The 995,802-nt window shown below is 38.9% G+C and overlaps 4 protein-coding genes and 4 non-coding genes across 11 annotated transcripts; 7 read left to right on the top strand and 1 right to left on the bottom strand.

The window, feature by feature from the left end:
* Nucleotides 1-96,915: 96,915 nt before the first annotated feature.
* On the top strand, nt 96,916-116,954 carry PRDM8 (PR/SET domain 8). Of its 3 annotated transcripts, none has more exons than XM_061145721.1 (6): nt 96,916-97,016; nt 108,907-109,160; nt 110,139-110,275; nt 112,580-112,803; nt 113,932-114,163; nt 114,569-116,954. In XM_061145721.1, the coding sequence occupies exons 4-6, from the start codon at nt 112,585-112,587 to the stop codon at nt 116,167-116,169; spliced, it is 2,052 nt and encodes a 683-aa protein (XP_061001704.1). In that variant the 5' UTR covers nt 96,916-97,016; nt 108,907-109,160; nt 110,139-110,275; nt 112,580-112,584; the 3' UTR covers nt 116,170-116,954. The 3 variants fall into 3 exon arrangements, with proteins under 3 accessions (XP_061001704.1, XP_061001705.1, XP_061001703.1); XM_061145722.1 differs by lacking the exon at nt 96,916-97,016 and adding an exon at nt 103,212-103,736; XM_061145720.1 differs by lacking the exons at nt 96,916-97,016; nt 108,907-109,160; nt 110,139-110,275 and having other exon boundaries at nt 112,353-112,803.
* Nucleotides 116,955-179,913: 62,959 nt separating this feature from the next.
* On the top strand, nt 179,914-201,960 carry FGF5 (fibroblast growth factor 5). Its single transcript, XM_061145196.1, has 3 exons — nt 179,914-180,495; nt 188,507-188,610; nt 201,108-201,960. Exons 1-3 carry the CDS (start codon nt 180,135-180,137, stop codon nt 201,453-201,455), a joined length of 813 nt encoding a protein of 270 aa, XP_061001179.1. The 5' UTR covers nt 179,914-180,134; the 3' UTR covers nt 201,456-201,960.
* Nucleotides 201,961-248,442: 46,482 nt separating this feature from the next.
* Nucleotides 248,443-886,051, top strand: CFAP299 (cilia and flagella associated protein 299). Of its 2 annotated transcripts, XM_061145194.1 has the most exons (7): nt 248,443-248,572; nt 263,609-263,739; nt 495,923-496,013; nt 531,060-531,131; nt 788,779-788,921; nt 863,317-863,446; nt 885,956-886,051. In XM_061145194.1, exons 1-7 carry the CDS (start codon nt 248,462-248,464, stop codon nt 886,049-886,051), a joined length of 774 nt encoding a protein of 257 aa, XP_061001177.1. In that variant the 5' UTR covers nt 248,443-248,461. The 2 variants fall into 2 exon arrangements, with proteins under 2 accessions (XP_061001177.1, XP_061001178.1); XM_061145195.1 differs by lacking the exon at nt 531,060-531,131.
* On the top strand, nt 368,198-368,270 carry TRNAG-CCC (transfer RNA glycine (anticodon CCC)). The gene has a single exon. It is a non-coding gene; the product is annotated as a tRNA-Gly (tRNA).
* On the top strand, nt 412,955-413,027 carry TRNAD-AUC (transfer RNA aspartic acid (anticodon AUC)). The gene has a single exon. It is a non-coding gene; the product is annotated as a tRNA-Asp (tRNA).
* Nucleotides 689,185-689,256, top strand: TRNAY-GUA (transfer RNA tyrosine (anticodon GUA)). Its single transcript has one exon. It is a non-coding gene; the product is annotated as a tRNA-Tyr (tRNA).
* LOC133058930 (U6 spliceosomal RNA) lies at nt 855,499-855,605 on the bottom strand. Its single transcript, XR_009693438.1, has one exon. It is a non-coding gene; the product is annotated as a U6 spliceosomal RNA (small nuclear RNA).
* Nucleotides 886,052-962,287: 76,236 nt separating the features above from the next.
* BMP3 (bone morphogenetic protein 3) lies at nt 962,288-992,647 on the top strand. Its single transcript, XM_061145719.1, has 3 exons — nt 962,288-962,609; nt 980,096-981,009; nt 988,716-992,647. The coding sequence occupies exons 1-3, from the start codon at nt 962,288-962,290 to the stop codon at nt 988,905-988,907; spliced, it is 1,428 nt and encodes a 475-aa protein (XP_061001702.1). The 3' UTR covers nt 988,908-992,647.
* The last annotated feature ends 3,155 nt before the right edge of the window (nt 992,648-995,802 follow it).

Here is a 995,802-nt window from a genome sequence, read left to right as displayed (position 1 = left end):
TCTAGTCCATGGGGTTGCAAAAGAGTGGGACACAACTTAGTGCTTAAAACAACAATATGCCTGGCACTGTTCTAGGACCTAGAGTTAAAGCTCAGAATAAGATGACAAGCCCCAGTTTCCATGAAGCTTGCAGTCTGGTTGAGGAGGAAAAGCAGACAGAAATACATAAATAAATGTCCATATAGAAGGTAGCTCACAGAGATTTAAAATATGGTCATTTGATAAAGACCAACTAAATGACTAACAAAGAAGGTAGCCATTCCAAGAGCTAGAGAAGGAAACATTTCCAGTGACTGCAACTTTCCAGAAGTATTAGCTTAGCACATTCAAGAAACAGAAAGAAAAACAGTGTAACTGGAGTTTTATGAGAGAGAGGAAGTAAGAGAGCCAGACAGGGTCTAGCTAGTATATGTGCTTCATAAACTGTGATAAAGAAGTCAAGTATTTTATATTGTGCGACTGAAGCCCATTAAAAGAGTTCTAGGGGTGGGGAAGGGGATAAATTGTTATGATCTATGTTTTTTATGGATCGGTATAGCTGATATGATACAATGAATTTGGAGACAGCAAGAATGAAAGCAAGAAAACCAGTTAGGAGACTAGTGCAGTACCAGGGCACAATAAAACGGTACCTTGGACCAGCATCCCTGTAGTGTCTGAACATAAAGAGAGGAATGGGTAAGAACTTCGGTAAATACAGGTAGATCCCCAGTTTGGAAATGTCTGCCACTTAGAAATGGAAATTCCACTATCATCCACTGGACCTACCACTTCTTACCTGATAGGGTAAGGCAGGTACTGATGGGCCAAGTGGCTGATTGAGTGGAAGATAATTTAACACTTTCATTAGGAAGAAACAGAAATCCTCCACTGTTTTCAAGTAAGTGAGCTCCAGGGGAAAGAAACATTCAATGAGAGAGATGGTTATATTATCAACATCTTAATTCTGTGCTCCTTGGTCTCATCTTCTCTTAAGTTTCTAAAATTCTGATTCTTCTGCAGCCATAAGGCCTCCAGGAACATGCTGACATCTCTCATTTCAGATTTAGGCCATGGAAGTCCCATGGCTTAGGGACTGAAAGTCCCATGGCTCAGATGGTAAAGAATCCGCCTGCAATGCAGGAGACCCAGGTTCAATGCCTGGGTCAGGAAGATCCTCTGGAGAAGGGAATAGCAACCCATTCCAGTATTCTTGCCTGGAGAATTCAATGGACAGAAGAGCCTGGCAGGCTACAGTCCATGGGGTTGTAATGGATACATTCATCTCTTAGACTTCGCATAGCAGAAGTGAAACAGGCTGACTTTCAGGAAGCTTACATTAACAGCTTGTTAAAGCTTTTTATTCAAGGTTTTTATTATTTACTGTTGGTCAAAACTGATCTCCATTTTCAACTTTCATTTTAATCAAGATAGAATCCAAGATACCATATACCTTTATCAATGAATATCATATTAGTACATGACTGAATAAAATCAGGGTTGGGGGAGATTGCCAAAAAGCAATAACCGTTGCTTTCAAGTTAGAAGATGACAGAAGGTAAGGAAATATGTGTCTCATGTACTCTGTCCTCATGATGAAGCATTTTAAATTCACATGCATTGGCTTCTTTTCCCCAGGTTCCTTGACCCATTTCTGTTCAATTTCTGGGACTCCACAAACTAGTTTAAGGACCCATCTTGTGCTAGTAACAAACTAAAGCAAAGTACTTTGGAACTAAAACTTGTTCTTCCTCCAAATTCCTAGGCCCTCCTAGACATCTCTCATTTGGTTCTTCTTTCCTGATTAAGAAGGAAAGATTAATCCTTGTTGATTTTTTGGGTAGTTAATCCAGCCCAGTTCTGAAATTTTTATCATTTCAGCAGGGATGTGGCTTCATCTAGCACAGGCCAATAATTAATTGAATCATTTTCATGTAATATAAATGAGTGGGAAGGTCATTAATCTACTGGGGCAACCAACTGTCCCGATTTGTCCCAGACTGAAGAGTGTCCAGGGACATGCAACTTTCAGTGCTGAAACTGGGGCAGACACAGGGATGGTCCCTAAAGAGGGCTGTTACTCACACTATTTCCAAGAAATAATGAGGGAAGGTGACAGTGAGGGCAGACTTAGGAATCTCAACAAGCCATGAAGTAGGAGAGGTCACAACACTAAAGCTTTCTCTTCCCCCACTCTGGGGAGAGAGGACTCAGGCCTTGTGTCAGCTGGACAGTAGCCAGGTAGAGCTTCAGACTGACTTCTTTACCATTGCAAACATTCTGGTACACTGTTTAACTTTCTTTTATTTTTTTTTTAATTTATTATTTTTATTTGGCTTCTTCAGGTCTTAGAGCATGTGGGATCTAGTTCACCAACTGGAGGCTGAACCCAGGCCCTTTGCATTGGGAGCACAGAGTCTTAGGCACTGGACCACCAGGGAAGACCCTAACTTTTAATCAAAAATGAGATAAGAAATGCAGATTTTTAGCATTCATTCAACTGAATGATTTAGATAAATAAATCTAAAATATTTCTCTTTGATCAAATTATCTGCATTTCTGCTGAAGTAGTTTGCTTCATAAACCATACAAGCCCCTACTCTTTGAAAGTTATTCTTTGTGTCAAACTGAAGTTCTAGTTCAACATTAGAATTTATTACCTTATTATAAAACATACTAATAAATCCAAGGACATTTTAAACTCAGTTTAGGACACTTAGAGTAGCTTGACATTGACACCTGATTAAAAGTATCCACTAGGCCTTTGGTCATGTCCCATCTCTTACACCCACAGAGCTCCTATGGATTTTATGTTAAATTTTATTTATTTACTAATTTTTATTTAAAAAGTATTTATCAATACCTACTAGGTATCTGGTAATATTCTAAGCATATAACTTATGCTCTCAGGAGTTCATCTTTCCAATATCCTATCATTAATTTATTTCTGTCTCCTCTGACGCCAGCAAAGAATAAACAGAAGAGACAAATAAGTTACAATAATAAACACAGGAAAATAGAAATGAATGTATCCTTTATGTGTAAAAAGTCATATAATCTATATTATTTACAAGTAGATAACTTTGTATGACATTACAGTGACCAACATCATGCTCCTGGAAACTACCACAACGGAAGTGATTCATATTCACAGTACCTGTAGAGTGATTCATTATATAACTACCATGATTCACAGGAAGACAATAAGTACCTATAGATGACAAAGTCTACTTAAACTTTTATCAGTATAGTCAGTAAAGAGCTAGATTTCCCCAACGTCTGAACTAGTTCCTGACAGTGAACAAAATGCTTTTTGAAGATGCCGATTACTTCTAAGTTAACATCTAGCTTGATTGTTGTGTTTGACAACAGGGGATGTCAACCAATAGCAGAAAATGATTACTAACATCTGCATTTGGGATTGAAAGAAAGTGAAAGTCACTCAGTCATGTCCAACTCTTTGCGACCCCATGAACTATACAGTCCACGGAATTCTCCAGGCCAGAATACTGGAGTGGGTAGCCTTTCCTTCTCCAGGAGATCTTCCCGACCCAGGGATCAAACCCAGGTCTCCTGCATTGGGGGCGGATTCTTTACCAGTTGAGCCACAAAGGAAGCCAGAATGGGTAGCCTATCCATTCTCCAGCAGATCTTCCCAACCCAGGGGTCAAACCGGGGTCTCTTACATTGCAGACGGATTCTTTACCAACTGAGCTATCAGGGAAGCTGCTTGGGATTGGGTGTGTCTTAAATCCAGTTTCCCAGAAACAGACCTGAGACTCTGGGATCTTCCTGAAGGAGGTATGTTGGGTCATGCTCTCCAAAACCTATGAAGAGTGAAGAAGCAGAAATAGTCAGAGGAAAAGTTGGAACATAACATAATTGCAGAGGAAGTATCAGCCCACCCCAGTGGTAATCTGGAGCTGGAATGGCCTTTCACAGTTGTCCTGAATTGAATGAAGTCAGAGTTTTGTGTCCCTGTGGACACCCCTTTAAAAATAAGTGTAACCTTGGGCAAGGCAGCTTTCTCTGACTTAAGACATTTATAAGAAGTAGATGTGAGCTGTCAGCAGTCAAAACTCCCGGCTGTGGGAATGAGTACCTCAATCCCAAAGGAGGACCACAGCCTCCAAAACATCCATAAAAAGCTAAACACCTGGCAGCTTGTTTGATGAAAGTCATATCTCATGTGAAATATCAGATGTTCACAAACCAACGCAGACTCTGATTGGCATCCTGGAATGATAATGTCCTGTGATGACACCCTTTCTTCTCATGCACTCTAGAGCAGACCTGGTCCAGGCCAGCTTCTCAATGCTTAGTGAAATTATTCTAATAATGTTCTGTCTTCCCACACCTCCTACACACTTCAGTGTGATTTATTTTTTCTGAAGTGCAAACCAATCATGCTAATCACTTAAGTAATAATTGCCAATGAGATACCATTTCCTGGCCATTTAAGGCCCTCCACAATAGCATCACAGATTAGCTCCATATCTTTACCTCGAGTAAGTTAAGCCCCGTCATGTACTCTATGCAGCAGAGAAGCCATGGTAGTCACCGTGCCCCCATATACACAAATTTGCCTTTGGGACTTGCCGCATTTTACATTTCCATTTCCCGGACACCATATTTCAGGTTTCAGATTCTATTTCCTCTTTCACTTCCCTTCCATTCTGCTGCTGAACAATTCAGGTCAAAAGCCATTAGACGAGGCCAAGCAAACAGGGTTCTGGTGGACAGGAGCTATAGTAGTTGAAGGCGGGATATCAGAGGCCAAGCAGAGTAAGGAATTTCCCCCGGTGCAGGGAGGGGCAGCCTGGCACGGAATATTGAACCAAAAAGGGTGAGGGAGATATCCGCATGGGAGGGAGGCAGTGGCCCAGCACGAGGCATCAAAGAATCAGCCAGGTGAGGAGGTTACGTGTGTGTGTGTGTGTGTGTGTGTGTGTGTATGCATGTGTGTGTGTGTAGGGGGCACTACCCAATGTGTGGTTTCTGAGCCTAAGTGAGGAGAAGAAGCCTTCTGTTCAGGGAAGGAAGTCCACTGTGGAGCAGTTGGAGCCTACGAACAGACTTCCACGCAGGGAAGTCCCCCATGCGGGGTGTCAGAGCACAGATAGAGCAAGAGAGACTATACTGGAAGACCAGCTGTCCAGAATGTTGGAGCATGAGGGAGGCGAGTCGAGGGTGGGGCAGTGCAGAGCTGAGTGTAAGAACCTGCTGCTGCTGCTGCTAAGTCGCTTCAGTCGTGACCAACTCTGTGCGACCCCGTAGACGGCAGCCCACCAGGCTCCTCTGTCCCTGGGATTCTCCAGGTGAGAATACTGGAGTGGGTTGCCATTTCCTTCTCCGAGCCTGAGCAGTGTGTAAAGGAATTGTGCACAAGGGAGCCAGCCTGCCGTGGGACCGGACCAAAGCAGAGAAGGGAAAGTTTCAGATTGGGGAGCACCTGGCTGGATATATTGAAACCTAAGCATTAATGGAGGCTTTAATTCAGGAGTCACCTCCACAGGGTTTCAGAGCCCAGAATGGTTATGGAGAGAGCCAACCCGGGGCAGGGTGGCAGCCACATACAGAGCATGTCACTGCCTGAGTGGGAGCAGCAGGAGAAGCAGGAACAGCTTCAAAACTCCTGCAGGATGAGGGCATCAGTCCTGGCGGCCAGTCACAGTGGTGATGAGAAAGCGGTTACCTGCAGAGGGATAGACAAATTGAGTAAACACAGATAACGCACTTATCACCATCTGAGAAGGAAGTTACAAATAAGGAAATGAGAAAGTAATTACTCTTCTCATAGGTCTCTGATGCATCTTGACACAACTTGATTCATACGCCAGTTTTCAAGTTCTAGTCATTTTGCTGTTTTTCAGCATCCCAGCTCAGGGAGTGGTGGAAATCAAGGAAAATAGAAAAGCTGCCTGAAATGGTGAACCCTAATTGAACTCACTCAACACTGAGTCAGCTCCTCCAGTGTGTCTTCTGCATGCTAGAAAAAGCTAAAAATGGACATTTCCTAAACTCCCTTGCAGGTTTTCCTCATGGTTTAGAATCCACCCATATATGCTCAGGCTGGACTTCGGATCAGAATTAAGTTCTATGAGGAGACAAGCAGGGCATGCAGTGTCATTTGTTTATTTAATTAGCTGTGCTGGGTCCTAGCTGCAATAGACAGAATCTTCAATCTTTATTGGGACATGAGTGATCTAGTACCCCAACCAAGTATCGAACCCAGGACCCCTGCATTGGAAGCTCAGAGTCCTAGCTCTTGGACCACCAGGGAAGTCCCTGCAGTGTCCTTTTGCTGGTGCAGGTCATGACAGAGGCTGTGTGCCGGAGGCAGCATCTGGACCTCATTTAGTGGCTTCAGGGTTCACCACCTCAATCTCAGTAGAGCAAGCAGCTCCCTTGCACCCCCATGCTGGGTGTATTTGGGGAGTTGTCCCTGAATGCTCGGCCTTCACCCTCCTTCTTCAGCAATCCAGATGACTCTGTGAGCCCTTTACACTTCTTAATAAATCTCTTTCTCTTAGCCCCAATTCTGTTTTCAAGCACGTAGACAAGTCCTAACATTCTATAATCTCTGTGAATCTTACATTAGTCATTTTGCTGGCATTTATAATTACAATAAAAGATTGTAAATGGAAGAAAAGAGATAAGAAATTATGAATTTTTAAATTATCCTTTGCACTCATTTGATATTATTCCTCTCCTTGGTAAACATAAATATTCGGCAGGAAGTTCAGTTCAGTTCAGTTACACAGTCGTGTCTGACTCTTTTTAACCCCATGGGCTACAGCACGCCAGGCTTGCCTGTCCATCACCAGCTCCCAGATCTTCCTCAAATTCATGTCCATTGAGTCGGTGATGCCATCCAACCATCTCATCCTCTGTTGTCCCCTTCTCCTCCTGCCTTCAATCTTTCCCAACATCGGGGTCTTTTCCAATGAGTTAGTTCTTCAGATCAGGTGGCCAAAGGATTGGAGTTTCAGCTTCAGCATCAGTCCTTCCAATGAATATTCAGGACTGATTTCCTTTAAGATTGACTGCTTTGATCTCCTTGCAGTCCTCTCTCAAGAGTCTTCTCCAACACCACAGTTTGAAAGCATCAATTCTTCAAACCATAGCTTTGACTAGACAGACCTTTGTTGGCAAGGTAATTCTGAAGGAAAAGGGAAATTTTAAATGTTTTTAAAATAATTTTATTGATTTATTTTTGTCTGTGCTAGATCTTCGTTGCTACACAGGCTTTTCTCTAGTTGCAAAGAGTGGGGGCCACTCTCCAATTGCAGTGGTCAAGCTTCTCATTGTGGTGGCTTCTCTTGTCTAGAGCACGGGCTCTAGAGTGTTCAGGCTTCTGTAGTTGTGGTGTGTGGGCTCAGCAATTGCAGTTCCCAGGCTCTAGAGGACAAGCTCAATAATTGTGACACATGGGCTTAGTTGCTTCAAGGCATGTGGGATCTTCCCAGCCCAGGGACTGAACCTGTGCCTCCTGCATTAGCAAGCAGATTCTTTACCACTGAGCCACCAGGGAAGCCCTAAAATTTTTTTTTTTAAGAGAAAGTTTTTCCAAAGGGCTTTACACTCTTCAAAAATTTCACACACATGATTTCATATAACCCCCTAATAACCCTTTCTGGAAAATCTACTCCTGTATTGCCTCTCCCACCCTCCTTCTCCCCACTGGTCAGTCACTCTGTCTATCTGCTTCTTTTTGGTTTTATTCACTAGTTTGTTGTATTTTTTAGATTCTACATATAAATGATATCATACAATATTTGTCTTTCTCTGTCTGACTTATTCCACTTGGCATAAAATTGAACATTGTAAAGCACTGTAGAATTTAAAGAATCTTTTGTTCAATCAAAAGAAAAAAAAAGTAGGGCTTCCCTGGTGGCTCAGCGGTAAAGAATCCACCTGGGAATGCAGGAGATACAGGTTCAATCCCTGGTCTGGGAAAATTCCACACACCCTGGGACAACTAGGCCCATGCACCACAACTACTGAGTCTATGCACCAGAGACCAGGATCTGCAACTACAGAAGCCTACACACCACAGGGCCTGTGTTCTGCACCAAGAGAAGCCATTGCAATGAGAAGCCCACACACTACAACTAGAGAGGAGCCCCCACTCACCACAACTAGAGAAAAGACCATGCAGCAATGAAGACCCAGCACAACCAAAAAAGTTAACTTAAATTTTTCAAAAGTAATCTTCACAGTAAGCAAACCAATAAATTTTTACAGACTGGAAAATTTTTTTTAAAAATGTAGAGGAAGACCCAATCTACTTCTTTGAGGATATCATAAGACATGTACAAATTTTTTTAGCTTTCTTAAGAACACAGAAGCAGAAATTTTAAATAACAAAATTCAAAGAATGGAAGTGGCTATAGATAGAAACAGACAACTCAGAAGGGAGACAAAACAAGTTACAGCCAAGAACAACACCTTCCTCAAAAGAGACAGACAAATAAACCCCCAGGTTTATCCTGCGGATGATACCAAATGAAGATCTTCTTAGCCCATCTATTCAGTTGAAAGAATTCAAGTTTGGTTACCCATCTTCCCTTACCTTCAAATCATTGTGGGAGAAGGGCTCCCCGTACCTATGTCTCCACCACTTTCAAGAAGCAAAAAAAAAAAAAAAAAATCCCTCTTTTAAGCTAAGCACTATATTTAAAGACTTTGTAGGCAACATGAAAAAGAAAAAGAAACTTTTTTTTTTTTGCTTCTTCCAAACTTGTTTATATAACATTTTAAACAGCCACATTGTTTCTGCTCCAAGATATTTAAGCTGTGGTATAAACTATTTTTTTTTAAGATAAAAAAGTTTGAAATGTAATTTTTCTATTTGGAGTGCCTACCATAAGTACTACAATTAAAAAGATTTTTCATATTCTGGAGTCCTTGCGTTTCTCATGGAAACCACTTGATGGGTGCATATCCAACTTTATTTTAACAGCACATATGGCACATAGATTATCCATCCCAGTTTTCTTGGGAAGTTCTTTGAAAGGAGCAGTAGGAAAGTTGTCAATCCCCAAATGGCCAATGAGTTTCATATGTAGCAAATTTGGCTAGCAAAAATACCAGCTTAACACTGGTATTCACCAACACTGGACCACAAGTGCCTGAGGATATTTTTTAAAGTTTACTAAACCAGAGGTTTGCTTTTGACCCTGATCTTTATACAGAGTTAACACTTGTTCATCAAATAAAGGAAGAGTCTTAATTTGAAGAAATTCATTTTTGCAAATTTTTTAAATTTATTAATCAAGCAAATGTTTAATGCCCACTTTCTGCTAAGCACTGAGCTCTGCTCTTTGGAAGACGGAGTCTAGTAAGAGATACTCTAGTGAGTTATTCTAGTTACTGAACTAAGATAATTAAGTACCCATAATACCAAGGTTAAAATTACGTGATGCAGTGTAATAGGAATTCCAAAGACTGAGAAGTTACTCATAGCTGGAAAGATCAGGATCAATGGAGGACAGAGCATTTAATCTGCATTTTGAGAGAAGGATAGTCTTTTTAGGTTAGTCCAGATGAAGGGAAGGAATGTCTGCAGAAAGAAAAAGCATAACCAGGTCTTGTTTGAAGATGGGGGTGGGTTGGTAAAAAGATGGCATTATCAGTTAAGATGTGTAGAAGGAAGATGGTGGAGGAGAAGGTAGATGTGGAGAAAAATCTCTCTCCACGGATGCATCAGGATTACACCTTCAGACACAGAAGCCATCACAAAACACCAGCTGAGAACAAGAAGGAATCCCTTATCACCAGAAGGAAATGTACAGACCCATGTAAAACTCAGCAGGACAAAGGAAGGAGAGGAAAGAAACAGGACTACACGTGCACCCAGGGGTGGGGGAGCTGAAGCAGGGGTCAGATCCCCACACTGGGGCAATTGTTTGGGACAAAGGAGAAGCGTTTGAGGCTACTGGAGAATGCAGCAGCTGATCTGTGGCAGTCAGAATGGAATGAGGACCGCACAGGCAATCTGCCGCAGCTCTAACATACCCAGGACAGGGACTCAAGTCCCCTGGAACATGCAATGGCTGGGAGCTGGAGCATAGGGACTGGAGAGAAATCCCAGGGTGAGGTCTTTTTGTTGATCGCGGGGAGATGGCCTGAGGGGACACGGAGGAGGAGATTGCAGTGGGAAACGGCTTTAAAGGAAAACCGTGCAGCCGTGGAGGCAAGGCGATGCTGCTGAGTCACGCACAGTGGGTGAAGCCATCACTGTAGCCTTTGTCTCCCTACACACCAGCGCCAATATAGAAAGACCCCAAGGAGGGTGGACCTTTAAGTCCCTGACACATTGAGAAATAGAGAAGGACTCCAGTTGGGGGGGGGGGGGGGGGCGGTCCTTTAAGTACCTAAACACACCAAGCAACAGAGAAAGACCAGCCAAAGAGGACCCTTGAATGCCAGCTGCCAGAAGCTGATGGTACCATAGCTCCTGCCACTGAGGCAGCCGACGTTGGTGCACACTTGGCACCACCAGGGTCCCCACGCTCCAAGCAGCTGTGCCACCTCCATGCGCAGTCCTCACTGGGGCAGAGCTGCCAGAGACTAGACAAAACCCTAACAGCACCACATCTCCTGCGTCCCTTGGCCGTGGGCTCCCCCTGAATAGCTGGCACCGTCAGGGTTCCTGCTCTCCACACCCAGACCTCACTGGGGCAGACCTAAGTCCTCCAGGGCAGCCTCAGGAGCAAGTTCCTGTGGACGACCCACATGCAGATGTGAAGATAAAACCACAGGTGAAATCCAGGGGCAGTGTGGCTAAGGAAAAGGATTGAAGACCTTCCTACCAGCTGTACAAGCTTCAGATTAGATCCGCATAATCAAGTAGGCAAACTCTGTCTATGGAATATATAAAAGGACATTGAGAGGTCCCACAAAAGAAAACACTCTAGCTCTGGCAGCTGTAGACATTGGAGGCAAGAACAAGCAGGAGTAGGACCAGATTAGAGTCTGAGCTGTCCCCACAGCAGGTCCAGAAACCAGCCAAGTATTGGAGGGCATCCTAGGGATGTGGAGGTGGACTGTGACTCAGTGAGCTGAGGTTTGAGAAAAACATTTATTATTCTTCTTATATTTTGATTTGCTCTGTAGTTGGTTCTAGATTTTTTTTCCTTCATCCTGTTGCTGTGACTGTTGGTTTCATTATTACTATTAACAATATTTAAGATTTTGATAAGGCTTTTTTTTTTAAGAATCACACTTTTTATTTCCTTAATATATGACTACCTCTACATTAGCCTTTTGTGGTTGTGTGGGAGTTTGTTTTTGGTTTTTTAATTTTTTTCTTTTTCTTTGATTTTCTTCTCTTTTGTTTGTTTTTCTGTTGTTCTTTTCCTGCTGTAGTTACTCTTTAAAATATATGAATCTTTTTTTATATACTTTTATTTAACTTTGCTTTTCTATTTTTTTCTTTTCCTCTTTTTTTTCACCATGTTTGCAGTTTGTTTTTTTTCTCTAATTTATTCTCCAGTTGGCACCCTACTTTGGTTTTGTTTTCCAGTTTGTGCTTTAGTCTGTTTTTAATTGGTTGATATCATTTTTGGTTTCCTTTGTTTGCTGGGTCATTCTCTTGTTTTCTTTTCTTTGGAGTGTTTTGATTTTGTTTGTGTACGTGTGTATGTGTATAGTCCGTAGTTTCTGTTCTTATTTGTCTGGTTTTGTATTTACCGTTTGTCTGGGATTCATCTTTGTTTCTTATTGTGCTTTCGTGTATTTATTTTAATCCCCTTTAATGCCATAAAAACTACTTGTGGAATCTTGGTTCCCCAGCCAGAGAGCAGGCCTGAGCCTTTGGAGTGGGAGAGCTGAGTCCAGGACCCTAAACCACCAGAGAACTCCTAACCCCAGTGAATATTAATTAGTGAGAATTCCCATGAAGGCCTCCACCTATACAAGACCCAGCATCACCCAACTGTCAGCAAAATACAAAGTACAGGATGCCTCACTCAAACAACGAGCAAGACAAAAACCAAGTCCAATCATCAGCAGACAGGATTCCCACAGACACTCCAAAACATACCACCTCACCCAGCCTTGCACATCAGAGGGGGAAAAAACTAACTTACCTCCTCCCACCAGAATGCAGGCACAAGTCACTCCCAACATAAAGCCTACACAAATCACTGGACCAACCTTATCCACCAAGGGCTTAAACCGAAAGAAAGGTGGAAAGCTATCCTAAAACCAGGGAAAAGGTGACCTCAAATACAGTAACTTAGAAAAAAATGAAAAGACATAGGTATTCCACAAATGAAGGAACAAGGTAGAAACTTACAAGGCCAAATAAAGGAAGAGGACATAGGAAAACTACCTGAAAAACAATTCAGAATAATGATAGTAAAGATGATCCAAAGCCTCAAAAGCAGAATGGAGAAAGTGCAAGAATCAATGAACACATTTAATAAGGACCTAAAAGAAATAAAAAAGAAACAAACAGAGATGAACAACACAATTACTGAAATCAAAAATACTCTACAAGCAATCAATAGCAGAATAATGGAGGTGGAAGAATGGATAAGTGAGCTGGAAGATAGAATGGTGGAAATAAGTGAAGAGCAGAATAAAGGAAAGAGAATGAAAAGTATTGAGGATAGTCTCAGAGACCTCTGGTAAAATATTAAACACACCAACCTTCTAATTACAGTGGTCCCAGAAAAAGAGAAAAAGAAACGATCTGAGAAGATTTTTGAAGAGACTATAGCCAGAAACATCCCCAACAAAGGAAATGGTCAATCAAGTCCAAGAAGCACAGAGAGACCCATACAGGTTAAACTCAAGGAGAAACATGCCAAGACATATATAATCAAACCAATAAAGATTAAACACATTAAAGAAAGACTATTAAAAACAGCAAGGGAAAAGCAACAAGTAACATACAAGGGAAATCCCATATGATTAACAGATGATCTTTCAGCAGAAACTCTATAGGCCAGAAGAAAATGGCAGGATATATTTAAAGTATTGAAAGGAAAAAATCTACAATCAAGATTACTCCACCCAGCAAGGATCTCATTCAAACTCGAGGAAGAAATCAAAAGCTTTACAGACAAGCAAAAGGTAAGAGAATTTAGCACCACTAAACCAGCTTTACAACAAATGTTAAAGGGACTTCTATAAACAGGAAACACAAGAGAAGGAAAAGACCTACAAAAACAAAGCCAAAACAATTAAGAAAATGCCAAAAGGAATATCAGTTCAGTTCAGTTCAGTTGCTCAGTTGTGTCTGACTCTGCAACCCCGTGAACCGCAGCACGCCAGGCCTCCCTGTTCATCACCAACTCCTGGAATCCACCCAAACCCATGTCCACTGAGTCAGTGATGCCATCCAACCATCCCATCCTCTGTCATCCACTTCTCCTCCTGTCCTCAATCTTTCCCAGCATCAGGGTCTTTTTAAATGAGTCAGCTTTTCGCATCAGGTGGCCAAAGTATTGGAGTGTCAGCTTCAGCATCAGTCCTTCCAATGAACCCTCAGGACTGATCTCCTTTAGGATGGACTGGTTGGATCTCCTTGCAGTCCAAGGGACTCTCAAGAGTCTTCACCAACACCATAGTTCAAAAGCATCAATTCTTCAGCACTTAGCTTTCTTTATAGTCCAACTCTCATATCTATACATGACTACTGGAAAAACCATAGCCTTGACTAGACGGACCTTTGTTGGCAAAGTAATGTCTCTGCTTTTTAATATGCTGTCTAGGTTGGTCATAACTTTCCTTCCAAGAAGCAAGCATCTTTTAATTTCATGGCTGCAATCACCATCTGCAGTAATTTTGGAGCCCAGGAAAATAAAGTCAGCCACTGTTTCCACTGTTTCCCCATCTATTTGCCATGAAGTGATGGGACTGGATGCTATCTTAGTTTTCTGAATGTTGAGCTTTAAGCCAACTTTTTCACTCTCCTCTTTCACTTTCATCAAGAAGCTCTTTAGTTCTTTTTTACTTTATGCCATAAGGGTGGTGTCATCTGCATATATGAGTTTATTGCTATTTCTCCTGGCAATCTTGATTCCAGCTTGTGCTTCCTCCAGCCCAGCATTTCTCATGATGTACTCTGCATATAAGTTAAATAAGCAGGGTGAAAATATACAGCTTTGACGTACATCAATGATTACTTTAAATATAAATGTATTACATGTTCCAATCAAAAGACACAGACTGTCTGAATAGATACAAAAACAAGACACACATATATATTATCTGCAGGAGACCCACTTCAGATCTAGAAGCACATACAGACCAAAAGTTAGAGGGTAGAAAAGATATTCCATGCAAATGGAAATCAAAAGAAACTGGAGTAGCAATTCTCATATCAATCAAAATGGACCTTAAAGACTATTACAAGAGATAAGGAAAGACATTACATAATGATCAAGGGGTCAATCCAAGAAGAAGATGTAACAGTTGTAAATATTTATGCACCCAGCATAGGAGAACCTCAACACATAAGGCTCATAAAAGGAGAAATTGGCAATAACACAATAATAGTAGGTGACTTTAACACCCCACTTACACCAATGGACAGATCATTAAAACAGAAAATTAATAAGGAAACATAAGCCTTAAATGACACATCAGGCCAGATGAACCTAATTGATATCTTCAGGACATTCTGTCAAATGCAGAATAATACACTATCTTCTCTAGTGTACATGGAACATTCTCCAGGATAAACCACATCTTGGGTCACAAATCAAGCCTTGGTAAATTTAAGAAAATTGAAATTTTATCAAGCATCTTTTCTGAACACAATGCTATGAGACTAGATAATCAAATACAGGGGGGGGAAACTGCAAAAAACACAAAAATATAGTGATTAAGCAATATATTTCTAAATAAAGAACAGGTTACAGAAGAAAAAGAGAAATAAAAAAATTTCTAGAAAAATGACACACACAAAAAAACATGACAACCTGAAACCTATGGGATGCAGCAAAAGCAGTTCTAAGAGGGAAGTTTATAGCAATACAATCTTACTTCAAGAAACAAGAAAAACATTGAATTGACAACCTAAATTTATATCTAAAATTGGAAAAAGAAAAACAAACAAACAAACAAAAATCAGAATTAGTATAAGGAAGGAAGTCATAAAGATCAGAGCAGAAATAAACTGAAAAACGCATGAAGGAAGCAATAGTAAATATCAGTAAAACTAAAAGTTGGTTCTTCAAGAGGATAAACCAAAATTTACAAACCATTAGCCAGACTTATCAAGAAAAAAAGGGAGAAAAATCAAATCAACAAAATTAGAAATGGAAAAGAAGAGGTTACAACAGACAATGCAGAAATACAAAGGATAGAGACTATTATGGGCAACTATATGTCAGTAAAATGTGTAACCTGGAAGAAATGGATAGATTCTTAGAAAAGTTCAACCTTCTGTGCCTGAACCAGGAAGAAAAATAAATTATTAGCAAGCCAATTACAAGCACTGAAACAGAAACAATAATCAAAAATCTCCCAAGAAACAAAAGCCCAGAGCCAGATGGCTTCACAGGTGAATTCTATCAACCATTTAGAGACGAGTTAATGCCTATATTTCTGAAACTCTTTCAAAAACTTGCAGAGGAAGGAACACTATCACACTCATTCTACAAGGCAACCATCACCCTGATGATGGCAAAGCCAAACAAAGGCATCACACACAAAAAGAAAATTACAGGCCAATATCACTGATGAACATAGATGCAAAAATCCTTAACAAAGTTCTACCAAAAAGAATTCAACAACACATTAAAAAGATCATACACCATGATCAAGTCAGGTTTATCCCAGGGATGCAAGGATGCTTCAATATATGCAAATAAATCAACGTGATGCACCATATTAACAAACTAAAAGATAAAAACCACATAATATTCTCAATAGACAAAAAAAAAAGCTTTTGACAAAATTCAGTACCCATTTATAAAAACTCTTCAAATAATGGGCACAGAAGGGACCTATTTCAACATAATAAAGGCCATACATGATAAACCCACAGCAAACATTATTCTTAATGGTGAAAAACTGAAAGCATTTCCTTTAAGATCAGGAACAAGACAAGCGTGCCCACTCTTGCCACTATTATTCAACATATTTTAGAAGTCCTTATTACAGCAATCAGAGAAGAAAAAGTAATTAAAGAAATTCAGATTGGAAAAGAAGTAAAACTCTCACTGTTTGCAGATGACATTATACTATACATAAAAACTGTAATGATATTATCAGAAAATTACTAAAGCTAATCAATGAATTTAGTAAAGCCACAGGACACAAAATCAGTACACAGAAATCACTTGCATTCCAAAAAATCAGAAAGAGAAATTAAGGAATCAGTCTTATTTACCATTACAGCAAAAAGAATTTTAAAAACCTAGGAATAAATATACCAAAAGAGACTAAAGAGCTATATGCAGAAAACTATAAAACACTAATGAAAGAAATCAGAGACAATATAAATAGATGGAGAGATATTCCATGTTCCTGCATTGGAAGAATTGATATTGTGAAAATGACTATCCGACCAAATGTAATCTACAGATTCAGTGCAATCTCTATCAAATTACCTATGGCATTTTCCACAGAACTAGAAGACAAAATTTTACAGTTTGTATGGAAATACAAAAGTCCCCGAATATCCAAAATGATCTTGAGAAAGAAGAATTGAGCTGGAGGAATCAACCTTACTGACTTCAAACCATCTACAAAGCTACAGTCACCAGACAGCATGATACTGGCACAAAAACAGAAATATAGACCAATGGAATAATATAGAAAGCCCGGCGTTAAACTCACACACCTATGAGCACCTTATCTTTAACAAAGGAGGTAAGAATACACAATGGAACAAAGATTTTCTCTTCAATAAGGGATGCTGGGAAAACTAGACAGTTACAAAGTAAAAGAATTAAAACACTTCCTAACACCATATACAAAGATTGAACACCCAAATGTAAGACCAGAAACTATAAAACTCTTAGAGGAAAACATAAGCAGAGCACTCTATGACATAAATCAAAGCAATATACACTATGACCTACTTCCTAGAGTAATGGAAATAAAAACAAAAATACACAAGTGGGACCTAATTAAACTTAAAAGATTTTGTACAGCAAAGGAAATGATAAGGTGAAATGACAGCCCTCAGAATGGAAGAAAATAATAGCAAATGAAACGACTGACAAAGAGTTAATTTCCAAAATGTATAAAATAGGCAGCTCATACAACTCAATACCGGAAAAACAAGCAACCCAATCAAAAAGTGGGCAAGAGACCTGAACAGACATTTCTCAATAAAAGACAGGCAAATAGCTAATAAACATATGAAAAGATGCTCAACATCACTCATTATTAGAGAAATGCAAATCAAAACTTCAGTGAGGTAGTTTTGACTGTCATCTGTCTGACTATCACCTAACACTAGTCAGAATGGCCATCATCAAAAAATCTCCAAACAGTAAATGCTGGAGAGGATGTGGAGAAAAGGAAATCCTTTTGCACTGTTGGCAGGAATGGAAATTGATACAGCCACTATGCAAGACAGTATGGAGACTCATTATAAAACTATCATATGACCCAACAATCTCAGTCCTGGGCATATACCCTGAGAAAACCATAATTGAAAAAGACACATGTACCCCAGTGTTCATTGCAGTGCTATTTACAATAGCAAGGACACGGAAGCAACCTAGGTGCCCGTCGGCAGATGAGTGGATAAAGAAGCTGTGGTCCATATACACAACGGAATCCTGCGCTGTGCTGGGCTGTATTGTTCCAATTCTTCACAACCCCATGGACTGTAGCCCACCAGGCTCCTCTGTCTGTGGGGATTCTCCAGGCAAGAATACTGGAGTGGGTTGCCATGACCCCCTCCAGGGGATCTTCCAGACCCAGGGAACAAATCCAGGTCTCCTGAACTGCAGGCAGATTCTTTACCAGCTGAGCTACCAGGGAAGCCCACAATGCAATACTCTTCAGCCATAAAAAGGAAGGGGTGTGAGTCAGTCCTAATGAGGTGGATGAACCTAGAGGAGCCTATTAGACAGAGTCAGGAAGACAAAAACAAATATCGGATATTAACACACATATGTGGAATCTAGAAAGATGGTACCGATGAACCTATTTGCAGGGCAGCAATGGAGACACAGACGTGAGAACAGACTGAGGGACGTGGGGTGGACGGAAGGAGAGTGTGGGACAGATGGAGAGAGTGGTGCGGAAACATATAATGTCATGTGTAAAGTAGATAGCCAGTGGGAGTTTGCTCTACGACTCAGGGAACTCAAACTGGGGATCAGTGGCAACCTACAGGAGTGGGATGGGGTGGGATGGGGTGGGAGGTGGGAGGAAGGTTCTAGAGGGAGGGGACATATACCTATTGCTGATTCATGTTGTTGTATGGCAGAAACCAATACAATATTGTAAAGCAATTATTCTTCAATTAAAATTAAGTAAATTTTAAAAAAACGTGTAGAAGAGCAAGCATGTGTTTTGATTACCTTCTTTACCTGTTTCATAGGATTAGTATTGTGTTTTAATCGTGTAAAACCTGATAATGCTTTCTCCAGAGTATTGTCATCATACTCTTAACAAGTAGTATGACTACATGATATATTAGACTTAATGTTTAGACACTTCTCATGGAGAACGTGCTTGGAGAAACAACAGTCGTCCTGAGCTCTACTAGCACCAGCCTCCATCCAAGGGAACAGAAGCATAGAGTAGTGAATGTACAGAGTGCCTGCTAAGCATGGAAAAAACTTAATGTCAGTGTTCTGAGTCCTGAGAGTATGAAGGGAGAGAGCAGAAAGTAAAGCTGACTGAGCTAAGTAAGGTCCAATATGTAGAAGGCTTTAGGTTAATACTGTTCACCATCTGTTTTTGTAAATAAAGATTTATTGGACACAGTCATGCCCAATTGTTTACATATTGTTTGTGGCTACTTTCGTGCTACAATAGTATACCTGAGTAGTTAAGACAGAAAACATATGGCCTACAAGCCTAAAACATTTACTGGACTTTTATGAAAAAAAAGTCCAACCTTTGTTTTAAAAAACTTTTAATGTATGAACTTTTCAGTACACAAAGTGTAGATAATAGTAACTTTTAAGCACCATAGGAGTTCAAACAAGCCTTTGCATTTAGAAGGATAACCAGGTTGCTTTGGCAAGACAAATTAGAGGGGAAAGGCACAAAAGAGCTGAGAATACTTACAATTGTTTTCAAAAGAGATAAAATCTGGTATTCTTTTCTTGCTTTTTATCTTGTATTCGATGAAATACCAAAGCCTAGACTGATTCAAAGCTGCAAAGTTGGCAGTAAAATCAGAAGAATGACACTTTTAAGAATGACACTCTTAAGGACAACAAGGTATGAGACTTTCTTGGTAGTCCAGTGGTTAGGACTTAACCTTCCATTTCAGAGGGTGTGGGTTCGATCCCTGGTCAAGGAGCTGAGATCCTACATGCCTCGTGGCCAATATTGTAAAACATAAAACAGAAGCATTATTGTAAAGAGTTTAATAAAAGCTTTAAAAATGGTCCACATTAAAAAAAAAACTTAAAACAAAGAAACAAAGAAAAGAGTGGGAAGGTATAGAAATTTCTACGTGTTAGAGAAACACATGTAGTCAGGATGCAAGCTTTGCCTGGAAAGAAGCTGGGGAGTGAGCAGTGCTGTGGCTGAGACGGCTCTGAGGAAACAACACGTGGTAAATCTCACTGCTGGAATTCAGTCCTGGAAAGTCTCCATGGTAGATAGTGAGCCTGCCATTTCTAAACCAAAGTCTTCGATTCCATCCATAGGGTTCACCCCAAGGAAGAAGTAAATCTGATTAGAGTAACAGATCCCAAGGTGAACTAAGGAAAGACAAAAAGAAGTACCATTAAGCTAGAGTGTCTCATAGCAATTCCGGAGCAGACTGTAATGGAAGTTAGGGATGGGACGAGAGTCTGAACTTGAAGATCCAGGTTCCAATTTCACATTTCCAGAAAGAAAGGTTTTGTTGCATTGATATCATTTGGTCCAGATGTCCACCCTTGACTGAAACTCAAATGCAGAGGCAGGAACCTGTATCTGACACATGGCAGACAGGGCCCCACCCTAGTGGTGAGAGGACATTTTCTAGAGATGACATACCAAGAAGATACCTTAAAAGGTGTTGTCTGCAAGAAGAGGAGCCCCCCTTTTATAAAGAGAGTCATCGAGGGAGCAAGATTCACTTCACAAAAATCCTACTTAAAGGCAAGTTCTTTGAGAGACTTCAGTTCCAGAGTACAGTGTCTGTATTGTTTATACCGATCATCTCTTTTCTGTCCAAAAGATTTTTCTCTCACACGAAGCTCAATTAAACAAAGAAAAGGCTGAAAATGACTTTTATAAATTAATTTTCAAACAATTACAGTCAACATTTTGATTGATAATCTAACCAACTATTAAAAAGAAATAAAATGCAGTGCATGGTTCAACCAACAAGCTTCTGTTTTTGAAACTCTGACCTTGACAAATTTGCATTTTAAAGACACTCATTAACGATTTCCCTTCTGTGGCACTAATACTGAATATAAACCAAGGGAGCCTGGGTAGGCACAAACATCAATATGTAAAAGATATCGCAGATAAATTCATTGCACCTTGAGGTGATTAGTTTAAAGCTCATTGAATTTCTAGTCTTTGAATTAATGCCTTTTTTGTTCATACATGATATAGTACAAGAAGAATCATGTGGCAGTCAAAAAAATAACCTAACAAAGTTGATATCTTCACCATTCATCATATCCTTGACACTTCTGACAAAATGGTTTTCCACCCTGAATTGACAGTCAAAACAGGAACTTCACATAGAATTTTAAACTGCATTCATGTTAGATGGTATCAAAACACAATACCAAACTCATGATATCAAACAAATAATTTCTCTTTTCCCTGATGCAGACTTAAGAAGTATATCATCCCTTTTAACTAGTAATTTTTCTTACAAGAGTATTTTGTAAGAGGTAAAGTGCATTGACATTCTTCATACATTACTTTACGCTGGGATTTAAAGTGAAAGCTAGTTCCATAGGGAAACGAGAAAAATAGCATTTCTGAGTCTCCTTGCTGTGGCTTACTAAGAAAGTTAATGGTGCAAACTCAAAGTGTGCACAGGAGTATAAAATAAATTTCTAAAGAAACATGACAAAATATTTGCAATCACCCTTTTGTTAAAATCTATGGGCTATTCCATTTCCAGCATATGGAGGGATGGACCTTTTGATTGTGTCTGCATTATCGACTTTCTCTTTAATCAGACCTCCACTAGCAAAACACATAGCTAATATTCTTGAGCCTGATGATTCAGGTAAAAGGTTTGATTATTTTTTGGTATTTTCCCTTTCTCGCTCTGTTCACCCACCTCTAATTTATTTCTCACTGATTCGAACTTGCTGACTCAATTGACCCCACATTTATACACAGATAGCTCTGAAATATTTGTCCATGAATGATATATGTGTATTAATCACCTTCCATATATTAACCTTAAGATTTATCTCAGGTAAGGAAGGTCTTCCTTTCCTTTTACCTGTGCCTTTAATGTCTACATCCCCCAGAGTAAACATTCATTTCTTCCAAACTTCCTTCTCTGTAGGGCTCTGTAGGGAGTTTTTATGTAAATGATGTCATCTGACAATGAATTTCTGGAAAAGGTACTGTATCTTTTGGATGAGAAAACTGATGCATAGAGAGCTGAGAGGTAGCTAGTATACTGAAGGGCAGAGACTTAAGGGCCGATATTTTGATGGATGTCCTGTATACTTTTCTTTCCACAATGCCTTGGCCCTTCTGCAGGGTCTTCCCATCAAAGGGCAGAGCTTTTGTCAGGCAACTTTCTCTGCACAGCTCTAGATGTAACTGCTTGCTGATCTATTCCTGCCTTCTCCTTTCTAAATCACCTCTCCATTAGATTATCCAATCGGAATGTTTTTAGTCTATTTCCTGCTGGGAACTTGATTGATATGGCTCACCCCTAAAGAGAACTCTCCAAGTCCCAACCCCCCTCCCACTTCTACCAGGTCCATCTCAACCACTCTCACTTGCTCCCTTTAAAGTTCCCCTTGCTGCAATTCTTGTTCAAAACAAACAAGTTCTTCAGGCTTTCTTCATAAAGACAAAATAATCTGGTAAAAAAAATTCACACTAATATATGCAGCACTAATAAATATTTAATGTATTACCTTTCCTTCTACCCTGTCTCTAAGCTGACCAACAATATTTGCATATTTGCATTAATCTCAACGAATAAATATCTAATGGCAGAATGCCAGCCATCTGTTGCAGGTGGCTTAGGGTCAGATTTTTTTTTAAACCATGTAGGCTCAAAGGACCACAGTTAAGTGGAGGGACTATTGGTTAAGGCTGAGTTTCAAAGTTGTTTTTGTAGCATCTAACTCATTCTCTCCCTGCATTGAGTTTGGTTGGTGATAAAAGCATCTAATAGATAAAAATTGGTAAGTAGTACATTAATATTAAACAGGAGCAAAAGAGTGTGCTTTAGATGGAAAGTTCCAGGGGTCCTTCTATACATAGGATGACTATGTATGATCACCAACTCTTATCACATGGGCAGTTGGCTCAATCAAAAACAGTTTTTTTTTTCAATGAGATAATATAGTCAAATAATTTTCAATGGACATAGTCTTTGTTATTCTGTGTAATTATTCTTTTCCTACTGAATATGGATAAAAGAAGTCTTTCATGCATTTCAGCTAAATAAAATATAAATTAAAAATATGTAACTAAAAATTTCCTATGAAATTAAAAAAAAAAAACAGACACATTAGAGAGGATGGAAGGTTGAATGGTCTGTACATTATCAAATAATCACCCAAATAAAAATATGCTTCCAGACATGTACAGATGGCTGTTTCATAATCACTGAAACTTTAAAAATGATGAAATATGGCTGGCCTTTAGGTTTCCTGGATGAAGTCTATTATAGGATGATTTACCATCTGAGGATCCAGAGGATGTATAACAAGTGTTATCACTAAAATAATGTTGGATGAAGTCTTGAGCCGAGCAGAAGTAAGAAAGCAGCCTGGGGCCTTGGGAACCTTCTGTCTGGCCTGTGGCACCATTATCTGCCACAGTATCTAGTCTGTACAGAAACCTTATTTTAATTTCACTTGGGATCCGTATGTTTCTGCTGACCTTTCCTTGCAAAGATGACTTTTTTCCCACATTTTGCTATTTTCTGCTTTCCAAGCATGTGGGTATTTTTTAAAATTCTTTTGGTTTTGTTGAAGTGACATTTCACTAGCTAAGACAAACAAAGCTTCTAACATAAGGGTAGTGATTAAAAGAGTTTGATAGCATCTTAAATGTACACATAATATAAAGAAGAACACAGACTGTGCCTTCTATACTCTGACACTAGCACCTATGCTTCTAACGCCATATTTGTTTAATCCAATAATCATCTTTAGCTTCATTCTTATCAAAATGAACTCGAGTTCATTTTCATTAACTGTTGGGTTTTCTTGTAAGGCACTCGTAAGGATGTTAGAAAACCATATGGATACATTACTCATTCTTAATCTATGCACAAACTGGGCTTTCTAATTGTCATTTAATATGTGATACTCATCAAGAAGGCATGACTGGAATGTGGCTTGATATAAGAGAAGGCTTCAACTTAACCAACTGTACGGAAAGATCGCTGAAGAATAAGTGTCACCAGATGGTCTGCATGCAGTCAAAGAACACTATTCTGTCAGTGTAGTTTCAGCATCACCCAGAGATGAAGGTACTTGGCCAGCTGACATGGACATTCTGGTTGCTTGGCAAATATTGCCTTACCGTGTGTTGGGGGACATCAAGTGTCATCATTTGATGATATCAGCCATGAAAATCATCCCATAGCTGTGCTGTGACTGCATTTCTACAGACTAATTTGAATTTCCATGGAAATATTTTTTTACAAGGGAGAGAATATGCATACTGGGTGATATCAGTACATTAATTCACTTGGCAGTTGTTCTTTCCACTGAAAATTAATAAATGGTCACATTGAGGCACCTATAACAAAATTATTGTCTCTAACTTTGCTTCTATAACTATGCTAGTGTTTAAGCAACTCCTATAGTTTCCTTCCTATTTCTCAGCTCCTAACAAAACCAACTGTAACATGTTATCCTACCTCTTCCATAGGGTAATTATGAAAATTCTAAGTGAAAGAATATAAATTAAGATACTTTTGAATCCCTAGGTTGGGAAGACCCCCTGGAGAAGGGAATGGCAACCAACTCCAGTATTCTTGCCTGGGAAATCCCATGCACAGAGGAGCCTGGCGGGCTATAGTCCATGGGGCCACAAAAGAGTGGGACATGACTTAGCAACTAAGTAACAATAACAACTTCTGTTAAATATAACAACTATGTGATTTTATAATTGAAATGAGTACCTTGCCCATTGTAGGTACTTATCAAATCCTTTGTATGCCACTTGGTTCCACAAAAGGAATTAAGGTAAGTCAACCAAAGATTAGTTAGGAAAGTTCTCTCTCTTCTTTCCTACAATTGGCACTGTTTGTTTTCATCTGCCCCTTTTAATTTAAACATAAAGGAAAAATACAATTGTCTTTACTGTGTCTACCCTTCGCTCAACTCCCCTTTTCTATATACTTCATGTGTGTGTGTAGATATGAGAACCAAACATTTATTCCTCTCCTTACTCTGGATTGATTTTTCTTCCCATCTTTCAAAGGCATTGTCATAATAGTATTTGTTAAGCTTTACTGATACTATATGTGATGAGTGCTCTGTCGCTTCAATCATGTCTGTCTCTTTTTGGCCCCTGGACTGTAGCTGCCAGGGTCCTCTGTCCATGGGATTCTCCAGGCAGGAATACTGGAGTGGGTTGCCATGCCCTCCTCCAGGGGATCTTCCCAAATCAGGGATAGAACCCATCTCTCCTGCACTGGAAGAAGATTCTTTATTGCTGAGCCATTTGGGAAGCCCATTGAATACTACACTAAGTATTTAAATGTATTATCTCATTTAATATTAAAAATAATTCTAAGATACAAATATTTTTTATTGATTGCTCACTGTATGCTTTCATGGTCCTAATTTTTGATTTATCAAAGAGAGAACTGAAGTTCATAAAATTTAAGCAACGTGGCCAAGGTCATGGAACTCATGGACAGAGAAGTTGAAATATGAATCCAGATATGTTTAACTCCACTGATTTCTCTTTTTTTAATTCATTTTTAAATTGAAATATAGCAATCTATAATTTTATACTAGTTTCAGATATTCAGCAGAGGTTCAATATTCTTATAATGTTCCATTAAAAGTTATTAAGAAAATGTCTATAATTCCTTGCGCTATATAATATACCATTGTTGCTTATCTATTTTATGCATAGCAGTTTGTATCTCTTAATCCTTTACCTCTCATTTGCCCCTCCCCCTACTGTTTCCCCATTTAGTAATCACTAGTTTATTTTCCATATCTGTTAATCTGTTTTGCACATACATTCATTTGTATTATTTTTTTAGATTCTACATATAAGTGATATCATACAGTATTTGTCTTTCTCTGACTTATATCACTAAGCATAATATTCTCTAGGTCCATACAGATTGTATCTAATTTTTATTTTTATCATTGTGAAGTAATATATTTCTCATTTTCTTATCCCACTCCTAATTCTTGCTAAGAAGAGGAAAATGCATAAATTCACTTTCAAATACTTCTAGCAGCAGATTCTGGTACAGTCTATATTTCCAATACTCTGTAATAACAAATAACAGACTTATTTTGTTATGTTCTGATTTATCACAAATGACTACATGCTATAAAAGGTGAGTCTTAACTCCCTTATACCACTGCCTTGCATGTAGCCATTTCCCTCCTTGCCCCCATCTTTACAAAAGAGCTATAATATCTGTAGGTCTTTTTTCATAGGCTATGTTTTTCCAAGGAACCCTACAATCTACTGCCCAAGGAATATAAATTTAGCTTCCAGTATTCTAGATGTTAAGAACCCCATGGAAAAGTGTTCTGAGGGTCTCATTTTTCGTAATGCAGGCTTTCACATTTTCCCCATCTATATTATGGTATCAGCTCTCCATATCCACTATTTGAAATATTTTTTTGGTATGAGCTGCTTTAAGGTCTTTATTGAATTTGTTACAATATTGCTTCTGTTTCATGTTTTAGCTTTTTGGCTGAGTCTTGTGGGGTCTTAGCTCCTCAACCAAGAATCGACCCTGTACTCTAATGCATTGGAAGGCTAAATCTTTTAACCACTGGATCACTCAGGAAATTCCTTCACTCTCAACTGTGTCTGGAATCTCTATGAGCAAAACATCCTTGGTTCAACCAGCTAGCCTGCAGGCTACTGCTTGGGGAGGGGATGGAATGGGGGAATGGGAGCCCCTCATAACACAGCACATTGACCCAGTCTCCTGATTTGAGCCCCACCCTGCATTCTCACCTTCAGAAGCACCTGGGGGTTTCAGTGCCGGAACATTTCCAGGGTTCAGCAGATTGAATTAGCTTATTGGTAGGCTTAGGTTTCAGCTTTCCTAGATCTGCTAAGTCCCTTACCATTTATCCATCTGCTTGGCAGCCTCCAAAATTATCTGTTGTTCCAAAAATGTACTGGAATGTTAAGTGAGTAATTGAGAGGTGAGGTCTTATACATGCCAGATCAACCAATGTGAACACACTTACCCACAGTGTTCTCAGTATCCTGGCCTTTTCTGAAGCAATTTAGGGAATGAGAATGTTGGTTGAGAGAAGTAACTATAGATTATACAATTTCCACTTAAGTCTATGATTAAATAACCTTATGTGAAAATTGCTTGTAAGAACATATTCCCATCACAATGTCACATAAGCTCTTAGCTTGTCTGCTTGCAAACATCCCTCTCCCTGGACCATCTATGATACTTGTCAGTAAATCCCCAGTGCCAAGCATGTGCCTAGCCACAAATTAGTACTTCAATAAATGTTTGTTGCAAGAATGAACACAAAGACCTGTGTTAGGATAGATAACACAGAGAGAATTTTAGTTCAGCCCAGCAAAAAGTTTTAAGGCTATCGTCATTGTTATTTTCAAATGGATTTATTTTGCATCAATATCTGATTCATGATTATAGAGAACAGCAGTGAAATCCTCGTGAGAAACATCCTCATATTTCCTTGTTTACAAGTATAGCACAAATAAGAATCCTTCTTAAAGCATTCAATCTAATGTCTACTTTGGATAGAAACTGGAAATTTAAGAGGAAAATATGTAAATTGTACATATGCTTCACATTTGAATCTCATCCCAAAATCAAGATGTTTAAGAAATTTAATATTATTTCTGTTGTTCTAGCTACTAAATTCCTACTGGGGTAGAAAGTAATTAAACAATCTCAGTCAATCTTTGTGACTCCTCATTCCCTTTGCAGGGTACATCTACAATCAAAAGGACATCTTCAGTACCAAGGTATTTATACATGCAGAAATAGTGGAGGATGGACAGATAGAATCTCATCCTAAGTGTCCTGCCCCCAATGGCATGCATCAACAAGCTTCAGTCTGCAAAAGGGAAGGGGGTGGAAGATGAGCTTAAGAGGAAGGACAGTGGAAATGGAAAATGCTAGAAAATTTTTGATTAATATCTCAAAAATATTATTCCATCTTTCCCAGTTGGAATCCCATGGGGTTGATCTACTTCAGTTTTTATTTGATCATGTCCTTACCCAAACCTCTTTCTGGTTCTTATCCTTCCACAAGCTGTCTGCATTCCCCCCATCCCCACATTCCCCAGTGGCTTACTTTGCCTGGCCCAAGCTGTTTGTTTGTGTCTCACAGCTGTCCTGCTGCCAGTAGGGTGGGATGACCACGCTAAGCCAGGCTATCCGGATACTGTCATGCTGGCAGGAAGAGAGGTTTGCAACAATAACACATTGCGCCTTCCTCACATTCCGGACACGCCCAGGAACCATGTGGGGCCCACTCACATAAAACTGGCTCTCTGCTTCATTCATCTGGCAGCCAAGACCCTTACTCGAAATCTGGTTTCCAGCAATAGCAGTGGTAACATCAGTATCAAAATTAGTTTGCTCCATTCCACAAATGTAAAATTTTGTTTTTTATTTGCTTTGACAAGTACTCCTGCAAGCAGTATTTCTGGAGACCACCTCCAACCATGTTTTGTACCAAGAACTTGACTTTTATGAATCATAACAATAATAGCAACTGACATACAGTTCTAAGCTTAGGTTAAATGTTTTACATGAACTATCTCACTAAATCCTCATCACAATCTCATCTACATTTTACAGATAAAGAAATAGAATCATAGAGGGTAGTTACACTGCTTGCCTAAAGTCATATAGATACAAAGTCCAGAATTAATTAAGAGTTTTATCAGAATCTGAACTTTATCTTCTTTGACCAACCAAAGTGATGTAAGAATGTGTAAGTAATCTCAAACTACAGATACAGATAACACCAGAAAATTAGGTATCATGAGGAAAGGAGAAATTTAGACTTATCTTAACTGTTCTAGGTTAAAATATTTATTTCTCAATTAAAATGCTCACACAGATATATAGTTAACACCAAAATGTATCCTGAAGAAAGCAATAGTGAATAGGTCCATTTTTTCAAATTTGGAGACACTTTATAACATCACAACAGTGAACCCACTAACCAGAGAACAGAAACTGAACCAAAATAAATGAACAAAAAAAACTGTTAGTGTATTTCCACTCTTCTTCTTTTATGATTTTCTTCTGGTACTTGGATATAAAATACTATGGAAATGTACATTTATTTATCCTTCTGTCATAACAGGAGCTAGTAGAACCACCACTAAACCAGGAATAAGACTACATTTAATGCAAACTCAACCACTAATCAGCTATGAAAATTTAGATGAGTTGCCTGATCTCTCTACCTTAGAGAAACATTCTGCAGAATAAGGAGGCTGGTCTGAATGAACTCTCAGATTATTTCCAGCTTGAACATTCTATTATATCAGTTATTTAGCTCATGCTATAAAAATTCCTTTTCTGAGCTAGCAGGCCCAGACGGAGGACTTGAAGAAGAGAAATATAACATGAAATTAAAAATAATTAAGGATCTCTCATTACAAATCAAGCCCAAAGTTCCATATTTCTAAAAGGTTGGTGTTGTTCAGTTGCAAAGTCGTGTCCAACTCTTTGCAGCACCATAGACTGCAGCACGCCAGGCTTCTCTGTCCTTTACTACCTCCCAAAGTTTGCTCAAACTCATGTCCATTGAGTTGGTAATGCCATCCAACCATCTCATACTCTGTCACTCCCTTCTCCAGAAAAAAATTTAATTGCTCCCTTCTCCTCCTTCCCTCAATCTTTCCCAGCATCAGGGTCTTTTCCAATGAGTCAGATCTTTGCATCAGGTGGCCAAAGTACTGGAGCTTCAGCTTCAGCATCAGTCCTTCCAATGAATATTCAGGACTGATTTTCTTTAGGATTGACTGGCTTGATCTCCTTGTTGTTCAAGGGACTCTCAGGAGTCTTCTCCAGCACCACAGTTCAAAAGCATCAGTTCTTTGGCACTCAGCCTTCTTTATGATCCAACTCTCACAACCATACATGACTGCTGGAAAAACCATAGCTTTGACTCTATGAACCTTTCTCAGCAAAGTGATGTCTCTGTTTTTTAATACCCTGTCCAGGCTTTGATCTTAGTGCTACTTATTTTCTGTTTTCAACTTAAACATAATTTACTCCAAGAAGTTCTCCGTAACTCCCTCTGGAGGAAGATAAATGCACCCTCTGTGTACCTTAGTCCTCTATGCATTTCCTAATACAGACTTTTTATAATTCTTTGTAATGACTTATCAATTGACTCTTCTCCAAATGTCATAAGCTTGAACTAGGAATCTCTTTTTCTCACAAGCACCTACAAGAGTTGCTGGCATATGACAGTTGCTCAATAAATGCCAACTAAAATTTCCTCTCGTCCAACTTCCTTACTTTACAGACAAGAAACTGGAGCTCCTGAATATGAACATTAGACTTCCAGGAAAGACCCCATTTCCCCCTCAACACTGTTACTCAAACTTAATATAATAAACTATATATTATCAGAATAATTATGAGTAGAGATAGAGATGATTATAACTATATTATGGAATACAAATAAGACATACATGGAATTTTTAAAAGTCTTGCCATAGACAATACAAGCAGAAAAAGATTCAATTGCTAGCTGATAGTGAGATTAGATATGATCAAAAAAGCTTTGACAATTCCTTAGCTGTTAAATCAGATCATAATCACAACCAGTTAAAGACAATATAGGTGTTTAATCCAGGACTCAACAAGAAATGAGGAAAAATCCAGAGTTATCGGACTTAGGAGGGAAGAGAACATCTAAAGCTTTAAGTATGTCATTGATAGAAGGATAAAAATGATTTGTAAACACACACACACTACCACACACACAGTTACCACCACCATACATATGTGAGGGTTTTTAAGGTTTCAAAAATATCAGGCACAGGTGTTCATGTACATCATACAAAAACATTCTGTCTAGTTAAACTCTACAGTGATAAAAAAAATTGAATGAGTGATCAATACAAGATAACTATGAATCAAACAGTGGACACATGATTTTATTCCTAAATCTGATTAAGTTGACTAAATCTGATTCAGTGGATCATTTTGAGTATTTATACTTCCAGAATCTTCTGCAGGCAAAATTAAAGCACCCCATGGTCCCATTTATTGACGGGGAGCTGTGATCAGTGCATCTGGAAAACTAAAGGGAGGACAAGTATGGGGTGAGGGGTGATGAGAGTAAGACAGATACTAGGAGAAAAGAGAGTAAAAGAGCAGAAATGTGTTCTCAGCAGGACTGAGGGCATCAAACAGCCTACTTCTCATCCTTTATCTCGTGTTTTTTGGTGCTGCAGAAGTTATCTGGGATCCATGAGGAAACAAGCAATGGAATAAAAACAATGCTCTAAGAATAATCGAAGGGAAAGAGGAAAATGCCTGCTTAGTATTACTTGAAAAGATTTTTATGGTTCAATGTGATCTAATAGAACAGAACAATTGATTGAAAAAAAGTTATTTATGCTCTGTATTTAAAGTATGCAAAGCTCACTAAAAAGTTTATTAAATAAAATAAGCAACTAACAAAAGCACCCCATTCACAATCTAGCATTCATATACACACAGCTAACCACACAACTGATGACTAGTAATACCTCATAATTTGTATATTACTGTAAGTTGTAGCTGAGGATATGATTGAAGGAGATTTCTTGCCTCTTTCTGCTTAGAATCTTTTTCTTTTCCTATTTGCAAATAGTTGAAAAGTAGCCTCTTTATAATGATGTTGTAAGGAAAAGTGAACACTTATTTCCCTGTGCAAACTCTCTAATTATTTTATTATAAAAATGTATCCTAAACCACCCTCCAATGTACAAATCCCATACTCACTGGAATGTGTCAGCAAGAGTCTGCATGGGAATCAAGGAGTTCATATTTAAATAAAACAAATATGCCTTACACTCTGAAGGAATGTTTTTTGTAAATATTTAGGACATTATAGAATATTTTGTTGCAATTTGTATGCTATTACTAAAAATAGGACACAGGCACACTGATGGACAAAACAATGCTTTGAAAATAAAGGAGATGGTAAATTTTCAAAAAGGATTTTTTAAAGCATGAACTATGTTTCGTTTTAAAACATGCTGTAGTTTCAGCAATGCAGAATAGAATGTCAAAACTGGAGGAGACAAGAGAGATCTTTTAGATCATTTTAAGGAAAAGGAAACTATGGGAATTATTAAGTAGCTAGCAGTTCAAGAACTCAACCAATGCTCCTGTAAGAGACTTTTTTAACCTTGAACAACTGGAGGAAATAGAGGGTGGGGTGGAGACAATGGCTTCTTTAAGGCCCTGCTAGTCCTCCTCACCTCATCTGACTTTCTGTTCTCCATCAGTCTCAAACCCCGAGTGGATTCCCTCTGCACTCTCCTCTCCCTGTTATTCTCTGCTTTGTGTTTCCCACATCTGGCTGGAGTGTAGTTTTTCTTCTCCTACTCCTAGGGAAATATACCAAATGAAAGGGACTCTTCCATCCTCACTGTCTTTTTATAAAATTCTCAGGCTCCAAGTTGTTTCCCCAAAATTCCCCTGAAGAAAGAGAAATCTTTAGAATAACAAGTGATCACTCCTTCACCAGGAGTAGGGACGGGAAGAAATCATCACCCAAGGGAGAAAAAAGTGATAAAAAAACAACTGCTTATCGTGGTGTTTGGAGAAAATTATGTAAATATTTATGCAAAGACAGCTTTGCAGAACACAGTGAGCTACATCAGAACCGCTTCTGCCAGTGCGCACAGGCAGCCTCACAGTTGGATCAACAGCCTGAAAAGCAGATGTGCCAATTTCCTGTATTTGATTATGATGATTCCTAATTATGCCAAAGCTGTGGCAATGTCCTTCCCTCCAATGACTCTTAATTTTGTTTTGCTAAACCACACACACAACCTGCTTTGGACGTGTAATTCATTTTCGCGTTAAGTCTGTGAAATACTCATTCGTGGGCCGAATAGTTCTGAGGACAATGGCTCAAGAGAATGCTGTTTCCCCCCCCCCCCCCCCACTGGGCATTATCAAACATGCAGAGGGAAAAAGAAAGAAAATCGGCCTCTTGATAGAGTCATGCTGTTTAACATTAACGAGGTTTTTCCACCACAGTCTACAAATGAAAATAACCGGTATACAGTTGTTTTTGAAAGGGCAGTTTTCTGGCTCTGCGTTTACATTTCCAATCAACAAAAAACAGCAACCTTTATGATTAGGCACGGATTATAAGCCATAGTAAGCAGATATGAATAGATACTTGGACATGGGGGGAAGGGGGTGGGATGAATTGGGAGACTGGGATTGACTTAGCTATACTACCATGTGTAAAATGGATCGCTAGTGGGAACTTGCTATAAAGCGCAGGGCGCTCAGCGGCTCCGTGCTCTGTGATGATCTAGAGAGGTGGGTGGGAGTGCAGTGGGGGGAGGTCCAAGCAGAAGGAGATATATGTATGCATATGCTTGGTTCACTTCCTTCTGCAGCAGAAACTAACACAACATTGTAAAGTTATAGTATTCCAATAAAAATAATTAACAAAGAGCTTGGCCACTGAGGTGCTTAGATCGAATGGTATGATAAGTTGGAAGGGATAAAGCAAAACATGACCAGCTCAATTGTCATAGAGCCTTCCAAGTGAGGCCTTGAACTTTTCTGGCACAACTAAAGGAATATTTGCTAACCTGGACTTTATTAAGTACATTTATTCAAATTTCTCACCCCACAATTGATATTCATATTTGCTTCAAAGTTATGACCAACCTAGACAGCATATTAAAAAGCAGAGACATTACTTTGTCAGCAAAGGTCCATCTACTCAAGGCTTTGGTTTTTCCAGTGGTCATGTATGGATGTGAGAGTTGGACCATAAAGAAAGCTGAGCGCTGAAGAATTGATGCTTTTGAACTGTGGTGTTGGAGAAGACTCTTGAGAGTCCCTTGGACTGCAAGGAGATCCAACCAGTCCATCCTAAAGGAGATCAGTCCTGGGTGTTCATTGGAAGGACTGATGTTGAAGCTGAAACTCCAATACTTTGGCCACCTGATGGGAAGAACTGACTCATTGGAAAAGACCCCGATGCTGGGAAAGTTTGAGGGCAGGAGGAGAAGGGGACGACAGAGGATGAGATGATTGCATGGCATCACCAACTCAATGGACTTGGGTTTGGGTGGACTCCAGGAGTTGGTGATGGACAGGGAGGCTTGGCGTGTTGCGGTTCATGGGGTTGCAAAGAGTCGGACACGACTGAGTGACTGAACTGAACTGAACTTTCAATGTAAAATGTGCTTTTCACTTACAATCCTTTATTTACACTGCACAACAATCCTATGAGGTCAGTGTTATTATCCTTATTTATAGATATAGAAAGTACATAGATGTTAAACTACATATTCAAAGTAAACAGTAGAGCACTTACCCTGGTGGTTGGTGGTTTAGTCGCTAAGTCCTGTCCGACTTTTTCGACCCCATGGACTGTAGCCCGCCAGGCTCTTCTGTCCAAGGGATTCTCCAGGCAAGAATAGTGGAGTGGGTTGCCATTTCCTTCTCCAGGGGATCTTCCCAACCCAGGGATCCAATCTGAGGCTCCTACATTAGCAGGCGGATTCTTTACTGCTGAGCCACCAGGGACTTAAATGACAACTTGTATGTAAATCAACAGTTATTTTTTAGATATCGATTTATTAATTAGGCCTCATCCTTACGAAAGGTAATGACAGAGGCAAAGCTTGAGTTTGGTCCTCCCCACCTCAAACATCTAACAAATCATAACTGTGTCTCTCTCACTCCAGGAATCTAGTGGCTTCCTATTTTTCTGTGTATGAAGAACAGACTTGGGCTCCTCTATCCCAGGTTCTGGATGTTTCTGTCCAGTCTTCTCTCAAGTCCTACCTAATCTACCTCTTTACAAACCTAATCCAGATTCATTCACTAAGGAGAAACTTTGAGACTTAACTAATTTACACTACAAAGGAGTCTTCCAAAGAAGGATTCTTAGTCTAATTTTTTCATTCTGCATTTCCAGCAGAATATTAAGTGGTGCATGGAATACTGTAGGCATCAGTAAATATTTGTTAAATGCATGTGGTTGTATTCCATCCTTAAACTCATAAAGGAACCATCTAACTGTCTTAATTTTGTTGTTGTTGTTCACTCGCTAAGTCATGTCTGACTCTTTGCAATCCCGTGGACTGCAGCATGCCAGGCTTCCCTGTCCTTCACTATTTCTCAGAGTTTGCTCAAATTCGTGTCTATTGAGTCGGTGATGCCATCCAACCATCTCATCCTCTGCTGTCCCCTTCTTCTCCTGCCCTCAATTTTTCCCAGCATCAGGGTCTTTTCCAATGAGTCAGCTCTTCATATCAGGTGGCGAAAGTATTGGAGATTCAGCTTCAGCATCAGTCTTTCCTGATTATTTAGGGTTGATTTTCTTTAGGATTGACTGCTTGAATTTGGGTTCCCCCAAAGCAGAGCATCAGATAAGGACTTAAGTCCAAGCCATTTGTGTGGAAGATGATCTCTGGAAATAAGCATGAGGGAGAAAGAGAAATAAATAAAGGGAGGAGAATAGCCAATATAACATTTAAGAATCAGGTTTGCCCTCTAGGTAGTAGGAACTCAACTTCCCTAGAACACTCACAGAAGGGTCCACCTGAGAAACAGGATACTGGAGCATTTATCTGTGGGCTCTGTTGATAGAGGGCCACGCTGGGAGTGTCGATATCCCTACACTTCCAAAAAGCACAAGTAGGTTCACAGAGCTTTGGAGAAAGCCTTGAAGAAGAAACTAGAAAGATACAGGCTAGTAGACGCTAGCAAGATGAGGTGAGCCTGAGTTTACAGGAAACTAAACATGATAGCAACAGCTAAAATTAGGCGTGAAAAGAGAGGATGTGAAACAAAGAACCAAAACACCTGCTCCACCAACACAAAAGAAAGAGAAATTCATGGTGTTTATTCTTCTAATTTCTAAAACTAGAAGGATTTCTGAAATTTTGGAAATTTGGGAAGATGATCATGTTCTGATAGCTTGAAAAAGGTCTCAAGTGCATCAAGTTCTCTTTCAGTTATGCAACAAAGTTGAAAGATACCTAAACATCAGTTCAAATACAGAGATGCCACAAGTTGAATGATAAGATTCTTAAACCATATGCTCAAATAGAAAAGAGAAACCCAGAGTATACTGTTAAATTAACTTCCACCTGAAGACTGAAATAAGAATTTAGGAATAATTATGATTTTATATCTAAAAATTGTAATTTGTAGCAATCAGGTATAGCTTTTTATAAAGGATTGAGAATGTGTGACATTTTAATACAAAAGGAAGAGGCAAGTGTTTCTCAAGTTGTCTCTAGACTTAACCTTCTCAAAGTCTGATGACATAATTTGGGGGAATTCACAGGTTGAAGGATATATGTATATTATATATACTATATACACACATATATATAATATACATGCATATACTATATATATGTATATATATATACACCAAATATATTCTGGGTCATCTTGATGAGTACTTTCTTATAGAGATGCCCAAAGCATAAAATCATCTTTCATATTTAAAATTTTAAATTTAAAAATTCAAATCTTGTTTGAATGACAAGTACAAAGTTTACAAGTTAAAAAATCAAAAATATTAATATTTTTGACAAGTGTAAGTCATGTTATGTTACAGGATGCTCTAAAAAGTGTTTGTAAGTTTGAGTAAAAAAAAAAAGTGATAGAAAATTGAGACATCTCAAATACACTGTAGTGTAAGCACTCTCACCTCCATAAAACCCTGCTCCATAGAAATCTGTACCAAAGAGTCCGTCTTAGAAAAAAAAAATGTCATCTGCTATATTAAATTAATGTTACTGACTTTCTTTTTTCCTATCTGATTGGCAAATTTACTTTTATTAATATAAGAACAATAAGCATAGAGAATTTATTCCCAACATTTCTGTTTTAACTAAGAATTATGAAAATAAAGTAATTTAATTCACCTCTCAGGATCTGCGCGTGCATGCCCAGTTACTAAGTTGTGTCTGACTCTTTGTGACCCAATGGACTGCAGCCAGCCAGGCTTCCCTGTCCATGGGATTTTCCGGGAAAGAATGTGGAGTGGGTTGCCATTTCTTCTTCCAGGAGATCTTCATGGCCCAGGGATCAAACTCGTGTCTCCTGCATCTTCTGCACTGGCAGGCAGATCTTTACCACTGTGCCACCTGGGAAGACCCTTTCAGGGTCCATAGGGGTCCTTTCAGAAGGAATCCCCACATGACTTAAATCTTAGAAAGGTTGACTCAGGCTATAATGTATACCAAAATGAATGTCCCTACAAGATTTTGTAAAAACCTCCAAGAGTTAAAATAATTTGAGCACCTATTATATGAGCACCTATATATGCATAACATATATACATAACAGTTCAGATGTTGCAGAAATAACGAAGTTGGAGAGTCAAGCATTGCTGTCATGAAACCAGCACTTAGCTGGAAAAATTAATCACTATTGTCCTAATAATAAAATCAGGGCTTCCTTGGTGACTCAGATGGTAAAGAATCAGCCTGCAATGAGGGAGACTCCGCCTGCAATGAAGGAGACCTGGGTTTGATCCCTGGGTTGGGAAGATCCCCTGGAGGAGGATAGGGTAACCCACTCCAGTATTCTTGCCTGGAGCATCCCATGGACAGAAGAGTCTAACAGGCTACAGTCCATGCGGTCACAAAGAGTCAGACACGACTGAGCCACTAAGTGACTAAGCACAGCACAATGCGTTATATTTGCTAAATAAAAGGTGTGGACAAAAACTATAGGAGGCACACAATGACATGAGCTTGGTTGTAAAAGGGGCTTCATAAATAAGATGAAATTTGGAGAAGTCCTAGTGGGTGAACAGGATGAGACTTTGGATAACAGGGAAAGCTTTTCAAGCAGAATGCTAGCTCAGAAATGAGAAAGTGGAAAGGTGCATGCCTTCAGCACAAAACAAATTATTTCGCAAAATGGAAGTACACTTTGAAGAACAGTGGAAGGTAAGATTGGAAGGGTATATAGGGGCCGTAATTAAGGGAACTGTGAATACCACCACTGTGATTTAAAATTTTCAGCTCTGGACAATGGATAGCCAGAAGATTTGGAGCAGGTCATGGAGCAAGGATTGAAGATTACTAGAGCAGATTCAGAATACTAGTGCAATGTCACTGATGGCTGAAGAAAAAAATAGATCTTTTTGTAGTTCAGCTTCAAATTATCTTAGCCCCCAAATGAATTAAAACCATAGAAAAATGTCTTTAAATCCAAGAAGTCAATATAAAATCTATTAGAGAAGGATACCATCTCTTAGGCCTCAAATTATCTTGACAATGTTTCATATACAATGTCAGACATGCAATCTAAATTAAAGCAGGGTAAGAGAAGACAAAATAAGAATGTAATTACAAACTAGAAACACATGAGAAATTAAAGAGAACCATATAGATGTCAGCAATAATTTTAAAATAACTATGCCTTATATGCTCAAGGAAATAAAAGAATTTTGACAGAGAACTAAAATTTATTTTTAAATAAAATACATTTTAGAAATTAAAAATGCAATAACCAAAATTAGGAATTTAATATAGGGCTTTATGAACATATTAGATAAGGTAAATGGAAGATTAATGAACTTGAAGGTAAATCAAAGTAAGATATTCTAGATGAATATTGCCTATTTATTTCTTACAGTTTATTTATGTATCTTGAAAAAGGGAAGAGAACTACTAATAAAGAAACTTTAGGCATGAACAAGAGAGCCATTATTCAAACCTCCAGGTATCCTGTCTATTAAATACCTTACTTTTACAACTTTCCCAAAGGACACCTATTTTTCAAGCACTTTTCTTCTTTCTCTCATGGGAGATTTTCCCCGGGGTTGCTTCTCACTGAGTCATTCCTCACCCCCAGTCTGTTTCACATGTTAAACCACACTCTGGTTAATGAATCACCTCTATATCCTTCCTTATCTCTTGCTTTTTTCCCTTATAATTCCCTGGAGGGGAAAAAAAAAAAAAACAGGGAAGAAAAAAGCCTTTTGTGACAAAAAAATTGAATGTGTATGTGTGCTTAGTCGCTCAGTCGTGTCCGACTCTTTGTGACCCCGTGGACTATAGCCCACCAGGCTCCTCTGTCCATGGGATTTCCCAGGCAAGGATACTGGAGTGGGTTGCCATTTCCTCCTCCAGGGGATCTTCTCAACCCAAGGATTCAACCAGTGCCTCTTGTGTGTCCTGCATTGCAGGCAGATTCTTTATTTGCTGAGCCATCAGGGAAGACCAGAAAATTGGATATCTATGAAAATTCAAGGCCTCAAATGCATGGAGTCTCAACCCAAATGGCAAAACACCTCCTCCTCTACATCTCCTAATGTTAGAACTCACAATTTTAACCTATTCTCTAAAGTTTCTAGTTTAAACCTTGGGTACCAATATTTATACTTGTTTAGTGATACACTGTATACATGGAGAATAGTTTGGAAAATGTAACCTTTAACAGAAGAAGTGGGGTGAAGAAAAAGAAGAAAGAAAGAAAAGGGGAAGATGAGAAGAAAGGGGAGCCAGTAAAAAGGAAGAAAGGGGATGATGAGGATGTAGAAACAAGGGAAATATAACATGAAAGAAAGTTAGTGAAGATTAGTGAAAAATGGAAAACAAAAATAAAGACTAGACTTCTGGTGTCTAGGTCCATGTATAAGAAGCTTAGAAGTTGTCACTCTGTTCTAACAAGTGAAACACTGAACAGACTGAAAAATCAACAGCTCTTCTTGGATCTATAAGAAAGAGGAAGGCACAGGGGAAAACCACTGCCCCCGAAAGTGGAGAAACAGGAGGATATAGGGATTCATGGCTTAACAAGAGCAGACTCATAAGTAGAAACCACCTCGGGAACAAGTGCTGGAGAAGGAAACCCTGAGCTGAACTGATAAATTGCTGGAGGCTTAGCAAGGGCAGCTAAAACTCCAGAGCGAGTCTTAGGGAGAGGTCCCCAAATATCATTGATGAGAGTTACCTACGGAAGGTGACCAGGTTCCCATGAAAGTAAAAGTGAAAGTTGCTCAGTCATGTTTGTCTCTTTGTGATCATGGACTGTAGCCTACCACGTTCCTCTGTCCATGGAATTATTCTCCAGTCCGGAATACTGGAGTGGGTAGCTGTTCCCTTCTCCAGGGGATCTTCCCAACCCAGGAATTGAATTGAGGTCTCCCGCATTGCAGAGGGATTCTTTACCAGCTGAGTTACCAGGGAAGCCAATAAATATCAGGGAAAAGTTTTTTGTGCTTCTGGAAAGGGGATGGGAAAAGGAACCATTTTGAAATATGCCAGAGAACTCTGTTTTGTTTTGTTTTGAAAAGACAGACCAACCACCAGAACCAGACATGACAGGGATATTGGAGTTATCAGACTGAGAATTTAAAACTATGATTTGCATGCTAAGAACTCTAATAGATAAAATAGTCAGCATACAAGAACAGACGATCAATGTAAACAGAGAGATGAAATTCTAAAGGGGGAAAAATTCTAGAGATAAAAACACTGCAGCAGAAATGAAAAGTGCTTTTGATGAGTTTATTAGCAGACTGGACATAGCTGAACAAAGACTCTCTGGTCTACAGAATATATCAATAGAACCATCAAAAATAAAAAGCAAAGGCGGGAGTGACCAAGATGGCTGAGTAAGAAGACCTTGAACTAACCACGTCCTACCAGTACACCATAATTAAAAACTTGAGCTATCAGGGAAGCCCATTTATCAATGAGAACAACTCAAAGACCAATAGCAAAGGTTTTTCAGAACTAAAGATATAAAGAAGAAACAAAAACAAAATGGGTGAAACGGGAGGTTGTGGGATGTATTTAAGACCCACGGCCCTGGAATGTGAACCACATAAGAGGACCATCAATTGCAGAGGTTTCCCTCAGGGAGTGAGGGGTCCAAGTCCCATGTTAGACTCCCCAACTCAGGGGTCCTATACCAGGAAGATGAGGACCCAGAATGAATGCTATTGAAAGCCCGCAGGGCTTTGCTTATGGGAGAGGTGGAGAGCTACAGGAAAAGAGATGCTGCTTTTAAAAGGCACACACAAAATCTTACACACTCTGAGACCCATTACAGAGGAGGTAATTTGGAACCCTGGGTCAGATCCACTTGTTGATCTTGGAGAGCCTTCCAGCAAGGCAAGAAGCAATGGGAATTCCTTCTAGGGGCATAGAGGCTGGCAGCACACATTTTGGGGAGCTTGTTCTACCATGAGGATACTGATGCCAACAAACACAATTCTGGAATCCTCTCTCTAGCCTATCAGCACCAGGGGCTTCCATACCCAACAGGTGGGTGGTACCACTAACAAAAGCCCCAATACCAAGCAGCCAGGCATATGAGGACTGAGTCCCACACACCCACCCACCAGTGGGCTGGCCGCATGAGGCAGGGCCTGGCAACATCCAGGTCAAGAGAAAGTCACACCTATATACCTACCAGTGTGCCCAGTGTGGCCCTGCCATAACACAAGGGCCCACACAGCCCACATAAAGGGTATCTCTAGAGCATATAGCTCTGGTGACTAGCGCAGGATGTGCTTCAAGGTAAAGATACTAAAGATGCTCAATAATCTTGTGAGAAAAATTTAGCAGAAAGTTAGAAAATATAAAGAAAAACCAAAGAGATTTAAAGAATACAATAATTGAAATTAGAAAAAATAGAACAGTATGAATCAAAAGTGGATTGGGTGATAAAGAGGAACAGATCAGTAAACTGGAAAACAGAATAGTAGAAATCAGCTAAGCTAACAGAAAAAAGAATTTTAAAAATGAAGAAAACTTAGGAGGCCTCTGGAATAAAATCAAGCATACTAACAATTACTTTATAGGAGACCCAGAAGGAAAAGAAAGAGAGAAAGGAGCAAAGAACTTATTTAAAGAAATAATATTAATACTGAAAACTTCCCTAACCTAAGAAAGTAAATACCCGGGTCCAGAAGAACAGAGAGTCCCACACAAGATAAATCCAAAGAGAACCACACTAGGATACAGTGTAATTGAAATGGCAAAAATGCCATTTTTTTTTCTCCAGGGGATCTTCTAGACCCAGGAATCATACCCACATCTCCTGCATTGCCCACATCTCCTGCATTGCAGTCAGATTCTTTATTGCTGAGGCACTGAGGAAGTCCAAAGATAAAAAGAGAATCTTAAAAACAAAAAGAGAAAAGCAACTAGTTACATACAAGGAAGTTATAGCAACACGAACAGAAGCCTTTTCAGCAGAAACTTTGCGGACCAGAGGGAATGGCATGATATATTGAAAATGATAAAAGGAAAAAACCCAGGACTTCCCTGGTGGTCCAGGGCAGGGTACACAGTTTCAACCTGTGGTCAGGGAAGATTCCACATGTTACAGAGCAACTAAGATAGTGAACCACAACTCCTGAGCCCAGGCTCCAGAGCCCATGAGCTGCAACTACTGAGCCTGCATGCTCCTATGCTCCACAACAAGAGAAGCCACAGAATGAGGAGACTGCACACCACAACTAGAGAGTACCCCCCGCTCACCACAAGCAGAGAAAACCCATGTGCAGCAACAAAGACCCAGTAGTAGATGAACCACTGATTTACGAAGCAAGAATGTCAAAATACAAAAGTAGGAAAATCATCATAAGCAGTGAAAGAATGTACAAAATGTAAAGATGTAAAATATGATGCCAAAAACTATAAACAGGGGATTACTGGGTGGTCCAGTGGTTAGGATTCTGTGCTTTCACTACCCAGGGCCCATATTCAATTCCTGGTCATAGAACTAAAATTCCCATAAGCTGTGTGGCATGATAAATAAATAAATACAACAAATGTTGCATGGGGAAAGTAAAGCGCATGGTTGTTAAACTGAATTTGAATTTAAGAAATCAACTTAAAATTATATTGATTGCTATTTATAAACTAGTAATGTGATAGGAGTTTAGTGGGGGGGGGGGGGGTTGTGTTTTAGTTTTCCTCAAGCCTGAGTTGGATTTTCAGTCATTAGCAACTGAAGGAATCTTACCTGATACAGGCCTTCATTTTAGACAACGAGTATGACTAGGTATTAGATATACAATAACAAAAATATACTACTTCTAACTTCAGAGAGTTTAAAATCTAGATAAAGAGATAAACAAGAAAATAGTAATTTAAGTTTTGAGAGGAAAAATTCAGAAGGCTCTTTTGAGCACTTCAAGTTCTAGATAGCATCTGTTCTCAGCATCAGGTGAAGATGAGGTTATCACCAAGATGTTCATTTGATATGAGGTGGTGAAAATTGGATGGAGTTTAACTCTAGTTTAATCCAGTTAAAACTTCGTGGAACTCTGGGAGCATCATTGGCCCAGCCATTGACTGAGACTCAGAATCTAAATTCCCCACTGATGGTAAGATATTGGTGAAAAAACTACTTTGAGTAGCCTCAAAACAGTGAGCTTTATGTTGGTAAACCTCAGGACAGTTTTCTCATTAGATATCCACAGTGTTCTAAAGTCCCTTCAAGAAGAAGACTTAGAAATATTGCAGGAAAAAAGGAGGAGTGTAATATTAGTTTCATATTCTAACCTTCATCAAGTTCAAATTTCCTCCTTTCACAAAGCATTGAGGGAAAAAAGACTTAGTATAAAGCTACAGTAGTTAAGATGATGGTATTTGTGAAAGACTAGACAAATAGATCAATGGAACAGAATAGCAAGCCCAAAAATAGATCCATATTAATGGAGTCAACTGATCTTTGACAAAAGAGAAAAGGCAATGCAATGGAGCAAAGATAGTCTGAAACAATTGGCCATTCACATGAAGAAAAGTGAATCTAAACACAACTTACACCATTCACAAAATTAACTCAAAGTAGATCACAGACTTAAATGTAAAGTACAAAACTATAAAAATCCTAGAAGATAATACAGGAGAAAATCTAGACAACCCTAGGTAGGGTAATAATTTTTTAAATTCAATACCAAAGGCACTATCCATGAAAGAAAGAATTAATAAGTTGGACTTCATTAAAATAAAAAACATCTGTCTGCAAAAGGCAATGTCAAGGGAATGAGAAGATAAACTACAGAACAAGACTGTTATCCAAAAATTTAGAAAGAACCCTTAAAATTCAATGATAAGAAAACAACCCAATTTTTAAAAATGGGCCAAAGATCTTAATAGACAGTTCACCAAAGAAGATATAAAGAAGGCAAATGAACATATAAAAAGATGTTCCATATGTATATTATCAGGGGAATATAAATTAAAATGAGATACTCCTACACACTTACTAGATTGGTCAAAATCTGGAAAACTGACAAAATCAAATACTGATGACAATGTGGAGTGACAAGAACTCATCACTGATGGGAAAGCAAAATGGCACAGCCACTTTAGAAGATAGTTTTATGATTTCTCACAAAATTAATAGTATTTCTTGATATTTACCCAAAGGACTTGAACCTATGTTCACACTAAAACCTGCACATGGATGTTTATAGAAGCTCTATTCATAACTGCTAAAATTTGGAAGCAACAAAGTTGTCTTTCAGTAGATGAATGAGTAAATAGAGTGTAGTACATTCAGACAATGGACTGTTTTCCAGTGCTAAAAAGGCAATGAGTTATCAAGCCCTAAAAAGACATGTAGGAACATTCAATGCATATTACTAAGCGAAAGAAACCCATCTGAAAAGGCTACATACTGTATAATTCCAGTTATATGACACTCTGGAAAAGGCAAAACTATGAAGACAGTCAAAATAATCAGTGGCTAGGGGTTGATGGTGAAGGTGTGAATACAATCTTTAGCACCATGAAAACAGTCTGAATAATATGATTATGATGGATGCATGTTATTATATATTTGTCCAAACCCATATAATGTACACCAGCAAGAATGAACCCTAATGTAAGCTATGGACTTTGGGTGATTATGATGTGTCAATATAACTTCATCAGTTGGTAACAGATGTACTGTCTGGTGAGGGATATTGATAAAGGAGGTTATATGCATGTCGGGGCAGAGGTGTACAGAAAATCTCTATACTTTCAGTTTTGCTGTGAACATAAAACTGCTCTAAAAATGTCTTAAAAATGAAATTAAGAATAAAGAAAGTGGGATATAATTAACAGGGTGATTAAGAATCCTGGTTATAGAGCTTGACTGATTCCATTCACATTACAGTTTTGCCACTCACCAGGTATGAAACCTAGAGCGAAGTAGTTAACCTCTCAGTGCCTCAGTTTCCTCATCTTTTAAATGGGGATACTAGCAGCTGTCTCATAGGGCTGTTGTGACTAATCAGGTAACATATGGAAAACACTGTGAACAATTCCTGGAATATAAGAAATCCTAAAACAAGGTGTAGCTGTGGTTTTCATATTAGTTGAAATATTAGGGTCATCACAGTAATAGTTGGATTCTGTAAATTATCAGCATTTAGAATTTCTGCCAACACCTTGATCCCTACAAATCCAATAATTAGAAAAACTCTTACTAGAGATGCCCAGTATATTTGTCAGTGGATATTGAATGTTACTATCTCACTAAGAATGTGCTAATGAAAATTCAGCAAAACAAGTCTTTTCACAACTTATACAAATGTGCTACAAACACCCAGGAAAAAAATCTAACCACATTTTGTACTGGATTTCATGTCTTTATTTTAGAATATCTAGGCACCATCCTGCCTAGAGGCAGGACCTTAAAAATACTTAAAAATACTAGGAGGGGTGAAGGAGGCTCGAAAGCCCGTGCATTAAATGTGTTTCCATTCGTTTCACAGGAAGCTGACCTCAGATTCCAGCATGTGTGTATAACTGTCTCAGATACCTGAAAGTAAACAAAGCAGATAGCTAGCCCTGCCTATTGAACCAACATAGAAGTTCCAATCAAAAAGATCTCATCAGATGTTCACATATTCAAGTTTACCACATCCTATAATGTGTTGACATGTTTACCATGATTTGCTAAGAGGCAGAGAAGACTTTTCCCCACTTAACAGGAGGCTTCTATAATCAGGTTCTCGGAGGCTTATAGCAGGTCAAGCAGGTGAGTGACAAATATGATTACAACCAATAGAAAATGCAGTTAGATCAGCTTCTCCTACTCAATCCTCCCCTATAAAATATCTCACATTAAATTGAAAAAATGATAAATTTCAGAAAATATTCACAGCCCAGTGACACATTTTCAAGCTTTTGTTAACAGACACCTAATATTGCCTTGCTTCATACGACTTAAAGATTGAAGAACCTGAATGCTTTCCTTTTCACCATCATCTGATGTGGTCATCTTATAGTAGTTGGGGCAGGAAAGAATTCATGAAACGGAAGACAATGTATATGATATTATAGAAAAGGAAATGAACTGCAGTTAAGAAACTTGGTTTTGAGACAAACCATTATTTTGTCAGTTTTTACAAAATTAAAACAATGGTTTTTTACAAGTGAGTAGGATTTTCCATTGACTTTCACACACACACCTTAACCCTAACCCTAACCCTAACCCTAACCCAAACCCAAATACTATTTATTTATTTGGCTCCTTTAGTTGCAGCATGTCAGATCTAGTTGCCTGACCAAGGGCTGAACCCAGGCCCCCTGGTGGCTCGGATGGTAAAGAATCAGCCTGCAATGCAGGAGACCTGGGGTTCAATCCCTGGATGGGGAAGAAGCCCTGGAGAAAGGAATGGTTCCCCACTCTACTATTCTTGCCTGGGAAATCCCAAGGACAAAAGGGCCTGGTGGCTCAGTCCATGGGGTCCCGAAGAGTTGGACACAACTGAGCAGCTAACACGCACACACACACACACACACACACACACACACACACACACACAGATAATCTAAGTTCTATAAAGCTCATATTATATTTCCAGTATAATTTCCAGGTCAGGAATGCCAAAGAAATGTGCTACCCACAGTCTTCATGAGCCAATGCTGAGTGTTTTGTGAATTCTGCCTTTGAGTACTGCTTTGTCACTTGATGTCTGTCCTACTTGGAAGCCAAGTCTGTGCCATCATAGCCTCCAGTCATCAGTGAAATAAGCCCTAATTCTCCTTTGGAATTACTCGTCTACATGTAATGCTTGCCCCTCCTACTCGGGTGCATGGGGCTCTGAGAGGCTGTCCTTGGACTCGTCAATCAGACATCTTCAGCATGGTCAATCTACCACTCAGGCACAATGATGGATTGTGGGCTTCGCCATACTTTGCAGTTTGGTCCCACCCTATGGAGTAATACCATGGGCCCATCTGTTCCGAGATCCCCACACACTTGACTGAACTTGCTTTTGACCTCCCTCTGAGGTTTAGACTCCAAAGAAAGGAAATAAGCAGGCCCTTTCTGATCACTAGTGCTCCAGCAGTTCCCTCTCAGATATCTTCCCATCAGCTGATTAGACTTTCATAGCCTTTGTTGTTGTTGTTGAGTCACTAAATTTTATTCAGCTCTTTGCGATCCCGTGAACTGCAGCACGCCAGGCTTCCCTGCCCTTCGCTATCTCCCTGAGTTTGCTCAAATTCATGTCCAATAGCCTTTAAGCAAAAACAACAAAAAGAACTACATCTTCCTACATTTTTGCCAACTCAATACTGCAGTATTTGGCAAATGGGAACCACCAATAACTAGTAGTTAACATAGAAGAGGTATGCAAAAAAAAAAAAAAAAATGCATGCACCTTAAAGTTTTGGGTGAATGTGTAATTTCAGTTGAAATTACTTGATAAGAAGGTTAGTGGATATTGTAGGTTGAATAATGGGCCACCAAGGGGTATAGGTCTTAATTTCCAGAATCTGTGACTATTACCTTACATGTCAGAAGGAATTTTGTATGCTTGATTAAATCAAGGATCTTGAGAGAATCATGGACTATTGAGGTAAGTCTGGTGTAACCATAGGTGTCCTTATAAAAAGGAGGCAGGAGATCAAAACCTTTCCCTGGTGGTTCAGTAGTAAAGAATTTATCTGCCAATGCAGGAGACCTGGGTTCGATCCTTGCATCAGGAAGATCCCTTGGAGAAGGAAATGGCAACCCACTCCAGTATTCTTGCCTTGGAAATCCCATGCACAGAGGAGCCTGTTGGGCTACAGTCTACGGGGTCGCAAAGAATCGGACATGACTTAGCACCTGATCAACAAGAGGAGATCAGAGAGACATGAGGAGATATAAAAGCAGAAGCAAGACAGTTATCAAGAGTCAAGGCATGTAGGCAACCATGTGAAACCAAGAAGGGCAAGGAAATGGATTCTCCCCTCAGAGACTATAAGAAATCAGCCCTTCCAACACCTTAACTTTACCACAAAGACCCATTTTGTACTTCTGGCATCCAGGACTGTAAAATCATAAATATGTGTCATTTCGAATCACTAAATTTATGGTAATTTGTTACAGTAGTAACAAGAAAGTTAATACCAAGGATATGAAACAAAAATCAAGGTATTACCATTTTGAAAAACAATTTGGCCGTTTATTATACAGTTAAGTGTATATTTGTTATATGACGCAAAAATTCCATTCTAGATGCTTGCCCAAGAAATGTGAAAACAGTCTTATACATTCTTATTCATAGCAGACAAAAACTGATAATGGCCCATATGTCCATCAACAGGTGAATGGATAGACAAGATTGTGATGTATTCATGTAATGAAATGTGATAACACAGCAATAAACAGCAATGAACCACTGATAGTCACACCAACATGCATGAATCTCTAAAACACTATGCAGGCTGAAGCCAGGAATCAAATGTACATACTATTTATTTCTTCTTTTAAAAGTTCTATGAAAGGAAAATTAATCTATAGTGACAGAGATCAGGTCATTGGCTGCTTAAGGTTGTGGGGAGTGTTGCCTGTGAAGGGGCAAAAGGTGGGGTGAAGAAAATATCTCACATTTTAACCATTGTGGTGGGTACACAGGTGTGAAAATGCACCACAACTCCTCAGACTGGTGCTGACAGGACTTCCCTGGTGGTCCAGTGGTTAAGAATCTGCCTGCCAGTGCAAGGGACACAGGACTGAATCCCTAGTCTGGGAAGATTCCACATGCCACCGGCAACTAGGCCCATGTGCCACAACTACTGAAGTCTGTCCTCTAGAGTCCGTGCTCGGCAACAAGAGAAGCCACCACCTGGTAAACTTGTAATTTATCAGGTAAATATTTGTTCGTGTAGTTTCCCAGTGTGATTTTCCAGAAACCAGATGGAAACATTTAGAATCCACGTGAATTTAGAGCACCAATGTAGACCAATGTCCCTCACATTTTTAAAGTCTTGAACAACACTGTTTTGTCAGCACCATTTTTTTGTCTTTAGAGTTAAATTTTTAAAATATTTATTTATTGGCCACACTGGGTCTTCATTGCTGTGAACTGGCTTTCTCTAGCTGTGGCGGGCAGAGGCTCCTCTCTAGCTGAAGTGCACGGGTTTCTCACTGTGATGCTTCTCTCCAGATGAGGGACTGGACCTGTGTCCCCTGCATTGGCAGGCGGATTCTTAACCACTGGACCACTAGGGAAGTCCTGTCAGCACCAATTTGATGAGCTTTGGTACCTTTTCACATGTCATTTTCACAGGGTGGCTTCCCTGGTGACTCAAATGTAAAGAATCTGCCTGCAATGCAGGAGACCTGGGTTCGATTCCTGGGTTGGGAAGATCCCCTGGCGAAGAGAATGGCTACCCACTTCGGTATTCTTGCTTGGAGAATCCCATGGACAGTCCACAGGGTCACAAACAGTCACAAAGAGTCTGACATGACTGAACGACTAACACACAAACACACACACATAATTATGAAACTTAAGATGTTACTACTCAAAATATAATGAAGAGTTACTGTTTTTAAAAGCATCTCTTTTTTAGAGGAGACATTGTTCCTTTGAGGAAGCCCTATATTTTAGCTTGAACCATGTGAAATTACCCTCTGTGTCAGTTAAACTTTTTTTTTTTAATATCCTTGAGTGAATATCCTCTTCCAATGCATATTTTAAAAATTGTAATATAATGACTGTCTTTGTTTTAGTCTCTGTCAATTGAGTTTCAAATATAGTATATATTTTTAAAGTATTTTTATATACAAAATGCTGTCGGTTTAAAACACCCTGCATATATTTACATTCCAAATCAGTGTCACTTTTATCATATGTTACCATCGTGGAGTGTTTCTTCTGTAATGCATTTAAAAAGAGCAAAAACAGGGTATTCTTAAGCAAACAGACTTTGACAAGCTGCTCTGCAAAACTGACTTAAGTGCGTGTTTCTTATTTCTTCAGGTATCTGTAATTACCTAAAAGCATGGTGGAGGACAGGGAAGCCTGGTGTGCTGCAGTCCGTGGGGTCATGAAGAGTCAGACATGACTTGGTGACTGAAAAACAGCAACACAATCTAGAGATGAGATTTGACCCAATTCAGGTCCTTCCTTCTAGTATTCATGTCTTTAGTTATTGACTGAAATAATGGGCTTTTTATGTTTGGAAACTGCTGTTCTAGGATTGAGTCGAGGTGATAGGGGTAAGATGAGAATCTATTGTAAAAACGAATTTAAAATTCAGAGTATATACATGTGCTATCCACTTTTGTTTGGTGGCATCAGCCATAATTGACCTGTAGAGAGGAGAGTTCCGAGGAAAATCTATAATGTTCATGTCTCTGGCTTTCTCTATCAACTAGCATAGAAATAAAAGAATTTAGATGGACTATTTCAATTCTTTTGGGAGAACATATACCAAAAGCATAGTCCAAGGAATCATTTTCCTTTGACTGAAAGGGGCTTAAGTCTAAGTTTACAATCAAGAAAATAAAGAAGGTCTGTAAAAGAAGAATATAAAAATGATTTATTTTATTAAGATGGGGGTTGGAGGCCTGCAAGAAAGCCCTATTAAATTCTGTTTTTCAGTATAGACTACTAACTATATTACTGAAAAGGAAACAAAGAGAGATAGTACTACAGAATGTGTATTTTCCCCCTGGATATTTAGGAAGTATCCAGAATACATTCTTCATTCTTAAACTCTGCAGAAAAATGAAAATGTCATTAATATTTTGACCTTACATTTTTTTCTGTGGGAACCCTTAGAGAGTGTTTCTTAGAATTTTCAAAGTATTTCTCATCAAAGTAATGAATTTCCTTTCTCTTACATATCATAGCACTCCCATTCTTCTTCATGGTTCTTTCTTTGCCATTAAGCCCAAACTTCCAAATCCACTACAACTTCAAGATAACAAAAGATACAATTCTTCAGCATGCTTTCATATTTTTTTTCTGGTTTAGCTAAGACTACATATAATCCAATGACTGAAATATCTATTTGGGAATGAGGAGACATATTTCAAATACTTCTTTCCTGAGATGAAAATAAAACCCTCTTGAATTGTGTGTTCCCCCTTAAACAGTCTTACTTTTAACCTTCTGTTTGCCAGATGGTGGAACTGAATATCCACTTAATATGAACATGGTACCTAGATAGGTTAGATTAAGCCATAACAAGAAGTAAAGCAGCAATGTCATTTCTCCTTGCTTTCAAAAACAAAAAAAAAAGTATGCTTTTTATTTTTTCCTCATTTGTCTGACTCTGAGACAGTGAATACTGATTATAAAAGACACATTGGTGCACCCAACTTCAGTCCATTTTATCCATCTGGGTAGAGAAAGTGTGACAGGCGTGCGTGGGTGTGGATGTGTGTTGTGAGAATGTATAAGCAGGAATCCAGGCTTGAGAGCGCGAGAAAGTGAGAGCGAGAAAATGGACTGTGAAAATTTAAGTCTATCCCAAATCCTGATTAACAAGCCTGTTGTTTAATCTTCATTTATCTTAACTCATTTTGTAGTCAGGGCACATGGGCGTCATTTTTCTCAAGGAAGCTTTCTCTGATTAGAAATGCAGAACCAATAGAACTGTGGGCTATTATTTGAAATGCTGCCCTGGTCGTTATTTTTGGATGCCTGTCAGTAAACACAGGTATTAAAGGGAAGGTCTCCAGTGTAATAACTAAAACAAATATAGAAAGCAAAAATCACCATCACAGTCACTCTGGTAATGGGGACAGATAAACCCAGAGCTGCAAATCCCCTTTTCAATGCTTTGACTGCCAACTCCAACACTTACCTTGAGCTAGACTACTTTTATTAACTTTGCCTTTTTAATACCTTCCCCGCCCCCCCAAACTACCACTGTCGGCCTTATTTTGGTTTGCCCCTTGATTTATCTTTCATATCCTGCTTATTTTATTTTACCTAATATCTTGCCTTCTAATGTCTTCTGAAATTCATATTATCATTTATATCAACTACTACAACTTCTCTTAATTTTTCTTTTTACAAAAGCTAAGGCTTCCTTTTTCCTTAAAAGCACACTTCTTAAAATCTTATGATTAGTGGACACTTTAATTCTTTTAGTGAAGTAAATTATATTGCCTGATGCTCCTTGGATTAACCTGCTTCTCATCTAGGGGAAGTATGGGTTGACCAAAAAGTCTGTTCAGGTTGTCTAGTAACATCTGAAGAAAAAACCCAATCGAACTTCTTGGCCAACCCAATACGTGAAGCTAATTGGCCTGTAAAAATACTCACGGAGAGGAAAGCGACACTTGTTAAGCAACAACCTAGAAACGTGACACTTATAAATTTAAGTATGGTTAGGGGACTTTTTACAAAATTCTTTTCATTGGTATTATCTAATTCTTGCATCTAATGAGATTATTATAATCTCATTTCACAAGGGTCAAACCACAATTTAGAGAAGTTAAGCCCTTCGTTCAAGGTCACACAAGTAGCAAGTGGCAGAGAGGGCCTTAGCCCAGTTTCTCTATCGGCAAATCCCATATATTTTCAACAGAAAACCTTGGGAAGAGCAGCCCAGGTCTTCAAAGTAAAGGCCAGCTATATACATAAGTTAAGCTAAAGAGGATTTTTGTAAAACATATGTTTTAATTTAATGCCTTTACTTGCATAAATTATGTTTCGCTAACATCAGCTTCTTGTTTTCGATGTCAGTTGACCTTCAAGTCAAATTAGGCCTGGTTCCTGTTTTTTGTAATAATGTTTTATTGAAGGAAATAGCCTTACCTGTTTGTTCATGTATGTCTAGGGCTGTCTTTGTACTACAAAGGCAGAGCTAAATGACTGAAACAGGGACCATATGATCCAGAAAGCTTGAAAAGTTTATTATCTGGACTTTCTCAAAAAATGTTTATTGACCTCTGTCTTAGATTTTTTACTCCTGTTCATCCTTAACAATCTTTAGATAAATGAGAATAGACGGTAGTCAGCAAAGTATAATTTCCTTAGAAGTAAACCGTGTCTATGTATAGCTGTCAAATTAACCTTTCTAAAGTCATTTTTCAGTAACATCAAGGGCCAGTCACGCTGTAGTCAACAGATTCTACCCCAGGCTACTCTTAATTAGCTATTGAATATCAACACTACTGTAACAATTAAGATCGTGGTCCAGTTATTTCAGATATATAACTTCCAATCATAAAAAAATTTTTTTGTGTGTGTTTCCAGTTTGTTTCAACAGGGATTTTTCTGGTATTGGATAGTCTTCTCTAGATGAGAGTTCATTGATTCACTTAAGAAAGAAAAATGTTGAGAAATGTTTCTGTTTTACAAAGATGAAATCTGTTAGATGCTCACTGCCTTGTCTCAATAGTAACTAAACAATATGATGTGACAGATGTTTGAGAAATTCATGTACTAATTATATATCTCCATTTTTAACTTCTCAATTCTAGAAACTACTAGTCCTGAGAAGCTGCTGGTTTTTTTTTTTTTTTTTTTTCTTCGTCTCTGATGGACACCAAGGGATAAATAACAAGAATATTCAGTTTGAACACTAAAAATAAATTCACAATCATTATTTCCCCCTTAAATAACTTAAGTGTCTATCACAAGAGTGTATTAAATTCTTTTTGGAAATTCCACTTTCATCAAGAACTCCTCTCTACAAAATGAGTTTCATAAATTCACTCTCTGCTGAATCTATAAATTAAAAATTCCTTTGGTTGTCTTTGTTTTGCTTCTTCTAAGACAGTTGCCTAGTTTTCATAAACAAAAGAGAACCCTTAAGGATTTTGAAGGTTTTGGCTCTCCTTTCAAACTTTGCCATTCTATATTGGAGTTTATGTCTTTTTAGTCTACATTTATGTGGCTTGTTCCTGTTTAGAAGCTAAGTCCTACTTTTTTGTGACCCCCATAGACTATAGCTAGCCATACTCTTCTGTCCATGGGATTTCCCAGGCAAGAATAATGGAGTGGTTAGCCATTTCCTTCTCCAGGTGGCTCCTGCCGCATCTCCTCCACTGCAGGCTGGTTCTTTAACACTGAGCCACCAAGGAAGTCCCAGCATTGCCATTTTTCTTGGTTGTTTCTGATGTCTTACCTTTAGTGCTTCATTTTTCATTATATTCTTGCATATTGTGATCCAATCTATAAATATTAAGAACAGGCACATTTGCACCATAATTTTCTGAAAAAGAGGATACTGTGTTATAATTTGTTTCCTTTCCATTCCTGGTGACTGTCAGAACTTCATCTGCCTTTAAGAGATTCAACACAGTCCTCAGAGAAGAGTCCACAATAACCCCTGAGTTGTAATGTTAGATACAAGTCCGTTACTCTGCAAGTGTAGTTTGGATTATTTGCTTCCTAAACACATGATTCAGCAGGTAAAGAACTCGTCTGCAACACAGGAGATGTGGGTTCGATTCCTGGGTCGGGGAGATCCCCTGGAAGAGGGCATGGCAACCCACTCCAATATTCTTGCTGGGATAAACCCATGAACAGAAGAGCCTGGTGGGCTATGGTCTGTCGGGTCACAAAGAGTCAGATAAAACTGAAGCGACTGAGCACAAACACATTGGTTTATTATCTTAATCTTATTCTCTGTGAGATTCATATGTCAATTTTCTTTCCACTAGCATAGCTTTATGAGGTCTTCCTGCAGTTTGTCCCCATCAACTTGAAATTTTATTAATGAGAAGAGCTTAGTGTTACTGGCAAACTTGGGAATTTCATTATGAACACTTTCTTTACCACATCATTTATAAAGCTGCTAGTAAGATCAGCCTCTGAGCTAATTCCTAATATTAAGTGCTTGAATAAACTAAAATAATGTATGGAGAAGAATTAAAACCTATAATTGTTATTTCAGTGCAAGAGATGGTTTTGAGTGAAGGTTGTTTAGAAAACAAATGAATTAAATCAACTGCTATAAAAGGTGGAACAATAATTAAAGACACCCTTAACTATTCATAGTCAGACCCAGTGGGAAATTACTGCCTTTTTTTATCAAAAAACAAAGAAGGGTAAGCCTACCCTGTGTAGACTGGAGAGTCCCTTACTCCTAAACCATCACCAAGACATAAGATATGAATGCTATTATCCCAGAACATTGAGGGACAATTGTGAACATCAAATCTTTTCCATCATATTCATGAGCATGAGAGACAATGGACGAAAACATTTCAAAAAGATTTTATTTAATGCCAAAGACAGCAACAACAGACAAAGATACACAGAAAGAAATGGAATCTAGAGGATCTGGACTATAAATTTTGAAAAAGAAAAAAAAAAAAAAAAAACATTTTCCAGAGCTTAAGCTCTCATCTTATCCAGATACTGGCTGGCTTCCAAGAGAGGCGTTGTCTTCAGCACCCAGCACTCAATAACCTAAGCCTTCAAATTCAGTTCCCTTCCAAATTCAGTTTTCTTTCCCTGTCAATTGAACCATTCAAAACAATATACTTTGTGATCTATGAAACCCTGATTTCACTCCTGTAAAGTAAATCACAACAGGATAATCATCATCTCGAGATCACAAGACAATTCCAACTTTGGTACCAGAGATACACACATCAGGAGTAAAGAGAAGCAATTTCCCTACAAGGACCAATTTGATGAACTGTAACTTGTGTTAAAACTTAATATCATTCTGGCCTACTTCACTCTGTATAATGGGCTCCAGTTTCATCCATCTCATTAGAACTGATTCAAATGAATTCTTTTTAACGGCTGAGTAATATTCCATGCTGTATATGTACCACAGCTTCCTTATCCATTCATCTGCTGATGGGCATCTAGGTTGCTTCCATGTCCTGGCTACTATAAACAGTGCTGTGATGAACATTGGGGTGCACAGACTTTTGACCTCTGTGGGAGAAGGTGAGGGTGGGATGTTTCGAAAGAACAGCATGTATATTATTTATGGTGAAACAGATCACCAGCCCAGGTGGGATGCATGAGACAAGTGCTCGGGCCTGGTGCACTGGGAAGACCCAGAGGAATCGGGTGGAGAGGGAGGTGGGAGGGGGGATCGGGATGGGGAATGCGTGTAACTCTATGGCTGATTCATATCAATGTATGACAAAACCCACTGAAATGTTGTGAAGTAATTAGCCTCCAACTAATTAAAAAAAAAAAACTTAATATCAATACGCAATTGCTACTTCAATAATACACATCATTGACTCAAAGTCAGTGCAACATAAAGGAAATCTTGACTGGATCAATGGAGAGCAATAGGTAAAGATATATCTGACCCCTCTGGGATTTGGAAAAACTCAAAGCAACTTCATTTGAATTTGGTGAAATAAAAGCAAACACTTGCTTAGCCCTACCAGGTCAACAGTTAAGGTTGACGGGATGAATTTAGCAAATGGTTGCTCTATTTTGAATATTTTCTGGGTAATACGTAAAGCAGAGCTCTGTGCCACTTTCAGTTCATCCTGCGTGTCAGCCGAAGCTGTGCTGGACAGATTCTGTGTCGGCTACAAGGATCCGCAGCCTCCTCAAGGCCCCGCTGTATTACTCCACTTTTCTTCATTCTGCCTGCACAAGGGGCAGCCCAGAAGCTGGCAGTGAGTTAATCCTCCCAAGACAACCCTCAGTTAATTGAGGAGGAGAATCACTAGACAGCTGACCTGGCCCCTTGGTCTCCCATCCTCTGGAGGGAAAACTCTGACTGTGTTCTCTGTGGTTCCTCCAGAGGATCCTCAGCAGAATGAGGTCCAGTGGCACAGAGCAGAAACTAGCTTGGGAATACTGATGCCGTCTGTGAAATTTCCCTCTTTCCCTGCCTCATTTTCCTAGCTTCTAGCCAGGACCTCTCACATGCCTAGTCAAATAAACTAGCAGCAACCTTATCTCAGTCTCAGCTTTAAGGGAACCCAAATTAGCACAGGATCTGTATATAAGATTTATTAACACACTTGTCAAATAGTCAGGTAAAATAGATTTTAATTCCATCAAAAATTAAAATAATTTTTTAATACCTGAATAAAAAGGCAATTTGTCATAGTAACAATTGACAATGTTAACCATGGGCGGCATGAACGTTATTAACAAATAAAAGAAAAATACTTTTTATCTATTAAGAATGTCCAAAAAAGTGGATTTTGTGAGGAGATAAAATTATAGAAGAATGACTAAAAAGTACATCACAGTTATAACAAAGTTGTGAAATAGATGCCTGATTTTGTGGAAAATGCAAATCTAACTGTAGATGTAAGATTTGGGGAAAAGGAACTACATTCACAACAGGAAGTTACATAACATGGCAGTTGTCGTCATTTGTAAGTAACTATATAGAAAAAGGAAGATCTGTTTTAGGAAATTTCAAACTGTTTCTATGATTTGAAGGTAGGACAATGTTGGGGTGAAAATAATATATAATACCCTTCTTTCCATAACCACTTTTTGGACTAATTAGAGAAAAACAGGGACTTCCTCTGTGGTGCAGCGCATAATAATCCACCTGCCAACTCAGGGAACACAGGTTCGATCCCAGATCTGGGAAGATTCCACGTGCTGTGGAGCAGCTGAGCCCATGCACCATAACTCTTGAGCCCGTGCTCTAGAGCCTGGAAGCCACAACTAATATTTTGGAAAGAAAAGTGCCTAGAGCCCGTGTTCTGCAACAAAAGAGGCCACTGCAGTGAGAAACCCTCAATCTGCAACTGCAGAGTTAGCCACCACTCACTACAACTAGAGAAAGCTCAGGCAGAGCATAGACCCAGCCTAGCCAAAAATAAACATAAAATAAATTTTTAAAAAATTAAAAATTATTCATGGGAATCAAGCAGATAGAAATAAAAATATCACTTTAATCACTTAGACTGGGTTACAAGCCAAGGTCTTTCTTCATATTTACTCAATTAATTTCAGGGAATAATTTACCCCCACAGGCATCCCTGAGTGGAGAGACCTACCCCTGTAAAACTTACTCCAGGAAGAGTCAAACTGTATATGTGAGTTTTTTTTCTTTACAGCTAGATCCCAAGAGAAATGGGAGTTGAGAGGAATAAATTATGTTTGCCTAGTTTCTCCTTCCAAACTCAACTATCAGATAAGTCACTCTTTCCTCTCTAAGGGAGGAGTAAGGGCGTAGGCAGAGGGCATGAATGTTGCACTAATTAAATGCTTTCCACATGGAATGAAACTTTAGGAATGAGGAGAAGGCAAAATACCCAACCCCAACTGATTCAGAAGAAGTTTTTCTGAATCTGTCATGTCTGAACTATCAGACGTGACAGACCAATCTCCTATAACCCTTACATTGTCTACTTCTAGTTCCTGACAGAAAAGGAAAGTATTTGATATGGTGAGTATACTGGCCACTAGTAACTCAAGAATGAGTTATTCTGAGTTTTTTCATTTGAATTAGAATTCCTGGGTAGCCAGAAATACAAGGATTTCCAAGGATAACCCTCAACCAAATGGAGAGAGTCACTGGATAAAAGTTTAGGCTTCCTGTATCAATATTTTAGAAAGAAAAGTTTATGTGTATTTTACATAATTCTGCAGAGGATCTCCAGTAGGACTGGGCTTTAGTCACCTAGCAGTAACCAGTTCAATAATATACCCAGTAGTCAAGAAACTCATTTTTTATTATTGACCAATAGTTAATGTTATCTAGTTTTAATAATGACTATTAAAAGTAATTCAGAAATTCTATCATTAGAATCTTAATATTACTATATTACAATCTATTATAGTAGAATCTCTTAATGCTCAAGTAATATTAGAATCTATTAATGCCTTGCACAAAGTAACAGTGATTTGAATTGTGGTTCAGCTGGTAAAGAATCCGCCTGCCATGAGAAGACCTGGGTGTGAACCCTGGGTTAGGAAGATCCCCTGAAGAAGAGAAAGGCTACCCACTCCAGTGTTCTGGCCTGGAGAATCCCATGAACTGTATGGTCCACTGGGTAGCAAAGAGTCAGACACAACTGAGAGACTTTCACCATCATACACTAAAACCAGCTAATTATTTTCTGGTATTTTAAATTCTTACATCTTTTTTCTGTATTATTCTATTCTTATCCTAATTCCTATTCTTCTTCTTCCTAAATAAGGTTTATAGTGAGATTAGAAAACATATATTCCTAGTAGAAATCTCAACAGAATGAAAAACTGGTATATCTAGTCCAAGTAGCAAACTCTGGATTATCTACCAACAGATTCCTGATTGGGACATAGAACAAGAATGCAAAGAAGCTTCATTTCTCTGGCATTATCATTGTTGGTGTATTAACAATCTGTTGCCACATAACAAATTATTCAAAAGTTTAGTGGCTTTCAACACCACCATTTATTATCCCAGTTCTTGAGGGTCAGGAATCTGGGCATGGTTCAGTGGTCCTGTGGCTCAGGGTCTCTCATGAGGCTGCAGTCAAGGCAATCATCAAGGATACAGTCAATACAAGGCTCAACTGAATGAGTTCCCATGTCCATTCACTTTTCTGTTTGTAGAATTCAGTTTCTCCTATCTTAAGACTGAGAGTCTCAGTTCTTCACTGGCTGTTAACTAGAAGGCGCCTGCAGTTTCCTGGTACATGGGCTTCTCCACAGAGAAACTTGCAACTGAGGCAGCTAGCCTCATTAGAGAAAGCAAACCAATGAAGCCAGAAAGGGACAATAATGATGTAAGTCAGTCTTTTCAAAACCTAATCCAAGAAGTGATATCACATCACTTTTGCATGTTCTCTTCATTAGACATGAGTAACCTGGTAAGGCCCTCCCTCAAAGGAAGTGGGTCTAACTAGGATATGAAAGCCAGGAGGCAAGGGTCATCCTAGAAGGCTACCTACGACAACTGAAATTTATTGATATCTTAGCTATTTGACCATAATTAAATCTCATCACTAAGCTAAAGAGTTAATTATGCAAAGGTAAATCTCCTTCGTAGAACATTTGGCTTATCTGTCATCTCCATATACACAGATAAAGCTTTTTTCTACTTTGTTATTGTGTTTGCCTACTGGTTGTACATCAGTACGATGGGTAACCACCAGGACTGGTTATTTGTTTTAATTACTGTTCTCTGTATTCACTATTCTCTATTTACTTAGAGAGAAACAGACAACCATATTTTGTGAAAATTCATATGTATAATAAAAGAAGCAAAGTTTTTCTCTACTTATTAAAATATTTTTTTAAATCCTATTCTGCTATATTCTCATCATCTTTTTGTTTCCAAGCTTTTCATAGTTATAACTTTTTGGCATGTCATTATGAATTCATGGGCTTTCACACATTCAATTTATGGTTAATTAACAGTAATTATTATTGTGTTTTGAAGCTCAGATTTTCATAATTTGAACTTCATTAGTTTATTTATCCTTTTAGTCATCATCCCATGATGTTCCTAAAAACATTTTACTTTCTAACAAAAGCTATATGTTTTAGACCTGTTGCTTCTAATCCTGACTTTTTACTGCTTAAAAGCCACTGTCAGAGGAGGTGTGATTTCTTTCAGTGGCAAAGGCTGTCAGAAACAAAATTCTAAGCATTAGAGGTACATACATTTATGCTGTTGTAGGAAAAAGTGCTAATACTGCTAGTAAGTTTTAGAGAAAGATCTGGGGAAAGTTTTCCTTTTTAGAGTCAAGTTTCAAATTGATTTTTCTAACTTAACACCATTTTAAACATTATGTTGTGTTATGTCACTTTTTTTAAATGAAGATTTGCAAAACACTGAGAACTCTCATTACATAAAAGGCAACCAGGCAGGTAAAACTCACCTGTCTCCCCAAAAAGGACATGAATAAGTCCTTGATTTAGCCTAAGCAGCCAGGTCTACAGACTTTAAAAATTCAAACTCATTTCTGGTCAGTAATTACTGTTGGGCAATCTTTATATGCCCCTCTCTGTTTCTCATAGTTTTGTGCATTCCATTATTTAACTTGTGATTTTGCAGCTTACCAGTGATCTATCGTGCAAAGACTTTGTTATTCTAAACCCTTGCCTGTTCAAAAATTCTTGTATGTGAAGAAAGAAGTCTATATGGAACTTCTCCAACCCCACGGATCATTGCTGATATTGTAGAGCACATCTACTCTCTGCAGCCCTTCTCCTAAATATAGATGAATATACCACTTTCTGTAATTTCTACCACCTCTTTTACCATCAGTCTGCTCCTCATTCTACACTTTAAAAGATGTGAGTGTTACGTGAAGGGAAGTTAGAACAAAATACATATGCATTTTCAGACATGTGTGAATGCGTGTGTGTATGTGATGTTTTTTACATACATTCTAGGGCAAACATTACTGTTTGGCTAATTCAGTATCTACTTCTATTCCCCTCCTCTATAATTGTTTCCCATTATAGTTGAAAAAAAAAATAGTCATCACCAGTTCAATAGGCCATGTGTCACAATTTTGGGCAGAAATGGAAGTTGCTAAATTAGGATGAGGGCTTCCCGGGTGGCTCAGTGGTACAGATTCCACCAGCCAATGAAGAAGACATGGGTTCAGTCCCTGGGTTGAGAAGATCCCCTGGAGAAGGAAATGGCAACTCACTCCAGTATTCTTGCCTGGGAAATCACATGGACAGAAGAACCTGACAGGCTACAGTCCATAGGGTCACAAAAGAGTTGGACATGACTTAGCAACTAAACAACAAACAAATCTGCATGAAATTGAATGTTTGTCTTAAAACACTCTTCCATTGTTGTTGCTCAGTCACCAGTCATGTCAGACTCTTTGTGACCCCATGGACTGCAGCATGCTAGGCCTCCCTGTCCCTTGCCATATCCTGGATTTTGCCCAAGTTCATGTCCAGAAGACTCTTCTAGAGGAACTCAAGCTAAGACAGAAATGAGATGGTGGTAACTCCAATAGTATTGTAACAACACAATTAGAGGCTTAGCTATGGTGACTCGAGATGGGATTCATGTAAAAGAGGACCAATGGCTTATACAACATCTCTGAGTTTTGAGAGGCAAAAAGGACAGTGATAATGATAATGCCCATGGAGATGTTGTTGTGTAATCAAAGTGACAAAGAAAGAAGATCACAAAGTCATACGAGGGAGCTATCAACTCAAAACACAGTGTGAAAGCCACTGGCCTGTTATGGCAGTATTCAAAGAGACTCCTCATCCGCAGCCAGAAAACAGACTGAGCTGAAAATGAGGTTGTGGATCTTACTAAGAAAGTAACCATTACAAATAAAAGCTGAATTTACAATCCCCTGGCAATTTCTCTATGCTAAATTCCTGGCCCTGATGGGGAGGAAGGGAATCTAAAATCTGGAACAAGAACATCTGGGTTTATACACATAAGAATCTTCAACCACTAAATCCTCTAAAAATTGGTAGCCAAAGCAACTGTCTCCTCCTTGGTAGAGGATCACAGACTCTCGTTGCCTGGAAACCATGAGAGGTCCTCACCTAAGGCAGATGACCCACAGATGATGTCTGCATTCCTCAAGGTCTGCCCCACTGCTGGTCAAGGCTTCTAGATGTGCTGTGCTTGGTTGTTCAGTCATGTCCCACTCTTTGTGACCCCATGGACTGCAGCCCCCAGGCTCCTGTGTCCATGGGATTCTTCAGGAAAGAATACTGGAGTGGATTGCCATGCCCTCCTCCAGGCGATCTTCCCAACCCAGAGATCCAACTCAGGTCTCCTGCACTGCGGGCAGATTCTTTATCATCTGAGCCACCAGGGAAGCCCAGCTTCTAGATGCTGCTGCTGCTGCTGTCACTTCAGTCGTGTCCGACTCTGTGCGACCCCATAGATGGCAGCCCACCAGGCTCCCCAATCCCCAGGATTCTCTAGGCAAGAACATCGGAGTGGGTTGCCATTTCCTTCTCCAATGCATGAAAGTGAAAAGTGAAAGTGAAGTTACTCAGTCGTGTCCGACTCTTCTCGACCCCATGGACTGCAGCCCACCAGGCTCCCCCATTCATGGGATTTTCCAGGCAAGAGTACTAGAATGGGTTGCTGTTTCCTTCTCCAGCTTCTAGATGAATGGTCCTCAAATTTCAACATTTATCAGCATCACCGGAGTACTTGTTACATCACAGATTATTAAGCTACCACCCCCCAGAGGCTCTGATTCAGTAGGTCTAGGATGCAACTTGGGAATCAGCACCGCTAACAAACTCCCAGGTGATGCTAATGCTGATGGTCTGGACACCACACTCCCAGAACCACTCTTTTAGAAGAATAATGAGGAATAACTCTCAGTCCAGCCTAAATTAGGGAAGTAGTCTCTGCTAGAAAGAAAGAGGTTATTTACCAAAAAAGCCACAGAACCTGAATAATTTGTTACCATAGGAACCAAGAAAATGAGCCCAAGAATGGATCTGAGAGTATAGGATATAAAGCAAATATAAAGCAGTTTTGAGTCTTGAGTTTTGATCTACAAACACTCTCTCATGACTCTGGACACTGGGAACAAAGATGCTTTGAACCTATTGTAGCATGTTGATGAGATAGGTCTTTGAATGTGGGGATGATAGATGATAGTGGCCTACAGTGAATGAAATAGAATTGCCTTGGCAGAGTAGTTATGATGGAGGCAAAAGGCTCAGAGAAATGGACATGTACAATAAATTCTTTTACGTATGACCAGAGATCATTAGCTATGTTCCTTGTCATTGTTGTTGTTCAGTCACCAAGTCATGTCCGACTCTTCATGACCCCATCCATGTATGGCAACACACCAGGCTTCACTGTTCTTTAGGAGGGTCCAAAGGGTATTCCCTTTGTTAACGCAATAAGGAAGGCACAGGCATCATTGAGTAGAATGGAAATCCTCTTTAAGTTACTGGGTTCTCTACTTGCAATGGGGAAGATAGAATTCCAAGATAGGAGAGACCAGGTGATGGCACTTAACTTCCTGAAGCAAGATGGACACAGGCAGCAAAGTTGGGGTGACTATGAGGGATTCTTGCCCTCAGAGGCCATATGAAAATAGCTAGTAGACCTTGGAGTTCCCAGAGACTAACCTGACCGACAGTGTGGGTGTTGCTTCACCTGTATAACCGAAAAAGATCAAAAGCGAGTAAGCAGGAGTTTGGAGTCAGTTACTACAATTAAATGTCATGATTCTTCACCTAGTTTCAAGATCTTGGCCAGTTCTCAGACTCAGAGGCCAATAATCAAAAGGGAATTCAATCTCCTTGAGGAAGGACCTTTACACTACAACTATATACAACTGTGATTCCCCCTTATACTTTCCCAGAGTGACTTACAACCACTTACAGAAATTTTACACTAATAAAAGTGAAATACACAAATGTTTACAGGGTTGTGGGATACAAAGACTGAGGTAATACTGATACAGTGGAAACATTATTTATAATGAAAGAAGTAAAGACATGACCACTAGACCTCCTATTTCTCAAATACTCAGCTGAAATTTCGTGAGCTCTTAGCATCTGTAAGATGTAAGACTTCATCTTACATTTGAAGTCTGACTTCAAATTACAGCACCTTCATCTCCTTATCTGATGGCTTTCTCTAACCATCAAAGCTTGCCCTTGCCTACACACACAGCAGACAGAATTCTTGAAAATGAATGCCACCTAAGAACAACCTAACTCCTGCTACCTTTGAGGCTTATGTTCTACTCTGTTTCAAATCATATTTTAAGTGGCTTGGTAATGCACTTTATATTGGCGTTCTTCTCTTCTTGGTCTTGATTTCTTACTCTCCTAGCAGTGTTTCCAACATCCATTGGATCATAGAAAAAGCAAGAGACTTCCAGGAAAATGTCTACTTCAGCCTTTGACTGTGGGGATCACAAAAATCTGTGGAAAATTCTTCAAGAGATGGGAGTACCAGAACTTACCTGTCTCCTGAGAAACCTATATGCAGGTCAAGAAGCAACAGAACCAGACATGAAACAACTGACTGGCTCAAAATTGGGAAAGGAGTACATCAAGGCTGTATATTGTCATCTTATTTAACATATATGCAGAGCACATCATGTGAAATGCCGAACTGGATGAAGCACCCTGGAATCAAGATTAAAGGGAGAAATATCAATTACCTCAGATATGCAGCTGACACCACCCTTATGGCAGAAAGTGAAGAAGAACTAAAGAGCCTCTTTATGAAAGTGAAAGAGGAGAGTAAAAAAGCTGGCTTGAAGCTTAACATTCAAAAAACAAAGATCATGGCATGGGGTCCCATCACTTCATGGCAAATAGATGGGGAAATAGTGGAAACAGTGACAGACTTTATTTTCTTAGGCTCCAAAATCACTACAGATGGTGACTACAGCCATGAAATTAAAAGATGCTTGCTCAGTGGAAGAAAAGCTATGAGAAACCTAGACAGCATATTAAAAAGCAGAGACATTACTTTACCAACAAAGGTCCATCTAATCAAAGCTCTGGTTTTCCCAGTAGTCATGTATGGATGTAAGAGTTGGACCGTGAAGAAAGCTGTGTGCCGAAGAATTGATGCTTTTGAACTGTGGTATTGGAGAAGACTCTTGAGAGTCCTTTGGACTGTAAGGAGATCAAATCAGTCAATCCTAAAAGGAAATCAGTCCTGAATATTCATTGGAAGGACTGATGCTGAAGCTGAAGCTCCAATACTTTGGCCACCTGATGCAAAGAACTGACTCACTGGAAAAGACCCTGATGCTGGGAAAGACTGAAGGCAGGAGGAGAAGGGGACGACGGAGGATGAGATGGTTGGATGGCATCACCAACTCAACAGACATGAGTTTGAGCAAGCTCCAGGAGTTGGTGATGGACAGGGAAGCCTGGTGTGCTGCAGTCCATGGGGTCACAGAGTCAGACATGACTGAGAGACAGAACTTAACTGAGCACTGTTCATAGATCCTTTCCCAAATGTGTGTGCTCAGATATTTGTGTCTAGTGCTGCTTCTGGGGAGGAATGCATATTAAGATATATTAATACAAATAAACAGGACAGGAAGTGAAAAGTCTCCTCCCTTTTTCATTTGAGATTCTGGCACATCATCACCTAAGATATCCATCATCAATACAGGATATCTGATAGAAATAGAAACTATGATGTGACACTTAAGCACAAAAACAGGGGCAAGAAATAGCACCTTCTGAGTCTTTTTCTGTGAAGCTTGTCAGATATTTAGAAATTCTGATGTGATGTAATTGAGTTGAAAGCCAGAAGACCAGCTAGCGTGAGGTGAGAAATGAGATGACATCATTGCTGACACTGCTGAGGACCAGCAATACCACCAAGCATTCATATAGAGCCAGTTCTCCACGTGGAAGATCATGGTGCCTTGACCACGGCAAGAGACCAGAAAAGTCTCTCTAGCTTCAGACAGACTTCTGCAGATGATTCCATAAGGGTATCTATCTACGATGAGGAGGGATGAAGGGTATTGCCCAGAACCCAGGGAGAACACAGTCTCTTATCCCATGATCATAAGGACACAGAAATCCTCTCAAATCCAGATATATTTCAAGTAGGATAGGAGAGGAGGAGTCACAGAAAGCTGAAATTTGGACTGTCTGAATGTGTGGGCTGTGCTAAATTGCTCAGTCATGTCTGACTCTATGCAACCCCACGGACTGTAGTCTGCCAGGCTCCTCTGTCCATGGAATTCTCCAGGCAAGAATACTACAATGGGTTGCCATTCCCTTCTCCAGGGGATCTCCCCGATGCAGGGATTGAACCTGCGTCTCCAGCACTGCAGGCTGATTCTTTACCATCTGAGCCAAAAGGAAGCCCAAATAGTAATATAACACAGGGTTGTCTAAAACCAAGAGACTGAGGTCATTTTTACTGCCAAGTTTAAATACTGCCACAGCACAATCTATGCTGTCCAGTTAAGTGGGGCTCCAGAGGAAGAGTTTCATGTTAACAGCACCCCCAGTTTATAGATTTAACGTCTTCAAAGAATAACTGAATTCTCACTTTCCTTTATTTATTAAGGGGGAAATGCTTTTGATATATATTTAAATATAATGATATTATAATAATATAATACCCTGGAGTGCATCACTTACACTTACCAGGGTTATAAAGGCAGAAAAAGACAAGATCATAAGCACAGCACAGGCAGGAGAGCCCTTGGATGCAGACACTCAGATTCACCTGAGACCAGAAAAGAGGTGAGGCTGTACATTAGAGGATCCTGGGCCTCAGGGGACCTGAAAGAGCTGTCAGGACAAAAGGTAATTAACAACTGTCCCTGTACCTTCTCCTTCTCTCGGGAAATTTGTCCCCTCACTTCTCCTGTACATGTCCTGTGTCTTCTCTTGATGATTCGTAATTCAACCACTCTGAATCCAAATGCCATTAAGAAAGATAACACAAAGGGAAACTTTAGACACCTTAAAACTGAAGCAGTTCATTCAGATGAAGAAGTACTGTGTTTTATAAAACTCTGTGAAATGGAACCTAACACAGAAGTCAAAAAAAGAGAACTGTGGGGATCTCAGCGTTTAACAGTCCACACAAGTGTTAACGGGAGCTTCAAACAGATATCAGGGTTAATCAAGATGTCAAATCATAATTTTACAGAGCACTTTATAAATTGTCATATAAACAAAGGCACTATTATTGGAAATCTAAAACAGAAAAGGCAATTGTTGCTCAGTTGCTCAATAGTGTCTGACTCTTTGCAACCCCATGGGCTGCAGCATACCAGACTTCCCTGTTCTTCACTATCTCCTGAAGCTTGTTCAAACTTATCTCCATTGAGTTGATGATACCATCCAACCATTTCATCCTCTGTCACCCCCTTCTCCTCCTGCCCTTAATCTTTCCCAGCATCAGGATCTTTTCCAAGGAGTCAGCTCTTCGCATCAAGTGGCCAAGGTATTGGAGCTTCAGTATCAGCAGCAGTCCTTCCAATGAATATTCAGGACTGATTCCCTTTAGGATTGACTGGTTTGATATCCTTGCAGTCCAAGGGACTCTAAAGAGTCTTCTCCAGCACCACAGTTTGAAATCATCAATTCTTCAATGCTTAGCCTTCTTTATGGTCCAACTCTCACATCTGCACACAACTACTGGAAAAACCATAGCTTTGATTATATGGACATTTGACACTAAAGTGATGTCTCTACTTTTTAATATGATGTCTAGATTTGTCATAGCTTTTCTTCCAAGGAGTGAGCATCTTAATTTCATGGCTTCAGTCATCATCCACAGTGAATCTGGAGCCCAAGAAAATAATATTTGTCACTGTTTCCACTTTCCACCTTCTATTTGCTATGAAGTGATGGGACAGGATGCCATAATCTTTGTTTTTTGAACATTGAATTTTAAGCCAGCTTTTTCACTCTCCTCTTTACCCTCATAGAGGCTCTTTTGTTCCTCTTCACTTTCTCCAATAGAGTAGTATCATCTGCACATCTGAGGTTACTGATATTTCTCCCAGCAATCTTGATTTCTCCTTGGGCTTCATATAGCTCAGCATTTTGCATGATGTACTCTGCATATCAGTTAAATAAGCAGGGTGACAATATATGGCCTTGTAATACACCTTTATCAATTTTGAACCAGTCAATTGTTTCATGTCTGGTTCTAACTGTTGCTTCTTGACCTGTATATAGGTTTCTTAAGAGACAGGTAAGGTCTGGTACTCCCATCTCTTTAAGAATTTTCCAAAAAAAAAAAAAGAATTTTCCAGTTTGTTATGATCCACACAGTCAAAGGCTTTAGTGTACTCAATGAAGCAGAAATAGATGTTTTTTCTGGAATTCCCTTACTTTCCTTATGATCCAATGAATTGCTTCTTCTAAACCTGCTTGTGCCTCTGGAAGTTATTGGTTCACCTCCTGTTGAAGCCTAGTTTGAAGGATTTTGAGTGTAATCTTGCTAGTATGTGAAATCAGCACAATTGTATGGTATTTTGAACATTCTTTGGCATTGCCTTTCTTTGGGATTGGAATGAAAACTGACTTTTTCTACAAGCAATAAATGCTAGAGAGGGTGTGGAGAAAAGGGAACCCTCTTACACTGTTGGTGGGAATGCAAACTAGTACAGCCGCTATGGACAACAGTGTGGAGATTCCTTAAAAAACTGGAAATAGAACTGCCATATAACCCAGCAATCCCACTCCTGGGCATACACACCGAGGAAACCAGATCTGAAAGAGACACGTGTACCCCGATGTTCATCACAGCACTGTTTACAATTGCCAGGACATGGAAGCAACCTAGATGCCCATCAGCAGACGAATGGATAAGGAAGCTGTGGTACATATACACCATGGAATATTACTCAGCCATTAAAAAGAATTCATTTGAATCAGTTCTAATAAGATGAATGAAACTGGAGCCCATTCTACAGAGTGAAGTAAGCCAGAAAGATAAAGCCCAATACAGTGTACTAATGCATATATATGGAATTTAGAAAGATGGTAACAATAACCCTATATGCAAAACAGAAAAAGAGACACAGATGTACAGAACAGACTTTTGGGCTCTGTGGGAGAAGGTGAGGGTGGGATGTTCAGAGAGAACAGCATTGAAACAAGTATACTATCAAGGGTGAAACAGAGCACCAGCCCAGGTTGGATGCATGAGACAAGTGCTTGGGGCTGGTGCACTAGGAAGACCCAGAGGGATGGGATGGAGAGGGAGGTGGGAGGGGGGATCAGGATGGGGAACATATGTAAATCCATGGCTGTTTCATGTCAATGTATGGCAAAAACCACTACAATATTGTAAAGTAATTAGCCTCCAACTAATAAAAATAAATGAAAAATTTTTAAAAATAATAAAATAAATAAAAATAAATTTTAAAAAAAAGAAAGAAAACTGACTTTTTCCAGTCCTGTGGCTGCTGCTAAGTTCCAAATTTGAGTGCAGCACTTTAACAGCATCATATTTTTAGGATCTGAAATAGCTCAGCTGGAACTCCATCGCCTCCACTAGCTTCATTCATAGTAGTGCTTCCTAAGGCCCGCTTGACACTCTAGGATGTCTGGCTCTAGGTGAGTGATCACACCGTCGTGGTTATCCAAGTCATTAAGACCTTTTCTTGTACAGTTCTATGTATTCTTGCTACCTCTTCTTAATCTCTTCTGCTTCTGTTAGATAGATCTTTACTGCTTCTGTCCTTTATTGTGCCCAAACTTGCCTGGACTGTTCCCTTGATATCGCCAGATTTCTTGAAGAGATCTCTAGACTTTTGCATTCTATTGTTTTCCTCTATTTACACTGTTCACTCAAGAAAGCTTTCTTATCTCTCCTTGCTATTCTCTGGAACTCTGCATTCAGTTGGATATATCTTTCACTTTCTCCCTTGCCTGTCACTTCTCTTCTTTTCTCAGCTATTTGTAAAGCCCCCTCAGACAACCACTTTGCCTTCTTGCATTTCTTTTTCTTGGCGATGGTTTTGGTCCCTGCTTCCTGTACAGTGTTATGAACCTCCGTCCATAATTCTTCAGGCACTCTGTCTACTGGATCCAATCCTTTGAATCTACTCATCATATAAAATTTCTTTTACAGATAATTCTGATAATTAGTACAGGAAAAAGAAAAAGTGAGGATTAGGCCTTCCATATGGCTGGGAAGTAGGAGAGATGTTGATGATGAGGGAATCAGGGGAATCACTAACACCTCTGACAAGGAGAACAGCAAAGTAAAGTAATTAAAGCCCAGTTTTGATACCAGATGGGCTCAGATTTTAATCCCAGATCTGCCACCTGCTACCTGTGCAATCTTGAGCAGTTTATTTAACCTTTCTGAGAATTAACTGGATGTTATGCAGATTAACTGAGACCATATAAAGTTTCGGGAACATCATAGATGTCCAATAACTATTCATTTTTCCACCCCATTCACACCCACTACCCATATTTAAGAGAAGGAAGAGGTAGAATCTTGGGTAAATGAGACTGAATATACAGGGGAAGAAAGCAAAGCTCCAGGAAAAATTGCAGAAATGAGAATGAAAAACAAAATACTTTATGGAAGGTGCCTTGGTTTTCTAGCACATGCATTCTAAACACACCCAAATTTTATGTCTAGTCTGAGCAGCCAAGTTTTCATGCCAGGTGACACCTACTAGATCATTTCCAATCTCCTCAAAATCTCCTGGAATCCATCTGAGATCAGTGTCCAAACTGGGGAACCTGCTACAATGTTGATCCCCAGGCACCAGGGCCAGAGCCTTTGATTCAAAATATTCTTCTGTATTTTCACAAAAGAGACTAATGTTTTCAGATAAGAACTGAAGCTTCTCTCCCCGTTTTTCATCTGATTGCTAAATTTTCTTTCTGCTCTTCTTTTACTCAGTCAGAAGCTGCATGACCTCAGGACAAAAAAATAATAAAAACAAATGTCTTATTATTAGAAATTACTTTCCAAATCAAATTTTCAAAAGAAAATGTTAGAGTCAAAGAAATTTTAATTCCACAGAGCCTACAATTTTGAAAGGAGATAAAAGGTTTTATGGTGAATGTCAAAATATGTGACCCATGCCATAGGCAATAGATTTGAGAAAGAATCAGATAACATCCCATTTTCCCACCCAACCTGAGTCCAAGAAAAGATGCAGCTTACCCAACTAGAGGTAAAGGAACCTTAAGCCAGAGAACAGAATTAGGTGTAAATGTGAAATTCTTGGTCAGCAAAGATCAAGGAGCTTGGAGGACAACTTAGTCCAAACCTCTGATGCCATGAAACCATTAAATAACTTGGGAACTCAGGCACAGTTTCAGGAAAAGGGCGTGGAACAGAACTCTTGAGTAAACTAAGCTACAATGACAGGCTAATCCATGAAGTCCAATATCAGTAGATTAATTCTTCTGCCATCACTGAAAACAATGGCTCTCAGCAGAAATTAAATCCAGTTATATGAAAATCTTATAAAAGTTAAATTTCCCCACACATTTTGGAAACTGTACGCCTACTACAGTTTAAAAAGTTACGTAAGTTCTTCTGATTCAAGTGACCTGCAAACCACACTCTGAGAAATACTGTGAACTCTACTTAAAGTCTAGGTCCTCCTCCATACAGATCTTCAGTTCAGTTCAGTTCAGTCGCTCAGTCATGTCCTACTGTTTGCGACCCCATGAACCACAGCATGCCAGGCCTTCCTGTCCATCACAAACTCCCAGAGTCCACCCAAACCCATGTCCATTGTGTCGGTGATGCCATCCAACCATCTCATCCTCTGTCGTCCCCTTCTCCTCCTGCCCCCAATCTCTCCCAGCATCAGGGTCTTTTCAAATGAGTCAGCTTTTCGCATCAGGTGGCCAAAGTATTGGAGTTTCAGCTTCAACATAAGTCCTTCCAATGAACACCCAGGACTGATCTCCTTTAGGATGGACTGGTTGGATCTCCTTGCAGTTCAAGGGACTCTCAAGAGTCTTCTCCAGCACCACAGTTCAAAAGCATCAATTCTTCAGCACTTAGCTTTCTTCACAGTCCAACTCTGACATCCATATATGACTACTGGAAAAACCATAGCCTTAACTAGATGGACCTTTGTTGGCAAAGTAATGTCTCTGCTTTTTAATATGCTGTCTAGGTTGGTCATAACTTTCCTTCCAAGGAGCAAGCATCTTTTAATTTCATGGCTGCAATCACCATCTGCAGTAATTTTGGAGCCCAGAAAAATAAAACCTGTCACTGTTTCCACTGTTTCCCCATCTATTTGCCATGAAGTGATGGGACTGGATGCCATGATCTTAAGTTTTCTGAATGTTGAGCTTTAAGCCAACTTTTTCACTCTCTTCTTTCACTTTCATCAAGAGACTTTAGTTCTTCACTTTCTGCCATAAGAGTGGTGTCATCTGCATACCTGAGGTTATTGATATTTCTCCCAGCAATCTTGATTCCAGCTTGTGCTTCCTCCAGCCCAGCATTTAAGATCTTCAGCTTACCCTATAAAGTGATACCTGCTGCTTAGGGTTAAGGTGAGGATTTAGTGAAACATGTTACTTAGTGTATAGTAAGTTATTGATAACTATTAACTCATTGTTATCAGAGAAACATTTCTAATTCCCTCCTGATATTTTCTTCCATATTGAGAGGCCTTAATTAGTGTAACTGCTGGTGTTTTTTACACAACTTTATCTGCCCCAGGAAACTGAATGACTTATTGGTCACTTTGGGAAGAATGAACTGGAGTATTGTTAGCTCAGTTCCTTCCTGCTTCTTCATGGGAACGTATAGCCAGTGATATTCCACTGGGAGCACATCACCTACCATTCCCTCAGAGACAGACTCTGTCCCTATAGTGAAGCTCCCCTCTGGTCCAGCGTTATCTGTACCTGTGCATTCTACTAACCCTGGGCTCAGTTATAGGCTCATTTAGCTTTCACACGATTTGACTTACCTTTTTTGGGCAACAAGGTTCTATTTTGGCCTACTGCATTCCTTTGTATTATATATGTTTATTTAAATCTGAATATTGATGAAGACTGCTACTTAGTAAGTTTCTAAGGAATCTCAGCACTTATTGTAAATGAAATAAGTAAGAGCTATACAATTTACCCAAAAGTCTTGGTTTTTACATCCTTTGACCCAGAAATTTCACCTAAAATAATTTAAACAAAGGCAAAAATATTTATGCATAATAATTTTCATAATATTTATGCATAATAATTTTTATGATTGGAAAAATGTAAATATCCAACAACAGGTAACTAGTTAACTTATGGTATTGATAAAGTGGAATACTATGAATATGTTAAATATAATATTGTCAACTTCAAATACTTACTAGATGTAATAACAGAGACCAGATTGACTCTGCCAATTTTAACAGCTAAACACATGAACAGATATATGAACAAACAATTTTCAGACATTGGACAACAAGCAGCATAGAACTGTGGGATTCCAGAGAGATCAGAAACAAACAAGGTGAGCCCTGCATTTTCATCAGCTTACTGCTAGGAGACAGTTTCCATGGAACAAGTAGGAAAAACTCATATAAAGATCATCAGTATTGCCTAGTTGAGAAGACAGAGATAGCATTCAAGGCAGCTACAAATTGTAGAGCAAAGTAATGGAAAAGAGGGCACTCTATATAGAAAGAGCTTTGTAGCTCTGCAAATGGGTCCCACTGAGTCTTTAGCTGAGTATTGGTCTATACATGTCTAAGAAAAAAAATATGTGAGGTCAGGGGGGGAAATACCAAAGAGGAATGGACAAAACAATTCTGGACCTCACACAAGCCTGGAAATAGTTTGTCTTCACATCAGTCAGAGTGGAAAGATCTCATAATATATGGTCATCAGGTGGAATTCTGAGAAGGGCATCACCTTGGTAGTAGAGTTAAATTAGTCTCAGACTAAAGAGTTCTCTATACCAATAAGCAAAGATTAAACCTTGAAAAAGTATAATTGATTAACTGCAGATCTGAACAAAATCTAACATTAAAAGATAATCAAAATCCATCAACCAACAACCTAAATTTACAATGCCAGGTATCTAATAAAAGATTGCAAGACATGAGCATAAACAATAAAATATGACTCATAACCAGGGCTTCCCTGGTGGCTCAGAGGTTAAAGTGTCTGCCTGGAATGCAGGAGGCCCCTGTTCGATCCCTGAGTTGGGAAGATCTCTGGAGAAGGAAATGGCAACCCACTCCAGTACTCTTGCCTGGAGAATCCCATGGAGGGAGGAGCCTGGTAGGCTAGAGTCCATGGGGTCGCAAAGAGTTGGACACGACTGAGCGACTTCACTTTCACTTTCATAACGAGAAGAAAAATCAAACTATAGAAATGCACAGAAAATTCCATAGATGAAATTAGCAGACAGGAATATTAAAATAGTTAATATAAATAAACTGTATATGTAAGACCATGTCATAACTGTATATGTAAGACCATGTAAGACCATGAAAGGTCATGTCATAAAATTATGACCATCATGAGGAAATAAATGTAAGTTATATAAAAAGTTGTATATCTAAAGAGATAAAATACTGTGTCTGTAAGGGGGAAAGGCATGGAATGGGATCAACAGCAAATTAGACATTGGAGAAGAAAATATTAGTGAATTGAAGACATAACAATACTAACTTTCCAAATGAAAGACAAAAGGGAAGAAAATACTGAAAAATAGGTGGGCAGAGCATTTGTAATCTGGTCAAACTTGCAAATGGTTAGAACCCCAAAAGATGAGAATGAGGTAGAGACTGAACACCACATTTAAAAAAATAATGGGTGACGACTTTACAAATTTGATTAAAATACTAACCTCACAATCTAACTCAATGACTCCCAAATAGGAGAAACTTGAAGAAAAAACAAGACATATAATAATCAAATTGCTGAAATGGTAAATTCAATAAATGCGAAAAAAGGATGGCTAAGTTCAATATCTATTTCTGATGGAACTCTCCACAAACTGTAGATAGAAATGATTTCTTCAACCTAAAAGGTAAATCTGTAAAAAAAAAAAAAAATAATCACCAGTAGAATACTCAGTGGTAAATAACTGGTTATTTTACCTGTAATTTTGGAATAAGGCAAATTATTTGGAATAAGGCACTATTAGCACATTTACTCAATATTTCCCTGAAAATCCTAGCCAGTGAAACAAGGCAAAATAATAATAATAATTTAAAAGTCACTCATGTTGGGAAAAAAGAATTTTTTCTAATTCTTTTTTTTTTTTTTTTCAAAAAAGATTCATGGTATATGTATAAAATCCTAAGGAATCTACAAAAAAATTACTAGCTTTATTATAATAAGTAAGCTAAGCAAAATCACAGGATACAGGTTAATCTACAAATACCCATTTTATTTCAATATTTTATTAGCACACATTTGGAAACTATGTGTCTGTCAATTTTTAAGTTTTGCAATTTCTTTTATCCTTTTAAATAAATATTCACTGTTGCACTTAGCTTTCTATTCATCATTTTGTATTCTTGCTCTTAATGAAATTCTCCAGAATTCTACAAGCCCCAGGCCCCATAAAACCTGGGTCCTTCCCTACCACAAATATTAGGGTCTACTTAAATAATGTCTTATTGTACACCACTGTAATGTGGAGCAAGCTTAAGAAATAATTAAACATACTAATGCAACATTCTGCATGCTTCCTTCCAAAAAAATAGTTCTGATTTATCAGTGAGATCATTGATGGAGAAAGCACTCTGAAAAGTAGTAACTACCATATCCATGCAAATTATTATTTTTATTATCCTTTTATATGCAAGCATCTGGAGCTCTCTACATTAGTTTGATAACTATTTTGTGATCTTCCAATAAGTGTATGACACTCTTGGGGCTGTGGAGGGTATAAAGATGAAATATATCCAATACTTGCCTTTGAGGAGTTCACTGTCTCCAGTTTGGGAACACTGTAAACTGAAGATAAAATTAAGATATAAACTCTATGTTAGTGCTGTGGACTGAATTTTGTTGTCGTTCAGTTGCTAAGTCGTGTCTGACTCTGCTACCCCACGGACTGCAGCACACCAGGCTCCTCTGTCCTCCACCATCTCCCAGAGTTTGCTCAAACTCATGTCCATTGAGTCAGTGATGCTATCTAACCATCTCATCCTCTGTCGTCCCCTTCTCCTCCTGCCTTTAATCTGTTCCAGCATCGGGGTCTTTTCCAATGAGTCAGCTCTTCGCATCAGGTGGCCGAAGAATTGGAGCTTCAGCTTCAGCAGCAGTCCTTCCAATGAATATTCAGGGTTGATTTCCTTTAGAATTGACTGGTTCAATCTTCTTTCTGTCCAGGGGGCTATGAAGGGTCTTCTCCAGCACCACAATTCGGAGGCATCATGTCCTTCCAAATTTTGTCTGTTGAAGCCCTAATCCCAATATGATGGCTTTTGGAGAAGAGGCCTTGGGAGGTAAGCAGGTTTCTATGAGGTCATGAGAACAGAACCCTCATGATAGAATTAGTGCTCTTCTAGAAAGAGATATCAGAGAGCTTACTCTCTCTCCTCACCATGTGAAGAAGGCAGCTGTCTGCAAGCCAAAGAGAGAGTTCTCATCAGGATGCAACAATGCCGGAACCCTGATCTCTGACTTCCAGCCTCTAGCACTGCAGGAAAGTTAACTCATGTTGTTTAAACCACCCAGTTGCGGATATTTTGTTATGTCAGCCAAGGCCAACTAATAGGTCAGAAAATTTTAACATTTAAAACAGGTTACTTTAAAAAAGTCCACATTGTAAGTGGAAATTATGGTCTAATACACACATACACATACTCAAACAAACATTTCACAAAATAATACACACACTTACCATACACTAAATATAGTTTTTCATAGTTTGCTGTTCTATTCCACTTTATTTGGTAAAATGCTGGTCACAACTCTCTTAATTTACTTCATAATCTCCTAATAAATTACATCCTATCATTTGAAAGTTGCTCTTTCCTGTCCAACTCTTTTGCAACCCCATGGACTATACAGTCCATGGAATTCTCCAGGCTAGAATATGGAAGTGGGTAACCTTTTCCTTCTCCAGGGGATCTTCCCAACTCAGAGATCGAACCCAGGTCTCCCACATTGCAGGCGGATTCTTTACCAGCTGAGCCACAAGGGAAGTATGACTATTTAATCCTATGGAATGTACACTAAAAATGCATTAATATAACCTATACAGAAATAGGTTATATTAGAGAAATCTTCCTTATATACAGAAATCTTCAAGAGCTCTAATAAAAATTGTTTTGAACTCTATTAGAGTGAAAAACAAGACATCAAAATCCTAACAGACCATTTCTCCCAATTAATCATATATGTTTTATTAGAACAAAGACCTTAACTTCCCTCTATATACATATATATTCGAGGGAGCACACACACATATGGGCCCATGCACACACATATACTCAAAACCCTTCACCTCCTGTATCTATATATTAAAATTGATTGCTTTTTCACACTGACAACTGCAATGAAAGCTCCCTGCAGGGAATCACAAGAGTCTGAGTGAAGGGGTTATTTTAGTGGTTCTTTGCCATCCGAGAATTGCATTGAGCCACAAGAGCTTTCTGACAGGACTTGGCAAGCTCTGTATTATATTCAAGATTGTTTATTCTGTTGGAAAATTTGTCATAAAGGGGTTTGGCTCTTTTCTAAAGTATGTTCTCTGTGTGTGTGTGTGTGTGCACTTGTGCATGTGCACATATGTGCAAATACATGTATAAATATTCTATAAAATATATAACATGGATGTTATATAGAGATATTTTCTTAATTCTTTAATGGCAACATTTGTACATGAGCTATTATGATAATAATTTTTATAATGATAAACAATTATTTACTTAGGAAATACATCATGTTTATGAAATAAAGCTGAGCACTACCTCCTCACTACAGCACTTATCTCTATTTAGAATGCACTTTTCAGCATCAACTCTGTATGTTTTAAGTGATCCACAAGAATAGGCATAGTCATTGTGTAAACAGAGAAAGTTTTAAAGTATAAGACTATTAATAAGTTCTATAAGACTATCAATAAGTTTCAGTAGATGAACAAAAGGTTTACTCAATCCATTTCTCTCTCTGCATGTAAAGAAATATTACCAATACCCTTCTTTTTCCAATTTTTCGTTGACTAGAATTCACCAGCAGATTTACTCCTTTTGATCACTTCAAGAATGGGCAAAATCAGGCTGGAGTAAGAACATGACCAGCAGCTTTTGGGGCATCCAAGAAATGTCTTTGGTATAACTCCTGAAGTCATGTACAACAGTCTCTGATTAACACCAGTCTCTCTCTCAAAGCCCCGGCTGTTTAGCCATGCCACAGTGCCATGTAGACCAGCTACAGAGATATCTAGAAAAGTGAGGGGTCGGGGGGAAACGGAATGAAAGACAAGAAGATGTGAAAATCCAGAATTACAGACATACTGACTGCCTGTCATCATTTGGAAGTGTGCCCATCTTATGCCAATTTTAAGCCAATGTATACATTCCCTGGTGGTGCAGTGGTAAAGATTCCGCCTGCCAGTGCAAGAGACGCAGGAGACAGGGGTTCCATCCCTGGGCTGGGAGGATCCCCTGGAGGTGAAAATGGCTACCCACTCCAGTATTCTTGCCAGGAAAATCCCATGGACAGAGGAGCCTGGCCAGCTACAATCCATAGAGTCACAAAGAGTCGGACATGACTGAACGGACTCAGCACACGCACTGTATTTTCAAGTTCCCGAATCTGCACTTTTTTCCTCATCGCCCTAGTTTATCTTTTCTGTAACCCATATTCTCCGTAAGTCCCAATCTTCTACTTCCTGCTTTTTCCAGTATGAGTCTCTTGGCCTTCTAAACTCCACTATGTGCTGTTCATTCTGCCTATGATGTCTTCTCTCCCTTTATGCTGTTGTTCAGTTGCAAAGTCATGCCCGACTCCGTGTGACCCCATGGACTGCAGTACACCAGGCTTTCTTGGCCTTCACTGTCTCCTGGAATTTGCTCAGATTCATCTCCACTGAGTCTGTGATGCTATCTAACCATCTCATCCTCTGTTGCACCCTTCTTCTCCTGCCCTCAATCTTTTGCAGCATCAAAGTCTTTTTCCAATGAGACAGTTCTTCACATCATGTGGCCAAAGTATTGGAGCTTCAGCTTCAGCATCAGTCCTTCCAGTGAATATTCAGGGTTGATTTCCTTTAAGATTCACTGGTTTGATCTCCCTGCTGTCCAAGGGACTCTCAAGAGTTTTCTCCCTCACTAAGATCAATCTCAGATAATCCTTCTCCTGATCAATCTCTGGTAATCCTCCAGAGCAGTGAAGCCTGCTCTGACCAACCCAAACACAATGGACTGTGAGTCTCACATGGCTGTGAGACTCTCATGGTCTTTTGGTTTTCCTCTTCTTTTTCTCCTACTAGAATATAACCTCCTTGATGGTTGAGACTGTGTCATATTTATATTCCATCCCTAGTGTCTCTTATAAAATCTACTTCTAGGATACTGAGCTGATTAATTGATTGACTGATATATCTGCCCTGGGTTGGCATGTCTTCTGTTGTTGGGAGCCCTGCTTTGTAACAAAGCACTTTTCTCTGTCCTTTCTGAAAATTTCAAAATATATTCATTGGAAGTTCAGGAGGGTAGTCTGAACTTCTTCATCCAAAATGCAGCTAGCACTGTGACCTAGTCTCACCTGAGAATTTTGATTGATGTTTGTTGGTACTATACTCTGGAGTATGTCTGTGTTACACTGGTTCCTTCTAATGATCAGAGGCAAGCTATTTTGAGCTTTCAGCACCACTATTATTTTTTTCTTATTGAAGGGCTCCTCTAGTAGAGCAGATATATATAACAAACGCTAGGTCAATAATAAAACTAGGGTGACAATATGTCACAGTTTTGGTTACATTTGAGGATGCTTTCCTAAGCTAGACATCTCTGTCTCAGGATAAAAAAATTTTAACTGTTAATGGTCCCAGAATTGATATTATTTCCCCAGTAATTGGGCCCCAGTGATAGAGGGATTGCTTGTTCCTAATTGCTGATTCTCTGCATGTTTGTCCAATATGCCATAGCTGGAAGGAGAAACAGTGTTCTCACACTTAGTATTTTTTTATTATTTTTTCCCAGACAGAAGTTTGGAATTCACCTCTAATGAAACTCACTGTAACATCCTTGTATTTTCCTTGGAATTCAGAGACAAGGTTTTCCCTATTTTATATGTGGATTTACACATATCAAAATATTAATGAAGCATAATTCCTAAACAAAAGAGCTTTTTAAAAGGGATTCATTTTTCTTTCATTTCAGTGTTGGAATTTTTCAAAAAGGAGCCCAACAATCTTGAGACACCTTGTTTAAGAAAAATAGTTGGAGTGTACCAGTTTTAATCTGTTTTCATGGAGTGCTCACTTTGGCAGCACATATACTAATCTGTTTTCATGGAAAGTAAAAGTTATTATTACATGGTAGCATACTAGGGACCTCGGGCCCACTTGGGGTTTTTCTATAGGTCCCTGCAACATAACTCCATCTGCTTTTCCTTTAGAAAGTCTGTCCTCAAGTTTCCCAGAGAAACAATCCTTCTAGACTATTTTCATCTATAGGTAAGAAGAGGTTTATCTCCAGTCCCAACGTCTGACAATGAGACAACAGAACCTGCCTGCAATTCTAATAACTGCTCTAATGGGAGTACAGATCAATCAAGCAATTAATCAACTCAATATCCTAGAAACAGACACTGGAGATGAAATATAAATATGACAGTCTCAACCATCAAGGAGGTTATATTCTAATAGGAGAGAAAGAAGAGGAAAACCAAAAAAAAAACTCTAATGGGAGTTCTGTTACCTTATCCTAGAGCTCCCTGATTCTTGACCTTATCTTCCTCTTTGGAATGACTCTTAGCACCCATTTCCTAGGCATTCAACTTCTCTTCCCAGCCTTCTACTAATGTACTTGATATCTCTTCAAGATTATACCTTGAATTTCAGACTAAACCTGGAGACAGTTTCTTGATCCTGCAGACTCTGAACTCACTCCCCTTCCCAAGGCTTTCAGATTACTGCTGCTGCTACCACAGAATTATTAGGTTGAATATTAGGTAGAAGAGCAATTCAATAATCTAAATAAGACAGGAGTACCTGGACTGAAGCACAGCAATGAAAATGAGAGGTTCACGTTTTAGGGGCACACCCACTCCAATATTCTTGCCTGGAGAATTCCATGCAGAGAGGAAGCAGGGAGGCTACAGTCCATGGTTAGTCACTTAGCCACGACTGAGTGACTAACACACACACACTTGCTTACAAACAAAATAATCTGGGGATTAATTTGGGATGATAGTAAACAGGGAAGAAGCTATTAAACAGAAATGGAAAGCAGACTGTTCTTCTAGCTACCAGTTACTGCTTGAAAGGAAAGGGTATGAGTGTGTGTGTGAGACAGAGTGAGAGAGAGAGATCATGGAAATTCTGGGGAAGAGATAAGGAGAAACACGTAAAATTTCTTACAGTAGACCATTTTTGACCTATCAAATGTCAGTTTCACTTGATCTCAGCCTAAAAGAATTAAACCCAGCAGGAGTCACGTCCATTGCTGACAGTGTCACTGGCACGTTTCACAACTTTCCATTTCCAATATTCCTTCTAGGTTTATGTGCGTACAGAAAAATACTCAGAAGTATTACAAGCCTCCTTAAGTCTCTAAACTATCAGCAAATCTACAGATGCTTTCTTTTTAATAATAATAATGCTAGATAAGTGCACTTCCACAAAGATTATATCATATTATCCTCACAGTAATATCCCCAGAGAAGATATTATCCTCATCATACATATGGAAACAGGCTCAAAGAGGTTAAACAGCTTGTCTGAGGACAAATGGGAAGTAATGACCTCTAAGTATTCTAGCTGCGGGTCTAGTGTTCTGTCCCCTTTCTGTGGATTTCCTATCTATGAAACAGAAAAGAGGAGATTAGAGGTGCTTCCCATTAGCTATACTTAAAGCAGCAGAAAAATAACAACAGCCAAACAAACAAGGTCAACTTTTATTCTCTAAACTGTGATCATTTTATATGGGCTTAAAAGTTATTAAAATTATCATTTCCCTTTTTCAAAGCAATTATACCTGTGGTCTCCTCTCTTGTGACTTCCTATAGAACTTCACTGTTGGGAAAACCACTGACTAGCTTCCTGATGAAGCCACTTCTGTTCTCCTGCCCAAATTTGCCTTTCCTGGTGTGAGCTGCTTTCCCCTAACTCCTGCTGTCTAGAGAACATGCCCAGTGTTTTCTTTGTTTCATAGAAGAGGCCTGTATGAAGACTTTGGATTTTAATTTGAAAAATAAATAAATGCCCTTGAAAAGGGAAGACTGTATTCCCCTAGGCCTCTTTCATTAATATGAGCTTCCCAAAATGCAGAGTTCAGTAGTGAGATTCAAGGTTAGAGGCGGAAGACCACACAAACTTGGAGAAGCCTTAAAAAATAAGAGAGGAAAATGTGGTTTATTAGTTATACTAGTTACAGAATGAACAGCATATTGTATGTGCTGTGTTAGAGGTATGTTATGAATAACAAAAGCCCTGGAGCATTTACATATTTGTTTTCAGCAATCCTGGCAGTTGGATTTCACCATTCTATGCCTCTTTGCCAGAATCACTAAACACTGGTACATATGGCATCTGAAGTACCATATGCCATAGAAAATGTTAGCTGATGCCTATACTTCTATATTATATTTTTATTTCAGATTTTTGCAGTTTGAACAAAGAATAGTAGAAAAAACAAAATATTGGACAAGCAGTAAACAGTGAAGTGAAAAAAAATGCCTTCAGAGAAAGCAAATAAAGGAAATGAATCTACCATGAGTTAACATGGCTACATGGTAATGAATCAGATATGGGAAGTAATTGTTTTGCATGGATAAAATTTATATAGCCTTTTAACTATTTTTTTGGAGTTAAAGGCTGCAACATGAAGAGTGAGGGTTGACATATTTTTCTTATCTTATTCTTCCTGACATTTCTTGCTAAAATCAGTCTGCATTTGATTGAAATTAATTAACATGAAGGCTACAGTCAGGGACATCTAAAATCCAGGTTAAAACAGAAAAACTCAAATACTAGGAATGATTTTGCAATATTTATTTAGATTTCTGACCAAGCTTTTCAGATAACATCTAGAGGCTTTTTTGGTTTTTGTTCTGAGACATAAGAAGACTTTAAAGTTAAAATCAGTATAATTGAATATTTGGCTCTCTCAAACAGAGAAACAAACAAAAATTCTATAGCCAACTGCAACTTTGTGATTTATAAGGAATACATATATTTGGTCATTCAGATGACCAAAATATATTTCTCATGTATATTTGGTCTTCATTCACAGTTCCTGGCTCACAGCTCCCAAATTCCTTTCAATTTTCTGAGTGATAACAGCAATATGAGATTCTTTTGTTATATTAAATAATATTTCATCTCTTGTCCTGAGTTCCTGAAAATGCTTCACAGCCATCAAAAGTGAAATAGGTGTCTTGTTATTCATAACAAACCCCTCCCCCCATGACTGAGTTTGTGTTCATGAAGGTGACTTTTGGCCAGAGTAATCAACCATGAACAGAGGGTTGGAACTTTCATTGCTACCCCCCTGATTTCCAGAGAGGGGAAAGGGGCTAGAGATTGAGTCAATCACCAATGGCCAGTGAGTTAATCAATCATACTTATGTAATGAAGCCTCTCTAAAAACCCAAAGAAAGTTTGGAGAGTTTCCAAGGTTGGAGAACCACAACGCCTCCACATGCCACTGTTCCAGCCCTAAGCTCCAGGAGACAGAGGGCCCTTTGTTTGGAAACTTGCACTATGTATCTCTTCATCTGGTTGCTGGTTTGTGTCTTTTAATATTCTTTGTAATAAAATGGTAATCTAGCAAGTAAAATGTTGCTCTGACTTTTATAAGCTGTTCTAGCAAATTCAGTTCAGTTGCTCAGTTGTGTCCGACTCTTTGCGACCCCATGGACCGCAGCACGCTAGGCCTCCCCATCCATCACGTCCATCACCAACTTCCAGAGTTTACCCAAACTCATGTCCATTGAGTCGGTGATGCCATCCAACCATCTCATCCTCTGTCGTCCCCTTCTCCTCCTGCCCTCAATCTTTCCCAGCATCAGTCTTCTCAAACGAGTTAGCTCTTCGCATCAGATGGCCAAAGTATTGGAGTTTCAGCTTCAACATCAATCCTTCCAAGGAACACTCAGGACTGATCTCCTTGAGGATGGACTGGTTGGATCTCCTTGCAGTCCAAGGAACTCTCAAGAGTCTTTTCCAACACCACGGTTCAAAAGCATCAATTCTTTGGTGCTCAGCTTTCTTTATAGTCCAGCTCTCACATCCACACGTGACTACTGGAAAAGCCGTAGCCTTGACTAGATGGACCTTTGTTGACAAAGTAATGTCTCTACTTTTTAATATGCTGTCTAGGTTGGTCATAACTTTCCTTCCAAGGAGTAAGCATCTTTAATTTCATGGCTGCAGTCACTCTCTGCAGTGATTTTGGATACCAAAAAAACAAAGTCAGCCACTGTTTCCACTGTTTCCCCATTTATTTGCCACGAAGTGATGGGACCGGATGCCATGATCTTGAGTTTTCTGAATGTTGAGTTTTAAGTCAACTTTTTCACTCTCCTCTTTTATTTTCATCCATCAAGAGGCTCTTTAGTTCTTCTTCACTTTCCACCATAGAGGTGGTGTCATCTGCATATCTGAGGTTATTGATATTTCTCCCGGCAATCTTGATTCCAGCTTGTGCTTCCTCCAGCCCTGCATTTCTCATGATGTACTCAGCATATAAGTTAAATAAGCAGGGTGACAATATACAGCCTTGACGCACTCCTTTTCCTATTTGGAACCAGTCTGTTGTTCCATGCCCAGCTCTAACTGTTGCTTCCTGACCTGCACCCAGATATCTCAAGAGGCAGGTCAGGTGGTCTGGTATTCCCATCTCTTTCAGAATTTTCCACAGTTTATTGTGACCAACACAGTCATTAATTGAACCCAAAGAAGGGGTTGTGAGAACCTCTGATTTATAGTCAGTTGGTAAGAACTATAGGTAAAAACGTAGACTGGTCATTGACATCCTGAACTGGAAGGAGTCATTGGAATCTTCAACTTGTAGCCAGTCAGTCAGAATCACAGGGACTTATGACTGGCATCTGAAGTGTAGGGTAGTCTTGGACTGAGCCCTTTACCTGTGGAACCCAATGTTATCTTCTGCTTGTGGCTGAATATTGGGTCCAGGGACCAAAAAGACCAACCTTTACCAGTAAGAAAAACTTCCAAATAGCTGAATAGCTCTAGTATGTAACAGGTAAGTGATATCCCAATGGGTATAACTTGGTGAATATATTCATCCTAGGAGAAAACCACGTACTCACAATTTTCCAAAAACAGTTGATGATTTTAACAGTCTCAAAAATTAGAAATAAAATTCTTAGTCTGAAAATGACCTGAGATAGACAAGTCATCCAAAGTTGTGCAAATTGACAAAAAGTTAGGATACTTGACTGGTTGATATATCCTGGTTGAATGAATGAACTTAATGAAGTAAGGAGTGAGAGGAAAAACAAAAGAAAACCACAACAGAGTAAAGCATAAAAGTTATAATGGTTTGACTTAAAATCATCCAATAATATTAATCATTTTAAAGCAGATTTGTGCATGTTTTTGTCAAGTGTTCTCCAGAGAAACAGAACCAACACAGAACTAGAACCAAGATAGACAGATAGATAGATAGATTTATTATGAGGAATTGGCTTACATAATTATGAGACTGATAAGTTCCACAATCTGCCATCTGCAAACTGAAGACCTAGGGAAGCCAGCAGTTAATTCCAATCCTAGTCTCAGAGAAGCCAGTGGTATACATTCTAGTCCAAGAGCAGGAAAATAAACCAATTTCCCAGCAGAAGCAGGCAGGCAAGAAGGGGATGAGTCTTCTCACCCTCTGCTTTTTGTCCTATTCAGGACCTCAGCAGATCAGATGCTGTCCACCCCCATCCAGGAAGACAATCTACTTTACTGAGTCCACCAATTCAAATGCTAATCTCACCCAGAAGCATCTTCAGATACACTCAGAAATAGTATTTAGCCTAAGCACCCCATGGCCAAAATTAACCATCACAAGTAGTACTTTACACCTTTATAAGCAGACTCATATTCTTTTCCATAAGAAAAAAAAGAAGCAATTCTGCACATTGGATATTAGTGCTTTCCCATTTCAGAGATGAGAAAACCAGCTCAGAAAGGTTGTCCTCTTGTCCTTATGTCTTAATTATATGTTAGAATTACATCTTATTCTAGAAGTAATACCACCACAAATTAAAAACAATGTACTTTCCCAGAGGAATTGCATATTTCCAAATAAGACACAAAAATATAGGTGATACAGAATCTTAAGCTTTTCCTAAAAGTTTGCTATGAATAGAAGTTTGTGCAAGAGACCTGTAAAGATGTCTGTATAAACTTAATGTGTTGTCTTTGTCCCAGTCATCCCAAAAGGGGCTTCCTCAGTGGGTTAGTAGTAAAGAACCCACGTGCTAATGCAGGAGACATAGGAAGTGCAGATACGATCCCTGGGTCAGGAAGATTCCTAGGAAAAGGAAACGGCAACCCAATTCAATATTCTTGCCTAGAAAATCACACGGACAAAGGAGCCTGGCGGCAACCATCCATGGGATCACAAAGAGTTGAACACGACTTAGCCAGTGAACAACAAATCATCTCCAGAACCAAAAATCTCAGGCTCCCAAACTTAGTTTTGGTTTCCCAAGAAACCAAAACCATATGAGGGCTCTTTTATAATGCTGATGTGACTCTCTCCTAACAGAGCTCTAAATCCAAAAATGTAACAAGGTAGGTATATTTGTTTCCTAGGGTTTTTGTAACAAATTAACGACAAACTCTGTGACTTAAAAACAATAGAATATAATTCTCTCATGGTTCTGGAGGAGGCCAGAAGTCCCAAGTCAAGGTGTAAGTCTCTCTGAAGTTTCTAAGAAAGAAAAATTTCTTGACTTTTCCAACTTCCAATGGCTTCAGGCATTCCTTAGCTTATGACTGTATAACTCCAATCTCTGTCTCCATTTTCCCATAGCCTTTTCATCTTCCTATGTGTCTTTCTTCTATGTGTCTCTTATAAGGACACTTGTCATTGGGTTTAGAGTCCACGATTTCTCTGGTGACTCAGATGATAAAGAATCTGCCTGCAATGCAGGAGACATGGGTTCAATCCCTGGGTTAGGAAGCTCCCCTGGAGAAGGGCATGGCAACTCACTCTAATATTCTTGCCTGAAGAATCCCCATGGACAGAGGAGCCTGGCGGGCTACCGTCCATGGGGTCGCAGAGTTGAACACAACGAAGCAATTAAGCACAGCACAGGTTATCTCATCTTAAAATCCTAACAGTTACATCTGCAAAGACTGTTTTTCCAAATAAGATCACATTCTCAGATTCTACGGATTAGAATATGGCCACCATGTCTTTGGACAGGGAAGCCTGGCGTGCTGCTGTTCATGGGGTCGCAAAGAGTCAGACACAACTGAGCAACTGAACAAGAATAAAATATCTTTGGGGGATGATGCCATTCAACCTACCAAAGTCCACTGTCTAGTCCCCCAAAGTTCACAACTGTCTCATGTGTAAAGTACATTCTCATTATCCCAACATTCTCCGAAATCTTAACTCATTACAGCATCAACTCTTAAATCCAAAATTTCATCAAAATATCATCAGCACAAAAGTCCCAAATTTTATCATTTATGTCAGGTATGGGTTAGAGCCTGAGTCTGATCCATCCTGGAACAAAAGTTTCTTTTTTGTGGACATCTAAAACAAGGAAACAAGTTCCTTGCTTCCAAAATACAATGGTGTGATAGGCATAGATATTAGATATAGACAGGATAGACACTCCTATTCCAAAAGGGAGAAATTGGAAGGAATATAGGGGTCACCAGTTTCAGGTATGTTAGAAATACATTAAGGAAAATTCCATTAAGCTTCAAGGTCTATGAGTAATAGTCTGTGTTTTAATACTCTGCCTCTGAGACTCCATAGGTCTCTGTACAACCTGCAAGGGCTGCATCCTTGGAGTCATTATTACTTTTTCTTGAAGGGCAGAATATGTTTGTAGTAGCAGTGTCCTGCTTGAATAATTTTGGAAGCCCAACAGCTTTCTCATTTTGTTCTGCTGCTACCCCTTTCAGTCCAAGCAGGCAGTGTTTCTGCTGCTATAACATTCTCAGAAACGTTGTGGGTCTCCCTTATATGTCACAAGAGTCCACAGCATTAGACAAAAGAATCCCCCAGAAATATTTCCAGAATAACTCTATCTGTACTCCTGCCTTCTCCTAAGATAATTGAGTGGATTCATGAGTCACCTGCCTAATTGATCCAGCAAGTGTTATCCAGCTATACCCTTGGCCTTCTCTCCAGAACACACCACCCTAATCAGTCTCCTAGTATTGACATCCTTTGAAATATAGATAGGTCAATAACCTCCCAAATCATCAAGTACTGCTTCCTTTTTGCTTAACAATTCCTTCCTCAATTTATCTCTTTCCTCCTGCATTTTACTAAGCAAAAAAAAAAAGAAAGAAAGAAAGAAAAGAAAAGAAAAACAGGTTGCCTCTTTAATACTTTGCTTGGAAATCTCTTCAGCAACATATCCAATTTCATCATTTACAATTTCTGCTCTCTCCACAATTGTAGAACACAATGAAGCCAAGTTTTCTGCCACTATAACAATTCTTCCAGTTATACTTAAAATTCCTCCACCTTCCAATAATGTGTTCCTCTTTTCCTTCTGCATCCTTACTAGAATTGCCTTTAACATTCATGTTCCTCCCAACAGCCTTTTCAAGGCAAACTTTTTGTGCTCAAATTTCTTTCAGCCTCTACCCATTACTCTGTTGTTATATAAATGAGTCAGAGTTAGCCTCTGTATATTGGCCTCTGAGACATTTACTTCTTCAAGTTTCTACCATCAACTTCATCAGTGTCAAACTCAAATTTTCACACCCCCAGTTGTTTTAAACACACTCCAAACAAATGGATTTTTAGCCATGTAAAGTCCATCTGCTTTGCATGCCCCATAAACCTGCACACAACATCTGCCAGCGATAGTTAAGACAAACTTAAAGAGCTGTGAAGACCCTAAACTGCTGCTACCCTTCAAAACACAGAGACTCTCTGTTGGGCTAATGAGCAACATCACGTCTCACACCTTTCTCTCAGAATTCCCTTGCCTTGCTACCTTTCTTAGTGGTAAAACAATTACCACCAGAGGGACTATTGTCCCTCTGGACAGTTTCCTGCTGTGAGAGATTCCACCTAATATGCAAATCCACCAAAGTGTTACCCAAATAAAGCCTGTTTGTGGAACTACCACCTCATGGTCATATTTTTTCCCCCACCCCGAGATCAGCCTCTAAATATCTCAAAACCCCTAAAGTAGTGATAAGGATAGGATAGCCATTTTCACATCTTTTGTTATATGTTACAGCAACACTCCACTTCTCAGGGCTATAGTTCTGTCTTTTGGAGAATGTAACATAAATAAAAACAACAGTTTATATAACCTTTTGGGGGGCTTTCCTGGTGGATCAGTGGTGAAGAATCCGCTTGCCAAAGCAGGAGACTTGGGTTCGATCGCTGGGTCAGAAAGATTTCCTGGAAAAGAAAATGGCAACCCACTCCAGTATTGCTGCCTGGGAAATCCCATGGACAGAGGAGCCTGGTGGACTACAGTCCAAGGGGTCACAAAAGAGTGGGACTTGACTTGGTGACTAAACAATATTTTCAGATTAACTTTTTTCACTCAGTGCAATGCCTTTGGGTATCATCCAAGTTTTTCTTTATATCAAGAGTTCATTCCTTTTTCTCTGAGTACTTTCCATTGTATGTATGTATGAAAGTGGTTTATTCATTCACCCACTGAAAGACGTTTTGGTTTTTTTCCATATTGTGAATACAGCTGTTATCAATGTTAGTGAATAAGATTTTGTGAATATCAGTTTCATTTCTTTAGGATCAACACTCAAACAATGAGATTTCTGGGTCACATAAGTATGTGTTTAACTATTTTTAAAAGAACTATCAAACTTTTCAGAGTGACAGGATGATTTCACGTCCCCACAGTATTTTAGAGTTCTATTTCCTCTATATCTTTGTTAGTTGCTAAGAACTAAATGTCTGTGTTTCTTCCAAAATTCATATGCTGAATCTGTAATCCCCAGTGTGAAGGTGCTTGGAGGTATAGACTTTGGGAAGTAACAGGTCATGAGCCTATGTATGCAGTTGCTCAATCCTGTCTGATTCTTTGCGACCCCACGGACTGTAGCCAATCAGGCTCCTCTGTCCATGGGATTTCCCAGGCAGAAACAGTGAAGTGGGTTGCCATTTCCCCCTCCAGAACTCTTTCTGACCTAGGGATCAAACTCATGTCTCCTGTGTCTCCTGCATTGGCAGGCAGATTCTCTATCACTGAGCCACCAGAAAAGCCCTAGGTCAAGAGAGGAGAGCCCTTATGAATGGGATTGGTGCCCACATAAGAAGAGACTGGATAAAAATGATCTCCCCTTTTGCTGCATGAGAGTACAGCAAGAAGGCAGTCATTTGCAAAACAGGAAAAGGGTTCTCATCAGAACCCAGCCATGTCGGGATCCTGATTTTGGATTTTCAGTCCCCAGAACTGTGAGAAATTCCTGTTGTCTAAGCCACCAGGTCTAGGGTATTCTGATAACAGCAGCCAAAGCAGACTAATACACTTGTACTTGGTATTATCAATATTCTTTTAAACTATTCAAATATTGAAAGTCACTGTAGTTTTAATTTTCATATATGCAGTATCTAAAGATGTTGAACATCATTTCATGTCTTCATTGTGATTGATACATTCTGATGAGTGAGTATCTGTTTAAACCTTTTACCCATATTTTAATTGAGCTCTTTATTTTCTTATGGTTGAGTTATACGGATTCTTTTTCTATTTTGAATACAAGTCTTTTGTTAGATATATGATTTGCAAATGTGTTCTCCTGGCCTGAGCTTGTTTATCCATTCTCTTAACAGAGGTTTTCACAGAGAAGATGTTTTAAATTTTTATTAAGTCCAAGTTATTTTTTTTTTCTTTTCTCAGTCATGCTCTTGATATCATGACTAAGAACTCTTTGCTTAACCCCAAGTCATAAAGACTTACTTCTGTTTTCTTCTAAAAGTTCTATAAGATTTAGGTTTTAGATTTAGATCTATGATCTATTTATTGTGCATTAATATTGATGCAATAAGTATGAGATTTTATTATTTTCTTTTGCTTTGGCATATGGATGTCCAATTGTTGCAATAACATTTATTGAAAAATCTATTCATTTTCCATTTAATTATTTTTGCACCTTTGCCAAAAAATCTAAAATAAAAGCTGTATTTGTATCTCTTTTTTATTATTTATTTCCTACATTGAGTATTTCAAACCATGAGTGAGATATATCTTTCCATCATTTAAATGTTCTTTAATTTCTTTAGTCAACACTTTTTAGTTTTCAGCATATAGATCCTACACAATTTAGTTAGGCTTATTCATTTCCCTCTTTTATCAGGAACTTTAGTAGTACAGAAAATATTTGGTATCTAATTATTCATCGTTAGTATATAGAATGATTGAGTTGTATGAGCTATTTGTATATTTTTGGATATGAATCCCTTATTGATCTCATAATTTGTAAATATTTTCTCCCACTTCATAGGTTGTCTTTTTGTTCTGTTGATGGTTTCCTTTGCTGTACAAAAGCTTTTAAGTTTGATTAGGTCTCATTGGCTTTCACTTCTTTTGCCTTGGGAAACTGATCTAAGAAAATACTGCTACAATTTAAGTCAGAGAGTGTTTTGCCCGCATCCTTTTCTAGAAGTTTTATGGTATCATGTCTTATATTTAGGTCTTCAAACCATTTTGAATTTACTTTTGTATATGGTGTGAGGGAGTGTTCTAATTTCATTAATTTACATGTAGCTGTTCAGTGTTGCCAACACTGCTTGCTGAAAAGACTTGTTTTTTCTCCATTGTATAATCTTGCCTCCTTTGTCATGAATTAATCGATAGTGTGTGAGTTTATTTCTGGGCTCTCTGTTCTGTTCTATTGATCTCTATGTCTGCATTTAAACCCTTTCGAGTGTTCATTTTGAGTCATTGTTTAGTTGTATATAGTACTTCCAAATTATTCATCTTTGCATCTCACTCTTCATATTCTATTTTTCTATAATTGTTTCTCTCCATTAAAACAGTGACTTTTAATTTTGTATCAGGCCTCACAAATTTTTCAACTCAGTGCCTAAGAAATTCAAAAATGTGACTTTTTATTGTACTAATATGTAGTGTGAACACTCAAGATTCTGATATTAGTTATAATTTTATATAAAATTAGAACATTTTATATGCTCTTTACCACTGTTTTTCATCATTTCACCTATGGGTTAGTTCAGGTATAGGAGGAGAGGATAGGGCTGGCAAAATCGGGAGGAGGAAAAGTTAACTTCAATCTGAAGTCCACACAGACTTTGAACTCAAGAAAATGTGTTAGTAGGATTTGCCGTTACTGTGGGTTTGACTTGTTATGAAGTAGTCACTTTTTGCTAAATCTTGGCTGACTTTCTTGAAAGCAACAGTCAGCAAGTGACTAACCAGGTCTAGCAAGACTGAGGCCGACACAGGAAACCACAAAATGATGAGAGACCTAGGGATGCCCAGAGGAAGTCAATGGGGTGTACTCTCAAATTCTTCCAGGTCTTGGCTTACACATCCTGCCAAGACCTCTGGAAATCAGTGCTAGTAGGAACTTGCAGCCAAAGGGCTCTGAGAGATGACTCTTAAAAACTTGGATGGTTAGGTTTATTTAAAGCCTGTTAAGTTTCTACTTCCAGTTGGAATTGTGCTTCGAAAAGATGTTTGCAGAGAGAGTTCTCAGACAAACTTTTTGATGAATGATAATAGTTATATGCTGATTATTCTCCCCAAGATCCATTCTCCAGCCTTCTAGGCCTGGCTTGAGGTCCTCAAAAGCTGACCCATGTAGATCCACCATCATGTTCCAGTACATTACCAACTAGTTCCCAGTTGGGTTGGGCCAACAGAAGATATCAACATGAAATTGGAAGATGTGAGATGAGAAGGACTGGGGTGTTACATCCCTTCTCTCCTTGCTATATCATTGCCTCTCTGGCAGTAGCTTGTGCTCCTGAGCTCTCCTCCAAAGTTCCAGTCCTTACTGGGCTCTGGAAACTCTAATTCCTCTCCTAAGAGCTTCTTGTGGTGCTGTTTCTGTGCGTTTCATTATCTCATTTGTTCCCACAGCTGTGCCCACCTCTTTTTAAGTAATCTCTTCCTTTGATCCACTTAGGCTGAATTCTGATTCCTACTGGGTCCCTAAATTACTACATTTTAAAACCCATCATTATTTCTAAGTCTCACCATAACCCTGCAAGGCTAATACATTATTAACCAATTTACAGATAAGATGATGGTAGTGGTTTAGTCACTCAGTCCTGTCTGACTCTTTCAGACCCCATGGATTACAGGCTCCTCTGTCCATGGGATTCTCCAGGCAAGAATACTATAATGGGTTGCCATTTCCTTCTCCAGGGGATCTTCTCCACCCAGGAATCGAACCCAGGTCTCCTGCATTGCAAGTAGATTCTTTACCAACTGAGCTACAAGGGAAGCCGTAGCAACAGATAAGGATATAGACTTAAACCACAAAAATATCCAAAGTCACATATATAGTGAGTTAACAGAGTTGGGATTAACACTCTAGTCCTTCTAACAGGAGTCATTTTCCTTGCTTCATTTAGGTTTGTAAACAAGTTAGCTCTATTTATATTTTTCCTCCCCAAACTAATTTTATTCAGATACAAGTCAGAGTTTATGTCTCTGTCTTATAAACATGTTGAGTAAGCTTGAGCCTTTATTGTGAAATAGAATTTTATGAAACTCACAAAGAAGTTGCTAAATTCAAGTATGGTATCCCTGACTGATCAGTTTTAATGACAATAATGAGAACAAATCTTTTTATTTAAAATAATACAATAAAATGTGATAATCTGCTCTTGCCTCATGCTAGCATTAAGTCTTCTCTGCCCTGAGCTTTTTGCCAGACACCCTTGGTTGCAACTCACAACCATTCTCAATATCCTTATCTCTAACTTTTTACATTTTAAAGGTTGGTTCTCCCAGACTTTGCAAGTATCTGTGGCCAGGGAATAAATAAAAACCAAAAGTATTTCCTTAACATAAAAGGAAACAACTACTTTTCTTTGCCCTTCCCTTTCTTAATGGTGTGATGCCTGGAATTACGGCAGTCATCTTGTGATCATGAGCCAGTAGAAGAATGACCCAAATATTTCATAGTACATATTTGCACTAAAAAGAGTATTATAATTTTATACATAATATGTATACATATATTCAATAACAAGCTGTTATACTCAACTTAAATACTGAGTTCCACAAGCCCTAAAGCCTCTGAGTTTTGTTGTTGTTTTACTAAATATGGAATGGACACAAAGAATATCTATAAAATATGTGCCTGACATTAAAAAAAAAAACAAAAAACAATATGCTGTCCACTTAAGTAACCACAACCCAGCCTAAGAAGAAAAAAAAACCTCAGAGGAAACTTCTATCCTGCATTTTACATTTATCCATCCCCTGCTGTTTTAAAAATTCCCTTGCTTTCCCTTGTTCATCTCTATACCCTTTGAAAGGCTAGAAATTGAAAGAAGACATTTCCCTTTTCACTTAAGTTGTTAATATATGCAACAGTTAGTACCTAAACACACTTTACTTTTTCAAATACAATAAAGGTAGCCGGACAGACTCCCTTCTTCCTCAAATTACAAGGCAAAGACTTCGGTGGAACATTAAAAACAGGAAGGTGTTCCTTATATCAGTGACCAGAAACCCTGAAGAGGGCAGAGAAGTGCATCTTTTCAGAGCTAGTTAGGGACACAGAGGTACAGACGGCGTGGGGGCAGGGGTGGGGGGAGAGAGAGAGAGAGAGGGTAGGGGAGAGAGAGTGGTCTTACAGGTAATGTGGGAGGGGGTTGATCTCTGTGTATTTCTAGAGGAGCAGCTCCAACTTTGAGATTTTGAAGGGCTTCCCTTGCCGCTCCCTCAGTGCATCCTAGGAAGGCAGACCCCTGCCCAAGCCTCCCCGCTGAGATCCTGCATATGCCTTGTTGCTAAATGACTCTTTGCCCCGTTATCTCCACACAGGATACATCTGTTGGGTGCCTCGCGTCCTCAGCCCCGCTTTCATCTCTTCGTATCTCAACACGTTGTTCCCTCCAGTCCTTGTGCCAGGGTGGAAGGGAGCCATCCCGCCCGGCCACGCTCTGGGATTGGCAGCGAATGAATGATTGGCAGCGGGCATCTCTGTCAGGGCTTTGGCATGCTGCGGAGCAGAAGCCCTGTGCTAATGAATGTCATCTACACCTACCAGATGTGCCTCTGGGTGACATGCCAGATCTTTTACATAATGCCATTCTGCCGGACACGAGACAGCTGGGGGAGGGAGTGTCTTTTAATGCCTTGGGGTGGGAATGAGCATGGCTTCTTCTTCTTTTTTCTTTTTTTATTCCGGACTTCCCGCCACCACCCATACACCCAATCAGTTCCCCCTGCACTGAGCTAAAACCTATGGCTGAGGACATCTCCCTCAGGGACAGTCCGGAAGCTGGAGGGCTGGAGTTCGTTGGCTCTCTCCCACGTTCGTCGCCTTTCCTCTTCCTTGAGTTTGCTCCCCGCCCCCATCCAAACTTAGGAGAGAGGATTTTTTTTTTTAAGTTCAAGATATAAAAATATTGAAGCTGAAATACAAAAAAAAAAAAAAAAGAGAGAGAGAGAGAGGAGAAATGACATTCCTATCCCCCGCCCCCCTCCACGCTATGCTAAAAGTGCAAGAATGCGCTCCCCCACACCACCACCCCCTTCCTTTTCCACCGTCCACCGGAAACTAGATGGCATTTATCCCAAAGGATGGTATCCTGTCAGTGTCTGTCCCACGTTCTGGCTGAAAAAGTTCTCTGGAGTGATGTGGAGGTGTCCAAAAATCCACGCCGTATGGAGGGGACTGTTTCCTGGAGTGGGATGGACAAGGTGGGAGGAAAGGGAAATGAGAAAACCACTTCTGATGGGCAGCGGGTGTGTGAGCGTGTAGGAGAGTTTTGGTACCCACACCGCCCCCCCCCGCCTCAGCTCTCCACCCCGCCAGGGGGAGGGACTGCCACGCGGGTGCCTCGATCTTTCGCTAGACCTCCGGGTCGGGACTGCCCCGGGGTTCAGGGGGGCCCGAAAGGGGGCAGGCCTCTGCTCCCCCTCCCCAGGGGCCAGACCCCCTCCCGCACATTTCCCATCACACCCCCAGGCCTCCGCTCCCACGCCGCTCGGACCCCGGCCTCTCGCGCGCCCCGGGCCCAGTCGCCCGGCCCCCTTCCCTGGCACCCGCACCCCCGCCCGCAGCCGAGGCTCCAGATGGCGGCTCCTCGCGCTCGGCTCGCGGCCCCCAGACGCCGCCCGGCAGCAGCCGCCGGTCGCTCCCTCCCTCCCAGCTGCTGCGGCGGCGGAGACCGCGACTGCTCGGCGAGGAGGGCGGGCTCCTCCGCCGGCTCGGCTTGGGGTAGGAGCCGGGCCGCCGAGGGGCGCGCCGGAGCCGTGCCCGCGGGGAAGGAGCCCTGCAGGCCCCAGGTGAGGAGCGCGCTGGGGAGGGCTCGGGAGGTGGGGGGGGGGGGGCTGCCCGTCGCCCCGGCATCCTCAACCGCCTCGGTCTCCCGACTTCCCTCCCCCGCACCACCTCCGGGTCCCCGGCGCCGCGGGCCGAGCCGGCGCGGGACCCCAGCACCCGCGGGACCGCCGAGTGGAGCGCCGCGCAGCCGCCAGGAGGGGGCGCCCAGCACCCCGGAGCCCCTGCCCGAGGGCGGGCTCCGCCCGGACGTCCCGCCCCGGCCCTGTCGAAGGCTGTCCCGGCCCAAGAGGTGCCCCCTTCTGCCGGAGAGCGGTAATGCCCACCAACTGCGACCACCCGCTTCCTCACTTTTCTCCGCTCTTCTCTGTCGCTTCCTATTTGCCTCTCTTTTTTTCCCCCTCCTCGCTTGCCAGGTTCTCTTCCTTCTCCCTTCCTGCGCATCCTGCACCTTTCCTCTCCTTTCCCGGTCCCTTCACCCGCGGGTTTGTCCGCCTCCTGGGGCGATGGGAAGGGGGATGTATTTAGTGCCTAGGCGCTAGCTCCCCTCCGCAGGTGCATCCTGGTGGGCCCCCCGAAAGCAGATCTGAGAATGGGGGTTCGAAAGGGTTGAGATCACCCTCTTCCTGACCTGGGTCCTTTGAGTCACTTGGGGAGGGGAGTGATGCGTTTGGGAGCAGCGCTTCCCCTGAACACGGACTTCGGAACTCTCTTTACTGGACGGATGTGTGAAGTTCAGCGGCCTGGCACCGAGCCCTTTTCTCCCACTCTAGAATCAGGACCCTTCGAGGGCCTTTTCCCGTATAGCGATCCCGATAAGACTTTAAAGTCCGCTTCCCCGGGCAGTCCTTCCTGCGGTCTTCGGTAGAAATTGTGCTGGGATCAGGGTGGAGGGGGGAAGGCGCTAAAAGGTCTCGGCGCCTGGCGTCCCCTCTAATCCCCCCAGGGCTTGCGCGCGTGCCCACAGGCTCCCTGCCGGGCCCTGCGCGCGGCCGTCTGGCATTAGACCCCCGAGAGTGCGTCCCGTAAGCTCCCAGTACAAATCCCCTCGGAAATATTAATCACAACCACCAGAAAATGCAAAATGGGTGCCCGCGCCGTGTCTGCCTTTTAATCCCGAACGTAATTCTGCAAGGCAGCATCAGACAGGGGCTCTATTAATCCCTTACACGAGCAAATGCAATCTCTGACCTACTAGACTTGTTTTCCTGCAATTTCACGAAGAGTTGGCCTCGCTTCGCCAGAGGAATACCCAAAGACAGACGGAAAACCGTGAGAGACTGGCGACGCGACACAGCATCGCAGTAATGGGGGTGCATGTCAGTCCGGAGGTGCTCCTGCCCGAGTGGGATCGCCGGCCAGGAGCCCTGAAATTCCTGTAGGGGCGGTTGCGGAGTGGGCCGGGGTGGGGAAGGTCGAGTGAGCTAGGCGGCAGACGCCCGGGGAGGTTGGAGCCCGAGAAGAAATCCAGTTCTCTTTCCTCCGAAGCCTTCCGACACAACTGACCTCCCTTGGGGCTGACCCGTGGCGACGGCGCTAGGGCAGGCAGAGGGGGTCAGCTCGCTAGACGGAGGGGGTCAAGGTTTCAGCCCCTGAGGCCTGTTCCTCACACTTGAGATTTCCCTCTCCACCCTCCTGTCGTTCAATCAATCACGTTTCCCGTCTCCCGTTTTATTCAAAACCGTCTTCCAGTTCCCTCATAATCGTAATTTGCACCATTGCTTTTTATCTTTGATTAATTAGGAAATCGAAAAAGATAATGGAGGGTCGGGCCAATAAATTAGCCTCAGGAGCCGACGGCCGGACGTCTGGGACTGCTGTGTGGGTGGGCACCGTCGGCGGAGGCGGTGGGGGGCGGGGGGCCGAGGGCGCCGGCCGGAAAGGAAGGGGTTAAGCGAAGGCGCGCGGTGCCAGCCGAAGGGAGAGACCCGCTCGGAAACCTGCCAGTGGGCGCGAGCGAAGACTGCTCCCGTAGTAAGGGCACAGTCTCCAGTGATGCTTAGCTTTTCCTGTTTGGGTCTAAAGAAGGAGAGAGGAGAAGACTGGGATAGGGTGAGGGCGGGACTCCTGTTTCTTCCAAAAACGCCTCCTTCCTAGCGGCAGAATTTGGTGTTTTCAGATTAGGGTCTATGTCTTCCGAAGATGGAAACTTAGATTTACTCTTGCATCCTTTCCTTCCCTCTCCATTTGCCTACTGGTCTGAGAGAGGATGGGAGGAAGGGAAGAAGGAAGGGAAGGAAAAGAGAACGATTGAGAAATTCTGTTATTAAGATCAAATCAGTCACTCCCTAGCCCCAGAGAAAAGCTCCTCACGCGGAGCTGTTCCCTGCCCTCTCCCAGGCGCCGGGCGGGTTCCGGATCCTTCTTTTCGCCCTCCGTGAAATCGATCACGCCTCCCAGACAGCTGAAGGGGGGCACTTTGCCACTCTTCACAGCTTCGCCCCAGCCTCTTTAGCTTTCAATTGAAAACCAATTAAAGGTTTCTATAAATCTGTTAGTGCCCCTTTTATCTGGAGACCCCTGATGCATGCGATATTGCCCTTTAGATGCCTCTTCCGTGTTTTGTTTTACAATTGTTGTATCAATATAATGCGGCCTTTCTTCTCTTGTCTCTATAGATACAGATACACAAGGCAAACCAAAGCTATTCAGTCTCCTCATTTGTCCGGCAGCCTAACACTGGTGCCCTTTCTCTGCGGCTGCTCTCCCTGCTTCGGGAGCAGCAGTTATGGTAGAAGCAGATGGCTACTGATTGGGGGAGCTTTGTGGCTCTAATACTGAATACTTTATGGAAAAGGACTTTAGCATGCTTCGTTGGGCAGAGGAACAAGGGGATGAGATTTACGGCCAGGAAAAATAAATCTTTTCTAAGTTGCAGCTCCTTCTCACCAGTTGTTGCCTTTGCCCTGGAATTGGGGGGGGGGGGGGGGGGGCGGTGAAACACTGAGGAAATGGTTTTATTTCATTTTATTCTTCTTTCTAGTCCAACGCTTTTTAGTCAAGGTCTTAGAGAAGAGCAGAGGAAGAGCCAGAAGTTTATGAAATACGTTAGATTGCTGTTCCTGCATCAGTATTCTTTGCCCTTAAGAATAAACAGAAGGGTATGGGTCTTGAATGCCGTTTAGGGCCATGTTTCCCCCGATGGACTGTTACTTCCTGGTACAGCATCATCCTCCATTACTCTACTATCTATGGAGAACAAAAAAGCATATCAGTGATCCCATCTGAAAAATCAGAGGACCCTGGTATTGAGAGAATGAGGCAAGTGATGAAGCATATGGTGATACAGGTGTGCTTTCCTCCTCTGAAAGGGTCTGAGCCTTAAAGATGACTAAGGGATGCCTATGGATGTAAGCTCCTGGACTCTAAATTGAATTTTCAAGCTTTGGGGAATTTATAGATCCCATCCCTCCATTAAAGGCCTCATTCACCCCCAAGATAATTCACCCCTGTATCTTCCCCTCCCAGAAGCCAAAAACAGAATGTCACACAGAAATGCTCTTAGCATGCCTACTGGCAGCCAGGTGCAGAGAGATGGAAGCCAACCCCAATTCTGGGTCTCCTATTCCATTCCAGACAGACCCTTTGTCTCAATATTTGAAATGCCATTCTCTACTCAAGACACATTTGTTGAGCATCTTCCATGTTCTAAGTTCCTTTTCCCTGCCTTTCCTATTCTTTTACCTTGTCCCTAGAAACTGAAGAGGAAGAGCCAGAAGGAAAGGCATGTAGCTTTCAGAAGTGTCACCTAACTTACTGCCACAAGCTGCCTCTTCCCGGCTGTGTGCACTACCACCCAACCTGGCAACATGCACCTTTACATTGTTTCTCTCTGAAGAGGATAAAAAGATTAGGAGAACTAAGATTAAAAAAACTGTATTTACCCAGCATTTCAAAGTGGCAGACACTGAGATGCTTTAACTAATTAACTGTTTAGGCTCTTACCATGTGCTAGACTAAATGCCCCCAACAGGCTTATCACCTTTAATTCTTACAACCCTTTGAGTTCAGGATTATCAACCCTAGTTCACAGATCCCCTTCCTTCACAGCAAACAGAACAGAGAAGTTAACCCAAGCAACTGGGCCAGCTGGGTTCTGCACCCAAGCTTGCTTTTACAATATTCATAGTGACTCTAAGAGACCAATGGTGTTTCTGCTATTTTCCAGATGAGGAAATCAGACCTCAGAGAGGTTAAGTGTGGGCTCAAAGACACACAGCTAGTAGACTGCAGACCCGGGGTTCAAATCTAAGTGTTTAGGACCCCAAATTTTGGTCCAGTGGTTCCAGGACCCTTCAGAAGAGCCCACACTGACCTCTGTTACCTGTCCCTGCCCAGGCAGGAGGGTTCATGAGACTGTAGGCCTGGGGTAAAGGCACTGCCACTGCAGAGGCCCGAAAGCAGCAGGGATCCAGGCAAGGAGGCTTTGCCCCAAGCCCTGGCCTGGGACTAGGGGGCGCCCTGCGGCCCACAAGGCCCCGCGCAGACCACGTGTGGACGTCGGGGGCGGGGCCAGGGTGCCACCACGTGGCTGAGGCCCGGGCGGTAGTGCGGTCCCGCTGCTATGAACGCAGGCGTGTGTAGGGACGGTCTAGGAATGTCCACCCGGTCTCAGGGCCACCTGCTCCTGAGCCCCGCGGTTGTGCCTCAGCCCTTTGAGGAAGAGAAAGGGCCGCGCGGCTCCCAGGCCCTGAGTCCCGGTCGGGGCCGGCGGCCGGGGCTTCAGGTTCCCCTGCCCCGCCCGGCTCTGGCATTCTGGCCAGGACACTTGAGTCGGTCAGCCCTGCCTTCCTAGGCTCATCACCCCTACGGGGTCGCGCTGCCCGGACTTGCCCGCGTTTCCAATGTGTGCCGCTGCCAGGTCTAAAGAAAAGACTCACGGCCGGGATGAGGGATAGAAGTCCAATCTCCCGGGATCCCGGCCAAAAAACCGCTCGTTCTACCGTGAAGTCTGTGTTTGGGCCCTGGCGGATCCCTAAGCACCTGGACACAGCCCTCATACCTTCTTACTTTATCCTACAGGACGTCCTTCCTGTTAGAAACATCGAGAAATCCTCAGCCTTCACTGAGTGGCTTTGAAAGCGGGGGCACAGTACAATTCTTAAATTTTCTGAAAGGGAAGCCAAGGCAGTGTTACTATCAGTAAGAGGAGCCAGCACTGAAATAGGTATTTAATGTGTGTTAGGCATTGTTCCGGAGAAGGCAGTGGCACCCCACTCCAGTACTCTTGCCTGGAAAATCGCTTGGATGGAGGAGCCTGGTGGGCTGCAGTCCATGGGGAGTCGGACCCGACTGAGCGACTTCACTTTCACTTTCCCTTTTCACTTTCATGCATTGGAGGAGGAAATGGCAACCCACTCCAGTATTCTTGCCTGGAGAATCCCAGGGACGGGGGAGCCTGGTGGGCTGCTGTCTATGGGGTCGCACAGAGTCGGACACGGCTGAAGCGACCTAGCAGCAGCAGCAGCAGACATTGTTCTCTGCGCTTGCTAAATATCAACTCAGCCCTCACAGTAACTTCATAAAAAGAGCTGTCTTTATTACCCTTGATTCACAGAAGAAGGCCTGAAGCACGGACGGGTTAAATTACCTGCCACTCGTCAGGGGCCAGGATTCCAACAGAGGTAGATAGTTGCTCTGATGGAGTCGTGGCCTAAACCTGAGTTGGTGGTGGTCCTTCTCGGGTCAGTGCTCTAGACGTCTGAGAAGAACGTTCCTTTATGAAGACACTGAGAGCTCTCTGGGACGGCCAAGGCTGAGATGAAACTAACTCCGGCTCTTGGAAGTAATCCCTTACCATCTGCTCAGCAACTGGCTTTCCAGAGCGCGCTCGCCCTCGTTTCCTCACTGAGTCCTCGCCGCGACCCCGGAGGCAGCTCTGGCCAGCCTTATTTCGACCGAGGAGAAAATCCAAGGCTGGGAGCAGTCACGGGCAGCTCAGCTAGTGAAAGATCTGAACACAGACCGCGGGCCCTGGGAAAAGGGGATGGGGGCGCCGTGTGAGGACCAACCAGGGGGGCGTGGTGAGGGGGAGCTGCGGTACCAAAAGCCCAGCGCTCCAGAAGCCTTTCCACAGGGAAACTAGCCGCGTAGCAGGAGGCCAGAGTTGGCGCTAATTCCAGGCAGGCGGTAGGAGACTGGAGAACACGGAAAACTTGGAGGGGAGGGGGCTTAACTGCACTTCCCCCCACCTTAGGCCAGGGCATGTCTGTCCCCGCACTGGGAGCGCTGCGTGGCGTCTTTCTGCTCAATGAGGCCGGCTTGCTAGCACTGCTTCTGAAAGAGTAACCCTGCACCGAAAGCTTGTCTGGTTCTGCCCAGTGTCACTCCAAATGTAATGGGAGTGTTGTCTGCCCTCTGTGGTACTGTCTGGGTAATGCTCTTTGGGTCCATCGTGAGGAAGCCTCCTTAGCCCACCCAAGTTCATCTCTGTTATTTGGCTTTCTCTGCACTCTTAGCTCTGTGGCCCTTTACTGAGACCTGCAGGCTGCTGAGGAGAATCCAGATATCAAGAATTGTCTTAGGCTAGCAAACATTTCCCTGCCTTGCCTCGAGGCCCAAATGTTGGGCCTAACTCAGCTGTGAGTGGCTTTAGGGATAGAAAAACTCATTCAGTCTCCCAGATAAGAAATGGAACCGGCTGCACTCTCAGAGCATTGACTTTCCCCAGGACATTTTCACAAGTTCAGAAGCTCCTTGGAAAAGTTAACTTCCTAGTGCCTCAGGTAAACTGACTCTAGGATGTAGATAACACTGTGAGGCACCTGATCACATACACTAGATACTTGTTACTAGAGTGATATATATATAAAACATATTCTTCAGAACTCTATTGTTTTGCTTCTCTGGGAGCAATTGCTTTCCTATATGATGTCACATATATTCTCAAAAGCATCTTACATGAAAACATGTAACAAGAAGTGACTAGTTTGTAGACATGCAGCCAAGAAAAACCTCTCCTTCTTTCCCCCCCACCCCCCCCACACACATACATGACCATGTCTGATCAGGTATAAAATTGTTCAGACATAATTGGATTCTAGGCCTTCAGGAAACTCAACATTCAGGTCTTTAAATTAGTGTATTTATTCTTCTTAAGAATTTGTGAATTTTTTCCCACAATTCTGGATATTATTTATTTTTAAAGTATGGGTTTTCTTTAAAACTTTAGAGGACATTATGAATTATATCTTGGTTACCTTTATATGACATCACCAGAAGACTAGCAAATCAATGTGGAAGTTGGCTTTTCAGTAAGAAAGTATTAGTACAAGAGAACAAATACAAGTTTCAGTCCCCCTGCCTATCATTTTTGCCACTTTGTAATGTGTATACAATATTGCTTATAGTAGTGATGATAGTACTATTGTTCTTGACCTACACTGATCATTTTTTAGTGCTGATGAAAAAGCTCTAGGCCTTCCTTATACTATTTTCAGAGACATTCCCCCTGTGCTGCTAGATTAATACCCCCAGATTAAATTATGAAATACATGCAACTCATTTGAATTGAAATCATGAAAGATAATTTTCACTCAAACAATCCAGTTTGCAAGATGACCAGGGAAGCAGTTTGTGTATGAGGACATAGTTTGTGAAAAAATTAAACTATTTCTAAGGCTCTAACAAAGTAATGTGAGTCGTCACTGTTGTGGTGAGTGATGGGTATCTATTGCTCCTATCCTTTTCATTCTTTTTCTCTCTTGCCTCCCTTTTTGTTAGAGAAAATCAGATGTCTCCTCGGGCTTCAGGAAAGTATGCCATGGACAGATTCCTAGCTAGAAAGTCCTGAGTGTGCATGCATTCTGACAAGACCCCTTTCCCAGGAGAGGAATGCTATATGCTCTTCAAAGGTTAGCTGTGATCAGGTGCCAGGGAGTCAAATCTGCTTAGTATGAATCCACTTTTTCAGTAAGCATCTCTCTTTTAGCCTGGGGTCAAACCTGGGGTAAAGTGGATTCTTTACCAACTGCACCACCTGGAAAGCCTAAAATAAAGGGGAAAAGAGGTAGACGTCAGGTGCTGAGTATTGGGATAATTCCCTTGTCTTGGCTGTGTAAAGAAATGTGATGTAGAGCTTCTCAACTTGGTGGCATTCCTAAGGCCTAGAGTCAGTCTTCTCAAAATCTGATGCTGCCGCCAATCTGAGACTGCTGAACACCCCTTGGTCCCTTATCTATCTGGAAACCCTGACCCAGAGGATAAGGAGGGGCTGACTATGTCCCTGTCTACATTTCCTTCCTCCTACCCTACTCCACCTTGAAGAAGGAAATGGCCACCCACTCCAGTATTCTTGCCTGGAAAATCCCATGGACAGAGGAATCTGGTGAGTGGCTACAGTCCATGGAGTCACAAAAGAGTCTGACACTACTTGGCCAGTAAGCAACAACCCTACTCCACCTACTAAGATATATTCAAGGACTGTATGTATGATTCTGGGGAGGACTTTGTAACCTGAGGATTAGATAGAATATTCCTTGCCAGATCTCTAGATATTCACCTTGGAGGAGTATAAAATCTGGGAGAATGCAGGGGGCCAGGATACTGGATTGTAGATCTGGTTCACAGGTTACATTCACACAGGTGAGCATGAGGCATTCATTTCAGATCTATAGTAACCACTATAGATGCCTTCAGTATCACCACAGTTTCCTTGCTCTGCTGGAAGTCATTTTCAGAAGTCCTTTAAACCAGCTGACTACAACTTAGATCCAGGAGAGAAATTGAATTGCACAAAGGCTATCCAGCTCAAAGCTGAACTCCAACAGAAGGAAGGGCAAGTGGAACTTGAGATCCCTCAGAGAGAAGGTTTTATAGCTATAATGATGATTGCAGTTGTAGCAACAGGATTAAGAACAGTTACCATCTATTGAGAAAGAGGAAGAGCCTAAGAGAGAAAAATGTAAGTGAGGAGTAATGATCCCTGCAGTTGGAAGCCTGGAGTCCCTCCTCACAGGCTACAAAATTATCCATCCTTTGAGTCTCTGGCTGTCCTAGAATGAGCCTAGGAAACATTAATTCATTTATAACCTATTGAATCTGCTATAACCCTTGGTGAGGAACAGATCCAGACTGATTTTGCCATGAATATTTATATAAAGCAAAGTGCCCCCTCCCCATTCCTGTAAACCTTTATCCAGTTCAGCCAATTGCCTCTTCTTGCCTCTGACTTATCCCTTAGAAAGTTCTTTATCCTCCTTGGTAAGGCTAGGGCAGTGCAGTACCCCTCCATGAAGTTCCATAATCTGTCTCCCCCAGTCTCCCCATAGCTCCTTCCAGATACCTCCCTGTAGGAAGCTAATAAGCTTAGGAAAATGTCTCCACCATCTATCTGCTTCTTTGGCATCATCTTGTCTTCCAGTGTGAAAATATACAATATTATATACATATATATTTCAAACTAAGTCTTTACTGGTATAGTGCTTTGGAGATATGATTGGAGGGGGATGAGCCAGGACCTGGAAAGGGAGAGAGAAAGAAAAATAATGTGTTTCATTCTTATAAAGCAATAATCCTTCTGAGTGAGTTATTCTTGGAGACTTTACCTGCCTCCTATCATACAAGTTGAGATACTTGAGGCCCTCTTTCTCTACCCTGGGAGGAAAAAGGACATTTCCATTGTAACACTCTAAAGTATCAGATTTCCTTTCATACCCTTTCTCCACCCTCTCACTTAGGTCATAAAAGACACCACCTCAGGAATCATTCATCAACCTCTCTCCAGCCTTCTCTTCCAAAACAATGCTGCAGTTGTCTACACATGTATTTTCTGCCATAATTCCAAGAAGCCTTGTTAAAGTGGGGCAAAGCAAAAATACCCTCACTCTTCATTGTCATCCCTCTAATCATTTAATTGGAAATAAAATCCCAAGGAAGAGAGCTCTAAATATATGCATAAACCCATGTTCCATGTGAATTAGATAAAAAGTATTGATCGAGATATATTTTTATAGTACTGTTTGAGGCTGAATAAATGCCTCAACCCTTCATTTAGTATCAGTGAATTCCAGTAAGTAATAATTCAGGATGATTTCAAAGTGGTTTATGCCCCATTTTAGCCCATAGATTTCTAGAGAAATTAAAGTAAGTTGTAGGTTTTCTTTACCTCCAATTAACAGTTTTCACTTAGGTCACTTATACTACCTAGCAAAATATGTTTTTCTTAAAATACTAGAAAACCCTGAAAGTAGGAATTTCAAACTTACTCTTACCTATATTTGCATAAGACAAAGAGTTGGTTGGATTCATAAAATGTAGGAATTTTTTTTTATTTGGAGACTTTTATCTAAAATTAGTAGGAGAAATCTAATTATGGGGCAAGATAAGTGAAACTGAGAGAATCAGATGGCTGATTCTCAATACATCTCTCTCCTCTTTGATGTATAGAATCTTAGCTATTTTCTAGCTTGACATTTGGAAAGCCAAGCTCCCTCACCCCCAATTTCATGCCAAAAACATTTATTATTTTATACAGATTAGAGTCTAGGTTTCAGTACCTCAAAGAAGACATAGTCCAAGTGCCCTTTATATTTAAGAAAGGAAAGGCCAGGGAAAAGAAAAATGCCTTCTGCCATTTAGATTCTAAGGTTTTCCAGAATGCTTATATTCTGGGGTAGATCCTTTTATCCTCACAATATGTAAGAAGATTTTTAAAAAGTGGTTTGCATGGATGGATGACTTTTCCTGGGAAAAGCAAACTTCCTATTCTCTTAAAAAACAAACAAAACAGTAAAAGAAGGCCCTGAGGAGTGTTTTGTTCTACAGTTTAGGAATTAAGTTTGAAAACACTGCACTCCCCCACTCCCATTCCCCATCCCTTGCCACCTCCCCCCCAACACACACATTTTTGCTGTAGTTTCTTAGGGACCACAACCCTCTAATGGCTACTTCTTTATCTTGATTTGCTGTTGTTTACACCTTCTTCTTTCTCTGAATTCACTGAAGTGAATTCTTCAACACTGCAAGTTATTTTTCAGATGTTTGAGATAATTCTTTTGACATTTCTAATCCCATCACCCTTTCTTTAAACAAGTGATGAGGGATGCTTTTGTGTGTGTGTGTGTGTGTGTGTGTGTGAATGAGATGAGGGGAGTAATGAATGGAGCATCCAGTTATAAGCCAAATGATGACTAAATAACTTTGCAGATTTTTATATAGACACATATGAAAACTCTCAGCATTAAGCCTTGGTCATTACATGAGTTGCCCTTAGCCAAACTATTTTAAAGTGTGGACAGTATAAGGGAAAAGATATGTTCAGATGGAAGGCAACTGCAGTTTGAGATTTCTTTAAAAAGTTGATAACTAACCTGAAAATTAAGGGCGAATTCTCCCTTTACTTCCTAGTATATGAAGATTTTGCAACCTTTCTTTCTCCAAGTCCCAGCTTAGGCAATGGGCCCTGTCTGATCAGAAGGATTCCGAATTTATGTGTGGGGGGCGGGGAGGGGGAGAGGGGGGAGTGCTGCGGCTGGCCAGGGCTGGATGAAAAGAGAGGGGAGGAGCGGGGGTGACAGGAAAACCCAGTGGGAAATTCCTCGCACTGTTTTTTAATTTCTCCTCTGCAGAATTCTTTCCAGGCCTCCTAGTACTTTGGGAGCCGGGGTAAAGATGCTCCGTGCCTGACTGCTTCACTGGGTTCGGGAGGGAGGTCTCAGAGCATCAAAGCATACACCTTTTCCTTTTAAGCTGCTCTTGGCCAACCCCCAATCTACTTGCCTTGTTTGAACACAGGATACAAACTAGGCTGTCTCCTCAAGTCCTGGCCACTTTAATCGGCTACTCGTCCGATTTATCCTAAAGCTAATGGATTGCCCTCTTCAATGTAGTGGTGGTGTGGCTGGGGCTGAAGGAGTAGGACTGTCTATACCACTCAAAAGGTCTTTCTTCCCTTAGGAGCAGAGAGAGTTGAATGTCGAAAAAGAACCCCGAGATCGCCCAGCGAAAATGTGTGGCGGAATCCTGCAGAAGGAGTCAACTTTCAGGCCGTTCAAGACCTCCAGTTATTAGCATCAGCTGCTGCACTAAAGGGGCAAGCCAGCGCCTCTAAGTGGCTTAGCGCACAAACGAGGCTCCCGAGACGGCCTCGGCCTCTCCATCCACTCTTCCACCACCTGCTGGACTTGAAAAGCTCTCCGGAGCCCATCTCGGTAATAATTTTTACTTTTAACTCACCTTCCCCACCCTAGGGGGTCTTAGAATACCGGCCTCCCCGGGCTGGGGACCCGCTTGGAGACTAGGCGGAACGCGCCAGGCTGAGGGCGGAAGCGCAGGAAGAGATTGCGTCCCACAGTCTGGGTTTTCTTTCCCACCCGTCTCCTCCTCACCCCTTCTCCCGCCCGGTACTTGTGTACTGGGACCAAAAGACCCCTGTAAATCCCCTTCGGAGATCTGGCGGCGTCTCTACTCCATCCCCCTTACCCATCTCCTTGTTCGAGGAAGGACCGAGCCAAGTTCTCACCAAAGCGCATCCTTTTTGAGTCTTGCTCCTAAGGGTTTGGTAGTGTGAGCGCTCCTGGAGAGCGCTGGCGAGCGTTTGTCACCCCCGCAGGCAACTAGCCGCGCGTGTCAGCTGCGGCTGGAGGGGCTAATCCACAACCCCCCTTTCCCCTCCAGAGAACTCAGACTCGGGGGAAATGCGCGCGGGGTCCTTGCGCGCGCTGAGTGGACAGCCGTCTGCCAGGGGTTCTCCAGGTGCCAAGAGAAACGGGGAAAGGCCCTCTCCAGGTCTTTTTGGTACTTCCCTTTCCGACCGCAAAGCTGATCCCCGCCCCCAACCAGTCCCAGAGGGCCCAGGCTTTCGGAGGTGTTGAGCCGGGCCGAGCTCCGAGAGGCGTTGCCACATGGAGAAAGCGCTCAGGGGCTGCGCGGGGCGCGGGCAGGCCGACGAGACCGCTTCCAGGCAGGCGGCGCCGCCGGAGGGAGCGCCCAGCCCAGCAAAGAGTTAAAGGGAGGGGACGTGGGCTGTCACGCGTCATTGGGCAGATTATGTGCAGCAAACAAAAAGTGTGTGTCTGCGTGCCAGTCAGTCACTGCATCGGGCCCATCTGTACAACTCTCTCTTCTCTCTCCTCTCCCTGCTCTCCCTGGTTCCTCTCTCCGCGTCTCTCCATCTCTCCTCCCTTTAGGCAGACCCTACTTGACAGCAACACCAACACCTCTCGACATGGAAATACACTGATATAATAGGCAAAAGAAACACTCGTCTGCACCTCCCGGTTCCAGGTGGCCTCATTGGGGCGATTTGATCCTGACCTTATTCCTGGTAAGTCTCTTTGCCTCGATGGGGGTGGGGTGGGCGGGGGGAGGACTACAGGTTTGGTGGGGAGAGTGGAGAATTCTGTCCTCCGTCTTCTCATTATCCAGGAGAGGGGGAGGAAATAATTGTGGAGGGGCGCGCTGCTGCCAACGGGGTTATACAAAGGGAGGGGCGGGTGGAGAGCACTTTGCCCAAGAAGAAGCCAGCGACTGGGGCGCGCGGCCGCCAGACAATGCCTGCCTACGGGGGAGGGCGAGCGGCCGGCGGCAGCGACGGCTTTCGGCGAGCCGGGCCGGCTCTGGGAGGATGCTCTGGGCGGCTGGGAACCCGGGCCTAGCGGAGGATGCAGAGCTGTGAAAGGTTGGGCGGCGAAGGCGACCGCGCGCGGGCGGCAGAGCCCAGGCTCTCGCCCAGCGCTTATTGTGAGCGGCGCGAGGCTCGTGGCGGCCGCCGCGGCGACGCGAACCCCTATTAGCGCGGCGTAGCGAGGAGCTTTTCACCGTATTGTTAGGTAGGACTGCATTTTAATGACTGCGTCCCTGCTGTTGCCCGAAGTGACGGGGCGACCTCTCGGCACAATGAGCCGTTTGTGTGAAGGAGACTTCTAAAAGGAAGAGAAAAATTGGGGCATAAAACGCTGAATTGAGGAAATTGAAAAGGAGAGAATAGAATTCCGTTGAAAAGGAGGTTCTGAGAGATGCTGAGAGATTTTTTTAAAATGAATTTAAATGTGCAGTTGGAGATCAGAAAGGCTACCTTGGGTGGGGTAAAATGCCCAGAGGTAAATGCTGTAGAATAATAAAGGGAGTTTCTACTTTATGGATATTTTCTCTGATTCCTGTCTGACAGATACAGCCCATACTTGATATTTGGAGGAGATAGCAGAATGAATGGAAAAGAGGCTGACCGAAGTTTCCTGCTCTGTTAGCCATAAAAGGGGGGGGGGGGGGCGGAAAGCACTACCTTCTAATGACATTTGCAAGATTAATTGATTAATAGACATTAAGATAAAAATGGACATTACCAATATTGTTCCAGAAAGAACAGATTCTTAGGAAAAGAATTGGGTTTCCCTTTCCTGCTACTTAAACTGTACAAAATATACTTAAATATCTGCCTATGGCAATGTCATTGGGGAAAAATCAACTTGGAGGAATCTTCTAGATCAGTCAGCAAAAGTGAACAATGCAGTTAGTTCAAAGCTGCCTTAAAATTTCAATATGTTTTGCTTGTTTTTTGATGATAAGTCTTGTAGTGGGGGGGGGGGGCGGGTTGTCCAGTGGCAAAGGAAGGAAAATGTGTCTTTATGACAGCTTAATAAGAGAGCCCACCGCCGGGGCATTACTTTCTGAATTGCTGCAGATTAAACAGCTGGAGAGCCTACTGAGGTCTACTCAAGCGGGGCTGCCCCCTCTTGCCCAGACAAGGTCCGATCTGGGGGAGCGAACATTCACCAGTCATTACACACGCAGTATTTCAGACAGGGGACACACTTCAGTCCTGCTCTATACCTGCTCACTTCACAAGGCACATGCGACTCTACCCACCCCCTTGTATAACAAGGTAACTGGGATTCACCCTCATCCATAAATAAGCATGTCGAGAAGAAAATAATTACCTCTGCTTGCTGCTTTTAATTAAAGCCTCGGAGGGACAGTGTTGGATTATGGTAATGAGCAGACACACGTCCCCTCTTGTCGGCTGCAGAGAAAGGTTAGCTGACACGGAATCAGTGGCCCTGACACCCCACTTGAAATCCATTTGCCATGCTCCGCCGTCTCTGCCTGCTCACTAGTGCTGCTCCCCTCTTTGGAAGAAAAATAAAATAAGATAAAACCAGCTCCCGGACACCCAACTCAATACACAAGAGTAAAAGAGAGGAGCTTTTCCCCAAAGGTTAGAAGTTTCTTTCAGTCTAGAAAGTCTACAAGCTAGCAAAAAAAATCCTTTTGTTCTCCACTTCTCTCCCCCTCCCCCCCCCATCCTGTCTCATCCTCCCCCAAGGTAAGTCAGAAAACATCTCCTCTTTCCTAGCGCTGTTTGTCTTTCTTTCTAGCAGTCAGTCCACTCTGAGCTCCCCCATCACAATTCTCTTTACATTTTTAAAGGAAAAGAAAGTACTCTTCTTTGGCATCTTTGTCATATGCCAGATTTAATCTGCCATCGGCTTTATTTCTGAAATAAGATCGATGCAAGAACCAAGCAAATTCAAGAAAAATCTGTCTAGTAGTTAGAACGTTCTGCCTGGATTCAGAGAGGCAAAAGGAGGAAGGTAAATTCGCTTCAATTGTCCTATGTATCTGTCTCCAGTGGTGATGGAGGATTCGGGCATCCAGCGGGGCATCTGGGAGGGAGATGCCAAGGCTGTCCAGCAGTGTCTGACAGATATTTTTACCAGCGTTTACACCACCTGCGACATCCCCGAGAATGCTATATTCGGTCCCTGCATCCTGAGCCACACTTCCTTGTACGACAGCATAGCTTTCATAGCTCTCAAGTCCACAGACAAGAGAACGGTCCCTTACATCTTCCGGGTAAGTCTTGGTTGATGTTCTGTGGGATGTGAGGGTAAAATCCTCTTAAAAACAGACTCAGAATCATTCTAATAACAAGCTAAGACAGGTTCTACATGTAGAAAATGCAGTGATACATGCAGTTCTATTTTACACACCAGAAATTAGAAAAGGAAAATTAAACTCCAGAGTATTGTCAACTGATTTTGGTAAATAAGTGACAAAATTAGATTTTGAATGCCAGATATGTCTAAATCAATGCCTGGATTCTGGGCTTTCCTGGAGATGAACACCACTTCCTTAACTCTGTGGGAAATTTCACTAGGATTGAGGCTATTTGTAGGCTAAATACTTCCTATAAGTACTTTTTTGTAAATATTAGGTGCATTCGCCTTCCAATCCCAGAGGCCTCCTGTTCCCTGGAATATTACTCTTTCTGGTTAAGCTAGCTAGTGTCTAGAGTTTGTGTTTAAATAAAAGTGTTGGTGTTTTGACAATAAAACATCATTCCAGCCATATGTTTGAGTGTGAAAAGTCCTGTCACTTCCTATTCTTTCTTTACAAAGAACCATTAGTTGTTTAAGTCAAAATAAAGAAGATGAGCAAAAGTCACAAAATAATTTTTAAAATCTAAGTTTGCTTTTCACTTCTAAAACAGACAAAATTCCACATACTTTTGCAATGTGGGATAATTTAGAAATCAGTTCTCAAAGGGCTTAGCACTAATTTGAATTGTAAAAAAAAAAATTGCTAATTTGGTATTCATCCAATATGTAAAAAGACAGGACTCTCCCGGTGGTCCAGTGGTTAAGGCTCCGCCCTTCCAAAACAGGGGCACAGGTTTGATCCCTGGTCTGGCAACTAAGACCCCACTGCCCCTTTGGCTAAAACACTCACACACAAGCCTGCGACTTAAATAATCTGTATAATTAATGCAGCTTGCCAGGTATGTTATCTTGCCTGCTGGCTGCAAACATGAGGATGGGTGTTAACTTGGGTCAAGTTTTTGGAAACTTCATTTCAGATAATAATTCTTAGAGAAATAGTAACAGCGGGAAAGGCCCTGGCTCCTTTGGCTTCATTCCCTTACAAGAGTCTCCCTCCCTCATCCCCTTCCTTCTTGCATTCTTTCTCTTCTCTAAACTGTAGGTAGACACCTCAGCGGCGAATGGTTCCTCGGAAGGTCTCATGTGGCTGCGTCTGGTCCAATCAGCCAGAGATAAAGAAGAGCAGAACCTTGAAGCCTATATAAAAAACGGACAGCTGTTTTACCGCTCTCTCCGCAGGATTGCCAAAGATGAGGAGTTACTAGTTTGGTACGGGAAAGAACTGACCGAGTTACTCTTGCTCTGCCCCTCTAGATCCCACAGCAAAATGAATGGTAGGTTGGCTCAAGACCTGTGTCCCGGCCCTTAGCTAGCGGAGGGGCGGAGGGTGGGGGCCGGCGGGGTCACTCTGGCGCCTGGGCGCGCCTTCCTTCTCTTGGGGTACCTTGTAGAGAGCTTCTGAGGTATAGTCTGGGGCGAAGCTGGGGTAGCTAGGTGAGGATGAATCGGGACCTGCTTGGCTTAATTCCTACACTCCCCTCAAATCTGGAGGGAAAGTTAGACCGGGTCTTGTCCGAGGTTCTTGTTTTCAGGCACTCAGACCCTGAGAGGTGAAAGTGGATTTGTGGAGGGGGTGATGGCAATCTGGCCTAGAGACGATGCTGAGTAATCGTGTGTGTGTGTGTGTGTGTGTGTGTGTGTGTGTGTGTGTGTGTGTGTGTTGTTTGCTCACTAAGCAGGGTCGTCCCCTTACACATGCCTGGAGTGCAGCCAACGTTTCCAGTTTGAGTTCCCCTATGTAGCGCATCTGCGCTTCCGCTGCCCCAAGAGACTTCACGGCGCTGACCTGAGCCCCCGAGAGGAGCAAGGCGGCGGCGTGGGCACCAAGGATCACGGGGGCGGCGGCGGTGGCAAGGACCAGCAGCAGTCGCAGGAGGCACCCTTGGGTCCCGGCCCCAAGTTCTGCAAAGCCGGCCCGGTCCACCACTACCCAGCGCCCTCCCCCGAGAGCGGTAACCCGCCGGCGGCTGGCGGCGGCAGCGGCGCGAAGCCGTCCACGGACTTTCACAACCTGGCGCGGGAGCTAGAGAACTCCGGGGGCGCCAGCAGCTGCTCCCCGGTGCGGAGCCTCGGCGGCGGCAGCAGCCACCAGGAGGCGGAGCTGAGTCCCGACGGCAACGCCGCAGGCGTGGGCAAAGGGAAGAGGAAGTTCCCGGAGGAGGCGGCCGAGGGCGGCGGTGCGGGGCTGGTGGGGGGCCGGGGCCGCTTCGCCGAGCGGGCCCTGCCCGCCTCCAAGGAGGACCTGGTGTGCACGCCGCAGCAGTACCGCAACTCGGGCAGCTACTTCAGCCTGGAGGAGAACGGCCGCCTCTTCGCGCCGCCCAGCCCCGAGACGGGAGAGGCGAAGCGCAGCGCCTTCGTGGAGGTGAAGAAGGCGGCCCGGGCGGCCGGGGGGCCGGAGGAGGCGGCCGCCGACGGCGGGGGCGCGGTCGCCGAGGAGCAGGACGCGGGCGGCGGTGGCGGCTCCTCCTCCACGCCCGTGGCCGCGTCCCCGGCCGGCACCGAGAAGCTGCTGGCCCCGCGGCCCGGGGGCGCGCTGCCCGGCCGGCTGGAGGGCGGCAGCCCGGCGCGGGGCAGCGCCTTCACCTCGGTGCCGCAGCTGGGCGGCGCGGGCGGTGGCGGCGCGGGGGGCGGTGCGGGCGCTGGGGGCGGTGCGGGGGGGGCGGGCGGCGGCCAGGGCGCAGCGGCGGACGAGCGCAAGAGCGCCTTCTCGCAGCCGGCGCGCTCCTTCTCGCAGCTGTCCCCGCTGGTGCTGGGCCAGAAGCTGGGCGCTCTCGAGCCGTGCCACCCCGGCGACGGGGTGGGCCCCACCAGACTGTACCCCGCCGCCTCCGACCCGCTGGCCGTGAAGCTCCAGGGAGCGGCGGAGCTGAACGGAGGTTGTGGGGCCCTGCCGAACGGCGGCGGCGCGGGCGGGCTGCCCAAGCAGAGCCCGTTCCTCTATGCCACCGCCTTCTGGCCCAAGAGCTCCGCCGCCGCGGCGGCCGCAGCAGCGGCGGCCGCGGGGCCCCTGCAGTTGCAGCTGCCGTCGGCGCTCACGCTGCTGCCGCCCTCGTTCACCTCGCTGTGTCTGCCCGCGCAGAACTGGTGCGCAAAGTGCAATGCCTCCTTCCGCATGACCTCCGACCTAGTGTACCACATGAGGTCGCATCACAAAAAGGAGTACGCCATGGAGCCCTTGGTGAAGCGGAGGCGGGAGGAGAAACTCAAGTGCCCCATTTGCAACGAGTCCTTCAGGGAGCGCCACCACCTCTCCAGGCACATGACCTCGCATAATTGACACAGAAAGGACCCCCCGCCTTCCGCGCGCGCGCACGCACAGTCGAACCACCTGCAGGAACAAACACGTGAGGACATCCACCACCTCCTTGTGACCGGAAACATCACACCCAGAGACACTCGCACACACATAGGCACACACACACGGTCTCCCCCAACCTTTACATCCAGATGTTTACCTGTGGCCTACACCACACGCACGCGCACACACACACACACACACACACACACACACACACACACGAGACAGGATGGTGGATTTTTGATCGGGTGGGTTGTTTGAAGGGTTTTCTTTTGAATGCACGCATTTTCACTTTCCCAAAAACAAAGGTACATTTTTAAAAATGTCATATATTGCAACATATTGATGCATTTGTCATACATTTCTACTTAAATTATTAAGCACTTACGGTTTAGATGTAATAATTATATGTAAGGGCAAAATTTATTTTAGATATAAAGTAAAGGAGGAGGGTGAGATGCTTCCTGCATTTCTTGATTACAGTTTGTGTTCTTACAAAAATAAGCAAAACAAATAAAAAGGAGGTAATCGTTCAGTTTAAGTTTCCAGGGGGAAGTGCATGTATCATGAAATGATTATGGACTTCAATGAAGAATGTCATCATTATGTAAATATGTATTTCCTTTTAATACAAAGTGTAATTTTGTGCCAGTGAAATGGAGTCTGAATAGTTATGTGTTTCTTTTATCCCTGGAAAGATTTATTAAACTTTATAGATTATCCGGGTATGTTGGATGCTTTGACAATAAATGACTATTTTCCTCAAAGCAATTATTGGGAAAGTGTTTTAAAATGTTTTTTGTAGCTAAAGGCTACACTTTTGAGTGCATGCTCAGATGCTTAGTATTGCCTGACTCTTTGCAACCCTATGGTTCCTCTGTTCATGGGATTACACTTTGAGTAGATACCATATAGTTTCATTAAGCCCCTGAAAAGAAGAGGCTACAAAACAGAGGAATGATAAACCCTGTCCCACTTGTATTATTTACTCTAAGCCAATTTTGAGCCTGAAAGTGAGAAGACAAGGTGATTATTACTTGGGAAATCTTTATCTGGAAAGGGTTGCACTTCTTAATCAAAGCACAAATAATTTAAGATGCCTGCCATGAAGCTAACCAGTGTCTGGGATGTCAACATTCTTTTCAGCAGCAGGATAAGGAGCATCTTCACAAGTGGCCAAAGACAAATGATTTTCAGACCTGGATCAGGAACAATGGGTGAAAAGACCACTTTTGGTTCTTACTAGAGATGCTTGCATGGAAGGGTATCTTGTACTCTAGAACCCTTTGGCTTTCTGTCATTAGTCATTAAGAGACCCTTGGGAGAGTTTCTCCAGAAACTAAGGTGAAATGACCATGGTAGTCTATGTATTGCAGGGCCCTCTAAAGTTCTGAACATCTGCATACGGCCTCTGGAAAAAACTAGCCCTGAAGCATTACAATACAGACCTAATAAATTTCCTCTTCTCCCTGCCCTTCCTCTTACGAAAAGTCCCTCTGTACTCTTCATATACCGATGATAGTTCTTAAATAGTGTACGTATGTAAGTGTATGTGGTATGTAGAAAGCAGTAGATCAAAACCAAATGGTCCTTTAGGTCTCAGGGTAGCATGTACTTAATCCATGGGCATCTTCAGAGTAGTCATTCTACAGGTGCTCTGGTAACCAATACTACACTGGTTTATGCATCACAGGAGGTGTTCCTTCCCATTTTTAATTCCTTCACATCTTGCCAACCCTGCCCTATGTCAGAAGGAGAGTATTTGTGAAAAGTTCTGAAACATGAGACTTGTATAAGATCTTATTGCAGGCCTTCAATGGCCTTCCCTAAAAGGATTTTAAACACTTCATTATCTTAAGTGGACTACATAACGAGTTATAATTAGGTAAACAGAGACCAAGTGTAGGGCAGAGATGGATCCATAGTGTGACCACTGAGATTGGTGAAAAAGCAGGTTGACTTCTTAAGATTACCCAAGTACTTTTGTGCTATCTTTCTTTGAGACCTGCTCTCAGTTTTCCTAAGCAACAGTCTGATGATCTGAAATACTAATCCTCAGCAAGATATGATGAGAAGAACAGTCCAAAATTCCTGTTCTGTTTCTGCTCTGCATGATTAGTATAACTTGCATCATTATTGTTGGTATCATTAATTTACCTGCATTTTGCTTTTCTTATCTGTGCAATGACTGAGACAGGTTCTGCTATCTTTAAAGTACTTCTAGCACTGGGGAGTTGTTTTTTCTAATGGGCTAATCAGGCTCCAATTAAATCTAAAGAAGACTTTCTAGAGAAAAAAACAAGATTGGTTTGGAGCAAATTTGATGGCAAGAAATCAGAAAGATATTTGGGAACAAATAGAATGTGGGCCTCAAAGATCCTTAAATCACAACACTCAAGAGGCTGACCAAATTATCCATGTCTAGAACACTAGTGGATCCCTAGAGCAAAAGTTTCTTAAAAACCAACCAACCACCAAGTCAACCAATCAAGGTTGCCTGGGGCCTAACTTTACAAACAAAAACCTGATAACAAACAAAAAACCGTGAATGCTCCTTCATTTCTATCCCATCCTTCCAGAATCTTCCTTTTTCTATGGTGGCTAGATTACCTGTTGGGTAGTCAAAGAGGAACTTAAGTCTAAAGAAACAGTAAGCAAATACTGCTTCTTGAAAAGGACTTCTTCATAGTCTGGAATCTTGTTTTTTTTTTTTTTAAGGATACTGTAGACACTTTTGAGCTTCTCTTGTGTTTTCTTTTGTATGGTAATTAATGTAAACACTCAATCAGGAAGAAAACTGAAACTTGGCTGAGCTAATGCCCAGGCAATCAGGTAGCTCTGTGAATGGCAGACACTTAAGGGCTGTGAGTTTTACTGACCAATCTACCTAGGAAACTTTTTTTGGGCGGGAAGCAGTAGGGGAAGGGTGCCCAAAGCTAGTTTTGCCTTCAGCCAAAGCAAACTGAGAAATGTTTTATTTTAATGTTGCATTTTCAAGCGTTTGGATGTATCAACTTTCTCGGATGAGAGTTTCTAAAATTCCATAATCCCACCCATCTGCCAAGCTAGCTGAGGTTGCTGGCTGAAGCCATAGGCGTAAATGTCTACACACAGCTGCGGGGGAAACAAGGTCATAGGGTCATGCAGGCTTGGAGTAGGCTGGTGCCGTTAAGTCCAGGCAGGTGGCCTGCGCTCCGAGTGCCTGCCAGGTCCTACAGACTGGGGAAAAGGCAACTCAAGCGGTTGCCTTTACTGTGTCCCCATTCAAGGGCAGATTGCTTGGAAATGACCCGACACCTAGTGTCTGGAATCTCCAACCGCGCTCTCTGCGTGGATCGCGAACCCCTCTAGTCTTCTAGCTTTTGCGAGTAGGAGGGGAAAGCGTCTATTTCCCAAGATGAGTTTCCAGGGTGTAGCCGAAGATCACCGGCGGGCGGGAACCGGAGGGCTGGGGAAAGAATGCACCAGTTCTCAGGCACTGGGGAGCCGAGACTGAAACCGGACCTACCGGGGATAGTTCCCAGGGTCCTGGGCCCACTTCTACGCTCTGCGGCTCTCTGAGGCCCAGGGTACCAGTGTAGCCGTCACACCGGCGCGCCAGCCAACAGAGACGTGTCGCCGCCGCCGCCGGGCGCGGCGGGGGGATGGAGGGAGTGGGTCCAACAGGGTTGCGCGTTTCCCCCTCACACCCCAGTCTGAACCACTGTGTAGCACCCGCTTCTCGTCTTCTATTAAGTTTACCCTCCCTGCAGCTTCTCTCTTAGTGAGAATCACCCCAGCGCAGAAACCTGGAACACCCGGGACCACCCGTACCCAGAAAACGACCGGGAAGTGCAACCTCTCCTCCCGGATTCCGAGGGCCCCAAAAGCGGCCTCGCCTCGTGAGTCAGGGGTTTCTCCTCTCTTTCTCCACGCACGATCGGCCCGGACTCCGCGCCACCAAGGACGGTGCAGCCGGCTCGAGTGGAAGAGTCCACGATTGGAGTGCCGGGCTAGGTGCGCTTGGCAAGGCACAGGCGTCCGAGTCCGAAGCCTTCAGTGCTCGCCAGTGCGGAGACAGGGCACATACGGGGACCACCAAGGACCCAGCGAGGGACAGCAGGCAAGCGCGACGGCCAAGGATCCGCCCTGAGCTTTTAGACTTTCCTTCCTCCCCACGCCCCTCGCCCTCGCCCAATCCCGTGTGCTGGAATCAGTTTCGCTCATTCTTTGGTATCTCGCGTTTTCCCTTCCCTCCACCCCTCCATCACTTTCACGCTGTATTCCGTCTCTTAAGTACTTCTGGAGATTTGAGATCATTCTTAGAGTTTTATTAGGAAACCTTCCCCGCCTGATGATTCTCAACCATTCAGGCAACCGACTCCTAAGGTGGTTGCCCCAGCCCAAGAGGAGACTGCTCTGTCGATTTGATTGATTGAGCCTTAAGGACTACTGCACACCCCACCTTGGGATTTGGGGATTCAAAGAGATGAGCAAATGCCAGTCCCCCCCCCCCCCCAAACAGACACTCCCTTCGCCCCCATATACGAACACACACCCACGTGTGTCGCCTCCTGAAAAATTCCTCCTAGGGAAGGAAGCTGTCGGTCTGATGTTCTTCTGTCCTTAAACTGATGTGCTTGTGTCCTTGTTTGGAAATGCTGTCTTTCCTTGAAGGTGTGAAAGTACCTCCAAGGGATGTCGAAAATTAAGCCTGCCCAGAAGCTGAACTGGGAATAGAGTGAGAAGCTGGGCTACTTCCTTTTCCTCTTCTAAATGTGTTTTGGCTGACAGGTGGGCCAGGAGCCTAGAATGTTGAGCCAGAAACATCCCTGTTAGGCCAGTGGGCCTGAATGCCTGCTGAGTGTGACTGGGCCGGGTGGGCAGAAGGGGTGTTCTCAGCCTCTTGGCTTCACAGATCCTATTCCTAAGGCAAATTTTACTTTTTAAAAAAACATTAAATTGAACTTAAAACTTTTTAGAAACATAGCTATTCTCCAGGGCAAGAGGATGAAGAAACTAAAAAGAAAGTTCTTTTTAAAATTTATTTTTTAAAACTCTCCAGGGACAACAAAGGTCTGTCTAGTCAAAGCTATGATTTTTCCAGTAGTCATATATGGATGTGAGAGTTGGACTATAAAGAAAGCTGGGTGCTGAAGAATTTATGCTTTTGAATTGTGGTGTTGGAGAAGACTCTCGACAGTCTCTTGGACTCCAAGGAGATCCAACCAGTCCATCCTAAAGGAGATCAGTCCTGGGTGTTCATTGGAAGTTCTAATGCTGAAGCTGAAACTCCAATACTTTGGCCACCTGATGTGAAGAACTGACTCATGTGAAAAGACCTTGATGCTGGGAAAGATTGAAGGAGGGAGGAGAAGGGGACAACTGAGGATGAGATGGTTGGATGGCATCACTGACTCAATGGACATGGGTTTGAGTCAACTCTGGGAGTCGGTAATGGACAGGGAGGCCTGGTGTGCTACAGTCCATGGGGTCACAATGAGTCAGACACAACTGAGCAGCTGAACTGAACTGAACTGAGGGTTTGAGATCTGGTAAGCTGTTCTACTTGAGTAGCTAATCTGGTTATAATTGTTATTTACAAATGCCTTTTCAGCGATTCCCAGGTGACACTAGTGATAAAGAACCCACCTACCAATGCAGGAGACATAAGAGGTGTGGGATCAATCCCTGGGTCGGGAAGATCCCCTGAAGGAGCGAATGGCAACCCACTCCAGTATTCTTGCCTGGAGAATCCCATGGAAAGAGGAGCCTGGAGGGCTACCGTTCATAGGATTGCAAAGAGTCAGACACAACTAAAGTGACTTAGCATGCACATATGCATCCGTTGTCAAGTTGTGTGTATGTACTAAAATGTATGTGTGTGCATGTTTGCACACATATTTTTACACTTATATATGTATATATTATGTACACACATGTGTATTATATATACAAATGTACATATCCATTTTGGTACACACATAGACACAGAACTGGTAGGCACTATTCTAAGTAATCTTCACGTGTTGACTTGGTATAATTCTCACAACCTACTCAGGAGGAAGCCTAGTAAGGATTCCACTCCATCAAGTTTTAGAACTGTGTGATCGGTATGACTGTCATCTAGGAACAGAAAGCTGAGATTCAACCATAAAGTAATGGAAAGAATAGTGCCTCCTAAGTCAGAAAGCTTGCTTGGAATTCTGTGGCCTTTCCATCTATGCATCTCAGTTTACTTTACTTGAGCTTGTGAATAATTCTACCTGTGAGCTTATCACATAGATGTGTCTTGAAAAGCAAATAAAATCATTCATGTAGAAGCTTTTCATACTATCACACGTGATAGACTTCCCAGTTGGTGAAAGAAATGTACTTTTAGCCTCAACTTATCTTCCTCAGATGGTCAGGAACTTCTATAAGAAATCCTCAGATACCTTCCTCTATAAGAAGTCTTTTGTGGCCTTGACTTTCTTTAATGATCTTCGCTCATTTTTAAGCAGAGGTGGGAGTAACAGCTGGTTTGATTTTGTGGATTTGTATTTAACTACTCAATGCTTCTTCCTTATGTCCTAACTTACAGAAGGGTCACTGAAAAAATATTCAGGAAGTAAAATCAAGCAAGCTTATAGATCCATCCAGGGGTATGTAGTTTTAATTGTCTTAGTCAGAATACTCTTAAATGGTAAGTACAATATGTTCCCAGTACTTAAAGGTTATGTGTAAGCAAAACACCGAGAGTGAAAACGGCTGTAAGAGGAGGGCTAGCTATCATTTCCCTTGCTGTAGAAAAGATGAGCAAAATGCAGAACAGTAGCCCATTTCTCTTCCTGAGTACCATGTAACAAACAGCATCTTGCTTAGAAAGATGTCTTGAAAAAAAAAAAAAAGAAGATGTCTTAGTGCTTAATGAAGACAACTCTTGGTCTGCAGATCGTGGAGATCCATGAATGATACTAATCTATGAGTCAATGTCTTGGAGGGGAACTCTGACTCCAGCTCATGTTTTGGACTGATGCTGAAGCTGAAGCTCCAATACTTTGGCCACCTAATAAAAAGAGCTGACTCATTGAATATGAGGCCCTGATGCTGGGAAAGAGTGATGACAAGAGGAGAAGGGGATGACAGAGAATGAGATGGTTGGTTGGCATCACCAACTCAGTGGCCATGAGTCTGAGCAAACTCTGGGAACTGGTGAAAGACAGAGAAACCTGGGGTGCTGCAGTCCATGGGGTCGCAAAGGGTCGGATGTGACTTAGCAATTGAACAGCAACTGACTCCAACTTATGTTTTTCAGTGTTTTTAAATATATTTTGAGCTAGAACGCATTAATTGTGCATTTCCCCTCTGTTAAAATGGAGACTTGAAGGATGGATGCCTATGCTATCTTCTCTTTCTCAAATTCTCCAGGGAGTAAGTTTTTCAAGGAAATATTAAGAGCCTTTGTAAACCAAGAGTAGGAATGCGATTTGGAAGGAAAAAAACCACAGGAGAAGAGAGACTAACTCTACCAGATCTTTGGCCCTTCACTTCTTTTCAGATGTCTAGCCACTGATTCCAAATTTCTTTTGTCCCCATCATTTTTTGTTTTTGCACTTTCTTTTTTCTGAAGAAAGGCAGGGATGTGGGTTTTAGGGAGAAATCCATAAAACAGTCCCACACTTGAGCAACATCCCAGAGCACATCTGCTGTGGGGGTTGGAATCTGGGAAAATGTAGCGTGATTATACTTTTCTTCAGGGATTCATCTTGGTTGGGTGTGCCTGTGTTACACCATTGCTTGTAGAACTCAAAGTAGCTTTTTTTGTGTTTAGTAATTTTTTGGTGAAGTGTGAAACTTAAAAAAAAAGCATTTGATGACATTTTCCCCTCCCAAACAAGTGAATTAAGATCTCTTTTCCCCCTGGCCAAAGAAAAACAGAAAACAGCCAAAACAGCCAAAAAAAAGGAAAACAGCCAAACAGCGACACCCAGCCCCCAAAATGATGCAAATCATAGTTAGAAAAATCCGAGTATCCTTAGGCTCCTCTAGGTTCAGAGGTTCCAGTGTAGGAGCAGAATGAGGGTGGAGGAAAGAAAAGGAAAGGAATATTCCTGCAGGGTCTCTCCTAGAAAGAGGAATCACTTAGACTTCTACATTAAAATATTTTGGAGAAAGTGTAAGCTAAACTGTTTACTTTAGCAGGGCTGGATAGAAGTCAATAGTGAATGCCACACAGTTTATCTTCATGGACATTTAATCTGCTCTCTGAATTCCATCTCAGAACGGTTCATCCTCAGTTGCTTCTGCCATTTGACTTTGTCAGATCTCCCCTAGCCCTTTCCCCTCCAGCAAAGAGATGGTATAGAAAATTCCCACCAGTATGAATCAGTAGTAAGACAAAAAAGTTTGAATTTATTTGAAAGCATTTTCTTTTCCCCCATTTGCTTTTTGGGGCTTAATTTCTAATTTTGGAACAATATAAGGAAAGATGAGGCATTGGTATGTAGAGGTATGCCCCTTCTGGGGGTGATAATGCCTGAAACTGCTTTCAAATCAGAGATCTTTGATTTTGAGACTGCACTTGAAAGTGTTTATTAAGCCTCCAAACATGCCTAAACTTAAAACCAGGGAGATATTTAGAAAACCTACCTTTCAAACATCTAACTCTATGCATAGTAAAGGGAATGGCAAGAAACTATCTCTGTGCATAGTAGATGGGAATGATATGGTATAAGACAAGTTTCATCAAGTTATGTGATTGCCAGAAGCTCACATCTGAATTTCTTATATCTTTCCAATAGTCAAAATACATCTTCTTTGGTATTAAGCCAATTTTATAACAGCTCAAAAACAGGGACTTGGGACTGCAGATAGCACAAATCTCTCTCTTTTCAGGGATGGTGGCTTTTCTTTGAACACACTGCAGAAGAAGAAATTTAAATTTTAATAAGTACAGTTTCAGAGTCTTTGTCATATCAACTATTTATGACAGCCTACTCAGGGACCAATACTTTGGCCCCCTGATGCGAAGAACAGACTCACTGGAAAAGACCCTGATTCTGAGAAAGATTGAAGGTGGGAGGAAAGGGGGATGACAGATGATGAGATGGTTGGATGGCATCACTGACACGATGGACATGAGTTTGAGTAGGCCCCCAGAGTTGGTGATGGACAGGGAAGCCTGGTGTGCTGCAGTCCATGGAGTCACAAAGAGTTGGACATGATTGAGTGACTGAGCTGACCTGAATTGAATTCAGGGACCCAGGAGCATGGTCAACTGGAAAAATCAGGTAAGGATACTGAGAAAAAAGGGACCTCAAGCAACAACTTCAGTAATAACTTCAGACATTACAGAGACCCTAGAAGGAGAGATCTCTCTAAATCACATAGGTAGCTGTGAAAAAAGCAGATTCTCAAACTCATCTCCAGAAATTAGGTAGATTTCATGAGAAGGGGCTGCAGAGGATGAAATGGTTAGATAGCATCATTGACTCAATGGACTTGAATTTGAGCAAACTCCAGGAGATAGTGGAGAACAGAGGGACCTGACCTGCTGCAGCCCATGGAGTTGCAAGAGTTGGACCTGACTCAGTGACTGAACAGCAAAAACAACAAACGTGAGAATCTTGCATTTTAAATAATCGTCAGGTAATTCTAGAGCAGGTGGTTCTGGATCCACACTTTGAGAAACACACTGCAGGGTTGGAACAGCAACCAGTCTTATAGAAACTTCAATTAAAACAGATGTGTCCTCTGTCTGGAAAACTGATTTGTCTCTGAAATACTGTTCATGGGGTTCTCAAGGCAAGAATACTGAAGTGGCTCGCCATTCCCTTTTCCAGTGGACCACATTTTGTGAGATGGAAATACCAGACCACCTGACCTGCCTCTTGAGAAATCTGTATGCAGGTCAGGAAGCAACAGTTAGAACTGGAGATGAAACAACAGACTGGTTCCAAATAGGAAAAGGAGTACGTCAAGGCGGTATATTGTCATCCCGCTTATTTAACTTATATGTAGAGTACATCATGAGAAATGCTGGGCTGGATGAAGCATAAGCTGGAATCAAGATTTCAAGGAGAAATATCAATAACCTCAGATATGCAGATGACACCACCCTTATGGCAGAAAGCGAAGAAGAACTAAAGAGCTTTTTGATGAAAGTGAAAGAGGAGAGTGAAAGGTTGGCTTAAAACTCAACATTGAGAAAGCTAAGATCATGGCATCTGGTCCCATCACTTCATGGCAAATAGATGGGGGAACAGTGGAAAGAGTGACAGACTTTATTTTGGGGGGCTCCAAAATCACTGCAGATGGTGACTGTAGCCATGAAATTAAAAGATGCTTACTCGTTGGAAAAAAAGTTATGACCAACCTAGAAAGCATATTAAAAAGCAGAGACATTACTTTGCCAACAAAGGTCCATCTAGTTGAAGCTATTGTTTTCCAGTAGTCATGTATGAATGTGAGAGTTGGACTGTGAAGAAAGCTGAGCACCGAAGAATTGATGGTTTTGAACTGTGGTGTTGGAGAAGACTCTTGAGAGTCCCATGGACTGCAAGGAAATCCAACCAGTCCATCCTAAAGGAGATCAGTCCTGAATATTCATTGGAAGGACTGATGCTGAAGCTGAAACTCCAATACTTTGGCTGCCTGATGCAAAGAACTGACTCATTAGAAAAGACCCTGATGCTGGGAAAGATTGAAGGTGGGAGGAGAAGGGAACGACAGAGGATGAGATGGTTGGATGGCATCACCAACTCAACAGGCATGAGTTTGAGCAAGCTCTAGAAGTTGGTGATGGACAGGGAGGCCTGGTGTGCTGCAGTCCATGGGGTCACAAAGAGTCAGACATGACTGAGCAACTGACCTGTACTGAAATACTGAGGCTAAACTGAATTATAGTGCTATAAATATACACTAAATTAAAAAACTCTTCAGTGATGTCTATCTTGGTTTCAGATCCATTTCCACCCCCACCCCCTATTTCTGGTGTTTCATAACATGTCGACATTTTGTTGTTCTTTTCTCATTCAAGTCTGGTTATTCTGAATAGCAACAACAAAACATAAATGTGTAAGAGTGCATGCTAAGTCTCTTCAGCCGTGTCCAATTCTGTGCGACCTTATGGACTGTAGCCCACCAGGCTCCTCTATCTATGGGATTTTCGAGGCAAGAGTATTGGAGTGGGTTGCCATGCCCTCCTCCAGGGGATCTTCCTGACCCAGGGATTGAACCCACATCTCTTACATCTCCTGCATTTGCAGGCAGATTCTTTACCACTAGCGCCACCTGGGAAGCCCCTAAATGCATTAGAAAGCCTCTGTTAAACAAAACCTTCAAGCTGCATCTTTATGGAAAAAATTTAAATGGACTTGGGTCTTCACCTCCTGAGGGATTTGATGCTTATTTTTTGGATTCTGATACATTAGATTGTCTAAAATCATGTCACAACTTATTTGTATGTGTGTCCACGGCCTCCACTAACTCGTAGCCTGACACCAAGCTCCTGAGAGCTCTCTTTGCCCAGGGATTTTGGATGGGTTGTAGCAACAGAATTGAAAATCTCTTGAGCTGCTGTTCCAGCTCACCGGTCAACAACTGCTGCTCGTCTGCCAGCCGATGACTGAAAAGAGACTGCTGTTTTCTGATGGCAAGTGATTCTAAGCCACCAACTCCTGCTGCTACTGCTGGTCCCAGGGTAACAGTCTCCTCCACTGGCTTCGCCTCCCTGAATTTGCCACCCAGGACTCAGGCCTACCTCTGAGGAGGTGAGGCCAGCAGGGCCCTGCAGCAGGGTAGAAGGTCGTATTCACAATAACCCATTAGTTCTGATGCTCCCCATTGTCCCTGAACACAATACAGGCTCCTGGAATGCCTTTTTAATGGAAATATCACTGTAATGATCCTATTGGGCTTTCAGATTTGTCAGGACACGCCTGAATTCAAGGGTAGATGCAGTCTAGGACTGGGACCAGAGCTGCAAGATCATTTTAACGTCCACACAGTGCTTCACCAGCACAGAGAATCCAGCTAAAAAAATTGGATTAGGTTTCAAGAGATCTAACATCTAATTTCCTTCTGGTTCTGCCTTTCTCTATCTGGGTTACCTTGGATGAACTAACTTCACAGAGCCTCAGCCCTTTGACCTGTAAGATGAGGGTGAAAACTAGGTCAGAGCTTCTCAAACTTCCAGGTTCATAATAATTCCTAGGGCACTTGATAAATGGACTTGGCTCCATTTCTGGAGATTCAGAATGAAGGCAGCAATGGCCCATGTATAGGAATTTGCATGTTCATAAACCTATTGGGTGATTCTCTAACCACTTTTGGGAAATATTTCTCTAAAATCAGTGATTCTTGGGACTTCCCCGGTGGCCCAGTGATTATGACTCCATGCTCCCAATGTAGGGGGTCTGGGTTCCATCCCTGATCAGAGAACTAGAGCTGGAATGCCACAAGGACCCGATACAGCCAAATAAATATTGTAAATAAGCATTTTAAATTAGTGGTTCTCTACTCAGGTCTCAGAAACAATTGGAAAGTTTTTTAAAATGCTCATGACTGGTGCCATTCCAAATTAATTCATCAGAATATCTGGACCTGGGACCAGGCATTGTTGTGCTTTGAAAGTTCTTTTGTCTGGCCAAAGTGAAGAATCAGTGAAAGAGATTATCTCTAAAATCCTTCCTAAGGTCTAGAACTTGGACTTCCAATCTAGGATTTTTGCTTCTACCACAACACCACAGTTTAGAAAATGGAGCATTCTGTGTGTACATTTACTAGTTGTTATGGTCTGCATTGTCATCCCCCTGTGAAATTCATACGTTGAATTCCTAACCCTTAGTATCTCAGAATGTGCCTGTATTTTCAGATAAAGACTTTAAAGAGGTAATTGAAATAAAATAGGATCTTAGGGGTGGATTCTAACCCACCATGACTGGAGGCCTTGTATAAAGAGATTTAGACGTACACAGCACAGAGGTTCAACCGTGTGAGGACCCAGGAGAAGACTGCTTTCTGTGAGCCACAGAAAGAAGCCTCAAAGAGACCAACCCTGCCAATGTCTTGACCTTGGACTTCTAATTTCCAGAACTGTGAGAAAATAAATTTCCTCTAGTCTGTGGTATTTAGTTATGATAGCCTTCGAAAGCTAATATATATATCCATATATATTATATATAAATAATATAAAGTCAAACAGTTTACTGAAAATTCTATAACTTTAAAGAAAATGTTGGACTTCCCTGGTGGTCCAGTGGTAACGAATCCACCTACCAGTGCAGCTTCGATCCCTGGTTCAGGAAGATTCCACATGCCATGGGGCAACTAAGCCTGTTCGCCGTAACTACCGAAACCACGCCATAGAGCCTGAGCCTGTGCTTTGCAAAAGAGAAGCCCCAGCAATGGACACCCATGCGCTGCAACTAGAGAAAGCCCCTGTGCAGCAAAAAGGACCCAGCACAGCCGAAAGTCAGTAAACAGCATTTTTTTAATTAAAGAAAATAGTATTTGTCTTATTTTTCATTCAGAACCAACTCATCTTTAGTATGAATGTGTTAGTCGCTCAGTTGTGTCCAACTCTTTGCAATGCCGTGGACTGTAGCCCGCCAGGCTCCCCCATCCACGGAATTCTCCAGGTAAGAATACTGGAGTGGGTTGCCATTTCCTACCCAAATCTTCCTGACCCAGGGGTCGAACCTGCGTCTCTTGTGTCTCTTGCATTGGCAGGTGGATCCTTTACCACTGACTCACTGTGATTTAATGTGTATTTCTTTTCAAAGTCTTGATTGGAGATAGGCTATGGAAATAAGTATTATAGTTTAGAATACTATGACCTAATCTTGAAGATGTGTTTTAAGCAGGACAAGGAAAATGTTGTGCTTTTTGATACTAATAATAAATAACAAACCTGATTTCAATGTAACATTAAATCACTACCAAATTTTTAATGTGGTCATATAAATTGAAGCTAAATTTTAATTAGAACCTATGTGAAGCAAAATTTATTCATTTTATTTCTGGGTTTTATTAGACAACCCTGTCCCCTATCCTAGTACATCCCAAATTTCTTATCTCTCTTTCTTAGAATTTCTTTAAGTCTTCATTTCAATTGGGTTAACTAAGAAGAAAAACTACTCCAAGAAGTATTTTCATCATACCCTGAAAAACAAATTTAAACTGTAAAGAAAAAGATATATTGCCACCTAGTGGAAAATAAGCAGAATCACTGGCTTGTAATTTAGATTTTTAACTACAAAATTGTTAGTACAAGGAACGTTTTTAAATGTTTTTGGATCATAAATAATTCTGCTTTGTTAATGAAAGGATGTATTCCAAGTGTAGCTGCAATATCACTTCCGACTTTTATATACTCTTTACTTTTATTTAGTTGCTACTTATGTGCTAAGTCGCTTCAGTCCTGTCTGACTGTTTGCGACCCTATGAACTGTAGCTCACCAGGCCTTATCCATGGGATTCTCCAGGCAAGAATACTGGAGTGGGTTGCTGTGCCCTCCTCCAGGGAATTTTCCTGACCCAGGGATTGAACCCCGGTCTCTTATGTCTCATATCCATATACTAAATGCTGAGTGGTAAAGCTGAACTTTATTTTTATCAATGATATTTAGCAAAAGTGACAAAAGCATTTACAGCTAAATATTAAAAACATTTACCACCCACAAAAGGTCAGTAATATAGTAAACAACCAGTGTGAATATAGCTGACTGAGCTTGGGCAAGTCACAGCTCTGAGCCGTGTCCTCATCTAAAAAAAAAGTAAAGTTGAATGACATGATTTATAAGACATTTTCAATCCTAATATGTTGAGGTTATATCTCTATAACACGTATTTATAGTTTTAAGCTCGGGATCTTTGTAATAATTAGGACAGTGCCCAAACTTGGTTTAGTGTTAGTTAATAAGTGCATGTCTTTGGAGTACTGTTTCAGCACAGAACTGAAAGAAGCTTATTAATGGGAAGGAAGTTCCTATCTATTTATTTGGTTGCCAGGTTCCCTGGGGTTTTTTTCCGTAAGAGTAAGGTGACCTGGCTAATTTTAACTTCAGGAATTACAGTCTATCCAGCTAAGTTATCCTTGGAGCGTCTATTTGGATATAGCATCCTTTATTGTTTCCTGTCCTAAAGTTTTAGGAAGTTGCTAGTAACTGATTTACTCTTGTTGACCTTTAATAAGCATGAAGACTTTCTTACCATAGGCCAAGGAAGACAAGGAGAGTTTAAAGAGACTTCTCTTTTAATAGTCCTTGGTATGTCCCAAGAATGTCACAGTCCTCAACTGGTTAACCCTACTGTATGTATGCTCTCTGAAAAGGTCCTGTTTCAGGTGATGTAATTCAGGGAGCTTAAGTTATCAAGTTGTTTTGGCTCAAATTGTTGGATATGATTTCTTGCTGTACAACATTAATGTAGAAAGTCTTTCTCTTTCAACTGGGATGGACTTACTGTGCAAATGTCAATATCTCTATGGGAAATAAGGAAGCATGCTAACTTAGTAGGTGTAGTGAAATACTACAGATACGTAGTTTCTATAATCATTCAACTTTTAAATATCTGTGAGAAATTGCATTTATATGAGAGTTAAGAAAATAGAAGACATAGGAGTGGTTGATAGCAAACTTTTGTTTGAGGCTTCATCCAGAGATGAGGCGGGCAGGAATGCTAATTAGATTATTTCTAGTACTCTCTCAGCAGTCACTCAGTCATGTCCAATTTTTTGTGACCCCCCCCCCCACCATGGACTTTAGCCCCCCAGGCTTCTCTATCCGTGAAATTCTCCAGGCAAGAATACTAGAGTGGGTTGCCATTCCCTTCTCCAGGGGGATCTTCCCAACCCAGGGATTGAACCCAGGTCTCCTGCATTGTGGGCAGATTCTTTACTGTCTGAGCCACCAGGGGAGCTCCAGTAAGTTCCCTTATTTCTCCCTTTTTCTGTCCTATCCTCACTCCCTGAAAAGAGGAAAGAAAGGGGGGGAAAAGAGAGAGAGAGAGAAATGGCTAATTTTCCAAAGTAAACTTATTCTAATAAAGGCTCAGAAAGTTGCTTCTGACAGTTGAAGAGAACAGAGAAGACATCTAGGGTCTCATTTCTTTCTTCCTAGAAACTTTTTGTAATAATTGATTATTAGGTGGATATTGTGGTATTTCTTGCCCATTCATTCTATTTTCAAGCAAGCAACACTGAAGAAAAATGATGTTCTCAGTCTCAAATATGCAGCTAGAAACTATGTACCTTCTTAGAATATATAACTTTCTCCTCTTGTTTATTTCTACACAGATAACCAGATTTCCCAAGTTTTGGAGGTAAAAAATTTCAGTTAACAGTGTGAAATACTGTTTATTCCATCAGATTATATGGCTGCTTCACATCACTTTCATTGCCAATGTCACCAGCCTATTATATTGCGTCACATTTCTCAATTAGAAAGGCAGTTTCAGCAATAGAATATGAGAAAGGGGTAGTGCATGCTTGAAACGACAGTTGTACGTGACGAGGACAAATTAAAGGTCATGACACATGTCATTAGGGAAGCAATTTCTATAGGTTTGGGGAGAAACTCAGATTGGATCTATGGCTTAAATTTCAACATAATTTAATATATCTGTTCCTTGAACAGATACATCTGTCAACTAATTACCATTATTGTTCTCTTTAAGATAGCATTTTCCCCTGCATTGTACTAGAACAGTGTAATAATGATAAGATTCCCTCTCTAGTGATCTATTATTAAAATATTGTGTAATAATGATATGATTCTCTCTCTAGCAATCTAGACTTTCTGGTGGCTCAGAGGGTAAAGAATCTGCCTGCAATGTGGGAGACCTGGGTTCAATCCCTGGGTTGGGAAGATCCCATGGAGAATGGTAACCTATTCTCCACTTCCCTGGAGAATCCCCATGGACAGAGGAGCCTGGGGTCTCAAAGAGTTGGACACTACTGAGCGACTAAGCTAGTAATCTATTATTAAAACATTCCATTTCATCTAAAGAAGGCATCCTAAGTACAGACCCATGGAATGGGTACTTTGTAAGGTAACTTTGTTTTGACTGCCTTGATTTTTTTCTTTTTATTATCCAAATGCACTTTCACTTGATACACAATTCCAGGGAAGCTGAATTTAAAAAGTCAAAGGTTTTTGTCATAATAAATGAAAAGAAATTTCTGAAGTCATACATGTGAAATTCCAGGCATTTTCTAAGGCTTCTAATAGAAAGCAGTTTTAAGATAATGAAATAATTTGGAAATATTGCTCACACTTAAAATTCTGAGTGTTAAGATAGAAACATGTCCCAGAAATACAGGCAAAACTGACAATGATCCTTTCTGATAAAATATTGGTCTGCCTAGGTATAAAATGTTTTATTAACCTTCAGCTCTATTATATACATTTACACATGTGCATGATAATAAGCTTATTTATATTCAACCAAACATTCATTTGGCAAGCAGCCTAGAGTACTCTAGTGTTGAAGAGTCAAACAAATGCCTGAGAGATTCAAAGTCTTTGTTCCTTTTTCAGTACCGCAAGTCAGAACAGTTGTTTGTCCTCTTGTTGCTGTCCTCTGAAAAGCACATTAATTGACAGACTACACAAGCTGCCTAAACGGCTTTCTCTACCTTAGAGGTGGAGGCTTCCTCTGGGGCTCGTATCTGCTGTCTTTTGTAACTCTGTCTGATTACATCTGGTACACAGGGTACCTGAAGAACTATGGATAGAGGTTCGTAACACTGTACCAGAGGCAGTGACCAAAACCATCCCAAAGAAAAAGAAATGCAAGAAGCAAAGTGGTTGCCTGAGGAGGCTTTACAAATAGCTGAGGAAAGAAGAGAAGCAAAGGGCAAAGGAGAAAAGGGAGGATATACTCAACTGAATGCAGAGTTCCAGAGAATAGCAAGGGGGAATAAGAAGGCCTTCTTAAGTGAACAATGCAAAGAAATAGAGGAAAACAATAAACTGGGAAAGGCTAGATCTCTTCAAGAAAATTGGAGATATCAAGGGAATATTTCATGCAAGAATGGACATAATAAAGGATGGAAACAGTACGAACCTAACAGAAGCAGAAGAGATTATGAAGAGGTGGCAAGAATACATGGAAGAGCTATACAAAAAAGCTCTTAATGACCTGGATAACCATGATGGTGTGGTCACTCACTTAGAGCTGGATATCCTTGAGTGTGAAGTCAAGTGGGTCTTAGGAAGCATCACTATGAACAAAGCTAGTAGAGGTAATGGAATTGCAGCTGAGCTATTTAAAATCCTAAACGATGATGCTGTTAAAGTGCTGCACTCAGTATGCCAGCAAATTTGGAAAACTCAGCAGGGTCCACAAGACTGAAAAAGGTCAGTTTTCATTCCAATACCAAAGAAAGGCCATGTCAAATAATGTTCAAACTACTGTACAACCACACTCATTTCACATGCTAGTAATGCTCAAAATTCTTCAAGCAAGGTTTCAATAGCACTTGAACTGAGAACTTCCAGATGGACATACTGGGTTTAGAAAAGGCAGAGGAACCAGAGATCAAATTGCCAACATTCATTGGATCATGGAGAAAGCAAGGGAATTCCAGAAAAATATCTACTTCTACTTCATTGACTACATCAAAGACTTTGACTGTGCGGATCAAAACAAACTGGAAAATTCTTAAAAAGATGCAGTTATTGGATTGCCTTAACTGTCTTGTGAGAAACCTGTATGTGAATCAAGAAGCAACAGTTAGAACTGGACATGGAACAACTGACTGGTTCAAAATTGGGAAAGGAGTATGACAAGGCTGTATATCATCTCCCTGCTTATTTAACTTCTATGCAGAGTACATCATGCAAAATGTCAGGCTGGATGACTCACAGCTCAAGATTACTGGGAGAAATATCAACCTCAGATATGTAGATGATACCTCTCTAATGGCAGAAAATGAAAAGGAACTAAAGAGCCTCTTGATGAAGGTGAAAGAGCAGAGTAAAAAAGCTGGCTTGAAACTCAGCATTCAAAAACCTAAGATCATGACATCTGGTCCCATCACTTCATGGCAAATTGAAGGGGAAAAAGTGGAAGTGATAACAAATTTCATTTTCTTGGGCTCCAAAATCACTGTGGATGCTGACTCTGGCCATGAAATTCAAAGACTTATTGAAAGGAAAACTATGACAAACCTAGACAGCATATTAAAAAGCAGATATATTACTTTGCTGACAAAGGTCTGTAGAGTCAAAAGTATGGTTTTTCCAGTAGTCATGTACGAATGTGAAAGCTGGACCATAGAGAAGGCTGAGTGCTAAAGAATTGATGCTTTTGAATTGTGGTGCTGGAGATGAAAGCAGTCAATCTGAAAGGAAATTAACCCTGAATATTCATCAGAAGGACTGATACTGAAGCTGATGTTACAATACTTTGGCCACTTGATGGGAAGAGCTAACTCTTTGGAAAAGACCCGGAAGTTGGGAAAGATTGAAGGCAAAAGGAGAAGGGGGCGGCAGAGTATGAAATGGTTAACTAGCACCACCGACTAAATAGACATGAATTTGAGCAAACTCTGGGAGACAGTGGAGGACAGAGGAGTCTGGTGTGCTGCAGTCCATGCGGTTGCAAAGAGGTGGATGCAATTTAGCGACTGAACAACAACATTCAATTGTTGGAATTACTGATGACTTAAGGAATGACCACTGCCTTTCCTTGCTTTTCTAGGTTTTCTTACTCCAGAAAAAGATATTGGAGTCAGAAAGACCATGAAATTGTTACAAGAGTTACTTGTAACCAAATAACTTGTAACCAAGTTACTCTTGGTAGTGTTCTGTGCAGTGTGCATTGTTGGTAAGCCACTTTACTTTTCTGAACATCAGTTTTCTTCCCTGTAAACTGAACATTGAAAACCACATAATGTATAGATTGGAAATGAAGTTTGGAAGTCCAAGTCACCTAGTAGGCACTAGGAGCATAACAATGATTATTTTCATAACTCCATTTTCTGTGTCTTCATGAGTTTTCTATTTCCTTGGGGTTTTTCAACTTCATAAATGGCTTTCTCCTTTTTTGTGAATGAAGGGAAGAATCTTTGGTACTCTGTACAAAGAAGAGGATGGGAAACTATGGGAAACTGGGAAGCTATGACAAACCTGGACAGCATATTAAAAAGCATTTTTTCCCCCTACAGCAAAGCTTAGATAGTTTAACATAAGAATTTGTACAATAATTTTTAAATCTTTGGCCTCGGTGGCCTCTTGTACACTAAATATGCTGCAGTCACCAGTGTTTGGGAGAGATCATTGGTCTTCAAGAACCATGAACTGACAGGATTTCAACACAGCAAGTTTTCCAAATTGCAGCTTGTAATACACATGACAATGAGTGAGGTCCTGGATAATACAGAGGAGGATGCCTAATTTGGACAATCTAAGTAAAAAAAAAAAAAATTCACAGATACCCATCAGTTACTACTAAGCTTCTAATAGTGTCTTAATCTGAGAAACAAAGGCTTCACAAAATATGAGCTTACTGGGATTAAAAAGCATTTTTTAATATGAGATTTCCTAGGGGACAGATCATTTCTTGAGAATTGTAGGTGGGAAACTAAGACAAATAAGATGGGAGTCTGAACTATGGACTTCTCCACCTGACGGAGTAGGTTCCTTATCTCCCTTCAACATCTTCTGTAACAATCCGCTCCCTCAAGTCTCCTTTGGAAGCTCACCACTCCAGAGAGCTGCCTTCCCTGGTGGTCTGGTGGAGCCCAGGAATGCTGGCCTTTAGGGCACACCAGCCAGACCTGTTCGCTCACTCAAGTTTAGAGTCAGCAGCATGGGAGGTCCTGATAAGCTGGCTTCTTAAGCATGTAAGGTAGGTTCTGAGCACTTGAAACAGGCCGGTGAGACAAATTGTCAAGTGGTCCCTAGGAAGTCTGTATTAAAAAAAAAAAAGAATAAAAGCATGAATTTGATTAGCATACTATCTTATTAGAGCCCTAAAAGATGATTCTGCTTAGAACACTTTCAAATCTCTTATGTTTAACCTTGGAAAAGAATTATCCTATCTATCTCTTTAAATCATGTTTCAGGACTCTTTTTTTTTTCTCCTCAATTACCTGGATGCTAGAAAAATTTAAACCAAGAAGGATGAAAAACTGGTGGTTCTGCAGTTTTCATTCTAAGGGAATTGACTAAGAAGAAAAAACAAAACATGAACCGTAGATGAAAGTAATACTATGCTTACACACTCATTTCATATTAATATTTCTCAGAATGGGTCTGGGACTGCTAGAAGAGATTTTCCAATTACTGAAATCTTATTTTTCCCATAAAACTATGTTATATTAGTTGAAAAAGACCTGTAAAGTTTTCCTTCTGAAAATCTCCTCATCTTAAGATAATTACTGATTCATAACTTATCAGAACTTAATTTTAATTAATTTTAATTCTAATAAAAAATTATGGTTTTTCTGGGTTAGAAAGTAAAATGATCATTCTGGGAATTTTCAATGCTCTTTGGAACTGGTACAAAACTTCTGTGTTTACTTGGAAATATGGTTTCTGAACATATTTCCTTTTATATTTGAGAAACTTCATCTCAAAGTTTGCTCTTTGAAAAAAAAATTATTCTCTTCTTTCTTTTAATAGTAATATCTTTAGAGTGATTTTAAAAAAGAAATCTCATTTTTACTTTTACTATTTTTATCACCCTACTGTAAGTCAACATCTTGTTTCCAATTTGTGCTTTTTAAGAAATTTCCTTCAAGATCCTGAAGTCAGGAAACAACTGGTGATGGTTTGTGGCATTTATTCTTCAGAGGTTCTAGGCCCCTGCAAAGGACCCACCCTATTTTTTTTTTTCTTGGTGTACAGTTGATTTACAATGTTGTGTTAATTTCTGCTATACAACAAAGTGTTGCAGTTATACATATATAATTATTTTTCATATTTTTCCATTATGAAAAATATTTTATTTTTAATTAAAAATTAAAAATTTTTAATTTTAATAAATTAAAATAAATATTTTAATAAAATATTTAAAATTTTTTATTATAGGATATTGAATATAATTCCCTGTGCTATACAGCATAGGACATTGTTGCTTGCCCGTCCTGTATATACTAGTTTCCATGTGCTAATCCCAAATTGTAGCTCCATCCATCCCCTACATCCCTCTCCCTTGGCAACCACCAGTCTATTCTCTATGTCTGTGAGTCTGTGTCTATTTCATAGATAAGTTCATTTGTGTCATATTTTAGATTCCATGTATAAGTGATATCATATTTGTTGTTCTCTTTCTGACTTGCCTCACTTAGTGTGATAGTTGCTATCTAGGCCTGTCCAGGTTGCTGCTGGTGGCATTATTTCATTCTTTTTTTATGGATCAGCCTTATTAGAAACCAGCATGTGCTGTGGGTCAGGTTTGGTGTGCCGTTGGCTGGCAAATGGGAGGGGAAAGAAGTGAAGCACTGGGTCCACAGAAACAAGTGCTGATGACAGCCTGTCCCTCATTTCTCATGGATCTAAACTGTGTCCTGCCCAACTAGAAATACATTTTGGCCAATAAAAACTATTCCATGTGTGAAACGTACTTTTTAAAGTTTATTTTAAATATATTAGATTATATCAGGAGAATTTGTGAACTCCTTTTGAAATAATGATTTTCAGATTTTTCAAACCATCAAAATAAATACATTATGCTACTAAATGTGTTTTTAAAATATGTTATCCAGATCTATGTCCTCAGTAATTTATATTTGTAACAAAACCTTTTTTTGAAAAAATGGAGTCAGCTTTATACATGAAGCTAAGAGTCCACTAGAGGTCACTTTTTCAATTTATTTCCCTTAAAAATGGAAAAATTTAGCTGTGATTCCTGCCACTGAATCTTTTTTACATGCCTTTGTTTTCCATATTGGAATTTTTGACTCCTCCCAGAAAAAAACTTCTATATTTCAAATATTTTTTCCCCTGGAATCTTTCTGACACTGATATGTTCTTATGTTTCAAGCATATTTTCTATTGTGACATTTTAAATGATCTTAGATATCTAAGTCTATATTAATTTTTGATTATTGAAATATCTCTATTTGAACACTAGTATCCAGAATACATGTGACTATTTCATGAAGTTTTCATGGATTTTACAATGCTGTATTAGTGTGACTTCCCTGGAGGCTCAGTGGTAAAGAATCCGCCTGCCACTGCGGGAGACTCGGGTTTGATCCCTGCTCTGGGAAGATCGCCTGGAGAAAGAAATGGCAACTCACTCCAGTATTCTTGCCTGAGAAATCCCATGGACAGAGGAGCCTGGCGGAGTATAGTCTGTGGGGTTGCCAAGAGTCAGATATGACTTAGTGGCTGAACAATAACATCAGTGTGAAAGAAGCGGACTAACAGCAATTACATGACTAGTATCAATACTTGTGCATAAAAAGTAACCTTACAAACGTATCTTTGTGTATATACAATCTTGGATATTTTCCACTAAACCATGTGGCATAAAGTTATAATTTTCTGGCCTCCCAGTTCAATAAATGTCCTCTCCATAACTATATTGATTTTAAAACATTTTCAGTTATTAAAATTTACCCCAGATCAGCAGTTATTAAACTCAGAAATAATGCAGTGCAGTATCTCATTTCTCTATGAAATGAAGACATTTAAAGGGATATCATGTACAGAGATTTATTCTTACCTTCCAAAAGACTGTCTCAGTATCATTCAGTAAACACTCATTTATGTAAATGATTCCTTTAACAACAAAGATCCCTTTAGCATAATTTTCACCAATGTTGAAAATATTTTATTGAAGAAAATATTTGATATCTGAAAAAAAGTTAAAATCAGTCTACATGTACTACTTGATTTTGATAGTATTATGTTAGTTTATTTTCATACATGAATATAATACATGAATAATTTCTTCATGTTAAATACTGAAATATTATAGAAAATAGCTATAATCCAAATCTTCCCAAAGTTATGCCACTTTATACGTCTTCTTCTCTGATGTAGGTCTTGTAATAAAGTTACATTCAAATGTTTCAAACGCCTATTAATAGAATATATACCTATATTTTGCTTTATGTACACATGTTTTAAAGATAAATATAAGATGCAACAAATGTTCTGTCATCTATGTACTTGATTTTGATTCAATAATAGATGTTGGAATTATTTACAAGTTGGTTCTTATAAATCTCTCTCATTCTTTTGATCTATAGCATAAAGTCTTTGAGAATGATTATAGTTGAAACGCTGGGCTGGAAGAAGCACAAGCTGGAATCAGGATTGCTGGGAGAAATATCAATAACCTCAGATATGCAGATGACACTACCCTTATGGCAGAAAGTGAAGAGGAACTAAAAAGCCTCTTGATGAAAGTGAAAGAGGAGAGTGAAAAAGTTGGCTTAAAGCTCAACATTCAGAAAGCTAAGATCATGGCATCTGGTCCCATCACTTCATGGGAAATAGATGGAGAAACAGTGGAAACAGTGACAGACTTTATTTTGGGGGGCTCCAAAATCACTGCAGATGGTGATTGCAGCCATGAAATTAAAAGACACTTACTCCCTGGAAGGAAAGTTATGACCAACCTAGATAGCATACTAAAAAGCAGAGACATTACTTTGCCAACAAAGGTCCATCTAGTCAAGGCTATGGTTTTCCCAGTGGTCATGTATGGATGTGAGAGTTGGACTGTGAAGAAAGCTGAGCACTGAAAAATTGATGCTTTTGAACTGTGGTGTTGGAGAAGACTCTTGAGAGTCCCTTGGACTTGCAAGGAGATCCAACCAGTCCATCCTAAAGGAGATCAGTCCTGGGTGTTCATTGGAAGGACTGATGCTGAAGCTGAAACTCCAGTACTTTGGCCACCTCATGCGAAGAGTTGACTCATTGGAAAAGACCCTGATGCTGGGAGGGATTGGGGGCAGGAGGAGAAGGGGATGACAGAGGATGAGATGGCTGGATGGCATCACCGACTCGATGGACATGAGTTTGAGTAAACTCCTGGAGTTGGTGATGGACAGGGAGGCCTGGCGTGCTGCAATTCATGGGGTCGCAAAGAGTCAGACATGACTGAGCAACTGAACTGAACTGAACTGAACTGATAGTTGAATTCCCCATTTTCCTAGAGAAGTCCAGTTCATTTCCTTTTTTCTCTTAGAAACAGTATGTGTGTGTGTGTGTGTGTATCCTCCTATATGTGGTCAAGCATTCCTCTCCACTGGATTCTATGAAGAGAATTGCTAGGTCATAGGGAAGAGGCATTGAACACATTAACTAATACTCCAAATGGCTCTCCTCTGAGGGTCTCACCAGTGTCCTCTCAACTAGTAACAACTGGAGAAGAGCAGACCCCCCACACTGAAGCCAACATTCATTATGTATCTTTAAACTTTTTTGTCATTTCTATGGTGTCTCATGTCTGAAATTGCATTTTCCTAGTGATTAGTATTATTTGCATTTACCCTCTATCTGTTCCTTTAGCGAGTATTTGTATTTCCTCTTTTGTGAATTTCTTATTCGTATTTTTTGCCCATTTTTCTACTTTATCATTTGCTTTTTATTTCTAATCTCTAGGAGATTTTATGTATTTTGAATACTAAGTGCTTCCTAGGTGAAAGTGAAAGTGTTAGTTGCTCAGTCATGTCCGACTCTTTGTGACTTCATGGAGTGTAGCCTACCAGACTCCTCTGTCCATGGAATTCTGTAAAGAAAAATATTGGGGTGGGTAGCCATTCCCTTCTCCAGGGGATCATCCCCACCCAGGTATCAAACCCATGTCTCCTGCATGTTAGGCAGATTCGTTACCCTCTAAGCCACCAGGGAAGCCTTGTTATATTTATGCAAGTACATTTTTTCCAGTTCATTTCTTTACTTTTAACTTTATAATTTCTCTGTTGTAAAAAATGTTTAATTTTTATGCTGTCAATTTACCAGTTCTTTCTTTTGTAGCTTTAATTTTGGTATCTTGGTTAAGACGCTCACTCCAGGATTTCCTTGGTGGTCCAGTGGTTAAGAGTTCACCTGCCAATGCAGGGGACACAGGTTCAATCCCTGGTCCAGGAGGATTCCACTTGTCACAGGGCAACCAAGCCTGTGTGCCACAACTACTGAGCCCCTGGGCCCTGGAGTCCGTGCTCCTCAGCAACAGAAGCCGCCGCAAGGAGAAGCCCACACACTGCAATTAGAGAGTAGTCCCTGCTCACCACAACTAGAGAAAATCCTCACACAGCAATGAAGAACCAGCACAGCCAAAAATAAATCAAATTTTAAAAGACCTCTTCTACTCTCTAAACAAATATATAGTTCATCCAACTATCTTATATCTTGTATTTTCATCTAATTCTCACATAGTTTTATTGTTATAACTGTCTTCAAATTTCATGAGGATTAGGTTTGTGTGTGAGGCACAGATCTCATTTCACTCTTTTTCCCAAATGGATGGTGAATATTCTTTATACCCTTTGATGTGTAGTTAACATCTTCTTATTGATTTCAAGTGTTATGATAATGTAAATTTCCTAACTTTCGCAGAATTATTTCTGGGCACTTCACTATTAATTTATCATTATTAATGGATACTTGTACAACACCACATTTTTTAAAGTAGCACACATTTTGCTATCTGGCATATCAAACCCTTTCTTCTTCCTTAAAATGGCAAAATTAATAACAAAGTTATCTTCGTTATTTCACTGATTTACTTTTTCAAATTAATTTTTTTGTTATTCTTAAATATTTATCTATTTATTTGACCGCTCTGGGTCTTCATTGTGGTGTGTAGGAAAACAGACACATGTTTTCCTTTTTTTCTTTTAAAGAAATTTATTTATTTATTTGGCCGTGCCACGTCATAGTTGTGGCATGTGGAAGCTAGTTCCCTGACTAGGGATCAAACCCAGGCTCCCTGTATTGAGAGCACGGAGTCTTAGCCACTGCATCATCAGTGAAGTCCCTCACATTAATTTTAGAATTAGCTTGTGAAGGTTACTGAAAAATCCTATTGAAAGTGAGAATTAAACTGAATTCACATGTTAATTCTGGGGCAAAATGGTATGTACAGTCTTCTTGTCAGTGAATATAAGTATCTGAAATTTTTAGGTCATAATGTGCTCTTCAGTTAATGCATTTTCCTAAGATGACTGGTCTTACCAGGTTTATTCACAGTCATGCTACGGTTATTGATATTATGAATTAAATTTTTTATTCTTTCACCATTTCTCATGATTGTTTGTGTAAAAGAAAGCTAATTTTTGAAGACTGATCTGGTGCCTCTTTACCTAAAAGGATTAATTCTAAATATTAATTCTAATAGTTTGTCAGGTGACCCTGTTAGATGATTTTTTCCATCAGTAAGAACTAAAGAGCCTCTTGATGAAGGTGAAAGAGGAGAGTGAAAAAGTTGGCTTAAAGCTCAACATTCAGAAAGCTAAGATCATGGCATCTGGTCCCATCACTTCATGGCAAATAGATGGGGAAACAGTTGAAACAGTGGCTGACTTTATTTTTCTGGGCTCCAAAATCACTGCAGATGGTGACTGCAGCCATGAAATTAAAAGACACTTACTCCTTGGAAGGAAAGTTATGACCAACCAGACAGCATATTGAAAAGCAGAGACATTACTTTGTCAACAAAGGTCTGTCTAGTCAAGGCTATGGTTTTTCCAGTGGTCATGTATGGATGTGAGAGTTGGACTATAAAGAAAGCTGAGCACCAAAGAATTGATGCTTTTGAACTGTGGTGTTGGAGAAGACTCTTGAGAGTCCCTTGGACTGCAAGGAGATCCAACCAGTCCATCCTAAAGATCAGTCTTGAGTGTTCATTGGAAGGACTGATGCTGAAGCTAAAACTCCAATACTTTGGCCACCTGATGTGAAGAGCTGACTCATTTGAAAAGACCCTGATGCTGGGAAAGATTGAGGGCAGGAGGAGAAGGGGACAACAGAGAATGAGTTGGTTTGATGGCATCACCGACTCAATGGACATGGGTTTGGGTGGACTCCGGGAGTTGGTGATGGAGAGGGAGGCCTGGCGTGCCGTGGTTCATAGGGTCAGAAAGAGTCGGACATGACTGAGCGACTGAACTGAACTGAATCATATCATCATTCAAAGACGACAGTTTTGTTTCTTCCTTTCAAAGATATATCCCTCATTTGTTTTTCTGGCTTATTGCATAAGCTAGGATCTTGAAAATTTTGAATTGAAGGAATATTGAGCATCTATATCTTCCATTGGGTTTAATGAGAAAAATTTTAGTATGTCATTATTATGATTTTGCTAAAATTTTTGACAGTCACTCTTTATTAAGTTAGGGAACATGATGTTAGTGTTTTATTTGTATATAACATAATAAAATATCATTCTTGTTAAACAGGGTAATTACTATTTTGAAAGTGTTAAACTATAATGAATTATTTTGTTGCTCAGTGCTCCAAATAAACTGCATATAATATGAATTAGTCTATTTGACATCTAATGTGAGTGAAGCTGGAGCTTATCCTAGAAAAATATTCAGGAGCAGCTAAAACCTTTGATCTGAACTTTAGGTTTTCTCTCAATAGAAATTCTAGTCAAAGCTATGGTTTTTCCAGTAGTCATGTATGGATGTGAGAGTTGGACTATGAAGAAAGCTAAGCATGAAGAATTGATGCTTTTGAACTGTGGTGTTGGAGAAGACTCTTGAGAGTCCCTTGGACAGTAAGGAGATCAAACCAGTCCATCCTAAAAGAAACCAGTCCTGAATATTCATTTGAAGAACTGATGGTGAAGCTGAAACTCCAATACTTTGGCCACCTGATGTGAAGAACTGACTCATTGGAAAAGACCCTGATACTGGGAAAGATTGAAGGTGGGAGGAGAAGGGGATGACAGAGGATGAGATGGTTGGATGGCATCACCAGCTCGATGGACATGAGTTTGAGTAAGCCACAGGAGTTGGTGATAGACAGGGAGGCTCGGTGTGCTGCAGTCCATGGGGTCCCGAGGAGCCGGACAAGACTGAGCGACTGAACTGAACTTAACTGAAGGCTGCTTGTCAGAGAAGTCTGAAGCCAAAGATATAAAGAATGCACCACTGGTTTGTCCAGTTTTTCCTAAGAACACTGAGGCTTAAAACTAACCAACTATTAGGTACCCCACCATTAGTCTTGACATTGTTATAATGAATATTTCCAATCAATGATAGTATAGGGAGTCTGTGATTTATTCAACAAACATTTAAAGAATGCTCATTTTTTGCCAGGCATAGAAGATGAATATTGAAAGTTAGAGGAATATTATACCTCTGAAAATCTGAGTTGATTCAATTGTCATTGTCATATTCTAGAAGTAAAAACAGACATCCAAACTTAAACATTCATCCAAGGTGTACCACAAAAGTTATGAAAGTTCAGATACTCCCAGGACACTTGTGGAAAGTCCATCATGTCAATACAACTTCATATAATCTCATTCTCTAACACTTGAGTGTTTCAGAATCTCTAGGTGGCATGCCATCAGAAGGGACTGAATGCAGATAGAAAGGTCCACTTCTCTTTTAATTCACATAGTAAAGAGATTTACAGAAATATAGGACGAGGTTTCTCTTCCCACTAAATTAGTTTTGACTCTGGGAAATATGGTTGTTCTTCATAAAATATATGCAATTTCATGTTCTAAATTTCTCATACTAAAAGCCTTGGAGTTATCCTTCATGCCTCTATTTTTCTCCTAATCTTCATGCAAATTATCAATGAATCCTGATGGTTCCACATCAAAATGCATCACAATATGATACACATGTCATCATCTTTGCCACTATCACACTGCCTGGCCCACGCAAAGATGATGTCAAGCCTGGATTATTATAATAAACTTCTATTGCTTCCCCTTGGTGAAGGCCTTTCCTACCTTCACTGACTTGATCTGACTTAAATTTTATTTTATTTTTCCACCTATTTTTTTCTTTTTCTAAAAAAGTCTTATTGAAGTATAGTTGATTTACAGTTTACAATGTCATATTAGTTTCAGGCACTGTGTCTCTTTACTAAACTCCCCCATCTTTACAAAACCACTTATTATGAACAGTCTACATTATAAAACTATTATTTGTCTATTTTCCTTGCTCCTTCTGAAATGTGTCTTGCAAATACCAAAAATTTTCTTCATGAGTAAATCCAACATAAATTTCCATGTTGGAAAAGCAATTGTCTCCTTGTAAGAGTAGCAATCGTAAATACTTTGCCTCTTCCAACTTTGGTCCACATGACTTGGTTTTCTCTTTTAAGTATTTGTATCTTCCAAACTTCAAGTTTTTCTAAACAAGTAGAAACTGAATTATCTTTCTTCATATATATTTTATTATGTAATGTTTTCATTTAGTTGAGTCATCAGTAATGCACAATTGCAATGATTTTTATTTTAGAAGAAATATGGATAATAATAGAGTTTGTATTTCTTTATCATTTTATACTTACCAAAGCATTTCATTTACACTTTCTCACTTAATCATCATAGTGACCCTGGAAATGATCCACATATGTATTTTTTAGGCTTAAAATTAATAAATAAAATTTTGTTTTATGTAATTTTAACCATTTTTATTTTTCTTTCCCATTTTATTAAGATTTAATTAGCATATAGCACTGTATAAATTTAAGATGTACAGCATAATGACTTGACCAACATATATTATGCAATGATTACCACAATAGACTTAGTGAGTGTTCTTACATAGATTTTTTAAAAAAGAAAAAAATATGTTTTTTCCCTTGTGATGAGAACTCTTAACAACTTTCAACTTTTAAAAGAACTTCCTTGGAAATGATACAATAGCCTCCTTCTCCCTCTGCTAAAGAAAAATTCTAATAGAAAGACTATACAGTCTTCATGGCAAACAAATAAACAGCCATTTTGAGGTCAAGTCAGTTGGGTTGATTGCCTCTTATGGTTGCTGCTGCTAAGTCGCTTCAGTTGTGTCCGACTCTGTGCGACCCCATAGACGGCAGCCCACCAGGCTCCACCGTCCCTGGGATTCTCCAGGCAAGAACACTGGAGTGGGTTGCCATTTCCTTCTCCAATAACACATATGCTACTTCTACCCATTTCCCTTCTTTTCTACAGAACCGGTCTAATTGTAAAACAGCATTATTCTTAAGAGACCCTCCAATGGGCCACCGTTTGCCATCCTCCAGTGGGTACCGCGGCCATGCAGTATAACATAGGAAGATCAGGTGTGTCTTCTTTAAGCCCTGGGGATCAAATCTATCCCAGTTTTTCAGGATACATTTCAAAGGAGTGAGGCTGGAGTGTTAGCTCCCATCAGTAAGAGAGAAAAAAAGCGACCAGCGCCATCCTTCTACCAGAGGCGTCCCTCCCTGCTCTAGATGGGGGTGTAGACAAACTTTACACCAAAGCTTTCCTATCCTGGCTGGACTTAGTCTGTCCCTTACTGACGCAGACGACATACTTGTCCCTCCTGGTTCTACCACCGAGACGGGGTGGGGATGCACAGGGGTAGACCTGATGGCATCCCTGACTGACGTCCAGCTCCTCACCATTGAAACCTTGCTTGCCTCTGATGCCACCCAGGGTGCAAAGTAACCTTCTGGAATGCCTCCCAGGCTAGGACCGCTGGGGGCACCATTCGTCACCTGAGTACCTGTGCACGACCCTGAGTATATTTCTGACCACAATAAGACTGATATGAACATAAAACTGAGATGTTCCTTCCAAGCATCACCACACCAGTATAATAGCTTCCTCTGGTCCACTAAGAGCCAGTGTTACCAAAGGAAAAAAGCCATTGTAGTTCCAATCTGCGTAACCTTTAACCTCAGAGATGTTCTTGGAGATAGAGCTCTATCTACTTCCAAACTTTCGATTCCTAGCGAGGTTAGGTGCTTCCTGACTACCAATCCAAGTCTGGGATCTAAGTAAGAGTACACAGTAACAGCATAGATCACAAGTCTGTTGAAAGTCTATGGTGAGACAGATAGATTAGTGCTTCTGATTTCCAAGGAGTTATGAAATGGTCAAAGAGACCCAAAAGTTTGACTGAGAAAGGGGAGTTCAGTCCACACGCTTTGCCCATTTCTGGTCGGTTCCCGAGGGAGATATTGGGTGTCTCTTGGCATTGGCAGATCAGTATAAACCCCCGACAGGTTTCTGCCATAAGCCGTATGAGGTCACCACAGAACTGCAGAGCAGGGCCCCTCACTTGCTTCGCGCAGGGCACTTCATTCATTCACTCAAGCACACTGTAGAGTTAGTCAAGTACAGCAGAAAACATGTTTGGTAGGAGAACAGAGAACTAGAGCTCCTACAGTTAGTCACAGCCTAGAAGCACAATAGAATAACTTTATAGTAAATACATTTTAAACTTGCCCTGAGCTTATTTTATAGGTCACATGTAGAGTGTGCACAATCAGGCCAGGGTGTGTGTGTGTGTGTGTGTGAGTGTGTGTGTGAGAGTGTGTGAGTGTGTGTGTGTGAGTGAGTGAGTGTGTGTGAGAGTGTGTGTGTGAGTGTGTGTGCGCGAGTGTGTGTGTGCGAGTGTGTGAGTGGGTGTGTGTGTGAGTGTGTATGTGTGTGTGAGTGTGTATGTGTGTGAGTGAGTGTGTGTGTATGTGTGTGTGAGTGTGTGTGTATGTGTGTGAGTGTGTGTGTGTGAGTGAGTGGGTGTGTGTGTGAGTGTGTGTATGTGAGTGTGTATGTGTGTGTGTGAGAGTGAGTGTGTGTGTGTGAGTGTGTGTATGTGTGTGTGTGTGTGAGTGTGTGTGTGTGTGTGTGTGTGTGTGTGTGTGTGTGTGTGTGTGTGTGTGTGGTGGCCTCTAGTGGGCTTCCCAACTGGCTCAGTGGTAAAGAACCCACCTGCCAATGCAGGAGACACAGGAGATGAGGGTTCAGGGTTCAATTCCTGGGTTAGGAAGACCCCTTTGAGATGGAAATAGCAACCTGCTCCAGTATTCTTGCTTGGACAATCCCACGGACAGAGGTGCCTGGCGCCCCAGTCCGTGGGGTCACAGAGACTAGTATACGAGGTAGTGACTAAGGCCACACTGCTGCTGAGCAGAACTCACTCATCCATTGTTCTAAAACATGGATACAAACATATCACAAAACTAGACCCATGCCTCAGTTTCCTTGAAAATATTTCATACATTTTCTCCTTCCAAAATTTAAATGACATATATTCATTCTTGAAATCAAATTTGCTGTAAAATATTCTTTCCTACCATAGCAATATCTGAAGAGAATTTGGAAAACCATTCAGCTTTCACTGTTGGTCAAGTGAACCAACATTCCCTGTTCATAGTTAGTAGAATCCAAAATGCATTCTAATTCTGACTATAGCATCCAGTTAACTCTCATGGAAATTATGTGTATATATTATATAATATCTATAATTATATGATGTATAAATATGTCCCTATAATTTGTAATAATTTGATAGAGGCTCTAAGTTTTCTATTCTTAGGTAAGTTCTAACAAAGTTCTTACTGCTTGCTGCCTTCTTTACATTTTATTCTGATGACTGATTTCTATTTTAAATTCAGATTTCTTTTCCTTCTGCTTGCTTTCCATTCCTTCAGCAAGGACTCTCTAATTCTTGGAATACCTTTGAACCTTCACACTTCCTCTCTCCCTGGTTTCACTTTCCTTCCTTTTCCTTTCTCAAGTGTTCAGTTTCTCTACCCTCAGGTCCTTCCATACCCTCCCCTCACCACTCCTTCCTTCCAGTTGGTATAGCTGACTAGGGGTTGCCAGTTCCCAAGAAGGAGAAGGGGAAAGCATAGATTCCTATCCTATACTTTTTGGCTACTTTCCAGCTGTTTCTCTCCCTCTTTCTCTCCCCCTGCCCCTTCCTTTCTGTGGCTATTAACTTCTTTTCTTAGCATGTTCTCTCCTTTCTTCCTTTGGCGATTTCCCATAACTTCTACTGGAATCCTTTCAATCATTACTTACTTCTTTTCTTTCTCTTTTTTTATTTTTGGCTGCATTGGATCTACATTGCGGCATATGGGCGTCTCTTTAGATGTGTCTTCAGGCTTAGCTGCCTGGTGGCATGTGGGATCTAAGTTCCCTGATAAAGGATCGAACCTGCCTCCCCTGCATTGGAAGGCAGATTCCTAGCCACTGCCCCACCAGAGAAAAGTCGCAACTTACTTCTTCTGATCCTTTTAGGTGGTAGTTACCATGTTGCCGTTTCATACTGGCATCACTGGCATGAGTTTGAGCAAGCCCCGGGAGTTGGTGATGGACAGGGAAGCCTGGCGTGCCGCAGTCCATGGGGTCACAAAGAGTCAGACAAGACTGAGCGACTGAACTGAACTGACTACCATGTTGCCCCTACAGGATACAGGTAAAAAGATACGGTTACTGTTAAAAAGAAGAAACATCAGTTATTTAAGTCACCAAGTAAAAGTCATACTGACCATTATCTTAGAGCTTAGGTTAGAGGCTGGTGTCCCCACTGTTAGGCAGTTCCAGTGATCTCCTATACTGCTTGAATATTATGAGTCATTATAGTGGATCTGGGGTTTCCCTAGTAACTCAGTAAAGAATCCGCCTTCCAATGCAGGAGATAGTTTCAACCCCTGGATTGAGAAGATCCCCTGGAGAAGGGAGTGGCAACCCACTCCAGTACTCTTGCCTGCAGAATTCCATGGACAGAGGAGCCTGGCGCTCTATAGTCCCTGGGGTCGCAACAGTTGGACACAACTTAGCAACTAAACAACAATAGTGGATCTTGGCTTGCCACTAGCAATGTAGAAGTGAGTGCCCCTAGTTTTGTAAGAGGCCAAAAAGGGATATTAAAAGATAGTTATGCATTCATGAAAGAAACAGAATTGTGGATATTGTCAATGTCTTAAATGCCTGTTAAGTGTGTTAAGAAGCCCTGAGGATATATTCTATTGCTTATAGAAAAAAAGAAGCCTTATGTTTTAGCTTCCATGGCCCCATAAAAATGATTCACAGCAAAATTTACCAACATGTAAAAGTGGTTGATGGAATTAGGAATGATTAACTCAAAAGAAACCAGATAAGACAGGATAAGTGTCTTTAAATAGTTGAAGTACTATTAAATAATTAATAAATTATTTACTTCTGGAGGATTTTCTTTTTTAATTCTAAGTATATTTTTTTGCTTTTAACATGTTAGGCAGTGTTCTGGGTGGGCTTCCCAGGTGGCGCCAGTGCTAAAGAACCCACTTGCCAATGCAGGAAAAGTAAGAGATGGAGGTTGGATCCTTGGGTTGTGAAGATACCCTGAAGGAAGGCATGGCAACCCACTCCAGTATTCTTGCCTGGAGAATCCCATGGACAGAGGAACCCTATGGGCTACCTTCCATATGGTTGCAAAGAGTCAGACAGGACTGAAACGACTTAGCACACATCCATGCACTGTTCTGGGTACATTTCCTTACAGAGGATGATACTTGGAGAAAAAGTGGAAGCATATTTTTATTGCTTTAAATAAAGTGAGGGAGATTTTGCCCAATTGTACATTTCCCCCTCTATTCAGATTGTATTCTTTTTTATGGCTTAGCTACTCTAGGTGAAAAGAATATATTCTCCATCCTTTGAAAGGTTCTATCATGTATTAATAAGTTCTTCAGGAATGGCTTGATATACTAAATGGTGTTGTGCTTAATCACTCAGTCATGTCCTACTCTTTCAGACCCCATGGACTAATAGCCCACCAGGCTCCTCTGTCTATGGGGATTCTCCAGGCAAGGATACTGGTGTGGGTTGCCATTCCCCCTCCATAGGATCTTCCCAACACAGGGGTCGAACCCAGGTCTCCCGCATTGCAGGCGGATTCTTTATCATCTGAGCCACCAGGGAAGCCCATACTAAATGTGACTAAAGGAAATTTATGAAATCTTCTACCACAGTGGTTCTCAACTAACAGTTGGCTTTTCCCTCCAGGAGATATTTGACAGTATCTGGAGATTTTTTTAGGGGCACCGCACTTTAGGTGAGGTGCTGCTATGTAGAAGCTAGGGATGCTGTTAAACATCTTATTAACATAATGCACAAGACAGTCTCCCCATAACAAAGAAACTTTTCTGAGGTTGAGGAACCCTGGCCTATCACAACAGTAGCCCATTTTACAGAGCTATTCCTAACCAACCCTGCTTCCCAATCCTATTCTCCATGTCATAAGTAAATGTTAATTTACCCTTTTTCTTCATGTTTTCTAGTAAACTCTTACCATTAGTTTCCCTTTAAGCCACTTGTATATTTGAGGTCAGCTTGGTAAAGTTCTCTTTTTTTAAAATTAATTTATTTGGCCGTACTGATTTGTTTGGCTTTTCCTGGCCTTTGTTGTGGCATGTAGGATCTTTAGTTGCAGCATGTAGGATCTGGTTCCCTGATCAGGGACCAAATCTGGGGCCCTGTGCATTGAGAACATAGAGTCTTAGCCCCTGGACCACCAGGGAAGTCCCCAACTTGATAAAGCTCTTATACTCAGAGAGATGAAAGAGAGAAGTACATTTACAATGTTTCTCTTGTGCTCCATACATTCTATCCATCTCCATCAGCTCCTGCTGCTCCATCTTCACAATGTATCCAGCATCCAAACACTTCAGTTTCTTTCACTGCAAATACCACAGTTCAACCACATCATCTCAGCACTAGATGATTTCAATAGCCTTCTAACAGAACTTCCAACTTTGACCTTTGTGTCCCTGACAGTCTATTGTCCACCCAAGAGCCAGAGTGACTCTTTGGAAAACTAAGTCAGATCATGAAATTTTGCTCAGAAACCTTCAACAGTTTCCCTTATCTCTCAGAATAAAATTCGCAATCCTTTTCATCATCTGTAGGATCACACAATAAACATCCCTTTCCTCTTTAACTGAAGGCTTCCTGGGTAGCTTGAATGGTAAAGCATCTGCCTGCAAAGCTGCAGACCTGGGTTTGATCCCTGGGTTGGGAAGATCCCCTGGAGAAGGGCATGGCAACCCACTCCAGTATTCTTGCCTGGAGAATTCCATGGGCTGAGGGGCCTGGTGGGCTACAGTTCATGGGGTCACAAAGAGTTGGACAGGACTGAGTGACTTTCACTTTCCTCTTTTACTTGTTCTCTTATAACTCATTCTCTCTCTGTTTATATCACATTGGCCTCCTCGATCTACCTGAATTGTGTCAAGCATGTCTTTTTCAGAATATTTTTTTCTCCATATCTGCACAGTTTGCTTCATCTCTCTGCAATGGCAGTTTGTCAAAATTGTTCTTGAATACTCTATTTAAAAAAGCAATATTCTATCCTTCAAACAAATATCTCTATCTTGCTTACTATGATTAAGATTTTAGTGGTTTATTTATCATTATCCTCCCTTCACTGTGATGAAAGTTCAGTAAAGGTCTCAGTTGTTTTGTGTTGTTATTTAGTATAACATTTCAAGCACCTAGAAGAGCACCTGATACAAAATAAACACTAAGAAAAAACTTTTGAATGAATGTTGCTCTTGTTCAGTTGCTCAGTCATATCCTACTCTTTGCAACCCCATGGATTGCAGCACACCAGGCTTCCTTGTCCTCCACCATCTCCCAGAGCTTGCTCAAACTCATGTCCATTGAGTCAGTGATGCCATCCAACCATTTCATCCTCTGTTGTCCTCTTCTCCTCCTGTCTTCAGCATCAGGGTCTTTTCTAGTGAGTTGGCTTTTCGCATCACGTGGCTCAAGTATTGGAGTTTCAGCATCAGTCCTTCCAATGAATACTCAGGATTGATTTCCTTTAGGATTGGCTGATTTGATCTCCTTACTGTCCAAGGGACTCTCAAGAGTCTTCTCCAGCACAGTGGTTCAAAAGAATAAACCTATCTTATACCTGTAAGTTGACATTTTAAAAAGTGAAGTGAAAGTGAAGGTTGCTCAGTTGTGTCCAACTCTTTGCAACCCCATGGACTATACAGTCCATGGAATTCTCCAGGCCAGAATACTAACGTGGGTAGCCTTTCCTTTCTCCAACCCAGGGGTCGAACCCGGATCTCCTGCATTGCAGGCCAATTCTTTACCAGCTGAACCACAAGGGAAGCCCATTTAAAAACACCAAAAAAAAAAAAAAAAAAAAAAAAAACCCCACCATTTAAAAGTTATTATTAAGTGTATCAGAAAACATAATATATTGTACTATACTTAAACTCTGATTTGCAACTCAACTCTCTCCTCAGCAGGACTGACACTTTGGAATCCTGGAGGAACATTGTTTCATGTGAGACAATTTGTTAAAACAAACATGATAAAACATTGATGCAATTCTATCACAGTGAATTAAAATGTCATCTTACCATATAGTTATGTAGTGACAAGGCAGAATCCAAATGCAGCCTAATAGCAGTCCTCAGTGACTCCTTATTTCATAGGACTTTTAATGCAATGTTCTGGCATCTGTGAATATTTACTCAATTGAATCGTACTGTTTTGTAATCATCTGCAATTAGCCATCTTGATATCTGGTCTCAACACAGCTACAGAGCAGATAGAATTGGGGCCATAACAAGATGCTTAATCTCTGAGGCTCAATCTCAGAACTCTGGGTTCTTAGAGCACTTGGGGATGCCCAGATGTGCCTCTCAAATCATGACTCCTTGAGTAGAAAAAAAGCAAAACATCAATGATTGATGAAAAACAGAAGTATGACTAAAGTCCCTTTCTCTTTGTCTTCTTCTAGCTTTGTGGCTGCTGCGTGGCGACTGCCTTCTGGCGTGGGAGCTCTGGGCGACTCACACGTCTGCTGGGGTACCGCCGGCCTCTCTGTCATCCTGCTGTGATCCCCTCAAGCCAGTTTGGGGCTGCAGGCCACCACTCCCACTCTCGTCCCATTTCCTGTTTGTTCAGGAGGCACCTGCCATCCTGCTATGACAGTCTGTTCTGCCCGGCTCTCTATCCCCCTGCCGCTGTCTCTGCGATCAGTCGTTCCTGAACTCTGGTTCCCGACAGCTTGCCAGCAGCACGCTCTGTGCCCTTGTCATCTCTCGCCTATCACACCTGCTGCGGCCACCTGTTCCGGTACCTTGCCAACATCTCTCCTACTGCCTTCAGGGCTGGCTATGCTCCTGCAAAGGAGGAAGAATATTTTTTTTCTAATCAGTGGCTGCTGTTGGACAGTGACACAACCAAGCCGTGACGTCTGGGAAATAGAATGTCGTCTGTCCTTGAGAGAGTACGCTCACTCTCATTGTTGCCAAGACATTCAACCACCAAGCTCTGAGGTCTGTGCTGCTTACTGTTCTAGAACTCTCCACACCGCCCCCTCCTCCACCGCCAGCTTTCTAAGAACTGCAACCTCTACCAATCAATCAGCTATTCATTCAAACTCCTTCATTAAGCTTCTTTTTAAAGTCTTCTTCTTTGATTCTCATACCAAAATTTAGCTATAGGGAGACAAAGGGAGGGATATTTTGCCAAAGTCTGGTTTCAGCATTAGTGACATTGGCTAGAGTATAGAGATAAGTCAAAACCAAAGAGCCATCTCATGTTTACTTCCCTTGTGGCTCAGCTGGTAAAGAATCTGCCTGCAATGCAGGAGATCTGGGTTCAGTCCCTGGGTTGGGAAGATCCCCTGGAGAAGGGAAAGACTACCCACGTTTGTATTCTGGCCTGGAGAATTCCATGGACTGTATAGTCCATGGGGGTCACCAACAGTCAGATAAGACTGAGCAACTTTCACTTTCATTATGTTTATAGGTAAGTGTGAATTAAGCTTTTAGATTTTAAGGTGAATATTAAGTTGGTATATGATCTGTAAAAGATACACAATTAGGATGTTGATGGCTATACGGCATGCTTCTGGGTGACAGGTTGTGCACCATGATAGACTGTTTTTTTTCCAAAGTGCCAAAGTGAAAACTGGGGATGAGAGAGATGGAAGGAAAATGAGTGAGTATGTTAGAGATTAACAAATTTTCAGAAAACAAGATTTCTTAAAAACTTGCATATCTATAGAATAATAGATTAATAGAGATCCAAAGATCAATAGAAATCAAGTGATATGAACATGTTATGCAAGCAATAAACTATTATGTACATGTAAGGATTATTATAAGCAGGTTATTTCCAAAGCACAGCTTCTAGAAACTGATCTCTTAAAATGGCTGTCTATTTTATTTAGGAATGCTCTCATTTTAGAAAAATTACATCAAGCCAAAAGCTAGTTTCACTTACATTATGTTCTAAAACATTTGGACAAAATAGTCCAATCTCATTAGCAACCCTTTCAAAACAATCAAAGGTGTAAATGTAAAATCCAGGAATCTGTGATTTGTAAAAGTGAAGAATCGAGAGTTTTGTGCTGAGGGGTCTGTGGAGAGATATATAGCTTTTTGATAAGTGATCTGGTAATATACATTCAAATAAAAATTGCTCATAACCTTTGACCCAGCTATCCCACAGAAATAAAACCAAAGGTACATCTGAATGGTTTGCATTGTAAGTAATTATAGTTAAGAAAATGCTGGAAACAACTGAAATAACCACAAAAGAATATATATTTATTCTTTTGATCCTATGGAATATAGAGTGATTATTTAAGAGGATGAATTAGATTCATATGTATTGATATAGTTTAAGACGGCTGCCCTCGGCATATTTTTATGTGAGGGAAGCACAGCCATGTACACTATAAGATCTCATTTCTTAAAACAATCAGAAAAACAACCCAAATATATATATTTGGGGATATGTGTTTGAAATAGCATGGAAGAATATACTACAAACCAACATTGATCAATTAAAAAGAGAAGACATAGGTCTTTTATATTTGAATAAGCTTGTATTCTTTTTAAAATTTAAATTATCTAATATCTAAAAACATAAAACATATTTTTAAAAGTGAATCTAACTCTATGCTGATCTATAAATGTACATGAAATTGAAGTTGCTTCTAGGATTTCTTCCAGTGTGGAAATTTACACTAATTTTCCCAGTCACAGTGATACATTTATACTTAAAGGACTCTTGGTTTTCATACATGCATCATTAAGAATCCTGTTAATTGTTCAACTCTAATAAAATTATGGCAATAAAATCTTTGTGTTTTTTTAAGTACTCAATTTTAAATTTGGATTGAAATTGTGACATCAAGGTAAATGTCAGAAAGTTATAACTTCCCAAAGAGGTGTAGTTCTTCCAATTCTATTTTTTGTGATAAACATCCTCAGATCATTCAATAAAATAATAATATTTTCAGATCTTTTGTACCATATTGGCTGTGATTCTCTGGCTCTATTTTGAAATATGTTCTTCTGCTTTGTAAACAGTTATCTCTACTTTCTTAAAGTATCTCGATATTGCAACTGATTTTGAGAAGCCTTGATTCAGTGGAAATTTACACTGAGATTGTGGCAAACTAACAATCCCAAAAGAATTGGGAACATTATTTTAAAATAGAGCCAGAGAATCACAGCCAATATGGTAAAAAAGATCTGAGAATATTACTATTTGATTGAATGATCTGAGGCTGTTTATCATAGAAAATAGAGTTGAAAGGATTACACCTCTTCTGGAGTTAATAATTTTTTTGACATTTACTTGGATGTATTCCCAATTTCAATCCAAATTTAAAATGGAGTCAATCATAAAGGAAATCAATCCTGAATATTCATTGGATGGTTGGAGGGATTGATGCTGAAGCTGAGTTCCAATACTTTGGCCACCAGATATAAAGAGCTGACTTGTTGGAAAAGACCCTGATGCTGGGGAAGGTTGAAGACAGGAGGGGAAGGGGACAACAGACATGGTTAGATGGCATCACCAACTCAATGGACATGAGTCTTAGCAAGCTCTGGGAGTTGGTGAAGGACAGAGAAGTGTGATGCTGTAGTCCATGGGGTCGCAAAGAGTCAGACTCAAGTGAGTGACTGAACAATACAACACAACAGTCCCAAGGTCTTTCACTTATGTCGTGTTTGTGAATGTTTTAATGCAAATGATGTAAGAGTCTCTGCCACATCTATCTTGTCCTTGAGCAACTGACTTTTTAAGGCTAAATGTAGGGCTTTATCATTCTCCATTTTCAGATTGACTGTGTTCATCATGTTAAAATTTGAAAAGGAACTAAACTGCACATATAGTATGATTAAAACAAGGGACTTTTCTGGTGATTCAGGGGCTAAGACTCCACACTCCCAATGCAGGAGGCCAGGGTTTGATCCCTGGTCAGGGAACTATTAATAGATCCCACATGCAGCAACTAAAGACCTCACTTGCCACAACTAAGACCTGGCACAGTAAAATAAACAAAAATAAATATTTTAAATAAGTAAATTTTAAAAATAAAGAAGACAGGAAAGCAAAAAGAAAAAAAAAACTATGTAAAAATACACACACTTGTTCAAAGAAAGTGTGCTTATTCTCAGTTATATCCATATCTTTGTGACCCCATAGACTGTAGCCTGCCAGGCTCCTCTGCCCATGGAATTTTCCAGGCAAGAATATTGGAATGAGTTGCCATTTTATACTCCAGGGGATCTTCCAGACCCAGGGATTGAACCCACATCTCCTGTGTTTCCTGCATTGGCAGACAGATTCTTTACCACTAGTGCCACCTGGGAAGCCCCCCAAAAAGAAAATAAACAGATCAAAATGACTGTGAGTATGGCTGAGTGTTAAGAATTGTAAGTGATTTGCTCTCCTCACACTGCTTTGATAATTTTCTAATTTTCTTTCATGATATTTCAATGAAAAGTTGCATTCTTTTAAATAAAAAAATAAAATGACCTTCATCTTGTTTGTTTGAGCAAACTGTTATATATCTGATGATGATGTAAGAAAAAGAACTTGGGAACAGTTAACTGTGAAGTAGCAAGAATTCCTAGTTGATAGGTCTTGGGTGCCCATGTGACCTGTTTCCTGACATAAAAGGATGAAAGGAAAAGGGAATAGGGGTGCTGTTGTTTAATGGGTATAAATGCTTAGTTTTGCAAGATGAAAAAGCTCCAGATGTCTGCTTCACAACTGTGTGACAGTATTTAATGATGCTTGAACTAACATTCTTTTAAAATGGTTAAGATGGTTAGGTTTTGTTTTATGTGTGTTTTACCACAGTTAGAAAAAAGTGTGAAAGGAACAAGCTTCAATATTAGATATGGTGGATGGGAAGGGATATGATCACTCAGAGCATTCCAGCTTGGTGGAGGATGATTGTATTAATGGAAAAACTGAATATGTATTATGAGGATCAGGGGCTTCCCCGGTTGCTCAGGGGTCAAGAATCTGCCTGCAATGCAGGAGACACAGGGCACAGGTTTGATTCCTGGATTGCAAAGTTCCCCTGGAGGAGGAAATAGCAACCCACTCCAGTCTTCTTGCTTGGAAAGACCCCTGGACAGAGGAGCCTGGTGGGATACGGTTCATGGGGTCGCTAAGAGTTGGATACAACTGAAGGACTGAGCACTGAGCACTGATGAAGAGGAGAAATCTGGAGTGAGACATTAACAGACAGTGTGGAGGTCTGCACCATCTCTCCTTTTCCCGAATTTCAGCATTGCTATAATAAGCAGTTCCCTGTGTATCTCCAGGGTCCCATCTCAAATGGGAAATGTTGTACATCTCTGCTTTTCTGCTCCAGGGCTTTCCTCTAAGGCACGCTGATGTGACCTGGAAACGGGAGGAAGAAGGAATCAATGGATAATTGCTCCAACTTCCCCCTTCTTCTATAAGATAGTTTTGAGGCACGTTCTACATGGTGCCCAGTATGTCTCCAGTGAGTCTGAGCCCCAGTTACTAATGCTGGTAATCAGTTCAATAATCTATCCCTCCTTTTTTTTTTTTTTTTTTGCCTTTTCCTCAGTTCTGTATCATTTTCTAAATAAACTATCTACACCCAATCCTTGTCTCAGACTCTGAGTAAATCTAAGATAAAGATATTGAATGATATTAATATTTAGGACACATAACATTTTAGGAGTCATTGGGAGATTCATTGAAGATATCCATTAGAAGGTCAAAAATTAATTAGTGTCATCGCCCCCAAAGTATAGTCTTTCCATTGTTTTGATCCATTTTGCTCTGCATCCTTTCAACAATTTTTCTTTCTGCCACTCATTTACATTTAACATTGTTCTGTGCTCCTTCTCCTATTTTACTGTTTTGCTTTTTTTTTTTTTTAAGTCTGAGATCTTGAGAAAATTCACTGAACAGAAATTTTGTTTAAAACGCCCCACATTTTTCTTCCTCAAATGAATCATAGGTGTCTTCCTACAGGTCTAGTTCCTTTTCGGAGATTTTTTGGTCCCTCTTGAGTTTTTGGCCCCAGGATCACTCCTATTTTTTTCCTCAATCTGATTGCTCTGAATAAGGGCATGTTCTGTTTTTTATGCCTTTATTTCATCTGATGCGAAGTAGTGCCATTAAAAACAATGTGAATGAATATAATAAAAGATATTTTGATTCTACGTGGTCTTGTCAGTCTAAGAGAGGTTTGATATTGTAACAAAGTAAGTTTTATTTTTTTTTAAAAAAAATCTCTAGGAACCCATTATGTCCATGTGTCATATCTTGTTGGATGCACAGCATTGGAAATGTGGTTAAAATCTGGAGGAATCATGGGTCTTTGGCACTTTTCCAAATGCTAAAAGAATGCAATAATGAAAGGTGCTTGTGTCTGGGGGAAGTAAAATCATTCTGTTTAAATCAAAACTGTTGTTTCAAAGAGAACAAAAGGGGAGGGTATGGAAGAGAAATGATGTTAATCCACTCTTGTAAGTTAGAGTCTTCTTCCTCTTCTCATGGCAAGGATGCTGTGATCATGTTTCCTTATCCTAATCCTTCTGCAATTATAGTGATCCCCATCTCCTGGGGTATCAGTTTTCCTCCGTCCTTTGTTTCTCCTAGTTTTATATCTACTCTCTGTTGTCTTTTTCAGAAATAACTCTTTCTGACAATATTTATCACCTTTATAAAGTTTAGGGGACTTGGTTAGCTTGACAAACTTAAAGAAAATCATTGGAAATTAGGCATTTAAATAACACCAATTCAAAATTTTCTAAATTTAAGCAAAAATATTTTTTAAAAAAACTAGAATAATCTAGTTTGTGATTAATCTAGGTGGTGATTAAACAAAAGTCAGAACTATCCTAATTCTCCTAAGATTGTATACAAGAAACGAATGACCCATGCAGTTTACATAATATGCAAAACCATATACTAACAATCAGCATCACCAGGACTAAGATATACTTTTCCCATTATTTAATATGATTTATTTGAAACAAACTGCAATATCATAGACTGGTGGCAGGTCTGGTCTCATGCCACTTATTGGTCTGTAAAGCCTGAGATAAGGTAAAGACAAGTGACTTTTTCTTGTTGATCTTGTGAGTTTGTAACATCTCTCTCTGTGTTTTTTAAAGACTCTTAGTGATTATCTAACCTAATTGCTTTTGCAGATTTTACCAGTTGAGAAAAGCCTGATAATATGGAGAAAGTAAGTAATGGTCAACCATGGAGTCGACTGGTGGCAGAGCCAGAACCAGAAGCCATTTACTCCTTTCTTCACTTAGGCAACAAGTATCTCCTGAGTACATTCTCAATCATGGGCATCATGTGGATTCAACTAGGGGCCAAAGATTGTTGGTCCCTAGATAGGAAACATCCCAGAGACAGTTTCCTCTGGAATGGAGTTCATGGTGGGGATGTCCAGGCTGTTGTAGATTCAAAGGAGACGTAAGAAAGAGAACTTGAGAACACCTAATTGTGGAGTAGCAAGCATTCCTCCTTGATAGGATCTTGGCTGCTGGTAATGCCCTGTTCCCCCAGAGCCTAAAAGTATAAAAGGCTTATAGCTTTTGTCTCCTCTTACCTGATCTGTTATTAAAGGATTGAATAAACCAGTACAGCTCTTTGCACACAGTAGAGTGAGGAACTAAGGAGAAATGGTCAGTCACGTACATTCCCTTGTAACATCTTTCAGTGCGTAAGCCTTACTCTACAAGTCTGCTGGTTCTGTAGTAAGATAAATTGAAAGAAATAAATCTTTGTTAGCATCTCAGCTGTCTCTCTGGGCTTTCCAGGTGGCGCTAGTGGTTAAAGAAACCATCTGCCAATACAGGATGCATGAGACTGGGTCAGGAAGATCACTTGGAGGAGGGCATGGCAACCCACTCTGGTACTCTTGCCTGGAGAATCCCATGGACAAAGGAGCCTGGCAGGCTATAGTCCATAGGGTTGCAAAGAGCTGGACCTGACTGAAGCCACTTAGCATGCACCCATGCATGAACTGTTGCCTTTCCTGCCAGTGTTTGAGCCTAGATCAACCTCTGTGGCCCAGCCTGGCTTAGAGCTGATTGTCCAGTGAAAGCTACTAAAAAGTGTAACTGACTGGGGAAGAGAGACTGGTGGCAGGTCTGGTCTCATGACACTTATTGGTTGGGAAAAGTTGATATGAGGAAGTCTCATTTAACTTTATGTACTTTAGAAACCCTACTGCTGATGTTCAGCTATACAGACTGATCTTTACTTTCACATAGGTTTTACCTGACCTTTAGAGGAAAATTGGTACAGTTGGTGCAGTTAAAAACTTAATAGTATTAGACTTATTTTATCCTACTGGCTAAAAATATTGTTGAAATCCATTTTTGGAGAGATTAGCAAGACCAACCACACTACCTCCCCTGCTTACAAACTTTTTTAAATAAATTGCAGTGCAATTGCTTTATAATGTGTTAGTTTCTGCTATACAATGAAGTGAATCAGCCACATGTATACACATATCCCCTCCCTCTTGGATCTCCCTCCCACCCCTCATGCTACCCCTCTAGGTCATCACAGAGCACCAAGCTGAGCTTCCTGTGCCTTATAGCAGGTCCCCACCAGCTATTTATTTTATACATGGGTGTGTATATGTGTCAATTCTAATCTCCCAGTTCTTCCCATTCTCTTCTTTCCCCTACTGATACAACCATTAAGGAGAGCAGTAGAGAGGTTCCTTAAAAAACTAAAAATAGAACTACCATATGATCCAGCAATCCTACTACTAGGCATATACCCTGAGAAAACCATAATTCAAAAAGACTCACGTACCCCAATGTTCACTGCAGCACTATTTACAATAGCCAGGACATGGAAGCCACCTAAGTGTCCATCGAGAGATGGACAGATAAAGACGATGTGGTACGTATATAGTGTAATATTACTCAGCCATAAGAAGAGTAAACTTGGGTCATTTGTAGAGATGTGGATTGACTTAGAGTCTGTCATGCTGAGTGATATAAGAAAGGGAAAAACAAATATTGTATATTAACATATATAGGTGGAATTTTTTAAAAAATGGTACAGATGAACCTATTTACAGGGCAGAAAGAGAGACCGAATCACACTCTCCACTTAAGCAGTGTGGGAGATGGACTTTGGCTAATTATCTCTTGAAAAGTCATGTAGGAAAAATCTGTATAGATGCAATTGTGCTAAGTAAGAATACTTCATAAAGAATGGGGTACTTTGAAAACACAGGCCCTCATGGGAGAACCTAATCTAGATTTGAGTGGGAGATGAATTAGGGAACACGCTTGAGAGAAAACAGTTTTTAAGCATCTTTTCTTAAAAAAGAACAAAAGAGAAGAAATTAGTTAAGGAAAATTATAGAAAGTAGTGGGCTTATTTTAGAAATCAGAAGCACATGTATCTTTCTTCTAATATTCTCCCCCTTCATTCTTCGTGTTTTCCATTTAAAGGACTGAATCTGTTACACGTTATCATTTACATTGCATTACCTATATCTTGGGCTTCCCTTGTGGTTCAGCTGTTAAAGAATCTGCCTGCAATGCAGGAGACCTGAGTTCGATCCCTGGGTTGGGAAGATTCCCTAGAGAAGGGAAAGGCTACCCACTCTAGTATTCTGGCCTGGAGAATTCCATGGACTCTATAGTCCATGGGGTTGCAAAGAGTCAGACACGACTGAGCAACTTTCACTCTCACATATATCTTAGAGCCAGTTACAACTAAATGAAGGTCTTGATTGTGATGATGATTACTATACTATGCTTTTGTAAAACTGAGATCAGTACACCAAAAAGAATGAAATTTTGCTACATGTCAAGTTTTAAAAGAAAGAGAACCAAAATAGAACAAGAGTAGAGCATGGACTACTGTTGTCCAGTTCTTCCTTGACCTTCATGTTAGGAAACAGCAAGTAACACAGAAATGTGCACGGGGTTATGTGTGCTTCCTGGAAATTCTAATCCTCCCCTGGAGAATGGACTGTTTGCACTGGATTTTATTTGAATGTTTTATGTTTCTAACCCAAGAAGGACTCTTTAATCTGCCTCTAATATGTAGACAGGCTGGGAAAATTCCTGCAAGAAAAATATTTCTTGTGACATACAGACGTAACAAATGGAGTGGCATTTGAAAGCTTTATTCTGGCATGACGTGACAGGTGTCTCTGTTATCTAGAAGAGATATGCTACCCGTGCTGGGAGAAGCCATGATATAGGTGCCTGAATGTCACCACTCCAGTAATGGGAAGATTTGAGCGATTATTATTCCATAGCCCACAAAACTGTGTACTATTGTTGTTAACTTGGAGGACTGGCACTTCTCTGGGTGTCATCTGATGACACTGTCTCTGATGTTTATGACAAAGGAAATCTGTTGTGATTTTTACCCATCAGGATAAAGAACATTTTCTTTTCCTTACACAGAATTGAAGAAATCTGATTTAGAAAAGGAAGTTCCATTTAGATGCATTTGTTGACTTGCCTCAGAATGTAAAGCCCTATAGCCTCCAAAATGATTTCACCTGAAATATGTGAGAGGAACAGAGAGATTGTACTTTGATGGTTAACAGTATTGAGGCAACCAATGTGCCAGGAAAGGGTAGTGCTGCCTTGTTTATAAGCCTTAGCTCCTTAGCTTTTATACCAATAATCAAAACAGCACTTGGCGGCAGGGGTTATCGCTGGGACCATTTCACCAATGAGGAGAGTGAGGCCCAGAGAGGTTCAGAAACTTGCTCCAGGTTGCAGAGCTAGGAGCATTGTGCCTGTGCAGAACACGGAATGTGTGTTTTATGTGCCAAGGTCAAGTGTGTTGTGGAGAGGAGTAATGCTGCTTAATTCACCCAAGCAGCCCTTAAGACTGATGTTTAGGTGCGTGCTAATTTCTTCCTGTTGGGCCTGCATCTTGCGTCAATTCATATGAAGACCTCAGTACTGTACTTCCTGGTTCCCTGCATTTACACAGAAGGTAGTTTCCTGTGATTCCCTTTAAGAAGTGGTAACCAAAGTGTCCCCAAGATTTTGCTTCCTTAATAATCCTCCTTTTAGTAGCAACAGATTGGGTGCAAAACAGTTGCAGTGGAGGGTGCAAGAGTCCCCTACCTCCTTATTAATCAATGCAAGTAACATATATATATATATATATATATTTTTTTTTTTTTACTGCACTGGGTCTTCATTGCAGCTTGTGGGCTCTTTGTTGAGGCCTTGGGGCTTTTACTTATTTGTGGCATGGGGGCTTCTGGTATTTCGGAGCATGGGCTCTAGAGTTCCCATGTTCTGCAGTTGCAGCACATGGGGCTTAGTTGCTCCATGGCATGTAGGTTCTTAGTTTCCCGACCAGGAATTGAGCCCTCGTCTCCTGCATTGGAAGGTGGATTCTTAATCACTGGGTCACTAGCAAAGTCCCTCCAAGGGAATATTGTTAATGACAATTTCGAATGTTTCAAAATGCTTTACCCTGGTAATAAACTAAGAGTGGTCTTTACCACTGAAATAGACAATTCTTTTATGATTCTTTTTTTTTTTTTTCTTACAATGCACTGGCCTTTAAATCTTTAGTCTGGGACTTCCCTGGTAGTACAGTGGGTAAGACTCCATGCTGTCAATGCAAGGGGCCCCGGGTTCAAGTCCTGGTCACGGAACTAGATCCCACATGCTACAACTAAGACCTGGCCCAACCTAAACAAATAAATATTGTTTTAAAAAAAAAAAATCAATAAAATCTTTGGTCTTAGACATGTCCTCAAATTTTCCCTAAGTTGCTTTGTTATAGTACACCTACAATCTTGTTGCTTATCTTTTTCCAAACAAATCAAAACACATTATATATGAAGCTTAATGCAGTAAAAGACCCTAAAATACTTTTTTTAAAAGACCTTTTTTTTTTTTTTTTGTAGAATATTTCTTTTTTTTTTTGGCCAAGCCACAGAGACATTTATGATCTTAATTTCCCAAGCAGGGTTGAAACCTGTGCCCCTTGCATTGGAAGCACAAGCTTAACTATTGGACTGCCCAGGAAAGCTCTAAAAAAAAATCTTTGAAAATTAATCAAAGGAAATTAGTATACAAGGAAAACTCTTAAAGCTGACTAGTTTGTATCTCAGTTTTACTTACGGAGAAGATGAGGTGAAAAAAGAGTTTGTTCCAAGTGATCCCCTCTGAGACCTCAGTCACTGTGAGATTATTCAACTCCATCTATGGGAGATTATTGTTTGATTTGAAGACTCAGCTTTCTGTGTCAGTGTCTGCTACCAAGGTGTTCCCATGTGGAAATCTGAAACTAACTCCCTTTCCTTTAAAGGATGGACAGGTTATCTGGACAAATTCTCCAATCCTGCAAACTGCTGTACCTGCTAAAGGCCTGAGAGTCAGAAAAGATGACACACCAGTAACTCTCGCTGCCTTAGAAGTGTTAGTAGTATTAGGATCACTATTTGAAGAAGACAGTGGCCAGAACAGATTGGGCTTCTGATTTATTTATTTTTGGCCATGCTGCATGGCATGAGGGATTTTAGTTCCCGGATCAGGGATTGAACCGGTGCCGCCTACACTGGACGCACAGTGTCCTAACCACCGGACAGCCAGGGAAGTCCTCCGGTTGGACTTCTTTACTTTGATTATCTTCCTTTCCTTTAGCTTTCCTTAGAATAAGGCCGATAAATCTCATTCATCTCATGTTTCACAAATGTTCACTACAATTGTCTTTCAGCTGCTGAAATACCAACAGGGAATCATAATCCAACCTTGTAAAAAGCTGTTGGACCCAGCTCTTCTGTCACAAATTATGACACCCAAGTGTGTTAAATTGATTCATTTTATTATCTTCATTTTTCCAAAGGCAGGATGAGTTGATTAAAATATCTTTATTTCATACATTGTTAGATTTTTTGTATGTTAAGGAAATGCATTATTTTGACAAATTTAACATAAAAAGTTCTAATTTTTATAATTGTATAATTTGAATTATAAATTAAGTTTGCATACTAATTCCACTTTTACAGTCACACCTGTGTTTTTATTTACTTCTCAAAACAAAGGGCACCAAAACAGAAATTATTACCTCTATTTTTACAGAGAGTGAAAATGAGGCTCTAAGGTTTGATTCATCACACTATTTACCTTGTGTGTGTGTGTGTTTACATGTGGAGGTGAGCTCTGGAATTAGAATTAGAGAATAATTTGTTCTCATGAGAGATCTTTCTCACCACCGCTCCTACTGTCTTTACAAAATGAGCTGAGTTTTGAAGCACTGCAGGCTTCCACTCTGCTGTGCTGGAATTTTTAAAAATCTGGATGTATGTGGTTTGCTTTGCTTTGTTCTCTGTAGCACAGAGAGCAGGAATTCCCTGGTGGTCCAATGGTTAAGACTTGGAATTTCACTGCTTTGGATCCGGGCTTCCTCCCTGGTCAGGGAAGTAAGATCCCACAAACTGTGCAGTGTTTCAGACACACACACACACACACACACACACACACACACACACACACACACGAGGCAGTTGCCTTGCTGTCTCACTGTCACATAGTCCATCCCCACTTTCTGGCTCCTGATCTCTCTGTCTTTGCATTGTCATCACTACAAAATTCTTTGAGAAGGTAAGGTTTAAAGCCTAAACTTTACTTCCCCATTGGTAAGACTGGTGCTGACTCGATGGACATGAGTTTGAGCAAATTCCAGGAGATAGCGAGGGGCAGGGAAGCCTGGCGTGCTGCAGTCCATGGGGTCGCGAAGAGTCCGCCACAACTGAGCAACTCAACAACAACAACAAAAGGCTAACTGGCGTTTAGCATGTGTGTGTAAAACCAAGAATGAACTCTTATTTCTTTCCTTCCTTCTCTCCTCTCCTGTCTAGGGTGGAGAGGGGTAGGTGGAGTTGTAAAGAAAACAAAGTGAAAAAATCAGAGGGAAATAATAGCAGCATCTCTGAGGCTGTTTTTCTCATTCAAAAACTATACGGTGAAATAAAATATCTGAACTAGAATGCTGTTTCTCCTTGTTCTACTCTCCCTGAAGCCCCTGGAGGATAAACTGAGAAGTGGATGTTTTAGTAATGAGCCCAGAATAAAGTATCTCAAGCTGGGGAGCAGACTGTCAGTCATTAAGTTTATTTATTCTTTCAACAAATATTTATTGGGCACCCACAATATGTGTCAAACATCATTCTAAGTGGATGATAAATATCTGTAAACAGAAGATCCTTACCATTGTGGAGCTTACATGCTAGCAGAGTGAAACAAGTAAATAAACACAACACAGAAGTATATTGTATAGTGTATTAGAAAGTGATAAGTACTTCAAGCACAGTTGTAAGGGTATTGCTCCTAGAATCAGACTGAGTTTGAACCTCAGCTCTACCACTTCCTAGCTGTGTGACTTGGATAAGTTAGCTACCTTCTCTGTGCCCCAGTTTTCTTATGACTATAAAATAGACAAGACAATGTCGCCTACTCCATAAGGCTGCTATATGCATGAAATGAATTAATACCTGGCAAGAATGCCTGGCTGAGAGTAAGAGCCAGAGAACTGTTTGTTAAACAAATAGCTGCTATGAAAAAAAATTAAAAAGAAAAGCAGAGTGAATACTATCGAATATGAAGGGTGTAATTTTGTAGAGGATGGTCAGGTAATGTTTGAGAAGAAACCATATGAGCAAAACCTTGAAGGAGGAGACAGTTCAGTCAGTCAGTTCACTCACTCAGTCGTGTCTGACTCTTTGCAACCCCACGGACTGCAGCATGCCAGTCCTCCCTGTCCATCACCAACTCCCGGAACTTGCTCAAACTCACGTCCTTCAAGTCGGTGATGCCATCCAACCATCTCATCCTCTGTCATCCCCTTCTCCTCCTGCCTTCAATCTTTCCCAGCATCAGGGTCTTCTTCTCCAACGAGTCAGTTCTTCGCATCAGGTGGCCAAAGTATTGGAGCTTCAGCTTCAGCATCAGTCATTTCAATGGATATTCAGGACTGATTTCCTTTAGGATGGACTGGTTGGATCTCCTTGCAGTTCATGGGACTCTCAGGAGTCTTCTCCAACACCACAGTTCAAAACCATCAATTCTTCAGCGCTCAGCTTTCTCTATAGTCCAACTCTCGCATCTGAACATGACTACTGGAAAAACTATAGCCTTGACTAGACAGCCCTTTGTTGGCAAAGTAATGTCTCTGCTTTTTAATACACTTTCTAGGTTGGTCATAGCTTTTCTTCCAAGGAGCAAGTGTCTTTTAATTTCATGGTTGCAGTCACCATCTGCAGTGATTTTGGAGTCCCCAAAAATAAAGTCTATCACTGTTTCCATTGTTTCCCCATCTATTTGCCATGAAGTGTTGCGAACAGATGCCATGATCTTAGTTTTCTGAATGTTGACTTTTAAGCCAACTTTTTCACTCTCCTTTTTCACTTTCATCAAGAGGCTCTTTAGTTCTTCTTTGCTTTCTGCCATAAGGATGGTGTCATCTGCGTACCTGAGGTTGTTGATATTTCTCCCTGTAATCCTGATTCCAGAGGAGGGGACAGAGTTAGACAAATATACTGGATGGTAGTTACAGAGGAAGTGACCTTGATGAATGTTCTAATGTGACAGTGGTGAATGACTTAAGGTGAAGGTGCCGCTGCTAAGCTTTGAGAACTGCCAGGCAGCAAGTGTAGCTTGAACGAAGTGAGTCTGGAGTTCAGTTAGGAGCTGGAAGTCCCCTGGGAGGAGTTTAGCTTTTCTTTTAGGCATGAAATGAGAGGTGATTGAAGTTGTAAGGAGAGGAGTGGCAAACAGTGACTTTTCTTTTTAAAACGATTACTACCCTGCATTGAAAATAAATTGAAAGGGTGGAAAGATTAAAGGCGGGGTCTTTGGGGAGATGGTGATGGCTTATACCTGGGTGGTTGCAACAGAGATGGTAAGCAGTGGGTGGCTTCCGCCTATATTTGGAAGATAAAGCCAAAAGGAGGTCCTGATGGATTGCATATAGTGAGTGCAGGAAGAGGAAAATTTAGAGTGAATCCAAGATTAAAATTTCTCATAATGATTTCTCCTGTCTGCTTTTCTTACCTACAATTTTATTCATCCACCCCCATTTCGTCTTTGTATCTAATGCCAAGATAGCTCCAAGACTAGGAAAAGTCATAGTGTAGGGAAAGGAGATTGTATTTGTGAGAGATAGTGGGACAGAAGAGAGAAGCAAAATCTGTCTGGAAGAAGAATTTAATGCTGACGGCTCCTCCCACAGAATATAGTGGAAAAGAGTTCCAACTGGAAAAGGATGCAAATGAAAAGGCTCGATGGTCCCATTCTTATGCTCCCCAGATCTCTGGGTGATCTTTCACCAGGTGAGGCAGGATCAAGACATTTCTCTGAGCTGGCATGTATTTCTATTTATCTTAAAGATGGGGAACAAAAGGTTAGCAAAACTAAAAATAAATATTGGTGTTAAAATCCGTCTTTGAAAAATGTAGGCTTTTTATCTCCTCTCTCCTACCCAAACCTTTGTGTCATTTCATTCTCTTCCTTCTTTGTGTGTGGACGTAACCATATCTAAACTAAACTGTCAAAGAATAATTAATGAGTGTATTAGTCACTCAGTCATGTCCCACTCTGCGACCCTAAGGACTGTAGCCATCAGGCTCCTCTCTCCTTGGAATTCTCTAGGCAAGAATACTGGAGTAGGTTGCCATTCCCTTCTCCAGGGGATTTTCCAGACCCAAGGATCAAACCTGCATCTCCTGCACTATAGGCAGACTCTTTACCGTCTGAGCTACCAGGGAAGCTCAAATAATTAATAAGCTCAGGAATTGACACTGACTTTTTCCAGTGAGCACTATTAAGCTCAATATACCTGTCTCTACACAAACGCAGTGCCGTACCATGAATGTGCTCAAAATGGTGATTTTTCTCAAGGAGGTTACATATGGAAAAACTTTCTTTGTCCTACTTTGTTTTGCTCTCTCAACATTTCTCTCCAACCTCTCCCTGTTCTTCTTGCTTCCCTTCCTCCACTCTCATCAGCTGGGTATTCATCCATAAAAGCCATTTACAGTTTGATGCCGCAAAGCACTCATAGCTGTTAAACTACTCTCCGTTGGAAAGGAATTTTCCTCGAATCTGGCCACATTCATTCACTCACTAACAGATGTTGTGGCCCCAGGCTGCGTTTCTGGGGAGTAGGTAGCGAAAGGGGAAGGGATTCATCGACGTCCTCTGTCAGAAGTCAATAAGCCATCATTCAACTCTCCCGGGCCCTAAGCAGGTGCTCTTTCCTTTTTTCTGACAATAGCAAAGGTTCCCAAGACCCAGATGACAGTCTCTACGTGAGCATTTAGTGGCTCTACTGACAGGTGTTTCTCTGTATAACCAGACAACAGGTGTTTGCCCGGTGCAGCCTGCCAAAAGCCAAGGAGCCAGAGCAGAAAACAAAGCCCATTTGTGAAAATGATTACTGTAATTAAGAGCTACAGTAATGCAAACAATGAAAACTCATACACTTTCTGCAACTCACAACCTCTCAAATTCTTTGTCCCCTGGATAGAGGAAATGACAGACTACAAATCACCCAGCATTACAATGTAGTTTTAAAAGCTATAGTTCTCAGTTTTTTGGGGAAGAGATTGAAATGATGATTAAGGCATCTTTTGAAACTATTCCTCATAAGTTTCCACTTTTAAAATGTGTATCATTGTACTCTTGGGGGATTACAAATCAGTGTATGCTGAAGGAGACTGCCTTTGAGAGAGGTGTAACTTACTTGAGAGGCCTATATACACCTAAATAAAAAGAAATAGCTAAGCAATATTCAAATCACAATATGCTTGGGGGTGACCCTTATTACAGCAGAAGCTCTGGTTTGATCCCTGGGTCAGAAAGATCCCCTGGAGAAGGGAATGACTACCCACTCCAGTATCCTTGCCTGGAAAATTCCATGGACAGGGGAACCTGGGTCGCAAACAGTTGGACACAACTGAGAGACAGCATGCCCATGAGAGTTGGGGGGGGCGAGGCATGTGGTTAGTTCACTTCTAGCTGCTACATACTGTGATTATTATTATTACTATTATTTTTGCCATCAGGAACGTCTTAATTTTAATTAATTTACAGAAGTGAAAAACATATTCTTTTTTCCAGTAGACAATATGATTTTTATTTATCATATATGATTTAAAAACTCTTATATAGGGGCTTCACTGGTGATCCAGTGGCTAAGTCTCTGAGCTCCCAGTGAACGTGCCTGGATTCAATCCCTTGTTGGGGAACTAGATCCCATACACTGCAGCAAAGACTGAAGATCCCACATGCCACAGCTAAGACCCAGCAAGGCCAAAGAAACAAATTAATCAATGAAAAAAATTCTTGCGCAATTTTTGATTTTGTAGGTCTTTATATTCCCCTCTCCCAACTCCATAGCCAAGTTTAAAAGTTTTATGCTTTTTATTTTGATTTTCTTAGTAAAGTATTTAGTATTACATAGTAAAGATCATATTTTATTTCAGTTTTATATAATTATTAAAGGGATAAGTAATGTATCATGATTCACTAAAACAGAATAATAAATAACTTATACACTGCAGTTATTGAACACCTTTGTATTGTGATTGCCAAAAGAACAGTCCAAGATTTTTCAGCTAGCTATTTTGCAGTGTTTAAAAAAAAAGATTGAAAGAAGTAAAAAGGGCAGCTCACAAATAATTCTTCTAGAGGTCACAGGAATGGGATGCTTTCTTTTAAACCACTTTTGGTTAAGCTGAAAACAGTTTTTGGACTTCTCAGAAAATTCTTGATTTTAGAAAAAGTAGGCAAGGAGTAATTCTCTAGAATGTTATGCCTAAACTTTTCTTGGGGAAAAACTAAACTGACATGAAGCAACCACTTGCTATTTTGATATCTTTCAAATGTTGTGTACTTCCTTTTAACAGTTGCATCTTCAATTTTGGTCCCCTTACCTCTTTAACACTGAAGAAAAATAAGCATCTTATGCGGGGAGAAAAAAAAACTTAGTATGTGTGGACTAGCTCTCAGACTTAGTCTGAGACATCAGCTTTGATCAAATTACTTTCTGAACAAATGGCCTTTGACTGGGTTGGTGAAAGGATAGGCCATGCGCCCTGGGTTTCAGCAGCTTCCTATCTGTTTATCACTGGTACCAGGCTTGGTCTCACTTCTGTTCTCTTCCTCCTGTCTCATTTGGCACAAGAGGGATGTCCTAGAAGAGACACTGTGCTTCCTTTCTCTCCTTCCCACCCCCTCCCGATTTTTCTTGAATGAGTGCCCATTTGCTTATGGCCTGTCTCTCTGGATACCAACCAAACATCCAGAATGCTAAAGCTATTCCAATACTAGCAACTCTAATTGACCCTCTTTTTCTCTCATAGATGAGAAAAGTCTCTGATTGCTCACCCTGTTTGCCACCCAACCCACTTCTTGTGGAAGTACCATACCTCTCCACCTACCTATGTTGAGAACAACCTCTCTAGACATTATTAGAGACACACTGTGCTGAGCACTGAAGAATTGATGCTTTTGAACTGTGGTGTTGGAGAAGACTCTTGACAGTCCCTTGGACTGCAAGGAGATCCAACCACTCCATCCTAAAGGAAATCAGTCCTGAATATTCATTGAAAGGACTGATGCTGAAGCTGAAACTCCAATACTCTGGGCACCTGATGAGAAGAACTGACTCATTTGAAAAGACCCTGATGCTGGGAAAGATTGAAGGTGGAAGGAGAAGGGGATGACAGAGGATGAGATGGTTGGATGGCATCACCGATTCGATGGACATGAGTTTGAGCAATCTCCTGGAATTGGTGATGGACAGGGAGGCCTGGCGTGCTGCAGTCCATGGGGTTGCAAACTGCTGGACAGGATTGAGTGACTGAGCTGAACTGACTGAGCTGTGCCAGGAACAAAAGCAATCACTAAGAGCAAAGTGGGTTCTGTCTGGGGCAGGGGATGGTGGCATTATCTCAAATCATGATTTTTGTTAGGGAGTTTAAGATTGAAATGTACACTGTCTAAGCCACCAGGGAAGCCCAAATTGTACACAATGCTGTATTTAAAGTGGATGATGAACAAGGACCTACTATATAGCACAGGGAACTCTACTCAATGTTATGTGACAGCCTGGATGGGAAGGGAGTTTGGGGAGGATGGATACATGTATATACATGGCTGAATCCCTTTGCTGTCCACCAAAAACTATGTCAACATCGCTTTTTGTTTTTGCTTTTTGGTTGTGCTGGGTCTTTGCTGCTACAAGTGCGAGTTCTCTAGTTGCAGTGAATGATAGCTGCTCTTGCGGGCTTCTCACTGCAGTGTTTCTCCTGTTGCCAATCACAGGCTCTAGGTGTGCGGGCTCAGTAGTTGTGGCACACCAGCTTAGCTGCTGTGTGTGGAATCTTCCTGTACCAGGGATCGACCCCATGTCCCCTACATTGACAGGAGGACTCCTATCTACTGTACCACCAGGGAAGTCCTATTCTAACACTGTTTAATGGCTATACTCCAGTATAAAACAGTTTAAAAAAAGTCAACTCACAACTTTTGCACCCATGTGTCACCAGCACAAAGAACCACCTCTTCCATCTTCCATGGCTGGCCCTGGACAGAATAAGGGGCTTCTGGTGCTTTAAGAAGAGACCGTATTTTCTGGAATTGGATATCATGTGCCGAGGTAACTGGGGGGCCTATAGTGCTTTGGGACTCAATGCATGGATGCACCAGAAGCTAAACTAGCCACAAAGTTAGTTGGAAAGCACCAGAGATGAGCTTTATGAGAAAAAGTAACAGATTTCATGCAGACCTTTCACACAAAAGGTCTCCTTCTACTAGCATAGGCTGCTTTGCTTTCTGACTTCACATGGAGGAGACCAGCTGCCTGTGACCATTTCAAAGCAGCTGCCTCTTCAGGGAGGAGTTGTAGGCCCTGGAGAAAGAGGAGGAGATCTAACCTCCGGGACCTGCAGAGTTCCTAATCACTCCGTCAGCACCCTGCCTGTGCGCCCCTCCTCTCTGCTTCCTTGCCACACAGCCGGCCCTTCCCACCCTTCTCAGCCTGCTCAGGGCTCCTTTAGCCACAGGCTATTTGTTCTTGCAGTTGCTGCCAACTTGGCTGGTGAGAAGCCAGGCCTGGAGGAAACTGAGGGTCCTGGCAGGAACGTGGGCTGACGGCTCCAACAGGGTCAGTGCCTGACTCCTCCCACAATGCAACTGTGCCTGCATCAAAAATCCTATGGAGCTAGAAGTCGTGTGGGGTCAGCAGGGACCCTGTTAGCAAAAAAAAAAAAAAAAATAGTGGTGCTGCTGTCTGGATACAGCTTCTGAGTGTGTGGAAGGGCAGCAGGAATGGAGATGGAGGGCCAGACTGAAGCCCTTCACTAAGGAAAACATTTCTGAGATCCTCTGGGCTTTTGTCTGCATGAATCAAGCCAAGAAAACCAGCCCTTGTCTTGCACTGTAACAAACCTATATCAAGGTGGCGCTCGTGATAAAGAACTGGCCAGCCAATGCAAGAGACATAAGAGACACGGGTTCCATCCCTCCTTGGGAAGATCCCTTGGAGGAGGAAATGGCAATCCATTCCAGTATTCTTGCCTGGAGAATCCCATGGTCAGAGGAACCTGGCAGGCTACAGTCCATAGGGTCGCAGAGAGTCAGACACAACTGAAGTAACTTAGCACCTCCAGCAGCAGAGATGTGTAGAGACTGACTGGCTCTGAACAGAAGCCTGTGTGAGGCCCAGGGGCTCCCCGGGCAGCCTAGCTCTTGGGCTGGAGAGCCTTCTGGGACACTGGTGTGCACTGCCCAGGGCTCATTCAATCTCATCATCTACCTCCGGTCCTTCCTCCAACCCAGCATGAAGCACTACAGATAGGATGGACCAAGTTTTGGCCTCACCTCTGGTCTCAGAGCCCTCTGACTTCTGTTTCCAGCCAGAGGAAGATTGTAAATAGTAAGCTTATCCCTCAGGTGAAGGGAACCTTGGGCGCTGACCTTTTCATCCTCATCTCTTTCTCTCCAGACTTTTGAGTACCAATCTAAGGATACCAGTAATTACAGCTTGCTTTTCAATTGACTCTCATCCCTAGTGACTGGATCATAGGTACAGCTATAAAAAAGCCTAAGGGAAATTCACCTACAGGTTCTCAGGCAGAACTGGGGTGGGGGGGGGGGACTGGAAAGAAACTCAGGCGCTGGAGCTAGGAAAGGTAAGTCTAAGGACATGGGGCTATCGAACCTGAGGCTGAGGGGTTGAGGAACTGAGGAAGGTAAACCTCAAGAACTGGGGACACAGCTGATGCCTAGATGATTGTTGGGACCCATTAACCTGTTGGTTAGTTTTTCGGTGACCCTTCCAGGGGGCTATGAGTGGAAGCTAGCCTTGGAGGACCGTTTGCTTTCTCTCTGCAGGCAGCCAGGAGCATACACATTCTCTCCTTCTCTCCGATATCTGGGAGAGCACAGGAATTAAAAACAGCATGGTGCACTGGCCTCGGGCGGCTCCACCTAAGCCCTGGCAACCTTGACCAGGCTCATTGGCCTGTGAATGGACTGAGGGATCGTCCTCAGTCAGGGGGCTTTTTGATGATCGAGAAAAAAAAAAAAAAAGCGGTACAGGATTGCACTCTGTTTTGAGTGGAGCTGGTAGGAGTAGAGACAGGGTAGCCAAGACTGTGAAATGAGAGTTTTTTCGACCTCAGATGTGTGGTGGACACAGGCTCAGCGGATCCGCTGTGCCCCGGGTTAGACAGGGAGGGTGCGGGCCGGGGAGGGCGCAGTCGGGAGCGCGGGGCTACTGGTCCCTTTCTCTACGGAGCTGCGGAGGGATGGAGGGGGGTTTGGCTGTTCAGAGCAGAGGACTGGGGCAGCGCTGTCTTCTTTCACTGTTCAGTTTGTTCTTTTTTTTTTTTTTAACAACCCAAATACATGTTCAGCCCTCTTCTGGATTTTTAAAAGTTCAGTGGCACCCACTCTACATGCTTCTGCACACCATACTCATTCAGTTTTAAGCACGACTTCAAAAAAACACCCAGCATCCAGGAGAGTTGAGAAGAAATCTGGGATCTGGTTTGCCAGACTCAAACCACTCTTCCCCACTGGTCACTCTTCTCCACTTAGCGAATGCTCTGCTTTCCCTGAAGTTTCACTCTCAGATCTCAGAGGAGGTCGGAGGGCACTTCCTCACCCTCCAGGTGGAGCTGAGCTAAAACCTGAGCAGGTGTCTTGGCCTTCCTGGGTCATCCCTAGACAAAAGTTTGATCCCTAGCTGGAATCTTGCAGGAGATGAGAGGGATACAAGAATGGCTGTTTCACTGGGGGTGGGGTTGGAGAATCTGAAAAACAGAGGAAAAGAGAAGGAGGAATTTCAGCTTGAGAGGCTCAGCCTCAGAGTGCTTTTGGCCCTAGGGTTTGGAAAGGAGGCTGATGGTGTCTCCAAGGTCAGTCACTTTCCTGCTCTTTCAGCAGACCTCCAGGGATGAGGAAGGGGAGACACAAGCAACTGGATTTGCTTTGGAAAATCTTTGTCACTTGAGGCATAGGTGGTATACGGTGTGACAGGCAGGGGAACTTACTGATGGCATTTAGCACCACCTATGGGCCTTAAACCCTGACAGCTCTGTCAGAGACCCAAGGGCATCGCCTGCAGAAGGCACAGTGCCCAGGCTCAGCATTCCTTACTCATTCAGCCTGAAGAGAGGTAATGTCAGTCAAGGAGATTGTTGTGAGGGACCACCTGTCCTCAGTCTCCACTTTCAGGATGGCCTTGCAAGGGTCTGCTTACCTGCGGTAGTTAAGCCGGAAGCCCAGAGCTTGAGCCAAGCACAGCAGAAAGAGAAGGGGTGTTCAGCCCAGGATGGCATCTTATATAGGGCTTCCCTGGTGGCTCAGATAGTAAAGAATCTGCCTGCAATGTGGGAGACCTGGGCTTGATCTCCGGGTTGGGGAAGATCCCCTGGAGGAGGGCATGGCAACCCACTCCAGTGTTCTTGCCTGGCGAAGCCCGCGGACAGAGGAGCCTGGCAGGCTACAGTCCATGGGGTCACAAAGAGTTGGACATGACTGAAGTAACTTAGCACTGAAGTACTTAGCGTCTTACACAGCGTGTCAGCATTGTGCCCAGGCCATACACATCTACGTGTGATGCACCCTCTCCTTCCCCTCTCCCCCTCCACCCAGTGACTTCACTAAGTTGTCCAGGCGACTTTCTGTTTACAGCTGCCTTGATGTTAAGTATTCCAGCCACCCAAGATGACCAGTCCTGAAAAACAAACAAGTGCTTTATAGGCTTCTAATTATTGAGATAGGACTCCTTAAGTGGGATTCAATAATAGAGGAAGCAAGCTCTTCCCATCCATCTTGGACCTTATCGGGCCAAATCACAGGCTTTTCATTAAACTGAACAGTGAATAATGTACTAGAATGTAGTTTAAAGCTTCAAATATGTTTCCAGACGGAAATATTTCAAGAATGTAAGCCAGGTATACTTCTCAGATAAATGACAGTAGGGGCATCGCCTACACGGGAATTCTCGGTTCTCAGGTTTCCTGAAATCCAGAGCGCGCATCATTAATCATTCAATGGGGTCGGCCCTTCAGTCAGTGGCAGCTCTGAGTAAGCTGAAGCGAGCCGTGAGCTAATCCTTCCTGCCACGGGGATCCTGGCGCGAGAGAGGACAACTGGACAGTTGGTCACATGCGTCGGTGATGCCCAGACTCTGCCTCTCTTGCCGGGCTCCGAGCACGGTGCGCGTGTGCGCTCATCCTCCGGAACGCAGACCCGGAGCTGCCTAGAAGGAAAAACCGATTCGGCGGCAGGATGTTTAGCGCTACCGAGAGTTTCCCAGCAGGAAAGCAGCTCGAGCAAGGGCGTTAATAGCTTAAGGTGGCTCTCTAAACACTGAATAAATCCACTCCTTAGCTCTTTAGTAAATCAACAGCCACAACAACGGCCACAGCCTTCTTATCCAGTGCGCCACACCAAAGCCTTCCCAAGTTGGGCTGCGAATCCTTGTTTGGTTCCTGGCGGCCAACACTTGCAGCAGGGGCGGGGGATCCCCCCCTCCCCCGCCGGGATGACTCCCCCTCGGGATGCAGTTCCCGAGGGACCCCCGGGGCGGGGGTGGTGACAGTTGGGTCGGCTGGGCACCGGGGAAGTGAACTTGGAGACTGGATCCTGGGTAGACGAGGGCGCGTTGCTGGGACGCCAGCGTTAGGCGGAGGTGCGAGAGGATGAGAACTCACTCCCTGGGCATTTGAAGCCCCCATCCCAGGGGCTGCCCCCTGGAGGAGTCCGGGGGCTCGCGCGAGGCTGAATTCGCCGCCGCGTTGGCTCCAGTGGAGGCGGCCGTGCGGCGCGTGAGAACTGCCGGGGTGCGTGGCCCGGGTGCGCGCGCGCCGGGCGTCGGGGTGCAGCTTCCCTCCGCCCCGCTTCCCCTCCCATTCGCCCTCTCCCATCTCCTCCCTCCTCCACACCCCCGCCCCCGGGACGGCGAGGCTCCCTCCCCGCACCGGCCGGAGAGTACTCAGAGCGGCGGGTGAGGGGAAGCTTCGCAGGCGTGCACGGAGCAGTGAGATCACTGGCGTTATAAATATCCCAGTGCCAGCGCCGAGATCCGTTCGGGTGGCCTCTCTCTCTCTCTCTCTCTCCCCCCCTCTCCCTCTCTCTCTCTCTCTTCCCCGAGGCTATGTCCACCCGGTGCGGCGAGGCGGGCAGCACCAGAGGCACGCAGCCGCGCGGGGGCTCCGGAGCCCAGAACCAGCCCTGCAAGATGCACTTAGGACCCCCGCGGCTGGAAGCATGAGCTTGTCCTTCCTCCTCCTCCTCTTCCTCAGCCACCTGATCCTCAGCGCCTGGGCTCAAGGGGAGGAGCGCCTCGCACCCAAAGGGCAGCCCGGACCGGCTGCCACCGAGAGGAACCCGGGAGGCGCCAGCAGCCGCCGGAGCAGCAGCAGCACCGCGTCTTCCTCTTCTTCCCCCGCCGCCTCGTCCTCCGCGGCTTCTCGGGGCGGCCCAGCAAGCGGCTTGGAGCAGAGCAGCTTCCAGTGGAGCCCCTCGGGGCGCCGGACCGGCAGCCTCTACTGCAGGGTGGGCATCGGTTTCCATCTGCAGATCTACCCGGATGGCAAAGTCAATGGCTCCCACGAAGCCAATATGTTAAGTAAGTTGCTTGCTCTCCTCCAAAACCTGTCCTGAGCGGGTGGCGGGAGCACCGACAGGGACCGCCGGTTGCTCCCCGGGCTGTCAGCGCACCTTCCGGAGCCCGGGCCACTGGGAGCCCGCCGGGCGGGTTGGGCTGGAGGTGCGTCTGGGAGGTCGCACACCCTTACCCGTCTCGTGGGAATGGGCAATGGCGATTCCTGAGGGACAGGCTGCCCCAAGGCTGGTGCAGACAGGCAGCGTGTTTCCAGATTGCCCTGGTCCCAAAGAGGAGCTCCAACCTGTGCCCGGAGGAAAAACAAAAATCTTTCTCCTTGTTCAGTTTCTGTTTACCTTCTGGTTCTGTTTATCAGACTAGCATTTTCCACCGGGCAGCAAAGTGCACCCCTTTACCCTGCCCATAACTGAACAGTTCTTTTTAAAATAACCAAATCTCACATACTCCTCCCTCACAACCGCTACCACAAACCCCAAATTGCTGCATAATGTGTATGCGTATGTATGTGTGTGTGTGTATCCATATATGTCTCTTGTAGATACGTACATATTTGCACATTATATCCATATAGAATATATAGGTATATCATACGGGAGACCAAACGTTCTCTGCTTGGAAGAAGACAGTGATCTAGAAAACTGGACACGTTTAGAGAGGGAGACGTGATGGACATTGGAATTATTAATTCCGGAGTTGGGTTTAGCAACATTTAGTATCTTGAGACCATGACCAGACCTTGTGAGGAAGAGTGTCCGGCCTTCTGTCCCCAAGGACAATTAAAGGAAAGTTCTCTATTTTATAGAACATTTAGAGGCAGTTCAGTTCGGTACAGGTGAAATTTTTGTGGGATTTTTAATTTAAGCCAAGTTTAAACTTTTCTTTCTGGGTTTAGCTCTCTCTCTCTTTCCCTCCTTCATTGTCTCCTCCCTTCCACTCTGTCTGAGTTTCCAGACCATCACTGCCGCGCCTGATTCCTCCCACTGTCTCTCTAAGGCAGCAGAGGGGAGAGATGTGTGGGACTGGGGACATCTCTGCGGACGTTTTCCTCGGTAGGGCCAGACGGCTCTTCCAGCCGGGGCTGGTCCAACAGATAGACGCACGGCCCGGGCCTCCTGGACCCAGGGAGAGAGGAAACGTGGCCAGGAGACAGCGCGCTGTTATCCGGCCCGGAGTGTCAGCCTGGTGGCTCCCAGGTGTACTTAACTTTCTCTGCCTCGAGCCAATGACCCACAGATTTCTTCTTAACCAAGCTCCGGAGGAGCGGGGGCGCCACTGCGGGGCTGGCAGCCGCCCCGACGCGGGTTGGAGATGCGCACATCGGCGGGGTGGCCGGCTGGCAAGCTCTCCCTGGGGAGTCCAGGAGGCGGGAGGTGGAACGCGAGCGGGTCCACGCCTGCCCCTTGCCCCTGACTGCTCCTTCCGCCTCTGCCTCCAGCTTGCTCTGCTGCCCGTGGTGAGGTGGCTTGGAGCACCGAACCCCAGAGAGGGCCTTCCGCGTCAGCCCCAGCGAGTGCCAGGGCCTCCCGCACCCTCTTCAGAGGGGACTGCTTTTTTTTTTGTAAGACTGTATATATTTTTGGCTGGGTCTTCCTTGCTGTGGCAGTCTTTCTGTACTTGCAGGAGCCCGGGCTACCCTTCCTTGTGGTTCACGGGCTTCTGATTGCAGTGGTTTCTCTTGTTGCAGAGTGCAGACTTCACTAGTTGCAGTGTGTGGGCGCGGTAGTTGAGGCAAAGGGCTTAGTTGCTCAGGGGGATGTGCAATCTTCCCGGACCAGGGATCGATCCTGTGTCCCCTGCTTTGGGAGGTGGACTCTTATCCACTGCATTAGCAGGAAAGTTCGAGGGGCCTACTTCTATGTTTTAAGGTTCATTGCACTCGTTAAACTTCTCGCCATATGTGGTGATAAAAGGCAAGGTCAATTAGGGTGAAGGGGAATTTCCAGAGATTTCAGGGTAAGCAAATGTTATGTCTAAGCAAGTGTTATTTCCATCTGTCCTCATTTTGTCCCACCCAGCTCTCCTTCCACCAGACATCAGAGCTCATTTCCCCACTTGTGGTAGTCTTTCCCCCTTTCTCTTATAGGAACACTCTTTCTATTCTGTTCTTCCTGTTGTTCAGTCGCTAAGTTGTGTCTGACTCTTTTGAGACGCCATGGACTGTAGCCCACCAGGCTCCTCTGTCCATGAGATTTCCCAAGCAAGAATACTGGAGTGGGTTGCCATTTCCTTCTCCAAGGGATCTTCCCAACCCAGGGGTTGAACCCACATCTCCTGCATTGGCAGGCAGATTCTTTACCACTTAGCCACCAGGGAAGCCCATTCTTCCTGTAGTTTATCCCCAAACTCAGCCTCAACAGAGAATGACTTCTGTGTTCCCAAGGGAAGATTCAAAGCTAACCTGCAAGCAGCCGCAGGTTGGATCCCAGGGTGGGTAAAAGGAGGTGTTGGAGTGGGTTTTGGTGTGCTAGAGAATCTGTGAAAACTAGACTCATTCCCAAGGTATTTACCCTCTTCCCTTGGAAGAAACCACAAGAGACAAAGATTTCTTGCAGCTTAGGCCTTTTGGAGGGGAAGTTATAGAAAAGTATAGAAAGGAAAATGAGAACAGATCAACAGAGAATACATCCAGCTAAAGAAGACACTGGCCGGTATTTATTTCCAAGGTACATTTTATTTTAAAATCTGCTTTGAAAGATATCTAACAAAGAACAGACACAAAATGCTGCTTTGTTTCTTAAGCAAACTAAATAAAAGTGCCTAAATAAAACTTTCTTAATTTAACTAACACTTTTCTAGTTCATTCCAGTTTATAACAGCCTTTCAGAGTTTCATCTGTATCTTTTGCTTGGCTTTCGATCAATTCACTTATTCATTCATGCATTTGTTCATGTACCCAACATAGGATACCTAGCCCAGCAAGCTTGATATTCTGATTACTTGATATTGGGTTAGTTGGGATTTTTTTTTTTCCTTTGCCTTCTATAGGTTTTTCTCACAGAGGAAAGTATAATTTGTTTAAATCATGGTGATTTTCAGCTTTGTGATGTCTGGAACGTCCTACACTGTATCATAAGATTTTGCTACCATTGATCCATGAAGAATTTATGAAATATGTCATGTTTAAAAGGATAGCATGTAATTTGAAAGTTTAAAATGAATCTCTGTCTTTAAGTAGCTGTGAAAGAGAAACAAGATCTGCTAATTGCAGTTGGTCATAGACCTCTTTGAAGATAGCACGTGATGGTTTCCTGATACATATGTAAACACAGGAGTTGTTTATGGACTATTGGTTGGAGTAGATGAGGAAACATTTTCCCAAATCTCTTAAGACACTGAGAGACACTTGAGACACTGAGAGAGCTTGGACCATGAGAACCATGGAGGATACATCAGTTTTACCTCATCACCTAATTCTACTGTCTGTGAGTTAGCAGTGATGGAAAACATACATTATTCTGACACAGCTTGTTACTTCTGTGAAAAGTCAAAACTCTGCCATGAAACTGCATTCTAACAGGTTCTTTTAAACTCCATAATTTTCTGTAATGTTTGTCAGAAGAGAAAAATATATATGCGTGTATGTTTCATGACTATCATTTGACATTAAAATTTTTGCAAACCCTGAATATTTTTTGTTTTGTTATCAAAAGTACATTTCCCATAGATTTTGAAACATAATTTGTTTAGTTAAGGTATACCACTTAATATGGTCTTAGCTTCTCATACAAGAGTTATCCCAAGTTTTAAAGACAAGAATCAAGCTCATTGCACATAAACTTTTTTTTTTGAGCTTTGATTTTATTTTATTTAATTTTTTTTTCATTTATTTTTATTAGTTGGAGGCTAATTACTTTACAATATTGTAGTGGTTTTTGTCATATATTGACATGAGTCAGCCATGGATTTACATGTATATAAACTCTTATCATAAGGAAATGCTAAGGAAGGATGAAGATGGGCAAGACAAAATAGATGATAAAATTCCACTCCTGAATAGAAACAAAACTTTCCTTTAATTTCTACGTTTTCAATTAGTTTCAATACAGTGCTTCTGTTGGCTTATCTTGGGCCACTGAAGAAGAGGCAATCAAGTAACTGTCAGTTCAGGGAGCAAAAGCATAAGGTTATAGCTACACAAAGACTGACTGTTCACATAAAAATATGAAAATTCCAGTCATGTATTTTAGCTAGCTTTAAAAAATCTGAATTCACTATCAACCTTGATGTTAACGTAGAGTCAACATTTATATAGTCCCCAAAGCCTAAATAAACCAGAATCTATACAGAAAAATGCAAGTGGCAAATTTGCTAATTTAATGAAGACTGCTAAACTGGTTATTTCAAGACTCAGATTTGATAATGACTTGGCATATTTATTGCTGTGTGAAGCCAAGTAGAGAAACTACTTCAGTTTTAAATGATTTATCTTTGAGAGCTTTCAGATGGGCTGTTGAAATCTTCTGAATACATGGAATATTTGTGTATCTTATTCACTGATAAAATAGAAAAAAGGGAGACGTCTACATAACTGTATCAACCATCATTGATAAGAGTCTCATTGTGTTAAAAATTCTAGAGGGGACTAAGTGAACAAATTTAGATAGAGATTTTCTTATGGGAATAAGCTTACTTTGTAATGAACACCTAATGCTTGTAAGTGGATTAAGCAATGCGAGACCCTGAATCCCTGCATCCTTCAACCTAGATGTCAATCCTAGAATTCCACCAAGAGAGAATAATTCCATCAATTTAGCACTGCTTTTTACTTTTGATCCTCTTAAATGTGAGCACCCCAGGAAAGATAACACATTGTCACTTGTACTTTAATGTGAATTAATTTATACTGATCTCTCTCCCTTTCCCATTCCCCCAGCAGGACCAAAATAGCAAGAGATTACTAAGACATGTATTCATACATGTGTACACATGGAGTGTCCTGAAAAGGAAGACAGGTAGTGAGATGGTCAAAGAAACAGTCCAATTTACAAACATTCACTGACTGTAATCTGAGACACTTGGCCTTCCACAGTTTTTCTTAGGGCTACCATTTGGGCTTTCATGGGAATTGTAAATTCCCATCAAATTTATTATTGCTGACTCCTAAGTGGAAATTACTAAAATAAAAAAAAAAACAATTTTAGAGAAATGCTTTCTGAAATTTATACACATGTGATTTAGTGCACATAGGTTTAAAATACTTAGAATTCTTTAATGAGTTATTGAGATTTGGCATAAAAATCAACAGGCCTGTGATCTTTTCAGGCAGGTGAGGGGAACGAGGTTGAATTGTGGGGCTTGAAGAATCTACTCCAATATTCTATGAAAAAAAGACATTGTGAAACTACTGTTGAAATGACTTTAAAACTATAATCTTAACAGTGTTCCCAATAGTACATTGTAATTACATTAAAATTTAGAACATCATACCAAAGTTAACTTTTGAAAAAACAATTACTTCATCTAATTTCAGCTTGTTTCTTTCCTTCATTCTTCATAACTTGAAATAGAAAGATTTTTGTAGAATTGTATTTTCAAGGTTTCAATTAAACGTAATTTTCTTAAAATTATAAAGTCCTTTTATTCTCAGACAATATATCATTTTTTTGTACTGGAACTTACAAGAAAAGAAGCCATGTAGTATGTAGTAAAATAACACTTTCACACATATTCTTTCATCTTCCCCATATTTAAAATTTATTACAATGCAAATTTTATATAACATATACATGCAATTGGGAAATGAGTTGAGTCAAAATGGGTCTTTCTTAAAAATAGAATATGTTGTCAGAAGCCAGTTATGTAAACAAAGCAGTTTCCCATTAAACAAATATTTACAGAGCCCTTTTGTCTTGACCTCTTAAATGTTACCCTGCAAACACATGAGAATTAGTGGGAATTTTTTTTCCCCCACTAATACACAATAGATTTGCATTTGCAAAACCGGGAGATTTTCCAGATATTAATACAGAAAACCTTTACCAACACAAAGCCAGGAGTTAATTGAGGGAAACATACAATCAAGTCTTTTCTACCAACTCCACATTGTCTATTTTGTATCTGTCATTCTACACACAGATGATTTCTTGTGTTCTATCTGTCTCATTTTTTAACAGATGTCTACATAGTATTCTCAATTGTATTCACCATCTCCTAAATATCCAATATGATTAATGCTATCTTCAATATCACCCTGTAATTTTGATAGAAATATAACTTTGTGTCAGATATTCTAATCATGCTTTATTAATAATATTATCGCACTACATTGTGTAGTAGATTTATCTTTACAAAGCATTCTGTGTGCTTTGTTACTATTTGATAAAATTATAATGCTCCTAAGTCTTTGGATATGCATCACAATCAGTCTGTTTCGTAAAATCTAGTATAAATTTAATTTTGAAAACATTTTGAAGAAAAGAATTTCTAAGACACAGTGTTTTTTCTTCTTTTTTCTTTTTATTAGGAGTTTTTTTCCTGAAAGCAAAAGTAGTTCCTTTCTAATAGTTTTTAGATTTGGAGGAGTTCGTTTTAAAGAAACACCCTCTAATAAAGTGGTAGCGGTAGTTTTCTTGAGATGTGTTTTATTTACTCCAGGCTAAGAACACTTATTCACAAAAACAGTAGTTTCCCTATGAACTTTCTGTTCAAGTATTTTTTAAAAATTAATTTGAATAAAGAAGCAGCAGTATTTGCTACAATTATAGGTATTAGGTCACATTGTGCAACATTTAAGTCTTCTATAAAGATACTAATATATGTGTTTGTATGTATTATATACATGTGTATCCACAATACACTGCTTCTTGTATATTGAATAATTTTATATATATACTTCAAATACTGCAGGAGGAGATTATTATGTTAAGAAAATCTGGTGAACTTCCCTATTTAACAGAGTCCTATTGAAATATTCTAATTAGAATATATGCTCAAAATACTACAGATTGAAATATTGAGATTTTTTTCCTTCTCCCTTCCACTCCCACTTGCTTCCTTCCTTTCTTCCAGGGCAGGTCCCTTTATGGCTTTAATGAATAATATTATTTTATCTTTTTTTTTCTTTTTGCAATTTGATGTAGGCAGTTAACAAAAAGCCCTGTGCTTTTCTCTTGTTCATATAGCATTACATATGAGTTTATGGTAAACAGGCAGGAATTCCAATTACATACAGACTATGAGTTTCAGCTTCTTAAAAATACTCTCTGAACTGTGGTGTGCAGCTCTTTTGACCCAGTGGATGTGAACTTTCAAAGTATTATAGGATACAGAGGGACATAGACTTGGTAATTCTCACTATGAAATACCAAAATATAAACGATAACATAATAAAATACCTCCTGAAATTTTTTCCAGAAGAGTCATTCAAAATGCAAGATGTCTCAAACAGTAATCCATCAAACACTTCATTGAGCTAACAACCCCAAATTATCTATGGTGCTTTCAGTATCTTGTTATGTGTAATCTTGAAATAAGCAACTCACTAAATGATAGGGTATGATATGTATTGATTTGTACTTTTATAATTATGATCATTTGAGAAGAGGGATTTTTAATTTAATTGAATATTGTTTTCAAGGCTTCCAGTGATTTATACTAATCTTGAGTGCAGTTGTATGTGCTTTAATAGTCAATGTACTGTCTTATCTTTGACAGAGCAACAATACATGAGAATTATTTTGTAAAACATTTTACAAAGTCTTTTCCATTTCCTTAGAACTTGAAAAGATTCTTCTGTCAAACAGTGATTACTAAGTGACATCATTTTTAGGAAAAAATGAATAGTAATGAAGCACAACTAAATTTTTGAACCTTGAAATTTATCATTTTAAATGAAAACTTGAGTGCTAAACCTCTTTTTCCTTTTACATAATAAATGTCACAATAAACAAGGATGTTAAATGCTTTTTAAAAATTCACAGTAATAAAGAATGGAAAGAGTCTCTGTAGAAATTTATATCTTCACAATGATATATAGAGGAGTCTGTGTTTTATTTTGGGATTTCTGTCATCCTAGGTATTTTGGAAATATTTGCTGTGTCTCAGGGGATTGTAGGAATACGAGGAGTTTTCAGCAACAAATTTTTAGCGATGTCAAAAAAAGGAAAACTCCATGCAAGTGTAAGTAGAACCACTTTATATTTGTTAAAGGTGTTATAGAGATTTTACATGTGTAAAATGGAATGAGTGATTTTCCAAATTGATAGATAGGACAATTTGCCCAGAGAACTTTATGATTTTCATTTTTGTAAGATTATATATCCATTAAACCAAGAGAATTGTATGTGTTTTTGTAAGTAATAATTTAAATATTTGATTTATTTGAAAAGATAATATAGAATCCACAGAAAGGTTTAAGGATAAGTTTATTTGAAAGAAGCATTCTCTAAGTGATTGTCATTATTTATGTCTTAATAGTGGTCCAAGTGAGGAGAAATATTATGGAAATACTATATTACATTTTAAATTTACATACTAATGGTGATTGTGTAATCAGTAGATCATGTTCTTAATTTTAAAAGCTACTTATTATGTCAAGAATAGAGTCTAAGTAATAAAACATATTTATTTTAATAAGTATGGTGGGAAGAAACCAATAATGAGATGATTTTGACCTTTAATAGAGAAATTTCATTTGATTCATTTGAGAAATTTTCATCTTGTAGCTGTTGTTGTATCAAAAACAATTACTTCTTAAAATTACAAAGACTGATTCTACACTCTTAAACACTTTTTTGGACTAGTTACACAGTTTGTAATCAATTTACAAATTATAGATTTCTACACTTTGTTCTGAAAATGCTCATTACTTGGGAAACACTAAAATGTTTTAAAGATAGTAAAATGCATTTAGTTTAATTTTCCCATTGAGAGATTCTTTCATCAGTATTAGTATGTACGTACAAACCTTAAAATTATTTATGCTTTGTCTGTGGTGTACTAAGTTTTGTCACACTAAATCATTTTAAAAAGCAGTTCTTCTTTAAAGCTGATCCTTTAATCCTTATTAAATTGGAGAAATATGACTTTTCCAGTTTTCAAAGTATATAGGAAGTTTTAATCAAGCACAGTCAATTGAAACTTATTAATTATGATTTCTGCTTTACAGATTTTTAAGAAATTGAAAGAGAATTTCACTTGGTTTAATGTTTAAGATTTTCTGTTTTCCTTTCTCTAGCATCTAAAGGTGGCTTGTTAATATCTTCTGGAGGAGATCATAAAACTGAAGCTATTTCTACAGTTATTTGGGGATTAAATGAGATAATATATATAAAGTTTTTTAGAACAATATTAGGTACAATGTAAGTGATCAATAAATATTACCTATTATTAGAGAATTCAAATTTAAATACAATAAACTACTAAATTCTCAGTTTATTAAATCTTTGTTAATCTCTTCGATCATCCATTGAAAGAATTATAACTAGATTTAGACTTATCTCATTTTCTGAGCTGATTATTATATTCTAGCAAATTATAATATTCATAAAATAATTGCTCTGGTTTATAACCTAATTTAAGGGGCAAAGTTCTGTTGTGGAAAGCAGGACATGCCATTTTATTTTTAAAAAGATGTTTGACTTCTAAAAATCCACACATAGAATAGAAAACAATCATCAAATGCTTCTGCACTGAATAACTTTTCTTCGATCTACTTTGGTCATTAAACATTGAAACACCTTTAAACTCTAAGCATTATAATAATATGCAATTCCTGAAAAAAAAAATTCTGTTATTGGTTCGCTTATTTTGGGTGAAAATCTTAATTTTTAAAATATTATGATTCAAGCCCTAGCACATGCAAAAAATAGACTACCTTGGACCAGCTTAAGGATAATTGTAGCAGCAAGCAAAGTGTTACAAATGGACGCCAGTTAGAAAGGTCAGACTGAGAGGTTAGGATACATGATTCCTCTGTCAAATGCAAGTAACAAATTTCCAGAAACTTGACCCAAATGTCTACGGAAGGCTGGCCGAAATAATGCAGATGATGCAAAAACAGCATCTGTTATTCTTTCTCATCTTGGCAGGCTAAAAGTTATTTCATGGAATAATGACTTTTAAACAGTACAAAGCAAGCCTTGCTCTTGTCACTCATTGAAGCTCTTTGATATAAAAGTCATTCTGATGACTTTGAGCTGACTTGTAGATAAAAAATTAAGCCCTATGATTATGTGAATTTTTTTTAAACCAATTGTCCAAGCCCACTGGCTCTTATTTGAGCTTTTATTATCACTTTTTCTCTCGATAGAAAGCTAATTAAATTATAAAGTGACTTATTTTTGAGGAAGTTTAATTTAGAAATAGTATTAGCCCTAACGTTTATTAGCTGTATGCCAGATGGTTTCCTTCTTCTTTTTAGTTTCTAGTTAAACATGTTGAAAAATTGTTCTTATAACTTTAAATATAATTATTTGATTTAGTTTGATTTTTACAAAGTTTCATCACCACTAAAAAGGCTAAAATGCCTTACACTTTCAAGATTAAATGTGTAATTAGTGAGTTGCTTTAAATTAATAATTGTGCTGAGGCATTTAAAGAGTAATTTTATAATCATTTCAAAAAATAGCTATATAAAATCATCATGTTGTGTATCTTAAATTTATACAGTGTTGTATGTCAATTGTATCTCAATAAAACTGGAAAAAGTTTTAATTAATGAACAGTAACTTTGGGGTTCTATTTGCAAAGTAAATGTGAACTATAAATGTAAAGTATTCATATAATTCTGGGGAAAGTAAACCCATAGTATGTCAAGAAATATTCATGGATTGTAGTAGATTTTTCTTGTTTTATATAGTAACACTTAGACTTAAAAATTAGTTACTAGGTAGAGATAAAATATCTGCATATTTCTTTCAAAGTTCTTTCACTCACATTATCTCATTACCTGGTTAGGTGAGGCAACAGTCTCAGTCAGAGATGTTAAATATTTCCTAAGTTACCATAGTTAACAAAAACTTGAACCAGAATAACATGGTTTAAAAATTCTCTCCATTTAAATGCTATAATGCTTGGTAGGGAAAAGTTAGCTTGAAAGAAGATATTTTGTTTCATTTGGAACTATTTACACTATTTTCAACTATTATTTTATGGAAATTAATAGTTGCATGTTTTAATAATATTTTTATGCTGCATTTTAAAGAGTGAATACTGTGGTTCATACTTAGACTATTTTGCTTGCTCTCTTTCTCTCTCTCTCATTCCAAGCTCTTTGGGAGGATCTTTTTCCCCCATCTACTTCTGTGTCTCCTGTACTTGATTTTAAAGTCTAGAAAGGAGGAGGTGTGCACACCATGAAACTTATCACACTGTTTTGTAAATGTTGGTTATTCAGTGTGATGAGGAGCTGTATCAGGAACCTTTTTTAGGATGTACTTCCGGAAAAGAAAGGAGATCTGTTTCGTTCACAGAAAATCTTCTTTTAGAAAACGCTTCATGGTCCCTGGACACGAAGATGGTGAACAGTATTATCAGCCCGGCATGCTCAGATTTAGGCAACATTTATGCTGATCTCCTTTGTGTGCTGAGTTTGTTAATTCCATAAGAGGAGTTTGATCTGAGCTTCAGCCACCTGAGTGTGCTCCGCTCTGTGCAATCAGCCAACCTACACACTCGTGTCAATCTCCACGCAGCTCTGCTTCATTCAGACCTTAGCTGGAAGACCCTAAGCAGACAGTGCAGTCAGATCCTGAGTGTGCGGGTGTTTTTCAGCATCCAAGGATGAAGGTGTCTGGTCTTCTTCTCAAGATGCCTTGAGAATCACTGAGAGGAGCACGAGGTAATTGTTGCCCCAGGAGCCTTGAGGGTTAGTCAGAGCCTTCACGTGGCCTCTGACCTTTCTCCACTTATTCCCAGGCTGATGTCCTAGGTGAGGCTGAGCCCCCTTCTCTTTCGGTCTCTCTCTCTGCCTGCCTGTCTGTTCACGCTCCCTCCTGACTGTTCTTGCTGTCTTCTCAGCGTGGTTGTCTTTATCCAGAGTCTCATAGATGGTGCCTTTCTGGATTTATCTGAGATGGGTCTGGATGTAAGAGAGGGAGTTCTTGAGTCTGGTGGTTAAATTGTGTCCTTCCTTTTAAACTGTGTTGTTTTACTTAATCTTTCTATTCCTTGGCTTTATCAGCTGTAAAAGGAAGAAAATTAAACTAACAATACAGGGTGATAGTGGAACATTTTAAATGAGATAATACATATAAAACACTTAGAATAGTTCCTGGAAAGTATTCAGCATTTAATGTTAGAACAGACCTTCCTGAATTTGCTCTCAGGCAGCTGTTTCATGATCCTATATCTCCTCTCTCCTCTTTCTGATTTTGGGGTCAGGCAGCTGTGACCCCCTCGGATATTTAGACCAGCCTCAAATCGCATTCATTATTGGCCTTTTTTTTTTTCCCTTTAAGTCCCAACTCATCTTGCATACAGTAGCCCCTTATGTCCTGGGCTTTCCTTTTCCCAAGGAACTTAATTTGAAAGCCAGGATTTCCAATGGTCATAATCTCATAATTTTTTAAGATCTTTCTCTTGCATTGTGTTTTTTTTTCCTTAAAAATCTAAATCTTGGAAAAAGTGGTTATCATGAATTTGTTGGTCTTTTCATAAACTATACGTGACCACCCATTGGTTGTTGGGGAAAAACATTTTAGCTTATTTTAAACATACAGAAAGAAGCATGTGGTGGAATTATTTTTGTTTCTCAGGGTTTTAGGGGATCATGCTTGGAAGGAAAGCTAATTGCAGAGTTTACGAAACAGGCATGGAATGTATGCTTGATCAGCCCTGAGCAAGGACTAGAAAAGCCTCCTTTCTTGGTTTCAGAGGGTGCCAGCTGGCTTGCCCGAGATGAGAGTCTGAACTGGACTTCCTGAGCTGGGGGCAGAGTGAGGAGGAGTCCGCAGCCCCAAAGCTGGGCTTGTTTATTGAAAGGGGAAATGAAGGTTTGAGTGATGGTTATCGTCGTCATTAAAAAAATAATTTATTGGCCACTGTAAAGGTATTGAATAGAAACATCTTATCCTCTGTGTTGCACTGTGTTAAGTCACTTCAGTCATGTCTGACTCTTTGGGACCATATAGACTGTAGCCCGCCCCCTCCTCTGTCCGTGGGATTCTCCAGGCGAGAATACTGGAGTGGGTTGCCATGCCTTTCTCCAGGGTATCTTCCCAACCCAGGGATTGAACCCGTCTCTTACGTCTCCTACATTGGCAGGCAGGTTCTTTACCAGTAGCACCACCTGGGAAGCACCCCCATCTTCTAAGAATTTTCAATTTACACAGTAAAATTGAGTACCTAGTAACTCAGGCTGAAAAAAACAATGGGTTCAGGGTTCTGCTTTTGCAGTAAATGTCAGTTTTCCCTTAATTTCACACTATGTTTATCTGGCCGTGCTGTGCTCAGTCGTGTCCGACTCTTTGGGATCCCATGGGCTGTAGCCTGCCAGGCTTCTCTGTCCCTGGGGCTTCTCCAGGCAAGAATACTGGAGTAGGTTGCCATGCCCTTCTCTAGGGGATCTTCCCAACACTGAGCTGCTATTTTATTGAGGAAAATTGTGTGTAATGAATTGACTAGTAGCTTCAGAGATCCATTTCAGCCTAAAGTGAGGGACGGTGTTCTATGTCTCAGATGGTTTAGAGAGTGGCACTTATTTTTAATCAGCATTTTAACATAGAGCAACTTTAGGGCCAGGTAGTACTGTATAGAAGCTCAGGAGATGCCCATGGATTTGCACATTGTTACTGAAAGAGCTTGAATCTGGTATTCAGTAGAGGAGATTTAAGTCGTATAGGCTTACCTTGGCATTTGGTAAATGTGGGGATTTAGAGGAACTATTTTCTTTATTTTTCTGGCTGGAAAATCAGATAATAGCATCCTTAGTTATGGAATTATGTTAGAATGAAATAATATATGTAAAACACCTGGCACACAGTAGACCTCAATAGCCCAACTCTTTTGAGCAAGGTGACTCAGATGGTAAAGAATCTGCTACAATGCAGGAGACCTGGGTTCAATCCTTAGGTCAGGAAGATTCCCCTGGAGAAGGGAATGGCAACCCACTCCAGTATTCCTGCCTGGGAAATCCCGTGGACAGAGGAGTCTGGTGGGCTACAGTCCATGGGGTCGCAAGAGCTGGACATGAGTGAGTGACTTTCACTTTGAGCTACCGTGAGCATAAGAAAGTGAACTCCTGTCTTATACCGTGTTTCCCCAAGGGTGGTTCTCACCTCACCTGCATCAAAATCACATAGGATGCTAGTTAATAATGTGATTCCAGGGTCTCAGCTCAGACTTACTAAAAGAATCTCTGGAGATAGGGCCTGGGGAGTCTGCATTTTGATCTGATTCCTTGAGTTACTTTAAGTCAATTCGTGAAGTTCAGAGGAGGAAAACTCATGTGGTTGGCATTCTTCATTAACTCACGTGGATGTATTATTAAACCCGACTTGTATTTCCCAAGGTGATTCAGGTGTGAAGAATCTGCCTGCCGATGCAGGAGATGCAGGGGACCTGGGTTTGAACCCTGGGTTGGGAAGATCCCCTGGAGGAGGAAATCACAACCAGCATACTTGCTTGGAAAATCCCGTGGGCAGAGGAGCCTGGTGGGCTACAGTCCATTGGGTTACAAAGAATCAGACACGACTAAGGGACTGAGAACTCATGTCTGAGCACTCGAGTATATTCCCTTGGTTGCTCAGCATGAAGTACTGAGACACAGAATGGCCAGATAGCGATTGTTAGACAGGAAATATGGCCAAGCTCTGGAGATAGCACGGCTTGGCTACAAGTGACCCATACGATGCTTGTAGAGAGTAGGAGGCAACCCTCAGGGTGCGTGCTGCCCTGTTCCAGAGTTCTCTGCTTAGGAGCAGTTGGAGCAGGGTCTGGCTTTCGGCTTTCACTCACTACCAGAGGTTGGTACTTTTGTGCTGGGAACATCCTGCACAACTGTACAAAACAGCCTGGGCTTAGGGCACCTGACCTGGGCAGTCCCATCGGCTTGAGTAGTGCTGGGAACCGAAAGACACTGGGAGGACATAGAGGAACCGGAAGCAGGGATGCAGGCAAGCAAGAAAATGTTGTTTAGAGCACAGTTTGGTTTATAACTGTGTTTATTCAAGTCTATAAGAATAGTTTAATTATTTAATAATATTATATAGCCTACATTAACATTTTAGTTATTTGTATTTATTACTTAACTTTATAAAGTTTTTTGCAAGAGGCATATCAAAGAAAAAGTGAAATAAAGAATTAAAATTGATTAAATACCCTGCAGACTCCAGGGTTTATACTCCAGGGTTTTGCTATTAGTCTGAATTCAATCCTCTTTATACACCTCTTTCATACATCATGTATTTACTTTGATAGTTGCACATAATGAGAATTGGAACTCTATTAACACACTCTCAACTCACTTCCTATAAGATTCTCAATCATCTTAGAGCATGTTGACTAAGAAACAAAACTATATTAAGAGGCTTTAGAAAGTTTTTAAAAAATATTGTTTCAGTAAGAATCCTCTGGTTTAATTGACCTTCAGATTTCAATTAAGGAGAATCGGTCTTTCTGGAATATTACTTTCTTTGAACTGAATTTGATTTTTCTTTTAAATATCTACTGTGTGCCCTCTCCCTGTGAGGAGATCAGTCAAATCAAGGCAAAGTGTTCTCCTAAGCCCAAAATTCTTGTTTTATTTAACAGGACTGTGTTGCCCCACCTCTGAATTATTTGCATAGTTTCAAGCAAAAGTAGTGTAATTTAGTTTTTATTTGTTCTCTCAATTAAGACTATTTTTAATTACATAGAAATCAGCAGATTTAAACATTTCATTTTAATTTTGCAGTTATGGCTTGTTGACTATAACTTATTTTTACACTTGCAAAATCAAGGAGAAATTAAAGAGAAAAACAGATAATTTAAGTCAACAAAGAACTCAGGCAGAACCGTATCTAAATTGTCTTTCTTCATAAAAATGGCAACCAGCAGTGTCTGGGATGTGATACATAGTCAATAAACATCTATTGAATAAATTCAGAAAATAATGAATTAGAAACAAAGATGGGGTTCTTTATGAACATGCTAGTTTTGTTGTAGTGACCAATGGTGGTAGGATGAAGGTGATGTGGGTTCTGTTTTTAGTAGCTTATTTGAAATCTGATTCACCTCTCTACTTCGCACCTGAACTGTAGATAAAGTCTTTATGTTGACTTCACTTTTTCTAGGGAAATAATCCAGTTCTTTTATTTATTTTTTAAGTTTTTAATTGGAGGATAAGTGCTTTACAATGTTGTGTTGGTTTCTGCTGTAAAACAACATGAGTCAGTGATAAGTATACATGAATCTCCTCCCTCCTGAGACTCCCTCCCACCCCCATATCCCACCCCTCTAGGTCATCACAGAACACCACAGCTCTATTATTTTAAAAGTATATATTTTGCTAAAGGAGTTTTTATAATTCAAAAAGAATTTGAAAGGTTAAACTTAGCCTAGAAAATTTATTATCTAAAATTGTATAATGGCAAATGTACATATATTTAAATAATTCTGCTGCTTGATGATTCTGCTATAGAGATGTTTTATGGGTAACATTAAGGATAGCTATGCACTGCTTAGGGTCACCATCTTGTCTGAAAAGGGCCAGGAATATTGACAGGAACAGTCAGTTTCTCCAGAAGAAACTAGATCTCCTGATGAAAAAACTCACTGAAATATTTGTTTCAAATGATTCTGTTCCATTGTAGCTGGAAGAATTTTTCAGACAAAACATTAAATTAGAAGTCAATTAAGAAAGCCCAAACAGTCTGACTGCCTTTGCTTCTGTTTCAATGTGAAGTTTGGAGTGGTTAAGGGCTTGCAAGTAGTGTGTGGGTCCTCAGAATTCTGTCTCTAGCCCATGTGACAATTAAGTGGCCCTTGAAAAATCTAGAGCCTGATCAGCCATCCTGTTAAAGTCTTCTTTTAAGAAAGAACATGAATCTCAAGTGGGTGGGTGGGGGGAGGGAGAAAGTTTTTTGATGCAATAATTTTAGAAAGCAGTATCATTGGATTTTCATTATAGGAATTGCTATAGGTTAATATGCTATGTGTGTGTGTGTGTGCATGTGTGTCTGTTGGCCACATCCATTTAAAAAAAGACATGTTTCTTCTTTATTTTCCTTGACACTGTTAAGGGGAAAAGGTTAAATTATGCAGTACACTTTTAAAAAATTTGTCAAAATTGAATTAAATAATCACTGCTATCTTTATTTCAGGAAAATGATTTTTGTGTATGTATGAAACAGGGGTAGAAGTCAAGTTAAAGTATAATGTACTATACGTTAGAAATGTTATTCAAATATATTTTAAGAAAAAAATCTGAGGCAGGATGAATATACGTGCTACTCTTTCTTAATGAAATCTTCCACACCTTTCTAAAATGCTTGTCCATTTATGTAGCAGAAAATATTCCAGAAGACTATTGTTGTTGTTCAGTTGCTAAGTTGTGTCTGACTCTTTTCCACCTCATGGACTGCAGCATAACAGGCCTCCCTGTCCCTCACTGTCTCCCGGCGTTTGCCCAAGTTCATGTCCATTGAGTCGGTGACACTATCCAACCATCTCATCCTCTGCTGCCCTCTTCTCCTTTTACCACATGACTATAGTTTTTATTTTACAATAAAACTTTAAGATTATCTAATTGAATGGGAGAGTCTTGATGTCCTTTAATAGTTAAGTTGACCAAAAAAAGAGAGTTAAGTTGACAAATCTATGTTTGGTTTGTAAGAAAGCCTTTTTAATTGAAAGTCAATAAAAACAATAAATGTGTCCTCTTCTAAAGGAATGTCAGCATAGCACCCTTAACCTAGGTATGGGCCAGTAGGTTAGGATGTGATGAGAGAAAGCCATAGACAATGGTTTTTTAAAACACTAGATTATAGCCTGCTAAAGACCCAGTCGAAGGAATTGCCAGTAGACAGATTCTCAGATACATAGTTTCATAGCCCTCAAATAAAGAGCTTTTTGATTGAACTACACTGTACAATCGAATGTAAATAACTTAGGTAGACTGTCATGTGTAAGATAAATGTGCTATTGGAAATACTCTGAGATTGGTTGTCTTCTGATATTGTCACTACCTTTCAAAACTCAAAAATTCTGTGTGACCATCAACAGTAGGTGTATGTAGATTGTTTTGCAGTGTTCAGACTTCCAGATTACAGGGTTGGGATCTGTACTGCAGAAGAAAGCTTGACATTATTAGAAAAGCAAGGGAACTAGAGGACTTTTAGTTCCAGTATGGAACTGAAGCAGAGCATATTAAAAAGCAGAGACATTACTTTGCCAACAAAAAGGTCCGTCTAGTCAAAGCTATGGTTTTTCCAGTAGTCATGTATGGATGTCAGAGTTGGACTCTAAAGGAAGTGAAAGTGAAGTCGCTCAGTCATGTCCGACTCTTTGCGACCCCATTGACTGTAGCCTACCAGGCTCCTCCATCCATGGGATTTGTCTCTTTTAAAGAGACAAAAAAGAAAAAGTCTCTTTTAAAGAGACTTAAAGTTTCTTTTAAAGAGTCTTAAAAGACTCTTTTTCTAAAAAAGTCTTTCTTTAAAGACTTTAAACAAAGCTGAGCACTGAAGAATTGATGCTCTTGAACCGTGGTGTTGGAGAAGACTCTTGACAGTCCCTTGGACTGCAAGGAGATCCAACCAGTCCATCCTAAAGGAAATCAGTCCTGAATAGTCATTGGGAGGACTGATGCTGAAGCTGAAACTCCAATACTTTGGCCACCTGATGCAAAGAACTGACTTATTTGAAAAGACCCTGATGCTGGGAAAGATTGAAGGCGGGAGGAGAAGGGGATAACAGAGGATGTGATGGTTGGATGGCATCACCAACTCAATGGACATGAGTTTGAGCAAGCTCCGGGAGTTGGTGATGAACAGGGAAGCGTGGTGTACTGCAGTCCATGGGGTCGCAAAGAGTCGGACACGACTGAGTGACTGAACTGAACTGAACTGATGGAACCTCTATGATATATAAAGAATTATATATATAAACAAATATATATATATATATAAAATATATATAGTTGTTTAGTCACTAAGTCATGTCCAACTCTTTTTTCAACCCCATGGACTGTAGTCTGTCGGTCTCCTCTGTCCATGGGATTTCCCAGGCAAGAATACTGGAGGGGGTATTTAGTGTTCATATATATGTGGGTCAAGATACTTGGTATTCAAAAGCCCAGGACGTTCATACAAATGGTCCTCCCTGAAATTGTGAAACCTAGTCCAGGTTAGGGAATTCTACTTCTTTGGGAGTTATGGACTCTTTTGTATTTGATGAAAGCTAAACTCCAGATCCTTTTCCTAGAAAAATATTTTGGTTCTCACGATAGCCTTATGGCTCCAAGTATTGTGAACAAGGAGCCTAAAGCTAAAAACTCAATTGGCAGAACGAGCATTTGATTGCAGGTCTATTTGGCACCATCTCGCGCTCTTCTCCTATGCTGTGTTCATTCTACTTCCTCGGTACCGCACGCTGAGCCTTTTCAGAGCTTGTACTGGCCTACGTTGTCACCTTCATCTCTCGGTCCTTTCTCTATGCATCCTAAGTGAAAGTCACACTGAACAACTTATAGTGGCTTCCTGGTGGCCTGTGAACACACCATTCCTGTTCCCTGAAAAACCTCTCACCTCACCTCATCATTATTCTCTCGTTGTACACTGAGACTCAGCTCAAAAGTCACCTTTTCTGGAAGACCTTCCTGCCCTCTTCGCTGCCACCTCTATCCTCTTCGATGTCTTGTCCCCTCTGCATACCACTTTCATAATTCCATTTATCAAATTGCACCGTGATGAATGTCTGCTTCTTTGCTTATTCCACTGATCTGTGAGCATTTTCAAGGGCAGATGTGTGTATGTGTGTGTGTGTGTGTGTGTGTGTAGAGGGAAAGAGAGAGTGATGTCTGGCTGAAGTGTTGCTAGTGACTCCAAAAGGTAATTTTTTTTTCTTCCTGGCATCAGATAGACTCTCCTGTATCACTGTGTGAAGATGAATTTTTTCCTAAAGAACTCTAACACATGCAATATTAATAGGGCCATATGCTACCCCTTTCTCAGCACCAGGAATCACACAGATGGGACTGAAAACTGTATTCTTGTTTCAAAGGATAACATGACCCCATTTCTCTGAATGAATTCGTGTTTTACCAGGCAATTGTTTCTTAATAACATAGTACTATTTACTTTCTTGATAGTTTAGGAGGGGGAAAATCTTATGCTAAAAGTTAAATTTTTAACTAAAATTCTCAAAATATGTTAAAAAGGGTAACAGAATTTAAATATATTGAATCCCTGTTATTTTAATATACACTGATATTCTTTCACAATTGTGTAATACGTAGTAAACAACCAGCATTACAAAGATGAATGAAGTGGGACTATAGAAATGAAAATAGTAATTTTAAAGCAACTTTACAAAAGGCAAAAAAGGCAAATTCTTTATAAAGAGAATGGAGTCAGAGCGCAGGGGCCAGTGGAATTCTTGTTTTTCTTTATAGTCCAAGACTTCTTTATATTACATGCTGAAAATATTATCACTGCTTGAATTTCCTCCTCTTCTTCTTTTTTTTTTTTTTCCTCTAGGCCAAATTTACAGATGACTGCAAGTTCAGGGAGCGATTTCAAGAAAACAGCTATAATACCTATGCCTCTGCGATACACAGAACTGAAAAGACGGGGCGGGAGTGGTACGTGGCCCTGAACAAGCGGGGGAAGGCTAAACGGGGCTGCAGCCCCCGGGTTAAACCTCAGCACATCTCTACCCACTTTCTGCCAAGATTCAAGCAATCGGAGCAGCCGGAACTTTCTTTCACAGTTACTGTTCCCGAGAAGAAAAAACCACCTAATCCCGTCAAGCCAAAGGTTCCCCTTTCTGCACCTCGGAGAAGTCCTAACACGGTGAAATACAGACTCAAGTTTCGCTTTGGTTAAGACTTACTTTGGTTTTGTGAGAAACCATGGAGTCTCCTCAGGAGTTTCTGTAGGTGTCTTTGGTACTCTGAAGACAACTTCTTGGACACAGCTTCAGCTATATACTACACTGTATTGAAGTCAGGTCATTTGTTTCAGCTTGACTGAAACAAAAATGTTTTCTGATAGTAACTGAACTGGAATTCTTTGTACCAATATAGGGAGTTCACGAGACGACATAAAGCCTTTTGCTTTATGCTTGGTGCATACAGGGATTCTTTTTCAGAAAGTTCAACAGTGAGGACTATGTATTTTTCAGACTTTTACAGATCAACCTGAAGAAAACATACATGATACATTTTTATTTTTGGTTTCCAAAGAATATTTTGATGGAGATAAAAGTATTTTATTAACTTTTGGTTTTTGTTTTTTTTAAAAAGTACCTCTGCATTGAGCATATTTTCTTACTTTTATTATTTTTAATTGATAAGACATAAAACAACCATTTTAATGCAGTTTATTAATTATAAATATGTTTATAGACCATTTTTAACATGTGGATTTCTTTTTCATTGTTCTTATTCATTGCACTTTTGATTTTTATTATGATTATTTTTCTACCATACCTCAGATCATGTAAGTTTAGTTTTACACCTTAAAATGTTTAAATTCTCTTCAACAGCACCAAAGGCTCAGCTTGTGTTTGTGTGTGTGAGTGTGTGTAAATTCATGATTTTATATGGAATCTTGTCTCTGTGGTGGCTGGGCTATAATGGGTTAGAAGTAAGGAGAAAATATAAGGACTTTTTGGTGGAATTAAAAGTTGAGGTAAGGAAAAGAATTAGAGGTACAAGTGCACTGAGTTTGCAGCGTTTATTGATAGCTAATTCTGCCGTGCCTTCACTTCTCATTTTATCTACCCCCTGCCCTCATTCTTTAAAGCTGGAGGAATACATTTTATTCTGTCCATCAGGCATAGCCTATGAAACCAGAGTGCTTAAAATACCTTTTCTATGACCTTCTGCTATCTCCACTGTATAGATCCACAGGGAGCAACCCGCTTAGTGGAAAAACACGGAGACCCGAAGGAGATGAATCATGTAACAGTTATCCATGTCAAGTCCCATTATCTAAAATATTCTTATTACTCAAACACTCTTTGAGTTTCCTATCCTAAAGGTAACCATATCAGTGAATAGATCTGCCCTTTTATAAGGAAAATTTCTGATGCATATTTTTAAATAGTTGGCTATGTGACATGGGAAACTTAATCTGATGAGTTGAAAATGGCATTAAATGTCAACCCAAATACTGAATGTTGGGTATAAAACAGAAAATTTAACTGAAAAGAATTTACATAATTTATTTTCTTGGGTAATCATTTTTATGGAGTTCTATGAAATAGAAGTAATTTCTTCAGAAAGGTGGCGATAAAAATGGTAAAGCTAATGTTTAAAAATATATCCCATAGGAGGAAAAATCGTGCACACAAAGTTTGTGATTTGTATTTAAGTACTTTCTTTTTTTTTTAAAGATACTGCTAAACTTTTTTTTAGAAACACAGTATAGTTTATTTTGATTCACAAATGCAAAGTGGAAACTCAACAGAATTGAACTTACTACCATTTAAGCAGATTGCTATGTTTCAATAGAAACTATACACATACATATTATATATAATATATATAAAATCCATCCATCAACTAAAACATCACATGTATATCTAGCATGGTATTTTTATTATAGAACCAATAATCAGATTAACTGTTGTTTGCATTTAATGCATGGCTTAAAAAAAATAAAATTCTATAAAAGTTTTAACTAATTTATACATTAAAAATCTCCTGGATTAAATGAAATAATGAAAATTTGCCAACAAAGGTGTGTCCAATCTTATCTAATTGTCATATTATCTTACATACCTGGTAAAAGCTAAAAATAATCCTCTAGTTTATTCTGATATATTGTTTAAAATTATACACTGTATATCAAGTTTTAAGTGCACATGAAAAATAAAATTGCAGAACAGGAGAGCAGTAGACATGTGTCCCAAAATGGGCAAGGAAAAGGTAGTATTAATGATGGCTGATAATAAAGTTAATACATATGTTGTACTGGGCAAATATTGCTGGTAGTTTATGTTAAACTAAAAAACACTACCTTATCTTGTAATCCTAATTTGATTTGATTAGCATATGGAAGTTAAAGTAGAATAGCTTTAGTAGAATATACATTATGCAAGTCAAGACTCATTAATTTCAAAATTTAAAGCAAAGCTAAAAAAAATTTAAATTACACTTCTCTTTAGTTTACTGGCCATAAATAATTATATTTAATTAAATCTCACTGAAGCATAAAGTTACTCAAATTAATTAATGGAAAGAACTCATGTAGAGGAAATATGTATAATTCCTTAGTAATACCTAGCACTTTTAAAAGGCGTCCTTGCTTATTTAGTTTTTGGTGATTTTGAAGTAACTAGACCTACCGAATATTCAATAAAGTTATTTAATTGTGATTGTGTTCACCTAAAAATGTCAATGAATTTTACATTACAATTTAGGAAACTTGTTCAGAAAAGAGACAACAAACACCTTCAGACTGACATTTCAGTTTTATTAATTATGCTTAATTTAGTTTGTGATAATCTTTATTTGGAACATCAATAGAGGTAAATAGAAGCTTTCAATAAGATGTAATAACACTGTGGTTTTTATTTCACAGAATATACCATCACTCTTTAAGAAACTCATTTGAGAGTGTGGATATATATAAATTACCTTAGTTCTTTTAGCTGAGTTATAGTGACTCAGCTGTACAAGATTTTGTGGTGGTGATAAAGGATACTGACAAAAGACTTTCCAAATTTAACAATTTTATCATCTTAGATAACTTTTATTTCTTGGACCTGAGAATAAAACAACATAAATCTGGTAGGTAGATTTTCTATAAAGTTGATCTTGAAATAGAAAACTGAACAAATTTCTTACATTAACATTTTTACCCTTCCAAAGGAAAGAGGCATTTAGCCATAACTTCTCACATTTTCAATAACAAAATGAAAATAATGCACTAACTAAAATCTTGAATTCTGGCACTATGTTTACAGCTGCAGAAAATTTCTTGTACAGTTAATTTTTAAAATAAAAACAATATTGTGGACGCTGCAGCAATAACAAGCTAACAAAAATATCTTGTCCAAAGAATTCTATACCTTCTCTAAGATTTATTTCATTGATACATCTAAATTTTGATTATGTAAAATCTATTTTTTTAAAAATCAATCATCTTTTCACCCCTTTTCAAAGAAAGAAACTTTCAGGCAAATGAACACGACTCCTCTATTTTTCTTCTAGAAGTCAGTCCAGTTGTACTGAAATAGGATTGTCATATGATTAGGCATTAGTGGAAGAAAAGCATTACCTGCTCTATCTCATTTCCTGGGAGAACAGGGAGGAGAACCCAGCCTGAGTCAGTAGAGGCATTTTTTTCATTTAAGAATCACATACAAAGTTCAGATATACCATCAGACAATGGCCCTACAAATCATCTGTGAGTATTTAAGCAATTTTATGTAATAAAACGATAGAAATCAATAGCTCTTACATACTTTTATTTCAAATCTTCCTTTGTCCTGACTGACACATATTTATTTACCCAGAGTCACTCTCTAGCCTTATTCCACCAAAGGAACTCAAACACCATTTCCAGCTTTGTCATCAATGATTACATGAGCCTTAAACTGTTGAGGTACCAAAGAGAAGACATGGTCCTCTTCAGGTGGAACTAAAATTCTGTCCAGATGAAACTGGACAGCCATGTGGAAGGGATCATTAAAGAAGTAATACGCTGTTAATTTTTAAAGGTCTTGTCTTACATTAAGAAAAAAATTAAGTTAGTATGCCATTGGATTAAAAGATTTTAAATATAGGAATCAATCCCAGGCTTACCATTTTTGTGAGGAATTTTGCAAATTTGTATTAATGGTCAGGAATGGTCAGAGTAGCAACACTGTTCATAATAAATACCTCAAGATCTTAATTAAATATGTAATTTTTTAATATCTCTGTTTTGACCAAAATGCCACCTTCTTCATTAAGCCTTCTAGAAATTCATGAAGAAATATGAATGATCTCCTCTTGACACCAGTCCTTCAAATAGGTAAAACTCATGACATAACTTCCCATCACCTTTCCCTTGTTATCCAAATAATTTAGTATTTTCTGAGATCCTGCTTAGCTGAGGCACTCAGGAAGTGAAATGTTTCTTCATTTGCTCAATACTCATTCAGTATATTCCAGGCGGGGGTGAACAAACGTATTCATAGATTTTGAACTTTTGCAGAGAATATAGCTGCTCTCCTTGCATGCTGCCCAACCCAAATTCAGGCTAATAAAACGAACATAAGAAATGTTCTTAGGTGATAGCAATTTTAAATAATGTGTTCCCCTGACTTTAACACTTTGTGGAGGCTACTGGACATTCTACTTATTCAAAGCGCTGGCTACATAATTATAGGTTTCTTGAATAGGTGCTCCAAAATGCTTATAGAATGGATAAATGTGCTGAATAAGATTTATTTGATGAAGATGATGATGATGATGGTTAAGAGAAATTACTGCAAAATGTGAAATGGCTCTAACAACAAGAGTCAGAACACCGGCTGCCTCCCTCAACTGTTCTTGGATTTCTCAAACACAAACCCCAAGCCCAGACTAAATATATCAGGCAGTCACAAGCTGCATTGAAGTATCAATAAATTTAGTTGCCATATATAAAGTTCAATTTCATCCCCAATCATAAAAATAGGTGACAGTGCAAATCCCTTTTCTTTCTTTTTTTTTTTTTTTGGCAGTTTGCAGGCCAAACCAGCAGTCCAGTGGGATGTCAGTAGGTATCAGTGGGAGAGTGAAGACATTACTTTTTGGTAATTTGTTTCTCGATGCTTCCCCCCCCCTGCCCCGCCCTTTTCGCAGATAAACTCTCTCAGTGAAGACCGTCTTTTTCTGTACCCTACAGAGAGATTAGTGAATGCATAATCACACAGTGACAGGTCCAGTTCCAATGTGTTTCTCATTAAATTCTCTGTCATCCCCTCTGTGGGAAACTGGGAAATTTATCAGATTTTCCTACAGGGAGGTGAATTTCTGCTGAGGAGGCAATACAGTGTCTTTTACTATCCGGAGTGCAATTACGGCTCTGCTTCCACAGCTCCTCCTCGTTGACCATCAGGCTCTCTTTGGGGGAGGTGTGCATTCCGTAACCTGTCTCCATGCTTTGAGACATGTTATATATTTACATTTTTTAGAGTTTGCTAGTCATTCTACATTCTTCTCCAGAAAAGGCCTCTGAGAGCAAGGGGAAATATACTATTCAGTGTACCGGAAGAGGAGATACCAAGACCTCCCTAGCAGTCACCATCCTAATAGAAAATGAGACAGAACGTGTTTAAATTCTAGAAGAGAAAAGCAGTTGAAAATTGTATGTTCTCTATTTATTCTCTCTCTTTCTCTTCTCTCTCTCTTTTTCATACGAGATGCATTACAGAGGGGTGAAAACATGTTTTCTGTTTAGATAATGAACGAATGGCAGTCATAGCAATGACTCCTTATAAATCTCCTCTGGGACCTGCAGTGCCTCTAAATGATGATTAGGAGGAAAGCCATGCACCTTTCTGCTGCCACATTTGTGATGTCACTGGGTTCTAAAACCGGGTCAGCTCTGAAAAAGAGTTTGTTTTCACCTTAGTAATTGTGTTGTCTGAGCTCCCCAGCCTTTACCATCCAGACAGCAGGAGGACAAATGAGAAAAAGACACAGCCTGGCACTGGCATGGAGCACAGACCACAAGGTCTCACTACTGCCTAAGGGAGGGGGCTCCCAGGTGGCACGGCTGTAAAGAACTGCCTGCCAATGTAGAAGACGCAGGAGACACGGGTCCCGATCCCTGGGTCAGGGAGATTCTCTGGAGGAGGGCATGACAAGCCACCCCCGTATTCTTGCCTGGAGAATCCCCTGGACAGAGGAGCCTGGGGGGTTACAGCTCATGGGGTCACTACAGCCCACGGGGATCACAAAAGAGTCAGACACAAACTTATCGACTAAACAACAACACATCATTGAAAGATAGTTAGGTAAACCCACGAGCGCATGGGAAATGGAAGTATATTTTTCTACATGCATGCTAAGTTGCTTCAGTCACGTTTGGCTCTTGCTGACCTTATGGACTGTAGCCTGCCAGGCTTCTCTGTCCTTGGAAATCTCCAGGCAAGAATACTGGAGTGGGTGGCCATGCCCTTCTCCAGGGGATCTTTCCGACATACAGATGGAACTGGCATCTCTTTTGTCTCCTGCATTGGCAGATGGGTTCTTTAGGACTGGCACCACCTGGGAAGCTCCACGTTTTTCTATGGAGACCTCTAATTTTACCTGTCACAACACTGACCTGATAGCTGGGATTGGAAGGTCAATGACCATCTAATTTCAGTATTGCTTAGAAAGGGGAAAACTGACTTGTGCTTCTCAGCATCTGATATATTTCTCATGATGAAGGCGTCCATGGGATGGAAATGTGTGTGGGTTAAAAATCTGAAAGAGGAAAGTAGCCTTGAGTCTGCCCTAACTTTTCAGCTCTTTTCTACCTGTTTGCAGGAAGCTGGATAATTGTTAACCATTTAGCACTTAAAACACACACATACACCCACACAACACACACACACTACCTCCCACCGTTGGTCTTAAAGGATTATATTAGCTCCTGCTGAAAACAGCTGCTTCTTTGGGGGCTGCAAGGATCAGAGCAAAGCAACCTCCTCCAAGACATGTGAGGGGGTTGGCAAGTGTTGCTGCGTCTACCTTGAATACTACGGAGGCACCCTTGCAGTGCTTCCAGCCAGCGTTCCTGTAACGCTGGCCTGTAGTCAATAAATATTTCATGTTTCTTGCCCCCAGGGTGTGCTCAGAGGACCACCCTGCTAGTGTCTGACTCGGCGCTAACGGCTTCGTGCTGTGGGCGGAAAGGTGGGTGTGGAGCCAGAGGCAGAAAGTGAAGGCAGGATTCAATGCGGTTAACATTTGGGATCATTGGTCTGGCTGTAGGGGATCTGCAGAATTCTTCATGTCAACACTCATTCCGGGAGACGGAGCAAGTCCACCAGAGGATTATCATCCAGCATCAGTGTGACTCACTCAAGGGTTAATGGAAGGAAGCATTCATAAGAGGTGAGGTTGCAGATTCAGAGAGAAATAGAGGCCTCATGGACTTCTCATCAGGGCTTTCACTGTTGAGTGTGTGGGTGTGTGTGTGCTCAGTCGTGTCCGCCTCTGTGCAACCCCATAGACTGTAGCCCACCAGGCTCTTCTGTCCATGGGATGTCCCAGGCAACAGTACCGGAGTGGGTTGCCATTTCCTTTTCCATTTCACTGTTGAGATAATGTAGAATGTCATCTTCTATTTAGGAAGGAAACTCTCAGAATTTCCCAAAGGCGGGCACCCAAATGGGAAAGGGTTCTTGTCTCCTTGGGGCTTCCCTGGTGGTTTAGATGATAATGAATTTGCCTGCAATTCAGGAGACCCACGTTCCATCCCTGGGTCGGGGAGATTCCCTGGATAAGGGTATGGCAACCCACTCCAGTATTCTTCCTGGAGAATCCCATGGACAGAGGAGCCTGGCAGGCTACAGTTCACGGGATCCAACAGAGTGGGACCTGATTGAAGAGAGTGAACACAGCACATATACATATATATTTAGATGTATAGCTAAAACACCTAAAGGGAAATGAATAGTTAATAAATTGTTGGCATTTGAACCTTGGACCCCGTAGTGTTCTATGCAGATTCCTTCCTCAGTGCTTTGACATTCATTCCCCAGGTGCCAGAAATGTGCCCTTTGGTCCTTAGGGAACTGTCCCATCCAAGGTTATACCCACTCCCAGGGACACCAGGAGGACAATGATTTGCTGTTTCAGAGATTCACTAGCCCAGCCCTCTTGCCAGAATTTGTAATGAAAATGGAGGACCAGACTCGCTTCAAAGTGCCCCCAGGATCATCTGAGACCTTCGCTGTAATCATACAGAGAATCATCTCCTTCTAATCTGTCTTCTTCACCTCCTTACAGGGAGGGATGTAGATAAAATACAACACGTTCAGTTTAATGAAAATTCCAGGTATAAACAAATAATGTTTTAGTATATTCAAATATTGCATGGGCACTCTGTATTTTTATTTATGAAGTTTGGCAACTATACTTATGGATGTAACTCTCAAGAGGACTCTCTAATAAACCTGTGTACTACTCTCAGCTGAAGATTATTTCTAGATAATCCATTCTTCAGGAAAAGGTTGATGTTGTTCAGTTGCTAAGTCGTGTCTGACTCTTTGGAACCCCATGGACTGCAGCACAGCAGGTTTCCCTGTCCTTCCCTATCTCCCAGAGTTTGCTCAAACTCATGTCCATTGAGTCGGTGATGCCATCCAACCATCTCGTCCTCTGTCGTTCCCTTCTCCTCCTGCCCTCAATCTTTCCCAGCATCAGGGTCTTTTCCAATGAGTCAGCACTTTCATTAAGTGGCCAAAATTTTGGAGATTCAGCTGCAGCACAAGCCCTTCCAATGAATATTTAGGGTTGATTTCCTTTAGAATTGACTGATTTGATCTCCTTGTAGTCCAAGGAACTCTCAAGAGTCTTCTTCAGCCCCACAGTTCAAAAGCCTCAATTCTTCAGTGCTCAGCCTTCTTTATGGTCCAACTCTCACATCTGTACATGACTACAGGAAAAACCATAACTTTGTCTATATGGACCTTTTGGAGAAGGTATTATGGTCAATAAACAACAAGAAGTACCTTGGATTACAAAAAAACTTACAAAGAAACATGAAGAGATCTAGAAATTCGTCTTTGCACATTTGGGGGATCACAGTTCAACATTCTCATGGTCATAAAAACCTTTACACTCACAAACAATGCCAAATTCAGAAGTTTCAGTGGCTAAACAAACCCTAAGTTACTATTTATTATTTATTCTTAAGGCATCCACCCTTCACTCCACCAAGATATTAGCTGTCAGTCTGCTTTTTTGTATGTTTTATGCTGAAGCACGTGGGCTGTGTTTTCCTAAAATTATACAAGTAACATAATCATTTTGTGATTTATCACTAACATTTCTGAAAGTCTCTTAAAAAGTTGGTTACTCCCTCCTTCATGAAATACAATTTTTAGTTATTTCCCGAAGTGCCACATTCTCCTGGTCTGTTTGCTAGCTCAGTGGCTCCTTCTTCCTCATCTCTTTGACTAACTTCTCTTGCACCTGACTTCTAAAGCTTGCAGATCCCCAGGGCTCAGGTTTTGGCTCTTTTCTACTCTCTCTTTCTCTCTCAAACTCACTCCTTGTGTAATCTCATCTCTGCTTTTAAAAAAACCATCTGTATGCTGATGACTCTCCAATTTAAATCTCCAGCCTCAACCTCTCCCAGAGTGCCAGGTTCACACAGTCAACAGCCTCCTTGACATTGCTCCTTGGATGTCTAACAGGAATTTCAACCCTAGTATGTCCAAAACAACTCAACTCTTGTTCCTGAACCGGTTAAGCTTCCAGGCTTGCACAGTTTAATAAACAGCATGATGATATATTTAGTGATGTGAGCCAAAAATCTAGGAATTATTCTTGTGCCTCCTCTTTCCTTCATAATCCTCAACCTAACCCTCATCAATCTACCAGTAACTCCTTTTGCCCAAACTTTCAAAGTAAATCCTGATTCCTACCACCCCTCTCTCTACTCTATACCTCAGTCCAAGCCACCCTTACTTTTCACTTCATTTATCCCTACAGCCTCTCAACAGGTCTCTCTTCTTCTCATGAGAATGGATTTGACAGAGAAGTCAGAGTAAAATTTTTAAAACTTAAATCCTGTCACTGAGCTGCTTAGAACCCTTGAGTAGCTTCTCCACCCACTAGAATGAGCCTGGTCCCTTCTTCACTCTTCCATCACATTTCCATCCTCTGCCAGCCTCACTCTCTCTACTCCAGCCACAATGGCCGGGAATGCCTTCCCTTCAGTTCTTCACCAGCTGCATTCTCTTTCTCCTCAGGGCTGTCCTCCATGATGGCTCTGTTTAAAACCTCTTCCTGAGTTCCTCCATCATCTCCTCCTTAGTTTCTTTAAGTGCATGTTACACACTCCTCAATGATTTTACATCCTTCTTGTGTTTACTGGATTCCCAAGGGGATTGTAAATAGTTTGTCTCCTCCCAGTAGAATGTAAGCACCTTGAAGGAAGAAGCCACCCTGTTGAGTTTATTCACTGTGGTCTCTGGGCACCAGGCAATGTACCTGGCACATAGGAGTCACCCAGTATTTACTGATTGAATGAACACTGATTGAATGATCAGTTTTGTTGCAAGTCTTCTTTTGAAAAATGCTAATTTGCTCCAATTTGATTGATACAAAAAGGAATAACTTGAACAAAAGGTGGATTTGTGTTTGCTTATATGTAATTTCATCCGGGAGAAATATTCTGTATTTCGGATGAACCAAATTGCATCGATGTGCATAATATACACTCCACACGTCTCATGAAGTCAGCAAGCTACATCTGTCCACATCTGGGTTTACAACTTTCTAAATCAGGTTTACACCTGGTTTAGAGCACACCCTTCAAACATTTTGTAGACGGAATTGTCTCTCTCCCACATCCATATGTTGGAAGTTCTAGCCCCCAATGTATTTAAAAATAGGGCCTTTAAGAAGATAATTAAGTTTAAACAAATGTATAAGAGTGCGGCCCTACTCTGATAGATCTGATAAGACTGATGTCCTTATAAGAAGAGGAAAAGGCAGCGGAGAGCTCTCCCCACCCCTTACGGATGCACGCACATGCGCACAGAGAGAAAAGGACACAGCCAACAATCCGTTGAAGCCAGGAGAGCCTTTACCAGAAACTGAGTGGGCTTGAATCTCAATCTTGAACTGTGAGGAAATAAATTTCTGTTTAAGTCATTCAGTCTGTAGGCTTTTGTGATGGCAGCCCCAGCAAACCAGTACAAACCACTTGATGAAAACTCAGAAGCCGCATCTCTTCCAACAGCCACTCTATCACACAGCCCTGTGCTCGCCTTTCTCCTCTCAGCCTTTTTGGTATTTTTTCCTCTCCTTTTAAAAATTTTTATTTAATTTTTATTTCTTTGGCTCCACCACATCTTGGTCATGGCATGTGGGATCTAGTTCCCTGATCAGGGATGGAACCCAGGCCTCCTGCATTGGGAGCTCAGAATTAATCACTGGACCACCAGGACAGTTCCTCTCAGCTCTCTTTTATGATATAAGTATTGTCTCACATTTTTTCTATGGATCTGTCTCTGTTACTCACCCTGGAAACTTAACTATAAGCAAACTTAAGACTTTTTTTAAGGTAAAATGACATATTTATCTATTTCTTAAACACTTAAGGTATATATATAAACTCTGCTGAGCCACCAGGGAAGCCCCAAGTATATCCATATATTTGTGCAAATATAAATACATACAACTATACAGAGATATACGTATATATATATAACAAATATACAGCAAAAAATTTATAGAGGAAGCAAAAGATTGAAGCCTTAGGTGTAGATCCTAGTGTATTTTCTACTGTGCCAGGCAAGCTTCTGTCTTGTATTTTCTGATATTAACCCTTGTTTTTAAACATTACCAATTATCTTTATCTGATCATTTTTGAAATGCTTTGTCTCTTTGTGGTGATACTTGAGTTGGAAAAAGACATGAGGATATGACTTAGAAAACTTCACTCCAAAGTCTTTCATTGACAATGTCGTACAGATTGAAATTTTAAACGCTATATCAATGGATTCAATAAATTGAGAGTTTGAGTCACGCTTTATTTCCTTTTGTAGGTCAAATACCCATTATTATTATTAAATAATATCAGCTTCAAATCACACAGTTCAGCTTCAAATGAAAATGTAAAGTAAATTGACACATAAACTATCACTTTATTATAGTTAAGAAGCCATGTATTTTATTATCAGATAATATTTATTGAACATGTGTGTGTGTGTTAGCCGCTCAATCTTGTCTGACTCTATGCAACCCCATGGACTTTAGCCCACCAGGCTTCTCTGCCCATGGGATTCTCTAGGTAAGAATACTGGAATGGACTCCACGCCCTGCTCCAGGGGATCTTCATGACCCATGGATTGAACCCAGACCTCCTGCATTGCAGCAGACTCTTTACCATCTGAGCCACAAGAGAAGCCATCAAACGTGTACTGTGTGCAAATCTGTAAAAATGACTAGAGAAGACTTCTGTTAGTTGTTCCATTTGCTATGTACATTCTCTAATTGGGGACCCATTGGGTGTACTTCTTGTAGCAGGAAGAGTGGCAACTGGCAGATGTGAGTCTGTGTCCTGATCTTAGCCCTGCTATGAATTAATTGGAAGAGGCTTGGACCTTTAAATGGGGCTTAACTTGATGATTCATAAAGTTTCCCAGCAATGTGAGCTGGTGTATTAGTTCTGTAGAACAGTGGTCCCCAACCTTTTTGGCACAAGGTACTGGTTTAGTGGAAGACATTTTTTCCATGGATGAAGGCGGAGGATGGTTTCAGGATGATTCAAGCTCATTACATTTATTATACACTTCATTTCTATTATTATTACATTGTGATATTAATGAATAATTGTACAACTCACCATAATGCAGAATCAGTGGGAGCCCTGAGCTCATTTTCTTGCAACCAGACAATCCCATCTGGGGGTGATGGGATACAGTGACATTTGAAGTATGTTGCTTATCTCCAGTCTACTCCATAACCTCATTTTGGTTGCATCTCAATACTGGCCCATGGCCCAGAAGGTTAGGGACCCCTGCTCCAGAGAAACAGAACCAGTAGGATCTATCTATTTATATAGGAATTGGTTCATGTGATTATGGAGGCTGAGAAGTCTCAGGATCTGTTATCTGCAATTTAGAGAAACAGGAAAGCCAACGGTACAATTCAATCTAAGTCCAAAGGTCTAAAATCAGGAGCACTGATGTCTGAAGGCAGGGAAGGATAGATGCCCCATCTTAAACAGAGAGAGTGAATTTACCCTCCATCTCTTGCTACTCTACAGGTCCTTGGTGGATTGAATGATGCCACTTACACTGGGGAAGGTGATCTTCTTTACTCAATCTGCCCATTCAAACATTAATCCTGCCTGGAAACATGCTAACAAACACATTTTTAGAAATAATTTTTTTACCAGTCATCTGTGATCCCTTAGTTGACATGTAAAATTAACCATCACAGCTGGGTTTTCTCTGTTTCCCCTTCAGCCCAGTTTCCCCATTGCCTGCATTTAAGGCTGAACCACTGTTCAGGTTGTAAATGATGTTGTGGAGAACACTATTCTTCCACCAGAACTCCACAGACCTCTGTAAGCTTCCTTTAGGAAGGCTCTCATGGGAGAAGAGGAGTAAGGCAAAGTATTCTGTAAGAACACATAGGACATGTGTGCACTCAGAAATAATCTACTTAATAATAATTACAGACTATGGGGGGAGACGAGGAGAGAATGTGTATAAGACATGGTTAGTTTAATCAATACAGTTAATTGAATGAATGAAACAAATTGCCAACGATTTCCTTACTTTCTTTGCTGGTTTAGGCCAGCTCTCCAAGGTCTTTTAACAACATTCCACTCTAGGGTAGAAGGAGTTGATGAGATTATTTCAATTTAGAGGTAACCAAAACTTTAAACTCTCCTACTAGATTTAAGGCGCTTCCCTGATAGCTCAGTTGGTAAAAACCCGCCTGCAATCCAGGAGACCCTAGTTTGATTCCTGGGTTGGGAGGATCCCCTGGAGAAGGGATAGGCTATCTACTCTAGGATTCTTGGGCTTCGTTTGTGGCTCAGCTGGTAAAGAATCCACCTGCAATCCAGGAGACCTGGGTTCAATCCCTGGGTTGGGATCCCCTGGAGAAGGGAAAGGTTATCCACTCCAATATTCTGGTCTGGAGAATTCCATGGACTATATTGTCCATGGGGTCACAAAGAATTGGACATGACTGAGTGACTTCACTAGATTTAAATCTTGTTTTCAACTTAACTTTCTCAAAATAAATCACACTTCCTAATACAGCTTCTATCAATCTACTGATATAGAAATCCAATTCTCTTTTAAGACTTATTTTTCTTTCTTATAGTGAATTATTTCCAAATTAAAAGAGAGGAGAAAAATATGACTGTTTTAAATACAAATGTGACAAAAAACAAGACAAAGATAGAAATGTTTATAGTAAGATGTAGGAAGTTGCCTCTTAAATTGCTTCAAAGGCACTATCCAAATTTAAGCTTTTAAAATCACATAAAACTCACTAGTTGTAAACATGGTGATTGACCAGCTGCTACATTACTTATAATTTTAGTCATTGTTTGAAAATCTCACTGAAATGGAAAACCATAGTAATAGCCCTCAAAGGAACTGACCTTAAGATGTGTTTCAATATTTCGGTGATAAGCCACACATTCAAATAGTGAGGTATTCATTCAGAAAGCTTGTAATCTTTTCTCTGAGAGAGCTAAGATTCATTTCCCACATATCTTGAGTGGGAGAAATGAGAACACTATTGTTATCAACAACAACAAAATGAGTGGATGGCTGAATTCTACAAAAGATGGTCTGTTTTGTCCTCAAAATACAGTAGAGGGCAAAGGAAAGGGCGCTTTAGGAAAAATGACACACATTTTTAGCAGAAATTATGACCACTCATGTCATCCAGTAAAAAATATGTCTCATCTACATAATAGCTTCATGCTTACTATTGTGCTAATTGAACTACATACTTTTGATGCATTCTCTATTCATGTGAAAGTGTGGGTAACAAGTGATAAAAGTCAACAGTCACGGCAATTGGATACACTGAAAACCTTTCTTCTACGACTCTGAGTCAGTCTCCTCAGTGGATTACTAAACACATTCCAGAAATCTCATAAGTTACTACTGGTCTAAAAATGGATATAATTAAAGATGAGTAAACCTACCGCAGAGCTTGATGTAATCTTTTAGGGTAATTAACCCAAACTATTTACAATGGATTTTTATTCCACTTTTCTAAAGACTGCATATATGTTATTACAAGTTCATATACCTTTCCATTACAAAAGCAACTCCCCCCGCCCCCCAACATAGTCACACAAAGCAAAGAGATATCTGCATTGTAACAGTTTTAGAGGAGGTAAATCCAGTAACCATGGTTGTAAGTTTGATCACAGCCAGACCAAGATCTGGGGATCCTACATGAATTTCACCACATCAGAGATTTACCAGTATATACCTCTGAGTTTTGGAGTAGTATGATTTGGATTGATAATTTCCAATGAGATATTGTTACAGGGAAGAACTGACTCCATATTGGATCTGTTGCTTTTACTTTAACATTTCTTCCTGTTGCTTTTGTTCACTAAAAGGATACTGTTTATACATAATGACCTGCCTTGGGGAGCTCTGAAACCTCTGCCTAAAGTAAACCACTATGTCTTGGTTCAGGATCCTGTCCACCTGTGGATGGTTACAGGAAGGAAAAGATTAACACATTCTCTCCCCAAAGCTAGTCATTCCAGGAGATATCTGTAAGATAAATGGCCTTTTAAAAATTTTACCTCCTCACCTCCCCCCACTCTCTGTTCTATAAAAGAACCTGGCATCCAGACCCTGCTAAGATGGTTATTTTGAGACATTAGTCTGCCATCTTCTCAGTTAGCTGAATTAATTGACCTGTCCTGCAGTGAGCAAAGGGATCTTGGACTCAGAAAAAATATGCTTGTCTCAACTAAGTTGCTTTTATTGCTATGCCACCAAGCGGCTTTACATGGTGGGGGAAAGGTGACTCTTTTCTAAAATTCTCTCTCTTTTTTTTAACATCTGATGAATTGTTATTAAATTCTAGAAAATAAGGCTCCTCTTCTCGCTGTCTAGTAGTTTTCTCTTAACTCAAACTCTAACTTTCCATAGTAAGGCTTTCCATTCTATGTGGATTCACTAAAACACCTATGAAATAAGGCCATTTCTGGATAATCAGCTCTGTCTTTTCCTTCATAATTGACCATTACTTCTTATAGTCCAGCTACAGTGCTCAAGGCTTTCACCCTATCTCTTTAGCCCTCATAATCATTGTATGGAGTGTGTAATTCCCCCCTTTTCAGGTTGATGAAACTGAGGCTGAGGGATTAAATCTTCCAGGATCACAAGGCAAAGTTGAGAATCAAATCAGGTTTGTTTCTTGCCCCTGTCTTCCCCAAGTTTTAGCTTAAACAGTGTGTTCATCCTTGAAATTCTGTTATATATTACATCATTCAAAACCTAAATGCTTCCTTCTATTAAGACAGTTATAGGGGGTGGGCTGGGGTGTCTAGTGTTTAGAAAAGAAGAGCAAATAGTCAGATGTAAATTTGACTTCCTGACTCTGCAGGTGAGAAGTTTGTGAGTCCATGTGCTGGTATATAGAAGAGATGTGACAAAATGAGAAGTAACAAAAATGAGTGATTGGTTAAGGATTACAGGTATTGAATGACATGTAAATCATCTTGTATATCTGGAGACGGCCACTGATCTTTTAGGGTGTCAGATCCTTTTTTTAACTTGTCCGTTCTGATTTTTGGTGAATGACACACCATTTTCCTTTCTGTAGTTACACCTAGATAGCAGGGATTAATGCCATCTTTAATTTTTTAATATTTACATCAAAGAACCAAAAACAAATGGTAGGAATCAGTTGTCATAAAACTCAGGACCTGCATCCTGTTTTTGTGATACTTTTGTCTCATTAAACTGTGATCTGATTGTAGCTGAGGAGTCGTTGAGAATATTTCCCTTTTTCTTAGCTGTCAAAATTCAGTTGATACATCACAGATCCCTAAAGCTATGTAGGGAACTCTTCCCTTAATTCCATCCGCTTCATTTCTAAGCATCTGTAATAGTCACGGCTGGGTTCAGTGAGAGTTCTGCTTGCTATGAGTGTGAGATCATGCCCTAAGTAATTATAGTGAGCGTGCAATGAAAATATGTGGTGAGTATAATGTCAGGAAATCATGCAAATTTTATTATCATCAGTGAAGTGTTGGGAGAACTTGTCAGTAGTCGCAACTTGAGGCTTCTAATTACCCTGAGTTACTTGTAGCTCCATTCATAACCTTGCTGCTGTGTTGTTCCTGACAGTACTTTTGCATTTTGCAAGAAAGGGATAATACCACGTAAATAATTTAAAAACAATAAATCATTTAGAGTGGCTTTAAACCAAAACCTAATGCAGTAGCTGGCTGAGGACTTGCTACACTTGACAGGTAGCTGGCATGCAGAATTCATCTATGCATCATAAGTATTTACTTTAAAAATTCCCCAATCCAAATCAGGCAGGTTGAAGGAAAAATAAGACCTAATCCTCCTCCATCCTGAAGAGTCCATTTTACCTTCTTGAGGCAAAATGGGAAAGAGAGAAATTAAGTTCTGTATAGGATAGTAGTTCTACTTAAAACACAGATTTGCTGAGTTATGCTTGGTAAATGACTAATTAAGGCTGAGTCTACCAGCAGAGCTGGCTGAGTGTTGGAGGAGTTACACAGACACGCCTGTGGCGGCACCCCACCCCTCCCTCCCTCCCATTTCACCCCTCCTTCTCCTCCCCCACCCTCACTACAGGGAAGGACTGGAAAGACTGGGAGCAGGAGGAGAGAACTAGCTGATACCTAACCAACTCTCAGCTCCTTGCAGGGGAAGAGGACGCTCTTTCTCTTTGGTTATTTCTATTCACACAAGACAAAGCAGATAATGAAAAGCAGAAACCCATCGAGAAAAGCTTCAACTCAAGAAAAAAGGTAGGACTCCTTCCATTATGCCGGAGGGAGTGCTGTGTCTGCCAGCTGCCTTTGGACAACTGAGTTCCTACTGGGTGCCAAGCATGTCATTATCTCTTTTAATCCTCTCAACAATTCTCTGAGGTAGGTATGATTATCCCCTTTTATAGATAAGGACAAAACCTGAGTTAGATTAAGTAATTCGCCTGAGATCACCAGCTAGGGAAGTGACTTTCGGAATTAAGTCTGAATCTATCTGACCCAGGAGGCATTTTCCCTCCATCCCCTGCTTGGTACTCTCCATCCCTCCCTACAAGCCCGATTTCTTGCTTAACTCCATCTATATTTTTGATATATTTGTGAGGTTGTCCTGTCAACATTCAGAGTAGTGGAATCCCAGGAGTGAGAGGCATTCTGAAAGTCACCAAGTCAGGCTTTCTCTAAAACATTGTTCTTCCAACAGTCTTGTGGCTGCCAAGGGGGAGTGAAGTGGGGAAGGGAAGGATTGGGAGTTTGAGGGTAACAGATGCAAATTGTTATACATAGAATGGATAAAGAATAAAGTCCTATTCTATAGCACAGGGAACTATACTCAATATCTTGTAATAATCTATAATGGAAATAATCTGAAAAAGAATATATATATATATATATATAAATCTGAAATATAATATAATAATCTGAAAAAGAATATAATAACATAATGATCTGAAAAAGAATGTATATATGAGAGTTGGGCAATAAAGAAAGCTGAGCACCAAAGAATTGATGCTTTTGAACTATGGTGTTGGAGAAGACTCTTGAGAGTCTCTTGGACAGCAAGGAGATCAAACCAGTCAATCCTAAAGGAAATCAATCCTGAATATTCATTGGAAGGACTGATGCTGAAGCTGAAGCTCCAATACTTTGGCCACCTGTTGTGAAGAACTGACTTACTGGAAAAGACCCTGATGCTGGGAAAGATTGAAGGCAGGAGGAGAAGGGGACGACAGAGGATGAGATGGTTGGTTGGCATCACTGACTCAATGGACGTGAGTTTGAACAAGCTCTGGGAGTTGGTGATGGACAGGGAAGCCTGGTGTGCTGCAGTTCATGGGGTTACAAAGAGTCAGACATGACTGAGTGACTGAACTGAACTGAGATATATATATATATACACATACACACATACATATATATATATATACATGCATATACACCCATATACATAGTGTAGGCCAAAAAAGTTGAAGTTAATTTGGATTTTTCAATAAGATACGGAAAAACTCAAATGAACTTTTTGGCTAGCCCAATATATATCTGAATCACTTTGCTGTACAGAAGAAGTTAACATAACATTGTAAATCACCTATACTTAAAAAAAAAAAAAAAGCATCCCTCTTCCACGCCTTCAGAAAGGGTCCACTAGCTTATTCTGTGGGCACCCCACAATAGGGAACACACACAGATTGCTTGAAACAGATGACTTCTGTTTTTGTCTATACATTGCTACTTTCTGTCCCCCTCCCTCTACAAATAATCTCCCCAAGTTCCCAGCTATCCTGTTTTCTCATTAGGTGTTTCTCTCGGGGGAGACCTCACTAGACCTGTTAAAATGCCTTTTTTTTTTTTTTTTTTTCTGAAATACCAGCAGTCAAATATTTATTTCTTTAGATTAATGATTTTCAAACGTTTGTCTGCATAAGAATTACCTGGAGCACTTGCTGAAACACAGATTGCCATCTTGTGAATTAAAAATGTGTAATGCTCTGGCTCCCAGAAGACACTCAATAAATGTTATTTCCTTTTTTAGTCTACATTTTAAATGATCCTCATATCTTCTCTGGAGAAGGCAATGGCACCCCACTCCAGTACTCTCGCCTGGAAAATCCCGTGGACGGGGGAGCCTGGTGGGCTGCGGTCCATGGGGTCACGAAGAGTTGGACACGACTGAGCGACTTCACTTTCACTTTTCACTTTCATGCACTGGAGAAGGAAATGGCAACCCACTCCAGTGTTCTTGCCTGGAGAATCCCAGGGACGGGGGAGCCTGGTGGGCTACCGTCTATGGGGTCGCACAGAGTCGGACACGACTGAAGTGACTTAGCAGCAGCAGCAGCAGCAGCATATCTTCCCAATGTGAGGTTTACCCTGATGTTCCCCAGTCTTTGAATATCAGTTTCCTATTAACCAACAACAAATTTCTTTTATTAATGTATTTAGAAAAAGGAAAATGAGGGGTATTTCTACCCACTTATTTGTACTGTATTGCAAAATGAAGCAAAATCTACCTGGCACCGACTAGAGGCAGTGGTAACGACAGCTGTGCTGCCTTTATGGAAGAAGATCATGTCTTCAGAAGGTTACTCTGTTCGAAGTTATTGGACATATTTTGAGGGAAAGAGGGCTGTTCTTTAAGAATTGAAAGTAAATGGCAGAGTCTAGCTGATGAAATGTGCTAGAACCTCTCTAAAGCTATGGAGAGGGAAGCACATTTGATAGAAGTTAGGTAGTGATCAGAACGGGCCTTGGCCATTAGTTGTCAAAGAATCTTGCCTTCCATGGGGAAAGATCAGTAAGGAAGAAGGAACCTGGTGAGCTTTATCAACTGTTCAGAGTAGTAGTTCTTTTTTTTTTTTCTTTTTAAAATTAATTTCACTTGTTTGTTACTTATTTATTTATATATTATTGGTTGTTCTGGGCCTTCGTTGCTGGGCAGGAAGGCTTTTCTCTAGTTGAGACGAGGCAGGGGGCTACTCTTCATTGCGGTGTGCGGGCTTCTCATTGAGATGACTTCTTTTGTTGCTAAGCACAGGCTCTAGGAGCATAGATTTCAATAGCTGTGGAGTACAGGCTTAGTTGTTCTGAGGCATGTGGGATTTTTCCAGACGAGGGATCGAGCCTGTGTCCCCTGTATTAGTAGGCAAATTCCCATCCACTGTACCACTAGGGAAGGCCCTAGAGTAGCAAATCTTTCAGTGCGTCCCCCAGACCAGCAGCAAGAGCATCTTCTGTCAAATACGAATTCTCTAGTTTCACCCCAGACCTAACTGAAGTAGAACCCTGGGCAAGGGCCCAGATCTGTGTTTTAGCAAGTCCTTCAGGGGATCCTGCTGAACAGGAACATGTGAGAACAGTCTTAGGACAATTTTCCTAAAGAAAGACACAGAAGTATAGATAGTACACTGACCTAAGATATGAGCTGTGGCTCTGGTGTGTTACCTCCAGTAGAGTCTTTCATAATGACAATTTAAAAGTAGAGCAGGAGAAAGTTCCAGGTGATTCTCAACCCTGGCTGCACATTTGAGTCACTTGGGTCACTTTGAAAAATACCATCATCCATTTTGGGCTACATCCTAGCAATTTCATTTTCCTTGAGGTGGGCTCTAGGCTTTCATATTTTTAAGGCTTGCTCAGATGCCTGTAATGTGGTGGCCTGGGTTAAGAATATCTGTTGTAGAGACTTGAAGTTTGGAACTTAGGATATCATAAAAAAAAGTTACTGATAATTCTTTACAGCCTAACTGCATGGTAACAGCTACCAGTTAGCTGAGTTATCAGAGCTCCTGTCACAGTTAGGAGATGGTCTAGGAGTAGGAAGTGGCAACCCATTCCAGCATTCTTGCCTGGAAAATGTTATGGACAGGGGAGCCCGGCAGGCTATAGTCGATAGGGCTGCAAAGAGTTGGACACGACTGAAGCAGCGGATCAGGAGCAAACACACACGCTAGAGTGCAAGGCCACTGCCACTGTTCCTAGTTAGCAGCCTTTGCAGGATGCTGGGCGCATGCACAAGCAGAGTTGTGTACCTTGAACTGAGCCCACTGCCCTTTTTACAACTCTGCCCTGTGTGAAGGGAAAGTAGTAAGACTCATGGAAAAAGCCTGGTCTCAGAGAAAGAAAAATCTGCACAGGAGTGCCGACTTCATCGCTAGCAAGATCTACAATGAGATCATCTATAACTTGAGAGTTCGGCACCTGTGTCCTTGTCTGTACTACTCAGTAGGCTTCCTCCAGCTCTAAAATAAAATCTTTACTCAAAGCATGGCTTCCCTGATGGCTCAGTGGGTGAAGAATCTGCCTGCAATGCAGGAGACACAAGAGACACTGGTTTGATCCCTGGGTTGGGAAGATCCCCTGGAGAAAAAAATGGCAACCCACTCCAGTATTCTTGCCTGGGAAATCCCATGGCCAGAAGAGCCTGGCAGGCTACAGTCCAAAGGGTCATAAAGAGTCGGACACGACTGAGTGACTAAGCACACACACGCATAGCTTCTTTAGTTTCATAGAAGGTGGACAATTGCACATTTGTCTGTTAAGAGCCAATATGGTCTGAGACATCACAGATCTCTAGCCTTGCATCTGACTCCTTTGACTTTTTATTAAAGTGAAACTTTCCCCTTTCGATAAATAAGATGGATGCATGCATGCATGCTAAGTTGCTTGAGTCATGTCTGATTCTTTGCGACCCCACGGGCTGTAGCCCGCCAGGCTCCTTTGTCCATGGGATTTTTCAGGCATAAAGAACCCACTAGAGTGAGTTGCCATGCCCTCCTCTAGGAGATCTTCCTGTCCCAGGGATCGAACCCGAGTCTCTTATACATCTCTTGCATTGTAGGCGGGTTCTTTACCACTAGTGCCACCTGGGAAGCCCATTAAGATGGATGCTGTAAGGGAAATACAGAAACTGCTGAAATTAAGTTCACACTATGAACTGAGAGTGTTCATTTTACCTCCTTCAACTGTAAAATCAGTTGAAAGCAATCCATAGTACCTGTACTATCAAGTTTGTATAAAAAGAATGGAATTGATTCTAGAAAGTAAGAAGCTTCTCCGGCTGCCTTTTTTTAAAAAAGCTACTATTAGATGTGATTAAATCTCATTTTATGATTCTTTTTGTTTATGAAGCCAACTTACAAGCTGAAAAAGGCTTGGACATTCCTGTCCTCTCATAAATGATGCTCCAGATAGTATACTATTCTGAGAGGTACCATATGAAGCGTATCATACAATTATCATGGTCCATTCATTATGCTTGGTTTCAAGCAGTGGATTTGGAAACCATACAAGGATCAGATTATAAATGGAGTACTTAGGCAGAAGATAGACATGACCTCTCTATTGCTCACATACTCTATCCTTCTTACATGTTAATATTGTAAATATTACTTCTTCTTTAGCAGAAAATAATACTTTTCCCATCTCTCTCGCTCTCTCACCCTACCTTCCCCTTTCATTCTAATTCTAACGTATCTCCAAGTATTATTAACTCTGAAAAACTCACTTAAGATGTTCATGTAAACATTTATTTATTTGACTGCAATGGGTCTTAGTTTCAGCATGTGGGATCCTCGATCTTTGTTGCGGCATTCGTGGTCTTTAGTTGCAGCAGGCAGAGATTTTAGTTGTAGCACATAGGATCTAATTCCCTGACCAGGGGTGGAATCTGGGCCCTCGGCATTGGGAGTGCAGAGTCTTAGCTACCAGACCACCAGGGAAATCCCAAGGTTCATGTAACCTTTAATTTTTGCCAAATCATAGGTCAATTGATAAATGCCAATTTTCATTCACGTGCTTTTGACAAACTTCAAAATACATGTATCGGTATGGATATATATATGTGTGTGCCCATGTGCGCATGCACACACATGCACACACACACACACAAGCACATTTGCAGCCTTATTAGCAAAACCATTCCCTTCTCTTTAACCAAAACATGGTCTTAAAGGCAGTCACGTGGGCCAAGACGAAAGACTGAACCAGGAAGTACTGAACTGGGTGAAATGAGACCTCTCCTAATTAAAGATGCACAGTACTTTCTAACTAGCATGAAAGATGGTTACCACAGAAGATAGAGATGTATGTGCTGGATATCAACAAAACTCTTTTATCTAACTGGCAGATGAGATTGATGAAAGCTATTGTGATTCAATAAGCAGTGCCTAATTGCTCCTCTCCCATATGGGTCTAGGAAGCTTATGAAGAATATTTTTTAGTTACAACAGCTATTTAAAATCATGTATTGAAACAAGATGACTTTAGACACATAGCTTTGAATTGCTGTACCACAAAAGGTTAGAAACATTATAAGACAATCACTTTGCTCTCAATTAAAATATATCAGAGAAAAATTATGTACTATTTGTCAAAAACCAAAATTGTTTAAAATGTTATGAATTACATTAAAAAAATTTTTGCCCATACTCTAGCCATGTGAGACCTTAGTTCCCCAACCAGGGATTGAACCCATGCCCCTGCATCGGAAGGCAGGGTCTTAACCACTAAACCATTGGGGAAATCCCATGAATTACATTTTTATCTCATCCTTTTCAATTTCATATATATTTATAACATACATTATATATAATATGTATTACATATTCATCTTTCATGGCAAAAGGAAGGTCATCTATATAGGGGACAACCTATAATAGAAAATTAGTAGCAAAAAGGACTGTAGGTCAATGAATTAGACTATTGAGTTCATCCACAAACAAAGGCAACTATAGTTTTTTTTTAAATGTAAAAACAGATAAGAAAATAACAATCTAAAACCTGCACAAATCTTATTGAGGACTTAGAAGAAGGTGATCACTTTAATTTAGCAAAAAAGATGTAAACTGTATATCACGTTCTCCAACTATGAGTTGTGAAATGTTTCTGATACATGTTAAGAGTTTGACAAGAAGAGCTACTTTGACGGCATAATTTGCATAGTACCTATGAGAATTGGGGAATTAGATGCTAAGAGACTTTCCACAATCCATTTTATATCCACTGATGATCAATCATACCTCCTGTTTTCTCTTCCATCATATCTGGATATAAACAAAATTTCAGGTGAGAGAAATTTCAAGCTGGAAAACAAAAGTGAAGTGAAGTCGCCCAGTTGTGTCCGACTCTTTGCAACCCCGTGGACTGTAGCCTATCAGGCTCCTCCATCCATGGGATTTTCCAGGCAAGAATACTGGAGTGGGTTGCCATTTCCTTCTCCAGGGGTCTTCCTGACTCAGGGATCGAACCTGGGTCTCCCACATTGCAGGCAGATGCTTTACCCTCTGAACCACCAGAGAAGCCCAAGAAAAACAAAAGGGTGGATCAATAGGTAGATAGATATACAGGTAGATGAGTTGAATCATTCCAGCCCCACCCCTTGCCTTACATTTTAAAATTAACCCTATTAATAAAAGAGTATTTGAACCCAATTCCCAAATTTTATATGTTTATAAATTACGTAAAGTACTATTGTACAAATATATTGTTATCAATAATATGTATCAAAATAGAGTAAATATTTTTATATTGGTTTATAGCATTTCTAAGGGGACTATTTTTTGTATTACTGAGTTTTTAAATCTACCTTATCATCTCCCCCTATCTTTCACCAGGAATGAGATGTAGGTTTTGTTCAGTGAACACTTTTTTGAACTCCTACTATTTCCACATACAATACTAAGATCTCTAGGTGACAAATATTTGAAATAGGCTTGTCATATCTATCTATTGTGTGCCTAGTATCTCTGAAAAAAGTGCATCCTGGACATAATATAATAGCAGCTGTTGAATTAATGTGGTCATATGGTTCGATGCAGGCTGTGGTTTGTTATTTGCTAGTCCTCCATGTAGGGAATACTGTCTTCCTGGAAGTAAGGGAGATAGCAAAGTGAATGCTAAGGTAGAAAAGTTTGAAAATTATGTATAAAAGTGTTAGTCACTCAGTCGTGTCCGACTCCTTGTGACCTGCGCTGGACTGTAGCCCTCCAGGCTCCTCTGTCCATGGAATTCTCCAGGCAAGAATGCTGGAGTGGGTTGCCTTTCCCTTATCCAGGGGATCTCCCCAACCCAGGGACTGAACCTGAGTCTCCCACATTGCAGGCAGATGCTTTACCATCTGAGTCACTAGGGAACCCCATGTATATACATTATATATAGCATATATGTACTTTATATGTAAATATATATGCTTTTTTACAGCATATGTGGTATATATATATGTTATTTATCTTATAAAGTATTTCAGTAATATTAATAGTAGACAGTGTCAATGTATATAAGAGGAAATTATAGGATATTCTTTTTAGCTTTCAATGCTAATTAAAATGAATGTGAGTATAAGACAAATTATTAGCTAAGATTTTCAGATAATTACATTAAGAAAGAAATATAATTCAAAGTCTATTTGAGAACTTACCATGTGCCAAGCATTGTGCTAATTTTTTCGATGTGCATTTTCTCATTTCATCTTTGATGATAATTCATAAGCTAACTAGTTCTATTATTTTCAGTTTACAAAGAAGAGATTTCGTGATTTACCCAATATGACAGCCACAAAAGGGTAGATCTGAGGTTAAAATTCAGATTATCCTGGTAAATAGCTAAGGCTCTGGAGCCAATGCTAGACTGACTTTCCTACCTCTTTACTAACAGGGATGCTCCAGTGTTTTCACTGAGATTAAAATCAACGGTATTTAAATACAGTTTATGGGGGCATGTTCGGATAAGTTACTTCTAAGTAAGCATTCTTGCGGTTTGTTTTGTTATGAATTAATGATAACTTAGGCTGTCAACTCTGCCAAACTTTAATATATGTTCAATAACTGTTTTTATAATCATTAAAACTTGGTCTTAAAACAATGTCTGAGTGGTAACGGTCAAAAACATGAAATATAACCAGCCAGACTAGAAGACTAATTACTTAAATCATCCCTGTGATTATATATATTTCATTTACAGACACACATAATACGAAAACATCTCAGAACAGAGGTGAAGTTCTATCACAGATTAATCTGTTTCCTTCTGATGAGGGATTTCAAGCTCATCCTAAATGCAGGATCTTTTTCTGTGTGTCAGTCTCCTAACTTCCAGGTGAAGCTCCTTAAGTGATATTTTCTCAGAGCAACATCGCGGCCATATTCCTCATAATATACCTTGGTTGCGGGGTGACCCCACCTCCTGGGGTCAGGAAGTTGCCCCTAAACTCAGTACCCTCTTTGGTAACATACTAACCCCTCAGCTGAGCTCCTTAATGAGTGCCTCAGAAACATCATTCTATGAAGACAGGCATATGGTGATGATAGATGCATTTTGGACAGAGATAGAGAGACATGTTGAAAGCCTCACAGTGTTCCCAGAATCAGTTATATAATTCTTGACTAAGTTTTATTGCTTTGCTATCAGTCTTGTGCCAAAGCTGGTAGTTTTTTGTTTGTTTTTTAATTTAATGTGTTGCAAAGTGATTTAAGGAGCGGTTTTCTAGGTAGAGGAAAAATTAGCCATAAGTGACAGGTATGTTTTCTGATGTGGCAGGGACACATACATCAAAACTTTACTTGGCCTTTTGTGGACTGATGTTCTATTCTCTCATTTATACTACTACAAACTTACTGCCATAGTGATGGGACATTGCTCTTCTGCACTTTTTTTTTTTTTTTAAATAGAGATTAGTATTTATTTATTTATATGTTTTTGGCTGGGCTGGGTCTTCATTGCTGCGTGGGCTTTTTGCTAGTTGCAGCAAGTGGGGGTTACTCTCTAATTAACCATTCAAGGGCTTCTCATTGCCCTGGCTTTTCTTGTCGTAGAGCGTGGGCTCACGAGCACGCGGGCTTCAGTAGCTGTGCCGTGAGGACGCAGTAGTTGTGGCTCCTGGGTTTTAGAGCACAGGCTCATTAGGTGTAGTGCACGGGCTTAGCTGCTTCAGGGCATGTGCGATCTTCCCAGATCAGGGATCAAACCTAGGTCTCCTGCACTGGTAGGCAGATTCTTTACCAGAGTCACCAGGGAAGCCCTGCTCTTCTGTACTTTTGATTGCTGTGTAAAACCCTATTCTAAAGAAATTTGTCTTATTTTACTGAATCACTTACTACTGACCTTGGGATTTGTTAGGTAACCTAATCCTTTTGGCATAAATGATAATAACATTTTTTTGCAGAAAGGTAATGGTTTTACTGTGGGGGAAGTAAAGCAGTAAAAGGAAACAATTGTCCAAGCATATATTAAAGAACAGAAAACACAAAGAGAAGAAATATTTTATCAGAGAATCACATATTAGTGAAAAGTGCATGCATGCATGCTCAGTCCCTCAATACTGTCTGACTCTTTGCAACCCTATGGACTGTAGCCCGCCAGGTTCCTCTGTCCCTGGGATTCCCTAGGCAAGAATACTGGACTTGGTTGCCATTTCCTATTTCAGTGGATCTTCTATACCAGGGATTGAACCCATGTCTCCTGCATTGACAGGCAGAGTGTTTACCGCGGTGCCACCTGGGAAGTCCATTAGTGAAAACAGATTTGATAAAACAGAAAAATCCATGTATAAATTCTTACATCTGGACTTATTACATTCAGTGATTTCATTTAAGGTCAAAATGTAGTAAATGATTATTTAAAAAGCATTCAGCTCAGTTCAGTCGCTCAGTCGTGTCTGACTCTTTGCGACCCCATGAATCGCAGCACGCCAGGCCTCCCTGTCCCTCACCAACTCCCAGAGTTTACCCAGACTCATGTCCATCGAGTTGGTGATGCCATCCAGCCATCTCATCCTCTGTCATCCCCTTCTCCTCCTGCCCCCAATCCCTCCCAGCATCAGGGTCTTTTCAAATGAGTCAGCTCTTTGCATGAGGTGGCCAAAGTATTGGAGTTTCAACTTCAACATCAGTCTGTCCAATGAACACCCAGGACTGATCTCTTTTAGGATGGACTGGTTGGATCTCCTTGCAGTCCAAGGGACTCTCAAGAGTCTTCTCCAGCACCACAGTTCAAATGCATCAATTTTTCAGTGCCCAGCTTTCTTCACAGTCCAATTCTCACATCCATACGTGACCACTGGAAAAACCGTAGCCTTATGCCAACCTTTGTTGGCAAAGTAATGTCTCTGCTTTTTAATATGCTATCTAGTTTGGTCATAACTTTGGTCTCACATCCATACATGACCACTGGAAAAACCATAGCCTTATGCCAACCTTTGTTGGCAAAGTAATGTCTCTGCTTTTTAATATGCTATCTAGTTTGGTCATAACTTTCCTTCCAAAGACTAAGTGTCTTTTAATTTCATGGCTGCAGTCACCATCTGCAATGATTTTGGAGCCCCCAAAAATAAAGTCTGACACTGTTTCCACTGTTTCCCCATCTATTTCCCATGAAGTGATGGGATCAGATGCCATGATCTTAGTTTTCTGAATGTTGAGCTTTAAGTCAACTTTTTCACTCTCCTCTTTTACTTTCATCAAGAGGCTTTTAGTTCCTCTTCACTTTCTGCCGTAAGGGTGGTGTCATCTACATATCTGAGGTTATTGATATTTCTCCCGGCAATCTTGATTCCAGTTTGTGCTTCTTCCAGCCTAGCGTTTCTCATGATGTACTCTGCATGTAAGTTAAATAAGCAGGGTGACAATATACAGCCTTGATGTACTTCTTTTTCTGTTTGGAACCAGTCTGTTGTTCCATGTACTAAGAAGTAAAACTTTCTCTATTTGAGATAACTTGTATTGTATATAGAAAGTACTAAGGAATCAACTAAAACTTCCATTAGAAGTAATGGACAAAATCAGCTGGGTTGTGGCATATAAGATAAACATATAAAAATCTATATATTGTATGTATATATAAGAGTATATATTCTAGACTCTTGAAGTGAACAATCCAAAAATAGAATCTGAAACACTTTGACTATAAATAACATCAAAAGAATACAATGCGGGCTATAGTCCATAGGGTTGCAAAGAGTCAGACACAACTGAGTGACTAACACTGTCTTCATTTTATTGCTAAGATGGCAATATTTCCCATATTGATCTATAGATTTGACAGTCTCTATCAGATTCCCAGTTGGCTTATTTGTAGAAATTGACATGCTGATCCTAAAATGCATATAGAAATTTGAAGTACCCCAAATCACCAAAACAATTTTGAAAAAGAAAAAAAATTGGAGAACTACACCTAATTTCAAATTTTACTACTACAAAGCAGCAGTTACTAAGACAGCATAGTATTGGCATAAAGATAGACATATAGGTTCCATAGAAAAAGATCCAATATATCTATGGTCAATTGATTTTAATAAGGATGCCAAGACCATTCAATGAGGAAAGAAGTGTCTTTTCAACAAATGTCAGTAGGACAACTGAATATTCACCTTGAAAAGAAAAGTTGGACTACTACTGAATACTCCATGTGAAAATTAACTTGAAATGTGTTTAGTAGAAAATATAAAACTATACAATTCTTAAAAAAAATAGGGGTAAGTCTTCATGACCTGGATCTAGCAATCATTTTTCAGTTGTTGCTGTTGGATGGGAATGTAAAATGGTGCAGCCACTTTGGAAATTTTGGAAAGTGTGGCAGTTCCTCAAAAAGTTAAGCATGGAGTTACTATATGACCCAAGAATTCTAATTCCAGGCATATAGTAAAAAGAAATGAAAACACATTCATACAAAGACACATGCCTTCATTTTCTTAGCAGTATTATTCATAATAGCCAAAGGAGAGAAACAACCCAAATGTCCACCATCTAATGAATGGATAAACAAAATGTGATATATCCATAAAACAGAATATTATTCTCAAAAATAAGTATGAAGTATAGATGCATGCTATAACATAGATGAACTGGATGCTAAGAGAAGGGAGTCAATCACCAAATACCATGTCTTTTGAAATTCCTTTTGCATAAATTGTTGAGAATAGGCAAATCTATAGAGACAGAAAATAAATCAGTGGTTGCCTAGAACTGGGGGTGGGAATCTGGCTGGCTGGAGATGCTAACTAAAGGGTTCAGGGTATCTTTGGGGAGTGATAAAATGTTGTAAAATGAATTGTGTTAATTAGTGGCACAACTCTTTGAAATACTAGAAACCATTGGGTCATATTCTCTAAATTTGTGAATTGTATGGTATGTGAATTATATCTCAACAAAGCTGTGACCAGATCAGCATTATTTCTGAGGCAGTATTCACACACTTTTAATGTATGTATCCAGCCCTTTCAACATGGGTTTTCTAGATACACCTGGGCAAAATAAGGAAACATTTTTGAAGAGAACTTTGGTTTGGAGAAAAAAAATCATCTAATATACTTCGAAAATACAGATTCATTTAAACTTTGGTATGTCAGGAGCTTATTAGCATTGTGAAGTTAATGGTTGAAAAGGTCAAGGGACATGAAATAGTAGAACACATTCTTTAGACTTTTTTTTCTTTTTTAACAGGTGCACCATATCCAGAGAAACAGTTGGTGTAACCCTTACATCCATTTTTTTTGTTGATATCTCAGCAGAAAACACTATTTTCAGAAAGGATTGTCTTGCCAATGAGTTATACATTTACAACCTATCATTCTTGCCCAGCTATGAAAATAATCCTGGGGCATTGCACCAGAATCCTGAAGAGCTGGTGCAAGAGCCAATTCTGTTTGCTTCTTGCCTTTCTTTTGCCTCTGAGCTTTTCTACTTAATAAATCTGAAAAATGTATTAGTCACAGTGGTTTTGACTCTAAGCTAAAGCTCTAAGTGAGCTGTTGCACTTCTGAACTAAAATTTCCCCGCTCTTTGCCATCTTTCACCCTGTGCTTTTCCAGACCTAAAATGTCAAAGTATCAGGCAGATGGAATTACATTTGGAACGTTGGTTTGGTAGGGAATAACTCCATGCTTTTAGCAGATCTGTAATTGTAGTATTTTTAAAAACAGTAGACTGTTAATAAAGGACTTGTTGAAACCAGTTCTCTGTCTCAAGTAACTATTGTGTTTAGATAAAATATTCAGTACTATGAAACAAAATCAGTACTGGCCATTTTTAAGGTATCTAGGAAGTTATTGTAGGCCAGATTTTTGTCTAGCAAACCTTTAGAAGAAAGGGTTTCAGGTAGATTGGAAATACTTCAGTACTTTCTTGGGGGAGCGGTGCATCTTGGCTAAAGAAACTAAAACACTTCTAACCTTATTTCAGCAGAACATTAGAGAAGCTTCTTTTCTGTTTGGGCCTTGTGCCCATGAAGCATCAGGCACAGACATTCTGTTATACCTTTGAAATGATTGGGCTTATGTTTCCTTTACCTGTTGTATTTAGTCGCTCAGTCTTGGCCAACTCTTTGTGACCCGATGGCCTGTAGCCTTCCAGGCTCCTCGTCCATGGGATTCTCCAGGCAAGAATACTGGAGTGGGTAGCCTATCCCCTCTCCAGGGGATCTTCCTGACCCAGGAATCCAACCAGGGTCTCTCGAGTTGCAGGCAGATTCTTTACCAGCTGAGCTTTTTACAAAATTGCATTTCTGTGATTGGGAGTGCATTTTTTTTTCCTTATTGAATTTTGGACCTCCGTGACTACAATTATGTCTCATTGCATTGCTGACTCTGGCTAGGGAAAATGTGAGGATGAAACAGAGCCAAAACTACTGACCAGGAAGTAGGAGTCCTTCTGGCTTCTAACACTGGCTCTGTCACTATCTCTGCCTTTGGATGATATTTCCATCATCCAACAAATATTTATAAGCACATGCTGTGAATGCGCAAAGTATCGTCTAGATGTCTAAACTCATAAGATTTCAGTTTCCTCAGCTGTAAAATGAAACATGATTTTTAAGCTGTAAAGCTGATTATACTCTCATGATCCAGAGAGCAGAGGTTAACACATTTGACCTCTGTTCTAGGGAACTCAGAAATGTTACCCATATTTGTACACTTAGTACAATGCTTTCTCATTCATAGAGAAGTTCTCTATTTTTGAGTGGTGTTAATAAAGTCTTGTACATGACTTAAATTCAGTTTTGAAAGTCAGTTTAAATGAAAATTGTGTGTGCGTGCACAGCCCCACAATAAAGTCAGCAGTGGAAATGTGACACCGGGCAACTTACGCTGTGGTGTCATAATTTTAAAATGCTGGAAATTCCCTCTACTCTGAATAGGGAGAAATTACAAGATATTTTGTTAGTCTTGAAAAACTGCTGGATTCTAGCCCATCTGCTTTTTTATTCATCTTCCCTTTTTCAAGGGAAAAAGGAAAAAGACCAAATGCAGTGAGGACCAGGCTGGCAGTGGCCCAGTCGTGACTGGCAAACGTTCTCAGTTGCAATCACGGTGTGTGCTAAGGGCCACTTTATAAACCGCCCTTTGGGGCTCTGCTCACCATCAGTTGACTTCCTCATGGTGGGAAGTGGGAAGGAGAAAACTAAAGCCTGGGCCCTGTATTTTTCAGTGGACCCTACTTTTCTGCCCCCGCTCTTCCCTAGACTTAAGTGGCCAACAGAACAAGTCCACCCAGATGTGACTCCTTTCCTCTTAGACTGGGCTTTAGGTACTGGGATTCTAGAATTCTCTGTTAACTGAGTCTCCACACTGCAGGTGTGTGGACCCATCCTGAAAGGTGGTGATGCCAGCTGTGGACCCTGATTAAACCTCTACGTGCGCATCATGGAAGAGAGGAGAGGGGAGAACTCGGCTCTAAGCCATGTAAACAGTGGGGCTGGGCCTGAGGGTAGAAATTCACCACTCTTTGTAAGACATTCTCCTAGGAGTACGTTTCCATGGTTACACCCTCTTCCGCAAGGAACACACACTTTCAGAACAATTTAACTCTAAACCCTGGGCAAAATGGTAAACTTGGTTAAGACCTCCCTTTGTGGGGTGGGAATCATTGATGCAAAAACAAGAACTGTAACATTTTAGTTATGGGGAGAAGAAATATCAAGCAGAAGGAGAAAATGGATTTGGGAGGATACTGGAAGTATTTCTTGTCCTGGGGGAAGTAATATAGGTATTCACTTTGATATAAATCATCCTGGGTATTTTTCTTTAGGTATGGTACAATTTTCAATAAAAACATTTTTAAAAAGCTTTTTAGAAAAAGATCCTTTGGTTTCCTCTGTGCTGCATTTATGTATATCCTTCAGTCAGGCTGGTGATTTCTTCTCAACACCCCGTCACACTGTATTCCCACATGTTTATCACTGTATGCTCAGATGCTCATTTGTGTCTGACCTTTTGCAACCCCATGGACTGTAGCCCACCAGGCTCCTCTGTCTATGGGATTCTCTAGGCAAGAATACTAGACTGGGTTGCTATTTCCTTCTGTGGGGGATCTTCCCTACCCAGGGATCAAACCTGGGTCTCCTGCATTGCAAGTGGATTCTTTACCAACTGAGCCACCAGGGAAATCCCTGTTTATCACTGAACTTCCCAGGTGGCGCTAGTGGTAAAGAACCCACCTGCCAACGCAGGAGATGCTAGCTGCTCTTAATTCCCTACCAAAGAGGCTACCTCTCCTGGACCAAGCTCACTCCTTCGATTCCGCATCTTTTCCTACCCTGGGTCAACACGACTAGGTCTCCATTTGTTCCAGGAAGTGCTGTGCTGCTTTCGGTAGCTTAATCAATGAATTAAATGTATCTTTAATGATCCATTTACTAATTAATGTGTTCTTTGTTCCAGGCAAGAAAAAGATTCATAATGTTGAAATTTACTTCTGCTCAGAAGGCATTATAAGGAAAATAACCTCCACAGGGCTTCCCTTGTGGCTCAGCTGGTAAAGAATCCACCTGCAATGCAGGAGACCTGGGTTCCATCCCTGGGTTGGGAAGAACCCCTAGAGAAGGGAAAGGCTACCCACCACTCCAGTATTCTGGCCTGGAGAATTCCAAGGACTATAGAGTCCATGGGGTCACAAAAAGTGGACATGACTGAGCAACTTTCACTTTACTTCACCTGAAAGGAAAACTCAGAACTTCCTGGGTTTTAGGAAGTAGAATCCTCTGGTGAGGATTTTTCTCAACTGGTTAGTTTCTATCACTTTGTTACTGTCTCCTGTGGGCCTCTCTCCCTCTATGTGCATATAATCTCTTGTCCTTAGGCAAACTAATTTTTAACAGCTCCCCCCCTCCCATTCTAAAGTACTTAGTGTTTAGTAGAAAGTAGAATGAAAGGATTACAAAATCATAAAAATCTTGCTTACCAAGCGCCATCTGTTCTGCTGTAACACAACTGCTGAAATCTTAACGAAACCTTGAGTTCTCAATAATCATGTAGGGAAATGACTACTCCAATAGGAGAAGGCAGGAGTGGGGGCAAGAAGAATTGAGTCAAAACAACAAAGTTATTTTAAGGAGCAACACTAATGATCGTTGGCTGGAATTTCAGGTAGGCTGCCAGGGGAAGTTTTGGCTGGCAGGTCTGATGCCCTTCAAACCACACTATATTACAGCTTTCACCTGTGGGTGAATCTGTTTCTGCAGGGCACCATTGGCAGATGCAGAAGTAACCCTTAGATGGTGCTTTCCGGTTGGGGAGATTCAGGCAGGAGCGCCACCCACAGGAAGTTGGAATAAATGCATTATTAGCGGAAAGATGAAGCAACATAGAAGAAACATCCATCTCCAGACTGGAAGCAATGCCCAGGGTCATAACTGGGAAAGTAGGGTAACATGTGGTGAAAAGGCAAAGTTAGATTATAAATGGAGGAGTAAAAAAATTCAGCAATAGAAAGGTCAGAAACTGGGTGGAACACAGTGTATGGTGCATGCTAAATCGCTTCAGTTGTGTCGGACTCTTTGCAACCCCGTGGACTGTTGCCCACCAGGCTCCTCTGACCATGGGATTTTCCAGGCAAGAATACTGGAGTGGGTTGCCGTGCCCTCCTCCAGGGCATCTTTCTGACCCAGTGATTGAACCGGCATCTCCTACCTCTCCTGCATTGGCAGGCGGGCTCTTTACCACTAGCGCCACCTGGAAGGCCAGAGCACAGTGTATAGATTGGGGCAATTGGTTCTGGATCAAGAACCTTGAGTAGTGATTACAAACCAGCTTCAGGACTTCTTTGGTTCCCAGTGGCTAGGACTTTGTGCTCCCAGGGCCTGGGGCCCGGAATCAATCCCTGGTCAGGAAACCAGATCCCACATGCTGCAACTAAGAACTGGCACATTGAAATAAATAAATACTAAAAAAAAAAAAAAAAAAGAAGCCAGCTATCACTTGATGTCTTGGGTGCGGAGCTTATGAACTGAAGAGCTCTTGACTTAAAAAATAAAGGAAGAGGGACTTCCCTGGTGGTCCCATGGCTGAGACTCGGAGCTCCCAATGCAGGGGACGGGGGTTTAGTTGCTGGTCAGGGAACTGGATCCTACCGGCTGCAACTAAGGCCTGGAACAGTCAAATAAAGAAATAATTTTTTTTTTAAAGGAGAAAAACATGGTCTCTGTTTTATGTAGCTCATTTCTCTTAATTAACTTCATTGTTTAACTATGACTTAAAGCTGTAATTTATTTTCAGTATCTCTCAATAAAGAAAGATAGAAAGGAGTTACAGGATTTGACCGTGGTTCCCAACTAAATAAACATAATTGGGCCATCACTTTTTTAGAACTTAACAAACACTGTATCTCTTAAATGTTGGCTTTGCAGGAAAATGGTCTTAAATATTTTTTTCTTGACCCAACAACAGGTTTGAAAAGTAAAAGTCTCTCAGTCACGTTTGACAAATTCTCCAGGTCAGAAGATTGGGGGGTAGCCTTTCCCTTCTCCAGGGGATCTTCCCAACCCAGGGATCAAGCCCAGGTTTCCTGCATTGCAGGCAGATTCCTCACCAGCTGAGCCACAAGGGAAGCCCAAGAATACTGGAATGGGTAGCCTATCCCTTCTCCAGGGGATCTTCCTGACCCAGGAATCAAACCGGGGTCTCCTTCATTACAGGGTGATTCTTTACCAACAACAGGTTTAATTTTTTTTTTCTCTTACTATCCAAAATCTATTAATTAGGATTTATTAGCATGTGGAGAAACAAATCAGTTACATAATCATATATATTATAATGATCAATAAATTATATAGGCCTATAATAGTGTGCCAGTATTTCATAAAAATAATTCTTCACTGTTGAATAATTATGTAGGTCAAACTTCTAGAAATCAGTAGTTTTAATTTCAAAGTTACTTAGCCTATTTTTAGTTTGTTTTAAATTAACAATTAGATTTCCTCCGGCATATTAATAATTATTTGGAAATGTTGAGTGATTTAGGACAATCAGAATGTTTGCCAATAGTCACATGTTCTTGGTAGCTGCTATTGCAGTCATACTTTAAGGCAAATACTAGATTTTTTAAATTAAAGTAAGAGACAATATTCTTAAACTACATTTTAAAAAAATACAGGAATCTACATGTACGCTCTTTCTGGAATATGTAATCTACTGGGAAACATTATGAAAGAACACTACATAAAAAAAACTCTTTTCTGTCCAGAGTGGTTATCATGAAAGGCTCTCAGAGTACTTTGCAATCAATTTTTATGATCAACCCTTTACAAAAACCCTCAAAATCCAATAACTGACTCATAAACTAAATAGTAAATGGAAAGGGGAAAAATTAGGAAGCACAGTGCATTACACACTGTATCATAAACAGAGGCCTAAGTTACCATTATTAATGCTTTTGGTTATTGATAAGCATGCATACAGAGCCACATTTTTTGTGATAAAATTTTATCACAGACTCACAGCCATTTCAGGTCTGTTGCTGCCATCACCTCCTCGGTCTCAATGTTCTAGAATGCAAATCAGAGACATTAACACTGAGGTATGCTGGGAGGAAGCAAGTTTTAAAGAAGTTTGAAATTTTGAGACTAGCAACAATTTTGAAAAAGAAAATTGAGCCTGTAATTACATATGTCAGTAGATATTCTGAATGGACATGGAAAAGGGGTAGTTTTAGAAAAAAGGTAAAAAGAATCTGAGAAATAAAAAGGTTCATGGGTCCAGACAGAAAAGGCGGCAGCTGGGGATCTGTTAACATGGTTGTATAAGAACACATTTGTGTCATGTGCATTAAAATGACTTTACATTTAATGTGCATACTACTGAAACACTATAGTTGTTAGAAATATTCTCTCTTGGTTAGTGACATTAATATTTTTGTGTGCCTTTGGCTAAAGTTGACCACATCATTTTGACAAATGGTGACAGCATCTATTCATATAAGCTTTTCATTTTTCTTCATAAGTACATGCTATGGTATTAATATGTTTAGTGTTCTTAGTATTTGGCAAGGGTTAGCTTTATCTGTCTGAATTATCATAAAAATAATATTCATCTAATCTGTTTTTATATTTAAAAATTAAAGTAATTATTGGATGGATGTATTGGGTGGGTAGTGGTGGTGGAGGCAGGTGGAAAAAGGAGAAGGAAAGAGACAATTATGAATAAAAGAAAAGATGGGAAGTACACATTTTTTGACATTGACAAAAAGTCTTGCCAAGCATGCTGAGATCTATGGTTATAAAATAATTTAGTACAATATGTGTTTTCTTATGGCAAAGCCCATTGTAGGGGAGCAATTCTACTCTTTCCCCTTCCTCTCAGAGACCTTCTTTAGGTTAAATCCAAACACTTAATAAACATGTATGTTATGTTATATCACACAATTTTCAATCTAGACATGATCTCACAGACCATGAGAAGACAAAATTATTTTCTGATTTCTTAAAACAAATTCTTGCATTCTTTCTATTAAGTCTGTTGTTCGCACACAGGACCAATTTTTCTCATCTATATCCCACTCTGTATACTATAAATATTTTTTTTTTATCATTCAGTTCCTACAATATTGAATTTTCCTCATTTATTTAAAGATGCATTTCCCAAATCTGCTTAATTTATCTCCTTCCTTTCCTTCCCTCCACCAGTTACCAGTTCAGGACCTCTATCTTCCTTGCCTAAATTATGATACCCTTGAAGATGGACTTCCCTGGTGGCTCAGATGATAAAGCGTCCGCCTATAATATGGGAGACCTGGGTTCGATCCTTGGGTCGGAAAGATCCCCTGGAGAAGGAAATGGCAACCCACTCCAGTACTCTTGCCTGGAAAATCCCATGGACCGAGGAGCCTGGTAGGCTACAGTCCATGGGGTCGCAAAGAGTCGGACACGACTGAGCAACTTCGCTTTCTGAAGATTTGAAGGACCAAGTTTTATTTTTTGTGGCACTTTCAGAGCCTTTCTGGGCTTCCCAAGTGGCCCTAGTGGTAAAAAAAAAAAAAAATCCGCCTGCCAGTGCAGGAGATGCAGGAGATGTGGGTTCAATCCCTGACTTGGGACCATCCCTGGACAAGGAAATAGCAACTCACTCCAGTTTTCTTGCCTGGAAAACTCCATAGACAGAAGAACCTGCAGGGTTACAGTCCACAGGGTCACAAGGAGCGGGGCACAAATGAGTGACTGATCATGTACACACACACCGTGCCTGATCCAGTTATGTTAAATTATTGCTGAGTGATTAAGTTTGCTTTGATGAGTGTCAGTGGCAAAGATGGACCAAAACATCTTTTATTGTAATTACTGTGATAAATTTTGCCATACTCAGAGAATGCTGGATATCCTGGAGAATTAGAGTCAAGTTCAATGAGTGAATTAGCTCTTAATGGAGTTGGCACCCCTTCCTTAAATGCTTCTTCTAGAGTGTTTAATGAAGACTAGTGAAGGCTAGGTCCTCTTTTTGTGTTGGCCTAATTGTGAGTGGTGTTGTTGTATTATTACCATGGCTGCAAAAACACTTTGCTACCTGATGAACTCTGACATTGTATTCAGAGGCTAGAAAGAAGATGCTGATTTAAAATAGATCAAGTTTCTCCTCTGAGGAATTCTATAGAGGTCACTGAGTATTTTAGAGGTGCTAAATATACTCCTCAGAAAAACAGCTTGTTTTCACCTTGTCGCTAGAGTTTTAAAGATGTCACTTCTTATTTTCTCCAGAAATTTCATCTGATTTTTTTTTTTTTACCTTCAAATCAGTACCTAGTTATTTGAGTTTATTAAGTACTTGCAAGTTTTCATTAAAAACCAACCACATCACAGTATTTCTTATTTTGATCTAAAATGAAAATCTGTTGAATCTTATTTGAGGATAAAAAGTGCTCAGTTGTTCCTCTATACACTTTATCCCAGTGGTTTCTGGAATCTGTCTCTGCTACATGTAATGTGTGAGATGGTGAAAATGTCAGATGAAGGAATATGGAGGGCCTTGATTAGCCATGTTTAAAAAAAACACAAAAAGAAGAGAAAGAAAATTTAATCTGAAGGCAGTGGAAAGCCAATGGAGGTTTTCTGAGAAGTGTGATTAAATCAGATCACTGTTTTTAAATAAACACTCTAACTCAGTTGTGAAGAGTGGAATGGAGAGGGTGCCCAAGGGACCTAAGGAAACCAGAAAAGAGGCTATCTTTGGAGTCTAGATGTCAGTTTCTGGCTTAGACAAGAAAGCAAAAGCAATGAGGTTGGAAAGAAATCAAAGCCTTTAAGTGATATATTTGGGAGAATGAAATAAAAGGTCCTGTACTTCAGGGGTAAAGAAGAGTCAAGGGTCACAACTGTCTTCCAGGTGTCTTCTATGAACCATGGAGAGAAGAGAGAAAGATGTATTCTGAAGGAGGGAACACATGGGGACCAGCAAGTTTAGGAAGCATGGAAGAGAAAAAAATTCAATTTTATACTCATTTTCATCTGGTGATGTCTTGTAGGCAGTTGGACTTGGGGGGTTGGAGCTCAGAAGAGTGATCTGGCTAGTTATATAAACCTGAGAACCATATGCATGTAGGACATAAGTTATGGATATAGATATACAGTAAGTCCCCTACATACGAACCTTCAAGTTGCGAACTTTCAAAGATGTGTGTCCCATCACCGTCAGGCGTGAGTGACATTGCAGCTGGTCCTCTGCCTCCTGTGGCTGAGCATCCTTCAGCGCTACCATCTCCCACCTCCTCGCCCTCCTCCATCAGCAGCTCTTGTTGCCTGTTCACTTGATGCCAGCCCCCTGTATGTCAACTGTTGTACCGTGCTACTGTACTTTTCAAGGTACTGTACCGTAAGATCAAAGATGTTCTATTTCTGTGTTTGTTTTTTATGTATTATTTGTGTGACAAGTATTACAACCCCATTACAGTACAGTACCACATAGCCAGCTGTGTTTGTTGGGCACCTAGGCTAACTTCGTTGGACTTATGAACAAATTGGACTTATGACTGTGTTCTCAGAGTGGAACTTGTTTGTACATAGGGGACTGACTGTAGTCTCCTAGCGTACAGAGGCAGGAAAAGGCCTAGAAGAGAACTCCAAGACCATTGAACTTTTAAAAGCTAGTTAAGGAGATGAGGAGCCTGCAAAGAAGACAGGAAAGACAGCTGATGGAGAACCAGCCATCTAGTTGACCAACCAAACAACTGGTCACAGGGCAAAAATGATGTGTTGGAAACTGAAGGAGAGTTTTGAAGAGAAGAGAGTGGTCACAGACTCACATGCCCCTGAGAGTGACGTAGTATGAGAACAGAAAAAATTGCCTAGGAGACCTTCCCTGGAGGTTCAGTGGTTAATACTTTGAGCTCCCAATGCACGGGGCATGGGTTTGATCCCTGGTTGGGGAACTGAGGTCCCGCATGCCACTCAGCCAAAAAAAAAAAAAAAAAAATTGCCTAGGATATCATTGCCTGTGATAAAGATAGTTTCAGTGGACCAGTGCATAACACTAGATGGGAAAGGGCTGAGCAGACAGTGTATGGTTAGAACATGGGAATAGGGATGGCTGCTAACTCTTTCAAGAAGCTTTGCTGTGAGAGATGAGAGAGCTTATAGCAGAAGTGGACCGTGGAGTGGAAGGCTTGTTTTAGAGTTCATTTGCTTGTTCTAAAAAATGGGGAAAGAAGTGGGGGAGAGAGAAAAAAAAAAGAGAGAGGAAGAGAGAGAATGATACAGGAGTGAGAAGGGATAGTCAAAATAAAAAATCCTGAGAAGGCAGAAGGAGAGAGCCAGTGTAGAATGAAGGTCTAAGAGGAGGTGAATCTCTTCTTTTGAAACCAAAGGGAAGAAATTGAAGAGCTGATATGTGAGTAATCTTGTAGGATATCTAAACTGTACAATATCTAATCTGATGCCTTTACTTCTGTTGTGAAGGAGGAGTTAAGATGGTCTGCTTTGAGACAGGAGGATATAGGGTTAAAGAGAGAAGAGAAAGAAGGAAAAGTCACTGCAGAAAATGAGTGATTTGAAGGGAAAAACACATAGTAAGATCGGGGGTGGTGCCAAGCAACCATCTGAAACTGGCAGCTCTGCCTGGGTCGTGGTGGCCATCTGTTCACCTGCGATGCCTTCTGAGAGCGTTTGGCCCCTCGGCGGGAGTGGTGCATTAGGGGACAGCCAGATATCCACGGAGACAAAGAGGTTGAAGCAATTGTCAGTGAAATTGTTAGGAAAACCTTCGAGTCGCTGAGAGCCCAGTTCTAAGGAGATGGTTGCAGCCACCATACCCACCATCTATCCCAGAAGGGAGATGGTGAAGGACGGGCGTGCTTTAGTCTATGGGGCCACAAAGAGTCGGACATCACTTAGCAGCTGAACAACAACAACAAAAATCCCATAGCACAGTAACTTCCAAACTTTTCTTAGCTTCTGACACCTGTCAGCCCCATTCCTGGTAGCAGTTACCTCTGGTCTTTCTTCTTGATCCTTCCCTTGACATTGGCAGAGGCCAGGAGAAAACTGGAATTATGACACATGGACACATCATGTCTGTATGAGCTAGAAGCTGTGGAACCAACTCCGGCACTTTAGAATAACTGAGACAATGTGGAAGTCTAGTGATCTCATCACAAGAAATAACTTAAATAAATTCAATGTTGTTTTTATTACAAAGTGCAAAAGAGCTCTCCTTGCCGGATGATTAAGCACTAGTCCTCATCTGCAACCCACAAGAACTTCATAAGCAACAGGGCAACATCAGACACAAGTCTCTTATCCTTTTAGAGTGAGCGTTATGTTTTTCTTTCTTACAATATGGTAATGTATTAAGTCCAGTTTAATAGAACCTCAAGCTTTTACTGAGTGTTTAGCATCTTATTAGCATAATAAACAAGGCATCTCTTTTCTTTCATGTCAACTTACCTAAAGTATGTTTGCTAGTCACTTCCCCAGATACTATGGTATATTGCTGAATATTTGGAAATAGAAAAGCACAAAGCTTAACTGGAAATTTTTTCATACACTTCCACTTATACTTTGGTAAGTATAATACCAAAGTCTTTTTATTTCAAGGAGATAATGATGCTTAGATTTTTGCCTACATTTCTATGACTTTTATTTTTATACTGTGTCATTTTTTAAACTCAGTAAACTGAGATAAGGGCTTCCCTGGTAACTCACTGGTAAAGAACTCATCTGCCAATGAAGGAGACGTGGGTTCGATTCCTGGTCGAGGAAATGGCAACCCACTCCAGTATTCATTCATGTCCTGAGAAATCCCATGGACAGAGGAGCCTGGTGGGCTACAGTCCATTTGGTTGTAAAAGAGTTGGACATGACTTAGAGACTAAACAACAACAAAACTAAGCTAAATATAGTATATATTTTGTTATTCTTACATAGCACATGTTTCTTTCATCTTTTGGAGTATTGTTGTGAATATAGATAATCTTTGCTGGCCCTCTTGCAAAGAATGAAATATCCAGGATTGGGTGCTAAATTCAGGTTTCTACCTTTAAAAGTCCTGGACTATAAGTAGGAATGCATGTTACCCAAAATAACTGATCATAACAAAGACTTTACAGTAGGAAATAGAGATCTGCCAAAGCTCATTAATTTCTCAGGCACAGGTATGAAAGTGCTTTTAAACTTAAATTGAAGGTTAAGAAAAATACAATTGAATTAGGCCTATCATCATTCAAGCTTTTCTTGAGAACTAAGGCTTAATTGATATTTTTTTCTTTCACTATGTATAAAGAAACTAATTTGTTGAAAATCATCCTCAGTGTTCTTAGTTGGAACACATTACTAGATTCACTGACTTGAAGCATTTTCATGATTTTTTAAATTTAGATGTTTTAGGGATTCCTTCATCAAAGAGCTGATGGCCAAATGGTACATTTAATGAGGTTTCTACTGAAAATGCATAGTCACAATGAATCCTAATAGAAGACTATACAGGCACACAATAATCTCAGATTTTACTAACATATAGGTCCTTATAATCAAATTGCTATGGTTGAGTGAACCCAAAGATTCCACCTGCAATGCAGGAGACATAAAAGATGTGGGTTTGTGGACATGAGTTTGGGTGGGCTCCAGGAGTTGGTGTTGGACAGGGAGGCCTGGCATGCTGCAGCTCACGGGGTTGCAAAGAGTCAGACACGACTGAGCGACTGAACTGAACTGAACTGAATTACATATATACAATAGAATATATATAAGTCCTAAAAAAAAATGACTGTCTGACACCTTCTACAGCGTGGATGAACATTAAAAATATGCTTGGTGAAATAAGCCAGATAAAAAAGGACAAATAAATGATTCCACTTATATGAAATACATAGAATAGGCAAATTCACAGAGAAAAAGTAGAATAGATGTTACCAGGGAGGCAGAGAAGGAGTTAGTTATAATTTAATGAATAGAGTTTCTGTTACAGAGGCTGAAAAAGTTCTGGAAATGTATACTGGTGAGGCCTTCACAACATTGTGAAGATACTTACTGCCACTTTGTGTCCTTAAAAATAGTGAAACTGGTAAATTTTGTGTTATGTATATTTTACTGCAATAAAAAATTTGCAAACTGAAAAAAAAAAAAGATGTGGGTTTGATCCCTGGGTTGGGAAGATCCCCTTTAGGAGGAAATGGCAACCCTCTCCAGTATTCTTGCCTGAAAAATCCCATGGACAGAGGAGCCTGGTGGGCTACAGGCCATGAGGTCACAAAGAGTTGGACACTACTGAGCATGTCCACCCGTGCCCGTGCACACACATACACACAGACAGACACGCAGTTTCCCTAGATTCTTTATGGTTTCTCAGAATGGATGAGATCATGAAGGAGGAGGATTTCAAAGCTAGTATGATAATATAAGCACTCTGGAGGCTTCACCAGTGACATGTTTTGTTTGTACGTGATCATCAGTCGTTTTCTTCATACCCTGTCTTATTCCAAGATTATTACCTCTGCAAACTCTTCATTCAAGTCTTCAAAGCCTTCCCACCAATTTTCCTCCTTAGTCAGATTCCTTTCCTCTGTGCTCCTTCCTGGGCTTCTCACAACTGTCAAATCCATGTGCAGCTTTTTCCTACACAGAACCCAGTCTTTCTTTGCCTCCACATCTTGGAATATGCCATCCCTTTTGCTTCTTTATTTGTGCTGATTCATGTTCCCTTTCACAATTTGACATATATATGTATTTCTAATAAATACAAAACCCCAACCTTGATAGTTAATTCCATGTGGCCCTTCAAACCTCTTTCTCTTTCTGGGAAAGCACGAGTAGTGAGTTGTTTTGCTATTTTTATCTTTAAGACTTTGGCCAATCCACTTAGATTCATTCTGTTTCCATATTACGAATAACGTTAGTGCTACTTTCCTGGTGGATCTGTAGTCCTGATTAAACAATATAGTGCATATAAAGCATGCATTTAGAACAGGGCTGGCGCATGGTAAAGTTTAAATAAATATTATCATATTAAATCAAATATATATTTTCTAAGCCTTTCCTTGTGCTCAGTTCATTCAGAATAATGAGGAGACATTTACAGAACTCTCTAGATGATCCAGACTACTGAGACCTCTGTCTCTTATCAGATAGAATGTCTTAAATCACATGGATTTTTTCCTCAGTCTTGAGCCATTTGAATTTTCATGTCTTTTTAGGCATTAGATGATGTTAAAGTGTTGGTGGTTGTTAATTTTAGCACAGATACTAGTTAAACATGTAATCCATTGTTGGCACTTGGGACAGTGCCTAGCATGCAGGGTGCACTCAATAACTGGTATTATTATTATTAATGTCATTGTTGTATTATGAGTGTCCAGGGTTTTTTTCTCCTTTCTGTTCTCCTAAATCAAGATTACATTGTATTTAAAAATAATGTCCAAAGTGCCTCTTAAAATGTAGTAATTAGTTAAAAGACAAGTTACTGATATCCTAGAGATTATTGTTTCCATCACTTAAAATCAGAACATTCATGACATTCTAATTTTGAGAGGGCCCTTTTAAAGTAAGAAAGCTAACTCAAGGTGAAGTATCTTAACAGATGTTTTCATTAAAAAATTTTTTTGCACTTCTGTGGAAAGCTTCAAAATCAACTCAGTAAGTACTTAGAGAGCAACTACCACAGGCTCAAGTGTTGTACAATGTGTTAATTCCCAAGGATGATTTGTAGAACATTAAAATCCAAAAATGGATTCTGAAAAATTTTGCCAGCTGCCAGGCTGGATTACTTTAAATCCATGTTTTCAAAATGTAAAACTCTGTTCTAAACGAAAAGTCTTTAGTAAAAACCTTTGCTTTCTAAATTTCCACAGATATTTTACCCTTTAAAAGAAGGCAGCTTCCACAGGCCAAGGTCTTTCTGTGCTTAATGAAACTTAAAAGGTTAAAAAAAAAGTTAAAACAAGCGCCTGGGGCTAAAAGAAGTCTTCAAAGGTATTTCTGTTCAGTTAGTTTCCTTTAGGAAATTCATAAATTCTTTCTCATATCCAGATATTAGCAATAACTTAAAAATAGGTGGCCCAGTGATAAAGAATCCTCCTGCCAATATAGGAGATGTAAGAGACGTGGGTTCGATCCCTGGGTCGGGAAGATCCCCTGGAGAAGGGAATGCCACCCCACTCCAGTATTTTTGCCCCGGAAATCCCATGGACAGAGGAGCCTGGCAAAGCTACAGTCCATGGGGTCTTGAAAAAGAGTCGGACTGACTTAGCAACTAAACAACAATAATAATTTGAAAATATTATGAATGTTTCTTTTGTTGATGGATTTGTTCACAAGTCCATTTCCAGAAATTTCTGTTTTGAGACACTGCAAAAAGGGACCTTCAGTTACCAGAGAACTAACCTTGGTAATTTGGTCCCTCACAGCACTGTTTTAGAAGGAGACTAGAAGCTCTGATCTGTAGTATTTTGTCTACATATCCTGGGAGGAGTTTCACCCTTTTCAATTTTGGATTGCAACTGCCTCTCTTCCAAAGGTACTCATTTTTATCGAAGTCCGAGTCTATTGAAGTCGTCAGCCTGGACTTGGGGAGGGTAATGTGAGACGGCGTTCCTAGGAGTGAGGCGGGAACCTGAAACCGTAACCAGACACGGGGGTGGGATTAACGCCCCAAACTCCGCACCGGTTTCTAACTGATTGGAAGGGAAGAAGTGGGTGGAATCTTCTGACCCTGCCCCCGCGCCTCCGTAGCTAGGGACGCTTCGGCCCAGGCAACCGCGATGGATCTGGATGAAGCGTCGACCACCGTGGACAATATAGTCACGCAGTTCAACACCTACGAAGACTTCCTGGACTCGCAGATCACGACCCTGGACTTGTACTACCTGGAGGTGAGGTCGGCCGTCCAGTAGGGTGGCCACCGCCTTTGCGTTCCCTGGGTCCGCGCACGATCCTGAGCCCGCGCGTCGTGGGGTGTTCGCCCCCTGGCGGTGAAGCTTGGGGACTGCAGGCGCGGCAGTTTCCCGACCGCGGCTCCAAAGCCACCGCGGTGCAGAGCCGCCGTGTCCGTGTCCCAACCCCCCCGGCCCCTTCATTATCTGGGTCTGCGCGGCATCCCGGCCCCTTGTGTCCGGGACGCCGCGCAGACCCGTGCCCGTGCGCACGCGCACCACACGCGCCGCGGGACCCGCGCCGCCCTCGCCGCCTCAGGAGGCCGCTCCCCTTCCAAAGTCCCGCCTCTTCGAGCTGGGGGGCTGGATTCGGAAACCCGCGGAGACCCTTCCGGGGGCGGCAGTTCAGGTCTGACACCCTGTTTCTCTTTGCCAGTTTGTACCAAAGAACAGAAGGCAGTATCCTTCCAGGTGTTGCTGGTGTTCTTCTGGGCATTTGGTTCCCTGAAGTCACCCCCAGCTAGTTGGTTCAGAAAGCGCTTTAATTACGGGTACACGTTTCAGCTCCCTGTAACTGCAGGCATGACTCTTGTTTATCGAGTTGATGGAGCACAGCTATTGCTGACAGTTAAAAAAAGAAAAAGAAAAAGCCTGCAGCACAGCAAAATCGGACGTAATTGGGATTGGCTACAGTCCTTAAATGTGTTGGGGATGGGTGGGGAACAGGTGGGGGGGGGGCAGGGAGGAGGGCAGAAGGATAAAGTGCTTGGCCTCCTGGAGGAGAATCAGGATGAGCGGGGGTGGGGGATGGGGGTGTGGGAATAATGGTCTGCGGGTCCTGAGAAGCAGGATATGGACCCAACTTCCCTGTAGCCCTGATATAGTCCCGAGACCAGGCTGATTAAATGGACGCTGACTTGGAAATTCTGCTGTTTTGGAGCCAGACCCCAGAACCCCAAGTTGCCCCATATTTAGGCCAGAGAGAGCAAGCTCTGCTGTGTGGGTCCACTCCGCATCTGAGTCTGAGAAGGATCTGTATCCTGCAGTGAACTCCATAAACACTTATTCACCACAACAGTAATTCCTTTAGTGGACTGAAATTTTTGGACTTGGAGTCCAAAATGATCGTATTAAAAGTTAGATTTTACTGCAGTGGGGATTCCACGGTCTGAAAAGTGCTTCTTCAAAATACATTCACATGCTACATAGGAACATAAATTTTTTTTAATACAATATATTTGACATGTACACAATGCTTTCATTTATTTGTTTATCCTTGGCTGCACTGGGTCTTTGTTGCTGTCCTCCAGCTTTCTCTAGTTGTGGTTCCTGGGCTTCTCCTTGCTGTTCCTGGGCTTCTCATTGCCGTGGCTTTTCCTTTTGTTGGAGCACAGGCTTTAGGTGTGAGGGCTTCAGTGGCTGCTGCACAGGCGCTTGGGAGTTGTGGCTTGCGGTCCCTGGAGCTTCAGTTCAGTTCAGTTGAGCCACTCAGTTGTGTCTGACTCTTTGCGACCCCATGGACTGCAGCACGCTAGGCTTCCCTGTTCATCACCAACTCCTGGAGCTTGCTCAAACTCATGTCCGTGGAATCGGTGATGCCATCCAACCATCTCAACCTCTGTCATCTCCTTCTCCTCCTGCCTTCAATCTTTCTCAGCATCACGGTCTTTTCCAGTGAATCAGTTCTTCGCATAAGGTGGTCAAAGTATTGGAGCTTCAGCTTCAGCATCAGTCCTTCCAATGAATATTCAGGACTGATTTCCTTTAGAATTGACTGGCTTGATCTCCTTGCAGTCCAAGGGACTCTTAAGAGTCTTCTCCAACACCACAGTTCAAAAGCATCAATTCTTCGGCACTCAGCTTTCTTTATAGTCCAACTCTCACATCCATACATGACTACTAGAAAAACCATAGCTTTGACTACATAGACGTTTATCGGCAAAGTAATTTAATATGCTGTCTAGGTTGATCATAGCTTTTCTTACAAGGAGCAAGTGTCTTTTAATTTCATGGCTGCAGTCACCATCTGCAGTGATTTTGGAGCCCCCCAAAATAAAGTCTCTCACTGTTTTCCCATCTATTTGCCATGAAGTGATGGGACTGGATGCCATGATCTTAGTTTTTTGAATGTTGAGTTGTAAGCCAACTTTTTCACTCTTCTCTTTCACTTTCATCAAGAGGCTCTTCAGTTCTTCTTCACTTTCTGCCATAAGGGTGGTGTCATCTGCATATCTGAGGTTATTGCTATTTTTCCCAGCAGTCTTGATTTCAGCTTGTGCTTCATCCAGCCCAGCATTTTGCATGATGTATTCTGCATATAAGTTTAAGCAGGGTGACAATATACAGCCTTGTCATACTCCTTTCCCAGTTTGGAACCAGTCCGTTGTTCAAACTACTGCACAATTGCTTTCATCTCACATGTTAGCAAAGTAATGCTCAAAATTCTCCAAGCCAGGCTTCAATAGTACATGAATCATGAACTTCCAGATGTTCAAGCTGGTTTTAGAAAAGGCAGAGGAACCAGAGATCAAATTGCCAGCATCCGTTGGATCATTGAAAAAGCAAGAGAGTTCCAGAAAAACATCTGCTTTATTGACTATGCCAAATCCTTTGACTGTGTGGATCACAGTAAACTGTGAAAATTCTTAAGGAGATGGGAATACCAGACCACCTGACCTGCCTCCCTAGAGCTTTCAGGCTTCAATGGTTGTGGCACCTGGGCTCAGTAGTTTCAGCTGAAGGACTCTAGAGCACTGGCTCAGTAGTTGTGGCTCATGGGGTTAGTTGCTCTGAGGCATGTGGAATCTTCCCAGTCAGGGATTGAACCTGTGTCCCTTGCATTGGTAGATGGATTCTTACCCATTGTGCCACCAGGGACGTCCAGGAACATAATTTTAAGGAAGTAAAAACATCTCACTTTAGTCCCATCTTTTCCATGAACAAATTGTGTGACCTTGGGCAGAAAATTTGATCTTTCTGGAATTATGTGTTAAAAAAAGCCAGGTGGTATTTCCAACATATTTTCTGACTTCAAAATCAAGCTTTTAACATTCTATACAGATAATATAAAATTAAAATCATGAAGGTTCAGTTTTATGCCTCGCATGGAAGTCACTGAAATAAATAAGGGGCAAAAAGTAGTGGTGCCAAACAATGTTTGCATCTAAATTTTTGAGTAAATAAATAAGAATGAAATATAGACAATAAATATCCCAATAGGATATAATTATCTTTGTAGCACATGTGCACAATTGCCAAGCTTAAGCTTAATATTGTTAAGAAAGGTTTCAATTTTTTTTTAAGGCAGAGTTTTTCATGTTAGCTAGCAATGAAGCTTATTGACATTGATTAGGAGTGAGAAATTAATACTTTGTGTTATATCAACCATAATTTCAAAGGTCTCCAAAATGGAAAATGATGACTATGTTTGGGGGAATGATAAAGAAATTTACTTTTAAATTTGATACTAGTTAAGCCATTTACTGTCAGCCAACTTCTTTCATTGGCCACTTTAGTGCTGACATAATAAGCACATGGAGGAAGACGGAGGCTACACATGGGCCCAGTTGCATGGGTGCCCTCTTGCAAAGGCTGATGTAGCTGAATAGCCAACTCAAATGACAGGCATTTGACCGTCAACAACCAAGTTGAATACCTACAATATAGCACCATTTCTCAAGGGAACCAGCCAACCACTTGGTGGCAAATTGACCACATTGGGCCCCTTCAACTTTGGAAAGGTCAACAATTCAATCTGATAGGAACAGATACATTTGGTAGTAATGGGTTTGCCTCTTCTGGCTATAGTCATAAGTCTGCTCCACTATCTAATGGCCTATGGAGTATTTTTTTTTCTCTTGGAGAAAAGCTTTTAAATATCATGAAACTATCAAATGTTTTCTCCTTTCATGATGGAGGTAGTCATATGTAACTAACCTGCTACCAAGTGGCTGGTTAATCCCTAAACCTTGGGCTTTTCATTTTCTTTTCCCATAGCCTTCAATACACTTAGACGGAACCAATGCCATTATCTTTCTTATTGTCACTAAATTGTCCTCTGGCAGAAAACACTTGGTTACCCAAAGCCCTGCCTTCATTGCAGGTCTGTAAAGTTGATAAATTAAATAACTTGGCCTCTGCACTTCACTGACTACAGCATAATCTTTTCTACTATAAACGGGGCTTGTGATACTTTTAATAAGATCAGAGAACCAATTCTAAGTAAACTAGAACCATTCAGAGAATCTGTCCTTTAAATTTCCATTCCTCTGGAATCATTGCCAATAGCCAACTGTGACTCATTCAGAGTTCAATAAGAGAAGCAGAACATGGACACACACACACACACACGTAGATATGAATATATGTGTGTCATGTATGTTTACTTTTTTATAGAGATTTCCCCCTACACCATTATGAGAACTGTTTAAATGTTGATGAACAGCTGTTTCTTTAGTGTCTGGAACCTGAAGTCACTAGGACAGACAGCCAGGAAGTAAAGTTACATGAGGTGTGGGGGAAACAAGGGGAAATGGACCTGTAAAAATATGCTAGAATTCATAAGGACACACTGGAACTTGGATCAGGCCCTAACCTCTTCTACACTTCCAACTTTGATGGTATTAGATCTGCAGAAGAAGCTAATATCTTTAGCTACAGAGCTAAACATACTCATGCACCTGACCCAGGAGTTGGAGGAGGTAAAGGAGAAGATCCTGTAAGAGCAAGAACAATATGGCTGCTCTTCTTCTATCATCCACATCTATTGCAAATGTCTCTTGTGGTCTAACCTACCCTGTAAGTAACTAAGGAAGGAAAACTATGGAAAAAAGGTCCAGCTTAGCTTAGCTAAGTTGACAGAATACAGATTCACTGCATCTGCCACATTTTACTTTTTTACAAGGAGAGTGAATTTAAGTCTGACTTGTGTAATTAAAAATTTATAAAAATAAAAGCATGTAATTTTCTTAAATCATTTATAGGACCTGTGTAACCCTGATATCAATCCAGAAAAGGATAGCACAAAATGGAAAGCTAAAGCCTAATTTTACTTATTAACTGAGTGAGAAATGAATCTAGGAATATGATAAGAAACAATAGATCAGTTCAGTTCAGTTCAGTTCAGTCGCTCAGTCGTGTCCGACTCTTTGTGACCCCATGAATCACAGCACGCCAGGCCTCCCTGTCCATCATCAACTCCCGGAGTTTAACCAAACCCATGTCTATTGAGTTGGTGATGCCATCCAGCCATCTCATCCTCTGTCATCCCCGTCTCTTCCTGCCCCCAATCCCTCCTAGAATCAGGGTCTTTTCCAATGAGTCAACACTTCACATGAGGTGGCCAAAGTATTGGAGTTTCAGCTTCAGCATCAGTCCTTCCAATGAACACCCAGGACTAATCTCTTTTAGGATGGACTGGTTGGATCTGGTTGCAGTCTAAAGGACTCTCAAAAGTCTTCTCCAACACCACAGTTCAAAAGCATCAATTTTTTTTGCGTTCAGCTTTCTTCACCATCCAACTCTAACATCCATACATGACCACTGGAAAAACCATAGCCTTGACTAGACAGACCTTTGTTGGCAAAGTAATGTCTCTGCTTTTTAATATGCTGTCTAGGTTGGTCATAACTTTCCTTCCAAGGAGTAAGCGTCTTTTAATTTCAAGGCTGCAATCACCATCTGCAGTGATTTTGGAGCCCCCCAAAATAAAGTCTGACACTGTTTCCACTGTCTCCCCATCTATTTCCTGTGAAGTGATAGGACCAGATGCCATGATCTTAGTTTTCTGAATGTTGAGCTTTAAGCCACCTTTTTCACTCTCCTCTTTCACTTTCATCAAGAGGCTTTTAGTTCCTCTTCACTTTCTGCCGTAAGGGTGGTGTCATCTGCATATCTGAGGTTATTGATATTTCTCCCGGCAATCTTGATTCCAGCTTGTGCTTCTTCCAGCCCAGCATTTCTCATGGTGTACTCTGCATGTAAGTTAAATAAGCAGGGTGACAATATACAGCCTTGATGTACTCCTTTTCCTATTTGGAACCAGTCTGTTGTTCCATGTCCAATTCTAACTGTTGCTTCCTGACCTGTATATAGGTTTCTCAAGAGGCAGGTCAGGTGGTCTGGTATTCCCATCTCTTTCAGAATTTTCCACAGTTTATCCAGAGACTGCTAAATACTACTGTTAAGTAGTATGGTTTATCATAGGAATGCAAGGATAGACTCAGACAGGAAAGATTGCACTTCTCATCAGAAATAATACAAGTCATGGGACAGTGGGATAACATTCTCTAAAGTGCTGAAAGGTTAAAAAGTCAACCTGTAACACTAATCCAGCAAAAATCTTTCAAAAATTAAGTGGCATAACTGAAGAAATCAAAGAGAAAACAAAAAGTTCCTGTAAAAAAATAAAAAAGAAGACCAGCAATCCAAAATCTAGGTGATGAAAGCAAAAGCAGTTCTAAGAGGGAAGTGTATAATGAAAGAAGCTTTTTAGGAAACAAGAAAAAGCTCAAATAAACAACCTAAACTTGCACCTAAAGAAACTAGCAAAAGACAAACAAACAAAAGCTGAACTGAGTAGAAACAAAGAAACCATAAAGACCAGAGCAAAAAATAAGTGAATAGAGACTAGAAAAACAATAGCAAAGATCAATGAAATTATTTCTTTGAAAGATAAATAAAATTGATAAACTTCTACCCAGTCTCATCAAGTAAAAGAGAAGGCTCAAGCGAATAAAATAAAAAATAAAAAAGGAAATGTTATAATTGATACTGCAGAAATACAAATGATTGTTTAAGAGACTACTATGAATAACTGTATGACAATAAGATGGACAACCTTGTAGAAATGGACAAATTCCTAGAAATGTCCACTCTCTCAAGACTGAAACAGGAAGAAACAGAAAATATGAACAGACCAATTACCAGTAATGAAATTGAATCAGTAATAAACTAACTCTCAGCAAACAAAGTCCAGGAGCAGGTAGCTTCTCAGGTGAATTCTACCAAACATTTGGAGAAGAGTTAACTCCTATCCCTTTCAACACTTCAAAGAATTAAAGCAGAAATAATACTTCCAAACTCATTCTGCAAAGCCAACATCACCCAGGTACCAAAACTGGACAAAGATATCACACACAAAAGAGAAAATTATAGATCAATATCCTCAAAAATCCTCAACAAAATGTTAGCAAACTGAATTCAATAATACATTAAAAGGATCATACATCATGGTCAAATGGGATTTATTCTAGAGATACAAGGATGGCTCAATTTTCACTAATCAATCAAAGTGGCTTAATATTCACTAATCAAATTTCATTCAACAATTTATTAATATGTTATTAACAAATTGCTGAATGAAAATGATATGATCATTTCAATAGATGTAGTAAAAAGCTTTTGACATTATTCAGTATCCATTTCTGATAAAGACTTTCAACAAAGTGGGTATAAAGGAAACATACCTCAAAATAATAAAGGCTGTATATGACAAACTCACAGCTGTCATCATACTTAACAGTAGAAAGTTTAAAGCATTTTATCTAAGGTCAAGAATAAGAGAAGGATGCCCACACTTGCCACTATTGTTCAACATAGTATTGTAAATCCTAGTCATAGCGATTAGAGAAGAAAAAGAAATAAAAAGAATACAAATTGGAGAGGAAGAAGTAAAACCACCACTTTTTGCAGGTGATATGATACTATACATAATAAATCCTAAGTGTTAGTCAGTCACTCAGTTATGTCCAACTCTTTGCGACCCCATGGACTGTAGCTTTCCAGGCTCGTCTGTGCATGGATTTCTCTAGGCAAAAAAACTGGAGTGGGTTGCCATTTCCTTCTTGAGGGGATCTTCCTAACCCAGGGATAGAACCTGGGTCTTCTGCATTGCAGGCAGATTCTTTGCTGTTTGAGCTGCCAAAGAAGCATTGCAGGTGGATTCTTTATCATCTGAGCCACCAGGGAAGCCCCAATAAATCCTCAGACACCATCAAAAAATTATAAGAACTCATCATAAGATTTAGTAAAGTTACAGTATACAAAATTAATATGCAGAAACCTGTTGCTTTTCCATATGCTAACAGTGAACCAGCTGAAAGGGAAACTGAAAAAACAATCCTGTTTGTAACTGCATCAAACAGAACAGAATACTTAAAGAGTGAATTTAACTAAGGAGATAGATTACCTGTACTTGGAAAACCATAAGACACTGATGAAGGAAACTAAAGACAACACAAACAGATGGAAAGATACACAGTGTTCATTGATTGGAGGAATTAATGTTGTTAAAATGACTGTACTACCCAAGACAATCTACAGATTCAATGCAATCCCTGTTAAAATACCAGTGGGATTTTTCATAGAACTAGCACAAATTCTAAAATTTTATGGAAATACAGGAGACCTCAAAAATCCAAAACAATCTTAATATAGAAAGAACTGTATTTAAAATTAAACTGCAAGGCTATGGTAATCAAAATAATATAGTATTGACACAAAAGCAGACACATATCAATAGAACAGAAGAGTGAGCCCAGAAATGAACCCAGACTTTAGTGGGCAATTAATATATAACAAAGAAGACAAGAATATACAATGGGAAAAAGACAGCCTATTCAATAAATGCTTTTGGGAAAACTGGACAGCTGTGTGCAAAAAGGTCAAACTGGACTACTTTCTTATACTATGTACAAAAATAAATTCAAAATGGATTAAAGACTTAAATGCAAGACTTGAAACTATGAAACTTATAGAAGAAAGCATAGCCCATATGTTCTTTTACATTGGTCTGGGAAATATATTTTTGGAAATATCTCCCCAGGCAAGAAAAGCAAAAACAAAAATAGACAAATGGGACTACATCACATTAAAAGGCTTTTGCATAGCAAAAGAAACTATCAACAAAACAAAAAGGCCACTTACTGAATGGGAGATGATATTTGCAGATGATACATTTAAGAAGGGGTTAATACCCAAAATATACAAAGAACTCATACAATTCTATGTCAGAAAGACCCAAACAAAATGATTAAAGAAATGACAGATAATCAGAATATACATTCTTCCACAGAAGATCCACACATGGCCAGCAGATGCATGAAAAGTTGCTCAGTGTCACTAGTCATCAGGGAAATGCAAATCAAAACCACAAGGTAACACCTCACAAATTTCAGAATGGCTGTTATGAAAAAGACAACAAATAACAAATACTGATGAGGTTGTTGAGAAAAGGGAACCTTTATGCACTGTTGAAGAGCATGTAAATTGCTGCAGCCACTGTGGAAAAGAGTATGGAGACTCCTCAAGAATTTAAAACTAGAGCTACTATATGATCCAGCAATTCTACTCCAAAGAAAATGAAAATATTAATTCAAAAAGACATAGGCACCCCTATGTTCATTGCATAATTATTTATACTAGCCAAGATGTGGAAACCCTAAGTTCCATCAACAGAGGAATGAATAAAGATGTGGTTACAATAGAATATTACTCAGCCATAAAAAAAGGATGAAATCTTGCCATTTCTGCCAACATGGATGGACCTAGAGGGCATTATGCTAAATGAAATAAATCAGACAGACAAAGACAAATACTCCATGATCTCCCTTATATGTAGAGTCTAGAAAATCAAAACAAATGAACAGATATATTTAACAAAGCATCAGTAGAGTCATAGATATAGAGAACAAACAGGTGATTGCCAAAGGGGAATGAACTGGAGGGAGGAGAGAAATAGGTGAGGGATATTAAGAGGTGCAGACTTCCAGGTGCATAGAAGTGAGTGAGTTATGGGGTATGAAATGCACAGTGTGGGGAATAGAGTCAATAACTATGTGATATCTTTGTATGGTGAGATATTTGTTAACTAGATATCATGGTTATTATTTGACAGGAATATGAAATCTCTGTGCTGTGTAACTGGAACTAACAGTGTTGTAGGTCAATGTACTTTAAAAACAAACAAAGAAACATACTCTTAGAAAAAGAGATCAGATTTGTGGTTACCGGAGATTGAGGAGGGTGGAGGGAGGGGGAATTAAATTAAGGCAGTGCAAAGGTACACACTTGCAATTATAGGATGAATGAGTATTAGGGATATAATGTACAACATGACAAATATAATTAACGCTGCTTTATGTCATAGCTCAGTTGGTAAAGAATCCGCCTGCAATGTAGGAGATCCCGGTTTGATTCCTGGGTCGGGAAGGTCCCCTGGAGAAGGGATAGGCTACCCACTCCAGTATTCTTGGGTTTCCCTGGTGGCTCAGCTGGTAAAGAATCTTCCTGCAGTGCGGGAGACCTGGGTTCGATCCCTGGATTGGGAAGATCCCCTGGAGAAGGGAAAGGCTACCCACTCCAGTATTCTGGCCCAGAGAATTCCATGGACTGACTACTTTCCAGTAGTCATGTATGGATGTGAGAGTTGGACTATAAAGAAAGCTGAGCGCTGAAGAATTGATGCTTTTGAACTGTGGTGTTGGAGAAGACTCTTGAGAGTCCCTTGGACTGCAAGGAGATCCAACCAGTCCATCCTAAAGGAGATCAGTCTTGGGTGTTCATTGGAAAGACTGATGTTGAAGCTGAAACTCCAGTACTTTGGCCACCTCATGCAAAGAGCTGACTCATTGGAAAAGACCGTGATGCTGGGAAAGATTGAGGGCAGGAGGAGAAGGGGACGATAGAGGATGAGATGGTTGGATGGCATCACCGACTCAATGGACATGGGTTTGGGTGGACTCCAGGAGTTGGTGATGGACAGGGAGACCTCGCATGCTGCGGTTCATGGGGTCGCAAAGAGCTGGTCACGACTGAGTGACTGAATTGAACTGAACTGAATACAGTCCATGGGGTCGCAGAGTTGGACACAACTGAGCGACTTTCACTTCACTCACTTATATCATATATGAAAGTTGTTGAGAGTACATCCTAAGAGATCTCATCCCAAGGGAAAAAATATATATTTTTCTTTTTCTTTAATTTGGTATCTGTATGAGATAGATGTGAACTCAACTTATTGCAGTAATCATTTCATGATGTATATAAATCAAATCATTATACTGTACACCTTGAACTTATATAGTGCTGTATGTCAATTATATCTCAATAAAATTTGAAGAAAAAATTAAGGTGAAATAAATATTTTCTTTAGTCAAAAAAAAAAAAAAAGCCAAGATAACTTGTTGCTAGCAGGACTGTTAAAAAAATATTTATTTTATTTATTTGGCTGTGCCAAGTCTTAACTGCGACACAAGGACATGTGAACTCAACAAGTTGTGGCATGTGAGCACCTAAGTTGCAGCATGTGGGATCTAGTTCCCTGACCAGGGATCAAACCTGGGTTCCCTGCAATGGGAGCATGGTGTCTCAGCCACTGGACCACCAGGGAAGTCCCTTAGCAGACCTTTCCTACAAGAATTGTTAAAGTTTTTGAGGTAGAAGAAAAATCGTGTTTCTGTAAGAAACTTAGATCTACACAAAAGAGTGAAAATCACCAGAAATGCAAATGAATGAATGAATATGTGAGTGAATAAAACTATTTTATTTCTGTTTCTTTAAAGATAAGTTATTTAAAGATGATTAACCATTTAAAGTAGAGAGATGACTTGTGACTCCACCAGTTAGAACATGGTTATGGTTAAGTGGGGAAACAACTTCACCTTTCTACTTGATCTTGTCATTTGTTACAATACAAAGAAGGCTGAGCACCAAAGAATTGATGCCTTCGAACTGTGGTGCTGGAGAAGACTCTTGAGAGTCCCTTGGACTGCAAGGAGATCAAACCAGTCAATCCTAAAGGAAATCAACACTGAATATTCATTGGAAGGACTGATGCTGAAGCTGAAGCTCCAGTACTCTGGCCACCTGACGCGAAGAGCTGGCTCATTGGAAAAATACCCTGATGCTCAGCAAGATTTAAGGCAGGAGGAGAAGGGGATGACCTAGCAGATGGTTGGATGGCATCACCGACTCAATGGACATCAGTTTGAGTAAGCTCCAGGAGATAGTGAAGGACAGAGAAGCCTGGCATGCTGCAGTCCATGGGATCATAAACAGTCAGACATGATTTAGCGGCTGAACAACAACATTAGTGTCAATGAGCATGGAACTATCCAAATGATTCAGTGTGGCTCTGGTAGGGTACACAACAATGCATAATTCACTCCATATGCAAAATTAATACTGTAGTTGGGTTGGGTTTAATTCAATCACTGTTATATGTGATGAACCATGGTTCCTTATACCTGTCTGGTCAGTTCCATAGCACGCTGTGGTATAGAGCAGAAAGAGGTGTAGGAAAAAGAACAAGAACAACTAGTCAATACAGCAACTTTTTAATGGTCTTTATTATATAAAATGCTCTGTTGACTATAAGCAACTTATGTTCTGCTGCTAGAAGAACCCCACAGTCTCACAGAGCTCAGCTATGAATTCTTCCCTTGAGCTCACTTTTAGTAATGTATTTAAGAAAATTTATACTCAAGTCATCTCATTTTTTGTAACTCAAACTCAAAATCTGCATCCCTTTTCTATTAAATGTTCACTCCACTAGGTGGAGGCATTTGCTCAGTTTTGTGGTTCAGAGGACAGTAGCCTGGGATAGAGTATAATTAAGCAGGGGAACAAGTCACGAAAGAAAGAACCCTGGCAAGCCCTGATGCTTTGCACTGTCTTCTCTTGGCAAATGTACCCATATTGCTACACAGGTTTCAGTATTTGCTTTTAGTGTTTAGCAAAATAAAGTAGTCAGGTTTTCCATGTTGACAGTATCTGAATTTTTTATTTTGTTTGAGTAATTTGAACTTTAGCCACTGTGGGTTGAATAGATTATTAACCATGAATTAAGTTTTCTCATTTTAATTCTGCTAGACAGGAAGTGAAGAAGAACTAAAGAGCCTCTTGATGAAAGTGAAAGAGAAGAGTGAAAAAGTTGGCTTAAAGCTCAACATTCAGAAAACAAAGATCGTGGCATCCATTCCCATCACTTCATGGTAAATAGATGGGGAAACAGTGGAAACAGTGGCTGACTTTATTTTTTTGGGCTCCAAAATCACTGCAGATGGTGATTGCAGCCATGAAATTAAAAGATGCTTACTCCTTGGAAGGAAAGTTATGACCAACCTAGACGGCATATTAAAAAGCAGAGACATTACTTTGTCAACAAAGATCCATCTAGTCAAGCCTATGGTTTTCCCAGTGGTCATGCATGGATGTGAGAGTTGGACTATAAAGAAAGCTGAGCACCGAAAAATTGATGCTTATGAACTGTGGTGTTGGAGAAGACTCTTGAGAGTCCCTTGGACTGCAAGGAGATCCAACCAGTCCATCCTAAAGGAGATCAGTCCTGAATATTCATTGGAGGGAATGAAGCTGGAGGGAATGAAGTTTCAGCTGAAGCTGAAACTCCAATACTTTGGCCACCTGATGTGGAGAACTGACTCATTTGAAAAGACCCTGATGCTGGGAAAATTGAGGGCAGGAGGAGAAGGGGAAAACTAAGGATGAGATGGTTGGATGGCATCACTGACTTAATGGACATGGATTTGGGTGGATTCCGGGAGTTGTTGATGGACAGGGAGGCCTGGAGTTCTGTGGTTCATGGGGTCACAAAGAGTCGGACACGACTGAGTGACTGAACTGAACTGAACTGAACTGAGGCAGTTCTTGCATTCAGCAGTGATGTATTAAGTGAGGGTCTGTAGCAATAAAATAAATGCTATTTTCACAATATTACAGAAATTTTCTCCTTAATTAAGATGGTAATATAAGGGATAATGTAAAATGTTAATATACATATTGTTATGTAATATGGGATTCCTAGGTGGTGCTAGTGGTAAAGAACCCGCCTGTTAATACAGGAGATGTAAGAGACATGGGTTTGGTCCCTGGCTGCAGAAGATCTCCTAAAGGAGGGCATGACAACCCACTCCAGTGTTCTTGCTCGGAAAATTCCATGGACAGAGGAGCCTGGTGGGCTAGTGTTAATAGGGTCACAAAGACACAACTGAAGCGACTTAGCGTGCATGCACACGCAAGTAATACTTAAGCCTTTATATTAGTAACTTCAAGTAAAATATCACCTCTTCAATGGGGAGATGCTGCTCTTTTTTGAATATGTTATGCAAATAACAGAAATGTGTGTGACAATTTTTAAAGTAACCTGATGCGGAGAGCTGACTCATTTGAAAAGACCCTGATGCTGGAAAAGATTGAGGGCTGGAGGAGAAGGGGACAATGGAGGATGAGATGGTTGGATGGCATCACCGACACAATGGACATGGGTTTGGGTGGACCCGGGAGTTGGTGATGGACAGGGAGGCCTGGCGTGCTGTGGTTCATGGGGTCGCAAAGAGTTGGACACAACTGAGCGACTGAGCTGAACTGAACTGAAATATAAAAGGTCCAGAGAATTGTAGGGAAATATTTTTTTTTTTTTCAGTTTGAAGCTTTTTGTGGTCATCTTGGGTTTCTACTTCTCTGTTTTTATTGGTAGCGACATTATATGGAAACAATATCCTACTCAAACAGGAAATTCGTCTGCTCTTTGCTTTGTATTTGAAGTTGTAATGCCCTGTGTCATCAGTTAATTGACTTCAAGGAAGTAAGTCTCTGAAGTATTGAGCTTTCTGAAAGCAACTCAGTTTTCTTTTTTGTGCAATTGCTTTTTATAAAGTCTTTCTTGTATAAATACTATTGTCTCTTAGTTTTATTGTTTTAAGGATACTTTATTAATTATCTACAGCTCTTCTCATAAATTGATTAAAAACATAACAGACTTTTGTCTCCCAATCCCTTAGAGAAAACTTAGTGTGTGATGTTATTAATATTTTTTTCCCATCCTACATCTCTGGGAAAGGGATGACAAATCAGATGTTTATAAAAGTATTGTTGGAAAGAATTCTAACTTTTCATGTCTAACATATCTTGTCTCATATTTAAATAATACATTTGCTTTTTCATTTGAAACAGTTATTCAGTATACATTGATAAAATGTCTCATTCATCCACAAACCTAACAATCGATCTTCTTTTTAGGATGAAGGTCTGGCCCGCCAGTTGGTGGAGCTAGGCTACCGAGGTACTGGAGAGGTGGTGAGAAGAGAAGATTTTGAAGCAAGAAAGGCAGCTATAGAGGTTGCAAGGTTGGCTGAAAGAACTCAGAAAAAGTTAAGTGTCCATGTTCCAAACTGATTTTATATTACATTTTGCAGAGTCTGAAAATCCAGTTTTGTTGGCATTGTGGTAATTTAGAAGCACTAGTTGGAACCGGTAGAACTTGGAATAGTCTAAGCATGTGTTGTGCAGATCAGGGATTGGAGGAAGTGTTGTATGGTTGCAAGAAAGCCACAAGCAACTGTGAGCTACTAATTTAAAAAATATCGATACTGAAATATGGTCATCATACCAATAAAGTCCTATTAAAACACAATTCTATATTATTGGCTTTACACAAAAACTACGAGTGCTTTTTGCCTTTGTACTTTTGAGGCCTATAAATCTTTGGCTTCCTTTACATTCTCATGTTTTTGTAAACACTGATTCACTGGATTCTATTAACAATCACTGACTTTTGTTAATGTGAGTCATACCTGGTTATATGAAATGTGAATTTAATAAAATACATTAAATGTATTAGGAAAGAGACGTACATCTAAAGTGAATAAACGTAAGACAATTTGAAAAAGACTTGACAAGTAATTATCTATTTTCTTTTTAAAAGTTAATGCTAAAGTTGTAAATGTTGGAGAAGATAATTACTTAGAAATCGGTATACTATTCTTGCTGTTGTTGTTTAGTCGTTAAGTTGTGCCTGACTCTTTCTGATCCCATAGACGTAGCTCGCCAGGCTCTCCTGTCCATAGCATTTCCCTAGCTATAGTTGATTCTTGTTGATGTTTGACAGAAAACAACAAAATTCGGTAAAGCAATTATCCTTCAATTAAAAAACAAGTAAAGAAAAGAATACTGTATCTTCCTGACCCAGGGATCAAACTCACATATCTTGCATTGGCGGGCAAAGTTTTTACCACTGAGCCACCAGGGAAGCCCACATTATTCTTAGGTGACATGTAAAAGAATACTCAGTAATTACGAGTAGAAGTCTCCCATGGATTTGCTATAAAAATAACATTTGGTAGTGGACTGTGAATCTGTCCTGGAAATGTGCAATTTTAATGAATCTTTCCATTAAAGTAGTAGTTCTCATACTTCAGGACCATAGAATATTGGCATTTAATATGCTGACATTCAGTAATATATTAGTCTTCTATTGCTGTCATAACACATTGCTACAAACTGAGTGGCTGAACACTACACAAATGTATTTATTTATTGTCCTGTAGGTCAGAAATCAGAGTACAGTGGCTTGGCTGGATTCTCTGCTCTCTGTATCTCAAAGTTGAAATCCTGGTGTTGACTAGACTGAGTTCTTTTCTGGAGATTCTGAGCATGAATCTGCTTCCACACTCATTTGGGGCTTCTGTGATAGCTCGGTTGGCAAAGAATCCGCCTGCAATGCAGGAGACCCCTGTTTGATTTCTGGGTCAGGAAGATCTGCTGGAGAAGGTATAGGCTACCCACTCCAGTATTCTTGGGCTTCCCCTGTGGCTTAGCTGGTAAAGCATCTACCTGCAATGCGGGAGACCTGGGTTCGATCCCTGGGTTGGGAAGGTCCCCTGGAGAAGGGAAAGTCTACCCACATATGGGATGGGCCCCATATGTTTCCTCTTGCCCCATGTGGGAGTTATTTTTGTTCCCTTCTCTACCCAGGTTCACTGTAGTGTTATTGGCAGCAGGGCCAGCAGAGTCTGGACACCAAACATTCCTACCTATTTTGCTGAGGTTCACTTTGAAAATATGCGTGAACATCTGCCTGCCCGCCAACTGGTACTAACTTGAAAACACGTGATTCTACTATGAGATTATCTTAGCTTCTCTAATGTGTGGGTGAGCAGCCCCAGGCAGGTCACAATCCTATTCTCCAGCAATCATAGACCACCCATTTCAAGAATTGCTGGCACCTAAGAGTATGTCATTTTCTTAGAATAGATAAAAGAGGCCGGTTAAAGATATTGGGAGAGAGTATTTTGCTGGAAGGAAAGCACAAGGTTAAATCAAATTCCTTAGTTGTTCACTTCACAAATACTCATAGACAACCGTGCTGCCCTAGGTGTTATACTAGGTGCGGGGGCTGCTATAGAAGACTTGTCAGTCCCCTGCCCTCCAGAAAATTGAGGGCTGGATAAAAAAAAGACAGTGATGTTGCTGGTGGGGATATACAATGGGAAATAGTTTGGTGGTTCTTCAAATAGTTACCATATGACCCAGTAATCCCACTCCTAAGTGTATATCCAAGGGAATTGAATACTTAGGTCCACTTAAAAACTTATACACTGGTGTTCATAGCAGCATTATTCATAGCAGCCAGAAAGGGGCAGAAACTCCGGGACTTCTCTTGTGGTTTAGTGGTTAAAACTCTGAGCTTTCACTGCAGGGGGTATGGGTTCAATCCCTGGTCAGGAAACTAAGATCCCATATGCTGCATGGCATGGACAAAAGAGGGAAAAAAGGAAAAAAAGGGAAGCAATCCAAATGTCCATCAACTGATGAATGGATAAAAAAATGTGGTATACATAGATAACAATGGAATATTATTCAGTTATAAAAAGGAGTGAAATATTCTTCTCTGCTATGACATGGATAAACTTTGAAAATATTAGATTTAGGAAAGGAGGCAGGTAAAAAATTTATAAACTGTATAGTCCCATTTATATAAAGTGTCCACAATTGGTAGATCCATAAGGACAAAAGTAGATTTGTGGTTGTCTTTGTCAAGGGCTGGAAGGAAGAGTGAAAGAAGAACGATTGCCAGTGGGTATGGGCTGTCTTTCTGGGGTGATAGAATGTTCTGGAATTAGATGTTGGTGATGACTGTACAGCTTTGTAACTGTACTAAGAACCGTTGAATTGTGTACCTTGGAAGTTTGAATATTATGGTTTGTGAATTATATCTCAATTTAGGAAGGCAGTTACGACAGAAGGTAACATATGCTATCATAGGTCTCACAGCAACACCCTGAAGTAGTACTAAGTCAAGGTTTGAATGTGAACAGGAAAGGCTTCTTAAGGCATGTCAGCTGATTTACTTTTAAAGGGCGAGTAGGAGTCAATGAGGAAGACGAGAGTATGAAGATGGACACACATTCAGTTTGCCTCAACTCATGATAAACTTGCCTTCTTCACAAATCACCCTCTCTACCTCTTTGTCTTAACTTGTGCCTAGTCCCTTGCTAAGACGTCCCCCCAGCCCAAGTTGTACCAGCTAGAGGTCACTCATTTCCACACTTACTGGACTGGTGGTGGTGACGGTGGTGGTGCTGGGTGGGCTCTGCCTTCTCCCAGCTCCCTCAGCCTTTGTTTCAAAGCCCTCTCTGCTTCACTATCACATAAACGTCATCTCTCATCCCCCATCCACTGAGATGCATGCCAGCTGGGTAGCTGCAAGGCAGAGACTTTTTGTAAAGGTTGGAAGGAAAGGATGGGATTAGTTTAGCTGGTGTTTACTGAGGTAGCTCCCCTCATAAGTCCTGGAGAATTTCTATCTGTAGTGAGAAGATCAGTTGATTTCCATGGGTGATAGAGAGAAAGATATTGACTGCACACAGGTTGAATATTGGATTATTGGGGTCTAGTTAGTAGTTATATCTGAGTAGTTATATCTCAGCCTGAACACTGTCCTGGATGAGGTTGTAAGATTATCAGCCTCTTAGCTTTGGGCCAGTTTTTGTTTTTAGGACATGAATTAGCTCTTCTGTAAACTGCTTCTGAGATAATGACCTAATTTTTACTGAAATGCAGAATCTGAAACACAGAGGGCATAAATAGTAGCCCTGGAGGAACTGAAGATTCTACTACGTGGCTGTTGCCATCTTCTTGAGACTTTGTGATGGGCCTTTGGGAATTCCTATAAAGGGAGCTTGACAGGCATCTCAGATGCCAAATATGTAGGGATCCCTGTGACCTTTCCTGCTGAAATAAAGAGGATATCTGTGGTGATTTGGGCTTCCCAGGTGGCTCAGTGGTGAAGAATTCACCTGTCAATGCAGAAGATACAGGAGACCCGGGTACAATCCCTGGGTTGGGAAGATCCCTAGAGGAGGAAATGGCAACCCACTCCAGTATTCTTGCCTGGGAAATCCCATGGCTAGAGAAGCCTGGTGGGCTACAGTCCGTGGGGTTGCAAAGAGTTGGACGTGACTGAGCACGGATGTATGCATAGTGATTTTGGAGAAGGCCCTATATTTTTTTATCCTCAAGTACATCGGGGACTAAATTTAAAAAGTTGGACTAAGTCCCCAACCTTTCTTCTTCCAACCAATTGTCAGCTTATCTTCTGTACACTATTTCTGAGTGGAGTATTCTTTCTCAATTTGTTATTAAAAATAAGAGTTGGAGGTATCTAACAATTGATAGCATACTTTTTCTGAAGATGAAGTTAGATACAAGGTCAAAGTTTGTTTTATGATTCACTTTATGATCAAAAGGGAATACCATATGCTAGTGAATTAAATGAATTTCTGTAAGTTCAATGTTTTCTGCTAGTTAACATCTGATTTCTATAAAATGGTTTCACCTTTTCACTTTGTTTCAAGTAGTTTATGTTTTTAAAGTCATTCTTGTACATTTAATAGCTCTCAAACAAGAAATCTTGAGTTGTTGCTTGTCTGACATTAGCTTCTCTAGGAAGCAGACAGTGGGGGTCAGAAGAGAGAAGGTTTTCTGGGGAAGTAACACCTGTGAAAGGGAAAGTGAGGAAGCAGGACTGAGCAGGGTCAGAATCTTCTTCTTCTTCTTTTTTTTTTAATATTTATGTATTTATTTGGCTGTGCTGGATCTTCATCGCCACATGTGGGATCTTCAGTCCTGGTTGCGGCACTCAGGATGTTTTTAGTTGTGGCATACAAACTAGTTGCAACATGTGGGATTGAGTTCCCCGACCAGGCATCAAACCGGGGCCTCCGGCACTGGGAGCGCAGAGTCCCAGCCACTGGACCACCCGGGAAGACCCAGGGTCAGACTCTTTTTTTTTTTTTTTGCCAGTAAACAACTTAGTCTTTTATTTGCCCAAGGCCAGCTGTTGCAGGCATTGAGGCCCCAAGACTTCCAGAAGGGATGGGGGATGGGGGTGAGCCATCCTGCCTCCCAGGTGCTGCCTGCCCCGTCCTGCTTCCTGCAGGAGATGGGAGAGTAGATAAAGTGTACCCTTGCACCATCAAGTATCTCCTCAATTTTATGTTGTGTCAGTTGCTCAGTTGTGTTTGTCTCCATGACCTCATGGACTGTAGCGCACCAGGTTCCTCTGTCCAAGGGATTCTCCAGGCAAGAGTACTGGAGGGTCAGACTCTTGAACCAAAGTTACAAAGACTCTCCCAGCACCTCAGAAAGCTCCAGAGGAAAGGCTGTTTGTTAAAGTTTGGGTGAAACATTCAGGCACTTAGTACCTCTTTTGCGTCTAGTCATTGCTTGAGGATTGCCTTCCAAATGTGATCTCAGCTTGAAACTGAGGCAGACCCCAGAAGGGTTAATAGCTGGAGGCTGTCCTTTCAGCATCTTCCCACAGCCAGGCAGTGAGGCCTTTTTCCAAGGGTATCTGAGTGCTGTGTCCCCATGCCTGCTACGGTTCACCCCATGTGACATATGGATCCATTTTATACTTGCAGGGAGCAGCTCTTCCACAGCACCAAGGGCCTTTCTCCCAGAAAGGTCATTCAGAAGAGGAGAGTTAGTGGGATGAGCTACAGTCCCCAGCACTGCTGTTGGTTTGGGGGCCAGAGGTGGTTCTCATCATCTCCTTCTTCTACTGTTCATCCTGTATCCTCTGTCTTCAGCTGTCACCTCTGTTAGTTTCAAGATGATGGAGTCCATGGTAATCCTATTGTCCTCATGTTGAAGTTGCTAAATTTCTCATCCTCATTTAAAATTCTATTAAGAAGTACCAAGAGGTTCTTGGGAGGGCCACTCAAGTTTGTCGCTTGTTACTCTCTACCCCCACTCTGTAACAGCAGTCCCATCTCCCTTGCCAATCAGCAAGAGTAACTCTTCACAAGACAGTGTCTCTGCATCTTGTTTGCTGGGACCTGGGCACAAGAAGCTTACGAGCGCTCACACGGAAGTCAGAGTTTGTAGTTCAGTGACGTACTTGCTGTTTTTCCTGGTAAGACTGTTCTCAAAGACAGCGCCCTGTCCTTGAACGGTATTGCCTCTGAGCTGGAGATTCAGTTGTACCTCCTGTGGGCTATTCCAACAGTTTTAGGCTGACAACTTCTGATGGGGCACGAAGTGATTAGGCCAGAGGATCTCATGATTATGAGCTCTCTCTCACGCCTTTTTTTGTTGTACAGTGGGTTTCCTGGTTGGGGTGCTCTGTTGTATTGGATTTCATGCCTGTGGATTAGGTATTTTGTAGGCACCCAGATAGTGGTGCCAACTAAGGTCAGGTAGGCAGCAAAAAGCACATTCATATCTGGAACAGGTAGGTGTTCCCATGGGAGTAAGTTGCTGTCCCTTCAGGGACAAAAAGGAGCCAGCATAGTCAAACTGTCAACAAGAGTTCATTGATCTCCTCGAGGACTAACGCCCTCTGAGAGACTCAACATTGGTCTCTTTTGCTGGAAAATTGGACCCGGAGGAGCAGAGTAGCTGGATCCGCCTTAGTGAGTGGAGTCTGCTGTTGGGTCCTTGATCTTTTGTACTTTGTGGATGTGTCTACCATACTGGTGTTGAGAAGACTGCTGACAAGGCTGAGTGACATCAACTGGCTGAGCCCTTTTGTCTGTTTGGTTGTTTAGTGCATCATTTTTGATGGGTGTTATAAAAATCTTCACACTTGTACTCATTACCCTATGTCCATCCATGTGACTCCACCTCAGATAGTCTTAGTTTCCACCTTTTTTCTTCCCAGTTTCCTGCCTAGCCATTCACCATTGCCCATGAGTCTTTTCTAATTTTTGGACATTTGTTTTTCCTTATCCTTCTATACAGAGTGGATGATCAGGGACTTCTTTGGCAGCCCAGTGGTTGAGACTCCATGCTTCCACTGCAGCGGGTGTGGGTTTGATCCCTGCTCAAGGAACTAGGATCCTACATGCGGGGCAATCAAAAAACAAATAAACAAATAACAAAAACAAAGTAGATGATCAGATGTGTCACTGAAAATTCTGCCTATTGGGAAAATTTTTCTTTCTCACTGTAATTTACAGACATTCCTAGATTTTATGGGTAGAATTGCATTCTCCAGCAAAGGTTTGTTGAAATCCTAATCCCCAGTACCACCAGTACCACAGCAGGTGACCTTATTTGGGAATAAGATCATTGCAGATATAACTGGTCGTTTTTGTTCAGTCACTGTCTTGTGTCTGACTGTTTGTGACCCCATAGACTGCAGCATACCAGGCCCCTCTGTCCTTCATTATCTCCCAGAGTTTGCTCAAATTCAGGTCCATTGAGTTGGTGATGCTATCTAACTATCTTATCCTCTGCCACCCCCTTCTCCTCTTGCCTTCAATCTTTCCCAGCATCAGGGTCTTTTCCAGTGAGTCGGCTCTTCATATCAGGTGACCAAAGGATTGGAATTTCAGCTTCAGTGTTAGTCCTTCCAATGAATATTCAGGACTGATTTCCTTTAGGATGGACTGGTTTGATCTCTTTGCAGTCCAAGTGACTCTCAAATCTTCTCCAGCACCACAATTCAAAAGCATTAATTCTTCAGCACTCACTTCTTGATGTCTCACATCAGCACGTTACTACTAGAAAAATTAAAGCTTCGACTATATGGGTTTCCCTGATAGCTCAGTTGGTAAAGAACCTGTCTGCAATGGGGGAGACCCTGGTTTGATTCCTGGGTTGGGAAGATCCGCTGGAGACGGGATAGGCTACCCGCTGTAGTATTCTTGGGCTTCCCTTGTGACTCAGCTGGTAAAGAATCTGCCTGCAATGTGGGAGACCTGGGTTTGATCCCTGGGTTGGGAAGGTCCCCTGGGGAAGGGAAAGGCTATCCACTCCAGTATCTGGCCTGGAGAATTCCATGAACTGTATTGTCCATGGGGTTGCAAAGAGTTGGACGTGACTCAGCGACTTTCACTTTCACTTTGATTATATGGACCTTTGTAGGCAAACTGATGTCTCTACTTTTTCATACACTGTCTAGGTTTGTCATAGTTTGCCTTCCAAGGAGGAAGCATCTTTTAATTTTATGGCTGGAGTCACTGTCCTCAGTGATTTTGGAGCCTAAGAAAATAAAATCATAATCAGTTAAGATAAGTTCATATTGAAATTGGTTGGGCCCCTAATCCAGTATGACTGGTGTCCTTATAAGAAGATGGCCATGTGAAGAACCTGCCTGCAATGCAGGAGACCCCAGTTCGATTCCTGGGTCAGATCTGCTGGAGAATGGACAGGCTACCCACTCCAGTATTCTGGCTTGGAGAATTCCATGGAGTCAGACACGACTGAGAGACTTTCACTTCACTTTCATGTGAAGACAGATACCCAGGGAAAATGCCATGTGACAATTAAGGATTCAAGTGATTACAAACCAAGAAATGGCAAAGATTTCCAGCAAGCCACCAAAAACTTTGAAAGGCAAGGAAAGATTCCCTTAAAGTTTCCAGAGTAAGCATGACCCTGCTGATACATCTTGATGTTTGGATTTTAGCTTCTGGGTCTATAAAGGTGATCGATTTCTGTTGTTTTAAGCCACCCAGTTTGCAATGCTTTGTTGTAGTAGCCCTAGACACTACTACACCGAGGGAGTCTTTATCTTGAAAAGCTTTGAAGTGGCAGATACCCACAGTTTTTAGGATTTACTCTGTCCTCCGGAGTGCATGTGTCTTATAAAAGGTATGTGATGGTCGCCCCTTGTTCATTCTTTCAATCACTGTGGTGTCACTGGTGGAATTAATCAATGTTATGTTCTGTGGAATGTCCAGTTGGCCCAGATTCCATTGTGAAAGGGGATAGTTACCATAGCCCTGAGGCAAAACTATGAATGAGTATTGTTGTTGTTTATTGTGAATTCATTGATTTTGACCTCATTTTCTAGTTGGCATAGAACAGCATCGAGACATGTATATTATCTAGGGTGAAACAGATCACCAGCCCAGGCTGGATGCATGAGACAAGTGCTCGGGCCTGGTGCACTGGGAAGACCCAGAGGAATCGGGTGGAGAGGGAGGTGGGAGGGGGGATTGGGATGGGGAATACATGTAAATCCATGGCTGATTCATGTCAATGTATGATAAAAACCACTACAATATTGTAAAGTAATTAGCCTCCAACTAATAAAAATAAATGAAAAAAAAATCCCATAAAAAAAAAAAGGACTCACTCACCAAATCAATAGCTATATGCCATGTATCTGAAGTCATAATTTGTTCTAGCAACTAGCACAACAAATGCAATCAATACTATGACTTGAATGGGCTTGTGGTAGTCTACAGTCATTTTCCAGGATCCAGGTTTGGGATTGTGCCAGTTATAAGTATGACAATCTGAATTAGACGTTTGGATCAGTGATCCCTGGGTACATCAGTAAACACAGTGGACCTGTTGTAAACTGACCCTTTGGTCAAATGGCCAGGACTCCATCTGTTATCTCCTCCCCATATGCCTTCACTCTAATAGTGGGACCATGAAGATGTTTGGATCTCCAGATACCAATCTCAACTATGACCCTGCACCCAGTAGTCTACCAACTGTCTGTGTATTCTCCTTTCCTTCATGTCTATTAATGTAAGTAAATGGTTGAAGATCCCTTTGGCAAAGAACAGAGGGACTCATTGCAACAGATACTTGATATTGGGTTGCAGGTCCATTCCTCTAGGACAGGGTAACTTCTTCAGTCAGCAGGTTCCTAGTCTGATCACTGGCTCAGGTATGGATATTGGGCAAGACATCCTAACTTCTTACTGTGATGCCTTCCTTCAACCTCAGATAATCAGCTTTGATTTCTTATTGTGATACAAAATGAGCAGTACGTTTGTTAACAGAGCATCTGTTTTGCCCTAAGGGATGACATGTTCAATACACTAACTGCATGATTTTCTCCATGTGAGGGTCCTAAGCAGCCACTCTGAGCTTGTTGATCAAGTCCCTGGATTAAGCTCCTTATCTGAGTCTGCAAATTATGATATTGATAAATGCTTATTATTAACTAGCTGGATATTATAACATCACTGAAATTACACTCTCAATTTTTCCTCCTTTCCTCTCTCCTTCCCTCTGCCTCTCTTTCACAAGTGATTATAGAGGGTGTTGATCTTTTTAGGAACGTCATGTCTATTTATACTTGTCTGTCAGCACATGTATCCATATTATTTTACTTTCAGTTCAGTTCATTCACTCAGTCGTGTCCAACTCTTTGTGACCCCATGGACTGCAGCACACCAGGCCTCCCTGTCCATTGCCAACTCCCAGAGTTTACTCAAACTCATGTCCATTGAGTCAGTGATGCCATCCAACCATCTCATCCTTTGTCAGCCCCTTCTCCTCCTGCCTTCAATCTTTCCCTGCATCTTTTCAAATGAGTCAGTATTGGAGTTTCAGCTTCAGCATCAGTCCTTCCAATAAATTTTCAGGACTGATCTCCTTTAGGATGGACTGGTTGGATCTTCTTGCAGTCCAAGGGACTCTCAAGAGTCTTTTCCAACACCACAGTTCAAAAGCATCAATTCTTCAGTGCTCAGTTTTCTTTATAGTCCAACTCTCACATCCATACATGACTACTGGAAAAATCATAGCTTTGACTAGATGGACCTTTGCTGGCAAAGTAATGTCTCTGTTTTTTAATATGCTGTCTAGGTTGGTTATAAGTTTTCTTCCAAGAAGCAAGTGTCTTTTAATTTCATGGCTGAGTACTTTTGCAAGCATGTTCGTAAGTGCAGTTAATTCTAGCTCAGAGAGTAAATGGACCCATTGCTTAGATGAATTGATTCTTTTTGTATTTGACAGGTTATTAATATTGCCACATTTATAGATCTTAGCCTCTCTGAGCTTAAAATTAATCTACAAAAAGTCACAGAAAAATCTATGTAGACACAACCCAGTGTTGGTGATAATAATATCATCAGCTAATGATTAATCAAAAGACAGATAAAATTCACATGTTTAAAAAAGTTACACCCCTTTTCTTCAGATTATTTAGATTTCTTTTTCTTTCTTAAAAAATTTTTTTAAATTTTTAATTGAAGGATAATTGCTTTACAGAATTTCATTGTTTTCTATTTCTTTTTCTTAATTTAGCTTTTGGTTTAAATTTTGATGATTCATTCAGTACTCATTCATAGTCCCTTTATAGGCAAATTCAAGAAAGTCTTCTCAGATTCACCTTACTTAATTGACTTCTTCTGATGCCTTTAATAGCAATTTGGAATTATCAATTGCTTCAAATGTTCCCTACCTTTGACTTTTATTACCTTTAACCTTCCATTTTCTTCTGTGTTTCCTATTGTCTATTAACTTTGCTGTATCTTCTCCTTTCTCAGTAATTTGGATCTCTCCCAAAGGACAGTTCTTTTTTTTTTTCACTCTTTTTATTCCGCTGTTTTCATATCTCAAACACTTTAACGTTTCCAGTTTCCTAAACCAGATCTCTAGTCCTGACATCTTTCCTGGGCTTTTAGTTCCATGTTTGTTTTTTAAATAACTGTGTTGTTAAACCAATACCAAAATACCAAAAAGTCTTACTATTGTTCCTTTAGAGATCCACTCCCCATACAAAGATTCCATTTTTAAGTACTGGTAATACCATTTTAGAAAACTTTATGAGCACTGTATTTTGCAATATTTTCAAAAGACTACTTGTGAGCAATTCTAAAAGACGATTAACACTGGATTTCTGTCGAGTCCTTTGTTCAGATTTGTTCCTACCTTCATATATTTTTCACACTTCTTACATCTTGCTGATCCAATGTTTCTTCAGATTGACTTAGTTTATTACAGTATCACATGATTGCTTAATCTCCACTTTCTTTATCATCTAATACTATGCTGCCCAATCACATATCTATGAAACAGCCTTCAAAACATTTTCTTTCCTCCCATCCCTTCCTCTTTCCATTCTTTCTTCTTTATAGCTTGTGCTCCTGCTCAGTCGCTCAGTCATGTCTGACTTTTTGTGACCCTGTGGACTGTAGCTCTCCAGGCTTCTCTGTCATGGGATTTCCCAGGCAAGAATACAGAGTGGGTTGCCGTTTCCTCCTCCATGGAAATCTTCCTGACTCAAGGATCCAATCCATGGCTCCTGCATCTCTGCGTTGGAGGTGGGTTCCTTATCACTGTGCCACCTTGGAAGCCCCCTTTTTCTATCTATCAACATCTGAATTTTCATCCCTACGAAAGAATATTAGGTGGCTTGCAAGAGAAATAGGAATATCTCATAGCAACAAGACTTTAAAAGGAAGAAGGTAAAGTAAAGGTGGAAGAAATGACCTTAACCTCAGCAATGAAGCTGAGGTTGAGGTTAGTGCCCAAAATGTATGCCAAATTTGGGAAGGTAATTCAAAGAGGAAAATATTTACATTACATAATTCATTATGTCCACTTGGAACAACAAAACTATCAAGAAGTGTAGATATTCCTGGTTCTAAGAGCTGTAGGGGGAGAAAAATTTTCCTTGACCATCTTAGAGTCCCTGAATGGGTTTGAAAATTAAACGGACAAGCACATTAACAGGAGAAAAGGATACAAATATATTTAATATAAGGAGCCTTCAAGAGGAAATAAAAACCTAAAGAAACAGACCTGAGTAGTTTGTACTAGGTTTGATGAAGAGTGGGCAGTTGTTAAGGAATATGATACGTTAAGGAGTATGAGATAATTACAGGATTCTTCTTGGCACTTCTTTGTCCTCAGAGATGCAGGGATTTTTCAGTATCCACAAATCAATTAGTATGATATACCACATTAACAAATTAAAGAGCAGAAACCACATGATCATCTCAATAGATATAGAAAAAGCTTTTGACAAAATTCAACATCCATTATGGTACACTCTCCAGAAACAACACTGTAAATCAACTGCATTTCAGTAAAACTTAAAAAAAATACCAAGGTATTTGTTTCAGAAAGCAAAGCTATGTCATGCCTAAGACTCTTTCATTTAAGGATGTCAGAAACACAGAGTTTAGTTGATTTTGCTCTTCTTTCCAGTCCTTGATGTTTCCTAGGGTAGGTATATAAGGAGAAAGAGGAATGTGATTGGAAATGGAGGATAAAGTAGGAAAACGTTAAATTTTTTTTTTTCATTAGAGAGGACCCTAGCAAGGACTCATGGCAAATAAGTAAACAAAGCAATAGATATTTTCCACAGTGCTATATATATTGCTCTCAAGTCTTTCAGCATATTTGATTAACTAATTTGCTTAGCTGACAAATTATTTTTCTTATTTGTTTTAGTTTTTATTTGATGGGAAAATTCCTTTTAACCATCAAAGAGAAGGATGGTTTGATCTAGGAGAAGGATGGCAGAACCCCACTACAAGGGTCCTTTGATCTACTTAGAAATGTTTATTTCTAGTAATCAATGCATAATAAGGAGGGGTGTTAGAAGAGGGGTAAACAGGGTTTCTTCCAGTTTCTCATGGAGTCAGTTCATTACATCATAAACACCCCTGTTTGCCTCAAACACATTTTCAAGGGTAATTGTAAGCATCCATTTAGAAAATAAAATATGTTTTATATGTATACATATATATATATATATATATAAGCATTTCATGCATAATATTCAGATAATTAAAAAATTTTATACTGTGAATTTTATTAGCAACAGTCTTAATTTTATAGATGAGTAATAAGCATTCTTTCAAGTGCACAGAATCTTGCTAGTAGAATTATTCCAATCAAGATGATTAAAAGTGATCTTTTTAAATTCAAATGTTGAAACAATTTCCAGATGTGAACTGATTTCTTGATTTGACACAACTTATATGTTCTAAAAAACACAAATTTCTTTTAAACCAGAGGGGTTTTTGTCTGTTTTTGCCATAACATCAAATGATTGTATGGCACATCCTTGAAACAAATTATTGTAAAACTACTAGATTTTTAACACTAAAATTTAATTTCTGTAATGGTTAATATTATGACTTTTAAATTTTGTACTTGATTTATTTTATATATTCTCTTTTTATTTACATCTATATGTAGATATATCCATATACCACAGATCAATGATATATACATACATGGGCTTCCCAGTTGGCACTAGTGGGAACCCACCTGTCAGTGCAGGAGACACAAGAGACATGGGTTTGATCCCTGGCTTGGGTAGATCCTGTGGAGGAGGGCATGGCAACCCATTCCAGTATTTTTCCCATGGACAGAGGAGCCTGGCAGGCTGCAGTCTGTAGGGTTGCACAGAATTGGATACAACTGAGGTGAGCTGGCACGTGTGTGCACGTATGTGCACACACACACACGTGTGCCCCCACACACATACATATGTATTTAGAAACAAACTTTCATGGAAGTGCATCATCTGTCAGTACAGTGATCTGTGTATGTTTTCTGTATAACACAGTAATACCAATTAGTCATATCGTAAGTGTCATTCGCTGATATCTGCCAAGCCCTGTAGAGCATTTTATGTGTTTTAACTTAGTTAATGTTCACAACCGTCTTCGTGGATATAAGTATAATTATCTCCATTTTGCAGTGGAAAAACTCAGTACATAGAGTTTACAAACAAGTTCAAACAGCCATTAAGAGGCAGATGTGGGGGAAAGCTCAAGCAGCCTGGTGTTAGAACCTGGATTCTTACACTCTGGATTCAACACTCTCTTACCTCATATAATGAAATGTGTCATTAAATGCCATATCCTCAGAACACAGCCCCTTCCTCATACATTGTTCTCTGTATTCTCAATCTGTATGTGTTATGACTGAGGTAATATTAGAGTGAAATCATAAGCACCAGTACCACTTGATAATATTGAATTGGGAAAGGAAGTCACGAAATGCACGTTTATCTTTATCAGAATCCAAGTAACTTGTCTCATTCACTTTAAGTAACACATTGGGCAATAGAGTTTTTTGATGACTAAACCTTCATGTCCTTAATATGTTTACTTTAACACAATATTAAGTCAGTTCTGAAAAGGTGCAGGTGTGTTTGGGTAGCTTTTCTCTCTAAGTAGTGAATTTTAACATTAGCAATAATGTTTTTGCACCTGGATTTGGACTGCGATAACAGACTTTCTCAGCCTGAGAATAAATTTGGACTCCTTTAAAACTTTTTTCCTCCTCTGATTTAAAAATACTTTAAACCTAAATAATTTTGGATAACCCCACAGCAATAAATAAAATTTGTTTACTTAGGTGCAACAAAATATTTCCTTGTAACAGGGATTGTTTCTACTTGTAATAAGTTTATAATCTTTAAGCAAAAGGGGCTAGATTCAACGCAGTCATTTGTTTGTGGAGTCCAAGGCTGTTATGCACAGGCTTAAAATGATTCTGCTCTTTTGAATCCTTTTCCTCTTTTACTTCAGTATTAACTGGTAGTTCTGATTTGTTTCTTTTGTGAACATGAAAGCTTGTTCCAGATGTAGAATCTGCACTGGTCCTTCTTTTTGTTTGGAAAACACTTCTGCCTGATTGATCATTATGTGGTTGGTTTCCTTTTGCCATTCAGATCACAGTCCATATCTCCATATCTCCATAGAGACACCCCAGGCTTTAGCCATACAGTCGCTCACTTCAACACTGCTGTTTTATTCTCCTGTGAGGTCAGAAACTTCATAGATTTTGTTTGTGTTGATTGATATATGCAGTATTATTATTATTATTTTTTTTGCATTTCTTTTTCTTGGGGATGGTCTTGATCCCTGCCTCCTGGACAATGTTGTGAACCTCTGTCCATAGTTCATCAGGCACTCTGTCTATCAGATCTAGTCCCTTAAATCTATTTCTCACTTCCACTGTATAATCAAAAGGGATTTGATTTAGGTCATACCTTAATGGTCTAGTGGTTTTCTCCACTTTCTTCAATTTCAGTCTGAATTTGGCAATAAGGAGTTCATGATCTGAGCCACAGTCAGCTCCTGGTCTTGTTTTTGCTGACTGTATAGAGCTTCTCCATCTTTGGCTGCAAAGAATATAATCAATCTGATTTCGGTGTTGACCATCCAGTGATGTCCATGTGTAGAGTTTTCTCTTGTGTTGTTGGAAGAGGGTGTTTGCTATGACCAGTGCATTCTCTTGGCAAAACTCTGTTAGCCTTTGCCCTGCTTCATTCTGTACTCCAAGGCCAAATTTGCCTGTTACTCCAGGTGCTTCTTGACTTCTACTTTTGCATTCCAGTCCCCTATAATGAAAAGGACATCTTTTTTGGGTGTTAGTTCTGAAAGGTCCTGTAGGTGTTCAAAAACCATTCAGCTTCAGCTTCTTCAGTGTTACTGGTTGGGGCATAGACTTGGATTACTATGATATTGAATGGTTTGCCTTGGAAACAAACATAGGTCATTCTGTTGTTTTTGAGATTGCATCCAAGTACTGCATTTCAGACTCTTGTTGACTATGATGGCTACTCCGTTTCATCCAAGGGATTCCTGCCCACAGGAATAGATATAATGGTCATTTGAGTTAAATTCACCCATTCCAGTCCATCTTAGTTCACTGATTCCTAGAATGTTGACATTCACTCTTGCCATCTCCTGTTTGACCACTTCCAATTTGCCTTGATTCATGGACCTAACATTCCAGGTTCCTATGCGATATTGCTCTTTACAGCATCGGACCTTCTTTCTATTACCAGTCACATCCACAACTGGGTGTTGTTATTGCTTTGGCTCCATCCTGTCATTCTTTCTGGAGCTATTTCTCCACTGATCTCCAGTAGCTTATTGGGCACCTACCAACCTGGGGAGTTCATCTTTCAGTGTCCTATCTTTTTGCCCTTTCATACTGCTCATGGGGTTCTCAAGGCAAGAATACTGAAGTGGTTTGCCATTCCCTTCTCCAGTGGACCACATTCCGTCAGACCTCTCCACCATGACCCGTCCATCTTGGGAGGCCCCACACGGCATGGCTTAGTTTCATTGAGTTAGACAAGGCTGTGGTCCATGTGATCAGATTGGCTAGTTGTCTGTGATTGTGGTTTCAGTCTGTCTGCCCTCTGATGCTCTCTCTCAGCGCCTACTGCCTTACTTGGGTCTCTCTTACCTTGGACGTGGGTTATCTCTTCACGGCTGCTCAAGCAAAGTGCAGCCAGTGCTCCTGACCTTGGACATGGGGTAGCTCCTCCTGGCCGCCACTCCTGACCTTGGATATGGGGTAGCTGCTCCCTGCCCCTGTGCCAGGCAGCTGCCGCCCCTGCGCCGCTGGATGCAAAAGGGCAAAATGGCTGACTGAGGAGGCCTTACAAATAGCTGTGAAAAGAAGAGAAGTGAAAAGCAAAGGAGAAAAGGAAAAATATACCCATTTGAATGCAGAGTTCCAAAGAATAGCAAGGAGAGATAAGAAAGCCTTCCTCAGCGATCAATGCAAAGAAATAGAGGAAAACAATAGAATGGGAAAGACTAGAGATCTCTTCAAGAAAATTAGAGATACAAAGGGGACATTTCATGCAAAGATGGCCTGAATAAAGGACAGAAATAGTATGGACCAAACAGAAGCAGAAGATATTAAGAAGAGGTGGCAAGAATACACAGAAGAGCTGTAAAATGAAGATCTTCATGACCCAGATAATCATGATGTTGTGATCACTTACCTAGAGCCAGATATCATGGAATGTGAAGTCAAGTGGGCCTTAGGAAGCATCACTATGAACAAAGCTAATGGAGATGATGGAATTCCAGTTGTGCTATTTCAAATCCTAAAAGATGATGCCATGAAAGTGCTGCACTCAATGTGTCAGCAAATTTGGAAAACTCATCAGTGGGTGGCCACAGGACTGGAAAAGGTCAGTTTTCATTCCAGTCCCAAAAAGGAAATGCCAAAGAATGCTCAAACTACTGCACAATTGTACTCATCTCACATGCTAGTAAAGCAATGCTCAAAATTCTCCAAGCCAGGCTTAAGCAATACATGAACAGTGAACTTCCAGATGTTCAAGCTGGTTTTAGAAAAGGCAAAGGAACTAGAGATCACATTGCCAACATTCGCTGGATCATTGAAAAAGAGTTCCAGAAAAACATCTATTTCTGCTTTATTGACTATACCAAAACCTTTGACTGTGTGGATCACAACACACTGTGGAAAATTCTTCAAGAGATAGGAATACCAAACCACCTGACCTGTCTCTTGAGAAACCTATATGTAGATCAGGAAGCAACAGTTAGAACTGGACATGAAACAACAGACTGGTTACAAATAGGAAAAGGAGTACGTCAAGGCTGTATATTGTCACCCTGCTTATTTAACTTCTATGCAGAGTACATCATGAGAAACGAGAAACGCTGAGCTGGACGAAGCACAAGCTGGAATCAAGATTGCCGGGAGAAATATCAATAATCTCAGTATGCATATGACACCACCCTTATGGCAGAAAATGAAGAAGAACTAAAGAGCCTCTTGATGAAGGTGGAAGAGGAGAGTGAAAAAAATTGGCTTAAAGCTCAACATTCAGAAAACTAAGATCATGACATCTGGTCCCATCACTTCATGGGAAATAGATGGGGAAACAGTGGAAACAGTGGCTGACTTTATGTTTTTGGTCTCCTAAATCACTGCAGATGGTGGATGCAACCATGAAATTAAAAGATGCTTACTCCTTGGAAGAAAAGTTATAACCAACCTAGACAGCATATTAAAAAGCAGAGACATTACTTTGTCAACAAAGGTCCATCTAGTCAGACTATGGTTTTTCCAGTGGTCATGTATGGGTGTGAGTGTTGGCCTATAAAGAAAGCTGAGCGCCAAAGAATTGATGCTTTTGAACTGTGGTGTTGGAGAAGACTCTTGAGTGTCCCTTGGACTGCAAGGAGATCCAACCAGTCCATCCTAAAGCAGATCAGTCCTGAGTGTTCATTGGAAGGACTGATGTTGAAGCTGAAACTCCAATACTTTGGCCACCTTATGTGAAGCGCTGACTCATTGGACAAGACCCTGATGCTGGGAAAGATTGAGGGCAGGAGGAGAAGGGGACGACAGAAGATGAGATGGTTGGATGGCATCACCGACTCAATAGACATGAGTTTGGGTAAACTCCGGGAGTTGGTGATGGACAGAGAGGCCTGGCGTGTTGCGGTTCATGGGATTGCAGAGTTGGACACGACTGAGTGACTGAACTGAACTGAACTGATGTGCAGTATTTTTCCTCAGCCACATGTAAGTTCTGTATGAGCAAGTGTCTTTCTTTTGCTCGCTACTGTCTCACCAAAGTCAGCTATAGTGCCTGATGAAAGCAGATTCTCAGCTGCTAGTTGAATAAATGACTTTGTGATTCAGGAGTTGAGAGCGCCAGGCGCTGGATGTGTTTTGGACAAGGTAACAGTAAAATGGGCTTCCCAGGTGGATCAGTGGTCAAGAATCCACCTCCAGTGCAGGAGACGTGGATTCAATCCCTGGGCCAGGAAGATCCCCTGGAGAAGGAAATAGCAACCCACTCCAGTATTCTTACCTGGAAAATCCCATGGACAGAGGAGTCTGGTGGGCTACAGTCCATGGGGTCGCAAAAGAGTCAGGTGTGATTCAGAGACTAAACAACAACAGTAAAATGGTTTGTTATCCAATTTGTAACACTAATGTTTGTCTAATATGGACAGTGAAGTCCCAGATATGGCACCCATAGCTTTGCGACATAGTCCAGCAACTTAACCCATGTACTTGAACCCACATTGTTAAACAAAATTCCCATTACAAAACCTATACCTACATATATCTTTTAAAACTTTACTTCTGTGTGCAACTATGTACTTAGGCAAATTGCTTATAAATTAGATTCCAAGTCAGTGACAATAATTAACAAGTCAATTGTCAAGTAGCAACTACATATATAACATATATAGTATATAAATATATGTAATATATATTTTAAATCTGTTGTATAAATACACATTATGTAAAGTTTTCCATTTTAACCATATTAAAGTGTACAGTTCAGTAAAGTATATTCACATTATTGTACAACCAGTCTTCAGAACTTTTTGGTCTTGCAGAACTGAAACTATATACTTGTCAAACAAAATTCACGCTTTGTCCCCGTCCCCCAGCCCTGGCAACCACCATTTTACTTTCTATCTGTAGTGAATTTGACAACTCTAAGATATCACATATAAATGGAATCATACAATATTTCTATTTTATGACTGGCTTGTTTCCTTTAACATAATTTCCTCCAGGGTTCATTCACATTGTAGCATGTCTCAGAATTTCCTTTGTGATTTTCTGAAGAGTATATTATTATTATTATTTTTAAAGTCCTTTTCCAACTCCTGAAAAAGTATTAATTATATCCTGGATATAGTTATGTAGTCTTGACAGTAATTATTAATATCAACTTATATGCTTTTTTAATTAGTTGATCAAAAACTACAGAATTATGAGTGATATTTTTATTGTACCTACCCATCAGGATATGCCATGTCTTTTTTTTTTTTTAATAGGTAAGAAGTGGATTTATTTAGAGAAGCGTACTCCACAGACAGAGTGTGGGCCATCTCAGAAGGTGAAAGTGGCCCAGAAATATGGCATGGTTAGTTTTTTATGGACTGATTTCATAGGCTGATGAATGGGAGGATTATGCCAACTATTCTGTGGAAGGGGCAGAGATGTCCATGAATTGGGTCACTGCCCATTGTTTGGTCCTTGATGGTCAGCCTCAGAGCTGTCATGGCAGCTTTGAGTGTGTTGTTTAGTTTGCTGACGTGTTACTGTTGTTGTTCAGTCATTAAATCCTGTCTGGCTCTTTGTGACCCCTTGGACTGCAGCACTCCAAGCTTCTCTGACCTTCACTGTCTCCTGGAGTTTGCTTAAACTCATGTCCATTGAGTCAGTGATGCCACCAACCATCTCATTCTTTGTTGCTCCCTTCTCCTTTTGCCTTCAGTCTTTCCCATTATCAGGGTCTTTTCCAATGAGTTGGCTCTTTGCATCAGGTGACCAAAATATTGGAACTCCAGCTTCAGCATCAGTCCTTCTAGTGAATAATCAGGATCTATTTCCTTTAGGATTGACTGGTTTGATCTTCTCGCTGTCCAAGGGACGCTCAAGAGTCTATTCCAGCGACGCAGTTTGAAAGCATCGATTGTTCTGTGTTCCGCTTTCTTTATGGTCCAACTCTCATATTCATACATGACTATTGGAAAAACCATGGCTTTGACTAGATGCACCTTTGTTGGCAAAGTGATGTCTCTGGTTCTTTATATGCTGTCTAGGTTTGTCATAGCTTTTCTTCCAAGGAGCAAGTATCTTTTAATTTCATGGCTTCAGTCACCGTCTGTAGTGATTTTGGAAAATATAATCTGTCACTGTTTCCACTGTTTCCCCATCTATTTGCCATAAGTGATGGGACCAGATGCCATGACCTTAGTTTTATGAATGTTGAGTTTTAAGCCAGCTTTTTCACTCTTCTCTTTCACCTTCATCAAGAGACTCTTCAGTTCCTCTTCGATTTCTGCCATTAGAGTGGTTTTATCTGCATATCTGAGCTTGCTGATACTTCTCCTGGAAATTTCTCCAGCTTGTGATTCATCCAGCCCAATGTTTCACATGATGGACTGGGCATATAAGTTAAATAAGCAGGGTGACAGTCTAAAGCCTTGACATACTGCTTTCCCAATTTTGAACCAGTCCATTGTTCCGCATCCAGTTCCAACTATTGCTTCTTGTCCTGTATACAGGTTTCTCAGGAGGCAGGTAATGTGGTCTGGTATTCCCATCTCTAAGAATTTTTCACAGTTTGTTGTGATCTACACAACAAATTGATGTGTTATGATGACTGTATACTGAAATTCCAGGTCTAGTGGAAGTCAGCTCATCTGACATCTTGGACCCATTTGGTTCTAATCAGTTTATGTTATGTTCCCGGCCTATGTCATTCTTTCAAAGGCTGTGCCCTGTCCCCTTCCCTTTTCATTCCTCCCTTGAAGATTTTACTTCCATATTCTTATGGGAACCGGAGAGAGAATACACCATGTTTTAACTGAAAAGTTAAAATGGTTAAATCAGACCCAGGACCCAAGAGGAATAATTTTAGAGAGACACAGGGATGTCAGTATATTCAGCACTCAGCTTATTTAGTGGATCTTGTACATTTGATCCCAAAATGTCAGAAGCACGGGTCCTGGGCGCATTCTTCTGGCTGAGGCAGGGATCTAATGGCGAGAGAGGCAGACTTGGAACCAGCAGACTATCATTTCTGTACTATCCTATTCACTAAAATCAGTCATGAGGCCAGTCCGGATTCAAGAGACGGAGAAAAAGACTCTGCCTCTTGTTGGAAGAAAGTGTGAAATTATATTGCAAAGGGCACAGATGTAGGGTGAGGCATGAAATATTGAGCCCATTTTTGTAATAATTTGAGCCATTTTTATAATCACAACTTAGGCTACATCCTGCGTTCTTCATTCACTATCCTCTTGCTCTCCTTTTAGTATAGTTTTATATGTATGTGTGTTCCTAAAGAGTAGATTTTTCATTTTAATTGTTTTGACTTTATAAAAGATGCTATTGCTAAATGTATGCTTTTGGGATTTACTTTTTCACATAGTATCTTATTACTAAGGATAATTCATATTGTTGTGTGTTGCTATATTTTGTTTATTTTTTCTCTTCTGAATAACATTCTGTTGATGGTATCAGCACTGAGTCTTAAACATCCTTGTTGATAGGGGTTTGGGTTACTTATGGGTCTTGCTATTGTGAACAGAGCTGCTATGAATGTATCTCCTAATGGATCTTTCTCCAGAGCAATATGCCATTTACTGGGATGCATCTGTTATAGACTATGTGAATATTTAATTTTATTTCCAAAGTAGTTGAGCCAATTTGCCTTGCTACTACCAGTTAATAGTATATCTTTTGGCTCTCCATCCCATCTAATACTTGTATGGTCAGAATTTATTTTTGTCATTCAAATATTTTTAAAATGACTTCTCATTGTAGTTTTGATTTGTGCTCCCTAATCACTAAAGAAATTGAATTGAAAGTACCTTTGTATGTTTATTGGCCATATAGGTTTCTTTCCTGTGCTTTTCTCATTTTCTTGTAGGAATATTTTATTTATACCTGCTTCAGCTTTATATAATTCCAGTAGCTTCTTCTAGTTGGCAGTTTGTCTTCTCCTTTAGTCTAAGGTGTCTTTTGATAGAATCTGAAATTAACTTTGATGTGAGGTTATGAAGGGTCATAGAGTGGGTTATACATTTGCATTGTTATACATAGAACAGAGATGCATATTGTCCTCTCTTCCATACGTTCCTTAGATTGTGTTCTGCTATTTGACGGAATGGTTAAGAATGACAGATACCTATAAGAGGCTGTGAAATTATGTGACAAATTGGGAAGAAGATTCCCTATTAAAAAAATAATAATTTCTAAAATAAAAGCATAGTCTTAGAATATTCTACTTTTTTCTTCAAATCATTGTAATATTTTTTTTTTTTTTTTACATCTTTCAGTTTTAGCATTCCTAAGCAATAAAATGGACTTTCTTGGTGGCTCAGATGGTAAAGAATCCACTTGCAGATCGACCTGGGTTTGATCCCTGGGTTGGGAAGATTCCCTGGAGAAGGGAATGGCTACCCACTCCAGTATTTTTGCCTTTAGTATCCCATGGACAGAGGAGCCTAGTGGGCTGTAGTCCATTTGGTTGCTGAGTCAGACACAACTGAGTGACTAACCACACATACAAGCAATGAAGTGGTCAAGTGATGGTTTAAAACATAAACAACTGATAAATATATGTGTTAGGGAACTATTCTAGCTTAACATGTTTGTGACAGGAGAATTTGTGCATAGTTTGGTATCTTCATGAAGGTAAATTGAAAAAGAAAAAAAATTATGAGAAATTTAACTGGTTCCAAACATATTTATTTATAATAGTTCAAAATAAAAAAATAGAGTTATTGACAATTCTAATACCCTTAGAAACGTATCCCTTGGTAAGTGCATTCAAACATTTAAAGCAATACAGGGGTCAGAAAATGTTTAACATGTATTATTAAGAAGTAGAGTCTAGATTAAAATTGTGAAACTCGAACCAGGTTTAAAATGTGCGTCGTCACCATTTTCACAAATTCGTTGACAAATTCATCTGTAACTTTTAACTTTTCAATTAATACATGTTTACAAATTACTCCTGTAAAATGTCAGGTTATATCATCTTAAATTAGAAGAACATGGCTTTCTATGTACATGTGAAGAAAACAGATTTCTTAAATGTCATCAAGAGGTAAACGCTGATGGTTATTTCATGGATTGTATGAATTTTGATTTTGTTTTCACAGCTTTTCTATTTTAGCTTTTATAGAAGGTAGAAAAATGTTCTGAAGCCGTGTGCTTCTAAATTTGGTCCTTACTGACAGGGAGGAATTATTTGAAGCACCTGAAATCTGATCTGAGCCTTGGAGAAAGGTACCACAAGATGATAGCATACATGATTACAAAGCAAGGAGGATTAGCAAGAGCAATATATTTTTGGAAAAAAGGGCAAGCACACCACTTGGAATGTTTTATCAAGAGAGGGATACAGAAGTGAAAAGTAATCCTTCTGCTTTATTTGGCATTATTGCTGTGTTCGATTTTGGTCTTTGCATTTGGCAAAGTATATGGAGACTCTGGAGAAGGTCCAGCGAAGATCAGCAAAAGTGATGTAAGGAATGGGGACCAGCTCCTATGAGAGGGCTCAGTGGGATCAGGACTGTTTAACTTGGAGAAGGGAAGACTAAGGGGTGATTTAACTGTCTTCAACTATTTGAAAGGTTATTATATAGAAGATGCAGAACAGATGTTCTTTACTTCCACAGGAGAGCAAATAAAAGGAAATAGTTTTAAATTGTAGCAAGAGAAAAAGTTCAGTTGGTCATAAAGATGGACATAACTATGAAGAAGGGATTAAACACTGAAACAGGTAACCAAGGAATACAGGGAAATTCAATCCTTAGAGATCTTTAAAACTAGGGATGGATAGCCATCTGCCTAGGAAGGTTTCAATATCTTCCACCTCAGTGCAGTGAGTTACCCTGTTTCTCTTTTTGAAACTCTTCCAACTTTGAGATTCTATGCTCGTTGTTTCTACTCTTGGAGTTACCTGAAAGACAGTCAGTTAGGAATATCTATCTATCCAAGGACAGAGGCTAGATCTCAGAAAAGGCAGAGATCAAAGGGCTACCTGGTGTTCCCCTGAGTATCTCTGATCTCCTCCTAACCCACAGGTATTAGTGAGTGAATCAGAGAGGAGAAACCTGTTTCTCACCTGTTCATTTGCAGAACTATTTGTAGAAAGAACTATATATGTTCTTTCTTCCTAGAACTTCCTCATTATGCAGTGGTAATTTAGGAAATTATGCTAGCTATTGTGATATGGAAGGTCAGGCTTTGTACTAAATTATCTCAATCATAGGGAGGTAGTATGTTTCTTCTTTCACAGATAAGGAAACTGAGACTTAAAAGAATTAGCTTAAGGTCCTTCAACAAGTTAGCAAGAAAAGTATTATTAGGATTCTTTTTAGGACTTCTTATTTGTCTCATTGTTCTAAGGAGAGGTTATACTCATGTAGAAGTATTTTTCATTGATAATGGCAACTTTTATTAATATTAAGAATAGAATATGGGTACAAAAGTAATAACCTTCATTAGGAGAATGTAAGGAAATATGTGTTGAATAAATGATGACCAAGACTTAGATTTGAAGTTGAATTTGGTGATGTGTTGTGATGTGTGTCATAATTAAGTTGCTCCCCTTCACTAAAGCAGCACTGTATGTAACCAAAGATGATTATTTCCTTTGGCCATTTGATCCCCAATTAGGACAACTGAATAGTGTGCCCATGAAGCATAAAGCCTTTAAAATTCAGTGCTTTACAAGCATCTACATTTCCTAAAGACATGTGAGAATGGCATATTGCAAACTTCCACAATTAAGTTAAACACAAAATGATAATATAACTATTTTAGAGTAAATTTAAATAAATAAAATAGTATGTGTTTGATGTTCGATTTACTGATTCTTCACTGTCCTTCATCAGTGCTTCATTTAATTTTATCACAGCCTAAAGTTTGTATAGAGTTAATCTGACTTTTTGTATTTCTGGTAAGAAATACTTCTTGGAACATCCAAGTAGATATAAACAATCAGTTTTCTAAATTAAAAATTAGCAGTGAACATATTACAGCATTTATCTTGTTTTTTAGAAAAATAATAAATTTATTCAATTAAAAACTTTAAAGGCCCTACAGCTAGGTATTGGGAGCTCTTAATTTGTTAGGGTAGTAGGAGTATGAATTCTTCTACCCTGTTTTGTTACTGTTTCGTTTCTATGATTCTTGGGAAGCTTATCAGCCAAATAATGTTAAGAGCACTTGAATGTTGTTTTCTGGAATAAAATTTCTCTTTGCCTAATGTCTCTTTTGTATTCTGTAATTTAGACTTCTTTCTCTGGTAAAGAGAAAGAAGCAGGTAACACTTATTGACCACTCAGGGCTTCCCAGGTGGCTCAGTGGTAAAGAGTCTGCCCACTAATGTAGGAGACGTGGGTTCTGTCCCTTTGTCAGGTAAGACCCCCTGGAGAAGGAGATGGCCGCTCACTCCAGTATTCTTGCCTGGAGAATTCCATGGACAGAGGAGCCTGGCAGGCCGCAGTCTGTGGAGTTACAAAAGAGTCGATCATGACTTAGCGACTAAACAAGAAAAATTGAGCTTTCATTGTCAGTGCTGCTGAAGGCATCATCTTTGGTGTTGTTAGTGCAGCGGTTTCTTTCTGTATGACAAGTGTTCCTCTAAATGCTCTGCCAGCATTATCTCATCAGATCCTTATACTCATCCTGTTGAGTGGGGCTTTGATTAGGCTCCTTTTATGGAATGAGAAGCCGAGTGTGTACTATGTCGACCACAGTCACAGAGAGGTTAACTAATGACCCTTGTCACTCAGCTAGAAAATGGAGCAGTAAGGATTCACGCTCAGGCAGTCACATGACCACATGTTTGCCTTCATACCATGCTGCTTGTTCTTTTGGAGACCATTTGCCTATGTAAAATCTCATAATTGTCATTTCAGATGTCCCAAGTTTTCTGTATTTTATTTCTAATTAATAGCCTGAATCAACCTAGCATTTTTTTTTTTTTGCTTATTAAACACTAATCACAAAACCTTTACAATTCAAATAAATATTTGTTTATTCTAAGCTGTGAGTTAAATGGATGTATTTTGTATGACACATTTTAGGGTAAAAGTTAAGCATGAAAAAACTCCTTTTGTTTTGTTAAGGAACTTACAGTTCAGAGAGGAGATTAACATGTAAATTCAGCTAGATATATTTCTTGAAGCAGAATGTGCTAACTGGTACAAGAGCAGTATAAACAACATATTCCAGAAGCATGGAGGAGGAGGGAGAGTTTCATTCTCATAAGGCAAGTGTCGAGCCATGGAACTTGCCACAGGGTGAGAGAGCTAAAGGATCTGTATTAAATAGGGTAACAACAAGACATGTGGGCACAGACAGTGTGCAGGACAGGGAGGAGGGGACATTCTTTCCAGCGGCGTATGCCCACTGAGGATATGGGGGATGCAGCACCATGTAGATTATCTCTCAATTATTTGCTGGATTATAAACATCAGGAAACTGTACCTTGACACCCCCCCCACACACAGATACCCACCCACCCACCCATCTGGCTACTCACTTTTTAAAATCAAACCTCTGGTTAAGGTAGTCTCAGTTAATTGAGATGGTGATTGCTTTCCTTAATAGGTATGCATTTTTTAAACCTCAAGAAGATTTAAAACAGTGTAAAAGCATTTAAGACTCAAAATTTTAGAGCACTGATACCTATGTGTTAAGGAAGAGTCTTCATAATTAGCATTGTATTTGCTTAAAATGAGCAGATCTCGGGCTTTTAAAATGATATCCTAGTAGCTTCAAGTTAAAATGTGTAATTGAGTAAGTTGTTTCAGCTTGTTGTCTTTTATATAAAAGTTTCTAAATTTGTATGTTGTATTTGGACATCCAAGGGCTTTTCTGATAGCTCAGTTGGTAAAGAATCCACTTGCAATGCAGGAGATCCCCCGTTTGATTCCTGGGTCAGTAAGATCCTCTGGAGAAGGGATAGGCTACCCACTCTAGTATTCTTGGGCTTCCCTTGTGGCTCAGATGGTAAAGAATCCGCCTGCAAAGTGGGAGACCTGGGTTCAATCCCTGGGTTGGGAAGATATTCTGGAGAAGGGAAAGGTAACTCACTCCAGTATTCTGGCCTGGAGAATTCCATGGACTGTATATGTCCATGGGATTACAAAGAGCTGGACACGACTAAGTCACTTTCACTTTCAAGATATTTAAGAAAACTTAAGATTTCCCTTTTTATGTGTTTAATTTACTAAATATATAAAAAATACTTAAGCATTTTAGAAAGTTTTTTCTTAATAAGACAAAGCATTTAAAAAGGAAATTGAATATATTGAGTTTATGATCTGCTTTAGTATCTTTGAAGGTATTTAGTTTTATAAATAGATCCAAATATCAATCAAAAACTACTTAAATAGACCCTTAGAAGTTTTTCAGCTTATCACTGATATTTATTAGCAGAGTTTAAGAGGCTGAAAAGATGGTGGCTTGTATCCCAAAGCTGCCTGTGTGATGACATCAATAATAGCAGAACAAGTCTGATTGGAATGGGTTTAAGAGAGAATGGGGGGAGTGGAATTGGAGAGCAAGACCCAGACATTGGTGTCATTACTTAGGTGTTGACTGTGGTGCTGTCTGCAACTTTGAGGTCTCATCCTTAGATGCTTGTGCACGCAGCAGACTTCCTGAGAAGAGACCAGGGGTGGGGGAAGATAACAAGGCTGTCTATGAATGAACTCACCTGTGATGCCTCCCAGGATAGGATTCAGGAGCTGGAGATACAGCTATACTGGCAGGTGCTCACACCTACAGAGGTAGCTTATTTCCTTTAGCAAAACTCTATTTGTAACATGCACATTTCTGAGGGGGAAACTCACTCTACAAGAGTGAAAGAAAAGGAAGAAGAGTCTGGAAGGGGCCAAGAAACTGGAGGAACCATGGAGAGTAGATGCCTTAGAATTCTGTATGAAAAGGACAGAAGCCTGTTTGGTGGCTCGGTCTCATAAGGCCAGAGCCCAGGAACTGCGAAATCGGGAACGAGGCTTACTTTTTCTGTCTCTCCAGTGTCTCATAGTTCCTCACTTCTGCTTTTGTGTGCCTGTCTGTGTCATTCTTTTCAGTCTTTAGCTACAAACCTGCTCCGCTATTACTCTGGGTGTATGCCTTAAAGTGACAGATGCAGCCTTAAATGTCTGTCCATTCAAGCCATCAGAAACTCATAAAAGTCGTGAGTCACAACTGCCATAATTGTGACCGACCCGGATCCAGTTACTTCTGGCTGAGAGAGCAAAGTCTAGGGTCCATTGCCCTCTTAAGAAGCATCAGAATCTTTGAAAAGGAGACTCAGTTGTTGTCTTGGAGTGTGATGAGCATGCAGGAAATGGGTGGGCAGTTATGGTGCAGTGGGATATGGCTGGGAAATGCAGCTAGAGAAGAATATTATTCCAAATCTAATTTTTAAATAGAAACCAGTTCAAAACTTTATCCTTAATAATCAAAGGATTTTTACATAGTTCTGAAGTAGTTTTTCATCAAGTTTAAGGAAGAAAATGAAGCACAGTAATTAGGTTGGTGGTTTTCAAAGGTTTTTGCTTTTCCTTCAGCAGAATCTTTTTGCCACTGAAATCTCATGTGCAGCATGAAAAGGCAGAACAGATGTGGGTGGAGCGCTGCGGCAGAAGTATTGTCAAGGGGCATGGAGCCTTCCCTGCCCCATTCTTTGAAAGATATATGTTATATCCTAATAGGTTCCATCTTCTATTTCTAGTCCCCTTTCTACCCCTAACATCCATGTGAAACTATCCTTGGGGTACCTTAGAGGAATTGCATATTTCTTGGCAGGTTTATTTTGATTATACATATTTTTCATTTGCGGTGAGGTATCTGTTAAGGTCTTAGATCCATTTTAAAAATCAGTTGTTTGTTTTCTTGTTTAGTTTTAAGAGTTCTCTGTATATTTTGGGAGACTGTCCTTTATCAGATGTGTCTTTTGGAAATACTGAAAGTCATGACTTGCCTTTTCATTTCTCTCTCTGTTGGCTTTTTGAAAAATATTCTTTTCTTGAAAGACTGCTGAAAGCATGCACGAATTATCATTAGTATAAATGCTGGAAAGGCAGTTGATACTCATATTGCCAGGGTTACCAAAAAGTTATGTCCAGTCAAGTTCAGTTGCTCAGTTGTGTCCAGCTCTTTGAGACGCTGTGGACTGCAGCATGCCAGACTTCCCTGTCCCTCCTGGATCTTACTCAAACTCTTGTCCATCGAGTCAGTGATGCCATTTTCTTCTCCAGTGATGCCATCCAACCATCTCATCCTCTGTTGTCCCCTTCTCCTCCCACCTTCAATCTTTTCCAGCATCAGGATCTTTTCTAATGAGTCAGTTCTTTGCATCAGGTGGCCAAGGTATTGGAATTTCAGCTTCAGCATCAGTCCTTCAAATGAACATTCAGGACTGATTTCCTTTAGGATGGACTGGTTGGATCTCCTTGCAGTCCAAGGGACTCTCAAGAGTCTTCTCCAACATCATAGTTCAAAAGCATCAATTCTTTGATGCTCAGCTTTCTTTATAGTCCAACTCTCACATCCATACATGACTACTGGAAAAACCATAGCTTTGACTAGATGGACCTTTGTCGATAAACTAATGTCTCTGCTTTTTAATATGCTGTCTAGGTTGGTCATAACTTTTCTTCCAAGGAGCAAGCCTTTTTAAATTTCATGGCTGCAGTCACCATCTGCAGTGATTTCACAAACATCTTAGTTATGGGATGTCTTTTTGATGGTCTCTTTGACTTTACCATCAAAATTATGGTTTTGTTACAGGACAAAATTGTCAATACTGTGTTCTAATTATTATTTACCTCATACATATTTTATTGTTTTAATTTCTACATTATTAATTTTTGTTAGCCTTTGACAAAAGACCTACTATCCTGCTTTTGAACATTTATAATTTAAGACATATTTATCTGAAATGTGTTAAAAGCAGATATATTCTGTATCTCAGCATATTTGGTATAAATAGCTGGACTACTTATCTGTCTGAAATTGTAAATTCACACATTTCTGTGCATCAGAAAGAAAAGAAATATAGCAAGAGTTTCTGTGACATTTACATAAACTTCATCTCACCTATCACTACTTTGAGTAAAATGAGCACAATTCTTATAAAATTCTATTTTAATGAGCAAATTAGATAATTGTTGTTGTTCAGTTGCTCCTTGTGACCCCATGGACTGCACCATGCCAGGCTTCCTTGTCTTGAACTATCTCCTGGAGTTAGCTCAAACTTATGTCCATTGGGGCTTCCCTGGTGGCTCAGATGGTAAAGAATCGGCACATAAAGTGGGAGACCCGGTTCTATCCCTGGGTCAGGAAGTTCCCCTGGAGAAGAGAATGGCAACCCATTCTAGTATTCTTGCCTGGAGAATCCCGTGGACAGAGGAGCCTGGCAGACTTCAGTCCATGGGATTGCAAAGAGTCAGACACGATTGAGTGACTTCACTTACACTTACATGCCCACTGAGTCAGTGATGCCATTCAACCATCTCATCCTCTGTTGCCCCCTTCTCCTCCTGCCCTCAATCTTTCCCAGCATCAGGGTCTTTTCCAATGAATTGGCTCTTTGTATCATGTGGTCAAAATATTGGAGCTTCAGTTTCAGCACCTGTCATTCCAATGATTATCAAGGGTTGATTTCCTTTAGGATTGACCAGTGTGATTTCCTTGCTGTCCAAGGGACTCTCAATCATCTTCTCCAGCACCACAGTTCGAAAGCATCACTTCTTCAGTGCTCAGCTTTCTTTATGGTCCAAATCTCACATCCATACATGATGTGATAATACAGGGAGTTATTTTATAAAAATAAAATATTGGAAAAGACCTTGATGCTGGGAAAGACTGAAGGCAGGAGGAGAAGGGGATGACAGAGGATGAGACGGTTGGATGGCATCACTGACTCTATGGACATGAGTTTCAGCAGGCTCCGGGAGTTGGTGATGGACAGGGAAGCCTGGCGTGCTGCAGTCCATGGGGTCACAAAGAGTCGGACATGACTGAGTGACTGAACTGAATGACTGATTTTTATAAATTACATCCTTGTATTATAATTACTGGCTTAAAATGAGTTAAAATGATCTCCTGTGTATAGATGGTGAAGCTTGGGGGTTTGGTAGAGGCCCATAACATTGACACTCAGAAAAGAAAGGCACTGTGACAGGAGTGCTCTCACAGCAGCTCATCAGCAGTAGAATAGCCCCATCCTGGATGTGAGGCCAGATGCAAATACTCTGATGTTGTGCTGCTGGCTCTTTCCTTGAGGTGGTATCAGCATGTTTTGTTTCTGTTTTGGCAATACTAAGTCATTTTTCCTATTATAGAAGGATTAGTTTCACAATTGGGTGGCAATTCGAAATCCAATTATCTTTTCTGTTTCATTACATTAAAGAGTGTTTCCAGGGCTTTGCGCCCAAGATGCTGGGTGATGCCTTGCCATGTATTAGGGAGGTTTTGACGAGAGGGTGGTTATGACATGCCTCATGATTCTATGCCTCCCAGCCATCCCTTCTGCCCTTAGATCTTATGTTCTGCTCTGTTCTCATTAAAATGCAGCTCTGGTTTTGCTCCTCTCTAGCTTAAAACACTCTGACAGCTTTCCCTCACTCATTGTTCTAAGCTACTTTTCTATCTGATTCCTCACAGCTCATCTTCATATTTTTGTTGTTCAGTTGCTCAGTCATGTCTGACTCTTTACGACCCCATGGACTGCAGTGTGCCAGGCTTCCTGTCCTTTACCATCTCCTGAAGTTTGCTCAAACTCATGTACATTGAGTTGATGATGCCATCCAACCATCTCACCCTCTTTCGTCCCCTTCTCCTGTCTTCAGTCTTTCCCAGCATCAGGGTCTTTTCCAGTGAGTTGCCTCTTCACATCAGGTGGCCAGAGTATTGGAGCTTCAGCTTTAGCATCCGTCCTTCTAATGAATATTCAGGGTTGACTTCCTTTAGGATTGACTGGTTTGATCTTGCTGTCCAAGGGACTCTCAAGAATCTTTTCCAACACTGAAGTTTGAAAGTATCAATTCTTCAGTGTTCAGCCTTCTTTATGGACCAACTCTCACATCCCTACATGACTGCTGGGAAAATCACAGCCTTGACTATATGGATCTTTGTTGGCAAAATAATGTCTTTGCTTCTTAATGCGCTTTCTAGGTTTGTCATAGCTTTTCTTCCAAGGAGCAAGCATCTTTTAATTTCATGGCTTCAGTCACCATCCTCAGTGATTTTGGAAACCATGAAAATAAAGTCTGTCATTGTTTCCTCATCTATTTGCCATGACATTTTGTGGTCTTGGTACAGCAGCTTTCTAAATAATTAGCAGTTACTGATTACTTACATTCTCATGAATTTTTATTTCCCTCTGTCTTGTGATTCTCTTACTTAAAATGTTTAGATAAGAAAGATAAGTAGGGGAAATAATTTAAGACCAAATCAAGTTTTAAACCTTGGTCCCCCAAACTCATTGGAGAGGAGAATCCACGAATGAATTTTATATATTTATGTCTTAATTTGTGTATGTATGTATTTATTTTTTTATGAATGGACTTTCAAGGGCCTGGCAACTCCTTGGTATTCTGTGCAGATCTTGCAGTGGGTGAGTCAGTGGTTTTTATCCAATGCTCGAAGGCACCTTTTACACAAAAGCAAATAAAACAAAACAACAATAACAAAACCCCTACTATTCTCATTGGCCTTCTTTATCCCCTTACTTTATCCTGGCATTTCAAAGAGTGTCACTGTATGTGAAAGGCTTTTGAGGAACTTAATCCTATATATGAATTAATTTTAGAGATTATTGTCATCAGCAAGAGTCCATACCATAAAAGTAGTCACTTGATATAATTCTATAAGAGACCATTCATCAGTAAGACTTAGAGAAGTGAATGTCAAAGCTGTTTTCTTCCCCCATCTTAATGAGATAAAATACAGTGATATGAATTTAATGGTCCCAAAGGCTGGTGTACAATGATGAAAGAACAGGTGATTTGTTCCCTATATAGTAAAAGAGTGAAAGAATGATTCCTTGCTTGAAGCTGACCAAGGCTTAAGGAAACAAAGAATGGGGTGATTCTGCGATGTCACTCTTAGTCCACTAAATTTGCACTCGTAACTACCCACCATAATTCAGTGCCCTATAAAGTTGTTGGCATTTCAGACCTGATGGAAAACAGTCCTCTGTAGCTGAGGAAATAAATACTTTCCCCCTTTACTAATGTGAAAGCATTGGTTTTTCCAGTGCTACCCAAATTAAGAAGAGAATCTTCAGCTTAGCCCTCCACTTCTTGGTAATGAACTTCATTTCTAAATGCATCTCCCGGGACTTTCTTATGCAGAATCCAGGTTTCTTACAAATGAGGTTACTTGCAGGGCCTTGCACTTTCTCAGCTTTTTACTTTTCCCCATCCTGTTTTTTTTTTTTTTTTTTCCTGTTGTTGTTGTTTGTTTGTTTGTTTTTTCTTAAATGGAATTAACTCAATTATTTATTCAACCATTTTTTATTGAGTAAGTACCCTGTACCAGGACTGAGCACCAGGGATTCAGTGATAAGATACAGTCTCTAGGCAGTCAGCACCCTGCCCTGGCCACATGAGTAATTAAATAGGATAAAGTATTACTAGGCAGTCTGGGAAGATCCCCTGGAGAAGGAAATGGCAACCCACTCCAGTATTCTTTCTGAGAGAACCTCATGGACAGAGGAGCCTGGCAGGCTACAGTCCATGGGGTCACAAAGAGCTGGACATGACTTAGCAATTGAGCAACAACAACAATCAGTAGATGATCAATATAAATTTTATATATGTGAAGATGTATATAAAATCAGCCTTACAGTTATTTATACATTTTCTTGTAGAGAACCCATTTTCTTCTGCTTGGATACTGTGTGTGTGTGTGTGTAAATATACACACACACACACACACACACACATATGTGTATATATATACATATATATATATATATACACCAGACAAACATTTTGACCATCTATTAATACTTTCTCACCTATGTGCCCTTCTTGAAAATGTTATTTTAAAAAGTATTCTTTCTGGTCAGCTAGTTTTTGACAAGGGAACTGAGAATACTCAATGGAGAAGACAGTCTCTTCAATAAATGGTTCTGGGAAAATTGGGAATTCACATGTAAAAGAATGAAACTGGACTCCTATGTCATACCATCACAAAAAGAAACTGAAATGTATTAAAGACTTAAACATAAGACCTGGAACCATAAAACTCCTAAAAGAAAACGTGGGAAAAAGTCTTCCTAAATCTTTGCAATGATTTTTTTTTTTTCAATATGTAATCTAAAGTACAATAAAGTAAAAACTAAACAAGAAAAATCTAGGAAAAGAAAGTGGCAACCCACTCTAGTATTCTTGCCTGAGAAATCCCATGGGCAGAGGGGCCTGGTGGGCTTTAGTCCATGGGGTCACAAAAGGAGCAGGCATGACTTAGTGACTAAACAACAACACATCAAACTAAAAACTTCCACGTAGCAAAAGAAACAATCAACAAAATAAAAAGATAGCCTACAGAATGGGAAAAAATATTTGCAAATATATTTGCAAATTATAAATATGATACCCAAGCTATACTAAAAACTCATATACCTCGATAGCAACAACAAAAAAAATTCAATAAAAAAATGGGCAAAGGACCTGAATAGACATTTTCCAAGGAAGCTTTATGAATGGTCAACAGATAAATGAAAAGGTCAGCTCAGTATAACTATTAGGGAAATGCAAATAAATACCACAATAAGATATCAACTCTTGCCAATTAGAATGGCTGTCATCAAAAACATAAGCGATAACAAAAGTTTATGAGAAGATGAAGAAAAGGAGAACCTCTATGAACTACTGGTGAGATTGTAAACTGGTACAGCCCCTTTGGAAAACAGTATGGAGGATTTCTCAAAAAAATTAAAAATAGACCTGTTATGATCCAGCAATTCCATATATTCCATATATCTGGGGCTATATCCACAAGAAATGATAACATTATGTTGAAGACCTACTTGTTGCTGTCCACTGCAGCATTATTTATAATAGCCAAGACCTGGAAACAACTTAAGTGTCCATCAACATATAAATGGATAAAGGACAGTGGTGTATATTGGTAAAATGAAATATGGTTTAGCCATTAAGAAGGCGAGCCTGCCTTTTGTGATGACATGGGTATACCGAGAAGACATTATGTTAGAGTGAAATAAGTCAAACAGAAAGGCAAATACTGTATAGTCTCATTTATATCTCAAATCTAAAATAAGAAAAGAAAAAGAACTCTGAGCTCATTGTATAAGAGATTAGATTTGTAGTTACCAGAGTTGGGTGGAAGTGAGAGGGGTAATTGGAGGAAAGTGGTCAAAAGGTACAAACTTCCAGTTATAAATAAGTATTGGTGATATAATAGACACATGATGACTAACACATGATAGCTAACACTATTGTGTTGTATTTAATATACTAAAATCTGCTAAGGGAGTAAGTCATAAAGAGTTCTTATCACAAAAGGGGAAAGCATTTTTTTCTTTTTCTTCTTTTGACATCTTTATGAGATGATGGATGTTAAATTATTGTGATATTCATTTCATGATACATGTAATTCAAGATGTTATACTATACACCTTGAACTTATACAGTGCTGTGTCTCAGTTATATGTCAGTAAAACTGGAGGTAAAAAAGACCATCAGGAAACAGTGGAAAAAGAAGAGTGCACAGTGCCAGGCAAGAATAGTCTCTTAACAAATGTTTGCTTGATAAATGAATGGAAAGGAGAAAAGGAACCCTGAATGTTTAAAAACTGGTTTTTGAGGGGCAGAATTTCAGAGCTTCTGAAATTCAATGAAAGATATTCAGACTATCAAAAAACATTCTAGATAGCAAAAATTAACCAAAATTAATCATGGAAAAATCATAGTTTAATAGAGAGACTATGGGTGATCCCTAGAATGAATAAAATTGGATATAGCTAGGATTGCCAGATTTAGCAAATAAAAATAAAGGCTGCCCAGCTAAATTTGGTGACCAGGAGTCCTTCCCTCAAATGTTTTGGATCCTCCTCTGGTTCCTGGGATCTGCTAAGCCGGGTGGTGGGTTCTCGAGCAGCCCCTGGTGAGTTCTGGACTGTGTGAGCTGCAGTCCCTGTGTCTTCCGCTAGGGGGGTTCTCCAACTCTCTTCCTTGAGGATGGAAGCCAATTAGATGTCCTGAGAGCTCTGGGACTTGAGTTTTGGGGTCATTTCAGCCCATCTCGGTTGGGCTAGAGTTCCAGGGGGGGCAGTCTGCTGGGCAGATCCCTCTTCTGACTGGTGTAGCATTTCTTTCTCTGGTTGGGCAGGACTGAGTGACAGGAATGGTGCTGACATACTGATTATTGGTAACTCACTCATGCATGTCAGTGAACAAATTCAGGATTCTGGGAGACTGAAAGAGTCTTGTGCTTGAGCCACTTGGGTGTCGGTATTGTCATTGTGTTCTAGCTGTGGTGCTGCCTTGAGGTCATGCATCCTATTCTCAGCAGCATCCCCCCCCACCCCTCCCCTCTGCTGGCATCCAGGAAGGCCAACCACCTCTCTGCAGGTGGTCCTCCTAAGTGGCCAAGTTCCTGCCCTCTGAGAACTTTAGAAATCATTGCCCTCAACAGCAGTGGGCCCTCTTGATTGGTATCCTATTTTGTCTCGGATCTATGTAGATGCATGTTCCCCTAGTCAATCTTAAGCCATGTTGGAAGAGAAGGACATCCCTTGCTTCAGTGGGACTCTTCTCTCACTGACCATGGTTCTTCTTCTAACCAGCACTCTATTGTCAGTATGCGGGAGGTGGGGTTACAGTTTCAAAAGAGTTCATATTCGATGAATTCAGTAATTATATCCAGAAGACTTCAAGAAGAGACACTATTGGAAGATGTTTGCTCTGTGTTATAAAGTTCCGAAGATAAATTTATCATGACCAGGAAAAAGAATTATTATTCACACTTTCCTGCATGCTCTGGGTAAGACTTGCTTTTGTGGTTATCATCAGTAAAGCAAGTGTCATCTTTTGAATGTCATTGGATGCCAGCATTCATGAGTGGCATCAGGGATGAAGCAACTTCCTTAGGAATGATTCAATTAGCATGAAATAACTGGTATTGGGAAAGTGCAGAGGGAAATATTGTTTCAATATAAACAAGTTCCAAAGAGTCATGGTGATATGAGTAATAATAGCATTTTTACCTTTTTCTTGCCAGAGGGGATAGGAAATTAATCAAGAACATGAAGAGATAGTTTCAGGACCTGTTGAAGAAGAGATGGTACCTAAACATTAAGAGGCATTATCACATGTGTTATTGGAGTGAACTTGAGTTCACTTGCCTTCTGCACAGCAAAGCCAGTCTGCTGACACTATGGGGTGGTAGTGAAGGAAAGTACAGCATTTATTGCAGACACCAAACGTGAACAGGTGGCTTGGGCTCAAAAAGCCTGAACTCCCTGATGGCTGTCAGGGAAGGGTATTTAAAGGCAACATTTGGGGTGAGAGTCTGTTCTTTGTGACTCAAGGCAGGCCTAGGAGACTAAAGCTTTTTCCCTCCAGGGAAACCTTTTTTTCTACCAGGGAAGCCCTACAAACAGCAGAGGACAAAGAAGGGCTTTTGTACTCGGGAAGGCCCCACAGGGTCCCACTTGGTTTCAGTCCCCTTCTTTGATATTTCTCAATCCTAAGAGGAACAGAGGGCAGGACAAGAAAAAGACTAAAGTTTTGGATAGAGAAGTTAATTGTAAACCTGGCAGAGAAACTCAGTTTTTGGGACACCCAGATTCACATGCACTCATTGGACCAAAAAGAAAAAAAAAATTAAGTGCTTGTTTTCTACCATTTTCCTAAATTGTCATTCATCAATCACTAGACATTGTATAGACTCATGAATTTTTGAAGTAACTTATTTAACCAACTAGTTTATATATACAGGGACCTGATACACTCTAGGGGCAGCCCAGCCCCTAGAATCAGCATTTGTCCATGAATTATTGGAAGATATGGTACCTATTGTTCCTGGAGACTGTTCTGTTTATTACTATTAGTCATTTTTACCTCTCTCAAGGCCTAGCCCATAATTAGCCCATAATTTCTCACATGATTTTTTTTCACATTGTACATTGAAGACGTATGGTAGGCTCTCAGTAAATAGTTGTTGAGTGAATAGTAGTTGCTTAATACATGCCTGTTGCATTGAAAAGGATAACTGTGTAACAAATGGCACAGAGAAAATTAGCTCTTACTCCTGGTAACTATTTTGCTGTTGGAGCATGATAAAAAGTATTTTCCAATTATAATCTGACACCTTAACTGCTGCTGCTGCTAAGTCGCTTCAGTCGTGTCCGACTCTGCGACCCCATAGACTGCAGCTCACCAGGCTCCCCTGTCCCTGGGATTCTCCAGGCAAGAACACTGGAGTGGGTTGCCATTTCCTTCTCTAATGCATGAAAGCAAAAAGTGAAAGTGAAGTCTCTCAGTCATGTCCGACTCTTTTAACGACCCATGGACTGCAACCTACCAGGCTCCTCCATCCATGGGATTTTCCAGGCAAGAGTACTGGAGTGGGGTGCCATTGCTTTCTCCAAACACTTTAACTACTACACTTAAATTTCTGAGAATACACTTACATAGTTGTGGAAAAATCTTCGCTAGATCAAGGATTATTCTCACCCCTTCTTTTCCTTGGGGAGAACTGATTCAGGCTTGTGTGAAGAAAGTGTTTAGTGTTGTTGGTTCTGTTATCTGTTCCTTGGTCTTTTCACTTAGAATCTTTATAAAACAGGTGTATAAATAGAATTGTTTTCAGTGAAAGGGAACCTTGCCCTTCGCAAGCCTCTGAACACTTGTTTTCTGCACCTGCAGCAATAAAATTCGAGAGAGATAATGTATTGAATTTTAATCACATGCTGCCTTGTTACATATTCACTGTTTAAAAACATTCTGTTTATCATGGAGTTGTTAGTAAAAGGCGGTGTTGCCAATTAAGCCACTGAATGGCCTGGGGAGTGATTTTACACTGGGGAATGATTATAGTCTTATGTAAAAATAGCAGACTCTTAGGTTAAAGTGAAAAAGACTGGTAAAAATGCTTGATGAAAGCTGTGCTTACTAGAAATGCTTCAAGTGTGTGTGTGTGTGTGTGTGTGTGTGTGTGTATTTAAAATTATAGATGAAGTTGGATTTTTATCTCAATATGCAGAAAGGGATCATTAAGTCTACAACTATGAGTATTAAAATTTTGATAATATTATATATTTAGTAAAACTGATCTCTAAAGGGAATGGGAACATGTTTTGCCATCCTGAAATATGCCTTTTTTTGGCATGAGGATCCTCTTTGCCTGGTCTTTTTTAAGAAGCAGCCGATACAGAGAAGTTTCAAAAACTGAATAGAAGTAGGAGACATTTGCGCTTTCCAGGTGGTGCTGGTCACATGAACCACAGCCTTGTCTAACTCAATGAAACTCGGAGCCATGTTGTGTAGGGCCACCCACCATGGACAGGTCTGGTGGAAAGTTCTGACAAAATGTGGTCCACTGGAGAAAGGAATGACAAACCACTTCAGTATTCTTGCCTTGAACCCCATGAACAGCATGAAAAGGCAAAAAGATAGAACACTGAAAGATGAACTCCCCAGATCAGTAGGTGCCCAACATGCTGCTGGAGATCAGTGGAGAAATAACTCCAGAAAGAATGAAGGGACAGAGCCAAAGCAAAAACAATGCCCAGTTGTTGATGTGACCAGTGAGGGAAGTAAAGTCTGATGCTGTAAAGAGCAATACTCCTTAGGAACCTAGAACATTTGATCCATGAATCAAGGCAAATTGGAAGTGGTTAAACAGGAGATGAACATCGGCAAGAGTGAACATTGACATATTAGGAATCAGGGAACTAAAATGGACTGGAATGGGTGAATTTAACTCAGATGACCATTATATCTACTACTGTGGGTAAGAATCGCCTAGAAGAAATGGAGTAGCCATCATAGTCAACAAAAGAGTCCGAAATGCAGTACTTGGATGCAGTCTCAAAAATGACAGAATGACCTCTGTTGATTTCCAAGGCAAACCATTCAATATCACAGTAATCCAAGGCTATGCCCCAAACAGCAATGCTGAAAAAGCTGAAGTTGAACGGTTTTGAAAACCTACAAGACCTTCTAGAACTAACACCCCAAAAAGATGTCCTTTTCATTATAGGGGACTGGAATGCAAAAGTAGGAAGTCAAGAGATACCTGGAGTAATAGGCAAATTTGGCCTTTGAGTACAAAAGGAAGTAGGGCAAAGGCCAACAGAGTTTTGCCAAGAGAACGCACTGGTCATAGCAAACACCCTCTTCCAACAACACAAGAGAAGACTCTATACGTGGACATCACCAGATGGTCAGTACAAAATCAGATTGATTATATTCTTTGCAGCCAAAGATGGAGAAGCTCTATACCATCAGCAAAAACAAGACCAGGAGCTAACCGGCTCAGATCATGAACTCCTTATTGCCAAATTCAGACTTAAATTGAAGAAAGTAGGGAAGATCACTAGACCATTCAGGTATGAGCTACATCAAATCCCTAATGATGAAACAGTGGAAGTGACAAATAGATTCAAGGGTTTAGATCTGATAGAGTGCCTGAAGAACTTTGGACAGAGGTTGTGATATTGTACAAGAGGCAGTGATCAAGAAATGGTGGAGAGGGAGGTGGGAGGGGGGATCGGGATTGGGAATACATGTAAATCCATGGCTGATTCATATCAATGTATGACAAAACCCACTGGAAAAAAAAATAAAAAAAAAAATAAAAAAAAAGAATAAAAAAAAAAAAAAGGCAAAATGGTTATCTGTGGAGGCCTTACAAATAGCTGAGAAAAGAAAAGAAGTGAAAGGCAAAGGAGAAAGGAAAGACATACCCATTTGAGTGAAGAATTCCAAAGATAACAGAGAGAGATAGGAAAGCCTTCCTCAGTGATCAATGCAAAAAGAAAATAGAGGGAAACAATAGAATGGGAAAGACTAGAAATCTCCTCAAGAAAATTAGAGATACCAGGGGAACATTTCATGCAAAGATGGGCACAATAAAGGACAGAAACAGTATGGACCTAACAGAAGCAGAAGATATAAAGAAGTGGCAAGAATACACAGAACTGTACAAAAAAATCTTCAATCTTCATGACCCAGAAAACCACAATGGTGTGATCATTCACCTAGAGCCAGACATCCTGGAATGCAAAGTCAAGTGGGCCTTAGGAAGCATCACTAAGAACAAAGCTAGTGGAGGTAATGGAATTTGAGTTGAGCTATTTCAAATCCTAAAAGATGATGCTGTAAAAATGCTGCACTCGATATGCTAGCAAATTTGGAAAATTCAGCAGCAGCCACAGGACTGGAAAATGTCAGTTTTCATTCTAATCCTAAAGAAGGGCAATGCCAAAGAATGCTCAAACTACTGCACAATTGCACTCATCTCACATGCTAGCAAAGTAATGCTCAAAATTCTCCAAGCCAGGCTTCAGCAATACATGAACCGTGAACTTCCACATGTTCAAGCTGGATTTAGAAAAGGCAGAACCAGAGATCAAATCGCCAACATCTCCTGGGTCATTGAAAAAGCAAGAGAGTTCCAGAGAAACATCTCAGTTCACTTCAGTTCAGTCGCTCAGTCATGTATAACTCTTTGTGACCTCATGAACTGCAACATGCTAGGCCTCCCTGTCCATCACCAACTCCCAGAGCCTACCCAAACTCATGTCCATTGAGTTGGTGATGCCATCCAACCATCTCATCCTCTGTCATTCCCTTCTCCTCCTGCACTCATCTTTCCTAGCATCAGGGTCTTTTCCAATGAGTCAGTTCTTTGCATGAGGTGGCCAAAGTATTGGAGTTTCAGCTTCAACATCAGTCCTTCCAATGAACACCCAAAACTGATCTCTTTTAGGATGAACTGGTTGGATCTTCTTGCAGTCCAAGGGACTCTCAAGAGTCTTCTCCAACACCACAGTTCAAACGCATCAGTTCTTCACTGCTCAGCTTTCTTTACAGCCCAACTCTCACATCCATCTATGACTACTGGAAAAACCATAGCCTTGACTAGACGGACCTTTGTTGACAAAGTAATTGTCTCTGCTTTTTAATATGCTGTCTAGGTTGGTCATAACTTTCCTTCCAAGGAGTAAGCGTATTTTAATTTCATGGCTGTAATCACTATCTGCAGTGATTTTGGAGCCCCAAAAAATAAAGTCAGCCACTGTTTCCACTGTTTCTTCATCTATTTGCCATGAAGTGATGGGATCGGATGCCATGATCTTAGTTTTCTGAATGTTGAGCTTTAAGCCAACTTTTTCACCCTCTTCTTTCACTTTCATCAAGAGACTCTTTAGTTCTTCTTCATTTTCTGCCATAAGGGTGGTGTCATCTGCATATCTGAGGTTATTGATATTTCTCCTGGCAATCTTGATTCTAGCTTGTTCCTCATCCAGCCCAGCATTTCTCATGATGTACTCTGCATATAAGCAGGGTGGCAATATACAGTCTTGACGTACTCCTTTTCCTATTTGGAACCAGTCTGTTGTTCCATGTCCACTTCTAACTGTTGCTTCCTGACCTGCATACAGGTTTCTCAAGAGGCTGGTCAGGTGGTCTGGTATTCCCATCTCTTTCAGAATTTTCCACAGTTTATTGTGATCCACACAGTCAAAGGATTGGCATAGTCAGTAAAGCAGAAATAGATGTTTTTCTGGAACAGTCTTGCTTTTTTGATGATCCAATGGATGTTGGTAATTTGATCTCTGGTTCCTCTGCCTTTTCTAAATCCAGTTTGAACACCTGGAAGTTCTGCTTTATTGACTATGCCAAAGTCTTTGACTGTATGGATCATAATAAACTCTGGAAAATTCTTCCAAAGATGGGAATATCAGACCACCTGACCTGCCTCCCGAGAAATCTGTATGCAGGTCAAGAAGAAACAGAACTGGACATGGAACAACAGACTGGTTCTAAATAGGGAAAGTAGTTTGTCAAGGCTGGATATTGTCACCCTGCTTATTTGACTTATGTGCAGAGTCCATCATGCGAAATGCTGGGCTGGAGGAAGCACAAGTTGGAATCAAAATTGCTGGGAGAAATATCAATAATCTCAGATATGCAGATGACACTACCTTTATGGCAGAAAGCGAAGAAGAAACAAAGAGCCTCTTGATGAAAGTTAAAGAGGAGAGTGAAAAAGTTGGCTTTAAATACAACATTCAGTAAACTAAGATCATGGCATCCAGTCCTATCACTTCATGGCAAATGGATGGAGAAATGATGGAAGCAGTGAGGGACTTTATTTTGGAGGGCTCCAAAATCACTGCAGATGGTGAGTGCAGCCATGAAATTAAAAGACGCTTGCTCTTTGGAAGAAAACTTATGACCAACCTAGACAGCATATTAAAAAGCGGACACAATTACTTTGTCAACAAACGTCCATCTAGTCAAGGCTATGGTTTTTCCACTAGTCATGTATGAATGTGAGAGTTGGACTGTAATCATAGTTGAGCACTGAAGAATTGATGCTTTTGAACTGTGATGTTGGAGAAGGCTCTTGAGACTCGCTTGGACTGCAAGGAGATCCAACAAGTCCATCTTAAAGGAAATCAGTCCTGAATGTTCATTGGAAGGACTGCTGCTGAAGCTGAAACTCCAATACTTTGGCCACCTGAACCTACTCACTAGAAAAGACCCTGATGCTGGGAAAGGTTGAAAGTGGGAGGAGAAGAGGACGACAGTGGATGAGATGGTTGGATGGCATCCCTGACTCAATGGACATGAGTTTGAGTAAGTTCCAGGAGTTGGCGATGGACAGGGAAGCCTGGTGTCTGCAGTCCATGGGGTTGCAAAGAGTTGAACATGACTGAGTGACTGAACTGAGTGGCAAAGAATCTGCCTCCCAATGCTGGTGACATAAGAGATGTGAGTTAATTCCCTAGTTTGGGAAGATCCCCTGGAGAAGGGAATGGCAACCCTGTCCAGTATTCTTGCCTGGGAAATCCCATGGACAGTGGAGCCTGGTGGGCTACAGTCCATGGTTTGCAAAGAGTGAGACACAACTGAGAGACTAAAGGGCAGCAGCAAGAGACGTTTGCATTCATAAGGGAGATCTCCATTTGTAAGGATGTCTCCCAGCTCTAAGGGGAAGAGGAGGACGTCCAAATCTCTAGAAACTCTTTATCAGTGGAGAAGGCTGTAACTTAAATCTGCATAGCAACCTTGGTGGTGGTTTAGTTACTAAGTTGTGTCCGACTTTTGTGACCCAAAAAACTGTAGCCTTCCAGGCTCCCCCTGTCCATGGGATTTCCCAAGCAAGAATACTGGCATCGGTTGCCATTTCCTTCTCCAGGGAATCTTCCTGACCCAGGCATCTCCTGCATCAGAGGTGGATTCTTTACCGACTTAGCCACCAAGGAGGCCCTGCATCACAACCTTAACCTTGCTTATTGTGCTTTGCCTGATAATCTCCCATGACTGGCTCCCTATCTCCCATCTGTTTAGCTGGAGATGGTGTTTAAGGTGATGCTTGGGCCATTTCCTGGGTACTCAGTTTTCTTGGACATCTCCCATATTTGTAAGAGTTATGCATAGTATTAAGCTTCTGTTTGTTTTCTCCTGTTAATCTGCCTTTTTTTGTAGGTGATCTCACCTGAGAACCTAGACGGGTGGAGGGAAAATGATAATTCCTCCCTTGAACAACCAAAGACAGTTTCACAGTGTTTCTACGGCTGTTAGTTTTCATTTTGCTGTTGGACTTTTTAAAAATATTAGACTGAAGTTTATCATATTGACTATTTCCACACACTTTAACCTGAACAGATTCAATGTTTATTTAATGGAGATTATTTTAGTTATTTTTAAAGAGGATTATGAGAGGAAAAAAGTTGTTTTTATTAGCCTTTATTTTTTCACTCTATATTTTAGTATGATCAATACATCATGTTTTTCTGTGTTTTCTGGAAGGCTCTGGATATGTTCTTTGGGATGTGGAGTTCTCTAATATGGAGTACATCTTCAAAGGTGGGGAATACGTGGAGATGGAAAACTATCTGTTGTTTTTCATCCTCAAATTAAAATAGTACATAAAAAATTAAAATGTAGGAATTTCTGAACATATGCTACAAATTAGGTTACACATATGTTAGAATGTAGGTTGTATATACATTAGAATTTTCATTGATTTAGCATAACATAACGTGGGATTTCCCAAACTTACATGTTCATAAGAATCTTGTGGGTGTATTATCCGAAAACTGAGTTCACTTCTTGGTGGGTGTCAAGGCAAAAGGCACAACCAAGCCAAAGATCTAGAGAAAGTGAAAATGTTAGTTGCTCAGTCGTGTCTGACTCTTTGCGACCCCATGGACTGTGGCCCACCAGGCTCCTCTGTCCATGGGTTTCTCCACAGGCAAGAATAATGGAGTGGATTGCTTCTCCAAGGGGGTCTTCCTGACCCAGAGATTGAACTGAGTCTCCTGCATTGTAGGCACAATCTTTACCGTCTGAGCCACCGGGGAAGCCCAAATGTCCATTACTTGAAGTAGTATGGAAATTTTCGAAAGTAATGTGTCCTTGAACAGCAAAATTAGGGAAGTTTTAAGCTGAAGATCATGCATACTCATGAAGAGGCTTGAGCATAGGAGAATTCAGTATAGAAGAGGGGCAAAGGTTGACAGAGTCCAGTTCAGTTCAGTCACTGTTGTATCTGACTCTTTGCAACCCCATGGTCTTCAGCACACCAGGCTTCCTTGTCCATCACCAACTCTCGGAGCTTGCTCAAACTTATGCCCATTGAGTCAGTGATTCCATCCAACCATTTCATCCTCTATCATCCCCTTCTCCTCCTGCGCTCAATCTTTCCCAGAATCAGGGTCTTTTCCAGTGAGTCAGTTCTTTGCATCAGGTGGCCAAAGTATTGCAGCTTCAGCTTCAGCATCAGTTCTTCCAATGAATATTCAGGACTGATTTCCTCTAGGATGGACTGGTTGGATCTCCTTGCAGTCCAAGGGACTCTCAGGAGCCTTCTCCAACATCACAGTTCAAAAGCATCAATTCTTTGATGCTCAGCTTTCTTTATAGTCCAACTCTCACATCCATACATGACTACTGGAAAAACCATAGCTTTGACTAGGCAGGCCTTTGTTGGTAAAGTTAATTAAGGTCAAGAAAGGTAAATATCATCATCCATTCTCCTACTTGGGTGAGGGCCTTTAGTTCCTACAGAATTCAAAGATATGTATCATGTTGTTATGTATATTCCTTGAGGAGGAATTCAGAATCTGTTTCATTGAACAATAGTTTTTCCAGTAGTCATGTACGGATGCGAGAGTTGAACCATAGGCTGCACCCTGAAGAACTGATGCTTTTGAACTGTGGTGCTCTTGAGGTCCCTTGGACTGCAAGGAGATCAAACCAGTCTGTCCTAAAGGAAATCAACCTTGAAGATTCATTGGAAGGACTGATGCTGAAACTGAAGCTCCAATAATTTGGCCACCTGATGTGAGGAGCTAACTCATTGGAAAAGACCCTAATGCTGGGAAAGACTGAGGGCAGAAGGAAAAGGAAATGACAATGGATGAGATGGTTGGATGGCTTTACTGACTCTATGGACATGAGTTTAAGCCAGCGCTGGGAGATAGTGAAGGACAGGGAAGCTGGGTGTGCTACAGTCCATGGGGTTGCAAAGAGTCAGAAACAACTTAGAGACTGAACAACAACAACAACAACAACTGTTTATTTTTTAAATTTAAATTTGTTTATTTTTTAAGTGAAGGATACTTGCATTACAGAATTTTGTTGGTTTCCTCCAAACATCAACTTGTATCATGAATCAGCCATAGGTATACATATGTTCTCTCCCTCTTGAAACTCCCTCCCCATCCCACCCCTAACAGTTGTTTGACTGCTTTTCCTTTGTTCCTGCCTTCCCTCCCTTCCCTAAAGATCCTTAATTACTGAGCTCTGTTTAAGGACAGGCACTTTTGCCAGGCTTAGATCACAAAATATCTTAAACCCAAAACAGCTTCTCTTAAGTCAAGAAAGCCATGCCTGGTTCTCTTTTTCCAGGGATCTCCCTACACTATCTGCTTACAAGAGGACTTCTTGCTTATGTAGATTCTTGGGTTCCTTAGGCCTACAGAATCAGAATCTCCATGGGGAGGGCCTAGAGTGCTTGTTTAGGATAGAAACGTTGGATAATGGTTAAGAACAGAAGTCAGAGGCTGGAGTATCTGCGTTAGAACCTTGGGTTCACTGCTTCCACCTGGGCTTCCCAGGTGGTGCAGTGGTGAAGGATCTGCCTGCCAATGCAGGAGACGCGGGTTTGATTCCTGTATAGGGAAGATCCCCTGGAGAAGAGTGTGACAACCCGCTCCAGTATTCTTGCCTGGAAAATTCCATGGACAGTGGAGCCTGGTGGGCTACAGTCCCTGAGGTCAAAAAGAGTTGGGTACAACTACTTGAGCAAAGCTGATCCATGGGGGAAGTATTATTGAAAAAAGCTCTACACCTCAGTTTTCTTATATATAAAATAGGGGCAATGGTAATACCTTCTAAGAGGGTTGATCTATGGATAGAAAGAGATGTAAATTGTATCAGGTATTTAGCACAATGCCTAGCACTAGTTAAGCATTCAGTAAATATTAGCTGACTGTGGTTCAGATCATAAACTCCTTATTGCCAAATTCAGACTTAAATTGAAGAAAGTGGGGAAAACCATTAGACCATTCAGGTATGACCTAAATCAAATCCCTTATGATTATACAGTGGAAATCAGAGATTTAAGGAACTAGATCTGATAGAGTACCTGATGAATTATGGATGGAGGTTCATGACATTGTACAGGAGACAGGGATCAAGACCATCCCCAAGAAAAAGAAATGCAAAAAAGCAAAATGGCTGTCTGAGGAGGTCTTACAAAAAGTTGTGAAAAGAAGAGAAGTGAAAAGCAAAGGAGAAAAGGAAAGATATACCTATTTGAATGCAGAGTTCTGAAGAATAGCAAGGAGAGATAAGAAAGCCTTCCTCAGCGATCAGTACAAAGAAATAGTGGAAAACAATAGAATAGGAAAGACTAGAGATCTCTTCAAGAACATTAGAGATACAAAGGGAACATTTCATGCAAAGATGGGGCTCAGTAAAGGACAGAAATGGCATGGACCTAACAGAAGCAGAAGATATTAAGAAGAGGTGGCAAGAATACTCAGAAGAACTGTACAAAAAAGATCTCTTCATGACCGAGATAATCACGATGGTGTGATCACTCACCTAGAGCCAGACATCGTGGAATGTGAAGTCAAGCGTGCCTTAGGAAGCATCACTATGAACAAAGCTAGTGGAGGTGATGGAATTCCAGTTGCGCTATTTCAAATCCTAAAAGATGATGCCATGAAAGTGTTGCACTCAATGTGTCAGCAAATTTAGAAAACTCATCAGTGGGTGGCCACAGGACTGGAAAAGGTCAGTTTAAATTCCAGTCCCAAAAAGGAAATGCCAAAGAATGCTCAAACTACTGCACAATTGTACTCATCTCACATGCTAGTAAAGCAATGCTCAAAATTCTCCAAGCCAGGCTTAAGCAATACATGAACCATGAACTTCCAGATGTTCAAGCTGGTTTTAGAAAAGGCAAAGGAACTAGAGATCACATTGCCAACATTCGCTGGATCATTGAAGAAGAGTTCCAGAAAAACATCTATTTCTGCTTTATTGACTATGCCAAAACCTTTGACTGTGTGGATCACAATAAATTGTGGAAAATTCTGAAAGAGATAGGAATACCAGACTACCTTGACCTGCCTCCTCCTGTATGCAGGTCAGGAAGCAACAGTTAGAACTGGACATGGAACATCAGACTGGTTCCAAATAGGAAAAGGAGTACGTCAAGGCTGTATATTGTCACCCAGCTTATTTAACTTATATGCAGAGTACATCATGAGAAACACTGGGCTGGATGAAGCACAAGCTAGAATCAAGATTGCTGGAAGAAATATCAATAACCTCAGATATGCAGATGACACCACCCTTATGGCAGAAAATGAAGAAGAACTGAAGAGTCTCTTAATGAAAGTGAAAAAGGAGGGTGAAAAAGTTGGCTTAAAGCTCAACATTCAGAAAACTAAGATCGTGGCATCCATTCCCATCACTTCATGGTAAATAGATGGGGAAACGGTGGAAACAGTGGCTGACTTTATTTTTTTGGGCTCCAAAATCACTGCAGATGGTGATTACAGCCATGAAATTAAAATACGCTTACTCCTTGGAAGGAAAGTTATGACCAACCTAGACAGCATATTAAAAAGCAGAGACATTACTTTGTCAAGAAAGGTCCGTCTAGTCAAGGCTATGGTTTTTCCAGTAGTCATAGATGGATGTGAGAGTTGGGCTGTAAAGAAAGCTGAGCGGTGAAGAACTGATGCTTTTGAACTGTGGTGTTGGAGAAGACTCTTGAGAGTCCCTTGGACTGCAAGGAGATCCAACCAGTCCATCCTAAAGGAGATCAGTTTTGGGCGTTCATTGGAAGGACTGATGTTGAAGCTGAAACTCCAATATTTTGGCCACCTGATGTGAAGAGCTGACTCATTTGAAAAGACCCTCATGTTGGGAAAAATTGAAGGCAGGAGGAGTAGGGGATGACAGAGGTTGAGATGGGTAGATGGCATCACTGACTCAATGGACATGAGTTTGTGTAGGCTCCGGGAGTTGGTGATGGATAGGGAGGCCTGGAGTGGTGTGGTTCGAGATCGCAGAGTTGGACATGGCTGAGTGACTGAACTGAACTGAAATATTAGCTATTACCATTTGTAGTATAATACTTAGTACATTTTCAAATACATTTTCTCAAAAAATTAAAAAAAAAACCCACTAGATAGTTAAATAGGTTGAATATATTTAATGTGAGAATCAAATGAACCAAAATGTTGTTTCCACTCTTTGAGGCTTGTTCAGTCTTTCCAAGTTTTTCTTAAAAGAAAAGGCACTTGAGAAGGCAATGGCAACCCACTCCAGTGTTCTTGCCTGGAGAATCCCAAGGATGGAGGAGCCTGGTGGGCTGCCATCTATGAGGTTGCACAGAGTCGGACACAACTGAAGCCTCTTAGCAGCAGCAGCATGCACATATATTCTGCACGTTTATTCACATATGGCACTTAAATAAACATATTTAAATGCTATATTTAAAAAATATAGCATTTTCCTGAAGTAAAATTCTGCAATCTTAAAGGCAGTTTTTGTTATATTGTCTATAAATTATTTTTAAAATCATATGCATAGCAAATGTGATATATATGTGTAACTTATTTTTAAACCACATCTGTTAACGTTTGAAATGACCTAATCAGGAATCCACAGACTAAGAGAAGTTAGCATTTCAAACAGAGAATCATCTAAATCTGCATGAGATTCTATTAACTAGCATAAATGATTTTAGACAAACATTTTCATTGATTAAATGGGAATTTTTAATATATGTGAAATAAGCACCACCACTTTTACATGGCTGTGGTAGAAGAATTAGGAGCATCCCTCAGTTTAATCTGTTGGGATTGGTACAGATACATATACTTTCCTTCAGTCTCATTTCCCAGCACTAAAAGGATGGGCCATTGTGTGATTCAGCCCGGCACTTAGATCAGCTCATCTTGCTTGTAGAAAGCTGTGTTTGTCTCTGAATCTTTCATATGAGGCTCTTGTTGGAGCCTAGTGGCCCGTATGGACTTCTTGCTTACAGACCTGGGTTTGTATCCCCTTGCCATAAATGCTTATACACATGGCAGAGTCATTGTGAAGCTAACTTTGTTTTCCACATATTCTGGTGGTGAGTTGTAGAGAAGGACACTTCCAGCCCCTACTTGCCTTTGATCATTAGAGCCTACTAAGCAAGAGATATTCAGGGGGAAGATTGTGACCAATTTTAAGTGACCACTGTTAAAAGATAAACTGAGGCATAGGCGTGCTGCGATTCATGGGGTCGCAAAGAGTTGGACACGACTGAGCGACTGAACTGAACTGAACTGAGGCATAGTAAAATTTTTAAAAAGCTTATTTGAGCCAAAAATTGATTTGAATTAGGCAGTACCAAACCAGAAGTCGTTAGGAGTACTTCTTGGCCAAGAGCCAGGGGAAAGCCTTACCTAGAGAGGATGCAGAAGCAAAGAAAGGAAATTGCTGATTGGTTATAGCTTAAAGATTGAAGGCAAAAGGAGAAGGGGGCGGCAGAGGATGAGATGGTTAGATAGCATCACTGGCTCAAAGAACATAAATTTGGGCAAACTCTGGGGAAATAGCGAAGGACAGAGGAGCCTGGTGTGCTGCAGTCCATGGGGTCGCAGAGTTGGACACAACTTAGCGACAGAGCAACAACAACAAATAACTTAAACCCTGTTGGCTGTTTGTGGTTGGTTGTCCTTAGCATTTTGATATCATAACCTTGAGGCTTTTACAGGCTGAGATTTTGTTTTGCTTACATAGGCCACCCAGGCATTAGCACCACTTCAATCTGATGGCTTGTTTCATTAATTTAACATCACATAAGTTTATTTCAGTTCACACATACCTCCTAGTTCCATTGCAGCTTTTAAAGTTGAAGGTCAAAATCTTAGGCATTTGATATTTGTTTTCCAATCCTCAATATCATATTCTTACACAAAAGAGGCCATTCTCCATCTCTCTTCCAGGTGATTAGTAGTTTGAAATAGAACATGGCAGGAATGTTTGCGTGCGTGGGTGCTAAGTTGCTTCAGTCATGTAGGACTCTTTGTGACCCTGTGGACTGTAGCCTGCCTGGATCCTCTGTACATGGGATTCTCCAGGCAAGAATACTAGAGTGGATTGCCATGCCCTCCTCCTGGGGATCTTCCCGACCCAGGGATCAAACCCGTTGTCTCTTTTGTCTCCTGCATTGGCAGATGTGTTCTTTCCACCGGTGCCATCTGGGAAGCCTCAGGAATGTTTATGAGTTGGCAAACTTTAGAAGTTCCCTCACCATCCTTGCCAAGAGCTGTTTCCTGAACATGTCGCTGGCCTTTCATGGTATGGTGTTCTTTCTGATAGGTCTGTATTCATGATTCACTGGCTTTAAAAAAAAAGATTCAGACTAGTACCCATGCAGTACAAAAACGTGGAAACAGTGACAGATTTTCTTTTCTTGGTCTCCAAAATCATTGTGGATGGTGATTGTAGCCATGAAATTAAAAAATGCTTTCTCCTTGGAAGAAAAGCTGTGACAAACCTAGACAGCATATTATAAAGCAGAGACATCACTTTACCAAAAAAAGGTCCAAAAAGGGCTGTATGGTCAAAGCTATGGTTTTTCTAGTAGTTATGTATGGATCTGAGAGTTGGACAATGAAGAAGGCTGAGTGCTGAAGATTTGAGGCTTTTGAACTGTGGTGTCAGAGTAGACTCTTGAGAGTTCCTTGGACAGCAAGGAGATCAAACCAGTCAATCCTAAAAAATCGGCTGTAAATATTCATTGGAAAGACTGATGCTGAGGCTGAAGCTCCAGTACTTTGGCTACCTGATGCGAAGAGCCAACTCACTGGAAAAAATCTTGATGCTGGCAGAGATTGAGGGCAGGAACAGAAGAGGGCAACAGAGCATGAGATATTTGGATGATATTACCAGGGACTTTCTTGGTGGCTTAGATGGTAAAGAATCCATCTGCAATGCGAGAGACCCGAATTCCATCTCTGGGTCAGGAAGATCCGCTGGAAAAGGAAATGGCAACCCACTCCAGTATTGTTGCCTGGAGAATCCCATGGACAGAGGAACCTGGAGGGCAGTTGGACATGACTGAGCAACTAACATTTTTACTTCACTTTTCACTGACTCAATGGACATGAGTTTGAGCAAGCTCCTAGGGATAGTGAAGGACCAAGAAACCTGGTGTGCGGCAGTCCATGGTATCACAAAGACTTGCACAGGACTGAGTGACTAAACAACAAGTAGAAGAAAAAGGTCAACAAATACTTAAGAAACTCATAAATTTCTGGCTTTTTTTCTGGGCCACATAGCATTGTTGGAAGAAGATATGGAATACAGTCAGCTAGAAGCACAGAATTGGTGGGGGCCTTTGGTGGAAGAGGTTGATTGAGAAAGTATTCAGAGATATAATGCAGATAAAACCAAGACAGGTGATGGAGCTGAACAAAAACAATCTAAGGTTCATGTATTAATTTCCACAATCATCTCTTAATTTTCTGTTGATAATAAATACTGGTAGCATATTTATTAATCTTTATGTAAATGTCTTTGAATATAAAATTTTATTTTGAGGTATTTGTAGATTTAGTTGTAGTTGTAAGAAACAATAGAGATGCCATATATCCTTTAGCCATTCCCCCCTCAATGACAACATTCTACAGAACTATGACACACTGTGGCCTTGATATTGACATTGATGCAGTCAAGAGAGAGAACATTTTCCTCACTACAAGGATCTCTTCTGCTCTGGTATATGCCCTGGTATAGCCATAGTCACTCTCACTCACCACCACTCCTTCCTTATAACCCTTGACAACTGCAAATGTGTTCTTCATTTCTATAATTTTGTCATTTCAGGAATCTTACATTAAATGGAGTGGTACAATATGTAACCTGGGGTTGGCTTTTCTTCTTTTTTTTTCATTCAGCATAATTTTCTGGAGCTTCACTGAGGTCATTGTGTGTATCAAAAGTTCATTCCTTTTTATTGCTTGGTAGTTATTCATGGTATGGATTGTACCAGTTTGTTTAATCATTCACCCATTGAAAGATATCTGAGTTGTTTTGACTGTTATGAATAAGGCTGTTATAGACATAGGTGTACAGGTTTTTTGGTGAATGTGATTTTTTTATTTCTTTGGGATATATGCCCAGAAGTGCAATTGCTGGGTTATATGATAATCACATTTCAGGTTTTTAGGAATATGCTAAACTTTTTAGAGTGTCTGTATCAACAGCAAAGTATGAGTGATCCAGAGTCTCTGCATCCTGGCCAGCTTGTGGGGTTGCTACTGGTTTTTGTCTTACCATTCTCCCAGCTGTAGAGTGATTTCTCCCTGTGGTTTTAAGGCATTCCTACTGGCTATTGATGCTGGACATCTTTTCTTGTACTTCAGTTCAGTTTAGTTCAGTCGCTCAGTTGTGTCCAACTCTTTGTGACCCCGTGAACCGCAGCACGCCAGGCCTCCCTGTCCATCACAAACTCCCGGAGTTTACTCAAACCCATGTCCATTGAGTCAGTGATGCCATCCAGCCATCTCATCCTCTGTCATCCCCTTCTTCTGCCCTCAATCTTTCCCAGCATCAAGGTCTTTTCAAATGAGTCAGCTCTTCGCATCAGGTGGCCAAAATATTGGAGTTTCAGCTTCAACATCAGTCCTTCCAATGAACGCCCAGGACTGATCTCCTTTAGATGGACTGATTGGATCTCCTTGCAGTCCAATACTTACTTGCCACCTTTGTATCTTCTTTGTTGACATGTCTCTTCATGTCTTTTGCCCACATTCTAGTTGGACTTTTTTTTTTAACTGTTGTGTTTAACTGTTCTTTATGTATTTTAGTGACTAGTTCTTTGTGTGGTTTATAAGTGTTTTCTTATGGACTTAAACTTGTCTTTTCACATTTATCACATGATTTTTTGTAGAACAAAGGTTTTTAATTTTGACAAATTCCAACTTATCATTTTTTCCTTTTGGTGTTGTCTAAGTACTGTGGTGTTGGAGAAAACTCTTAACAGTCTCTTGGACTGCAAGGAGATCCATCCAGTCCGTCCTAAAGGAGACCAGTCCTGGGTGTTCATTGGTAGGACTGATGTTGAAGCTGAAACTCCAATATTTTGGCCATCTGATGTGAAGAGCTGACTCATTTGAAAAGACCCTGATGCTGGGAAAGATTGAGGGCAGGAGGAGAAGGGGATGACAGAGGATGAGATAGTTGGATGGCATCACTGACTCAATGGACATGAGTTTGGGGAAATTCTGGGAGTTGTTGATAGACAGGGAGGCCTGGCGTGTTGTGGTTCATGGGGTTGCAAAGAGTCGGACATGACTGAGTGACTGAACTGAACTGAACTGAAGAACATTCAACCTAAACCTTGATCTTCAAGTTTTCTTTTTTTTTTTCCTTCTAAAAGTTTTGTAATTTTGTGTTTCATATTTTCATCTGTGGCACATTTTGAGCTGATTTTTGTATAAAATGAGATTTAGGTTGAGTTTCATTTTCTGGCTTATGAACATTTAATTGCCCACCATTGTTTATTTAAGAAGTAATTTTTTTGTTTTTGTTTTTTTTTACATTGAATTGCTTTTTCACTTCTGTCAAATATCAGTTGGACATTATTTTTGTGGGCCAATTTTGGCTTTTCTGTGCCGTTCCAATTTCACTAGTTTCTTCTCTTTACTTTTTTCATCCTTCTGCTAGCTCAGGGTTTATTCTGCTCTTCTTTTTTGAGGTTCTTTATGTGGGAGCTTAAATGATTGATTTGAGAATTTTCCCTTTTTTTTTACTGCAGTAAGTTCATTCTGTAAATTTTTTTTTGTCTCAGCACTGTTAGCTATCTCCCATAGATTGATGCATTTTCATTCTGTTCAATGTATTTTTAAATTTTTCTTGAGCTTTTCTTTTTCATCTATTTATTATTTTAAGGTGAAAATGTTAGTCACTCAGTTTTGTCTGACTCTTTGCGACGTTATGGACTGTGTGGACTGTAGCCTGTCAGGCTCCTCTGTCCAAGGAGTTCTCCAAGCAAGGATACTGGAGTGGGTTGCCATTTCCTTCTCCAGGGCATCTTCCTGACCCAGGCATTGAACCTGGGTCTCCTGCATTATAGGCAGATTCTTTACCTTTGAAGTGTGTTATTTAGTTCCTAAGTGTTTGTAGATCTTCCTGTTATCTTTCTTGTTCATTTCTAGTTATTTTCTTTTTGGAGAACACACTGAATGTGATTTGAATTATTTTAAATTTTGAGAGTTGTTTTATGATAATATAGTCTATCATGATGTATGTTTCTCATGCACTTGAAAAAAATGTGTATTATGCTGTTGTTGGGTTAATTGTTCTATAAATGTTGAGATTCTTTTGGTTGATGATGTTGTCAAGTTCTTGTATATTCTTGCTGATTTTCTGTCTGATTGTTTTATCAATTGTTGAGAGAGAACCATTGAAGGCTCCAAGTATACTTTTTTTTTCTTTCTTTCTTTTTTTCCAAGTATACTTTTGAATATATTTATTTTTCTTTTCAGTTCTAGCAGTTTGGTGTGTAGCTCTGTTAAACCCCAATTTGCAGCTCTGTTATTTAGTTTATACTCATTTAGGATTATTATATCTTCATGATTGATTTGCCCTATTATCTCTAGTTTATGTGTCTCTCTGTTTATGGTAATTTTCCTCACTCTAAAGTTTATTTTATGTGATATTAATATAGCCACTCCTACTTTCCTTTAACTAATGTGTGCATGATATATCCTTTTTAATGCTTTTACTTTGAGCTGACCTATATTGTTGTATTTGAGGTGAATTTCTTTAGACAGCATATAGTTAGTCCATAGTTTAACTCACTCTGCCAGTCTTTGCCTTTTAATTACCATATGATGATGATGATGATGATGATAGTCACTCGGTCATGTCCAGATCTCTGTGACCCCATGGACCATAGTTCTCCAGGCTCCTCTGCCCATGGAATTCTCCAGGCAAGAATACTGGAGTGGACTGTCATTCCCTTCTCCAGGGGGTCTTCCCGACCCAATGACTGAACATGGGTCTCCTGCACTGTAGCTCTACCACAGCCATCATAAGTAAATTCCAGCAACAAGTAACAAGTGTTTTGAGGAAAAGCGGACTTCATGGTCAAAAAAAATGGTACATAACCTGTCCCCCTTTTGTGTATTTATATGGTAGCAACTCTCAAAAGTTGTGTAGTGAACAAATTCCTGCTTAAGCTTGTTTAATCTAGCATTTAATTGTATAGTTCTACATATTAAAAAGCAGAGAGACATTACTTTGCCAACACAGGTTCATCTGGTCAAGGCTGGGGTTTTTCCAGTGATCATGTATGGATGTGAGAGTTGGACTGTGAAGAAAGCTGAGCGCCAAAAAAATTGATGCTTTTGAACTGTGGTGTTGGAGAAGACTCTTGAGAGTCCCTTGGACTGCAACCAGATCCAACCAGTCCAACCTGAAGGAGATAAGTCCTGGGTGTTCATTGGAAGGACTGATGCTGAAGCTGAAACTCCAATACTTTGGCCACCTCATGCGAAGAGTTGACTCATTGGAAAAGACCCTGATGCTGGGAGGGATTGAAGGCAGGGGGAGAAGGGGACAACAGAGGATGAGATGGCTGGATGGCATCACCGACTCGATGGGCATGAGTTTGAGTAAACTCCGGGAGTTTGTGATGGACAGGGAGGCCAGGTGTGCTGCGATTCATGGGGTCGCAAAGAGTCAGACACGACTGGGCGACTGAACTGAACTGAACTGAACTGAACTGACATATTAATAATTATTGTTTAATTGCTCAGTCATGTCTGACTCTTTTGCAACCTCATGGACTGTAGTCCGCCAGGTTCCTCTGTCCATGATTTTCTCCAGGCAAGAATAGTGAAGTGGGTTACCATTTCATTCTCCATGGGATTTTCCTGACCCAGGGGCTGAATCTGCATCTCCTGCATTGGCAGGTGAATTCTTTACCACCGAGCCACCAGGGAAGCTCTTCACAATTAAACAATTCAAATTTATTTAACTACATAATTTCTCTCCAACATATTTCATTTTATTTTACTTTGCATATTATTAATTAATAAAATTTAGTCTATTAATACCTATTAAAACTAATTTTAGCTTGGGGAATATAAATTCAAAGTGACTTGTTTCCTGTAATATGTGGGATGTTATATGATGCACTGATATAATTAATCTTTCTTGGCTTCTTAAAGAGGTAATCACGAATCTGTAGCTTTATTGTCATCTCCTCTTTAGGATGCTTTCTTAATCTGGATCTTATGGGCCTTTTCAGGTTTCAATGAATGGCATGAATAGTCCCCAAAATGAGTATGGTATTTTGTATAAGATGTGCACATTTCTGTAGATAGGGCTCATTGTTTTAATATTCAGTCCTCAAAGAGTAATGTGACCCTTGTAAGATCTTAATCTTAATCTGATCTATTCTAATCTTAATCTAATGTTCTGTAGGATGTAGTTGTCACCATTAGTGAGTGTAGTTTTTTTATTTCTGAAATCAAGGTACCTTATTAAATAGCAATTTATGTATCTAAATAAGACATAAAGGTATATTGCAATATATTGGTGAAGGCATTTAGAACATTTTGTTTTTATTTCAACTACCTATAATGCTCAGAACTTGTATAAAAGGGCAGAGGAAGTCATACTCTTTATGTTTTTATATTTAATAGCAGATGCAAATTTTATTTTTCATTGTGGTTTATTTTCCTGATGTGTTTTTCTTTGTCTATTTATATTTATTCAGAAATGGCTATTTAATGTCTACTATCTGCCACATATTAAATATCTTATTAAATATTATGAAATAAGAGGAATCATCGGTGATTTTAAAAGTAGCTCTTCATTTGAACTTTACATTTCTCGGAAGATAATTAGTGAGGTTAATATGCTACACATTAGACACTAAAGAAACTGTATTCCCTCTCCCCCATGAAAAATCAACATAAATTTAGGGGTGCATTTTTTGCAGTTTGTTGAGTAGCCCAACTTATTCCTGTTTGTTACTTCAGACACTCATTTTGATGTTGTTCCTTGACTCTGCATTACAACTGTTTGTTGTTGTTTAGTCCCTAAGTTGTGTCTGACTCTTTGCGACCCCATGGACTGTAGGATTCTTTTCCACTGAGCCGCCAGGGAAGCCCCTGTATTACAGTACTTCCCATGAGTGACTATCCTTTTATTTCTAGTTTGATTCTTGATTCTGCAAAATTTCTGTTTTCATTCTTCCACTATTTGTATCTATCTGATATCTGATTATTAAAAATATTTTTTATTGAAAACAGAGAGGTACAATTTTATCTGTATTCTGTAAAGTGATGTGGGCAGAATTTAGGTCACAGGATATAATTTTAATAATTTAAGAATTCCTCATGGGAATGGGGAATGGCTGGGAGTGCAAAATCAGAAACCCTGACTTCAATAGCATCATATTTTAAAAGCTGCATTAATTACTCTAAGAAAATAATGTATAAGTGTAGTAACATGTGAAGAAAATGTTTCCTTGGGAGAAAAATGAACTAATTATGGTAAAAATATTTCAGCAGAAACAACACTGCATTCTTTTAAAGTGAAATCATAAATAGAGGTAAACTAATATTTCCGGAATTATTGACACTCTATACACAATGTGTGTGTTTTTCTTGGCATTCAACATTTTTTTCCACTAAATCAGATTCATTGCATTTGGCAAGATTTTTCAAAAAGAGCATGAGGTTATTTGTGGGATGTGTATTTGACATGTTCACACAATGTACAGTTCATAGTTCAAAGTTGAAATCACAGCTCTGTTTTTCTTGATGAGAATTCTCTCTGGCAAATTGCCTAGGAAAATTCTGGTAGATTTGTTTGCATCCCACCCAATATTCAACTAATATTATAAAATCAGTCATCAGCTGGGACTAACTAATTGCTCTAGAGTTATTTATCTGAATAAGATGACTCTCCATTAGACTTGCTGAAACAGTTGTTGTTTAGTCACTAAGTCTTTTCATACTGTTCATGGGGTTCTTAAGGCAAGAATACTGAAGTGGCTTACCATTCCTTTCTCCATGTGGGAGGAGAAGGGGACAACAGAGAAGGAGATGGTTGGATGGCATCACTAACGCGATGGACATGAGTTTGAGTAGGCTCTGGGAGTTGGTGATGGACAGGGAAGCCTAGTGTGCTGCAGTCCATGGGGTCGCAAAGAGTTGGACACGACTGAGCGACTGAACTGACTGAATCACTAAGTCGAGTCCAAATTTTTGTGACCCTATGGATTGTAGCATGTCAGGCTTCCCTATCCATGGGATTTCCCAGGCAAGAATGCTGGAGTGGGTTGCCATTTCCTCATCCAGGAGATCTTCCCAACCCAGAGACTGAACCCGCATCTCCTGCATTGGCAGGAAGGTTCTTTACAGTTGAGCCATCTGGGAAGCCCCTGCTGAAACAATAGGACATGTTTAATTGAAAGACTTAAGTACACCAGGCTGGAGCACGTACCTCATGCATCCAGCCCCCCCAGAGGAATCGGGTGGAGAGGGAGGTGGGAGGGGGGATCGGGATGGGGAATACATGTAAATCCATGGCTGATTCATGTCAATGTATGACAAAAACCACTACAATATTGTTAAGTAATTAGCCTCCAACTAATAAAAATAAATGAAAAAAAAAGACTTAAGTACTCTTTTACCTAAAAATTGATAAGAAAAATATATATTGAATTTGTATCTTTGATAATATGACAATTATTGGTAACTTGGGAAGATCGCCTGGAGGAGGGCATGGCAGCCTACTCCAATATTCTTGGCCTGGAGAATCCCATGTACGGAGGAACCTGGTGGGCAGTCCATGGGGTCGCAGAGTCAGACACTACTGAAGCAGCTGGGCATGAGCATGCATGTTATTGGTAACTCCCACGATATATAGATATCTAGTCTGCTATATCTCAGGATAAAATCTAGGTAGGAACTCCGTAGAAATGTTCTGCTCTAACTTCACTCAAGGACATGTTACTCTTGCACTCTGACTATGCCATCAACATTCTTAACTTATTAATTTATTTTGGTGGCTATAGTGCTGAAATTTTATGTCATTTTGAACTATAAACTCTGCCTCATGGGAAGTATTGTGCCACATTCAGAGAGTTTAGACTCCGATTGGCAATGGTAGCATGAGTCTAACATTTGATTTTAGGAATGTGAGCATGTTGCTAAACCCAAGTTTGTGCACCCGACACACAGTGAGGCCAAACAGACTGAAATGTCGGAATTTGGAACTGAGAACAGTTTATATGAGGGCAAAGCAAAGTGAACAGGCAACTGATGCTAAAAATCGCCAAACTCCCTGATGGTTTTCAGAAGAGATGTTTAGTTTTAAAGGCAGAATTTGGGGTGAGAACTGCAGGGTATGTGGCTTTCTTCTGATTGGTTGGTGGTAAGGTAACAGGGCAGTGCTCCAGGGGTCTTGTGCTCAGCCTGAAGTTACCATCCTCCACGTGGGTGGGGTCCTTACTTACTGCAGGAGAACTCAGACAGTTTGGTATATCTCCTGAGAAGGAGCTAAGATTTTATCACTGCATTATGGTTTGACTTCCCTGGTGGCTTAGTTGGTAAAGGTAAAGAATCTGCCTCCAATGTTGAAGACTGGGATTCACTCCCTGGGTTGGGAAGATCCCCTGGAGAAGGGAATGGCTACCCACTCCAGTCAGTGTTCTTGCCTGGGAAATTCCATGGACAGAGGATCCTGGCAGGCTACAGTCCAAGGGGTCACAAGAGTCAAACACGACTTAGTGACTAAACCATCACATTGTTTGACAGCGTTTTCCTTTGTCTCTGCATTCCTTCACATTCCTGATTAGTAATGGTTTGCACCTGATCTTTGAAACTCAGGGAAGTAAGTTTAGGCAGCTGATGCCTTTTCCCTACAAACCAAACTGGGGACACAAAAAGGGCTTTTTTTCTTTTAAACTTGGGATGGCCCCACAGGTCCTGCTCAGTTTCAAGCAGGCTGTAAAATGTTATATAACTAATGTGATTCTAGTGGAGTTCTTCAGCGTCTGTCAATTAAGAGCTGTAATTTGTAATGTAATGTGTCATTGCAAAACATTATATAAAATGGCAGTGTTTGTAAATGTGCAAGGTTTAGGTAAAATAAGTAATCTGGATACTAAAGCAGAATTAGGGATGCAAATTTTTGTTTATTTCCAAGTTTTCTTCTCTAGATACTGTTAACTTTAAATTTTGTGAAGTAGTGCTATCTAGAACCTGAAATTTTACAGCGAAGTCCTAGTTTTTTCTAACAATGTTTATGAACAATTTACCATCATAAACCATTTAAAATTTTATTTTGCATTGCTATATTTATATTCACTTATTAATATGCATTTATTTAACATGAATTATGTACCAGATACTGTTCCAGTCACTCAGAATTTACTATTGTCATTTTAGTTGCTAAGATGTGTTTGGTTCTTGGTGACCCCATGAACCGTAGTCTTTGAGGCCCCTATGTCCATGAGATTTTCCAGGCAACAATTCTGGAACGGGCTGCCATTTCTTTCTCCAGGGGATCTTCCTGACCCAGGGACTGAACCCACATCTCCTTCATTTGCAGGAGGATTCTTGTCTGCTGAGCCCTAAGAATTTACTAATGACTAAGAAAAGACTTCCTGCCATAATGATGTTTACATCACCACAGGAGAGAGGACAAACAAAACCAACAAATCCAGTGGCCAGTTCTCAGTTCTCATCTTGCTTGATTTACAGCAGCATCAACACAAAGGATCTTTTTCTCTATTTTGCAACACTTTCTTCACTTAGCTTTGGGATTTCCGCAGGTTTTCTTTTCTGGCTATTTATTCTCTATTTCCTTTGCTCGTTTCTCCTCATCTTCTTGATTTCTTAATGTTGAAGTGCTCCAGGATTGTCCTTGAACTTCTTCTTGTTCTTTTTCCATCCTTGACGGTTGTGTTTATTAGCATGGCTTTAAATACACTCTCTCCTCTGACAACTGCCTACTCATTAATCTCCAACTTGGACTCTCCCCTGATCTCCAGATTCACTATGGAATTGTTTATTCTATATGTCTTCCTGTATAATTGGATACCCATAAAGTCCTGATTGTCTCTTCCAGATCAGCTTGTCCTGCAGGCTTTTCCATTTTAGTAAATGGTAACCCTAGCCAAAAATCTAAGTTACCATCCACTTCTCTTTATCTACTAACACATCTCCAATTCACTGTCTTTTTGATCTCATTACTCCTCATTTTCCCAAGTCCAGCCATTCTAGCCTCCTTGCTATTGCTCCAGTATATGGTTCAGCCTTAGGGCCTTGTGCTGGATATCTCATCTCCCAGATTTATTAATGGTACACTCCTTCAAATCCTTCAGGTTTGTTCCCAAACTCACCTTATGAGACTCCCTGACCAATCTGTTTTAAAAATTGTATACCCCTCCCCCCCATAGCTGTTCTCTCTCACATTTTTTTAAAAAACATTTTTGTTTATTTATGTTCCTTGTTTTTCTTCATTACATCTATCCCTGTCTGATATACTATATATTTTACTTCTCTTGTACTTTTTCCTAGCCCCTCCTTTTTCTCGAACGTGAGCTCCATGGCCAGGAAGTTTTGTATTTTGTTCGGTACCAAGAGTGGGATCTGGCCTGCTGTAAGTCCTCAGTGGAATGAGTGGCTCCAGTGCAGAGGAGCCACGTCTCTGCAGGGTTTTCCTCCCTCCTTCTTACCTCATCATATCTGGTTCTTCAGGCACCCTACTATCCACCCTACTTCCGTCCATCCATCCCTGTCTTCCTTTTTCCTAGTCCCCTGCATCCCTCCACCTCCTCGTTCATTGTTCTTAATAAACTTGGAGAAGCCACTGAGTTAAGGCTAGTTTTCTATTCCTGGCTCTCTGGATTGGCAGTCATTTGGTCCCATGGTAAATCTGTGTCTCATCTGTCTGAGTTATAAGCTGCCTGGATATCATAGAGAAGCCTCTTCATCTTCAGGGTCCCTGCCTGCTAACCATTCAGTTTGGATTCTGCTGCTGGTGGCTCAGCAGTCGTTGAATGCCGCTAACATGTGGCTGCAGAAGTTCTGTTTGGGGAGTGGCTGGTTCCTGTGGTGAGTGTCCCAGCTGCTGCCCGCATCACGGCTCTGGATGACCTTCCTTAGTACCTGAGGTGATACTGTGCTTTATTCACAGACTCATTTGTGTTCTCCGTGGCAGTAAATTGTAAGCTCTGTGAGGATAGGAACATATTCTGAATATCAAGGCCAAGGACAGTGCCTCACTTATGAAAATAAATATTTATTGAATAAGGACCAAATATCTAAATTTCATTTATAGAGAGAAAAATCTAAAAACAAATAAAGAAGGAAGCTATTTTATGATGATAAAATATTGGTAATAAGCACATCCCTTTTTCTTTCATTTGTCTTATCTATGCTCTTTCTGGGGCTCCCCAGGTGGTGCTAGTGGTAAATAACCCGCCTGCCAATGTAGGAGATGTAAAAGACATGGGTTTGATCCCTGAGTCGAGAAGATTCCTTGGAAGAGGGCATGGCAACCCACTCCAGTGTTCTTGCCTGGAGAATTCTATAGGCACAGAAGCCTGCTGGGCTACATCCATAAGGGTCAGACATGACTGAAGCGAGTTAGCACACACACATTTTCTTTCTAAAAGAAAGTCTTTGAATTTTGGCACAGGGTTTACAGTCCTTATAAAGCACGCATCCTACTTTTTTGTGTATTTATGTTCATGTTAATGGGAATCTGGTGTTGTGTAGAGGGGAATAAATTGGCCTAGATTGCCATCTTTTCCAGAATATTTTCACTAGTGTTTGCTTTTTAATGACAAATATTTCTCAGCTTTTAAAACTCACCTTCTATGCCCGATAGAGCACTACATAACTGTCCATTCTCAAAAAACAAAAATTTGCTCTTATCAGATGACTTAAAAAATATGTTCTTGGTGTGTCACGGCAGGTATTGAGCAGTTGTTTTCCTGTGCTTATTGTCCTTAATTTTTTTCTCTTAATCTTTTCATTCCCAAGTATGTGTGGAGTAAAAAATAAAGAGTTATAAAAGCCTAAAGATGTTATGATTTCTGTTAAGACTCTATCTTGTGGAAGAAACAATCTGGATATGTCATGTACCTGAATGTTTAAAGCCTGCATTTTATATGTGTATGTGAATAAGTCAGTTCCCTTAATGTGTAGACAGCTTTCTAAATACAATAGCTATGATATAGTATGCTCTGATATATCAAAATGCATTCCTAAAAATGATCTGTGGTGATAGCTAAATGCTACAGGGAATTAGATCTGGTAGAGAGAGTGCCTGTAGAACTACGGATGGAGGTTTGTAACACTGTATAGGAGGTGGTGACCAAAACCATCCCTAAGGAAAAGAAATGTAAGAAGGCAAGGTGGTTGTCTGAGGAGGCCTTACAGATAACTGAGAAAACAAGAGAAACAAAGGGCAAAGGAGAAACGGAAAGATATACCCATCTGAATGAAGAGTTCTGAAGAATAGCAAGGAGAGATAAGAAAGCCTTCATAAGTGAACAATGGAAAGAAATAGAGAAAAACAATAGAATGGGAAAGACTAGAGATCTCTTCAAGAAAATTGAAGGAACCAAGGGAACACTTCACGCAAAGATGGGCATGGTAAAGGACAGAAACGACAAGGACCTGACAAAAGCAGAAGAGATTAAGAAGAGGTGGCAAGAATACACAGAAGAACTGAACAAAAAAGATCTTCATGACCCAGATAACCATGATGGTGTGGTCATTCACCTAGAGCCAGACATCCTGGAGTGTGATGTCAAGTGGGACTTAGGAAGTATTGCTATGAACAAGGCTGGTGGAGGTGATGGAATTCCAGCTGAGCTTTTTTAGATCCTAAAAGATTGTGCTGTTAAAGTGCTGCACTCAGTATGCCAGCAAATCTGGAAAACTCAGCAGTGGCCACAGGACTAGAAAAGGTCAGTTTTCATTCCAGTCCCAAAGAAAGGCAATGCTAAAGAATGTTCTAACTATGCTACGATTGCACTCATTTCATGTACTAGCAAGGTAATGTACAAAATCCTTCAATCTAGATTTCAGCAGTATATGAACTGAGAAATTCCAGATGTACAAGCTGAATTTAAAAAAGACAGAGGGCTGTCTTTTCACCTTACTTATAGTTTCCTTTGTAGTGCAAAAGCTTTTAAGTTTCATTAGGTCCCATTTGTTTAGTTTTGCTTTTATTTCCAATATTCTGGGAGGTGGGTCATAGAGGATCTTGCTTTGATTTATGTCAGAGAGTGTTTTGCCTATGTTCTCCTCTAGGAGTTTTATAGTTTCTGGTCTTACATTTAGATCTTTAATCCATTTTGAGTTTATTTTTGTGTATGGTGTTAGAAAGTGTTCTAGTTTCATTCTTTTACAAGTGGTTGACCAGTTTTCCCAGCACCACTTGTTAAAGAGGTTGTCTTTTTTCCATTGTATATCCTTGCCTCCTTTGTCAAAGATAAGGTGTCCATAGGTTCGTGGATTTATCTCTGGGCTTTCTATTCTGTTCCACTGATCTATATTTCTGTCTTTGTGCCAGTACCATACTGTCTTGATGACTGTGGCTTTGTAGTAGAGTCTGAAGTCAGGCAGGTTGATTCCTCCAGCTCCATTCTTCTTTCTCAAGATTACTTTGGCTATTCGAGGTTTTTTGTATTTCCATACAAATTGTGAAATTCTTTGGTCTAGTTCTGTGAAAAATACCGTTGGTAGCTTGATAGGGATTGCATTGAATCTATAGACTGCTTTAGGTAGAATAGCCATTTTGACAATATTAATTCTTCCAATCCATGAACACGGTATGTTTCTCCATCTGTTTATGTCCTCTTTGATTTCTTTCATCAGTGTTTTATAGTTTTCTATGTATAGGTCCTTTGTTTCTTTAGGTAGATATACTCCTAAGTATTTTATTCTTTTTGTTGCAATGGTGAATGGTATTGTTTCCTTAATTTCTCTGTCTGTTTTTTCATTGTTAGTATATAGGAATGCAAGGGATTTCTGTGTGTTAATTTTATATCCTGCAACTTTACTATATTCATTGATTAGCTCTAGTAATTTTCTCAAAAATATACAAGCAACTCCTGCAGCTCAATTCCAGAAAAATAAATGACCCAATCAAAAAATGGGCCAAAGAACTAAACAGACATTTCTCCAAAGAAGACATACAGATGGCTAACAAACACATGAAAAGATGCTCAACATCACTCATTATTAGAGAAATGCAAATCAAAACCACAATGAGGTACCATTACATGCCAGTCAGGATGGCTGCTATCCAAAAGTCTACAAGCAATAAATGCTGGAGAGGCTGTGGAGAAAAGGGAACCCTCTTACACTGTTGGTGGGAATGCAAACTAGTACAGCTGCTATGGAAAACAGTGTGGAGATTTCTTAAAAAACTGGAAATAGAACTGCCATATGACCCAGCAATCCCACTTCTGGGCATACACACTGAGGAAACCAGATCTGAAAGAGACACGTGCACCCCAATGTTCATCGCAGCACTGTTTATAATAGCCAGGACATGGAAGCAACCTAGATGCCCATCAGCAGATGAATGGATAAGGAAGCTGTGGTACATATACACCATGGAATATTACTCAGCCATTAAAAAGAATTCATTTGAACCAGTCCTAATGAGATGGATGAAGCTGGAGCCCCTTATACAGAGTGAAGTAAGCCAGAAAGATAAAGAACATTACAGCATACTGACACATGTATATGGAATTTAGAAAGGTGATAACGATAACCCTATATGCAGAACAGAAAAAGAGACGCAGAAATACAGAACAGACTTTTGAACTTTGTGGGAGAATGTGAGGGTGGGATATTTCAAAAGAACAGCATGTATGCTATCTATGGTGAAACAGATCACCAGCCCAGGTGGGATGCAGAGACAAGTGCTCCGGCCTGGTGCACTGGGAAGACCCAGAGGAATCGGGTGGAGAGGGAGGTGGGAGGGGGGATCGGGATTGGGAATACATGTAAATCCATGGCTGATTCATATCAATGTATGACAAAACCCACTGGAAAAAATAAATAAATAAATAAATAAAATTAAAAAAAAAAATAAATAAATAAATAAAAATTAAAAAAAAAAAAAAAAAAAGACAGAGGAACCAGAGACCAAATTGCCAACATTCCTTGGATCATAGAAAAAGCAAGGAGTTCCAGAAAAACATCTGCTTCATTGACTACACTAATGTCTTTGACTGTGTGGATCCATAGTAAACTGTGGAAAATTCTTAAAGAGATTGGAGTACCCAATCACCTTACCTGTCTCCTGAGAGTCTTGTATGCAGGTCAAGAAGCAACAGTTAGAACCAGACATGGAACAACAGATTGGTTTTTAACTGGGAAAGGAGTATGTCAAGAAGGACGTGTATATTATTACCCTGCTTATTTAACTTAAATGCAGAACACATCATGCAAAATGCCAGCCTGGATGAATCACAAGCTAGCATCAAGATTTTCTGGGAGAAATAACAACACCCTCAGATATGCAGATGATACCATCCTAATGGCAGAAAGCAAAGAGAAACTATTAAGCCCCTTGATGGGGGTAAAAGAAGAGAGTGAAAAAAACTGGCTTAAAACTCAACATTCAGAAAACTAAGATCACGGCATCTGGTCCCATTACTTCATGACAGGTATAAAGGGAAACATTGGAAACAGTGACAGATTGTCTTGGGCTCCAAAATCACTGCTGACTGTGACTGCAGCCATGAAATTAAAAGATGTTTGCTCCTTGGAAGGAAAGCTTCCATGACAAACCCAGACAGTATATAAAAGGCGGAGACATCGTTTTGCTGACAAAGGTCCCTATAGTCAAAGGTATGGTTTTTCTAGTTGTCATGCCTGGTTGTAAGAGTTGGACCATAAAGAGGACTGAGCACCAAAGAATTTTCTTTGACATTGTGGTGCTGGAGAAGACTCTTGAGAATCCCCTGGACTCGGAGATAAAACCAGTCAATCCTAAAGGAAATCAACCCTGAATATTCTTTGGAGGGACTGATGCTGAAGCTGAAGCTCCAATACTTTGGCCAACTGATGAGAAGAGCCGACTTATTGGAAAAGACCCTGATGATGGGAAATTTGAGTGTAGGAAGAGAAGGGAGCAACAAAGCATGATGTGTTTGTATGGCATCACTGACTCAATGGACATGAGTTTGAACTAACTCCGGGAAAGGACAGGGTAGCCCGGCATACTGCACTCCATGGGATTGCCAAGAGTCAGACTCAATTTAGCAACTGAACAACAAAAAGAAGGATTGGAAGAATAGAAAAGAGAAACATCTGTGGAAAAGTGAGAAGAATACTTCAATGAAAGTATTGCTTCAAGTTCTGCTCTTCTCAGTTTCTCAAAACTACAGATGAATTATTTTATTCTTTGTATAAAAGCACACATAGCTTTGATGTTTATGAAGAAATAGTTCCCTTATTTGTTATTGATTTTAATTTACTTGAAAACCATTCCAATTTTAGGCAAATAATTACATGTCAGAATTTCACGCTAAATGCGCAGTTTTGTGTGTGTGTGTGTGTGGGTGTATGTGTGTGTGTTAGTTGCTTAGTCGTGTCTGACTCTTTGCAACCCAGTGAACTGTTGTAGCCCACCAGGCTCTTATGTCCATGGAATTTTCCAGACAAAAATATTAGAGTGGGCAGCCTTTCCCTTCTTTAGGGGATCTTCCTGATCTAGAAATGGAACCTCGGTCTCCTTGATTGTAGGCAGATTCTGTACTATCTGAGCCATTTTTTTTTTTTTTACTAAAATCTATGTATAAGATTTGGTATAATATGAATATACCAGTTTGGTGTAATATAAAATTTACATGAATAAATACCAATTAATTCATTTGCTCTTAGCATAACCTTCTCAGCATAAATTAAAAAGATATTTTATTTGAAATTTTTAATTTTAAGAAAAAAATTAATTTGGGAAAGTTTTATTTTCTGTACAATCATTGGGAATAGTGTTGAAAATTTCTTTCTTATATTTATTATTTGTATATTATTAATGTTTTATATCTATATTAGATGGGTATAGTGCTTCATGTTGCCAATATTATCAAGTAAGATGCTGCCAATCTCTTTCACATGTCATACATTTTAAAATATGTCTTGAGTGTCCAACACAGTTATAGTCTCATAGCAAGGACTCAAAGAAATATTTGTTAACTGGTCACTTCATTCATTCTTTCCATGCTGCAATTATTTATCAAATGTTGATTATGTATCAGTTAGAAACAGCAAAAGAATTTCAGAAAAACATCTACTTCTGCTTCATTGACTATGCTACAGCCTTTGTGTGGATCACAACAAACTGTAGATTCTTAAAGAGGTGGGAATACCAGACCATCTTACCTGCCTCTTGAGAAATCTGTATGCAGGTCAGGAAGCAACAGTTAGAAATGGACATGAAACAGCAGACTGGATCCAAATAGTGAAAGGAGTATGTCAAGGCTGTATACTGTCACCCTGCTTATTTAACTTATATGCACAGTCCATCATGTGAAATGCTAGGCTGGATGAAGCACAAGCTGGAATCAAGATTGCAGGGAGAAATATCAATAACCTTAGATATGCATATGATACCACCCTTCTGGCAGAAAGCAAAGAGGAAATAAAGAGCCTCTTGATGAAGGGAAAAGAGGAGAGTGAAAAAGCTGACTTAAAACTCAACATTCAAAAAAAATATCATGACATCTGCTCCTGTCCCTTGGTGGCAAATGGATGAGGAAAAAAAGAAAACAATGACAGACTTTATTTTCCTGGTCTCCAAAATTACTGAGGATGTTGACCGCAGCCATGAAATTAAAAGACATTTGCTGTTTGGAAGAAAAGCAATGACAAACCTAGACAGTGTATTAAAAAGCAACTTTGCCAACAAAGGTCCATATAGTGAAAGCTATGGTTTTTCCAGTAGTCATATGTGGATATAAGAGTTGGAATATAAAGAAGGATGAGTGCCAAAGAGTTGATGCTTTTGAGCTGTGGTGTTGGAGAACACTCTTGAGAGTCCCTTGGATGGCAAGGAGATCAAAAAGTCTATCATAAAGGAAATCAATCCTGAATATTCATTGGAGGGACTAATGCTGAGACCTGAAGCTCCAATACTTTGGCTACCTTATGTGAAGAGGCAACTCATTAGAAAAGTCCCTGATGCTGGGAAAACTTGAAGGCAGGAGGAGAAGGGATGACAGAGGATAAGGCAGTTGGATAACATCACTGACTCAATGGACATGAGTTTGAGCAAGCTCCGGGTGATGGTGAAAGACAGGCCTGGCGTCCTGCAGTCCATGGTGTCACAAAGAGTCAGACATAACCAAGTGCCTGAACAACAACAACAATTTAATGCAAAAGATGAACTGTAAATTTGTTTATTTATACCACAATTTATATTTGGATGTTGTGCCTTATAAAATATTCTATAAATATCATTAGGTGAGCAGTTGTCCTTAAAATGATGTTCTAGTCAACCTAGTTCTTTTTTTTTTTTTTTAAATGGGATATGGTTGGATTTGTGTTTTTATTTTTTAATTAAAATTTTTTTTTGAGTTTATTTGGCTGTGGATTCTTAACCACTGGACCACCAAGGTAGTCCCCTTAGTTCTTATTGTTTTAATTCTGTTTCATAATACACTAACAAGTTATATCCAAATAGTGTCACTTGTTTTAAGGTTGTCACAAAGACTGTTTTTTGCTTCCTGATATCCATGATCCTCTTTTCTATAATGAAAGGACTCTTGTTTTGTAGCAGGGCGTGTAACTACAGAGTAAGGATGACATTTTCTAAGCTCCGTTGGATGTGGTGTATGCAACCTTCAGACTTGCCTTGAAGGGAGGAAGAGTTGTCGCTTGGCTAACTTTTCCCTATCCTGCTGCTTTGAGAAGTGTTTGTGGTGATGGGTTATCTTGTATCATGTGGATAAGATCAGTATCTGAGAGATGACAGAGCTACATGATAGAAAGAGCCCGCGTGCCGTCTAATGCTCAATTGTGTACAACTGTTTGTGACCCCCTGGACTGTAGCCTGCCAGGCTCCTCTGTCCATGGAATTCTTCAGGCCAGAATACTGGAGTGGATAGCTGTTCCCTTCTCCATGGGATTTTCCCAACCCAGGGATCACACCCGGGTCTTCCATACTGCAGGCAGATTCTTCATCATCTGAGCCACCAGGGAAGCCCAGAAAGAGCCTGGGTCCCACATAAAATCAACCATTTCTAGACTGTAGTGTGAAAGGAGTAAACCTCTATTTTCTTTCTGTATTTGAATCTCAGCCATGCATTTCAAACTTAGATCCTAACTAAGAAAGAATTTGGTATTACCAGAGAGGAGTGTATAAAAGTGGCATAACCTAGCTCTGAGTTAATATGTTTAACATTCGGGAAGCAGAGCCACAGATACTGGAGATTGAAATGCTGGTTGATCTTTGATAAACTTTGATATAGTTGTTGCTTTCAGTATTTTAGAAGGCACATGAAATGTTGACAGAGGCCATACATACCATTTGGGGAAATCATTGCAAAGCTGCAGAGTTTTCATGTGTGTTGGCAGCTGCTTGCTCCTCCAGCAAATTTCTATGACAGAGATGAACTCAGGCTAGAGTTAACCAGTCTGTGATCAGAGGTGGAAAGGAATACAGTTCTCTTAAGAAAGGCTCTTTCTGCCAGGTTTGCAAAATAATTTCACTGAGAGTCCTATAATTTGAGGCCTTTGAGGGTTGAAAAAGTCAACTCCTTCTGTATTCCAAACCCAAGCAATTATAATTGGTAGCTTCAAAGCCACTGCCTTAGTAGGAGATAAGCTCAATGCCCTGCCAGATTTGGGAGCCAGACCAGAGGCACAATCAAATTAAAAAAGTATTGCTTTTCCACCCTAACAAAATGGTTTAGATAGCCTGGATATAGCTTCCATCCAGAGAAGGGGTAAGGAAAAGACAAGCATCTTCAGGCTTAAAGACTACATTCAGATTAAATCTTTGGCTATAGTTACTTACATATGGAACTAATCCAAAACAAATTGCCTGGAAGCTTGCTATGGTTTTGAGGGAATTGTACGGCTACAGAACAACAACATAGACTGCAAAAACCTGTAATTGTTCAACCCTTTAGGAAATTCCTCAGCCGCCAAATCTGGACCAGCCAGGAGCAGGCTACAAAACCACTTCAGTCTCCAAGGAGAGCAATCTTGTAAGGCCTACTGGATACATAGCAAGGGAGGACAAAAGATAAGAAAGCTCCTTCTTGGGGATAGAATGATAGGCTGTGGAAGAAAATGGACATTTCTTCCAGGAAAGCAGAATCAGGGCCTTCCAGTTGAGACTAATCTATTGTTGGCTCATGGAATATTTGTAATTCCTACCTAGTAGGATTTGATCATTGCCATGGCCTACTTGCTGCTGTAAGTTTACCAATTCCTCCTTGTTTAGTGGGGGCAGCTTAGTTAGTGTAGTGTATGGGGACAGGTAAACTTGTAGTTTGTAGGCTGCTAAACCGTGAGGCTCCATCTCCATGATTAGTTAAGGGAAAGCACTATATGTCATCCAGAGAGGAGAGACTTTTAGCTGGGTGCAGTAACCAGTGGGTAGTAATGGGCTTCCCAGGTGGCTCAGTGGTAAAAGAACCTGCCTGCCAATGCAGGAGACACAGGAGATGATCCCGGGGTGGGGAAGATCCCTTGGAGGAGGAAATGGCAACCCACTCCAGGGGATGCAAAGAGTTGGATACCACTGAGCATGCACATTATTACATTATATTCCTTTTAGCAACAAGTATAAAAATGAGAGATCCGTGGAGAATTGCTTCCCAACTGCTTTTGCCGAAGTCATTTGTGACTTTCTAATTTTTGTTCTAATGTGCACTTTTCCTACTTACCTAACTTGAGCTTTTATAGCTTATAGCTTTATTGCCGTTTTACCCATTCTGACTTAATTATATCATTTTCTCTAGAGTTTCTTCTTATTCCTTCGACTTAAAAAAAATTTTATTTTCAGTTGCATTGGGTCTTTGTTGCTGCACGTGGTCTTTCTCTAGTTGTGAGTGGGGGCTACTCTCGAGTTATGGTGCGCGGGCTTCTCACTGTGGTGGCTTTCCTGGTTACAGAACATGGCTTCTAGGGCACGCGAGCTCGGTACTTGTGCTTGTCGACTCAGCAGTTGCAGCTCACAGGCTTAGTTGCCCCATAGCATGTGTCATCTTCCCAGACCAGGGATTGAACCTGTGACCCCTGAATTGACAGATGGATTCTTAGCTGCTGGACCACCAGGGAAATCACCCCTTCACTTCTTTATTCATTATTTCCTTCATTTATCAAATATGTTTTCAGTACTTCATTTACTCCAAGCAGTCCTGTAGGCCCTGAGAAGTGAACAGTACAGAAAAAGCACCTTTGCTTTCTTACAGCTAGCAGGGGAAGCTTAAGGTGAAGTCAGATAATAAATGAGATAAATTAAATGAGGTATAATGTTTTAGATGGGGCATGTGCTAAATGGGAAAATAATGCAAGGTAAAGGAATAGAGAAATAGGAAGATTAGGGTGGGTTACAGTTTGAGAACAGAGGTTTTACTGAGGAAATAGCATTTGAATAACCATCTGAAATAAGTGAGCAAACCTTGAGGTTATTTGGGGCCTACTTGAGGGTTGCTGGAAATGGCCTGGGCTTCCTAGGTGGTGCTAGTGATAAAGAACCTGCCTGCTAATGGAGGAGACTAAAGGGATGCACGTTTGGTCCCTGGGTTGGGAAGATCCCCTGGAGGAGGGCACAGCAGCCCACTCCAGTCTTTTTGCCTGGAGAATTCCGTGGAAGAGGAGCCTGACGGGTACCAGTCCAAGGGGTTGCAAAGTATGACTGAAGCAACTTGGCGTGCATGCGTGGAAAAAGTCTAGGAAAAGCCAGCAGGAAACGCAAGACCTGGAGCCCGTGGTGGGCCTCCTGTGTCTGAGGGATAGCAAGGAGAGTCCTGTTACTTATTCCTTTAATGTCTGTCTTCCAAAGGTCAGCCTAACTCTCGACAATATAAATTTAATTTTATCTTTTTCTTCTACAAATTCATGGTTTTGTGTGTGTGTATTTGTGAGACATGTTTCATCCATTTGTAAGAGTTAAGGTAGAGAGTTTTTCAAAAGGTATCTAGTTTTTCTAAGATAATTTATTGATTAATCTTTTACTTTCTCCATTGATTTTAAATGTTACCTTTGTCATTTAAGAATTAAATTCTTATATGAATAGGCTTTTTTTTTTTAAAACTTCTGTTCCATTCCTGTTTGTTGATTTTTTAAATTCATTAAGAAGCTATTTTAATTATATGACTTTTTTTTTTTAGAAATTTCTAGACTGTCCTCCTTATTTTTCCAATTGAAATGTATAATTCTTATGTCCAATTTCATCTTCTAGATATTTTAATTTATATTGTGCTTAATAGATAATAGACAGATAACTGAACATGGCAACTGTATTATGTTGTCATCCCACACAGGACTGTGATTTATTAACTTATTTAAATATTCTTTTATACTCCTCAGTACTTAAAGTACAGTGACATGTCCTTTTGGTTATTGGGTTTATAGTTGTGTGCTGTGCTCTGCTAAGCCAGAATACTGGAGTGGGTAGCTGTTCCCTTCTCCAGGGAATCTTCCCAACCCATGGATTGAACTGAGGTCTGCATTAAAGACAGACTCTTCTTTACCAGCTGAACTACCAGGGAAGCCCTGGATCTATTGTTAGGCGATTTTTTTGTTGTTGTTGTTCAGTTATGTTTAAGTGTTAGTAACACTGAACATGATAGAGAAATACATATCTATGGACTTAATTTTAGCATTTAATGTACTCTATTGATAGCCTCAAGTAATTCTTAGAATTCAAGTTGAAATTATTTCATTATTCTAGTGAAATTATGATGTATCCCACATAGAAAGTTGTCAAACATATTTCTAAATGAGAGTTTTGGTGTTCTGGGCTTTGCATACAAAACAGTGATGAGACAGTCACTGATCCTGAGACAGAAACATACCCTAAGTGATATAATCTAATCTTCTGTCTCCCTTGGATAGAACTCAGTGAAAACCATCAGGCAAGGCAGCTTAATATACTTTTTGGAGATTTAAGTCAGACAAGAAGATTCACATATTCCTCTGGTACAGTCTACAAATTATAAAGTTGTTTTGCAGGTGGTCATATATCCCGATGGGGTAAATTATTCAGGTTTGTTTTGATTTTTTACTCAAAGTTTGCATGATGGTATGGAGACTCTCCCACTCACTTTCCTACCATAATCTGATTATTGTGTAAGTCCTGATGTTTATCAATACAGTTCTTACTTTATAGGTATGAGTAAAATATTCAGTTTTTCTTAAGATTTAGTTTGCTTTGAGTTTTCACAATGAACTCGTTTCATGCTTAATTTTATTTTTATCACTCACTTATTATTAGTATTCACAAATAAAACAGAATTACTTTGTTAGTTGCCTCTGTCTTCAGATTCTTGTTTTCCTTATTTTCTGTTGATATTAAAAATTTGTTATATTAACAATTTGACTATATTGTTTCAACAACTTGTTGATATTAACACTTTGCCAAACCTAATTCTTGATGGAATTTCGTAATTAAAAAAAAAAATCAACCTTCTGAACTATTTTTAAGTGTATAGTTCAGTTTTCTTTTCTTTCTTTTTAAATTATTTGTTCATTTGGCTGCACTGGGTCTTAGATGTGGCATAAAGGATCTTTAATTATGGCCTGTGGGATCTAGTTCCCTGACCAGGGATGCAACCTGGGCCCCCTGCGCTGGGAGCTCCGAGTCTTAGCCATTGGATCACCAGGAAAGTCCCCATAATTTTTTTCATGTAGGTGTATAAAATGTTTACTTTTAAAAGCAAATAGCTGAAAACAATTTAATAAACTTATTGAAGATGATTGTGTATCTTACTGGATTTAAAAACGTATTTTTAAAAAACATTTACAGTGATTATTTTAATTGATATTATGATTATATTTTTGAATTTTCCAGGATTACAATGAAACTGAATTTTTTTTTTATTTGGAGGATAGAAGCTTGGCAATATTGTGTTAGTTTCTGCCATAATCAGCATGAATCAGCAATAGGTTTACATATGTCCCCTCCCTCTTGAACCTTGCTCCCACCTTCCACCCCATTCCACCCCTCTAGGTTGTCATAGAGCACTGGGTTTGAGAAACTGGATAATTTATCAATATTTTCTGCCTTGCTAACCACATTTTTCATTATCAAATTCTCAATCCATTTTGTTTTGTATAATTTCTAAGAATGCCAACATCTAAAAAACACTGACAAACTTATTTTCTGAAGTTAGAGGGTCCCACAGTCTCCTTTCAGTACTTTATTTTTAATTGGATTCACTATCTGTGGATATTAATTTTTCTCCAAAAGGTTAACTTCTTTCTCAAAGCTAGAAAGTTACTGATTCATAAGATAGACTATCTTGTCATTAATTCAGATAGGTTTTTTGTCCCCTAATAATTTCTGCCTTCCTCTGCCTAAATGTCTTACTTGCCTGGAAGATAGATGCAGTTGAGCAGTGGAGCACAGTACGATATGCTAGCACAAAATTAAAAAATGAAACCATTATTTTTAGACTGCTTATAACAGTGTCAAATCAAAACCCAAGAAACTGGTTTTAGAGTCAATTCCTGACACTGGAAAAAAGATACCTCACATCACTGCAAACCTTTAATTTTACCAGCCTGTATAAAAACTTATCCATACTGTATTTGATACCAAAATGGGAAAGAGAATAAAAAAGTTGCCTTTTCAAATAATGTGTTAGTACATACGCTGACATTTCATATCAAATCTGAGAGAGACAGTATGAATCCAGAAGATTGGTACATCAAAAAATTTTCGTTACACATGGATGATTTCACAAAAGTAGTGTACTTACCGACATATTACTGCTTGGAATCCCTGAAGACAAAGGCTTGGAAGAATATTATTTATTCCAATGAAGCTCTGTATCAAACATCTGAGAATAAAGTGGTAAAGGAATACTTGAAACCAATAATATACTAAAGAAGCACTTCCCAAATATCTGGGTGATGAAGGTTATATGAGGTTATAGGAAAGCATCTGAGATTTACATCAAAAGTTCTCTTTATACCCTAGAATTCAGAAATACATTATTTAATTAATATTAGAAATATTCCATATGTCAGGGTTTGTCCTTAGATCTATAATCTATATTAAAAGATGTTACAAAAATTGTGATGGGTACTAAAAAATGAGGATAATTATATATACATAAAGTGATAATTAAATCCAAGCTGTTAAAATAACATTTTCATCTTTATTCAAAGAAATATGTTCAGAACATAATTTCATACTGAAGTACATTGGTGACCCAAGGAGAGTTAGGTAAGAATTTATACAGTTGTTGATAATGTGTGTGTGTGTGTGAGAGAAGGAAGGATGGAGAGAGACAGAGGATGAGATATGAAAAAATGTAAGGAAGTGGAGGGGCTGCTTTCTTTGTGTATTTTTTAGAGGCATTGTTTTTGGCTTTCAAAATAATGCACTTCATTGATATTTTTTCAGCTTCCAAAAAGCTTAATTATTTTAGCAGGTACTAATAGAATTAATAGAGAAATGTGAATCTTGAAAATTTAAGATGAGCAGAGCAACATCTGTGTAGGCTTGAGGAAAATCTTTAATATTTTTAAATACTTGAAAGTTTAAAATCAGCATTACCACAAAACTACTCACTGTTAAATTTGTCACACACAAAAAGAAAGAAGCTAAAACTGTTTTGAAGGACTGATTGCTCCTGTGACATATAATTTAAACAGAATTATCTGAATTCTGGTAATTTTACAAGAAAGCAATCGAAATACAAGCAACATATATTCATTTGATACCGCCTACTTTGTGTGAACAAAATGTGTTATTAATATCACTATGAAAAATTTAAGGAGATCATCATTAAAAAGATTTGAAAAGGATTTGTGTATAGCCATTTTGAACACAAAACCATATACTAAAGCATTATGTCCACAGAAGAAATGTCACATTTCTTATTAAAAGTAAAATACCTTTTTTGGGAAAGTGCATTTATAGTCAATATTTTAAATCTTCCTTAATATTTTGTATTTTATATTATAATCATAAAATGCAAAGAAAACGTAATACTTTCTTCTCTAAGTCTCATAGTTGCCCCCAGAGTCAATTTTGTGAAAAATTTATTTTACTGTGTGTCATAAAAAAAGGCTGTTTAGTCACTTCTTTATAATTCAGCAGAGGAGACTAGTGAGTCAGTAACTGGTGAAATTATAAGGGCTGAAAAAAACAGCAGCTTTGGAGATGGCAGTGGTTTAAAAGATTGTGCTAAATGAGTTGAATAATTTTCATCAGACTAAAAACACGTGAGGTAAATCTAAAGTAGTTTAGGGAAGACAGTTGTTCTTGGGAAGCTGAAAAAGCTTTGTTGATTTTTAATAGTTTTTGTCTTCTCTCTCTCTCTTTTTAAAGTAATTATCTTCTCAGTCACATAAAGCATTTCTATAATGCCCTGAGCAGCTTAAAATGGGAACAGTCACCCAGGCTGTACCCAGCTCAGCAGCCAGCGTCCTCCAAGTCTGCCACCTTGCCCAGGTAGTATCTGGTGCATGCATGCGAGCTAAGTCACTTCAGTCATAGCTGACTCTGTGATCCTGTCAACTATAGCCTGCCAGGCTCCTCTGTCCAAGGGATTCTCCAGGCAGGAAATACTGGAGTGGGTTGCCATGCCCTCCTCCAGGGATCTTCCCCACCCAGGGATCAAATTTGTGTCTTTTATGTCTCCTGCATTGGCAGGCGGGTTCTTTACCGCTAGCACCACCTGGGAATCCCAGTATCTGTGAGTGAGAGGGTACTGTATTAGTTTGCTCAGGCTGCCATTACAAAGTACCACAGACTGGATGGCTGGCTTGAACAATAGAAATTAATTTTCTCATGCTTCTAGAGGATGGAAGTCCAAGATCAGAATGTTGGCAGGGTTGGTTTCTTCTGAAACTTCTGTCCTTGGCTTATGGGTGGCTGCTTTCTTGCAGTGTGCAAGCATCCTTGGTATTTCTTTTTGTGTCTAAATTTCCTTTGGTTATAAGAATACCAGTCAGATAGGAATAGGGTCTACCTGTACAATGGGAAAAGAGTACGTCAAGGCTGTATGTTGTCACCTTGCTTATTTAACTTATATGCAGAGTACATCATGAGAAATGCTGGACTGGATGAAGCACAAGCTGGAATCAAGATTGCCAGGAGAAATATCAATAACCTCAGATATGCAAATGACACCACCCTTATGGCAGAAAATGAAGAACTAAAGATAACTCCTTTAGGATGGACTGGTTGGATCTCCTTGCAGTCCAAGGGACTCTCAAGAGTCTTCTCCAACACCACAGTTCAAAAGCATCAATTCTTCAGCGCTCAGCTTTCTTCACCGTCCAACTCTCTTAAAGGAGATCAGCCCTGAGTGTTCATTGGAAGGACTGATGTTGAAGCTGAAACACCAATACTTTGGCCACCTGATGTGAAGAACTGAAAAGACCCTGATTTGAAAAGACCCTGATGCTGGGAAAGATTGAAGGCAGGAGGAGAAGGCAGAGGATGAGATGGTTGGATGGCATCACTGACTCAATGGACATGAGTTTGAGTAAGCTCTGGGAGTTGGTGATCGACAGGGAAGCCCTGTGTGCTGCAGTCCATGGAATCACAGAGAGTCAGACAGCACTGAGTGACTGAACTGAACTGTACAACGTATTTGACTTTAATTATCTTTAAAGGCCCTGTCTCCACATGTAGTCACTCTCTGGGTTACTGGGGCTTGGGGACTTTTGCTAATGAGTTTTAGGGGGATACAATTCATCCCATAATAGGGGTCCAGCAGTGCAGTTGGGACATTGTAAGAGCTTATTTTTTAAAAATTTAAGTTAATATTTTTCAGTGTAGGAATGATTTTCATGTTATTTTGTAATGATAAAGGAAACATAGTCCTGTTTGGCATATAATTAATATAGTTAGTTATCTATAGATAAACTGCTTCCATTTAAACATTTTTTAAATGCTTGATTTAGTGTTTGCTTTAAATCTTTTGACAATATAATCCACTTATTTCCTTTCCTCTTTGACAATAGTTATAAAGCATTATACTATTAAAGGATGGAAACTTCCAGTGATTGATCACTTAGATTAATTTAGTCTTTTCCTCACTTTCACCCATTACTCTAATAAACTATGCTGTTGAGAAGATGGAGCCTCATTTAAGACTGACTATTTTGATCTGGTAATTACTCAGTGAAAGACTAGATCCCATCATATCTAAAGCCTGACCTTGTTACCTGGAAAACTGTTCCTAGGAAACTGATGGCATACCAGTAAACACTCAGGTCCTACAGTCAACACTCAGAAAAGGGCTAGGGATGTTACCACTGATTTGTGCCTTCTGGGCACAAGCATGGTTGGTGAGGGTAGAAATATAAACCCACTGGAAGAAATATAAAGGTAACTTCTAGAAGGTCATAGGGGCTTCCCTGGTGGCTCAGCAGTAAAGAATCTACTTGCCAATGGAGCAAATGCAAGAGATATGTGTTCTATCCCTGGGTAGGGAAGAGCCCCTGGAGAAGGAAATGACAACCCACTCTAGTATTCTTTCCTAGGAAATCCCATGGATATAGGAGCCGGGCAGGCGCCTACAGTCCACAGGGCTGCAAAACAGTCAGACATGACTTAGTGAATAAACAACAACAAAGAAGGCCATAGGCGATCTTCACTCTAAAGAAACATGACCCCAGGCTTCCCTGGTGGCTCAGTGGTAAAGAATCCTCCTGTCAGTGCAGGAGACAGGAGCTCGATCCCTGATCTGGGAAGATCTCACTTGCCGAGGAGCTTCTAAGCCCATGTGCCACAATTATTGAGCCTTTGCTCTCGAGCCCAGGAACTGCAACTACCGAACTCACAGCCTGCAACTACTGAAGCCCTAAAGCTTGTGCTCTGCAACAAGACGACATCATAATGAGAAACCCCCTCTCGCCTCAACTAGAGAAAAGCATGCACAGCAACAAAGACCTAGTACAGCCATAAATAAGTAAAATGATTAAAAGAGAGAGAGAGGGAGGTGGCCCTGATAATAGGTGTTTGGTGGGGATTTGAGGCAGAGGAGTCTGCCCCTTGGCTGGGAGCATCACCACGTCATCCCTGGTGAGTGTAGTAAGCTGTATGTTGTGAATGGAGTCCTTTCCTTCTTTAAAGGAGTGATGTAGTCCTAGCCTGCCTGGCTCTTTGGGTATCTTTTAGTCAGTTATCCAGTTGGGGCAAACAGGCCCTCAGCTATTTATTTCATTTCCCACTTGTTTCCCTTGATACAGAGGAGCACCAAACAGAATAAATTACAGGACACGTAAATCCAAATTAGTTTTTTCTGGCTACTGTCATTTCTGGGAAAGGGAAGTGGATAAATTTACTTTTAGAATTTCTTCTGAGAATTGTTGGTCTCTCAGTTTGTGATGGCTCTGGGTATCCTGTGTGGAACTAGCTGAGTTTATGTTAACATGCTGCTGTTTAGACTATTGTTAAATACATCTGATGGTTTATTTTAGATGACGGAAATTTAATGCCTTTTGGAGCTAAAGTTATTATTGTTAATATTGTGAACATTAAAAGGGCCATTCACCAAGCTGAATGAGAACAATGTGGTACAACAATAAGTTTGAAAAATAAGGTAATTAAATTACTGTATTTTACTTGATTACTTGTTAAGCAGTAGGAGTTTTGGGGGTAGATTATGGGATTTGTTTGAAGGGATATAGCACATTTCCCCAAATGAAAACATCTGTCTACATTGATGTTTTCCATTAGTCATCTTCAGAGACATTAATTTAACTTAAAACAATTCACACGACTCTGTTGATGATTAATTTGAAAATGATGTTTGCATTATTAGTTGAAGTCAGAGACACCATGAGAAATGGTAGTAAAAACAGATGGCCATGATGATGCCTTTGGTCCTTAGAATGTTTACATTAAAGTGGTCCCTGGTGTTTGCATAGGGATTGAGAGCAGAGGAGAAACTAAAATTGGCACAAGTTATTAAAATGCCTGACTCAAAAAGTCAACATAATCCCTGCATAGAGTCTCATAGAAACTGCAGTCTTATCGAGTTTCATGTGATTGACAGTAGCTTGCACTTACCCATTATTCTACAGGACTAGAGTAAGCAGAGAGAACTCAATCCCTTTTATTTATTTATATTTAAGAAAAGGTTTTAAAATCATAAAAGCTATTAGAAGAGATCATGCTTTTATCTAATGAACCTTGCATATCACAAACATTCCAGTTTTTAATACACAATAGAGTTTTCTGTGAGCATTCAGGCAGAGGCATTTAAACTTCTTCAAGAATACTCTCATACTAAGAGTGTATTCTCATATATCATCCCTTTAAATCATTTGTTCCCAAATTTTAATGTGTATGTATCCTGTCCTATATATCTTAATTTAAGGATTTTGGCTGAATAAGGGTAAAGAATCCACCTGCAATGCAGGAGACCCTGGTTCGATTCTTGGATCAGGAAGATCTGCTGGAAAAGGGATAGACTACCCATTCCAGCATCCTTGGGCTTCCCTTGTGTGGCTCAGTGGGTGAAGAATCTGCCTGCAATGCGGGAGACATGGGTTCAATCCCTGGGTTGGGAAGATGCCCTGGAGAAGGGAAAGGCTACCCACTCCAGTATTCTGGCCTGGAGAATTCCAGGGACTGTATAGTCCATGAGGTCACAAAGAGTCAGACATGACTGAGCGACTTCCATGTCACTTTGGCTGAGTAAAGATTCGAAGAGCCAACTCATTGGAAAAGACCCTGAAGCTGGGAAAATTGAGGGCAGAAGGAGGAGGAGATGACAGAGGATAAGATGGTTGGATAATATCACCAACTCAGTGGACATGAGTTTGAGCAAATTCTGGGAGATAGTGAAGGACAGGGAAGCCTGGCGTGCTGCAGTCCATGGAGTTGCAAAGAGTCAGACACAACTGAGCAAGTGAACAATAAGCTTTATTGTCTAAATTTTCAACAAGCTTTAAAAGTGCCTTTCTAAATAATTTTTAAAAATTCACATATACCTATTCCTTAAATTATTCCTTAAAAATAATCTCCCACAAGCCTAATGTTCTTTTTCTTTTTTGTAAAACCAATCTAGCTGTTTCCCTAGCATTTTAGCTTTGTTGTTATTGTTCAGTATAGCTTAACAGTAGCTTTAAATAAGAGAAGATATTTGGTTTAGAGAAGATATTTGATTCACAGTTCAATTCAGTCGCTCAGTCCTGTCTGACTCTTTATGACCCCATGAGCTGCAGCATGCCAGGCCTCCCTGTCCATCACCAACTCCTGGAGCCTACTCAAACTCATGTCTATTGAGTCAGTGATGCCATCCAACTATCTCATCCTCTGTCATCCCCTTCTTCTCCTGCCCTCAATCTTTCCAGCATCAGGATCTTTTCAAATGAGTCAGCTCTTCCCATCAGGTGGCCAAAGCATTGGCGTTTCAGCTTCAACATCAGTCCTACCAATGAACCCCCAAGACTGATCTCCTTTAGGATGGACTGGTTGGATCTCCTTGCAGTCGAAGGGACTCTAAAGAGTCTTTTCCAACACCGCAGTTTAAAAGCATCAGTTCTTTGGTGCTCAGCTTTTTTTATAGTCCAGCTCTCACATCCATACATGACTACTGGAAAAACCACAGCCTTGACTAGACAAATTGTTCTTGGCAAAGTAATGTCTCTGCTTTTTAATATGCTGTCTAGGTTGGTCATAACTTTCCTTCCAAGGAGTAAGCGTCTTTTAATTTCATGGCTGCAATCACCACCTGCAGTGATTTTGGAGCCCCCCCCAAAATAAAGTCTGTCACTGTTTCCACTGTTTCCCCTTCTATTTGCCATGAAGTGATGGGACCAGATGCCATGATCTTAGTTTTCTGAATGTTGAGCTTTAAGCCAACTTTTTCATTCTCCTCTTTCACTTTTATGAAGAGGCTCTTTAGTTCCTCTTGGCTTTCTGCCATAAGGGTGGTGTCATCTGCATATCGTGGTTGTTGATATTTCTCCCAGCACTCTTGATTCCAGCTTGTGCTTCTTCCAGCCCAGCGTTTCTCATGATGTACTCTGCATATAAGTTAAATAAGCAGGGTGACAATATACAGCCTTGACGTACTCCTTTCCCGATTTGGAACCAGTCTGTTGTTCCATGTCCAGTTCTAACTGTTGCTTCCTGACCTGCATACAGATTTCTCAAGAGGCAGGTCAGGTGGTCTGGTATTCCCATCTCTTGAAGAATTTTCCACAGTTTATTGTGATCCACACAGTCAAAGGCTTTGGCATAGTCAATAAAGCAGAAATAGATGTTTTTCTGGAACGCTCTTGCTTTTTCGATCATCCAGCAGATGTTGGCAATTTGATCTCTTGTTCCTCTGTCTTTTCTAAAACTAGCTTGAACATCTGGAAGTTCACGGTTCACATATTGTTGAAGCCTGGCTTGGAGAATTTTGAGCATTATTTTGCTAGTGTGTGAGATGAGTGCAATTGTGTGGTAGCTTGAGCATTCTTTGGCATTGCCTTTCTTTGGGACTGGAATGAAAACTGACCTTTTCCAGTCCTGTGGTCACTGCTGAGTTTTCCAAATTTGCTGACATATTGAGTGCAGCACTTTCACAGCATCATCTTTCAGGATTTGAAATAGCTCAACTGGAATTCCATCACCTCCACTAGCTTTGTTCATAGTGATGCTTCCTAAGGCCCACTTGACTTCACATTCCAGGATGTCTGGCTCTAGGTGAGTGATCACACTGTCATGATTAACTGGGTCATAAAGATCTTTTTTGTACAGTTTTTGTGTGTATTCTTGCCACCTCTTCTTAATATCTACTGGTTCTGTCAGGTCCATACCATTTCTGTCCTTTATTGAGTCCATCTTTGCATGAAATGTTCCCTTTGTATCTCTAATTTTCTTGAAGAGTTCTTTAGTCTTTCCCATTCTATTGTTTCCTTCTGTTTCTTTGCGTTGATCACTGAGAAGGGCTTTCTTATCTCTCCTTGCTATTCTTCAGAACTCTGCTTCAAATGGGTATATCTTTCCTTTTCTTCTTTGCTTTTCCCTTCTGTTCTTTTCTCACCTATTTGTAAGGCCTCCTCAGACAGCCATTTTGCTTTTTTGCTTTTTCCTGGGGATGGTCTTGATCCCTGTCTCCTGTACAATGTCATGAACCTCTGTTGGTAGGTGCCCAGTATGATACTGGAGATCAGTGGAGAAATAACTTCAGAAAGAATGATGGATGTAGTCAGTTTGGTTCACAGTGACACACTCATCACATGACACTGTGTCCTGTATCATTTCAGACACTCCAAAGGGACTAAATGTATAAACACATCACAATGAAAGTGATAGGTGACCATTAGTGGCTGAAAATTTTCAATGATTTTCTGGTAGACAGAAAGTAATTTAGGGAGAGCTATCAGGAGCAGGATAGAAGGATCTGGGACCTGAGAATGAGTAGATTTTTATTCTACTGAATCCTGGAGATCCTCAGGGTTCTAGAATGCCAGTTCTGATGAAGAACGGGAGTGAAGAGTGAGTTGAAAAACAAGACCATTTATATCTATACATGGAAATGCTTCCTTGGTATCTCAGACAGTAAAAAATCTGCCTGCAATGCAGGAGACCTAAGTTTGATCCCTGGATTGGGAAGATCTCCTGGAGGAGGGCATGGCAACTGATCAGTGTTCTTGCCTGGAGAATTCCATGGACAGAGGAGCCTGGCAGGCTACAGTCCATGGGGTTGCAAAGAATCAGACACAACTCAGTGACTAACATTTTCACTTTAACTTCATGTCACAATAATGTTATTCTTTTCAGGGTTGACAGAATACCCAACAATGAGCATCAACACACTTAGGCAAAAATTGGAGGGTTCTTCCTTTTAGAAAGAAGTGACTATCTGAATTGCCTGCGGACAGTTGTTGTGGGAGTTGGCGCCCAGATCAAAGACCTTAGCATTCTGGGAGGTAGGAGTTCTGCAGCATAAGGACCACCTCCTCACGGAAACATTTCACCAGCACCCATGTGCGCATTCCCACATATTTGGTTTTTATTGCCTCATTCCTAAATGTGAAGCGATAACTAAGCTCAACAGATATTTGAGGAACATTCAAAACATAAGAAGGAAAAATTAAGGTAAACATATTAAAAAAATGCCCATAAATGGACACATGGTCACAAATGAAACAGATACTTATTCAAATTGTTTGGGGATTTTAGTGAATCCTCCCACCACACACTCATATACACTTTCACTATTAATACTCAATTCATTATTCTTAAAAATAAGGATACAGTGCTATCCGAAAGCAACATGGTGAACAAGAAAGATTTTTTTAAAATATAAGCAAAATAAAAGATTTAAAACGTAGGACCAGTAAAGCTGAAGAAGATTCCTAGAAAGCAGGAAAAAATATGTACTGACTGGCCTATTTCATTTTCTATTATATTTGTTGTTGTTCAGTCGCTAAGTCGTGTCTGACTCTGGTGACACTATAGGCTATAGCCCTCCAGCCTCCTCTCTCCATGGGATTTCCCAGGCAAGACTGTTGGAGTGGGTTGCCATTTCTTTCTCCAGAGGATCTTTCCAGATGCAGTGTGTCCTGCATTGGCAGGCATAGTCTTTACCTCTGAGCCACTGTGGAAGCCCTTTTCTCACACAGAACCCAAGGAAATAAAGCACCTCCTAGAAATGTCTTTAAATTTCTTACATTACTGTTTTCAGATATAAAATCTGACAATCACCAGTATATAGTATGCAGTGATTCACATCGCAGTGAATTATCCTTTATTCATTCATTATCTGGTATTGATTGAGCATCTACTATTTATCTGTCATTACTCTAAGCACCAAGTAGTGATCAGTACAGTGATCAAGGGGATTCCCTGGTAGTCCAGTGGTTAGGATTCCATGCTTTCACTGCTGAGAGCATGGGTTCAATCCTTGGTCAGGGAACCAAGATCTCTACAAGTCACAGAGTGCAGCCAAAAAAAAAAAAAAGAAAAAAAATCAGTGATCAAAACATACAAAAATTTCTGTAGTCACAGAGCTTATGTTTTCATTGGGAAAGACAGACAATAAACAAAAACAAAAAAAAATACATAGTATGATAGATGGTCATAAGTACTTTGGAAAAATAAAACAGATCAAGGAGATAGGAAGGTGCTGCTTGGTATGGGGTTTGGAGGAGGACTTTTTAAAAAATACTTATTTATTAATTATCATTTTTTAAATTTGGCTGTGCCACTTCTTCATTGTGGCATGTGGGATCTAGTGCCCTGACCCAGGCCCCCTGCATTGGGAGCGTGGAGTCTTAACCACTGGACCACCAGGAAAGTCCTGGGAGGAGCATTTTTGGAGGGTTGGAATCCAGAGTTTGTATTTTAGGCATGTCAAATTAGCAATGCCATGTAGAAATCCAAGTGGAGATGGTGAGGGCGGTTGGGTAAACATTTTGGAGTTCATTGGAGGGGTCTGAGCTGGAGATACTGATTTGTGAACTGTTCAAATATAGTAATATTTAAAGTCACTTGAATGGATAAGATAAAGAAGAGTTACAGGGAATAAGCCCTGTAATACTCTTAACATGTAGAGGTTCACACCATGAGGAAGAGCTTACTAGCAGAGACTGAGAAGGGTTAGCCAGGAAGAGACCAAAGGGAATATGGTGTTCTGGATACCAAGATTGGAAGGTATTTCGGGAAGGTGGCAGTAATCAATCATTCCAAATGATTTTGTAAAAATGTTTTCATCTGCAAATGGCTAGTGGTAGTGCTCTTCTTATTTTATGAGGCAATGAGAGTAAGTAAAAATGGAAGAGTTACATTGCACAAGTAGTTTGCACTACACCAAAATGTAGCCACTTCAAATACAACTTTGAAGTAAGCAGAGTAGAAATAAATTATTCAGTCAACCACTCAATTGAAAGTCAAGGGTCGCACCATTTGATGATCCAGAGCCAGGATTTTCCCCCCGACCACCAATAAATCACATGGGAAATTGAGTAACTGTCTTTGTTATTTGTGTATGTCCTAAGAGCATCTCTGAAACCTGGAATCATTATTGGGCATGTTGGAAAGTTGTTTTTGGTAATTTCCCTAGTTTGGAGATGAGGCTACCCAGTCTGTGGTATTTAAAAACATATTCTTTTGAGTTTTCACACTTTTGCAAAATTAAATGGGAATCATAGATGTTTATCCACTGAAATCCCTTTGGCTTGGATGGATTGGCAGAATAGCAGGAAATATTCTTGCTTTTAATATATCCTTTGGGTGTGTAGAGTACTGTTAAGACTCCATTTATTATAAATGCAGCAATATATGTTAATTGCTGAGATACTATTTTTTGGTCCTTTTCATTTTCTCCCCTCATTTATTTTCTTAGAGATTCTGCTTGGTGTACTGTATGGTAGAGAGAACCCAGTCTTTGAAGGTAAGGAGAGGAACAGATAGTTGTTTTTCCTGATTCAGCAGGATAGAGGTTGTCAGATCTTCTGAGTAGGGAGGAATCCCTTGCACTGTGGGCCTAGGGAGCCTGGTCCCTAGGGGTGGAGGGTCCTAGCCACACCTGTGTGACACAGGGACAGCCTTCAGCTTCCAGAGCCAGTGTGCCTAGAGGCAACAAATGTCACTCTTCTCTCACCTCCAGGAGGCAATGGAACAAATTTATGTGTAAGAACTTCATATAGCAGCAGTCCCTTACCTTTTTGACACTAGGGACTGGTTTCATGGAAGGCAGTTTTTCCATGGACAGAGCTGGGGAATGTTTTCAGGTTGATTCTCATAAGGATTACAGAGTCTTTACATGTACAATTCCCAGTAGGGTTCGTGGTCCTATGAGAATCTAATGCCACTGCTGATCTGACAGGAGGCTGAGCTCAGCTGGTAATGCGAGGATGGGGAGCGGCTGTCAATACAGATGAAGTTTCACTGGTACACCTGCTGCTCACCTCCTGCTGTGTGACCTGGTTCCTACCAGACCTCTGCTATAAAGTACCCTAATGCTTACTCTTGCCCTTGAGTTCTAGGCAAAGAACTCAAATTCAAGATTTTTTAGTCATAGCTTTTCTTCTGAGCCAATTATTTTTTTGCTGGTTCTTCCCTGCCCCATGGATCATTTTCAAATGCCTTTCTGACTTCTTTAACTACATTCTACTGTAACACTCATTTTTCTTAGAATGCTTTGTACAACACCTTTGCCCTAACTGAAGCTAGGCCCCCCTGCTGAGGAGATGATTTTTCTGGCAACTGTCTGCCATAGAGATCATTTATACATTGCATGTTTAACTGGGCTTGTCATTCTCTATTGGTTTTCTAGACCATTTTCTGCATCTTCCAATAAAAATCTTCCTTCTACTTTGAAACTTATTCCTGTCCATCCTTCTGTGACAGGTTTATCTGTGACATCTCTTGTGTTTGTCAAGTACTTTGGCAACTAGGTCAAAATTTTATTTGTCATTCCAAGCGCTTTCATTTTTTACTGTTACTTTCTGTGGTTCACACAACTCTGAAAGTTCACAGTTCTTCTGATAGCTTGACAAGTGACTACATTCTGGAACCTTTCATTCTCTATCTTTGGACTCCAAAATTCTACTGTCTTTAGCTCTACTTACAGTCTCTGATATTTCTAGCTTTCTCTTTCTTACTCAGAAATCCTAATCTCCAGTTCCTTAACTGCTTCATCTCTCCTCCCCCTTCTAGTATAACTTCATTTAAAAAAAATTACTACTTAAATCTTCCTTTGTTTGAGTTCTCAACCTCTTAGTCTGTCTTTCCCTGTTTCCTTCCCCTTCTCTTCCTCCCTCCCTCCCTTTGTTCCTTCCTTCATCTTTGGTTTCTTTGTATTTCTTTTTATCTAATCTATCTATGTATCTATCCATCCATCCTAACTTATTGAAATTTATACCCTATGTCAGAAACTTGGTTAAGATCTTAATCAAAAACCTGTTTTTCACTTTCTAGCACTCAGGCCTCCTGTTAGGTTTTGGCATATGTGTGAGGTCTAACCAATAAGCCGTGAGTAGAAATGATGAGTGCCACTGTGGTATGAACCTCTGGCATGACCCTTCTCCTTTCTCCCAATTCCATCTGCTGGTTGGATGACAACACTCGAGGTGTTCTTGGAAGTTGCATGTTAAAGACAGATGGACCTTGCTATCTTGACTTCCTAAAGACTTCATGAATGAATCCCTACTTCTATTCCAGATAATTTTAAATGAATGAGAAATGAGCTTCTATTGTGTTAAATTATTGACATTTCTTAATTAATCTGTTATAGCAGTTCATGTTATCATAACCTTAAGATAGATCCAGACCTCTGCTTTTTTTTCTTTCCCATGTTTGGTCTGCCCCTGAGTGGTTCTGGAGAAATTTATACCACTGTGTGGATTAGTACCAAAATCTACCACCTTCAACTTTGGCTGGATTGTCAGTTTTGCTCAGTGATCACTCTGGGTGTCATATTACTTCTTTTCCTCATTTCCCTCAATAACTATTTATTTTATTTTATGAACATGCTCATTTGGGTATGTGATTTGCATCCTATGTTATAGAAATACAAAGGACCCTGATAAATTGGAATTCTTTAAGCTTCTATTCAACTCCTATTCCCCCTTCCCTCCATCTACAAACATGCCTGCCTTCATCATGTCCACTTTACCCTCATTCTATGAAACAATTGATTTTCTTTTTGAGGTTAATGATTCCTCTTGGATATCCATCTCATTTATCTTCTTAGAGCCTTTGGTCCACCTGGGATTCTTAACAGGGCAGCAACCATGCTAATTTAACCCACCCTTGTATTTCCAACATGAAACATGGTACATGACACATAGTGGGTGTTCAAAACAAGTTTCTTCAGTGAGAAAATAAACATATTTTCTTTATTGTATTTTCAACATCATCCTTTCTACTGATATTTTTCTTCTTCAATATACAGTGAATTCGGTTCCTATGAAATACAGATGGAAGTAAATAAAATCTTCTCAAACTTTAAACTCCTTGAATTCCTACTGTATTTCTTTTCTATGAGCAACCTTTCTGGGAATTATCTATATGCACTCTCCTACTCAACCCACTATGGCTAGACTTCTGTCTCCATTGCTTCACTAAGATGTTTTCACTAAGGTCAGCAGGACTTTGTAGTTCTTGAAATAAAAGAACAGAAACACTCTATATTAGTTTCCTTGACTTCTCTGCTGAATTTCACACTGTTGTTACTCCCCTACCCCCACCATAGCATGTTCCCTTGTCGCATAGTTTTGCTTTTCTTTTTATCTCTCTGCTCTTGCCCTCCCACCATCAGTTTATCTGTTCACGCTGGTGGTACTGGTTTGCTTTCTTCTCCGTTTATAGACTCTGAGTGATCTCTTCACACCCATGCTTTCCCAGTTTACAACAGCTCAGCCTCTTCCCAGTTTCAGATCTGCTTATTCAACTGTTCACTGGATAAACGCTTCCAACTCAAATGTCCTAAAGTCCTCTCATCAGCCTATCACCTGGAGAAACTTCTTCCTCTCCCTAATATTCCTTTTAATGAATATCGAAGTCATAATAACAGCCTGTATTGGAAATGTTAGGTTTTTTTTCCTCTTTATCATATCACTTTAGTCTAGACTATTAGAGACTGAGGTAGTGATAGCAGAAGAAGATGACTCCTCGGGACAACAGAATAGGACCAAGTGAATATCTGAGCAAAACCACACGTAGAAGAGGAATTTTTGCCCACCAGACTGTTTCAAAGTTGTGGATCTGAGAGCAGAAACAGCCTGCTTCCCCCAAATAGTGAATAGGACAGGAAAAAAATCTTCAAAATGTATCTTACAGTAATGGTAAGTCAGAATAAATGATTAAATATTAAAACTTTTTTAAACATGAGGTTTATTAAAACTTTTACATAATAGAGGAAAAGAAACATGAGACTAAATAGTCAGAAGAAAAGTAAAACTCCTGAAAATCATGTGTAGCAAGTGGGTACTTTAGAAACACGATCATAGGAATGAATGCTATAAAACTATAAGAAGACAGAACATGAGGTGTGATCAAAAACTGTTATGAAGAATTTCATGAACAAAAGGAAATGAGGTTAAAGAGATAAAGACATAAATATGACACCATCCAACCATCTCATCTTCTATCACCCTCTTCTCATTTTCCTCTAAATCTTTCCCAGCATCAGGGTCTTTTCCAGTGAGCCAGATCTTCACATCAGATGGCCAAAGTATCAGAGCTTCTGTTTCGTCATCAGTCCTTCCAATGAATATTCAGGGTTGATTTCCTTTAGGATGGACTGGTTAGATCTCCTTGCAGTCCAAGGGACTCTCAAGAGTCTCCTCCAGCACTACAGTTCAAAAGCATCAATTCTTCGGCACTCTGCTTTCTTTATAGTCCAGCTCTCACATCCGTACATGACTACTGGAAAAACCAGAGCTCTGACTAGAAGGACCTTTGTCGGCAAAGTAATGTCTCTGCTTCTTAATATGCTGTCTAGGTTGGTCATAACTTTTCTTCCAAGAAGCAAGCGTCTTTTAATTTCATGGCTGCAGTCACCGTCTGCAGTGATTTTGGAGCCCCCTAAAATAAAGGTCACCAAAGGGCCACACAAGACAGACAGGTCATGGTGGAGCATTCTGACAAAACATGGTCCACTGTAGAAGGGAATGGAAAACCACTTCAGTATTCTTGCCTTGAGAATCCCATGAACAGTATGAAAAGGCAAAAAGATAGGACACTGAAAGATGAACTCCCCAGGTTGGTAGGTGCCCAATATGCTATTGAAGATTAGTGGAGCAATGACTCCAGATAGAATGAAGAGACGGAGCCAAAGCAAAAACAACGCCCTGTTGTGGATGTGACTGGTGATGGAAGTAAAGATGCTGTAAAGAGCAATATTGCATAGGAACCTGGAATATCAGGTCCATGAATCAAGGCAAACTGGAAGTGATCAAACAGGAAATGGCAAGAGTGAACATCAACATATTAGGGATCAGGAAACTAAAATGGACTGGGATGGGGTGAATTTAACTCAGATGACCATTATATCTACTACTGTGGGCAAGAATCCCCTAGAAGAAATGAAGTAGCCATCATAGTCAACAAAAGAGTCTGAAATGCAGTACTTGGATGCAATCTCAAAAATGACAGAATGATCTCTGTTCATTTCCAAAGCAGACTATTCAATATCACAGTAATCCAAGGCTATGCCCCAACCAGTAATGCTGAAGAAGCTGAAGTTGAACGGTTCTATGAAGACCTACAAGACCTTCTAGAACTGACACCAAAAGAAGATGTCATTTTCTTTATAGAGGACTGGAATGCAAAAGTAGGATGTCAAGAGACACCTGGGGTAACAGGCAAATTGGGCCTTGGAGTGCAAAGCAAACTAGGTCAAAGGCTAACAGAGTTTTATGGAGAGAACATGCTGGTCACAGGCATACATGCACAGATATCACAGCTCTGCTGGTCAGCCTGCTCTCTGTTATCCACAAATGTCTGCAGCATTTCATTTTTAAAGTTAAGACTGATTTTAAATTAGAGATGCACAAAAGCATCAAGACCATACCCAAGAAAAAGAAAGCAAAAAGGCAAAATGGTTGTCTGAGGAGGCTTTACAAACAGCTGAGAAAAGAGGAGAAGCGAAAGGCAAAGGAGAAAAGGAAAGATATGGGCATCTGAATGCAGAGTTCCAAAGAATAGCCAGGAGAGACGAGAATGCCTTCCTCAGTGATCAATGCAAAGAAACAGAGGAAAACAATAGAATGGGAAAGACTAGAGATGTCTTCAAGAAAATTAGAGATATCTAGGGAACATTTCACACAAAGATGAGCTCAATAAAGGACCGACATGGTATTGACCTAACAGAAGCAGAAGATATTAAGAAGAGGTGGCAAGAATACACAGAAGAACTATACAAGAAAGATCTTCACGAACCAGATAACCACGATAGTGTGATCACTCACCTAGAGCCAGACATCCTGGAATGTGAAGTCAAGTGGTCCTTAGGAAGCATCACTATGAACAGAGCTAGTGGAGGTGATGTAATTCCAGTTGAGCTATTTCAAATCCTGAAAGATGATGCTGTGAAAGTGCTGCACTCAATATGCCATCAAATTTGGAAAACTCAGCAGTGGCTACAGGACTGGAAAAGGTCAGTTTTCATTCCAATCCCAAAGAAGGGCAATGCCAAAGAATGTTCAAACTATGAAACAATTTCACTCATCTTACACACTACAAAGTAATGCTCAAAATTCTCCAAGCCAGGCTTCAACAGTATGTGAACTGTGGACTTCCAGATGTTCAAGCTGGATTTAGAAAAGGCAGAGGAAGCAGAGATCAAATTGCCAATATCCATTGTATAGTCAAAAAAGTAAGAGAGTTCCAGAAAAACAACTACTTCTGCTTTATTGATTACACCAAAGCCTTTAACTGTGTGGATCACAACAAACTGGAAAATTCTGAAAGAGATGTGAATACCAGACTGACTTACCTGCCTCCTGAGAAATCTGTATGCAGGTCAAGAAGCAACAGTTAGACCCGGACGTGGAAGAATAGACTGGTTCCAAATTGGGAGAGGAGTATGTCAAGGCTGTATATTGTCACCCTGCTTATTTAACTTATATGCAGAGTACATCATGAGAAATGCTGGGCTGAATAAAGTATAAGCTGGGATCAAGATAGCCAGGAGAAATATCAAGAACCTCAGATATACAGATGACACCACCCTTATGGCAGAAAGTGAAGAGGAACTGAAGAGCCTCTTGATGAAAGTGAAAGAGAAGAGTTAAAAAGCTGGTTTAAAATGGAACATTCAGAAAACTAAGATCATGGCCTCTGGTCTCGTCACTTCATGGCAAATAGATGGGGAAACAATGGAAACAGCGAGAGACTTTATTTTTTTGGTCTCCGAAATCACTGCAGATGGTGACTGCAGCCACAAAATTAAAAGACACTTGCTCCTTGGAAGAAAAGCTATGACCAACCCAGACAGCATGTTAAAAAGCAGAGATATTACTTTGCTGACAAAGATCTGTCTAGTCAAAGGTATGGTTTTTCCAGTAGTCATGTATGGGTGTGAGAGTTGGACTATAAAGAAAGTTGAGAGCTGAAGAATTCATGCTTTCAAACTGTGCTGTTGGAGAAGACTCTTGAGAGTCCTTTGGATTGTGGGGAGATCCAAGCAGTCCATTCTAAAGGAAATCAGTCCTGAATATTCATTGGAAGGACTGATGCTGAAGCTGAAACTCCAATACTTTGGCCACCTGATGTGAAAAAGTGACTCATTGGAAAAGACCCTGATTCTGGGAAAGATTGAGGGCAAGAAGAGAAGGGGACAACAGAAGATGAGATGGTTGGATGGCATCACTGACTTGATGGGCATGCAATTGAGCAAGTTCTGGGATTTGGTAATGGACAGGGAAGCCTGGTGTGCTGCAGTCATTGGGTTGCAAGGAGTCGGACACAACTGAGCGACTGAACTGAAAAGTATCTAAATTCTAGCCAAGATCATGTTATTTTTGGCCACCTTTGGCTAAATAACAAGCAAGCTAATTTTGACTCTATTTTGTAAAGTCAAAGAAAAAATATTGCACATTCTAGTAAAGAATTTCTATGCCAAGTTTAAGCCTGGATCCAATGTTAAGAGTAACTTATAACTCCCTAAAATGTAGAAGTTTGCTAGAACCTTAACATTACTGTGCTGCCAATTGCTTACTGTTTCATTTACTTACATTACTGGTACTTAAGCTAAAGGAAACTGAATGTGGCTGTTTAATTTAAGACATAAGAAACTACTGTATTTTCTATGAATTTTACTCTTTTAAGAAAATGATGATTTTTACCTAAGAAGTGAAAAAGGTGACATTCATGGCCACTCAAAATGTTGCAATGCTATATAGTATACCCAATAGTGCGTGATGCAGAACTTTATAAACAATAAGTGTTTTTCAGTTTTTCAATATTTAAAACTTTGCTCTGAACATGTCAGAGCTTTACAGGTGAGATATATCGTCCAGGATCCCGAACTTCAAAGGCTTAAAAATTAAACTGCAAACTAGCAAACTTTTGGTTTTTGTTTTACTTGCTTTATTTTTGTAACCTTTCCTTTTAAGCACACTTTTTCTTGCTTTTGCCATTTGCAGATAAAGTTAGTAGTACTGAAATAATTCATTTAAAAATAAATTTGAAATGGGTTGAGCTTTCTATGAGTTGTACCAAATGACGTAAAACTGTGAGATTCAGAGATTTTATATTTTCTCCTACCTTGTCATAATATTTTAACATCAGAAGGCAATGGCACCCCACTCCAGTACTCTTGCCTGGAAAATCCCATGGACGGAGGAGCCTGGTAGGCTACAGTCCATGGGGTTGCTAAGAGTCAGACACGACTGAGCGACTTCACTTTCACTTTTCACTTTCACTCACTAGGGAAGGAAATGGCAACCCACTCCGGTGTTCTTGCCTGGAGAATCCCAGGGATGGGGGAGCCTGGTGGGTTGCCGTCTATGGGGTCGCACAGAGTTGGACACGACTCACGTGACTTAGCAGCAGCAGCAGTGAGCTTCAAGTTAAAAAATGTACCTGGACTATTATTGATTAATAGAAAAACAATGATCCTGTAAACTGCAGGGAATACTTCTATGTCTTTTACTTTTTCAGTCATTTAATTTTCTACTCTGAAAGGTAAATCTGACTAGCACCTTTTTATCTCCTGTGATGAGCCTAATCTTTTTTTTAAAGTTTGAAAGTGTTAGTTGCTCATTTGTGCCGGATACTCTGTGACCCCCTAGACTGTAGCCCGTCAGGCTCCTCTGTCCATAGGATTTCCCAGGCAAGAATTTTCACTCCAGACTGGAGTGAATTGCCATTTCCTTCTCCAGGATCTTCCCAACCCAAGAATCGAACCCTGGTCTCCTGAATTGCAGGCAGAGCCTTTATTGTCTGAGCTACCAGGGAAGCCAATCTTTTTATTAAGAATGGCATTAAAATGATAAATTATGTCAATGATTCCTTTGAAAATTATTTTACTGTGGTGAAGTTGTTTTCAGGTATTGATCAAATTTTATTCACAATTAGTAGTGCAATAAAAATTACAGTTCTTGGGTGTGTGTGTTACCTAAATGATCTGGGTTATTTTATTAAATTACCATGCATTATATGTTGTTGTTTAGTTGCTAGGTCATGTCTGCTTCTTTGCAGCCCCATGGACAGTAGCTCTCCAGGTTCCTCTGTGCTCCACTATCTCCCAGAGTTGTTCAAACTCATGTCCATTGAGTTGATGATACTACCCAACCATCTCGTCCTCTGTCGCCCCCTTCTCCTGCCCTCAATCTTTCCCATTATCAGGGTTTTTCCCATTGGATGTACTGGACCTTATTTTCTAGCAGGCAGAAGTCAAGAATAGATAGAGATAGAATTTGACATTTCTATTTTATAGAATACTCTAATTTAGGTAACAAAAATGTGAGAGGTACTGACTAAGCTGACAGGAGGAGAGTGGTGACGTTAGGAGGTCATAATTCCCTGTCAAAGGAGAGACAGGGAGGGATGAAGATTCCTGTGTTAGGAAAGAAATGACAGAGAGTCTCATGGGCAAAGATCCCCAAAATGCCCCACACATCCTGGGAGCAACCTGAGATTGTTCTTCAGGACTGGAGCCTGGGAACCAAATGCTTCAATTTTCTGTATACATCACCACCCTTCCATCTCTTCCACACTCTAAAAACTGTTGTTGTATTATAAGGAAATGAAAATAGATCCCTCTCCCTCCCTCTCTCCCTCTTGGGAGAGTGAAGGAGAAGGAAACCAAGGGAAGAAATGGAGTGACACAGAATGAAAAAAGCAACCAAACCAACACACAGACTAACAAATTGCCGCCTTCTGATGCATTTTGGAGTTTTTCCTTAATGTGTTAACCCTCTGTAGACTGTTCTTTTCTTGGACCTACTTGAGCAAGGCTTCTGAGACATGCAGTCCCAAAGAAAATAAAAAAGGAGTGCCTAATGAATAAACACTTTGTTTGATTAACATTCACAACCCTGAGGGTTGCAGCCCGGCAACTCAAGCTGTGTTTCACATGCAGGCGAATGTGAACTGCTCTTTCATGCAGTGGCTGTAATTTCTGGGAAAACACAGATTCTCTCACAGGTTGAGAGAAGCACAGAATATACAGGGTTTGAGGGCCCCAGTTGCAGTTTTTTAGTTTCAATGAGGATACCTGAAAATAATTCAGGGTTCCTTAAAAAACTCCTAATTTCCTAGTAAGTTAACTATGTTGTTGTTCAGTCACTGAGTCGTGTTTGATTCTGACAACCCCATGGACTGCAGCACGCCAGGCTTCTCTGTCCTTCCCTATCTCCTAGAGTTTGCTCAAACTTATGTCCATTGAGTCAATGATGCCATCCAACCATCTCATCCTCTGTTGCCCCCTTCTCCCCTTGCCCTCAGGCTTTCCCAGAATCAAGGTCTTCTCCAGTGAGTTGGCTCTTTACATTAGGTGGCTAAAGTATTCAAGCTTCAACTTCAGCATCAGTCCTTCCAATGAATATTCAGGGTTGATTTCCTTTAGGATTGACTGGTTTGATCTCCTTGCTGCCCAAGGGACTCTCAAGAGGCTTCTCTAGCACCACAGTTCGAAAGCATCAATTCTTTGGCGCTCAGCTTTCTATGTGGTCCAACTCTCACATCCGTAAATGACTACTGAAAAAACTATAGCTTTGCATATACGGACCTTTGTCGACAAAATGATGTCTCTGCTTTTTAATATGCTGTCTAGGTTTGTCACAGCTTTTCCTCCAGGGAGCTAGTGTCTTTTAATTTCAGGGCTGCAGTCACAATTTGCAGTGATTTTGGAACCCAAGAAAATAAAGCTTGTCACTGTTTCCATTTTTTCCCCATCTGTTTCCCATGAAGTGATGAGACTGGATGATGATCTAGCTATGAGCTAATAAAGAAAAAAAATGTTTTATTTTTTGTGACATCATGAATATTCATTAGAAGGACTGATGCTGAACCTGAAGCGCCAACACTTTGGCCACCTGATGCGGCCAACTCATCAGAAAAGACCCTGATGCTAGGAAAGATTGAAGGTAGGAGGAGAAGGAGGCAACAGAAGACGAGATGGTTGGATGGCATCAATGGCTCAATGGACATGCATTTGAGGAAACTCTGGGAGATGGTAAAGGACAGGGAAGCTGCAGTCTAGGGGGTTGCAAAGAGTCAATACTACTGAGCGACTAAACGACAACAACAAAAATTGCAGACCCAAATGGTATTGAGTTAAATATTTTAAAAAATGGCACGAAGTATAAACTAGTGCCCTTTTAAGCCCATATCTTTCTAGATCCTTTCTGCAAAAAGGATAGCAAGTGTAAGTCGTGGAATACCACCAAGATATTCATTGTTCTGTTCTTTCAAACAAAAGGAACCAAGTAATTGCAGGTTTTAAAAATTGTGAATTGCTTATCAATGTCTGAAGCAAGGAAACATGCAATAATTTCTTTCAGAGTATTTTTAAAATAAATATGTATAAAAATAAAAAATGGGTATAAAATACTTAGGGCCATATTTCAAAATGTTTAACCTGAAGGTTCAGTTTGGAAGTATGGTCCTGTTTATGAAATGTTGACCAGCACCCCTGAAGCTATGGTAAATGGTTGTGGGGGCCTTCTTCCTTTTTTAAATTTATTTTTATTTTTGGCTGTGTCAGGTCTTAGTTGTGGTGAGTGAGCTTCTCTCTAGTTGAGGTGTGCAGGCTCAATAGTTGCGGAGGCATGGGCTTAGTTGCCCCACGGCATGTGGGCTCCTAGTTCCCTGACCAGGGATCGAACCTTCATTCCCTCCATTGTAAGGTGGATTCTTATCTGGGGAAGTCCTCTCATGGAGGCCTTCTGCTCCTGGGCAATTGTTTTCCTTCTCGTTCCCTTGAGGCTAACTGTGGTCGAGAGGCTCATCCCCCTCACCAGACCACTCCAAACCACAGAGTCAGCTAAAGACAATATTTCTCATCCCTCAACTCTTGAATTATATTTCCACCACTGATGCTGACTGCAGGTCATCATTACCACCCCATCAAGTGCTGTCTCACCCCGGGCTGCTGCAGTCTTCCATTCCCTCAGACCTTTGCACTGCAGGATACCTGTACAATGAGAGCAGCTACTTATGTGTATCAGCAGCAAAGGAGGAAATATCTGCACGCTAAGGTTGTGTTAGAAACTTGAAGGAAGGTAATCCCATGCCTGTCTCTCAGTTACAGAGAAGAGATGGTTCTCCATCTTTTACAAGGAAGATTTTTGGGTCAAAATTCTCGCAGAGGGCTGTGGAGAAGCCTGCAGAGCTGTTGTCCTGAAGCTGTGTTTGAATAGCGGGTCCACTGATTTTCTCTTAGGTTGTGTTTTCCTGTGTGGACTTGAGGCAGGGATGTGTTGGAGCTAGCTTTCACAAACTAGCAAGACCACTGGGCACTTCTCTTCCCAGATAGGCCATCAGTTGGTAGCCTGAAATTGGCCAAGGTGGTTGCCTTGGCCTTATGCCAAGGCCTTTATACCTTTATACCTTTATACCATGTATGCTGGCAGATGCTATCACTCAGGGCCCCTGTCTCTCCTCTAGCCAACCCCAGCTGGATTTGGGGATATTGAGAGTTGATTGGAGCAGAGCTGCTAAAGCCATTCTAGGTCAATGCCTGAGTGGCACCTCTGTCTTAACCACTTCCTAAAATGTAGACCTTGTTCCTTTCATTTTTCTCCTTTTTTCTGATCTTCATTTTGCTTTTGGTTCCCTCTCCAGACTAATCCTCCTCTCCCTCTCTAACTTTCACTAGTCTACTTTTCTCATAAAATCATCTGCCTCCTGAATCTCTTCCCAGAAAATTCCCCAATTTTTTGCCTTGTCTCAGTTTGGCAGGCATCTAAGCCTGCAACTTTACACCTGCATCCCTCTTGTTAAATGTGGGAGAATATTTTCCTTTCATGTGCTCTCCAAAACAGGAATATGTAGTAGAGACGAAATAATGTAGATTTTAATGCTAAGTGCGATGATGCAAGTGGGGATGAGAATCAACTTACAGAAAGAAAAAGTTGGTACCACATAAGTGTTGTGTTACATGTGGTTTGTTTGTTTGTTTTTTGTCCTTATATGTAATCCAAATTTTTCACTGTGAAATGAGATTGAACAAAAGAAGTTTGACCACTGTAAATATCTTAAAGAAGATAGTGAGAACCAAAGTGAACATGTGTTCATTAGCTTTAGAAAACTCATCGGCAAATGTGGTTTAGAAAAGGATGTTAATTACAGTAGACTAATATCCAGCCTTTACAAGGAATGAAGTTCTCATCCCTATTATTAAAACAATATGGATGAATCTTAGAGCAAGCCAGGCACGAAAGGACAATATTGTAGGAAATACATAGAGAGAGATAGTAGATTAATTTTCATCAGGGGCTGGAGAGAGGGGTAATGGAAAGTTATTGTTTGATGGGTCCAGAGTTTCTGTTTGGGATAATGGAAAGTTTTAGAAATAGTCATAATGGTACAGAAAATTGTGAATAATTAATGCCAATAAATTGTGCTCTTAAATATTGTTAAAATAGCATATTTGTGTTATGTTTATCTCACCATAATAGAAAAATACGCTAATTGAAAAAAAAGAAAAAAAAAGTAGTGTTATTTCTGGATACCACCTGGCTCCTCTTTCATTATTCTTTATCTCAGTGACTGGACCTACATTACCAAATAAATTTGGATGACTAGTAAAAAGCATTCAGCAAAATACCCTATTAAGTGTGATAGACATTTGGAAGCTTTCAAATTATAGGCTAGTAGTTCTTAATCTGTAATCTCTGACCAGCAACATCAGCATCGTGTGGAAACTTAGAAATGTAAATCCTCTGTCTGCATCTCAGGTCTACTAAATCATGATCTCTGATGGAGCTCGGGCCCTGTGATTTGGGTTTTTCACAAGCCCTCCAGGTGATAGATGCTTGCTGGCTTTAGAACCAGGCTTTTAGGCTGTGACCACAGAACTGACTGCAGATGAGGTGGTGTTCTTTTTATCTGAAGTAGAACATGGGATTTGGAGTAACAAGATGTGCAGAAGTCTCGGTGATAAAATTCATGAGAATTTACTATTTATGTGACCTCGGGCAAGCTACTAGGTTGTCTCATTTATACAAATGTTTTCTCATCCATTAAGTTGGGATAATATCAGTACTTAATTCAAAAGGTATTTAGGTGAACACACATAAAAATTATGCATTATTATACATTTAATATTAATGATAACAGTATTAACAGTAGCATCACATAGGAGGATGCTGGCTTAGGCTGTTAGGAAAGGAGATTATTTAATATATTATCTGTGGGTCTCCAGTTGAAGAGAGGAGGAGAGAAATTTCCTTTAAATTTTAATGACAGAGGGACTTCCCTGGTGGTCCAGTGGCTAAGACTCTGCATTCCCAATGCAGGTGGCCCAGGTTCAATCCCTGGTCAGGGAACTAGATCCCACATACCACAACTAAGAGTTTGCATACTGCAACTAAAGATTGAAGATCCAGCATGCCACAACAAAGACTGAAGATCCTGTGGGCCAAAACTAAGACCCATTGCAGCCAAATAAATAAATAAAAAAAATAACTATTTAAAATGTTTAATGACTGGAAAAACGACTCATTTATCCACAAGAAATAAGTGTCCCCTGTTTGTTTCTGCTAATGAGAATTATGTAATTTTTCATGTGTTCATTTTTAGTTTGGTTGATAAGATACTCAGGGCCAAATTTGATACTCAGTCCCATCAGTTACTTAAGACTTCTTGTGTAATATGTACTTCTTTTTATTTTTTTCTGTGATTCTATTTTTTAAATTCATCTAATTTTATTTGTTGCTATGTCATTTCTGACTCTGTGACCCCATGAACTGCAGCATACCAGGCTTCCCTGTCCTTCACTATCTCCCAACGTTTGTTCAAACACCCATTGAGTCACTGATTTCTATCTAACCATCTTATCCTCTGTTGTCCCCTTCTCCTCCTGCCCTCAATCCGGGTCTTTTCCACTGAGTCAGTTCTTCGCATCAGGTAGCCAAATTACTGAAGCTCCACCTTCAGCATCAGTCCTTCCAATGAATAGTCAGGGTTGATTTCCTTTAGGATTGACTGGTTTAATCTCCTTCCAGTCCAAGGGACTCTCAAGATATGTCCCCAACTATAACTTCCTTTACACTTACTTTTTCTTTTGCCTTAGTAAAAAATGGGAGATAAAGAAGGAAAATACCTAGGTATATCACTTGATTTAGTAAAATAACTACTTAAGAGTGCTAGGAATACCAGGAAAGTCTCCATATTGAAAGAATTCCTCTGTGTTCTTTCTGTGGTCATAAGATTTCTCAAGCTTAGCCTCTCCTCTGCATAATGAAAAATGATTTTCCAGTACCATGTAGTGAAAAGAGCCCTAGCCAGTATTTAGAAAAACCAACCATAAGCCTCTGTCACTTTGGACATGCAGTATGTTCACTTCCCTCATCTCTTGAATAGATTACGAAGATCAAATAAGAAAATCTATGTAAAAATGCTTGGTAAATAACAAAGCTATGCACAAGTTGAAGCTGATATATATAAAATTTTGATCATATAGATACCATTTGTGAAATAAATGAGTAAACAATGAACGAATGGATTCTTCATCTGCCTTTTTTTCCTTCTCTCTCTTTCCCTTGTCATGCCTGAATATATTGGCTTCTAGAACAAAGTTTAGGATGATATTTTAATAAATAAAATTCATTTTGTCATTAAGAACATGGTATTCATTTCATGTAGATATCACCTCAAATGGAAATTGATATTTTTAAGCACCTTAGACAAATGTAATTGTTGTTATACATATTATTACTGAGTCACTTGATGTCATTTAATGGCCTGTGCTTGTTTTTATTTTCTTCATATTCAGTTGCAGATATAGTAGTTTTTTCAATTTCATGAGAATATTTTGTTGACCTTAATATTGTCAGTTATTTTGTGAATTAGGAATGATAGCATGACATATTATTAATGAAATCCTGGGATGCATTTCAACAGTCTAGCAAAATGTCAGCTTTCACGCAGCAGAAAACTGACTCAAGAGAAATGCTCGAAACTGACAAAATAGGATAAGGGAGAGAGAATATATTTTAGCAGAGAAGTTAATTACAAATTTATTTATTTGTATTTATAGTCAGTCATTTCATATAGTCAAACAATTTGGAAACAATATGAAATGGAGTTAAAGTTACTTCTATATGAAGTAAGTTCAGTTTAGTTCAGTTCAGTCGCTCAGTCATGTCCAACTCTTTGCAACCCCATGAATCGCAGCACGCCAGGCCTCCCTGTCCATCACAAACTCCCGGAGTTTACTCAAACTCATGTCCATCGAGTCAGTGATGCCATCCAGCCATCTCATCCTCTGTTGTCCCCTTCTCCTCCTGCCCCCAATTCCTCTCAGCATTAGGGTCTTTTCCAATGAGTCAACTGTTCGCATGAGGTGGCCAAAGTATTGGAGTTTCAGCTCTAGCATCAGTTCTTCCAATGAACCCCCAGGACTGATCTCCTTTAGGACTCTCAAGAGTCTTTTCCAACACCACAGCTCAAAAGCTTCAATTTTTTAGCACTCAGCTTTCTTCACAGTCCAACTCTCACATCCATACATGACCACTGAAAAAACCATAGCCTTGACTAGATGGACCATTGTTGGCAAATAATGTCTCTGCTTTTTGATATGCTATTCAGGTTGGTCATAAGTAGACATTATTAAAAAGTGATAATAATGACATTAATAGCTATTTGGCACTATTAAGAGGCACTGTATAATGCAGAAAATTACCCTCTGCTGGGAGATATCACAGTTACTCCAGTTTGAAAAGAAAGCCCTGAGGCTTGAGAATTTACATAATCTGCTCAAGCCTCACAGTAGTGGGTTGTTCAGCTAAAATATGAACTGAAACTATCTGCCTTTAAATCCTATGTTTATTACCATTATCCTAAAGGTTATTGTACACTATTTTAGCACTATTTTGATAACAACAGACAGGTATATGGGAAAACTAAACCAACCCCCCCAAAAAACACTCCAAAATAAAACCCAAAACAAATTCAAAAAAGCAGAACCCTAAAAAATAAAAAATTCCCACAGACCCAAACCTATTAACAAATTAACAAATTATTGATACATTTATTAGTCTTCTATGCCATAGTCCTCATATATTTTTATGAAGCACTGCCATGCCATTTAACAGACACTGGCAGGAAAAATCCTCTTGTGGCATTAATTCCATGCAACCATAAAAAGAATCCTTGCTAAATGCCAGCAAATGAGGTGGTAATAACTTCAAACTTCTTTACTCAGCAGGGAGATGCTCAGCAGGGGTGAAAAAAGATCTGCTTTCCATCTCAAATTTTTCAGTGTAAAACAATGATATGAGGTTCAAGTGTTCTTTGTGACCCCTTTAAGTTGAGGATGTATTAACATGCGAGTTAAGATGTAGCAAGTTTCACAAAAATGATCTATTTTCAAAATTTAGCATTCAGACTCCGCAGCGTGACTGCCAGTGTTTCTTTAGCTGCTAGATGGGAGAGACCTTGCGCTCCTTCCCACACACCTGTGTTTACATTGAGGCCTTGGCAGCACATGACCCCGCAGCCATCCCTCACAGCTTTCGGTTTGCCTTCAGCCATGGCAAGCCGCACTGTCCCTGCACTTTCACTAGCTAGCACTGTTAGAATGTTGACTTAGGAGTCCTAAGCTTGGAATTTAATATAAATCAGTTTGTTGAATTTCACTCATTTTAGAATGTCACACAGATATTTTCTTAAATCCTAAACTGGAATTGATTATGTCTTGTAAATACTGTTGAACTTTAAAAAGGGAATGGGGGTGTTGTTTTCATGTAACATTTTTTGCTTTATATGGACTTAAGATATTTCTTCCCATTTACATCCCTTGGAAAATAGGGATCATGGGCTTAAAATTAGTTGGTTATTTAGCAAAATAGATAGCAAGAGAGGAGGGGGATAATATTTCTTTGAGGCTTCTTAGGTTTCGGGTACAAGATGTTAAGGCAAAAGAAATCTATAACCATACAACTTTGGAGTGATGGTGTAAGTTTTTAGATGCTACTTTTCATGAAAAAATTTGATGCATAATTAATCTTTTCATCAAAGTATATGACATTGCTTTTAGAGCCTGATGAATGAATAATAAGTAGAATGCATTGACCTCTAGATTTCTCAGGAAATAGCAGGTACTGTGGCTATATTCAACTACATGAGTGCAACTGATGTGATTAATTGATTCTTGAAAAAAAAAAAAAAAAACTATGCTTTCCTAAAGTTCATTCCTGAAGAAGATAATCAGTTCCTGCCCACAAGGAACTTAACATTGTTTAGGGGTTAGAGACAAGCAAATAGATGGTTACAAAATGAATAAATAAGAGAATTTCCAGAAGCCACAGGAAGCCCCTCTAACCAAAATGCTGTGTGGTCAGGGAAGCCTGAGCAAAGAGGGAGATATAGTCAAGTTCAGACCTGACAGGTGAGTAGGGGCTAGCCAGGTAAGGGTCTGGGTAAAGAATATTCTAGGCAGAAAGTAGAGATATGTGAATTCCCAAAACCAAAAACAGATTTCTGCAAAATAAATTCCATAAAATGAGTCTAAAGCCAGTATCATTAATCCTTTGGAAAGGGATATAAGGTTTAACTTTAAATTTATAATTTCTGATAGGTTTAAATCATCCCATCTTTAAAAAAGAATCTAAGGTGCTGTTTCTTTAGGGAGGTGAATTGTTTCTCATGGAATATCTCTTTTATCTATATATTTTGTGCCCTTTTGGAGTAAAATGGAAAGGGCCCTGCTTGTTCAAAAAAAATTAGAATTTTGTTTCAGTCAGTGAACTACTAAAAAGAGGTTGGTTATAAGCTACATTAGAACCAAAATTTGTTTGCTATTAAAAATTTTCTAGTATTAAAAGATTTTATTATAAATCATTCTTTTTACTACTTAAAATATATTTTGACCATTTAAAGTTATGATTTTAAAATGGAAGTTAAATTAATTAAATGAATAAATTTAAAATATAAGTTTAATTAAATTAATGAATATTTTGAAATCAAAGTTGAAATTTATGAACAAGTTCTGGGGATCTCAGGTACAGTATAGTGATTACATTTTGTGATACTGTATTGCATACTAGCAAGTTGCTATGAGAGTAGATATTAAATGTTCTCACTATAACATAGTGGAAATATATGATATAATGCAGGTGTTAGCTAACACTGTAGTGGTAATCATTTTGCAATATCAAGTACATTAAATCAACATGTTGTACACCTTAAACTTACACAATGTTAGTATTCAGTTATATCTCAATATAGCTGGAAAAGCATTTAACTTTTCATCACATTGTGGCTGTCTCAAGTTTCTCCAATTTTATATTATCACTATTTTCATTAAGCAAAGGAACATGCTGAGTATTAAGAGTAAGAAAAATGTGTTTATTTGAACAATAATGTTTGAGTACATAATTTATCTGATAAATATTATTTTATTATATATACATTTTAACTTACTGAATTATAAATCTTTTCAAAAAGCTGAGAAGTGGGGTTACTGACTTGATAAATAATACTCCTTATTTTTAAAATAGAAATAAGAAAGTGATTGTAATTAGAAAAATTTTTTCTATCTAGAAATTTCCTAGATGGGGCAATAAATTTAAAGTCAGTTTCTGAACACTTAAGGTTAATAAGGTGTTAAATAATTCTCTTTTCATCTATAAAAAACAAACAATCTGAGACAAATTCACTTTTCTTCTTTGACATGGTAGGGTGGGATGAAGAATATATATATTCAAATTCACTTTAAAACCATTTTCTGAGGGCCGGTTCAAGATGGCAGTTTAGGAAGATCCTGGAGACTTATCCCCTCCCACAGACATACCAAATCTACATCTATGTTTTGAACAATGCCTTCTAAAAAAGACCTTAAAGCTAGCTTAATGGTTCTCTCCAGCAGAGGATAAAAGGGCTACATCAAGGCAGTAGGAGAAGCAGAGATGTTGTCTCACAAAATTTCTACCCTTCCACAATCAGGAGGAAGTCTTACAAACACAGAGCTTCTTTCTGAAGAGCCAGGTGTTCATGCTCAATATCAAGCACCCCAACCCTTGGACCCTGCACCATAAGAGGAGCCCCCAAAAGGTGTGGCTTTGAAAACAAACGGGATATATTCAAGAGGCCCATTGGGGTATAGGGAACAGAGATTTCACTCCTAAAGGACTCACACATAGAGTCACTCACCATGGGACCCAGCATAAAAACAGCAGTTTGAAAAGCACATAGACCATATGTGAAGGAGATCCATTTGCTAATCTTAAAACATCTGTTGGAGGGGCAGGCCCCTACTGCCACTCTCTCTGGGAACAGAGTGACCGTGGGTGCCATTTCTGTGTTCTTTGTCTATCTTGCTAGCAACAGTGGGTGTGACTGGTCCCAGGCTCTCCTACAGTCGCACAAAAGCTGGTGGGTGTGCCCCAGCTTCATGCATACTCATGGACCAACACACCCCCAGTCATCCTGAGAAAAAGGCCTACTGGAGCTTCAGCCAGAGCAATAGACTTCAGATTTACCACACATCAAAAGGCTACTGAGTTGCTCTGAGGTTATGTGGGCTGGAGGAACCATCTTTCCACTCTCCTATGGCCTTGCTGGAGAAGGAAATGGCAACCCATTCCAGTATTCTTGCCTGGAGAAGTCCATGGAGAGGGGAGCCTGGTGGGCTACAGTCCATGGGGTCACAAAGAGTCAGAGACGACTGAGTGACCAACACTGGCCTTGCTACAGCTTGCTGGTACTCCCCGAAAGTAGTTGATACTCCTGCCTGGACCCGTGATTTTTGTAACTTTGTTCAAGAAGACATATCCAGATCACAAGCTTAGGAGGCCTGCAGGGTTTATCTTTGAGGTTCCACAAGACAGTATGTGTGTATCTGCTTTAAAAGCTGCTGCCTGAGGGTCTGACTTATCAGCCTGAAACTAGGTTCTAACTGAGATCTCTCTGTCTGGAATGCTAACAAGTCTTGGCACACCCTCAATAACTAGAACCTATCAAGAATAAATCAGGTTGCTTAAACAATCACAAAGGTTCAAGAGACAACTAAAAACTAGAGCAAGGTTGAATGATAAGGTTCATTTCTTACACAAGGCCACTCCTTCAAATCTGAGAGAAGGAGTTCCCTTGCCCCGCCCCCCGCCCAGTATATAGACGCAAACATGGAGAGTCAAACAAATGAGGAAATGGAGGAAAATGTTCCCAATGAAACAATAAGATAAAATCCCAGGGGAAAAAATCCTTAATAAAATGCAGATGAATAATTTAGCTGATAAAGAGTTCAAAGTAATGGTCATAAAGATGAGACCTCTAACAAAGAGAAAATATAAGAAAGTAGCAAATGGAAGTTGAAGTTGAATTACAGAATATAATAATTGCGCTGAAAAATATGCTAGAGGCGTTCATCAGAAGACCAGATGAAACAGCAGAAAGGATCAGGGATCTGAAAGGCTGGCAGTGGAACTCATTCAAACAGAATAGCAAAAAGTGTTTAAAAGTGAAGGTATCTTAAGATACCTATGAGACAACATGAAGCAGAACAACATTTACATTATAGGAATTCCAGAAGAAAAAGGGGGCAGAAAACTTATTTGAAGAAATAATGGCTGAAAATTTACCTAACATGGGGAGGAAATACAATCCAGATCCAGAAAGCCCAGAGAGTTTCAAATAAGAGGAACCCAGGAAGATTTACACCAAGATGCACTATAATTAAAATGTCAGAGTTCAAGAGTGAATCTTAAAAGAGTAAGGAAAAAAAAAAAAAAAACCACTTGTTATATAGAAAAGAATCTCCAAATGACTATTAGATTTTCAGCAGAAACTTTGTAACCCAGAAAGGAGTGCTGTGATATATTCAAAGTGCTGAAAGGAAAAACTTTCAAACAAGAATACTCTGCCTGGTCAGATTATCATTCAGATTGAAGGGAGATAGTTTTCCAGACAAGCAAAAAGTAAAGGTATTTATTACCACTAAACTGGTCTTGCAAGAAATGTTAAAGGGACTTCCTTAAGGTAAAAAATAATTAGTATCAAGAAAACATATGTTTATGAATATCTCAGTGGTAAAGGTAAATATGTAGTAAAGGATAGGGGATTGATTACTTATAGAGCTAGTACAAAGGTTAAAAGGCAAAAGTAATAAAAGTAACTGCAACTATAATAATTAGTTATATAGAATAAAAAGATGTAATATGTGATATCAAAAACATAAAATGTGGGAAAAGAGTAAAAATATACAATTTTAGAATGTGTTCAAACTTAAATTTCCAAGAACTTAAAATAGACTGGTACTCACACATACACACACACAAACACTTACGTACACATACATGTATATGCATATGTACATACATAGGCTATTAAATATGAGCCTTTTGGTAACCACAAATGAAAAATGGACAGTACATACCAAAAGAAAATGAGAATGAGTTCTAAGCATAACACTAAAGAAAATCATCAAACCATAAGGTAGAACAAGAGAAGAAGAAATAGAGAGGAACTACAAAACAGCCAGAAAACAATTACGAGAAATGTAAATGGGCTTAATTCTCCAATCAAAGTAAGTGACCAAATGGATAAAAAACAAGACCCTATTTTGCTGCCTATAAGACACTCACTTCAGATGTAAGCACACACACAGACTGAAAGTAAAATGATGCAAAAAAGACATTTCATATAGGTAGAGAGCAAAGAAGGCTGAGGTAGCTACATTTACATCAGGCAAAATAGACTTTAAAATAGACTGTAATAAAAGATAAAGATGATCATTACATAATGATTAAGGGGTCAATCCAACAGAAGATATAACATTTGGAAATATTTATTCACCCAACATAATCTGAGCCACAGTCAGCTCCCAGTCTTGTTTTTGCTGACTGTATAGAGCTTCCCCATCTTTGGCTGCAAAGAATATAATCAATCTGGTTTCGGTATTGACCATCTGGTGATGTCCATTCGTAGAGTCTTCTCTTGTGTTGTTGGAAGAGGGTGTTTGCTATGACCAGTGCGTTCTCTTGGCAAAACTCTGTTGGCCTTTGCCCTGCTTCATTCTGTACTCCAAGGCCAAATTTGCCTGTTACTCCAGATATCTCTTGACTTCCTGCTTTCGCATTCTAGTCCCCTCTGATGAAAAGGACATCTTTTTTGGGTGTTAGTTTTAGAAGGTCTTATAGGTCTTCATAGAACCATTCAACTTCAGCTTTTTCAGCATTACTGGTTGAGGCATAGACTTGGATTACTGTTACATTGACTGGTTTCCCTTGGAACTTGAGAAAGTAGGGAAAACCACTAGACCATTCAGGTATGAGCTAAATCAAATCCCTTATACAGTGGAAGTGACAAATAGATTCAAGGGTTTAGATCTGATAGACAGAGTACCTGAAGAACTATGGACGGAGGTTCGTGACATTGTATGGGAGGCAGTGATCAAGACCATCCCCAAGAAAAAGAAATACAAAAAGGCAAAATGATTGTCTGAGGCCTTACAAATAGCTGAGAAAAGAAGAGAAGCTAAAGGCAAAGGAGAAAAGGAAAGATATACCTACTTGAATGCAGAGTTCCAAAGAATAGTAAGGAAAGATAAGAAAGCCTTCCTCAGTGATCAATGCAAAGAAATAGAAGAAAATAATGGAATGGGAAAGACTAGAGATGTCTTCAAGAAAATTAGAGATGACAAGGGAACATTTCATGCAAAGATGGGCACAATAAAGGACAGAAATGATATGGACCTAACAGAAGCAGAAGATATTAAGAGGTGGCAAGAATACACAGAAGAACTATACAAAAATGATCTTCATGACCCAGATAACCACGATGGTGTCATCACCCATCTAGAGCCAAACATTCTGGAATGCGAAGTCAAGTGGGCCTTAGGAAGCATCACTACGAACAAAGCTAGTGGAGGTGATGGAATTCCAGTTGAGCTATTTCAAATCCTAAAAGATGATGCTGTGAAAGTGCTGCACTCAACATGCCAGCAAATTTGAAAAACTCAGCAGTGGCCACAGGACTAGAAAAGGTCAGTTTTCATTCCAATTCCAAAGAAAAGCAATGCCAAAGAATGCTCAAACTACCGCACAATTGCACTCATCTCACATGCTAGCAAAGTAATGCTCAAAATTCTCCAAGCCAGGCGTCAGTACTATGTGAACCGTGAACTTCCAGATTTTCAAGCTGGATTTAGAAAAGGCAGAGGAACCAGAGATCAAATTGCCAACATCCGTTGGATCATTGAAAAAGCAAGGGAGTTCCAAAAAGCATCTACTCTGCTTTATTGACTACACCAAAGCTTTTGACTGTGTGGTTCACAACAAACTGTGGAAAATTTTTCAAGAGATGGGAATACCAGATCACCTTACCTGCCTCCTGAGAAATCTGTATGCAGGTCAAGAAGCAACAATTAGAACTGGATATGAGACAATAGATTGGTTCCAAATTGGGAAAGGAGTATGTCAAGGCTGTATATTGTCACCCTACTTATTTATCTTATATGCAGAGCATATCATGCGAAATGCCGAGTTGGGTGAAGCACAAGGTAGAATCAAGTTAGGCAGGAGAAATATCAATAACCTCAGATATGCAGATGATACCACCCTTATGGCAGAAAGTGAAGAAGAACTAAAGAGCCTCTTGTTGAAAGTAAAAGAAGAGAGTGAAAAATTTGGCTTAAAACTCAACATTCAGAAAACTAAGATCATGGCATCTGGTCCCATCACTTAATGGCAAATAGATGGGGAAACAGTGGAAACAGTGAGAGACTTTATTTTTTTTTTTTTTTTTGGTCTCCAAAATCACTGCAGATGCTGACTGCAATCCATGAAATTAAAAGACACTTGTTCCTTGGAAGAAAAGCTATGACCAACCTAGACAGCATATAAAAAAGTAGAGACATTACTTTGCCAACAAAGTGCTGTCTAATCAAAGATATGGTTTTTCCAGTAGTCATGTATGGATGTGAGAATTGTACTATAAAGAAAGTCCAGCACCGAAGAATTGATTCTTTAGAACTGTGGTATTAGAGAAGACTCTTTAGAGTCCCTTGGCCTGCAAGGAGATCCAACAGTCCTTCCTCAAGGAAATCAGTCCTGAAAATTCATTGGAAGGACTTATGCTGAAGCTGAAACTCCAATACTTTGGCCACCTGATGTGAAGAAGTGACTCATTGGAAAAGACCCTGATGCTGGGAAAGATTGAAGGCAAGAGAAGGGGACGACAGAGGATGAGATGGTTGGATGGCATCTCTGACTCAGTGGACATGAGTTTGAGTAAACTCCACGAGTTCATGATGGACAGGGAGGCCTGGCTGCTCCAGTCCATGGGGTTGCAAAGAGTTGGACATGACAGAGTGACTGAACTGAAACTGAACTGAATTTGGAAAGGTACAAGTAAAACTGTAACTGTTTGCAAATGAAATAATTTATATATAGAAAACCTAACAAGTTCATCAAAAAGTAGTTAGAATTATTGAAAAAATTCAGTGAAGTTTAGGCACAAAATCAATTTACAATTTCAATTTATAAATATCTCTTGTGTTTTTATACACTAACTTTGAATTATCAGAAAGAGAAATTAATAGAGAAATGCCATTTACTACTGCATCAAGAGAATAAAATATCCAGGGATAAAGTTCATCAAGAAGGTTAAAAACCTGTATGCCAAAAAATTTAATATTTGATGAAAGAAATTGAGGAAGATGGCAATAAATGGAAAGAAGTTCTGTGCTCATAAATTGGAAGAATGAATCTTCACACTGGCTGTTGTTTAACAGAAGTAGGCATGAACCTGTTAACAGGTACTGCAGTAGCCCATGCAAGAAAAGATCAGTGCTTGTTCTGGGGAGGTGGTGGAGCAGGACCCAGTTAGGAATCCTTTTGTTTTTTTCAATTAGAGGGTCAAGATATACTGATAGATTTGATATGCACAGTAGAAGAGAAGAATCAACTTGGATGTCTAAGTTGATGTCTAAGTTATTGGTTTTTTAAAAGTTTTTTAATTGGAGGATAATTGCTTTACAGTGTTGTGTTAGTTTCTGCTGTACAACAATTCGAATCAGTCATAGCTCTATAGATACATCATATCTCCTCCCTCTTGACTCTCCCTCCCATCCCCGTCCCCCCACATCCCACCTTTCTAGGTTGTCACAGAGCACTAGGCTGGGCTTCCTGTGCTATACAACAGCTTTCCACTAGCTGTCTGTTTTACATATGGTAGTGTGTATATGTCAGTGCTACTTTCCCAATTCGTCCCACCCGCTCCTTCCCCCGCCGTGTCCACAAGTCCGTTCTCTACATCTGTGTCTCCATTTCTTTCTTGCATCTAGGCTCATCAGTATCATATTTCTAGATTCCATGCATGTGTGCTTAGTCGTGTCTGACTCTTTGTGACTAGATTCTCTCTCTCTCTCTCTCTCTCTCTCTCTATATATATATATATATATATATACACACACACACACATTAATGTATGATATTTGTTTTTCTTTCTAACTTACTTGACTCTGTATGACAGGCTCTAGATTCATCTTCCTCACTCCAGCTGACTCAAATTTGTTCCTTTTTATGGCTAAGTAAATATTTTTGGCCTGAGAAACTAGGTAAATTTTGGTGTCATTTACTTAGATAAGGAAATGTGTGAAAGCAGAGGGTTGTTCTGGGGACATGAAGGAAATATCAGTAGTTTTTGGACATATCAAAATTGAGATAGCTTCTATCATCTATGTGAACCTCTTAGGTCATCTCTTTATACGTGAAGTTTGATCTCAAGCTAAAGTCAGGCTAGGAGTTGTACATTAAAAAAATAAATAAGAATCATCAAGGAATATTTGATGTTTAAACTAATGTAGTGGGTCTAATTGCAACCCTCCAGGGAGAGTGATGGAGTGAAAAGGACCAAGGACAGAGCCTAGACAATTTTTGTCTCCTCCAACCTCCCAGCTTTGGACATCATGTCTTCAGACAATACAGTCTACCACCCCTGCTTCTTGATGTTCTCCACAGACTTGAGTTTAAGCTCCTGGATTTGTCTGTCTTTTCAGATTATTAAAAGATAAACTGAAGTGTATGAAAAATTTCAAGAGTTCATTATTTGAGCAAAAAATGGTTTTAATCATGCAGAACCAAATTGGAAGTGGTTAGGAGAGCTCTGTCAACAGGAGTTCAGAGAGGGACTTTATAGAGAAAAGGCAGAAGCCTTAGGTTTTGATTTTGTAACCTTGAGAAATTTATGGCTTAGATTTTGATTTATTTGCTTATGTAGGCCTCCAAGACATTAGAGTCACCTCAGTCAGATGACCTGTTGTTTAAATAATTCAATAATCCTTATGCCCATCATACTCTCAGAGGTTCAGTGAGCATGGAGATAAACCTTCCAGTCTGGCCACTCGGATCCTGGCTCTCTTCTCCAATGAACTTCTCTGACAACAACCTTATCCATCTCATCCCATCATCAGACTCTAGATTTTGCATTACTAATATCTGCAATCCATCCACGATCACAATGTCAAGCACCTTATTTTCTCAGCACTACCACTGAACTTTCCACAGTTCTCGCTCTAGTTCTCTAGATTTATTCTCTGACTCTCATGAGCTCTATAGCTCATTGTTCCTACACCTTTTAAAAGTATCCCTGAAGTCTCTATTCTCCTATTTCCCTCCCAACTTAGTTTTGATTCCATGGTCCATCATTATAATCAATCCCTTGCAGACACTGTCAACTCACTTGCTTCTATTTTTTTGCTTTATTATTGTTGCCTGGCAAGACTCCAATGCTGGTTAAATCCAACTCTCCTCTTTCTCCACACCTGCACTTGCAGACCTGAATATAGCTGGAGAAAATCCTGCAAAAGTGACTGGTCTCATTAAAGAAAAAATTGTATTGGGGGATAGCTACTCTGCAATGTTGCATTAGTTTCTGCTACACAGTGCAGTAAGTCAGCTGTGTGTATCATATATCCCCTCTTTTTGGGATTTCCGTCCCATTTAGGTCACCACAGAGCCCTGAGTTGAGTTCTCTGTGTTATATAGTAGGTTCTCATTAGTTACCTCTTTTGTACATAGTAGTGTATATATGTCAATCCCAATCTCCCAGTTCATCCCACCCCTCCTGTTTTTGAATTCATGAGAACTAACCTGCATGAATCCCCTTACTGCTCCAGCAGTCCTTCTACATTTTTCCCCAGGGCATTTGTTTGCTCTCTCTCTTTCCTAAATCAGTGGTCTTCAAACATATTGCTCATGTAGTCCTAAGAATTTTGAAAAGTTCTACACTCCTCATGTATTTTTCAAGTTTATATCCAATAATTTCACCATAATTTGAATTGTTATAAAGGATGTCACACCTGGTATATTGGGTGCCACTTTAAAAAATGTGTCCAGTGGTAACTAAATGCCAAAGCAGATATGTCCTCTCTTTCCTGTTTAAAAGCTCAAACAAGCTATTCCATCAGAGTTCAAAATGTTTATCACTAATGTTTCTCCTTGACTTCTATTCCATTCCACTTACCCCACAGGATTTTATTTTGTGCTAATGAAGTTTTCCTTGTGTTTGCTAGCCTTTCATTTATTACCTTACCATACTTATCTGGAATATCAATGCATATAAATAAAATTTTAAGAATTCTTGACTATGAGCATAGTCCTCTAATTGTTAAAGTAGTTAATGGATTATCAGTACAAATATTTTTAGTAAGCAGCTGACCAAATAAAAAATCTTTTATGTATTTTGAAAAATAAGAAGTTTAAAAAAATTGTTGGAAATTCAGTGTCAAAAGAGACTGACAATTTTTAAGCACCAATAAATATGTGCACCCAATGAAACCATTTTGTTTCTGAATGCAAGATGGATATCAACTGATTGTACTTCCTTGCATGTTCCTTAGATGGAAGGAACTTTCACTCCCTGTCTTCATGTATTTATGATTTAATTGATTATCTTTTTACCTTTGAAATTTAAAGTCCTTGGTTATAAAGACATGGCTGTAGTGGAGAGCCCTGACAAACGAGGTATACTTTGGAGGGTAGGAGTGGGAGAAGAGGGGGCTGATGTATTGATTTCATATAAAGTTTTCAAAAAAGCCCACTTTAGAAAAGGAATTTCCAGCAGCAATACCAGACAGGTCTCAATGATGTTTAAAGTGGTTCCTGATTCCCAGAGTATGCTACATTCATTAGACTGATATGCCTAGTATCAATTATCACAATTCAAAATGATTGTAGATATTTTTGAAAAGTGTGGTTCCAGAAGAATGATCATATGAGTATAAATTATGATATATAATATGGAAAAAAATAGCAGGATTTTGGTCAATTTAGTCTACCAAAGTGAAAAGTAAGGGGTAATATAACAATTTTACAATAGCAAACATAGTATCTTGGTGAATATTTACTCACCAAGTAATTATTGAATAATTACTGAATATTTACATTGAGTTGAATTATGTAAAAGTGGAAGTTAAGGTTGCCAGTTTATTAGTAGCCTCTATTTTTAAAAAAAAGAATGAGATGTAGGGGCTCTAGGTGAAAAAATATAGCTTTGAAAAATGTGAAAAATTATCTAAGAATTAGAGATGAAGTATCCAAAGAAAACTTGGAGGTTTCTGTCCCAAGCCTTTTAAAGTACTCTCTGCATGAGGTTACTATCTTTATGGGATATAAGAATTTTGCAGTCAAGTAAATTTGAGAAGTGCTTAGTTTAAGAAAATCATACCAATTTTTAAAAATTAGACTTTAAATAAATGCTTCTAACATTCGTTGGTTTTTACAACTGTTAGGTAAGACTAGAACACATATCTGGTCAAAAGTACAAATGTTTACCACCAACTTATAAAGTAATGAATTATTTATTATGAAAACTGGTCTATTTGTAAAAGTAGCATTGTAAACAAATCGATTAAATAAAAAATTAAAACTGGATATTTTAATGTTAAGTGGTCATGTGAAATTACTGAAACATTACTACATTACTACAGAGCTACATTACTTTCATACAATAAATTTGTTTAGTTCAGTACATTTAGTCTACATCTTGAAAAATCTTTATAGTATTGGTACTAACTAAATTAAGTGGACACCTGGAACATTTACACATTTTGGGAAGCCTTAAGAGAACCAAGTGACAAAAAGCTCACAGCCTATTGCCATAAAGCTGAAACATGTGTTCTGACTTATGCTGGCCAAGTATCTGCTAATAGTCATATCCAGATTTTTTTAAAATGGTTATACCCAGCTGTAACAATTTAATGTGAACCTGGGCAATACCTAGTTGATACATTCTTTTCCTCATGTACTAGGGCATTTTCCTTAAAAACAAATTAATACAAAATTTTAAAATATGTGTTCTTTGTTCAGGTATTATTCACGTGCTTCTTTTTTGATTGTATAGTACTCCAAGACTGAAAGTGTCCAAGTTGATATTGTAAAGAAGCTGCTGGTTGCTAATTGGGTGGATTGTTTCAGATAATTGCATTTTTAAGATACTATATTCCAACCAAAATAAATTTCCAGTTATACTATATGTAGAAAAAACTCTGAAGTTCTGGTATTAAATTTGTTCACATTATTCATAGCTCAATTCAATTTATAAAGAGTGCAATATAATATGCATTTGTCCATGAAGTCTTTTTTAAAAAATCATTCTATATTAATAATTTAGCTCATAAATTTATCTAAACAAGTAAGTGTTACTGTTAAAGATCAACCAATGGCCAGAGAGTTAATCATTATCTCTGGAAAAATGTCAGAATGCCCCAAAGACATATGTGTAGACTATTGGTTTCTTTAAGCCATGAAAGCAGAAATGGCATGTTCAAAGACAGTGACTTCGTCATGTGTGGCAGATGGAAAAGCATAGTCATAGATACTTCCAAGAAGAGGCAGCACTTTGCTGAAAAAGCTTAATGTCAGTAGGGGCAGCCAACAGATATTCTGAGGACTTTAGGTCTGACTTGTAGACATATAGTCTAGACAAGGATGCCAGTACTTCATTGAAATGAAGATGCTCTTGTGAAGTTCATACCTGGTTGTTTCTGAAAAAGTCTCCATATGCCACAAGAACAAAATAATGTGCTAAAGTAATTAATTACTACCACTTAAATCCCTCAAAACTCATAGCAAATAACATGTTTTAAGACCTATATGTGGTGTCCCTGGTAGTCCGACAGTTGAGTCTGCTTTGCGGCAGAGGGGACACTGGTTTGATCCCTGGGTGCCTGTGAGCCACAGCTCCTGGGCCCACACGCCGCAACTACTAACTCTGCACACCCTAGAGCTCGAGCCCAACAACTGAAGAAGCCATCGCAGCCATTGCAGTGAGAAATCCGGGCATCGCAACTGAATAGCAGCCCCTGCCCGCTGCAACTAGAGAACGCCTGTGCAGAGAAACGAATACCCAGTACATGCAAAATTAAGTAAAATTATTTTAAAAATATCTATAAGTATTGGTGAAATATTGATTTTTTAAAAAATTGACAAAAATTGAAGCTCACTGCAGAGATTGCACTCAGCCTAGGCCATTTAAAAAGACTGTCTTGACGGAATAAATTCATCTATTTTACTGGCTCTGCAAAGTACATATGAAATAATTTTGTCAATAGGAATTTTATTTTCTTTAGAGAATTTCGATTACTGACCGTTGCAACTCAGTATGGATAAAATTTTAAAACTAGAAGGAAACTTGGAGACCTAGTCTTTACACTTTTTTAACAGATGGAGGACACCATGCCTGACCCTGTGGGCTTAAAAATGAGTCGTTTAAAATTTTCATGCTAATTAGTGTCAGAAGTGGGACTTAAATACAGGTGTTCCTACTTCTAAGCTGCAAATAGAAAATATAATTGAACAAGTATATACTTCTTGTTATCAGTTAGCATGTGATGGTAGCAGTCCTACCATGTACCCCCGTCCTCCCATTTATTCTGTCCATCTAAATGTCTGGTTTGTTTTGGATCTGTTGCTGATGTTTAGTCACTAAGTCATTTTGACTCTTTTGCAACCCCATGGACTGTAGCCCACCAAGGCTCCTATGTCCATGGGATTTTCTAGGTGACAACATGGAGTGGATTGCCATTTCCTTCTCCAGGGGACCTTCCCAACTGAGGGACCGAACCCACGTCTCCTACTTGGCAGGTGGATTCTTTCCCACTGAGTCACCAGGGAAGCCTGTTTAAGACCTAGTATCTGGCTAATGCTCAGTATCACACGTTTAACTTAGAAATCCTCTTTCAAGAAGCGGAAAGACAGAATCTTTTGTGTTCTGGTATATGTGACATTATTTGAAAATATGGGAGCACACATGTTTTGAGTGATTATATGAGAAAGGATTACTGTCTAAAACTGGATAGTAATAAAAGAAGTAAAAGAGTCAGACAATCTTGAATAATGGCCCTGTAACCTCACAGGTGGCAACTCTATCTGGGAATATAGAATTCAAGGAAAGAGTTTATGATGCTTGAAATTCTTTTACCAGAAATGTGTACTATATCAATAAGAAGGTACACACCACTCCTTGCAGTAACATCAGTACTGGCTCTAACTGCCTCTTCTCTGACCATAAAGAGGTGTTTATTAGAGGAGGAGAAGAAATTCAGAGTGAAGTCTCATGGACTCTCACTTTCGTCTAAATGATATTTCTAGCATTTGTTTCATAATAATATTACCCCAAATATTATTCCTTTTGGGTAGATCAAAATACCATTCAAGATTATAATGCTCCTAAGAAGTCTCTTATTAAGTCATCCAAGAAATGAGAAAGTTTTAGCACATGAACTTAGTAAAATGTCTTGGCATGCAGGCCCAGAGTAACATATGCGTTTGAGCAATTATTTTTTTCAATTTTATTTATTTAATTTATTTATTTTTCACTGCACTGGGTCTTCATTGCCATGTGTGGGCTACTCTCTAGTTGCGGTGTGCAAGCTTCTCATTGTGGTGGCTTCTCTTGTTGCAGAGCATGGGCTTTTGAACATGGGCTCAGTAGTTGTGGCCCATGGGCTTAATGGCCCTGAAGCACGTGGAATCTAACCAAACCAGGTATTGAACCATTGTGCCCTGGTTCAATGGCAGGCAGATTCTTAAACACTGGACCATCAGGGTGGTCCAGCAATTGTTGAAGTTAATAAAACAATAAGGAACAAAGCAGTAGAGAATAAATTAAAGAAAACCAGGTGCAATTTTAGCAGTCTCTTTCTTTTTACTTATGTTTTAGATGCATTACATTGATGATTTCTTTTTTCTATGGATAAAAGTATTTTTAAAAATGTTTGCATCATTCTCAATTTTGTCTTCATTATATACTGCATTTTCTCTGTAGTCTTTTGAAATGTGTGTATAAACAATATTAAAGTGTACTTATAACTAGATGAAGTATGGGGTCAGTTTTTAAAATCCTGAATGAAAATATAAAAAGGTCCTTAGGAGTTTTCTGTGGTAGTCAGTTCCAAACTGTATACATCAAATATTAAAAGATTTTTAAAAGTTGTATTCTTAAAACTTGCCTTCTTCACTCTGCATGACAGTTCCTAGGTCCATCCACATCTCTGTAAATGACCCAATTTTGTTTCTTTTTATGGCTGAGTAATATTCCATTGTATATATGTACTACATCTTTATCCATTTATCTGTCGATGGACATTTAGGTTGCTTCCATGACCTGGCTATCGTAAACAGTGAACATTGGGGTGCATGTGTTTTTTTTAATTTTGTTTTTTTCACGGTGTTTGTCCAGTAGTGGGATTACTTGGTCATATGATAATTCTATTTTTAGTTTTTAAAGGAACCTCCCTAAATCCAGAAAGAGAAAAAGAAATATCATATATTAATGCATATATGTGGAATGGATAAAAATGGTATAGATGAATCTGTTTGCAAGGCAGAAATAGAGACACAGATGTAGAGGGGGAAGGAAGGTGGGGTGAATTGGGAGATTGGGACTGATGTGTATACACTGATATGTATAAAATAGGTAACTAATAAGAACATGGTGTATAGCACAGGGAACTCTACTTAATGCTCTCTGATGACCTAAATGGGAATGAAGTCAAAAGAGGGGATATATGTATACATATGGGCTTTCCTGGTGGCTCAATGGTAAAGTGAAAGAATGTTAAGTCGCTCAGTCATGTCCAACTCTTTGCGACCCCGTGGACTGTAGCCCACCAGGCTCCTCCATTCATGGGATTCTCCAAGCAAGAATACTGGAGTGGGTTGCCATTTCCTTCTCCAGGAGATCTTCCCAACCCAGGGATCGAACCCAGGTCTCCCGCATTGCAGGCAAATGCTTTAACCTCTGAGCCACCAGGGAAGCCCAATGGTAAAGAATCCACTTACAATGCAGGTGATGCCAGAGATGGGGGTTTGATCCCTGGGTTGAGAAGATCCCCTGGAGGAGGGAATGGCAACCCACTCCAGTATTCTTGCCAGGAAAATCCCATGGACAGAGGAGCCTGGTGGGCTGTGGTTGCAAAGAGTTGGACGACTGAAGTGATTGAGCAAAAAAAAAAAAAAATGTATACATAGAGCTGATTCACTTTTCTGTACAGTAGAAGCTAGTACAACAGTGTAAAGCAGCTCTATCCCAATAAAAACAAAATAGAACTTTCCTCCTTTTTTCTTTCTTTTGTTCCGAACACATACCTTTGTGAGTCAAAAACCTGGACTCTTGCTTTTGTTGTTAATTATTTAAATCAACTTTTAATCTTTCGCTAAAATATTTTCTTTTATCACAGATAATTAGGACACTTGAATGTTCAAATTACTGTATTACTTTTGTGTAAAAAGATTTTTTTGAATTTGTAAAATTCTATTCTGTCTTGGATTCAAACATGTATGCAGAAAGACACCACATCCAAATTTAAGCTATACGTGAACCGTGAACTTCCAGATGTTCAAGCTGGTTTTAGAAAAGGCAGAGGAACCAGAGGTCAAATTGCCAATATCCGCTGGATCATCGAAAAAGCAAGAGAGTTCCAGAAAAACATCTATTTCTGCTTTATTGACTACGACAAAGCCTTCGACTGTGTGGATCACAATAAACTGTGGAAAATTCTGAAAGAGATGGGAATACCAGACCACCTGACCTGCCTCTTGGGAGGCAGGTACTGGAGTATCCTAGAGCACTGAATACAATACCTTATTGTTAGTGGTTAATGTCTGTTGTTCTTTCTTTATTTTTTAAAAAAACTTTGTTTTATATTGTAGTATACCCGATAAACAATGTCGGGATAGTTTCAGGTGCGTGGCAGAGTGACTCAACCATCATATACCTGTACCCATTCTCTCCCAAACTCCTCTCCGATCCAGGCTGCCACATAACATTGAGCAGAGTTCCCTCTGCTATGCAGTAGATCCCTGTTGGTTATCCATTTTAAATACAGCCCATCCCAAACTCCCTGACTGTCCATTCCCCCCACCTTTCCCTTCTGTGTAAAAGTTTGAAACACGTTCCTTTGATGACTCTGCTATAGCATTGAAAGTTGTCAGACTGCTTGGCAAATATTTCCTGGAGTTATGATCTATCAGGCTGCTAATTATAACTTTATTTTTTATTGACCATTAAGACTGTTCAGCCCTCTGCTCTTGTTGGCATCTTTGGCCATTGAAGGCACCTTCTGATTTTAAATTTGTTCTCTTTGTAGAATTTTCTGTTCTGAGGAAACAGGGTAATAACTTGCAGACTTACTAGTTAAAATTCTCAGTGCATATTATCTGTCTGGTTTTACATTAATTTCTCAGAGGTTTGGTTAGCAGGAATCAGTATCCCCTGAGCCTGATTACCTGTGACAACCAGCTGGTGTGACCTGCCAACTGCTTCAGGCATTTTTAGTCCTATTTGCAACTTCACTTTATATTTTCTAGACCCATGCTATCTCCTATAGACTATATCATTCTACTAAAGCAGAACTTTCCTCTTGAACGTCAAGCCCCAGGTATATTTGGGCACTTTGTATAGCTTGGCCTCTTTTCTCTCCATTTCTAGGTGCTGCTCTATGTGTAGCATTATTTCAATTATGTCAAATGCTTTGGAAAGGTGTACAGAACTTCTATCACCAAAGGCATACAACATAATCAATTAAGTCATTTCAGACTATTAGTGTATTATTTTAGCAATAAAGGTACATTTAATTTAAAAATTACTTTATCAACAATGATCTTTGTCAACTATGATGATTGTGTTCTTTTAAAAAAGTAATGTGCATTCTATTTTATTGTTTCCTGACATTTTGATTTCACAAGTCACCATCTACTTTTGTTCTACTTTATCAGTGTCCATCCTATGGAGTATAAGATCTGTGGGTGCAGAAACCTCTTCTGTATTTACTGCCTGTGAAACAGTAAAGTCAGGGGTTTCTAGACTTAGCTGTTAAGGGTCTCTTCTTATATGGCAAATGTATTGATATCTTTCTGCCTTAGATATAGCCTCTCAAGGCTCTATTACCTGAGGGTTTCTGAATCCTTACCTTTGCCTCCTGATTCTGTCTCTTCTAAACTGAGCTTCTTTGGCACTTGGTGTTTCTGTGTCTCAGCCTGCCTATATTTCTCTTTTACAGAGCTTCCTGACTTTGATCTCACAAGTCACCATCTACTTTTTTTCTACTGTATCAGTGTCCATCCTATAGAGTATAAGATCTGTGGTTGCAGAAACCTCTTCTGTGTCATTCACTAGTACTATCTCTGGATAAAACAGAGGTTAGATATTATATAAATGCTGAACTGAGTGGCTCCTTATCCTAATTTTCTTCTTCTAGAAATGATATAATTTATATATTCTGAGAACTCCCAATTTATGTTCTTCACAGTTACCAAAACTTTTCTGGAGTTTTTTTTTTTTCTGTTGTTGTTGTTTAAATCAGTACTTAAGAAAAGTAAAACACGTTTGTTTTGTGATCTCATAATTTGAAATTCAGTGCGTTAAACAGTCATTATGTATAAGATTTAAACCGTAATAGCTATCCAATAATTCAGTAAAATGTTCTACAGAAGGGATTACTGCCTTTTTAAAGGCAGTTTTACCCATAAATATTTACTATATAAATATCATTTTCTCTAGTATTCCTATAAAGAGGATGTTTTTCTTGGTTAATTAATCTTGTCTGTTTCTCCATTTTATGAAAGGCAAATTTTTCATTTTAACAGTGCCTGAGTAGCTTGTCATTCTCCTAGCAAAAAGTTCAATTTAGCACTTAACAATATTTGGCAAGAGTAAAAATATTCTGACATGAAATACTTTGTTTAATATGTTTAATTTTGTCTAATATGACTGTCATTAAGTTACAAATAAAAATTGTTTAACTGTAATGAAAATAATTGTAATATGCTTTTCAGGAAAGACCACATGTTTTATGTAATGATTGTTTTAATGAGCAAGATCTTAAAAAAAATTCTAAGGATAATTTCATGGTTTAAAAATAGAATTAATGTATGCTGGACACCAGATTTTCTGTAAGTTTAACATGTTCATAAAAATAGAGGTATAGTAAATTAAACTTAGAATTCTGAATTCCATTTGATAAAATCGCTTAAACAATCATGAGTTTTGCTCAGGCTTTGAAAAAGAACTCATCTGGAAAATATGTTATACAGGACAACACATGTAATACACATACAAATACCATAGTTAACATTCGTAAACATGACATAAGAGTAATATAGCCATTTTTTTCTCTATTTAAGGAAATGTTTTATTGTAGTTTGGTCAACGCAATATTGGGGCTTCCCTGGTGGCTCAGATGGTAAAGAATCTGCCATCAATGCAGGAGACCTGGGTTCAATCCCTGGGTCAGGGAAGATCCCCTGGAGGAGGGCATGGCAACCCATTCCAGTATTTTTGTCTAGAGAATTCCATGGACAGAGGAGACTGGTGGGCTACAGTTCATGGGGTCACAAAGAGTCGGATATGACTGAGCCTCTAACATGGACACAATATCACACAGCCCATATCTATGTATAATAACTCTGAAAAACTACTTTTCTTTCATTATCACCAGATTTCGTAGGTTAATATTTTTGACAATCCAGTGTCAAGAAGAATTAGCAACAGAGATGTTTATAAAAAGTAAATAAGCATAAAGTGGCTCATGGTAAACTAGTTCTTTAGTGGGGGCAGGGAAAGCAATTGTGACCAATGGAAGGTCAGAGGCAGAGAACTCGTGTAGGATAAAGTGAAGGGACTTGGAAGTATGTGTAAAAGAGTTAGGAAGAAATACAGCTTGGTATAACATAATGCTAGTTGCTAACGTAAATAGTTTCAACCAGCTCTGAAGTATGTATAAGGCTGTCTCTAGCTGTATGGTACTTGGGTACACGTATAACTCCTTATCCTTCTGGTCTGGGCCCAATGGCAGTTATGTTAAGCAGTCTTCCTTGATCCCTTGAGTTAATGAAGCCATCCTCTACTACTTAACCGTATGTCAGTTTTGTTTATTTCTTTCATAGCATTTTTTAAAAATTGCATTTTTTAATTATCTTGAATTTTTCCGGCATTTGTTATTGTCTTTCACTCCACTGAGCCGAAACCCTGAAGACTGCTGAGACCTAGCTTGGCTTTCTCTCCCTCTCTCCCATTGCTGTAAACCACCTCTATGTTTTAGTGACTAGAATATTATGCACATAGTCAATATTTGTGGAAGAAATGAATATGTTAATATATGTCATTGTGTGTACTCAGTCGCTCAGTGTTGTTTGACTCTTTGTGACCCTTTGGACTGTAGCCTACAGGCTCCTCTGTCCATGGGATTTCCCAGGCAAGAATACTAGAGTGGGTTGCCATTTTCTTCTCCAGGGGATCTTCCCAACCCAGGGGTCGAACCTGTGTCTCCTGCTTGGCAGGCTGATTCTTTACCACTGAGCCACCAGGAAAGCCAATTATATGTGGTAGACTCAGAAAAATAAAAATGATCATCTGTGATAGTTAAGAACCTTAATTCCAGTATATGACTCTAAGTCCATCACTTTCTCAATTAGAATCTAAAGATAGATGTGTATCTCTTTTACCTTATGTTTTAAAAGTAAACCATCACAATTTGTATGCTAAATTTTATTTTGTTTTGTTAATGCATATAAAGCTAGGCTAGATTTTGTGGATTTGGTGTTCATCCGCAGAGTGAAAATTTAGTAATAGCTATGTTTTACAGTGAAAGTAGCAAGAGGAAGGAGAAGGAAAACCTATTTAATTTGGCTGAAACTCTGATTTCCTTCTCGAAATATATCCTTATACAGCTTACTTTCCTTGCAAAAAAGGATCTGCAGCAAGAACAAATTTTACCTATTATATTTAAAATAACATTTTAGGAAATCATATAAACATCACAGACACATTGAGCTGCCAATTCTTGGTCATTGTGAGATTTTTTAGGATGGGTAAAAAAATTGTATTTGGTTTCACTTTATTTGGAAGAATGTTTTCTTTAATTTCTACCAAAGTAATTATATGATTCGTATCAAATTTTTGCTTTAAATTTTCTTAAAGCCATAATTCAATTTTTGTTAATTTACAAGTGACTTTGGCCATTTATTTTTTTGTTTTTTACTTTTTGAAACATTTTATTTTTATAAAATTTTAGAGGTTACTTTCCATTTATAGTTATTACCAAAAACTGGCTATATTTTTGTGTATATAATATATCCCTGAGCTTATCTTACACCCTAGTATTTGTACCTCTCACTTCCCCTTTTCCATACTCACCCTCCCCACCTTTCCACTGGTAACCAGTAGCTTGTTGTCATTTTTTTTTTTTTTTCCTGGATGGATGGAGATTTCCTTAAGTGGTTTTGATAAATGAGACTTTTAAAATAAAACAGAAATGTGCTAGTTTAAAAGGTAAGGAATAGAGTACTAAGTAAGATAAAGTCCATGTTTGTTATTCTAAAAGTAAATTTCTATAAAAATGATACATATTCAGTATAGAAAATTTCAAAAAATAAGCAAAAAGTGATAAAAAAAATTGCCTGTAATTCTGTCAACTGGCTTTGGTATATTGATATACTTCTTTATCTGTCTGTATGTTGTTTAGTCACTAAGTATGTCCAACTCTTGCGATCCCAGGCTATAGTCTATGGGATTCTCCAGGCAAGAATGCTGGAGGGTTGCCATTTCCTTCTCCAGGGGATCTTCCCGACCCAGGAAATGAAACCAGGTCTCCTGCATTGAAGGCACATTCTTTACTGACTGAGCTACAAGGGAAGGCTATCTATCTCTATAGATATATGTGAATCTATATTTTATATACTATTTAAAATTTGGATCATGCTATACTTTCCAGGTTAAAACTTACTTTTTAACCTAAGAGTGTATTATGGGCAATATCCAAAATCATTGGATTTTTTTTTTTTTTTGGTAACTTATTTATTTATTCGTAAGTATATTTTTAATAAAAATTTCACATATTTAAGGCATACAACATGAAGATTTGGTATACATATGAATTCCCACAATTAACACATCCATCACCTTACATATTTACCTTTTTAATTTATTTATTTGTTTTGGTGAGAACACGTTAAGTACTACTCTTATGCAATATAATATTATCAACTGTAGTCACCCTGTTATACATTTATCTTATAATTGAAAGTTTTTACCCTTTAACCAGCTTCTATTTCTCCTGCACCAAGCTCCTGGCAACCACTGTTTCTACTCTGTTTCTATGAGTTCTACTTTTTATTTTTTTAAAGATTGTGCATATAGGTGAGACCATGCAGTAGTAGTCTGCCCTCCCAATCGGTCGGTTTATAGCAAGTATTTGAAAAAGAAAATTCTAGTAAGCTCCAAAAAGCAGAACTTGAATTTGCCTTACACTAACAGCTACTTGCATAGCATTTGTTTAATTTACTATTATTTACATAGTATTTATATTTATATTATAAGTAACCTAAAGAAGACCTATAATATATGAGAAGATGTGCGTAAGCTACATGCAAATACAACACTTTTATGGAAGGACATCTGTGAATTTTGTGTGTCTGGGGGTGGTTTTGGAACCAATGTCTCATGGGTACTGGGGACAACTGCATTTGTCTTCCTTTGTCTGGGTTATTTCACTTAGCATCATTCCTTCCAGGTTGATCCATGTTGTTGCAAATGCCAGGATTTTTCTTTAAAGACTAATATTCTATTATATATGTAAACCACATTTTCTTTATTCATTCATTTGTTAAAGTACGCTTAGACTGTTTTTATACCTTGGATGAGGTGAATAATGCTTCACTGAACATGCGAATACAAATAACTCTTCAAGATAGTGATTTCATGTAATGTAATTTTTTATGTCAGTATTGTAATATGGATGTATTTAATACCATGTTTAGTTTAGGATTTATTACATTTTGTATTTCACATTATTCTTTTCTTGCATTATAATAATGATAATATGCTTAATATAATAATGATAATATGCTTCAAAGTTGAATTTGCTTCCTAAAACACTAATGGATATTATTTTTACAATGTAATGTTTTAACCTTGAATGTAATGTTTCTGACATTAGCATTTCTACATTATTGTACATACTACTAACATTTACCCATGGACTTTTTTCACCCTTTTAATTTTTACCTTTTCTTGGTATTTTGATATATGTTGATATATATTGATAAGGTGTGTTTCTTATTAACAATGTGTGTGTAGGCTTTTTTTTAAATAGTCATCTAAGTGGAAAATCACTGATAGTTAAGAAGAGAATTTAACCTATTTTCAATATTTTTTGTGTAATTTGTATTAATTTTAGTGGATGGATGTATGTGGGTACAGTTTAGGTACAGGAGCTACTTTGGTCATTTTAGTTATATCTTCTCCCTTTTTCAACTGACGTATAATTGACATATAGCATTGTATTAGTTTCATCACAACATAATGATGTGATATTTGCGTATATTGTGAAATGATAACCACAATAAATCTAGTTAACATTCATCACTGTACATAGTTACAAATTTTTTGGTGATAAGACCTTTACAGATTTACTGTATCAGTAGATTTCAAATATATATATTAATATTAATTATATTCACCATGTTGTACATTACATTCCTGTGTCTTATTTGTTTTAAAACTGGGCATTTTTATCTTTTAACTCCCTTCACCTATTTCACCCCTCCCCATACCCTACCTCTGGCAACCACCAATCTTGTCTCTGTATCTATGAGGTGGTGGTGGTGTTTTTTAAATTACACATATAAATGAGATCATATGATACTTGTCTTTGTCTGACATATTTCGCAGCATAATGCCCTCAGAGTCAATGTGTGTGGTCAAAAATGGCAAGATTTCATGTTTTTATGGCTGAATATATTCATATGTATATATGTGTGTGTGTGTGTGTTTATACATATATATATGTGTGTATATATATATATATATATATACATACACACACACACACACACTCCATTTTCTTTATCCATCAGTGCACATGTAGGTTGTTTCCTCTATCTCCTCTTGAGGAGCTTTTTTCCTAAGATTAATAATAAAATCAATATTTCTCTGATTAAAGCCCATACTCTGAAGTATGATGGCAAAATGTCTCATAACTTCCAATTAAACCTTACCACTTTACATCTAACATTTTATTTATATAAAAGAGTCATAAATAGCCAGCTAGTTCTAAGGAATTTAGAAACCTACTTGCTTTACTGAGTTCGTTTTGTTGTTGTTGCTGTTTTAATGATAAGCCAATGTATTTGCATTCTGAAATAGTCACATTTTGTTTTTTTTGGTTGGGGGGAATCTTACCTAAACTTCCATTTAGTCCTCAGACTATTGCAATCAGAATAGAACTCCCATCTCAACCAAAATTACCCTTGTGAGCATCAGCAGGGTCTTTTAGTTAATCAATCCATTGATCATTCAATACTGCTCCCCTAACTAATGTCTCTGATGCTTTTGGCATTATTGAAAAGAGGTTGCCAGAAGAATATGGTGGGAAACCATGAGAAAATGGTCCCTTAATCAGCATTCTGCTTTGGGTGGCCTTCTTATATGCATAGAAAGTGGTTTCGTTCAGTTTTCAGTCTTTGAGTTTGTTCTCTTCTGATTATTAATTTCTCCTCAGGAGAACTTGTTGAAAAACTGTTTCCTAACTTTTCCTCATATAAGAGCCTGGAGTATTTTGTTATAATAAAATCCTTAAATTTAGACCTGTGTAGATTATAGAATATGAATAAAATTATGCCAAACTACCACATTTTAAATTGCAATAATTCTATTTCAATATACTCCATCTTCTCATTTGTTGAAATAGCCAGCTATTTTGTTGAAACTGCTGTCAAAGCAATAGTAAATTTATTCTAAAATGTTTTAATATTTGTGGTATTTGGCAGTATATTCAGTAAGTCTTTAATTACATCTGATAGAAATACAAGTTCCATCTGTCTTACACGTGCGCCCTACTCAAAGGATGGCACCAGTGCAAGTCTGTTTCCGATGCTCATAAATAAGATACCAACAAACCCACAATATTGGTACAGACTGTTCTGGACCAGTTTCTAAAATGTTAACCACAGGAAGTGATTTTAGTTCTTTTTTTAAAACCTTTTTTTTTTAATTTTCCCTCCATCAGACCGCCTACGTGCTCATTGTGGCACTTTAGATTTCCTGGCTCTTCTAAGTACTCAGAATTACTGGAATAACCAAATGGAAGGCAATCTTATTTAATTACATAAAAGGTAGACACAGAACTGAAGCGATAGCTATCTAAGTCTGATCATTCTAAAATGAAGGTTTTTAAAAAAAGACCACTGAAGCTTGTAAAATGTGTGGTCACAGCAAATACAGATCAGTGCATTAACAGTCAACCTTTCTGATAATTCGTAAGATAACTTGTAATGCATAAGCCTTCGTAAGTCTAGCTTACCTTATCACCACTCTTCAACATTGTATTTACAATATTGAGTTATTCGCTGTTGAAATTTAAATTTTAAATGGGAACAAAAACACTAAGAAGGAAATTAGTGTGCTGTGCTTAATATTAATAGTTGACTCAATTTTTCTTAGGAGGTGCTTTCTTTTGTAATTAAAATAATGTGTTATTAATATATATTTATATGAAAATGTATAAATTGCAATTCATTTATTACAATTAATTTTAAAATTAAAAATTATTCATATAACTTTGGATAGGTTTCTAAGAGTTTCCTTAACAGTTTGGATTTCTCTCAACATTTCTGAACACAGAATAAAATTTCCACAGTGTTCAAGGATGGCTCTGTTTTTGGTGTAGTGTTTATTCTCTTTTCTTCTTTATGACACAATAGAGAAAATGAAGCATATGAAGTTTAGTAGTTTGGAAAATATTTTTTCATTTCTTAGGATGAATTTTAATTATTTTGATCATTTTGCTAAGGTTATCATTCAGTTTTGGTTCTGCTCTGTTCTGCTGAACTGCCTAATATTTTATCTCATGGTATATAATTTGAAATACTTTTATGTTTTGTATGATCCATTTTAATTATTTTTGATCAAGATGGCTGATCTTATAAAAGACTATGATATAATGTCTCTCCCCATATTTTTATATTATGAAATGCTTAGATGAATGAGTCAAATTCGATGTGTTAAGTTTTGTAACACATACCACTTATCAAGTAAATTAAAACAGCAATTTTCCTTTACTCAGGTGGTTCTTTTTTTCCAGATAGAAACTGGCAAATAAGAGATCCTGACTAAGTGCTCTTCATTTACTGAGAATTCCTTCTGGTGCATGATTAATAAAATCCTTGGGGTAACATAAGCTTAGGTGGGGAAATGGGAAGGGTAGAGAGGGGCAGAAAAGTGTCATTAACTTCCTGAAGGGCATGTGAGAGAAAATGTGAGATCCAAAGATCTTTCTGTAGGATTTTGAAAGACCGTCTCCTCTCCATGACTGGAATTACTAAGTTGAGTTATCACAGAAAACACGAGGAATTACCTGAAACTATAAACTGAGATTGTTCTCCTTTAATGTCTGAATAAGCTTGCTCTCAACTCTTGATTTCTCCAAGACATCCTTATAGTTATCTTTAGCATGGAATTTCTTTAAGAGATAGTCTGTGTTCGCTGCTTTTACTTCTCATTCCTTAAATATTAATGATTTCCTCCCACCTTTTTATGAGTTCTTCTGGAAAAAGCTAAGTTCATTACTGTTTTTATCTACATCTTACCCAATCTCTTTATAGCGTTTGTCACTGAGACCAGTACTTCCTTGACCAGTACTTCTTAGCTTCTGCCTACAGTGTCACACCTCTCTCTGAGTTTATCTTCTGTCTCCAAGGATGTTTTTTGGGTTGTTTCCCCTGAATCTGCTTCTTTAATCTAACCTTGTTGTTGTTCAGTCACTAAGTTGTGTCCGACTTTTTGCATCCCCATTGACTGACGCACGCTAGGCTTCCCTGTCCTTCACTATCTCGCGGAACTTGCTCACAGTCATATCCATTGATTTGGTGATGCCATCCAACCATCTGATTCTCTGTCACCCCCTTCTTCTCCTGCCCTCAGTCTTTCCCAGCAACAGAGTCTACCCTTACTAGTTAGGTATCTCACATACTGTCTTTTGTCCTCTTTTTGGTATGTTTTCCTTTGTCCATCTCATTTATTCCTATGGCTTCAACTTCTGAGGACTCCCATTTTACATGCATACAAACCCCTTTCTTAGCTCATGAGCCTGGATCACCCATGAAGCGTAATTACAAGCTGTGGTAGGTGTTAGAATAAAACTCAGGGGAGCTATGGAAATAAAGAAATAATTTAGAAAAATAAAAGGGAGAATCTGACCTGTTGGGAAAAGGTAGTTGAAGAACTGATTGTTGAGGAGGCATTTGAAGGCAGTGGTGTAAATGATGTCGTGAGGAGGTAGAAGAACAAGCAAGATTCTTGCATGTTGTCTAAAACTGAATTTGTCGAACATCATTCTCAGAGTAGCAATACTAAAATCCTGTAGTGATATCTCATCATCTACAGAATAAGGGTAAAATCCTTTAGCCTAGGACTTGAAGTCCCTCATATCCTGGCCTCAAGTTAACTTTCATCTGATTTCTAGCACTCCCCCTGATCTACTTTGTTGTTCAGTTGCTATGTCGTGTCCGACTCTGTGACCTCATGGATTGCAGCAGGCCAGGCTTCCCTGTCCTTCACTGTCTCCCAGAGTCTGCACAAACTCATGTCCATTGAGTTGGCAGTGCCATCCAACCATCTCATCCTCTTTTGCCCCTTCCCCTTCTGCCCTCATCTACTTGGTTGCTCCCTAAACTTCAATGTACATTTAAGACTTTATCATTTGTTTTACACTGTTTCTTTACCTGGATTGTCCTCTTTCTTCCACATTTTGTTCCTGGCCAGCATCTCTTTTGTATCATTCAAAGCCCAGTAAAATATGATGCCTCTGCAAGTCTCCTACGCAGTGGGTTTTTGCAGAACTTTTTGCAAGACTTTATTACATTCTTATCATATCTTACTCACAAGAGGTGTCGTTGTATTGATGCTCAGACCATGGCTCTGGACACAGACTGCCTGGAGTCAGTATCCTGTTTGCCCTGACTGTTACCTGTGTGATCTCATATAAGCTAATGATAGTACCTCCTTCATCAAGTTGGTGTAAGGGCCATAGGAATTTATTTCTTAGAACAGTAACTGACTTATATTAAGCAGTTTCTTAGTTATTGTCACTTAAAAAAATTATATATATCATCCTGTACATTCAAGCTACAACTCTTTTGGAGGCAGAAGCTATCCTTATTAACCTTTTGCTGGCCACAAAGTAAATGAAAAAATAGATATTTGCAAGATTGAGTTTGCTATTTCTCTGAAATTCTTTGAATGAAATTCTTACCACCACTTTTGTTTTAATATCTGTTCATGGTTTTCTAGGAAAAGAGAATTGGGATAATGAGATTTAATTTCTCTGTCACTTGAATTAATGTCAATGTATTGACTAATGTCTTGATATAAAGTACTTAGCATATATATAACTGAGTCACTTTGATGTACGCCTGAAACTAACTCAACATTGTCAATCAACTGTGCTCCAATATAAAATTTAAAAAATAGAAATAAAGTACTCAAGAAGCCCTTGACTGAATTGTGAAATAGACAAAAATTGTCTTTTCCCCCCTGCATTATTTCCCCAAAGTTCTTCTCCTATTCCTAATCTCAAATAACTATTCTTTTTCTGTCTCGTGAACTTCAACTCTCAATTATCTGACAGGCATCTCAACACACGGATTAATGCATGGATTGGTGTGAATTATGGTCATTGTTATAATTCTAGAGTTGGTTGTTCAGTTCATGGAAGTTCAATGTAAAAAAAGTAAAGTTGATCATGCGTGGCCCATGATAATTAGTCTAGCTCTATGAACTCAAGTCTATCTAACAATATTTTCCATTTTTAGATTATGAAGTACTTTCTAGAGTTATTTACATTTTAATGGAGACCTGAATTTACTTCAAGGAATTCATCTCTTAGTCATTTAAAACTCAGTATCAGATTGTTCTATTATCTCCAGTTCTAGAGATTTTGGTTCTCCTATATCTTATATCTGCTCACACTCTTTCACAGATGTTTATTTCTTCATATTCATAGGAAACAAATATTTGTTTGTATGTGGATAGTTGGGGAAAGGACTTGTCCATATCAGCTCAGGTCATTGTGTTGCCACAGATTCCTGAAGGCATTGCTTATAGTGAGATTTAAGATTAACAAGCCTTGGACAATGTGATGGAAGGACATTCTTTGGAGTATCACATGGTTTTCCCAGTTTGTTTACAGGTAGATCCTGATTATACTTATTTCAGAATACTATCAATGTGTTTGGGAGCCTTTAGAACTGTATCCTCTAAAGAGAATTGAGGCAATTTTCTAAGTAGTACTTTCAGAGAGTTGCATTAATTTTATAATACTAACTTTAGAGGCATTGCTTTCTTGGATCTTTCACAAGTATTCTTTTGGAAGATTCACTTTTAATTAAAATCTAATCTATCACCAAATCCAATTGATCCCAGTTCAGAAAGAGGTTTTAAATTGATTGACATGTGCCAGTTTTCACTGCCACTGTTCTGGTCCAATTGCGTCACTTCCTCTGCAGAAAATCACCACATTGGCCTCCTACCTGATCCGGGTGCTTGCTGTTGGCTGTTGGGCTCTTCTCTCCAAGCTTCTCTCTGATGCTTTTACAGCAGAAATACATTATGGGTGCCAAGCTCCAAGCCTCAGGAACTTCTGTGGTGGACTCTTAGATTCCAGAAGCTTCACTTATTGGAGATTTGTTATATTTCCTCGATTCAAAAACAATAAATTACAACTGATTTCCATATAAAGACAGATGACACTTTTGTGTCAGTTTTTTCTTTATACTGTACACTATAATTAGTCAGACCCAAAATAGCTTTAATTATACTATCTAGATACATTTTTAAAGTTGGTCTCATCTGGTAGACAAGAATAATACATAATTGAGACCTCAAAATTATGTCATGTCTGCTGCACCCTAGGAAAAAACAAAATTAAAAAAAACTATATTTAAATTATACTGTGAAAGGTGTTATTTCTCTAGGGGAGAGCAGTTAGTATGAATTTGATTTTTTTTCTACTCATTTATTTATAGTCTGAAAATTTCCACGTTTATGCCTATTTAATATTAGTATCCAAATAAGTTGACCCATGCATTCAAGAACTTGCTTCACAGAGAAGTGCTATGTAACGATATTTTTCTGTGATGTAGTTCAGTATAACAATTGTTTTTCTATCATATGATAGAAAGATATAACTTTTTTCTGATTACAGCCATTTCTATGAAATGGATGGTCCCGTAAAAGCAATTGTTTCTTTTGATTTATTTTCTAAGGTAATAAAATACAGAAGAAACTTTTGCAATAAGAACTTTAGTTGTATAAATCTTGTAATGACCCTGTCCTGTATCAAGTATTGTCTTCAGATTCCCTTCATCTTTTCAATTTTAATCAGTTCTATTGTTTATGCAGGGCTTCCTGGTGGCTCAGAAGGTAAAGAATCTGCCTGCAATGCAGGAGACCTGGATTTGATCCCTGGGTTGGGGAGATAACCTGGAGGAGAGCATGGTGACCCACTCCGGTATTCTTGCTTGGAGAATCCCCGTGGACAGTAGTCCGCCAGGCTCTGTGTCCATGAGGTCACAGGTAGTTGGACACGATTGAGCAGCTAAGCACAGTACAGCATTGATTATGTAAAACAAATTTACTGGAAAAATAATACTCTGATATATACATACACACAATGTGTGTGTTGGAGGAGGTGGCCAGAGAAAGAGAGAAGACACACCATAAAAATCAGGGAGAGGTAAGTCTAAGGATGTTGTGGTAGATTATCTTTTAATTTTAAGGTTTCTTTTATAATAAAGTTTCATTTTAGCTGTTAATTCAACAGACGGTAGCTGAATATCATCTACACTTTGATAGTCATCAGTTCTTACAGGTAGAAGGTTATGGTTTATATTAGTTCCTATAAAACATTTCTAGGTGATTTCAGTATCTTTCACTACCCTAATTTAACAGTTTCTTGGCCTACTATCTTCTGTTTATGTCATCTTCCAGTCTACTTTAGTTTCTCAGTCCCAGTACCATAATCTTGACCTTATCATTGTTAGTAAAGTCAACTTATCTTTAATCTCAGTTTCAAGGAGACCATTCTCCAACCATCTTTTATCTCTACAATTCACTTTCACGATGACACCAATTTCAAAGATTCTTCAAACCCATCAGGACCTTACAATTCCCTTATTTTATGCCTTTTCATAAAGGCATAAAATACCTACTCATTTTCTCACATTCTCACTCATGTTCTCAATTGCTAGTTATCCATTCAAATGCCATGGTCCATCACTATAACCACTCATTTTCGGACCCAACTGCTTACTCCTGTGACCCTTTCTCACTCTTTCATATTTACATGATAAAATAAAAAATTTGATAAAAGCTGATTTTCTACTTTGTGCCTATACCTGTGGAGCTGAACATGTCTAGAAAAAAATGCTATGTTGAAATTCACTCCTAAGTTCACAATCATCAACCCATGTGCCTTATTAGTGCTTCCAGTAGTCCTATTACATTTATCTAATCCATTTGCTTTCCCACACTCCTCAATGACTTTTTTATAACTTCTTCCATCTTTTCAAAACACCCCACCCTTACTCTCATCATCTTCACTCTCAGCTGATAATCCTTCTTCTCATCTTCCTGAGATACAGAAACAATAAATAAAAATTTTAAAAGCTACTACTGTTGTAGCAACTTACCATCTACATTTGTCCCCTTATACTTTGATCTTTCTCCTTTAAAAAAAATTTATTAGCTAATTATGCTTCAATCAAAAGCTAATATTTTCACTGTTATACTAGAGCCCATGCCCTCTTGCCAGCTTAAGGACATCACACCAGTTACCCTCTCTTCTTTCAACATAAACTTTTTTCTCACTAATTCGGTCATCCATGTCAGTGGAAAATTTTAATGTAATTTTTCTCATCTCATAAATCTCTATCTTTAGTCCATATTTCACTCTAGATATCACCTCATCTCTCTGTTTCTCTTTACAACAAAACAATACTTGAGATACTTATTTGTACTTTCTGCATTCAAGCCTTCTCCTGTTATTATTTCTCACTTTAGAAAAAATTGTATTCAGACTTATTGATTAGCACCATGTAGTATACATGTGAGCGTAGGGATAAGTTTTATCCTTTCATGATTTCTTTAACTAGTGAGCTTTATACAAATTTTCCATTGACTATATTAAACCTTTTTACTTTCTGTCATCTTAAAAATATGGATTTTTTTTCTTTTTTTTAATATAAATTTATTTATTTTAGTTGGAGGCTAATTACTTTACAATGTTGTGTTGGTTTGGCCATACATTGACATGAATCCGCCACGGGTGAAATAAAGTCTCACTTTTAAAAATTCTCAATGAGAAGATACTTAAATGTGACATTTCACTTTAAAACAATTTCACGAGATATTTTGTGCTTACCTTTGTGACACAATTTGTTGTTGTTCAGTCACTCAGTCATGTCCGACTTTTTGCGACCCCATGGACTGCAGCATGCCAGGCTTCCCTGTCCTTCACTATCTCCTGAAGTTTACTCAAACTCATGTCCATTGAGTCAATAATGCCATCGAACCATCTCATCCTCTGTAACCCTCTTCTGCCTTCAGTCTTTCCCAGCATCAGGGTTTTTTTCCAATGAGTTGGCTCTTTGCATCAGGTGGCCCAAATATTGGAACTTCAGTATCAGCCCTTCCAATGAATATTCAGAACTGATTTCCTTTAGGATGGACTGGTTTGATCTCCTTGCAGGTCCAAGGGACTCTCAAGAGTCTTCTCCAACACCACAAGTCGAAAGCATCAGTTCTTCCATGCTCAGCTTTCTTTATGGTCCAACTCTCACATCCATATATGACTACTGGAAAATTCATAGCTTTGACTAGATGGACCTTTGTTGGCAAAGTAATGTCTCTGCTTTTTAATAAGCTGTCTAGGTTTGTTATAGCTTTTCTTCCAAGGAGCAAGCATCTTTTAATTTCATGGCTATGCTCACCATCTGCAGTGATTTTGGAGTCCAAGAAAATAAAGTCTGTCAGTGTTTCCATTTTTTCCCTTTCTATTTGCCATGAAGTGATGGGGCCATTTTATCTTGGTGTTAATTATATTCACTAACATGGAGAGTAGTTTATTAGCAAAGTTGTCTGGTTTGGTCTTACTGCAGGATGCTATGACTTGAAACACATACCCATATTTTTCTGTCATAAAGTTGCAGGGTCTTTTTTCTTGAACCTGCTCTAACCAGGCTTCAATTCCTCCCCATCTCTCCACTGAATCTACTTCTGCTCAGGTCACCACTGTTTTTCCCAGTGGCTGAGCCTCAGTTCTGGTATGACAGAGACAATCATTTTCTTCTCCTTTTTCTCTTTTAAAAACACTTCATTCTTCTTGAAACATCTCTGCTGTGTTTCTAAGACTCTTTCAGGAAACCATACCCTCCTACCTCATTGGTCATTTCTGCTCAATCTCACTGACTGACTACTTTTCATATTCCATACTTAAAACGCTTGGGTATTCTGGAACTAAGATCTTGATCTCTTCTTATCCATTTGCATGTTTTCACCTCCAGATTTATACTTTCAAGTCAGACTTCTTTCCCCTAAACTCCAGACTTTTATATTCAGATGCCCACTGGGTATCTCTACTTAGATGTCTACCAGGCAGCTTAAACTTACCATGTCCAAAACCGTACTTCTAACCTCTTATTCCATCTCCAAACCATCTCTTCCCACAGGCTGTCTCATATCAGGAAGCAGAAAATCCATCCATCCAGTGGCTCAGACCAAAAAAAGAAAAAAAAAATATTTGAGTCATCTTGATCCTTCTCTTCCTACCTCACCCCAAATCAAGTCTGTCTACAAATCATGTAAGATCTACCTTGAAAATATAAGCAGAATTGAATCATTACTCACTAACTCTACTACTATCTTTCTCGTCTAAACACCACTATTTCTAGCCTGGAATATTATGTACCATTTAAGAGCCTCTTAAAAGATCTGCTTGATTCTGTGCCTTTCCTGTTTCCCCATCACTTCCTTTTCTCAGTTCAGTAGCCAGATCTATCATATTAAGTTCTATCAGTTTAGTTCTCTACCTCAAACTTTCACTATAGATCCTTTTCCTTCACTGTACAAATCAAAATTCACAGGATGACTTACAAAGCCTACCCAAGCTGTCTTCTTTTCACCTTTCTGACCTTACCTCTTGCCAGCCTCCCCATTACCTCCTGAGTTGGCCAAAAAGTTCTTTCAGGTTTGAGCCAACTTTTTGGCAAACCCAATGCTTCAGAGAAGCCACATTAGCCTTAACATGTCACACAAACTCCTAACTCAAGGACTCTGCTCTTGTTCTTCCTGCTGCCAGAAACACTCTTCCTCCAGATCATCCTGTTTCTCGTGGGTCATACCCTGTCCTTCTTTGTACCTTTTCTTATGTGGCTAACCATACCACCTACCATATGACTGAATGTATATTTACTTGCCTAATGTGTTCATAGTCTCTCTCCACGTTGGATTGTAAGCGCCTGGAGGATAAGGATTTTCATCTAGCGTTTTCCTTTGCTGATTTTCAAGTGTCTAGAACAGTGCCTGGCTAGGTTAATAACAATGCTTATTAAATGAATGAATGAGTAAAACACAATGCATATATTCTCCATTGTCACTCTGTAATTTTATTCATTCTTCAATTGTTATTTGATCCATTACCTACTTTGGGAAGGCTTTATTTCCCACCCTGCCCCCATATCAAGCGTGAATTAGCTGTACCTCTTACCTGCAGTCATTGCATCCTATACCAAGTTGTATTTTTGTACCTCATCACCCTGCCTATTTTCATATGTGTCATCATGGAAGGTAAATACAAAGTGTTTACCACTACATTTTTAGTGCCTGCATCCTAAGAGGTATTCAAATAATTATTTCTTGAATAAATGAATTACATATATATTCTCCGTTGAGATTCTACAGCATCACAGAAATAGTATGTGTTGTACATCTCATATTTTCTTGAGGATCATCTTTATTGTATGCTAAGATTTTTTTGATGTTTTCAAAACTCTTCTTAAATAAATGGGTATCTTTTGAATTAAATATTAAAACACTGACAACCTTGAAAACTTAACTCTTTATTAGTAAATGTTTTGAATGATATCTTCATCAATCTTTAATTTTCAGACCATATTTTCTTTCTCAGGGAATGGTGTTGATTAGTTGCCTGCTACCAGATTGAAATCCTAGATAAAATCCAAGTTCAACTGGTTCAATAATCTTTATTAGTGTTATGATCTTTTTTATTTTATTTTATTTAAAAATATTTTGGAGTATAGTTGATAAATAATGTTGTGTTAGTTTCAGATGTACAGCAAAGTGATTTAGTTTTACATGTGCATGTATTCCCTGTTTCTCAGATTCTTTTCTCATGTAGGTTATCATAGAGTATTGAGTAGAATTCCCTGTAGGTCCTTATTGTTTATCTCTCTTATATATAATAGTGTATGTTAATCCCAAGCTCCTGATCTATCTCTCACCCCTATGTTTCCCCTTTCGCAACCATAAGTTTGTTTTCAAAATCTGTAAGTTTGTTTCTATTTTGTAAATAAGTTCATTTGTGTCATTTAAAAAATTCGATTCCACATAAATTTGTATGACATTTGCTTCTGACTTACTTCACTTAGTATGATAATCTCTAGGTCCATCTATGTTGCTGTAAATGACATTATTTCATTCTTTTTATGGCTGAGTCGTATTCCATTGTATATATGTGCTGAATCTTCTTTATCCATTCATCCATTGATGGATATTTAGATTGCTTTCATGTCTTGGTTTTTGTAAATAGTGCTGCAATGAGCATTGAGGTGCATGTATCTCTTTAAATTATGGTTCTCTCTGGGTATATGCCCAGCAGTGGGATTGCTGGATCTTACATACTCAGTCACAGTTATGTCTGACTCTTTGCTGAATCATATGGCAACTCTAGTTCTAGTTTTTCTTAAAGAACCTCTGTTCTGTTCTCCATAGTGGGTTTTACCAATTTACATTGCCACCAACAGTGTAGAGGGTTCCCTTTTCCCCACACCTTTTTTAGCATTTATTGTTTGTAGACATTTTGATGATGGCCATTCTGACTGGTGTGAGGTGATATTGTAAGTTTGATTTGCATTTCTCTTATGAATAGTGATGTTGAGCATCTTTTCATGTGTCTCTTGGCTATCTATATATTTTCTTTGGAGAAATGTCTAGTATATTTAGATTCTCTGCCATTGTTTAATTGGGGTTTTTTTTTATATATAAACCTACATGAAAGAAAGAAAGATAGTGCTAAGTCATGTCTGACTCTTGCAATTACATGAACTATAGCCTGACAGGCTCCTCTGTCCATGGGATTTTCCAGGTAAGAATACTGGAGTGGGTTGCCATTTACTTCTGCAGGGGAACTTCCCAATTCGGGAATTGAACCCAGGTCTCCTGCATTGGAGGCAGGTGCTTTACTGACTGAGCTACACAGGAAGCCCAACCTGAAGACCTGCATGAGCTGTTTGTATACCTTGGAGATTAATCCTTTGTGAGTTCCTTTGTTTGCAAATATTTTCTCCCATTCTATGGGTTATATTTTCATTTTATTTAGGCTGTCCTTGGATGTGTCTGAACTGTATTTTAACATCTTGCTTCTCTTTGGAGGAAAGAGGCCAAGTTGCTTTAGATGAATCTAACTTATAATACTTCCTTAAGAACTAACTGACTTCATTTAGAACTTAGGTGTAATGATGAAAACCAAATGTTGACTATACTTATGGTAAAGTTTAAAACAAAGTAAAAATTAATTTTATTTCTGAAACCAAATACAACAGAATATCATTTTAACAAAGTCCAGTTGTTTCACATTTTCAGATATTTTAAAAGCCTCATAATGTCTTCAAATAGACCACCACACATTGCATAAATTTATAGGAATGTTGCTGGTCTGGAATAAGAATGTCAGTCCTGCAGTCAGCACCATATGTATTTTTCAGAGATTAAACTTTATAAAAAATTGTCAAGATGTTAGGAATTCTGAAGCAACAAAATGATGATATGGAAAAAACAATTAGAAAGTGTCTTTATGTCTAGCCTTATTACTTATTTAAGGAGTAAAATACATATTTTTGAAGATGTCCATCAAATTGTTAAAATAAATTTTATTTGTACATGCTTATAGTCATTTTGGCTATCTGAAAGATGTATATAAGTAGAGCTAACATTCTAGATTATGATCAGGAAATGTCATTTCACACTTTTATTCTAATTAGTTCTATGATACACATGAAAAAATTAACCTAAGTGTAGTTGTTTTAAAAAGATATTATATGCAAGTTATATTAATTTTAAGAATTATGTCAGACTCAATAATCCTTTATTAGAAATGCGCTTAAATAATTGTGAATCAAGTTGGACAGTCAACCTATAAACATTATATGAAACCATTTGTAGCTGATAGTATTTTGAAGTATTTTCCCTTCTTCTGCAGATTTTTGGTGGATCTCGGTCCATCAGCTACTCAGTATGCTAGGGAAGTCTTTGTTCGTTTCTCCAGAGAAGGGAATACTCAGAAAAATTCTGAGGATCAGGGAAAAGCAAAAGGATGTTTTAGTTGAAGAGGGTGTAGGGATGGGGATAGGGAGAAATTCAAAGGAGTGTTGATAATGGTTTTGATTCAGTCTTGGGGATCCCAGAGAAAATAGCTTATGGTGAAATATGTCAGATTTGTGATCTCCAAAGAAGATTTAGCTTCAAGATCAGGGACCAGGCTTGATCATTCAGGGCTCTTGTGTTTTATTACAGTGAAAAAGAAACTGAGAAAGCTTCTGACATAGACCCACTCCTACAGCATAAGGAGTCTTAACTGTGACTGTGTCTTAAGATAACAAGATTAGTCAGAAGGTTCTTGTTAAGAAGGAGAAACATGTCCTCTAGCAAGATACATTGCTGTTATATAATCATTAGGACAGAAAAGAGTGACTGAACTGAACTGAGCTTAAGGAAAAACAGACCCTTGAGCAAGATGAGTTGTGTTGTTGTGTAATCATTAGCTCTGGCCTTAAGAAAGTTAGTCTTAAAGACTGTTGTCATAACAACTCAGAGTTTAAGGGAAAAAACCTCTTATGTGACTAAAACAAAGCAATGTAGAAAAACATTTGTCCCTGGACTTCCCTAGTGGCTCAGAAACCTGCAATGTGTGAGACCCAGGTTCGATCCCTGGGTCAGGAAGATATCCTGGAGAAGGAAATGGCAACCCAGTCCAGTGCTCGTGCCTGGAAAATTTACATGGACTGTGGAGCCTGGGAGGCTACAGTCCATGGGGATCACAAAGAGTCGGACACGACTGAGCGACTTCACTTTTACTTTCCTCCTTGAAAGTCCAGGAATCTTTTATCCTCCTCCCCCTCTGGGATTCAGGACTTCTTATGAACCTATCTAAGAATTAACTCTCTCACTGACTACCTCTCTCTAGTAGTTGAGCCCCAGGTGAAGATCAGTAGAGATCGCAGTGCAAAACAGACCTAGACCTCCTTACCCTATGGCAGAGTCTAGCATGTGGAGAGGGGTGTACTCCCGGGAGCAGAGATGGCTGCATAATACCTCTAAGAAGCCTGGCCTGAGGTTGATCCATAACTTTCCCATGGACCACCATGCTCTGCAGTGCCTGAAAATCTTCAGGCACACCCAACAGGATCATGAAAATACAGGAGAGAGTTACTGGACAAGGTCTTATGGATGAGAATTAGGTTTGACAGAATTGTAACCTCACTAGGCTAACTTCCAAGGATCAGACCACAGATGAGCTAAGATTCAGAAGGTGTGAGCTATGGACAGATGTCACCAAGGAACAACCGCCCGCTCTCCCCTCACAACTGAATATATGGATAGAGCTCCATACCTACTTCAGATATTTCTTTTTTCAAACAAATTGAAAGGGTATGTTTTAGCTTGTACATATCCTTAACTCAATAGATAACCCATAATCATATGATGACGGTGGAGAACTGCTTAGGTAGCTACATTTCGGGGGCCATATAACTGGCATGTGGAGTACTTTAAACAGCCCTGATTGGCAAAAAATAACTTCTACAACGAGTGTAGAATAGTGATTACCCTCACCTTCAGAACATTTGAGATCTATACAAGAGGAGAATCCAGACAGTTTTCATTTATATGTACAAAAGCACCATGGGTAAATCAGTTTCTATCTGCTGTGCTGAAGAACAAGTAAAAATGCCACACTCAGAGATTTCCAGGCTTCCGGATCCAATACTGATTAACTTCCAAGTTCATGGAGGATTGCCTCCTCCCCTCAATGTTTATAGGTTTTCTCTGGAACACAGCTCTCCAGACACCAGAACAAGCCAAATGACAAGTTGCCAACAGAGAAATATGGGAAACAGTGGAGAGTACTTTTTAAACTGAGAACTACAAAACTTCTAGAGCCAGAGGGCAAGTCTAGAAGTTTAGCTTCTCTTGAATATAAATCCTGAAGATAACATCTTGACCCCAGATGCTTCCATGATGATCTTGGTGACGAATGAAGGGAATGAAGGAAGATGTTTAAACCACAGGATATAGTGTGGTTGGAATTAGATACCTAACTATGGCTGATATAAATTAAATGTTAAACACACTTGCTCATATAGCCTAAATATGTGAAATTATGTAATTTTTGTTTTAAACACCTTATAAAAAGTAATAGCATGGCACCCTTTATTTTTATTAGTTTATAGCATGCTGAAATACATTGTTCAATCTTGAATTTATGTGAAAGCATTTTAGAACAGGCTTGAGTAGAGGAGGTGGAATTAAATGCGAGTGTTTATTGACAATAGGACTGCATACTGAGGAAACAAAGTTTTAAGCTGTATTTGCTTTTACATGAAGTAGGTCTTACTTGAAATGAGAGCTGAATAAATAACAAAATCCTTGTTATTTTCATGTGTGAATGTGACTTGTAGTCAAAAATATATTGTGATATACACTCATAGCAGTTTTCCTTAGTCAGACCTTCAATCTTGACCTTTAAGTGTGAATATTAGAACTCTATATTATGATCTTATAAAGTTGCCTATTTCTGAAAAAAATAGTAACTAGCAACAGAATTTATCAGGTCAGAAATAACTTGAAGAACATTACACATTAGGGATATATCATTATTATTTCCGCACATAGAATTGACTATTACAGATGTTAGTATTAACGAATCAGCAACAAAAAATAACCATCCATTTTGAAGGTTGAATATTTATTTCATTGAGATGAGTAATGATGACACTATCTAGAAAAAATCATGAATTTATCACAAAACTTATTCCCTGATCACCCTCTGTCCTACTTCTAGAAACTACTTTTAAAAATATGGTTGGAACTTATATCTCATCTCCTTCAAGATTCTGTTGTTTCCTCGTTCTTCACAGATTCCTCAGCTGCAGAGCCAGCTCCCTGGGGAGTGACCTGTGTAGTTGTACAGAGTCCTACATTTAGAAGGGCCCCTCAGAGGACCTCCCCTGTGGTCCAATGGTGAAGACTCCACACTATCACTGCAGGGGGCCCAGGTTCGATCCCTGGTTGGGGAACTAAGATCCCACATGCACATGGCCAAATAGAGGGTGGGAAAGAATAAGGGCTGCTTGCTTGGTTTAAAGCTCTGTAATAATGTTGAACAACATGCTCCGCATTTCATTTTCTACTGGGTCTCATAAATTATGTGGGAATCCTTCTGCAGCTGCTCCAAACAGAATTTATTCTCCTCTTTGTCCTTATACTTTTTTTGTACCTGTCTGAACCATCATACCGAGTTACACTATAGCTTGATTATCATCTACTTTCTCAGACAGTTGCAGTAGATGCTCTCGGTACTCAGTTCTCTTTTATGAGCCAGCTTACTCATCTCCCAGATGCTGTGAGTACTAGCCTTCTCCAGAGAATTGTGCTGCTCCAGAGATGCAGAAGGCCCTCTGCCTTAAGGTGAAACTGCTCTGCGGTGCCGTGCATGTTGCACAGTTCCTTGTGGTCTCCCTTAGGATCAGCTACAGTCTAAAGTAAACTTTAGCTGAGCCCACAGGCTTGCTTTGGTTTATCCTCTAACTTATCCTCCTTCCCTCACTGCTCTCCTCTGAGCATTCCCTTAATGGTACAGAAGTATCCGAATCCCTGTCTCAGGCTTTGATGCTAGGTCTTCCTGTCTAAGCCATCCATGGATTAGGACAGGGACCATTTGTTGCTTATATCTTCATCTCCACCACCTTGCACATTTCTTGGCACATTATAGATACCTTATGATGCTTGAATGAAAGACCTTTCTAAGGATGGTTTATTGGAGTGGTAAATTTCTTCCAGCTTAGTATTGTTCAAGATGTATTTGGAGGATGTAAAATAACTTCCTTCACATATACATGCTTTCCTCTAGCTTCATGGTATGGTCCTTGCAGTAAGAACGTCAGCCCTAGATCATCTCTGACTCCTATATTTTAAAATGTTTATCTCTTTGACTGCCTATTTCAAACTCAGTTTCTTTGGAAAGGTTTTGAGTTCATAGAGTATCAGAATGAGAGAAGCCTTAGGGAATATCTGAAAGGGAAACGAGAAAAGAAAAATTCTTCAAGGTTCAGGAAGCAGGAAGAAAAGAAACAATGAAAAGATCAGAGGTATGGTTACATACAATGGACTGTCCTTTTCCTATTGAGCTTTATAAATCTTGTTTTGATGATTGTAACAAAATATATGATCAGATGTAATCATCTGGTACACAAGACAATGATATTTACAGGTGAGGAAAGTAAAGGGACTTGAAGAGAGATGTTCACAGTTAAATGGAAGTGGTAAGAATGTTCATACCAGTAAATTATTATGTCACATGTGTATACTATGTGATTCTCTGAGTAATACTATGAAAACTATGCAAAGAGATAGAGTCAAAAACACTATAAATCAATCAAGTTGGAATCCTAAAATATATTCAGTTAACCCACAGGAAAGCAGGAAAAGAGAAACAAAAGAATGAATTTCAGGAGAAACAGAAAAAAATAAATTAATAAAATGGAAGTCTTAAGTTCTAGAGCATTAATGCTCAGTGATACCACTCAAAATAAACCAATCAAAATACAGATTGGCAGAATGAATTAAAAAAAAATACAACCAGATGTTCTTTGCAAGAGATTCACCTCAAATTCAAGGACATAGTTAGGTTGAAAAAGAACTGAAAAAAAAGTATACATGAAAATAATAATTAAAAAATCAAGAGTGACATATTAATATCTGGCAAATACCAGGGCCAATAAAATTACTGGGAGCAAAGAGCATTGATAAAAGGATGAATTTATGAGAAAGACAAAATGATCCTAAATATTTATACACCAAACAATAAAGATTCAAAATTTAAGAAGCAAAAGCTGAAACGAGAATTAGACAGATCTACAATGATAGTGGGTGTCTTCAACACCATTCCCTTGGTAACAGATAGAACTACTAGATAAAGTCAGCAAGTATAAGAATGGTCTCAACAATGTACTGAAACCAATATCTAATTGACATATATAGAACACTCCACTCAACAAATAAAGAACAAGTGCCCATGGGACATTCAGAAAAATAGAATAATTCCTGGGTCATGAAACAAACCTCAACAAATTTGAAAGAATTGAATTCACACATAGAGTGTTCTCTGACCATAATGTAACGAAACTAGAAATCAATAACAGACAGATAACAGAAATATCTCTAAACATGTGGAAATTAAGTTATACATTTCTAAATAATCCATGGATCAAAGAGAAAGGCTAAAAGGAAAGAGAAAAAAATTTATAGAACTGAATGAAAATGAAAATACAACATTAAAATAAATTGACTGCAGTTGAAGTGTCATGTAGAGGGAAATTTATAATTTATAAATTGTTTATAATTGACAACTTCCACTGGAAACGTGGTAAGGCCTTAAATAATCCAGTTCTTATCTCAGAAAGTAGAAAAAGAGAGACAGATAAACCAAAAACAAAGAAATCCAAAGCAAAAGGAAGGAAATAATAAAGATTATTGTAGAAACAATGAAATAGTAAAGTAGGAAAACAGTAGAGCAAATAAATTGAAAAAGAAAAAATCCATAAAATTAATAAACTTCTAATAATACAAAAAATAAAAAAAGAATGAAACAGACAATATTAGAAATAGATATTACTCCAAATTCTTCAGCCATTAAAAATTAATAAATGAATAATCTGAACAACTTTAATATATTGGATGATATAGAAGAAAGTGTCCACTTTCTTAAAAACCACAAACTATCAAATTTCAACCAAGATGAAGCAAATAATTTCAATAGCCTTTTAACAACTAAGAAAGTTTAATTCATAATTTAAAAAACTACTGAAAAAATATCACTAGATCCAGATAATTTCAGGAGAGATTTCTAGTAAGCCTTCAAAAAGAATTAACAGTTATTTTAAAATCTCTTTTAGAAAATAAATGAGATGGGAATACTTCCCAACTCATTTTAGGAGGCCAGTATTATCCTGACAGTAAAGCCAGAAAAAGATAATAATGCAAATAAGACAACATGAGGAAAAGTATCTCAAATAAATTCAGATTCAAAACTTGTCAGCAAAATATGAACAAACTGAATTCAACAATGTACAAAGAGAATTAGTGGAATTTATTCCAGGTATGCAAGGCTTGTTCAGTTTTCAAAATCATTCAGTGTAATTCACCCTATCAACAACTTAAAGAAGAAGAATCATATGATCATATCAATTGACACAGAGAAAACATTAGAATAAAATTCAACATCATTTTATGATAAAATTCTTAGGTTAGAAATAGGATGCATTTAACAAAGCATATATGCTGGAAATTTTTTAATATGCTTATGAAAGAAATCAAAGATCTAAATAAATTAAAAGATACTACTGGGTTCATGGCTTGGGAGCTCAGCATAATATAAATGTCATTTCTCTCCTACTTGATCTAGAAGTAGAATGAAATTCATGTAAAGTTTCATCAGGATTTTTTTTTTTTAATTTTTTTTTTGTAGATGTAAAAAAGCATATTCTAAAATTTATATGTAAGGCACAGAAGTAGAATAGCTGAAATAATCTTGACAAAGAATAATAAAGTAAGAGGGATTGATGTATATACACTACTGATACTATGTTTAAAATAGATAACTAACGAGAACCTACTATATAGCATAGGGAACTCTACTCAATTCTCTGTGGCGACCTCAATGGGAAAAAAATAAGAGAAGGGATATATGTAAACGTATGACTGATTCACTTTGCTACACAGCAGAAACTAACACAGCATTGTAAAGCAACTATATTCCAATAAAAATTAAGAAGAAATAAAGTTGGAGGAATCACTCTACCTTATACTGTTGACTATATTCTACCCCATGCTGTTTACTGTGCAGATTCAGTAATAAAGACAGTGTGCTATTGGTAGAGGGATAAACTAGTCAGAATAGACCAAAGAACCCAGAAGAAGATGCACACAAATATGCTCAACTGATTTTTTATGAAAAATGCAAAAAGTTCAGTGAAGTAAGAATTGTTGTTTAGTCTCTTAAGTCGTGTCCAACTCTTTGCAGTCCCATGAACTGCAGCACATCAGGCTTCCCTGTCCTTCACTATCTCTCGGAATTTGCTCAAATTCATGTCCATTGAGTCAGTGATGCCATTCAACCATCTTATCCTCTGTCACCCTTTTCTTCTCCTGCCCTCAATCTTTCCCAGCACCAGGATCTCTTCCAGTAAATTGGCTCTTCACATCAGGCAGCCAAAGTATTGGAGCTTCAGCTTCAGCACTAGTCCTTCCAATGAATATTCAGGGTTGATCTCCTTTAGGAGTGACTGGTTTGAGAATCGACTGGTTTGATCTCTTTGCTGTCCAAGGGACTCCCAAGAGTCTTAGCCAGCACCACAAGTTGAAAGCATCAGTTCTTCGGTTCTCAACCTTCCTTATGGTCCAACTCTCATATCAGTACATGACTGCTAGAAAAACCATACCTTTGACTATATGGACATTTGTTGGCAAAGTAATGTCTTTGCTTTTCAATACACCGTCTAGGTTTGTCATAGCTTTTCTTCCAAGAAGCCAGCATCTTTTAATTTCATGGCTGCAGTTACTATCTGCAGTGATTTTGGAGCCTAAGAATATAAAATCTGTCACTGTTTCCACATTTTCCCTCATCTATTTGCCATGAAGTGATGGGGCCGCATGCCATGATTTTAGTTTTTTGAACGTTGGGTTTTAAGTCAGCTTAATACTTTAAGAATAGCCTTTTCAATAACTGGTGTTGGAATGATTGGATATCCATAGGTAAAAGAAAAAGGAGGACGAGGAGGAGAGGAAGAAGGAGAAATAGGAGAAGCAGAAGGGGAGCATCTCAACTTAAATCTCACACCTTATATAAAAACTAACTCAAACTGTATCATAGAATTAAATACAAAATATAAAAATATACAACTTTTAGAAAAGCAGTTTAGAAAATATTCAGTCCGTAGAACTATTCAGATGTTCTTAGAGGTGATACAAATAGCGTGATCCATAAGAAGAAAACTGAATATATTGGATTTCATAAAAATTTTAAGTTTTGCTCTGGGAAAGTCCATGTGAAAAGGATGAAAAAAACTACAGATTGGGGGAAAATATTTGCAGGCTATTTATCCAACAAAAGGCTAAAATGTAGAGTATATAAAGAACTCTGGAAACACAACAGTAAAAAAAAAAAATGGAAAAAGGACATGAAGAGGCATTTCAATGAAAAGGAAATACAGATGGCAAATAAGCACATGGAAATATGTTCAACATCAAAGAAGCACAAATTAAAACCTCAATGAGGCATTCCTGCACATCTATCAGAAGGGGAAAAAATGAAAAAAAAAAATAGTAACAGTACCAAGTGCTTGAGAGGATGTGGAGAAACTGGATCTGTCACAGGTGGGAATGTAAAATGCTACAGCCTCTCTGGAAAACAAATTGGCAGTTTGTTGTAAAACTAAGCATGCAATTTCCATGTGACCCATCAGTTGTCCTCCTAGGCATTTATCCTAGAGAAGTGAAAACTTATGGTCATGTAAACCCCTGTAAAGTTCATAGCAGCTTTTCTTGGAGTAGCCCCAAATTGAAATAAGCCCCAATACTCTTCAGCAGATAAGTGACTAAACGAACTATCATGTGTATATACCATGGAATACTACTCAGCAATAAAAGGAAGGGACCTGATTCAGACAGCAAATTGGATGAATATCTAGGGAATTATGCTGAGTGAAAAACAGCCAGTCACCAAATGGTACGTACCTTGGTTCCACTTATAGAACATTTAAAAAAATTGAAGTCCAGTTGATGTACAATATTATATGTAGCAACTGTCTAATATATGATTCAAAAATCTAAAGGTTGTCTTTCATTTATAGTTATTATAAAATATTGGCTATATTCTCTGTGTTGTATGTCACTGTAGCTTATTATATACATAATAGTTTTACCTCTTAATCCCCAGCCCCTATACTGCTGCTTTCCCATTCACTCTCCCCATTGGTAACCAATAGCTTATTCTATCTGTAAGTCTGCTCCTTTTTTGTTCTAGTTTGCTTGTTTTTTGTTTTCAGTTATAGTGACTATTAAACAACAACAACAAAAAGGAGCAGACTTACAGATAGCTTTTGTTTGACTGTGTTTTTCTCTGTCTGACTTACTTCACTCAGCATGTTCTATGCTGAGTCGCTCAGTGGTGTCCGACTCTTTGCAGCATGTCATAGACAGTAGCCCATTAGGCTCCTTTCCATGTGGATTCTCCAGGCAAGAATTTTGGAGTGGGTTGCCATGTCTTCCTCCAGGGGATCTTCCAGACCCAGGAATCGACCCGGGGTCTCCTGCATTGCAGGTGGAATCTTTACCAGCTGAGCTACCAGGGAAGCCCTCACTCAGCATAATACCCTCCAAATAATACAGCAGTTTTTAAATGACAAGATTTTAGAAATGGAGGACAGATTAGTGGATATCTGAGGTTAGGAACAATGGAAAATTGAAGGTGGAAGGGCGATGGGTATGGTTACAGAACTGAGTTCAAGTCCCACTTCACTTACCTGTGTATTATCTTGGTCAATCTCTTTGTGCCTCTCCCTAACTGTAGTAAACGTACCTACCTACTTCATGAATGAACTAGGGTAGTACATATAAGAAGTTTAAAAAAAAAGTTTTGAACTTCGGGCACATAGAAAGCATTCTATTGATGTTGGTAATTATTACTATTGACATGAAATGCAGGAGATGCCCACAGCATTTGAGAATTTATGTCTGAATGCATTATAGCTATAGCTACTGTTATTTTGTAAATGACTTTTCCTGAATTGATAAAATGATTGCGTATCTTAATTTGGCTAAAATTTTCTGTGAGGGAATAAAATTTTGGTTTAATTTAATTATAATACATTGAAGTATTCAGAACTACTTATTCATATTTTTCCACTAAAGTGAATATGACTGATGTTTTCATATCTATTTTTTTGTTAGTCAGTAGTTAGTGATAATGAAATCAGTCGTTGCACGAGCCCTTAGGGTGAATTTCTTTTTCTTGAATTTATTAAAGACCAGAATCTTCAGACAAACCATATGTAGCATTTAATAAGCTACTGACCCCAAGCTCATCACATGACCTAAAGATTGACTAAAGAGAATCTTTATGTATCTTAATAATATGTCCAATAACTATAGTCAAACCAAGCATAAAATAACAGGTCCTTTTCTCTTTCAAGTTGTATTAACTCAGGAATTACCTTAATGCTAATTTCTTTTAGGATAATAGTAAGGCTCACAACACTGATGCTAAGATTTCATATGAAAACCTGAGAGACTCATAGAGGCCTGGAAGTTGATTTTTCAAAATTATCGTTTTAATGATTGACAGTTTTGATTATTAACATTTATAATATATATATGTTTTTTCTTTTTTTTTTTCTTTTTGGAGAGCATCCCTCCTGCCCTGCTGCAGTTTTTTCAGGACCTTAGACAATCAAACTGTTCATCTCTAACTTCAAACACTTTCATATATGTGAAATTAGATTAAAATGAGGGTTAAGTACAACCACAAAAGAGGAAAATAAGAAGAAGGTCAGTTCTGCTTGGCCGTGAAGGCAGGTGCACATTGTACACAGTATATACTAGTACCTTGGGAGTTTTTTAAAGTGTAAAATAGAGCACATCTTTTCCCATCAGTCATATCCCTGATTGACTACCTTGTTATCTACTGATTTGAAGAAAGTGGGAGAAAGTGACGCAACGTGGTATACTAGGAAGAGTTATGTCTTGCTAGAGAAAATTGTTGTAGTTTAGTTGCTAAGTCATATTAGACTCTTGCAACCAGATGAACTGTAGTCTGCCAGACTCCTCTGTCCATGCGATTTCCCAGGCAAGAATACTGGAGTGGGTTGCCATTTCCTTCTCCAGGGGATCTTCCTGATCCAGGGATTGAACCTGAGTCTCCTGCAGTGGCAGGCAGATTCTTTACCATTAAGTCACCTGGGAAGCCCTAAGAAAATTGTACTTAACTTACAGAGCAACATGCTTATGGAGCATGTGTGGAAAACAGCTCTGAATGGCAGTATTCCGTATAGTGACACATATTTTAGGTCCAGATGAGGATGCGGTCCTCATGGCTTTTAGTGAATAAGTTACATGTTATATGTGTGAGCTGACCAACAAGACAACTATAACCATTTAGTAGGGGTTCTATAAGCTAAGAACCCCAGTTATGCTCAAGAAGTTACGCTGCCTGGGTTCAAAACCCTAGCTGTACCATTTATAAGCTGTGGGTCCTTGTATAAGTTGCTTAACTTCTTATTGTCTCAATATTCTCATTTGAAAATAAGGAAATTATAATGGTTACCTGCTAGAGTTGTTATAAGGTGTAAGTATTGCAACTTCATGAACTGTAGCCCACCAGGCCCCTCTGTCTGTGGGATTCCCAGGCAAGAATACTGGAATGGGGAGCCATTCCCTTCTCCAGGGGATCTTCCCAACCCAGGGATCAAACCCTGGTCTCCTACACTGTAGGCAGATTCTTTACTGTCTGAGCCACCAGGAAGTCCAAGAATACTGGAGTGGGTAGCTGTTCTCTTCTTCAGGGGATCTTCCTGACTCAAGGATTGAACAGGTTTCTTTACCATCTGAGCTACTAGGAAAGCCGTCTTAGAGCAATGCCTAGTACCTAATAACCATTCAATAAATGGTTTTTTAAATTTTGTAGTAAATTCTGTACAGAATTCAAGAGAAGAACTTGCCTACTTTTACTTCTACTTTGTAGTGATTAGTATTGTTTATTTGTTTCAGGATTCTTTGCCCTTTGGTGCCTGTTTTCTACATCTATTGTTACATTATTTAAAAATACAAAATTTGAAATATTTTTTACTCCATGTAATTTTTAGATATGGTCATGTCTGGCTATACCAGGGAGGATTTTTATTAATAATCATAACAGTAAAAATCTAATTTTCTTTATTATGTTTCTCATTAACATATCTTGGAAAACTGAAAGATTGTAAATAGGAACCAGATGCTATGAATCTTTGACATATAGTTTCAAAGTCATTGCAGATTTTTTAACCTAAATACAATAAAAAATATTTAGCTCTCCAGAACAATGGTGGAAAGATACATAAGGTAGAAAGTACACAAGTGTGGCCATATGTCCATTCGTATGTCACAATTCCACTGTTTAAATTCACTCTGAAAGCCAGCTAGTGAAAAAACAGTGCAAAACTGGTTGGTTTGTAGTTCATATTTTTACTTAAAAAGTTGCCTGTTTAAATAAAGAACAGTCCATGTAATTAAAATTTTTATTAAATTCAGTCAAGGAGCATTTGAAGCTATAGTTTATAAAGTACAAATTTGAAAATTCAATTTTGACTTAAATGCTAACAGATTGTACGTAACTGTACCTTTCTCTCAACTGTACCAGTCCCCAAATAAGATATCAGAGGAGTCAAAAGTCCAAACACCAGGAACAGATTGTGTAAGTTAAAATCTGAGCTCTTATCCTTGCTGGGAAGAACAGGGAACCCTGGTGTGCTGCCATAAAGAGTTGGGCACGACTGAGCGACTGAACAACAATCCTTGCTGAAGGCATGACTCTGACTACGGGGAAATTATTTAGCCTCTCTGTGCCTCCGTTTCCTCATCTGTGAAACCAGTTATAATGGTACCCAGTTCATCAGGTTTCTGCAAGGTTTACAGAATGTATATATATATATATATGTATGTATGTATATGCATAGTGTAGAGTTGGTCACTCAGTTGTGCTGACACTTTGCAGCCCCACAGACTGTAGCCTGCCAGGGTTCTCTGTCCATTGGATTCTCCAGGCAAGAATACTGGAGTGGGTTGCCATTCCCTTCTCCAGGGGATCTTCTGAACCCAGGGACTGAACCCAGGTCTCCTACATTGCAGGCAGATTCTTTACCGTCTGAGCTTCAGAGGAGTCCTGTAGCTTTGCCGTCTGAGCTACAGGGAAGTCCTATATGTATGTATATGTATATTTACACACACATGTGACTGTCTATGTAATAGATACATTAATAAATATGTTGTGTGTGCGTATATATATTAGTGTGTGTGTGTATATATATATATATATGTAGAAAATATGTATGAAAAATTTTCAGGTCCCTATATTGGGCTTTCTCCTAAACCACCGTGGTTACTCTTGCTGCCTTTCCCTAGGTATGAGAGAAGAGAAATCAGACTTTTCAAAAACACCTTCACTGGCCTGGCCTGGGAAAAATAATGAAGCTGTTGAAGTTTGTTATTTTTGTCGTATGCTTTCTCCCTTGAACTTGGGCAAACTCCAGGAGATGGTGAGAGACAGGGAGTCCTAGCGTGCTGCAGTCCGTGGGGTATGCAAAGAGTTGGACACAACTTTAGGGACTGAACAACAACCTCTCTCTCTGTACCCTTGTCTCTTTTCCAGTACTCAATGCACTCTTTTTAGCTGCTTTTATAAACATAATGCCTTTTAGCTGCCCACACTGGTTTTCTGAAGTCCATTTCTCTAGTGCTTTCCTTGTGTCTGCCTTATCACAAATTGTTAAAATAACTTCTTACCCTCTTGTCCCTTCCCACCAGTTCGAAACTCTTTTTTTTTTTCCAACCTGGTCAGCACCTGGGACCACACCTATTTGCAAATACACACTAAGATATGACGTACTAGTAGCCTTACCTGCGGCTTCTTTCCTCTGATAGAAAAAAAAAATCTGTGCCTCTCCACTGGAGCAGTGAAGTTGGAACTGTGCATTTTGATTTGTATTAGTGGGTATGAGTAATTGGAGAGGTGGCTGACACCTTTGGGGTGAAGATGACTATAAAGAGAAGTAGGTAGCCTCGGTCCTCATATTTAGTGAAAATAAATGTCATGGAAAAATAAAGAGAAGACTCTGGAAACATAAGCAGTCTTTATTTAGAGTCACTGTCTTTCATTTACTTACTTAGAGTATTATTTATTTCTGTAACTGCTCCTAAGCTACTACCTAAAATTTTCTTGTGTATTTTCATAACTTTTTGAGAAGGGGATACATAAGAACACAGATGTGGGTCTTGTTTACCTGTTATATTTCCTATGATAGATGCTAAATAAATGCATAGTGATTATAAGATATAGAAATGGACCTATTTCTGGCTTCTTGTTGGCTTATTTGCTTCAACAGACTTTTTGTTTTTAAATAAAAGTTGAATTTTTGTGAAGTCTGAATAAAAATTGATGATGAATAGAGAAATCTAAAAATCCTGTTTAAACACAACTTCTGCATTTTTAACTCTGTTTTAAAATACACATATGCGCTAATGGCAACTACATTATTCCTAGGGCTAAGAGCATGAAGGGAATGTACAAAAGATGCTAACATAGTTGTAAGTGAAACCAAAATCATAGCAATACAAATGGGTTTTAACCAGTTTTCCTCTCTCAGAGTGTTTTATTTCTCTGGGATAGTCAGGCCTGGGTATTTTCACAGCTCCTTTGAAGAGTACTCGGTAAATAAACTCACAATAAAAGCCATTTTAGAGGGAAGTAGTTGGGAATAATATTTAAATCACTAGATAAATAAGTGATTTCAAGCAGTTGTAATGTAACCTTCTGATAATCACCTTTAATCCATTTTCAATTCTCAACTAATATGTTAACTAACTCCTCATTATTCAGATGCAGAGAAATTACATTGGAGCCTTTGTGCAAATATAATCTCTGGATATCAAGACCAAGAAAGTTTAGTAAGATGTACTGGATGATTAAGTGGTGTTAATATTGAGAAAAACAGTGCTTTGTACATGTCTCTGTAGGATTAATTTCAATTTCATCTAGTCCCACATTTGACCTTTTTAGAATTCACTTTTTCTATCTCTACCTAAAAGACTGATGATAATGATTAAAATAAATTATATAATAGTATGTTTTTAAAGTAATTCAGTTGAATGCATAATAGTAGCTCAAGAATATTTCCAATTGTAACCTAAGCTGGATTCAAATTTCTTAACTTTGCTGCATTTTCATTTAAATAAAAATGTGTAGAAGAACTATACATTCACTCTTTGGTCCCCTGATAATAAGGAGACCACTTTCACTTTTGACTTTGTCTGGATAATCTCAGGTTGTGTCAGTTGTCCCAGCATAATAATTCATGATACTGTCTTCTATTCTCAAAAATGTGCTTTCACTCATAAAGCATGCTACCTAGTACAGAGAATTTGTTTGTGATGTACTTTTATAGTCTAAAAAAATCTGGAATTTTATCAGATTGTGAGTCACATATAATGGTAGCTAGTCATAGCAAGCATCAGTTCTTCTGCTTTGTCATGCTTAGCAATGCTTCTTTTTGAGACATTCCTCCAAATATTTTGCCATGTTCTTTAAAATAAAAAAAAGTATTGCTCCTTTCTAGTATGTTTTATTCAGAACTTTCAAAAATGCAAGCTCACTTTTCCCCCTAACATAGTAACATGTTAAGATTTTCATTTCTACAGTACTTAGTAGTTTGAGTTATTTTTCAGAAGAGGAAAGATCTTTTGAAAAACCACACCTTCATTAGTCAATTTCATCCTCAGATAAACTCTTGGCTTCTGGAAATGTCACCCTGAATGTAGTATAATGTTTACTATGCAGTAGGCACCTAATAGATATTTGTTAAATGAGTGAATGAGTAGCAATGGTAGTTTTCTAAACTTTAAAAATATATTACTTTATTTTAGTAAATGGTATTATTTTTCAAGTCATCCAAGCTACAATGGTAATAATAAAATTCTTACTTGAGAAATAGCCAATCACTAGTATCTATATTTATTAGGATATACTAAAATAATTAATTAAATTATCCCATGTGAGATAGTAACTGAGAAACCTTACCCCATATGTGTTTAAATATGAAGGAGGGAAAGAGATGATGTGGAGAGGAAAGCTGTTGTTCAGTTGCTCACTCATGTGCAACTCTTTGCGACCCCATGGACTGCAGGGCACCAGGCTTCCCTGTCTTGCCCAATCTCCCAGAACTTGCTCAAACTCACTTCCATTGAGCTGATGATGCCATCCAACCATCTTGTCCTCTGTCATCCCATCTCCTCCTACCTTCAGTCTTTCCCAGCATCAAGTTCTTTGCCAACAAGTCAGCTCTTTGCATCAGTTGGCCAAAGTATTGGAGCTTCAGCCTCAGCACCAGTCCTTCCAATGAATATTCAGGGTTGATTTCTTTTAGGATTGACTGATTTGATCTTGCTGTCCAGGCGTCTTTCAAGAGTCCTCTCCAGCACCACAGTTTGAAAGCCTCAATTCTTCGGCACTCAGGTTTCTCATGGTTCAGTTTTCACAACCATATATGCCTACTGGAAAAACCATAGCTTTGACTATACGGATCTCTGTCAGCAAAGTGATGTTTCTTCTTTTTAATACACTGTCTAGGCTTGTCATAGCTTTTCTTTCAAGGAACAAGCGTCTTTTAATTTTGTGGCTGCAGTCACCATCCACAGTGATTTTGGAGCCCAGTAAAATAAAATCTGTCACTGTGTCCACTTTTGCCCCATCTTTTTTCCATGAAGTAATGGGACCGGATGCCATGCTCTTAGTTTTTTAAAATTTGAGCTTTAAGCCAGCTTTTCCACTCTCCTCTTTCACCCTCTCCAAGAGGCGCTTCGGTTTCTCTTTGATTTCTGTTGTTAGAGTGGTATCTGCATGTCTGAGCTTGTGGAAGGGAGAGTACTTTGCTCTGCTTATTTGCTTTGTCGTGTCAAACTCTGTGTGACTCCATGGACTGTAGCCCGCCAGATTCCTCTCTCCATGGGAATTCTCCAGACCAGAATACTGGAGTGGGTTGTCATGCCCTCCTCCAGGGGAAAGGAGAGTACCATAAAGTAATTGAATTTCTTGTCATAGTGAATGGTATTCCCATGAATTTCTTCAGACTTACTATTGAAAGTTTATCAATAATTATTCTGGAGCCCCTTAAAAATATACTTTCCATGTTATGTTACAAATTTCTGTCTTCAGAGAGATGACTTGTGATTTCAGCCTCACATCAATTAAGAAATATACACCATATTACAGAGGAGAAGAGCTTGAAGGCTCATCAGTAGGCTGTGAACTTTTCCGACAGTAATTTGAAAGAAAGTTTGGGAATTGCACTTAAAGGAATGGGCTTTGCTCTTTGATCATGTTATTAATCTTTCAGGAATTTAATAACACTTAAGCCAGTTTTACAATTAAACTAAGAGGTAGTCGATAATGACAATAAACTTTAAGTGTCTGTAATAGCATATGATGGGGAAGAAAAGGACCAGAGTTTTAAAAGTTTTTAATTCTTTAAGTCAATTGGAAGAGAATTATCAGCATCAAAATGGGCTTTGACTGGCAAGCCACTATCAAATTAAAATAATTGTTTAAAGCCCTCTAGTCCCTTGATGTTGCAATTGAATCCTATTAAAGACTAAGCTCTATATCCCCTTGTCTTTCCTAACCACATTTTTATTTACCAGGTGAATCTTTTCTTACTTTCTCACTCCTTCCGCTTAGTTTCATCCACCTCTTTTAGTTGTTAAAAAGGAGTATAATTTTATGTTCTTTTTAGGAAAAAAAAATCTAATGAAAATAAAGCATCGTTGCTTCAAAGTTCAATAACTACATATTGAAATTGCTGGAATAAGTAAAAAATTGCCCTTACTGGGTAGCCAAATCCCTCTCCCTCTCTAATAGGTGAGAAGACAGAAAATATGCATGTTGATGTAGCTGTTTGTACCTGTGATGGCAGAAAATTGAGGGGATTCTCTGTTGTTTTGTAATGCCAAGGTTATTCTTTTATAGTGAACAAGGATGTAGCCAGAGCTTTGAAATGAGTGGAGACTTTTCTTTTTGAAATGGCTGCACGAGGACTGGAAAGAAAGCATTCACTAGTGATACCTGGAAGTAACCTAGATAGCAGTAAGTGGAGGTCACAGATCTCTAGTGACACTGACATGCACTTCTTATTTTCTCTAGCAAAATATAGCTTTCCAGATTTAGAAGGCCAACATTACACTTCAATCTGTGAGGATATAGTATTGGGACAAGCAATGGAGTTGAGGACATAGTAACAGCAACTGGTACACTGCACTATGGAGTTGAATATAAGAGGAGACAGAGTGGATATATGATGAGTGTGTTTGATAGGCAGAAAGTAGAAGCATTAGAAATTGGATACCTGGGCTTTCCTGATGGGGCTCAGCGATAAAGAATCCACCTGCCAGGGCAGGAGACACAGTTTTGACCCCTGGATGGGGAAGATCCCCTGGAGGAGGAAATGGCAACACATTCCAATATTCCTGGAATGGGAAATCCCATGGACAAAAGAGTCTCGTGGGCCACAGTCCATAGGGTTACAAAGACTCGGATGCGATTTAGCGACTAAACAACAACAACAATAAGATACTTTATAGCTGGTAAAACCAGAATTATTCGGTATTTGAAGGGAGGATTTAAGGTTTATTAAAAAAAAAAAAAGACATTGTATTTGTTACTAAGATCTAAGTCCTGGTGCGAGGAGGGAAAAGCTGAGTGATAGAGCTAGGATTATGGATAGCTGCGGTTGTTTGAGTTTCAGAATTTGGCAGTGAACCAGTTACAGGTGATGACAAGACCCAGGGTGCGTACAGTAGAGCTGGATGGAAAGTGGAGTAGACGTGAGATTCACCAAAGAGAAGGAAGCAGGGGAGCTGAGAGATTAAGATTGTACTTTTGGACTTTGAAGATGCTCAAGTTGATATTAGCAATTTGTGTACAGGAAATAATGCTGAGAGAAGTGCAAAGCCTTCAGCGAATGTGCAGGAATGGCTAAAAAATTGATAGGTAAATAGCAATGAGGTAATTTAGGCAGTAGAAAGCTGGGCTGCTCCAAAGCCTTTAAAGATAAAGGTTCTCACAGAATTATGTTGTCAGAAAGATCTGGAGGTATCACTGAGGCTCTAGGACAATGATAGCTAATTATCTTGACTCTAACATAAAACACAATATGAAAAAATGAGTGGATTTTACTTGTGAGTTCCATATGGGAGAGCCTGGTTTGAATCAGGGCAAGCACATAGAGAAAACATTCAGTGAAAGTGTTCAGAATACATGTCTTTTCCTTCTTTGTGAATACTTTTTTGGAACCACTCTGTTTTAAGAGGTAGGAAAGCCAATGTTCCATCAGATGAAAGGAATTACAGAACTGTATGGAGACATGAATTTAAGAAAGAGAAGATGATTGATGAAGCTTACACCTTGGATGGAAAGACTGTAGGACTGTCTGAGGCATGCTGGCTTAATATGCACAGGTTGTTTATAAGTTAGTATGCTTGGAGCCTCATTATGAGTTCTGAGCACATAATTTTATAATTCATATAGTGTAAGAACTATAGTTAGTGAGTGTTGGGATGGAGGACAAAAAGAGATACAGGCTTGCCTGCCTCCTCCATATCTCCATTTGAGGCAACCACTAGTTTGGGGTCTCACTGGAGAGCTGCCAACACATTATTGGAGACAGTAGGAAAGAAGCACGTGTTGACTTTTAAAGCTCTTTAGTTAATTTTCTATGTGTTCACTCTGTTTTGAGTACTTTGCATGGTTAATTGTATCATGTGACACAACCAGAGAGAAATAAGCCTCCTATCTAAAACATTGTTCTGGGAGGGGCATTCCCTAACTAATTTTATCTCCTCTGAGCACCAAAATATTGACTTTTACCAGCTAGGTGGGGTGAATTTAGTGGCATACTTTAGAGTTAGTGCACTTGGCCCTGTTCTCTATCGACATTCCTTTTGTGATAACCTTCTCTGACACACCGGGGAGGGCTATCCTTCACTCTGATATGCCCAAATAATCTACTTGTTGTTTAAGGTTTTTTTTTCCCTTAAAACTTCCTCCTTACCTTTAATATAAAAAGTGAAATTGTTAGTTGCTCAGTCATGTCTGACTCTTTGCGACCCCATGGACTATAGTCTGACAGGCTCCTCTGTCCATGGGATCCTCTAGGCAAGAATACTTGAGTGGGTTGCCATTCCCTTTTCAAGGGGATCTTCCCAACCCAGGGATCAAACCCATGTCCCTTAAGTCTCCTGGATTGCAGGCGGATTCTTCACCGTCTAAACCACCAGAAAAGCTCACCTTTAATGTGGAAGAGTCAAAATATTTCCCAAGAAGGTAGTGATGTCAGCATCAAAGTAAATTCCTCATTTTTATCCCCTCCCATGACAACAAATGGGCTTCCCTGGTGGCTCAGTAGTAAAGAGTCCACCTGCAACACAGGAGACAAAAGAGACGTGGGTTTGATCCCTGGGTCAGGATGAACCCCTGGAGGAGGAAATGGCAACCTACTCCTGTATTCTTGCCTGGGAAATCCCAGGGACAGAGGAGCCTGGTGGGCTACAGCCCATGGGGTTGCAAAGTTGTACATGACTTAGGACCAAACAACAATAGCACAACAAAAATTTGGCATCGATTCATCCACAAATGAAACTGTCCCTGTGGGAGCTGTGGGATCTAATAACATCTGCCAAGGGACCCGAAGGAGTCTCGCCCACCTGTGCGTCGGGTAATAGGCTGACAGACCTCAGTACCAGCTGCGGACCCTGCTGCAGCCTCTGAACCAGTTCCAGCCCTCTCGGCGGCAGGCCAGAGCACCTGGAGGACAGTTGCCCACGGAGGAACAAGAGAGCCTTTGTGGACGTCCAGGTTTCCAGAGAAGAAGTTACAGCACTCTGCTGGAGAAAAAAATAAAATAAAATATGAGTTTGGATGAATTGGAGTGGGTGAGAAGAAGAACTTGACTTTGCCCACATCACCCCTCCCCTGGGAGGCACGGCTTCAGCCTAAATGAGACCCATTTGGGCTGAGATTTCTCCCATGGGAGAAGGGAGACCTGGTGAATGAGTGTGAGACTTGCCCAGCGGTGTGGGATTTTGCCAAAGAGACTCATTTCTCTCTCCCAGCCTGTGTGTGCGAATATGCTGTGGCTTCAGTCTTGTCCAGCTCTTTGAGACCCCGTGGACTCTCGCCCGCCAGGCTCCTCGGTCCATGGGATTCTCCAGGCAAGAATGCTGGAGTGGGTTGCCACGCCCTCTTCTAGGGGATCTTCTCAACCCAGGGATCAAAGCCACATCTCCTATGTCTCCTGTGTTGGCAGGTGGGTTCTTTACCACTAGGGCCACCTGGGAAGCCCCTCTCCCAGCATCCAGAGTCCTAAACTGAGTGCATGAGTGGACAGGGGGGTGGGGGTGGGGGTTGGGGCTGGGGGTGGAAGGACATTGAGAAAGAGGCCACTATGATTCTGAGAGGGTGTTAAATAAATGTAGTTTCTGATAGCTGCCTAGTGGGCTCCATTAGGAGGCTGGCCCATGAGCCACTGGGGAAGCCTCATGTGTGAAGTCCCTCACCTGGCCCATGGGCACCCCCAGTACCTGCATGCTTGTCCAGCTCCCCCTCCTCTACTGCTGGCTCGTGTGGTCACTCCAGAAAGCAGAAGGCTAGTAAGCATTCAGAAAAAGCAAGTCAGGGTCTGTGGGCCAGAAGTCCCATAGTACAGCTTCCTTCAGAAAAGCAAAGAGGCTGCCAGTAGCCGCCTGGTGCTCTGCAGGGCTGAGAGAAGACATACAAGCTTAATCATCATGCCAGAGTGGGAACAAGAAGTGTGGAGCAGGCATATTCATACAGGATCTCAGAAAGCCTCAGAATGCCTAATAGGACTGATGGAAGGTATAACTACAGTAAAGTCAGTCAATAAAGATTGGAGGAGGCGACTGCTAACACAGAGGTGAAGACAGCAATACAAAACTACAAGGAACATGAAAAATCAAGGAAACATTACAAAAGATCATGATAATCAGTGTGTGTGGGCTCAGTCGAGTCCAACTCTTTGCAACCCCATGGACTCTAGCCCACCAGGCTCCTGTGTCCATAGGATTTTCCTGGCAAGAATACTGGAGTAGGTTGCCATTTCCTTCTCCAGGGTTATCTTCCCAACTCAGGCATCAAACCCACGTCTCCAGCATCTCCTGCACGGGCAGGCAGATTCTTTACCACTGAGCCACCTGGGAGCCCTGTAATCTCCCAGTAACTGAAGCCAAAGATGTGGAGAGCTATGATTTATCCAATAAAGAATTTTCAGAAAGTACTTTAAGGGAACTCCATGAACTACAATAAAACACACAAAGACAATTCACTGAAACCATGAACACAATGAGAAATTTAATACAGAGATAGAAATTCTAAAAAAGAACCAAACAGAAATTCTGGAGCTGAAGAATTCAGTGAACAAAAAAAAAGTGCAGTACGAAGAATCAAGCACAGAACAGACCAAATCGAAAAAGAATTTGTGCATGAGAAGGTAGGAATTTGAAAACAAAGAAAATGGTTACCAAAAAAAAGCAAGGGAGAGGGATAAACTGGGAGATTGGGGTTGACATATACAATGTATAAAATAGATAACTAATAAGAAACTACTATGTAACAAAGGGAACTCTACTCAGTACTCTGTAATGACCTATATGGAAAAGAAATCTTAAAAAGAGAGGACCTATGTATTACTATGTGTATTACTGATTCACTTTGCTGCACAGTGGAAATTAACAGAACATTGTAAACCAAACTATACTCCAATCAAAAGTAATTAAAAAATAGTACTGCATTCTTTCGGGGACATGTTTTCTCACTATAAGCAGGTATTATCATATGGTAAATGTTTATGTTCAGATATCTGGCTTTAGTACTTATTAGCTGTGTAACTCGGACAATCACAAAAACTAGCCAGTCTGATCACATGGACCACAGCCTTGTCTAACTCAATGGAACTAAGCCATGCCGTGTAGGGCCATCTGAGACAGAAGGGTCATGGTGGAGAGTTCTGACAAAATGTGGTCCACTGGAGAAGGGAATGGAAAACCACTTCAGTATTCTTGCCTTGAGAACCCCATGAACAGTATGAAAAGGCAAAAAGATAGGACACTGAAAGATGAACTCCCCAGGTCGGTAGGTGCCCAATAACTACTGGAGATCAGTGGAGAAAAAACCGGGCCCATTTCAGTTGTAAACATAGATACAGAAGTCCTAAATAAAATATTTGCTAATTAAATTTTTGAAAATACCCATTAGTACCTGACTCTCATTGTAAGTCATTTTGATTTAATATGTATATGGTATTGCTTGGATATTGTGACTTTTTTAAAGTTTCAGATGTTTACAATAGGCAGCAAAATGGTGAAAACACCAGTTTAGGATATGTTTAAAATTTTGCACACATATTTTCTTCACAAAATGTAAGTTATTTATTGTCATTATTTTCATTTATTAGTTGTATTTGTAGCATGACTATGAATCAATATTTAGATAAAGCTGTAGAATATGAATTAATCCATGATATTTCATCAAAAATGTACATAAGTGATGAAAATACATATTATATTGTAACTCTTTCATAGTGAATGTACAGGGAAATATATGTTAATTTGACTAATAAAGTGTGGCTTACTAAAAATATTATGTCTGCACATACACATGTTAAAAAAAAAAAAAAGAATTGAAGGGATGAAGCCAAAGCAAAAACAACACCCAGTTGTGAATGTGACTGGTGATAGAAGCAAGGTCTGATGCTGTAAAGAACAATATTGCATAGGAACCTGGAATGTTATGTCCATGAAACAAGGCAAATGGATGTAGTCAGAGATGGCAAGAGTGAACGTCAACATTTTTGGAATCAGCAAACTGAAATGGACTGGAATGGGTGAATTTAACTCAGATGACCGTTATATCTACTCCTGTGGGCAAGAATCCCTAATAAGAACTGGAGTAGCCATCATAGTCAAAAAAGAGTCCAAAATGCAATACTTGGATGCAATCTCAAAAACGACAGAATGATCTCTGTTTGTTTCCAAGGCAAAGCATTCAATATCACGGTAATCCAAATCTATGCTCTACCCAGTAACGCTGAAGAAGCTGAAGTTCAATGGTTCCATGAAGACCTACAAGACCTTTTAGAACTAACACCCCAAAAAGATGTCCTTTTCATTATAGGGCCTGGAATGCAAAAGTAGGAAGTCAAGAAACACCTGGAGTAACAGGCAAATTTGGCCTTGGAGTACAGAATGAAGCAGGGCAAAGGCTAATAGAGTTTTGCCAAGAGAATGCACTGGTCATAGCAAACACCCTCTTCCAACAACACAAGAGAAGACTCTATACATGGACATCACTAGATGGTCAATACTGAAGTCAGATTAATTATATTCTTTGCAGCCAAAGATGGAGAAGCTCTATACAGTCAGCAAAAACAAGACCAGGAGCTGACTGTGGCTCAGATCATGAACTCCTTGTTGCCAAATTCAGACTTAAATAGAAGAAAGTAGGGTAAACCACTAGACCATTCAGGTATGACATAAATCAAATCCCTTATGATTATACAGTGGAAGTGAGAAATAGATTTAAGGGATTAGATCTGATAGACAGAGAGCCTGATGAACTATGGACGGAGGTTCCTGACATTGCACAGGAGACAGGGATCAAGACCATCCCCAAGAAAAAGAAATGCAAAAAAGCAAAATGGTTGTCTGAGAAGGTCTTACAAATAGCTGTGAAAAGAAGGGAAGCAAAAAGCAAAGGGAAAAAGGAAATATATTCCCATTTGAATGCAGAGTTCCAAAGAATAGCAAGGAGAGATAAGAAAGCCTTTCTCAGGGATCAATGCAAAAAGATAGAGGAAAACAATAGAACGGGAAAGACTATAGATCTCTTCAAGAAAATTAAAGATACCAAGGGACCATTTCATGTAAATATGGGCTCAATAAAGGACAGAAGTGGTATGGACCTAACAGAAGCAGAAGATATTAAGAAGAGATGGCAAGAATACATAGAAGAACTGTAAAAAAATGATCTTCGTGACCCAGATAATCACGATGGTGTGATCACTCACCTAGAGCCAGATATCCTGGAATGTGAAGTCAAGTGGTCCTTAGGAAGCATCACTACGAAAAAAAGCTAGTGGAGGTGATGGGATTCCAGTTGAGCTATTTCACATCCTGAAAGATGATGCTGTGAAAGTGCTGCACTCAATACGGCAGCAAATTTGGTAAACTCAGCAGTGGCCATAGGACAGGAAAAATTCAGTTTTCATTCCAATCCCAAAGAAAGGCAATGCCAAAGAATGTTCAAACTACGAAACAATTGCACTCATCTCACACGCTAGTAAAGTAATGCTCAAAATTCTCCAAGCTGGGCTTCAGCAATACATGAACCGTGAACTTCCAGATGTTCAAGCTGGTTTTTAAAAAGGCAGAAAAACCAAAGATCAAATTGCCAACATCTGCTGGATCATCAAAAAAGCAAGAGAATTCCAGAAAAACATCTATTTCTGCTTTATTGACTATGCTAAAGTCTTTGACTGTGTGGATCACAATAAACTGTGGAAAATTCTGAAAGAGATGGGAATACCAGACCACCTGACCTACCTCTTGAGAAACCTGTATGCAGGTCAGGAAGCAACAGTTAGAACTGGACATGGAACAACAGACTGGCTCCAAATAGGAAAAGGAGTACATCAAGGCCGTATATTGTCACCATGCTTATTTAACTTCTATGCAGAGTACATCGTGAGAAATGCTAAGTTGGATGAAGTACAAGCTGGAATCAAGATTGCTGGGAGAAATATCAATAACCTCAGATATGCAGATGACACCACCCTTATGGCAGAAAGTGAACTATAAAATGAGGATAGGTAGTAATGATCTGTTTCAAGCATTGTTATTCAATAATTTAAAGCATTATCTAGTACACATGACGTATCAGTAAATTTATTGTGTTCTGAAATGTATGACAGCCCAGTTGTTTTTCAAGAGTAGGAAGGTATCTCCCAACTCAAACCAAATAAAGATTTTTTAACAGAAAACAAACAAAAAACAATGAAAAGGTAACCTATGGAATCAATGGAATAGAAGAAATTATTTGCAAACCATATATATGATAGAAAGATAGCTCATACAACTCAGAACAAAAACTATCTGAATAAAAATTGGGAAGAGAATCTGAATAGACATTTTTCTAAAAAACATAAAGATGGCTAAAATATATATATATACATATATATATATATATGTATATATATATATTTCTTTTGTTGTTCAGTTGCCAAGTCGTGTCCGGCTCTGTGACCCCATGGGCCGCAGCACGTCAGGCCTTCCTGTCCCTCACCATCTCCTGAAGTTTGCCCCAGTTCATGTCAGTTGCATCGATGATGCCATCCAGCCATCTCATCCTCTGACATCCTCTTTTCCCTCTGCCCTCAATCTTTCCCAGCATCAGGGACTTTTCCAATGAGTTGGCTATTCATATCAGATGACCATCATATCACTTCACCTTAAGCATTAGTCCTTCCAGTGATTAATCAGGGTTGATTTCCCTTAAGATTGGCTGGTTTGATCTCCTTGTTGTCCAAGGGACTTTGAGGAGTCTTTTCCAGCACCACAGTTAGGAGGTTTCAGTTCTTTGGTTTTCTGCCTTCTTTATGGGCCAACTCTCACAACTTCTCCACTGGGAAGACCATAACCTTGACTATATAGACCTTTGTCAACAGACTATTATCTCTGCTTTTCAACACACATAGATACATATATAATGGAATATTATCCAACCATGAGAAAGAAGGAAAAAATTCTGCTATTTGGGACAGTGTGGACAGACCTTGAGGACGTTATGCTAAGTGAAATGTCAGCTGTGAAAAATAAATATGTGTATGATAACACTTATCTGTGGAATTTTAAAAAGTTAAACTCATGGAGACAGAGAGTAGAATGGTGGTTACCAGGGCTTGAGAGCTTAAGATATGGAGAATATTGGTTCAAAGGGTAAAAATTCTCAGTTAGAAGATGAGTAAATTTGGAGCATCTAGTATACAGTATGATGTCTATAGTTAACAGTTCAGTTCAGTTCAGTCACTCAGTTGTGTCTGACTCTTTGTGACCCCATGGACTGCAGCATTCCAGGCCTCCCTGTGCATCACCAACTTCCAGAGTTTACTCAAACTCATGCGCATTGAGTTGGTGATGCCATCCAACCATCTCATCCTCTGTTGTCCCCTTCTCCTCCCGCCTTCAATCTTTCCCAGCGTCAGGGTCTTTTCAAATGAGTCAGCTCTTCGCATCAGGTGGCCAAAGTATTGGAGTTTCACCTTCAACATCAGTCCTTCCAATGAATACTCAGGACTGATTTCCTTTAGGATGGACTGGTTGGATCTCCTTGCAATCCAAGGGACTCTCCAGAGTCTTCTCCAACACCACAGTTCCAAAGCGTCAATTCTTCAGTGCTCTGCTTTCTTTGTAGTCCAACTCTCACATAGTTAACAGTACTGTACACTGCAAGTATTATATACTTGCAAGTTTCTAAGAGAGTAGATCTGAAATGTAATCCTCACCAAAATGAAATGGTAATTATATGATGTGATGGTGGTGGTAGTTTATGAGACAGTGGTAATCATTTTGCAATATGTAAATGTATCAGATGAGCACCTTTTAAACATACACAGTGTTAATTATGTTGTGTTGTGTGTTATGTGTCAATTATATCGCAATAAAGGTGGGAAAAAAGTTGCCCATGGATCATCATTAAATAGTCCCTGCAAGCAGTAGCTCAGCTGTAATACACTTTCACCAAATCATGCCCCACTATTGTGCAAGTTCAAGGTACTGAGGTCAGCCTTTTATGTGAGAAGATGACACCTCTGTGGTCCATATATACTCGGGCAAAAGTAGTTGTACTAGCTGAAAACATTCAAGTCATATATAGTTTAAGAAAGGTGACTTTAAAGACAGTAGAATTACACATATTTTAAAAATTAAAACTACAGCTATAGTTATGCACATTATCAACATTATCATTATGCACATTATCAATTTAAACATTATCAATTATGGTGTAGCTTATTCTATAAATAATTTAAGGCACCTTAGAGAGAGTAAATAGAGCTTTCCTGATGGCTCAGACAGCAAAGAACCTGCTTACAATGCAGGAGACCCAGGTTTGATCCTTGGGTTGGAATGATCCCCTGGAGAAGCACATGGCAACCCATCCCAGTATTCTTGCCTGGAGAATACCATGGACAGAGGAGCTGGGTGTGCTGCAGTCCATGGGGGTGCAAAGAGTCGGACGCAACTGAGTGACTTTCACTTTCAGGGTAAGCAAATATAATTGAGAAACAAAAAAGAAAATGAAGAAAAAATAAAGATATTTGGGATTAGATCTGTGATGTCTATGAAAACACATGCCATAAATGTGAATATGCTCATGAATAATGGGCCACCAATTTAGGTTTTTTATCAGTCAATGAAAAAGGGAGTAGCAGACTTACAGAGAAAGAGAACAAACTAGTGTTTACCGGTGGGGAGTGGGGAGGGGCAGTAGAGCAATACAGGAGTTGGGAATGGGAGTTATAAACTATGGGTGTAAGATAGGCTCAAAGATGTATACCATGGGGAAAAGAGCCAATATTTTGCAATAAATGGTAAATGGAAAGTAATCTTTAAAAACTGTATAACAAATAAAAACTTTAAAAAAATGAAGTAATAGAAAAAAGGAATTGTGTAAGAAAAGAAATAGAGAAAGCTTTTGACATTTAAGCAATGACACCAAATAAATAGATAAAAGAAATCTTAGGGTCACTTGAAAATGTAAAAATAGTACAAAAAAGTTAAAACGAAGTCACAGTGATTTGGGGTTCATTCCTGGAGGATTAAACTGACGAAAAACAGTTCTTGTATATATTGTCTAAGTAAGAAGTGAAACTTTCACCAAATGACAACAGATTTGGTGCAGATTTTCCCTAGGTACAGTAAGAGATATTTTATTCTGATTCTTATATGACTAACGCAAAATTGATGTTCACTTGAATATTTTATTCCTTGATTTAAATTGCAGTGCTTTCTATTTCTGTTATATGAAGCTAATGTTTTCATACTCAAATTTGATTACATGCAGTCTTTGGCTTTGACAAAAGTAAGAGAATAGTTTTATTTTCAGTTCAGTTCAGTCGCTCAGTGGTGTCCGACTCTTTGCGACTCCATGAACCGCGGCACGCCAGGCCTCTCTGTCCATCACCTGGAGTCCACCCAAATCCATGTCCATTGAGTTGTTGATGCTATCCAACCATCTCATCTTCTGTCGTCCCCTTCTCCTCCTGCCCTCAATCTTTCCCAGCATCAGGGTCTTTTCAAATGAGTCAGCTCTTCGCATCAGTGGCCAAAGTATTGGGAGTTTCAGCTTCAACATCAGTCCTTCCAATGAACACTCAGGACTGATTTCCTCTAGGATGGACTGGTTGGATCTCCTTGCAGTCCAAGGAACTCTCAAGAGTCTTCTCCAACACCACAGTTCAAAAGCATCAATTCTTCTGTGCTCAGCTTTCTTTATAGTCCAACTCTCACATCCATACATGACTATTGGAAAAACCATAGCCTTGACTAGAGGGACCTTTGTTGATCAAAGTAATGTCTCTGCTTTTTAATATGCTGTCTAGGTTGGTCATAACTTTTCATCCAAGGAGTAAGCGTTTTTTAATTTCATGGCTGCAATCACCATCTGCAATGATTCTGGAGTCCAAGAAAAATAAAGTCAGCCACTGTTTCCCCATCTATTTGCCATGAAGTGATGGGACTGGATGCCGTGATCTTAGTTTTCTGAATGTTGAGCTTCAAGCCAACTTTTTCACTCTCCTCTTGCACTTTCATCAAGAGGCTCTTTAGTTCTTCCTCACTTTCTGCCATAAGGGTGGTGTCATCCGCATATCAGAGGTTATTGATATTTCTCCCAGCAATCTTGATTCCAGCTTGTGCTTCCTCCAGCCCAGCGTTTCTTATGATGTAACCTGCATATAAGTTAAATAAGCAGGGTGACAATATACAGCCTTGATGTACTCCTTTTCCTGTTTGGAACCAGTCTATTGTCCCATGTCCAGTTCTAACTGTAGCTTACTGACCTGCATACAGATTTCTCAAGAGGCAGGTCAGGTGGTCTGGTATTCCCATCTCTTTCAGAATTTTCCACAGTTTATTGTGATCCATACAGTCAAAGACAGTAAGGGGAGATTATTCCTAAATACTCAAAATTTTGAATCTCATGCACAGTTTTGATTTTTATCACAGTATGCTCTTGAACAAATATGTTTTCAGTGCATTTCACTGGTTTGCTGAGCATGTTTCTCTAATGTAATGGTTTTGCTGGGATTCAAAAGTTAGTGTATCATATGGGCAGCAGACCACCTAACAGTGACCATGATCATTGTTTTGGTTCCAGTTTGGCTTTTGGGAAGTGCTTTGGAGCTTCTTCTCTGTCCAATCACTGAGCTAGACATCGCAGGTTGTTATATAAAATTCACTTTTTTTCACGTGTCACATTCCAATTGAGACATGGATTGCATGTTATAAGAGAATGACACTTCAAAACAATGATTTTTTTGGTCAACTCATGAGGCACCCCTTATCGAGTTTTTCCTTTCCAGTTTGCTTTAAATGCCAAACTACCCTAGAATGATCAATGTTAAGTTCTTCAGCAACTTCTTGTATAGCTGTAAGCCAGTAATCTTTGATAATGGCTCTATTTGGTTGTTGTCAACTTTTGATGGACGGCCACTGTGCTCCTTATCTTCAAGGCTCTCATCTCCTTTGCAAAACTTCTTGAACCACCACTGCACTGTACTGTTAATCAGCAGTTCCTGGGCCAAATGTGTTGTTGATGTTGCAAGTTGTCTCTAATGCTTTATGACCCATTTTGCACTAAAAAAATATCGCTCAAATTTGCTGTTTTGTCTAACTTCATTTCTGTAGTCTAAGATAAATATAAAATAAGCAGCAAGTAATAAATCATTAGCAAAAAAACATAAAGCAAGACATGCACATTAAAATGATGTGTAACATAATCACATTTATTTAAGAATACATTGTAATATCAAATGGCAAATTTCGACAATGCAAAACCACAATTACTTTTGCACCAACCTAACCTGCTCCAGTATTCTTGCCTGGAGAATCCCAGAGACAGAGGAGCCTGGTGGGCTGCTGTCTATGGGGTAGCAGAGAGTCAGACACGACTGAAGCGACTTAGCAGCAGCAGCAGCAATGAAAGATGAATCTATGTCCTGCTTGAAATAGATTTTTCAATATTCACTATATTATCTGGGTTCACTCTCACCTTCCACGGAACTGGGAGGCACCTTGAACTCCTCCCACAGTCTTGCTCCCAGTTTCTGGTCAATTGCCTACATCTCCCTCTTTTGCCTCATAAATATATCCAGAACACTCTTTTCTCCTATCCATCTTCAATGCCACTTCCCTATTTCCACTCTACTTTCCCACTGCTCTGATCTCTTCTCTTTATTTTTTCATATTCTGTCAATATATTTCAGGCCCTTAGGATACTCCGTTCTAAACTACCCCGTTCAGTTCAGTTCAGTTCAGTTGCTCAGTCATGTCTGACTCTCTGCTACCTTATGGAATGCAGCATGCCAGGCTTCCCTGTCATCACCAACTCCTGCAGCTTGCTCAAACTCATGTCCATCGAGTCGGTGATGGCATCTGACCATCTCATCCTCTGACGTCTCTTTCTCATCCTGCCTTCAATCTTTCCCAGCATCGGGGTCTTTTCCAATGAGTCTGTTCTTCCCCTCAGGTGGCCAGAGTATTGGAACTTCAGCTCCGCATCAGTCTTTAAAATGAATATTCAGGACTGATTTCCTGAATAAACATCCCTGTATTTAAAAGAAAAATCATATTGCACTTTTTTGAATCTCTCGTCTTTATCCTGGCTTTTTTCCAGTTTGTCCTTCAACCGCGTTCAAGTGCTTTTAAGGGATATATTTAAAAAACGCATTAAATTTTCCATACATCATTCATATTGGGTAGTTTATTTTATTATTAAATCTATGTTTGAGGAGAATTTTAGATATACACATATATGTGGAGAAAATATAATTAATCATTTTTTGAAACCAGCATGGTTTACTGGAATTTTTCAGGTTGAAGTTATTGCCATTTTTTATGGAAACTTTTTGTATTATGGTTTTTCTAGAATATTTTTATTATAAAATAATATCTATTTATTTTAAAAGTTAAAAAATAAAACTGTGAAATAAAAAGTGGTAGTCTCTCTGTCTATACCCTTAATTCACTCCTTGGAGTAAGCTACTGAAAATATTATGGTAGTCATTCTTTCACACATTTTTTAATAGAAGGTACATATAGTTTTTATGTATTTGCACATACATGTACTTTCTACATGTCAATGGAATACTATAAGATATTGTGGCCTTTTTCATAATTTACCAATTTATTTTTTATATGTTTTTAATTGTGGTAAAAGTCACATAATGTAAAACATACTATTTTAACCATATTTAGCTGGTTGGCATTAAATGCATTCACATTGTTGTGCAGCTCTCACCATCATTCATTTCCCAAATTTTTCACCTTTCTAAATGCTGTCTCCATTAAACATTAACTCCCTATTCCCCCTCCCCACCTCTCCACCCTCTGGCCCCTGGCATCTATCAATGTATTTTGGATATCACTTTTTTGTGATATTTTGTGGATACATGTTTCTGGGTATTTTTGTAGATATAGGTGTACATCATTACTTTAATATATGGATGTCCTATAGTTTATTTAACCAAGTTCCTATTGGTGGACACTTAGATTTTTCCTAATTATTTACTTTTATCAAAATGCTACAGTGCTTGCGCAGGAAAGGAAACCGTAAACAAAAGGAAAAGACACTCTACAGACTGAGAGAAAATATTTGCAAACAATGGGACTGACAAGGGTTTAATTTTCAAAATACATTGACAGTTCATAGAGCTCAATATCAAAACCCAAAACAACCCAATCAAGAAATGAAAAAAAAAAAAAAAAAAAAGAAATGAGCAGAAGACCTAAATATATATTTCTCCGTAGAAGACATATAATGGACAAAGACACATGAAAAGATGCTCAACGTTGCTAATTATTAGAGAAATGTGAATCCAAACTACAATGGGGTATCATCTCACCCTTGTCAGGATGGCCATCATTAAAAAGTCTACAAATAAATGCTAAAGATTGTGTGGAGAAAAGGGCGCCCTCTGACACTTTTGGTGGGAATGTAAACTGGTGCAGCCACTATAAAAACAGTATGGAGCTTCCTTAAAAATTAAAAATAGAGTTACCATATGATCCAGCAGTTCCACTCCTGTGCATATATCCATACAAAATTATAATTTGAAAAGATACCTGCACCCTTATGTTCATAGCAGTACTATTCACAATAGCCAAGACATGGAAGCAACCTAAATGTCTATCAACAGATGAACAGATAAAGAATATGTGGTACATATACACCGTGTGATATTACTCAGCCATCAAAACGAGTGAAAAAAAACACCATTTTCAGAAACATGTATGGACCTTGAGGTTATCATACTAAGTGAAGTAGAAAGACAAAGACAAATCTATGATATCACTTACATGTGGAGTCCATAATGATACAAATGAACTTATTTTTGAAACAGAAACAAACAGAAACAGACTCACAGACATGGAGAACAGACGTGTCCTTGCCAAGAGGTATTGGAGGACGGATGGATTGGGATTTTGGGAATAGCAGATGCAAACTATTATATATAAGATGGATAAACAAAAAGGTCCCACTGTGTAACACAGGGAGCTATATTCAATACCCTGTGATTCAATACCCATTGAATGCTTTATATTCAATAAAGCATATATATACTTTTCATGTATATGAATCCCTTTGCTATACACTAGAAACTAATACATTATAAATCAACTCTACTTCAACAAAAATAAATTTTAAAGTGATGCAGCTAATATCCTTATATTAATATCTTTGCTTTATTAGAATATTTATATATTAAATTCTGAGAAGTGGATCCTTGTACTAAACTATGTATATTTTTAATTTTAATAGATATTTCCAAATAGTCCTCCAAAACAGTTTTACCAATTTACATTCCTAAAAGTGGGCTATGAGATTTACTGTACTCAGCTATCACAGGCTATCATGAAACTTCTTTTTTATATTTTCAAATTCCCAAATGAAAAATGGTACCTCACTATATTTTTACCTGTACAGTTGTCCCTTGAACCACACTGGTTTGAACTGTGTGGGCCCACTTATATGTGGATTTTTAAAAAAATAAATGTGTGCTGCAGTATTACAAGACCTGCAGTTGTTGAATCTGTGGATGGAGAACTACTGATAAGGAAAGCTGTAGGGCTGACTATAAATTTAAACCTTGATTTTTCAACAACGGTGGGGAGGTTGGTGTCCGTAATCCCCATGTTGTTTAAGGGTCAACTGTACTTAGTTATGGAGAAGGAAATGGCAACCCACTCCAGTGTTCTTGCCTGGAGAATCCCAGGGACGGGGGAGCCTGGTGGGCTGCCGTCTATGGGCTTGCACAGAGTTGGACACGACTGAAGCGACTTAGCAGCAGCAGCAGCAGCAGTTAAGTTTGAGTGATGTTGAGCAACTTTTCCCACATTTATTCATGACAAGAACATTGATCAACCATTTTCACAATACTGCAGTCATTGAGACCACTAAAATTTAAGGATTTCTTTTAACCTCCGGGAGACTCTTTATATCTATGCCTAGAAGATCATGTTTGAACACCATCTGAGACATGAAAGAAGAATAATACATAGATACTTACTTGAGAACAGATGAAATATTTTGGATTCATATTGGAAAAGGAAAGACTGAGAGAACTGACTTAAATTTCTAAGACCATGGACACTATGATTGAACATAAACTTACTCACTCTGATGAAATACTATAATGTGTTCATTACTGGGTGAATATTTTTATTGGCCAGGCATCTTAGTTAAAAATGGGAACTGACTTGGATGATTTTTTTTTTTAATACTAATCCACTGATATCTGAGAACAGAGTAATGAGAATCAAAGCATATACCAATGAGTTTTACAACAGCCAAGCCTTGGAATTAACCCCGGAACACTCACTTCTCTTGAAACTCAATAGTGGATGAGATCATTGAAGGAGAGTACAGCTTAGAAGGCAAAATACCTAGGACAAATTATGGACGAACTCAAACTTATTTATTTATTTTTTTCATTTTTACAATGTTGTGTTGGTTTCTGCTTTACAACAATGTGAATTAGCCATAGTGACACATTAGCCTTTCCTCTTGAACCTCTCTTTCCTCCCCGCCCCATCCTACCCCTATAAGTCATCACAGCGTGCCAGGCGGGGCTCCCTGTGATATACAACAACTTCTCACCAGCTTTCCAATTATTCATGGTAGTGTATACGTGTTGATGCTACTTTCTCCATTTGTCCCACTCTCTCCCTCCCGCACTGTGTCCACAAGTCCATTCTCTCTATCTGCCTCTCCATTCCTTCCCTGCAAGTAGGTTCATCAATACCATTTTTCTAGATCCCGTATATATATACATTATTATGTGATATTTGTTTTTCTCTTTCTAACTTCACTCTGTGTAACAGGCTCTAGAGAACTCAAACGTCTATTTTACACAGTACTCTCTCTTCTACTTTCCTTGCAACTCCATCTTTGTTTCCTTTGCAGGTTAATCTTCCTCTTTCCAGCCATAAAATGTTGATCTTACCGAAGGCTCAGGTCTAAGTTGCCTCAACTTTTCACTTTATACTTTTTTTCTAGATAATCCAATATCATGCCCATTGACTCATACATAATTTACACACCTATGTATACGTTTATACAGCTAACCCAGAATTTCTCAATCTTATCATTATTGATAATTTTTGTGTTTGTCTTTTGCTTTTTGAGACAAGGATCATGTGTCCTGTGGATTTTAGGGTGTTTGGCAGAATTCTTGGTTTTTCCCACTACATGCCAGTTATAAGTAACCTCTATTTGTAGCAGTGAAAAATGTTTTTAGACATCATCAAATGTTCCTGAGGGGAAAACTCACCATTGATCTAGCCAAAGACTTATTTTAGCCCCATATATACAAATATCTAATTGCCATGCCTCTTGAGTATTTCAAAAAACCTCAAATTCAAAATGTCCAAAGTGAAACTAATTGTGGAACTCCTGTCTTTAAACCTGGGTGTTTACCAGTCCTGTTCACTCAATGAAAAGCACCACACCCTCTGGCTATGCAAACCTAGCCTAGATATCCTATCTTCTTTTTCTAGATGTATTTGTTTTCTATTGATATGCGACAAATTACCACAGATTTTGCAGCTTAAAACTGGCACAGGCTTATTTTGTTACAGTTTCTGTGAGTCAGGAGGAGTCCGCGCACAGCTTTACGGACTCCTCTGCTGAGGGTCTCACAAGGCTGCAGTCAAAGCCTCAGTAGGGCTTTCATCTCATTTGAGAAGAGGTTAAATTTTACCTCAAGCTCCTTTTGGTTGTTGGTGAAGTTTGTTTCACTGTGGCTGTATGAGCGAGGGCCCTGGCTGTTTGCTGACTGTTGTTTGGAGGCTGTCCTAGAGACTGCCCACAGTTCCCTGCCATATGACTGCCTCAATAAGCAGTTCACAGTATCTGGCATTTGCTTCTCCAGGCCAGTAAAAGACTCTGTCTCTCTCTCCAGTTTGTTAAGGCAGAGTCTTCTGTGGCATAGTGTTATCAGGAGAGTAAAATACCACTACTTTTGCTACATTCTGTTAGCTAGAAGGAAGTGACAGGTTCCACTTGTACTCAAGGAGTGGGGCTTATTCAAGTGCATGACTCATTGGGGGCCATCTTAGGGTGTTACTAGAGAATCAGTCCATCACCAACGTCTGTGAATTTCATCTTAACATGTATATCCACCAGCTTCCATCTGTCTTCTCCTCAGTGTTTATCATGAAGCTGTCCCAGCCTATCATCATCACTTACCTAGACTGTTGTAGTATCTTCATTAATGTTTGTCTATATCTGCTTCCCTGGTAGCTCGGTGGTAAAGAACTCACCTGCAATGCAAGATTTGACCCCGGGATCAGGAAGATTCCCCTGAAGGAAGAAATGGCAACCCACTCCAGTATTCTTGCTTGGAGAATCCCATGGACAGCCTGGCAGGCTACATTCCATGGGGTTGCAAGAGTTGGACATGACTTAGTGACTATAACACCACCATATCCACTCTGGCCTTCTCCAGTCCATTCTCAACCACATAGCCCATATGATCTCTTTGGAATGCAAATATGTTCATGGCTTCCTTTTGCTTAAATCTTTTTGCAGTCTTTCAAGAGTTCTTGATGTGATTAAACACCTTAGCAAAGTGTTAGTTGTTCAGTTGTGACTCTTTGTGATCCCTTGGACTGTAGCCTGCCAGGCTCCTCTGTCCATGGCATTCTCCAGGCAGGAATAATGGAGTGGGTAGCCATTCCCTTCTCTGGGGGATCTTCACAAACCAGGGATTGAACCCCAGTCTCCTGTATTGAAGGCAGATTTTTTACCATCTGAGCCATCAGGGATTCTTAGCAAAATTTCCAGGGTCATTTTGGCTTCTTTCAAATCCTTTGTTCTGTCACAGGATTTCTGTATGCATTTTCTTCCTTTGCCTAGAAAGATTTTACACCTTATCCTCACCCAGATCACTTCCTCATGGAAACTTTCTGACCTCTATGAATATATACTCTCCTTATGACAAGTTCTTCCTCTTGGAATTTATAGCGGTCTCAATATTATAAATGAGTTTATGGTTAGTTGAATAATCTCTCTCTCTCTTCCACAGACAACACAGTTTATGAAGGCAGAGACTGTGTCTGGTCTTGCTCACTCTTTAGCCTCTGTATGAAGCACTACGCCTGGCACATAATAGGCATTTAAATTGTTTTGTCTTAGTAGACGCATGATTGATCAGAGAGATAATTCAGGAAATTGGAATCATATAGGAGATATGGATACTTTGGTTTTTTAATATCAACTGATTCCAGAATGAGAACTGTACATACATGTACTGCTGCTGCTGCTAAGACGCTTCAGTCGTGTCCGACTCTGTGCGACCCCATAGACGACAGCCCACCAGGCTCCCCCATCCCTGGGATTCTCCAGGCAAGAACACTGGAGTGGGTTGCCATTTTCTTCTCCACTGCATGAAAGTGAAGTTGCTCAGTCATGTCCGACTCATAGCGACCCCATGGAAAACTACTTACCAGTTATGTGTCTCAGTTTATGTGGATCAGGAGCCTGAGCATAGCTCAGCAGGGTCCTTGGCTTGGGATCTACTATGGTTTGAATAGTTTACCCCTGCCTCTTCACAACACCCCTCCACTGCCCCTGACCTCCCCATTCATATGTTGGAAATCCTAACTTCCAAAGATGATGATATTAGGAAGTGGGGCCTTTGGGAGGAGCTTAGGTCATGAGAATGAAGCCCTCATGAATGGTTAGTGTCTTATATAAAGGTGATCCAGAGAGGTCTCTGGTCCTACCCACCATGTGAGGACAGAGAGAGAAAGTGCTGGCTATGAACCAGGAAAGTCAGCCCTCACCAGGGAATGAGATTATGCTGTTGCCTTAATCTTGGACTTCCAGCCTCCAGAACTGAGAGAAATAAATTTCTGTTGTTTATAACCTACCCAGTCTGTGGTATTTTGTTACAGCAGCTGGAATAAACTAAGATAAGCTGCAGTTAAATACTTTGAAAACTTCAACTGAGATGAACTGCTCAGCAATTATAATCAAGAAATTAAGAAAATGTATTCACTTGGAAAATAGCTTGAAAAAATACATTTTGGCATAAGAAACAGAAAATTCATTATATAAGAATAAACAGAAGTTCAAAGTGAAAAATAATTCTCTGTTCCTTCAGGGCTCCGAATCTTTCTACTACCCACTTAAAAAGGTCTTTCATGCAAATTCTCCTAATGCATACTAAATCAGAATCATAAATCTCTAGAGACTAATACTGTAGCTTCTACTGCTTATGCTAAGGTATATTTGTGTGTGTGTGTGTATGTTAATTGCTCAGCCATGCCTGACTCTTTGCAATGCTGTGGACTGTAGCTTGCCAGGTTCCTTTGTCTATAGGCTTTACCAGGCAAGAATACTGGAGTGGGTAGCCATTCCCTTCTTCAGAATGTATATTTTTTGAAGAGAAAAATTAAATTAAAAAATCTATATGTCATCTGTTCAATATCATTCTGTCTTTCCAATTAAAACAGAAATACAACCTTCTAAATATTCTAATGATTTTTAATAATGAGTATAAATTTTTTTGTATTCATATAATCCTACAATTGCAATTTATAGCTTTAAAATTGAATGAAGTATTGCCATTTTAAAATGGGTTCTCTTGGCAATCTGTTATTTTAGTAAATAAGGTTATTCTGTAGTTTGTAAGGTAGACACTGTGATTCTAATTAAAACTAACAAACAAATGTAAATAAATAGACAAATAGGCAAGTGGAATGGATTTACTTAGCTGTCCTATTGTATCATGTCTTATATCACTGTTATTATAGTTATATTAATATTTTCCAGCCTAGCCATCTCTGTGCACATCCTAAGAACCTAATATCTAGTTCTTGAACAAACACGTATACAAGGCCTTCATTCTTAGATGTTACAATTGCTTTGAACTTTTTCCATCTCTTTCTAAAGCACACTGTATGAGAGCAAGATACCAGTTGTGTGGTGTTGGGGCAGATACTTAAACTTTTCAAGCTACATTTTCCTCATTCAGTACCTACCTTTTCTTATTGTGAGGATACAAAGAGCTAAAGCACACAGTGCTTAATAGAATGCCTAGTTCATACTAAGCATATTCAGGTAATATTAGCAATTGTTATTTGCTATTTGAGACTTCCATGGTGGCTCAGCAGTAAGGGATCCGCCTGCAGTGCAAGAGACACAGGAGCTACAAGTTTGATCCCTAGGTCAGGAAGATGCCCTAGAGAGGGAAATGGCAACCCACTCCAGTGTTCTTGCCTGGGAAATCACAGGGACAGAGGAGTCTGGTGGGTTACAGTCCATGGTGGTGCAGAGTTGGACCTGACTTAGTAACTAAACCACCACCACCATTTGCTGTTGATATAAATTCATCGTCATCTTCAAGAATTGTGATCCTCAATCTCACCTCATGCTTGCTCATCATGGAGTCACTGGGAGCTTCCTTGTAAGTATTTTTAATCTTAACCACTAACATTTGTTTCCATAAAAAATATTATCCTACTCAGATTGGAAGCAGTTTTCATGGCAGATTAGTGTAGGAAGTCGCTCAGTCATGTCCAACTTTTTGTGACCCCATGGACTATACAGTCCATGGAATTCTCCAGGAGAGAATACTGGAGTGGGTAGCCTTTTTCTTCTCCAGGGGATCTTCCCAACCCAGGGATCAAACCCAGGTCTCCTGCACTGCAAGCGGATTCTTTACCAGCTGAGCCACAAGGGAAGCCTTTCAATAGTACATGAATCGTGAACTTCCAGATTGTCAAGCTGGTTTTAAAAAAGGCAGAGGAACCAAAGATCAAATTGCCAACATTTGCTGGATTAGTGAAAAAGCAAGAGAGTTCCAGAAAAATATCTACTTCTGCTTTATTGGCTATACCAAAGCCTTTGACTGTGTTGATCACCACAAACTGTGGAAAATTCTGAAAGAGATGGGAATACCAGACCGCCTTACCTGCTTCTTGAGAAGTCTGTAGGCAGGTCAGGAAGCAACAGTTAGAACTGGACATGGAACAACAGACTGGCTCCAAATAGGAAAAGGAGTACATCAAGGCTGTATATTGTCACCCTGCTTATTTAACTTATATGCAGAGTACATCATGAGAAATGCTGGGCTGGATGAAGCACAAGCTGGAATCAAGATTGCTGGGAGAAATATCAATAACCTCAGATATGCGGGTGACACCACCCTTATAGCAGAAAGTGAAGAAGAACTAAAGAGCCTCTTGATAAAAGTGAAAGAGGAGAGTGAAAAAGTTTGCTTAAAGCTCAACATTCAGAAAACTAAGATCATGGCATCTGATCCCATCACTTCATGGCAAATAGATGGGGAAACAGTGGAAACAGTGACAGAATTTATTTTGTGGGGCTCCAAAATCACTGCAGATGGTGAGTGTAGCCATAAAAATAAAAGACGCTTACTTCTTGAAAGAAAAGTTATGACCAACCTAGATAGAATATTAAAAAGCAGAGACATTACTTTGCCAACAAAGGTCTGTCTGGTCAAGGCTATGGTTTTTCCAATAGTCATGTATGAATGTGAGAGTTGGACTATAAAGAAAGCAGAGCACCGAAAAATTGATGCTTTTGAATTGTAGTGCTGGAGGAGACTCTTGAGACTCACTTGGACAGCAAGGAGATCCAACCGGTCCATCCTAAAGGAGATCAGTCCTGGGTGTTCATTGGAAGGACTGATGTTGAAGCTGAAACTCCAATACTTTGGCCACCTGACGTGAAGAACTGACTCATTTGAAAAGACCCTGATGCTGGGAAAGATTGAAGGTGGGAGAGAAGGGGACGACAGAGGATGAGATGGTTAGATGGCATTACTGACTCAGTGGATATGAGTTTGAGTAAACTCCACGAGTTGGTGATGGACAGGGAGGCCTGGCATGCTGCAGTCCATGGGGTCACAAAGAGTCAGACACAACTGAGCAACCGAACCGAACTGGGTGTAGGAAGAGACTTGGAGGGTTTTTAAAGAATTTATCTGTGACTCTTTTCTGTTTATTGCATCTTCCTCACATGAATCCACCTGCAATGCAGGAGACCCCACCTCAATTCCTGGGTTGGGAAGATCTCCTGGAGAAGGGAAAGGCTACCCACTCCAGTATTCTGGCCTGGAGAATTCCATCGACTGTATAGTACATGGGGTCGCAAAGAGTCGGACACAACTGAGCAACTTCACTTTCACAATGTTTGCCTATGTGGGTGTTGGCAGTGACAAAGCTAAAGGACATAGGGCCTTATTAGTATTCCTAAAATGCCACTCTTTTCATTTACCCAGCTTTTACAAAAGCCCTCCATGACTTTCTGTTGTTTAGAGAACAGTGTGCAAAGCCAACATCAGAAAGTGAAGGTCCCTCTACAATAAGACCTTTCCTGGGGCTTCCCCGGTGGTCTAGTGGTTGAGACTTTGCCTTCCAATGAAAGGATTGGGTTCAGTCCCTGGTCTGGGAACTAAGATACCACATGTCTTGAGGCCAAGAAAGTAAAACATAAAACTGAAGCAGTATTATAACAAACTGAATAAAAATTAAAAATTGTTTACATAAAAAAAAAAAATCCAGTCTTTCCCCATCTTTCACCAAATGATTCCTCTTCCCCCTTGTACACGCTACCCCACCAGGACTGGTCTGCTCTCTCTTTCACTGGAACTGCCTGACCATGCTCACCTCTGCACTTCCATTCATCTCCTTTTTATATCCTGGTGAGCCCCCTCTGTTTCAGAGTTTATTAAATCTTCATGGCTTCTTTTGATTGCTTTTTCCAACACTATGTGTATGCCTGAAAAACAAGGGATACTCTATGGCATTGTTACATTAAGAAAATAATTGTTGGAGAAGGGCGGTTAAAGAGCTTAGCCATCTCAGACCTTGAAGAAAGGAATGCTTGCTGTTTTCCTGGCTGACAAATCTCATAAGCTGTCCGTTAGGTTTGCAAGCAGCTGAGGGGTGGCTATCACCCCCTAACTTCCTTCTCCTGTTTGCTGATTCAGAGCCCCACCTATCTTTTGGTTAATGGACAATTCATGCAATCTGGTAGATTGTTGATTAAGATTCCTGGTTTCTCCTGTGGTTGTATGTTATTCTCATAAGTCTACAGAAAGGGATACATCCAAAGCTGCTGGACAAGGAATTCCACCATGGTCTAGTGGTTAAGACTCTGCACTTCCACTAAGATCATGTGAGAAGAGTGGCCTGGCAAGCTACAGTCCATGGGGTCACAGAGAGTCAGACATGGCTGGGTAGGCACACGCACATTTCTATAAATAAATGGAACAGGATACATCAGAAACCAATTGATTGGGATTTCCCCAGTGGTCCAGTGGTTAGGACTCTGCACTCCCACTGCAGGCGTCATGGGTTCCATCCTTGGTCTGTTAACTAAGATCCCACGTGCCTCATGCCGTGCAAAAGAAAAAAAAGAAGGAGCTGCTTGATAGTTTCCATCTTACTGGAGTAGTAGTTGTGAGTCGCTCAGTCATGTCTGACTCTTTGCAACCCTATGGACTGTAGTCTGCCAGGTTCCTCTGTCCATGGGATTCTCCAGGCAAGAATACTGGAGTGGGATGTCATCCCTTTCTCCAGGAGATCTTCCTGACCCAGGGATTGAACCTGGGTCCTCTGATTGCAGGCAGATTCTTTACCATCTGAGACGTCAGGGAAACCCTATCTTATTGGGAGCCCTTCCTTATTTGAATTTAATGTCAATCCTTAGAATTCCTTTTGGCGCCCACTAGACCCACTCCCCTGTGTTTGCAACCTCATCCCACTTACTGCATCTTTACCTACAACATGCTTATACCATTTTGTTTGAAAAGAAAAAGGCAGTCCTTTCCTGTATCTCCTCCTAGCCCTTTGTCTTTAGAGTCATGGATCATGGAAACTCCTGTGTCTCATGTCTGTCTCTGTGCCCCCATTTGCAGTGGGCAGCATGGAGAGATGGCTAGGTCCCTATCTTACTCTCTTCAGGCTGTCATAACAAAAATACCATCGATTGGGTGGCTCATTAACAACAGGTATTTATTTTTCACAGTTCTGGAGGATGGCAACTCCAAAATCAAGACTGCCGATCTGTGTCTGATGAAAACCTGCTTCCTGGTTCACAGAAGACTGTCTCTCACTTTGTCTTCACAGAACAGAAGGAGTGAGGGAGCTGTCAACCTACTATTCTTGACAATATTCCTCTTTTAGAAAAAAATCTCTCCTGTTTTCAGCTGATGGTTACTAAGTTCTACTGTCCCTGCCGCTTTACTCCCCTCTAACCTCTGCTCTAGCCAGACCTGGTTATTTGTACTTGCTGAAACATGAGATGCTGTTTCTTACCTTCCACTCCTGGCCTTTGAACTTGCCCTTTGTTTTCCCTTCAGAAATGCCATATCTCTCCCATATTCTTTGCTGTTCTCACCATCTTCCAGACCCAGGTCACAAGTCACCGCCAACCCCACAACCACAAATGTGACTTTACAATCCCTTGGTCAGTGTTGTGTTTTTGATCACAATGTCCCACATTGTATGATAATTATTTGCAGTCCTGTTTTCATCACTAAGCTGTATGTTCATTGCTTCATTTCTTTTGGCATTCGCAGACCTAGACAGCATTTTAAAAAGCAGAGACATTACTTTGCCAACAAAGGTTCGTCTAGTCAAAGCTATGGTTTTTCCAGTGGTCATGTATGGATGTGAAAGTTGTACCGTAAAGGAAGGCTGAGGGCCGAAGAATTGATGCTTTTGAACTGTGGCATTGGAGACGACTCTTGAGAGTCCCTTGGACTGCAAGGAGATCCAACCAGTCAATCCTAAAGGAGATCAGTCCTGAATATTCACTGGAAGGACTGATGCGGAAGCTGAAACTCCAATACGTTGGCCACCTGATGTGAAGAGCCAACTCGTTAGAAACCCTGATGCTGGGAAAGATTGAAGGCAGGAGGAGAAGGGAACGACAGAGGATGAGATGGTTGGATGACATCACTGACTCAAAGAACATGAGTTTGAGCAAGCTCTGGGAGATGGTGAAGGACAGGGAAGCCTGGCATTCTGCAGTCCATGGGGTGGCAAAGAGCTGGACATGACTGAGTGACTGAACAATAACAAAGTATTATATCTGGCATGTAACAGATAGCTAATGATTTTTCTTTAATCAAGAAGTTCAAAAAGTTTTTTTGTTTGTCTTCAAATTTATTAATTTGGCTGCGCCAAGTCTTAGGTGTGGTATCTTTGTTTCTGTGCTAAATTACTTCAGTTGTGTCTGGTTCTTTGCGACCCCCCTGGACCCTAGCCCACCAGGCTCCTGTGTTCATGGGATTCTCCAAGCAAGAATACTGGAGTGGGTTGCTGTGCCCTCCTCCAGGGGATCATCCCAACCCAGAGATTGAACCCTGAATTGTCAGGTGGGTTCTTTACCGTTCGTGCCACCCCGGAAGCCTTATGCTTAGTTGCATGGGATCTTTAGTTGCATGCAAACTGTTAGGTGAGGCATGTGGGGCCTAGTTCCCTGACCAGGGATCAAACCCTGGCCCCCTGCATTGGGAGCTCAGAGTCTTAGCCCTTGGACCACCAGAAAAATCCCAAGAATGTTTTTTGAATGAGTGGATGAATGAATGCAGTGGCGTAGGAGACTGAGGAGGAGACAATTTAGGTACTAGATTCATTAAAGCTTCATAACTGTTGGCTTGTGAGAAAGAAAGGAGCTATATCTGTCAGGGAATAATATAATACCAGGTAGTGATGTGTCATGAAGACAAATAAGAAGGTTTAAACAGAAAAGGGTTGGGGTAGTATTTTCAATGGTCTCACAATGTGTTCATCAGGGATGACTTCCCGGTTATGTGACTGAGTATATCAGTGAACTCTGTGGATATCTGAGTGCAGAGTGTTCCAGGCAGAAAGAGGGACACGTACAGAGCCTTGAAATGGGAGCATGCTTGACTGGTTTGAGAAATGGCAAGGAGAACGGTAGGGTGGGGGGAGGGAGTTAGAGACGTGATCAGAGATGCAGGAGTTGGGAGGGACATGACCTTGGAGGCTATGCTATGCCTTTGGATTTTATTCTGTGTGAGATGGGAGGTCTTTGGAGGGTTTGAGCCAAGCAATGACACAATCTGACTTAAATTTAAAAGGATCACTCTGGCTGCTATACTGAAAATCAATTATAAAGGGACACGGAGGCCAATTAGGAGACTGTTGCAATAATTCCAGAGCGAGATGGTGGTGTCTTGGACTAGGATAAGAGCAGAGCAAATGGTGAGAAGTGCTCAGATCAAATTCTAATAGGTACATTTTTGAAGTGAGAGCCAATAGGCTTTACTCATGGACTGGATGAGAAAAGAAAAGGGCTCTTCCTGGATTTTGGACTTGAATACTCCACAGTGATTTTAAAGACAGTATATTAGAAATGAAACTCATTCTCTCCAGCTTTCATTTCAGTATTTAAATTTCAGCATCCCACCATCCCTTTCTTATTCTGATCACCTTTTCTCCTTTCTGTGTCTACCCAAACAATTCCTAAGTCGTGACACCTTTACTGCCTAACTGATACCAAATGCATTCACTTCTATTCACCCACTCTCTTATTTCAGGCCATGAAATTACCTGTTTGGATTACTCCCACAAGCTTCTTTATCTCCCTTTAGAATATCTCCATTTCAATCTCTCTGCATGTAGCCAGAACAATCTTTCTCAAACTCAGTGAGACATTTCAGTGATTTCTAGACCCTCTGTCCTAGCAGTCTTTCTCTCTTTCTAAATTCTTAAAGCCGCTGTGCCCTACACCTTTGTCTGTGCCATATTCTCTTATGGGGCTTCCCTGGTGGCTTAGTCTGTAAAGAATCTCCCTGCATTGCAGGAGACCTGGGTTCAGTCCCTGGGTCGGGAATATCCCCTGGAGAAGGGAATGGCAACCCACTTTAGTATTCTTGCCTGGGAAATCCCATGGACACAAAAACCTGGTGGGCTACACTCCATGGGGTCGCAAGAGTCAGACACGACTTAGCGACTAAACCACCACAGATTCTCTTACATCCAGCCCTTTGCATGTGCTGTGATCTCTGCTAATCGGAGCACTTCTAACTCCTTTCTTGGAATAGGTGTGACTTGTGTTTTCAGGTCTCACTTTAGTCATTTTAAACAGTCTAAGAAACTTTCCCTGGTTCATTTTTAGAATATATGGTATCATATTACAATTTTTTTTTCCATTTTCTAGTTGAATTTTCATAAAATACTCAGCGCTTTCTTGTCCCTGTGTTGTATTATTTTCTCTCAGTCGTGCTTATAGTTTCACTCGTTTACAGTAAAATTAGTTGGCCCTTTGAATCACCCTACTGTGTTTTAATTATTGCTGGAACACAGTCACATGTTTCACATGAACACATTTTTATCTTGAATTTTTGTAGAGAAACATTTTAAAGAGCTATTTTAGAACTCCTGTGTTGAGTTTTTATTTTGTTTTTCTTTTCTGTGTGTGTGGAGAGAGGCCAAGGACTCTTTGCTCACCTGTACCTGCTTACTCCCTGATTAGATCCAGTGTCTTCCTTTTGTTGATAAACAAGGTAGGTTGTAAGAAAAACCCAATGAGGTGAGGGGACCTGTGGATGCAAAGAAAGGACAACGAATCACATATAAATTAACCGCATTAAAAGATACCAGATTTCCCTTTCTTTGTGTGCGTGCTAAGTCACTACCGTCATATCTGACTCTTTGCGACCCTGTGGACAGTGTCCCACCAGACTCCTTCCTCTGTTTGTGAGGTTCTCTAGGCATGCAAACTGGAGTGCATTGCCAGGTCCTCCTCCAGGGCATCTTTCTGATCCAGGGATCGAACCCGCGTCTCTTATGTCTCCTGCGCTGGCAAGAAAGTTCTTTACCACTAGTTCCACCTTGGAAGCCCTTCCCTTTCTTTGATATAGTACAGAATTTTTAAACACCTAGTGTCTTGTTTGGAGAGCAGTATTTGAATAGTGGGGGAAAAAGAAATGTGACCTGAGGGGAGAAATTGTATTAAATCACCAAGACAAAATATTTTCCTTACAGGCTGTAAATACTAGTTTTTAAAATGCATGTGAGTTAGCAAAGCAGGTCACACGTTCACCAGTGTGGTGAGGATATTTATGTGAAATACACAAGGGGTTTTGACTTCCAGATGTTTGCTTTGGAAAGTGATTGCAATGACATCACAGATATATTTGAAAGTATATATGCAACTATGATCATGGTGTTTCGGAATTTGAAATGCAAAGAATAGCAGAATAGATCATGTCAATATTGGCGATTTCTTTCAGAAATAGTAGAGATTTTATTTGTAAGATATAACTACTTCTTGAAAGAGTCAATGAAATGTTTTTAAGGTACTTTAAAATAACCCTGCTACTAACATTATGTTTTCTGGAGAATATCATTTGTAGAAATCATATGCAAAAAGAAGGTAATTTAATTAAGCTGTAATCTGGATATTTTTCTGAAATCTAAGGCTTTTCTTCTTTTTATTAAATAATAATGTTCATCAAGAGATTCAACAAGTACTTATCTTCTATGTGCCAAGCGTGTTCAGGTGCAAGGGTTAACCAGTTAACAAAAAGTAAAGTCCCTGCTTTGATAGAGGTTACTCTGTGCAGGGAAGAGAGACAATAAACAAGGAAGGTGGCATTGTAAGTTACAAGGATGATAAATGTAGGGAAGAGAAAGAAAGCAGAAGATGTAGGATACAGAATGCTGGAGGAGAGGGGCTGGACTGTCATTTTCTGTAGTGTCCCCGCCAGTGCCTAATCAATATTCCAAGGGCACAGCCAAATAAATTGAAATAAATATAGGAAAAAAAACAAAGACAGTGAGGGGAAAGCCAAACAATTTTGGAGAAGAAAGTGTTCCAGGCAGAGTGAAATCATGTGCAAAGAGCTTGAGGCTGACATGTGCTTCAGGAGTGGCTAGAGGGGATAAGTAATAGAGCTGGTAGGAAATGACATTCAAGATCTGTGATGTGGGGCTGGGTGATGGCAAAGATCACATGGGACCTTGTAAATCAATATACAAACTTGAAGTTTTGTTTTGGAAAAATACTGGAATCTTTTAGATGGTTAAAAGCAGAGACAAAGTTGACTTACATTTTAGAAGTATGACTGTAACTGCTGTGTTGAGAGGCAAAGGAGGAAGTGGGGAGACCAATGAAAAGTCTAGTTTCATAATCTACTAAAGAGATGAGGATAGCTTGATCATGATGGTAAGGGAGTGGAAATAGGAAACCATGGCCAGGTTCCTGATATATTTTGAAGGTAGCTTTCAGAGGATTTCCTGATGTGCATGCTTAATCATTCCTGTCTGACTCCTTGGAACTCTGGGCTGTAACCCACCAGGCTCCTCCGTCCATTGTATATCCCAGGCAGTAATACTGTAGTGGGTTGCCATTTCCTTTTCCAATCGTAATTATTTAAATATTAATGTATTAGGTGTGAAATGTGAGTGAAAGAAAGAAATCATGATTTAAGATTTTTTACCTTTGAATTTCTTTTTATCATTAAAAAATTATGCATAGTTGATATAAAATGTGTTAATTTCTTCTGTAAAGTGACTCAGATACGCATAGTTATATATACCTTTCATATTCTTTTCCTTTATGATTTGTCACAAGATATTGAATATAGTTGCTTGTTCTATACAGTAGGACCTTGCTGTTTATCCAGCCTGTATATAATAACTTGCCTCTGCTAATCACCAAATCCCATTCCTTCCTCCCCTATCTGCCTCCCACTTGGCAACCACAAGTCTATTCTTTGTATCTGTTTTTGTTTCATAAATAAGTTCACTTGGTGTCATATTTTAGATTCCTCATATAAAATATGTCATAATAATATTTGTCTTTCTCTTTCTGATGCACTTCACTTAGAATGATAATCTCTAGATCTAACAATGTTGCTGCAAATGGTATTATCTCATCGTTTTTGATGACTGAATAATTTTACATTCATCTGTTGATGGACACTTAGATTGCTTCCATATCATGGCTATTGTAAATAGTGCTGCTATGAACATGTGCACGCTTAGTCCCTTCAGTCATGTCTGACTCTTTGTGATACTATGGACTGTAGCTCACGAGACTTCTGTGTCCATGGGATTTTACAGGCAAGAATACTGGAGTGGGTTGCCATGCTCTCCTCCAGGAGAGCTTCCTGACCCAGGAACTGGACCCGTGTCTCTTAAATCTCCTGCGTTGGCAGGCGGCTTCTTTACCATCAGGGCCCCCTGTTGTTGTTGTTGTTCAGTCGTTAGTCATGTCTGCCTCTTTGCAACCCCATGGACTGCAGCACACCAGGCTTCCCTGTCCTTCATCTCCCAGAGCTTGCGCAAACCATGTCCACATGAGTTGCGCAAACCATGTCCACATGGGTTGCACAAACCATGTCCATTGAGATGGCATCCAGCCATCTCATCCTCTGTCATCCCCTTCTCCTTCTGCCTTCACTCTTTCCCAGCATCAGGGTCTTTTCCAATGGTTCAGTTCTTCGCAAAGTGTTAGAGCTTCAGCTTCAGCATCAGTCCTTCCAAGGAATATTCAGGGTTGATTTCCTTTAGGATTGACTGGTTTGATCTCCTGCAGTCCAAGGAACTCTCAAGAATCTTCTTGAACACCACAGTTCAAAAGCATCAATTCATTGGCACTCAGCCTTCTTTATGGCCCAAATCTCACATCCATACATGACTACTGGAAAAAACATAGCTTTGACTATACAGACTATATGGACTATCTTGGCAAAGTAATGTCTCTGCTTTTTTTTTTCCCCCATTTATTTTTTACTAGTTGGAGGCTAATTACTTTACAATATTGTAGTGGTTTTTGTCATACATTGACATGAATCAGCCGTGGATTTACATGTATTCCCCACCCCAATGCCCCCTCCCACCGCCCTCCCCACCCCATCCATCTGGGTCTTCCCAGTGCACCAGGCCCGAGCACTTGTCTCATGCATCCAGCCTGGGCTGGTGATCTGTTTCACCCTTGATAGTATGCTTGTTTCAATGCTGTTCTCTCAGAACATCCCACCCTCGCCTCTCCCACAGAGTCTAAAAGTCTGTTCTGTACATCTGTGTCTCTTTATCTGTTTTGCATATAGGGTTATCGTTACCATCTTTTAAAATTCCATATATATGCGTTAGTATGCTGTATTGGTCTTTATTTTTCTGGCTTACTTCACTCTGTATAATGGGCTCCAGTTTCATCCATCTCATTAGAACTGATTCAAATGAATTCTTTTTAATGGCTGAGTAATATTCCATGGTGTATATGTACCACAGCTTCCTTATCCATTCGTCTGCTTATGGGCATCTAGGTTGCTTCCATGTCCTGGTTATTATAAACAGTGCTGCGATAAACATTGGGGTGCACGTGTCTCTTTCAGATCTGGTTTCCTCGGTACGTATGCCCAGAAGTGGGATTGCTGGGTCATATGGCAGTTCTATTTCCAGTTTTTTAAGAAATCTCCACACTGTTCTCCATAGTGGCTGTACTAGTTTGCATTCCCGCCACTATAAGCAATGTGAAAAGACAGCCCTCAGATTGGGAGAAAATAATAGCAAATGAAGCAACAGACAAAGGATTAATCTCAAAAATATACAAGCAACTCTTGCAGCTCAATTCCAGAAAAATAGATGACCCAATCAAAAAATGGGCCAAAAAACTAAACAGACATTTCTCCAAAAAAGACATGTCTCTGCTTTTTAATACGCTATTTAGGTTTGTCATAGCCTTTCTTCCAAGGAGCAGGTGTCTTTTAATTTCATGGCTGCAGTCACCATCTGCAGTGATTTTGGAGACCAAAAAAATAAAGTCAGCCACTGTTTTCACTAAAGTTTCCCCATCTATTTGCCATGAAGTGATAGGACTGGATGCCATGATCTTAGTTTTCTGAATGTTGGGCTTTAAGCCAACTTTTTCACTCTCCTCTTTCACTTTCATCAAGAGGCTCTTTCCTTAGTTCTTCTTTACTTTCTGCTGTAAGGGTGGTGTCATCTGCATATCTGAGGTTATTGATATTTCTCCCAGCAATCTTGATTCCAGCTTGTGCTTCATCCAGCTCAGAGTTTCTCATGATGTACTCTGCATATAAGTTAAATAAGCAGGGTGACAGTATATAGTCTTGATGTACTCCTTTCCTAACTTGGAACCAGTGTGTTTTTCCATGTCCTAACCCTTGCTTCTTGACCTGCATACATATTTCTCAGGAGGCAGGTCAGGTGGTCTGGTTTTCCCATCTTCTTAAGAATTTTCCATAATTTGTTATGATCCATACAGTCAAAGGTTCTGGCGTAGTCAATAAAACAGATTTTTTCTGGAATTCTCTTGCTTTTTCGATGGTCCAGCGGATATTGGCAATTTGATCGCTGGTTCCTCTGCCTTTTCTAAATCCAGCTTGAACATCTGGAAGTTCTAGGTTCATGTACTGTTGAAGCCTACCTTGGAGAATTTTGAGCATTTGCTAGCATGTGGAATGAATGCAATTGTGCAATAGTTTGAACATTCTTTGGCATTGCCTTTCTTTGGGATTGGAATGAAATCCAGTCCTGTGGCCACTGCTGAGTTTTCCAAATTTGCTAGTATATTGAGTGCAGGACTTTTAACACCATCATCTTTTAGGATTTGAAATAGCTCAGCTAGAAATCCATCACCTCCACCAGCTTTGTTCATAGTGATCTTGACTTCGCACTCCATGATAGCTGGCTCTAGGTGAGTGATCACACCATCGTGGTTATCTGAGTCATTAAGATCTTTCTAATATAGTTCTGGGTTGGGAAGATCCACTGGAGAAGGGATAGGTTACCTACTCCAGTATTCTTGGGTTTCCCTGATGACTCAAATGGTAAAGAATCCATCTGCAATGTGGGAGACCTGGGTTCAGTCCCAAGGTTGGGAAGATCCCCTGAAGAAGAGAAAGGCTACCCACTCCAGTATTCTAGCCTGAAGAATTCCATGGACAGAAGAACCTGGCAGGCTGCAGTCCATGGGTTTGCAAAGAGTTGGACACGACTGAATGACTTTCACTTTTACTTTCTGTGTATTTTGCCACCTCTTCTTAATATCTTCTGCTTCTGTTAGGTCCATACCATTTCTGTCCTCTGTTGTGCCCATCTTTGCATGAATTGTTCTCTTGGTATCTCTAATTTTCTAGAAGAGATCTCTAGTCTTTCCCATCCTATTGTTTTCCTCTGTTTCTTTGCACTGATCACTTAGGAAAACTTTCTTATCTCTCCTTGCTATTCTTTGGAACTCTGCTCAGATGGGTATATCTTTCCTTTTCTCCTTTGTCTTTCGCTTCTCTTCTTTTCTCAGCTATTTGTAAGGCCTTCTCAGACAAACCATTTTGCCTTTTTGCATTTTTTTCCCCCTTGGGGGTGGTTTTGATCACTGCCTTCTATACTATGTTATGAACCTCTGTCCATGGTTTTTCAGCACTCTATCAGGTCTAAACCGTTGAATCTATTTGTCACTTCCACTGTATAATTGTATGGAATTCAATTTAGGTCATGCATGAATGCCTTTGTGGTTTTCCCTACTCTCTTTAGTTTCAGTCTGAATTTTGCAATAAGTAGTTCATGATCTGAACTCCAAGTCTTGTTTTTGAGTACTGTATAGAGCTTCTCCATCTTTAGCTACAAACAATATAATCAATTGGATTTCAGTATTGATCATCTGGTGATGTCCATGTTTAGAGTCATCCATTGTGTTGTTGGAAGTAGGTGTTTGCTATGACCAGCATGTTCTCTTGGCAAAACTCTGTTAGCCTTTTCCCTGCTTCATTTTGTATTCCAAGGCCAAACTTGCCTATTACTCCAGGTGTCTCTTGACTTCATACTTTTGTATTCCAGTCCCCTATGATGAAAAGGACATCTTTTTTTGATGTTAGTTCTAGAAGGTCTCGTAGGTCTTCATAGAACCATTCAACTTCAGTTTCTTTGACATTAGTGTTTGGGGCATAAACTTGTATTACTGTGATATTGAATGGTTTGCCTTGGAAATGAACAGAATGGAAATGAACATTCTGTCATTTTTGAAATTGCACTCAAGTATTGCCTTTTGGGCTCTTTTGTTGACTATGAGGGCTACTCCATTTCTTCTAATGGATTCTTGCCCATATAATGTTCATCTGAATTAAATTTGCCCATTCCAGTCCATTTTATTTCACTGATTCCTAAAATGTCGATGTTAACTCTTGCCATCTCCTATTTGACCACATCCAAATTACCTTAATTCATGGACCTAACATTCCAAGTTCCTGCGCAATGCTGTTTTTCTTTCGTTGAACTTTACTTTCACCACCATACACATTCACAACTGGGTGTTGTTTCCACTTTGGCTCAGCCTCTTCATTCCTGCTGGAGTTATTTCTCCTCCCATCTCCAGTAGCAATTTGGACACCTGCCGACCTGGGAGTTCACCTTTCAGTGTCATATCTTTTTGCCTTTTCATACTGTTCATGGGGTTCTCAAGGCAAGAATGCTGAAGTGGTTTGCCATTCCCTTCTCCAGTGCACCACATTTTGTCAGACCTCTCCACCATGACCCTTCCATCTTGGGTGGCCCTGCTGCATGGATTATAGTTTCATTGAGTTAGACAGGGCTGTGATCCATGTAATCAGTTTGGTTAGTTTTCTGTGTTTATGGTTTTCATTCTGTCTGCCCTCTGATGGATGAGAATTAAAGGCTTGTGGAAGCTTTCTGATGGGAGGGATTGGCTGTGGGGAAAACTGTGTCTTGCTCTGGTAGGCAGAGCCTGCTCAGTAAATAGTTAATCCAATTTTCTGCTGATGGGTGGGGCTGAGAAGCCAGATATAAACACAGGGAACATATATCTTTTCAAATTATAGTTTTATTACCTTTATATTTCAGTTTAAACATTGCTTTTTAATGTTCAGAATACAATTTTAAATATTTCTTAAATTGTGAAATCAAGTGCTTGCTAATTTTGCTAGTTTTTTGTTATTTTAGCTTGTGGTTCAAAGATTTACTTAAAAATGTTACTCTATTTGCAACTTATATAATTATCCAATTTAGAATTAAAATTTTAAGTATAATACTAAACTATAGTCTTTTATTATCTTTCAAAATCTACAGAAAAAAAAAAACAGGCTATATTTTAGTCTCTTAGCAGCAACTGATAGTGACCTATTGAATGTCCATTCTTTTCTTCATTAAACATAGATCTCTGATTTGTTTCAAGGTGGAAATGTGCCCAGCTAATTATACTCATTTTCTCAGCCTCCCTTTCAACTAGACATGGCCATGTGACCCATTTCTGACCATTCAAATGTAATAAGCAAACACAGGTGATGAGACTCTCGGAAAGATTTTTTAAGGTACAAAGATGAAGGTGACACCGTGTTATGCCATACTGCCTTCTCCTCTTCTTCCTACTTAGACTGGAGCCATCTTAAAATCTCAGCTGAATATTTAATCTCTTGGACATCTGAATATTTGTGGTCTATCTTATCACAGTTTAATACTTCTACTTTTTAAACAAGAGAAATTAGCATACGGAAGAATGTGTCCTTTTCTAGATATTTTATGCTAAGTGTCGGGAAGGGTTTGTCAGAAGGGCACATGATATTTTAAAAAATAGTAATTAGTCCATTATAAACTCCTTGACTTTTTTGTTCATTTCTCTGCAACATTCTGGAAAGTAAGATTGGAAAGCTATATTTATCTTGCCCTTTTCTCTGTAGTTTGAGTTAGAATTGTCTCCTGCTCTGTCTCTTAATCATTATTGGTTGGCTAAGGCTCAGTTCCCTCATTTGTAAAATAAGATCAATAGTTATTGTCTCAGTTTTTTTTTTTTTTTGTAAGAATTAAATGACATAATATTGGTAAGTTATGTAAATCCCTTGAAATCCTATAATCTATATCTCCAACAAGGTAAAAGCTAATTACATGTTAACTGCTATTATCATTGGGCTTCCCTGGAGGCTCAGATGATAAAGAATCCTCCTGCAATGCAGGAGACACTGTTTCAATCCTGGATTGGGAAGAATCCCTGGAGAAGGGAATGGCTATCACTCTAGCATTCTAGCCTGGAGAACTCCATGGACAGAGGAGCCTGGTGGGCTACAGTTCATGGAGTTGCAAAGAGTCGGGAATGACTGAGCAGCAGGGCACACGCACTATTATTATTGCTGCTGTTTCACTGATATTCGGAAAGCCATAAGTTATTTGAATAACACAGTAAAGAATTTTGCACGTAAAATTTAAGTTGAGCACATTGTTATAAAGCAGAAAGAAAACTCCCCAGAGCTAGAGAGACCACAGATCTGATGCAGTCGTACCAAAGCTGCTAAGCAAGTACAAAGGATCTCCTACAATGAGAAACCTAGTGGATAGCTAAGCATTGCTCTTTACGTTTTTTTTTTTTTTTTCTCTTGTTATTTTAATATCATTCAGCCCAAGCATCTCAATACTAACAGACTACTTAATAATTTATTATACTCCTGTTGTGTCTGTTTTCCATCTGACAATGTCTAAACCTTGTGTATACTCTGCCTTATTGAATTCCTTGAAAGTATTGTCTCCGTTTGAAAAGCTTTTCACCTGCTCTACTGTAATCTGAGTTGAGCAATCTCACGTGCTTGTCTGTAGAACAGGATTTAAGAGCTCATTAGAAATATTAAATCCAGAGGCAAGCACAGGTGCATGAATTCTGGCTTCAGTTTCATTTGCATAATAGTAGCTGGGTAATTGAAGCTGTCAGTGGTTACCTGTCCAAACACAAAAGATAAAAACACTGTATTCAAGCATGGGTCCCTAAATCTGTCTACCTTTTAGTCTTTACAAACTTGAATGAACGTTGTTACCATTTATTAGTATGCACAGGTGTGGAATGCTAGGATTCCTATTTATAAATTCTTTTCCTGGAATGTTGCAGTCCCTTCTTTAAACCTTATTTTAGACTCCTCTAGCTAGAAATGAAATTTTGGCCACTAAATACTTTTTTCCTTTCAGGGTGGGTACCTTTTGCAATTTTAATTATAGAAGACCATAACTGTTGGCAAAACAAAGCTACTGGGTTTCCGCCCTCAGAGGAACTTTAAAAAAGGGTTGGGGCTCGAGTCCATGGACTAAATATGTAAGACCCAGTCATTTCTCACAGTCTTCCAATGTTTGAAACCAAAGACAAAATATTTTGTGTTCTTTGGTGTTGTAAATGGGAAGGGAATCCAAAAAAGAGGGGATGTATCTATGCATATGGAGATTATCTTTGCTGTATGGCAGAAAATAACATATCACAAAGCCACTATATTCCAATAAAAATTTTAAAAAAACCTTTCTAACAACAATTAAGTGATATATCTCAGAAAGTTTTTTAATATGCCAGTGATTTCTACATCATATGCATACATACATACTCCAATGACGTTCTTACAAGACAAAACCTAGGAAACTTTCCACAGTAAAATGTGGAAGCTACATACAATTGAATCCTAAGGTGCTCTTTAAAGTGATAGTGGGAAAAAAACTGTTCTATGACCTGGGAATATGTTAATAATTTCTTAAGTAACATATAAGAAATATAAAATTATAAATATAAGAAATATAAACAACAAATATGTTGCATAACATTATATACAAATGGTGATGATTTAGTTGCTAAGGTGTGTCCGACTCTTGTGACCCTATGGACTGTATCCTGCCAGGCTCCTCTGTCCATGGGATTCTCCAGGCAATAATACTGGAGTGCATTGCCATTTCCTTCTCCAGGGGATCTTCCTGACCCAGGAATTGAACCGGGGTCTCCTGCATTGGAGGCAGATTCTTTACCGACTGAGATACAAGGGAAGATACATTATACATTACGTACAAATAATGGGAATACATATAACTGTTAATTAGATCCAGTATCATGCTCAGAAGAGTTGCGGGGCATATAATATCCTCACTAGGAAAGAATACTAAGATTTATTATCAACCTCTGCTAAGGGTAAAGAAAAGGATACTAATATCTGAATGTTATATATTTAAAATCCGTGCCCCAAATAGTAAACGTGGTCACTTCTGGGTGAGCAGATTAAAGAGGATTTAATTTTTTTTCTACTTTTGATTACTCCTGGTTTTCAAACCTTTGAGAAATTATTTTGTTTTATTACATTGAAAAAAACCCAACAAAAATTTTTTTAGGGATCTTTCCCTAAAAGCACATTATCCACAAATTAAAGAGAAAACAGAAAGAAATCAAAGTTTTCCTAATATACTTTTGTGAAAGTTTAAAAGGTTAAGATAAGTTTTATGACATTTTTATGAGGTAATTCCATCAGCACTATATGCTGGCCTGGTCTTAGTAGTTAAATGTACTTAAGTACAACGCACAATTAATCTTAACAAGTAGAAATAAAAAATCATGTCTTAATATTTTGATGATTTTCTTTGAGTTTAACAAGTTTACTTTTGTTCTGTTTATCTACAGAAATGATATGATTTACTGTGATATTGAAAGAAAATTTTCCACAGACAATTTACTGATTTAGTTGGCTTTTATTTAGTTAATCATGAAGGATCTAGTCTAGAAAATATCAATACAAGGGAGTTTCAAAGAGCTGTACAAGGTGAGGGGGTTTTATAGACCAAAGTGAGCAAGAACAAAAAATTTCTACTGGACATTTGCTGACTGGTTAAAGCAAGGTTACTTTCCTTTTGTTGTTGTTTATTTGCTAGTCATGTCTGACTCTATTGTGACCCTGTGGACTGTAGCCCTCTAGGTTCCTCTGTCCATGAAATTCTCCATGAAGTGGGTTGCAGTTTCCTGCTCCAGGGGGTCTTCCTGACCCAGGAATTGAACCCATATCTCCTGAATTGCAGGCTGATTGGATTCTTACTGCTGAGCCACCAGGGCAGCCCAGCTTGCCTTTGCTGGAGCAGAGTGTTGGAGGCTGGTCAGGTCACTTGTGCTGAGCAGACGTGTGTTAAGTGGCTAACTTAGTTCTTCTCTCTCTGAGAGAGTCAAGCCTGGAAGCATAGTTAAGTTTCGATTTCTTGATGTGTGGCTTAGCATGCGCTACTCTCTTGGGCCTTATCTAGTTCAATAGTAGTAATCAGCTGACTATAAAAAAAATAAAATTTTTACTTTATAGTTTTATATCTGGAATATAAAGATTCTTGTTTCAGAAAGTAAATCATGGGCTCATGTTAGTAAAATAAGGACATTTTATTTTAAAATATTTATAGGACAGAGATATTTTAAGAGTCACACTAGGAAATTTATGAATGACATCTGCCAATTTAAAGAAAGTAAATGGAATTCCTTAGTCATCAGTATTTTTTTAATTTATTTTTTTATTGAAGGATAATTGCTTTATAGAACTTTGTTGTTTTCTGTCAAACCTCAACATGAATCAGCCATAGGTATACATATATCCCCTCCCTTTTGGAACTCCCTCCCATCTCCCTCCCCATCCCACTCCTCTAGGTTGCCACAGAGCCCCTGTTTGAGTTTCCTGAGCCAGACAGCAAATTCCTGTTGGCTCTCTATTTTACATATAGTAATGTGAGTTTCCATGTTACTCTTTCCTTACACCTTACCCTTTCCCCTTGTCCTTAAGTCTATTACAGGGGCAGCAATGGAGAAATAGACTTATATTTATCAGTATTTTTAATTGAACACAAATTCTTTTTCTTTTTTCTAAAAAACTTAGGAATGATGGAAACCTTTGGATGATAGGCATAACCAGAGAATTTTTAAGAATATCAAGAAATCTTTTAAAAATTCTAGATTCAACAGGTTTTTTTTAAACTTGATTTCTGAACAATAAAAGTAATAAGGATTAAAAGAGAGCTTTCATTCCCTCTGTGCCAGTCCTGGATGAGATGATGGGACAGAAGTACGTGACAGAGGAGAAAGATTCAGAGTTTAGCCAGGTTGTGAGTCTGCCTATTTATTTGAGAGGAATCATCTTCAACCTGGGTATAGCAAAATACACATCATAAAAATATAAAAAGTGAAGAATGAAGCATATTTACTAAGTCTCATTATTTTTAGCCCCCACAGTTCACATGTTAGGCGTAGAATAGAATGGCCATTTTGTTTTCAGAGTTATTTCTAAGAATGCGAGACCTGAGAGGGGATCCTTCTTCATTTTTCCAAAGGGGAAGAGTTGAGTTTCAGAGACTATAGACTGAGGGCTTTCATGTCAATCCCAGTCCTGTGTTGAAATATATAATACAAAACTGATTGGTGGACACTTAGCAAAGGGGAGGTATTAACTCTAGAAGAGAAACTTGATTCCTAGCAATAGAAATTTTAACAAGTTCTTTTCCTGTTTTGATAAATTTACTAACTTGATAGTCATTCCTTTAGCCTTTTGCAATGGTGGGTATGACTGAATACCTTGGGCAGTTAGTTAAAAATGACTTTAAGGTTTGTTAAAATCAGTATGTGTCAACAGCATGATGTACCTGCTTACAAGTGTTGAGCACAAATGGTTAAGTACTTACAGAGTATAGTTCTGAGTTGTGAGAACTTTATTTTGTAGAAAATAATTAAAATTGGAGATTATTCAGAGGAGGGTCATCAAGCTAATGAGAGCTCTAGAACCATGTATATTGAAGTTATTAAGGAACTGGTGATATTAAGCATAAAGAGGTGACTTTTATGGTGGTCACAGAAAAGCTATACTCAAGGTTGAAAATAAAACTGGTTATTGGACATGATGGTGGGACTTTGGAAAATAAAGTAGAAGCATTGGGTGGTAATTACACGCAGGAAAATTTCAGCTGTCTCAGGAACCATTTTATAGTTCTTAGAACTGTTCAATTATGGGATAATGGCCTTTAGAAATTTCCTGCCATTGAAAATCTTGCTGCAGAATCCAAATTAATGCCTTTCAAAGATGTCACTAAGTGGATTCCTACACTGGTTAGGAACTCTTAGATCCTCTGATTTAATGACTCTAGTGTTTTTTTTTTTTTTTTACATAAGCTAATCTGCATAATTATTCTACTAGATAACTCTGGGTCATGGTATACATGTATCATTTAAAGGTGTTGTAATTATGCTACTCTGAGAAACATTAGATAAATACTATTTCATTAACAAAATCTAATAAAAGGGTGCTACATCATCGGCACCTGTTAGATTAAGGTGCTTTAACATATTTTGTATAAACAATAGAGTTCACATTTCTGCACTGTGACTTTCTTAGTAGGTTTTTAATTGTCTCACAGCTCTAAAGACACCTTCAGATCAAGGACAAGTTTAAAGGGCATGTTGGTAGTTTTCCAGGGAAGTATCCTAAACTGAAATTTGTCTATAATTTCTCTCACTAAATTTAATTACCAGGAAAGTTTTCTTCTAATAAAATGATCTCATTTACTTAGTAGATGTACTGACTGTTTATCATATTTGTGGCCTTACAACATCTTTGAAACACCTGTTCTATATTTGGATAGTTCCTCAGATTATATGCCTTGGACTTATGGTCTAAGATTTGTATCTTGGATTTTGTTTTAATTAGGTATGGTAAGGTGGCAGACAAGGGGGCATATGACTTTGAAAGAAGAATTTATTACTTATATTTTCTAAGTGAAGGAACCTGCCATTGTCACTGAGGGCCACATGGAAAGCACCAGGTTTTGTCAGGTTGCAGAAGCAGGAGTGAACAGTAGAGCATGACTGAGAGCCTTTATCGTGTTTTCTGTGGGAAAGGCAGGCAAGGGAAACCACTAAAGAGGGGCCAGATTGAATAATCTCAGCAAGCTCTGGGCAATGGGCACAGTCTCTAGTTCTTTGGTACCTGGCTCTGCATGGTTTAGTACAAGAGGAATGTTGGCTTGATAAGTGTGAGGTAGGTAAAAGAGATGGTTGGGAGGATGGAGTCTTGATTGGCTGGAGGGTTTCTTATATCATTTTCATATCCCTGCAGAATCTGGAATGCAAGGGAGATGTAAACAAGTTTGGCTGTTAATTTATCTCTGTGATTATTTGGTACCAAATAAACAAATATAGAATTAACAAAAAATACAGAATGCTTCCCCAAAGTAGAAGTCAGGATCATTATCTTAGCCTCTGTTGCTTCTAGAGCATGTACATGTGACTTCAACTTACAAATCTCTTGATTTGCAAGAGAGGGAATCAAGAGCATCGGGGATACTTTTTTTGGTGAGTAAAGCATCTGGTTTTGGGGTCCTGCAGTGGAGAAGCTTCTGGAATCTAGTCTTAGTATTTTTGATATGAGCTATGCAGCCTATAAAAGCACAATGTCTTGGTTAAGTGCAGAGGCCATAGTGTTTTTGCTAAAGCTATTAATTAAGTGTAATTGAGTATTTTTCAGTAGCTTCTTTTTCTGGATTTCTGACCTTTTTCAAAGTTATATAATCTCCCTAACATCCTTTGATAAAATTGATTTCTGCTTAACCTTGCTAGAGTGGATTCTGTTATTCACAATTAAGAATCTTGAGACGTACAGTCACTTTCTAGGAGTTCATATTTTCCTGAATTTTCTTTTAATAAATAGAGAAGCCAGGCATAAATAGTTGGAAGTATGTTTTAACTATTTTAATTAAACATGAATATCAATAAAATAATTATACTTTGAAACACAAATACCACTGTACCATATGAGGAGATGGAGAAATTGTAAGCAGGTTCAGCAAATAAAATGTTGCAAGACTGTATAATTCCAATACCCCAAACAAGGACAGGAAATAAAAAATAGGCCAATTAACTTGTAAACTGCAGTTGTAAATATAGACTTTTATGACTATTTTGATGACACAAAGAGATTTAAAGGAAAACAACTCTTTATAATGAGCAATTTTAGCCAGAAACCAAAACAAAGTCTGTTTATGTGGAACAGAGAAAGACAGAGTTGGTGATCATACATCAGAATATCCAGCACACCCTTACCCATGGATAGAAAGATGAAAACCCCTGGTTCAAATAAGAATGACGAAGTGTATATTTTCTCTATGTAGATTTTATTTCCATGATGTAAAATAAATAACATATACTTGAAACTTACAAATAATGAAGAGTTCTTAATGTCCCACAAATGGCCGAAATATTTTTTCTTATGCTGTGTAAGAAATTTTATAGTGATTAGTAGGGAGCTGTCTAACAGACTTTTTTCAACTCTTGAAAAACTCTCATATGTTTCTTTGATGAGGATTTTTATTCTTGATAATTATCAGAGCCGCTAACCACAGAGAAGGATCAGAGAACCAGATGATTCAATTCTTGCTCTGATCTCTGTGTCCTGGTCAAATGAAAACCTTGTTTTGAGAAAGAAATTTACTTTCTCCAAGATATTTAGTAATGTATTTTGCATTTTCCTAGAAACATGATGGAGATTTTGTTTTATGTGATTTAGACATAATATGAACAGAAAATAAATGTTTCATATGACAGGAAAGATAATTGTGAGAAAAAATATACATGCTGTTTTTTATAACTTTCTTTAGACATTGCAGAAATGTAATTTCTCTGTTTATGTGTATTCCAGATAAACATGGTTAAGTTTATTTGAATTCCTTGTTTCCATGTTACTTCATTGTGGTTGGTAGTTTTGACCATTGTAAGGATTAAACATTCTTCAAAGAGAGAGTTGGGTTAGTTAAATCAAAGTTATAAATGTGTTAAATATGTACATTTACATATGTATATTATGAGTATTTTTCTTCTTAACATTTTGTATTAGTTAAGAGAACCTTAGGGTATTTTTGATGTTGTACTATATGCCTTTTCTACAGGCTTATTTGGCACTCATTGTACCTCACTTGCAACTTTTTAAAGGAAGCGTATATAATCACATTTCTTCTAGTTTTTATCAAAGTAACTGATTCACTCAGTTCACAAACATTTGTGGAAGCACTGTGCTACTCATTGGGTATGCAGAGTTAAGTAAGATAGACAAGGTTCTTGGTCTCATCAGATTCAGCTCAGTGAGGATAGCAGACATTTCACAATTAAACACACAAATAAATGTTATAGGTGCCAAAAAAGAAAAGAATTCTATGTGAATTTATGGGAAACCTTAAATAATGTGGTTGGAATTCTAAATAGTTTATCATAGTATGAGGCCAGTACTGAGCCACTGGCCAAGGATTGACAAGGAAATCAAGGTTAGGAGGCATATCCACAAGAAAAGTAAGAAAAAGTTATGAGAGCGAGGCTCTAGAAATATCCAGCTACATACTTAATCATGGAAACTCTAAGATTATAAGAAATTCAGTTTGTATATGACTGCAGTGTGTTTTGTCTTTTCCCCATGAAGGGAACTGTGGCCCTACCAATCTCTTCTGTCTGTTGTTTGTGAATTAAAACTCTGATCAGGATGTGATGGTTTACTTAATTCATTCTCCCCCTGGTATTACTATATTATTTAATAAAACTTTAGTTTTAATCTGCTGTATTTTAAAGTGCTATAATTATCTTTCATTGAAGCTTTGTAATTGCCTAAATTAGAAAGGAGATCAGGAAGGGCTCTCTGAAGATGTGACATTTAAGCTGATATATTATAGATAAACAGGAATTAGACAAAAAAATTCTGGGTGGTATTTTCAGCAAATATCTTGTGGGGAGATCTGAGGTGAGAGGAAGAGAGTGGCAAGAAGATTCTTGCAAAGCTTTTATAACAGGTTTGTGACCTTTATATTTTATTCTAAATTCTATAGGAAACAATTAATTAGAAGGGTTTAAGCAAGCAAGCAATTCACATACACATATACACATGCAGACACATATATTTTTGGGGTACTGTGGCTTCAATGAGGAAAATTGGAGATAAATTGGGAGATGCCAGCTAAGAGGCCTTTTAAAAATATGATATTAGACTAAATGATAATGATGTATTAGATTTAGGATAGTGGCAAAGTAGAGGAAGTTGAATGGATTCTAGATATATTATAGACAGAGGCTTAGCAAGACGGTGAAGAGTGATGGGCTTCTTCGTGACTCAGATGGTAAAGAATCTGCCTGCAACACAGGAGACCTGAGTTCGATCCCTGGGTGGGGAAGATCCCCTAGAGAAGGGAATGGGAACCCACTCCAGTATTCTTGCCTGGAGAATTCCATGGACAGAGGGGCCTGGAAGGCTATAGTCCTTGGGTTGCAAAGAGTTGGACATGACTGAGTGACTTTCACATTTTCCATGGGGGTAAAAGTGACTGCAGCCATGAAATTAAAAGATGCTTGCTCCTTGGAAGAAAAGCTATGACCAACCTAGACAGCATATTAAAAAGCAGAGACATTACTTTGCCGACAAAGGTCCATCTAGTCAAAGCTATGGTTTTTCCAGTAAAAATGTATGGATGTGAGAGTTGGACTATAAAGAAAGCTGAGTACCGAAGAATTGATGGTTTTGAACTGTGGTGTTGGAGAAGACTCCTGAGAGTCCTTTGGACTGCAAGGAGATCCAACCAGTCCATCCTAAAGGAAATCAGTCCTGAATTATCACTGGAAAGACTGATGCTGAAGCTGGAATTCCAATTCTTTGGTTACGTGATGTGAAGAACTGACTCATTGGAAAAGACCCTGATGCGGGGAAAGATTGAAGGCAGGAGGAGAAGAAGACAACAGAGGATGAGATGGTTGGATGGCATCACTGACCTGATGGACATGAGTTTGAGCAAGCTGCAGGAGTTGGTGATGGACAGGGAGGCCTGGTGTGCTGCAGTGCATGGGGTCGCAAAGAGTCGGACACGACTGAGCGACTGAACTGAACTGGAAGAGTGAGAAGGAAGGACACTACCAGATTAAATTATTGAAATGTTTACAACATTTCAAACAATTTTTTTGTATGTTTATGTATATACTTGTTCAGGTCAGTTCAGTTCAGTCGCTCAGTCGTGTCCAACCCTTTGTGACCACATGAATTGCAGCACGCCAGGCCTCCCTGTCCATCACCAACTCCCGGAGTTTACTCAAACTTATGTCCATCGAGCCATCCAGCCATCTCATCCTCTGTTGTCCCCTTCTCCTCCTGCCCTCAATCCCTCCCAGCATCAGGGTCTTTTCCAATGAGTCAGCTCTCTGCATCAGGTGGCCAAAGTACTGGAGTTTCAGCTTCAGCGTCAGGCCTTCCAATGAACACCCAGGACTGATCTCCTTTAGGATGGACTGGTTCGATCTCCTTGCAGTCCAAGGGACTCTCAAGAGTCTTCTCCAACACCACAGTTCAAAAGCATCAATTCTTCAACGCTCAGCTTTCTTCACAGTCCAACTCTCACATCCATACTTGTCACACATGTATTAGTAGATGTCTGTGAAATGACAAAAACTCATTCTATGGTCAAATAAAATTTTGAAACACAGTTTAGGGCAAGTTAGAAAGATTACTATAAGATTTTTCATTGTCTTTAATATACTATTGTACAGTGTGGATTGTCAACAGGGTGACCAAAAAACTCTTGTATTTGATGAAATTCTTGTAGTATTTTCCTGAATTGCTTTGTGATTTGCTGCTTAAAAGAGTAACTGAACTCTCATATAAATTTATTTAATTGTTCATGTTAAATTCTGAATTTTAATAATTTTTTTCTTTTAGCTTACTGAGAGTATTTATAAGATAAATTTGGGGATTTATCCCAACTCATGTCCCAAATGCATAGACATGTATTTGATCAAACTCTCGGAAATAGTGAAGGACAGGGAAGCCTGGCATGCTGCAGTTCACGGGATCACAAAAAGTTGGACATGACTTAGCAACTAAACAACAACAACAAAGTTTTACACACTATAACATTAATCCTTCAAAGTAGATTTTGTCTGTTCAATAATCATTTATTGACCTAAATATTATCTTAGACATATATTGCATATAAAATTATAAATAAGACATGACAATTGTGTCTAATAAGCAGTTAACCAATATTAATATTTATTGATTGATGTTAACTGCATGTACACCTTTATATTTTAGATGAATCATCTGAACCTTATGTCATCATATCCAGCTCTTTATTTCCTACATTTAAGTACACTTTAATCTGCATAGGTTTGGCTGATCTGATATAGGCCAATTTTACTTTTTCTTAGCCGCGTCTCAATTTAATGCTTGAATGTCTTTAGATTTTTTCTTGGGTATTATCATCATCTTAAGTGGCTTCTAAATAGGTCTGTTTTATTATTTACTATTATTAATTATTCATCTTGAAAATAAAGTTAAGAGTTTGACCCTGGTCCCTCCTCTTTTAATCCCTACCGTTCTTATCCAGAAATTAATATAGTTCCTAACTTAATGTCCCATACGATTCAGGGTATAGCAATGTATGTAACATAGGCTATTTTCTAAACTTTTAAAAGCATCACTCAACACACAAACACACACAGACAGACACACATTCTAAGTATGAAATCTGAAGGAGAAAAATTACTTCTTCACATATACTGGTCTATGTGATAACCATATAAGGAGAGCTTCTCAGTCATAATTTTTCTCTTTCTGGAAGTGCTGCATTTTACAAACTTAGCAGAAAGCTGATAAAGAAACACACACACACATACATATGTAAATGTATATATATAGTTAGTGCTGGGTAAGTGACATGAGACATGCCGCTGGTAGCTCTGTTAACTGTTTGAAACATTTGTGCCAATATTTGGTCAGGTGTCGACTTCCCAGTGTAAGCCCAAACTCCCATAACCATGGAAACTGTTCAGTTGAAGTGTGTGAGCAATAATAATATTTTTTAAATCATTTACTCTGTGGAGTTTCAAATATCATATACTAAGTGTAGTTTTTACAATTACTTGTTCATTTTATTAAACAATAAAATATGTAATATTAAGATCCTTACAAAGACATTTCCTGTACATTAGATTATGTAAGTAGCAATGAAATTTTTATAGTAGATTTTTCAGCTGACAACATGCCAGAAATATCAAGATGACTAACAATCTATGCTTTAAAAAATGACTTCCTAATCCAATTATTTCTTTTAAAGGATAGCACATTTTTTAAAGTATCTAATTTAAAAATAAAATACATGATAGATAGGATTCAGTTCAGTTCAGTTCAGTTCAGTTGCTCAGTTGTGTCTGACTCTTTGCGACCCCATGAATCGCAGCACGCCAGGCCTCCCTGTCCATCACAAACTCCCGGAGTTTACTCAAACTCATGCCCATTGAGTCTGTGATGCCATCCAGCCATCTCATCCTCTGTCGCCTCCTTCTCCTCCTGCCCCCAGTACCTCCCAGCATCAGGGTCTTTTCCAATGAGTCAGCTCTTCGCATGAGGTGGCCAAAGTATTGGAGTTTCAGCTTCAGCATCAGTCCTTCCAATGAATACCCAGGACTGATCTCCTTTAGGATGGACTGGTTGGATCTCCTTGCAGTCCAAGGGACTCTCAAGAGTCTTCTCCAACACCATAGTTCAAAAGCACCAATTTTTCAGTGCTCAGCTTTCTTCACAGTCCAACTCTCACATCCATACATGACCACTGGAAAAACCATAGCCTTGACTAGACAGACCTTTGTTGGAAAAGTAATGTCTCTGCTTTTTAATATGCTATCTAGGTTGGTCATAACTTTCCTTCCAAGGAGCAAGCGTCTTTTCATTTCATGGCTGCAATCACCATCTGCAGTGATTTTGGAGTCCCCCCAAAATAAAGTCTGACACTGTTTCTACTGTCTCCCCATCTATTTGCCATGAAGTGATGGGACCAGATGCCATGATCTTAGTTTTCTGAATGTTGAGCTTTAAGCCAACTTTTTCACTCTCCTCTTTCACTTTCATCAAGAGGCTTATAAGTTCATCTTCACTTTCTGCCATAAGGGTGGTGTCATCTGCATATCTGAGGTTGTTGATATTTCTCCCAGCAATCTAGATTCCAGCTTGTGCTTCTTCCAGCCCAGCGTTTCTCATGATGTACTCTGCATATAAGTTAAATAAGCAAGGTGACAATATACAGCCTTGACGTACTCCTTTTTCTATTTGGAACCAGTCTGTTGGTCCATGTCCAGTTCTAACTGTTGCTTCCTGACCTGCATACAGGTTTCTCAAGAGGCAGGTCAGGTGGTCTGGTATTCCCATCTCTTTCAGAATTTTCCACAGTTGATTGTGATCCACACAGTCGAAGGCTTTGTCATAGTCAATAAAGCAGAAATAGATGTTTTTCTGGAATTCTCTTGCTTTTTGATGATCCAGCAGATGTTGGCAATTTGATCTCTGGTTCCTCTGCCTTTTCCAAAACCAGCTTGAACATCTGGAAGTTCTCGGTTCACGTATTGCTGAAGCCTGGCTTGGAGAATTTTGAGCATTACCTTGCTAGCGTGTGAGATGAGTGCAATTGTGTGCTAGTTTGAGCATTCTTTGGGATTGCCTTTCTTAGGGATTGGAATGAAAACTGACCTTTTCCAGTTCTGTGGCCACTGCTGAGTTTTCCAAATTTGCTGGCATATTGAGTGCAGCACTTTTCACAGCACCATCTTTCAGGATTTGAAACTAGCTCAACTGGAATTCCATCACATCCACTAGCTTTGTTCATAGTGATGCTTTCTAACGCCCACCTGACTTCACATTCCAGGATGTCTGGCTCCTGGTGAGTGATCACACCATTGTGATTATCTGGGTTGTGAAGATCTTTTTTGTACAGTTCTTTTGTGTATAGGATATACATAAATAGAATATGTTTATCTGACAACATATACATTGTTATCTAATTCATATATATTTTTAGTCCAGATATCAGCTAAATGTACTATAAATAATATCTTGTGTTAAATTTTTTTCCCCTTGGAATAGATTTTAGTTTTATACATGGAAATTTATGTATACAGTTCCTCTAATACTAAACCTAAGACTTCTTCATATGACTAATACTTGAATTTTTGTGTATAAAAGATTTGCCTTTTAAGTTATATGTCAGTGTTTTTTAAATTTATTAATGTTTTTGAAGAAACTGTAACTGTTCGCTTAAAGACATAATACAATTCTTTGCCTTTCAAGGAAGTATTTAGATATAAATAGTTGTTCAAATAATAGGCTCCTGTTTGTTTTCCTTATTGGGGCAACCTAACAAGTAAGTGATGTGCTTCCCAGGTGGCTCAGTGGGTAAAGAATCTGCCTGCAATGCAGGAGGTGCAGGAGACACGGGTTCTATCCCTGGGTTGGGAAGATTCCCTGGAGCAAGGTATGTAAACCCACTCCAGTATTCTTGCCTGGAAAATCCCATGGTCAGAGGAGTATGGCAGGCTACAGTCAATAGAGTTACAAGGAGTTGGACATGACTGAAGTGACTGAGCACACACACATGAGACGTTAGTTAATAAAATGTATTAAAATATTGCTTGTTTAAATTGGAATATGGTACTGGTTAACACAGGTTACTGCAACTGATTGCTTTTATAATTGGGGAAGTATAAATAGATTCTGCTCTCCCCTGATGGCTGAGTGGTAAAATATCCTCCTGCAATGCAAGAGAGGTGGGTTTAATCCCTGGGTCAGGAAGATCCCCTGGAGGAGAAAATGGCAACCTCCTCCAGTATTCTTGCCAGGAAAACCCCATGGACAAAGGAGTCTGGTGGGCTATATAGCCCATAAGACATGACAGCAAGTAGGTCAGGTCAAATAGACTCTGCTTTCAATGAAGTAGACAGTGCCTACAGATGGAAATAAAAAAAACAAAAATATCCTTTCCCTGGCCCTGACCTGTTAAATATTTTCCTAAAATATATATAATTATGCCACCAACTCTGAGCCAGCCAGGTGAAAGTCCCAATCAGAATAGCATGGGCTGCAGTGCTTTTTATTGGAAGTGAGTGGTTTATTTTATTATCTAGACTTTAAAGTCTTCTAAAATGTCTCCAAAGTATTTGTATGGCCTAGAATATTACAAAGGAAGCTCTAGAGAGAAAAAGAATTATAGAAAAAGGGAAATATTTTGCTAATATGAAAGCTGACTTTACAAAAATTTAAATACATTTCAAACAAGAGTTTATTACTATATCCAGTAGCTTTATTAGAGCATGTGTGAATGAATAGCCAGTTATGAATGGTCGACAAATTTATGAAATGAAAAATAAATGAAAATAAAATGTGGCTTTCCAGTCCCTGAATGTAAGAATCATTTATCTGGAACATAAACATAAAGGTTTAGATTTTTCCATAGGAAATAAATTTCATTCCTCATCTTCTAAGTAAATCTGTATTCTGATTATCTATTTTCATGCCAAGCACACCACAGCTTTAAATATCTGCTTTGTTTTACTCACAGTTTTGTGAGTCAGGACTTCAGGAAGGTCTTGTCTGGAAATCTGGTCTTTTCTCAATAGACTCTGTGGCTGCTGGAGTTGGAGGGCCCACTTCCAACATGTCCTCTTCACTGATATGCTTATGCCTCAGTACTGTGTCTACCAGTGTCAGTCTCTCTCCTTCTCTCCAAGTGGCAGCTCCTGCTTCAGGTTTTCTCCATGTGACTTGGGCTTTTCACAGCATGGATGTCTTAAGTGTAGTTGGCTTACATAGCAGTTGGCTTCTAAGACAGTATGTTCCAAGAGAGATGGAGAGAAGATGCCAGTTCAATTACAGTCTGAGTTTAGAACTGGTACAGTGTTACTTCCCTGTATTCCACTGTTCAGAATAATCTGGTTCAAGGAGGTGAAGAAAAAAGGACTACTCCTGTTGAGAGGGATGGCATGAGCACAATGCATGTGATTATGTAGGATGGAAGATGCAATTTTTTCCATTTTGAAAAAGGTCCATTAAGTTTTTTAAAAAACAGTGGTCTAGACAGATATTTGGAAAGCCCACACATATTTTTTTTTTTAATTATATATATATATATATATTTTTTTTTTTTTATTAGTTGGAGGATAATTACTTCACAACATTTCAGTGTATGAAACTGGAGCCCATTATACAGAGTGAAGTAAGCCAGAAAGATAAAGAACATTACAGCATACTAACACATTTTTTGGAATTTAGAAAGATGGTAACGATAACCCTATATGCAAAACAGAAAAAGAGACACAGAAGTACAGAACAGACTTTTGAACTCTGTGGGAGAAGGTGAGGGTGGGATGTTTCGAAAGAACAGCATGTATATTATCTATGGTGAAAACCCACACATCTTGATTGGAGCATAGCGAGAGACAGATGAAGAGATTCAAAACTTAGATGTCAAAATATAACTGTACTACACCAGCTATCTCATCCTCTGTTTTGATCCTTCATCAAATGGTGAAATGCAAATGTATGAAAATATGTTCACTTTTGTTTATGGTAAGATAAATACAAAAAATGTACTGAGTTAGTTTCTCACCTATGAAATCAGCAAAAACTTAAAAGCTTTGGAATATATTTTGTTGATGAGAGTATGCATAAACTTGTAAATGATATTCTTATAAATGACAGAAAGGACTACCAAATGGCCCAGCCTATTAAAGGAGTTTGATAATATTTAAAAACATAAAATACTCATGCATTCTTTAACCAGGAATTCTACACCTAGGAATTTATCCTAAAAATATACTGGCAGAAATATGAAATGACCTATGCCCAAAGCTATACACTAAAGCAGTATTTGTCTTAGCAAATAAGAGGGAACAACCCAAATGATCATCAGTAGCCAAGTGACTGTACTGTAATATATCCATATAGTTGAGTACTATGCAACTAAGAAAGGAGTGACAATGTCTGTTACTGCTATGTCATAATTTTCTGACTGTAAGTGAAAAAGAAAAGTTGAGATAAATGGGTATAAGATGCTACTATTTACAAAATAAATATAAAGCTAGCCAGATAATAGATAGATATGCTTATCTTTGAAAAATAGCAATTAAAAAAGCAACATAAAGTCAATCCTTTTGTTTAAATTGAGGATCTATATAGAAGGGAGGGAATAGAACAGGATAGGAAAAACAAAGGAAGATCCAAGCTAGGCTTCTTTAAAATCTCTACATTGTAGATTTGACTTTAGGATTCTAAGAATATTTTCTATAATCATAAGGAAAAATTTTAAATATCTTAAAAACTTAAATAAAATTAATAAATGAACCTAATTGTATATGTAACTGGGATCACAGTTACAAAGAAGGTATTTTTTCAAGTGTGGTGACTTTATTTTTTTGTTAATTTTGAAATTTCTTACTCATGCTGTGTATCATGCAGGATGCTAATTCTTTAACCAGGGATCCAACTCGCGCCTCTGCAGTGGAAGCATGGAGTCTTAGCCACTGGACCATCAGGGAAGTTCCCAAGTGTGGTGACTTTAAAACACAGTTATCTGGTCATGCGTCCCTAGTGGGATATAACCTAAAGGGGGAAAAAAGATTTGCATTTATGTCTTAAAGTATTTTCAAAGCATATTGTTGATGATAATATATTGGCAGTTTTATTTATGGGACTCTATTTATGATAAAGTGAATGAGTTATTAGCTCTTTCCCTGGTGGCTCAGTGGTAAAGAACCCACCTGCCAATGCAGGAGACACAGGCTCAATCCCTGGATCAGGAAGATCCGTTGGAGAAGAAAATGACAACCCACTGCAGTATTCTTGCCTGGGAAACCCCATGGACAGAGCAATCTGGCAGGATACAGTCCATGAGGTTACAAAGAGTCGGACACAACTAAGCGACTGAATAACAATAAAAATGATTTATTACGTTGGTGTTTTTGAACTTCAGGATTTTTGCTTTTGGATGGAAGGAGACTGATTGTAAGAAAAATGCACCTTGTGTAAGGAGTGTAATTCACCGAGGGCCCCATCAGATGCTCTTTGAAACCTGTTGTCCATTTTCACCCATGCCATACCTGCCATAGGCTGCTTTCCCCCAATGACTGAGTGTGGCAGAAATATTAAGGGTGGATCCATATCTGGGAGCCATAACTCTTTATTGGCTAACTTTGGTTCAAGGACTTAGAGCTTTGCTGAATCTTCCTTAGCATAGCAGTTTAGGATACTTATTTCTCTCTCTGACTCTCTCTTTCTCTCTCTCCTCCTTCCCCATTCTAATGCTGTCCCATCTTTTCTAAACTCTTCATTGTCACTAAAGGTCAGAATTACATCCCAGTGCTGCAATTTTTATTGGAAGCGTAACACAGGGGTTCATACAGGGGACAACAGGAACCAAGGCTTCCTAACAGCCTTCTTTAGGTATCTTTCTCCCCAAGGTCCCCCGTGGATACTCCTCTCCTTCTGTATCCCCCCTCCTACTGTATCCCCCTCATCTGTATACTCTTCTGCTTTAAGTACCCACTGTCTTGATGCTTAAAAGTCTCTACCTGCCTCATATGGTTGTTGGGAAACGCAGCGTGGCTTTTCTGCTTAGACTGCTTTTCTCTGGTAAGAAGTTGCCCCCTGGAATTTCGTCATATCAGATTCTCTTCCTTCTTATATAGAATTTTTCAAACATTATTAACAAGAGACACACACATAGAGCCTAGGTATAAATAGCATCAAGATGTTGAGCCTTAAGACCTTCAGCTTTCTAAAGCCTTATGTGCATGACCGACCTCAGCATTCTATTGTAAATGTAAATATATTTTTATGATGTAAAGCAGTAAGACGGATGCCTGAAGATAGAGAGTTTAGAGGCTAGTATATCAAACACGGGGTTATTTTCCCTGCTTTCTGTTTTCTCATTGGCTTGTATAAATATAACCAGGAGATCAGGGAGTATATTTCAAACCAGATAAAAGATTTAGCTGCCTCTCAGAGGAGAGTGAAAGCGAAGTTATATTTTAATGTTTATAGAACAAAAGCAAACACATTCAGAAACTAAGAACCTTTATTTCCTAAGTTGTCTTTTTTCTCCCCTCAAAGTGTGAGAATATCTTAACCTACCATATTTAAGAACTGACTCAATAAAGTTGCCAAAGGTACCAAGAAATGAGGAGTCCATTGACACTTTCTCACACAGAAGCCAAACCATTTTGTCCCCTCAAAGAAAAGCACAAGTTTTCCTCCAGGGGGAGTGGAGTTTGATGTAAGATACCACAGATTTCAGGACTCCCACTTGGGTTTTCCTCAAAATAGAAAATGAAAAGAAACAGCTGTCCCGTGTGCATGTTAGCACTTCTCGTCTTTCGTCTGTGTACTTCTGACAGTTAAAGTTTTTCCCAGAGATGTTGAGAGCTTTACGGTACGTTCGATAACTTAAAAACTCTTTCACACAGAAAAGGGTGGGAAGGTGGTGCCATTCATCTTCTTAACGGAAATTTGATTCTCATTCCTTCTTACCAATAAATGAACCTCATTCCTCAAGTATTCTACTCATTTTCTGAAGGTTATTAGAATATAAATTGATGACCTTGTGGAAATTCTATGGAAATCATAGTATGTAGTGTGAGAGTTCTGCATTCATAAATCTCTCTAAATGTAATCCTGACTGACCTGACTCCTGAGGAACATTGCTTCAATTACATTTTAAGAAAAGAAAGAAAGAAAACCTTACAAGAAAATACAGGAGACTCAAAAACCCCACATTGGATTTAGCTCCACTGATTTTTTCCTTTTGAATCTTCAGAAAACTATCCCTTGGTATTAAAGGTAGATTCTCCTATTGAATTTATACTCAAAGGAAAGGACTTGAAATTGTTCACTGGTTGCTTTTCTCCCCCTTCTATACATTTTCTGGTATTCTTTCTGTTATTCAGAGGACATGTAGATCAGACGTAAAATGTACATACAAAACATAAAAGTAATCAGGGGAAAGCAAATTAAAGGCATGACAAGACATTAGTACAAATACACTAAATTGCTTGATATTAAAAACTCCTAAAATACACCATTTTGGGAGTGATGTGGATCAAAAGGAACGCTCATGTTCACGTGAATCAGAAAGAACCCTCATTTTCTGGTAATAGCAGTGTCAGTTGGTTCAACTGTTTTGGAAAGAAGTTGGCATTGTTATGTAAAGTTAAAGTTACAAATATCCTACAACACAGGTGTTCCACTGCTAGCTACATTTCTTAGAGAAATTTCTGCTCAGGACACATATACAGGAAATTCTAGCAGCAAGTTTATAATAGACCCAAATGAGGAACAACTTTGAGGTCTATGTTAATAAAAATGATAAATAAATAGTTGTATATTAATATAAAAGAATTCAATGAAAATGAGAGTCAACCACATGCATCAAGATGTGTGGAACATACAAACATATTAATGAAAAGAAAATTTGAAAAACACATACTTCATGATACCATTTGTAGAAACTTCAAAAACAGGCAAATTAAACTGTATTGTTTAGGGGGTACAGTGATACTTAAATGATAAAAGGAAATGGTGATCATGAAAGTTGAAGACATATAAGCCAAAAGCAAGGGAGCAGATTTCGTGAGTGAGAAAGAGGTTACCTTTGGTGATGGTGGTGATGGGAGATGGAGTTATCAGCAGGAAGGAATAATAGGAGTTCTAGAGTGTTGTCATTGGTCTGTTTCTTGACTCAATGATAAGTTACAGGGGTTGGCTTTGAAATAATTGATTAACTCTATGTTTAAGTTTTTTGCTGTTTTTATGTTCGTTAGTTATATTTCACACATATAAAGGTTAAAATAATCCTGTAATGAGTATATTTATTGTTTAAATTCACATTCAAGATAAGAAACAGGAAGTTTTTCTCTAGGCTATTTGAGGCAAATTCCTATGGTCTGTCATTTAGGCTTTTTTTTTTTTTTTTGTGGTTACCTGACTTGAAATTGCTTGCACCTTGCTAAAGATAGCTGGAGAGGAACAAATAACTGTCTGTTGTAACTTAATCTAGCATATCTCAAGAGGTAAAACTTGCTAACATTCTCCATACGATAAAAGAAAATCTGAAATAGCTCCAAGTTGTACCAAAGAAGTGATAAGGCAAGCAAGACAGAATATTGCAAGAAAAAAAGGTGGGAAATGAGTTCTGAAGAGAGAAAGAAACATGATATAAATAGAATTGTGTACCCCATCCACCCGACTCTGACCCTACCAAATTCATATGTTGAAACCCTAACCCCCAGTGGGATGGTATTTGGGGACTGACCTTTGAGAGGTCATTAGGTTTGGAGGAGATTCTGATGGCGGGGCATTCGTGATTGGTTTAGTGTTCACATAAGAGACACCAGAGAATTTGCTCTTGTTCTCTCTCTGCTGTGGGGGGACCCAGTGAGAAGGCAGCCAGGTGCAGGCTAAAGGAAGCTCTTTCCAGGTACAGAACATTCTGGTACTCCAACTTCAGACTTCTGATGTACAGAACTTGATAAACTTCTGTCATTGAAGCCACCCAATCTATGGTATGGTAAATACCATAGTATTTTGTTATGGCAGCCTGAGCTGACTATTGGGCTTCCCTGGTGGCTCAGATGGTAAAGAATCTGCCTGTAATGCAAGGGATGTGTGTTCGACCCCTGAGCGGGGAAGATCCCCTGCAAATATATAAAAATACATTGAGGAAAGGAAAGTGAGGGTTTATCAGTTAAAAGATAGTTACAAAACACTTTATTTGGGGAAAAGTAAGATTTTTCTTCTCCTAATTTATACAAAGCACAAATGTAAAATGTATCATGCTGTCCTGGAAAAGTATAGAATCATCTCTCCCTGACAAAGTAAAAGACTATGTTAAAGTACTTTAAAAACATTTCATACTGAAACACTCAAATGAATTATCTAAAAATTCACACATTGTTTTAATTGAAATTATATATTTTTTATCAAGTTTGCAAACAACTTTTTTTTTCTATTTTGGCCTTTAAAAAATCAATCAAAGTTATATTATTTGAGACCATACAAATACACATACTTAGAAATCATTGTCTCAGTAAACTTATCATGGGAATTAAAGCTACTCATGAAAAACTGCCCTTTCATAAATTAGTGTGTTTGTGTCTTAAGAAGATAATATTATAGAGTTTTTATAATAAATATTTTACCCATTTACTATTTTTTACTTTACTCTCCACTTAATGTTTCCAAACTGAATATACAAAAACATCCTTTTAAACAAACTGAGGTACAGAGAGGTTAAATTAAAACACATTTTCAAACAAGTACTAATGAGCTGAATGTAAATTCCAGAAATATGAAATGTGAATGTGGGTTATTTAAACAACATAATTAAATCATAAAACCAGTAGCTTAATTTTTGAGGATTAAGAATATATTTAGAGTCATTCATGTAGAATTATATAAATACATTTAGCTAACGATTAAATAAGGTTGGTAAAAATTAACTCATACATATGACTTTTACCCCATTTTAAAAGTGTGGTGGAGTGTAAACAACATAGATGGAGTATTTGCCTTTTTAAAACTTATAACCCTCAGATTTTGTAACAGAAATACTTCACTTCTTAAGGAAGTGACTCCTTTTGTAATATTTATTTAAGCAAGGTTTCTCAGGTCACTGACTGTTAAATAAATCTAGTTAAGTAAGAGTAAATCATGTTAAAGATTTAAGAATTCCTTACCACACAGTCTGTATTACCTTTCTTTCCCAGTATTTCTTCTTGCTGAGAAGTTTCAGGTTCTCAGATGTAGCATGTTATAATAATTGATTATTTATATAACTTTTTTTACCCTGCTACAAATAGCTTAGGGCTTTTAGAGTGTATCCTCTCTGTTCCTAGTTTATATAACAAAAATACTATTATCTTCCTCATAGAGGTTATAAGAAATGATGTAAGTCTGTGTATGTAAAACTTGAATAATATTAAATAGGAACAATATTCTCTTAATGTATTGTCAATTTGGCAGTCACATTTCTTAAACTGATTGTAAATAAATGATGTTTGGTGCTTGATGATGGAGTATGGTTGTTTTAAATTAAAAGTTTAGGGCTTCCTTGGTGGCTCAGACGGTGAAGAATCTGCCTGCAACGTAGGAGACTGGAGTTTGATCCTTGGGTCGGGAAGATCCCCTGGAGAAGGGATGGCTACCCGCTCTAGTATTCTTGCCTGGAGAATCTCATGGACAGAGGAATCTCATGGGCTACAGTCCATGGGGTTGCAAAGAGTTGGACACAGCTGAGCAACTAACACACACAGCTGCTAGGCTACTTAGAGATTATTCAACTCATCATGAAATCCAGGTTTAGAAAAACTTAATGACTTGGACTAATCAGTTGGTAAGTAAATAAGAATTAAAGACTGATGTCCTGTCTTATATTTCAGTTTAATTTCCATTATCTCATGTTTCCATTTAAAATATTTAACATTTTGACTATTTAAAAAGCAATTCATTTTAATTTGATAAGTTGTGCAGTCTCCTGGGATATCTTCAGTATATTACAGATTAGGTTAAAGTCTAATTTGATCATCAAGCCAATCCCACAACAACATCTTTGTCGGAAGGGTGAGCATTTCATATGGTGAAAGTATTGGTTTAGATTAAGTCTAGTTAGAAATAGGGGTTCCCTGGTGGCTCAGATGGTAAAGAATCTGCCTGCAATGCAGGAGACTTGTGTCAGGAAGACCCCCAGGAGAAGGAAATGGCTACCCACCTCAGTATTCTTGCCTGGAGAACTCCACGGACAAGAGACTGGAGGGCTATAGTCCATGGGGTCACAAAGAGTTGGACGTGACTGAGACGCTAACAGTTAGTTAAAAACAATTGAAAATCCCAAAGTGGCAGTGACTGAAACCAATTATAAACTCTTTTTATTTAGTCTTATATTCCAGAGGTTTTACATGTCTCATAAACCTGGGAATAAATTTGATCTTCCTTGACACTCGCATAAACATCTATTCCTAGGAACAATAACAACAATGCAGTAAAACAGTAAGTTGCAAGATATGTAATAAAATGAACAACTCACAAAGTGATATTGATACTATATATACTTTTATGGGTACATAAGTATAGACATAAACAACTGAAAATAACTGAAAGCTGTGTGCAAAATGATAATGATGGTTACTTTGGATGTTTAGGCTCGAGATTGGTAATCTGATTGGACTTTATCTGTAATGTTCTAAGGATTTACAACAAAATAAGGTGTGTTTGCAGATGGGAAAAGTGGGGCGTAGACTTACTATATGGAAATCTTTAGGACTGCTGCAGTATTTTTTTTTTTTTTCCCTCCTAGTTATGTTGCCCTCTGAGATTCCAAAACTCCCCACAGACCTGCCAGTGAGAGGGTTTCCTGTTGTTCGGAAACTTCTCCTCCTTCACAACTCCCTCCCCAGGATGGGTCTCTGTCCCTAACTCTTTTATCTCTTTTTTTTGTGTGTCTTTTATATTTTGTCCTACCTCCTTTCAAAGAGAATAGGCTGCCTTTCTGGTGCCTGGTGTCCTCCGTCAGTGTTCAGAAGTTGTTTTATGGAAGTTGCTCAGCATTCAAATGATCTCTTGATGAATTTGTGGGGAAGAAAGTGGTCTCCCTGTCGTCCTATTCCTCCACCATCTTCGGACCACCCCCTAAAGTAACTTAAAAAACTTTTCTTATTGTGGTAAAATTCACATAATATGAAACATACTATTTTGACTATATTTAACTGTACAGTTCAGTGGCACTATGTACGTTCCCATTGCTGTGCAGCTCTCACCACTCATCATTTCCCAAATTTTTCACCATGCTAAACTGAACCTCTGTCCCCATTAAACACTAACTCTCCACTCCCCCTCCCTCCCCTCTGACCCCTTGGCCCCTGTCATCTACTATTACACTTTCTGATTCTATTAACTTGACTATTCTAGGTATCTCATATAAGTGGAATCAAACAGTATTTGTTGCTCTGCAGTGTCTGAACTGGATAACCATCGTATCAATTATAGGTTTTGGTTGTGAACAATAGAAACCAATTCCAATGAACTAAAAAAAGGGGGGTTTACTGGAGGGACACTGGTTATTGTAGATTCAAGGAAAAAGTTGAATTATGAGGCTGTCTAGTAGGAATTAAGGACAGCTTAATTCAGCTTAATACAACTCCAGTTTCTTCGCAACCTTGGATCTCTCTCTTTATGATATGCATTCCCATGAGGTGACGTGACATTGGGTAAGTCTGAGGCATATTCATCAGCTGAGCTTTGGGAGGCAAGAGTTGTGAGTGAGTGGGTACCATTGACTGTGTCACCAGAGCAAAGAATGCGAGAGGGACTGTTTTCCAAATAAAAAGTGTATGTGTTCTCAGTCACTTAGTCGTGTCTTGACTCTTTGTGACCCATGGACAGTAGCCCACCGGGCTCCTCTGCTCTTGATACAGGGATCAAACCCACGTCTCACATCTCCAACATTGGCAGGCGGATTCTTTTACCACTAGTGCCACCTGGGAAGCCCTCCAAATAAAAATTAGGGTTCTGTTTTCAAAAAATGTGAAGGGTTGTCAGGAAGGCAAAACCAACAAGTGTCTATGGTTATCACAGAAGAACACACACTGAAGTCTATCTCCCTTCTTCAGCCATAGTTTTTAGATGTTCTGTGGGTCTGTGGAAAGATATTCTGCTGTGGAGCCAAGTTTAGTGATCATACTGTCCAAAAGGGTCTTTATTTGGTTAAAATGCAATCAACTGCATGAACACGTTTTCTGTACCTTTAAATTTTACTCAGAAATTGTTTTCTTTATTGCTCTTATTTACTGAGCTATGTACTCCATCTTTGGTTATGCTGTTGAAGGCAATGGGTACATGGGATACTGTTTACAAATATTTACTACTTTTCCTTAGGCAGGATTATTCTTTTCCATTTTGTTGATTTCAGGCATGGCACTTTCTTTCTCCAATAAAATATGAGCGGAAGTGACATGAGTCTCTTACAAGCAGATGTTCTTTTTTTTTTTTTTTCCCATTTATTTTTATTAGTTGGAGGCTAATTACTTTACAATATTGTAGTGGTTTTTGCCATACATTGACATGAATCAGTCATGGATTTACATGTGTTCCCCATCCCAATCCCCCCTCCCGTCTCCCTCTCCATCCCATCCCTCTGGGTCTTCCCAGTGCACCAGCCCTGAGTACTTGTCTCATGCATCCAACTTGGGCTGGTGATCTGTTTCACCCTTGATAGTATACTTGTTTCAATGCTCTTCTCTCAGAACATCCCACCCTCGCCTTCTCCCACAGAGTCTAAAAGTCTGTTCTGTACATCTGTGTCTCTTTTTCTGTTTTGCATATACGGTTATCATTACCATCTTTTTAAATTCCATATATATGCGTTAGTATACTGTATTGGTCTTTATCTTTCTGGCTTACTTCGCTCTGTATAATGGGCTCCAGTTTCATCCATCTCATTAGAACTGATTCAAATGAATTCTTTTTAATGGCTGAGTAATATTCCATTGTGTATATGTACCATAGCTTCCTTATCCATTCATCTGCTGATGGGCATCTAGGTTGCTTCCATGTCCTAGCTATTATAAACAGTGCTGCAATGAACATTGGGGTACAAAATTCTAGCAAACAGAATCCAACAACATATTAAAAAGATCATACATCACGACCAAGTGGGCTTTATCCCAGGAATGCAAGGATTCTTTAATATCCACAAATCAATCAATGTAATATACCACATTAACAAATTGAAAGATAAAAACCATATGATTATCTCAATAGATTCAGGAAAAACCTTTGACAAAATTCAACATCCATTTATGATAAAAACTCTCCAGAAAGCAGGAATAGAAGGAACATACCTCAACATAATAAAAGCTATATATGACAAACCCACAGCAAACATTATCCTCAATGGTGAAAAGTTGAAAGCATTTCCCCTAAAATCAGGAACAAGACAAGGGTGCCCACTCTCACCACTACTATTCAACATAGTTTTGGAAGTTTTGGCCACAGCAATCAGAGCAGAAAAAGAAGTAAAAGGAATCCAGATAGGAAAAGAAGAAGTGAAACCTCACTGTTTGCAGATGATATTATCCTCTACATAGAAAACCCTAAAGATTCTACTAGAAAATTACTAGGGCTAATCAATGAATATAGTAAAGTTGCAGGATATAAAATTAACACACAGAAATCCCTTGCATTCCTATACACTAACAATGAGAAAACAGAAAGAGAAATTAAGGAAACAATACCATTCACCATTGCAACAAAAAGAATAAAATACTTAGGAGTATATCTACCTAAAGAAACAAAAGACCTATACACAGAAAACTATAAAACACTGATGAAAGAAATCAAAGAGGACACAAATAGATGGAGGAATATACCGTGTTCGTGGATTGGAAGAATCAATATTATGAAAATGAGTATACTACCCAAAATAATCTATAGATTCAATGCAATCCCTATCAAGCTACCAACAATATTCTTCACAGAACTAGAACAAATAATTTCACAATTTGTATGGAAATACAAAAAACCTCGAATAGCCAAAGCAATCTTGAGGAAAAAGAATGGAACTGGAGGAATCAACCTGCCTGACTTCAGGCTCTACTACAAAGCCACAGTCAATAAGCAGATGTTCTAAGAGCCAGCAAGTGATGGTGTTCCCTCCGTACAATAACAAAGATATTTGAAATAGAGGTTATTTTCAGGAGCCTCCCAGTACATCCCTCCAAGGTGAAGAGCCACAATCAACCTGCTGTGGATGCACAGCTTTTTGAGAAACAATCATTTGTAATTTTAAACCACAGAGATTTGGGGTATTTGTTACTATAGTATAACCTAACCAGTCCTGACTGAAACACTTGTATAACTAATTCTCTGTTCAGACTTCACAGATAATTTCTAACTCATTCTGGTTTTAAATATTTCCTATCATAAGTAGGAAGTTAGGTAGAAAGTGATGAAGTGATGAGAAGATTATTTTGTGAGCAATAGAGAAGCAATACTTCCCTCTGGGCAAGCTTTTGACAAAAATAAATTTGACATTTTGGAGATGTAAAGTCAGAAGTACATAGGTGTATTATAATCTGAAAACTTACTTTCAAATAGGACAACAAATTGAGAAATTTCTCAAACACATGATTCTCTCCATTAGTACCAATTAATAGTTATTTTTATGTATAGTTAGATGTCTGGTGGCCCAGTGGTAAAGAATTTACCTGCTAATGCAGGAGATTTAGGAGACATGGATTTGATCACTGGTTTGGGAAGATCCTCTGGAATAGAAAATGGCAATCCACTCCAGTATTCTTGCCTGGAAAATTCAGTGGACAGGGAAGCCTGGTGGGGTACAGTCCATGGGGTTGCAAAGCATTAGACACAACTGAGCAACTGAGCATGCACACACACAGGTGTTTTGATTATTAGTTGATATTGGTACTATGCGTGTGTGCATCCTCAGTCAGTTTAGTTGTGTCTGACTCTTTGTGACCCTGTGGACCGCAGCCTGCCAGGCTCCTCTGTCCACAGAATTCTCCAGGTAAGAGTACTGGAGTGGGTTGCCATTTCCTTCTCCAGGGGATCTTCCCAACCCAGGGATCGAACCCACATCTCTTACATATCCTGCATTGGCAGGTGAGTTCTTTACCACTGGCACCACCTGGGAAGTCCACTGATACTATAAGCTAAGGCATATAAAACTAGAAAAGAAGAAGCTGACAAGTTATGATTAGTTTAATAAGTTGCATGTATTGTTCAACAAAATAATCATTAGGTTACATGCTGTATATGCCCATATTGATTTAAAGAAACCTGGTAATAATCTCTCTTTAACTATTTAGAAAAAGAAATCACCAGGTCTATTTCCCTATTATGTATTTGCCAGATCTACCTCTTCTTATTCTTACCACCACTGCTTTAAGTCACATCTTCATTATCTCTTACCAAAGCTCTCTAATTAATAGTTCCAGTGTGCTTCTCCTCCTGGTTATGTTTATCACAACCGCTGGATGCTATAACTAAAATACAACATTGACCATCTTATTTCCTTGCATATGACCCTTGTGGTTCAACATCTCCTAGAAGACAAGGTTCAAGCTCCGTAATGTAGCATATAAGGGTTTCCTGGAAAGGCAGCATGGCCTGTAGGTTATGAGAATGAGTTTTAGAACCACACTGCCTGGGTTGGAAAATAGGTCTGCTCTAATTAGCTGAGTGACCTTTACTAAATATTTACAACAGTATGTCTATAAAAATGTTAGCTTTTGTTAATTTTGTATGGTTTCTCTCTCACTTCCTATACTTACTCTCTGATTTTTTTTATAATTATCCAAGGGTAATGATTACCCAATTAATTTTTTAATTATTACCCAATGCTTTCCTGGTGGTTCAGACAGTAAAGAGTCTACCTGCAATGTGGGAGATCTGGGTTCGATCCCTGGGTTGGGAAGATCCCCTGGAGAAGGAAATGGCAACCCACTCCAGTACTCTTACCTGGAGAATTCTGTGGACAGAGGAGCCTGGCAGGCTGCAGTCCACAGGGTCACTAAGAGTCAGACATGACTGAGCGACTAACTTCCACTTTAATGGGTACCTGGCAGATTTTCATCTCTATTCTTGAATTCCTTTGTAATTACTCATAACTCTTTCCCTCTTCCACTACCCCCTCCCTCAAACTGGCTAATGCTGTCTCATCTTTTAATGTTTAGTTCAGTGATAGCTTTAAAGCTTAAGACTAAGTGTCTTTTCTTCGAATACCTAAGATATTTCTCTTATGAATTCAAAACCCATCTGTATCTCTATTATTATACTTATCACACAGTATGATATTATAAGGTTTTTGTATCTACTGACTTCTATGAGACCACAGGCAGCTTGAGAGCAGGAATCATATCTCATTAATTTGTCCTTAGTATACTTCCTGATTCATAATAGACACACAGTAGAAATGTTTGTTGAATATATAGAATATTGCCAAATAAAGAAAGGATTATTATTTTGTAATCACTTTTGAACTCTTTATTTTGTGGTTCATTGTTGCTTAATTAAGATCATTGTGATGAATTTCCTTTGAAATTTATTTCCAGAGAAAGTTGTTTCTCTCTTGAATTCTTAATGTTTTCTTTTATCTGATAAGCACAACCTAGTTTCACGTCTTTCCTTGAGTATCTCCACTCATAGAGCTAAAATAGTGTTCTATTCCAGTAACTGAATTGGGCTAAGTGGCTAATATTTTGCTTTTATTACATTAAATAAATTGTGCTTAAATTATAGTCCATTTTAAATTATTGTGGGTAGTGAGGAGAATACATAGTTTGAAATTCCATGACATGATAAAAAGAATAAAATGGACATGTAAGTGCAATTAACTGTATCTGGCATGAGTATTGATATTATTTATAATCTTGATTCCAATTATTTTAAAATAAAGACTCTATAAATGTATGAAATTAAATTTAAAAATTTGATAGTTTATTATAATTATGATTATAATTATGTGTGATTTATGATTGTGCACTGTGTATACTGTTTATATGTAGTTTTTGTGTTGAAGGAATTGTCACTTGAAATAAAGAAGGCTGCTTTTTTGTACCCAGAATATTTTCAATGTATTTGCTTAGCTAATATATATATAACTGAAGATCTGATTTTTTTTTTTTTAGGACACTAACAAGTGCTGGTAAAGACCTACATGATAATTTTCTGAAGGCTCTGGCCGTGAGAGAAGAAGACAATCGCAGTGGAAAAGTGAGCGTGAGTACATTTCATTCAGAGATTAAAAACATATACCTTAAAGGCACATTAGTATATAATATCTAGTTAGTTAATAATATAATTTTAAATATTGTCTCTGAAAGGTAATTCATGAGGGATATAATAGAGCTCTTTATTATTGGAATGTATTATAGGAATATATGTGGAAAAATTATGTCAGTTTATATCTGTAGAAGTAGCTACATGGTGAAAAATATTAGTATCATTCTGCATATTTGTTGTGGAGAAAATGCCTATATGTGGCAGACTGGTTGTCATCTCCAACTTTGTGCTACTGCTATGTTGAAACTTCCTGCTTCTTTTCAGCCCCATCTCTTAGTACACTTCTCCAAGTCATTTTATACACTCATCTTCAAGGTTTTCCCACTGTGTACCTGATTTTATGCTTTTTCTAGAAGATAAAGTCTTCCCTCTAGTCCTACATTGGGAGGTGTGATAGAAACCACATAATAGAGAGAGATGATTTTGAGTCATCCAAGGAGGATATGCTTTTGCTTTATTAAAACTTGTGCTAAATCAGATATTTAAAATTGCTAATATTATTTGGAATATTTACTTTCATGCTTTGCTAATATAATACTGGTGATAACAGTCTTCTGTATGTAAAAATAGACAAATATTCATGCTGAAACTATAATGAGTGACTTACAGGAAAAGAATCAGAAGTAGCAGGATGCAAATTTTAGAGCAACAGAAAAATATGTTATAAGAGTGTTTACCTTTACCAAAGTTTTCTCAATTAAAAAAAAATTGTATTTTTCTTTTTTTCAAATTTATTTATTTTACTTTACAACATTGTATTGGTTTTGCCATACGTTGACTTGAAAATGTCACATGCAGATAAAATCCTCAATGTACTTCAGAAAGAAAAAATATCACTGTTTGGTTAGATAATTGTATAGAATGATCCTGGACTTGAAATCAGGGAAACTTTGTTGGTGGAAGTGGGCTGAGTGAAATTTAAAGGAAGTGAGGTTGGAAATATGGGTGGACACTAGATTGGAGGACTTTGTAAATCACAACAGAAAAGTTGGAATTTATCTGAACCTTTTTGGAAAGAGCAGCTAGAAAGGAGGAAGACAGGTAGAAAAATGTGGTGTCATAGTAATCCATGGTAAGGACCTTCAAGAAAAAGCAAATGATCATCGGTGATCAAGCAGGATAAGGTCTGAAAAAGGATCTGTTGTGTTTGGGAACATTCACTTTAAAAAATACTTGACAACAAATTCCATCCATAGTAAGGACAGAAGTCAGGTTTCTTACGGTTGAAAAATAGCCCATGGTTAGGCAGTAGCACCAAAAAACACAAACACCTTTAGAGACCTGAGGCCCATGTTTTGTTCTGAAATGGTTATGCCTCTCAAAAATGCCCTTTTAACCTTTCTATCCCATTGGTATTTCCTTTAACAATGAACAACAGCATCTTTCATTCATTTACTCAGTCAGAAGTATGTCAGTTATAATAAACTTAATTCTCTTTCACCCATGTTGAATAAGCTACTAAGTTCTTCTAAATATGTCAAATTACATCACTTTTCACCATCTCAAATAGCGTTTATCTAGAGTCAAACCCCCATCACATCTTAAATACATTACTATAACAGCCTCTTAAATGATAACACCTGTGTATTTTCTTGGCCAACTCTGATCCATTTTCCAATTTCATCCTTCTTATGCACCTGCTCAAGGCTGGAACTATTTTAGTCTCTGGGACACTGGGGCACTGAAGAATCTGTGACCTTAAAGCATTTGTATTTTAGAGCACAAGATAGAGAATAGGTGGACAAAACAAAAATGGAACAGTTAATTTCAACTTTGGATGGGTGCTATGAAGAGCACAGAATTAGAATATCAGATATAGAGATTGAATAGACAGTGGTTGGTTGCTTTAGCTACTGTGTACAGGAAAATCACTTTAAGGAGGTTACATCTGTTGAGACTGGAATGAAATGAGGAAGATAGTCATGGAATGTGAAGAGTGAGACATCCCAAAGAGATAAATATTTGAGAGGGTGCAATATATCCCATTAAGAAGGAAGATGTATTAAAATCTCCCGAGATAACAGCAATCATGGCATAATCAAGAAATGATAAGAAAACTGAAATGACTGGAAGATAATTATTGAAGGGAATTATAAAGACAGATGAGGTCAGAGAGAAGGTCAGAAGCTGGACCATACAGGTTATAAGGAATTTTTATTTTATTCTTTTTTAATGTTTATATTTATTCTTTTATTACTGTGATAAGAAGTCGATGGATGGATGACCTTAAGTCGAGAAGTGACTTGATATGGCTTCCACTTTAGATTAACTTCACCACTGCTGTGTACAGTAGGATAATATGGGGAAGAAGTCAAGCAGAAGCAAGCAGATAAATTAGGGAGCTCTAATAATCAATCAGCAAAAGAAGAAACTCTTAAAACAGCATGGTTGTAGTTGAGATGGAGAGAAGTTCATGTATATGAATCGTGTCTATGTTTTAGATGCAAAGCACACAGGACTCAGTGATGGATTTGATGTGAAATCTTAAAGAAAGGGGAAATTAGGATGCCTTCTAGGTTTATCATTTGAACAGGTGGGGATGATGGTGGCATTTAGTGTGACTTTGGAACTTATTTCAGGAATCAATAATGTTCTATTTTGGCTACATTAATTTTGTGATGCCTATTAGATGCCCAAGTGGAGAAGTGGATTGGTCATTTACATATATTGGTTTAGAAATTGTGAGAAGTCTTGGCTAGCATATAAATCTGAAAGTTATCAACATCTAGTATTAGTCACTCAGTCGTGTCTGACTCTTTGTGACCCCATGGACTGTGATCTGCCAGCCTCCTCTGTTCATGAGATTTCCCAGGCTAGAATACTGGAGTGGGTTGCCATTTCCTTCTCCAGGGGATCTTCCCAACCCAGGGATCCAACCCAGGTCTCCTGCATTGCAAGCAGATTCTTTTTTTTTTTTTTTTTTGCAGGCAGATTCTTTACAACTTCTAAATGGTTTGTAAAATCATGAACTTGCAAAAGTTAACCAGGAAGAGAGTATGGGTAAAAAGAGTGAGGTTCTGTGACAGATTTTTAGGACACTCCAACATATAGAGATCTGAAATGTGTCGAAGAAGTAGCTAAGGAAACTGAGAAATAGCACGTAGGAGAACAAGCAGGTGAGAGCCATGCTGTGAAAATAAAAAATAAAAAAAAAACTCCAAGAATGCTCACCATGGCAATTGCTGCTGAGAGGCTACAAAAGAGGATGTATCAGTTTCCGAGGGGTGCCATAGGAAATTACCATAACCTGAGTGGCTTAAAACAATAGAAATTTGTTCTCTCACAGTTCTGACGGCCAGAAGTCTGAAATCACAGTGTCAGCAGAAACATTCTGAAGGGTCTAGGGGAGAATCTGTTCCATTCCTTTCTCAGCTTCTGGTGTTGCTGACAATCACTGGTATACTTTGGTTTGTAGAGACATCACTTTGATCTCTGCTACTGTCATCACGTGACATTTCTCCTTGTGTACCTGTGTTTGGGTCTTCTATTCTCATAGAGACACCAGTCATATGGGATTAGCACCCCTCACCCTGAATATGACTTAATATTAATTCCATTATGTCTACAAAAAAAAAAAACCTATTTCCTAATAAGGTTATCCTCACAGGTACTAGGGGTTAAGATCTCAACATATCTTTTGAGGGGGACAGAATTCAATCCATGAAAAATCCAATCAATTCAACAGATAAAATGTTTGCTGTTGTTTTGGGGTAGGTAAATATCATGGATTGTGCTGGCAAGGGCAGTTTCAGTGGAAGACTGTGGTTAAGTGTGTGCTTGGAGTAGGTAAAGAAAAAGGTGTATGGATGAAGATAAGGAAAATCAACTGTTTTTGAGGATTTTTGCAGTGAAGCATCACTTAGATATTGATTGATAACTGGTACAGGGTCAAGAGTCCAGGAAATTTGTTTTATTATGCGTTAAGATGGATCATTGTTGTTGTTGTTCAGTCACTAAGTTGTATCTGACTCTGCAGCCCCATGGATTGCAGCAAGCCAGGCTTCCCCGTCCTTCACATCTGCCAGAGATGGCTCAAACTCATGTCCATTGAGTTGGTGATGCCATCCAACCATCTCATCCTCTGTTGTCCCCTTGTCCTTTTGCCTTCAATATTTCCCAGCATCAGGGTCTTTTCCAGCGAGACAGCTCTTCACATCAGGTGGCCAAAGTATTTATTAACCAAGTTTATGTCAATGGGAATGACCCATAGAGAGAGGAGTGTTGATGCTGTAGAGGACAGAGGGGATCTTTGTTGGGGGAATGGGATTCAGAGCACAAGGAAAAGGCTTGCCTTTGAGAGGGGCAGAGGCCACTCACAGAAGGGAAAAGGAATCTATAGGTCTATTTACCAGGTAGATTGGTGAATTTGGATTTTGGAAAATGAGATAGCTTTTCTGGAAGTTTATCTATTTTTTCGACATGACTGCTGAATGACCTTTAATTGCATCATTATAGGTTTGGTTTTTTTTTCCCCTTAGAAAAAATGCTAAATTTAACTTTTTTGAGTCATTTAATGTTCGGTAGGCTGTCATTGATTTGGAAACTAGCATCTTTTTTAGACTCGCTGCTGACTCTGAAAATAACATATGGTCGTTTATTTGGACCTTTGAATTTGTGATACTATTATAATCAGCAGAATGCATGTCATTGTATCAAGGGAAGCATTTAAGGCTTAATTTTCTGTATCTAGTCATGTCATAATGAAGACTCCAAATGGTTTTAGAGCAAACTATTTACAACAGAATACAGTATGTTTTAGAAAGATCTAATTATCAATATTAGGATCATAAGCTTACTTAAAAGCCATTTACTAAATGGATATGCTTTAAAAAAGTAATCCTATAAAATATACAGTATTCATGAGATTTGAATCTATATTAATTTGCTGTCAGCAGAAATTATATGTGAATTTTATGAGGTCTGAACTCTCCAAGGGAAATGTCTATTTCCTGAGCATTGAGATTTCTCTGCATAATGCATAGGTACAAAATACATGGAGAACTTCATCACAGGGGCACATTTGCTACTCTTTTTGTTTCATCTTATTGAAAGTAAATAGTAAAAAAATTGTGATATAGTTTTAGAACTGACGTAGTTGACCTACATGGCCTAATAAGGTTTGAAGCTCTAATTTCATAGCAATTTTCCCAGGTAATTTTCTTTAAATATAGCTAGGAAATTAGAAGATGAGATTTACTTTCCCACGTGCGTAACTTTTGAGTATATTTTTAAGTTTGGTGATCCCAGGTTTCAAATGCTATTTAGTGTAATTGGATCTTTTTCTGAGTGTCCTCTTTCTCCCTCTGGTCAACTTATTGCAAATGTGATTTATTAGTTTTTTTTTTTTTTAATGCTCTGAGTTGACACTGCTATAGAGCCTGGAATTTAGAAAAGCAGGCCTCCTCTCAGTCCCCCATCCCCAGGAGCCCCCACCTAATATTTTCAGTGTGTAAGTTATAAGGTTATTTGCATATTATACACATTTATACAATCCCCACAAAGCTGCTGCCTGGGCATCTAGTCTTGGGCTATGCCCTGGGAGAGAATAGGGTTTTATGAAAATTAGAAGTTTATAGAGCTGCTATTTAAAGACTAAAATTTCTTGAAAATATACTTCCTTTAAAGCTTTCAGTGGTTCAGATGTTTTTGATATAGATATTATTTGGATAAGTCCCTTTTAAAAGAAAATTGTGATAAGCCAGAAGTAACTCAGTTGAATTCAAGAATTATTTCATAATTACCTCTGAATTTGTATATAATGCTTGCAAAATACTATGTATGTATAGTATCTGAATATGTATATATATAAACATATGCAAACACTCTGTATAAGTATATATATATATGTAGGTATGTATGCATAAGCACACATTATTTTACATCTTTTCCAAAATATTCCATTTTAAATTACTATGATGCTGCATTTTGTTTAGACAAAATATTGAGTCTTATGTGAAATTCATGTACAAAAATGTTTGAAAGAATTTTGTAGTACTTCAAATGACAAGTATCATGAGTATTTTTTCCTAGTAACAGAGTATTTAATTATATTTTAAATGTGAGCTATTCATATAAGAAAACATTTATACCTCATGCCTCATAAATTTCAGATTTAAAACTTCTTTGAAGACTAAAATAGCTAACCATTTTCTTCTCATTTGTAAGCAGATTTATTGTTTCCTGAAAAGGTGTAATTTTCTGATTATTCCATCTATGAAGTGTTTAACACTGTCCCTACAATGAGGCATTTATTAAGAGTATAACAAGTGCTTAGAAAAGCACATTAAACAAGTCTGGTTCTAGATGCCCGGAAACTCAGATCAGAAGCAAATCATAGTGATGCTGGTGGACATAAAAAGTTCTCAGAAAGCTGAAAACATTGTGTGAACATACGTTGTTGTTGTTCAGTCGCTAAGCTGTGTCTGACCCTTTGTGACCCCATGAACTGCAGCATGCCAAGCTTCCCTGTCCTTTACCGTCTCCCGGAGCTTGCTCAAACTCATGTCCATTGAGTCGATGATGCCATCCAACCATCTCATACTCTGTAGTCCCCTTCTCCTCCTGCCCTCAATCTTTCCCAGCAACAGGGTCTTTTCTAATGAGCTGGCTCTTCACATCAGGTGGCCAAAATATTGGAGTTTCAGCATCAGTCCTTCTAATGAATACTCAGGATTGATTTCCTTTAGGATTGAATCATGAACATATGAGATAGAGGAAAATGCATTTTCTTAGAAAAATCAGTGGAAATATCAAATGATTAAATATTTCAATGCAAGTGAGAGTAAAGGCATTTTATTTGATTTTTTTGTAATTTCCAGAAATTTCTTAATCAAATGGTTGAATTTTTACAGAGGATGCTTGGATGAAGATGTAACATTCTGAGAGCATTTCATGTCCATGACAGAGACTAAGAAAAATACTTGAGGTCAAGATTTGATGATCTTATAAAGAAAAGACTGGCCTTCCCTAGTGGCTCAGCAGTAAACAATCCACTTGCAATGTAGGAGACATGGATTCAATCCCTGGAGGGGATAGCATGGAGAAGAAAAATGGCAACATACTCCAGTATTCTTGCCTGGGAAATCCCGTGGACAGAGGAGCCTGGCGAGCTACAGTCCATGAGGTGCAAAGAGTTGAACATGAGTTAGCAACTAAACAACAACCACAGTAAAGAAAAGACTAGATAAACAACAGAGTGAAGAGGTAAAATGGATTATGCTGAGATGATAATTTCTTCCTAAACTGCTCTGAGATATTTATGTAGTTGATAAATCTTTTTTCTCTCCTTTCTTGATGTCTATGACATGATTATCGTATAGTTTCCCAACTGCCTTCTGATTTTTGATCTCAGTCTCTTTCTTGGACTGACTACTGTATATCTCCATTTGAGTTCCATCTTTTTCACTATATACATTTCCCCTTGGTGAATCACCCGGACCCATGAACTCACTACTCTATGCTTCTTGCTTTGTAAATAGAGGCTTACCTTTGTTTGCTTCCTATCTATTTATTAATTTATTCAATTATTTATTAAATGGTGACAACTGGTTCTATAGAAGGCCTTGTATCAGCTTCTGGGGAGACAGTGGATAGATAACAAGTGCCTTAACGAGTTTAGAGTTGTTTGAAAAATAAAGTGTATGATCCAGTAAACATACAGATAAAGCAAAATTGCAACTGTGATAAGTGCTATTGATATGAATGAAAAACACAAAAAGTTCTGATTGCATTTAAGTGGGTTGAGAAATGATATGATCAGATTTTCAGACAAAAAAGATCAGTGTGCTTTCAATATAGAGAATAAATGATAGAAAGCATAAAACAGTTGTTTTAACTTTTGCAATACGATAAATGCATTTCAAGAGCTAATAAGAGAAGATGAGATGGTAACCTGGACCAGGAAGATGACAGGGAAGATAAAGAAGATTTGAGAGTTATTTAGAAGGTAAATGGGGCAGAAATTGGTAACAGGATATCGTTAAGGAGGGGATTGAGACAAAGGGAGTGGCCATGGATATTGGCCTTCACAGTTGTATAGAAAGTGCTGCTACTCTTTGGGACATGGGATGCTCTAAGATCATGAATGGGGTACAGAGATCATGGATCTGATTTTGGACATACATCTTTGACGAAAGACATTGTTCAGGTGTTAAGTAGAGAGCTGGAGAAGCAGACTTCTTAGACTCTATTCCTGTGTTTATCTCCACATTTTGCTATACCTCAAAATACTTCATTTAATCTGCTACTAAACCAAATTTCTGTTCCTCTTCCATTTCCCAGATATCACATCCAGTTGGTGACCAAACCTGGTCAATTCTACCTTGTGTGTATGTCTCAAATAAACATGGGGGAGATGGCAAGAAAGCCAAAGAGGTCTGAGGGCTCCATTGTGCTGCGCTCAGTAGTGTTTATAATGTCCTGAAGGTGATGGGTATCCCCGAAAGAATTTAGACACAAATGGTCTGTGTCATCAGATGTGTACTTTAACGTACAGCAGGGGCAGTACGTAAAGTAAGTATATGTCTGTAGGGGTAGGACAGGGAGGTCATTGTAACATTACAGATAGATAATGAAAGACTGGAATAAAGAAATGACAAAATGAATGGTGAGAAAAAGATGGATTTGAGTAATTCAGGAGATAACTTTGTTTTGATAAGGAAATGGTGAGAGGGAGTTTTGAATATTCATGCATTTCTCTTTGGAGAATATGATGGCATATATAAACAGCTGATGATAATTTTATAATGGGAAGAGGAGTGTGATCCTGGCTTTAGAGGTCTAAAGTTCCTAATTTACCACTCACCTAGTATTAGCATTTGCAAAAGGACTATTAAGAGTACCCTCATCTTAATATCAGGGCCTCCCATATGGCACTAATGGTAAACACCCCTCCTGCATGCAGGAGATGTAAGAGACTCAGGTTCGATCCCTGGGTTGGGAAGATCCTCTAGAGAAGGAAATGGCAATCCAAAACTCCAGTATTGTTGCCTGGGGAATCCCATGGACAGAGGAGCCTGGTGGGCTTCAGCCCATAGGGTCGCACAGAGTCAGATGCAACTGGAGTGACTTAGCATGCATCTTAATATTGATTGAGTATTAAAAAGAAAATATAGCTTAAACATTTGGCACACTGCATGATACATGACAGTACTTTAGTAAATAATCTGATTTCTGTAGTAAATTATAACATTGCTAGAGCTAAAATTGTAAATAAAATAGCAATTGTAGAAAGTATGAAATACATTTGTTAAGTTTCTAAGGTAAGCACTGAATAGTTTTTAATCTTTCTTTAGAAAATATTGTAGAGATGGTTCCTTGAGACCACAGATACTTGCAGATTTTATTAGAAATCTAAAGATTGTTGGTCATTGGCAAGATATTATAGCAGTCAGAATATTTTCTAAAAGCCTTTATATTATAGATTTTTTAATGTTATAGGAAACCACAGTCCATTTCATTAGTTTTCTGCTGTGTGCAAACCACTTTGCTACTTGCATAATATTTGCTATTTTCCAAAAACAAAAAGGACAGGCTGTCCCTGCAGGGCTTCTAATGTAATAGGATTATGAAACTCTTCTAAGTAGTGACATGGCAGGGTGGGGGTGGGTGACAGGAGTTGTTATTTTTTCAGATGGTAGTAAACAAAGACTCCAGCATTTATTGATTCCACTAAAACAAAAATTAAATAGTCCTTTCCTAATCAGACACTGATGAGGATTGAAATGGAGGGTCACACGCTGTTCTGGGTTGGGAAAGTGGAACCTGTTGACACTTATTTTCCCACTGAATGTTGACTGTGTAAACAGTTACATGGCTGACCCATTTGGGCTTTGAAATATGCATTATTGAAGCTGGTATAAAAGCACTACTTACAGATTTTCCTTCAGAGTCATTCAAAGAAACTACTGTATGTGGCTCAGGAAAATCTATGAATTAGGCAGTTCCTAATATACCCATTTCCTGTGTCGAAATCTCTATGAAACATAAGATTGCGTTGTATATGACCAGTAACATTGTGCTGACATGATCTTTTCCCTCCTTGCTGTTTTCCAACTTCTATAAAATGTTCCCTTTCAGGAAAATGAAGGTATTATACAGATGTTTATTTCCTTTTTAATTGAATCCATGCTTGTCCACTAATAAACCCTATGGAAATTATATGACTCATATAGTCTTACCTTCATTTTAAACAAATTACATCAATGTTTGGAAAATAGAATGCACATCAACTTCCATGTCACTAAAAAAATGTAAAGTCAAATAGATCTTTAATTTTTTATTTCCCAGATAAAAGTATGATATGGAGGCAGTGAAAGATTCTAAAGGGTAGACATTATGAAGCCATATACATCTGAGTTTGATTCTTGGATTTCCTACTTATTATATACTAAGTTCTTCAACTCTACAATCTGGGTTTCCCCACCCACCCTATGGGGATCATAATTTTCATATAACTGAGATACTTCTAGAACAAAATTATATCATGTTCTAATCTTTAGTACATATTTTGTGTGTGTGTGTGTGTGTGTGTGTGTGCCCTCAATACTCATGTCTGAATCTGTGATCCCATGGACTATAGCCCATCAGGCTGCTCTGTCCATGGAATATTCCAGGCAAGAATACTGGGAGCAGGTTGCCATTTCCTACTCCAGGGGAATCTTCCTGATGCAAAGACTGAACCCATGTCTTTTGCATCTCCTACATTGACAGGCAAGTTCTTTACCATTAGTGCCATATGGGAAGCCAGGTGGATCACAACAAACTGGAAAATTCTTAGAGATGGGAATACCAGACCACCTGACCTGTCTCCTGAGAAATCTGTATGCAGGTCAAGAAGCAACAGTTAGAACTGGACATGGAAAAACAGACTGGTTCCAAATCAAGAAAAGAGTAAGTCAAGACTATATATTGTCACCCTGTTTTTTTAACTTATATGAAGAGTACATCGTGTGAAATCCCAGGCTGGATGAAGCACAGGCTGGAATCAAGATTGCCAGGGGAAATATCAGTAACCTCAGATATGCAGATGATACCACACTTATGGCAGAAAGCAAAGAATAACTAAGGAGCCTCTTGCCAAAAGTGAAAGAGGAGAGTGAAAAAGTTTGCTTAAAACTCAACATTCAAAAAACTAAGTTCATGGCACCAGGTCCCATCACTTCATGGCAAATAGATGGGGAAACAATGGAAACAGTGACAGACTTTATATATATATATATAGACTCCCAAATCACTGCAGATGGTGACTGCAGCCATGAAGTTAAAAGACTCTTGCTCCTTGGAAGAAAAGCTATGACCAACCTATACAGCATATTAAAAAGCAGAGACATTACTTTGCCAACAAGGTCCATCTAGTCAAGGCTGTGGTTTTTCCAGTAGTCATGTATGGATGTGAGAGTTGGAGTATAAAGAAAGCTGAGCACTGAAGAATTGATCCTTTTGAACTGTGGTGTTGGAGAAGACTCTTGAGAGTTCCTTGGACTGCGAGGAGATCCAACCAGTCCATCCTAAAGGAAATCAGCCCTGGGTGTTCATTGTAAGGACTGATGCTGAAACTCCAATACTTTGGCCACCTGATGGGAAGAGCCGACTCATTAGAAAAGACCCTGATGCTGGGAAAGATTGAAGGGGGGAGGAGAAGGGGACGACAGAGAATGAGATGGTTGGATGGCATCACCATTGTGATGGACATGTGTTTGAGTAGGCTCCGGGAGTTGGTGATGAACAGGGAAGCCTGGCGTGCTGCAGTCCATGAGGTCCCAAAGAGTCAGACATGACTGAGTGGCTGAACTGAAATGAAATAATGTGTTGTGTTAGTTCATGTCCTCTGGACAACAGTTCCCAACCTTTTTGGCACCAAGGACAATTTTTCCATGGACCAGAAAATAGAGTTAACAATGGTTTAAAAAAGGTGGGGGTGGGGGAGGGGAAGCACCAATATTCTAACAGCAAGTGCCCTGATGTGAAAGATTATGTGAATTTCCAAGTCCACAATCCCTTAGCTACCAACCTAAAATCCATGAAGTTCTGAGACAGCAGGGGAGTACATTGTTACAAGCATTTTAGACAGCAATTTGGCAATATCTAGTAAAAATAAAGATGAGTACAAGCTTTAAACCAGTAGATATATATCTAAGAGAAACTGTCAATCACGTATATATATGTATATATATACATACATATATATATATATATATGAAGATAATTACTCACAAGTGCTTTAAAGCATTGCTTAGAATAGCAAGATAACCTAAATGTTCTTAAACTTGAGGATAAACTTGTGGTCTCTTTATGGAATGGGATACTGTACAGCATCAGTGTGAAAAACTAGGTGTATTCTGTATATCAACATGGAATCATCTTAAATCAAAGAGGACACAAATAGATGGAGAAATATACCGTGTTCATGGATTGGAAAAAATCAATATTGTGAAAATGAGTATACTATCCAAAGCAATATATAGATTCAATGCAATCCCTATCAAGCTACCAATGGTATTTTTCAGAGAACTAGAACAACTAATTTCACAGTTTGTATGGAAATACAAAAAACCTCAAATAGTCAAAGCAATCTTGAGACAGAAGAATGGAACTGGAGGTATCAACCTGCCTGATTTCAGTATCTACTACAAAGCTATACTCATCAAGAGAGTATGGTACTGGCACAAAGACAAAAATATAGATCAATGGAACAAAATAGAAAGCCCAGAAATAAATCCATATACCTATGGACACCTTCTCTTTGACAAAGGAGGCAAGAATATACAATGCAGAAAAGACAATCTCTTTAACAAGTGGTGCTGGGAAAACTGGTCAACCACTTGTAGAAGAATGAAACCAGAACACTTTCTAACACCATACACAAAAATAAACTCAAAATGGATTAAAGATCTAAACATAAGACCAGAAACTACAAAACTCCCAGAAGAAAATATAGGCAAAACACTCTCCAACATAAACCACAGCAGGATCCTCTATGACCCACCTCCCAGAATATTGGAAATAAAAGCAAAAATAAACAAATGGGGCCTAATGAAACTTAAAAGCTTATGCACAACAAAGGAAACTATAAGCAAGGTGAAAAGACAGCCTTCAGAATGGGAGAAAATAATAGCAAATGAAGTAAGGACAAAGAATTAATCTCAAAAATATACAAGCAACTCCTGCAGCTCAATTCCAGAAAAAATAATTGACCCAATCAAAAAGTGGGCCTAAGAACTAAACAGACATTTCTCCAAAGAAGACATACAGATGGGTAAAAAACACATGAAAAGATGCTCAACATCACTCATTATCAGAGAAATGCAAATCAAAACCACAATGAGATACCACTTCACGCCAGTCAGAATGGCTGCTATCCAAAAGTCTACAAGCAATAAATGCTGGAGAGGGTGTGGAGAAAAGGGAACCCTCTTACACTGTTGGTGGGAATGCAAACTAGTACAGCCACTAGTACAGCCAGATTCCTTTAAAAACTGGAAAGAGAACTGCCATATGACCCAGCAATCCCACTGCTGGGCATACACACCTAAGAAACCAGAGTTGAAAGAGACACATATAGTCCAATGTTCATCGCAGCACTGTTTATATTATCCAGGACATGGAAGCAACCTAGATGTCCATCAGCAGGTGATGGATAAGGAAGCTGTGGTACATATACACAATGGAATATTACTCAGCCATTAAAAAGGATACATTTTAATCAGTTCTAATGAGGCGGATGAAACTGGAGCCTATTATACAGAGTGAAGTAAGCCAGAAAGAAAAACACCAATACAGTATACTAACATGTATATATGGGATTTAGAAAGATGGTAATGATAACCCTGTATGCGAGACAGCAAAAGAGACACAGATGTATAGAACAGTCTTTTGGACTCTGTGGGAGAGGGCAAGGGCAAGATGATAAGGGAGGGTGGCATTGAAACATGTGTATTATCATATGTGACACAAATCGCCAGTCCAGGTTCGATGCATGATACAGGGTGCTCGGGGCTGGTGCCCTGGGTTGACCTAGAGGGATGGGATGGGGAGAGAGGTGGGAGGGGGGTTCAGGATGGGGAACACGTGTACACCCATGGTAGATTCATGTCAATGTATGGCAAAACCAATACAACATTGTAAAGTAAAAAAATAAATAAATAAAACTGAAATAAAAATAAAACATTAAATTTGAAAAAACAGAACAAAACAAAACATCATGTTAAGTTCAAAGAAAAAAGGTGTTTCAGAGTGACATGTGCAAGATGACCTTCCCTCAGTCACTAACAAGCTCTGTTCCTTTCTGTCTTAGTTTCCTTATCTGCCTATTGAACTAATAACAGTATCAGGTTAATAGGATGAGTATGAGAATTAAAGGAACTAATGTAAACAAAGTGCTTGGAACTCTATTTGGACAACAGTAAATTATCAAAAAATACCATTATTACAAACATTTACATAAATCTTAAAAACATTCAAAATAACATATTTTTATGGATACATTCATGTTCTAATTTTATAAAAACTGCATGGCGACAATGTACACAAATTTTGGAAACTGTGCAAGGTAAGAAAAGGTTGGAAAGAGGGGAGAATAATAGAATTAGAGAACAGGCTTTTATGTAATGATTTATTTCTTTAAAATTTATGATGCCAGTATGGGTGAATGTAAAGATTTAAGCTTAACTGGATGTTGGCTAAGGGGTATTAGTTATGGTAGTTATATTAATAAACATGATTTATGTTTATCTCTTTGCAATTTTTTATGTTTAAAATATTTCATAGTTATAAATGTAAGCAAAACAAGATTGTGATATTTTTAGAAAAAAATTTAAATTATTATGCTAGTAAAATTTTTACAGGGAAATAAACAAAAAATGCATCCAAGAGGTCAAACATAAAGGACAAACTTTGGGTGGCTGCTCACAACAATTCTTTTTCCTCCGGGAAGGGAGCCCAGATCCAGAAAAGGGCCCTCAGAGGCCACAGGGGTCCTGCTTTTTCCTGTCTATCCCAAATGATTGATTCATGTTGGGTCAGTAAAATGTACCCTGGTGTGAAGCAATATTCAAGAAGAGACACAGGCTAGCAGACACTGAAGCTAAAAGAGACAGTCTAACTCCAAATGCTGAGTTCTTGGAGTTGCCTATGGATCTACTGTTGTGTTTTGAACATTCAATCCTGCCTTTGAATCTGGGAGATACTGCAGGAGCATCCAACAAAACCTCCATTTTGCTTAGCGTTCAGTTCTTGGCTCACAACAAAGAAATCTACAATCTTAAAATTAGTAGTTTATCTCTGATACAGAGAGGGTAATCACTTAGCAGAATCCTTCTGTGGGCATAGATTATTTCCAGTTTCATCCAGAGGAGATTTCCAGAAGCATTTTCAGAGTTGGAATCTATGGATTCATACTCTGTCCAACTCTTTGTGACCCCATGTACTGTAGCCCTCCAGGCTTCTCTGCCCATGGAATTCTCCAGGCAAGAATACTGGAGTGAATAGTCATTTCCTTCTCCAGGATATCTTCCTAACCCAGGGATCGAACCTGGGTCTCCTGCATTGCAAGCAGATTCTTTACCATCTGAGCCACCACAGGAGCCCCGGTAAAGCTATTACTTCCTCTAAATTCAATTCTGTGTACTTAATTTGCCACACAGCAATTCAAAGGTAAATTGCTACAAATCTTTGGACATATGCAATGCAAAATGTGTAGCAAAATGTAAAATTAATGGATGTGCCGATTATGATGATATACCTAAGAGCTTTTCTTTTTTAATGTTTTATGTTAATGAAATTAACATAGACTTTAATGAAATTATTAACATAAACATTTATATTAATGAAATTATTAACATAACAGAGGATTAGATGGTTGGATGGCATCACCAACTGATGGACATGAGTTTGAGCAAGCTCCGGGAGTTGGTGATGGACAGGGAAGCCTGGTGTGCTGCAGTCCATGGCAAAGAGTCAGACATGACTGAGCAACTGAACTGAACTGAATGAAATTATAAATCTGTTACTCTGTGTAACTGAGAAAACATTTGCATATTGTTTTGTATTTGGACATGTGCAATGGAGGCCAAGTATATTCATGAGGCTATTTGACAATTGATTCAACATATAGTAATAGTTCTTTCTTCAAATCCATAAATTTTAGGGAAAAACTTGTGGCTGCTTAAAATTAGCAAACAGGATTATTTTTATAATATGAGTGATACAAAACAATGGGAAAAGAGGATTTTTTGATACATAATATATGCAATTATATATGAATGGATTAGCTAGGTCTTCTGTCAACAGTTTCACTTCCTGAAATTAACAGAAGATCTCATAAAGAAGTTTCTACTGAAAATCAGCTGTCAGAGAAGAGGTTGACTGTAGTATATTAAATAATAGAGATTCTTCAAAACAATAAAAGGGATACAACAAAGATTACTCTTTAAAATTTATTAACATTTTTGAACAACCTAATTTGCAAAACGTGATGGTGAATTTGACAGAAAGTTGCAATTTAATGTTTGTGCTATCAGAAGAAAATTATATCATATTCAAAACATTTTTTCTTTGGATTTTTCAATTGAATATAATTTAACACTTTAAGAGGTTAGTAGATAGGCTCTCAACAAGACTTGGATCACAAACAAATTTAGCAATCATGCTAATTTCTGTTTTCCTCCTTAACTCCAGTATGTGGTGAATTAAGTGCTTTTCTTTTTTCTCACTTTCTCTAGGGCAGGGAAGGGTTATAGCTGTACACATATGACAAAGTTATGTTTCTTTAGATGAGAAGAACAGTGCAGTGTAGTCTGGTGCTCTTTGGACATTTTACATGTCTGACCAGTGCTGGTCTCTATATTTACTAATCCTAAGGAAAGAGTTTCAAGGAGAGGGACAAGATCTGAACCAATGTCTTCATTAAATCCAAGATAGCAAAAATACCTGCTTCCTTTGGCATGGGTTGGGGAGGGGTCAAATATAATACATTTTTACTCAGCTTTAATTCTTGAGAGTTGGAGGAAAACTCTCAAAAGGGTCAGTTTATCTCTCTCTCTCTCTCTTTCTTTTTTTTTATAGCTTTGTTCCTCTTCGTATAGATAGAGGCTTTGACTGTTTTTAGATTACAGTTATATTTAAGATAATTGTCTTTTATTGACTGCTCACTTTTTGGTGGCTCTTGTAATTTGTCAAGTTTATTAGCATAAGCTGATTCATAATACTCCTTGATCATTTTACCATTTATAAGATCTGTAGTAATTTCCACTCTCATTCCTGATATTGCTGATTTCTGTCTTCTCTTTTTTCCTGAGCTGTCTAGCCTGAAGTTTATCAATATAATTGGTCTTCTTATAGAACCAGTTACTTACTTCATTGGTTTTCTTATTAATTTTGTATTGTTTATGCCTTTGATGCCTGCCCTTTATTATTTTGTTTCTCCTGCATACTTTGGGTTTACTTTGTGTGTGTGTGTATTTTTTTTTTCAGTTTCTTAAGATGAGAGTGTAGGTCATTGATGTGAAATTTTTTTTCTTTTATCATATAGGTATTTTAATGCCATAAATTACCCACTAATCACTGGTTCATCTCCAGCAGGTATTTTGATAGGTCATGTCTTAATCACTTCATGGGAAATAGATGGGGAAACAGTGTCAGACTTTATTTTTATGGGCTCCACAATCACTGCAGATGGTGATTGCAGCCATGAAATTAAAAGACGCTTACTCCTTGGAAGGAAAGTTATGACCAACCTAGATAGCATATTTAAACGCAGAGACATTACTTTGCCAACAAAGGTCCATCTAGTCAAGGCTATGGTTTTTCCAGTAGTCATGTATGGATGTGAGAGTTGGACGGTGAAGAAAGCTGAGCGCCGAAAAATTGATGCTTTTTAACTGTAGTGTTGGAGAAGACTCTTGAGAGTCCCTTGGACTACAAGGAGATCCAACCAGTCCATCCTAAAGGAAATCAGTCCTGGGTGTTCATTGGACGGACTGATGTTGAAGCTGAAACTCCAATACTTTGGCCACCTCATGTGAAGAGTTGACTTATTGGAAAGACTTTAATGCTGGGAGGGATTGGGGGCAGGAGGAGAAGGGAACGGCAGAAGATGAGATGGCTGAATGGCATCACCGACTTGATGGACATGGGTTTGGGTAGACTCCGGGAGTTGGTGATGGACAGGGCGGCCTGGCATGCTGCAATTCATGGGGTCACAAAGAGTCAGACACAACTGAGCGACTGAACTGAACTGAACTGTTTTAATTTTCAAAAATATATTTGATATGCAGTACGAATTACTTTCTGATTTTCCTTTGGATTTCTTTTTAACCCATGTGTTATCTAAAAGTTATTATCTAGTTTCCAAATATCTGGGAATTTTCCAGCTTCTAGGCTGGCCCCAGGGTCTAAGATTAATGTATTAACTTTGATTACTTTATGCTTCTTTTTCCTTTACTGTCAGTTTTATAATTTGAGATCAACAGGTTGAACAGGTGAGTCACTGGTGTAACTGATATTCTTTTATCATAGTATGCAATCCCTGAGGAGACTGAAGGTTTTTATTTTGTTTTGCTTGTTTTCTCTGTTGTCTAAAATACTTCTATGTCCTCTGGGATGAATCATTTTGTATGTATTTTTGTCTATTATGTTGCAAGACTTTTTTTCCCCAAATTTTTAGTAATCCTTGGTTCTTCATTTATAGTTAAGAAAGAGGCAATCTAAATGCTATGAGCTCTAATGGGTTTTGTGTCAACCCACGACTGGTCAGGGAGCATACCATTAGGCAGAAGCTCTCTTAATTGTGGAAGACTTAGTTCTGGGGCACCAAGTCCTTGTTCTGATTCTCCCCAGGGATTTTGTGCACTTTCTTTAGATATTATTCTTCAGTTCTTTGTCTGGGTTTTTGAGGGGCATAATTGTCTAGCTACTGATAATTCTGTTCGTGCAGGTGGAGTATATTTTGATGGGCTCTCTTATTTATAGGTCACTTCTCATTGTTTGATGCTTATGTAACTGGAATCTCTGAGCTCTGAGCTTCTCCAGGGTTTGGCTAATAAAACTGGTTTTCTACTTAGATTCAGTGCTCTCCATACTACTTCCTGCCAGCCATTCTTCCTTTCTTCCTTTGTGAGTAGGTCCAATTATGTCTGATTCTCTTTTATTATTATTAATATTAATAGGTATATTTTAATCCTTGATAGTTACAGAGCTTTATTTTTTAAAACAGAATTATGCCATTGTATCCTTACTACCGAGATTCATTTGATAGGAGCATAGGATGCTCATGTATATGTGGGCTCAGTTGCTCAGTCATGTCTGACACTTTGTGGCCCCCTGGACGGTAACCCACCAGGCTCCTCTGTCCATGGCATTTTCTAAGCAAGAATACTGGAGCGGCTTGCCATTTCCTACTCCAGGCTATCTTCTTGACCCAGGGACCAAACCTGTGTCTCTTATGTCTCCTGCACTGGCAGGTGAATTCTTTGCCACTAGTGCCACCTGGGAAGCCTGTGTTCTCATATATATGTATAATTTATAAATTATACAAGAAAAAGTGCTGTTCATTTATTAATGTAATTTGTTATAAAGATTTCCCCATATTTTAGAGATTTCTAGGAGCATAGGAAATATAATATATGTAAAAAATGATGCAGAAACTATTTGGGAATTATGTTGCAGGGGCTTGTTCAACACTTTGTATATATGATGTTGCTTTGTAATAGATGCTGTATAGGATAGGCTAGAACTAAGTTGATTTTTTAATTAAATGCTTTCTACCAGGTCAAAGGTAATCAAATAAAATGACATCTCAATTATTTGATAACTAATGTGCTGAAATGTATATAAAATTCAACAAAATGCTATTGTTCTGAAGACCTAAGTGACGAGGTGTCAATGAGAGGATGCTGCATAACACTTTGATATCTGTAGTCGAGTTTGTAATTTCTAAAGCACATATTTTCTTGTATGTTTTCCAAGGTAGCGGAGTTCCTCAAGATTCTTGGAGTAATATTTGGGCAGGGAAAACATCCAGTTCCATAATATTTTCTCCTTTGGGGGAAGTTGGCCGGGAATGAACTATGTAGCACTCCATATCTGGCCCTTGATGAGGGTTCCCATCACAGTTGCCAGGCTATGTGTGACTCACTGGGAGGAAACAGATTTAGGAAAACAAAAGATCTGATTTTCTGTCGTTGACTGTTTGGAGTCTGGGGGATAGAGAGACACTGTGGAAGGAAGGCAAGGAAAAGGGAGGGAGGGAGGAGAGAAAGATACATTTGACACCAATGTCATCATGAATCATAGAATCTCAGAAAAGCAGAGTGCATCTTCTTCAGCCACCTTTCCAATATGAATCTACCTTTCCAGCTTCTTTGACAGGATGGTTTAAATACTTGCATTAGTAGATAGCTCGGTTCTCTGTAGGCTGTCATGTATCAATATATTTCAGATCTAACAGAGCTGGGAAAAATCTACCGCGTTGATTACTTGTCTTCTGGAACAACATAAAATAATGCTGCTGCCACTCTGGTTTTTGAAGATGGAGTTCAGTTTTTTCTTTTACATCTTCTGGGCTTTTTAAGTTAAATGTCTTATTTCCTTCAGTCACTCTTTCCTTAAACACTCAGTGTTTTGACTGACTTTTTTCTTGGTACTCCCTAATTTTCAGTATCCCTTTACAAGCTTATTGGGATTCCCTTATAGCTCAGTTGGTAAAGAATCTGCCTGCAATGCAGGAGACCCCAGTTCAATTCCTGGGTTGAGAAGATCCCTTGGAGAAGGGATAGGCTACCCATTCCAGTATAATGGGCTTCCTTGTGGCTCAGGTGGTAAAGAATCTGCCTGCAATGCAGGAGACCCCAGTTCAATTCCTGGGTTGAGAAGATCCCTTGGAGAAGGGATAGGCTACCCATTCCAGTATTCTTGGGCTTCCTTGTGGCTCAGGTGGTAAAGAATCTGCCTGCAATGTGGGAGATCTGGGTTTGATCCCTGGGTTGGGAAGATCCCCTGGAGAAGGGAATGGCTACCCACTCCAGTATTCTGGCCTGGAGAATTCCATGGACTTTATAGTCCATGGGGTTACAACAACTTGGACACGACTGAGTGACTTTCACCTCACTTTACAAGCTTATTAAGATTGAATCATAACCTCCATATAAAGGTGCACAAGTTGTAAATGTGCAGCTCCATAAATTACCATAATTTGATCAGTACCCAGAGTAAGAAAATAATGTTACAGATATCAAATAAACCCCCTGTGTGCCCGTTTATTCACGACTCTCATACCCCCAAATATAATCATTTTCTAATTTCTAACACCACTAAACAGTTTTGTCATTTCTGACATATTTTATAAAATTAGAACCAGATTGTCTGTACATCTCACAGTTTTGTCTACAAGGGTCATCCATGTTGTTGTGTGTAGTTGTAGTATATACTAATTCATTTGTGTTATTTTTCCACTATATGATAACACAATTTATTTTTGTCTTATTGTTAAACACAGTGGATTATTTACAGTTTGGGGCTGCTGTGAAGGTGCTGTGAACATCCTTGTACATGTCTTTGTGTACATATGTGCATAAGCTTTCTATTTCTATTGGAGATATATATATATATATATATATTTATAAATAAAATTGTCAGGTTATAAGTTATATATATGTTTAATTTGAGCTTCCCAGGTGGCACTAGTGGTAAAGAACCTGCCTGACTATGCAGGAATCATAAGAGACACGAATTTGATTTCTGGGTTGAAAAGATCCCCTGGAGGAGGGCATGGCAACCCACTCCAGTATTCTTGCCTGGAGAATCCCATGGACAGAGGAGCCTGGCAGGCTATAGTCCATAGGATTGCATAGAGTCGGACACAACTGAAGTGACTTAGCATACATGCCTGTTTAGCTTTAGTAGATAATGCCAAACACTTTGTAAAGCAATTGAGACAATGTACGTTCCCAGCAATCATACATAGGAGTCATGGCCCCAGTCTCATTAACATTCATTTATTTTAAATTTTGATCTTAGAAATTCTCATAAGTGTGTGATGTTATCTCACTGTGATTTAAATTTGCATTTGTCTGATTATTGGTGAAGTCTTCTGTATGTTCATTAGTCATTTGGATATCCTTTTTGAGAAGTGTCTGTTCAAGATTCTTCCATTTGTCTACTATAATTTGGGCCTTTTCATAATTGATTGAATGTATTTTCCATATGTTCAGGATAAGAAGTATTTGTTGATTGTGTGTGCTGGAAATATCTTCTCCCACTCTGTACCTTGACTTTTTTCTCTCTTAATGAAAGCTCCCAATTTTGATGTAATGGTTCAGTTCATTAATTTCTTCCTTTATGACCAGAGCTTTATTTTTATACTGTTTTACATATCTAGGCTATCCCAAGATCATAAATATACACTCCTATGTTATCTTATAGTAGTTTTATTGTTTAATGTTTACATTAGATGTGTATTTTGCCTGCATTTACTTTTTCAAATACAGTATGAAGTAGAGGTCAGGTTCCAATGAGATGCCTATTATATCAATATATCCTAGCATAGATGTCAGGCAGGCACAGATATAAAAATTTGGATTTCCAAGCAGAGGTCTACATTGAAGGTAAAGTTTTGGGAGTGGTTAGTGTGCAAATGCTCAGTTATGAGATTGATATTACTAGAGAAGTCAGCATAGATTGAGAAGAAACCTGAAGACAAAGCCCAGGGACACTCCAGCGTGTCACCTGAATCTTCACTCAGGACTCTGCTGGGTGCTAATGTGGAGGACAGTGTACTAACATAGGGTAGAGTGTACTCCATAGATTCTGACTGTATGGATATCACCTTCAGTAGTGCATCCCCTGATCATGTTGGCTTATGCCACAGTCAAGTCAGAATATAAACTTAGTTCAATGTTACAGTAAGCTAGAATGTCATATTTTAAAATATGAATTGTTACTAAGCCAAATGCTTCATTCTGTCCTAATGGAGTTAACTAGTTGGCATATAAAACCAGTGATTTGTATTTTTTTTCTTGAGCATTTTATGAGCTTTTCATGTTCCTTGAGTTATTTGTTTCAGCCTATCAGAATATTTTGGGATTCTAAATAACGAATCCAACATGTTAGCTATGTCTCATACATCCAGACTATTCAACACTTTTAGGTTTGATAAGTAAGGGTTTAATAGGGATTACTGGATACTATAAAGTCATATCTTGAAATCTTTGACTGATACACTAGAAACTTCCTCTTCTAGCTGACGTTGTTCCCAATTTCAAAGCTTGTTAGAGCAAAGCTGTTCAACTGTATGTAACTTATTGTCATCCTGGTCATATTCCCTAGGCTCTTCTAGGGAGGTTCTCCTGAGAACCTTCATAGAACCTTTCTCTCAGCTTCTCATGAAAGAAGCCATCTTTCTTTGAATTCTCACTTTATGTTGCCTAATGCTGGAATCTCACCCACATTCTTGACAGTGTAAGTTACTTCCAGTGTCAATTTATTTCACTTCTGCCAAGAGGAATATCCAGAAGATGGTATGATATGTGCTTAAATGTCACAGTTGGCCTCCAGCCACCTCCAGCAATGTGAAAGTAAAAATTGTGCAGAGTAACTTTTATTTGGCCAAATGCAAAAAGAAAAAGTCCCTTAGCATGCAGACATTTATGAAGTGCCTGTCTTATGCAATGTGCTGTTTTAGATGCTATGAAGAGTATAATATGAATTATGGTTCCCTGCCATTACACCGTCTATCTGATCTAGAGGTCTGTCACTTACATTGCTGTTGAGCCCACAACTCTATAATTTTCTTCATTTTTCGCATAATTTGTTCTCCAGTCGTTGGCCTGTGATTTAATTGCTTCTTTAAGACACCTCTATAAGTTGCTACAAGGCACTTTTCTAAGTTCTTTCTTTCATTTTAGCAGTGACAATATTTGACTTTTTACACCCACTTGCTTAGTATTCATATCCTGTGAACCACCTTTTCTTCTATACTGTCATACAGAGTTTGTAACGAGAAATAAGAACACTGAGTCTTTTAGAGGTTAAACCATATAGTTTCTGGCCAGTAGGGTCTAGAAAATAAATGCCTTCATCTCCAGTTCAGTTCTTTTTTTTCTAGTCCACAAACTGTGACTTCAAAATTGCAGAGGCATTGAATTTAAGGACCCCTAGTAACAGTGAATACAGACTCAAAACTCTCTTAACTGTACCTCATGACTGTTATGAATGCCGTGTAAAATGAGATACTGCTGCTCCTGATCTTAGGAGCAGGCTACTACTATTACACTCCCAGGAAACATTTGAGGTCTGAAACTTGTGTCTCGGTTACAAGGGATCATTTATTCCTGAAATATTTACAGTAGTATTTTTATAAGGCATGTGACCAAATCATAATATGTGCCTTTAGCAGTGAAGGGATAAAGGTGGTTGACTATCAGTAGGAAACTTGGATGTTATATACTTGAAATCGGGATACAAAACAGACAGCTCAAGATCGCAAAGGGAAAAATTAGTAATCCATGAATAATAAACAGGAAAAATATTTTTAAAAGGTAGGATGTCAGAATACCTCTGAGATCAGTTTAACATATATGATCCGCATTTATGTATAGCAGATTACCTAAATTCAAACTGACCTTGGCCACTGTAAGGAGGCAGTATTTTTGAAAGAATGAGCTGTACTAAAACAGTTTCTGCAATATATTAGGCACAACTATGCTTTCCTTCCATGTTAGGCATGCAGAAATTTTTCCCACCTGTTTATTTTTCCTTAAACAAACATATTATCTGATATAACTTGTCCAAAGAAAATTTTCTCTTCCTCTATATGAATGAACTCCCCTCTTACCCTTTTGCTAAATCCTGGAGTTGTGATGTAGTTCAGGATCTTATATTACATCCATGTCACTTTTTGGAATCACTTCAATGGTATAGTGACTTGAATTATTTTCAAGTATTTAATCAGCTTCTGTTTAAGTCGATTTTCTCCTTTGATGGTGTAAATTTATTTTCCAAATGCAAATGTATGATAATACAGATTGGACTCCTTCACTGTTATAAGGTTTGAAACAAATAATAAGCTTTTGTCTTAAAGTCTTTTATAGCTGTAAAAAGTAGAAAAATTAAGAATGTTTTATCAAGTCTGTACTATAGGTTTTATGTGTGTGTGTGCTAAGTCACTTCCATCATGTTCAACTCTTTGTGACCCTGTGGACTGTAGCCCAATAGACTCCTCTGTCCATGAGATTCTCCAGGCAAGAATACTGGAGTGCATTTCCATGCCCTCCTCCAGGGGATCTTCCTGACCCAGGGATCGAACCTGCATCTCCTGGATTGGCAGGCAGGTTCCTTACCACTGGCACCACGTATGGCAGCTATTAAATACTGTAGTCATTTATTTTCTTTTCATTGTTGAAAATTTAAGGTGTTATTCCATGGGAATGGATGGCTCCTAAAGAAATGTTTCTGAGTGTCCAAAATGTAAGGAAGAAGTTTTTTAATAAATGGATTTAGACTTAACTCTGTGATAAAAAATAGTAGGTGTTTGAGTCAAAGTTTTAGATTTATAATTAAGCTGTGATATTTACTTGTTTGAGCTCTTTGGGAAAATGATATGCCTTTTCTGTACCTCAGTTTTCTCAGCTATGGATTGGAGGTGAAAACTGGCTCTTAGTCATTCAATTATGGAACACTTTAAATGAGACAGAGTATGTAATGTTCTTAGTGACTGCTCAGTAAATGTTAGTTATTACTAAGATTTATAAGAAGAGTATTATATAAAGTAGTGATCTTCCCAGAGGGTTGAAGAAAGGAACCACTAGGAAAAATTAAGAAGTTTCAGTTACTTTTAGTGGGCTTCCCTGGTGGTTCTGATGGTAAAGAATCCTCTTGCAGTGCAGGAAACTCAGGTTCGATCCTTGGGTCAAGAAGATGCCCTGGATAAGGGAATGGCTACCCACTCCAATATTCTTGCCTGGAGAACTCCATGGACAGAGGAGCTTGGTGGGCTTCAGCCCATGGGGTCGCAGAGTTAGACATGACTGAGTGACTAACACTTCTGAAATTGAGACTCAGAAGTAATAGTTTATTATAGCTATAGGTATTAAATACCTAACCAGGTAAATTGAGGAGGTTAAACTTTAAATCTCACTGTTTTATTATCATGCAGCATTGTTTGTTTAATATATAAAATTAATTTTTATTGGAGTATAGTTTCTATACTATGTGCTATCCATGGGACAGTTGCACTTATCTCCCATGCTATAAGGTCATGCTTAAGATTGTGCATGCTAGACTTCAGCATTATGTGAATCAAAACCTTCCAGGTGTCCAAGTTGGATTTAGAAAAAGAAGGGGAACCAGAGATCAAATTGGTAACATTCACTGGATCATAGCGGAGAAGGCAATGGCACCCCACTCCAGTACTCTTGCCTGGAAAATCCCTTGGACGGAGGAGCCTGGTGGGCTGCAGTCCATGAGGTCGCTAAGAGTCGGACACGACTGAGCGACTTCACTTTCACTTTTCACTTTCATGCATTGGAGAAGGAAAAGGCAACCCACTCCAGTGTTCTTGCCTTGAGAATCCCTGGGACAGGAGAGCCTGCTGGGCTGCCGTCTATGGGGTCGCACAGAGTCGGACACGACTGAAGCGACACAGCAGCAGCAGCAGAACTGGATCAAAAGAGAAAGCTAGGGAATTCCAGAAAAACATCTATCCCTATTTCATTGACTGCACCAAAGCCTTTGACTGTGTGCATCGTAATAAACTGAGGAAAGTTCTTAACAGAATGGTAATACCGGAACACCTTACCTGTCTCTGGAGAAACCTGTATGTGATTCAGGAAGCAACAGTTAGAACCAGTTCAAGAGTGAGAAAGGAGTATGGCAGGGCTGTCTGCTGTCACCCTGTTTGCTGAATCTATACACTGAGCATATCATGAGAGATGCCAGACTAGATGAGTTACAAACTGGAATCAAGATAGCAGGAGAAACATCAACAACCTCAGATATGTGGATACTACTTTATTGGCAGAAAGCAAAGAGGAACTAAAGAGTCCCTTGATGAAGGTGAAGGAGTAGAGTAAAAGAGCTGGTTTAAAAATAAATATTAAAAAAACTAAGACCATGGCATCCAGCCCCATTACTTCATGGCAAATAGAAGGAGAAAAGGTGGAAGTAGTGACAGATTTCCTCTTCTTGGGCTCCAAGATCACTGCAGATTGTGACTGTAGCCATGAAATTAGAGGATGTTTGCTTCTTGGCAGAGAAGCTATGACGAACCTAGACAGTGTGGTAAAGAGCAGATACATTACTGTGCTGACAAAGGCCCATATAGCCAAGACTTTGGTCTTCCCAGTGGTCACATACAGTTGTGAGAGCTGGACTGTAGAGGAGGCAGAGTGCCGAAGAATTGATGCCTTTGAACTGTGGTGCTGGAGAAGACTCCTGAGAGTCCGCTGGACAATAAGGAGATCAAACCAGTCAATCTTTAGGGAAATCAACCCTGAATGCTCATTGGAAGGACTGATGCAGAAGCTGAAACTCCAGTATTTTGGTCATCTGATGCAGACAGCTAACTCATTGGAAAAGTCCCTGATGATGGGAAAGATTGAAGACAGAAGGAGAAGAGGCTGTCAGAGGATGAGATGTCTGGTATCACCAATGCAATGGACATAAACTTGGGAAAACTTCAGGAGATGGTGAGGGACAGAGAGACCTGGTGTGCTGCAGTCCATGGGGTTGTAAAGAGTTGGACAGGACTGGGCGACTGAACAGCATCATAGTTGCTTTACAATATTGTATAAGTTTCTACTGTCTGGTGCAGTTAATCAGCCGTACACATACATGTGTCCCTTCCCTTTTGGACTTCCTCCCCGTTCAGGTCACCACAGGGCGTTAAGTAGAGTTCCTTGTTCTGTACAGTATGTTCTCATTAACCTTCTATTTAATACATAGTATCAATAGTGTATGTATGTCAACCTCCATCTCCCATCTCCTTCCACTCCCCTTTTCCCTCTTGGTATCCATACATTTGTTTCCTCTATCTGTGATACAGGGTCATTTAAAGTGGAAACTTGTGCTTTGTTGTTGTTTTAAGTCACTAAGTTGTACCCCACTCTTTGCAACCCCGTTGACTGTAACACCAGGCTCTTCTGTCTGTGGGATTTCCCAGACAAAAATACTGGAGTGAGTTGCCACTTCCTTCTTCAGGGGAACTTCCTGGCCCAGGGATGGAACCCTCACCTCCTGCTTGGCAGGCAGGTTCCTTATGGTTGAGTCACCAGGAAACAATAACTCAACTTTTGTGTACATTTTGAGTTTATCTGATTAAGATAATTAAAATTGTTCATTTGATGAACTTTCCTTGATAGAAAATATGCCATATTTTGTGCATTTTGAAATGTAAGTGTATGAATAAATAAATAATAGATACCACTGGAGTTTGAGGACATTATATATCCTTTCTCTGTTTTTCACCTAAATTTGGATTTGATTGAGAGAATATCCTAAGGTCAGATGGAAAAAGATGTTGTTCTTCAAACAGATAAATAAATCTCTGTTGAACTGATGCTTAGGCTGAAAGCACATGCATTTGCCATTGCTACTATTTTCCCAGGGTAGGTTTTGGAACAACTAGCCTAAAAGGGAATGTTTTGCTCTACAGTGTAGACTTTAATTTATCTAGGATCACTCTGGTGGCTCAGTGGTAAAGAATCTGCCTGTCAATGCAGAAGTCATGGGTTCAATCCCTGGGTCAGGAAGATCCCCTGGAGAAGGAAATGACAACCCACTCCAGTATTCTTGCCTGGGAAATCCCATGGGCAGAGGAACCTGGTAGGCTACAGTCCATGGGGTCCCAAATGAGTCAGACACAACTTAGCAACTAATCAACAACAGGATCACTACACCACTTCACACTTACAGCTTTATTAGCTCCACCCAGTTAAGAGAAGCAAGGATTACCAACTTGTCCAATTCTATAGGGAGGAGTAAGAGGTAGAACAAAGCAGTTTTCTTAAAAATCGAGAGGTTCTAAGTAAGTGTAGAAGAAGAGAATACAAAAATGAAACCCTAGATGCATACCTGTTAAAGCTGGACTGCTTGGCAAGATCACTGGCATTCACTGCATTTGTGTAAGATGATCAATATCCTAAATGCTCTAGCCTAAAAAATAACCTAACAAAATAAAATACATATGTACATAAAAACATGGAAAGTGAAAGTGAAGTTTACTCAGTCATGTCCGACTCATTGCGATCCATGGCCTATACAGTCCATGGAATTCTCCAGGCCAGAATACTGAAATGAGTAGCCTTTCCCTTCACCAGGGCATCTTCCCAACCCAGGGATCAAACCCAGGTCTCCCACATTGCAGGTGGATTCTTTACCAGCTGAGTCACAAGGGATAGCCAGTCCTTTCTCCAGTGGATCTTCCTGACCCATGAATCGAACCGGAGTCTCCTGCATTGCAGGCAGATTCTTTACCAACTGAGCTATGAGGGAAGAATCCAAAGGGCTAATAGCAGACAATGATGTCATTTTTTTTTTCAAATTTCAAGATAATTAAATGAAAAATTATTGAAACTACTAAGTAAAAAGACAAAATATCAGTTCTTTGCTTTTTGTCAGGGCATTCCAGTATAAAATTTAAATATAAAAAGTGGTCATTAGATTTAGGTTGTATGTATGTGCTCAGTTGCTCAGTCATGTCCTATTCTTTGAGACCCAACAGATTGTAGCCCTCCTGCCTGGCTTCTCTCTGTTCATGGGATTTCCCTGTCAAGAATACTGGAGTGGGTTGCCATTTCTTCCTCCAGAGGATCTTCCTGACCCAGGGATCGAACCAGCATCTTCTGCATTGGCAGGCAGATTCCTTATCACCGAGCCACCAGGGAATTCAGCAGCCTGGTGGCTAACTTCTTTTCTTACCTTGGTTGCTTAGCATGAAGCTGGCTCAGCAGGTGTGAGTTAGTTCAACAGAAGAACAGTCAGTTCAGTTCAGTTCAGTTCAGTCGCTCAGTCGTGTCTGACTCTTTGGGACCCCACGAATCGCAGCACGCCAGACCTTCCTGTCCATTACCAACTCCCGGAGTCTACTCAAGCTCATGTCCTTCGAGCCAGTGATGCCATCCAGCCATCTCATCCTCTGTCGTCCCCTTCAAAGGCAACCCCTTTCAAACAGGGCCTCTCCCCTGACAAGAAAGTTTCTACTGATACAGATCACATAGATTTCCTTGGCCCTTAGCCTTACAATTATATGTGGTGTTACTGACGCCAGTTTCCTCTCTGCTGGAATGCTGGCCATGTGCACATGGATTTGAGCAGTGGATGATGAGCACTGAGGGCTGGGCATGCTGCGTATTCTACTGCTTCTCTGCTTATCACTTTTCTCTGAATAACCCCCGTAATCTGTCTGCACTGTGAAATGTTGGTGGTGTATGCCCATGACTAGCAACTAAGAAGCAGAGAGGGACACTCATATTTCAAGGTAAATGCAGGGACAACCATCAAAAGCCAAAAGTATGAATTACGTGGTTCAGATGGTAAGGGATCCATCTGCAATGTAGGAGACCCAAGTTCGATCCCTGGGTCAGGAAAATCTCCTCGAGAAGGGAATGGCTACCCACTCCAGTATTCTTGTCATGGACAGTGGAGGCTGGCAGGCTCTAGTCCGTGGGGTCACAAAGAGTCAGACATGACTGAACAACTAACACACACAGACACACGAATTATACATTGCATCAGAAAGGCAGAATGGGTAGGTGTCAGTGAACTTGGATTGGACACTGGTCCTCTGAGGTCAGTGTGATACTAGAAGGAGAAATTTAATCTTAAGAAGATAAAAAAGAGATTGATGATGAAGAGAATTCTGAGCCATTGGAATATTTTCCTCAGAGAAAGTGTGTTTAAACTAGGAAGAAAGGAATTGAGTTTATTTTGCACTGGCAAGATCACATATTTTGCCACCAGTTGAAGTGAAGGATCACAAGGTAAGTTCAGTTACAGGGAAAAAATTTGAATACTCCATCTTTCATGATTCAGTTATAAAAAATTCATACCTCAACTAAAAGAGAAATTGTTATTTGTATTCTACTTGAGGTCATGTTAAGATACATTATTTGTGTTTTTAAAAATGGGAGTTAGATGATTTCTCTTGGAGAGATGTTTCTGTGCAAATACATTTTCTTTTGAACAGCATTTACTTTTCAACCAAATGCTTAATAAGCATGTCTTTGACTTTATTTTCCAAAGGTAAAAATTGGTCTAATGGGAGAACAAAAATATCAGAATGGTTTTTCTACTGTGTTTTCATAATAATCATCTTTCCTTAAACATAAAAGAAGTTACATTAGTACATCTAACTCCAGATACAGGCTGGAAAACTGAAAAAGATTGTATCACCAAGAGGAAATAACATTAAAAAATCCTCCTACTGATTTACTACTGTGTTGTATGTGCTCAGTCGTGTCCAACTCTTTGTGACCTCATAAACTGTAGCCTGCCAGGTTCCTCTGTCCATGGAATTTTCCAGGCAAAAATACTGGAGTAGGTTGCCATTTCCTCCTCCCAGGGATCTTGCCGACTCAGGGATCAAACCCACTTCTCTCGTGTCTTCTGCTTTGGCAGGTGGATTCTTTACCACTGCACCACCTGCGATGTCCACTGACTTACTACATCACCTTTTAAATAGAAGAAATGAAAACAAATGCCAGGAATGTGCTTTCAAAATGAGCTTTTTGCTTGTGGTATTTCATTCTGGCTGTAAACATGACCTACAAATGAAATGAAAAGAGGACATTTGTTTTTACGGAAAACCAAAACCAGTTTGTTTTGTCACCTACTCTGTAACATTTCATTAGGCCAGCTGTTGTTTTTTTGTTTGTTTGTTTTTGAATCTTTTCCTTTAGAAATAATTTTAAACTATTGAAAAGACACAAGAATAATACAATATCTGTATGCCTTTGACCCAGATTCACCTATTATTTGCTATGGTTTTTAATGACACTTGTCAAAATTGTAGTATGTTGAGTACTGAAAGCCAGTCATGCTGCTCTGTTTGGTGTGTTTTATGGGCAACATTCCTGTTTCCAGGGGTCGTGAGCTCTGGCCAGTCCATGTAAGTCCTCTTAGGGCAATGGGAATCAGATTACCTCTCTTATGTAATCCTTAGGGAGGCCTCTCCACTTCTTGAAGGAAGAGTCAGTGAAGCTCCCAAGAACAGGTATAGATTTTAAAAGTTAAAATGCCATTTTCCAATCTCACTGCTCCTTCTGAAACTGACAGTATCTTGTAAATCTTTCCAGAAACATTCCATGGATGTACAAAGATATATGGCTATTACTATAGCAACAGGTACATAGTTGTAGACACATGAAGAGGTATAAATACATTTGTAAGTGGAATTACAGATATAGATTTAGAAATAATTTTCCATATATACTCTAATGGGATTATGTTGTATATGCTTTTCTGCAGCTTGCTGTTTCCATGTGGCAATAAATCTGAATTAGTTTGTGAAGTTAGGTCATATAGATTTGTCTCAATCTTTTTTAAAAGCTGTGTAGTATTTCATTGGGTGTATATGCCATAATCTTTAATCTATACCACAAATGATAAGCATTTTTTTTTTACCTTTTTCTGTTGTAAAACTAATAAATATCCTTAGCTTACCTGAGAGTTTCTGTAAAATAAATTTATAGCAGGGTAATTGTGATAACAATTTTTAGATAATTTTTATAATGATTGATATTTATTGTGTTTGGAAAATAGAATGCATTCAGAAAATATTTACAGAAAGAGGGAAGGGAGGAAAGGAGGCAGACAGGGAGTGAAAGAAGTGGTGAAGGCTAGTCTCTTGGGGATAGTTTTCTTTACCTAAGTGAAGAAGAAGGTGGACCTTTCAAACAAGATTCTGATTGCTTTTATTTAACAGTTTTCTATTATGCTTTATATTTTTGAATTTATGTACTTTTTAATATCTTTCAGAGACAAACTTGACTGTTACTTCCTTAGGAGGAATATAAAAAATAGAATGTTAAATATTCTTATTGTATGGTCTAGTCATACCCTAAACTTCTTCATCACACCTGCATGTTCTTTCAATATCTGTCTCCTTAGATAGACCAGAGGCAAGAAGCACCATAAGGAATGAGGCCATGTCTGTCTTTTCAGTGTTTTCTCTAAATAAGGATATTTAGGTGTTCAGCATTTGTTAAAAGCAAAAAGGTGGGGAGGAGAGAATTAGACAGACACAGAGAGAGAAATAGAAAGAAAGGAAGGACGGGAAGGAGGGAGGGAGGGAGAAGAGGAAGGGAATGAGCAGGGTGATGATGCCAGGAGTTAGAGCTGTAAATATGGGGGAAATAGGTGAAAACCACTATAGACAGTGACTGCAACCATGAAATTAAAAGGCACCTGCTGCTTGGAAGAAAAGCTATGATAAACATAGACAGCGTATATAAAAGCAGAGACATCATTTTGCTGACAAAGGTCAGTATAGTCAAAGCTATGGTTTATCCAGTATGTATGGATGTGACAGTTGAACCATAAAGAAGGCTGAACACCAAAGAATTGATGCTCTCAAATTGTGCTGCCAGAGAAGAATCTTAAGAGTCCCTCGGACAGCAAGGAGATCAAAGCAATCAATCCTAAAGGAAATCAATCCTGAATATTCATTGGAAGGACTGATGCTGAAGCTAAAGCTCCAATATTTTGGCCACCTGATGCAAAGCGCCAACTCATTTGAAAAGACTCTGATGCTGGGAGAAATTGAGGGCAGGAGGAGAAGGGGGCAACAGAGGATGAGATTGTTAGATGGCATCATCAGCTCAATGGATATGAGTTTGGGTAAGCTCTGGGAGAGAGTGAAGGACAGGGAATCCTGGCGTGCTGCAGTACATTGGATCACAGAGTAAGATACGGCTGAATGACTGAACAATAACAAGGTGAAAAGTCAATGGTAAGAAAGAAAGAAACTTACAGGTATATGAATCTCAGTATTTTCTGACTTTAGAATTGGGAAACATTGGGTCATTTTTCTGAAAACCAGAGGAGTTGACCGTAGCTTAGTTTCTGACTGCAGAGTGAAAGCTGTGAGCGTTGGAAGGTCTAGAGTAAGAAGGGTTGTTTGTAGGACTTGTTTTTCCATTTCAGTGATACAGAGAGAACTAGGAAAGGTATCACTGTAGAGATGAATACCTGCTTTCTACTATTAATGCTGGGTAAATGGGAATATAATTCCAATCATGAATCCACCATAGAGGGGCTGTTTGGAAATTGCACTGGACTTGAAGCTTATGTAATTTAATAGCATGAAGGTTCTCTGAGGTGGTTTTGCTTATTTTTATTTTAGATTAGAGTGTAATATACTAGAGACATTTATAAAACATTTCCTAGCTGAAATTTCTTTTTGAATTTAGTACATCATAATTATATAACTCTTTATCTTAATATTTCTCTATGTCTGTATATACCTGGTGGCTCAAATGGTAAAGAATCTGCCCACAATGCAAGAGACCTGGGTTCAATCCCTGGGTCAGAGAAGGTATTTATATAATTATACTACGTAGAGACATTCACACTAAAGAAATGAACCATCTTAAATTCAATACCATTCACGAATATTTATATAATTATACTACGTAGAGACATTCACACTAAAGAAATGAACCATCTTAAATTCAATACCATTCACAAGTGTTGCTAAACATAAACCAGTAAGAAGTAGATTATTCAGTTTATAAGCTTCTTGCTTTTTCTGTTTCACTTTCATTTTTGGGCAGTGTGTGTTTTCACCAACTTTGAAAAGTGGGTTCTTGAAAGGAAAATAAATGATATATTTAATTATTAACAGGTTGCATATTTTTGTTCATTTCATTTATCAGTATGCCTGACTGATGGCTGATTCCAGTAATAACAGAGAGTGGGCTTCAAATTTTACTCTGATAGGGTGAATTGTTAGCCTATGGAACATGCCTCATTTGGATTTCCTCTCAATTATTGGAGTTAAATCAACAGGAGGCTGATGCTGCTCATACCTTTAAGAAGAAACTGGCAGAAAGTAGTGCTCATAGAAAAGTTTCCTTTACAAGTTAGGAAAACATTTTGGCTTCATCCTACATATACTACACTCCAAGGTCTATTGCTACTGTTTTCCGAATTACTCACTAACTTGATGAATGGCAGTTACAAGTAGTGCTTTTTTTGCAATACACAGATGTTGGTATTTTCCACAATTTTCTGGAAGTAAATGGAGAGCTTTCATATAGAAAAACTTATTTTGAATGTAATAAAAGAACCTAGATTTCTACTCTCTAAAGATCCATACAACTACTAGATTTTTATTTTTACTTATTTTTTAAAGAAAGTCTATTTAAATAGCCTGTCTTTCTTGGCATTGATAGAAAGCAGATGTTACCTGATGGGATGAAGCTAGGAGGTTTAATGCAGAATAATACAGAGATAGAAACATTACACTAGTATCTCAGACGGTAAAGCATCTGCCTGCAATGGGTTCAGTTACTGTTGAGAAGATCCCCTGGAGAAGGAAATGGCAACCACTCCAGTATTCTTGCCTGGAGAATTCCATGGACAGAGGAGCCTGGCGGGCTACAGTCCATGGGGTTGCAGAGTTGGATATGACTGAGTGACTAACACACACACAGAAGCATCATGTCAAGGGTCAGAAATGGCTTAGAATTTTAATATACAACTGAGTAAAGCTAAGGGAGTGGGTGTGTGTGTTTGTGTGTATAAACTTGTGGGTATGTATGGAGAGAAAGAGAGGTGCAGATGGAGCTGATGATGGAAGTTCAGTTCAGTTTAGTCACTCAATCGTGTCTGCCTCTGCGACCCCATGAACTGCAGCACGCCAGGCCTTCCTGTCCATCCCTAATTCCATGTCCATCGAGTCGGTGATGCCATCCAGCTGTCTCATCCTCTGTCATCCCCTTCTCCTCCTGCCCTTAATCTTTCGCAGCATCAGGGTCTTTTCAAATGAGTCAGCTGTTCACATCAGGTGGCCAAAGTATTGGAGTTTCAGCTTCAAAATCAGTCCTAGCAAGGAACACCCAGGACTGATCTCCTTTAGTTGGTCGGATCTCCTTGAAGTCCAAAGGACTCTCAAGAGTCTTCTCCAACACCACAGTTCAAAAGCATCATTCTTTGGCACTCAGCTTTCTTTATAGTCTAACTCTCACATCCATACATGACCACTGGAAAAACCATAGCCTTGACTAGATGGACCTTTGTTGGCAAATTAATGTCTCTGCTTTTTAATATGCTATCTAGGTTGCTCATAACTTTCCTTGCAAGGAGTTAGCGTCTTAATTTCATGGCTGCAATCACCATCCACAGTAATTTTGGAACCCAGAAAAATAAAGTCAGCCACTGTTTCCATTGTTTCCCCATCTATTTGCCATGAAGTGTTGGGACCAGATGCCATGATCTTAGTTTTCTGAATGTTGAGCCTTAAGCAAACTTTTTCACTCTCTTCTTTCACTTTCATCAAGAGGCTTTTTAGTTCCTCTTCACTTTCTGCCATAAGGGTGGTGTCATCTGCATATCTGAGGTTATTGATATTTCTCCCAGAAATCTTGATTCCAGCTTGTGCTTCCTCCAGCCCAGCATTTCTCATGATGTACTCTGCATATAAGTTAAATAAGCAGGGTGACAATATACAGCCTTGACGTACTCCTTTTCCTATTTGGAACCAGTCGGAGGTGAAAATAAGGAAATGTTTTATGAAAATATTCTATGTTACAATTCAATTCTCCAAATAATTTGGCTTTACTATCATTCATTCATTCCATTTATTTTAATTTTTACTGGACTGTAGTTGCTTTAAGCAGTGTTGTGTTGGTTTCTGCTGTATAGGAAAGGGAATCAGCTGTATGTATATATGAGTGAGTGCTCAGTTGCTCAGTCATGTCCCACTCTTTGTGACCCCATGGACAATAGCCCACCAGGCTCCTCTGTCCATGGAATTTTCCAGGCAAGAATACTGGAGGGTGTTGCCATTTCTTACTCCATGGAATCTTCCCCGACTCAGGGACTGAACCTGCATCTCTTGAGTCTCCTGCATGGGCAGGCAGATTCTTTACCACTGTGCCATCTGGGAAGCCCCTATATGTATAAACATATCCCCTCTTTTTTGGATTTCCTTTCCATTTAGGTCAGCACAGAGCATTGAGTACATTTAAATTTATTTCAGTTGTTTTAAGTTTGCAAAGTGTGTGAGACTTTTAAATTAGAAATTATAATTTTAAAGAAATATAGGAATGAATTTCTCAGATTTTTTTGTATAACTATACTATTTTCTCTTTGAGCACCTTACTATATCCAGAAACTTAAGACTGTTTCAGAGGGGGGAAAAAAAGCTTACATTTTGTTAAAATGTGACTTTGTAAATCAATAAGACTTTTGCCTTGTGTATAATTATGTATACTAGCAAAGCTTTACAGTGAAATCTGAATAATATTCATAGTTGTTAATTTTTCCCCGTATGTCTGCTTTCTCCACACACACATAGCCTTCCCTATTATCAACATCAATGGAATGAGGGTTGTAGGTTCATCAATTCATCACAACTGATGAACCTACATTGACACATCATGATCACCCAATGTCCATACTTTACATTATAGTTGACTCTTGGTAATGTACATTCTGTGGGTTTGGACAAATGTATAATGTCATGTACCCATATGCCCTGAAAATCCTCTGTGCTCTGCCTTTTCGTCACTCGCCACTGCCTGGCCCCCAAACCTTTGGCAACCACTGATCTTTTACTGTCTCCATAGTTTCGCCTCTTTCAGAATGTCATATTGTCCTTTATAATGGTATTGTACAGTATGTAGCCTTTTTCAGGTTGGATTTTTTTTTCACTTAGCAATATGTCTTTAAATTTCATCAGTGTCTTTTCATGACTTGGTAGCTCATTTCTTTTTAGCACTGAATATTATCCCAGGGTTCACTTATCTATTCATTTTAGTTGCTTCCAGGGTGGTTGTTGTTGTTGTTGTTTGCTTCCAAGGTTTAATAATTAACAATAAAGCTGCTCTAAGCATCTATGTGCAGGTTTTTCTGTAAGCATAGTCATTCAACTCCTTGGGGTAAATATCAAGGAATTCTCCAATGATTTTTTGATAGTGCTTTGAATATTTAAAATTTTCCCTACTTTTTGTATATATGGCATTAATGGAACTTTTTACAGTTTCTATTTTATGTGTAATAGTATGTTTTGGCGGCTTTTCACCAATACCTAGCCTGTCTAGATATTAACCTGTTTGTATGCTACCTTCTGTGATTTTTTTGTGACCACATATCTAGGCCAACTAGTGGATTTTTGTCAATAAAATAAATGATTTTGTTTTAATAGTTCATAAATGACCGTCAAAATGATAAAGTGAAAAGAAGTAAAAAATTCTAAATGATGTTTGAATAAATCAAATGCGTTTTCATAGTTATCTCCTTTGAACTGTATCTCACCAATATTTTACCCACTGGAAATTTGTTAAAACTTTAAGGCAGAATAATATTCATTAATATCTATAGGTTTTCAGGTAATTTACATATTTATTTAATGCATATTTTATGAAGTTGTAATTTATTATTTGAAGAGATTTCAGTTCCCTTTTTCAGTTCCCCTTTCTGATCATATTAACAACTTCTTTAATAGATGTTCTAGTAATAATAAATAACATCAACAAGATGCAGAGGGAGAGGAGTCTTCTCTCTGTTACAGAAGACCATTACACTGGTTTCAAAGTTGTGAATACCCTAGACTCACCTGAATCCCCCCAATCCACCTTGACTGGACATAGTGCTAAAGTAGTAAAAAGATGCACATTTAAGAAAAAGAGAGAAATTTTTCCCAACTTTATTGAGATATAATTGACACATAAAAATCTTATCTATTTAAATGTACAATATGATGATTTTATATATGTAAATATTATGAAACAATTACCAGAATCAAGCTAATTAACATGTTCATCATCTCACACACTTTTCTTTTCGTGAGAACACAGATCTATTCTCATAGCAAATTTCAAGTATACTGTACAGTATTATTAACTACAGTTATCATGCTGTACATTAGATCCTCAGAATTTGTTCATCTTATAACCATTCTTATACCCTTTGACTAATATCTCCCTGTTACCTACCCCTCAACAACCCCAAGCAACCACCATTCTATTCTTTTCTTCTTTGAGTTTGACTATTTTAATTAAGATTCCACATATATGTTAAATCATATGGAACTTGTTTTTCTGTGTCTGGCTTATTTCATTTAGTGTAATGTCCCCAAGGTTCATCAATATTGTTACAGATAGTAGGATTTCTTTCTATGCCTTAATACTATTTCATAATTATAATTTTATAGCTGAATTTTATGTATATATATATACATGTATATATATATTATATGTGTGTGTGTTATCTCTTTGAGGTCCAGGTATCATTTCCTGTGACTATATAGCTGGAAATGGGATCTTAGTTTTAAGGAACCTCTGTACTATTTTTTGCAATGGCTGTACCTATTTACATTCCCCTCAACAATGTACGAGGGTTCCTTTTTCTCCATATCCTCTTCATTGCTTATCTCTTAACTTTTCTTATTAAAGCCATTCTTTAACAAGTGTGAGGTGATATCTCTTTGTGGTTTGGATTTGCATTTTCCAGTGATCAGTGATGCTGAGCACCTTTTCAGATAATTGTTGGTCATTTGTAAGTTTGCTTTGTAAAAATGTCTATTCAGATCATTTGCCCATTTTTTAAACCAGATTATTTCTTTTTTGCTGTTGAATTGCATGAGCTCTTCATATAATTTGGATATGAATTTCTTATCAGGTGTATGGTTTGCAATTATTTTTCCCCCAAACAGTAAATTCTAACAAAATGCATGCTATTATTATATCTAAAGAGAAGTAGCCACTTGCTTTTTCTCTCCCATTCTATCCCATGTCTTTCCTGTGATACTCATTACATTCTTCTTATATTATCGTAATCTGCACTCACATATTCTCTGCTTCATGTTTTAAATATTTTTCTTAAACTCAGTGTTGTTATGCCCAGTTCCTTAATGATAATAGTACAGAATGTATGTTGGCTTAATTAACTAATAAAATTTAAAGACCTTTTATCTGAATGGACCTTAAACTACAAAGTCCTTTGGGACCTTCTTGTCAATATGATATAATCTACAAAAGTGAAATCAGATCCTTCCTAAATGTAAAACTATGGTTCATGTTCAATTATAATTATAAAGACTTTTAATGTCTTAAATCTTGTGATTAACCCAGAAACTTGCTGGCAGGAGGGTTTCATCGGTCATGGTTCAGTTGCTGCGGGTGGCTTCTAACCATTATGTCATTATCAGCTGCAGGGTGAGCTAGTCTCACTGTGTGTCGGTTCACTAAGTTGTTCTATCAGTTCTCCAGGAGAAAATGCAAATAAACAGGTTCCAAACCCCTTCAGAGCACACTGTAAATCTTTGTACCTTCATGGCCAAATGGTAAACCGCAGGACCACATGACTCCATTCCCTTGAGACAGTCATGTTATTCCTGTCAGACTTTTCGTCCCTCATACATCAGCTGGAAGCTTTCATCTCCTTTTAAAGTCATGGCCCCTCAAGTAGGGGTGAAATTACACCTGTCAGTAATAAATGTGCCCCCTACTCTATATCATTCTGTCATGTCACAGAAGATATTAAAAGGAGGCATAGCTTATTCCAAATTGTTAGTAACACTTTTCCCCCTTTTCTCCGCAGTACGTTTCAATACCTTCCAGTTATGTAATTGTTGAGAGAATTTAAAACTTTCTCACCTAAGATAGTTTTAAAAATATTCCCCATAAATTGAGGAACCTTGAAGAAATTAGCTTCCATGTGGACTATACGTTATATTCAGTAACCGTGTTAAACTTCTTTGATAGAAAGATTTAACTGTATACATAATCTACAACGGCAATCTAAATGTGCCCCTTAGCACACTTGTTCTGTTTATTTTTTGTCCCTTACCCTCTGATAACTCTCTGTTTGCCTGTAATACCATACAGCAGGTGCACCTGGAGAGCCACCATTTTATTTACATAGAGAACAAAGTTAATGTTTTATCAAGTGCAGGTCACACCTGGGTTGAGACATTAGTAGGAAACAGGGTTCAAATCAAAACTGCAACTTGCTCTTAGCTTGATATTTGAACTCCATTGAGCAAACCTTCTTGAGTTCTCTTGAAAGTTCTGAGAACTTAGTCTCTTAACTGCGCATTTACTGAAGGATGAAAAGCAGGCTGGGAGGCTAAAATGCACTACTTGTAGTGCTACCACCCCTATGATAGGTCTTGACCTAAGCAGTGAGCAAAATTGAATGGTGCCATTACTGCCCGTAACGTGGACTTCATATGCTGTCCCAGGTAGAGAATTCTTGCAATACCTTTGTGTGTGAGGGAAAACATTTGGGTCAGTGTCCTAAAACTGAGCTGTAGATGAGTGAATGCATATTGTGTGAACTTCACAAATCTCTGATAATGGTCATGCTCTAATGGGTTTTTGTTGTCATTGTTATCCCTCAAAGAGAAAGTATGGGCCAGTTATTTTTAGATTAGTGGTACAGTGAAGAGTACATGAATACAGTTATCTACTAGAATTGTTATATTTTGTTTGCCACAAACATGGTATTTTATTTTTTTCAGAGCCCAAAGGAAATAATATAAGTCTTTGTTTCTATACCTTGTTTCTTACCCTGTGTTGTCCTTTCTCTTATTTCGCCTAAGGATAAAAATAACACAGCACCCTTGATAATATACATGTTTCGAGGCATAGAAAAAAAGACTTATAAATCCATGGCTGATTCATGTCAATGTATGGCAAAAACCACTACAATATTTTAAACTAATTAGCTTCCAACTAATAAAAATAAATGAAAAAAATAAGGTAATTAGCCTCCAACTAATAAAAATACATGGAAAAATAAATAAATAAATAAAATAACACAGCAAACTAAAGCACAGAGCCTAAAATTTAGTGAAAAGGATGGATTGACTTGCTTGTTACTAAACTAAAGAATTTATCTCAAAAGAACAATATAAATTCGATTTCTCTGAAAATGATTACATTAGAGTCTGATGAGGAAAAAAAAAATCCTAAAGTATCTATTTCAAGCTTTATCAACTAATATGACTTAGATAGTAAAGAATCTAAGTACAAAATGCAAATAAATGGGTTCTTTCCCTGGGTTGGGACGATCCCCTGGAAGAAGGAATGGTTACCCACTCCAGTATTCTAGCCTGGGAAATCCCATGGACAGAGGGGCCTGGTGGGCTACAGTTCATGGGGTCTCAAAGAGTTGGACATGACTGAATGACTAACACTTTCACTCTCATCCTTATTTACAGAAACCCACCCTAAACCATATGTAAGGCTAAAAATGTATTATTATTATTTAATATTATGTGGTTTATTGTTTGTTTCTTTTTAAATTTTTTATTTTATATTGGAATACAGTTGATTTGCAACATTGTATTATATTCAGGTATACAACAAAATTATTCAGTTATACATATACTTCCGTCTATTCTTTTTCAGATTTTTTTTTTCCCATATAGGTTATTACAGAATGTTGAGTAGTGTTCCCTGTGCTATGTAGTATGTCTTGTTGATTATCTATTTATATATAGTAATATGTATGTGTTGACACCAAACACTGAATTTATCCCTCCCCTCTTCACCCTTTGGTAACCTTAAGTTTATTTTCTGTATTTGTGAGTCAATTTCTCTTTTTAAATAAGTTCATTTATATAATTTCTTTAGATTTCACATATAAATGATATCATATATTAGTCTTTCTCTGTCTGATTTACTTCAATTAGTATGACATTCTCTAGGTCTGTCCATATTGTTGCAAATGGCGTTCATTTTTATGAGTAATATTTCCTTGTATATATGTGCCACATCTTCTTTATCTAGTCATCTGTCAGCTTCTTCCATTCATCTGTTGGTTGCTTTCATGTCTTGGCTCTTGAAAATAGTGCTGTTAGTGAACATCAGGGTGCATGTATCTTTTGAATTGTGGTTTTCTCTGGATATGTGCTCAGGAGTGGGATTGCTGGATCATACAGTAGCTCTATTTTAGTTTTTTAAAGAAACTCCATACTGCCCTTCATAGTGGTTTCACCAATTTACATTCCCACCAACACTGTAGGAGGGTTCCTTTTCCTCCATACACTCTCCTGCATTTATTGTTTATAGACATTTTGATGATGGCCATTCTGACCAGTGTGAGTGATGTCTCACTGTAGTTTTGATTTGCATTTCTCTAATATTTAGCAGTGTTGAGCATCTTTTCATGTGGCTTTGGCCATCTTTCTGGAGAAATGTCTATTTAGGTCTTCTGCCCATTTTTTGATTGGGTTGTTTATTTCTTTATATTGAGCTGCATAAGCCATTTGTATATTTAAGCTATTCAGTGTCTTTTGTGTTTTCATACAAATCTTAAGCCTTGTCAGTTGTATCATTTGCAAATATTTTCTCCCATTCTGTAGGCTATCTTTTTGTTTTATTTATGATTTCCTTTGCTATGCAAGACCTTTTAAATTTAATTGTGTCCCATTGTTTATTTTTGTTTTTATTGCTGTAGGAGGTGGATCAAAAAAGATCTTGCTGCAATTTATGTCAAAAGTCTTCTGCCTATGTTTTCCTCTAAGAGTTTTATAGTATCCGGTCTTACATTAGGTCTGCAATCTACTTTGAGCTTTTTTGTGTGTGTATGGTGATAGAAAATATTGTAATTTCATTCTTTACATGTAGTTCCAGTTTTCCCAGAACCACTTATTAAGGAGACTGTCTTTTCTCCATTATATATTCTTGCCTCCTTTGTCATACATTAATTGATCATAGGTGTGTGGGCTTATTTCCGAGCCTTCTATCCTGTTCCATTTATCTACAATTCTGTTTTTGTGCCAGGACCCTACTGTTTTGATTACTGTAGTTTTATAGTATAGTTTTAAGTCGAGGCGTCTGACTCCTCCAGCTTCATTTTTATTTCTCAAGATTGCTTTGGCTATTCAGGGTCTTTTGTGTTTCCATACAAATTTTAAGAATTTTTTTTGTTTGTTTTAGATCTGCAAAGAAAAAAAAATTCCATTGATAGTTGGATAGGGATTTCATTCAATTTATGGCTTGCCTTGAGTAGTACAGTCAATATTAATCCAATCCAAGAATATGGAATATCTCTTCATCTGTTCATTTCATCTTCAATTTCTGTGGTCAGTATCTCATAGTTTCCAGAGTACAGGTCTTTTGCCTCCTTTAGGATGTTTATTCCTAGGTATTTTATTGTTTTTGATGTGACAATATGTGGTATTGTTTCCTTAATTTCTCTTTCTGATCTTTCATTGTTAATTTATAGAAGTGTAACAGATTTCTTTGTATTAATTTTGTATTCTTCCAATTTCATGAATTTATTGATGAACTCTAGTAGTTTTTTGATGGTCTTTTTAGGATTTTCTCTGTAGCTGTGTGTGTGTGCTAAGTCACTTCAGTAGTTTCTGACTATTTTTGACTCTATTGACTATAGCCTGCCAGCTACCCCGTCCATGGGACGGGCAAGTATTCTCCAGGCAAGAATACTGTAGTGGGCTGCCATGCCCTCCTCCAGGGGATCCTCCCAACCCAAGGATTGAAACAGCATCTCTTATGTCTCCTGCATTGGCAGGCAGGTTCTTTACCATTAGCACCACCCGGGGAGCCCCTTTCTAGGTATATTATCATGTCATCTGCCAACAGTGAGAGTTTTACTTCTTTTTACCCCCTTTGGATTACTTTTATTTCTTTTCTTCTCTGATTGTCATGGGTAGTACTTCCAAAAATATGTTTTATGAAATATTTTTATATAAAAAATTTGTGAGAATTCAATTATTCCCGTTTCTGTACTCAGATCATCCTTATACCAAATAACTTCCTATGGTTTAAATTTAAAGTTTTGTGATACTATTTTCACTTAAACAGAAGTTGAACAATCCTCTCAATCCTCTCAATTAAGTGTGAAATACCTCTGAACACCCCAAACCCTAATGTTGCACTTTGGGCTCTCACTACAAGTCTTCTTCCATTTAATACATAGTTCCTAAGAAGCTTGTTTTTCTGTTCTACTTACTTTTAGACTATAAGAGGCACCAACCTTAAAGAATTAAGTTCAATAGTGAAAACGGAAAAAATAACAGCCAAGGAGGGAAAAGAAAGTAACAGTAATGTACTAGATATGTTATTAGGCTCTTTCACATTTAATGCTCATAACTTTCTGTGAGGTACATTACTTGTTCCCCCAAAAAACACATTACTTTTTTCCTAGGCTAAGGCATAGGGCATAAGGCATGCATTTTTCTTCAAGACTGGTAAGGAACAGAATTGGGATTTTAACTCAGAATATTCCCTGGTGGCTCAGGGGTAAAGAATCTGCCTGCCAATGCAGGAGATGCAAGTTTGATCCCTGGGTTGGGAAAATCTCTTGGAGAATGAAATGGCAACCCACTCCAGTATTTTTGTCTGGGTAATCCCATGGACAGAGAGGCTGGTGGTTTACAGTTCATAGGGTCACAAAAGAGTTGAACATGACTTAGCGACTAAACAACAACAAAATTTTACCTTAAGTGAGTGGGGGAAAGTCAGAAGAATGACAGATCACCTATACAATGTAAATGTTGTCTCTTGCGTTTGTCAGAGGAAGAAGTAGTAGAAAATTCATTTTAGGGAGATCCATAGAAATGGGTAAAATCTACAGAGCTTTGAAGTCACTGGCATCATGTCTTTTCTGGACACTCTCATTTTCTGAGGATAATTAATACATTATTTTACATATTTTTGTTGTCATTGCCTGAATAATTTAACTCTAAATCTGATGTGACCCCTATGGTGTTGCAAATAAATTTAAGTAACCCAGTTCCTTAAATTCAGTTCATTATAATCCCAAATACATTACTTGCTCCATTCTCTCTCCAGAACTTGGTCACATCCATAGTGTCAGTCAGGACAAACAGAAGCACTTGTCCTCTGCCCCATTTCAGTTGGTTTTAGTGTTTTACTGGTATGCATCCATGTAGCAGTATTTTGCAAAATGCAGTCCACATGTGACCTCCACGAGAAACACCTATGTTTTGTAGAATGCTGAATTAGTTCATCGGGAACTGGGGCTTCGGCACTTAAACTCTTAGAACCACTTTCAGTTCAACATCATTTCCTTTTGTACATATGGTGGTGCTGTTTTGAAACTGATTGCATTTTACAGTCCATCTACACCTGCATGGACTAATGTTTGTTCAGAACACTCTTGACTGAGACGAAAGTGACGGGAAAGACAAGAATCTGTCTTCAGTTTATAACTCTGAACACTGTTGGCCATGCTTTTCCCTGTATCTTTGCCAGAAAAGCAGGCAAGCACATATTTGATTCATTTTCTCTGATTATTTTAAGTTATTATTACTGCCTTCCAGTTAGTATGGAATTGGGTTTTGTTAATTGATACTATTGTTCATGGGCCCCTGTCCTATTTGTTAAGTACATTTGTTATCTTTTCCATTTTTTTTTCTCTCTGTATATATAACAAATGATCCATTTACAAGTTAAGTTCACCCCCGACAGATTGTTAATGTCATTAACAATTGTTAATTCAGTCCATTGTTAATGGACTGAAGTTATATTCTTCCTATCTTAATGAGAAGAGTTTTGATTAAAATTAACTGCTATCTTTGCATATTTCAAGTCTCAAGGGGTGATTCAAAACATATAGAAAGAGTGTTCCTGATAGAAAGTGTCCTAAGAGGTGCATTTATATGACTAATAACCATGTGGTGCCAGTCAGCAGCTCTATATTTAATAGAGATGACAGACAGTCCATAGCAGTCGTGAGGCACTGACTCTAAATTAAAGGCAGTTCTACTGAAAAGGAGCTCTTGATGTAACAGATATCACAGATACTCTCACTGGAGAAGTTGGCATTGACTGGACGTGGGTGATGTGGAAGAACTGATGCCAGATCTTCTCTGGAGAAGCAGAAGTTACTATGTTCCCGGAAGTCTGGCTGCACTCCTGAAAAGTCAGCAGGCAAAATTCATGTAGTTTGTTTGACAGAGAAGTTGGGTGATATGGAAAAATGCTTTTTTTTTTTTTAACTTGGAAAAATAAATTCTGACAATATCTGGCAATGTGGCTCTTTTTAAATGTGGTTATAAGTCTTTAAATGAATTAGGGGAAAATTAGGGATATACAATTAAGAGATACAAACTACTATCTATGAAATAGATAAGCAATAAGGATATATTGTATAGCACAGGGAATTATGGTCATTATTTTGTAATAACTTTTAGTGGAGCATGATCTATAAAAAGACTGAATCACTATGCTGTACACCAGAAAATATTATAATACTGTAACTCACCTACACTTCAGTAACAAAAAAATGCTGCATTGAATGTCAGTTAATGGGATTTCAGTGTTAATAGAGCTTGATGTCAAAACTAGATAATAAAACTTTTAGTTATCCCCTGCCTCAAAAAAAGTAGATATATTAGTCCCACTTATCAAAAATTAAAAAGAAACATTGAACATCACTATTATTAAAATGTTGTTTGAAGTTGACATGTTTTGAAATGTTTTTTGATCAGAAGAGAAAAACATGATTTTAATGTCAACATATATAAGACACCTTTGGTTGCACTTACACCAAAGCTTTGTGAGCTATATTTAATTACAGACTCATTTCCCATTTCTTCATTGATATATTTAAATGTTTATTAACTAATTATATTTTAAACATCATTTTATTATATTTAACAATAAACCTCTTTGGTGAAGAGTACTAAAACATCATTTGTATCTTAATAACATACTTTACTTATTTGAAAATCTCTTCATTTTATTGCATTAACTCTTTCCTTCTTTCTGTGTAGTCAATAAATTTTGGCTAATACTGAGAACTGAAAGTGCTAATATGTACTAATATGAAGAAATTAGTGTACTAGTCTTTAGAAATCCTGATTTGAGCTTAGGGAACTGCAAACAGAGTGCAGAATTTAGAAACTGTTGGCTGTTTACTGGTCAAACATTGTTCACTGGCTAGGTAAATAGTGATATGGAAGCAAACTTATATAAGTACAAAGTAAACAGCAGTGTGTTTACTTTTTTCTAATATTTTCAGCTATTTATAACAAAGTATTGTGGATTACTGAAGCCAAACTTCTTCACAAAGTAAAGCTTTCAGAATATTTAAATACCCAGCTCCAGGGTGTCTACTTGGGAAAAGAAAACTGACACCACTGATTCACCCTGGGTTGGCATGCATCTTGGTACTTCCAGCAATGAGAGCTTAGGAGTAGTTTCTGTCTTCTGTATTTAACTCCACAACCTCTGCAAGAAGTTTAAGCCATTATTAAAGAATCACATTATTGCTTGTGGGCATGGCGTTTAGCTGTGTGGAAATCTGGGTCCTCATGGTCTCCTTTAAAGTACAGCAATACCATTCCTTCAGGAGCTTGGCAGCTGGTAATTAGCCTTAGTTATCCACTGCTTAGTTACTAACCTTCTCCAGGTTAGGGCTTCCCTTGTGGCTCAGCTGGTAAACAATCCGCCTGAGATGCGGGAGACCTGGGTTCAGTCCCTGGGTTGGGAAGATCCCCTGGAGAAAGGAAAGGCTACCCACTCCAGTGTTCTGGCCTGGAGTATCCCATGGACTGTATAGTTCATGGGGTCCCAAACAGTGGGACATAACTGAGTGGCTTTCACTTTCTCCAGGAAAAAGTAGCTATTTCCTTTGATTGCTCAATTCAGCTTCAGATGTCTAAGAGTTTGCCTCACATAAAATTATAACAAATATCACATTGTTTTGTATTATGCTGTATTGTATTCTATTTTCATGTAAATTTTGTTTGTGTGTCTTCCCAAGCTAACTGTGAACTGTTCAATTTGGGTGCCAAGACTGGAACCAGACCAAAGTGGCTCTTTTCTGTGAACCCAGCAAAGCCTTCTGGCTGCCCCTAAACATATAAAATTACAATGAAGGGTTACTAATCCCTTATAACCTGTAAGCATCTCATGGCTATTAATGAAGGTCCAGTATGGAAAGAATAAGCTTTTACTCTTTCAGGTCTTTGAAGAAGAAATAAGAGGTCAAGCCAGGTATACTTTTGGAATTAAGATGTAGAAGGCATTGTATAAAGTCAAGTTATTTTTGAAGAAAAAAGTATTATCTACAATGTGTAAAATTTTTCATCTCATGAACATGTAAGCAAAGAGAGTAAACAGTTTTTTCTAAACAGAGGCATAGGACTGAAGGACAATCAAGCAAATAATAATTTGATAATAATTAAATCTAAGTCTTTCAAGTTTGTGACCAAGTGTTCTTATATTCAGAGTTATACCATGGATACAAAGATATTAAGGACCTCTACTGTTTTAGGAAAAAATTAGAGCTATATAAAAATGATTTAGAGGTGAAATAATATGAAATAAAGATCAGTGAAGTCTTAGAAGATAAAATGGAAGCACAAACCAAAATCATATAAGCACAAACCAAAATCATATAAATCAGGAAAGGAGTTTTTTCTGAAGGGTCTTGCAGCCAAATCAGTCTCATAAACTCCAATTATTTCCATGATTTTTTATTACTAATAAACTAAAAAATACATTATATACATTTTTCTTAATTCAGAATTGAAGGTGAGATAGTTAATGACAAGTGTATTTGTATTTAGTGTAGTTAGAGTAGGGTTTACTATGTTATAAACAGGACAAACTGTTACTTAAAATAACTACATTCTAATAGAAATGACCTATGAAACTCATACCAAAAACTATTAAAACATGGAGGAAGTGTGACATCTATACATGTAATATTGATTACTGTTTTGGCTTCCTGGACTCCGTTTCAATGTGTGTGTGTATGTGTGTGTGTGTATGTGTGTGTGTGGAATTTGAATTATTTCTGACAATGTCCTCTTGGAGATAGTATCACATTACCTAGGTAAAGGGCTCAGTCAGTGACATAAGACCATTCTCCACTTCAGATGCCAATCACAAGTCCCACTGACTTTAAATCAGTGGTTCCCCACGACCCTCTCCTTGGTTTGGTTAATTTATTGGAATGGCTCACAGAATTCAGAAAAGCCTCTTTATTCACTAGAGTGCTGATTTATTGGAAAGGATATTAAAGAATATAGATCACTAGCCAGTTGAAGGGAAGTATAGGGAGAGTCCCCAGAAAAACAGCTTCCTTCCTTGTGAAGCTTGGTGTCTGGTATGGTGGCCCCTGGAAGTGTTCTCATTTACTAGCCTGGGTCTCTGGACCCTCTCCATTTGGGTTTTATGGAAGCTTCATTGGTTATTTTTGTTCAGGTGCTCAGTTGTGTCTGACTCCTTGCAACCCCACGGACTGCAGCATGCCAGGCTTCCCTGTCCTTCACTCTGTCCTTGAGTTTGTTCAAACTCATGTCCATTGAGTCAATGATGGCATCCAACAATCTCATCTTCTGTTACCCCCTTCTCCTACGGCCTTCAGTTTTGCCTAGCATCAGGGTCTTCTCCAAGGAGTCAGTTGTTCACACCAGGTGGCCAAAGTATTGGGCTTCAGCTTCAGCATCAGTTCTTCTAATGATATTCAGTACTGATTTCCTCTAGGATTGACTGGTTTGATCTCCTTGCTGTCTAAGGGACTCTCAAGAGTCTTCTCCAATACCACAGTTCAAAAGCATCAATTCTTCAGCACTCAGCCTTCTTTATGGTCCAACTCTCACATCTCCTTCATTGCCTGGGCATAATTGATTATGTCTTTATCCACTGGTGATTGATGCAACCTTTAGCCCCTCTCTCCTCCTTGGAAATCACGGGGTCAAACTGAAATTTTCAACCCTCTATCATAACATGGTTGTTTCTCCTGGGCACCAGCCTTCATCCTTAGTATTTTCCAAAAGTAACCTTCCACAGTATAAGCTCAATTGTTATGGAAGGGGGTTTGTTGAGAATAACAAAACACCGATTTCACCTTTGCAGCTCTGAAGCCCTTTCAGGCACTCAGGATAGGAGAACAAATACTGTCGTAAAAATTGTTCCCATTATTCTGTTAGCTCAGAAAATTCCAAGTGTTTGGGAAGCCATGAGCCAGGAACTGTGGAGGAAGAGCGAATATATATAAGATGTTATCATATGAATGACCGAATCTATATTTCTTATAAATCAGAATATCATGTTTAATAAAGGGATCTTTGATTATCTTTCAGTTTTTTAGTCATTCAAAACTCAGGGTCTATATTGAGTTGTTGAATGTTTTATTTTATTAGGAGGTCATTGACTGACTTGTCTGAATATGTGAAAATACAAACTAGATATGAAAAGAATTACCTATACAGCATTAAAATCAGGTAAGAATCAGTTTACCACCAAAGTTAATAATCCAAAATCACTGCAGATGGTTGACTGCAGTCATGAAATTAAAAGATGCTTGTTCCTTGGAAGAAAAGCTATGACAAACCTAGACAACGTATTAAAAAGCAGAGACATTACTTTGCCGACAAAGGTCCGTCTAGTCAAAGCTATGGTTTTTCCAGTAGTCATGTATGGATATGAGAGCTGGACCATAAAGAAAGCTGAGCGCCAAAGAATTGATGCTTTTGAACTATGATGTTGGAGAAGACTCTTGAGAGTCCCTTGGACTGCAAGGAGATCCAACCAGTCAATCCTAAAGGAAATCAGTCCTCAATGTTCATTGGAAAGAATGATGCTGAAGCTGTAGCTCCAATACTTTGGGCCACCTGATGTGAAGAACTGACTCATTGAAAAAAACCCTGGTGTATATGTACCACAGCTTCCTTATCCATTCATCTGCTGATGGGCATCTAGGTTGCTTCCATGTCCTGGCTATTATAAACAGTGCTGCGATGAACATTGGGGTGCACGTGTCTCTTTCAGATCTGGTTTCCTCAGTGTGTATGCCCAGAAGTGGGATTGCTGGGTCATATGGCAGTTCTATTTCCAGTTTTTTAAGAAATCTCCACACTGTTTTCCATAGCGGCTGTACTAGTTTGCATTCCCACCAACAGTGTAAGAGGGTTCCCTTTTCTCCACACCCTCTCCAGCATTTATTGCTTGTAGACTTTTGGATAGCAGCCATCCTGACTGGGGGATCGGGATTGGGAATACATGTAAATCCATGGCTGATTCATATCAATGTATGACAAAACCCACTGGAAAAAAATAATAATAAAAAAAAAATGAAAAAAAAAAAAAGAAAAAAACCCTGATGCTGGGCAAGATTGAAGGCAGGAAGAGAAGGGGATGACAGAGGATGAGATGGTTGGGTGGCATTGCCAACATAAGAGTCGGACACGACTGAGTGACTGAACTGACTTATAATCTGAAAAGATCCATACTCCAGTTCACACTTCATCATGATATGTTAGGGAAGGTTGTTCTTGTTCGGCCACTAAGTCATGTCTGACTCTTTGTGACCCCATGGACTGCAGCACTCTGGGCTTCCCTGTCCTCCACTATTTCCTGGAGTTTGCTCAAGTTCTTGTCCATTGAGTTGGTGATGTTATCTAACCATCTCATCTCTGCTGGAAAGATTGGAAGAAGAAGGTGAAGAGGGAGGCAGAAGATGAGATGGTTAGATGAGGTGTTAGAGATGTATCCCTTATCAAAACTCATTGAGTTGAAACACTGCAAGGTGGCCATGACCTGCACAAGGTGGAGGCCTTTCTGAGAGCACCGAAGGCCCTTCTCTTTAGAGTGACTTTCTACTTCCTTATATATTTTTGATAGTTGAACTTACTGCTTTTGAGACCTGTGGCATTTTCTGAATACATTTAGGGTTGGAAAACATTTAATGACTCATTTCCTTAATCTTTATTATCCTCTCCAATCATAAAAGAAAGAAAGAAGAAAATATTTAATGTGCCAGCCACCTAACTAGATGCCTTACATATATTATGTATCTAGAATATAGTTAGATATTCAGCAGATACTTAACACTGTTGAGGGACTGAAATGCAGCATATTTTCTTTCATCTCAAAACAGTGCAAACAAGTCTTCAGTAAGCACCTGTAAAACCTCTCAGTCTCTAAGCTCCCATCACTGGCTGTGACAGTTCACTGATTTGCCCATATAAAATATCTGCCTGTATATACAGTTTATGTTTATGCATATATTCCAGGATGACTATGTCTAATGCACTGGTTTTGTAATATTTCTTTCTCTATTGCAATGGAATAAGCTGAGGTCGAGAGAATTTGTCATGATGCTGTTAGCAGTCCATTTTCTGCTGTAAAAATGACTAAACAATCTTTGAAATTATTGTTTTCCAATTTCCATATAAACCTATTGATATAGTTGTGATGGTTGGTGATGGACAGGGAAGGCTGGGATGCTGCAGTCCATGGGGTTGCAAAGAGTTGGATATGAGTGAGCAACTGAACTAAACTGATGGTTATGAAAATAACATCAACAATCAGAAGCATTGAAAGAATGAGATAACATAGAATTGTGGAAACAATTTTAAAGTATGTAATATAAAATACAAAGTATTTTGTCATTGTTATTGTCTTTAGGTTGAATGCTATCAGTTCAGTTCAGTCACTCAGTCGTGTCCGATTCTTTGTGACCCCAAGGACTGCAGCACGCTAGGCTTCCCTGTCCATCCCCAACTCCTGGAGCTTGCTCAAACTCATGCCCAGTGAGTCAGCGATGCCATCCAACCATCTCATCCTCTGTCATCCCCTTCTATATATCTTCCCACTTTACATTATGGAAAATGATACCAAAAAAATCTATCAAGCAACACACACTAGTCTCAACAGCTGTAGGCATATATTCCACCGGTCAAGGCTGTCCAGTGAATTTATAGACAAGAATCTTTGGAGTTGAATGTTTGCCACTACCCATTGCTCTTTGATAAGAGAAATAATACAGTATATAACTTCACTTATGGTTGGTTTATCAGTGGAACTCCAGAGAGGAATAAAAAGAAAAATTTGTTGAGAAGGGGGTGACTGCAGAGTCACTGGGATGTTGTGGTGATGAAGGAGATGTGTTTCTCCTCTCAGAAATAACAGAGAATGTCTGAAAGGGCTTTGTAATTGACAGTCATTGTGACTTTCTCCAAAGATGTTCATAAAACAGTTTTGAAATGTTTTTAATAGGTATTTCTTTTGTATTTTGTGTTTGATCTACAATCAAGTGAATTTAGACTATGTTACTCTTCCTTCAGGGTGATGGCTTGATTCCTGATGCCATATTGATAAATTCATACTGAACTTCTCATCCCTGCTATCCTTCTCATCACTTGACTTAATTAGTTCTTTGAGGTCATGTTTAATCAACTCTACACTGACTGAGTGACAGTCTCTCCTGTCCCTTTTTTCCCCTTCAGTATGTGCCCTGTAGGAAGTCGGAGGACTGGCTATACAGGAGAGAAGAGCTGGGTTGAAATTTTGGCCCAACCACTTTCTTGCATGAGATTTTTAGCTATTTATCATCCATAAATGTTACTTTCCTAGTGCATAAAATGAGAAAAATAATTTCTGCCTTTGGGGATTGTTTTGTGATGAAGACTAAATTATACAGGTATGTAGAACATCTGGCCTGGAGTATTTAAATAAATTGGAGCTATTTGTGTGACTTGGAAAATACTTAGTGGCAACTGTAATGTTCATATTATTTATCTAATCATATTTTTTTTTTCATTTCAAGGCAAGTGAAAGACATACACTTTTAAAATTTTTATTTATTTATTTGTTTTTGGCTGCACTGGGTCTTCACTGTTGCACGTGAACTTTCTCTAGTTGCGGCAAGGGCGAGAGAGAGCTGTGCTTCGTGGCTGTGTGCAGGCTTCTCATTGTGGCTTCCCTTGTGGAGCACAGGCTCTAAAGTGTGGGCTCAGTGGTTGTGATGCATGGGCCTAATTGCCACCTCACCCCCATTTGTGGAATCTTCCCGGACCAAGGATCGAACTCATGTCCCCTGCATTGGCAGGTGGATTCTTAACCACTGGCCACCAGGGAAGTTCAAGCTTACTTTTTTAATAGCTGCTACGGCTAAGTCGCGTCAGTCATGTCCGGTGTCCAACTCTGTGCGACCCCACAGACGGCAGCCCACCAGGCTCCTCTGTCCCTGGGCTTCTCCAGGCAAGAATACTGGAGTGGGTTGCCATTTCCTTCTCCAATGCATCCATGCGTGCTAAGTCGCTTCAGTCGTGTCCGACTCTGTGCGACCCTAGGACAGCAGCCTACCAGGCTCCTCCATCCACAGGATTCTCTAGGCAAGAGTACTGGAGTGGATTGCCATTTCCTTCTCCACTTTTTAATAGCAAAAGCTCTGATATCTGCCACTTTAGTAGGTATAGTTCAGTGATAGCTAGTTATCATAGTCCTGACTCTAAACACGTTTCAGATTACCCAGTTTCCTAGAAAATAAAAAAAACAAACCACGAAACTAGGTGTTGTAGTATGTCGAAATTTTGAAAGCGTTTTAATAATGCAATTGTAGATATAGTATTAATAGTTTTGTTAAAGAATATGATATACACACATACTACATCACAACTATAAATCAACATCTCAGGATTTTTATTTTCTGTTAAGGGCTTGTTTATAAATATACCTTTTGTAGTTTCCTAAAAATTATAATTTATAAAGAAGTTTCCTTGGTATGGTATTTGAAAATATTAATTCTCTTTATATTTTGGAAACAGAAATAGTTCTATATTTTTATTTTCTTACTTGAAGATCTTCAATTTTTCTTCTACTTGGATAAACATGTCAAAAGTTTGAAATAGCCCATGGACCTGGAAAATGCATTTCTTTAGGGTCATGGGGCTCATTCAAAGAAAGACAAGGTTATGATGATAAAGTTTTCAGCATATACATTTAAATATTTACAATATGACATTTAAATTATTTATTTGTTACATGCTATTACTATAGAAATTAATGATCCATTTATCAAGTAATATATTGACAATACTGCATAATGTTTTTGTAATTATTTAAATGATATTACTTGTTTCATGGTAGGTTTTCCATGAAATAAATGCCAAGAATAGGCAGACTTGTAAATTATTTTTCTACTCAAATATACTTAAGAGTCATGTTAACATTACCTTAGGACAGCACATTTTAGAGATTAATTAGATCTAAATTGAGACTAGACCATCCCCAAATCTGCTTAATGACACAAGGTTCTATTTAGACTGTTGCAATATTAGAAATAGAAAGCAAAAAGAAAATATGATCAGTTGTAGAGCTATTCATAAAATAGTTTCTTCCTATATTAGAAAATTGTGCTGTTTAATTATTAAATAACATTAAACTGGTATAGCCACTAGAATTATCTTCTTGACTTTAATAAAAGATACAAAGTTACTTTAATAAAAAGTCCAGTAAAAGTGTTGATTTAGTGATTATTGAATTTTACCAGATTAGTAGATAGGAATAGTAAACTCTATTGCTATTTTATAATTGATTTTATATGAATTATTTGTTGAGATAGTATTATACTATATATATCTTATTAATTGTATTTACATATATTTTATTGACTGACAAATTATATAAATGTCATTAGATTTAACACAGACACTTGAAATAGATGCTGATATAATTATGAAGCACAGATCATGAATTAAGGACTAAGGCTGCATATTAGTAGGTGATAAAATTAAACATTAAAAAAGAAAAATATATATGGTGGAATTCCTGGCCTTATGCATTTCTTCCCTTTTAATAATTTTCCATTAAGTAGCCATCCTTATCTTTTTACTTTTTGGTATATTATAATCCTGGTAGCTCAGATGTTCAAGTATTTGTATGTTTTTCATTTTGAAAATGAGAAGACACTTCACTTTGTCTCTTGCAATGTTCTAATGTAATTCTGACTGTATAAACATATTGTTTTCAAAGCAAGTTACATAAAATTTTTTCAAATTTTTTTCTTTTTGATTCATATCATCATGGATTATGATTGCTTTCATCATGTTAACAATAACAAAAGCATTTTGGAAAATTAGAGCTATTCAGACCATTTTTGCTGAGGTTTCATGTTGTAGTTCATATTATTGATTTATTTCATTATGGTATGAACATTCTTTAATAAAAATTATTTTCTTGTATCAAAATTATTTTTATAACTATGAATTTGTTTTCAGAAGGGCCCAGTATGCCTGGTTATTATTAATATTTAATGGTTTATTTCCTATTTTTCTTATATTAGTTAATCCATTATTCATTCATTCAGTGAATCTATATTTATTCATCATCTGTTATATGCTTAGCAAATGTTAGATGCTGGTGATGAAACTTGACAAGTCCCTGAATATCATGGAAATTAGTGCTCCATGGGAGAGGAGAGGTGGACAGTAAACAAGTAAATAAATGAAGAAAATATAGTGATAACTACAATACCATGAAGAAAACAAAGAACAAGAATAAAAACTTATATGGAGCAGACTAATTAACATATACATACTTATGAGAATATATACACTTACTACTTTTCATATGCATAAGTGAGAAGTAAAATTATTTTTTGGTGAGGAGGTGTTTTTTTGCAAGTGTCTTTGTATGTATTCAACACAATGATAATTGAACTAGAGAAAATGTATTATCAAGTAAATAGAAATTAAATATTTCCTAAAATAGCACTAATGGAAATTTTTTAAATCTATTTACCTGATTTGTAAAAGAAAAGAGCTTAAAAACTGTCTTTTGTTTGAGTAATATAATTTTAATAAGCACTCCACATTATGTTGAAAATTCACAATATGAAGAATGAAAAATTTTATATGAGTGACTTATTTGATATAACAATTAAGCCATAAAAATTTACTGAAAGAACATGCATTGAACATGATTGTTTTTCATATTTAAAATGTCATTTTGAAAAAAAAAATAAATGTTTATCTTATCACTCATTTCTTCTTAAAATCTGGAAACTTGTAAATCATATACATTATGGTAGTAGAATCCTTTTAAAATCTAGAATTACTACTTAACTTTTAAAATTACAGTTTAAAAATTAAATTGTTGATTTTAATAGGCTTTTTTACTTGGTTTACTATTTTGTTCTTAGGACACATTTTATTAGATAATGTCATGGCTTTAGGATTTAACATATGACAGGATACTATTAGGAATGTAGATTCTTTCTTGAATTCTGAGTCTAATTAAGATTATAACTACACTGGCCATTAAAAAAATAAAATCTTGTTCCTTTGCTTGCTTCTGAATTTCATAGGAGAATAATTTATTTTGACATGTACTGATATGTACCAGTTAAATACTTTGCTCAGAGACCAAATTTTGTACATGAATACCAACTTCGTTAATATATGAGAAGCAACATTTCCTGAAAGTAATTAGTCTTAACTACAGGTTTTCTTCATGGTTTAATCTTTCTGTCTTTAAACATTTCTAATAATGTAGAGAATGGGAAACTATGGAACTATTAAAACAAAAAGCTGAGTGTAATATCTTGCTGCTGAGAGAAAAACTCTTGAGATAGCATAGAATAATGATGAAGAGTAGTGGTGAAGGGGTGAGAGCTAAATCACGTTCACTTCAAATCAGCTCTGCTATCAGCTTCTTAGGCAGGTTGATCTCTATGGTCCTCGGTGTCATCATGTGTAAGTTAGAGAAGGTAATATGTTCCTTGGATTGTTGGTTTCATTATATATATGATATAATAAATATAACATAATAGCACATTTAAAAGAGTGTGCATGCTATTTTATCACTGTTAATGATGTGAAAAGCTGACTCATTTGAAGAGACCCTGATGCTGGGAAAGATCAAGGGCAGGAGGAGAAGGGGAGGACAGAGGAGGAGATGGTTGGATGGCATCACCGACTCAATGGACATGAGTTTGGGTGGACTCCGGGAGTTGGTGATGGACAGGGAGGCCTGGCGTGCTGCGGTTCATGGGGTTGCAAAGAGTTGGACACGACTGAACTGAACTGAACTGAATGTTAGCTATTATTTTTTTTTTTAACATTTTCACTTAGTTGTTTAAGCATTCTACCTTGATTACAATGATCATAAAGTGGTGTGATGTTAGAACAGCCATCCCCAACCTTTTTTGAACCATGGACCGGTTTCATGGAGGACAATTTTTCCATGGACTCAGGGCAGGGGGATGGCTTTGAGATGATTCAAGCATATTACATTTATTATGCTGCCACTGACTGAAAAGAGAGTAGCTCAGGTGGTAATGTGAACAGTGGGAGTGGCTGTAAATACAGATGAAGCTTCAATTGCCCACTACTCACCTCCCATCAGGTGGCCTGATTCCTAACATGCCATGGACTGGTACCAGTCCAGGTGTTGGGGACCCTGGTCTTAGAGCATATAGGTTGAATATGTGTGACAAAACATGGTTTTTCTGTAGGCTACTATAACTGAATTATTAAATTGTATGTAAAAGCACAACCACATTGGATCTACTAATTTGAATTTTCTAAGCTTCTAAAAGCATTGAGGGTACTATTTTTTTAGTTCTTTGGAGGCATCATTATGAACGCCTAGTATCATTTAATTGTAGTTGTATTAAAGTTGCAGTTGACTAAGAGTTCCATTTAGTGAACCAGTTAAACTTGAATTGTTAAAATGTAAAAGATGTAGGAAACCCATTGTCTAACCTGAAATGATTAAAATGTGAAGACTGAAATACAATTAACCTTATGTATTCCACTGAGAACATTGCAAATCATTTCATATTATGCTATCTCCCAAAGGAATTTAATATATGAAATGATTAATTGTACAAAAATCATACTTTCTTAATATAGGCATCCTTAGAGTTCAGTTCTCTGGAGAAGGCAGTGGCACCCACTCCAGTACTCTTGCCTGGAAAATCCCATGGATGGAGGAGCCTGGTAGGCTGCGGTCCATGGGGTCGCTAAGACTCGGACAGGACTGAGCGACTTCACTTTTACTTTTCACTTTCACACATTGGAGAAGGAAATGGCAACCCACTCCGGTGTTTTTGCCTGGAGAATCCCAGGGACAGGGGAGCCTGGTGGGCTGCCGTCTATGGGATCACACAGAGTCGGACACGACTGAAGTGACTTAGCAGCAGCAGCAGCAGAGTTCAGTTCAGTCACTCAGTCATGTCCAACTCTTTGCCACCCTTAGAGTAATCCTTAGAGTAATCTAGCTTTATAAAATTCTGTAATTCTTAAAATTATAAAGTAAGAAATTAATTTCATACATGTTTTTAGATATTTTTCACTTGTAACATGCTCATGTAATGTAATAAGCTCATGTTGAGTTTAGTATACATGAAACTAAGATGAAAACAGCTGAAATAGTGACTGTCATATGCACCATTTCCCAATATAAAATGTGCTTCATGAAAGAAAGCAACTCCTACAGAATACTGAATCTGGAATGGACTATGCCTACAATAAATTAAAGATCTAGAATCTACTTTTCCTTTTCCTTTTTTTTTTTTTTTCTACTGCAAATAGTCATCCTATAACAAGCAGTTGTCCTATAACTAACAATCACTTGCATTCTTACTTTACTTGGTTAAAGTGAAGTGAAAGTCACTCAGTAGTGTCCCATGGAATTCTCCAGGCCAGAATACTGGAGTGGGTAGCCTTACCCTTCTCCAGCGGATCTTCCTGACGCACGAATCATACCACGGTCTCCTGCATTGTCGGCCAGTTCTTTACCAACTGAGCTATGAGGGAAGCCCACTTTACTTGTTTACATTTAGACTAAATAATACTCAGCTCAGTTCAGTTCGGTTCAGTCACTGAGTCATGTCCGACTCTTTGCGACCCCATGGACTGCAGCAGGATAGGCCTTCCTGTCCATCACCAACTCCTGGAGTTTACCCAAACTCATGTCCATTGAGTTGGTGATGCCATCTAACCATCTCATCCTCTGTTGTCCCCTTCTCCTCCTGCCTTCAATCTTTCCCAGTCTCAGGGTCTTTTCCAAGGAGTCAGTTCTTCACATCAGGTGGCCAAAATATTGGAATTGCAGCTTCAACATCAGTCCTTCCAATGAACACTCAGGACTGATCTCCTTTAAGATGGACTGGTTGGATCTCCTTGCAGTCCAAGGGACTCTGAAGAGTTTTCTCCAACACCACAGTTCAAAAGCATCAACTCTTCGGCACTCAGCTTTCTTTATAGTCCAACTCTCACATTCATACCTGACAACTGGAAAAACCATAGCCTTGACTAGATGGACCTTTGTTGGCAAAGTAATATCTCTGCTTTTTAATATGCTGTCTAGCTTGGTCATAACTTCCCTTCCAAGGAGTAAACGTCTTTTCATTTCATGGCTGCAGTCATCATCTGCAGTGATTTTGGAGCCCCCAAAAATAAAATCTGCCACTGTTTCCCCATCTATTTCCCATGAAGTGATGGGACCAGATGCTATGATCTTAGTTTTCTGAATGTTGAACTTTAAGCCAGTTTTTTCACTCTCCTCTTTCACTTTCATCAAGATGCTCTTTAATTCTTCACTCTCTGCCATAAGGGTGGTGTCATCTGCATATCTGAGATTATTGATATTTCTCCCAGCAATCTTGATTCCAGTTTGTGCTTCATCCAGCCCAGCATTTCTCATGATGTACTCTGCATATAAGTTAAATAAGCATGGTGACAATATACAGCCTTGAGGTACTCCTTTGCTTATTTGGAACCAGTCTGTTGTTCCATGTCCATTTCTAACTGTTGCTTCCTGATCTGCATACAGATTTCTCAAGAGGCAGGTCAGGTGGTCTGGTAACCCATCTCTTTCAGAATTTTTCACAGTTTGTGGTGATCCACACAGTCAAAGGCTTTGGCATAGTTGATAAAGCAGAAATAGATGCTTTTCTGGAACTCTCCTGCTTTCCCGATGATCCAGTGGATGTTGGCAATTTGATCTCTGGTTCCTCTGCCTTTTCTAAAACTTCCTCTGGAAGTTCACGGTTCACATGTTGTTGAAGCCTGTCTTCGAAAATTTTGAGCATTACTTTACTAGTGTGTGAGATGAGTACAATTGTGCGATAGTTTGAGCATTCTTTGGCATTGCCTTTCTTTGGGACTGGAATGAAAACTGACCTTTTCCAGTCCTGTGGCCACGGCTGAGTTTTCTAAATTTGCTGGCATATTGAGTGTGACACTTTCACAGCATTATCTTTCAGGATTTGAAATAGCTCAACTGGAATTCCATCACTTCCACTAGCTTTGTTTGTAGTGATGCTTCCTAAGGCCCACTTGACTTCACATTCCAGGATATCCGGCTCTAGGTGAGTGATCACACCATCATGATTATCTGGGTCGTGAAGATCTTTTTTGTATAGTTCTTCTGTGTATTACTGCCACCTCTTCTTAATATCTTCTGCTTCTGTTAGGTCCATACCATTTCTGTCCTTTATTGAGCCCATCTTTGCATGAAATGTTCCCTTGGTATCTCTAATTTTCTGGATGAGATCTCTAGTCTTTCCCATTCTATTGTTTTCCTCTATTTCTTTTCACTGATCACTGAGGAAGGTAGGTTTAATTTTTTTAATTTTTTATTAAAATGCAACATTTTATGAAAAGCTAAGATAAATTCTCCAAAAGAAAATTTCCCTCAAGCTTAATGTATGTTAATGACTGCTGTGTACTTTTTTTCTGTAACTTATTTTTAGAATTGAAATGAATAAAAGAAAATGTGAAGATAAAAAAGCAGATTATTTCATTGTTTTTCATGCTTATTTTCATTCTCACAACTATTCTCTGATTCCCCTCAGGTAATACAGCAGTAATTTGTTAGGAAGTGGATTTTTATGACCCATATTAGTAGGCAACTGCAGAGTATTTGGAGATCTTAGATCTTTTGTTAATTATGGCTCACTAATAATTGGATTGTTTTACATTCTGATAGAATTATAAATTATATGTTTGCTGGAAGAAACTTTGCATAAATTCACTAATACCCAAAATAAATGTACCACGAAAAGCAAATCTTATCAGCATTTCAGCTAGTTAATAGGAGTACTATATTATTACCTAAATGACAAACCTTTCGGATATCACCTCAGTTGTCATGTATTATGGCCACTACTATTCTTCAGGGGGTTTAGAAAATAACAGCCCATCCTTCCCCTGAAAGCTCACTCTCTTCTTCAGGGGTACAGATAGGAATTGGAGAGGGAAAAAGAGGGCCTCTGCCTGGTAGGACAAAACAGCAGTCTTAACCTTGGCTACTCAAGTGGTATCAGATGCCACATTCTCAGACCCTTCCTTTTCAATATTACAAGTTCAGCTATGGATGAACATTTATAATTACTTAGAAAAGTTTTGAATAATTCTGAAAGTTTGCTTTTCAAAGAAAAGCAATAAAAAATAAAATAGTTTGCAAAAAGGACTTAAAAAAAAAAACCTTATTCACAAGTTACAGCATTTAGCTTTTTAGCATTTGTCAACCAGTTGTGAAGGGGATGCTTAAGTGACTATTGAAATGTTAGGGTTTGATAACATTCACTTGGACCAGACATCTTTGCATTACAAATGAAGAAGCTCAGAGAGGCTAAGAGGCATGCCCAAAATGACATAGCTGATGGAAAAACTTGTTCTAAATGAGCGTATCTTGGCATTCTATGTTTAGGATTTGCACAACACTATATATAGAAGAGTACAGAGCAGGAGTGGGCCAACTATGGCCTGTGAGCCAAATTCAGCCTACTGTGTGTTTTAGTAAATGAAATTTTATTGGCTTACATCTATGCTCATTCAATATCATATTGCTTATGGCTGCTTTTGTGCTATTTAACAGTATATTAATTATAACGACTGTAATGCCCCCAAATATAAAGTACATATTATCTGGCCTTTTACAGAAAAAGTTCACCAATTCCAGGTATACAAAACTAAGGTGTGAGTGTATGCTAACAAAGAGAAAATTGAAATACTTTTATAAAAAGTGTTGATCAATGTACCTATCAAAAAATAGTTTGAAACTTTATTCTGAATCTCCAATTAAAAATAGAGATTATGACCATCCATGAATGTCATAAAGCCTGAGTCTTTCATTAATTACTTTTGTTCATTTTTTAAAGATCAAGAATCTGAAACCTATTGTATTACATTTAATGAAGATAAAATGTTAGTATGGAAAGGCTATATAAAAGGTATGGATAATATTCTCTAAATTGTATTCTAACAAAATAGAAGGAAAATGAGAAAAAAAATCATTGTCAGCAAGATATAATAGATATGATATAATGTACAGTAAGAAGGGGAAGTGATAGACATGCACTTTCATTCTTATGAAACTCCCTTACTTTGGAAAGAATTGGTTGTCAATGCCTGTGCATTTCCTTGACAGATTATACCGTGCTGCACAATGGCAGCATTTGTCTTTGGTCTGTGGACCTAAGACATTCAGTATTGATGGGACCTTTTTCAGTACAGGTAATAATAAGGTGGTCAGTCAAGCAACCGAAAGATCGAGTTTAAAGTTAAAATTAAAGAAGAATTCCCAGCACTATAGCATTTCATTTTATGTAAAGCTCCTCACCAACCAGGCTCGTTTACTTGTCATAGGTCCCCAAATAAGAATATAAGGTTGACATGAAAGATATAAGCATGTAAGGTAGCTTCATTCCATGGAAAAGGAACTAAAAGAAACACTAGAACAAGCCTATTAGATGACTTAAAAGAATGGCAGAAAGAGTAATTAACAAAAGTCTCTAACCTCTATCATGTCCTTTAAAAAAATAACATGCCCAAGCAGCGGTTCATCCAAAGGTCATGGAGCCTTACTTCCCAGTTTTCACTGGAGAAGCCACCGTTAAATTAATATTATTTAAATTATTATTAAAGCATTAGTACAGTGTGTTTCTTTTGTCACACATAGTTGTCTCTCAAAATATTTAATTTATAGTATTATGGTTGATTCCTAGCAATAAAGACAGTTCTTTTTAAACTTTCTATGTATACTTAGCATTTAGATGGGAGGGAAACTGGTGACTTCTGCAGTTTCAGAGTTCAGGGTGATTCACCTTACCAAACCATCTTATGTTGACAGATGAGGAAACTGAGGCTCAGAAAGCCTTATTTCCAGAGTTACACAGTGAATGAGAGCGTGGCTGACAGGTGAGAAACAAATGACCCCAGTCTGTGTCGTAGACTCTTAACAGCACCACTCCAATTCCCTACTTGGAGAACTTTTATTCAGTTTCCTTATTGAGATATGGCAAGGAGTTAAGTTATGACAAAGAGCTCTGATTTGAGGACATTTCCTTCAACATTTAAATATTATTGTGCACTTTATTGATATGGGTGCTTGTGATACTAAAAGTTTTGAAGCATGTTTAGCCATTCTTGTTAGGCCTAATAATGGGTCCCTAGATGAGCATATAGGGTGGACATGAGATATACAAACAAGTAAGGTAGCCTGATTCTTATTTCTTATTCCAAAGAAAAGGAGATAGAGACTTCCCAAATCAGAAGCACTAGGACAAGCCTATTAGATGACTAACACATGGAGTCTTGGGTCACATTTTCCTGAGACTGTAAGCGCTAGATCACAGTCTTTAGTAACTAGATCAAGTCCCTGACTAGAGTTTCTGGATCAGCAAAGCTATTTCCCAGTGTTCTGTTGTTTCCCCATAAGTTATCATTGAATGTAAAGTACTGCAAAAATGCCAGGTGTGATTCCCTATGGGAGCAAGCAGCGATTCTTATATTTGGTGAATGTATTAGAACACTCATTCTTTTTCAGATTGTCTTAATCCACTCAGGCCGCCATAACAAAATGTCTTGGAGTAGGTGACAGAAACAGTAGAAATGTATTTCCTCACACTTTCTGGAGACTGTAATTCTGAGGTCAGGGTCCTGACATGGTCAGTTTTGGCCAGCTTCTCAATGTGTCTTCACACAGCAGAAAGTACAGGACAAGTTCTTTGGTTTCTCTTCTAAGGAGAGTAATCTTATCATGAGTGCTGTAACCCCCTCCCCTGACTTCATCTAAACCTGATTACCTCCCAAGGACCCCATCTCTAAATATTATCACAGTTGGGATGGGAGCTTCTGCATATGCATTTTTGGGGAGGGAAACAAAATTCAGGAGCTACACCAAGCTTGAAGAATACAAGGGTAAGTAAGACAGACGTTTCCCCTTGCAGGGAAGACAGACCTAAACAGAAAGTATCACAATACATTGCAAACGGTGCCAACAGTGAGCAAAATACAAATACTCTAAGGAGGGTCGTGGGCCATTTCATCTGTTACTCATTTCATAGATGGACGAGGGAGATGTGTTTTTGGTGTGGAGAAGGCAGAGGTGCCATTCACAGCAGGATCAGCTACATAATTTGTCAGAGGACCAGTGCAAAGTGAAAATGGAGGGGCTCTTCTTCTAAAATTACTAAGAGTTTCAAGGCATTGACAGTGAAATATTAAACCCAGTATGGACAAAGAACAAATATTGTATGATTCCATTTATGTGGGGTAGCCAAAGCAGTCAAATTCAAAGAGACAGAAAATAGGCAAGGGGCTATAAGGCTGGAGAGAGAGGGGGAAGGAGATACGTTTTTTTTTTTAAGGACTTTAAGTTTGGTGTGATGAAAAAGTTCTGGCAGAGGATGGTGGTGACAGTTGCACAACGTAAAGGGACTTAATGCCCCTGGATTGGATGGCAAATTTTGTTTTACGGCTATTTTACCACAGTAAAAAATAAAGGAACCAAGCATGGGGCTCTTCTGAGTCCAGGGCACCATGTGACTGCCGGGAGGTATACTCTGACTTTTAGCAGCGAGGAAAACGTTGAGTCCTTAGATCTGGAATGCCAGAGGGGTGTGTGTGTGTGTGTGTGTGTGTGTGTGTGTGCGTGTGTGTGTGTGTGTGTATGCACATGTGTATCTGGACTGGCAGGAGATGAGAGCTGGAACAGTAGACTGAGACCAGGTCAATCTGACCCACAGTATTGCTTGCCTCCCCTAAGAGGTTTGCCCTTATTTCCTCTTAATTAGCCACCTGTTTTGTTCAGGTATACATCCCTTGGGCACAGTAATCCTGTCTCAAGTTCTGAGCTTAATACTGATTAGCCTATGAAAACCGAGCAATACTCAGAGGATTCCCATTGCCAGTGGTTAGTTAAGCAGCAGCCTCAAACTTGTCTTCATATATTTTCCTCCCTGGAGTGCTAGGAAACACATGTAGTCATGTTTCAGGATTAGTCCTGGGAATTGTATAATTCCTCCAAATTATAATTCCTCCATAGGTGACACTGGATATCACCTATAATACTCATTGTATTTGTTTAAATGTCGTCTGTTTTTTCTCTGTGTTTATTTTCTGGTGAATTATTATTTTCCTCCTGTGTGCACATTGCTCACATTCTGCATCTCAGAGGGTTACTCAAGATTAATGAGTCGCCCCTGTGTATAGAAAGTGACAACCTCTGCAGGTTATTGTTTTTTGTTTTTGTTTTTACCAATTGCCTTTTTTTCTTTTTTAAAAGCTAATTTATTTATTTTAATTGGAGGCTAATTACTTTACAATATTGTAGTGGTTTTTGCCATACACTGACATGAGTAAGCCATGCATGTACATGTGTCCCCATCCTGAACCCCCCTCCCACCTCCCTCCCCATCCCATCCCTCAGGGTCATCCCAGTGCACTGGCCCTGAGTGCCCTGTTTCATGCATTGAACATGAAACACGAAAATATATTTCATACGTGTTTCAATGCTATTCCCTCAAATAATCCAACCCTTGCCTTCTCCCACAGAGTCCAAAAGCCTGTTTTTTACATCTGTGTCTCTTTTGCTGTCTCCCATATAGGGACACTGTTACCATCTTTCTAAATTCTGTATATATGTGTTAATATACTCTATTTGTATTTTTCTTTCTGACTTACTTCACTCTGTATCATAGGCTCCAGTTTCATCCACCTAATTAGAACTGATTCAAATGCATTATTTTTAATAGCTGAGTAGTATTCCATTGTGTATATGCACCACAGCTTTCTTATCCATTTGTCTGCCAATGGACATCTAGGTTTCTATAGGTTATTATTAGAGAATATCATCCATCCTTTGCTCAGCAAAATCCAGATGAAAATATTTTACATTTCCATACAAGTATTAATGTAATATGTAAATAAATATGCTATGTTCATTAATTAAATTTTCTGGGTATTTCTGTCACTATAGATAGAAAATTTTAATATCTGCTAAATATGATTCCAGATGAATTATATGAGTTTGAAAAATTTTATTACACAGTGTACTATTTTGCAAGACTTATTTTATGATTATCCAAGCATTTTAAAGACTAGATCATTGTATCTGTACAGATGTAACATCATTAAATCCAAAACTTAAAAGTCATTTCTGTAAAGTTAATATATTCATCATAGCATGAGTGAAGTGAGTCACTTGATCATCTCTGACTCTTTGCAACTCCATGGAGTATACAGTCGATGGAATTCTCCAGGCCAGAATACTGGAGTGAATAGCCTTTCCCTTCTCCAGGGGATCTTCCCAACCCAGAGGTTGAACCCAGGTTTCCCATATTGTAGGCAGATTCTTTACCAGCTGAGCTACAAGGGAAGCCCAAGAATATTGGAGTGGGTAACCTATTCCTTCTCCAGCAGATCTTCCTGACTCAGGAATCAAACTGGGGTCTCCTGCATTGCAGGCAGATTCTTTACCAACTGAGCTATCAGGGAAGCCCTGATAGCATATTTAGCTAAATTAACATTTTCTCTTTTAAACTCAATATCACATTGGTGTTTGTCTGGAGATTTCACAACATTTGATCCTTTCTAACACCTTAGTTTAATTACTTTTTAAATTAAATATGGACTTTGGTGGCTCAGATGGTAAGAATCCACCTTTCAATGCCGGAGATGCAGGTTCAGTCCCTGGGTTGGGAAGGTACCCTGGAGAAGGGAATGGCAACCCACCCCAGTATTCCTGCCTGGGAAATCCCATGGACAGAGGAGCCTCATGGATTACAGTCCATGGGGTCACAAATAGTTGGACATGACTGGGGAACTCACACACACACACACACAAATTAAATATATACTCTTTACTAGGTGTTTTGCTAGGTGCTAAACAGAATTTAATCATGAATAAGTAATATATCCACAGCTTACATTTCATATGAAAGTGCAGATGAGTGTAACAAGGAAGAGTAGAGAGAGCATCACATGGATATCGAGTGGGGGACCTTCACAAATCATGAAGCTGAACAGGAAAAGTTTTCATATGAGTTAAGCAAATGGGATGGGAAGAATCTATGTAAGCTGAAATTAAGCAAAGTATAGTTTGTCAGTACTTAATGAAGTTGTCATTTGGGTGGCAAGGAACCTGCAAAATCAATGGCAGGTGCCTACTTCAGGAATCATGGATATTCAGGGGTAACTAAGCAATAACTAAACGAAGCTAACAGAGGGGAATGGGTCTGCATTTAATAGGGTCTTAAAGACTAGTCTGAGAAGTTTGTAGTTAATCTGAGGCTTTTAGGAAGTTAAAAAAATTTTAAATGGCAAATTATCATTCTAAATCTTCTGTTTAGGAAAGATTAATCTGTTAGGAGCGTGAAGAGTAGTTTAAACTATGGAAAGATAGAGGTCACAGGATCCAGTTGGAAGGGATACAGTAAACAGAAAGCCTCAGAGGAGTTGGCAACAGACAGAACTTGGATTTAAGCACTGTCCTGAATAATATAGTTGGCTGGGGAAATGAATGCTGGCATTATTAATTGAAGTAGGGAAGTCAGGAGAAAAGTTGGCTTATGGGAGGATATAATTAATTCTGTTTTGGCATTTTACAAATGAATAGGAACTCTTCAGGTCCACTGTGCCAAAATTACTACTGTCTACCTTGATACTTCAGTGAAAAGTCAATAGTTTCACGAACACATCATAGATCAACTACATTGTCTACTACATGCAAGGCACTACTTTAAGTGCTGGAATATGTAGTAGTTAATAAAACAGACAGAAATAAAGACTTTTCCCTCATGGAGCTTACATTTGGTGTTAGAAAAACAGCAAAGGACACTTGAATGAAATAGAAAAATCCAGAGAGATGCTAAACTGGAATAGAAGCAAAGGAATTGTTTAAATAAAAAGAGAGTGATCTCCTGGGCCAAATGCTGCTGGTAAAGTAGTGAAGTGAAGTGAAAGTCCCTCAGTCGTGTCCTATTCTTTGCGACCCCATGGACTACATAGTCCATGGAATTCTCTAGGCCAGAATACTGGAGTGGGTAGCCTTTCCCTTCTCCAGGGAATCTTCCCAACCCAGGGAATGAACTCAGGTCTCCTGTACTGTGGGCAGATTCTTTACCAGCTGAGCCACGAGGAAAGCCTGCTGGTAAAGTAAGAGTAAGGTAAATAAATGGTCATTGGATTTGGTAAGATGAACATTGTTGGTGACTTTATGACAGTAGGTGAGTGTGATGTGTCCAGTTTAAATTAAAAAAAAAAAGAGGGAATGAGTGTAAAAGACTCAGCCACTTATTAGATAATTATGCTGTAATGAAGAGTATGGAAATAAGACAGGGCCTATAGAGGGGTTGTGAAGTCTTTAGCTTGTCTGTTTTGGAGTGGATGAAATTGTAGGATATTTGTTTATTGATGAGAAAATCTACTAGAGAAGGAAAAGTTATGATTAAGTAAAGGGAGGAATTCTAGAGCAATGTCTTTGAGTAGATGAGGGGCAATAGCATCCAGCATACAAGTTGGGGAGTTGGCTCTTGGATGGGAAAATGGATGACTCATCCTATGTGAAAATGGAAAGCAGAGTTTGGGAGTCCAGTGCAGATGGATATGATTGAGGGAACATGTGACAGTTCTGTACTTACTGCCTCTATTTTCTTTGTTTCAGAATAAAAAGAATCAAGGAAGTTACTAAGAGTGAGTTTTTTGTGTAACTCTCATCAATAATCAGAAAGATATTATTGTATAATAGATTCAGTGGAGAAAAGAGAACAATTTTGTTTTACAATGTAATACACCTTTGAAAGACAGTTGTAGGCATTATAGGATGTTTTAGTATCTGTATGAGACATGGATTTTTGTGCCATGTGAATTCTAAGGTAAAGCATCAATAGCTCTGATGACCTTCAGTGGGAAAGTAGTTGAATGCATTATGGTACATCCACACTGGGGACTACTGTGTAGTTATTAGAAAATGAATTTGTTAGTTCCACAGCTACTTGACTGGAGGGATTTCCAATGTATATTTGTCAGGTGAGAAAAGATCCAGTTACGGGTAATGTAGTTATTATGATCCCAGATTTTATAAAAATGAAGCAAGTATCTTGTGTGCATTTTTTACATCATATTATTAATATGAAAAGCAATTAAAATGGATACATAGTGACATATTAGCATTAACTGCCTTTTGTAGAGTGAGAATGAAGGAGTGATGGAGACATTACTAGCTTTATTTCTATAGATCTTTTCATTGTTTCACTGATGATAATGAGTGTTCTTTTTTAAAATTAAAAGTTAAAGAAACTTCCCTGGCAGTCAGTGGTTAAGAGTCTGTGCTTCCAACACAGGGGGCACGGGTTTGGTCCCTGTTCTGGGAACTAAGATCCCACATGCTTCCTGGTGTGGCCAAAGATTTTTCAAAAATTAAAGAGCAAACAGATCCAGAGATTCTGAATTATTCAATATCATCTTTACATAACACAGTATCTTAAAAATTAACAGACTTAATACTTTTTATGAAAAGTATCTATATCGACTTTTTCATATTTTTCATTTGTTGTGGTTTAGTCACCAAATCGTGTCCAGTTCTTTTGTGACCCCATGGACTGTAGTCCACCAGATTTCTCTTCCTTGGGATTTCTCAGGCAAGAATACTGGAGTGGGTTACCATGTCCTTATCCAAGGGATTCCCCTTGATCCCTGGCCACTGAACCCGTGTCTCCTGCATTGAAAGTGGATTCTTTACCACTGAGCTTCCAGGGAAGTCTATATTTTTCATACTACTGTTTTCTTCCTGTATCCCCATGGAATGATAGATCAATTGGTACTTGGGTTGAAGGAGATAATCGTAGGTATCTATGTGTTCTATGAAGCCTAATTCAGAGGAGCAGAATGGCAGCTTGTGTTTCTTGGGTGTACTTCGCGACCTATATGGAAGACATTTATGCCAGAGGCAACTGCTGCCCCTATAAACGGGCTTATGTGTGACTCTGGGCCTGTTGCCTAACTTCATGAATAAATATTTCTCGTGCTTTGTTATGAAATGAAATAATTTTTAAAATGCCTAATTCATAGCAAAATGTGAGCAAAGAAAGTAAAAAGGTATTAGTTGCAGAAGTATTTTTCACCCCCACTCTCACTGATCTTTCATCAGTGTTGGTCACTTTGAGTCGAGCTTTCCTTCTCGGAAGACTATATTAACTGAACTTCTATGATATGACACACTCCCACAGAAGTCTCACCCCAGTTAGTCTTCCAGTTCAAGCTTCTTGCCTGGGTTTTGGAGTACCTACTTTAGGTATAGATATTCTTCACTAGATCAAAACTTGGAAAAAAAACAAAACAAAACTTGAAACCTGCCATTGCTCAAGCTGAACTCACCATCTTTCCCATTTCTGTTCTCCGGTGTTTGTCATCTCAACAAATGTTGAGGGGCCTTATAAATGCTTAGAGTCCTTATAATTGTAACACACAGAGGCAAGAGAGGGGGACCAGAGAGATGGCTATCCTTTATACAGTTGTGGAGACGTACTTCAACAGCTAGCAAAGAGGTGAGGCCCACAGTTCAAAAGTTTATGAAGTATTTCATCTTATCCCTCCAGAAGCCAGGCAGGTGATCTTAGAAGTGGATCTTCTCTCCCAGTTGAGCCTTCAGAAAGTCCAGTCTGTAGCATCTTTTATTCCCTTTGATTTTTCTCCATTTCCTTAGATTGTATTCATTTCCTGTTGCTGCTGTAACCAATTACCCCAAAGCTGGTGACTTAAAACAACACAAATTCATTGTTCTAAGATTCTGGAGGTCAGGTGCCTGAAACGGGTATCACTGGGGTAAGATAGGACTTCAGTCCTGCTGGGGCCTCAAGAGTAGAATTTGTTTCCTTGCCATTTCCAGCTTAGGGTGACCACCTACACTCCTTGTTTGTGATCTGCCTACCAGTGATGGGATGCATCTTTCTCATACGGCCATCTCTTGTGTTTCCCCTCTTCTGCCTCTCTTTTTGATTATGAATACATTGCCCCCATCCATATAATCCAGGATAATCCTCCCATCTCAAAGTCAGCTGACTAGCAAACTTAGTTCCATCTCTAGCCTTTAACTCCCCCTTGCCAACTTGGCAAGTTCTAGGGATTAGAATGTGAATATCTTTGGGGGCCACTGTTCTACCTAATGGGCTTCGCTGGTAGCTCAGCTGGTAAAGAATATGCCTGCAATGAGGGAGACCTGGGTTTTATCCCTGGGTTGAGCAGGTCCCCTGGAGGAGGAGAAGGCTACCCACTCCAGTATTCTTGCCTGGAGAATCCCAAGGACAGAGGAGCCTGGCAGGCTACAGTCCATGGGGTCGCAAAGAGTCGGACACGACTGAGCAGCTAAACACAGCACAGCACAGCATTCTACCTAACACAGGGGTTCACCCTTAAAAAATGTATGCAAGTAAGATATGCACACACACCAGAAGGAGACTAGAGTGGGGTGTCAGCCACTTATCAAGTAATCAGAGGAGAGAATATGAGAGCAAAGATAACATGCATAGCATGAGTGGTGATGAGGTCAGGAATATTCTCTCCTCTGATGTGTTCTTAGGTGTTCCAATAAAATCACACTTGTCCAGTAAGAGTTTAATGGATGACTTTGGAAACACAGGAGACTAAGAGGATGACACAAATTGGTTATTGGTGATAATTAGTGCTTATTCTTTCCCCCATGTCTAGGCTATTTGGTGGCAGTGAATCTTCTGTTGCCACACTTATTCAGAGTGGCTGGAGCTATGCAGTTGGGAAGATCAACACCAGCTGAGTCCCCACTTTTATTAGCTCCGTTTCTTGGGCAAAATACAACTTATGTCTCCACCTAGAAAATGAAAAATTCTCTTCTGCCTCCACAATCCGAAGACATTTATGACCAATGCTAGTCTAAAATCATAATGCCAGGGAAAACTCCCTTCTGAATTGTAGAGATGCTGTGCTGTGCTTAATTGCTCGGTCGTGTCCAACTCTTTTCAACCCTATGGACTGTAGCCTACCAGGCTCCTCTGTCCATGGAATTCTCCAGGCAAGAATACTGGAGCGGGTAGCCTTTCCCTTTTCCAGGAGGTCTTGCCAACCCAGGGATCGAACCCAGGTCTCCCGCACTGTAGGTGGATTCTTTACCGTCTGAGCCACCAGGGAAGGTCCCATGTTGTAGAGGTAATCTGACTTTATTTTGTATTGAACGAACAGATGAAATGTCAGTTATTCAATTAGATGACATTGAGAGCAGGAGGTTTGACTTTATGTGATGCAAGTAACTGCCTAGAGTTATAGCTGATTTAAATTAGAGTTATCTTCAGAATTTGAATTAATAAATATTTTAGTCACCCTTTAACAGTCAGTTGCAAGTCATCTAACTTAGGAAATGTAAAATAACTAGGAAAAAAGGGAGAACTAATAGCTCTTTGGGTACTTGAAATATCTTCCCATGATTTGGATTAATTTTGAGGTGGAGAAGGGACATTTGGCTTCTATTGTGTGAGGTTCTTTCTATTACCTGGCATATTTTCCAAGGCCTTCATGACTTGGAAGGTTAAGTACTGGTTGTGCCTTTTCTCACAAACAATAAATAGCAAGTAAAAATGAGGAAAGCGCTTGGTAGACATTATCTGGAAAGAATTTTTGTTTAGAACCCTTGTTTTTACTGTGGTTGAATGACTTTAAATCTGAAATATTTGAAACTTAGCATGATCTCCCAACTTGTGGTTGTCTCCACTCTTCAGCTTTTAGGACTGAGCTTTTAACACACAGTCCCTGAAAAGTCAACATCCGTCTCTAAACGTGGTCCCATCTTTGAGCCACAAGTTAATGAGAATGGACTATTTCAACCGCCAAACCACAACAGTGCCTCCAGTGTCTGTACTCTTGCTTTGAGTTGCCATAGATGCATGTGTTCTGCATCTGTGTTAGAGGGGTTGGCCCTGACATTCCTTCATCCCATGAAATATTTGTGTTGTTTTTTTTTTAAAAGAAAGGAGCAGATGTGCTTCAACCAGATATGATATTTGGTCAGCCTGGAAATTCTTCCATCATGTCTTTCCTGCCACTGAATAGTACCACACCAGGACTGGCCTTCTGTATCTAATTGAAATTGATGATTGCTGGTGACTTACTAATTGTAATAGATCTATTGTCTAGAGTATAAGTGCTCTAATTTATTCCAAAAGGACCCTTATTCCCAGTTTCACATTTATAATTTCTACATTTAATCAGTTATCTCCTATGTGAACCACACATTCAGAAAACTAAGATCATGGCATCTGGTCCCATCACTTCATGGGAAATAGATGGGGAAACAGTGGAAACAGTGACAGACTTTATTTTTTTGGGCTCCAAAATCACTGCAGATGGTGATTGCAGCCATGAAATTAAAAGACGCTTGCTTCTTGGAAGGAAAGTTATGACCAACCTAGATAGCATATTAAAAAGCAGAGATATTACTTTGCCAACAAGGGTCCATCTAGTCAAGGCTATGGTTTTTCTAGTAGTCATGTATGGATGTGAGAGTGGGACTGTGAAGAAATCTGAGCACCAAAAAATTGATCCTTTTGAACTGTGGTGTTGGAGAAGACTCTTGAGAGCCCCTTGGACTGCAAGGAGATCCAACCAGTCCATCCTAAAGGAGATCAGTCCTGGGTGTTCATTGGAAGGACTGATGCTGAAGCTGAAACTCCAATACTTTGGCCACCTGATGCGAAGAGTTGACTCATTGGAAAAGACCCTGATGCTGGGAGGGATTGGGGGCAGGAGGAGAAGGGGATGACAGAGGATGAGATGACTGGATGGCATCATTGACTCAATGGACATGAGTTAGAGTAAATTCCGGGAGTTGGTAATGGATAGGGAGGCCTGGCATGCTGCAATTCATGGGGTCACAGAGTCAGACACGACTGAGCGACTGAACTGAACTGATGTGAACCACTCTTACTTTTGAGTGTTTTGAAAGGTTAGAAAAAAAGCCATCCAAATCATTTTGAAGGTTTTATCAGAAAACAAGGCATGTGTCACACTTTTTGCATATTCATTTCTGGAAAATCATGCACTGTAAAGTGAAAGTTGCTCAGTTGTGTCTGACTCTTTGCAACCCCATGGTTTATACAGTCCATGGACTTCTCTGGGCTGGAGTACTGGAGTGGATAGCCTTTCTCTTCTCCAGGGAATCTTCCTAACCCAGGAATCAAACCCAGGTCTTCTGCACTGCAGACAGATTCTTTACCAGCTGAGCCACCAGGGAAGCTCATGCACTGTAAGGATCTGGTTTATTTCACTTGGGCTTCCTTAGTAGCTCAGCTGGGAAAGAATCTGCCTGCAATGTGGGAGACCTGGGTTCAGGAAGATCCCCTGGAGAAGGAAATGGCAACCCACTCCAATGCTCTTGCCTGGAAAATTCCATGAACAGAGGAGCTGGGCAGGCTACAGTCCATGGGATCACAAAGAATCGGACATGACTGTGCAACTGACTTTCTCTCACCTACATAGTGAAATCCAGGTCCATCAATTTTGTCCCAATTGGAATATTGTCCTTCCTTTATATGGCTATATACTATATATAATAGTATTCCATATTATATATACATATATGTGTGTGTATGTATATATAGTCACGTGTACATATGTATTACACTTTCTGTATCCATTCATCCATTGGTGGACATTTAGGTTGTTTTCATATCTTGGCTATTGTGAGTTATGCTGCAGTGAACATGGAAATTCAGGTGTCTCTTCAAGATCTTAATTTAAATTCCTTTGGATAAATACTCAGAAGTGAGGTTGCTGGATCATATGATGGTTTTATTTTATTTTTTGAGGAGAAATAATGGTTTCCCCATTTTCATTACCACCAACAGTGTGCAAAGGGCTCCCTTTACTCCACATCTTTACCAACAATGATGATGATGTTAGTCATCCCAACGTAATGATGATAATAATCATCGTAACAAGTGTCATGTACTATCTCATATGATTTTGACTTACATTTCCCTGATGGTTAGTTATGTTGAGCATATTTTCACTTACTTTTTAACATATTTGGAAAAATGCCTTTTTAGTTCATTTGTCCATGAAAACCATGCATTTTGACTGGTGAAAGTCACTGTCTCCATTCAGACATAGACTCCAGATAATGTGGGAATCCTTGATGTTGGTTTGTTCTTCTTTCCACCCCTCGTTGCCCCTCTCTCTTCCCTTTCCCTCTTTCTGCCCCTTTCAAACTATAAGCCACACTTAATTGTGCTAATAGCATAATTCTCTGAGGGCTCAGCAGTAGAGAATCCATCTGTAATGCAGGAAATGCAGGAGATGTGCGTTCTATCCCTGGGTCAGGAAGATACCCTGGGGAAGGAAATGGCAACCCTTTCCAGTATTCTTGCCTGGGAAATCCCATGGACAGAGGATCCTGAAGGGCTACAGTCCATGGGTTTGCAAAAGAGTCAGACACTACTTAGCAACTAAACAGCAGCAAATTGTGCTCATAAAGTAACATAAGTGCAGAATGGACTACTGTGATTTTGAAGCATAGTGAAAGTGAAAGTCACTCAGTCATGTCGGACTCTTTGTGACCCCATGGCCTATACAGTCCAGGCCAGAATACTGGAATGGGTAGCCTTTCCCTTCTCCAGGGGATCTTCCCAACACAGAGACTGAACCCAGGCCTCCCACATTGTAGGTGGATTCTTTACCAGCTGAGCCACCAGGGAAGCCCAAGAATACTATAGTGGGTAGCGTATCTCTTCTCCAGTGGATCTTCCCGACCCAGGAATGCAACCGGGGTCTCCTGCATTGCAGGTTTATTCTTGACCAACTGAGCTGTGAAACACAGAGTGAAACAAAAAGGCTTGAAACTGGATTTCAATTCGGTTTTTCAATTCTTTGAATGTATAAGTATATCTAAGGCTCTGAAAAATGAAGTATACAATATAGTTTTCTGTCCAAGTATATGAGCAATTCTCTTTAAAATAACGTGAGTCAAATCATAAATACCATGTAGAGCACATCTGTGTCAGTGGACTCCATGCCTCTGAGCAGAGAACAGTGGCCTTCAAACCAGGTGCTAGTAAATGCTAGCGTTTTGTAGAGACCCTACAAGCATTCCTTAAGATATAATTTAAAACACTCTCACATGTGTTTTAAAGCTTTTTAGGTCCTTCAATTTGTCAACTTATGAAGACAGATTTGTTTTTTTTTTTTTTTTTCAGTGTAGACCATGAAATAAACTCTCTTTTCATCACCATGATGAGTTTGAGCAAATTCTGGGAGATAGTGAAGGACAGGGAAGCCTGACGTGCTGCAGTCCATGGGGTCGCAAAGAGTTGGACACAGCTGAGCTACTGAACACCCACCACCATCATGATGAAGTTGGCTTATATGATAACTGTTTTACCAAATGGGTGACTTCGTCTTTGCACTGGTCATGTTACAAAGAAAAACTGATTTCTGTGCATGTTCCCTTATATAAAATTGTGGAAGTAACAATTTTACCACATTCAGAACCACAGATTGCAAAGGTGACTATACGTGTTTCATAAGCCATTATATGTACAGATGTGCATCACATAATTTATAAATATACAGAAATATACATACATGTGTATATAGGCTGCTGCTGCTTAGTCACTTCAGTCATGTCTGACTCTGTGCAACCCTATGGACTGCAACCTGCCAGGTTCCTCTGTCCTTGGGAACTGGTGTATATATATATATATATCCCTTCCCTTTTGAACCTCCCTCCCACCCCTCTAGGTTGTTGCAGAGCCCTGGTTTGAGTTCCTGAGTCATGCAGCAAATTGCGACTGGCTATCCATTTTACATATGGTAGTGTATATGTTTCTGTGCTTCTCTCTCCATTCGTCCCCCCTTCTCTTTCTCTCTCTGTGTCCACAAGTCTGTTCTCTATGTCTGCATCGCCATTGCTGCCCTGCAAATAGACAAGAATGCCCCCTCTTGCCACTATTATTCAACATAGTTTTGGAAGTTCTAACTGCGGCAATCAGAGAAGAAAAACAAATAAAAGGCATCCAGATTGGAAAAGAAGAAAGATCTCACCGTTTGCAGGAGACATGATATGATACATAGAAAACCCTAAAGATATGCTCAGAAAATTACTAAAGCTAATCAGTGGATTTAGTAAAGTTGTAGGATACAAAATCAATACACAGAAGGGCTGTATATAGAAAACTATTGATGGAAGAAACCAAAGACAACATAAACAGATGGAAAGATACTCCCTGTTCCTGGACTGGAAGAACCAATATTGTGAAAATAACTATACTACCAAGTGCAATCTGCATATTCAATGCTACTTCTATCAAATTACCAACACCTTTTTCCACAGAACTAGTATATCAGTGTTCTAATGCTGCCGCTGCTGCTAAGTCACTTCAGTCGTGGCAGACTCTGTGTGACCCCATAGACGGCAGCCCACCAAGTTTCCCTGTCCCTGGGATTCTCCAGGCAAGAACACTGGAGTGGGTTGCCATTTCCTTCTCCAGGGCGTGAAAGTGAAAAGTGAAAGTGAAGTCACTCAGTCGTGTCTGACTCATAGCGACCCCATGAACTGTAGCCCACCAGGCTCCTCTGTCCATGGGAATTTCCAGGCAAGAGTACTGGAGTGGGTTGCCATTGCCTTCACTGCATATCAGTGTTTTAATGGCAAGTACTAAAATGGTATTATAGAAATATTTCCTATGTATTTTATTTTTCTTCTGTATTTTATATTTCTAACCGGAAGTCCAGATACTGTTAAGTAATTAATGCAATACTAAACCTCTAAATCTACATTTCATGAGCCCCTGAACTATGAAATTATTCATTTGCTCTGAACGTCCGTGGTAGGATAGTGAGAGTGAAAGTGTTAGTTGCTTAGTTGTATTCAACTCTTTGCAACCCCATAGACTGTAAGCAACCAGATTCATCTTCCATGGAATTCTCCAGGCAAGAATTACTGGAGTGGGTAGCCATTCCCTTCTCCAGGGGATCTTCCTGACCCAGGGATGAAACCTGGGTCTCCTGCATTACAGGCAAATTCTTTACCATCTGAGCCACCAGGGAAACCCCAGTAGTATAGTATGGGTGTTCAAAATTAGCAACTAACTTGGTAGAAGCCCCATGCACTCCTGCTCCCTCTGGCTGTGCTGAAGGGCAGCCAGTCAAGAGCAATTTATTTTGTTTCCAAACCTGTCTGTGCTAGTTGTTCTCTTATTTACTATTACATTAAATTTATATTTAATTGTTCATGTAATTAAATGGTATGAAAAGAGATGAAATTTGGGGGCAACAAGAAATGCTGTTTCTAAGAAAAGTAAGTTAAATGCTTTGGAAAGCTTTGGTTACAATCACAGCTAACTTAGGTGTAGGGAAAAAAATGATGAATTATTAGAAAAAGAATCATCAAAATCTAGATGATTTTCATCTGCAAGTTGCTTCTAAAGTATTTTCAGTTCGAGCTATGTCTTAAAGATACTAAACTTCATACATGATGCATTGGAGAAAAAAGGAATGTAAGAAGCTCTGAGGAGCAGCTGCTTACTTAGAAAACACCTTATCCATAGTTTTAAAATGGCAACTATGTGAACCTTTGTATGTTTTACATAAAAATTAAATTGTTTGTATCATTTTCTAGAAAGGGCTTCCCAGGTGGCCCAGTGGTAAAGCATCCGTCTGCCATTGCAGGAGTTGCAGTTTCAATCCCTGGGTCGGGAAAATCCCTTAGAGGAGGAAATGGCAACCCACTCCAGTATTCTTGCCTGGAAAATTCTGTGGACAGATAGGCCTGATGGGCTGCAGTCCATGGGTTCGCAGAGTGGGACACAACTAAGCCACTGAACACACATGCATGCATCCTTTTATAATCCTCTCCTTAAGTGTTTTTTGTTGTTTGTTTGTTTTTTTTTTTTTTTTGATGTATGGACTGCTTAACAGTCTAACTGTGTCAGTGAAGAGGATGTCTACCATAATTCAACCCTGATATTTCCTTTTACCCCTCTTTAATGTTTCCAGGGCAATGTTATTGAAAGATATCAAAATTGAAAGGGTGCTAAAAATCTGTTACCATTTTCAATTTGTGTGAGTCATAATTTTTTTTATATTGTATAACCTAGAGAAAATTTAAAAACAAGTGAAAAAGTACAGGTGATAGACATGAAAATAAATATTACTCTAATTCTTGTTTCAAATGTCTTTCAAAGTAGCCTCATTGTTTTCATTGTGTAACTACCAAAAAAAATAATAATAACGTAAAGATCATAAATGCAAACAGAAGCAAGAGATTTTTAACACAAGTTAACAAGGTCAGAGATTTATGTAAGTTTTCATCAAAAAAGTATTTCTTTATCAAAAAGTGTCTTAAATACTCTATTTTAGAGTGCAGAAAAGTGATTTAGATGCTGCTTGAGCTTCCTAGCAACAGAGGAAGAACAGGATACTATCAAATTGACACAAAGGGAATCAGTAAGCTTCATTTTCAGTACGAGGATAGGGGAGACTTCACATAGGAAGTAGATTTAAACTCAGCCTTATACTGTAATGGTCTTTATCTTTCTGGCTTACTTCACTCTGTATAATGGGCTCCAGTTTCATCCATCTCATTAGAACTGATTCAAATGAATTCTTTTTAATGGCTGAGTAATATTCCATTGTGTATATGTACCACAGCTTCCTTATCCATTCGTCTGCTGATTGGTGTCAATGTATGACAAAAACCACTACAATATTGTAAAGTAATTAGCCTCCAACTAATAAAAATAAATGAAAAAAAAAAAAAAAACTCAGCCTTAAAATTTTCTGGCAAATAGAGGGAGAGGTAACTGCTGAGAGAGGAAACTCAGCAAAGGATGGTATAAGAGAAACAGAGAGTGTTTACCGAGAAGGGTAGAAGCTCTTGGTTGGCTTCCCTGGTGGCTCAGTGGTAAAGAATCTGCCTGCCAACGCAGGTGACACAGGTTCGCTCCCTGGGTCGGGAAGATCCCCTGGAGAAGGAAATGGCAAACCACTCCAGTATTCTTGCCTGAGAAATCCCATGGACAGAGGCGCCTGGAGGGCCACAGTCCATGGGGTCACAAGAGTCGGACACGACTCAGCGACTAAACCACGACTGCTACCAGAAGCTATTGGTTCTGGAGTTTGGGGAAGGAGAGCGCCGCCTAAAGGCCAAGGCATTACTCCTTTCAGGTAAAGTGGCTTTTCTGAACCACTGATGTTGCCTAAGTCTGCGAAGGACACAATTTATGGAACATCTGTTTAGATGGGTACAAAGTATTCTAGAAGAACCTGTGAAGCTGTGACTAATTCTGCCTGTAGGAAAGCTTCTTTATAGAGGAGATGATGCTTCATTTTAACTTGATGGATACATATTTCAGATCTGCTTGTTGGTCATAGTTTGAAGGGAGAATAGACCAGAGGCAGAGACAGTGATATGGATATGGTGGAATGGAAAATAATTTAAGACTTTAGTCAAACAATTTCCCTTAATTTTAAGGCAATTATTGTTGATGTTTAAAAATAAATTCCTAATTCATGGAATTGAAGATATTTTCATGTCCTTCTACTTTATTTGTCCTTTTCCCTTATATTCAGAAAGTTTGCCATGAAGTAAGCATCTTGGAGTCATTTGACTAAAATGAAAAAAATAATTTAAAAAATCTTTCTTTCAAAACTGGTCATTATTTCTAAATAAAACAAGAGGTAAAATAAAAGTACAGTTTTATTGTATAGAAAAAGAAAATGTTTGCTCAAGTTGTTATATTATTAAAAGACAACTAAAATTGGATTTTAAATGTTTTTGAAAGGTTCCTAATTGTTGTCATATGGTTCGGTTTCATGTATGCTGAGACATTAAGTACTTGCCATCCATAAATCACTGAAGAATATGTTCCTTGTGAAATGAATTTTCAGTTTTATTCATGATTAATAAAGGAAAGAGGTACAGTTGTATCATATTTTTTCAGTACTGTTCTGGCTTTCAGTTAATAGGTTAGCTTGTAAATAGTAAAATAATGACAAAATAGCTTCACTGTACAGAAATGCCTTATATAATACTTATGGTATAAGAAATATGAATACATTTCACATGTAGAATCATTTAAAATCTATTGGGAAGGTTAATATTTGCAAGATTTGCATACTTCATAGTATTTATAAGTTGAGAGCTGTAATTTTTGTGTATTAGTGTACTTATTTTTAAAATAACAATTCTAAATTAATACTTAATGAAAAACTTTTTAGAAACATCAATAAAACAAAAAAAATTTTTTTTATCCTACCATCCCCCCAAAATATTTTGTAGGATATATCTTTTATGCACACATAAAACTATGTAACATACTTATACTTTTTACTGTTTTCTTATAAAATTTATATTGATACTTCATTTTAAAAACTTAAGTTCTTAGCATATCCCTTTAGCATATTTTAATATATAAATCATTTTTAAATTGTGGGATCTTAATGGCTACATAAAGGTTATTGTATTGGTGTTTTAATATTTTATTTAGCCAGTCATTTGTGGTTGGCATTTACACTGTTCTTATCACCCCTAATGTAACTATGAAGGTGAACTGCCTGAGACTTAAATATTTGGCCCCCCATCTCCTAGAGGGCAGTACAGGGATGTAGGCAGTAGGCATCTTAAGGCTTTTGATTCAAAGTGTGAAAAGGCTATCCAACTTAAATGCCTACTTTCTTTAAATTTTGCCATCCCAGGAAGCATCAATATTTCATTATTATTTTTGTTATTTTTTAATACTTTGGAGTTTTCTGCTTAAAAATTATTTATTTGATATTGATTGTTTTAAATTTATTGACAATTTGCATTTTTATGAGTTGTCCATTAATGTACTTTCCCATGAATTTATATGATGCCTTTTGTCATTTGACTTTCCTACTTTTGCATTCCAATTCCTACAATGAAACAGACATCTTTTATCGGTGTTAGTTCTAGAAGGTTTTATAGGTCTTCGTAGAACCAGTCAATTTCAGCTTCTTCAGCATCAGTGGTTGGGGCATAGACTTGGATTACTGTGATTTTGAATGGTTTGCCTTGGACACAAACAGAGATCATTCTTCATTTTTCAGACTGCACCCAATACTGCATTTCTGACTCTTTTGTTGACTATGAGGGCTATTCCATTTCTTCTAAGGGATTCTTGCCCACAGTAGTAGGTATACTGGTCATCTGAATTAAAATTGCCCATTTCTATCTGTTTTAGTTCACTGATTGCTAAGATGCTGATGTTCACTCTTACCATCTCCTGCTTGACCATGTCCAATTTACCTTGATTCATGGACCTAACATTCCAGGTTCCTATGCAGTACTATTCTTTACAATATCGGATTTTGCTTTCATCACCAGACACATCCATAACTTAGCATCATTTCTGCTTTAGCCTAGCTGCTTCATTCTTTCTGAAGCTATTCGTAATTGCCCTCTACTCTCCATCAATAGTATATTGGACACCGTCCAACCTGGGGGGCTCATCTTCCGGTGTCTTATCTTTTTGCCTTTTCATACTGTTCATGGGGTTCTCAAGGCAAGAACGCTAAAGTGGTTTGCCATTTTCTTCCCCAGTTTTCTTCTCTTGTCCTTTGCTTTAGTATTTTGTTTATGGCACATGCATGTGTGTATGTGTGTGTGGTATGAGGCTGTAAATGGGCACATAAAAGGAAAAAGCACTCAGATAAATTTTCAAATATTAATCCACTATATATTGATATTATTCAGTTTCATTTAGGACAAAGTCAAAACCTATTTAACAAGTCCATATTTTTATGAATCTGAGGATTCACTTAAGTTGCAAGGTTCCTTTCTCTTACAATCAGAAACTAGGACACACACTACTCAAAATTAGTGTATTTGGGTGATTTTGAAAATTGAACAGGAGAGAGAATTCCTAGGAAAATGAAAAACTACTCTTATGCTTAGAGATAAAAATCGGTGATATGATTAAGTCTCTCAAAACACTCAAGACAAATTAAGCTGATTGTCACAACAAAATTTTCATTTGATGAGAACTTGAAGCTGACTGCATGGTTGCCAATAAATGTTTCCCATTAGAAGTGACACTGGACATTTTAGATGGTGAAATACTGTTGTTAATGGATGTAGAGCTTCAACAATGCCAAAAATATTTCACCAAGTGGATTCTCTGCGTGCGGTGAAGTTTCACCACGTACAAATTATGAACAATATTTTGGAAAATACATATTTATGTAGTTGGCAAAGCTATAGAAAAAAGTAAAGAATGAAAAACATGAATTTTAGGTTAGTAGTTACCTCTGGGAGAGAGAAAAGGGATTGTGATCAAAGCGGGTAAACAAGGGCAACAAATGTATTGAGAATGTTTAAATTGGTGGTGGTTACACAGGTTGTTGTTACTGTTATCTCTTTTACATACATTATGCATAGGCTTTGTTTGAATAAACTGTTAAAATATATTTTAATAATTTTTAAAATCACAAAAAGTATCTAAAAACCGTGATAGTCAATACTTCTTTATGTGTTCTACGTGCCAGGTACTCCCTTTTCCCCGTCATGTTCGCACACTGTTTTGTCCTTCTTATTTCTACTTGCATCTAAGTAAGTTTATCTTTTTCCTCTTCTGACAGACATCAAGAGCAAGTGGGCAGTGAATCCAAATGTAGAATCAGATTTTAAAAGCACTGTTTCAGGAACTGTTAGGAATAAATGGGGGTCAGGGGTGGGATGATACATGTTTATTTTTAAAAATTCTGTATTTCATCTCTAGTGTATCCTTTAAAAATATATATTAGATGTATGTTTAAACATACATCCAGGATAGTAAAATAATGCATATATATATGTATATATTTGTCTCTTAGTAATAAAAAAGGCACAAATTAAAATACTTTTGTGCTTTATTTTTGCCTGTTGTGCATATTTTTAAAAGGTTAACAAAGACAGGCATACAGTTAGGATATTCATGGAATATAGGCTATTTAGGAAGGGATGGATAAAATTAAGCATTTTGATAAAATAAAAAGGGCTATTCATTAAATCCTGTCTATCTAACTTAAATATAATGTATAATAAATTTCACTATCTAGTTTCCCAATTCTCCTAGAGGAAAGTACTTATGAGATTGATACAGGCAAAATAAGTATAAAAGCTGACATCCTGAGAGCAAAGGGAAAATTAGAAATTATTTTAAAAGTGATTACTCAATTATATAATATTTTATATAATACAAGATGGATATTCATGATGTGGTATCAACAAACACTTCACTTTTATATTAAAATGATTTTCATTTTCACTAAAATTATTCAGTTTATCACTTGAATTATTATACTCCAATACTGAATTTTTTTCCCCAGACTAAGACTTATTTTCTTGATAAATTAGACAACAATGTAGTGTTCTTTTCTTGCTGGACATTTCATGAGAGTGTTTTATGACATCATTCACTGTCATGAAGTCTGTATCCAGTGTACCTATATACCAGTAATGTCTGTTATGTAGATATAGGTATACACAGCATGCTAATTAAGGAAAATTCATTTTTATATATGAATGCAGAAGGAAAATATTAAGCTGATCTTTTTTCCAGATGCTCACTCGTTGCAGTTACTGTATTTCAGTTATAAGATTTTCTTCAGGTTGTGGCTACCTGATGATAAATCTCCATGAATGTTGGGGTACTGGGGAATGATGGACATCTTCTGAAAGCTGATTAATAGAATCAACAGTAGCAATACACTATTGGGTTCCTGTATATCTTCCTAACTTCTCATTTTCAAGGAAGATGAAGCATGTTTAGTGATTCATTATGCTCTCAGAATAGAGAGGCAAGAGAAAGAAAGACATAAAGTTAGATGGAAGGTATTTAGGTGGTATTTATTGGTCAGTGCAGGTGGCTCATGGAGATTTCATAAACTCTGCATTGCTCCAGAGACCTGATAGATTTTATTAGGTCTTGTTAAAGTCTATACTGGGGCTTCCCAGGTAGTGCAGTAGGAAAGAATCCAACTGCCAATTCAGGAGACACTGGAGATGTAAGTTCGATCCTTGGGTAGGGAGGATCCCTTGGAGTAGGAAAGTGCAAAGAGTCAGACATAGCTGAGCAAACACACATACCTGTATACTCTGTACTAAATAATGTGTTTACAGTTCTTGGTCTCTTTCCTTTTTTCGGCTTCTTGGTCACTCTGTATTTAGATCTGATTAACCTTACTGTGAAATATTCTGGTGTAAGTGAATGAAAGAGTGTGTGTGTATGCTCAGTCTTGTCTGACTCTTTGCAACTCCATGGACTGTAGCCCACCAGGCTCCACTGTCTATGGAATTTTCCAAGCAAGAATACTGGAGTGGATTCCCATTTCCTATTCTAGGGGATCTTCCTGACCCAGGGATCAAACCTGCATCTCTTGGATCTCCTGCATTGGCAGATGGATTCTTTACCACTGTACCACCTGGGAAAATTGTCAATGGAAATATGTCCACAGATACACCATCTATATTGCACTAACTTATTAATTTTTGCAATTTTATATTCATTATTCTTAATTACTGTTTTTAAAGATTAATAGATAATTCCATTTATATAGGTAAAAATATTACAAGACTTCTGTTTCCTCTTCTCCTTACCAAAGGGAATATTTTCGTTAAAGACATTAAGGATGAATTCTAGGGTGATACCATCTAATTATCAGTGTTAGCTTATTTTATTTATAAAAATAATGTGGTAGGAGTTTGTGTTATGCAGAATTAATGGAAGATAGTGAAAGTTACCAAAGAATCTGATTAATTTGAATAGGTTTTCTGCATTAAATTATTGATAAAGTATCAATTGTCTATTTATCATTTCCAGTAATTAATTATTTGCTAAGCAATCTCTCTAGCATGATGGATAGAAAGAAAGGATTTACTATGAAGTAAAGGTGACACTGGAAACCACTAAGGATTAGCTTTCTTCCATAGGTGTCTGATATAATATCATTGAAATACTGATTTTAAAAATAAATATTCTGGAGTCATTGCAAGAAATACATTTCATGTGTCTTTAAATTTGAATCTATATACAAGCTAAGAAGGATCCTGGGTAGACAGAATTGGTATGCTAAGTGGGTGCTGCAGCTGTGTTGGCTTCACAAATGCTTTGCATGTGTTGTTCTCGAAGAGCAAATAATAAAGCAGTCCCCTCATCGTCCAAGGCCATGAGAATATTTTTTTCCCTTTTAATAATAGTCCCAAATATGATCTTCATTTTATTTTCTTAAAATGTTTGAAACAGTAAGCAGACACTTCAACTTGAAGACACAGCTGTTCAGTTGATCAGGCACAAAAGAAGCCCAACAATATCCTCAAAGTGAAATTGAAATGCAATTATGAGGATTTTAACTACTGAATTTATAAATGTGGGCCCCCTCCCCAAAGAAAGTTGGAAAGCTGCCAACTGCATTTTATGAAACCGACCACACATATCACAAAGAAATTTACATTTTGTCACCCTCTTCCCTTTATTGACATGTAAACCATCTCCCTGCTCTCTACCACTTACTTCTGTTTGAAGGTGGAAATCAGGTGGTTGGAAGTTGCTTTAATGATTTCCTCTCATCTGCTCAGGATAAGCAGCTGCACTAAATTGTATAGCATCATTTTGAATATGTATAGACCAGTGCTCAGCTCCGATTAAAAGGAAAGTCTGACTTTATCTTCTTGGCTATTTCAGTTTGCATTGAACATTTTTAAGGCAGAATGATTAATGCTGCATTTTGATACCATGCAAAATGGGCTATTATTGTTATGGGATCTTTGAGATATATTTTAAGTTACTTCATGTTCACTTTGAAAATTCTTAGCAACCTCTGACAAAAGCTAAGTTTGCAAAAAAATCTATTTAGTTTTCTTTATAATTGCCCCTTAAAATTATTAATACTATTTTTGGTTGTCAATGGTAATCATTGGCTTTGTCAAAGCCATGTGAAATAATTAATATGCTTCCTGCCATATATTTTTCATTATTAGGACAAAGCAAAAACTTTGTGCCTTTTCATTAGTTTTCATTTTTTAATTCAATTCTTGAGTTTGTCCAGCTATACATTTATTCTGTTTTTAAATCATTTTTTTGAAAAATTCATTTTATGGAAGTATAGTTGATTTATACTGTTCATGGGGTTCTCAAGGCAAGAATGCTGAAGTGGTTTGCCATTCTGTTCTCCAGTGGACCACGTTTTGTCAGAACTCTCCACCATGACCCGTCCATCTTGGGTGGCCCTACATGGCATGACTCATAGTTCCATTGAGTTAGACAAGGCTGTGATCCATGTGATCAGTTTGGTTAGTTCTCTGTGATTTTGATTTTCATTCTGTCTGGCCTCTGATGGATGAGGATAAGAGGCTTGTGAAAGCTTTGTGATGGGAAAGACTGGCATGGGGAAACTAGGTCTTGCTTTGGCAGGCAGGGCCATACTCAGTAAATCTTTAATCCAATTTTCTGCTGATGGGTGGGGCTGTGTTCCCTCCCTGTAGTTTGGCTTGAGACCAAACTATGGTAGGGGTAATGGGCTCCAAAATCACTGCAGATGATGACTATAGCCGTGACATTAAAAGACACTTGCTCCTTGGAAGAAAAGCTGTGACAAACCTAAACAGCCTATTAAAAAGCAGAGACATTACTTTGCCGACAAAGTTTTGTCTAGTCAAAGCTATGGTTTTTCCTATAATCATGTATGGATGTGACAGTTGGACCATAAAGAAGGTTGAGTGTAGAATAATTGAGGCTTTTGAACTGTGCTGTTGGAGAAGACTCTTGAGAGTCCCTTGGACTGCAAGGAGATCAAACCAGTCAATCCTAAAGGAAATCAATTCTGAATTTTCATTGGAAGGACTGATGATAAAACTGAAGCTCTGATACTTTGGTCATCTGATGACAAGAGCTGACTCATTAGGAAAGACCCTGATGCTGGGAAAGATTGAAGGCAGGAGAAGGGGATAACAGAGGATGAGATGGTTGCGTGGCATCACCGACTCAATCAATGGACATGAGTTTGAGCTAGCTCCAGGAGATGGTGAAGGACAGGGAAGCCTGGCGTGCTGCAGTCCATGGGGTTGTAAAGAGCTGAACATGACTGAGTGACTGAACAACTTCAACAATAGTTGATTTATGATGATGTGTTAATTTTTGCTATATAGTAAAATGAGTCAAGTATACATATAGATACATTATTTTCATATTCTTTACCATTATGGTTTATCACAAAATATTGATTATAGTTCTCCGTTGTACAGTAAGATCTTGTTGTTTATCCATTCTGTGTATAATATTTTGCATCTGCTAACCCCAGACTCCCAGTCCATCCCTCTTCTACCCACTGCCCCCTCAGCAACCACGGTTCTGTTCTCTATGTCCGTGAGTCTATTTCTGTTTTGTAGATAAGTTCATTTGTGTCATATCTTAGATTCCACATGTAAGGTATATTATATGGTATTTGTCTTTCTGACTTCATTTCTTTTTAAATTTATTGAAATTTTTAATGTTTTGAAAATGTTAGCTCTTTGAATATACCTTACTATTACCTTGCCTTGTCATTTATTGTTCATAAAATAGCTTCAGATTTTTTTTTCATAAAAATCTCCAAACAAAAAGAAAAATATTGATTACATTTGTATTTGGGGTCAGCTTCTACTATTTAGGCTAACACTGTAAACACATAACTTTTATCTATGGTAATCCTGTTTCATGAAGATTCTAAATGCTAAAGAATTCCTTGGAAGGAAAGTGAACATTTAAAGTGTAAAAATGTTTTGATATCCATTATTATGAGTTTTGAAGTGGCAAATGACTTTGATTTATTATCAACATTTAATAAATATTTTCCAAATATTGATAATAGCCACCTGATGTGTATCATTGAAATATTTTTTTAAAATATATTATTTGTATGTCTCAAAATTATGAGATATCTTGGGTTAGACTTATTTACCATGGCTAAACCTGTTGCTCACTTCTAAAGACTTGACTGAATTCTCTTTGTCACATTTGAAGGTATTAGTCATTTAAGTTTTTGCTCTTTTCAAAGTCTTCCTCCTACTCCTAGACCTGGTACTTTTTCATAACAGCATCTCATGCCTCTGCTAGCCTCTTAACTTTATCTGAATTTAATTTGTGTTGGCTATTCCTTTCTCAATTAAGTTTACTCTACCCTGGGTACTTCTTCACCTACCACCCAAAGTTTTCACCTTATGCTTAAGGCTCTCAGATCTTCTTGATTCTCTCCTCTAAACTCCAGAACCATATCATCAAAATGCTATTGGAAATCTCTACTAAGTTGTTCTACAAATACTTTAAACTCAGCTTATCTAAGTAAGACTTATCATTTTTCATTTTCCCGTATTCCACCTGATCCCAGCCCCATGTTTCCCCACTAGTACTTGAATAGGCTGGGAACACAGACATCATCCTATAGATACTATCTTCCTTCTCAGATTATCTCCCACAGTATTCATCAAGGCTTATCAAGTGTCTCATTCAATATCAATGCCAACTCCTTTCTATTTTAACTTCTCATATTCTATTAATAGGAGCCGGAAAATAACAAAGTTACGTAATTCTAGACTCTCTAGGAGAGAGCTAAGCAAAAAGATGCAGAAGTCAAACTCAACAAGCATTGTATGTTCTGTCAAACTGCGGTGGTTCCATCTGGTGTTTTGGACAGCTGAAGCCAACTGCCTAACATTCAAATTCCCAAGGGAATGAAGAGTGATTACACATTTCTTCTGCGTTGCCTTCAATTTCCATAGTCTAGCATTCAAAACTCTCCCAGATCAGCTCATCTACCTTTATTTTCTTTTTGTCCTTCTATTACTCTGTACTACAGACAGACAGAACTCTTTTTATTATTCATACTTAAATCATAATTTCCTGTGGTTAAGTATCTATTCCAAATTTTCTTCCCATATAGGGCTGTAACCTCACCCCTACAATGTAGTCTTACTGTTCCTGGATTGGTTCAATTCTATCACTTCTCTTATCATTTTATACACTGGGATTCATTTATTTACAGGGTGATTTTTCTCTTCTGTAATTTCTTAAGAAATAGTTTACATTTTTTCTCTGTATCCCCACATCTTTTAGTTTTTAGAATTTGAATATTTAAATATTTTGGATGAATAAATAGTTTTGATTAAGGATTACTGAAGTATGAATGTAATTATAGATCAACATTTTATATTATGGTAAAACAACCTAAAATTTGCTATTTTTTTTGACTGTACAGTTTAATTGCATTAAGTATATTCATGTTATTGTGTAGCTATTAGCACCATCCATCTCTGGGACTTTTTCATTTTTCCAGACAGAAACTTTCTACCTGTTAAATCAAAACTTTCCATTTCACAATAACTAGCCCCTGCCCTGGGGAACCACCCTTCTACATTCTGCCTCTATGAATTTGACTACCCTAGATACTTCATGTAAGTAAAATCACACAATATTTGTCCTTTTGTAACTGTTTCATTTAGCATAGTATCCTTAAGGTTCATCCAGGTTCAGAATTTCATTCCTTTTTAAAATTGTATAGTTTTTCCTTGTATGTATATACCAGCATTGTATTTATCCTTCACCCATCGATGTGCACTTGGGTTGCATACATGTTTTGGCTGTTGTGGATATGCTTCTTTGAATATGAGTGTACACATATCTGTTCAAGTCCTTCCTTTCAGTTATCTTGGACGTACACCCAGAAGTGGAATTGCTCGATCATATGACAATTCTATATTTAACTTTTGAAGGAACTTCTCTACTGTTTTTCATTGTGGCTGTACTGTACAATTTTAAATTTCCACAAGCAATACTCTCGTTTCTCCACATCCTTGCCAATACTCCTTATTTTCTTATTCTTCTTTTTTTTCCTTTGGTAAGGGCCCTTGTTTTTAGTAAGTGTGAAGTGGTATCACCTTCACAGTGGTTTTGACTACATTGCCCTCATAATTAAGGATGTTGAGCATCTTTTCATGTGCCCATTGGCCATTTTTATGTCTTCCTTGGAAAAATGTGTATTCAAGTCCTTTGCCTTATTTGCTAGTAGAGTTGTTTGTTTTTGTTGTTGTTCTGTTATAGAAGTTCTTATATACATTCTAGATATTAATCCTTTATCAGATATATGATTTGAAAATACTTTCCATTTTCTGGACTGCTTTTTCACTCTGTTGATAATGTCCTTTGGTGCACAAAAATTGTAATTTTTATAAAATCCAATTTATCTACATTTCATTTTTTGTCTACGAGTTTGGTGTCATATGTAAGAAATCATTGCCAAAACCAGTAGCATGAAGCTTTCCCCTCTTATTTCTTGTAAGAGTTCTATAGTTTTATATCTTATGTTTAGGTCTCTGATCCATTTTGAGTTCATTTTTTGATTGTGCTTGAAGGTAAGGGTCTAACTTCTTTGTTCTGTATGTGGATATCCAGTTTTCTCAAAGAAAAAAGAAAAAAAAAAACTATTGAAAATACTATTCTTTCCCAATTGGATGCTCTTGGAACCCTTGTTAAAAATCATTTGAACATACATGTGAAGGCTTATTTCAATTCTATTCTCTTGGTCAGCATGTCTCTCATTAAGCTGATACCACACTGGTTGATTACTTTGTAGTAAGTTCTGAAATCAGGAGATGTGAGACCTCCAACTTTGTTCTATTTCAAGGTTACTTTAACTATTTGGGATACTTTGAAATTTCAGATGAATTTTAGCTGCAGCCAAATTCCTTGTCTTCTCTTTGCTTGAAAATGAAGTCACTCAGTCGTGCCCAGCTCTTTGCGACCCTGTGGACTATACAGTCCATGGAATTTTCCAGGCCAGAATACTGGAATAAGTAGCCGTTCCCTTCTCCAGGGGATCTTCCCAACCCAGGGATCAAACCAGAGTCTCCCACATTGCAGGTTGATTCTTTACCAGCTGAGCTACCAGGGAAGCTTAGTCACACAAATAGCCATAAGAATAAAAACAGTTAGTATTCCATCAATTTTTTTAGTGCCAAAGAACTTGAATATTTTTGGATATTAATAATACACAAGCCATTAGAATACAAACAGACAATATTATATAATGGAAACAACCTTGGAATAGCAGTTGAGAAGTTGTGAGATTTTGGTTCTAACTTCTAACTAGATTTGTGGTCATCAGGAGGCTATTTAATCCATCTGAGCCTCAGTTTCTTTTTTCTCATAGTGAGATCATTGAAATTGATTATGTCTTACGATGTGCTCTAACTCAGATTTGTATGCAAAGTAAAATCTTTGGAAACTCTGCAAGATAGTGTTTTAGTTCCTTTCCCTGACTACTCCTAGCTAATATTATGATTATGAAAAATAGTCTTTCTGTCTATCAAATGTATATTATATGTATATCTTCCTCTGGCAGAGGGGAATCTCTCTTGTGAATTCTGTTCATGCTCGTGTTTGTTAATGTTCCATCAATCAGGAGATTAATGAGGTGGAAGTTTAACAAAGGATGAAAGACAAGTTGTACCCAGGTGTGCAGAGATGAGTAAGTTGCATAAACAAGAAAAATTGTAAGAGGTTAGCACCAGAGGCAAACAAGTATGAGAGGCCAGTGAAGGAAAGAAGATGGGAAGCCTGTGGAACTGGAAACTGGGCCAGTAGAGAATACTTCTGTTCAGGTATCTGAACTAGAACTAGGACTACCCACTTCTTTAGTTGCCTGCGGACCTCGATATATAGAAACAGAGAAAAAGAACTATTCCCGAAGTGTTGAAAGGGAAGAGGGAAACATAGAAACTGGATGCAACTAGAAAGAGGAGGTAACACAGCATACACTAGCCAAAGGCAATTTAACAGATGGCAAAATATATAAGATGCTTATTGTGATGCTGACCAGTAACTGTTTCCCTAGTGACTTAGTGGTAAAGAATCTGCCTGCAATGCAGGAGGCACAAGAGACACGGGTTTGATTCCTGGGTCAGGAAGAAGATCCCTTGGAGAAGGAAATGGCAACCCACTCCAGTATTCTTGCCTGGAAAATTCCATGGACAGAGGAGCCTGGCAGGGTTACAGTCCATGGGGTTGCAAAGAGTCAGAGACGACTGAGCATGTACTTACCAAATACTCTATAAAGTGCCCTAAGCTCATGAATGCTTTTGTATGAGATACATTTTGGTACCTGGGAAATCCCATTGACAGAGGAGTCTGGTGTGCTACAGCCCATGGGGTTGCAAAAGAGTCAGAGGAGGTTTAGTGACTAAACAACAATAGCAATCTGACAGAGGGCTATCTTTCATGCCCGCATTCATGTAGCCTGATGCAAAGGCAACCCTTGAAGATTCAAGAACCTGGAGAATGTTAGACCATCAGACGTCTCCAGAACTCTGGGGAAGGCTTTGGAAACTTACAACTTCAGGAGCTGGTGAAGGAAAAGGGTACAAGGTGATATTGGAATACCTGTGAAACAGAAGAGAGAGAAATTCCCTGTTGAACAGGCTGATCTCAGTGGGATATACAAAATGGTTAATTTTGTCTTCCTCCAACAGCTGCTTTCAAATTTGTCCTGTGGAATCTGCCTTCCTTTTGCCTGGACAGTATCACAGTCTTATTTTGTATTTTCCCCCCACTAAAAATAGTCTTATAGTTAATTCAAATTCACTTTTAGTTTTTAAGAGTCTGGTCCAGTCTAAATCAAACCCTTTTTCTAATGTGCATTTATTATCATCAGATAAGGTCTCACGTTACATTTGGGGTAGGAAAATGTGAGTCTGCTTTGTTGTTTATTTTATATTCTTTTGAATAAGAACAGTAGCTAAAACTTGAGTGCTAAACTTTGCATTCTATATGCATGCACATTTATTCTTTGTGATGAACTTACTGTTGCCTCCCTCATGTAAATGAGGGAACTGAGACTTAGAAGGTGAAGTCTCTTTCTCAGAGGTCTTATTTTCATTGTTTCTTCCCCTGAAATCTTTCCCATCAAGGCAGCATTTTACACGTATCACTTAGATTTCATTTTTAAAGTTTCACTCCATCAATTCTGGCCCATTGAGATCCTTCCAGTGTTTCTGTCATCCCACCTCTTTCTCCTAGCTCTTGAAGGCTGCCAGTGGATAAAACCTTCCCTGTCATCAACCCTGTTGTTAATAAAAAGGTTGAACAGATTGGTACCAAGAGCAGAGCCTGAGATCCTCTGCCAAAGAACACTCCTCATGTTGTATCCATCTATCCTTCAACATTCTATGAGTGCTGTTGACTTGCAGGTTGTGAATTAACTCTCATTCAGCCCATTAAGAAAAATCTGGTCCACAGATTTTGTCAAATTCTTTCTCCTTCTCTAGTATAACACCTTTAACTCAAAGATAATATGAGAAAAAATTGCTGTTCTATGGGCAGAATACAGTATAGATATGAAACCTCTATAAACTATTATAGGTTCACAAAGGTGAAAATATCTCAAGGGATCTCCCAATATGCTTTTCTTACCATTACATTAATAATTATATCATTTAATTCTGTAAGTCCTCATGCTTCTTAGTGACAAAACCTAGGGCCTGATGTTTAAGTTTTCACAAAGTCAAAAGTCCTGAAGAAGTTCCCCTTATTGCAGCAAATATTTTCTTTTGTATCATTACCAAAAGATGTTTAATAGAAGATACTGATGTTCATTTTAAAACATAAAAACTACAGGTATGCTTGGAAAACCCTCTACTTTCTTTTAACTAACCTAATATGGATCTATCTACATTGAATGTAATGAAATATCTCTTGAACATATTTTTATTTTTAGCTTTTAAAGTTAATGAGTTCCATATGTTTACCACTTAACTGCCTAAAATAACTATTTTTGAATTTCTAAATAAATTTAGTTTTGAAAAATAAGAATAGCACAAAATTAAATACATGTCTTCCCTGTAGCTCAAACGGTAAAGAATCTTCCTGTAATACAGGAGACCCAGATTCTATCTCTGGGTCGGGAAGATCCTCTGGAGAAGGGAATGGCAGTCCACTCCAGTATTCTTGCCTGGAAGATTCCATGGACAGAGGAGCCTGGCAGGCTACAGTCCGTGAGATCAGACACAACTTAGCGACTAACACTGCTGCTCCTACTGTTTACACAGTGCCTTATCCGTAGCAGATGCTCAATAATTATTTATGTAAAGAGCTTTTGTGTTATATGGAAATCTAGTACATTTTCTTTTCTGTATTTTAAAATGTCTTTCTTTGAGTGTCTAGGAGTGCACATTAGTTCTAGTCTTAATACTGGGAGAGACGTTCATTTATATAAGTTTTAGGGTTTTATAGACTTTAAGCATATCTGTTTTTATCTTTCACTTTCTAAACTGGAGTCTCAGTTGTTCCCAATATAGTCTCGTATGAGAGGTATATACCATCCTTGCTCACTGCAGCTGTCCATTTCTCAATCTTTGCCAGATTAATTATATCTTTTCTGTTCCACACCTGATTAATCAGAATGTAAGCTTTCAGGTCTGAGTGACCATTATTGGTTGTTTTCAGGGCATCAGGACATTTTTCTTTGCTTTATTTCTATCATTTATCCAGACATATCTTTTTAAAAAATCTTTCTAACTATTATATGCTGGTTTAATTATTTAGAATAAGTAAGCCATTAATATTATCTAAATATAAACCTTTCTGTTCCAAATGAATTCCATTTTTTCTTGTTCTTCAGCCAGTGATAAGGTTTGGCCACAATTAGCCGGGACTACTAGTCTTTTGCATAGTTGTAAACTGTAACTACTATCACCTTCACACTTTTCTTTTTCTGAGTTAAAGAATATCTTTCTATAGATTCTATCCTGTCTGTTTACAGTCTCAAAAGCCTGTTTCTCTTCCATTGAAGTGTATCCACTTCAGACATGTGTATATCATATTTGTCCCAGTAAAGCCTCAGAAAAAAAATTTGAATGGATAGAAATGGTGAAATACTAAAGTTCTTATAAAGGGTGTGATGATGTTGATATGTATTATTTGTGTGATGGTGGTTCATTTGGTAAGTTGTGTCCAACTCATTGTGACCCCATGGACTCTTTTCCATTATGCACAAATTGAAGTATATTAGAAATGATTTCAAATTTGTATCTAATGTTGCTTTCTGAAGGCAACAAAAATAGGAGACTTATTCATAAAACCAGAATGGAACACTCTATGCAGTTCTGTCATCCTTTAAAATTTTCAGATAAAAGAGGTTTTGAGGCTGGCCTCACACCTTCACCTAAGATTTCTCTGGAGTTTTCATCACTTATCCTAAGAAGCTCTTGTTCAGCAAATGAATTTTCAGAATGTTATTAAATTTAGGTTACTAGTTTCTTAGATTTGGCTTGAGATCTCTGAGGGGAAAACTCCAGAGCGTCACCATTAGCTACCCAATGCATAACGTCTGCTTTCAAAACAATGAGCAGGGAAATGTGACCCCGTGCTTGGGAATTGAAATCTTGCCAGTTGCACTGAAGTGTTACATTCATTATGTCATACCACACACATCTGATAAGGGAAGACATAATGCTGTTGGATAGGCTCTTGTATACAAGAACTCTCTAGGTCAAATAAAGGGCTGTTTTTCATTTAATAACTGAACTATGCAGGTGCTAATTTGGACCATATGTAGGACAACGCAGAAATATGTTACTCTGCAGTGGAATGGTAGCATGTGTGTGAGTTGATAGCAAGGGGGGTTTTTTGATTAATTAAGGTGACTATGCTCTGGTTAATTTAAACCGTGGAAATCAATTAACGTAACTTTGTAAAAACATAAAGCTTGCAGAAAACTGTCATAACGCTGAAATTTTTTCTGTTCCTTCTCTTCATACACCCTGACTTTTTGAAGCTCCCGGTGGACCAGTTCATCTGAGAGAAACATATTGGACACTGGGAAAGGCCAAATGAGAACTGAGGCAGCAATTGACTCCCTCATTACATATGCCTGCCATGGGATCTACATAGTGTATCTGGAACAAGAAATACTGAGTGATTCAGGTTCTTAATATTTTTCATCTTCTTGTGGGAACTAAGTTAGAAAAAAAGGGCCCCAGAGGTAACATGCTAAAAACCATTTTCAAGATTTAATTGCAAATTTGTACTAACCGACCAATGCGTAGATATAACCTATGTATTGAGGATTAAGTAAATCCATGAGAACTTTGATGAAAATTTCATTTGAATGCTAACCCCTAAGAGAATTTTTTAGGTTGTTGACCTATCTAGTGAAAGCCTTGTTTCACAACCTTCTACCCTCCGGTTGCTCATACGCCTCTCTGACATTTTTATAGTTTTTTCTTGTTTGCTCCTTTTTTGAGATTCTGTTATAAAAATCCTCTTATTTTCATTACATGTATTGTGTGCTCAGTTGCTCAGTTGTGTCTGATTCTTTGCGATCCCATGGATTATAGCCCACCAGGCTCCTCTGTGCTTTGGATTTTCCAGAAGAATACTGGCGCGGGTTGCCATTTCCTATTCCAGGGGAATCTTCCCGACCCAGGATCAAACCTGTATCGCTTGCATCTCCTGCATTGGCAGGCAGATTCTTTACCACTAGCGCCACCTGGGAAGCCCCATTACATATATTATTCTCCCACTAAAATCATCATTAGAGATGAGTAATATTTTGGTTCATTATGATCATACAAAGGCTTGTGAAGAAAAATTTTTATTACCCTACTGGGTACAGACATGCTGCCCCCAAGGAGGAAAACAGGGATGGTGGGATAAGTTGGGAGGTTGGGATTGACATATATATATATATATATACATGCATACATATATATATGTGTATATACACTATTGACACTATGTATAAAACAGATAACTAATGAGAACCTCCTGTTCAGCACAGGAAACTCTATGTTCTGTGGTGACCTAAATGGGAAGGAAATTCAAAAAAGAAGGGATGTATGTAAACATAGAGCTGATTCACTTTGCTGTAGAGAAGAAGTTAACACAACATTGTAAAGCAACTGTACCCCAATAAAAAGGAAATGCTGCTCCACTTCTCACTATTTCATGGGTTTTCATTGCTATTGCACAATGGTAAGATTTATTGAGCAGTGGCAGCACTTAGATGCCATTCTTAATGCTGAGAAAAAAGATTTCCAGAGAATATAATCATTGATCATATCTTTGGCACTTTATCAGGATATGAACTTTCCTGAGCCTAGATTTCTACTGTGATGTGAAGCATCTGTCCTGCAAAATGAGAGCATGGACTAAATTTCCTCCAAAGATGCACATAAAACTGATACCCACCCTCCAGTGTCGTGACTGGTAGACCATGTGCATGGTATAACATTTTTGTTTTTCCCTTTGTACTTACAACAGAAATCCCCTGAGTAATCTGCCTTACAGACATGTTCCTATCTCTCTAGAACTTTCTAATTGAACTTATCACCTCTAAAACACCCACAACTATCAGTTTCATCAATCTCTACAAAACATACTTTGCAAACGTTACCCCTTCTCCTTAGAAAACACTCTTGCCTCTAAAATAAATCCTGAAACCCAAGTTGGAGAATCAAGTCATTATGCCATCTGGCCCAACTTACCAGTCCACTTTCTCTCCTGCCACCCTCCAGTGTGTCTCCACTTGAGCACGGGTGACCCATCACTGGACTTCTGAAACTATTTGGTCAGCTCTTCTCTAATCTGTGCTCGCCCAATTCCATTTCCCTGGAATGTGCTCCTCCCTCCGCTCTATTTATTAAACCTCGATATTTCACATTCTTATCTCAAAATCCAGCTCTACCACCCATGATGTCCTCAGCCTCAGAACTCTTGAAATTAGTTATTGTAGAACCTCAGAAGTTTCATACCTAAAGGGAGCTTTATAAGTGACCTGTCTTAATAAACTCATTTCAGTAAGAAAACTGAGAGCCATGGAAGATAAAATTAACAGTTGCTATTGCAAAAAGCTTTAAAAATACACAGAGAAAGGTTTTATCCCTGGGGAGAGGGGAAGTCACAACTGTAAATTCTTTGAGATCGGGGTTTGCGTCTTATACTTGTCACCTAGCAAGTATGAAATGGGTGCTTTGTAAATAATTTGATGATGACATCCTGAGACGCTTTACATGATAGAATATGGTGAGCATTTTTAATCATCCAAAGTAAAGGCTATGTAGAAAACATAGAGGATTGGCTTCCATCATTAGAAACTTGGCAACAAAAATAATTTGTAAAAATTATTCATTCATCTCAGCAGATTAGTGCTATCTAAAACAGCTATTCGTAGCTATCACAAACAACTACATTTAACCATAATGGAAGCTAGGGCTAGTACTTACTATTTATACATAAAAATGATTTTAAAAACTTCTATTTTAAAGTTTGTTATGAATAAAATTGTCACTGCCCTAACAATTGTGGTATTTCTGCCTCACCACTTAATATTGGAAATACAACAGTTGAGTTCTGAAAGTCACACATGGAGTACATTCTTTGGAATCTTCTTTGTTTGATCACTGCTGAACAACACGCAAAGCTTTGTATTTTTTCACCTGAATAAATAGTGCCCTGCATTTCACCCTTTGAGGTCAATACATATGTCTCACAAGACAGGCGTTCTTCAGCTCTTTTTCTGCAGATTCTAATGAAAAGCGAAAAGCTCAGCACTCATAGCACCTGACTGAGAGTGGAAGGGCCTGTGTTTCTTATTCTTATTTTGCAAGGCAAGATGATGATCTCCACTAGTTTTATATGTGGTAATGTTTTCTCACTAGAAAAGAACTGTATGTATCTATATGCCTCTCTCAATTTTATCTACCAACATAACTTTAAAGCAGATGACTTGTCAAATACTCTGAATATTTGAATTTCACTGTAATTTGCAATAACTGGCCTGCAAAAGAGTTGCCAATTTATGCATAGTGTTTGTGAATTTAATGATTACTTGTCAGAATAATTAATGTTCAATTAATATCTTGAATTCTAACTTGGCAGTAGCCCCTTAAAAAGTTTCAACTTTCATTAGAAATCATTTATTTATTATTTATAAATGTTAATTGTGGGTGGAAAACTTGTTTACTCTTTTAAAGAAATCCCAGATTATCTATACCATGTATTTAGTTGAAAGTGTTTGTTCTCGGCCTGTCTTGAATTTGACACTTTTTCAAATAACATAAAGAAAAACTACTGTGATTTAATTGAGCATAACAAATGTATGATAAGTTTTAGAGTCCAAAGTGGAAACAAAAACTTCATGTGCATAGCTTCAGTGAGTCTCCATAACCTGACCTTTTTTCTAGATGCAGGGGCCAGGTTTGGGAAGCTGAAATTGTTCTAATGGTTACTGGATATTTAAGGTTTGCTAACACTATACACTCTGTAGTATTTGGAAATGTCTCATAGTAGCATCATTAGACAAACTAAGTTTTCATTTAGATGTGATGAGAGCCAAGTTCATATGAATGTGCACATGATTTTCTTCTTTGGGCACAGGGAAATATTTCTATAGTACATTCACACCTCGTCATTCATGTGGGGAAATATTTGATGTGTTGTTAATAGTGTGGACTACTCTGGATAATCTTAGATATATTAGAAAACTGATTTTATTAGCAGATCTTACCAATTAAGTCTAGTGATAATATATGGACTGCTAGAAACTTCTTGTTTTTTTTTTTGTTTGTTTGTTTTTTAACCACCTAGATATTCCCCACTTACCTTATTCCAGGGGCAGCTTCCTCACGTGTCTTGAGGTCCAATTGCCATTCTTGGCAGATACGATCACTATCCAGATGGAACAACCTGTATTCTGTGAGTGCGTGCTAAGTCTCTTCAGTTATGTCCAGCTCATCTGGACTGCAGTCCACCAGGCTCCTCTGTCCATGGTATTCTCCAGGCAAGAATACTGGAGTGGGTTGCTATGCCCTCCTCCAAGGTATCTTCCTGATCCAGGGATTGGACCTATATCTCTTATATATCCTGCATTGGCAGGCAGATTCTTTACCACTAATGTCATCTGGGAAGCCCAACCTGTATTCTATCCGTCAGCATATTTTTTTAAAAATGAATATCTGGCCCAAATGGAAGTGAGCATCTGCATAAATTTTGTTTGTATTACTCCCCACCACCAAATCTTCAAATAATCCCCTCCTTTAGTAGCCTAGAGTTGACTGTATCAGAAATTGACTGATATAAACCACATCATTATCATCTTAAACGCTGTAAAAACTTGGACATAGACAAACCAAAGCCTCATATATGTAGAATTTTTAAAATTATAGAAAAACAATTTGATTCACTATGTCTTAAAGTTGCTAATTTCAATGTTATTTGTTTGTTTATTGAGTCATTTGTTCAGTGGACATGTAAGAAAGAGAAGAAAATGGATTTATGAATCTATGGACTTCCTGCCCCATGCAAAGGAGGACCTCCTGACCTCAGTCAAAAGCAACAAATGATAATCAAATACCAAGATAAGAGACAGGAAAATAAAGAAAGCAGCATATGATCAGTAAAAGTATAGTGAATCCCAAAACTTCATCACCTGGTCTCAAAAGCATTTCTGTCTTTAATAATTACTGTCTACTGAGTTCTAGATAGTAAAGATACAGAATGAAGAATAAGGATCTAGAACAGTGAGTAAGGATATGGACATTGAAGATTTAGAGCAGAAGGCTTCCCTGGTGATTCAGTGGTAAAGAATCTGCCTGCCATTGCACAACTCACTGGTTCAATCCCTGGTACAGGAAAATCCCCCATGCTGCAGAGCGACTAAGCCCACGTGCCACAACTGCTGAGCCTGTGCTCTAGAGCCTGGGAGCCGCCACTGGTGAGCCCACCCACCCACGGGCCTGTGCTGCTCAACAAGAGAAACCACTGCAATGAGAGACAGCGCACCACAACTATAGAATAGCGCCCACTTGCCACAACTAGAGGAAAGGCCGCACAGTGATGTAGAACCAGCACAGCAAAAAATATATGATTCAATATTCCAAAAAAATTTTTATTTTTTAAAAAAGATATAGAGCAGAAGATAAAACAGACAAAGCCCCTCTTTCTGTATAATTTATGTTCTATTTTGAGAAGACAGACACTAAACACATAAATAAAAATAAGCTTGATCATTTTATGGGATAAATGCAAAAGGGAATAAAAAGAAGGTATGATAAAAACTTGGCAATGGTTGTTGATGGAAGGCTTCTCTGAGACAGTGGCATTTGAGGGGAGGGCTGCTGCTGCTGCTAAGTCACTTCAGTTGTGTCCGACTCTGTGCAACCCCATAGATGGCAGCTCACCAGGCTCCTCTGTCCCTGAGATTCTCCAGGCAAGAATGCTGGAGTGGGTTGCCATTTCCTTCTCCAGTGTATGCATGCATGCTAAGTCACATCTGCCCACAGGATTCTCTCGGCAAGAATACTGGAGTGGGTTGCCATTTCCTTCTCCGGAGGGGAGGGCTGAATGTCTAGAAAAGGAAAGGGAGGGACTGATGAAAGTGTTCTAGGCAAAAGGAAGAGTAAGTGCGTAGATCTTGAGGCATGAATGAGCTTAACGTGCATGAAGAAATAAGAGAGGTCAATGTGCTTGAACGGCAAGTACTGGGAAGAGTCGTATGAGAAGAGGGTGGGAGCGGGCGGCCAGACACAAATCACATGTGACCTTTTGTGAAGAGAAGCAATGTGAATTATAGTCTGTTGTGTCAGTGGAAAAGATGAAGTGAAATTCAGTACCCTTGAAGCATATTGATGTTAACTACACACCGCTTATTTAAAATGGATAATCCTTGAGGACCTACTATATTACACATGGAACTCTGTTCAATGTTATGTGGCAGCCTGGATGGGAGGGGAGTTTGGGGCAGAATGGATACATGTGTAGGTATGGTTGAGTCCCTAACTGTTGACCTGAAACATCACAACATTGTTAATCAGCTATACCCCAATACAAAATAAAAAGTTTTTTTTTTTTCACAAAGTATTATTTGAACGAACATTTTGGCCAACCCAATATAAGGTCTAATGCTCTTATAAAGATTTGAATAAAAGTGGAGTTATAACAAACAGTAAGCAGGTCAGGTTTATCTGGAAAATTACAAAGTCTTTAATATTGCTGGCACAGTTTGAATTTCCTGAGTCCCTATAAGCTCACTGGCACCTCAGAAGTCATTTAACGGTGATATATAAATTTTGCAGCTTCTTTCTCCTTTACACTAAGTGCCTTAGGCTCCTTGACACCAGAGAGATATAACTGATATACCTCACCACCTGGCAACCTAGTTGTGACTGAGATTAGTCAATATTATCTCTAACGTGTTTATGACAGACTTTCTTCCAAACAGGTTCTGCGTTTGCTCTGTTGTACTGGGCAGGCTTTCTGTTGGGCTGTGGGAGCCTGTCCACATTTCACTCTACAGCACTTCACTGATGTTCCAACAGATACCATGTTATCTGTGGCTGCTTTTCCAGACCCAGCAGTTCCCAACCAATGGCCGCATTACTCCCAGATGCAGGAAGCACATGTACTATTCCACCAGGCAGTGGCAGATCCGAATCCCCGCAGTGCCCAAGATGGGAAGCAGTCTGCGGCAAAATGGATAACGGGAAGGTGACTTTCTCTCCTCTGATTTAGGCTTTATTAGAGGATCCCAACATGCTGTTAGCTAATATTTTACAGTTTCTTCAATTGTTGTTCAGTTGCTAGGTTGTCTCTGACTCTTTGCAACCCCATAGACTGCAGCATGCCTGCTTCCCTGTCTTTCATTATCTCCCCGAGTTTGCTCAAAGTCATGTCCATTGAGTTAATCCTACCATCTCATTCTCTGTTGCCCCCTATCTTCCTGTCCTCAATCTTTTGCAGCATCAGGGTCTTTTCTGATGAGTCAGCTCTTCGCATCAGGTGGCCAAATATTGGAGCCACAATTGGCGCAGTCTTCCACAATTCCTTAATCTTCCTACATTCAGCTATGACACTGACAATTTTTGTCATGTGTGTGCTAGCCCCTCAGGCGTGTCCGACTCTTTGCAACCCCGGGGACTGTAGCCTGCCAGGCTCCTCTGTCCTTGGGATTCCCCAGGCAAGAATGCTGGAGTGGGTTGCCATTTACTTCTCCAGGGCATCTTCCTGACCCAGGGGTAGAACCCAGGTCTGCACTGCAAGCAGATTTTTTACCATCTGAGCCACCAGGGGGCGGAAAATTTTTGTCACATCAGGTACTATTTATATTTTTGTCTTCAGTTGTTACAGGCAGTCAAGTCCCAGAAGAAAGAGTTGAAGAAATAGTCATTGTGATCTATTTGGAAGAGCTCCTTACCTCTGATAGCCAAGGGCTTTGTTACTAATGCAAGTTCACTTGTTGTACATTGCCATGTGGATTTGCTGCTGGTGCCTCAACCTCAGTATGTCCAAAATTAACTCATTGTGTTATCTTGCACACTTACCTGGACTCCTAATCTCCTGTCCTTTTTTTCTTTTTTTTTTTTTTTTGGTCTAGTTTTGGGTTTTTTTAGTTTATTTATTTTTTGTCCTTATGTTTAAACTCTCCCAGTCCTCTGCTTAATAGACTGCTAGGTTATCACACATACCTGAACTTCAGCTCTGGACACAGTCTATACTCAATTTGGAACTCCCTAGTTACACATGTGGATGAAAGTGACAAGAGTTGGTACTGAAGAAGTAGGCAGTTTCTGATACTGAAACTTAGTTTTTATACTCAAAGTTAATGGGAACCATTGAAGCAGGGAAGTAACTCAACAAAATTTAATATTAGACAGATCCTTTTGGCAGGATTAGGGTGGAGGTATTGGAAAGAACTAGAAGCAAAAATGTAGTAACCATATAGGTGAGATAAAATGAGAATCTGAAGAGATCTCTTTGTTAGATATATAGGAGCTGAAATGTGCAGAATGTGGAATACTAACCCAGAAGGGAGGTGAAAAGGAAATTGAGAAGTTAAATGTGACTTTCATCTTCTTGGCTTCCAAGATGAGGTCAAAAAAGTAAAGTGGTTAAGTGTACTGATTCCCAACACAGAACACTGGTTTTACTACTTACTAGCTGTGTGACCTTGGGCAAGTTACTTAAGCCTTCTTTTCATCAGATATGGATAGTTATTACTTCCTAGGATTTTTTGGACCACTAGTAAGTTAATGTTTGTAAATTCTTAGAACAATACTTGGCATGCAGTAAAAATTTAAATAGTTTTAGTTATTGCTGTTGTTCAGTTCAGTCGCTCAGTTGTGTCCGACTCCTTGCAACCCCATGAACGGCAGCACGCCAGGCCTCGCTGTCCATCACCAACTCCCGGAGTTTACCCAAACTCATGTCCATTGAGTCAGTGATGCCATCTAAGCATCTCATCCTCTGTCGTTGCCTTCTCCTCCTGCCTTCAGTCTTTCCCAACATCAGGGTCTTTTCAAATGAATCTGCTCTTCGCATCAGGTGGCAAAAATACTGGAGTTTCAGCTTCAACATCAGTCCTTCCAATGAACACCCAGGACTGATCTCCTTTAGGATGGACTGGTTGGATCTTCTTGCAGTCCAAGGGACTCTCAAGAGTCTTCTCCAACACTACAGTTCAAAAGCATCAGTTCTTCGGTGCTCAGCTTTCTTTATAGTCCAACTCTCACACCCATACATGACTACTGAAAAAACATAGTCTTGACTATATGGACCTTTGTTGGCAAAGTAATGTCTCTGCTTTTTAATATGCTGTCTAGCTTGGTTATAACTTTTCTTCCAAAGAGTAAGTGTCTTGTAATTTTATGGCTGCAGTCGCCATCTGAAGTGATTTTGGAGCCCCCAAAAATAAAGTCAGCTACTGTTTCTACTGTTTCCCCATCTATTTCCCATGAAGTGACGGGACCAGATGCCATGATCTTAGTTTTCTGAATGTTGAACCATAAGCCAAATTTTTCGCTCTCTTCTTTCACTTTCATCAAGAGGCTTCTTAGTTCTTCTTCACTTTCTGCCATAAGGGTGGTGTCATCTGCATATCTGAGGTTATTGATATTTCTCCTGGCAATCTTGATTCCAGCTTGTGCTTCCTCCAGCCCAGCATTTCTCATGATGTACTCTGCATATAAGTTAAATAAGCAGGGTGACAATATACAGCCTTGACGTACTCCTTTTCCTATTTGGAACCAGGCTGTTGTTCCATGTCTAGTTCTAACTGTTGCTTCTTGACATGCATATAGGTTTCTCAAGAGACAGGTCAGGTGGTCGGGTAGTCCCATCTCTTTCAGAATTTTCCACAGTTTGTTTCCACACAGTCAAAGGCTTTGGCATAGTCAATAAAGCAGAAATAGATACTGTTGTAGTTTGTACTTAATATATTATTATTTTAATATTATAAAATGGGTGGTAATAGTGCTGCTAATTGGAATCAGCATTAGAAGAGGCAAAGTATACTTGAAAATTAAGATAATGTTTTAATTTAGACTTATTGAGTCTGAGATGTCAGTCATATTTCCAGGTAATGGAGTACTACCAGAAGATGAGCCTGCAATTCTAGCAAGGGCTCTGGCTAGAAAAATGTAAGTAGGCTAAGATTGCCTTCAAAAAACATGCTAGGGTTTGGGAGCTAAACAGAAACCAGTGTATTCAGTAATAAATAAAATGAGAATGTGGTGATGGAATATCTAGCACATTCTTTCAAGAAGTTGTAGATGAGAGAAAAATAGGTATGATAGTAGCCAGAGAGAGAACGAATTTTTTAATAAAGTTTTTAAAAATAAAAACTTTAAATATTTGAAATAAAAGAATAGCTTTAATATATTTATAGACTGAGTTTTATAAAACTAGAGGAGGGAAAGGAAAGGAAAATGTTTAATAAAAATCAAGATAAAAACTAATATTAACTATTTTCTAATGGAAAAGACATTTATTCTGAGTCAGCCACTGTTCTGAGCATTTACATGAATTATCTCACTGGACCCTCAGAAGCAAGCAAGATGGGTACCAGGTGAGGAATCTTGAAGTCTAAGAGGCTAAGCTGGAGTGGGTGACCTTGAACCCAGGACTGCCTGTTACCAAAGTTGTTATCTTTAGTTACTATATGATTTTGCTTCCCATACTTGGAACAAAAGGGATAATGGACAGTGATCCTAAAAACAATAGTAGAGGTTATAATAAAAAGAAAAAATGGAAAAATAAAAGTAATAATCTATACTGGAAGAGAATGTAAGATAAGTGTATGTGTGTGTGTGTATATATATATATATATATATATATATATTTATTTATTTATTTATGTGAATCACCTTACTGTACATCTGAAACAAACATGATACCATAAATCAACTACATTTCAATAAAAATTTTTAAATGGAAAAATCAAAAGCATCAAATAGTTGAGGATATGATTTAAGAATCTTTGGGTTGAGTTAGAAAGAAAGATATTAAATGAGTAAGAGGATACAGAAGACAGATTTCTCATACCTTCCATTCAGTTCAGTCTCTCAGTCGTGTCCAGCTCTTGGCGACCCCACGGACTGCAGCACTCCAGGCTTCCCTGTCCATCACCAACTCCTGGAGCTTGCTCAAACTCATGTCCATCGAGTCAGTGATCCCATCCTTCTCATACCTTGGCCCCTGTGAAAATAGAAATGATATTTGTATTAAAAATTTCCAGATCCTGATATTCAGTTATCAAATCCCAGTCACCAAACAAATTTAATGAACTTACTTCTTTTTAAAAAAATACCTAAATTTTTTGGTTGTCTTGAAAAAGTGCTAAGACCCCTTTGGTTAGAAGGATTGAAAATGATATTTTAAAGTATTAAACCTAATCTAGATGCATGGGATGCGGGGGTCGGAGGGAAGTCCAAGAGGAAGGACTTGGATATATGTACATAAATGTATGTGTATACATAGAGCTGATTCACTTCATTGTACAGCGGAAACTTTACATTGTAAAGCGACTATATCCCAGTTCCAAAAAAGAAGAAATATATTTACATTAAAAAAGTAATAATCCTAGATGAGAGTCCTTTTATCTACACTGGTTTTAGGCAGAAAATACAGAGAGATTTACTGGTGTGTCTATTTTTTTTTTTTTTTCCACCAGAGTTTAAATGTGGTTAACGGGGTAATTGTTAGCAGAAACCTTTTCCTTACGGCAATGTTGGTGGGCTTTAAAATCCCTTGTACTTAAATTATCTGTTTTCCCCCTTGTTTTAGCTATGCAGTATTTACTCCAGAGGGGGGAAAAATTCCTACTGATTCATACCAGGCTTATAAAACAGAATGTGTGCTTCTACTTTTTATAGGCAAATGAAATAGAATGATTATAAACAATGAACTTGCCAACGTGATACTGCTAATCAGCTTGTTTAAACAAAACCCATACGACGTGCCAAATACCTGCCATCTTGTTAAGGAACAGTTTGTGTTCTTTGTATATGGCCAGATTTGATTCCCCAGAGATTTGATGCTATGAGGCTGGAATTCAATTTGTATGTGGTTAGGAATGATATTAGGTTCTAGACACATTGCCAGGGCATATCTTTCCAAACAGGTGGGAGAATGAGGCAGAGTGGAAAAACTCTACAGTGATGCTTGAGGAGATGCATAAATAGATTTATTTTTATAATAGCCTTTCAAGAATCTTCTTAGCCCTTTTCCATTACTCAAGTTAATCACAAACTTAGGAAGTTCTCTTTACATACTTTGTATTTTCTTTAGCTTAATGCAGTGTAGAGGATGTAATTCAATGTTTATAAATATTCATTTTTTAGAAACTCATTTTACATACGTTTCATGAATCCATATTTAATTTACTCCATTTTCCCCTTCTGTTAAAGAGACATTTAACAATTAAGAAAACGTATGGCACAGAAAATTTGTCTTGGAAATTCTGCAGAAATAAATCACTTCCCTGCTTTAATTTACTGCACTAAGCTGTTTTTTTTCTAGTGGAATGAAGATAAATATCTTACCAAATGTCTAAAGTATTGGCATCAATGAAGGCTAATCTGCATGTCTGTGATGGATATTAGGTCATTCTAGAAAACTGTACTCAGATAAGACCCTTTTAAAGTTATGTGTCCCTTTTAAAGTCATTGCTATTTGGGTAAATTCTGGAATTTTATTGAATATTTTTTTCCTGGCCATTTTGCCTCACAGCATCTGCAAAGTAAGAAATAAATTAATCTGCCAATATTTTGCATTTTGATTTTTAAAAATAAACATATGATGTCTCAATTAAGTTTTCCTATATTAAGTATTTCACCCTAGTTAGTTTCTAGTGGAGTTTAAAATCCTATATCATATAACAAATAAACCTCATCAGATAAACTGGAAATTATTCCAGTTGAGTCTGTCTTCTGATTCATGGAGCATTTCGAGACTAGCCTTGGAAAAATTGACATAATGGAAGAAAAAATGCTTAACTTTCTGGAAAGATGTTATGGAAATAAACTGTGCTAATGCCATCTTTCACAGTTAGATCAACCTCCAGCTCGACATATACTCAGCTGTCTTTTTCCTGCTTAAGTCTATTTCACCGTCCATGACCTGTCCTGTCTTAGTGGGCCTGGAGGGGAATCTACTCCCACCCCTTTACACAAACATAGCATTTGTCTGCTTAATAAAGAAGTTAATAGGTCCTTCTTCAAGTTAACTTCAATTAACATCTGTAGTTTTCTTATTCATTAAACTGAAATCTTTCTGACCAAAGACTGTCTTTGTTTGGACCTGGATCTACTGACCTGCTGTCTGTAACTAACACTCTATGACCTCGAGGAGATGTCAATTTCTGAAAGACTGGCTCAGCTGGTAAAGAAGCCACCTGCTATGTGGGAGACCTGGGTTCCATCCCTGGTTGGGAAGATTGCCTGGAGAAGGGAAAGGCTACCCATTCCAGTATTCTGGTCTGGAAAATTCCATGGACATTATAGTCCATGGGGTCACAAAGAGTTGAACACGACTGACTGACTTTCAGTTCAATCAACAGTACATGAATAATCTTGATCCTTCACTTCCATACAGAAAAGTTCTCAAATTTCTGCTCAGTTATTACAGAGCAATATCTAATCTGAAAACCAGGTAAATGGATGTACACATCTGCTTATTACTGCGAGAAAACTGAACATCTCTTTTCTCAGGTTACTTTCCCTTAAATTGTGATATTTCTGTGAAAATGCTCCTTGCCTCTGTTGTCTGCACCAACCATTTTTACTGGGTCTTGGGAAAGGTGGCAACCTTTGGTGTGATTATGTAATGAAAGAAGTGTGGGCCAGGTGCTCATCTGACTGGGCAGATCCTGTCTGTTCCGTTTTAGCTAAAACCCTTGACTTCTCTGGGCCACCTTTATTCTTCTTTATTCTTTTAAAAATTAACTGAATCAATGTAAAGCATATGATGCAGTGTTCAGAACACAGAGAAAAATCAATAAGTCAAAATCACTGAATCAATGTGTATAGATAGTTATGCACATATCAGGTCAGCCTATGGACTTTGCCACAGCAGGCACCTTAAAGCTATTATATATCATAAATCCATGAGAAAAATTGATTTTCCCTGGTGGTTCAGATGGTAAAGAATCTGCCTGTAATGCAGGACACCTGGGTTCAATCACTGGGTTGGGAAGATCCCCTGGAGAAGGGCGTGGCTACCCACTCCAGTATTCTTTCCTGGAGATTTCCATGAACAGAGAAGCCGGGTGGTCTACAGTCCATGGGGTCTCAGAAAGAAGGACAGCACTGGGTGACTAATACTTTCACACTTTCATGAGGAAACTTAGACAGAATAGTGACAATTATATGTATTTCTAAAAGAGCAAATTTGTTTGGAAGGCTGAATTATTGGTTCAATAAGTTCCCCATTATAGTTTGAACAGCCTTGTGAAAGAATGTCCTAAAAGTCCATAAGAAATACTGTAGATGATGTTAGACAGTTAGTTTTCCTCATTTTAAACCAGAGCATCCTATATAATGGCTTATTTAAACATTCAGATTTTTCACTGTATTTCATATATTAAGTGAAATATAACATACGAAAATGTCAGTTATGATAGTGGTAAAGAAAGCTGTGAACTGTTATCATGTGATAAGTATGTAGATAATTAGAATTGGTCTAAAGGCAGAAGAATATAGAGAAATACGTGATAGGATATAGAAAACGATGAGAATATGGAACTAAGAAGGGTGGCTGAGACTGTTTATAATAGCCAGGACATGGAAGCAACCTAGATGCCCATCAGCAGACGAATGGATAAGGAAGCTGTGGTACATATACACCATGGAACATTACTCAGCCATTAAAAAGAATTCATTTGAATCAGTTCTAATGAGATGGATGAAACTGGAGCCCATTATACAGAGTGAAGTAAGCCAGAAAGATAAAGAACATTATAGCATACTAACACATATGTATGGAATTTAGAAAGATGGTAACGATAACCCTATATGCAAAACAGAAAAAGAGACACAGATGTACAGAACAGACTTTTGGACTCTGTGGGAGAAGGTGAGGGTGGGATGTTTCAAGAGAACAGCATCGAAACATGTATATTATCTAGTGTGAAATAGATCACCAGCCCAGGTTGGGTGCATGAGACAAGTGCTCGGGCCTGGTGCACTGGGAAGACCCAGAGTGATCGGGTAGAGAGGGAGGTGGGAGGGGGGATCGGGATGGGGAATACATGTAAATCCATGGCTGATTCATGTCAATGTATGACAAAAAAAAAAATGAGCACCTTAATAAATAATGAATGCAGAAAAAAAAAAATAAACAATGCAAAAAAAAAAAAAGAAGGGTGGCTGAGGTCCCTGTCTTACCCATTTTCTTGAATTTAAAGTGTATTCTCATATTTTGGTGGCTTTAGAGGTTGTGAAATATTTCTTTGCTTAAAAAAACTGTAATGAGTAATATTCCATGATGTATATGTACCACAACTTCCTTATCCATTCGTCTGCTGGTGGACATCTAGGTTTCTTAATGAAACCACTGAATATCCTACATAAATACTGATATTCTGAACTCTCTACCTGGAGAAGGAAATGGAAACTGACTCCAGTATTCTTGCCTGGGAAATTCCATGGACAGAGATGCCTGGCAGGCTACAGTCCATGGAGTCACAAAGAGTCAAACACAACTTAGCAACTAAACAACAACAACAGCCATCTATCATATTCTACTTTTCCAGCTCTTTTTCCTTTCTTTCCCTGCAACCACCCAAGAAGATACATATATTTCCCTCCAAACACATTGTCGTTTTGTCTTACCTCTACTCTTCTATTTTGATGTCTATCTTAGTCCATCTTCAGTGTACAATATCCTGCACACTTCTCCATAAATCTAGACTAAAGCAAATTAAAAAGCCAGTGGCTGGAAAGAAAAAGAAGGAGAAAACAGAGGTTCTCCTTTTAAAAGTTTGTTAGCAAAAAGAAGGAGAAAGGTGGGGATAATATTGAAAGTCCCTGAGGAAGATTTCTCTTTAACTTTTCTTTTATCCTCATGGGTGTAGAGAATTTTGCTTTAGACTTGAAAAATAGTAGAGAGGAAGAGAAAATTGTTTAGCCTGGGAAAATGAGAAAGCTTGATAGAGAAAACCTGGAGGAGGTGAAAATAAACAGTCAGGACGTAAGATGGGGGTGTGTATCTCTCATCTAGGAGGTTGTGTGTGATAAGGCTTCAAAGAGATGCTGTAAAGTTACTCATCTGCTTTGGGAAGTAAGGAGGAACAAATAGCTGAAGATGTATGTAGATAGGTGAAAGGTGAAGAATTTGAGTGAACTCATTATAATGGCCTGCATCTTCTCAGGAACTTAACTGCTGAAAATGAGAAATACAGGGTTGGAGGAGGATACTTTAGAAGAGTAGAAAAGTTCTGGAAGGGCTATCATAAGAAATAAGATAGGTTGTCAGCTGAATTTAAGGAATGCAAAGTTAAACTGAAGATCTAGTTGAGATTAGTTGCATATAGAGATGATGCAAGTTGCAGTTAAGGAATCTCATATTTTGTTCATTTCTAAGAATGATGCATAATGCCATTCAGCTATATTTTATGATTAGGTTCCTGATAGATATAGCAGATAATAGGCATGATTACATGTCAGTGTTATTGTTGGCAGGCTTCCCTGGTGGCTCAGATGGTAAAGAATCCACCGGCAATGCAGGAGACCCAGGTTCGATCTCTGAGTTGGGAAGATCCCCTAGAGAAGGAAATGGCAGTCCACTCCAGTCTTCTTGCCAGGAGAATTCCAAGGACAGAGGAGCTTGGTGGGCTACAGATCATGGAGTCTGTTATTGTCGGCAAAAGATCAGACATTCCCGAAACTGCAGAAGCAGCATGCCTTTCTTCAAACCTTTAATTTTAATAAAATGGATAAATATTGGTTGCTAAAACAATCTCATGTAATAGCAGCCTGTCCTAGATAGAACTATATCTGCAGATGTACCAAGAACTTTTGGAGGTGTCAGTCAGTTCTGATACATTCTGTTTTAGAGAATGTTGATATACATGGTTTTATATTATTGGAGTTGTCAGTTAAGAAGAACTAAGACTACAGGACTAAATGATTATTTTACCATTTTAGATGTGATGATAGAAATTGGATAAACCTTTCCCAGTTTTTGTATAGCTAGGAGTATAAAATCATTGGCTTTAGACTCGACTACAGGTTCAAGTAGAAACTAGAAATGGTAATGACAGTGAAATCAGAGGTGGTACAGACAAGAGTGCTAGCAGTTTTGTCTTGGAATGAAGAAAGAGAGAAAATGCAACTTCCTCTTTGCCTATATCCCCAATTACATAATAATAGTGTAATAGTAGCTGCTGTAAAAAATGGTCCACAACATTTATAACTGTTTGAACAACTAGTTTATTTCTTGCTCACAAAACAGTGCTGAGCTATCCCAGTTTGGTGGAAAGTAAGAAATGTTTCATTCCACTCAGTCATTCAGAAACCCAGCTTAATGGAAGTCTCTGTCATATTCAAGACATGGTCTCCAAGGTTGTATAGTTGTCTCCTTCCAATGAAAAAATGAGAAGGATCATGGAAGTTGACTTCTGGGAGGCCTGATTTGCTGACATAGAAGTGGAGCACATCGATTGTGCTAATGTTCTATTATCCAAAACTCTGTCATGTGGCCAAACCTAACTGTAAGGAAAGATAAGAATGTAATCTACCTGTATGCGTAGAAGAGGAAAAGAGGTACGGAACAATTTATAGTTGGTGCCATACTAACTGCTTAGTAAGTGTTGTGACAAAAGTAACTGGTATATTCACCTAACATGGAAAATTACCTCCTACCTAACCCTGATCTCCGTTTAAAGATTAGGAACACATGGCTGGTTTCCCTTCAGTTGGCTCTTGCTTGAATACATTTTTAGCAGTTAACCTCACTATCCAACATTCAAAAACTGCTGAATAATTCTAGAATTCACCTACTCAATACCATTGCTACCAATTCAGTTCAGTTGCTCAGTCATGTCAAGCTCTTTGCGACACCATGGAATGCAGCACGCCAGGCTTCCCTGTTCATCACCAACTCCCGGAGCCTGCTTAAACTCATGTCCATCGAGTCGGTGACGCCATCCAACCATCTCATCCTCTGTTTTCCCCTTCTTCTCCTGCCATCAACGTTTCCCAGTATCAGCGTCTTTTCCAGTGAGTCAGTTCTTTGCATCAGGTGGCCAAAGTATTGGAGATTCGGCTTCAGCATCAGTCTTTCCAGTGAATATACAGGACCAGTTTCCTGTTTGATCTCCTTGCAGTCCAAGAGACTCTCATGAGTCTTCTCAAAGTCTGTCACTGTTTCTATTGTTTCCCCATCTCTTTGCCATGATGTGATGAAACAGGATGCCATGATATTTGTTTTAGAATGCTGAGTTTTAAACCAGCTTTTTAACTCTTCTCTTTTACTTTCATCAAGAGGCTCTTTAGTTCCTCTTGGCTTTCTGCCATAAGGGTGGTGTCATCTGGATATCTGAGGTTATTGATATTTCTCCTGGCAATCTTGATTCTAGCCTGTGCTTCATCCATACTGTCATTTTGCATGATATTCTCTGCATTTAAGTTAAATAAGCCAGGTGACAGTATACAACCTTGACGTACTTCTGTCCCAATTTGGAACTAGTCTGTTGTTCCATGTCTGGTTCTAACTGTTGCTTCCTGACCAGGATACAGATTTCTCAGGAGGTAGGTCAGGTGGTCTCGTATTCCCATCTCTTTAAGAATTTTCCATAGTTGATTGTGATCCACAGTCAAAGGCTTTGGCATAGTCAATGAAGCAGAAATAGATGTTTTTTCTGGAATTAACCTTGCTTTTTTGGTGATCCAGAGGATGTTGGCCACTTGATCTCTGGTTCCTCTGCCTTTTCTAAATCAAGCTTGGATATTGGGAAGTTCTCAGTTCACGTACTGTTGACTCCTGGCTTGGAGAATTTTGAGCATTACTTTTCTAGTGTGTGAGATGAGTGAAACTGTTCAGTAGTTTGAGCATTCTTTGGGATTGCCATTCTTAGGGATTGGAATGAAAACTGACCTTTTCCAGTCCTGTGGCCACTGCTGAGTTTTCCAAATTTGCTGGTATATTGAGTGCAACACTTTCACAGCATCATCTTTTAGGATTTGAAATAGCTCAACTGGAATACCATCACCTCCACCAGCTTTGTTCATAGTGATGGTTCCTAATGCCCACTTGACTTCACATTCTAACATGTCTGGCTCTAGGTGAGTGAGCACACCATGATTATCTGGGTCATGAAGATCTTTTTTGTATAGTTCTTCTGTGTATTCCTGCCACCTCTTCTTAATATCTTCTGCTTCTGTTAGGTCCATACCATTTCTGTCCTTTATTGAGCCCATCTTTGCATGAAATGTTCCCTTGGTATCTCTAATTTTCTTGAAGAGATCTCTAGTATTTCCCATTCCATTGCTTTCCTCTATTTCTTTGCACTGATCACTGAGGAAGACTTTCTCATCTCTCCTTGCTATTCTTTGGAACTCTGCATTCAGATATGTATATCTTTCCTTTTCTCCTTTGCCATTTGCTTCTCTTCTTTTCTCAGCTATTTGTGAGGCCTCCTCAGACAACCATTTTGTCTTTTCACATTTCTTTTTCTTGGGAGTGGTTTTGATCACTGTGGCCTGTACAGTGTTACAGATCTTTGTCCATAGTTCTTCAGGCACTCTATCAGATCTAATCCCTTGAATCTATTTGTCACTTCCACTGTGATCATAAGGGATTTGATTTAGGTTCTACCTGAATGGTTTAGTGGTTTTACCTACTTTCTTCAATTTAAGTCTGAATTTTGCCATTAAGTAGTTCATGATCTGAGCCAAGTCAGCTGCTGGTCTTGTTTTTGCTGACTGTATAGAGCTTTTCCATCTTTGGCTGCAAAGAATATAATCAGTCTGTTTACGGTATTGACCATTTGGTGATGTCCATGTGTAGAGTTGTCTCTTTTGTTGTTGGAAGAGGGTGTTTGCTGTGACCAGTGCATTCTCTTGACCAAACTCTGTTAGCCTTTGCTTCATTTTGTACTCCAAGGCCAGACTTGCCTGCTACTCCAGGTATCTCTTGACATCCTACTTTTGCATTCCTGTTCCCTATGATGAAAAGGACATCTTTCTTTGTTGTTAGTTCCAGAAGTTGTAGGTCATCATAGAACGATCCAACTTCAGCTTCTTTGACATTAATGTTTGTCATTTTTGAGACTACACCCAAGTACTGCATTTCAGACTGTTTTGTTGACTATAAGGGCTACTCCATTTTTTCTAAGAGATTCTTGTCCACAGTAGTAGATGTAATGGTCATCTGAATTGAATTTGCCCATTCCAGTCCATTTTAGTTCACTGATTCCTAAAATGTCATTGTTCACTCTTGTTTCATCTGCTGTTTGACCACTTCCAATTTACCTTGATTCATGGTCCTAACGTTCCAGGTTCCTATGCAGTATTGTTCTTTACAGCATCGGACTTTACTTCCAATATCAGTCACTTCCACAACCGGTCATTGTTTTTGCTTTGGCTCAGCCTCTTCATTTCTTCTGGACCTATTTCTCCAACTCTTCTCCACAGGCACACTGGGCACCTACTGACCTCAGTTCAGTTCAGTTTAGTCACTCAGTAGCGTCCGACTCTTTGCGACCCCATGGACTGCAGCATGCCACGCCTCCCTGTCCATCACCAACACTTGGAGTTGACTCAAACTCATGTCCATTGAGATGGTGACGCCATCCAACCATCTTATCCTCTGTTGTCTCCTTCTCCTCCTGCCTTCAATCTTTCCCAGCCTCAGGGTGTTTTCAGATGAGTCAGTTCTTTGCATCAGGTGGCCAAAGTATTGGCGTTTCAGCTTCAACATCAGTCCTTCCAATGAACATTCAGGACTGATTTCCTTTAGGATGGACTCATTGGATTTCCTTGCACTCCAACAAACTCTCAAGAGTCTTCTCCAACACCACAATTCAAAAGCATCAGTTCTTTGGTGCTCAGCTTTCTTTATAGTCCAAGTCTCACATCTGTACATGAATACTGCAAAAACCATAGACTTGACTATACGGACCTTTGTTGGCAAAGTAATGTCTCTGCTTTTTAACATTCTGTCTAGGTTGGTCATAACTTTTCTTCCAAGGAGTAAGCGTCTTTTTATTTCATGGCTACAGTCACCATCTGCAGTGATTTTGGAGCCCAGAGAAATAAAGTCAGCCACTGTTCCCGCTGTTTATCCATCTATTTGCCATGGAGTGATGGGACCGGATGCCATGATATTAGTTTTCTGAATGTTGAGTCGTAAGCCAACTTTTTCACTCTCCTCTTTCACTTTCATCAAGAGGCTCTTTAGTTCCTCTTGGCTTTCTGCCATAAGGGTGGTGTCATCTCCATATCTGAGGTTATTGATATTTTTCTCAGCAATCTTTTTTTTTTCCATTTATTTTTATTAGTTGGAGGCTAATTACTTTACAATATTGTAGTGGTTTTTGCCATACATTGACATGAATCATCCATGGATTTACATGTGTTCCCCATCCCGATCCCCCCTCCCGCCTCCCTCTCCATCCCATCCCTCTGGGTCTTCCCAGTGCACCAGCCCTGAGCACCCATCTCATGCATCCATCCTGGGCTGGTGATCTGTTTCACCCTTGATAGTATACTTGTTACAATGCTGTTACTTGTTACAATGCTCTTCTCTCTGAACATCCCACCCTCACCCTCTCCCACAGAGTCTAAAAGTCTGTTCTGTACATCTGTGTCTCTTTTTCAGTTTTGCATATAGGGTTATCGTTACCATCTTTTAAAATTCCATATATAAGCGTTAGCATACTGTATTGGTCTTTATCTTTCTGGCTTACTTCACTCTGTATAATGGGCTCCAGTTTCATCCATCTCATTAGAACTGATTCAAATGAATTCTTTTTAATGGCTGAGTAATAATCCATAGTGTATATGTACCACAGCTTTCTTATCCATTTGTCTGCTGATGGGCATCTAGGTTGCTTCCATGTCCAGTCTCTTGGCAATCTTGATTCCAGCTTGTGCTTCCTCCAGCCTAGCATTTCTCATGATGTACTCTGCATATAAGTTAAATAAGTAGGGTGACAATATACAGTCTTGACGTACTCCTTTCCCGATTTGGAGCCAGTCTGTTGTTCCATGTCCAGTTCTAACTGCTGCTTCCTGACCTGCATACAGATTTCTCAAGAGGCTGGTCAGGTGGTCTGGTATGCCCATCTCTTTCAGAATTTTCCACAGTTGATTGTGATCCACACAGTCAAAGGCTTTGGCATAGTCAATAAAGCAGAAACTGCTTTTTTGATGATCCAGCATATGTTGGCAATTTGATCTCTCATTCCTCTGCCTTTTCCAAAACCAGCTTGAACATCTGGAAGTTCATGGTTCATGTAGTGTTGAATCCTGGCTTGGAGAATTTTGAGCATTATTTTGCTAGCGTGTGAGATTAGTACAGTTGTGTGGTAGTTTGAGCATTCTTTGGTTTTGCCTTTCTTAGCTATTGGAATGAAAACTGACCTTTTCCAGTCCTGTGGCCACTGCTGAGTTTTCCAAATTTGCTGGCATATTGAGTGCAACACTTTCACAGCATCTTCTTTTAGGATTTGAAATAGCTCAGCTGGAATTCCATCACCTCCACTACCTTTGTTCATAGTGATGGTTCCTGATGCCCACTTGACTTCACATTCTAAGATGTCTGGCTCAGGTGAGTGAGCACACCAACGTGGTTATCTGGGTCATGAAGATCTTTTTTGTACAGTTCTTCTGTATATTCTTGCCACCTCTCATCAAGATCTCCTGCTTCTGTTATCTTTCAGTGTCTTATCTTTTTTGCCTTTTCACACTGTACATCGAGTTTTCAAGGCAAGAATGCTGAAGTGGTTTGCATTCTTCTCTAGTGGACCATGTTTTGTCAGAACTCTCCACCAAGACTTGTCTGTCTTGGGTGGCCCTACACAGCGTGTCTCATAGTTTCATTGAGTTAGACAAGGCTGTGATCCAGGTGATCAGTTTGCTTAGTTTTCTGTGTTTGTGGTTTCCATTCTGTCTGCCCTCTGAGGGATAAGGGTAAGAGGCTTGTGGAAGGCCTGTTCCATTACTATAAATGACTCAATTATGATGAGGCGATGTAGAAAATTCTTGGTTTTTCAAGGACACAAACTTTTATCTCCACTATGTGAGAAGAATGAGTGCATTTTGACTTGAGAAATGGTTGATAATATTCATTTGTTAAAGTAGTGGGATTTTATATATTTTTTCATTAAAAAAATTTTGCAATTGCCTCAGTATTGTTTATGCAATAAATAAAAGTCCTTGCTTTTTAATAGTGAGTGCATATTTCTCAAATGTGTTTAAGTCTCCACCTTATATTAATGTATATATTACATTTAAAAGGCTACTATGGAATTTTCAAAATTCAGATTATAATTCTCTTAACAGTTTTGACTTTAAATATAAACTCTTACCAAGTAGTGAGTATGCCCAGATGCATTATTTTAAAAATTGTCATCTTTATTGGCCTTTGTTACTATGTAGTCTGTGTTATGTTTTAAGAAAATATTTTTTATTTTTCTTATATTTGGGAGTTGGATTTGTGTGAACATATCTTAAAGTGTTAAAACTTTTGGTTAAGACAAATTAGAATATTCCAGAATCCCTGTATTGTCTAAGGATTAAATGAAAAATTATTTACATTAAGTCTTGGTCACACTAGTTAGCACAAGCTTCAGAGTTTTAAGGAATAAAGATGTTGCTGAAAAGAAAAGTTTTCTGGGGAAAACATGAATTCAAGTCAGATTTGGAATTATTAGTCTTTTCTCTCCTAATGCCCTCCCAATATGCAAATTCCTGACAATCATAAATGAAGTCCTATCTGGAATTATAGCCTGAATAATAAGGATAAAATTTTACAAACATCTATAAAGAGAAATTTAAAAAAATTTTATAGATACATTGAATTGCTTCCTACTGTGGGACAGAAGATTGCGTGTCAATATGTATGTTTCTGTGTGTATACCACGTGTGTGTGCTTAGCATGCCTGTAAGACTGAGTTTTCTACATTCCCTTTGTTCTCATAACAGTTTATTAGAGAGAGATTTACCAAATGGGCTTATGATACAGTCAGTTTTGAGAACATTTTTGTAAATAGATACTCACATGAACTTCTCTGGTTTCAATCATGAAACATGAAACATTGATTTCATCACTTATAATACCTACCAATATATCTCTTTATTTAGGAGGTTGTTCTTGAAATTTAGTATACATAGAAACCAACTTCATAGCTAAATAAAAGTGTAGATTTCTAATGAAACAAATTAGAGGAACACGAATATACATGTGTGATAAGCACCACCTCTTAGTGCTTGTTCCATGTCAAGAAACACTGCCTTAAGGAGTGCATCAAGTCATATTTCAGTGTTTGACTTTTATCATGCATCTTGCCTCAAGTCTTATACAAAATAATGTTTCTAAAATGAATGTTGTGCCATCCATATTCAACTTAAATTCTACAATGACACATGAAGTTCCTGATTAAGAACCCACTCAGCTTTGCCTTTGAGCGTGAAGCATCTATGCTGTCCCACAAGGACCAGGAAGCTATGGTCTGTGAACCAAATCTGGCCTGTCTGTTTTTGCTGGGCCTTTAAGCTGAGTGGTTTTTACATTTAGAAATGGTTAAAAAAAAACAAAAGAATATTTCCCGATGTGAAAATTATATTCAAATTTCAGTGCTATAAAATAAAGTTTTATGAGTTTTATTTATGCTTATCTGTTTATGTATCCACCTGTGACTACTCATACACTCTAATGTCAGAGCTGAGTAGCAGCCACAGAGACTGTATGTTATGCTCTCATCTCTTTGCATTGCTGTTCGGTGCATTTCCAATCACAGTGACACAGTTACAATTCTGTAGTCTTTCAAGTGCCACATGTATGGTCATACCACATGATTGGCAAAGCAGTGGCACTGTGGTTTTGCAAAAATAATAAAAATATGTCAACATCACCAAACTGAGCACTCACCAGTAACATTCCCAATTAATAAGAAAACAGCATTCATAAAAATTAGAAAACTAAAATTTAGTATTGCATCATAGAAGAATCCCTTCTCAAAAATACAAATGAAGATGCAACCATAGAAAGTTTCTGAGTCATTCATTTGTTAGTTAAGCAAGGAAAGCCATTTTCTGATGTTGAGTTAATTAAATCATCTTTGATTGCAGTAGATTAAGAAATTTATCCAGAGAAAATAAACTTAAGACAAATGCCTTCCAAGGAATGAATATGCTCAATTAAAATCATATTTTTGTAGATTGATGTCAGTATCTTGGCAATACCTGTCTTTGTAAAAACTCATTTTCAAACATGAAATACGTAAAATCTCATTAAAGATCGGTATGAATAGATGATCATTTGTGGTTGATTTTGATGATAGGGAACAATGCATTTGTCAGTCTCATCATTTGCAAGTATATTCTCTCATTTCACAGATTGTCTTTTCATTGTGTTGATGTTTTCTTTTACTGTGCAAAAGTTTTTAAGTTTCATTAAGTCCCCTTTGTTTATTTTTGCTTTTGTTTCTTTTGCCTTAGGACCTAAAAAATGTACTGCTATGATGTATTTCAGAGTGTTCAGTCTACGTTCTCTTCTAAAAGTTTTATGGTTTCAGGTCTTACATCTGTGAAGATGACCTTCTTTGGAAATAGGTTCTTTGTAGATGTTACTATTTTTCAGTCACTTAGTCATATCCCACTCTTTGTGACCCCATGGACTGCAGCATGCCAGGCTTCCTTGTTCTTCACTGTCTCTCAGACTTTGCTTAATCTCATGTCCATTGAGTCAGTGATGCCATCCAACCATCTCATCCTCTGTTGTCCGCTTCTCCTCCTGACCTCAATCTCTCTAGCATCAGGGTCTTTTCCAATGAGTCAGTTTTTCACATCAGGTGACCAAAGTAATGGAGCTTCAACTTCAGCATCAGTCCTTCTGATGGATATTCAGGGTTGATTTCCTTAAGGACATCATTTTGCCAACAAAAGTCTGTATGGTCAAAGCTGTGGTTTTTCCAGTAGTCATGTACAGATGTGAGAGTTGGACCATAAAGAAGGCTGAGCACTGACGAACTGATGCATTATAATTGTGGTGCTGAAGAAGATTCTTGAGAATCATTTGGACAGCCAGGAGATCAAACCAGTTGATCCTTAAGGAAACCCGTGAGGTATTTACTTACTGCCATTTTATTACTTGTTTTCTGGTTGTTTTGTAGTTCTTTCTTTTTTTTTTTATTCTTATTACTTGATGATTTTTGTTAACATGCTTGTGTTCCTTTCTTTTTAGTTTTATATCCATTATGGGTTTTTGATTTGTGGTTAGCATGAGATTCATCTATGCTGATCTATAACTGTAACTGCTTGTTTCAAACTGACAGTCATTTAATTTCACACATACTCTATAAGATATGTGTTTTTACTCCCCTCCTCTACCTTTTGTGTTTTTGATGTTCTATTTTATATCTTTGTGGTTATACCATAACTGTTTATTGTAGTTACAGCTGCTTTTATGATTTTTTGACTTTTAATCTTTATACTGGCTTATTTTATTGTTTGATCATTAGTCCTTATTATCTATTTGCCTTTTCTGTGAGACTTTCCTTTCCCATATATTTTTATTTTTTTTCCAATTTAGAGAAGACTCTTTAACATTTTTTTTAAGGTTGGTTTATTATTGATGAAAGAAATAAGTTCTTTTGAGTTTCTTTTGATATCCATGTTACTTCCATATAAATTTGGTTCCCACCTTTATCTCTAAGCTAAAAAGTTATGTTATTTCTTATAATTGATTCAGTGTCAATGAAAAGTAGAAGGGATTCAATAAATGTTACATGGTTATATGAAAGAATAAAATAATTTATTCTCCTTGAGTATATTAATAGCAAACTCACCCTTTTTTCTTTTACCCATTAGTGTTAGTAACGTCAACATTTATATAATAACAGTCTTAGTGTTCTGATCATACAGTTTCTTGTCCTTACTAGCTCTTTTAGGAAGAGTCTAAAAGAAGCTGCAGGTGTTTTTCTGCTACACCATGGCAGTTACCCCCTTTAAGGTTGCTACATGTGTCATTCAAAACTGCTTCATATCCACCATTGTCAAATGTATAAAGCAAGAAACTCCAATATTTTCATCTTTCCTACATCCTCATTAATTATGTTGCCCTTGCCCTAGCAGCCTACAGTTTTTTTTCTCTCCAGCATATTGTGTCTTTAATCTCATTTTTTTACATTATTTAATTTATTTTAATTAGAGGATAATTACTTTACAATAACGTGGTGGTGTTTTGCCATATAGCGACATGAATCACCCATGAGTGCACATGTGTCCCCCGGTCCCAAACCCCCTTCCCACCTCCTTCCCCACTCCATCCCTCTGGGTTGTCCCAGAACACTGACTTTGAGTGCCCTACTTCATACATCGAACTTGCACTGGTCATTTAATTTACATATAGTAATATATATGTTTCATTGCTGTTCTCTCAAGTCATCCCACCCTCCCCTTCTCCCACACAGTCCAAAAGTCTGTTCTTTACATCTTTGTCTCTACTGCTGCCTTGCATACAGGATCGTCATTACCATCTTTCTAAATTCCATATATATGCATTAATACACTGTATCGGTATTTCTCTTTCTGACTTTCTTCACTTTGTATAATAGGCTCCAGTTTCATCCACCTCATTAGAACTGATTCAAATGCATTCTTTTTTATAGCTGAGTAATATTCCATTGTGTATATGTACCACAACTTCCTTATCCATTCATCTGCTGATAGACATCTAGGTTGCTTCCATATACTAGCTATTGTAAACAGTGCTGCGATGAACATTGGAGTACATGTGTCTCTTTCAATTCTGGTTTCCTCAGTGTGTATGCCCAGCAGTGGGATTGCTGGGTCATATGGCAGTTCTATTTCCAGTTTTTAAAGGAATCTCCACACTGTTCTGCATAATGGCTGTATCAGTTTGCATTCTCACCAACAGTGTAAGAGGGTTCCCTTTTCTCCACACCCTCTCCAGCATTTATTGTTTGTAGACTTTCTGATGACGGCCGTTCTGACCAGTGAGAGGTGACTCGTTGTGGTTTTGATTTACATTTCTCTAATAATGAGTATGTTAAGCATCTTTTCATATGTTTATTAGCCATTCGTATGGATAATGTCTTTGAATAAATGTCTGTCTAGTTCTTTGGCCCACTTTTTGATTGGGTTGTTTGTTCTTCTGGTATTGAGCTGCATGAGCTGCTGCTTGTATATTTTGGGAATTAATTCTTTGTCAGTTGTTTCATTTGCTATTATTTGCTCCCATTCTGAAGACTGCCTTTTCACCTTGCTTATAGTTTCCTTTGTTATGCAAAAGCTGTTAAGTTTAATTAGGTCCTTTCAGTCTCATTTTTATGTAACTTGTTTACTTCTTTTAGCTACATTGGTTAATCAGTCATTTTATCAGTCTCTCAACCAACACAACTTCATCATCATCATCCTATCTTCCTCTCCGTAACCTTTATAACTACCAATAATGTACTTTGATGTCTAAGTTGTCTTTTACTTTAGACCATGCCATAATTATCATTTATTTTGCACATTAAAATTTTATTATTTCTAGTACATTCACAACCTCACCATTACTATAATTCATCTTGCCAAGTATTTATTTATTTCACAATGCTTCTTAATCCCTGCTCTTCTGGTTCTAGACATTGAAAATAAATTTATTTCTGTCTTTTTTCTAGACAGTAATCCCATTATTTCCACCTTTGAATATTTTAAAACTTCATTGAATGAGTCAGTTGCTAAATTATAGCTACCTGTGCAGCAAGTGAAATTGGAGTAAAGGAACAGTTTCTTCTGGTTCAAGAACGTATCATTGTACATTTGGCCGTGTGTCTCAACTACTCTCGCTGTGATGAATTAGATTAAGTGATCTTTGGAAGAGGAAAATTTGGAGCAAGGAAAATTTCAGGAATCTGATGAGGGACTATCTGAAGTTCCAGGGTACACGAACCAGGAGCTTTCATTTATTTTTGTCCATGAGAGACAGGCAGCTTAAGCTTGAGATTGCTGGTTTCAAATCAGTGAATCTGGACCCAGTTTCAGTAGCAAATGGGAATGCATGACTGAGTGGCAGCTGCTCACCAGCAGACTCAGCACTGGGCAAGTTTTTCAGTTAAATTGTTTCGTTTGGTATGATTCTCACAGCGTGATCATCTGATGTTTGCACAATGTTTTCCTGCTAGATTTTAATCGGCTCTTCTCTTAAGCTGGCTAGATAAAAAAAAAGTGAGTGAGTTTAGTTGCTTAGTCATAGACGTCTGACTCTTTGCAATCACACAGACTGTAGCCCACAAGGCTCTGTCCATGTAATTCTCCCGGCAAGAATGCTGGAGTGGGTTGTCATTCCCTTCTCCAGGGCATCTTCCCAACCCAGAGATTGAACCTGGGTCTCCTGCATTGCAGGCAGATTTCTTACCGTCTGAGCTAGGGAATTAAAAAAAAAAAAAAGGAGTAATCAAATTTATACTTTATGATTTTATACTTTTTATTGAGCTATAATTAACATATTATATTAGTTTCAGTGGTACCATAGAGAATCAGCATTTTTGTACATTGTGAAATGATCACTTCAATGAAACCAGTTACCATCAGTCACTATACAAAGTTGTTACAGTGTTATTCACTATTTTCTCTGGTTTTCATAACATTCTGAGACTTTTTTTAATGGACTTTTATATTTTTGCAGACCACCTAGATAAGAGTCCAATCCTAGCAGGAAATGCTTTTTTTTTTTTTTTGGCTTTTTGTTCTTTATATGAATATATTCCAAATTCTTTTTACTTTACTGAATGTAAGTAAAATTGAGTCCAACATGCCACGTGATATTTTCCATTTTCTTTATTAGATTCAATGTATAATTTATAGTTGCAATTATTCTCTTTGTAGAGATGTTCAATTGAGAAAGACTGTCAGTTGGTATTTTTCTTACAAGGTTTGCTAAGATTCTATTTTAAATTAGTGTAAAATATTTATGAGAAAATTGTCTTTGATGTTAGTATTTTTAACATACTGAACAAAGTACATATGGGCCTGTCCAAAGAGCTTTTTCAGTGGAGAGAGTCACTTAGGCAATTTTAAAAGTTGTTATACTATAAACGCTATCTGTGATCACTAGCACACAAAAACTATCTAAGTAAAAATGTAGTTAAGAGTAAATAACATGTATGGCCGATACATCATAAGAACATGCTCTTTAATTTGAACTTTTAGTTATTAATAACCAAAAGCACAACATAAAATATTAGAATAGATGACTATAAGCATTGTTTTCAAGTGTAAAGAAAAAATATATGTAGAGAGGGAATCAGGGTATGGTTAATTTGACATCTGATCTGTAGAATATCAGTCTTAAACCTGTAAAAGTCACACAAAATAAATGTCAGCTCTGGTTTTACTATTATGAATACTATAGCTATTAACACTTTTGCTGTTTTTTTCCAATAACTAGAAACAGTATATTCAACTAACGTGAGCCCAGTAAATGTTTTAAGAAGGCAAATATATTCTTATAACCAAATGTTTTTTACATTTAGATATCAGTCAGTAGCTTGAAAAATGCATTTTTTTTTGAGTTTAGCTGTTGGATTCTTCCACATGTTTTACATTTGTTAAAGGATGTGGCTCCTTTGAAAGACATTTTGAACTACAGCCTCTCAGATGTATAGGTAAATGAAAGCAAATGATGCTGTTGTAAAGTATAAAGACAAAAGAAAATTTTGCCAAGGTTGCAAACAAGTATAAGCTTGTAATACATATAAATAATCTGGCTTAAACATCAGGGATGTCAAAAGCACTGTTATTTATTGCTGCTATCCACATTCATATTTTGATATAAATCACTAAACCTATGATTAAGAAATATTACTGAGGAAGTTTCTTCCCAAGTTTAAATTTCTTCTTCAATCTGAGTGGATCAGTGCTTCACTTATGCCCTAGTAGTTCAGATGCTAGACAATCTGATTCAGCAAAGGTCCGCAGTGTTCCGTCATCTGTAAGCTAGATAAAATGCAACAAAAATACAGTCTGGCTCCTCTGAATCATCAGGAATAAGGATGAACAGGAAGCATATTTTGCTAAGTCAACACTTACACATTGATCCAGATTTCTCTCAGGTTGGTGGCGATGTAAAAAAAATCTTGGTTTTTGCTAGAACAATGCTTCAACCTTATTAGGAGCTCAGGGCATATCTGAGGGAGAAAGGGAGGGAGCTTGGGCCATTTGATAATAGAGACTCTCATTTTCTTTAAAATTATTTTAATTTTAAAGTCACTGTGCCAGTTATTGGACTTCCCTGGTGGCTCAGATGGTAAAGAATCTGCTAGCAATGCAGGAGACCTGGGTTTGATCCCTGGGTCAAGAAGATCCCCTGGAGGAGGGCATGGCAACCCACTCCAGTATTCTTGCCTGGAGAATCCCATGGACAGAGGAGCCTGGCGGGCTACACACAGTCCATAAGGTTGCAAAGATTTGGGCATGACTGAGTGACTTAGCACGCACGCATGCATGACAATTATTAAGCACACAGTGAATGATAACATAAATCACAGTTATTCATCCAAAGCATACTTGAACCTGTATACTTATACCTGTATATTGACAGCTATGCATAATATACTTTATACCTGTGTATTGACAGCTATGCATATATAGTAAGTAGTGTACAACTGATTGACTTCTCATCCTGTCTCTGATAAGCAATAATAATCAATGGTTATTAGGAAACTAGCAAATTTATCTGAATGCCAGCTGGAGAGATTGATTTCAGAATACTGAGAAAGATAAATCAAGACTGAATTATATAAGGCTGTGGTGATAATAGAGTAGCTGAACAAACTTTTATGGGGTTAAATACTGGGTCTTAAAGAGAGAAGAAAACTCCGTAACTATCTCAAGTTCAAAAAATCCGAGGAATGTGAGCTGGGACGGCATTTTATCTGAGTTTCATTACTTGAGGCCCAGTGTGGAAGTAGGTAAAGTTTTCTCACTGGTCAGGATGATTGAAGAAAATAGTTTTCCTTTGAGAGCAGCATCCAGAAAACAGCAAAGGAAATTTGATTCTTAGGGATGCCAGAAAGAGACAAACTTGGGACTGAAAGAAAAGAAGCTCAAGTATACTTGTAGGGAAGCAAGTTCTAATTCCAGCTTTGGGTGATTAAGACAAGTAACCATCTCCCTGAGCATTGGCTTTCTTATTGTTAAAATAATCATGTTGGGATATCAAGCATTATAGATTGATAACCTGGTCTCTACATTGAAGAAATGATTGCATGTTCAACTGTGCAGTCATGTCTGACTCTGCAAACCCATGTACTGCAGCCCGCCAGGCTCCTCTGTCCATGGAATTCTCCAGGCAAGAATGCTGGAGTGGGTTGCCATTTCCTCCTCCAGGGGATCTTCCTCACCCAGGGATCAAACGAGCATCTCCTGCACTGGCAGGCAGATTCTTTACCACTGAGCCATCTGAGAAACCCTTGAAGAGCTGAAGTGAGACTTTTTTTGTTCGTGATGTCTGGATTTGAATCTAAAGTCTTAATGAAGCTTGTATACATTCCCTGTTTCTACCAGGACTCCCTTGCTCTAACTTTTGTTCTCCTTGCCCAAGCACTTGCTTTACCCTTGACAGTGTTTGAATTTCAAACCTCTGTACCTCTCTGTCTATTGTCTTTTAGGGCTTTTTGTTTGTTTGTTTGTTTGCTCTAAAATTCCATTAGTGCCTGCAGATAATGATAGAATGAACAATCAGTTCAGTTCAGTTCAGTCGCTGAGTTGTGTCCGACTCTTTGCGACCCCATGAATCGCAGCACGCCAGGCCTCCCTGTCCATCACCAACTCCTGGAATTTACTCAAACCCATGTCCATCGAGTTGGTGATGCCATCCAGCCATCTCATCCTCTGTCGTCCCCTTCTCCTCCTGCCCCCAACCCCTCCCAGCATCAGGGTCTTTCCCAATGAATCAACTCTTCGCGTGAAGTGGCTAAATTATTGGAGTTTCAAATTCAGCATCAGTCCTTCCAGTGAACACCCAGGACTGATCTCCTTCAGGATGGACTGGTTGGATCTCCTTGCAGTCCAAGGGACACTCAAGAGACTTTTCCAACACCACAGTTCAAAAGCATCAATTTTTTGGCACTCAGTTTTCTTCACAGTCCAACTTTCACATCCATACATGACCGCTGGAAAAACCATAGCCTTGACCAGATGGACCTTTGTTGGCGAAGTAATGTCTCTGCTTTTTAATATTCTTTCTAGGTTGGTCATAACTTTCCTTCCAAGGAGTAAGCATCTTTTAATTTCATGGCTGCAATCACGATCTGCAGTGATTTTAGAGCCCCCAAAAATAAGTCAGCCACTGTTTCCACTGTCTCCCCATCTATTTCCCGTGAAGTGATGGGACCAGATGCCATGACCTTAATTTTCTGAATGTTAAGCTTTAAGCCAACTTTTTCCCTCTCTTTCATTTTCATCAAGAGTCTTTTTAGTTCCTCTTCACTTTCTGCCATAAGGGTGGTATCATCTGCATATCTGAGGTTATTGATATTTCTCCCAGCAATCTTGATTCCAGCTTGTGCTTCTTCCAGCCCAGCATTCCTCAGGATGTACTCTACATATAAATTAAATAAGCAGGGTGACAATATACAGCCTTGACGTACTCCTTTTCCTATTTGGAACCAGTCTGTTGTTCCATGTCCAGTTCTAACTGTTGCTTCCTGATCTGCATACAGGTTTCTCAAGAGGCAGGTCAGGTGGTCTGGTATTCCCATCTCTTTCAGAATTTTCCACAGTTGATTGTGATCCACACAGTCAAAGGCTTTGGCATAATCAATAAAGTAGAAATAGATGTTTTTCTGGAATTCTCTTGCTTTTTTGATGATCCAGCAGATGTTGGCAATTTGATCTCTTGTTCCTCTGCCTTTTCTAAAACCAGCCTGAACATCTGGAAGTTCATGCTTCACATATTACTGAAACCTGGCTTGGAGAATTTTGAGCATTACTTTACTAGTGTGTGAGATGAGTGCAATTGTGTGGTAGTTTGAGCATTCTTTGGGATTGCCTTTCTAGGGATTGAAAAGAAAACTGACTTTTTCCAGTCTTGTGGCCACTGCTGAGTTTTTCCAAATTTGCTGGCATATTGAGTGCAGCATTTTCACAGCGTCATCTTTCAGGATTTGAAATAGCTCAATTGGAATTCCATCACATCGACTAGCTTTGTTCATAGTGATGCTTTCTAAGGCCCACTTGACTTCACATTCCAGGATGTCTGGCTCCTGGTGAGTGATCACACCATTGTGATTATCTGGGTTGTGAAGATCTTTTTTGTACAGTTCTTCTGTGTATTCTTGCCACCTCTTCTTAATATCTTCTGCTTCTGTTAGGTCCATACCATTTCTGTCCTTTATCAAACCCATCTTTGTGTGAAATGGTCCCTTGATATCTAATTTTCTTGAGGAGATCTCTAGTCTTTCCCATTCTGTTGTTTTCCTCTATTTCTTTGCATGGATCGCTGAGGAAGGCTCTCTTATCTCTCCTGGCTATTCTTTGGAACTCTGCATTCAAATGGGAATATCTTTCCCTTTCTCCTTTGCTTTTCGCTTCTCTTCTTCTCACAGCTATTTGTAAGGCTGCCTCAGACAACCATCTTGCCTTTTTGCATTTCTTTTCCTTGGGGATGGTCTTGATCCCTGTCTCCTGTACAATGTCACAAACCTCCATCCATAGTTCATCAGGCTCTCTGTCTATCAGATCTAGTCCCTTAAATCTATTTCTCACTTCCATTGTATAGTCCTAAGGGATTTGATTTAGGTCATACCTGAATGGTCTAGTGGTTTTCCCCACATCCAAGCTAAGAGAAACCCAAGTAAGATGGTAGGTATTGCGAGAGGGCATCAGAGAGCAGGCACACTAAAACCGTAATCACAGAATGAACAATAATACTGTCTAATTATTGGGTTCCTTTTATGTGCTTGAGACTAACCCTCAGAACCACCTTAGAGGGTAGTATCATTATGTTTATCTTACAGATCATGAAACTAAGATAAGGGATGCTAATGACTTGTCTGAGACCACATGGCTTGTGAGTAGCAGGGCAGGGGTGTTAGTTCTCACCTAACTGAAACCGAGATTGAACGTCTTCCCTGTATACCATACTTCCTTACATTATAGTTCACTATTGCTGTTTTTCTTTTTAAACATGGACCTGAAAAGTGGAAATATGTAGTCTTCTTGGAGATGTTCTCATCCAGAGTGACTTATTTTCTAATTATGCTGGAGAAATGAATTACTATCTTTCATTAAGATGAGGATACTTCAAGGTTAGACCCTCTCAGTAGGCTTAAGAGAGATTTCTTTAACCAGGCATTGTAGAACACAAGTTCTAGGAATTGATTCTGTTCTCTTAAAGCAGATTAAAATGTACAATTGTGGTTATCATCCCAGTGTTTAAAGTTTCATTTTTTGCTTGCATTTCTAAAATGGAGTATCCTTTGTAAGGTTAATTTTACTAACATTAAATTTTCATGTTAGTCATGAAGAGGCAATGAGTTTAACTTGTCATTCAAAAAAGTTCTCAGAAGTTTAATTGGGTTAAACTGGTGAGTTTATACATGCTGAAGCAGTGGTTATGACTGCAGCCACACTCCTTGAAAGTGAAGGTACAAGTCTCTGAAATGCCCCGTTTATTTGGTTACTTCTCAATAACCATATTGCCCTGAGAACCATTATCTCCTAACATCTGCTCCTTAAGTACTATCTGAATCATGACTATTTAGCATGCTGAGAAAAAGAAAACCCTCCATCTGTACCACTGTTAACATTGCAAAGCCAGGACAGAATAGATTAGAGAAATTTAAACTTGTATATCAACAAAAACTTCAGGTAAGTACTAAATCCAGAATCTAGGTTATACATGATAATATAAAAGTATGAAGAAGACCAGCTAACAATGGCAATCTTCATTTCTTAGCTACTAGCTTGAGCTTGTACTGCTGGCTGTACAAAAAAAAAAAAAAAAGAAAGAAAGAAAGAAACCTTGTTTTGACTTGAACAAATTCAATGTGTAAGTCAGTAATGACTAATTGTATAATCCATACTTAACAATTTTTAATTATATTCTTCACTAAAATGAGTAAACGGTAAACTTTCAAGTCACCCAAATGTATTATAATATATCCAAAGCCTTAAAAGTTTATCTTATTCTTTTAAAAATTTCCTTACTTTTAAATTAATATTTACTGGAGTATAACTGATTCACACTGTTTTTTTTATTTTCTCTCTTTTTTTTTTTTTATTAGTTGGAGGCTAATTACTTCACAACATTGTTATATTAGTTTCTGCTATATAGGAAAGTGAGTTAGTTATACATATACATCATAGCTACTCTTTTTTACATCCTGTTTCCATATAGGTCATTACAGAGTATTGAGTAGAGTTCCCTGTGCTATACAGTAAGTTCTTATTGGTTACCTATTTTATTACATAGTGAAAGTTGCTCCGTCATGTCCAACTCTTTGTGGCCCCATGGACTGTAGCCTGCCAGGTTCCTCTGTCCATGGAATTCTCCAGACCAGAATACTGGAGTGGGTTGCCTTTTGCTTCTCCAGTGGATCTTCCCAATCCAGGGATCAAATCCATGTCTCCTGCATTGCAGGCTGACTCTTGCCATCTGAGCCACCAGGGAAGCCCTATTCCATAGTAGTGTGTATGTATCAATCCCAATTTCCCATTTTATACCTCCTCCCTTTCTTGGCAACCATACATTTGTTTTCTACATCTGTGACTCTGTTTCTGTTTTGTAAATAGGTTCATTTGTACCATATTTTTAGACTCCACATATAAGCAATATCATATGACATTTGTCTTTCTCTGACTTATTTTGCTCAGTGTGACTATCTCTAGATCCATCCATGTCATTGCAAATGGGATTATTTCATTCTTTTTTTAAATTTTAGATCCAAAAATGTTTTAAAAATCAGATATGGAAATGATTTGGAATCATTTGTCCTTCCATAATAACTTGATTAATTCAACAAGTCAGTGAATAGTTTGTCCAAAAATAATCTGTTAACCTATAGACTTAACAAAATGGCACTAAATATTCTGCCTTGTTCATATATATGAAGATTGTTTTGTACACTCTGACCAGTGTTATACTTTGAACCTGCAAACAGAAGCTTTTGTATGCCTTCATTTTCTCAGCTCTCTGTCTAGAGTACCCTATCAGAGGGCTGTTTTTTCCATCTCTTCATTCTTTGAGAGTCAGTAATGTGCCAAGCACTGTTTTGGGTTCTGGGGGATAGTGGTGAGCCAACCGTTGAGTTGGGAAACTAGGGTGAGGATGTTAAGACTGACTGTTTCAGAATATACAAGAGTTAACCCAATGGATGGGCCATGAGAGTGTGTTTCAGAAAAGCAAAGAGTCTGGGGCAGAAGCACAGACGTGAGAGGCAGCATGATGTATAAAGGACTAAAGGTGAATGGTGTTAATGGGCCATAACGTATTATAAAAGGAAGAGTTGAATGGCAAAAACTTGGCTACAAGGACTCAGTTAATGGGTTTGAACCCCTGTAGGGAGGCCACTGAAGAGCTGAAGTCAGGAAAATTATATATCCAGCTGTGCGGGAGGCAGCTGGGTGCAATTTTGAGAAGAGAACTCTCAGATGTTAAGGCAAGAGGCCAAGCAAGAGATGATGATGGTCTGAAATAGGTAGCTTTTATTCCATAGAAGAATAAATTCTTTTCTAGAATGTAGAAAGATTTTGAGGTTATCAGGAGAATCCGGCACAAGCATCACCAATAGCAATGATGGTAACATCAGTAGCAACCAGAACTTACAGAGCGCTTACTGGGTGCCAGGCACTCTGCCAAGACTTTACATGCTCTGGTGCAATCCTTCCTGTGACTTTGTGAGTTAGCTACTTTTATTATCTCCATGTTTAGAGAAGGTCACATAACTAGAAACTGCGTGAGCTGAGACTCAAGCCAGATCATCTTACTTAACTACCATGCTATGTAACCAAGCTTATTTAATTTATAAATTTAAGTTTGCATAAAATAATAATGACTTTCAGAATAAAAATTGGATAAATTTGTCTACTAAAGTAGTCAAGTTAGGTGGACTTTGTGACTGTTTTCACTCTTGATAAGAGTAAAAGAGGAAAGTGAAAAAGCTGGCTTAAAACTCAGCATTCAAAAAACAAAGATCATGGCATCCAGTCACATCACTTCATGTCAAATAGATGGGGAAACACTGGAAAAAGTGACAGGCTTTATTTTCTTGGGTTCCAAAATTACTGCAGATGGCGATTGCAGCCATGAAATTCAAAGACGCTTGCTTCTTCGAAGAAAAGCTATGACCAACATAGACAGCATATTAAAAGCAGAGACATTACTTTGCTGAAAAAGATCCATCTAGTCAAAGCTATGATTTTTCCTGTAGTCATGTATGGATGTGAGAGCTGGATCATAAAGAAAGCTGAGCACTGAAGAATTGATGCTTTCGAACTGTGGTGTTGGAGAAGACTCTTGAGAGTCTGTTGGACTGCAAGAAATCAAACCAGTCAATCCTAAAGGAAATCAGTTCTGAATATTCATTGGAAAGACTGATGCTGAAGCTGAAGCTCCAATACTTGGGTCACATGATGCAAAGAAAAGACTCATTGGAAAAGACCTGGATACCGGGACAGGTTGAAGGCAGGAGGAGAAGGGGACAACAGAAGATGAATGGTTGGATGGCATCACTGACTCAATGGACAGGAGTCTGAGCAGGCTCTTGGTGATGGACAGGGAGGCCTGGAGTGCTGCAGTCCATGGGGTTGCAAAGAGCTGGACATGACTGAGTGACTGAACTGAATTGCCCATACTTTTAAGAGGCATTTAACGTCCCAGTTTGAACTCATTTTGACAGGTGCTTAAACTGCAGAGGCATCTGCTCATACCCAAACAGAAGCAAGCTGCAAGCAAGCCCTATTAAATATATGAAGTAGTAGAATACATCTTCAGTCCTTTTTGTCTCTTCATCCTTATTTCTTGTTGATTTTTATCCTCCTCTCTAGGTTATCTGTGATTTAATGCTGTCTCTCCCACCTCTTGAGATATAAGTTACCTGAGAAGTTGATTTTAACAATTATGTTTATTAGTGACTCACTGGGACTCCTAGAGGATGTTTTTTATATGAAGAATGGATTATAGGTGGAGAAGGAAATAGCAACCACTGCAGTATTCTTGCCTGGGAAATCCCATGGACAGAAGAGCCTGGTGGATTACAGTCCATGGGGTCTCAAAAAGTCAGACAACTTAGCGAATAAACAGCAACATGAGTTATAGAAGGCTAGAAGGGAGGAGAGAGGCTTCAGAAGTACTTAGAGTTGCTTCCTAAAAGGACTAACTCATTTTAAAATAATCATCTCATGTGATGAATTTAAGCATGCAAATTGCAGCACAAAAAAATCCTTATTCAGATTCTGTCCTTCAAAGCAAATATCTGATTATAATCTGACTTCTGCTGGGATAGGACTGACTGGAGAGAGGACACCGAGGAAAGGTTCAAGTATCTGGATACACAGGCAGCTATAATTCTTAACTTCAACCTTAGAATGGCATCTAGTCTTAGCTGTTAACTGTCTATGAGCTTTGGTTCCCGTGAGTCAGTTTCTGAGATGCAGGTGGGCTTCCAGAATGCTCCCAGATCAAATCTCTAAGTCTGACACATTGATGAGAGGCTTCAAGTAGTGGTGACTTCATCAAGGAAAATGCTCCCTTTCAATGCTCCTTGGCAGTAACCTGGTTTGTCTTCCTATATTACACCCTCACCTTGCTCTATGTCCCTTCTCTTTGGAAGTTCTTACAAGACCTCTTTAGAAATTCCAATTGTAAGTGTCTCCATCTTGGAAGGGAGATAGAGCTCTGAGAAAGAGCTGGACTTCCCATTACCTTCAGGCCATATCATTTAGTAAATTGAGCAAGTTTTGGAAATCTCCTAATCATACTTCTGACACTGATGACTTCTTAAATCATTGCAAGGAAAAATATCAATCCTGACAGCTGACAACATTTTATAATTGTGTTTCATCAAAGAGTTTATTTTAAAGCTGCCTAGAGTTCTTACTGCATTCCACATGGCTGACTCTTGGCAAAGTTAGGAATACTGATAGTCTTACTAAAACCTCATAATTTTCCAGGTAGTTCCCTGTCTTAGACAATAAATCTCGTTTTCTCTTCTCAAAGTTATTTGACTTCCTGGGCAGTGTACCAAGTTGGGCAGATGTTTTGAAGATGTTCCGATCAATTCAAATTAGGAAATAGGTATTTGAAGTTCACTAGGTCAACATAATGGTATTGAAACTTGGCTGTGTGATTTGGGTGGAACACAGTAAAAGAAACAAAAAAATTTACTGCTTGTGTATGACCCAACCTTTGAGAGGAGAAAAAAATGACAAGTTGGCTTACCTCAGATATATTTTGACCTCCCTTGCAAATCCTGGCAATAGTTAGGTCTGCTTGCTGTTGGTAATAACAGACCAAGAAATATTTTCCACAAAAAGTTTTGTGTTTATGATGGCATAAGTTATTTTTGTTTATGATTTGGAAATAACATAGCTTTTAATTTCCTGAGGGTCATCGTAAATAGTGCACTTCTGAAAGACCAAATGAGCCTACAAAGTGCTGTCAAAGAAATATCTTTCATTGCTCATCGGTTAAGTTAACATTATGGATAAGTGCTTTTCAGAAATAAAGCATTTGTGTGTGTTTTTAATTGGAGAATAATTGCTTTACAATGCTGTGTTGATCTCTGCTGTCAAACACTATGTAAACACTGGTTTTATATATAACTATATATATAGGTATATATATATACACATATATCTCCTTCCTCTTGAGCCTCCCTCTCACCCACTCCAAATCCTGCCCTTCTAGGTCATTACAGAGCACCAGCTGGGCTCCCTGGGTTATATAGCGGCTTCCCATTAGATAGATGTTTTGCTATGGTATGCATATATTTCAAAAGCATTTCTTTAGAAAAAATAAAAATTCATTTAAAATATAAAACACACATTTTTCTCTTGAATGCATGTCTTCCTTAAATATTGACCATGTGAGTACCCCATACACTCTTCATAACATTGCTATTTACAATTTAATGGAATATGATGATTTTAAGAAGTTCAGAGTCTATTATCCCCTTTTTATTGGCAAAGATTGCAACACTTATAAATTTAGAGCTGTGATTAAAAGTCACATCCAATGTGATGTTTCCATCAACCTTTGAATTTGTACCCATTTCAGTGTACCTAAGGCATGGCAAACCTTTCATACAAGCAATTGTGATTTTTCTGGGGCCCTGGTTTGCTTTCATTATGTCAGAAACTGAAAATAATTCTATTTGTAAACTTACTATTAATGGCATAATTTTCATAAGACTGAAAGAACTTATAGGTTCTTAGAGGTTGTAACCTGTACGTCTATAAAACTCCAAACGGAAATGAGGCAGAGAACAGACTTTGTTCAGTAAAATAAAGTAAAGATATCAACATGATAGCTGTGATAATAATCCCTTTAAATCTTCGAAGTGCTATATTAACACAATGTGGCTTCTATACAGGTGTCTTATTTGTTCCTTTTAGGGGCCCTGTGAAAGAAACAAGGAGCATAGTAGTTTACTTTGTAGAGAAGGAAAAGGAAGCTTAGAAAGCTAAGATATCTAATGTCTGACAGCAAGTGAATGTCAGTAAGGATAAGTCTGACTTGTAATATATGCTATAACTAAGTTAATTTGAGCTTTAATTGAGTGCATTGATGACATGTGCAGACCTGCTTATACCCATGCAAAGACAGTTTGAATGTAATCACTTCATTGTGTCTTACCTTAAAGCATTCACTCCCAATATGTAAATTTACATCTTGTATATGTGTCCTGGCTCTTCTATTAGCAAGCTACATGACTTTTCTTCAGTTATGATATATTTTGTGGCCACTTTTCTTATTTATAATAGAAATTATCATCTTACCCCTTATAGTTTATGCCACTGAGTAAAGTAAAATGACATGATAAAGCACATAGCTCTTAGCCTGAAACATAGCTAGTTTCCTATAATCTAGTTTATTTAAATTTGAGTATGTATACATTCAATTCATAGGTATGGATTAAAGATACTTAGCTGGTTCTAAAGCAGTGCCAGTCCTGAAGGTCTGCCATCATTATCAATAGTAGAGAAGTTACTTGAGGATGCAGATAAAATGTGATCATTGTATCTAGACCTTCGGAGGGATGTGCTTGCATATTCTCTATGTCTGCTTCAGATCCAGATTCTAGAGTTATCTCTGGCTCTATGTTGAAATTTGCACATCTGTTTTTGCCCATTCACTAAGTCGTGTCTGTCTCACTGTGATGCCATGGACTGTAGCGTGCCACGCTTCCCTGTCCTTCACTATCTCCCAGAGTTTGCTCAAATTCATATCCATTAAGTTGGTGATGTTATCTAATCATGTCATCCTCTGCCATCCCTTTCTCCTTTTGCCTTCAATCTTTCCCAGCATCAGAGTCTTTTCCAATGAGTCGATTCTTCGCATCAGATGGCCAAAGTGTTGGAACTTCAGCTTCAGCATCAGTCCTTCCAATGAATTTCAGGGTTGATTTCATTTAGAATTGACTGGTTTATCTCCTTGCACATCTGGTAGGGAGTTTATTCAGGTACTCAATCATTTATTTGATAAATAATGAGTTGTCAACATTGTGCCATACAGTTTGCACGTGCTGGGGCAACAACAATGAATAAGACAGACATATCTCTTCTTTTCATGGAGTTTACAATATATTGAGAAGAGATACAACTAAAAAAACTATGAAAAAATGTGATGAATATTATGATAGGAAAATTTTAGGCTAGAGCATAGGACCACTTTGAGGAGTCTAGCCTAAAGGGAATGGCTTCACTAAGAAAGTGAGTATGTTAAAGCAGAAAACTGAAGGATGAGTTGAGTTGGCTGTTTTTAAATGAGAAGAGAACCAGACGTCTGGCAGTGATTTTCTTCTGTGTAGTTCCAGCTTCTCCCATGACATTTGAGATATACAAAGTCATATTTGAACACTTTGTTGTGACCACTGTGTGTTACTGGAAATAAACTCAGGTCAGCAGATATCACATATGACTACTAGTCTTTCTTTCCAACAACTGGTAGACAAAACATCTAAATTCCTTCAAAATGTATCCTGGAAAGGCCTGTAAGTTATTTATGTCTCAGATCCATTGTTTAAAAAAATGTCTAACTTTATATAAGAATACACTAATAATAATGAAAACAAGTGCTACCATATTCCAGTGCCTGCTATGTATCAAGAAAGCCTTTGCATTCACTAGTTCTGATCTCATCAACCTCATAAAATTGATATTTTTATCACCGTATTATACAAATAAAAACTGGGATACAGTTTGTTTAATTATTTTATTCTATTAATCAGGAAATTTTATTTTCATAAAATATTACATGTGACTGTTTGCTAGTTGAAACATTTGACTTTCCCCATTTCACAAATACTTTCTTATTATTAATCACTGTAATCTTTGACCATTTCTATTTTACAATTTTAATTGTGTGTTAATTCTCCAGTATCAACTATTTTCTGTAAATTCTCCTTTAAGTTTATATTTGGTGGAAGCAATGCCCTACTATTTGTTGGAGCCAGAGTCTTTGTAACTCAAGGAAAGGTAAGAGAGAATGTGAAGAGGTGAATAATACCCAATCTTGTTATGGTGATCATCAATATGGGTTTTCTACATAGGCTGTACAATAATTTGGCTGTATGCTATATGGCATTAGTAAGTTTTTGGAACACTGCACTGAAAAATATGGAGCAAAACCTATGACTGGTTCTAACAATACTCAAGGAGAAAAAAAAGAAAAGCATGGCTGTTACCAAACTTCTTCTGGGCCAAGGACCAAGTCTTCAACTTGGTATCTATTGTCCCTACATTATACTCAAATTTTTGGTGAACTGAAAAATATGCAGGTGGTCTGAAACTAATACACCATTGTATATCAGCTATACTCCATTAAATTAAAAAAATTTAAAACCTAAAAATATAAAAGTGGAGAAGAAATAATCTCTTCAATAAGAAATGTGTTTAAAATGGTTATTTTCATCAATGGAAACATATAGGAGCAGTGTCTCTGTATAATATTTTGGAGCAGTTGTCAAGACTGAAAAATTAATGGTAGAGGGACTTGAGGGGATTTAATGGAAGTCAGAGAGAAGGTTTTAAAAGTATTGAAAATAAGAGCAAAAAATAAGGTAATTCTTAAAGATGTATTTGTATTTAAAAAAATCAAATATATCTTAAGCTACAAGTAAAACATCAGTCTCCTGATGTAAAAATATTACAAAATTATTCTTCAATCATAAAGCAATAAAATTATCACTTATTAATAAAATAAATACTAAATGATTTTTTCATCGGTAAATTAAAAATAAAATCTTCCATTAAACAACTTTCAGATAAAAGGGGGGAAATAAACTGAACAGAATGGGCAAAAAGCAATAATAAAAATACTACATATCAAGACCAATAGCATGCATTTAAACAATAGTCAAAAGAAAATCTGAAACTTACCAAATTAAAACTTTTATCTTAGTGCATAAGTAGAGAAGTAGAAGGAGAAGCAGATGAATGAGATATCAACCCCAGATGGTTAACAAATAGTTAAGGTATTTTCATATCTGACTATTGTAGAGTAATGGGGACCAGATTTACCTTCTTCATGCAATAGCTAAAGAAATAGATGAAAACATATAAAATAAATTATATGGAATCTATAAACCCACAGATCCAAAAAACACAGTGAACCCCAACTATAAGAAGCATAAAAAAATTATACCAAGGCACGTAAAAATCAAAATCCTTAAACTGAGTGATAGAGATAGAAATCTTAAAAGTAGCAAAAAAAGGGGGAGGAGAGAAAAGATACATTATATCCAGAGAAAGATAAGGGAGACAGCATATTTCTGGTAGGAAACAATGCAAGGGGGAAGACAGTATAGAAGTGTCCTTAAACAACTGAAAGAAAAAACTGTCAACCTAGAATTTTTTCTACCCAACAAAATTATTATTCAAGAAACTAGCAAAATAAAGACCTTTTCAACCATAGGAAAGCTGAAATAATTAATCACCACCAGACCAGTACTAAAAGAAATTTTAAAGGATTTAAGCAGAAAGAGAATTACACCAGACAGAATCCTGGATCTTCACAAAGAAACAAAGTGAAAGTGAAGTCACCCAGTCCTGTCCGACTCTTTGCAACACCATGGACTGTAGCCCCACAGGCTCCTCAGTCCATGGGATTTTCCAGGCATGAATACTGGAGTGGGTTGCTATTTCCTTTTTCAAAGAACACCAGAAACTATAAGTATGTTGGTAAATATATTTTAAGATGTATTTAAGTATATTTAATGGGCTTCTCTGTTGGCTCAGCTGGTAAAGAATCTGCCTGCAATGTAGGAGACCTGGGTTTGATCACTGAGTTGGGAAGATCCCCTGGAGAAGGGAATGGTTACCCACTCCAGTATTCTGGCCTGGAGAATTCCAGGGACTTTATAGTCCATGGGATCACAAAGAGTTGGTCATGACTAAGAGACTTTCATTTACTTACTTAAGTATATTTAATATATAATAAACTGTTTAAAGGAAAAATAATGACAAATTGTGATTCTTGTAACATATGAAGAAGCACAATCCATAAAAGGAAAATTGATAAATTGTACTTTATAAAAATTTAGAATGCTATTCTTTAAATGATGCTCTTGATAGAAAAGTCAAGCCATAGACTGGGAAAATACTTTTAAAACATTCATGTGATAAAAGAACTGTATCAAGAATATATAAAGAACTCTCAAAGTTTAATTATTAGACAACAGACAATGCAGTAATCAAATCAGGCAAATAACTTGAACAGATACCTTACCAAAAACAATACAGAAATGGCAAATAAACACTTGAAAAGACTTTTAGTGTTACTAATCTCACTAAGAAATGCAAGTTAAAATCATAGTGAGATACCACTTCACACCTATTAATATGTCTAAAATAAACAAGACTGATCATTCCATCTGTTAGCAAGGATGTGGAGCTCTCATATTGTGCCAGTGGGAATGTAAAATGGTACAGTCACTTTGGAGAACTTTTTTGACAGTTTCTCAGTGACTAAACATTCACCTACTATATGACTTAGTAATTGCCCTAGTTAGTCAAAAAGATATCCTCATACAAAGACTTACACATGAGTGGTCATTGGAACACGATTCATAACAGCCCCAAACTGGAAACAACCTGAACGTCCATTAACAGGCTTAGTTCAGTTTAGTCGCTTGGTCGTGTCCAACTCTGAGAACCCGCAGACTGCAGCACACCAGGCTTCCCCGTCCATCACCAACTCTTGGAGCCTGCTCAAACTCATGTCCATCGAGTTGGTGATGCTATCTAACGATCTCATCCTCCATCATCCCCTTCTCCTCCCACCTTCAATCTTTCCCAGCATCAGGGTCTTTTCCAGTGAGTCAGTTCTTCACATCAGGCGGACAAAGTATTGGAGTTTCAGCTTCAGCATCAGTCCTTCCAATGAATATTCAGGACTGATTTCCTTTAGGATGGACTGGTTTGATCTCCTTGCAGTCCAAGGGACTCTCAAGAGTCTTCTCCAACACCACAGTTCAAAAGCATCAATTCTTCGGCGCTCAGCTTTCTTTATAGTCCATCTCTCACATCCATTCTTGACTACTGGAAAAACTATAGCTTTGACTAGATGGATCTTTGTCAGTAATGTCTCTGCTTTTTAATATGCTGTGTGGGTTGGTGATAGCTTTTCTTCCAAGGAGCAAACGTATTTTAATTTCATGGCTGCAGTGATTTTGGAGCCCAAGAAAATAAAGTCTGTCACTGTATCCATTGTTTTCCCTTCTGTTTGCCATGATAATAGGACCAGATGCCATGATCTTTGTTTTTTGAATGTTGAGGTTTAAGCCAGCTTTTTCACTTTCCTATTTCACTTTCATCAAGAGGCTCTTTGGTTCTTCTTCACTTTCTGCCATAAAGGTGGTTTCATCTGCATATCTGAGGTTATCGATACTTCTCCCAACTCTCTTGATTCCAGCTTGTGCTTCAACCAGCATGGCATTTTGCATGATGTACTCTGCATATGTTACATAAGCAGAGTGACACTATACAGCCTTGATGTACTCCTTTCCCAATTTGAAACCAGTCCATTGTTCCATGTCTGGTTCTGTTTCTTCTTGACCTGCATACAGGTTTCTCAGGAGGCAGATAAGGTGGTCTGGTATTCCCATCTCTTTAAGAATTTTCCAGTTTGTTGTGATCCACATCATCAAAGACCTTAGCATAGTCAATGAAGCAAAAGTAGATGCTTTTCTGGAATTATTTTGCTTATTCTGTGTCCCAGTAGATGTTGGCAATTTGATCTTTGGTATCCTTTAGCAGGCTAAAGGATAAAAATACAATAGCCTACCCATACAAATTCAAGTAGGAATACTACCTCTCAAAAAAAAGAATGAATTGCTGATATGTGTTACTACAAGAATGAAATCCAAAATGATTATACAGAGTGAAAGAAGCCAGATAAAAAGAATCCATAGATGATTCCATTTATACAAAATTCTAAAAGTGGAAATTAATTTATAATGTAAGAAAGCTGTATGATGGTCTCCTGATGAGAGGTTGAAGAGAGGTAGGAGAAAGGTTATGGAGGCAACAAGAAAACTTTTGTGGGTAGTATGTTCATTATCCTTATTGTCAGGATGTTTTTAGAGATTTTAAGCAGGTAAAACATAAACAGTGCACTTTAAATATCTGCATATTTTAATGTATGTCAATGGTACTTATTAAAATATAAAAATAAATAAATGGATTAAATACCTACATCCTCTCCCCCCCAAAAATCCATATAAACAACAACAAGCCAAAGGAGAAATTATTAAATATAAAAGTAAAAGATCAATAAGGTAGACAATGTAAAAAGTCTACCTAACAAATAACTCAAAATCTTGGTGTTATGAAAAGAAATAACAAAATAGACAAACTGCCAGCTAATTTCATAAGGCAAAAAAAAGTAAGGGGACACAAAATTATACAAAATAAGAAATGACAGTATGTAAATCACCATTGAAACAAAAAAATATCATTTCAAAATATTCCAGAAATTTTGGTACTGTTCATATCTTTGTTTCCTTGAGTTCATTTCTTCATAGACTCAACAGCAACTGCAACAACTATTTAGACGTTAGATACACACAAACTTGTTGTGGATAAGACTATTTTATCACTGATGTGGCTTAGAATTGTTGGTTCATGCTAATGATAAAAAGCTGACTACTTTAGTTGGTTTTATTCTTTTTAATTTTTCTATACACTGCACACCCTTTTCTTGCCTATAGGACCACTTTACCTGTGTCCCTTCCTTAATATATCACTACCTCCAATTACTTCTTAATATTTCCTACTGAATAGTTTATTTCCATTTTTTTCTAATTCCCAAAATAGTTTTTTCTCTGAATGTTCCTCTTTTTATATTATGGATGAACTACACCCTTTAAACCCTTTGGGAATACTTAACTTTATATAATTTGACGTTTTTATTATACTTTCCTCATTAGCATTAAGAGACTATATTTCCCCTGAATCTCCTTTTCAGTTTGTCTTTTTTATCATCTTTGTTTTATGTTAGAAACTCTCCTCCAATGCCTAGAGATCCTTGGTTTATTTATATTTAGGAGAATGCACTGAAAAAGTCAATTTGGAAGGTCTCTAGCGCTGTGACTGACTTTTTCCCAAAGATATAGAAGTACAGATCTCACTATACTAAGCGAGGGACAAAGTATAGTCTTTTTGTCCCTCCATAATTCTCTTTGCCCTTGTGAGTTTATACAATTTTTATCCCTTTACTGTTACTTCTTAGGCTTTCCAGAGGAGCAGAGGTAGATGGGTGTGTTCAATCTGCCAAATTTATCCAGAAGCTTGGACTCATCCTGTATGACATATTTAAATTAATAATGTTACAATTTATATACTAAAGCTGTCTGTAATTTTCAAGTGTTTAGGTAGGTTTTCTTTGGCCATTTTAAAAAGCTGTTCCATTAGGCAATCACTAATACCTATTAAATTTAACTTAGAAGAGAAATGAAGATGCCTCTTATAAAATCTCCAAATACATTCATTTTATACCACACTTACTTTCAATATACCTAAAAATAAAACAAATATGTTTATACAACCTGTGTTCAAAGTTGAATAAATAATTATCAAATAGTGAGGATTAAAAATAAAGAAAAAATAAAATGTCTCAAGAAGATACTTTTTTTCCCACACACTTCACTGGTGCTGAAATGTGTTATGAGCTATCTTTCTTTGTAATGCTTTTGGCACTTCAGTTCATGCAGATCAAAACTAGCAAATGTTCTTTCCCTGATTTTCCATTTCTTCACTAACTTAAACATTGTGGGGGCTGACTATATTACTCACTAATGGTGGACTAAAGTAGTTAGCTTGAAATTGACTTAAATTAAGTCTGATATTTCAAAGATTCAGGCCATGTCTTGACAGCATTACCACAGCACCCATGAGATATTATATAATCAGTTGGATACAGTTATGTGTTTATCAACTGATCTGTTCTTATCTAGGAATACTTTTCATGATTGTATGGTTTTTCTTTCAGTTCAGAAATTTACTTCAGAGAAAATCTAAAGGTTTCTTTTTTCCACACCCCATCCCTCAGGCTTTCAGCAAAGCTAAACTAAAAAATAAATAAAAGAAAATAAATCATCTTAAGTTAGGGCAATGTCCTATATATTCCAAGATAACATTTTTTTAAAGAAAATATTTACTTTCAATGTGAAAGAACTTCTATGTATCCTTTCTAGAAAAAATATTTTTATTTCAGCTCACTAGTAAGATATTCCATAGTTCAGCATTCCAGGTCATCTAATGAAGGTGTCTACATGTTCTTATTTTTCTTCCAGAATATTTTATTTACTATTTTACTATTATAATATTTTAAAATAGCTACAATATCTTCAGAAAATTATTTAACTAGGCTGTACTTTAGTTTACTACCCCAAAGGATAAAGAATATAGAATATGAATTTTTTAACTTACATATGCTGTTGTGTATTATTGCTTTAAGGACAACAAATGCCTAGAAAGTTATGTAGAGGAGGGTAAGTGTAATGGACTCTTGAGTCAGACTACCTGAATTCAGATCTTGATTCCACCACTTATTGTCTAGTAGAAGAATAGCGCTTGGTGTCCTCATTTTAAAAATAAGGCTAATAATAGTACCTCATAGACATGTTAAGAAATTTAAAGAAGGGTAACACACATAAAGAGAAGGCAACGGCACCCCACTCCAGTACTCTTGCCTGGAAAATCCCATGGACGGAGGAGCCTGGTGGGCTGCAGTCCATGGGGTTACTAAGAGTCAGACACAACTGAGCGGCTCCACTGTCTCGCATTGGAGAAGGCAATGGCAACCCACTCCAGTGTTCTTGCCTGGAGAATCCCAGGGACGGGGGAGCCTGGTGGGCTGCCGTTTGTGGGGTCGCACAGAGTCGGACACGACTGAAGTGACTTAGCAGCAGCAGCAGCAGCAACACACATAAAAAGCAATACATAGCTCTAGTTACTTAAAAACTCAATAAATGTTATGTAATAATTGTCATTATTATCATAAACTAGAAGTATTATTATTATTATCATTATCACCAAGTCACAGAAGATCATTTTAAGATATTTCCCTTTATTCTGTTGTTAGATTTGGGACAGATCTTTAGGTCTTGATTTCTGACTTCCTAGGCATCCACTGACAAGCAAAATATATTTCTGAAAATGGTCTAGAAAACAAATATGAACTTACTGGGAAAATATGTTAGGAAGTTTCTCATTCTATTTTGAAGTGACAGCAATATTAATGAATTTGTAAATAGAATTTCTTTTTGCAACCATTAATTGGCATTCTAGGAAAAACTCAAGTCAATCATGCATTTAATGAATCACCAAAGAACAATTTCTAAGTCTAAAACCATGAATGTCAGAGCATATTGCAGTTTAAGAATTAATAGCAATAACAAAGTTTCAGTTGGTTTTGAAAAGGAAATTATCCTTATTATTTCCATATTAAAACCTCACTAATCTTAAAACGATTAGATTTATTGTACAATAGTGATATTATTTTATCCTCTTATTTTTCCAAACTTGTGAAATATTATTTCTTATAATATTAGAGCTTTTTTCTTTAGTTTTGAGTCTGAAAAACTTTGGCTTAGCACCTTCCACATATTCCAATGACAGGGGAGTGATAAACTAAAATGTATTGAGGAAAAGCAAAAAACGGTAGACTGAAAATGTTACCATGGATTCTGTTTTCTTTAAAAAACAATACTCTTTTTCCAATAGCAGCATTTATGATAATTCTTTCATTTGCTTTTGACCTCTGATTTATGAAACTATTCAGAGCCATATTCTGTATTTATCTTTTCCTATTATAATTCCATTCAAACTTACGTTTCCTTCTGTCTTCCCAACTGATCTCATGAAGTGAAGTAGGAGACTAGAAAGTGAATTCCTTCCTTCTTCCAAACACTCTGCATTCAGTCAGTCATCATGTCATGCATTTTGCTTTTAAACAATCTGTCACTTCCATTCTCTCTCTGTCTTTTCTGTCCTTGTCTTAGTTTCTGTGCCAGCTCCAAACATGAGGACTTGAAGAAATAATCATCCTTGAAACACAGCCCTCAAACCCATTCTTCTTTCTGCATTATTGACATCTCTAGAAAACATGATCCCTTCAGTAGTCACACATTGCCCACAGAATAAATCTAAGCTTTTTAGTGTGGAAGATAAAACCCATCTTTGCTGGTTCCTGCCTACCTGATCAGTATCTTGTTCACACCTTTGCACTGATGGTATACTCAGTTTTTAAAAGATGCTTTTGCTCCCCCAACCCACATTCAACCAAAAGAAATCAACTCCGTTTTGCTGAAATCAGGAAAAAGTTTGACTAACCAAGACAAAGTTTCTTAGATAGATAAAAAAGAAGGTTGTAGGTTGCTGTTCTTGACTGTACTTCTTCAATGGTGAGGTGGAAATTACACAAAAGAATGGAAGGTAAGATGTGTCTTTATCCTAGTAAGCATCTGTGCTCTGGGAGTTGCCACGAAGCTTTCACAGATATAATAGTCGTCTGTGGAAGGGAGGACACCAGTTTGCTCTCATAGGCAGAACAGTGTGAGACCTTTGGTTTAGACCAAGGCCAGGTGGGCTTCCCAAGGGTGGCTCAGACACTAAAGAATCTGCCTGCAGTGCAGGAGACCTGCGTTCAATCTCTGGATTAGAAAGACCCCCTGGAGAAGGGAATGGCTACCTACTCCAGTATCCTGGCCTGGAGAATTCCATGGACAGAAGAGCCTTGTAGGCCACAGTCTATGGGGTCACAAAGAGTTGGACATAACTGAGCGACTTCCACACACACAGTGCCAGATCAGGGTTCTTTTTGGTTGCTGACCCCTCAGCCTCAGCACTGCCACCTTAAGCATGCCTGGAAGGAAATTCACACATGTTTGTGGCTGGCAGTCTCATCAGCAGGCAGCTTCAGATCATCTTCTGATATTCAGGTGCTGATGCCATCTTCTTCCCTTGAGTGAGTTGGGTTTTGTGATTCACTTTTAACAGATAGAATACAGCAGAATTTATGGTATGTCAATCTTGGGATTGGGTTATAAAAACACTGTGGCTTCCTTCTTGAGCACTCTCTCTTAGATCACTCATTCTGGGAGAAGCAAGTGGACATGTTATGAGCAGGCCTAGGGAGGAAAACACTTGAATGAGTTTGGGAATGAATCCTTTATTCCAAGTCAAGCCTTGAGATGACTGTAGCCCTGCCCAACAGCTTGACTACAATCTCTTGAGACACCCTGAGATAGAGGCACCCAGGACCAGATTCTTGGCTCACAGAAACTGTGGAATAATAAGTGTTTGTTGTTTTAAGCTGCTAGATTTTAGGAGTCATTCGGGCAGTGGATAAGCAATATACTGTTCCTTAACAACTGTCATACCTCCACGCAGTGCACGGGCTGCCTTTAGGCTCATTACACTGCCGAAGTACTGAATGGTTTTAGAAATTACCATTTACACTGAGTTGTTTCATTTCTTCCCTCCTTTTCACATGCTTTTCTTCTTCCTGTCTGCCTTTCATGTCCACTTGTTTTCTAGTCTTACCGTGAGACTTCCTGAGATGGTAAACTTAGACATGTACTTCCTCTGTGTTACTTTTACACTTTGTACCTGTTGTTGACATTCTATTGTAATGATTTGAGAGATCCTCTGACTCACAAACACATAACCTAATTCTCTGTGCCTCTTTTCTCGCTGTGTGTGTTTAAAGATCACACTTCTCTTCTTGGAAAATAAAAAGTAAAATCTTTGTGAGGGTAGTAGTTGCCTGATTTATTTATTTTTTTAACTTTCAAAGCTTCACTATGTCTATCAAATCACATACTAAAACAGGTACAATATTGTTTTTCATATCGTTAAAATGAATGTTCAGTTAGACTACATGGGTAAACAAAACAGGCACAGTAAAACAACCAGATCTTTTGCATTTTAAAAATGCCCTGCGGGCAGTTTTCCTTGAAACCTCCACTGACAATAAAAAGAAAGGCATGCCTGAGGAAATGCACAATAATGGCTTGTAAAATAACTTTCAAATTACAAGGAGTCAAACGTTCTGGTTTCTGTCAGGGCCCAGTGGCCATTACCAAGCTTTAATGGGTGCAGGTGCAGTTGGTTCTTAACATGTTTTGTTTTCACTTAATCCCGTTATCACTGGCAGTTACCCCAGTACCCACTCCATCTGTTCGCCCTCATCCTTCACTCATCTAGCACTACCGCGGCAAGCTCAGTTTACCAATGGAAAGGAAAAAGTTCCTTGATTTCATCATGATCTAGTAGGGAGTGACCTTGTATTCTTAAGTTCATTGGCCTAAAACTATGAAGACTTTGGCAGAGTTGATTTTCATCAACTTTTCATGCTTTTCCTCATAAAGTCATGATTATGACCAGTTCATTTTCTGGGTATAGAACTCTGAAAAATTGCTGACTTTTAACCTTATCATCAACCCTCAATGTGGTTCTTTGCTAACTTATTTCTATTGTTCATAATTTTTATTATCAGTTTCTCATGTGTTTGCTATGCTATAACCCCTAATTGCCTCATTTCTGAAAGCTTCCATAAACTTTTCTCTTTGCTATAAATGTTTTCTCCTTTAAAATTTTGGTTAAAGATTTCTCTGCATTTAAAAAAATATTGTGTGTTTTGAGTTGTAGATACTGAAAGCAGGAAAACGACCGATCTGATTGTAAGTGTGCCAGAAAGGGTGGAATATTTGAAAGAAATGGCTCAGTTTCATGGTTTTCCTTCATAAATCTTGCTGTTTACTTGGAGAAGAGCCATAGATACTTGGAGTTTGCTTAAAGAATCACACACCTTGAACTATGAGTTCTGCTTGCTGTTTCCAGATGCATAGAAGGACCTGCTGCCTACTCTTCGATTACACATTAACCTTGCTTCCTTAGCTTTTTGGGCTTTCCACGTGGTTCGATGGTAAAGAATCCACCTACTAATGCAGAAGATGGGCAGGTTCAATCCCTGGGTCAGGAAGATCCCCTGGAGAAGCAAATGGCAACCCACTCCAGTATTCTTGCCTGGGAAGTCCCACGGACAGAGGAGCCTGGAGGACTACTTAAGTTTTTAATAACTGAGATATTGTCTTCCCTTTTGACTGGAAATACAGAACACAGTGAGAACACATGAGGATTAGTTAAGAAATGCATATGAGCTTTTATCCATTTAACCAGTAAAGAAAAGAAATAGCAACTGGAGAGAAATTATTTTGCAGTATATAATGTTTAATTGGGCTTCCCAGGTAGCACTAATGATACAGGGCTCACCGGCTACTGCAAGAGACATAAGAGGTGTGGGTTCGATCCCTCGGTTGGGAAGATCCCCTGGAGGAGGACATGACAACCCACTCCAGTATTTTTGCCTGGAGAATCCCATCCATAGGGTCACAAAAAGTTGGACGCGACTGAAGTGACTTAGTAAGCGTGCACACAATGTTTAATTATTACTGTTCTGATTCACCTTTTAGAAGCAGAGTAGCAATTGTCTCTAATAGTAATTATGCTTCTCTTTTTTCCCCATGAACTTTCCCTGAAGCATGTATTTTCTGACACCCTTTCCTGGGTCTCCACACTGAGTAATTATCACATTGCATTAGTATTTTCTATTTAGACTTTGGGCTCATTCTTTTCTGTATTGTTTGTGTTAGAAAAGAGTCTGTTATATAATAGACTCTCAACAAACACTTTGAAGAATGGAAGGAAGAAGAAAGAATTTCTGTATAAATTTTTCATCATCTTCTAAGAGCTATGACAATTTTAGTATTATTCTAAAGAGTTAATCCTAACTCTTGATTGATTATACTACTAAATCAGTATTAATTGGACCCACATCCATAATGTGGGGCCCCATATCCATAATGTGATTATGGTTGCTTATCATCTATCTGTATGGCTATAATTTTGAGACCATAATATATTATGTTCTGCATATAATAATTTTGGAGTCTATGTAAATGTACCAGCCTAAACAATAACTTAAAATCTATGAATGGCTATTAAATATAAATTAACACTTGTAAAAGCATGCAAATAAACTTTTAATGAACTACTAAATTACTCTTTAAACTTATGCCAGCTAATATACTCTCAGCTTAACATAGGGCATGAGAAAGGGTATAAAATAAAAAGTGTACAGCGTCCTTATAGGAAAAATAAGGCATTTTGTAATAAAAGTTATTAAATTTATTTATTCATTTCCTCAGTCAGGAGTTCTATAAAGTGCTGAGTTCCTATAAAGTGCTAGATGTCATTATAGTTCTAGGATGTAGCAGGAGGTAAAACAAATTTCCTGTCCTCAAAGAGGTGAAATTATATTGGTGGATAGAGGCCAATAAGCATATCTGTCATAGACTGATGATAAACTGACACAGACAAATAGAAAGAAAGAATAATATCAGCCTCTGATAAGTGCTATGAAGAAAACTGAAGGGTCAGAGAATGGTGGGCTATTTTGGTAGATGGTAAGGGGAACACTTTATCAGGCTGAAGATGTCAGGATCTGAAAAGATTTTCTACGAGTGAGATAATTTTAGAGAATGTACGACTTTATATTTTTTACATTTTTTGAAGAGTAGTTAATTTACAGTGTTGTGTTAGTTTCAAGTGTACTGCAAAGCAATTCAGTTATACATATATATGTATATGTTTTTAGATTGTTTTCCATTGTAGGTTATTATAAGATACTGGGTATGGTTCCCTTTGTTGTGCAATAGATCCTTGCAGTTTACCTATTTTATATATAGTAGTATGTAAATGTTAAGTGCAAACTTCTAATTTATCCCTCCCCCCACTTTCCCCTTTGGTCACCATTAGTTTGTTTTCTATGTTTGTGACTCTATTTCTATTTTGTAAATAAGGTCGTTCATATCATTTTTTTGTTTCCACATATAAGCGATATTGTATCATGTCTTTCTCTCTCTGACTTATTTCACTTAATATGATAATCTCTAGGTCCATCTATGATGCCGAAAATGGCATTACTCATTCTTTTTGTGGCTGAGTAATATTCCATTTTATATATATACTCCACAACTTCTTTATGCATTCAAGACTATATGAACTTTAGATAAGAGTGAGATATAGGAGACCAACTGTGGATGTCCAGGGAAATCAAACACTATTGGTCTTAATTCAATTAGACATGTAGACCACTTCAGTGTCCTACATTTAAAAGCTCAAGACCAGTTCAACTCAGAAACAGGCAGTGGTGTATCTTTCAGAAAATGTGACTCCCTTCGGCAACTTATCTTGATCTTTAATGTGTGAAAAGGTGATTTAGGTATGTGTGTAGACAGTAGTACTGTTTATGAAAAAAACTAGATATTATGTAAAAAATTTATCTTAGAAAGTGTGACATCAGTTGACTTCATTGCATCTAACTGTTTCTGTCATTGACTCAATATAATTGTGTAGTTTCCTGTCAAATTTAATGTTTATTTTATATTTCATTGAAAGTTATGAGTATATATCTGTATATACATACATATATAGTGTGTGTGTGTTCACACACACAATATATCAGTTATAAAATTATATGTTTCATTCATAGCAAGGTTCAAGAAACTTTCAAATTTATTTTGTTAAAGATGATTAAAATATTAGTGTTTCTTTGAGATAAACTGGCAAATAATAATGGCAAAAAATTGGGTATTATTTTTATTTCTAGGAAGAAGGTGGGTTGAAGTCTTTGGTTTGTTTTTTTGTTTTTAAGTTTAGGTAGCTGGTAACATTTTCAGACAAGATAGATTTATATGTTTTCTTCATCAGCAGTTAAAAGTTGGATCTCGTAGGACATACTGCCAAGAAAACTAAATCAAACTCTTTCCCTCACACTTACTGAGATATTGATTATGCAAGGCATGAATAAATATTAGTTTTTAAAACAATATATCTAGATAGATAAAGCAATTCTTATTTCTTCTTTATAAAGGAGATCTAAATCCTTGCCCTAAAAAATCATAACGATTATTGTGAAATATGCATTTAAATTCATGACATACACTTGATTTCAAAAAGTTAATGTACTGTCATGTGTGGTCCTAAGCTAGGCTTCACTCCATGTTAGCAGTGGTCACTTTTGGCCATAATTCAACATAATTCGTTGGATTTTCTATGCTAATCCTGTAACCTGGAATGTGAATGCTAAAGGAGCAATTTTAAACCAGCACAGAAATATACAGCAAAATATATTTGTAGAACTATGGCTTATACGCATGTTAACTTATTGCTAGAAATGACAAAAAAAGGAAAACAAACTTTAAACATTGAAACAAAACCTAATTCTTTAGACAATATATTTATTTATACCATTTTCTATGCACACACACATACACACAAACACAGGTTTATCTGATCCCATGGCTAACTTTTGACCTCTGATAAAATAGGGGATATATCTGATGATAGCCATTAGTATATGTGTATAAGTGATTACAAATATAAAGTAATGTTAAATTGAATTTTGAGTCCACACTTGGTTTTCATGGGCTAGTTTCTGGCTTAGTCTACGTAGGAATCTTTATAAGAGACTATTCAGCTGCTCAGTCGTATTTGAGAATGAGTAGAACTGAAATCTATAAAATATGACTTAATTTGCCACATGTCAGAAGCCATAAAAGCATATGTATCTAAAGTTCTTTCATGCCTGCAAGTATAACACAAGTGGTCTTTTTCATCATTTACAGTAAATATGATTATTGCCAGATTGTAAATATGGACCCAGGTTCTTCCTTGGGAAATTCAGTCCAATCTGTTTTCAACTCTTTACAGATGTGAGTTTTCCATAAAGATAATATCTTTGTACTTTGCTACAAACTGTAAATTATATTATTTAATTTATCTCTTAAAGGTATGTGATAACATTATATATGTGATTGAAGCTGGGACTAAGTCCTCATGATTTTCTGTAAAAGAAGAAAAGGGTAGGAAAATTAAGATGGCAGTTTCTTCACAACAGAGACATCTATCTCATTTTAAAGACAGCAATATAATGACTTTATCGGAAGTGCTATTGCTGTCTTTCCATCGTCCAGATGTCCTAGAAAGAATCCAGAGACATTGTGCCTCACTTAGGTCCTTACTGCAATCCCTTCTGTGTTCTGTGTCTCTGTTTTAGCCCTCCTCCAAACCTGACCAGTCAGCTCAGAGATGTTTAGGGAGTGTGTGTGTGCTCAGTCGTGTCCAACTCTTTGCGACCCCATGGACTGTAGCTCACCAGGCTCTTCTGTCCATGGAATTTTTGAGGCAAGAATACTGGACTGGGTTGCCATTTCTTTCTCCAGGGGATCATCCCAACCCAGGGACTGAGGTCTCTTCTCATGCATCTCCTGCATTGGCAGGCAGATTCTTTTCCACTGAGCCACCTGGGAAGCCTCATAAACAACAGTAAAATAGTGGAAAATAGTTATTTAGGTACTCATTTTCACCTTTGAAAAACCTGACTTACAAATTTTATTAATGCAGGTCAGCCATCACATTTTGCATGTTAAAGCACCATTTTTGACAAATAATCCTGCTTCCCTGCCTATGAACACCTCCTTTTTTATCTTTTGTGTCTTTGTTTGTTTTCCTTTTGTAAGGCTGTTCACTTTATTCCTATTAACACACAAGATCTACCCAGCATATAAATTATTCTTCAAGAATCATTTACATGGTTGATAGGAAGTATTTGTTAAGAATTTGACAACCTATTATAATAATGATGAGCCTCAAATTTCTCCTCAACTTGAGAAAGTGAGTTTCATGATTAGAAAGAATCCAAATCATCTCAGATACAGATCACTTTTAAAAATTATGCAAAATACTTCTCCCCTGGTTGAGAAGTTGGGTTGGTCACCTTGTATGTGGCACTGAATATTTCTGAAGGATAAGGAAATGTTTCTGATAGATGAATAAAAACATTCTGAACTAAGGCTTGCCCTACCAAATGGAATTTCCAGTGTATTATTGGTTTCAGCCAGCACAAAACCAAACAACCCATCTGGCTTAAAAAAATAATAGTAATAATAATTGAAAATGACAGGCAGAAACTGACTTTGAAATGAAGATCATAAACATACAAAGTGGCTAAGCCAACTCCACAGTGTAGGTGGGTATTCAGTCAGAGGGAAGGACATGACCTCTAAGCAGCGGGGAAGCAACCCTTCAGAAATGGTGACTGCACATCTCTGTGTTGTAACATGTCAATACTCCTGTTTGGTGATTCATCCAAAGGCCATGTACCTTAGCCCATCTTGCAGTCAAATCTTAAAGGGATATTTCTAACCTGGTCCTCTGGAAGTTTTCAGACAGTTATAGGCAGGGAACCAAAACTTGATGTCCTATACTCAAGAAAAATAATGTTTGAATAGGGTAACATTGTATTTTAAGAGCTAACCTATATAAAGATCTTCAACTAGTCTTGATATCGTTATCTCATTTCATCCCACCTGTAGTCCTGTGAGTTATCCATTGTTATACCCACTTTGCACACAAGGAAATAGAATGAGAAGTGTTAAGGAGTCAGTGAAAGGCTATGCTTGACGGTAAGTATGAAACTAATGATATAGGTTACATAAAAATGATATCATTAAAATGACCAGTGGATCCAAACAGAATATGAACCAAACCTTAATTAGTTAAGTTGCAACTTAAAATATTGTAAATGGATATGCTATACCAAACAAAATTGCCTTTATATGTTTCTAGTAGTGAAAGTGAAAGTTGCTCAGTTGTGTCCAGCTCTTAGTGACCCCATGCACTGTACAGTCCATGGAATTCTCCAGGCCAGAATACTGGAGTGGGTAGCCTTTACCTTCTCCAGGGGTCGAACTTTCCTTTCCCTTCCCAACCCAGGAATCAAACCCAGGTCTCCGGCATTGTGGGCGGATTGTTTACCAGCTGAGCCACCAGGGAAGCCCAAGAATACTGGAGTGGGTAGTCTATCCCTTCTGCAGCAGATCTTCCCAACCCAGGAATCTTCTGCATTGTAAGCAGATTCTTTACCAACTGAGCTATCAGGGAAGCCCATGTTTCTAGTAAGTCTTCACTAAAAAGATTGCATTCAATTTGAGAATTTTGTTTATGTCTCCTTTAGTAAAAATGAATTATAGAGTAGCATTTTTACTTGTTTATAAAATTATTATTTTAGAATAGATTTAGATTTATAGAAAATTTGTGAAGATAATATAGAGTTCCCAGATACCATATACTCAGTTTACAGTACTACTAATGCCTTACATCATTGTGAAACACTTATCAGAATTAATGAGCCAATATTGATTCATCATTATGGACTAAAGTCCGACTATATTCAGATTTCCATAGTCTGTGCTGAAGATCTTTTTTCTATTCCAGGATCCCATCCAGGATACTGCATTAAATTTAGTCATCATGTTTCCTTAGGCTCCCCATAGCTTCTCTGTTTCTGAAGATTTGACAGTTTTGATGAGTATTTATCAGAACATGTCTCAGTAGGGATTTGTCCTGTAAGTTTTCATTTGCCTGATGTATGTCTTGAGCTAAGAAATTTCCCAAGGAATTCAAATTCTAGAACAATTTCCTAGAATATTCTGTCTTTCAATCCTATCTGAGTTGAAGTAGTTTAGTCATGGTGTAAAAACCCAAGGTACAATCAATTTAGGACCTGTAGCATTTCTGCTGGAGAAGGCAATGGCACCCCACTCCAGTACTCTTGCCTGGAGAGTCCCACGGAGGGAGGAGCCTGGTGGGCTGCAGTCCATGGGGTTACTAAGAGTCAGACACAACTGAGCGACTTCACTTTCACTTTTCACTTTCATTCATTGAAGAAGGCAATGGCAACCCACTCCAGTGTTCTTGCCTGGAGAATCCCAGGGACGGGGGAGCCTGGTGGGCTGCCGTCTGTGGGGTCGCACACAGTCGGACATGACTGAAGCGACTTAGCAGCAGCAGCAGCATTTCTGCAAGTTAAAAATTGGGAATATCACAGAAAATAAAAAGGATCTCTGCCTGAATCTTTGTTCAACCACTTATTAGGTTTTTGTACCTAGGCAAATAATTTAATATCCTACAGTTTACTCATCAGTAAAGGGTACCTTCTACTTTAGGGAATATTCTAAGGATTAAAAGAAAGAAATCATGCTAAGTTTCTAATATAGTTCCTGGACATAATAAGTTATTAATAAGTAGTAGTTTTAAAAATATTATTAGATAACACATATAAAGAGTTGGACACAGAATAGGGTTTAATAAGAATGTATTAAAATTAGTGATTTGAGAAATAAGCTGACTTAATTTGTGAAAATATTTAATTTGGAAATATATACTATTATCCTACAGGAAGTAACATTTTTGCACTTGGTTTTACTAGAATCTATTCAGCTTTTACAAGAGAAGGCAATGGCACCCCACTCCAGTACTCTTGCCTGGAGAGTCCCATGGATGGAGGAGCCTGGTGGGCTGCGGTCCATGGGGTCGCTAAGAGTTGGACACGGCTGAGCGACTTCACTTTCACTTTTCACTCTCATGCATTGGAGAAGGAAATGGCAACCCACTCCAGTGTTCTTGCCTGGAGAATCCCAGGGACGGGGGAGCCTGGTGGGCTGCCGTCTATGGGATCACACAGAGTCGGACACAACTGAAGTGACTTAGCAGCAGCAGCAGCATTCAGCTTTTACAGTGCAAAAATTTTGTTATTCATTACATTTAGAGGTTGATATCAATCAGGTTGACAAGACTTCTTTCAGGAGCAGAGATGGGTCAGCTCTTGGTGTCTCATCACTCTTGGGTAACTAATGATCAAAATTACATTCACAGTCAAACAACAATTAATGCCATCGTGAAAATAACCTGGTATTGGAACAGACGGCTGATTTTATAGACATCTATTCAAGTGGATAGTGAAAACAGAAAAGATAGTATATAGTCTTATTTGTAATGCATTTTTCATTTAGCCTGGGATAAGTAACCTAATCAAGCCCATTCAGAGTGTGTCTGCACAAATAAGGCCATTCGAAAAGCAAACTACAAACTAGGAAATGGTCGTCAGAATATGACAAGCTGGGTAAGATTGAGCGATCATGATAATAAGTACTGGCCTTTGTATCTATTGCTTTAAAGAGACCAGAATGGGCTGAGTGGAAATTGGGCTCTGAGCCCAAAAAGAATTAGGCAGGGAGCCTAAAGGAAATTCAGTGTTCTCTGCTTCTTCTTTCTGCTTTCTATTTGATTTGGTTTTTGGAAGAAATCTCTATTTACAGGACAATTTTAAGTTTATCTGAAGCAGGTGGAGGATGGTTGGTTTTGAGTCTACAGATTTGGCAAAGCAGAGAAAGACGTAGGAAAAAAGGAGAGGGCACCACTGGTGTATGTCAGAGAGAATGTGGAAACCTTTACAGATATAATTTGATGCTCTCTAATATAAAGGAGATTTATAGTTTTGCCTGGATGAGTGGGGTGTTAGATTGTTTCTGTCCCATAGTTTAACTAATCTAGCCTCCATTATTATAATAGAAATGTAATAATGTCAAAAATGAACTGTAGTAGTTTGACTTACTAGACAAATTTCCATTTATAGATTCCATGTATTTGTAAAGTATATCTAAATATAACAAGGAGTTAGAAATAGTAAATCCAGTAGGAATATAAATTGATTTGCTCCAAGCAATATATAGTGGCTGTTTATACATGCGTTTTATGGCAAAAAATATTTCTTAAAATTTTACTAAGTAAAGTTTCAGAATATATCTGGTATGGAAGAAACTTTAAGATTTCATATATAAAGAGTATCTGACTAAGAAATTTACAAATGAACTTGCTCAACATCTCTAATTTTTCAATAAATGTAAATACTAGCTTGACAGTGATATTAATCTTACTAAATGTAGTCAACTTCTGTTTTAAGCAAAGGCAATAACAATTATCACATCAATTCCAGACACCAAATTCTAAAGTGGACTCAGAAGTAAACTGATTGAAACAATTGGCAGAAATACCTCAAATAAACAATTATTAAATGTGTGAAATATTAGAACATAAGCAGATGAGATAAAAAATTAATTCCTTTCCAGGTCTAGGGACTAGGGTTGTCATTTTTGAGTGGAAGAGCTCTCACAGATAGAATTTGTTGTTCACTCAGTCATGCCTGACTCTTTGTGACCTCATAGATTGCAGCACACCAGGCTTCCCTGTCCATCACGAACTTATTGATATTTTCCCCCACAATCTTGATTCCAGCTTGTGCTTCATCCAGTCTGGCATTTCACATGATGTTCTCTGCATATAAGTAAATAAGCAAGGTGACAATAAACAGCCTTGATGTACTCCTTTCCCAATTTGGAACCAGTCCATTGTTCCATGTCCAATTCTAACTATTGCTTCTTGACCTGTGTACAGGTTTCCCAGGAGGCAGATGAGGTGGTCTGGTATTCCCATCTCTTGAAGAGTTTTCCACAGCTTGTTGTGATCCACACAGTCAAAGGCTTTGGCAAAGTCAATAAAGCAGAAGTAGATGTTTTTCTGGAACTTTCTTGCTTTTTTGATGATCCAACGAATGTTTGCAATTTGATCTCTGGTTCCTCTGCCTTTTCTAAATCCAGCTTGAACATCTGGAAGTTCTCGGTTCATGTACTGTTGAAGCCTGACTTGGAGAATTTTGAGCATTACTTTGCTAGTGTGTGAGATGAGTGCAATTGTGAAGTAGTTTGAACATTCTTTGGCATTGCCTTTCTTTGGGATTGGAAGGAAAACTGACCTTTTCCAGTCCTGTGGCCACTGCTGAGTTTTCCACATTTCCTGGCATAGTGAGTGCAGCACTTTCACAGCATCATCTTTTAGGATTTGAAATAGCTCAACTGGAATTCCATCACCTTGACTAGCTTTGTTTGTAGTGATGCTTCCTAAGGCCCACTTGACTTCACATTCCAGGATGTCTGGCTCTAGGTGAGTGATCACACCACTGTGGTTATCTGGATCATTAAGATCATTTTGTATGGTTCTTCTGTGTATCTTCTTAGTATCGTCTGCTTCTATTAGGTCCATACCATTTCTGTCCTTTATTGTACCCATCTTTGCATGAAATGTTCCTTTGGTAATTCTAATTTTCTTGAAGAGATCTCCAGTCTTTCCCATTCTGTTGTTTTCCTCTATTTTTTTGCACTGATTACTTAGGAAGACTTTATCTCTTTTGTTATTCTTTGGAACTCTGCATTCAGATGAATATATCTTTCCTTTTCTCCTTTGCCTTTAGCTTCTCTTCTTTTCTCAGCTATTTTTAAGGCCTCCTCAGACAACCACTTTGCCTTTTTGCATTTCTTCTTGGGGATAATTTTGATCAGTGCCTCCTGTACAGTGTTAGGAATGTCTGTCCGTAGTTCCTCAGGCACTCCATCTATCAGATCTAATTCCTTGAATCTATTTGCCACTTCCACTGTATGATCATAAGGGATTTGATTTAGGTCATACCTGAATGGTCTATTGGTTTTCCCTACTTTCTTCAATTTAAGTCTGAATTTTGCAATAAGGAGTTCATGATCTGAGCCACAGTCAGTTCCTGGTCTTGTTTTTGCTGACTGTATAGAACTTCTCTTTCTTCAGCTGCAACAAATATAATCAATCTATTTTCAGTATTGACCATCTGATTATGTCCATGTGTAGAATCTTCTCTTGTGTTTTTTTGGAAGAGGGTGTTTGCTATGACAAGTGTGTTCTCTTGGCAAAACTCTGTTAAGCCTTTGCCCTGCTTCATTTTGTACTCCACGGTCAAATTTGCCTGTTAGAATAAGAGGAACCAAAAATAACACAGAACATATGCAATTAATAAATTGAATGATTGAGTGAGTCTAAGGTGATGTTTATTATCCTAATGAGTTGTTTATATAAATAAGATCTAAAGAATGCAATTTAGCACATTAAAAGTATTAATATATAATAAAAATAAAAATTGAGACCAGAGAAAAAGGTATTTTGAACAAGATCTTGAGTTCCAGCTAGGTTTGTTGCTCAAAATCTCTTATTTTTGAAGAAAACTTTTCATGTTGGAACTATCTTTTAGTTGGAATTTTTTATCTGTAAATAATATTGGTGTGCAGATTCACTGAATCTGGCATAGGCTCCAAATGAAAGAACTTAGAAAATTGCTAAATGCCATGTGGCTCAGTGGTAAAGAATGTGCCTGCTGACGCAGGAAACCGTGGGTTCATTCCTGGCTCAGGAAGATTCCCTGGAGGATGAAAAGACAACCCACTGCAATATTCTTGTCTAGTCAATCCCATGTACAGAGGACCCTGGCAGGGTATGGTCCATGGGGTCACAAAGGCCAGACATGACTGAGCAACTTAGCACACACGCTATGGAAAGCAAATATTAATGTCTCTGTTAAAGGTATGTGCTCCTCCCAAGTTAGCACATTCAACAGCCTTCACACTGAACATGTTTCTACATAATAATTATAATCACAAATAATGCAGACTCATTTTGTGGTCTCATTGTTTATTGCTTCAAAAGAACAAAACAATATTAAAATTAATGAGCTTTGAGATTGTCAATATAGCTGCTGCTGCTGCTAAGTCATGTCAGTTGTGTCTGACTCTGTGCCACCATATAGACGGCAACTGACCAGGCTCCTCTGTCCCTGGGATTCTCCAGGCAAGAATACCGGAGTGGGTTGCCATTTCCTTCTCCAGTGCATGAAAGTGAAAGTGAATTCGCTCAGTCAGGTCCGACTCTTCACAACCCCATGGACTTTAGCCTACCAGGCTCCTCAGTCCATGGGATTTCCCAGGCAAGAGTACTGGAGTGAGTTGCCATTGCCTTCTCCGGTCAATATAGCTAGTATTTCTAATTTCCAATATAGCTAGAATTCCCCATTTTGCAAAAGTGGGGGAAAAAAGAACAGTAATGGCTATATGCACAAACAATAAATATTCCTGGGTCCAAGCTTTCTTTATTTTAATTTTTTAAAGGAAGAGCATAGTGGAACTAGAAAGCCCTAATGAAATGAATCCATGAGCAACCAAATGGCAACCTTGTATATAGAGCCCAGCTGGCCTACAGATGAGATGAGTCCATTTTCTCTTTCCACTCCAGATGCCATGACATCAGCATGTCTATGGACAATATCCCAAGCATCCAGACCTGTTTCCTTCAAGCAAGGCAATAGTTACAAACAGTCTAGTTTCAGTACTAATCAAATTACTTTGACAAGGAGCAGTCACTTAAAAAAAACGGAGAGTGCCAAGACTGTTGTAACTTAACCTTGAGCACCGTGGTATGCCTTCAGAGCTATGCAGTTGTCAGCAGAGGGCTTCCTAATCTGCTCAGTGGGATCATCAGTGGTTTAAGGGAGCTGTCCTTTAGTACCCAGCAGTTAGTAGGTATACACTTATCACATCAATGAAATGATTTATCACATTGAGTAGAGTTGCTAGGATTTAACAGGCACTTGTCTGGATTTCTTAAATATCACAAGCAAAGATTGATATCTATCATGTTCTTTCTCTTTCCTCTTTTCCACGTCTAATTGCTTCATTCTTGTAATGGTGCTTTCCATATTTCCACAGGTTTCAGCCGTGTAGTTTGTCTTGGGATAGGAAGAGGCAGTATTAACCAACTAGTGATGATTTTGTTTCTGTGTACATGTGTGCCTGTTCCATTCTGACACACATTTTACCTAATTAATTAAAATGCTTTCTGATATGAATAAGGGGACTCCTTCATTTCAGTGAGTTTGATGTGGCGTATATGAAAGATGACATAGTTCTTATGAAATATGATTTAAAACTGAGCAGAGCTTTGGAAGAGAAGGATTGGGTTTATTAGGAAGATAGAGGGAACAAACACCAGGCATTTGAGGTGTCTCTGGTTTGGGCTATAACAACTAATTCTGGGGGACTTGTGCAAACATTACGATGGGAAACATGCGTGTATGTACCTATACATATGTGTGTGTATACACATTGTTGCCAAGGCAAACCATTCAATATCACAGTAACCCAAGGCTGTGCCCCAACCATTAATGCTGAAGAAGCTGAACAGTTCTGTGATGACCTACAAGATCTTCTAGAACTAACACTGAAAAAAAAAAAACAAAAAAAACAAAAGATGTCCTGTTCATCATAGGGACCGGAATGCAAAGTAGGAAGTCAGGAGATACCTGGAGTAAGAGGCAAGTTTGGCCTTGGAGTACAAAATGAAGTAGGGCAAAGGCTAATAGAGTTTTTCCAAGAGAATGCACTGTCATAGCAAACACCCTCTTCCAACAACAGAAGACATGCCTCTACACATTGACATCACCAGATGGTCAATACCAAAAACAGATTGATTATATTCTTTGCAGCCAAAGATGGAGAAGCTCTATACAGTCAGCTGAATTGATACACATATTTATGAAATGTCAGTAAAATTGCTGGGCCATAGGTTGTTTTTAGGTCCACATTTAGTAGGAAATATTAATAGGTATCCATAGTAGTTTGCTCAAAATCCTTCAAGCTAGGCTTCAACAGTATCTGAACCAAGAACTTCCAGATGTACGAACTGGATTTAGAAAAGGCAGAGGAACCAGAGGTCAAATTTCCACTGGAATCATAGATCAAATTTCCACTGGATTATAGAGAAAGCAAGGAAATTCCAGAAAAACGTCTACTTCTGCATCATAGACTATATTAAAGCCTTTGACTGTGTGGATCACAACAAACTGTGGAAAATTCTGAAGGACATGGGAATATGAGACCACCATACCTGCCTCCTGAGAAATCTGTTTGCAAGTCAAGAAGCAACAGTTAGAAACGGACATGTAACAATGAACTGTTTCCACACTGGGAAGGGAGTATGATAAGTCTGTATATTGTTGCCCTGCTTATTTAACTTGGTAAGCAATTAGTAATCTTAGCAATTACTAAAGTAAAACTTAGGAAGATAAATCTCTCATTTTAAATTATCATTTATGCTATAAAATATATTTAAAAGTATGGCACATGTCAGCACTTAGTTTTTCTAATGTAAAATTTTTAATACTGTAAGAATAGATTATACAAGTGCATGATAAATCATTTAGACTGTATAAAACAGAATTATAATGAAAATCTCTCTGACACCCTTATAGAATTACATTTGAAAGTGGTAATATTTTTAAAAATTAGAGGGTGTCACTTTAAAGTATTCATAATATACTTGACATATCTAGATCATTGTTAGTGATTTGCATACTTAAATGGGAAGAGGCTTCTACTCTTAGTTCTCAAGTTACTGTTAGACTTTATAACATTCTAATACACTTTAATGTAACTGCTGACTTTACATATGGAATAATGCTGTTATCAAGATCATTGCATGAATGATCACAATGAAATCCATCAATAGGAACCATAAATCTTATACAATAGGAATCCACCTGTGGTTTTATGGTCTTGGAACTCAGCCATAGTTTTTCAAAACCAGTGAAACTACACCTGTCTATCAGATGGGAAAACACAGTGGTCATTAGTTATATTATTTCTTTCTTTATCTTATGGGCTTAGAGTAATTAGTATTATTTACAGGACAGACTTTGTGTTTGATTTAAGTTGTGCTGAAAGCCTTAGCCCCTGTGTGAGTTACTTTTGCAATATCATGGTTTGATCATATTGTGAAGACATCAGAAACAAAATGTGCCTTGGATTATGTGAGGCTCTGCTTAAAGAAAGACAAAGTCATACAGAATGTTGCGAGTTCATATCATATTCAGAGTTTCAGGAGTTTGGTTCACCTTTTCTAGTCAGTTTATGATAGAGGCTTGATAAAGGAGGAAGGAGGAAAAGGAGAGCTTGGGTTCCAGTCAGCATAATCAATTTCCAAACACAAAGTCTATCAAGTAGCATGCCTGCAGAGCAGTGAAAGTTGAAGGGAGTGAGGAGCTTTGTTTAAAAAAAGAGATACTATCTTTCTAATTTTCTTTATCTTTTAAAATGTATTCATTGAAAATTTCAGATTCATGTTATTACTTTCATTGCTTTCTAAAGTAGTCCATGATTTTTTTCTACTCTGCCTGCACTAAATATCAGAGTCGCTGCTCACCATTTATTAAAAGCTTAACTGACAAACATGGACTGCTAGAGGAGTAGAAGAAGAAGAAGAAGGGAAGGAAGCATACGAAGATAAAGGGAAGACAGAAAGAGGAAGTAGAACAAAAAGGAAAGGATGAGATCTCGGCTCTCTCTCGGATATCTGAAATATTCCCACGTACAATTATCTCTAGCTAAAGAGTACAGTTGTACTCTTTTAGTTTGCAAATGTACTCTATTAGTTTGCAAAGGCTGCCATCACAAAGGACCATACACTGGCTGGCTTCAAACAATACAAATGCCTTTTTTCACAGTCTGGAAGCGAGAAGTTCAAGATCAAGGTGTCAGCAGGGTTGATTTCTTCCAAGGCCCCTCTTGAGCTTGGCTTGTAGATGGCCTTCTTCTCGTGTCTTCATGTGATCATCCTTCTGTGTATTTCTGTGTCATAATTGCCTCTCTTTTTAAGGACACCAGTCCCTCATTTTACCTCAGTTTCCTCTTTAAAAGCCCAATTTCCAAATCCAATCACATTCTGGGGTTTAAGACTTCAACATAAGAATTTGGGGAGAATACAATTCTAGTTTCTATCATAGATTTTTGAGTAAATTACAGTACAAAGACAGTAGAACAATTAATTCCAGCCAGGGAAATTTGGGAGAGCTTCATGGTAGAGAGAATATGTATTCTTAAGTTCATATACATATCATCACATGATAACAGGTTTGAATTTTAGGGCTAAGGGCATTTTCAACAAATACTTAATATCCTGAGTATAATAATATATGTATGACTCAGGTTAACTTTTCAGGAAGCAAACTAAGTATAATGTCCTTAGCTATTATTTATACGGAAGAAATGCTGAAACATTCCAAACCCTCTGCATTAATATTCAATTCAAAGAAACCTTCTGTATCAAAGATTGTTCTAGTTATAAGCACATACATACATAGGCTGTCTTCCAAAATTATTTCCAAATGTATGTGCACTAATATGTTTCCCTGTAGTTTTACCTCTTTGCTATCACTCTGGAATAAAGATTTTAAATGAAAAAGAGTTAGGTATACTTAATTTAAAAGAGGGAAAAAGTCCATTTTTTATTATGTTTAAGTTTTTTTTTCCCAATTATTTTTATTAGTTGGAGGCTAATTACTTTACAATATTGTAGTGGTTTTTGCCATACATTGACATGAATCAGCCATGGATTTACATGTGTTCCCCATCCTGAACCCCCCTCCCACCTCCCTCCCCACCCCATCCCTCTGGGTCATCCCAGTGCACCAGCCCCGAGCACTTGTCTCATGCAACCAACCTGGACTGGCGATCTGTTTCACACTTGATAATATACATGTTTCGATGCTGTTATATTTAAGTTTTTAAAAAATTAATGTTATAAATGAAGAAATGAAAAATTGTAGAGGTGTGCAAACATCCTAATTTGAGTTATATTCTTTTTGATAAATATGAAATCTTCTTTTGAAAGGAAATGGTGTTCTATTCTTGTAATGCATAATCAGATTGGTTTAAGTTCAGCCTACATTTCTGGTGTTTGCAATTATTTCCATACTTGAAAGATTCTATTTACAGTGTAATTACTGTTATTTTTTCTACATATTAATTTAATATGTCTGTTATAGACTGAATGCTCATTCCCCTCTCAGTTTGTATGTTGAAACCTAACCCTCAATGTGATGGTATTTGAAGGTCAGGCAGGGCCTTTGGGAGGTGATTAGGTCCTGAGGACAGAAACTTCATCAAAGAGATTCGTGCCCTTATCTAAGGGACCAGAGAAATCCTTTCTCCCTTCTACCATGTGAGGACAGCCATCAGTGAACCAGAAAGCAGGTTCTCACCAGACAGTGAATCTGTTGTTAACTTCTCATGTAGGAGAAATATATTAGTAGTTCTCCATAGTAGTTTTAACAGTTTATACTCTCATCAGGAATGTGTGTGGCTTACAGTTGCTCAAGAGTCTCAGCAAACTTTGAGACCTGTCAGTCTCTTTTTTAGCTATTCTAGGGAGTTGCATTTCCCTGCAAAGTCTAATAGAGTTGACTATTTTTAAAAAATCTTCATTGGTCATTTGGATATCTTCTTTTTTTTTTTTTTATTATTATTATTATTATTTTTTTTCCCAGTGGGTTTTGTCATACATTGATATGAATCAGCCATGGATTTACATGTATTCCCAATCCCGATCCCCCCTCCCACCTCCCTCTCCACCCGATTCCTCTGGGTCTTCCCAGTGCACCAGGCCCGAGCACTTGTCTCGTGCATCCCACCTGGGCTGGTGATCTGTTTCACCATAGATAGTATACATGCTGTTCTTTTGAAATATCCCACCCTCACATTCTCCCACAAAGTTCAAAAGTCTGTTCTGTATTTCTGTGTCTCTTTTTCTGTTCTGCATATAGGGTTATCGTTATCACCTTTCTAAATTCCATATACATGTGTCAGTATGCTGTAATGTTCTTTATCTTTCTGGCTTACTTCACTCTGTATAAGGGGCTCCAGCTTCATCCATCTCATTAGGACTGGTTCAAATGAATTCTTTTTAATGGCTGAGTAATATTCCATGGTGTATATGTACCACAGCTTCCTTATCCATTCATCTGCTGATGGGCATCTAGGTTGCTTCCATGTCCTGGCTATTATAAACAGTGCTGCGATGAACATTGGGGTGCACGTGTCTCTTTCAGATCTGGTTTCCTCAGTGTGTATGCCCAGAAGTGGGATTGCTGGGTCATATGGCAGTTCTATGTCCAGTTTTTTAAGAAATCTCCACACTGTTTTCCAAAGCGGCTGTACTAGTTTGCATTCCCACCAACAGTGTAAGAGGGTTCCCTTTTCTCCACACCCTCTCCAGCATTTATTGCTTGTAGACTTTTGGATAGCAGCCATCCTGACTGGCGTGTAATGGTACCTCATTGTGGTTTTGATTTGCATTTCTCTAATAATGAGTGATGTTGAGCATCTTTTCATGTGTTTGTTAGCCATCTGTATGTCTTCTTTGGAGAAATGTCTGTTTAGTTCTTTGGCCCATTTTTTGATTGGGTCATTTATTTTTCTGGAATTGAGCTTCAGGAGTTGCTTGTATATTTTTGAGATTAATCCTTTGTCTGTTTCTTCATTTGCTATTATTTTCTCCCAATCTGAGGGCTGTCTTTTCACCTTACCTATAGTTTCCTTTGTAGTGCAAAAGCTTTTAAGTTTCATTAGGTCCCATTTGTTTAGTTTTGCTTTTATTTCCAATATTCTGGGAGGTGGGTCATAGAGGATCTTGCTTTGATTTATGTCGGAGAGTGTTTTGCCTATGTTCTCCTCTAGGAGTTTTATAGTTTCTGGTCTTACATTTAGATCTTTAATCCATTTTGAGTTTATTTTTGTGTATGGTGTTAGACAGTGTTCTAGTTTCATTCTTTTACAAGTGGTTGACCAGTTTTCCCAGCACCACTTGTTAAAGAGGTTGTCTTTTTTCCATTGTATATCCTTGCCTCCTTTGTCAAAGATAAGGTGTCCATAGGTTCGTGGATTTATCTCTGGGCTTTCTATTCTGTTCCATTGATCTATATTTCTGTCTTTGTGCCAGTACCATACTGTCTTGATGACTGTGGCTTTGTAGTAGAGTCTGAAGTCAGGCAGGTTGATTCCTCCAGTTCCATTCTTCTTTCTCAAGATTACTTTGGCTATTCGAGGTTTTTTGTATTTCCATACAAATTGTGAAATTCTTTGGTCTAGTTCTGTGAAAAATACCGTTGGTAGCTTGATAGGGATTGCATTGAATCTATAGACTGCTTTGGGGAGAATAGCCATTTTGACAATATTAATTCTTCCAATCCATGAACACGGTATGTTTCTCCATCTGTTTGTGTCCTCTTTGATTTCTTTCATCAGTGTTTTATAGTTTTCTATGTATAGGTCCTTTGTTTCTTTAGGTAGATATACTCCTAAGTATTTTATTCTTTTTGTTGCAATGGTGAATGGTATTGTTTCCTTAATTTCTCTGTCTGTTTTTTCATTGTTAGTATATAGGAATGCAAGGGATTTCTGTGTGTTAATTTTATATCCTGCAACTTTACTATATTCATTGATTAGCTCTAGTAATTTTCTGGTAGAATCTTTAGGGTTTTCTATGTAGAGGATCATGTCATCTGCAAACAGTGAGAGTTTTACTTCTTCTTTTCCTATCTGGATTCCTTTTACTTCTTTTTCTGCTCTGATTGCTGTGGCCAGCACTTCCAACACTATGTTGAATAGTAGTGGTGAGAGTGGGCACCCTTGTCTTGTTCCTGATTTCAGGGGAAATGCCTTCAATTTTTCACCATTGAGGGTGATGCTTGCTGTGGGTTTGTCATATATAGCTTTTATTATGTTGAGGTATGTTCCTTCTATTCCTGCTTTTTGGAGAGTTTTAATCATAAATGAGTGTTGAATTTTGTCAAAGGCTTTCTCTGCATCTATTGAGATAATCATATGGTTTTTATCTTTCAATTTGTTAATGTGGTGTATTACATTGATTGATTTGCGGATATTAAAGAATCCTTGCATTCCTGGGATAAAGCCCACTTGGTCATGGTGTATGATTTTTTTAATATGTTAAGAATAAAACTGAAATCCAGAGGCAGGAGACTTAAGCCCAAAACCTGAGAACACCAGAAAACTCCTGACTACAAGGAACTTTAAGTGATAAGTGACTGTCCAAAAGCCTCCATACCTACACTGAAACCAACCACCACACAAGAGCCAATAAGTTTTAGAGCAAGACATACCACGCAAATTCTCCAGCAACGCAGGAACATAGCCCTGAACATCAACATACAGGCTGCCCAAGGTCACACCTAACACATAGACCCATCTCAAAACTCATTACTGGGCACTCCATTGCTCTCCAAAGAGTAGAAATCAAGTTCCACGCACCAGAACACTGATGCAAGCTTCCCTAACCAGGAAACCTTGACAAGCCAATCGTCTAACCCCATCCACTGGGTTAATCCTCCACAACAAAAAGGAACCACAGACCTCCAGAATACAGAAAGCCCACTCCAGATACAGCAATCTAAACAAGATGAAAAGGCAAAGAAATACCCAACAGGTAAAGGAACATGAAAAATGCCCACCAAGTCAAACAAAAGAGGAGGAGATAGGGAATCTACCTGAAAAAGAATTTAGAATAATGATAATAAAAATGATCCAAAATCTTGAAAACAAAATGGAGTTACAGATAAATAGCCTGGAAACAAAGATTGAAAAGATTCAAGAACTGTTTAATAAAGACCTAGAAGAAATAAAAAAGAGTCAATTACAAATGAATAATGCAATGAATGAGATCAAAAACACTTTGGAGGGAACCAAGAGTAGAATAACGGAGGCAGAAGATAGGATAAGTGAGGTAGAAGATAAAATGGTGGAAATAAATGAAGCAGAGAGGAAAAAAGAAAAAAGGATCAAAAGAAATGAGGACAACCTCAGGGACCTCTGGGACACTGTGAAACGCCCCAACATTCGAATCATAGGAGTTCCAGAAGAAGAAGACAAAAAGAAGGGCCATGAGAAAATACTCGAGGAGATAATAGCTGAAAACTTCCCTAAAATGGGGAAGGAAATAGCCACCCAAATCCAAGAAACCCAGAGAGTCCCAAACAGGATAAACCCAAGGCGAAACACCCCAAGACACATATTAATCAAATTAACAAAGATCAAACACAAAGAACAAATATTAAAAGCAGCAAGGGAAAAACAACAAATAACACACAAAGGGATTCCCATAAGGATAACAGCTGATCTATCAATAGAAACCCTCCAGGCCAGAAGGGAATGGCAGGACGTACTGAAAGTAATGAAAGAGAATAACCTACAACCTAGATTACTGTATCCAGCAAGGATCTCATTCAGATATGAAGGAGAATTCAAAAGCTTTACAGATAAGCAAAAGCTGAGAGAATTCAGCACCACCAAACCAGCTCTTCAACAAATGCTAAAGGATCTTCTCTAGACAGGAAATGCAGAAAGGTTTTATAAATGTGAACCCAAAACAACAAAGTAAATGGCAACAGGACCACACCTATCAATAATTACCCTAAATGTAAATGGGTTGAATGCCCCAACCAAAAGACAAAGATTGGCTGAATGGATACAAAAACAAGACCCCTATATATGCTGTCTACAAGAGACCCACCTCAAAACAAGAGACACATACAGACTAAAAGTGAAGGGCTGGAAAAAAGTATTTCATGCAAACGGAGACCAAAAGAAAGCAGGAGTCGCAATACTCATATCAGATAAAATAGACTTTCAAATAAAGGAAGTGAAAAGAGACAAAGAAGGACACTACATAATGATCAAAGGATCAATCAAAAAAGAAGATATAACAATTATAAATATATATGCACCCAACATAGGAGCACCGCAATATGTACGGCAAACGCTAACAAGTATGAAAGAGGAAATTAATAGTAACACAATAATAGTGGGAGACTTTAATACCCCACTCACAACTATGGATAGATCAACTAAACAGAAAATTAACAAGGAAACACAAACCTTAAATGACACAATGGACCAGCTAGACCTAATTGATATCTATAGGACATTTCACCCCAAAACAATCAACTTCACCTTTTTCTCAAGTGCACACGGAACATTCTCCAGAATAGATCACATCCTGGGCCATAAATCTGGTCTTGGAAAATTCAAAAAAATTGAAATCATTCCAGTCATCTTTTCTGACCACAGTGCAGTAAGATTAGATCTCAATTACAGGGAAAAAATTGTTAAAACTTCAAACATATGGAGGCTAAATAACACGCTTCTGAATAACCAACAAATCATAGAAGAAATCAAAAAAGAAATCAAAATATGTATAGAAATGAATGAAAATGAAAACACAACAACCCAAAACCTATGGGACACTGTAAAAGCAGTGCTAAGGGGAAGGTTCATAGCATTACAGGCTTACATCAAGAAACAGGAAAAAAACCAATTAAATAACCTAACTATACACCTAAAGCAATTAGAGAAGGAAGAAATGAAGAACCCCAGGGTTAGCAGAAGGAAAGAAATCTTAACAATCAGGGCAGAAATAAATGCAAAAGAAACTAAAGAGACCATAGCAAAAATCAACAAAGCTAAAAGCTGGTTTTTTGAAAAAATAAACAAAATTGACAAACCATTAGCAAGACTCATTAAGAAACAAAGAGAGAAAAACCAAATTAACAAAATTAGAAATGAAAATGGAGAGATCACAACAGACAACACTGAAATACAAAGGATCATAAGAGACTACTACCAGCAGCTCTATGCCAATAAAATGGACAACTTGGATGAAATGGACAAATTCTTAGAAAAGTATAACTTTCCAAAACTGAACCAGGAAGAAATAGAAGATCTTAACAGACCCATCACAAGCAAGGAAATCGAAACTGTCATCAAAAATCTTCTAGCAAACAAAAGCCCAGGACCAGATGGCTTCACAGCTGAATTCTACCAAAAATTTAGAGAAGAGCTAACACCTATCTTACTCAAACTCTTCCAGAAAATTGCAGAAGAAGGTAAGCTTCCAAACTCATTCTATGAGGCCACCATCACCCTAATTCCAAAACCAGACAAAGATGCCACAAAAAAAGAAAACTACAGGCCAATATCACTGATGAACATAGATGCAAAAATCCTTAACAAAATTCTAGCAAACAGAATCCAACAACATATTAAAAAAATCATACACCATGACCAAGTGGATATCTTCTTTTGTGAAGTTGTGTGTTTCAGATTTTATTGAGTTGTCTTTCTATTGTTGATTTGTCAGAGTTCTTTATCTTGTTTTGATCTGAGTCCTCTGTTGGTTATATTGTGCAGTAGGCAGAAATCCCTAAGCTTGTATGATAAAAATTTTGCAGATATGATTAAATTAAGGATGCTGGGATAAAGAGATTTCCCCGAATTATCTGGGGTGGACTATGAATGCAGTCATACATATCATTTTAAGAGGAAGGCAGAGGGGGACTTGGTGCAGACATAGAAGATAAGGCAATAAGATGTTAGAGCCTCCTTGATGTGACCTCAGGAGCTGGAAGAAGCAAGAACCTGATTCTCCCTCCAAGGTCTGCTGACAATTTGATTTTGACCCACCGATGCTGATCTCAGACCATAGTCATCCAGAACTTGGAGAGAATATGTTTCTGTTGTTTTAATTCATTGGATTTTTGGTACTCAGCTAGAGAAGCTGATCCACATGGGTTGCACATGTCATCTGTGCTGTGTAGATTGCATTTGCATTCACTGAATGGTGTATTGGATAAATGGAAGGTCCCCAGATAAATGTACTCCTGTTCATTAGTCTCTTTCTTATGGTTAGTGTCTTTTGCCCGCCATGTTTCAGAAATGTTTCCCTGTCCTGATAACATGCAGATATTTTGTCGTGTTGTTTTGCCTTTCATATTTAAGTTTTGCAACCACTTAGAGGAGATTTTTGTTTATGAAATAAGCTATTTGAACTTTACACATCCATAACTGTTTTACAGACATTTTGTCAATTTGCACAAAAAATTGGATGAATTCTGAATTTTATTGACTCCTAAAACAATTTTGAGAAAATTGAGAGCCAGTAAAGCATGACCTTCTCAGTTCATGGATATATTTCCTTCTATTCAAAAGTACTTAATTTTTCAAGATAACATTTACAAAAATTTTATTAGATTTATTTCTAAGTGTTTGATGTCCTCATTATAAATGGTAACTTGAAAATGTCCTTTTTTTTACTCCTTGTGGCTGGTAAATACAAATATGGTTGTTTTTTTAAAAAATATTAACTTTCTATCAAGCCAAATGGTTAAACTCATTTATGTACTCTAAAAAAGATCTTTTGCATTTTCTATATACATAGTTATATACAAATAAGCTATTATTTTTCTTCTAAAACTCATATATGTTGCTTTTTTTTTCTTTTTTCCTGTTTAAAAAATCTCATCGATGAGGCTTTCCACTACAATTTGAATAGAAGTGCTCATAGTAGACATCTATATTCTTTCCAAAGACTTCCCACTAAATATGAGGTTTGCTTAGATTTTTTTTGTTGTTGATTTTCTTTATCAAATTGAGACTAGTCCCCTCTAATCTTAATTTTGCTGGGATTTTTAAAATCACAGATTTACAGATGCTTTGTTCTAGACATTATCTGAGAGAATAGCTTTATTTTCCCCATTTTATTCTGCTTAATGTGTTGAATTACCTAAACTGATTTTCTAGTATCAATAAGCCTAACCAGATAATGACATATTATTCTGTTATATATGACTACAATTCATTTGTCAATATTTTGAACATAAATATTTGTAGCTATATACATCAATGAGATCAGCTGTAATTTTATCTGCCTATAATTTTTTTTTTCATATTTTGGCATGAAGATTATCTTAGCCCCATGAAACAAGTTTGGATGTATTTTCTTTTTTAAGTATTCAGAATAAGTATTTATGAGCTTGACATTGTTTCTGCCTCAAATGAATAGTGAAACTTATTAATGAAACTATCAGGCAGAGTTTTGTTGTAAGAAAGATTTTTATTTATTGATTCAATGAAATTGTTTTCTGCTTATTTCAATGTAGTGGGTTATGCTTTTCTAGGAATTTTAAATCTTCACAGATTCTCCAATTTTCTTGCATAATCTTTGTAAAATTCTTTTATGACCTTTTTAAAGTCTGTATAATCTGAAGTAGTGTTCATTCTTCAAACTGATTATGCTTTCTCTCTCTCTCTCTCTCAAAGCCAGTATCACCAAATGACATTATTATTATTATCAAAAATCCAAATGTTTCCCTAAGGTTCTCTCTATTGCCTTTATCTTTTTTATTCCCTTCATTTTATTTTTCTTCATTTATTTTGTTATTGTTTTTCTGTCTCTGAGATTAATGCTTAGGGATTTTGATCTTCTTCTTCTTTCTCCTTTCTTTTTCTCTGTTCTAATATTTCTATTTTAGGTTGCTCCACCCTGAACTTTAGGTCTTCTCTTTCAACAGTGCCTTAGGTGGTCTTCCTACAGCTTCCTGTCCCTCACCCAAGGGTAAGAAGATGACTACAGGCAACACTTGCCATCCTGCTCGGGGTGAGGGAAAGGGGCATTTTTTCTTGAGACCTAGGCTTAGGTAAGCATTTTGTCAATGGGTTTTGAAATAGGGCATTCTCAGTGATCCTGTCCCAACCCCAGATTTAGTTCAGTTCAGTTCAGTTGCTCAGTCATGTTTGACTCTGTGACCCCATGGACTGCAGCACAACAGGCTTCTCTGTCCATCACCAACTCCTGGAGCATGCTCAAACTCATGTCCATCAGGTCCGTGATGCCATCCAACCATCTCATCCTCTGTCGTCCCCTTCTCCTCCTGCCCTCAATCTTTCCCAGCATCAGGGTCTTTTCCAATGAGTTGGTTCTTTGCATCAAGTGGCCAAAGTTTTGGAGTTTCAGCTTCAGCATCAGTCCTTCCAATGAACATTCAGGACTGATTTCCTTTAGGATTGACTGGTTGGATCTCCTTGCAGTCCAGGGGACTCTCAAGAATCTTCTCCAACACCATAATTCAAAAGCATCAATTCTTCACTGCACAGCTTTCTTTATAGTCCAACTCTCACATCCATACGTGACTACTCGTAAAACCATAGCTTTGACTAGACAGACCTTTGTCAACACAGTAACATCTCTGCTTTTTAATAGGCTGTCTAGGTTGGTCAGAGCTTTTCTTCCAAGGAGCAGGTGTCTTTTAGTTTCATGGTTGCAGATTTTGGAGCCCCAATTAATAAAGTCTCTCACTGTTTCCACTGTTTCCCCATATATATGCCATTAAGTGATAGGACCAGATGCCATGATCTTAGTTTTTTGAATGTTGAGTTTTAAGCCATTTGTTTCACTCTCCTCTTTCACTTTCATCAAGAGGCTCTTTAGTTCCTCTTGGCTTTCTGCCATACGGGTGGTGTCATCTGCGTATCTGAGGTTGTTGATATTTCTCCCGGCAATCTTGATTCCAGTTTGTGCTTCATCCAGCCTGGCATTTCACATGATGTACTCTGCATATAGGTTAAATGAGCAGGGTGACAATATACAGCCTTGACATACTCCTTTTCCTATTTGGAACCAGTCTGTTGTTCCATGTCCAGTTCTAACTGTTGCTTCTCAACCTACATACAGATTTCTCAGGAGGCAGGTAAGGTGGGCTGGTATTCCCATCTCTTGAAGAGTTTTTCACAGTTTATTTTGATCCACACAGTCAAAGGCTTTGGCATAGTCAATAAAACAGAAGTAGATGTTTTTCTGAAACTCTCTTGCTTTTTCAATGATCCAGTGGATGTTGGCAATTTGATCTCTGGTTCCTCTGTCTTTTCTCAATCCAGCTTGAAAATCTGGAAGTTCATGGTTCACGGACTGTTGACGCCTGGCTTGGAGAATTTTGAGCACTACTTTACTAGCATGTGAGATGAGTACAATTGTGTGGTACTTTGAGCATTCTTTGGCATTGCCTTTCTTTGGGATTGGAATGAAAACTGACCTTTTCCAGGTTTGTGGCCACTGCTGAGTTTTCCAAATTTGCTGGCATATTGAGTGCAGCAGCATCTTTTAGGATTTAAAGTAACTCAACTGGAATTCCATCACCTCCACTAGCTTTGTTCGTAGTGATACTTCCTGAGGCCCACTTGACTTCACATTCCAGGATGCCTGGCTCTAAGTGAGTGATCACACCATCGTGATTATCTGGGTCATGAAGATCTTTTTTGTATAGTTCTTCAGTGTATTCTTGCCACCTCTTCTTAACATCTTCTGCTTCTTTTAGGTCCATACTGTTTCTGTCCTTTATTGTGCCCATCTTTGCATGAAATGTTTGCTTGGTATCTCTAATTTTCTTGAAGAAATCTCTGGTCTTTCCCATTCTATTGTTTTTCTCTATTTCTTTGTACTTATCACTGAGGAAGGCTTTCTTATCTCTCCTTGCTAGTCTTTGGAACTCTGCATTCAAATTGGGTATATCTTTCCTTTTCTCCTTTGCCTTTTGCTTCTCTTCTTTTCACAGCTATTTTTATGGCCTCCTCAGACAACCATTTTTCCTTTTTGCACTTCTTTTTCTTGGGGATATTCTTGATCATTGCTTCCTGTACAATGTCACAAACTTCCATCCATAGTTCTTCAGGCACTCCATCAGATCTAATATCTTCTAATGACCACAGGACTGGAAAATGTTAGTTTTCATTCCAATCCCAAAGAAAGGCAATGCCAAAGAATGTTCAAACTACTTCACAATTGCACTCATCTCACACACTAGCAAAGTAATGCTCAAAATTCTCCAAGCCAGGTCAACAGTACATGAACCATGAACTTCCAGATGTTCAAGTTGGATTTAGAAAAGGCAGAGGAACCAGAGATCAAATTGCCAACATCTGTTGGATAATCAAAAAAGCAAGAGAGTTCCAGAAAAATATCTACTTCAGCTTTATTACCTTCTGCTTCTAATACCTTCTGATACCGGATTCAGGTCTGGACCATATATGTATCCTCTACCTCCCTCCTGCCCCAGAGGCAGAGTGGAGTTTTTCTTAGTTTTCTTCTTCTAGTTACAATGAGTTTTCAAGATGTTCCTATGGTGATAGTGTTTGTTCCCATTTCACCACCATTTTCAGGCTTCCCAACCACCCTGCCCAAAGGAAATAAAAGGAATGATATGATCGGGTGTTATGCCTTTTCTAAAAGTGGTTGTTCTGCAACTTCTCTAGGCCTGCACCTCACATGTACTTTCTCATCACTCTCATTGGTCTTTTTTGCAAGAAGAGCCCAAGTGTTTGTGTGAATTTCTCTTGTGTTTGTGGTTCTCATCATCTTCTATATTATCCTGCTATCCCACATTCAGTATTCAGCAATTTGTTAAAAATTTTAGCTGAATTCTTCTAGATGTTCACTTAGCTCTACTCCACTGTGGGTAAGGAAGTGCATGTATTCTGTCTGTGGAGAAATCTGCCTTTCCTTAGGTTTCCTCTTGTTGAATTCAACTCTCTGGTATGTTCAAGAAAAGCTGTATGTATGCAGATTGCCAAAGGTGTTGTCAGAGTGGCGGCATTTCTCTTTCCTTTTACCTACCTCCTGTGTGGAGCCAGCTTTTCATTTTTAAGTCATAGATGGTCAAGAGGTTATAAGAATCTTAGTCTTAGAGGTCCGGGCAGTCTAAGGTTTTCTAGGTCAGCAATAACCAAATGAGACTTCCCTGGTGCCCACCTCAGACAGGAAAAAAATCTGCTTGCAATGCAGGAGGCATGGGTTCAGTCCCTGGGTCAGGAGGATCCCCTGGAGAAGGGAATGGCTATCCACACCATTATTTTTTGCCTAGAGAATTCCATGGACAGAGGAGCCTGGTGGGCTACACACCATGGGGTCGTGAAGAGTCAGACATGAGTAAATGACTAACACTTTCACTTTCAATAACTAGTGGAGATAGAGCCCCGACTGAAGAAAGAGTTAGGTAAGTGAGCAGTGGTGTTATTTCTCTACTATTGTTGCCTTATTGTTTTATGGAAGGATCAAACTGTAACATTTGGTCAGCTCTTTGAAAGAGGTGAGTAGAACCAACAGTTGTGTTGTTGTATGCCCACTCTGTCGTGTCCAGCTGTTTGTGACCCCGTGGACTGCAGCTCACTAGGATACCCTGTCCGTAAGATTTTCCCGGCAAGCATACTGGAGTGGGTTGCCATTTTTTCCTCTAAAGGATTTTCTCAACCCAGGGATCGAACCCCTGTCTCCTGGGTATCCTGCATTGCAGGTGGATTCTTTACTTCTGACCCACCGCAGAAGCTCATAGTCATTAGGCTAAATACAAAATTGCCTCCTCTGGAGTCAGAGCTAACTAAAGAAAAGAAACAAATATCCTCGGTGAAAAATACTAAACACATAAAAATGCTAAAAATGTAAGACGTTAAAATTTAGTACTTCTTTCTATTTCATTTGATTGATTTTGCAACTGTTCTTCAATGTTTTCTCAATTATATATTGTGACAGAATATTTTGAGAATGAAATGAAAGGATCATAGATGATGTAGAACAAATACTTAGATGATTGTGTAGAAAATTCAGCCGTTCAATTATTAAGGTCACCCTTTACTCCTCAGGGTGATAAGTGGTTAATGAAAGTAGAAGTTGAGCTAAATGAGAAGTGGAAATCCGGCATAACCCAGTTAATGATAAATCCTAGATAGATCTTGGTCAGTGCTTGAATATCGCAAAGGCTCTCTTTCTAATTCTTGTGCAGCGAGCAGTGGTTCTCATTAGAACTCCACGGCCAGCAGAAACATCCGTTTGGTTCATTTTACTAGCAAGTAGTTTTGTACTCTTACATGAATAAATAAAAAAGACTGGCTAAAGCAGACTCGTTTCTTTCCTTTGGTGCCTCTGTTAACAAAGGGCTAGTGTCTGTTTTAGGGAAGCCTTCCGGTGCTGCTTGTGGCCTCTCTTATTAGAGATATCAGAGAGCTGTATTGTGAGGACTCCAGTCTTTTCACATTAAAGAAAACACCAGTTACCCGTTTGTGGAATGAAGGGAAAAACATGTCCTCCATTAGACCCCTTGTTGCCCATCAATTATTTTATCTTTTTGTTAAAGACCAGGCTGTTGGATTCCTTAATCCATAGAAATCGATAAGAAACCAGACGAGAAATCCAGGGAAGGCTTTACTGGGACTCATGCTACAGCATTAGGGAACGAAAACAAATAACAGGTGTCTGTGCTAGTGCCCCGAGGGAGAGCAAGTTGGTCCATTAAATGGGGTGAGGGCAGGGGCGGGGCCGGGGGTCAGGCAGGAAGCATGGCCTGAGTGGTCTGCCCACCTTCTGGGTGGTGCTCTGTGCAGAGATCATGGCAGGATCTTGCTTTTGCCCACAACACCTCAGAAGTGGCAGTTGGGTTTTTGGTCTTTCTGTGTCTTATTTTTCATAATTTGCCCCAACTGCACATGCATGCAATTATTTTTAGTGCCTCATAGTGTCTTTGTATTTTGTTGCTGGAGGAGACTTTTGTCCAGGTACAAGCACTGCAGTGAAGGACCCCAGGTCCCAGCTCTCCTCATTTTCAACGGGGCCCATGTATCACTGCTCTGCAGTTTAGGTAGTTTTAACACAGAAAATATTGTTCCTATTGTGAATCAGTCATAATAGTTCTCGAACTAGCAAACCAAATATGTTAGATTCTTCTGTGTGGCTTCACTAATTTTACTTTTTTATTTTCTGTGCCCCAAGTTTTTCTTTTTTTTTTTTCTTTCTCTAAAGGAAATATGGTTCAGATATTTGGCTAGTTGCCTTTGCACAGTGTTGCTGCATCTATTTTTCTTTATATAAAGAATATTATGGTTTATTCACTAAGGATAAAAACGTATGATTATTTTTCTTCATTCAACCACCATCAGGGAGCTTAAGATTTTTACCCCACAAGCAAACTCAGTTGACAGACTCCTCTGTACTCTGTGACAGGACTTGGCAGACTATGGCCCACAGGCCAAATCCAGTCCATCACTTGTTTCTCTATACTCAGGAGCTAAGAATGGTTTTTACATCTTTAAAATTCTTTTTAAGAAACATCAAAAAAAGGGGTAATATTTTATGACACATGAAAGTTGTGACATTCAAATTTCAATGTCCATAAACAAAGTTTTATTAGTTCTATGTTTGCTCAATATTTTCAAAAATTTATTGAAATGGCCATAGTCATTTGTCTTTGAAATGCTTTTATGGCTGCTTTCTGCTATGATGGCAGAGTTGAGTAGCTGCCACAGAACTGTATGGCCCGCAAAACCTAAAATACTTATCTGCCGATTTACAAGGGATGTTTGCTGGCCTCTGCTGTATATAGAGTATCTAGATTGATCAAGTTCAAGAATATTTCAAACGAAAGACGTGTGGCAAACAGTAGATGATGTAAAGGAATGGATATTGCTATCATTACATAGGATTCACGATGTCCTAAAATGTATTAGATATTTACAAAATAATGTATTTAATATTGTGGGTACATGCAGCTAGTATTGGGCTTTCCCGATGGCTCAGCATAGAGAATCGGCCTGCAGTGCAGGAGAAACGGGTTCTATCCCTGGGTGGTGAAGATTCCCTGGAGGAAGTAATGGCAACCCACTCTAGTATTCTTGCCTGGAGAATCCCTTGGACAGAGGAGCCTGGAGGGCTACAGTCCATGGGGTGGCAAAGACTTGGTCATGAATGAAGCGACTTAGCATGCACACAGGCAGCTAATACTGATAACTCCTCAAGAATTCACACACCGTGTTTTGAGTTCTAATCAACTTTAAAATAATGACAATGATTACGCAAACCACACCTAAAAATCAATACTGTTTTTCTTTTCTCATAATCATCATTGGATGGTTTTTCTTGTGTTATGATAAATCAGTTTTTATAATCTCTTTCATCACTTTATATAAGACATTTGTTATTGTTGTTGTTCAGTCACTAAGTTGTGTCCAATTCTTGTGACCCCATGGACCACAACACGCCAAGCTTCCCTGTCCTTCACTATCTTCCAGAGTTTGCTCAGACTTTTTAGGTGGCCCAGTGGTAAAAAATCTGCCTGCAGTGCAGAAGATGCTAGAGACATGGGTTCAGTCCTTGGGTTGCAAAGATTCCCTGGAGAAGGAAATGGCCATCCACTCCAGTATTCTTTTCAAGGGTTCCATCCCTGGGTCAGGAAGATCCCCTGGGAGAGGAAATGGAAACCCACTCCAATATTCTTACCTGAAAAATTCCATGGACAGGGGAGCCTGGCAGACTATAGTCCATGGGCTCGCAAAGAGTTGGACATGACTGAGCAACTAACCACACACACGCACACACATATAAGACATTAGACAGAATTTTTTTAAAAAGAGAAATCAATATTATAATTAGAAATAAAATATCAGTTATTTGATGACTACTTAAAGCTCAGTTTTTAAAATATATTATTAATCAGTGAACTATTTCACATTAAAAATTCAGTAAAAAGTAATTTTAAAGTTGTATTTCTCATGACTACAAACAATTGGATTTCTCACCAATGAGGATATCAGTGTTTCAAGAAGTTTTCTGTGAGAATTTTTGTTATTTTAATTTATATTTATTTATTCAAAATACTTAACTCATTGCTAATTTATTTATGGCAACCTTTTATTCTTTTACAGTTTTTTCCTAATGTCAAAACAATGCCTTTAACCCTGAAAGCTTCAATAATTTCTTACCAGAGCTAAGATGCCATTATTCATATTACTAGTTCAGTATTATATATTAGCAAGTTAATGTAGACATTCTTCATTGTTAAAAAGTATTTCCTACTTTTTCACAAAGTCAGTTTTTTTTTTTTTTTTTTTTTCATATTCCCAATCTAAGTTGAATTAAACTGATGTTTCCTCATGGACTTATGTTTCCTAACACATTCATTACATAAACAATAAAGGATAATTGTTTCTAAATGACTTAATTCTGTGGACCTAAATATAATAATACAAACATAACAATATTTATCTTTCAAAATTTGTATTAATTTGATTGCAAAAAAATGTATGTCAGTCATATTACAGATGGTATATTTTCTAAGGCTAGCAAAACAGAGAATTTTATATCAAAGATGGCCAGAAAGCAGATGTAAACTTTCTCAAATATGGATAAATTAAGGGTAAATTGTACTGGCCCCTCAAAATGTCTATCATCTTCTAAATATTAAAACAACAGGAAAGCATTATTATTTTTTGTATGATCCTGGGTTCTTATGCTTAAAATTAACTTTGAAAAAGAAATGGTGAAGCTCATTCAAGTTATCTTGAAAAGTATATTTATATTTTTATAAAAAATAAAAGTCACAACTACAAAAGACATACAACTTGGTTTGTGTCATATTCATGCCTGAAACTTCTGATTTTTTTTTTTTTAGTGCGGTTCAAATAACTTTCATTTCATGAATCTTTTCAAATGCCTCTTATGTGCTAGGCACTATGTTAGGTTCTGAAGGAGGAGGTAAAGTTGGTCAGTGTGTAGACCTGACTCTCCAAATAGTTACAGTTCAACAGTTAATGTAGAATTTTGACAGTTCTTACATGGCCAAATGTGTGTCAGATAAGATTATGAGAAACAAGAGTGGTATTGTGAGATCTGATTAAAGAGAAAAACTTGCCCCATGGTGATTCTCTGAACTTCATTTACACTCATTAAAAATTTTTGAGTAGAAGGTAGTTATGGTCACGCACGCATGCTAAGTTGCTTCAGTCCTGTCCAACTCTTTGTGATCCTATGGACTGTAGCCTGCCAGGCTCTCCCGTCCATGGGATTCTCCAGGCAAGAATACTGGAGTGGCTTGTCATGCCCTCTATCAGGGGATCTTCCTGACCCAGGAATCAAACCCATGTCTCTTATGTCTCCTGCATTGGCAGACAGGGTTCTTTACCACTAGCACCACCTGGGAAGCCCAGTTATGATTATAATTGTAGTTAAAAATCATAGAAGGAAAAATGTGAGCAAGATTGTCTCTTGTTTCATTTGTTTGGTTTTGTCATTTAATTTTTCTCCTTTCATCCACTGTTCTCACCTATGTTAAGAAATTGGGATAAAGATATCAAGTTAATAATATTGACTATTGTGTATCCATGGCAATTTTGACACCACCATTATTTCATTTCTTTTTGGAATTGTTTTATTGTAGTTCTGTTGCTAGAGTATAGGACAAACTTTCCATAAACATAGACAACTGGAATTATTTGATGTCCATGTTACAGGGATTTAACAAAAATAGAAATAATGATGATGTACACAACTTTTACACTAAATTTATTCACAAAATTAATTCCGTAACTTTATCCCATATTTATTTCTGATTTTCCACAATATTTTTCACCTCAATATGGACCTACTCTCCTTAAGTTTTTTTTTCAGTATATATTAAAAAATCCTCTAGCTTCATCACAGCAATTTTTCACTTGGGATTATGTTATGGGTAAGTTTGCCCACAACTGCAAACAGCCTCTTGACAAGTCTGGAAAGCATGTCCAAAGCCAGAGAAAAATTATTTAGCTTACCCTGATTTAGTTGGCTTTATGACTTTCATAAGCTTTTCATAAAGCTAGACTGTCTTTTTAAATTTCTATATTGGTTCCATTTTTATTTCTGCAGTGAAAATCTCCTTGGAAATCACTAACCTGAATTTTGATCTCTAGCATTTTTTTTTAATTTTTTTTTTTTTTTTTTAGCATTTTTAGCAAAGTATGAAATAACTTCAAAGAGAGAGTAGTGCTTATTACTCTTTGTATCAATTAGGGCTTCAATCGGAAAAGCAAACTCAGTGGGCATCAAGGAATGATGAGACCAGTACAGGAATTAGATCTTACACAGATGTGAAAGAAGATGATGAGTAATTAAGTGTGTGGGAGGAAGACGAGCTGGATATAGAGCAAGGAGAGAGCGAACAAATTAGGATCCACCACTGCTGGTAACCATGTCCAACATGTCTAACTCACAGACATTCAAAGCCCAATAACCACTGGGTAATTTCTAAACCTTGTGCAAGTTTCTCTTTAGTCCTCCTTTAGCCAAGAGCTATCCAGGGAAGGGGATTCTGAGACACAATTTCAACTTAACTAAATTGAGATAGTACAAAACAACCACACTGCTCTTTAAAAAAAAAAACAAACCACATAATGTGTGTGAGTTGCTCAGTAGTGTCTGACTCTTTGCAACCTAGTGGACTCTAGCCTGCTAGGCTCCTCTGTCCATGGGATTCTCCAGGCAAGAATACTGGAGTGGGTTTTGCCAGTTCCTTCTCCAAGACATCTTCCAGACACAGGGATCAAACCCGAGTCTCCCACATTGCAGACAGATTCTTTACCATCTGAGACACCAGGGAAGGACAAAACTACCACATTGCTCTTTTTTTAAAAAAAAAATCACATATATCCTTTCACTTATTTTATCATTATTTAATAAGCATTTACAGGTTTCCAAGCTCCTTGCTGGGGGCTTCTGAGGTAGCTCAGTGATAAAGGCTCTCCTGTCAACGCAGGAGACACGAGAACTGCAGGTCGCAAACAGCACACACAAGCTCCTTGTTGGCTGTTGAAGATACAATTCTAAACAAGAATTCCCCATCTCCTCAAAATTCAACATTTTTTAGGGACAAAAAAAAAATATAAGAAACAAAATAAAAGTGTGAGGAGAAGTACAGGTTAAAATGAGAGAGAATGGCAGAGACCCGCCCCCCCCCCCCCCCAAAGAGTTCACCAGAGAAGCCTTCCTGGACAACAAGGCATCTAAACTAATACCTGATTGGTGGACAGATGTGATGGATGGGGGAAGAGAAGGGCAGGAAGGAAAGTAAAATGTGAAATGCCCCAGAACCAAGAGTTGCCATGGTGTCTTGGGAGAACTGAGAAATGTTCAGGATGACTAGAATACCGAGACTCCAGAAGAATGGGTAACCTGTGATGAACAAATTACTGTTTTTGGTGGTGGGGGAGATGCAACTGTTACACGTATAATTAATTTTTTCCTGTCCCCATACTCATTTTGATAGTAATTCAGTTATTGGAAGACTGTCATTTGAAAGTTCTTCTGATCCTGGATGAGTGCATTTTGATTTGTAGCATTGTCTCTCACAGCAGATGTTCTAGAAATATATCAAATAGAAGCTGCATTTTATTTTAAAATCTCAATTTAAATTTGCCTCAGAGTATAATATAAACAAGAGCATATGTTTAAGCAAATGTTTTTTTCTTCTCTCTCCATATCCTCTTAGCAACAAGTCCTTTAATTCTGGGTGGTCATTACGGTGGTCTTTGTTTTTATACAAAGGAAAATATAGGAGGACTCTCCTGTAAACTAAACCACAGTGGAATTTTGCTTAGAATTAGACTACTAAAGAAACCACAATCATGCATTACTTCCTGTGGTTATTATCAGCATGGTTATGATGTGCTACACTATTCAAAACTGAAAAATTGATATATTTGTATGGAAGGGGGAGAAAAGAGAAAGCTTCACCTTAGGTCCAAATACCCAAGGTATAAGTACTAAAATGGATATTTAGTGAAGTAGATGACTATGCATTATATATAGAAAAAAATAAAAGATTTTCTCTGTATCTACAATGATCAACTCTATAAGGGACAAAACTTAAATATAAAATAATTAGACAGCTTACCAAAAATATGGAGGTTCCAAATAATGTAATAGGCTCCAATCCAATTTCCGGTAGAATTCTATGCAGTTTTAAAGATGATTTTAGTATTTCTTTTAGGTAATAGCCTATGTTAAGAGGCCATAGAGGATCTTGTATACTAAAAAAGAAAAACCCACAAATCTACAATATTTAACAATGTGGTATTGGTACAGAAATAGATAAGCAGATTAATAGGGATGAATAGAAAATACAAGAACAGAAGTATGAATATCTTTATGCATGTTTATGTGTGTTTGGGAGTCAAATATAATAAAGTATCATTTTAAATCAGTAGATAAGTGGTTAATTGTTCTATAAATGGTGCTGGATTTTAACTTGGTATAAAACTTAACCGTATGTGCATATATTATATTTGATGCAGTTCTGATCAATTCAGGTTAAGTTTAAAAGTTGAAAATCTACATATCTTTTCTTGCAAGTTGATGAACTAGGATAACATGAAAAACTTCCCACATATCCATAGAAATGCTGAGGATGAAATATAAAAACCAAAAATTGACCTCATGGTTAAAAATCACAAGAAAGAAAGATACTTGAAATAAATAATATGCTTCCCCTTTTGCCTAGGACAGTCCTGCCGTCCAAGTGTAAGTGGACTTCCAAAAATATCTTGGTTTGGATGACTCCAGTAATTATATAAACAGGAACTGGAAGCTCATGAACTATTAATGCACCTGGTCCTGGTGTGGGAGGTAGAATGCCGTGGGAAGGGAGCTTGTAATTTTGATGTCAGTAAATTAGAGCGTAAATTTAATGCTCAAATAGGAATAGGAGATGAAGTCTCGAACCCACTGGAAGAGGGGAATTGGGGCCTTTGATGTCTGTAGTGTGGAGAATGATATACTTCTAGATCCCCTTTTAATAAAAGATTTATTGTTCCAGTTGTTAGGAATGCCTGGCAGAGAGACCTTTGCTACCCCCCCTTTGGAAATTGTCTCAGCTAAAGAGAGCTATTTCACCAAAGCTGTGTCCCTTTTCCAGGGCTCCCAGTGACTAATCAGCAGGGGTATAAGGGCCTGATCCTGTTTCTTCGGTGAAGAAACAGCTATCAAGGGCCATTGCAACTCCAAAACCACACGTCAGGTCAGGAGAGGCATTTAACAGAACTGCATCACAGCTCAACTTCTCCACTGTCCATACTTGTTTCCTTCCATTTCCTTCCAGAGATGTTAATCCCAAGAGCATTCCTAACAAATGACTTGAGGACTAAACTCTTTTTCAGTCTGTATTTCAGAGAAACCAATCTGTGACATATCCACTTAGTGAAAGATTGAACTAGAAGTAATCTGCCTAATGGCACAGGGAGGCTGCCTGTTTTTTCCAAGATTCTGGATGTTGTTCAGTCACTAAGTCATGTCTGACCTCTGTGACCCCATGGACTGCAGCACACCAGGCTTCCCTGTCCTTCATCATCTCCCAGAGTTTGTTCAAACTCATGTCCATTGAGTCAGTATTGCTGCCCAACCATCTCATCCTCTGCTGCCCACTTCTCCACCTGCTGTTAATACTGAAGCTGAAGATCCAGTATGTTGGCCATCTGATGCAAAGATCCATAGGAAGGGGGAAAAATGACTATATGAGAAATAATTGCTGAATGTGAGCCTAGCCCATGTTGAGGTCAAAATTTACGCCATCCATGTGGTTCAGGAAGCCTTATACTTTATAAAACATATCAAGAAAATTTGCTATAGAGTAATTGGTAAACATAAACATAATAACTAGAGTTGCAACAATATAAGATAATTAGATTGAGAGCTTAAAATTAGTGTTTTTAAATGAACAGATTTAACAAATAAAATAAGTGGGTCATCAGAAAGAACAAGACAGTATAAAAAATGTTAAATTTTAAAATAACTAACATGAGCTTCTAGAACATAATAAAAATACTGCAATTAAAGGAGGTGAAAACCTCAAGGGACAGATAAAATAGCTTTAAAGAAATGGAAGAGAAAATTAGTAATTCAGAACATTTCAAAAATTAGCCAGAATGCTGTGCAGAGATATAAAATTTTATAATTAATAGAGTGGTTATGACACACAGATGACAGTCATAAATGAGATGTTGAGCACAAATCTACTATAAGTTTCAGAAAGACAGAATAGAGAGAATGGCAGAGAAGCAGAACTTGAAAAAATACTTGCCAGAAGGAACAGGAGAGGGGTAAGGGATTCAGTTCAGTTCAGTCGCACAGTCGTGTCCGACTCTTTGCGACCCCATGAACCGCAGCACGCCAGGCCTCCCTGTCCATCACCAACTCCCAGAGTTTACTCAAACTCATGTCCACTGAGTCGGTGATGCCATCCAACCACCTCATCCTCTGTCATCCCCTTCTCCTCCTGCCTTCAATCTTTCCCAACATCAGGGTCTTTCCAAATGAGTCAGCTCTTCACATCAGGTGGCCAAAATATTGGAGTTTCAGCTTCAACATCAGTCCTTCCAAGGAACACCCAGGACTGATCTCCTTTAGCATGGACTGGTTGGATCTCCTTGCAGTCCAAGGGACTCTCAAGAGTCTTCTCCAACACCACAGTTCAAAAGCATCAATTCTTCGGTGCTCAGCTTTGTTTATAGTCCAACTCTCACACCCATACATGACTACTGGCAAAACCATAGCCCTGACTAGACAGACCTTTGTTGACAAAGTAATGTCTCTGCTTTTTAGTATGCTATCTAGGTTGGTCATAACTTTCCTTCCAAGGAGTGTCTTTTAATTTCATGGCTGCAGTCACCATCTGCAGTGACTTTGGAGCCCCAAAAAATAAAGTCAGCCACTGTTTCCACTGTTTCCCCATCTATTTGCCATGAAGTGATGGGACCAGATGCCATGATCTTAGTTTTCTGAATGTTGAGCTTTAAGCCAACTTTTTCACTCTCCTCTTGCACTTTCATCAAGAGGCCCTTTAGTTCTTCTTCACTTTCTGCCATAAGGGTGGTGTCATCTGCATACCTGAGGTTATTGATATTTCTCACGGCAATCTTGATTCCAGCTTGTGCTTCCTCAAGCCAAGCATTTCTCATGATGTACTCAGCATATAAGATAAATAAAAAAGGTGACAATATATAGCCTTGATGTACTCCTATCCCAATTTGGAACCAGTCTGTTGTTCCATGTCCAGTTCTAACTGTTGCTTCCTGACCTGCATATAGGTTTCTCAAGAGGCAGGTCAGGTGGTCTGGTATTCCCATCTCTTGAAGAATTTTCCATGGTTGATTGTTATCCACACAGTCAAAGGCTTTGACATAGTCAATAAAACAGAAATAGATGTTTTTTTGGAACTCTCTTGCTTTTTTGATGATCCAGCAAATGTTGACAATTTAATCTCTGGTTCCTCTGCCTTTTCTAAAACCAGCTTGAACATCTGAAAGTTCACAGTTCACATATTGCTGAAGCCTGCCTCATTGCTATTTAACTCCTTGAATTAAGAATCTTAAGTGGAGAGTCATCTTGTTAAAAATTGTGTGTATGTGGATATTTTAAAGGAGTAGATTTTACCTTTTAGGGTTTCCCTGGTGGCTCAGTCGGTAAAGCGTCTGCCTGTAATGCGGGAGACCCAGCTTCAATCCCTGGGTTGGGAAGATCCCCTGGACAAGGAAATGGCAGCCCACTCCAGTATTCTTCCCTGGAAAATCCCACGGATTGAGGAGCCTTGTAGGCTACAGTCCATGTGGTCGTGAAGAGTCCGACGACTGAGCGACTTCACTTTCACTTTTATGCATTGGAGAAGGAAATGGCAACCCACTCCAGTGTTCTTGCCTGGAGAATCCCAGGAACAGGGGAGCCTGGTGGGCTGCCTTCAGTGGGGTCGCACGGAGTCAGACGTGACTCAAGCGACTTAGCAGCAGCAGCAGCATGGATGAAGAAACTGAGGTTTAGAGAAGTTGAGTTACCTTTAAGCAACTATGAATCTTGTTGCATTTTTATAACCCCTAAATGATGTAATAAGGGCAATAACAGGCTTAGTATTATTTTCAGTATTGAATTGTATCCTCTTATGATTTTCATCCCCTGACTTATTGCTTTATTATTGGATTATTTTCATTCTTTTGAAGAACTCAAGTTGATTATTCCACTTACCATTTATCAAACACAACTCTGTTATCAAAATAGAATCTCTCTTTTGTTTCACTAATTAGTTATCATTTCATTTTAATTACTCTATATATATCTTTAGTCCAATAAATTAATATTAGCATTGATATTTTAAAGCTTGTGCCATAATTTCAAGTAGAATGCAGTATTTCTGATTGTACATAGTTTGTTTGCCTTGGACATGAAAATATATTTAGTACTTTCAGTTTGGCAAGTCAGAGATTTTTAATAAGTGCAGTCCAGAGTACCATCAACATAAATGGAATCCATTTTTTCCCTTTCAAGAAGGCTGAATCATCAGTAACAAAACTTTAAAAATGCTACCTAACATTCTAAATCACAGCTTTTTAAAAGCATAGAGATTTCCACACACATTCCCAGAAGCTGAAAACACATCTTCAACATCTTCAATACCCCTGAGAAGTAGGAAGGCATCACCTAACAGCAATTTGTGTCTGTTTACTATTTTGAGTATATATGGCTTAAATGGCTAAGGTTAAGGGGTTGTACAATCTCTTACAAGAATAAAATCAGTGGAAATATAAAAAATTCAGTTGATCCAGATAATATTTCATTCATATCTACTAAAAAATCATTTGATTTTATAAATATCTGGATGTTCCATTCTATATAAAAAATGGCCTGAAGTTACTAGTAGCAACATTAAAGGTAGATTCATATTTGAAACATGAAAATAAGTTTATTATTCACAGACCTATTCTATTTGCTTTGCCTACATAGGTCCAACTTTTAACCATTACAAGTATATAGAAAACCACCATTTTTGTTATGTTAAATTCAAAGTGTTTTTTTAACTGAATACATGATATAGAATTTCCTTCCTTTGATTCATTTTATTTCACTATGTAATTTAAGTGTGTACTCTCTACCAGATGGCTTTGTTAGATTCTGGGGCCAAAGGTCCAAGACAGAGATACCAAGAAGAATAAAACTGATTACAAACATCTTCCCATTTAAGGGGAATATAGACATGCAGATAGCCAGATATAGGATAAAATAAAGTATGCCTTGAATACAACTGCAAATAACAAAGACTGTGGTTGCTCAGAGGATGGACTGATTAATGCTGAGAGGATTCAAGTAAAGCTTTTGGCAGAAAGAGACATTTGAATTTGATCTATGATGTACAGCAATGCTTTCCAAAGGTAGAGAATAAGTAGGTGAGCAGAGCAGATTAGGTAACCTTAGGTTAAGCCTTTGAAAGAGGTCAATATAGTCAGTTACAAGAAAAAAAAATTAAGGTTTTTTTTTTAATGATTTTCTTGGAAATAATGTATGCGTGCATGCTCGGTCACTACAGTCGTGTCCAACTCTCTGAGACGCTATGGACTGTATCCTGCCAGGCTTTTCTGTCCATGGGGTTCTCCAGGCAAGAATACTGGAGTGGATTGATCACGCCCTCCTCCAGGGGATCTTCCTGACCCAGGGATCAAACCAGCATTGGCAGGCAGGTTCTTTACTACTAGCACCATCTGGGAAGCCCCATAATGATGTGTGAAACTGAAAGTAGTGAAGTCACTCAGTCGTGTCCGACTCTTTGCCACCCTGTGGACTGTAGCCCACCAGGCTCCTCCGTCCATGGAATTCTCCAGGCAAGAATACTGGAGTGGGTTGCCATTTCTTTCTCCAGGGGATCTTCCTGACCCAGGGATTGAACCCAGGTCTCCCACATTGCAGGCAGACGCTTTACCCTCTGAGCCACCAGGGAAGATGTGTACCTATTGTTAATTGCTTACCAGGTACCTGACATTTCACTTTGGCTTAATGAGAATTATTTCATTTGATACATTGTAGTATGAGGTATTATAAAAGAGGTATTACTATCCTATTTTACTGATTCACTAACTGAGGCTTAGTGAGTCTGTTATAGAATTTTACTGAGGGTGACACAGTTTATTAGTAGAATCAGACACGACTGAGCAACTAACACTTTCACTTTTGTATTAGATTTGTATTGCTGTGCAACATGTTACCATGAACTTAGTGGCTAAATTTCCATTTATTATCTCACAGTCTTATAGGTCATAAGTACATGCCCAGCTCAGTCTACTGTTCAGGGTCTTACAAAGCCTGGTTCTTATCTGAAGCCTGAGGACCTCCTCCAAGCTCATTTGTTGTTTGGTTCAGTTCAGTTGCTCAGTTGTGTCTGACTCTTTGAGACTCCATGAACTGCAGCACACCAGGCTTCCCTGTCCATCACCAATTCCCAGAGCTTGCTCAAATTCATGTTAATCAAGTTGGTAATGCCATCTAACCATCTCATCCTCTGTCATCCCCTTCTCTTCCTTCTCTTCCCAGCATCAGGGTCTTTTCCAGTGAGTCAGTTCTTCTCATCAGGTGGCCAAAGTATTAGAGTTTCAGTTTCAACATCAGTCCTTCCAAAGAATATTCAGGACTGATTTCCTTTATGATGGACTGGTTTGATCTCCTTGCAGTCCAAGGGACTCTCCAACACCATGGTTCAAAAGCATCAATTCTTTGGTGCTCTCCTTAGCTTAAAGTACAAGCATTTCATCATCCAAATGTTCTTAATGAAGGTACAGATGAGGTTTCTTCTATAATCCATAAATACAACTCCTAGGACATACTGCCCTCCCTCCGTGGACTTGTTAAAGTAAAAAGTAGTGTGTTCACAACATTCCCAATGTATCTGATGAGACAAGTGTATCAGATGATAGTTGTAAACATTCTGGCTCAAAAGAAGAGAAATGGAAGGTCAAACTGAATCACTGGTCCAAAGCAGTTCTGTAATCTGGAGTTCCTTGACTGCTTTGTTAAAGGTTGTGAATAATTCTCTGTGGTCTTCATTCCAGTCTCCTGGCTCTGTGTTTCACCCTCTAAGTCATTCTTTTTATGAAAAGAAGTTTGCAGATGGGTAGTTTGTCCACCTGCTTATTGGCAGTAGAATTTCGGTTACGAGAGGGTGGCGATCCCACAGCCTCCTTTCATTTTGTACTTCCTCTGTCCTATGGAGAAAGGAATGGCAACCCACTCCAGTATTCTTGTCTGGAGAATTCCATGGACAGAGGAGCCTGGCGGGCCACAGTCCATGGGGTCACAAAGAGTCAGACACAGCTGAGCGACTAAGTACATCACTGTCCTTTTCACCAAGCTTGAAATGTTTGTACTAATAGAACTTTTTCAAGGATTTTAGGGCCTTCCATGGATTTGTATGACATTGACTCCATTTAGACAAGTCATATTTACAAATCTTTTTGAGATAACTCCTTTCTCTTTGGCTCCTCTTTGTAGAGGTCCTCTAATTTGGTTGAAATGTGTGAGACAGCTGATGTCTTAAAATAGCCATAATTTAAACACAGGCCTCTTTTGCTCTGGAGCTCCTTCTTTTAATGTTAGGTTACTGCCATCTTCTAGAGTTATTTTTGAGGCATATTTTGTAATGATAGCTTAGAGTGAACCATGTCAGATTTGTGATCTCCGAAGAAGGAAATTTAGCTTCAGGATCAGGGACCAGGCTTGACCAGTCAGGGTTCTTGTGTGACAGAAGTTTTATTACAGTGAAAAAGGACAGAAATAGCTTCTGACATAGACATCAGAAGGCGGAGAGTGCCCCCCTCACTAGTCTTAGCAAGGGAGCTATATACTTTTTCAATTGGTTATTATAGTAAATCAAAAGAATGTTTCAAGGTTGTAAAGTTCTTACCAGACCCACTCCCACAATTTACATTTTAAGATGACAGGATTAGAACTAACAATAAAAAGATCTTACCAGACTCACTCCTACAATATACATTTTAAGATGACAGGATTAGGCAGAAGGTTCTTAAGAAGGAGAAACATGTCCTGAAGCAGGATACATTGTTATTATATAATCCTTAGCACAGAGTTTAAGCTGAGTTGTTTTGTTGTGTAATCATAGCTCTGGGTTTAAAGAAAAAAAAAAAAAACCGTTTTATGTGACTAAGACTAAGGAATGTACAAAAAATAGTTTGTCCTTTTCTCCTCCTTGAGAACCCCAGTCCCCTTTCTCCTCCTTGGGGACCCTGGACTTCTTATCATCTACCTAAGAATTGCTGACTGTATAGAGCTTCTCCATCTTGGCCTGCAAAGAATATAATCAATCTAATTTCAGTGTCTACCATCTGGTGATGTCCATGTGTAGAGTCTTCTTTTGTGTTGTTGGAAGAGGGTGTTTACTATGACCAGTGCGTTCTTTTGGCAGAACTCTATTAGCCTTTGCCCTGCTTCATTCTGTACTTCAAGGCCAAATTTGCCTGTTACTCCAGGTGTTTCTTGACTTTCTACTTTTGCAGTTCAGTCCCCTATAATGAAAAGGACATATTTTTTGGTTGTTAGTTCTAGAAGGTCACGTAGGTCTTCATAGAACCGTTCAACTTCAGCTTCTTTAGCATTACTGGTCGGGGCATAGACTTGGATTGCCGTGATATTGAATGGTTTGCCTTGGAAATGAATAGAGATCATTCTGTCATTTTTGAGATTGCATCCAAGTACTGCATTTTGGACTCTTTTGTTGACCATGATGGCTACTCCATTTCTTCTAAGAGATTCTTGTCCACAGTAGTAGATATAATGGTCCTCTGAGTTAAATTCAGCCATTCCAGTCTGTCTTAGTTTGCTGATTCCTAGAATGTTGATGTTCACTCTTGCCATCTCCTGTTTGAGCACTTTCAATTTGCCTTGATTTATAGACCTAACATTCCAGGTTCCTATGCAATATTGCTCTTTACTGCATCAGACTTTGCTTCTATCACCAGTCCCATTCACAACTGGGTGTTGTTTTTGCTTTGGCTCCATCCCTTCATTCTTTCTGGAATTAGGGATGAAGAATTGACTCTCTACGTAATTTAATATGTTAAAGCCAGAATTGATGTATATTCTTTTTCCAAGGATCAGGCACAGGTCAAATTTATTTACCTCCCACTGATAAAGAGATAAATCCATATTTGCTAAGAAGTATAGGTATTTGATACAGGAACATTTTACACATAGAAACATTAATTGCAATACTGGATGACAGAGTTAATATAACTAAATTTGTTCTCCTACTCAATCAGTTCAGTTGAATATAAGCTGTTACATGATCTCAACCAATAAAAAGCACTTTGGTATATTGTGTGCATCTTTTCAATTTATATTATTAGTTAGAAGCTTGTCTAAGTAATAATAAATGGTAATGTATAACATATATTTTTTAAAATCTCACTGACGCATCTAGGCTGACTGCAAGCATCTAGGTCTGATTGGTAGAGACCCATGTTCCTTCCATGTTGTTGCTCAGCCACCCGAAATAGATGTCTTCCACTATGTCCATCATGTACTCCACGGAGACTCCTCTGACCCCTGCCATAACTCCAGCTAACATGGACAAGGAGAACAGAAAGGGTGTGGCCATGGGCACCTCTATTTAAGAGAATGACTAGAAGTTGCTTCCTCTCACATCCCATTTTTTTTTAGAAAGCCTAGGCAAATGGCCATTCCTAGCTGCAAGGGACTCTAAAAAATTTAGTCTTTGATGAATAAAGACAGATTCAGCCAACATTTTTGTTATTGTAGAAAAAAGAAAAAATGATCAGAGGACTCTTAGTTATAACTGCCACATTTTTGTAATTGCTGTCCTGAGTGTTGTTCGCCAGTAATTCAGGTTATTATGACTGGTTTTGACCTGTCATTTCTGGCTAATCAAAGGTAGGCAAGTCGTATAGGATATGGAAGTCTAACATTTTACTGATTTGGCAGGGAGAGAAACACATTTAAGATAACCAAATAAGCAAATTATGGCAATCAGTAGTCACTAAGATACTAGTGAAAAAATTTTCTTTACAAAGGACGTTATAAACATCAAAGGAGACTAGTGACAAAAATGTCAAGAGTTGCCAGAAAAAGTGCGGTGCAAGCCTCTGATTGCTTCAGAGGATGTGAAGAAAAGAGGATATGACTGACATATAAAGACATGGAACACAGTTGCTTGGGGGAATAAGTGCTGTTAATTTCATTCAGCTCTTATTCAGATGATGCTCCATTTCAGGGAACTCATTTCCTAGGCTGGATAAAATAGTGACTCTACATAAGTCATTAAACTAAATCTCACATATAATTAGATTAATATTTCTCTAAACCACTTGAGAAAGTACATTTTCCTAATATGAATTATTTATAACTATCATTACTATGATTTTAGTGATATAACCACAGAATCAGCATAACTCTCATATATGGGATGTAATCAAGTATCATTTCAATATTATTTAAGAATTGTGGCCTGGCATACTGCTAGAATATGAAACAAATTCAGAATAGCATGGAGCAGAGATACATGGAATCCTAGTAAGTAGGAAAGTGAGTAGGGTGTGACAAACCAGACAGACGATATTTTCTGCTTAAGTTTCCTGAATTGAGAGACCTGAGTTGGTGCTCTTAGCCGATATCAGGTAAGACTTGAATCCCTGGTTGTTATAGCAACCAGTGGCCCAGTGTGTCCCTCATTGGCAAGGAAAAAAATCCATCTGGATGTCTGCAGTCTATTTTTTCTTTTACTCAGCAAAAAATGGTGATCCCAATTTTATTTTTTCCGTGGTAGATTGCTGTGGTTCAGTCGCTAGGACGTGTCCCACTGTTTGCAACCCCATGGACCACAGTGCAGCACACCAGACCTCCCTGTCCTTCACTGTCTCCCAGAGTTTGCTCAAACTTATGTCCATTGAGTTGGTGATGCCATCCAACCATTTTTTCCTCTGTCGTCCCCTTCTCCTCCTTCCCTCAATATTTCCCAGCATCAGGATCTTTTCCAATGAGTCAGATCTTTGCATCAGGTGGTCAAAGTATTGGAACTTCAGCTTCAGTATCAGTCTTTCCAATGGATATTCAGGGTTGATTTTCTTTAGGATTGATGGGTTTGCTTTCCTTGCAGTCCAGGGGACTCTTCAAGAGTCTTATCTAGCACCACACTTTAAAACACGAGAAGTATTAAAATTACAAGTGTAGGTTATACAGAGTAAATTATAAGGATAACCTTATTATGTATTTGTTAAACTAGAAATACATATTTTTGTGATAATTTTCTGTCTTTTTTTTGATATTTAGACACTTTGAATGAGAGATTTCGAAATAGTATTTAGCAGGTGAGCCTTAGATTCCAATTATATGTGTATCTGAGTAATTTTTTGAGACTTACAATTTGTAGATCAAAAGTTATAAAAGAAGTTTTCATGTTATTAATAAGTCTTAAATGTAATTATGCTTCAGAGTTTAATATAGTTGGGTTAGGAAAGTTACATAAGTGCTGTAGAAAACTACTAACTGAGAATAATTGAATTACTATGAAAGAAAGTTAATCACAAATTTATACATGAACTATAGTTGAAAGTGTTTCAAGATATTTAATTAAGTTTGTCAATGTGGGGATTGTTAAGAAATTTGAATTTGTTTACATTATACTGATTAAACACTAAACAAAACTCTCTTGAAAGATGTTGTTAAAATTTACTCAATTTAGAAAAAGAATAATGAAGAAACATTTAAAATAACTTAAAATTTGAATTTAAAACCTTAAGTAAAATAGATCTGTGATGTGTATTTATTAAATTTAGTATTAAGTTAAGGAATCCAAACAGCTAAAGTTAAATTTTCCAGGCACAAGAATTAACCTCATGGTCACGAAAATATGACAGAGACAAATATCTCCTTATGGGAAGGATAGTAATACTTATATTTTGAAAAATAAAAGTAATACTAATTCAAACAAGTGCATATAAAAACCAAAAATCATTGTGCCTTCATCCAGTGGCATAAATCCTTTCACACTTTTTCTACATACATACAATAAATATATACATTTGTAAGTATTGTAGTTAAAGTTTATTTTCTCTCTCCCTTTTTTTTTTTTTTTTGCAAAAATGCTTCTTTGGACAAAGATTTTTATTGAAGTATAGTTGATTTATAACTTGTATTAATTTCAGTGTACAACATGGTAATTCAATATTTTATAGAGTACATTCCATTTTAAGTTGTTATAAGATATTGGCTATATTCCCTGTGCTGTACAATATATCCTTATAGCTTATTTATTTTGTATTTACTAGTTTGTTCTTCTTAATCCTTTACACCGATATTGTCCCTCTCTACTTTTCTCTCCCCACTGGTGATCAATATTCTATTCTTTATATTTGTGAGTCCATTTCTATTTTTGTTATATTCATTTGTTTGTTTTATTTTTTAGATTCCACATATAAGTGAAAACAGTATTTGTCTTTCTCTAATTTATTTTACTAGGTTTATTACCCTGTGTGCGTGCATGCAAGTCACTTCATTTGTGTCTGACTCTTTGTGACTCTAGGGACCATAGCCTGCCAGGCTCCTCTGTCCGTGGGATTCTCCAGGGAAGAATACTAGAGTGGGTTGCCATTTCCTTCTCCAGGGGATATTCGCAACCCAGAGATTGAACCCACATCTCTTGTATCTCATGAGTTGGCAGGTGAATTCTTCACCACTAGTGCCACCTGGGTGGAGAAGGCAATGAACCCCACTCCAGTACTCTTGCCTGGAAAATCCCATGGACGGAGGAGCCTGGTAGGCTGCGGTCCATGGGGTCGCTAAGAGTCGGACACGACTGAGCGACTGCACTTTCACTTTTCACTTTCACACACTGGAGAAGGAAATGGCAACCCACTCCAGTGTTCTTGCTTGGAGAATCCCAGGGACGGGGGAGCCTGCTGGGCTGCCGTCTATGGGGTCGCACAGAGTCAGACACGACTGAAGTGACTTAGCAGCAGCAGCAGTGCCACCTGGGAAGTCCTATTACCCTGCAGGTCCATCCATGTTGTTGCAAATGGCTAATTTTCACTTTTTTTAATTATAAATAATGCACCATGAACATTGAGGTGCATGTCTTTTCAAATTAATGTTTTCAGTTTACTCAGATATATACCCAGGAGTGGAATTGCCGGACCATACTATCCTTGGTGGCTCAGATAGTAAAGAATCTGCCTGCAAAGCGAGAGACGGGGATTCTCTCCCTGGGTGGGGAAGATCCCCTGGATAAGGGAATGGCTACCCATTCCAGTATCCTATCCTGAAGAATTTCATTGACAATGTAGCCTGGTATGCTACAGTCCATAGTATCGCAAAGAGTCGGACATGGCTGAGCGACTAACAGTTTCATTGTTATTTCTTGTATTCATGGTTAGTTCTGTTTTTTAGTTTTTTGAGGAAAGTCCCTACTGTTTCCATAGTAGCTGCCCCAATGACATTCCCACCAGAAGTGTACTTGAGTTCTCTTTGCTCCATATCTTTACCAACATTTTTTATTTGTGGTCTTTTTGATGATAGCTATTCTAACAGATGTGAAGTACTATCTTATTTTGGTTTTGATTGCATTTTCCTGATGATTGGTGATTTTGAGCATCTTTTCATGTGCCTGTTGGCCATCTATCTGTATGTCTTCTTTGGAAAAATGTCTATTCATATCTTCTGCTGATCCTTTAATTCGACAGTTTTTTTGATATTGATTTGTATGAACTGTTCATATATTTTGGACTTTAACCCCTTATTAGTCATATCACTTGTGACTATTTTCCCCCACGCAGTAGGTTGGCTTTTCATTTTGGTGACAGTTTCCTTTGCAGTGCAAAACCTTTTAAGTTCGATTAGATCCCCTTTGTTTATTTTTGTTTTTGTTCCCATTGTCTTATGAGATGGATAAAAAAATATTGCTATGATTTATGTCTAAGAGTATTCTACCTATGTTCTTTCCTAATAATTTTATGCTTTTCAGTCTAACATTTAGGCCTTTATCAATTTTGAGTTTACTTTTATATATAGAGAGAAAAAATGTGGCAGTCATTCTTTTACATGTAGCTGGACAGTTTTCCCAGCACCACTCATTGAAGAGACTGTTTTTTCTCCATTGCATATTCTTTTTCTTGTCTGATTGCTTTGATTAGGACTTCAAATACTATGTCAGATAAAAAGTAGCAAGAATGGGCATCCTTGTCTCTGATTTGAAAAGAAATGCTTTCTTTTCTCTATGAGATATCATAAATAGCCTTTATTTTATTGAGTTGCGTTCCATCTATACCAACTTTGATGAGGGTTTTTATCATGAATGAATATGGAGTTTTATCAAATGCTATTTCCATGTCTAATGAGGTGATCATATGACTTTCATTCTTTCTTTGGTTAATGTGGCATATCACATTAATTGACTGCAGATAGTCAACCATCCCTTCATCCCTAGAATAAATCCCACTTGATCATGGTGTATGATACTTTTTATATATTTCTAGATTCAGTTTGCTAACATGTTGTTGAGGATTTTTACATCTATATTCATCAAAGGTATTGACCTGTAATTTTTCTTCTTTTGTAATGTCTTTTATGGTTTTGGTATCAGGGTAGTGGTGGCCTGGTAGAATTAATTTGAAAAATAGGCAAACTTTCTGGCAGATACTTTGGTGGTATATATCAAATAGCGTGGAACATTCACATTCTTTTATCTGTTTGCTGTTTCTAAATATTTACGGACAAAGCTATTCATCACGTGTGTGCATACTAAGTCACTTCAGTTGTGTCCAACTATTTGTGACCCTATGGACCATAACCTGCCAGGCTCCTCTGTCAAAGGGATTCTGCAGACGAGAATACTGGAGTGGGTTCCCATTTCCTACTCCAGGGGATCTTCCCGACTCTTAAAGTCTCCTTCAGTGGCAGGCAGGTTCTTTACCACTAACACCACCTGGGAAGCTCATTCATCACAGTCATACTTATTTTAAAAATTGAATAAAACTAAATGTCCAAAGAAAGGACTCATTAAAAAGCCATCTTCATTTGGTGAACTATATATGATGTAGCTATTAAAAACTTTGTTTTCAGAACAACTGCATGAGAATATTGCTTAGTGGAAAACTAAGCTATAAGCTTATGTATAAATATGCTTCTAATCAAAATGAATATGTGATATGGAGAGATATATTTGTAAGTATAAAAGAAGACTAGGAACTATTACATCATAATTTTAGCATCTCAGGGTGCTAGAGTTACAGATTTTAAAATGTGTTTTACTTATAAATATCTCCACATTCAGGTCTTCCTCAGTAGTCATATATTATCTTAATAATTATAAATAATAAATGATTTAACATTTAATCATACAAATAATGGATATTGAATTTTATATAATCATTTATTCATTTTATCCACTAATTCATTATTACGCCTCTTCCATCTTTCACACATTGTGTTTATTTTCTTGTGATTTGGCTCTGTTTAGTTGATATATTTTTAGATCATCTAGTCAATCAGTTCGTGGAATGAAATTAGAACACATTCTTCCAAATTCCAACCAAGCATTCTTTGTCTGAGACTACACTGCAAAATAAGAAATAATTTGAAAATTAACTAAAAGAAGCACCAGAACACTAAAAGTGAAGAAAAAGAAATCAGTGCAAATATGTTTGTATGAAAGGTTAAAATCTTGGGCTTGTGAGAAGTTTAGAGAATATTTTTGAAAAACTGGCCATCCAAATAAAACAAGTTTGTGTGGGATGTAAATTCATAAACAAAATGGTTATATGAAGTGAGAAAGGCATGAGTCTTTGTTTGCTTCGATATTATTTTTAACACGTTGAAATATTCCAGTAAGTGATTTGAATTGCAATTTAGGAACCAACTGAGTCAACAAAATAAATATGACAATTTGATGCCATTTGAGGATATTGGCATTTTATAAAAGAAATTGTCTCGCAGAGTAGATCGTGGTTCTGGCTTGGGTTGCATCTCTTTTTCTTTTTTTTTCCCCCCTGGATGGAGATGGTTGCCACCAGGTTCAAAGTATTCTCTTGCCAACTCTAACACCATGGAAATAATTTAAAAGGTGCAATGCATGAAATGCTTCAAGGTAATGAGGCTTTTATAACTGTTTAGAATACAAGGATGCCCTTGTACAGGTGATCAAGAGAGGGAACATACAGATATATCATGCTAATTTGGCAATTTTCACACTTATTTTAGGACCATAGCCAAAGCTCATCAAAGTATGCTTCTCTACAATGTTTGAGCAAACTCTGGGAGATGGTGAAGGACAGAAAAGCCTGGCATGCTGCAGTCTATGGGGTCGCAGAGTCAGACACGACTGAATGACTGAACAACAACAACTATAATCTCAGGCCATAGAGGTTGCTCAACCTCTACTTAAATGTTTCTAGAACAGAGAAATCTCAGTCTCTCCCGGGTTCTCAACTGGGGATCACAGATACTGTATGCGTGTGTTAGTCACTCAGTTGTGTCCTACTCTTTGTGACCCCATGGACTGTAGCTCGCCAGGCTCCTCTGTCCATGGAATTCTCCAGGCCAGAATACTGGAGTGGGTTGCCATGCCCTTCTCCAGGGGATCTTCCTAATCCAGGGATAGAACCCAAGTCTCCAGCATGGCAGGCAGATTCTTTACTGTCTGAGCCACCATGGAAGCCCCACAGATACCATAGGAGTGCTTAATGGAGCTTTAGGGATCAGACAACACCCTGAAGTTACATCCAAATTTTTTGATTCGTGTGTTAGTTTTCATGTCTTAATTCCCAAAAACGTCAGCATCCTCAAAATATTAAAAACCACTGCAGAGGTAGCTGATTACATTTTTCAAGCAGATTGAGTAACTGAAAAACTGGATTTTATATATATATATATATACACACACACACACACACATATATAAATTCTAAAACAAGACAGAATAAGTCTAGTCACTAGATCTGTTTATAACCCTTTCAATAGAACAACTAATTCACTGCTGCTGCTGCTAAGTCACTTCACTATTTCTCCTAAAATCTCTTTCACTCTAAACATCCTCATTTTCCTAAGTATTTCTGTACTGACAACTTTTTGCCCCATCACCATGGCCACTCTCTTTTATACATACTCCACTTTGATCATTATTGCTTCTTGAGGTGTGGTTCCATCTGTGCAAACGTCAGGTGTTACCCTATCGGCACACACAACGAGGAGGATTAATTCTCCTCGTATTCTGTTCACTCATCTTATATTAATACAGAAATACTTACCTTTTGGAGGGAGCCATAACAAATGTTTCTCCCCTTTGAATATCAAATAATTTTTTATGTATTCAGATGTAATATTTGCTTAATTCCATAAAGAAAACTGAAATTATGCATCCCTCAGAGACCTGGGTTTGATCCCTGGGTTGGGAAGATCCCCTGGAGAAGGGAAAGGCTCCCCACTCCAGTATTCTGACCTAGAGAATTCCATGGCCTGTATAGTCCACGGGGTCATAAAGAGTGGGACATGACTGAGCAACTTTCACTTTCACTTACATTCTCACTCCAGCTCCCCCACCTACTTTATTTTCTCTTTTCTATGACTAGGACATTTGATTGTTTGGCCTCACCTTCTGTTAAGTCACTCATGTGCTTGCTTTGACTTTTCATTCAGAACAAGCAAAGTTGTCTGTTTGCTGATCTTATTTCCTCCCAAATTTCCCAGGATGGCATATAGAGAAATACAAGCCATACAGATGTAAAACACTGAAGTTTGATTCTTAGTTCTGTCTCTTGTTATTAAAAATAGTTGTATGATCTTGAATAGTTTAGTTGACATTTCAAAGCATCAAAGCATTCTTCATCTATAAAGTGGAAATATTAATATCTAGTTCATATCATTATAAGAATTAGAAAAGATTGTCTATACATTTTTTAGATTAACTTTATTCTTTCTCCTTTCTACATTCAATTGTTAACAATGTTAGTATTTTTATTATATTATATACCTATAGAAGACTGAGGAATGCTTAGTAAATTTTAGGCCTCATACCATATGCATGCCTCTACTCTTTAACAGGTTCTCCTCCTACTGCCTCACACCACCCACTGTCCTTTTTCTTCAGCTTTAGCCATGCTGGCTTTCTTACTGTTTCTAAAACATTCCACACAAACTCCCATTTCAAAGTTTTTGATTTGCTGTTCACTTTATCTGAATCACTCCCTGCTTCCCTCCCCCTTCCCTCCAATTTAAAAAGTATTTCTTATCTCCTACTTCATGTCTTTATTTTTCAAGTGAAGCCAGCCTGTCAACTTGGTAGCACCTGGCCTCCTCCAAACACAAGAGATAAACCTTGAATATCCTGACATGCTAGAAATCACGGAAGCTCTCAAACAAGACCAGGGTTGTGTGGAACACAGTTTCATAATCAAAAAGAAGAGAGTATGTAGATGAAACTTCTGTTTCTGGCTATTATGGAGTAATCTGTATCAGGCCATCCCTTTTATTGAGTATTATCATAAAGGCAGGATTAAAAAAATTGATAAATAAATACAATGTTTTAAAGTTAATCAATGAATTACCAAGGTGGCCAGCATCTGAGAGCTTCACATTCCAGAAAGAAATTTAGGTGGCTCAACTCTTTCTGCCAGCTTTCCCATAGAATATTAGTCAAATTTCAGACACAGCACTAAGGTGAAGCAGAAAGCAATAACCTAAAGCAGGGGTCAACAAACTGCTACCCGAGGGCCAGATCTGGTCTGTTGTGCACACCGTGCTCATTGGGTTACATAGGTAATGTCTGTGGCTGCTTCTGGAGGTCAATGGCAGAGTTGAAAGGTTTTATTAGCCTCCCTAGCTTGTAAATCAGACATGTCTTTATGTTTCTTTCACAGAACTGGAAGGACAAATCCTGGATTTTAGGGCTGCCAATTGGGTTGAATCGCTGATCCAGGAAGATCCCATGAAGAAGAAAATGGCAACCCACTGCAGTATTCTTGCCTGGGCAATCCCATGGACAGAGGAGCCTAGCGGGCTACACTGCGTGTGGTACCAAAGGGTCGGACATGACTTAGCAACTGAGCAACAGGGACAGTGACGTAAGAGAAAGGGAGTATCAAAGTGTCAAAGAGTGCTGGAAAACATGTTTTTCAGTTGAGACCTCTGGAAAGCTATACTATGACTAAAACCAAATTCAAAATAGATTCCACAAAACACAATACCCAACTTTGCTTCCTCTCAGTCCTTGAATGGATTGAAGTCCTTAATTTATACCAACTCTTCTTAACAAACTGAAGAGTAATAAATCTTTGAAAGAATACGACTTTATCCAGAACTTCTACAACTTTTCATACTCAGTGCCTGACATGTAGTCAGTAACTACCAGAAGTATCAGGAGACAACACAAGTGAAAAGTAAGAGAGGAAAACAAATACATAATAAAAAGGGAGCCTAAAAGTGTCAAGACAGTGAAGTTACCAGTTATAATAACTGAGCAACAGATACAAGAAAATAAATGACAGTATTGGTAACTCACCATAGAACCATAATAAGGCCCAAATTAAAAATTTTAAAAGTGAAAAATACCATTAATGAAAGTAGGGGATTTGGGAGAGAATAGATACATGTGTATGTATGGCCGAGTCCCTTCACCATTCACCTGAAACTGTCACAGCATTGTTAATCGGCTATGCTCTAATACAAAATATTTCTGGTGTTAAAAAATATGAAGAAAGTTAGAGCACAATAGATATGTTTGTGTATTCAGTCACTAAGTCATGTCTGACTCTTTGTGACCCCATTGACTCTAGCCCGCCAGGCTCCTCTGTCCATGGGATTTTCTAGACAAGAATGCTAGAGCTCATGGTCATTTCCTCCTCTGGGGATCTTCCCAACCCAACCCAGGAATTCAACCCATGTGTCCTGAATGTCCTGTATTGCAGGTGGATTCTTTATTGTTGAGCTGTTGGGGAAGCAAGCAGATAACAGTTAGACTAAAGCAATAAAAGAAAGATGGAAAACATCCAAGGAAAGGTAACAGACATGGGTCTCGATAAAAAGCCTAAATGCCTGTCACGTGGGCTCTAATATAGAAGAGAGAGAGAAGGAAGTGGAAACACAATTTGAAGAGATACTAGTTTTTTAAAAAATATTATAAACTAGATAAAAACTAATAAAACTTTAGTAATCCTAAAGAAGATGAGTGAAAAGAAGCTATACCTTCTACATTTTCATATATCTTCTGAAAATTTAAAGCTGAAGAAAACTGTAAAAACAGCCAGAGATAGAAAGAAAAAAACTACATTTCCCTCAATGAAGCTACAGTAAGACTGACACCTATTAACTTGAAACTATGGAAACTTGATGAATCTGATCAAAGTTCTAAATATATAACTAGAAAAACCACAGGATTATATTAAATGTCATCAGGTCTTCCATGCTATGCTTGCTAAGTCATTTTAGTTGTGTCCAGTTCTTTGTGACGCTATGGACCATAAGCCGCCAGGCTCCTATATCCATGAGATTCTCCAGGCAAGAATACTGAAGTGGGCTGCCGTGCCCTACTCCAGGGGATCTCCCTGACCCAGGGATCGAACTCATGTCTACTGCGGCTCCCACATTGTAGGCAGAGCCTTTACTGCTGAGCCGCTAGGGAAGCCCCATCACCAGGTATAAAGACAGCCAAATCCAGAAGGTCAAAAATTCTAATGACATATGGTTTCTTCATCAGACACATAAAAGAAGAAAGAGGAGAAGGAGAAGAGTGGAGGAGGAGAGGAGAACTGTAGGAAGAGGAGGAGGAGGAGGAGGGGAAGAGATGGGGAGAGGGAAAGAGAGGGGGATGGGGGAGTAGGAGAAGAGCAGTGAGTTCCCTACACATGAATGAGTTCTGTTCTAGGAGCCTGTTCTTAAGTCCAGTTGGCTCAAAAGTCCAACAAAATCAGCCTCAGTACCCAACTAACGCAATCAACTATATAGTACTGTACTGTAGCAGGTTGATAATACCTGTCACTGCTGCTTTTACACTTGTTTCTGGACATCCTGGGCTTGAAATGAAGATACTGTACTACTGTGCTATACAGTAAAGTACACAAGAGCCCAGCCACTTGCAGACGGTGCACGCACGTGACAGTGTATGCCAGACACTTGAACTAACTTAAGTGATGGGACAGGAAAACACATGTTTGCATCTTTGAAAATTTGCAACTTGAAGGTTAGTGTGTAGGGGACTTACTGTAGAAAGGTAGAAAGAGGAGGATGAAGAGAAGAAAAAAGAAGGAAAAGAGAGAGAGGAATGGGAAGGGGAAGGGGAGGAAGAAGAGGAAGCGGAGGAGGGAAAATTATCTTGAAATGTATATTAACCTTATGCGTTATTAGAACTTTGCACGTATCCTATTTCAATAAACTCAGAGAAGACATTTGTGAAACAGCTGGGGAAATGTAGGTGTGATAATCCTATTTTTTGTTTAAATTTATTTTTAATTGGGGGATAATTGCTTTACAATATTGTGTTGGTTTCTGCCATACGACAATGTGTATCAGCTATCTGTATAATATAGCCCCTCCCTCTTGAATGAACATATTTTTAAAAGCCCTTAACTCTTAGAGATATGTACCAAACTGAACACAGATAACAATATGATATTTATGATTTCCTTTAATATAATTCAGTGGAGGTGTGGCTAAGTGGGTAAACAAGATTTCCCACATTGATAATTTTTGAAGCTGTTGATGAATACAGGAAATATACTACCATATTTGTATTTTAGAACCTTTCTGTAATAAAAAGTCAAAATCACAGAAAGAAAGAAAGAAAGAGCTAAAAGCTATAAATAGCTTTATAGTTTAAATAATTAAATTTAATTAATAAGTTTAAATAATTAAATAAATTTATAGTTTAAATAGCTATAAATAGTTGAACAAAATGAGCTTGCAATTCACATTTAAAAAGGCATGTCTGTGGAATTATTTTACTACACCTAAGTCCCAGGTATTTCCTCAGAAACACAAAAAGTCAAAGCAACAGTTCTAGATTCCAGAGTTTCAGTTCTTTAATAGTGACTCAGGATCACGTTTTTTGTTTCTTCTGGGAACTCCCTGGCAGTCCAGCCGTTAAGACTCAGGCTTTCACTTCCTAGGTTAACTTACACCAAGAGCATAAACATAAAACATTGTGTTTTTAAATTTCTGTACATCATTTGTCTAACATTAATACATCATCATTTCAAAGATACACTATTTGTATGCATCACTGCTGTATAAGAATCTTTCTGGTTCCTGGAAGGAAGTTTCTAAATCCTTGAAATTTCCTGAGTAATAGGAGTGTCTTAGTTATTCATGAGCCCCTTGGATCACCCCTCAGTTTACGCTAAGAGATGAACTGACTCAGGATGGGAGCTGGGCACCAGAAAGACCAAATCAAGAGGCTTGGGGCTTGGAGTGAGCCTAACCTTGAGGGACAAAAGGGCAGAGATTTGGTATGAGTTCAAGCAGATGATCAATGGTTAAATCAATCAAGTCTTCCCTATTGGAAAAAAAAAAAGGCTCAGGCTTTCATTGTTCTGGACCTGAGTTCACCCCGTCAGGGAACTAAAATCCTGCAAGCTGCACAGTCTGGCCAGAAAGAAAACTTCTTCTTTCAAATGTGTGCTGTAGGCACTGCACAAGACTTCCTAGCGGAAGTGCAATAGAAAATCACAAACCACCTCTACAGAGTGTACAGGGTGTGCTTTATGCACCAGTTTGGTGAGGAGTAGGTAAGCACCTATATCTCTGTATAATATTCTAGAATAGTAGATTATTTTTGAGATTTAATCTTCAAGAGATACATTCCATAAAGAACAGAAAGGATAGCTAACAAGAACTTGCCTGTCACCACGCTTGATCTAGTCTGTTGGTCTGGAATCTGACTGGCCTTTCCAGGTGTATCTGTGCAATTCCAGGCAAGTCACTCAAGCACTGTGCTTTAATGTCCTCTGTGGAATGTGATAATCATACTAACTAGGTCATATAATTGTTATAAGTCAGGGGAGAGATCTATTCTTTTTGCCCAGTATCCATTTTACCCTTTTACTAGTCGTGAGTCCTTAGTATCTCAGTTTTCCTCTGGTAAGCCACCCCTTTCGCACTTTTAACCTGTGTTCATAAGAGAAAGCATGTGATTTAACCTGGCTCTATGATTGGGTCAGAGACGTTTACGTTGTCCAGTGAGAACAAGAGATACAAAGATAATTTTTCTAGGATTTTTGGGAGAGAGGGACATTTTCTTTGTCACTGGACTGGAATCTAGAAGAATGTGAATCTGAAACTGCTATGAGCCATCTCGCTGGGAAGAACTTGAGAACTGAAATAACATGGGAGGAAGGTGGAGCCTAAGCATGGGGTTAAATCAGGCAGAAATTGTTTAAGCCCCCTAATCTAGCAGTTTGTGAAAGAAGCTTGCCTTTTAGTTACTTGAACCACAAAATTCCTTATTGCACAAGGGGAGTGGGAGGGTTGAGTTTAAGCAAGTTTAAGTTGGATCTTATGACTCCTGAAGTATAAAGAATGCTAACCAGATGAGGTGTACATATACATGTATATGTATATATATGTATATATATATAAATTAGGATAGAGGATAGGAAAAATGCACACTGGCGCTCAGTAATATAACACTTCTGTGTATTCATTATAGTCTAGATACTCTTCTTGTTCTATTGGCATCATATAATTATCTTACGTAATCCTTATAATCTATTACGCAGGGCATTTTATTTTATCTATTGCGGCATAACAAATTACACCAAAATTTAACATATATGGTTTCATTGTTTCTGTAAGTCAGGAGCTTACAGAATAAGGGATCAGCTTATTTAATCCTGGTCTGACTCATAGTCTTAACAAGAGCTTTCAGTTAAAAAATCTTTTGGGATTACAAATATGTGAAGACTTGACTGGGGCTGGAGGATCCACTTTCAAGATAGAAAAATAAGTGATCCTATAGAGGCAGAAGCTTCACTGTCTTTCATGATTGAGTACTGGAAGTGATACTCTGCCACTTACATGTCATCCTATTGCTTACACAAGTTATCCCTCTTTAGTGTAGGGGCAGGCTACATAAGGATGTGCATACAGGAGGCAGGGACCATTGGGGACTGGCTAACCACACAGAGTATGTCATTATCTCTGTTCTAAACATGAGAAAACTAAAACTTGGAATAAATAATTTGTCCAAAGTCAATAGCTGTTGAGCGATGGAACATGAGTGGGCACTTAGCTAGTCTTTTTTCCAGGACCTACTCTCTTAATCACAGTGCAATGCTTTCTGGTTAACTGTCTCAGTAGAAGTTATCCTTTATCACTTATCATGTATCCAGCAACTCATTTGCCTTCATAAGTGAATGTAAGAATATAGAATATAAAACTTAATGTCTATCTCTATCACTTTAATATTGAAACATGTGTCAGAAGGCTTAAGACAATGTATCCTTGCAAAAGTCTGTTTCAAAAGATTTCATGTATATTAAAACATTTGGAACAACTACCCTAGTGTCTCCATTGGCTAAACCCAATCAGAAACAAGCCAGTTTGGGAGCCTTGAGTGCACTTCTCAGGGTTAGCCTTCAGAGCATAGAGCCAGGCAGAAATAGGCAAAGAAGTTCCACAGAGCAAGAGAATTAACAAGCCTAGCGTCCCTACACCTTTAATTAGCAAATTGCTTACTTGGAAATAAGTGATTTGTAAGTAAAGTGAAAAAATAGCCCCATGTAGAGCACATCTTCTCCTGTGAGAACTCCAAAACTACAACTCACTGCAGAACAACCATCGACTGGAGAATGTTGGATTCCACCAAAAAAAGATACCCCACATCCAAGGGCAAAGGAGAAGCCCCAGAGACATGGTAGGAGGGGTGAAATCGCATTTAGAACCAAACCCCTTACCCGCCAGAGATGCTCAGAGGGCTCAAACAAACCTTGTGTGCACCAGGACCCAGAGACCCCACAGAGACTGAGCCAGAAATGTTTGAGTGTCTCCTGCAGAGGTACAGGTCGGCAGTGGCCTGCCGCAGGGGCAGGGGCTCTGGGTGCAGCAGACCTGGGTATGGCATAAGTCCTCTTGGAGGAGGTCACCATTAACCCTACCACAGAGCCACTGGAACTTACACATGACTGGGGGAACAGACTCTTGAGGGACACAAACAGAACCTTGTGCACACCAGGACCCAGAAGAAAGGAACAGTGACCCATAAGAGACTGACCCAGACTTGTCATGAGTGTCCAGGAGTCTCCGGTGGAGGGGTGGGTCGATGGTGGCCTGCTGCCAAGGTTGGGGGCACTGAGTGTGGCAGTGTGTGCAGGGGACCTTTTGAAGGAGGTCCTCATATGTTCATTGCCTCCACCATAGTTTTGCCTCAGGTAAAACAACAGGGAGGGAACACAGCTCCAGTCATCCACAGAAAATTGGATTAAAGATTTACCCACCCATCAGAACAAGACCCAGTTTCCCCCTCAGTCAGTCTCTCCCATCAGGAAGCTTCCATAAGCCTCTTATCCTTATCCATCAGAGGGCAGACAGAATGAAAACCACAGTCACAGAGAACAAACCAAACTGATCACATGGACTACAGCCATGTCTAACTCAATGAAACTATGAGCCCGCCATGTAGGGCCATCCAAGATGGACAGGTCATGATGGAGCGTTGTGACAAAACATGGTCCACTGGAGAAGGGAATGGCAAACCACTTCAGTATTCTTTCCTTCAGAACCCCATGAACAGTATGAAAAGGCAAAAAGATAGGACACTGAAAGATGAACTCCCCAGGCTGGTAGGTGGCAACATAGTATGCTATGGGAGATCAGTGGAAAAGTAACTCCAAAAAGAATAAAGAGACAGAGCCAAAGCAAAAATAGCACCCATTGGTGGATATGACTGGTGATGGAAATAAAGTCTGATGATGTTACTATACTCCTGCATAGTAACCTGGAAGGTTAGGTCCATGAATCAAGGCAAATTGGAAGTGCTCAAACAGGAGATGGCAAGAGTGAACATCAACATTTAAGGAATCAGCAAACTAAAATGGACTGGAATTGATGAGTTTAACTCAGATGACCATTATATCTACTACTATGGACAAGACTCCTTTAGAAGAAATGGAATAGCCATCATAGTAAACAAAAGAGTCCAAAATGCAGTACTTGAATGCAATCTCAAAAATGACAGAATGATCTCTATTCATTTCCAAGGCAAATCATTCAATATCGCAGTAATCCAAGTTTATGTTCCAACCAGCAATGCTGAAAAGCTGAAGTTGAATGGTTCTATGAAGACCTACAAGACCTTCTAGAACTAACACCCAAAAAAGATGTCCTTTTCGTCATAGGGAACTGGAAAGCAAAAGTAGGAAGTTAAGAGATAACCTGGAAAACAGGCAAATTTGGCCTTGGAGTACAAAACAAAACAGGTCAAAGGTTAACAGAGTTTTGCGAATAAAATGCACTGATCATAGCAAACACCCTCTTCCAACAACACAAGAGATGACTCTACACATGAACATTACCTGATGGTAAATACTGAAATCAGATTGACTATGTTCATTGCAGCTGAAGATGGAGAAGTTCTAAACAGTCAGCAAAAACAAAACAGGGAGCTGACTGTGGCTCAGATCATGAATTCCTTATTGCCCAATTCAGACGTAAATTGAAGAAAGTAGGGAAAACCACTAGACCATTCAGGTATGACCTAAATCAAATGCCTTACAATTATACAGTGGAAGTGATGAATAGATTCAAGGGATTAGATCTGGTAGACAGTTTGCCTGAAGAACTATGGATGGAGGTTCATGACATTGTACAAGAGGCATTGATCAAGACCATCCCCAAGAAAATGAAATGCAAAAAGGTAAATGATTGTCTGAGGAGGCCTTACAAATAGCTATGAAAAGAAGAGAAGCAAAAAGCAAAGGAGAAAAGGAAAGATATACCTATTTGAATGCAGAGTTCCAAAGAATATCAAGGGGAGATAAGAAAGACATCCTCAGTGATCAATGCAAAGAAACAGGGGAAAATAATATTGGCACTCAATATGCCAGCAAATTTGGAAAACTTGGCAGTGGCCACGGGACTGGAAAAGGTCAGTTTTCATTCCAGTCCCAAAGAAAGACAATGCCAAAGAATATTCAGACTACTGGACAATTGCACTCATCTCACATACTAGCAAAGTAATGCCCCCAATTCTCCAAGCCAGGCTTCAACATTATGTGAACCGTGAACTTCCAGATGCTCAAGCTGGATTTAGGAAAGGCAGAGGGACTAGAGATCAAATTGGCAACATCTGCTAGAGCATTGAGAAAGCAAGAGTTCCAGGAAAACATCTACTTCTGCTTTATTGACTACGTCAAAGTCTTTGACTGTGTGGATTACAACATCCTGTGGGAAATTCTTTAAGAGATGAGAATACGAGACCATCTGACCTGCCTCCTGAGAAATCTGAATGCAGGTCAAGAAGCAACAGTTAGAACTGGACATGGAACAACAGACTGGTTCCAAATTGGGAAAGAAGTACATCAAGGCTGTATATTGTCACCCTACTTATTTAACTTATATGCAGAGTACATCATGAGAAATGCTGGGCTGGATGAATCACAAGCTGGAATCAAGATATCTGGGAGAAATATCAATAACCTCAGATATGCAGATGACACCACCCTTATGGCAAAAAGTGAAGGAGAACTAAAGAACCTCTTGATGAAAGTGAAAGAGGAGAGTGAGAATGTTGACTTAACACTCAACATTAAGAAAACTAAGATCATGGCATCCTGTCCCATCATTTCATGTTAAATAGATGGGGAAACAGTGGAAACAGTGGCTGACTTTATTTTCTTGGGCTCCAAGATCACTGCAGATGGTGACTGCAGCCATGAAATTAAAAGACGCTTGCTCCCTGGAAGAAAAGCTCTGACCAACCTAGAGAGCACATTAAAAAGCAGAGACATTACTTTGCCAACAAGGGTCCGTCTAGTCAAGGCTATGGTTTTTCCAGTAGTCATGTATGGATGTGAGAGTTGGACTATAAAGAAAGCTGAGGGCCAAGGAATTGATGCTTTTGAACTGTGGTATTGGAGAAGACTTGAGAGTCGCTTGGACTGCAATGAGATCCAACCAGTCCATTCTAAAGGAAATCAGTCCTGAATATCCATTGGAAGGACTGATGCTGAAGCTGAAACTCCAGTACTTTGGCCACCTGATGTGAAGAACTGACTCATTCGAAAAGACCCTGATGCTGGGAAAGATTGAAGGCAGGAGGAGAAGGGGACGACAGAGGTTGAGATGGTTGGATGGAATCACCGACTTGATGGACATGAGTTTGAGGAACTCTGAGAATTTGTGATGGACAGGGAGGCTGGCGTGCTGCAGTCCACGGCATTGCAAAGAGCCAGACAGAGTTCAGAGAGTTCAGACTGACTAACTGAACTGATTGAGAGCATGCTTTTCAGGGTATTTTCCAAAAAAGCTTAGATCACTGCAATATTCTGAATGATTAATATTTCATCCTTATTCATTTCTTCTTCTTCCTTTAAATAGCCTGTCTTTCCTCATTCTGTCATATTGAATTTTTTGGACCAACAGTATATTTAGAAGGCTTTAGTCAGTTCATAGAGTCAACAGTTTGACTGTACAATTGTCTTTATGCTGTGATGTTCATATGGAAGAAAAGCTATGAAAAATCTAGACAGCATATTAAAAAGCAGAGACATTACTTTGCCAACAAATGTCTGTCTAGTCTAAGCTATGGTTTTTCCATTAGTCTTGTATAGATGTGAGAGTTGGGCCATAAAGAAAGCTATGAAGTAAAAGTTGATCAGTCTTATCCAACTCCTTGTGACCCCATAGAATATACAGTCCATGGAATTCTCCAGACCAGAATACTGGAATGGTAGCTGTTTCCTTCCTCGGGGGATCTTCCCAACTAAGGGACTGAACCCAGGTATACCTCCTTGCAGGCAGATTCTTTACCAACTGAGCCACCAGGGAAGCCCTGGTGAGAAAGAAAGCTGAGCACAGAATAATTGATGCTTTTGAACTGTGGTGTTGGAGAAGACTCTTGAGAGTCCCTTGGATTGCAAGGAGATCCAAGCAGTCCATCCTAAAGGAAATCAATCCTGAATATTCATTGGAAGGACTGATGCAGAAAGCTGAAGCTCTAATACTTTGACCACCTGATGAGAAGAACAGACTCATTGGAAAAGACCCTGATGCTGGGAAAGATTGAAGGCAGGAGGAGAAGGGGATGACAGAGGATGAGATGGTTGGATGGCATCACCGACTCAGTGGACATGTGTTTGAGCAAGCTCCGGGAGTTGCTGATTACAGGGATGCCTGGCGTGCTGCAGTCCATGGGGTCACAAAGAGTCGGACACGACTGAGCGACTGAACTGAACTGATGTTACAGAACAGAGCAAATGCTTTGTGATTGATAAAGAAAACACGTTGTATCAAATAATTTAAAAAAATTTAACAGAATCAATTGACTGATGCATTCTGTCATATTTCAATATCACTTTTCGAGAATTGTTTGGGACTACCCTAATGACAAAAAGACAACTCTTTAAGTGTTTTTCTCATCATTGTGATTTTGGCAGTTCATCATTAGCTTATCTTCATTTATTTATTATTTATTTAAAAATTCTTATTTTCTGTGTGTTCTGTGCTCAGTAGTGTCCAACTCTTTGCCACCCTAAGTACTGTAGTCCAGCAGGCTTCTCTGCTCATGGGATTTTCCAGGCAAGAATACTAGAGTGGGTTGCCATTTCCTCTTCCAGGGGAATCTTCCCCACCCAGGAATAGAACTGGCATCTCTTGTGTCTCCTGCATTGGCAGGCATATTCTTTTCCACTGTGCCACCTGGGTTTCTTGTTTTATGTATGTTAAATGTTCCCTGACAAAACATATGGTTATACTTTCTGTATATGGCACCCTACTTTCCACATATAACAATGGTATCCCACTACCTCTGTCCTTGAGCCAAGGACATTATGTCTAGAATTTTTCTTGCAGGGCATCTCTAGGACCACATTTTCTTTCTGTTTCCATGGTTTAAATTTCAGTCCATAGTCTAATTACCTTGATAAGTCTCTGCTGGGCTCATGCATTAAATGCCCCAAGCATTTATTTACTAAAATGAAAATATGAGTCTTATATGGAGTCTTTATGGAGTCTTATATAAACACACTTGTTTTGGATAATGATGACATAGCAACAATAGTAAGAGACCTTAGAAGGCATGGAGCATAAAATGTCAGGATAGGAATTCTGACCTTTGACATATACAGAGTTGCCTATGGAAGCCATATGAATAGATATTTTTCCCAGTGATTATGGTGGCTCAGATAGTAAAGAAACTGCCTGCAATGCAGGAGACCTAGGTTCAATCCCTGAGTTGCAATCTCCTAGAGAAGCGAGTATCTATGCACACCAGTATTCTTGGGGGGATAATCCCGTGGACAGAGGAACCTGATGGGCTACAATCTATTGGATCGCAAAGAATTAGACACAATTGAGTGATTGTTCACAACTAACACTTCTTTTTTAAACGGAAGCCATATGAATAGATATTTTTCTTAGTGATTACTAGAGCCTATATTTTTCACAGTGCAACTTTTTTTTTAAAACTGACAGAGTCTATAGTTGGTTTCATCAATATAGGAAAGTGCCTAGCTTCAAAACATAGTTAAAGTAACTCAGAGCACTAAAATAATATTTTTGAGGTACCCTTCTTGAGTCAGGCAATAAAACACGATGTTCAGGGCCAAGCAGAACATAATAATAATAATAAAAACCTCGTAAGTCTTTTTATTTTTTTCTGTCAGTGTCAGAGAGGACCTCCACATGTTTTCTAGAAAACTTGCAATTTGGAGTTGCTATTATCTTTGGCTCTGATTTAACAGTAAACTAGTTAACCTAAATTCTAAGACACTCATGATAGACATGTGGCTGGTGAAAAAGACCCTCTGTTTAGTGGACTATGGTTTTTGCAGAAAGAACTGCGGTCCTCCAAACTATTTTAATGTTATGGCTTTAAATGGATAACCCTAGTGCAATTAAGTCATAGTTTGGAGTGGAAAGGAGGTGGAGGAGATATTAAAACCAATGAAAACACTGCTGACCAAATTACTTTGGCTCTTTGATGGAACAGATACATCAGATTAAAAAGTGATTTGCAATACTGTGTACATACTACAGTCCAAGAATTTTTGACTTTCAGATTGATGAAGCCGTAAAGAAAAACTGCCACCTATATGCTTGCTTACTTTTCAAATATGAAATACCTAAAAACTGGTCTAATTATGGACTATAGTCCTCCAATGAACATTAATAAAAGTTTGACCAAACCTAAATTATGCTTTCCACAACCTTTTTAAAGTAAAAAAAAAAAACCAAAACAAAACAAAACCTCAACCAATTATAGTAACAGTGCTGTGTAGGAGGTTTGCAAATATATGATACATTTTGACAGCTGTTTTTTACTGGACTCCTATCAAGACAATCACTAAAATATTTTGGAATGCTTAAAATGAGGGAATGCTAAATTTGTAGCTGTGCCTCAGCCACTGGAGGCCCCAGAGTGGGAAAGTGTTTTTTGGTTGCTACAGTGCTACCCATTATCGAAGTCAGCCACATTCTGTCACTCAGATTTCCCAGTAATTGATACAAAATATTCACTTATTAAATTAAAAAAAAATTTTGAAATGTAACTGCTTTAGGATGTTATGCTAGTTTCTGCTGTACAATGAAGTAAATCAGCCACATGCACACATATATCCTCTCCTTCTTGGACCTACCTCCCACCCTCCACCTCATCCACTTCCCCCAGGTCAACATAGAGCACTTGTGCACAGTAAAGGAAACCATTAAAAAGGCAAAAAGACAACCCTCAGAATGGGAAGAAATATTTGCAAACAGAGGACTAATCTCCAAAATATACAAACAGTTCATGGAGCTCAGCATCAAAAAAAAACCAAAATATTCATTTTAAAGGTAAAATGAATATTACCTCACCGCTCAAAATGTTTATACCATTTTTGTTAAGAATCATGTCCTTCTGACACAATCAATAAAATGGTCAGGTAATATATTCAGAGATTGTCCCCGTGAAATGGGTTTGATGATTATAAAATAATACTCCCTAATTTGTAAATAACAAATTGCTGGAAAGCAACAGGAAGGAATAAATGAGTGTGTAGAGCTCATGCTTGACCCTCTCATTATCAGTAGTTTCATAGATAATGATGAAGTTGTTGCTATTGTTCAGTCGCTCAGACATGTCCGACTCTTTGTGACCCCATGGACTAGACAGCACGCCAGGCTTCCTTGTCCTTCACTGTCTCCCGGAGCTTGCTCAAACTCGTGTCCATTGTGTCTGTGATGCCAACCAACCATCTCATACTTTGTCACCCCCTTCTCCTCCTGCCTTCAATTTTCCCCACCATCAGGATCTTTTCCAATGGGTTGGTTCTTCATATCAGGTGTCCCAAGTATTGAAGTTTCAGCATCAGTTCTTCTAATGAATATTCAGGACTGATTTGCTATATGATTGGCTGGTTGGATCTCCTTGCTGTCTAAGGGACTACCAACAGTCTTCTTCAACACCACAGCTGAAAAACATCAATTCTCGGGCTTTCAGCCTTCTTTATGGTCCAACTCTCACATCCATACATGACTGTTGGAAGAACCATAGCTTTGACTAGATGGACCTTTGTTGGCAAAGTCAAGTCTCTGCTTTTCAATGCACTATTTAGGTTTTTCATAGCTTTTCTTCCAAAGAGCAAGCATCTTTTAATTCCATGACTGCAGTCACCATCTGCAGTGATTTTGGAGCCCAAGAAAATAGTCTCTCACTGTTTCCATTGTTTCCCCATCTATTTGCCATGAAGTGATGGGGCCAGATGCCACGATCTTCATTTTTTGAATGTTGAATTTTAAGTCAGTTTTTTCACTCCCTTGTTTCACCTTCATCAAAAGGCTCTTTAGTTCCTCTTCACTTTCTGCCATAAGGGTGGTTTCATATGCATATCTGAGGTTAATATTTCTGCCAGTGAAGTACTGTTTCCTGTTTCCTGTTCTATGATCTATCCATGTGTGTGTGCTGTCACTTCAGCCATGTCCAACTCTTTGCGACCCTATAGTCTATAGCCTGCCAGTCTCCTCTGTCCATGGGATTTCCCAGGCCAGAATACTGGAGTGGGTTGCCATTTCCTTCTCCAGGGGATCTTCCCAACCCAGGGACCAAACCTGTGTCTCCTCCATTGGCAGGATGATTCTTTAGCACTGAGCCACCAAGTAACCAAGATACTCTAGTAATATTCTGTTTCGTGATCTTGTTATGTTTCGGAGCTCTTTCAGGAATTGGAGTGTCGTTGCTTTTCTCTGACAGATTCTTTATTTTCTGAAGACTTTGGCCTTTTTTCTTTGATGCACTCCTATAGTTGATCCTTCTTCTTCAGCCATCACCCACCCCAGAGGTTCCCGCCTCCACGTTGGTTTGGTTTTCCCCCATGCTGTTTTTTGTTATTGTTGCGTGTATGTGTATATGTGTTTTATTTAGAATAAAGCTAACTTGAACTTTAGTTAAAATCACTTTTTACTCTCCTTCCACCCCTCTTCCTCCCTCTGTTTACTCCATCTCAGTCACCTTTGCTTATGTGCATCCAGCCTAGCTGGGTTCCTGAGCTGCAACTATCTGGAAGCACCTGAGTCTCAGGACTCCCTTCTTATGATTCTCTCCTTCTCTGCCATCACTGGACAGCAAAGTGTCTCCCTCACACTGTCTAAGAACATCCTGAGGAAGCTCTAGAAATTCGTAACAGGTAGGCAACAAGAAATCCAAATTTTGCATCAATTCCAGGTCCTTTTCACAGTGAGTCCCTTAAGTTATTTGCTCCAGCCCTTATATCAAGCAGCATATGAGACAAGACCTGCAATATTTAAGGCATACACATAGACTCTAATTCCAGTTTATCTATTCTCATCCCCTGTCCCTTACTTTCAATTTCTACCAATGACGTTCTTCCCTCTCTTCTTTTGTTAATTATTGTCCATTCTGCCTGGAAAAAGCATTTACAAATCCTCCCCACACCTCAAGTGTCAGTTCCTCCAGGAAGCCTTCTCCCATATCTTAGTTAACCTGTGTGTTTCTTTTTTAAAATTTATTTTATTGAAGTATAGCTGATTTAAAATATTGTGTTAATTTCTGCTGTACTTCAGAGTGATTCAGTTTTCATGTTTCAGAATATGAAAAAGATACACATTCTTTTTCATATCCTTTTCCATAATGTTTTACCACAGGATATAGAAAATAGTTCCCTGTGCCGTACAGTAGGACCCTGTTGTTTATCCATCCTAGGTGCAACAGTTTGCATCTGATGATCCCAAACTCCCAGTCCATCCTTCCCTTCCCCCATCCTGACAACCCCAAGTCTGTTCTCTACATCTGTGAGTCTGCCTCTGTCTCGTAGACAAGTTCATTTGTGTCACATTTTAGATTTCATATATAAGTGAGGCCATACAGTATTTGACTCTCTATCTGACTTGCTTCACTTAGTATGATAATCTCTAGGTCCATTCATGTTGCTGAGAATGGCATTGCTTTGTTCCCTTTTTATGACTGAGTAATATTCCATTCGTGTGTGTGTGTGTGTGTGTGTGTGTGTGCGTGTATGTGTGTGTGTGTGTATACACATATATATACACACACCACATCTTTTTCATTCATTCATCCTTTAATGGGGCATTTATGTTGTTTACATATCTTAGCTATTGTGAAAATAGTGCTTCTGTGAACATCGGGGTACGTGTATCTTTTGAATTATAGTTTTGTCTGGATATTTGATGCCAAAGAGTGGGATTTCTGAATCATATGATGATGACTCTATTTTTCAGTTTTTAAAGGAAATTCCGTCTGTTCTCCATCCTGGCTGTACCAACCTTTTCTCTCCTGTGTGTTTCTTTGTAATCCCTGTGTGTTTAGGCCCTCAGACTTCAGTGTGCACTGAAATAACCTCGAGGACTTCTTGCAGTACAGATCCCTGAGCTTCTGTTTCAGTGGATCTGAAATGCAGCCTGAGACTTTGAATGTCTAACTAGTCTCTAGGGGAAGTTGATGCTGGTAATGTAGGGATACACGTCAAGACTCACTGTTCCAGGTTCTACCAGAAAGATAAAGAACATCACAGCATACTAACACATATATATGGAATTTAGAAAGATGGTAACGATAACCCTATATGCAAAACAGAAAAAGAGACACAGAAGTACAGAACAGACTTTTGAACTCTGTGGGAGAAGGTGAGGGTGGGGTGTTTCGAAAGAACAGCATGTATATTATCTATGGTGAAACAGATCACCAGCCCAGGTGGGATGCATGAGACAAGTGCTCGGGCCTGGTGCACTGGGAAGACCCAGAGGAATCGGGTGGAGAGGGAGGTGGGAGGGGGGATCGGGATGGGGAATACGTGTAAATCTATGGCTGATTCATATCAATGTATGACAAAACCCACTGAAATGTTGTGAAGTAATTAGCCTCCAACTAATAAAAAAAAATAAAAATTAAAAAAAAAAAGACTCACTGTTCCAGGTTCTAATCAAACATGGAAACATTATAAGACTAGGTAGAATTTCCCCAAGCCAATTGTGAACCCTTTGAAGGCAAAGGACTTGGTCTGAAACCCGTGGATGCAGAGCCCGTGAATGTGGAGGGCCTATTGTACAATGACATTCTATGTAAGGGACCTGAACACCCAGGGAGTTTCGTGTCTGAGGGGGTCCTGAAACCAATCATCCTGTGCATGCTGAAGGACAACAATCCAGTTGTCTTTTTAGTACGTGAGCATGATGCCTGACACTCAGTAAGCAATTAATGAAAAGTGAAGAAAGTGAAAGTGTTAGTCACTCAGTCATGTCCGACTCTTTGCAATCCCATAGACTGTAGCCCACCAGGTTCCTCTGTCCATGGAGTTCTCCAGGCAAGAATACTGGTGTGGGTTTCCATTCCCTTCTCCAGGGCATCTTCCTAACCCAGAGATTCAACCTGAGTCTCCTGCATTGTGGGCAGATTCTTTACCATCTGAGCCACTAGGGAAGCCAATCAATGATGCTGACAAATAAAAGATTATAGAATTGGGAGGCAGGCTGAAATGGATTTTGTTGTACCAATAACTAGCTAAACTAGCTGTTCAGTAACTTGGGTATCTAACTTTAGCTGTCAGGTCTTCAGTTTCCTCATCTATACTTAAGGATTAAAAACTAGTACACACTGTATCTGCTTATTTTATTAAATTAAATTATTGATATATGTTGGGCTTCCCAGGTGGTGTTGGTGGTAAAGAACCTGCCTGCCAATGCAGGAGATGTAAGAGATGTGGGTTCAATCCCTAGGTCATTAAGATCCCCTGGTAGGGGGCGGGGGGCATGGCAACCCACTCCAGTATTCTTGCCTGGAGAAGTCCATGGACAGAGTAGCCTGGCGGGCTATAGTCCATAGGGTCTCAAAGAGTTGGACTCTACTGAAGCGACTTAGCATGCATGAATGCATTGACACGTTAATATATAAATATATGTTTGATATAATCCTCTCTACTGGTTTTGGTGTATGTGTGTGTGCGTACAATGATAAGCTTACTGTTAGTGCATCTTAAGTGCTTAGTAAGTGGTTTCTTATTAGAATTATGAATAAATGTGGCTGAAAAGTCTTTCTTCTGGCTACTAATCACATTAACTGCACAACTTGTACTGGTCAGCTTCTATGGAAGCCTGGGACTGGGCAGTGGAAGCAAGAGGAAGAGCAAAGTTATTCTATACAGAACTGGGGGACACAGGGTAGGTCTCTGAAACATGACTTGCTGTGGTCACTGGAAAGTCCTTGTTTATTAAAAGTGGTTTAGGGTTAGACAATATGTTCTTGAATTTTCAAAGCTTTGATTTTCATTGGAATGGATAAGTCTTTAAATTAAATGTGGTTAACTTAACATAAACATCTAATACTTTCTTCATCTCCTATATCTGCTCTCCTTGGAATACCGCCAAGTCACTGGAGAGTTGCTGAAATACAGTTCTTGAGTAATGATTAACATATAGCATGAGGTTAGTTTTCCATCTGGAGATTTTACATGTGTGTACACTTAAACCCTGAGGGATTCTGACTAAGAGAAAATCTCAGATCCTAGGAAGTATAGGTGAATAGCTATTATCTGATTGAAATATGCAACTGGCCTCTTCTAACCAGTGTTGGGCAGGAAGAAAGGTGCTTCAATCTGTCAGGTCTTAGAGATGTCACTGAAGCTATTCTCACCACCCAAATCCTGAAAACTGAGAAACATCTTACTCCTATGTTGGAGTGATTTAAATGTCAAACTGATTTTTTAGTATACTTAGGTGGGGGCGTCAGGGGACAGTTAGGAGGAAAGCAGAATGAACTTTTGGAAAGGACAGTTGATTTCAGTTAGAACCTAATCTACTCTTACTTTAAATCATCTCATTAACTTTGGTAGAAGTTAACACTGACAGAAAATTACCTGATACAGAATTATTAGAAGATGAGTTTGTTAAAATTCTGCTAAATCATTCTGTCCTAAACATCCTTATAAATCAATGTTCAATTACTTTCACCATCTGCAAATGAAAAACCAAACATTACTAAGTATGTACTGTATTTAAGCTCTTGGACATGAGTTTATTCTTTACATGGCTGATGTTTATCACTGCCCTAGAGATGAGCAAATAGAAGCTCTGAATAAGAGATATTGCTCTGTGATGACCTAGAGGGTGGGACAAGGGGTGGGTGGGAGGGAGGCTCAAAATGGAGGGGATGTGTGTGTGCATATAGCTGATTCACTTTGTTGTACAACAGAAACTAACACAACATTATAAAGAAATTATACTCCAATAAAAAAAAAAAAAAGACAGAGATTTGCCCAAGAAAATAACTCCTAGTAAGCAGACCTGGAACCAGTTCCTGATTGCAAACCTAGAATTTAACACATTTCAACTAAATCCTCCTTATCAAGAATGGAAATCTACTTGTCTGTTCACATATTTTAAAATTGCATCAACTTTCTCTATGTGTTAGCTCTTCAATTATTTTACTGATTATAGACCACTCACTTAAAAGTTAACTTGCTTTTGAAATACTGAAATTGTGCCTTCTACCCTTACATATTCAACTTGTAATGACTAGGTAAAGGTAGGTACTAGTATGTTTAGTCACTCAGCCATGTCCGTGTCTGACTCTTTGTGGCCCCATAGATTGTAGTCCACCAGGTTCCTCTCTCCATGGAATTTTCCAGGCAAGAATACTGGAGCAGGTTGTAATTTCCTATTCCAGGGGACCTTCCAGACCCAGAGATCAAAATTGCAGCTTTTGCATCTCCTGCATTGGCAGGTGGATTCTTTACCACTAACACCACCTGAGAAGCCCAGGTGCTAATATGCACACATGCATGCCAAGTCACTTCAATCATATCTGACTCTTTGCGACTGCAGCCCACCAGGCTCCTTTGTCCATGGGATTTACCAGGCAAGAATACTGGAGTGGGTTGCCATGCTCTCTTATAGGTGATCTTCCTGACTCTGGGATTGAACCCGAGTCTCCTGCAGCTCCTTCATTGCAGGCGGATTCTTTACCACTGAGCCACTGGGGAAGCCTGGGTACTAATATACTAGTATTTTATTTCCTTAGTATAAATCAGTAGGAGACTTGCTCAGGATTATCCAACGAATAATTCAGAGTCTATAGCACTCTATACTCTCCCCACATATCCATTTTTTTTTTTTTTTTGCATTTCCATGCAGATTCCTGTTCTTTTGTGCGTAAAGTAAGATCAAGTGTTATTTTTATTGAACTATTTAAGAGTTTGAAAACCACCAGTTTCCATTAGATGCACAGATTTCCTTGAAATGTGAATTTACCTGTGGCCAAAGAGTGTTCTCCACTGTTTTCTAGTTCACACCACCACTTTGCACTCAGATTTGTCTTAATTGTCACAGCATGATTTTCTTTTTCATAGACAGTGGAACTCACCTTGAACCACCATCAGCGCATGAGTGTGTGCATGCTAAGTTGCTTTAGTCGTGTCTGACTGTTTGTGACCCTATGGACTGCAGCCCGCCAGGTTCCATACACATGATAAACTAGATTTCCCTGTGAAAGCCATCACAACCATCAGATGTGAGCAAAGAACATTTCATTAAGGATGAGGTTAGTAATGGCAATGAGATTAGTAAAGGAAATGGCAACCCACTCCAGTGTTCTTGCCTGGAAAATTCCATGGACAGAGGAGTCTGGCAGGCTACAGTCCATGGGGTTGCAGAGTCGGACATGACTGAGAGACTGAGTGTGCATGAGATTAGTAATATTTCACCTAAAGTCCTAAATAGCAGAAATGGTTCTCATGCTAAAATTCTAGCAGAACACTTATATTTGAACGTATCTTAAACCATGAACTGTGTCAGTGAGGCTTTGCAATTTCTAATTGTATAATGCCAAACATACATGCCTCCTCCCTCAGGAAAAAAACCTCTTGAATTTTCAACGACTAGGTCTTAACTGCCTAAAAAAATGAACGAAGTCTGAAGTTGAATTTTCTGATGTTGCAATTTTTGTTATTATTTTAGAGAGAGGAAATATGTTACTTAGCAAGCCTCCTTTTGTTTCATGAATATGAAAGATAAAATTTCCCTGTTATATGTGAGGGTTTTAGGGGGGTAAAAAAAAAAAAAAAAAAAAACCTGTTTAAATACGCCAACTTTAAATGTCAGACAGGCTAGATTTGATTCCTAGCTCTATTGTCTCCTAACTGTTGTGAACTTGGACAAATACTTAACCTCGTTGACTGTTAGTCACAGAGATATCCATGGAGATAATGATACCTACTTTTTTTTTTTTTTCATTGTTGTTCATTTTTTTTTTTTATTAGTTGGAGGCTAATTATTTAATTTATTAGTTGGATACCTACTTTTAAGAGCAGTAGTGAAGATTAAGTGAGATAATCCACAGAAAATATTTAGTTCCATTCTTGCACATAGGGGGGCTTTAAAATGTCTTAGTAGTTACAGCAATTACTGAGATGTGGTACATGTTTTGATAAGTTAAAAATAAACCCTCCACATACATTAGAACCTAATTCTGAAGTCAGGGAATGAATACATTATTGAAGAAGACAAAGTAAAATAACACATGCTTTACTGCACCTTTGTAAACCCTTAAATACGTGTAAGCTGACTTTAGAAAGAAAATAAGTCCGGGGATAATTGCCAGTGACTAGAAATTTCAGAGTTAAGTCATATTGTTGCCTACATAAATGATCCATGTAAGCTATAGAAGCCCACCAAAAAAGAAAATCGAGACCATATTCCCTCTCAGAATGAAATATTGACAGAGATATGTTTAAAATGCATAAAATCTTGATTATACACATGTTCTTAAAAGAACAGCAGATGACGTTGAAGAGCAGGATTATCAAATATAAATAACTTGACCAAGAGCTACTAAACAGAAAGTACACCAAATCTTTTGAAATTCATTACTTGATGTCACAATAAATTTTATCTGAAAATTTCCATAGTGTAGTTATCAGATTACTATATGTAATTTTATGTATGTGACTTTAAATTTTTATCAGGCAGTAATTTTCTAATATGGCCATCTACTACTTGTGAATATTAAAATTAATATTTATTTTAAATTAAATTAATAAATGGAGTCTCAGTGACACTGAGTTGGTTCTTCATTAACAAAAAAATGAGGCTATGGTCTGTGTTTTTCACACTACTGACTTACTAAAGCTTTTGTAGGCAACTGGCAGAACTATGGACTTCCTCAGTGGCTCAGTGGTAAAGAATCCACCTGCTTGCAGAAGACTCAGGAGATGTGGGTTCCATCCCTGGGTCAGGCAGATCTCTTGGAAGAGGAAATGACAATCCACTCCAGTATTCTTGCCTGGAAAGTCTGATGGACAGAGAAGCCTGGCAGGCTACAATCCACTCGGTCTCAAAGAATCAGACACAACTGAAGCAAACAGAGCATGCTCATATGAGCCTGGTTGAACTATACAGCAAAATTATATCTGGGTTGGTTTGGTCCCATACAAAAATTGAGTTTCCTGACTGAGTTGCAGTGGGATTTAGTGTTCTTTTGGGTTAAATGCCTGAACTATCACTAGATAAGTGAGTACAAAAATGCATCCTAGTGATTGTGAATTAAACAACATTTAGAGAAGGTAGAAATGCATTAGAGCCTTAGAAATCCTGGGTAAATTGTAGTGCTGGTATTTGATGCTGTCATTTTAGTGATTATGAATTTTAAGCATATTGTCATTGATTTAACGATGAAAATGTTATTTTTTTTTTGGTGGCTGTGAGTTTGAGACAGTATTGTTAGGCAACTAGTCAAAGGTTGTTAAGTAAACCACACTTGGAATTTCTTTCCTTTATATCCCTACATAAACAAAATTGGTATTTTGAAATGTTTGTTCAGATAGGTTTTCTACGTTTATTCCTTCCGTAACCCAGTTTGTGTAGGCAATTTGAATTTTGCAAGGTCAACATATATCCATGTACAACTCTTAGGTCTAAAGGAAACCTTTGTCATCCAATATTTTGGATGTATTTAGCTGTGGACTCAAAGGGAGATTCTGAGCTTGCTCTTCCCATAATGTTTATCTAAAAGTAGGAATCTAACAGGACTTTCCTGGTGGCTCAGTGGTAGAAAATTCACGTGCCAGTGCAGGAGACGTGGGTTTGAACCTTGGGTCGGGAAGATCCCCTGGAGAAGGAAATGGCTACCCACTCCAGTATTCTTGCCTGGGAAATCCCATGGACAGCGAAGTCTGGCAGGTTACAACCCATGAAGTCGCAGAGTCTGACATGATTTAGTGACTAAAATCAACAAGGGATCTAATGATATCCAGTTTGTTTATTTTCTGACTATGTAATTAAGGGACACCTATTTCTTATGCAACAACAAAGACAATGAATTTTGAGATTTAAAAAGCACTTTCTTTATGCTATTAAATGATTAGTTTTTGAAAAAAATGGTTTTGAGACTTTTTTACCTATGATAGTTATTCCTCTCCCACAAAAGCTTATGAAATAAAACTCAGGAATACCAATACAAATGTTGAATTGTACCAACTTTTTTAATCAATAAAGTGGGCATCTTTTATGACTTTAAAAATTTTAATCAAGTCTTCTATTGAGTGAAATTCAAATAAAGAGGAAAAAAATGCACTCGTCGGTCATTACCTAAAAAAGTGATTGACAAGAAGTTGACGGGCTGTTCATTAAATTTACATACATAAGAGAAAATAAAGGCTGCATTTTAAAGCACATGTTCCAAATCAGCTTTGTGAATTATTAAGTCAGAATCTTGCTTTTTCCAAGTTAACAGAGAAATCATGAAGTGGTATCAGTCATGCTCCACTTATCACTGGTGGATTATTTTCAGATTCTTCTCAAGTTCTGTAGAGTTATAGCATCACCTGGGAAGAAGGACGAAAGAGAGCAAGTTATTGGTCCACCAAACTGGAACAGGCAAAACTTTGTGCATAAAAAGATGCCTCTAAGTTTCACAAGAATGGATTAAGTAAAATCTCAAAACCATTCTGCCCAAAGCACGCTTTGCTTTCTCACATTCAAGCTCCTGTGACAGTCAGTAGAAATGCAATCCTTATGTTTCCGATTCATTTTCAATTAATTCAGCACAACAATGTTTTGCAAGCACTTTTTGATGTCAGAGAAACATGTTGTGTCTCTCTATGAAGCCTTTTTTTTTTTTTTGCTGAAGCAGGAAGTCACAAATTAACGTAAAGAACAAAGCACTGTATTTTTCAAAATGATTTAAATGTTCAAAATGAATTAGCATAAGACTTTAAAAACAGGATTGTTTTATTCATCATTTTAATTAAAGAATTTGAAAACATTCTTATCTCCAACACCTGGTTTATTTAACAAGTGAACACTAGATGCTAGGATTGTAGAAATGGAAAGAGGAAGTAAATAACTAATTTTAAATGAATTTTGAATGCAATGGGAGAGAGGTTCTAAAACACAAGCGTATCTGTTTTGAGGCCTGGCTTTGCTCAAGAAATGTGTTTTTAGAAGTGGGTGAGTGCTTTGAGTTGTGGTATATATAATTGTGGTATTGTTTATTTTCCACTTCTTATTCTCATTCTATCATATTTCATTTTATAAGAATAATAGAATTATGGGTTCTCTAATACATGCAAGGAGATCAAATCAGTCAATTCTAAAGGAAATCAATCCTGAAGGACCGATGCCCAAGTTGAAGCTCCAATACTTTGCCCACCACCTCATGTGAAGAGCCAACTCATTGGAAAAGACCCTGATGCTGGGAAAAATTGAAGGCAGGAGGAGAAAGGGACAATAGAGGACGAGATGGTTGGATGGCATCACCAACTCAATGGACATGAGTTTGAGCTTACTTTGGGAGGTTTTTATTAATTTCTCTTGTGGTACATGTATACAGTGGAAAATTACTTAGCCATAAAAAAGAACTTATATATATAAAAAAAGAAATTATATGCAGAGTACATCATGTGAAATGCCAGACTAGATAAAGCACATGCTGGAATCAAGATTACTGGGAGAAATATCAAAAACCTCAGACATGCAGATGATAACCATCCTTATGGCAGAAAGCGAAGAGGAATTAAGGAGGCTCTTGATGAAAATGAAAGAAAAGACTGAAAAAAACGGCTTAAAACTCAACATTCAAAAAACTAAGATCATGGCATCTGGTCCCATCACTTCATGGCAAGTACATGGGGAAACAATGGAAACAGTGAGAGACTATTTTCTTGGGCTCCAAAATCACTGCAGATGGTGACTGCAATCATGAAATTAAAAGACACTTGCTCCTTGGAAGAAAAGCTATTACCAACCTAGACAGCATATTAAAAAGCAGAGACATTACTTTGCCAACAAAGTTCTGTCTAGTCAAAGTTACTGTTTTTTCCAGTAGCCATGTATGGCTGTGAGATTTGGACCATAAAGAAAGCTGAGCACTGAAGAAATGATACTTTTGAACTGTGGTGAACTTTTTTTGAACTTTTGAACTGAGAAGACTCTTGAGAGTCCCTTGGACTGCAAGGAGATCCAACCAGTCAATCCTAAAGGAGATCAGTCCTGGGTGTTCATTGGAAGCACTGATGGTAAGCTGAAACTCCAATACTTTGGCTGCCTGATGCAGAGTCAACTCATTGGAAAAGACCATGATGCTGGGAAAGATTGAAGGCAGGAGGGGACGACAGAGGCTGAGATGGTTGGATGGCATCACCGACTCGATGGACATGAGTTTGGGCAAGCTCCGGGAGTTGGTGATAGACAGGGAAGCCTGGCGTGCTGCAGCCCATGGGGTCACAAAGGGTTGGACACGACTGAGTGACTGAACTGAACTGAAAAAGGAATGAAATTGTGTCATTTTCAGAGACATGGATGTGTCGAGAGACTGTTGCACAGAGTGAAGTAAGTCAGAAAAAGGAAAAAAACAGATATGGTATATTAACCCATATATGTGGAATTAAGAAAAATGATAAAGATGATCTTATTTGCAAAGCAGAAATAGAGCCACAGATGTGGAAAACAAACATATGGATACTGAGGACGAAAAACAAGGTGTGGGATGGATTGGGAGGTTGGAACTGACATATATATATATACACTAGTATGTATATATTGGGAATTCCCAGGTAGCTGGGTGGTAAAGAATTCGCGTGTCAGTGAAAGAGTCACAGAAGACGGGGGTTCAATCCCTGGGTCAGGAAGATCCCCTGGAGGAGTAAATGGCAACCCACTCCAGTATTCTTGCTGGTATAATCCCATGGAGAGAAGAGCCTGGCGGGCTGCAGTCCATGGGGTCACAGTCAGACACGACTGAGTTACTTAGCACACACACATGTTTACATTAGATAACTAATGCAGGCTTACCGTGAAACACAGGGAACTCTATATACTCAGTGCTCTGTGATGACCTAAATGGGGAGGAAATTCAAAAAAGGGTGTACATATGTATACATATGGCTTATTCATCTACGAAAAGCAGAAACTGACACAGCAGTGTATTGCAACTATATTCCAATAAAACGTTTTTTTAACATATTGGTTGACTGTCTTCTTACCCTAAGTATTTTATGCTTGACTCTGTGCAACATAATGTATGGGTTAAGAGCAGTGATTCTGGAGTCTGTCTTCTTTGGTGTAAATCCTGTCTCTGACACTTACCGTAGTGTCTTTGGACAAGTTACTTAAACTCCCTGTGCCTTAGTTTTCCCTTCTGTAAAACTGAAGATTAGTTGAGTTAATAAATGTAAAGCCTTCAGAGTAGCATACTCTTAAATTTTATGAGTGTCAGCTCTAGTCTCTTGAACATTGATCATTTATGTATAAATTGTGAAGCAATAACACTCTTGTAACCAAAATATTCAGTTAACTAGAGTACTCATAGTTTGGCTAGATAAATGAGAGTTTGCTATCTGTTTTTTTTTTACCTGTATATCTAACAGCAGAATCATTAGAAATATTAGGAAAAATACCTTTAAATGGCATTGCTAATCAATTTGCCAGCCTAATGGAGGCATATATATTGTCAGTATATTAGCAAATATGACTGAACTTAAGAAAAGTTACTTTGTTCTTATCCATACAGTTACAGACTTCTCTTGTGGTTTGTGAAATTTTCGTTAAGATGCTGCTGCTGCTGCTGCTAAGTCTCTTCAGTCGTGTCTGACTCTGTGCAACCCCACAGACGGCAGCCCACCAGGCTCCCCCGTCCCTGGGATTCTCTAGGCAAGAATACTGGAGTGGGTTGCCATTTCCTTCTCCAATGCATGAAAGTGAAAAGTGAAAGTGAAGTCATTCAGTCATGTCTGACTCCTAGCTACCCCATGGACTGCAGCCTACCAGGCTCCTCTGTCCATGGGATTTTCCAGGCAAGAGTACTGGAGTGGCTTGCCATTGCCTTCTCCGCATTAAGATACTACATAAATTTAAACATTTAACTATTTATTTATTTCATTCTTCTCCCCTGTTTCGACACTATTTCTACTGATTTGCTATTATTACACATGCTCCTTATCTCCTTTATTTATATAATTGGTCTCTAGACATTTTCAAGGAACAATACTATCTTAGAGTATTATTATATTTCAGATAACCTTGAAAAACTGAGAACAGTCAAACTCACAGAAAATATGATGTAAAGAAATGAGAGCTGCCATGTTTGAGAATTTATTATCTTATCACTTAATCTTTCCAGTCATCCCATTATTATCATTTCCATTTTACAGATAGAAGAAAGTAAAATACAGAGAAGCTAAACTTTACATTGTCATTATTAAAATTTTTCATTTTGAGACCACAAACAGAAATTTCAGGGTGTCATGTGTAGGTTGTATATATTAAAGACATCTTGAGAGTGGGATCCATTATAGATGATATTAAGAGACAGAAAAATTACATTTACATTCTTCACTATGCTCTTTGTAGCTCTCTTACCAGAGTGCAATTTTGGTCGCCACACGTTTTAAAAAAGAAAAAAACCACAAACCTTCAGAGGAAAAGTGATATAAATAAGGTCTTTCCACTGAATTATAATGCTTCATGAAAGCAAGGACTACATATCTTTAATTCATAAAATAAATGATTTTAAAGTAAAGCAAAATTACCTTTAGGAAATAATCTTTGAATACCTATTCAGTGGGTAGTAATGTGCTAAAAGCTCTGAGAATACAGGCAAATATAATAATCTCTGCACTCAAGAATTCCATAACTTTCTTGGGGAGAATTGTAGTAATTAATAACATGTAAAATAATAATAAATAAGATATAAGAAGGAAGTCTTAAATGCCAGAACAGTAAAATACCAAATAGCAACTCCAGGAGGTTGTGCACTCACTTCTCTCTGTGTATTCTTAAAAATGAGGCAAGTCAAATCATACTGATTGATTTAATGATTGAAAATGACTATTTATTGAATACATTCTGTGTGTCAGTCATTGGCACACAGTCATTGGTTAGCACACTGACAATGCTATTATTTAGCATCAAGTCCTGTTGAAGAAATTAATTCATAATTCTTCATCTTATGCTTCTGTTTACATTATCAGAAAAAGGCTCTTTGCTTGCTTTCTAAAACTATGCCACTTAACTTCAGTCTATTAGGTATTTATTGAACATTTACTTTGTAGCAGACCCTGTACTAGGGTCTGGAGTTGTGAAAATGTCCTTGAAGAACTTTCCTATGGCAGTGAGATACTGAATCAAATATAATGTGAAAATACTAAGGAATTCACTAATGAGATTTTTTTCAGATGTTTCAAACCTTACATACCAGGGAGCCTCAGTTCAGTAATGATACATCTTGGCTTAAAATGAAAATATAACCCATTTCACTGCATCACAATTAAAAGTCAGGGTTGAGGATGGAATGTGGATAGGGGGAACCTCATTGGTAGGAATCGCCCTATTTCAAAAATTTTCATGCAGATGTCAAAAACGAAAACCCAGGAAGGGAAACTGCCCGTGGACTGCAAGGAATTTAAACACTGTCAGTCAGGAGCAAAGAAAACAAAGGGGGAAGTCATCACTTTGTTCTATAATATGGAACTTTAAAATATTGTATGCATCTATTAAAGGTTTCTGTATGTAAATATTGAAAAGTTCGTAAGATTGCATTCCAGTATTTTCATTTTGATACTGAAATGCTGAAGTATTGAGTTAAACTGATTAATTTGGCCATTAAAATTTCCTAAGATCCATATGTTTACCATTATGACAAAACCATATTCGTTGGTTACCAATCAGAATTCTGCTTGAAGAAGGAATTTGGCATTCATAGATCCTAATATGCTGCTACCCTGGATGACCTTTGTGAAGGTATTTGCATGCCTAACGGTGGAAGCATTAGTTTAACCTGAAATACCAAACATGCTGATATGTTTGTCAGCCTGTATTTTAAATTATTTTCCTACAGAAAAGCACCTTAATCTCATGAAAAAAATAAGTTCAACTTAATATTGAATTCAAATGTATACTCCACAGTGTTCTAAAATACATTGCTAATTCTGACATGCAGGGAATTTATTGAGTTTTGTGAAGTAAAGATCTTTGATTTCAGTATACGATACACGGTCAGCTCTAATGCTTTTGCATTGAGTATGTAGTGATCCTTTCCTGTCTTTCCTTAAAATAAGCATCTCAAATGCTGCTAACCTGCCACTTCATGCGTTGCACATGTTAGACATTAACTTATATGAGTTTTCAAGCATCTCTTACATGTGACACATTAGGACTAGAGTCTTGATTCTAAGAGCCACAATTATAGGTTAGAGCTTATTCTCCCTTTTTATTTGTGGTTAAGTTTTAATGTGGTCATGGTACATAGTCCCATGATTTACAATCAGATGGATTAGCCACTGACTTATGCCTCACATAAGCATTATAAATTCATATGCATACCTTCCAGATGCAGGGAAAGTGCAGAGATATTTTCATAATGGATTATTCAGACCATTTTGAGTGGGGGGCAGGGGGGAACCAATCCAAAGCAAAAACAGCTTTTACATATGGCATCCATGGCTGTAACACTCACTATATTGCAGAAAACGCTCAGATGAAGCAAAAATGTCCTGACAAAGACCAAAAGAAAAAATAAAAAATAACCCAACAAACTATTTTTAACTATAGCTCAAGCCATCAAATTTAGAGTAAACCTTTTGCCTCTAACCACATTTGCTGCAGAATTCTTCTGGCTAATTGCAGGCTACCCTTGCTTTGCACCAAGACATCTGTACCTTGGCACACCCTGTAATTATATGGGAAGGGATCACTCATGATTTTGTTGATAGTGTATTACAGCTAAATCCTTTGGGTGGGAATGGGAGGGCTGCGTTGTTTCCATCTAGGTGACAAAAAGTACAACTTTTAAGGAAGTAAAATTGTCCACAGAGTAAACCACACCATTGCTCTATGATAATGTTTCATACTTTTTCTTAACTGCATGCAGAGACTCATCATGGTCTATGAAAGAGGGAGAGAGAAGGGAAGAGGGATCTCTGCACACCCAGGATGATTTCCTCCAAGAGTATGTTTGAAATGAATCATAATTACCCCTGTCCTGGTTCAGGAAGTTATCGATTCTTGACTGCAAAGATATTATTGACTGCAAAGATTCTTCATGCACATGTCTTATCAGATTGCAACAAGATCCTTATAAGTAAGAAAGAGGAAAAACAAATATCATGTATTAACATATATGTGGAATCTAGAAAAATGGTACAGATGAATCTATTTGCAGGATAGGAACAGAGACACAGGCACGCATAGAGAACAGACATGTGGACCCGGCGGGAAAGGGAAGGGTGGGAGAAACTGGGAGATTGGGATTGACATGTATACACTACCATGTATAACACAGCTAGCTAGTAGGAACCTGCTAATATATAGTGCAGGGAGCTCAGCTCCGTGCTCTCTGATGACCGTGAGAGCGAGGCTCAAGAGAGAGGGGATCAGTCCTGGGTGTTCATTGGAAGGACTGATGCTGAAGCTGAAGCTCCAATACTTTGGCCACCTGATGCGAAGAGCTGACTCACTGGAAAAGACCCTGATGCTGGGAGGGATTGAAGGTGGGAGGAGAAGGGGACGACAGAGGATGAGATGGTTGGATGGCATCACTGACTCCATGGACATGGGTTTGAGTAAGCTCCAGGAGTTGGTGACGGACAGGGAAGCCTGGTGTGCTACAGACCATGGGTTCTCAAAGAGTTGGACGTGACTGAGTGACTGAACTGAACTGAGATATATATATATATATATATATATATATACATCTATATGTATATATACACACACATATAGCTGATTCCCTTTGTTGTACAGTAGAAACTAACATATCATTGCAAGACAATTATACTCGTATCTCCAATAAAAAAAAAAGATCCCTCATTCTTCAGTGTCTTCTGTACACTAACCATTGGTGAAACCTTCCCATTTCCCTGTTTTTATCATGTAACACATCTTCTATAAAACTTCAGTGATCCCATTCCTCATAGATTAGAGACCAGATTCCCATACCTAGCTTTCACAAATTTCCAAAGCTCTCCCTAAACTCCTCTTCTTGGTGTATCCCTTCCTACAGGGATATATCAATATTGTATTTAGAAATGCCCATGGCCTAGTGAATTTAGATTGTTCAGGTTTCAGGTCCAGTCACATTACTCACCAGTTGTATGACTGGGGGCCAGTGGTGTAACAAGTTTGATGTGCAATATCTTCATATAAGTGGCTCTAATAATTTCATCCACATTTTAGGGTCTTGGTGAAATTTTCAAATACTAATGAACATGTCAAACACTTATAGATTGACTGGCATATAGTAAGCACTCATAAATTCAGAGCTGTTTTATTGATGTTGTTGTTTATTGGAGCATACATACCAGGTATCCTCTGGCTAATCTTTCCTCTAGAACCATATTATCTGGCAAGCCATGTTCGAATTATTTTTTGAACTTGCACAGTTTTTAGACAGATCTTGATGTCTAGTAACTCACTTGTGACTTACCAAGTCCTTGAAGAAATTTAATCAGAGCCCTTTATCTCTGTGAACACTAGTTAGCCATCTATAGGAGGTTGAATGGTATCCCCCCAAAATTCATGTTCATCCTGAACCTCAGAATATTTGACCTTATTTGGAAATAGCAGCTTTGATGATGTAATTATTTAACAATTTTGTGGGTAAATCATCCTTAGTTTATAGCAAGCCCTAAATCTCTTTTCTGGTGTCCTAAGAAGAGAGGACACGGAAAGACACTGAGAAGAAAAATCATGTGGAAGGAGAGGTAAAGATTAGAGGAATTCTTCTGCAAGCCAAGAAACACCAAAGACTGCTGGCACACCAGAAGCCTAGGGGAAAGTGTGGAAATGTTTCTCACTTAGAACCACCACCAGGAGCCACGCCTACCCACACCTTGATTTTAGACTTCCCCAGAACTTGATTTTATCACTTTCTCCAGAACAGTGATAAATATCTGTTGTTTTAAGCCATCAGTTTGTGATAAACTGTCATGATAACCCCAGGAAACCAATATGTAAGGATCATCTTATCCATTTTTCCAGTCTCAGTTCAATTCCTGCCTAAGTGGTAGAACTTTCCCTAATTAAATCACACCAGCCGAGCACCAGCACTCTCTGTTTTGAACCTTCACTGAAATGTGCAATCAGTCTCACACATTTGATTCCCATCTTGTCTTCTCTTTTTGCCTTTGCCAATGTATATGCCTCAGTTCCACAGAAGGACTGTAAACTTTGTAAGGTTGAAATCTGATTTCCACACATTTTTATACCCCTGAGAGCAATTTTAATACTGTAGGATGTGATAAATATTAATTGGTCCAAATCACCTCTGAATGTTATGAATAATAAAATTCTCTAAATTTATTGAAAAATCTGCCATAAAAACAATTCACTTAAATGGCAGTCATCTTTTATCAAGATATTGTTAGACTCCTGAAACTTCCTTGGACTGCAAGGAGATCAAACCAGTCAATCCTAAAGGAAATCAACCCTGGATATTCATTGGAAGGACTGATGCTGAAGCTGAAACTCCAATACGTTAGCCACCTGATGCGAAGAGCTGACTTATTAGAAAAGACCCTGATGCTGGGAGAGATTGAGAGCAGGAGGAGAAGGGGGGTGACAGAGGATGAGGTGCTTGGATGGCATCACTGACTCAGTGGACAAGAGTCCACTGAGCAAACTCTGGAAGATAGTGAAAGACAGGGAAGCCTGGCATGCTGCAGTCCATGGGGTCGCAAAGAGTGGGACCCCACTGAGCGACTGAATGACAACAATAACAAATTACAAATTTAAAATATGCAAATTGTATATTTAAATACCTTTTCAGTGAGACGTGTCACCTGAATAGCCAGAAACATCTGTATCTAACACCAATTGCAAAAACATGATATACTCCCCCAAACAAATATAGTTATTACATATAATTATATTGCTGCCATAGTGAAGCTATTTTTTAACACATGACTTAATTATATATATTGTGTTCAGCTATGATAATAATTTGTTTCTCATGTAAATTCTTTAGATGAAAATGTTTGCATGCTTGAAAACATGTAATCCAAATTTGCTGTGTAAGTTAAAATGATGGATGTGTTAGTGACTGTTGCACCAACTTGTTAATATTTATTTCTTCAAAGACCATGACTAAGGCCATGGGTTTTATCTCCTTATGGCCTGGTTAGTTTTGCAGGTACAGACTATCCCCTTTGCCACAGCTGGCTGACTCATAAATCTGTGGTCACTAAGAGAAGTGATCTGTCAAACCTGGGGCAGTTGAAAAGGCAGTGAGTTGAGATGCTGTATTACTGGAGAGCTGGGTATAAAGGGCTTCTAAGATTGAAGATAGGGCATTTGGCACTTTAGACATGAGAAGTTACTTTTGGTGTAAACTGAAGACTCAGAGCCAGAAAATTGATATAAAGGATAGTAGGTGTAAGAGCAGAACAAAACACAAAGGCAGAAATTTGGAAAAAATCAGGGAATCATTTAAAAAAAAAAAAAAAAAGCTTAAAAAAAAAAAAAAGCTCAGAATAAGGCAGGATTATGGGAGGTAATGAGCTTTGCAGGTCGTGCTAGCAGTAAAGAACCCACCTGAGAATTCAGGAGACATAAGAGACCCTGGATTCGATCCGTGGGTCATGGAAGATCCCCTGGAAGAGGGCACGACAACCCACTCTAGGATGCTTGCCTAGAGAATTCCGTGGACAGAGGAGCTAGGAGGACTATGATCCATAGGGTCGCACAGAGTCAGACACGAATAAAGCAATTTGCATGCATGCACACACACAGGAGGTAATAAATACATGAAAATGCAATATATGAAGTAGCTGAAAAACAAAACGGTTATATGAAAGGGGATACAATAGCAGCCACACAGTTTCAACAGTGGGAGATAAAGTCTCTTTTTAATGAGTCAGTAATATATTTATACATACCAAACTTCCAAAAATTAAGCTTGTAAAAATAGTGACTAGTGTGTGTCTATCATGCACCCAGTAAGATGAGTCAACCACTGAGTCATAGCTGGAAGGAACTGTTTTCTGATTGCCTTGGGTTTTTGCTTTTTTTTTGCTTCAACATTTATTGACCACCTGTTAGGTACCATAAGCTTCTCTGCACGCATAGTCGCTACCTCTCACAAGATTGCCTCTTGTGGTTGGATTTATTGACAGTATTAAGGTACAGGTGACAAATGTTTTGATAGAAATTTATATGTTGAGAGATTATATATTACAGAAGAGAGTCACCTCTTTTGTTTTGGAATTGAACAAGGAAAGCGTCTCAGATGAGATGGCACTTAAACTGAAGAAGGAGGCTCTAAAGTGGTGGAAGCACTAAAATTTATCATGAAAAGTAGCTTCCATTTCTTCCATTGGTGACTCAGATGGTAAAGCATCCGCCTGCAATGTGGGAGACCTAGATTTGATCCCCGAGTCGGAAAGACCACCTGGAGAAGGAAATGACAATCCCCTCCAGTAATCTTGCCTGCGAATGCCATGGAAAGAGGAGCCTGGCGGGCTACAGTCCATGAAATTGCAAGAGATGGACACAATTGAGTGACTAACACTTTCAATTTCAACTTACTGAGTCATCTGCTATTTTCATGGCCCTACAAAGAGCCTGACACCCCTTTAGAGCTTTCCAACCTGATCTGGATCTTGCAATCCAGTGCAAAGAACCAATATGGTCAAATTAGCAGAAATAGTTATTCCATTATTTTCGAATCGATGAAACAGTCACCTAGTATTGAAATGGCTATGGAGGAATCACCATGGTCAATTATAATTTACATAAATAACTTTCAGATCACCTTATTCTAAAGACTGACTAAAATGTGATTGCAACTTCTACACTAATAATTACAATGTATATTGGTTTCATATTTCACATTTGGGTCTAACAATATCACTAATTTGTTTATTTATAGGCTACTCATTAAAGTCGGCAGACATTTCTTTAAGAGGTTATTGACATTCCATGTGAAGTGTTATTTTCTATTCTATTGTTCTCTTAACTTTCAGAAGATATTAAATTAGAGGATAAAACTGTTGTTTTAAAATTTTAAAATATTTTAATCTTAACACTTCATTATACAAGACAAATGCGAAAACCTATCATCACATTTTAAATTGTAGGATCTATATAAATGTTTACTTGACCTGTATGCACAACTGTTGATATGCATGTGAAAATCTACATGATTAAATTACACTTATTAACACAAATGAAAAAAGTTTATATTACCAAAGTTTAGATTGTCATTAAATAGATGACAAAAATCATTATATTGAATCTTTGACATAAACTGAGAAGCAATTTTCACTCAACAGCTAGATTTATGAAAGGCAGGTTTCCATGAACAAAGGAATTTTTCTGGAGTTTAGAGGTTTATTCTTAAAACTATATTAAGCTCTTCAAAGGATTCTTTTTTTTTTTTTTTTGAAAACCCAAGAGCATTGTGTATAGGATAGAAAGAAATGGCCAAAGTAGTTCTCTGTATGTATTTACAGGAAAGACATCTTCTTTTTATCCTAATACATTTTTTGGAAGTAAGTGTCTTTTTCAAACAATAAATCTTCTGGATTTGTCAATAAAACATATAAATGGCTCATCAATTAAATCTGTACCAAATGAGACAGAATTTATATGAATCAAGACTTTGATTTTATTAACATAGAATTCAGAAGTTTAGAAAACTGGAGTTCATTTAAACATCTATTGAGTAGGGAGGGGACATATGGAGTAGCCATAATGGGTTTATAAGACTAACAAGTAAACAAATGAAAATAACATCATCACTCTGACAAAAATCACTGTCTGAAGTATAAGCATAGATATGAAGCCAAACTTGATATAGCCAAAAATTTGGCATAATTTCTTACCCAGAATAAAAAAGAAAATTTGAAAGAGTATTTGAAAAATCCTCAACTTAATGGTAAAACCAGTTTAGCCCATTTGTCTGAATGTATTGTTATTGCTAAGTAAGAAAAAACTACATTTGATCTTGTTTATTTTCTCTTTCCTAATTATGTTTTTAAAAGCCAGGATACCTTATTTTACATATTCCAGTCTGCTGTGACTGCTTATATGTTAGCCAGCTCTCCAAAGAACTGGAAAGTTTTGTTTAGTAAAATAATTTTTCTTTTTCTGTCTTCTATCATTTCTCTGTCCCAGAACTCTTAGAAGCAGAATTCTGCTGCCCAAAGCTTTGTAAAGTGTGTTTGAATAAGTTGAATTCAATTACACTTCATCACTTCTCTTAAACAAGTGAGGTAATGATGTTTTTTCCTTTTAAAATGTTGTTGAGACATCCACACGTGTTCCTCAGCAAGCCCCAAACTTGTTAAAAGCACGTGCCTATTTTATGTTCTGGAAGTGTACTTGATGTTGGCATTTGGTATCAAACCCAGGTGGACATGAGTGTCATCATGTCATTAGTAAACCCATAGAGAGACTTTTTTTTTTTTAATGTTTATAGTGTATTTTGAAAGCCTTTAGATAATTTCAAGGAAGGGGGAGTATTTGAACCAGAACATACATTCCATAGAAAAGTATGCAAGAAATCAACTCCCCAGTGAGTTTTGTGTTCATGTGATTTTTTTCTAAGATTCTTTGTAATTTGGGAGTCATGTTAATGTCTCCAAATAGTTTAAGCTCTACAAATGTGATTTAAAATACTTCATTGGAGTATTTAGCAAAATTAGTTCTTTTTGCTTTCAACTATTCATGTTAAACGAAACAAAAAAATCTTCACTTTCTTTTTAACAAATTAAAGACTTTGGCTGAGAGGAAGTCCCTAGTGAATACTGACAGTAGGAAAATAAGCAGGGCAAAGCCATAAGGACAGTTAAGGGAGGAGAAAAAAAATAAGGATTAAGATTTGCTCCTAGGATAAAGTCTGCATTGAAAATTCTGACCTAGGTATCAGGATAGTGCTCCAAGACATATAGAATCTAAAAAACATGCCACTCATATATCTCAAATTATACATATTCTCTGCACATGCACACACACAAACACACGTACACATGCACAAGTCAGAAGTAAGTTCGCCTATGCAATCATCATCTACCTTGTCCAAAGGCAAATTGGAATGCTCAAGTACAAATATGAACAAATAAGCCAAACTTGCCAAACATTTGATGAAAACCAAACTTTACAATTGGCATTTAATGTACTTAGAGTTGAGAAGATATTGCATCTATAAAATAAAATTAAGCTACTAAGAAAGAGAAATAAACCCTCATAAAGTTAAAAATATGTGTGTGCTCAGTCATGTCCAACTCTTTGCTGCCCCATGGACTTTAACCTACCAAGCTCCTCTGTCCATGGAATTTTCTGGGCAAGAATACTGAAGTGGGCTGCCATTTCCTACTCCAGGGGATCTTCCTGACCCAAGGATCGAACTCTCGTCTCTTGCATCTCCTGCATTGGCAAGTGTATTCTTTACCACTAGAGCCACGCGGGAAGCCCGAAATTAATTACTGGAGTGGGTTGCTATTTCCTTCTCCAGGGGATCTTCCTGACCCAGGGGTCTACCTCGGTCTCCTGCATTGCAAACATATTCTTTACCATCTGGGCCCACCAGGGAAGCCCCAAAAGTAAGACTATAAAGTGTCACACGTGGCAGGTTTCCTCTCAACTCTGTTCTCACCCCTTTGTACCATACCCTAGTGCGTGCTAGAGACTAGGAAGTCTGTATTTCTCAAACTCCTTTCCTTCTCGGGTTCAGTGGGGGACTCTCTGCTCACTTCTTAAAAGGAGAATGTTGTGTGTGAGGTTTGGAGGGCAGAGGAGAACATGCCGAGGTGGAGGCCACACTTGAGTTGGTCTTGTTGTGTCTGCAGCAAGTACAGTCAGGGAGGCATTTGGCTGTTCTGAGGCAGCTCTCGCCAAGTTCCAAGTGTCTGTCCTCTGGCTTCGCAGGCCCTCAGAAGCAGCGTGTGACATCTGTTTACTGGTACGTGTCGGGGCTGAGGCTGCAGGGTCCCGTAGCCGGCAGAGATGTGATGTAATGGCACTTTATCCCTGGACTGGGGCTGAGGCACTCAGGCATGGAGCCAGCACTCATGGTGGCAGATTCCTCACAGGAGCAGAAGCGGCAGCCCCCAGGCTGGCCAGTTCCATCATGTTCTGGAAGTTGTTCCAGCACTTCCTGATTACAGACTGTTCCTCCTGATCTTCAGATGGTTTTGTAAGCATCTAATTTAATCTATTAAAATATTTCTACCTAATCTAGCCAGAGGGCAACTGGAACCCTGATTGATATATGTGATCATCTAAATAATACAGCTTGATATATATGAGTTGAAGCACAAAATAGATACATTTTGAAGATTGAATTAATGAGTTGGAAGATCAAACTAAAGTTGTCTCTAAAATGTAACACCAGAAAACCTAGAGGTGGAAAATATGAAAGAAAAGCCAAAGCACAAAAGATATAGTTATGATTTCCACTACTTGTCTAATAGGAGTTCCAGAAGGATAGGGCTAAGAAAATGCAGGAGAAGAAATAAACTATGACATGTCAAATGTGGCAGGTTTCCTCTCAACTCTGTTCTAACCCCTTTGTAACCTACCCTATTGCATGCTAGAGACTAGGAATTCTGTATTTCTCAAACTCCTTTCCCCCTCAGGTTCTGTGGGGGACTTTGCTCACAGAACAAAGAATAAAAGAAATTCCCAATATTGAAAATATTTTTCAGAGTCAGGTCTCAAGAAGTCAATAACTACAGACCCCTTTCTATTCTAATTATAATTAATATATCAGAAAATTGAAATAACAAATGTGAATAAACTCAAAAAAGAGGAAGACGTCAAGATATACAGATATTGAATGATGAGGTATTTGTTTAAAAATTAATAAGATGACAGGAAAAATAAGATAACAAAAACTGCTAATCAAAATAAACATTAATTAGTAACACATTTATTAAAATAGGTATTGTATCCATCAGTTTGTTATAAGCACACTGTGAAGCCCTAAAATGTTCTCCAAGTCAATCATAAAAATAAAATATAGCATGTAGCAAAGCAGTGTGTAAATCATGATCACAGTTATGTTTGAACATTGTTTACAGTACATATGTTTAAATGTGAATGCACAGGTGAAGGGTTAGAATATTGTTGTTCAGTTGCTCAGTGTCCTACCCTTTGCCACCCCATGGACTGCAGCACGCCAGGCTTCCCTGTCCTTCACCATCTCCAGGAACGTGCTGAAACTTAGGTCCATTGAGTTGGTGATGACATCCAGCTGTCTCATCCTCCGTCACCCCCTTCTCCTCCTGCCCTCAATCTTTCCCAGCATCAGGGTCTTTCGTAATGATTCAGCTCTTCTGCCCACAGTGTGGCCACCGTATTGAAGCTTCACTATCAGCCCTTCCAATGAAATTCAGGGTTGATTTCTTTTAGGATGGACTGGTTTGATCTCCTTGCAGTCCAAGGGACTCTCAAGAGTCTTCTCCAACACTGCAGTTCAAAAGCATCAATGGTATACATCAATTTTTTAAAAATTTTTGTTGGAGTATAGTTGATTTACAATGTTGAGTTGATTTCAGGTGTACAACAAATTGAATCAGTTACACATATACATATATCCACTCTTTTTAGATTCTTTTCACATACAGGCCATCACAGAGTATTGAGTAGAGTTCCCTGAGCTGTATAGTAGGTCCTTATTAGTTATCTATTTTTTATATAGTAGCATGTATGTGTCAATCCAAACCTCCCAATTTATCCCTTCCCCTCTTCTCATCAACATTTTCAACAACGTTTCACTCTGAATAGGAATTGAATTGGGAGTGGGGATGGAAAACTGCAGTGAAATGTTTTTACCAATGAAATAGTTGTACAATATTTGTAACATTAAAAATAAGAAATATTTTCCTACTTTCCAAAAATAATTCTATCAAGGAAAAACATTTTGTATTAAACAAAATCATTGCATACATAATCACAAAACTCCTATCTGACAGTTTCTACAAAACCACTCATAAAGTCGATGAAGTAGTAGAGTATGTCAGAATTACAGAACAAGATTTTTAAAAAGACACTTTATTTAGGATAATAATTCATAGAAAACACATGCAAAATTTTCCCAAGAGAAAAATTACACTGGACAAATGATTTGTGAATGGTTGTAAATAAGATTCTTCCAAATTTAGAACCAATATGTAAATTATAAGAAAGATAAAATAAAATGTAGAATCTACATTAAGTATGGAAAAAATGAGAAAAAAGTTATAAGTGTACATTCAGCAGTAAAGGAAAATGCATCCTTCAAATATAGAAAATGGTATAATGGGACTATTTCAGTTTGAAAATAAGTATCTTTCAGTACCATCACTTTTTTTCCCCTGACACAATGCAAATCAAAAAACTTTCTGGTATCAATTTGTTTTCACTAGGAGATGTTTTTCTCAGCTGTCAGCGAACACAAATATTTTGGTCCTCATGTCAGTTATATACACTCAGTAAAAATTAATAAACTGGAGTTTATGTGTTTATAGATATATAATTCTTATGAATTGTATTAATGTGAATCCATTCACAAGGGGTGAGCATACATGGGCTATAATACATAGTATATTAATATACAGACTGATAAGTAAATTGTAATAATATAATTTACATGTAAATATTCTCAGTTTACATATTTTGTAGCAGCTTCCCTGGTGGCTCAGATGGTAAACAATCTGCCTGCAATACAGGTCACCTGGCTTCAATCCCTGGGTCAGGAAGATCCCCTGGAGAAGGGAATGGCTACGCACTCCAGTATTCTTGCCTGGAGAACCCCATGGGACAGAGGAGCCTGGTGGGCTACAGTCCATGGGGTCACAAAGGGTCATACATGACTGATCGACTAACACTTTCACAACATATACTTTGTAAGTACTGATATATGAATAAATTAAAATTAATTGCTTAATAATATTAGTATGAATATACTGAAATTATATTACAAACCCAACTACCTTAATGTGGTCTTCTTGACTGCAAAATACAAATTAGATTGACTTATTTTTTTATACCATTATGCAACTTCTCTTCACAAATTTTATTATAGATTCTACCTGTATATTAACCCATATAGATATTTGTTAATAAAATAAAGTAAGTTTAATTTCACTAGATTTAAAACTTTATGAGAGAAAGGGCCATCAATGATTCACATTTAGAACATACCTGATATCATGATATGTAATTAGAATTATTTCTTGTTCAAAAGCAATTTTTAGGTAGGTTCAAATATTTGTTCCCAGCTTTTCTGTGCCTCTTAATTTTGTGTTTTAAAATCAAGGCTCTATAAAAAAAATTTACTATTTAATCTTTTTTTCTTAAATTTATGGCTTTGGTGGAATGTTTGGTATGTGCATCATCATCCCAACTTTCTTCTAAATCTATTATTTTCTTCTAGTGCTTCTTTGTTTCCCTTTTATATTTTAATAATTTTTGCATCCATGCTAAGTCCCTTCGGTCATGTCCAACTCTTTGCAACCCTATGGGCTGTAGCCTGCCAGGCTTCTCTGAATCCCTGGGACTCTCCAGGCAGTAGTACTAGAGTGGGTTGCTACGCCCTCCTTCAGGGGCTCTTCCGGGCCCAGGGATCCAGCACATGTCTCTTATGTCTCCTGCACTGGGAGACAGGTTCTTTACCACTAGTGTCGCCTTGTAAAGTGATTTTTTTAAACTTTTCTTAGTTGGCCAATTTTTTTCCAATAGCTTTTTTTGAATAAACTATTCTTTCACCAGTATTTTGAAACACTACTTTTCATATACTAAATTATTTTATATGTGTTGATACTTATGTCTCCTGTATTTGGTTCCATTGCTCTGACAACATCTTAGCAGGTAATAGAATATTAAAGTTCAACTGTAAATGTTTCACTACTCTTTTGTTCAACATATTAGATTCTCTTACATTCTTTCAAGGATACAAAAGGAAAAGTTGCATCAATCCACCTTTACCCACCAAAAAAAAAAAGAGGAATCTAGATGTGTAATAATTTGCTGAAATTGGAAAAAGCAAATTAAAGAAAGGCGTTAAAATAGAGATTCGGAAAGCCTTGGTAACAGTTTTTTATGCAGAGAATTAAAAACAATGTTTCACATTAAAATGTGATGTTGTTGTCATCATTACCCTGTTAGTGAAAAAGTGAAAGTGTTAGTCACTGTCATGCCTGACTCTGTCATCTCATGGACTGGGGCCTGCCAGGGTCCTCTGTCAATGGGATTCTCCAGGCAAGAATACTGGAGGGGGTTGCCATGCCTTCCTCCAGGAGATCTTCCTGACTCATGGGTCAATAAAAACCTGTTCCACCAAATGAAAAAAGATTATATACTGTCCAGACAAATGATGACTGGTGAACCAACCCATCTCTGCTTCTCCTCCTCCCCCAAGCTTCATATTGCCTACTTTGAAATGCTATCGTATTAACCAGACTTTAAAATTCTTGCTTGTAGGATATACAATGGAAAAAAGACAACCTCTTTAACAAGTGGTGCTGGGAAAACTGGTCAACCACTTGTAAAAGAATGAAACTAGAACACTTTCTAACACCATACACAAAAATAAACTCAAAATGGATTAAAGATCTAAATGTAAGACCAGAAACTATAAAACTCCTAGAGGAGAACATAGGCAAAACACTCTCTGACATAAATCAAAGCAAGATCCTCTATGACCCACCTCCCAGAATATTGGAAATAAAAGCAAAACTAAACAAATGGGACCTAATGAAACTTAAAAGCTTTTGCACTACAAAGGAAACTATAAGTAAGGTGAAAAGACAGCCCTCAGATTGGGAGAAAATAATAGCAAATGAAGAAACAGACAAAGGATTAATCTCAAAAATATACAAGCAACTCCTGCAGCTCAATTCCAGAAAAATAAATGACCCAATCAAAAAATGGGCCAAAGAACTAAACAGACATGTCTCCAAAGAAGACATACAGATGGCTAACAAACACATGAAAAGATGCTCAACATCACTCATTATTAGAGAAATGCAAATCAAAACCACAATGAGGTACCATTACACGCCAGTCAGGATGGCTGCTATCCAAAAGTCTACAAGCAATAAATGCTGGAGAGGGTGTGGAGAAAAGGGAACCCTCTTCCACTGTTGGTGGGAATGCAAACTAGTACAGCTGCTATGGAAAACAGTGTGGAGATTTCTTAAAAAACTGGAAATAGAACTGCCATATGACCCAGCAATCCCACTTCTGGGCATACACACTGAGGAAACCAGATCTGAAAGAGACACGTGCACCCCAATGTTCATCGCAGCACTGTTTATAATAGCCAGGACATGGAAGCAACCTAGATGCCCATCAGCAGATGAATGGATAAGGAAGCTGTGGTACATATACACCATGGAATATTACTCAGCCATTAAAAAGAATTCATTTGAACCAGTCCTAATGAGATGGATGAAGCTGGAGCCCATTATACAGAGTGAAGTAAGCCAGAAAGATAAAGAACATTACAGCATACTGACACATGTATATGGAATTTAGAAAGGTGATAACGATAACCCTATATGCAGAACAGAAAAAGAGACACAGAAATACAGAACAGACTTTTGAACTTTGTGGGAGAATGTGAGGGTGGGATATTTCAAAAGAACAGCATGTATACTATCTATGGTGAAACAGATCACCAGCCCAGGTGGGATGCACGAGACAAGTGCTCCGGCCTGGTGCACTGGGAAGACCCAGAGGAATCGGGTGGAGAGGGAGGTGGGAGAGGGGATCGGGATTGGGAATACATGTAAATCCATGGCTGATTCATATCAATGTATGACAAAACCCACTGGAAAAAAAAAAAAAAATTCTTGCTTGTTAAGTCATTATGGTATGATTCAATTGAATTAAACAAAACTCATTAAAAATCTTTTTAAAAAAGAAAGAAAAGAAACATCTTAAGTTACTGAAGCTCATTGAAGGGGAGGTAAACTCAACAGGAAATGGCCCACAAGGGGAACAAAAATACTTTCACTTCATAGTGTTGCAAATAAGGTTTGGAAATTATATACATGTAACTCAGAGTGGGACAAATGGCTGCTTAGCAGACTTGATGGATACCTGGAATACAAGAACTGAAAGAATGTGATTTTCTTTGACTTGGGTATATTGGGAAGTCATTGTATATAACATTGATTTCGTGCATGGCAACAGAAAGTTGAAAATGATAATGTGAGCAGTCAGTCTTCAACTAGGAGAAGAAGCTGTTTAGGATTTATGAGGACTTCAAGTAGGCAACAGAAATTTCAGAGAGTGAAAACGAACTGTCTGCAGGCTTCAGAAGTCACAGGAGGTTTTTATAACAGCCTAGGTGTAAAAATGCTGACTAAATTCAAGCTTCATCAGGGAGTGCAGGAGACCTAAGACTTATGGTTAGAAGTATTAAAAGTGTGTTAGTTGAAAAGGAGAGATCAAGTCACCTGGTAGATTTTGAAGATGGTCAAGAGAATGGCTTCACACAAAAGCTCTACTAATGAGCCAAGCAAATCCGCAAGAAACAAGCTTTTAGGTCAGAAAATCCAGGGAAGTGGTCAAAATTAACTTGATGTCTGGACAAATAAAAAGAAAAAAAAAAAGAAAACAGCTAATTGGTGTAGAGGAGGAAATTGCTGTAACTTACGGTCTCAACAAGAGTAAGTAAGAGAGCCACAGAAGTATTTATTTCCAGGCTACAGGAATGATCTCTATGAACACTGACCTTAATCATTTCTATTTACCTAAACTGAAAAAATCCATCGGGAAACATCCCAACTCATAAAATCCAAAACAGCTTTTAGCTTGAGTAAGTACTGTGAGAGTCTTAATATAAAACTGACAAAAACAAATACAACAGTGTTGTCAACACCAGGCTCCTACTATTTTAGGGACCTTTAGAAAGGCGCCATTCTCGTAGACAGTCAAAGCCTGATGAGTTTTCCCAATCCAAAGACTAACTAGCTAAACTTCTTGAGAACCGCTGAAAATTTTTGGAAATAGCTTTTCTTTCTTTCTTCTTCCCTTCCTATCTTCCTTTCTTCTTCTTCTCTCCCTCCTTTCTTTCCTTCCTTTTTTTTTTCTATTTTTCCTTTATTTCTTTTTTGCCTCCAAAAATTTTATAAGTGATAGGAGAATTACACATGAAAGTGGCTATCAGAGTAGCCAGAAGAAATACTAGTAATATAATAAAGCTTGAAACAAATGATGATTTCCTTGACTTCTAAACACTCATTTAATAGCATGTGGATTTACACCTTAGTAAATTTACATTATAAGAAATATAACAAATATACAATCACTATTACATCTTATACCATAACATCAAAGATTTATGGTGATATACTAGGGTTATTTGGACTTCCCAGGTGGTGTTAGTGGTAAAGAACCACCTGCCAAAACTGGAGACAAAAGAGGTGTGGTTCCATCCCTGGGTTGGGAAGATCCCCTGGAAGAGAAAATGGCAACCCACTCCAGTATTCTTGCCTGGAGTATCCCATGGACAGAAGAGCCTACAGGCTGCTGTCCATAGGGTCTCAAACAGTTGGACATGACTGAAGCGACTTAGCATACACAAATATTATGTGTTATTTATTCACATATCATGGGCCTTCCTGGTGGCTCAGACAGTGCAGAATCCACCTGCAATGCAGAAGACACAGGTTTGAGCCCTGGGTTGGGATGTTCCTCTGGAGAAGGGAATGGCAACCCACTCCAGTATTCTTGCCTGGAGAATCCCATGGACAGAGGATCCTGGTGGGTTACAGCCCATGGGGTCACAAGGAGTTAGACACATACACACACCTTTTCTAAATAGACTAGAGACCAGGTAGTGATGCATTCATTCAGTCATTGAACAAATATTTATTGAAATTCTACTGTAGGAAGGGCTGCTCCAGACCCAGGACATACAAGAAGAAAACCACAAAAGCTCTGACCTCAGGAACCAAAGCTAGATTTTACTGAGAACAGAATCAGATCAAGAGATAAATACCATGGAGATAATAAAGATATAAGTAAGTAAATGTTAGTCACTCAGTCATGTCCGACTCTTTGCAGTCACATGGACTGTGGCCCACCAGGCTCTGTCCATGGAATTCTCCAGGCAAGAATACTGGACTGGGTTTCCATTTCCTGCTTTGACCCAGAGATTGAACCAGCGTCTTCTCCATTGCAGGCAGATTCTTTACCGCTGAACCACTGAGGGAGCCCCACTTGACCACATCCCTTTAAATGTAATGAATAGTGTCCACAATATTATTAGAGTAGTTATGGAAAGGGGCTACCCACTCCAGTATTCTTACTTGGAGAAATCCAGGGACAGAAGAGCCAAGCAGGCTATGGTCTATGGGGTCACAAAGAGTCAGACATGACTGAGCAACTAACACCTTTTTTTTTTCAGTTATGGGGAAAGACAGCAAAGATGATCACAGAGCTGAATTATCATAAAACAAGGATGCTAAGTAATTTATACAAACTGGCAATTCCTTCAGCAGAAAAATGTTTTTTGAATATTGCAATTAAGATATTAAACCTGATATGCTTTACTTTGAGTGAGCCTTGTAAGAAAACCAGTAACCTTCCTAATTGTATGAAGGTATATTTGGAAATTCATCACCAAGCAACCTTGATAAGAGGCACCGTTCTTGCTCTTTTGGTATCTGAAAATGTAAGTTGAGAAGGAAAGGATTTCCCAATTTTTAAAGATGTTTATTTCTTTTTATTCAGCTGTGAGTAATAATAGATTTGAAAAACAGAATAGTTCAAAATCATGTGAACGGTTCTCAGCTCCTCTAATAGTAGCCCCCCTCCGTCACTTTTGGAAACCAAATTACACAAACAAACTTCTGAAGAAGAGAGCTGCCTCAGAACTGAGCAGAGGATGTGTTCTGGTAAAAGCTAAAATGGAAAAGCAGCACACCTGCTCACAGCCTGTCCCCCCTTCACGCATCTCACACGGCCTCGCCATGTGAGGTCTCGTCCAAGTCAAACAAGTAGCGATTTTAAAGTAGCACCTAAAGAGGAACTCGGGCAGAGCTGGCCAGCAAAACCCCAGGCCCTAAACGTCCCTGCTGCACAGGCTTTATTTTCATTTCCTTGACCCATTTACCGAGAGTTGTTACTGATGGCCCGCCCGGCCTCCCCCTGTACACAATAATAAACAGAGGCCAGCTGACGCCCAGAGACACCTGCACAACTCTCACAGTGCAGGATTGTTCGTCCAGGGGGGGGCTTTGGACCAGGGGGTGGATGGGTAGCCATCCACAGGCTCAGTACACAGACACAGACACACACACACACACACACACACTCACCCAAAAGAAGTTTACCAAGGACCCTCCTGAGGGCCTGCTGAACTGCCAAGAGAACTAGCAGAAAAGCGCCGCTGACTGTGGACGGCAATGTGTGAAAAGGCCTCTGTGTGCAGTCATCCCCTTGTATCCCAAGCACTTGGACTTGCTGAAATTAATTTTGCAAAAGTTTGGTAGAAATTGCACGCAAGCGTTTGCACAAAGACTGGAAGGCATGAGCTTATTATTCCACTTTCTCCGGCTCCAACTCCTTATTTATTCATAAATTACATATTTGCCAATGAAAATACTTTGTTGAAGGTCTGATCAAGCAGGTGCCTTCAAGTAACCTGAAAAGCCTTCACTAACATTTGAAAGCTTTTCAGAACTGGGTTTCTTGGAATTGACAACAAAGGCCTTTTTTTTCTTCTATGAATTCAAGTCTGAAATACTTTTCTAAATAATTCAGAAAATATGATTTAAGTTGGTGATGAATCAATAGGAATATATGTAGTAACACTCACTATGTTGTGAAAGAAATATTTCAAATATATTCAAATACAATAATTAACATCTTTAAGGAGCCTGCTTGGTATTTTAAATATTCAGTACACTCAGTGCTTTTAATTAATACTGATTCATGACAGGAGAAATAAAGGAAAGCTGATTTTTGTAACTGTGTGGCTTCCAAAGCCTAAGATTCAATTCACTTACAATATTTTTGAACCAGATAAGCTTTATGAGAGGGCATAAGAATAGAAAATTATTGAATCCAAAGATAAATTAATATCATAACATTACCAAGGGCCACATAAGAGAGACAGCATGGAAATTAGACTAGAACCTCTAATATAAGATGCTCTTTCTAGAATATTGTACAGCCTATCCTGTGCTTGTCTTATTTCAGTATTCATCAATGGCACAGTAATTTTCTATAAGAAAAATGAGTAAACAATTGTGTACTATCTTTACAATTTAGAGATTCTAGCAAGTTGAAATCTTTTGGTTTTCTCTTATTTTTTTCTCATTAACGAAGTGCATCTGTCTGATGGTCTTTAAAATCACTTACATCAATCTTAGGAATAGTCCAAACCATTCTTGGACAAGAGAGAACACACCAGCTGTGGTTTAAGCAGCAATGCAGCTGTAGAAAGTATGTGAGCAAAACCTGAAGCTGGAGAAAAGCCAGTTTGCCTTAAAAAATTCCACCTGGACCTACTTAGCACCTCCTCCCTTACCCTAACCCTAAACACATGCCCTTGGACTCCACAGGGATAAGAATGAAACCTGGAGAGAGCAAGAGGCTTAGTCTTAGTTTGTGTTGGCAAGATTGTTCCAAGGCCCTTCTATTTCCTGCTTCCCATAAACCTCTCCTTTCGCTCCAACAGACAATTGAAACTCAGTATAGCCGGCAGTCAGTCGCTGCTACATATTAATAAATCAGAAACTGTAGCAATTCCTTCATATTGCCCTTTTATTGTTTTTATGAAAGAAATCCAAGGGATATACTGGACACCTTCTTTCATTGCATGTAACCAGAATAATTTAAATAATAAATTTATTTATTATTTGTACCACCTGTGCTGGTACAATGTTTATATATGTACCTTGTTCAGCTATTAAAAAATTTCAAAAAAACCTTTCCATGTTCATATTTTTCCTAATGCTTATTCTTAAATAGATACACCACTTTTGTACATCTAGCAGCTGAAATATAGATATTAAAGTTCCTTTAGAAGACTCAGGAAATTTATTATGCCTTTGTTTATTCATTCAATTATTCAACAAATATTATTTACTATAGCTTTCACTAACTTCATATCTCTTTTGTGCCTGATCTATTATGCATAGATCATAACATTTAAACTTGCAGTAATGCATAAAGTAAATACTATCATTATTCCCCTTTTCTAGATAAGGCAACTGAAGTTCAAAGAGGTTAAGTAACTTGCCCAAGGTTACCCTGCTAAGAAGTTATAGAATTAATATTTAAATAGAGTCACTTTCAACAATGTTAATTATAGGATCTAGGCACCAAGTATATGAGGGTTCACTATGTAATTCTTTCACCTTTTCTGCATGTTTCGTAATAAAATGGCAGGAGTAAAATCACTTTTATTTTAATTTCCATGAAGCTTTCATTGATATGTCATATCGTGACTCATTTGATATTCATTTGGAGCCACATTATGAACACTAATGTAAAATTAAGACACTCCCAGATAAACAAAGCTGAGGGAGTTCATTACCACTAGACCTGCCTGCAAGAAATGCTTAGGCATCCTGCAAGTTAAAATGAAAAGATGCTAGCGAGTAATTTGAAGTCATATGATGAAATAAAAATCTCAGTAAGGGTAATCATAGACACTGATGATAAAATCTTCACAAAATCCCATCAAACTGAATTCAGCAGTTTATTAAAAGAATTATACATCCTGAAAAACTGGGACTTACTATCAAATGCAAGGATAGTTCAACATATGAAAATCGATTAATATAATACACCATATTAACAGAATGGAGACAGGAAAAGCTACATGATTATTTCAGTCAATGCAGAAAAAAACATTTGACAAAATTCAACATTCGTTCATTATAAAAAGATTTAACAGACCAAGAATATATGGAAACATTATCAACATGCTAAAATCCATATATGAAAAACCCATATGTGAACATCACAGTCAAGGTGAAAAATGGAAAGCTAAGATTGCCATCTCTCACCACTCTTATTAAGTACTGGAAATTCAGCTGAGAACAATAATAAGAAGAAATAAAAGGCACCCATATTGGAAAAGAGGAAATAAAATTATGTCTGTTCACAGATAATATTTTATATGTAAAGAACCCTAAAGATTTCATTAAAAAACTCTTGAACTAATAAATCAATTTAGAAAATGACAGGATTCAAAGCACATTTCTATATACTAACATCAAGCAATCTGAAAAAGAAGCTAAGAAAACAGTTTCATTTACAATAGCATCACAAAGAATAAAATACTCAAAAATTAACTTAAGAAAGTTAAAAAAAAAAAAACTACCCTGAAAACTGTAAAACATTGCTAAAAGAAATTAGCCATAAGTAAGTAGAAGCACAGTCCATGTTCATGGATTAGAAGATTTAATACTGTTAAAATGCCCATACTACTCAGAGTGATCTACAGGTATTATGCATCCCCCATAAAAATTCCAATGAAGTTTTTAAAGAAATAGAAAAATCCATCCTAAAATTCATATGGAATCTCAAGGGACCGCACATAGCCAAAACAATCTTGAAAAAGTGCAAAGCTGGAAAACTCTCTGATTTCAAAACTTACTACAAAACTCTAGTAATCAAAACAGAATGGTACAAAAATAGACATATAGTTCAATGGAATGGAATAAAGAGCCCAGAAATAAAACGTCACTTATAAAGTCAAATGATTTTCAACAAGGATGCCAAGACCATTCAATGGGGAAAAGGATGGTCTGTTCAGTAAACTGTACTGGTGAAACTGGACATAGACATGCAAAAGAATGAAAGCAGACCCTTACCTACCACCATATACAAAAATCACCTCAAAACCATTAAAAACCTAAAAGTAAAAAGTGAAACTTTAAAACTCAGATGAAAACAGGACAATAGCTTCATGACATTAGATCTGGTAGTGATTTTTTGGGTATGACCCTAAAGACACAGGCAACAAAAGGAAAAAATAGATGAATTGGATTTCATGAAAATTTTAAAATTTTAAAATTTTGTTCATCAAAAGATTCTATCAACAGAATTTAAAAGGTAACCCACAGAATGAGAGAAAGTATTTGCAATTCATGTATTTAATAAGGGATTAATATCCAAAATATCTAGAGAGCTCCTAAAACTAAACAACAAAACCAAAACAACCAGATTCAAAAATCAACAGAAGGATAGACATTTCTCCAAAGAAGATTAAAAATGGCCAATAAACACACTGAAAAAATGCTCAACATTGCTAATCCTCAGGGAGATGCAAATCAAATCTGCAGGGAGATACCACCTCACACAATTAGGATGGCTGCTATCAAAAAAAAGAAAACCAAAAGATAACAAATGCTGACAAAGATGTAGAGAAGTTGGAACCATATGCCCTGTTGATGGAAATTAAGTAGCAGAGCTTCTGTAGAAAATATGTGGCAGTTCCTAAATTTTTTAAAAATAGAATTGCCACTTGTGTATGTGCTCAGTCACTGAGTCATGTTTGACTCTTTGTGATCCCATGGACTGCAGCCCACCAAGCTTCACTGTCAGTGGAATTTTCGAGTCAAGAATACTGGAGTGGGTTGCCATTTCCTACCGCAGGGGACCTTCCAACCCAGGGATTGAGCTCGAGTCTCCTGCATTGGCAAGCAGATCCTTTAACACTGTGCCACCTGGGAAGCCCAATGATCTAGCAATGCCGCTTCTGAAAATATACCTAAAAGAACAAATAGAGTATCAAAGAAAATATATTTGTACACCCAAGATCATAGCAGCATTTTTCACAATGCTTAAAATGTAGATGTAACCCAAGTATCCACTGATGTATGAATGAGTAAGCAAATATTGCATATATATATATATATATATATATATATATATGCACAATGGAATATTATTATCCTTAAAAAGGAGGGAAATTCTGACATATATTACAACATGGATGAACTTTGAAGACATGCTTACTGAAATAATTCAATCATAAAGACAAATATCATGTTATTCCTTTTATATGAGGTACCTGGAATAGTGAAAAACCATAGAGACAGAAAGTATGATGGTGATTACCAGAGGCTGGAGGGAATAGCAAGTTATTGTTTAATGGGTATAGAGTTTAAATTTTGCAAGATGAGAAGATTCCTGGAGATGGATGATGGTGATGGCTACATACCAATATGAATGTAACACCACTCTACTGTTTGTTGGGTTCTCAAGGCAGGAATACTGGAATACAGGAATACTGGCAGGAATTCTCCAGGCCAAAATATTGGAGTGGGTAGCCTTTCCCTTCTCCAGTGGATCTTCCAACCCAGGAACTGAACTGGGGTCTCCTGCATTGCAGGCAAATTCTGTACCAACTGAGCTATCAGGGAAGCCCCTCAAGGCAAGAATACTGAAGTGGTTTGCCATTCCCTTCTCCAGTGGACCACGTTTTGTCAGAATGCTCCACCATGACCCATCTGTCTTGGGTGGCCCTACACAATATGGCTCATAGTTTCGTTGACTTAGACAAATCTGTGGTCCATGTAATCAGTTTGATTAGTTTTCTGTGCTTATGGTATACATTCTGTATGCCCTCTGATGAATAAAGAGAAGAGGCTTGTGGAAGCTTCCTGATGGGAAGGGCTGGCTGTGGGGGAATCTGGGTCTTGCTCTGATAGGTGGGGCCACGCTCAGTAAATCTTTAATCCAATTTTCTGTTGAAGGGTGGGGCTGTGTTCCCTCCTTATAGTTTGGCCTCAGGCCAAACTGTGGTAGGGGTAAAGGTGATGGTGACCTACTTCAAACGGGCTTGTGCCATGACTCCTGTGTTCAGTGCTCCTGAGCCCACAGCAGCCGCTGTCCACCCACGCCTCTGCTGGAGCCTCCTGGACACTCACAGGCAGTCTCTTGTGGGGGGTCACTGCTCCTTTCTCCTGGGTCCTGGTGTGCACAAGGTTTTGTTTGTGGCTTCCAGTTTCTGGGTTGTCTGCTCTGTAGCTCAGTGCTGGGGCTCATACGCCGCCCCTCCCGGGTCTGCTGCAGCCAGAGCCCCGTCCACGTGGCAGGTCACCGCTGACCTGTGCCTCCTCCGCAGGAGACACTCAAACACGCAGAGGCAGGTCTGGCTCAGAGTGGGGTCCCTGGGTTCTGCTGCACACAAGCTTTTGTTTGAGCCCTCTGATAGTGCCTAGGAATTTGGTATGTGAGGTCCATGAATCAGGGTAAATTGGAGGTGGTCAAACAGGAGCTGGCAAGAGTGAACGTCAACATTTTAGGAATTGGTGAACTAAAATGGACCACAATGGGTGAATTTAATTCAGATGATGAATTTAATTCATTGATATAATGATATCAACTACTATGGGCAAGAATCCCTTAGAAAAATGGAGTGGCCCTCACAGTCAACAAAAGTGTCTGAAATGCAGTACTTGGGTGCAATCTCAAAAACGACAGAATGATCTCTGTTTGTTTCCAAGGCAAACCATTCGATATCACAGTAATCCAAGTCTGTGCCCCAACCACTAATGCCAAAGAAGTTGAAGTTGAATGGTTCCATGAAGACCTCCAAGACCTTCTAGAACTAACACCAAAAAAAGATGTCCTTTTCATCATAGGGAACTAGAATGCAAAAATAGGAAGTCAAGAGATACCTGGAATAACAGGCAAGTTTGCCGTGGAGTACAAAATGAAGCAGGGCAAAGTCTAACAAAGTTTTGCCAAGAGAACACACTGGTCATAGCAAACACCCTCTTCCAACAACACAAGAGATGGTTCTACACACGGACATCACTAGATGGTCAATACTGAAAACAGATTGATTATATTCTTTGCAGCTGAGGATGGAGAAGCTGTATACAGTCAGCAAAAACAAGACTGAGAGCTGACCTGTGGCTTAGATCATGAACTCCTTATTGAAAAATTCAGATTCAAATTGAAAAAAGTAGGAAAAACCACTAGATCATTCAGGCATGACCTAAATCAAATTCCTTGTGACTATTCAGTGGAAGTGACAAATAGATTCAAGGGATTAGGTCTGAGAGATAGAGTGCCTGAACAAGTATGGACGGATGTTGATGACACTGTACTCCAGGCAGTGATCAAAACCATTCCCAAAAAGAAGAAATGCAAAAAGGCAAAATAATATACAGGGTATTTACTAATTTAGAAATGCTGGGTAACTGTGCAGTTTTGCACAGATTGGGCATAGCAGAAGTAGGGCTGCAATCAAAGACTGTTCAGTCCCACACCTGTGCTCGTAACCACTGCCTATACATAGTCAGCGTCTCTTCAACTGGGTAGACAATTTGGCCATTTCCTGAAGAATAGTGGGAGATCTCCCAATAGAAGTTAATTCTATTTACCCCAGTGTTTTTCAGCCTAGCTGCAAGTCAGAATCACCTTTAGAATTTTTAAAATCAAGGCATGTCTGGACTATACCCATGGAGTAAACGTATAGAGAGGTTATCTGTATTTTTCTAAAACTTCTCAGAGTTGCCAGGGCTAAGAGCCACCATGATATATGGTTTATGGCAGTGTTTTTCAAAACGGGAGACCAAGACTGCTGGCAATAGGAATTCAGGAGTACTTATAAAAAATGCAAATCCTAACTCCCCTCCCATGCTTCTAAGTAGAATCTCTTGGCACTGCATTTGGCAACTATTAGTACGTGGTTTTTGTCTGCATTCATACTATAAAGATATTTTAATAACAAAAACTATATCATTAATTTTCCAAATATGTAATACTGACATATATATTGAGAATGTACCATTTTAGCATATAATAAATTTCTGTTCCTTTTTGTTTACTGTTTAAAAATATAATACTCCATTTCCTATCACTCCCAAATCAATCACTATGCAAACCTTTGGATCGGTAGGAACTGGTACTTCATAATGGTGTTCCAGGTAATTTTGCATGTCAGAACTGTACTATGCCCATTCATAATAAATCTAGGCCATGGAAAGTTTACAGGAGCTGTTTCCAAATTAAGCTTCCACAGAAAACATGTGTCAGGTTTGTTTTGCTGTGTCAAAACAATGAGCACAATATGAATGGATTTTCACTCCTCTGATGCTTCAAAATATTTGCTTAATGCTCATGGACTTTGAGTCTCCCCGAGAGCTGGCCTCCCATGTATCTATTAAGGACTGTCAGGTATGGTCATGCAGGCTGTGTACTGCACAATTCCAGGGGGTAACATGCATATTATATGCAACATGGTGCCAACTCTCAGAGGTAATAATTAAATCCCAAAGGAATTTTTTAATTCTAAATTGTTTTATTTTACTATTTTCTATGATATCACATTGGGAAATACGTCCTTTACCTGAAACGATGCATGTGCACTATTGACTAAAATAACTTGAAGGCACATTGGTAAATAAAAGAAAAGCAAAACATGTACTCACCAAAGATAAGATCATTGATAATTTGGTTCTAAAAATTATATTAAAAAAAGAAAACCTGTGGAAGCTAGTCACAAAAAAAGTTCTTATAATTTTCAAAAATAATAGATTTTAAAGAAAATATGAAGTTTTGATTTTCCCTAATTTGGTTTTAATTTAAAATGTAAAGATTTAACATTATTTATTTTAATCTTGGCTGTATAAGTAAACAATAAAATCCTTTTTAAGTAGTTCTTGAAGTTACAGTGTTTGTTATCACAAAACCTGAGGTACCACTTAAAGGATGGGTTTTTTTTCTTTTAATTACAAAAATATAATGATTTAGTAAATATTTTATCAAAGATTCCAATGTAAAAATTTTCACTTTGCATTTACAATAGATGTGTCAAAATTTCAAGAAATTTGACAATTGTTAACATTTAAAGATATGTAGTTTTAAAAAAAAAACTTATTCTTAAAAATAATCAAATATTTCTTTTACTCTTGATTTGTTTTGCTTTTCTAATGTTCTAAATCCAAATATTATAAAAGAGTCTAATTGTTAAATATTCATTGCTGGGGGACAGTATCATATTTAACTTTGTGAGTTTATAGTAATTATATTTTCTTAACCATGCATTTTACTTTACTCAGTTAACATGGGATTATGCAAAACAGACTTTGCAGTATTTACTGAACATAGTAACCAAAAGTGGGTCAAATAATTTGGATAATAAAAGGCATAATTTACAGGCCCATAAATCTATTTTATGAAGTACTACCCATTTAACTTCAGAGTGCTGTAGTGAAGAAAATTATATTCAGCTTCTTGAACATGAAAATACATTGAATATGGATAGTTCATATCAACACCTGCTTCCTTGGGAACTAAAAACCCATGAGATCTCCCTAACACTAATTTGGCCCTACCCAGCTACCTGCTTCATTATAATTGATAGCATTATCAACAGTTCTGTGAAGAGAAAAATACCATGTACTAGACCTACTGTGGGCCACACAGTGTGTGAGGCAGGAGCTTTTACCAAATCAGGAGAGAAGGAGAAGAGGCAAAACATAAATGAGATAATTATGATGCCCGTAGGCACTTCTAATAAGTTTAATAAGGAAATACATGATACTATTGATTAAAAGCATGTTTAAGGATTTTTCTCTATATTTCATACATCTATTCTGATTCTCCCTCAATAGCATGACTGCTTAGTTATTGAAGATATTTCAACGAATAAATAATTTTCAAGCAAACAGTGGAATGTACCCTGCATGGAAAACTGTCTACCAGAGTATACCTGTTCTAATGAAGGAAAAAAATTTCCTTTGTAGATGTGAAATCACATTTGTTCTCTCTCTCTCTTTTTTTTTTTTTTTTTCACATCTGATCTCTTTAACATTAACATTACTCCAACAATGATACACAGACAACCCCATATCAACCTTCTTAATGAAATCCAGGGATGAATTTTTGGCCCAGAGTAGAGAAATGGAAGCCCACTGAAAATGCCCCAAATCAGTGGTGTATTAGAGACTAAGTGAAAGTGATAAATTTGCAAATTTATAGGTAAGAAGAGTAAAATGATAAAGTTTTAGTTATTTCAGACAGGAAATATTTGCTGTTCCCTAACTCTGCATGAGTGAGTAGTCTGCCAGGCTCAGGCAAGAATATTGAAGTGGGTTGCCGTTTTCTTCTTCCAGGGGATCTTCCTGACCCAGAGATGAAACCCCTGTCTCCTGGGCCTCCTGCATCACAGGCAGATTCTTTACCCTCTCAGCTATTTGGGAAGCCTGTTCTCTAACTCTATATACATCTAAAAAAGAAATAAACTTAATTTTTTTTCTTTGTTTTCTGGTTTGTCTTTGTTTTCCCTCAAAGCACCCATATATCTCCAGTTCATTGACATGACCTAGCATTCAATATTTTCTGAATGGATGAACAAGTGAGTATTTCTAGCCTGCAGTAGTGATTAAAGACACTGGATGATACCAAGCAAGCTACAGGCGTCCTGAAGTGACCAGCAGGAAAGGCTACAGTCCCCTAATTTGTGGAGTGCCTCCCCATCTCATGGGTTACTGTGAACATTATCTGAGACCATAAAACTCTTCCCCAACCCAGGGATCAAACATGCATCTCCTGCATTGGCAGGCAGATTCTTTACCACTGTACCACCTGGGAAATCTTAGGTTTTATTTATAGGTTTTTTGTTGTTGTTGTTGTTGCCATGGTAAATGAGATTATTTCCTTAATTTCTCTTACTGATAGTTTGTTGTTAGTGTATATTATAGAAATGCAACAGATTTCTGTATATTAATTTTGCATTCTGCAACTACTGATTATTGATGACCTCTACATGTGCTAGCAAAGTGATGATCAAAATTTTTCAGACGCGTCTTCAACAGTATGTGAACTGAGAACTTCCAGATGTTCAAGCTGGGTTTAGAAAAGGCAGAGGAGCCAGAGATCAAATTGCCAACATACATTGGATCATCAAAAAAGCAAGAGAGTTCCAGAAAAACTTCTATTTCTGCTTTATTGACTATGCCAAAGCCTTTGACTGTATGGATCACAGTAAACTGTGGGAAAGTCTTAAAGAGGTAGGAATTCCAGACCACCTGACCTGCCTCCTGAGAAATCTGTATGAAGGTCAAGAAGCAACAGTTAGAACCAGACGTGGAGTATGTCAAGTCTGTATATTGCCACCCTGCTTATTTAACTTCTATGCAGAGTACATCATGTGAAATGCCAGGCTGGATGAAGCACAAGCTGGAATCAAGATTGCCGGGAAAAATATCAATAACCTCAGATACACAGATGACACTACCCTTATGGCAGAAAGTGAAGAGGAACTGAAAAGCCTCTTGAAAGTCAAAAAGGAGAGTGAAAAATCTGGCTTAAAACTCAACATTCAAAAAACTAATATCATAGCATCAGGTGCCATCGTTTCATGGCAAATAGATGGGAAACAATGGAAACAGTGACGGACTTTATTTTGGGGGGGCTCCAAAATCACTGTAGATGGTGACTGCAGCCATAAATTAAAAGATGCTTGCTCCTTGGAAGAAAAGCTATGACCAATCTAGACAGCATATTAAAAAGCAGAGACATTATTTTGCCAACAAAGGTCCATCTAGTCAAAGCTATGGTTTTTCCAGTAGTCATGTATGGATGCGAGAGTTGGACTATAAAGAAAGCTGAGTGCTGAAGAATTGATGCTTTTGAACTGTGGTGTTGGAAAAGACTCTCAAGAGTCCCCTGGACTGTAAGGAGATCCAACCAGTCTATCCTAAAGGAAATCAGTCCTGGCTATTCATTGGAAGGACTGATGCTAAAGCTGAAACTCCAATACTTTGGCCATGTGATGCGGAGAGCTGACTCCCTGGAAAAGACCCTGATGCTGGGAAAGATTGAAGGCATGAGGAGAAGGGGCAACAGAGGATGGGATGGTTGGATGGCATCACCGACTCAATGGACATGAGTTTGACTAAGCTCCAGGAGTAGGTGATGGACACGGAAGCCTGGCATGTGCAGTCCATGGGGTCGCAAAGAGTCGGACACAACTAAGCAACTGAACTGAGTAGTTTTCTGATGGCCTTTTTAGGATTTTCTATGAATAAAATCTGCCTGCAATGTGCAAAACCCAGGTTTGATCCATGGTTTTGGAAGATCTCTTGGAAAAGGGTATGGCTACTCACTCCGGTATTCTTGCCTGGAGAATTCCATGGGCAGAGGAGCTTGGCGGGCTATAGTCCATGGGGTCACAAAGAGTCAGACACAACTATGTCATCTGCAGAGAGTGACAGTTTTACTTCTTCCTTTCCAATTTAAATTCCTTTTATTTCTTCTTCTCCTGATTGCTGTAGCTATAACTTCCCAAACTATGTTGAATAAAAGTGGTGAGAGTGGACATCTTTATCTCGTTCCTGATCTTAGAAGAAATGCTTTCAACTTTTTCTCACTGGGTATGATGTTGGCTATGGGATATTTTGGATGAGCCCGGAGGTTGTTATTAGTACATAAAAGAGAGACTTGCACCCCTAGACAATGGGCATCTACTTACAGAGAATAAGTCAGAGACTTCAGTAACATACTGACTCCAAATATCTCTGCCAGTCTTCTCTCATTTTGGAAATGTGTTCAGCAGAACCAAAAACCTTTGTTCCTTTAGCCAAAAACTTTATTCCCTTAAAATATAAAAGTTTGACTAAAGTCCTACATGTTGCCTTCTTATTTACTTTTCTTCACTGCCCATCAATCACTCTTCAAGGTCTCACAATAGTTACCTTCAACCACTTCTTGAATAGTGCTTCTCAAATTTTAATGTGCATCTACATCACTTGAGGATTTTGTTACAATGCAGATTTCAGTAAAACTTATTCTATAAACAAAATGCAACTGAGTATAGCATCCAGATTAAAAAAAACAAAACAGATTATTACCAGTACTCCATTAATACATTGCAGTGAGTTGAATAGTGATTCCAAAGTTATCAAGTCCAACGTGCTGCACTCAATATGTCAACAAATTTGGAAAACTCAGCAGTGGCCACAGGACTGGAAAAGGTCAGTTTTCATTCCAATCCCAAAGAAAGGTAATGTCAAAGAATGCTCAAACTACCGCACAATTGCACTCATCTCACACACTAGTAAAGTAATGCTCAAAATTCTCCAAGCCAGGCTTCAGCAATACATGAACCATGAACTTCCAGATGTTCAAGCTGGTTTTAGAAAAGGCAGAGGAACCACAGATCAAATTGCCAACATCCGCTGGATCATCGAAAAAGCAAGAGAGTTCCAGAAAAACATCTATTTCTGCTTTATTGACTATGCCAAAGCCTTTGACTGTGTGTATCACAATGAACTGTGGAAAATTCTAAAAGCGATGGGCATACCAGACCACCTGACCTGCCTCTTGAGAAACCTGTATACAGGCCAGGAAGGAACAGTTAGAACTGGATATGGAACAACAGACTGGTTCCAAATAGGAAAAGGAGTATGTCAAGGCTGGATATTGTCACCCTGCTTATTTAACTTATATACAGAGTACATCATGAGAAATGCTGGGCTGGAGAAAGCACAAGCTGGAATCAAGATTGCTGGGAGAAATATCAATAACCTCAGATATGCAGATGACACCACCCTTATGGCAGAAAGTGAAGAAGAACTAAAGAGCCTCTTGATGAAAGTGAAAGGAGAGAGTGAAAAAGTTAGCTTAAAACTCAACATTCAGAAAACTAAGATCATGGCATCCGGTCCCATCACTTCATGGCAAATAGATGGGAAACAATGGAAACAGTGGCTGACTTTATTTTTCTGGGCTCCAAAATTGTTGCGGATGGTGATTGCAGCTATGAAATGAAAAGACGCTTACTCATTGGAAGAAAAGTTATGACCAACCTAGACAGCATATTAAAAAGCAGAGACTTTGAAAACAAAAGTCCATCTAGTCAAGGCTATGGTTTTTCCAGTAATCATGTATGGATGTGAGAGTTGGACTATAAAGAAAGCTGAGTGCAGAAGAATTGATACTTTTGAACTGTGGTGTTGGAGAAGACTCTTGAGAGTCCCTTGGACTGCAAGGAGATCCAACCAGTCCATCCTAAAGGAGATCAGTCTTAGGTGTTCATTGGAAGGAGTGATGCTGAAGCTGAAACTCCAATACTTTGGCCATCTGATGAGAAGAGCTGACCCTTTGGAAAAGTCCCTGATGCTTGGAGGGATTGGGGGCAGGAGTAGAAGGGGACAACAGAGGATGAGGTGGCTGGATGGCATCACCGACTCGATGGACATGAGTTTGAGTAAACTCCGGGAGTTGGTGATGGACAGGGAGGCCTGGCGTGCTGAGGTTCATGGGGTCGCAAAGAGTTGGACGTGGCTGAGCAACTGAACTGAACTGAAGACTCAACATACTTTCCTGGGCACTCTCTTTAGGCAACTTGAAGGAAATGAGTGACAAATCCCTTGTCTGTTATCTTCATGTTACTGCATGACATCACTTGCTAATTTTGTCCATTTTACTTTTCAGTTTTATATATGATAACATATTTAGTACTGAGAAATTTCTGTATCTCAATTACTGAGACACTGGGCCCATTTACTTATCTATTGCAGTTCTTAAATTGATTTAGCACTTTTGCCCTAAGCCTGCCTATAATTAATGTTATGATTTGAGTTTTCTAAATAACCCTGGGTTGGAGCTAATATTTAAATAACTCCTTCTAATGTTGATAATCTAAACTTCTTGCTACATTGTTTTCTCTGAAATTTGCAACAAATTACCACAAAGTTAGAAGCTTAAAACAACACCATTTCCTATCTTACAGTTCTGTAGTTCAGAAGTCTGACATAGGTTTTATCAGGCTAAAGTCAAAGAGGCTACAGTGCTGAGTTCCTTTCTGCAGAATTTATGGAGAGAATTAGTTTTCTTACCTAGCTTCTAGAGTTTGCCCAGTTTCCTTGGTCCATGGCCCCTTTCTTCTATACTGAGTGCAACTATGTTGCATATATCTGACCCTTCTTCAAGAGTCACATCTCCTCCTTGTTCACAGCTGGAAAACGTTTTCCCCTTTTTAAGGACCCTTATGAATATATTGGGTTGACCCAGATGATCCAGGATAATCCCTCCTTCTCTAGGTTCTTAACCTCAGTTACATATTCAGAGTCCCTTTGCCATGTAAAGCAACCTATTGACAGGTTCCAGAGATTAAGACATGGACATCCTTAGGGTCCATGTCTTTCTAGTTCTACAACCTAATTATGATGATGTAGGAGATTTTAATATTTCATATAGTTTTTAGAAAATGAGTCTTTTTGATTTTTTAAAATCTTAACTGTATTTTCTGAAGTCACTCACTTTAAATAAAATACTTATTTAAAATATTACTTATTCAAATATTTTCCCTTTGTATAGTGCTGCAAAATACAATTCTAGGCTTTCAGCCATTTTCAGAATCATTATTGTTAGAGTGACTTTCCTGGTGGCTCAGCAGTACACTAATCCACCTACAGTGCAGAAAACCACCTGCAATACAGGTAACACAGATTCAGTCCCTGGGTTGGGAAAATCCCCTGGAGGAGGAAAAGGCAACCCATGCTAATATGCTTGCCTGGAAAATCCCATGGACAGAGGGGCCGGGTGAGCAGCAGTCATGGGGTTGCCAGAGTCTGACAAGACTTCGCAACTGGATGTTCTGAGAGAACAACATTGAAACAAGTATACTATCAAGGGTGAAACAGATCGCCAGCCCAGGTTGGATGCATGAGACAAGTGCTCAGGGCTGGTGCACTGGGAAGACCCAGAGGGATGGGATGGGGAGGGAGGTGGCAGTTGAGATCAGGATGGGGAACACATGTAAATCCATGGCTGATTCATGTCAATGTACGGCAAAAATCACTACAATATTGTAAAGTAATTAGCCTCCAACTAATAAAAATAAATGAAAAAAAAAAAAAAAAAAAGACCTAGCAACTAAACCACCGTCTCTACCACATTGTGAGAGTAGTTTTTATACTGGAGTTACTGTTTTTCCTGAGTTAAGGATTTATAATAATTTCAGTTGTACTATTTAAAAATATTGTTCAGTGACCTGCTAGATGATCTCTCTTGAAGTGAATAATAAGAATTATCCTATTTTTAAAAGTCGGCAAACTGAGATGGAGAGATTGGTTATACCAGTAGATATCAAAATGGAAAAAAGAGCTAAAATAAGAGGTCAAAAATATTTTATTGATAATCCTTTTTGTGATTCTTTAAATTCTGTAATAATGAAGCTATTGATTCATTGCATTTTTCTAACACATGCGTTGCCTAAATGTTAGAGAAAACTAGCAGAAATCTGCTGATTATTTTTTTATATATATGTGGACACTTCCGCCTGTCTCAAATCCACAGATTCATCAAAGATCTATTTCTGTTCCTCTCTTCCAATGAGTCTTTCCTGATTTTACCAGCCCACAGTGATATGATTCTTCCAAAAGTTTAAACTTTCTTTGGTTATTTGGTACATGTGAGCTGCCTTGAATTATGCATGACTCTTTATATGCATAAACATTCTCTTTCAAATGAATTGTGAGCTACTTGGTGGCAAATGATGTTCATTATATTTCTTCATATTCCTCTCATGCTTATCATACTGTTCTGCCCATTGTAGGTAATTATAGTACATTTGTTGATGGGCCAGCAGTATCACATTCCCATCCTCATCATCATAATATCGGCATCATCAGTCAGTATTTACTGAGAAAATGACAAGTCGTCGTCTGCAACAGCAAAGAATGTCCTCAGAAATGCTTAACACATGTTTTTCTTGCATCATCATACACAGGAAACCAGTCAATCCTAAAGGAAATCAGTCCTGAATACTCATTAGAAGGACTGATGCTGAAACTGAAGCTCTAAAACTTTGGCCATCTGATGCGAAGAGCTTACTTTTTAGAAAAGACCCTGATGCTGGGAAAGATTGAAGGCAGGAGAAGAGGGCAACAGAGAATGAGACGGATTGGATGGCATCACTGATTCAATGGACATGAATTTGAGCAAGCTCCAGGAGATGGTGAAGGACAGGGAAGCCTGGGGTGCTGCAGTCCATGGGGTCTCAAGGAGTCAGACATTACTGAGTGACTGAACAACATAGAAAAGGAAATGCTGTTATATAGTGGTGGATTCATGGGTCAGTTATGAGCACAAAAAGGCAGTGTGATCTAATAAACATTTTAAAGCATTAAAAAAAAAAATCAGGAAATCTGGCTCCCTCCTTCAGGTCTTCACTAACAGGTTAACTCTAGACAACCTAAGTCATCCTGGCCATTGTGCTGTTTCCTCGTCCTGGAAAATTTCCCCCCTAGCAATTTCTTCCCTATGTATTAAACCAGGATATGCTGTAGATGTATTTTCAAAATAGAAGATAATTCACTTTAATCAGGTAAATGCCTCATAAAAGCCAAATTGTCAGTCACTGTCATTGTAAAATCACATTCTCAAATGGAAATTCCCAAGGGAATAAGTGGTTTTTAAAAGACATTCTCCTTGGATTTCTCAGGATATTGGCCCAGGAGTGGGATTGCTAGGTCATATGATAACTCTACTTTTAGTTTTTTAAGGAACCTCCGCATTGTTCTCCATAGTGGCTCTATCTATATACATTCCCACCAAGAGTAAAGAGGGCCCCTTTTTCCCTATACCCTTTCCACCAACCCTCTCCAGCGTTTACTGTTTGCAGACATTTTTGCTGATGACCATTCAGACCAGTGTGAGGTGATTCCTCATTGTAGTTTTGATCTGCATTTCTCTGATAATTCGTGGTAGTGAGCGTCTTTTCATGCACCTGTTGGCCATCTGTATGTCTTATTTGCGGTGACCTAGATGCGTGGGATGGGGGTGGGGGTGGGAAAAAGCGGTCCAAGAGGGAGGGGATATATGTATAAATATAGCTCATTCACTTCATAACAGCAGAAACTAACACAAGATTGTAAAGCAACTTGTGTGTGTGTGCTAAGTCACTCACTTGTGTCAAACTCTTTGCGAGCCCATGGACTGTAGCCTGCCAGGCTTCTCTGTCCATAGGATTTTTTTCCAGGCAAGAATACTGAAGTGGGTTGCCATAACCCAGGGATTGAACCTGTGTCTCTTGTGTCTCCTGCATTGCAGGGAGATTCTTTACCACTGAGCCATTGGGGAAGCCCCCAAAGCAACTATACCCCAATTTTTTTAAAAAAAAATTGAAAAAGAAAAATAAGACATTTTCTATGGAATACCCATTTTAAAAATCCCTTGAATGTGTTTTATGGTAATAAAAGCCCCCGCTCTGTTTGTGGTGCCAACGTAGAGCAATTTACTTGCCTTCCTTACCTCTGAGAACTTGAAGTTTCTGGAAATGTCCAAGAAATGATCAAAGTCCCAGGAAGGAAGACCCCATTCAATGCTGAAGCTTAGTTTATCTGACGTGTTATTGTTGTACCTACTCTACAGATTGCATTCACTCTTCAGATGACGAAATTGCCTTACAGGATTTTTGTGAGCTGTAAATGAGTTAACTTTTGTGAAAACTATCATGCAAAGACATCGTTTTTAGGTCTTTAACTCAGGGAAATTAAATAAGTTTATTTATTAACCTATCTGCTTTGCTAATGTAAATAAGTATCTGTTTATGAAAAATTCATGAATTTGACATTTCGGGTTTGAATGATCCACATTCACATTCTTGTTTCTCATAATCAAAATATCTGGTTTCAGCTAGATGGTATATGTTATGTTCTAATCTTCATTAATTAATCAGGTGTGTGCAAGCATGCTCCATCACTTCAGTCGTGTCCAACTCTTTCAGACTCTAGCCCTCACGTCTCCTCTGTTCATGGGATTCTCCAGGCAAGAATATTGGAGTGGGTTGCAATGCCTTCCTCCAGGGCATCTTCCCTACTCAGGAATTAAATCCTTGTCTCCTACATCTCCAGCATTGCAGGCAGATTCTTTACCACTGAGCTCCTAGGAAGCATCAATTAATAAGGTATAGCATCAACTGTTTCTGTGGCTGTGCCTATCAGTAATGTTTATCATAGGCTTAAAGTGCCTAAACAAGTCATACAGGCAGAAAGGACTGGATGACTTGATATTTTAAATTGATGTCAATATAAGTAGACAAGTTGGTATTTTGTCTTAAAGGTAAATGCTACTGGGTTGTTTGGACATAATTATCGTGGTTAAGAGCAAAGGTATTTTAAATGGGCAGATAACAAAGATAAACACACATTTATTATTTTTGTAATCTTGAGATCACAATGTTGTATCTGCATATTACCCTTAAACCATATCCTGCATGTTTTGAATTTCAGAGAGTTTAGGATTAAGGGTAGTTCTTTTTATCTAATGCTTATTCTCAGAGTTTGTTTTTATTTTTTTCCCTAGCATGATATGTAAGAGTTTTAGGTTCTTTAAAGATCCTCTGGACTTATGAGCAAGGAAGAAGAGGATCAAGATGATCTTATTTTTATTTAACATTTATTAAGCACACAAGTTATTCCAGAATTTTTGGAAAACACCAAACTAAAATAGCCTCCCCAAAAATGTGTTTACTTCTTGGGTTTTTAGATTCAGATGTCTGATCATTCCTGCCACTTTCCTTTTACACATGAAGAAAATGAGTCGCAAAAGCTTAAGTTGCTTATCTCTGGTCATATAGCTGGTTAAAGGCAGAACTGAGACTAGCCCCTGATGTTGTCCTTCCTACTCAGGTTAGACTCTTTCCACTGTCTCGAACTGCCACTCATAACAACGGAATCTTTTCAAGAAGGATAAATATGCCATTGTGTGCGTGCTAAGTTGCTTCAGCTGTGTCTGACTGTTTGTAACACTATGGACTATAGCCCACCAGCCTCCTGTGTCCTGGGATTCTCCAGGCAGGAATACTGGAGTGGGTTGCCACATCCTCCTCCAGGAGATATTCCCAACCCAGGGATCAAACCCGTGTCGCTGATGTCTCCTGCATTAGCAGTCGGGTTCTTTACCACTAGTGCCATCTGGGAAGCCCTAGATGCATACATACCCTCTTTTTTATAATAGATTCCCCTCCCATTTAGGTTGCCACAGAGCATTGAATAGAATTCCCTGTACAATACATTAGAATATGGGAAGACTGAGGGCAAAGATGTTGTCTTCTTTATCCATGTGCATAGCACACACTTTGCACATTGAATAACGGAGCTGCTGACCAGTGCTCATTTTCACATGACAATCAGTGCATCACCTTTGACTGAGGTAGTCATATTAATTCAAGCCTCGCTGTTCAATTAGCCTCACTTTTGTGGTCTCATTGTCAATAAAGGCCAAAAACTCTTTTTATCTAAAAGGAAATACCTCTAGAGCTGGTCTTGAAGATCTTAATGCTCAAAGTAACCACGCAAAGGTCCCTGTGCAAATAACATTTTATATCCCCATCTAAGTTGATGTCCCAACACAGTCCTGACTGTATTGTTCTGCCCAGATGAGCAGACAAGTCCACACAGGCTCAAAAATTCCCTTCACAATATATGCCTTAAACATGATTTTTAGAAAACAAGGAAGTAATTAAAATATTACAAAATTATACTGGGTAATATAAGTTATGGGCTTCCCAGGTGACACAGTGCTAAAGAATCCTCCTGCCAATTCAGGAGACACAAGAGATGCTGGTTTAATCCCTGGGTAGGGAAGATCCCCTGCAGTAGGAAATGGCAACCCATTCTGGTATTCTTGCCTCAAAAATCCCATGGACAGAGAAGCCTGGCAGGCTATAGTCCATGAGGTCCCAAAGAGTCGAACACAACAGAGTGCGTGAGCAGGCAATGTAAGTTACATCTAAGGTAGTGTTACAATTATAAAGTGAAAGTGAAGTCGCTCAGTCCTGTCTGACTCTGCAACCCTATAGACTGTAGCCTGCCAGGCTCCTCTGTCTTTGGGATTCTCTAGGCAAGAATACTGGAGTGGTGTCATTTCCTCCTCCAGGGGAATCTTCCCACCCCAGGGATCAAACCCAGTCTCCCACTTTGCAGGCAGACTCTTTATCCTCTGAGTCACCTATATTTCAAGCTAAATCCAAAAAATTATATTTGATCCTCAGACAACTAGAACTTGTGTGACAACTAAAACTTTAGCTAATTGGATGCTAAGACAATAATCCAAGTAAACAGGTACCTCTTTTAAAATGAAGCTTTTGTCCCAAATCTGATGATGAGTGAAACTAAATGAGAAGGATGCCTTTTTGTCTGTACTACATTTTGTTCTAAGTGACCCAAAATACTTGAAATAGACTGAGAAGAACTTCTTGTCTCTTTTTCACCCAAACTCTCTTCTATAAATCTTTGTTTATCAGTCTAACAAGAAAGTCTTGGCAAGAAAACAGGCCAGAATCTCTTTCTAAGGCCAAGAGGAAACTACCTAATCTGTTCACCCCAGTTTTTCTCAGTGTGTTAGCAAGGAAAAGAGACTGCATGCCCCTAGCCCCCTGCTAGACACATCCTGGAGCCTGACTCATCCCTTCTCCTTGGGGCTGATATCAGGGAGAAGATCCATACTTTGTCTGGACCTTCCTCTGGACAGAAAAAACAAATTACACATAGAAGAAGCTGCAGCATGTTATTGGGCAATATCCACGGGCTACTGAATTCTAATCCTGGCTCCACCACCTATTGTATGGGTGAACTTGGCCAAGTTTTTAACCAATGCTATCCTGGACACTAGGAAATGGTTGGCACCTCTTAACATTTTCAAATCTCTAGCTGATTTCTTTGTCCTTTCCTCACCATCCGGGTGGTAGAGGGGAGGTTGATCATAACAGGGATGAAAATGGACTCAGGAATCAGACAAATTAGGTTTCTAATTCTAGCTCGGTCACATATGGCTGTAACTTGGGAAAATTACTTCTCTCAAATCACAGTTTTCTAATCAGTAATGTGGAGGCAATCTGTGTGCTTATTTAGTAAGTTCACTCCAAGTACTAGGTGAAATGTTTATGTGAAGTGTTTGCATGTGCATGGAAACACTTGCATGTGAAAAATGAAATGCATGTGAAGTGTTTAGCACAGAGCATGGCCCAATCTGCAGAGTGCTTGACTTAGTCTGATAGTTTAACAAATATTGGATTTTAATAACAATAGCTGAAGCTTGAGGATGAGCTTAAATGAGACATGGGAAGAGGAAGCCTTTCAACCACCTGTGATCTTCAGCTCAGGGTCATCTCGGGCATCTAAATAACAATTGCTCTTTCATGTGATTCAGCCTAAGTCCTTAGGCTATGACACAAGGTATAGCCAACAAAACCCCCAAGGAGTCATGAACTTAACTCACCTTAAGTTTTCATTTCCTTAAGACTCTTTGCAGGAGTCAGTGGTGGACAGGGTTTGAGGGTCTGTAGTATTCTTAGTAAATCCAATCTCACTACCATTTCTTCAACCATAATGTAAGTCAGGTGCCAAGTTGCTGCCTAAAACATGACGAAAAGTGAAAATGTTAGTTGCTCAGTCATGTTTGACTTTTTGCCATCCTATGGACTGTAGTCTGCCAGGCTCCTCTGCCCATGGCATTCTGCAGCAAAGAATACTGGAGTGGGTTGCCTTTCCCTTCCTCAAAAGATTTTCCCAAGCCAGGGATCGAGTCTGCGTCTCTTATGTCTGCTGCATTGGCAGACGGGTTCTTTACAAATAGCGCGCCCTGGTAAGCTAAACCATATCTAAATAGAATTTATGTCTGTTGGGCTCATGTTGGTTTGCAGCAGCCCTCTAGTCCTGAAGGTTAGGGCAGAGTCTTATATGTCTCAGTTCTCTTTTCTGCTCTGTCCTCCATTCGTATCACAGCACAGTCTGCTCCAGCCCCACACTTTCTTCTAGGAAAGAACTTTGAAATTCCTGAGTGATATCTTTAAATTAAAATTCATGGTACTCTGTTACATGAAACTACTCAATGACTTCCTATTGCATTTAAGTCACACTGAAAGTTATTCTTAGAGCCCACTTAGTCTACAGAATTTGGGTCCTACTTAACTCCTAAAATTTATCTCAGGTCCTCCCTTCCCTGCCCCTTTCTCAAGTCTCACTATAATCTGGACACAATGACCTTTCTACTTTTTGAACAAGCCAGGTGACTTCCTGTAAGAAGGCCTTTGGATTTGCTATTCCTTCTGCCTGGAATGTTGTTCCCTAGCATCTTCCCCTGGCTTTCTCATTAGTCAAGTTTCAATTAAAACATTTCCTTCTCAGAGATGCCTGACTCTACCTCCTTGTCTAAAGTAACTAGGTTCTTTCCAATTAATAGGCACTCCACTGTTATCACAGCAAAATGTCTCTACTTGCAATTATTTGTTTACATATTTATGATTCTTCTTTCTTTACTGACAAGCATTATACTGACAGCAGGAACCTTATCTTATTTACAACTTATTGTCAGTGCCCGGAACAGTGATTTGCTTATAGGTTCTTAATAAATATTCATTAAATGTGAAAATGAGTGAATGGCCTGAAATTTTCCTTTAATACTCTGGTCACTTACCGATTCCCGTTTCCATATGTCTGAAATGTATTCAGCATTGAATAGCAATATTTAGGACTTTTCTACTTTTATAATAGTTATCTTTTACCTAATCCTTATAACTTTCCTTGTGGTCACCCTGCCTTTCACATTCTAGGTAATGCTACATGTACTTCTTTTGTTCATTTGCTTACTGATTGCTGGGTGGGGTGCCATCACCTCTCTCTGGGGGCTGAGGAGGAAGAGGTGGACACTTACTAAACCCTTGGAGAAGTCTTCGTTTTCTCCAGAAGGTCAACAGAATCCTCCAAGAAGATGAGGTCTAAGAATAAGAGAAAATGCACAGATGGTAAAGGAGAAGTTCATTCTAGATTTCTGGATCAGGAAGTTGTCTGTCTTCTTCGTTAGACTGTGAACTGCATGAGGTCAGGTTTTTATTCTGTTCAGTATTATTCCAGCACCTAGGACAGCACCCAGTACACGCTTGTCTTTCATTAAATATATTTGAATGAGTCCCTCCAAAGCATAGTATTTGATTAACTGTATTCAGAAGCCTATATTTAAAAATATAGATGAGTTTCTAACTTAGGATCATATGGAGGCAATGAGAAGATTTTTTGAGGTTGACAGAATCCAGTCTATAATGAGAATGATAAATAATTTATTACACATTCATATTCAATGAATTATAGAACCTCACTATCTAGTGAGTTCAGATATCAGTTTATAGTTTCTTCTCAGTAAGGAAGTGGTTTTAACCCATAATTAGTCTTGTTAATTGATGAGACTCTTTTCAGGCTTTGTCATATCCTCATTGTCATATCCTCATATGCAGTTATTCCACTGGGATGACCACACTCTCAGCCTCTCTTGTTTCTGGTTTCTTAGTCTTCAAAGGTGCCTGAAGCCCTTTGATCCAAACCAATAACACCCTGAAAAATTCTAAGTGCCTATGGGCTTGCTAAAGAGAATCCATATGCACCATTGTAGTCATTTTTCTCTTTTTCCCAGATGGTCCGTATTCTCCTAGGAAATTGTATTAGGCCTATAAGATGAATGTTCTCAATGTTAATGGTGGAAAGGAAGTAAAAATCCCCTGTTCATAAGAGTCATTTTGTTTTTTGGAAGCTGAATTGAAAACAAAACCTCCCTTCCTGCCTGCCACCCCCAAGCCTAGCAGAGGTTTCATAATCAAGTTGTTATTGTGGTTCTTTAGTGGCTCAGCTGTGTCCTACTCTTTGCAACCCCATGGACTGTAACCCACCAAGCTCCTCTGTCCATGGGATTCTCCACGCAAGAATACTGGAGTGGGTAGATCTTCCCAACTCAGGGATCAAACCCACATCTCCTGCATTGGCAGGTGGATTCTTTATCACTGAGTCACCTGGGAAGCCCAAGTTAGGTGTATATAGTCAAAGGCGTGGGTACAGATCCCAGCGTTATCAGCAAGTATTCCTCATACCTTGGTTTTATTTCTTCAGAGTCTCTTCCATTCTTCTCTGCACCCTCCTCTCTGCCTAAAAAGGCTGGTTCTATGTGATTACATGCATGGTATCAGGGCTCTGGCCCAAGTTAGATATGGCCAATATAAGGCTCCAGCAGTAAAGTATTTATCCCCTTGATCCTTCTTCTGCTTACAGCTCTCTCTGTCCCCTTGACATCAGGTATCTGCTCTTCTCCAGCATGTTTTCAGTCTGTACATCTCTCTCTCCCTCTTGGGTTGTGATAAACTCTGCTACCTGGGGGTGAGGAGAGGTTTGTGGCAGGAAAAGTGTCGGTATCATGAAGTACTGATGCTTCATGCAGTATCCCTTCTGGTGCCCCTTCATACCATCCACTAATCCCTGAATAATAAACAAATATTGCCATTATTTTCTATTGGAATTCTGACATGTTAACCATGCAAGCCTGCGCCCTAGCACTTCCTGCTTTGGCTTTCTTATCTATAAAATAGGATTACTAATGTTACCTACATTATGGGACTCCAGTTAGGATTAAGTGAGAGAAGATTAGACACATAGTAAATACTCTTTAGAAGTTAGATCTTATCACTAATATTATTTTGTTACATGGTGACACTTTCTGTGAAGCATGATTGAATAAATAGCAGATTATATTGGCAGATTATATTGCTAGACTTTGTTTAATCACCTCAAATACAAAACCGTGTTAGTTGTATACCTTTGAGATATCATATTAAGCATACAAAGTTAGATAATTTATAACAGAAATTTTTAGATGTTAGAAAACAATTGTTTGTCAAAACTTAGACTTCATTTAGCAAAATCATTTCTCTTTCAAACCAAAATGATTCCCTAAAGCTAATGATTCATAAAAGCATTCCAGGACCTTAAAATTCTAAGAAATAAAAATTCTTTTTTCATTTGTCTTTATCAGGGGGCATGCTGACAGTCTCAGGAGGGAATTACCAGAACTTAGCTTGTCGGACAGCTTTCATACCCTGAAATGGATGGTTCAGTTTTTATGCAGCAGCATACTGCTTAGTATGCTTTTTTACAAGTGACTTTGGCTTCACTGTTGAAAAAGTCCCGTTTCAATGTATCAGGTTTATGTCTCCTCATTAGTGTTTGGCAAGAAAAATCAGGCAACATATGTACTCAGCCCATAACAACTTTATGAATTTGTATTTTAATCCACTTCTGGGAAAAAGACAAGCAGCCAAGGATCCAAATGATATATTAATGGTCTAAATTGTGCTTTAATTCATCTTCTCCCAACACATGAGAAGTAATGAGGACCTAACTCAGCATTCCATAAGTTTTTTGGTTCACACTTGAGGTCACAGACCATCTCAGTAAAATCTCAGTTTCCAATACTTTTTGATATCTGAGCTCTCACCTCAATATAAAGAATGCTTGTGTCTTGATATTTATCAATAGCATCTTCTTATATTTTTCCTTGCTACCATTCTTGTTACTTAAAAATTCATGTCTTTTGCTTCCTTGCTTGTCAGACATTCAGTCATGTCTGACTCTTTGCGACACATAGTCTATAACCCGCCAGGCTTCTCTGTACATGGGATTCTCCCAGCAAGAATACTGAAGTGGGTGGCCATTTCCTTCTCCAGGGGATCTTTCCAACCCAGGGGTTGAAGCTGCATCTATTACATCTCCTGCATTGGCAGGGAGATTCTTTACCAGTAATACCATCCTTTTGCTTAGGTTGCAAATAAATTTAAAACTTTGGACTTTGCCAACAAAGGTACATCAAGTCAAAGCTATGGTTTTTCCAGTAGTCATGTACAGATGTGAGTTGGACTATAAAGCTGAGTGCTGAAGAATTGATGCTCTTAAACTGTGGTGTTGGAGAAGACTCTTAAGAGTCCCTTGGGTTGCAAGGAGATCCAACCAGTCCATCCTAGAGGAAATCAGTCCTGAATACTCATTGGAAGGACTGATTCTGGAGCTGAAACTCCAATACATTGGCCACCTGATGTGAAGAACTGACTCACTGGAAAAGACCGTGATGCTGGGAAAGATTGAAGATGGGAGGAGAAGGAGACGACAGAGGATGAGATGGTTGGATGGCATCACCGACTCAATATACATGAGGTTGAGTGGGCTCCAGGAGTTGGTGATGAACAGGGAAGCCTGGGGTGCTGCAGTCCATGGGGTCGCAAAGAGTTGGACACGACTGAATGACTGAACTGAAGTGAACTGAGTCATGGATTCAAATGAATATCATTTGATTTCCTGAAATATTTGTATTGGTTATAACTTGACTTATTCTAGAAAGGATTAAAGGGTCATATCTAAGGACAATGAACATTTTGGAAATGTTTCTTTTATAAACATAACATCATCATTTAGAAGAGCTCTTCAGTATATGAAGTATAGTTTTCATGTGTCTTTTGGGAAATTAACTGTGATTAAAAAGTTATTAGAGTGAATAAAACCATATACTCTGTGATTCCATTTATATGAAAAAATTCAGAAAAGGCAAGTCTATAGAGATACAGAGTAGATTAGTGGTTGCCTGGGACCTGGGGATGGGAACAGGAATGAATGCAAATGGGCACAGGGGATCTTTTCTGGGTGATGAAAATTTTCTAAAGCTAGATTATGTTACACTGCTATACAAATATACTAAAAACCATTGAATTTTACACTTAAAACTTTGGTATGAATTTTATGTTATATAAACTATACCTCAATAAAGTTATTATATTCTTTAAAAGAAAAAGGTTAGTAGAGAAATTTAAAACAATTATTTACAACATTTTCTAATTCCTATTGAAACAGTCAGTTCAGTTCAGTCACTCAGTCATGTCTGACTCTGCGACCCCATGGACTGCAGCAGGCCAGGCTTCCCTGTCTATCACCAATTCCCAGAGCCTACTCAAACTCATGTGCATCAAATTGGTGATGCCATCCAACCATTTTATCCTCTGTCGTCCCCTTCTCCTCCTGCCTTCAATCTTTCCCATATTAGTCTTTTCAAATAAGTCTTTTCTTTGCATCAGGTAGCCAAAGTATTGGAGTTTCAGCTTCAGAATCAGTCCTTCCAGTTAATATTCAGGACTGATTTCCTTTAGGATAGGCTGATTGGATCTCCTTGCAGTCCAAGGGACTCTCAAGAGTCTTTTCCAACATCAGAGTTCAAAAGCATCAATTCTTTGGAGCTCAGCTTTCTTTATAGTCCAACTCTCACATTCATACATGACTACTGGAAAAACCTTGGCTTTGACCAGACAGACCTTCATTGGCAAAGTAATGTCTCTGCTTTTTAATATGCTGTCTAGGTTGGTCATAGCTTTTCTTCCAAGGAGCAAGCAACTTTAAATTTCATGGCTGCAGTCACCATCTGCAGTGATTTTGGAGCCCAAGAAGATAAAGTCTGTCACTGTTTCCATTGTTTCCCCATCTATTTGCCATGAAGTGATGGAACCAGATGCCATGATCTTAGTTTTCTGAATGTTGAGTTTTAAGCCAACTTTTTCACTCTCCGCTTTCACTTTCATCAAGAGGCTCTTTAGTTCTTCTCTTTCTGCCATAAGGATGGTGTCATCTGCATATCTGAGGTTATTGATATTTCTCCCAGCAATCTTGATTCCACCTTGTGCTTCATCCAGCCTAGCATTTCGCATGATGTACTCTGCATATAAGCTAAACAAGCAGAGTGACAATATACAGCCTTAACATACTCCCTTCCTGATTTGGAACCAGTCTGTTGTTTCATGTCCAGTTCTAACAGATGCTTCTTGACCTGCATACAGATTTCTCAGGAGGCAGGTCAGGTGGTCTGGTATTCCTATCTCTTTCAGAATTTTCCACGGTTTGTTGTAATCCACACAGTCAAAGCTTTGACATAGTCAATGAAGCAGAAGTAGATGTTTTGCTGAAACTCTCTTGCTTTTTTGATGATCCAACAGATGTTGGCAATTTGATCTCTAATTCCTCTGCCTTTTCTAAATCCAGCTTGAACAGCTGGAATTTCATGGTTCACATACTGTTGAAGCCTGGGTTGGAGAATTTTGAGCATTACTTTGCTAGCATGTGAGATGAGTGCAATTGTGCAGTAGTTTGAAGATTCTTTGGCATTGCCTTTCTTTGGGATTGGAATGAAAACTGACCTTTTCCAGTCTTGTGACCACTGCTGAATTTTCCAAATTTGCTGGCATAGTGAGTGCAGCACTTTCACAGCATCATCTTTTAGGATTTGAAATAGCTCAACTGGAATTCCATCACCTCCACTAGCTTTGTTCATAGTGATGCTTCCTAAGGCCCACTTGACTTTGCATTCCAGGATGTCTGTCTCTAGCTGAGTGATCATACCGTCATGGTTATCTGGGTCATGAAGGTCTTTTTTGTATAGTTCTTCTGTGTATTCTTGCCACCTCTTCTTAATATCTTCTGCTTCTGTTAGGTCCATACCATTTCTGTCGTTTATTGTGCCCATCTTTGCATGAAATGTTCCTTTCGTATCTCTAATTTTCTTGAGGCGATCTCTAGTCTTTCCATTCTATTGTTTTCCTCTATCTCTTTTCATTGATCACTGAGAAAGTCTTTCATATCTCTCCTTGCTATTCTTTGGAATTCTGCATTCAGATGGGTATATCTTCCCTTTTCTCCTTTGCCTTTAGCTTCTCTTCTTTTCTCAGCTATTTGTAAGGTCTCCTCAGACAGCCATTTTTCCTTTTTGCATTTCTTTTTGTTTGAGTCACTCAGTCGTGTCCAACTATTGTGACCCCATGCACTGTAGCCCACCAGGCTCTTCTGTCCATGGGATTACCCAGGCATGAACTTCCGTCCGTAGTTCTTTAGGCAATCTGTCTATCAGATCTAATCCTTTGAATATATTCTATATTTTATCTTGAATCTATTTTATACATTGAAGCAGTAGAGGACTCCAAATAAGAAAACTTTCAATTACTAAAACTTGTCACACTCAGGCCGAAATAAACCTGATTCTTCAAAGGGGTTCCTATTATACGCATCTGGATGCCAAAATCATGACTTTATTGTTAATTAGATCCATCCTGTTTAATAACTGGAAAGATTGTTTAAAGTTTAACTTCAAAATACATTCAAAGTTCTGAGAATGAATAAACTTAACAAATGAATTGAACTGCAACCTAGACATAATTATATGCACCTATGTAATGGAATTCTGATATAATTATTGTATTTCCTTATCCAAAAGGAATTGACAAAACTGTTAACATATTATAACTACAATAGTGATAGTAATGCAAAAAATTTTAAACCAATATGTAATATTAATATTTTCTGAGTTTTTGCTAAATTCAAGTCATTGTTGTGTGCTTAGCAAAAACAGTCTTATTTAATTCATGCAGCAACCCTAAGAGGCAGGTATTATGACCATTTTGTAATGGAGGGAACTAAATCTTAAAAATGATAACTAACTTACCAGTGTCACAGAGTAAATAGATGGCAGGGCCAGCATTTGAATCCAGGTTTTATGTGTCTATGCACAGTGGTTGGAAGCATGGGATTCATGGAAGTAAATGTGTAAGGGTATGTGCCCCACTGTAGCTGAATGCCCTTAGGGAGATTCCTCAAATTCTCAGTTCTTTGAGGTCCTACATTTATAAAATGAGGATATTAATGCTATCTAACCCCAAATCACTGCAGATGGTGACTGCAACCATGAAATTAAAAGACACTTACCCCTTAGAAGGAAAGTTATGACCAACCTAGATAGCATATTAAAAAGTAGAGACATTACTTTGCCAACAAAGTCCCGTCTAGTCAAGGCTATGGCTTTTCCAGTGGTCATGTATGGATGTGAGAGTTGGACTGTGAAGAAAGCTGAGCACCGAAAAATTGATGCTTTTGAACTATGGTGTTGGAGAAGACTCTTGAGAGTCCCTTGGACTGCAAGGAAATCCAACCAGTCCATCCTAAAGGAGATCAGTCCTGGGCATTCATTGGAAGGACTGATGTTGAAGCTGAAACTCCAATACTTTGGCTACCTCATGAGAAGAGTTGACTCATTGGAAAAGACCCTGATGCTAGGAGGGATTGGGGGCAGGAGTAGAAGGGGACGACAGAAGATGAGATGGCTTTATGGCATCACTGACTCGATAGGCATGAGTTTGAGTAAACTCCGGGAGTTAGTGATGGACAGGGAGGCCTGGCGTGCTGCGATTCATGGGATTGCAAAGAGTTGGACACGACTGAGTGACTGAGCTGAACTGAACCTTTATGTATATATGTACATATATATACACACGCATATGTGTGTGTGTGTGTGTGTGTGTTTTAGAGAATTAAATACAATGATAAATATGAAGCTAATATTTTGCTCAGAACATAGTGTTTTATTAATAAATTATAGTAGTATTAATGGTAGGGGTAATTAGTCTTGACTTTGGAGGAATATACATTTTGCAAATGAATGCATTAAATTAATTAATCAAGAGTATTAGTTAACTTTATTCTAATTCTCTAATTCCTCTCACCTCTTCTGTTTCACTATTTTTTTCTGTTATCCTACTCTATACTTTTAAATGATATGTTTTGAAAGCTAAATGTCATTTCCTGACTATTACCAATTACTGTAACTCAATAATTTTGGCTTCCCTGATAGCTTAGTTGGTAAAGAATCTGCCTGCAATGCAGGAGACCCTGGTTTGACCCCTGGGTTGGGAAGATCCCTTGGAGAAGGGATAGGCTACCCACCTCAGTTTTCTTGCCTGGAGGATTCCATGGACTGTATAGTCCATATGGTGGCAAAGAGTGGGACATGACTGAGTGACTTTCACTTTCAATAGTTCTAATCAGAGTTTTAAAATAATCCATAAAGCATGCTATTCATTTGGAAGATTTTTCATTTCACTGATTTTTTTATTTTACTAAAAAGTTTTTAAAATATACTTTTACACATGTGTACCCATACTTGGAAAGACATGAATAAAGAAATTTTTGTTTTCTCTGTACAGATTTTTGTGAAAACAGCTTCTTGCAATTATTTTTCTAGGTTTGAAATCATAGAAAGTTTAATTTAACATTTAGCTTTTCTTGAAGATAAAAAAATCATAGATACAATGATTACAAGAATTTCTATTGGGAAAGAAAACCATATTTGCATGTTGCTTACAAATTGGTCAAACAGGGCTAAAGGTATGGGTCTGACAACACCTAAATGTGAACTTAGAAGTTTCATGCAATACAAAAGGAAAAGGTTATCCTGTTACTCTGTAAAGTAGAAAGACAAACAGGAAGAAGAGAGAGGTTGCAAGAAGGCTTAACTACAATATCATATTAGCTTCAGGTGTACTACATAGTAATTCAATATTTTTATGTATTATACTCCATACAAAGATATAACACGACATTGACTATGTTCCCTTTGCTGTACATTACATCCTTGTCATTTATTTATTTTATTTATACCTAGCGACGTGTACTTCCTAATCCTCTCCATCTATTTTGTCCCCTCTAGTAACCACTAGTTAATTCTCTGTATCTGTGAGTCTGTTTCTGGTTTTTGTTGTATTTGTTTAGTTTTTAGATTTCACATATAAGTGAAAACGTACAGAATCAATCAACTATACTTCAATAAAAAAGAAAAAGAAAAAAGAAAGAGGAGGCTTAACTAGTTAAATGCTTAGGTCCAAGCAGAATTTTGGATTCTTGTTTATTTTGTTATGGTTTGTTTTGTTTTATTTGGGGGAGTGTTCAGTTTGGTTTGGTGTAGAGACTTGCTGGATTTTGCAGGAACCTGACTAAGGGCACAGGACTTATGAATATAGAGAGGCATTAAGAGTTTGAACAATCCACCCAAAGACATGCAGTGAACATGGAGGGAATCACACTTACACTTACACCCAGTTTGACCTTTCTTGCAGCTATCTGGTTTCAAAAAAACCCAAAATCTCAGGACTCACAAAAATCACAGAGCAAGCTCTTAATTCTCAAAGGCTGGAGAAGTAAGATTTTAGATTTCTATGTACAGAGGGCCTTTTTAAAAAACTTTTTATCTTGTATTGGGGTATAGCCAATTAAAAGCTTCCTTGGTGGTTCAGATGGTAGAGAATCTGCCTGCAATATGGGAGACCTGGGTTTGATCTCTGGGTTGGGAAGATCTCCTGGAGGAGAACATGGCAACCCACTCCAGCATTCTTGCCTGGAGAATCCCATGGACAGAGGAACCTGGTGGGCTACAGTCCATGGGGTCGCAAAGAGTCGGACACAACTGAGTGACTAAGCACAGCAAATAGCCAATTAAAATGCTGAAAAAGTTTCAGATGAACAGTGTAGGGACTCAGCCACACACATACATGTATCCATTCCTCCCCAAACTCCCCTCCCATTCAGCTGCCATGTAACTTTCAGCAGAGTTCCCTGTGCTATACAGTAGGTCCTTGTGGGTTATCCATTTTAAATATAGCAGTGTATACATATCCACCTCAAATTCCCTAACTATCCATTCCCCTCATCCTTCCCCCTGACAACCATGGTGTGTTACCTAAGTCTGTGAGTCTCTTTCTGTTTTGTAAGTAAGTTTATTTGTAGCATTTCTCTTTAGATTCCACATATAAGGGATGTCACACAATATTTCTCCTCTGGATAGAGAGCTTTAATGAACATATAATAAGTGTATATGTTATATACATATAATATATGTATATTATATATATATATGTATATATATATAACAAAATGATACGTATTTTGCTTATTGTTGCTCCTGTCCAACTAAGTCAGATTTAGTTGCTTAGTCATGTCCGACTCTTTGTGACCCCATAGACTTAGCCCACCAGGCTCCTCTGTGGATTCTCCAGGCAAGAATATTGGAGTGGGTTGCCATGCCCTCCTCCAGGGTATCCTCCCAACCCAGGGATCAAACCCAGGTCTCCTGTATTGCAGGCATTTTAGAAAATTAGTCACTTTACCCATAAGAACATTAAAGACTAAAGATGTTTAGATACTTGACTCAGTTAAAAACTAAACAATCAAGCTTATATTTTAATACTTTACAATCTTTATTCTATAATATTTATGTTTTTATTCCCTTTGATCTAGAACTTAATAATAAATATAAATTTACTACAGTGCTCATTTGTGTCCCACTCTTATAACCTACTAAGCTCTGTCTCTGGGATTTCCCAAGCAAGAATATTGGAGTGAGTTGCCATTTCCTCCTAAACTCAGGCATTAATGCATGTTGCAAGTTAGTTTTTAGATTTTATCCAGAACTCTTATTTGTTTTCAGCAGAAAAGTCAGTAACAACATCTGCTATGCTATTCTGCTGGAAAAATATCTGGTCCATCTCTTATTTTATTTGCTTGAACTCCAAAATCACTGCAGACAATGACTGCAGGCATGAAATTAAAAGACGCTTGCTCCTTGGAAGAAAAGTTATGACCAACCTAGACAGCACACTAAAAGGCAGAGACATCACTTTGCCAACAAAGGTCCACACACTCAAAGCTATGGTTTTTCCAGTAGTCATGTATGGATATGAGAGTTGGACTATAAAGAAGGCTGAGTGCTGAAGAATTGATACTCTCGAACTGTGGTGCTGGAGAAGACTCTTGAGAACCCCTTGGACAGCAAGGAATCAAACCAGTCTATCCTAAAGGAAATCAGTCCTGAATATTCATTGGAAGGATTGATGCTGAAGCTGAAGCTCCAATACTTTGACCACCTGATGTGAAGAACTGACTCATTTGAAAAGACCCTGATGCTGGGAAAGATTGAGGGCAGGAAGAGAAGTGGGCAACAGAGGACGAGATGATTGAATGGCATCACCAAATCAATGGAAACGAGCTTGGGCAAACTCTGGGAGACAGTGAAGGACAGGGAAGCCTGGCGTGCTGCAGTCCATGGGTTGCAAAGAGTCGGACACAACTTAGCAACTGAATAACAACAGAATCTCTCATTTTGAAAGACAGAGACAAAAACAGAGACAGAGAAACAGAAGAGCTTTTTGTTGTTGTTATTGTTAATAGAGTTCCATTTTGAAAGTAGAGGACTTATTCTGGGCCTTTTTTCCATCTCCATGTCCCTGCATGACTTGCTAACATCAGGAGCAGCCATAATGGAATAAAGATTATAAGTACCTTTCAAACAGCATATGAAATATTAATAGCCCATGGCCTCAGTTACGTTGGGATAGCAACACTAGTTATTGCTTTAGTAGCGTGAGAGTTTCAGGAAGTCTCTTTGAGTTACTAACCATTTGGATTTTGTGTTCTTTACACTAAAAGCTAAGTGACTAAAAGCATGGAGAAATCTATATAAATTTAACTGGGAGTTATGAAGGGGTAATGAGATGGACTAAGGATTGAGTCTATCTAAATTTGACCACAGGAATAGTAATGAATGTTTGTTCATCCAGTCATTTCTGAGGGAAACATCACTAATCCAGCACAATATTCCCTCCTCTCGTGCTAAGAAAGGGCCTCAGCATACTTAGCACAGTATTCCCAGCACCCAATGCCATGCCAGAATAGGCTGGAAGACAAAACATCAGCAGAGTAACAAATAATTGTAAATTATATCTCTGTTCTTCCATTTTTAAGTTGGCATGTTGTTAACAGCATATTTTCATAAGTGTAGCAGGGAAAAGAATTATTTCAATTTTCTAACTTCACCCTTTTGGAAACTCTGCTATCTAAGGTAACCCCTGTAAGTGCTCCCTATAATTGACTATACAAAGACCCAACAAGTAACCATCCAGTAATTGCTCAAGAGGAAAAGGAAGTCTTGTTTACAGATTCCTCCAAATATAGAACTTCGCCATGAAACTCTACACTTTGATCTAGATTTGGAAATGAATACATTATGAGCTTTTCCAATTACATTTAGAGCTTTGTTTTCTTTTTTTTTTTTTTCTCTGCACTCCCCGCCCCCATAGAACTTGAGATCCATGTGTTGGCTTGACAGAAAGAAGACTACACATCTTCCATTTCCATTATCTTGTTCCCACTTTACGCCCTTTCTATCAACTGTTACCTTTAGTTTATAGGCTTCTATTCTGGATCTCTGCATGGCTTACCTCTTCTCAGCCTTCAAGTCTTGGCATAAAGGTCTTCTCAAGGTCTTTTCTAATCCCTCTACCTAAAGTAGCCTTTACCACCATGAACCTGTCTAGCCAATCATCTTCTTTATTTTCTTATGACACTTATCCCTCACTATAAGTGTTGTTTTCTTTTAATGTCTATTGGCTACTTCTGCTTACCTCAACGGAAGTAGCCAATAGACATTAAAAGAAAACAACACTTATAGTCCCAAGAGATCAGGACCTTTACTGTCTTGTTTATCACTGTATCCTTGGCACATTCAACAATGTCTAACGTGTTGTAGCCACTCAATGATATTTGTGAAGGGATTAATGTAAAGGAGAAATATGTAATTTCTGTAAGTTTTGACCTATGGAATTAATTTTGTAAAGAGATTTCAATTTTTGACTGTTATGATAATAAAGAAGAGAGACCCCATTTCTATTTTTGTAACAGAAAATATGTAGGTGTTCAAATGAAAAAAGAATGCAGTGATTCAGAAGTATAGACACATGAGCCTGGGTTTTATTCTGAGTTTTTCAACCTACTAGCTGTATAAGGAACTCAACTTCTTTCTCAGTTTTTAAAATTTACAAAATGATGACAAAGAAAAGACAGTAGGATTGGAAAAGGACATTACAAACACCAAAAATAATGTCTGTCATTAGGAATAAGCTAATGTATTAAATAAATTAATTATAAACACTGAAAATAATGTATTACAAACACTTAAAATAATGTCTGTCCTTAGGAATACTTCTATGAATTATTTGTTGATATTGTTATATACAATTACTGTAAGTTAATTAGTGTTAGTTGCTCAGTCGTGTCCAACTCTTTGCAATCCCATGGACTGTAGCCTGCCAAGCTCCTCTGTCTGTGAAATCTCCAGGCAAGAATACTGGAGTGGGTAGCCATGCCCTTCTCCATGGGATCTTCCCAAGCCAGGGGTCAAACCTGGCTCTCCCCCACTGCAGGCGGATTCTCTACTGTCTGAGCCACAAGGGAAGCCCTGAATTGCTGTAAATGAACATTATATGCATATTCAGTTAACTTTTCATGGGTTTCTTCATTGTCAGGAGAAAGTAATAATACCTACCTTATAGGCTTTTAGTAAGGGTGAAATGTAAAGCCCTAAGAATAAGCTATAACACATGCATCATTCAATAACTGTAGATTTTATTATCAGGTAAAATTTACTCAAATGACTTTCATTCACTTACTGTCTCTCTATTCTCTGTTTTTCTGTGTTACTAGTCCGTGATCTTTATTCGTGACAAAAATTCTCATGGGCAGGAGGTATCAGGATACATTGACTATGCCCACAGGCTGAAGACTGAAGATTTTGAAGTCTACTTTAGTGGAAAAAAAAGACTTCTTCCAAGACCCACAGATATGAGGTAAAGTGCAACACATTGCTCACACCTTCAAGAGTAAAGATAAAGGTTATTTGTTTTATTTTCTGGAACTCCAATGTATATATATAGGAGTGGTTGGAATAAAAAAGTAAGTAAATTTTAAACTGGGGACTGAACATAGATGTGTTTATTCCATTAACAGGCCAATGAAGGGAACTCTTCAGAGATGAGATAAGTGAATTCTCAGTGACATTTCTTTTAAATGATAAGTAGAACCTAAAAATTGCTAACCTCACAAGGCTCTTACACCACTTGGGACTTTGCCTATCTAGAAGTCTCAAGAGCAGTCCAGGGAATACATTTTCCTCTCACTTTTTTTTTTTTTTTTGGTCACCAACCAAAGTCCAGGCCTCTGAGTAGCTCACACTCCCTTATTTTCACCACTGGCCTATTTGGAGATTTCTTCTACTCATGGTTGTTTTTACTAACCCCTACCCTTTCCTCCGATGCCCTCATCCCATAACATAGGATCTACTCAACAAAGTCAATCCACATGCAGATCCTTACCCTTCTCCCACCTTCTGAGTAGCTCTCAAGCTCAACTTTTATTATACACCTCTCACTCATGCTAGAACACAATAGTTGTAGCAGCATTCTGCTTTATCTCTTCACTGCTGTATCCAGATTATGTTTTGACACTTGTAACAACACTTTTCCTCTGCCATCTCTGCCATCTGGTGTCCATCCTTCTTGCTGTCATCTAGAGTTCCTAACCCATCACCATTTCACAGACATACTCCTTTCCCTATCCAACCTAGATGCAGAGAAATATCATTTAATTTACCTCTTACAATAATCCCTGCTGCCCATGACTTTTCTGGGCCTTGATTGTATCTATCCTGCTAACCCTCAGGTTGATTGAGCCAGTCATCCTCTTGTCTTCAAGATCCCTGGGTAATGTTGAAGGAAATTTTGGGGTATTTCAAAAAGGTGTGGATGGCTGCTACCAATAATTTATGGTCTCCAAAGTCAGCCAGGCCCTCAGCCATCCATCTATATGTTTTTTCTCAGTTCTTAATTTCACCATTCTCCCCAATGCCCCCAAATAGTCTGAAGCTTCATCATTTTCTCAAAACCATTGTTCTCAACTCTGACCTTAACTCCTCTCCATATATGATTTGCTTCACATTTCACAGAGAACACGGGGTCTAAACATAGAAACCACTGCCTAATCTGGCTCTCTCTCAACCCAAATCAGCTTCCTCATTAGCAGGTGCCCCCCTCAGAGTATTCTTCTGATTATTCCCAGTCACAGTTCCATTCTGGCAGCTACTGGCTCCTGGGCCCACCATCTACATGCAAAACATGTCCATCCCTAACTCTCAGAACACCGTCATGCCGTCTTTCCCTCAGCCAACCTCTCAGAGGTTCAGTCTGCTGCAAACTTGTACACATTTCCCCAACACAGCAAGGCTTGGGATTTCCCGAGAACCATGAGGGAATGTGTGCCTTAAGAGTGACTAAGGGTTTTCTGGCGACATTTCTGAAATAAAATGTCTGACCACAAGTACTTGTACCTGCTTTTATTTTATTTTATTATTAGTTGGAGGCTAATTACCTTACAATATTGTAGTGGGTTTTGTCATATATCTATTTATTTGGCTGCATCAGGTCTTCGCTGAAGCATGCAGGATCATCACTGTGTCATGTGGCTCTTTTGTTGCAGCCCACAGACTCTCTAGTTGTAGCACGTGGGCTCACTAGTAGCGGCACATGGGCTTAGTTGTGGAATCTTAGTTCCCTGACCAAGAACTGAACCCACATTTTCTGCATTGCAAGGCAGATTCTTAACCACTGGAACACCAAGGAAGAAACTTTTTTTTTCTTAAAAAATATCAATATTTCATTTTTATTAAGTGAAATACATGCATTTATTCTCACCACATTTTCCCAGATGCAGAAAAAAAAAGAACTCCTTGACTTGGTTAGATCTAATTTATTCAACTTGTTTTTTTTTTTTTAATCCTTTCACCCCTTTTTCCAGTGAAGCCATGCTTAATCTGTTATTCTCTTTTTTTCATACATTCTCATACTGACGCTATCAGCTGGCTCCTTTATCTTACCTCTAGACATGCTGAAGCTATTTCTATAAGAAATCCTTTTTGAGTTCCAAGTGTTTACCTACCTCTTTTATAGTTTCCAGCTAAACTCTTCCAAATAATAAGTACTTTCAATTCTCACTTCTCATGGAGGTGATAACCTACTATTTTTAGCCCTCTGCCACTGTTATTCAAATGAAACAACTCCTGCGAAATTACAAGTGACTGCCAATTTCAAACTTCTATGTGCTATTTTCAGTTCTCATCTTATTTAACTTCTTTACATCATTTGATTACTGTTGCTTAATCAGTATGCTGATTAATTCTTTCTTCTCAAATCTATTCAAACACACTAACATTTTATATCAGAATCCCTCATTGAATCCTCCCCTTGTTTATTTCATGCATGAAGGTGATCACCAGAGTTCATTCTTGGACTTCTTTTCATAACACGTGGGTGATTTGATCACTTTTCTGGACTGGAGTTGTCTTTGAAACTAGAACAGATCTCTTTATTTAAGACTCAATTATCCTGCTACTCACTTGAAAAACTTCTGAATATCCCAGTTCAGTTCAGTCACTCAGTTGTGTCCGACTATTTGTGACCCCATGGACTTCAGCATAACAGTTTTCCTTGTCCATCACCAACTTGTGGTGCTTACTCAAATTCATGTCCATCACATTGGTGATGCCATGCAACCATCTCACACTCTGTGGTCGTCTTCTCCTCCCGCCTTTAATCTTTCCCAGCATCAGGGTCTTTTCCAATTAGTCAGTTCTTTGAAACGCCAAAGTATTGGAGTTCAGCTTCAGCATCAGTCCTTCCAATGAATATTCAGGACTGATTTCCTTTAGGATGGACTGGTTGGATCTCCTTGCAGTCCAAGGGACTCTCAAGAGTCTTCTCCACCACCACAGTTCAAAAGCATCAATTCTTTGGTGCTCAGCCTTCTTTCTAGTCCAACTCTCACATCCATACATGACTATTGGAAAAACCATAGCTTTGACCAGATGGACCTTTGTTGGCAAAGTGATGTCTCTGCTTTTTAATATGCTGTCTAGGTTGGTCATAGCTTTTCTACCAAGGAGCAAGCATCTTTTAATTTCTTGGCTGCAGTCACCATCTACAGTGATTTTGAAAGTCTGTCACTGTTTCCACTGTTTCCCCATCTATTTGCAATGAGGTGATGGGACCAGATGGCATGATCTTAGTTTCCTGAATGTTGAGCTTTAAGCCAACTTTTTCACTCTCCTCTTTCACTTTCATCAAGAGGTTCTTTAGTTCTTCTTTGCTTTCTGCCATGAGGGTGGTATCATCTGTATATCTTATGTTATTGATATTTCTCCCAGCAGTCTCGATTCCAGCTTGTGCTTCATTCAGCTCAACATTTCTCATGATGTACTCTGCATTAAGTTAAATAAGCAGGGTGACAATATACAGCCTTGACATACTCCTTTTCCTATTTGGAACCAGTCTCTTGTTCCATGTCCAGTTCTAACTGTTGCTTCTTGACCTGCATACAGCTTTCTCAGGAGGGAAGTCAGGTGGTCTGGTATTCCCATTTGTTGAAGAATTTTCCACAGTTTATTGTGATCCACACAGTCAAAGGTGTTGGCATAGTCAATAGAACAGAAGTAGGTGTTCTTCTGGAACTCTCTTGCTTTTTCGATGATCCATCGGATGTTTGCAATTTGATCTCTGGTTCCTCTGCCTTTTCTAAATCCAGTGTGAACATCTGGAAGTTCACGGTTCATGTGCTGTTGACATCCTGACATCATACCTAAGAAAATGATTCCCTAATATATCTAATTCATATTTCATGTAATGTCTTAAGGTTATCTTTTCATAATTGGTTTGATTAAATCAAACTCCAAACAATACTGTGTTATCATTTTACTTTATAACTGCCCCCCTCCTTTTTATCTTTTATGCTGTTGATTTTTTGGAGAAGATAGATTGTTTGTCCTAAGAAATGTCTTATATTCTAAATGTAACCAATAACTCTTGTGCTGTATTTTGCTACACACTCACTCCATCCTATCTCCTGGCTTGATGAAATTCGGTTTCAACTTTATTAGGTAAGATTTTTTAAAAAATGCATGAAGTTCTGTGAGTTTCATCAGGGAGGTCAGATGGTCTCAGTCTGATGACTCCATTAGAAAGTTTCCGTCCAGTCTTTCCCAGTGGTTTTAGCACAATAATGAAGGCTACCTCAATGTTTTAAATAAGGATTGTGTAATGATGATTTTCTATTTTTCATTCTGTATTTAACCTAGGATTCTGCCACAGAGAATATCTTTTTCTCATAGTTTATTTGATTGCCCTGAAATAGAATTCAATTCATGCAAAAAGACAAAAATAAACACTTTATTATTTTCCTAAGTTTATCAAAAAATGCAAAACCAAAAGCACAAAAGAGAATGCAGATAATGCCAAATTATGTTCAAAGTGGTCATGCTATTGTATATTCACCAAAAATATTATATAGATTCTCTCATTAGCCCTCGTCCTCACTGACACATGGCATGGACAGACTATTTTTCCACTGTACTAGGCTATAAATGATCATTCACACTGGTCTTAATTTTTATTTCTGTGATTACTAGTCAGAATGGGAATCTTTTATTGGCAACTCAGATTTCCTTTCTGTGAAGGATCTGTTAAGACTTTTCCTCATTTTTCTCTTGGTTACGTGTTTTTCCTTTTCTTGTAAATTGTAGGAGTTCCTTTTATTTTTTAAACATTGATTAATCCTTTGCCTCTTATATGTATTGAAAATATGTAGTCTTCTAGTGTGTGATTCTTTCACTTTCTTAAGAGGGACTTTTGATAGTCAGAAGTCAGAAGTTTTGATAGATTAGTTCATTTTATTGATCTTTTCCTCAGAGGTTTGCAGTTTTGTGTTTTGTTTAACAAATCCGTACCTTTCTGGAAGTCATAAAGATATTGTCCTATTAAAGTATCGTGATTTTGCTTTTTTATTTTGTATCTTTAACCTACCAGAATTTAGTACTGTATATGGTAGTTGGTAAGGGTCCACTTTTTTACATTGGAATATAATTGCTTTACAATATTGTGTTAGTTTCTGCTGTAGGGCAAAATGAATCAACTATATGTATACATATGTCCCCTTTCTCTTAGACCTCCCTCCCACCCTCCTATACCACTCTTCTAGAGAATGGCCTCATGGAACAGGAGTGGAAATGGAAGGCGGAGGAAAATGGAAGATTAGAATTGACATATACACTGTCGTTCAGTCACTAAATCATGTCTGACTGTTTGCGACCCCATGACCTGCAGCACGCCAGGCTTCCCTGTCCTTCACTATCTCCCAGAGTTTGCTCAAACTCATGTCCGTTGAGTCAGTGATGCCATCCAATCATCTCACCCTCTGTCTTCCCCTTCTCCTCCTGCCTACAATCTTTCCCAGCATCAGGGTCTTTTCCAATGAGTTGGCTCTTCACATCAGGTGGCCAAAGTACTGGAGTTTCAGCATCAGTCCTTCCAATGAATATTCAGGGTTGATTTCCTTTAGGATTGACTGGTTTGACCTCTTTGCTCTCCAAGGGACATTTAAGAGTCTTCTCTAGAACAACAGTTCAAAGACTATCAATTCTTGGGTGCTCAGCCTTCTTTATGGTCCAACTCTCACATCCGTACATGACTGTTGGAAAGACCATAGCTTTGACTATATGGACCTTTGTTAGCAAAGTGATGCCTCTTGCTTTTTAATATGCTGACTAGATTTGTTATAGCTTTTCTTCCAAGAAGCAAGCATCTTTTAATTTCATGGCTACGGTCACCATCCACAGTCATTTTAGAGCCCAAGAAAATAAAGTCTGTCACTGTTTCCATTTTTTCCCCATTGATTTGCCATGACATAATGGGACCAGATGCCATGATCTTCATTTTTTTAATGTTGAGTTTTATGCCAGCTTTTTCACTCTCCTCTTTTCACCCTCATCAAGAGGTTCTTTAGTTCCTCTTTGCTTTCTGCCATTAGGGTAGTATAATCTGCATATCTGAGGTTATTGATATTTCTCCCAGCAATCTTGATTTCAGCTTGGAATCCATCCAGTCCAGCATTTCACATGATGTACTTTGCAGAAGATATTAAGAAGAGGTGGCAAGAATACACAGAACTGTACAAAAAAGATCTTCGTGACCCAGATAATCACGATGGTGTGATCACTCACCTAGAGACAGATATCCAGGAATGTGAAGTCAAGTGGGCCTTGGGAAGCATCACTACAAACAAAGCTAGTGGAGGTGATGGAATTCCAGTTGAGCTATTTCAAATTCTGAAAGATGATGCTGTGAAAGTGCTGCACTCACTATGCCAGGAAATGTGGAAAACTCAGCAGTGGCCATAGGACTGGAAAAGGTCAATTTTCATTCCAATCCCAAAGAAAGGCAATCCCAAAGAATGTTCAAACTGCCGCACAATTGCACTCATCTCACACACTCGTAAAGTAATGCTCAAAATTCTCCGAGCCAGGCTTCAGCAATACGTGAACCATGAACTTCCAGATGTTCAAGCTGGTTTTAGAAAAGGCAGAGGAACCACAGATCAAATTGCCAACATCTGCTGGATCATTGAAAAAGCAAGAAAGTTTCAGAAAAATATCTATTTCTGCTTTATTGACTATGCCAAAGCCTTTGACTGTGTGGATCACAATCAACTGTGGAAAATTCTGAAAGAGATGGGCATAACAGACCACCTGACCTGCCTCTTGAGAAACCTGTATGCAGGTCAGGAAGCAACAGTTAGAACTGGACATGGAACAACAGACTGGTTCCAAATCAGGAAAGGAGTAAGTCAAGGCTGGATATTGTCACCCTGCTTATTTAACTTCTATGCAGAGTACATCATGAGAAACGCTGGGCTGGAGGAAGCACAAGTTGGAATCAAGATTGCCAGGAGAAATATCAATAACTTCAGATATGCAGATGATACCACCCTTAAGGCAGAAAGTGAGGAAGAACTAAAGAGCCTCTTCATGAAAGTGAAAGAGGGGAGTGAAAACGTTGGCTTAAAGCTCAACAGTCAGAAAACTAAGATCATGGCATCTGGTCCCATCACTTCATGGCAAATAGATGGGGAAACAGTGGAAACAGTGTCAGACCTTATTTTTTGGGGCTCCAAAATCACTGCAGATGGTGATTGCAGCCATGAAATTAAAAGATGCTTACTCCTTGGAAGGAAAGTTATGACCAACCTAGACAATATATTAAAAAGCAGAGACATTACTTTGCCAATGAAAGTCCATCTAGTCAAGGCTGTGGTTTTTCCAGTAGTCATGTATGGATGTGAGAGTTGGACTGTGAAGAAAACTGAGCACCGAAGAATTGATGTTTTTGAACTGTGGTGTTGGAGAAGACTTTTGAGAGTCCCTTGGACTGCAAGGAGATCCAACCAGTCCATCCTAAAGGAGATCAGTCCTGGGTGTTCACTGGAAGGACTGATGTTGAAGCTAAAACTCCAATACTTTGGCCATCTGATGCAAAGAGCCGACTCATGAAAAGACCCTGATGCTGGGAAAGATTTAGGGCAGGAGGAGAAGGGGACGACAGAGGATGAGATGGTTGGATGGCATCACTGACTCGATGGACATGGATTTGGGTCAACTCCAGGAGTTGGTGATGGACAGGGAGGCCGGGCGTGCTGCAGTTCATGGGGTCGCAAAGAGTCGGACATGGCTGAGCAACTGAACTGAACTGAACTGAACTCTGCATATAAGTTAAATAAGCAAGGTGACCATGTGTAAAATGGATAGCTCGTGGGAACTGCTGTGTAGCACAGGGAACTCAGCTCAGTGCCCTGTGAAGAGGCCACTTTTTGTTTCTGTATTACTAATAATTTGTCCGAGCACTATTTATTGAAAAGTCCACTATCTCTTCCCCCACATCCACAATACCATTTGTTTCAAAAGTTGATTCTGCATGTGTTGGGTTGCTCCTGGGATCACTCTTTTGTTTTATTGGCCTTTACTTAAAATAATAGAATCTTACTATTTGTTATATGTTCATAATAATTCTTGATACAATAAATGCAATTTCTTCATCTGGTTTTTCTTTTTCAGGAATATCTAGTCTATGTTTGCCTTTTACTCTCTCAAATAAATTTTAGTCAAATTGTAATGTCCACACACAAAAAATGGTATAATTTTGATTGCAATTGCTTTTGTGTTATGCTTAAATGTACTGTTGATTGGCATCTTTATGACATTAGGTCTTCCAGTTATTTATTTACACTTATTTATGTCCTCTTTAATGTCTTTTCATAATATTTTATAAACTTCTCAATTATAGGGTTTTATCATCTTCGGTTTTTTTTTTCCTCCTCAGTGCCAGATAATTTCTGACCTTTCAAGCAAAATTAGCTGTATTACAAAGACTGTACTTTACAACTTTTACCACATTGAGTTTAAGCCATCTACCAGAATCAGACTTCAGATTTTTTCACCCAGGAGATCTCCTGCCAGTAAATGACTTAAACAGTTGTTACTAGGGAAAAAATATCTTTGGTATCCATAGTTCCATGGTCAGTTTGATTCAGAACTAAAACAAAGATTTTAAAATTAAAGCTTTCCAAAGGTTCCTTGCTATTAATCTTTTGACATGCTATTTTATTCTATGTAGGAAGAGACAGTAGTTCTGTGATTAGAATCCTGTCTTGCACTTTTACTGTGGAAAATATAAATATCAGCAGACAGCTGCAACTATTATGAATTGCAGCAGTAGAAAGGGCTGAAAACTTGATCATCTTGTCAGCTCAGACTTCATCTTGATCATGTGTTTTTGATTCAATCCCTTCCTCTGGGCATGACTGTGAACAACCTATAAGCAAATACCATGTTACAGTTTATCAAGTTCCTTTACATGGCTCTGCAACAACTTTGTGAAATAAGTTCAACAAGCATTATTCTTAACATCCAAGAGAGGATAAAAGAAGATAAATCATTTGCTAAAGTTCACAAGTCAAACAGTGATAAGTGAGAACAAGTTCTTAGGAATTCACTGTTCACTTCCAGAACTCGCTTCTGGGTGTAAAAGTGTTTGTCTCTTGAAGACAATTGCACTATGTAGAATCCTTGAGTTATATTCTGCCCTCCCCACCCCCCACATTGAGCTGTTTAAATTTCCATATTTATGTATTGTTGAACAAAGATGTAAGGTCTCCTGTCGAGCTCTACTCATGCCTCAAATAGAATTGTCATGAGGAAATTAAAATGTTCTCTTTTTGTGTTTCTTTTTAGAGAGTCCATGAAATATTCATACCCTTGACCGAGGAATGCCCCTAAATACTAAAGCTTTGAGAGGTATTATTGTCAAATTTCCCTTGCAGTCCCATTGTCTGTTTTATTAAAATGTTGAACCTGCCAAATCTCTGAAGTTAGAATTATAAAGTTGTGCTTATCCTGTGCTTAAGCTCACTCTCATGAAAGCATCTGGTAACATGTTGGCAAGTTCTCAAGTTTAAAACAAAAGGAGTAAATGACTCAGTGCTTCTGCAAGTGATCTGTAAAATAGTGCTTATTTTGAAATTACTAATATTGTCCCACATCTGAATATGGTGACTCGCCATTAGAATATCATTTTAGCCTCTTCAACAAATATACACTGAATTTGAAAGGGGAGGAAATGCTTTGGGAGTAAAAATACCGATTGAAGGAGACATGCCACAGTAACCCAGCTCCTAGATATTGAAAGTGTGTGGTCCATGGACAAGGAGCAGTGACATCACCTGAGAGCCAGGAAGAAGTGAAGCATCTCAGGCTCTGTCCCAACTAGCAAAGCAGAACTGACATTTTAATATGATCCCCCTCACGGTGTCTCAGATGGTACAGAATCTGCCTGCAATGCGGGAAACCCAGGTTCCATCCCTGGATCAGGAAGATCCCCTGGAGAAGGGAATGGCTACCCACTCCAGTATTCTTGCCTGTGAATCCTACGGACAGAGGAGCCTGGAGGGCTACAGTCCACAGTGTTGGAAAGAGTAAAGACATGACTGAGCAGCTAACACTTTCACATTTCACTTTCTACATTTCAATCTGAATGTTTAAGTTTGAGAAGCATACTCTAGACCTGCGCTGTACAGTAGGGTCACCACTATTCATATACAAGTATTGAGTACTTTCACTTTAATCACACTGGCTAACCCTGAATTAAGATGTGCTACAAGGGTAAAATACACACCTGATTTTGAAGATGTTATAAAAATATAAAGTATCTTACCATTGAATCTACATTTATTATATGCTAAAATAATGATATGCTGGATATATTGGGTTAACGAAATATATTTAAAACTATTTTCACCTGTTTCTTTTTACCTTTTTCAGTATGGCTACTAGAAAATTCAAAATGAAACACATGCCTCCTTGTATTGTAACTCACATTATATATATATGTATATATGTATATATATAATGTGTGTGTGTGTGTATATGTATACACACACGTCCCAGTGGGTCGGATGGTAAAGAATCTGCCTGCAATGCCAGAGGCCTAGGTTCGATCCCTGGTTTGGGAGGATTCCCCTGGAGAAGGAAATGGCTACCCACTCCAGTGTTCTTGACTGGGGAATCCCATAGACTGAAGAGCCTGGTGGGATATATACAGTACATTGGGTCACAAAGAGTTGGACACCACTGAGTGACTAACAATTTCACTTTCACACACACACACACACACACACACACACACAGAGATATGGGCTTCTCAGGTAACTCAGTGGTCAAGAATCCACCTGCCAAATAGAAGATGTGGGTTCGATCCCTGGGTCGGGAAAATACCCTGGAAAAGGAAATGGCAACCCATTCCAGTATTTTTGCCCTTAAAATACCACTGTGGACAGAGGGGCCTGGTTGGTTACAGTCTATGGGGTCACAAAAAGAGTCAGACATGACTTAGCAGCTCAGCAACAACAACATATATGTATACATACACACACATACACGTAGCACTGGTCTGGTCTACTGGTCCCCAGCCCAGAGATTCACTCCCATCCAGGTCGTTAGGACCAGTACTGGTGTTAGGTAGATGTGCTATATTAATTAGAAGTCATAGACCAGAAATCACCAGTTAGTAGTATCTGGCTGCAGACATGTTTTATTTGGGCCTGCACAATATATTTAAAAGTTGGGTCAATGTCCTAGAAACAGGAAATGTCGCATAAAATATCTTTGAGTTGCAGATTCTCCTAAAAACTGACAAGGTCTTCCCACACTGAGCCTGCATGCTCTCATCCCAGCCATGATCTTGAATCAAAAAGCAGCTGCTACTAAAGATGGGGTATGTTCTCACCACACTAACAAGAGACTTGGCAGTGACTCAGACCATAAATAAAAATAATCTGCCTGCAATGCAGGAGACCTGGGTTTGATCCCTGGGTCAGGAAGGTTTCCTGGAGAAGGGAATGGTCACCCACTCCAGTATTCTTGCCTGGAGAATTCCATGGACAGAGAAGCCTGGCAGGCTGTAGTCCATGGGGTTGCAAAAAGTAGGACACAACTGAGTGACTAACATTCACTTTTACTTCATGACCACTCATACTTACTGGCATCTGCACTGTCATCCGTAAGTCACTCACTCATAACACCTGTGAGATTCTTCTAGACATTGGAGTTTGTGACCTCCAGTCTAAGTTACCACCTAATGTTTTCAAGGGCTTCCCTTGTGGTAAAGAATCCACCTGCAATGTGGGAGACCTGGGTTCAATCCAAGGGTTGGGAAGATCCCCAGGAGAAGAGAAAGGCTACCCACTCCAGTATTCTGGCCTGTGTCACAAAGAGTCAGACAGGATTAGTCCAGTTATGACTCCTTTGCCCAATCCCTTTGGGTGGGTTTAACTTCAGTCCTTGGGCTCTTAGGTTATTCCACTGAGACTAGGCTGAGTCAAAGTCTAAGATGACTATATTGCTGATAAAAATCAACTGATCACTTACCATGCGTAACGCTCTGTGCTAACTGATTTATATACGTCATTTCACTTACACCTTACAACAACCTTATGGGTTAGGAATATTTTTTATATTTTAACATCAAAGAACATGCATCATAGTGGTATTAGTTGACTTAACCAAAATTACATGTAGATAATTGTACTCACGATCCAGGACCAAATAGAGACCTGTGGAACTCCAGATGCCATGTTTTTTGTTTAATCAATGCTATATGATTTCTACTTTAGGATTTTGTCATGCAAAGATATTTTTCTCTTTGGTCTCATATCCATATCCTAGTAATTGTCAGGCCATGTATTTCTTTGCAGATGTGTATCTGACTTGACAAGATCTAATTTGAGATTGTTTTTCAGCACTTTAAGCAATCCTGCTACCTACGGTTAAGACTAGGGAATTTCAGCCATCCTGTACCCACCCTTGCCACTTCCTCCTCTCATTGAGCTTGGCAGAAAACAACCCTTTGTACTTACCCAGGCCTTTATTTTCAGTCTGTGTGAGTGAAAATTACAGTGTCCCGCAGCTTTGTGTGTGGAAGAGCTCTGGACAGAACTAAAAGTGGCCTTTAATTGTGGCTTCGGCCTAAAAATCTTTAGGGAAAAATTGGCCTTGACTTGTTGAACCTCAGTTATATCCCAGGATACTTTTAGAATCTATTCATATCCTCTGAACTGTGGCTCACATAATTTTTGTAATATTTACTTGGAATTCTTTTACAAATAAATTTAATTTTCCAATACTTAACTCATTTGAATTTTTTTTTCCTTATCCTAAGCTAAACATTTAGTACTATCTCTCATGGAAGACAGAAGGGTGGAGGAGGGAGATCTGAAAGATGGACCTCCTCCTGTGGGCCTATAAAACCCAAATATACTAGAACAGTTCCTACCAAATTTCTACTGAAATATTTGTCTGCATCATTATGTGGTAGAATTTTATCCAGACTGTTTGGCTCATTGCTTTTTAAAAAAGTCAGAATCCCAGAACAATTATCTGGTAGTATATTTAATTGTTTAGAATGTGCTTCCCTGAAGATTATGTCTCTGGGTAAACCTTAAGTGAATAATTAGAGATCTGAGATAACCTCTAGTTCATTGACAACATTACTGTGGTTGTGACAGTATTATTCTTTATACAAGAGTTTTTCCAATATTTAAAAATACTGGTAAAATATACATAGTATAAAATTTACCATTTTAATCATTTTAAGTGTACTCTCCAGTGATATTAAGTATATTCAAACTGTGTAACTCTTCCAGCTTTTATTATCAATTTTTTTTTTAATTTGAAATGTTAGAAGAAAAGTACAATAAATGCCAGCATACTCACAACCTATACTAAACAACTGTTAACATTTTTCCCAATATGCTTTAACTCTTTTTAGTACATTGGTATGTGCGTGTGTGCCATTTTAAAGTAGCTTACAGATTTAATCTCTAAATATTTTTTCACTATTCATCCCCTAAGAATGAGAATTTTCTCCTTTATAGCATTACCATTATCAATATAAGAAAATTAATAAGTATTTCCTACTATCATCTAATATCCAGCTCATATTCAAATTGTCCTGTTTCAAAATTTGTTTTGTAGCATTCAAATGATGTACAAAAATTGCATTGCTTATGTATCTTGACTCTCTTTTACCCTAAGATAGCACCTTCTCCCTCAGCTTCCAACAAGATTTTTTTTGTTTGTTTGTTTGTCATGACATTGTTTTTTTGAAGAGATAGAGCCAGTTGCCTTTTATATTATCCTGCATTCTGGACTTGTCTGATTGTTTCTTTGTAGTGTTATTTCTCTCATCTCTGTATTTTCTTTAAACTGGGAGATAATTCTAAAAGCTTAATTGCATTAAGTGTAAATATTTTTTCAGTAAGAATTCTCTATTGGCGAGGACTATGTATTGCATCATATGAGAAGGCACTTAATGTCAGGTTGTCCTGTTGTTAGTGATGCTCAGTCTGACCCCTTAGTTAATAAAAAATTATTAGCTATTTATTGTGAAAAGATATATATTATTTCCCTTGGAAAAATTTTATAGTAACTAAACTAGTATGAACATTTATATAAGTGTCTATTTCCTATTCAAAAATCTGCATTGGTTAAAAGAAAGACTACTAGTAGCAAGGTAACCTTGATATACAGAGATCTTTTACTTTTTTTTTTTTTTTTTTTTACAGAGATCTTTTAAAAAATTTTTCTAAAGTAGAAGCAAAGACAGTATTTGTTATAACAGAATTCAAATTGAGTAAAATTATATGTAGAAGGACTTCCTTGGCAGTCTAGTGTTTAAGCCTTCGCCTTTCAGTGCAGGAGTTGTAGGTTCAATCCCTGGTCAGGGAGGCAAGATACCACATATCTCATGGCCAAAAAAATCAAAACATAAAACAGAAACAGTATTGTAACAAATTCAATAAAGACTTCAAAAATACTTTTAAAAAAAGTTATACTGTAGAGCTATCAGAAATTGTAAACAATTTCCAATATGCAGATAAACTGTGCACCAAAACTGCACTTGTTTATCACTTGGAGCTCAGACCCATTTTCCTAAAGAAACTATCCATCCATTTCCTAGGTCACCTCACAAAATGCCAAATCCATTATTTCTACTGAAAAATTAATTTTGTGGTATGTAGCAAGAAGAAACTTAATGACATCAAATAAATGTCTCCAGTCTCCTGAAAGTTCCCTGCCTCAGGTATATGGTGACCATTTCATTTGGGCTAATTAAATAAATAGGAACACACTATGATCATCTTCCTTCAGATAACATAGCTGTGACCATCATGGAATCAAAAAAGTAAGGTAACACATTTCAGGGGACACATCTTGCTCTCTGGAATAGTGAGCAAAATCTAACCCTATATGAATATATACACATCAATACATTCTGGGTAGATTCTGTTCAAAAGTCCAACTTTCATAACAGGGAACACGATAAATCTGGTGATGACTGAAAACCTAAATATCTAAGGATGGATGCTTAAGTGTAAATCTCACAGATGAGAAGAGGATTAATGACTTTGTTGTTGTTTAGTTACTAAGTTGTGTCTGAGTCTTTTGCAATCCCATGGACTACAGCCCACCAAACTCCTCTGACCATGGGATTTCCCAGGCAAGAAAACTGGAGTGCGTTGCCATTTCTCTTTCCAGAGTACCTTCCCAACCCAGGGATCAGAACTGCATCTCCTGCATTGGCAGGTGGGTTCTTTACTGCTGAGCCACCAGGGAAAGTCAACTAATGACTTGCATAAGCACAAAAGGATAGATGTAACAGTAGTGATGTGATTTAAATTTTTACACGGTCATGCTGTCTATAGAATTTAGAGGAAGCTATGGAGAAAACAAAGATAGAAGCAGGGAAAACAGAGGCTATGGGATCTAAAATGTCAACTCTCTTAGTGGCAGTCCAAACACTGGATTTTCTGATAAAGATGATCAATCTTGGGTTTTAAACTTTAGCATACACCTTGATCACATAGAGTACTTGTTAAAACCAGATTTCTGGGTCCTACTCCCAGAGTTTTTAACTTAGTAAAATTGAAGTAGGACCTGAGAATTTGTATTACTAGCAAATCCTCAAGTAATGCTGATGCTACTAGTCCAGGAACTACACTTTAAGAACCACTGGTCCAGAGGATGCCTCTACCTCCTCCATTAATGCCAGAAATCAGGGCTGCCTGAGGGAAAGCTGGTTTTGCATAGAGAACAGTGACAGTTTTACTTTTTCTTTTTCAATTTGGATTCCTTTTATTTTTTTTTCTTCTCTAGTTGTTGTAACTAGGACTTACAAAACTATGTTTAAAAAAATGATGGGAATAGATGAAAAGAATGAGAAATTAGAAGTTTTTAACAAATAATTAGAAAATATAAAGAACCACCAAACAGAATTACAGAATACAATAACTAAAATGAAAAATACACTACAAGGAATCAATAGTAGACTAAGTGAAGCAGATGAACAGATCAGTGAGCTGGAAGACAGTGTAATGAAAGTCACTGCTATCAGAGAAAAACAAAAACAATGAAAAGGAATGAGGAGAGTTTAAAAAAACCTCTAGGACAACATCAAACATGCTAATATTCACATTACAAAAGTCCCAGAAAGAGAAGAGAGAAAGGGCCTGAGAAAATATTTGAAGATATAAGAGCTGAAAACATCCTTAACCTGGGGAAGGAAACACTCACCCAAGTACAAGAAACAGAGAGTCTCTCATACAGTATTAACCCAGAGAGGAATACACCATGATGCATTATAATCAAAATGACACAAATTAAAGATAAAGAGAATATTAAAAATAACAAGAGAAAAGCAACAAATAGCATACAAGGGAACTCCCATAATGCTATCAGTTGATTTCCATTAGAAGCTCTATAGGTCAGAAGGAAGTGGCATGATATGCACTTAAAGTGATAAAAGAGAAAAATCTACAATCAAGAATATTCTACCTAGCTAGGTACTCATTAAACTTGATGGCTGTAAAATCAAAAGCTGTACAAACAAGCGAAAGCTAAAGGAATTCAGCACCACCAAACCAGATTTACAACAAATGCTAAAGGATCTTCTCAGGCAGAAGAAAAAGCCACAACTAGAAACAAGGAAATTATAAAACAGAAAAGCTCATGGATAAAGGCAACATACAATAAAGGTAGGAAACCATCCACAGACAAAGCTAATGGGAGGTTAAAAGACAAAAAAGATAAAATCATTTGCATTCACAATAAGCAGCTAAGGGATACTCAAAACAATTATATGTAAAATATAAAACCAAAAACAGTAATTGTGAGGTGAGGAGACTACAAATGCAAGATATCTAAAATACATTTGAAATTAAGAGATCAGCAACTTAAAACAAACATGAATAAATATAGATTCCTGTACAAAAATCTCATGATAACCACAAAACCAAAATCTATAATAGATATATGAAAAAGGAACCCAAACATAAGACTAAATTTAGTTATCATGTCACAAGAGAGGAGAACAAAAGAAGAAAGAGGAAAAAAACCTACAAAAACAAATCCAAAACAATTAACAAAATGATCATAGGACAGACATAACCATTATTACCTTAAATGTAAATGGACTAAATACTCCAACCGAAAGACAAAGACTGAATGAATGCAAAAACAAGACCCATAGATTTGCTGCCTATAAGAGACTCAATTCAGATCTAGAGATACATACAGACTGAAAGCAAGGGGATGGAAAAGATATTCCACACAAATGGAAATCAAAATAAAGCCAGAACTGAAATATTTATATCAGACAAAATAGACTTTAAATTAAAGTCTGTTACAAAAGACAAACACTAAATAATGGTGCAAAGATCAATCCAAGAAGTCAATAAAGCAGTTGTACATATGTATGTACCCAACATAGAAGCATCTCAATATATGAGGCAAATGTTACAGACATAAAAGGTTTTTGTTGTCAAGGGAACAATCTGTGTGTTATTATTATTATTTATTTTAAATTTTCCATGCCCCTACTTTTAGGAGTAAAAATGGTCATTTTAAAAGAACTAAATAATTCAGTTTACTTTGATGGCTTCTCAATTTGTATTTGTAAACAAATGAAAAGAATGAAACCAAAATCCAGATACAATTATGCTTAAACTTTGTCTTTTTCTATAAGAAGATCCAGAAATATATCAAAGTTTCACATATAGTCCTAAGCACACTCAGCTGAGAAGGAAAACCCAATTGCAGTTTGCCTGAGCACTGGAATTCAGGAATGATAAATGCAATTCTTTGATTTCCTAACTGTCCCACATTAGCTCAATTATATATTATTTAGCTATGGAAACAGCAGTGCAATGTATATATTCAAACTCTCATGTACACACAAATATTGTAAAGACTTATTAACACATTAATATTCTGTCATTTATGTCCCATCACCCATAAATTTGTAAAGGCAAAAAGAAGGGAAGTTAACTTGTTGATGACATGGGTCTAAAAACCCCTTACCAACATTTTTATTCCTTGAACTCTCATCATGTTTACCTTATATCAACATTTATATTTTATTTTTACTTATTTTTTACATAATCATTTTTTAAGACTGTGAATCAGATAAGCCCTCAAGCTGTGTCATTCTGATTCATGAGCACACTTTACAATCCAGGAACATGTGCACACACTTCCGAGCCAAAATTTAATGAAATGGAATAATGGCACTTTAAATGGTTTAACTTCTTTAGTCGGAACCCAGAATTCAACCTCTCATTTCCCTCTCTTACCTTCAAATAAGGAAAGCAATAAACAAGTCCAACGTGAAAAGGCAAATCATTGGGAACATTGGAATGCCAAGATGCCTTCTTATTAGTCCCCATAGTTCTACCCATTATCATCCACCTGAATAGAAGTCTGCATGTCAGACCTTTGGGGTTTTAAAATAGGAATATGCTGTGTCCTTAAGTCCTTTGTGCTGTGCTGTTAAGAAAGTGCAGAAATGAACACAGAAAAGGAAGGGAAGGAGAGAAAATGATTGCTTTGGTTTTTCAGCTCATGTTGATTGTAGCCACTTTAAAGGCATTGGGTAAAATACTCTGTAGAAATTGGTTAATCAACCTTTAGTAGGAAGGAATAATGTTAGAAACTTTCTCAACTTGCTGGGAAGGTCTTTTTAAAAATTTTTCAAATACATACTTTATGTTCTTTATATCGGGCCTTGTATCCACTAGTTTTCGAAGAATACATAATATTTGAGGGATGCAAAACCAGATAATGGTGTTTTGTGGTTTCCTATAGTCAAGTTTACTTGAATACTTGCAGAAAATTTATGTATATATAGGTGTGTATATATATATATATGTATATATATATATATATTTTTGTATAGGAACTGTCATGAAGAGATTTTAGTCACTGTGTCTATGAAAGCCATATAGGATTAACCCATAGTTTACACTTGTATAAAGATGAAAATGAACTATTTAGCTCATCTGGGATGCAGCTGTGCAGAACTGTGGAAAGCAGTAGTAAGAAAAAAACCACGATTAGGTAAGCAACAGAAAGATGGTGTAAAGGGTAAAGGAATAAGAAATTAGAATCCATTCAAACAAAACTTAACTTGGATGAATGAGGAAGAAAGTCTTTTTATGCCAACTCAGTAAATGTTTAATCTGGAAAAGCATGCTTCCACATCTGGCTTATGTTTAATATTGTAAATATCACCGCTTTGATTTTTTAATTTTATTTTTGATGTAAATTTTTGTTTATTAACAAAAATAAAATAAAATTCAGTGGAGAGATGTATTAATATCATAAGTGCTAAATATTTCAAATAAAATATTCAAAATACAAAATGATACCTGTTCTCTAGCATGTGTTGGCAAAAGCCACTAAAGAAGAAAAGTGAAAATATTGGAAAATAGCAAACATTTTTATTGTTTGAATATGAGTCATCTAATATATTAAATACTGTGAAAATTCTCCAAAGGACCAGAGGACTAGTCTCTTTGGTATACTTGTAGTACAGTATGATTTTGAAAGTGACCATAAATCATTTAAAAGGAAAAGAGGAAGTAAAAATGTTTCATTTGTATTAATTTTTTTTTGAGGACAGTATTGTAATGTTTGTATGCAGTAATGAACTAGCTTCAAACTGAACTACTTCTTAATTTTCTGAGGAATTACTCTGAGAGAGCCTTCAACCCTTCAAGTCAGCCAAAAACATTGACATTTGGCTACCAACGGATTCCTGGCTCTTCTTTGTAGGGCTTCCAAAGGTAAGGTCATATGTAAGTAAGTCCAAAAAAAGAAGACAAGTGGAATAAACTGGGGGTCTACCAACATTGGAAGAGAAATAAGTGAAATTGAGCAATAACTTTCCTCTACTTCTCCATGTAATAATAAAGATAATAACTTACCTTTATGAGGTTTTAGCATATTTTCACACTTTGTCATTTTAATGTTCTTCACCCATACATTTTATTTCACTTAGTAATTATTACACAATGATTCAAATGTTATTATTCTATAAATGCTATAATAAAATATCTACAGAGTATTACAGATTAAGGTGCAATTAGTCAATCATTTGTGAAAGTACAGGAAAGGCTTCTGCAAGAAAATAATTTGAAATTTCCTTGAAAAAACAAGTAGCAGAAAAATGAAGGACAGGATGTTCCAAACATGAGCAAGAGCAAGAGAAAGTATGACAGATTTTAGGAATAGTGAGTAACTGATACCTATTGAGCAATCTGAAGTTGCTGAAGCTGAAACTTCAAAACTCCAATACTTTGCCACCTGATGCAAAGAGCTGACTCATTGGAAAAGACCCTGATGCTAGGAAAGATTGAGGGCAAGAGGAGAAGGGGGAGACAGAGGGCAAGATGGTTGGATGGCATCACTGACTCAGTTGACATGAGTTTGAGCAAATTCCAGGAGACAGTGAAGAACATGGAAACCTGGCATGCTGCAGACCTTGGGATTACAAAGAATTGGACACAACTGAGTGGCTGCACAACAATTCAGCAATCTTGGTCTCCTTGATATAGCATAGTCTAGGACCAAACTGAAATGAAATATATAATACACATAAAGAAAGAATAAGGTGGACTGGCAAGGAAATTTTTTTTTTCAGATGGTATTCCAAAGCAGTTTCTATAACTGCAGAAGAAATTAAGCACTTTATAAAATTTTGTTATGAAATTCAATAATTATATGTTAACACCTGCTATGAGATAAGCTCTACTTGACAGTTGTAATTCAACAATCAACAGTAAAGGTCTAACTTCTCTTGAAGTGCTTATATTCTGGCAGACAGAAACAAAAATTACTAGATGTAATGACCAAACATCTTAGCTGCAGACAGCAGAGTCTACTAAAGTTGGCTTAAGCACAAAGAGATTTAATAAGAATATAAATAATTCACAAAGTCATTTGGAGAACCAAAGAAACAGACTCCAGACTGAGTTTCTACACCTGAGCCACACTGCAGAACTGAACTGATAAAAAGTTGCAGCTTCTCCCACCATCAGGAAACTACATGATCAAGAAGCTTCTACCACTGTTGACAGCTCCAAAAACACGCTGCTTGTGCAGCAGTCAGGAGCTGGAGTGAATCTTCTGCCACACCTGCCAGTTCTAGAACCATGCCTTTTCTCCCAAAATCTGTTTGAGAAAAATCATTCCTTCTGTCCTGTTTCTCTCCCCACATAACTTAGTTCCAAATTAATTACTCCTGTGAGAGCTTCTAGTTGGTGGAAACTGAATCACCTGGAAAAGCCCAGCTGCGGTGTAATCTTAGAAAGGTAGATTTTAGCTCCCTCACCTCTGCAGTACAGGAAGGCACGCCAGAAAGGGATTACAGTGGATACTGAGTAGAACAACCCATGGTATCTGGCGAAAGTGATGAGTAAATTGCATGACTTACATTTTTTAATAACTAATTTCAAAAAAAGTAAATGGCTAATACTAAGAACAGGCAAGCAGGAGTAAGGATTGCTTTTCTGAGTAGGTAAAACATAGGCTCATTCATAAAAGAGGAGAGTGCTTCCTAACTTTCCCTATATAAGAGTGAGGAAAGATGATTTTAGGGAAAGAGATTTTATAGAGGGTAGTAGTTAAAGAGTGAGATCTCTAGAACTAAGCTGAGTTAAAACCTGATACTCCTCCTTGCTTACTTTGTAATCATGGGCAAATTACTCAAATTCTCTATTTTATTATCCTTGTTTATAAGGCAAATATAGTAATACTACCTAAGAAGGTTACTGTGAGGATTGCATGATTTAGTGTGTATAAAGCACTTATAACAGTGACTGGCACATAATATGTACAGTTAAAAAAAAAGGAGGGGCATTTATTTTTAACTTTTCCAACATGTTAAGTTTGAGTTATCTATGAGACAAGTCTAGAACTGAGAAGTCTAGAGATACAAATTTGAAAATGATTCAACAGATAATTAGTACTTAGATCTCTGGGGAAGGAATATTACTAACTAGAGACAAGAAGAGAAGAGAGGTAGTGTACAAATGCCAAATTTTAGATCCTGGGAAAGGGACCTAGTAATGTAAACTGAGAAGGAAGGCACAGTGGCATGGGAGAAAAAACAGAGGACAATCATAGCATGGAATTCAAGAGAGAAAAGTATTTCAGGAGTGAAGAAGTGATGGAAAACAGTATGTAACCACCTCAAAAATTTAAAAACTAAATAGAACGACAATGTCATCCAGAAATCCCACTTTTGGATACATATCCAAAGAAAATGAAAAGAGGATATTAAAAGGTTATCTACATCTGAATGTTGTTCAAACAAAGAAGATGTTGAATATGTTATTTTACATACATATATAGAGAGGATTACTATATATATATATATAATTATTCATACATGAGAAAGAAGGAATTGCTTCCATTTGCAACAACATGAATGGACCCTGGAGGCATTCTTCTGAGTGAAATAAATCATACAGATAAAGACAAACACTCTTATATCATTGATATGTAAAGTTTAAAATGATGAATGCATAGAAACAGAGACAAAATGGTGATTACCAGGGGCCGGAGCGGGTAAAGGGAAATGTTGATCAAAGGGTGCAGACTTTCAGCTATGAATAAGCCATGTGAATCTAATGTGCAGCATAGAGATTATAGTGAATAATACTCTCTCATGTACCTGAAAGTTGCTAAGAGAGTGGAAGTTAAATGTCATTACCACAAAAACGAAATATTGATTATCTGATGTGATTCAAGTGTGAGCTAAACAATGCGGTGCTAATCATTTTGCAATATATATGTGTATCCAATCAACACAATGTACACCTTAAACTTATACAATGTTATATGTCAATTGTAGCTCAGTAAAGCTATGGGAAATAGAAAGAAGTACCATGTGTTGATTAAGATGAAGGTTTTAAAATGTCCATTGTGTCTGAAAATGTGGAGAATATTGTTGCTGTTGTTCAGTCTCTAAGTCGCGTCCGATTCTTTGCGACTCCATGGACTCTAGCACGCCAGGCTCCTCTGTCCTCCACTGTCTCGTGGAGTTCGCTCAGATTCATGTCCATTGAGTCAGTGATGCTATCTAATCATCTCTTCCTACTGCCCTCTTCTCCTTTTGCATTCGGTCTTTCCCAGCATCAGGGTCTTGCCAATTAGTTGGCGCTTTGCTTCAGGTAGCCAAAATATTGGAGCTTAGCTTTGGCAACAGCCCTTCCATGAATGTTCAAGGTTGATTTCCTTTAGGCTTGAATATTAGTGACCTCTGTAAGAACAGGTTCAGTTATGTGGTGGTTGTCTTGGTAAAACTGTATTGTAGTGGATTGAAATAACTCGGAGGTGGAGAAAGAGAAATAGCTTGAGTAGAAAACTCTAGAAGTTTGATGAGAAAAAAAATGAAAGGGGAAGAAATTCTGTGTGTATATTTGTAGCAGTAGATGATAACAGTAGTCAATCATGGAAGAGAGACGTGAGAATGAAGAAAGTTCTTTAGGACAAAAGAGCAAAAAGGAAAGGAAAAACATTTAAATCATCCCACCCTTCGTCGTTGTTGTTCAGTCGCCCAGTTGTATCCAGTGCTTTGCGACCCCTTGGACTATAGCATGCCAGGCCTCCCTTGCCTTCACCATCTCCCAGAGTTTGCCCAAGTTCATGTTCATTGCATTGGTGATGCTATCCAGCCATCCTATGGCATTCTAAATCAATTCTTTTACATTTTTCTTTTACTATCTTATAATTACACAGTGAATGTAATAGGGAAAATATTAAAATAGCAATGACCTTGTCAGGTTATATACCTTATATTTAAAGAGGCTGGGCTTTGGGATCACTCAACTTTCATTTCTAATTCTGCTTCTATCATCTTGGGCAAGTGTTTTGACTTTTATGACCCTTAGTTTCTACATCTTATACAAGTTGATAAATAATATCTTCCTCAAATGATAGAGAATACAATCAATATGATATTGCGGGTAAATTAGTATGAAAACTATCCCATAGTGTATATTTAATCTATTAAGGTATTGTTAATCACTTCATTAAGTGGTGACTATCAGTGAGTAAGAAGTTGGTAAAATAAATACGGAATTTAAAGGAATTTATGAAGATCCATAAAAACGTAAATTTTCATTCAGTATCTATCATGTTAACTATACTTGGAGAAAAATATATGAAGCACTAGAATAATTTTGGTTCTAAAACTGGAAAACGGACAGCTGTGAAATAGCGTGAGTAAAATCACAAGTCACCACCATAGGTAGAAATTATGCAAAATTAGATTAAAAAGTTGCCTGTCAAGGCAGGACTCTCCTTGGGACATGAATGGGTAGAGGAGGGATGTGTAGGGATAAACAAAATATACCCAGTACAGAATAAAACAGTTCCAGGTATAGAATCTGTAGCATAAACTAGAACATGCACACATGCACACACTTGAACACATTACATGGTAAGCAAATTTAATTTTTGAAATCCATTGCTTTATCAAAGGGTTGATCCTGAATTTTTTAGTAGCTCTCAGGATCCACTGGAGACATTCTCTTCCCCTTTGGATGAAGCAGTATAATGATGCACTGGATGTTACTCTAATTAAACATTCTGGATCTTTCTGAAAATAAAAGAACAAAAATCACTTGCTTCTATATTATACCTCATAGTAAACTTTAAAAAAATGTTTTCTAATTTTTATTTTAACTTTTACTGGAGTATAATTGCTTATTCGGCTTTACTTGGTCACTTCTAAGATGCTCGTGATCCTTAGGTATTGCCACGGGGATATGACAGTTTATTTTATCTGCTAGGAACTTTAAAACCCACTGACATTAGTTCACCATCTGAGTTTTCATCTTACTCTACTGTCTAGAATGACAGGTTTCTGGACTACAGATTTAGTAATTATTATCGTTTTATCCTCTTGGCTCAGTCACTGTCATCGCTCTCATTTATTTCAGATATGCATACATAGTTTAGCTTAAATATGACTAGAGGGTTATTAAACCTACAATTTCCAAAGAGACTTTAAACTGAATCTTCTTTTAAGGTTTTAGAATAGTTTTCATTTTTCCTTCTCAAAGGTTGCCAGTTGAATTCTTCCCCTTCTTTCTGAGTTGGCCAGCTAATTTTTGGCTTAGGGTAATGTTTGCTTTCTCTCTCTCCATACTAATCCCTTCATTTCTAAAACTACACACAATTGCACAAATACATATATGTATATATGTATATGTATATGTATGCATGTATATAGTATATAACCTTTCTGAAAAACAGTTAAACGTTCAAGAGTGGACCATTCAAATACTAAAATGTGATGTTTTTCATCTGAATGCGGTGCCTGCCTCTTTCTCAGTGTGACATACCCTGAAGTTACATTTCTTTGTATGAAAAGTTTGAACATTTTCCTTAAGGAAAGAGAAGTTGAAGAACATTTAACCCATTTGTTGTTCAGTCGCTAAGTTGTGTCCAACTCTTTGCGACCCCATGGACTGTAGCCCGCCCTGCTCCTGTGCCCATGGAATTTTCCAGGCAAGAATACTGGAGTGGCTTGCCATTTCTTCCTCCAGGGAATCTTCCCGACCCAGGGATCAAACCCATGTGTCCTGCATCTCCTGCATTGGCAGACAGATTCTTTACCACTGAACCACCTGGGAAGCCTTCAATAACTTAAATCATCTGGGTTACTTATAATGCCTGAGTGAGTGAGTGAGTGAAAGTGTCTCAGTCATGTCCAACTCTTTGCAACCCCATGGACTGTAGTCTGTCAAGCTCCTCTGTCCATGGAATTCTCCAGGCAAGAATACTGGATTGGGTAGCTGTTTCCTTCTCAAGGGGATCTTCCCAGCCCAGGGATCAGATCCAGGTCTCTCATTGCAGGAGGATTCTTTACCAGCTGAGCCACCAGGGAATATAAATGTAAAGTAACTAGTTGTAGATACCATTTAAATGCTGTGTAAAGAGCTGACTCCTTGAAAAAGACTCTGATGCTGGGAGAGAATGAAGGCAGAAAGAGAAGAGGCCAACAGAGGATGAGATGGTTGGATGGCATCACCAGTTCAATGGACATAAACTTGGGCAAACTCTGGGAGATGGTGAGGGACAGGGACGCCTGGCGTGCTGCAGTCCATGAGATCACGAAGAGTCAGACACGACTTGGCAACTGAACAACAACAAATAGATGCCAGAGTATGAAAATTTCTAAGTTTTGCTTTTTGGAACTTTCTGGATTTTTTTTTTTTCTGAATATTTTCAATCCACATTTGGTTAAATCTGTGGATCGAAAATATTCTGGAAAAAAAATTCCAGAAAGCTCCAAAAAGCAAACTTAAAATTTTCATCCTCTGGCAACTCTTTACATAATATTTAAATTGTATTTGTAACTATTTACACAACATTTGCATTATATTAAGTCCTATAAGTAACCTAGATGATTTAAAATATATAGGAGAATGTGCATAGTTTATATTCAAATAACACCACTACATTTTATATAAAGGACTTGAGCTTCAGTAGATTTTGGTATCTCCAGGATGTGGATACTGAGGGATGACAGTATATCATCAGCCTTTTCTTTAAGAGAGGTTGGTTGGTTTGCCAACACAGAAGGAACAGTTTCAAGAGAACAACACTTTTTATAAATGCACACTTCTGGGAGTGATTTTTAAAGAAGTTGATACACAACTTTTTACCTTCAACTAGATTTTATAACTGTTCAAATATAAGAATAAATTATTTTACCAGAGTGAAATGGTATACAGACATACCTCATTTTATTGCGCTTTGCAGATATTGCAGTTTTGGGGTTTTTTTTGTTGTTGTTACAAATATAAGGTTTAAAGCAACTCTACATCCATTAAGTGGGCTTCCCTGGAGGCTCAGATGGTAAAGGCTCACCCACAATGCAGGAGACCTGGGTTCGATTCTTGGGTTGGGAAGATCCCCTGGAGAAGGGAATGGCTACCCACTTCAGTATTCCTGCCTGGAGAATTCCATGAACAGAGAAGCCTGGCAGGCTATAGTCCATGGGATCAAAAAGAGTCAGACATGACTAAGTGACTAACGTTTTCACTACATCCACTAAGCCAATGAATACCAGTTTTCCACAGCATCTGCTCACTTTGTGTCTCTGTGTCACATTTTTGGTAATTCTCACAATATGTCAAGTTTTTTCATTATTATCTTATTTGTTATGGTGATCTGTGGTCAGTGGTTTTTGATATTATTGCAAAAAGATTGTGACTCGCTGAAGGCTTGGATGGATGATTGCATTTTTTGGCAAAAAGTATTTTTCAGAATATCATATTACTTTATTTGTTTATTTTTGTTGAAGTATAGTTGATTTACAATGTTGCATTAGTTTCAAGTGTATAGTGTAGTGATTCAGTTATTTTTTCTAATTATGTTCCATTATAGGCTATTATAAGATATCAAATATAGTTCCCTGTGTTATACAATAAATTCTTATTGCTTATCTATTTTACGTATTGTAGCTTGTATCTGTTAATCTCATAGTCCTAATTATGTCTCCTCTCCTCTCCCTCTCCCCTTTGGTATCTGTAAGTTTGTTTTCTATGTATGTGAGTCTGTTTCTGTTTTGTATGTAGATTCATTTTTATTGTTCTTTTAGATTCCACATGAAAATTATATCACACAGTATTTGTATTGCTCTGACTTATTTCAATGAGTATAATATTCTCTAGGACTATCCATGTTGCTGCAAATGGAAATATTTCATTCTCTTTAATGGCTGAGTAATATTGTTGTTGTTCAATCACTAAGCCCTGTCCAATTCTTTGCAACCCCATGGACTGCAGCATACCTGGTTCCTCTGTCCTCCACTATCTCCCAGAGTTTACTCAAATTCATGTTCATTGAACAATATTCCATTGGTCCATTGAGCAATAGCCCATCGTGTATAAATATATATACCACATCTTAAGCCAGTCATCTGTTGATGAGCACTTGGGCCGTTTCCATGTTTTGGCTATTATAAATAATGCTGCTATGAGCATTTAGCAAAAAGTATTTTTAAATTAAGGTGTGTACATTGTTTTTGAAGACATAATGCTATAGCACACTTAATAGAATACAGTACAGTGTAAGACTAACTTTAATATGCACTGGGAAATCAAAAAAATTGTATGACTTGCTTTATTGTGATAGTCACTTTATTTAGGTGGTCTGGAATCAAACTTGAAATACCTCTGAGCTATGCTTGTATATAGGACATTATGACAGTAGTTTATTGACATATGTGTGAAGTGAAAGTGAAAGTATTAGTCGCTCATTCGTGTCTGACTCTTTTGTGATCCCATGGACTGTAGCCTGCCAGGCTTCCCTGTCCATGGGATTCTCCAGGCAAGAATACTGGAGCAGGTAGCCATTCCCTTCTCCAGGGAATCTTCCTGAATCAGGGATCGAACCCAGGTCTTCTGCACTGCAGGCAATTATTTACTTTTTGAGCTGTATATTTACACATAAATATGCCATGTGTGTTGGAGAAGGAAATGGCAACCCACTCCAGTGTTCTTGCCTAGAGAATCCTGTGGACAGAGGAGCCTGGTGGGCTGCCGTCTATGGGGTCGCACAGAGTTGGACACGACTAAAGTGACATAGCAGCAGTATAAATCATCAATGAATATTATTATGCTTCAAAGAAATTGAGATTATTTCAATATGTTAGTAAAATTGCATATAAAGGGTTACATACAGCCTAACAAGGTTATTATATTTACTTAAAAATTTTCAATGGAAGATAAGTCTTTTAATGAATTTTTTGGCAAAGACAAAGTGGGAAAACCTAAATCTTTGGTGAGATGATATTGGAAGGTTTCTACCTTTTTGGTTAGAGGAGGGTGCGGAATGTTACAAAGCATCTTATGTTTTGACAGCGGTTGCCCCACTAGGACACCCTGACCTCAGAAGTCAAATCACATGTCTGTTTGCAGATGTGTCAGGAATAAGAAACCCTCAGTGTTGCTGTTGTCCATATCCATGTATCATTGTCTGCATAGCCCAAGAAGAGATTTTTAACTAGTGGTCCAGCAAGGAACCTAAATTCCAAAGCAATTAGGGAATGGAAAATGGAGAAATTTTACCTCTACTTATCATCCAGAAGACAGATTTCTAGTTCTATCACAGTTAAATATATAAAGATTGAAATCAAATGTAAAAAACTTTTCATAGGAAATTATTTTTATCATAACACATATTTTGGTTTTAATTATAAAAATAAGCTTCCTTTAGTGATGACAAAGTTAGCAATAGCAAAATTGATTATCAGTATTGTTGTTGTTGTTCAGTTGCTAAGTCATGTCTCACTTTTTGTGGCCCCATGGTCTGTAGCACACCAGGCTCCTCTGTCCTCCACTATCTCCCAGAGTTTGCTTAAATTCATGTCCATCGAGTTGATGAGGCTATCAATACAGATACAGGTAGATATTTTTGTTGGGGGTGTTTAGTTGCTAAGTCATGTCTGACTCTTTTGCAACCCCATGAACTGTAGCCCGCCAGGCGCCTCTGTCCATGGGATTTCCCAGGTAAACATACTGGCGTGTTGCCATTTACTTCTCTAGGGGATTTTCCCAACCTAGGGATCGAGCCTATGTTCTCCTGTTTGGAAGGCAGACACTTTGTCACTAAGCCACCTGTGAGTGTTAGTCCCTCAGTCATGTCCGACTCTGTGAGACCCCATGGACTATAGCCCAGCAGACTTCTCTGTCCATGGGAATCTCCAGGCAGGAATACGGGAGTGGATTGCCATGCCCTCTTCCAGGGGATATTCCCGACCCAGGGATCAAACCCAGGTCTCCTGCATTGCAAGCAGAGCCACATGACCATCTAAGCCACAAGGGAAACCAAGCTACCTTGGAAGCTCTCTATGTGTATGTATAGTTCCTGATGTATATGTATAGATCCTAATACAGCTCTTTTTTTCAAAATTCGAATCATGCTGTCATGCAAGATTATTTCAATTACTCTTAGAAAGTCTTTTACAGAGCACACATCTTACTCAACTTACAATGCGGTTATATCACCATAAACCAAACAATAAATTGAAAATATCAAATTGAATATGTGTTTAATGCCCCTAACCTACCAAACATCATAGTCTAGCCTAGCCTACCTTAAACATACTTATTGAAAATGCATTTAAAACACCTAAGCTACCAAACATCATGGCTTAGCCTCAATTCAGTTCAGTTCAGTTCATTTCAATCGCTCAGTCGTGTCCGACTCTTTGCAACCCCATGAATCGCAGCACGCCAGGCCTCCCTGTCCATCACCAACTCCCAGAGTTTACTCAAACTCATGTCCATCAAGTCGGTGATGCCATCCAGCCATCTCATCCTCTGTCGTCCCCTTCTGCTCCTGCTCCCAAATCCCTCCCAGCATCAGGGTCTTCTCCAATGAGTCAACTCTTTGCATGAGATGGCCAATGTATTGAAGTTTCAGCTTCAACATCAGTCCTTCCAATGAACACCCGGGATTGATCTCCTTTAGGATGGGCTGGTTGGATCTCCTTGCAGTCCAAGGGACTCTCAAGAGTCTACTCCAACACCACAGTTCAAAAAGCATCAATTCTTCCTCACTCAGCTTTCTTCACAGTCCAACTCTCACATCCATACATGACCACTGGAAAAACCATAGCCTTGACTAGATGGACCATTTTTGGCAAAGTAACATCTCTGCTTTTTAATATGCTATCTAGGTTGGTCATAACTTTCCTTCCAAGGAGTAAGCGTCTTTTAATTTCATGGCTGCAGTCACCATCTGCAGTGATTTTGGAGCCCAAAAATTAAGTCTGACACTGTTTCCACTGTTTCCCCATCTATTTCCCATGAAGTGATGGGACCAGATGCCATGATCTTAGTTTTCTGAATGTTGAGCTTTAAGCCAACTTTTTCACTCTCTCCTTTCACTTTCATCAAGAGTCCTTTTAGTTCCTCTTCACTTTCTGCCATAAGGGTGGTATCATCTGCATATCTGAGGTTATTGATATTTCTCCCAGCAGTCTTGATTCCAGCTTGTGCTTCTTCCAGCCCAGCATTTCTCATGATGTACTCTGCATATAAGTTAAATAAGCAGGGTGACAATATCCAGCCTTGACTTACTCCTTTTTCCTATTTGGAACTAGTCTGTTGTTTCATGTCCAGTTCTAACTGTTGCTTCCTGACCTGCATAGAGGTTTCTCAAGAGGCAGGTCAGGTGGTCTGTTATGCCCATCTCTTTCAGAATTTTCCACAGTTGATTGTGATACAAACAGTCAAAGGCTTTGGCGTAGTCAATAAAGCAGAAATAGATGTTTTTCTGGAACTCTTTTGCTTTTTCGATGATCCAGCGGATGTTGGCAATTTGATCTGTGGTTCCTCTGCCTTTTCTAAAACCAGCTTGAACATCTGGAAGTTCACAGTTCACATATTGCTGAAGCCTCGCTTGGGGAATTATGAGCATTACTTTACTAGCATGTGAAATGAGTGCAATTGTGCAGCAGTTTGAGCATTCTTTGGGATTGGAATGAAAACTGACCTTTTCCACTGCTGAGTTTTCTAAATTTGCTGGCATATTGAGTGCAGTACTTTCACAGCATCATCTTTCAGGATTTGAAATAGCTCAACTGGAATTCCATCACCTCCACTAGCTTTATTCATAGTGATGCTTTCTAAGGTCCACTTGACTTCACATTTCAGGATGTCTGGCTCTAGGTGAGTGATCACACCATCGTGATTATCTGGGTCATGAAGATCTTTTTTGTACAGTTCTTCTGTGTATTCTTGCCACCTCTTCTTAATATCTTCTGCTTCTGTTAGGTCCATACCATTTCTGTCCTTTATTGAACCCATCTTTGCATGAAATTTTCCTTTGGTATCTTTAATTTTCTTGACAAGATCTCTAGCCTTTCCCATTCTGTTGTTTTCCTCTATTTCTTTGCATTGATCTCTGAGGAATGCTTTCTTATCTCTCCTGGCTATTCTTTGGAACTCTGCATTCAAATAGCCTAGCCTACCTTAAACATGCTCAGAACACTCAACAGTAGCCTACAGTTGAGCAAATTATCTAACAGAGAGCCTCTTTTATAAGAGAATGTCAAATATCTCACATAATTTATTGAATCCTATACTTAAAGTGAAAAACAATGGTTGTATGGGCACAGAATGATTGTTTTCCTTCATGACCACATGACTGACTGGGAGCTGTGGCTGCTGCCACTGCCACTGAGAGAGAGTTTTGTACTGCACCAGCCGGAGAACAGATCCAAATTCAGAATTCAAAGTCCAGTTTCAGCAGAATGCTTTCACATTTACAATGCATTCACAGCATCCTAAAGTTGAAAAATTGTAAGTCAAAGCATCATTAAGTTGTATCACTGCTGATGGTGATTGCAGCCATGAAATTAAAATGCGCTTGCTCCTTGGAAGTAATACCAACCCAGACAGCATATTAAAAAGCAGAAACATTACTTTGCCAACAAAGGTCTGTCTAGTCAAGGCTATGGTTTTTCCAGTGGTCATGTATGGATGTGAGAGTTGTACCATAAGGAAGGCTGAGCGCCGAAGAATTGATGCTTTTGAACTGTGGTGTTGGAGTAGACTCTTGAGAGTCCCTTAGACAGCAAGGAGATCCAACCAGCCCATCCTAAAGGAGATCAATCCTGGGTGTTCATTGGAAGGACTGATGCTGAAGCTGAAACTCCAATACTTTGGCCACTTCATGCAAAGAGTTGACTCATTGGAAAGGACCCTGATGCTGGGAGGGATTGGGGGCAGGAGGAGAAGGGGACGACAGAGGATGAGATGGCTGGATGGCATCACCGACTTGATGGAGATGAGTTTGAGTAAACTCTGGGAGTTGGTGATGGACAGGGAGGCCTGGCGTGCTGCGATTCATAGGGTCGCAAAGAGTTGGACACGACTGAGTGACTAAATTGAACTGAACTGATCAATCAGTTCAGTGAAACCCGTTAAATAATTGTGATTACCTATAGTATTCACAGTGGGGTAACTCAGAGTCATTCATCTCAAGAATTTTTTTATTATTCTGTGCACTTATATAGGGATTCATAGAAAAATAAATTTAAATTTGTCCTTGATCAGGAACACAAGGGAACATTTTCTGACTTATCCAAAGACATATATATTAAGTAGAAAATGTATCAGTTTTTACTTGGCATACACATAATGGAGGTAATGTTATTATTATTATTATTTTTAAAAAGGGGCTTCCTCAATGTCTCAGTGGGTAAAGAATCTGTCTGCCAATGCAGGAGACATGAGAGATGTGGGTTCGATCCCTGGATTGGGAAGATCCCCTGGAGAAGAAACTAGCAACCCACTCCAATATTTTTGCCTGAAAAATCCTATGGCCAGAGGAACCTGGCAGGCTACAGTCCAAAGGGTCACATAATTCTTACAATGTATTAATACTTCCGTACTTTAGATTCTGTTTGGAGCAATAAACATGCAGTATAGTTAGGTAATTACCTATGAATTTAAAGTAAAATTGGAAGTTTCCCAGTTTCAAGTGTACTGTTTTTGAAATTATTGCCTTCGTTGCTCTCTGTCAAATATGATGCTAATTGTTACCCAGTTTAATCCACCAGTTCAGTTAGAGGAATGAATATGTGTGGTCTGAGGAATGCTGAATTCAAGCAGTGCATCTCAAAAATGGTTCAGAGTCAGGCTGGAAACAGCTTCAATCTTCTTAGAGTTGTGGAGTCTGTATCAGCAAGTCTGAGTGAGACCTGCTGCAGTAAAGACATAAAGACACTTGCCTCTCTCCACCCCATTCCACCCTTAGGTCCTGGTCAGATTGGCAGGTGGGGGCCTTTTGCTTAGATTCTATGGGGGACCATTTCAAAAGCTCTGAATTGCCTTGTTGTTGTTGTTAAGTCATGTCCTACACTGTTGCGACCCCAAGGACTATAGCCCTCCAGGCTCCTCTGTCCATGGGATTCTCCAGCAAGAATACTGGAGTGGGTTGCCATTTCCTTCTCCAGGAAATCTTCCCAATCCAGGGATTGAATTCACATCCCTGGCATCTTCTGCACTGGCGGTAGTTTCTTTACCACTGAGCCACCAAGGAAGCCCTTAAGTTGGATCATTTCATCTTCCTGTTTCATATCCTAGAGAAGGGAATGCTCTTTTCCTTCTTATTTTCCTTGAAGGACTTTTACCTGCGGTTTGACTTTCTTCACAATTGATGTGGTAATGTCTGGATGGACCGAGCCAAGATAAAAGGGACAAGCAAGTTGTTCAGTGTATTTTTTATAGGCCTTAAGTCAACTTCGTCCAAGAAAAGCCATCCATGGTTCAGCCTAGTTCTCGGGAGAACACACTGGAATTTGGGGCAAAAGCCTAATAATAAAAATCATCCATGTATACATCTTAGTGAGAAGAAGTGAATCTTTTGTTGTGCAGTAAAACTGATATTGACCCCTAGGGAATGGGTGATATGTGTCATAAGAAACAAACATGAGTACCTTAAGCCTTTGTTACAGGCAATAAAAGCCATGTGCTAAATATGGGGGGAAAAGCATTGTATGGTGGGAGATAAATAGAAAATGGTTTTGCAATATGAGAAACTGTTGATCTAGTATCCAACTTTATGATTTTTAAAAGTATGTGTCAGATAATGAAATTCTACATGAGACAAGTTTGTAATAAAACATGATCCAAATTTTATAAGTTAAAACAATTTTTAAAAGAAACAGTACTCCCACTCAGTATACTTTGTAAAGGTCCCCATCTCTTGAGATTGAGGAAAATTGGAAATACTTAATTAAACTAAAAGAATACTCTTTTGGTTACAGTGCAAACCTGTGTACTTCTAGCTGGCTAACTTTCATCATTTCAATCATTTGTTCATTTCAGCCCATCAAATTCACGGTCTTTGTATTTGAATCTGGCCCATTCAGTGAAAAAAGCCAGGAAAAAAGAAAAGTGTTAGTCACTCAATCCTGTCTGCCTCTTTTGCAACCCCATGGACTGTAACCCGCCAGACTCCTCTATCCAAGGGATTTTCCAGGCAAGAATACTGGAGTGGGTTGCCATTTCCTTTTCCAGGGCATCTTCCTGACCCATGGACTGAACCCAGGTCTCCTGTGTGGCAGGCAGATTCTCTACCATCTGAGCCACCATGAGCTTCTAAACCAAACTTACTGGTGAGTTTGCCCATAAATAAGGACTGCCAGCTAATTCCTGCTCCTCAGCTGGGACCACTGGGTTGATTTCCATTGTTCCTTCTAGTCACTAAAATTGTTTTTAATCAGAAACTTTATCTTTTAAAAACAACTAGAATTCTAAAGACTTGGCTGGACATGGCAATAATATCCTTAGGGCTCGAAGAAAGTATATTGACAGTGTTTTCACTCTGAATCTCCCTCACCCAGAACGGCTGCCAAAAAAGCATCAAGCCCACCAGAAGAAACCATTCAGGAAGCTCAAGGGTGTCCATGCCCCATCACCTTGTTTCTGTGGAGAAACCATTCTTTTAGTTACTGTTGGCTTTTTTCTCTGTGGCAAAGGGCCCGTCCCTGCAATTTTTTATCACGCTTTTTCCTTTTGAGATTAACAGGCAAATGCAAAAATGGTTTGCAAAAAAACTTTGCTCAGGGAGCCCAAAGTGCCTTGATCATCAGTCTTGGAATTTCTCACTCTCACAAACCCTTCTGCTACTTTTTCAGTGGTCCCCAGTAGTCACTGTTAACGAGTGTGTAATAAACTGTTGTGTTGCAGTTGAGACACTTTATGTCCATATACGATGATGACTTGACTGCAGATAGTGTATGAATCCTGCGGGTTCCATTTGTCAGCACTGTCCAATCAACCACCCATGAAATACAAAGTATGCTTGATTTATTTTGCTGATAGGATGTCCCATAGAGTTTAAGCTTTAAGAATCCTTTTTTGAGTTCAGGCTTTGTTTTTCCCACATCTTTGTTTCATATTTTGAGACTATGGGTTGAGCGTGACATTCCTACCTGCTTAAGTAACAATGTTTGGGAAAAATTAGTGAAGAAGTGATTCACACTAGAGTTGCTTCCATGTCAGGAAAAATCCAAACTTTGCTTTGGTGATGCACCTGCTCCTACGCATTAGAATCGGGAGAGAGAAAATATTACTTTAAGTGCTGCTTCTCTTTACATCTCCAGATGAAAATGTCCTTTGGAAGTAAGTGTGCAAGCCAGATTGTCTTGTTGGCACCGGTGTACTACACCTCAGGTAATATTGCTAAGGTGGTTCAAATTGTCAATTGTCATATTTGCTAAAGCAGTTTGCAAGTTCATTGAAGTGATCTTTAGGTGCCAATGTTCACCTCTTTCATCACCACTTTACTCTGGTGCATGATCTGTACCAAAAGTGTATCTCTGGATTGAATGCAAATATTTGAAATTGCATTTTAAACACACACACACATTCACGTGCATGTGTGCACACAGACACATATATGAACTCGCATTCTGTCTTGGTCTCACCTAATTTGAGCCCTCAGATGACAAGTCATGCCCTGATTCTGACACTATGACTCAAACTTCAGGAAAGTCTCATAGCAAAGTAAAGGCTTTTTACCCTACCAAATGTATATGCATCTTTGATCATTCTCACAATTCTCCCCAGTTTTCCAAATGCAAAACTTATAGTCACATACTTAGAACATACATCTAGAGAGGTGTTTGATTGGATTTCCAAATCAGTTTTTCCAGTTGCCTTTAGCTTTTTTACTAATTGAATACTAACAACTAACTATTTTGTTCAGTAGTCACCAAATTTTGGTAATACCTAGCATAGTTCATGCTTGCAGTATAAAAGGCTTCAGCATTTTCTAGAAATTATCTTTATATTTGTTACAAGACTGAATTTCCTTCCAGTTATGATACCAAATTAAAATTTGTAATTTAATTGTGATAATCTTAATAATAAATTCATAATTAGCTATTCTAAACAGATATCTCATCCTCTGTCACCCCTTTTCCTCAAGTCCCTTGATCTTTCCCAGCATCAAGGTCTTTTCCTATGAGTTGGCGCTTTGCATCAGGTGGCCAAAGTATTGGAGCTTCAGCATCAGTCCTTCCGATGAATATTCAGAGTTGGTTTCCTTTCAGATTGACTGGTTGATCTCCTTGCAGTCCGAGGGACTCTCAAGAGTCTTCCCCAGGACCACAATTTGAAAGTGTCAATTCTTTGGCTCTCAGCCTTCTTTATGGTCCAACTCTCACATCTGTTTATGACTACTGGAAAAACTATAATTTTGACTATAGAGACCTTTGTGGGCAGAGTTTTTCAGTATGCTGTCTAGGTTTGTGATGAGATGGTTGGATGGCATCACCAACTCAGCAGACATGAGTTTGAGCAAATTCTGGAAGATAGTGAAGGACAGGGGACCTTAGTCCATAGGGTCGCAAAGAGTTGGACACAACTTAGTGACTGAATGAGCAGATATGGGAAGTGAATCTATTATATAATGGTCTAATGAATTCCAAAGGAATATACACTGATAACATGTATTTTAGAGTCCAAGAAAACATTTAAACTTGATATACAATGTATGACTTGCCATTCTAAATTTTTCATTCTGAGAAAGCTTTTTTTGTTATGTCTTATGTTTCTTAAACTTCAAGTGGAAAGAGAATTTACTAAAAATTTTAAGTTCTTACTCACTTTTACAAGTTCATTTCATTATTCCAAAACAATAAACAAAATCTATGTGATTTTAAAAGGAACAAATTGCCCATGTAAAACTTAGAAAAGAAAACTATGCTTTAAATTCTTCTATTCAATCTCAGTATTTTTCTGAAGCAGGCTTGCAATGATAACAGGTTTTTAAATGGTTCAATTTAGTGAAATGAATTTTTGAAAACTATAAATGGAGTTCAATCAACCTACTATTAACTGTGTGTTTAATAACAATTTCTTCAATTGATTCATGCTTTAAAAAGTTCACAAATTGATATTTACATCTAAATTCAATAAACAAGGAAAAGATTGAGAATAATTAAATATATATTTTGATCATAAAAAGTTCTCTTAGCCTAGCAGATTAGCACACCAAAATTTATATTTGAAATTTATCTCCAAATAGACAACTTATTTTACATAAATTATTGACTTCGTTATCATTTTCTACCCTAAAAGTAGAATAGTCTAAGAAATGTAAACTCAGAGTTCTCTGCAAGATTTGTGCCATTTTCTCTAATTCTCAAGATAGATTACTAGAAGTGCTTCCAAATAAAAAAAAATTAAAGTAATTTGTATAATTCAATAAATGTTCAGTAACACTTTATCCTAGAAACTTTTCCTAATCCTTGGCTTTCAGCTTTTTGACTCATTCCAAACTTAACATTTTATTCTTAAAATAAGTATTTTATTTAAAGTATTTACACATTTACAATTGAGCACTTCAGAGTGTTTAAATATAACAAAGAATGGATGGTTTGTCCTTCTCTGGTTCCTTTGTCTCTCATCTGACCCACTATTTCAAAGTTTTTGCTTGTTTTTGTTTGATTTTTGTTTTTTTTAAAGCCAACTTTTATATAAAATATTCTTTTCTATTACAGTCACACTCTTCCTAGTCTGTTCTGCCAATTCACATTTCAATTGGCATAATTCTGGCATAATAATTGGCATGATAATTGGTAATATTGGAATTATTCTGACATAAATACAAATTGGTTTTATAAGAATTTTCACATCAAATATACTAATGAGCAAAAACCATCACAATATTCTAAAGTAATTATACTCCAATTAAAATTAATTAATTTAAAAAAATTTTTTAAAAAGGAAGACAATCAAACTTTTTTTTTTTTTGGTTTAATTTTATAGCTAAGGCAGGTGTTAGATGGATTTGGAACCAGGTATCTATTCCAAATGGTAGATTTTTCTCTTTTTTCACCATTTATTTGTCTGTATCCTAAAAGGAAATTTAAGTTGAGTACATTCATCATCCAAATTGATGTCAGGCTTAGGTTGTTAGGAAAATATCTGACTGCAGTTAAGATTCAGCTGATTCTGTAAATCTAATGAAAACTTTCATGTCATACCAAAGTACATCACACCAACCTTTAAAATTATACCACATACCAGAGTAAGAAAATCAGAATTGCTTCTGTCAGGATCAACATAATGAAACAAAAATTTCTTGAAAGGGAGAATGATCTATAACAAAAGGAAGAGGCATTTGTTTTACATTCAAGAAACCTGTGTCCATTTACTTGGTCTTTTTTATACCATGCAAAAATGGTTTATTCTCTGACATTGTAACTGACTTACAACTGTATTTCAAAAGCAGAATTTTTCCAGAGTTGTTCAAATAAAAAAAATGTGTACTTTACTTTTTTAAGTTAAGGCACACTGACCTCAAAGCAACAAACCAACATTATTTAATAGCTTCTTTTTTTCAGAGAGAAAATATTAAGCATCTGGCCCCCTGCATGACATATTTGATTTATTGAGAGGAGTCAGTATTCTGTGGACCTTTCAGCCAATCTGCCAGAGAAAAATGAGCAACAATAATCATGTGCTAATAAGAGCTATGGTCTTACCAGTAGCCAAGTACAAATGTGAGAGCTGGACCATAAAGAAGGCTGAGCGCCGAAGAATTGATGCCTTTGAATTGTGGTGTTAGGGAAGACTCTGGAGAGTCCCTTGGACTGCAAGGAGATCCAGTCAGTCAATCCTAAAGGAAATCAACCCTGAATACTCACTGGAAGGACTGATGCTGAAGCTCCAATACTTTGGCCACCTGACGCAAGCAGCCAACTCACTGGAAAAGATCCTGATGCTGGGAAAGATTGAAAGCAAATGGTGAAGAGGGCAGCAGAGGATGAGATGGTTGCATAGCATCACCGATTCAGTGGACATGAACTTGAGCAAACTCCAGGAGGTTTTGTGAGGGACAGAAAGGCCTGTCATGGTAAGTCCATGGAGGTCTCGGAGAGTTGGACATGACTTAGCGACTGAACGACAACCAAGTAAGAGCTAGATGCAGTGAAAATGCAAAAGATGTGTAGAACGCAGTGTCTTTTCTCCATGAACTTATTCTATCTCCACAGCAAAATGAACATTTAGGCTGCAGTTGGAGAATACTTGGGTATCAGATTATCACCACATACCTGTCTTTACCAGACACCAGGTAAGGGGCCCATGATCAGAGGGCAAGAAGAAGGTACAGTCCTAGACCAAACAGCTTAAGGCAGACCCAGGTGTACACAATGTCCCCATATCAGTCAGAGGCAAAAGATAACATCAGTTAGAAGAGCTGACTGGCCACACAGCACTGCCTTCTTCGGTGTGTGGGACCTGCCATGGGATGCTGTAGACCTGAGCAGGGATGGAATTCTAACGCATAGAGTTGATATATCCATCAGGGGTCACCTGGTGTCCTGAGCGCTTCCTGTGTCAGACATAAGTGGGGCTCACTCAAAATCAACCTCGGCCCTGTTCTAAGCCAGAGAAGGCAATGGCACCCCACTCCAGTACTCTTGCCTGGAAAATCCCATGGATGGAGGACCCTGGTGGGCTGCAGTCCATGGGGTCGCTACGAGTTGTATAGGACTGAGCGACTTCACTTTCACTTTTCACTTTCACGCATTGGAGAAGGAAATGGCCACCCACTCCAGTGTTCTTGCCTGGAGAATCCCAGGGACGGGGGAGCCTGGTGGGCTGCCGTCTATCGGGTCGCACAGAGTCGGACACGACTGACGTGACTTAGCAGCTATTCTCAGCAGCACAATCTCCTGTGATCACATGCTAGAGGATCCAGCTAATGGGACCAGGAAGACTCCAAAAACATGCGTCCTGGAGCTCCTTGAGTCTTCTGGCGGATAATAAAAGAATGAGTCAGGGATAAAGAAGGGTCTGAGAGGACCTTGAGGGGGAAAATGGAGAACATAGGTCTTGGTGTGTTCTGATTCTCCACCCATATTGCACTGCCTTCCGTAGTTGATCTCCACCACTAAGGACCACTGCAAGGGTACTTTGACATGTTTTTAGAAATGCACTCCAAACAATGGGGACCCTGATGGAAGCCCTGCTTCCCTGGGTCTAGAAGCAGTATTGGCAGAAAAAACATGGCTGGACCTAGTCTTGGATAGATAGTAAGGGTCCAGACAAGAAGAAGGACTTGACAGCAAGCAAAAGAGAAAGGTTGGGAGATAGCAACAGAGAGAGTCTAAGTGATAAGGAAGAAAACAAGTTACATGTAGAAGCAGGGATCAAACTAGACAGTAACTGCTTGGCTGAGCTGAAGAACGATGGTGCACACCTTGGGCTGGCTATTTGTTTTTGGTACTAACTTCCATTTAATATGCCTTAATATACTTTGAAATCTGGAGCTAAAAATCACATTGCTCAGATTCCAGGAGACCTAGGATTCTGAACAAGGAATAGGTATCCCTGCCTCAATCTGGACAATTATTTATGGAGAGGGAGACAGATGGTAAGCATCCAGCGTGGGAGTGTGAACTATGACTGGGACGGAGTTGAAGCAGCTTCTTACTTGGGCAGGGAGCTTCCCAGTATTCACAGAGGCTCTGTAGTTCTGAAACCCATAGTTATAGAAGGGCTTAGTCAGTTGTGTCCGACTCTGTGACCCCATGGACTGTAGCCCACCAGGCTCCTCTGTCCATGGGGATTCTCCAGACAAGAATACTACAGTGGATTGTCATGCCCTCTTCCAGGGGATCTTCCCAACCCACGGATCAAACCCAGGTCTCCCACACTGCAGGCAGATTCTTTATCCTCTGAGCCACTGAGGAAGCCCAATTATAGAAGGGTTTCTTTCATTTGACATGCAATCTCTTTATGTCCCCCTTTTCAGTTTATTTTGAGATACAATCTACAGACAATAAAGCTTTCTAATTTTAAAATGTACAATTTGTGAATTTCAGCAAATGTATACAGTTATGCAAATACCACCATAGTCAAGATATAGAACATTTTCATCACCCACTAAAATACAACTTTTGCCCCTTTGCAGTCAATCTCCAACCCCCACTCCAGCTCAAGTGATCTGCTTTTTTGTATCACAGTATGATTTTTTCTTTCCTGAATGTCATATAAATGAAATTAAACAGCATGTAAGTTTTGAAGCATGACTTATTTCACTTAGACTAATGCTTTAGAGATTTATCCATGCTGTTGCAGGCATCAGTGGTGTTTTCTATTGCTGAGTATTACAGATCACAATCTGTTGATCCATTAACAAGCTGAGAGATATTTGAGTTCTTTGCAGTTTGTTTCTAAGAATAAAATGACTGTGCACTAAGTCACTTCAGTTGTGTCCAACTCTTTGCTCCCCTATAGATCACAGCCTGCCAGGCTTCTCTGTCGATGGGATTCTTCAGGCAAGAATACTGGAGTGGGTTGCCATGCGCTCCTCCAGGGGAATCTTCCTGACCCAGGCATCGAACCTGATTCTCTTATGTCTCCTGCATTGGCAGGCGGGTTCTTAACCACTAGCACCACCCAGAAAGCCCTTATAATGACCATGACAATGAACAAGACTTTCTGTGGATTACTGGATATGACAAGCTCATGTTTAACATTTTGAGAAAGTGCGAAACTGTTTTCCAAAGATGCTGTAGTATTTTTCACTTCTACCAACATTTTAGGAGTTCCTTCTGCTCCACATTCTTGCAACATTGGTATTGTGAGTCTTTTTAATTTTGGCTACTCTATTGTGTATGTAGTTTTGGTTCATTAAGCTCGGCACCATGGATATTTGAGACCAGATAATTTTTTCTTCTGTTTGCTGTGGGATATTCAGAAACATGCCTGTCCTCTGCCCACTAGATGCCAGTAACAACCATCTAGTTTTGACACCAAAACTGTCTCCAAACTTCGCCAGATATCCCCGGGGGCAAGTGACCACCTTTTCACTGAGAACCACTGATGTAGTGGTTTCATAGGAGTCAGCTCTTCACATCAGGTGGCCACAGTATTGCAGTTTCAGCTTCAGCTTCAGCAATGAACACCCAGGACTGATCTCCTTTAGGATGGGCTGGTTGGATCTCCTTGCAGTCCAAGGGACTCTCAAGCATCTCCAACACCACAGTTCAAAAGCATCAATTCTTCAGTGCTCAGCTTTCTTCACAGTCCAACTCTCACATCCATACATGACCACTGGAAAAACCATAGCCTTCACTAGATGGACCTTTGTTGGCAAAGTAATGTCTCTGCTTTTTAATATGCTGTCTAGGTTGGTCATAACTTTCCTTCCAAGGAGTAAGCGTCTTTTCATTTCATGGCTGCAGTCACCATCTGCAGTGATTTTGGAGCCCCCAAAAATAAAGTCTGACACTGTTTCCACTGTTTCCCCATCTATTTCCCATGAAGTGATGGGACCAGATGCCATGATCTTAGTTTTCTGAATGTTAAGCTTTAAGCCAACTTTTTCACTCTCCTCTCTCACTTTCATCAAGAGGCTCTTTAGTTCCTCCTCACTTTCTGCCATAAGGGTGGTGTCATCTACATATCTGAGGTTATTGATATTTCTCCCAGCAATCTTGATTCCAGCTTGCAATTCATCCAGCCCAGCATTTCTCATGATGTACTCTGCATATAAGTTAAATAAGCAGGGTGACAATATCCAGCCTTGACATACTCCTTTCCCCGATTTGGAACCAGTCTGTTGTTCCATGTCCAGTTCTAACTGTTGCTTCCTGATCTGCATACAGGTTTCTCAAGAGGCAGGTCAGGTGGTCTGGTATGCCCATCTCTTGAGGAATTTTCCACAGTTTATTGTGATCCACATGGTCAAACGATTTGGCGTAGTCAATAAAGCAGAAATAGATGTTTTTCTGGAACTCTCTTGCTTTTTCGATGATCTAGCAGATGTTGGCAGTTTGATCTGTGGTTCCTCTGCCTTTTCTAAAACCAGCTTGAACATTCTTATCCCTTTTTAAGCTGCACATAGAGTATCTTTTTCTCTGGTTTTTAAGATTTTTCTTCTTGTCACTTATTTTCTATAATTGGTATATTTTCCACAACTTTTGGTGTATTGCTCGCTTGGTGCATTTTTTTAATGTGTCTTCTACTTTAAGTTCACTGAGCCTTTTACTACTGCAGGCTTATAGCGTTCATTAAGTTTAGAAAATTTTACAACTCTATTTTTTCAATTATTTTTTTCTGAATTCCCTCTTTACTATCACCTCTGGATCCTCCCTCCCTCTCCTCCTCTCTTTTGAGGACTCCAATTACACATACATTAGCTCACTGGACTTCTATTAAGGTTTTTTTGGATACCCTCTGTTACTGTGTCTTCAAGTTCACTGGCATTTTTTCTTCTTCTGCAATGTCTAATTTTCCCCTAATCCTATCAAATTTATTTTGTCTTTTCAGTATTATTTTTTTTCTCTAAAATTTCATTTGGATTATTTTCATACATCCCAAGTCCTCGCTTTACCATGTACATTTTAAAGCATGTTTGAAAGATATTTACTGACTGTTTTATAAACTAGTCCCATCATCTTTGTCACTCTGAGTCTGTTATCATTAGCTGATATTTTCTCCTGGCTGGGATCGCATGTTCCTACTTCTTTGTATATCTAGCATATAGATTAGAGCTGGGAACCTCTCTGGTGGCTCAGCAATATAGAATCCACCTGCCAATGCAGAAGACATGGTTTGATCCCCAGGAAGGTCCACTGGAAAAGGAAATGGTAACCCACTCCAGTATTCTTGCTTGGGAAATCCCATGGACAGAGAAGCCTGGTGGGCTAGAGTCCACAGGGTCCCAAAAGGGTTGAATACAACTTACTGATTAAACAACATTGTAGATTTTAGATTTTGGGATGCTGGATATTTTTGTATTGCTTTAAAGAATATAGCACTTTGTGCTGAAATGTAATTAAGTTACATGAAATCAGATAGATCCTTCTGACATTTGTTTTCCAGCTATGCTTGGGCAGATTCAGAGTGCTGACTCTGCCCAATAACCCAGATATTATGAGATCTATGGTCCAACTGAAGGGAACATGAACTACTTTCATCCCTTGTGTGAGTTCTGGGAACTCTTCCTCTGACACTTTAATAAATTCCTTATTTGTCAATTCAGCCAGGGCAGGTTCCAGAAAATTCTAACTTAAAGCAAATAATGGTCACTGGGATTATGTAATTAGGAGTAAATAAGTTATAAAAGACATTAAAAGTCTAGCCAAGTAGCCAAGTTACAACTTAGTGCAAGAGTAAAGATGGAATATGAATCTGAGCAAACTCCAGGAGACATTGAAGGACAGGAAAGCCTGGTGTGCTACAGTCCCTGGGGTTGCAAAGAGTCAGACACAAATGAGTGATTTGAACAACAGCAGCAACAAAAATGGAACTATTATTGATTTTTGAAAAGGTAACTGATAAATACAAAGGAATAAAGTTTGGGGTGAACTAATTTATGTTGTACGTTCAAGAAAAGAGTCTTGAAATAGAGAGACCAGGGGGGCAATTAAGTAATACAGTGTTTCCCAACAGTGATGAGTGTGGAACAGCAGAGAGAAAATGGTTAATATGAGCAACATTTGGAAGGACGATATTATCTGAAAGGAAAGGCCTGTTAACAAAATGGATATAATGATGTTAGGAATGGAAAGGGAAAAGTCAAAGCTGACTCCAAGATTTCTAGCCAGGGTGATACTAAAAGAAATGGGCAAGGAAAAACAGCTTTCAAGAGGAGCAGATGAGCAAGTTTTGGACTTGTATTTTGTGATGAAGGTGGCATATCCAAGTAACCACGTCCTGGAGGCTATTGAAAGACAACATACTATTTTATAGATCATATATCCAGGCAGAAGACCTAAGTCTGGACAAAAAATGCCATGGTCAATATGGATGAGTTTAGTCACTTTTCAAATGTATTACTCTTCAAAATTCTATCCTCATGTCAATCTTACTTTGGTAAAAGAAAAACTAAATAATAATATTTTCTCTGTTTTAGATTTTGAATGCTTTTTGGTTTCTAGATTTGAAAAGGAATTAGAAATATCATAATAATGCAAGGAAAGCTATTCTTCTGTGTAATTACTTACACAAGTATTGGAAGCCTCACATAAAATGTTGTGTTTGAGGGAACTCCAGCCCATATTCTTTACCAGAATTTTGGCTAACCTTCAGATAAACAAGCCTTCAAATTGTTCAATAGTCACCACCAGCAGTTGCCAGGCTAATTCTTTCATTTCCTTTCCATGGCACATTTCCCAAAGAATCTGAGCCTTTTGTGCTTTGAGGAAAGATTTCATACAGCATAAATAGGCTCTAGAAACACAATGGATGGGTTTTTTTACTCGTTTTGTGGTACAGGCAACTTCCAGAACACAGCATACAATTTTCTGTTCTGTACAATTTCCTAGGGTAGCAATTCATTCACCACTATTGGTCTAAATTAATTGTTAGACAAAAACATAAATTACAGTGTTCCAGGGGACCCTAGAAATCACCAACTCCAGATGCTTTATGTATAGATGCAGAGATTGTCCGTAAGAAATGGTACACTTTCCTGTCCAGATTACTGATGCAGGTAGAACTAGAATTTAAAACGATGTCTGCTCAGGGCTACATGTTGTACTGTTAGCTCTGCTCTCTGCAAATACCTTTGCAGTCTCTCTTACGATGGGAAGATGCCAATCAAGCATGGTTTCTTCAATCTAGTCACCTTAAATATCAGTACCTTGTGTTGCCCTAGTTTTCTGTTACGTTCATAAGCAGCTAGGTAACACCAGGTTATCTCCAGAGGGCCTACAATGACTCAGCTGATTTCACAACACATCTAAAACCACTGTTTTGCCTGTATCTCTTTTGTCACTACATGCCTTGACTCTAATTATGAGATAAATTTCTAGTTTCCATAGCTATGAATAACAAAGTCAGTTTTATCCCCACTTTAAAATGATGGGGAAAGCTAACAAATTATAGAATTTGATTTATGACTAATCATATCTAGCATATTCTTGTAGACCTCAATTTACCAATGATTTATTTTCCAAAAGTTTGCCGACTATTAGAAACATTTACTGCATTTTCCCAACAATGTTATGTATCAAAGTCAGATCTATTCAATATTATTACTTTGGTAGTGTGTTTGTTTGGAGAAGGCAATGGCAACCCACTCCAGTGTTCTTGCCTGGAGAATCCCAGGGACGGAGGAGCTTGGTGGGCTGCCATCTATGGGGTCGCACAGAGTCAGACATGACTGAAGTGACTTAGCAGCAGCCGCAGCAGCAGTGTATTTGTGTGTGCATGTCTGTAAACCTTTAATGGCAAACCAATAACTACCTTTTATTTACAGTACTGGTTTATGTAAAAAAAAAAAAAAAAAAAACTTTTTATAAGTCCTAGTATTTATATATAACATCTAACATAGTATGGGCTTCCCTGCTGGGTCAGTACTAAGGAAACTGCCTACCAATGCAGGAGACACAGGTTCAATCCCGGGTCTAGGCAGATCCTCTGCAGAAAGAAATGGCAGCCCACTCCAGTATTCTTACCTCAGAAATCCCTTGGACAGAGGAGACTGGCGGGCTACAGTCTTTGGGGTTGCAAAATAGTCAGACACAACTTAGCAACTAAACAGCAACAAGATTACTTTGCTGACAAAGGTCCATCTAGTCAAAGCTATGGTTTTTCCAGTGGTCATGTATGGATATGAGAGTTGGACCAAAAAGAAAGTTGAGCACTGAAGAATCGATGCTTTAGAACCGTGGTGTTGGAGAAGACTCTTGAGAGTCCCTTGTACTGCAAGGAGATCCAACCAGCCCATCCTAAATGAAATCAGTTTTGAATAGTCATTGGAAGGACTGATGTTGAAGCTGAAACTCCAATACTTTGGCCACCTGATGCAAAGAAATGACTCACTGGAAAAGACCCTGATGCTGGGAAAGATTGAAGGCAGGAGGAGAAGGGGACAACAGAGGTTGGATGGCATCACCGACTTGGTGGACATGAGTTTGAGCAAGCTCTGGGAGTTGGTGATAGACAGAGAAGCCTGGTGTGCTGCAGCACATGGGGTCACAAAGAGTCGAACACGACTGAGTCACTGAACTGAACAATAAGATAATATTCAATAGCATAGTTTTCCCCACACTAAAGGTAAACTATTTCCTACACTGCTCAGGCACAGGCTTCACAATTATAGTACCATGAGAGGAAGAGAATGGGGAGGAAGGGAAGAGAGGCTGATGGAACCTTACAGGCAGTGTTTGGGTTGCTCCAACAGCAACTGCTAAGTCAGCGTAAGCTCTAGGTTCAGGGAACTGGTTTCTGAGCATGAAAGTTCTATTTCCAGTGTCTGTCTGTAAGGAAGCTAAGTGGAAGTAAAAGATCTGTAGACTGTGATGATAGCTGAGTTGTCCGGCAGCAGCACAAGCCTCCCTGTCAGTCAGGAGGGTATAGGAAGATACACACAATAGCTTGTGTAACTGTTGGTTGTAAATTGTGTGGGCAAAAGCCAGGGAAGATTTGTAGTTTTCACAATCTGGCACTGAACCCAAAACCTTAAGGACTTGCATTTACTTTCTTCTTACTATTTCAGTATTTACTGAATTTACACATTTAGTTCTCAATTATTAGTTCCTAAAGCATGCTACAAGGAGCGAATTACAAAACAGAGTATTCCTACTTAGAATGGTTTCCAGATTCCACAGTTCAGGTTCTAATCCAGCATATTATATCAGTATTTAGCCTCCATATGTTTTAATAACTGTGTTGAATTACCATGCAACCCTCTAATTCAAGTTATTTGACAAATGTGGTACATGAAGTTCAAGAATTTAGCCTCTGGTCACAATCATGTCTAAGACAGAAGTGCAGTCATCTGCAGTTCTCAGCACATTATAATTCAAGTAGGCAGAATATTCTATTATAGTTTGAGGCTATTGCAATGTTTTCCATCTTCAACTATTAGCATGAGATCCTCAGGTGAAGTTGAATTATCCGTTACTTAAACTTAAGCAGCTCTCTCTTTTTCCAAGCTACATGAGAAACTATTTTCCCTCTGAGTCAAATCCATGACTCACAAATTCAATATGTTTGGATCATTTCATTCCTAGGTAGGCATAGTTTTCTATTGCTTTGGTCCAAATTTATCTGGTTCATGTAGAATCAGGACATCAAGTTCATTGAAGGAAAAATTATTAAGTGTCTATTAATTCCAGGCCAATGTTAGCTAAAACTATCGCAAAGATTGCCATCCAGATAAAATCAAGGGGGCTATAATTTTCTTATGTGAACCTAAGTCCCTCAGGTGTCAAATATAGGATGCCTCCCAGCTTATTTGCATAGGCGGGATTTGCCATGCACCAGTATACATAAGCCTTCTAGGGATACCCCGTCTGGCTCCCCAGTGTCGGCCACACAAACACAACTTCTCTCTTTAAAGGATTATCTGACCTATTTGGTTTTTTTAAAGTTTTATAAAAATTTGGACTTGCAAAACCTCCTCCATGAAAAATACCACTTTCATATGATGTACTTCCCCATCTCCAGCCCTACCCCAGGATCATTCCCTGACGTTAACTACACTATATGTCCCCTTTCAAACTTAAAGATCAAGACCAATAATCCTGGGCAAAACCCCTTCCTGGAACATAAGTTCGTAAGCAGAATTTGTCAGTATCTGTCAGACAAATGTGGATCTGGACTGCTATTTCCTCACTCTGAATGTGATGCGTGTCTCTCCTGTGTTAAATACACTCTGGATCCCACTGAAGATGAAGGCAGTATTTCCTAACTAAGCCAAACAGAGTCAATGCTAAGCCAATCCATGGTGGTGGGTCATGTAGTATATGACACAGATTGTAGATTCGTGTACTTAACCTGCCTCCTGGACCACAGAAGAGGCCAATATCCATGACTTAAGTCATCACTCGATGTCCTTAGGTCTCGAGAGAGTACGCCACATGGTTGACCTCTTAGTCTCTTAGCCCCTTCTCCTACTTTCCCTTCCTGTAATGCATCTTCTTTTTAGCTCCTTTCTATGCAATGTCTCTGACCTAACCTGCACTAAAATATGTGCCCTTTTACTACACAATGCTGATGCCCCAGCCTGCAGTCACTTTTTGTTGCTTATTAATAATGTCCAGAAGTCCCTTGAAAGTCCATGACTTCTTTCTGTAACAGGAAGCAGGGAACCCTAGCCTTACTTTCTAGTGCTTTGGGGGGGGGGTATACATGAGGAATTGGGAAAGGAAAGTTTGAGGTAAGGATGAGGACTTCTATTCTGGGCTGTGGCTGACTTTTCTTTTTTTTAAATAACTTAAATTAAACCCAGTTTATCAATAAAATATTATTTTCCTATCAAGAGTTACTTAACCTAATCCTTATAAAACCCACAAATTCCTTCTGTGAACCTGACATTTTTTTTTTAATTGGAGTTTAGTTGCTTTACAATGCTGTGTTAGTTACTGCTATAGAGCAAAGTTAATCAACTGTTGTTATTGTTCAGTAGTTAAGTCATGTCTGGCTCTTTGCGACCCCATGGACTGCAGCAAGACAGTTTTCCCTGTCCTTCACTATTTCCCAGAGTTTGCTTAAATTCATGTCCATTGAGTCGGAGATGCCACCCAACCATCTCATCCTCTCTTGTCCCCTTCTCCTCCTACCTTCAGTTTTTCCCAGCATTAGCATTTTTTCTAATGAGTCGGCTCTTCACATCAGGTGGCCAAAATATTGTCACTTCAGCCTCCAATAGTGGATTTCTGTCAGTCCCAATCTCCCAGTTCATCCACATGCCTTCCTCGGCATCCGTATGTTTGTTCTCCAAGTCTGTGCCTCTACTTCTGCTTTGCAGGTAGGTTCATCTGTACTATTTTTCTAGATTCCACATATATGCATTAATATATGATATTTGTTTTTCTCTTTCTGGCATAACTTGACTTTTACCCTATTTCTCATGGATTAAATAACCATTTTCTCATTAATTTGCACACGTGTCTCTTTCCAGTCTAAATTTTCATGGCACCATTTCCCCCACATTAATTGACAAATCCAAGCACCAAGCCCAATTCTCATACTCTTAATCCCCAGGTTTGAGGAGAGCAGTTTAGTTTATCCTCTGATACATCATTTATTATTTTATTTTCTAAATTGCTATCTATGAACCTGCTATACATTGGGCAGTATTAAGTGATTTTATCTTATTTTTTAATAAGATGGTTGCTTTACAATGCTGTATTAATTTCTGCTGTACAATAAAGCAAATCAACTCTCTCTATATATAGTGAAAGTGAAAGTGTTAGTCACTCAATCATGTCCAGCTCTTTGCAACTCTATGGACTATAACCCACCGGGCTCCTCTGTCCAGTGGAATTCTCCAGGCAAGAATACTGCAGTAGGTACCATTCCCTTCTCCAGGGGATCTTCCCAACCCAGAGATAGGACCCAGGTCTCCTGCATTGCAGGCAGATCCTTTACTATCTTTTGGATTTCCAAACAAGAAATAATATACAGTTCCTTCCCTCAAGGAACACATCACCTAATAAAAAGTTAGACATAGACAATTATAAAATGATTTGGAAATAGAGTAATAGAAATATGCCCAAAGCATATCTAATTATAGAGGAAAATATAGAATGAATTCACTGGGCCGGGGGGAAGACAAGGCTTCACAGAGTAGATCCCCACAAAACTCATTTTTAAGGAATGCATAGGCGTTTCCATTCATGGAAGATGGGGAGATGGCATTTTGGCTGAGGGAAAGGCATGAACAAGGTTGTAAAACTGAAAAACAACATGAAATAAGAAAGAGAACCTATTGGTAGTTCAAGGTTGCTACAGCATAAACCTCACACTGGGAGCAATAAGACATGAAGGGCCTTGCAGACCAAATTAAGAAGCTTGGAATTTATGCTATAGGTGATGGTGAGTCATTGAAAGGGATTTGCATCTGGAGGCAACATGGTTAAATCTTGAGTATGAGAACACCCTGCAGGCAATGTTGAAGATGGATTAAACAGATACAAGACAGGAGGGAAGGAGACAATAAACGCACTAAAGGGCTGGATTAGGGTGATGGTGGAGGGGGTCAGGGTGACAGGAGACCAGTGGGAGAAATATTCATGGAGGGAAACTGGCAAAACTGAGTGGAAACAGGCTGTGTGAGAGGGGAGTGCATGCATGCAAAGTCACTTCAGTCGTGTTCCACTCTCTGTGACCCCATGAACTGTAGCCCGCCAGACTCCTCTGTCCATGGGATTCTCCAGGCAAGAATACTGGAGTGGGCTGCCATGCCGTCCTCCAGGGGATCTTCCAAACCCAGGGATCGAACGTGCGTCTCCTGAAGCTCCTGCATTGCAGGCAGATTATTTATTGCTGAGCCACCGGGTAAGTCCAGAGAGGGGAGAGTCAAGCACAATTCTAAATCTAAAACATGAATGTCTCAGTCAACAGAAGTACCAATTAATGTAAGAAGGAAAATCCAGGATAACAGAAGTTCAGGGGGAAGGTCAAGCACTCCGTATTGTATGTATTGCATTTAAAGTGCCACTAGAGGGGCTTCCCTGGTGGTCCAGAGGTTAAGAACCCACCTGCCAATGCAGGGACACTGGTTTGATCACTGGTCCAGGAACTAAGATCTCACATGCTTGGGGGCAACTAAGCCTGTTAGCCACAAACCACTGAGCCTGCCATACTAGAGCCTGTGCTCCACAACAAGAGGAGCCACCGCAATTGGAAGCCCTCACACCACAACTAGAGAAAGACCCCACACAGCAGTGAAAACCCAATGCAGTCAAAGGTAAATAAACAAACAAAAATGAAATAAAGTGCCAGTGGACTATCTAATATACAGTAGATAGTTATGTATTTCTGAATCTTTGAGATGTGTAAGCAGAGAAATGGATGTGGAATTTTAAAAATATAAGTAGTAACTAATACATCTTGAGCAAAGATGAAATTATCCAAGAAAGTCGTTCTTTATATTGTTGTTGTTCAGTCACTCAGTCATGTCTGACTCTTTGCCACCCCTTGGACTGCAGCACAACCGGCTTCCTGTTCTTCACTATTTCCCGGAGTTTGCTCAAACTCATGTCCATTGAGTCTGTGATGCCATCCAACTATCTCATCCTCTGTCGACCCCTTCTCCTCCTGCCTTCAATTGTTCCCAGCATCGGGGTCTTTTCCAATGAGTCAGCACTTTGCATCAGGTGGCCAAAACGTTAGAGCTTCAGCTTCAGCATCAGTCCTTCTAGTGGATATACAGCATTGATTTCCTTTAGGATCGACTGGTTTGATCTCCTTGCCGCCCAAGTGACTCTCAAAAGTATTCTCCAGCACCACAGTTCAAAAGCATCGATTCTTTGGTGTTCAGCCTTCTTTATGGTTCAACTCTCACATCCATACATGACTACTGGAAAAACCATACTTTGGAGTAGACGGACTTTTGTTGGCAAAGTGATGTCTCTGCTTTTTAAAGACTCTGTCTAGATTTTAAAACTCAACATTCAAAAATCAAATCTCATGGCATCCAGTCCCATCACTTCATGACCAATAGATAGGTAAACAATGGAAACAGTGACAGAGTTTATCTTCTTGGGATCCAGAATCACTGCAGATAGTGACTGCAGCCATGAAATTAAAAGACACTTGCTCCTTGGAAGAAAGGCTATGACCAACCTAGACAGCATATTAAAAAGCAGAGACATTACTTTGTCAACAAAAGTCCATCTAGTCAAAACTATGATTTTTCCAGTAGTCATGTATGGATGTGAGAGTTGGACCATATAAAGAAAGCTGAGCACTGAAGAATTGATGCTTTTGAACTGTGGTGTTGGAGAAGACTCTTGAGAGTCCCTTAGACTGCAAGAAGATTCAACCAGTCCATCCTAAAGGAAATCAGTTTTGAATATTCATTGGAAGGACTGATGCTAAAGCTGAAACTCCAATACTTGGCCACCTGATGCAAAGAACTGACTCGCTGGAAAAGACCCTGATGCTGGGACAGACTGATGGCAGGAGGAGAAGGGGACTACAGAGGATGAGATAGTTGAATGGCTTCACCGACTTGATGGACATGAGTTTGAGCAAGCTCCGGGAATTGGTGATGGACAGAGAAGCCTAGTGTGTTGCAGTCCATGGTCTCGCAAAGAGTCAGACACAAAGAGTCAGTGAGTGAACTGACTGATTACATTTATCATGTTTTCTCTTCCAAGGAGCAAGCATTTTTTAATTTCATGGCTGCAGTCATCATCTGCAGTGATTTTGGAGCCCAAGAAAATATGTCACTGTTTCCACTTATATATAGGTATAAATGGTTAAATCATTGGCCCCTGGTGATCAACTCTTCCAGCTAGCATCTCTCCCCTCCCTGGAGGTCTGAGGGTGCAGCTGAACGTTCTAATCCTGTAATCACAAGGATGGTTCCTCTGGCAACTAACCCCCATCCTGAAGCTATCTAGGCCCCCACTAAGAGTCTTCTCACTAGCATACACTCAGAGATGGTTGAAAAGGGCTTAAGATGCATAATAGAACACCCTCCACTCACCCCTACTACTCAAGAAACTACAAGGGTTTAGAAGACCAAACCGTATTTCTTATTATACCACAATATCACAGAAATCCATACTGAAATTTTTTAAGATAAAATTATATAAAGTTCAGAACTTGCTAATCTGGCTGGTAAGAGTGAGTTTGTGAGAGGGGAGAGATGAAACTGAATGCTTTGTAGATAATTATTGATGCTGGATAATGGGTACATGGGAATTTGTTACCTAATCACTCTACTTTTAGCTGTGTTTGAAACCTTTCACTAAACATTTTTTTAAAGGGCAAGAAGAGATGACTTGAGTCTCTCAATAAATATTCTAGGTAAAGGTTTTGTAAAACTTTACCCAATGAAGTGTCCTCTGATATTTTCTACTCTTTTCTATACCATTCTGGATTTTCATTCTGGCTGTGGCCCAGCAAATTGATTTTGGAGTTCAAAAAAGAATCACAGTATTTGTTGTTTAAAAACCACTGTTCTCTCTCAATGCTCTGCCTCCTAGTCTGCCTTTTTCATTGCTACTGCTAGTTGAAAAGTGAAAGTCGCTCAGTCGTGTCCAACTCTTTGCGACCCCAAGGCCTATACAATCCATGGAATTCTCCAGGTCAGAATACTGGAGTGGGTAGCCTTTCCCTTCTTCTGGGGCTCTTCCCAACCCAGGGACTGAACTCAGGTCTCCCACACTGTGCAGGCAGATTCTTTACCAGCTAAGCCACAAGAGAAGCCCACGAATACTGGAGTGGGTAGCCTATCCCTTCTCCAGCGGATCTTTCCCATTCCTATATTGCAAACAAATACTTTACCAAGTGAGCTATCAGGGAAGCCACAGACCCAGTTTAAGTAAGAATCTGGCCCTCTGACTGCCTAGCCTAGGAGTTTGGACCCCATAGGCTGACGTCAAACCATTGTTGTTATAACTAATACTGTAGAGAGTCTTTATGTACATATCTCTCTATGGTTCCTAGAGGCGGAATTGCTGGGTCAAGTGATATAAATTCTTACAAGGCTTATTTTGCACACTGCCAAATCACATTCCAAAACGTAATAATTTGCACTCTCACAAGCTATCAGTGTGTGCGTGCTTATCTCATGATACCCTCGCTAGTTGGTAGTAGTATACACTTCTTAATTAGTCTCCACTTTAAAAGTCAAAAACATTTATTTTTTTGTTAGCAATGCTCATTTTAATTATTTGCTGACCATTGTTTTATTTTCTGTGATATATCTATCCTTGGTCTCACCCAACATTTTTTTTAAAAGGACTAGTGTATTTATTTATTAAATATTTACTTAATTAATTTATTTGTCTTATTTGACTGCACTGGGGCTTAGTTGTGGCTCTCATGATCTTTGTTGTGGCATGTGAACTCTCAGCATGTAGCATCTAGTTCCCTGACAAAGGATCAAACCTCAGGTACCCTGCATTGGGAGTGGGAATCTACCCACTAGACGACCAGGGAAGTTCCTGGTCTCTTCCAAATTTTAAAGTTAGGATCCTTGAAATTTTTTAAATTGCTTTGTAAGAGAGTATTATAATTTCAGGATATTTATGGCACACATTTTTCCATATTTACTGCCTCTATTTTTATGACTTCTCTTGACATAAAAATATTTTAAATTGTTATGAAGTTAAATTGGTCTATCTTTTCCTTTAGGATTCCTTCCATTGCTTTTAAGCTTAGGAAATCCCTCAGTATGTGCCAATCAAATAAACAGTAGCCCACTTATCCTCCCCTTCATTTCCTCTGGAGGCTTTGTAACATTCAATGTGTATTCTCTCTTAATCTTCGTATTCTGTCTTTACTAAGCAAAATATTGCTCATTTACCTTTGTATGTTTTGTCATTATTATCAAGTTCAAATGCTTGCCAAAAGCATATCTTACCAGCTTCTCAAGGGTTAAACAACAGGTTTTTCAATACAGTGTTTTACCCAACTATAATAATCTCTACCATTCAATTTTCAGTGGGGTGTCTGAGGCTCCGGTCATACCGACAAGAGAGTTATGCTTTGTACAAACAAAGAAAGTGCTGAGTATGTGATGTAGTTGAAGGAGGGTCAGTAAACAGCCTCCCCTCCCACTCAAAAATGTGTTCTCTTAAAAGTGACAGAGCATACACTCCCACAGTGTCAATCCATGACACTAGCAAATGAAAGAAGACAGAATTCTTCCATGATAATGTATAAGTATCTCATAATGTCCTGACCCAAAGCTCTTAGCAGGGCAGATGAAGACCAAAGGAGAAAGAAAGTAACAGTAGACCCAGGAGAGAAAGAGAAACTGATGCTGAAGATGAAAGTCAATTTTAAATTGACGGCAGCCTTGTGGTAGCAAAGGGAAAAGTTAAACACTTGTTGGAAATAACCAAGTGCCAGGTGCTGCAAGAAGCTCTGGGAGTAGTCAAATAAAGCCTGGTTCCTACCCTTATGAGCCTGCATGCATGCTCAGTCATGCCCGACGCCTTGCGATCCCATGGACTGCAGCCCACCAGGTTCCCCGTCCATGGAATTTTCCAGGCAAGAATACCCTGATGGGGCTCACAGGCTAATTGAGAAGGTGGTGGTTTGGTGGTTTAGTCACTAAGTCATGCCCGACTCTTTTGCAACCCCAGGGACTGTAGCCTGTCAGGCTCCTCTGTCCACAGGATTTTTCAAGCAAGAATACTGGGGTGGGATGCCATCTCCTTCTCTAGGGGATCTTTCTGACCCAGGGATCGAACCTGTGTCTCTTGCATTGCAGGCAAATTCTTTACTGCTGAGAGACAGACAAGTAAATCAATTGTTACAAGACAGAACTTTAGTGTTCCTAAAAGAAGAGTATTAGGATTTCCTGGGTGGTCCAGTGGCTAAGACTCCACGCTCCTGATGCAGGGGGCCCGGGTTCTATCCCTGAACAGGGAACTAGATCCTACGTGCCATATCAAAAAAGATCCTGCCTGCTACACCTAAGGATCCTGCATGCTGCAACAAAGACCCGGCATAGCCAAATAAATAAATATTTATAAGTAGAGTGTCTATTCAGCACAGAGACTGGAGGAGGGATTATGTGATAAGAGATTTGGAGAAAGAGTAGCACTTGAGAAGATGAGAAAAAGAAATGCAGAGAGGGCAATCCAGACAAAGAAAACAGCGTGCCTGATGGTAGGGAGGCCCTGGCAGGGTACGGAATGGCATGTTGAAAGAAATGCATCGTGGAAAAAGCTTAAGAGAAATCTGGGGTCGGGGGTATGTGGGGTGGCCAAAGAGTCAGCTTCCAGGTTTTGGAGAGTTTGTGTGCGACACTCTAGAGTGTGGTTAGAAAGCCACGGGTATCAGAAAAGTATTTTTATCAGGGATGTCATATCTGATGTGCTATACTGAAAGATACCTGTGATTGCAAAGACGATAGGGGATACAGACAAAGCTGAGAGGCTGGTTATGAAGGAATTGTATTAATTCAGGTGAGAACTGATGTATGATACAGCCTTTGGAGAGAAGAGGATGGACGTGAGACGTTAAGGAGATACACTCTATAAGACTTGACAAGAGAGGATGTAGAGGAGGAAGTGGGGAAAGCCTGAAGTAACCCACGTTTCTAGACTGGGTGACTGGGTGGGTAGTGGTAACACTTACTGGTGACTCATGTTCATGCAGTCATGACTCATAAACATGATAAGACATTGCTTCTTCTGTTTCAGTGTTAAAATTAGCAAAGGAAGGAGAAGGAGAATCATTGCAGGAAAAAGATTGAGTAGCAGGTAGGGTCATGAAAAGAGTTCCGGCACAAAGTCAGTATAAGGTAATGGTTTCACTTGTAAAAATAAAACACCAAAAACCTGACTATTTGAATGAAGAAGGCCTTCTAAGGAGATATGTCAGATGAGGAAGGAGAGCTGGATGAGCAGCTCCGATTCTTTCCACTTAGTGTTTTTCTCCTCACTTCTTACTCCTATCACTGTGATGGGCCCCAGAGAATAGCTGCTCCCATTTTCATTCTATCCCAGAGGAGCCAGCACTTCTTTTCCTGGCTTATCTCTGCACAGTTGGGCAGACAGACTTTTTCTTTTTCTTTTTTTTAAAGATAACTTTCCATAGCATCTACCGAAATTAAAAAGAAAAAAAAATTGCCCAATGAAAAGTCAAAGGCTATGAAGTGTTTGGCTCCCCTTTCTGCCTAAGGTTGTTTTCCTGCTATGTGGCTTCTCATTGCTTTAGTTTTTGTTGTTTCACTGGTATTTTTGTTATTTCTCCCTGATCACATTCTAATTATAACTTATATTCCTGCTTTACCAATCGGGAGTACAAAATGAGGTCACATTCTTTTTAACATTCAAACTCAATGTTGAACCTCAGGTCCATCCCAGCCTCCCAACTGTGATAAAATGTTTATTTCCTCCTCAACATACTCCCTTAAGTTAATGCTAAGGCCCCTGCAAACGCCTGATTTCTTAGCTTTTTAATGCCAAGTAACAAATTACCACAAATTTAGCAGCTTATAATAACACACGTGTCACTGTCCGTAGGTCAGCACAGTACGGCTGGATTCTCAGTTCAGGGCCTCACAAGACTGAGATGAAGGCAAAACTGCATTCCTTTTTGCATGCTCTGGGGAAGAATATACTCCCAAGTCCATTTAGATTGTTGGCAGATTTCAGTTCCATCTACTTATACTGCTGAGGTCCCCGTGGCCCCTCCATATTAAAGCCAGAAACAATGAATGTATGAAAATCCTTCTCATACTTTGAATTTCTCTGACTTCTTCTGGCTTTCTTTTCTGTTTTTAAGGACTCTTATGATAGCATTACCAGACTTTCCTGGTGGCTCAGCCAATGCAGGAGACATGGGTTCGATTCCAGGATCAGGAAGATCCCCTGGAGAAGGAAATGGCAACCCACTCCAGTATTCTTGCCCAGAGAATCCCATGGACAGAGGAGCCTGGCCAGCTACAGTCCCTGGGGTCACAAAAGAGTCAGACACAACCGAGCAACTAAAACAGCAACAATAGCATTGTGCCCATCTGGATAATCCAGAATTTTTTCCCTATATTGAGGTCAAACAATTAGTAAAGCCCCTTTTGCCAAGCAACACTGTGGGCGTACCACCAAAGCGCAGAGATCACAGAAGATATTTTGAATTCTGCCTTCCAAGCCTACCTGTTCCAAAGTGGTTAAGTCTTTGTTACTATCCTTTGACGGACACAAACTCACAAAACCATTTTCATTAGCCACGGAACCCCCTTTCAACAAGTCGTTTCTGTTGAAACCAAGTCACCTAGCAATTTGGGTGTCTTCTCTTCCTAGAGGATCGCGATTCAGGCGCAGAATCTCCAGCCTTCTTGAGGTCATCTTACTTGTACTGCCAAATGATCCCATTTCCTAGACAAACGTTATCAAAACATGAGTTTTAATAGGCAGTTAATGCATCCGCCTGGTAAAATTCTAAAAAAAGTACTTCAGTGACTTGGGATTTCACTTCTAATCTGGGCAGTGTCTCTCCAGTATAGCAGCAGAGAAGGCAGTCTCTCTTCTCCAGCGTTACGTTCCTCCACCATAGCTTCATGTTGCCTAAATGCTGTTTCATAACATTCACCTAAAATATAGTTCTAAATTGCATGTCTTTTTAACAAATTCAGGGCCATTTCATGTCAAGACACAATTATAGTGCCTGAGCCTGAAGGCTATCCAGTCTTCCTCCCAACATACCTACAATCCAGTTTTCACATCTGCTTTCATTCTCTAGTCTCTAGGACCCACCATAATTTCCTCTCCCTAATATACTGACATTTCTTTATTAAAATGCCTTACCTTAGTACATAGTCATGACTAAAAAATTATAATTCTAGAAATATATCCATAGATATGAAGGAAAACAATGGTGATTATAGGCCAGAATCTACTTATAGAAAGATCAGTAAACCTAAAGAACATCTCAATATTCATAGTGTAAAAATGAAGGTGATGTTGCTATTACAATAGTTCCAAATAATTTCATATTCACAAAATTTGAATTGTCAAGACCTTTCAATAGAAAGAGTATGTTAAACCAAAGAATGTTTATTATCTTTAAATAAGAGAACTTTAATCTTATAATTTCCTTAAAAGTAACAGAGATAACTTATCTATACAATCTCCTTGTTGTTGTTCAGTCATTAAGTCATGTCCAACTCTTTGGGACCCTATAGACTTCAGTACACCAGGCTTCCCTGTCCTTCACTCTCTCCCAGAGTTCACTCAAAATCATGTCCATTGAGTCAATGATGCCATCCAACCATCCCAGCCTCTGTCGTCCCCTTCTCCTTTTGCCTTCAGTCTTCCCCAGCATCAGGATCTTTTCTAATGAGTCGGCTCTTCTCATCAGGTGGCCAAAGTATTGGAACTTCAGCTTCAACGTCAGTCCTTCTAATGAATATTCAGAGTTGATTTCCTTGAGGATTGACTGGTTTGATCTCTTTCCTGTCCAAGGTACTCTCAAGAATCTTCTCCAGCATCACAGTTCGAAAGCATCCATTTTTCGGTGCTAAGCCTTCTTTATGGTCCAACTCTCATATCCAGACATGACTACTGGAAAATGCAGTTTCCTTAACCTAAGATAAAGGCAGACTAGCTCCTAAGAGAACAGTTTCCAATAATAGCCATCAAATTTTGGTCATTTTCTCATTTCTTTCTTGCATTTGACAAGGGGTTTGATGTCCTTGTTCTTTTTTTATATCTTCTATTCCTTTTGGTTCTCATGCCACTGTCTTACTCCTTTTACATTTGTATGAAATTTCTCTGTCTCCTTCTCACATTTTTTTCTCATGTATATCCAATGTAAATTGTGACATCAAAAACATAAAATGTGTCCACAAATAACAAATTCTGGTGAGAATGTGGAGAAAAGGGACCACTTGCACACTGTTAGTGGGATGTAAATTGATGTAGCCACTCTAAAAAACAGTATGGAGTTTCCCCCAAAAAAATAAAACTGCCATATGATCTAATAATTCCACTGCTGGGTATGTATATTAAAAAATAATGAAAACACTAATTCGAAAAGATACTTCCACCCTAGTGTTCATAGCAGCACTATTTACAGTGGTCAAGATTTGGGAGCAAGTCAAGTGCCCATCAAGAGATGAATGGATAAAGAGGAGTCAGCATGCATATACAATGGAATATTATCAGCCTCCAAAAGGATGAAATGATGCCATTTTTAGCAACATGATGGAACTAGAGGGTATTGTGCTTAGTGAAGTAAGTTAGACTGAAAAATACGAAATCTAAAGAATAAAACAAAGTACATTAGACAAATGTATTTAACAAAACAGAAATAGAATCATAGACATAGAAAACAAACTTATAGTTACCAAAAAGAGGGAGAGAAGAAGGAACAAAATAAGAATATAGGATTAACAGATACAAATGACTATACATAAAATAAACAACAATGATTTACAGTATAGCACCAAGAATTATATCCAATATGTTGAAATGACCTATAAATAAATGCCGTGCCTAACACATCATTATTCTGGACATTGAACAACAGTATAAAGGTTCTTGGTAAATGACAAAGCACTACCTCAATGCAAAATAACATTATTGACAGTTGTTGCAATAATAATATCAGAAATTAAGGTAGGGATCTCTGTGACACGCAACCCATACATGCACCCTTCCCTCGGGTTTCTGCCTTAGGGAAGTGCTTGCTCTTCAGCTTCTTCATGAGGAATGGCCGGATAGCCCAATTACTCTAGGACTAGATAGTGCCATTCTTGCTTGACCTTGAGATTCTCACTCTGCGATTTGGAACTGAGAGGTAGTCCAGGATGTTTCTAATATTTGCTCCCTTTGAAAAATCAGAAAGGGCTTTGTGTAACTCTCTTTCCTTACTCTGGGGAGATATGGTAATGAGTAGATCTGTTATTATCACCTACTCCTTTCCTATTACACATGGGTAGCAATGAAACATTCCAGACACCTTGCCAGAAGGCTGGGATCCACAGTGAGGAGGCCAGCATGGGAGTATGGAAGCAGATTTGGAATACTTCCTCCGAATCTCTTTCTATAAGAAGGATTCCTCTGATCAAGGGTTACATTATTCTTTACCCTAGGGGACTTACGACAAATATTCAAGTATCCCAAATATTATAACATTCATCTTACTTAACACCTTCCATAACCAGTCCATATACTTGACATTGCACTTTGGATTTAGAGCACGTAACACGGTGAACATGCCAGACAGATGCCCATCTGTCTTCTGACTCAGTGACCTCCTGGCAATGAACCCTCCCTTTTATCCACATGCCTTCAAGGGAGAGGAGAGCCAACGTTGCCAGTTCTTCTTGCTTCCTTTGCTCTCCCCGAAGGGAAGGCACACCCAAAGTTTTCTGCATTTTGGTGGGAGACAGGAATCACAGTCCATATTTCATTCTCAATCCATAGCAATTTATTTTCTGCCTCATTAGTATGAAACTACTGAGAATCTCTTGTAAAGGTTAACACTAATGGATATATACCCATTTTCAAGGCTCCCCAGGTGGCATTAATGGTAAAGAATCTGCCTGCCAATGCAGGAGACCTACCTGAGAGACGCAGGTTTGACCCTTGGGTTGGGAAGATCCCCTGGAGAAGGAAAAGGCAATCCATTCTAGTATTTTTGCTGGCAGAATCCCATGGACAGAGGAGCCTGGCAAGAGTCGAATATGACAGCATAAAAAATTTTCAGTTCTTGTCTAACTTTAATGTCCTTTCTACCTAGAATGCTTGACCCTGTTTCTTTCCATCAGGAAAATCTCATTAGAAATATATCTTACCAAGATGCATATTCTTTTTTGACCTTAACAGTCCAAAAATACCTTACACAAATACCTATTGTATCATTTCTCAGGCTGTATTATAATCCTTCGTTTTTATTTTTGATGTGTTGAATTGAACTGAATGACCCTCCTAACTACCTGTTACTAGGGCACTTAATGTTTTCAGTTACTTTAATAGTTACATTAGGTTGGTCAACAGTTATCTATATTTTCCCAACTGGAATATGTGTTCATTAAATAGCTGATTGAGTTAGAGATACATTATATAGCCATGAATAGGAGCCAAGTTAACTAACTTTTGGAAACACTAGACCTTAGATTTCATATCCTTACCAACCAAAATAACTGATCAAACCTATATTTTTACAGGGAATATGATATTTCAGGAAATTAGTTTGTTATAGAACATTTTACTGCTTTGATATTATTTGAAAAATAGAAAAAGAACAGGAGTGTTTATTATTCTAGATTAAATTTCATGTCTCTTTACCACAATTGCAATTTCATATAATTTTTCCACAGCAATAAAATAAAAAGGATCAACCATAAGAAAACATGTTTTAGCATTTTTTAAACATCTTTATCATAGTTTTGGCAAATCTATGGCAAACCTTTAGAAACAGTTTAGACAAACATTGGATAAATCAGCTCTAAAACAGCACCGTTTAAATGGTCTGTAGGTGTGGCGACCACACACCTCAGTTTTCCTGGCATTATCTGAGCTTACTCTTATTGTCTTGGCACAATTGTCAGCAGCTTCTTTCTTTCTCAGAAAGATCCTAGTTTGGACAGTAAAACTGTAGCCATCCTACTTGCAGACTGTCTACACAGAGATTAAAAAGGAGACAATAATGTTTAATGCCTAAATGTCCCCATGACTCAGATAAAACCCCCTGAATTTTCATTTTTCAATAAAATCTTTTGATTTCACAAAAACTGTTTTTGTAAGTTTTTTATTTCTGTTTTTATAAATTTCCTTTAAATATAAATATCTCTCTTCCTAAAAATTGTATCTTATAAATATTCTTTATTTTTCTCTCAAATAGAATATAATATTTCTCTCAAATAGAATATAAACTTTATAAGCATATTCAAGTATTAGGTATTATAAATGCCTACTGGTCCAACTCTTTAAAACCCAGAAAGATTCCATTATTAATGGAGATTGAAATAAAGACTCCCTCCTATTCATTATGAACTGTTGGTTATACTCATAGGGAAAATCTCTTAGGTGCTAATAGGTTCTCTTTCAGTAATGTGTTCTCTGTGATGTCAGATTTCCTGTTCATATGATAATGATATGATCTTATTCTTTTCCCTATGCTTTAGGTAGTGGAGACTATAATTGTTACAGTCATTATTTTTGTTCTGGATTCACTCTTAAGATGTTGGCTTGCCTTAAAATGTATTTTTATGTGCAAAATTTTCTAATCTTTGATAGCATTGTCCATTATGCTTCCATAGTTTCCCTAAATATGCAACTTGAAGGAAGATATTGAACAAAATTAGGACAAAGCATTTTGGAGACAATGGCTTTGAACTTTACTCCCCCTGGTGGTCCAAAGCCCTGTTTCCCTGTGATGTAATAAAAATATTTTTTTTCTGACACTAGGAGTCATCATGTAAAATAGATGACAAACAGGTAATTCTTTCAAAAAATATGCATAAGGACACTTTGTCACTTAATGAACAAATTTTACACCTATTTATCTCATTATTCTAACTTATTTATATAAGTTGTATATAAGTATGCTCTTATATAATAAAATGCCCAATTGCTAAGATGTTTATCATGGGGAGCAAATGGTAATTTGTTCTGTTACTCCAACACCTTAATTAATTTCACAGAAATTATCCCTTTATGTTCTTCAACTTTACATACAGTATGTTTGAACTTTTCTACAAGTATTTTCTAGATGTGAACATTTATACATAAATTAGAATAACATGCAATAATTCACTGAATCAAAGGAGGCTTTCATAATAATAGACTATTTCCATTGTGAAAAGCCTTTGCAATATCTAGGTCAACCTCTAAATTTTAGATAGAGAAAATTTAAACAATTGCTTCAGAGTTCAGATTTAAGTCCCGGATCAATGTTCTAGATGAATTCTCTTATTTACCTTTTACTTTATTTTTTTTTAATTAATTTATTTATTTATTTATTTATTTTTTCAGTGGGTTTTGTCATACATTGACATGAATCAGCAATAGATTTACATGTATTCCCCATCCCGATCCCCCCTCCCACCTCCCTCTCCACCCGATTCCTCTGGGTCTTCCCAGTGCACCAGGCCGGAGCACTTGTCTCATGCATCCCACCTGGGCTGGTGACCTGTTTCACCATAGATAATATACATGCTGTTCTTTCGCAACATCCCACCCTCACCTTCTCCCACAGAGTCCAAAAGTCTGTTCTGTATTTCTGTGTCTCTTTTTCTGTTTTGCATAATGGGTTGTCGTTACCATCTTTCTAAATTCCATATATATGTGTTAGTATGCTGTAATGTTCTTTATCTTTCTGGCTTACTTCACTCTGTATAATGGGCTCCAGTTTCATCCATCTCATTAGAACTGGTTCAAATGAATTCTTTTTAATGGCTGAGTAATATTCCATGGTGTATATGTACCACAGCTTCCTTATCCATTCATCTGCTGATGGGCATCTAGGTTGCTTCCATGTCCTGGCTATTATAAACTGTGCTGCGATGAACATTGGGGTGCACGTGTCTCTTTCAGATCTGGTTTCCTCAGTGTGTATGCCCAGAAGTGGGATTGCTGGGTCATATGGCAGTTCTATTTCCAGTTTTTTAAGAAATCTCCACACTGTTTTCCATAGTGGCTGTACTAGTTTGCATTCCCACCAACAGTGTAAGAAGGTTCCCTTTTCTCCACACCCTCTCCAGCATTTATTGCTTGTAGACTTTTGGATAGCAGCCATCCTGACTGGCGTGTAATGGTACCTCATTGTGGTTTTGATTTGCATTTCTCTGATAATGAGTGATGTTGAGCATCTTTTCATGTGTTTGTTAGCCATCTGTATGTCTTCTTTGGAGAAATGTCTGTTTAGTTCTTTGGCCCATTTTTTGATTGGGTCATTGATTTTTCTGGAATTGAGCTGTAGGAGTTGCTTGTATATTTTTGAGATTAATCCTTTGTCTGTTTCTTCATTTGCTATTATTTTCTCCCAATCTGAGGGCTGTCTTTTCACCTTACTTATAGTTTCCTTTGTTGTGCAAAAGCTTTTAAGTTTAATTAGGTCCCATTTGTTTAGTTTTGCTTTTATTTCCAATATTCTGGGAGGTGGGTCATAGAGGATCTTGCTGTGGTTTATGTCGGAGAGTGTTTTGCCTATGTTCTCCTCTAGGAGTTTAAAAATATGGAACGCTTCACGAATTTGCGTGTCATCCTTGCGCAGGGGCCATGCTAATCTTCTCTGTATCGTTCCAATTTTAGTATATGTGCTGCCGAAGCGAGCACTCTTATTTACCTTTTAAAATAACTTTCTTGCTACTTCCTTGTTTTAGTTCTGTAGTAATTGAAAATAATATAATCAACTGAATGATGAATGATAACAAATACTGGCATTGTATCATTAATTTAGTTTATGAATATTTATTGAGTGCTACTTGTTGATAGAAACAGTGTAGCAAGTGTAAAATAAACAGGTTTGGAAGATGGGAAAGAAAAAATTACTTTTTGATATGTTGACATTGGGGCTTCTCTGGTAGCTCAGACTATAAAGAATCTGCCTGCAATGAAGGAGACCCAGGTTCAATCCTTGGGTTGGGAGGATCCCCTGGAGAAGGAAATGGCTACCCACTCCAGTATTCTTGTCTGGAAAATTCCATGGACAGAGGAGCCTGGTGGGCTACAGTCCGTGGGGTCACAAAGAGTCAGACATGACTGAGCAAGTAACACTTCATGCTGAGATTGAGATGCCTGTGGTTTACCCCAGTAAGTACAGTTGAGCAGGTGATGTGGATCAGCAGTTCAGTTGAGAGAACTGAGATGGAACATGGTTTGGGGTAAGCTGGCATAGAGAAGATTGACTTAATTATAATGCATCAGGAGAATATGAGTTTGAGGAAGTTTTTAAATCTCTCTTCTCCTTTTTCCTTTCTCTTTTTTATTCCTCTCTTTTCTTTCTTTCTTTCTTTTTTTTTTTTTAAACTTCTTTCTCTCTGTCTCTTTCTTTATGTCAGTCTTTCTTTCCCTTGTTTAGCTGAAATTTATATGTGTGTGTTAGTTCGGAGAAAAATTGTATAGGGAGAGGAGTTTGATTATATTAGAGAAATGTTGAGTAACTCTTAAAGTAACAAAGAAGACAATAAGGAATGGAATTCAGAAAACAAACAGATTTTTTTTTTAACCTTGGAAAAGAAGAGAGGCATTCATTCTGAGCTGAAGGAAGGTTAGAGAACAGTGTCAATATGAATAAATTTGCAAGTGAAAGGATAGAATCTTGATCATGTTCCCATTTAGTGTCCTTTTTTACTAATAAACTAAGAAGTAAGGTCATTTTCTGATAGTAAAGAAGGAAGTGGAGGAATAGGATGCATGAATAACATAATGAAAGATAGAGAAAGAGAACTAGAATATGTAAAAAGTTACTCTGTAGGATCTAGAATTGGGGGTTAGAATTTGAAATTTAGAATTACATCTATGGTACAGTATGTTGTTTTCAGCAAGAATTGTCAAAAGACTATATGCAAGAACAGAGAAGGCAAACATTTGAACTGACCTAGAGCTGGTATTTATGAATATCAAAAGGGTCTATTGAACTAGACAGTTGTGATTAATGGCAAGTGTCTCAAGAATGATAGAGAAGTTAAGAAATTGGTTGTTATAAATGAGAATAAAAAGGGTGATCTGGAGAACCCAAGACCTCAATAAGTGCAAAACAGTACTGTAGAAGAACTATCAAAGAATACTAATAGACAATAAAAATTCAAATAGAATTATGAGTTATAATACTATCTAGAATATGGAGTTGGATATAGATGGCTTAAAAGGAATAGAATTAAGATTTAAATATACATTAACACATTCTGCATTGACAATTACTTTGCCACTTTAAAGAAATCAATAAACATCAGATTAAAAAGAATGTTTGGGTTGGTGACATCAACAAGATAGCAGAGTAGGAAGCCCTGGACTCTTCTTCTCCCCAACAAATACACAGATTCAGTAACTAGTCCCAGACAAATTCACTTTGTTAGAAATCCAGAAACAACCGAAAGGTCCATGTACCCCCCAGTCAAATGAAAACCAGTCTTAACAAAGCCAATAGAGATTTGAGACACCCTCTTACTGGATTACCTTTTGCCAGCTTAGCATCACACTGTGAAAAAGAAACCCTCTAGCCCTCAGCTTCTCCCAGGGGAAGCAGGGATTGGTTTCTGTACCCAAACTCCCAGCTGTTCTAAGTGGGGCTCCATAGGGAACTAACTTCCATTTTGCCAGTCTTGGACTTCTGTTGGGTCAGGCATATTCTATGCACCTGGAGGAAATGGTTACAGCATCTTGGGCTGGTAGACATCATACATCCCACTCACTGCTCATCACAGAGCAAGGGAGAAAATCCACAGCTGCCTGCTTCTTCCTGAGGAGGGAAAAAGTTAGAATGGGCCAATGAATCTCTATCCAAGTTGATAGGTGGTGGTCTTCTCCTGTAACAATCCAGTTCATGAAGACTGGGAGAGGCATCTACTTTGTCTCATATGCAGGCAGCAACACAGAAAGTCAAGGAAAATCAATAATCAGGCAAGAATGTTCCCCCAAAAAAGGGATGAAATAAATCTCCAGATACTGACCCTAAAGAAAGGTAGAAGTGTGTTAGTGTTAGTCACTCAGTCGTGTCTGACTCTTTGTGACCCCATGGACAAAGCCTACCAGGTTTCTCTGTCCATGGAATTCTCCAGGCAAGAATACTGGAGTGGGTTGCCATTTCCTTCTCCAAAGAAAAGTAGTAATCTGATATATATGGGTCAGGAACACATGCATGGACAAAAGGAGAAACTGAACAAAAAGAAAATATTAAAAAGTACAAAACAAATCATGGCGCTAAAGACAATAATCAAACTTAAACAAAACCCACTAAAGTGTTTCAACATCAAGCTAAATCAAGCAAAATAAAACACTGGTGAATTTAAAGACCAGTCATTGGAGATAATTAGGTCAGAAGAGCAAAAAGAAAACAATGAGGGAAAGTGAAGAAAGCTTAAGTGAGTTATGGGATACCATCAAGAAACCAATACAAGCAGTTTAGGATTCCCAGAATAAGAAGAGATAAATAAAAGATCAGAAAACTTACTCAAAGAAATAATAACTGAAAACTTCCAAAATCTGAGAAAGGAAATGGATATCCAAATCCAAAAAGCTTGTTGTTCAGTTGCTTGGTTGTGTCCAACTCTCTAGGACTGCAGCGCACCAGGCTTCTCTGTCCTTCACTATCACCTGGAGTTTGCTCAAACTCGTGTCCATAGAGTCAGTGATGTCATCCAACCATCTCATCATCTGCCCCCTTTCTTCTCTTGCCCTCAGTCTTTCCCAGCATCAGGGTCTTTCCCAATGAGTCAAAGCCAGTGAGCCATCAGGAAGCCAGGGTATTGGAGCTTCAGCATCAGTCCTTCCAATGAATGTTCAGGATTGATTTCCTATAGGATTGACTGGTTTGATCTCCTTTCTATCCAACAGACTCTTAAAAGAGTTTTTCGGGCCTGGTGCACTGGGAAGACCCAGAGGGATCGGGTGGAGAGGGAGCTGGGAGGGGGGATCGGGATGGGGAATACATGTAAATCCATGGCTGATTCATGTCAATGTATGGCAAAAACCACTACAACATTGTAAAGTAATTAGCCTCCAACTAATAAAAATAAATGGAAAAAAAAAAGAGTTTTCTTTCAGCACCACAGTTAAAAGCATAAATTCTTAGGCACTTAGCCTTCTTTATGGTCCAACTCACACATCCATACATGACTACTGGAAAAACCTTTGTTGGCAAAGTGATGTCTCTGCTTTCAACACACTGTCTAGGTGGAGTTAATAATCAATTTACATCAAGTTTCACTGAAACAAGACAAGTAAGCTCTAAAGCCCTGCTGTGCAGTGTTGTACTTATAGTCAACATAATGTACACTTAAAGTTTGCAAAGAGAGAAGGTCTCCTGTTGAGTGTTCTTAATACAATAAAATAAAAATTTTAAGAAACAGTACTTGTTTTAGCGCCTATAGACTGGATTTGAGACTGTATTCTAGTACTTGCTAGTAATATAAATTTTAAACATTTATCTTCTCTTAGCTCCAGTGTATGTGCTCAGTCATGTCTGACTCTTTGCAGCCCCATTGACTGTGGCCTGCCAGGCTCCTCTGTCCATGGAATTTTTCAGGCAAGAATACTGAAGTGGGTTGCCATTTCCTACTCCAGGGGATCTTCCCGATCCAGGGGTCAAACCCACATCTCTTGCACTTCCTGCATTGGCAAGCATCTTCTTTACCACTAGAGACACCTGGGAAGCTCCTTAGCTCCAGGGCCCTCATCTATATAACAGGAATAGAAATAAACAGTATGCAGGATTCTTACTAAAATCAAATTAATCTCCATAGAAGAGATTATAATGTATGTAACATATGTTACGTGTTAAAATATGTAACATAATGCAGTTACATATTCAATATATTATCTCATATATATATTTTTTATAATAAAGCCTTTTTATACCTCCTGCTGCTTTAGGATCCTGCTTTCTCTACTTCCCCCTCTTCACATCATGGAAACAAATTCAAGAATAGTTCATCCTAAAAAAAACCTGACCTTTAATTTTTTATATCCTTTTCAATGCTGTCCTAGTTTTCTTGTTTCCTTCATAACTAAATTAATACAGGAATTTTTTATTCAATGATCTTTTTTCATTGTCTCTTAAATTCTCTATAACTGAAGTTTGCTCCCACCATTTTACTGCAACTGTTTTTTTGTAATATCCTTCCAAGTGAAAATTTGGATGAACTCTTTTCATTCATTATCTGAATTATAAAGCATTTGGCACTATAATCTTTCCTAAAGTACTGTTTCTTTATATATTCTCCTCTCTTCAGATTTTGCAATAAAATAACTCTCCTGGTTCTTCCTGATGCTTCAGATCACTGTTTTTTAATTTCCTTTACTGATTCCTCTTTTTTCCTACAAAACTGACATTTCCAGGTTTCACTCTTTTTAAAATTTTTTTTATTTTTATTAAATTTTTTTAATGCAAACCATTTTTAATATCTTTATTGAATATGTTACACTATTGCTTCTGTTTTATGTTTTGGTTTTTTTGTCTGCAAGGCACATGTTGGAAGCTGAAGTCTTCACCACTGAACCACCAGGGAAGTCCCCCAGATTTCATTCTTATTCACATTTTCTCCTTTGTCTATCTCAGTCACCTACTGGAATTTAAATACTGCTGGTACTGCTGGTACTCCATCGAAGCATGCTCAGCCACTCAGTCATGTCCAGCTCTTTGCGACCCCACAGATTGTAGCCTGCTAGGCTCCTCCATCCATAGGATTGTCCCAGCAAGAATACTGGAGTGGGTTACCATTTCCTCCTCCAGGGGATTTTCCTGACTCAGAGATACAACCCACATCTCCTGCGTTGCAGGCAGATTCTTTCCTCTGAGCTACTGGGGAAACCCCTTCTCCATCTAAGAAGACTCTAAATTTAGAAATTTATCCATTATCTATTTATTCTGTTAATATACACTTAGTATCTACCATGTGTCAGGCATGGGCTCTAAAAAGGAATTGGAAATATGGCAGTAAACAGCACAAACCAAGACCTTTGCTTTCATTTTCTTGGATATTTCCTGAGGATTTCAAGTTGAACACATCTAAAACTAAAATAATCCCCTTCTATCTCCTGCAATCTGTTCCCTACTTTGTGTTTTATTTTCTAGTAAACATTAATAATTCTATCCACTTAGGTATTCAAATCAGAAATCTGAGAGTAATCTAGACTCTTATCTCATTGACATTTTTCTCACAACCAGTAAATCCACTTTTCAGTATGTTACTAAATCCAGTTCCTCATTTTCATCCACAGACACACTTCATGATTACCTGGGCTGTGTATGTATAAAATGGGATAGCTTTATGCCTACTTCATGGGGTTGACAATAAGATTAATCATAGATTCCTTAGTCTCAAAACACTACCCGGTACATGATGCTTATTAAATGTGTTAGTCATTATTATTAAATATTAATAAGCATTAGCTATTAGAATTGGCATTTGAAATGAAGCCTATTACCCTTCCCTGAATAGGAGAACAAAAAGTATTGACCAAAAATCCAAGTCACTTCATCAAAAGTACCATATGCTAGACGAATTGACTTTCTTACATAATGAGTGTGTGTATATATATATATACATATTAATATATATTCAAAAAATCTGCCTGAACTTCAGTGAGGCTTTTAATTTGAAGTCCGAGCAACAAGATAGGAATGTGTGATATAAACCATGCCCCTCAGAGTACAACTATGACTCAAGCATTTTAGTGAGATTGTCTCTATCTATATATCTCAGAAATGCACACACACGTAAGGTTGAGAATCACACCCATGTCCCTTATTCCAGTTTGTCAGTCTCCTAACTGAACACCCAGGTGGATGGAGGTCAATTATATCTTCCTTATTATGAATTAAACCGAATTGAGGAACCCAGTTTGAGTGTGAAGTCAAATTGTCTTGTAATTCCTTTTCTACTGGATTGAATTTACCACCAGTACTCTTGGCAGCTCTCCTATCATCAACCTATTGGGCATTGAGATTACCAAAAGCTGGCTAAAGTGAGGACCTAGAAAGCATGAATGTTCAGCTGCTGCCCTCAAGTTGTTAATCAGATAGTCATTCCTGCTCTCTTGGGAAGGATTGACAAAACGGACAGAGGTGGTTGGAAAACTTCTTTTTCTAACTCTATGCCTCAGAAAGGGCAGATGTTATTATGTCTTGACCATAGAAGAAGTAAGAGGGGAAGGGAGAGACTAGTTCTCACTCATATGCACCCCTGAAGATATAAATATATGATCTATACAATCAGTTTTTGAATATTAAAATATTTGAAGGTAAACATATCACATTTTCTGATAATAGCAAAAAGTTGATGCCTCAGAAAAAAAATGTAATTCAGAGTGACTTTAATCAATGAAATCTACTCTTTCAAAATGAAGAGCAGTAACAGAAGGCAAAACAACCCAGAAATAGGATAAGGGGGAAATGATTAAAAATAAATATTACAAATATTTGAGAGGCATACTGGGCTGTGAGCTATACATGTCTTATCTCTACAGCTGTCATTTTAAAAGCAAACATAATATTTGAGATGTGTTAATGGGAATAAGATACATAAAAATAAGTATGTTGAGGATGCTTCTAACACATAACAGCATTATATTTGTATTGACAAATATAAAATAAGACATGGAAAAAATTCAAAGTTTCCGTAGAAGATCATCCAAAGAAAGAGTTGAACAGGCAATGCCGAGTGGTAGAAAGAGTATGTGTATGCTTTGAAACACACAGATCTGGGTTGAAATATTAGATTTATAATGTTAACTATACTAGTTGAACTCCTCTGATATCCTTGCCTTGTCTGTGAAGTAAGAGCAGTTTCACATGGATGTTGTTGTAAATACATCACATCATGCCTGGCCTGTGGTCATCTCTCAAACACAAGTAGTTTTCTTACTGCCTGGGAAATGTATCATTGAAAAATAGAGCCTTAAAGAAACAAATTAATTGGTTTTGAATGAAAAGAGGTGACTTAGCCTACTTTTCCTTCCAGTAAACAGCCTCTTATTTAATACCCTAAATACTCAATAACGTGAAGAGTCTGAACTAGAAGAAATAGCCTTAAATTACATCAATTTTCTTCTTCCTGGGAATATAATACTGGAATAGGCCCTAGATCTTAGAGTGTCCAAACCAGGAAATCATGCAAAATAGTCATAAATATGTATCTAAATGATTCAGAACCCAGTCTAATCTTTTCTGCAAGAATTTTAATCACACCTGTGGTCTGCGTGGTTCTACAGACTGTGATCTTATCCATTTATCTTGAAGCTGAACTTCCCCAAATATTGTCTGGAATATATTTGTCCATTTAATTCACTATGCATATTAATTCCTAATAAATATTTATTTTTATAGTTTTTACAACTGGGACAGTCATATTGCTGTTTGGAATTCAACTCCCAACTACCAAGTGATTGCCGATAATCCAGAAGGCTTACTTTTCAAATACAAAAGAGACAGAAAAATTCTCAATGTGGACCCTAAGGTACATCTGCTTTTACATTTATGAATCTCATCATATTTTATTGTATCTCTACCATCACTCAAAAATTATTAAACAATTGACCTTAAGTTTTTTTTTTAATTTATAAATGAAAAGCTATGTGGAAACAAGCGTCTACTATCCTTAAAGAAAGAAAAAAACTTCAAAATTTAATAAATTATCAGAAATCAACAGGGAAGAATTTGGGGGGGGTTTAAATGGAACTCACATGTGGGAACACTCCTCTTTGCCTGGCAGCAGAATTAGGTCAGAGAACCAGTGGACTTCACATCCATTTTTTGTTCTGATTCTGTGGAGTCTAGTCACTGAATTCGGTGATAAGTCATTTACAGAGGAGAGGCTCTCATCTCACATACATACCCAAAATTCTAATATCCCTTTTTTATATGTGACTAACACTGAAAACAATATTGTCTTTAATGCATTTAGGAGCGTTCACTTATGAATAGCAGAGAAGTATGTGTGCACATCTTGTCTCTGGTAATGCCTCTTTACTCATAAGTGGGTGCCAGAAAGTGAAAATGAAAGTTGCTCAGTCGTGTCTGACTCTTTGCCACCCTATGGACTGTAGCCTGCCACGGTCCTCTGTCCATAGGATTCTCCAGGCAAGAATACTGGAGTGGGAATCCATTTCCTTCTCCAGGGGATCTTCCCATCCCAGGGACTGAACCCATGTCTCCCACATTGCAGGCAGATTCTTCACCATCTGAGCCACCCGGGAAGCCCCAAATGAGTGTCAACACACTATCGCTTGAGGCAAATTATAGAAAACTTAATAAATAGCATTCGCAGAGTCTTTTCCTTTGTGTAGGCTAAACTACATATGTAAGAAAAAATATAAAATGATTAATAGCATTATTAATATGTGCGGGACAAGTTTTTGAATCAGCTTTGAATGGCATCACACAGACTATTTTAAGGCTCGATTTTAACCTATGCCATATGCATATACCAAGAATGTATGCCATCAATTGTAGTTTTTGTGTATGTCTTTGAAGAATCATTACTGAATCCAAACTGCTATTTAAATGATTTGAATAGCTTTAATTAATAAACACTCATTTCCACAATAATCAATTATGAAATTTCAAAGACTTAATCAATAATCCATGAAACATAACATTTTCCTCTTTTTCCTGGAAGATTTTAATTATAACTCAAAAGATTCATGGTGAGTCTGAAGGAAAGGTACTTCCAAAATCTTGGAGAATAAGGATTTGGATAATTAATAACAGAAATATATTATTGTATGTTATATTATACATGCATAAAGTATATTGGTCTTCCTGGTGGCTCAGACAGTAAAAGAATCTGCCTGCAATTCAGGAGACCTGGGTTCAATCCCTGGGTTGGGAAGATCCCCTGGAGAAACGAGTGGCTACCCACTCCAATATTCTTGCCTGGAGAATTCCGTGGACAGAGGACCCTGGCAGGCTGCAGTTTACGGAGTTGCAAAGAGTTGGGCACAACTGAGCAACTAACGCTTTCATAAAATATATTATATAAAAGAGTTGTTAAGTGAGACATCCAGTGATATTTGGGTACTTGCACAGTTGCTCAGTAGCATCCAACCCTTTACAGCTCTAGCCCACCAGGCTCCTCGGTCCATGGAATTTTTCAGGCAAAAATACTGTAATGGGTTGCCATTTCCTCTTCCAGGGGATCTTCCCGACCCTGGTCTTGAACTCCCATCTCCTGTGTCCCCTGCATTGGCAGGTGGATTCTTTACCATCCAGACACCTAGGAAGCCCTAAATGTTCCTTTAAATTTTATTTTTTTAAATCTTTTTGAAGGATAAAAACTAACTGGAAAAGAATGCTGGTCTTAGCATTAATAAACAAAATTTTAGGCCTTTACTTTATTATTAACTGGCTTCATGGTTTTGAGAAATTCACTTAACTTCTCTAGGCTTTGCTGTTCACAGCTGGAAGATGAGACTTTGTTGTTGTTTTCTGATCTCTGGAGTCCCTCTAGCTCCACAGGCCCAATTTGCAGAGATTCTAGCTCAACTGGGCCTAGAAATACATATTTTCACAAAGCTACCAGTGTGATTCTGCTGTAGATTGTCCATGAAACACAATTTGAAAAAATCTTCTCTATAAAAACAATAATCTCAAGATCTGGTACTCTGTGTCGCAGACACAAATGTTCTCAAACAAAATAGAACGCATATATTTTCATTTTTATGGACTAGAGATGAAATTAGTATGTATATCACTTACTTAATTTCTTAACTTATTTACCCTCTTCAAAGAGGGTAAATTTTATATTTCATGCATCAACACAGCAGCTCTTACAGACCTACAGGCAAGTTAAGAAATAAGCTAATAAGTCAAGTTTTTCAAACTACAAACAGCAATTTGAGTTATATCTTTATACTCAATATCCTCCCTAATGATTCTGCTTGAAATTCTTCCTAAGATGAACATCTCATCATTCCATCTTTAAAGAGCTATAAAATATTAAGAACCATACAACTCAACTCTCCTTTTCTTTTACTTCAAGCACTCTCTTTGAGATGTTTTACGCCTGAAATTAAAGAGGTTGAGATAAATGAAAGGTGGAAACAGTGGTAAACAGGATGTGTTTCCTTTGTACAACACAGATGTAGACTCATTAATTCTGAAGTGTAGTTCCCTTGAAACAGAGTTGTTTGTAAATGGAAAAACTGGAAGAAAAAAAAAAAAATCGTGCAGGTCTTAGAACAAGTAACATGAGTTCATTGGTTAAGAAATTCCAAATGCAATAAGAGTTTGGTTGCATTGAAAACAGGACCACTGGCTTTAACTTCCCTGCAGCTGTATAACATCTGGAACAAATAAGGCCAGTTTCTATTTCTGAGTGAAGAATGCTTGTCTGAGTGATTCACACCCACCAAAATGTTTCCAGTGTATTATCTTTAGAAGGATTGAGCGGACACACTTTGTACTCACTCCCCTGCATCATCTGCACAAATGAAAAAAAAAAAGGAATTTTCCTTTTGCTTTTAGGAAACATTAACCATGAAAGAGTTTGCTTTGACTCTTAGCCTAACATAGGTGGTCTAAAAGTTTCATAATCTACTAATGAGAGATTGTTTAGAATAGTTAAAATAGGAAGAAAACTTCCATACTTACACCAGTTGTTTTTTTCCTTCCCCTCCCCTCTTCTATTTACTAATTTGAGAACAGAACCCATCACCTGGAAAAATGTTTGGTTAATAGATACTCAATAAATATTTATGGAATAAATGATTGAATGTATGATTCCCTCCAAACACAAATGCAATTCTATACATTAACAAAAAGGTGAGGAGTATATTATGTCACTGATGTTTGAGGTAGCAGTAACAGCCAGAAAGGGCACAGTCACAGCACTCTGTATTGATCCAAGTAAGTCAGAAAAAATAATTATAGGAACTTATTGGTGGAAACAGCCAGTAGTGTGGCCATAATTTTAGGCTTTGTTGAAGTTATGCAGGAATCTTTATTTTAGTATGTGCTTCCAAGTGTTCTTGTGCAGTCCCAGGAATATGTAATTTAAGCCATCTCAAATTCAGACGGTTAGAATATGTTTTTGATTTATGAACAAATTGACACAAACAGGTTAAATGACTTGCTCAGGGTCACAGACTTCGTTATTAGCAGAAACTAGTGATGAAACTTAAACTTAAATATGAGACACCATAGGGAGCATAAAGATGAGCATATGAGTTCAACACTTGCCCTTTCAGTGCTTGCAGGATTTTTAAGAAAACAGGCATGTAAAGAATATAAGGGCGACCTAAGGAGGAAAGTGATATGCTGCAAAAAAATAGAAATGCTTTGGGGAGTCAGTGGAGAGATGACTTTCGATCTAGGGCAGGGAGAGCATTGGAGATTGTTAAGGAATAATGGTGGAAGTAATCTTTCAATTGAAATTGAAGAATGATTAGGAATTGAACTCATAGAGATGGAGATGATACCAAGAATGAAACCTCTTAGCAAAGATAAGGTTGATGGGTGTAAAACAAAGGAAAGGAAGACCTAAATAGTTAAAGTTAAGCTGCTGAATTGGTCTGGAGAAGGAGTGGAATGGGAATTAAGCATGAAAAGATCATGAAAAGCCTTGAATGCTGAACTGGTGAGGACCTTGGACTAGCCTTGATGGGAAATAGGGAACTACGCCCAGGCTCTTGTGCAGGGAAATAACAGGATGCAAGTATGTTTTAAGAAGATTAGAGAGTATAAATTAGGACAGACTAAGGAGAAAGACTGGAGAAGATGAGACTATAACAATCAAAGAAAACTAGAACTAGGGGTCCCACTGTAGTTCGAATGTTTCTGAGTTACGCTTTTAATACTGCAATTACCTGATCATCCAAGAAAAGACAAAACTTAAAGAATATATCCATGTAGAAAAAGTGGTTGAGAAATGTCACTTTACTCCAACACTTAGGAAAGAGAAAGAGAGAGAGAGTTCTAATGCTGGATACGAGTAAAGAAAAGGATAAGCTGGATGGGTGTCATTTAAATCCGTTTGTCACCTCTTTATTTTTCCTTCCATCCTCCTCTTCCTGTGTCTACTGGCACTGTGATGAGGTACAAAAAGTGAATCAGAAAGTTGGCTTTCTTTCCCTGAAAAAGCTTACAGGTTAACTGATGGGTGGGTGGGTGCAAAAATACAGTATGCACAGAAATGGCAAGCTGGAAAGTGACCTGAGAGGGAATAAAATGCTCTAAGAAATCAAAGGAGGCAGAGATTACTGTGGACCTAAAGCATTCAAAGGGCTTCCCTTGTGGCTCAGCTGGTAAAGAATCCGCCTGGATTGCGGGAGACTTGGGTTCGATTTCTGGGTTGGGAAGATCCCCTGGAGAAGGGAAAGGCTACCCACTCTGGTATTCTGGCCTGGAGAATTCCATGCACTGTATAGTCCATGGGGTTGCAGAGAGTCAGACACAACTGAGTGACTTTCAAGTCACAAAGCATTCAGAAACAAGCTAATGAAAGAAACAGCATCTGAACCAGATTTTGAAAGATGGGTGTGATGAAAACACGAGAACCTGAGCAGAAAGGGTGTTCTGGTAGGCAGGAACTTCACACAGAAAGGTGTGGAAGCATGGGGCATGAGACTGCATGAGAAGGGAGAGGGGCTCCTTTCGGCAAGAGTCATTCTCAGCATTGACCAGACATCAGAACCACCCAGAATGCTTTATAGTATTTGATGCCTGGCCTCATCAGCAAAAATTTTAGTTTAATTGGTGTGGGTGGAAGGCCTGCCTGGACATCCATTCTTTTTAAAAGTTCCCAAGTAAAGTCTTAAGTGCAAGCAGGGTTGAGACCATGGTGCGGGAAGGAGAGAAATAGCAGAGAAGTTTTGGGAGAAACTTGAAGTCCAAGAGTGGAAGTCAAATCTAGTGAGTTTTTGCCATTCTGTACAGTTCAATGAAAATCTGTACCATTTGTGCCAAGACTTAGAATCAAAATTTCTGAGTATGAAAATGATTAAGCCATCCTGAAAGGAGATTATTTTTCTGCTGGCTAAATTCCAATGGTGTGCAAAAAAAAAAAAAAAAGAAAATCAATTGTATGAAAAATATGAAATTAGGGTTTCCCAGGTGGTGCTAGTGGTAAAGAACACACCTACCAGTGCAGGAGACTGAAGGGACACGGCTTCAATCCCTGGGTCAGGAAGATCCTCTGGAGAAGGAAATGGCAGTCCACTTCAATATTCTTGCCTGGAGAATCACATGGACAGGGGAGCCACACAGGCTACAATCTATGGGGTCACAAAAGGTTGCACACGACTGAATAAACGTAGCACGGCGTGTCACAAGGCTCCTTTCTGTCCCTTTATTTTATGTCTAATCGAGTGTATTTAAATATAGTTGCTTGATAAATGGCTAATAACAAAACAAGCAAATAAAAAAATATGTTAAAAGACGTTAAAGATGCGTAATTTTTATTAGACATGTGTGTTTGTGTGCTTAGTCGCTCAGTCGTGTCTGAATCTTTGAGACCCTGTGGACTGTAACCCGCTAGGCTCCTCTGTCCATGGAATTCTCTAGGCAAGAATGTTGGAGTTGGTTGCCATTTCCTCCTCCAGGGGATCTTCCCAACACAGGGACTGAACCCATGTCTCCTGTGTTTCCTGCACTGCAGGTAGATTCTTTACCCACTGAGGCACCCCAAATTAGACATAGTAAATTGAAACAGAAGACACTATTATAACATAAACCTTTCTGGTTCACCCTGAGTGTCACTGAACTTGGAAGTCATGTGTAATGCAGACTGTGCACTGATTTAGCAGATGTATTTCTTATTTCCTTACATATCGATATTCTTCACTATGCAACAGGAGCTCCGCAATCCAGGAGCTCTGCTGGAAAATCACAATTGTTCAAACATAAAAATGAGCTATGCTGGAATGCAAACTGTTATCACAAGAGCCCTTCATCTACATCCAGCCCACCAGGACTTGACTAGTAGCAATTTCCTCGACTTTCCTCGACTAGATAGCATTTCCCCTTCCTCTCTCCTCACACCAGTCTGTCAGGGGAGCCCTAGGCTTCATCCTCCTAGAGATTTAAACTGCATCTGTCTGTGGCAAGGCCCAGGAATCCCCATTTTTTTTTTAAAAATTTATTTTACTGAAGCATGGTTGATTTACAATGTTGTATTAGTTTAGCGTGTATAGAAAAGTGATTCAGTTATACAAAAATATATAATCTTTTTCTTTTTCAGATTCTTTTCCTATACAGGTTATTTCAAAACACTGAATATAGTTCCCTTTGCTATACAATATGTCCTTGTTGTTTATCTATTTTATATGTAATATCTGTGTATCTGTTACTCCCAAATTCCTAATTTATCCCCCGCCCCACCTTTCCTCTTTGGTAACCAAAAGTTTGTTTTATATGTCCGTGAGTCTATTTCTGTTTTGTAAATAAATGTGTTTGTATCGTTTTTTTTGTTTTATATTTCACATATAAGTGATATAATATGATATCTGTCTTTGACTTACTGCACTTAATGTTGTAATCTCTAGGTCCATCCATGTTGCTGTAAATGGCAGTATTTCATTATTTCTTATGGCCGAGTAATATTCTATTGTATACATGTATATACAACATGTATATGTATATATATTGTATATACAATATATATATACTTTGGCCACCTGATGCGAAGAACTGACTCATTGGAAAAGACCCTGATGCTGGGAAAGATTGAAGGCAGGAGGAGAAGGGGACAACAGAGGATGAGATAGTTGGGTAGCATCACCAACTTGATGGACATGAGTTGGTGATGGACAGGGAGGCCATCATGGACTGTGCTGCAGTCCATGGGGTTGCAAAGAGGGGGACATAACTGAACTGACTGATATATTTACCACATCTTCTTTATCCATTCATCAGTTGATGGATATTAAGCTTGCTTCCATGTCCTAACTATTATAAATAGTGCTGCAATGAACACTATGGTACATATACCTTTTCCAGTTACAGATATATGCCCAGGAGTATTTTCAAATGTCTCTTCTGGTGAGCTTAAAGATTAGCTGAATTGATACAAGCTCTTTAGCAAAGTGATATTTTATTAGCTATTGTTTCAGTGCCAGTAAATTTGGAAAACTCAGCAGTGGCCACGGGACTGGAAAAGGTCAGTTTTCATTCCAATCCCAAAGAAAGGCAATGCCAAAGAATGCTCAAACTACCACACAGTTGTACTCATCTCACACGCTAGTAAAGTAATGCTCAAAATTCTCCAAGCCAGGCTTCAACAGTACATGAACCATGAACTTCCAGATGTTCAAGCTGGATTTAGAAAAGGCAGAGGAACCAGAGATCAAATTGCCAACATCCGTTGGATCATCCAAAAAGTGAGAGACTTCTAGAAAAACATCTACTTCTGCTTTATTGACTATGCCAAAGACTTTGACAATGTGGATCACAATAAACTGTGGAAAATTCTGAAAAAGATGGGAATACCATACCACCTTACCTGCCTCCTGAGAAATCTTTATGCAGATCAAGAAGCAACAGTTAGAACTGTACATGGAACAACAGACTGGTTTCACATCGGGATAGGAGTACGTCAAGGCTGTATATTGTCACCCTGCTTATTTAACTTATATGCAAAGTACATCATGAGAAATGCTGGACTGGATGAAGCACAACCTGGAATGAAGATTGCCAGGAAAAATATCAATAATCTCAGATATGCAGATGATACCACCCTTACGGCAGAAAGCGAAGAAGAACTAAAGGGCCTCTTGATGAAAGTGAAAGAGGAGAGTGAAAAAGTTGGCTTAAAGCTCAACATTCAGAAAATTAGGATCATGGCATCTGGTCCCATCACTTCTTGACAAATAGATGGGGAAACAATGGAAACAGTGACAGACTTTATTTTGGGGGGCTCCAAAATCACTGGAGATGGTGATTGCAGCCATGAAATTAAGACACTTACTCCTTGGAAGGAAAGTTATGACCAACGTAGACAGCATATTAAAAAGCAGAGACATTACTTTGCCAACAAAGGTCCATTTAGTCAAAGCCATGGTTTTTCCAGTAGTCATGTATGGATGTGAGAGTTGGACTATAAAGAAAGGTAAGTGCCAAAGAATTGATGCTTTTGAACTGTGGTGTTGGAAAAGATTCTTGAGAGTCCCTTGGACTGCAAGGAGATCCAACCAGTCAATCCTAAAGGAGATCAGTCCTGAATATTCATTGGAAGAGCTGATGCTGAAGATGAAACTCCAATAGTTTGGCCACCTGATGTGAAGAACTGACTCATTGGAAAAGACCCTGATGCTGGGAAAGATCGATGGTGGGAGGAGAAGGGGACGACAGAGAATGAGATGACTGGATGGCATGACTGACTCAATGGTCATGAGTTTGAGTCAACTCTGGGAGTTGGTGATGGACAGGGAGGCCTGGTGCTGTGCTGCAGTCCATGGGGTTGCAAATAGTCAAACACGACTGAGTGACTGAACTCGACTCAACTCATTGTTTCTCTATACAGGGAACATAAGAGACACAGGTTCAGTCCTTGTGTTGGGAAGATCCCCTGGAGGAGGAAAGTCCATAGGGTCACAAAGAGTTGGACACAGTGAAGCAACTTAGCATGCGCACACCTTTTCATATGTCCATAAGGTAGTCAAACTTCATTCTTCTAAAGCAAGTTATAAATCAACAGTTTTAATTTTATGTAGTGTAAATTACATATTTCTGAGATTGCACAAACCAACTAGAAAGTACAGACCACACACCAAAGGCTTCTGGATTAACTTCCACCACAATACCAATGACCTCAAGAGATACTTTCATTGATAAATTGCAGCCATTTTTCCTTCCTAACTTGGATCATGATAGAATGAGGATGACGATACCCATTCTTGCTATCATGGCCTCACCAAGAATCATTTTGTCAGGCAGGTCAGTCCAGGGGCTCACATGAAACATATGTGACAAAGACTTGTGAAGCATACACAGAAATGTGGGGCAGAAACCATTTTTGGTCGTTTTGCCACTGTATCTCCAGTGCTAGCGTATGGTAGGTGCTTAGTAAACATCTATGGAATGAATAAACTGAATATTAAATATTTGCCAAAGAATAGGAAAGCCAAAAATAATCCTGGAAACTTTTGAGGTTAACTTTAAAATATTTTAGGATCTTAGACACTTGAAACATATGTAGCGCTGATGCTATTTTTAGTTGAAAATTGCCTGAGTAATTGACTCTGGTACTTTTCTCTCCTTGGTAGGTGAGTTAACCCTGGGAGTCCTTTCCTGCTTTGGAGTGCTGATTCTAGGTGTCCAGGGCAAGGGCAAGGTGTTAGGTTCTTGGTATTTTATTATGTTTAAAAAGTAAATGTATAGTCATTATTGTCTGATACAGAAGCCAAAAAAACACAAAAAAACAGGAAGTCAAATTTTACTTTCTTTTTCTATAAGCAAAAGAATATCTAGGTGAACAAGGTTTAAAATTAAAAATTACTTCTAATGACAACGTATGTTTTTGTTCTTTGGGGGAGTGAATTGTTTGTTTGCTTGATTTAGAGGACCATTGCAGCAGTACCTCCTCACAGTTCCTGCCCCTCTGCTCCACTCCTCCCAAGCCACCCTCCACCCAAACACTTGCTATATTAGTAGGAAAGGTGTTAATTGCCTCCTAATGCTGCTTCCCAATTCACTGACTATGTTAAAATCAGATGGAGCCCGTCATAGGCTGGAAACTTCTCTTCTCAAAATGGGGGCCCCTAACATTCCTACATCCTTTCTGCAGATGGTTTGAATTTATTCTCTTGAAGCTCCACCCTCCCAGTGAAGGTCCTCAGTTTTACAGGGTGTCTTTTACAGGGCCCACGTATATTTCCTATTGGACATTGTCAAGAAAAATGCATACTGAACAGAATAGACTTAAGAGAAGCCATGATTTCTTTCTTGAAAGTCTCCAACACTGTTCTCTCACCTCCACACAACCTTGAGTTAACGGGGCAGGGGACACTTACTGAGTGACCAGCACCACTTTTTTGGCTCCTGGGTTTTCCTCAGAGGCGTCTTGTACGTACTGCTTTTTGACTGTGGCACAGTCGCAGTTATTAAGTAGAGCTGAGGCCTTGCCAGTTTTCTGGTTTTGCTGCCCAAATTACTGAATGTTTGGTTGATTATAGCCCTAAAACACCCACATACTCAGAAGCTTTTAAATGTTTTCTCCCCTTGGGCAAAAACCTGGTATACCTGAACTGAAAGTCTACCACATATAAATTAAGTATTTACTTAACAAACTGCTGCTAAAATCAATGGCCTTGAGGAATACATTAAAAATTACACAACAGAGATTAGCTTTTATGAATTTAAACTCCTAAAACTTAAATGCTATGCCCTCTTTTTGACCTGGAAAACTGATTTTAATTTTATATGCAGTGTTATGAAACAACCCCTGGAGATAAGCATGTTGTTGTTAAGTGGCCAATACTTATGAACTCATACACAAGGCGTGGCGCAGAAAAGGTGAGCTGGAAGAAAGACAAAAATTAAATATATAAATATATAATTTAAAATTATATATATACATTTACATATATATATATATATATATATATATATATATCAATGCTTGGTAATGAAAGTGTGAATGACAACTCTTCACCATCCAAGTATATTATCTGCAGTGAAAAGTATATATTTACACTGCAGTGAAGAGAAAGTATACAATAAAACATGCATGACAAAGAAAATTTGCTGTGTTAAGCTTCTGATTAGAAGGACAGCCTAATCAAACATTATGCCAAAAGTCAGTTCAGTTCAGTCGCTCAGTCTTGTCCAACTCTCTGCAACCCCATGAACCGCAGCACGCCAGGCCTCCCTGTCCATCACCAACTCCCGGAGTCCACCCAAACCCACGTCCATTGAGTCGGTGATGCCATCCAACCATCTCATCCTCTGTCGTCCCCTTCTCCTCCTGCCCTCAATCTTTCCCAGCATCAGAGTCTTTTCAAATGAGCCAAAAGTAATACAGACCAAAAGAGAAGCGAGAATGGAGAAATTTGAGGAAGAGAGCTCTAGCCCCAATTCATGCTCACTTTTTTTACAAAATGTGTTACAAATCAGTACAAGGACTATGGAAAAGAATGGAACATTTCCTTTCCTAGCTGAATGAAAGGATTAAATAGGAACAAAATAATTGTTTCCTTCATGGTTTCAAAGACCTGATAACTAATGCCAGAGAGGCAGGTGCTAGAAACACAGGAGTCGGGCATAGTCTGTGTTGGTCAAGACCACAGTCAAGGAATTATTGCTTATTCAAAGAGAGCATGATTTCTTCTCAGTCTTAACAGCTAAACAAGTAGTCAAGTCTCATGACTATTTAACAATTCACCACCCCAGTAGATGCTTACAGTTTCTGAGGCACTGAAATCCCAAAGCAGGTTGAGGGATATTGAAATATGTTGGAACATGGAACACAATAGCATGAACAGTGATCAAGCCTCCTGTCAAGAGAGAAAAATCTCATGCTGATAACCTCTAAGTGGTTATTGCTAGTGGGAGAGCTTCAGCGTACATATTAGTGGCCTTGATGATGTATATTGCCTCAAAAAGCTGAAGCAAGAGTAAAATAATCATGGTAAGACAAAGAAACAAATGGCAAGCCCCAACTTGGCAACCCAGAACACTACCTCACAAGCACATGAGGCTGCTCCAGAGACTAGACTCTTAACCTTTTAGGAAACACAACTTATTTTAAAACTCTGACACATTTTATAGATTTGCTCAGAAAAGAAAATGCACACGTGCTGGCATACACAGAGTAATATAAAAATATTTTAGGATATTCAGAAACCTGCCTAAGCCTTTTAATGAATTCCACTTGAGACCTGAGGACCTAGGACTCTCCAAAATGCCTGAGAGCAATTCAAAGGAACTAGAAAAAGAACAAGATAGGTGGGAAAGGCTGGGGAACACCTCCTAGGACTCAGGCAGAGAAAAGCTGTTTAAGAGGGGCAATAGGGAAAATGAGTTGGAGTTAAACTTTTATCAGCTTTGTGATTAGGGTAAATTCCTTAACTCCTCTGGACCACTTCTCTACCTCCGTTTTATCATCTGTTAAATCTATTAAAAACAACTATTTTACACAAGGTTGTTGTGATGATTAAATAAGAGAATGTGTTTAATGCGCTACTGAATTGGGCTAGGTAAACAGATATTGCTTCCTGGTGCTGTACCAATTTAGAAAAGTGAAGGTTGTTAAAAAGTAGTGATTGTTAAAACTAGAAAAACGAGTAGTTGTTAAAAAGTAAAAAACTAATTGCAGTAGATTAAAAGTGGAAATAATCCCTATGTCCATGACTGGCGGCAATAATTAAATAGTTTATGATACATCAGAGCAGTGAAGTAATATTGTTGTTATTGTTGTTTAGTCACTAGGTCATGTCCAACTGTTTTGTGACCCATGGACTGATGCCCACTAGGCTCCTCTGTCCATGGGATTTCCCAGGCAGAAGTACTGGAGGGGGTTGCCATTTCTTCCTCCAGGGGATCTTCCCAACGTAAGAATCAAATTTGCATCTCCTGCAGTGGCAGGCAGATTCTTCACCACTGAGCCACCAGGGAAAGTGAAAGTCGCTCAGTCATGTCCAACTCTTTGCCACCCCATGGACTTTACAGTCCATGGAATTCTCTGGGCCAGATTACTGGAGTGGGTACCCTTTCCCTTCTCCATGGGATCTTCCCAACCCAGGGATCGAACCCAGATCTCCCGCATTGAAGGCAGATTCTTTACCAGCTGAGCCACCAGGGAAGCCCTAGCTAAAAATGAGTTAAAGCTATATTTACTCAATTTGTTGTGTTAGTATGGATAGATGTTTGTTTACACTATAAAATGGAAAAATCAAGCCGTTAAGCAGTGTAAATAATGTTCTATCCTATAAGAGGTTTCACTGGTGACTCAGTTGTAAATAATCCTCCTGCAATTCGGGAGACCCAAGTTTGATCCCTGGGTTGAGAAGATTCCCTGGAGAAGGGAAAGGCTACCCACTCCAGTATTCTTGCGTGGAAAATTCCATGGACAGAGGAGCCTGGTGGGCTGCAGGCCCCGAGGTGCAAAGAGTCAGACACTACTGAGTGACTAACACTCCATCCTATAAAGCGCTCGTCTTTTATATAAGAATTTCCCACTCATGGACACTTATGTTGGTTTCTGTTTTTCTCCCTAGGTTTAAATAACAACTCTCTATAACGAAGTTTCTGATGTTTTTCTTTAAGATGGACTCCTAAAAAGGAAACTGCTTAGTCAAAAGATACATACATTGTAAAACTTTAGAGAGATATTGTCAAATCACTTTGCAGTCAGACCATATCAATTTACAGTTATACCTGAACTATTTAAAGCTGCCAAAAACCATGCTCTATTTTGCATTCTTTTGAAGCTTTGTTCATCTTATAGTTAAAATTTATTAGAGGTCACTTTAATTTTCACTTTAGATTGTTGTCAGGAGTGAACATTTCTTTCACATGCGTGTTAGTATACTATATTTCTTCTCCTGTATTAGTTATTGCCCTCTACATAATTTTCGATGGAGTTTGAGTGGTTTTTTTAAATTAAATTTAAAGTATTCTATATATAAAAAGTAGAAAACCTTTGGCTGTCGTATTTTAAAGATACATTACAATTTTTATATCTATCTTAACAATTATGTTTTTGGCATACAAATTTTAAATTTTTGTATAGTCCAAACTATTGTCCCATTCTGATTTCTTCCAATTGTTACTATGTTCAAAAAGATTCCCATACTAAGGCTGGGCAATATTTTACTAATAGTTTCTTTCATACAAAGTTTTTTGTTTCCTTTATACATTAAAATCTACAATTTTTCTCAGGTTTTATAGAATAAGGTTAGAGTCTTTTTACTTTGTTCAGTCAATTATTCTTTTTCAGTAATTTTTAACTGGTGATCTTATCCCAATATCTTGTTTTACTTATATTTTATATTTGGCTTGGAGTCCCATCTCTCCTAGGACCTAGTAGTGACTTCAGGCAGAAGTCTTTTACTAATAGCAACTCCTTACATGCCTGTGAATTTGAAGTCAGTTTTCTAAGTGCTAAATTTCTTCAACCGACTGCAATGTTTGTCGTTGCTGTATATGTGAGATTATTTCTAGCACTTTTGTTATCTATTGTTAAGGAACAATTTTTAGAAGAAAATAGAATCATGATTCTCAGATAGAATGTGTATATATTTTTTACTCAACTGAATGTGTCAAAGATTTTTAACTCATTAATTAATAACAAACTGGTAGCTATTACTGTTGATGCCAAGAAAAATTCAGAGCAGAGGCATATAAAGGAAATAAGAAATTCTGAAATGAATTTACAACTAGATGCACAATTGATCTACTAAAATCAATGCAAAAGTTAGTTGCAGTCTACCAAGTACAACTGTCTTGCATTTGTACAGATATGAAGTATTTAAATCATTATCTGACTCTACAGAGTTGTAATATCAAAGATGAAAAAATCTAAATGAGCATTCAAGATAGCCACTATTTGAGATGTAACTCTCAAAATCTCTTACAGTTTTCCCTGAGCACCTCCTCTCCTCTTTTTATCGTAATAATTTCAAAGAAAGTTTATTCTTATAAAATAAAGCTGCTCTCATTACAGCTGTCTGATTTTTCACAAAGATGCAACAAAAGGTTTATTTTACCATTTTGGACACCTTAAGCTGCCCGTGTAAACTCTAAATCCATACAATTTTGAACAAATACTAAATTAAATTGGGTTTGGAAATTTTCATAAGAAATCTCAAATTGGATTTTTTAAACCGTCTATTATTTTTGACCTGAGGCTAGGAAACCAAGCCCAAGGAATGCTCTCCACCATATTTCACCTGAAATACCTATAAATTTGTGTAAATTCCTCTGTTCACTAGGTCTCCCAAATATTTTAAAGTTAGTTACATATAGTGTTTTTCCCAGCTGGCACTAGTGGTAATGGGCTTCCCTCGTGGCTCAGCTGGTAAAGAATCCGCCTGCAATGTGAAAGACCTGGGTTCGGTCCCTGGGTTGGGAAGATTCCCTGGAGAAAGGAAAGGCTACCCATTCCAGTATTCTGGCCTGGAGAATTCCATGGACTGTATAGTCCATGGGGTTGGAAAGAATTGGACAGGACAGAGCGACTTTCACTTCACCAGTGGTAAAAATTCTGCCTGCTTAAGAGACGGGGGTTCAATCCATGAGTCGGGAATATCTCCTGGAGGAGGAAATGGCAACCTGCTCCAGTATTCTCTCCTGGAAAATTCCATGACAGAGGAGCCTAGTGGACTGCAGTCCATGGGGTCACAAGGCATTGGACACTAATGAGCGACTGAGCAAGCATATAATATACAATATTCTTGGGCTTTTTAAGTCAAGGAATAGGTCAGCACTTTATAGGCATTGCTTTCATTCAAGTATGACATTCTAGGCAAGGCTTTGGTTTTTCAATTTGTACAATTATGTTATGTACAATTATAGATGACAGAGCCTTACTGAACCTAGGCAAATAACTAAATGGCCATGGAAAGTAAGGAGACAATATAAACTTCTGAATCCTAGAGGAATAAGTTGGTTTCCCTTGTGGCTCAACTGGTAAAGAATCTGCCTGCAATGCGGGAGACCTGGGTTTGATCCCTGGGTTGGGAAGGTCCCCTGGAGAAGGAAAAGGCTACCCACTCCAGTATTCTGGCCTGGAGAATTCCATGGACTGTATAGTCCATGGGGTTACAAAGAGTCGAACATGACTGAGGAATAAGTGGGAATCAGCTATCATTTTAAAATAATTTTTTATATTTTTGAATGTTTGGCTTCATATTACAAAAACAGACTTTACTAAATTGTATGTGTTACATATTACTTAATGAAATGGAGATAGGGTGATTATTAGATATCTGAAAATAGAACATTAAATAATATCAACAATATTCCAGACAAATAGCCACAGTAAAATTTCTGTTAAGAGTTTATTCAGCCCAGTTATAATTGATTCCTGCTCCAGTGGATTTTTGGTTAGCTGTCCTATGCCATCCTCTCTTTTGGCCAAAACAGAACCTGGAAATCCTGACTCAGTCCATTGGTGGTGCAGATTGAAAGCTCTCTAATCTATGTTAGCTCAGCTTTGAAGTGTCAGTAATTGACATACCCGATACAGTTCTTTTCTACAATATCCTGAGACTTTCTTCTTAGTTGAAGACACAGATTCTCACCTGTAACTATGAGACACTTCTGGGAAGCATCAGAGCAAAACAATACTATCTGTAGATAAGAGGGACTTAAAATAGGTGAGTGATTATTACTAGTAATTTTCAAGTGCGAACAGTCTGATGAGAGTTCAGAATAAAAATAATGCAGAAAACAGAAAAGGTTACTTCTCTCTGTGGCATTCAAAACAAATTCCCTGCCTCTTCTCCAACCCCAAATAAAGAAATATGATAAACTATCTAAGGATAATGATTAAATTTATTTCAGAAGGAGTTTGTGAATGCTATAATTGATTCAGAAAAGTGAATAAAAATAATTTTATAGAAGAAAAAACACTGAGATATGACATAAATAATCCTGAGATATAATTGTTTGTACCAGGAACATCAAGCAAGTGGCTTAGTAAGGTCTGCAGTAAGACCTAAATAATTGTATCTTTAAAACCAATAGTTGAAATGATGACACATAACATGCTACCATTGTCTAATATCATCAAGTTCAGCACCACCAGAACTCTGCTATATATAGGAAAATCTGGTGGAAATATTCCCAAGAGTTGGAATCAGTGTTCTCCTTGAGGGTAAAGCCATATTATAAGACAGCAAGGTCAATGACATAACTCCCAGGACTTCCCCAAAATTTTTTGAAATATTTATATTAATAACGTTATGTACCTATACAAGTCTACCTCTGCAAGGCTGAACACCCCTTCTGATCTATTAATAGCAAATCTGCCCACAGAATTCTACAGAAAAATTTAGCTCTTTCTGGCAGCTCTCTTCAAAGGTGAAAAAGTAAATCTTTGTGATTTTTTTCCAAGCCCTCTGAGAAATCTCAAAGATAGTTTCAGGTGTAAAATATAACTGGAAAGTTTAATTTTTTCTATACTCAAGATTCAATTATAGGAAGGCAAAATCAGTAAAAAAAAAAAAAAAAAAAAAAATTATCAGAGGATATTTGGACACTTGGTTAAGATAGGATCAGGATGCTGCAAAAACAATACCGAGTTAACTGTTTAAACATTTAAAACAATACAACATTTATAAATTAACACTACATTAACATGATTATAAAGAACCTTAGCTCTTTATAAATGAGGAATTTTTGTTCCTTGCTTTTGTTTCTTATTTTTTCTTTTTCTTAAACAATTAAGAATGTAATAAATTCAACATTAAGCACGGAAAATTATTCATGTAAAACTTGGAATATTTACTACCTTGACAGTTATAAAGAAGGTTAAAAAAGTACCTTTTATATAGTAGGTAAAGGAATTAACCAGTAAGCAAGCCCATCAAGATAGGGCAAACTTAACTGAAATTTTAGCATGTCATTACTCTTTTCAGAATCAAGTACTATAAACCAAGGCAAGTAAAATTTACTTCCAAATTTTGTCTTTCATTTTCCTTTGTCATGTCACAATAATTCTCAGGAGATCCATGAACTCAAAATAACTTATATATACATATATATATATATATATACACATATACACTAAGATGTTATTTCTGTTAGCATTTCAATATGTATTCATCATAGCTACGGTCAAATGAATCACTATCTTAAATTTTCTCAATTTCCACTTCCAATATACTAAATATTGATAGTTATAACTCACATAAAAATTCTTTGTGATTCTCAGTAAATCTTGAGATTTTACAGGGGTTCTGAGATATAACAGAAGAAGAAAAAAACCTGAAAAGCACTATTGCATATGTATTATGTAGTTATTTATATATAATTATATCAGTATGTAGTAGTAATTATATAACCATATATAAATTATAAATATATAGAAATTGTATAAATTATATTTATACATATATACATGATAGCTACATAAGTCTATAAATTATATATAAAATTGTATATACAATTAATACTATATATGTGTGTGCTAAATCACTTTCAGTCTTGTCTAACATTTTGTGACCCTATGGACTGTAGCTCTCTGGGCTCCTCTGTCCATGGGGTTCTCCAGCCAAGAATACTGTAGTGGGTTGCTATTTCCTTCTCCAGGGGATCTTCCTGACCCAGGGATCTCATGCCTCCTGCATTGGCAGGTGAGTTCTTTACCACTGGCACCACCCGGGAAGCCCGATACTATATATATAATTACTGTGCTGTGCCTAGTAGCTCAGTCGTGTCTGATTCTATGCAACCCCATGGACTTAGCTCTCCAGGTTCCTCTGTCCATGGGGATTCTCAAGGCAAGAATACTGGAGTGAGTTGCCGTGCCCTCCTCCAGGGGATCTTCCCAACCCAAGAAATGAGCTGGGACTTCCTACATTGTAGGCGGATTCTTTACCAGCTCAGCTAGCAGGGAAGGCCCTATATACTATATAGATAATTACTACTATATAGTACTATATTATGTATATATATATATATAGCTACTATACACTGTTATAAAACCTCCACTATAAATGGAAAGGAAATCTAAAAGGGAGTGGATCTGGATATATATTTATCCATATGTATACATATGACTGATTCACTTTGCTGTATAGCAAGAAACTAACACAGAATTTTAAAGCAGCTATATTCCAATAAGAATTAATTAAAAAAAAAAAAAACTCCACTACAGGTTAAGACTATTTTCTCTTTGAAACACAAAAGCAAAGAGACTGTGGTATTAGTCTATCCCTGTTGCTTGTGATGGGGCTTCCCAGTTGGCTTAGTGGTAAAGAATCCACCTGCCAATGCAGGAGATGCAAATTCAATCCCTGGGTAGAGAAAATCCTCTGGGAAAGGAAATGGCATCCTACTCCAGTATTCTTGACTGAGAAATCCCATGGACAGAGGAGCCTGGTGGAGTATAGTTCACGGGATTGCAAAATAGTCAGGCAAGACTCAGCAACTAAACAACAATAACGTTGCTTATGATGTCTTCTCAGCCATTCATATTAATTATGATTTTTCAACCAAAGTAACTCTATTTCATGGAGAAAATTAGAGGTAGATAGCTACGAATTCCTTTCTTCCAAAGACATTTTCACAGACAAGAGAAGTTTATGTTGCATCTTTGTATAGCCACACACATATCTTTTTAAAGAGAAAAAATGAACATGTTCACTAACATGACCCAATATAGGAACTTTTCACTGGCTATAAGCAAAAGTATATAAACTTAAAGTTAAGTTTAATAATTAGGCATCAAATTTTCAGTATTCTATCATGATTAGAAACTATCTGGATATCATATGAATATTCTTTATGCTATTGAACCTAATAGCTATCTAAGTTTTTATGTTACCGAAAGATCTGAGTAATTTTATTCAAGTTGACAGTAAAAAACAAAATTACTGATGATTTAAAGTTGTCAGAATAATGATTTGATTTTGTTGAATATGGATTTCTCATTATATCACAGATTGTATCAGAGTAGTGTTAGCTTATTTTATCAGTATGCATCAATAAGCTTAAGAAAAGCAAACACAAAGTGCAGTAGAATAAAATATATGTTTATGTTATACCTAACACTGATAAATCAGAGGAAAAGCTATTTGTGTTAAACCAAAATCATTACACTACTCTGATTTGTCAAATATTTATCTCAGTTGTATGACCTTAAAATTTTAAATCATTTCTGTGAGAATACTCTTTAAGCATAGCACATTAAAAGTATCAAACTCTGGATTTCCCTGGCAGTCCAGTGGTTAAGATTCTGCACTCCCAACATGGGGGACATGGGTTTGATCCCTGGCTGGGGAAGATTCTCATGTTGCATGGACAAACAGGAAGGAAAAAAAAAAAATGAAAAAGTTTCAAAATTTTAATTTCCACATTTTCCTGGAATTTTATAAATATTTGACTTACATAAGAACTTATTTACATAAGAGCTCTACAGGCCAATCAGAACAGTTTCTTTAATTTAGGGGACTTCTAAATCTAATTTATTAATTCTCTCCAGAGATAGAAAAATACTGCGTACTCATACATAAAGATGCAAAGGTCTTTATGAATTCTAAACATATATAGAGAGACACATAGGGATCTTGTAGCTTCAAGTCTAAACATAACCACAACTCAAGAGTAAACACAAAAAAGTAACCTGCCCGTGTATCAAAAATGTTGTCCTCTTTCCTGATGGGCATGAGATTCTTAATTTCTTCAAAGAAGACAAGTAGACAAATAAAGAAAAAATCATAATAGCAACTCAGATTTTCTGTTGTTTCTTGCTCCAAAAAAGAATAAATCTCAGTCATCTCTTCATCTATTTACAGAAAACGCAAAGGTTAAGCCATAAAATCAAGTTCCAAATCACAGTTAGTTGTCACGAAGAGGGAATAATTTATTCATTGTAAAAGTTCCAAAAGCAAAAACAAAACACAAACATAGTAAAAAGGAAAATATGTGAAGAAACAGAGGATCAGCAAAGTTAAAGTTCTGTTGCTACTAGGGATTTACCAAGGGAAACCAAGAAATAGAGAGTTTAAGTCACCCAAGAGAGACACATTCCAGCTACTCAAACTATTCATCTGTCAGGTGAATCCACTGTGCATCAAATTGGAAGCTTCAAAATATTTACAAGATGGTGTTTCTAAAAAGGATTTAATTGTGACTCTCATAGTGATGTAAAATGAATGTGTCAAAAATTTTGTCTATTCTTAAATTATACAGTGAACAAATCAGATGTTGTAAGCAGTTCAAGGAAGAAGTCAAAAATCAGAACACATATAGGGAAAACGAAAGATTGACATTAATTTACAAATTAATGTAAAACACGTCTCAAGATGAAACAATAATCAGTGGTGTGCCACTGAGCACAATTAGTTTGCATCTTTGTAGAGAAGAATATTTTGCATTATTATCAGTTTTCTCCAACTTAATGAGTTATAAAATAGCACAAACATAGAATAAAACATGGATGGGTAAGCCACTCAAGACGCTCACTCTTTTTGTTTTCCCTGTTTCAAAATCTTTACAATTTTACTCATTCTTTTAACAGAAGATGGGTCTGATATATTCTTTCTCACTAGCACAAGAAATTGAATACCAGGGGGAAAGGTAATATCAAAGCTTCTCTCTAGTCCCTGATCTAAATCCTTATCATCTCTTCCTACAAGAGAAGGAGAGAGAGCAAGTAACATCATTCATTCTTTTGTACATCAAATACAGGAAGGGCCCAATGACTAATACTAGATACGGTCTGGCTCTTTCCGGATCTGTTTTCTCTCTTATAAGCACCACATTAGTGAATACTTTCTCCCAGAGGGTCTCTCTGGGGGCCTTGTAAGTATGGCAAAATATCTGCATAAAAGTAAAAGGACCAAATCTTTTTTTCATGGATTATAATGTAAAGGGGGGAAAATGTAAATCAAATAGCTATCAAACGAGTAAGAAGCTATTCATGAAACCCACGATGGACAGGTAGTTAGTTCCACTAATCTGAACCAATTCTAAATCTGAGACATTTTTATTTGACAAACTTGAAATCAAGATAGGGTCCTTTTTAACTTGTTATCCTGCAATCACCTGTGTGTGCAAAGCCCTTCCCTAGGAATTCTGCAGAGTTAGTGACCCGTGGGGTTCAGCAGAGTCTAGACAAGTATGAACCTGCGACACCACTTTGATCCTAGATATTTTCAGTAATGTCATCACCAGGGCCTCAGAGCTCCTGATTGGAATTATCACCACTCCTGGGAAAAGAATCTGGGGGGAAACTTGGATATGTTTCCATGGATACAACTTTCTTAGTTCTATTTGCTACAACATTGAAGCAAGAAGAAAATTCATTTAATGTGAATTATGTGCATGGACTGACCTGACTAACAACATGATTTGTGTATTTTAGGCTCAACCTGGTGACAACTCTACTAGAAGCCCGATCCTAACAGAGCTCTACACACAAGTTGTCATTTTTGACCACGTTTCCAGAAGAAAGACTTAACTACAAATGTGGTAGATAGTGCCCTCCCTAATGGTTTGCTAAATGTAAATGACTCCTATAATCAAAAGCAAATTAGAATAATAAGTGAGTCCAGTAGCTATAAGGCAAATCAGAATAATAAAAGTTGATAAAGAAATTAGAGAGGTAACCATGATCTTGACTGTCTTTCTGTGGTACTAATATTGTCTTAATCTGCTTTGAGGTTTTTCTAATTTTTTCCCCCTAAACACTGAAGCTGATTGCAGTAATTCGTGGAAGAAAATCTTATTGCTTCTTCAAAGATAAAGTAATTAGTACTTACATTGTACCTCAGATTTTCCACGTCTCCAAATGTCCAAAAATATTCTAGGTCCTAGTATTGCCAAACAGAATTAGTCAAAGCCTTATGCTACATGGCAGTGCTATCTCCTAAAATCACTGAATTTGATGTTAGTCACTCAGCTATGTCCTCATGGACTGTAGCCTGCCGGGTTCCTCTGTCCATGGAATTTTCCAGGCAAGAATACTGGAGTGGGTAGCCATTCCCTTCTCCAGGAATCCTCCTGACCCAGGGATCAAACCCAGGTCTCCTACATTGCAGGCAGATTCTTTACCATCTGACATAAGAGGTTGGAAGACTGTCCAAAGGTTTTCAAGGTTTTCATTAGTACTACATGAGTAAATTGGAGAAGGAAATGGCAACCCACACCAGTATTCTTGCCTGGAGAATCTCATGGACAGAGGAGCCTGGCAGGCTACAATCCCTGGGGTCGCAAAGAGTTGGACACAACCGAGTGACTAGCACACACACATGAGTAAATATAATCTTAAGTATCCCATGAGTTGATGCATAAAATGATTGAAGTGCTTAATATGTTCATGTGCCTAGACAATGTGAACTTCATGACAATAAAGCTGAGAAAATGAAATCTAAAGGAAACCAGAGATTTTAGAGAAATGAGAACCTCATAAGAGTGAAGAACACATTTTCCTAATATGCCCCTGCAGGTGACTTTTGGGCAGAAAAGATATTCAGAGGCCGTTTGTAATTTTAGATTAATATTTGTCTCTCCTTCTGGGGCTTCCCAGGTAGCACAGTGGTAAAGAATCCGCCTGCCAATGCAGGAGGCCCAGGAGATGTGGGTTCAACCCCTGGGTCAGGAAGATCCCTGGAGTAGGAGATGGCAACTCACTCCAGTGTTCTTGCCTGGAAAATTCCATGGCAGAGAAGCCTGGCGGGCTATATAGCCCATGGGGTCACAAAGAGTCAGACGTGACTAAGCACATATGCTTCTTCTTCTCCTTCCCGTTGCCTTCCTTCCCTTTCTAAGCAACCCAGTTCTAAGGCAATTAGGTGGAGCCAAGCAAGGCTCAGTGTCAGGCTCGGGGTAGGAGAGCCCAGAGTAGGGTGTCCCCAGTTCCAATGCAGTGAGCAGGATGTATTCACGGAGGAGGTGATAGTCTGGCTCGAGGTGTCAGGTCCCAGTGTGGAATAGTAGAGTGGTATTAAATTAGAATTGGATGTATTGGTGTGATCTTTTCATTTTCAGTAAATACAACAGATACAGAATATACGCCTCTGTGTGTATGCATACATATTCCAACACTCTGTCCACTGAGACAACCTCGGAGCAGCAACACCCAATGTAAGTTAGCACACCTAGCACCCAGATCTTAGTTTCTCAACACTATTTTCTGCCAAAGGGAAGAAGGGATCTGTAGAAAAATAACTGATTCTAGGACTGAGGCTGCTGCTGCTGCTGCTAAGTCGCTTCAGTCGTGGCCAATTCTGTGCGACCCCATAGATGGCAGCTCACCAGGCTCCCCTGTCCCTGAGACTCTCCAGGCAAGAACACTGGAGTGGGTTGCCAGGGAGAGTTAAAGAGTCTGGGATCCCTTTCTGTACCAGAAAGCAAAGATGTTCCAGAAAAATGAAACAAACTTATCAAAGAAACACAGACTCTACCTTGAAAGGGTTCTCACTGGCCAAATTTGGTACAGTTTGGGCATCAAATAATGAAAACAACAGGTATAAAATAGGAAACCATGAGTCTATACAGATCTACTTAAATGAATAAATGGAAAGTTTGATGAAGAACAGAATATTTATGTGGTATCTCCCACAAAATGCTTATTACAGAGCGAACAATGCAGAAGCTTGGAATACACCACTTTTACTAAATGATCAAAGAGAATATGACAATAAAAAGGTAAACTGAGTTTGTTCCTCACCTAATTAAGGTGCAATAAAAGAGCTCTGCATCCCCTTTGTAGAAATCCTGCCAAAGTTGCATAGCTAGTATTTAATCAAGAGAAAACACAGACAAACCCAAATCCAGAAGACTGAGAAATTATCCCAGGTTGAGTGAGACTATAGAGACACGATTTCAAATTCAACATGGGGAATTCCCTAGTGGTTCAGTGATTAAGACGTGGTGCTTTCATTGCCAAGGATCCGGGTTCCATCCTTCGTGGGGGAGCTGAAATTCCACAAGCCACATGGTAGGGCCAAAAAAAAAAGAAAAGAAATGCAACACAAGATTCTGAGTTTTATCCATATCTTCTAAAGGGAATTTGGGGACAATTGGTGAAAATTGAATGATTTCTAAAGATTAGATGGTAGTAATATAAAAATATTTATGTCCTGATTTTGATGATTATGCTGTGGTTATATTTGAAAATGTCCTTGATTGCAGGAAATTATACTAAAGTATTTGGGAGTCAAAAGGCATCATGTCAGCAAATTATAAATATTTCATGGGGGAAAAAAAATCTTTGTTTTGAACTTGCAACATTTCTGTAAAGCTGGGATTATTTTTGAAATAGGATAAATACTTGACTTATTACATTTACAAATTCAAAATATCTATTTCTGCTTCACTGACTACCCTAAAGCCTTTGACTGTGTGGATCAAACAGACTGTGGGAAATTCTTAAAGAGATGGGAATACCAGACCACCTGACCTGCCTCATGAGAAACCTGTATGCAGGGAAAGAAGCAACAGTTAGAACCAGACATGGAACAACAGAGTAGTTCAAAATTGAGATAGGAGTACATCAAGGATGTTTACAGTCACCCTACTTATTTAACTTATTTGCAGAGTACATCATGCAAAATGCCAGGCTGGGTAAAGTACAAGCTGGAATCAAGATTGCTGGGAGAAATATCATTAACCTCAGATATGCAGATGACACCACACTTATGGCAGAAAGCAGAGAGGAACTAAAGAGCCTCTTGATGAAAGTGAAAGAGGAGAGTGAAAAATCTGGCTTAAAACTCAACATTTAAAAAATGAAGATTATGGCCTCTGGTCCCATCACTTTATGGCAAATAGATAAGGAAACAATGGAAACAGTGACAGACTTTATTTTCTTGGCTCCAAAATCACTACAGACGTTGACTGCAGTCATGAAATTAAAAGATGCTTGCTCCTTGGGAGAAAAAGCTATGATAAACCTAGACAGCATATTAAAAAGCACAGATATCACTTTGCCGACAAACGTCCATATAGTCAAACTATAGTTTTTCCAGTAGTCATGGGAGAGTTGGACCATTAAGAAGGCTGAGTGCAGAAGAATAGATGCTTTCACACTATGGTGCTGGAGAAAACTCTTGAGAGTCCCTTGGACAGCAAGGAGATCCAACCAGTCCATCCCAAAGGAGATTAACCCTGAATATTCATTGGAAGGATAATACTGAAGCTAAAGTTCCAATACTTTGGCCACTAAATGTGATGAGCTGACTCAGTGGAAAAGAACCTGATGCTAGAAAAGATTGAGGGCAGGAGGAGAAGAGGGCAACAGAGGATGAGATGGTTGGATGGCATCATCGACTCAATAGACATGAGTTTGAGCAAACTCCAAGAGATGATAAAGGACAGGGAAGCCTGGCCCGCTGCAGTCCATGGGGTTGCAAAGAGTTGGACATGACTGAGTGACAGAACAACACAACAACTTTTATTTTAAATATACATACAAATTATTTTTCTATCCATAGAGTTGGTGAAATTTTAGCAATTATTTTTATGAATTCTGTAGTGTAGTTAACTTAAATCCTTTAAACATTTTAAATTTTATTTATGAGCTTCATTACATTCAAGTTTCTAATGATTTCAAATTTCCAACTAACAAGCTTTCCTACAGATTTAAATAACTGTCATAAATTTAATAAATTAAACTTATAATGATTCATGTTCTCATAAAAGTTTCAATATAGTTCATAAATTTATAAGATTTCAATTTAAAATAGTCTGAATTAATTATTCAAATATCATATTTTATTTTAAATAAAAATAACTTTTATCCAGAATTAATTTTCTCTTAATCCCTTTGTTTTTAGAAGCTGCCTCCCAGGTGGGTGTAATTTAGTTTTTTTTTTATTATTATTGAAGTGCATTTGATTTACAATATTGTGTTAGTTTCAGGTGTATAGAAAAGTGATTCAGTTATACATTCTTCATATTATTTTCCACTATAGGTTATTATGATATATTGAATACAATTCCCTGTGCTAGTTAGTAAATCCTGTTGATTATCTAGTTTATGTATAGTGTTTGTATTTGTTAATCCCATACTCCTAGTTTATCCCTCTGCCCGTCCCTTTCCCCTTTGTAACCATAAACTTGTTTTCTATGTAAGTCTCTCTGGTTTTGTATACATTTTAAATTATAATAATAATGCTTGTTGTTGTTCAGTCACTCAGTCATGTCCGGTTCTTTGCAGCCCCATAGACCGCAGCATGCCAGGCTTCCCTGTCCTTCACCATCTCCTGGAGTTTGCTCAAACTCATGTCAATTGAGTCGGTGTTAACTATTAAATAATCTAGGCTTCCCAGGTGGCACGTGTCAATGCAGGAAATGCAAAAGATGCAGTTTGATCCTTGAGTTCGGAAGATCCCCTGGAGTAGGAAATGACAACCCACTCCAATATTCTTGCCTGGAAAATTCCATGGACAGAGGAGCCTAGTGGGTTACAGTCCATGGGATCACAAAGAGTCAGACACGACTGAGCAAGTAAGCACATACACACACAAATTAGATAATCTGTCCCCTAATATGCCAGTGTTTCTTAAACGTTTTAGCTATTTTAAATATTTTTAAGTATAGCTATTTCAAGTATTTAAGATACTTCATATATTTAGATTGTTTCTATATTTTGTCCCAACATTTAAGACACAAAAATTAATTATGTCATTGAAAGTAATTTTTACATTACCTTCTAAATTGAATGTGTGTGGTGTGTTAGTTGCTTCCGTAGTGTCCCACTCTTTGCGACCCCATGAACTGCCGCCCACCAGGCTCCTCTGTCCATGGGATTCTCCAGGCAAGAATCCTGAGTGGGTTGCCATGCCCCTCTAATCAATATCTTCAACAGTTTCTGCCAGTACAATTGTTGTCTAGCTAGAGAGATGGATTCCATGTGCTTCCTACTCCACTGGCTCTTTAAGTGCAGATGCACCTTTGAGGCCCACACAGATGGCAGAAGACTCGAGAAGAGTGACTGAGAAGGAGCGAAGTGCTCAGGGCCTGAGCTCCAGGCGCTAAGAAGCCACGTGCACCTGAGCATCCCCCCAGTTAGCAGGCAGAAATGCTAGCGGGAACTCAGAGCACGTGATCTGCATCCTGCCTGCAGCACAGAGACTGAATTTAATGAACTGAATGAAATGTGGTGTTGGAGAAGACTCTTGAGAATCCCTTGGACTGCAAGGAGATCCAACCAGTTCATCCTAAAGGAGATCAGTCCTGGGTGTTCATTGGAAGGACTGATGTTGAAACTGAAACTCCAATACTTTGGCCACCTGATGCAAAGAGCTGACTCATTTGAAAAGACCCTGATGCTGGGAAAGATTGAGGGCAGGAGGAGAGGGGACGACAGAAGATGAGATGGTTGGATGGCATCACCGACTCGATAGACATGGGTTTGGGTGGACTCCGGGAGTTGGTGATGGACAGGGAGGCCTGGTGTTCATGAGGTCGCAAAGAGTCGGACACAACTGAGTGACTGAACTGAACTGAATGTAATGATAGTAAATACTGAATGGAGTATTTGTTTGCTAGGGCTGCCATAACAAAATACCACAGACGGGGTGGCTTAAACAACGAGAATTTATGTTCTGACACTTCTAGAGACTGTAAGCCCAGGATCGAGGTGTCAGAAAGTTTGGTTTCTTCTGAGACCTCTCTCCTTGGCTTGCATATGGCATGCTTCTTGCTGTTTCTTCACTCAGTCTTTCCTCTGTGCAGGCATCCCTGGTGTCTCTCCATGTGTTAAAATTTCTTATTCTTGTGAGAACGTCAGTCAGATTAGATTAGAGTCCACTGTAATCGCATCATTTTAACTTGGTTACCTCTTCAAAAGCTGTTTCTCAAAGTGCAATCACATTCTGAGGTACTGGTGTCGGGGGAGGGAGGAACAGAACTTTAGATATAAATGTGAGCACAGTTCGGCCCATAATGTGGGATGTGGACCATAAATACCCAGGACATTATCAGGATTAGAACCTCTGGGCCAGTGCAAAAGCCAAAACTAGACTTCTGAGAGTTCCAATATTATGTCTTTTAAATGCACCTGGCCTTGGATTCAGATGTCATATTGCCTAATTTTGTAGCCTGATTTAAGTTTGCAGCACCCACCTAGGCTGATTGATATTCAATGAATCTATGTAAGATTTCTTTCATGCTCTGTTGCTCAATCATGTCTGACTCTTTGCGGCCCCATGAACTATATAGTCCACCAGGCTACTCTGTTCATGGAACTTTCCAGGCAAGAATACTAGAGTGGGTTGCTATTTCCTCCTCCAGGGGATCTTCCCAACCCAGGGATGGAGCCCACATCTCATGCATCTCCTGCATCAGTAGGTGGATTCTTTACCATTGAACCATGTGGGAAGCCCATATATATATGTGTGTGTGTGTGTGTGTGTGTGTGTGTGTGTGTGTGTGTGTGTGTGTGTATATATATACACACTTTATATCAACAGAGCCACAACTCCTATAAATGTTTTAAATGACATGTCCTTGTGTTGAGCTTATATCACATCTTACCTTGCCCTGTGATTACAGTACTAAGGTCAAACTAATGCAACTTCTAGGAATTGGAAACTCCTTCTATGGAAGTTCATTGAACTGACTTTTACCCAGCAAAGAAGAGACTGAGATTAGGGAGCTATTACACTTGAGTCCAGGGTTCATGAAGAAAGTAATTTTAACCTGAAGCTAATGGTCGAATGCAGGGCCAAGGGAAGGGAATATGTGAAATGTATATGAGCATCAGCAGAAGAATAGTGAGCCAAAGACCCAAGACCAAAGAATGAACTAGCCGACAGAAAGGAAATGAAACCAGAAATTGAGCAATGCAATAAAGAGTAAAGAGCATTAAGGACCAGACTGTTTGGCAAGCTGATGTTGGTAATTGGCCAAATCACTTTATCTCTCCAGACTTTGGCTCTTGAAGGTCTCTTCAAAATCCAAAACATCTATGATTTCTCCTTGCTGTTTTTCTAATCTATTTATAGATTCCCTCAGCTGAACAGAATAGCCTTGCAAGTTAAGCATAATTTTCTCCAAGTGATAGTTTAAAGGCATTGTCCAAGACTCATTGCAAGTGATGGCTATCCGATCTGAAGCTTTCTTGTAAAAACACTGAGCTGTCTCCTAGGATTAAAGAAAGGAATATGTCTGCATCGCAGGAATAATCATCATCATACACTCTCAGAAGTTCTGCTCTATTCCATTACTGTGTTCTCTGTGCACCCTATTCTCTCCCAACAGAACAGCCTCTCTGTTTCTCCAGGTGTACACCTCTCTCTCTCTCTCTCTTTCTCTCTCTCTCTACCCCTCTCTCTTCCTCCCTCTTTCCTTCCTTCCCTTCCCCCTTCTCTTTTTACCCAAGTCCAAAATCCCAGGGAAGGGAAACTTGACTCGGCACCAACCAGGCGCCCAGTGCCACTAAAATTTAAAATCTAGGACGGTCAGGCTCTGCAGATTTATGTTCTCCTTTGGGCTTCCCTGGTGGCTCAGATGGTAAAGAATCTGCCTGCAATACAGGACACCTGGGTTTGATCCCCTGGTTGGGAAAATCTCCCAGAGAAAGGAATGGCTACCCACTCCAGTATTCTTGCCTGGAGAATTCCATGGCCAGAGGAGCCTGGTGGGCTACATACAGTCCATGGGGTCACAAAGAGTCGAAAACAACTGAGCAACTAACACACTTTAATTACAACAACTATGACAATCTTGTGAATGAATGAGAATCTTCAGAAAAGCACATAGTTCTGACGAAACAATGCGTCCAGTTCAATGGAGTAGAGAGTGCGAATAGGAGAGAGTAAAGGAGAAGTCTGGGATACTAAAGTACTCAATCATTCCTCATAGATCAGTCAGTAAAGAATCTGCCTGCAATGCAGGAGACCCGGGTTCAACTCCTGGGTTGAGAAGATCTCCTGGAGAAGGAAATGGCAACACACTCCAGTATTCTTGCCTAGAGAATCCGATGGACAGAGGAGCCTGGCAGGCTACCGCCCGTGGGGTCGCAAGAGTCGGACATGACTTAGCAACTAAACCACCACCAAGGTACTCAGTCATTGGAGCAGCAATTCATTCTTCCTCTTTCACTGATGGTGACAAAAAGAGGAAAAGCAGCAGTGACCATGTGACTGGATGAATATTCTTTCTGTGCAATTCCTAGTTTTTCTAAGATAAAAATGTATATACTTAGAACTACCTGATCTATGACCAGCATCCTCAAATTTTATTGTATCTCCCAGAAAAAGATGATTTAAACAATTAACAATAGCCAGAAACTATCTTAATCTCAAGGAAATTAAAAGAAAATATCTACTTATTTAGGGCTTCCCTGGTGACTCAGAAGGTAAAGCGTCTGCCTGCAATGCGGGATACCTGGGTTCGATCCCTGGGTTGGGAAGATCCCCTGGAGAAGGAAACGGTAACTCACTCCAGTACTCTTGCCTAGAATATCCCATTGGACGGAGGAGCCTGGTAGGCTACAGTCCATGGGGTCGCAGAGTGTTGGACATGACTGAGAGACTTCACTTTCACTTTCTACTTATTTAATTATGAAGGACACAATGTAGGAGACCTGGCTTTGATCCCTGGGTTGGGAAGATCCCCTGGAGAATGTCTACCCACTCCAGTATTCTTGCCTGGAGAATTCCAAGGACAGGGAAGCCTGGCAGGCTAGAGTTCATAGGGTTGCATAGAGTCGGACATGGCTGAGTGACTCACACACACACACACACACACACACTGGTTTTTTTGTTTCTTGTGAGCTAGATACTCTTCCAGGGACACAATAGTAAATAAGTGCTTCCCTCAAGAAATTCATGAACTTGGATTAAAAAGGAATCTCAGGCATCTTCTGTTTTTATTTTTGCTGCTGATACTACTGGCATTATGAATTAATTTCCTCCTCATTACAGCTACCAAGAGATTGCTATAGAGATGACATGAATTGGCCAAGACTTTCTAGAACCAATTAAGTCAAGAGGATGAAGATGCTGGTTTATTGAGAATACCACTAGGGAATTGTTTCCCAAAGTATGTTCTGTAGCACACCAATCTTTTTAAAGCATCTTCCAAAACAAAAAATATTCTGTGGTCAAATAAAACTGTGAAATTACATACCACAGATTTCTCCTCAAGACTCACAATGTGACATATTATTGACTCTGAGAAGTTCCAAAATAAGGAGAGCTCTGTAAGTTTGTTTACATTCCCACACAAATTGTCTACTGATCAACACCCCTCCATTGTCACCATCAAACACCTATTAGCATCTGAGTTATCTGAGGTTTTCTGTTGTTGTTTGGAAGCCACATAAACAAATCTCTCACATTTAAGTGGAAATAGCAGTATGCTAGAATCCAAGGAACAGTTGAAAGCCAAGACTCAGGAAAGAATAGAGAATTCTGGAAGCCCCTCTGTCAAACACTGTCAGTAAATAAAGCAGAGCTCCAACTACTTCCCAGTCTCTGTCTGTCAAGCCTAAATTTCAGATTCTCAGGAGATGAAGCCTGATCAGCCATCAGAGGCTGGGAGTCTGCTACATCAGTCAGCAATGGTAAAGGTCAGATGGTAGACTTACTACCTGGAGCTTCATCCCTGAATCTCAAGGGCTGTTTCTAGAGAAGGAGAGATTATCATGAGTTTGGAAGACACCCAAGAAATGTCTATTATGAAATCTTTTGAAATGAGAAGCACACATTGTTAAAAACCATTCATATGATGCTGACTCGATTTAATATTAATATGTTAAATGGGCTGTCTTTTCACCTTACTTATAGTTTCCTTTGTAGTGCAAAAGCTTTTAAGTTTCATTAGGTCCCATTTGTTTAGTTTTGCTTTTATTTCCAATATTCTGGGAGGTGGGTCATAGAGGATCTTGCTGTGATTTATGTCGGAGAGTGTTTTGCCTATGTTCTCCTCTAGGAGTTTTATAGTTTCTGGTCTTACATTTAGATCTTTAATCCATTTTGAGTTTATTTTTGTGTATGGTGTTAGAAAGTGTTCTAGTTTCATTCTTTTACAAGTGGTTGACCAGTTTTCCCAGCACCACTTGTTAAAGAGGTTGTCTTTTTTCCATTGTATATCCTTGCCTCCTTTGTCAAAGATAAGGTGTCCATAGGTTCATGGATTTATCTCTGGGCTTTCTATTCTGTTCCATTGATCTATATTTCTGTCTTTGTGCCAGTACCATACTGTCTTGATGACTGTGGCTTTGTAGTAGAGTCTGAAGTCAGGCAGGTTGATTCCTCCAGTTCCATTCTTCTTTCTCAAGATTACTTTGGCTATTCGAGGTTTTTTGTATTTCCATACAAATTGTGAAATTCTTTGGTCTAGTTCTGTGAAAAATACCGTTGGTAGCTTGATAGGGATTGCATTGAATCTATAGACTGCTTTGGGTAGAATAGCCATTTTGACAATATTAATTCTTCCAATCCATGAACACGGTATGTTTCTCCATCTGTTTGTGTCCTCTTTGATTTCTTTCATCAGTGTTTTATAGCTTTCTATGTATAGGTCCTTTGTTTCTTTAGGTAGATATACTCCTAAGTATTTTATTCTTTTTGTTGCAATGGTGAATGGTATTGTTTCCTTAATTTCTCTGTCTGTTTTTTCATTGTTAGTATATAGGAATGCAGATTGGGAGAAAATAATAGCAAATGAAGAAACAGACAAAGGATTAATCTCAAAAATATACAAGCAACTCCTGAAGCTCAATTCCAGAAAAATAAATGACCCAATCAAAAAATGGGCCAAAGAACTAAACAGACATTTCTCCAAAGAAGACATGCAGATGGCTAACAAACACATGAAAAGATGCTCAACATCATTCATTATTAGAGAAATGCAAATCAAAACCACAATGAGGTACCATTACACGCCAGTCAGGATGGCTGCTATCCAAAAGTCTACAAGCAATAAATGCTGGAGAGGGTGTGGAGAAAAGGGAACCCTCTTACACTGTTGGTGGGAATGCAAACTAGTACAGCCGCTATGGAAAACAGTGTGGAGATTTCTTAAAAAACTGGAAATAGAACTGCCATATGACCCAGCAATCCCACTTCTGGGCATACACACTGAGGAAACCAGATCTGAAAGAGACACGTGCACCCCAATGTTCATCGCAGCACTGTTTATAATAGCCAGGACATGGAAGCAACCTAGATGCCCATCAGCAGATGAATGGATAAGGAAGCTGTGGTACATATACACCATGGAATATTACTCAGCCATTAAAAAGAATTCATTTGAACCAGTCCTAATGAGATGGATGAAGCTGGAGCCCATTATACAGAGTGAAGTAAGCCAGAAAGATAAAGAACATTACAGCATACTAACACATATATATGGAATTTAGAAAGGTGATAACGATAACCCTATATGCAAAACAGAAAAAGAGACACAGAAATACAGAACAGACTTTTGAACTTTGTGGGAGAATGTGAGGGTGGGATATTTCAAAAGAACAGCATGTATACTATCTATGGTGAAACAGATCACCAGCCCAGGTGGGATGCATGAGACAAGTGCTCCGGCCTGGTGCACTGGGAAGACCCAGAGGAATCGGGTGGAGGGGGAGGTGGGAGGGGGGATGGGGATTGGGAATACGTGTAACTCTATGGCTGATTCATATCAATGTATGACAAAACCCACTGGAAAAAAATAATAATAATAATAATAAAAAGAATAAAAATTATGTTATGAAAAAAAATATTAATATGTTAAATGGGGAGAAATATACTCCTATTCCTAATATTGCTTTGAGACTTAACCAGAAATGGATGTCAATATTTCCTTCCAAATGCAGTTTTGCCATCAACTGAAATTATTATTAAAAATAAAATTGTTATACAGTGTGCTATGTATATATAACTTTTGAGATGCTTTCCGGGTAAAAATGCTTCTTGAATTATTTCTTCAATAGACTATCCAAATTGCTTTGCTCATATATTATTTGAGATGTTTGCAACTCTCTTTATGAGAGTGTTTCTGTGTATGTAGTTTTATTTTCCTCCTTGCCAATAATACTTTATTTGTGGACACTGAATATTGAATTATATATAATATTTTAATTAATAGAATTTATTTTATTGGATTAGTTTGAGGTTTACAAAAACTTGAGGACAAAGTATAGTTTCCACCTCTTCTCCTCATACGTACACAATTTCCCTTGTTATTAACATCTCGCATTAATGGGCTATATTTGTTACAATTAATAAACCAAGTTGAAAAATTATTAACTAAGTCCACAGTTTATATTAGAGGTCACTTTTTGTCCTGTTGTTCAATTCTTTGGGTTTTGACAAATGTATACTGGTTTTTATCCATCATAACAGTTACCAAAGCAAATATCCAAATATCAAGCCTTAAATATTCCCTGGGCTTCACTGGTGGCTCAGTGGCAAAGAATCCATCTGCCAATGCAGGAAACATGGGTTCAATCCCTCAGTAGGGAATGGCACCCTACTCCAGCATTCTTGCCTGGAAAATTCCATGGACAGAGGAGCCTAGTGAACTATAATCCATGTGTGCATGCTCAATAGCTCCACTGTGTCCGACTCTGTTGTGACCCTATAGACTGTAGCCCGCCAGGCTCCTCTGTCCATGGAATTTTCCACGCAAGAATACTGGAGTGCCATTTCCTTCTCCAGGGAATCTTCCTGATCTAGGGATTAAACCCATGTTTCCTGCGTGGCAAATGGATTCTTTATCACTGAGCCACCAGGGAAGTCTGGTCTACAGTCCATGGGTTGCAAAAGAGTCAGACAAGGCTTGACTAAACAACAACAAATAGTCCCTGTGCTCCTCCTAACTCACCCCTCCTCATCTATCTCTTTTAACTTCTGGCAACCACTCATCTTTTTACTGTATCTTTAGTTTTGCCTTTTCCAGAATATCATATCATTGAAATCATAGACTTTTCAGATTGACTTATTTTACTTAGCAATTTGCATCTCATTTTCCTCCATGTCTCTTCCATGACTTGAGAGCTCATTTCTTTTTCAATTCAGTTCAGTTCAGTCGCTCAGTCGTGTCCAACTCTTTGCGACCCCATGAATTGCAGCATGCCAGGCCTTCCTGTCCATTCCAAACTCCTGGAGTCTACCCAAACCCATGCCCATTGAGTTGGTGATGCCATCCAGCCTTCTCATCCTCTGTTGTCCCCTTCTCCTCCTGCCCCCAATCCCTCCCAGCATCAGGGTCTTTTCCAGTGAGTCAACTCTTCACATGAGGTGGCCAAAGTACTGGAGTTTCAGCTTCAGCATCAGTCCTTCCAATGAACACCCAGGACTGATCTCCTTTAGGATGAACTGGTTGGATCTCCTTGCAGTCCAAGGGACTCTCAAGAGTCTTCTCCAACACCACAGTTCAAAAGCATCAATTCTTCAGTGCTCAGCTTTCTTCATAGTCCAACTCTCACATCCATACATGACCACTGGAAAAACCATAGCCTTGACCAGATGGACCTTTGTTGGCAAAGTAATGTCTCTTCTTTTTAATATGCTATCTAGGTTGGTCATAACTTTCCTTCCAAGGAGTAAGCGTCTTTTAATTTCATGGCTGCAGTCACCATCTGCAGTGATTTTGGAGCCTAGAAAAATACAGTCTGACACTGTTTCCACTGTCTCCCCATCTATTTCCCATGAGGTGATTGGACCAGATGCCATTTCTTTTTAGTGCTGAGTAATAGTTCATTGTCTGGATGTACCACAGTTTATTTATCCTCTTACCTATTGAAGGACATCTTGGTAGCTTCCAAGTTTTGGCAGTTATGACATAAAGCTGCCATAGATATCTGTGTGCAGGTTTTTGTGTGGACATAGGTTTTCAACTCATTTGAGTGTATGTCTAGGACTGTGATTGCTGGATCATATACTATGTTTAGCTTTGTAAGAAACTGTTCAACTGTCTGCCAAAGTGACTATGCCACCAGCAGTGAATGACAGTGCCTATGTTCTATATCGTTGTCAGCATTTGGTGTTGTCAGTGTTTGGATTTTAGCCTTTCTTTAGATGGCTCAGTGGGTAAAGAATCCATCTGCAATGCAGGAGGTACAAGAGGTGCAGGTTCAATCCTTGGGTCAGGAAGATCCCCTGGAGGGGTGCATGGCAACCCACTCCAGTATTCTTGCCTGGAGAGTCTCATGGACAGAGGAGCCTGGCGGGTTACAGTCCATTGGATCACCAAGAGTCAGACATGACTGAAGCGATTGTGTTTACATGCAGTAATGTAACAGTATCTCACTATTGTTTTAATTTGCAATTTCCTAATAATGTGTGATGTTGAGAACCTTTTCATATGCTTATTTTCCATCTTTATATCTTCTTTGGTGAAATATTTGTTCAAATATTTTGTCTATTTTTTAATAAGACTGTTTTCTTATTGCTGCATTTTAAGTGTTCTTTGTTTATTTTGGATACAAGTCCTTTTTCAGAAATGCTTAGCAATATTTTTTTTCCCTAATTTGTGGCTTTTCTTTTCATTCCCTTAAAGTAGAGGTGAAAAATTGAATTTTTTCAACTATCTTTAAAAGACTCTTTTTTTTTTTTAGGGTCATTGATTTGTATTTATTTTTTTTCTTTTATTTTTATTAGTTGGAGGCTAATTACTTTACAATATTGTAGTGGTTTTGCCATACATTGACATGAATCAGCCATGGATTTACATGTGTTCTCCATCCCGATCCCCCCTCCCGCCTCCCTCCCCATCCCATCCCTCTGGGTCTTCCCAGTGCACCAGCCCTGAGCACTTGTCTCATGCATCCAACCTGAGCTGGTGGTCTGTTTCACCCTTGATAGTATACTTGTTTCAATGCTATTCTCTCAGAACATCCCACCCTCACCTTCTCCCACAGAGTCCAAAAATCTGTTCTGTACATCTGTGTCTCTTTTTCTGTTTTGCATATAGGGTTATCGTTACCATCTTTTTAAATCTATATGTATGCATTAGTATACTTTATCTTTCTGGCTTACTTCACTCTGTATAATGGGCTCCAGTTTCATCCATCTCATTAGAACTGATTCAAATGAATTCTTTTTAATGGCTGAGTAATATTCCACTGTGTATATGTACCATAGCTTTCTCGTCCATTCGTCTGCTGATGGGCGTCTAGGTTGCTTCCATGTCCTGGCTATTATAAACAGTGCTGCGATGAACATTGGGGTACACGTGTCTCTTTCAGATCTGGCAAAACACTCTCCGACATAAATCACAGCAGGATCCTCTATGACCCACCTCCTAGAATATTAGAAATAAAAGCAAAAATAAACAAATGGGACCTAATTAAACTTAAAAGCTTTTGCACAATAAAGGAAACTATAAGTAAGGTGAAAAGACAGCCCTCAGATTGGGAGAAAATAATAGCAAATGAAGAAACAGACAAAGGATTAATCTCAAAAATATACAAGCAACTCCTACAGCTCAATTCCAGAAAAATCAATGACCCAATCAAAAAATGGGCCAAAGAACTAAACAGACATTTCTCCAAAGACATACAGATGGCTAACAAACGCATGAAAAGATGCTCAACATCACTCATTATCAGAGAAATGCAAATCAAAACCACAATGAGGTACCATTACACGCCAGTCAGGATGGCTGCTATCCAAAAGTCTACAAGCAATAAATGCTGGAGAGGGTGTGGAGAAAAGGGAACCCTCTTGCACTGTTGGTGGGAATGTAAACTAGTACAGCCACTATGGAGAACAGTGTGGAGATTTCTTAAAAAACTGGAAATAGACCTGCCATATGACCCAGCAATCCCACTTCTGGGCATACACACCGAGGAAACCAGATCTGAAGAAGACTCTTTAAAAATCAAAGCTGGCTTTTTCCATATTTGAGAAAAGTTTTATGTAGCATTTGGATTATCTTTTTTTTAAGTTTGACAAAGTTCTCAACAATAAAACCACATGGCTCAAGGCTTTTCACAAGAAAAAATTTGATTATTTCTTATATAAGAAATAAGAGAAAATAGTGTTTTTTATTTCTTGAACCAACTTGAACATTAAATTTGTCTCAGAAGTAATCTACTCCATTGAAATTTCCTAACATATTTTCATAGAATAGTATATAATGTCTTTGTAGTATATTTCCTCTCTACTTTTTTGTGTTATCAAATACCTAATACCTATTTTTAAAATTTGTGTTTATCTTTTCTCTTAATTGCATTTATAAGCTATTTGGTTTTAAAGGACTACCATGCTATTTTTTAATTGATTGTGATGCTCATTAATTTGATTTTTATTCTTCATCACATTCTTTTTTATGCCATTTTACAAGTGTTCTGTTTTTATCCAAACTCTTTGAGTTGCGCTTAGTAATTTTTTTATTTCTGCTTTTTTAAAATAATGAAAGCTTTTAACACAAAAATCTTTCCTTCTGCTTTGGCCACAATCAACAAAATTTGAGAATTAGTGTTCTCATTTTTCTTACTTTCTAAGTACTCCATACTTGTAGGTTTGTACTTGCCTTTAGCCTACAATTTTTGTGGTATTCTTTCTAAATTTCATAGTAAACCTAATTATTTGTATCTAAGGTTGTGAACACAATTTGTCATTTTATTGCACTGTTGTTGAAGAACCTTCCCTTTATAGTTCCTACTTGGGGGATTTTATTGATATTTTCTTTGCAACTTAGCTTACAGTTAGTTTTATTGTTTTTAGTTTAGTGCTCCACAGATAGTTGAAAAAACTAAGTATAGTCTTAATACATATTTAAATGTTATTAGTGTATTACCAAATACCTATATCTCTTGTTTTTTCTGTATGTCTGTGTATGTATATATATATCATATATATATATTTGCCCATTAGAGGCTAACAGAAATATAACCAAGCTGTCTACTAAAAATAGTCTCTATTATTCCTTTTAAATCTAAATGTTTTTGCTTAATTTTGAAAGTCTTCCTTTGCTATTCTTCATGGCATTGTCAGCATGAATTACACTTTTACTAAAAGAAAAGAACTTTCATTTTCCTTTTTTTTTCACCCAAATTCTATTTTTTTCCCTGAAATTTAAACTACCAACCCTACTTTATATGTGTATTGATTTGTCTGATAAATAAAAGTCCAACTGATTATGACTCTCAACATTTTTCATACTTGTGTATGAAAGTCTGTATTCTGTATGTATTCTGAAGGTATAAGCCTATACTGTGCTGTGTGCTAATTACTTCAGATGTGTCTGACTCTTTGAGACCCCACGGACTGTAGCTCACCAGGCTTCTCTGTCCATAGGATTCTCTAGGAAAGAATACTGGAGTGGGTTACCATTCCCTTCTCCAGGGGATCTTCCCAACCCAGGGATCAAACCCATGTCTCTTATGTCTCTTACTTTGGCAGGCAGGTTCTTTATCACTAGCAACACTTGGGGAGCCCTTACTATTGTCTTTTTAATGTAGTTTCTCTTTCAATAATATTTACTGAAATTTAAAATCAGTTTTGTAGCAATATTTATGATAGATATTCTCTATTCCATTTTTAAGGTGCTTGAGTGTCCCTTTATAATGCTTCAGTCCCTTTATAAGATAAAATCTCTAGTCTTAAATTGTAATATTATCAAGTAATTTCATGTTTTTATTCCAAAATTACTTTCTCATAGCAAAGAAACCAAAAAGTAGAAAACTGGAAGTCAAGTCCCCTCACAGATCAGGGGTAAGTGTTGCTTGGTGCCTCAGATGGTAAAGAACCTGCATGCCCAGGAGACCTGGGTTCAATCCCTAAGTCAGGCAGATCCCCCGGAGAAGGGAATGGCTACCAACTTCAGTGGAGAATTCCACTGAATTCTTACCTGGAGAATTCCATGGATGGAGGAGACTGGTAGGTTACTGTCCATGGGATCACAAAGAGCTGGACACTACAACTAAGCTACTGATACTTTCACTTTCAGGGTGAAGTGAGTTAGATGCCTGGGTACAAAATTTAAGGAGATACTTAATCTCAGGGTGCTTCCTTCAACCTGTAGCGTAGGTGCCTCATTCACCTCACCCAGATCTGGCCTTGTTTTCTTAAACTCACTCCAGTACAGAGAAGACACTACTGCTGATGGTTTCCTCTCTCTCTTTCCAGGAAAGTGTTTGTGGTTGCGTGTATATGTGTGTATGTGTGTGTGTTTCCTAAATATTGATACTTAGGACCATTGCTATACCACTACTCATTGTTTCGCACTTAGAATGAGGGTCGTCCACTCACTTCAATAAGTATTAATTAAAACACCTACTGTTCTGGGCATTTCGTTGTTATTGTTGTTGTTTAGTCACTAAGTTCATGTCCGACTCTTTGCAACCCCATGGGCTCTAGCCTGCCAGGCTCCTCTGTCCATGGGCTTTCCCAGGCAAGAATACTGGAGTGGGTTGCCATTTCCTTCTCCAGGAGGTCTTCCTGACCCAGGTGTTGAACTCTAGTCTCCTGCACTGGCAGGCATATTCTTTACCTCTGAGCCACCAGGGAAGCCTGTTCTAGGCATGTACACAACCCAAAGACCGAATGAACATGAACATGCTTCAGTCTTCCTAAGCATCGCATGCTATTTCATTGTATTGATGCACCATAATGGTTTTAACCGGTCTGGTATTGATGATATTTAAGTATTTGTTGTCACAAACTATACTTTGGTTAGCATCCTTTTTCATGTATTTTTCTGCCATGAAGTGAATATACCTGTAGGAGAAATTCCTGAACATAGAACTGCTGAGTGAAAAGGTGTGTCTGATCATTGATAGGTATTATCAAATTGTCACCCCCAAATGTTACTCCAATTCATAACCCTAAAGTGTAGATGAATAGTAAGATGCACTGATAATGCATCTTAGCAATCTTTTCATTATTTGCCTCTCTGAAAGGTAAATATTTGTTTTCCATTGTAATTTTAAGTTGTATTTATTTAATCATGAGTGAGTTTAAACATATTTTTATGTATTTTTTGAATACTTTTATGTGTTTTTTTCACTTTTGCCTACTTATTGTTTTTATGTTCTTTATTTTCTAGTTGATTTGGGAAAGTTTGGGATATATGAAGAATTATTTTTTTCTGAAATACACAATGCAAATGTTTTTCTCACTTTATTTTTAAAAAATTTTCTGTGGTAACATTTGTTGTGCAAAAGGATTTAATTTTTTAGTAGTCCATTTCAATTGTGCTTACCCGTCATATTTCATGGCAGGAAGACTTGCCCACTCCAAGATGGTAATAATATTTAAAATCTTCTCCTGATAATTTTATTGTTGTTTAGATGTACATTTTTGTACATGTGTGATTTATTTTGATACAAAGGATGATGCAGAAATTTAAACATAATGTTTTTCTCAAATAGCTATTAATTTGTCCCTGTATTTTTCAAAGTAATTCACTTTTTCTTCACTAATTTAAAATCCCCAAGTTTATCATAATAAATTCACCCTTCTTTTAGTTTATTTCTAGTATCATTATCTAATGTATTGCTGGGTTATTGCATGCTTTAATTTCTTTTTTCTTATAAATGCTTTTTAATGTCCTTTAAAGCAAGCTTATCTTCATTACTTTTTTTTATAGTTGACACAATAATTTTTTACATTGTCTTTAATATCATTTTTCAAATTCCAAAAAAGCATATAAGGACTGTATGCATTTAGAATAATACCTGTCACATAGTAAATACTCAATAAATTTTAGCCACTTAAATTGTCCAATGAAGTAAGATCTTTCTAGACCTTGAGAAGATGGTGACATTTCCATTGTCTCCACTCACTCCGCACTTGGATGTTGCTTGAATTCTCTACTCTCATATATTCAACCACAGCAGAATGCATGAAGCTGTCATCAGAAGTTATTTTTATTGTGGAGCTCTCCAGGGCTGTTAGGACTTTCTCCTATGCTCATTCCACAAAGCACCAAAAATTATTGTAACAATTGTTTTTCCTAATATGCACTTTTACTAGGAATCTTCCTATATGTCCAAGAGTCTTGTACCTGGAGCAAACATACACACTCCTGCAAGGATTCTCTCTTCTTCTTGTCCAGTTATTTTAAGAGTGGCAAAGTAATGGTGGGGCTTCCCAGGTGGTACTAGTAGTAAAGAACCTGCCTGCCAGTGCAGGAGACATAAAGAAACTTGGGTTTGATCCCTGGGTCAGGAAGCTCCCCTGGAGAAGGAAACAGCAGCTAACTCCAATATTCTTGCTTGGAGAATCTCTTGGACAGTGAGGCCTAGCACGCTACAGTACCCACGCCAGAGAGCAATGCTTTTAATTTTGTTTTAATTTTTGTTGGAATATAATTGATTTACAGTGATGTGTTAGTTTCAGGTATACAACAAAGTGAATCAGTTATACATATACATATAGCCACACTTTTTTTAAGATTAATTTCCCATATAGGCCATTACAGAGTATTGAGTAGAGTTCCCTGTGCTCGGTTCTTATTAGTTATCTATTTTATATATAGTACTGTATGTATATATGTCAGCCCCAATCTCCTAGTTTATCACCTGGTAACTGTAAGCTTGTTTTCTATATCCATGACTCTATGACTCTATTTCTGTTTTGTAAATAAGTTCACTTGTACCCTTTTTTTTTTAAAATTCCATATATAAGCGATATCCTATGATATTTGCTTTTTTCTGTCTGACCTACTTCACTTAGTATGAAAATCTGCAGGTCAATCTATGTTGCTGCAAATGGCATTGTTTTGTTCTTTTCTATGGCTGAGTAATATGATGTATGGGCTTCCCTGGTTGGCTCAACAGTAAAGAATCTGCCTGTAGCACAGGAGATGTGGATTTGATTTCCTGGGTCAGAAAGATCCCCTGGAGGAAGAAACACAACCCACTCCAGTATTCTTGCCTGGGAAATCTCATGGCAGAGGAGCCTGGCAGGCTACAGTCAAGAGGTCTCGCGAATCGGAGACGACTTAGCAACGAAATTACCACCAACCAATATAATGTAAATATGTACACATCTTCTTTATCCATTCCTCTATTGATGGACATTTAGGTTGCTTCCGTGTCCTGACTACTATAAATAGAGCTGCAGTGAACATTGGAGGTGCATGTATCCTTTCAAATTATGGTTTTCTCTGGGTATATACCTAAGAGTGATATTGCTGGGTCATATGGTAGTTCTACTTTTAGATTTTTAATAAACCTCCATATTGTTCTCCAGAGGCTCTTTTTTAGTTATATTTTTCAGACCCCTGAAGTTATAGTTAAAAGCCTGAAGGACCATTTCAAAGGGTCATAGAAAGCAGAGCTAATGGAACTCCAAGACTCCCGTGCATTTTCAGCCACAACAGTTCTTTATGTTTCAAGAAATACTTCATTGAGACAAATGATGAAAAAAAAATTTTTTTTACGTTTATTTATTTGTCTGGCTGTGTCAGGTCTTAGTTGCAGCATGCAAACTCTTAGTTTCAGCATGTGGGATCAAGTTCCCTGACCAGGGATTGAACTCAGGTCTCTTGTATTGGGAGCAGAGAGTCTGCACCACTGGACCAGTAGGGAAGTCCCCAATGAAATTATTTTTAAAATAAAGGTTGGGGAGGGGAGAACAAGGGAACAGAGAGACTCCTATCCAGCTCCCTAGTAGTATAGGCCAGGGTTTCTCAGCACCAAGATTATTTATTCTGGGGACTACATGCTTCTTCCTTGCAGGTGGCATATTCTGTGAGCTATAGGGTTACAGCAACAGCTTTGGCCTCTGGCTAGTAGCAATCCTCACACAACTGTAACAGAAGAAAATATCTGCAGACATTGTCAAAAATTGCATGGTTGGCAAAACTGTCCCCAGGTATAGATCATATGTTGGCATTGTGAGGTTGTTTTAGCAGGTGCATGAAGCACCTTGTATCTTCCTTCAGTTTGACAAGTTTGCTGTTGATAACAAGTTATGTTTTTCAATCCATTCTATCAGACTTTAGTTAATAGACATTTCCTCCGGGCTCTACTCAGTTCAGTTCAGTTCAGTCACTCAGTCAGGTCCCATTCTTTGTGACCCATGGACTCCAGCACACCAGGCTTCCCTGTCCATCACCAATTCCTAAAGTTTACTCAAACTCATGTTCATAGAGTCAGTGATGTCATCCAACCATCTCATCCTTTGTCGTCCCCTTCTCCTGCTTTCAATCTTCCCAGCATCAGGGTCTTTACCAATGAGTCAGTTCTTCACATCAGGTGGCCAAAGAATTGGAGTTTCAGCTTCAGCATCAGTCTTTCCAATGAACATTCAGGACTGATTTTCTTTAGGATGGAATGGTTGGATCTCCTTTCAGTCCAAGGGACTCTCAAGAGTCTTCTCCATCACAGTTCAAAAGCATCAGTTCTTCGGCACTCAGCTTTCTTTACAGTCCAACTCTCACATCCATACATGATTACTGGAAAAACCATGACTTTGACTAAATGGACTTTTATTGGTAAAGTAATGTCTCTGCTTTTTAATATGCTATCTAGGTTGGTCATAGTTTTTCTTCCAAGGAGTAAGTGTATTTTAATTTCATGGCTGCAATCACCATCTGCAGTGATTTTGGAGCCCCCCAAAATAAAGTCTTCACTGTTTCCACTGTTTCTCCATCTATTTTCCATGAAGTGATGGGACCAGATGCCATGATCCTAGTTTTCTGAATGTTGAGTTTTAAGCCAACTTTTTCACTCTCCCCTTTCACTTTCATCAAGAGGCTTTTTAGTTCTTCTTCACTTTCTGCCATAAGGGTGGTGTCATTTGCATATCTGAGGTTATTGATATTTCTCCCTGAAATCTTGATTCCAGCTTGTGCTTCATTCATCCAGCCCAGCATTTCTCATGATGTACTCTGCATATAAGTTAAATAAGCAGGGTGACAATATACAGCCTGATGTACTCCTTTCCCGATTTGGAACCAGTCTGTTGTTCCAGGTCCAGTTCTAACTGTTGCTTCTTGACCTGCATAAAGATTTCTCAGGAGGCAGGTCAGGTGGTCTGGTATTCCCATCTCTTGAAGTATTTTCCACAGTTTGTTGTGATCCACATTGTCAAAGGCTTTGGCATAGTCAATAAAGTAAAAGTAGATGTTTTTCTGGAACTCTCTTGCTTTTTTTGATGATCTAACAGATGTTGACAATTTGATTTTTGGTTCCACTACCTTTTCTAAATCCAGCTTGAACAATTGGAAGTTCATGGTTCACATACTGTTGAAGCCTAGCTTGGAGAATTTCTGAGCATTTCTTTGCTAGCGTGTGAGATGAGTGCAACTGTGCGGTAGTTTGAGCATTCTTTGGCATTGCCTTTCTTTGGGACTGGAATGAAAACTGACCTTTTCCAGTCCTGTGGCCACTGCTGAGTTTTCCAAATTTGCTGGCAAATTGAGTGCAGCACTTTCACAGCATCATCTTTTAGGATTTGAAATAACTCAACTGGAATTCCATCACCTCCACTAGCTTTGTTCGTAGTAGTTTCCTAAGACCCACCAGGCTCTATTAGATTTAGTCATTGAGTGTTTAGGACAGAGGAATGGTTAGGACAGAGGAGCCTGGCAGGCTGCAGTCCATAGTGTTACAGAGTCGGAGACGACTGAAGTAATTTAGTACACGCAGGTTAAGAAAACTGCATTGAGTCCTCCAATGTAATAGCATTTAACACTGGCCTTCTTGAAGACTTTAAATTGTAAGTTACTGTCCTAGTCATAAGAAAATGGTTAGTTAATGATGAACAGCGAATAAACATAAATCAAGCAATGTCTTCTCACTAGTGGGTTTCAGCCTCCAGTAGCCCATGAAAACATGCATAAGAGTTGGTCCCTGGGAGCTGATACCTTGAATAAGTCTTTGCTTTACTTTTATTTTTCCTCACTTAACCACTTTGATTTCTCTGACATAACACTTGCTCTGTGCTTGCACTTTGGAAACACTGCTGCTGCTGCTGCTAAGTCACTTCAGTCGTGTCTGACTCTGTGCGACCCCATCCCTGGGATTCTCCAGGCAAGAACACTGGAGTGGGTTGCCATTTCCTTCTCCAATGCATAAAAGTGAAAAGGGAAAGTGAAGTCGCTCAGTCATGTCTGACTCTTCGTGACCCCATGGACTGCAGCCTACCAGGCTCCTCCATCCATGGGATTTTTCCAGGCAAGAGTACTGGAGTGGGGTACCATTGCCTTTTCTGTTGGAAACACTACCAGCTTTCAAATCTTCGTTTTGGTCCTCCTGGTCCTAGCCACCAATGATTCTTATTTTATAATATCTGTTTTTAAAGATCACGACTGTCAATTTTGAAGAAAAGATATTTTATTTCATTTTCAAATGGCTCATAACTGAAAAAAGAACATTATTTGAAAAATTTCCTCTTCTCAGACTTAATTTCCTTCCAAAAAATATGAACATTCAGCCAGTAATGTGTTGTGGTTATTTCTTTTAGGAAATCAAATAAGTAGGTGTTTGCTAATATGATTATGTAATAAGAAATATTTAAAGTTGAAAAATAATTTCTGCTTTCTCTTGGCAGTTTATTAATTCCATAGCTGGCATGTGATAATGGGGGAAAATGTACTTACTATGCAAGTTATAATCAGGTGTCAAAGTTAAAAAATAAGTGACCTTATAAACCAAATTTTTAGTTTGTAATTTGCCAGTTATTTTTAAACTGGTCATTGTTTCTTTCAAACTATTACTGCAAGAAGGGTTAACTATTTTAATGAGAAATTCCAGTCTTGGTTTAAAAGTGTTCAAAGAAAGTTGAAAACTTGAAAATCAGATGCAAATGGTTGGTTGAGCAGCAGGTAAGTGTAGAATCAAACAAATAAAAGCCTTCAAGAATCTCCTGGAAATGTAAGTGATAAAAGCCTGTGGATTTGGAATTGCTGCACCTGAATTCACATTTGCCAAATTCTGCAAGTGTTATTGTTGACTGTAACTCCACCCAGCCATACCTGTAATGTGAAGAAGGTACCACATGCCTTCTTTCTTCATTCCTCCCACGTCGTAGATACCAACACAACCCAGAAGCCTTCACCAGCCTTAGGCTTAGAAGATTCAAGTTCATTTTCTGATGTTCTACCCCCTGCAATTTACTTGAGTAAGTTCTTTAACTGCTCTGAGCCCATCTTAGCTGTGTGGCTCTCACCTATCATAATTCCTTGACTGCAGCCAAACACGATCTAGAATAGTGGGTTTAGGACCCATATGAATCCCCCACACCTGGGTTTAGGACTAGTTTGTGAGCACTCCTCCGGTTATCCCCTGATAGGAGTCTGCCTGCAACTCGTAAAGTCAACCTGAAGGCCTGCCTCCGAAACTGTCACAGACTGTGAAGTGCCTAGAAATATGAACATTCACTACCTAAAGCAATGACACTGTTAAAGTGTGTATTCCTTTATTAACCCATACAACAAGTACTTACTAAGCACCTGCTAGGTGCCAGGCAATCTTCTAAGCCCCAGGACTAAAGCAGTAAGTAATATAGTCAACGTCCTTGATCCAAGGGATCTTACCCTCCAGTGAGGAGCAGAGACAAAAGACAAAGAAACAACCAAGAACAGCATTGTTCTATAATTTAAACCATGCTTCTAAGATTGAAAAACAGCTGTAGCATGAGATAAACAGCCGTGATCTTGGACGCAAGAGACCTGCACTTGTATGCCAATTTATTTTTTTTTTGTTTTGTTTTGTTTTTAATTAATTTTTATCGGAGTATAGTTGCTTTACAATGTCGTGTTAGTTTCTATTGGACACCAAAGTGAATCAGCTGTATGTATACATACATCCCCTTGTTTATGGATTTCCTTCCCATTTAAGTCACCACAGAGCATTGAGTAGGTTCCCTGTGCTCCACAATGGGTTCTCATTAGTTATATATTTTATACACAATAGAGTATGCCTGTCAAACCCGATTTCCCAGTTCATCCCACCTTCCCTTTCCCCCCCTTGGGGTCCGTACGCTTGTTCTCTGCATCGGTGTCTCTATTTATTCACCTTTTAGCTGAATCATTTTATGTAAATGACAGATTTTAATTTCTGATCCTGTTTCCTCACATGCAAAAAGAAAAGGAATCATCATATACATTTTTTGTTAGAATTAACTGATATAAGGCTGAAACAACCTCTTGCAATAAAATATTGAAAAAGAAAAAAATATTTATAAGGTTAAAGTTGTCTTCAACAGCACATTCTTTTTCAGCACTATGTCTTCTTTTAATTGTCCTTTATGATTAGTGAACAATTCAAAAATACACAAAAGTACAGAATTCTTCCTCTTGCCTAATGTAAAATGCATCCTGATGTTCTGTTAATTTTAGCAGAGCATCAGTAGGCAATGCAGAATGACACAGGCTCAGGGCCAGGAAAGAGGTGGCTAAATCCCAAATTAAATACAGATGATCCCATCTCAACTGTTAGCATTTTGAGGCACAAACCTCAATACCCTGATATTAGACTGAGATTCCAAAGCTTGATATTTTCATATGTTTCTTTGAAATGGATGCAACCACTTTTAAAAATGCCAAAGAAATTTACTACACATAATGAAGTTTAAGGGTGGAAATATTAAATGTCAAGCCAAATGTTTGCACTTCAGTCTGAAATCTGACAACATAAAATAGAAAATATTATAAATTAGAATTCAATTTGGGGACTACCAATTTTGCTCCATTAATTTGTTCATTTGACAAGATGCAGTCTGTTTTTTATTTTTTTTAATGAGCATTATATAAGGATGTTTTATTTGAGTTGATATACCACATCATCAATAGGGGTATGTGTAGTCCATTGATGCAGGAACATATATTTTTACTATAATATTTCTATGCCTCAGCTTGTCTCCCAAAACTCAGATGCATTTTACCAACTGCCTTAATTTCTCTGCCTGAATAATTCACTGGCATATTAAGTTCAACAAATTCAAGTGGCCTTTTCTAACTTCTCTAGCAGAAGATGAATAACTTCTCTCTTCTGGGCTTTCTTTACCACTGTTTATGTCTCTTAATTTTGTTTTACTTCCTTCAAACTTCCTAATACATAAATGTTGTTTTGTCCTTAATAAATCTAAGAGCTTTTCAAGAATAATTATCTTGACTTTTTATCTTTGAACCCAAAAAAAGTTCAGGTCAATGCAAATGAATACTCAAAAAAATTTTTTGTTGAAGAAAAAGAATGAATAAATAAGTGTGTAGAAAATGCACACATTTATATAACTTCCTCATGATTTGTTTAAAAACTGGTGTAACATCTTTGGTCTGCTTTAAAAGGAACACTTTAAATTTTTAAAACAGATTTTATTGAATTAAACCTTTGGTACTAGAGAATAAATATCAGAATTTGGTTTTAGAAGATAGTCATAATAAAAATCTTCTGATACATCTGTATCATCTGGGTCTCTCTATAACACACAATGCAATAAACACTGTAGATAATCTTTAGACCACGAGCATTCTTGTACTCTGAACAATTTCCCTACAGTTGATATGATTCTTTAATGATGTTCCAATGTTTGTTTCTCCATTCTCTGATTTGCTTATTTTTCCTTATTTTGAAAATGCCAGTGTTGTTGTCTCTAAACAATGTCAGCCCAGAGCCCTAGGCAGACAGAGTGAGACAAATGTGCCAAACATATGGATGACAGGGGAATAGTTTTCCCAGAAATGATAACCACATAAAAGTGTTAAGAATGTCCTCCTTAGCTTTGGGATTTTTTTCACAAGATTTCTTGCAAATTATATGGCCTGAAGTGGGAGTCATACAGAGGGGTAAGGAAAGTAGTTCAGTATTTTCAGAAAAGAGAATCACTTTCTTGACATACAAAATAACTTCAATATTCCTACAGAATATTTGTAACTGAAATTAGGGTCCAGGTGCTTGCCACTCAAAAGTCAATACAGAGGCCAGGTTGGTGCAAAGGAAAGTTGGCTTTACTTTGGATGCCAGCAATTAGGGGGAAGGGCAGACTTCTATCCAAAGGCTGAATCCTCCTCCCTGACAACAAGTGGACAATGGCTTTTACAGGCAGAGAGAGGGGGTTACATGGGAAAACAGCACAGTCAGCTCTGATAGTCATCTTGAAATTGGTTATTGGTGGCCTTATCAGCATCACCTTGATTGATTTAAGTAGTTGATATTCAGTTCCAGGGTCAGTTTGTTCCCATTTCCTGGAGGACACTTCATGGAATTGTGGCAGCTTATGTCATGGCTACAGTCACGTAGTTAATTTCTTCCACCTGGTGGAGGTATCAGTATCTATGAAGGATATGACAGGATATGGCTCAGAATATTGGCCATAGCCCTTGAGAAGGAACTAAACCTCCTGACGATGCTTAATGACTATGGATTCCTTTGTTTTCCTGTGTTTCTGCTTGCTCTCATTTCTCTAATGAAACTCATTCTTTGGGTACACTTTTTCCACAGACAAAAGGCAGGGTGAGGACGTGGGGGGCAAGGACCATAGGGTCCTGCTCCATTTCATATTGACTCTGCTTCTAGAAGGGCACTTTTTGAAAATATTTCTGTAAAACAGGAAAATCAGTACTGCTGGATTTAGGAGAATAACATTTAGGAGACATAAAGGGAGAAGTCATTCATTGATATTGGGGACATCATGTACTGAACACCTGCTCTGCTGGACACTAGACAAAGAATTGGGAGCACCAAAATTGATATTATATGGCTTTGCCTTCAAGAAGCTTAAATTATCAACCACTTCATACTTGTTTAATTCAGAGGGAGGCTAAAGGGCTTTCCATGGCTTATTTTCAGTGATTCAACTTGTGGTAAATTGACCTGCTCCTGAGAACTTCTAAGAATTTCTGAGAACTGAGGATATAGTAGTGGGAACAGACAATCAAATGATTTCTATTAAATGGGAAAGAGTATGACAGACGTTTTCACAAGATTATCTGGTAGTCGAAAGCACCAAGACAGCTTTCTGGATGAGGCGATACTAAGATTTGTCCTGAAGGAGAGGGAAAGAGCCAGCCACGGGAGAGACATCTACAATAAGAGATTTAGAGCGAGAACACAAAACATTTGCGCAACTCTGCATAGACGAGGCAGGCAGGAGCAAAGTGTCTGCAGCAGGATATGCCCTGTGGGACGTGAGGGAGAGATAAACGACAGCCAGACCATGAAAGTTCTCATGCATACCACCCAGGCATTTGTATATTATTTTGACAAACCTGGGAAAACGAGACAGAGAAAGCTGAACTACCAACAGGATGGAAGTAAGACAAAATGGAAGAAGGGACACTTTAACTTATAGATTAGATGACATGGGATTGAAGAGAGAAAAGGAGGGGCTTGGTTAGTTCTTGAGCTTCTACAGGCATGTGACTGGATCGTCTGGTGTAATGGAAACATGGAGCTGGAGAGAGACAAGAGGGTCACTTAGGAGGCACTTGCCATAATTCATAACAGAATCATCTGGGAGTGATAGACCTCTAGAAAGAAGAAAAAAGATGTGAGCAATATTAGGGAAGTAGTGTTCATGTGATTTATAGACCTATTGGCTATGAGGGAGGAAGACATGGCAGATGACCTAGTGATCTCCAGCCTGGGAAACAGGCAGTGATGATGGCATTAAACCTAGTGGAAGTGGCACAGAGTTCATTGTGGAGGTGGGAGAAAAGCTTGCTTTATTTATTTATTTTGGCCACGAGGCAGGTGGAATCTTGGCTCCCTTCCACCCCCTGCATTGGAAGATGTAGTCTTAACCACTGGACCACCAGGAAAGTCCCACTTGCTTTATTTATTATGTTGACTCACACGTATTTGCTCAGCATCTTCATGGAGTAGCTGAAAGTTACCCAAGAGCTAAAACTGTATAACTTAGTATGATTTTTCATTTAAAATGTTTTCTAAAATGTTGCCCAGATATGTCTCTAATACATAAATGAGATACATGAAACTGACTCTTTGGGACCCCATGGTCTATACAGTCCGTGGAATTCTCCAGGCCAGAATACTGGAGTGGGCAGCCTTCCCCTTCTCCAGGGGATCTTCCCAACCCAGGGATCAAACCCAGGTCTCCCTCATTACACGTGGATTCTTTACCAGCTGAGCCACAAGGGAAGGTCAGGAATACTGGAGTGGGTAGCCTATCCCTTCTCCAGCAGATCTTCCCAACCAGGAATTGAACCAGGGTCTTCTGCATTGCAGGTGGATGCTTCACCAACTGAGCTATCAAGGAAGCCCTGACTTTTATGCCACTCGCTTAGAATTATTTCTATATGTTTTTACTTGGACAAAGGAAAAAGCATTACTATTTGGCAAGTGCCTATTTTATGCAGGCACTGTTTTAGAGTGTTTCTGCATATTATATCCTCTAACGCTCACAAAAGTTGAAGTAAATGATGTCCAGGAAAGTTCAGGGAACGGTAGTCATCTCCATTGATAGCCTAAACTTTAGCTTTGTAAGTTACTAGTTCTCTGGGCCCAAGGCCTCAGACTGAGACAGAATACTTTATCTTTTGAGGGCACTTAGCTTTGTACATCTTTGGTAGAGTGGTAATCCATTTGGTCTCATGGTGTGTGAAAGGTTAAAATTGTAATATATCCTTTGAACACTGGATGGCAATATTCTGAATAGGCTAGTCCACTTCCCTGTGTTGGAGACAGTCTTATACAGGGTTTATATAACAAAGCTTCTGAAATCCTATTCAGTCTCTGGCTTTCTGAGCCTTGCATAGTGTTTTTGCCAATAGGGAAGAGAAAAACTAATTTGGCTAAAGTGCCAGTCAGTCCATCCAAATGCTTGCAACAGGTCAATCATATTATCCTGAATGATGGAAACAATACACATGATAAATTAATTCCAGGAGGCCAAGAGCTAAGCTTTCTCATAGTGAAATTAAGAAGTTGAACACATTCAAATAATTTCTGCCTCAGTGCCAAATGTGAGCTTCAATAATTTTGCAGCATTCACATCTGATGAGCATATTCTGAAAGGGATGTGGTTTGGGTGTGAATATGTTTCACTGTCCCCCAAACTGGGGAATCTGTGGAGTCTTTTATCATACGGGTGTCTTTGGGACAACATAACACCAGATTCTAGAGAAGGACATGGCAACCCACTCCGGTATTCGTGCCTAGAGAATCCCAAGGATGGAGGAGCCTGGAGGGCTACAATCCATAGCATCGCAAATTAGAAATGTGCGGTGGGAGATATGAGAACAGTGTCAGCTGGCTGAAATTTGGTATTAAAACAAAAGGAGAAGGATTGTGTGTGAAGATGAGAAGAAGGGGTTCATTCTCTGAATTATTTGTGCATGTATGACTTCCCCTGTCCAAAAGCAGAAATGTAGAGCTGGGTGTATTTTCATGTTTTCTGTTTGTTTGTTTTGAGAGGCTCAATTATGTGACCTGCAGCCAGACTTGTACAATTTCAGAAAGTCATATGTCAGGTCCCTTGGTGGTTCATAGGCTAAACTCTAGGAAAGTTCCCCCAATTTCTCTAACGTTTCAGAGCTAGAACTTAATGATAGATTAGAAATCAAAGCTAATGAATACATTCCTGAAGCCAGCCATGTGTCATAAAAGCACAGGCTTTGGTCATTTCCCTGGGCAGTGTCTCAAAATGGTAATAAGAAAAAGTAGTATTAGGAATTACATTCAACCAAAAGCACCTGGTGAAGCTCAGCTCTCGGGAATGCCTGTCAGAGCCGAACCTGCTTCAGGAGCAGATGTGTACTCGGGTCAGATGGGATTTATTCTCATCTATCACAGCTTGCTCTCCTAAACTCCTCTGCCATTCTCTTTCTAGTGCAAGTGATGTTATGAAACACGGGGGGAAATATTATACTTTAAAATAAAAAGCACTAGCTGCAAAAAGTTGTTCCCATGAGAAAAGCATGGGATGTGTGTGTACCATTTAAGTTTTGTCTTCAGCTGTATAACATGATTTCTGTGTGAGTTTAACTGAGATGGTTGAAATATACAGGAGATGCTGAAATATAAGATGAAAATTGTCCTAAGCTTAAAAAGAAAATATCAGAAAGCAAATCAATTTTATTGGATTTCAATCCCTCTAATTTCTAAAACAGGGTAGAATTGGGGATAATTATATCTTCTCTGAGTAGCTGATCATCACTTTCTGGGTTTACAGCAACATAACAGCAGTAGGTTAAAGAAAAGTATTCTGTTTATAAGTAAGAGAATATGCATTTAATTAAGCCATAAGGGAAGTAAAACGTTATTTTTCTAATTGCATGTACATTCTTGTTTATATGTTATATATGCAGTTTTTAAAAAGCTTCAATGTATATTGTTTCTAGACTGTTTATTACACTTGTAGAGAGGCAATGATGAAATAGGCATTTGGTTGTGGAGGGATGTTCACAGAGGTCATCATCTAAAAATCCAGTGGATCTTAAACTTGGCTCAATAATTGGCAAGTCTTTTAAAAATGCGTATTCTAAGCTACATCCTAGCTCTAATGAATCAACATCTTCAGGCATGGCACACTCATATACTGTCATTAGAAATGATGAGATAGCCCCTTTTGTTGGGTGCCATGGCCCAGCAGACAGTACCCTGGGGAAGTCTCCTTTCAGGACAGCGCAGACCTGACCACCATCCTAAATGCCCCTTGATCTTCAGGAAATGAGATGCTTCATTCCTCTGCCAGTGGGCAGCTTACCCACCTGTGGCCTACTTTCCTTACCCTGCTGGCTTCCCACTTAAAAGTTCTCCAGGAGGGAAGCAACCACTAATCCTTATCCTGAGGGAACATGCATTGAGGAACATGCACTGGTCCTTTGGTCCATGTTGGCTGTACTTCAGCCCAGTCAATATCTGGTGCATGCCTGCCCTATCTCCTTATATGTTTCTCTGGCTGGGAAAAAGAAGTATTCTCTCCTTTTCTCTCAGCAGAGAAAGGTCAAAGTATTTCCCACTCTGACACATTTCTTTAAGAAATTGATCTTTCCAAATGGTAATTTTCTTTGCTATATGCTGGAGATATAGGAAAGATAGATAGTTAAGAGACCAGCTCATTCACCATGCAAAAAGAGGAGATAAATTTAATAATTCTCTTTAGAATAGGGAAATATTTATTCAAAAATGTTTTCAGCTCTCAGCTTTAGCCCATATTCAGGGAGTCACCTTAACACCCTGTTCCATAAGTGTTTAAACTCAGTGAGCTGAGTTCAATCATAAAAATATTGTGATGGTTAATTTTATGTATCACCTGACTAGCCATGGAGTTCCCAGATATTTGATAAAGCATTATTTCTGGTGTGTCCCAGAGAGTGATTTTGGATGAGACTGACGTTAGAATCAGTAGACAAAAAAGCAGATTGCCCTTCCCCAATGTGGGTGGACATCAGCCTATCCATTGAAGGACTGAATAGAACAAAGAGGTTGGGTAAGGAAGAATTCTCTCTTTCTGCACGATTGCTTTCAAGCTGACACATGGGTTTTCTCTTGTCTTCTGACTTGGATTGAAACTTCTCTTCCGCTCTCCAGGTTTTTACCTGGGCTTGGACTCTCCAGGGTCCCTGTCTTGGTGACTGCAGGTCTTGGGACTTCTCAGCCTTCATAACGGTTTTTTAGCCAATAGATAGATAAATAAATAGACAGACTGCTAGTCTGTTTCTCTGGAGAACCCTCATACAGACATGTAATTCCTTCTCACACTCCTTGCTAATCTGATTCTGTTGGACTGTTGGCTTGCTCACACCAACCCTCCACCCAAGATTCCGTCAGACAAAACTTATCCTATAGCTTTTCACTTCTCTGCTTACGCAAAACCCATCTCAACTAGCTTGCATCAATTCAGTTTAGTTTTAAATCTGTCTACTCTTCAGAGATTTTTCATGCTAGTTGCTAAAGTTTTGGCAGCTTCCCGTTGGCCATTGTGGGAGTATTTATACCACAAAATTGATAAATGTAAAAATCAGGGTTGGAGGGAAGGGACCCAGTTTTACTGACACCAATCAAGAGGAATAATATAAAATTCTACTTTAAATGACCCCTTCTGAAGATCAGTGCTCTATCCTATAAGAATGAATGTTACATTTAAAAAATGCCAATAAAAGGTTTCTTTTTTTTTTAAAAAAAAAAAAGTAAAGTAGTAAAAAAGAGAAAGAAAATCTGTCTGTCCCACCTCTGAGACCCAGGTTGAGCCATCAGAGAATTTAGCAACTGAATTCTTCATATGCAAAATGAAGAAGATGGCAATCATATAATCATGACAAAAGTATGATATATGTGTGTTGAAGTGCTTTGTAAAATCTAACATAGGATGCGCATATTTATATTTTAATTATTATTTCAAATTCCTTAAGATTTGGACCTCCCTTTCTTCTTCTTTAGCTACTCCCCAACTATTAGCTCAGTACCTGATTGTGGGACTGTTTTCTTTATTTCCTGAATATAAACTAAGGTTTTTCAAAGTTAACAATACAAAATAATCTCCACATGGGAAAAAATCAATAGGCATTGTAGCCTTAACTCCGTGTCCTTGGAAATATGTCCTCCATTTGGGAAAATCACTGTTAATTATGGTTGCTAGGAGCTCAGTCTTATCTATTATTTAATTGCCTAGTATTTTAATAAATATAGTCTTAAAATTCAGGAAGTGAAACAATATAGAAAAGATACATAAAGGCTCTTGAGGTACAAATGACCTCAGGCACAGATCAAAAACATTATCACCATGATTATTACAAGAGAATGAAACAGGGGCTTCCTAATCAAATTAGTAAAGAAAAAGAAATAAACTTTCCACTGCCAAAGTATGATATTTAGTACTATGGAATAAATTCACTTTCTAATATGAGTATAACATGACTCATAGCCAATTACATAATTTGAAAACTCTACCAAAAAGTAATAGCAATCTTTCAGAAAATAATCCAAAATTCAATAAAGAACTTGTTCTTTCAGTTTATTTAAAATGTTCAATAACCTTTTCATTTTTTGAACAATGACAAATATTTAGTCAGTCCAAATGGTAACTCCTTAAAGATCCAACAATTTGCAATCCACTTTCTTTATATATACATATATGTAGGATATATATAATTTTATTTATTTATTTATTTATTTATTGGCTGTGCTGGGTCTTGGTTGCTGCTCCAGCTTTTCCCTAGTTGTCCTGAGCGGAGCTACACTTTAGTTGCAGAGCATGGACTCTAGGGAGTGTAGGTTTCAATACTTGAAGTACATGGGCTCAGTAATTGTGGCTCATGGACTCCAGAGCACAGGCTCAATAGTTGGGGCACACAGGCTTAGTTGCTCTGGCGCATGTGGGATCTTCCAGATCAGTGATTAAACCCTTGTCTCTTACATTGGCAGGTGGATTCTTTACCACTGAGCCACCAGGGAAGCCCTGTGATCCACTTTCAAGCAAACATTCCAGCTGCTATAGAATATATGTGGGCAAAATTTAGTGGCATCCAAGTGAAAGTGTTAGACTCTCAGTCATATCCGACTTTTTGCGACTCCATGGGCTGTAGCCTGGCAGGGCTATCTATCCATGGGAGTCTATCCATGGGATTCTCCAAGCAAAAATACTGGAGTGGGTTGCCATGCACTCCTCCAGGGGATCTTCCTGACCCAGGGATCTAACCCATGTCTCTTATGTTTCCTGTATTTGCAGGTGGGTTCTTTACCACTTGTGGCTCAGTTGGTAAAGAATCTGTCTGCAAAGCAGGAGACCCCGGTTCAATTCCTGGGTCGGGGAGATCTGCTGGAGAAGGGAATGGCTACCCACTTCAGTATTCTTGCCTGGAGAATTACATGGACAGAGGGCCCTGGAGGGCTATAGTCCCTGGGATTGCAAAGAGTCAGACATGACTGATTGACTAGCACTAATTACCTATGTATGAATGCATTCAAGACACATCTAGTGAATGAGTACCATCTACCAGTCTCAAAGGTGTAAAAGATATCACCTGCCTCTATGGGACTTACTAAATAGCAAGGAAATGGTTAACTAAATAATATAATTTAAGTGAAAATGACTCAGTTGTGTCTGACTCTTTGCAACCCCATAGACTATATAGTCCATGGAATTCTCCAGGCCAGAATACTGGAGTGGGTAGCCTTTCCCTTCTCCAGGGGATCTTCCCAACCCAGGGATCAAACCCAGGTTTCCTGCATTGCAGCTGGATTTTTTACCAGCTGGCCCATAAGGGAAGCCCAAGAATACTGGAGTGGGTAACCTATCCCTTCTCCAGCAGATCTCCCTGACCCAGGAATTGAACCGGGGTCTCCTGCTTTGCAGACAGATTCTTTACCAACTGAGCTATCAGGGAAGCCCAATAATATAATTTAATGTGGTAATAATTGATTGGTACAGTATTATGTGGAAGTATGTGGCAGAAGCAACTACCCCTGTGTCATGGGATCTGTGGGTGTGGAAGAGATCATACCCTAAGGAAGGCTCTGAAAGCTCGTGTGTCGCATTCTCTCCCTCTCTTCTTTCATTTTCTCCTCTAAGTTATTCTCTATTTCACTTTATTCCAAATATTTTTCTTTTTTTTCTCCTTGTCCCAACCTACCTAGTATTAGACCCTTTAGTCTTTCTGCATTTGGAACTGACTTTGGGCTTGAGCAACAGTTCTCGTTAAAGCTAAAACTCACTTAATTCATATCTAAAGTCAGTTTCCTAAAACCACACAGAAACCTACAGTCTTGATAAGTGTGTGAGCCCTAAACTTGTAATCAGATGATCTGGATTCAAATTGTGATTTTGCTGAGCAATAATAGCCAGGTGGCTGAAAATAAATAACCTCTCAGAGTCTAAGAGTCTTCGTTTTCATAATGAGCCTAACTTACAGGGATGTTGAAAGGAGAAATGTAGTAAAAGTAGTGTATAAAATGAAGAGTAAGTCAAATAAAAGCAATCTTATCAAAGGAACAAATAACCCCCCCCCCAAAAAAAGATATAATTTGACTCATCCAGGAGGTGTTTTAGGAGACTTTGTTTTGAAATACATAGAAAGTTGAACCTCAGTTGTGCCTTTACAAAATGAATCCGATTGCAGAGCTGAGAGAGGTGGGGCTGTATTGTGCAGAAAACTATTTTGTTTTTAATAGATTTTGTTAGGGAAATGTCTAAGTCATTGAATATGACTGACAGAGTTTGAAAACAAAACATTTTTAAGACTATATATTCATCATATATTTTACTCTTTCCATTTGTATAGCTTTTTAAAGATAGAATGAAACCTTCTTACCATGTGAATCTGGGAAGTTTCTTCAGCATAGAATGGACTCATTTAATTGTTCAAAATACTTAGACACAGATTTATATTATTGTCTACAATTTTTTTTTAAAAAAATCCAAAAAATACTGAGCAGCCTACACTGTATTTTTCATAACTACAGAATGCTCAAAAAATCTAGCAGCTTAAAGGAAAACGTATATAATAATAGTGAATTACCATGATCGTTCCATTTACAATAGACCCTCATCTAGGATCTAGAGTGACAACCCACTCTTTTCTCATAGTATTTCCAGATGATGGACCACTTTTTAGCAGAAATTTTTTGGAAGGATGTGTGTGTGTGTATCTATACATAAAAGATTTTGTATACTTTGTTTTCTTCTAAGATAATTTTTTTTTAAGTTTCCCCTCTCTTTGGACAAGGCCACATTTAATTCAAGACATTTTAAGAAAACTATCTACTTCTATTTTGCTTGTTGATTAATACAACCTCTCTTTGAACAAATATTTATAGAGGAACTCGTATGTGCCAGATAACCTTTCAAGGGTTATTTCATCTAACTGTCATGACAACACTGCCAGAGTTTGGACTGAGACAAACCAAGTCAAATTCTGTCAGAAGCACGCCTAGGTGTTCTGTCATCCATATCTTTGTGGAATTAATTTGCTCATCTAAGCAATTCGGCAGGAAATGTCAAAACCTGTTTTCAACTGTTTTTCAATGTCACCCCTTCACTGTAAAAAGGCACTTTGGAGTCACTGTGTCTTGGCTGAGGGCGCTCCGCTCGATTTCCACATCACACAGGAAACACAGTTCAGTAGAACCCTGAAAAAGTGAAAGTGTTTAGTCACATCTGACTCTCTGTGACCCCCATGGACTGTAGCCCACCAGGCTCCTCTGTCCATGGAATTCTCTAGGCAAGAATACTGGAGTGGGTTTCCATTCCTTTCTCCGGCAGATCTTCTTGACCCATGGATCGAACCTGAGTCTTCTGCTTTGCAGGCAGATGCTTTACCATTTTTGGCCACCAGAACTTGGAACAGAAATCCTACCCCTATCCAGAGGATCTGCCACCTAGTGGTGAAGTTTAGCAAAACTTTTTGTTGTCTACTAAGGCCATAGTTTTCTTCATAATTGTATTTTTCTTAGCTCTAGATAAGGGTCAGCTTTGCTCAGCTACTTCCAGTGAGAAATGCAGACACATTTACATGATAATAAACCAGCAGGCAGAAATTCTCGGGATGACAAGAAATCCCTTCGGCTCTCCCTTTTTCAAGGAAAAGGAGAACGTGCACCCGCTAATCAATGGCGCTTCCTGTGAGAGAGGCCTAACACTCCATATGCAAAAAAAAACAAAAACAAAAACCCACGCAGGAGCAAACTGCAAAGAGACTTGACAAAGAATTCAGTCCACTGAACTAGAATTTGGCTGCTTCTGGATTCTTAAATTAAGTGCGCTTTTGTTTCTCTGACTTTCAACAAGGGTATTAGCAAGTATTTTCCTCCTTGGTTTCCTGCTTTTTTAGCATATAAAAATACACATTTCAGTATTCCTCACCAAATGACAAATATGAAGTGTTTGGGAATTTTCAGAGGAACAGTATTTTTGCAGACATTGCAGTTTGCCAAAAATTCTGAAGTTGAAGTCTGAGGAAGAATGAGACTTGCATGAAAAGACCAGGCAAGAAGTCTATCATTCCTAAGTCTCGTGTCAGCCTACAATGTTGTATTTCGTGTTACAATCCCATCCTGACACTGAAACATTCATAATGCTGAGATCTGGGGCCAGGATGAGATGTTGTTTTGGAGTGGGGATGAATCGAGTCACTCATTCTCAGATAAAACGCACCCTCAGTCAAGAGCTCCATGACTCTCTGTGAGACAGATGGGAAGTCCTGATGCATACCAGGCCACTGTTCTCCAGCAAAGAAAACAAAAACCCAGGTGCAGAATGTATTGGAACAGTGCAGATGGGCCTTCAAGGGTGTTCGCTGTTTACAAGAACAGGAACGGGCTCTCATCAGTGAGTGACCGCTCTTCCTGGGGATCTGTTTCCCCCAGCTGGTCTCAAGCAGCATACTCCCCCCACCCCCCAACAAAGGCCCAGGCAGCAGCTGTCAATGACCTCTGGCCCTTCAAAGGGAGAGTCTGGGTGGCTGCTCTCACCCTGTCAAGATCTGCTAATTATGTGAATGCTGAGAGTCAGAGACTCCACACTAGCATGGTTTTTCTATAGCCCGTCTGCCTCCCACACATCTTTCTCTTGTCTGCAGTCTTTTTAAGGAAAACAATTTACATCTGTTTCTATACAGATTCCTGGCATCTCTTCCATCCAGTTGTATGTTATCAGCTCCCAGTTCTGTCTGAAACGTGCTGTTATTCGGGGAATTGCAAGTCAGCTCGAAGAAGAGGAATTTGAAAAGAGAGAAGGGTCCTCTTGATACCTACCCTCTGCCATGTACCTGTCTGTCGTTTGCAGACAAAGCTTCGTCTGATCGTCCTCATAGCCCCTAGAAGAGAACATGGCTGTTCACACTTGGCGGGCAAGGAAACGGAGCTGACACTCTTCACGACTGTCTAATCTCTCCTCCTCACTTCATCTTTCACATGACCTCATTTATCTTTGTTAAAATTCTATTTCATACACCACTGCTCTTCCCTGACCTAGTCAAGGAATTACAAACTACTCCATCTGCTTTTTAAGAGGTAGTCTCAGCCTAACCAGTGTCCACTGTTCCTCATACAACTAACGCTTTTCTCCCTTACCTGTCTTCCCCTTTCTGTTCGCCCTTCTTCCAGGGAAATCCTACCATGTTCTGCAGATCAGAACAAGTATCAGGTCACTGATGAAAGCTTTTCTCTATCTTTAATATGTACTACATAACTTTTATCATGTTAAACTTAGTGTCTCTCAGTCCATTAAAGATGATTTTGAACTATCTATGCATGCACTGAAAATCATTACCACGATGCAATATTATAATGATCTCCATGGGACACTGTATTAAGTATCATGTAAGAAGAATTAGGGGATTCCCTGGGGCTCAGATGGTAAAGAATCTGCCTGCAATGCAGGAGACCCTGGCTCGATCCCTGGGTCAGGAAGATCCCCTATAGAAGGAAATGACAACTCACTCCAGTATTCTTGCCGAGAGAATCCCATGGACAGAGGAGCCTGGTGGGCTACAGTCCCTGGAGTCACAACACGACTAAGCAACTAACACTTTCAGCACTAAAGAGAATTAGAAAAAAGAGGCTACATTTCTGATCTCTTCTGAGCTAAGCTGAAAGAGAAACAGAAAGTAGAGAGCTGAGTCACATAATACAATATAAAAGTAAGCTTCCAAGTAAGAATTTCTTATCATTTGATTTTGTCTAGAGATGTTGAAATCAAAGATGTTCAGACACTTGTATTCTGTGAGGATGGCTCAGGTGAAGGAAAATTTGTATTGCATCATTACAATTGATGAAACCTATTCATTATTTCATTTTATAATCTCATTTTATACATAAGCAGAGATGTACCAATAAATGCTAAATAGCCTTTCTGAAATAAAAAGGGGCCTTGATTTGTAGTCTTTGCCAACTTATTTAGTACAAATATTTCTACTACTACTGTTTCAGTTTCTAAATGCTAATGTGACATCTCCTATCACAGGGTTAGAAGAATTATGCACACGGTCTCTTCAGTTCAGTTCAGTTGCTCAGTCATGTCTGACTCTTTGCGATCCCATGGACTGCAGCACACCAGGCTTCCCTGTCCATCATCAACTCCCGGAGCTTACTCAAACTCATGTCCATTGAGTCAGTGATGCCATCCAGCCATCTCATCCTCTGTCGTCTCCTTCTCATCCCGCCTTTAATCTTTCCCAGCAGCAGGGTCTTTTCCAATGAGTCAGTTCTTTGCATCAGGTGGCCAAAGTATTGGAGTTTCAGCTTCAGCATCAGTCCTTTCAATGAATACTCAGGACTGATTTCCTTTAGGATGGACTAGTTGGTACTCCTTGCTGTCCAAGGGACTCTCAAGAGTCTTCTCCAACACCACAGTTCAAAAGTATCAATTCTTCGGTGCTCAGTTTTCTTTATAATAGTCCGGTCTCTTAGGAGCTGGTATGAGCCCCCTCCAGCACACCTCTCAAAAAGCCACGTATTATTTCTATTAAGCAGATGAGGAAACTGAGGGTCAGAGAGGGTTTGTAACTTGTCCAAGACCACCTTGTAGATATATGGAAGGCATGTGCTTTCAGTCTGGTATGTGAGATTACAAATTCCATTCTCCCCTGCTAACGCACACTGTCTAGACAGCGTCAATAAGTGATGGCCTTAAGGACATGGAACATTTCTCAGTCCCTTGATGCTTCTCCCAGGAGTAGGGAAGCCGAACACAAAGAAATAGTCACATGGTGGGCAAGTCTTCAGTAAAACGTTTCAACAGAGGAGAAATTTCTGGTAGCGTATAGTGATGATTCTCAGAAAGAGAGAAAGATGAGCAGGAATAGAGCTTTTGCCTTTCATGTAATCATCTCTCTACTTCTACAAGCCCCTCACTTTCACAGAAACACTACTTTCCTCTAGGCCTTAACTTAGCCACACAGCAGACTTCTCCCTGTAGTTTGTACTTTTTCCCCTCCCTCATTTCTTTCTTTCCTTCCTTTCTTTTTCCTTCCTTCCTTCTTTCCTTCATTTCTCCTATGTCCTTTCTTACTTACTTCCTCTCTTTCTCATTTATTTCTTTGCCTAACACTATTCTATTGTTGCCCCTTCATTATCAAGGATCTGAAATAATATGTGGCACTATTTACCAATGAGGTATGTCATATGTAATTCATCCTGCAAAAGTCATTTGGCCAAGTAGGATATAAAAAAGTAGTTACAGAGTCAGGATGTGTTAATGGAGTACACAAAAGTGTGTTGTCAGGGTCAAATACATTTGCCAAGAGGCATAAAAATACTCTCATTAAAAGTATGGAGTAAAAAATTAATCTGTGGGATATCAAGCACTATTTCAACTCGTCTCAGTGTGAATAAGGGGCTTCCCTGATGGCTCAGATGGTAAAGAATCTGCCCACAATGCAAGAGACCCAAGTTCGATCCCTGGGTAGGGAAGATTCCCTGGAGAAGGAAATAGCAATCCACTCCAGTATTCTTGCCCAGAGATTCCCACGGACAGAGGAGCCTGGTGGGCTACAGTCCGTGGGGTCACAAAAAGTCAGACACAAATACAAAAGCATGTACAAACCAAGGTTAAAGTCTAAATGTTTGTGTATAAAACTTTCAGATCTTCATATCTTACAGAGAAAAAAAAAAGATTATAGAGCTGTAAAGAATATACATAGTGCACTTCCTTTAATTCCCATAATGAACTCGCCCGATACACTGTTTAACACTAAAATGAATTTCTAACTTTAACAACAAGGACCTCTGATCACTGACATGGTATATCAAGTGAAATTCAAAACAACACATGAAGAAAAGAAGCCTTCCAGTTAAATCAAATGATGCTTTTAAAAAGTCACACACTCAGGAATCACTTTGTAGCCCTTGGTTTTTGGTCTGAAGTATTTATTCCCAAGGGGAGAATCGGCCCCTCTCCTGCCCACCAGCACCCTCTTCACATCTCCCATTTGTCAAGCCATTTGTCAACACACAGCAGTCTCCAGAGTGCCTGGACTTTGTCAGATTCTCATCTGGGAAGCAAAGCAAAGCTGTCTAAAGTCACTTGCACAGCCACCTCCTTACAATGACCAGAACCCAGCCTCAGAGAAATCCACCCCTTCAAAACCACACTCATGGAACAGAGTTCTCTAAGTAGCCATGACACCCTTACCTAAAGGACCATTAAAAACTGGAGGAGCCGAAGGGACGAGAAACAGGAATTGAGACCTGGCTCTGAGCATCTCCAGGCCTCAGTTTCTTCATCTTTACATGAGACAGCATCTGGACCAGAGGATTTCAAACTTGTTTCCAGCTTTAAATCTCTGTGGCACAAATACAGGCATCACTAGACTGTAGTTTACTTTTTCAACTGCTAGATAAAAGTTTGAGGATTCTCCAAGAATAATATTTTAACTTTGAGGACATCTGTCCCAAGTGGACAAAGTGAGACTTACTCATGTGTGCTTTGGAACTTGGCTTGGTCATCCTGGACATTCTGAAATGAAGGATACATAAGTGAAAGAGCCCAAGAAGGGATGCTATCTGTCTATGCAGGAAATAGTGGGAAATCCGTTTAGCACCCACAGTGGTTAGATGCTTGAAGTAAGTATACCAAGAAAGTAGTATCTTGGTGGCATCACCATCCTCTGTGGTCTAGTCCTGAGCATTCATGGTTTGTTGTTGTTCAGTTGCTAAGTCACGTCCGACTCTGCAACTCCATGAACTGCAGCACACCAGGCTTCCCTGTCCTTTACCATCTCCCGGAGTTTGCTCAGATTCATGTCCATTAAGTCAGTGGTGCCATCCAGTTTATGGTTTTGGCGTATAAATAGATATTTCATTTCTCTTTGAGATGAATAGAGTCTAAGAAATTGCCTCACATTGATGAGATAATGATAACTGTCACACAAGAACCCTGGCAAGCACTTTTCCTGCAGTGTGTATTTTAGGACATACTCACGACAGCCTCACTGGGGCTTCCTAGGTGGCTCAGTGGTACAGAATCCACCCGTCAGTTCAGGAGATGCAAGAGACAAGGGTTTGATCCGTGGGTCAAGAAGATTCCCTGGAGGAAGAAATGGCAACCCAGTCCAGTATTTTTGCCTGGAGAACCCCATGGTCAGAGGAGTTTGGTGGGCTACAGTCCATGGGGTCACAGAGTGTTGGGCATGAATGCACAAATGAGCACATGTGCACACCATACTGTATTGCCTAAGCGAAACTTACAGAATCTGATATGGCCTAAAATGCAATTATAGAAAGAATTATAATAAGAAATCATACTGTTGTACTGCTCAGTTTGCCTGGGTCTATTTGGTCCCCGGCACATGAGAAACTAAACTCCTCTCAGAAGAGGTCTGGTCAGCAAGCATGAAGTAGGTGCAAATGGGTTTGGATTAAGTCAAGAAAAACATCATCATGTCTGGATCCACAGGGGCACCTCGGTGTTTGCCAGATCTAATCTGCACTGATAAATCCTTGTTCCTGGTCTGTCCTGACCATTTCCAATCTCCCTTTGATGCATACCATCAGTGGGTGTGCAACAACATTGGTGAGGCTGTGGCTCTTATTTTTATCTGAAGAAGCCTCTTACATACCTCTGTTGCAATGGGATGCTTTCCTGATTGTTGCTAATGTTTAGTCACTAAGTCGTGCTCCAATCTTTTGCAACCCCATGGACTGTAACTCACCAGGATCCTCTGTCCATAGAATTTTCCAGGCAAGAACACTGGAGTGGCTTGTCATTTCCTTCTCCAGGGGATCTTCCCGACCCAGGCATCAAACCTGCGTCTGCTCCGTTGGCAGGCAGGTTTTTTACCACTGAGCCACCAGGGAAGCCCCACTTTTCTGATTGCACTTCTGCCAACTCTTTCTTCAGCAAGGAATGGTTTTGCAGTTAATTTAAATAGCTAGCAGTTATAGACCCTGTTCTAAGGACATAACTCGTGTTGTCTTCATTAATCTTAATTAATTAAGCAACCCTCCGAAGTCATTACTATTAATTGTCCTCATTTTACAGATGCAGAAACCGAGACACAAAGAGGTCAGGTAAATTTCTGAGGGTCACACAACTCTAAGCGTAGAGCTGAGCCCCAGTTCATTCTCTTATTCACTCTGATTGTTTCTAAAAATATTTAATATGCCTGTTTTTACCATTTTTATTCTTTGATGATGACAAAACCTTCACATTCAGCTCACACTTCGAAGAAACTATTGTGAATATAACCATGAAAGGTACAAATGACTTAGCATTATATGTCACACACAAAGAAGAATACCTAAAGGAACTCAGTTGTCTTTATAATATCCACTTGTCATCTTCCCATAAGTGTAGCACCCATCCCCATTCAGGGATTGTCTTAAAATTGCATAATGTAAATTCTACACACAAATTGTCACTGGGAATATAAAACCAACTGGATAAAACAATCTGATGTAAATAATGTACCACTTTTTTCCTCTGGCTATATCAGCCCTCCTATGTGTGTCTGGATGTTTTTACTAAGAAATTATTTCATGGTCATAAGAAGTTAATTACACCTTCTCTTTCATAATACTACCCTTACCACATCACTGTCTTCTAGGTCAGCTGAACTAATTCATCCTTTTAATATTTACATTTGAAAGATTCCTTTGAAGCTCCATGGCATCAGGAGGTGAGGGTCTGCAGGAATGATAACAGGCCAGACACAAGCCCTGTTTCTATCATTTCCGCTCTTTCATGTAAAGACTGACTTTCAACATCCTGAAATTTCCACTCTGTACTCACCAGTGTAGCTGCTGGGTTTCTGTCAGATAGAGAGACAGGGTTTTTGGAATTTTCCAAAGAAGTGATTCAGGAAGCTGTAACCTCTATTAGAGTCTGAAACTGGACAATGGTTCTTCTTAAAATGTTTGTTTTTCTGTTTTTTTTAAATAAACAAATTAAAGGACCAAGAATTTCTGTCTTTCCCCCTCCCCTTCCCTTGCTCTGATTTTATGTTTGGTTGCTAAATAAGGACCAGTTTAAAATATTTCATTTAAGGAAAATCCCGGCAAACTTTCCCCAATTGAACAGGCAAAAAATACTATAATGTTGCATCAAGCCTAGATTAAAGTTAATTATAAATAGTAAAAAGAATTTGATTTTAGACTTCATGCTTTACTAAGTAACTCAAGTATTCAATCAATAGAATTACCAAGGATAGAATATTACAACCAGTCAGTGAAAGATGAAATGATTCCGTTCTAAGTGAATAACTAAATGGACACCAACAGGCCTTGAAAAAGAATATCAACTTGTCTTTCATTCTAAAGGAAGAATATCAAATACTCACCTTCTGCATAAGGTCTATAGTTAGCCACTTAAAGAGCATGTATACAGTATCAAATCTCCCAAGGATTTCTGAGACAATCTTCATTTCAAACATCTTGCCGTGTTCACCCAAGGAAATTATTGAATGTCTCCTTTTAATAATTGTAATATTAACAGTAATATACAGACTATATTCAGTTCAGTTCGGTCACTCAGTCATGTCCGACTCTTTGGGACCCCACAAATTGCAGCACACCAGGCCTCCCTGTCCATCACCAACTCCCAGAGTCTACACAAACCCATGTCCATTGTGTCAGTGATGCCATCCAACCATCTCATCCTCTGTCGTCCCCTTCTCCTCCTGCCCCCAATCCCTCCCAGCATCAGGGTCTTTTCCAATGAGTCAACTCTTCGCATGAGGTGGCCAAAGTACTGGAGTTTCAGCTTCAGCATCAGTCTTTCCAGTGAACACCCCGGACTGATCTCCTTTAGGATGGACTGGTTGGATCTCCTTGCAGTCCAAGGGATCTCAAGAGTATTCTACAACACCACAGTTCAAAAGCATCAATTCTTCGGCACTCAGCTTTCTTTATAGTCCAATTCTCACATCCATACATGACGACTGGAAAAACCATAGCTTTGACTAGACAGACCTTTGTTGGCAAAGTAATGTCTCTGCTTTTTAATATGCTATCTAGGTTGGTCATAAGTTTTCTCCCAAGGAGTAAGCATCTTTTAATTTCATGACTGCAATCACCATCTGCAGTGATTTTGGAGCCCCAAAAGATAAAGTCTGCCACTGTTTCTGCTGTTTCTCCATCTATTTGCCGTGAAGTGATAGGACCAGATGCCATGATCTTTGTTTTCTGAATGTTGAGCTTTAAGCCAACTTACTCTTTGTCAAACTATGCATCCTAAATTTTTATTTGGAAAATATGATCAGAAAAGAGTTTTACTTTCTCTGTCATCAGTAGGCTTTATAAGGGTGGCCTTTTAAAATGTATTGGATAGAACTTGGACTTGAATGAGTTTATTTTAGAAGTTCATATTTTTGAAACCAGACTGTTTGTGTTCATAGCTCAGTCCCCATTTTTCACTTACTTGTGTGCACCAGGGACTGTAACTTAATCCCACGGAGCTTTAGTTTCCTCATCTGCAATGTGAATAATAAGAATGTGCATTCCATTGGGTTAAGATAATTTAGTAAGGTAATGAAGATAAAGTCCTTTAGCATATGCTAAATTCTCAATAAAAGTTAACTCAGTATTTTGTCTAAGCTACTAATTAATTTAATTGACAATCAGATGAGGCCAGTACAAGTATATTGCCATTTCACCTCAGAAATGTCTCAGTACGTATAAAAGAAGGGTATAGAATTTGTACAACATATTTGTTGATGTAATTTAACCCATTTCTAGAAAATTGTCTCACCGTCTGTTAGTACCTTGCACTTAATTTATAATGTGTAACTACTGTATGTTTGTATAAGTGCCTTTACAATGTGAGAAAAATATTTTTGTCTATTTCTTAGTACCAGTTAGTTATTACCTTGTTCAGTCGTGTCTGACTCTTTGTGACCCCATGGACTGTAACCCACCAGGGTCCTCTGTCCCTGGGATTTCCCAGGCAAGAATACTGGAGTGGGTTGTCATTTCCTTCTCCAGGGAATTTTCCATGACCCAGGGATCAAACCGGTGTCTCCTGAGTCCTTTGCATTGGCAGGTGGATTGTTTACCACTAGCGCCACCTGGGAAGCCCCAAGTTATTACCTTAATTGCGCCCTAAAGGAAGATCCTTTAGAATGGCAGGAGCACCTTTTGCTCTTTACCTGCCTCCATACATTTTTCAAATGAATGGAACTGCCTATTACCCCAGGCCCAAATTATTTCAAGTATTCCATCAAAGATAAACTCCTTTGCTATTTCTTTTCTGGTTTGTATATTATTAAGCACTGATACCTATTTTTAAAATCATATATCTTATTTTCAATGTCTAATGAAAGGTTATCAAATGAAATATCAATATGGCATTTTTTTAACTAGAGATAAGAAATATTTATACATGACCTTTTCTTCAGCCCCCCTCAAACAACCTATATGAAAGTAATAATCCTAAAAGGCACATAAGCAGGAGAATCTGAGGAAACAAGTAAGAATCCATTCATTCTTGAAAAGTAAATGTTACAATAAACAATTACAAAAGTTATAACTAATGCTTGCAGAAAACCAGTTCTCATGGATCTGCTATGGGAAGGATGGATAGCATAATAAGCAAGAATCAACTGTGTAGTGCTGAAAGATGCTCAGTCATGTCCGACTGTTTGCGAGCCCATGGACTATGCAGTCCTTGGAATTCCCTAGGCCAGAATATTGGAATGGGTAGCCTTTCCCTTCTCCAGGGGATCTTTCCAAGCCAGGGATAAGACATAGGTCTCCTGCATTGCAAGAGGATTCTTTACCAGCTGAGCCACAAGGGAAGCCCTTGTAGTGCTTAAGTAGAGTCAAAGCACCAAGGGGTGAGGGGAGGGGATGGGGAAGTGGGAGGAGATTTATTGATTGCAAAAGAGTTGGACATGACTGAGCGACTAAACAACAATAACAAAAACTTTAAGCCACATAATTAACATAAATACCTCCCAACCTTGCAGTTAACACAGTCTCACTTATAGTAGGAATTCAAGAAATGTTAGCTGGATGAATAAATACATAAATGAACTCGATCCTGAACTATAAGAGGATAGAAAATGCAGACTAATGTGTTGTGGCTTTGTTTTATTTTTCGTTCATGTGTTTGGCTTCTGGCAGAATGGTGATCAATTAACTTCCCATTTTAAAGTAGCTTCTTCTTTAGCAAAATGTATATATGATCAGTTCAGTTCAGTTGCTCAGTTATGTCCAACTCTTTGCAACCCCATGGACTGCAGCACGCCAGGCTTCCCTGTCCATCACCAACTCCTGGAGCTTGCTCAGCCTCATGTCTATCGAGTCAGTGATGCCATCAAACCATCTCATCCTATGTCATCCCCTTCATCTGCCTTCAATCTTTCCCATCATCAGGATCTTTTCCAGTAAGTCAGTTCTTCGCATCAGGTGGCCAAAGTATTGGAGTTCCATCTTTAGCATTAGTCCTTCCAGTGAATATTCGGGACTGATTTGCTTTAGGATTGACTGGTTTGATCTCCTTGTAGTCCAAGTGATTTTCAAGAGTCTTCTCCAACACCACAGTTCAAAAGTATCAATTCTTTGGCACTCAGCTTTCTTTATAGTCCAACTCTCACATCCATACATGACTATTGGAAAAACCATAGCTTTGACTAGACAGACCTTTGTTGGCAAAGTGATGTCTCTACTTTTTAATATGCTGTCTAGGTTGGTCATAGCTTTTCTTCCAAGGAGCAAGTGTCTTTTATATGTTGGACTGGCCAAAATGTTTGTTCCAGTTTTTCCATACTACCTTACAGAATAATAATAATCATAATGTTATAATTTAAGAATGCTTCCTACCCCAAAGGATTATTGTGACTTTCAAATGAGAGCACTCAAATTTACAAATGCTCTACGTAATTAAGTAATTTTTATATCACTTCCTTAGAAAAAGGGAAAAGCCCCTGTTACGTTTGTACAGATCTAAACCCTTTCAATCTACCTTTATGTTACCTAGAGGTGTGGGGATGAGGCTAAGGGTAGAGTGGAAAATAGAGAAGGGAGCGTTGGTACAGAAGAAAGTTGGAGAGTCTTCGATCATCTTTGTGATGGTTTAGAGGGATTGTCTGCAGAAGGGGTGAATGAGAGAAGGGAGTCACCATTGCTTCCCTCTGTAAGTCAAGTGCTGGATGGTTTATAGGAAACAAGGTGTGCGAGTCCCTGAGGAAAAAGGTGAGAGATAGCAGTTACAACCATAAATGGAAGAACAGTCATCGCAGGTTCAAAGTGTGAAAAGCAAAATTAGTCAAGCACTGCTATTTTAAGTTTCACTTGCGCTCAAAGCAAGCAATATGTGAAAAGTTTAGCCCCTTGCCCCTGCTTCTGAAAGAGGAGGTGAGACACACCATAAAGAGGAATGAGGGTTTCCTGTGTTAAAATATTAATTATTTGTGGGTGGTATTTTTTAAATATAGCCAGGAGTGGCTATTGAAATGCAAATTTGTGTTTATTGCCCTGAAGGAGATGTTGTAAAATAAGAAGAAAAAAAAAAAAATAGACAATACCCAGAGCTGGAAATTGCCCCCTGGGCTAAGGGCAGATGTTGGGTAAGAGCAAGAACAGGCAGAGAGGGCAGGAAGAAGGGAGGAGGGGCTGGAAAAGGAAGAAATAGAAAAGACCAGTGTGGACATCCCATGAGAGCTGATTAAAAAGTCGCAGCTGAGCCTAGCCTTTGTCATAATCCAAGAAAAGCATCCCAAGATTTATGGGTGGAATGGTCAACTACTGAGATGGGAAAGACTCTCCCCGATAGAAGCCTATATGGTCAAGCTGATCTTCTGCCTTTATAATGTGAAATGATATATATCCCCTCCCCATAAAGTAAAAGTTGACTTGGAAATAATGCAGCCTTAGAGAACTCAGGTATGGAGCAGAATAGCAGTATCACTAGAGATGAGATAGAGAGGAGGCAGAAAAGGTCGTATCTATGTAATATCTGGTTGGAGAGGTTTCCCACTAATCTTCCTTACCCACTGAATGGGGACAGAAGAGGAAAACTGAAGACTTACTAGGAATGGGCCTGGAAGAAATAGGGAAAAACCACACAATCAAACTCTGATTGTTTCATCACTTTCCCACTTTAAGCCATACTGGAATATGAATAAAAACAGCAGCTAAAAACAACACCTACACAACTTAGTGACTGAACAATAACAAACTTAGACACAATCATTCATGAACCGTTGCCGTTTCTGGCTAATTTACTATGTAAAGGCAAAATGCTAAGGAAACTTGAATACATACAGGTGGGCTGGGAAGCAAGAACAAGAACTAAATTCATACTTCCGTGTCTCCCATAGACTCCAAGTGCCTTTGTGTGTGATTCCATGAATGTTAATATGAACTGTCACAGAACCACACATTTCATTTAGAGGTTGAACTCAAGTCAAATGGTATTTAAATATCAGGGGTTTTTTTCTTTTTTTCTTTGCAAAATATTTTTTTCCTTTATTTTTTATTAGTTGGAAGCTAATTACTTTACAATATCGTAGTGGTTTTTGCCATACATTGACATGAATCAGCCATGGATTTACATGTATTCCCTATCCTGAACTCCCCTCCCACCTCCCTCCTAATCCCATCCCTCTGGGTCATCCCAGTGCACCAGCCCTGAGCACTTGTCTCATGCATCCAACCTGGACTGGTGATCTGTTTCACACTTGATAATATACGTATTTTAATGTTGTTCTCTCAGATCATCCTACCCTCACCTTCTCCCATAGAGTCCAAAAGTCTGTTCTATACATCTGTGTCTCTTTTTCTGTCTTGCATATATACTAACGCATACACATGGAATTCAGAAAGATAGCAAATATCAATTTTTGAATTGATTTATTCAATCAAAAATTTTGGTGAGCAACTTTGCTCGTGGTCTGGTGGCTTAGATTGTGCTCCAAAAGGAGGGAGCCTGGGTTTCACCCCTAGACAAATAAGTAGCTTCTACATGTCGTAACTAAAGATCCTGCATGCTGCAACTAACAGCCTGTGCAGACAAATAAAACATGTATATATATTTTTTTGGTTATGATGAGTGCTTCCTATATGCCACACACCCTGCTGAGTCCTGGGACACAGCTGTGAACAGAGGTGGGCATTGGAGGAGGAAATGGCAACCCACTCCAGTATTCTTGCCTGGGAAATCCCATGGTCAGTAGAGCCTGGTGGGCTGCAGTCTATGGGGTCGAAAAGAGTGGGACCTGACTTAGTGACTAAACAACAAAAACAGAGGTGGGCATAGCACAAAAACTTTGTGTCCAGGTCACAGAGATCAAAGAGTGATAGTGAACTACCCTAAGTTCATGCCCTAAGTTACCCAGACTTTTTATCCTTAATCAGCTGGACAACAAGAGACCGACCATTAGATGTGTTTTTAATCAGAAAAAGAAAAAAAGGCGGAATCAATTTATACTGCAGAGAGATGATACTAATTATATGCAAAACTGATAAACAGGAAGGAGAATCAAGGATTTGAAAGGCTGGAAAACTGTCAGAAGTTTACTGCATAACAGTACTTGGTACAAAGAAATGTGAACTCAAGTGGTGTCGGTGAGAATATTTTTAAAAGGATCAGATCTTTACCAGAAACACTGGCAAAACTTGGGAACAATTAGAGACAGAGAGTAAAAGAGGAAGAATGAAAGATTACAAAATGATGAGAAGTTTTTGGTTGAGAAAGTCCACATGATAGAAAATAATCACCTAATGTAAGTGACCTAAGTAATTCTAAAGATGATAGAAAAACCAAGAAATTAGTACGTTTTTCTTAAGCTGCTCGTAACTGATAAGATGTGTCAGAATGCTCACAGCTCTCCAGGCACTGGGGTCAAGAGTGGTTCTTAGATTTCTGGGTTTCTTATCTTAAATTCATCAGTGAGATCCTTAATGTTAACATATGTTGCATTAGAGCTAAGTTTGTTTTAGAGTTGGTGGAGATATCCTTCATTACGCCAAAAAAAAGGTAAGTGTCGGAGGAAGAAAAACACATTTGAGAATGACCTCTTATTTATGCTTAAGGATATGGCTTTATCGACTCGGCTCCTTTCACAGACTAGTAGATCTTGCCAGAATACACTAGGTCTCAAGGATCCCAAATTTAAAATTAGGGGGTAAAGATTAAGGATAAAGTGTAAAGAACAATGGATCAGGAAGAACATTTTTCTCTCCGTAACTCTGCCCTGCCACTTACTAGCTGTGTGTCTTGGATAAGAAAAGCAACAAACACACTGTAGCTAAATACACACACATACACACACACAAAACTGGGAGGTTAATGGCATTCATTCATTTGTTTATTTTTCAACCAGCTTTTATTGACAGCCTAATTTGTGCTAGGCACAGTTCACTACACTGGGAGATGCCAGAGAAGGAATTATATGGTACTAATGGTGAAACTGGGCTTCCCAGCTAACTCAGTGGTGAAGAATCCACCTGCCAATGCAGGAGATGCAAGTTTGATCCCTGAGTCGGGAAAGATTCCCTGGAGAAGGAAATGGCAACCTTGACTGGAGAACTCTTCAGGAACTTTTGGCTGGAGAATTCCATGGACAGAGGAGCCTGGTGGGCTACAGTCCATGGGCCGCAGAAGAGTCTGACATGACCTTAGAGCCTCAACAACAACAGTGGTGAAACACAAGACCACACAGTATTAGGAGTGCTTTCAGGGTAGACTGTAAAGCTCACTTAGGCTGTGGAGAGTCTTCATGAAAAAAGTAAAATCTGAACTCTCTCAAGGGTTGAACAAGTATTTGCCACATGTACCCACTGTGGATGACATTCCCACTAGGAAGAATTGACTAGGGATCAGAAAACTAAAACCATTGTATTGACATTTAAATGTTATATTTTGAAACCAGTCTTATAAATTTAAAACTTAGAAGTTTTCCTTTCAGGAGAAAAATACACTTTCTTTTGAGCAGAGGTTCATAGGATGTAAAGAAATTTTCCTCTTTGAGAGGAATTAAGGAATTTTAAAGTCTCAAAAACAGTTGAGCAAGATTAATATTCCCATATTATCTGACAAAGATAAAAATGTTTTAAAACAGTAACATTTATTCAATATGTTTACAATATTCGTGAGGTCTTACAGATATTTCTATTGTGTTTCATTCTTTTTTATTCTACTGAAAAGAACTTAATGACCTTAGTAAAAAAAAAAAAAATCTCCCACCAAGGATTCTGTTCAATTGTATGAGCATTTATAGAAGCTTCCTGATTTTTCAGTGTTTAATATTTATAACTGAGAAAATTGAGGCAATAAGAATTTCTCTTTTGAAACAGTTATTTCATAATCCCCTTGTATCCACACATGAAGATTCACAGTAGGTCTAACAGGCAACAGTTTTTGCCTCCAACTGTAACATTCTAAAAATGTTTTCCCTTGTTTCTTTGAGATGTAGGTTATAATATGTATTTTTAAAGGTAATTTTTAGAAATGATGCATTGGAAAAAAAAATTTTTTTAATTAAAAAAAGAAATGATGCATTGGACAAACACTGCAAAATTTTCATTAAGTATTCTAAAATGAAGTGATATAGGATTTTGAAAGGGAAAAAAAAAATCTAGCTATAATTTACTGAGTTTCTACTTTGTGCCAAGTACATTACATTCCTTTATTGCGCTCAGTCACTTCAATCGTGTCTGACTCTTTGCAACCTCATGGACTGTAGCCCATCAGGCTCCTCTGTCCATGGGGATTCTCCAGGCAAGAATACTAGTGTGGGTTCTCCAGGGGATCTTCCCAACCCAGGTATCAAACCCGTGTCTCTTAGTCTGCCTACATTGTCAGGCATGTTCTTTACCTCTAGCACCACCTGGAAAGCCCACATTACCATAGCCAATCCATATAACATAGCCAATCCTTGAGAAATAGAGTTAATTCTTGTTATTCACAGTAGCAACTTCTACAAAGTCACTACAAACACTGTGTTAATGGCTATGGAGCCATTGTTCCTGGAGAAATAGTGGGTTATATTCCTGGGAGTCTCTGGTCATAATATTTTCATCAACCAATCAATACATAGCTTCTTTTTATGTGTGTTTCTGTATAAAGACACCTTATCTAATATATATTGTTGATTTATTAACACTGAACTCATGGCCAACAATTAGCCATAACTCCTGCCTGAGTGAAGTTTATATAATTCATGGATTTTTCCCATAAAGCACATCACAGCCTTATGCTAAAGAACACTAGACACACTTGAACACTATGCTTGGGGCCATACTGTAGGCAAAATCACCAACAAAGAGAACAAAAATGTGAAAAACATGGCATCAGTTAGACTGTGAAAAGGACATCTTTTTAGTATGAGAGCTGAAATAAGATGGTGGCATGTTGCCTTGTTCAGCTTCAGCTGGGCATGTGCATAGTGGGCAATTCACCTTTTTCACCACCCTGAGTATGTTCATGAGTGCCTGCGAGAGTGCCAAATTCTGATTTTGATAATACAAATAAATATTAGCAAGTAGGTGAACTTGCAATGACAAAATCTGCAAATAATGAAGATTGACTGTAATTATTATTACTCCTATTTAATAGAGAACTAAAAATTTAGAGAGTTTAAATAATTTGCCCGAGGACATCCAGAAATATTGACTAGGAAATAACTGACTATAAAAATTACTCAAACTTAGCCTCATGTTGGGACTTTAATTTTTTTCCAAAAATCAATGTACCAGAAGGTTTAGGAACATAGGTCCTGAAACTGAGTGGCTGGGTTCAAATCCTAGTTCCACCATTTACTATGTGTTTGGCCTTGGCAAATTGGAACCCCTCCAAGCCTGATTACCTCACTGGTAAAATGCGGATGATAATGATCAGTACAGAATCAGGTGATTGTGAGGATTAAACAAAGAATCCCTGGGAAATGACCAGCACAGCTCTTAGTTTCTGAAAGTGCTCAGTGACTATTAACGGCTTCAGTTCAGTTCAGTTCAATTCAGTCGCTCAGTCGTGTCTGACTCTTTGCAACTCCATGAACTGCAGCATGCCAGGCCTCCCTGTCCATCACCAACTCCCGGAGTTTACCCAAACTCATGTCCACTGAATTGGTGATGCCGTCCAACCATCTCATCCTCTGTCGACCCCTTCTCCTCCCGCCTTCAATCTTTCCCAGCATCAGGGTCTTTTCCAATGAGTCAGTTCTTCACATCAGGTGGACAAAGTACTGGAGTTTCAGCTTCAGTATCAGTCCTTCCGATGAATATTCAGGACTGATTTCCTTTAGGATGGACTGGTTGGATCTCCTTGCTGTCCAAAGGGCTCTCAAGAGTCTTCTCCAACACCACAGTTCAAAAGCATCAATTCTTCAGTGCTCAGCTTTCTTCATAGTCCAACTCTCACATCCATACATGACCACTGGAAAAACCATAAGCACTGTATTACCCTTTCTATTGCTGCCATATACTGACCATCAACAGAGTCAAACACTGACATAGGAACATAGTATTTGTGTACTCTTTCTAACAATCTCATGAAAAATTTTCTCAAGTCCCCTAAAAGTCATTAGTAGAGAAACCAAGATTTGATTTCAACTCTTTGACTCCAGCCCATGTACTCTTAACACATCCTCCCCCTGCCTCTCTGTCCGTCACTGCAGGATCTGTATTTGAAGAACAATTATTTCCTGGGGATGACATGCACCATAACATAATGTACTATCCTCTTCCATCTGCTCTGCACTTCTAGATACTATTTCAGATAAATTGGAAATTCTTTAATTGAAAATGAAACTATTTCAGCACCCTGAAATATTCTTTACAATTTTATGCCAATTTTATTATTTTATAAAAGCTCATCTTCATGTTTTGTGTCCTATTAGTTGCTCAGTCGACTCTCTGCAACCCCATGGACTGTAACCTGCCAGGCTCCTCTGTCCATAGGGATTCTCCAGGCAAGAATACTAGAGTGGGTTGCCACACCCTCTTCCAGGGGATCTTTCTAACCCAGGGATCTAACTCAGGTCTCCCGCATTGCAGGTGGATTCTTTACCATCTGAGCCATCAGGGAAGCCCAAGAATACTGGAGTAGGTAGCCTATCCCATATAGTTAATAGCCATATTTTTTCCTAAACTTCTTTTTTTATTTATTTATTTTAATTGGAGGATAATTACTTTACAATATTGTGATGGTTTTTGCCATACATCAACATGAATTGGCCACAGGTATACATGTGTACCCCCCCCCCACATCTTGAACCCCACTCCCAACCCACCCGCATCCCTCTGGGTTGTCTCAGAGCACCAGTTTTTGGTGTCCTGCTTCATGCATCGAACTTGCACTGGTCATCTATTTTACATATAGTAATGTACATGTTTCAGTGCTATTCTCTCAAATTATCCCACCCTGGCCGTCTCCCACTGAGTCCAAAAGTCTGTTCTTTATGTCTGTGCCTCCTTTGTTGCCATGCATGTAGGATTATTGCTTTTGAAATATTTTAAAACCAATTGGTTTGAAATATTCCATTGCTTCCTCAACACTGTAGTATTGTAGACATCAGATTTTTCAGGAGGCATTTAAAGTAATATGAGTGCAATGACTAATTTTATGTGTCTATTTGGCTAGGCTATGGTGCCTGTTTCATCAAAGACAAGTCTAGATATGGCTGCGAAGATATTTGTGGATGTGATCAACACTTACAATCTGTTGAATTTAAGATTATTTTCCAGAGTGGGGTGGGCCTCATCCAATTAGTTGAAGGTCCTATAGAGAAATGTATTTATTTGGCTGTGCTGGGTCTTAGTTTTGGCATGTGGGTCCTTTTAGTTGCAGCGTGTGGGATCTTTAGTTGTGGCATGTGGGATCTTTAGTTGTGGCATGTGGGATCTTTAGTTGTGGCATGTGGGATCTTTAGTTGTGGCATGTGGGATCTAGTTCCCTGATCAGGGATTGAACATGGACCCCTTGCACTGGGAACATGGAGTCTTAGCCACTGGACCACCAGGAAAGTCCTCAGTTGCAAGTCTTGAGAGCAGAAGAACCTGACTAATCCAGTGACCAACTGTTTTTGTTTGCCCAGGATAGAATAAGTGGGACATGGACTTTTCCATCCTATGCCAGGACAGACTTGGACAAATCAAGACAAGTTGGTCACACTACCTTAAAGTTTATCTTCCCTGCAGCAAATCACAGGATGAAAAGAAATATTAGTGTTACACAGATTTGTAGGATCTTTCCAATTATTATTGGCACAAGTTATCTAGCCAATCACAAATCAGACTACATTAACTTAGCACTGCACTAACTTGCATGGGTGTATGATAAAGTACACATAACACAAAATTTACCTTGTAAACCATTATAAAGGTACACACCGATGTGTAATCATCACCACTAGCTACTTGCAGAATTTTTGCATCACCCCAAACAGAATCCCATATCCATTAAACAGTCACTCAACTTCTGGCAACTACCAGTCTGTTTTGTCCCTCTATGGGTTTGCCTACTCTGGCAAATATATGACGATGAATTAAAACGCTGCCTGAAGGAACTCAACAACACGGATAATGAGAAAGAATGAGGACAAGTGTATTGAGCTTTAAGTCATTTATTCATGCATTCGACAACTGTTTATTAAACAGCTACTATGAACCAGATGCTTTTAACAAAAATGAGGCTCTAACTGTCCTCAGAGTCATGGGGTTGACACAGAGTATCAGCCACTAGTGGCAAAATGATTGGATGTACTGAGTTTATGGGAAGATGGAAATGAAGCCTGTATGAGTCAGAGCCTTGGTTTTTCTTGTCCTGTTTCTGTGTGGACAGAGATAGGGGACATCAGGAAGCAATTCTTCTCAGCTGGCACAAAGACAAAGGTGGCCACAGTGGACGAGCAGGAGGATAAGAATCAACTGTAGTCATTAAAAAGAAAAACTTCTGCTTTTTCATGGGATAAAAAAAAAACTATCCAAACTGCTTTGAATGGTGCTTAGCTACGCATTCGGATATCACTCTCTGATAAGAAATACTATAAAACACCTGTGTTAGGTAGTAAAAGTCAACAACATCCCCTTCCTATCAGGACTTCATCTTATTCATCAGTGGTTTGTAGGACTTCTACCATGGCCTGGCAGGGAGATCCAAACAGGTCCACCTTTCTACTGAGCTAGAGATAAGTACTTCCACAAAATCTTACCATTATGATGCTACGTAGATCATGTTTACAGTCCTGTAATAAAGCCACTAATAATACTTTGTACTTATGACCTGCCTCACACTGAATATCTCAAATGTTTTATAGACCATAAATTCTCCCAACACCCTTCATGAGATAAAGAATAATTACTCTCCCCTAATAACAGTAAAATCAGAAACTAGCTTAGCTGAATGACTTGCCCAAGGCCACTGATGCAAGACAGAAATCCACTTGTTCTAGAGATTAAGTGGGGCCCATTCTGGACCAAAGGGTTGATACTTGATCCCAGGGACTGTTTCTATTTCCCCTTTCTTTTTCTACCAATTTCTGGCAACTCTCCTAAGTTTCCCTCAAGGTGTTAACTGATACCAGTTGATAATGCTTAAGGTGTTAGCCTTCCCAAGGATATCTACCTTTTATTAGGGAGCTCTTGAAGCCTGGCTGGATTTCAAGAACCAAGGAAAAGAGCTCTTTGAACCGCTGATGGAAAGTTTGTTCCCTTCTCCACCATCCTACACTGTTGGTGGGAATGTAAATCACTACAGCCACTATGAAGAACAGTATGGAGTTTCCTTAAAAAAAACTCAAAATAGAGCTAACATATGACCCTGCAATCCCACTCCTGGGCATATGTCCAGAGAAAAATATGATCCAAAAGGATACATGCACCCCAATGATCATTGCAACACTGTTTACAATAGCAACCTAAGTGGAAGCAGCCTAAATGTCCATCAGCAGAGGAATAAAGAGGATGTGGTACATATATACAATGGAATATACTCAGTCATGAAAAACGAAATAATGCCACTTGCGATAACATGGATGGACCTAGAGAGTTTCATACTGAGTGAAGTAAGTCAGATAGAGAAGAAATATCATATGATATCCCTTATATGTGGAATCTAAAAAGATGATACAAATGAACTTTCTTACAAAATAGAAATAGACTCACAGACTTGAACAAGCTTATGGTTGCCGGAGGAAAGGATGAGGGGGAAGGGATAGTTAGGGTGGTTGGGATCAACATGTACACTCTGCTATATTTTAAATGAATAATCAAAAAGGACCTACTGTATAGCACATGGAACTCTGCTCAATGTTGCATGGCAACCTGGATGGGAGGGGGGTTGGGGGAGAATGCAGACATGTATATGTATGGCTGAGTCCTTTCGCTGTTCTTTCACTGTTCACTGTTAACTATCACAACATTGTTTGTTAATCAGCTATATCTCAATACAAAATTAAAAGTTTGAAAAGCAAAAAAAGGAAGTTTGTTCCCTTCTCATCACTCACACGGTGTACAGCCCAGGGGACCATTCGCCCCTGCCACCCTGGAGACTATCTCCAGAGAGAAAGCTCTTATCCTACTACATCAGCCAGTGTACCTCTAGGCTGGGCTTTGGCTTAACCACAGAAAGGGAAACAAAAGAATTATCTTTGTGGCAAGAACTTTCTGATATCAGGACCCATCTGGTTGTATTAGGCCGCAGGATCCCTGAAAATATTTTACCGCTCCATTCTTTATGCCCAAATATTGTTAGTGAGTGAATTCTTTCTTGACATGGGCTGGGAATACAATCCAAACACTGCCACCAGATGGGATCTCTTTCAACTAGCAGGACAGACGTTTCCCACAGAACTTCCAAGATCAGCAGCATTTAAGACCTCCTTCTACCTAAATGGGAGGAAATGGAAGAGTTTGAAACCACTAGAAAAATACTTGGTTGTCCACTGCCCTTTGTTGCTGTTTAATCGATAAGTTGTGTCCGACTCTTGCGCCTCCGTGGACTGTAGCCTGCCATCACCCCTTGTTGAAACTTATATCTGATTTCCTAAAGTAATTTTGAATGGTCTGTTACCCACGATTCAAAAGGAAAGTGAAACTTTAAGTTTAATAGGAACTAGAGGCTGAGCTTTACTGTATGATCATTGACACATCTTTTATGATACGCATCATTTAAAAGTATTGGAGAAGGTAGTTATACTTACATTATGTACAAGTGCTGAATACACAGAGAAAAACATGGCGGGGGGTGAGGTTTTTCTCCCCATCTTTTTTTATCACTGGACAAGAAGTAGTACTGCTTTTCTCTAAAAAGGAAATTTTTTTCTGCTATCAACCTGAACTTCCTCTATATACAGCCCTGTTGAGGCTTGAGAGATAATGGACTATCCCAAGTTGAAAAACAGAAAGCTTCTCTTTTTCAGCTTCATGCCGTCTTAGGTGGCAGAATTAGTATATCACTATTTGTGCCTCAGTGTTAGGGGCTTCCTTGGTGGCTCAGAGGTAAAGAAGCTGCCCCTAATGCAGGAAACCCAGGTTCGATCCCTGGGTTGGGAAGATCCCCTGGAGAAGGAAATGGCAACCAAAATTCTTTCCTTGGAAATCCCAAGGACAGAGGAGCCTGGCAGGCTACAGTCTATGGGGTCTCAAAGAGTTGGACATGACTGAGCGATTGAGCAGGCATTCATGTTTTTATTTCAACTGCTTTTCTAAAGGGTATGGAGGCAAAGCCCTCGCCCATGATTCTTGTCCTCAGGAACTGCATTCTAAATAGAGATGCAAATGTACACAAATGCTCATTTTATATGGACAGTTAGCTTCTCATATGTTTATATATTAGATATAATAATGGCCTGGAGTCCTCCAGAAAGACTTTATGGGAAAAAAAAAAAAAACCTAAACTGTGCTGATCTGGAGAGGATTCACTTCTTGGTTTGGGTTGGGTTTCACAGTAGGAGGAAATTTGCACCAGAGTTCTAAAGCAAGAAAAGTTGCCACAGCAGCTTGGATAGGAGGGGAGTTTGGGAGAAAATGGATAATGTTTGGGGCTTCCCTAGTGGCTCAATGGTAAAGAAACTGCCTTGCAATGCAGGAGATGCAGGAGACAGGCTCAATCCCTAGGTTGGGAAGATCCCCTTGGCAGAGGGTATGGCAATCCACTAAAGTATTCTTGCGTAGAGAATCCCAGGGACAGAGGAGCCCAGTGGACCACATCCATAGGTCGAAAAGAGTCGGACACAACTAAAACGACTTAGCATGCACACACACATATACAAAGATACGTATATACATATGGTCGAGTGCCTTTTTTGTTCACTTGAAAATATCACAGCATTGTTAATTGGCTATACTCCAATATGTGCGTGTGTGTTAGTCACTCAGCCGTGTCTCACTCTTTGTTACCCCATGGATTATAGCCTGCCAGATCCCACTGCCCTTGGAATTCACCAGGCAAGAATACTGGAGTGGGTAGCCATTTCCTTTCTCCAAGGGATCTTCCCAACCCAGGGATCAAAACCAGGTCTCCTGCATTGCAGATAGATTCTTCACCATCTGAGCCACCAAGGAAGCCTATACTGCAATATAAAGAAGAACAGCAGCAGATTGCCTGAGGGCATTCTTTGTCAACTCCTCAGAATTCAAAAATATTTGCTGAACTAGCTACAAAGATCATCATGAATCCCTTTTTAATTATTTACCCTTCCTTCAAAACATGGGTTTCAATAAAAAAATGTGTTGTGTACTTAGTATAGATGGAGGATAATCAAAATGGAAAAAAAAAAAAAAACAGGCTTTGGTCTTGCTGAGCTCAGAATCTGTCAGTTTCCATTCAATGTTAATTCCGGTTCAGCCAAATCCTACTTAGCGTGCCCAGCGCTAGCCAGACACTCCCACTGTGTTTACAGCTCAGCAATAGTTACCAGGATTGAGGACGTGGATACCTGAAGTATTTATACAGTGTTTGTGCAATCACTCTTCATTGCCTAGTAAAAGAAGGGTTTGCAGAGGCTGGCTCCTTGCCAGAGTTATCTAGATCTTCATTTTATAAGGTAAGAATTTACCCCAGAGTTCAAAAATTGAAAAACAGGGCGGAGGAGTTGGTGGTGGTAATCACTTGTGGTCAAAGAAAGCTGTTTGCTTTTCTGTGGGCAGATATCCAGGGGCAGTTTGAAATGACTTCCCTCAAGGAAGAAACGACAGAAAAACACCTGGAAATCCTGAAGTGAAAGTAGAGAATAAAATTAGTTTCCAGTGGTGATATTTATCACATCTACACCCTTTATCTGTCTCTATTTTTAAAGGATTCTTCACCATAACTAAGGAGCTTCCCTGGTGGCTCAGCGGTAAAGAATCTGCCCGCGATGTAGGAGACACAGGTTCGATCCCTGGGTTGGGAAGATCCCTTGGAGAAGGGAATGGCAACCCACTCCAGTATTCTTGCCTGGGAATTCCCATGGACAGTGGAGCCTGGCATGCTACAGTGCATGGAGTCGCAAGAGTTGGACACAACTTAGTGACTAAACCACCATCACCACACCATACCTAAGCAACTTTAATTGATCCTGTTAAGGTTTTTACATGGGTCATCTGAGCAGTTACACCTAGAAATTTATGTGCAGGGTGAAAAGGCAGATGGTTGCAGCCATGCCAATGACTGTATTCCTGGGTTGCTGAAGTGAAAAATGAGATCACCTCCCTCCAGGGACTGGAGGGTCAGAAACCTCTTTAATCTATAGTCCTATTGCCAGCCATCTCATGGACTGCATATGCAGGTAGGGCCAGTGGAAAAGAGGAGGGACAAAAGGAGGTAAAGTTAAGAGAGTGAGAGGATTTCCCTCATGATCCAGGTGTTAAGAACATACTTGCCAATGCAAAGAACATGAGTTTGATCTCTGGTCCAAGAAGATCCCACATACTGCAAGGCAACTAAGCCCGTGCCCCACAACTATTGAGACCATGCTCAAGAGCCCATGCTCCACGAAAAGAGAAGCCACGGTAATGAAAAGCCCATTCTCCACAACTAGAGAAAGCCCACATGCAGCAATGAAGACCCAGTGCAGACATAAACAAATAAAATAAGGGAGTGGGGAAAGGCAGAGAGAGAGGGGGGCGGTGGTGAGCCTGAAGGCAGAAGAGGAATGAGACAGCTACTTGTATTTCTGCATTGCCAGCTAATCCTCACTGTTGGGGGCTTAGAGGCATAATTCCCTGGGAGAGTACTATGAAAATATGAATGGAAATGTTCACTGAATTGCATATGGAACCACTTCCAGGGCCTAAAACACTTTAAGTATTATGCCTTTAGAAACTCAGTTTAAGAACCAGTCTCCAAAAGGGTGAGTGAGAACCAAGAGATGAATTCTAAGAAGAAAGAGACTGTTCATTTGTTTTAATGTAACAGCTTTTCTCCAAAGAACAAAACTAGCAAACTGCCATGTACAGAAACAGCTAAGTCCAAGAGACAGATATATGAAGTAAAAAGTTCTTTAAAAGACTGTAAGAATTGAAACACAAATTACAGTAGAAGGATGCCACCTGAACCGCCTTCAGGAAGAAACTGATCAGGATGGTGGGTAGAGTTCCACAAACAAATCCCATAGACAACAGGTGGAAAACAAGGGGCCAGGCACCTGAGGAAACACTCCAACTACCAAACCACAAAAGACTAAATGAACAACTAGGGGAAGGAGGGCGTCAAGACGGGCTTGCAAAGTTTCTCATGCTATCATTCAAGCATGACACTAAGCCTTCTACCAAAGGGAGAATATCCATCGTTACAAGTAAAATTCTTAAAAAGAACAAAATAAAGAAAGAAAAAAATACAAAAAAAATTTTTAATTAAAAAAAATAAAGAAAATTATTTTCTTTCTCTTGGGGGAGATGTAAGGGCATATTCTCAAAGCATCATTATCAGTTGAAATTATCAGTACAGGTGGAATTGAAAATACAAGGAGAAATATGGCCAGGCATGTCAATTAGTTATAGAACTTTAGTGAGCATGTTGTTCTGATATGTTCCTTACGAAGCAAAATCAACATAGTTAAGCATTAAAAAAGGATGCAATTCCCTCAGAGTATAATTTCTCTAATTTTTTATTAAGCAGAAAAAAGTCAAAATACTGTGTGAGTCTAAAGATACAATTAATACAGAGATATATTCTATGCCCTAGACATAGAAAAAGGAAAATTTGAGAAGTTATACCCCAAGATGCTAATTTTGGTTTTGTTTGGGTCCTTTGATGACGGGTGATGTGAAAATATATAAAATACTGTTTCTGCCCTCAAGGATCTAACTAATTCATTTTCCTTATTATATTGGTTTAGTCATGTTTAATTTTCATATCATTCAAATTTTAAGGGCTGTCTTAGTTGAAAAGCAGTTGAAATGAATTCAGGGGAAAAAAGGAAATAAGCAAAGCTAAAATCAAATTATTTTGTATTGTAGGAAGGTAAACATTTTCTATTCTATATAGTTAGACAAGAAAACAAATGCATTTAGTTGAAGAAATCTGGTGTAACACCCCTTCAGCTTATCACTATTCAATTGGATTCTGTTCCACAAATACTATATTAAGCATATTATACTAAGCATGTAATGAAATGTAAGGAAATTAGAGGAAGGCAGTGGGGGTGAATGATAAACAACTCTCCCTGCCTTCAAGGCCTTTGTATCTAACAAGATATCAGATCAATGTAATGACACTTCCAGCTCTCTCCAACCCTAAGTCTATGCCTGGATTCTTATCTGATTTTCTTAGTTAGGACAGAAAATAGGACTGAGCCTTTGGGAGAAATCCTCTGAGTGACTGAATCGTCTCAATGTAGATCATTAAGAAAGTGTTAGATCCTCAGTCTCTGGAATGCCCTCAGCAGATTTGCCTTCAATCATTATGAATAAATTTCCCATCACTCAGTCTTCAGTTCAAATGCTGGGTCCTCAAAGAGATGTCTCCTGACCACCTTACCATTCTGGAACACCCCAACACCCCCAGCACCCCCTTCCACATAGACACACTATTCTGGGACTTATTGCATTGTTTTATTTTCTTCATGGTGCTTCTATGAAATTCTTAAATCTTTGATTTTATTGTCCATTTCTCTTGAAATATAAACTCCATGAGGATAGGATTTCAAAGGTATTTTGTATGGGTACATCCCCAACTTTTAGAACAGCCCATAATTATGCTCAATAAATATTTATGAACAAATGAGGAAGCACCTACCTCTGTCTATCTGGGTCTTGCTACCTTGACCCTAAATTAAAAAAAGAAAAAAATAAAGCAATCACTTTATTCCCACTGCATCTCCAGCACTTAGAGGGATTTCTGATACATGGTGGATGTTCAGTTAAATGTTGCTGTTGTCCAGTCACTAAGTTGTATCCGACTCTTTGCAACCCCATGGACTGAAGTATGCCAGGCTTCCCTGTCCTTCACTATCTCCTGAAGTTTGTTCAAATTCATGTCCATTGAGTTGGTGATGCTATCTAAGCACCTCATCCTCTGCTGCCCCCTTCTCCTTTTGCCTTCAGTCTTTCCCAGCATCAGAGTCTTTTTCATTGAGCTGGCTCTTTGCATCAGGTGGCCAAAGTACTGGAAATTTGGCTTCAGCATTGGTCTTTCCAATGAATGTGCACGGTTGATTTTCTTTAGTATTTATCTCCTTGCTGTCCAAGGGACTCTCAAGAATCTTCTCCAGCACCATAATTCTAAAGCATCAATTCTTTATCACTCATCCATCTTTATGGCCCAACTCCCACATTCATACATGACTACTGGAAAACCTTAGCTTTGACTATATGGAACTTCATTGGCAAATTGATGTCTCTGCTTTTAATACACTGTCTAGGTTTGTCATAGCTTTTCTTTCAAGGAGCAGGGTCTTTTAATTTCATGGCTTCAGTTAAACAATTGTTAGCTAAAATGACGGTAGGACAGTAGCCAGGAAGAAAAAGATCCTCAAAACAGAAAATCAAAATGTGGTGTAAGTCCGATATGGAGTTGTATATTGATCCCTGTGTGTTTATTTCCATGAACTTTTAGTCAATTATTGTCTGCAAGTTCCAGGCTTGCTTCAGTTGTGTGTCAAAAATCAAAATTAAATTAGTTGTGTGTTCAAACTTAGCCAGAACGTGACAGAAGGGTGTATCAGAATCCCTTAGTGCAGCACAGGAGTAAAAATAGGAATCAGTCAGAGAACGATGGGGCAGATGGAAAATCTCTGGGAATGACGAGTCAGAAGAGAGGTCCAGCCACTTCTTCCCCAGGTGGATATTCTCCCATTGCTGCCAGCCCTGAGGGAGCTGGTTTTTATTAGAGAAGCAGCTATTCCTTTATAAAAGTAAACAAAAGCAGCATATGACAGACTCTCTTAAGTGTTATGAGAGGTACTAAATGCTATGAAGATTTAAAGGATTAAGAGCTTACGAGCCATTGGACTCATTAGGAATCACTGCACAGAAAAGGTAGAATCTTCAGATGGGTCCTGGGGAGTACAAACCAGGCAAATGAAGGCTGCAAGTGAAAAAACTGGAAAAGAATCATCTATTATGGCTGGAGCACAGGGGCTGTGTGGGAGAGAACAGACACACACCAGAAAATTAGGTAGAGGACAAATTGTGGAAACCTTATGAGTACCAAACGGAGGATTTATTTTGTTTTGTTTGTATTCAGTTCGTAATGGGCAATTACTTACAGATTTTTGAGAAAGTTTATACTGTTACTGACCGACTTCCCAGGTAGATTAGTGGTAAAGAATCTGTCAATGCAACAGATGCAACAGATGCAACAGATGCAGGAGATGTGTGGGTTCAATCCCTGGGTTGGGAAGATCCCCTTAGAAGGAAATGGCAACCCACTCCAGTATTCTTGCCTGGGAAATCCCAGGAAGAGAGGAGCCTGGTGGGCTACAGTCTATGGGATCACAAAGAGTCGAATAGGGCTGAGCATACACGCGCACGCAATATTGTTACCAAACTAAGTTGTAGGAGGATAAATCTAGTAGCAGTGTTTAGATGGTTACGATCATAAGCAGGGTTTTAAATTGATTCCCAGTCATTTGTATAATTTCCATTGTCAGTGTAAGAGAAAGCTATGGATATGATGGGATATCCCTTTGGTAATTCACTTATGCTATACGGCAAAATTGAGTTTACGAAAGGGAGGTTATCTCTGGTGGGCCTGACCTCAGCAAGTCCTTTTAAAAGGATAAGGACTCTTTCTGGGGAGATTAGAAGGTACTTAACATCCAGGAAGTTCTCCTTTACTGGTTTGAAGATGGAGAGGACCACATGTTAAAATGGCAGATGGCTTCTGGGAGCTGATAGCAAAACCTGGTAATAGCCAACAAGAAGATTAGATTCCAGTCCTACAACTGTAAGGAACTAGATTCTGTCAACACATGAATGAGCTTGGAAGAAGATTCTTACTCAGAACTTTCAGATAAGAACACCACACATTCAGTACCTTCAATCTGAGACCCTGAGCAGAAACCCAGATGAGCCCACCTGGATCTGACCTACAGAACTGTAACATAATAAATGGGTGTTGTTCAGCCTCTGTGTTTGTATTTCTTATGCAGCAATAGAAATCAAATACACTTGGAGAGAGGAGGAAATCAAGTACAGTTGGGAGACTATGACTCTTCTAGATCAGAATAAATTAGCAACTAAATGAAAGAGATGGCAATAAAAATAAAAAGACTGGATGGCAGAGATATCAAAAAGATACTTCATGTGACTTAGCAATGATTAGATATGGTGGTCAGAAAGAAAGAGAGAGAGGCAAATGTGATTCTAAGACTTGGGACCTAGATGACTAGAGGGATAAGGATGCCATTCATGGGAGACTGTGGAAATCAAGAATAAGAAGGGGGGTTGGGGATTCAGTTTCATTACAGAGGCACAGAATTTACCATGTCAACAAAACTTATGAAAGATGGAGTCTTAAATTCTATAGGGGAGTTTAGGGTAGGAAAGTCATTCTGGGGACTTTCTGGTAAGTAAATAAAAGTACATACAGAAAGTGAGTTAACTGAGGAAATAATTGGAGAAAGAGATGGGTATGAAGTTGTAAGAGGATCCCAGAAGAAAGGCTTCTCCTACCTCTGTGTTCTTATTACTTCCTCTGCCTGGAAAATCCTATGTTTAATTGTCCTGGAAAACCACCTATTTAACCTTCAAATCCCAATTGAAGTATTGTCTCCTCTGTGTAGCACTTGCTGCTCTATTCGGCCATTCAAAATTATTTTAAGATTGCTTAAGTGATAATATTCCTGTCTCCCCAGCAGACTAGGTTTCCAGAGGATAGGGACCATTTCATTTCATCTCTGTATTATCAATACCAAGTGAAGCTTCAGGAACACAACGGACACTAAGCATCTGTTGAATGAATGAAACAAAGATATGTGTAATCAAAGAGATAGGAAGAAACCAGAATAGATAAGATAAAAAAGGAAGAGAGTTTCCAGGAGAGGGTGGTAAATAGTGTCAAACCCTTAAAGATAAATGAGAATGAAGCTTTAAGGGGCAGGGGGTTGGGGGGTTGGGAGGTAGGGATGGCGGCGATTGGATTGCTGATAGAAGTTTAGTGCCTAATACAAGGATGGTTTCAGTAGAGTACAAAGATCCTATTCCAGATGGTAAGAAATAAAATGAAGTGATGTGATTATAGGTAATGGAAAAGTGAGATGTTAGGTATAGACTACTTTTTAAATAAGTTCAGGGATCAAAGAAAGGAATAGGATGATAGTTTGTGAAATAGATAAGGAAAAGAGTTTTGATGTTTGTTTTTGTTTTTAGAGTGTAGAAAAACTAAACAAGTTTACAGAAAGAGGAGAAAATAATAAATGGATTGAAGATTCATAGACTCTCAACCATGGGAGGGTCCTTATAACATTCCTTGTCAGTTGCTTTACATTTTCCATTGTCCCTTCTTCCTTGATAACTGAGTTCAGATCCACTTTAAAGTGACAATGTTCCCAGGCCAGACAAGATACTTAATTTTCCAGTCCCCCTCATTCAGATATGGGCTTCCCTGGTGGCTCAGACTGTAGAGAGTCTGCCTGCAGTGTGGGAGACCCGGGTTCCATCCCTGGGTTGGGAAGATCCCCTGGAGAAGAAAATGGCAACCCACTCCAGTATTCTTGGAAAATACCGGGAAATCCCACAGAGAGAGGAGCCTGGTGGGCTACAGTCCCTGAAGTCACAAAGAGTCAGACACAACTGAGTGACTTCACTTTCACTTTCACTCATTCAGATAATCTTGAATGCTTACAAGCAAGGATGGCCTTGAAAAACAGTTTAGACCAATGAGATTTAATAGATAACAGTCAGGACTCTGAGAGATTTTGACTCTCTTGATGAAACAGAAAAACATGATTGGTGCTTTCCTTTCCTCCTTCTTTCTTCCTTGAGCAAGGGCTCGATGGCTGGAGTTGCAGAAGCCATGTGGTGACCCTGAGAAAGCAAGAAAGAGAGAAAAGATAAGTCTTAAAAACTTTAGTAATGACATTGTCAAGTCACTGAACAAATACCAACAGCTCCTTAACTGCAGACTTCTTGCAACAGGAGGAAAAATAAACTCCTATGTTTAAGCCACTGTGAATCAAACCCATACATCTGTTTCCTTGCAGCCAAGAAAGTTTGCAATTAATAAGGCTTTAAATATTTTTAATCAATCTTTCAGCATGTGAGTTAGTTCTAAATTTCTCCAAGTTGTTTACCTGCTTCCAGAGGCAGGAAATTGATTAGTTATTAAAACTTTCCAGACCATTTTAGAGAGTTTGGACCATTACAGTGTTAGACCATCAGCTTGCTCTTCTCAAAAGCACTCTACAGTTCCCTACTTTCTCCTTGATTTGGTATTCAAGGTCCTCCATAAACTCATTCTAGACTAAAATCCATTTCTATTTCCTGTACTTTCCAGCATATGAACTCTCTTCAAATCAGATCAACCTTTGTCCCAACAGACACAGCCTTACTAACATGGCAAACTCATTCTTACTTTTTGCAACTTACTGTTAACAGATATTTTCTAAATTGCAAGTCCTTTATGTTTGACTTGTCTAAGGTCCTACTCATTTTTCAAGGCTAACTAAAGCTTCTTCTTTTCCAGGAAATCTTCTCTGGCTACTCCATTTCCCATTGATTTCCTCCTGTTGACTGACACAGCAAATTGTGACTTAAGTCTATTATTTGTTGATTCTCCCATTATTTGTTGATTGTCTCATGTGGGTTTCTTTGATTCACTTACTAGAATGTTAAAATGCTCCAAGCATAAGACACATTCTTCTTACATATTTCCCCCACAACTACTACTGCAGCCTTCTGTAAGCATTCAATGATAAGTACCAATGGGACATTTTAAGAAAATAAATGTACATATTGCTTAAGAGGACTAATAAGAGGACATGTATACATGCATATATATAGGCTTCCCTGCTGGCTCAGACAGTAAAGAATCTGCCTGCAATGTGGGAAACCTGTGTTTGATCCTTGGGTTGGGATCACTCACTCATTCCCTCACTCATATATATATATATACACATACACACATATATACACACACTTACACACAGATAGGATCTTGTGGTCAAAAGTAGAATTCAACTCAACAGAAGCCACTAAAATTCCAAATTTGTGTTTGCTGTTATTTTAAATTACAGAAATGTCTGTCTTACTCTCCTTGTATTTAGGAAAAGAGACCGATAAGTGTCCTCTGTCTGATTCAGTGGTTGACTATAACATTTACTCTCTAAGATAAAAATAGGAAATTCCTATTATTAAAATTTAAGATAAATTTTAATCAACCAGACCCAATAAGAAACCCAACCATGTACCACCACTGTATTCACTTCAGAAATTCCTTGTTTGCATAGCTGCAAATCTTTCAGGTATCAAATAAGCCAGAAGCTCAGCCAGAATCATGAATCCTATTATTTGTCTCATTTTGGGAGAAGGCATCTAAAGATGCCAGTACTGTGTGATAACTTCGTCCATCCAGATCTGTGAACTTTGATAAAAGAAACATTGGCCTATAGTCTTAAAGTATCATTAAGATGGCATCTCAAGGTATTCTGATGCTATGCTGTGCCGCTCAGCAGTGTCCGACTCTTTGCGACCCCATGGACCCTGCCAGGCTTCTCTGCCCATGGGATTCTGCAGGCAAGAATACTGAAGGGGATTGCCATGCCCTCCTCCAGGGGATCTTTTCAACCCAGGGATCGAACCCAGGTATCCCGCATTGCAGGCAGATTCTTTACCATCTGAACCACCAGGGATAAGATGGCATTTCATGGTAGTGTGATGAGGGAACTACTACTCCCAATTCAATTTGATTTTTTAAAATAAATGGGTTGTATTTATTTATTACGTGTTTGTTTGTTTGGTTGTTTTTTTTTTTTTTTTTTTTTGGCCACTTCACAAAGCATGTGGAATCTAGTTCCCTGACCAGGGATTGAACTTGTGCCCCCTGCATTGGAAGCTTGGAGTCTTAACCACTAGACCACCAGGGAAGCCCCTCAGTTTGCTTTGAATTCGGTTCCCCAGGTAGTCACTCAGAGTGTCTGACATGTGTCGTTTCTTTGTCATTGATGAACATAATGCTGCTGACTTCATCGGTTTCATCCCTTGCTCCATCTTCTGGGGAGTTGTTTAGTTGCAAATGTGCCACTTTTGGTTCCGAATCTGGCTGCTACAAATGTTCTTCAGCTTGCTAGATTCCATTCACAGTTTTTCTTTTATGAACTCTTGCAATTACAGGTGAGAGTCCAGCTAGGGATCATTCTACCTGCTTAACATCTCGTCATCTCATTTACTCTGAGTGTAATGGCTGGTCACTAAAATATAAAGATAGGTATAGCCTGGCCTCTGTGTTAAACAAAAACACACAAACAATTCTCTTAGCTTATAGCCGACTCTTCTAAAACATTTGCTTTGTGCCAGGCACTGCACTTTCCTGGTGGCTCAGACGGTAAAGCGTCTGCCTACAATGCAGGCAAGAAATTGCAACCCACTCCAGTATTCTTGCCTGGAAAATCCCATGGATGGAGGAGCCTGGTAGGCTACAGTCCATGGGGTCACAAAGAGTCGGACACGACTGAGCAACTTCACCTTCTTCACTTTCAGGCACTGTACTGACTCTTGACCTGGACTGTCACATGATTTTTTCTTTTTTACAACAACCCTGTTGACAGGAACTATTACTTTATACTTATGACTCTAATAAGAAAATGGAAGCATGAAGAAGAGAAAGTATATCTAGGAAGAAGTAAGGATAGGCATTGAAGACATGTGGTCAACCCTAGCAGTCATAACACAGCTTCTACGAATGAAGAATTGTGTCAAGTATAAAGCAGCAGAAGCAGCAATGGGTCTATGCAGACTCCTTACCATCTGAGCCACCAGGGAAGTCCTATGGAGCTATGCATCAGAGCTAAAAGAAGGGAAGTCTTGGGGATGATTTCAAAAGGCTGAAAGGCTTAATTTCAGCAAAGCAGACGGGCTGGGAGAGACCCAGTACTATGTACTCAAAGCTCAGAGGAGATCACCAAAGCAGAAGATTTTTTTCTTCATTAGGTATCCTCCCTGGATGGGTTATAAAGGTGTGAGAAACACTGAAGGCAGGCCAAGAAAGAGGAGACAGCTCACAGAACTGAGACAGAGCAAAAAGCAGAGGGAAAGAACCAAAGATTCACAAGGAAAAACCCAAAAGGGAGAGAATTTCCAGGGCCTATTGAATTTTGCAATTGGGTCTTCATTATTAATCACAAAAGCTATTATGTTCTTGATGCCAGGCAAAGATCACACACATGATCTCACTTAATCCTCACAACCACCCCTAAAGTATGTGTTATTATCTGCAGAACAGTTCCGGGGGTGGCCAAGGGCAAAATCCAAACCGCAGTGGGTTGAGAAGTGACTGAATGGGGAGAATGTCGTCTGCATTTGGGATGAATTTGGGATAAAAAGAGATTGAGTCTCCACTGAAAGCTAGCCAGGGTGCCAGTCACTTTAACCCTGTCTTCTATTGTCATCCAAGCAAAACTCTGAAAGGGATGTGTCCTTATTCACCTTCAAAGAAGAAATGGAGATTTGGAAGCCCACTGTGATCCCACAGCCTATATTCTTTTTCATAAACTCCACTCTGCTCCCATCGAGGGAACAGATAAGTTGCAACTGACATTTACTGAAGTCTTTACTGCACCAAGCGGGGCACTGTGCTAAAAATGTGCCAGCCTGTTAAGTCGCTTCAATCAAGTACGATTCTCTGCAAGCCCATTGACTGTAACCTGCCAGGCTCCATGGGATTCTCCATGGGATACTCCAGACAAGAATACTGGAGTGGGTTGCCGTCCCCTCTTCCAGAGGATCTTCCAGATTCCAGGGATCAGACCCAAGTCGTTTATGTCTCCTGCATTGGCAGCCAGATTCTTTTCCACAAGCACCAGCTGGGAAGCCTCTGCTAAGAATATTTACATGAATTGTCACACTGAAGCTTCACTTTAAATGCTAGCTAGCTTCATTACTGATAGAGTGATGATTAAGGGCTTGAGCTCAGGAATTAGATTCCCTGAGTTGAGAGCTCAGCTCTGCCATCTAGGAGAGTCTTTGCCTCAGTTTCCTCATCTGTAAAATGGGCTTTACTGTGAAAGTTGTTTCAAGATAGCACACTTGATATCAAAGGAACAGTGAGTACCTAAGGCGTGATTAGCAACTGTGAAAGTCCGGTCTGGATTTCAGCCTCTCCAGAAATCCTTCTGTTTCACCACCACCCACCACCCTGCAGAGAATCCTCTTGAGGGGGACTGTGGGGGTGGGTGGGTGTTTGCAGGGTGTTTGCTTATTTGTTTTAAGACGGGATTGAGTCGACTTGGCGCATAGTTATTTCCTGGGAACCGGGGGACTGGGTGGAGAGTGGAGGAGACGCAAAGGGAACATGCTGAAGAGAAGGAGCTTTGACGGGTAAGCTCTCGGGGAGACTGGGGGAGCGGGCAACCCGGCACAGGTGCAGGTGGGTGGTCTGCCACCTGACCCCCAGAGGCCCAGGAAAGGAACTGAGGCTGGTGTTCTCTGTTCGCGTCTTGGTTTTGATTGGAATCAGAGGAGAAAGAAGCCAGGAAGAAGTTTACTTTTCCTCTCCCTTCTTGCTGGCAGGGACGTAGCCAATGTTCCTGAAGAGATTAAATAATAATCATAATAATACCCCGTGCCTCCTACCCTTTCTTTCTTCCTGGACCTTCTCCTTCCCCGCTTCCTCCCCTCTACCACCCCTACCTCTCCTTCCCCTTCCCTCCCTCCCCCTGCTGGCTAACTGGTTACTTCCCCCTTCCCTTCTCTCCGGGGTAGAGCGCGGTCCCTGCTGCCTTCCAGGGCGAGGGAGAGAGCGAGGTTGGCTGCGGACGGTACAGATCAGCCAGGGAACCGAGTCGGTCTCTCTCCCCCTCTCTCTCTTTCCCCCTCTTCCCCCCTCCTTCTGTTGCACACCACACACACACACACACACATACACGCACACGCGCACACGTACACACACACACACACACACACGCAAACACTCAAAACTCGGACCGGCCGCACCGCGGCTGCTCCAATCCTTGGAAAAGGCGAGCGAGCGCCCTCCGGTCCGCGCTCGGCTCACCCAGCTCCGGCTGCGCGCCCGACGCAGCGCTAAGCCCCGGTGTCCCGCGCGCCCGCTTCGGCCGGGTGTTCCCGAGAATAAAGCGGGGAGGCAGGGTACAGACAGATCAGAAAACACGCCAGCCACACACGCCGCGACTTCAGCTCCGGCTGCGAGTCCGAGGGGAGCCGGCGCCGGCAGCGCCCTGCGCGGGTGAGGTCCGCGCGGCCGCCGGGGAAGAGCCCACCTGCCGGCCCGCGATCGGCCGGCGCCAAGAGTGGGGCCCATCGTGGTCCTGCTCGGGCAGCGTCCGGGCTCCGGGCGCCCTCGCCCCAGCTAGTTGGGAGTTTCCACCCTCGGCTCCGCCGCTGGAGGGACCTCGGAGGCACCCGGTCCGCGCCTCGGAGGGACCTCCCCGCCTCCTCCCAGGACGCAGCAGCGGAGCGGACCTCGCGATGGCCGGGGCGCGCGGGCTGCTCCGTCTGTGGCTGGGCTGCTTGTGTGTGAGCCTGGCGCAGGGACAGAGACTGAGGCAGCCCTTCCCGGAGCTCCGCGTGGCTGTGCCGGGCGACCGCGCGGCAGGTGGCGGCCCCGAATCCCCGCTGCAGCCCCCCGACCAGCTGTCGGAACACATGCTGAGGCTCTACGACAGCTACAGCGGCGGCCGAGCCGAGGCGGCGCGGGCGCCGGGGACCTCGGAGCCGGGCTCGCCGCCTTTGCGCCCCCAGCTGCTGCGCGAGGGCAACACGGTCCGCAGCTTCCGAGCCGGAGCCGCAGGTGAGTGCCCGGGGCGCCCCCTTTCAGCGATCTTGTCCCGGGGGTCTCCCGGGACACCCCCCCACGGCTTCCTCGTCTGCCCCCCGCGTCACCTAGAGACCCTCCCTCGCCCTGCGGCTCACGCTCCCCGCAGCCCCCCGGTGCCGTCCCATCCCGCATTCCACCCGTGACCTAAGAATCAGCCCAATCCAGAGTCCGAACGGAGAGGGAGAAGTGGGAGAGAAGGGCGCCGAGACCTGAAGCAGCTCGGCTGGAAGAAGGAAGTGCAGGAAACCGGGAAAGGGGCTGCCCCCGACCCTATCCAGCCGGGTCCTCTTGCCCTGGGTGTCTGGAGCTCCCCTGGGGCAACCTATGCCGATGTTTCTTAAGTCGGTCAGCGGAACTTCCCTTGGACAGGGCTATAGCCGTGTTGACCTAGAGGCAGATGTTATTTTCTGCCAACCCCAGGGCACCAGAGAGAAAAATCACACTTGAACTAGACGCCTTCCCCTTAGCCCTTTAGACAGTCGCTTCTCCAGACCTTCCACCTCCTCTTAACTGGCGTCCTCTGTGTTTATATTTGACACTTTCTACTTGATAGTCCCTTGGTGGCAAACAACGCAGACTAAACCAGGTGCTCGAGTGTTTCGATTATTTAAAACCCATCTGGGCAAACAGGGGATGTACCACCCACCCTGGGAGGAGCTGGGACGGAGGGGAGCAGCCGGTGGATGTAAACACCTCTTGGAATCTGCCGATGAAAATTTGCTCATCCCATTTTTCAACACACAGATCACTGTGGACTGAAATTCATGGCTTAACAAGGTTTCTCCTGGCCCCTGTGGTGAAGCGAATAACTTATGCTAACAGCCTGCCTCCCCTGTGCTAACAGCTTGAGGGAAAGTCTCCTGGACGCTAACTCGGTTTATATGCTTTGAGGATGCACCCGGCTTTTTTGTTCACTGCCTTCACGATTAAGGGAAATGTAACTGCAAAGCCTGTCCTCAGTGAACCGTTGAAAAATAGCCAAGAATCTTCAAGTTAGGAGGCCATGCCTCATGCTCTATCAATTCTGTCATAATCACTAGAAAGACATCTCCCAAAGCTTTGATATGTAGGACTCCTGGAAAAGTGGAACACCAGGAAAGCATCCATTAGGGAAAGCCCTAGGCTGACACTGTAAATACACTCTAGAGCACCTAGGCTTGATGACATTTACAATAAATGTGAATTACGCTTTCTAATGCAGAAGTCTTTAGCTGGAGCCTGAGCTGAATCAGATTTCGCTTTCTTCTGAAAACCACGAGCATGATCTGTAAGGAGGTGGCCTCTGCTAAGGAAAGAGAAACCTGCTCTTGGTCGTGTGAGCAGACTTGAGAAGCACTTGAGAAGGCTGTCCTGACAGCTGACCACACCAGTGACTGGGCTGTTTGGTGCAACTCCAGGGGCAGAGCTCCATGAAAAAACAGTGCGGAAGAAACCAGAGAAGTTGGGCAGGCGAGGCAGGTGGCAATGGTGAAGATAATCTAATCATTCTTACCTCTATATGCGTTTTCTTGGTAATATTCCTAGGGAGTCCCCAAGGCACCCAAGAGATGAATAGTATTTTTGGAATCACACATTTTTAGTATGAATCACAAGGTTTGGAGGTGGCATGTGAGTTTGTTTCATTCACACCTATTGTGTAGTGTTTTGTGTTTGTTTTAGACTGAGGGAACCATGAGTGAGAGATGGATAAGGATTTGAATATCTCAGGCCCCGTTTACTCTTTGGCTTCAGCTCACTCTGTGCATTATAATTTCAGAGTGTCTCTTATCAGCCTCTCTGTAGTCTTAGACCATCAAATGATAAACTCTGATACGGAGGCCAGAAGTTCCCTTGAAATGATGAATTGCAGCTTAAAGGATATGTACAAGGCTGTGCTCCCTGATAAGAAAAGTAATTCCTTTAGCATCCTAGAGACTGTCTTAATGACTTATTCATCAAATGTAGACACCAGTTTTTGTGGAAGCTGAAGTGTCCTGTTACTACACTGGAGACTCCTGGAGAGGTGGCTCGTGTTGGACCCCTTCCAAGAGTGTTTAGTTACTAACACACTAAAAAGACCTTATTAAAAGCAGTTCTGGCTTTAATAAGGCAGAACTCCAGGAAGGGGTAAGGCTTTCGTGTGTCTCTCTCCTTTATCCATATCAGCATTTCCCTAACACCCTTCATCTTGTGACACGTGTTCTGATGTAGGTGAAAGATGCTGTCTGCTTTAATAAATCAGATATGTTTTCCAGTCCACAGTGCTGAGGTTTCACAAACATATGGGCTTCTCTGGACCAACGATGTTACAGATTTTAATGGAAGGTCAGGTGTGTGTTGTTGTCTATGGAGTGGCTGCTGATTCGGCAGACTTTCCTCGTGCTTATTCAGGCTGAGTTATAGCCTTCGAGTCCTCTTTGCTCCTTGGAACATACCTGATTAAAATTATTTATTGTTCTAAACCTAGAATATCTTTGGTTGAAATTTAGCTGCTGTGGTCTCCCTCTGATTACCTTCTACTTAAACCATTACTTGATGGTGGGTGGCATTGATCCTAAATACACTTTCTGCTAACCCTTTTCTCCTCCCTCAATGCTATGCAGTTGGTGTGCCAAAACCGTAAGTTTGGAGCACTCATACATCTTTTTGTGGTGTGTAAGTGTTTATATAAAGATAGGTTTTATCTTTCCCTTTGTAAAAGGTAATTTGCAAAATTATTGATGACAGAGAAGTTCGGCTTTAGAAAAACACACCATCTCGAAGGAAGACAAGAGGGACATGAAATCAGCTTTTATTTTCATCCTAGTTTAAGTTGTCCTTGGCTTCTATGTAATGAAAGAAGAATATTTTGCATGAGGTTTTCTCCTGGCCTGATCCTTGAAGATACATACTTTGTGTTCATTAGTTTCTCATCATTTCCATAGTCACTTAATCTTATTTTTCTTAATCATAAATTTAACCTCTTTAGGGAAAGCGATTAACGCACAGATGTTCTTATTAGGAAACTATCATTATTTTAATTTATGACATATAACTATAAAAGATTGCATTTCAGTGGATTTATGTCACCTTTAAAGAAAAATGACACAGACTTTATAGACAGAAAGAAAAGAAAGTTGAGAAAAGTCAGACCTCGAAATGAATATTTTCCTTCAATGAGAAAGAGGAGAGTCTTTCCTACTGTAACCAAAAATCATTTAAAATGAAGAATTATAATGTGACATGTTTCTGAAGTGCAAGGCTAAAATATAAGGCTTTAGAAAGGATGTAGTGAAGGGCTGAACAATCATTCTAATAGGAGCCAGTTTTGTAAAATGCATGGGCTGGGGGGGGGAAGCATCATTTTTGGTGGGTTTGATGGCAAGGGGCTATTACAACATTATTAAAACAGAGTTACCTAGAAATTTCTGGCACCTAAAAATTAAAGAATACTTAGAGTATCTGATGTTTTTATTCAGAGGACAATAATACATCTGGAGAGGGGGAACTGGAAGTGCAGCTGCTTTGAATTACACTCTACTTTGAATACATGATAGCCCTTAATGAAGTTTTTACTGTAACAATCAAGACAGCTTTACAATCTCTGACATTTAAAAATCCATAATGCCATGAATTCTAGATTATCTATGCTAATGGAAAAGAAAAAGAATGTTACATTAGAAACAATTTAAATTTATCTCTTTAGTATGGTTAAACACACTCAGAGAGACCAGGAGAACATGAGGGTCAATGAAAAAAGTCCCCTAAGTAGATAATTCACTCAGGGAATATTTTTACATTAAAACTATATACATAATTGAGAATATATTAAAAGGGTTACAAACATTTTATCTAAGCGGTGGAAGTTTATAAGCATTTGATTGACCCAGTTCAGGTTTTTCTAAAAGTTAGCTAAAGACGTGAATGTCAGACCTGATCTTAAACGTTTTGGAATTACACAATTTCATGTTTGGAAGAGGCTATAAAGAAAGCAAGCCCAACCCTTTATTTAAATGGAAGAAGAAATGGACATCATGATATATTTGCCAGACAAGTTTTCAAACATACTGAGCTCATCTCAAAGTTTCTAATCATCTTATCTGATTTTCTAGGAGAAGATTTTGTAAAAGAGGGTATTTAAAAGTTGTTAAAAGATGTTACAAAAAATTGCATTCCAGTATCAAGTAAGTTTGGGAAGAGTTATCAGTTTACTTTGGGACCTTTCAGGGCCTTTAAATGCTTATGAACCCTCTTAAGAGTGGATCACTTTCTCCTCATGAGAGCACTTTAGAGAATTGTGGTTCTGAGACATCTATCTGGGGAAACATTGGTTCAGATTCTTCCTAATTTCTCAAGAAAGAAGATACGCAAAATTCAAGTGAATATTATGACTGAACACTATCTCATTGCTCATTTGTTTACTCAGGATATTTCCTTACACTATTAGTTTTTGGACTTGAGTCCAGTTGGTATTGTACAGTTAGCCCTCCATATCGCTGGGTACCAGGGATCCAGCTACAGATTAAAAATATTCACAGGGGAAAATTTCAGAAATTTCCCAAAAGCAGAACTTGATTTTGCAGAATAATAAATATTCTAGAGATGATTTAAAGTATACAGGAGCATGTATGTAGATTATATGCAGATGCAATGCCATTTAATTTTAGGGACTTAAACATCTATGGATTTTGGTATCTGCAGGGAGTCCTGCAACCAGTTTCTAAGAATACCAAGGGCCAACTGGACCATCTTCCTGATTTCATATTTTAAATTTCTCTGAATGTAATTTTAGAGCCTCTGTCATTAAATTTTATTTTGCCTGTTTTTATCAATCCTCCTTCATTATTTTCTTCTATAGGATTAGTATTTATTATTTTACATCAATCTGGTATTATTCTTTTAAAAGAAAGCCTTCTTTATTTGTGGGAAAATTCACTAGAGATCATACTCATCACTTTGTTAATGTTTTATTATCATCAATCCCTTGGTTATAGATACCTGTCAAAGCCCTGATATAATCCCATTGTTTGTTATATTTATTAGATATAACAAAACTCACACCTATCAAAAAGCCTAATGAAAATTATTGAGCAATTTTGTATATGCTAGTCAGGATTTTTCTGCCCCAGCATCAGAACTTTTCTCCTAAGATTTTGATGGTTTTCCCATCCATTAAATTTGTATATCCTAGGCTTTCTAGATGGCGCTAGTGGTAAAGAACCACCTGCCAAACAGGAGACATGAGAGCCGCAGGTTCAATCCTAGGGTCTGGAAGATCCCCTGAAGAAAGGCTTGGCAACCCACTCCAGTGGGTCTGTTGCCTGGAGAATCCCATGGGCACAGGAGCATGTCAGGCTATAGTCCATGGGGTCACACAAAGTCTCGGACACGGCTGACGCAATTTAGCACAGCACAGTAATCAGTATCTTGATAACTTTATTTCAGTGGTATGATGGAAAGAAGTTTGGCTTCATAAATAGTTTCTATTTGAACTTTCCTATGCCAAGTTTCAATTCAGAGTGAATTTTTATGATTATGTTCCTAACCCATGAAAATAGAGTAATGGAAACAGTGTAATGGAAACAGTGACATAGTATTAATCAAGTGACACAAATTTACCAAGGTAATATCTACTTTGGACCATAGTAAACCATGGCATTGTGACCGAAGAGCCCTCACCTATGGAATATACTTGGAAATCCATAAAGCCACTAGTCTAGTAATATGTTAGTAGTGGTTGTGTCCTAGAATATTGGTACCTAAAGCACTCTTGGTAACACACATTTTCAGGGATGATATTATTAAAGGCATGGATGTCTATTTATTTGTCTAAAACATCCACATGTAAGTCGTAAAGCGAATTGACCATGGTATTTTATTGAATCCTTCAGTGATCTACCTTTCTTTACGATCTATTGTTTCTTGGCAGTAGAACCACAGTAATGCAATGCCTTGGTTTTGCTTGGGCATTATGAATAAAGTGTTTGGACAAACTGATCCTACTATATTTCTGACTTCAGTATGTTCTTACTTTACTGAGGGAGTAAATTTTAAATATGACTTTAAATATTATAGTGAGTAAATGTTAAATGTTCCTTTTATAAAATAATTGTATCCAATAGCTTTAGTAATGAGAGATCCTCTGCCCAGTCCTCTGATTTAAAGTTAAAACTACTGAGGCCCAACATGATCTTATTTGCTTTTTTGGCCAAGAAAATTTTAATTTAATGCATGGAATTAATCTAAAGACTGAATGGAGTATAATTGCTGCACTTAGGTATGGTTAAGATAAATAGTTTTCAAGAAGAGAAGAGATTCCTAGAGAATCTAGGATTAAGAGCATTAAGAGATCTAAATGGTAATCTTGGCTGCATTGCTAATTAATAAAGTCATCTAATATTTCCAGGCCTAATTTCATCATGTATCAAATGGGTTAAGTCATACCTTCTGTGCTAGTCTCACAGAAAGATGGTGAAATGTAGTTGAAAAAATTGAATGTGAAAATGCATTTGGAAGTCCCATGTAAATGAGATAGTCTTAATGCTTTGAGATACTGTCTTTCTCTCGCTCCCCACAAAACCTTAAACATACCTAACACAGTAAATACCATGCAGTTGTTTGTGGCACAAAGGATATATCTGGATAACAATGTAAGCATGAAGAGGTCGTAGTCCTCTTGTAATACAATCTATGCCAAATTTCCATTCAAGAAATTACTGTTTCTGTTCTGACCTTGATGGCTGCATGGAGCAGAGTTGCACCTTTTTATAGTGATTTCTTGAAGTTAGTTTTTCTCAAAGTACGGTCCCTGAGTTAGCAGCATCACCATCACCCAGGAAACTTGTTAGAAATCCTCCAGCCCACCCAAACCATCTGAATCACACTCTGAGGGTGGGCACAGAAACCTTGATTTTCACAAGCCAGTAAGGTGATTCTGACGCATGTCTGAGACACTGCTCTAAATTCAGCATCCCTGGAGTTTTGAGTATCTTATAACCGGCGTCTGAAATTCAGGATTGATTAGCCTTCTAGTTCTGGTCTGGCCGTTTTAGTGGGTCTTTCCCTGGACAAATGGTTTATTAATTTATATAAGGGTAAGTTTCTTTCACTTTGGATGGTATATTAATGTTTTTATGACAGCTTTACCCTGGGGAGGAGTTCAAAAGTAAGTTAATAAAGCTGTGTAACCCTTCTTTCCCAGCTGCAGAATCTGGGGCCTAATAAGTTTGCTAGAAAATGGGTGATGGGGCAGGGGTCAAGTTTCTGGAGGGCAAATAGCATATTTCATTTCAAGCTTGTATTTTGAGGGCCTGGCATAGGTGGCCACACAGTAGGCACTCGGGAAATATTTCAGTTGAGCTGAATTAGGTGTTCAGGGGACTAGGTAAGAGAAGATAGTAGAAAAGCTATCAGCCAGGCAACAGATGCTTTAAAAATAACTGAAAGAAATTTCAGTTTAAGTTTCCTCTAAGACATTTTACCATGAAGATGTGGGACTAAGCCATTCTACTTTACTCACTGTTCTAGTAATGTTTTTCTCCTGATGAAGGGAAACTCCATAGGATACTTATCCCCCAGAAGGCCTTTTGCTTTGGCAGCTTAAATTTTTTTTTACTTTGGTGTGAAGTAGGAAACACTCAAGAATCTGGTAAGTTTGCACAGTGGCTCATTCATTGTTAAATATTTTAAACTATTTTCCAGGTTATCATTGCTCCAAACCGCACAAAGTGCTAGGAGTTCAGATTTATCTGGACATGGGTCTACCCTCTGAGAGCTCACAGTCTAGGAATGCCCTTGGGTGGAGGCTGAAAGTAGATAAACTTGATTAGTGAACGTTTTGCTATTCTAGAAAAACATACATTATATCATCTTTGGCCATGTTTTACTTTGGACATAGAGGATGGTTGTTTTGCGATCCCATAAAACTCAGTCATTTGCCTGGAACTCTGCAAGAAAAACAACATTCTGACCGTGTTCTATTTAGAATCTCTCCATCTCTTGATGCCGGGAAACTGAAGGTGGCATAGAGGAACTGTAGCCTTGGCGCCATAATCAGCAGAGAGTAGTCAGCCCGTGACTATGAGCATATATGGCCCTGTCCTAGGCACCCCTAGCAGCTGTGCTTTGTTTGGAGAAAAGGATGGAAAAAAAAGAGTTGTTCTTAGTTACATATTTTCTGTATGACTAAAATGTTTTTGCTGCTTCCTGGGGATTTAACTAATCATCAAGATTTCATTTAGTCTATTTGTTTTAAAATCAGACTTTACATAGAAAGCTTTCCATTGTACGTTCTATTTCCCTTTGAAAACGTTCTGTGTGGGCCAGCATGAAGGTGACCTCCCACTCCCCACTCCCCGGGCACCTCCTCGACTCCTCCCTGAGAGGAACTGAACTGTCACAATAGTATGGCTGGTCCCAGGTATTGGTTTCTTTGCAGAGTCCTGGGTTTCTTGAGGAGCAGGTGCTTTCTTTTAAGATGAAAACAAATAGATGTTCTGCCTTTATCTGATAACCAGACCCCCCCCCCCAATAAAATTTTTATATAGGTAATAGAAGACCTGGGTTTCTTTCCAAAATCAATGCTCACTGGCTGGCTGACTTTTATGGCCCTTCATTTTCACATTTCTACAATGAACGTGTATGCATGCATGCTAAGTCGCTTCAGTTGTGTCTGACTCTGCGACCCTATGGATTATAGCCGGCCAGTCTCCTCTGTCCATGAGATTCTCCAGGCAAGAATGCTGGAGCGAGTTGCTACGCCCTCCTCCAGGAGATCCTCGATCCATGGATTGAACCCGAGTCTCCTGCATTTCCTACACTGCAGGCAGATTCTTTACTGCTGAGCATCAGGGGAAGCCCTCTACAATGAATAGGTTGGACTAAAACTGTTTATTCATATAAGAAGTATTTACTGAGCACTACTTAAGAGTTAAGCCCCATGCTTGGGGCTGAAGAGCCTGATGTAATTACTACAGAGCTTTGTCTTTAAGGAACTTAGGGTCTTAGGAAGGAATAACAATATGATGAAAATAGTAATAGGGACCGGGTCTAAATGAAAGGAGTGGGTTGTAAAAAGCTTGCCTCTGTTTTGCCTTAAAAATGGAATCTGGATCATTACGGAGAACTAGGCTGGATGAAGGCATTTCAGGGAGAAGTGGTAAGTCCTAACAGGTGTGCAAAAAAAAAAAGTATGGCTGTTTCAAAACTCACCTGACTTCTAAGCCCCTTTCCAATTCACAGGTATGATGACTCTAGAAAACTCAGACTATTATATTGCCAGTGGCACATCCTAAGCAGATCATGCGAGAAGTATGTTCAGCAAGGAAAAGCCAAGCTTATGCAAGTGCTTAGCAAACAGTAAGAAAACAGCACCACCTATTGGTAGTTATATTTTGACATCTAAAAACATTACCTTGGAAAGAGCTGAAATTAAAGCCTATTGTAGTTCCTTGCAGGGGATCTGAGAGGTTATCTAATTCACCTTTCACATCTTCCCTACTATAAAGAGATCCTCCAGTAAGTCTTGAATTATGGTTGTCTCTCTCCTGTCTCCCTGGCCCCATAGAAGGGTCTCACCACTAGGCTACACACTTAGACAGTCATGATTTACCTTGACCTGGATTCTGCCTCCATTCAGTTATCACCTAATTCTCATCTTTGACACTGACAAGAAAAACCCTGATCTCTCTATGGCCCCTCGAGTATTTGTAAACAATTCTTAAGTCACTGGTTAATGTTTTGGGTTTTTTTTTTTTTTCTTTCCTCCAGAGCAGATATTCTGTAACTCAAATGTGTAAGAAATAACTTTAAGACCAACATCTAGGTTACTTTCCTAGCTACTTTCTTTTATTTTAATAAACTAGTTAAAGTTAGAGCACCCAGAATAAGCATGCAATTGTAGATATGATTGAACTGTGTGGCACACAGTTAATGTTCCCTAGTACCTGAAGACTACAAAGGGCATCCTGAAAATACATAACATTGTTCTGTAAACTGATAGCACCTTGCCATTGGTTTTAATAATATTATTATTATATTTGCTGTTATTAATCAGAAAGTATGCCTCCATTTTCAGATTCATTGATTCCAAATAGGTGAATATCAGAATATTTCAGAAGAATGGAAAAAGTGAACAGGAAAGCATTTTCCATTCACTGATATGCCAACATAGATACCTTTTTCACAGACAAACCTGTGCTTTGCACCGTGAAGAGAGAGAAGGCTTTTGAAAAACTCCTGCTCTTAAGTATAGGAAAAGATACTTTTTTGAACAGCTAAATTAATATAAAATCAAAAAAGGCATGAGAGTAATGGAACAGATATTATTAGCATATATTTCAACCTGCAGGGAAGTATTTGTTGACTCATTTTGGGGAAGAGAGCATTGACTTGTATGGAAATGAAATGCTTTAAATTCAGGGAAGACAGAAATAAAGTATGGGTTAAAGAAATCAAGGAATGGTTTGTGAAATGGTGGAGACTTATTGTTTTAAAAAAGGTGGGGAGGAGAGAAATCTAGGGCAGGCAGAGGTAATGTATTCCTTCACCTGGGTGAGAATGGCAAAGGCTTTGAATGCCGGGGGTCATATAATGTTGTTAAGAGCTAAATGTCAATTGGCCATTCCTTTTCTTTTAAAAAAATTTTTTATTATTAAAAAAAATTTTTTTTTAATTATTTTTAAATTTTTTTCTGGCTGTTCTGAGTCTTCGTTATGGCTCACGGACTTTCTGTAATTGCACAGGAGGTTTCTAGCAGTGTGAAGCTTTAGTTGCCCTTTAGCATGTGGTAGCGCCTCTACCAGGGATCGAACCCACATCCCCTGCATTGAAAGGCAGAGTCTTCTTTTTTTTTTTTAAAGGAAGGCAAATTCTTAACCATTGAACCACCAGGGAAGTCCCTGTCTATTCCTTTTCCGAATTTAGGCAGTTGAGATGTCTGTAAGGACTTCGAATAACCAGGTTAATTGGGGATTTTTTTTAATAAGTCTCCATTTAAAACATTGGAAATATTGCTTATGCAAAAGCTTCCAGATATCCCGCACCACTGACGACTACAATGTGCTCCTCTTATCGCCTCCCCAACAATCCCTTTTACCCTCATTCTTTTTTTCTTTTTCACTGAAGTATAGTTGATTTGGGCTTCCCCGTGCCTTAGCTGGAGAAGGCAATGGCACCCCACTCCAGTACTCTTGCCTGGAAAATCCCATGGACGGAGGAGCCTAGTAGGCTGCAGTCCATGAGGTCACTAAGAGTCAGACACGACTGAGTGACTTCACTTTCACTTTTCACATTCATGCATTGGAGAAGGAAAATAGCAACCCACTCCAGTGTTCTTGCCTGGAGAATCCCAGGGACGGCGGAGTCTGGTGGGCTGCCGTCTATGGAGTCACATAGAGTCAGACACGACTGAAGCGGCTTAGCTGGAGCATCAGCGTGCCTTCGTGGTAAAGAATCCACCCGCCAACGCCAGAGAGACGGTTTGATCTCTGGGTCAGGGAGATCCCTGGAGAAGAAAATGGCAACCTACTCCAGTGCTCTTGCCTGGAAATTCCCATGGACAGAGGAGCCTGCCAGGCTGCAGTCCAAGGGGTCGCAAAGAATGGGACAAGACTAAGCGACTAAGCACAGAAATATGTCCTTAATAAAGGAAGGTGTGTTGCTTTCCAAGAAAATAATCTCTTGCCCAACTTACATTTTGGTTTGCATGTTTATGTTTAGCAAATTCCTAATTCTTCCCTGCGTTTGGAAAAAAAAAATGCCTTTTTTCTTTCCTTTTGGACCACATGACCACAAAAATGATGGTCATTCCACTGTCCAGGAGAAAGTTACTTTGAACCACAAATGTGAGCCATGTATGCAGTTTAAAATTTTTAGTAGCCTCATTAAAAATATGAAATGCAAAGGGTGAGATTAATTTCAATACTATATTACATTTTAAATGTTCTGCACCCACACCAGCAAGGAATACTCAAACACCAACAGGGTGTCTGAGAATTCAACCAAATTCTGACACTATCTACCTAAAGAGAGCATCCACATTCCATAGATGAAGGGCTCAGTCCTCCAAAACTGTCCTCCACTTCAGACGCCAGTCCCAGACCCAGACTGTTTCCTGGGCTTATGACTTACCTGTGCTTAGGGCTACACATTGGAAATTCCCACAGCCTCCTCCTTGGGTTTGAGTAATTTGCTTGAGTGGTTCACATAACTCAGGAAATGCAGTTACTCACTAGATTCCCACTTTAGTATAGGATACAACTTGGGAACAGCCAGGTAAAAGATGCTCAGGGCAAGGTAGGGGAAAGGCTTGGAGATTCCACGAGCATCACTTTCCCCAGTCTCCACATGTTCACCAACCCAGAAGCTTCCAAACCTTGTTAGTTTTTTTTTTAATTTGTATGGAGGCCTCATTGTGTAGTCATGGCTGATTAAATCATTGGCCATTGGTGACTAATTTAATTTCCAGCTCCTCTCCCCACCCAGATATCTGGGGTTAGGGGTGATACTGAAAATGCCAAATCCCTAATCACAGGGTTAAGTTTCCGGGCAACCAGCTCCCATTCTTTGTAGGTGCTCAGTTGCTCAGTTGCATCCAACTCTTTGAGACCCCATGGATTGCAGCCCACCAGGCCTCTGTTCATAAGATTTCCCAGGCAAGAAAACAAAGCGGGGCCATTTCCTTCTCCAGGAGATCTTCCCAACCCAGGGATGGAATCCTTGTCACCTGCATTGGCAGGCAGATTCTTTACCACTGAGTTACCTGGGAAGCCCAGATTATTTGGCCTCCAAAATCACCCCATTAACATAGAAAGGACACTTTATGGCTTTCATCACTTAGACAATTCCAAAGGTTTTAGGAATTCTGGCCCTGAAACAGAGACAAAGACCAAATATATATTTCTTGGTTTAAATCACAAAAATCACAATATTTAGCCCAGTGTTTCCAAATGGTATGCTTTCAACACATAATCAATATAAAATATTCATTTGATATTTTATACTCATTTTTGTGCTAAGGCCTCAAAACTAAGTGTGTGTTTTATACTTATAGCACATCTGAATTCAAACTTAAGTGCCTACTTGGACATTGCTATTCTAGTTAGCTAACATTCATTGAATTTTGTCCTATGTGTTGTATACATTACCTACACTCTTTGAATTAATTCTCAGAGCAACTCTGCTGATACTGTTGGGCTCATTTTATGGGTAAGTAAACGAAGACTTGAAGAGTTTAGATAATTTGCCTGAGAACAGCTCTTGGGCATGGTGGTGCTGGTGGTGGATTAATCACTAAAGTCATGTCAGGCTCTTGTGACCCCATGAACTATAGCCCACCAGGTTCCTCTGTCCATGGGATTTTCCAGGCCAGAATACTAGAGTGGGTTGCCATTTTTCTCCAGGGGATCTTCCCAACCCAGGGATCAAACTCTTTTCACCCACCTTGGCAGGTGGATTCTTTACCTACTGAGCCACCGTGATAGAACTGAGCCTGGGCCATAGGGCTTTGACTTCAAAGGAGGGCAATGAATTAAAATTAAAGCCATTGGAAGAGGTACCTGGTAGATTATGAGACACTCATGAGATGATATCAAAGGTTAGACCCAAGGTGGAGACTGGTTAACAGAAGGACACAAAGTGTTTGTAAGAAGGAAATATTCTGAAGCCAAAAGTAGGGGAAAGAGGCAGGACTGCATTTACCCAGTGAGACACCACCACCCACATCCCTCAGAGTTCATTTCCTCACTCCAATGTGTTCCTTTGGCAACCATCCGATTGCCATATGCTTAGAAGAGAGTGACTTCTTTTCCTTCCATTTTAACTTCCATTTGGGTAAAAACATATGCTCTGGTAACTAGTATGAATCAGAGCTAGAGTCTGAACAAGGCTGATGCCATGGCTTTCTAATAAAAGTCTATAAAATAGTATCCTGGTGTCATGGATTATACAAACCTTCACAAATGGAAGTTTCTCCCCTTTTCCTTCACACTGTGTTAGGAAGGAGTGAGATGTGTGTCCCAAATGCACTTCCCCTGTACTTGGGGACTCAATGAACTCATTTTAAGTTTCTGATCTTGCTAAAATGTTTTGTTCTTACTGAAATATGTTTCTGATTAATGACAATTTCACAATTTCATGTATGTTTCCAGAACAAATCTACATATGAAACAAGTGTGTGGAAGAGGGTTCAAGCTCTGATGCCCCATTTCGGGACTAGGGATTCTTGAGTGTAACTTCAGCCTTACCATTAGCTCATGAGATGATCTCAAGAGCAGGAACCAGCTTCTGTCCCTGCTAATGAGTCACCCATTCTGTTACTCCTCATTTCTGCATTTGAAAAGTTGAAAATACAGTTGCCTAGTTTCAATAATTTCATCGAGCTCTAGAGAAGCAATTCCCCTCTTAAATTCATGTGATGTCATAAGCTTTGTTTTTTCATTTTATTAAAATTTATGTATGTATTTGGCTGTATCAGGTCTTAGTTGAGCTCGAAGGATCTTCATTGTATCATGTAGGATCTTTCCTTGTGGCGCTAGGGCTCCAGAGCACAGGCTGCTCTGTAGTTAACAGAGTGCAGGCTTAGTTGCTCCATGGCATGTGGGATCTTAGTTCCCTGACAAGGGATCGAACCTACCTCCCCTGCATTGCAAGGTGGATTCTTAACCACTGGACCACCAGGGAAGCCCCTAATCCCATAAACTTTAGACAAGCTCCACAAATAGCATTATCTTCATGACACTTTCAATGTATGACTCAGTTTTTTTCAGATACATTATCTGAAGTTAGAGCTATATGGTCTTGCTTACCCACCCTCATCCTGCACCCTTAATTTTGTAAGGCAGATAGAAAGTATAATCCCCAATTTATGGTTAATATCAGCACTTATAGTAATAATAATTTATACTTAAGAAACACTTACTGGACCCTTTGTGAATTGATTTACACACATCTCACTTAATTCTGATTGAGTTCGTGGTAAGTCGATTCAGTCGCATGTGACTCTCTTGCAACCTTATGGACTGTAGCCCACCAGACTTCTCTGTCCAAGGAATTCTCCAGGCAAACATATTGGAGTGAGTTGCCATGCCCTCTTCCAGGGTATCTTCCCAACCCAGGGATTGAACCTACGTCTCTTGTGTCTCCTGCTTTGGCAAGCAGGTTCTTTACCACTCGTGCCACCTGGGAAGCCCTTAATTCTGATGACAGGACTATTACTCCATTTTATGACTGAGAACACTAACTTTCCCAGTTACATAGTTAATAAGTGGCTGAGCCAGAACGTGAATCAATGTGAATTTACTTCCATCGATGCTTGTAACCACGAGGCTAGACACTGCTTCAGATAAGACACAATTATGACTCTGTACCAAATTTATAGGAATAGTTTTTGGTAGTCTCGTTAAGAAAGGTCAGAGCTCCCGGCTCTCATACCACTAAGTTTATGATTTGCATTTCAGTAAAGGAAAGAGAATATTAGTAAATATGGCTGATCCTTGCTTTCATCTTTATCCAGTTTGTAAAACTACTCCTGTTATCTTTTGTTTAGCTGAAGTGGAAATTACATAATTTAAAAATAGCTATTATTAAGTAAACAGCTCAGGAACATTTGGTAGTTTCACAATGTTAGGCAATCACCAAGTTTATCTAGTTCTAAAATATTTCTATTATCCCAAAGAAAAACCCCCTACCCATTAAGCACTTTCTCCACATTACTCCATCCCCTCAGGTCCTGGCAAACACCAGTCTGCATTCTGTCTCAGTGGATTTACCTTTTGGGGATATTTCTCATAAATGGAATCATACAACATGAGATCTTTATGTCTGACTTCTTTCATTTAGCACAAGGTTCATATTTTCAAGGTTCATCCACACTGTATCATGTATCAACCCCTTATTCCTCTTTATGGCTGAATAGTATTCCATTATATGACTATATCACAATTCAGTTCAGCTCAGTTGCTCAGTCGTGTCCAACTCTTTGCAACCTCATGGACTGTAGCACACCAGGCCTCGCTGTCCATCACCAACTCCCAGAATTTACTCAAATTCATGCCCATTGAGTCGGTGATGCCATCCAACCATCTCATCCTCTGTCATCCCCTTCTCTTCCTGCCTTCAATCTTTCCCAGCATCAGGGGCTTTTCAAGTGAGTCAGCTCTTCACATTAGGTGGCCAAGGTATTGGAGTTTCAGCTTCAACATCAGTCCTTCCAATGAACATTCAGGACTGATTTCCTTTAGGATGGACTGGTTGGATCTCCTTGCAGATAATATCACATTTATTTATCCATTAATCCATTGATGGGCATTGAGTTGTTTCTGCCTTTTGGCTATTGTGGAGAGTAGTGCTGTTATAAACATGTGTGTACATGTACTTATTTGAATACCTGTTTTCAATTCTTTGGGGTTTATACCTGGAGTATTGTGGGGTCATGTGCCATTTCTATATTGAACTTTTTGAGGAATTGTCAAACTATTCCCCACAATAGCTGAACCATTTTACATTCCAACCAGCAATGTAAAAGTGTTCCAATTTCCCCACATCCTAACACTTGCTATTTTGTTGTTTATTATTATAAATGTCAAATGTGTGTCAAATGGTACCTCATGGAGGTTTTGATTTACATTTTTCTGATGACTAATGATATTGAGCATCTTTTCCTCTGCTTGTTGGCTGTTTGTATGTCTTCTTTGGAGAAATGTCTGTTTGAATCCTTTGGTCATTTTTTATTGGTTTGTCTATTTGTTGTTGAGTTGTAAGAGTTATTTTTATATTCTGGATCCTGTGCTATGCTGTGCTTAGTCACTCAGTCATGTCCAACTCTGTGGCCCCATGGACTGTAGCCTGCTGGGCTTCTCTGTCCATAAGGATCCTCCAGCCAAAAATACAGGAGTGGGTTGCATGCCCTCCTCCAGGGGATCTTCCCAACCCAGGGACTGAACTCAGATCTCCTTCATTACAGGCAGATTCTTTACCATCTGAGCCACCAGGGAAGCCCAAGAATACTGGAGTGGGTAGCCTATCCCTTCTCCAGGGGATCTTCCCAACCCAGGAATTGAACTGGGTCCTCCTGCATTGCAGGCAGATTCTTTATCAGCTGACCTATCAGGAAAGCCCAGCCTATATCCTAGGTTTTATTATATATTATATATGATTTGAAAATATGTTTTCCATTCTGTGGGTTGTGCAAACTTTCTTGATAACATCTTTTGATGCACATAATTATTGAGATTTTGATGAATTTTATCCAGTTTATCTATTTTATCAATTTATCTATTTTTTATTTCTCTTATTTTTTTACTTGCACTTTGAGTGTCATATGTAAGAACCCACTGTCAAATCCAAAGCCATGAAGATTTTACTCCTATGTTTTCTTCTAAAAATTTTATGATTTTAGTGCTTATATTTAGGTCATTCGTTCATTTTGAGTTAATCTTTGTATATGATGTGAAGTAGAGAGTCCTGTTTAACTCCTGTTTACTTCCTTTTTTTTTCCTTCCTAGGAACCCTTGAAAACAAGGAACTACATATTTTTAACCTGACTTCTCTAACTAAGTCAGAAAACATTCTATCTGCCACATTGTATTTCTATATCAGAGAGCTGATAAATATCAGCCTGAGTTGTCCTGTGTCCCAAGAATGCTCACATCATGCGCAGAGGAAACACATTCATATTGACCTCTCTGCATGGATCCTCAAATCCAGTGGAAACCAAAGTCAACTCCTGGGTCATCTTTCGGTAGATGGAGGGAAACCTCATCGAGACTTTGTGTCCTGGCTGTCGAAAGACATCACCCAACTTTTGAGGAAAGCCAAGGAAAACGACGAGTTTCTCATAGGATTTAACATTACTTCCAAAGGACACCAGCTGCCAAAGAAGATGACACCCAGTCCTGAGCCTTATATCTTGGTGTATGCCAATGATGCTGCCATTTCTGAGCCGGAGAGTGTGGTGTCAAGCTTACAGGGACACCGGAATTTCCCCACTGGAGCTGTGCCCAAACTGGACGGCCACAGCAGGGCTGCCCTTTCTATTGAACGGAGGAGGAGGAAGCGCTCTGCGGGGGTCCTTCTGCCTCTGCAGAACAATGAGCTTCCTGGGGCAGAATATCAGTACAAGGAGGACGGGGTGTGGGAGGAGAGGAAGCCTTACAAGACTCTTCAGACTCAGCCCCCTGACAAGAGTAAGAACAAAAAGAAACAGAGGAAGGGACCTCAACAGAAGAGCCAGACACTCCAGTTTGATGAACAGACCCTGAAGAAGGCAAGAAGAAAGCAATGGATTGAACCCCGGAATTGTGCCAGACGGTACCTTAAAGTGGACTTCGCAGATATTGGCTGGAGCGAATGGATTATCTCCCCCAAGTCCTTCGATGCCTATTACTGCTCCGGAGCGTGCCAGTTCCCCATGCCAAAGGTAGCCATTGTTTTTTTGTCCTGTCCTTCCCATTTCCATAGTGTGGAAAGACCCAAATTGAATGTATGTTTTCATTTACAAAATCCATCTGGACCTTTATTTATTGCATTCTAAAGTGTAATAGGTAACATGGTTATGTTTGGTTGTTCTTTACTGGTTGTTAAAGTAATATGAAGTCAATATTGGTATGAAGAAGGATATGAGAAAACAATGTATGCGTAAAACATGTTTTTTGCACTGCTTCCAAACACAGTGCATATTCAGCTACATGATCACATGTGAATTTATGCCTGTCCACAACAAGGAAGCCCCCAGTGGTAGGAGGCTGACCTTTGAGGGGGTATTTAGGAAATGAGTGAATGTCATGAGAGCAAAAGGAAGGACTAATTGGATTGATGCCCTGATACAGAACATTTTGATAGTCTCTTGTGAGATGAATTGTCGTCATGGGGGTTAGGATCAGGGTTGGGCTAGGAAAACTTGTCTCATGAAATCCACCAGATGCTTATTTCATTTGCTTCCCTGATAAATATCAAAGTTGGAGTCAGAATAAGGCACAATGACTCTGTCGACTTCTAAGACTCATTTTAACTGCTTAGAGCTAATCCATGTCTCTTCTAAAATTGATAGGGACTGAATCTTTAACTTATCAGTACTCAGTATCCTGACAAATATATTCTCAGAAGCCTCCCCAACCCCACCTCCATCTTGCACAGCAAGTCCAAGTGACTGTACTCTTTGAATTTAGAATTAATAAAACATATTGGTGCCCCCCTGGCCTTCAGCTAAGCTTATAGCTGCACTTCCCTTCTTAGCCCATACCAATTTGAGTCTCTGTTATACAGTGAAAGGTGATCCTGGCAATAGAATTCAGAGGATAAATAGGAGTGTTTTTGTTTTGTTTTGTTTCTGTTTTTTGCAAAACTTGACATGGATCAACTTCTGCTATTGTATGTTAATGGAGAAAACCCTTTTTCTCAAAAAGTGACCAACTTCTGTTTATAGGTCTTAAAAGGGGCATGTTCATGTTACAGGCCTGTGATCACTGGAATGCTAAAGGTAACACACACATAAAGCAGAAGGTCGACTAAGCAATGCCAGATCAGCCTCAGGGCCAAGAACTTGATTGAAATCCCATTTTCCTTTTAGGATGTCTCAGAAGGATAAGCTTGCTACCTTTTCTAGACCTTGTGGATTCCAGGTTTTGTCAACCCAAATACAAAGTAGGGATCGTAGACATTTACAGTGATATAAACAGCCTTATCTTGTCTAAAGATTATAAAGGACATTTTATTGATCAATAGAAACTTGGTCAAACTGGGATAGCATTTAAAATACATAACAAAGATGCCAAGTATAACAGGCAGTAATGAATCTTTATTCTACAGTGTGGCTCGCTTTGTGGCACTGAGAGGCAGAAATGGATTAAAACTATCTCTAAACCTGGGATGACTGATTTTAAGTGGGTCTCTGAGTCTTCCAAATAAGTCCTCTCTCTCTCCTAAACTGTGATTTTTTTTCTAGGTTGCCTGAGGAAGTTTTCTTCATTCCTCTTGACTCCAGGTCTTAGGACCCAGAAAGCCATGATCACGTGGAGATATTCAGTCAGTTAGCTGACCTGGGTTGGTCTCCATAATTGCCCCAATTTGCCTCTCCCATCTGTTATGGCTCTGCTTGTTTTTCCTGTTCAAAAACCTTGCTGTTGCTCCCATAGATCTTCATCGTAGTCCTCAGTGATCTAAGGAATAACAATTAAAAACATATGAGGGATAAGTTAAGAATGCTGCTGCTGCTAAGTTGCTTCAGTTGTGTCCGACTCTGTGCGACCCTATGGACAGCAGCCTACCAGGCTCCTCTGTCCATGGGATTTTCTAGGCAAGAATACTGGAGTGGGTTGTCATTGTCTTCTCCAAAGTTAAGAATAGAAGAGATAAATTTAAGGAGAGAAGTATGTTACTGTAACAGGATGACTAAAGGGTACCTGCTTGACCATAGCTGGGTTTCTGAACCTTAAGGTGCCTGCAAATTGCCTGGGGATCTTGTTCATCTGTAGGTTCTGATCCAGCGGTTTCCGGGGCAGAGCCCAAGATTCAGAGTATTTAACAAGCCTCTAGATGTTACTGATACTGTTGGTTTCCAAACCGTCCTTTAAGTCGACAAATCCTTTTGGCTTAAAACTTGGCTCCACTTCCTACCCACTGTGCCTTTGAGGTGGGGAAGTTCCTCTAACTTTCTATATGTTAGTTTTCTCATCTTTGAAACAGGTACTAGGGTAAATAAAAATATCACAGTTTCTGCATTATAAAAATGATGGGAAAATGAGATTGTAGAGTACCCTGTGCTAAGTAGGCACTCAATGAATTTTTGCCATTATTAATGGCCGTGGCTGAGACTGAGGAGAATAAAAAATCCAACGTAGGGAACTGGAAAAAAAAACACAGGAGTAGGGATCAAAAGAATAAAAATTGTGGGACTTCCCTGGTGATCCAGTGGTTAAGACTCTGTGCTTCCAATGCATGGGTTCAGTTCCTCCTCAGGGAACTAAGATCCCACATGCTGTGCAGCGTGATAAAATAAATAAAATGAAATAAAATTTTAAAAAAGAGTAAAAGGTGTAAGACAAGGATAAGTTTTGTAAATGTTTCTTATCCCTTTTTAAATGTCACGAGGCTTTAAATAGGATTCTCCCTTCAGCCCGATAGTTCATAAGCTCTTTGGTGGGTAATAGAATCAAGAGAGCATCCATTATAGCAACTAAACAACATGATGTTGTGCTTAATCGCTCGGTCCTGTCTGACTCTTCATGTGACCCCATGGACTGTAGCCCACCAGGCTGCTGTCCATGTGATTCGCCAGGCAAGAATACTGGAGTTGCCGTGCCCTCCTCCAGGGCATCTTCCCAACCCAGGGATCAAACCCAGGTCTCCCACATTGCAGGCAGATTCTTTACCATCTGAGCCACTAGGGAAGCCCATGATAGTATTTGTCAAACCTTGGAATCGCATCCAAACTACAGGGAGATGTCATGTAATAGGGATAGGGTGGAGTCTTCTCTGCGAGTTGGAGATTTCCTTTTGCCAAGTTTCGAGTGGAAGTCTGGCTGTGACATGGACATCGCAGTCTTTCATCACCTTGTGTGGACCTGCTTAACTTTTGCCGCTTTCTACTGATCCCCTGTAAGCCTTCCAGGCTTTCTGTCTTTCAAGGGGTACAGTCACCAAAATGATGGGAAGCTTGAAGCGGTCTGAAGCTGTGACATCAGGGGTAATTAATCACTGTTGCTGTTATCAGCCCAGTGTCCAGCATGGTAACCAGAGTCAACTATTTAAACAAAAATATAGTTTCTGAACCACAGAGGAAAATAAGGCCTCTGACAAGATCAGTACAAATGCATGTGGAATAAGTGAGGCGCCAAAGACCTTTCAGATTGTAGATATACATTCTGCCCCAGAGAAAAGTTCTCCCAGGCCAGACTCCTCGGCTGGCCCTCCTTCCTTCTGGCCTCCCCAGTGAGAGCCTGCTCTCTAGAGCCGGGCTCTTCATCTGCAAAAGTTGACAACCTGTCTGTAATTCAGAACAGCTGTGTTCTGCCTTTCCCAAATTCCAGGCTTTGCCCTTTCCCTGATTCCAATTAGATAGTTTCTGGGCTATCACACCCATGTGGGTTGGACTGGGAGAGCATGGAGCAAAGCCCCATGGCCTGAGTCAGGAATGAAAGCTCAGAGCTGATGACATTCTCTCCCCTGCTAATGCACTTGTAATCGAATTCAACTCGAGGACATCACCCGCAGCTTGGCAGGTGAGGGCCTGAGCACGGCAGATTTCATTCACAGACACAGCAGCTTGGATTTTTCTGATTTCTAGCCCTTACAGCCAATCTGTTCCCCCAGGGAGAGACCCCTGGCACTCTGCCATGAGATGAAAAATACCCTTATAGCTGTAGCCAAGTCTTAGGCCTTGGCCTCCCCTCACCACCAAAGCAGAGATGGAAAACAGAAATTTCAAATGAAAATGATTGAGCCATTGTTGCTGAAAAGAGGTCCAAGGGAACCAATCAAGGATTGGAGGAGTGAAGGTATTTTTGCATGGAGTGGTGCAAAGGTTGTGAATAGCAAAGACAAAGAATTATGGAGCAAAGAAGCTAAACACTTTGAACCAAGCAGACTCTCTAACCAAGAAATTCACGTGGAATAAGTTCAAAATGATGCAGCCTCAATTAATGTCCTTCGGTTTCCAATTCCAATTTCCGATCATGAAGGTGAACTCTAAAAATCTTAAATCTTGAGGTATTGAGTTACCTAAGCAAAAAGAAAAAAAGACCTAAATAGATACCAATGTCCTGTTTCACCCACATTAAAAAGTGAGACTGGGGAGGAAGAGGGCTAAAGAATCTGCCTGCTAATGCAAGAGACAGAGGAGTCGTAGGTTCAATCCCTCAGGTCAGGAGGATCCCCTGAAGGAGGAAATGGCAACCCACTCCAGTATTTTTGCCTGGAAAATCACATGGACAGAGGAGCCTGCTGGACTACAGTCCATGGGGTTGCAAAGAGTCGGACAGGACTGAGCAACTGAGCATGCACCGGGAAAAAAAAAAAAAATAACACAGGTTTGCATTTGTCATCACTAGGTTTCTTAAGCTGCTGTGAAGAGAGAGCCGAGAAACGTAATCGGAACGCAAAAACAAATGAAAATGATAGACTGGCAAATGTTCCACACTAGAAAATGATCACATGGATCTTTTGTGCGTGGCTTAATTATTCCTGGTCATGGCAGCTGGATTTCACAGTGAGAAAGAAAGGGGACAACTCCCTAGAAAACTGAGAGGTTCCTGATAGAACACACTGCCGACAATCAAGGGCTTGCTGGATTCCTGTGAGCCCACCAGAAACCGCTCATTTGTGAGTTAGAGCTTTTAAAAAGGACAGGAATTTTCCTAGGGAACACCCATGAATATTTTCCATATCTGTGCTGGGTCATTAGCTCAGAACCTTTTATTTTTGTTGATGGGAAATATTTCCACAGAAATAGGTGCAATGGAGGGTATGTTATTATTTATAAGTATTTCATCCATTTGGCAAGTATTTATTCAGTGCCTAGAGAGCCTGCTCTGCTCTAAGCACCGAGGACAAGCAGTGCACAGCAGGATTTATGGATCAAGTTCTCGTCTACTTAAATATATGAAAATTAAATTGTATAGGAGTCAGTAAAACATGAACAGTACCAAAATATTGTCAGAAAATCTATGGCTTTAAAAAAATCCTTTGGGGGTATTATCATATGCTGTTTGGATGACTGAATTTAAAAATAAATCAATGGAGAAAAGTGGATGGCTGCAAAAGTTTTCTTAAGAAATCGCCTGATACCGATGAAATAGCAAACAGTGGCCATTGGTACAGTGGCCATAGTACAATTGCAGTTTGTCAATTACATGCATAGTGTTGATGCCACAGGACACAGGAAATGCAGAATAGAACAATAGAGACTTCTTATCCTTAAGGAGAGAAAATACCTTTCTTTGCAAAGTTAATTAATTGTAGGTTAACTACTCTTTTTAACATACACTTAAAGTCTCCAGGAAAAAAAGAGTAGATAAAGGAGCTGGCCATCATCAATACTAACTTTAAGGTAATTTGTGCCTGTGAATAATCATGTTGAAGTTTAATGCCTAGATAATTTTTTTCACTAAAATTGAAAGATGAGATGCGACAAATCGGATTTGCCCTTTTCCTGCCCCCCCCCCCAAATCCTATTATTTTTTTAACAATGTGCCAACTTTCTACTTATTTGCTTCTCCTTTGGCTTATGTGTACGCTTAACCTTTCAATATGTTTCAGTTTCCCATACTGGGAGTTTTAGGTGTATAAAGTTAGAATACCAGTTCACTGGGGGCTGAGGTGCCTCTGAAACGTGACTCAAAATCTTGACATTAAAAAGCCAGCGTTTTGGCTTAAATCCTACTCCTGAATTGACATGTGATCTCTGGCAAGTTACCAAAGACCTGTTTCTAAATTCTTTCTAATGGATTTCATCTGCTTAAAAGAGACATCGGGGAGAACTGATGTTGAAAAGTGTGGCATTGATCAGGAAGAAGGTCTTACCACTCTGGCAATACCTAAACATTCTGGGCTTGGAAAAGCGACCGTCCTTCAATGCTGAGCCAAGCTGGATAGGGCTCTCTAAATAAAACCAAATGTCTCCCAGGTATGGTAATGGTCCCATTTGGCATTGCTTGGGAACAGATTTTGCTCAGGCTTCTTTGGTCAAACTTTTGACAGCCATAGATAACCTCAGGCACCCTGGTTTATTCCTAGAGGTTATGCCCCAGGTTTAGAAGACTAAAATGCTACAGCATTAATGTCTGTACCCATGGAACAACAGTGACCCCCAGTGGCCAACAGTGTGGCCCTCTTAATCAGCATCCATTCATCCAGGTGGTAACTATTAAATAAATCAACGCCCCTTGACACTGGGGACTTCCCAAGTGGTGCTAGTGGTAAAGAACCTGCATGCCAATGCAGGAGACATAAAGAGGGATGGGTTTGATCCCTGGGTGAGGAAGATCTTGCATGAAAAATCCCTTGGACAGAGGAGCCTGGCGAGCTATAGTCCATTGGGTCGCAAAGAGCTGGACAAGACTGAAGTGACTTAGCACGCACTTGACATGTTTGTGTTATTTTCGAAACAAAGTATAAATGTCACTATAGAAGTGGCAAAAATCTATGTTAAGTTGGTGCTTGTTAAGCATTCTTTGTGACTAGCTCAGGATCAAATTATTTCTCTTGCAATCCTGTTATCAAAAACACCCTTCATTCAGTCACTCAGTCGTGTCCACCTCTTTGCGACCCCATGGACTGCAGCACACCAGGCCTCCCTGTCCATCACCAGTTCCTGGAGCCTGCTCAAACTCATGTCCTTTGAGTCTGTGATGCCATCCAACCATCTCATCCTCTGTCGTCCCCTTCTCCTCCCGCTTTCAATCTTTCCCAGCATTAGTCTTTTCCAGTGAGTCAGTTCTTCTCATCAGGTGGCCTAAGTATTGAAGCTTCAGCATCAGTCCTTCCGATGAATATTCAGGACTGATTTTCTTTAGGATTGACTGGTCTGAAAACACCCTAGGATGTACTAATCCCGTTTGAGGACTAAATCATTTTTAATTAAATGATTCCTGCTTAGAAAACCAGATTCGAGTTCTCACTCTCCATGTCTGTATGACTTTATATGTGTCATTTAAGCTTTTTGAGTCTATTTCTCTATCTATAAAATGTAAGAAATGGTGGTCATGTGGTAAGGATTAGAAATACTACACAGAACATGCCTGGCACCTGAAAAAAAGCCGAAGTGTTAGTCGGTCAGTCGTGTCTGACTCTTTGCAGCCCCCTGCCAGGCTCCTTTGTCCATGGAATTCTCCAGGCAAGAACACTGGAGTGGTTTGCCATTCCCTTCTTCAGAGGATTTTCCCGACCTAGAGATCGAGCCCAGGTCTCCTGCATCACAGGCGAATTCTTTACCAATCAGTCTGAGTAGACACTTGTCAATGACAACCATTTTGGTGATGGTGACATTGGAGATTGGGCTGAACGTGTGATGATGCCAGGGCTTTATTAATTTGTTGAACCAAATCCATCATATATATATATTTTTTTAGTGGGGGCTGGAGAGGGGAAAAGCCATTCTACCTAACCTGTTTTCTCCCTTTTCTTTCCTAGTCTTTGAAGCCATCAAATCATGCTACCATCCAGAGCATAGTGAGAGCTGTGGGGGTCGTTCCTGGAATTCCCGAGCCTTGCTGTGTGCCAGAAAAGATGTCCTCACTCAGTATCTTATTCTTTGATGAAAATAAGAATGTGGTACTTAAAGTATATCCAAACATGACAGTCGAGTCTTGTGCTTGCAGATAACCTGGTGAAGAACTCATCCGGATGCTTAACTCAATCATTAGTTTATTTTTATGGACTTTTTTTGCACTGCCAATACATTTCATTTCAAAAGATTTTTCAGTAGTCAAAGGTGAATGGGCAAATAGACTGATGATTTCCACCAAGGAGAACTGGACTGTATTTGTTTCTGAATGTAACTCAAAGCAAGATTTTAGTAAATATGGACATCTTTTTCTTTAAAAAAAAAATAATTACACAAGAAAAACAATCACTCAAACTGTTTTTAGAACTGTTAGAGAACACACTGATTTATTTTTGTAATGGGCTTTGAAAATAGATTGGAAACAAACAAGAGCTTATCATTGATCTCTGCTCACAGAAATAGAATAATTTCATATTTTAAAGCAGGCTTCTTAGATTCCTGAGCAACTTAGCAAGTGCTAAATAATTCAATCAGCTTTGGTGTTTATCTTAAATTTGTGGAGACTATTGTTTACCTGTGTTTTTCTTTACAGATCCTTGTGTGACTAGCTGAGTGGAGGATGTGTGCTGAGTGTCAGTGTGTATGGATGTGAACACTTTCCCAGGGACGTGTGCCCTCTTTTGGAAGATTGGCTTAACATGATTTTATAATGCAGTCTGCATGGGATTCTTGGTTTCTTTATTTTATGTTCTGACAAGCGTCGTTCAATTATGAGAAGTTTAGCAAAATGGATAGAGTGATCCAAGAGGGTATGCAAGAGTTACCACTTTCCTCAGCCATTTATTTGGAAATACTGATGTTTTCATTTCATGGCCTTCACAAGAAAGGCAACCAGCAACCCAATTTTCAAAAACCCAGATCTAATTATTCTTCTGTATCTCTCTTCCACAAGTGCTTTCCTTTGTTCTTTTAAACTGAACTTAAACATGCAATTAAGTGCTTAATTCTCTTGATATACCTTTGCTTCTTATAAAGTAATCAACAGATACCAAGGCTCACTGGATGGACTATTGGAGATTTAAGTGACCAATCTAATCACAATCATAAGTCCACATCCTTGTTCACCTATGTCCACGTCCAGACACTTTTTCACGTTGATCACGGCTTTTGGTTCAGACAGGGAATCTATTCTTTAGTAAAGCTTACTATAAATTATCCAGCAAGAAAGGGAGTTGAATCTATACACTTATTGGTTTTTTTCCCTATTTCCATTTGTCATAAATATCTCCTCTCACACTTTTGCCCTCGAGAAATTATTTCAAAAATCTTTTCCTCGCTCTGTTTGTGTGTGTAACAGAAATGTTTTCAGACCATGGATTGTTGTTGACATTCTCTCTGTGGTGAATTCTTATCTAAGTTCAGTCTGACCTGATTAGAGTCAACTAAGCCATTTCAGAGGCTGTGAAGTTATCAGAAGACACAGAAGACATGGAGTTTTGTTCTGTCTCTGCCTATAGTTAGTTATCTGTGGTAGTTCGTAATTTCATGTTAACTGAGCATCTACTTTGTGAAAGACATGTAAGTGTCTTCAGTGGTAAAAATAAAGAGGCAGACTAGTTAAGCTGGAAGGTCCTTCTGCCACCGAAAGTTTGGGTTTATAGTAGTTGTTATGTCACACCTATCTTCCTTGAATGGGTGGTAATGACAGAGCTGAAAACCTGCAAGTATGTCTGTTCATAAACCAAAGGCAGAAACATCCTGTTCTTCCTTGTATGCCAATATGACATTCCCTGTCATTTAAATAGTATTTCTGTCTTATTGGAAACCCACTAAAAAGAGTACCATGAAAAGACGCTCTTTGACACTTTTGGAATGTGTGTTGACTCCATGAATGAGAAACACCTGTTCTAAATGATGAATGAAGTTCTGGTACCTGAGTTGCTATGGTTTCTTCTAGTTCATTTTTTGTTCTGGTAGCATACAGATTCAAAATGAGATAAGGGATGAAATTATTTTCTACTAAGTTTTATCAAAAATTTGAAACATAGTTATATAATAGAAGTGACCCCATGTGTGGCTGCTCTATCCTGGTCATGATCTTTCCATAAATATAGCTTTTATTTCATTGGTCTATTGGGTGAAATTCTTAATTTAGTTTTTGCTAGAGACGTATCTACCAAAATCTCTTAACAATTTCCAGTTTTCTTTCTCAACCTTCTTCTCTCCAGATGTCTGCCAGTTACCTTCAATTTAAATTTGAATTGAGGCTAACTTGTTATAAATTAAATTCTATAATGGCCAAAAAAAATCTCTAAATGATAACTATTTCCAATTTTGAAGCAATTGATATGACAAAATTAGAACATAATGAAAGTCATTGGATTGACTCTTAGCAATCAAAATAGCTTTTGACTAGTAGTTATTTTTCTGCAAGCTTGTAACCATTATTAATTATCTCCTGCATTGAAGCCATATTATGATATAAATGGGAAAAAGTTTAGTTCCCCCAAATAAAGGAAAATTACTTTTTAAGGGGTTGAAACAGAGTTTGAAGTAAATGAGTTAATATTTTAAGTAATAATAATTTACATGAAATAGTTGGAAAATTGAGTGATATGTCACAATTGGTTAGGTACTAAAGTCTGTATCATTACTATATAAACCTTTTATAAATCTCCTGATTTAAAATGACATTAATGAGAAGACAAATTGTATTTATATTAATAATGCCATTTTCTAAACCATACATCTTTCTTTTCCTCTCTCTTTATCTTGCAACCACCCTACCACCCCCATTCCTACATATTGAGACACACACACAGTTAGTTGAAAATAAATTTTTTTTTCAATAACTGTTCTGTTGAATTCATATTCAGGGGCTGCTGATATAGTATTATCAAAGTATTTTGTTGTAACCTGTGTAAATAATATACCATTTACAGGATTTGGAGTTGTAGAATTTAAACTGGAAGATTGGACTCTCTAGATCTCAGGACTATAATATTCCCGATCAATTCTGACACTCACCTAACTATATATTAGCTGATGATCATTTATTCATTAAGCTAGGATTTTTTTTTACCTTAACATTTCAGAAGGAAAAAACCTTTTTTCCCGTTTATTATTTTCATAGGCAAACTAATCATATGTGTATAATGCTATTATCAATCTGGCTTACAAAGATTTTTTTATATATAATTACATTATTCACTTTAGTCTTACTTTTCTCTGTGCTAACAAGTAAGTAATGTCTGGATATCGACTTAGTTGAATCAAGGTTGGGTCAAAAAATAGTTCTGCACACCTTATGTGTAAGATTAAATATGAGGTTAAATAAGATATCTTGGATAAGTCTGACTTCTCTGTATATCTTTTTTCCCTTGAGAATTGTATTTTAATGTAGTTATAGTGCTTAAATGATCCCCTTTTCCCAAAAACCAAGCCTTCCCTTCAGCTTTCCACAATAGTTTCTGTAAATGTTCTAGTTGAGAACTGAATGCTTGTACAGTTGATGGCAATTTAAAAAATATATATTATATATGTATATGGAAAAACTTTAAAGATGCTTTTAATTTATTTAATGACTGTTGCCTTCCTATCTATAATGGTAATAATTTTCATATTTAGATGGTAAGAAAAAGTTCTTTTAAAACAGTTACTACAGGCAGAATGACAACTGGTTCTTTATTACAGTTACTAAAGGAGCGCACTGCAGTGAAACTGTGAAGGACGCTTCACTACTGATGTGTAAGCTTTGCCGGCTCTGTATCACTTTCCTCCAGTAATGGAGAGCTTTTCTCTATACAGTATGGAAATAAAATTGCTTAATTGAACACTTCCCCGTTCTCTTCTACTTATCATTGGGAAAGACGCCATTTTCACAACTTGAGAAAGTTGAAAAACTGCTGCATCTGAAAAGAGATAACAACACTTGGGCACAGAGTCGAACATTTTCAAACAGTATCGTGAATGGAGCATCATAACCTATTAACAACATAACGTGAAACATAATTAACACTGTGAAGCAATATATACATATATATGCATACATATATTATACCTGTATAATGTATATATATATTCACCCATAAGGGGAATATCAGAAATTCAGCTTGAATCGTTTCATATTTTTTTTCTCTCTCTTTCTCCCTCCCTCTCAGGCATTTCTTGTTTAACCACACACTCCACTTAGAGATACTTTGTGTGAATGCCCATATCACTGTTTTGAGAGTAACTTTATCTGTCATTGTTAACAAGTCCATGTACACATTTTAGGATGATAGGCACCTATTTAACTCATCTGATCATTGAGATGTATTTCTCCATTTTTGTTTAGGCTATACCTTTCTCTCTAAAAGAAAAATGACCTCAGGTTAAGAAGTAAAATATATGCTTTCATATTATTCTCCCTCATTTAATGGATCTCTTCAGACTGTGTCTATTTAAAAACCATAGCATTTTAGAACTACCAGGCCCTTTAAAGATCATGTTGAACAAATTCTTTAACCTCTCTGTACCTCACTTATCTCATCTATAAAAATGGGGCAATAAAGTCCTTGCCTCATAGGACTGTACAAGGTTTAATGAGATATACACATACATTTTGGGCTTCCCTGATATCTCAGTTGGTAAGAATCTGCCTGCAATGCAGGAGATCCTGGTTTGATTCCTGGGTCGGGAAGATCCCCTGGAGAAGGGATTGGCTACCCACTCCAGTATTCTTGGGCTTCCCTTGTGGCTCAGCTGGCAAAGAATCTGCTTGCAATGCGGGAGACCTGGGTTTGATCCCCGGGTTGGGAAGATCCCCTGGAGAAGTGAAAGGCTACCCACTCCAGTATTCTGGCCTGGAGAATTCCATGAACTGTTATAGACTATGGGGTCGCAAAGAGTTGGACTTGACCGAGCAGCTTTCACGTTTCACTTTCACATGTAAATTACCTTGCCAAGCACCTGAAACAGAATGAAGACTCAGTTATTATCAGCTGCTATTATTACCTAAGCCAGTCTCCCCATTTTCCAAATGAGAAACTATAGACAAGCTGTGGTTTGCATCTGTTTGGATGTCTACTCACCACGCCCTCCTCTGAAAACCGGCTTCCACCAACAGCGATGGGCTCCTTGACACTAACAAAGATGAGCCCCTGACAGTTCAGTGAGAGAAAAATGAAAGGCTCAGTGTTATGTCTTACTTCTTGCAAAGTAAAGAGATTAGCTGCCCTATTCCTCAAGATATTCCAGTTTCTGCTTCTGTCTGAGAGGCACAACACTTCCTGTCCTTGGATGACCTAAGATTTCCCTGCAAACTCAATAATGTGCTCACTCTTCCTTAAGAAGTGTTTGAGCACATGTCTGTAAATGGCAACCAAAAGTGTTCTATGACATTCTGAGTTATTGCATATGCCTGGTGCCATATGACGAACTACTGAGAAAACTGGTATTAGAGTCTTTTGTAACTTCATGGAGACAGCAATGTCTTTGCGATTTAAAAGCCTTGTGTTAGAATCCCAGCACTGCCTGTTACCACCAGGATGACATGTGCCCTTGACGAGTCACAATTGGGTCTTCATTCCATCAGTGTGGTCAGTTCTGTGTCACAGAACTGTGTCAGTTCAGTTGATCAGTCGTGTCCGACTCTTTGCGACCCCATGGACTGCAGTGTGCCAGGCCTCCCTGTCCAACACCAACTCCCAGAGTTTACTCAGACTCATGCCCATTGAGTTGGTGATGCCAACAAACCATCTCATCCTCTGTCATCCCCTTCTCTTCCCATCTTCAATCTTTCCCAGCATCAGTGTCTTTTCAGACGAGTCAGCTTTTCACATCAGGTGGCCAAAGGATTGGAGTTTCAGCTTCAGCATCAATCCTTCCAGTGTATATTCAGGACTGGTTTCTTTTAGGATGGACTGGATCTCCTTGCAGTCCAAGGGACTCTCAAGAGTCATCTCCAACACTGCTGTTCAAAAGCATCAAATTTTCAGCACTCAGCTTTCTTTCTTTTTTTTTTTTATTGTATGCAGTTTTTTGTTTTTTTTTTTTAATTAGTTGGAGGCTAATTACTTCAACAAGACAAGGGTGCCCACTCTCAGCTTTCTTTATAGTCCAACTCTCACATCCATACATGACTACTGGAAAAACCATAGCCTTCACTAGACGGACCTTTGTTGGCAAAGTAACATCTCTGCTTTTTAATATGCTGTCTAGGTTGGTCATAACTTTTCTCCCAAGGAGTAAGTGTCTTTTAATTTCATGGCTGCAGTCACCATCTGCAGTGATTTTGGAGCCCCCCAAAATTAAAGTCAGCCACTGTTTCCACTGTTTCTCCATCTATTTGCCATGAAGTGATGGGACCAGATGCCATCTTAGTTTTCTGAATGTTGAGCTTTAAGCCAACTTTTTCACTCCTTTTTCACTTTCATCAAATCTGTGACTCTTGAAGACTTCCAAATAGTCGCTGTTGTAGTTCGTTGTTTCAGTTCTCCTGTCAGAGGAATTGTCTTGAAATATCTCTTAGGATAGGACTTCATAGCTATCAGAAGATATGATGGAGGTTAGGGTTGAGAAGAACTCAGTACAAATCCAAATAATCCAGTAAATCAGTTAGACCAGGCACACCTTGGAGATGTTGTGGGACTGTTTCCAGACCACCACAATGAAGCAAATATTGCAATAAAGTGAGTCACATAGCTTTTGGTTTTCAAGTCTGTTTGAAAATTATGTTTACACTATATCATAGTCTATTAATACTCTTGAGAGTCCCTTGGACTGCAAGGAGAGCAAACCAGTCAATCCTAAAGGGAATCAACCCTGAATTTTCACTGAAAGGACTGCTAGATAGCATCACTAACTCAATGGACATAAATTTGACCAATCTCCAGGAGATAATGAAGGACAGGGAAGCCTGTACACTGCAGTCTGTGGAGTCTCAAAGACTTAGGACGTTACTTAGGGACTAAACAAAAATAAAATTAAGTGTGCGCTGCCATTATTTCTAAA

Source organism: Dama dama, chromosome 6 (genome assembly GCF_033118175.1).
Source record: "Dama dama isolate Ldn47 chromosome 6, ASM3311817v1, whole genome shotgun sequence".
Classification (NCBI taxonomy): domain Eukaryota; kingdom Metazoa; phylum Chordata; class Mammalia; order Artiodactyla; family Cervidae; genus Dama; species Dama dama.
This window is presented reverse-complemented; position numbering and strand designations above follow the sequence as displayed.

Bases quoted from the DNA above. Each gene is read 5' to 3' on its own strand.
- FGF5 (XM_061145196.1), top strand. From the start codon at position 180,135: ATGAGCTTGTCCTTCCTCCTCCTCCTCTTCCTCAGCCACCTGATCCTC. The intron at 180,496-188,506 runs GTAAGTTGCTTG...CTGTCATCCTAG, and splicing joins CCACGAAGCCAATATGTTAA to GTATTTTGGAAATATTTGCT. The intron at 188,611-201,107 runs GTAAGTAGAACC...TTTTTCCTCTAG, and splicing joins AAGGAAAACTCCATGCAAGT to GCCAAATTTACAGATGACTG.
- BMP3 (XM_061145719.1), top strand. From the start codon at position 962,288: ATGGCCGGGGCGCGCGGGCTGCTCCGTCTGTGGCTGGGCTGCTTGTGT. The intron at 962,610-980,095 runs GTGAGTGCCCGG...TTTCCTTCCTAG, and splicing joins CTTCCGAGCCGGAGCCGCAG to GAACCCTTGAAAACAAGGAA. The intron at 981,010-988,715 runs GTAGCCATTGTT...TTTCTTTCCTAG, and splicing joins GCCAGTTCCCCATGCCAAAG to TCTTTGAAGCCATCAAATCA.
- CFAP299 (XM_061145194.1), top strand. From the start codon at position 248,462: ATGGATCTGGATGAAGCGTCGACCACCGTGGACAATATAGTCACGCAG. The intron at 263,740-495,922 runs GTTAAGTGTCCA...TTTTTTTTTTAG, and splicing joins GCTGAAAGAACTCAGAAAAA to GACACTAACAAGTGCTGGTA. The intron at 496,014-531,059 runs GTGAGTACATTT...CAATTATTGGAG, and splicing joins ATCGCAGTGGAAAAGTGAGC to TTAAATCAACAGGAGGCTGA.
- PRDM8 (XM_061145720.1), top strand. From the start codon at position 112,564: ATGTATCTGTCTCCAGTGGTGATGGAGGATTCGGGCATCCAGCGGGGC. The intron at 112,804-113,931 runs GTAAGTCTTGGT...TCTAAACTGTAG, and splicing joins CGGTCCCTTACATCTTCCGG to GTAGACACCTCAGCGGCGAA. The intron at 114,164-114,568 runs GTAGGTTGGCTC...CTCACTAAGCAG, and splicing joins ATCCCACAGCAAAATGAATG to GGTCGTCCCCTTACACATGC.